The sequence below is a fragment of the Lagenorhynchus albirostris genome, chromosome 10 (assembly GCF_949774975.1).
Source record: "Lagenorhynchus albirostris chromosome 10, mLagAlb1.1, whole genome shotgun sequence".
NCBI lineage: Eukaryota > Metazoa > Chordata > Mammalia > Artiodactyla > Delphinidae > Lagenorhynchus > Lagenorhynchus albirostris.
In genome coordinates this window covers 8,971,813-10,082,524 of record NC_083104.1, presented here as the reverse complement: position 1 = coordinate 10,082,524, position 1,110,712 = coordinate 8,971,813, and the positions used below count along the sequence as shown (strand labels likewise).

The following is a 1,110,712-nucleotide window of genomic DNA, read 5'->3' as shown; positions in this document are numbered from 1 at the left end:
TGTATGATTTTTGTGTTATTTCCTACTTTGTATCATGGACAAGAGCTTTTTATAAGAAGTGTACATCCTCTCCCATTCCTGCCCAAAATGTTCCTTAGCAAATGTTTATGGACAATTTAATATAAATAGATTTATATCATTGGAGAACATTACATTGCTTTTAATAAGCTAACATGTTCTGCAGGTGTTGGAGAGAGGACATGATATTTTCTAGAAGCTATTTGACCAAGGCAGTGTTGATTTTCAAAATCTCTTAACATCTTACATTAAAATAAGTTATTTCAAAGTAGTTTGGGAAGTGCTGAGGTGAATGAAGAAAGAAGGAAGGAGGGAAGGGAAAGGGAGAGAAGGAAGGCGGGGAAGAGAGAAAAAGGAGAGAAGAGAAGGGGAGCGGAGGGGAGAGGAGAGGAGAGGGAAAGAGAGAGAGGGAAAGAGAAAATATGTATTTGTTTGTCCCCCAAGCAGTGAAATGATCAGAATCAAATGGAACGCTATAACAGTAATTGTTGAGGCATAAATACATAAATAGTTACCATCCGGAATAGGAAACAATGAAAAGATAGAGAACAGGACATTTGATCCAGAAGACCTGATGGAGACAGGTGCTTAAGTGGCCCTCACATTAACTGTGTTCAGCAAATCGAATGAAATGCAGTACTGAGAGCTGGATTTGGAAACCAGCTTGAAGTCAGGGAAAGTTACTCATCACAGCTATAATATTACTTTTTCTGTGTCTCATGTGCACATTCAGCCAAGCTGCTTTTTCTGGTCATATTCTGAAGTTTTGTGGGGTTTTTCCCTCAAACTTGAGTCAGAGAAATCTGGAGTTGGAGTAAGAGGAACACTCCCACTCTGCTGAATGGTTCTCCAACTTGAGTACATGTTGAAATCACCTGGGGATCATTAAACAGCACTGAAAGCAGTTTTTCTGTCCTGAACAGTCAGAGATTCTAATTTACTAATTGTGGTGCAGACTGGGCCTCAGGAGTTTTATATAACCCCAAGTGATTCTGTGGGACAGCAACCTAGTTAATGCATAACCTAGAATGCTTAAGAATTAAAAAGCTAAAAGAAAAGACTCTCTCTCTCTCTCTCTCTCTCTCTCTCTCTCTCTCTCTCTCTCTCTCTCTCTCTCTCTCTCTCTCTCTCTCCCCCTCCTCCTCCCCCCCTCCCTCTCCATCCCTCCCTCCCTCCGTCCCTCCCTGTCTCCTTCTTTGAAAGGCATGTTAATAAGCTATGGGGACAACACTGACAAGGTAGATTGGAGTAACTCCAATCTAGTAGCGGTAATGAAAACAATATAATAATGGCTAACATTTACTAGATCCCTACTCCTTTCCAATTTTGTAAATGTGCTTTACTGCCAATAATCCATTTAAGTCCTTTGACAACTCTGAGGCAGGTGTAAAACTGCTCAGCATGGGATCCATTGCTTGAACAGAGAGATTAACTTGGCTAGGGCACTCAGTAAGAAGCACACCAGTCTTCTAGATTCTAAATGCAAAAACACTGAAACTAAGACCTTGGATACAACAGAACCTGACCTTGACAGAAAAAGTCTAGGGGTTCTTAGTTTTGGATGCACACTGATGAGCTTAAAACACACACACACACGTTATTTTTTTAGGTTTGCGAAAATATTCTGTATGATATTTTAGTGGTGGATACTTGACACTATGCATTTGTCAAAACCCACATAAGTTTACAGCTCAAACAGTGAAATTTAATGTATACAAACTTAAAAAATCAATGAAATCAGAGTCTCTTAAGATGGAATGCAGACTGTAAACAAAGAATCTAATTGTATTACGAATGTATAACAACACTGAAGGAGGTGGAGGAAAAAGGTGCCGCGCTAGTAACTTTGGATTTGAACAGAGATTAAAGGCAATGGGAACTTGACATAAGCAGTGCACTCCAGTAGGTAAAGTTATTTTCTACAGAGGCACAGGTTAACAGTTCCGAAAGCACTATCCATGTATACTGGAAGTGAACAATTAAGTAAGTAGATGGTGAATGGTTGCAGCCAAGTTTCTTACTGCTGGTGGGGGAGGGAGGCTTGTATAATAGTTAAGGAAGAGGAGAGAAGGCTAGAATGATCCATGGAGTAATAAATTAGAGTTGGAGACATCAGTATGATCAATGTGATGATGTGATGTCTCATCACATTTAGTTCAGTATAGATACGTGGATATTTATGGGTTGGTAATACACACGTTTATTTTCTAGCTCTGTCCTCTGAGAGGACCTAGAAGCAACAGCGTCTTGGAAGCCACGGGCACACCAAGTTCTGGATGTTGGTTTCTAATACCATTCCCCAGTAAAAGGAAACAGGGCTTCTTGGAGAAATGGTTGATTCTAAGGCTTGGACAGGGAATATGCAAGATAAGCCTGGAACTCAAAAAGACAAAATGATAGGGTATGTACAGGGGACACAGGGGCAAATAAAAGAGCTCTCAGTAGCCAATCTTGTCATAATTTGAGCAGCAAAATAAGTAACACAGTACTGGAGTATAACCCAAAGTATAAAGTAAATATCCACGAGTCCATACTAACAGGAATAAATAATTGAATACATAAATAAATATATGGGAAAGAATAGGCAAATCTCCTGTGTAGAGTAAGTGTCAATAATTGATGAAGCTATTCCTCCCTCAAGGCGGTAGAACATAACTCCCTTTCACATAAGCGTGGGCTGCACATAGCGTCTTCTTTCCAAGTAGTGTGGTACCAACGGACAAAGGAATTGTAACTTTACAGTGGAGAAACCTGATAAACCTCAGTCGAATGACTACGATAAATATCAGCATCAGGGACGTGTCATGGCATGTCCTCGTGATGTGGTGTGATGAGAAAGGCACTTTACCTCTGTGCTCTTCCTCCCCAAAGTCCATAACCTCCATTCAAACATGGAAAAAAAATCAGACAAATCTGAATTGAGGGACATTCTCCAAAATACCTGACCAGTACTCTTCAAAACTGTCAAAGTCATCACTAAAAAGGAGAGTGTGAGAATCTGTCACAACCAAGAGGAGCCTAAGGAGACAAGATGACTAAATGTAGTGTGGTGTCCTGGATGGGATCCTGGACCAGAAAAAGGACATTAGGTAAAAACTAAGAAAATCTAAATCAGGCATGGCATATATCATTTTTATATACTAATTGTAACAAATGTATCATATTACTAATAGGTGATAATGGGGAAAATTGGGTGTATACTAACAGGAATAAATAATTGAATACATAAATAAATATATGGGAAAGAATATATGGGTGTATGGAGAGTCTCAAAATTATCTTTAAAACCTTTTGTAAATGTGCAACTATTCTCAAGTTAAAAGTTATGTAAAAAACAACAAAGTAAAATACCTCTATCTTAGGACACCTCTAGGGACTCAGATTTAATTTGTCTGGGGTGGAGCTTGAGCACAAGTATGTTTTAAAAGAGCCTCACATGGGCTTCCCTGGTGGCGCTGTGGTTGAGAGTCCGCCTGCTGATGCAGGGGACATGGGTTCGTGCCCCGGTCTGGGAAGATCCCATATGCCGCGGAGCGGCTGGGCCCATGAGCCATGGCCGCTGAGCCTGTGCATCCGGAGCCTGTGCTCCACAACGGGAGAGGCCACAGCAGTGAGAGACCCGCGTACAGAAAAAAAAAAAAAAAGAGCCTCACATGATTCTAAGGAGTCTTAGATGAGGATTAAAGTCCATTGAATTAGTCCCATGGCACAACTTTTCCTTTCCAACATGTGCTAAAATTTGCCTTTTCAGTCCAGAGTTCTGAAATCTTCCCTAAAGGTTCTTCCCACAAGCGATCCAAGTGTATTCCAAGTTTTTGAGATCCAAGGTTTTTTGAGTCCTAGTTTCTGAGAATCTAAGCCTGAGTTCTTTGAGAAAACTCAGATAATGTTTCTAAATTTAGTAGTATGTTCCGATGTCAATTAACAAAAGAAAAGTCATCCGTTCTCTTAAAAAAAGACAAATATTATTAATTGAGATTGTAGTCTAGAAGGATAATTCAATCCCAGAATTATGGTGCCTCAAAAGTGGCAGTTGAAATGACTGCTGTTTTAGTATCCAAATTGCATGTGGCAAACTTTGTTTTTGCTTTGCACAAGTTTGGTTTTGAAATCAGAGCAGATCAATATAACAGAAGTTAAAAGTACAGAATCATAAACTTTTGAGATTATTCAGTCTTGTGATTTTCCTCTGTGCCACATATTTCTTGGGAGGCTTCCTTGGTGTTTAGGTGGCATGAGTTCCATAACTCCACTTTGCTTCAGAGTCATCCCTGTGTAACCAATTGTTTCTTTCCTGATGTTTCCACATAGTACTCCTTAAAAAACCCCAAAAAACAACCAAACAAAACATGCAAACAGACAAAAACAAAAAAACACACGAACAAACTTCTGGTGCTGCTAAGAAAAAAAAATTTAAGCCACCAAACTAGTCCAGTTCCCCCAATTTGCAGATGAGGTATTTGAGGCCCAAAAAGGTCAAGGGCACACACTTGATTCTGATGCCCGGTTCCATCTAGAGTATGCGTGTAATGATGTTTAACCTTGATCTCAACATGAGTGTCAGATGGCAGCGAATCCAGACTTTGTAAGAATTTGTCTTTTTGATAACCAGATGAGCTAGATGCGCTCAGTTTGAGCTCAAAAATGTTCAGTTGCTTACACTAAATTCTGTTATTTATGTCCATCTCTCTTCCTTCTCAGGTATCAGATCATGTAAGTTTACATTCCTTTTCAGGGCAGGTTCTATTATGTTTCTTGGGCTGTGGATACCCGTTTCAATTAGATGTTGGAGACAATTGAAATCAGACGCACCTGTGTGTGTGGCGCCTGTGTCCGACCACGCTGATTCCACCAGTAAAACATGGCCTAAAGTCTTCCAAGCAGTGCCTACGAATTAGTAAGGCGTGCTGAGCTAAGGTTATGTTCTTATCTATAAAGTCAAGTTTGGGTTTTTTTGTTTCTGGTTTTGGTTCATTTGTTTGTTTGTTTGTTTTTTAACCACCAGTCTTCTAAAGATACTCAGACCAGATGTAAGGCAATTGGTTGCAAAGTTGTCAGAATATATCGCAGAAAACTCTGGGCAAATGGCACCTTAGAAATACTACCTATTCAACACAGTGAAGTTTGAAGCTAATCAACTCCAATGATACAATTCACCTCCTTACCTTCAATAGTCCCTTTGGTTTAACTTTTAACAAACATAGCAATGCCAAAGAACTTTGGCCTGTCTGGTGGGTACACTTCAAAAAGCTTTAATACTTGAGACACTTTCAACTGTGCAAGCACAGCCAACCATGCTTTTATTTTTACCAGTTTCTGAATATGGCTGAGGAGGGAAAATGCCACTGTATTTCCTTTAAAAGTTATAATAAGAGAACTAGCAGATAGGACATGGCCCTGAGGTGACTTAACTATAACTCTTTTAAAAGTTCTCAAGACTAAATTACCCTTAGTCTTTGACTCAGCATTTTACAAGCTAATACCAGAACATCTACTTAGACTTTATTAAAAACCCTTGAGAGAACTGTAATCGTGTTTCTGGAAATTTTTTAAAGAATTTAAAATGTCTGGAAAGAAAAATACTGGGTACTGTTAAGTACATTTTGTTTAACTTCTCATTTAATTTAATTCAACATGAGTTGAGTTTTAACTTAGAAGTAAAAATTAGTGAGCAAGTGGAGAGAAACAGCACTGCTTCACTGATTAGAGTAAGTGTACCCATATGTATGGGTTTTCTAGCTAACTGAACCTTATGCCCTTACACATTACTTTTTTTTTAATCCAAATAATTTTGTAAAGACATCTGCATACTTTCTTGCAGAGAAGATATTAATCACAATCATACCATTAATATGTTGAGGGCAGGCTCTCAGGTCGGAATGTCTAGATTCATATTCTAGCTCTGTATCTTGCTAACCCTGAGACCTTGGGCATATTATTTACCCACTCTGAGCCTAACAGTCCTCTTATATAAAGTGGAAATAATTATAATACATATCACACAGATTTGTTGTGAGGACTAGAATAAAATAATCCATTCAGATCACTCTGTGCCTAGTTTATAGTATAAAAGTATACAGAATAAAAGAAACATGAGAAACATATAGTAACTGCAAAACATGTATTGCAGTTGCTATTTTTTTTTTAAAATGTTGAGCCGCCTTTTAATTTATTTTTATTTTTGACTGTGTTGGGTCTTCGTTTTTGTGCGAGGGCTTTCTCTAGTTGTGGCAAGTGGGGGCCACTCTTCATCGCGGTGCACGGGCCTCTCACTGTTGCGGCCTCTCTTGCTGCGGAGCACAGGCTCCAGACGCGCAGGCTCAGTAGTTGTGGCTCTTGGGCCTAGTTGCTCCGCAGCATGTGGGATCCTCCCAGACCAGGGCTCGAACCCGTGTCCCCTGCATTAGCAGGCAGACTCTCAACCACTGCGCCACCAGGGAAGCCCACAGTTGCTATTTTTATGGTGATGATTTAATGCACAGCCCATTCTATCTTGACCTGTCTGTCAAACTGTCAGCTATCGCTTTTCTTGCATTTTTCACCATTCTTCCCACCTCACATCCTTTCCCCAAATCCTTCTATTCTTTGCTCCTAATCTGCCATGGGTGGCACAACCGGATAAGAAGGTTTACTGAGCATAATAAGCTACTGAGGAGTCAGTAGACTCTGAGAGAATTTGGCTTTAACATAGGAGTTCAGAGCAAGGCTTTTGGCTCTCAGTCAATTTTTATTTCAGTGTTTGGGAATTTGGTGCATGGAAATTGCTGGAAATCTGATTTGTTGTTAAATGTGCTTAAACTACATAAACTGCTTAATTCTGCATACTTTCTCATTACACATAGCCTACACATTTAATTTTAGCAATATAAAACCGAGCTCCTCACTTTCTTTAAATATATGTTAGTTGCAGTTTTAAGACAACTGTCTTATATAGAATGAATATTTTTAGATTTGGGGGTAATATTGCAAATAAAATTTATTTTTCATATGAAATTAGTGTTCCAACAACTTTTAAAATGATTTGATAAAAGAAAGGAAAGGCTTCTCATTCATTTCACTATTCTAACATATGGATTATTTCTAGTTTCGTACATTCTCTTCTAGTTCTTATGCATAAACACACAGTCTTAAGTCATTTTGACAAAAGTTAATAAATTTATAAAAGCTAGGAATATCATGCTTTTCTTACTGTGTCTGAAAAGCTTTAACCTGAACATTATAGTTCTGAAAATAAATTTTTCTCAATCATGTACTCAATACTTAGCCAACAAAAAAAATCAAGATATTCCCTTTCCAGTGGATGTGTTACTCAGTTTCAGAAAACAGAGCAAGGAAGGTGTATATTAATTTACAGATGATGGTGAGAAATTCTTCAAATGAAAGCATATTCAGAACCTTTTCCCCTCCAACCATTCTCTCTGCTTATGCATATTTTAATCACATACTGACACCAGTTATTCCATAGAAGACCAGAAAGCCATTTTTTGAAGGTTATCAGCATCACACAGTGTTTTAATCAAACAGTGAAATAAATTAAGATTCTGGAAAGTGATTATAGTCATTTAGTACACATACACAAATGGATTGGACCACTAGAAATTTAAATTGTGCTAAGAATTTTTTTTTTAATGTCATTGAATTCTTCCATGGCCTGCTGAAAACTTTTATTTTTTTCCCCAAGAGTCATAGTTTATTGTCACTGAGTTGGGAATGGGTTCGGCTTGAGTGATTTTGTTCATTAACATTCTTTCTGAAATAACGGATGTTCTAGACAGGAAAAAATCCTGAGCTAGAAATTCTCGTGTATATACACAATGGAAAGAGAACGGGGCATGCTGCTGTCATACTGGTACATGTGTATGTTTGTAAGAATAGGCGATGGAGGAAGTCTTATTTCTCTTGAAATCTTGGGGCTTTCTTAAATAATTTTTATTATTAAATGAAAAACAAATAAAATAATTTGTATGAAAAACTATGAATGGTTTAGAAAAGCTGTTAACCAAAAGTTGCATCATATTATAATCAATGGTGTTTAAAATAAATGAATAAGCTCTAAACATTTTTAGACATCATATCTTTATTTGGAATCTCATTTGTTCTTGATTTAAATATATTTTTGCCTTTAATAGTCGGTATTTAGGTGGCTAATACGCATCATCAGCATGATCTGTAATTCCACAACTTAACCAGTGTCCCTACTGTTAGTGTTCAAGAGTTAAGGGCAGGCAAAGTGTTGGCCCTGACTCTTAGTGACCGTGCAGTGTTTGAGACTGCGCAGTGCTTGTGTCTCTGCTAGGGGGTCTACGAAGCATGTGTTTCCTCTGGCCTCTCCTCCCGGTTTCTGTCTTCCCCATTTTACCACTTGACCTCTTTCTGACTCTAGCCTAGCTACATCATCTTGACTATCTTGATCCTGACTGGGTCTTCATTTAGTAGTTTCGCTTTTCTGTTTTTGACCCTGAATTGTTACCAAGTCACCCAGTCATCACTGTCCAAAAAGAAACACTGCAGCTCCTCCCTTTAGCAAATTCCCTCTTTAAATTGTTGGCCATATATCTATTTTCTTCTTTGGATAATAAACAACATAAAATCCACTTGCATCCCTGAAGCTTACATCAATGATTCTCTAGTCCAGCTGAAAACCACTCCCTGGTTCACCGTGATAAAACCATTATGCAGGCATATTTCAGGTCAGAAGTTTCTGATAAAGTGAGCGCATGATGAAAACATAATTAGACCTGAATTGTTTAGACTCCTGAGCTGTCCGTAAATATAAAGTAGCTGCTTTTCACAGCTCCCAGTCCTCTACCTTTCCATATTGGAATTGACAGCTGCTATACAATTTAAAAATGAAATATCCAGTTTTTGATAACAGCTATTGTTTGGGGCTTTGACCAGAGAAAGACTCCATTAAGCATCGTCGTTGGCTTGGCACGTACAAAGGCTAATTTAATTCTTTCTTCCAGGTCACTCTACATCATGTCATCTCAGTCTTGACTTGGGGGTTTCTAAAGGAATCCAACTACAAGGTTCTTTCCCCCCTCACATTTTATTGTAGAAATAGTGGTTGGCAGGAGTGACGTCAGCATACCTATCATGATTTCTTTCCATCTCGGGGACTTAATAGTGCAGATTCTACTGGAATTCACTCTGTCATCACTCTTGGTTGCTTTTATCTTCCACTTAACTCCTCTGCCTTCCACTTCCCTGCATTCTTCATGTCAGTGCCATTTTACAATTATTTACTGTGCCAGTGGTTTTGCTAGTGCCAGAATAGAGGCTCATCCATGTTAAAAAGGGCAATACAAGACATGACTGAAACCGAGAAAATAACTGACACTACTGTGTTAGAGAACATCACTGAACCTAGTTCTTAGAGACCAGGTAGGTATGTGGAGCACATTTAGAGGAGAATGCAGCAATGGGAAATAATCAGGTGAAAAGCTGACATCAGAAAGTTCCTGGCATAAGTGGTAAGAAGCAAACTATGGAGACTGGGTTTGGAGGTTAGACTTTTGTATTTAGATTGAGCCATGACAACTTTGCAGGAGAGCTAGTCGCTCAGAACATAGTGTCAAGATAGGACTTTAGGCATGAAATAAAGTGAGAAAAATTGCCATTTAGGAGATTGAGTATAAAAATGGCCACAGCTGTTTCTGCTTCCCTCTATCTATGCTGTCTGCATTGTGAATCTTCATTTCTCCCATCAAGGAATCCATTTCCCAATCTCTTACACCTGGGCTGGCTTTGTGGCTTAAGACCTGCTTTGGCCAATAGAATATGGCTGAAGTGGCAGTGGGCCTGTTCTAAGCCAGAGTATCAGAAGCCCTTGCCTTCTTCCTCTTGCTCTCTTGGATCCCTGCAAGCTGCCAGGTGAACAAGTCCAGTGCAGCTTGCTGGAGGGTGAGAGACCACGTGGAGAAAGGGAAGCTTTGCCTGCTGAAACTGTCCTGGACCAGGCAGGCCTCAGGCCTCAGCTGACCTGTAAGCAATCTCGTACGCATCAGTAAATCCAACCAAGACTAGAAGAACCACCTGTTCCTAAGTGCCAACTTACAGAGTCATACGCTTAATTCTTTTTTTTTTATACATTTATTTTATTTATTTTTACTTTTGGCTGTGTTGGGTCTTCGTTGCTGCGTGCGGGCTTTCTCTAGTTACGGCGAGCTGGGGCTGCTCTTCCTTGCCGTGCATGGGCTCCTCACTGCAGTGGCTTCTCTTGTTGCAGAGCATGGGCTCTAGGCACGTGAGCTTCAATAGATGTGGCACACAGGCTCAGTAGTTGTGGCGCACGGGCATAGTTGCTCCACGGCATGTGGGATCTTTCCAGACCAGGGCTCAAACCCCTGTCCGCTGCATTGGCAGGCAGATTCTTAACCACTGCGCCACCAGGGAAGCCCCATACGCTTAATTCTTAATCATACGCTTAATGGTGCTTTTTCATATGTTAAATAAATGGCCATATGTTAAATAAATGGCCACTAAATCACTAAATATGAAGATGGTTTATTATGCATAAATTCTCTTTAATGAAAAAGTGTTTGTATTCCATATTAGAAGGCAAGATCCATTCAACATCATTGTAAGACCATATTAATATTGAACATCCAAGATATTAATTCAGTATTTTTTTCCCAGAGTATGGAACTTGTTCTGGATTTAGAATGGGCTTAAGAGCCACAGCTCTAGGCTCTAGACTGTGGGCGAAATTATAGAGATTGTTGCTGGAAGAAGTATTTTGAAAAACAAGTCAACTAAACTGTCTTCATTCATTACACAAATGTATTAAAAGGGAAGCTGGCCCAAAAGAAGTTAAATGGTAGAAATTTTTCCTTTAATATTTTAAATGCTAGTTAAGGATTTTGCTAATCAAAAGTGTATAAAACAAATGATAGTATTGGCAAGGTTGTGGAGAAACTGGAATGCTTGTACACTGTTCTTGGGAATGTAAAATGGTGCAGCCACTATGGAAAAGAATATGGTGATTCCTCAAAGAATTAAACATAGAATTACCGTATGATTAGGTAATCACACTTCTGGTTATAGATCCAAAAGAACTGATATCAGTATCTTAAAGTGATATTGGCATTCCCATGTTTGTTGTAGCATTATTCACAATAGTCAAGATATATAAATAACTTACATTGTTCATTGATAGATGAACAGATAAAGAAAATTAGATATATGCATGCAGCGGAATATTATTCAGCCTTAAAAAAAGTAAATTCTACTGTACGCAACAACATGGATGAACTAGGAGGACATTATGCTAAGTACAATAAGCCAGTCACAGAAGGAAAAATAGAGCATGATTCCACTTACATTAGGTATCTAAAATAGGCAAGTTCAAAGAAACAGCGTGGATTGGTGGTTATCAGGGGCTGGGGAGAGAGAGATATGGGGAGTTGCTGTGCAGAGGATGTATGTTTTCAGTTATGCGAAATGAATTCTAGAGACCTCCTGTAGCACATTATGCCTGTAGTGAACACTACTTGTGCACTTAAAAAACTGTCAAGAGGGTAGATTGCATGTTAAGTGTTCTTATCACAGTAAAAAACAATTGCAAAAGGAGATCAATATGAACTAATATGATTTTTCAGTTGTTTTTTTCCACATAAACAGATATATGAGATTTAATGGTTGCGACTACTTTGTCATTAACTTTCAGAAGAGAAGAGAATCATAGAGATTGTGTACTACAGTTCTGACATTTTGTAATTGTTAAAAAGGGTCCTGATTAGATCCTGTAAATAGTAAATGGAAGAACTTACTGTAGCATTCATTCATTTCTCCTCATCTGGTGCTTTGCCTATATAATCTAATGAGTTCTTTCACAAGTTAAATTAGTAAAGAATATTTATCTCCAGGCCAAAGTAAAAACAGATGTAAGTTTAATTTTGCAAAAATTGTTTACCTTGAAAGTTCTTCCCATTCTTCCTCAGGCACTGTTATAATTGCTATTCCGATGGCATATTCCATTGCTAAGACATTTTTCCCCTAAAATATTTTTAAGAGCCTCAGGATCTACTGCCTACTAATTGGTAAGAGAGCTATAACTTAGATTATTCTTGGAAAGAAAGAACTAGGTAGAAATGTCATCACAATTTGTATTTTCAACCTAAAGCAGAGAAGGCTGATAGAGTAATTTAATAATGTTCCTCCAGATCATGAAGAGTTTATACAGTAGCATTGGTGACCAAATTTTGTCCATTTTTTTCGTGTGTGTACATGAGCACAAAGAGTGTAAGAAAAGAAGTCTGAGCTTTAGTGCTTTCTGGTAACTTGTAAGTCAGTTAAGTGTGGCATGAAGACATACCCATTAAAAAAAGTATGCTACTGTCTTAATCCAGGCTTCTGTAACAAAAATACCATAGACTGGGTGACTTAAACCAGAAACATTTATTTCTCACTGTTCTGTAGTCTTGGATGTCCAAGCTCAAAGTGTCAGCAGCTCCGGCGTCTAGTGAAGGCCTATTTCCTGGGTTGCAGATGGCGGTCTTCTCCTCGTATCCTCAATAGTATAGAGCAGAGAGAGGAAGCAAGCTCTCAGATCTCTCCTTTTTAGTCTAAATATATTAACCCAGTAGGAGGGTCATAGCTCCAAAGATAACTGGCATAGAGACTAGCCATACCATCTCCCACAGTAGACCATGATACTTATATGAAACAGAGAATCCCTTTATTTCTAAAGGGCCCCTGATGGAATTCCCTTAAATCTGGAAAAACTCTCATTTTTGTTAGCCTAGGAAAGCGGGGATCTCATTTTAGACTTTCTAGATATTTCATTGGCACTTCCATATGTTTCACTGACCCATCAGTTCCTTTTTCTTTAACTCTAGTTTTGCTTTAAACTCTAGCATTGCTTGTAGTACAAAGGAGGCACTCACAGACTGTTGCAAGAGTGAATAAACGAGTGGACTCTGTTGGCGATGCTTTCCTAAGAGCAGCTGTGAGTAGTAGCAGTGGGTCGATATAAGCTTCTCGAGGCAGGCATGCTGTTTGTTACTACTTCTGCATTTTCCTGGGCACTCAGCTCATTGCTGCATAGATAGTAGGAGCTTATCTGATTCTTGTCGAACAGAATAGGTTCAGTGCCCATGGGATGTTAAAATGGAAGGAAAATAAAATTCTGACCTTTTCCTTATTGAGCTTTAAGAATAATATTATACACAGGAGTGCCGTTATATATTTATCTGAGTAAATTCCTATTATGGTAAGCACTGAAGAAAGTATCTGGTATATCATGGATATTTATCTCCTTACCGTCTTTGTCTTAACTCTGTGAAGCTCTGTGCATTAATTCATAAACCTGCGGAAACAACTTACTGAAAAAATGCAATTTTTGTTGTGGAAAAGCCCATGAAGCCCAGCATTTTTTGATTGCTGGCTCTCCTTGAACAGCCTCTTTACTCTGTGCTCTGCACTTGCTGCCCTCTCTAGACTCATGATTCAGATGTTCTAGGTGATTTATGGTTGCTAATGACTCTGTTTCTGAGACTGTGCAGGGGCAGCTGAGCCATCTTGTCACATTATGTCTTAATATTATGTCCCTCAAACCATGGGCCTCAGCCCACAAGTAGCAACTCCAGATTAGCTTCACAATGCACTTGGCGTTTACTATTCATTCTTGACCCCAGAAGAGCAGTCAAAGAATGTGAACAGGGCCTTCCCTGAGAGTGCTGTGTGGCTACTGCAGTGATGTGTAATTGTCACAACTTCCTGCTTTGTGTCAGACTTTTTGGAGGTGACATTATGAGTGTTATCTCATAGTGGTGGGCAGTGTAGTGTCAGGGTTAAAAATGGTAGCTGAAGAGTTAGACTGTCCCTAAAACTTGACTCCACAATGACCATGAGCCAGTTGTTCAAACTCTCAGTTTATTCAACTCTACGGTGGTACCCATAATAGATCATTATTATAATAATAATTGTTGTAAAGACTAAATGAAGTGTTTGATGTCTATTAAGCACTCAATACGTGTCAGCGAGTCTTATTTTTATAATCTAATCTCCAGTTAAAATTAATATCGCTTTAAAGTCAGAGAGGCCTAGGTTGGAATCCTGTTGGTACTTTTGAACTTTATGATCGTTTTTACACTGATTGCAGAGGCAAACGTGAGCACAGGTTGGTTTGTATAATGTTATCAACTGAATTAGAGATGCACATATTGCATGGTATCATCAGGGTGGCTATTTCAGCCAGGCCACCAGATGTCCGAGCAGCGGGTTTTACATCCAGCAGCCATTCAGGTTGATCACTGTCCCTGTCATACTGATTGTGTTGCAGTTTAATATCACACCATGACCTTAGTATCAAAGTAATTTTTGTTGTTGTTGTTATATAAAACAGAGACATTCAAGAAATTTCAAAGGAGGAAAAATAATTATTGTGAGGGTACCCATAGATGGGAAGCTTCAGAAACTGGCAAATCTATGAACTGGCTATTCTCTTCCTTTTTTTCTCGGAACACACATGGGTCCTTTCTGTGTTGTTTCTCTGTTTTCTTGACATACTACCTACGTATCATGGCTTCCTCAGAGTTTTTCTTTTTTCTTTTGCAGGGGTATTTTCTGTTTTCTCCTCTTCCTTTATGCCTTTCTCATACTATTCATTGTTCCCATTTCTTCGTGTTCTTAGTTCAAATTCCTGAGGGGGTAATCAGGTCACCTACCTCATGCCTTTTGGATGCCAGCTGCTCTGTAGGCAGCTCATCTTTGTTGACTGCTCACCTGAGCTCTGTAGCTGAGGCCAGGGAGCAGGCTGCATCGCAAGGTACACAGCGTGGCTCCAAAATGTGAGGGGGATGGGCAGAGCAGTTTCCCGGCAAATCTGCGTGGCTGCAGCGCGCACGGTGAGATCTGTGCGCGGTCATAGCACCATGGATGCCCTGACTTCTGTTCATTTGGCGTTTCAGTAGTTTATTTATTGCAGCAGTTCTGTTGAAGAGAATGATTGCTGATTCTTGTTGAAGCTTGGATATTAGAACCGAGAAGATAAATTGAATCAGGTACTGAGTAAATGGTCCAGTCAGAGGAAACATCTAAAGAGAATTTCAGGCACTTCCTTTAAAACAGTGGTATATTTAACTAAAGCAAACATTGGTCTAAAAATGGGCCTTTTAAGTCACAAAAGTATAGTGTCAGTATTGCTCATGATACAGTAAACAAAACAAAATAGAATGAACACATAAAGAGATATTAGGATATGTCATTAGATAACAGGGGTTTTTTTTTTTTTTGGTTTTTTTGTTTGTTTGTTTGTTTTTTGCGGTACGCGGGCCCCTCACTGCTGTGGCCTCTCCCATTGCGGAGCACAGGCTCCGGACGCGCAGGCTCAGCGGCCATGGCTCACGGGCCCAGCCGCTCCGCGGCATGTGGGATCTTCCCAGACCCGGGCACGATCCCGTGTCCCCTGCATCGGCAGGCGGACTCTCAACCACTGTGCCACCAGGGAAGCCCGATAACACAGTTTTGACCTGCACATAGATATTTCCTGATTATTAAGGAACATTTTCAACTGTCCAGAATGATTTAGCTGCTGTTTTGTAGCATGTCTGGAAGATGATTTTTTTTTAACCATGGGAAAGAAATGCTGCTACAGTCATATGCTAAAACACCCTGCAATCATCAGTAGTTTGAAGTACTCAATAATGAATGCTTATAAAGGAAATATTGTTTAAACCATGGAAGAGTGAGAATCAGTTATTCTATTCCTGTGTTGCTCCTTGGGCAAGACATACTAATTTGTTAACAAATTTACCTCTTTATCTTTTTTAGCTTTAAATAAAATTTAGTCACCAAAGTGGATGTTTGGGGATCATCAGAATATTAAATTTCCCTGCTTGACTTCCCAAAATTCAGCAAGGCACCAAGACAGCCCAATGTTGTTAAGTAAATAGAGGAATAAATAGCTCCATGTTTTTCAAATCTGTGAAGTTAGCAACATGTAGGTTTGTTGCATGTTTAAAAACTACAGCTTAAGCCTCATGCCCGTGACACAGACGGAAGAAAACAACAGGCTCTGTTCACTGTGTCCAGTTGTATAGGTCTTGGCCATCACTGGTTCTGTTGTGATTTTTTTTCCCTTTTTGAATTTAATTTTCAGTCATTCTAAGCACAGTACTTTGTAACATCAGTATTTAGCATGAGCTTCCTTAACATCAAGGACTGACTTGAGTTGTGTCAGACTCAAGAGACAGCCTTGAAAGCCAGCACACTGAGTAGAACCATTTATCCATTTAGATCACAGCTGATTATAACACCAACAGCTGTTTAGCAGTTTTCCTGCTCCACACACTGATCTACAAAAATAGGGGTGTTCTTACACATATTAATTTTGAGAAAAATTAAAAACAAAGCAACTTCAAACTAATCTTGTATTTATGTCCTAAAAACAAAGTTTTTTGTACTTATTTTATCATAAAACTTGTCTTATTTAATATAAACGTGGCATTTTGTCTGTTTTGTTTGACATTTTGCCAATGTTATTTTATTTGTTACCTAAACAAAACATATAAATTATTTTTGGTCTTTATACATCTGCTGGTCAAAATATGACATGTTTAAGTGCTTTCAAATGTTTTATGTAAAGAAAAAACCTGGCCTGTGCCATGAGGATCACGTGAGATCACTGTATGGTAATATTGCCAGGGAGTAACGTGGGTAGGGTTTCACGAACTTAGCAGAGCCTGAAAGCGCGAAACACAACCAAGAAGCTTTTCTCAGACATGATGTGTTTGAGGTTTGAAATAGAGTGAAGACTCATGAATGGGGAAGAAGTGAGGATTATAAGTGTGCAAAAAATTTAGCATCATTTGCTGATGTTTGGATAGTATGACCAAAGGACATATAAAGATTGCAGATATCTCCAAGATTCCAGGTTAGGGGAATCTCAAGCAATACCCATTAAGCATTTAGCCCTAAACATGTGATGTGATGTGCTGCCTCTGTGTGTGTGTGTGTGTGTGTGTGTGTGTGTGTGTGTGTGAGAGAGAGAGAGAGAGAGAGAGAGAGAGAGAGAGAGAGAGGACATGAGAAATGAAAAATATCACCATAAATAAACTCTTAGTTCTGTCTTATTTAGCCTCTGGTGCTTGGGGATCAAAGGAGAAGGTTGTGACTTGAGTTTGACTTTGAAGTCAATGGGATGAATATAGTTTGGCAAGTGCTCCATAAAGTGACCCCCAATGAATGAAGGTGACCTCCTCTTGTGTGATCTTTTCCCTTGAGTGTGGACACAACCTGTGGCTTACTTCCTTCTAACCCATCGAATATAGGAAAAGCAATAGGCTGTCTTTCCATCATATATACATATATATGTGTATGTCATATATGTATAATATATGACATATACATATATGCCACATATCTCTGGTTCTATGGTTATATATATGTATATTATACACACACACACAGTTTTGAGCAGAGCAGACCAGAGTGAGATATGAGATTGTAGGATGAGTGCCGTGTCTTGCTGGCTCTGAAGAATTGAGCTGCCATGTTGAGAGAGGACCTGTAAGGGGGCCACATGGCAGGGGACTGTGAGTGGCCTCTAGGAGCTGAGAGCAGCATGCAGGCAATAGACAGCAAGAAAACAGAGACCTCAGTGCCACTGTTGGCTGGAGCTGAATTCTGCCAACAAACACGTGAACTTGGAAAAGGAGCCTGGGCGCCAGAGAGGGGTGCAGCCCAGCTGGGACCTTGATTGTAGTGTTGCGCGATCCTGAGCAGAGGATTCAGCTAAACCTTGCCTAGACCTCTGACCCGTGGAAACTGTGAAATAATAGATGTGTGTTGCTTTAAGCCACTACATTTGTGAAAATTTGTTAGGTAGCAATAGAAAACTAATATAGGTGGATAGGAAAAATAGATGAATATATTTTAGATATATAAAGCAACCTGCACTAAGGTACAGAGGTCAAAATAAGGTTGACATATTCTCCTTCTACTCATATATCAAACATGTATTTCCTGAATGCCTACTGTGTGCTAGTGCCCTACCAGGAAACCAGTAAGGGGAACTGAAGTTAAGAGAACTTAAGAGACTTGCCCAAGGCTCCAAAGGAGAAATGTGTAAGAATACCAGGATTCTGTGGGGAAAGAGAAGCCATGTTTATGTGACACCACAACTAATTCATAGGGGCTTTGAGTCCTTAATCTCCATCTCTGGGTATATCTTGTTTTGTGTTGTTTCCTTTGCCTTACAGCTTAAATTTTGTGTAAGATCAACGTGAAAGGACTCAATTTCCCTAGTGTCCAGGGATGCAGTAGAATAAGTAAAGAATAAATAACTGGGATTATCTCTGTGAAATATTCAGAGTTTTCTAAAACAAAAGTATACTCTTTCTCTGCTAAGTTTCCCAGAGTGTAGAAAAGAATGCTGAAATTGGGGGAAAAAAAGAAAAAAGAAATAGATCCTGAAGAAAAGTAGAAACGGGAGCTGAATTGCTGTTTTGATCTTAGAACTGGAAGGTCTAGGTCCATAAAATATTAAGAACTTTAAACTTTGGTCTGACTAAATTGGAGTTGTTAAATTGGAATTCTTAGAAACCTGTCTGAACTAGAATTACTGCTTCTGCAGCTTTGTTCAATTGAAATTTCTGATTTTTTTTCCCCTAAGCGTGAGAACAGGAAAAGACCTTTGTTCAGCTCAATAGTTTGAATGAATCAGTATTTGTAAATAAAATAAAATCCCTTTTGGAATGAGTACTATGGGCACTCTGTCCAGATCTCCTTGGATCCCTATTCCTCTTTGGCTGCATTCCTCTCCTGACTTGGGTTTGCTTTGCTTGTAGGTTGTACCTGCACTTCTCTTAGGACGGCTGCCCTCAGGCGCCTGAAATGCCTTTACCCACATGCTACAGAGTTCCTGGGAGCTAACTTCCCACCTTTCCAGCCCTTTCTCCAGCAGTGCCCCTTAGTGTCTGAATAACTAAAAGCCCAAGCACTTTGCCTGGAGTTGGATAACTGAGTTTAATTTATGTTCCTGCGACCACTGCAAGAATAGACATGGGAGCGAGACATCACCTAAAATTCCATCCTTCCCTCTCTTTCCTGCTCTGCTTGCCTTCTACAGTCCCTTACTAATCTCCCTTGAGAGCACTTCTCTAATAAATAAATAAACGTTCACCCAAATCAAATCCCAATCTCAGAGTCTGCTTCTAGGGAACCCAACCTAAGACAGGTATCTTCTTTTCTGCTTGCTGAAACATAATCTTGGTTATCAATTCAGAATTGCCAAAGTAATAGGTAAAAAGAGAGATATTTAAAAATAGGTAGATGACTTTTAATAAATTTTAATAATTTTTTTAAATTGTAATAAATCTATTTTGGATATTAAAATAGTCACAATAATAGTTGAGTTACAAATAAAATGAAGTAAATTAAATATTTCACTTTAGCTGCTATTCATATCTTGACAAATTTTTCCCCATTTCCACCTCCAACTGAGAATAAATCTTTGAGTGTGTTTACTAATTTTTCTTACATTAAATTTTGATTCTAATCAACATACAGAATTATACCCTGCTTTGTTATACAAAGATGGTTTAGTTATCTAATATATTTTAAAATAAATAGCAACCCCTTTCATGTTTTAAATTTCAAAAAGAAAAAAAATGAAATGAAGGGAGGAAGGAAGGAAGGAAGAAAAAAGAAAGATGAAAGAAAACAATGAAAGGAAAGAAGTCAGGATTAAACGGAAATGTCTCCTTTCTATTTTTACTTCCCTGTTAAAAGCTTGGTGAAGATTATTCCAAATTTTACGTCCATATACAACACACACACATATGTGTGTGTATATAGGTATGTGTATATAATGGGTTTTTGTATCCTCACTTTTTATGAAACTTGTTTATACCACATATACAATTCTACAACTTGCTTCCTTTGATACAGGAACATGTTACTGAACTCTGTCAACATTTGAGGATGGAGATCTACCTCAGTTTTTGTCAATAATAGGTGAAAGCTATTTTTCCTATTAAACAGTCCTTCACTTCTTGTCCTTGTGCATCTCTATACGCATATGTAGGAATGTTTTGTCCAGATGATAAAAAGCTGATAATGTACTTGCTTATTAGTAAGAAATATTTAAATGAGTATGTAATCCAGTGCATTTAGAAAAAATTGGCATCTCTTGCATGCAGAGCCCTAGTTTCTCACAAATACCTCCCTCACTAAAATCCCTGCTTCTTTCTCAAAATACTGTCTTGGTGTAAGTGGATGGGGGAAACTTATGTATCAACAATTAAGATGTTGATTGTTATCAGCAAATTGCCTGCAACAGGTTGCACTAGTATATATTCCAGCTAATAATTTCTATCACTGAGTACATCAGTTTTTAATATTTGTAAACAATTTGCCAATCTGTATTTTATTTTAAAGTCGTTTATGGTGTTATTTGCCATATAGTGTTTTTTTTTACTTTAAAATTCTAGTTTTTAATTAAACGTTAATATTATTTAATTTTATTTATCACTTCTGGTTTTTGTTTCATTCTTGAATAAGTACACTTTCTTCATTCAAATTTTATATATATATTTTTTTTTTCTTCTAGCATTTTATGTTTTATTTTCTACTTTCTTATCCTGAATTTCATTTGTAATGTATGCGTGTGGGGAAGGGGGATGCAAGGTAGGCATCTAACGTTTTTTCCACACCAAATGGTAACCTGTTGTAGATATTCATTCTACTGAATAGGTCCATCCTCTGCCTTTTGATTTTGAATTATATATTTTCTACTCAAGTATATATATGTCTGTGGAAAATTGTATATATAATTGTAGTAATATGTATACATATATATGTGTGTATGTATATGTATGTGTATATATGTGTATGTGTATATATACACATATATATATATATAGACATGTATATACATGTGTCTATATGTCTATATTCATTCCAGGGTCCTGCTCTGGTTCCCTGATGATGCATTCCCACTTCGGTGCTATACTGATGTAATTGCCTCAGCTTCCTGATGTGCTTCCATACGTAGTAAGGCAAGATCTCCGCCATTATGCTGCCATTTCAAGATTATTATAACCTCAAACCTTTACCTTTCCTTCCTGCTTCTCTTGCCTTATGAAGTCCCAGACCTCTTGGCAAAATCCACATGTTTTCTATCTTTATAATCTGATTCTAAAATCAAAACTTATTTGGAGTTGTTTTATAAACTCTAGGAGATGTGAAAATGTAAACTGTGCACACCTTTAGGTAGTAGCATTTCTCATATAATTCTTACTCAACTTAGGTATAGGAAGGAAAACTGAAACGTTCCTATATTGTCTGTAACTATTTGTATTTGCCTCCTACAACTCAATCTTCAGATTATTAAGAAAAATATATCCAATATGTAATCTAAGACGTTTTCAAATTGCTTAGAGTATTTGAATATAATTCCCTACTCTCCCTCAAAGACCACTGTACCCGAAACATCCCTGATTCTTTCTTAAAGATGGTGTTTGGGTACGAGGGGAAGGCGTGCTTCTGCTTCCTCTTGCCATTCTTCCCTTACTCTGGCCTGCAGAGCAGTGCCCCTTGTCTTCGTGGAGCTGTCAGCCCTACTGGCATTCAGGGCTGTAGTCAGCATCTTTTCTCTGGGTGCAGAAAGGGCCATGTGATGCTTTCTGGCTACCTCAGCATCACTTGAGCTCTTGCTGGTGCTGTCCACCCTCTGATTGTCTGACTTTGAATCCCATTTAGCCTGTAACTCTAGGAGCAGGGCCCCTGAGATGCTCTCCTTTGTCCAGTGTCCCAGCCAAATGTTCAACTGCTTTGGCTGTGCGTTCTCCACAGTAGACCCAAGGGCAGGGAACCCAGGAAACTAACCGTCTGCAGCCCTCAGCTTTCACATGCCCGATTTCCACGTGGATGTGGGAGCAGCCTATTATTCCTCCCAATTTAATAAGTAGGTAAAGGCAAGAATCCCTGGCCTCCATGGTTTCCTGAACTACGGAATGCACTTCCCCAGCTGGGACATCCACAGCATCTGTTCCCTTCACGCCTTCCTCTCCCCTGACCTCTCCATTGCACTACCTAAGTGGGCAGCAAAAATTGTTTTCCTCTTACTTACTTTTCGTCTTCTTGACTCCAACTGACTTTAATGGGGGACAGAAATACGTCTTTGCACATTATTCATATCGTATTTCATGTAATGGCATCCTCCAGAAAAAAGCATTGAATGATATGAGGATGGTCCCTCTTGGAATTGTAAAACTTGGAGGCTTCGATCTCTACACAATGGGGGATTCTTGCAATGAGTCCAACTAGGTCAGTCACAGGAAGTGACTGAAAAAGAAGAAAGTAATTTAGCAAATCTTTTATGAGGACAATAGCCTGGTTTTCAAGGCCATTGTCCTACTGAATTGTGAAGGTCAGAGTATCTCCTTTTGGCATTTCTTCTATAGTAAATTCTATCAGGCAGACAAATACCTTGAAAAAACTGGAAATAAGGTGAAAGCCAGGTGCTATAAAAAGTGAAGGGGGCTTCCCTGGTGGCGCAGTGGTTGAGAGTCTGCCTGCCGATGCAGGGGACACGGGTTCGTTCCCTGGTCCGGGAGGATCCCGCATACCGCGGAGCGGCTGGGCCCATGAGCCATGGCCGCTAAGTCTGCGCGTCCGGAACCTGTTCTCCACAACAGAAGAGGTCACAGCAGTGAGAGGCCCGCGTACTGCAAAAAAAAAAAAAAGTGTAGGAAAAATTAAACAATTTTTAAACATCACTCTCATTATTCATATAGAACATGTAAGATGCATTATTAGCATGAGAAGGAGAACACTGATCTCAAAGTCATTGTCATCCAGAGCCTCAGGTTTTGTTTATAGAAGAGGGTATAATATTACCTCTTCGTTGGATTTCAAAAGGAGCCTGAAAAGCAACATTTAAAAGCCTGTACCATTAGTCATATCTCTAGCCATCTCCTTCTCCCTTTTGTATTTCATCTCAGAGACTGATTTTAACCACACACTAGAGGCAGGAACAGTTCAATTAAGATCAATTCATATTTCTGCAGCCACTAGAAGTTAAAGAGTGACAGGAAAAAAAGAAATGAACAGGTTTTGAAAATGACCCAGTAACGGATATTGTGCTTGCAACATTCCATGTTTTCACTTAGTTAACATTCTTAAGACTCATCTCCATTTGACAGATGAGGAAACTGAGGTTCACAGGAGTCTGGGAATGGTTTCAGCTTATGAGGGACCAAGCAGCAAAGATAGAGTTGAATTCCAGCCATGACAAGCTTTGAGGCTATTCCTCTTTCCAAGTGACTTTGTACTACAAAGAGAATGTGTTTCAAAAATTTTTTTTAATGTACCTTCTTGCTCGTTAAAGAATAATGTAAGTGAGAGGTATGTGTGGGATGAATGTCATGCTGCTCTGTGGTTCAGTGTCAGTAGGTTTTTGGCAATCCCAGTTCCTGCAGGTTTTGCCATAATAATTTCACGGTTAGGTATTAAGAGTAAGTCAGCAAATCAGACTGTGTTTTACAAGAATAAATATCTGTGGTTCTCTTAATTGTGGTTTACAGCTACCAGACACCATATTTTCTCATCTCCTTCCCTTCACATATACACAATACCAGTGTCTAAATTGCATGGTGAGCATGTTCACACTTTGTTTTTTATTTAACCTTGGCTTAGATCTTAGTTATTTCCAGGGAAAAAGTGACACACATTTTAGGAATACCTAGGTAGATTTAGGAATGATGTATTGCTCATTCAACCTCATTTAATATTTAGCTTTACTTGTGATTTAATTCCCCTGTCACTTCCAGACACTTTGGGTGACTCGGACCATGCAATTTGTGCGTTCATTTCACATTTTATATTGATCCTTCTGACATTATGTATCATGCTTCATGTTTTTATTTTATCTTATCAGACCTGATCTTATCATAGAATGTTTCATTTTCTCTTATAACTAAGATTTACTGTACCCAAGGGTTCTCAAATTTTAGAGGCTATTTCATTTTAATTTTGTGTCATTTTTTGAAATGAGCTCCATAATATATATGTAGCTTTGACTTGCTTCAAATTGAAGTTTATCATTAATTTCCTTTTGAAAGTGGGCCCAGCTTAACTGACACCGGGTAAACGGTTACTTGAACAATGAATTGCAATCTCTTATTTACGTCCTAAAAGCAAGGGCTTTTTTGTAAAAAAGGAAAAAAAAATAATTGCAGACACAAAAGGAAACAATGTTTTTATGTTAGCTGTGTCATGTTCCTTAAATGCAATAAAGATTCCATTTTTATTTGAATTAATTCCTAGCAGGGTTTTTTTTTTCGTAGGACAAGCGTCCTCATTCACCTCTGAACTCTTTGGAGACAGAGCATGGCTTTTCCAAAGTTTAGGAGCTGCTGAAATGAGACTATTTATAATTTTAATAGATATATTTGTAGCTCTATTTTTAAGGCCCTTGTGGAAATAATTTCCAATGAAGACACTGCTTTTTAGCTAGCATGTGAAGCCATAAGAGTCACCTGCTTTAAAACAATGGCAGAATTTAAAAATAGGTACATTAGGAGGTGAAATAGTCATGTTTACAAAAAACTTTTTCTCCTATGACTTCAGAATTCCATTTCTAGGAATTTAAAACCTAAAGGAATAATCAGAGACACTTAACGAAGTATTAAGAAGTTCCTTGTGGTCTTTTTATAGTACCAAAAACATGGGAAACAGTCAAAATATCCAATAACAGAAAACTGATAAGATACGGATTTTCCATAATCGCCACAGTCCTTAAAAATTAACGATGAGTTTGATGATAAGAAATTATGTGGGGAAAGGTGTACAAAGTCAGGTTAAAAAATACAACCTAAAACAACAAGTAAAATATGAAAAATAAAACTGTCTACAGTTATGATGCCAATTTAACAAACACATTATCTTTATACAGAGAAAAAAAGAGATAAAAAGTCATCCCAAAATGAAATGATAGTAGTGATGTGAAAGGTTGGTGGATTTAGGGGTGAATTTTACTTACTGCTTATAAAATTTGGGAAGAAAGAATTTCTAATTATTTTTAAAATAAGAACTATACTAGGCACTTTCCAAAAATCGAGTGACTCTTTTCTCCAGAATAGGCTTAATTCCTGGTTTAAAAAAAAACTCAAGAGAACAAAAGGCTAGGAAGACAGCAGAGGGTCCGTGTATTATGCCTTTGTTCTTTAAAAATAATATTTCTTTTACTCTCCTGTGGAACTCCCACCACACACATTCTATCAGATCTGAATCTCTCTTTCACTAAGGATAATCATGTTGTACCCAGTGGTTATTTGTGTAAAAGAGGGGAGGAACTTGGGACTTTTAAACAAACATTCTGTTTTTTAAACAAACATTCATTAGTTCAATTAAGGCAGCTCCAACAGACAGATCCTTCTCTGTACCTTAGCAGCATTAATTAAACAGTGAAGTGTCATTGTTTGTGATCCCAGAGTTCTCACAGAAACCTTGAAAGGATCATTCATAATTGCATGTGTTGCTTAAAGTGAAATTTAAGTATTTAAGGAAAGTGTGCACAACTCTTGTTGCAGTTTCCCTGAAAAATTTTGTAAGTTGTATGCTGTCAATATCATTTTTCAGATCCAGTCTTTTGACTCTTCTGGAAATCCCCAGTCTCTCCCACTCCCCACCCTGGGAGTCACTGTCCTTCATCAGCAAGCTTGCCTGTGTGGTCCCCCACATTCACCCCACCTGGACCCTGCTTTCTCCTAGGTCTCTGCCTCCTCTGTAGACCTCTGCAGAGGTGGCTGTTTTTCCTCCCTCATCTTTCAATGCACAGGATCTACAAGTGAGATGGAGATCCTGCTTGCTTTTCATTGCAGCTAGACTGTGTTTCCTTTCCCTCTTAGAACTCCAACTCCTCTTTGCTTCTTTTTCTTTCTTTCTTTCTTTTTTTTTTTTTTTTCTTGGTTAAGGGAATGTAATCTGTTAATAGCACCTTCTGCATCTCCACAGCATTTCAGAGACGGCTTCAGCAGTTGGTCCTCATGTTTTTCTTCCCTCCTTTTCCGGTATAGATTTCCTGGCCCATCAGAGTAAGCGTGTTTGGCATACACCTGCTGTCCCCTTGTACCTCTCTTTCTCTAGTGTGTTCTCCTAGCAAGACCCCAACTCTCCTTATGTCTAAATTTCTACTTATTTCATGTCTACATCTGATCAGTGAACATGGCTGAACAACTTGACTGACTGATGCCATTTAAATTTCTAACCATGGATCTTAACTGGGTCCTTATCACATTTTTCTGATGAATAACTGCTCTTTGAGAGGGTACATTTAAATCTTTTCTCTCCTCCTTTTGTGACTCACTTTGATAGAGGAATAGTCATTTTATCCCGTCTTCTCTGTCACTTCCTCCACTTCTCCCTCACCACCCACCCCTTTACCAAATCTGCCCATGCACCTGATGCCCTTTCTGTTAAGTAAAGCCAGTATTAATATATTGATTCTGTTTCATTGTGCTTATTCAAGGAATGCTGTGGCCTCTCATTCTTGACTCCATTTTTTACTCCTATTAACATTAAAAACATAAACTAGCTCTCCTATTTAAAAGTAAATCCCATCCTAGGGCCCACAGTCTCTTTCCACTACTCTCCCATTTCCCTGTTTTGCTTTATGATAAAAATCCTTGAAAATGTCTCTACTCACCCCTTCTTTTTTTCTCAGTCCTTTCCATGCAAGTTTTGGCCTTCCCCGGTCTACTGGAACCACTTATGACAAGGCTAACAAATGAGTTTTTTTTTAAAGAGACTAGAAAAATGTGTGACATGGAAACTTAGGTTTTTTAGAAGGAAGTCTTCCAGAGTTCTCCTGGAGCAATTCTTTCCTTTTTCCCATTATTGGGAAGACAGAGTCAAGCAGTTATAAAGTTAATATTCTACTTCATCTATTAAAGGCAAACAAAATGTGTGTAGCTGGTGGTCATTCATTTTGCACTTTGAATTTGGTGATAACAGTCCAGAGAGGACAATAGTGTACACTATAAAAATTACTAGAATTTAAACTTTTCTATCACATTGACTTGTAGGCAGGAATTTCTGTTTCAATTGTATTAGTAATGTATGAAATTTATTTCCTTATTGTTTGAATTGTGCAAATTTTAATTTTAGTGATATTCTATTTTGAAGTTATGTATTGCCAAATAAGAGGTTTTATTTTAATTTTATCCGGATTATGGGGTTATGTAATTGATCAGGAAATGATTAGCATATGCAGTCTTTAGATTTACTATTATATTTTTTAGTTTTTAAAATGTTTCTCTGTATAACCTGAATATAATGTCAATATTTTGATGAGTATTAGTATATAGTTTACTACTTAAGTTGTTTTGGCTTGGGCTTTTTTTTTTTTTTTTTTTTTTTTACACCCAGACTCAGTGCACCAACTAGATTTGGAGAGCTTGACTATTTTAGCTGGGTGATGTGGTCCAGTATAGTCATCATCCAAACTTTAATAGAGCATCCAAACTGCTCTATTTTTAAAAGGCTTTGGGAAATAGCGGTTCTGAAGCAATGCGTGTGCTTCACGCGTGTGCGTGTATGTGTGTGTATTTGTATCAATAACTTATTTCCCTATTGATTTGACGTTTTGTTCTTTATCTTTTGTACTGATGGTTGTCCAGCAATTTGTAATCTTAGTTTGAAGATTGCTCCATTTGTGAAAGTATAACAGACATAAATAAGATTATTTAAAATATCAAAGGCTATGACAGTTCAGTGACAACTTTATATCATCATTCATAGTTTCTTTTTATTCTTTAATTGTTTAATTTTTAATGTAAACCATCTGTGATTGCCAGTTTAAGTTCTGACAAAAAAATCTGGGTGTAGAACTCATTTAATTGTGTTGCAGTTTAAGTGTGTGTGGATATTATTGGTAACTCGTGCATGATTTACGTTTAATAGTACTTTCTACTTTTGTGTATTATCATAGGAAGTTTTTTACAAATTTGACTAATTTCAGTTGATTGTAATTGTTATTTACTTTTTTTATTGCTAATATTTGGAGAATGAAAGCCTTTTTGAAGTTGATTCCTTCCTTTGTTTATTTAGCCACTATTTCCATATATATTTTAAGTCACTTTTGTTTAATGACCATAACTTGTACGAGGTCCTTCTTGAATTTTTCTAAATCCTCCAGATTTCTCAGAGTCCTCATTTTTTTCTATACTTGTTATTACTATACAGATTGTGATCTCTGTATTATATATGTGCATTATATCGTTTCCTATAAGCACTGGGGGTTGAGGAAAATAACATAGAGACCTCTAACAACTTTATGACAAAAGAAAAATTATATTTTTATTGTTTGTATTTCACAGCCTGAGGACCTGTTGATAGCTTTAATTTATCTGAACTTTACCAGGCCTTTTATCTTTTTTATCTCTTTCCGATCAGATTCTCTCTTTTTTCTGTTAGGTATAATCCACTTGTGTATATTATACATTGTCACATATATCACAGGAAGTCATACTGTTACATAATACATCCTGTTAAATAAGTAATGCAATGTTACTTATAATTTTAGAAACAATAATTTTCTACAACATAATTGAATTTTACTTATGCCAGATGTAATGTCACTAATGAATAATCAGTAAATCGTAACATTTTAGAGTTCAGGAAAAAAATTATGTAGGTAAAAATTCACAAGTAGAATACACATGGGAATTATCTAATAACTAAACTACATAGTCCTTTAAACATTTTGATTGCATAATGACTGGGTATTCTTTTTTAGAGTTTATATATACCCAGATGATGTACATTAAGGCAGCGGTCCCCAGCCTTTTTGGCACCAAGGACCGGTTTCGGTTTCGTGGAAGACAATTTTTCCATGGACCGGGGGGTGGGGGTGGGGGGATGGTTCTGGTGGTAATGGTAATGTGAGCGATGGTCCAGGCGGTACGCGAGTGATGGGGAGCGGCAGGTGAAGCTTCACTCCTTTGCCCGCTGCTCACTTCCTGCTGTGCAGCCCGGTTCCTAACAGCCCACGGACTGGTACCAGTCTGCGGTCCAGGAGTTGTGGACCCCTGCTTTAAGGTATTAAAAGAAAATAGTGAAAAATGGCAGGGGTATGGTAAAAACAGTGCCTGCAAACAGTGCTTGTCACAGTGTAAACAGGTAAAATATTTTTCCTAAACAATTAAGAGATATATCAAATCCTTAAAATTTGTTAACTCTTTGGTTTAGCTATTTTACTTCTGTCAAATACATATATTTTCATTTTATTTACATGTGGAAAAGGTTAAGCTGTGAATTGTCCTCAAGTTTTGTGGTTATGCAGTATTGCAGTTATAGAATATTATCCCCTGGCCTCAAGAGTAAGTGCGGGTCCAGGTTGTATGAATCATAAAACTTTACCTTTGCTGGCTATGCCAGTTGATCCATGGGATGGGCACACCACACAAGACAAAGACCAAAAAGGTTTTTTATACTGGAATAAGCGTGAGAAATCTACTTCTGCTCCATGCAGTGCATTCTTAAGATAGGAGCCTATGATTCTTGCCACATGGAAATCATGAGAAAAGGCAGCCTGAGGGCCTGAGAAAATCCAAAAGACAGCAGGAAGCAGTGATAAAGGAGGCCAGTCAGGAGAGGGGAGACGGTGTGGCAGAGAGAAAACAAGTCAGACAGGAAGGCCTGCTGGTGTTTTGTCTCTGAATCCAATTTCACTCTGTCCTTTCCACAGTGTAATAAATTAACTGGTAAATCCTCATTTTTGTGAGAGCCAGTATAAGTTGAATTTGTGTTTTCTGACCACTAGAGTATCCTGACTGGTGCAAGCTTTAGAAGGACCTGTATGATAAATTAAAACTGCTTATCATAGAACAGTAAATATTAAAATCATAGCATCTCATATGGAGCATTGTTGTAGATGGCCTAAAAGAGACAACAACCAAAAGATTATACTTGTATGTAAAAAAAAGGAAACACATCAAAATGTGAAAAAATAGCTATCTTTGGTTGGTGAGATTAAAGAGAATTCATTTTTTGAAATTTTTCTGTGTTTTTAATATATATATATTTTAATATCTTTATTGGAGTATAATTGCTTTACAGTGGTGTGTTAGTTTCTGCTTTATAACAAAGTGAATCAGTTATACATATATCCCCATATCTCCTCCCTCTTGTGTCTCTCTCCCACCCTCCCTGTCCCACCCCTCTAGGTGGTCACAAAGCACTGAGCTGATCTCCCTGTGCTATGAAGTTGCTTCCCACTAGCTATCTGTTTTACATTTGGTACTGTATATATGCCCATGCCACTCTCTCATTTCATCCCAGCTTACCCTTCCCCCTCCCCATGTCCTCATGTCCATTCTCAACATCTGCATCTTTATTCCTGTCCTGCCCCTGGTTAATCAGAACCATTATTTGTTTTAAATTCCATATATATGTGTTAGCATACGGTATTTGTTTTTCTATTTCTGACTTACTTCACTCTGTATGACAGACTCTAGGTCCATCCACCTCACTTCAAATAACTCAATTTCATTTCTTTTTATGGCTGAGTAGTATTCCATTGTATATATGTGCCACATCTTCTTTCTCTATTCATCTGTTGATCGACACTTAGGTTTGCTTGCATGTCCTACCTATTGTAAATCATGCTGCAGTGAACATTGTGGTACCTGACTCTTTCTGAATTGTGGTTTTCTCCAGGTATATGCTCAGTAGTGGGATTGCTGGGTTGTATGGGAGTTCTATTTTTAGTTTTTTAAGGAACCTCCATACTGTTCTCCATAGTGGCCGTATCAATTTACATTCCCACCAACAGTGCAAGAGGGTTCCCTTTTCTCCATACCCTCTCCAGCATTTATTGTTTGTAGAGTTTTTGATGATGGCCTTCTGAACGGTAAAAGGTGATATCTCATTGTAGTTTTCATTTACATTTCTCTAATGATTAGTGATGTTGAGCATCCTTTCATGGGTTTGTTGTCAATCTGTATATCTTCTTTGGAGAAATGTGTGTTTAGGTCTTCTGCCCATTTTTGGATTGGGTTGTTTGTTTTTTTGATATTGAGCTGCATGAGCTGCTTGTAAATTTTGGAGATTAACCCTTTGTCAGTTGCTTCATTTGCAAATATTTTCTCCCATTCTGAGGGTTGTCTTTTCGTCTTGTTTATGATTTCCTTTGCTGTGCAAAAGCTTGTAAGTTTCAGTAGGTCCCATTTGTTTATTTTTATTTCCATTTCTCTAGGAGGTGGGTCAAAAAGGACCTTGCTGTAATTTATGTAATAGAGTATTCTCCCTGTGTTTTCCTCTCAGAGTTTTATAGTGTCTGCTCTTACATTTAGGTGTTTAATCCATTTTGAGTTTATTTTTGTGTATGGTATTAGGGAGTGTTCTAATTTCATTCTTTTACATGTAGCTGTCCAATTTTCCCAGCGCCACTTATTGAAGAGGCTGTCTTTTCTCCATTGTATATTCTTGCCTTATTTATGAAACATAAGGTGACCATATGTGTGTGGGTTTCTCTCTGGGCTTTCTATCCTGTTCCATTGATCTATATTTCTGTATTTTGTGAAAGTACCATACTGTCTTGATTACTGTAGCTTTGTACTATAGTCTGAAGTCAGGGAACCTGATTCCTCCACCTTGCTTTTCTTTCTCAAGATTGCCTTGGGGCTTCCCTGGTGGCTCAGTGGTTAAGAGTATGCCTGCCGATGCAGGGGACACAGGTTCGTGCCCCAGTCTGGAAAGATCCCACATGCCGCGGAGCAGCTAGGCCGGTGAGCCATGGCTGCAGAGCCTGCGTGTCCGGAGCCTGTGCTCTGCAACCAGAGAGGCCACAACAGTGAGAGGCCCGCGTACCGCAAAAAAAAAAAAAAAAAAAAAAAAAAAAAGAAGATTGCTCTGGCTATTCAGGGTCTTTCGAGTTTCCATACAAATTGTGGAATTTTTTATGCTACTTCTGTGAAAAATGCCATTGCTACTTTAATAGGGATTGCATTGAATCTGTAGATTGCTTTTGGTAGTACAGTCATTTTCACAATGTTGATTCTTCCAATCCAAGAACATGGCATATCTCTCCGTGTGTTTGTATCATCTTTAATTGCTTTTATCAGTGTCTTATAGTTTTCTGCATACAGGTCTTTTGTCTCCTTAGGTAGGTTTATTCCTAGGTATTTTACACTTTTTGTTGCAGTGGTAAATGGAAGTGTTTCCTTAATTTCTCTTTCAGATTTTTCATCATTAGTGTATAGAAATGCAACAGATTTCTGTGCATTAATTTTGTATCCTGCTACTTTACCAAATTCATTGATTAACTCTAGTAGTTTTCTGGTAGCATCTTTAGGATTCTCTATATATCGTATCATGTCATCTGCAGACAGTGATAGCTTTACTTCTTTTTTCCAATTTGGATTCCTTTTATTTCTTTTTCTTCTCTGATTGCTTGACTAAAACTTCCAAAATTATGTTGAATAATAGTGGTGAGAGTGGGCAACCTTGTCTTGTTCGTGATCTTAGTGAAAATGGTTTCAGTTTTTCACCACTGAGAACAATGTTGGCTGTGGCTTTGTCATATATGGCCTTTATTATGTTGAGATAAGTTCCCTGTATGCCTAATGTCTGGAGCGTTTTTATCATAAATCGGTGTTGAATTTTGTCAGAAGCTTTTTCTGCATCTATTGAGATGATCATATGGTTTTCTCCTTCAGTTTGTTTATATGGTGTATCACAATGATTGATTTACATATACTGAAGGATCCTTGCATTCCTGGGATAAACCCCACTTGATCATGGTGTAGGATCCTTTTAATGTGCTGTTGGATTCTGTTTGCTAGTATTTTGTTGAGGATTTTTGCATCTATGTTCATCAGTGACATTGGCCTGTAGTCTTCTTTCTTTGTGACATCTTTGTCTGGTTTTGGTATCAGGGTGATGGTGGCCTTGTAGAATGAGATTGGGACTGTTCTTCCCTCTGCTATATTTTGGAAGAGTTTGAGAAGGATAGGTGTTTGCTCTTCTCTAAATGTTTGATAGTATTCACCTTTGAAACCATCTCGTCCTGGACTTTTGTTTGTTGGAAGATTTTTAATCACAGTCTCAATTTCAGTGCTTGTGATTGGTCTGTTTATATTTTCTATTTCTTCCTGGTTCAGTCTCAGAAGGTTGTGCTTTTCTAAGAATTTGTGTGTTTCTTCCAGGTTGTCCATTTTATTGGCATATAGTTCCTTGTAGTAATCTCTCACGATTCTTTGTATTTCTGCAGTGTCAGTTGTTACTTCTCCTTTTCCATTTCTAATTCTGTTTATTTGAGTCTTCTCCCTTTTTTTCTTGATGAGTCTGGCTAATGGTTTATCAATTTTGTTTATCTTCTCAAAGAACCAACTTTTAGTTTTATTGATTATTGCTCTCATTTCCTTCATTTCTTTTTCATTTATTTCTGATCTGATCTTTATGATTTCTTTCCTTCTGCTAACTTTGGGTTTTTTTTTTTCTTTCTTGATTGCTTTAGGTATAAGGTGAGGTTGTTTATTTGAGATGTTTCTTGTTTCTTGAGGTAGGATTGTATTGCTATAAACTTCCCTCTTAGAACTGCTTTTGCTGCATCCCATAGGTTTTGGGTCATTGTGTTTTCGTTGTCATTTGTTTCTAGGTATTTTTTGATTTCCTCTTTGATTTCTTCAGTGATCTCTTGGTTATTTAGTAGTGTATTGTTTAGCTTCCATGTGTTTTGTATTTTTTACTTTTTTTTTCCCCTGTAATTGATATTTAGCCTTATAGTGTTGTGGTCAGAAAAGATACTTGATATGATTTCAGTTTTCTTAAATTTACCAAGGGTTGATTTGTGACCCAAGATATAATCTATCCTGGAGAATATTCCATGAGCACTTGAGAAGAAAGTGTATTCTGTTGTTTTTGGATGGAATGTCCTATAAATATCAATTAAGTCCATCTTGTTTAACGTATCATTTAAAGCTTGTGGTTCCTTATTTATTTTCATTTTGGATGATCTGTCCATTGGTGAAAGTGGGGTGTTAAAGTCCCCTACTATGATTGTGTTACTGTTGATTTCCCCTTTTATGGCTGTCAGCATTTGCCTTATGTATTGAGGTGCTCCTACGTTGGATACATAAATATTTACAATTGTTCTATCTTCTTCTGGGATTCATCCCTTGATCATTATGTAGTGTCCTTCTTTGTCTCTTGTAATAATCTTTATTTTAAAGTCTATTTTGTCTGATATGAGAATTGCTACTCCAGCTTTCTTTTGATTTTCATTTGCATGGGATATCTTTTTCCATCCCCTCACTTTCAGTCTGTATGTGTCCCTAGGTCGGAAGTGAGTCTCTTGTAGACAGCATATATATGGATCTGGTTTTTGTATCCATTCAGCCAGTCTGTGTCTTTTGGTTGGAGCACATAATCCATTTACACTTAAGGTAATTATCAATATGTATGTTCCTATTCCCATTTTCTTAATTGTTTTGGGTTTGTTATTGTAGGTCTCTTCCTTCTCTTGTGTTTCTTGCCTAGAGAAGTTCCTTTAGCACTTGTAAAGCTGGTTTGGTGGTGCTGAACGCTCTCAGCTTTTGCTTGTCTGTAAAGGTTTTAATTTCTCCATCAAATCTGAATGAGATCCTTGCTGGGTAGAGTAATCTTGGTTGTAGGTTTTTCTCCTTCATCACTTTAAATATGTCCTGCCACTTCCTTCTGGCTTGCAGAGTTTCTGCTGAATGATCAGCTGTTAACCTTATGGGAATTCCCTTGTGTGTTATTTGTTGTTTTCCCCTTGCTGCTTTTAATATGTTTTCTGTGTATTTAATTTTTGACAGTTTGATTAATATGTGTCTTGGCGTGTTTCTCCTTCGATTTATCCTGTATGGGACTCGCTGTGCTTCCTGGACTTGACTATTTCCTTTCCCATATTAGGGAAGTTTTCCAGTATAATCTCTTCAAATATTTTCTCAGTCCCTTTCCTTTTCTCTTCTTCTTCTGGGACCCCTATAATTTGAATGTTGGTGAGTTTAATGTTGTCCCAGAGGTCTCTGAGACTGTCCTCAGTTCTTTTCATTCTGTTTTCTTTATTCTTCTCTGCAGTGGTAATTTCCACTATTTTATCTTCCAAGTCACTAATCCATTCTTCTGCCTGTTATTCTGCTACTGATCCCTTCTAGAGTATTTTTAATGTCATTTTTTTGTGTTGTTCATTGTTGTTTCTTTCATCTTTAGTTCTTCTAGGTCCTTGTTAAATGTTTCTTGCATTTTGTCTATTCTATTTCCAAGATTTTCGGTCATCTTTACTATCATTATTCTGAATTCTTTTTCAGGTAGACTGCCTATTTCCTCTTCATTTGTTAGGTCTGGTGGGTTTTTACCTTGCTCCATCATCTGCTGTGTGTTTCTCAGTCTTTTTATTTTGCTTAACTTACTGTGTTTGGGGTCTCCTTTTCACAGGCTGCAGGTTCGTAGTTCCCGTTGTTTTTGGTGTCTGCCCCCAGTGGCTAAGGTTGGCTCAGTGGGTTGTGTAGGCTTTCTGGTGGTGGAGACTAGTGCCTGTTTTCTGGTGGATGAGGCTGGATCTCGTCTTTCCGGTGGGCAGGACCATGTTCGGTGCTGTGTTTTGGGGTGTCTGTGACCTTATTATGATTGTAGTCAGTCTCTCTACTAATGCGTGGCGTTGTGTTCCTGTCTTGCTAGTTGTTTGGCACCGGGTGTCCTGCACTGTAGCTTGCTGGTCGTTGAGTGGAGCTGGGTCTTGGCGTTGAGATGGAGATCTCTGAGAGTGCTTTCGCCATTTGATATTACTTGGAGCAGGGAGGTCTCTGGACGACCAATGTCCTGAACTCGGCTCTTCCACCTCTGAGGCATGGGTCTGACACCCGGCTGGAGCACCAAGACCATGTGAGCCACACAGCTCAGAAGAAAAGCGAGAGAGAAAGAGAGAAAGAAAGAAAGAGAGAGAGAGAGAGAGAGAGAGAGAGGGAGGGAGGGAGGGAGGAAGAAAAAATAGAATAAAGTTATTAAAATAAAAATTAAAAAAATATTAAAAATAAGAGATTCACAAGTAATAAAAAATAGAAGGAAAAAAAAGGAAGAAAGAAAGAAGAGAGCAACCAAACCAAAAAACAAACCCACCAGTGATAACAAGTCCTAAAAACTGTGCTAAAAGAAAGAAAAAAAAAAGGACAGAACCCTAGGACAAATGGTAAAAGCAAAGCTATACAGACAAAATCACACAAAGAAGCATACACATACACACTCACAAAGAGAGAAAAAGGAGAAAAAAATATATATGTTTGCTCCCAAAGTACATGGCCTCAATTTTGGGATGATTCGTTGTCTATTCAGGTATTACACAGATGCAGGGTACGTCAAGTTGATTGTGGAGATTTAATCCGCTGCTCCTGAGGCTGCTGGGAGAGATTTCCCTTCTCTTCTTTGTTTGCACAGCTCCTGGGGTTTAGTTTTGGGTTTGGACCCGCCTCTGCGTGTAGGTCGCTGGAGGGCGTCTGTTCTTCGCTCAGACAGGACGGGGTTAAAGGAGCAGCTGATTTGGGGGCTCTGACTCACTCAGGCTGGGGGAGAGAGGGGTACGGATGCAGGGTGAGCCTGCGGCGGCAGAGGCCAGCGTAACATTGCAACAGGCTGAGGGGTGCCATGCGTTTTCCCGGGGAAGTTTTCCCTGGGTCACGGGACCCTGGCAGTGGCGGGCTGCACAGGCCCCCGGGAGGGGAGGTGTGGAGAGTGACCTGTGCTCGCACACAGGCTCCTTGGTGGCTGCTGCAGCAGCCTTAGCCTCTCGTGCCCGTCTCTTGTGTCTGCTCTGATACCCGCGGCTCGTGCCCATCTCTGGAGCTTATTTAGGCGGTGCTCTGAATCCCCTCTCCTCGCACACCCTGAAACAATGATCTCTTGCCTCTTCGGCAGCTCCAGACTTGTTCCCGGACTCCGTCCCGGCCAGCTGTGGCGCACTAGCCCCCTTCAGGCTGTGTTCATGCAGCCAACTCCAGTCCTCTCCCTGGGATCTGACCTCCAAAGCCCGAGCCTCAGCTCCCAGTCCCCACCCGCCCCGGCGGGTGAGCAGACAAGCCTCTCAGGCTGGTGAGTGCTGGTCTGCACCCATCCTCTGTGCGGGAATCTCTCTACTTTGCCCTCTACACCCCTGTTGCTGTGCTCTCTTCCGTGGCTCTGATGCTTCCCACCTGCCCCCAACTCCCACCCGCAGTCTCTGCCCGCGAAGGGGCTTCCTAGTGTGTGGAAACCTTTCCTCCTTCACAGCTCCCTCCCACTGGCGCAGGTCCCGTCCCTATTCTTTTGTCTCTGTTTTTTCTTTTGCCGTACCCAGGTATGTGGGGAGTTTCTTGCCTTTGGGGAGGTCTGAGGTCTTCTGCCAGCGTTCAGTAGGTGTTGTGAGGAGTTGTTCCACGTGTAGGTGTATTTCTGATGTATTTGTGGGGAGGAAGGTGAGCCCTACGTCGTACTCTTCCACCATCTTGAAGTAAAAGGGACTTGTTTTATATTTTGAAGAAAATCTTTTACTTGAAAAATAAACTTAGTAGAAACAATACAAAACTTTAATTACAATTTTTATTTTACTGAAGAGATTTTCTAAAGTAGTGGTTTTGAAACTTGGCACAGAACAGAGTGTGGAGGGTACAGATTCCTGGGCTTCATCCCAGCCTACTGTGTCAGAAATCCTGGAAATGGGCCCAGGTTTTCACATTTCTTCCAAGTGTCCAGAATGAGACCCTCTGGAACTAGAACAGAGGTGGTACAATGTAACAGCTGAGAGAGTTGGGTTGGGTATTTGACAGACCTGGATTTGAATTCCAGTTCTGCCATGAGTTAACTGTAACTGTACAGCTTCGAAGAACTTTCTCTAAAATGAGGCTAATTGCTTCAATTGTGAGGGTGGATGAAACAGTGCTTCTGTGGCATGTAGTACCACACTTAGGCACAGTGTAAGCACTCAAGCATAATATTAATTAAAAACAAAAATAAAAAAATAAACGAAAAGTGCTAAAATAAAAATCTAATAAATTTCATACCAGTTACTATTAGCCTTGTATGATGGTAATGAAAATCAATAGAAAAAAGATTTAAATTATCCCAGGTCAATTTATATACAGTTTTCAGATTCTCATTGCTGAAGGGAGAAAAATTCTCCATCATCTTCTACTCTCTGGGGCATACTTTCAAATGACATCATTTTCTATCAGAAATCACTCTCCCCCCTTTTTTTGCTTTAATTAAAAGGGATTGAATTTCAAGAGTCACCACTGCTATACTGCTCTCAAAAACAAAAACAAACAAACAAAAATCACCTTATATTCTTTGAAGGGAGGAAAAGGAAGGGGAGATTAGAAAGAGTAAATATCTAAGGACATTTACCCTCATTTCAGGTGCTTAGGTCAGGCTTGACCCCTGTGAGAGTCCAGGTAGTGCAGGGAAGTACAAGAAAATTTCTAGAGGTAGCCAGGGGGTGCAACAAGCTGAATTCCAGCCAGCCTTTTAACTGGCAGGAAAAAAAAAAAAAAAGTAAGAGGCAAAGCCTTGTAAAATCATCATAGGGGAATCTAAATTGAGTTTTTGTATCCTGGAGCTTTTAAAGATGACAAATCAATAAAGTGCATATTATCTGGTATTAACAATCTAGAAGATACATATTGTAACTATTTAAAAACAGGATGATTGAATATTTCTTCTTTTTCTAAAAGCATTATTTATTTTGTACTCACTTTCTATTTTATAACTCTTTCCTCAGGAAGAAATAACATAATTTTCAAAATTACTTGAAGTTTATTTTTAAACAGAGAAATGAGTTGTGTTATACTTCTGGCTGTTTTAAGGATGAATTATGGTTGGCAGTTGAGTGAGGGATATTAATTTGGAGGCCATTAGGGTATTTTGGGTAGAGTCATCTTGGTATGGGTGTGTTTGTGAATTTTTCTTTACTGTAATGATATTTTATTTAAGTCAAGTCATATATATGGAGGATGGAGGTTGTCATGTATTTAAAGTATTTGTTATTTATGTTAGTCATTCTTAGTTCATGAGGGCAGGGAAATGGGTAAGGCGTATTTGGTTGTTTTTTGTTTTTCCTACTGCTCCGCTACCAGAGGTTAAAGCAGTGCCTGGCTTCGAGTAGGCTCTCAATAAATGTGTTGAACATTGGACACAGGACATCAATAAGATAATGTATACAGTGGCATACTTTTTCTATGTGAAAAAACTCAGAAATGGAAAGAGACTGAAACACAAAGTAGCAGATACCTGAACATCTCAAATCACAAAATACCCTAAATGATTAGGAAGGAGTGCCATGGGAAGAAAGGATCTGATTGGGGGCGGGGGAGGGGGAGTGGGTGGTGGGAGGGCACTAAAGGGAAGCACTGTTGCAGCAGAATGCAGCAGAAGCTCCCATATCCAGTGTATACCAAGGGGCCAAAATAGCAATATTTTGTAACAAAAGATCAAGATGCACAGTTTACAAAGCTTCCTGATTTGTAAACTTGATAGCACAGAACTGCAGGGATTGGAGGGTAGGGGGAGTTGAATCAGGTAACACATGTCATTTTTGCTGGGAGTCTTCTGTAAGGTAAGGTCTAGAAGAAAGATAGCGGGGAGTAAAGGCTAAGCTACCCCCCCCCCGTCTCTGTCTCTCTGTCTTTCTCTCTCGCTCTGGCACTCTCTCTCTTTCTCTCTCTTGTCATAATAATCTCCACTCTGAACCTGAGCCGTTGCAGCTCTGGCCTCTCTCTATTATAAAGTCCTGAAAATAGTCCTGGCCTAGGAAGGACTTACCTAATTCAAAGTGAACAATATTACAAAAGAACCAACATGTCTATATAAAGATATGTTGGTTGGGGAGGAGGCGTGGGGAATGGAGCCTGAAAAGCAAAAGGCAGACAGAGAACACCCATCAGAAAAATGCTGTAATGGGGAGGGTGAGTACTGTGACTAAATATATTGCTATGGATTCGAATATAGGGATACCAGTTTTATTGCACTTTGCAGATATTGCATTTTTTACAAATTGAAGTTTTGTGGCAACCCTGCATCGAACAAGTCTATTGTTGCCATTTTTTTCCGATAGCATTTGCTTACTTTGTGTTTCTGTGAACATTTTGGTAATTCTTACAATATTTCAGACTTTTTCATTATTATATTTGTTATGGTGATCTGTGATCAGTGACCTTTGATGTGTTACTGTTGCTTTGGGGCACCACAAACCCACCTGTGTAAGAAGGCAAACTTAATCAATTAATGTTTTGTGTGTTCTGACTGACCGGCCATTCTCCATCTCTCTCCCTTTCCTCAGGCCTCTCTATTCCCTCAGACACAACTATATTGAAATTAGAGCAGTTAATAACCCTACAGTAGCCTCTGAGGGTTCAAGTGAAGACTGATATGCCTGTCACCTTAAATCAAAAGCTAGAAATGGTTAGCCTTAGGGAGGAAAGCATGTTGAAAGCTGAGATAGGTCAAAAGCTAGACATATTGTGCCAAACGGTGAAGTGTGAATGCAAAGGAAAAGTTCTTGAAGGAAATTACAAGTGCTACTCCAGTGACACAAAAGATAAGACAGTGACACAGCCTTATTGCTGATTTGTAGAAAGTTTTAGTGGTCTGGATAGGAGATCAAACCAGCCACAACATTCCCTTAAGCTAAAGTCTAATCCAGAGAAAGACCCTAACTCCCTTTAATTCCATGAAGGTTGAGAGAGGTGAGGAATCTGCAGAAGAAAAATTTGAAGTTCTCTGAGGTTGGTTCATGAGGTTGAAGGAAAGAAAACCGTCTCCATGACTTCAGAGTACAAGGTGAAACAGCACATGCTGGTACAGAAGCTGTAGCAAGTTATCCAGAAGATCTGGCTAAGATAATTAATTAAGATGTCTTCACTAAACAACAGCTTTTCAATGAAGACAAAACAGCCTCATCTTGGAAGAAGATGCCTTCTAGGGCTTTCACAGTTGGAGAGGAGAAGTCAGTGCTTGGCTTCAAAGCTTCAAAGCATTGGCTGATTCTCTTGTTAGGGGCCAATGCAGCTGCTGACTTTAAGTTGAAGTCAGTTCTCATTTACCATTTTGAAAGTCCTAGGACCCTTAAGAATTATGCTAAATCAGCTCTGCCTGTGCTCTATAAATGGAACAACAAAGCATAGATGACAGGACATCTGTTGACAACAGATTTTACTGAATATTTTAAGCCCAGTGTTGTGACCTACTGCTCAGAAAGAAGGATTCCTTTCGGAATATTGCTGCTTATTAACAATGCACCTGGCCACCCTAGAGCTCTGATGGAGATGTACAACAAGATTCACGTTGTTTTCATTCCTCCTAAGGCGATGTCTATTCTGTAGCCTGTGGATCAAGGAGTAATTTTGACCTTCAAGACTTATTATTTAAGAAATACTTTTTATAAGGCTCTAACTGCCGTAGATAGTGATTCCTCTGATGAATATGGACAAAGTCAATTGAAAACTTCCTGGAAAGGATTCACCATTCTAGATGCTATGAAGAGTATTTGTGATTCATGGGAAGAGGTCAGAATGTCAGCGAAGGAGTTGATTCGAACCCATGGATGACTTTGAAGGGTTCAAGACTTCAGTGGAGGAAGAAACTACAGATGTGGTGGAAATAGCAAGAGAACTATAATTAGAGGTGGAAGCTGCAGATGTGGCTGAATTGCTGCAATCTCATGAGAAGTTGCTTCTTATGAATGAGCAAAGAAAGTGGTGTTTTGAGATGGAATCTACTCCTAGTGAAGATGCTGTGAAGACTGTTGAAATGACAATAAAGGATTTAGAATATTACATCGACTTAGTGATAAAGCAATGACAGGGTTCAAAAGGATTGAGTCCAGTTTTGAAAGAAGTCCTACTGTGGGTAAAATGCTATCAAATAGCACTGCATGCTACAGAGAGATCATTCGTGAAAGGAAGTGGTCATTGATGTGGCATACTTAATCGTTGTCTTATTTTAAGACATTGCCACGGCCACCCCAGGCTTCAGCATCCATCACCCTGATCAGTCAGCAGCCATCCACATGGAGACAAGACTCTCCACCAGCAAAAAATGACAACTTGCTGGAGGCTCAGAGGATGGTTCGCAATAAAGTGTTTTTTAATTAAGGTACATACATTGTTTTTTTAGACATAATACTGTTGCACACTTAATAGATTACAGTGTAATGTAAGCATAACATTTATATGCACTGGAGAACCAAAAACATTTGTGTGGCTAGGTTTATTGAGATATTTGCTTTATTGCTTTGGTCTAGAACTGAACCTGTGATATCTCCAAAGTGTGAAAACCCTTTAAAAATTTTGATACAGGGATATTATTTCAGGTAAGAAATTATAATCACGTTCCAACAGAAACAGATGATAACCGAGTTGGCAGAGCTTAGGAAGGAACACAACCAAGCCAACAAAAAGCCTCAGGGACAGCTTAAAACACAGTGAAGATTATGGAAGCCGAAACAGTGAACACACAGACTGGAAACTGATAATATATTAAATAGGGTTATAGGAAAAAAGGATAGATACTGAAAACAAAGCAGTGCCAATATATCAATACGTTTCGTATCCTTGAATTAAAAAACCCTCCTACTAAGGTTGGAACTGAAAACATCTTCTAGGGTATCATTCAAGAATCCATTTTTGAAACAAAAGAAGAATTGAAACCATATTATGCCTCAACAAAAATCAGTAAGGTATAGTTAAAACTGAAACACAACCTAGTAAAGTTATGAATTTTAAAGATAAGAATATAATTCTTTGGGCATTCCAGCAAAAAGGTCATTAAAGGTTATTAAACCATAGTTTTCCCTAGTGTCTACAAAATAGAAGATTAAACATAAATTATGTTGTAGGTATAAAATAAAACACTAATATGTCCCAAAACAGGATAGAAAGTTTCCAAAGCATAGTAAGCTACCCAACCCACACACAATGAAGCAAAGAATTGTACAGAACTTAGAAAAAATAAAGCAATAAAAGAGGAAATATAACATGTGTTGCTGGAATGAATATAAATCCTATATTTTGAATATAAATGGCATACACTTACTGAAAGAAAAGAGTCTCTGTTACAAAGCAAAAACCAAAGTAGTGCTGTATATATGTAATAAATCTAAATCAGAAAGATTAAAAGTAAAAGGATTGTAACACCATACTGAGCTTACACATATGAAAGATAAGGTTTGTGCTCTTAATATAGGCAAAGATAAATCAGGGCAAAACGCATTGATTGTGATAGAGAAGGTGTTGTGAGTTGAATTGTGCCCAGATACATTCACGTCCTAAACCTCTCCGTGTGAATGTGTGACCTTATTTGGAAATAGGGTCTTGCAGATGTAATCAAATTAAGATGAGGTCGTACTGGATTAGGGTGGGCTCTGATGCAGTCATTGGTGTTCTTCTATAAGAGATTCTTGGACAAAGACACACATGGAGGGAGATGGATGTGTGAAGATGGAGGAAGAAATTGATGTTATACCACCACAAGCCAAGCAACACCAGAGATTGCTGGCACGTGCCAGAAGTTAGGAAGAAGCAGGGAAGGATCCTCCCCTAGAGTCTTCAGAGAGAACATGGCCGTGTGGACACCTTAATTTTGGACTTCTTGCCTCCCATACTGAAAGACAGTAAATTAATTTTGTTCTAAATGACCGAGTTTACGATACTTCGTTGCAGCAGCCCTAAGAAGCTAATAATACACAAGGGAAACAAAATTTCAGTTAATGTAGTTCATAAAAAATACAGTAAACAATGAAAAACTAGACAAAACACTTTGGTTATAGGAGGGAGTAATTTATCTATCTCAGGCCATGAAAGATCAAGTGTACAAAAGGTAAGTGACTAAATGGCAAATTGGTGAAGTCGATATAATTTAAATGTAACAGCATCTAGACCCTGTGCCAATTAAATATTTATCAAAAGAAGAAATTCTAAATATAGACCTATTATAGACAACCATGTCTAACCCCAATGCAGTTAAACTAGAAATGAAGATCAAAATTCGAAGTAATGGCTGAGCACCTGGAAAAATAAATGAGAGAGCAAGAGGGAGAGAAAAAATAGGTAGCATAGGTAGATGGGTATTGATAGATGGAGAGAGAGAGATCAGGAGGGCATGTTTCTTAATTTAGATCAGCAAAGAAATCAAAATTAAAAAGTCAGGATAGGGCTTCCCTGGTGGCGCAGTGGTTGAGAGTCCACCTGCCAATGCAAGGGACACGGGTTCGTGCCCCAGTCTGGGAGGATCCCACGTGCCGCGGAGCGGCCGGGCCTGTGAGCCATGGCCGCTGAGCCTGCGCGTCCGGAGCCTGTGCTCCACAACGGGAGAGGCCACAACAGTGCGAGGCCTGCGTACCGCCAAAAAAAAAAGTCAGGATATATAAAAAATAATGACAAAGAAAACACTGTATAAGGGAATGTGTGAGACACAACTGAAAGACTGATCAGAAAAAATATATGTAACCTCAAATGTTTATACTGTAAACAGGTGGAATGAAAGTCAATGCTTTGGACACTTAAATCAAAAAATAGAAAATTAATATATGCATATGCAAGTATGTATTCCCCCAACGCCTATATTTGGCCTAATGGAAAAATATTATAACTCTCCACTGAAGCTAGGAAGAAGACAAGAATGTCCTCTGTCAAAAATATAAATGTGGCATTAAAAATTGGGAAGAACCAGATAATGTTATCATTATTTGCAAAAGATCTGACATAATGGAACGATGCAAGAAAATCAGCTGGGACTCAGAATGATGCCTGGGAGCAAAATTAATATACAAAAATCAATAGCCTTGTTATATGTAAACAACTGTATTTTAAAATGGCAGAAAATACTTAATTTATAATAGAATTTTTTTCTAAACTACAGTTATTAAATCAGTTTCCTGCAGACTTACCTATTTATATTTGAAACAGAACTTTTGAATTTGCCCATTTACATAGGTCAGCTAATAAATCCTCCAAATATTTAATTTGTACACCAGATATATCTAACCCAGAGGCTCCTGTCTATCTTGATTTAATTTGTTACTGTATTTCTTTATTTTAGAATAGCCTCACTATTTACTGCAAAGACTGTAGTTTTCATTAAAATCCCATCATGGACCTTGTTATTCCCTCAGTAGATATTTGCTTAAGCTCTGGATGTATGCAATACGGGGCATATTTGTATAGAAAATAGTGGAAGAGAGAACTACATGTAAATGTCATGTCCTGAAGTGCCTTATAATCCTCTGATATTTTTCTGTAATGTAAAATATTTATTTACATTTATGTTCAACTTAACATTTATTGAGGGACAGACATTGGGATATAAAAATAAATCAGCCATGGTCAGTGATAATCTCAAAGGGTAAAGAGACACATGAATGATTAATGATAATACAATGTGGCAAATGAATTTATAGAAAGACTTAACATGAGCAAAGAGGAAGAACATACACTCCCATCTGGAGAATAGAAAAGGGGGAACCTTGCTGGAGATGGTGACTGGGTCTGAAGAGCTGGATTGGACTTAACTAGGGTAAAGACAGAATATTGCAGAGTGGTGGAGTGCTAGTATTGAAACCCAGAATTTAAAACTTGCTAGCTGCATGACCACAGGCAAGTTACTTAACCTCGGTGTCTAAAATAGTGATTTTTTTTTTCCAGTTTGGACAGACTTCTTTTTTTTATTTTTAATTTTTACTGGAGTATACTTGCTTTACAATATTGTGTTCATTTCTACTGTACAGCAAAGTGAATCAGCTATACGTATACAATAAATATGTGATTTTAATGGTGTGTTTAAAATAGTTCATGCCTGTCAGTGTTGATTATTAATGAAATGTTCAGAACAGTACCTGGAGTGTAGTAAGTGCAGTATCGATATAAACTATTCTTATTTTTATTACTAATTGGGGTCGAAGGGGAGGGAAAGAGCCTCACAGACAAGGGAGTAATATGAACAAGGACACAGAGGGAGGAAAACCAGCCCTGTTGCAGGATAAAGTTCAAGGGAGGAATGGCAAGAGATGATGCTGGAGAGGTAGGCAGGGACCAGTTCACCGTGGTCTTGAATGTCATCTTTAGGCAGCTGGAAATCATGCTGATGTGGAGGTCCTCTCAGCAGGAGAATAACACAGTCAGACTTGGCATTCAGAGCTATCACTGTGGGAGTTTGTAGTGGCTAAAACTGGAGTGAAGTAGTTTAGGCAAGAAATGATGAAGGTCTGACCAAAGGAATGATACTAGAAAATAGAGAGGATACAAGAAATGGAAGACATATTTAATGGGTAATATTATCAAGTCTCAGCAGATAGCTTATTATTTTCTATTGTGGAGAGATGGGGGAAGCATGGGCCCCATGGATTTCAGCCTGAGAGGAGGTTTTTATGGTTATCAGCAGCAGACAACATCTGTGGTCAGGGAAGATGAGGATGAGGGAGAAGACCTAAATGGCATTATTCACAATCTCCTTCCTCATTTTTTTGGAATGCAGAACCTTTCTTTAAACAGCTAAGCCTTTGAACTTGCTAAAATGTCAGCTCAGTTGAGCGTTACGTAGAATAAGAAAGTATAAGAGTCTCCCCTGACAAATTATGCCTTCTCTCTGTCGATGTAAATGCTCCCTTAAATAACCCTTAAATTTCTCCTCTATTTCTGAGGAACTGGTTGGGAGCTGAAGCAGGCTATAATAATTTAATCTCTACATAAATTCATAAAATGGAAGTGACAGGACAAAGTTATACCCTCCTGTGTTCTGAATGTTCACATCTCATTTCTGGATAGCATTGAATCTTGATCCTTTAAAATAACATCACATTCTTAAAAATTTGGTAATTTTCATCTTATTTGATTTGATGTGGCATTCTGAAGAAATTCAGGACGTTTTCCATCTCTGCTTTTACTCATTTGAATTCTATATAGATGCTTTCAGGGTCTTAGTTGCTGAATCTGCATTGTTGAGATGAAATCACAAGCCTTTTGATTTAATGTAAGAGCTTCATTATTCTCAGCTGTGTCATTTGGTGCCTGTATATCTGCTGCCTGAAAATGCCATCAGGATTCATCAAAATAAAACTCTCTTAAAATTTACTTTCTTTCAAAAACAATAGGAAAAGTAGCTGGAAGGGTACAAAGAAGTCTAAAGAGGATGCACAATGTAAGTGGGGAAACTGAACAAGAATAAAATATGTACATATTTTTTGTCTCCAAACTTTCTCTCGTGCAGACATTTTGAAAATTTCTGATAAATTCAGAGAACAAAGCCCCATTTCCTTTCCATAGAAGAAGAGTTCAGATTAAAGACATTAGCGTAGTTTTTCCTTTTAGTTTGTGTTTATGCTGTATTCACAAAGTTAAAATAGATGCTTATTCCTACAACATTTTTATCTTTATTTGTTATGTACTATTTACAGATAGATCAAATTTAATATAACAGAGAAAGTAGACCAAGCGTCATATACAACTGTACCTGAGAAATCAGGCCGTGAAATAGAAGGAGGTTACCTAAGACTTATATTTTCCAAAATGGCATACATACCGTTGGTGATAGAGTAACAGGATTGGGGGTATGATACTAGAATGGAATTAAATTACATGGAAACATATAATAAGGAAAATGTTCCTGTTTCAGTTTTCTTTCGGCGCTTCTGATTACTTCAAGGCCCTGGTGTGTTGAAGCTGCCTTGTAGACATCACAAAAGCTGATTGCTTGCATCTCCTGCCATTTATGTTCAGTAATGTCCGTCACCTTGGGAACTTGAAATTGGCTATGGTAGGAGTATTTACACCACAGAAATCATAAAATGCTACAGTGGCCACCCTCCTCTCTCAGGCAGTTGCTTAACATCGACCAGCAGGTCGCTGGTGAAAGGGGATGGAGGGCGAACCTCTCTTTAATGACCAGGGCCTGAGCCTTCTGTGGGCAGGTAGACTCCGAACACCATTTTCCTTTCATTGCCTTTAGTTTTAGAATTGTCTTTTATTTATGCCAGGTGATACAGGTTTTCCTTTATGGAAATCAAGTGGATGAAAATATGAAGTGTTTTTCTTTAAATATATCAATATTTAAGTCAATTCAATAAGGAATGAGCCTGGTTTAAAAAAGAATTGGTAATAAAGATGATATGTAAATAGACCAAAATTGGGAAAGTCTTACTGGTCAGTCAGAATTTGCGAGTACCCTGCCCTGTACAGTTTCCCAGTATTTGTCACTGTATAGTCAACAGTGTTCTCAGCCACAGTTTTACCCTGTTAAACTTGCCTGAAGGAGTGAGGCCAGCATATCAAAGAAATGTGTTTGTTTACCGTCTCTCTGTATCTTTCCTCTACGCGCCCCCCCCCCCCCCCCGCCCCGTGTAAGTTTCTGTGACACCTGAAGGGGGTTTTCTCTTTTGCCAAGACTGCCCTCCCTTGAGTGGTTCTGTCTCAGTGTTTGCAGGGGTCCTGTGGTTGCCTACCTTAAACGTATAGCTCCTTTCCTCCTGGCTCCCCTCGTTATACCCTGGGCATCTTCCCAGGGCTGCTTTTGTGAGGGCTGGAGTAGGATTGCTGGCTGGGGAACCGAGCCTCATAAGAAACTTTGTAACTTCAGAGGCTTTGCTTGTGATTTTCTCTATTTGTTTGTGTGAAAAGGCAAGCAGATAGCATGCAGGTTGGAGACTAGACTCTGGCAAATATATTATCACTGTAATATTTACCTTGATCATCTCCTTTTGACCGTTTTATTGATATCTAAGATATATAAACAGGACCAACTCCTTCCCATAACTCAAACCAACAGCTGATTGATATTGCACCCTGTAGGCTTCTACTGACGTGGGTATCAGTAGACTGAAAAAAAATGTGCTATTTAAACCCTTTTCTGACTGTCATTCTCTTCAAAGACAGTATTTTGGGGAAGATATAAAGGTGAAAATGTAAGAGGATGTGGAAAATAGTTTTAAAATGTGTCGGTGTTCAATATTTAGAAGTCAGGAATTAGTTCTCTCTCCCTTCCAAAGACTTCTTTCCTTTGGTCTTCAGTCTCGTAAATAAGCCCAGAATGAAGACAAAATAATTTTAGAAGAGTTGAAATATAGGATAAGATTAAACCATTGTTCCTATAGCTGCCTCTTTCCCAAGCTCAGTTTTCACTCCCTTGGGACAACTTTTCTGACCAGCCTAACATTTTCAGGCAGCTTAGATGACCATTCCCTGGGCTCCCATAGCATTTTATGTCTAAAGCTGATGTATTGCATTGAATTAGACTATAAATGTTTTGAGTATGCCGCAATATCCACTACAGCTCCTGATACAAGGTGAAGCTCAGGTACTGTTGGTAAAAGGACTTTGTATAAACAATTTTCCCCAATGTAAGACACCTGCTATCTTTTTCATAGAGAAAGTGATGTCTACTTTCCAGCTTGATTGCCCAACATCCATTCTTTAATTAAATGATGTAAATGATATAATTTTAAGCCGCCTATGATCCACAAAGTGTGGGGATCACACTTTGAGAATTACTGTCAATCCCTGCTCAGCACCTCTGCCTCAGCTTTTTCTGGTTAGATGCATGTTAGGCGAGACCATACTGTCTTCCTTGTTTCCCCCACCCCCAGATCTGTGCCCTGCACATGGTAAGCCTTCATGGAGTTGAACAAATAAATCGAAGGATCTGCAAATGCTTTGCAAAAGTTAAGAGGATTAAAGTGTCATTTGTAAAGTAGTGGCATATAAAAGATTTTGGGGTCAGGTGAAGACAGTTCTGTTTCCAGAAGTGTTTTGACAAGAGCACTAAATGAAATGCCTCCAGTGAATTTGAATTCATTGTGAGTCAGACAAAGGGTTGCTGTAAATTATTCTGTTGTCATGGAATATCAAGGAAGTTGATGGATAAAGGGACATACTAATGAGACTCTAAGTGACAATATGAAATGAAATCAATGGTCTCTAAGAGACTTCTTCTGAACGACCTTGGGAAAGCATCTGTTCTCATCATTGCCAATTACCAGGATTACTAAGCTTTGTAGGAGGTGCATTAACTCAAAAGGATCTTGTTCTTCTGGACCGTATCTTCCCAGATAGTGGGAAGAAAAGTGGTGAGAGATCATTTTGGGAGTGTAAAAAGTGAGAAGAGTTATTATTCATGATAGGTTTTACTGCTATGCCCTCTATAGCCACATTTATGTTTTCTTTCTTTTTTTTTTTTTTTTTTTTTGTGGTACGCAGACTTCTCACTACTGTGGCCTCTCCCATTGCAGAGCACAGGCTCCGGACGCGCAGGCTCGGCGGTCATGGCTCACGGGCCTAGCCGCTCCGCGGCATGTGGGATCCTCCCAACCGGGGCACAAACCCGTGTCCCCTGCATCGACAGGCGGACTCTCAACCACTGTGCTACCAGGGAAGCCCAACACATTTATGTTTTCTAAGCACCTTCATACCTAATAATTTTTGCAATCCCCATATAACCCCTGCAAGGTAAGAAAGAGTATGATTTTTAGGTGAAAAAGAGAACCTGAGATGTGGACTCTTTAACTAAGGGTAAAAGTAAACTTTTAAATGAAGCACAGCTATTTACAAATAGGGGTAAGGTGACAAAATAAATATCTTGATTCGTAAAAAGGGGTGCTTCTAGAAAGACCACACCATGAACATTGATTGCTTCTTCATTTTTCAATTAAATCATTGCTTCCTTCTTTCCTTTCCTCAGGAATGCCCCTCTTTAAAGCCTGGAATCCTCTTGCCTACCTTCTGTAAGACTGCTATAAGTCTATAAGACTTTACTATTCAGCTCTTTGCTCAAATGTCATCTCTTCCAAGAAGCCGTTTCAGAGTACTCTCTTTTAAGTCACACCCAACCCTCTCAGATATATCACCCTGTATATTTCATTTATAGAGATAATCACAATTTGATATTGGCTTGTGAGTTTTTTTCTATATTTATTGTTGGTCTTCTTTGACTGGAATATAAACTCCTCAAGGGTAGAGACATCCTTTGGCTTATCCTGACAGTGTCTTAGCACAATGCTTAAACATAACAGGCACTTACTGCATGTTTGTTAACTGAATGGATTCATTCTCCTTTAACTGAGTTTCTGCCATGGGCCAGGCACCAATAATATTAAACGCAGTTGTTGCCTCAAGGAAACTAATCCTTGATGCCTTGAGATCATCTTACAAGCGGGGCCAGTTTCTATTTTCCCGTGCTACACATGAGTCTTTTATTGGCCCTGGGTTAATAATCTTGCAGCAGCTAAGAGATGCCGATGGCCAATAAGATCAGTTAATTTAATAAGAAACGGTAGAACATAATGATTAAGAAAGTGGACAGTGGAGCCAGATTGCCTTGTTCATTTTTTGGTTCTGCTGTTTGCTGCCTTTATGGCTTTGAGCAAGTTACTTAACTTCTCTAAGCCTCAGCTTCCTTATCTGAGATGGGGATAATAATATCTATTTTTGTTCTAAGGACTTAGTAAATTAATATGTGTAAAGTGCTTAAAATAGTGTCTCATGTATACTCGGTACGGTATAGTGTAAGTAATAATTATTGTATATAGCCACAAGTGAGAGTTCCACACAAAATCAGATTCCGTATAACTCATGTTACTGAAATTCAGGGGATAATCCAAAAAAGCGGTCATTGCCATTGAGAAATATAAGGGATGCATGGTGAGAATGTCTTACATGTATGAATGCTAAGCTAGTATATTTTGCCTTTACTTTACCGTCAAACTCATTTGGATTGTACATGGAGGAGACATTTCAATTTCAAAGTAGCCAGAATGAACTTAGGGAAATGCATAGCTTTTATAAGACGTCATGTAATAAAGCATACCGCCACCTTTGATAAGTGTGTACTGAAGAGTTTGATGTATGGTTCCGCACATGGTACGCGTGCCTTCATTTAAAGGGACTCAGAATGTTTCTGCACAACTCCAACAGCCAAGGGAGGAATAAATAAAGAGAAGCAGCCGCATCTGAAATGGGGGTTATGGGTATATAAGTATTGCCTTACCAGCAGTAGCTTTTGGCTCAAAGGATTACACTACAATCACTCAGAATCACAACTGAACAGAGATGAAATCTAGTTTAAAACTCAATATCTGGGGCTTTCCTGGTGGTGCAGTGGTTGAGAGTCCGCCTGCTGGTGCAGGGGACATGGGTTCGTGCCCCGGTCCGGGAAGATCCCACATGCCGCGGAGTGTCTGGGCCTGTGAGCCATGGCCGCTGAGCCTGCGTGTCCGGAGCCTGTGCTTCACAACGGGAGAGGCCACAACAGTGAGAGGCCCGCGTACCGCAAAAAAAACAAAACAAAACAAAAAACTCAACATCTGAGCAGAAAGTAATTGAAATTTTTAAAAAAATGCACAGCAAGAAGATTGGTCAGTATAAACCCTAATAACCCCGTACAAGCAAGAAGTGTTTCCATTTGAACAACCCCATTTAAAAAAATAGTGAAAATCTTTTTATATTACTTTATTTTGTTGGTGCATCACTTCTGTCTTGTGAAAATGTTTGACATATCTAACTAGAGTTAAGGATACTAAAAAAGATGATAATAGCAATAATAATTTAGGTTATACAATGCAATAACATGGCATTTGAAATGTGTATCTTCACGTTAACCAGAAAACAAGTTTTCTAACCTTAATTTTGCACATAAAGTATCTGTATTTGGTTAAATTTTCCTCAAAACCCTTTCCAGATTGTTAAAGAAGTCATCATGCTCTAACTTGAGCTGTTTAATCTTGTTTATTTTCTCTTTATATAGCAGCCACTAGCTGTTCTCGCTTTCTCATTTCCAGACCTTTCACAATTATTGCCGAAAAGCATACCAATTTGATTGTTCTGTTGTAACTTTGCTACTTCTCTTATTTTACTGCTCGATCTCATTTCTACTCATGTGGAATTCAGACTGTTAACTCTGCATCTTTTAGGTGGTCTGTTCACCTACAGGTGACATTTTCCTCTCAGCTTCACCTAGGCTTTGCCATTCAGCCACGCAGGCCCCCAGGTGCCGTCTGCTCTTGCTCACTAACAACCCCGTACTTGTCAGTCTACACTGATTTACTCTCAAAGTATCCTAATTAATGGCTCTTTTATATTTCCTTGTTTTATTTTTCAAGGCAAAATCTCAGATTCTAAGTTCTTGGCATGTAAAAATATCAAAGACCTAGTATTAACTAAAAAGAAAGTCCGTAAAGTGTTAAGGCATTATGGAGAGCATTATCCCATTCTCATTCAAATAAAAATGATATAATTTGTGCATAGAAAAATACAAAAGGACTAGATCAACCAATTCACTGATTATATCTTTGGATGGGATTTTAGGGCATGTTTAATTCTTCTATATTTTTATACATTTTCTTTGTCAGTATGTACTAGTTTTATTACCAGAAGAAAACAATAAAGACTTGTTTCTCTATTGACAAAAAAAGAAATATATTTTACTGAAAGAAAGAAAATAACTGTGAGGCATATTCTGTGAGCTTAATGTTGATAAACATTTAGTACGAATTATGTACAAGACAGAAGAGTTAACAGAATAGAGAGAAATGGAAGATGGGACTCAAACCCTGAAGGTGCTTGGCATTAACCTAGACAATGCAGTAAATTGTTAAAAAGTCATAAAACCCTAGTTATTTGTTTATTCAAAAAATATTGGAGCACTTTCTAGTCAGTGCCGGGAACTCTTCTTGGCATGGAGATGTCCTCTGAACTGTCACATCCTTGTATTTTTGCAGCTAAAATTCTAGTGGAGGAGGCAGAGTACCAACAAATGAACATACTACCTGGCAATAATAAGTGTTATGAAGAAATACAATGCAGAGTAAGAGAGGAGAAGGTGATAGGACAGTGACATTTTGGCTAGCACCTTAAGGAGAGGCTTCTCTTTTAGAAGAGACACAATGTGAGGTGGCTCTATCAGAGAAGAGCAGAGGAAGGCACTGGAGCAAAGGCCCTGAGGCAGAACATGTGAGCAGCATTGAGGAACCCCAAAGACCCAGTGTACCTGCTGGATGAAAATCAGGAGGCGGTGCAAGGGGGGATGAAATCAGACAGACGGAGTGAGGGGGGCAGACAGACCTACAGAGCCCTGCAGGCCAAGGCAGGGATTTCATAGTTCATAACAGTGGTTACAGGGAGCTATGGAAAAGCTGAGGGAAACAGGGTGAAATAATTTTATTTATGTTGTGAAGGAATCGTCCGGCTCTTCCCTGGAGAATCGTGTTGGAGGTCGAGGAGGAAGGTAGATGACCTGTTTGTTGAGAGATGACGGTTTAGGCCAGTGGTTGGCAAATGATGACCCACAACCAAATCTAGCCCACTGACTTCTTCTTGTTTAGTCTGAGAGCTAAAAATGATTTTCACATTTTTAAATGGTTACATTTTAAATGGTTATATAGGTAGCTACATAGTTTCTTTGATTTTGCCTGTTGACCTGCAAAATTGAACATATTTATTACTATCTAGCCCTTTAAGAAAAAGTTTGCCAGCTTCTGGCTTAGGCAACAATATCAGGCCTTAGACCCAAGCAGTTTAGTTATTTATTATTTCTCCATGCAAATTTTCACTCTGCAAAGGAGAGAGAGAGAAATGATGATTGGCAGGTGGAATGAGGGGCCGAACCTGGAGAACAGAGAAGCAGTTGGATTTAGGCTCCATTTTAAAGGCCAAGCGACAAGATTCACTTATGAATAGGGTGTGACCTGTGAGAGGAGCCAAAGATGAGACTGTGAGTTAAGCTTTGGCTTGAGCAACTGGCTGGATGATGGGGCCCATTTCTGAACTGGTAATGAGTGGGAAGGAAGTGTTTGGGCCAGGGTGGGGGAACTGGGAGTGTGCTGTTTTGGATATGTTAATTTTGGGATTCTTACTAGATGTCCTTATAGAGATGTTTAATGAATGCCAAGAAGGTGATTCAAGCAATACGTGCTATGGAATTTCAGAAGAGGGCTGGGACATTGGGGCTGCCGCATAGTGTCGTTGGCAGATGAGTAGGACTAGTAATTGTAATGAAAATAGTAATAATAATTTAAAAAATAATAATAAGGGCTTAATCTAGCTAAAAATTGTGTAAAGTACATGGCATCCATGAGCATGCACCTGGCAGACCTCCAGTTACAAGGAGCATAACTTACCAAGGACCCCAGCTCCTGAGCTTTTATATCCATTGTAGTGGTCGCACCGACTACTACAATGGGTGACTCTCAGTGAAGGACTGAGCATGGCAGGGATTCGAAGGCAGGCAGAACTCCTGTAAGGGCTGAGTATGGCTCCAGGAAACCCCCTATGTCTTGCTGAGACTTCTTAGAGTATATGGCAGTTAAGGGCATTTCCACCGAGCCATGCTTCCAGAGTCAGACTTGCATGATGGTCCAGGGACTCCACTTTCCCAGGTCCTGGCCCTTTATCTCTCACACAGGCATTTCCCCCAATTCAGTCCTTGCAAGTTCAATCCCATCTGATTTCCACTTCAGATACCCAAACTAAACTCAGTAGCTAACACATATTGTCTGTTTAAATCCTGTTAAAGACCATCCAAACAAGTCTCTAAAATAGGTTCTTCATTATTCTCATATTAGAGACCAGGAAAATAAGGACTGATGAGGTGAAATGATTTTTATAGGTTTCAGCCTTAATTTTCACAAGTTATTATTGAATGTCCGCTGTTGTCAAAAACAGAGGGTAGAACTGACTTTCTAACTCTAAAGCATATGGTTAACCAGTATGTTACTGTAGTAGTTCTCAGCTAGGGGCATTTTTCCCATGGGATATTTAACACTATCTGGAGACATTGCTGATTGTCACAAGGAGGTGGGGATATTTGGGGTAGAGGCCAAGGATACTGCTAACCATCCTACAAAGCACAAGATAGCCCATCAACAAAGAATTATAGAGCATCAAATAGCAATAGTATAGAGGTTGAGAAATCCTGCATGACACCAGTAGAATCTTACAGAGATAGCAAAGGATGCAGATCCCCAAGGTTTATGTGAGTAATAGGAGAAGCAGGACAGCGTGGGAAGAAAAGTAAAAATAAATACATAAATGCATACGTATAAATAAATTCACTCTCAGTTTCTACATAAGGAAGAAGTAGCAAAAATAATTAACTGTAATGAATTAAATCTTAAATGTCTAATGTGTTGCAAAATCTCACATTCTGAATAGCCAAGCAGAATAGGAGACAGAAAAAATAATTGGCTTGCATTCATTTTAAAACCAGCAAATACCATTTGAACATTGCCTGGAAAAACAAATTCAGTTTATATGTGTATTTGCATGCTTAATTATGTGCCAGACATTTATGCTAATCATTTTACAAGATATATACTAATATTGACCTCACTTTAAAGATGAGAAAACTGAGACTTTGTTGCAAAAAGTAGTTGAACTAGCATGGAACCTAAAGTCTGAACCTGGAGCCTTGTGCTCTAAAACTTTATTCTAGAATGGCTGTGAGAGGTGGAAATAAGTGACTTGGTTATTAAGAACATTTTTCAAATGCTAAGACAGTTGATGTTAATAATTCACAGTTGTTTAACACAATTGTTTAACGTATCCAAAGCAACTGTCCATTGCTCCGATTTCTCTTTATGCCACCATTTTCCTCCACTTTATTGTGCACAGTTCTAGGTAGCTCTTGTACTTGAACGCAGGGTTTTATTAAAAACAAACAAGGAAACAGAAAGGTAGCAAGAAACAAACAACCCCAGCAGTTTTCTTTATTTCGGCATGCATATGTGTTGTGTTGTATATATTACATATGAATAATTACATACTTTGTAGAAGTATGCACGTTATTGATTGAATTCATGCTTAAGATTTTCATGAAGCCATCATTTTCCACAGGAAATAGTTTCCTTAGAGGGTTCTAAAACTCCCTCTAGAACAATAAACAATAGCTTTATAATTTCTTGTTAGGCCATTTATATAGTGTTTCCACTGTAGAGGGAACTTAATAGTCATCAATAGAGATATTTGCCAGGACTTTCCTAGAGAACTCAGGAGCCATTTGATAAAAATCAATATGAAGCAGTGAAGGAAATATTTTGGTAATCTCTTTCTGGGTGCATTTTCCCCCCATTACATTGCTGCTTTATTCTCTTGCATAGGTTTTATTGGATGTCATACAATTAAATCCCCATGCACAGTTCTTGGAAAATTTTACACTGTTTAGGCCCATGCAATTTAGACAAATAATATGTTTTCAGACTACATTTTTTATTATGCAGAAGAAAGGGAAAGAAATGAAGACTAGCAAGTTAGTTACAGAAAGGGCACAAAGTACAAAGTGTTCTCAAGGAAGTTCTACTATAGAGTATTTATTTATTTACTTATAAATAGACTGGACTAATAATGATAAAACACATCACAGTGGCTAAAAATTATTGTGCATTTTCTATAGTAAGCATTTCATGTTCGCTCTTACTGAGCCCTCACAACACACGTGCTAAGAAGTTGGTTCTAAATTCTCCATTTTACAGATGAGAAAAAGAGGTACTAGGCTAAGTAACTTGTTCAGCTAGTAAGTGGCAGAGCTAGATTACAAACTGGGGTGATCTGACTACACACGGGAATATCTTGACCAAAAGAACTGAAAAGGAGTTTGTCCTTTGTCTACTACATCTTGTATTGAGCCTCATGCAGTGACCGCCAGTTAATAAATAACTGGGCAGAATGGCACACACCACATTAACTACTTGGAGTTAAGAAATCAGTTAAGGATTCAGTATACTGGGCTCTAGCCCACAGGATTAGAACTTTTGGAGGATAATTAAGTCTACCTCTTTGGGCTTAAGGAACTTCAGTTGTAAAACTGAATGGACTACATTCAGTATGTAATCTCTGTTGTCCTTCCAGACAGCCCAAAAATACTCTAAAGGAAATGTCGTAGGGTTCAATCATTCCTCATGCCTCTTTTAGGTGCATTCAGAATGTGTAGAACTAGAGACATTCTTTAAAACTAAAGTGTGAAATATGAAGTCTGAAGAGCTGCTCTCATAGATGGGTGTTCTCCCATGCCGTCTGTTTAGAAGCACAGGAGTAAAATTAGATATCTGCTCTGTGTGGATCTCACGTAGTTGACCTGATACCGAAAGGATAAATTAAATATGAGTTATTAGGGGCAAGACCGAAAAATAATTTATCCTAGTATAAAATATTTCTGCTTCTCCGTGATGATGTGTGCAAGGAGATCAGTGTCCCAGAACATGAATGAGGATGGCTACAGAAAGGTCATTTATTAAGTGAGAGAATCTTCCATGTGCTACACACCTCGATCTGTCTCATGGTGGAGCCACACTTTTATAAATTGAACCGTGCAAATTTAAAATAGTGAGCCGCTTCAGAATATCAAAATAGCCTTACTTTATGTATAACATTTGAACAAGGAAAATTCCCCCAAATGAAAAATAGAATCTTTTCATTCAAAAACTGGTGATTGAACTCCACTGGGAACTGGCTGTACCCTCCAGATGGTGGAGCTAGTTTAGCTAGTAAAAAGAAATACCCATCTCTGCCTCACAATTAGCCTTAGTTTATTTGACATCATCTGAACCCCCATTCCTCTCTCTTAAGGTGAGTCTTGTATCTCATTCAATCATGACATGAGCCCCTGACTCTATGTCTAGGCATCTCTTATAAATATAACGTGTTAATATTTCCATCTAACAGTTAAGGTACTAGTGTCCATCTGTAAAAGAAAATGTATTGAATCATGTAGGTGAGTATGAAGTTTATGCATGTAGAATTTAAATCTGACACGTGACACAGCCCAAAGTGACTGCTTGCGTTTTCTTTTGAGGTTTGTACAAGACCTTGCTTAAACTTGCAAGTGATTATCTTAAAAGCTGAAATCTTACACATGAAAATGGAGCTACAGTGTGAATTAGTTTTTAGGCATAATGGTGAATAAGCATGTTCAAAATTACATAAAATTGTTTAGTGAAAAAGGAATCCTGTAGCAGAATTATTATACAGTTTAATCTATCAGAAACTACTCTTTGAAGGATGTGCAGTTATCAAAGTATACATGCTTCTATAAGAGGTATGTTGGTCTTTAAATGTAGCTAATTACAAAGAAAGTAGAGATTTAGCTTGCTATTTTTTCCATCTTCAATATTATCGACATCAAAAAAATCATTCAGAATGCTCATAAAAATTGCTTTCCATGGTTTTTATGACTAACAACTGTTTCTCAGCAATTGGATTAATTCTCATTTTCTGAAACATGTGCCAGAACTCTGAGACGAAAGGAAAAGCATTCTTATTATGTGCCCTTCTTGGGAGAGCAGTAGAGGCAAGGCCTAAGTCCAAAATTATTCATTTCTGCTTCCATTCTTTCTTGAAACCTTTTCTATGGCTGTGATGTACAAGAAATAGCTGGAGAATTTTTATATCCACCCCTGCAAGTAACATGAATCATCTGTTCCCTTTTTTTTAATATAAATATGAAAGAGAGAAACTGTCCATGATGATTTGTGGAGAGTAGGTGTGTGTGAGATCTGCTATTTCCATGGTTAGTTCAGAAGTTGGTGTCACGATTGCTTCCTACACAACAATATGGGAAACCACTTAGCAGCAGGAATCCCAGTTGGCAGAATTGCCAGTTGTACCTGCTAAATAGACAGTTATTTGGGGGAGAAATCCTCAGGACACCTTAGAGAAATCAGGCAGTGTTTTATTTAGAAATTAGAGGCTCCTCTGAAGAGGGATTATGTATATAGGAAGTACACTGGAGCACAACAGTGAGTGATGACGATGATGATGATTACATTCTTATAGCTATGTGCAGGTCTTTCAACAGACAAAAAACAGTTTTTCAGAAAGCAAGAGTTTTGTTGAACAGGAGTGAACCTCAAAATTAAGTGTATATATATATATATATATATATATATATATATATATATATATATATAAAACATTTCAGAAGTTGTCTGGAGAAAATTTGGGGTAGGAAATGATGACTGGAAGGTAGATTGGAAAATGATGTTCTGGGATTCTAAGGGAATCCAAGATGACCATGAGCATTGCTTTCCTAGGAGGTCATTTTACCAGCAAGGCATGGAGACTGCAATACCAGCCTGTGATGGCTGGTAAAGTGTAGACTGAACTATGGTGTTAGTGTGACAGCAGCAAGGGCACTGGTTTGAACAACTCCAGGGCTACACACTTCCATTCATGTATTCCATGAAGTACCATGGAATAAAATATTCTAGAAAGAAACAGTTTGGAAAGACCATTTTAAGCTAGCCTTCATAAAATCAGAGTCCTGGTCTACAAGGTGTGCACTGAGATCAGTATCGCTTGGTCCTTGCTCTTGTAACACTTCTGTGGAGTTGTCCTTTCCCCCTTTTTCTACTATGTTATGACATCAGAATGGATCTTCTAAGGTGCCACGCTCCCCTCTCCCTGTAGAAACTGATTGTCTCTTTTGAGAAAGTTGTCAGGTTTTCTGATCCACCCAGTAACAATAAATTATCAGTAAATTCAGCTTTAAGGCAGGTGTTTCAGTGCTGCTCGCTGGTTCCCTTGCAGGCCTTTCCTGGAACTGAGCATGGCCTGAATTGGGGAGCTACTCATCGTCCAAAAATAATGGTTTTCAAACTTTGTCCTGACTGAACAATCCTTCGTTCAAAGAAGTACTTGCAAAGATGCCTAGTAAATAAAGAAGAAGAGGTGCTGTTGCTGAGTTTGGAGCCTTGTCTGCTCATTGTCTCCAGCCACCCGTTGCCTTCTCTTGTCCACAGTAGCCACTGAGGGAACTCCATCGACCGTCTTGGGCTCTGGCATATCCAGTGTTAGAAACACTGCTTACACAAAGATCTGTTTCATCGTCTTTAAGTCAGTTTCTGGAGGTCTGTTATGATATTTGAAATTGTTCCCTTTCCCACTCTAAAAAATCTCTGATTCTAACTCATTATCTAAAAGTAGCACTGCAGTATTGACCTGAGCCTGTAGAACTGTATTATTCAAGAGTCTTTTGGTTGCAAGTGGCAGAAAACTCAACTCAATCTGACCTAAAGGGATTCTTTTGGCTGACATAGTTGAAAAACTTAGGGGTAGCGCTGGGTTCAAGCACAGCTGGCCTCCACAAGTCTTTTTCTTTCTCTCCTCTTTTTCTTTTTCTTTCTCTTTTCCTATCATTCATAGCGCTCTGCCCATATTGGCTTTATTTGTGGGCAGGCCCTTCTTCATGTGGCAGCTCCCAAGTAGTCTTTAATGTGCTTTTTCCAATAATTGTAACAAATTTTAGAATTGTGACTCATTAGACCAGTTGCTTTTTTTAGTTAATAGACTTTATTTTTGAGCAGTTTTAGGTTTACAGATCAGTTGAAAATACAGAGTTCTCATATATTCTTTTTCCCTACACAGTTTTTCATATTAACATTTTGTGTTAATATGTACATTTATTACAGTTGATCATGTATTGATATATTATTATTAACTACAGTCCACAGTTTACATAAGGGTCCACTCTTTGTGTTGTACAGTTTTATGGATTATGACAAATGCACAGTGTCATGTATTCGCCATTACAGTATCGTGAGCAATAGTTTCACTGCCGTAGAAGTTCTCCCTGTTCCAACTACTCATTCTTCCCTCCCTTCTGCCGAACCTCTGGCAACCAGTGATAGCTTTGCTTTTTACAGAATGTCATGTAATTGGAATTGAAAAGTATTTAGTCTTTTCAGACTGATTTCTTTCATTTAGCAATATGTTTTTAAGTTTCTTCCATGTCTTTTTGTCCATTTATTTTTATTGCTAAATAATATTCCATTATATGGAAATAGCACAATTTGTTTATCCATTCACCTTTTGAAGGACATCGTGAATGCTTCCAAGTTTTGGCAGTTTTCAGTAAGGTTATCATAAATATCTGTGTGAGATTCTTTCAAGTCGAATGGATAAATACTAAGGAGCATACATTTTGGATGGTATTATAAGACAATGGCTAACTTTGTACGGAGCTGCTAGACTGCCTTTGGGGTGGCTATATCACTTTCTATTCCTACTAGCAATGAATGAGAGTTCCTGTTTTCCATGTCCTGGTCAGTAGTTGTTGTTTCAGTGTTTGAGATTTTAGCTATTGTAAAAAATGTGTAGGGGCTTCCCTGGTGGTGCAGTGGTTGGGAGTCCGCCTGCCGATGCAGGGGACGTGGGTTCGTGCCCCGGTCCAGGAGGATCCCGCGTGCTGCGGAGTGGCTGGGCCCGTGAGCCATGGCCACTGGGCCTGCGCGTCCGGAGCGTGTGCTCCGCAACGGGAGAGGCCACAGCAGTGAGAGGCCCGCGTACCACAAAAAAAAAAAAAAAAAAAGTGTAGGGGTGTCCTGTTGTTTTAATTTGCAATGTCCTAATGAGATTGGACTAGTTTTAATTGGTGTGCAGCCTTGAACCAGTCTCTGTAGTCAAAGGGATGGAATATGTTGATTAGTCAGGTCTTTGTCTCAGGCCTACTCACTCAAGCAGAGACCACAGGATATGCAGTGATTTGCAGTTACCAAATTCACAAAAGAGAAATGATTTGCAGTTATCAAAAAAGAAAATAGGTGCCACACTGGTAAATACATCATATAGCCTCCATCAGTCAATCAGTGAACTGTCCTGACAAAAATATAATGGTAGTAGAAGAAATATTCATATTTCGGTAATTCTCAGATGAAAAACTCATGGTGTATTTCAAAGGTCAAGGAAAGAGGAAAGTACATGGATATGTAATTGATTTTGGTTTACTGTTCTTGTATCCTGAGATAAACAAAATGTGATAGATCCATACAATGGAATATTATTCAGCCATAAGAAAGAGTGAAGTATTACTTATTCATACTATAACATGGATGACCTTGAAATTGTTATGCTATGTGATAGAAGGCAAACACAAAAAAACACCTACTGTATGATGCCATCTATATGAAATGTCCAGACTAGGCAAATTCACAGAAACAAAAAGTATCTTAAGGGCTGCAGGCGGCTGGGGAGAGGGGAGAAAAGGAGTGACTGCTAATAGATACATGGTTTCTTTTTGACATCATGAAAACCTCAGGGAATTAGACAGTTGTGATGTTTCTACAACTTTGTGAACATACTATAAATCATTAAATTGTATATTTAAAAGGGTAAATTTTATGGCATGTGAATTCTATCTTAAAAATAATTGAAAGCAAAAAAAAAGGAAGGAGGAAAGAGGTGGTGTGCATATGGAGTGGAGGTTGGGATAAGTGGCAATGGGAGTATTGGGAGTGTTGGACTCAATTTCTTCAATTTATTTTCAGTATTTATTTTCAGTATTAATTATTTGCTGTGCATATTGATTCATGAGTATTTATAGCTCCTTTCTGTGTGAAACTATCACATAGTGGAGACGAAATAATCCACTAGAGGTCTTTTATGATTTAAATTAAGCTATTATTCAATGTAATTACTAGTCTGAATGTTTTAAAGTTTCTCTAAATAAGAACTATGGAGGCTGTTTACAAGATGGTTCATTGCACGATTATGCATAATCAGCAATGACTGTGAGTTAATGATCACAGTGTGTGTTTTAGTTGAGAACATAATTTTGTCAATGAATATACAATGCTTATTAATTCAAAGAGTTTTTTATATATGTTGGTTCAATAAGTGTTCTTTGAAACTAATATATCGGCCAAGTAATAGGTTGCCAGTCTAAATTGATGAGGTTGAATCTTGCAGTAAGAAGGAGTGAGCATGGTTTAAATGTACATAAATATTGGCACAAGTTAGTGATATGAGTCTGAGAGAAAATAAGGGAGGTAGTAAACATTTCATGGTTTTATTGTGATAGCTGTCCAATGATCGATTTATCTGGGGATTGATCATTAGCCAAAATGTAAGCCATATGGCAACTGACATTTACAAATGTGCTTTCATCAGTCAGTTTTATTCACTGAGGACAACAATTTAAAGATTCAACATTCTAATAGTTTTTAATGCAATGTTCTGAAGACTTCATTCAGTAATAGATATATTGGTGGCAAGAAGAATCTTTGCAGTATCGTGGAAGAATAGTGTTAGAAAAGAATTTGAGTTGATGATAGACCGCATTTATTCCATTCAAGGATCTGTGTTTATTTCAGCCAAAGTTCTGAAAGCATCTGCAGTTGGTTATTTCTGAAATGCACTGGAAAAAAATAAGAATACATTTACATAGAGGACATAGATTTTCACATACTATGTGAAAAACTAGATTCAACCTATGTCAAATAGCCAAGAAATGAAAAATTTGCTAAAGAGAGAAAATCTTATATATTTATGTAAATTTCATCATTCCACTAAATCCTGGCACAGTAGCTATAGGCTTAATCAGCCCGCCTTTGTATTTAAAAGGAGACAAGCTATTTTTGCTGCTATAACAGTAGAAATAAGACAAAGGACCGTATTTCCTGCCTCTGAATTAGAGAACTTATTCTGAGTTCATTCATTCATTCAAGTGATTTAAGATATAATTTAACTATGATTTAAGATATCATTTAATTCTCAACTTCTGATAATGTTAGGACTTTATCATACATTTCATTTTATCTTGTTATCATAACTGTTGCTGTTGTCATTGTCATCATCAACATTTTATTTCCATAGCATTTTATAATAGTCTAGTGGCACACAACCCAATATAAACAAATCAAACGTGATGCCATATTTTTGTCAAAAATTGTCGTTGGCTCTGAATCTACTAGAAGAGAGATAAAAAGGAGAATCTAGATTGAAATGAATGGATTTAAAGATGGAATCCATCACATATGTATAACTACCAGAATAGTTAATTTGTGTCACTATGTTTTACCATAGTTAGAACATTAGATTGAGGGTAGGAAAGTGTAGCTTGTTCGTTAAGTGATTTTCCAAAAACCACTTAATCATTCTGAGTCTTTATTTTCTCAGCTGCAAAATTGAGAGAACAGAGTGGAACTTGAAGTCAACATGAATACTTAGCTTATGTAGCTGCTGTCTTTCCAACCATAATGGAATTGTCACAGTGGAATGTCACTTCACTTCTGCTGACATCTCTATCACTATTTCAGTTTCTGAAAGAGATGCCAACACTCTACCCAGCTCTTTCAACTCCACTCTGAGTTATTTAGCAACCTGGTTTTTCATTCTCTGTCCAGAACAAGATCATAATTTCTTTTGGGGTGCTTTATTTTAGAAGATTCCGGCTGTGGAAAAGGACAAACAAATATAAAAAGACAAAGCAGATATCATGGGAATATTTTTTAGAAGGCGTCCAATCATAAATGTTTCTAAAAAAGCGTGCTTTTAAAACTTGCTGCTCGTATTTGCCCAGATTCTTTTATTCAGTTTGGTCCAGAAAGGAGGGTGGTTGTTATTTTAAGAGCAAATATAGGACTCAATATTTCATTTATTCAGAAGGGGGCACACTTGTGCTTTTAATAGCAGATGTATTCAGATTTGCTAGTATATGAAATTTACACAGAAACTTTTAGGGAATGATAGAACCATTCCTCATTATCAGAGTTTCTTAAGCTATGTATGTATATACACCACTTTAATATTTCTTAAATATGGAGAATAACAGAATTCAATATGCAGGTTTCTTCTGAGGAAAGGGCTTCTTCATTTTAAGTCCAGAGTCTTATTAAGTTGAAAACTTTGTATTTTGGTCTGATAATTATTCAACACAATTAGCTTTGCTGTTCATAAAGAGTTTTATAATCATGGAAATAACATTCCTTTGACAACCTGTCATAAATTTTAGTTTAGGCTCTGAAGGTGGGAACCTTATATATAGCCTTACGAATGTTTTCCTCACTGGTCGTCATTAAAATAATGGCGTCATTAAAAAATGTCATCTTCTGTATACAAATATGACAGAGACCCACGTGGAGGAAGAAGAGTTATGCAATGAGTTATCTTTCAACCAGTGGGTTTAACTGTCCGAAGCCATAATTATCTTTTTCAGGAAAGCAGGGTGAACCTTAGCGTGGTATTTGCCCAAGGTTAGGAGTTTGGTCTGAAGCTTCTGAAAATCATGTCTAGCACCCACAACTTTGGCCTCAGTGTTGTTCTACCAAATTTAAGTATTTGATCCAGAATGATAAAATCTAGAACCGTGTGGAAAAACTAATTGTACAGTAAATTCTTATTGAATGAATAAATAAATGAAAGGTTGAAAGTATAAATTAGTGAATGATACATTGGATGGATGAGCAGATGGATAGATAGATGGGTAGGAGGACATACAGATGGCCAACAGGCACATGAAAAGATGCTCCACATCACTAATCATTAGAGAAATTCAAGTCAAAACTACAATGAGGTATCACCTCACACAGGTCGGAATGGCCATCATCAAAAAGTCTACAAATAATAAATGCTGGAGAGGGTGTGGAGAAAAGGTGACACTTATACACTGTTGGTGGGAATATAAATTGGTGCAGCCACTATGGAAAACAGTATGGAGGTTCCTTAAAAATCTAAAAATAGAGTTGCCATATGATACAGCAATCCCACTCCTGGGCATATACCCAGAAAAGATGAAAACTCTAATTCAAAAAGATACATGCACCTCAGTGTTCGTAGCAGCACTCTTTACAATAGCTAAGACGTGGAAACAACCTAAGTGTCCATCAACAGCTGAATGGATAAAGAAGATGTGGTATGTATATACAATGGAATATTATTCAGCCGTTTAAAAAAGAATGAAATATTGCCATTTGCAACAACATGGGTGGACATAGAGATTATTGTAGTAAGTTAAGTAAGTCAGATAGAGAAAGATAAATATTATATGATATCACTTATATGTGGAATCTAAAAATTAATGCAAATTAACTTATTTATAGCACATAAGCAGACTCACAGACACAGAAAACAAACTTTTGGTTACCAAAGGGGGAAGGTGGGGATAAATTTTGAGTATGGGATTAACAGATACATACCACTACATATAAAATAGACAAACAACAAGATTTACTGTATAGGACAGGGAATGATATTCAATGTCTTGTAATAACCTATAATGGAAAAGAATCTGAAAACTAACATATATATAATCATTTTACTGTACACCTGAAATTGACATAATATTGTTAATCAACTACAGTTCAATTTAAAAAAAAGAGGATGCCTGAGATTGGTGGGTAATACATATCTCTAGTCACCAGTTATGTCATTATCTACTTGCATGTTGCAAAGTAAGTCACTCTTGGCTTCCGAATTTCAGCTTCTTCATGTAGTGTAAAGAGGTACGACTACCTACATTCTAAGCTCTCTTTCAATCCTAAGGTGACAAGATTCCACAAACATACGTATACGAGGCACTTTCTGATATGTTTTCTTTTCTCCATCCTCCACAGCCAGTCCATCAGCCATTTATTATTTGCATATTGGATCTGAATACTTCCCTCCATGGCAGCCATCCCAGTCTGTACCACCATAGTTTTCACCTGAACTCCAGCAGTTTACGTAAGTGGTTTCTCTGCATTGTTACATTTGCCCCCAGGGCATCCATCTTGACATACATAGCCCACAAAGTGACATGTCTTAGAAAACAGCTTAGATCATGTTACTCCTATGTTTGAATCCTTTCAATTAATGATCATAACAGTCTGAATAAAATCTGAATTTTAACCTGGTTCATAAGGTCCTATGTGAACTGGCTCCTATCTAACTTCCTCTTCGCATGTCATTGTCTTCATCGTTTATAGTAGATCTTTCTGATCACTGGACATAGCAAACTAACTCCCACCTTAGGGTTCTGTAGTCGATCGTTTTACAGGTCACCTTTCTTAGAACTGCACATATCTCTGACCTCTAATCCTTCAGGATAGAGAACAAATGTTGCCTAAGAAAGGCTTTCCCGATCATTCTAGTGTAGTACCTCCAAGGCACCCCCATGCATTTGTATCCCATTACCCTGCTTTATTATCTTCATGGTGCTATGTCCCTCTCTAAATCATCTAGTTTATTATTTGGTTTCCTACTTTATAGTCTTTCTCCACGCTCGTATGTAAGCTTGCTAAGGACAGGGGTGTGTTCTAACTTGTTCATTACTGCATCCTTATTGTGTAGATACAGTGGTAAACACACAGTAGGTGCTCAGGAAATATTTGTTGCATGTTAACAAGTAATCTTCCCTCCAGCCTTAAATGAGAGTTTTTGACTGGTGCAGTGATTCATATTCACCTTTGCGGATTTGTATAATACCATTATGAAATGTTGCTGGGTGTGTTATCTGCCTCATAGGGAGATAAGGATGTTATAAGGATTAAATGAGATAATGTATATGAAAGTTACTTTGTTAGAGAAAAAAAAAATCTTATAATAGTATTTATGATCACTCTCCTGATTTCACAGATGAGCAGATGAGAAACCTGGAGCCCCAGTGGGTACATAATCACCCAAGGGCACAGATATGAGCTCTTATATCTTCTGCCAACCATCACAAAGATGCTTTTACATATTTTTTCCCCTTTATGCTGAATGTCCCTCACTGAAAGTTCATAAGGATGACAAAGATGTTTCTGAAAATTAGAAAGGGAGGAATAAAGCCACTTTTTGTTGAGAAAGGGCGTGCAGATCAGTAAAAACAGCCACAGGGAATATAGGAATGAAAAATTCAGGGTAGAATTTGGCCTACTGGCCCAGATGGTAAGGGAATAAACTAGTTGCGATGTTTAATGTCAAGCTATAGAAAAGTTAATAGGTTTGTGAACAAGTGTTCCAAACTCTCAGCTCAGGGTATGATTTCCCAATTCAAGAAACTTTTCTACCCTGAGGGTAACAATTTTTACTCAGCTTTTGTGCAAAGAAACTGCCACTATTTCATATTTTCTTTTCTTTTTCTGTTTCCTTAATAAAAGTATTCAGTATTACTTGGTGGAGTTCTGCCCTACTGTTTGATATCATGACACTTTCTTCCAGGCAGTGCGGTGTCCTGTCATTGGGAGCCATTGGTGCTAACCAGAATGGTGTACAGTACCAGGGAGTATGCTAGTATATTGAGTTATATCTCATATTCTTATGTAATTCACAAACCAGCTCTTTAAAAGAACTGAGTTTCGGACCTGTGTGATGTCATTTGTGGTACACTTAAGCCACACTTTATTTTTAATTTGATATATGCTCATTAAAAAAACATTATCTTACTTGCTTTAGGGTCACACAACTAGTAAGTGAAGGAACTAGTCTTCCAAACTCCATTATTTGCATTTTTAAAAATTGTTCAGCATTTATATGAAGGCAAAAATTAACCTTCCAGCTCTGTTATCAATTTCTGTATCCCAGTGGATATACCAATGTCCTCTGAAGTTGCGTAGCTCTGATTTGTCATGAGGTGGCAATGTAACAACACCTTGAATTGGATCTATGATGAATTCCCCCACCTTGGTCAATTTCTGCGGGAGCTGTCCAGAGCTGAGTGTGCTATGGAATGGCCACTGAGTGAGGAGGCATGAGGACAGACTTCTAGGGCTTGAATATTTCATTTTGTGCATATCCAGTCTTAGCTTCTAGCTGAAGAATCCTAATGTGGAACCCTAGGAGAATTTGCTTTCTGGATTTCAAATACAAAAGTTCAAAGAGGTCAGGTTCTATTTAAAAAGCCCACATGCAAAAGTTAGTGAAGTACCTTGAAATTGCCAGTGAAGAGGTCATCCTGAAATCTACGGAGTAAAAATAATGAGTTTTAGAGGAGGAAAATATGTTTTCAAATAAGGGAATGTATATTATAGCTTTTTAAATTCCATTCATTCAGAGAAAGTGAATAAACAGGGATAAAAGACCTTGAGCAAGACTCTTTTTCATGTCTATTTAAATAAGAACTTGATTCAATTTGTGGTACTATTAAATAGGAATACAATATTAAATAGCTTAAAATTTATAGTGGTATTTCTTACATCCAAATATGTGAAAAGAATTTTATATAATTTATTATGGCTTATACTGAGGTGGCTCTGAAATTATTAATTGTGAACACTGTCTAATACTTTTCCCTAAAATATTAATAAATGTATACTTATATATTCTTAAAAATTCAAATATTATATTAAAATAATGTTCATATTACCATTTAAAGATCTAGAATGTAATTTCCCAGCCTTGATTTTAATTCGATTATATGAAAGCTGAAAATATAAGATTATAACACTTTTTTTTAGATTGTGGTTATTTTTTAAAAAGTCATTCACCTGTTGAATCATTCCGTAGATATATAGTGGCACATTCCAAGTTGTGGTCACGTGGTTCCAGCCTCCATTAGACTTATAGTCTAGTGCAGGAAAGGTTAAGTAAACTGAAGCTTAAAATGCACGATAATAAGTGCTGTGATGGGGTTGGTACAGCGTATTATAATCACACACTGCAGGATCCTCTTATTTGAATTTGGTGGGGGGGCTGGTCAGAGAGAGTTCCCAGGGAAAGTGATATGGAAGGTGATACCTGAAGTATTAGTAGAATTCAGCCAAGCAAAGAGATGGAGAAGAATCTTTCAGTCACAGTGAGCATAATACGTGAAAGTATGGAGACAAAAGAGGATGTGGTGTTCTTCGAAGAAGAGAAATTAAATTTGACTAAAAGTTAGAATTCTTAAAAGATAAAACAGGGACTGGGGACAATAAATAAGACTGAGGCGGTAAGCTGTGGTTGTACCATGGAAGCATGACCATCCTTCTAAGAGCATTGGGATTCTGTAGTAAGGTTTTAAATAAGGAAGCTGCGTGGTCAGGTTCACATTTTAGAAAAGTCATTTCACTGTGAAGAAAAGATCACAGTTAGGTGAGAGCCGAAGTCTAGAGGCTGAGGGACTCTTTTGGAATCTGCTATAGTGATTCCAGATGATACATGATGCTGGCCTCAACTAGAATAGCACTAAGTGTTGATGGAGAGAAGTAGCTGGAATCATCAGTTTTTTAAAAGATTAAATTGAGAGAGCCTCACAGCTGTTTGGAAGTAGAGGAGGGTGAGGATATGAGGTCAGAGAAGCTAATTAGATTTCTGGAATCTGCAGCAGTGGTGGCTGGTTCCACTTCCAAAGATAGAAAACACAGAAGTTTGCAAGTGAAGGTAGTGAGATCATTTGGGCGCATAGAAAGTTTTATGTTTCTGTAGGACTCTAAATGAAATGGCTAGCAGAAATTTGGGCCTGTGGATTTTGAAGCTCAGTAATGAGATGTGACCTAGAGGTATAAAGTTTAGAACTTTTGTCAGGTAGATGGTAATTGAGCATTTGGGAATGGATGATATTACCCAAGGAAGATGTTGAAGAGATTCTCAAACTTTGGGGTCAGATGAATTACCCAGGAGGTGTGATAAAATTCAGAATCCTGGGTACCAACTCCAGAGTCTTACTGAGTAGGTATAGGATGTAGCTCACAAATCTACATGCTTGACAAATAGAGTCCCTTACCATGATTTTGACGCAGATGATCCTCTGACCCCACTGTCAAGGAAGAGGAAAAGTGGATCTTGCATAGGAGCCTAAGTAGTATCAGCACATAAAAGATGGACAGAGGAGGAGGAACCCAGAAAGAAGGCTGGTGAAGAAGTAACCATAGGTGTGGAAGGAAAATTAAAAGTATAAAATATCACTAATTACATGGAAAGAGAATCAGTATAAGAGAAGGAATCATCGACAGGGTCAGAAGTGTTGAGACAGGAAGTAAAGATGAAGGCTGGAATACACCTACTACATGTAACAAAAAGGAGGTCATAACAAAGTTGGCAAGAATAGTTTCAGTAGAATAATGTGGGCTGAAGCCAGATTGCAGTGGGTTGAGGGTTGAATATCATATGAGCATGAAGAGACATGAAGCAGAGACAAAATCTTTTAAAAGAAGTTAGAAGGGATGGAGGTTGCTACAGCAGGATATGGGTAGGGGTGAATGTTTTAGGAAGGAAACAGCGTGAGTCAAAGTCTTACCTCACCCTTGGCCTGCTCTTATCTCTAATTTTTTTGGAGCTTCTCATCTTACCAACTTATGAATGGATGTATTATACAATTCAGCAATAAAAAGAATGGGTTGTGTGTTAAGTTTATGTTGAAATTTCTAAGAAACTACCAAATACTTTTCCAAAGAGCTGTTCTGTTTTACATTTGGATATTGGGGAGCAAATTAAGATGCTGCTTTGTGTTTTGTGCATTATGGTTATGCCAAAAAATGCTGAAATATGCCTGAATATTAGCCTGACCCCTAGTGGTGGTCCACATCCATGGGGCTAAACGTGGAACTGAGTTTTTTCTACCCTTTCCATCACATGAGCTGCCACTCCACTCCATCCTTTCTTGCAAACACATAACAGTAGAGAGATGGTGTAAATATGCCCAAACAAATTTAGATGGTGTACTGTGGGGTCCAGTGGGGCAGAAGGATGGAAGTCCTTACATCCTGCTACCTGCTTGAGATCAATATCTGCTATCATAGCTTAAGCATCACCACCATCCGGGGGACTTTGAGAACAATATTGAACTTCATTTAAGCTCAATTTCCTCATATTTACAACGAGGATTATAGTAATACCTACCTTAGAGTGATGTTAGGATGATTAAATGAGATTGTGTATGTAAAGCGCCTAACACAGTTCAACCCAGAGTTGACATTCACGAAAGAGCAGGTGTTCATGTTTCATAACGATAAAAACAATCAATAATGTAGTCAAATACTACAATGAAATTTTATTCATGATATTTTTTTTCTGGTTCTCATTTGCTTGCATTCCACGTTAATGTTCTCTATTTCAATTGGAACCTCTTTAAATTTAGGACTAGGTTTTATTTGATAAGGATAAAAGCCACAACCATACCAACAATAACATCCTCTATTATTTTAGAGTAACTATATATCAAGACATTGCTAAAATATTTCTTATGTAAAATTTAATGCTGAAACAGTTTTATGAGGTAGGCAAAGATCTCAGATGGTCTATGTTAAAGATTTTCATCTGTATCTTTTTCACCCAGACCCCACATCTTGACTCCTTGATGTGCTGGCCCTGCCAGTGGCAATGATAATATCCGTTACAGCTGGTTGATACAAGAAATACAAAGATTATGTACAAAGTATTGATATTGATACTGATATTGATAAAGCTAGCTTTCTTCTCTTTGAGCTTTGCCGTTCTAGAGAGCTAGCTGTCACCGAGAAAAAAAGCCACCTCTTATTTAACGCTTGAGAAAGAAAAACAGAAACAAAAACAGAAACAAAAACAGAAACAAAAACAGAAACAGAAACAAAAACAGAATGAACAAAAATCCATTTGCTTCCAGCCCAAATCCAGCCCAGCGATACTAGGGCTGACTGTTGTTATTTTTAATTATTATGTTTCCAGGTATTTTTCCCCTGCACTCAACCGACTGATTAATAACCACATAATTTCTCTTTAACAATGACTTCTTCAGCTTATGTCAGAACAAATAATGAACATCCAGAACTATAAAGGACAAACCAGAACATTAATCCTTATGTCCCTTATTCATTGGCCAACAAACTTACTAGGCCTCTTACTGAACTGATTTGAGCCCCTATGCAACTTTCAATAACCTTAGGCACAGTGGTCCCTTTATGAGCAGGCACTGTGATCACTGGCTTCTGCCATAAAGCAAAAGCATCTGTAGGCCGCTTTCTATCACCTGGGGCACCAATCCCTCTTATCCCTATGCTAGTAATTATTGAAACTATTAGCTTATTTATCCAACCAATAGCCCTAGCCCTATGACTAACAGACAGTATCACAGCCGGTCACCTGTTAATTCACCTAATCAGAGGAGCATCCCTTTCCCTATTAAGCATGAATCCTCCCACAGCCCTTATTCTATTTATTAGTCTTGTTCTTCTCACTTTTCTCGAATATGCAGTAGCCCTTATTCAAGCTTACGTGCTCATCCTGTGAGCCTCTACCTACACAATGACACGTAATGACTCACCAAACCCATGCGTATCATATAGTAAATCCTCGTCCCTGACCTCTTACAGGAGCCCTCTTAGCCCTTCTCTTAACATCCCATCTAGTCATATGATTCCATTTTAACTCAACTTTTTTATTATCCTTGGGCTGATTAACTAGTATGTTAACAATATGTCAGTGATGATGAGACATCACCAGGGAAAGCACTTTTCAAGGCCATCACACACCAGTTTCATTCAAAAAGGATGTTGATATGGCATAATTCTGTTTATTATTTCAGAGGTTCTCTTTTTTACAGGCTTCTTCTGAGGTTTTCATCACTCAAGTCTTGCCCTTACACTTGAACTAGGTGGTTGCTAACCACCAACAGGCATTCACCCCCTAAATCCATTAGAAGTACCACTTTTCAACACCTGTCTTACTGGCCTCTGGAGTACCTATTACCTAAGCTCACAACAGCTTGATAGAAGGAAACTGTAAGCATATTCCTCAAGCTCTTTTTATTACAATCTCCCTAGTTTACTTTACACTACTGCAAGCCTCAGAATATTATGAAACAGCTTTTACAATCTCAGATGGAGTACACAGGTCAACAGTCTTCATAACCAAAGGTTTCCATGGCCTACACGTGATCATTGGCTCTACTTTTCCTCATTGTCTGCTGCCTGTGCCAACTACAGTTTCAACTCATTTCAGATTTGAAGCCACTGCCTGATACACTTTGTAGACATAGTATGGCTGTTTCTATACATCCCCATTTATTGATGAGGGTCTATTCTGTTTTTTCTTTTATTGGGGTACAGTTGTTTTACAATGTTGTGTTAGTTTCTACTGTACAGTGAAATGGAGTTGAGGGTGTGTTCTTTTCGTATCAATTAGTACAGTTGTCTTCCAGTCAATTAGTTTGGGTACAATCTGAAAAGAATAATAAACCTTATAGCATTAACCACAAACATAGTACTAGCTTCACTACTTGTACTTAGCGAATTCTGACTTCCCCTACTAAAGACAGATACAGAAGAATCAAGTCCTTACAAATGCGGATTTGACCCCATAGGATTTTCCGTAAAGATTTTCCTGGTAGCCGTTACACTTCTCCCCTTGATCTAGAGAAATTGCCCCCCTTCTGCCCCTGCCCTGAGCAGTCCAAACTAGCAACCTAAAAAAATACTCATCATAGCACTAATCCTGATCTCACTACTAGCAATAAGTATACCCTGTGAGTGAACTCAAAAGTGATCAGAATGACACAAATATGATAATTAGTTTAAATGAAAACAAATGATTTTGTCTCGTTAAACTATGATTAAATTCATAATTACCGAGTATCTTTTGTCTACATAAATATTATTCCAGCATTCACAGTTTCCCTTATAGGGCTATTAATATATCGATTTCACTTAATATCTCCTCTACTATGTCAAGAAGAAATAATATTATCATTATTCATTATAGCAACCCTAATAATTCTAAATGTCCATTTCACTCTAGCTAGCATAATACTCATCATCTAACTACTATTCACAGCCTGAAAAGCTGCACTAGGTTATCCCTGCTAGGAATATTATCAAACACCTATGGCATTGATTGCATACAAAATACAAACCTTCTCCAGTGTTAAAAATTACTGTTCTAACTATTATATTCATGCCACTAACATGTTTATCAAAAAGCAATATAATTTGAATTCGCACCACAACCTACAGCATACTAATTAGTTTTGTTAGTCTTTGCCTTTCTAACAACAGCCTTAACTTTAATCTTCTCTGACCCTCTGTCAGCACCTTCACCAACTCGAACTACATGACTCTTACCACTAACACTCAGAGCTAGGCAATTCCAGCTACCTAAAGAATCACTGGCTTGGGAAAAAAGCAAACAAACTGTCTATTACTATATTAATCATACTACATATATTCTTAATCTTAACATTCAAGGCGACGGAACTGATTCCATTCTACATCTTATTTGAAGCAACACTAGTCCCAACATTAGTTATTATAACTTGATGAGGAAACCAAACAGAACGGCTTAATGCAGGACTCTACTTTTTTATTTTACTCACTAGTGGCATCCCTTCCACTTCTAGTTGCACTAATATCTATCCAAAATACTACAGGCTCACTAAACTTTTTAACAATGCAGTACTGAGCCCAAACAATATCTAACTCTTGATCCCATATTTTCACATGATTAGTGTGTAAAATGGCTTTTATAGTAAAAATACCCCTTTATGGATTACACCTATGATGTCAAAAATGCACGTAGAAGCCCTTATCGCCTGATCTATGATTCTTGCAGCCCTACTACGCAAACTTGGTGGCTACGAATCACAATAATCCTGAAACCCATAGCAAAGTATATAAGGTACCCATTCCTTATATTGTCCTTCTAAGGAGTAATTATAATTATAATCTGCTTGCACCAGACAGACTTAAAATAGCTCATCACATGCTCCTTCGTTAAGCACGTGTCACTTGTCATAGTAGCTCTTCTTACCCAAACACCTTCAAGTTCTATAGGAACTACGGCCCTAATAATCACCCACAGCCTCACATCATCTATATTATTTTGCCTGGCAAATTCAAATTATCAGCGTATTCATAGCTGAAACATAATTTTAGTCCATGGTCTACAAACATTTCTTCCACTAATGGCAACATGATGACTACTAGTAAATCTTACAGACCTAGCCCTGCCCCCAACAATCAACCAACTTAATCAGAGAACTATTTGTAGTAATATCATCTTTCTTCTAGTCCAATATCACCATTATCCTCATAGGGGCTAAGACAGTCATTACTGCCCTATACACTCTCTCTGTATTAATTATAACACAACGAGGTAAATATATGTATCATATCAACAATGTCAAACCACCATTTACATGAGAAAACACCCTCATAACTCTTGACCTATTACCCCTTCTGCTCCTATAACTCAACCCAAAATTATTTTGGGACCTAGTTACTGAAATAGAGTTTAACAAAAACGTTAGGCTGTGAAGTAAAAGAAGCTTAAATCTCCTTTTTACTGAAAAGCTTAGCCTTTTCTCGGGTGAGCCTCCTCACTCTGGAAAGCTAGCTCTTACCCAAAGCCAGCTACCGCTTATTTACCCCTGAGAAACAAAAACAGAATGAGAGAAAATCTGTTTGCCTCTTTCATTTCCGCAAAGATAATAGGGCGCCTGTTGTTTATTTTATTTTTTTTAATTAATTAATTTAGTTATTTATCTTTGGCTGTGTTGGGTCTGCGTTGCTGCACGCAGGCTTTCTCTAGTTGTGGCAAGCCGGGGTTACTCTTTGTTGCGGTGCGTGGGTTTCTCATTGCGGTGGCTTCTCTTGTTGTGGAGCACGGGCTTCAGGCTTGTGGGCTTCACTAGTTGTGGCTCGCGGGCTCTAGAGCGCAGGCTCAGTAGTTGTGGCACACGGGCTTAGTTGCTCTGCAGCATGTGGGATCTTCCCAGACCAGGGCTCGAACCCCTGTCCCCTGCATTGGCAGGCGGATTCTTAACCACTGCACCACCAGGGAGGTCTTGTTGTTGTTGTTTTAATTAATCTGTTTCTGAGCATTTTATTCACATCCAACCAACTCAGCAACCTCCTCAATGAGGAGAAATGCGGGCATCTGTGACCTCCTCAGACTCAGTATCTCACGAGCGTCTGTTACTCTGGAGAAGAGAAGACACAACACCAGGAATGGCCAGTACCTGATGATTATTCCAATCAGCCATTTGGCAATTTAAGATAGTTGCATTCTTTTTCCCACCCCACCCTAAGTACATTTATTTCCTTTTTTTTTCACTGTAATAGCTGAGTTTCACCCTGAAATAGTCAAAGGATTCTATTCACATTTTGTCCTTGTAGATTAATGATAGTGTTAAGACACACAGTTCCTTCATGGAAAATAAGAAAGCGTCTTCTTGGCCACATGTGATTAGCACCATCCAGACTTCTGCCTCACATGCCTGGTGAGGCGTGCATTCTCTTCAGTATCCAGTTGTTTTTCAAGAGAGATGTGTAAATTAAAGTAGTGACAATGATGTTAACATATGTGTTAGGCAACAAAAGAGATGGCGCTGATGCAGATGGTGTTACAAGTTTTATTTTCAACTTGGGTCTGCATTTGGAAAATATTTCTACTATTTCCTTCAGTGTCATCAATTTTAATGGCTTCTATTCCATCTAATTTTTAAGCTGTAAATATATTCTAGTATTTGAAAAGGAAATCAAAACGATCCTTTGTAACAGAGGCTGAACCTAGTTTGTTTTCTCAGCAAAATTAGTCTTCAGTTTATATGTATCTAAATGCTGGACTATGAGTTCCCAAATCCATCATTTATCCTAGAATTCTTCAGTTAATAAAAACCAATGTGAGAATAAATTTGTCTCATATGATTATTAAAAAACCTCTGAGCAAGCATTTAAATATTAGGAGATTTCATATAAAAATCTTCGTTTGGGCTTCTCTGACAAATCAATGGTTTCGAAATGCTTTCAGAGACCTGAGTAGGACCCTGGACAAGTAATACACACTAACACTCTCCTATCAGCCTGAGAGCCCCTGGACACTTTTGACTTTTGCTTAATATCAGTGGATATTTAGTCTACTGAAATATTTTAATCCATCTTTCCCTGTAGAAAGTTGAACCTAAATTTAAAGGGGCTTTTCTAATGCAGTTCAAGCCAACAGGTATAATTCATTTTAAAGGTAATTTTAGGACTAGCTTAAAAGTGTCTAGGCAAACATTTATTTAATTTCCTATGTTTCTGTAGAAATGATAATACCTAACAAATATTACTTACTCTTTGTCACATGCTGTGGTTTACATATCTCATATTTTAATTCTTACAACAAGCCTTAAGGTAGGTGCTAAATGCTATTATTAGTTTAACAAGGACAACCTGAACCTTCAAGAGGTATGTACGTTGCCCAAGGTCTCAAAGCTTGCAAGGGGTTGAGCTGGGAAAATCTTTTCTCTAAAATTCATGTTCTTAACCACTCACTGTCGTACTCTGACATATATATTCTAAACTATTTTTAAATGTATCTTTAAAAATAATTTAAATATGGATACTTTAAAACAAATATATAAATAGGGATATTTATATAAAGAAACATTTATCCTCGTTCTGAATTAAAGGCTCCAGATACTCTCTGCTCCCTATGCCCCCTTTTAGGTCACAAAGGGACCTTTATGAATTGTCCACCAAAGGGGTCAGGGTTTGAATTCTCCCTTAGTCTTTTCCTTTTTTCCCTGTTGTAAATGAATTATGTATATGCCCTGAAGTAATTAGCAAAGACGCTGTTGTTCAGGTGAATTTTAAACTAATTAATCTGACCTAATTCCTGTCAAGAATAATTAGGAGAAAATATGTCCTCCCTGAGCTGCTCTTTCAAGCTAAGATGCTAAAGCACGATGTCTCCTGTGTGTGCACTGCATGTGCACTGCGTGGGCACTGTGCTAAAAGTGAGAGGGCTATTTACTTAATGGTTTTAGAGGAAATGCTAAAATGATACCTCTTCAATTGCCACCTGGGCATCAGCTCTTCAGTTTCTATATCTGAATAAAAGCAAGAAGCTGAACTAACGACAGGGATTCTGACATGAGTGATATCAGTGACTCCTTAAGATATTGCGATTTGCAATTAAAACTTAAAAACTAGTCCCTCCTCTTCCAAAAGGCTTTTGAATGAAGTCGCCTGCCCCATTTCACAGCCTGTTAATTTTCTTAACATAAAAGCTATTCAACTGCCCCATCCCCTACCTGTCCTTTTTTAAATGTTTAGCGTCCTTAGTAATCTAATTAACTGGTGACATTTCTCATGTAATAACCAAGTCCTAAGCAGTATGTTTCGAGAAAGATATTTTAGGAAAAGTCAATAAGCAAGCTTTACCCACAGATGCAGTTTTTCAAGAAGGGGAGATAACCTCTGGTTGCAATGACGGCAGGTTTGAATATGATGACGTTTGCTGTCCATGATTGCCTGGAGCCCTAACCACTGCTCTGTCATTGTATAGCAACCTCTCTGCACGCCCTCTAACCTTGCCTTCTAATATATTAAGGGGCTTGTGGAAGAGGAGACCACTGGAGAACTTATATCTCACATCGCCACACAGTTCAGAGTTAATAATTTCCTTATTAAACCTATGAACCCTTCATGTTTTGTAGTCCTGCCTGTCCAACCCCCTTCTAAGTTAGTTTCTAGGCAACCAATAAACATTGAATTACATTAAGCTCCTTATTTCAAGGCTGCAGTTCAGGATTTTGCTGCATATTTGTTGGCTCATTTATGGAGACTGCAGCATAATATTCATTAATTCTGTTTAATCTTCAGTACTTCAGTGATTTGATTCTCAACCACATTACCTATACCAGTTTGTCCATGTTTAAACCACCCCAGTGCTGTGATGCTGTTCTATATGTTGATTACCCCAAGGTTCTGTGAGCTCTAGTCTGGAATCACAGAGGCAGATTATCCACCATTTCCAGTTCTTGGTGATCATTCAGCACTTGAAGGTAACCTATTAGAAAATTAAAAATTTCAGCTTCTGTCTTGAATGGCCAACATATCTATAGCAGACTTTTAATAAGAAAGAACGTGCAGTTTAGGAATAGTCTGAAAAGGTAATAAGCATTTGCAAAAAGAAGGACGTTGTTTGCTTTGACAAATTAAGGTTTTGATGTGAAAGAGAGGTTCTTGGAAATATCCCTTTATTGATATGAATCAAGGAACTGAGGTTTTAATTTCAAATTTACCCAGCACTATGTGAGAACGAATATTAATCTTCCAGCAGAACTGTTCTGTTTTGAATGTTGAATGTTTTGGGACATTCTCTAAAACACTCTTGCAAGTACTCTCTCTCTTTCTCTTTGTCAAGAGAGACAAAGTGAGTGTGTATGTGTGTGTGTGTACATCTGTGTCTTCACAACCAAACAAAAACATAAATTAAATGTTTGTTTACTCTCTAGTTTCATAACGTAAAGTAATCACTGATATTGGTCACACTGAAGGGGGCTTGGAAAGGAGAGAAGTGAAATCCTTTCAAATGCCAATTCAACCTTTCCTTCACCTGCTTTCTGGTGGGGAAGGGTGTATAAGGCTGGGTGAAAAAAGTCAATTGAATAGTTTTTGCAGGCTCAACCAAACTGTAATAGTTAATAATAGTTTTACTGGCAGGGTCTGGAACGGGGGTGCTCCTGTGTGTCGCTGCTGATGGAGGCTCTGCCAGGCTGTCTCACTGTGCCCCATCACTAGTGACACAGGAGCACCACTGTTCCAGACCCTGCCAGTAAAGCTACTATCCATCACTGAGAATTTGCGTGCATCTCTTCTAACAGCTAGTATTACTTTTCACTTCTAAAAGTACCGTGAGCCCTATGATAGGATAACTTCAATCAGTAGAACCACGAACACTCTTCACTGCCCGCCCCGCTGTGTGCCACATAGTACTGCAGATTCCAAGGATTCTACAGTCATTAAAACAAGAATGGGCCCTACCTCCATTCAGATGTTAAAGTAGCAGGGAAAACAGACATAAACTATTGTAGTGAGTCTATTAGTTATGCACATGTAAAGAAAGGCAAAATAGAAATTCAATGGCTATGGAACACATAGTAAGATCTAAACTACTCTAGCAATGATGAATATATTTTTTTTATTTATTAATGCTTATTTCCAAATGTTAGTTTGTACAAACATAAATCTGGATTTCATGTTACACTGAGGGAACTGTGTACAGAGGAGGCTAGTAGACTCAGTAGGTTAAACTGTTTCTTTTATATACATATATATATATTTATATATATGTATATATATTTATGTATGTATGTATGGCTGCGTTGGGTCTTCCTTGCTATGCGCAGGCTTTCTCTAGTTACAGCGAGCGGGGGCTGCTCTTCGTTGTGGTGTGTGTGCTTCTCATTGCGGTGGCTTCTCTTGTTGCGCAGCACGGGCTCTAGGTGCACGGGCTTCAGCAGTTGTGGCTCGCGGGCTCTAGGGCGCAGGCTCGGTAGTTGTGGTGCATGCGCTTAGTTGCTCCGCGGCATGTGGGATCTTCCTGGACCAGGGATGGAACCCATGTCCCCTGCATTAGCAGGCGGATTCTTAACCGCTGTGCCACCAGGGAAGTCCCTAAACTGTTTCTTAAAATAGGTGTTTTATTTTTTTTCCTTTGAGCTATCAGGGTACTTAGAAAACATTTCACCTAATGCTTCTCCAGGTAAGGAGAAATGTCTTATCCAAACTAATAATACCATCTTTTTTAATGAATGGAATATTTAGTGTATGTTAGGAACTATGTTATTCTCTACTTTTAACCAATTTTTATTGTGAAATTTAGTATCCTTAAGGATGAGTCTATAATAAAAGATATGTAGGTCACTGATTTATCAAAAAAAAAAAAGAAAAAAGACACATGTAATGCCACTCAGGTCAAAAAATGGATAATTGCTTGCTTCCCAGATTTGCTGAGCAGCCCAGCCCACTTCTGACTCCATTCCTTCCCCCCTCCCTACTGCCCTTCTTCTGAGGGTCATGATTATTATTTAGCTTTTCTTTATAGTTTTACCACATTCACATGCATGCAAAAATGATGTTTTTAGGGCTTCCCTGGTGGCGCAGTGGTTGGGGGTCTGTCTGCCGTTGAGGGGGGGGGATCCCACATGCCGCAGAGCAGCTGGGCCCGTGAGCCATGGCCGCTGAGCCTGCGCGTCCAGAGCCTGTGCTCCACAACGGGAGAGGCCACAGCAGTGAGAGGCCCGTGTACCGCAAAAAAAAAAAAAAAAAAAAAAAAAAAAAATGATGTTTTTAAATGTACTTTTAACTTCAGATAAACTGAATTGTAGTAGTGTATATGCCTTTATGTGTGTCTTCTTTCACACAACTCAATATTTGTGATAGTAATTCATGTTCTTTTTTGTAGCATTACCTTGGTCATTTTCATTCTATTGTATGAATGTATCACAATTTATTCTACTGTAAGTATTCTAAAATTAATCCATTTTAGAATAAATGGCGTTTGTTCGTCTGACGGATATGAATAGCATAACTCTAAATAGTCTTGTGCTTGTTTCTTGGAACACATGTGCATATATTTCTATCTCCTAATTCTCAAAATTTGGTGCTATGCTATATCCCACACTCATGTTTCTGTAGAATTCAAAGATATTCTTATGAAAGAAAGTTGGAAAGGAAGACAGGCTGCGGTAACATAATAGAACCAGATGTACTGAATTGGTTGCCTGATTGCAGTCTCACAGATTTTTGGTTCAGTATCTAATGGGTTAGGCTGAGTTCCTTCACGTGTCATTGAAACAAATGAAGAGAAGAAGTAAGTGATCAGTGTCCTCTTTATCGTTACTAATTCTTTGTTTAACCCTTGGTAACATGGGTGAGATGCGATGCCTTCCTGCTCCTACGCTTGGTTCAACCATTGTTATTGCATTATTTCTGTTCTTTTGTCTAGCTAAGTTGTTCCCATCACAGAATATGCTGTTCCCTTTGCCTGAAATATGTTCTTTTTGTAAAACTTTGGTCGCATGGCTAGCTCCTTTTGTTATTGAGGTAAAGCTGACATATAATGTTAGTTGCAAGTGTATGACCTAATAGTTCAGTATTTGTATATACCGCTAAGTGATCACCACAATAAGTCTAGTTACCCTCTGTCACCTTACACAGTTACAAACAATTTTTTTTTTCTTGTGATAAGAACTTCTAAGATTTACTATCTTAGCTTCTTTCAAATATGGAACTCCTCCCTTCCTTCTCAGGATCATTTCATCTGAACTCGGAAATCTTCTTTGATAGTCCCACTGCCCCCGTCACTCTCTATTACATTTACCCCTTATAATTGCTGTTAGATAACTCATCTCTTCAATGGTTATCTTGTTTATAGTTTATTCTTTTTTTCTGGTCCCTCCTTTCCCTGCCTTCCAGAAATATAAGCACCAGGAATCTCATTTCTTTTGTAGAACAAGTTAGCTACAGTATGTGGAACAACACCAGTTCATAATAGGTGCTCAATAAATGTCTAATGAATAAATGGAAGAAAGGAAGGTAGAGGTTTGGAAGGAGGCCAAGCAGTAAAGAGACTATTTGCATGTTTCAAAAATGCTATAATTCTTCATGACAGGTGTAAAAGAGGAGATTTGTGGATTCAGATCTTATAAGGAGACTAAGCAATCAAAGATACCAAACCATTGAAGGTTAGAAGGAAGCAGGGAGCTCAGCGTTTCCACACAGTGAGGCAGACTGAAAGCAATAAGGGAAACCAAAAGCCCAGGACGGTGTGTGACTGTCATTCCAATGTTCTGTATATCTCTTTGCCAAGCTATACATACATGAATTCCTAACAGTCTGACTAATGTTCATCTCAAAGAAAGAATCTGAGTCAAAGTGACCTCAGGGTTACTAGCCATGGAAACAGAGGAGGGAGAGTGTGGTCATTAGATGCTGTTGTCAAAGAACAAAGGAGGGACAAAAAATAGAAGTCTGGTGCTCTCCCACATTGATTTGGAGGAAATTGGCTGACATACAATGTGAGCAAGGCAATTGGGTAACCCTGGGAGAATGAGTCGTCTTGGCAGGCTCTGCAAAAGTGCTTGCTTGTGTCAATCATCACTGTAATGACAGATACCAAGCGTCAATATTTACAAGGGTCCACTAGGATGAGTAGTAAGATGAGGCTAGGAGTGGTCCCCAGGAAATCACAGAGCCGTGAGGCTCATAGAAGAGATATAAATTCCAGGAGTTGACCAAACTGTTAGCTATAAAGTAAATGTATATTAACACATGAAGAAAAGAGAGCCAAGTACTACTGTAGGCAGGTCCAATAGGAATGTAATATAATACTTGTGGTTACAGACAGGGAAAATGTTTAAATGTCTGTAGTGTCAGACTGCCATATATTAACTCTTTAGTTAAACACGGTTTCTACCCATTTAGGCTATTTTCCTTCCGTGCCAAAGATGGCAACTTTCATTTTACCATGTTAGTGAGTAAGGGAAATGACTCATTTTACAGACAACTTGGCAAGACTATAAGTAAGAAAAGGAGGGCATGAACTGTGTCCTGTAGGTAACAAAATGTTTTTCTAAAGTCATTGCTGGGGAACTAGTAAAACATTACAACCCAGGAAGTCCAGGTAAATTATATGAGAGAGTAGTCAGTAGATGTCACAGGGGAAAAATACAAGCATTTCCGAGAGGAAAAATAAAAGGCTTTGATGTGATATCTCTGACACCTAAGTGGAGCAGAGAATCTGAGGCAGAGATCCATGCCTCTCATTTGTGAGAGCTCGAATAGGGAGGGTTGTGCTGAGTAATTTTGCTTGGCAATGAACTTAATACCTCCCTCCTCTTCCCCCAATTAAAAAAAAAAAAAAAAGCAAAATTAAACTAGGTAACAGAGCTAGATCATCACCCTCCTAAAGCCGACTCAGCATTCCACAGCATTTATTTATCAAAATCCAAGAACTAGGCTATAAAATGTGGAGTTCATTTTGCCACCTTGCATAAGGAGCTTCAGCTTCTCATTTCTCTTACCTTGTGATGAGGAGGCCTTGAATGGGTCGTTCCTGAGGACCAAAGAGACCCAAAGAGTGATAATGGCATCCCAACCTTGACCTCTGTCTCCCCTAAGAACTGCCAAGCCCTGTGGGCCTTGAGGATTTTTCTGTTTCTCCCCCAGTCTCTAGGAACAAAGGTGTGATTGACTCTTTCAACTGAGTGACTCTAAAGGATCTGTAGAGAATGAACTCTTTCATTAAAGTAGCACAGGAAATCCCAATGCTAAGAGGAGAAGCCAGTCTCAGTACAACCCTATGAAACATATTATTTTCTAGTCTAGGGGTAAGGCAATGAAAATTCTCAGTTCCTGCCTCACTTAAAGGTAGTACAGGTCAGGACTTCCCTGGTGGTGCAATGGTTAAGAATCCGCCTACCCATGCAGGGGACATGGATTCGATCCCTGGTCCGGGAAGATGCCACATGCCACGGAGCAACTAAGCCCGTGCACCACAACTACTGAGCCTGTGCTCTAGAGCCCGTGGGCCACAACTACTGAGCCCACGTGCCACAACTGCTGAAGCCCACATACCTAGAGCCCATGCTCCTCAACAAGAGAAGCCACTGCAATCAGCAGCCCGTGCACTGCAAGGCAGAGTAGCTCCCACTCGCCCCAACTAGGGAAAGCCCGCCCGCAGCAACGAAGACCCAACGCAGCCAAAAATAAATAAATAAAATAAATTTCAAAAAATGTTAAGGGTGAAGCGTTTTTTTTTTTTTTTTTTTTTTAAAAAGGTAGTACAGGTCAGAGAATAATTGAATTTCAGAGCTGAAACGGATATTTCTGACTACCTACTGTAATCACCTCACCTTCCTGTTAAGGATATTACCAGGAAGGAGAAGTGACTTACACAGTTCATCCCATCATGCGCTTATGTAATGTCTCTTTACATAACACCAAACATACTTGTACCAGGCACTTCATTATTGGTTATACAGATAAAATGTGACTAAGACTTGATTCTTGCCCTCAGGAACTTGCTATCAATTGGGCAGTTAAGATGAGTAAACTGAGAAAGGCATTGCCATAGTACAAAAGAGGACAGTGTACACAGTGGTTAAGAGTACAGGCTGTGGGTTGAAGCTATCTGAGTTCAAACACAATACCACTGCTCACACGTTGGGTGGCCTTGGGCAACTGAGTTCACTTTACTATGCTTCAGTTTCCTTTTCCATGAAATGTTGATAACATTAGCATTTATCTTATAGGGTTACTTGATGATTAAGTGAGAAAATATATACTCAATGCTTAGTAAAATATTTAGTAGTAGTAATCAATCAATAAATGTATTATTATCAGTAGTAGGTATAATAGAGTAGTAACATCATCATTATTATTAGATTCCAGGTGTGGTAGTTAAAAAGAAAGCTTCCCAGCAGTGGGATTAATAGTCCATGATTATACTAAGATTTAGGAAGAGTGTTCTGGCAAAAGGGGTTAAACTGTTTTCTGGTTTCCTGGACTTTGACTTTCTGGAGCTTTCTGAATGCCAAGGTTTTGGCTAGAGCTGTAACTGAATTGCACACATAACTCTCATGCTCGTGATGATCCTGGGTTTATATGCCATGTGTTCCGGTAAATGGCAGTGAAGTTTATGAGGAAGAAACAGCTCTTTCTCTTTCATACAAAGGTGCAGTTTCAGTTGGAAGTGTGGCTTCCTAGGGTGTTTGTTCTTACCCCACTCACCCAAACACAGTGAACTATATGACAACAGGGTGTATATCACAGTATGTCATAGAGATGTAAGTTGGTAACATTTTATATCTTCCACTGTAGGCTGTAAGTATTCTGAGGTCTGGGATGTAGCAGTTATCTATTGCTGAGTAACAAACCACTCCAAAACTTAGTGACTGTTTTAGTGACTGAAACAACAGTAGTTATGGAATTTGCATTTCGGGCAGGGCTCTGTGGGGATGACTTGTTCTGCTCCATGCTTGACTTGAGGCTGAGATCCACTTTCTAGATGGCTCACTCATGTGGCTGGCAAGGTGGTGGTGGCTTTTGGTGGTGAACTCAACCAAAACTGGAGTACTCATTTCTTGCTGGCTGCTTATTTGGTTTTCCTTACAGCATGGCTACCGCCTCAGAGCAGTCAGACTACTTACATAGTAACTTACTGCCACTTGTGTGTGTCACAGAAGTACCAGGCAGAGACTGTGTGGCTTTGTAAATCTAGCTTCAGGAGTCAAATAACGTTACTTCTGCCATAGTTGCAAGTGCATCCACATTCAGGGGGAAAGAACATAGACCCTCATCCCTCTGTGGTGGAAATGTCAAAGTTACATGATGAGAGGGCCATGTGGGTATGACTCTGTTGAGAAACACAATCTGCCAAAAATGCCACTTCCGTTTTGCCCACCAGAGTGTCCAGACCAGTGGTGACACAACACGGGTACTTAATAAATATAGCTCTGAATGAATTATAGCACTGAATACATTGAGTGAATGAAAATAAATGAATAAATTAGTGTTGTTACCCCAGTTTCTGACCCTTTCTGAGTGACACGGATATTAGTATCAAACTTGGCTCCTGGCTTGAAATTTTGCTCTTCAATCTGGACACTTACTTTTGTATGTCTATAGTTGATGTTGGAGTCTTAAACTCCTTTGGGGAATAAGGAAACGATTACAAAGACAGAGCGGTAGTGCCTTTGAAGAAAAGTAATTTGAATAAATGAGGTAGAATTTGGTTGTAAAGATTTATCAAGTCGTCAAAGAGAGGAAAATAGTTCTGAAGGAGGAAAATAATTGATGCTGAGCCAGCGTGGTTGCGATGAAGGAAACAATATGATGACAAGAGATCGGGCAGCTTCTAGGGGAACAGCAGCCAAAAGAATCATCAGCAAAACTCTGTTTAATTAATGAACGGCAGCAGAAGAGGGTGTTCTAAACAGATTAGAGATAGCACTTGAGGCTGTGCCTCCTGGGAAATATTGGATGATTGAAGTACTTCTGTGTGTGATGTGATTAAAATAATCAACTAGAATGTTGAACATTGAATCATGAATTTAAAAGATTTTGTCTGCCTGTGTAAAGCAAACATAAGACAGTCATTTTTGATTAATCTTGGGGAATAGGGAAGACCACCAATATAATGGTTGTTTCCAGAAGTCATAGTGGAAATGTCTTATTCTTTGTCCATAGCAACCTGACATATTATTGTCCATCAAGATTTTAACTCTGTGCCCTTATTATAAAATATATTTGGAGCTGACAGTTGCAACTTGAACTGTGTAACTTAGGATAAAAGGTACAGATTGTAAATTTCTCCTCTGTATCATCCATGATTATTTTTATTTTTAATGGAAACGAAAGAGTGTGTAATCTTGTTAGTAAGTGCAACTCCTCAAACTTCAAAACAGAAAAAAAAATAGAATTTTGTTGATTATGTCACTCTTGATCATTTTGCCATTGTCAAGTGTTTCTTGGATTCTTCCAGAATGTTGACATTTACCCAACTTTGATTGAAGTTAAGGGAAAATTGTATTCCCTTTTTATTTCCTTTTTATCATCCTTTTCTAAAATTTTGTTATAGGAAAAGAGACACACAGGGATTTAGCTATCAGGCTTCTGAGTGTTATGAATTAACAAGAGAGCAGTATTATTCCCATATCTCTGATTCCTACTGTCGTGGTGGGAATGACCAATAATTACGTTTTTTTTTTCTTATTTCACTGTACTACAATAAATGCATGTTGCGGCTGAATGGGTTTGACAGAAAACATACTTTAAGTATGTGACTACATTTACAGTTATTTACATATTAATGGTATAGGATTTGGACATCATAATGTCATCACTGGCTTTAAAAAATACTTAGAATATTCTTTTAATTAAGTTTAGATTTGCTATGAGAGTTTTAAAATATAATTTGTGCCGAATTCTAAAGCTGAGTAGTCAAAGACATTATTTAAAAGTTCTCATAAACTTTAAATTATGCTTGAGTTGATGTTTCTTGCTAAGCAGAACATTAATTTGGTTTTGCTGTATATAAATATATCAAAATTAAAAAGTAAATATTTTCATCGGCTCTTTAGACACTCGGATTAAGGTATCTGAAGCAGGCTGGTCAGGAACCTTTGACCTAGTAGTGGAGTTTACAGATATGGCAAACCCCTAAGGCAGATTAAAAACATTGCATACAAAGACACAAGCTATGTCTTCAAAACACACCAAACGTCACTGCATAGTTTGTTAAGGTGATCATATAAGAGGGAGAAAAAATTCAGGTGGGGCTTTGGCTACACAGTGAGACACTGCCGCCCCAAGCTACAGTACTTCCACTTCTTTGTTCTCACTAGCTCCTCACTTCCCACCAGCACCTTTCAGTAGAGTCCTAATCGCCACTTATAATTAGATTTTTATTTGTGCCTTAACATGCTTAACGTCTGCCTCCCTCAGACAGGGGATACCCTTGATGGAAAGACTATGGGTAATTTGTGTTTCCCTCTGAATCCCTGGTACTTAGTATAGGACATCACATATAGTAGGCACTTCAGTTAATTTTTATTAAACGTTAAAAGATGCCATTTTGGGAAAGAGATTTCTCATTTAACCTTAATCAGAGCAGCATCAGGATTGGTCCCAGGCATAGATTTTAGAGCCTCAGTTTACATTCAGATATATGTGAAATCACCAGCACTGCCTTCTCTCAGGCAACAGTCTCACATGCGTTTAATTCAGGATCTGTTTTCTTTTTTTTTTTTTTAACATCTTTATTGGAGCATAATTGCACAATGGTGTGTTAGTTTCCGCTTTACAACAAAATGAATCAGTTATATATATACATATGTTCCCATATCTCTTCCCTCTTGCATCTCCTTCCCTCCCACCCTCCCTATCCCACCCCTCCAGCCGGTCACAAAGCACCGAGCTGATCTCCCTGTGCTATGCGGCTGCTTCCCACTAGCTATCTACCTTACGTTTGGTAGTGTATATATGTCCATGCCTCTCTCTCGCTTTGTCACAGCTTACCCTTCCCCCTCCCCGTTTCCTCAAGTCCATTCTCTAGTAGGTCTGTGTCTTTATTCCTGTCTTACCCCTAGGTTCTTCATGACATGTTTTTTTCTTAAATTCCAGATATATGTGTTAGCATACAGTATTTGTCTCTCTCTTTCTGACTTACTTGACTCTGTATAACAGACTCTAGGTCTATCCACCTCATTACAAATAGCTCAATTTCATTTCTTTTTATGGCTGAGTAATATTCCATAGTATATATGTGCCACATCTTCTTTATCCATTCATCCGATGATGAACACTTAGGTTGTTTCCATCTGTGGGCTATTGTAAATAGAGCTGCAATGAACATTGTGGTACATGGCTCTTTTTGAATTATGGTTTTCTCAGGATATATGCCCAGTAGTGGGATTGCTGGGTCATATGGTAGTTCTATTTGTAGTTTTTTAAGAAACCTCCATACTGTTCTCCACAGTGGCTGTCTCAGTTTACATTCCCACCAATGGTACAAGAGGATTCCCTCTTCTCCACACCCTCTCCAGCATTTATTGTTTGTAGATTTTGTGATGATGGCCATTCTGACCAGTGTGAGGTGATACCTCATTGTAGTTTTGATTTGCATTTCTCTAATGATTAGTGATGTTGAGCATTCTTTCATGTGTTTGTTGGCAGTCTGTATATCTTCTTTGGAGAAATGTCTGTTTAGGTCTTCTGGCCATTTTTGGATTGGGTTGTTTGTTTTTTTGTTATTGAGCTGCATGAGCTGCTTATAAATTTTGGAGATTAATTCTTTGTCAGTTGCTTCATTTGCAAATGTTTTCTCCCATTCTGAGGGTTGTCTTTTCGTCTTGTTTATGGTTTCCTTTGCTGTGCAAAAGCTTTGAAGTTTCATTAAGTCCCATTTGTTTATTTTTGTTTTTATTTCCATTTCTCTAGGAGGTGGGTCAAAAAGGATCTTGCTGTTATTTATGTCATAGAGTGTCCTGCCTATGTTTTCCTCTAAGAGTTTGATAGTTTCTGGCCTTACATTTAGGTCTTTAATCCATTTTGAGCTTATTTTTGTGTATGGTGTTAGGAAGTGATCTAATTTCATACTTTTACATGTACCTGTCCAGTTTTCCCAGCACCATTTATTGAAGAGGCTGTCCTTTCTCCACTGTACATTCCTGCCTCCTTTATCAAAGATAAGGTGACCATATGTGCATGGGTTTATCTCTGGGCTTTCTATCCTGTTCCATTGATCTATCTTTCTGTTTTTGTGGCAGTACCATACTGTCTTGATTACTGTAGCTTTGTAGTATAGTCTGAAGTCAGGGAGCCTGATTCCTCCAGCTCCGTTTTTCATTCTCAAGATTGCTTTGGCTATTCGGGGTCTTTTGTGTTTCCTTTCCATCTTATTTTTACATATGCCGTAGAGCTGTTACTCCTCTAGGTATCTTAAGGTGACTAGCGTGCTGTAAAGTCCTTGATAGAGTCTTGAGGCATCTGGTGGAAAGATATGACTAAAATCTTGCAAAAAAATAAATAAAATCTAGCAAACCACCTCATCTTTCAGTTAGTGGAATATCCCTCCAGGGTAAAGAGTAAACATTGGCTGGACCAGGTTGTCAGTCAAAAAAGAAGGAAAATGGCTTTTTCTGTCCACTTCATTTTTCTCTTTTTAGAGACTTTTGACTACAGTGGGTTTCTTTCTAATCCCTCTGTGCATGCCCTACAGCATCTGGTCTTGCAGTTTGTCCATTAAAGGCCTTCAGCAGTATTTGTGGACTTGGACTCAGTCCCTCTGTGTAGTCATTTGGTGGCAGGGCATGGTAGAGGTGGACAAAACAAGGAGAAATGGAGTTAGAACTTTGTGCTCTCCAACCTTGAGGATTTAGTGCTGACAGTAGCACTTTTGAGCTATGTAATCTTGGTCAAGTTGCTTGAACTCTCAAAGTCTTAGTTTCTTCATTTATAAAATAAGATTGCTGTGTTTGTTAAAATGATATAATCTTTGCAGAGCTCTTGGAAGAATGCCAGCACAGTGTATGAGGATATATGCATACCCTCCCACAGATAATAAATGGATATTTATTAGCAAATGCAAAATAAAATTTAACCCTTCTAAACAATCCCCTAAGCCTTCACAAACTTCAAAAACCAAAATAGTTATAGTATATTAACCCCCCATGGACTTTAGCATAAAAAGGTAAAAGATCAGATCTGGTTTGAACCAAGTCACAGAGCGTTTACCAATGACATCAAAAGAAGGATCCAAATCAGAAACCTTTGTTTCCTAAGATGTGGTATTACCCTGAACAGATTATGGAAAGACACTAGCATATTTACACCTCTCAGGAGTTTTTTAAAGGGTGCTTTAAAAGTGTCTTTTTCACAACATCTGTAACAGGAGAGAAGGTGAAACTCTCACAAGCTTAACAGGAGAAATAGATCAGAAACTTTTTTTTTTCTAAATAAAGATCTTATTTTCATGGTGCCTGGTCTCTCTGACCTAAATTGCAGTAATTCAGTGTGTGTGAAATTACCTTTTCTAGGACAGGAAGATCACAGCAAAAAAAGAGGAAAAAAATGGCAAGGGGAAAAGAATATACAATACAGACAAGAGTTTAGCTTGCCTGACAAAGACCCTGGGACTAATAAGAAACTAGTTATAACAAAGACAACTCAGAAAGGTAACTACTAATATGAAGGACTAGCAATTATCTTCACTGGGCAGCCATGTTCAGGGGGGTCAGGAGGTCTTTTAAGAACTAAAATAAAACAGTATTGAGCCCAAAGAATGGCATCTAATTGAGTTCTCTATTTCTGGGGCTTATTTTATTTTATTAAACTTTTTATCACTTTCAAGTTCATGGTGATGGCATAACAGATTTATTTCTGTAATTAAATTGATTATTATTTACCAGCAGAAGTAAAGCTGGCATAAAAGGACACACAGTCAGTAACATAGTTCAGAGTTTATGAATTATTACTTAGGACTGATGAATGGGATCATTATTTCTTTCCGTACAGGTTAGCGCATTGCGTCTCAGGTCTGAAGGCTGGAAGCAAATCAGAAAAGGCTAGTTACTAGCAATTTGTGACCATCCATGGTTTTTTTTTGCTCCTCCTCCTGGGCTTCAAAATAAGTCATAAAAATATCACAAACTAAAATCTTCTCTTTGTGCTGTGGTCAGCACTTGAACATTGTGAGTTACAGTCATAATATTATCACTGGCAGGTGTTATATTGTGGGTTGGATTTTGTTAACCAGGATTTGATGTGTGACAGCCTCCAGCTTGGTATTGGAGTTCCACATGTTAGGGGTGGGTGATATATGAACAGACAGGTTCTGAATGACTCAGCCTGATACAGGCTTGGCATTTTCACATGGCTGAAGAAACTTCTGGAAGATAATGACTTGATAACTCTAACACTCAAGGACCTTGGGATTATGACATCTAGAAGGATCTCTAATTGGGCTGAAAAGTATTATGAAGAGGTAATATAGTCTTCATGGCAGGAAAAAGGAATCAAAACAGGAATGCTAGGTCCAGCATCTACAATTAATCTCTGCTGAGTTTTTACAATCCATGTTACATCCTTTGAGTAAGTATGTTTAAGTGATACTGCTCACAAAATTTACCCAAATCAACCAAATTTAGTATAAGAGTGAAGGATAAAAGAACATTCAGTTTGAAAATCTTAATAAGCCCCTAGCAAACTGTGTATAGAATAAGATCAAATATCTCTCTCCCTTTTTGGTAACAGCCATAAATTGGTGAGAGTAAACATTTTGAGCTTTATATAGGAAGAAGAATGAAGACAAGAACAGACCTATTGGCAATGCAGTCATTTAGCTAATACAGTCCCCATATCAGTTAGGATGGGTACAGTTACGTTGTGTTAACAAAATTCCTCAAAGCTCAGTGGCTCAGAACAACAAAGATCTTACTTGGGCCATAATCCATCTTGGGTCGTCAGGGGTCTCTGCTTCTCATTGTCTTCACTCAGGGATACAGGTTGGTGAACCCTCCACTACTTGGAATATTGTTTATCACCTTATCAGGTGCAAGAAAAAATAATGAATTGTGTGCCAACTCATAAAGGTTCCTGCTCACATAATATAGGCCTAAGCAAGTCACCTGCAGGCCCAACTTCAAATGCATATTTTTTAAGTAAAATATAATCGGCTTATAATATTATTTGAATTTCAGGTGTACAATATAGTGATTTGATATTTTTATAGACTACACACTATACAAAGTTATTATAAAATACTGACTATATTCCTTGTGCGCTACATTATATCCATGAGACTTATTTATTTTATAACTGCTAGTTTGTATCTCTTAATCCCCTTCATGTCTTTTGCCCCTGCCTACCCCTCTCCCCTGTGGTAACCAATATTTCCCTGTAATTATCTGTATTTCTGTTTCTGTTCTGTTGTATTCATTCAGTTGTTGGAATGGATGCATATATGTTTATATATACATATACATATACATATATATATATATATAATGGAATATTACTCAGCCATAAAAAAGAATTAGGTCTTGCCATTTTTGACAATATGGATGGACCTGGGTTGTTATGTATCTGGCACATAGAAGGCATAAGAGAAATATTTGTCAGTTTTTCATTTGTTTGTTTTTTACATGTCCATCTACCCTGGTATCTAGTGAGTTTAAGAGGTGAGAGAGTTCTGTTCTGTTTGTGTTGTATTGGTACTAAGCAATATGCCTCAGCAGTAGCATGCAGATAAATTTTTTTTTTTTGTGGTATGCAGGCCTCTCACTGTTGTGGCCTCTCCCGCTGCGGAGCACAGGCTCCGGACGCGCAGGCTCAGTGGCCATGGCTCACGGGCCCAGGTGCTCCGCGGCATGTGGGATCCTCCCAGACCAGGGCACGAACCCGTGTCCCCTGCATTGGCAGGTGGACTCTCAACCACTGCACCACCAGGGAAGCCCCGCAGATAAATATTTGATGAATGAGTAAATGAAAGGAATAGTAGGTTTTCACTAACTTGAGCTAATTATGAAGAATACAGGGCAAATCTGAATAACTGAAAAGGTTGAACTGAAATATGTTTTTCAAATAAATCATTTTATTTAAGTTTGCATAAATGTAACAAAGCTAACACTATCACCCAAAAGATATTCTTTCTCGAAATGTATACTTTACATGTAGAAATTTGCCTGTCCATTTGTGAAATGGAGTGAAGCTCTCAGAGATTATCCAATAAATCTGCTATTAAAAACTTATCCTTATCTTGGATCTTAAATAACTGTCATCCATCCTATTTTAGACGTTTTTGTAAATTTATTTATTTATTTGTTTATTTTTGGCTGTGTTGGGTCTTCTTTGCTGTGCATGGGCTTTCTCTAGTTGTGGCGAGCGAGGGCTACTCTTTGTTGCGGTGCGTGGGCTTCTCATTGTGGTGGCTTATCTTGTTGCAGAGCACAGGCTTTAGGTGCGTGGGCTTCAGTAGTTGTGGCACGTGGGCTCAGCAGTTGTGGCTTACAGGCTCTAGATCGCAGTCTCAGTAGTTGTGGCGCATGGGCTTAGCTGCTCCGCAGCATGTGGGATCTTCCCGAGTTAGGGCTCGAACCCGTACCCCCTGCATTGGCAGGTGGACTCCCAACCACTGCACCACCAGGGAAGTCCCTAGATGTTTTTAAACAGTTCAGAATGCTTAACCACATTGACCATCAGCTAGCAACTATACAGGTGGACTTGATTTGAATTTATTGTAGTTATCATATTTACATTTTGTCTTTAAGCTGCTGATTCACACATGCTTAAATGTAGTACTCTTAAATATTTATTACAATTCTCTTTTCAGTATACATTATTTTCAAAGTGTGTAAACTACTCATCCCTTCTTCAGCAAAACATTCAGATTCCAAGTCAAATAGTTATAATATTTTGTTGAGACATGCACAAAAACTTAAAATATAAGTGCAAATCTCAAAGCAAACACTCCCTTCAGATGATTCTCTTCCACCTCCACCTCATTTTATTTAAAGTTTCTTTGACATTCAGCAGATTTTAGGTGAAAACTCTGATTGTAGTATCTGACCAGCCTGGACCCTGTAGGGATGCATTGGTTTAGTATTATGGCGTGCTGAGATTTGTGTGTGTGGAATGGGAGAGGTGGGTGTGGGGAGGGAGGTTAATTTAGTACTTTTTATTTCCCTGTTGAAGAGCATTAAAAATCAAAAAAGCTGATATAAAAGGCATGTGAACTTGGTTTCTGTGGGATTGCCTGAAGCAAATAGCGCTGTTAGAATCCATAACCAGAATGTGACAACCTTTGCTCTCACCACCTTCGGAGAAGCAAACCTCAGCATTTTGACATATCTTAGGAACACCCAACTCTACATTATATTAAAGAGGAATTGATATTTTTACTGACTATCTCATGAAGACCCATGAAAGACAATCTATATCAGACACCATATGGCTAGACTTTATGAAGTTACCCAGATTTTCTTCCAGTTTCCTTTCTCTGTTTACCTCACGTCTACACAAAGAGTCCTTTTCTTTTTCCTTTCTCTGCAGCCTTTGCAGTCAGTGTAACTGGTTGCAGTTTTCTTTACCCTCCCATCTCTCTCCTCCCCAACATACACACCTAAATTAACATATTCACTCATTTACTCAACTATTATTTATTGAGTGACTACAAGTGCCAGACAGTTTCCGCAAGATGAACTATGTATTTAACAATGACTCTCAAATTCATGGTTTGTTTGACTAAAAAGCATTCATGTCATTCTCAGTAAATATTTACTGAGTGGTGGTCACAGAGCATTACCAGAGGTCATTCTCAGTAAATATTTACTGAGTGCTGGTCACAGAGCATTACTGGAGGAGGAAGAAATATTTATGATGCTAAGAAAAGGCAGCTTTCTTGGAGCTATGCAACTGATAGAAGGAAGTTTAGCATTATAAAAATAAAACCCAAATGGCCACTTTCGGCATTGGATACTTGTTTCTGGTCTGAGAGTAAAATTATACAGATTCAAGGTGTCAAAGGTAGATGAACTAAAGCCTAAGACTAAATAGGAATAATAGGAGGTCAGGGTTGGAATGGACCTAGAAGTTATAATGTCTCAAGACTTATTACATGTTTGAGAGACCTAAAAGGCACACAGAGAGAGGACAATATTCCAAGTCTTCATAAGTCTTTCCAGGTTTGGGACATGCAATCATGGCTTCTTTTTGATTATTTCAAAATCTGTTAACAATTTTTTCAATCACCTTTCCAAGGTTGAGCCCAAATATCAATTTTCCTTTTTCAGTAGAGCCTTCCCTAATCTTTCCCATCTCTCACAAAGCATTTTGAATGCGATGGTACTTTAATTATTATATTTATTATGCATTTGTTAGCTGAAAACAAAAATTCATGGTCCTGTTTGGCTTCATTCTTTAAGCTTCCAAATTTTGAACACTTTATGTACTAAGTATTGAGGCATTGTAATTTTATCCTTATACCTATCTTTGATGTATGCATTTACACCCCCATTTTACAGATGGAAACTGAGTTTCAGAGAGATCTAGTAACCTGAACAAGACCACAGAGCAAGGAGAGGTGTCACTTCTCAAACCTAAGTTCTTCAAATGGCAAAATTTGTTTGCTTTGTCATAATCTATACATATTTAACCAGTAACTGGGAAATGACTGGACATTGATATTTTATACATATGTATGCATATACATATATACACAGGAATAAGCACACACACATATAGTTATTGTATATAATTGACTTTTAATACTTAAATATAGGAGAGTTTATTAATGTAAACATCTAGCATTAATTTGTTTCATCTTTGCACATACTCTTCATTTCAAACAGGATATATGGTGCATCTTATCATTCTTTTTAGACGTTCAATATCTATACATTCTCCCTAGACTTAGGGATACCACCTACCTTATGAGGCAGAGCCTGCCCTTCACTATTGCAGCTAAAATATCCAAACGCTAGCTTTCCCAACTTACTTTTCAGCCAGGGGGAGGGAAGCCTGACTTTAGATATCATTCCTGGCCTGGATTGCCAACATCCTAGAAGTCCTGGAAGACACCTAACAGCCTCTTGATAAATCATGCTCCACTTATTTAACCAGAAAAGGTTTCTGTGGCATGGGCTTCAGAATCCTGGGTATATGGGATAGTGGAAAGGGCTTAAATTTGATGGCAGAAAGTCACTTTGCTTTGCTGAATCTCAGTTTTTTAAATTATGAAAATTGGGATAATAATAATTATCTCACATATTAAGAGCGAGAATGAAGTGGTGTGATAATCATCAGGTTGGAAGTGCTATATCTGGTAGGAGAAATAGAGCTGCATACAGTCCCTACAACCTAAGAACTTCTTGAAAAAATCAAAAGAGTCATACAAATTTTCAGAGAAAATAAAAAGTAAACCAACTTTATTTCATAAGCAGTGGATTCCAAATCTCTTCCGTTCTGATAAAAATCTGCTTCTGGGAAAAGGTCTACCTTGGAACATTATCTTCTACCTCCAATGTAATTTTCTCTACTCCTAAAAGGTAATTTCTTAGTCAATGGAATCCTAGGGTAGAAATCACCATTAGGAAACACTTGCTCAATTTTGGTCAGCTGGGGCCTGAGCTCTGACACCTGTTTTAGGGACGGGAGAAGCAACAAGATGGCAGGCTTGGATTTCCCCTCACAAACTCCTGTGAATCCAGAAAAGGGAGTTTAAACACAGCAAAGTGAGTTACAGGAAGAGCCCTTAAAGGATGCCTAGCCACTTTCCGGGCTTTGACAGTGTCAATAGGGAGTTGAAGGGAAGGAAGACCCAAACCGATGGGGCTGCTGGGGGATGAACACCTCTGTGGCCGAGCTTAGCGCGTGCTGCCCTGGGTTCTCCTGGCACCAAACTCCCCTCTTTCCCACTTTGATCCCCCCACGCCTTGCATGCCAGAGCCTGCAGAGTCCTTGGGAAGTTCTTGAGAGTCATCTCCAGAGCCACTGAGACAGGGCACCCCACTGAGGACAGAGCAAAACGACGACGTTCTACAAGCCAGGAAGAGAGATCAACAGGAACAGAATCAGCTGACTCCTGGATCTTGGACTTCCAGCCTTCAGAACTCTGTGTGGCTGACAGGGTCTTGGTGCTCCGGCCGGGTATCAGGCCTGAACCTCTGAGGTGGGAGAGCTGAGTTCAGGATATTGGTCCACCAGAGACCTCCCGGCCCCTCATAATATAAATTGGCCAGAGCTCTCCCAGAGAGCTGAGGTCTCCATCACAATGCTAAGACCCAGCTCCACTCAATGACCAGCAAGCTCCAGTGCTGGACACCCCCTGACAAACAACTAGCAAGACAGGAACACAACCCCACCCATTAGCAGAGAGGCTGCCTAAAATCATAATAAGGTCACAGACACCCCAAAACACACCACAGGATGCGGTCCTGCCCACCAGTAAGACATCCACCGGAATACAGGCACCAGTCCCATCCACCAGGAAGCCTACACAACCCACTGAACCTACCTTAGCCACTGGGGGCAGACACCAAAAACAACGGGAACTACAAACCTGCAGTCTGTGAAAAGGAGACCCCAGACACAGTAAGTTAAGCAAAATGAGAAGACAGAGAAATACACAGCAGATGAAGAAACAAGGTAAAAACCCACCAGACCAAACAAATGAAGAGGAAATATGCAGTCCACCTGAAAAAGAATTCAGAGTAATGATAGTAAAGATGAGCCAAAAGCTTGGAAATAGAATGGAGAAAATACAATAAACGTTTAACAAGGACCTAGAAGAACTAAAGAGCAAACAAACAATGATGAAGAACACAATAAATGAAATTAAAAATTCTCTGGAAGGAATCAATAGCAGAATAACTGAGGCAGAAGAACAGATAAGTGACCTGGAAGATAAAGTAGTGGAAATAACTACTGCAGAACAGAATAAAGAAAAAAGAATGAAAAGAATTGAGCGCAGTCTCAGAGACCTCTGGGACAACATTAAACACACCAACAGTAGAGTTATAGTGGTCCCAAAAGAAGAACAGAAAAAGAAAGGGAAAATATTTGAAGAAATTATACTGGAAAACTTCCCTAACATGGGAAAGGAAATAGTCAGTCAAGTCCAGGAAGCACAGAGAGTCCCATACAGGATAATTCCAAGGAGAAACACGCCAAGACATGTATTAATCAAACTATCAAAAATTGAATACAAAGAAAAAATAATAAAAGCAGCAAGGGTAAGCAACAAATAACATACAAGGGAATCCCCATAAGGTTAGCAGCTGATCTTTCAGCAGCAACTCTGTAATCCAGAAGGGAGTGGCAGGACATATTTAAAGTGATGAAAGGGAAAAACATATAACCGAGATTACTCTACCCAGCAAGGATCTCAGCGGAGAAATTAAAACCTTTACGGACAAGCAAAAGGTAAGAGAATTCAGCACCACCAAACCAGCTTTACAACAAATGCTAAGGGAACTTCTCTAGGCAGGGAGCACAAGAGAAGGAAAACACCTACAATAACAAACCCCAAACAATTAAGAAAGTGGTAATATACATATTGATAATTACCTTAAATGTAAATGCATTAAATGCTCCCACCAAAAGACATAGACTGGCTGAATGGATACAAAAACAAGACCCATATGTATGCTGTCTACAAGAAACCCACTTCAGACCTAGGGACACTTACAGACTGAAAGTGAGGGGACGGAAACAGATCTTCCATGCAAGTGGAAATCAAAAGAAAGCTGGAGTAGTAACTCTCATATCAGACAAAATAGACTTTAAAATAAAGACTATTACAAGAGACAAAGAAGGACACTACGTAATGATCAAGGGATCAATCCAAGAAGAAGATATAACAATTGTAAATATTTATGCACCCACCCAACCTAGGAGCACCTCAGTACATAAGGCAAATGCTAACAGCCATAAAACAGGATATCGACAGTAGCACCCTGCTTTCACCAATGAACAGATCATCCAAAATAAAAATAAATAAGGAAACACAAAGCTATAAATGACACATTAGGCAAGATGGACTTAATTGATATTTATAGGACATTCCATCCAAAAACAACAAAAGACACATTCCTCTCAAGTGGTCATGGAACATTCTCCAGGATAGATCATACCTTGGGTCACAGATCAAGCCTTGATAAATTAAAAAAAACTGAACTCGTATCAAGTATCTTTTCTGACCACAACACTATAAGGTTAGATATCAATTACAGGGAAAGAAACTGTAAAAAATAAAAACACATGGAGGCTAAACAATACACTGCTAAATAACCATGAGATCACTGAAGAAATCAAAGAGGAAATCAAAAAATACCTGGAAACAAATGAGAATGAAAACATGATGACCCAAAACCTATGAGATGCAGCAAAAGCAGTTCTAAGAGGGACGTTTATAGCAATACAATCCTATCTCAAGAAACAAGAAACATCTCAAATAAACAATCTAATCTTACACCTAAAGCAATTAGAGAGAGAAGAACAACAACAAAAATAAAATTAGCAGATGGAAAGAAATCATAAAGATCAGATCAGAAATAAATGAAAAATAAATGAAAGAAACGAGAGCAAAGATCAATAAAACTAAAAGCTGTTCTTTGAGAAGATAAACAAAATTGATAAACCATTAGCCAGACTCATCAAAAAAAAAAAGGGAGAAGACTCAAATCAATAGAATTAGAAATGAAGAAGAAGTAACAACTGACACTGCAGAAACACAAAGGATCATGAGAGATTACTACAAGCAACTAAATGTCAATAAAATGGGCAACCTGGAAGAAATGGACAAATTCGTAGAAAAGCACAACCTTCTGAGACTGAACCTGGAAGAAATAGACAATGTAAACAGTCAAATCCCAAGCATTGAAATTGAAACTGTGATTAAAAATCTTCCAGCAAACAAAGGGCCAGGACCAGATGTCTTCACAGGCGAATTCTATCAAACATTTAGAGAAGAGCTAACACCTATCTTTCTCAAACTCTTCCAAAATGTAGCAGAGGGAGGAACACTCCCAAACTCGTTCTATGAGGCCACCATTACCCTGATACCAAAACCAGACAAAGATGTCACAAAGAAAGAAAACTACAGGCCAATATCACTGATGAACATAGATGCAAAAATCTTCAACAAAATACTAGCACACAGAATCCAACAGCATAGGAAAAGGATCCTACACCATGATCAAGTGGGGTTTATCCCAGGAATGCAAGGATTCTTCAATATATGCAAATCAATCAATGTGATAAACCATATTAACAAACTGAAGGAGAAAAACCGTATGATCATCTCAATAGATGCAGAAAAAGCTTTCAACAAAATTCAACAACCATTTATGATAAAAAAAAAAAAAACCTCCAGAAAGTAGGCATAGAGGGAAGTTCACCTCAACATAATAAAGGCCATATATGACAAACCCACAGCCAACACCGTTCTCAATGGTGAAAAACTGAAACCATTTCCACTAAGATCAGGAACAAGGCAAGGTTGCCCACTCTCACCACTCTTACTCAAAATAGTTTTGGAAGTTTTAGCCACAGCAATCAGAGAAGAAAAGGAAATAAAAGGAATCCAAATCAGAAAAGAAGTAAAACTATCACTGTTTGCGGATGGCATGATACTATACATTGAAATCCTAAAGAAGCTACCAGATAACTACTACAGCTGTTGAACAAATTTGGTAAAGTAGCAGGATACAAAATGAATGCACAGAAGTCTCTTGCATTCCTATACACTAATGATGAAAAACCTGAAACACAAATTAAGGAAACACTCCCATTTACCATTGGAACAAAAAGAATAAAATACCTAGGGATAAACCTACCTAAGGAGACAAAAGACCTGTATGCAGAAAATTATAAGACGCTGATGAAAGTAATTAAAGATGATACAAAGAGATGGAGAGATATACCATCTTCTTGGATTGAAAGAATCAACATTTTGAAAATGACTATACTACCCAAAGCAATCTACAGATTCAATACAATCCCTATCAAAGTACCAATGGCATTTTTCAGAGAACTAGAACAAAAAATTTCACAATTTGTATGGAAACACAAAAGACCCCAAATAGCCAAATAAATGTTGAGAAACAAAAACAGAGCTGGAGGAATCAGGTTCCCTGACTTCAGACTATACTACAAAGCTACAGTAATCAAGACAGTATAGTACTGGCACAAAAACAGAAATATACATCAATGGAACAGGATAGAAAGTCCAGAGATAAACCCACACACATATGGTCACCTTATCTTTGATAAAGGAGGTGAGAATATACAATGGAGAAAGGACAGCCTCTTCAATAAGTGCTGCCTGGAAAACGGGACAGCTACATGTAAAAGAAAGAAATTAGAACACTCCCTAACACCATACACAAAAATAAACTCAAAATGGATTAGAGACCTAAATGTAAGGCCATATAGTATAAAACTCTTAGAGGAAAACATAGGCAGAATACTCTGTGACATAAATCACAGCAAGATCCTTTTTGACCCTTCTCCTCGAGCAAGGGAAATAGAAATAGACAAATGGGGGCTTCCCTGGTGGCGCAGTGGTTGAGAGTCCGCCTGCCGATGCAGGGGACATGGGTTCGTGCCCCGGTCTGGGAGGATCCCACGTGCCGTAGAGTGGCTGGGCCCGTGAGCCATGGTCGCTGGGCCTGCGCGTCCGGAGCGTGTGCTCCACAGCGGGAGAGGCCACAACAGTGAGAGCCCCGTGTACCGCAAAATAAATAAATAAATAGACAAATGGGACCTAATGAAACTTACAAGCTTTTGCACAGCAAAGGAAACCATAAACAAGATGAAAAGGCAACCCGCAGAATGGAAGAAAGTATTTGCAAATGAAGCAACTGCCAAAGCATTAATCTCCAAAATATACAAGCAGCTCATGCAGCTTAATATCAAAAAAACAAAGAACCCAATCCAAAAATGGGCAGAAGACATAAATAGACATTTCTCCAAAGAAGATATACAGATTGACAAATCCATGAAAGGATGCTCAACATCACTAATCATTAGAGAAATGTAAATGAAAACTACAATGAGGTATCATCTCATACCAGTCAGAATGGCCATCATCAAAATATCTACAAACAAGAAATGCTGGAGAGGGTGTGGAGAAAAGGGAACCCTCTTGCACTGTTGGTGGGAATGTAAATTGATATGGCCACTATGGAGAACAGTATGGAGGTTCTTTAAAAAACTAAAAATAGAACTACCATACGACCCAGCAATCCCACTACTGGGCATATACCTGGAGAAAACCACAATTCAAAGAGTCATGTACCACAATGTTCACTGCAACACGATTTACAATAGGTAGGACATGCAAGCAAACCTAAGTGTCGATCAACAGATGAATGGAGAAAGAAGATGTGGCACATATATACAATGGAATATTACTCAGCCATAAGAGAAAAACCGAAATTGAGTTATTTGAAGTGAGGTGGATGGACCTAGAGTCTGACAGAGTGAAGTTAGTCAGAAAGAGAATAACAAATACCATATGTGAACATATATATATGGAATCTAAAAACAATAATGGTTCTGATTAACCTAGGGGCAGGACAGGAGTAAAGACACAGATGTAGAGAATGGGCTTGAGGACATGGGGAAGGGGAAGCTGGGATGAAGTGAGAGAGTGGCATGGACATATATACAGTACCAAATGTAACATAGCGAGTGGGAAGCAGCCTCATAGCACGGGGAGATCAGCTCAGTGTTTAGTGATCTCCTAGAAAGGTGGGATAGGGAGATTGGGAGGGAGACGCAAGAGCGAGAGGATATGAGGATATATATATACATATAGCTGATTCACTTTGTGATGCAACAGAAACTAACACACCATTGTAAAGCAATTATACTCCAATAAAGATTAAAAAAAAAAAAAAAAACACTTGCTGAACATGAGCTCTGTTACCAGAAATTTTGTATATGTTATTTCAACCAGTACCCAAATCTGGTAGAAATGTGCTTACAACCTCCATGTATGAGACTCAAAGAAATAAAAGTGTCTTGCTGAAGTATGGAAATCTGGCAAACAAGGGTGTCAAAGCCATAGCATTGATTTCAAGTCCAGAGAACTTTCTGTATTTTGTTACAGTAATGAAATTGGTGTTTTTCTCCCACCTCTTTCCCCTGTGTAATAGTTTAAGATTTCAGCCATGTCGAATTTCTAAGTTAAAAATAAGAAATGGTGTTGTTTCCCTCATTCTTGAAATACAGTGCACCTCTATCAGTTGTTGTTGTTGTTGTTGTTGTTGCTATTTAGTAGTGCAGTGAACTCACTATAAGCCAAGAGGCAAAGGGTAGGCCCTGTTCATTTCAATTTAAAGTGAACCTTAAGTGGAAATATTTCTGATTTGTGGAGTTTTCCTCTTTTACTATAACTTCTTGCATTTTACTGACAGTTTATTAGGTCCATAGAAACACTCTTTTACTCCTAACAGCTAAGCAGTTTGGCTTAAATCTAAGCTCCTCCAGTATCAAGCTGTGTAAGCCTAGGCAAGTCATTTAAACTTTCTGTGCATTGGTGTCCTCATCTGTAAAATGAGGATAATTTTAGCCCAGACCTTAGAAGGCTGTTTAAGAATTAAATACTGCAGACATTTATATATAGTACAAAATATTTATAAAGCACATAATGCTTAGATCATGTTAACTTGTATTCTAAAAAGAAGGCATACCTGCTTTCAACAAATATATTTAATATGACTCTATTATAAATGTATTATATATTTATAAATATGCACATATATTACATATAAATGAAGTATATTTATAAATAAATATATTAACATGTTTATAATATATAAAATATTTTATAATAGATATATATTTACTGTACTTATTATATATATACTTTACAATAAGTAAGATATATATAAAAGTAAGATATAGATACTGATATACAGATATTGATGTCTTACAAGAGGAAAATCCTCTGTGGAGTAAACTGTATAGGGCACCCATGGCAACTTTCTAGGGTCCACGACAAATTTGCTTCTCTGCTTCATAAACTATAAACTGTGACTTTGGTGGCAGGGCCATTTGTCTCAGCGTGCAGTCTGTAGTCCATCACCATCAGAAACAGTTGAATCTTGTTAAATAAGCAGATTCCTAGGCCCCAAGCAAAACTATCAAATTGGAATCCCTGGGGATAAGGCTTGGCAAGTTGTATTTTTCATCAGAACCCAGTGATTGTTATACACACTTAAGTTTGAAACCTGCAGATGTTTTCCTTGTTCCTGCTCTGCCAGTTGCCTTGAGCAAGTCATATAACCTTTCTGTGCTCTGTTATTTGATGAAAACAAAACAAAACAAACCAAAACCTTTGTTCTTGGAGATGGGGAGATCCACAATCTAAATGTGAATCTTCCAATTTCTCATGTGCCTTTGAGAACAGCATACAAAGTTAGCCTTGTTTTTATCTGTACAAGGTGGAAATATTAACGCCTGTTCAACTTAGCGCGTGGATGTTATGAAGATAAAATTAGATTATGGAAGTGAGGAAAATTTGCAAATCTAAGGGTTACAAAGATGAGAGCATTTCTCTTCTCTGTAAAATAGAAGAGAAAAATTTCACAGGTGTGTTAAGAAGGCAAATAAGATTATTTAGAAAATGCTTTGAATTTGTTTTCACGTTAGGTGTTTCTAAAATGAGAATATGACTTAGATGAATTACTTATAATCCTTTTAAGTTGTATTGTTTTACATTTGACAATAGCAATAATTTATCATGTGGTTCAGAATTCTCAAATGAAAAACATTATAAATATCGTTATGTTTCCCTTATAATTATATCCATAATTTCTAAATGCATAATAGTAAAAATCAATGGTGTTTTTTGGTATAATTGCCTGTTAATAGCACTGCAGTTTTTATGCAGACTGAAATCAAGGACAACCTAAAATGTTATTGTAATTAATAATAGCTTGTGCTGATTAAATGATAAATCTTATTTGCACATTTTTCCACCCCCTTCCTGCCTGAGGTTGGCACAGGGCTGGAGGATAGTGGGTTCATTTGTCAGCACAAGATCCAATGCAGCAACTAATTCTAATGTTTTCTAGAACTAAGAAGGACTCCTTGTTCTATTGTGCTAGTGATTAAAGCAGATTAGGTCAATATTCTAAGTCTCTTGTTTATACCAGGAATTTGACTCTTGATTCACAAAAGTCTTTTCTCTGAAAGTTACTGTTTGCACAATGGAATCAAAAAAGTACTAGGAAGCTCAAAAATAGCAGTTGATGTCCTACCTACCTTGATATTATCAGCTGAGTCTCTAATTCCATATATTTTGCTGATGCAAATGTTGAAGGATCCGAAGGCAACAAGACAATTCAGGGTAGAAATCTCAGGACACTCTCAAAATTCATCTGAGATCACGACTGCGGCTGGGAACTAAAGGGCTTTAGGACCTTGAAAGTTAATAGCACCACACTTGCCACTGATTTCATGCTCAAAAAAAACCAATTGTTTTTCTTATCCTGAATTCCGTTTACCCTCCCCCCCACCCTATTCCTTCTTTTTTTTTTCTATTTCCTTTTTACATTTTACTTCATCTTTTCCATTCTCTGTGGTTTCCTCATTAGAAGACAAATTCTTAAATGCATTCTCAATACAAGCTTGTATTCCCTTGGCTGGAAAGATATGATGACTTTAATTCACTATAAGGTGTAAATGGCTGCTAGCAAATCATTTTCAGAGGGAAGGATTTTCAGGGTATTTAACAGGAGATGGGGCGTTACAACCTGATTAGAAAGAAACACAGAATCTTCTAGGCATCTTCTTGCAAGAAGAAAAAAAAATTTTTTTCACATCTTTATTGGAGTATAACTGTTCTACATTGATGTGTTAGCTTCTACTGTATAACAAAGGGAATCAGCTATACATATACATATATCCCCATATCTCCTCCCTCTTGCATCTCCCTCCCACCCTCCCTATCCCACCCCTCTAGGTGGACACAAAGCATCGAGCTGATCTCCCTGTGCTCTGTGGCTGCTTCCTACTAGCTATGTGTTTTACATTTGGTAGTGTATATATGTCCATGCCACTCTCTCACTTTGTCCCAGCTTACCCTTCCCCCTTCCTATGTCGTCAAGTCCATTCTCTATGTCTGTGTCTTTATTCCTGTCCTGCCCCTAGGTTCTTCAGAACAATTTTTTGGTTTTGTTTTTAGATTCCATATATATGTGTTAGCGTACACTATTTGTTTTTCTCTTTCTGACTTCACTCTGTATGACAGTCTCTAGGTCCATCCACCTCGCTACAAATAACTCAATTTTGTTTCTTTTTATGGCTGACTAATATTCCATTGTATATATGTGCCACATCTTATTTATCCATTCTTCTGTCAATGGACATTTAGGTTGCTTGCATGTCCTGGCTGTTGTAAATAGAGCTGCAATGAACATTGTGGTACATGACTCTTTTTGAATTATGGTTTTTCTCAGGGTATATGCCCAGTAGTGGGATTGCTGGGTCGTATGGTAGTTCTATTTTTAGTTTTTTAAGGAACCTCCATACTGTTCTCCATAGTGGCTGTATCAATTTACATTCCCATCAACAGTGCAAGAGGGTTCCCTTTCTCCACACCCTCTCCAGGATTTCTTGTTTGTAGATATTTTGATGATGGCCATTCTGACCGGTGTGAGGTGATACCTCATTGTAGTTTTGATTTGCGTTTCTCTAATGATTAGTGATGTTGAGCATCCTTTCATGTGTATGTTGGCAATCTGTATATCTTCTTTGGAGAAATGACTATTTATGTCTTCTGCCCATTTTTGGATTGGGTTGTTTGTTTTATTGATATTGAGCTGCATGAGCTGCTTGTATATTTTGGGGATTAATCCTTTGTCAGTTGCTTCATTTGCAAATGTTTTCTCCCATTCTGAGGGTTGTCTTTTTGTCTTGTTTATGGTTTCCTTTGCTGTGCAAAAGCTTTGAAGTTTCATTAGGTCCCATTTGGTTGTTTTTATTTCCAGTTCTCTAGGAGGTGGGTCAAAAAGGATCTTGCTGTGATTTATGTCATGGAGTGTTCTGCCTATGTTTTCCTCTAAGAGTTTTATAGCGTCTGGTCTTACATTTAGGTCTTTAATCCATTTTGAGTTTATTTTTGTGTATGGTGTTAAGGAGTGCTCTAATTTCATTCTTTTACATGTAGCTGTTCAGTTTTCCCAGCGCCACTTATTGAAGAGGCTGTCTTTTCTCCATTGTATATTCTCACCTCCTTTATCAAAGATAAGGTGACCATATGTGGGTGGGTTTATCTCTGGGCTTTCTGTCCTGTTCCATTGATCTATATTCCTGTTTTTGTGCCAGTACCATACTGCCTTGATTACTGTAGCTTTGTAGTATAGTCTGAAGGAAAATATTTTTGATGTTTTTCTATTAGTGATTATGAGCCCTCTTAACTCAAATACAGTTGAATTTATACTTTTTGATCGAAATTGTCATTACTTTTGGATCACCCCAGGTAGAAGTTCCAATGATATTGTCCAAGTTAATTTGTCTTATAGAAAATTTAGGATGGCTGCCCATTTCTGGTGTAGTGAATTTTCCAGTTCCTAACAGAATATCACCCACAGAGACTTGGCTGCTCCTTTCAACAAATGAAAGGGAACACACTAATTTCTTAGCTCATCCCAGGATACATGACAGCACCATGAATCAAAGATCAGAGTTTTGCTTGATTCAGCCACCAAATGCCACTTTCTTCTCAGTGTCATATAGCCATGACACTTGGATCTCTGCTCATCCTGACTCTAGCCAAGAGATAATTGCTTAGACTCAAGCCTAGGCATGCAGTACACATTGGCTTCCTGTTGGGAACCACACTCAGAGAGAGAGAGAGAGAGAGAGAGAGAGAGAGTGAGAGAGAGAGTGTCAACCTTTGGTTCTTACGTAGCTTTTTCAAAGAATTCTTGACATCGATGATTCCTCCTTGCAATTTTTAGAATACTAAGACTATATAACAGTTTATTAGGAGCCTCTTTAGCGACACCTAAAGACTGTGGGAAAGATGAAAAGAATGCACACAAAGGACAGGCGGACTTGCTGGGGCTCAGCGTGCTGCTGTCTGCTCTGTTTGTATGTCATTTACTGCTGCTGGCAATTTTAAGAATATATTCTTCATTGCATATCTGAAATGAAATATGTTTGTCTCAACTTACCCTAATTCAGGCTTTGAAAAAGTTTATCTTACTTTGGAAAAATAGTTTAAGCAAAGCACTTGAGGGAAAACGGGTTAGAGAAAATGTCTCCAAAAACTCAGTGTCTTCATTAGTAGAAGTTACAGCTACCCCACTCATCTTTTAGATACTGAAATCTGACCTAACAAAATGAAAAATAAATAATCTAATTAAATATCAGGGAACTCCAGTGGTTATTAAGTATAAATACAATTAATGAATACAAAAGGACTTTCATAGTACATTATATTTTAAAATTATTTATAATAGTAATAAAATAAAGATAATAAAAACCTTGGAACCTTTATTAATTGTAAGAGTTTATAGTGCTTGCAGTTACTGTGTTTTGTTTTGTTTTATTTTCCTCAGAAAACAGGTTGAAACCTCAGAAAACAGGTTTCCTCAGAAAACAGATTGAAACAACCTGAAACCTCTAATTTATTTTATGAACTTCCAAATTTTGCAAAAGAGTCTAGGAACTCATCATGATTTGCCCCCTTCCAGAAATTCGTGTATTCCTCAGAAATGAATTCTACTTAAAACTTTCTGATTAATTCAATCATTTCTGAGTGTTCTGGGAAATAATTTATTTAATAATCTCTGCTTTGGAAAAGATATTTGGAAAAATTAAAAAAGAAAGAATCATTAATAGAGTATGAAATAGGTTTGTTAGTTGACCCCAAGGAAGGTGGGGGATTAGACTGTGGACTCAGAGTTTATAAGAGAAGAGAAAGAAATATGGAAGCAGTCGTTATAAGTACAGGAGGAGATCACATCTGTTAGAACTCATGGCCTGTGGCTATTCTGGACCACAGTTAGGAGAATGGTAAAGTAGATCTAGGTGGTAGACCAGGCGTATGACCCAAAGTAAATCCGTTGAACTGTGTGTGCCTAGATGCTTGAGCCTCAAAACATTCTTGTTCCTATTGGGAAAAAAAAACAATATTATTTTCTGAAACCACACACACGCACACTCTACAGTGCTCGTACACTGGGCATCTTTGCATTATTAGGAATTGATGGTAGGAAGAGCATCAAAGCTCGACAGAGTGGAGAAGTGTTTGTGAGAAGTGTTTGTGATAGAAAGGATTTTAGTACTTTAGAAGGCAAGCATGATCACAGAATTCTTAAATCATGGCAAAGAACTCATTTCTTTTTGCCCTGTCAGACATTTGATATTTCAAAAATGAACAGCTCTTACATTTTTGCAGTTACAGCAAGGCCTTCTCATGACTGCCATGTCCTGGCTGCTGACCTTTGCTCCAACGTCATCTGGTGTCACTTTCCACCTTGCTCATCTCACTGCAGCTACTCTGTTCTTATTTTAGTTCTGTGCTCCGATCTCTTTTCCAACACCTAGCCTCACACTTTCCCCCAGAGGGAGAATCTTTCTCTTTCTTTCTTTCCCTTTCTTTCCTTCCTTTCCTTTCTTTAACCTGCATGCCTTCCTATCAGCCTTTCTGTCTTCCTTTCTCTTTTTTCTTTATTCTATCTCTCAGCTCCTTTTGTAATTAGTCCCTTCTCATGTTTCTGTCCTGCCTGACATGTTTCTTACTTGGAGATACTTTTCCTGTGCACCTCATCTAAGATGGGTTCCCCCATCTTACCCTCAGCTGTTAACTGCCTCAATATCCCATTTTCACTTAAGAAGTATTAAAATAAGAATTTTTTATTCTGTACTTCTTTGATATTGATATTTACATCTATCAGAATAATTTAACTCTGGGACATGAATTCTTATGACTGTCTGAAAACATTCTGAGGGTGTATACTAAAGAGTTCCTATTTTTAAAAACTGTTCATGAATCATTTTAATAAGTAAAATGAAGACAAGAACTACACATTTTCATTCATTCCAATTTCCATAGAATCAGTCGAACAAATGTTTTTTTCTCTGCAGAGAGATCAAGATGGTTTTCCTCCCAGATACTTTAATTTTCTATTCTTAGATTTGTATGTATATATCTTTGAGTGAATATGTGTGTGTGTGTGTGTGTATATATATATATATACACACACACATATTTGCTCCCACTCAAATGTGGAAAGAATAAAATATGATGCTTTATTCCTCCATAAGTGTACTTCAGAAAAACTTAAACTTCCTAAGGGAATGTAATTCATTATGAGGTGAATACTCAGTGAAGTCATAGTTCACACTTACTATCAAGGTTATTCATCCCATCTCAAAGGGTGTTCCATCGTTTCCTTCCCAATGTAGGCCCCCTCTAGGTGCACAGGGATACCTATCTGTGCCCACAGATTTGACAAAGGGGCCTATGGTCTGCATGTTCTTCTCTTCCTGACTTACAATAAATTCTAGATTACCCATAAGTGATCTTAACTAGACTCTGAGTCATGGTTTCACATCTTGCTCTACCTGCAGCTGAAGTAGCTTAAAGCTGGTGTAACTCCTGGTGTTTTCAGAGTACAGTGGTTCCCTTTCTGCAGTAACTTGGCTCCATCTTGATTTTCTTTGCTTCAGATGCTCCGAGTCTCAGAAATGCCTGCTTTCCAGGTCCTGGCGTAGACTATTCATGTCAAGGCATCCATCCCATGGCTACCTATTCCCTCACCATGGTGGTTTCAGCCTCCCAGCAAGTTTAGCTCTCAATTCTCAGCAATTCCACTGGGGGTGTACCGGGACTTCTAGATCCCTCTCCAATCCTGTGCAGACCTGACAGTATCTCATGTCTACTCTCTTCTTAAACATATCAAGCCACTCTTTCCTTAGCTATAAACAACAGCTAGCAAATCCTTTTCAGAGGGAAGAACTTTCAGGGTATTTAGCAAGTGAAGAGGCATCACCATGCAATTTAAAAAGCAGACCTTCAAAGCAAAATAATTTTCTAGGTACCTCTCTTGCAAGAAGAGGTTTTTTTTAAAAGCTATATATAAATGACTGTGAGACCACTAACTAAAATACACACCTAATTAATATATTTTTTTAATCCAACACTGCCTTCTACCTTGTTAGGTACAAGATCCCTTGGAGTTTTGAGATTCTGATATTGTTGTTGACATAGGGTATTAGATAAGTTTTTTCTAATAGGAAAAAAAATAAGTCAGCATTGAGACTTGAAGCTGAATAGTGACTGTGTTATTCTGTGCTGAACTTGCTCTATTTTTACCTGAGGTAACAAACTTCATGGCCAAGCCTTCATGGTAGAATGGGCACAAAGAAAGAAATTGGCTTACCTGTAAGAAGAGGTACTAGGAAAGTGTTTTAAATTTTGACATCTGGTATCATATATTATGTTTACTTTGGACAGAATAGTCTTTTATTCACTATGACTGGCCTCACTGGTCAATTAATGACAGAAATAATTTAAAGAGGGGAGTCATTTAAAAATGTTTGATATAGATGTACTGTTTTAACTGTCATTCACTTTATAATAATTTGAAGCAGGGCTACATTTACTGTTATTTGGTTTTTGTTTTATTTTGTTTCTTAACATGAGTTTACTTATGTTGTATAAACTGTATTTATAATGCATTGTCTTTTATTTCCATGTTGTTTGTCTTTTTTAAGTGAAATGAGAACATAAATGTATTTGTAAAATGATCCAAGACTATAATCCTCATAGATTTTATATTCCTCTGCCTAACTTTTTAAATTTATGTTTTTCTATACATAATTCAAGACTTTGTTTGTAACCTGCTTAAGTATTTTGAAACCATTAAACACAGACTTCAAAAGAACTGCTCTTTCCATGCTCATATTCCATTAGGTTATATAAATAACAAAGAAGTAATAAAAAGGACACCTGGGGGAAAAAAATTGAGAAAAAGCACAAATTATTCTTGATAAACATGCAGCTTATCTGGTGGTGGCAGAAATGGGAGAGTATTAGACCATAATTTAGTATCCTGGTGCCGTCCTTGGTTGATGAACGTAAGTTTTAAATCTTGCAAAGAAAATTGGGATTCTTAGTTAACCCAATAGGTGAGTTAAACTGAGACCAGTTAAAAGGGCTTCTCCCGTGTTTACACACATTTTATAATCATATCAATCATGCATGTATTTTGTATTTCTTTCCTTGTGTCTTTCAGGCTGGCTGAATTCAATAGCCTTCTGGAGCCCCTTCTCCTGGACACCTACTCAACTATGTGTTGGGAAGACCAAGGTGAATAAGGACTGGACTGTAAATGCAGTGAGGGTCTAAAAGGGAGATAACAAACACTCATCCATGTTTTATGTAGTAAATCCCACCAAGCACAAAAGCTAAAAGTACATCATTTCACGTATTAAAAATAGGCCCCTATGTCATTTATTCTTATGCCAGTTTTTCTTCAGTATTTTATGTAAAATTTTACTTGATAATTTAGATCGAGTTTTAAAGATGTAAAAATATCTGGATAAAAACATGTGCCCTTATCACTAATTGTCAGTCTACATCAGCTACTATTTATTTTAAAGTACTTCATTCCAGTATGAGGAGGGTTACATTTAAATATTTCTCAGTCTCCTGAGATTTCTGATTCATATATGTAGCTCTGAAATACTGTGAGCAGGGTGCCATTCAATGCTTTTATGGATTTTTTTTTTTTTTTGCTCGTGAACTGCTGTGTGCCAGATGCCCCATTCATAACATCTCTTAACTCTGATAATGAGTAGATGTCATTATTTTGCCTTCCAGCACTTCTGATCAATATCAGGCTAATATTATTTTCTCTCTGATTTTCCTTTATATTTTCGAAATTTATAGCAAACACAAAATGAAGTAATTATTTAATGTTTAACACAGTTTTTTTTAAAGACTGCCTTCTAAGTCCTTGCAACTAGGATCGACTTTATTACAAGTTTAAAAAATTATGAAAATATTTTAGCATAAATATTTATTTAGTGGTACCCTTAACAATGATTTATAAGTTTTTTAGGCCACTTTTCACACTCATTTTAGATTCAATTAAGATTTGGTGGAATATTTTTTTAACTCATATATAAGAAAATATAAGACTTAAAAAGGAAATGTAAGTTACATTCTTTAGAGTTATCTTTCTGTTTATACCTAGTATTTCTTAGTTGTCTTAATAAAATTGTGAGCCCAGTGCCTGACACATATTTGGCACTCAGAAAAGTGTATTAAATGAATGCATTCAAACTGAAATAACGTAACTGCTTAGTTAAGGCTTCTCTTGTTTTAGGTGTTTTTTTACAAGATTTTTTTCATCTTAAAAGAGATAATAGAGACTTTAGAAACTGAAAGGTAATGTTAATAGGAATCATAGCAATTATCTCGTCTATCTTCTCCAATTTTCAAATGGAGCTGACAGACAAAGAAATTAAGTGATTTAACCAATGGCAAGTTAAATAGACTTCAAACTTTCAGATGTATTATTAAATCATGTAGTTAATTTGGTTCAGAGTTTTGATCTAACCAACATGTATCAAGTATGTGTAATGATGAAGGCACTCTAATGAGCGCTGAGCTTAAAAAAAAAAAAAAAAAAAGAAACACGAAATTCCTACCCAAAGTTTGTAAACTACAGACTATGGGAACCACTGAAATTTGATTCCTAGGCTCAGGACTGGAGTCTGGGCGGGAGATACTGATTTGAGAGTCGTTAGTATACACTTATAATTGAACACATGCAGTGAATGAGATCACACAAGAAGAGGAAATAAAACAAAAGAAATAGTAGAACTAACAGTGGATTCCTGGTGAAGATGTATTTATAAGATGATACAAAGAGAATCAAGGGGGAAAAGAGACCTATAAAAGGAGTGAGAATCAGATGATATAAATGGTTCCTTGAAAATCAAGGGACAAAGAGAACCAGGTAGTAAATGATGGGAGGTTTCTTGTACCTTGCAGAAAACTCAATTATGATGAAGACTTAAAAGACACTATTAAAATCAGACATTCAGCATCACTGGGGATTCTTGCAAAAGTGCTTTGCTACAAAGGGAGTAACATATAAGCCAGAATGAAGATTGCAAATTCTTGGAAAGAAGGAAAGAGGAGGAAAGAAATAATACAAATAAAAGACCAGCATTTTCCAGACTGAGTTCTGCTATCTTCACAGGTTTTAGTAGCTATTACTTGAAAAATATAAAGGAGAGCATTGGGGTAGAGTTCACTTGTGAGATATCTTGAGGAAACAATTTAAAAAGTTAATTTTGCTGCAGGACTTCAGAAAATTTATTTGGCAAATTTTATTTGGCAAATATCCCAAAGAGGGTATATTTGGTCATCTATTTTCTTAAAAAAAAAAAAAAGAACACTTTTTGGGATTACTATTCTGTATTAGTCACTTGGGAAATTTTGCTTTGGAATAAAAAGAAAAAGCCAAGATATTTAACACTAATAGAAAAAGAAAGAAGGGAAAGAAACAACAGGAATTAAAAAAAATTCTCCAGCTTTATTAATATATAATTGACATATAACATTGTGTAAGTTTAAGGTATACAATATGTTGATATGATACATTTATATATTGCAAAATGATCACTACCGTAGTGCTAGCTGACACCTCCATCGTGTCACATAACTACCATTTCTTTTTTGTGGTGAGAATATTTAAGGTCTACTCTTAGCAACTTTCAAGTATATTAAACAGTTTTATTAGCTAAAATCACCGTAAAGTAATTAGACCCAGAGAACTTATTCATCTTAAAACTGGAAGTTTGTACTCTTTGGCTGACATCTCCTGATTACCCCCAACCCCCTGCCTCTAGTAACCACCATTCTAGTCTCTGTTTCTATGAATTTGACTTCTTAAAAATTCCACATATAAGTGATATCCTACAGTATTTGTCTTTCTCCAACTTACTTCAGTTAGCATAATGCCCTCAAAGTCCACCCATGTGATAGGTTGAAAGAAACCTTGTTTGTGTTGAGGTGTGAATCCCTTCTACTCCAGGATAAGTTTGATTAGATTTGAAAGCCCAAATATCGGAACTTCAACATGTTTAAAGGTTCAGTGCAAATAAAGACCTTCTGAAGTCAAGTGTACACTCAAATAGTGACAGAGCCATGCAATGGAATTTCTATTCGTTTATGTTTTCTTCACAAAGACATCCAGGAAAGATGCATCAAAGGGAAAACCTAGCAGAAAATCTTAAACCAAAATAATTGGTGAGGCTGATTAAGAGAGGAGAAGGCATGAAGCAAAGAAACTTAGTAAGTACTTTTTTCCAGCTTTATTTAGATATAAATGATATATAACATTGGGTAAATTTAAGGTGTACAACATGTTGATTTGATACACATATATATTGCAAAGTAATTACTACCATAACATTAGCTAATACCTGAATCATGTAGCATAATTTCCATTTATTTTTTGTGGTAAGAATATTTAAGATATACTCTCTTAGCAACTTTCATGTATACAATACAGTATTATTAACGTAAATTACTCTACTGTACATTAGATTCCCCAGAACTTATTTATCTTATAACTAGAAGTTTATAACCTTTGACCAACATATCACTTCTCTGCCACCTCCCAGCTCCTGGTAACCACCCTTTTTTTCTCTGTTTCTACAAGTTTTATGAATTTTGGGTTTTGTTTGTTTGGTTTTTTTAGATTCCATATGTAAATGAGATCATACAATATTTGTCTTTCAGTGTCAGTCTTATTTCATTTAGCCTAGTGCCCTCAAGTTCTATCCATGTTGTGACAAATGTCAAGATGTCTTTCTTTCTCATGGCTGAATGATATGTACATATGTATATACACCCCCCCACCTCATCTTTATTCATTCATCTGCTGAGGAACACTTAGGTTGTTTCCATATCTTGGTTATTGTGAATAATGCTGCAATGAACATGAGAGTGCAGATATCTCTCCCAAGATCCTGTTCTCATTTCCTTTGTGTATATACCCAGAAATGGGATTGCTGGATCATGTAGTAGTTTTATTTTTAATGTTTTGAGGAACCCTCTTAGTTTTCCATAGTGGCTGCACCAAGTTACATTCTCACCAATGGTGCAGGAGAGTTCCTTTACTCTACATCCTTGCCAACACTTGTTGTTTCTCGTCTTTCTGATAATAGTCATTTTGACAGGTATGAGATGGTATCTCATTGTGGTTTTGCATTTTTCCGGTGATTAGTGATGTTGAGGACTTTTTCATGTAGTTGTTTGACTGTCTTCTTTGAAAAAAATAAAGAAGATTAAAATCATATCAAAAGCCTTTTTGCACCACAGTTGCATAAAACTAAAAGTTCCTAGTTTCCTAGTTTCTCCTAGTTTACCAGGAGAAAACTGAAAAATTAACCAATATGTGGAGATTAAACAGCATGCTACTGAACAGCCAGTGGGTCAAGGAAGAAATCAAAAGAGAAATCAAAACCACTTCTTGAGACAAATAAAAATGAAAGTACAATATACCAAAACTTATGGAATGCATCTAAAGCAGTTCTAAGAGGGAAGTTTTTAGTGATAAGTACCTACATGAAGAAAAAAGAAAGATCTCAAATAAACAACCTAATTTTACAACTCAAAGAACTAGAAAAAGAAGAACAAACTATGACCAAAGTTAGTGGGAGGAAACAAATAAAGATCAGAGCAGAAATGAATGAATAAGAGACTAAAAAGAAAATAGAAAAGATCCCTGAAACTTGAGTGTTTTTGAAAAGATAAACAAAACACACAGACCTTTAGCTAGACTTATCAAGAAAATAAAAGAGGATTCAAATAAATAAAATTATAAATGAAAGACGGTACATTACACCTAGATACCACACAAATGGAAAGGAATATGAGAAACTACTATGAACAATTGTACACCAACAAATGGACAAACTAGAAGAGATGAACACATTCTTAGTAAGTACTTCTACTGGTCTTACATTCCTGCTCATTTTCTGGCATTCCAAAATCTTATTTGAAATTTTGAGCATAAACATTCTTAGAAGAATCCACTGGTTAACAAAGAAAATTTTGTTTCATACTTAAAATTTTCTTTTCAATTCATAACTGGTTTTCTGTATGTGAGACATATTGTTTTCTTATATCAAGTGAATGCTGTCGGGAGTGATCTTCCATCACTTGTTCCTGTTTCTGGAACGTGGCTTGCTCTGTGGCTTGGCATTTTGGAGCTGTCCCTTTTAGACAAGTCTTGAATAAACCATCTTCTCACATAATTTGGCAGAAGCAAAATGGCATCCTCATGTAAAATGTCACCTGCTCTAGATTGGCATTATTCTTATAAGTATTCGAATAATTCTCTAAGATTCCTCTCTGTTTACCTCAGAAATATTACTCCCTGATGGTTTCTAAGAGGATAGATTTGGTTATTTTATTAGGTCAAACTTTAATCCTTGATAGAGAGCAAAATATTTTAAAAACGGAGCCTAGGACAGATAAGGTTTGATTTAGTAATTAAACATTAGAGCTGGAAAGGAAAGTAGAGTTCATTGAATTCAGTGATTAGTGAGATGACTCTAGAAAAATTTCTGTTTCAGTACCATTGTGGAGAAAGAAGGTAAGCTAAATTAGGGTTTTTGATTCCTTGGTTTTCTCCCCTCATAGCATTTCTTTGGGTTTCTTTTTACATTGTGTTCTTCTTTAGTAGATTAACATTTTATTTTAAAACAATAATTTAAGTATTTCATATTGAAAAGTTGGAAAATTAGTTTTTAAGGGATTAAATGATTTTCCCAAGTCATAACTCTACTAAAAGATATAATGGGAACTAGGACCATGGTTTCTTGTGTTTTAGTGCTTTTTGATTTTTATTTCACGTTTTTGTTCTATTAAAGATCTAAGAACCCAATTGGAATTCCATAATAGGACATGATGGCTTTAAAAAAAAAAGAAGTAATGAAAGAAAAGAGTTATAAAGAGAATTAAAATCATCAATAATTATTCTTGCCTACTGCATTTTTCCTTCAAATAATTATTTCTTTACCTGTTTATATTCTTCATACTGTATGTGATAAAGAATTTAAATAATAAAATAAAAATTTCCCCCAAATGTATTCATCTCGATCAGGGTTTCTCAACCTCAGCACTAAAATTTTGGAGTGACACATTTTTTTGTTGTTTGCTGTCCTATGCATTGTATAATGTTTAGCAGCATCCTTGGCCTCAACCCACCAGATACATGGAGACATGACAGTCTTTTACTCAGTCATGATAATCAGAAATGTCTCAGAGAATGCCAAATATCCACCAGAGACAACACTACCCCTGGTTGAGAACGATTGATCTAAATAATGTACAGTCTAGATCCAAACTGAGACACCAAACTGAAGATAATCTTACCATATGTTAGCTATTGTGAGTAGACATTTGTTCCAAGATTTTAAGCAGTCCGTTGTGATATTTTAGAAATTCTAAGGAAAACAGTCGTGGCTGTAAGAAGTGAGGCAGGTGTGGGAGTCAAGCCTTAATGCAAGCAGATGAAGTGGGCTGCATGAGCGTTGACTATGTGCTTGGTCGATGTGGAGAGTCCACAAAAATATTTAATATTCTAATTTAATTGAACTCAGTTCTTGTTAACTTTTTGTATTATGTGACCCTACATGTAATAGGCAAAAAGAGTTAAATATTTGTCTTTGATGGCTGGACAAGGCAGTCAGACTCTAGAGTAGAGTATGGTGATGGTGATAGGGATTTTAAGCTTGCCATTTTGATGTCCAGATGTGTCTTGGAATGGAAGATGGAAAAAGTCATGAAGAAAGGGCTATCTTGAGGACTAGCTTTCCCTAGTTACAATAAAAGGGAATTATTTTTTGGTTTTTTTACTTTGTATTTAGTGGACAGCTATTAATCCCAGTGTGGAATTGTTCCTCTGTCACCCACATAGTTTTCTTGAGTCTTTCAGCCACAGTGTCTGATCACTTCCTGGTGTAAAGCATGACTCAGCTTTGCCCAACTAGATTACTTTCATGCTAGTTTCTGTACTTGTTCTGTGGTCATTGGCATAGAGATATCTATTACTTTAGCATTTTGACCTGTAATGATTTTATAAAGTAGCTGGGACAGTGATTATCTTGCCTGTCAATGCAAAGAGCCTAGCCACAACAGGAGATAACTAAGCCACCAAGCAAAAAGATACAAAGGCAAACAGACCCTGAACGATGAAGCGCCTCAAGACTTCTTTAATCACCTGGATCCAGCCGTATCTGAAGCTCAGGTTGCCCCTTGGACATCCAGCTACATGAGTCAACAAAGTAACCTTTTTGTTTTGCTTCATCTAGTTTGTGTTAGGTTTCCATCACTTACAATTGAAAGAGGTCTGCTGAGCATGGAGAATATTCCCATTGAGCAAATGTGAGCAAGGAATTGCAAATGCATAGAAATAAAATGACAGCTATACAGATGAAAGACTAACACGAAACAACAAGAAAAGCCCCTTGAACTTTAATGCAGGAATAATGAACAAATAAAGAGTATGTGTGAGCTATCTCACAAAAACCTGTTCTTCAAGGAGAAGCAAGGCATCAGAGAAAAATGACCTCATAACAGATTGAAATAGAGACGATAATGGAGGAGGAAAATATCCAGAATCAAACCAGAGACCGTGTCCTTCTATTCACATACTGTTTGCAAATTCTAATGATGGAGGACCAGTAATTGAGCTCACCTGTGTAAGAACTGTATAATTCATTTATTCAGCCAACATTTACAAATTATCAACCAAGAGGGAAGGATTCCAAGTTGTTAAACACCGAGTCTCTGAACTTCAGTCTTTATCCAAGATGTAAGTCTAGGGAGGGGAAAAAAAATTCAAGAAACCATGAATAGTATAAAAGCTATTGTAGGCGAGTGCAGAGTGAGACAGACAATTCACACTATTACTTATGGCTTCTTCGACTGTAAGTGACAGAAAAAGGAATTCAAACTAGCTTAAGTAGGAAAAAAAATTTGCATGAGGATGCATTCAGGTTTGAACTCCTGAGTCCATGCACAGCTGGACTCAGGAGTTCAAACCATGGCACCTGAACTCTATCTCCTTCTCTACCTCTTAATTTTGTTTGCTTCTGAGTTGTCTTTCCACATTGTTGCAAAGAAGACCATTAGCAGATCTGGGTTAATGTCATTAGAGGTCATGACTCCAAAGGTAAAGTTACCTCTTTTCCTCACATGACATTTATTGACTCTGCTTTAGTCTTAGGCCCATTTCTGGAGCAATCTCTGTATCTAAGAGGATGTGCCTTAGCCTTGTCCATGTACCACTTCTGCAGCTGGGTGCTGGGACCATGATACTGACAGACCCACCAAGATAAGGTGAAGTGAGAGTTACTGAAAGGAAAAGAAGCTATGTAGTCAGTATCATTTATGATGATGATGGTTATGATGATAACCATCATCATCATTATTGTAGACGACATTCAGTCTCCTAACACATCCTGGGTGGGACCTAGAAGTTGTCACATCTGAGCTAACTATTAAAGAGTAAGTATTTGTATGACTACTGTTGGTTAGGATGAAAAACAAGAGGATGCATTAGTGTAGAGGATTCAGTGTAATTATGCAGGCATGCTTCAGCAAAATTCACTAATGTCCAAATATACGCAAATTGTCATCTACCATTTATTGAGTACTGATTATGTGCCAGGCATTTGCTAAGTAAGCTCTTTAATTTGATCATCTCATTTAATTCTCCCAAATTTTACAAGGTAAATATTACTCTCTTTCTCAAATTGCAAATAATGCTCAGCGAGGTGAAATAATTTACTTAATTAGCAAGTGGTAGAGTTTGGATTGAAACACAGGACGTGTGAAACAAGAGCTTGGATATTTAATACGACTTTGTACTTAGGGGGACCATACATCTCAGTTTATGCCTCTTGTCCTGATACAATTATTAATTGCATCCCCTTCTACTTCAAAACATGTTCAGATTTTGACAAATTATATGATAACATGAACACTGCCTCCTTCATGGATATGTTTGAGCTCCCACGTATTTTATATACTTGTCTCTCATTCAGAATGGTTTTAATAATCTTTTATTTTAGGAGAAGAGCTTCATATTTACAAAGAAGGTGCAAAGATAGTACAGAGAGTTCTGATATCCCCACACCCACTTTCCCTTATTATTAGCACCTTATATTAATTTGTCACAATTAATGACAATATTGATACATTATTATTAACTAAAGTTCATACTTTATTCATATTTCCTTAGTTTTCAGTTAGTGTATTTTTTCTGTTACAGGATCCCATCCAGGATATCACATTATGTTTAGTCATCATGTCTCCTTAGGTTCCTCTTAACTGTGACAGTTTCTCAGGCTTTCCTTGTTTTTGATGACATTGACCCTTTTGAGAAGTACTGGCCAGATGTTTTGTAGAATGTCTCTCAACTGGGATTTCTCTGATATTTTCCTCACAATTATAATGGGGTTATGGGTTTGGGGGAGGAGATCACAGAGGTAAAGTGCCAATTTTATCACATAACATCAAGGGTATATACTATCAATGTGGCTTATCATTGTTGATATTAACCTTGATCACCTGGCTGAGGTAGTGTTTGACATGTTTCTCCATTGTAAAGTTACTCTTGTAAAATGGTTGTTAACCTTTTCAAGTTATGTTTATATGGAGAACATGCACACATCTTAAGTGTGTGAATCCATGACTTTTGACAGATATATTTACCCATGTAACCACTATCCCTATCAAGATGTAGAACATTTCTGTCAGCCCTCTAAAGTTGTTTTAACTTGTCTTAATTTAATCTTTTGATTTCATAGAGTCCCTAAAGAATCCTTTCAGTTATGATTGAGTCAGAAGTGCCCCAACTCTTAGCAGACATACAATTTTGAGCTGCTCTCGAAATAAATAACCAGGTTCTTAACTATGTTTGACTCTATCAGGTTACCTTTTATAGACTGGCCATCTCTCCATATATCTTTCCTGACTGGAATAACTATGTAATGCAGACTTACCATCCCATGGACTTGAAACCTTTTCCTATAGGTAAGAACACCAGGATGAACAAGCCTCAGAAAGGAAGACTTAACGAAAAATCACAAGGAACCAATCTTTATAACTGCTAAAGTGTGACAGGATGTGAAGAAGGCTGACATGACTGTGACAAATCTGGCTTAGAGAAGACTATTGTGGATAATATCATGGGATACCACTGCATTTTATATTCAGAGATTTCTAAGAGTGGACCCGAAGTAGGAGCAAGACAGGTATGGTCTTAACATCCTAAGTAAGATATTATCAGTATTTGAAAGAGATTTCTAAAGCACTTTTATCAATTCCTTTTTTAAAGTATTAGTTATAATATTAATCACTGTTGGAATTATAGGGAAATAATGTTTTACAAGAAGCAACATAAATATAAGTGTAAAAGTTCATGAGGCGGCATCATGCAAGTTATTTTATCAAAACTTATATAAAAATCATGGCATATAATTAGAGCTGAAAGAAATGTTAAATCTCAGAGAGCCACAAAAAAAAAAACCTCTTTAGTTTATAGATAATAAAAATGGATGAGTTGAATAATTTGCCCAGATAATGGGATCTTAACCTTATATATAAACTTTATTGTGGTATAGTTTACATAAACAAAAGTATACGCATATTAAATATATGATTGATGAGTTTATAAAATATAAACTAAGCATAAAACTTTATATACTAAAAACCACCACAAATTAGATATATAACATTTTTGTCACCCTGGAAAGGTACCTTATACCCGTTTACTCAATCTGTCCCCTATTCTCAGACCCAGGCTGATCTGCTCTCACTACATATTAACTTTGACTTTTCTAGAATTTCATATAAAAGATGTCATATTGCATACACTGTCTTTCTTCTTTTACTTCCTGTAACATTTTTGAGATATATCTGTTTAGTGTATATTAGTTGTTCCCTTTTATAGCTGAGTAGTATTCCATTGTATGGATATACCACATGTATTTATCCTTTTGATGGGCATTTAGGTTGTTTCCATTTTATAGTTATTTTGAATAACACCACTATAAACATTTATACAGAAATACCTGTGGACATATACTGTTATTTCCTTGGGTAGAAGTGGAAATGTTGGGTTGAATGGTAAGTGTATGTTTACCTTTATGAGAGACTGAGAAAGACTTTTCTAAAGTGGTTGCACCATTTTGCATTCTGACTAGCAGTGTATAAAAGTACTAGTTCTGCTGTATCCTTTCTAACACTCACAATGGTCAGTCTTTCATTTTAACCTTTGTAATAGGTAATGGGATCTCATTTTGGTTTTAATTTGCTTATCCCTGAAAACTAATGGTGCTGAACATCTTTTCATGTGCCTACTGCCTTTTGTGTACCTTTTTCAGTGAACATATACTTTTTCTGTATGTGTGTGTAATATATAATCTTCCTTATGTACAAGTTCTTTGTAAAATACATGTTTTGTGAAATTTTCACCATTTCTGCTTCCTTCTCCCCTATTTTCTGAACGAGTCTGTGTAAGATTGACATTTTCCCTTAAATTGTTGATCACATTCACCAAGGAAAGCCATCTGGACTTTTCTTTGTGGGAAGGATTTTTATAGTTACTTTGTTTATCTTATTCAAACAGCTTTGTTGAGATGAATTTTACTTATAAAATCCACTAATTTCAAGGACACAATTTAGTCATTTTTAGTAACTACCAAATTATACAACCATCAACATAAATCAGTTTTAGAATATCTTTATTACCCTAATAAGATCTCTCATGCCCATTTCCAGTTTATCCCCATTCCCACCACCAGCCCCAGGCATGGGAAGGTTTTTCACTGTAAAGGAAATTTAACAATCATAAAGCTTTTAGATTTTTTTCTTTCTTTTTGAGTCAATTTTGGTAAGTTGTGCCTTTCAATGAATTTGTCCATTTCACTTAGTTATCAATTTTTTGATATAAAAATTTTCATGACATTTCCTTATTTTCCTTTCCATGAGTCTAGGGTCTAGAGTGATGCTTTTTCTTTTTATATTGGTCATTTCTCTCTTCTTTCTTTTTTTCTTAATCAGTCCAGCTTAGACATTTTCAGTTTTACTGGTCTTTACAAGGAACAGCTTTTGGTATTATTGGGTTTTATCTCTTTTTGCTCTTTTCTATTTTATTGATTTATACTTTTTATTCTTTCTTTTTACTTTGAGTTTAATTTATTTTACTTTTTTAGTTTCGAATGCAAAGTTTAGATGATTTAATTAAATGTATATTTTCTTTTCTACTATATGGCTTTAAGCTATAAATCTCTCCCTAAGAACTGCTTCAGATAGAGTCAACAGATTTTGACAGGCTGTTATTGTTATCAGTCATTAAAAGTATATTCTAATTTATCTGGATTTTTTTTTTTTTTTTTTTTTTTTTGCGGTACGCTGGCCTTTCACTGTTGTGGCCTCTCGTGTTGCGGAGCACAGGCTCCGGACGCGCAGGCTCAGGGGCCATGGCTCATGGGTCTAGCCGCTCCGCGGCATGTGGGATCTTCCCGGACTGGGGCATGAACCCGTGTCCCCTGCGTTGGCAGGCGGACTCTCAACCACCGCGCCACCAGGGAAGCCCCTATCTGGATTTTTCTTTAAATTGTGAGTTAAGTGTGTTTAAATATCAAATATTCGGGGATTTTCTAGATATTTTGTTATTGATTATCAAGTTAATACCATTGTTATCAGAATGAGTTCAATAATTTTAAGTGTATGAAACTTGTTTATGGAACAATATATGGTCTGTCTTGAACAATGTTCAAGTTTGTCTTTCTTCTGCAGTGTGCAACTGCTGTTACACAGATGCAGTGAATTTCAAACAATGTATTTTTCAGCCCTACACATTCCATTTATTTTTGTATTTTTCACTTCTCTCCTCATTGGGTTCATGTTTCCCTCAAATTCTTGAACATATTTACACTAGCTGTTTATATTTATTTCTTATTGCTGTGACACAACTACCACACATTTAGTGACTTAAAACAATACTCATTTATCTCACAGATCTTTAGGTACTCAAGTATGGGTGGCTTGGCTGGGATCTCTCCTGAGGCTTTTCTTACAGCACTGAAGTCAGAGTGTCAGCCAGGCTGAGCTGTTATCTGGAAGCTCTGGGAAAAATCCGTGTCCAAGGTTATTTACCTTGTCAGTAGAATTCAGTTACTTACAACTGTAGGGACGACGTCCTTGTCTTCTCTTGCCGTTATCCAGGGGCCAGACAGCTGCTAGGGCCGCTCTCAGACCCTTCCAGATGGCTCCTTCCCTCTCAGCAATAGAGAACCTCCTTCATGTTGAATCCTTCTCACACTTAGGATCTCTCTGACTTACTCTTTTGTGACCAGCCAAAGAAAAGTCTTATTTTAAGGACTTACATGATTAGGTTAGGCTCACCTGGAGAATCTCTCTCAAAGCCAACCGATTAATAACCTCAATTACACCTGCAAAATCCCATTCACTATATAATTATGGGGGCTATTTTAGAATTCTGTCACACTGTTTTTTTTGTATTTGTGCTGATTCTAAAATCTGTCATTTCTAGATCTGTTTTTATTGACTAGTTTTTCCTCCTGCCTTTTCACATGCCTTATAATTTTTATTGGATTCTGTACAGTGTAAAAATAATGTGGTTGTGTCTTCATTTCACTGTCTTCCTTTAAAAAGCGTTGAATCTTGTTTTAGCAGATGTTAGGTTACTTGCAGGGCAGCTAGATCCTTTCCAGGTTGGTTTTTAAGACTTTTTCCAGTGGGTATTTAGCCCTGCTATTAAAGTGTAACCTTTCTGGGTCTCTACTAATTTGTCGGAGTCTTCAGAAAGATTTCTCCCCTCCAGAGGGTTAGCACTTCAGTGTCTCCCAGTGCTGTGTGAGCTCTGTTACAGTTCCCTGATAGTTGTTATTTTCCTAGGGTCCCATATCCTCATCCTGTGTTTTCCCAGTTCAGTGTTGAGCCAAAATTCGAGGGACTACCATACATATTTCTAGCCCTCTTTCTCTGTGTGCCTCCTGTCTATCTTGTACTCTTGCCTGCAAGTTGCAGCTTCCGGAGTCTCTCTGAACTCTGATCTCTGTTTTCTCAAATTAGCCCATTGACCATGCTCAGCTTGGGTCTGAAAAGTGGCACCAGGCAGGAACATTCATAGGGCTTGCTTTATTTGTTCCCCCTCCTTTGGGGAACACAGTCCTGAGCTCCTAGCTGCCCAGAGTCTTAAAAGGGTTGTTTAAGTTATTCTAACTTTCTAATGATTAGCTTTGAGAGGAAAATTCTGAGGCCAATTACTCCATCATGGCTAGAAGCAGGAGTCCTCAACTGAGATTGATTGACTGAATGAATGTCTACAAGAGCTTACCTGCTACCTTCTCCCCACAGAAATGAGACTTGATCCCACTTCTGATTTTATTTTAATGGGGTGGAGGGTTGAGGAACTGAAGAATCAAAATCATTATAGGATAGGGACTTCCCTGGTGGCGCAGTGGTTAAGAATCCGCCTGCCAATGCAGGGGACATGGGTTTGATCCCTGGTCCAGGAAGATCCCACATGCCCTGGAGCAACTAAGCCCGTGCACCACAACTACTGAGCCTGCGCTCTAGAGCCTGCGAGCCACAACTACTGAAGCCTGCACGCATAGAGCCTGTGCTCCACAACAAAAGAAGCCACCGCAGTGAGAAGCCAGCACACTGCAATGGAGAGTAGCCCCTGCTTGCCGTAACTAGAGAAAGCCTGCACACAGCAATGAAGACCCAACACAGTCAAAAATAAATAAAATAAAAAATAATTTTTAAAATGCTGTGAATTCACAACACAATGATAAAAAAGTTTTTTAATCATTGTAAGATAAGTAACTTGCATGGGGAAGATACTAGTATCAACTTATGTTAAATAATTTCAAAGCAGATATGATCATGAGAAATGGGCCCACATCACAAAGAATCAAGATATGCAAAGAATATGAGTAATTACCCTAAGGAATATTGTTTGAATATTAAATGAGATGTGAATATTAAAAAATGATAGATGGTCTAAAATTCCATTTAATTCGATTAGTGGAATTAAGCATGGTAGATGGTCTTGTAAGACATACTAATACATTCCCCAGAGAGAACTTTCCAATAATTTAAACATTTTATGTTCAGTGGTTCACTGGACATACCCAGAACGTGATTCATCCAAGAGGAATAGTTCTGGAAACACTGCTGATAGGGATTAGTGTCTAATACATAGACAGACAACAGAGTACAATAGTTAAAAGTGTTGCTGAGCTTAGACATGGGTATGAGCTCTGTTTCTGCACCCAAGAGCTAGGTGGCAGAGGGGTTGAAACACAGACTTTGAAGATAGAGTTCCTCACTTCAAATTGAGCTCTGTGCTTCCTAGCTTTATGTCCTTGGCAAGTCTCTTAAAAACACTGTACCTCAATTTCTTCATCTGAAAAATAGGGGTGATGAATAATAATACCTGCCTTTTATGTGTTGGGGATGAGATAAATCCTTAGTTTATTATGAGGATTAAATAAATCAACATGTATAAATCATTCAAGCAGTACCTGGGGCATAGTAAGTTCCAGATAAGTGTTAGCTATTATAATAATTTCTTGTCTAAAATTAGGTTAATAATAAAAATAGTAACTCTTTTATAGGTTTCACACAGATTGACTCACTGCATGTAAACTGCCCATGCTAGTGCCTAATAGACAGTAGATGTTCAGTGAAACAGAATAAACCTCACATCATGGTTGATTCAAGAAATCTGTGAGGTTCAGTGAGCAGGTTCAAATGCATCCATGGCCCGTAAGTAAGCAGGGTGTTATTCTTCTAAAAGATAAAGGAAACTCTACTAGTTTAGATTTACTACTAGGTTTAGATAGGTGAACTATCACACCCTATACGTCTGACACACACATACAAAAACCTATACTACATGACCATATGATTTTTAGCATTCAGGTTGTTAATGTGGTTTATCTCATTGATTGATTTACTGTTACTGAACCATCCTTGCATCCCTAGGATAAATCCCACTTGATTATGGTGTATGATGCTTTTAATGTATTGTTGAATTCGATTTGCTAATAATTTGTTGAGGAATTTTGCATCTATGTGCATTGGTGATACTGGCCTGTAATTTTCTTTTTTTTGTGGTGTCTTTGACTGGTTTTAGTACCAGGGTGATGCTGGCCTCATAGAATGAGTTCAGAGTGTTTCTCCTTCTGTAATTTTTTGGAATAGTTTGAGAAGGGTAGGTGTTAACTCTTCTCTAAATGTTTGATAGGATTCACCTGGGAAACTGTCTGGTCCTGGACTTTTATTTGTTGGGAGTGTTTTATTACTTATTCAATTTCATTACTGATGATTGGTCTGTTCATATTTTCTAGTCCTGATTCAGTCTTAAGAGATTGTAACATTTCTAGAAATTTGTCCATGTCTTCTATCTAGGGTGTCCAGTTTATTGGTGTTTAATTGTTTGTAGTAATGTCTTATGATTCTTTGTATTTCTGTGGTGTTGGTTGTAACTTCTCATCTTTCATTTCTTATTTATTTGGGTCCTCTCTCTTTTTTTTTCTTGATGATTCTGGCTAAAGGTTTATCAATTTTATCTTTTCAAAGAACCAGTTCTTAATTTTATTTATCCTTTCTAAATTTTTTTTAGTCTTTATTTCATTTATTTCTGCTCTGGTCTTATTTCTTTCCTTCTACTAACTTTGGACTTTGTTCTTTTCCTGGTTCCTTTATTTGTAAGGTTTGGTTGTTCATTTGAGATTTTTCTTGTTTCCTGAGGTAGATTTGTATTGCTGTAAACTTCTCTCTTTTTATTGCTTTTGTTGAATCCTGTAGACTTCAGATCATTGTTTTCCTGTTTTCATCTTATCATGAGATAAACATAAATTGTGATTTTAAGACAATTTAAAAATTCACAGTTATACTCCAGCCTTCTTAAGTTTTAATCTTACTTCCCACTCAACTGGTCATTTGCAGTCACTGTCATTTGGAGCTTTATATCATATGCTCAAGGTCTGGATTCATGTTAAGAGGTGACTCTAAGACTACTACCACACTCCATGTCATAGAGTTTTAAACTTTCTATAGTTCATTCTCACAGGAATCTAAGAATCAGGAGGTATTTTTAAAAAATTATCTGCTTATCTTTAAGCAATGACAATCTAAATTAGTATCCTCAGTTTTGAGAGACTCAACTGAAATGAATCACTAACTTAAGCAAGGGATGGAATATATTGGGGGACCAAGTGGAATGTTCCAAGGCAAATACAGCTTCAGCCATTGCCAGATCCAGCGTCTCAGATGACTCATCAGGGCTCTCCTTTTCTCTCTGTATATTTGATCTGCTTCTCTACGTGTGTTGATTTTATTCTCAGTTGCGGTTTATCCATGTGATGGAAAAGACAGCTACTGGAAGCCCCCATTTCTGTCTTCCTAGATAAGAGGTCAAGAGGAATAGATCTGCCTTATGCAAGTGTCAGTACATAACATCTGAGGTCCTTTACCTATCCTTGAACCCTTCAGCCTCAGCAGGGGGAAAGGAGGGCTCAGTTTTGCCAACACTAGATGTGTGTCCACACCTGAGTTTGGATAGGTGAGGCATTAAGGTTAACAGCTCCATCTCAACTCTTACAGACTGAGAGGGGTTGTTTCCCAGAGGAATAGCTAGCCCATGATGTTACCAAAGGAACATCAGGAACATTCCCGCCCCTACCAACTTAGGGAATGTACAAAATCAGAGCTCCTTAAAAAGATGGAAGTAGGAAATAGATGGAGTAACTGACACAAGATATCTACTATAAGTAAATATGACAGGAAAGTACAACAGATGAGATAGAATTTTTTTCTCTTCCTCTCTTTCTCTCTCTTTCTCTCTCTCTCTCTCTCTCTCCCTCTCTCCCTCTCCCCCCACCCCCCGCCAAGAAAAAAGTGACCTTGACCCAGTAATGCAATACAAATGTAAAATTGTGTTAAAAAAAAAAAAAAGCAGCAGCTGGGCTTCCCTGGTGGCGCAGTGGTTGAGAGTCCGCCTGCTGATACATGGAACCCGATGCACGGGTTCGTGCCCTGGTCTGGGAAGATCCCACATGCCGCGGAGCGGCTGGGCCCGTGAGCCATGGCCACTGAGCCTGCGCGTCCGGAGCCTGTGCTCTGCAACGGGAGAGGCCACAACAGTAAGAGGCCCGCGTACCGCCAAAAAAAAAAAAAAAAAAAAGCTATGAAAACAAAACCTATGGATGGAGACCTACATGAAAGATGGAAGAGTATAATAATGGCCAGAGTACATTACTGTGGCAGAAGCAGCAGCCCTTAAGGAGGACAACTTTATAAATTACAAATTGGATTTGAATATTCAGGGAATTGAAAGTGGAGACATTATTTTCTGCAGAAGATGATGGACAGGGGAGAACAAAGAAAATAAAACTGAGATTGTTAACAAAATACAATGCTAAGCATATAAGTTAGGACTGAGTCCTTAACTTTCATTTTTATTAATGACTGGGTGAGTACAGATTACTGACTACACAGAACCAAGCCTGGGAACACATTTTATATTTATGATCTTTGTGCCTAAAACTAGATTCTCCTGCAATTTAATATGACACTAGGACAATGACTGGCCAAGTTTTAGATTAATCACTCTTACACAAAGATTTTTCATTCATATAATCTCAAACAAATACTGTGTCACCTATTAAGTTCCAGATCCTATGCCCTCTGGCTGAAGATACAAATATCTTGCAAGCCCAGCGCCACTTTCCTCTTTCTCTGGTAACAAATCACACTTTCTGTTATGACAATGGCCCCAGTTTCAGCCCAGGAATAAACACTTGACTCAGGAAGAGCCAGTTAAAGCCCTCCTTTACAGTTGATCGAGAGCTTTAAGGTTAGAGTGTTTCAATCTTATGCAATTTTTGTAAAACAAAATTATTTCAAAATCTAATTCTTTAAGTTCTAGAAACTGCATTCTGTGACTAAGAGGACAGTTTATTTGCTGTCGTTTCTGCTCTGCCCACTTTATGCTTCTGTCACTGTGAGATAAAGGCAGTGGGGAATGGCAAACCAGTTCTGATTCATTCAACACATGAGTGCTTCTTAGGTACAAAACACCATTCTGAACATTGTCCGGGATAAAAAGATAAATAATACCTAGCCCCTTACCCTCAAGGATCTTCCAGCTTAGCAAGGGAAATAAAACATGCACACAGATGACTGCAACAAAAAGAAGATAATGATTGCTGCCAGATGTTTGGGGAGAATGAGCAGAGCGAAGAGAGAACACAGAATAAGGCAACATTCAACAGTCAGCCAAGAACTATTTGTTGAGCAATTGCAAGCTGTGACCTGGAAATGGAAGAGGAGAACATAGATCTTCACATGGGCAGGTGAAAAATCAAGTGTTATTACTTGTAACACAGCTCTTCAAATATATTTTTTGGCACCAAGTGCCTAATAAATAGCCTTAAATTAAAAACTAAGTAAGGATACAGTCTCTATCAAATATAGCCTGAGGTACTGATGCCTAAATACTAGGATCACAGTATTTGTGTCCCCAAGGATGCCTTTCTATTGCTTTGCTTCTTTCCCCCTTTCCAAATTAGCTAATGCTGCCTTAACAGGATATCTATTTCGCTTGTTCCAGCCTTTTTGATCCAGTGTATTGAATAGCAGAACAGGTGAGTTACAAGAGGGTATTTTGACTTCAAGCAACAGAAATAAAATACTATATAATTGAAAAAAAAAAAAGAGGCAATCTTTCAGGCACATGTGGATCCAGGAGTTCACATGTTCTAACCAGGCCCCTCTCTCTCTTCCCCACCCCTTCTTCTCTCTGCCTTTTCTCCTCTCTGGTAGTTCTCATTATGGGATCCAAATATTTCCCTGTTCATGTGGGAGCTTCTGGCACAGCTGCAGGCTTATACCCTCGCAGCTCCAGGGCTGGCTGGAAGGGGCGGGCGCACCACAGCATCAGGTTGCACAAGGTGTGCACTTATATAGCAGGGCATCACATCTATGAGTGATGGATGATCACATTGTATACAGGGGTAGCTTCGCATAGCTTTTACATCACTCTTCTTGAAGGTGGCAGTAAAATGGTATGTTTTTACAAAATCAAATAGTGTAACGTTGTCCAAAAGATGTACATAAAGCATTTAGAGGAAGGAGGCTCCTTTTTCTTTTAACTCCGGCACGGATTGTCTATTGGACAGTGGTAACCCTATGTCATCAACCTCGTTACTCCAGCAGAAGTCCAGGGATTAGCCCTGCATAACTCTTGTTAGCCTCTATTCCCTTCCTTGAACACTGTAGCCAGAAGGTTATTTTCCTCCTCAAACCTTAAGTATTGAAACCTGGAGGAGGGACATGTCTGAAAAGAAAATGATGGACTGGACTCCCCCTAGAAGGACGATAAATGGGTGGTCAACAAGAAAAAAATCCTCTGTACCAGGAAATGTTTGAAGTGTTGTTTGGGTATCAAAAAACGGGTGCCCTACACATAAAGCAACAAAGGATATTGGTCTAAAAAGAACACCATGGCCAAAGGTGCATGGCCTATTTCAACAGAGGATTTGAAAGTTAAAAGTTAACCTGTAAAACATTCAATTCAATTTCATCATTTTACAGATGGGCAAAGTAAAACTCAGGCACAGGAACAGAAGTGCCAAGGTCAGACAGGTGGTTGGTGGAAGAGACAACCAACTTCCCAACTTCTGACTTTTTAGGGGTGTGTGTGTGTGTGTGTTGTTTTGTTTATGTGCAAGGACATTTTTCTTTAGTACACTAACATTACAACAGGAAGTATAGTCTTGTTTTGGTTTTCTCTGCGCCCTCAATTCTGTATAAGACAGTTTCGCTGCACTCCAACAGAAAGGCTCAGCAAGAGTAGAGACCTCCATAAGCAGTACACGTGGGCACCAAGGGCAGATACATTGCCCTTCCTTGTGTAGGAACTAGGGCCACTTGTTGCTTTACTGGGCCAAGTTTGGGCTGGACCTGCAGGAGGGGACACCTTTGAAAAACAGCTTCCTAACTGCACTACAACCTGCTCTGGCATCCTGATTCCACTCCCCAAACCCCCAAATCTTCAGCCAGGAAAAAAAAAAAAAAAAAAAGAATGGACCACTGGATCACTGGATCGATGGGGAGATTTCTGTCTGCTCCTCCTACTGTCACCTCTTTCTTGCTATTTCCTGCCCGAGGAAACCTGACATCAGCCCAAAAGCATCTCTGGAAATGGGTAGGAGGGAGCCTGTCAGCGCCAGAGAAGAAAGTGCGCTCTGCAGAGTTCTCAGTTGTTCCATCTCTTGCGATGAAAGGAAGAAGAGGAACGAATCCACCACAGATTTACTGGAGACCAGGGTTACTTCATCCGGCTCCGGCCACAGTAACCCCTGAAGACCAAAGATGCATTTCCATTCCCAGCAGTTCTTGTTGGCGTCGTTCCCTACAGGCTAGCCCAGTGCCTGGCCCCGAGAAGTCTCTGCCTAAAGGTTCTGGAGGTCATCAATCAGCCTCCTGTGTGTTTTTCTTAGGAAAAACTGGCACAGACGAATTCGCAGTACAGACTGGGGGCTCCCTACTACCCTTCACGCTTGGCGGCATCACCTTCCACGACCTCGCATTCTCCGGGCGCTGACAGCCCCGGCTCCGGACCTCAGGGTTGGAAGCAGTCAGCCCCAGCTAGAACCGCCCTGTCCGGGGCTGATGCCACCCTGTGCCTAGAATCTGCATGTGGGTGCAGGCGGGCGAGCGAGCGGCTTCTACAGTGAGACCGAAGCAGGAGCTCAGCCTTCGCCTGCGACCTGCAATCCCCAGATTCCCTGGGGACCTCGAAACTCCCAATCGGAGGCACTCCCCCCCCCACACAGCCGCCCACCCATTCCCCCCGCCTTACCTCAGCACGCAGCCCCTCCCTGCGTGATGATGCAAAACCGTGGGGAGGGCGGGCGCTGGGAAGGGTGGGGAGAGCCTGAGAGCGAGCGAGGGTGGGAGGGAGTGGGCGGAGGTGGAGAGGGAGCCGAACGCGCATTTAAAGCGATAGCCATCCGCGCTCTCTCCCCAGTGCTGGGCTGTTGGAGAGCTCGAGCTGCAAGCCACCGAGCGCGAGCTCGAGCGCGGCGCGCCGGCCAGGGAACCCGAGAGCGCACGGCGCCCCAAGCTGGCAGGCGCCGCGGGACCCCCAACCCTCGCCGGCTGCCCTTCCCCGGGCGCCCCCACCCTCCTCGCCCGCAGGAGACCCTGGGCTTCCCCGGAGGAGCTCACCCCAAGGGGCCAGGACTCCGGCGAGCCCGCCACCGTCCCCTCCAGTGCCGCCGCCACCACCGCAGCCGCGGGAGCAGCATGGTCCAGCTAGGGAAGCTGCTCCGCGCCCTGACTTTGATGAAGTTCCCCTGCTGCGTGCTGGAGGTGCTCCTGTGCGCGCTGGCGGCGGCGGCGCGCGGCCAGGAGATGTACGCCCCGCACTCCATTCGGATCGAGGGGGACGTCACCCTCGGGGGGCTGTTCCCGGTGCACGCGAAGGGTCCCAGCGGAGTGCCCTGCGGCGACATCAAGAGGGAGAACGGGATCCACAGACTGGAAGCGATGCTCTACGCCCTGGACCAGATCAACAGCGATCCCAACCTGCTGCCCAACGTGACGCTGGGAGCGCGGATCCTGGACACTTGTTCCAGGGACACTTATGCGCTCGAACAGTCGCTCACTTTCGTCCAGGCGCTCATCCAGAAGGACACCTCCGAAGTGCGCTGCACCAACGGCGAGCCTCCGGTTTTCGTCAAGCCCGAGAAAGTAGTTGGAGTGATTGGGGCTTCGGGGAGTTCGGTCTCCATCATGGTAGCCAACATCCTGAGGCTTTTCCAGGTAGGGGGGCGCTCCCTCCGGGGCAGAGCGCGCCGTAGCTCCCCGCGCTCTTTATCCTGAAGGCTGGCTTGGACTCCAGGGGTGCGGGGTCTGGTCAGCCTTCGCTCATTTCCACCCTGGAGATGCTGCCGAATCCCTCCCACCTCACCCGAGGAGGTACTTGCCCTGCTTGATTCATTTCCCTTCCATCTCTTCCCTGTCCGCGCTCCACTCCATCCGGCTTGACATTCTGGATTTATGGCCCCATTAACAAGAAACAGTCTCCGAAAAACAAGGCGATGATTTAAATGGGTTTGCATTAGAGTGAAATATGGTTCCAAAACAGGCTTGTAAAAGTGCCGGGCTCCTGTGAGAGCCAGTTAGGCGCAAGGAATATGAAAGATGAGAAGACGCCTAGAAACTAGGCATTTCTCAACTCCCCAGCTTCCCTGCCCCAAGCCGCCCGACAAGCTGCAGCTCCCTTGGAAAATTTCGAGAAGAGCTTAGGGAGGCAGTTCTTAAACCGAAGGCTAGGTCTTCACCTACATTTGGACGTGAATTGCCCATTTCGCTCGGGTTGGATTTCGCGACCTGTAACCTGTCTCTGCGAGGGCATGGGGCGGAAGGCGTGGGGACTGTCCTCAAGCGGGGAGAAGCCACCCGCAGACGTGCCCCCAGGTGATTTGCTCTGGGCAGTTGTTTGCACCGTCTAAACTGCCTTTGCGATCCGGCCACTGGCAGGAGCCGGGCGATCAGCTTTCTGCTCCTGCCAGCTCAGAGCCCGGAGGTGAGCTCATGCTAACTGCGAAACACAGTCGCTTTCTCTGCACCCACCCTGTGCCCATTCTTTCCCACGACCTCCCTAACGCAGCCCCCAACCCCAGTCCTGGGTTTTGAGGACGATTCTCAGAGCCAGACAAGAAGGCGCCTGGAGGGAGGCAGTAGGGTGCGCTGAGCAAGGCCGGGCGGTCCTCCAGCTCCGGGTGCAGGCGGGCGACGGCGGAAGATGCGAGGACGGTGGATCGGGCCAGCTGAGCGGTGGGCGGTGCTGCAGTGCTCTCTCACCGCCTGCTCCCGCAGCCTCGGCCCCACGGCTCCTGTGCCGCCCTGGGTATAGATGGATGGCTTCTGGATGAAGAAATTGAGTTTCAGGGTCTGCGTGACTATGGGTTCTCTTGTTTCTCTGTCTTTCTTCCTGTGTGTCTCTCTCCTTGTGTCTCTTTCTCCCTGCTGTTTTTTTTTTTTCTCTCTCTCTGTTTTTATGTTCTCCCTTTCAATTTCTGCCTCTTTTCCTTCTCTACCCCTATCTCCAAGTTTTTTGTTCATCTCTATCTTGAAGTGATCCTTTCCTAATGCCCAGCTCTCTCCCTGCCTGGTAGGACCCAAGCTCAGTTAGTCCCTTCTCCAGATGTTCTGGCTGACCCTTATGCTCCCCGTGGCTAAAAAGTTGGCTCCCTCTCAAGTGCCTTTCCTGAAGCACGTTGGGTTTCTGGAGGGGACTCCTTGTGATTCAAGCTGTCACTACATCAGCACCCAGGGGTATGAAGCTTGTGCTTGTGCCAGAAGGAGGGGTGCCTGTCTAAGGCTGCAGCCTGGTATGGCCCCTCTGAGCCTCTGAGCATCCCTAGCACCTCTTGAGTATGCCACCATGGAGATCTCTAGATGTTTGCAAGGCCAAAAGTGCCTCTGGGCAGCCTTCGCTTTGAGGTAATGCTTTCAGGAAGAGCCTGGGTTGTTGTAAGCAAAACCCAGAAGCACTTCCTTTACCTCTGAGCTTAAACTAGAGAACCTGAGGAGGCAGCGCTGCAGGGAGGATGAGGCCAGAGGTCACCTGAGAACCACAGGGGCACCTCACAGTATTTTTACTGGAGCTCTGGGGGTTGAAGGCACATTTGCTGTTTGACATTTTAAAAATTATTTTGGTGCCTTCACTTGGAGCTTGGGCAGTACTGCAGATGGGCCTGCCTGTCGAAAAAAGAGTAAAATCTTAAAGTCAAGAGAGAGCTTGCAGACTAGGCTGAAGGATTGTGTTTGCTGAAAAAGATTCCAGGGGGAGCTGATTCCTTCTCTGGTGTGTGGATCTGAGGCACTTGCAAGAAAAGAAAACGCTTGCCTTATGCTTAGTTCCCCCGTTCCCTGGGCTGGGAAGGAAAGGAACTGAATGCCAGCATTAGCAGTGTGGGTTGGGACCAAAACCATTCAGAGAAAACACTGTCATTTTCCTCTAATTTGCAAATTGCAGCTATTCATGTTGGATTGAACAGCTGAGGGAAAAGAGCCCCCAGTTTTCACCTGCATTTATTGAGAAGAGGCTGGTAGTAGGAGGGATGCACCAACTTGTAGCTTGTGCTGCAAGCTGGATATAAGCTTGGTGTGAGCATCCTGGTTAACCACTGCCCATGTTCAAATATACAGAGATAGATTCCAACAATCTCTTCCAGTAGCCTTATTTTTGCGTGTGATCTTAGAAGATCCTGGCATGTAAGTCCAGTCCCCAGTTTCCCAGCCTCTGTAAACCTGCAAAATGAATAGAGAGAATAGTGGAACACAGACCCATTGTTCAAAGGCACAGTCACTTTAGGGAAAGAGGAAAAGAACGGGTAGGTGAATCTTCTCTGGGATTGCAGGGTTCAGCTCAATGAAGACTGTCCTGTATAAAAGAAACTCCTCTAAATGGTTGAATTCTTAGCTCTCCAGAGATATGAGTTTTCTTTTCCCCAGTCCCTGTGGGGTGCTGTGGGGAATGTGCCAAACCTATCATTTGAGATAAAAATTTATGGTGAGGTAAGCTTCTAGGCTGGGGGAAGGAAGACTTAGTGACTGAAATGGGGGATGCTAAGCACTGGGGGGCAGGAAGGAACAAGGAGATAGTAATGGATGTAACAAACGCTGCAGCTGCCAGCAAAGCCTGGATTGAAGTTCCTTCCTGAAAATGAGGACCCGGGCAAGAATGACCACTCAGATGTAAACAGTGTCTCTGACTGGGAATTCTCATCTGCCTGCCGGTGGGCCAGAGCTGAGCAAGTCCTTTCTCTCCTCTGTATGCACACTGAATTGGTTAGTAAGTGACATGTCAGAGGACAGGAATCATATTCAGTGGATCTTTCAAATCCAGGAGTTTGAGGCTAATGAAATTAGTGTGTGGCCAGGGCTCTGCCAACTAGAACTAAGTCACTGCAGCCACCCTGCAATGCATTTTCAGCCTGAAGGGAGCATCAGGGAGGAATTTCGGGAGATTTGTTTCTGAGCCTGTACAAAATAATACTCTCCTAATGCTAAGAAAGATTAAATGTAAATTAATATTGACTACGAGTAACATATTTAAAAAATAATCGCAGAGTGGGGGATGGCTTAAAGTGGAGAGATTATATAATATGGTGTCCAAAGAATAAATCTCCTCTGACCACTGTTTCATGGGCTATAAGTAAGGTATATTACAATGGAAAGTAATGGGAACGTTTTTATTCAAGGCTTCTCTGCTATTGACTTGAGAGCAAACACTCTGAGAGTATAAATTACTCTTGCTATGTGCTGACTCTGAATGAACAATATTTCATGTGCAGTGACATGGTCTAAGCTATAGACTTGGAATTGAATGGCATCTGTTTCAATTGTTTTGTTCTCTCAAGAGCAACTAGATAGAAAAAAGTGGTCAATTTGACCCTTGTGGGAGCGTGTTGCAAATCTAAACCTGTGTCCCTCATACCATAAATGAAATACATTTGTAAATTTGTAAGTGTTTTCCTTCTGTTCATTGATGCTTGAGTATAATCTCAAACTTTGGGAGCAACACTTTATACATAAGTACTTGGTTTTCTTCCTTTCTTCTTTCTCTTTCTTCTCTCTCTCTCTCTCTCTCTCTCTCTCTCTCTCTCTCTCTCTCTCTCTCCATCTTATGTAACTGGATAAAACTGGGCACCTAGGATGATGTGGTGTTACTATAGTGGGATTTCTTTTAAAAAAAAACAACTCTAACTTACCCTTTTAAAAATTTCATAAATACAGGTGTCAGTGCCATTTGGAATAGTATCTATAACAATTTCTGTCTCCACATTTACTGTGTTTCTGCAAATTTACCTAACAGATGGTGAGTGGGCAATTTTTAAAGGGGCATTTTTTAAAAGAGTGGAGAGGGAAGGAATAGAGACAGACACATACTATATTTGAAGTTACCTCCACGTGTATTTTTTGTATGTATACCCATACAATTAAGAAGTCTTTGGATGTTTTCTCTTCAAGAATAATTCAGATAATGGATTACTTGAATTTCATAAACATTTAGGGTTTAACAAATTTGTTACATATAGACGTTGTATCATGGATTTAAAAGACCATAGCCAATTACACAAAGTATAGTCTAGTCTCAGTCCTGCCATTAATTAGCTATGTTACCTTAAGTCATTTAATTTTTCTAGGCCTCATTTTTCTCATGTGATGTTTTTTCTTTGAAAAAGTATAGTTTCTAGAAGTCTCTAATCTCTGTGTCATAGTTCAGCTTGGAGAAAACCTGTTCTTATCCAAACTCCATGACATTGTATTTCCAGCTCCAACTTTGGACTTTGAGTGAGTTGGGGGCAACTTTTAAGGATATTTTCACACAGCTTTTTTCGTTAATATCAGTCTAGCTGACTTCTCATACTCAGACTTTCTCCCATATTCTTTTACCAGTGTGTTCCTTAGTCATATATATAAAGACTGTTGTGGGAAAAATGACCTCCTGGGTCAGCTTACTGCATGGTCATCGACACAGGGCAGGGAGTAAGATTCTGTGGATTTTACAGAAGCAGATACAGGTTTCATTGTCCATGTCCTCTCCCCTTTCATCTTACAAAAACAGCAGGCTTTTCTTGGAGAACTGCCAGATAAGGCCACCCTGCCTCCTCACGGGCCCCGAGGATGAGTCGCCCAGGGACTGAACTCCAGTAAAGCAGGTGATTGGCTCATGGGTAGGCATCTGACCTTGGCTAAGTCTATCAGACTCCTCCCCAGGACTTTTCTCTCAGAGAAAAATGGAAGAATTGTCTTTTCTCTCTGGAATTTCTAAGCTGGGGAGATGTGACTCTGGGACTCCCAGTGACCATGCAGCACAAGAAGAGACTTTCTGTAAAATAAAGTCTTGCAGAGGTAAGCAGGGCTGAGCGATGGAGAGAGAGCTGGAACCCTGCTGATACTCTGGAACTTCCAGATCCAACTGTATCTGAATATGGCTGCATCCCTGAATTTCTAGTACTTGTTTGTTGAGGTTGTTGTTGTTGTTTGGTTTTTGTTTTTAAATTTCCTTTGACTATTTTGAATTTGTTTTCAGCCATGTGCATTTGAAAGCATCATAGGTAAAAGAGCTAATTTCCTACATTAATGTCAGGTTTGCTGACTGGCATTCCTTAAGAGAAAAATCATATCCGCTACTTTCTTTAAATAAAATCCTTCTAGCTCAGGTCTGAGATATTCAAAACTTTGCCTCCTACCCCCCTCTCTCCAACATTTACTATATCACCTTGAAGCATTTGTGACCACATCTTTCCCATCTAGACGCAGTTGAGAGAGAGAGCGAAGACTTCTGATATAAACTGCAACCTATACGCCTCCTACCTGGAAGCTGTAGAACATACTTGATTCTTGTCATTAAAGCAAATCTTTTGTTGTTGTCTCCAGGGCACAGAAGCGTTTTCATGGCATAATGGAGTACAAAGTACATTAAGCCTAACTCTACTTCTCACCCTCTTTTACTTTAAATAGGCAGAAAAGAACAATCTCAAACACGTTTTCCCAACAAATAAAATACATATACGATTATGTTTAGAAAACGTTTATGCAACATATAGTTAGACTGATTAATTAATGGACCTTTCGCCAATTGGCACAGTAAATATATATGTTCAATGTGCTTAATTAAAAAGAAGACAATAACATTTTTACAGGTTAATTATCTGAGAAGAGTATTGTGCCAACACACTTGATACTACAGTATTTCATGTTTGACAAGTAATCTTCTTTCGATTATATTTACTGCTAAATGTTTCTTGGATCAAGCTATTAAATTATAAGGTCAAAAGTAAAATGATGTGAAATTACAATGATAAAGGGACACATATCCCACTTTATGAGAATAGAAGTTCTAATTTCTTTTCAGTACTACTAGTAGTGACCACAGTACTAATTTGAGCCCTTACTATGAGCCACTGTGCTCATATACATTTAGTTCTTACAGTAGTTCTGCAAAGGGCATATAATAATCCACACTGTAAAGCTGAAGAAAGTGCTTCTCATAGCTGAAAGTCACATAGCTGGTGAGTGGCAAAGTCTAGATTCAAACTTAGAGTCGTCTGACAATGCCCAGGTTGTTGACCACTATGTACACTGCTCAATTGTTGCACCAATAAAGAAGTGCTTGAAATAATTATAGATTTGCCTACCCTGAAACTGCAGTGATTTAAAGACATCAAAGTTGCCAGTTGCTTAACCACATCTACTTACAGTAAGAAATTACATTTTATTTCACTTCTAAAAAGATTAATTCTGCAGGCCCATAGAAACTTGAGCACACAAATCCTACCTCCAAATGAAAGATGCTTGTTTTCCATTATTCAACAGATGGCCCTGTACAGGGGCAATAAATATATAGTAGAATTTTCATTCAAGTAAATGAGGAGAGAGGTTTCTTCTTGTTCTGATTCAGTGCCCATCATTATGGATTATGATGGCTCTTCCCAAACTTTACTTCATTCACTCCACTCTTTCTACAAAACTCCAATGATGGAATCCATCATTCAGATATATGTGCAAAGCGAAAGGACTGGATTAATACAGTTGCTGAAAGTCAAGTTGATAGAGCACAGGAAATACGTCCTAATAAATGCAACATTAATGCTTGTGTGGGCCTTGGAGTGAGGGGTAGAAGAATTTTCAGTTTAATGGAATATTTTGCCTCTTGCTATGAAAGTGTGGCTTAATAGTCTTGTAATTGGTCATTTACAGAATCCTCCATCTCTGGGTTTCATGCTTTCTTTACTCTGCAGCTGTTGATACCTTCTCTTGTTCTGGATGGAAGATAGCAACGAAGCCACTTCAAAGGGCTCAGCCTGCCTTTTTGTGTTATTGTTTAGATGAAGATATTTCCATTTATTAAAGCACACTATTTAAACATTTTTATCATGTTTCAAACTTGACTGTGTTCTGAAGGTATGAGCACAGGCAGACATAATGGGGGATGTTTTCCAGGAGAAAACATACTCTTATCAAAGGAATTATCAGAATTTTCATGTAGGGATTAAGAATCAAATTCTGGAGTTAGACCTGAATTTAAATTCATACTCACAACTTATTACCAGTCTCATCTTGATCAAACGGTTACCACACTTCTCATCAATTTCCTTATCTTTGAAAGCAGAGTAAGAGAAGTATGCCTGGTGGAGTTACACATAAAGCTCAACTGATAGAATATTCATAAGGATTTTGCACAAAATATACATGGAAATATTTTAGCACCGAGTTTAGCATGCGATTCGTCTTCAATACATTTAAGAGCTATTATTTTATTATTATTATGCTATCATTAAATATCACTATTACTTAAATGTCATTATTGCTAAAATTGCTGTAAAATTACCGCAATAACCCATGATGAATTCCCCTCTTCTGTTTCCTTTGTTTAAATGGAAAATATATATATAAATCTAGACAGAGAACACTTTAGTGATACTATTCAGTGGAGTGAGAATTTCCATGGCACTGATTAAAACAAATCCTGAATTGCATGGACTTAAGATAGCAGAGAGGGGCTTCCCTGGTGGCGCAGTGGTTGAGAGTCCGCCTGCCGATGCAGGGGACGCGGGTTCGTGCCCTGGTCCGGGAAGATCCCACATGCCGCGGAGCGGCTGGGCCCGCTGAGCCTGTGCGTCCGGAGCCTGTGCTCCGCAACGGGAGAGGCCGCAACAGTGAGAGGCCCGCGCACCGCACAACGGGAGAGGCCGCAACAGTGAGAGGCCCGCGCACCGCAAAAAAAAAAAAAAAAAAAAAAAAAAAGCAGAGAGGCTAAGAAATTTGAAGTTAGACATCCCCAAGTGTGAATTCTACTGTGACCCTCTTCTAGCTCTAGAACCTTGAGGAAGTTACTTAAACTTTCTGAGCTTTACTACTAGTTTCCTCATCTGTATCTTTTTCAGGACTATTTATCAAGCATCTTCCTGTTCTCTATGCTTGGACGTATCAATGAATAAATTAGACAAGAGCCTTTGCTTGCGTGCTCCTTCTTACATGTTCTCTCCCTCCTTACACTCTCGTGTGGAAACAGATGTTATAAATAAATTCTATGCTTTGTCACAAGTTGATGGGCGCTACGGGATAAGGAAAAGGATGTGAAGCTCACTGAAGAGGCTTGGGTTGGGAGTGCTGGAGGAGTGTACAGGTAGGTTCTGATTTTAAATAGGGTAGTCAGGGTGGATTTTATAAGTTGACATTTGAGCAAAGACTTGAAGTGAGGGAATTGTCAGAACGTATGAGGGGGAGACCACTCCCTGGGAGCAAGAATAACCAGTCCCAAAACTCTAATGCAGAAATATGCCGGGCAGCTTGGAGGAATATCAAGGAGGCCACCCTGGCTGACTTAGTCAGTGGGGAGGAAGAGACAGCAGGAGGGCTGGAGGTCGGATATGTGATGGGATGGATTGGGTAAGTCCTGGGAGGCCATCACATGCATTGTGTCTTTTACTCTAAATGTAGGCAGCCAAGGGCAGGATTTTAGCCGAGGTGTGGCATGAACTGTCTCTTGTTTGAAAAGCATAACTCTATCTGTGGTCTTGAGGATGTGGGGAGAGAGTGGAGTCAGGGAGAATCTCGGGAGGTGACTACAGGATCCTCGAAGTCTATGTTGGTGGCCTGCACCAGGCTGCTAGCGGCTGGTAGTTCTCAGAAGTGGCACATTGGGAAGGTTGTGACAGCATTTCGTGGTAGATTGAATGCAAGAATGGAAAGGAAGAGGGGGTCAAGTGTGGATTCGAGATTTAGGGCCTGGGGAACTGGAAAGGTGTGGTTACTGTCACCTAAGATGGAAAAAGTTTGGGGTACAGCATGTTCGGGGGATTAAAGACCAGTTTTGGAGGTATAAGATTTGAGATGTTTTCTTGACGTCCAAGTAGAGATGCTGAGTACACAGTTGGATACACAAGTCTGCAGTTCTGAAGAAAGGTCTAAACTAGAGATACATTTTCATAAAATAGAGATATTAAGAATAATTACATGGAAGCGCTATTTTAAAGATAAAATGAAGTAATGCAATTAGCACTCTGTCTTCTCAAAACATTTAATAATTATTAGCTAAAATAATTACCTGAAATGAAAAAATACCTATAGTTTGTTTTGTTGTTTGCAGTAAAAATGAATAAAATGTCACAATTATTTTAATAGTATTTGTGACACAGTAGTTTTAGTTAAGACACCATGACTACAAACATTTACAATAAACCTTTCAGTCTCCTATTTTTCACTCTGATAGGGTACTTGGAACCTTATTTTGTAAGGTTTAAGTTAGTTGTCATAGGGTACCTCTTTAATTAGAAGTAATTCTGAACTGCCTAGTTCCATGCAGTTTTATATACATATATGTATAATTATTTTATGATTTATCAAACTCAGTTAAAAATTTGCATCACTGATGTACATTAGAATTTAAGCATTTACCCAGGTATTCAAGGAAAAAAATGTACTTGTAATTTCCATAGGGGTACTTACTTTCACATCTTCCCTTCACTTTGCAATTGAAAAACATGGCAGGGGAAATATTATCTAACTGGTCTTTGAGTTCCCCTTAGCTATCTGCAAGTCCTTAAACAGCCTTTGTGGCTTAACCAAAATTCTCTTCCATCTTCATTCCGCTAACAGACATTGGTCTAAGCATGTACTTATACTAAAAAATGCATGACCACGTTGTCTCTACACATCTATAATTTTATGTTAACACTATCATTATGTAAGCTATACTTTAATTGTAATTATAACAGATTTTATGTCAACACACATCCATTTCTAGTGTTCATCTGGTGTTCAAGGGGAGAGCAGCATGTAGTAAATTTTATCAAAATATAACATCTGAAGAATAGAACAGAGGGTAATTGTGTAATTCTGTATTCACTCTAATTAAGTTCAGTGGAGTTGGCATAATAGAATTAAGATGAAAAAAAAAAGACATCGAGGTACCATGGCTCCCTCTCCTAACACACCCTTTTCGTATCCGAGAGCAGAGACTCAGCACCTTTCTGTACAGAAATGGAGACAGGAAGAGGCCAGAGGATGAATGACAGGCACGAATGAGGTGGAACTTTGAAGAGCAACATGGAAATGAAATACTGCTTTTGTATTTGGTAGGTGGGGAAAATGTACCAGCATGTATGCCTACTGGGACCACGTTTCCCAGAACAGTTAAGCCCAGTGTCAACTATGCTGTCCCACCTTCCTCATAAGTAGGAACATACTGTTACTTGAATCTTTGCTTCCTGTTTCTTGATACCTGGTTGAGAAGATTATCACAGGAAGTGCATCTTGTTAGCAAATACACCGTTTTGAAATGATTGAAACTCACTGAAGAGTGGCAACTCCAAGCTTGCTCTCTCTTGATCTTGGACTATTCAAGTCTGGAGTGCAGGAGTGGGTTATGGGGAAAGACCACTGGAATTCTTACGTCTTCAGCATAATGGTTATAGCATAATTGTTAGGAGTGTAGGTTCTGGTTCAAATCTCTGCTTTCCACTTGCTAACCATATGAGCTTGGGCAATTTACCTGATTACCTGCACCTCAATACTCCTGCCTATAAAATGATATTAATAATATTTCATCCTAATAGACTTGTTTTCAATGTTAAAATGAAGTCACTTACACCAAGCACTTAATACAATGCCTAGAGCATAGTAAAGTCTATTATTATTACTATTACTACTACTACTACTATTATTATTATTACTGTCACGATGCCAGGTGCTATTTTTCCTATGCCTTATTCCACTATCTTCTGCCCTGTCCCCCAATTTCTGTCTTGTTTCTGTACAAGGGTAGGATTGTCACAGAGCATTTTCTTTCCCTAGTGTCTGACTCTTAGTCATCAAGGTGACTGGTCCACGACCCGGCATTCATTGCCGCTCGTTGAAGCAACCCGTTCTGAGAAGGGGAGTTGGATATTGATGCCAAATTCGGTCAAGGAGAGAGAATTTTCTCTCTTCTGCACTCAGGGAGCTAAGTGAAATATTCAGGCCTCAGAAGGAGAATCAGGCAAAGGGCAACATGCTTAATTTCATACCTTAGTGATTAAGAACAAGTCAGACAGGCTGGATTTGAACTCATTTCCGTCATGTACTGACAACAGGATCTTAGGTGCTTTTGTAACCCCTCTGAGGCTCAGTCAACATCTGAAAGAGACGAGTAACATTATCAGGACCTAGCGTATAGCCTCGCTGTAATAAGTGAGTAAATCCTTTTAAAGCGTTCAGCACGTTGTTTGGCATATAAACACTTAATAAAATTTAGCTTCTTTGACTACTACCACTGCTAATATTATTAAGTAGCTGTGCAAATCCGAGGCCCATTTTTTTCTTAGATTGCACATAATCGTTTGGACAACCAGCTCACATTGATCAACCGTTGCTTATATATAAACCCCCATGAACCCAAAGGTGCTTTAACTCTCTCCCAGTCAGAGCCTGTTCTGGGGGCAGAAGCAACACCCGGACTACCTCCGTCATCTTTGCCTTTATTGTCACTACACTCGCCTGCCGTACTGAGCACTTTCTGTGTGCCAGGCACCAAATTAAGCCCTGCGTATGCACTGTATCATGTAGTTCTCACACTCAGGTGGGAGACATTATCATCATCCCCAATTTTCAGATAAAGACGCTGAGGTGTTGGAAAGGTAAGAAACTTGACCCACAGCAAGAAACGTAAGAAACTTGACCCACAGCAAGAGATGGAGCCGGAGTATTCAAACCCTTCTCTCTGACCTCAAGAACCCTTAAATATTAGCATACTACTACATCCTGGTAAGAAAATCTGCTTCCAGCCACTCTGGTGAGAGTAGAAATGATTCTCAATCCCCACATTCCTCTATTGCCCATGCCACCCTAGCCTCAGGACTAGGGGGGAAAGGAAGTGATCTCTTCAAAGAGCAGCCAAAGGGAACCTACTCCCTTCTGCCTTTTCGTAATCAACTAACCAATCTTTTATTTCCTTCTTAAGAATCCCCACATGTTCCTTTTGGTACTTAGCTTGGCCTTTTAGAATTCTGACATTCTGTACATGACTCATCCACTGTATTTCATGTTAATTTACTGAGGTCAAGTATAGGGTCTTACTCCTCCTGAAGTCCAGTTATCCCCTGTCGCATCTAACTCTGTGCTTTTCTTCTTGTAGGACATCTGCAGATATTTATTTGAATTTTGTTGAATTGTTCTCATCAATAGTACATTAAAAGTTATACAGAAAGTGCTTTCTTATAAGGAAAACCATCTAGATAGATTTCTAGCTGTTTACTTTTCATAGCACTATTATAGAGATTATAGATCTCCAGGTAATATTTTTTAGATTGAGTTCTTCATATCATCTTATTTTTACATATAATGATAAATCTGAATTTTCTCTATCAAACCTCCGAGACTTCACTGGCTTGTAACTTAGCTTGTTGCTTATGTGTTGTTGCCTTTTCCATTTACAATGATATTCGATCCTCGTAAGGATGGGGCTGGGTGGGAAGGTACATCTTAGGGCCATAAATTGGTTTTGTAGAGAACTAACATAAAGATCTAAAGTCTCATCATATTTCTTCAGAACTCATAAATCATTTTATTATAATTCCATTCATTCAAGGAGTATAAAACCATTTTCAAATTGTTATTCCTAATTTGTTCATCTTCTCTTCCTTAGTCTTAGTGAGAAGAGAGCAGGCTGAATGGAAGAAAGTCATTATGACCACTGGGGCCACTAGGGTAGGCATCAGTCCCAGAGTTTTGTTTTCATCTCTCTGCTATTAATATTGGCTAATGTCTCGAGTGCTTACTTGGTGCAAATTACTTAGCTGACCATGACAAATGGATTGTGTCATTTCATCCCCTGATAGTCATACAATTAATGTATGTGTTATTATGATATCCCATAATGCATACATGGACAGAGCCTCAGAAGTAGTTATTTGCTCACTAAAATATGGTAGATGTGGAATTTGGACTCAGGTCTGATAGACTCCTAAATCACTCCTAGTGATTTTTACCACTAAATTAAAGTTGTATACCTCTGGAGAGTAGACAGTTTCTAAAATTTCCTCAGCTCTAACGTTTTATAATTAAATTTTTGTCTGATTGCAAGCTTAACAGTTAAGATGGGTAGGAAGGAATGCCACCCTGTTGAATGGAATTTCCCTGAAATAAGCCTGTTTTATGACACCAGTTCACTCATTCATTCACTCAGCATGTATTGAATGTTTGCTCTGTGCAAAGGCATTTTAGGCATCACAGTGGAGTGAGCGCCCCTTCCATAGACTCCCCTGCAGCAGTCAGAGAAGTCTTGGACTGGTTTGCCTGTTATGGAATGGGGCTTGGTGATAGAAGCCTGGTTTGTCCTCCACTGATAAAACTAAGACATACTCATATGAGTTTATAGGCATCTTGAAGCCGTGGGATAGTAACACACATGAATCTTACCATTTTTGCCTGGGATTAATGATATAAAGGCTTTGGATTTGGGTATGGAAAATGGGTGCAATTATGGGTGTGTTGGTTCTACATATATATGGACATCACGTGTCATCAGCCTGCAGCTACCTGCCATTCCTCACTACTCCTTCTTTTCACCAACCAAACAAGTACCTTCTTATCTCTCCTGTGGATAAGCTCTTGACAGTGGCACTAGGGCCTCCCTCAATAAGTACATCATTGGCTAAACCAGTGGTTTCTCAGATATGCTCATTGAACAACCCTTAAGGTGGATTGACATTCCACTGCCTAGAGTAGAATATGGTGTTCTTTAGAAATCGTGGGGGAAAAAATAGGCCACCAGATGTACTTTCTTTAATTTAAATTGTATATATATATATATATATATATATATATATATATATATATATATATGAACAATTGTTATATATGTGTATGTATACTTGTTCATATATATGAATGATTTAAAATTGAAGATATGTATATATACACACACACATATATATATGTATATTTAAATTTTGGCTTCTGTTAGCAAGTAGTAAATTAAATTATTAGCAGATCCATACTGCAGGGAAATAACCAATCAGATTTCATTCAATAGCTTGCTTTTTTGTAGATTTATGGTTGTGATTTTATATCTGCAGATATGTTTGCTGAAGAAAATATTTCTACCACTTTACACAAAATTAAATTCATTTAATACCAATGCGGCATGTCTCAAATGTCTTAATACAGTTTTAAACTTCAATAGTATCAGAAGTGTGAAATTAAAAACATACCCCAAAATCATTTGAAGATATAATTACTTTCATTTCCCTTATATTTTTGAGACTTTTGAAAAATAAGTATTTAGTTGTACTTATCTGTTTCTGTCTCTCTAAGGATAGCAAACACTGAAACAATTTTTTTTTAAAAGTCAATATTAAAAATATATTGTCCAAGATGATCAAAACTAAGGAAGTGGCAAAGAAATTCAAAAATTTAAACTTTCAAAGGGTGCTTTTTTTTGTGAGTGTGGAGTAGTTGTTCTTCTGAAGGAATTAATCTTTTTTAAAATTTAATTAACTTATTTTTTATTGAAGTATACTTGGTTTACAGCATTGTGTTAATTACTGCTGTACAGCAAAGTGACTCTGTTATACATATGTATATACATTCTTTTTCACATTCTTTTCCATTATGGTTTATCATGGGATATTGAATATAGTTCCCTGTGCTATATAGTAGGACCTTGTTGTTTAGCCAATCTATATATACCAGTTTGCATCTGCTAATCCCATACTCGCAGTTCATCCCTCTCCCACCTGCTTCCCCCTTGGCAGCCACCAGTGTATTCTCTATGTCTCTGATTCTGTTTCTTTTTCATAGATAGGTTCATTTGTGTCATATTTTAGATTCCACATATAAGTGGTATCATGGTATTTGTCTTTCTCTTTCTGACTTACTTTGCTTAGTATGATAATCTCTAGTTGCATCCATGTTGCTGCTGCAAACGGCATTATTTCATTCTTTTTTTTATGGCTGAGTAGTATTTCATTGTATATATGTACCACATCGTCTTTATCCATTCATCTGTTGATGGACATTTAGGTTGTTTCCATGTCTTGGCTATTGTGAATATTGCTGCTGTGAGTATCAGGGTGAATGTGTCTTTTTGAATTATAGTTTTGTCTGGATATATGCCCAAGAGTGGGATTGCTGGATCATATGGTAGGTCTATCTTTAGTTTTCTGAGGAACCTCCATACTGTTTTCCACAGTGGCTGCACCAACTTACGTTCCCACCAACAGTGTTGTAGGAGGGTTCCCTTTTCTCCACACCCTCTCCAGCATATGTTATTTGTAGACTTTTTAATAGTGGCCATTCTGACTGGTGTGAGGTGGTACCTCATGGTAGTTTTGATTTGCATTTCTTTAATAATTGGCAGTGTTGAGCATCTTTTCATGTGCCTATTGGCCATCTGTATTTCTTCTTTGGAGAAATGTCTCTTTAAGTCTTCTGCCCATTTTTTTGATTGGGTTGTTTGCTTTTATTGTCATCAAGTTGTATGAGCTGCTTGTATAGTTTGGAAATTAAGCCCTTGCTGGTTGCATCATTTGCAAATATTTTCTCCCATTCTGTAGGTTGTCTTTTCATTTTGTTTATGGTTTCCTTTGCTGTGCAAAAGCTTGTAAGTTTGATTCGGTCCCCTTTGTTTATTTTCATTTTTATTTCTATTGTCTTGAGAGACTGACCTAAGAAAACATTGGTATGATTTATGTCAGAGAATATTTTGCCTATGTTCTCTTCTAGAAGTTTTATGGTGTCATGTCTTATGTTTAAGTCTTTAAGACATTTTGTGTTTATTTTCGTGTATGGTGAAAGGATGTGTTCTAACTTCACTGGTTTATATAAGGCTGTCCAACTTTACCAACACCACTTGCAGAAGAGACTGTCTTTTTCCCATTATATATTCTTGCCTCCTTTGTCAAAGATTAATTGTCAAAGATTAACTGAGGTGTGTGGATTTATTTCTGGGCTCTGTATTCTGTTCCATTGATCCATATGTCTGTTTTTGTGCCAATACCACGCTGTTTTTATTACTGTGACTTTGGAGTACTGTCTGAGTCTGGGGTGGCTATGCCTCCAACGTTGTTCTTTTTCTTCAGGATTGCTTTGGCAATTCTGGGTCTTTTATGGTTCCGTATGAATTTTAGGATTATTTGTTCTAATTGCGTGAAAAATGTCATGGGTAATTTGATAGGGATCACATGAAATCTGTAGATTGCTTTGGGTAGTATGAGCATTTTAACAATATTAATTCCTCCAACCCAAGAACATGAGATGTCTTTCCATTTCTTTGAATCATCTTCACTTTCCTTTATTAATGCTTTGCAGTTCTCAGCATATAAGTGTTTGCCTTCTTGGTGAGGTTTATTCCCAAGTATTTTATTTTTGGGGTTGTGATTTTAAAAGGCATTGTTTTTTTACGTTCCCTTTCTGATATTTCATTGTTGGTATAAAGAAATGCAACCAATTTCTGTATGTTAATCTTGTATTCTGCTACCTTGCTGAATTCATTTATCAGTTGTAGTGGTTTTCATGTAGAGTCTTTAGGGTTTTCTATATATAGTATCATACAATCTGCATCTAATGACAATTTTACCTCTTCCTGAAGGAATTAATCTTGAAGTTCTACTAAGACTTTTGGGATACCTGTTTTAATGAGCCACTACTTCCTGCCTGAGATTGCACTATGCAGTAGAGATTCTAGAATTAGCATAATAAAACTAATAATGCAAACAACAACAACAAATCTTCACAAACCTTCCTTGCAAGGAAGTAAAGTCCACTGGAAAAACAGACAAGTGAAACACACATTCAAAATGGCAGTGATTCTCAAACATTTATGTGCTGAAAAATCATGACAAGCGTGATAACCAGGGCAATTACTAGACCCCTTCTCCAGCTGATCAGGTGTTAAGGTCCTGTAACTCTCTTTTTGGTGAATGCCTCCAGGAGAGTCTGAGCCAGATGTTCTCAGTTGTCGTCGACCTTTAGTGTGCATCAGATTTGCCTGAGAATATTGTTAAAACACAGATTGCTGGGCTCCAGTGCCAGAGTTCTAAGCAGTTCCCAGGTGTGGCTGATATTGCTGGCCCAGGGACCACATTTTGAGAACCACCTTTCAAAACTCTGCAGTATGCGGTTGTGTGTGTTGTGAATGAGACGGGTCCAGAGAACCAAAGGAGGGCAAAGGGACTCTGCCCTAAATTAGCCAAAGGTAACAATAGCAGCTAGAATTGATTGACCCAAGAAAAAAATTTAAGAACTTTACCTGCATTTGCTCATTTAATCCTTTCAGTAAGGTACATAGGTGCTGCTTAGTGTTCCTGTTTTACAGGGGTGTCCAGAGAAGGTAACTACTTTGCCCAAGTCCTAAACTGGTAAGTAACAGATTAAGAATTCAAGTCTAGGAAGTCTGATTCCAGAGCCCACACCTCTACCCTTTCTGCACATAGAGAGGAGTAAAGGGTTGTCAGTGAAGCCTTCCTGGGGGCCCTGGCCTCTGAGTGTAAATAGAAGGATGAGTGGACATAAAGATCATTATTTGTGTGTGGTGGGAGTAGGGGAGGAAGTATCAGGGCTTCCAGAAGAACCCGCCCTCCCCATACATCTGCTATAAGCAAGTCTGATGATCAGGAGTCCGGAACACGAGTATGACTATGGGATACTGAGAAGGGTTCTAGAACCCTGAGGTTAGAGTTCTGGATCAGTTAGTAGGTAACAGAAAGTGAATGAGTGATTTACCTTACTTTGCACGGGTAGCAGGAAGTTTGGAGATAGTCCCTCTAGCGTTAGTCCAGCTGCTGAAGGGCATCACCAGGGGACTGGGTTGCTTCGCTCTTCCAGCTTCCACATCTCTAGCACGTCCACATAGCTTCAAAGTGACCCCAGAATCTCCAACAGTGTTCCAACAATTGGGCAGGAAGAAAGAAAAGGAAAAAAAAGAAATTAAGAAAAAAAAGGCAGTGTCTAACTCAGAGAGCAAATTTTTTTACCACAGATGGTCAGCAGACTTGCACTTAGATCTCATCAGCTCGGATTTTAAACTGGCCACCTTAGCCTTAAGGATAATGGGGTCTCCTAAACCAGGACTCTGATAGCAAGGAATAAGGAGAGAGTGGTACTGATTAGCAGTGCCTGCTGTCCCAAACAAATATTATCCCCAGACTATTTTTTTTATCCTATATTTTACTTTAAAGAATGGAGGGGAAACATTTTGTATCTGTAAATAGCCTTTTAGAAAGGGTAAAATTATATAATTATACAACACCCTAGAGGGCTCCTTTCATCTAAAATCTCTTTAAAACCTGTTCAAGGTTAAGGACATTTTTATCTTAATTTAGTAACTTGCAGTCGATTATCTTGGAATGACATCCTCTCTCTGCAGATGGTCTGTCAGGCTTTAGAAAATTCTAGAAGTGGACAGAGAAGTGTTATGGTGCATGCATTTGCAATATGCACGTCTTTGAAATGAAATCCATTTAGGGACCAAAAGGCATTTCATGTCTTTGCTATACATTTTCACATATTTGCCTTTCCAGAATTCCTTTGAGCAAATCTGTTAGATGTAACCCATCCGTTTCTCCCATCTGAATTCTTTATTACTAAACATTCTTCAGTATGCTCTCACTCCCCTCTGTCAAAGGCGTTTCTCTGGGTCCTCACCCTTCTCATCTCATATGTGAATGCGTATCTTAAACTGAAGCAACAGTCTGCTATGACTTCTCCATAACTTGAAGAACCCGTCTTTGTGGAAAAAAAAGTAGACTTACTAACTTAAAAGGTAAAATGCGCACAATGTTTCTGAGAATTAAAAACTAAGATAAAAACATAAGCAATGGAAAAAGCTTACAGTGGATCCTTTTCGAATACTTTATTTTACAGAGAAGGCAACTGAAGTTTAAAGAAAAAATGCATTAGTTAAACACTAAATAAACCTTAAACCTCAGTGGAGCAACACATGGACAGTTCATTTCTCACTCACTCAGGAGTGCAGTATGGACTTTGGTGGTCTGAGGGTCAGTTTTCTGCTCAGTTATTCAGGGACCCACCACCTTCATCAAGTGGCTCTACATTTTTCCTGAAAAGGAAAGGAGAGAGGAAGCTGCAAGCTACAATTATCAACTCGTTATCCTTCAGACATAAACTCTTCAGGTCACCTCTGGTCGCATTCTTTGGGATAGAACCATACCCAGATGCAAGCGGAGATGGAGAATGTTGTTCCTATCTTGGTCCTAGTGATGCCTCTACAGGCTGGAGGAGCTAATTAAAGTGTAGTCAACAGCTCTTGTTTCTGCCACAATGAGCGATTACCCTAAGACTGTGGATTAATTATGTGTGTGTGTCATATATACATATAATACACACAAATGTATATATGTGTGTGTATATATACATTTTTTAGCATGAGTTGACACATGGGGCTTCTGCCTTATCAAAAGAGTACAAGCTGCCTCTCGTTGCTCTTTCCTAATTGAAGTTGACTGCTACTATCTATTCCCTTCATTTTGCTACCTCCCCCCCCCCGCCTTTCAATATTATATGAAAATTCTGAAAGAAATAATTTCAAAGTTTCCAGTGCTTTTAAAGGTAATAGAATACTCAGACCTTAACAATTTTCCTGTGTGAAACTTTTGCCAGACTAAAATAGTTAACTTATGAAAAGTAAATTTAGATTGATACAAAAGAGAAAATAAGCTGATTTTTTTTTTTTTTTTTACACAAATACCCTGAGCCAGGGTGGACAATAAATGGAAAACTGGAGGAATTTAGATCCTTTTGTTGTAAATTTAAATTTTTTTTTTTTGCGGTACACGGGCCTCTCACCGCCATGGCCTCTCCCGCTGCGGAGCACAGGCTCCGGATGCGCAGGCCCAGCGGCCATGGCCCACGGGCCCAGACACTCCGCGGCATGTGGGATCTCCCCGGACCGGGGCACGAACCCATGTCCCCTGCATCGGCAGGCGGACTCTCAACCACTGAGCCACCAGGGAAGCCCCAATTTAAATATTTTTAATTGTAAAAATAATACAGACTCATTGCAGAAACTCCAAAATTGAAAGGATTTAAAGAAAAAAGGAAAAATAACTCAAAATCCCATTTCTGATAAATCATCTCTGTAACATTTTTGAGGGTATCTTTTGAAACTTTTTTGTGACAGGGTGCATATAAATACAATGCAAGTATAAAATACCTTTAATTATTATATCAAACTACAAAACAGTTCTATAACATTTTCATTTAGTAATATAAGCATGATTACCTATCACCTAATAAAAATCTGCAGCATCATTTCTAATGGTTGAACAGCATTCTATTATTTATTTAACCAGTCCCTACTGTTCAACATTTAGATTATTCCTGTTTTGCTTTGCTAAACAATGAGACAAGCATCCTTGTTCATATGTCTTTGAGCATTTGTTTATTTCCTTAGAATGGACTTCTAGAACTTGAATGGCTGGTTGTCAGTTCTGGTACATACTGACATATTGTCTTCCAGAAAGGTTACCCTGCTTTTTATTTCTACCAACAAGTTAACATGCAGTGTGGTTTCTCACACACACTCATCAGTACCAGTGTTATCAATATCAATACCACTATTATCAAGTTTTTTAAAACTTTGTCATTCTAGTCAGTAAAATATGACACCTGAATTATTTTATTTGTATTTCTTTGATTAATAATAGCAAGGTTGAACATATCTTTATTGGCTGTTAATAGTTTTTAGTTTGTGACTTTATGACATCCATTTTTCATCAATTTATAACAACCTTTTATATATCAATGTGTTTATTTTGTTGTTTGTTATAAATGCAATTTTCTTCTCTTCATTTATTAATTTTTATTTTGTGTGTGTTGAACTTCTTTAATATTGTCATCTATTCAAAAACCCTTTAATGAACACAACAAATATGGAAAATCAGTCATTCTCCTGCATTTTGTAATCAATTTATTTCCTTTTGGGCAGTATGGAAATGTAAATCCTTATTTCATCTTATGGTTGGAAAGAATCTATTCCTTCAGAAAGGGATTATAGTCTCCATGATGCAGTAATGGGAGATTTTATACGGTAGGCGGGGTCTATGGAAGAAAAGACCCTAAATCACACTCCATTGGTGGTTGCCTTATTTATAAAAATGGCATTTGAGGTTGTGTGACTGCCATCAGGTAAGCAAAATTAATTTTTAGCATGAAATACTACTATCAGCAAGAACAGCCTAGGATAGGCTAGCAGTAAGAAGTGAGGGGTTATGGGATTGGGGCATAGCCTCTGTTTCCTCCAAAACAGCTGGAAATTTAAACTCTGGGGCTCCTTCTTGATCCAATCAGCCCAGCTAGTATGTGTTGCCAGGTAGGGTGAATAGATTCAGAAGTCCAAGAGCTCATCCTTGGTCCCCTCTGGAAATGAGCAGAGAATACTGTGTCAAGCAGAGGTGATCAGTCCATGGTCTGGAGACTTGGATCTCCCCGCATAGTCCTTAAAGTCAGGGTGAGACAAAATGCCAATACAAATCATATTGATGACAGTATCAGTGAGGTGACATTGAGTCTTTTGACCCAACGTGTGTCTGCAGTGTGCCATCCATTAGTAAATGGGCAAAGCCATTTGACAGATCTATCTGATACAATGAATGAATCTGACACTCATAGTTTGAAAAACTGAAACTGTATCCATTTGTCAAGAACAGTGGCTACTTGTTCTGCTTTATTCCCCCTGGTAGAACTAGATAACATTGCAGGCAGTAAGACGTTACGGCATTTCACCCTGGAGTAGCCCCAAAACTGAAGAAGCTGTCTTATCAGTAGTTAGCTCCTTGTCACCAAGAATATTAAAGTAGATTTGTATGATTAGCAAATTAAAGAGACTATAGTGCCTACCACTACTGTATTCAGTAAGCCACCCAAGTTATTCTAAAGAAATCCTAATAATACATTAGGACCGTTTTGAATATTTTTATTTGATTAGCCATAATCTTCTAGTTATAACATCCATCACCATTTTGACCACTGAAACTTGGCCTTCTTTTCTTACAGCCTAGCCCTGTGGTCTTGGGCTAATCACTAACCTGCTTAGATACAATTTTCTTCTCTGTGAAATAGAAACAATATTATATGCTTTGAAGGACTGCAGGAAGATGAGCTGTAATGTTTATCAAGTGCCTAGTAAGTAGCCTGGCCCATAATAAATACTTGGCTAATTGTAGATGTTAGTTTCATTTTTAGTTTTATTTCCAAACATTGCTCTTTACTTTTGGAACTGTAAAATTTGTTTCGAGAGTGGAGGACTTGTTGTTTGGATTCCTCCAACACTCTCTGTATATTCTGTACTTCTATCCCTACATCATCTATATTAATGAAATAAATGATCTTTGGTCTGGTGATTCCAAGGTGACGAGGAGCTAAGTGGAGGTTCAGTATACACCTGGAAGTATGGATTTTCATGCCCAGTGCAAATGTGGGAAAGGCATTATTCCCGCATTATAAAGGGTGTAAAAACCTCCAACTTGAGGAGACTCTGGGTTGAGAGATGAGAGATTTACAGGTACTGTGTTTATCCTACGGGGTACCACAGGGGCTTTTGTGTTCTGTAGCAAGAATTTGCACCTTATACCCTTGTAGTTAGAAGTAAAGCATACCACATAACTAATATCTAGTAAGCATTAGAGTTAGAATAAATACCATTTATTTAACGTTTCCTTTGTGTTAAGCATTTTACAGTTACAACATATGGATGGATACTGTATTGTAATGGTTAAGAGTGTAGTTTTTTGAGCTAGATAATCCTGGATTGGAATCTCATCTTTATTACCTCTTTTTTTTTCTGTTTTATTGGTATAATTGACAAAATTGTATTTATCTTGTCTGACTTATTTCATTAACATAATGCACTCCTGTTTCATCTATACTGTCACAAATGAAAGGATCTCCTTCATTTTTTTAAGGCTGAATAATATTCCATTACGTCTTAAATGAGTGACTTTTGGTACATTGTTTACACTTTCTAAGCCTTAGGGTTTCTTATCTTCTGTAAAAATATATATATATATATATATATACTAACAGGTTATTTTCTGATATGTGGAATGTTTGTTGAATCAACAAATAATTAGTTGAGATCATAAATGACACTTAGCACTGTATTAACATTTATTAATACTCTCCCTGTTAATTTCTACAATAAATTGTATAATAAGTAACAATAATAATAGTACTACTAGTAGTTTTAGAAAATGCATAGGATGTGCCAGGCATCATATACTGTACTACCCTCCTTCATGTGTACCACAAGATACATGTGGACATCATCTTCCACGTTGTTTCCTTTAGAGAAAATTGAAGCTCAGCAAGATTGAGTAGCTTGCTCCAGATGTGACCTCAGGTCTGAATCACTCCACATATAGGTTCTTAATTACTCCATGTCTTTAATTCCACATCTGCATTTGTTTGTTGTTGTTGTTTTTAACTTTCCAAGCATCTGATCTGAAATTCCTTTCTCTTTGGGGAATTTTCCATTTTGTGGGTCTTGGTGAGAAACAGAGCCTTCCTCTCATTATACAAGCTGAACATGTCAGATACACTGTTTACTCACATGCTCAGTCTCCCTTACAGATGGAAACAGTCCAGCGACCTCGGGTTGACCAACTGCACCCCTCTCTTGGATTTTTTTTTTTTTTTTTTTTTTTTTTTTTTTTTGCGGTACGCGGGCCTCTCACTGTTGTGGCCTCTCCCGTTGCTGAGCACAGACTCTGGACGTGGCACAGGCTCAGCGGCCATGGCTCACGGGCCCAGCCACTCCGCGGCATGCGGGATCTTCCCGGACTGGGGCATGAACCCGTGTCCCCTGCATCGGCAGGCGGACTCTCAACCACTGCGCCACCAGGGAAGCCCCCCTCTCTTGGATTTTGAATTACAAATAAATGATGTAAAGAAGCAAGGCCAGCAGTCCTGGGTCAACCTCCTGTTTCCTATTCCTGCTTGGTAGCAAGGCCAGGTAGGACTTATAACATCACTTTGGCCTGATCCTATAATTGCAATAGCATAGCCTTGGCTTCCGGTTGTTTAGTCTGCTTCTAGTTACTGAGACCTAACCATAAACTTCCAAAAGTTTCCTTTTCTGCTCAAATTAGCCATATCTGGTTCCTGATGATTACAAATAAGACCTTTCCTGATATACAATGGTGACCTACTTATCCAGGCAGATGTAACATTGTCCTGGCAGGGACAGAGGGCAGGCAAGTTCCTTGAACAGCTGAACAAGAAGAAAAAGACCTAAGAAGGAAGAATTGAAGCCAGTTCTGCTTGTGTTATAATTCTACCCGCAGCTGCCTCTGTTTCACAGACCACATGCTAAGGACCATTCCCTTCCCCTGTAACAGACAAGCAAAGTAGACCCAGGCCTTCCAACCCAGAGACCAGCTGAGCTGTACCGTGGACAATCTAGGATGTGAAAGACTTCACTCAAGGTCTTTGTCAATTGACACATTGTTCCTCTCTTTGGGAAGTAGCTTCTTTGTGTGACAAGAATATGCTAAACCAACACTTAAGTGGACAGAGGTGAAAGATGCCAAAATTAGCTACAGAAAAAAAGGTGTAAAGACTTGTATTTTCTGTTATTTGAAGGTGTTAAGACCCCACATAGAATATGAGTCCTTTAAAGGAAAGTTGTGAATGGCCCAGGGAACGTTGAATTTCCATGTGGCAATATGTTCTTGATCGGTCATGATGATGATGATGATGATGGTAGCATCAGTAGCATTTATCAGTCTTTCCTGGGTGAGAGGCACTTTATCCTAATGACCTTTTATCCCCATGACGACCCTGTGAAGTAGGAAATACTGTTTCAGCATCTTCAGGGCTTTTTTTTTTTTTTTTTTTTAAATCAGGAATTTACCCTAGATTGCAGTTGGGTGGTAGAACGACCAGAACTGGACACTAGCCTTTCCTGAATTCCCAGAGTGTGATCTTAGCAGTTGTATTGCCTGATGCAGAGCCATGTAAATGTTGCCAAAGCAATGAAACGTGTACCTATTTCTAACAGATTCTAACTCAGAAGCTCTGGGGTTAAGTGCAGAGCAGTTGAGTGTGATTGTCTTTACAGACAGTAGATAAGAGAAGTTGTTTAAAAGTATATTTGCATATTGCACTACACTGTCATATCTGTGACTGGTTAGCTATTGAGTAACTAACACAAATCCCAATCCCATCTCTAATCTCATTCATCTCTTGTATGATATTTGACCTAATTGAGGCAGTTTTTTTTTGTTCTTTCCCACAAACACACATCGAACATCCAAAACATGCTTACCATTTGTGAGCATATTCTCTTAGTTATTTAGTAGTTGAGTAAGAGTGAGAGGGAAGGACTTCCTTAGTGGCGCAGTGGTTGGGAGTCTGCCTGCCGATGCAGCGGACACGGGTTCATGTCCTGGTCAGGGAGGATCCTACATGCCGCGGAGCGGCTGGGTCCATGAGCCATGGCCGCTGAGCCTGCGCGTCCGGAGCCTGTGCTCCGCGACGGGAGAGGCTGTGGCGGTGAGAGGCCTGCGTACCGCAAAAAAAGAAAAAAAAAAAAAAGAGTGAGAGAGAAAAAGACACATGAATATGAAATACGGTCATCATTTTTTTTAGTATCCTTTATGTTGTTAATCCCTCTTAGCATTTACTGCCATTCACTCATTTGTATTATTTGGGGTATAGCAGTTTATTCACACAGCATTTTTACATATGGCTTATCATTTGTATTCTATTTTAATAACACTAATAATTATAGACTATTGACAAACTCATCAGACCCTACATATTCATTTCAAAATCATGAAAATAAGGTGGAAAATGAGGTGTAAAGTGGAAAATCTATGTGTATGTTTTCATTGGTGGAATGAGGAGCTACCTGAATATCACTCCTTTAGCTTTTCCTTCAAATGGTGCACTTTTTCCTCCATGCATAGGAGTCACTTCCATTAGGTAAACAGTAGTCTTGAGGGCAAACCTCAGAAGTAGAAACAGGAGAACTTTTCAGTTATGGTAAAATCAAACATATTTTTCTTCAGTAGTGAAAAAAAAATTCTTCATGAGAAGTTCAACCACCGTGAGTTCCATGGTGAAAAACTTTCCACTTATAGATGCAACTTCCCCCAGAATTCTGAGAAATGTCGGTAGTAGAGAGGGGTGTTGCATACACCTGTTTCATTTCCCTCTGACTTTTCCTTCTTCTTTCTCTATTGACATTAAAATCTATAGTGAAAGCACATAGTAAGCAGTCTAGGACAATTGATATGACATTTGATCTAAATCTCCAAAGTCTATTTTAGATGCGGATGCTATGAGAGTCACAGGAGGGGAAAAAATCTAGAATTATTCTTATGTGATCAAATGTACCAAAATAACAAAAGCAAATCTTATTTCTAGCTAATAAAATAGCATTCCTTATATGATGTCATATTATGGCAGAAAAGAAATATATGCGGCTATTTTCTTCTACATAAAAACTGCTAAGGAGTGGGGACCAATGAACTAAATCAATTGTTTTGGGTTCAAGTTGTAGTTTTTAGTAGCCATCCTTCTTAGCAAGTTTTCAGAAGCAAATGTAGTTCGTTTACTATCACCACTAAATGTGCAATTGTGTAGATTTGTGAAAAAAAGTATTATCAAATATATATACTTTAAAATGATTTGTGTAAATTTATCTATTCATATTATTATTCTCCCTAAGTAAATCAAAATATACTATATACTATGTTTTCCTTCTATAGCGTAAAAGGGGAATGTATGTTGAAACTTATTCAAATATTTATTAGGTGTCTACTAAGTGCCAGGCACTCTACTAGGCAGTAGAGATGTTGTATTAGAGGTGGAAAATGTCCTTGACCTCCAGAACTGATACTCTTGTAAGAGAGATACTGGGTCAAACTAAGTCAACAGTTTCTTTGCTGCAGAGCTTTTTACGAGCCTTGTGAATTATGAGTCTCTAATAAGGAGATGTAGTGGACAACAGATCCCACATTTATTTGAAATCTTTTCCTTCATGGACTGTCTCATAGGATTTATGATCCACTGAACACACCTTGAGAGACACTAGTATTCTGCAGTGGTTAGTTAATTGTTTTCTATTAAGCAACTATATACTGAATCCATGATATTATTCTGGATGTTTTGGAGGATACAATGATGTACACGGCCACTGTGATGATAAGGGGGTCCAGTTTAGTTAAGAAGAGAAACCACAGGAGTTATAACTTAATGTAACAAAGAAATACACACACATATACATATATTTATATGTAAATTACTGTTTATATAGTATACAATGTCTTCTGAAGAAGATAGAGTTGTTTGTAACTTGGGATCTCACAGGAGGTTTCACAGAGAAGGCAGACCCTGAGCTGGGCAGAATTTCAGTAAGTTAATTTGGTTCTGACCGTACGATAAAATCAGGTATCTGCACTGGTCAATCTGACCTTGATGGAACAGCATTCCATTTGCAGGGAACAGTGTGATCAAACATGCAGTGGTGGAGATTGCCAGCTTGTAATATTCCAGTACCTGGAAAGTGTTGGAACATCTGCTTTCTCCACGGTCTAGAAAAGTGAATCTCGAGTGAAATGCACGTATAATGGAGGCCAGTGCTCTTTGCTTTGTACACTGCTTTGATTCTACAACATGCAACAATGTAGTGATCTGTTTCAGATTGTCATTATTCGAGACGGTTCTTAGTAACAGGAGTGGAAAAGGAAGACCTCTCTTCCTGTGTTTCTGCCCTATGCTCTTAAGCCAGAAAAGGTACCAACATCACTGACCTGACCTTGTCTCAGGTTATCTATCAGGATCTACTAGAATCATTCTAGTGAAAGGTAACTAGACGTCCAAAGGACTTAAAAGATACACTATAACTTTTGTATGCTTTATATACCTGGTGAAACAAAACTGTCACCTGAGTGGTCCCCTTCCCTAGAAATACCAGTATGTTTTTCCAGTGCATGGCAGAACTTTGCAGGTAGAACTGGGATAAAGGTGAAGAACAGTCTTAAAATTCTAGTCCTTGAACAGCACCTAACACACAACAGGTTTTCAATAATCTTAGCAACAATATTCACAAATAATGACCATCAGCATAACTGCTCTTTTGTGCCAAAATACATTACCATATTACTTTTTTTCCTTCAGCTTTACAACTTGGGTTCTATTATTGTTTCCATTTTATAGATTAGGAAAGTGAGGCTCAGAGATGCTAAGTCACTTGGGCAAGGTCACAGAGCTTGTAGGAGATAAACCTGCACCCTTAGTGTTGGATCCTACAAACCAGACCATAATTTAAGGCCTTCAAAATATACCTCAGAACATTTGAGTAAATTAATGAATAAATCCTCCTAGTCAGACTGACCAGATCATTATATTAGGTTCAGCTATAAGTGGAGGAAAGTCATAATCATAGTTGGACAGTTAATACAGTAATTTACTTGCTTTGAATTTTCTAAATGATATTTAGCTGGTAGTTTCATGATGATAACCATCGAATAAAAACAGGCATATTTTGGTGTTTGGAATAAGATCTCATATTGAGTAAAATACATATTTATTCCTAGACCTATATGATGTGAGTAACAGATGACATTGAGATGCCATCTAGAAGTACTCCTGTGCAGTTCATCATGTCAACCCAGCTAATAATTTTAGAATGTTCAGAGTGAATAATATATGCAGCCATAAAGCATATTTCTAATCAATGCAAATAATATTTTTCCTATGCTAAACCCAGAGTTAAGTTATAACACGCATCATAAGATTAATGGGCCATTTTTTCTTCATCACTTTGCTAAATTACTTAGCCTGGAAACCATTCAGAAGGTTGAGAATTGGAGCTGAGCAGTAGTAGTGAGACTGTGCCTCTGATGATGAAAGTATTTCCACCCCGACCCCTACCGCTCCCTTCTTGGGAAAGAAGGCAACATTTCTCCTAGAAAAAGTCACAGGTTTATAAGCTGGCTTGTATAATACGTTTGGAGGAATATTGTGTCTTTTAAGCAGAGCCTATCTCGGCACATAAAATAATTTTTACCTACCATTTAATGAAATTAACCCTCGCTTTGAGGCTAGGTCTTTTGCCATTTGACTCCTGGATCACGTCTATGGATATATTTTTTTCTTGAGACGAAGTGTGAACCCAATATAGTATCCATCATTCAGTCTATCTAGCTGATGTACATCATCTGAAGCACAAGCTCCCTGAGGCCAGGCACTTTATCTGCTCTATCAGTGTAGCCCTGATGCCTAGTGTCTAGCTTTTGGAGATTCTTAATAAACGTTTGTACTGAATAAGGTATGTATATGGTCAACAAAAGTTGGCTTCCCATTTTACAGTCAAGAGTATCGTACTCATGGTCTGTGAACACTGGATAGCAGAATCTTACTATGTTATTTTTCTGTTCCCTTTGCAAGTTTCCTGAAAGGGCATTCTTGTCCTTAGAATGTCCATCTCCTCCCATCTTCCTGGAGAATAACTCTTCTTTCTTAAATACTTAGCCCCATTATTGACTCTTTAAGATTGAATGTATTACCTCCTTACAAACAGGAAAATGCAGTGCTTTTCTTTTTTTTTTTTTTCGACAATTTATCACCAGAAAATTATTCTAACACCTGAAATTCTGGACCTAAAATGCCTGGACTAGTGGTTCTCAAAGTCTGGTACCCAGACCAGCACATCAGCTGCACGTAGGAATTTTTAGAAGTGAAAGTCTTGGGCCCTGCTCCAGACCTACAGACTCGGACACTCTGGGGGTGGGGCCCACTACCTGTTTCAGCAAGCTCTCTTGGTGATGCTGATGCATACTCAAGTTGGAGACCCACTGCTTAGACCTAGAACTTAAGGTTTAGGCTTTGGACAGATCTGAGTCCTAAACACTACTGAGACACTGGAGTGACCATGAGCAAGTTACTTCTGGGAACCTTTTAGCATCTGTGTGCCTTGCTTAGCTAATAGTGATTTTAATTAATTAGAATAATGCACACGGTGTACTCAAGAGAGTAACCAAAACATACTTTATGTTCCATAAATTCTAGCTGTTTACCATTATCATCAATCAGAGCTTACTGACACATCCTGAAGACATTCTTCTAATAAGTGTAATAACGTGGTTTGTAAAATTAACAGCTTAGAAGAGCATATTACAAAGTTCATCAGACAGGGTCTCAGCAGGAAATCAGGGGTACATCAATAAGGATAAATTGAGCCCAATGTAGAGAATCAAGAGATAGTGTAGTGCCCTGGGTTCAGTAAAAGTGTGGCTACTTTATAGGAGATGAAAGAGAAAGGAAGCCTTGCTGGAGAGAGAGTCCTCCCCAAAGATGCTGTGACGCCCCACAGAGAAGCACTATACGTTAGTTGGGGGGTGCAGCCAACTCCCAACAAGTTGGTAAGAATTAATAGCCTAACTTCACTCCCCTCCTTCATTCCCTACAATCTTCTATTGGTTCTCTTCATTGGTGAGCCACACGGAAGCCAGAGCAAGGACACTTACTAAGATAGGCCATGCAAGCCATCCATGTAGAGTTGGGTGGAGAAAGGATGTGGAAGGGCAAATAGGACATATTTCCCGCAGGTGGTGAGCGAGCTGTAAAATCACTCGCCCTTCTAACATCATTGCCGTTGCAGGAGCACGGAGGAGCAAGTGGTTAGTTCTGACTTGGCAGATCCAGGAGACTGCAGGACAGAACTGGTATATGAGCTGGGCTTTAAAGGTAGATTTGAATTTTAATGGAGAATATGGAGTAAGAATTGGTGAAGAACCAAGGGAAAGGGAGATTCGTTGCAAATGGAGAAAAGAAAAGTGGCATAAAGACAAGAAAAGTCAAGACTTATGGAAGAGATAGCAAAAACTCTGCGTGTGACTGGAGCAGAGAACGGGATAGCAAAAACTCTGCGTGTGACTGGAGCAGAGTAGACGAAGGCTGGAAGTTAAGATGAAGTCATCCTTGAATAACATTAAAGTTTCCTCCTTTAACCTCAATTTCCACCTTCTGCTCCCTTCATTAACATTGGAAAATTAAAAGTGAATTTGACTGGGCTGGTGACAATGGCAGTATGAAGCAAAGAGAGGAGAATAAGAGTAAAAAATTTAGTAGTACCTTGGTGAAGCTGGGTAAATGATGGGTGGTGGTGTCACGTCAAAGCATGGGCAAGTGATTGTGACAAATATAGGCTTATTTCTTGACTATATGACTTCAGTTAAGGTACTTAAGCCCTCTAGGCTGCAGTCTCCCAACCTGTAAAATGGGGATAAAACCTCGCTTCCTCCAAGGTTTCTGTGAGGATCTAATGAGCAATGGAAGTAGGAGTTGAGTCCAGTAATCAGTTTTTAATACATATAAAGTAATGTGAGGATAAGGGTAAGAATACTTGGTATCATTTATTGAATGCTTATTATGTGTCCAATATTGTGCTAGTCCATTTACATATCTTTTCTCACTTAGCTTTCTTTTCTCTTATCTGCCTTTCTATAGGCAAGAGATAACTGATGGCTCAGTTATGAGGAAACGCAGTTGTGAGGAAAATGTCAGAGGGAAAATGTGCCAGAAAGTTAATTCCTAATGGACCTGTCAGCCTTAAACAGAGCACGTCTGTGCTAAACTGTGTAAAGTATCTGTGCTAAAACTGCTCAATTGGACAAGTTTTGATAAAGTATTAATGAATAGGCATAAACAGCTTGGAGATTTTTGGAGGGTATGTGGTAATATTAGTATTGGTGTGATGACTTTTGAAAGTTCTGTGGCATATAGAAGTCAAAAAGAAGACCCGGAAAGGGGGAAAACTCTCTCTGAAAGTTATTGGGGAAGTCTGGCTAGTAAGACTCCAAAAGGGAGAATCAGTAAGAGGCCAGGTTATTCATAGGCCTTCTAAGAATGTGTCCATGAGAAATATTTACAATGATTGGATGCCGGAATAAAGGAGAACACTGGCTCCATAAATGGTAACTTATTTTATACAAACAGGCTAATGATAAAAATAATGAAAATCTGATGGATTTTTGAGAGATTTATTGGCCAAACTGAGACAAAAGTGCATAACAGCTAGATGCTCATAGTTTTAATCAGTTCACTTTGGAGTCAAGCAAAGATAGCACCTGAAATGGTAAGGGACGTTTATGCAAGGTCACAAAGATTTTTGGTGGTGCATTTGGGATATAAACCCATTTCCATAAGAATTCTTTCAGAAGTCAAATGTTTGCTTGTCAAAAATAGCATGAACTTACTTCCAGGAAAAGTTCCTAAGAAAAAATAATTTGAGTAATGAAGCACACTGATGTAACGGTTAATTTAAGAACCCAGAAATAGAGGTAAAGAGTAAAGCAATTATGGGTTAAGGGTCTGCATAAATTCCCCTGGAAGGGGGATATGGTCAGAGATGGCAATTTGAAAACAGTGAGTCACCAAAAGTAAAAGTTTAAATTACAAGCTGTTCTGGGGGTCTTCAAGAGAGATTTTATAGATTGAACAACAACAGCAGCAAGGATAAGGTATAATGCTGTCATGTAGACTGCAGCCTGAAAAGAAAGCATTGCAGAAAAGCCACATCATCCTGAATTTATATTTCCGTGCATTTGAACAGATTGGAGAGCAGTAAAGTTGTTTTAAGAGCGAGTGATTTAAGTCAGCCAGCTTGTGAATAATACGAGATATTTTTGCATTTACATTAACTTATGTCCATAAATAACGAACTTTAACAGTGAACAAAATCCATAATCCTGATAATGCTAAGAAAACTGGAAAGATACCTTTACCTTGAAAAGACAGGATAAAGAAGACAGCATAGAAATTTAGGGAGACTGCAGTTTTGGAAAAATTATATTAACATTTATTTGCTGCTGCAGCTTTGAAACGTGATGATTTAAAGAAAGAAGTAGACTGTTGATTTCTAAAAGGTAATGTGTTGGCTGAAAGAGACAAGAATCTTGTTGAGACCTAAAGTGTCCTTTTAAGGATATATTTCAATGTCATTTCAAAAAATAAACACATTTCCCATAACAAAACAGTGAGGTTAATGGAGTAATGCAGGTGAAAGCTTTTTGGCCCGAAGGAGTTTTATCGTTGAACACACCATGACCCGGGCCTGTGAGCGCCAGCACAGTGGCTGTTTTTACAAGATCGGGTACAATATGCACAGTAGTTCTGGCCTTAGCGCTAGGCAAGGATCATTCTTTTTGTATCTTCCTGATTGCTTCCTCTACAGAAATGGGATAATCCCTCCGCTTCTAAACTGGAAAGTAGTTTCTTCCCTCAATAAAACTAGTTTCTTCTCCAGGTTGAGCTTTTCCAACTCTTAGAGGTCTAAAATGAATGATATGAAACATACTATGTTTGCATCTATTTTTATTTAAGAGTTATCTAAGGAGATTTATCTAATTAAATAGGAATTTCCTAACAGATGCCAAAATAAACAATCAAAAAGTTTTCTTTAGAGATCATATATATTATATAACAAGATCCACCTAAGAGTTAAAATATAAGTAGGTATACAATTTAACTATTTGAAGATAATTTTTCTTCTTACCACTGAAGCAATAAGCAGGTAGTAGTACAATTTGGGGAAAACAATATTTCTGGCTTTTGTTTGTTTTATTTTAATTTGTGATATTCATGAGATCTTTCGTGAAGCCTCTGGGTATATAGTAAAATTAATGGGTTTTTAACTTTGTATTGACTCGTATTTTTGTAGGTTTTAAATTTTTCTTCTGGCTTTAATCTATACTATCTCCTTTTACTTTTTCATTTAGAAATAATGTATTTTTCTCAGGATTGCAATCTCAGTGCAGTCCTCTACTTTTCTACTTGTTGGACGTTCTCTTAGACGTCTACATTTTTGTCTAGTTAGTACATTTCTAGTTTTTTATACAATTGATAAGAACTCTTTAATCTTATCAATTCTTTATATTTTCTCTTTGGAGACAAGATTTATAGGGATTTCCTTGGGCTTAAACTAGAAAGAAAAACGAATTTGCATATGAAATGTTGAAGGCTTTGTTACAAAGTGGGTTAACATTATATGTATTTTTAAAATAAACTATGTACTTCAACCAGAGCACCTAACTGTTAACCTCCAGATTAATATGTATCATAAAATATGTGCATGCTTCCAACACATGGCATTGCCTCCTATTACTGCATGTCCAGGAGAAATTGTTTTGTCTTGTAGCAAAAGGCATTAGCTCTTTGCACATTTTTTTTTTCTTTTTTTAAGGACAGCTATCCAAAAATCAAGTTGAACCCTTGTATATGAGGACAGAAAAGGACAATTTTTAGACAGGTCTAATATCCAGTTGTACCTTTCAGTCACTTAGAGAGAAGGCTTAGACCCCTGAAGCCCAAAGTCACAGGTTTTTTAGGATTATGGTGGTATATACCTCCAGTTTATAGGGAAAAAATGCGTTGTAGAAAATCCAAGTTAAATTAGGACTAAAATCCAAGTTAAATCTAGAACTAAAGTTTTACTGCTCCCAATGCTTGTAAACTGTAGGTTACTGCTCTGTTGTCCATTTCATCAGTTGCAAAATATTCAAGTTAGTCTTTCAGTGCTAACAAGAACATAAAAATGCATTATGTCTAAAAGCAGAACATGATTGCCAAGCCAGATCTGCGCATTACCTGAGAGTTTGGGGCGCCACCCAAGCGGCATCTACTTGTTTGCTACTGACCTTCAGTTAGACTTGCTTAAGAATTGTTACAATGTAATAACATACACCGTTATGTACTCTTGAGTTTATTGAAAACACACGCAAATGTAGACACACATATACACAAGCACACCAGCACGCACCTACTCTAGAGCCTAGAATTTTAAGAGTCAGAACTTTTTATTTGCTTCGGGATTAAGATGGACCCTGTATTTCCTCAGCATGCTAATTAGAAACTCTATAAACAATTCAAAACCAGCTTCTTAAAATTCTGTTTTTAAAAAATTGATGTTAAATATTATCCCCAGAGAGTTCTACTCTGACTTTCCAAATTGTTTTTTTCTCCTTTCATGGGATAAACAGGGTTTCTTTTTGTTTGTTTTTTTATCTCTCATTATAAAAAATTCTATCTTAAAAGCTGATTTATTATTTCTTCCTTAGCAAGGATGACTTGGGAACAAAGTTGATATTTCATCAGTCTTGTTTTTATTTAAGTTGAAAGGTTATATATTTCTGCTATCTACTGCAATAATGCTAAATACTTTTATAGTGCTTGTAAATCTTATGACATTATTTTTTTAGTTTGTATTTAAGGCATTTACTCAAAAGGGACCCTATGCCTCAGTTCATGTTACTCTATCATCAGTGTGTATGGTCACTCTATTTTCTAATACTTTGAGGTTGGTTTTGGCCCTGATGTTCCTCTGCCAGATTTATTTCCTTTATTTTCCCCTATATAGCACCATTTGGGCCATTTAATATGTAATTTCCCAACTCACCTTTCATAGTTATTTTAAACATATGTATATATTTGGAATACTAAGTTGTTTTGTATTTTCTAATTTTTGCAAAAGTAGTATTGACTAAAAATCACATCCTATTCTTTTATTTTGTCTACACAAAATTATTGTTTTAAAATTTGTCTGTGTTGCTCCATAGAAATTATTGCTTCTGGCCACTGTCTAATATTCCACCATATGTTAATACCATGTTTTGCTTATCCATTACCCTGGTGATACGTACTTAGGCTATTTTCAACACTTTATGTCCACCATAAAGCATTAATACACTCTTTCGTAGAAGTCATATATATGCCTTATTTCACAGATTCCTCCCCAGAATAGCTGTACCATTTTCCCCTCACCAGCAATACTTGGAATTTCTCTCTTGCCATATCCTTTGTCACATGCTGTTAATCTGCATTTTTAAAAATTAATTAATTTATTTATTTTTGGCTGCATTGGGTCTTCATTGCTACACGCAGGCTCTCTCTAGTTGCAGCGAGTGGGAGCTACTCTGCGTTGCGGTGCGCAGGCTTCTCATTGCAGTGGCTTCTCTTGTTGCGGAGCACAGGCTCTAGGCGCGCGGGCTCAGTAGTTGTGGCTGCCAGACTCTAGAGCGCAGGCTCAGTAGTTGTGGTGCGCAGGCGTAGTTGCTCCACAGCATAATTTGCATTTTAACTTCTGGAAATTTGGCATGTGTGGATTCATATGAAGTAAGGTGTTTTAATTCTGCATTGCTCTGATTCTAGAAAAGTTAGGTCTTCATATACTTTCTTGCTATTCACGTTTTCCATTCTATGAATTGCCTATTCATGACCTTCGCTCAGTTTTCTATTGAGTATTCTGTGCCTTTAGAGATGTAGAAGCTTTTGTATTCAGATGTTGAGTCCTTTATTGGGTTTTAGCTAATGTATATGTCTTCTACCCATCAACTGTTTTTCAGTCTGACTTTGGTATCCTTTATTGTACATAAAATTCTAATTTTTTATTAAAGTATAATTGATTTACAATATTATGTTAATTTCAGGTGTACAACATAGTGATTCAATATTTTTATAGATTATGCTCCATTGAAAGTTATTATAAAATATTGGCTATATTCCCCATGCCCTACAATATATCCTTGTATCTCATTTATTTTATACATAGTTGTCTGCACTTCCTAATTCCCAGTCTGTATCTTGCCCCTCTCGCTTCCCTCTCCCCACTGGTAACCACTAGATTGTTTTCTATATCTGTGAATCTATTTCTGTTTTGTTGTATTCATTCATTTGTCTTATTTTTTAGATTCTACTTATAAGTGATATCATTACAGTATTTGTTTTTGTCTGACTTATTTCACTAAGCATAATACCCTCCAGGTCCATGTATGTTGCTGCAAATGGCACAATTTAATCATTTTTTATGGCTGAGCAGTGTTCCATTGTGTACATATGGTACGTATTCTTTGTTCATTCATCTGGTGATGGACACTTAGGTTGCTTCCATATCTTGGCTATAGTAAACAACGCTGTTATAAACACTGGATGTGGGTGCATGCATCTTTTCAAATCGGTGTTTTTGTTTTCTTCAGATATATACCCAGGAGTGGAATTACTGGATTATATGTTTGTTCTGTTTTGTTTTTGTTTTTATTAACATCTTTATTGGAGTATAATTGCTTTACAATGGTGTGTTAGTTTCTGCTTTATAACAAAGTGAGTCAGCTATACATATACATATGTCCCCATATCTTCTTCCTCTTATGTCTCCCTCCCACCCTCCCTATCCCATCCCTCTAGTGGCTACATCAGTTAACATTCCCACCAACAGTGTACCAGGGTTCCCTTTTCTCCACATTCTCGCCAAGGCTTGTTATTTTTGTTCTTTTTTATGATAGCCATTCTGATCTGTGTGAGGTGATCTCTCATTGTGGTTTTGATTTGCATTTCCCCGATGGCTAGTGATGTTGAGCATCTTTTCATGTGCCTGTTGGCCTGTATGTTTTCTTTTGAAAAATGTCTGTTCAGCTCTTCTGCCCATTTTTTTATTAATAAATTTATAATTTTAATATAGTTAAATTCATCACTTTTGCTTCATACAATGTATGCTTCTTTTTTTTCAAAGATCTAGTTCATCTCTTACCCTGAAATCACAAATATATTACCTTGCAATTTCTTTTATTCTCTCTAGATTTTATTTTTCACATTTAGATATTAAAACTATTGTATTTTAGTTTTGTACATTAGGTGGAATTATATAACATAATGGTTAATAGAATGATTTCTGTGGGGTTTAAGTTCCAGCACCACCATGTACTTCTTAGGCTAGTCATTTTATCTCTCATACCTCAGTTTTTCCACCTGTAAAATGAGGATAATAGTTTATGCCTTGTGGATTTTTTGGTGAAGATTAGGTGAGCTATATAGGACTGGGTACAACGTAAGTGATATCACTAGGTTAAGATCCAGTCTCATATCTCTTTTTAAAATGAGACTGTTTCCCCAAAAGCTGTAATTCACCTGCCTCCATTGGACTATGATTCCATCTCTTTCATGTGCCAACTTCCTATCTGTATGTAGCTCTATTTCTAGGCCACCTGTTTGATTTGTTTTCTTGTTTGCCGTTTCTTCCAAGGGCATCACACAGTTCTTATCTATCATGACTTCCCAATATATCTTAATGTATAGGGCACATTCTCCATTTTGAGCTTATTTTTCAAAACTACCTTAGCTGTATGGAGAACTTTATTCTTCCAGATACATTTTATTTTATTTTATTTTAATTTTTTTATAGGAGATAGAGCAGTCTGCTCTATTTTTTTTCTTTTACTTTTTTGCCTGCATTGGGTCTTTATTGCTGCATGTGAGCTTTGTCTGTTTGCAGCGAGGGGTGGGGCAGGAGGCTACTCTTTGTTGTGGTGCACAGGTTTCTCATTGCAGTGGCTTCCCTGGTTGCGGAGCACAGGCTCCAGGCTCGTGGGCTTCAGTAGTTGTGGCTCATGGGCTCTAGAGTGCAGGCTCAGTTGTTGTGGTGCACCAGCTTAGTTGCTCCGTGGCATGTGGGATCTTCCCAGACCAGAGATTGAACCCGTGTCCCCTCCATTGGCAGGTGAATGCTCAGCCACTGCGCCACCAGGGAAGTCCCCCAGATACATTTTAGAATTACTTTTTTATGCTGTCACTCAAAAAAAAAAAAAAAAAAGAGCTTGGCCTTTTATTACAGTTGCATTTAATTTTATAGATTAATATAAGGACATTTATATTATTATAGTAAGTCATCTCATCCATACCTGTGATATATATCTCTTTTACTCATGTGTCCTCTAATAAAGTTTTCATTATGAAGATTTTCTGCATAATTTATTAGGTGAAACCCCATACTCTCTATAGGTTTTGTTACTATGGTAAATTCATCTTGTATTGTATCTAGATATTGATGCTATGGAGGAACACAATTGATTTTGGTGTATTAATTTTTTTCCAGCCCCTATGTTGAGCTCTTTTCTTAGATTTAATAGCTTATTGATTTTCCTGTGTTTCCAATGAAATACATAATCAAAACAATCTATAAATATGACATTTTTATCTATATTCTTCTAAACCTTCTCTCTCTTTCTATTTCTCTCAATACACAGCTCCAAAAAGGTCAGTTCCAATAGACCAGTAATGTTAGAAATCTTTATCTCAATTCTCTTCTTAAAGGAAATGCTAATTTTTTTAAAAAAATTAGTAGTATAATAATTTTTGTTAGTGTATACATGTGCCATGTATTTTTGGTATATAGCCTTTTATCAAGGAAAGATAGTTATTATTTGGATCTAGTGTTATAAAATTTACCCTACCCAATAGATTTTGAACCTCATGGGATGCTTTTTATCTCCTCTATCTAAAAATATGATGATATGATTTTCTCCTTTTATTTAACTAATACAATGAATCACATGAATTGATTGATACTGAACCAACCTTGCATTCTCAAGGATAAACCCACTTGACCAAATCGTATTACAGTATAGATTAGCTTTTACTGTATTACAAACCACCTCAAAACTTAGTGGCTTAGGGAGATCAGCTCGGTGCTTTGTGACCACCTAGAGGGGTGGGTGGGATAGGGAGGGTGGAAGGGAGGGAGACACAAGAGGGAAGAGATATGGGAACATACGTATATGTATAACTGATTCACTTTGTTATACAGCAGAAACTAACACACCATTGTAAAGCAATTAGACTCCAATAAAGATGTAAAAAAAAAAAAACCTTAGTGGCTTAAAATAGCAATTACTTGGCAATTTGGGACTGGATTCATCTGGGTAGTGTTTTACTTTTGGTTTTATCTGGGCTCCTTCATGCAGTTTTAGTCAACTGATGGATCAGCTGAGTGAGAGCTGGTCTGAGACAGCCTCACTCACAGGTTTGGTGGTTGGCATGGACAGTGGGAGCACCTGGTCCACTTGTCTTCAGAACCTAGTGGGCTAGTCCTCGGCAACTGAGCCATCAAGCTCTTTTGCTATTATCTCATCATGTGGGTTGAGCATGCCAAAGCCCAGTCCTGCTGAAGTGGTGACTCAGGAATGAGGGTGTAGAAGGGGATTGTACCATAATTTTTGAAACATCCTATCACAGTGTTTTTAATATACCTTAAAACTCTGTGTAATAATATTGTATTTAGGTTTTTGACTTATATTTTTAATAAGGAAAATTAGATTGTAATTTTTTTTATATTGCCCCTGTTTGGTATAATATTCTTCTTCCACCTCTAGCCCCATTATTCTAGCTTGGGGTACTTAAAATGTATTGAAGGGGATAGAAATGAGTATTGCATCTTAAATAACATAGTCTTGGACAAGTGGTTCCCACTTATCACTGAGGTTGTTCAAAAGGCTGTGCTCTCACAGTGGACTATTGAACCCTTATGCACACCAAGCATTGCATCTCACTTATACTTTACTAGCATTCTTGTTCTGGTTCCTTGATTTTAATTTAAAAAGTAATAAGTACTTGAAAAAATACAAAGTAAGAAGCAAAAACCCTCCATCACCCTAGTCTCTTTCCCTCACAGGCAAAACAACTATAAAGTTAAGATGTCAATTTAAAAATATTTACAAGATGAAAATGATTCTTAAAAGTCCTTGGGGGTATTTAATCATTGAAGGGTATGCTGAAGAAGGTAAGTAACAGTTTGACCTCCAATCCAGAGGCTATTGGCAAGAAGTGTAAACAGTGCTCTAACAACATGGCCTAAAAGAACTATAGAACTAAAGAAAAAGCTAGGATTAGGATTATTGGGCCCGAATTCACATTGTTCCTAATGAAGAACCTGAAAATCATGAAATACTGACTGATGTCTATTCTAAGTCATTCCAGAATGCTATTTTCTATGTCGAATAATGGAGTTTGAGAGAGAAATAAGAAGGAATAAAGTCCAATTTGGTTTTAAAGAATCATGGAGAAATGAAGATTATTTCTTTCATAATTTCCCTATAGATAGAGCTCTTCTATGACTGACTGTTTCATTAAAGTAGGGAAATACAGGATGTAATCCAGAAAATCATATCAGTTTACTTCAAGTCAGTCCTCTTCTGGGCAAACACATCTTTAACTTCATTTGTATTATATAGTATTTTAAATTATGAATTGTTTTGTCTTCTCAAGTCAGTTTCTTTTAGCCACGTGGATTTGTTCTCTATTTATTCCTTCCCTCTCTTCCTTCTTCTCTCCTGTACTCCCTTTCTTATTAGTGAATTGGAAAGACAATTTCCTTATATATGCTAAACTATGCAATAGCAAAACCCCAAAATATAACTAACATTTTATGAAGAAGACAATAATGAAAAAAAATTATAGTGGAAAAATCTTAGGAAACTGGAAGGAATTTGGGGGTCTTTCTGTCTCAAAGCAGATTTGGAATGTGAATTTCAGGTTCTCTTTTTTAATGCAGGGTTGCTAGTTGAGGCTTTATTTTGTTTCCAGAAAAACAATCAGCTTACATATTTTTTTAACAAGGTTTTCTTCACCTTTGGAAATTAGTAATGATTAAAAAGAATATTATATACTTAAGTGATGTCTAATTTTTTTCCTCATGAGTTCACCATACTTCAGGTTATAGCCCTGATCTGTTTAATCCTCCAACAATCCTGAGAGGGAGCAAAGGGGCAGATGTTCTTTCCTCATTTCACAGATGAGAAAACTGAGGTTCAAAGATTCAAACTGAGGTTAAGTGCTTCTGCCAAGGTCATTCTCTGAGGTGAAGCCGGAGCCAGGAATAGCACCTCATCCTCTTGTTTTCTCTCATGTGATTCTCCATCCGCTGACCCACTCTGACTATAAAAACGCACTGTACCAGGCCTCACACAGTCCCTGAAACGTCCTTTTAGTAGGACACTATGGTAGTGACAAGATTGAACAGATATAAAGAATGCCGTAAAAAAGGACCTGTCTTTTTTGTTGACTCCATCCCATATAATTCCACAGCCACACTGCATGAGAAACATGAGACATCCATTAAGATCATGTTCCCATTAGTTCCCAAAATCTAGCTAGAACTAGATTTTGCAGAAATTGAAGACACATCTTGTGGCCTGACTGCTGAAAATGAGTGTCTCAGGAGTCAGGGAGGCATTGCTGCTCAACGAAGTCAACAATGCCCTTTGCTAATTGTTTCTCCTCCATTTCTGAGGGAATTTAAATTCATGATCGGCACCATATATTATACTTCAATACTATTCATCATCCATCTTGTACGTATTTGCAGGAAAGAATGTTGCCCAAGTCATTATATCCCGCCATGATTCACAGTCGTATGACCTTAGGTGGCAGCTCAGCAGGAGCTTACCGGTGCCTTAAATCATCCCTGTTGTGGACATACAAGAGCATGACCTCTGACTTCCCAAGCTGTCTCTTCATGAAATGAAAATGGAACTGAGAGTTTAGGGGAAGGTTTTGAAAGTGTCTGGCTCTTGTAGTCATCTAATGAGGTCCTCATTTCTAGCTGCTAAGCATGCCCTTTAATTGGTGGTCACTCGAAAATCAATGATAATATAACTGTCCAACTCTTTGGAGCTATTTTTCTCTCTGCTTTCTATCCTGCAAGTGCACGATAAAAGAAACCACCCATTCAGCCATTATCTTGTGTCACTTACTATTCAGAGATCAGTCTTCCTTTATGTGCTCCTTCAGGAAAGACCTGGGTTGTATTTTTCACTTGCCTTTCAGGCAGAGAGTAGAGTCCTTGGCACAGATTAAGTCCTCAAAAATGTTAGATGGGTGGGCAGTGGATTGCAGCACACGAGCAACTACAGTAACATTGTGATTTTTTACTGTACATGACAAGGAAATGACCTCAGTTGGGGAAATAAATGCCTAGCACATATGCCACCACTTTCCCCTTCCATCTTCATTACAGTCCTTACTAATCTATTATGACATTTTTTCCCATTGGGTCTCGACGTGACCTCAGGGTCCTTGTAGAATATAAACAGTCCTGTGTAATGTAAACCTTGTATAATGTAAACAATGCTTTACTGTTTGATTTGAGTTGGGACACGAGAAGAATCCTATTTTCCGTCCATAACGTAGACATTGGGAATAATAGCTAATGCTCATGTAAGCATATAGATTCATAGGATAGAAAAAATAATTTTTAAGAAATGACCTAGTATAGACTCAGGGGGAAAGTATATGTTAACTTGATTATAGAAATTTGGTTCAGCCTCTCAGCTTCAACCTTCAAAAATCATGTCACTTTTAATTTTAAACCAACATATGAATCCAAGGTATAGCAAAATAAACCATAAACCTTGCAGAACAGGGCCCTTCTAGATACGATCTCGTTAGGACCTGATCCTCCATGATTGTATCTACACAGAGGGGTAATGCCAGGTCCCCTACTGGGAAGTTGAATTGGAGGAAGAGATAGACATAGAGGTACTATGGATAATTCTAGACTGACATGGTCATCATGTAGTCCTATGAAAAATAATTTCTGATGAGTATAGAGTAAATCAGCAATGAGAAATGGAGAGGATTGGAATTAAGTAGACTCGTCACTAGTCCATGGTTATTACCAGTGTACCAGTTTAGCAATGAATTACTCAAGGTAATTGATGCTAGGTAGTCTAACAAACACTCCTGAAAGCCAAGTGTCTTAACTTAATAAATGTTTATTTCTCTTGTCAGAGACCAGTGTGAATTAGGTGGTTCATTCTTAGCAGATTGCTTTCAAGTAGTGAATCAGGAACCCATGCCCCCTCCACCTTGAGGTGTTGTCTTAAATGCATGACTACCTAAACCACAGCAGAAGGGAGCATGGGCAGTCATGCATAATATCTCCTGGCCAGGCCTGAAAGTGGTAGACCCATACCCTTTCAACAAGAATGCAAAAACTTGACCTCTGCCTGGCTCCAAGGGAGGTTAGAAAAGGTCATTGTTCTGTGTGTCCAGGAAGAGGAGAATGAAATGCATCTCACTGTCTCATCCATAGCTGAAGGCAGGTAATCTGTGACAGAGAACAATGTTTGCAGGTGGTGATACATGAAGATTGAGGAAGATTGATTTCTCAATCATTGAGGAGTACTGTTCCATCTGACTGAGTTCTGAATGGTAATAAAGTCATCCACTGAAAACTTACCAATCTAGTATGTGTGCAAGATATTATGAATTATAGTCTTACCGTTAATTTAGCAGACCCACAAATATTTACATCTACCAAGCACTGTGCCGGCAACTGCAGCTTACCAGCACTTCTTTCCTGGGCCCTGGATAATTTCCAGTAGTTGGTATCAGGATCTGAGCTATCCACTTGATGTGGACACTAGTCCCCTTGTAGCCCTTTCACAGGAGACTTTAATCATTCGTGGCCAAAAACAAAGGAAATGGGCAAGAGTTACTGCTCTGCTTATCAGAAAGTGTCTCCTAAAGTCTTGTCTCCTAAATCATTTTTCTGGCCCCTTTATAGTAATTCTTTCTTTCTTCACATTTCTTGGCCTACTGAACACTATAATCAAATCCTCCCTCAATTTTCTTTTTTCTGAAGTATATAAAACTACATTTTCTTCAGGCTTTTTTTTAAAAAAATGATAATTATCTTGTTTGTTTGTATTTGGAAAATCTAATGAGATCACATATTTAAAAATCACATACTATCAAAAGATAAATAATAGTAGTAATTCCTTCTGGAATTTTTTTCCCCCTCATCCAACCAATGTTAGGTCCCTTACCCCCTTTCTTAGCAACTTTTATTAATTTCTTATGTGTCTATCAGAAGTTTTTTGTGGACATAGGCAAAGGTACATGTGTATGTTTCAGAGGTTACTGTTGTCATGAATTCACAGAAGCCGGAGCCTGGAAAGCATTAAGTGGTCCTGAGCACCCCATTTCCAATGAGAGAGCGTAGCAGTGCTCAAACGGCTGGTGTCCTATAATTCAGCTCACTTCTGGCACTATCTACCTGTAGATAGCATCAGCTCTCACATGTTGAGGGCTCAGTCCAGCAGGAATGCACACACACACTTCAGGTGCCAGTCACCAAGTACATGTTGTCACCTGTGCTTCTGACCCTTGTACCACCGATCAGAGGTTCCAACGACCCCCTTATTAGCTTTAATTAATTTGCTCAAGTGACTCATAGAACTCACAGAAATATTCTATTAACTAGATTAACCGGTGTATTATAAAATGATAAAACTCAGCAACAGCCAGATAGAAAACATGTATAGGACGAGGTATGGGGAGAAAGCATGGAGCCCACTCTCCCCAAATCTCCATGTGCTCACCAACTGGGAAGCTCCCTGAACCCTGTCCTTGGGGGTTTATGGAGGCTTCAGTACACAGGCGTGACTGAATAACTCATTGGCCATGGGCGATTGAGCTCAATCTTGAGTGGCTCTTCCCTGCCCTGAGGTCAAGGGGGTGGGGCTGAAAGTTCCAACCTCTAATCACAAGGTTGGCTCCACAGGCTCCCATCCTTAGGTGCTTTCCAAAGATCACCTTGTTAACATAACAGAAGACACCATTATCATCTCATCACTTAGGAAATCCCAAGGGTTTTAGAAACTCTGTGGCAGAAACTGGGACAGAGACCAAAAATATAATTCTTATTACTCCTAAATCACAGTTATCTAGGTAAATGTTTGTATCACCCCAAACAGGCAGTAGTCACCAGGGAAAATAAGTTAATTGCCAGTCTTTTCTATTAATTTTTAAAAATCAGATTTAAGAAGAGAATTTTTTTAATGGCCAGTGAAAATGTCTCTTACTTTAGCTCTTGCCTTTTTCTACTTATTATTTATTTTTTCAATTTTTAGTTTAGTTTTGAAAAGTGTCTTTAAGTTATTTTAAGGTTAGAACCGAACCTTCCAGGGTTAAAAAGATACTGCGTCTCTTGAAAGAGATTATTTTAGACTTAGTGAAATGGATTTGATGCTAGAGAACATGTGACATCATACATTTGACCTTTTTGAAATGATTTACATTATATCAGCTACATTTTAAGTCCAGCAGCTATAACCAAAAAAAAAGAAAAAAAAACCTACTAATTAAGGCAACTTTGCAGATTGATGGTATTAGATTATCAATTAAGATTTCAGTTTTAAACCAGATTTTTCCTCTAAATAGTGATCCAAAGACCACTAGTTTTACGGTCAGTCTAATTAGTCAGACAGACTTCTGATTGTTTAGTGCCTTCACTTGAAGTTTGTTAAATATTTTGAATAGCACTTATGCTCCCATGGGACATTAGTGACTGTGAAGTCAACAGAAAAGAAAAAAAAAGTAAGAAAAAGGATTTTGTTGTAAAATAAACTTGAGAAATCCTGGGTTCAGTAAATTTAAACATGTTTCTTGACTGGAGGACTTTTGAGATGTGGAATGAGCTATAATGTGCTCTGTGAATATCACTGTTAAGTAGAGTTTGGTCTGAAGTGTTTTTAAACTTTATTTGGCTCTACAACCTTTTGTCAGTGGAACATTTTAAAGGACTCTGTTTCTAGCAACTTTGGAAAATGCTGTTCTGGTCTCAGTTAAGCCCTTGAAATCTTAGTATTTGGAAGGAGATCCACACACAAGCTCATCCAATTTCTGGTACAGAAATCTACCATGTATCCATGCTATAGGCTCACTCAGCTGTGGATGAGTGTTTTGATAACAAAATGCTCACTACCCATAAATCAGCTGATTCTATAGTCGGAATGCTGGTCTGTTAGGAGGTTTTAACTTTTTAAGTGCCTTTTACTATTAGAAAATTTTAAGTTTTAAAATTTTGTCTCTTGGACCTAGATCTGATCTCTGGATTAAGATAAGTCCTACTCAAGTAAAAGAATCCTTATTTTTCAAGAATGATTTGTACATAAAAAAAAAAAAATCCATATACTTAAAATCATCTGTAAATAGTGACTGAAGAGTAATTGAAAATACATTTGAAAATAATTTTCATTTGAAATTTATGTCAAAATATGTTATTATATATACGAATCCAGTATATTTTCTCTTATAGCCAGTAAAATTTAGGTTAAATTTTAATTAAGCACAAGTGCTACAATTAAAAAAAAGAATTACATTTTGTTTTGAGTGATTATTTCAGCAAAACTGGTTTATGGGACAGTAAATTGTCCTTCACTGCATGTTCAATGTTAGCAGCTCAAACAGACAGGCTAATTCTGGTAAAAATTCAAGAGTTTTCCAAGGCCTTCTCTTAATTATTTGATACTCAATTGTTTATCTTTTACTTCTATTGTATCTCTTTTTTAAATCGTTAACTACACATCCTCATTTATCAATGGCTTTGTATGTGTAACCCAGCAGATCTCTGGTATTATTTACAATGGCTTCATGATATTATATCTTTAAAATTCAGAATTTCACTTTAAAGTTGATTTGAATTTTATTTCTATTATACGATATTATGTTTATGTTATGAATCCATCAGTGAGTAATTTGCTGAAACAGGATGAGCAGTTTGCTGACTTAGAAGGGCTGGAATCTATAGACACCTTAAAATTAGGATGTAGATAACGAATAGTTGGATGACAAGAAACCCTGTTATATGAAAACAGGAATAATGAGTGTTCCAGATCTTATCTTTTCTGTTCTTACTTTTCTCCAAAGATTAGTTCTAGAGTCCTTAATTCTCCATTCAGTATTAAATGATTGACTATTTGCAGCCTTCCCACCATTCTACCCACTTCTACATCTGAGTTTGGTAAACCTTTTGGTTTCATCCTTTCTTTGTGAAGTAGTGTTCCTAGTCAAGCCAGAAGGCTGTTCCATTGAAGGTTTAGCATTTTAGTGATTTTAGTAGTAAGGGTAAGGATAAGTGGTCTTCAGCCAGTCACAGTCTTCCACCCAACCTTTCTTCATATGAATTTCCTGCCGTAGAAAAATTAGACAACCAGGCTGAATGATTGAGTCCCTGACTATGACTAGCAATGAACTACTCAGCCCTGGCTTCCTGGGCATGCCATCCTTCAAAAACAGCCTGCCAGATGGAATCTCAATCCCCTAGCTTGGCATTCAATATACTCATACTCTAATCCACCAAAATCCACTTGCAGTAATTCTCTCCACTTCTTTCATACAGCAAATATCCATTCACCCAACTGCATTCACTTATCTGGAGTACAAGTTCTTTTCCTTATATTCCAATATATCCCTATTTCATCTGCCTAGGAAGTCTTTCAAATTCTTCACAATCGTAAATCCTACATGGTCTTTACTTTCCTACCTTTACAACTTGACCTTAAGAAAATTTTTGCTTTCCAACATCTATAAGTCAATCAATCAATAAACCATTAATAAGTTCATAGGCTGCTTCAATACAGTACTCCTCAATACAAATATAGTGGTCAATCCTTAATAATAACAGCTTATATTTGATCACATAGAAATGTATTTTAACTCACATATTTGTTATCTAAAATGATAGTATAGCACTCTTCATTTTGTTGGTTATTTTCACATGTTTTAATGTCAGTATCACCTCTTTGAAGACTTAAAGTATATGATGTCCATTTTTTCAGTATTTTAGTACCCTGCCCTGTTTTACACTTAGTGGGTGTTCAATAAATGACTTCGACACTTCACAGAATGGAGAAAATTTTCCCTAATCCTACCTAATCCTACAAGCGTTGACCCTATCTGACTTTGCACATCACTTGTTAATGGCAGCTGGGTAGTTGTGTTTGATAGAAATTCAAGAAAAAAATTTCTACATGTTTCAAGACCAAAGCCACAGTCATATGAGGACCTTAGTCAGCATCATGAATATATTCTTAAACATATACAATGGAGAATTACACTGTTATGATTTTGTGATGAATCACATGTAAAACAGTCATTCACATTTTATTTTATTTATTTATTATTATTTTTAAATATCTTTATTGGAGTATAATTGCTTTACAATGGTGTGTTAGTTTCTGCTTTATAACAAAGTGAATCAGCTATACATATACATATATCCCCATATCTCCTCCCTCTTGCATCTCCCTCCCACCCTCCCTATCCCACCCCTCTAGGTGGTCACAAAGCACTGAGCTGATCTCCCTGAGCTATGTGGCTGCTTCCCACCAGCTGTCTATTTTACATTTGGTAGTGTATATATGTCCATGCCACTCTCTCTTTGTCCCAGCTTACCCTTCTCCCTCTGCGTGTCCTCAAGTCCATTCTCTATGTCTGCGTATTTATTCCTGTCCTGCCCATAGGCTCTTCAGAACCATTTTTTCTTTCTTTCATTTTTTTTTTTTTTTTTAGATTCCATATATCTGTGTTAGCATATGGGATTTGTTTTTCTCTTTCTGACTTACTTCACTTTGTATGACAGACTCTAGGTCCATCCACCTCACTATGAATAACTCAATTTCGTTTCTCTTTACAGCTGAGTAATATTCCATTGTATATATATGCCACATCTTCATTATCCATTCATCTGTCACTGGACACTTAGGATGCTTCCATGTCCTGGCTATTGTAAACAGAGCTTCAAAGAACATTGTGGTACATGTCTCTTTTTGAATGATGATTTTCTCAGGGTATATGCCCAGCAGTGGGATTGCTGAGTCGTATGGTAGTTCCATTTTTAGTTTTTTAAGGACCCTAAATACTGTTCTCCATAGTGACTGTATCAATTGACATTCCCACCAACAGTACAAGAGTGTTCCCTTTTCTCCACACCGTCTCCAGCATTTATTGTTTGTAGATTTTTTTGATGATGGCCATTCTGACCGGTGTGAGGTGATACCTCATTGCAGTTTTGATTTGCATTTCTCTAATGATTAGTGATGTTGAGCATCCTTTCATGGGTTTGTTGTCAATCTGTATATTTTCTTTGGAGAAATGTCTATTAAGGGCTTCTGCCCATTTTGGGATTGGGTTGTTTGTTTTTTTGATATTGAGCTGCATGAGCTGCTTGTATATTTTGAGATTAATCCTTTGTCAGTTTCTTCATTTGCAAATATTTTCTCCCATTCTAAGGGTTGTCTTTTGCTCTTGTTTATGGTTTCCTTTGCTGTGCAAAGGCTTTTAGGTTTCATTAGGTCCCATTTGTTTATTTTTGTTTTTATTTCCATTTCTCTAGGAGGTGGGTCAAAAAGGATCTTGCTGTGATGTATGTCATAGAGTGTCCTGCCTATGTTTTCCTCTAAGAGTTTTATAGCGTCTGGTCTTACATTTAGGTCTTTAATCCATTTTGAGTTTATTTTTGTGTATGGTGTTAGGGAGTGTTCTAATTTCATTCTTTTAAATGTAGCTGTCCAGTTTTCCCAGCACTGTTATTGAAGAGGCTGTCTTTTCTCCATTGTATATTCTTGCCTCCTTTATGAAAAATAAGGTGACCATATGTGTGTGGGTTTCTCTCTGGGCTTTCTATCCTGTTCCATTGATGTATATTTCTGTTTTTGTGCCAGTACCATACTGTCTTGGTTAGTGTACCTTTGTAATATAGTCTGAGGCCTGGGAGCATAATTCCTCTAGCTCTGATTTTCTTTCTCAAGATTGCTTTGACTATTCAGGGTCTTTTGTGTTTCCATACAAATTGTGAAATTTTTTGTTCTAATTCTGTGAAAAATGCTGTTGGTAGTTGGATAGGTATTGCATTGAATCTGTAGATTGCTGTGGGTAGTATTGTCGTTTTCACAATGTTGATTCTTCCAATCCAAGAACATGGTATATATCTCCATCTGTTTGTATCATGTTTCATTTCTTTCATCAGTGTCTTACAGTTTTCTGCATACAGGTCTTTTGTCTCTTTAGGTAGGTTTATTCCTAGGTATTTTATTCATTTTGTTGCAGTGGTAAATGGAAGTGTTTCCTTAATTTTTCATTATTAGTGTATAGGAATGCAAGAGATTTCTGTTCATTTATTTTGTATCCTGCTATATAACCAAATTCATTGATTAGCTCTAGTAGTGTTCTGGTAGCATCTTTAGGATTTTCTATGTATAGTATCATGTCATCTGCTAACAGTGACAGCTTTACTTCTTTTCCAATTTGGATTCTTTTATTTCTTTTTCTTCTCTGATTTCTGTGGCTACAACTTCCAAAACTATGTTGAATAATAGTGGTGAGAGTGAACAACCTTGTCTTATTCTTCATCTTAGAGGAAATGGTTTCAGATTTTCACCACTGAAAACGGTGTTGGCTGTGGGCTTGTTATATATGGCCTTTATTATGTTGAGGCAAGTTCCCTCTATGCCTACTTTCTGGAGGGTTTTTATCATAAATGGGTGTTGAATTTTGTGGAAAGCTTTTCCTGCATCTATTGAGATGATCATATGGTTTTTCTCCTTCTATTTGTTAATATGGTTTATCACATTGATTGATTTGCAGATATTGAAGAACGCTTTCATTCCTGGGATAAACCCCACTTGATCATGGTGTATGATCCTTTTAATGTGCTGTTGGATTCTGTTTGCTAGTATTTTGTGGAGGATTTTTGCATCTATGTTCATCAGTGATATTGGCCTGTAGTTTTCTTTCTTTGTGACATCTTTGTCTGGTTTTGGTATCAGGGTGATGGTGGCCTCGTAGAATGAGATTGGGAATGTTTCTCCCTCTGCTATATTTTGGAAGAGTTTGAGAAGGATAGGTGTTAGCTCTTCTCTAAATGTTTGATAGAACTCGCCTGTGAAACCATCTGGTCCTGGGCTTTTGTTTGTTGGAAGATTTTTAATCACGTCTCTATTTCAGTGCTTCTGATTGGTGACTTTATATTTTCTATTTCTTCCTGGTTCAGTCTCAGAAGGTTGTGCATTTCTAAGAATTTCTCTGTTTCTTCCAGGTTGTCCATTTTATTGGCATAGAGTTGCTTGTAGTGATCTCTCATGATCCATTGTATTTCTGCAGTGTCTGTCGTTACTTCTCCTTTTTCATTTCTAATTCTATTGATTTGAGTCTTCTTCCTTTTTTTCTTGATGAGTCTGGCTAATGGTTTATCAATTTTGTTTATCTTCTCAAAGAACCAGCTTTTAGTTTTATTGATTTTTGCTCTTGTTTCCTTCATTTGTTTTTCATTTATTTCTGATTTGATTTTTATGATTTCTTTCCTTCTGCTAACTTTGGGGTTTTTTTGTTCTTCTTTCTCTAATTGCTTGAGGTGCAAGGTTAGGTTGTTTATTTGAGATGTTTCCTGTTTCTTAAGGTAGGATTGTATTGCTATAAACTTCCCTCTTAGAACTGCTTTTGTAGCATCCCGTAGGTTTTGCGTCATCGTGTTTTCATTGTCATTCGTTTCTAGGTATTTTTTGATTTTCTCTTTGATTTCTTCAGTGATCTCTTGGTTTTTTAGTAACATATTGTTTAGCCTCCATGTTTTTGTATTTTTTACAGTTTTTTTCCTCTAATTGATATCTAGTCTTGTAGCATTATGGTCAGAATAGATACTTGATACGATTTTAATGTTCTTACATTTACCAAGGCTTGACTTGTGACAAGTCAATGTATGATCTATCCTGGAGAATGTTCCATGAGGACTTGAGAAGAAAGTATATTCTATTCTTTATGGATGGAATGTTCTATAAATATCAATTAAGTCCATCTTGTTTAATGTGTCATTTAAAGCTTGTGTTTCCTTATTTATTTTCATTTTGGATAATCTGTCCTTTGGTGAAAGTGGGGTGTTAAAGTCCCCTACTATGATTGTGTTACTGTTGATTTCCCCTTCTATGGCTGTTAGCATTTGCCTTATGTATTGAGGTGCTCCTATTTTAGGTGCATAAATATTTACAATTGTTATATCGTCTTCTTGGATTGATCCCTTGATCATTATGTAGTGTCCTTTTTTGTCTCTTGTAATAGTCTTTATTTTAAAGTCTATTTTGTCTGATATGAGAATTGCTATTCCAGCTTTCTTTTGATATCCATTTGCATGGAATATCTTTTTCCATCCCCTCACTTTCAGTCTGTATGTGTCCCTAGTATGTGTCTGAAGTGGTTCCTTTGTAGACAGCATATATAGGGGTCTTGTTTTTGTATCCATTCAGCCAGTGTATGTCCTTTGGTTGGAGCATTTAATTCATTTACATTTAAGGTAGCTATTGATATGTATGTTCCTATTACCATTTTCTTAATAGTTTTGGGTTTGTTATTGGAGGTTTTTTCCTTCTCTTGTATTTCCTATCTAGAGAATTTCCTTTAGCATTTGTAGTAAAGCTGGTTTTGTGGTGCTGAATTCTCTTAGCTTTGGCTTGTCTGTAAAGGTTTTAATTTCTCCGTCCAATCTGAATGAGATCCTTGCTGGGTAGAATTATCTTGGTTGTAGGTTTTTCCCTTTCATCACTTTAAATATGTCTTGCCACTCCCTTCTGGCTTGCAGAGTTTCTGCTGAAAGGTCAGTTGTTAACCTTATGGGGATTCCCTTGTATGTTATTTGTTGTTTTCCCTTGCTGCTTTTAATATTTTTTCTTTGTATTTAATTTTTATAGTTTGATTAATATGTGTCTTGGCATGTTTCTCCTTGGATATTTCCTGTACGGCACTGTCTGTGCTTCCTGGACTTGATTGCCTACTTCCTTTCCCATATAAGGGAAGTTTACAACTGTATTCTCCTCAAATATTTTCTCAGTCCCTTTTTTTTTCTCTTCTTCTTCTGCGACCCCTATAATTCGAATGTTGGTGTGTTTAATGTTGTCCCAGAGATCTCTGAGACTGTACTCAATTCTTTTTATTCTTTTTTCTTTATTCTGCTCTGCAGTAGTTATTTCTGCTATTTTGTCTTCCAGGTCACTTTTCTGTTCTTCTGCCTCAGTTATTTTGCTATTTATTCCTTCTAGAGAATTTTTAATTTCATTTATTGTGTTCTTCATCATTGTTTGTTTGCTCTTTAGTTCTTCTAGGTCCTTGTTAAACGTTTATTGTATTTTCTCCATTCTATTTCCAAGCTTTTGGCTCATGTTTACTATGATTACTCTGAGTTCTTTTTCAGGTGGACTGCCTATTTCCTCTTCATTTGTTTCGTCTGGTGGGATTTTTCCTTGTTCCTTCATCTGCTGTGTATTTCTCTGTATTCTCATTTTGCTTAACTTACTGTGTTTGGGGTCTCCTTTGCAGGCTGCAGGTTTGTAGTTCCTGCTGTTTTTGGTGTCTGCCCCCAATGGCTAAGGTAGGTTCAGTGGGTTGTGTAGGCTTCCTCGTGGATGGGAGTGGTGCCTGTGTTCTGGTGGATGAGGCTGCATTTTGTCTTTCTGGTGGGCAGGACCACATCCTGTGGTGTGTTTTGGGGTGTCTGTGACCTTATGATTTTAGGCAGCCTGTGTGCTAATGGGTGGGGTTATGTTCCTCTCTTGCTAGTTGTTTGGCATAGGGTTTACAGCACTGGAGCTTGCTGGTCTTTGAGTGGAGCTGGGTCTTAGCGTTTAGATGGAGATCTCTGGGAGAGCTTTCGCCTTTTGATATTACGTGGTGCCGGGGTGTCTCTCGTGGACCAATGTCCTGAACTTGGCTCTCCTGCCTCAGAGGCACAGGCCTGACACCCTTCAGGGCACCAAGACCCTGTCAGCCACACGGCTGAGAACAAAAGGGAGAAAAAAAGAAAGAAAGAAAGTAAAAAATAAAAGTTATTAAAATAAAAAATAAAATATTAAAAATTTAAAAAATATTAAAAAGTAATTTAAAAAAGGAAAGAAGAGAGCAACCAAACCAAAAAAGAAATCCACCAATGATAACAAGCACTATAAAGTATACTAAAAAGCAAAAAAACAAAAGCAATACAGACAGAACCATAGGACAAATGGTAGAAACAAAGCTATACAGACAAAATCACAGAAAGTCCACTGCCTCAATTTTGGAATGATTCATTGTCTATTCAGGTATTCCTCTGCTGGGATAGATTTCCCTTTTTCTTCTTTGTTCGCACAGCTCCTGGGGCTCAGCTTTGGATTTGGCCCCGCCTCTGCGTGTAGGTCACCTGAGGGCGTCTTTTCTTCACCCAGACAGTACAGGGTTAGAGGAGCAGCTGCTTCGGGGGCTCTGGCTCACTCAGGCCGGGGGGAGGGTGGGGTACGGAGTGCAGGGCGAGCCTCCCGCAGCAGAGGCCAGCGTGACGTTGCACCAGCCTGAGGCGCGCTGTGCGTTCTCCCACGGAAGTTGTCCCTGGAATTCGGGACCCTGGCAATGGCGGGTTGCAAAGGCTCCTGGGAGGGGAAGTGTGGACAGTGGCTTGTGCTTTCACACAGGACTCTTGGTGGCTGCAGCAGCAGCCTTAGCATCTTATGCCCGTCTCTGGGGTCCGCGCTGATAGCCGCGGCTCGCGCCTGTCTCTGGAGCTCGTTTCGGCAGTGCTTTATTAATCCCCTCTCCTTGCACACCCCGAAACAGTGGTGTCTTGCCTCTTAGGCAGATCCAGACATTTTCCTGGACTCCCTCCCAGCTAGCTGTGGCACACTAGCCCCCTTCAGGCTGTGTTCACTCAGCCAACCCCAGTCCTCTCCCTGGGAGCTCACCTCTGAAGCCCGAGCCTCAGCTCCCAGCCCCCAGCCCCCAGCCCCCAGCCCCCACCTGCCCTGGCAGGTGAGCAGAGAAGCCTCTGAGGCTGGTGAGTGCTGGTCGGCACCGATCTGTACGGGATGCTCTCTGCTTTGCCCTTCGCACCCCTGTTGCTGTGCTCTCCTCCGTGTCTCCAAAGCTTCCCCCCCTCCCCCACTGCTCCCTGTCTCTACCAGTGAAGGGGCTTCATAGTGTGTGGAAACTTTTCCTCCTTCACAGCTCCCTCCCAGAGGTGCAGGTCCCGTCCCTATTGTTTTGTCTGTGTTTTTTCTTTTCTCTTTTGCCCTACCCAAGTACGTGGAGAGTTTCTTGCCTTTTGGGAAGTCTGAGGTCTTCTGCCAGCGTTCAGTAGGTGTTCTGTAGTTGTTCCGCATGTAGATGTATTTCTGATGTATTTGTGGGGAGGAAGGTGATCTCCACGTCTTACTCCTCTGCCATCTTGAAGGTTCATTCATATTTTAAATACTCTTCAGAGCACAACTTTTTAACTTTTATTTCTCTAAACATAATTATTTAATAATTAAGAGGTGTCAAAATATTACAGTTGGTTTTTCTTGTCATTCTGTTTGTTTGTTTGATCCCATATGGAATCTTGGATATTTTGGGGCAACTTATATTCTGTAGCAGTATACAGTATATATGCACAATGTTTTAAAAATCTGATGTATAAATATTGAGTTTTACTGTCACCTAGATGGCAGATATGCAAAAAATAAATTTTTTAAAATATTTCTAATGTCCTGGTTTTAAAGTAGGGAGCACTTTCTCAATGTTCATCTCTTCACATAGTCATAAAATTTCCTACTTTAACAAAAGTCACTTGGTTCTCTGCACGCCAATGAACTTGAATGTTAAATTTACAAGTTCATGCTAATGTGTTCTCTGCTAAATTTGGGAAATTTTCTTTCTGTGTATCCATTGATATTTCACTATTTATCATGGTGGTGTAAATGCTTGGGTTAGCTTGACCTAAAGGCATCCAAATTCATGGAAATGAATGTGGAAATGGGACGATATAATTAAATATCACAATTAATGGGCTTGATGCTCCTATTTCATTCTTCACACAAATGTATTAAAAGTAGATTTTTTTTTTATTAGGTAAGACTTGGTTCTATATATAGTTCAGCCAGAAGTAAAATTATTCCTAAATCAGCCTGTCTCTCAACCTAATGCATCAGCTTCAGCCTGTACACATAATGACAGTCAGACCTTGATTGGCTTTTTTCTCTTCCAACTGGCGGTGTAGACAGCAAACGGGAACCCTGTCTGACAAGAGTTTGTGTATAGACCCAGAGAAAAATTTTAACATGGCACTGTTGTTTATGTTATGATTAACCAAATTTATTGATCCAGTCATTTATTTATGTGTTCTTACAAAGTCCTGTATTCATCCATCCAGCACATTTCCTGAATACTTACCATGCACCAAATACTGAAACTACAGTAATAAGCAAAACAGACATAGCTCATATAGTCCCGGATTTCATAATTTGGAAAGCACAGCTGGACTAGAGTTACCCTTAGGAAAAATACGTTCAAATATAATTAATCACACAAATATGTGAAATGAATAATAAACATATGATGCTGTAAAAGCAACAAGACCCAGTATTTTCAAGAGGTCAAAGAAAGGCTTTTTTGTGTCAGTGCCATTTGAACTGAGATGGGAAGGACGCATTAACTAAACAATGGTGGTGATGGGGAAAGTAATCACTAGCTATCTGACCTCAGATAGGTTACTTAACCAGTTTATGCATCAGTTTTCTCATCTATCAAATGACAAGGTTAAAAGTACCTACTTTATAGGGTCTGATGAGGATTTGGTAAGAGTTTAGGACTATGTTCACTACATGGGCTCTATGTAAATATCACATATTGTTGTTACATGGCATTTTTACCCATAGTTTGCTAAGTTAGAAACATACTGAAGAAAATAAAAATAATTAAATAATACTGAATGTTGATTTCAGATTTATTCAAAGTAAGATGCAAGTGATAAATAAAACTTTCCATACAAAAAATCACAGTTCAGGTAGGGAGACAACATGGAAAATGTTGAAAGCGATGAAAATGATGATGTGAACTGCTTAAAATATGTGCATTATGAAATGACACCTAGGAAAACTGGAAATCAATGAAGTTGTGTTAATTGCTATTTTTTTTGGAAAGGGAAAATGGATGCTTGCAATAAACTTAAATGAAAGATTTTTAAAAATGGTGCCCTGGGAACAGAGAGGCACAAAAGCATGCTCATAATTTTGTGGCTTGGGCTGAAGCATTTCTCAAATGTCCTTGAAAGTTTCCAAAGACAGTCTTTCCTCAGGAAAGTATTTCTCCTGTGAGTAAATAATGTTCTTGCCTAGAAATGAAATGCAGTAATATATTACCTTGCAAGTGAACTGTTAGCAAGACTGGCAGCAGAAGTTCAGAAACAAATGTCGCATTGCAATCTAGAGTTTGAGGCTCTGTATCTGAACTTCCATAACTTCTAAAGGGATGCCCTTTGTATTAAATCACAATAGTCCAGAGAAGAATTTTGACTTCTCTTTACTTAACTATTAGAAGGATTTATTTGGAATTATTATTGTGTCATCCATGTCAACCATGTTCTATGGTTGAGTTGCACAACTGATAAGCTAAGGTTTCTTTTCACCATAAAAAGGCTCCTTTTAAGGAGTCCTATAATAATGACATTTAAAATACTTGCTTGCTTTTGCAGAAAGCTTCATGCTTTCCAAAGTGCTTTATAAATGCATTTCTATGAGGTGGAACATGTCCTGTCAACAGTATTTTACCGAAAAGAAAATGGAGGCTGTAAAGAAAAGCTGCTTGGTCAAGGTCATGCAGTGCGTTAGGCGAGTTTTCATCACAGGAGTACTCACAGTTGAGCAGGGAATCCAGCAGGGAAAGCTTAAGGCTTTAGTCTATCTTTACACAAGTATTTTTGCATAAATGAAAATTTTACCCAAAATGAAGTGCATTAGGTACCTAGTACTGCCTTCTTGTTCCTTAGAGTCTAGTGAGGGATATAGACTGAGCATATTCTATCCCAATGAAGATAACTTAGATTATTCTGAGGATGATCACTTGGGCTTCAGAATCTGAATTCCAGCTTGACCCCTTACATGAAGGAAGTTACTTAATCTTTCAGAGCCTGTTTCTCCATCCCTTAAATGGCAATTTGAATGCTCTCTTATATGTTTATTAACTCATTCACTTAACAAAGCACCTGCTAGATCTCAAGTACTCTGCTAAGAATGGTGAAGCTTTTCTAGGAAGCCAGAAGGCATCCTCCAGTGGATAGCGGAGGTCAAGAGAGGTTAGAGTTAACACTTGAATTTGACAGTGGGAGAAGATGAAAGTTCACACGGCAAGGAAAAGAGAAAAAGACTATTATACAGGTTAAAGAGCTAGACCTGGAGATATTTGGAGTGACAAAATTTCTGAATTTTGATGTACCATACTTCCTGCCTCAGTTTCCACATCTTGGAAATGGGAATAATGATTAAACATGTTTCACAGTATTCATTTGGTAGAGATTAAATGAGGATTAAATAAGCATGGAAAGTGGCATAGGACAAATTTGATAAATTATTATGTATGAAAGTGTGTATAAATAAAATCAATTGCCATGACCCCTCTTCGTACCGAGTGATCACAGCACGCTTTAATTTTCTAGCTGAGTCTGGATATGGATTCGTAACTTTATTCAAACAGTGTATCAGGCACCACTTAACCTTTGGATTGGCTGGAAATTTTTGCTCCTCTGCTCTACTACAATTTAATTTTAATTTTGGTTTTTAAGGTACATGGGTATAAATAAGAAGAGTGTTAAAGAAATGTATTTCAGATTTTAAATTCAAAAATGTAGAAAAACTTGCTTTTACTATTTTTCATTTTACCTTTGGGTGCACTGACCAGCTACTTTTTCTTCTGCACCCAGGCAAAAGGGATTCTGAAGAAAACACTTTAAAATTTTGATTTCATATATAAGATAGCGGGAGCCTCTGCCTGCTTGATTTAGATGTGTGCTCTCCTTCGGCTTCATGTGGGAGGGGGCATACGAATAAAGGAAATTTTTATATGATTTCAAGTTATTTAATTCCTGATATTATATTTAGCCATGATAGAGTGTTATGATTTGCCTACAACATCCATCCTTCCTTTTCTTGTACCTTACCTTGTTCAGAGAGGACTTGTGCCTGTTCTGCTTTGAATTTCTCAACCAGTTCAGCTGCTAAAATCACAGGTGAAGCTTAGTTTCTGCTGATTTAATCCACCCAATCGAGATAGAGTTTCTCATTTTATTCAGCAAATATTTACTATGTCTTAAAAAAAGATTTTAAAAAAATGCATGGTCTTATTTGCTGATGCTGCTGGGAATTAATTAATTAATTAAGTTTTAGGTTCACAGTAAAATTGAGCACAAGGTACAGAGATTTCCCACACATTCCTCTGGTGGGAATGTAATAAATTGGTACAGCCACTGTGGAAAACAGTATGGAGGTTCCTCAAAAGCTAAAAATAGAATTACCATATGATCCAGCAATCCCACTCCTGGGCATATATCCAGACAAAACTATAATTCAAAAAGATACATGCACCCCAATGTTCGTAGCATCATAGAGGCGTTATTTACGATTGCCAAGACGTGGAAACAACCTGAGTGTCCATCAACAGATCAATGGATAAAGAAGATTTTATATATATATATAATATATATATATAATTTAAATATATATATATTTACATACATATATGTATATAAATACTACTCAGCCATAAAAAAGAATGAAATTAATTTTGCCATTTGCAGCAACATGGATGGACTTGGAGGGCATTATTCTAAGAGAAATAAGTCAGACAGAGAAAGATAAATACTGTATGATATCACTTATATGTGGAATCTAAGAAATAAGACAAACTAGTGAATATAACATAAAAGAAGCAGACTCACAGATATAGAGAACAAACTAGTAATTGCCAGTGGGGGAGGGGGAAAAGGCAATTTGAGAGTTGGAATTGGGGAGTGGGAAGTACAAACTATTGGGTGTAAAGTAGGCTCCAGGATGTATTATACAACAGGGGGAATATAGCCAATATTTTGTAATAAATGGAAAGTAGTCTTTAAAATTGTATAAAAATATTTTCTTTTTTAAGAAAGATACTTCTTAGCTGATAGAAGCTTTAGAAGTCTACAGAGGCAGATAATTTTAAAATTGCAGCATATAACTTCTGGAGCCTGGCTGACATTCTCACAGGAAGCCGCATGAAAATTACTTTCAAAGGCATTCATCACCTTAGCTTAAAGGAGTCTGTTCCTTCAGTGTGTATTAGTCCATGGTGCATGCTTACTTTGACTTATCTGTGAGGTTCACTTCTCGCCCCCAGGAACAAAGCCTGCAGAGGGGCAACGTGTTTGGCTTGGGAGCCTGCCCAATATGAAAAGTTTGCAGGCAAAATCAGAAAGAACAGCTGCAGGAGGAGAGATGAGGGTTGCTGACAGCTAATGATTCAGAAAGCAATTTGCATGAGAGCCTTCTGCTTAACAGGAGGCAGCATGTGCTGGGCAATGGTTTACCATCCACTGCCAAGCTGGTTTCTACACCCTGAGTCCTCGTTCCATCAAAACACGTGTTCTGAGGGAACGCCCAGCCACCAGCTTCCACTTACCTGAGTTAGCATGACCTGCCATCTAGAATTTCAGAGAGCTTTTCATTTATTAACTCACATGAATCTACTTTATCCTGAGGCTCTGGATACTAGTCCCATGCAAACTGATTTAATAACAAACGTTTGAGTGCAAATCCAAGGTCATCTAGATCATATTCTTTGACGGCTTATTGCATATGAGGCACTGCACTGTGCACTTTTTATACCATTATCGGACTTCATAACAGACCTCTGAAGTGGGTGGTTAAGTTTCCTGCCAAGGGCTCCATACACAAGAAACAATAATCAGAAAAGACCAAAGTATTATTTATTACTAGTGAGCTAGCCGCTATTACTTCATTTTGGAATTCTAATTGAGGCTTTCCTTCTCTCTTTCTCTTGCCCCCAAATCACAGATGACTAGGTCATGGGACAAGCTTAAGCTAACATGCCTTATTCTGTGAATCATAAGCTGAGCTACTGGGACAGAACCATGTGACACATTTGTCACTTTCAAATGTACTAATTCTACCCATTGCTCCATAGATGTTCTGGTTACTGACCAATAACATTAACAATTCCTCTTCCAAGAATAGGATGGAGGGGAAAGGCACTGGATATCCTATGCCTCCCAAACATGTGAAGGCCAAAGCATGGTGGGAGGAGAAGCATATCTCTTTGTAATATGTTTTATTCCCTGTTTTATAGATGTGCATATGGAAGATTAGAAAGGCTGAGTAACTTGTTCATGTCATGTAGCCCATGCTTTTAACTTTTTTATTATACCACTTATCCTTCTCACCTATCAATTTGCCCTTTATACTGATGTCCTGAGAAACAGACCACTGTATGGTATAGAAATGAACAACCATAAATAAGCTGGAAATGCATTTCTATTTACATTAACTAAGATAGTCACTTGTTTAAGTGAGGTCCTCCACCTTTTTAGGGACCTGAGTAAACTAACGATGTGCTTCCATTGATTAAACAAGAATTCTCCAGTATTCCATAGAAGAATCATACATTTCTTTAAGCCCTATGTATGCTTCTAGGGTCTAGATTCTAAATCAAGTAGGTTTCTGTTTTCCATTTTAAAAAAATGAACACAGGATTTCACTTGTAAATTTATTAACTTTTTTTTTTTCTGTCTAGCAACAAGCAGTGACTATTGTTGGGTTGGTGGACATAGTAGAGATGGCCATTCAGAAAATCACAAATTTTAGGAACTCTAGCATTGATGTAGCTCAGAACTGTAAGAAGAGACCAGAGGAAGATCAACATGCTTTAAAGTATATTACAAATCAATGTTGAAATAGAGCTTAACATATAATTCATCTGGAAAGAAGCTCAGAACATGATTGCCAGTTATTTAATATTCTGGTCAAAGACAATGGAAGCACTATTAAAGTATGGCATTTTGACTGCCATTGGAAAGGTCAGGTTTCAAACAGCAGTGCACTAGTTGTGCTCAAAATGACTAAAGAATGATGAATAATTAAGTGAAGAGGGAATGGGAGACCTGCATTTTAACCTTGTTTTGGCCACTGATGGGAATCATGTGGACTTTAAGCCCATCACACAATCATTTACCACGTTGGTTTTCTCACCTGTAAAATGAGGGAGCGACTATAGTTCTTTAATAATCCTTGATGATCTTTAGCTCTATGATTCTAGAAGCATCTTGATTTAATACAGTTTGAGGATTTATGTCTAAACTCTAGCAAGCAGAAAAATGTTATTTTATTTCTAAAATGGCCTTGACATTGCATTAACAGAGCAAATGAAATCTTTTGAGGATTGTTCAAAGAATCACAAACTTAAAATTCATCTCCATTGTTGGTTTTTATTGTCTGTTTAACTTTTACTAGATCTATAATGGTTTTATTTATTTTCCTTTGCACCTGGACTGGCAGCCTGTGTGGTTGGAGAAACACATCACCACTTATTTTAGATACTTTGTTATCAGAGCCAACTCTGTAATCTTTGCTCTGCCTGTGAATTATTTATTTAATTTGATGTGTTTTTTCCTGGATTCATAGAATTTCCTTTTGTCATGATGCTTCTTTCCATTTATGGGACTGTAAATACAGCTGACTAAACCTCTCTAGTGGCCGAATACATATCAGGTCTTTTGTGTGAAGGATGCTAGCTAATCTTCCCGTTCATAGGCTGACTACATTTTCATTCATTTGCTTTTTTTCTACTCACCCCTGACAGCAGTATCTGTGGAATAAATAAAATAATGATACCTGCTACTTATTTAAATTGGATCAGAAAACTTGACCTTTTCCTAATTTTTTACATTTGCTAGCTTTGTGGCAACATGCACCCCTATTTTTCTCTGAATCTTAGTTCACCCTCTACATGGGAATAATTATGCCTACCATACAACGTGGTGATCATAAAAGAAATTCTACCATCTGCTACCATATTGGGGAAAAATATTTGGATTGACTTTGACCAGACTTGGAGGCACATGTTTGCAGTGGCCTGTTTGAAAATACTGACTACATGGGGTACAGTGGGATACTCTGAAGGCACCTTACAGAGGTAGATAATATCTCTCCCAGGGCATCAACGCTAAAAGTGAGAAGCATTTTGATTTCTCATCAAGAAAGAAATGTTCTATGATGTTAATGGTTCTTAACTTTTGGTGATTCATTGAAATCTCCTGGGGAGCTTTTGATAATCTTAAAGCCCAGCCTGTAATTTATACCAATTAAATATGAATTTCTGGGGGTTGGACTGAGGCATTGGTATATTTTAAGGTTTGCAGAAGTAATGGATAATTTTAAGTGTCAACTCAACTATATCCTGAGATACACAGATATTTTGCTAAACATTATTTCTGGGTAAGTCTGTGAGGGTGTTCCCAGATGAGATTAGCATTTGAATTGGTACATGGAGTAAAGCAGATTTCCCTCCCTAGTGTAGGTGGGCCTTATCCAATCTCTTGAGGGCCCCAAAAGAATAAAAAGTCAGAGGAAAGGAGAATTTGTTCTCTCTGCCTGAGTGTTTGATCTGATCCCCTGCCCTCTGACTGTGACTTACGTCAGTTCTGAAAACTACACCCCTGGATTTCCTAGTTTCCAGCTTATATTTAATATACAATATATTTAATATTTAATATATGTTTAATATCAATTACATATGTTAAAGCAATTACATAGATTACATTATATTTATTATATATCTCCTATTGGTTCTGTTTCTCTGGAGTACCCTGACTAATATGGTGCTTCCAATACACTGTAAATATTGAGAACTACTATACATGTTAAAATACTATGGCTAAGGTATTACAAAAGTGGATGCTCTGACAGTGTAGTTCTGCTTCTTAAATGGGCAACTCAGTGAGGATAAGTAGCAATGTAAATTATTTTTTTTCATTTTAAATGGTGGCCAGTCATATATATATAAACACTTTGGGAGGCTGTAAGACACTAATTAAAAGAACTTATAGGATATAAGCACTAAAACCACATCAACTTGCCACTCAGTAGAAGGAATTCTAGGCCCAAGATATAGAAACCTCCATACCTGAATCATTGGAAAAGGTGTAGAAAAGACTCTAAAACGATTGAAATTTTCAGAGAACCCTTGTGACCCTTTTGGAGGTCATGATATCAGGACTCACTGTCCCCTGAGTCTTGTTTTATAATACAGAGAGGGACCCACAGTTACATAGTAAATTGACACCTGAGACTTGTTTTATTTTCAGCTAGAAGTGGAAAGGAGAAATATCTTTCACTGAAGCAGAGAGTAGAGATATAAGTGGGGAAGACAAGGTAAAGAAAGAGAAAAGAAAAATAATCCATTTAGAGAAGACTTGCTCTTGGGGCAAGCCCTGGACATATAGTCATCTATATTTCCTATTTCAGGACACATTGCATGCTTTACTGTAAGTAAGCATTTAATGATTTGTCTTCCACATACTTTGTTTCATTAAAGGGATTCACTTCTGCTGGCGTTTTGTTTCATGGGATCCGAGGCCCTTAGCATAGTCCCTTAGTAAAGTATTTGTGGAATGAATCAGTCAATATGTCCTCAAACTCAGTACCCTTCTCAAATCAGTTACCTGCTTTATACCATAACTGAGATTATATTATCATAGTGTTAGGACTCAAAGGGAAATATGATCTCGATTTTAGAAGTTGACGTCATCTGTTTTATCACCTCATCCAATGTAAGAATTCATGCTATAAAAGTACTGGTAATCTGGCCTCTGTTTGAGCACTCCTCGTATCTTGAATGCTCTACTTGGTGAGTTAAGTCATCCAGCATATGAACAGCTATAATTTCTACAAAGTACTTCCTTATAGTTGCCTTCCTGAAGCATGTCACCCATTGGTCTTAGCTTGAGCTGATGGAACTACAGAGAAAAATATTTGAGTTTCAAATACCCTTGTTTGCACTTCACATCTTTGTAGTCCATTATCACACAACTGAAGTCTACTTTTCTTCAGGAAAACATCTAATGTTTTTTCCTAAAAATCCTGTGAAAGTATGTCTAGGCCCTTCCCCATCTTGTTTATTGATGTTTGTACTTGCTTTTGTTTTCTAAAATACTCCCAAAAAGGCAATGCTCAGAACTGGATCTAGTGCTTCTGACATGGTCCTTCTGAGACAGAATGAGACAACATATGCAAAAAAGGAAATCTATATTTCTATTAAGTATAACTGTATAATTCTTATATCATAAAATCTGCATGTGTTTGTTTCAAAAATAAAAATACAGAATAGTATAAATATACAATATTTTATATAGTAGAATACAGATATAGAGTAGTATGGAAAAAAAAACCTGAAGTCATTCAAAATAACCCACTACCCAAAAAAAAGTACTTTCAGATCCATTCATCTCTGCTTTTTATCTCCCTATATTGTGTGTATGTTCATTTGTGTGAACATCACACAACATACTAACATATACACATAGTTTAACCTAAATAAAAACATAATGTTTTAAACCCCTGTTTTAAAATTTAATGTAAGCATTGGACATTATTACATAGTTATAAATTTAATTCTGCATCAAAGTTTGCAAACTCTTGGCTGACTAGTTAAATTCAGCCCATAGACTTTTTTTTTTTTTTTTTGCCCATAGACATTTTATTCCCCACCCCCGAGTCCCACCCCCGGGCCTGCACAACATCTGAAAAGCCTGGGCATGTTGCAGCTTCTCCTGAAAAGTGGACAGTCTGGTGATACTTGGTGTGCAGCCTTACCTGGATGTGGGGGAAGTTGAAGCGCAGGTACATCTGATGCCCTGGGAGGTGTTCTCCAACGAGAGCTTCATCGTCAGCGATTCCTGTTTGATGCAAACAGCCTGCAGGAACAGCCCCTCCCGGGTGAATTTGTGTTCCCGGAACATGATCATTTTAATAGCTGTAGCTCTAGACAGTGGCTGTAGCACCATTCATTTCATAAATCCCCTTTCAGTAGACCTTAATGTTGGTTCCATGTTTCTCCTATTATAAATAGTGTTGCAGCAAATATCTTTTTCACCCAGTTGCTTGATAGTCTTATGATGAGCTCCCAGACTAGATGTGGAATTGTGTGGCCAAAGTAGACTTCGAGGTCTCAGAACTTGTTTTAGTCTTTTAAACATCATGAGAACCACAAAAACAGCCTTTACTTTTCACTTGCACTCTGTTAAGCAAACACGTGACCACTCTATATGTAAAAACAATTTTAAAAAATAGAGTTGTTCAAAAATACATAGTAATTAATATTTTATGGTAGAAAAATTATAAAATACAGAAAAATGTAAAGGAAAAATATAAATACACTTGCAGAACTTTGAGATAAATATTATCTTTTCCATTTTTGCATTTTCCCACTTATATGTACATATATACTTATATAAACATATTTACATATATTTTATACATACATTATTTAATAAGGCTAAGATATACTGTTTATATAATTTTTATTTCTAGTACCTTTTCACCTAATGTTATCATGACAATTTCCCACATGATATAATATTCCTCCTTTAGAAAATTTAAAAATTATTTAATATTTCAACATATGATATCACTTATTTAAACAATGCCCTATTGTTGGAAACAAATTATTTCCAAGTTTTTCTTTTTTACAAATAGTATTCCAATTAATGCCATGGTACCTAGATTTCTGTGAAATCCTTAGAATAAATTTCTACACATGTACGCACTTGGTCAAATATCCAACTCGTACAGACAATTTTTAAAAAAATCTATATTCAGACCTTTACATTCACAACTATATTAAGTATATTGATTTCATTTGTTTTGCTCTTTTGTTTTCACCCTGTTGATAGATAGGTAGGCAGATAGAGAGAGAGATAGGTATTTATTTTAATTTAATACGTCTCTCATTGATCTTGTTGCCTCATGTCTCTGCCTCTTCTAAATATTTTTGCACAGTTTTGGCGTTAACTGGGTGTTTTGGCAAAAAGTCAGTTCAGTGTTCCTCAGATAGTTGTTCAATACTGCCCGCCTCTTCAGGTGCTGAAAAAGTAAATTCTAATGATTTGTTAACACTTGTTAATATAGATAAGATTAAGGCCCCAATTTTCTTATGAAAGCACTTGGGGCTGGTTTCGCAGAAATATAACATTATATGCAGTCAAGTTGCACTGATATTCCATATAAGGAAACAAAATCTGTGAAAGGATTTAAATATGAAAATAATTATGTAAGGCTTCCCTGGTGGCGCTAGTGGTTGAGAGTCTGCCTGCCGATGCAGGGGACGCGGGTTCGTGCCCCGGTCCGGGAAGATCCCACATGCCGCGGAGCGGCTGGGCCCGTGAGCCATGGCCACTGAGCCTGCGCGTCTGGAGCCTGTGCCCCGCAACGGGAGAGGCCACAACAGTGAGAGGCCCGCGTACCGCAAAAAAAAAAAAAAAAAAAAAATGTAAATGATAAATATTATTTATTATTAAGTATAATTAGTAGTTGTCAAGCAGATCCTTTTCTGCCAAAGAGCCACAAATCTTTCAAAATGAATGCTTGCAATTAATAATATTTAGACAGGGGAAAAATGAGTTTTTCTCAACTTTTCCATCATAGCCTAGTTACTGCCAGGCAAACAACGTGATAGAATCAATGGAAGCTTAAACAGGTGCTAATCTCCTCTTGCTCTCCAATTTATCACTAAATGGCTTTTCTGTGGATTGCAATCATTGAAAGGTTGTAATTGTAGCCTTCTGCTATATTTACCAATAGAAAATTTATTTTTACATGGAGCGTGCTGTTCTAATAAGTAGTGGGTTTTTCACAAACTTGTTTATCATTCACAATGATTAGGTTCCCCCTTATTTGAACTGGTGCATAAAATGCCACTTATGGTTTTTTTAAATTTTTTAATTTAATTTTATTTATTATTTTATACAGCAGGTTCTCATTAGTTATCCATTTTATACATAGTAGTGTATATACGTCAATCCCAATCTCCCAATTCATCCCACCACCACCCTCCCCTCGCCACTTTCCCCCCTTGGTGTCCATACATTTGTTCTCTACATCTGTGTTCTCTACATCATGTATTTAAATGAGTTTTTCTCTCTGCCTTTCCTGTTAGTGTAACCGGAAGTGGGGTCTAGCTGCTCGCCGCTCAAAAGCAAGTAAAGAGACAAGGTTGGTGGAAAGGAAAGTTTACTTTGTTTTGGGTGCCGGCGACCAGGGGGTGTGGGAGGGAGGACGCCTGTCAGAAGGCCAACTCCCCGCACCCACCCAATCAGGGGGCAAGAGCTTTTATAGACGGAGGGAGGGGGGCTACATGCAGAAACAACACAGTCTGCTCTGACCGTCATCTTGAAATTGGTCATCGGTGGTCTGACCAGTGTCATCTTGATTGTTTTAAGTACAGTTAGTCTTCAGTTCCAGGGTCGGTTCGTTCTCATTTCTTTGAGGCCAGTTCTCAGAATTGTGAATTGTGGCAGCTTATGTCATGCCTACAGTCTGGTCATCATGTACTTAACTTCTTCACCTAGTGGGGTTTCACACAGCTCCCAGGATATGGCTCAGAATATTATCTATAGCCATTGAGGAGGAACTAAAGGTCCTTAACTTTGCTTACTGATAAATTATTATTGTTTTGTCCTGTTTGACTGCTTTTATTTTTTGCTTCTGCATTTTCTCACTTCTCTGATTAAACTTAATTTTTGGCTAAAGATTTTTCACAGACAAAAAGTAGGCAGGGGACATGGTTAGGGGAAAGGATCATAGGGTCCTGCTCTGTCTCATTAGGAGTCTCATTTAGGTGCATAGTTAATGTCTGCATCGCTTGGCCTCTGCTAGAAAAGGAGTGAGGTGCACAGGACACCCACGGCCTGCTCAGAAAGCCTACAAACATTGGAAAGGGATGGCGGTATCTGCCACACTGTCAACCTGTTCTACTCGGTGTGCTACTGCTGTTATAGCACATGCTGAGCTGTCAATAAAAATCAGTCAAAGCATTCTGTGTGGCGTAGGGAGGTGTGGGAAAAGGGGTCATTCCAGTTGCATAAAGATGATGCATCTGGTCGGCGAGAGGGCCCATATTCATGTTTAATCACGTACGGAGCCTCTGTCCTCCTTCCTGGTCCCCGTTACTCATCTGTTCAGGTCTCCCTGCCTCCCTGACTGCCTCCCCCATCTTCCCAGCTGCTCATCTCTGTACTTGATTCAGAGTATCTATGAGAGTCGGCCCTGAGCTGCAGGGCCTGATCTGTGCAAAAATGGTTTGGTCTGTCGTGAGCGGCGCAAAACAAAACAAAAATCAGGAAACGAGTGAAAGCATCTGTGAGCTAAAGTGAAATAATTATACCTCGGTACCCTGTCTATAAAGATATGTAGCAGACTTCCTGCCATATTATCACCCAGTAAGTGTACTTTTTTTTTTCCTTTTAGGGAAGAGAGAATGCCTTTATGTCAATCTATTCATGCTTAAGACTCACAGTGCCTATTGTCTATAACTGTGAGATACAACTCAGGAAGGATATAGATGGAGTATTTGGCTTCAATAAAGTGGGTGGAGCAGGAAATGGGCCCTACACCTGGCCCTATTTACAATGAGTGACTTGTTAAAATGAGCATCTGTACCAGGAACAATTAATCAGCATATGTAGCCATAAGGAAGGTGGAAAGTGCTGATCACATACATTGCTCAGGTGCTGTCAGAGAGATTCCGGGGCTGATGGAGGCTGTACAAGCCCTAGCATCAGACGGGAACAACTCTCTCCCCCACAAGCTAGCCTGCTTTCCCCCTTCCTAAAGGCAGGTCCTTACAAATGTGGTGTCTGGGGTGGTCCTCTAATTTTCCCTAATCTGTGTGTGGCTGTGGAATGAGATAGAGCTAACGTGCAAACAAAGGGTAGTGAAAATGACATGAGCTCTGGAGTGAGACAGAACTGCATCCAAATCCCATCCCTATCACTGATTTAGTTACGTAAATTGAACAAGTTCCTTAAATTCTCTGAACTGCAGTTGCCTTGTCTGTGAGGTAGAAATCAGGTCAGTCTTTACTGGGTTAGTGTATGCATTATAAATAATATATATAAAAGGCCTAGCACGGCCCTGACATAAAACAGATGCTCAAAGTGGTAACTATTACTATAACTCAGGAAGACTACTCTGCCCAATGTAGGCAGTTCTAAAGTGAAACAATATATAATAAAACCTTATTCAGAAGAACTTATAAGTAGGCAGTGGATTGGGTAGCTATATCCTATGGCTAGGTCTCAGTGCATCAATTCATATCCAAGGAGATTCTCAACATGTAGTAGATGCAACGTATTTCCAATTAATATCATCATAAGAACTAAACCTTTGTATTTCTTTGGTTTCTAAGAAATTTTCAACCTTAATAATACGTTAGAGTACTTCTGGGTTTAGCTCGTACTAAATTATAAATGCTGTCATTTTATATCTAAGATGCATGGTTCACTCAGTGCAGGTGGGGGAAAACTGAATGTTTTAGGCTGGCTAACTCTGGCTTGCTGAAGTTCTGGTACACGGACTAAGTGGTGAAGTCAGTAAAGCTGATGAGGTTTCATTTCTAAATGTACTAGGACTAGGTCAAGATGCTAGTTTCCAACTGCATATATCCTTTCTGATGACGATCTTTTTTTTTTTTTTTTTTGCTTCAGTGTAAAGATATTGTTTTCTCTGTATTTTTGAGAAAATATTAGCTTGGCTGTCCCAAGCTAACATATGACGTTATGTTAGCTAAAAACTATGACGTTATGAAAGAGTGACTTCAGTGACTCAGTGCTTCCCACTTGGTAATTTCTCTCACCCTCAGGAGTAGCCTCAAATGCTAGCTCCCATCAATTACTGGATGCCCCATATTTTCCCAGCATCATTATAATCACTCCTATCATTCAGCACCTGTAATGAGCCAGGCTGCTTATCCATTTACAACCTTCACTGCTTTATATATATTAGCTCAGTTTGCTACCTCTTGTCCCCCTCAAGCCAATATCAAATTGTTTATTAATTAGGTAAAAATGGTATTAACCACTTACATCAGGAAGGGCAAAAGGGTATCATCTTGAGTGCCCATTTTGAATGAGTGGTAATGGTTGGCAGAAGCACTGAATTAAGAAAAAAATTTAAGCTCTGTCCAGCCTTGGGGGGAAGAATGCCGTGATTGATTAGCAATGTCTGCCTTGGTTAAAAGAAAAAAGAATAGAAATAGGTTGAGTGACTTGCAGGACGGAAAGGATGGGGATTCTTGGGCTCAATTTCCTTGCTGTTTATAAGCTTCTTAGAGGCACAGGTAATGTTTCAACTTTCCATCATGTTGCCACAGCGTTCATTTCCAAATCATTTATTTCTTCACTCCTCCATTTATTCCTGCTGAGTTCTCCTGGACTCAGAAACTTCACACACTCTATTCCCTTATGTTGAGCCTCACATACTTCCAAGTGGCTTCCAAGTGGCCTCCAAGGGTGACCTTGTCCCGTTTATCCCGAGAAACTCCCCCAGGTTAATATGTGTCGCAACATCTTTCTCTTTTATGCTATAGAACTTGTATGAATTTGTAATTATTGGTTAGAATGTTTTCTTGTTAATTTACTGTTTCCCTCACTGAACTCTAAATTCCATGAGCCCAAGAACCGCATCTCTCTTTTTGACAAGCCACCTTATTTATACCCAGCACACACATCTGGGAAAGAGTAGACATTTAATAAATATTTATTGAAACAGCAAATCCACTAAACTTTGGAGATTCAAACTTAATAACACATGGATCCTGGCTTCACAGAACTCATATTGTGGCAGAAAGTTGATTAAGTAAATGATTATGATGCAATGTGATAAAAGAAACATAGATGTAAGGAAATATCACTGCCTGCCTGGATCAGGGGACAGGTGTTGGGGAAGCATTCTAAAAGTGATGTCAAGATTGAAGAGTAAGAAGTAAAAATGGACTTTTAAGAAAAATCAAGTGCTGCAACTTGTGCTATTTGAATTTGATATGTTCCACCATTAAAGTTTTTTTTTTTAAATCAAGCAGGGTATATTAACATGCATCTGTAGTACTGCCGTAAAAGCATTTTAAAAGAAATATGGATGTCTTACCTACAGAGGCACACAATTAGGCTTTTCCCTCAAGGTATTCTTAGTGTTAACCCTTTATATTGCTTTTTACTTGATGTACCCACTAATTGTTCTGATCCGGTGGCCTTGATGAAATTTTTGATCATTTGCAAAAGTGTCCGTGGGGATTATGTGAGCACGAGTCTTTCAGAATTTTAAGTAGAAAATGGCTCAAGCATCTCCTACAGTTAGGGTACATGTGGTTACAGTAGAATAATTTAGAGAGGTGAAATTGGGTTTGTCTCTTTAGGTTTAAATATATGACTTGGGGATAATAAAGGAAAATCATCACTAGCCCAACAAGAGATATTTAAAATAAAAGATGGTTTTAGGTACACCACTAACTTTCTTACAGCGTCAATGATAAATTGTTAGGTATTATATTGATGGTAGCAGGCGGTAACATGTCCCTTTGCAGTTGAAGCTTTTTTTAAAGCTTATTTTTATTTTTAACATCGTTATTGGAATATAATTGCTTTACAATGGTGTGTTAGTTTCTGCTTTATAACAAAGTGAATCAGCTATACACATACATATATCCCCAAATCTCCTCCCTCTTGTGTCTCCCTCCCACCCCTCTAGGTGGTCACAAAGTACCGAGCTGATCTCCCTGTGCTGTGCGGCTGCTTCCCACTAGCTATCTATTTTACATTTGGTAGTGTATATATGTCCATGCCACTCTCTCACTACGTCCCAGCTTACCCTTCCCCCTCCACGTGTCCTCAAATCCATTCTCTATGTCTGTCCTACCCCTAGGTTCTTCAGAGCCTTTTTTTTTTTTTTTTAGATTCCATATATATGCGTTAGCATACAGTATTTCTTTTTCTCTTTCTGACTTACTTAACTCTGTATGACAGACTCTAGGTCCGTCCACCTCACTGCAAATAACACAATTTCATTTCTTTTTATGGCTGAATAATATTCCATTGCATATATGTGCCACATCTTTATCCATTCATCTGTCGATGGACACTTAGGTTGCTAGTTGAAGCTTTTTTTTACAAATAAGCTGGAGGGTTTTTTTTTTGGCTTGATTATATATTTATTCTATTATAAGGCAGAGAGGAAGAAAGGGAGGGACAGACTAAGAAAGTATGGAGCATTTCCTTAAATCACATTTAAAATAAGGTAGAGCGTAGTAAAAGACAAGAAGGTAGACTGAAAGGCAACAGTAAATTTTTTTTAAAAAAACTTTTATAATTATATTACAGCACTTGACAGAGCTGTAGTGCTTTGTGTAGGCCTTTAAAACTTCCCCCAAGGTGTTCATTCACCTTGATTCAGTCATGTGCACAGAAGAAGTTCCTTGTTGGGTTGGTAAAGCAGAATCATATCCAGGCTCTAGCTAGATCCAAACACTATTGCAGTTCTGTACAAACCCGTGTGGTATGTACAGATAGAAACAATAGTATGTAAACCTGTTCACCTTTGGTACATTGATCATTTCCTAAACTTATTTCACCTGTACCCACCACCCCTCCACACACACACACACACACACACACACACACACACACACACACACACACACACACCACTAATACCCCTGTAAGATATATTAAATGTGTTGATCTGGATAACTAGAATTTGATGGACATAATTCCTCCAGCAAGAGGGAGTTTTAGGTAGAATGGAAGAGAAACTCATGGAAACGCTTGAATGGTCCTTTCCTTGATTCCACAACATGAGTAAGACAGATCGAGTCCCTTTAATATGCAGCATCCATATTGCATTTGTTCTTACATTTTATGCTGTAATTAAATACAGAGTAAAAGTTATTGAGTGAATATTAAGTTTATTGGGTAGCTGAGTTGATAATTGTATTTTATTTTTGTGTATTGGAAATCTATTTACATTTATATTGTAGGAATATGGCAATGCTCCAAGAAAGATGAGAAATTCACTGATAATTTCCCACCCAAAGAGAGCCATTGTTAACCTTTTAATATTATATACTCTTTGTGTCAGTTTGTTTTTTTGTCAAAAATGGCATTTTATTGCTTGAATTTGCATTTCACTGATTATGTGATAAAAACTCCTTTTTAGGGCTTTCCTGGTGGCGCAGTGATTGAGAGTCCGCCTGCCGATGCAGGGCACATGGGTTCGTGCCCCGGTCTGGGAGGATCCCACATGCCGTGGTGCGGCTGGGCCCGTGAGCCATGGCCGCTGAGCCTGCGCGTCCAGAGCCTGTGCTCCGCAACGGGAGAGGCCACAACAGTGAGAGGCCACCGTACAGCAAAAAAAAACAAAACTTCTTTTTAATTTAATTTTTCTTGAGGTGACATTGGTTACCACCTCTCAGCTCGAAATTCACTCTTTTGTTACTTGCTCTGTGAAAAGTGCTGTGGGTCCTTTAAATAGTTTTTTCCTGGCCAGCTCGTGTGATGTTAGGCTTTCCTAATTGATGGCACCTGAGGAAGGTGTGGCTTCGTGATGCCCCGGTGCTTGCTGGGAAGGCTCTTGGTGGCGTCTTCAGCACCCACTCACTCCTGCAGCTCCGAGGGCGTCCTCAGCCCTGCTGCCGGGGCTCACAACTTCTCCGGTAGTCGGCTTCACCAGTGCGCAGAGAGAGCAGTGGACGACAGCTACCGTCAGCTTCTTCTATCAAGCAGTTTTGGAGTAGCGCCTCAGGTGAGAAATCTCCCCGTGTATAGTTTTACTGGAACCCTAGAAAGTGGATTTCCAGTAACTTACAGAGGGCATATTTCCAGAAAGTTCCAGCATGAGACACCACAGCAACTTCTTTACTATCCAGTGAGCCACAGTCATGCTCTTTTCAACCGGGTCTGGATCTCAGTCCTGTGGGCAGGGAGGAGGAGGTCTTTTCAGCTGGAGGGTTAGCGGCTCTCCTTATTTCAGCTAACTGTGTGTTTTGGCGTTCTCTTTACTTGTCGCTGGCCATTCCTTCCTTACTCTAATCCTCTTTCATAATTAATAGTTTTTTCATTACACTTTCCATGCTCAAATTACTGTTTGTTTTTCTTCTGGTTGGACCCAGAATAATAACTAAATAATCTAATATTAGTGTGTTATTGTTTTATTTTAAAACCCGTTTTTCACATTTTTTTGTTTCTACATCATTATTTTAATGGTTTCATAGTAGTCCATGTAGTAGTAAATACTTCATGCCTATTATTATACAGTTTATAATATATAAGTTTTCATTTTCACAATTGTAGACAATGCTTTAGTGAACATCTTGGTACACATCCTTTGCTCCTATCCATAATGGTTTTAATTAATTCTCAGTCATTTGGACATTTTAGTCAGAGGTAAATGATGAACACACCACGTAAAGTGCTTTGTATATTTCCAGGGGAATACTGAACATATTATTTACTGCCATAGCAAAACATCAGAAAAAAGTGAGGGAATCATGATTTTTATTGTCTTCTGCCAAACTCTCATAGCAAGAATCTGAAAAATCTCTGGTGAAACACAACTGAAACTAGATTTGAGATTGAGCCATTAAATCCCAGTTATCACCAATCACTTCTGGCTGCTTCTGATTAAACACTTTCTTTGTGTTTACGATTGGGGAATCCACCTCATGAAAAGAATGGCAAATGGGAAAGAAGTAAATGATTCAGGATAGTTTGGTCGTTCCTGGGAGAGAGTGCTTTGACAAAGCAAACGGTTTACCTGAATGTCTTAAGCAAACTGAGCTTGGCTGATTTCCTGTGCTTACAGAAAAGAACCGCTGTAGCTTCAGCTGGAAACCCTAAGCCACTGATTCAGTGGTTGTTTTTTTGACGTGCCTGTGTCACAGGTATAAACAATCTGCGATGTTGAGCTAAACATACCTAAACTGCTGAGGATCTTTCACATTCATTTAAACCAACAGGGAATGATCCTGACTGGCAACAATAGAAGATTCTCTCCCAGCAGGAAGTGCATGGGGGCATCCCTTCTACATCAGATATGCTTCAGGGACTGCTTCTGCAAGCGGTCGTCTTAATTGAATGTTTGTTTCTGAATGTTTGCTGCTCACAGATGGTTCTAACCAATACTGTTGAGCCTTTTGGTGGTTTCTAAAAGAGGCTATGTTAATCTCAGAACAAGGAGATACAACATATATGACGTGTAATCACACTATAATGATGAAAATAGACACATGCCATCGTTGTTGTCATGGGCATTATCAACAACACAACAGAATCACTGTAACTTATTGGGCACCTGTTATGTAGACAACATGTCTCTTGTCCATGGATTAGTGTAGTTAATCCTCACAAAGCTCTTAAGAAGTAAGTACCAATAATATCCCCATTTTACAGATGAAGACACTGAGGAAGAGAAAAGTTAAGAATTTGCCTATGATCAGTTATCCATCTGTTCAGCCAGTGCACAAATTACACTGCCCAACTCCAAGATCAGGTGAGTACAATGGCCTGAGCACCATGCTTTACTGCTTCCCACATATTTAGGAGCTAAAAGAAATCAAGTAGTGGACCTTAAAGAAAATCTTCCTCTACCTTCGTTCAACTCTTTTTGCTTTCATTTTGGTGGAGTCTGTGAGAGACTTAATGTATCATGTAGAATTATCAAGTTACATGACTGCATTTTTCCCCTTAATTGACCATTTTGAACTGAATTGCTTGGATTTATCAGATTTTTTGTAATGCAGTGTGGTCTACAATAGCTATTACCAGCCTCTTTCCCACCATCACTACACCTGACAAATAAAATTCACACATACGACATTCTATCATGTGCTTATCCAGAATTAATGCACAAAGCTGCATAAGTAAAAATCTGTGGTTTATGCACAGTTTCTTCCAGGCCAGCTGCTGTGTCTCCCAGTCACCCTAGGGTCTGCAGTTAAGGACCTGCAAGTCTAGAGAAACTGAGAGAGAGGTGTTGGCTTGGCCAATAGATCTTGAGCCCTATAAAATGCAAGGAGCTGGATCACCGTGGTGGACTTGTCGGGGATTTAAAAATAATAAGACAGCCTAGGAGACAGGCTTTGACACCACTGACAAAAAAACACTTCAATTACCAGGCAGTGAGAAAAGGAGGGACGTAGGTAGAGGAACATGTCAGCAAGGTGTGCTGCGTGTGGCCCATCTTCAAGTCTCGGTTGAATTCTACTTTTGAAATGTGGGCCACTTGTGGGAAATTCTGTACCATGAGGGTTTTGCTTAATGTTTAAAAAGTCTTACAAAAAGATGAATAGGAGACATAGCAGGTACCAAATCAGAAAGTTGTGTCTTGTAAACAGGGGGAGGTCAATCCAACCTCAAATCCCCAAATATATCAATATCCCATAATAGAGAAGCACTATCAGGGAACTTTCTAAAATCTAAAATCAGGATAATTCAGCGTTTAAAATCCCTACTTTGTTTGAATTTATAACTAGTATAAATACTTCTAAGATGATATACATTTAAATTTTTTCTGCAGCAAGTTAGGATCACAAATTCACATGCTGCTCAAAAGAACACTCAGAAATATTTAATGAAAACCTTCATTCTAGTGATGAGGAAACTCTAGCTCAAATAAGAAGGGACTTGATCCATACTCAAGCAAAAAATTCTGTAAAAGAGCTGTAATCAGAAGTATCCAGTTGTCCTACCTCCTAATTTTGTGATCCATCTGCTTCACCATCAGTCAAAATATCTGATTCTTCGAATAAAGAACTTTGGCTTGGCTTTAGAGAGTAAGATTAAAAAAAAAGAAAAAACCAAACACTTAGGCAAAGGAACAAACAGCCAAAATGAAGTAAATCTGGGATTTTTTTTAAACCAGCGTTGTCTGCATTGTTATTTTGGGCTCAGAGCGATAGCTTGATGCCAAATTTAAATGGAAAGCATTATCTACTCCATATTTATAAATCTTTAGATTCTGCATGTGTCATGAAAAATGTAAGTAAATTTTATAGTAGTAAGGTGTGTGGGATTAATTTGTATTCTATGTTGAAAAGCTCCACGGTAGGCAATTAATTCATGAAACACCAGCGATTGTTGCCTTAAGGGCTACATTGCTAGATAAAATTACAGACCTCACATCTTATTACACTGGTATCTATTTTTTGTGTGGTCTAGGGAATATATCATCTTAAATTGAATATTTACCTAATCAATAGGCTAAGGGTATCTTCTGGGTTCTGCCCCCTTTGACTCTAGAACACATTGTCTAGTTGTGAATATTAATATGCTGCTTATATAGTTAGGTACTACTGCTTACTGTTTTCACTTCATGGCACACTTATTAAATGATGCTTGTATGCTATACTAGAATAAACTAGAGGGGATCTAAATGGAGCTTGGTAAAAATTGTATAGCCTTTCTATTGAACAATGATAAAGTAAAACAACTGATATAAATAAAAGTTTAAAATAACAAGCCATAATAAAGTATAAAGTATTGGGAAAGATATCAAATACTTAATTTACATAATTTTCAAGTAATGCTTTTCAGGATTTTTAATGAGACTTGTAGTTGCTTCCACAAACATAAGTGTTTTTTGGTTTGTTTGTTTGTTTGTTTTGTTTACCAGATTTTTCTCTTGAAGTTGTGACTGTAATTCTAATCAGTGTTTTAATAACATCTATTTTTGATCATCACATTAGAGAAGAAAATTTTAATCATTTTTACAATCATTCAAAAATTTTCAAGCCAGTGTTTTTAAAAGAATCTAGTTTCTTCTCTCTCTGCCACACAACAACTCATTGCAGTGTCATCTGATGATGTGTATGAGACTGATTTCGTTCCAAGTTGGTGGTTGCGTTTATAAGGTATGTCCCAATAATGATGGTAGAAGGCACAGGCTGTGGTAGAGCCTCCACATCGACTAGGCGGTCATATCATCTTTACATGAAGACAGAGATGGGCGGGTAACCACCTAAACCCACGCTGACAAGGTCTCCTGGGACTCCCGCCCCTGACCTGCTGTATCTTTGCTCTGGATCATTAGTTCTTGTAGCAGTCCTAGCAATCTCTTGTTCACCATGAGCATTGGCATACTCGCCGCTGGCTGTTGCACAAGTTGATGCCCGCTGGTTGAATGGCGAGAGAACTTTGATGGACCCGTGGGTGTGGCGTTTCTCACTGTGTCTGCCATCCGAGACCACTTTTGACCTTTTGTCTGACTGTCTCTCTTGGGTAACCTTCCTGGGAGACCCTAGAGAGGCTATTTGTGGCTGAATGTGAATAGTTGCAGGGTTCTGGGTAACCCAGGCTGTACTAGGCAGCCCCAAGGGTTGAGGGGATCATTATCTCATGTCCCACTTACAAACATTAGATTCAGAACTGTATACCTAAGCAGACTGCTTGGTACCCTCTGATTCAGGTATGTGACTTAAAACAGCTTTGAAAGTAATATAAAAAATGGCAAACTTCTCTCTTTTACCCTTTCTTTACCTAGACTAAAACTGCAGCCTCACAGGAGCTGAGAACATATTTATTCTTTATCTTTTACTTAAGACACTCAGCAGGAAGGTAACACACTTTGAATGAAAAAGGACAATTCAAGTTAGGTTGGTGCTTTGCCTAAGCCAGAAAGGTTTAGGGAGGAAATTGAGGATGAAGAACAAAAGAGACAAGCTTTTTTCTTTTCTTTTTTTAAACCTCTGATGGTTTGACTTAATTCTGTTATTTGAATGATTTTGAATTGATTTGGACACACCCACATTTAAATATAAGTTCAAAAATGCATTCTGAAGTCAAATGGAAAGTAATTTGTGTGGTCTTGTTATGAAAATAATCGTTTTATTCTCTGTATACTCCAGTCTCTCCACTCATTTATTCATACTTGTATTCATCTATTTACACATCATTCATATATTCACAAAATATTTGTTACTGTGGGTACTATACCTGGTGTTGATCTAGGTGCTGAGCTGGAAAGGTGAAAAAGTCATTATCATTACCTTGGAGGGTCTCCCAGTCTTGAGGGGAGTCATAGAGGTTAACACATAATTATTGTACAGTTGGACAAGCATCATTATAGTCTTATGAACAGAATATCAGGAGAAAAATATTTTATTTAGTCTTACTATGTATTTGAGTATTCACCTGCCCAAGATGGAAATCTATCTAATAGAGTTTGTGCTTTTAAGGACATAATCCAACATGATATTTTTTATTTGCTGAGATCTTTTCTCCATGAGGTGAATTAGGAACCCAGGCTTCTTCTATGTCCTGACTCTATTTCCTAGGGCCTCAAAGCCTTTGGAATGTAGTTGGAAGACAGAGGAGAAAAGGGTGTAGAGGCTCTGCTCTTAATCCCTCCATCCCAGAAGTGACATTCATTACCTTTGCTCACATTCCATTGACAGGGTATACATGCAGGAGGTGCTGGGTCCTGCAGCCCTGGCAAGTTAACATCTAGCAATAGTTTTACACAGAGGAAGGCTAGTGAGCTGTTTGCTGAATTGCTCACATTCTCTGGACAAAAGTAAGGAAGTCTGTGGCTGTTCATCCCCTTCTCAAATATATGCTTCATTTCTTTCCATCCCTCTAACTCTAATCATGGGCAGCAATATTTCTTCAATATTTTATCCACTCACACTGTCCAGGGAGGTTTCTTCGGCACAAGCAGCAAGGCACACTGGGATTATTTTTATAGCACATTTCCCACAGTCGTATCAGATAAAATGCATTACATCTCACCGGGTGACTGCTGAATAATCTCACAACTGTGGCTTCCATGTGAAAGGCAGAGATGATTAGCTCCCAAGGTGTTTGTGGGCCAGGATTGCTCTGCTTCCCTTAACTAGGTAGGTTAGTACCTGTTCGAGTTCTTTGAGCTTTGTATACTGTTCCGTTGATTCACAGGAAGAAGTCATAGGCTTAATAGTCTGGTTGTGAGGATTAACTGAGATCTTTTATATAAAGTGCGAAGCATGGCTTCAGGCACATATAGAAAGCAACCCATAATTGAGGCTCTTGTCATTGCTAATTAAGGACAGGATATTAAGCGAAAGTGGAAGTGTCCTTTTTGTGGAGGAGGATGATATACTGAAACATTTAAACGTATTATTTCCTGACTCTAATTTCTAATGAGATTTCAGTGTGTGCTTGCTGTCTGATTCCCCAAGAGAATGGATTTTCTCCCTCACTTTATCACATAGATATTGCCTGAATAAGGTCCTAATACCTGTAACTGAATTCACTTTTAGGATTGCACTATCCTTTAAGAGGCAGCAAAATATATTAATAAAGAGTGTTAGTTCTAAACTCAGATTTCAAGTTCTAGCTGGGTTACTTATCAGCTGTGTGACCTTGATCAACCTGTTTCTGAATCTGTGAATGTTAGCCAGTGATACTCCTTTCTAGGGACATTATGCTGGGAATGAGATGATTTATATAAAACACTTAGCAGAGAAGATGGCATAGAGCAAGTACCTAATACATGTTACTTTAATCATGATGATTACACAGGATATTGGGTTTGGGGTCAGATGACCTGAGTTTATATCTGTGTTCTGTTGTTTTTAATCTTACTGAACCTCGGTCTCCTCATCCATAAAATGGAGCTAATAATATTCTCTTCACACAGTTGTTATGGTGATTTTAACGTATGTGGAAGTTCATAGAATCTTGCCTAGAACCTGTAAAATATTAAATACGTGTTAAAATTATTTTCTTTTATTTGCGGTATCTGTGGCCCTAGGCAAGTTGATCTTCCTCTCATATTGGTTATGCCTCCTACTTGGCCTGTTATAGTTAACATCGAAAAAAAAAAATCAGGGCTTCCCTGGTGGCGCAGTGGTTGACAGTCTGCCTGCTGATGCAGGGGACACGGGTTCGTGCCCTGGTCCGGGAAGATCCCACATGCCGTGGAGCGGCTGGGCCTGTGAGCCATGGCCGCTGAGCATGCGCGTCCGGAGCCTGTGCTCCGCAACGGGAGAGGCCACGACAGTGAGAGGCCCGCATACCGCAAAAAAAACCCCAAAATAACCAGAAAACAAACCCTCAAGCAACTCTAAAAATAGTACTGTATGTAACATTATTATTTAAGAATAGGATGGCGTTCTGTTCCTGAAGGATTTGGCCATTGGAATTGTGGAGGAAGACCATCTTGGAATTTGAGTGGTGACATTTCTTAAATGCATGGTATAGCATGGGTTGCTTTCATCACACAGTAGGGAAATACTAATATCTATAATTTTATAATCCCTAACCCAGATTAACTTTAAAGCCATTAGTAAAGACAAATTCCATTTTGATATTTAGTACCCTGCTAGAGTATCTCTCACTACAGAAGTTTAAAATAAGCATAAAAATAAATCCAGAAACAGATAAAACTAGCCTGTGCTGTGGAGCACCATATTCCCAGGCAGTCCAATCTGAGGTCCAGAGTCAAAAAGGATTTTAATCTATGAACTATGTGTACAATGGGTGTTGATGGGAGACAATGAGAAATTGACGGCTTTTTACCCTCCCTCTGTCCTAGGTGGTTTCTATTTCAGGTTTGATCATTACACCATTATAGAGAAGCCCTGCTATGCTAATATTTTTCTTAGACTTTGAACAAACTCAGACACCATAAGATTTTTTTTTTTGACAAGGAGGGAAACCTGAGAGCTTTCTGTGGTATCCCTCTTGTAGTCCTCCTGTTCTCCTGTGTGGATGCCCTTCTCTATCTTATATCACTTCCCCAATTCAAGACTCCTTCAAGAGTAGCCTCAAAGCCCATCTCTTCTTTGCAAAGTTACTTGTTCCATATTGCTTACGTAGATCTCTCTTCTTCCAACCCCCTTGAAACCCTGTTCTTATCTTTCAGTTGAGTGTTGAATCACAGAATTTCTATCATATTATGTAAATATTATTTAAGTAGCGCAGGGAGAGGCTAATCCTTGAAATCAGGAAATAATTATATCTTAAATTATAATTTACAGCTCCGTGGCAGTGAACACAGTGGCTAAATAAATGAAAATTTAATTAAAATGGTATGCAATGAGGGCCTTATAAAAATGCCGTTAAGAATAACATCGTTTGCATAAAACTGAATATCTAAAAACAGCTAGATAACTATTTAACTTTCCATTTGTATGTATAGATAAAGCACAAGGGTTTGCCCATTAGGATTTTATTTTCCATGGTAGGTCATTTCAGATGCTTTAAGTGACCCTACAGGCATCTTTTTAAGATTACCTTTGGACCCTGGTTTTTCATCTTGGGACTGCCGCCATGTACAATCCTAAAATGTTCCATAAAGGCTCAATCTTGCTTTTATTTCATGAGCCGTTTCCATTTAGTTAAAATTAAACTCTCAGCTACAGGAATATCTCCCAGGACTCAAAGCTTTCCCTTCTCAATTAAAGCGTCTAACCTGCTAGCTTCCTGAGGGCAGTGAGCTCAGGGTGAAGCTGAATGACAGTGAAACCCCAAAGTGACGTGACATCGCTTCATTCCAGAATGGGTGTTCCCTGACGGCTGCATCTAACATATGCACAAAATCTCCCTCTCGATTTGCACTTCCAACACCATTCCTAAAATGTAAGCATTGTTCTTTGGTGTCTCATAGGTAGCATAAATTAAATGAGATAATTTTTATATTGTGTTCCACCTCCATGTAGATTTTTCTTTACTGGTTTCTACATGTGTCTCAAGTTAAAGCATTGTTTGCTAAATATCTCACTCCCTCTCCTGTTTACCCTCCTGTCCCTCACTTGCATACCGGAGCACAGTAAGCAGACACCTTTCCTAGTATCCACCATTGATCCATCCCCTATTGCCCTGTCCTCGTAGGACCTGATTTGATAGGAAAAGGTGTTCATTCTCAGATATTTACCAGCATGAGTGAGACTACCAACGCTTCATCCTTTCATTCACTGTGTTAGGTTTGTAAGAGACAGTTAATCTCTTTTGGCGCCCAGCTGGAAATCCACAGGGAGAGAAGGAGCAAACAGGTATGCTGCTAATTATCAAACAGGTTGTTATGATGGGACATAGAACAGGGAATGAGAGCTCACCTGGTTGGAAGCAGGTGATCAGGGGGTTGACTTTTTAATAACTTTATTGAGGTACAATTTACACACAATACATTGTTCATATTTAAAGTATACTATGAGTTTTAATATATGCGTAGACCCACAAACCCATCATCCCAATCAAAATACCAAATATGTTATAATTCCCAGTGTTTTCTTGTGCAGCTTTGCAATTCTTTCTTCTCTCTATGCTTTACTCACTATATATTAGTTTACATTTTCTAGAATTTTATAAAAATGGCATCATGCTTTTTTTTTCTTGGTCTGGGTTATTTTACTCAGCATAATGATTTTGAGATTCATTCATGTCGTTGAGCATATCAATAGCTTACTCCATTTATTCACTTACTTATTTATGGCTGAATAGTGTTCCACTACAAGAATATACCACAGTTTAACTTTGCACTCCCTGATGGGCATTTGTATTGTTTCCAGTCTTGTCTTTTATGACTAAATCTGTTAGGAATATTTGTCTACAAGTCTTTGTGTGGGTGATATACTTTCATTTCCTCTTGGTAAAAATTTAGAAGTGGCCTTGCTGGGACATACTATCAGGACTTTTGACTGATGGGACAGAATAAGAGGTTGGAATACACACAGTAATGAATCTTTGAAGGAGGAGAGTTGGGGCACCTTTTGGTCCCTTCCCAGGGGATAAGTATATACTTCAAAGTTACCTCAAATTTGCCAAGTTTTGAGTCTCAGTTCTCAACCTTCTTTTTCAAGTGTGGTCCCTTGTCAGTATTCCTTTGTTCAGTAAATTGTACCACCATCTGTGAAGTTGGGCAACACAGAAAGTCAGCCTTGACACCTACCACTCTTTCACTCCCTTTATTCTATTGGTCTTCGAGTCCTACCGTTTTTCCCTCGTGAAAATCCCTACCATTTGTACTGCCCACACTCTAGTGTGGGTCACTGCAGTCTCCCCCCCGGACCACTGGGCAGCATGCTCACCGTCCCCCATCCCTTGACTTGTACTCTCAATCCATTATCTGTGGTTATCATAAAATGACCTTTGAAACATGATATACTCACCTTAAGCCTGAGTATATCACTTCACAGATTAAACCTTTAAACAGCCCTTCATAATCCTTGGAAAAAAGCCCAAAATCTTTACCATGGTTTACACAGTCTGCATATCCGTGTCCCTGCTTAATGTACGTACTCAGCGTTACAACTCAGTATTATCCTCCGGTTCCATTTTATGTTTCGCCCACAGTGAGCTTTATTCAGGTCATCAACTTTTCCAAGTTCTTTATTACCTCTGGACCTTTACACTCCCAATGTCCCTGCCTTTCTCTTCATTTATTTGTCTCTTACTTAACCAAGTTAAATATCATTTCCCCTAGAAAACTCAGGTCTAGGTAAAATAACTTAAGCCTGATCCTCCACACCAATCTTAAGATATTACAATGGCGAATATTCTGGTCAGCCTCCCTAATTAAAAGTAGGGCCTAACTCATCACTTTTGCATTCCTAATACCTAGTACAGCAGCACATCCTGAACATATTAAGTGCTCTAATGCATTTGATCATGAAATAAAAGGCTATGACAGTGATCTAGACTTTATATAACAGATGCCTGACAAATATTTGAAAAATTGAGATGAATTAAATTCAAGAAATGTTTCTCAATAACCAACGTGGATGTCACCAATTTCATACACTAATATCCATGACTTTGCTTATGACGGAGTCCCTCTGGCTCTCCTTCAAAATTAATTTTATACTTAGTCTACACAGTCCTAGTAGATTCAGGTATCAAGTTTGTTATACCAGAATATATTAGAAACAGAAAATCCAGTGGTTGAAGAGAAAAATTAATGCAGTTGTGTATAGGCACACACAGTGCAGCAGAGAGTGAAGATACTGAAAAACACGGAACTGTAATTCAAAACCGCAGTAGTCTAGGGTCATTTTGTCGAGGGTCATATGATCTGATGCCATCATTGATTGCAGCGGAGGCAGATTTTGATGTTACTAATTAAGGTGCTGATCTCATGAGGCTACTGATAATCATAGGTACCCTTGATTGTGTTCTGTGTGACAGAAATGGAGCTAAGCTCTCTTTGCATTATCTCATTAAATTCTCATAATGACCCTATAAAATTGGTATTGATTTTATAGAAGAGAAAAGGAAAGTTGAGAGAAGTTAAATATCTTGGTCTTGGCTACCTAGCTTTCAGATATGACTCTAGCCTGCTTAGTCTAAGTAGTCAAGAAAGGATTAAATTATGTTCTTTTACCGTATTTAAAGAAACAACAAATTGTAAAAGAAGTTCATTGAAAACAGATTTTTTTCTTTAAATTTTGGATTCTCCAGGGGGATGTTTGAGTTATCTAAAATAATAAAGTAGGAACATTTATTTCCCAATCATGCCAAATAAATGAAGTTTTCCTGTAAATGCTTTCCCCTGCTTACATTACACTTCATGATTATCTGTAAAATTACGAAAGACTCTAGCAAACAGTGCTTCCTGAAAAGTGGCAATAGCATGATGCTAATACTAGACAATGTATTACCCTATACGGGCTCATTAAGGGGCCTGGTTTTCATCTTTAATTGCAAAGAACATATATCCCTGAAATGAGTTTGCAGTCATTTTAATAAGAAGTACCAGAAGTGTGAATAGAATCTATCACCAGATCCACTTAGAACCCATTTATCTTTATGACTATATGTGTTATGGATCATCAGCCCATGATCATACAGACCCCCATCAACACTCATCTTCCTTATGGCAAGTGTAAAATGCAGTGTCTCTACTGGGAGATTAATTTTTTTCCCACACTTCTGAGTGATAGACTCCTATGTTCCTAAACATATTTTACCTCAACTAATTAATTCCAGCGCTGCATTAGGTAAACCTCTACTCCCCAGCTCTGTCTTTTAAGGAATGTTCACCACCAGGCAATGACTCAAGGATAGCCCACCCCCAACCAATTCCTCCTCTCTCCCCAACTTCTTCACATTGTCTGATTCCCGACTTCCACTCTTTTTGATATATTTTACTCTCTTGGATTTAATAGATCGCCACCTCCCCCAAATTCTGTTGTCCAAGTCAATATAGACTTCCCCTTCCCTAGCCAGGACCCCACCTCCATTTAGCATTTTGAAAGCCCACCAGTATGGTGTATAACCAGTACTCCCCACCAGTGCAGTCAGCATGTCTCCATATCTGTTTTCACCACTTACCTTCCCCCAGAAGACCAGCAGGATTAATCTCATCATGCTTTTATTCCCATTTTACTCTGTAACTACCAAAAGTCCAAGCATTCAAGATATGTAAATACTAATTTTTATCCCCATAACCTCTTACATCTCTTTATCTGATCTAATCTCCCGTCTCTTTCCAATCCCTCACTCCCCAAATAGTTTCTGTGTATCCTTTAGAATATATAGTCTGTCATTACCAAAATTCCCAATCTTCAGTATTTTCCTTTAATGTTTCCTTTATCATCTGGCTTGAGTAAAAAACTGACTTCCGGGCTTCCCTGGTGGCGCAGTGGTTGACAGTCCGCCTGCCGATGCAGGGGACACGGGTTCGTGCCCCGGTCTGGGAGGATCCCACATGCCGCGGAGCGGCTGGGCCCGTGAGCCATGGCCACTGAGCCTGCGCGTCCGGAGCCTGTGCTCCACAACGGGAGAGGCCACAACAGTGAGAGGCCCGCGTACCGTGAAAAAAAAAAAAAAAAAACTGACTTCCCCTGATGACACAGCTTTCCTTACTGTCTCCTCAGAGAAGGACAGCTCTCTATTGTAGAGCTTAGAGACTAGATTGTCATTCTCTTTCCCCCCCAGTGCTGCTTCTAAGACATTTCTCCTAATTAAAAAAACAAAAAACAAAACAACAACAAAAAACCAAAGCCTCAGCTTGTATGAAGTATGTGCCAACAAACTGTACTATCCTGGCTGTCGTAATCATCTATTAAATCTCATTCATTTCTCCTCATTTCCTGAATGTTTTTGCTTGCAGCTTCCTATTTTTCTGTCACTATTCTTGTCATTATTTTTGGAGATTTGAAAAGTCCCATAGCTCATCTGCCCAGATCCCATTCTCTCAGTTCCTTGGCCTCTGAACATTTGGTGATCTTCTCTTCCACCAGACTTGAGCCACTCATTGTTTTGGATGTACCTGTCATCATGGATAGGAGGACCATTTCTCAAATCTCAGTTGCTAGCATCCCATGTTCTCACAGCTCCCTCCTGTCTTTCCATATCACACAAATAACCCTAATAACCCCATTCATATTAATTCCTCCTTCCCCAGCGTAATTGCTACATCTCCCCTCATATTCACTCTCTTGCGCATACCTTTAACTCCTTTGCCCCTTTTCCATCTATTCCACCTACATGACAACGCCATTCCAACTCTCCACCTGTTAACCCCCTGAACCTAAACAGTAGAATATGGCTTGAGAAAAACGCACAGGTATTCGGACTGGTTTCACACTAGTGTGTCAGTGGACCTCCCCACTGACTGGAAATGTTACCTCTTACCCTCCATCAATCACACCTTGTCTTCTCTACTTACATGTCCGTCCCATCCAGCCCATGCATCCTTCTTCTTCTTCCTCCCCTTCTTCCTCCTCCAAAACGTGAGAAACATGAATATATTAAAACATCCTTCAATAGTCTATGAAGACAAAACTCTTAATGACTAGTAATGATGACATATACTTATTCTCATCCAGTTGACCCATTTAATGCAAGTGCAAAGAGTTTTAACCTGAAGAAGTTCCAGTAGTACAAGTAATTTGACTAGGTCCACACAACTGGTGGTGCCACGACCGGAATTCAAACCCAGAACTGCCTGGAATTTTGCCCTTAACAACTGTTCCATCATGCAGCATGAATTACCTTCCCAAAGCAGTGAAGGAGGTAGTTTCAGGTTTCACTAAGAAAACTAACAACCTGATAGGAGAATAAAGGGGAGAGGATTTCTTCTTTAAAAAAAAAAGAAAGAAAGAAAACCGAATACAGTAATCTTTTTCTTTTTCTTTTTTTTTTTTTTTTGCGATATGCGGGCCTCTCACTGTTGTGGCCTCTCCCGTTGCGGAGCACAGGCTCCGGACGCGCAGGCTCAGCGGCCATGGCTCACGGGCCCAGCCGCTCCGCGGCACGTGGGATCTTCCCGGACCGGGGCAGGAACCCGTGTCCCCTGCATCGGCAGGCAGACTCTCAACCACCGCGCCACCAGGGAAGCCCCAGGCTAGAGTTTTAATGTCACTTCAGCTGAACCTCATTTAATTTTCTCCCGCTTTGTTGAGATATAATTGACATGTTAGAATTGTTATATTTAAGTTGTACAACGTAGTGTTTTGATGTACAGATAATTGTGAAATGATCACTAAAATCAAGCTAATTAATGTATCTATTACTTCACATGGTTACCCTTTTATTTTTCTTTTAATGAAGAAAATACTTAAGATCTACTCTCAGCAGATTTCAAGTATACAATACATTATATTAGCTATAGTCACCATGCAGTATATTATGTCTGCATAACTTATTCATCTTATAACTAGAAGTTTGTGCCCTTTGACCAACGTGTCCCCATTTCCCCCATTTCCCTCAGCCCTTGGTGATTATCATTCTGTTCTCTGTTTTTATGAGTTTGACTATTTTAAATTCCAAATATAAATGAGATCATGCAGTATTGGTCTTTCTGTGCCTGGCTTATTTCACGTAGCATGATGCCTTCCAGGTTCATCCATGTTGTTGCAAATGGCAGGGTTTCCTTCATTTTTGAGGCTGAATAATATCCCATTATGTGTATATATAGCACATTTTTTCAACCTCATTTAATTTATCTTAAAAATGGCGATGATAAAGCCTGCCATACCTCCTTTGTAAGGTTTCTGTAAAGATCTTCTCAGTTAATATACATAAAAGACATTAATCTGGTTCCTAATTTTACTTTTTCTAATTTAGAACCTTTCCTGTGAGAATTGTGAAGCAAGGAAAGTTTATTGTTCATTTTTTGTTTAGCCTCTTTTTCAAGACCCACATGAAAACACATGATGTTGACATATTTTCTTTAAATCAGCATCACCCCCAGTGAATGTAAACTTCATCCCTCCTCTCTCCTGCAGAATTATTTTCAATCTCCCTTTACCCTTGGCCTCATAAATACCCTAATTCAATTATGAACTAACTCTTACCTAGGTGGCGTTGAGTGAAGTGAGCTGATAAATTAATTCACATTGAATGTCATTGGATAACTACCAAAATGATCCCTCAAGAGATATATATCCATAAACATTTCTTTTTGTTTAAAGGGAGTAGTATGATAAATATTATGCAATCTAAATGTCAATTGCATTTCTAATTGTTGCTTAATATTCCATTTATGGAATTAATAGCATTTTATAAAACTTAGTCCAAGAAAGGGGAACATTTCTAATTGTTGCATAGTATCCCATTGTATGAAGTTAATTCCATTTTATAAAACCCAAGAATCCAAAAAGGGAAATTGGTTAACTGAATTCCTGTAATGGAATACCATTCAGTCATTAGAAATCATGATGTACATCTACATTGACTTGGAAAGATTTTGTGAGTGTTAATTTCATAAAAATATTATGAAATTTTTTCTATAATATGATCTTTGTGTTGTCTATGTACTTGTGTTTGTCTAAAAAATATGCATTTACATATAATTATTATTTACAGTGATCAAATTATTTTTAATATTTTTCTTTAGACTTTCAGATATTTCATGTAATAGTCAATTAAAGTCATAATATTAAAATTAAGTTAAATGCCATGTATTATTAGAAAGGGATGCTTTGCTAATGTGGGGAGGGACTTTGTACATGTTGACGTGAGGGCAAAGGAAATATTTGGAGGGAGAGATGTTACCTATTTTAACATGTCCCAATGATTTATTTATTCATTCAGCTGATGTTTATTGAGCATCTACTATATGCTAGGAACTGGGGAGATGAATGAGTAAACAGACTCTGTTTCTACTTTTGTGCACTTCATTGTTTAATGAAGGAGACCAGTATAAATCAAATTACTATACACATGTACAAGCACAAACAGTAAGAGCTATAAAGGAAATGTAAGTGAGCTTCTATTTCTAGCTCTGAAACATAAGGGTGGAATGTGTGTGTTTAAAGAAGGCTTCATTGGGCTTCCCTGGTGGTGCAGTGGATAAGAATCTGCCTGCCAATGCAGGGGACGCAGGTTCGATTCCTGGTCGGGGAATATCTCACATGTCACGGAACAACTAAGCCCGTGCGCCACAGCTACTGACCCTGCGCTCTATAGCCTGCGAGCCACAACTACTGAGCCTGCGTTCCACAACTACTGAAGCCCGCTTACCTAGAGCCTGTGCTCCGCAACAAGAGAAGCCACTGCAATGCGAAGCCTGTGCACCGCAACAAAGAGTAGCCCCCGCTCACCGCAACTAGAGAGAGCCCGCATGCAGCAATGAAGACCCAATATAGCCAAAAATAAATAAATGAAATAAAAATAAATGAATAAAGAAGGCTTCATTGACAAAGTAGAATTTTGGCTGAAATCAGAGGGATACAGGTAGGTGTCGCCTGGTGGAGAGAGAGCTGAAGAAAGGTCCCGGCAGTGGGAACCACATGTCTAAGACCCCAGGTGGGAGGGCGCGTGCCGCTTGCCACTTGAGAGGAGCTGATTGAAAGCTAGTGTGACTGAAGCACGGAGAGGACAGTAGGAAGCTACTTGAGCACAATTCTGGTTCTCTTTGACCTGATGACTTTGGTTTATAGACAGCACCTTCTCGCTTTTTGTTTTATCCGCAGCACCTTTCACTTCCACCTCCGGTCTGTACCTGACAGCTCAAGTAGGCACTAGAAGAAGATCCATTTTAAACTTAAAATCTTAGGCTGCCCTTCATCCTCCTCAAGCCAGTTTCTGCCTGTGATCAACCACTTTTTGGTGCTTTCTGGAGAGAATAAGTGAGCACTGTTCTGCTTGCATCAGTGGAAGGGTCTGCTGATAACAGACAGGCTGGGGAGGGAAGCTGAGCAACTTTTTAGCATTTCCACTAACAGGTCACACTCGAGTTGATAAACACTCTCCACACTGAAAAGAAAGACTCTTTTAATGATCTGTGTCAACAAACCCTATCATTTGCACCAAGGCGATCTGAAAGATTTTCGAACCTGGGAGGAGAATTATTTTGAAGGAATTTCTTAGAGGGAATACTGATATCATTGGTGGTTGTATTAAGTGCCCTTTAGGTTTTCCCCCAGCCCAGGTGCTTGTGATGGTGATAAGAATTTACTGTGATTCCACCAGTAATAGCCAGATTCAGGGAATTGTTTGTGCTTCTAGAATTTATGTATTTCCATGGCATCATTAAATCTCCTTCTGTTTCAGACCACATAATTAGAGTAGGCAGAGGTGAAAGAGTTGTGACAATATAATCCTCCTTCATAACTGGCTGTTCTCTTTTGCAGATCAAAATAGATTAACCTTAAATAGGAGAAGATGTAAAGATGCAAGCTTGGACTAGTAACACAGAGATCTTCTAAGCTGGGGAATTTTCTGGGGGCCCTAGCTATAAATGGAAGATGCTGTATTTTTGCAGTTTGCATTTCTTGCAATGAATACGTATTCTAAGAGGGCAGAGCCAGATTTTACCAACTGGTGAACTTTCCAAAGATTGCTCATTAGATTAGATTCAGTCAAGAGTTTGTACACCTGAAACTAATACAATATTGTAAATCAACCATGCTTGAATTTAAAAACTAGTTAAAAATGGGTTTGTACAACCATTTCCCTATCTTTCCATCCTCACTCTGCAAAGACACCTTTTAAAAATTGAAACCTTTTTAAACTTCAATATATGTGATAAATCCGTGCATCTGTTAGAAAGTTCCAAACTTTGTCAAAGAGAAAGGTGACATTTTTAAAAGTCTGATATGGAAACAGTGGCATTAGCTGATCAGTGAAAGTAGTTTCTGTAATGGCTAATAAAATATACGGAGCCCAGATGTTGTAGCCACAGCAAGAGTTTTAGCGTGACGATCTGGGTGTCAGTGTTGGCTTTGCTGTTTATAACTTAGGTGATCCTTGGCAGTGAAGCTTAACCTCTTCCAACTTCAGGTGTCTCACTCATAAGGAGGAATGATAATAAGAGCTTGCAAAATTATAATGATACTTAGAGTTAACTAATATCAGGTAAGTGAGTGCATTGTAGCACAGTGACTGGGGGATTTTACTGGCTTTCAACCAGTGCTAGTAGTCTCCATAGGCCTTGTTCATATGCTAAACCTTAATAAGCTCTCCTTGATTTCCTGTAATTAGATGACTCTAGCGTTAGGTACATATGTCTTCTCACTTTTTTACAGAAATTGAAATGAATTTATATAACTATACATTATAAATTGTCATTTTTTGGGTCTTCCTGAAGGAGGGATACTGTTTTGGGGGGCGGGGTTGGTATTTTAGTGACGTAATCAGTTAGAATGGACACTGTTTGATACTGATGTAGAACAAATATGAAAGAAAAACTCCTGTGTCCTATGTGGAATGTGTGATGTCAGCGCAGTATCTCGATGGCCGGTGTGGGGTCCAGGGAGACATACAGTGGTTCTCCATCCTGGCTGTGCCTCAGGATCCCCTGTCAGTGTGACACCCCAGGTGCTTGAGTCAGTGTCTGAACAGGGAAGGGGGAGGGTAAGAAGATCTGAGCATCAGTATTTGTTAAGAAACAAGCAACCTCATGTCAGTCAAGTTGATAATTTGATAGCTATTTGAGTTGGGGCCATGTTTTTGTCCTCTCTGAGACTTCGTTTCCTGGGGCTACCATAACAAAGCCCTGCAAACTGTGTAGATTAGAATAATAGAAATGTATTGTCTCATGTTCTGGAGGCCAGAAATCTAAAATCAAGGTGCTGGCAGGCAGGGCCGTACTCCCTCTGAAGGGTCCAGAGAAGGGTTTGTTTCATGCTACTCTCCCAGCTTCTGGTAGCCTTAGGTATTCCTTGGCTTTCAGATGGCCATCATCTTCTCCCTGTGTCTCTTCAGTCATCTTCCTTCTGTACATATCTGTCTCTGTGTCCAAATTTCCTCATTTTGTAAGGATACCAGTCATAGTGGATGAGGACCCACCCTAATGACCTCTTTTCATCTTATTTCCTTTTTAAAGACCCTATTTCCAAATTTAGTCACTTTCTGAGGTATTGGGGGTTAGGACTTATCATTTTGGTGAGGACACAACTCAACCCGTAACACTTAGTGTATGTATTTGGAACATGCAGATAATAACCATACCTCTCTCACCATCTTGTTAACAGAATGAAATGGGATCATTAGAATGCTTGCCACAATGTCTAGCTAAAAATAAGCAATTCTAATATTAGCTACATTGTCAGGATCATTTATTGTGATATTTTGTTCCCATTATTATTTACTTTGTCCTCTTCTCTGTTTAAAGAAATAGCCAAGACTTTTGGGTTTCTTTGGATCAATGGAGGTTTTTATTGCAGGGACAGGTAGAGGCTGACTGAAAAGTTTTTCTCCCGTCTTTTGAGTCATCGTGAAAAGTGTCCCAGAGCAGGAAGCCTAATCCTGCTGCACGTGCTACACATTCACCAGGAAATGATTGCTGTTAGATGAGAGATGGGCCCAGGCTGTCAATTTTCTTTTTTCTTAAAATAAATTTATTTATTTATTTATTATTTTTGGCTGCATTGGGTCTTTGTTGCTGCGAACAGGCTTTCTCTAGTTGCGGCGAGCAGAGGCTACGCTTCGTTGCGGTGCATGGGCTTCTCATTGTGGTGGCTTCTTGTTGCAAAGCACGGGATCTGGGCGCACGGGCTTCAGTAGTTGTGGCACATGGGCTCAGTAGTTGTGGCTTGTGGGCTCTAGAGTGCAGGCTCAGTAGTTGTGGTGCATGGGCTTAGTTGCTCCACAGCGTGTGGAATCTTCCCAGACCAGGGCTCGAACCCGTGCCCCCTGCATTGGCAGGTGGATTCTTAACCACTGCACCACCAGTGAAGCCGATCACTTTTCTTGAGTACACCAAAAAATCCAATTTGTATGTGAAAGCTACCAAAAATTAAATATTGGCAACTACTTCCATCTCTACTCAACTCCATTGTCAATGATGTCATGTTGGTAGCCTGAAATTGACCGTGGTGGGAGTACTTACACCACTGAAATCGGCAAACACTAAAGACCAGATTTTTTTTTGGTTTTGGTTTCTGGTGACCCTATAATTAAAAGTTGAAAGCATATCCCTTTTGTTGTGTTTGTTCTTTTTTTTTTTTTAATTTCTGAAACTTACAGTTTTTTTGTTTTTTTTGTTTTTCTTTTTTTGCGGTACGCGGGCCTCTCACTGTTGTGGCCTCTCCCATTGCGGAGCACAGGCTCCGGACGCGCAGGCTCAGCGGCCATGGCTCACGGGCCTAGCCGCTCCGCGGCATGTGGGATCCTCCCGGACCGGGGCACGAGCCCGTGTCCCCTGCATCGGCAGGCGGACTCTCAACCACTGCACCACCAGGGAAGCCCGAAGGACAGTTTTTATTGCATTTCTTTAGTGTAAAAACAATAGCAAGTAATGTTTATTGAACATTGTACCAAGCTTTTTACTGTGCATTATCTCATTTAATCCTCACACAACCTAACAAGTAGGTATTATTGTCTCTGTTTTATAGTTGAGGTATCTGAATATATCTGTCATTATTTCCAGTTAAATTTGTAAAACAGAGATTTTTAGTATCAACATAAACTTCCTGAGAGATATGTGGGTTGTGTTAAGTGGTATTTTCTCACCTCATGGATGTCAGAACATGCAGTACCATTCCCTTTTGAAGTGTGTTTGGCATCCCAGGGCAGGAAGGCACTCAGTTATTAAAATACTCCTGTGACTTTTCTCTGAATTAGATTTTTAATGTGCCGCCTCTTCCTCAAACTTCTGCAGTCCTGGAGTTTTTCACAGTGAGAGAGTTCTGATTTTCCTTGTCCCCCAGTCTCTGAAAGAAGGCAGAAGATGAAGGTGAAGAAGAAAAAACAATGTCCTTCTTGCAGAGTGGGCCAGAAATGTATGGTAAGCGTATCTGATGAGGTCCCTCACCTGCACATCCAGTGCCATCCCTAGGGTGCCAAGGGTCTCATCTGTTGGTGTGTGCTGGTTTGGAGGTGGATGCTGAGATGAAGACAGTGCAGAAGGTCTGTTACAGAGGAACCTGTGAGAGTAACAGAGAGGAGGCAGACGTGGGCATGCGGAGCCACTAGACTGCGGCTTAGAGCTGAGAAAGTCTGTGTCAGGCCCGTGAGCAGCCCTGGAGCAAAGGCAGTTGTTTAGAAGCATCTTATGTCCAGCAGAAATGGCTGGGTCCTTGTACCACCCCCTTGTGCAGTCATTGGTGCCCAAAATAGCTTGAACCCAGCTCAGAAGCTGAGGGGGATCCTAATGAAGCCAACAGCAAGGCTTTTAGCAAATCATACTCCTTGCAGTTGGACAGCAAGTCACTTCCTGAGGGGGGATCTCAGTAGCAAGTCTCGGTGTCTGCACCAGGTCAGTATATTTATGGAGCATTTCAGGGGGAGCTGGAACTGGAAGTAGAGCCAGAGGATGATTTTGCCAGTTTTTGGTTTCTGCCGGTTTCCCTGGCAGTTGGAGCCTTACTTTCCTCCTCTGTAAAACGGAACATAACGTACATCAACCATAAAAAGCGGTGGCAAGACGAAAATGAGGTTATGCAGATGCTATTGTGGTATCTACAAATGCTTTGCGTTTTTACCGCGGTGGTTGTATTACTTTTATTATTATTTTTTCAAATAGCACTCGTTCAAAAAATGAATAACTCTTAATTGTGCACCTACTGTGCACTGTGCTCCTTTTTAGCACTGAGCTTATAGAAGTGAAACAATCAGGCAAAATCCCTGCTCACAAAGAGCTTGCATGCCAGTGGGGAAAAATAGACAATAAAAAAGAATACACACGGGCTTCCCTGGTGGCGCAGTGGTTGCAAGTCTGCCTGCCGATGCAGGGGACACGGGTTCGTGCCCCCGTCCGGGAAGATCCCACATGCCGCGGAGCGGCTGGGCCCGTGAGCCATGGCGGCTGAGCCTGCGCGTCCGGAGCCTGTGCTCCGCAACGGGAGAGGCCACAGCAGTGAGAGAGGCCCGCGTACCGCAAAAAAAATAAAATAAAATAAAATAATACACACAAAATATATCAGGTGGCGATAAGTGCTTAAAAGCAAATAAATTCAAGATACAGGAGGACGAATGAGGCTTTCGTATTACATATGGTGATCGAGACAGATTTCAGTGATCTGATGATATTTGAGCCAGATAGGAAGAAAGTGAAAGTGAGTCCTCAGACTGTTTGGGAAAGGAACTGCTAGGCAGAGAGAATAGCAGGTGCAAGGGCCCTGAGGTGGGAATGTCCCTAGAATGTTCTAGGAATTACAAGGCATCAGATGTGGTTGAAGTGAGTGAGCAAAGGAAGTGTAAAAGGAGGTGAAGTCAAAGAGGTAAATCCTATGGAGACTTAGCAGCCATTCTAAAGGCTGGTGTTGATTGACGAGAGGGGAAGCTGTTGTAGGAATTTGATCAGAGTTGGGCATGAGCCAATAGGCTGATGTGTTTACAGCAAGACTATATGAGGGGGATTGCAGGGAGAGCAGTTACGTGACTCCTACAGTAAGATGTTAGATGATAGTCAACTCAGACCAATGCGCACTTTAACTTTGAAGTGAAGTGGTTGGATTCTTGACATGTGTTTAATATAAAGTCAACAGAGTTTACTGATGGAGAGGTTGTAAACCATGAATGTAGAAGAGGAGCAAGAGTGACTCTATAAAGTTTTAACCGTGAACAACAAGCAAGACAGCTATTTGCAAAGGTAGGAAAACGATATGACTTGCATGTTTGCAGGGTGGGTGGTGGAATTGAAGTTAGCATCTGCAGAAAGATCAGGAGCTCAGTGTGGTAAAAAATTTCAGATGTTTTATTTTCTAGTCATGCTACTGGAGATGTTGAATAGGCAATTGAGTGAAAGCATTCTGGGGATTAAAAATGAGGATATCAGTTTGGCAGCTGCCAGCCTAAAGATGGCATTTGATGCCTGGTGAATGCAGTTGTTGAGATTATCAAGAGATGAGTGCGGGTTGAAGATAGAAGACGTCTGAGCACTGAGCCCTGGACACCACCTTTCACAGTCTGGTCTGTTGGATGAGGGGGAACCAGTGAAGGATACTGAAAAGCATCTTCTATGAAATAGGAAGAAAACAAAGAGAAAGCGGTGTCTTGGAAACAAAGTAAAAGAGTTATTTCAAGGATGAGAAAGTGATCAACTATGTTAAGAGCTGTAGCCCCATCAAGTAAGTGGGAGAGGGGTGTCAGATGTATCACAGTGAAGTATTTTGTGACCATGACAGCTTTTTGGAGGAGTGGAAGATAGGAGTGGAAACCTGATTGAACTGCACTTTTTTAGAAAAGAAGAGGCGATAAACTGGGAATTGCATAGAGAAGTTATTCAAGGAGTTTTGCTGGAAAGGGGAGGGGATGATGTCATGGCAGAAGGAGAGGTGGGATAGATTGTGCTTTGGGGACACGTTGGGAAATACTAGAGTGCGTTTGTATATTGATGTGTTTGATCCAGGAGAGGCAGATAATCAGGATGCAGGAGAAAATGGAGACAGCTTTAGTAGAGGAATTTTGAACAAGCAAGGGGGACAGGATATAACGCACAAAGAGGGGTTGGCATTGGGGCAGAGACAGTACATCTGCTGAAACACATAGTTTAAGGGTATAAATGCATGTAGGTGAGTAGCTGCAATGGGGTAATACATGGAGAATCTCTTGATTTCTTCTGTTTCTCAGTAAAAAATTGTGAGCAGAAAATGAGGCAGTAGAAAATGTACTTGTGGTTTGAGAAGAAAAGAGAAATGGTCAAAGTCAGGTCTACCAGAAGATCTCAAATCTTGCTGTGAAAGATCTCAAGGAAACACCTCCGACTGTAGTTCGTTTTTGAAAGAGAAGTCTAGTAAGAGATTTTCAAGAACACTGTTGTGAATTTCAACTTGATTCTCGCATTTTCTAGCTGTGTAAGATTTGGAAAATCACTTCACCTCTTTAGGCCTCCATTTCCTTGTCGGTTATGTCTAGGAATTAGACAAAATCAGGGCTTTCACATTTCTTTGACCACAGCTCTCCATAAGACATTTTGTATCATGACCCACTAAAGACACATGCTGATGTACACATACATGTACTTGCAAAGCCAAAGTTTAAAAAGCAGTGTTTATCCTTCCTATAAAGGATGTTCTCTCATATTTTCTCTTCTACATTAATATATTTGTTTTAAAGTAGCTTAGTTTAGTTTTTGGATTACTTGTTTTTAAGGCTGGATAATCTGGCTATAAAATAGGGTTCACAATCCACTAATGAGCCATGATCCACAGTTTTGTTTTGTTTATTTTTGGCTGTGTCGGGTCTTCCTTGCTGTGTGCAGGCTTATTGTCATGGCTTCTCTTGTTGAGGAGCACGGGCTCTAGGTGCGTGGGCTTCAGTAGTTGTGGCGTATGGGCTCAGTAGTTGTGGCACACAGGCTTAGTTGCTCCGTGGCATGTGGGATCTTCCTGGGTCAGGGCTTGAACCCGTGTCCCCTGCATTGACAGGTGGATTCTTAACCACTGCGCCACCAGGGAAGCTCATGATCTACAGTTTTAAAAGACATTCCCTTATGTGTGTCCCCATCTCTAATTATGAGTTTTTATGAACTTTTAGATCACGAGGGATAAAGTGATCTTGACCACAGCAAGCATATTAAGCATGTGGTTCTGTGAGAGATTACGTATCCCACTTTATAAAGACACAGGAATGAGACATAATTACTAAATCTGGTTGAAACAGTCTCAGATCTCAACAAGACTTCTTTTGTTTACCATCCAGCTTCTAGGATTTCAGAATTAATGCTCTGTAGGGCCACATGTTTAAATGAAGTATATTTTGCTATCCTCAACTTCAAACGTGTCATTTATTTGTTTGTTTGAGTTCTAATGAACAAGAAACTTTGGGAAGGAAAAGCAAATAAAATTCTTACCTGAGTAATCAGATCATAGTACTAATGGTTAATTCAATTATACTTAATACTATTGGAGGTTACAAACCCTTAGAGAAGATGATGAAACCTATCTTCTTTCCAGAGAAACACACATACATAAAATGTTGTATACAGTCTCAGGGGAAAGGTAGTATTTATTTTTTGAAGCTCATCACAAATCAGTTTTCTGAGTTCAGGTTAGGACCTCATGGTTAAATAATCTTTATGATCCTTTCTGGTTGTGTTCTCCTAACTTAAGACAAATGTCACTCGTGTAAAGAGAGCATTTCTCCTTATGTAAGGACTACTATTGTTTAACTATAAGGATATTAAGTGATATACATCTCACATGTGTATGTGACTAAATGCTTTAAATACCGTGTGGTAAGCAAGCACTCATCCCAGTATAGGTGTAATGGCGTGTTCAGTATTCTCTTAGCCACTTGTTCACAAATTCCTATTAGAGAGACAGGTTAGGAAAACTTACTCACTAGGTTCTGAGTGAGTTTCCCTACTGGAAAAACAAAAAAGAAGTTGCTTATTACCCCAGAAAAGAAACGAGAGAACGTGTAGAGAAAAAATTTGAAGCTGGAGAGGTAGAAAAAGGCTATAGATCGGAGGAGATGACCCCTCTTCATGACACATCCAATGTAAGCCGGTGAAATTATTGAAGTTACAAAACGCTATCTTAGGAAGGGATTTTTCCTTGATGCAAAGTCGTGAATGAGCTAAACTTTATCTTTATCTTGCCTTGTGGCAGAACTAAGTTAGAGGGACAGATACAGAGGTGAAAACAGGAGTCTTGGCAAGAATTTGTGGAGGTCATGGAATGGAATTCAGCTAAAGTTTCACCAAAACTCTGACGGATGTTAGGACCCAACTGACTTCTGGATTCCATGTTTTTGATATTTAAATTATAAATGTGTGATTCATTTATACTTCAGATGTGTTCTTTTAAGGGAAAATATTTTGGCCTTAAGACTCTAATGTAGTTATATGCACAGTCTAAATTTAGGCATATTATGTAATTCACCACAATTTTGGGGCTTTTTTTTTGCTGTGGGTGTTTTTCTCCAGCACCTTCTCTGTTGAAGGTGAACAAGGGCCTTAGAAGAAGACAATGGAATCTCCCCATCCCTGCCCAAAATTATGTAAATGAGGCTCCAGAAGTCCTTGGTTCTTTTTATAAATAATTGTCTATTTCTGGAGGCTGGTGTTGGTCCATCTCGGGTGTAAAAATTGCACTGCAGGGTAATTACTCAGTGCACTATCATTCTCCTTAACGGAGGGAAGTCGTCTCCCTCACACGATTCTCTGGTCACTTGATCACCCTCAAATTGATAGCTTCTGATTCTGGATTTTCTAACCCGCAGGAGAGGACTGTGTGTTTTATATTGAAATTATACTTTGATCTGTCAGGATACATGGTACAAGGAAGTCAGTGGGGAGAAAAAAGAACGTAGCATGTAAAAACCAATTATAAGACATAATTTTGTCTATAATTTCACTTTTTTTTCTTTCACCACTACAAAGGAAATCTATTCATTTATTTTTTAAGCAGCTTTATTGAAGTACAATTGGCATACAGTAAACTACACAGATTTAAACGGAAAGTGTTGATAATGTTGACATACATATACACCTGTAAAAACATCATAACAACCAAGATAATGAACATATCTATCACCTATTCCCCCAATTTCCTCATGCTCCTTTATAATACCACCTTCTGCCCCTTTCTCCTCCCATCCCAGGAAACCATTGATCTCCCTTCTGCCATTTCACATTAGTTTGCAATTCCTAGAAATTTATATGAATGAAGCATACGGCACACACCCCTTTTTTCTGGCTCCTTTTACTCAAAAAAATTAAAAGTCTTTGTGTGGATGTGTGTTTTCTTTCAGTTAAATACACACCTAGGAATGAATGAATAGGTCATATGGTAGATCTATGCCTAACTTTCTAAGAAACTGACAAACTGGGTTCCAAAGTGGTTGTACCATCTTGCCAAGACTTGGTATGGTCATAGTTTTCTTATAATTTTACCTTTTAAATTATGGTACCGTGTAACTGACTTTGGTGTATAGTTCTCTGAATTTAACACATGTATATATCCATGGAAACAGCACCACAGTCAGGATACAAAACAGCTACATTACCCTCCAGAAAAACCCTCCCTCATGCCATCCCTTTATAGTCAGATTCTTCTCCAACTGCTCACCTCGAGCAACCACTTATCTGCATCACTATAAAAAATTTTGTCCTTTTGAGAATGTCATATCAGTGGAAGCATACAGTATGAAACTGGCATTTTCCACTCAGCATAGTGCCTTTGAGATTAATCCAAGTTGTTGTGTGCATTTCTAGCTTACTCTTTTGTTGCTGAGTAGTATTCCATTTAAGGATATACCACAGTTTGTTTATTCCTTCACCCGTAAAGAGCATTTGGGTTGTTTCCAGTTTGGGGATAGTGCACATAAAGCTATTAGGAACATTCATATACAGAATTTTGTATCAATATACTTTTTCATTTTCCTAGAGTAAATACTCAGAAATGGAATTGTTTACTTTGCCGTTTGAAAAAAATTGGTGGGCAGAGTTATTCTTTAATGATTTCTAGTTATCGAATCCTCTCTACTTTTCCTTTAGAAATTCTTCTTTTGTTGATTCTTTGCACTCAATATGCAAAAATGAATTGCAAAGGCAATAGGCTAGAAAATGTAGGCACAAACTCAAACCACTAAAAAGTGACACATATCTCTGACTATCCAAGAATATTGGGGAAGAAAACTTGCCAAGTTAATTAATAAAAATGGAAAAATGATAAACTGTGAATAGTTCATTTTCAGTATAATACTTTCAGAAAAATTAGATCTGGCATTTCCATGCTGGGGGTAGAGCAGGAACTGACATAAACCCACTGAGGAAAACGTCTAGGGTTTCTGTGGTTAGGAATCTTTATGGATTGTGTAGAAAGAAGCGTTTACTCTGCTTAATGGTTTCAGAACGTTGATTGGTCAAGAGTAATAAAGGGACACATCAATGACCCTGTGTGAATTAGGTGTTTACTGAGGGCCTCATTGTTCAGCGTAATTCTCGTACATAAAATGAGCTCAAGGTTTATTCCAAAAAACAAAGTTTCATGTTTTGACAGAGCGTTACAAACCGGTAAATTATTGTGGAATAATTCTCTTTTCTGGTTTGACATTGAAAAATGCAGTTCATTTACTAGTTAAGCATCGTGGAAGAAACCATTTTTACAGAATTCTTGTTTGTAGACTTAAATGAGTTAAACTTTTTCTACAATTCTACTCTCAAATGATTTTTTTTTTTAGTTTCCAGTTTTCTGAGTGCCAAAAAATGATAGATTTCACTAAAAAGACTATCTCATTTAATCTATAAAACTACCAAAATAATCCTTGCATGGTTTGTTTTCTTCTCTTATCGTAACAAGGAGTTTCTACCAAGCATAGGACAGTGACAGGTGGACACTTCCATGGAATAACCTAAGGACAAATCAAAGCTCACCTGCTCAGAAATATTTCTCTTGTTTCTCTGCCACATTTGGTATTGGAGGAGTTTTAGACAGTCTTTAAGACATTATCTCTAGTTCTGCTAAAATAGACATCAGTGCATTAGCACCTTGTCTTGGGGACAGTACAGCCTTCTGATTAAGAAGGTGAATTATAAATCCAGGAGCTCAATGAATGTAACTATATTATCATTATTATTATTAATTCCATCAGTTAGACCCGTGTCATGACAAAAAGCAGAGTGCACAAGAGTTGGGGAGAAGGAATAGTATTTCATCAGTGCAGTTAAAGTCTCTTTCATTAATAATCCTCCTGTCTCGTATATATCTTAACTCTTTTAAAAGCCGATGTGTTACAATGACAGTCCTTATTAAGGAGTAGAGAAACTTCATTCCATCAGCATTTACTGAATTCTTCAGTAACCTATTTTCATTAATGATTAATTGCCAGGTATTCTATAGTAATCATAGCAGAAGTTGCCATATCTATGCTGCAGAAATTAACTTTTTTCTTCATGAATCTCCTTTCATTCCCCCACATCCATCCCACACCCACTGTGAACACGTCTACATCCATTTTTTGGTGATACAAATGTTCTTCTGGATAAGGCAGTCACCCTGAATGTTTTTTTTTAGCCATTATGGAGGGAAATTGTCAAAGAACCCTTGTGGTACACTGTCACATCCTGATGATGGTTATGAGGTCAGAGTTTGGCAGAAAATAAAGTGCAAGAAAAGTAAGGTCACAGACTGTTGAGAAGTTGTTTCTGGAGTAGAATTAAACCTTTTCCCATTGGGACCTAGAAAGTAGGCTGCTGACTTCATGTATTGTATCATGATGCATCTGCTTGTGCCAAACAGTCTGTGTGTCTGTTTAGAGAAGAAAAGCAGCCCATTTCAGTTCCTCACCTTTTTCTTCAGCTTCAGACAGATCACAGAGGCCGAGACCACAGCTGGAGCCAAGGCTCACAACTCCCTGTGTTTCCATCATTCATCACATTTTCAGCATATGTTTCCAGACCACTTCACAAGCGTCATGTTGTTTAATCCCTACAATGCGTTTGTAGGTAAGCCCTATGGGTCCTGTCTTATAGATGGAGAAACTGAGGGGTTACATGACTTGACCTGTGTCACATGGCTCCCAGAAGGTAGACTGTGGATGTGGATCCCTACTTGCCCACTGAGGTTCATTTCTCTTTCCACTATTGCACAGCTGTTGGTGCTGAAGTGCAAAGAAAGGGATGCAGGTACTGGCAGAAGCACTTCTGTCTGTGTGCAGCAAGGGCATGTGTCAACTCTGGGAATGGGCTTGACTCCAAAGGGGTAAATTATAAAGATATATATATGGTACCTTAATATTTTTCTAAAATAATGTGTGAGAAGACCCTCCCCAGAGATGTTATCAAGACTCAAATTCATCTAGTTAAGGGCTTGCAAGACTCCAGTAATTCCACCATAAGCAATAATTTCATTCCCGAAACTGACTCCTTGTTTTCGTAGCTCTTTATGGTCATCCTCTTGAGGTTCATACCTGGCCTCTGCCTCACACCTGACTAGTTATTTCATGGTCATGGAATTAACCATGATGATTTTCTAAACTCTCTGTTTCTTCTCCTCTGAGCCGTCTGTCTGGAATAGCCTCTTGCCGTTTTTTACATGACCAGTGTCTGCTTGTTCATTAGAATGCCATTTTTCCAGGAAACCTGCCCTGGCTTCACCTGTGTGTGAGGGTAAGGGATCCTCTTTCACGTTTCATGGCCATTCTTTTCATATTTCCATCTTAGCACTCATCAGCCCACTGTCATTCACTTTTTTTTTTCTCTCTCATGAGTGAGTGACTGAGCTTCTGGACTAGAAGTATTATGCTTTTCATCTCCATACCTTCAATTCTTAGCATAGTTCCTGTTACTTAGTAAGCACTTAATAAATGCTAAGTGAATTAATAAATGACTAAATGATGTCTTTTTCCAAAATTTGATCCTGGCCTGTTACTCAGTTAATTCTTCACATACTAAGATATAATTTTGTGTCCTACCCTTCTTTCTTAAACCTGTTTTTTCTCGTTTGTTTTCCCTCTGTCCCTTCCTTCCCTTTCCATTCCATTCCCTTTTCTTTTACCTCCCTCGCTATTTGCCTTTCCCCCTCCTCCCTTCTAGCCTTCCTTCCTGCCTTACGGATAAGTGCCTTCTGAGCGCTCATTATGTGGTAGGAAAAGATATGAGTTCCACGTGAAAAATGAAGATGATTTCCCTGCATTTAGAGCACTAACATTCTAGTGGTAGTGGAGACTGACAACAAACAAATAGTAAAAAGAAAATAGTTTTAGAGCTTGTCATTGCTACAAAGAAATTCCAATTTGATAAACTTATGAAAAGTAGCTGACACTACATTAAACAAGGTGGCAGGGAAGACTTCTCTAAGAACGAGCCAATTGAGCTGAAACTTGAGTGAGCTTCAGGTGTTCAAGGAGCAGAGAGGAGAGGAGTGGAAGTACATCGAGGTAAAGTTTGAGAGCTAGTCCAGGCTAGATCTTGCTAGTTAGTTGTAACCACTATTTCCTAAGTTCAATGGGAGGCCGGTAGAGAGATGTTGACGGGGAAGTGGCATGATTAGATTACCATACTTAAAATATGACATTGGCTGCTATATGAAAAGTGGAGTATTAGGGCCCAATACAGGAAGATTTCTGGAAGCAGAGAGACTGGAAGATGGCTATGGACATGGTGCAGGGAAGACCTGACAGTTGTCTGGGCCAGGTTGGTGATGATGACGGTGGAGATCATCTCCTTGATACTGTTGCTCCCTTTCAGAAGAACAATGTATCCTTAAAGGCCCATAGACTTAGAGTCCTTCCCTGCATGAATTGGCCCTGAGAATAAGTCTGGCACTTAGGGGAACTGCAGTATTTCCAACTTTCATAGGTCAACATGGACCATTCTTTTAGGAATTAACAGCTGGACCTATGGGGTGGCCATCAGGAGTTCCAGCAGGCACCAGATGGACCCAGTGTTCTCCAAGAATTCTGTTCAATCACTGAGGGTATTATCTTTCTTAAAGCACTATGTTTATTTTCCTACAGACTGAGTCTCCTAATGACAGGTCTTAATATTATCCTTGTAATTATTATTACTTTTTTTTTAGTTTTTAAAACCTCTTTATTAAGGTATGATTGAAATAGAAAAATCTGTGTATTTTTTTTTTTACATCTTTATTGGAGTATAATTGCTTTACAATGGTGTGTTAGTTTCTGCTTTATAACAAAGTGAATCAGTTATACATATACATATGTTCCCATATCTCTTCCCTCTTGCATCTCCCTCCGTCCCACCCTCCCTATCCCACCCCTCCAGGTGGTCAGAAAGCACTGAGCTGCTCTCCCTGTGCTATGCGGCTGCTTCCCACTAGCTATCTACCATACGTTTGGTAGTGTATATATGTTTACGCCTCTCTCTCGCTTTGTCACAGCTTACCCTTCCCCCTCCCCATATCCTCAAGTCCATTCTCTAGTACGTCTGTGTCTTTATTCCTGTCTTACCCCTAGGTTTTTCATGACATTTTTTTTCTTAAATTCCGTATATATGTGTTACCATACGGTATTTGTCTTTCTCCTTCTGACTTACTTCACTCTGTATGACAGACTCTAGGTCCATCCACCTCACTTCAAATAAATCAATTTCGTTTCTTTTTATGGCTGAGTAAATTCCATTGTATATATGTGCCACATCTTCTTTATGCATTCATCCAGTGATGGACACTTAGGTTGCTTCCATGTCCTGGCTATTGTAAATAGAGCTGCAGTGAACATTGTGGTACATGACTCTTCTTGAATTATGGTTTTCTCAGGGTATATGCCCAGTAGTGGGATTGCTGGGTCATATGGTAGTTCTATTTTTAGTTTTTTAAGGAACCTACATACTGTTCTCCATAGTGGCTGTACCAATTCACATTCCCACCAGAGTGCAAGAGTGTTCCCTTTTCTCCACACCCTCTCCAGCATTTTTTCTTTGTAGATATTTTGATGATGGCCATTATGACTGGCGTGAGATGATATCTCATTGTAGTTTTGATTTGCATTTCTCTAATGATTAATGATGTTGAGCATTCTTTCATGTGTTTGTTGGCAATCTGTATATCTTCTTTGGAGAAATGTCTATTTAGGTCTTCTGCCCATTTTTGGATTGGGGTTGTTTGTATTTTTGTTATTGAGCTGCATGAGCTGCTTGTAAATTTTGGAGGTTAATGTTTTGTCAGTTGCTTCATTTGCAAATATTTTCTCCCATTCTGAGGGTTGTCTTTTGGTCTTGTTTATGGTTTCCTTTGCTGTGCAAAAGCTTTGAAGTTTCATTAGGTCCCATTTGTTTATTTTTGTTTTAATTTCCGTTTCTCTAGGAGGTGGGTCAAAAAGGATCTTGTGATTTATGTCATAGCATGTTCTGCCTATGTTTTCCTCTAAGAGTTTGATAGTTTCTGGCCTTACATTTAGGTCTAATCCATTTTGAGCTTATTTTTGTGTATGGTGTTAGGAAGTGATCTAATCTCATACTTTTACATGTAGCTGTCCAGTTTTCCCAGCACCACTTATTGAAGAGGCTGTCCTTTCTCCACTGTACATTACTCCCTCCTTTATCAACAGTAAGGTGACCATAAGTGCGTGGGTTTATCTCTGGGCTTTGTATCATGTTCTGTTGATCTATCTTTCTGTTTTTGTGCCAGTATCATACTGTCTTGATTACTGTAGCTTTATAGTATAGTCTGAAGTCAGGGAGCCTGATTCCTCCAGCTCTGTTTCTCGTTCTCAAGATTGCTTTGGCTCTTTGGGGTCTTTTGTGTTTCCATACAAATTGTGAAATTTTTTATTCTAGTTCTGTGAAAAATGTCAGTGGTAGTTTGATAGGGATTGCATTGAATCTGTAGATTGCTTTGGATATTAGAGTCATTTTCACAATATTGATTCTTCCAATCCAAGAACATGGTATATCTCTCCATCTATTTTTATCATCTTTAATTTCTTTCATCAGTGTCTTATAATTTTCTGCATACAGGTCTTTTGTCTCCTTAGGTAGGTTTATTCCTAGATATTGTATTGTTTGTTGCAATGGTATATGGGAGTGTTTTCTTAATTTCACTTTCAGATTTTTCATCATTAGTGTATAGGAATGCCAGAGATTTCTGTGTGTTAATTTTGTATCCTGCTACTTTACCAAATTAATTGATTAGCTCTAGTAGTTTTCTGGTAGCATCTTTAGGATTCTCTATGTATAGTATCATGTCATCTGCAAACAGTGACACCTTTACTTCTTCTTTTCTGATTTGGATTCCTTTTATTTCCTTTTCTTCTCTGATTGCTGTGGCTAAAACTTCCAAAACTATGTTGACTAAGAGTGTTGAGAGTGGGGAACCTTGCCTTGTTCCTGATCTTAGTGGAAATGGTTTCAGTTTTTCACCATTGAGGACAATGTTGGCTGTGGGTTTGTCATATATGGCCTTTATTATGTTGAGGAAAGTTCCCTCTATGCCTACTTTCTGCAGGGTTTTTATCATAAATGGGTGTTGAATTTTGTTGAAAGCTTTCTCTGCATCTATTGAGATAATCATATGGTTTTCTCCTTCAGTTTGTTAATATGGTGTATCACGTTGATTGATTTGCGTATATTGAAGAATCCTTGCATTCCTGGAATAAACCCCACTTGATCATGGTGTATGATCCTTTTAATGTGCTGTTGGATTTGTTTGCTAGTATTTTATTGAGAATTTTTGCATCTATGTTCATCAGTGATATTGGCCTGTAGTTTTCATTCTTTCTGACATCCTTGTCTGATTTTGGTATCAGGGTGATGGTGACCTCATAGAATGAGTTTGGGAGTGTTCCTCCCTCTGCTATATTTTGGAAGAATTTGAGCAGGATAGGTGATAGCTCTTCTCAAAATGTTTGATAGAATTCGCCTGTGATGCCATCTGGTCCTGGGCTTTTGTTTGTTGGAAGATTTTTAATCGCACTTTCAATTTCAGTGCTTGTGATTCGTCTGTTCATATTTTCTATTTCTTCCTGATTCAGTCTTGGCAGGTTGTGCATTTCTAAGAATTTGTCCATTTCTTCCAGGTTGTCCATTTTATTGGCATAGAGTTGCTTGTAGTAATCGCTCATGATCCTTTGTTTTTCTCTGGTGTCAGTTGTTACTTCTCCTTTTTCATTTCTAATTCTATTGATTTGAGTCTTCTCCCTTTTTTTCTTGATGAGTCTGGCTAATGGTTTATCTATTTTCTTTATCTTCTCAAAGAACAGCTTTTAGTTTTATTGATCTTTGCTATCGTTTCATTCATTTCTTTTTCATTTATTTCTGATCTGATCTTTATGATTTCTTTCCTCTGCTAACTTTGGGGGTTTTTTTGTTCTTCTTTTCTCTAATTGCTTTAGGTGCAAGGTTAGGTTGTTTATTCGAGATGTTTCCTGTTTCTTAAGGTAGGATTGTATTGCTATAAAATTCCCTCTTAGAACTGCTTTTGCTGCATCCCATAGGTTTTGGGTTGTCGTGTCTCCATTGTCATTTGTTTCTAGATATTTTTTGATATTGTCTTTGATTTCTTCAGTGATCACTTCGTTATTAAGTAGTGTATTGTTTAGCCTCCATGTGTTTGTATTTTTTACAGATTTTTTCCTGTAATTGATATCTAGTCTCATACTGTTGTGGTTGGAAAAGATACTTGATACAATTTCAGTTTTCTTAAATTTACCAGGGCTTGATTTGTGACCCATGATATGATCTATCCTGGACAATGTTCCATGAGCACTTGAGAAAAATGTGTATTCTGTTGTTTTTGGATGGAATGTCCTATAAATATCAATTAAGCCCATCTTGTTTAATGTATCATTTAAAGCTCGTGTTTCCTTATTTATTTTCATTTTGGATGATCTGTCCATTGGTGAAAGTGGGGTGTTAAAGTCCCCTTCTATGAATGTGTTACTGTCGATTTCCACTTTTATGGCTGTTAATATTTGCCTTATGTATTGAGTTGCTCCTATGTTGGGTACATAAATATTTACAATTGTTATATCTTCTTCTTGGATCGATCCCTTGATCATTATGTAGTGTCCTTCTTTGTCTTTTCTAATAGTCTTTATTTTTTAAGTCTATTTTGTCTGATATGAGAATTGCTACTCCAGCTTTCTTCTCATTTCCATTTGCATGGAATATCTTTTTCCATCCCTTCACTTTAAGTTTGTATGTGTACCTAGGTCTGAAGTGGGTCTCTTGTAGACAGCATATATATGGGTCTGGGTTTTGTATCCATTCAGCTAGTCTGTGTCTTTTGGTGGGAGCATTTAATCCATTTACATTTAAAGTAATTATCGATATGTATGTTCCTATTCCCATTTACTTAATCGTTTTGGGTTCGTTATTGTAGGTCTCTTCCTTCTCTTGTGTTTCTTGCCTAGAGAAGTTCCTTTAGCATTTGTTGTAAAGCTGGTTTGGTGGTGCTGAACTCTCTCAACTTCTGCTTGTCTGTAAAGGTTTTAATTTCTCCATCAAATCTGAATGAGATCCTTGCTGGGTAGAGTAATCTTGGTTGTAGGTTTTTCTCCTTCATCACTTTAAATATGTCCTGCCACTCCCTTCTGGCTTGCAGAGTTTCTGCTGAAAGATCAGCTGTTAACCTTACGGGGATTCCCTTGTGTGTTATTTGTTGTTTTCCCCTTGCTGCTTTTAATATGTTTTCTTTGTATTTAATTTTTGACAGTTTGATTAATATGGGTCTTCGTGTGTTTCTCCTTGGATTTGTCCTGTATGGGACTCGCTGTGCTTCCTGGACTTGATTAACTATTTCCTTTCCCATATTAGGGAAGTTTTCCAGTATAATCTCTTCAGATATTTTCTCAGTCCATTTCTTTTTCCCTTCTTCTTCTGGGACCCCTATAATTTGAATGTTGGTGCGTTTAATGTTGTCCCACATGTCTCTGACACTGTCCTCAGTTCTTTTCATTCTTTTTTCTTTATTCTGCTCTGCAGTAGGAATTTCCACTATTTTATCTTCCAGGTCACTAATCCGTTCTTCTGCCTCAGTTATTCTGCTATTGATCCCTTCTAGAGTTTTTTTTAATTTCATTTATTGTGTTGTTCATAGTTGCTTGTTTCATCTTTACTTCTCCTAGGTCCTTGTTAAATGTTTCTTGCATTTTCTGTATTCTATTTCCAAGATTGTGGATCATCTTTACTATCATTATTCTGAATTCTTTTTCAGGTAGACTGCCTATTTCCTCTTCATTTGTTAGGTCTGGTGTGTTTTTACCTTGCTCCTTCATCTGCTGTGTGTTTTTCTGACTCCTCAGTTTGCTTATCTTACTGTGTTTTGGGTCTCCTTTTTGCAGGCTGCAGGTTCGTAGTTCCCATTGTTTTTGATGTCTGTCTCCAGTGGCTAAAGTTTGTTCAGTGGGTTGTGTAGGCTTCCTGGTGGAGGGGACTAGTGCCTGTGTTCTGGTGGATGAGGCTGGATCTTGTCTTTCTAGTGAGCAGGTCCACGTCTGGTGGTGTGTTTTGGGGTGTCTGTGGCCTTACTATGATTTTATGCAGCCTTTCTGCTAATGGGTGGGGTTGTGTTCCTGTCTTGCTAGTTGTTTGGCAGGCATAGGGTGTCCAGCACTGTGGCTTGCTGGTCGTTGAGTGAAGCTGGGTGCTGGTGTTGAGATGCAGGCCTCTGGGAGATTTTTGCCGTTTGATATTACGTGGAGCTGGGAGGTCTCTTGTGGACCAGTGTCCTGTAGTTGGCTCTCCCACCTCAGAGGCACAGCACTGACTCCTGGCTGCAGTACCAAAGAGCCTTTTATCCACACGGATCAGATCACAAAAAGAGGAAAAGAGGAAAAAATAATAAATCTTGCTCTCAAAGTCCACCTCCTCAATTTGGGATGACTCGTTGTCTATTCATGTATTCCACAGATGCAGGGTACATCAAGTTGACTGTAGAGCTTTAATCTGCTGCTCGTGAGGCTGCTGGGAGAGATTTCCCTTTCTCTTCTTTGTTCGCCCAGCTCTCGGGCGCTCCGCTTTGGATTTGGCCCCGCCTCTGCGTGTAGATTGCTGGAGGGCATCTTTTCTTTGCTCAGACAGGACGGGGTTAAAGTAGCCACTGATTCGGGGGCTCTGGCTCACTCAGGCCGGGGGGAGGGAGGGGTACGGAGTGCAGGGCGAGCGTGCGGTAGCAGAGGCCGGCGTGACGTTGCACCAGCCTGAGGCGCGCCGTGCATTCTCCGGGGGAAGTTGTCCCTGAATCCCGGTACCCTGGCAGTGGTGGGCTGCACAGGCTCCCCAGAAGAGGGGTGTGGATAGTGACCTGTGCTCGCACACAGGCTTCTTGGTGGCGGCAGCAGCAGCCTTAGCATCTCATGCCTGTGTCTGGGGTCCGCACTTTTAGCCGCTTCTCGTTCCCGTCTCTGGAGCTCCTTTAAGCAGCGCTCTTAATCCCCTCTCCTCACGCACCAGGAAACAAAGAGGGAAGAAAAAGTTTCTTGCCTCTTCGGCAGGTCCAGCCTTTTCCCCGACTCCCTCCTGGGTAGCTGTGGTGCACTAACCCCTTCAGGCTGTGTTCACCCCGCCAACCCGAGTCCTCTCCCGGAGCGCTCGAGCCTCAGCTCCCAGCCCTGCCCACCCCAGCGGGGGAGCAGACAAGCCTCTTGGGCTGGTGAGTGCTGGTTGGCACCGATCCTCTGTGCGGGAATCTCTCCGCTTTGCCCTCTGCACCCCTGTTGCTGTGCTCTCCTCCGTGTCTCCGAAGTTTCCCCCCTCTGCCCCCCACAGTCTCCGCCCGCGAAGGGGCTTCCTAGTGTGTGGAAACCTTTCCTCCTTCACAGCTCCCTCCCACTGGTGCAGGTCCCGTCCCTATTATTTTGTCTCTGTTTATTCTTTTTTCTTTTGCCCTACCCAGGTACATGGGGAGTTTCTTGCCTTTTGGGGGGTCTGAGGTCTTCTGCCAGCATTCAGTAGGTGTTCTGTAGGAGTTGTTCCACGTGTAGATGTATTTCTGGTGTATCTGTGGAGAGGAAGGTGATCTCCACGTCTTACTCTTCCGCCATCTTCACCCTCTCTGTCTGTTATCCTTGTAATTATTAACTCTAAAAACTTAAAGAATCAGCACTTTTCAGCTCTAGCTCAGGTATACAGTGTAAAATATACCTACTGTATTTTCTCTTTTTTTTCATACTACAACTTTATAATGTTTTATATCATTTTTCCCATTTCCCTTAACCGTGCCAGAGACTGACGTCTTAAAATTTTCATTTGCACATCTTCCAAACGGCACATTCTCCTACTGTGCCAAATTTTCCTTTTGGACTCTAAGTTCAAATTAGTTACATTTTATGTCTTTTTAATTGCAAATTATCGTGGAATTTGGCAATGTCTTCACCCCACACACACCAAAGGTAGGATTGTTGTTAGGCCATGTAAATAAATGTTCCTAAGGCAGTGTTTCCCAAAAACTCAAGTTGATCCTTGAGATATTAATAGATGTTATTGCCAAATAAAGCTCCTGGTTTCCTGTCATTTAAAGAAAAAATATTTTATATCGTAGTATATTTTACAATGTTTTGTTAGTTTCAGTTGCACAGCAAAATGATCCAGTTATACATACACATATATCTATTCTTTCTCTGATTGTTTTCGCATATAGCTTATTTCAGAATATTAGAGTTCCCTGTACTATACAGTAGGCCCTTATGGATTATCCATTTTATATATAGTAGTGTGTATATGTTAATCCCAACCTCCTAATTTATCCCTCCTACCCACTTTTCTCTTTTGATAACCGTCGCCAATTATTAGAGAAATGCAAGTCAAAACCACAATGAGGTATCGCCTCACATCGGTCAAAATGGCCATCACCAAAAAAATCTACAAACAATAAATGTTAAAGAGGGTGTGGAGAAAAGGGAGCCTTCCTGCACTGTTGGTGGGAATGGAAATTGGAGCAGCCACTATGGAGAACAGTATGGAGATTCGTTTAAAAAGTAAAAATAGAGCTACCATATGCTCCAGCAATCCCAGTCCTGGGCGTATATCTGGAGAATTCTTATCATTTCTTTAATGGTAGTTTAACCAAAATCCACTTTCTTTAGGAAGGGGTTTCTTAAATCCTTCAGAATGCAGACATACTCTGAAGCTCTCTTAAGTGGGCGTGGGCTGGGGTAGAATGTACCACATTTCTCAAAGTAAATTCACAAGATAACCCTTTTTTTTTGTTTGTTTTTTGTGGTACGCGGGCCTCTCACTGTTGTGGCCTCTCCCGTTGCGGAGCACAGACTCTGGACACGCAGGCTTAGCAGCCATGGCTCATGGGCCCAGCCACTCCGTGGCATGTGGGATCTTCCTGGGCTGGGGCACAAACCCGTGTCCCCTGCATCAGCAGGCAGACTCTCAACCACTGCGCCACCAGGGAAGTGCAAAGATAACCCTTTTACACAAAGCTTTTAGAAGTAAAAGTCAGTGGAATACACATTTGGAAATATAATCTGAAGGTGTTTATTTGTTCCAGAAGCAGTTTGGAAGCTTATTCTTTGGTCCAGAAGAAATAATATACTTTTATCATTTCATGCACTTTATATACTTTACCTCATCTGCTCATGCTTTTAACAGTACTTAGATCAACATAGAATAGTAAGTCCACAACATATGGAATTTTTAAAAGGCTACTGTACTCGCAGAGAAAACTCAGAGCCATTAGCGTGAGGTGAATTGCCTGTGGTGACATAGCTAGTTAGGGGAAGGACCCAGTATTTTATTCCTTATTCTGTAGTTTTAACTGCTGTGTGCTGGCTACGATAAATGAGTGTAAAACCTATGCTTATCTCAGACTTCCTTCCTCCTGTCAGCACCTCTCTTCCTTTTTCCAAATTCTTACTGTGGATCATACCACTGTTAACAATCATGATGACAAATATATAAGATATCTAAAACGGTTGTAAGGGGAATTGACCAAACCTAAGAAACTAGGAGTGAATGTGGATAAGGAAAAGTTCCATACTTTGTGTTCGAAGAGTCGGTAGCTCATATGACTTGAGGAGTGTCATTGGTTAGAAGGACGCCACGGTCTTAATTGATCATTCACTCAGTATGAATCATCAGTGTAACAGAGCTGCGAGAAGAGCTAATGTTATCTTGGAATTCATGACCAGAAATATAGTTTCCAGAATAAAAGAGGAAGACTCATAAGTGCTAATGAGTCTTATCCTGGAACACTGACGAAACATTCAGAAATGTGAATAGCAGTTGCTTCCATTTATCTTCAGAGATTCTCATGCCTAAGTTGCTCTTTTTCTGTGACGTCCAAGAGCACACGGTGCCAGCTGACTCTCCGTTTCCTCTCTGATTACCTATATTCCTTCGTTCCTAAAAGGCTGTATCTAACAGAACCGTTAATCGTTTATGCTAGCAGGGGGCATCCCTTGGACTTCTTGGTAGCTAGATACAGGCAGCCCTTCCCAACTTCCTCTTTTTTTATTTGCGGTACGCGGGCCTCTCACTGTCGCGGCCTCTCCCGCTGCGGAGCACAGGCTCCGGACGCGCAGGCTCAGCGGCCATGGCTCACGGGCCCAGCCGCTCCGCGGCATGTGGGATCTTCCCAGACCGGGGCACGAACCCGTGTCCCCTGCATAAGCAGGCGGACTCCCAACCACTGCGTCACCAGGGAAGCTCCCAACTTCCTCTTTTATTTTGAATTCCTTGAAAACTGAAGGCAGGTGGTGGGATTCTGGATTTGATGGTTATTTTGCCAAAATCTCTGAACAATGCTGGTTCTCTAGCCATATGTTTTAGTCCATTGCTTTCTTGATATTTAAAAGTTTCATGAGAAGAAAATTAAAAAAGCAAGTGAGCAAAGAAATCTAATGGCACGATTTCATGGACTCTTTCAGGGGGGTCCAAAAATGGGAATCATTTTATTTTTTAAGGTTTATTAATTCTGGAATGGGAGATTGTAATTAAGAATTACCTAGAATAAAGAAGACACTTTTTTTTGCTCATTTTTCTCCCAAATAGCAGGCATCCAAGACATTTAAAAGTTACTACTATTATCCCTATTTTAAAGTTACTAGTGTGGAACATAGACATATTAATAAATATTTTGTTTCCTTAATTTTTTCATTTAAGGGGAAACTGAAAGAGGGTTCAGAGGGGCGGAAACAGGAAAGTGGAAAGGAGGTACTGTCGCCTAAACAAAGGCAGAAGTGGAAAGACAGAAGTAGTGGGAGATTAGGGGCGTAGCTACAAATTGAGATGCATGATAGTTTTGAAAATGAGCATTTGTTAAAAAAAAATTGGTCTTAATCTTCCTTCCCTGCCTCGTCCATTATGCTGTGTGTTCTTTTAAATAATTTACTGCTATTCATTAAACTCAATTAAACAAGTATTTATTGAGTCTCCATACATGCCAGATTATTTGGAGTCTGCAAAGATAAGTATTTAACCTGAAACCACCTACAGTCAAGTGGTAGAGATGCTTCACATATACAAATAAGTGAAATGCAACGCAGAACTGGCCAGACGTCACCAAAGCAGGAAGAAATTGCCTTTGGGGGCTCATAAGTGGGTTATGTCGGTGCTTCATATCAGTAAGGCTGCCAACAGGGAACAGAATCCAATTCAGATAATTCAAAAAACTTTAATGAAGGAACTATTTTTAGAGGTCTGGATAGGTTCAACGGAACTAACAAGGGATGTCGAAGGTGCAGAAGTAGCAATCACAGGAAGCTATCAGCCCTAAAGGGGCCAGGAGAGGAAACAGTTTTCTGAAGCCAGGTAAGGGGTGGAGGCGTGGAGGAGACCTCCTCCACAGGAGCTGGAGTCATCAGGAAAAGCAGCCACCACCAGAGAACATGGCCTCAAACAAGGAGAGAGTCAGGAAGAAATACCTCCAGCTCTCTTTCTTCCCAGAGAGTTGCTGCTCCACCCCATTGGCCAAAGGCAACTCACGCTCAGCCGATGTGGGAGGCTGGGTAATGAGGTCAGCGTCCTGGAACACAGATCAGAACAGGGGAAGACAGAAGAGAGATCTAAGGATGAGGAAGCAGACAGAGAGCCTTGGTGGGGTATCAAAAAGGAGCAGGTCACATAAGGATACAAGCCTTGGAGCTTAATGACATGGTTAATATCAGGAGAGGGCATTCCCAGGGGTGTGAACAGATTGAGAAGAGGCAAGGAAGTATAAAATCAGAGACATTAATAAAGATTGGCCACTTTATGGCTAATACGGGTCCTAAAATACATGGCATGTGTCAGGTCAGTGGTCTTGAAAGGAGATGGAGGGAAGCCTTAGATGCCTAGCTGGATGGTTTGTACTGTGGCTGGTAGTCAGATGCTTTTGACTTAAGAAGAATAGCATGTTGGAACAAGTAATCTAGTGTCACAAAGGACAGCTTGGTGGTGTAGACAACGTATGTGGAGAAACCCGCCAGGAGCATATTGTAGTGTTCAATGTTAGCAATTATGTTGGTCTGAAAAAGATGTTGGCAGTGGGGACAAAACAGGAAATTATGGTTCTTGAGCTGACAGGGTTTAGTGATGGATTAGATAGAGAAGGAGATGTAGGAATAAAGGCTTTGAAGCTGGTGATCTGTGTTATACCCTGACACAAGGAAGAAAGTCAGCAAGCAGGAAGATTGAGGGAGGAAGCAATGAATTCATTTCCTGTTACTTGTTGTGAGGTGATAATTTGGAAATGGGTTGAGGCTTGAAGTTGTAGATTTGGGAGTCAGTTGCATAGCAATGGTAGCTGCTGAAGAATGACTAGATAGTCAAGAATAGAAAATAACATTATTAGTGGAAATTTGGTGAGTGACATCTTAGTAAATGTGATCCTGTAAAGAGATTTTAATACGATATGTGGAAAGAATTATTTTGAAGTAGAAGAAGAAAGGGGGAAAATATTGGGCCATTGGAGTCCATGAAAAGAGGCATTTTCAAGGTAAAATATTTCTGAGTAATATTTTATTTTCTCTGACTGGGAAAAGACTGTTGGACTGGGTAGTTAAGTAAATTACTCTTCCAGAGACCTTGATGGTCAAGGAGCAGCATGAACGGAGACCAAATGCAGGGATGTGATAGGGGAGGAATGTGATTTTGTTTTTCTGGTAAAGGAGACATGAGCATGTTCACAGGGATAGGGGAAGCAATTTTCTTTTCTTTTCTTTTTTTTTTTGTGATACGTGGGCCTCTCACTGTTGTGGCCTCTCCTGTTGCAGAGCACAGGCTCCGGACGCTCAGGCTCAGCGGCCATGGCTCACGGGCCCAGCCGCTCCGCGGCATGTGGGATCTTCCCGGACCGGGGCACGAACCCATGTCCCCTGCATCGGCAGGCGGGCTCTCAACCACTTCGCCACCAGGGAAGCCCAAGCAATTTTCTTATTCTCATGTTTTCTACCTGCTTCTGTGTAAATGGAACAGTGTTTGTCATCCTAAATAAAATTTGTTAACGATATACTAAGAGTCCAAAGGATGGAGACACTACTTCCTTAAATTGACCCAATGAGTAATTAAATTGCCATAATAGCCCAGTACTTGAAATAAAAAGCTAAAGTTCTTTTTTTTTTCTGTTGAAAATCGTAAAGGAAACTTTTTAAAGGACACCAGTAGAACATTTATCCTGGACATATAATTTTTTTCTTTAAAACATCACAGTTTTTTTTAAAGACAACTTCTTAGTATGATTTTTATTTTTGTGGACCGTGGCCAGTGATAGTAACATAAAATATCTTTTTAAATATCATAGCCCCTGATACATATGGTAGTTGTTTAAAAAATACCTTATCGTATTTTTCTGAGGTCTTTTATAGTGAAATTATGTGTCTGGATGGCTGAGTTTTGTATTTATTTGTTTAGAAGGAGATTTTCTTTAAGGATGTACGGTTACTATTTCTGGTTCTCCCCACCCAGAGCACTCAGGTTATAGTTCCCACCATCTTGACCTCAGTCAGTGTAACATAACTTGCTTTGTCTAATGAAAAGTAAGTAAAAGAGATGCATTTAAGACTTGGTGTACACTTTCCCATGCTCTTTTCCCCTTTGGTTAATCCGTGTTGGCATCTTAAAAGGATAGAGATTCTCTCATCCTGGAATCCTCATGGAGCATAGTTTCTGTCAGTCAGCAGTCTATGTTCCTCATGAAACATTGTGATAAAAAAAACAAAAAAACAAAAACTTTGTTTCTGTGAGCAGAGGTCACCAAACTTTCCCTGAAGAAGACAGGATAGTAAATAGTTTTGACTTTGTGGGTCATACAGCCTCTGCCACAACTATGCAACTCTGCCATTGTAGTACAAAAGCAGTCATGGGCAATAAGAAAAAAAAATGAGCATGGCTCTGTTTCAATAAAACTTTATCAAAGCAGGCAGCAGCCAGATCCAGCCTGCAGGCCATATTTTAATAATACGTACTTTAAACCATGAGTTATTGATTTTGTTATAGCAGCATGACCTAGTCTATACTGTCTGATACATACCAGAGGAATGTTGAGGTCTGAAGAGATACAGTGGCAATTTGTGTTTCTCTGTTAGAATATTTGTTAAAAAGGGATCACGTGAAATTGATTTGGGTTCAGATCTTTACTTAATCTGACTGAGTCATATCAGGAATCAAAGAAATAGGGAAATAAAAATTGCATAGAAGAGTTATTTTTTAAAAAAAAGGTGCAAACATTTAGAAATTTTCATCAAAATAAAACACATAAAAGAGTACACCCAAAGAAAGTCACTGTGAGAGGCTACAGTGAAGGCCAGAGAATAGCACCTAGGGAACATATTATGTCTAACCAAGGGTCCACGGGGAGAGATTTCCTCACTTCTTCCATATCATTTAAACCCTAATACAAATGAAATTTGAGTTCAAATGATAATTTTTCAGGTCTAGAAAGAACCAAAAATAGGCTTCTGGGACACTAGTAACTTTCTACTTCTTAAGTTCACTGCCAGTCGTATAGTTGTGCTCTCTTTGTAAAAATGCGTCTAGCTGCATATTTGCAACATATGTCCTTTTCTGCACATATGTTATACTTAAATAAAAATATTTTAAATGAATTATTTAATGAACTAAAGTGAGGGAAATCATTTCTGAAATATTACATAATAAATGTACAGTCTGGTTTTAAGAGTGATTTATAAAGCATGACTGTTATGTCAGTAAACTTCAGCTTTCTATAAACCAGTCAGTGGCTCTCTGGGCAATGTTACATTTGTGAATTGGCTCCTGAACTCCCTTATTTTCTAAAAAAGTGCTTCTCTTGGTCAACCTCACAACTATTGGATATCTCTTTGGTGAGAAAAATGCACCAAATTTTCTTCTTCCATTAATAGTGAGAGTCATCTCAGTCCAATTTGTTACATTCCTCACATTTTCTGTCACAAAGGCAAAGGGTCTCTTCCTTCCCTTCAGGCTTTATGTCTTACCTCCTGTCTCTCATTTACGTGGCTGATTTCCTGCTTCAGAAGTCTGAGTCAAGGATTCCTTATGGGAGCTGAGAGGTTCTTATTCACCACAATCAAAATCGGTGGCAAACAGACCCAGGGAAGAGGTGCACACAGAGGCAGGTTGGAAGGAAAATTGTCCACTTGATTCCCTGGCCTATAAATAGTCTAAAGCCACATGAAATGGCTTCAGAATAAAGAAATATACATATACCTTCAACAGAGTAACAAGTTGTGATTAAAAGACAAAAGCAGATATGTCAGTAATTTTAGAATCCTGTTTTTAATTATCTTTTCTCACTGTAAGAGTAAAAATTTTAATATGCACATAGTTAATTCATTATTCCATAGCTGTTTTATTCTCTGTCTCTTTTTCATTTAACCTAGTTTTATTAGCCATATTGGACAATTAATATTTTCTTGGTCTGGTGCCATGAATGAGGTTGCTTTTCTACAGGGATAATTTATTTTATCTCCTTTTAATAGAAACTTTGGCTTAATATTTTAGTAGCTTAAGTGAATATGATTATGTTTTTTTGAAAATAGGATGTATTAATTTCATTTTCAAATTAAACTTCAGAACATAATATGCACTTTGAATAATAAACTGCATTAATTTCATTATGCACTATATGAGCATAGTAGAGTGGCTTACATAATACTTTTGAAGATCTCTCTTACGTTAAAGTTTTTCATAATAATTTTTCATCAGCATGAATATATCTACAAAAAATAATGATATGGGGTTTGACATTTTACAAAGCACATTTCAAAGTTCCTAAGTATAATAGGAAAAGGATGGGCTAGAAGTAGAATTCATAAGAACTCCATTTGATTTCCATCTGTACCACTAGTTTGCGCTGTGGTTTGGAGCAACTTAGTTTCTCTGAACCTCAGTTTCCTTATACATATAACAAATACAAATTCCTACCTCACATAGTATTGTCTGAAATAAATGGAATAGTTTGTTCTTGCATTCAGTACATGGTCCTGTCTCTTGTCCTTCAAAGATATTATCTCCTTTAAGTTGCACAATAGTCCTATTGGAAGATGATTATTGCAGTCAGCTGCTTTAATGAACAGTCCTCAAATCTTGCTGGCTTACAACCACAAGTGTATTCTAAATAGGCCAGCAGCTATAGACTGACATATTTCCACATCTCTCTTTTTTTGGGACTCAGGCTTACGTAGTGGCCACTATTTGGCATGGCAGTTTTCATGGAGTGGGAAAAGCAGGGGACAAAGCCAGACTTTTGCTTGAACATGGTCTGTGACACCTCTGCTCACGTTTCATTGGCCAGAGCAGGTCACATGATGGAGTCTAACAGGCAGGGATGTGTACACTGACTACGGGGGTCCTTCAAGGCATATGTCAATGGGGAAGAAAAAGAGAACCAACAATGGGGAATAATGTAATATTCCCCATTATATTACCAGTTATGCAATGCTCAGTGCAGTAATGGCCTTTTCAGAAAGTTCTAATCAAGTGATGGTGGTAACGGATACCCTAGCCTTCAACATAACTCAAAATTAAGTTAAAAAATATAATAATACACATAAAAAACTATTGGAGATTTTGTAGTCACGCAGATCTTTATAAAAACTGTGTGTGTGTACCTGTGAATATGGTGTAGTTTGAGGGAGGGACATACATGTTAATTTTATCTATGTGTAATTTATAGATAAGCTAGTTAATCATGAATTTTTTTGTAGATCTTTTAAGACCAAATGAAAAAAACATATCTATTTGTAAACCAGCAAATAGGCTCTTCCCATATATGAAGAACAGCTTGTTTCAGAGTTTAAAATATAATAAGACTAACTTTTAAATTGAACTGAAAAAAGTATAAGTTGCAGATAAATTGAGTACTAGAATGGTATCACTTTTTAGACCTGAATTAAGGGCTTTAAAATTAACTTATTTTTGAACAAGTTGTGCTCAATGTAAGTTTCGTTTATTAATTTGTCTTTGGACCAGCTCTTTGAATGAAAAACATAATTATTTTAAAACTTTAGTTTTCACATTTATAGCCCTGCCTCAAACTTTTCTCTGCAATAAACATGAATTGCACCCCACTTGCGGGTAAAAGTCCCATCGGCATGTGGACTCACATTGCGCGGACTCGTACTGCAGTGTGTATTGAGTCCTCCAAACCAATAACTTATCTGAGATATTTAATTCATTTTAATCTTATATGTTTTTGATTAATGTTGGAAATAATCTTAAGTTATAGCCTCAATGTTCCTTTTTAATTAATGGGAAACATTCCAGACAATTTGAGAGACTCCCTTACATACCTATTGTTTTAGTTTAAAAAAAAATCAGAAGTATGAAAAGACAAATAATTTGACTGGACCATTGAATCATTAAGAATTCTGAAGAAAGGCTAATACCTTGTGGATTAGAAGCACAGGCCCTGAATCTGACATACCTGCCTCGTTTCTCATCTCACTCCACAACTTTCCAGGTTCGTGTTTGGGAAAGTTTGCATAGTCTTTGTTAGACTCAGTTTTGCCATCTGAAAAATAGAATAATGATAGGTTTGCTCTGATAATTAAATTAGAGCTAATGTGCCTAGTAGATAACGTTAATCATTAAATCATAGCTTTTATGTTATCCACCATTTAACAGATTGTATGATGTTCAAACATAAAGAATCACTAATATACACATGTAAGATGCTTAAATGTATTTCAAATACATAAATGAAAGGCTATTATTGAATACCTACTTTATCCCGAGCACTCTAGCCACTTGGAGGTGTAGAGATGTGGGAAAAAAAGAAAAGAATGGTCCCTAGCCTAATGGTAGGGGCAGTAAGAGTTACAGTGTTCTGCATAGACAGACATTTCTTTGCACTACAGTGCTGTACAGTGATCTAACAGTTTTGGGTGGTCCTCAGAGAATCATACTATATAAAATCTGAGATACTGTTGGTAAACTAATATGAATTTTTCTCACTCTAAGACTGATATGTAGAAATGAGTCACTGAGCTAGTGATTGAGTCTAGGTCTCTGTTAAGCAGGTGCTTCATGTTTGTTTTATTTTGCAATTTTAGTTAAGTACTGGATGATTGCTATTGTAGCAGTAATTAATGTAATGTAGTACTGCAGTAATGATGTAATACAGTGCTATATGTATCTATTCCTGTGTAACAATCTACCCCTTAAAAGTAGCAGCTAAAAGCAACAATAAACATGTATTATTATTATTATTTCATATAGTTTCTGTGAGTCAGGAATAATTAGAGCTGTTTAACTGACTCAGGGTCCCTTATGAGGTTTTAGTCAAGATGTCAGCTCGTGCTGAAGGCCTGGCAGGAATTGGAAGATTCACTTATTAGACGGTACATTCACACGCCTGGCAAGTTAGCAGAGAAGTAGGAGAGAAGCTTCAATTCCTTGCTAGCTGCACCACTCCAGAGGGAAACTTGAGCATCTTAACATCATGGTAGCCAGATTCCCCCAGTATAAGTGATCCCAAAGGGCTCAAGGCAGAAGCCATATAGAGTTTTATGATCCAGCCTTAGAAGTCCACTTCATCATGTATGCAGTACCCCATGCTTATACACGCAGCTATAGGCAATGAAGGAGGTGACAAAATGGGAGAATAAGTGAATGAGTAATAGGACATGAGGCTAATTGGGGGCCATCTTAGAGACTGTCTACAATAGTAAAAAATGACAATAAGAATTACATGTTTGCAGTGTACTAAGATTAACTGGAAGGGTTTGAAACAAGTGAGGTGTGGTGAAAATACTCATTTTTTTATATTATATAACTTTGGGTAGAATTATAGAAGTAATAGGACAGATGTGCAATACTGAAAGGGTAAAAATTTTAAATAAAATCTGTTTAACTTATTAGTAATGAAAAACTTGAACTTTCCTTTGAAGACAAAGCTATTTTTAAGAACTAGATTAATACTTGAAATGGTTACATGAAATTTCTGATCAAGACATTTTTATGATGATCTCTTCATATTCTTGATAAGCATCTTTAACAAGAAATTTCATTCACACAAGTAGATAAGAAAATAATTAAATTCATTTTAGACCCATTTAAAAATTATACCAAATTAGGTTTAAAGATGGTAACAGCTCTTTCTTTTCAGTCTATTGTGATAATGTGAATGGATTTAAAATCCAGTCATATTTTTTCCATGTCAAGTGTTTCAAAATAATGAGGAAGCTCTAATTTACAAACTGCACTGTGTTGTTGGATTAGGAACTTAATGAGTTTGGATGCCCATATTTAAAAAAAAAAAACCCTCTAAAAAACACATCAGACAATGGACAGACAAATCAGTATACAAGAGGACTTAGATTTCAGGCAGCTGCCAGGAGTTGTGAATACCAGAGACGCCTGCTTGCCATCCCCAGGCACAGTCTCCTCTACAGATTGCACTTCGGCTGCATGCTAGACTCTAGGAGCATCATGATCGTATACCTTGTACACACCAGGAGCCCCACATTCTGCAGCCAGCAGGCTGTTGACCTTGATGTCCAGGTGGCAGTTCACGTCCTTTGCCAAGTCTCCACGTCATGGTAGAACAGCAAATGCTAGATGTGGGTTTTCATTTTCACTGCCAGGAAGGGCCATGGGCTTTACAGTTTTCCTCAGTAGTTTCTCTCAGGGCTAGCGTCTTTGTAAGCCTAAAGACTCTCCTCATAGGTAGAGGTGAGTATCCCAGGAGATCTAGCCAAGTAGGCATTGGTTGACTCCACTTCCACCCAAGTAAAGGAAATCCACATCCTTGGACAGAGTCACTTATGGCACTCATGTAACATGTTAAGAGTCTGATAAATAAATTTTATCTTATAATCCAATTCTGACATCTTTAAAGTTCTGAAAGCATCTCAAACCTTTCAGTAATACTTACTGCATTTTATGAATGAACTTATATTCATTAGTAATATATGCTAATTTGGATATTCGAAGATATATTACATGTGCTTCTTGAAAATATTTTATGCTGTGGTTTTCTAACTTGGCTGATCATGAACCCATCTGGAAAGGTTTGTTTGTATGATTTTTAAAAAATGATGAGGAGGCATTGTTAGTTATGACTCTTGCACTAGCGAGTATCCAAAATTCAATTTAAATGTAAAAATCCAGGATTATTTCAGTTGTAGGAAAATCCAGAAGCACCAAAAATGACATTAGAGTGTTTGCTGGCACCCTGCTGGCTCCGCGCACAGGCAGCAGCAGCAGGCTTACTTCTCACGTTCACACTCTGCTTAGCATAAAGAGGGTGTCTGTTTCCTAACAGCTCCAGCGAGGAGCTCAGTACTCAGTCTCATTTTCTTACTGCTCAGCCAGGCAGTGTGGTCTGTGGAGAGGAAGGCTCTGACTGGCCAGAACTCTGCCGTGTGCCCACTCGTGTAATGAAGAGTAGAGAGTCAATTCCATGCAAACCACACCACTGAGATCCAGGAGAGGCAGGCAGGATTCCTCAAAGGAAAAATGAAATGCTATAATCAGGAGAAATAGATACGTGGGGACCCTCCTACTCTCCCCTGCCCTGCAAATCTGTTATATGCACAAATCTGAATTTCAGAGGAGTAGGGCTTGGTTCTTTATTTTGAAAGAGTTCCCCAGGAATTTAGAAGCCACTGGTCTACTGTATGTTGTAGCCTTTATAATTTCTAGATAGCTAGAGTAACAGGCAGAAAACTAATTGGATCATTAATTCTTACTGAAGCTGAGTATATACCCTGAGCTTCAAAGTAACACCAATTAGATCACCAGAAAGTGTTTAAAGAGCACATCTCTATTTGGTACGAACCATAGTCTAAGAAACTGTCACTCAGCATAAATGTCCATTGGATAAATTCCTGTTAATATCATTTCTTGATGAGTTGATGTGCATCCTTGCTCCAGATTGAAGAGATTGCTCATCCAGTTGTCTTTGCATTTTTACTCTGGGTGCAAGGAAGGTCAAAGGAGAAGTTATTGTTTTGCCATAGTAATAGTCTTTGTGGCTGTTATATCCTTTCTACCCTTCTTCATAACTTTGTTATTCAGTGTTTCATATAACAATAATAACAGAAGACACACTAAATCATATTCAGAGGACAAATTTGCAAATCCTTATTAAATTAATTTTCATAACTAGAAAAATAATTTATAAAAATGTAACATTACATATACCCATCTATATGTATTTTTTTTTACACCTGAAAAGGCAAAAGGGACATTGATTTTCGTTCACTGACTTGAAGTATTTCTAATTAATTAAGGTAAACAAGCTTTTGTTTAGCATCTACTGTGTGTTAGGATCTGAAGAAAATATAAGGATAAAAAAGAGGTGACTCAAAAGATTTGACAAATATTACTGATCATTAAAACCTATGTAAATAACTTCAAACAATGCAGAATATCTCAGGGCATATAAGAGGGTCTGTTTATTAAGAATAACAAATCTTGACAGACAACTTGACAGAACTAATGTGACTATTATCTCTGGATAGGTTGAATATACTGCACAGAAGTATTTCATCTTGGGTCTCCAGCTCAGATGGTTTAGTGACAGTGTGGCCAGTGATGAGAGGGCTCCTAACCGGGGCAGGTGGCCTTCCCTGGACTCTTGGCTCTACCATTTAACAGCTGCTGTGTGTCCCTCATCAAGGTTCTTTGGCCCTTTGAGCTTCTGTTTCCCATCAATCAAATGGAAACGATGTCTGCACCTACCCTGTAGCGTGGTTACAAAGATTAAATGGCACAGTGTATATAAAACAGCAGAAGCCTTAATAGAAATATTAGTTATTGCTATTATTGGCTTTAGAGATCTACCCTGTAATTTTAACTTTTCTGTAGAAGATATTATATACCCCAAATAGAGATAATATCTGTTATCTTACTAACTCACAGAGACTCAAGTAAGTATGTTAGCAAATCTCTCTCAATATTTGGTAGCATTCAAGGTCCCTAAGCACTGTCTCACATTCTCTTTACTTAACCAATTCCCAGTCACTGCACCTGTGCCTCAAAGTAGCCTCATGGCCTAAAATAAAAAAGTTCGGAATTACCAACTCCTGTCTGAGTTTGCTCTGCCCTGAAAAATTTGGCATATATTTTCCTCTTACTAGAAATTTTGATATTGTTTATGAAAAGGTTTTAAATTAGCTGATGCCCTACAAAAAGTTCAAGCTCATCCGTAGATTGTTCCTTTCTCGAGACAGAAAACACTAAGTGAGTTACATACAGTAGTTGGCAGTGGCTTCAAATTAAATCCAAACTGACACCACACATAGTTTGACGGGTTTCAGAATTGGGAAGGAGACCATTTACTCATTAACTGACTGTTCACACTGAGGACATTTGGTCTCTGGCCCGACTGTCCCTTCAGAACTAGGAATACAAGAAATGTTCAAAACGTTCCCTCTCTTCCTGTCCTGCTTTCAAATTAAGGTAAATTACCATCTTTTTGAAGCCAAAAGTCCACCATATAATGAGGAACTGAAAGATGACACAACCTTGCCACATGTTGTAGCTAGATGGAGCAGTGCTGGTGTGGATGATGTCTGTTAATTACAATGAGAATGCAAATGAAAAAATAAGTAAACTCTTCTTTATCCATTCACCTCTTGATGGACATTTAGGTTGCTTCCATGTCTTGCTTATTATAAATAGTCCTGCTGTGAACACAGAGGTGCATGTATCTTTTTGAATTATAGTTTTTTCTGGATATATGCCCAGGAGAGGGATTGTGGGGTCACATGGTAGGTCTATTTTTAGTTTTCTGAGGAACCTCCGTACTGTTCTCCACAGTGGCTGCACCGACTTACATTCCCACCAAGAGTGTTGTAGGAGGGTTCTCTTTTCTCCACATCCTCTCCAGCATATGTTATTTGTAGACTTTTAATGATGGCCGTTCTGACCGGTGTGAGGTGGTACCTCATTGTAGTTTTGATCTGCATTTCTTTGATAATTAGTGATGTTCAGCATCTTTTCATGTGCCTACTGGCCATCTTTATGTCTTCTTTGGAGAAATGTCAATTAAGGTCTTCTGCCCATTTTTCATTGGGTTGTTTGTTTTTTTGTTGTTGAGTTGTATGAGCTGTTTGTATATTTTGGAGATTTAAGTCCTTGTCGATCGCATCATTTGCAAATTTATTCTCCCATTCTGTAGGGTGTCTTTTCGATTTGTTTTTGGTTTCCTTTGCTGTGCAAAATCTTATAAGTTTGATTAGGTCCCATAGTGGTATACTACTCAGCCATAAATAAGAATGAAATAATGCCATTTGCAGCAACATGGTTGCAACTAGAGATTATCATACTAAGTGAAGTAAGTCAGAAAGAGAAAGACAAATACCATGTGATATCACTTACATGTGGAATCTAAAATATGGCACAAATGACCCTATGTACAAAACAGATACAGACTCGCAGACATAGAGATTAGACTTGTGGTTGCCAAGGGGGAGGTGGGAAGGGGAGGGATGGGCTGGGAGTTTGGGGGTTGGTAGATGCAAACTATTACATTTAGAATGGATAAACAACAAGGTCCTACTGTACAGCACAGGGAACTATACCCAACCTCCTAAGATAAACCATAATGGAAGAGAGTATAAGAAAGAATGTCTATACGTGTATAACTGACTCACTTTGCTGCACAGCAGAGACGGGCACCACATTGTAAATCAACTATACTTCAATAAAAAAATAGAAAAAAAAATAAGTAAACTCATCTATAGGTATCCTTTGGCCTCTTTATTTGAGTCACTTACAATGGATGGATTCTCTTCTTATGACAAGGTATCTCTAATCCAGAAGTAGTCATAGAGCAAATTGGCTTTGAAGCATCTACAAAATATCCTGGTGCCTCAGTGGAAGCTGGTATTTGTAATTCTCTGTTGTCTCTGTCAAGAATGGGCTAGTTAGATTATTGTATTCAAGCTCATCCTTTGTGTAGGGCCTGGTCTTTAAGAAAATCACTTTGCATTCAAAGCAAACACTGATGGGGACTGGATGACAACTCACATCATTATGGGAGACCTTTAGACACTTATTATACTGATTTGCCAAATGTGTTTACATTTAATTAAGAGAACTCTCCTCAACCAGGAGAAAGCTGCTGAATGAGAAACTCAATTATTTGGAAATCTGCATCCCCTCCAACAGGCAAACAAAAGGAAACAAAACTAAAATACCATCATGTTAAAGGAAAATGATTTGCAAGGGGAGAAAAAAACTACTGGATGATGATTTTGTGTTTCCCTCAAATACAAGTTTATACAGGGAGAAAAGGGGAGAAAAAAACTACTGGATGATGATTTTGTGTTTCCCTCAAATACAAGTTTATACAGGGAGAAAAGGGGAGAAAAAAACTACTGGATGATGATTTTGTGTTTCCCTCAAATACAAGTTTATACCTACAATTTAAAATGAAGGACTGAGTTGTTTTTACCTCATCTTAGGGCTACAAGTGGACTTCAAAGCTTGGGTAGGCTTACCCTCTGATCTCTTCTGTGGTCTTCTGTGGTTCTCCCTCCCTCCCTCCCTCCCTCCCTCCCTCCCTCCCTCCCTCCCTCCCTCCCTCCCTCTCTCTCCCCCCACCATGACCTTAAAACCAATGAATAAGATTCAAATTCTGTCTATGCTGCATAATAATAGCACCCATTTAAATAAAACATCTCACTTCTCTCTAACTCAGGTTTTCTTATCTGAAAAATGCAGGTGATAATAATGACTGTCAGAAAATTTTTGTGAGAATTGGATTAAATAATGGATCCGAAAGGACCTTCTTCAAAATTGTGAGTCTTTATTATTAGGATCTAATGATTTCTTTAAAGAACTAATTTCAGTATTCATGAATTCTTGCTGTCATGAAGGCCTTTGTTTATTCCAAGGCAAGTAGTTTCCACTTTATTCATTTAAGCTAGATCCCACCTTTCTGTCCCCAGAAATGAAACAGCTCCTTATCCTTTCCTTGGTTTTATTAATGTTTATCATGTCAAAGTGATAATAACATCTGTATCACCCTGTCTTCACCATATCCATAACATGTATTGAGTATTTACTGTGTTAAGCATTAAACTACATAATGTAATTAAACCTCCAACAACTGTGACTCAGTGACTAGGCTTGAAACAACTTTCGAAATGAGGAAATTGGGGTTGGTAGAGAACTTGTCCAGGGTCATAGAGCTGATAGGTGGCAGAGCCGGGTTCATACCAGTTCTGTTTGCCTGATCCTGTGCTTACTGCCCACTTTCAATTTTTGGAAATGATGGGCATCTTTTTGACGCTGCCTGTGGGGTAGCCATAAGAGGAAGGGTTCTTACACAAGCGTCCGGGGATCTCTAGGAGATTCCTCAGATGTGCTTTGGGAGTTTGAGAAATCTCTGGAATCGGATGCAATTGTTTGGGTAGTTGAGCAGCTTACAGATTCTCAGACTTGACTCCAAAATACTAGGACCCAGGAAGATACTTTAAATTACCTCTAGTTGCTTGGATCTTTATCAAAGGAAACCCTTTCTCTAATCCCAGCATTTAAAACAATGGGCTTGGGGCTTTCCTGGTGGTGCAGTGGTTGAGAGTCCGCCTGCTGATGCAGGGGACGCGGGTTCGTGCCCCAGCCCGGGAAGGTCCTACATTCCGCAGAGCGGCTGGGCCCGTGAGCCATGGCCTCTGAGCCTGCGCGTCCGGAGCCTGTGCTCCGCAGCGGGAGAGGCCACAGCAGTGAGAGGCCCGCGTACCGCAAAAAAACAAACAAACAAACAAAGAAAACAATGGGTTTTCCAGCTATACCTGCAAACCCACATCTGTAGCAGGAGATGGGAAGTCTTGTGGGGAGGGACAGCATCCCTCTTTCAAGTCTCAGTCCCCTTTGCAGGGAATTTACTGGGCAAAATTACGGATATTTGAGACCATAGTCCTGCCAGGAAATGCAAAAAACAAAATAATTCCCTGTGACATTGCACAGTCAGGAAAACTATTGCAGAAGCAGAGTCAGTGGGCGAAGGGTCTTCCAGATCCCTTGAATCATATAGTTGATACCTAGTTTAAGAAAAATGGTGCGTTAGATAGAGGCCAAGACTATCAGAATGCTTAGAATGTCAAGTCAGAATTCTTAGGTTGCATCCTGTTTCTTCCTGGTTAACTCTACGTTTTATGAAGGCTTTTAACATCCCAAAACCTTGGTTCTCTTACCTGACAAAAATGTTGGGGAAGAGGGGTTAATAACAATTAATTTATAAAATTGTTACGTGAATTAAATGAGATGATTCATACAAATGGCTAGAATGGTACCTGGCATATGTGTTAATGTTGTTGTTATTACTGTTGTTAATAATAATAAATAATAGTGTGGACATAATTGAAACCCCGTATACATAAAAGAACTATCCACAAATACAAGAAAGTAAACTTTATTACAGTTAATTGGTAAACCTCAACTCTGATGTTCTTAGTGCCAAGTTTTCTCTTTAAAAGCATTTATAACTGGTTTCACTAAATACCTTAATTTTTAAATGACCTTTTTTTTTTTTTTTTTTTTTTTTGCGGTACGCGGGCCTCTCACTGTTGTGGCCTCTCCCGTTGCGGAGCACAGGCTCCGGATGCACAGGCTCAGCGGCCATGGCTCACGGGCCCAGCCGCTCTGCGGCACGTGGGACCTTCCCAGACCGGGGCACAAACCGGTGTCCCCTGCATCGGCAGGCGGACTCTCAACCACTGCGCCACCAGGGAATCCCCAAATGACCTTTTTATATGGTGGTATATGACCACCATGAGATGCTTTTTTGGGGTCACTTTTAGTCTTTGCAATGCATTTTTTCCCCAGTTTAATGTAGAGAGCAGAGACAGGACAATTATTTCCTGTTTTTCACTTACTCAATGACAGTGGTTTTAGCAGAGAAAAATCTGTTTTATCTAAAGTGGCATCCATTTAATAACATCAAAGACTTATTCCTATAATTGACTAACAATTGAAAGCAAAGCTAGAAACAGAAAAAGGCAGAGATACCTCTACTGAGAGCCCTGTGTATGATAATGGGAATCTCTTTTCTTCAGTCCTGAAGGATTAAAAAGAGATTTTAAAATATTAAGTGAATCTGTAATAGAAACAGTGGGAAAGGTATCATTTTATATTTGAGCGCCTACAAAAGCCTTAGGAAATAGCAGATCAGCCATTTGGGTGTCTGGGGGTTCATTTTTATTCTGTCCTTTGTCTTGCCAATGAAGGTTCCTAGAAGAGAGCTTTCCTCTAAAATAAAGCTTTTGAATTAACCTCAGAAAGAGGTTAAACTGTTGAAATCAGATTAACCCTGCCTCTGAGTTCTGTGTCTGGGGCTGCATTTTCTTTTCCTGACACTAGAGTACCAAACCACAGCTGGTTTCCAAGGTGCTGCTACAGAAATGTCTAGTTTTCCTAGAGATCAAATGCATTGTGTGCACAGGAGCATAACGTACATGAGTGAAGCTGGTCCAGCAAATGCATAGGAAGCAGTGAGGGTCACAGTCATCTTCAGACAGCCTGGAATATCCGAAGAAGAGGTCTCAGTTCTCAGCTCCAGTTCCTTGTCCGATGCTTGGACATTTTAAGAGACTCTGAAAGCCTGGAGTTTTACCTGAAATCTCCCAATTAAAACAAAACAAAACAAGACTCTTCATTATTATTCCAAACACATATAAAAACAGAAAACAGTATTTAATGAAACTCCGCTTACTCATCACTGAGCTTCCTAATTTATCAACCCATGGTCTTTCTTGTCCTTCTCGTTCATTCTACCTTGTTTTTTTTTTTAATTTTTAACGTTTTATTATTTACTGGAAAGGTATATATTTTCAGTAGCACCCAAACATATAAATAAATAAATTTTTATTAGTCTTCATGTAACAGAAGTAAGACATTATAAAGACTCTGTAACACTAATGAGAATTATAGTGCCACAGTATTCCATATATAGCTGATAAGTGTTGGACTACATCTAAGAAGATTGGATCAAAAAAGTCTGTAGCACACCGTGGTCATAGGCCAGTTTCACCTATGATGAAATCATAGAACATTCAACACATGACAGCATTTTAGCAGAGAAGAATAGAAATTAGTTTTTCAAGTAGAAAAGGCACTTTTATCATGCTTGATAGTGTAATTTTGTGGAATTTTTCTATATAAAGTCTCTCAAAATGATTTTCAGACAAAAACAGTGTTTCTGATTTTAACTTGAAAAATGTCTGCATCTACAAACAAAGCATTTTTGGACTGTTCTCTTTTCTACACTCGCTCTCTTCACAAGAGTTTATCATGAGGCTTCAAAGAACATCTGAAGCTTGCGACTCCTGAACCTTGTCTGCAGTCTAGACTTTTTCCATAAACTTCGGAGCATAAATCTAATTCTATATTTCACACTTCCATTTGGTTACCCAACAAGCAACTCAAGCTTAAAATGTTGAATTTGCTCTATCCAGAGCCTTTCTCATCTCAGTTATTGCCAACATCTTCCTTTCGATTGCCCAAGTCAAAAATATTGGAAACATCCTTGACATTTATCTTTCTTTTAGACTGTTTGATCCATCAGGAAATCCTACTGCTTCTACAATTTGCCACCATCTCCACTGCTCTGTCACCCTCATCCAAACTGTCATCTATAGACTCTACTATTATATGCCTGCTTCTACTCTTGTCCCCTGTAGATTATTTTCTTTTAATATGCCTATATCTCCTTCCCATTGCATCTCCCCCCCACCCTCCCTATCCCACCCCTCTAGGTGGTCACAAAGCACCGAGTTGGCCTCCCTGTGCTATGCGGCTGCTTCCCACTAGCCATCTATTTTACATTTGGTAGTGTATATATGTCCATGCCACTCTCTCACTTCGTCCCAGCTTACCCTTCCCCCTCCCCGTGTCCTCAAGTCCATTCTCTACGTGTGGGTCTTTATTCCTCTCCTACCTCTAGGTTCTTCAGAACCATTTTTTTTTAATAAAGCAAAGTCCAGATATCATATTACTTCACCTCTAATAACTTCAGTAGATGTCTCTAAATGTCAGGGACTTTTAAAAAACTTAATCAAAACATCATAATCCCTAAACATCATCAAATATATACTCAGTGTGCAAGTTTCCCTAATGGTTTCATAATTTTCGTTAATGTTTTAAATACATATTTCTTTTCCTTTTAAGAGTTTGTTTTGACTGAGAGCTAAATAAAAGCAATACATTGTAATTGATTGCTATATATTATAAGTTAAAACAATTTTTAAATCTATCAATATACCCTCCCTCTTCTTATTTATTTTTCCTATAATTAATTTGTGGAAGAAACTGCATTATTTTTCCTGTGTATTTTTCCTGAATTTGGATTTTTCTCCTTGTGATGTTCGTTCCTCTCTGGGACTAAGTATATTGATAATTAGATATAAAAATTTAATCAAATTTTGTCTTTATAAAATAATATATGTACAGCCATAGAGATTTTGTATATTTCCATTTGCAGGCATGTGAGGTCTGAATTTTTTAGAGGTCTGAATATTTTAGTAGTTACATCTCTTGATAATCATTGCCTAAGTATTAGTTTACAAGAGGATTATAACAAACAAACAAAAGCCCTGGGCTTCACCAGCTTCTGACTCTGCTCTAGGCTTCCTTGCTTGTCTTGAACCTGGGAAGAGAGTTGGTTCAGTGTGATTAAAAACAATGAAATTAGCATATCTTTAAAACAATATTAGCTAAGATTTTACTTGTATTCACTATATTCTACCTCAAGTGGTTTATCAGATATTTATCGAATAGTAATCTCTTTCCTTGCCTTGACTGTAAGCTCTGTAAGGAGAGGGTCTATCTTGCATTCAACTATTACATGCCCAGCATGTAGGAGCAACACCTGAAATGCAGGTTCTCAATAAATGTTTGATGAGTAGATGGATGGATGTGAGAAAGAATGAGTGATTCAATGAGTGAATGGATTAATACATGCTATTCCAGGTCCTATGCTTTCAGTCTATTAGAGAACACAGCTGAGTAAATAATGTATCAGTTATCTCTTGCTGCTCAACAAGTTAACACAAATACTTAGCAGCTTAAAACAACAAAAAATAGTATCTCATAGTTTCTGTGGGTAAAGAATTCAGGAAATTTAACTGGGTGGTTCTGGCTTTGGCTCTCTCGGGAGGGGCCAGTTAAGATGTCTGCTGGGGCTGTCATCATCTAAAGGCTTGACTGGGGCTGGAGGAGACACTTGCAAGGTGGCTCTCTCCTTGTTCAGCACCAGGGCAGGGAGCTCTGTGCGCGGAGCTCTCTGAACACCCATACGGCTGGGCCCCGCTTTTTCCTCTTGAGGCCCAGAACTTTCCAGTGCTCCCAGGAGGCATCAGAAAAAGACACCCTAAGCTTAACTGGCCTGACACCCTTCTCCAGGGAAGACCTGTGAACCTGAGCTAAAGGGCAGGTGTACACTTGTTCACTGTATAAGCAAGAGTAGAAGAATGTGTGTAGTATAGTGGAACCTTGTACGGGAGAAATAATAGCTTTGAGACAAAATCTGTGGCTGTTGGCAGAAGACCTCACTTCCCTGCCAGCTGTGGTGAGAAGTCCTCAGTTCCTCTCCATACAGCTGCTTGAGAATCCTTCCACCATGGCGGCTGGCTTCTCCCCAAGGGAGTGATCTGACAGGGGGCAAGATGGCAGCCACAGTGCCTTTTACGACTTCGTCTCAGCAGTCACGCACTGTGCCTCCTGCCTTAATCTGTTCATTAGGAGTGAGTCATGGTTCTAGCCTGCACACAGTGATTAGGCTACACCTTTTGAAGAAAGTGTCAAAAGATTTGGGGGCATATTTTAAACCACAAAAAGTAAACGTAATAATCACCATAAAGTACAACAACTGCTATAGTACAGAGACGTCCAGAGAAGTGAATAGAATACCACTGAAGAGGAGTGAGCAGTGAATTTAGGATTTTGAAATCTGGGTTGAAACCCAGGCTAGCTCATTACAAGCTAAATATGTGACCTTAGGCAAATTATTTTCCTTCTTTGGGTCACAATTTTGATAGCTGAAAAAGTACAGAATTGAACTTGACTATAATAGTAATAATAATAAAACAAAGTGACCTTTACTGGGTATATACTATAGCACCAGCACTCTAAAGGCAAAATGTGAAGTACCTTTTAATCCTCTCGATAGCTACTGCTGTTTTGTTTTCAAGGGGAGGAAATAAAACACGGGGAGGGCTTCCCTGGTGGCGCAGTGGTTGAGAGTCCGCCTGCCGATGCAGGGCACACGGGTTCGTGCTCCGGTCCGGGAAGATCCCACATGCCGCGGAGCGGCTGGGCCCGTGAGCCATGGCCGCTGAGCCTGCGTGTCCGGAGCCTGTTCTCCGCAATGGGAGAGGCCACAACAGTGAGAGGCTCCTGTACTTCCAAAAAAAAAAAAAAAAATCATGGGGAGATTGAGTGACTGGTCCAGGGTACCTATTGGTGGAGAGATACAAGTATGCAAAATACAGGGATGCCAAAAGGAAGCCCCCATGAGGTTTGCACCAGGATGAAATGGGATTAGCTTTGTAATTCTTACAATCTTCTTCACAGAAGAATGCATGTCTCTTGTGACTGCAAACTCTGGCAATTTCGACTCCAATTTATACCTTCGGTTTTAAACCTTGCTCCTCAATTTGTTGTTTGTGGCCCAGTAGCATCAGCATCACCTGGGAGCTTGTTGGAAAAGCAGAATCTTGGGCCACATTTTGGATCTACTAAATCAGAATCTACATTTTAACAAAAGCCCCAAATTGTTCGTATGCACAGAAGTGGTCTTCAGTGAGGTCCCCTTATCAGAATATTTGAAAAAGATGTTCACATGGTCGAATTTGCAACCAGAATTGAGGACCATTGACCTAGAGAATGACTGTGAGTGATGATTTGTCTTTGTTCTTCCTGACTGCTGGGTTTATGCTAGTTGAATGGGCATAAATGGAGATAAGAGATGATTGTGTAACTTTTCATTTTATCTGTTTTCTTAGTACATTTACTGGTTGGATCCTTTGGTTCCAAGCACCCTAATAATTACCTTTGAGTTAAATAAAGGGAGAGGCAATTTTCTGGAAGGCTGTAGGATACTCCACAAAGTTGACGACAGTGCTAACCAACGTAAATGACAGCCACAGGGCTTCCCTGGTCGCGCAGTGGTTGAGAGTCCGCCTGCTGATGCAGGGGACACGGCTTCGTGCCCCGATCTGGGAAGATCCCACATGCCGCGGAGCGGCTGGGCCCGTGAGCCATGGCCACTGGGCCTGCGCGTCCAGAGCCTGTGCTCCGCGGCGGGAAAGGCCACAGCAGCGAGAGGCCCGCATACCGCAAAAAAATAAAAAATAAGAGCCACATCATCTAATTTTAAATTTCTCGTAGCCATGTTTTAAAAAAAGTAAAAACAACCAGGTAAGACTTTAATTTTAATAGTGTACTTTATTTAACTGATGAAATAATAATTTAAAAACCCCTCTTTTTCCATTTTCTCCTCTATTCTCAATACTTCTGATAGCAGTTGTGTGTGGCTTTTCCCCGCATCAAGCAATTCTGCAATCTGTTTAACTACCTGGAGTTAGCACAGACTCCACAGGTTAAGGGCTCAGTCCCACAAGACTGGTCCCCACCTATCCACTGAATTGCCAGTCACAAGTTCAGGTTGTCACTTGTGCTTCTGATGACAGGCTATAGATCAGAGGTTCCCAAACCCTCTGCTCAGGTTCAGTAATTTGCTAGAATGGCTCGCAGAACTCATGGAAAGTGTTTACTTAACAGATTATCAGTTTATTATAAAATCATAAAACCCAGGAACAGCCAGATGGAAGAGGTGCGAAGGACAAGGTATTGGGGGAGGGGCGTGGCCTTCCATCTTCCCACCTGATGCATCACCCTCCCAGCACCCCTGTGTGCTCAGCAACCCAGAAGCTCTCAACCCTGTACTACTAGCCTTCCGTGGAGGCTTCATTACATAGGCATGATTGATTAAATCTTTTGCCATTGGTAATGGAACTCAATGTCTAGCCCCTCTCCCCTTTCAGAGGGTGTGTTGGGGGCCAGGGAAGTTGAAATTTCCAACCCTCTAGTTACCTGGTTGGTTCCCCTGATAACCAGCCCCCCTAGGAGACTGTCCTGGGTCACCTCATTAACGTAAACTCCAGATATGGTTGAAAGGGGTTTGTTATGAATGACAAAAGTCACACTTTTTACCTTTATCACTCTTAGCACTTAGGAAATTCCGAGGGTTTTGAGAGCTCTGTGACAGGCATGAGGATGAAGACCCAAATATACATTTCCTACTGTACATCACACTGTCACAATTGAATATATTCCACATATTCTTTCAATATGTACTCAATATAATAAGTTCTTAGTAAGGCATTTCCATCCTTTTTTATACCAAAGTCTTTGAAATCAGGTATATATTTTATTTACAGCTCAAGTAAATCTGGACTAGATGTATTTCAGGCCGGTTTAGTTGGGAAATGATTCCAGAGAGTTGGAGTGCAGGAAAGGGTCAAGTTACAGAGAAAGGGGCAAAGATACATTACCAACTTGACAACCCCTACAGGTTGTCTGTGTTTGACCCCATGGGACCTTCTGAGGAGTCTTGTTAACTATGTCTGAGAATGATATACCTTGGGATGAAAGGAGAAAAGTTTTACCCATCCCCCTCGGGACGAGCATGACCCCACAGCAATAGCTGTCCTGCACTCCTGGGTTGCCTGTGTGTATGGGCCAAGGATGTTCCGCTGGGGTCCCTTGCTGGAGCCTTTGGGCTTGCAGCACACGCCCAGGGCAGGAAATGTGCAGGAGCGTGGTGCCAGAACAAGGCGAGGTGCTGTCAGGGTGCACGGGACAGAAGCTAATCAGAGCCAGGAGGACACAGGTGTTGCAGCTGTTGGAGCTGGGGTGCGACTGAGAGGCTGTGAGTGGGACAAGAGATGTCCCATATACTAGACAGTGCCAATTTCCTGGCAAGTTACTAGGTAAAATAAACTTTATGACCTTAAAGTAGTCACAGTGTGTTGTATGACTTGTACCACTTTTAATGTATTGTATTACAGTGTGTTATGATAGCTCCAAGAGCAAGCTATAGCATACAGTCCTGAAAATGTGTATTCACCCAAGGAACACTTTTGGCGAGGTGTATCTTATAAGACTAGTGTATCACATACCACATTTCACTAAGAGATGCTGTACATCTTTGCTACTCAAACAGTGTGTTCCACGGAGCCAGCAGCATCCACACGCATTTGTATACATTGCCTAAATGCTACTGGGAACCTAGAAGGGACATAGAGAATTCATCACCCTGAGGGTCACACCTGGGAGCTTTTCAGAATGCAGAATCCTATGTTCACCTCAGACTCAGTCAGAATCTGCCTTTTAACAAGATCCCCAGTAATTAAGTGCACACTAAAGCTTCCAAAGCACTGTACTGCAGCATGATTTGCTCAATTAAATTTTAAGATGTTCTCGTAATCATTATTTCACTGTAGAAAGTATGTATATTTCTAAAAAATAAATCATAACCTGGATGTTCAGTCAGATGCACCATAGGAAACCCCACTGTTTAATGTTTCTCAAATTATTTATCAGACATTGGACTTGCATGTTCAAATGCAGATTCCTGCCTCACACCTTATACCTATGAAATCATAATTTCTGATGGAGACTGAATTTTAAACAAGCTACCTACACAGTTAGTACATCCATTAAAGTTTGAGAACCACAATTAAAGGGGTGCAATTTTGAAATCTGTTGCCTAAAGCCCCCCTTTTTAGGCTATATACGACATTATAAATAACATCCTGATGATCTTGTATGTAAATATGGAATTTGAGCTTATTCATGCCTTTTTATGCATTTGTTTATCTAATCTTTTCTGAGTGTCTGCTACATGCAAGATTCTGCTTAGATGCTGGGAAATTCATGATAAAATAAGATAGTATCTCTTGTCTAAAAATGCTCAGTCTGGTTGAAAGAGCATAGATTATCATTCAGCCTGATGATGGCCAAGTTATATAACGTAAAACAGTTTCTGAGCATCAGGAAGAGGACGTCCCCAGCTCTGACTGTGGATGGAGCCTTTTAGGGAGGAAGGAGACCGGATTTCTTTCTAAAATGATACATGTGCAGTGGTTAGATCAGATCACCTTAAAAGACTCTGCCAGATTCTGTCTTTCCTAGACACAATTTTTTATTGATTCACTGGTCACAGGAATATAAATGTGATAATAATGACCAAATCATTATTTTCAAGCTATTAAACATATGCATTTTCTCTCTTTTCCCAAACAACTGTATGGTCCTTAAGGTGATGGATTCTCTATTTCCCTTGTACATTCCCAGTGACGTTTAGGCAAAGTATACGATGCACACATTGTCCAACTAACTCAAGGATATCTTCCCATAATATGCTGTAAAGCAATTTCGTCTTAATGGACAAGAAGCCATTGATTTGACCTGATTCCTTTTTTCTTTCTGGGTTGAGGATAGGAAACCTATCCCTATCCCTATCCCTAACCCTAACCCTAACCATAGCCTGTTCATAATTATCCACTTAGTATTACATCATAAAGAACCTTAAGTGAATGAAGTTTAAGTTGTACTAGACTTTGAGTGATAGTGCCCTCATTACCTAGAAAAGGTCACTTATGTGGAAATGGCCAGAGGATTGGAAGCTGAACATCCAGAAACACTGTGGGGCATTATTCTCGAGTCTCAGTTCTGCACAGGTATCTGGGGAGGGAGAACGTTTCTGATGAGCGAATCAAAGAGATGAACCCTATCTAGGGAAACTTGGCTTAAAAGCTTTTAAGACAAAGTATGGTTCAAGTTCTTCAGTTTTCTTATCTTTCTGCTCGTTAACAATAATTTGTGGAATGTCTACAATTCACCATATATTGCTTCTGTAGTACTTAGCACTGCTGAAAACCTGGTGTTGCCTAACACAAAACCTCAGCTTTGCCTAACACATTACAACACTAAGGGCCTTTCACACAGAAATACACTTCACATAATGCTAACTATGTAGTTAACCGCATGTAATCCTATTTGAAGGACAGCTATGAAAAAGACATACGAAAACTATGGACGGTATGGTGATGTCATTGACCACTGTCCCAGCTCAAAAAGTTCAGGTTCTGCAGCAGCCAGGACTGACTTCTTCAACAGATATAATAAGTGCTGTGCCCAGAGTCCACATATGTCTAGGAGCCCAAGAAAATATTTTAATTTCTTTTAAAATTGGAAGGAAAAAAACTAAACTTTTAGGTTAAAGAAAATGTTTGAATATATGATCTTAATACATTAATCTTCATACCAGTGCAGCTGTAAAATATAAGTTTTATCTTATTTTATTTTATTTTTTTATGTAGGAAGAGACCCATGCAGGCAGAAGTACCTTGACCCCATGAAGGTCATCATGCAACCATAGCAGCAAAAACAGGGGGCTTCCCCATCCCTACCCGACTAGGTGTCTAGGGGTCGCTTCTTTTCTTGACTTAACAGGCCTCCTTCTGAAGGATTGTGTGATAGTTTCCTAGGGCTGCTATAAAAAGTACCACAAACTGGGTGGCTCAAAACAACAGAAAGTTGTTCTTTCACATTTCTGGAGGCTAGAAGTCCAAAATCCAGGTGTTGGCAGAGTTGGGTCCTTCTGAGGGAGACTCCATTCCATGCCTGTCTTCCAGCTTCTGGTGACGATGGTAAACCTTGATTTCTTTGGTTTGCAGCTGCATCACTTCATTCTTTGTCATCACATGGTATTCTCCCTGTATGGTTCCATCCACATTTCCCTCTTTAAAGACTAGTTATGTTGGATTAAGACACACCCTAATGACCTCATCTTAACTCCATTACATCTGCAAAGATCTGTTTCCAAATACATTCCCACTCATAGCTACTGGGGGTTAGAACTTCAACGTATCTTTTTGGGGGACAGGATTCAACCCGCAGCAGACTGTTTACATGAGATAATCGGAAGGGCACCAAACAGAATGGATGGTACCCTCCTGAGGGCAGAGAGGTGAGATGCTGATAAAAGTCATCATAGGAGGTGTTGGTGACAGAGGCCCAACCTCTTTTCTCCCATCAGCTCTGTGATCTTCTAGTAATCAGACCACAAACCAGACCTTTATCCCAGGGCAGCAGGTCCACGCCTTGCTGGACAATCTGTTCAAATAGTTTAGATAATGTCTCTCCCCTAGTCTCTTTTTAGTTCTGAGGAAATCTTACCACCTCCTCTTCTTTCTTTCAGGGGTGATCTCTCTTCACATCCTCCTTCTGTCTTATTTACCAAGAGACCTATTTGACAAAGTCTGAAACTTTAGTCATGAAAAAACTAGTTTCCTCTTATCTAGGTCAGAGAAGGCTGAATGTTTAAACCTTCTCCAGGAGAGAGGGGTAATATAAATCTTCTTGCTATGTGGGAAAGGAAAAGAAACTAACCCAAACCCACCAAACCAAATGGAATCACTCTGGTTCCAAAGTGAAGCAGACTAATCACGGTACCCTGACATTGGCATTATGTCACAGAGGAGAGAAAGTTCCTTTTTCCTGAGAAGGAAGATGGTGAACATAGAAGGCCTCGCAGAGGAGATGGTGAGAAATCGAGGGTCGCTGGGAACAGAGAGAGAACTTTTGGGACAAGTAGGTGGGGAGAGGTTTCCAGGCAGAGCCCGCAGCATGTATAGAGACCCCAGTGTGACAACAGATGACAAGTACACAAAGTTACAGTCCAGAGCATGAGGAGAGGCAGAGCGAGAGCTGAGCCAGGAAGGGGCTATTTGTTAGACGTCATTTTACCGTGACTCTATATGGCGGGGGGAGGTTATTGGATATTTCTCCTTCGAACCACCTCTGCTCCAGGAATCTCACCACATAAAAGTGATACTGTAATGCACAGGCTCATGGGTAGTTGGCCATGGCTGCTATAAGTAATAACCGTGAACTTACAGGCTTACAGCCACATAAACGCATTATCTTATCGTCTGGACACCAGAGGTTGAAATGAATCCCTTTGGATTAAATCAAGGTATTGGCAGGGCTGTGTTTCTTTCACGAGGTTCTAGGGAAGAATCTGTTTCTTACCTTTTCCAGCTTCTGGAGGCTATACCCCTGTTCCTTGGCTCGTGGCCCCCTTCCATCTTCAAAGCCAGGAATGGCTGGGCCAGTCTTTCTTACAGTGTGTCGCTTGGACCCTCTCTTCGGCCTCCCTGTTCCACATGTGGGGCCCTTGTGAATATATTGGACCCGCCAGGATCATCCAGGATAATCTCCCCCCTTCAAGGTCAGCTGATTGGAATTCTTGATTTCATGTACAATCTTAATCCCCCCCTTTCCCTGTAATAGATATATCCTTGGGTTCCAGGGATCAGAGGGGTATATTCTGCTCACCACAAAGTTCCCTGTTTACACAAAGCTGGGGACAAATCTTTAGAAGTGTCTTAAAATATGACATTACAACTTCCCCAGATCTTCTCTCAATCGCCTCTTTAAAGGCTGGGATGTCAACTCCCTGAGTCATGCTTTTGTGCACGTATGTTTTAAGAATAGAATTACTAGGGACTTCCCTGGTGGCGCAGTGGTTGAGGGTCCGCCTGCCGGTGCAGGAGACACGGGTTCATGCCCCGGTCCGGGAAGATCCCACATGCTGCGGAGCAGCTGGGCCCGTGAGCCATGGCCGCTGAGCCTGCGCGTCCGGAGCCTGTGTTCTGCAACGGGAGAGGCCACATCAGTGAGAAGTAAAAAAAAAAGAATAGAATTACTACTACACCCCTCTGCCCTCTTTCGCTCTTTTGTGTCTTCCCTGGTTTTTCTGTTTCTGGCCTTCCTACACGTGTGTTTGCTGTGCCTACATCTTATTCTAACATCAGTCTCCTGTGCTCTCTAGGTAGAGGGGATTAGCAAGTGACCATGACTGAGAGAATGGCATTTGCAGCATCTTCATTTAAAAGGCAAATCCTACTCTGCATGGGGATCTACCATTCAGTTACAAGTAGTAGGAGTCTCCAGTACCAGAATTAATGCACTGATGTATTTAAACCCCTTATGTCTCATGACACTTAGCTTGCAAAGTCTTATATGACTAAGAAGCTGCAGCTAGGTGATACTACCTGTGACTCTTTATCATCCACTTACTCGCTGACAATGACTAAACTGCATTTCCTCTGGGCTGATTACCTACTTTATACTCTAATCAAAAGGGGGTGGAGGCAGAGGGACGGGATTATGGCAGCATCACATCCGTCATATCAGAGGGCATGATGGACCTCGCATAACCCGGTGATTTGGGGAACATGACTCATGCAGCCTTGCTGTCTAAGGCAAGCTGGGTTGCACTCTAGGCAGCAGCCGAGGTTCTTACCTATCAGGACCACCTCCAAGTTGCCAGGCACCTTGTGGCCAGTAAGATCAGGAGTGATGACTCGGTACTTGACAGATCAACTCTGTTTAGGAGAAATAACCATACCATGGATAACTTTAGTCTTCTCATTCGAAGGAGGATGGCTGAATCCTGAATAAAATGCCTCTTTGAGGTCCCCATCATTCACTCCTGCTTATAAATGCTACAGGACAAAAGGATTCATTCATGGCATTGAAGATTCAAGGTCTTTTTTTTCTAACCCTGGGAGTTGGCTCTGTTCTTGCAAAAGGGATTAAATATGCCTTTAATAATAGAGTTTGGAATATTTATCACCATGGCACTGCCTAAAAGTGAAACATCCTCCTGGCACTTAGAACAGGGGAGAGAAAAATGCTCATTTATGAATATGCATGCTCAGAAGTTATGCCCATGTAAGAATAATCATTGATGATAGCAATTAGAATTTTCTCCGATAAGTTCTCTCTTGCCCTTCATTCAGCTGATTTAATGCAACAGTTACTAAGAGAACGTGATTGTTGAGTCACTACTCCCTGACTGTATCTCACCAGAAAATATAGGATCGGATTATAGCACTTCTGTGTTGAACGCCAAAGCGTGTTCAACGCCCAAACTCACGGATTTGACCGCAATCTACCTTTCCAGCTGGCTTTCCTTCTGCTCCATTACCAGACTCCTGGTTCTGGCCAGTTGCCTCATCTACCCCCAACACCTCTTGGGTTTTCAGAACTCATTGGTTTGCCTCTTACCATGGCTTCTCTCTAAAATGCCTTCCCCATTATGTTTTGCCGCTTCAGAACACATAGCCTTCAAGGGTCAGCACAAATTCCACCTCTCCCACGAAGCCATTCCTTACCCGCATCATCTATCTCATGATGAGCTTTTAATCGGCACAGTTCACAGCACAGAATTCAGCCTCTCTTATCCCAAATACCTACATCCAGCCTTTAAACTCTTCTGTACTATTAGTTGTTACCAAGCACCGCAAACTGTTGGTCCACAGCATTGGTCTCTCCCAGTGACGCTTTGAGGCATTCCATACAGTAGTTCAGAATTAGAATATCTTAAAAATCTGGGCATCTGGACCCTTGAAGCATTGCAACAGCTGGCAACATTGGGTCTATATTTAAAGTGGCAACAGTTAATCAGAACAGAGTGGCAACCATCCTCCGTAACTAGGAATGCATTATTCAGTTTGCTAAAGATCACACACCATTCCCTTTTGGCTTTATGTAGCCAGCTTCACTCATTTATGTTCTTGCATTGTTATCTCTCCCAGCACTCTGCAATAACACAAACTGGCCTTTACCTTTCTTTTTGTTTTTCTTTTATTTATTACTCTGCTTCCGTAGTATTTGCTCTCCACATAGAAGCTGGAATCATCGTTTAAGAAGGGTGGGGAGAGACAAAGTACATAAGAGGTTGTCATCGCTCTGTTGGTTAAGCTCTCCCCAACCCCAGTGATTTTCTATTGAATTGAGAGAAATTGCATATTCCTGTGACAGCCCCCCTCACTGGAGACCCCTACTCCCAGTTACTCATTATGCTTCAATGATATTGTCTTTCTTTCTCTTCCTTGAACATGCCAAACTGTTCCCTCCTTACATATTTTCTTTTCTTCCAAATCATTTTTTTTTCAGTTTTACTGAGATATAATTGACATACAGCACTGTGTAAGTTTAAGGTGTAGAGCAGAATGACTTGACTTATATATATTGCAAAAATGATCACCACAAGAAATTTAGCTAACATCTATCATCTTGTACAGATACACACAAAAATATTTTTTTCCTTGTGAGAAAAAATTTTAGGATTTACTCTTTCAGCAGCTTTCATCTATACAGTAGAACAGTGTTAAGTATAGTTATCATGTTGTCCATTACATCCCCGGTACTTATTTATCTCGTACCTTTTGCCCACCTTCATCTAATTCTTCCACCCATCCCCCCACACACCCCACCTTTGCTTTCTACTCTGGTATCCACAAATCTGATATGTTTTTCAATGAATTGTTTATTTTTAGTTCGCACATATAAGTGATATAATATTTGTCTTTCTCTGACTTATTTCACTTAGCGTAACGCCCTCAAGGTACATCCATGTTGTCACAAACGGGACTGAATTGTATTCTGGTGTGTGTGTGTGTGTGTGTGTGTGTGTACACACACTCATCTTGTTTCCATGTCTTGGCAATTGTAAAAAAACTGCAGTGAATATGGGCGTGCATATATCTTTTCCAATTAGTGTTTTCAATTTTCTTCGGATAAATACCCAAAAGTAGAATTGCTGGATCACAAGGTAGTTCTATTTTTTTTTCCACATCTTTACTGGACTATAAATGCTTTACAGTGTTCTGTTAGTTTCTGCTGTACAACAAAGTGAATCAGGTATATGTATACATATGTCCCCATATCTCCTCCCTCTTGAGCCTCCCTCCCACCCTCCCTATCCCATCCCTCTAAGTCGTCACAAAGCACCAACCTGATCTCCCTGTGCTATGCAACAGCTTCCCACTAGCCGTCCATGTTACATTTAGTAGTGTATATACGTCAGTGCTACTCTCTCACTTCATCCCAGCCAGCTTTCCCTTCCCCACCGTGCTCTCAAGTCCGTTCTCTATGTCTGCATCTTTATTCCTGCCGTGCCACTAGGTTCATCAGTGCCGCTTTTTAAAATTCCATATATATGCATTAGCGTATAGTATTTGTTTTCTCTTTCTGACTTACTTCACTCTGTAGGACAGATTCTTGGTCCATTCACCTCACTACAAATAACTCAATTTCATTCCTTTTGACTGAGTAATATTTCATTGTATATATGTGCCACATCTTCTTTATGCATTCATCTGTCGATGGACACTTAGGTTGCTTCCATGTCCTGGCTATTGTAAATAGTGCTGCAATGAACATTATAGTACATGTATCTTTTTGAACTATCATTTTCTCAGGGTATATGCCCAGTAGTGAAATTGCTGGGTCATATGGTAGTTCGATTTTTAGTTTTTTAAGGAACCTCCATACTGTTCTCCATAGTGGCTGTATCAATTTACATTCCCTCCAGCACTGCAGGAGGGTTCCCTTTTCTCCACACCCTCTCCAGCATTTCTTGTTTGTAGATTTTTTGATGATGGCCATTCTGACCAGTGTGAGGTGATATCTCATTGTGGTTTTGATTTGCATTTCTCTAATGATTAGTGATGTGGAGCATCTTTTCATGCATTTGTTGGCTATCTGTATGTCTTCTTTGTAGAAATGTCTATTTAGGTCTTCCGCCCATTTTTGGATTCAGTTGTTTGTTTTTGTGATATTGAGCTGCATGAGCTGCTTGTATATTTCGGCGATTAATCCGTTGTCAGTTGGGTCATTTACAAATATTTTCTCCCATTCTGAGGGTTGTCTTTTGGTCTTGTTTATGGTTTCCTTTGCTGTGCAAAAGCTTTGAAGTTTCATTAGGTCCCATTTGTTTATTTTTGTTTCTATTTCCATGTCACTAGGAGGTGGGTCAAAAAGGATCTTGCAGTGATTTATGTCATGGAGTGTACTGCCTATGTTTTCCTCTAAGAGTTTGATAGTTTCTGGCCTTACATTTAGGTCTTTAATCCAGTTTCAGTTTATTTTTGTGCATGGTATTAGAGTGTGTTCTAATTTCATTCTTTCACATGTGACTGTCCAGTTTTCCCAGCACCACTTACTGAAGAAACTGTCTTTTCTCCATTGTATATTCTTGCCTCCTTTATCAAAGATAAGGTGACCATATGTGCATGGGTTTATCTCTGGGCTTTCTATCCTGTTCCATTGACCTATATTTCTGTTTTTGTGCCAGTACCATACTGTCTTGATTACTGCAACTTTGTAGTATAGTCTGATCAGAGAGCCTGATACCTCCAGCTCCTTTTTTCTTTCTCAAGATTGCTTTGGCTAGTCGGGTTCCTTTGTGCTTCCATACAAGTTGTAAAATTTCTTTTTCTAGTTCTGTGAAAAATGCCATTGGTAATTTGATAGGGATTGCATTGAACCTGTAGATTGCTTTAAGTAATATAGTCATTTTCACAATATTGATTCTTCCAATCCTTCCAATCCAGGATTGCCTTGAACCTGTAGATTGCTTTAGGTAATATAGTCATTTCCACAATATTGATTCTTCCAATCCAGGAGCATGGTATATCTCTCCATCTGTTTATGTCATCTTTGATTTCTTTCATCAGTGTTTTATAGTTTTCCGAGTACAGGTTTTTTGCCTCCTTAGGTAGGTTTATTCCTAGGTATTTTATTCTTTATGTTGTGATGGTAAATGGGATTCTTTCCTTAATTTCTCTTTGATCTTTTGTTGTTAGTGTGTAGGCATGCAAGATATTTCTATGCATTAATTTTGTATCCTGCAACCTTACCAAATTCATTAAATAATTCTAGTAGCTTTCTGGTGGCATCTTTAGGATTTTCTATGTATAATATGCCATTGACAAACAGTGACAGTTTTACTTCTTCTTTTCTAATTTGTATTCTTTTATTTATTTTTCTTCTCTGATTGCTATGGCTAGGACTTCCAAAACTGTGTTGAATAATAGTGGTGAGAGTGGACATCCTCGTTTTGTTCCTGATCTTAGAGGAAGTGCTTTCAGTTTTTCACCATTGAGAATGATGTTAGCTGTGGGTTTGTCACATATGGCCTTTATTATGTTGAGGTAGGTTTCCTCTATGCCCACTTTCTAGAGAGTTTTTATCATAAATGGGTGTTGAATTTTGTCAAAAGCTTTTTCTGCATCTATTGAGATGATCATATGGTTTTTCTTCTTCAATTTGTTAATATGGTGTATCACGTGGATTGATTTGCATATACTGAAGAATCCTTGCATCCCTGGGATAAATCCCACTTGATCATGGTGTATGATCCTTTTAATGTGTTGTTGGATTCCATCTGCTATTATTTGTTTCCTAGTTGAGGATTTTTGCATCTATATTCATCAGAGATATTGGTCTGTAATTTTCTTTCTTTGTGATATTTTCTTCTGGTTTTGGTATCAGTGTGATGGTGGCCTCATAGAATGAGTTTGGGAGTGTTCCTCCCTCTGCTGTATTTTGGAAGAGTTTGGGAAGGATATGTGTTAGCTCTTCTCTAAATGTTTGTTAGAATTCGCCTGTGAAGCTATCTGGTCCTGGACTTTCGTTTGCTGGAAGATTTTTTAATCACAGTTTCAATTTCATTACTTGTGATTGGTCTGTTTATATTTTCTAATTCTTCCTGGTGCAATCTTGGAAGGTTGTACTATTCCAAGAATTTGTCCATTTCTTCCAGGTTGTCCATTTTATTGGCATATAGTTGCTTGTAGTAGTCTATTATGATCTTTTGTATTTCTGCAATGTTAGTTGTCATCTCTCCTTTTTCATTTCTAATTTTATTGATTTGAGCCCTCTCCCTTTTTATCTTGATGAGTCTGGCTATAGGTTTGTCAATTTTGTTTATCTTCTCAAAGAACCAGCTTTTAGTTTTATTGATCTTTGCTGTTGTTTTCTTTGTTTATTTCATTTATTTCTGCTCTGAACTTTATGATTTCTTTCCTTCTGCTAATTTGGGTTTTGTTTGTTCTCCTTTCTCTAGTTCCTTTAGGTGTAAGGTTAGATTGTTTGAGATTTTTCTTGTTTCTTGAGGTAGGCCTGTATAGCTCTAAACTTCCCTCTTAGAACTGCTTTTGCTGTGTCCCATAGGTTTTGGATCATCGTGTTTTCCTTGTCATTTGTTTCTAGGTATTTTTTGATTTCCTCTTTTGTTTCTTCAGTGATCTCTTGGTTATTTAGCAGTGCACTGTTTAGCCTCCATGCATTTGTGTTTTTTACTGTTTTTTTCCTGTAATTGATTTCCAGTCTCACAGTGTTGTGGTCAGAAAAGATGCTTGATATGATTTCAATTTTCTTAAATTTTCCGGGGTTTGATTTGTGACCCAAAATGTGATCTATTTTGGAGAATGTTCTGTGTGCACTTGAGAAGAAAGTGTATTCTTCTGCTTTCAGGTGGAATGTCCTAAAAATAGCAGTTAAGTCTGCCTGGTCTATTGTGTCATTTAAAAGCTTGTGTTTTCCTTATTTATTTTCTGTCTGGATGATCTGTCTATTGGTGTGAGTGGGGTGTTAAAGTCCCCCACTATTACTGTGTTACTGTCAATTTCTCCTTTTATGCCTGTTAGCATTTGCCTTAGGTATTGAGATGCTTCTATGTTGGGTACATAAATATTTATAATTGTTATATTTTCTTCTTGCATTGATCCCTTGATCATTATGTAGTATCCTTCCTTATCTCCTGTAACAGTATTTTAAAGTCTATTTTATCTGGTATGAGTATTGCTACTCCAGCTTTCTTGTGATTTCCATTTGCATGGAATATCTTTTTCCATCCCCTCACTTTCAGTCTGTATGTAGGTCTGTATGTAGTCCCTAGGTCTGAAGTGGGTTTCTTGTAGAAAGCATATATAAGGGTCTTGTTTTTGTATCCACTCAACCAGTCTGTGTCTTTTGGTTTGAGCATTTAATCCATTTACATTCAAGGTGATTATTGATATGTATGTTCCTATTACCATTTTCTTAATTGATTTGGGTTTGTTTTTGTGGGTCTTTTTCTTCTCTTGTGTTTCCTGCTTAGAGAAGTTCCTTTAGCATTTGTTGTAAAGCTGGTTTGGTGGTGCTGAATTCTTATAGCTTTTGCTTGTATGTAAAGCTTTTGATTTCTCCATCAAATCTGAATGAGATCCTTGCTGTGTAGAGTAATCTTGTTGTAGATTTTTCCTTTATATCACTTTAAATATGTCCTGCCACTCCCTTCTTACTTGCAGAGTTTCTCCTGAAAGATCAGCTGTTAACCTTATGGGGATTCCCTTCTGTGTTATTTGTTGCTTTTCCCTTGCTGCTTTTAATAGTTTTTCTTTGTATTTAATTTTTGGTAGTTTCATTAATATGTGTCTCGGCGTGTTTCTTTTTGGTTTATCATGTAATGAGGCTCTCTGCACTTCCTGGTCTTGACTATTTCCTTTCCCATGTTAGGGAAGTTTTTGACTATAATCTCTTCAAATATTTTCTCAGATGCTTTCTTTTTCTTTTTCTCCCCTATAATTTGAATGTTTGTGCATTTAAAGTTGTCCCATTAGTCTGTGAGACTGTCCTCAATTCTTTTCATTCTTTTTTCTTTATTCTGCTCCCTGACAGTTATTTCCGCCATTTTATCTTCTAGTTCACTTATCCATTTTTCTGCCTCAGTTATTCTGCTCTTGATTCTTTTCTAGAGTATTTTTAATTTCAGTTATTGTGTTGTTCATTACTGTATGCCTGCCCTTTAGGTCTTCTAGATCCTTGTTAAATGTTTCTTCTATTTTCTCCATTCTGTTTCTGAGATTTTGGATCATCTTTACTATCATTAATATGAATTCTTTTTCAGGTATGTTGCCTATTTCATCTTCATTAATTTTGTCTTGCAGGTTTTTACCTTGCTCCTTTGTCTGTAACATATTTTTTTGTCATTTCATGTTTTGTTTTTTATTTTGATGGGTGGGGCTGTATTCCTGTCTTACTTGTTGTTTGGCCTGAGGTGTCCCACACTGGAATTTGCAGGCAGTTGGATAGAGCCACGTCTTGGTGCTGAGATAAGGACCTTCCAATTAATATTCCCTGGGTTCTGAGGTTCTCTGTTAGTGCAATGGTTTGGACTTTTGTAGCTCCCACCACAGAAGCTCGAGCCCGATCTTCAGCCTGGGAACCAAGATCCTGCAAGCCATGTGGCACAGCAATAAAAAAAAAAAGAAAAAAGAAAAAAAGCAGTACAATAACAAAGAATAAAAAACAAAATAACATTAGATAAAAAATATTAGGAAAAATAAAAATATAATAGAAACAACTGCAACAAGGTAAAATAAAACCACAGAATAAAGAAAAAAATGGGGGGGTGGGGTGGGGAACAAGCCAAAAGGAGAGAACAATAACAAAGTATAAAGAGTAAACTAAAATCAGAAAAATGGAAGATTTATTAGAAAAAATAAAAATATAAATCAACAACAGTGAATCAAAAAGGTAAAACAGAACCCCAATTTAAAAGAGGAAAAAAGAAAAGGAAAAAAAAAAGCCTTGGCCATGGGGGTGGATTTTGGCTGGGGGTGGAACTTAAGCAGGGGCGGGGTTTAGGGCGGGATGGGACCTAGGCAGGTGGTGGGGTGACGTTCAAGCTTGGGGCGGGCCTCTGCTTAGGACCTGTGCAGAAGGGGAGAGGCAGCATGTCCAAATGAGGGCCTCGAGTGTGGAGTTTGGGAGTTTGGAGGTAGGGCCATGGGTGAGGGTGTGTGGGTGGTGTTTAGGCCCTGGGTGGTTGGATGGGGTCTTAGAGGGGGTCTCCGAGTGTAGAGGTGGGGCCCTGGGTGGGGGTGTAGGGGTGGGGCTTGGGCTCCGCCCGGGAGGAGGGAGGCTCCCAGGGCAGATGATCAGGCCTGGGAGCCCAACAGGCTCCCTGGTGCCTAAGTGGGCAGGGAAAGCGCTGGCCGTGTTCCCTTCCTTTCCTGCATACCCCTGCTCCCTCCTCCCCCATCTCCCCCAAGGTGGGTCCCTCTGGGTGTAGGAACTCCTCCCTTCCCCCAGCCACCTCTCAGGGGTGCAGGTCCCATAGGTCTAGCCTTTACTTTTGCTCCCCCTTCCCTCCCTCCCACTCCCTCAGGACGCTTGCAGCTAGAGTGGGCCTCTGTGGGCAGAGCAGGCCTGGGATCTCAGCAGGTTCCTGGGGCCCAAGTGGGCAGGGGAAAACTGGATCTCTGTTGATCTTTTGCCCTCCCAGGGGTCCCCCAATTTCCCCCTTCAGGTGTGGGAGCCCTTCCTCTCACCCAGCCGCCCCTCAGGGGTGCCAGTCCAGTCCCGCCTCCACCTCTCCTACCCCCTCACTCGCCCCCACACCCCACGTCCTACCCAATCTCTGGCGGTTCCTCCTGTCCCCATAGGTATCTGTGGTCCCCCACCGGTGCCTCGTAGGTGCCCTAGTTGTGCAGAGATGCAAATTCCGCATCCTCCTAGTCTGCCATCTTGACTCCAACCCCAAGGTCGTTCTATTTTTAATTTTTTTAGGAACCTCCATACTGCTTTGCATAGTGGTTGCACCAGTTTACATTCCCACCAACAGTGCTCAGGGGTTTCCTTTTCTCCACAACATCACCAACACTTGTTATCTCTTATCTTTTTAATGATACCCAGTCTAACAGGTATTGAGGTAATACTTCATTTTGGTTTTCATTTGCCTTTCCCTAATGATTAGTGATTTGAGGCTTTTCTTCCAAATATCTGGTTGGCTGGTTCCTTCTCATCATTTAGGTCTTAGGACTTATTTGGCTACCCCACATAAAGTCACTCTTGTTCCTCCCAAATCATATTTGCCTGATGATCCTATCTTATTTTCTTCTACTGCTTATCTGACATGATCCTATTTAAGTATTTCCTATTTCCTTCCATTACCATGTAAGCTCCTAGAGGGCAGAGATCCTGTCTTTTTCATTTTGGTTCTCCAAGTGCCTAGCACAGATCAGAGCAAACCTGGGTGGACAGCAATGAAAAAGCCAGCTTACTAAGTCTTTCTGTCTGCCTTACTTCTAGCTTATGATGTTGTATAATAACTATTTCTGCTTTTTCTGAGCAATGGGTTTATAAGCCTCTTGTAAGTGGACACCTGTCTTTGCTGATATTTTTGAAAATACTAAAAGTAAGAAGTAGTTAGCTCTTCTATACATGTGTAGTGTATATTTGACAATATGTTTATAGATTGATTCAAGAGTGGATTATAAAAGACCAGGATAGGGAAATATATTAATTAGTTTCAAAACTTTCAGATAATAACAACCTTGGCTTAAAAATAGTAAATTTGGACTTCCACTTCTGGCCAAGATGGAGTAACAGGTACCAGATTTAGGCTCTTATCTGAAACAACTGTTATGAAAAAGAAAATATATAAAATAATGCTTTTGGGGCTTCCCTGGTGGCACAGTGGTTGAGAGTCCGCCTGCCGATGCAGGGGACACGGGTTCATGCCCCGGTCCAGGAAGATCCCACATGCTGCAGAGCGGCTGGGCCCGTGAGCCATGGCCACTGAGCCTGCGCCTCCGGAGCCTGTGCTCCGCAACGGGAGAGGCCCACGTACCACAAAAAATAAATAAATAAATAATAATAATAATCATAACGCTTTTTTAAGACACTGAAAATCAGGCAACTAAGAACAGACCTTCCTGAGGGATGGGAAACAAACAAGGTGTGATCCCTGTGGTCGTGTCAGCTAACTGCACAAATAAATGCATAAAAAGATGCTCGGCACGGTTAGTCATTAGGGAAATGCAAATTAAAACCAGCATGAATTACTGCTACACACCTATGAGAATCTTTAAAATGAAAAAGACGGACCACATCAAGTGTTTGCAGTAACACAGAGGAACAGGAACTGCTAGATGAGATATATAATAACTGGGCAGTTTCTTAAAAAGGCATTCAAAATAAATTGAAGTTCTTGCACACTGCTTGTGGGAATATAAAATGGTGCAGCATCTGTGGAAAACAATATGGCAGTTCCTCAAAAAAATTGAACAAAAAATTGAACAACCCTATGATCTATAAATTCCACTTCTGCAATTGAAGGCTGGGACTCAAACAGATGTTTTATACCAACACTGTTAGTACTGTTCACAAAAGCCAATGATGGAAACAACGAAAATATCTATTGAAGTATGAATAGGTAAATAAAATGTGGTGTATGAAATCCTTACTCCTGCTACAACATGAATGAACCTTGAAGCATTAGGTTAAGTGAAATAAGCCAGACATAAAATAACCAATATTGCATGATTCCAGTTATATGAGGTACCGAGAAATTTACAGGGAAAGTAGGATGGTGATTGCCATGGGTGGGGGGGAGGGGAGAATGGGGAGCCATTTTTAATGGGTACAGAGTTTTGGTTTGAAAAGTTAAAAAAGTTCTGGAGATAGATGGTCGTGATGGTTGCACAACAAAGTGAACGTCCTTAATGCCACTGAACTGTACACTTAAAATAATTAAAATGGTACATTTTATGTTACATATATTTTATTGCAGTAAAAAATTAGGCATTCACAATATGACCCAGCCATTCCACTCCTAGGTTTATACACAAGAGAAAAGAAAGCATACATCTCTACAAAGACTAGTACATAAATGTTCATAGAAGTTTTATTTCTAATAGCCAAATACTGGGGACAATCCAAATATACATCAATAGGTAAATGGATAAAATAATTGTGATATCTACACAGCAAAATAATGCCCAGCAATTAAAAATGAATGAACTCTCAAGCAGGCACCAACACTGATGAATATTAAAATAATTATGTTCAGTGAGAGAAGTGAAGAATACAGTCTGTGATGTCATTTATATAAAGTAGAAAATGCAGTTGAACCTCTAGTGACAGAAGGCAGATCAGTGATGGCCTGTGGCTTTGTGAGTGGTGGAGGGGGGGGCCAGGGAGTGGTAGCAAAACAGGCTGGGGTGGAGAGGTTCCAGAGAGCCAGGAGGAAACTTGTAGAGGTGATGGATATTGTCCTTTTGTATCTGCCTTATTTCACTCAACATAATGCTTCAAAGTTCGTCCACGCTGTAGCGAGTGTAAGAATTTCATACACCTCATCACATTTATCTACTCACGCATCATAGGACATTTGGGCTGTTTCCACTTCAGGCTATTGTGAATAGCACTCATTGTGAAGGTTCATTATCTTGATCATGGTGATTTTATAATAGTCATATACTATGTCATATATTATCAAATTGAACACTTTAAATATGTGTTGTATTTCTATTATACCTAATAAAGGGTGTTAAAAATAGTAAGTCTGACATAATAGTCATCCTGTTGGATACATCTGTTGGATATTTCGGAAGGGTGGCCTTCTGATCCACAAGCCATGGTTATCTGTGAAGGGCACAGCCAAGACCTGGCTCATAGTCACAGTAATTTGATCAAACCGATCCTGGAAATCACTGACTTTAAGGGATGGAATGTATTCGGTATCCATGCATCTCAATGAAAATTAATGATAGTGATTTGGAATTTAATGAATTCCTTGCAGTCTTTCTGAGATTTAATAGAAAATGATATAGTATAATTTGAAATCAATTTGAATTATCCAAATTAATAATTAATATGCCTGTCATAAAATTGTCTAGCATCTATTACTTAGAAGTAAATGATTTAGAATGAGGTTTACCAAGTACTCTAGCTCTCTTGAAGTGTAATATTAAAGCATCTTCCTCTTGGCTATCTTTGGACAATTCTTGAACAGAAGAAATAGACTCTATGTTTTATAAACTTATTGAAAAAAATATACTTGTAGCAAGAGATATCTTATTTTGTATGACACTTATATAAGGCATATTCATGAACACTATCGCATTATTCCTTAGGTAGGAAATAATGAAATAAATACCACTCTTCTCATTTCACAGTCATAAAAATTTTAATATCTGCCAATCAAACTCAGGACAAAAATGCAGTTGGTTCATCCCACGCCTGTCTCCTCCTTGTTTTTACTGTGCTGTGCTTGCTTGCTTTCGCTTCCTTCAAAACACTAAGTTCCTTTCCTCACCTAAGACTCCTAGAAAGCTCTCCGCTTTGCTTAACTTGCACGTTACTTTCACGTCCTCAAAGTGACCTTCCTTGAATTCCATTGGAATCTGGACCCTCTTTAGAATGTTACTGCAGACACTTTTCCTTTATAGTCCTTGGTGTTGCTAATATCATGTGTTAATTATGTGTTGATACGTTAATACCAGCGTATAAATATACAACTTTATTTGTTTAATTTCTGTCTCCCCGGTAAGCCATATGTTCTGTTTCCATTGTTTTCACTAATTTATCCCTAGCGTCTAGTGCAAGGCCTAGCACAAATCTGCATCGAGGTAATATATATGGTAAACATGAATCAGTCAAACAGAGACGTAGAGAAATTAGTGACTTGGCCAAGGAGACTCAGCTGAGCATACTAACACAATCTTGTGACCTGTGCCCTCTCTGTTAACCCACCTACACTCTAACATTCATCAGGGGTCGAGGGAAATGGTACTCAATGCTTCTCTAAGAAGAGATGCAGATGAATATTGCATTTCAAGTGTCTGATCTCCTAAAATATGTAAAAGGCATTTCACACAGATGTCAGCCACTGTGGGGGTCAGTTTGGGAAGCCAGCTTGTGGAACAGCATGCTCTTATACTTCGACGATTTTGCTGTCTAAAACGCACTCCCTCTGAGGGAGAGGAATGTAGAATCCATACTTCATCCCCAAACACATGACTGATTACGTAGCTGTGGACAGATGTGGCTTTCAGCCTAAACTATGCTTATATGCCCTGGAGTTTATCCTGTGAGTTATTCGGTTAGATATGAGGAGCCCAAGTAAGCAATTCTATATTTCATGTCAACTTCGTTAGACTGTGTGAGGATTACAGGAGATAATATGCACAAAGCACTTAAGAGAGTAAAGCCTAGTAAGTAGTCAATAAATATTAATTATTATTATTATTACTCTTGCTCAGGAGAAAGTCAACCAGAAATGTACTTGGAGACAGACCCTCTCTCCTCCACAGCCAGCGTGTTTTGGGTCAAATTTCCTAGAGTGTTTTTTAAAGCAGGAGCAGACAGATGTGTGGGGTTTCAAATTGTTTGCTCTGAGACACTGTGGTATGCGTTGTGAGTAGGAAGTGACTGGTAAACCTATCGACACAATGATAATACAAAGATAATAAAAAGCTCCTCTCAGATCGTGGATTATGAGGGGTTGGAGGGAAACTCTTTGGGAATCGTCTAGTTCTAGTCCATTTTCTCATTTTGCAAATGAGGAAATTAGAAGCCAGGAAGTAACATGTTTCAAATTTTAAAAAAGTGAGTCAAAGGCAATACTGGGATTAGAATTTAGACTCTGTTTTCTCACTGCAGGGGTCTTTCCAATGCCCTTTAATGTATCCACTTACACAGCAGATTACTTTTCAAGGGGTGACATAGCAAATTACCACAAACTGGGTGGAAGTTTATCCTGTCACAGTTTCAGAGCCTAGAAGCCTGAAACCAAGGTGTCAGCAGGGCTGGCTCCTTCTGGAGTGCGCTGGGGAGGGTCTGTCCCAGGCCTCTCTCCTAGCTTCTGGCGGTTGCTGACGGTCCTTGGCATCCTTGCTTGTTAACACGTCCCTCTAGTCTCTGCCTCTGTCTCCGCGTGGGCTTCTCCTCTCTATGCGTCTGTGTCCGTGGGACTCTCCTCTTATAGGGACACCAGTCATTGGATTTAGGGCCCACTCTTATCCAGGAAAACCTCATTGTAACTAATTTTATCTGCAAAGACCCTAACTCCAAATAAGATCACATTCTGAAGTTTCAGAAATGAAACTTGGATATGAATTTGGGGATATACTCTTCAACTCACAAAAAAACAGAAACTTAGCATGAACTGTGAAAGAAAATGAGTTTAAAATCAAGTTTTCACTGTTTTGTACTGTTACTTAGGGATAAACATCAAAAGCAACACCGTTTATGAAAACACCTTGAACATATAACCGTAAAACTATAGTTCCTCTCATGCTAAACACATATATTCCCAGGCGTATTCTTGAAATGTGCTTTGTTCACAGCCCCGCCGTATATAAAATGTTCTGTGAAAGGCGTCTCCCCTTAAGGCTGCAGGTGGCCTATCTTCAGTCACCCTTATCTTTTTCTGCTTCCTCAAGCCTCTTGATTTACTTTTTCTGTGACTAAGAAACAATAAGCAAAAATTTGCTGAGGATGTCCCAGGTTTAGATTGATAGTCTTGCATCCTTGGGAGACGTCCATCACAGGCAATCTGGGAGAGTTGGCCACCCTAGCAGGGGCTCTTGAGGGAAAGTGACTCCAGGGGGTTAAAGTGATGAAGAGTTGGAAGCCAGTTGCCAATTTATTATATTTCTCTAAGTGCATTCTTCAGGGAATTGCCTTAGTTTATAGGTACAATAGAACAATGATCAAAATATTCAAATATGGTTACTGGCTACAGTGCCCAGACACTATTTATAAGGCATGTTTGACTCTTTCCTTTAACAGTCATCTTCAGTCTGATTATACACACCTGTTCCCCCTAAGCTGAAGAGCCCTACAACAAGATACAGGAACCTGCCCAGGGCAGGCAAAGGGAAAGGTGTTCCTCTAGGTGAGATTTTACCATGTTCCTTGATCTCATTCCATCATTGCTCATTTGTTCCTAAATTGGACTCATTACCCAAATCACTTGGGGAACATCTTGGGGAAAAAAAAGAATTTTTGACCCCATCTCCAGAAGTTTAATAAGTCTTTGGTGGGGATTAGAGATCTGTGTGTGTCAGAAGCTACCTCAGGTGCTTGTGATAATCAAGGAAGTTTGAGAAAAACAAAGCACTGAAATATTTGGCCTACACGTGAATTGTCCAAAAAGAGCCAACCCCAAAGCATTGACTGGACAAATGACTCTCACAAATAGAGGCATCTGGACTTGATTTTAGCTACTCTAGACTAAAGCATAAAAATAGTAATAAAACTTGAGTATTATGACTTCCTTCCAGACTTGAGTAGCCATGTAATTTGAGGAGCAAAAAGCCATTGCAAGTGATACTCTCTTCTCAGATTTGGCAGTTTTAAACGCAGGAACCAGGCACATATGTCTGTGGTGAAGGGCAATAAGAAGTCCAATGATCTGTGTACAGTAACCAGGACCCAGTGCAAATATAGTGTGACTGGCCAAGTCCATTTCAGCTGGACAGTTGACATCTGTGTTGATTCCCTCCCCTCCCCTAGCTCAAGAGGGAAGGGCTTGTGATGATGGCTGGGGGACAGTGTAGCAGTATGGAGGGAGACCTCTCAGATGTTCAGAAAGGATAAGACATCCAGAGAAAGGAGAAGGAGCCAGAGGATGCAGGTCTGGGTGAGTTAGGATTGTACAGAGAACATGGCTTCCTGGAGGGCTGATGTTGGCTTGTTTTGTGGGGAGGCCCCTGGGCATGCAGTTGGAAGAGCAGGTGGAGGGGGTGATTCTTAGCACTGGCCACCTGTCTGGGACTGAGCAGCTGCACTCTCTCGCGGACTGTGGGTTTACCCTGTGGCAGAAGGGGTAGGGTTACTTGTCAATAAAAGATTCCTCTTTGACATCAGAGATGCACAGTTCCTGAAACGCCAGAGCTCTGGACCACTGAAATAGCTACAGAAAAAAAGGGAAGCAGAAGCATCTAGTTAGGGTTTCTTGCTACTCAGTTAGGGAAGAGGACATTTCAGGTACTCTATCCAGTGACTTAGAATCGCACTGGAATGAAATGTCACCTTAAGAGGAGGGCAAGCATGAAAGGCAGTGAGGAAAATAAAGAATAGAAAATGCTGCTTCAAGGCTTGTTCAGAGAGTTGCATAAGGAAAGTGCTGTCTGCAGGAAACAGCCCCAATGACATATTTCCTTTTAGACATAATTTAAAAGGAGGTATCATGTCTTAACAATGATCTGCCTTCCCACGAGCCTATAGACATGTGAAAGCGAGGAAATGTCGAGGGTGGAGGGACTTTCAGAGACCATTCCCAGAACCACCTTCTCAAGTACCTTGTCTTGAAATATTCATGAGTTCTTTAACACATACGTGGCTTAAGCTTGCATGGGTCTTTTCCGATTGCTAGCGTTTCATTGAGCATATGCTATGTGCTGGGCTCTGTTGCTAAATGACTCTGTGGGAGTGGAAAAATAATTTTCCCTCTAACCTTCTGAGTTCTTAACTGAGATCTCTGTAATAAAAGATCAACAAGAATAAAATGCAAATATTTGTTAACGTGTACTTGATGTATACGTGGGAGATACCTAGGAAAAGTGACTAACTCTCAAAGACATGGCTTTAGAATTCAGGATTAAATATCTTCTTAATAGGAAAAAGGGAGGTGGAGATTGTAGGCCTCTTAGGGAAGAGTAAACAGTTTTTAGGAAAGAGGAATGGACCTTTAGAAGAAGAGGTGGGAAATTTGATAGTCCGTCTGGGTATGGGGTCCACTTCTAGTCTCTTCTGGGATAAGAGAGGGGATTTGTGGCAATCCAGTTCCTTGTGGAGGATTTATCTTTAGGTAGATAAGAGGAGTTCAGAGAAATCCTTTCCCTGAATTTGCTGTTTTCCAAGCACCTACAGCTCAAAATAATCAATATACCAAAGTGGCATATTTTAGGGGGGTATGTCCTCGATTCCTACAATCCCGTATTGGTGTGGCATGTTCTGCTCCCTTTAACTTGCATCGAGTTGTTTATTCTTGACAACAAATGATAGTGTTTTTATTACTCCCATTTTACAGATGAGAACACTAAGAGTGACAAAGATGAATTAACTTGTCTGAGGTCAGGGAGCCAGAGAAGGACATAAATCTAGGTTGACCAAACTCCAAACCAATTGTTGTACAGCCCATATATAGAGGTTATTGTATTATGGTTTGTGGATTGTATAATAAATATCCCTGAAAAGGGGAGATAAAGAACAGGCTAATAACTGAGTTGTAGCCATTGGTTTAGAGTAGAATTGAGAAGAAAAGGAAAGAGTAAGGACATTAAAGCATAAGGACATTCAAATGTAATTTCTTTGGCTAACTTTATTTATAGAAGTGAATTTACTTGCGTTGTGGGGTGAGAATGTGCCTCATATTGCTTGACCACTGTCTGAATGAAAATTTTGAAAATGGGAAGAGCTCCGGAGGTCATACTCTTCAGCACTGCCTCCAGATAACCATGCTTGGAGATGCTTATGTAATCTCTAACTTGTATATCTAATTCATTAAAAATATCCTCTGGGAAAGGGGGGCGGCAAAGTAGAATCCAGTTAGAGTTCAGTGAAGAGTTAATTGAATTGTAAAGCAGACATTTTATTTGGATGACTTTTTTGTTAAAATCTTATATGCTTTTATTTTACTGAATGACTGCAAAGGTTCCCATTTAATACAGAAATGACATCAAACTTCATTTTCTTTGTTATTGTCCATAATTTTGCAGTTTAAATCACTGCTTTTCTAAAGACTTAGAAACATCTTTATTGCTTTTTTTTTTTTTTTTAAAGCAGAGTGAATAGCAGTTACAAACTCAGTCACAAATTTTGCATAAGATTCAGACAAATCTTGAACTGCCCTGTGTTTCAAATCCCTCCACCTACAATGCTCTGGCCAAAAAGTTTCCAGAAGTATGTGAAATGAAGGGGGCGTGACCGAATGAGTGATCCATGTATGAGTGGTGTATCTTGAGTGTCAAGTTTCTCCATCTGTGAAATAGACTAACCACTAAGCCCCCTGAATTCCCTGAAATAGAGATGGCACAGAGCATGGGTAATCAGTAGACGGATGGCTTAAGGTGTTGGAATGTTTATTAATAGTTCTAATGATGCTTCAAATACCTAGGAATACCTTAGGCCTTGGGTGAATACCTAGAAATATTTAAATATCTGTATGAGTTTTTTCCAAACCAGATGAAAAAGCATCAATATTTTACATGGAGTTTACTAGCTCACTCAACTGATGGGCTGCAGGTGGGCTTTACGTGACCTCTGTCAAGAACAGAGTTATGCTTCTCAGGTTGGAAGACGCATACTCTATACATGACTATGTTATGAGGAATCAGGATACCAGACTGCGTGGGTTTGGGAACCTGGCTTTGTCACTTACTAGCAGTGACTCTTTGGTTAAATTACTTAACCTGCTCCCGTCTCAGTCTCCTTGTCTTGAAAACAAGAATAATGAAACTACACCCTGGTCTTGTTTTACATAAGTTCATGCCTGTGAAGTGTTCAGAATAGTGCCTGGCACACAGGAAGTGCTAGATCAGAATGAGCTCTTACTTTTCTCACCCTAATTGGAACTCGGGTGCCTTCCTACAGAGAGAGAAAATATTTTTCCACACCTTTTGAAGAACTGAGAAGAACTTTAAGAATACTGTGTCTGATTGAACAAAGGAACCAGAAAGCATGCAGTGTATTTGCTATTGTACTAAATGCCTATAGGAACAGGAAGAATTTATTTGGTACAAATATTTTAATTTCCTCAAGAAATAGAACCTGTTACTGTAGCGGCAGCCATGCATCTGACTACAGTGAGTTCATAAAATAAAAGAGAGAGTAGTCATAGATGCCACAAAGCGGAAATCATATTCTAAGCAGATTTCCAAGTCTCTAGTTATTAAATAATAAACTGAGACCTCATAAACATGGAAATATTTTCTACATGTTAAGTACTCAAGCTCTGTTATACTAATTTCACTAAAGTCTAATTGTTTTTCACATTAAAGAGATAGTCACTTTTTTTTCAGTCTGCTACTCTCTTCTGCTGATGAAATATGAGAAATAGTATAATTTCAGTCGGTGAGAAAAGTCTTTCAAACTAAGAAAAGTTTTCTCCTCACATCTGGAACCCTGTATGTTGACTAAAGATGAGTTGATGCCCTGCAACTTTTTTTGTAGCTCCATCCTCGGCTAGGGGCCAGGCTGTCTGATGCCAAGTACGCCTATGTAAACTTAAACACTGTTGCATACTATTTAGAAAAGATTTGCTCAACCAACTTCTACTCTGTAGCCAGCCAAGAAGGGAGCCTCCAAGGTATTCATTGGCACACAGCCTTACAGATCAGTCCTAAGAATGTGGATCCTCCCTCTACCCTCAACCTTACTATACTGCCAACTCTTGACCGATTTGCCCAGTTCTCCTTTCCCTTTCTTTTTCCCTGAGCTCAAAAAGATTTTATCAACAGATGAGAGAAAGCAAAAGCAAAGCTCATTGACTAGAAGCTACCCAAGAAAATCCTTAGCTTTGAGGGTCAGAGCTCATGGATAGGAAGGGAAGAGCTTCGTACAGTGAGGAGCTGGGAAACAACTCACCTGGTTATGAACCCTAGGCTCTCCTTCCCCAAAGGCTACATAGCTAGTATCTACATGATTAACTGCTGTTCATGCTGATGAGCTGGCTAACGTTTATTTATGCCTACAGCCTGACATGCAATGATGAATTTGTTAAAAGCATTCTTCTCTCATCAGTAAAAAAAAAAGACATTGATAACAGTTATTATTTTTATTTTACTGATGAAGAAGCTGTGGCTTACCAGTACTTGCTCAAGGAGGTTGGATGCAGATCACAAGGTGATTAATAAATACCCACACCCTGTTTTATTTTATACCAACACCCATGTTCTCAAGTGTTATGCCAGCGGTTCTCAAAGTAGCGTCCCCAGAAGGCAGCAACAGCATCGCCAGGGAATCAGAAATGCAAATTCCCAGGCTTCATCCCCGACCTACTAAATTAGAAACTCTGGAGGTGAATGCCCAGACATCTGTGGCTCAACAAGCTCTCCAGATGATTCTGGTGCATGCTAAAGTTTTAGGGCCACTGCTTTATGCTCCACTGCCTCATGTTAAAAAACAAACAAAAAACAACTCTTGGCTCAAGTATCAGAAGATGACAGCTGAGCTTGCTGGGTTTCTTATAATCTTATGATTATGGAATTTGCCCGGTTCCTTTGAAGAAAGAACAAGTTGTTAAGAAAGACTTGAGGTAAACCCAAGACTTCCAAATTTCCCGAATTCCTTTCACACAGTGGTGTGATACTTATGATCCTAACCATAAAGGAAGGCAAATGACATGGAGAAAATTGACTTAGTCTTAAATGAGAAAGTATTTTTTATGTTTTGTGACAGTTATTATATGGATCAAGAAATTCCATTTATGTCTTTATTTCTCTAATGAAGTGCACTGAAGTAAAAAGTAACCTTCATTACCCTGAGCATTTGTGACAACTTATTTCCTTTCAAGGGATTAGAGCAGTACATATGCTAATAAATCTATAGTGGCATCGTTTTACTTGCAAAGATGACAGTATAGCAAATTCATGTTACATGTATAATATTGGATGTACTGTGATAGGAGAAAGCAAAAAACACGTAACTTCCACCTAGGAAGTGTCAATCAATACAAAGTTGACGTTTAGTTCAGGAGAAATGTCGTTCTTACGTTATTCTGGCACAGTAACTAGGGAAAAACCCAAACAAAACTCTGAGAACTCCTAGAGAAACTATAGTCAGTTCCCCGACTATGGATTTGACCTGTTGTAGCTAATCTGTCTTTTGTAGTTAAGTGGCTCTTGTGAATATGAAGACTGGTATCTCCTGTATCATTCAATGTCTTGGAATGTTTATGAGTAGGGAAACATATCCATTTTCCCTTGTCCTATCCGCGGCATTTTAAAAATGATCGTGTTGGCGAGTTCAGGAATGCCAGTCTTATTTGTTATTGTTTCCCCGTACCAGGCACACAGTGATACCTTAATAAATATCTGTTGGGTAGACGGATGCTGCTGCCTCCATTAGTGAAGTTGTTCCCTAACCTGTTAGCCTTGTATTGTTTTCACTAGGCCAGTATATCCTTTCCATGGCCACCTTCCAATATTGAGAGTTTATAAAACATATTTTCTTGAAGTTTAAGTTTAGTGAATCGTCTCATTTTAGCATTGCAGGGAAGCTCAGAAGTGTTGTATTTCCAGCCTCTCTACGACATGACTGAATACCGGTGACTTTTTCAACACCTCTAACAAAACCCTCACTGTTCCATCGTGGGGTGTGTTTTCATGATTCTGCCTTCTTTCTGCCACCCTAAAATCTTAACCTTGTTGCCTGGTTCTGTTGTCTAGGGTACCGTGTATGACTCTGGTCCCTTGCTCCTTCACGGATTGTTCTGAGACTAGCAGCGCTGTTTGCACCAGGCACATGTTAGAGATGCAGAGTCTCAGGTACATTCCAAACCATTGACTCAGAAGTGTCATTTTTAAAAATCTTCAAATTCACGAATATTCTTTTCAGAGATCTCTAATCTACTTTTAGTTCTATCCAGTGTATTTTTCACCTTGGACGTTGTAGTTTTCATTTTCAGAAGTACTATTTTCATCATTTTTCTCCAGTCTTCCATGTCTCCACTTAGCATGCACATGCTTTCCTCTAGCTTCTTGAGCATATGGAATGCAGTTATAGTGATTGTTTTAATGACCTTGTTGGTTAATTCTATCATTTGTATCATTCCTGGGTTGATTTCAATTGATTGGTTTTCTTCCTCTCTATAGGTCAGATTTTCCTTCTTTCTGTATGCTTGATAATTTTTGTCCCACTTGTTTATTTTTGATTTTCTTTCCTTTGCTTTTGGAATCATTGCCGAGTCCAATGTCAAGGACCATACCCCGTATATTTTCTTCCGGGAGTTTTATGGTTTCAGGTCTTATGTTCAAGTCTTTAATTCATTTTCAGTTGATTTTTGTATATGGTATAAAGCAGTGGTCTAGTTTCATTCTTTTGCATAAGACTGTCCAGTTTTCCCACCACTATTTACTGAAGAGGCTATCCTCTCCCCATTGTATAATCTTGGCTCCTTGGTTGTAAGTTAATTGACCATATATGTGTGGGTTTATTTCCAGGCTTTCTATTCTCTTTCATTGATCTCTGTGTCTGTGTTAATGCCAATATCTTGCTGTTTTGATTACTATAGCTTTGTAACATAGTTTGAAATCAGGGAGTGTGATGCCTCCAGCTTTGTTCTTCTTTTTCAAGATTGCTTTGGCAATTCGTGATCTTTTGTGGTTCTGAACAAATGTTAGGATTTTTTGGGTCTATTTCTGTGAAAAAAATGTCATTAAAATTATTTATAGGGATTGCCTTGAATCTGTGGATTGCTTTTGGTAGTATGGACCTTTTAATAATATTAATTCTTCCAATCTATGAGCACAGCATATCTTTCCATTTATTTGTATCTTCAATTTCTTTCATCAATGTCTTGTAGTTTTCACTGTACAGGTCTTTCACCTCCTTAGTTAAATTTATTCCTAGATATTTTATTCTTTTCATGCAGTTGTAAATGAGAGTGTTTCCTTAATTTCTCTTTTTGCTAGTTCATTATTAGTGTATAGAAATGCAACTGATTTTTGTATATTGATTTTATATTCTGCAATTTTACTGAATTTGTTTATTAGTTCTATAAGGTTTTTGGTGAAGACAGCTTATTTCAGTGCCTTTTATTTCTTTGTCTTTTCTAACTGCTCTAGCTAGGACTTACAGTACTATGTTGAATAAAATGGAACAGTGGGCATCCTTGTCTTGTTTCTGATCTTAGAGGAAAGCTTTCAGTTTTCACCATTGAGTGTGATGTTAGTTGTGGGCTTGTTATAAATGGTGTTTTCCTGGTAACTTTTGATTGGCTATCAAAAATTGTGAATTGATCTTGTTGAGTTCTGGATCTTTTTTATATTTTTATAAATATTATTGAACTTTGTTCTAGGATGTACTTAAGCTACCTGGAGCCAGTTTGATCCTTTTTCATCTTTCTCTTAAGCTTTGATAGGTGGAACCAGATCACTGTTAAGTAAAGAGATTATTTTTCTCCACTGATGAGAAAAACATTCTTCTCAGTATTCTATCCAATGCTCATGAGTTGTGAGGTTTTCCATTTTGGCTAGCAGAGAATTTAATTCCTGAAGTTACACTGACTGAGAATAAGCAATTTCAATTATAAGTTCTCAAAAAGCCCCAGAATGAACTTCATCTGGTAAAGATCACCTATGCTTATAAAGATTTCTTTCCATCTCTTCACTGAACTTGCATTGATATTTATTTTATAAAGCCCAATTTGCAGGTCATTTATTATTCTTATTATGTCTTTACAAACTTTTGAGGTGAAATAAGTTGAAGCATTTAATTCCCATTTTGTTGATACTTATTGTTGCATCAGTAGCTCAATAGCCTATTTTTCTTTGCTTTTTAGCTTTCAGTATGGAAGCTCAATTCCATACAAATAGACAAAGCTTTGTAAGAGCTATTCTCAAGTGCACTTGGGACCACTAGTGCCATGTGCTAATGCAGTGTGCTTTTGACGGGTAACCTGTCCTTGTTCATTACTGGGAAATGTCATAAGGTTGAATTTCCTAAGTTTGATGTTATGGCTGTTAACATCAGCTGTAATAAATTGCACAAAATCTCCATGATGTAACATCAAAGCATATAAATTCTAATCAGATGTTTGACAGAAGCCTTCAATGTGAAGTGCTTTCCATCTTGTGATACTGGCATCTTACAGAACCTCTTCCTGAATCTTCTGCATTTGCCTGGGCAACAAGGAAAGAGAGAATGCAAGAAGCCTCAAATTTCAAGGGTCCATCTTACATGGAAGAGAGCCTGGGCTCCTTTCTTTGAGACCACGAGGAGGAAAGAGGAATCAATGAGCGTCTAGCCAGATTCAACCACAGAAGAGAAGGCTTTTTAGATTGCTCTTCCTGTTTGGCACACCTTTAAGAGCTTCTAACATGTTTATTTTTTTGGTTATACTTGCATGTCTCCATCTTTTGTTTATCTCTCCCCTCCTTCCGTGCACTGCACAGCAAAAGTCAGCATTACTCTGATGTAGGTGGGCACTGATATAATGGACTTTTTCCTCATTTGCCTGTAGGTGGACCTTCCCAGTTTGGTGGCTGGACAAAGCCTTATGTTACCCTCTCACTCAGATTTGTCTGACTCATGAGCCTGTTGTATGTTTCTCAAGAAAAAGAAGGTCCTAAAAACTCAAAGAAACTAACCCAGGTGTTGGATGAGTAATCCTCTCAAATAGCTGGGTAGACTCCCTCTTTCTCCTTTTCCTTTCTACTGCCCCTCAGGAGGGACAGTGTTACAGGAGACCTTGCTCTCGAGGTGCCCATTAGGATCTGAAGGTGTTGCTAGTTGCACTGTTTGTAGACTTTCCTAAACTGGACCTTAAGGTGACTTTGAAGGTCATGAGTGTGGGCAGTTAGCAGAGAGTTTGGGGAGCTGAAGCTTGACTCATTACAAATAATTTATATGTCACAGTGTTTATTGCTTCTGTCCAAATATCAACATTTCTTCAACATGAGAAACCACACAAAGTTGTTAGCACTCTGCTTGCAGTCGGGGGTTGATATGGTGGGAAGATGGACCCTTTTTTTCAGATTTTGCCTTTGCTTACTGTCGTTTTCTGAATCTAGCAGCAGCCAGATTTGTTGCACATTCTGGTTTGCAGTTTTGTCATTTCCGGTATATTTTATACCAGGCACTCCCCTTGAAGAGGCATATACAGGTTATACGGGTAACTAGCTGTCCTCTCTGAAAGGTTTATTCTGAGAGGTAAAGTCAAGTAAGCGAGTGAGCCTAGTCGCAGATTATTGAAGAAAGAATGCGTTCAGAGGCAAAACCTTATCTGGTTGGTAAAACTTTAGTTTCTGGAAAGGATAATCTGAGATGGAAGCCTTTGGATCCATCATTGCCAGAAAGTATTGCATTTTTGTTACGAACTATTTTCTAATGAATTCTGGGGAGTAAATCTGTAAGAGCAGCGATGTGGCTTTTGTAAAGAAAGAGAAAGGCAGAGCAGTATGTAAATAAAGAATGAGTGAGAGATAAGGAAGTGAAGTCTGAAAAGAGGAATAGAAATATTGATTAAATATGTCTGAGCCATTTGGGTTGGTCTAGGGATAGAATTGAGGTTTCTTATCTGCAAATCCATCATTGTAGTTGTATGGTATACACCGGAGGCTGGAAAAATCCAGTCTATGGGTCATATCTGGCCCACCACCTGTTTTTGTAAATGAAGTTTTATGGAAAACAACTCACTAATGTATTTTCAATGGCTGCTTTTGCTCTACAATGGTAGAATTGAGCAGTTGTGACACAGAGACTCTACGGCCTAAAAAGCTGAAAATATTTACTATCTGGCCTTTTACAGGAAAAGTTTGTCAACACTTGTAATACACAGTAAACATGTAAGTACTAGAGAATTGTTGTTACCCAAATCCAATGTGAATGGTCAGAGCTACCTTGTGACTGGGAAATAATATGTCTGAATTTAAAAGTGAGCTTGGCATTTTGTTGGAGTCAGCCAGTCCAACCCCCATCTCTCCTGCCAGTGGAAAACCAAGAGCAAGAAAGGTGAGGTGACTTGCTCAAGGTGACAGTAAGTAAGTGACAAAGTCAGAATAATCCTCCAGGCCTGTACATTTTCAGCCAGAACTTCTTCCGGAGGTTGATGATGAAGGTTTACATGATGAATGAATAAGTGGTCCCTTATATTTAGGTAAACCCCTCCCTGATTAGGGAGCTGTTGTATAATGGAATGCTGTGTTCTACATTCTACCCAAAGACTGTTTTATCCTTAGTAATAATAGAAGGACCTCACTGTAATGTAGACTCCTTGTTTAAAGAAGATTCTGGAAGGGACTTCTGGGTCAGCATTGTCATAAAGCTTGGGTGATCTTTCAAAGAGTATTTGTATGGATTACAAGGATGATTTTGCCCTTAAAAATCTGTTTATCTTTATTTTGAAAATTTCTGGGAGACTTCAAGTTCCCAATTCTACCAATGTAATTCAGACCCTTGCTGCTTAATTATATTTCTTTTCAGCTGTACTTTCTTGATGCTCGGTATTGGCAATGTGAAGATTTTGATGTTAAATAACTTCCTCTGACATGAACATAATTAATGAAATGGAATGCAGCTGAATGTGTGCATCAAGTTCTTGGAATATTAAAGTCCTCCACAAAGTTTGATTTCCTATATTTTTAATTATCTCCGACTTACATTGTCAAGCATAAGAGATAAGCAAAGTAACAGATAAGAGATAAGCAAAGTAACAGATAGCATTCCAAATTTGCTCGCTCCTGAGCCAAGCATAACTGAGTCACTGTCTTTTTATATGTCAAAGCCCATAACTCAGAGTTGGGTTAGCATCTGACATGGGAGAGTTGAATAGCTTTTTCATCCTTGTTTGTTGTGATATTGTGTATACTGAGACATACACAAAATCAATACTTTGTCATTAAAATCAGTGTCTGAAGTGTTCACATTAAATAATAGTTAATTGAAATTTATGCTAAATTGATGCTTGTGTTCTTGTTTTGCTGGCCAAAGTAGGTGCAGGTTATCAGTTCAAAGGAAAAAGGAAAGCCGCAGCAGCAGCATTGGGGTGTATGAACTTAATTACAATTAAATAAGGTTTATAGCTTTAGAAAGACAAGCTTTATTTCGCCTCTACAATTTCTTTCCCTTAAGGATTCTTTTCCTCAGTTAGATGAAGGAAAGTATGCTTCTGGAACTTAAGTGAATCATCATAGTGTGATTACTCAGGGATTAAATACATATTAAAATCCTGAAATGAAATAACTCCTTCATCCATGTCCATGTGTTCTTCCCATACTTGGTCATTAAACAAGTATTGATTGAGAGCTCACTCTGTTCCCAGCCTCTATTAGGCACTTGAAATAAATGGGGACCCCAACCAGACACTACTGTTTTCACACAGCATGTAACACATACAGTGAGGGAGGCAGCTATTAATAAAATCACCCCACAAGAATAAACATAGAATTATGTCCTGAGAAACATGTAGAGGAAACATTATGCAAAGGAAACCTGGCCGGCTAGGTGTTCGGGGCCCCTTCCTGTCTATTGAGCTGAAAGCTAACTGATAAGTAAGGAGTTTATTAAGGGAGATCGGGGGCCTGGGTGAGCACGTGCCCCATGCAAAGTAAGCTGCCTGTACAGAGGTTCTGTCATGGAGGAGGTGGGGCCGTGACTTGTTCAAAAACTGCACACCAACCTAGTTCAGTGTGAGAGACCATGGACACGGAAAGTAGAGATCCCACCCTACTGCAGTGTTTTGTCTTTATCCAGGGTCACAGCCATTGGGGGGTTTCAACAGAGAAGTCACTTGCCTCTGTTTGATAGTTGTAAATTCCACTCCTGCTGCTAGCGTGGTACTGAATTAGCACAGGGGTGAGATTGGAAGGCTACGGGCTATGGGGAGGTCTCTGCTGAGTGATGTGTGCCATGGGATGTCTCTTCATACACCACTCTTTCAAGACTATGGAACTTTCTGTGGACCTCACCCATGTGGCCTTTTGTGAAACAGAAGACTCTTCTGCTAATGAAGAAAGAAGAAAACTGACATGGACGTCTGCTCTCAACCAGAAGCCTACATGCATCAAACTGTTCAATGCCAACTTCACTAATATAAGGGAATCCTGTTCCACTTATGAAGAAATCAAGGTTTATAAATCTTGAGTGACTCACAACTGCTTAGGTTAGGAATGAAATTTAAATCCATGATAGTTTCATCTCTAAACCCGGGGTTTATCCAATATAATCACCTCAGATATCTCCCTTAATGTACATATTTTAATAGGGATCAATGACCAAGTAGATTGTTTAAGAGAATCTAATAAAGTTGTAGAAAATAAATCCACATGTCTTTTTCAGAGGTACAGCTAATAACCTCAGGGGCAAATTAAATCATAACCTAAAAAATGCAGGGGTGGGAATCCACAAACATTCTTTCTAATTTACTCTCCCGTAATTTGTACAGAAATGTTTTTGTATTGAATATTGCTTATGTAATGGCATCTGCCGGAATTTGAAGCACCCAGCCTGTCTTGTGTTACAGTAGGATTCAACTTACGAATGTTTACTCTTTACTCCACAGTGTTTGATTCTTCACCAACTAGATGCCAGTTGAAAGAAACTTTCAGTTGTTTTGAAATCAGAATTCTATTTGTTTTATATTTGGTTAAATATGTCCACATGTGAAAGCTCCCCAGGAAAGTGTGAGAAGTATTAAAACTTAATTTTTCCCCATTTTTACAATGTCCTATATATGTAGAAAATGCGTACCTTTACACATACATACATGTACATATATTTCCTTAGTTTTGCATGGCAAATTTAAGGTAAAAATCTGACAGATGTTTGCAAGTGAGGAAACATGGGGCTTACAATACAAGATGTACAGAATCAAAGGCTTCATCTTGGGCAGGAAAGTTCCTTATCAAAGATCCTTTAAACTTTACAAAAATACTTAGACTTTTTCTCATTTGATGTTCACCCCAACCCTGTGAGATTAATTAGTTCATTGAACATAACGGTTGGCCTGAACTTCAGGGTGGTTCACGTCCAGTGAGTGGAAGAACATAAATTCCTGCCCAGCTGAACATGGTAGTAAAGTTCCCAACAAATTGTAAGGGAAGATAATTGTGAAGCTGAATCCAAGACGGCAATACACGAGAACCTTCACTTCTGTCTTTCAGGCCCTCAGGTAGCGCATATCCAGATGTAAAAATCTGGAAGTTCAGAAGAGAGTCTAGCTGTGGATCATATAATCAGTTGAGTCTTGGATGAGTTTTTCCTTTTAACTGAAACCACTCCTGAAGAAAATTTTTTGAAAAAGTGGGTCCACGGAAAATTCCACAGTTAGGAAAGTGTGACGTGTGAAGAGACATCCCATTGCACACATCACTCAGCACAGACCTTCCCATTTCAGCCAGAACAATATTTCTAGAAGCATTCAGAATAGATAATGAAAATAGGAAGAGTTGCTGACCTGTCACATCAGCCTATAATCTCAACATCAATGGGCAACTTTATTTAATAGTTTGGAAACTAAATAAATCTAATCTAATTAACTTGCTCAGCTAAAAATGATATTTGAGTTAATTTTTAATTCCTTATGCCAGAAGCCAAGATGTTGGTCCCCACCCCCTTCATAGAAGCAGAGTCCTAACCTAATAAATTAATAAATCATTATTAGGGAATCACATTAGGGAAAAGTGATCTCATTGCTTTAGAAATTTTCTTCTTATACTTTGCTTCAGGGGTCTAATTTTGGAGCTTCCCAATTATGAAGAAGTAACAGAATATTTAGACCCCCCAAAAAATTTTTTTGAACGAATGATTGTTGCAATTGATTGTTTGCCTTGGAGTTTGCTTGCCTTGATTTTTTTTTAAATCTTTATTGGAGTATAGTTACTTCACAAAACTGTGTTATTTACTGTTGCATAGCAAAGCAAATCAGCCATATGCATACACATGTCCCCACATCCCCTCCCTCTTGAGCCTCCCTCCCACCCTCCCTATCCCACCCCTCTAGGTCATCGCAAAGCGCCAAGCTGATCTCCCTGTGCTATGCGGCTGCTTCCCACCAGCCAACTATTTTACATTCGGTAGTGTATATGTGTCGATGCTACTCTGACATCGCCCCAGCTTCGCCCTCCCACCCCATGTGATCAAGTCCATTCTCTATGTCTACCTCTTTATTCCTGCCCTGCAACTAGGTTCTTCGGTACCATTTTTTGTTTTTTTAGATTCCATATATATATGCGTTAGCATACGGTATTTGTTTTTCTCTTTCTGACTTACTTCACTCTGTATGACAGACTCTACGTCCATCCACTTCACTACAAATAACTCAATTTTGTTTGTTTTTATGGCTGTATTCCGTTGTATATATGTGCCACATCTTCTTTATCCATTCATCTGTCGATGGACATTTTGGTTGCTTCCATGTCCTCGCTATTGTAAATAGTGCTGTAGTGAACATTGTGGTGCATGTCTCTTTTTGAATTATGGTTTTCTCAGGGTATACGCCCAGTAGTGGGATTGCTGGGTCATATGGTAGTTCTGTTTTTAGTTTTTTAAGGAACCTCCATACTGTTTTCCATAGTGGTTGTATCAATTTACATTTCTACCAACAGTGTAGGAGGGTTCCTTTTTCACCACACCGTTTCCAGCATTTATTGTTTCTAGCTTCTTTGATAATGGCCATTCTGACCAGCGTGAAGTGATACCTCATTGTGGTTTTGATTTGCATTTCTCTAATAATTAGTGATGTTGAGCATCTTTACAAGTGCCTCTTGGCCATCTGTATGTCTTCCTTGGTGAAATGCCTATTTAGGTCTTCTGCCCAGTTTTAACTGGATTTTTTTTTTTTTTTTTTTTGATATTGAGCTCCATGAGCTGTTTGCATATCTTGGAGATTAATCCTTTGTTGTTTCATTTGCAAATATTTTCTCCCATTTTGAGGGTTGTCTTTTTGTCTTGTTTATGGTTTGCTTTGCTGTTCAAAAACCGTTACGTTTAATTAAGTCCCATTTGTTTAGTTTTGTTTTTATTTCTGTTACTCTAGGAGGTGGGTCAAAAAAGATTTTGCTGTGGTTTATGTCAAAGAGTGTTTTTCCTAGGTTTTCCTCTAAGAGTTTTATAGTGTCTGGTCTTACATTTAAGTCTTTAATCCATTGGGAGTTTATTTTTGTGTATGGTGTTAGGGAGTGTTCTAATTTCATTCTTTTACATGTAGCTGTCCAGTTTTCCCAGAGCCACTTATTGAAGAGGCTGTCTTTTCTCCATTGTATGTTCTTGCCTCCTTTGCATAAATTAGGTGCTCATATGTGTGTGAGTTTATCTCTGGGCATTCTATCCTGTACCATTGATCTATATTTCTGATTTTGTGCCAATACCATACTGTCTTGATTACTGTAGCTTTGTGGTATAGTTTGAAGTAATGGAACCTGATTCCTCCAAATCCATTTGTCTTTCTCAAGATTGCTTTGGCTATTTGGGGTCTTTTGTGTTTCCATATGAATCGTAAGATTTTTTGTTCTAATTCTGTGAAGAATGCCATTGGTAGTTTGATAAAGATTGAATAGAATCTATAGATTGCTTTGGGTAGTATAATCATTTTCACAATATTGATTCTTCCAATCCAAGAACATAGTATATTTCTTCAACTGTTTATGTCACATTTGATTTCTTTCATCAGTATTTTATAGTTTTCTGAGTACAAGTCTTTCACCTCCTTAGGTAGGTTTATTCCTAGGTATTTTATTTTTTCTGCTGCAGTGGTAAATGGGAGTGTTTCCTTAATTTCTCTTTCAGATTTTTCATCATTAGTGTAGAGGGATGCAAGAGATTTCTGTGCATTAATTTTGTATCCTGCAACTTTACCAAATTCATTGATTAGCTCTAGTAGTTTTCTGGTGGCACCTTTAGGATTCTCTATGTATAGTATCATGTCATCTGCAAACAGTGACAGTTTTACTTCTTCTTTTCCAATTTGTATTCCTTTTATCTCTTTTTCTTCTCTGGTTGCTGTGGGTAGGACTTCAAAACTATGTTGAATAATAGTGGTGAGAGTGGACATCCTTGTCTTGTTCCTGATCTTAGAGGAAATGCTTTCAGTTTTTCACCATTGAGAATGATGTTTGCTGTGGGTTTGTCGTATATGGCCTTTATTATGTTGATGTAGGTTCCCTCTATGCCCACTTTCTGGAGAGTTTTTATAATAAATGGGTGTTGAATTTTGTCAAAAGCTTTTTCTGCATCTATTGGGATGATCCTATGGTTTTTCTTCTTCAATTTGTTCATATGGTGTATCACATGGATTGATTTGCATATACTGAAGAATCCTTGCATCCCTGGGATAAATCCCACTTGATCATGGTGTATGGTCCTTTTAATGTGTTGTTGGATTCTGTTTGCTAGTATTTTGTTGAGGATTTTTGCATCTATATTCATCAGTGTTATTGGTCTGTAATTTTCTTTTGTTGTAGTGTCTTTGTCTGGTGTTGGTATCAGGGTGATGGTGGCCTTGTAGAATGAGTTTGGGAGTGTTCCTTCCTCTGCAATTTTTGGTAGAGTTTGAGAAGGATGAGTGTTAGCTCTTCTCTAAATGTTTGATAGAATTCATCTATGAAGCCATCTGGTCCTGGACTTTCGTTTGTTGGAAGATTTTTAATCACAGTTTCAATTTCATTACTTGTGATTGGTCTGTTCATATTTTCTATTTCTTCCTGGTTCAGTCTTGGAAGGTTATACCTGTCTCAGAATTTGTTCATTTCTTCCAGGTTGTCCATTTTATTGGCATAGAGTTGCTTGTAGTTGTCTCTTAGGATGCTTTGTATTTCTGTGGTGTCTCTTGTAACTTCCCCTTTTTCATTTCTAATTTTATTGATTTGAGTCCTCTCCCTCTTTTGCTTGATGAGTCTGGCTAACGGTTCATCAATTTTGTTTATCTTCTCAAAGAACCAGCTTTTAGTTTTATTTATTTATTTATTTTTGCGGTACGCGGGCCTCTCACTGTTGTGGCCTCTCCCGTTGCGGAGCAACAGACTCCGGACACGCAGGCTCAGCGGCCATGGCTCACGGGTGCAGCCGCTCCGCAGCATGTGGGATCCTCCCAGGCCGGGGCACGAACCCGCGTCCCCTGCATTGGCAGGCGGACCCCCAACCACTGCGCCACGAGAGAAGTCCCAGCTTTTAGTTTTATTGATCTTTGCTATTGTTTTCTTTGTTTCTGTGTCATTTATTTCTGCTCTGACTTTATGATTTCTTTCCTTCTGCTAATTTGGGTTTGCTTGTTCTTCTTTCTCTGGTTCCTTTGCATGTAAGGTTGGATTGTTTATTTGAGATTTTTCTTATTTTTTGAGGTAGGCTTGTATAGCTTTAAACTTCCTGTTTAGAACTGCTTTTGCTGCATCCCATAGGTTTTGGATTTTCGTGTTTTCATTATTGTGTGTCTGTAGGTATTTTTTGATTTCCTCTTTGATTTCTTCAGTGATCTCTTGATTATTTAGTAACGTATTGTTTAGCCTCCATGTGTTTGTGTTTTCTACAGTTTTTTCCCTGTAATTGATTTCTAGTCTCATAGCGTTGTGGTCAGAAAAGATGCTTGATATGATTTCAATTATCTTCAATTTACTGAGGCTTCATTTGTGACCCAAGATGTGATCTATCCTGGAGAATATTCCGTGTGCACTTGAGAAGCAAGTGTAATCCATTGTTTTTGGATGGAATGTTCTATAAATATCAATTAAATCTGTCTGGACTGCTGTGTCATTTAAAGCTCGTGTTTCCTTATTAATTATCTGTTTGGATGATCTGTCCATTGGTGTAAGTGAGGTGTTAAAGTCCCCCACTATTATTGTGTTACTGTTGATTTCCTCTTTCATAGCTGTTACCAGTTGCCTTATGTATTGAGGTGCTCCTATGTTGGGTGCCTATATATTTATAATTGTTATATCTTCTTTTTGGATTGATCCCTTGATCATTGTGTAGTGTCCTTCCTTGTCTCTTATGACATTCTTTATTTTAAATTCTGTTTTCTCTGATATAAGGATTGCTACTTCAGCTTTCTTTTGGTTTCCATTTGCATGGAATATCTTTTACCATCCCCTACCTTTCTGTCTGTATGTGTCCCTAGATCTCAAGTGGGTCTCTTGTAGACAGCATATGTATGGGTCTTGTTTTTGTATCCATTCAGCAAGCCTGTGTCTTTTCGTTGGAGCATTTAATCCATTCACGTTTAAGGTAATTATCTGTATGTATGTTCCTATTGCCGTTTTCTTAATTGTTTTGGGTTTGTTTTGGTAGGTCCTTTTCTTCTCTTGTGTTTCCCACTTAGAGAAGTTCCTTTAGCATTTGTTGTAGAGCTGGTTTGGTGGTGCTGAATTCGCTTACCTTTTGCTTGTCTGTAAAGCTTTTGATTTCTCCATCAAATCTGAATGAAATTCTTGCTGGGTAGAGTAATCTTGGTTGTAGGTTCTTCCCTTTCATCACTTTAAGTATATCATGCCACTCCCTTCTGGCTTACAGAGTTTTTGCTGAGAAATCAGCTGTTAACCTATGGGAGTTCCCTTGTATGTCATTTGTCGTTTTTCCCTTGCTGCTTTCAATAATTTTTCTTTGTCTTTAATTTTTGCCAATTTGATTACTATGTGCCTCGGTGTTTTTCTCCTGGGATTAGCCTGTATGGGACTCTCTGCACTTCCTGGACTTGTGTGGCTATTCCCTTTCCCATGTTAGGGAAGTTTTTGACTGTAATCTCTTCAAATATTTTCTTGTGTCCTTTCTCTCTCTGTTCTCCTTCTGGGACCCCTGTAATGCGAATGTTATTGTGTTTAATGTCCCAGTGGTCTCTTAGGCTGTCGTCATTTCTTTTCATTCTTTTTTCTTTATTGTGTTCCACAGCAGTGAATTCCACCATTCTGTCTTCCAAGTCACTTACCCGTTCTTCTGCCTCAGATATTCTTCTATTGATTCCTTCTAGTGTATTTTTCATTTCCATTATTGTGTTGTTCATCTCTGTTTGTTCTTTAATTCTTCTAGATCTTTGTTAAACATTTCTTGCATGTTCTCAATCTTTGCCTCCATTCTTTTTCCGAGGTCCTGGATCATCTTCACTATCATTATTCTGAATTATTTTTTCTGGAAGTTTGTCTATCTCCACTTCATTTAGTTTTTTTTCTGGGGTTTTATCTTGTTCCTTCATCTGGTACATAGCCCACTGCCTTTTCATCTTGTTTATCTTACTGTGAATGTGGTTTTTGTTTCATAGGCTGAAGGATTGTAGTTCTTCTTGCTTCTGCTGTCTGCCCTCTGGTGGATGAGGCTGTCTAAGAGGCTTGTGCATGTTTCCTGATGGGAGTGACTGGTCCCGCTTAGAGAAGTTTCTTTAGCCTTTGTTGTAAAGCTGGTTTGGTGGTGCTGAATTCTTATAGCTGTTGTTTGTCTGTACAGCTTTTGACTTCTCCATCGAATCTGAATGAGATCCTTGCTGGGTAGAGTAATCTTGGTTGTAGGTTTTTCTCTTTCATTACTTTAAGTATATCCTGCCCCTCCTTTCTGGCCTGCAGAGTTTCCACTGAAAATCAGCTGATAACCTTAAGGGGATTCCTTTGTTATTTTCTGTTTTTCCCATGCTGCTTTTAATATTTTTTCTTTGAATTTAATTTTTGTTAGTTTAATTAATATGTGGCTTGGTCTTTTTTCCTAGGGTTTATCCCATATGGGACTGTCTGTGCTTCCTGGACTTGGGTGACTATTTCCTTTCCCTTGTTAGTGAAGTTTTCCACTATAATCTCTTCAAGTATTTTCTCCGACCCTTTCTTTTCCTCTTCTTCTTTTCCTCACCTATAATTCGAATATTGGTGCGTTTAGTGTTGTCCCAGGGGTGTCTGAGATTGTCCTTGATTCTTTTCATTCTTTTTTCTTTATTCTGCTACTCAGCAGTTATTTCTACCATTTTATCTTCCAGCTCACTTATTCTTTCTTCTGCCTCAGTTATTCTGTTATTGATTCCTTCTAGTGTATTTTTCATTTCAGTTTTTATGTTGTTCATCTCTGTTTCTTTGTTCTTTAGTTCTTCTAGATCTTTGTTAAACATTTCTTGTATTTTCTCAATTCATGCTTCCATCCTATTGCTGAGATTCTGGATCATCTTTAATATCGTTACTCTGAATTCTTTTTCAGGTAGGTTGCCTGTTTCCTCTTCACTTATTTGGTCTTGCAGGTTTTTACGTTGCTCCTACATCTGTGACATTTTTTGGATGTCTCCTTTTTTTTTTTTTTTCTTCAATGAGTGGTATTGTGTTCCTGTTTTACTGGTTGTTTGGCCCAAGGTTTCCAACACTGGAGTTTGTAGGCTGTTGGTTAGAGCTAGGTCTTGGTGCTGAGATGAGGAACTCTGTGAGACCTCACTGCAATGAATATTCCCTGGGTTCTGAGTTTCTCTGTTAGTCCAGTGGTTCAGACTCGGCGCTCCCACCGAGGAGTTTTTGCCCGACCCCAGGCTCACAAATCAAGATCCCACAAGCCATGTGGGGTGGCAAAAAAAAAAAAAAAAAAAACAAAGTAAAAAATAAAATTAAACTAGGAACCTAACAGATATGTTAGAAACAATGTAAAAATAAAAATATAGATGAATCAGCAACTGGAAGGTGCATCAGTACCACAGTAGTAAAAAAAGAGGAGGAGGGAAAAGAAAAAAAAATGGGGTCAGGGTGGGGAAAGGCCTTGGCTGTGGAGAGCAGGGCCTAAGCCAGGGTGAGGTTTGGGAGGTGGGCGGGGCCAATGCTCAGGACCCAAGGTGCTGGAAATGGCCCTGGGGGCTGTGGGAGGTGGGGCTTAAGCTCAAGGAACAGAAGCGTTCCAGGCATGACCCCCATCCCTGGTCTCAGAGCGCAAGGGACCTCACCTGGAAACCAGCAGGCTTCCTGGGCTTGAGTGGGTGGGGCAAACGCCCCCTCTCCTGCTCCTCCTGCAGGGCTGCCCCCCACCACCATCCCCCGCCTGCCTCTCCTCATGTCCTTGGCCTCCCTCCTATGCCCTCAAGGACCTACGTGGCCTGGAGGGGGCTTTGGAGGGTGGAGGATCGGCCTGGGAGCTCAGCAGGCTCCCCGGGCCCCAGTAGGCTGGGCAGTCGCCCTCTACTCCTCTCCTGCTCCTCCTGGAGGTCTCCTCCTGCCTTCCTCCCCTGATCTCCCTGGCCTCAAGGACTCCAATCTCGTCTGGCCTCCACTTCTCCACCCCCCTCGGTCCCCCTGCATCCTACCAGTTCACTCTGGGGTTCCTCCCATCTCCTTGGGGGTCAGGGTCCCCAACCAGCGGCTGGTAGGCACCCTAGTTGTTGGGAGACACTAACTCCGCATCTTCCCACACTGCCATGTTGAATCCTCCCCCTGCCTTGATTTTTTTTTTTTTACATCTTTATTGGAGTATAATTGCTTAACAATGGTGTGTTAGTTTCTGCTTTATAACAAAGTGACAGTTATAGATATACATATGTTCCCATATCTCTTCCCTCTTGCGTCTTGCTCCCTCCCACCCTCCCTATCCCACGCCTCCAGGCGGTCACAAAGCACCGAGCTGTTCTCCCTGTGCTATGTGGCTGCTTCCCACTAGCTATCTACCTTACGTTTGGTAGTGTATATATGTCCATGCCTCTCTCTCGCTTTGTCACAGCTTATCCTTCCCCCTCCCCATATCCATTCTCTAGTAGGTCTGTGTCTTTATTCCTGTCTTACCCCTAGGTTCTTCATGAAATTTTTTTTCTTAAATTCCATATATATGTATTAGCATACGGTATTTGTCTTTCTCTTTCTGACTTACTTCACTCTGTATGACAGACTCTGTGTCTCTCCAACTCATTACAAATAGTTCAATTTCGTTTCTTTTTATGGCTGAGTAATATTCCATTGTACATATGTGCCACATCTTCTTTATCCATTCATCCGATGATGAACACTTAGGTTGTTTCCATCTCCAGGCTATTGTAAATAGAGCTGCAATGAACATTTTGGTACATGACTCTTTTTGAATTATGGTTTTCTCAGGGTATATGCCCAGTAGTGGGATTGCTGGGTCACATGGTAATTCTATTTTTAGTTTTTTAAGGAACCTCCATACTGTTCTCCACAGTGGTTGTATCAATTTACATTCCCACCAACAGTGCAAGAGGGTTCCCTTTTCTCTACACCCCCTCCAGCATTTATTGTTTCTAGATTTTTTGATGATGGCCATTCTGACTGGTGTGAGATGATATCTCATTGTAGTTTTGATTTGCATTTCTCTAATGATTAGGGATGTTCAGCATTCTTTCATGTGTTTGTTGGCAGTCTGTATATCTTCTTTGGAGAAATGTCTGTTTAGGTCTTCTGCCCATTTTTGGATTGGGTTGTTTGTTTTTTTGTTATTGAGCTGCATGAACTGCTTATAAATTTTGGAGATTAATCCTTTGTCAGTTGCTTCATTTGCAAATATTTTCTCCCATTCTGAGGGTTGTCTTTTGGTCTTCTTTATGGTTTCCTTTGCTGTGCAAAAGCTTTGAAGTTTCATTAGGTCCCATTTATTTATTTTTGTTTTTATTTCCATTTCCCTAGGAGGTGGGTCAAAAAGGATATTGCTGTGATTTATGTCATCGAGTGTTCTGCCTATGTTTTGCTCTAAGAGTTTGATGGTTTCTGGCCTTACATTTAGGTCTTTAATCCATTTTGAGCTTATTTTTGTGTATGGTGTTAGGGAGTGATCTAATCTCATACTTTTACATGTACCTGTCCAGTTTTCCCAGCACCACTTATTGAAGACGCTGTCCTTTCTCCACTGTAGATTCTTCCCTCCTTTATCAAACATAAGGTGACCATATGTGCGTGGGTTTATCTCTGGGCTTTCTATTCTGTTCCATTGATCTATCTTTCTGTTTTTGTGCCAGTACCATACTGTCTTGATTACTGTAGCTTTGTAGTATAGTCTGAAGTCAGGGAGCCTGATTCCTCTAGCTCGGTTTTTCGTTCTCAAGATTGCTTTGGCTATTCGGGGCCTTTTGTGTTTCCATACAAATAGTGAAATTTTTCGTTCTAGTTCTGTAAAAAATGCCAGTAGTAGTTTGATAGGGATTGTATTGAACCTCTATATTGCTTTGGGTCGTAGAGTCATTTTCACAATGTTGATTCTTCCAATTCAAGAACATGGTATATCTCTCCATCTATTTGTATCATCTTTAATTTCTTTCATCAGTGTCTTATAATTTTCTGCATACAGGTCTTTTGTCTCCTTAGGTAGGTTTATTCCTAGATATTGTATTCTTTTTGTTGCAGTGGTAAATGGGAGTGTTTTCTTGATTTCACTTTCAGGTTTTTCATCATTAGTGTATAGGAATGCCAGAGATTTCTGTGCATTAATTTTGTATCCTGCTACTTTACCAAATTCATTGATTAGCTCTGGTAGTTTTCTGGTAGCATCTTTAGGATTCTCTATCTGCAAACAGTGACAGCTTTACTTCTTCTTTTCCAATTTGGATTCCTTTCTTTCCTTTTCTTCTCTGATTGCTGTGGCTAAAAATTCCAAAACTGTGTTGAATAAGAGTCGTGAGAGTGGGCAAGTTTGTCTTGTTCCTGATCTTAGTGGAAATCAGTTTTTCACCATTGAGGACGATGTTGGCTGTGGGTTTGTCATATATGGCCTTTATTATGTTCAGGAAAGTTCCCTCTATGCCTACTTTCTGCGGGGTTTTTACCATAAATGGGTATGGAATTTTGTCAGAAGCTTTCTCTGCATCTATTGAGATGATTATATGGTTTTTCTCCTTCAGTTTGTTAATATGGTGTATCATGTTGATTGATTTGCGTATATTGAAGAATCCTTGCATTCCTGGAATAAACCCCACTTGGTCATGATGTATGATCCGTTTAGTGTGCTGTTGGATTCTGTTTACTAGTATTTTGTGGAGGATTTCTGCATCTATGTTCATCAGTGATATTGGCCTGTAGTTTTCTTTCTTTGTGACATCCTTGTATGGTTTTGGTATCAGGGTGATTGTGGCCTCGTAGAATGAGTTTGGGAGTGTTCCTCCGTCTGCTGTATACTGGAAGAGTTTGAGAAGGTAGGTATTAGCTCTTCTCTAAATGTTTGATAGAATTTGCCTGTGAAGCCACCTGGTCCTGGGCTTTTGTTTGTTGGAAGATTTTTAATCGCACTTTCAATTTCAGTGCTTGTGATTGGTCTGTTCATATTTTCTAGTTCTTCCTGATTCAGTCTTGGCAGGTTGTACATTTGTAAGAGTTTGACCATTTCTTCTAGGTTGTCCATTTTATTGGCATAGAGTTGCTTGTAGTAATCTCTCATGATCTTTTGTATTTCTGCAGTGTCAGTTGTTACTTCTCCTTTCTAATTCTATTGATTTGAGTCTTCTCCCTTTTTTCTTGATGAGTCTGGCTAATGGTTTATCAATTTGTTTATCTTTTCAAAGAACCAGCTTTTAGTATTATTGATCTTTGCTATCGTTTCCTTCATTTCTTACCTGATTTTTATGACTTCTTTCCTTCTGCTAACTTTGGGGTTTTTTTGTTCTTCTTTCTATAAGTGCTTTAGGTGCAAGGTTCAGTTGTTTATTCGAGATGTTTCCTTTTTCTTAAGGTAGGATTGTATTGCTATAAACTTCTCTCTTAGAACTGCTTTTGCTGCATCCCATACATTTTGGGTCGTCGTGTCTCCATTGTCATTTGTTTCTAGGTATTTTTTGATTTCCTCTTTGATTTCTTCAGTGATCGCTTCGTTATTAAGTAGTGTATTGTTTAGCCTCCATGTGTTTGTAGTTTGTACAGATTTTTTCCTGTAATTGATATCTAGTCTCATAGCGTTGTGGTTGGAAAAGATACTTGATACAATTTCGATTTTCTTAAATTTACCAAGGCTTGATTTGTGACCCAAGATATGATCTATCCTGGAGAATGTTCCATGAGCACTTGAGAAGAATGTGTATTCTGTTGATTTTGGATGTGATGTCCTATAAATATCAATTAAGTCCATCTTGTTTAATGTATCATTTAAAGCTTGTGTTTCCTTATTTATTTTCATTTTGGATGATCTGTGCATTGGTGAAAGTGGGGTGTTAAAGTCCCCTACTATGAATGTGTTACTGTTGATTTCCCCTTTTATGGCCGTTAGTATTTGCCTTATGTATTAAGGTGCTCCTATGTTGGGTGCATAAATATTTACAATTGTTATATCTTCTTCTTGGATCGATCCCTTGATCATTATGTAGTGTCCTTCTTTGTCTCTTGTAATAGTCTTTATTTTAAAGTCTATTTTGTCTGATATGAGAATTGCTACTCCAGCTTTCTTTTGGTTTCCATTTGCATGAAATATCTTTTTTCATCCCCTTACTTTGAGTCTGTTTGTGTCTCTAGGTCTGAAGTGGGTCTCTTGTAGACAGCAAATATATGGGTCTTGTTTTTGTATCCATTCAGCCAATCTGTGTCTTTTGGTCGGAGCATTTAGTCCATTTACATGTAAGGTAATTATTGATATGTATGTTCCTATTCCCATTATCTTAATTGTTTTGGGTTTGTTATTGTAGGTCTCTTCCTTCTCTTGTGTTTCTTGCCTAGAGAAGTTCCTTTAGCACTTGTTGTAAAGCTGGTTTGGTGGTGCTGAACTCTCTCAGGTTTTGCTTGTCTGTAAAGGTTTTAATTTCTCCATCAAATCTGAATGAGATCCTTGCTGGGTAGAGTAATCTTGGTTGTAGGTTTTTCTCCTTCATCACTTCAAATATGTCCTGCCAGTCTCTTCTGGCTTGCAGAGTTTCTGCTGAGAGATCAGCTGTTAACCTTATGGGGATTCCCTTGTGTGTTATTTGTTGTTTTCCCCTTGCTGCTTTTAATATGTTTTCTTTGTATTTAATTTTTTACAGTTTGATTAATATGTGTCTTGGCATGTTTCTCCTTGGATTTATCCTGTATGGGACTCGCTGTGCTTCCTGGACTTGATTAACTATTTCCTTTCCCATATTAGGGAAGTTTTCCAGTATAATCTCTTCAAATATTTTCTCAGTCCCTTTCCTTTTCTCTTCTTCTTCTGGGACCCCTATAATTTGAATGTTGGTGAATTTAATGTTGTCCCAGAGGTCTCTGAGACTGTCCTCAGTTCTTTTCATTCTGTTTTCTTTATTCTTCTCTGCAGTAGTAATTTCCACTATTTTATCTTCCAAGTCACTAATCCAAGTAACTAAGCCTGTTATTCTGCTATTGATCCCTTCTAGAGTATTTTTAATGTCATTTTTTGTGTTGTTCATTGTTGTTTTTTTCATCTTTAGTTCTTCTAGGTCCTTGTTAAATGTTTCTTGTATTTTGTCTATTCTATTTCCAAGATTTTGGATCATCTTTGCTATTGTTATTCTGAATTCTTTGTCAGGTAGACTGCCTATTTCCTCTTCATTTGTTAGGTCTGGTGGGTTTTTATCTTGCTCCTTCATCTGCTGTGTTTATCTGTCTTCTCATTTTGCTTATCTTACTGTGTTTGGGGTCTCCTTTTTGCAGGCTGCAGGTTCATAGTTCCCGTTGTTTTTGGTGTCTGTCCCCAGTGGCTAAGGTTGGTTCAGTGGGTTGTGTAGGCTTCCTGGTGGAGGGGACTAGTGCCTGTGTTCTGGTGGATGAGGCTCGATCTTGTCTTTCTGGTGGGCAGGTCCACGTCTGGTGGTGTGTTTTGGGGTGTGTGTGGACTTATTATGATTTTAAGCAGCCTTTGTGCTAATGGGTGGGGTTGTGTTCATGTCTTGCTGGTTGTTTGTCATAGGATGTCCAGCACTGTAGCTTGCTGGTCGTTGAGTGAAGCTGGGTGCTGTTGTTGAGATGGAGCTCTGTGGGAGATGTTCGCCGTTTGATATTTTGTGGACCTGGGAGGTCTCTTGTAACCAGTGTCCTGATGTTGGCTCTCCCACCTCAGAGGCACAGCACTGACTCCTGGTTGCAGCACTAAGAGCCTTTCATCCACACGGCTCAGAATAAAAGGGAGATAAAGTAGAAAGAAAGAATTAGTAGAAGTAGAAAGAAAGAAAGAAAGAAAGAAAGAAAGAAAGGGAAAGAAAGGAGGGAGGGAGGACGGAAGGAAGGAAGGAGGGAAGGGAAAAAAAAGAAAGAAGATAAAGTGAAATAAAATAAAGTAAGATAAAATATAATAAAGTTATTAAAATAAAAAAATAATTTTTAAGAGAAAGAAAAAATATTTAAAAATAGAAAAAAAACGGATGGATAGGACAAATGGTGGAAGCAAAGCTATACAGACAAAATCTCACACAGAAGCCTACACATACACACTCACAAACAGAGGAAAAGGGGAAAAAATCATAAATCTTGCTCTCAAAGCCCAGCTCCTCAATTTGGGATGATTCGTTGTCTAAAGCAGGGAAAGAGGGAAAGAAAGAAAGAAAGAAAAAAGGTAAAATAAAATAAAGTTATTAAAATAAACAAAAATTATTAAGAAAAAAATTTAAAAAAACAAACTAAAAACGGATGGATAGAACCCTAGGACAAATGGTGGAAGCAAAGTTATACAGATAAAAGCTCACACAGAAGCATATACATACACACTCACAAAAAGAGGAAATGGGGAAAAAATAATAGATCTTCCTCTGAGTCCACTTCCTTAATTTGGGATGATTTGTTGTCTATTCATGTATTCCACAGATGCAGGGTACATCAAGTTGATTGTGGAGCTTTAATCCACTGCTTCTGAGGCTGCTGGGGGAGATTTCCCTTTCTCTTCTTTGTTCTCACAGCTCCCAGGGGCTCAGCTTTGGATTTGGCCCCGCCTCTGCGTGTAGCTCGCTGGAGGGCGTCTGTTCTTCGCTCAGACAGGACGGGGTTAAAGGAGCCGCTGATTCGGGGGCTCTGGCTCACTCAGGCTGGGGGGAGGGAGGGGCACGTAGTGCGGGGCGGGCCTGCGGCGGCAGAGGCCAGCGTGACATTGCACCAGCCTCAGGCTCCCGTGCTTTCTCCCGGGGAAGTTGTCCCTGGATCCCAGGACCCTGGCAGTGGCGGGCTGCACAGGCTCCCCGGAAGCGGGGTGTGGATAGTGACCTGTGCTCACACACAGGCTTCTTGGTGGTGGCAGTAGCAGCCTTAGCGTCCCATGCCCGTTTCTGGGGTCTGAGCTTTTAGCCACGGCTCGCGCCCGTCTCTGGAGCTCCTTTAAGCAGCGCTCTTAATCACCTCTCCTCGCGCACCAGGAAACAAAGAGGGAAGAAAAAGTCTCTTGCCTCTTCGGCAGGTCCAAACCTTTCTCTGGACTCCCTCCCGGCTAGCTGCGGGGCACCAACCCCCTGCAGGCTGTGCTCACGCCGCCAACCCCAGTCCTCTCCCTGCGCTCTGACCGAAGCCCAAGCCTCAGCTCCCAGCCCCACCCGTCGCGGCGGGTGAGCAGACAAGCCTCTCGGCCTGGTGAGTGCTGGTCGGCACCAATCCTCTGTGCGGGAATTTCTCCCATTTTCCCTCCGCACCCCTGTTGCTGTGCTGTCCTCCGCAGCTCGGAAGCTTTCCCCCTCCGCCACCCGCAGTCCCCGCCCGCGAAGGAGCTTCCTAGTGTGTGGAAACCTTTCCTCCTTCACAGCTCCCTCCCACTGGTGCAGGTCCCGTCCCTATCCTTTTGTCTCTGTTTATTCTTTGTTCTTTTGCCCTACCCAGGTACGTGGGTGGTTTCTTGCCTTTTGGGAGGTCTGAGGTCTTCTGCCAGCGTTCAGTAGATGTTCTGTAGGAGTTGTTCCACGTGTAGATGTATTTATGGTGTGTCTGTGGGGAGGAAGGTGATCTCCGCGTCTTACTCCTCCGCCGTCTTCCCCAGCCTTGTCACCCCTGCCTTGATTTTTAATTTGGCATCTTCATTACCTGAGGTACTGTGGTGGTCAAAACTATTTATCCATCCTGCTCAGTTCTCTGCTTAACAAGAGTACAAAAAAAAAAAATGTTTCATATAATAGTTTACTTATTGGACTCTTTGAGGATTGTCCAAATCTAAGTATTTAAGATTAGCTTTCAGACATCGATTTTTTTCTTCTATTTTCATTAGTTTAATTGAAGTATAATTTACATACAAAAGTCACCAACTTTATTGTATAATTCTGTAAGATTTGAAAATCCAAATCCCTATCACAATCAAAATATAGAACTTTTCCATCATCCTCTAAATTTCTTTGTTGTCCTCCTCTGAATTCAATTCCCTCCCCCACCAACAGACCCTAGTGACCACTGGTCTGCTTTCTCTTGTTGCAGTGTTGCCTTCTCCATAAATGAAATCAAACAGCGTGTAATCTTTTTTTGTCTGGCTTCTTTCATTCAGTTTAATACTTTCAATATCCATCTAAGTTATTGCAAGTATTAGAAGGTGGTTTCTTTGTACTGCTAAGTAGTATCGCATTGTTTAGATACATCATAGTTTGTGGTTTATGTATTCACTACTTGCTGGGCGTTTGGGTTCTTCCCAGTTGGATATTAGGAATAAAGCTATTATAAAGGCTTTTGAACAAATCTTGAAGTGGACATATGTCTTAATATCTCTTGGGTAAATACCTAGTCATGTATTGCTGGGTTTTATGTTAAGTGCATGTGTACATTTACAAGAAACTGCTAATCTGTTTTCCAAAGTGGCTATGTCATTTTGCATTCCAACTAGCAGCATATGAGTAACAGTTTCTCTGTATCCTCAATGATACTTGCTTTTTCTTTTTTTGATTTTCGTCATTCTAGTTGGTGTGTAGTGGTATTTCGTTGTAGTTTTAATTTGCATCTTTTTAAGGCTTAATTGTGTTAAGAATCTTTTCATATTCTTATTTGCCATTCATATATCTTTCTGCTCTCTTCACAGTTTTACCTTTTTCAGAATGGCATGCAGTTGGAATTAACCATTTCAGATTGGCTTCTATCACTTAGTAATATGCATTTAAGCTTCCTCCATATTTGTCATGGCCTTTAGTTCATTTCTTTTTAGCGTCAAATATTCTGTTGTCTAGATGTACCACAATTTATTTATCTATTTACCTACTAAAGGGCATATTGGTTGCTTCTAAGTTTTAGCAGTTATGAGTAATGCTGCTAGAAACATTCTCGTGCAGGTTTTTGTGTGGACACACACATTCAGCTTCTTTGGGTAAATACCAAGGAGTGCAGTTACTGGATCATATAGTGAAAGTATGTTTAGTTTTGTAAGAAACCACCAAACTGCCTTCCAAAGTGTGCGTACCATTTTGCATTCCCACTGGCAATGAGTGAGAGGTCCTGCAGTTGATCCAAATACTCCCAGCATTTGGTGCTCTCAGTGTTCCAGATTTTCGTCACACACTAGTAAGTATGCAGTGATATCTCAGTGTTGTTTTAATTTGCATTTCCCTGATGACATATGATATGGAGCATCTTTTCATATGCTTAATTGCCATCTATGAATCTTCTTTGGTGGGGTGTCTGGTAAGGTCTTTGGCCCATTTTTTAATCAGTTTTTTTTTTTTAATTTCAACTTTTTTTGGGTATAATTGGCAAATAAAAGTATAAGATATTTAAAGTGTACTTCATAGCAATTTAATATATACATGTAGTAAAAGAATTCTCCCATCAAGTTAATCAACACATTCATCATCTCTCATATTTATGTTTTGTTTGGTTTTCGTGAGAACATATTAGTATACTCTCTTAGCAAATTTCAGTTACAAAGTAAAGTGTTATTAACTATTGTCACCATGTTTATGTAAGATCCTCAGAACTTACTCATCTTATAGATGAAAGTTTGTTTCCTTTTACCAACTTCTACCTATTTCCCCCATCCCCAGCTGCTAGTAACCATCTTTCTACTTTCTGTTTCAATGAGTTACCCTTTTATTTTTTAGATTCCATATATAAGGGATACTATGAATGATACCACTCAGTATTTGTCTTTCTCTGTCTAGCTTATTTCACTTAGCCTGAGGCCCTAATGGTCTTTCTGTGTTGTACTAAATGGCAAGATTTTCTTCTTTCTCATTGCTGTAAAATATATATCTTACATATTCTTTATCCATTCATTTATTGATGGACAGAAGATTGTTTCCATATCTTGACTACTGTGAATAATGCTGTAATGAACATAGGAGTGCAGATCTCTTCAATATCCTGTTGTCATTTCCGTTGGAGGTACTACTCAGAAGTGGGATTGCTGGGTCATATGGTAGTTCTAAGTATTTTTAATTTTTTGAGGAACTTTCATAATGTTTTCCCTGGTGGCCACATCAATTTACATTCCCACCAAAAGTTCACAAGGGTTCCCTTTTCTCTATATCCTCAGTAACACTTGTCTTATTGAAGATAGCCATTCTAACAGTTGTGAGGTGACACCTCATTGTGGTTTTGATTTGCATTTCTCTTATGAATAATGATATTGAGCACCTTTTCATATACCTGTTGGCCATTTGGGTGTCATCTTTGGAAAAACATTGATTCTGCTCATTTTTTAATTTGGAATTTGTTTTTACTATTGAGCTGTATGAGTTCTTTATATATTTGGGATATTAACTCCTTATTAGATACAGATGGTTCCCTACTTATGATGGTTCACCTTATGACACTTTGACTTATGATGGTAAGAAAGCAATACGCATTGAGTAGAAACCATACTTTTTGAATTTTTGTCTTTTCCTGTCCAGTGATATGCAATGTGATACTCTTTTGTGATGCTGGGAAGCAGAAGCAAGCTTCAGGTCCCAGTCAGCCACACGAGCACCAGGGTAAACAACTGACACAATTACAACCATTCTGTATGCTTTTCACTTTTAGCACAGTGTTCAGTAAATTACATGAGATATCCAACTCTGTATTGTGTCATAATCTTTGTATTAGATAATATTGCCCACCTGTAGACTAATGTAAGTGTTCTGAGGACGTTTAAGGTAGGTGAGGCTAAGCTAAAATGTTTGGTAGGTTAGATGTATCAAGTGTATTTTTGACTTAGGCTATTTTCAACTTATTATGGGTTTATTGGGATATACCCCATTGTAAGACAAGGAAAATTTGTATATGATTTTTCGAGATTGTCTCCCATTGCATAGGTTGCCTTTGCATTTTGTTGATCGTTTGCTTTGCTGTGCAGAAGCTTTTTAATTTGATGTAGTCCCCACTTGTTGACTTTTTTGTTTCCTTTGTTGCCTTTCTTTTGGAGTCAGCTCTAAAATATCAGTGCTAAGACCTATGTCAACTTATTGCCTATGTTTTCATCTAGGAGTTTTGTGGTTATAGGTCTTACATGCATGTCTTTAATCCATTTTGAGTTGATTTTTGTATATGTTGTAACAATAGGGGTCCAGTTTCTTTTTTTTTTCAATGTGGCTGTCCAGTTTTCCCAGTACCGTTTATTGAAGAGATTATACTTCTCCCATGGCATAATTAACCATATATGTATGGGATTATTTCTGGGCTCTCCATTCTGTTGCATTGGTCAGTATGTCTGTTTTTATGCCAATATCATACTATTTTGATTACTCTAGCCTTGTAATAGAGTTTGAAATCAGGAAAGTTGATGCCTCCAGCTTTGTCCTTCTGTCTCAAGGTTGCTTTGGCTATTTGGAGTCTTTTGTGGTTCATGTAAATTTTAGGATAGTTTCTTTCATTCCTGTGAAAAATGTCATTGGAATTTTGATAGATATTGCATTGAATCTATAGATTTCTTTGTATACTGTGGAAATATTTAACAATATTAATTCTTCCAGTCCATGTGCATGGAACATCTTTCCATTTATTTGTGTCTTCTTCAGTTTCATCATCATTTTGTAGTTTTCAGTGTACAAATCTTTCATCTCCATGGTTAAATTTATTTGTAGGTATTTTATTCCCTTTGATTCAATTGTAAATAAGATTTTTCTTAATTTCTCTTTTTGATAGTTTATTATTAGTGTATAGACACACAACTGATTTTTGTGTATTAATTTTGTATTCTGCAAACGTACTGAATTTGAGCTTTACTTTTTTTTTAAGTTTTAAAATTGCGATTGCTGCTGGACATTGCATAGTTTACTTTGTTTGTTGCCAGATTTGTTGTATTCTTTTAATTAGTGTAGGATTTTGTTCTGGTGCACAGCTACTTGAAAGCCATTTGCTATTTTTGAAGTTTGCTTCATACACCATACATGGGTATGTATATATGGGTTGGTCAAAAATTCCTTCAGGAAAACCCCAAACGAATTTTTTGGCCAACCCAATATATGGTGTATGAATACTTATGTATTATATGCATACGTATATATACTCATAAAAATATTTATTTTCACATCTATTCATATGAATTATCAATATATATTCCAGTTTTCCTGTTGCTTAAGGTGAGCATATAAAGTATAAATCTGGTCTCTCTTATCCCATCATTACCCCAAAGTAAAATTCAGTTATTGGTTTGATATCAATCACTCTTTATGCCTTTCCCATTTTTGTTCATTTGTTTCTTGCTTGGACCAAATACAAATCTTCTATAGTATTTGAATGATGTTTTAATTCATTCTCTAATATTATAGATATGATACCAAATAATACATTGGATTTTCTTTTTCCCTCCCTCCCTCCCTTCCAACTTAGAGTTGTTGCTTGTCATTAGCTATTTTTCAAAACCATTTTTTAAAATAGTTTCTTTTCTTTTCTTTTTTTCTTTTTCTTTTTTTTTTTTTGGCTGTGTGAGTTTTAGTTGCAGCATGTGGGATCTTCGTTGAGGCATGTGGGATCTTTTCACTGCGGCACACGGGCTCTTTATTGTGGTACACAGGCTTCTCTCTAGTTGTGGCATGCACGTTTTCTCTCTCTGGTTGTGGCACACAGGTTCCAGGGCTTGTGGGCTGTGTAGTTGTGGCACATGGGTTCCAGAGCGCATGGGCTCTGTAGTTTGTGGCCTGGAGGCTCTGTAGCTGAGGCATCCGGGCTTAGTTGCCTTGTAGCATGTGGGATCCTAGTTCCCTGACCAGGGATTGAGCCCACGTCCCCCGCATTGCAAGACGGATTCTTTACCACTGGACCACCAGGGAAGTCCCTCATAACCATTTTTACTGCCAGTAATTACTCTGAGGTTGCCAAACAAGCTGGTTGCATCCTTATTTAAATCAGTTATTTTATAGGTTGAAGACCATTTTGTTGAATTTGTACTTAATGATTGTCACTTTTACACATTAAAATCAAGAACTTAAATACGTATATTCTGCATTTACACACACTTGTGGCTCTCTCATTGTTGATCAGGAGAATCATTAGTCTTTGTTAAATAAGTTCCCACTGCCACTCATCTTGGAATAAATATGTCCAGTTGTTCAAGTGAGAAGCAACTCAGTACTAGATCAGCTCTTGAAGCAACTCTGGAAGATGACTGCTTATTTCTCTGGGATCTGTTTCCCACCCCAGCTCAGTCATTATGGGGTCTGCAAAGAAAACTTTCTGCGTGCCATGTTACCTATATTTATTAGATATGCCATCCAGACATTTTTAAAATCTTGAATCTCTTTTCAAATAGTGGGATAACAGACAGAAATCTTAATTATTTTCTTTTAAAATTAGTATAATATTTTGTTATGTCATTACCTTGAATTTGAACTGTTAAATTATATTAATATTATAATTTAGTGCTTGCTTTTACTGTAGACCTCATAGATGTCCTTATTAGATATAAGATTTTGAAAATGTCATTTTCTTTACCTTATCTGATTTAATTTTCTAAATCATCCTACACTACAATTAAATATACCAATTTGGACTTTGGAAGTCTGTATAAATGTGTGAATTAATGAAAATCTTAGAAATTCGTTTCATTTCAAAACCATCTGGTATGAAAAGTTAGACTGACAAAGTAAGTGTTGTCTCTGATAGATCCCTAAGAAACTTGTTTGAATTAGAGTGGAATTATTTTCAATTAACATATGGGTTGTGTTTATGCAAATAAAGGTTTCTCAAGGGCTTAAGGGAATGTTTGAGAAGTTGTTTTAATTACAACAGTTGTATTACCTCTGAAATCTGTTTACCCCTGTATTTATACATATCTTTTGTTTTATAGATGATCCTTCGTTTCAAGTAACCTATTCAAAGTTAGTATAGTACAAAAGTAATGCAGTGGTTATCTCTAGGTGGCAGAAACATGGGTGATTTAAATTTCTTCTTTAGATATTATTTTACTATTTTTTGATACATTGAATCACCTTTTCCCTAAATAATTAATTCTCATTAACATTGCAGGTAAAAAGGCCCAAGAGCTTTCTCTCTAACAAATCAAGCATTTTCTTGTTCATGATTGAATTGTGGCAAGTCATTACATTTCACACTATTTCTAGAGAATAGTGCTATTTCTAGAGAATATATGACCTACAGTATGTCTGCTTTAAAATACTGGGATGTCGGAGTAAGATGAACTGATCGCTAAATTTTTTCCCCAATTTGAATTTTCCAGCTGGAGAAATTGAGGCTCAACACGATTTTAGGATGTGCAGTGTAATTCGTAATTCAGTGCATCACTGTATAACGACAGACCACATCCTGATTATTAGGATGACCTCCATCTCCACTGTACTCTATCCTCTACTGATTAATTTCTTTTTAGCCAATTGATCTGCTCAGGTAAATGAATGATAAATAGTAAGGCCATGGATTCATCAAATATCTGGATAGGATATGTTTTGTATAATATGTGACCTTCAGTTTCTAGACCTTCCATTAATATTTGGTTAGTTCCTCTTCTGTGACCTAATTAAATTTTCTGGGCACATGGTGATAGTCTCATTTGAAGTAGAACCAGTCACTCGGACCTTAACTTCTATGAGTATAACCACATCAAGCATTCTATATTTTGTAAATTCAGATCCCCTTTTATTGAAATCCAGATGCTGAGCGTTTTGGCCTTTGTGAGATGATTGATCATATCCAGTGCTCTTTCTTTAGGCTACCTGTAGTTCTAGGTAACTAGCTCTAAAAACATCTATAAACTAACTCTAGAAAGTGTCAACTAAATAATTTGTTATTTATAGATTTATGTTCTATGCATTTTACATTTAGAAGTGGTCAACAGAAGCATTATATTAAAGCTTTTTCTTCCATGTGAATTGGTTGATTTAGGATCTTACAATGATTAATATTAAATGTTAGGTTTGGAAAGGCTTGGCTCTCTTTGGTTCCACTGAGTTTTTGTTTTGTTTTGTTCTCCGTCATGTCTTTATGATTCTAGGTGCTTATGACCCTGCAGTTTTGATTGTTGGCAACGTTGTCGTTTATTTGGTTTGAGTACATTTACTGGTATTTCATTATTATACATTTTAAGTAGGACAAAGTGAATCCAAACAGGACTGAGAGACTGAGGTTAATTTTTGAATGTTCCAAAGCAAAATATTTCATATTGATGAAATGGGTCTAAAGAGTGACTATAGACTCTTTCTGTACAATCTGTCCTTCTTCTTCATTCCCAACTACTGTTGAATTCACAGATTACTGTAACTGGAAAACTCTTTACAAATTTTTTCACCATGAGATAAGAAAAGACATCTCCAACGATTAAGAGGTTTGTCTATGTGAGCTCTGTTGATCATGACTAGTGTTAAATATTCCCCAGAAGATTGCTAGAGTTCTCAAAATGTAACCTAAATCTTGCTAAAATAGTTTTCTTTTCTTAGAAGTGGACAGAGTGTACATATGCTTGGAAAAATCCAGCCTCAGATCTTTCCCTTTATCCCACAATTATTTGAGGGGAAGAAGGAGAACTCTAAGAAGGTGGAACAAAGTTTCTTAGGAGGTCCCTTCCACTTGGACTTTATTTCTGTCCTTTTATTGCCTTTAAATAATTGGCAAGGCCATTGGGTTCAAAACTACAAGTGTTTTCTTTTAGAGTGTTTAGCTGATCTAACTGTGGGAGGAGACCAGGGTACCAAGATTCCAGTTCCCTTGCTGTGGTGTAGTATAAAACCATTGGGAATGGCTGTCCAGATGGTACTAACTTCACAGCTCCTGCCACTGTCACCATCTCAGTCCCACCTTGCATTTGGGTGGGACTGTATGACTAGTTTTTGTCTCCTGAGTAAGAGTGGAAGGATATAGTGTTGTAGGGACAAGATGGCAGGACACAGATGTGCCTTTTCTACCTTGCCTTTCTTTCTTTGTTGACTGAGTACAGAGGAATCTGTGGTTGTAGGAGTCACCAGTCGCACAGTAGAAGCGATCACTTTGGGGAAGAGAGCCACCCATGAATCAGGAACATCCTTAATGAACTGTTACAAGAATGATAAACAAACCTTTGTTATGTTAAGTCCCTCCAGTTGAGGTGTATATTCGATACAGGCACTGACATTACAGTGACTCAAATGCCTTTTCGGATTAATCATGTCAAATAAAAATAATATGCTTATTTCTTTCCTGCCTAGATATATTTCCCTGTGTCTGTAAGTGAAGAAATAGCCTTATTTCTATTGTGAAAAGTAGGAAAGAAAAAAAATCTTTTTGGGAAAGATAAAGGCAATGTCTTTGAAGCATATGTTTGTAACACATATCATTGTTTATCTCTCAAGCAATTTTCCCATCTCATATGAGATGTATCATCCCCTTTCACAGTGCCTACTGTCATACTGGGTGACTGATTTATAGAACACATTGCCGTCAAATCCATAAGCCTTCTCCCAAGCTATTTCTGTGAATGTAATATAATGCCCTTTAAGCTTTATTTGGAATTCACTGTCATGTTAATACAGCCATTTTGTGATGTGTTTTCATAAAAATATTAAGATTTATATCAGGGCAAACTCCTGAAAAATCACATTCTTCATATTAGGATTTGGGGTATGTAAGATAAATCTCATAAGGCTGTGTGTGAAAATTCAACATGACATGGACACATTCCTTTTATATTGGTTGAATTGTTCTTTGGTACTTATAGAGTGAATGTTGGCTATAAAACATGGTAATAATAGTATTCCTAACAGTAACAATAATAATAGGCAGCATTATTAGAGCTTTAGCTATGTGTCAGATACTGTTCAAAGTTTATAACATATAACTAACTCATTTACTTTTCGTAGAAAATGTCACTACCGTTACCCTCATTTACAGATGAATAAAGGAGAGGCGGAGACTTAAAGTAACTTGTGTAAGTCTCTGCAGATAGCAAGCTGATGTTCAAACTTGGAGCTGGTCATTGTTAGTCACCACACTACACTTCCTCCCAAGTAAGACCTTGGAATTATGACAGGAAATAATACAAGTTTTATGTCTCAATCTTCCGTGATGGGAACAACTGGGACTGCACATAAATTAGACACCTCAGCAAAGAAAATGATAAAACATAGATTTAATGAGAAGGAGTGACATTTGATCCGAACGTTGTATGGCATAAACACGATTTGACAGGGAAAGAAATGAACAGGAACTATTATACGGGGTGCTTTGCATGTACAAGTCTCATTTACTGTCCCCCAAAAAACCCAGCAAAATTGTTTCTACCATTGAGTTTTGAAGCAAGGCAGCTGAAGCTGGAGGAAGTTAAGTAAATGTCTTTCAAACTAAGAGTAAATGTAAGAGCTGGGATTTGAACTCCCTTTTAAAACACAAAGTAGCAAATTTCCCCCATTGTTACCTATATAGTATGTTAAAAGGATCTTCCAGGAAGGAGAATGGTACTGGAACTCTTGCAGAAATTAACATGGTAAGAATCAAGCAGCTTAGAAGGATCTTAGAAGATGAGGGAGAAAAAGCGTGGGAGTCAGGAGATGGGCAGCTAGTGGGCAGGAGAAAGCATTATATTGAGTATATATTGAACATATGTGTACGTCATTGAACATACATAATGTGTATATATATGTTCAATGGACATGAAGAAGATACTGTATCATTTTAGAGAGAGAGTAGGGCTTCAGAGTTTCATTCTAAGAAGAGAGAATCAACATAAATTAAGGAATACAGTACGTACTATACTTACAACATTACACTGTTTTAGAATAAGTGCAAAGAAATATAAGATGTGTAGTGTGATTCACTACCTTTAATTGTGCAAATCAATCCAGAGCGTGTGCCGTTTTGAAGAAATGTGACCCAGATAATGGGTCAGCCCAAGGCATAATTTGAGAATGATAATAAGCAATAGAAGATTCCAAGTACAAAGTTGACTTTTAGCATATTTGTCTAATCCTGTCTTCCCACATCTAAATTCAATGAAATTATTAATCTATATAAGAACAGACAACATCTATCAATATTAGATGGTTATCATTAACAAACTTAAAAATTTAGGTAATGGCTGTCAAGCCTAGTGCATAAGAGATAGAATTTTACAAAATATTTATTTTATCTGTGCCTCTTCATAAGGGAATAGCTCTATAAGAGGAATAGCTTATGCTTGGAACTCTCCCTTGAAAAACTGTCCTAAGACTGTAAGTGAAATAGTAATGATTGTCTGAGGGACCATCCAATTTCTGCTGGTGTCCTGGGGAGCCATGATAAACACCAGAAAGCCAGACTGAGAAAAGAGCACTTTGAAGCATTTGCTTCCTGCCTCCCCTTCACAAGTAGCACAAACAAAATTTAACTCATCAGCCTGCCTTTTCGTTCTACGCACATCTAGTGTTCCTTATCTTACACACACTCCCTGATGTATGTGTATGGACTTGTGGCCCAGCCCTCTCCTGCCCAGACCAGTTGGTCTGGAGAGTAACAGATCACTAACCCGAGGACAGTTAAGATCTGATTAAGTAAGGCTTGGTATACAGGGCTCACTGAATCGCAGATCATCTTCATGTTTTAGATCCATTCATAGCCATTCATTTTCCTTCCGTCAAGAATTTGAACTCAGAGAATGCTGTTTTGTGTTGGTAAACGTTGGGTTGGTGGCCATTGTCAGGGAGGAAAAATCTTTCCTTCTACCATTCTAGGTTCTTTAGCTGGTCTAATAATCAAATTAACATGACAGATTAACAGGAGAAAAACAAATGTAATTATGCATGTGCGGGGACCTCATAAGAATACGAAACCCACAGGCAGTCAGACAATTGCAGTTTATATGCCATCCTGAGCTAAGGAGAAGTGAGTAAGGGTTCTGGGACTTCAAAGGAAAGGAAGACAATTGACAGGGAGATGGGAAAAGCAAATGTTTGGTAAACAGAGGTTGCCATGCCGTGCAGTGACAGTGGGGTAGAGAGGGGACCTCAAACAAGCAGATCTTGCCAAGTTCCCCTTAGTCTACCAGACCTAGCTCACATTTTCTCCTGTTTTTAAAAATTGAAATATTGTTGATTTACAATGTTGTGTTAGTTTCAGGTGTACAGCAAAGTCATTCATATATATATATGTATATTGTATATATATATATATATATAACAGCAAAGTCATTCATATATATATGTATATTGTGTATATATATATAACAGCAAAGTCATTCATATATATATGTATATTGTGTATATATATATATATGTACATTGTGTATATATATATATAACAGCAAAGTCATTCATATATATATGTATATTGTGTATATATATATATATATAAAACAGCAAAGTCATTCATATATATATGTATATGGTGTATATATATATGTATATTGTGTATATATATATATATATATAACATATGTATATGCTTTTTTAGATTCTTTTCCATTATGGGTTGTTACATATATTGAGTATAGTTCCCTGTGCTATAGAGTGGGTTCTTATTGTTTATCTATTTTCTATATACAGTAGTGTGTATATTTTAATCCCAAACTTCTAATTAATCCCTACCCCCTTTCCCCTTTGGTAACCCTAAGTTTGTCTTCTATGTCTGTGAGACTACTTCCGTTTGGTAAATATGTTCATTTGTATCATTTTTTTTATATTCCATATATAAGTGATAAGATATTTGTCTTTCTCTGTCTGACTTCTCTTAGTATGGTCATCCCAGGTCCATCTATGTTGCTGTAAATGGTGTTATTTCATTCTTTTGAATGGCTGAGTAAAATTCCATTGTATATATGTGCCACATCTTCTTTATCCATTCGTCTGTCGATGGACACTTAGGTTGCTTCCATGTCTTGGCTAGTGTAAACAGTGCTGCTGTGGACATTGAGAGGCACGTATCTTTTCGAATTAGAGTTTACTCCAGATATATGCCCGCAGTTACCTCTGATTATAGTTCCCTTCCTGGAACATGCCCTTTATCTAAACTCCTTTTGGCAGTTAAGGGGAAGGTAAAAAGAAAATCTTCTTAGTCTTCTGTTTCTTAAAAATAATCAGCCTAATATAATTCTCCTGCCAAAGAAACACATTTTGGGGTGGCAAAATTCTGTTCCCCTACACCATCCATGTTAGACCATAATCCTGATGGGTAAGCAGGGAAAGGTAGTGGTTGGAGAAAGGATGGGTTGAACATGCAGAAACAGCAGGAGAAACAAACAAAACAAAACACTAGCTGCGCCTCAGATGCAAGATTCCTCAGTTCCTGACATATCCTGATTTCTTTGCGCAAAGTTCAGTCTCTGTAAATTTAGTAAGACTCTATGTACCTTAAAATAATTCCTTGTTATGTGAAATAATTTGGATAGGTTTATGATCCTTTCGACCAAAAATGTCTTGGTTAAAACACATCAACTGAGGAAAAGAAACCCACTGGCATGTAGCTGAAACTCCCTTCTGGGAAAGACCCCAGACTGTTCCTTATGCACTTAAGTGCTGGATTACTTGCAGATTAACACAAAAACTTTTTAAAGTTACCTTTTTGTTCTCCATCTGAGTTTGCAGTTTTTGAATGAGAACCTAATGAAGTCCAATAGAAGCTGCGCGTATTAGTTAAGGCACCATAAGCTTCTGTAACAGATGAACCTGGAAGTCTGTGTGATTTAAAGCAATGAGAATTGGTTTCTAACTCATGTAGAATAAAAAGTGGTAGGTACATATGTTCAGAACCTCTGACCCACCCAGTCATTCAGGGGTCTAAGCTGACAGAGGGTCTGCCATCTTTAACGTACGAATACTCTGATTATCAGAATACTCTGATTATCAGCAGGCAGGAAAGACAGAAGGGGAAACGAGAAGTGCGGACCAGGAAGAGGCACCCATGGTTCAAGTCTGGAGAGATAATACATTATTTATGTGCAAAGTCCACTGGCCAGAATTTGCTCATAAGGTCATACCTGATTGCATATAAGCCTGGGGACCATAATCTAGCTGTGTGCCTAGAAAGAAAGGAAACATGTTTGCTGAACTACCAGCCAGTCTGTGCCAGGATATCTCAACTTGTAGTATTTACCTCAGTTAAGCTTAACTATAATACTGATTACATAAATATATTATGAATATATTATCTTTCACTTAAAATAAAGGAGCAGTTTAACCCACACCCCAGCCTATTTAGAACAACTGCCACCCTGTGATGTGGTTATTATAAGAAATAGGAGAACACTTCAGATGTCTTTTAATTTATGGTGCATAAAGATATTGCATCTGTGATGCTGAAACAAGTCTTTTATGACAAATCATCTGAGACTGGGAGATTGCATGGAAATGAAAAACAAATTCAGGTGTGTTTTTTAAAATACTTAGAGGTAATTACTGATAAAATAAATGCAAAGTATACATCTTTCTGAATCACTGGTGGAACAACTGAGCAAAAGAAAAAAATGATAGCTGTGTAGACCTACAGTCTATTCTGGTACAACACATGCTTCTGTGATGTGAATTAACCCATATGTTACTTATAAATAGGACAAGGATGTCAGCATAATATGGAAGTCACCTTGATTTATACACTTTTTTTCCCCAGTCCATTAAGGATTTTTGCCATCCAGTAACAGTAGTTAAACAGAAAGTACACGAGCACAGCTGGTTACAGTAAACTGTGGAGCAGCGTTCTACTGTCTTGGATACGCATGCACTTCATGGCCTTCTCCAAGGACCAGTTTTTATCATATACTCTATCTTGATAGTGTTTTGTGCAGCATTGCTTACCTTGGCTTATTTATATTGAAAGTGTAGTGTGTCTTTTTGAAAATGAGATAGTATTTTTATGAGGATTATTTTTGCTGGTGAGTGAGACACAGTTGTAATTGTACAGGTTTTGAAGGCTTTGCTGTCAAACCTCCTTTTCTCATAAACCATATAATTATTATTGATGTTGCAGAGCATGAAGGTTCTCAGCAGTGCATACATTCCATTACATTCTTTTCAGTTGCCAGTGTCAAAAACCCAATCGAAAACTACCTCAAAGAAAATGGAAATGTGTGAAATCATGTAACTGACATGCTCAGGGGTTTTGCTGACTTCAGGTGCACTTATAGCCATGCCTAAAAATACAGTTTTTAGGTATTCATCACTTTTTCTGCATCTCTTAGCTGGAGTTCTCTCAGTGGATTTCAGTTTGAATGCAGGCTTTCTCTATAAGGTAGATGAAGTGGGCATTTTCAGACTAAGGCTCATTTTCATAGTGTCATGATATATATACATATGATATATGTAGATATATGATGTATCATATGACATATATCTAGAATATATATTCCAGATATATATATATATACACACACACTTTGCAGGAAAGAAATGGTATAGTCAAAGTGATGATTAAAGAGACTTAAATGAGGAAGCTATTTGCAAGTTTCAGGCAGGTTAAGAGACGGCTACTAGGGATGGTGGGGCACTCTGTGGTGGTGTGGAGGAGAACGCTTGCAGGCCTGGTCTGAAGGAATAAATGGTAGGGTGGGTTACCAGAACCATCCAGCACTGCAGTTACAAGAGAGGGCTACCAAACTGTAGCTGTGGCCTTCAGTAGAAAAACACAGCCACTGCCAACCTGCAGCCCAGGGGGAGAGGACTGGGGAAATAGACATTCCAGCCACTTTCTTCATTCCCTCTAATCTTCAAGGGCCTCCCATGATCCCAACCCAACTGCATGTAAGAAAATCCAGTTGGTGCAGGCCGTAGAGGTCAGCTTCCAAAGGTATAGAGCAAGATGGGAATTAAGTATTGAATGGGAAATGAGACTGTCTAATGTGCCGAAAGTAGACACTGCAGTAAAAAGGTAGTTTTTCTTCCAGTGGGTATATGTGATTTTTAGGGAAACTTTTCATTGGCGTACGTGGACCACACATCCACACATGGTGGCGAGGGAAATTTGGTGTTCCTGGTTGCATACCTCTGTGAGTGGGTGTCTAGATAGAGTGATTAACACACTGGCCAAAAGCTCATTTACGGGGGAAGAGTTTTCAAATAAAACACGTTTATGGATCCAAGAAGCTGACAAAGTAGGAGAGCAACATGGTAGACCCTGATCTGGTTTTGAGACACAAATTTTCCGCTACAGTGACAGCCCAGTACATTCCAAGTACTTTGCACTCATACCAATCAAATGATTCACTTTTCCACAGAGCAGGAGGAGAAGTGAATACTGAGGGTGAGTGGTGTAGATTAAACCACAGGATTTTCTTTTGGGAAGATGAGCTAAGTCTCCTTTGGGGAAATGTATGGAAGATGGAGGAAGAGTATACTTGCTCACGTCTCAAAAAAATATTTATATCTTCAGAGTCTAACCCAACATTGGAAAAGAATAGCTGGTCAATAAATGTTTTACAAAATGGTTAACTTTCAGAGTAACAGTTTCCAAACTGTATTATGTTTATAATTCCCCAGGTAGATGAGGAAGAATAACCTGCTTTAGACTCTGTAGAATCTAAATCCACCCCAGATGCTTAACACTCTCTCCTTATGGAATAAAGATTTGTATAAATTCCAAATGAGTACCAAAAAAAATCGAACTAATTTGCGATTAATATATGTTAATTTAATAGTTAATGCTACAGAAAAATACGGTGGTGTATAAATACTATTCCAATGGAAGTACATAAATTGTTTTTCAAGTAAGATCTGTTCCTTTGGTTTGATGGAAATAGTCAGACACATAACAAAAAATTAAAAAAAAAAAACCAACAGAAACTGTGGGAATGTAATGGACATCAAACTGATTTTTCTCCCTTTTCTTCCTCTTTTCCCACAGTAATTTGTACCTTGAGAGAGCTTCTGAATGACTTAGTACAGACAGTTGCTCATAATTCCTTTTTAGTGTTGTGAGAATGCAAGTTTAAATGATTGAGAGGGGGAAGAACTGAGAAATACACACATTGCTAATGAAAATTTTGCACGTCAAATAGAAGACTATTGATTTAAATATATATATATATATTTTTTTCTTTTTTCTAGGAGTCCTAGTGTGACACTGGGCTTGTGAATTGTCAGCTGGTTTAACATCACTAAAATGACTTTTTCTTTAATTTGCCTTTTAAAATTATTGTCCAAGACTTATTTCAAGAGTGTGGAGGGCTTTCCATTTTAGATCCCCTGGTGAGACAGAGTGTTCATTCTCCACAAAAGAAGATAGTCACAGTGTGTTCATTTAAAAAATTCAGCTTCACATTCTGCAGTGACGAAACAGTCAGTGGGTCCCATTTGAGTAAAGGTTAGCAGGGGATGGTGGATTTTTTTTTTTCTTCTGTTTGCTTCTTACCTAGACCCATTTATCTATGCCTGGGTATTTGTTTTGAAGATGCTTTCCAGTTTGGAGTCGAGTATTTCAGTCTTAGGGGAAAAAAGCCAGAAAAGAGTTGATGGGAATCAAATAGGTGGCATTTCTTTGTCACTGTTAAAGTAACTTTTAACACCTCTCAACGGAACATCTAGGACTTGAGAGACCCAACAAGTTTCATCTGGATAAACTTCCTGCTTCTGTCGTTCTTATTAAGGAGGAAAAATACTCTAACCATTCCAGAGGTGAGGGAACACTTTCCTCTGCTTTCTAAGCATGGTTAGGTTTCTTGGTGTTTTCTCCTCAAGTGCTGCGATGGTTTCATGACTCACTGCCTTTGCATTAGAGTGAGCTATGTCTGAGAAATAGATGAAAAACTCTTGTTCCCCCACAGAGGCTAGAAAGATGTGTCACAAAAGGAACCATAAAACAAGAAAGAATCTTGTAGTAAAACCAGGTCCTTTGCATTAAGTATGTACAATTTTTATTGATGCGGAGTCACGCCAAATTTACTGTTTTGACAATGATTGTATTTTTGGTATCAGTCAGTGACTAAAGAAACTGCCTCTGCAGTTAGCTGATGTAGGAAGTTAGTGTTGAATTCCTCTGGGAATGAATTCCATTTGGTCATGTTAAACCTGCAGAAGCATTACTACTGATTTATAATAATACTTAATATTTACTCAGTATCTCTTAATCTCAGAGAACCAGCAAAAGTACTTGAGTAAAATGTTAAATTCAGTCCCACTGTTACCATGACAACTGCAAGGAAATGAAGAAGTCTGTCTTCCCCTTTCATGGATAAATTCACATTATAGCTTAGGATTTGCCGCTGGTAGTGCTGGATCACTCTAGGTGACAGTAAGATGCTCACTTTCTATCTGGGTGAGATTTCTGTTTGGAAATAACCAGCAGTATCTCTTGTATGTGGCTCTGGTGTATAATCCCTTCCCCTCCTGCTTTGTTAGTGATCCTAAACTCTCACAGTGGAGCCAGAAAAAGCATCTGTCATAGAGGGGGTTCTATAAGCCCTTGAACCCTTAAATATTTTTGGTAAGTTATTGTCTGTGTGTTCATTTATCTGCTGGATTATGTCACATCTAAAGGTCTCACCTCAAGTTACTAAAGGTGAAAAATGTCCCCTAACACTGTGTGTCTAGAAACTGTGAGAGAGAATGATAGTCTTAGAATTTCAAAATGTGTCTTTTTGTTTGAGGGTCTGCCGGTTTCTTGAATCCTATCACCCTGGCTAAAGTCTGACTAAATTTAGATTATGATACTGAACTCACCTCCTCAATGTGAGGGCTTTCCTACCGGTTTTGCAGGGGACCTGTAAGAAGGATTTAAGTGTTCATAAGGGGAGATTGATGGCTCCTCTATTAAGTAAACTTTAGGGTAGCTAATGAGATGTATTTTTACCTGATAGCAAGGACTACAAAAAATTATTTTATCTTATATGTTTCTTGGTTCCATGTAACAAATAGTTAAGAATCACTATTTTACTTTTAAGGACAAATAATACAAAATGCATGACTGATGTGGTAAGGATCCTTTTAGCTCGATATGGTGATACAATAGTTAAATGGATCTGAGATATGAAGAAAACACACTGAATACATTGCCTGTTGTATCTCAAAATGTGGCTTCTTTGTGCTACACCTGTTGCCTTGTCAAAATGGGTGCTGATTAGCTAATGGCAATACAGTTTGAAAATAATGGGTCATGTACTCCATTAAATCCTTGGAGCTGGAAGGTATACATGAGAAGTGTTTGATTAAGCCCCTTGATTCAAGGCGGCGCTAGACCTTCGTATTACAGAGAAGTAGGCCATCTTTTTTATTTGAATGACAGAAGTATTGTGATCTTCCTCTAATAGTTGATTGGCAGGCCAAACTTCAAGAAATCTTTGATTCCCAAATGACTATGGGATAGGCTAAGGGTTCATTATAGAAAAAGAAACAAGGTCATGTTCATCTAATGCAAAGACACTTGTTCATGAGTTCTGTCAAACTTATATGTTAGTCCCTTGTAGACACTTTATGCTAAGATTTCCAGGTTTGACTGGTTATTGGGACTTTACTTCTATAAGTATTCATTGAGCTCTGACAAGGTTTAGGATAGATTAGGTACACCTGATTAAGATGAAGAAGGCACAGTCATGGTTTCTTGCCCTCATCTGTAAAGAACGGGAGAAATAGAGAATGTGTCCGGCCTTAGACAAGAGCTGTGTAGGGGCCCTGAGGGAGGTGAGACGGAAATGTCATTGAGATTAAACATTCCATAAATTGTTCTCTTATTGTTGGATTTTTTTCTAAATCACAAAGATAAAATAAGAATACAAAATTGTGGGGATTTAAAGAGAAAGATCCCTTGATAGTGTTGACAGGTGAAACAGCACTGAAAGGCAATACATATGACAAGAGGAGAAGGATGAGGATAACTTGTTATAATTATCATTAGGAGTAACAATAAACACATTCTGAGTGTTTCCAATGTACTAAACTGTATTCTAAGCATATTACATGCATTGAATCATTTGGTCTTCGAAATAACGCTATGGAGTTTGTTCTATCGTTATCCCAGTTTTGTAGCCAAAAGGAAATGAGGCTTAGAATTCGAAGCACTTGCCTCGGCTTGCGCTAGTGGTAAGTGGTAGAGCTTGCATTCAGATCCAGTAAATCCTATAAACATCAGCATGGGGTTAAAATAATTTTGCTTGAATCACAGGGCGCAGAGAGGCAAGCAGTAGGAGCTAAGAGTGGAAACATTCTTTGCTGCGGTGTATGAAACACTGCTCTCAAGTCTGTGTGAGGCGGGGAGCGCTACTCAAAGTGTGGTCTGTGCACTTCTGCCAGCTGTGTTTGTTACTGTTATGTGGCAGTATAAGTATGAAATTTCAGAATCAGCATTTCTGGACCTGAAGATTATTGTACTAAGTGAAGTGAGTCAGAGAAAGAAAAATAGTATATCATATCACTTATGTGTGGAATCTAAAAAATAGTACATATGAACTTAATTACAAAACAGAAACACTGACAGACATAGAAAACAACTTACAGTTATCAAAGGAGAAGGGGGAGAGGGGTGGGATAAATTAGGAATACTGCATTAACAGATACACACTATTATACATAAAACAGATAAACAACAAAGATTTACTGTGTAGCACAGGGAACTGTATTCAATATCTTGTAAAACTTATAATGGAGTAGAATAAAAAAAGAATATAAATACATACATAGGTATAACCAAATCACTTTAATGTACACCTGAAACACAATATAGTAAATCAACTTCAATTAAAAAAAAAAGACTTCAAAACTGTCCTGACAATTTGACAGTAACTTTGTCTGTTGAATATAATAATACTAAAAAATCCAAATTTTATTTTATACATTTTTCATTTCATATTTCTAGGACTTTATTTTTAGTGTGTTCTACAAGTAATGATCAATAACATTTTGGAAAAATTAAAACAAAAAAAACTGATGATTTATGGTGTATCATTTGAGTACCACCAATGGAAAGACCATCCTGGTTTCAGTTAATTTCTATTATTCTTTCAATGCATTTAACATCTACCTAGAAAGATTGTTACCGAATTTAAAAGCAGGAGCATATTAGCTAGCTTCTAACACTGTTTTGCAAGTGGTCAGTTTTTAATCAAAGCTCGCTAAAGATGCTATACCATAAGAATGAAAACCAGGAATTGCTTATCAGCATTTTCATTGCCCCTCACTCCAGTGAGCCTCGTGGTCTGAGGAAGAGAACTGAAGCAGAAACTTCTCTTCTGGCAGAGCCTCCTTCAGCCAGTCTGTTTTTGTAATTTGATCCCAGGGGAAAGAGGCAAATGGGATGAAAGGGGTTCCTGTCAGGGATTCATGCAAAAAGAATTGGCACAGAATTTGGAGTCTGGACGGGACTCAGATCCATCTTCTGCTGTAGTTTCCAGTGAAAATTGATGCCTTAGAATGAGGACTGGGGCGCTCAGAGCGACAGCTGTCCTAGGGAAGGTCCTGGTGCCCAGTGCTCAGAATGTCCCAACCCAAAGCGGTCAGGGGAGGATTTTGAGCAGTAAGGAGGCAGCCTTAGCTGCTGCTGTCAGGGATTTCAACCTCATGTGCTGTTTTGCCAGGATCATCTTTGAGGTCTTTCTTCCCTTTGACTTCTGTACCTTATCTACCCTCCTTCAAGTCCACATGCATGGTGTCCTCTTTATCTCTTTTCCCGCTACGAAACTTCCTTCTTCGAAGGCCTGAATTGCCACATACCTTTCACAGAATATTCTAGAGAGAGTCTTTCATTGAATATTCTGGTCCCATTGCCAACCTGTTTCAGCAGTTCTCTGTGCCACATGCCTGGAAGATAGAATTTTCCCTTCCGTGCTTCAAAATAACTTATTTTCTGGCTATCTCCCTCCATTCCAGATTCTAAAACCTTAATGAAAGTAATCACATCTAGGATTTTAAAGTAAAAAGAAAAACTTTACTAAATGAATGAGTACTTTGTAAAAATTTACTGTGTACCTGATATATACAGGGCCCTCTGCTGGGCAGGGCGAGAGTGTAAATTTGGGTCAGTTACTCATTCAGGGTTTATTGAGAAGGTCGCTGTAATACACATTAGGGAGAATCCTAAAGCATATACGAATATAAATATTTAAATAGAATAAGACAAAATAAATTCAAGTAGAAGGTCCATTGTTTTCTTTTTGTACCACAGTGGGCTCTCTGGAACATTGCTTGGGCAAGTGTACCCCACTGTAAAGACCACTGTTCCGGGTGTGATCATACAGGTATTAGATAAATATAGCAAGAAGTAGAAAATTATGTATCATAAGAGTTGCAGATAAAATGATATGAAGTGGTGGATGGGAGCTAGTTTTTCAAGCTGAATGGCTCGTAACCATTTGTTTCAAAACACTATGTATCCAGCTCTGAGAATTTAGGAAATTAAAAATTAATGTGACAGAGGGCAACGATTAAGAGCAGGAGTCGGAAAACTTTTTCGAAAAAGGGTCTGATAGTAAATATTTTAGGTTTTGCAGACCACGTTGTCTTGGTCACGGCCAACTCAACTGCGCCATCTGTAGCGTCAACAAACACTGCCACAGGTAACACGTCAACAGTGGGGCCTGGCTGTGCTCCAGTCCTGCCTGTGGGCTGCGGCGGGCTGAACCCTGCTGAAGAGTGCAGGCTTTGGAATGATGCTGGGTGATGAACTCCAGAATCTATGCCAGGTGTGTGGAAACGCGCCAGTTCTATAAAGGCTGCGAGCCTTGGTTTAGTGTCTCTGAGATTCCGGTAGGTGTCACCTAGGAACTAGTTAGAAATGCAGAATCTCAAGCCTTGTCCATGGTCTGGAGTTAAAGAATCTGCATTTGAACAAGCACATGCTAGTTGGAAACACTGGGGTAGATAATGGTGGTGGTGAGAGGATCTACTAACTAGGACTGTCTAGTTGTGGTTAACTGAGATGATCTCTTAAAGGACTTCCCATAAGGCTCGGGCTGAAATAATCACTCCCTTGATGTTTGCTCACAGTGACCGTGTTAGGATTTCTCAGAGAACTTAAGAGTCTAGTGGGATTTAGGAAGGTATTATATGCAGTTGCCCTTGAACGATGGGGAGGATTTAGGCCTGGAGCGACAGGGATTACAGTCTACTAGGGTCACTGCAGGGTGTTTAACCAGTAACATACCTGTGCTTTCAATAATGAGTTAGTGGTTTCTGTGAATGGGAAAATCTAGGCTCACCACCTGTTGGCATTTTTTTAGTCCTCTTGGAATCCTGAGATTTTGTTGTTGTTGCTTGCCTGTGGTAGAGTTGATAGATGACATGGAGGACGATCTCAAAAAATGTGTGTTTCTTCTTATAGCTAGAAAGTCTGATGCCAGAGTTTACTTAACAAATGGCATTTATGTGGGACAAAGAGTTGTGGATTTCCTTAACACAGCCGCCCTAATTCTTTCTACTCATTGCAGCCAAGCCTCTATAAAGAACTGCTCGGCGACATCCCTGTGCCGTCTCTTTCTCATGTGTTTTCTGGTGTTTATAGTGTGTCTCTGTCTTCCCCTCCCACTCACTCCATTAACTTCTCCATACTGCTCTTTTATCCATAAAACTCCATCCAAAATGTGGTCACCGACCACTTTGGTGTTTTCAAGGTCAAAGCCGAATCGTATTAAGTCACTCAGTATTTTTGACACTGTTAAATATTTTTCACCTCACGAAACACTTTTCCTGTGGACTTTGTAATACCAGAGTTTCCCTTTGTCACACTTGGTCCTCTGTCTCCTCACTGTGTGCATTTTGCTTTGGAAATATCATTCGTAGCCGTGAAGTTACTGACTAACGTATGACAAGTCCAACATGGAGATGGGCAGTTGTGTTTTCACTCTGACTTCACACTGATAGACCATCCTACTTAACTGGCGTCTCTTCTTAGCTGTTTCATAGGCAACTGAACTGTAACAAGTCCAGTCTACACTCCGGAATATGGTGTAATCATCTTTGTTATATACTGTACTCTCCTAGGACTGTAATATTCCATTAGCTTCATCTCATCTTGTAATTAGACATTAAAATATATGGTGGTTATATCGTCTTTCCCCTCTACCAGACTAAAAATGGAAACAACTCTTTCTTCTCTTCCTCCCCGCTCTTTTCCTCCTCTTCTCCTTCTCTCCCTTCTCCTTCTTTCTTCTTTTTATTACTGTCCTTAAGTGCCCTATACCTAGATAAATATTGACATATTGACACTCAGAATATTTACCAAATGAATTAATCTAGTTCAATGAAAAAAGCATAATCTAAGCTGCAGAGGCACAAAGACTTGACTCCGAATCCTAGGCCCCAACTCATACTTGTGTTATTTAAGGTAATTATGTATCTTCTCTGAGTCCTCCTCTTGTCCTCTTAGTACTGTTTATAAAAACAGCTACAGTACACAGTGCTTGTAAGGATATAAATGATGCCATAAAGTAAGTGTCCATCATGGTGCCTGATACAAAGCACAGTAAATAATCTTATGTTAATTCATCTCTCCTTTTCTAGGCCTATACCCATTTATTTTTTTTACAGATTGATCCCATAATGTGTGTAAGAAGATACTCTTCCAGATGCTGAGAATACAGCGGTAAACAGAATGGCCCGTATCTTTACTCTTGTGATTACTTGTATTTTCATAGGGGGAGACAGATGCAAAATAATGAAATACATTTACTAAATTTTAAATACATTCTCTGGGCGTGCTAAGAGGGAATAGGAAAACCGTTCTGGTAGGGTGCCATTTGAACATTCTCAGCGAGAGTATCCTGCCAAAATGTGGAGGGTGAGTATTGCAGGCACAGCTGCCAGCAAACTGAGCAGCATTGAGATGGGAACGTGTTTGGATGTTCCTGGAGCATCTTCCAGTACAGCTGGAGAGGATTCAGTGTTTGAGAGGTAGGCAGGCACCCCGGTGCTATATAATGATCTGTAATCTAGGTCATTATAGAGACTCTAGATTTCTCTCTGACTGAGATACGAGTCATGGGTGGATTTTAAGAAGAAGAGTCACATAATTTGACTTAGATTTAAAGCAGATCATCTGGGATACTTTCTTGAGGGAAAACCTGCCAGAACGAGGGCTGCAAAGGGAAACCAGAGATGTGTCTATGAAATAGACTAGGCAAGATGTAATGGGAATTTAGTCTAAGACAGTCTTTCTCAAGGGTGTTTTCTGGAGCAGCATCAACATCACCTGGGTCCCACTTTCTGAATTTTAGAGACTCTAGAGGTTGGTGGGACCCAGGAGTCTGTGTTGTAAGAAGCCTTCCAGGAAAAACTCGTGCTCAGCCACAATGGAGAACCATTGCTGTTGGGCACTAATACCTTTAAAATTGTAGAAGAAAAAAAAAAAAAGCGGTCAGATTCCTGATATATGTTGAAGGTAAAGCTAATTGGATGGACAGACGATTTAATGTAAAGTGTATGTGAGAAAAGGATCATCCTGTGGTTTCTGAACTAAGAAACTGGTGGGATGCAGTCAGCACAGGCTGAGGGAAGACCCTGGGAGGAACGTTTGGAACGAGCATCACTTTAGTTCTGGCTGTGTTCATTTCAGTGTGTCTGTTAGGCATTCAAGTAGGCTTGTTGAGTAGGAAGTTGGGTATTCAAGTCTGGAGTTCTGTTTCTCTTAATAAATCTGTTTAAGTTGTTATGTGGAGACCGATATATTGCTATTCTGGAATTTTTTAATTCAAGAAGTGAAACTAGAAGAGGACCTGCAGAGATGAAAGAACTATCTAGGGCAGCATTTTTAAAATGAGCTCAGAAAGGAAAGTGAATTCTTAAATTTCTCCCAAGAAGAATTCCTTCAACTTGTCATGTGCTGTGGATCACCTAATAGAATCCTTTAAATGACTAAGCATGTTTTAATGAGCCCAGAAATGAAAATCATTCCATTACTACTTTGAAAGGCAAAGGTGTCATCAACATTTCATATCCTCGGGTAGTACTCTGTATCTGATCGAATAGCTTGCTGAGGGGCTGGGTTGCTTTAGAAATCCATAGTGTGGCATCTTTATGTAGTTACTACCAAGGATATTAATAGTCTGTGAAATCTGTTTCATATCAGGCCTGTTCAGAATCTGCTAGGCCTAATTTGCACCAATCAATTTAATTTTGAACAGCCCAGACTCAAAGTTATATTCGATACTGATATATAATTTCTTCTTTTACAAAATTCACATACCCAAATTATGTCTCATGTTATCCAAATTTCCCCTTTGTTTACAATGCAATAGATTTTCTTGATGTTGAAGGAATTGAATGTTTTTATTTTTTAACTAACCATATGCATGAATTTATAATGGAATAATTAGTTTTATTTATCCCTCTTACAGAATTAAGAATCTAAAGTAATGGCAGTAATCTACCTATTTGTAAACAACTGTAGTTGCATAGCTCTGTCCTGAATTATGGTTCTGATATATTTTGATGCTCCAGAGTTTCCGAAGTGGCAAACTTAGAAGAAAGTGTTGGAAACCAGAATAAACTTTAGAGCTAACTATTCTAGGTGTCTTGAAAATGGAACAAAGATTAACTTCAACTAGGTTTTTAAAAAAAAATTTTTAATTGAAGTATAGTTAATTTACAATGTTGTCTTAGTTTCAAGTGTACAGCAAAGTGATTCAATTACACACACACACACACACACACACACACACACACACATATTCTTTTTCAGATTCTTTCCCATTATAGGTTATTACAAGATATTGAGTATAGTTCCTTGTGCTATACAATAGGTCCTGTCATTTATCAACTAGCTTTTTTGCTGAGTCCCTAAGTAGGAGTTGAGTGGTTGGCATACTGGGTGGTAACTATTAAGTTAAAAATCCTTGAGGAGGCTTCATCTGTTCTTTAAGCCTCTTTCTGAGGAGCTGTGTCGCTGGCCACAATATCTACCTTCTTCTCTAGATGTGGAAACGACCCAGTCTTGAAACATGGATCTTGTTCAGTTGTGTAAAGTCATTAAAGGCTCTTCAAACCCAATAGAAATGTCAGCGTACTTTAAAGATGCAAATGCATGAATCAGATATAAAACAGTGTGTGGTGTGCATAATTAAGAAGGTAAAGTATGTGATAAAAATTGTCATGGCAGACTTTGAGCTGTAATGACTTGGCGCTGAGTTGCTAAGGATAAAGTTCCTTCCTGAGTCAAAAGTTTGCTGAAATTGATTATTTGATGAAAGATCCATTAATCTGTATGTGTCTAATAATTGCTAGCTGTGTGTGCTTGTGGGCGTTCATAGTTTCCAGTTACCCTCATGGGCTCTGCAGCTGCATTTCTCTGTGCCCTGTAACTTTTCCATTCACATCTGGCTTAGCTCAGAGCTACTTCACCTTGACATTAGCTACTTGGACATGCAGCTGCCATTCTGGTTCATGCATTGCAAAGACTCTCTCTTCATGATGCTGGTCTGGCTTTGTTAGATGACTCTGTCCTGTCATTCAGTGTGTGGTGAGACTCAGAAGTGATGTTTGTGAAAATGCTTTAACTGATGGGTGTGTTTTGCACACACCTCCCATGGTCTCCTCTCTGGACATGCAAAGGTTCAGTTTCAAGTTTAGTTGGAAAAATGAACAAGGGCTCTAGCAGGGGTGTTTTATTTTTGAAGTGAGATGACAAGATGCTCACCTCTGCTGTTTGCACTGGAAAGTGTCTAGTGCAGATAAGGGGCTGTGGACATTTTCTACTGTTTTATAAATATCATAATGCCAATATGTCAGATGAGGTTTTAAAATAATAATAATATTTCTAATAATAAGCCCTGAAACAAAGAGGGTGATATCTTATATTAGACTCCTTACAAACTCTCCCATAATGTAAGGCTCCCTCTTGATTTATTTATTTAGAAGAATAACACACTGTTTAGAGAGCACAAAGTAGCCTGAAATTACCCAAATCAATCCTCATTTTGGATACTTACGCAGGTTATGTAACAAGAACAAAGAAAAGTTAGAAAGAAAATTAAGATAGATTTGATATATATGTATGACAATATTACCTCACAATTATAGGTATTTGGTGTCATTATAAACATATCTTCAAATTCACTTTACAAAGTAGTAAATAGTTATCTTGTAGCAATAATTATTATACACTCATGGGCTGGTTACAAAAAAATGATGTATTCTATTATTATAGAATTCCATGTTTTACCTTGGGGTAAAATTTTCAGGAATGGTATTATGCTCAAATTGAATAAAAATCGTATCAACAACACGAAAGAAAGATAATTTACTTCAGGAAAATGTATTACAGCACACACTGTAGTAGAAACAAAAAGGATAATGTTGAAGGCACAAGTAAATACTTAAAATAAAATAAAATTGTTTCATGAATCTTCAGGGAAGTAATAAACATATAAATGTATTTATAGACATAATAAAATTATATATAATATATCTATATATTTAAAAAGTACAACCGTAGCTAAATAAATATAAATAGGAATCTATCATATGTATATGTCTAGCATAGATATATATACATATCATGTGCACGTGTGCCTATTATATACAGTTGAGGCGGCTAAATACATTTTGTTTTATTTTATTAAATCTGAGATCATAGCAAAAAGAGAAGATCTGTTTAACATTTGAGTGATTTCTCTACTGGGGCAGATGGTGTTTCGTTATTGCTCTCCACATTTTATCTCCGATTATGTGTAGTTTTCATGGTTATGTTCCTTTTTAAAAAACAAATGTCCCTTGGGAGGACAAACATAGAATCAGTTATCTTTAAAAGCATTGTGTTTTCTTTCTAACATTCACTTGAACAGTGAATATGCCAGTTTTTCCTGGGCAAAGTAGTAAGAGGATATGTGATATTGTTGGAGAAACATATGAAATTGGAACTGAGTTTTAGCTTCACCACTGTGGAGTGTGGGTCTATTGCTGTTAAAGTCCTTCTTCAAATGTAGTGAAAAGCTCAGCTCTAATTACATCAGTTATTGGAAAAATCCAGATAGATTATAGAATCTTAGCAATGTAAGACACCCTACCAGACGATCTAGGCCTATCTTCTCCAAATACCTTCTTCTGTATTCCTGGTGTATAGTTTGTAAGACTTCTCCCTTACTGTTTGTAGTGATGGGGAAATCTGCCTCATAAGCGTCCTATTTATTAGACAGATTTTTATATTGAACCAGTGCATCCTTTTTAACTTTAACTGACTGGTCCCAGTTATGCTCACTGGAACCACACTGAATCTATAGAATAGATGTCTTGCATTTTGCGGTTGCTTGGGTTTTGAATTTATCTAGTATGACTATCCAAAGTGGTGCTTTTTCAGGATAAATAAATATCCATGTGACAATGTGTGTGTGTATGTGTGTATAAATCTATATGTGTGTGTAAATGTATACCTTAAAATTTAAAAAGCCTTTAGGAACACAAGCTCATGTTCTTCTTAAACACAGGTCAGTCAAGCTAGATTGGATTTGAGCATTCGAGACTTTTAAAGTAGAGGAATACGTGAGAACATTGGGTTTTTAGAAGGTAAAAGCGAGAGATATATAAAGGAAAAAGTATTTCCAAAGAAATATTTCCTCTCCTTGGTGATAGTTGCCTGAATACCCTGTTGACTTTCGTGCAGATCACTGTTGATTGGAAGGGCTGGGTGGAAGTAACTGGATTGGAAGTAACTGGATGTTACTCTCCTACTCAGCACTATGTTCATTTCTCAAAATAAGAAGCTACCAGGGAACCTAGCCACTTAGAACAGAAAGGTGCAAAGGGCCTAGCAGTTGTCAGTGAACTGAAGGGAATAAGGGGTTGGCCTCATTTTTATCCTTTCTTGTTAGGCTTGTGTAAGAAAAAGACAAAAGAATAGGAAGAGGGTATCCAGGCTCAAGAACTCAGGACAGAACTTTACTTCACAGGGAGGCTGCCCTCTGGCTGCCGGCTATGGTCAAATGAAGGAGCCCAGGCTCCTATTTCTGCAACCAATTACAGTTTCAGTTGGCGTAGCTGCTATCCTGGGTCTTTCTTCTGAAAATAAGTAAGGACATGAAACAGGCACATTTCCTGGATGAGGCGATGAGTGATAAATAAAGGAAGACATTACAAAAGGCCAGAATGAAAGTAATAGAATAAAGCGGAAAACTCTGACTTGTAAGTTTAAGGGCCACTTAAAAACTCACCCCCAAATATCTGATAGATAGGTATGCGTTTTCTTCTTGTGCCTAAGAGAGCTATTTAATGATTAAGAGATTTCGTTTTTCAAGAGAGTTTTTCTCAGTCTTCTAGATGAAATAACCTTCTTGGGAGGTTAAACTTCGTGGAACGTATCCCTTCTCTCCTCCAAGTAAACAGTTCTCTTAATTTCATTGAGTTTTTGGATGCAACTGATGGTTCTATCTGATGTGGGCCAAGCTCTCTGCTAAGCGATTGCCTATCTTCTACTTTGGATTAGACTCAGTTTTTTCACCCTGACTAAAAGATTATTTATAGCCATCATGACCTTTTTCCAATTGATAGTTAGGACAAAGACAAGCTTGTTTACAGCTGAGAGAAGAAAACTTTCAGGATCTAGGGACCTGAGCAGGACAACTGAGGGGAAAGAAAAACGGTGATTTTTCAATATTTTTAGTCCTGATAAGGTGACCCAAAGCACCTAAATTTTAAATACTATTATTATAAGTCAATACTCTGTTCTAACGCCCTGAGTACAGAGATGAAAGGGATTAAGTGAGTGAATGAATGATCTCAGAGCTGAAAGCTCCCCAGAGAAGATGTGTCACAGAGGTAGTACAAGGACTCTATAGCGTTAGGGTTTCCAACGTTAATTTCATTATCTGTAACAGAGAAATGATACTTGCCTACCTGTTCCAAAGGTTGTGGGAATTAAAGTACTACATCAATATTAAATGACTTAGTTCATATCGACATAAAAGCACTAAACTATTTGGCCACGTTGGCTAACCCTTATCAGAGGTACAGCATGGTGTCCTGGGCGCAACAGTTGAATAAGCCTTGCGTTTTGTAGTCAGGCAGACCTGGGTTCTCTACTGCTTAATAACTATGTGTCCCTGAGCAAAGTATTTAGCATTTTTGAGCCTCACTTTTCATTATCTGTTAAAATAATGATGACAACCCCTAGGTAATGGTCATACTGAGAAGATTAACGTGGAGTAACTAGCAGTAAACCTGTAGGTGGTCCAAAGTTAACCATTATTTCCATTATTCAGTCCATTTGCTAAGCGTTCAGCACCCTTTCCCCACTCCTGGGACTTAAGCCTGAGCTTCTGTACAGAGGGACCTCATGATGGAAGAAAAAGTCAGCCTGTCCTTCCTTCATGGTTGCCAAAATCTGGGAAGTGTACGGAACTGATTGCCAGGAAGGACATTGCCTGAAATATATCTTGAAGGAGAAGCTAAGCGAGTCTTCAGAAAGTCTTTCAGTAGGAATCTAAAATGGATTACGAAGTCAAGAATTAGAGACTTTACATGGAATCAAAAAATGGCAGAAACGGTACATTGTAAATGGTGTTTACCTAGAATAAGTGGGGTTTTGTGTTTTGTTTAATGGCTGCAGTTGTGCCAACGTTGATGAGGAGCAACAGTCGTTGAAGTCCGCGGCCTCGGAAGAGTCATGGTTACAGCGTCCACATCTAAATTCAGAACATGGGCCGTTGAGAGAATCCCTTTATTCATTCTTTCCATCTCTAAAAGTCACCCAAGCCATGCTGGATCCCACAGTTTTACTGACTTCTCATCTCATAGGAGCACCAGTGGTGCCAGTAGGAATGCCCAAGGTGGGTCCTGTGATTCTCTCCCCCATCCCCCCATCCTTTAATCGAAAGATTGGAGAACTGGAAACTACTTCTTAGAGCCACAAGTAGAGCATGGAACAGGGATTTTTAAAAGAACTTAGTTAAGACTTTTCTAAACACTCAACTCATTATTTGGTGAAAATAACATCCTGAGAAGATGCATTTGTGTGCACATTCTGCTGAGCTCTTAAAAGCAAGAACTTACACGGTGGCCAGTTTATTATTGCTCTCACTCAGAAGGAAAAGGCCAGCTTTCCCCAACCAAAAGGAAATGTCAGTTACAGAAATTGTGTATGAACTTTTCATTACTTTTGGTATAACCTCTCAGTGTTCTAGTGGTTTTGGTAAAATGTATATCTTTTGGGAAATTCCAATTTCATTTGCTAGAGTTATTTCAAAGTATTCACCTAATGCCTCACAGAATTCAGTAGTGCCAGGGATAGCATAAAATCTATAGAAGAGAAAATAGGATAAAGAAGTATTATAAAGAAAACATCAAGTCATAAAATCAATGAGAAAGGTATGATATTATGTAATTTTCTTGAATCAGCTGTGAGTTCCACATAATAGAGTGTTTTGTGTATCCATTTCTTTTGAAGGCTGTTTGTGTTGCTTTCACAGTTCTCCAAACATATTCATTCTCATTGAATAGTATTCATTCAACTAACGCCGACTCTGAGCTGTGAGAAAACCAGAAGGATTGTATATATTGTTTCTGTTGTTGAAGCAGAGTCTGGGGGGAATTTATAGCCAGGAAAATTATCATTGAAGGCAGTCAGTGACTGAGCACCAAGGTAGCTGATGTAAGCACTGAATGACCTAGACATTCAGGACTGAGGTGACGCTATGAATTGACTTTTAAGTTTTGTTTGAGAATTTGAGAAACTACATCTTTGAAGACCTTGTGTTTGAATTGTCCAAGAAAGGGGAAGATAGAAAAAATAAAGCTAGAAAATAACTGCATTTCAGGGGGTGCTGAGAGAGAGGCCTGACTAGAGCAGTGATGGAAGACAAAGCCAAATGCTTACATTAGTATTGCATTTAAAAGAAATGAACTCTAAGGAGTATCGAAGTTTGCTTTTGTTAACGGATAGGCGTGTGATGAGTGGAATTTGTGTATGGTAATGTTGCCATGAGGATTTTGGTTGTTTCTGTGTGTGTGTGTGAGCAATGGTGCAGCCACTAAGGAAGATGGTCCGAAGGATGGTCCTGGGGAGAGCTCAGTGGATGTGGAGAGCTGTTAGGAGGCTATATGAGTGTAATCTTGGCTTAAGTGAAGTGGCGTTGGGAATGGGACAGGGGGGCAGATGTAGGAAACTAGAAAGAGTTTCCAGAACATGGTATTCGTTCAAAATGCAAGACTTCTCCCAACTGTGATGCTGCTTGAGGTCTCCACCCCCTGAAGACTGGAGACTTTGACCAACTGACACTCAGTTCTGATAACTGGTTAATTCATTGATATTGTATAGTTATTCTTATCATGTCAATAGGGAATTAAACATTTTTCCTAATATTGATTTATTTTATTTTAAAAATTAAAAAAATATTTGTTGAAATATAGTTGATTTACAATATGTTAGTTTCAGGTGTACAGCAAAGTGATTCACTTATACATACGCATGTGTCTGTGTGTGCATATATATATATTATTTTTTTACATTCTCTTCCATTATAGGTTATTAGTATGACCATGAGAATTGATAGTATTGCAGGCCAAAGAGAAAATATTGGATTTTATTAGCCCATAGGCAGAGAACTCTTCTGCCATCCCTAAGGAACTCAGACTGGCAACTAGCGATAGTTAATACAGTAAAAAACAAAGAGAAGAAATTCTAAGATTAAGAAAGTGATCCCCTATCATGTAGTAGCTGCTAACTCAAGGTTAGCAGTGAGCCTCTGAAGTGCTTAGGAAAATGACTTAGGTTCTTAAAAAAAATCCTAAACCATTATGGGATAGTAGAGCTTTTTCAAACAACTTAAGAAAATAACATGGCCGTTAAGAATCATATTAGAATAATGAAGACACATTGAGATGAACATTAAAATTTGACTCCAAATGATTAACATCCTAAATGTACCTGTAATTATTTGTCCCAAGATACTGACGTTGTATGTTTCCTATTCTGAAACATCCTGTGGAATTTGCATTGTGTACCAATTAATTGCTATAAATTCTTCAACTCTGCAGAGAGGTAAAGGAATCTGACAGTTTCATAAGTATCAAAAGGATCTATCCATGGGTCCAGCAGTGACCTGCCAAAAGGTACCTGTGATGGAGTAGCCAATGAATTTGTTAAACGCTGATAACTAAAGGCACCTTTTGGAACTTAAACATCCTCTCGGTCCCTGTAGCGACATAAAAAGGTACCACAGTAGGTAGCACAAGACATTATTTCTGCTATTTGATAGATGCTGTTTATTATTTTCATCAAACACAACACATAAAGTACATTATAAATGGCTGCAAAGCCCATTATGAAGTGCCTCGTGGTGCGCTGCTGCTAGAATGTTTTGAAACATTCCCTTTGCTACAGTCATCAAGAAATGACATTTTTGGCAGCATCTGGTCCCTTTTGGGTTGCGTGCCCATCTAGAGCCCCATTATCTCATTAAATCATTTATGTGCAGGAGGAGAGATGCAGTAGCGAGTAGCAGAATCTCACAATTTGTTTTTGATATGTTCTGCCTTTTCGACAAACACATTTGGAGTAAAACCTATATAAATAACTTAATTAAAGTCCGGCCTTTAATGTCAAGAGTGAGTGTTTTTGACAGTGTGGTACAGGCTGAGTTTAACCACTCAGAATAATTTTAGAAGGTCTGAATGACCCAGTAGCTACTTATGATACTTTGTACTCAGTGTGAGGTTTTTGCCTTAGCGCAATGCAGGAAAGGTCCTTCCTGACGGATATTGCAATGATCAACCCCTGAGGAGTCTCATGGTGTCGCTTTGCTACTTGGAACTTCAGTTTTCTCATTTGTAAAATGGAACAATGTATTGAATAAACTTTCTTTTAAGCCATAGAGTAAAGGAATAGATAAGACAATGACGGAGCAGATCAGTATCTAGTTACAAGTGCCTGAATCAAATGTTTTCCATGGCTAATTAGCCACCTTGAGGACAGAATGCTTAATAGATGTAGTTTCTTAGTTGATCTTAAATTAGACACATTTGTTGTTCCATTCATAGTACTAAGAGCAGAGGTTTTAGTTACAACTTTGGGGTTCAATCTGGGATCCATGACTTCCTAGTTGTGTGTTTTTGGACAATTGACAATCATTTTGTACTTTTGTTTGTTTTTCTCTAAAATGGTTTATTGGAAGCGTCCAATAAGATAATCTATGCTAAATGGTTGAATTTTGACTGACACTCAGTGAGCATTCAAACATTAGGTCGTATTCCTTATTATTTGTATTGATGTTTTCAGCTGTGATTCTCTTCTTTGAAGGGGGGCATCCATTGCCTTCATGAATCACTTGGGATCCTGAAGTAGCTTTCAGGGCTCTGATAATTACTATGTCCAAGTCTGAAGATTAGGTTAATGTTTGTGAGAAAGGTGGCAGTCATGTTTATAGCAGCCCTGCTGGAACATTTGGGGCTAAGCAGAAAGGTAGGCCCTCTAGTACTTTCTCCCAATGTTAAGCTTAAAGAAATTACTGAATTTTTAAACTCTGATTTAGGAGGCAAACATAAAACGTTGCCATTTACTCTCTTTCACTTGAAAACTTGAGGAGATTAGAATATTTTTAATTTTCCAGTGAGGCAACTAAGGCCCAGTTTGGTTAATTGACTTTCCAAAGTCATATAGGCAGACAAAAATAGAGAAGTTAAATACTACTGAGTTGATGGCATGGGTGTGTGTATGTGTGTATATGTGTGTGTGTGTGTGTGTGTGTGTGTGTGTGTGTATGTGTGTATGCGTGTATTGGGAGATAAGAGGGAATTCTTATACTCTTTGATCAAGTAGTTGTTTTGCTTTTTAAAATTTAGGATATTGCAACCAGGTAGAGTTTTATGCTAAGCTTCAGGGAACTGCTATTGAGCACCTACTGTGAACCAGGGATTCTTATAGATGTTGTTGCCTGTGTCATCCCATTTAAAGTAATGTGGTTAGAAACTAACAACCAGAGAAGAAACTATTAGCCCAAGTGCAGGAGTTTAAAAAAAGTATTTATATATATTTTTTTCTTGCTCTATACTAATTAGACAGTTTATCTTGATATTGAATTCTTTAATCATTATCTTTCCTTCACTTATTCATTCAACAACTGCTTAGTAAATGTTTACTGGGCACTATTCTAGATGCTAGAGATACAGCAGGAGATAGTATAAATACTAAGTCCATTGCCCTCAAAGCGCTTTTATTCCGGGGGAATAGACAGCCAGAAAACAGATAGATAACTAATTTAATGTCAGATAGTGGAGATGGCTCTGTAGACAAGTGAAGCAGGCTAAGAAAAGCACAATTCCTTAAAACAAAGAACAAGTGTGGCAGATTATCTTATTCAGTTCTCTACATCCAGCCGACATAATTGACCATACAAATTACTTTATGCATACCAGGGTTAGGCCAGATTATGACATAATACCATTTCATGTAGGAAATGGCTTTTGTCTTAAGACGGTTGACCCAGAATGAGGAAAGACATAGGAAATCTCCTAGACCATTTTTCTTAGTTTACAGATAGAAAACTAAGAATTAAGTTGACCAAGACCAAAGAGATAGGTAATGGCAGAACTGGGCTTGAAATATGTTGCCTGTCTCCCAGATATAATACTCTTTTCCTTGTACCAGATGGAGTCCCATCTGGGCTATACTTTTGCCTAAACTTAATTATCACATGGAAAAACTTTAAATAGCTTTTGCAGGCAGTGTAATTAAAACTTTAGGCTATAGAGCTTATATTTTGGCTCTGCTACTTCTTAGCTATATAAATTGGGGCAAAATAATTAAACTTGCTGAGGCTCTATTTCATAATTTGCAAAATGGGAATAATAAAATTTATTAGAAACACTATACCTTTTGGAAATTAAATGAGTTCATACATGTAAGTCATTTTGCGTGTAGTCTAATACAGAATAAATGTTAAAAATACTAGATCATGGTACTTCCCTGGTGATGCGGTAGTTAAGAATCCACCTGCCAATGCAGCGGACGCGGGTTCAAGCCCTGGTCCGGGAAGATCCCACATGCCCCGGAGCAACTAAGCCTGTGCACCACAACTACCGAGCCTGCGTTCTAGAGCCTGTGAGCCACAACTACTGAGCCCATGTGCCACAACTACTGAGGCTGTGTGCCACAACTACTGAAGCTCGCATGCCTAGAGCCCGTGCTCCGCAACAAGAGAAGCCATTGCAATGAGAAGCCCGTGCACCGCAACTAGAGAAAGCCTGCAAGCAGCAACGAAGACCCAACACAGCCAAAACATACATATATATATATATATATATATTAGATCTTTATTTAATCAAGGATACCCTAATTAATGAATACATTGCTGTGTTTAACACAGAAGGGACATTTATTAATGTTCAGTGAATAAGATAGAAAAGTAGTACTTCAATGGGAACCAAATCCTTTTTTTTTTTTAATCTGGAACGTCTGGCACATCCCTGTTGCTTTAGTTACCTGTCCGTCCCCTGTAATATGCTCTTGGGTTGCCCTGGTAGAATCTCTGGGTCTCTAGTGTTGATTTATGGTAATGCGCTACCTAGTAAACGGAAGGAAGAGACTTGCTGAAAGGAAAAGGATTCACCTTCAGCATACTTCAAGAAATTAATTAATTGTCCCTAAACCTCTCAAAAGAAAGTAAATAACTTTAATTATCTGACAGATGGAGAAATAGAAACAATGAATCCCCGGATTCTACTCTTTCGCTTGGATTACTAAGTGGTTTGACTTCATCTATAAACTCATTAATTTGAGACTTCCCTCTTTCTATTTCAAAGCGTTCCTCAGTGAGGAATTTATCACCAAACCGATGCCCTTTCTTCAAGAAATGATCAAGTTTAATGTCTATCATTTTGCTTTTTCTCCCCTTGCTTTGACTCTTTCTTTTGTACAATAAAAACTTATTCACACTGAGTGCACACATTCTGGGGAGCCTGGGACTTTGGGAGATGCAACACAACATTCTTTTCCACTGATTGCTTAAATAATAAGCCATTGCTTTCTATTTTATCTGGGATAAGTACTTTTCATATTTCATATAGAATATATTCTATATTATCTTCATGAAATACAAAGATGAGATAAAAATAGAAAATGTCATAATGAATATGGTCAGCATTTTGGTTTCAGAGGAAATTCTTTCTTGTGTGTCTAGTTAGCCATATTTCTTTTTGGCTGCTGGTTCAGTTTCTTTACCAACTTCTCTTTTGATCCTCTAAGATATTCATTTTCTCAAGGAAAAGTAGCAGACTTATTAAAAACCAATAATACCAGTAAAAAAAAAGAGTCTTACCTAAAAAAGAATAAATAGTGTATAATTCCTTTTTATATCAAGTTCTAAAATAGGTAAAACTAAAGTATGGTGGAAAAAAATCAGAATAATAATTGCTTCTGGAGCTTTGGGGACAGGATTATAATATTAGTGTGATTATAATGCTGTGTATATCTCTTGGATCACACAGGTGAATACAAAACTCAAACGTTGCTCGAGATTTGTGCTTTAGAGTGTATATGAATCTTACATACATTTTTAAAAATATTGAACACTTGTTACTTATGTGCATTTTGAAATATTTAGAGGTAAGTGTACTGATGTTTACAAGTTACTCTGAAATACTTGAAAAATAACTTAGATTGATGGATGAATAAAGGGATAAGCTTGTGATAAGCAATATAATAAAATGCCAATAGTAGAAACTCATAACAGATATATGGGTGTTCGCTGTAAAAAAAAAAAAAACTTAAACTTTGATATACGTTTAAAAATGTCCATGAAAAAAACATTGAAAGTGTGTGGGACAAAGGTGGAGAATTGGGGACTTTCAAGGGGTTGGTTTTCTAGAGAACTTTGGATTCAGAAGCTATCAATTCCAACTGTTAATTGAACTTTAAAAACTGCTTTATTAAATGAGGATTTGTAATTTTTGCGTTTTGTCAAATAAACACTGATTTATGTTTAGGGAATTCTAAACCACATGAGTCTTGCTGGAAGGCAAAGTCTGACTTCCACCAAAGAAGCCAGAAGTGCTTCCCTTGCATTTTGGTTGAAGACCTTTGCAATTTGTCGACCTGAGTTCAGGCTCAGCCCATGAGGCTCATTTAATCCTAGGCTTTGAATTGCAAGCTCATGAGTCAAAACCACAGTGCTGAACTCATCTTTAGCAGTACCAACCAATTTCCGAGGACAGGTGTGGTTATAGTGACAGGTGTTTGTGTCCTATGCTGGTGGTGATTCTAGCAAAAGGTGTTATTTCCTTATGATATTGATTTATCCCTATTTTGACAAGGTTCTGACCAATTTTTAAACCTGCTTTCTGGCTTTTCTGCCATTCCTATAAAAACTACATAATCAATATCCTCTACCCTTTGAGAATATGTGTGTGTGGGTGTGTGTGTGTGTGTGTGTGTGTGTGTGTGTGTGTGTGACTATTCTATGTATGTATATGTATGGGTGTATGTGTGTGTATACATGCAGTTGCATATATATATATATATATATATACACACACACGTAGAGGATTGTGAGTTCTTGTGTGTGTATTGTGTGTTTATATGTACACATACACATATATGCTTTGTATCCATTTCTTGAAACCAAGACCCTTGAAGATAATATATTAACTTCATAGTTCTGTGTATCAGTTATTTTTATGGATATATTTCAAGTATCTTCTATATAAACTTCTTTTATCATGCCTACAAAAATATCACAGGCTCCTCTATCCTAAAGCTACCTCAATCCAGCTGGCTTCTTAAGGTTCTATTCTATACCAACCCCACTGGCCAACATCAGCTAGAGGTACAGCAATCCAGTTCTGATGCTAACCAGCGGAAATGAGCACAGACCTCATAGGTTAAGGACTCAGTGTTCCACAGGCTGCTCTTCCTTGAGATGCCAGCAGCAGGTGGAGGGTCTCCAGGACACCCACACTTCTGAGAAACTGGCAATAAATAAAATAAATGCCACAACCCCATCAGGTTCAATTTGCTAGGATGACTCAGAACTCAAGACAGAGCTATACTCAATGATTACAGTTTTATTATAAAGGATACACATACGGTGAGGGCTGGAAGGGAGCACAGAGCTTCCATGCTCTCTTCCTCTGGCATCAGGGTGCATCACCCTCCACGCACATCAGTGTGTTCACCAATCAGGAAGCTCCACTGAGCCTTGATGTTCAGAGATTTTACTGGAGTTTCTTTGCACAGGTGTAACTGAATAAATTATTGGCCACAGGATTAAACTAATCTCCAGCCCCTGTCTCCTTCCCAGGAGGTTGGGATGGTGCAAAGTTCCAATGTTTTTCTCATACTGTTGATCTTTCCGCTGATGAACGTCCATTCTGAAACTGCCTAGGGGCCTTGCACTAGTCATTCATTAGCATAACAAATGTGCTTTTATCATCCAGGAAATGCTAAGGGTTTTTAAAGCTTTTGCTTGGAGCCAGGGGCAAAGACCAGATACATTATTTATTATACTGCAGATACGTGTAATCAAAATTGTTGTATATTTGGGAAATGAAGGCAACAACAAGTCAATATTTAGAGTTGTGGAGCATCTTTCTGTTACCTTTCCTTCCATCTGAATTGTAACTGATGAATCATAAACACAAAAGGCTTGAATGTGGAACAAATGAGAATACAATATGCATGTGGGCCCTAATGGAGTGTTACCACAACTTCGCTCTTATAGTGAAGCCACCATGCTTGCAGGACAAAGCCAACTTGATCACTTACCCAGTAACAGATAAGGGAGAATGGTAGACAGACCTAACCCAGACGTTGGGAACCCTGTCCCCCTCACCATTTAGACTGATGATCAAAGTGAGCCTTGCACCTACACATTGTCATGTCTGAGGGGATGTGAGACAGCCCGAAGGTGGCTACTGCTGTGTCCCCAGTGAAGTGGCAGTCCACCCTGGCGAAACAAATGAACCTTTGGAGGCTGGTCTCGTCTTCCAGTCAGATGAACTGCTCTGACAACATTGGCCCGAAAGGAGTGTTTTATGGAAAACTATGAACAGTCCCTAAAACATTCCTTCTTCCTAGAGTGTGGTGTCTCAGTGTCCTTCACTCGGTGAAATCTTGAGGACAGCATTGAACCCATCCACTAACAAAGTGTCAATAGAGTGGTATGAAATATGAAAGAATTAGGGTACCTGGCATAAAGAATCTCCTGTTCACTTTACTAAATATTATGAATAAATAGAATACTTTACACTGCGTCCTTTCCTTCATCAGTGCTTGCCAGTTTGGTCTGCACACTCTTTACACTACTTAGAACTTCTGAGAGGTCACCAGAACTTCTCCATTAGCAAATCCCGTGGCCTGGTCTACATGTAAAACTCCTTGACTCCTCTACCTCATTTAACATTTGTAATCACCCCTTTCTTCTTAGAACTTTCTTCTCTTTTAATCATTACCCAGCATTCTTTGAATTTGCCATATGTATGGCTTGTAGAAGTCCATAGGAAACCACGGAATCTCTTTGAGGAGATGGGTAACTGATGAAAGCCCAATGTATTGTGTATTCTCAGTTATTATACCCTGATGACAAACATTAAAATGGCAAAGGGACAAAAGCAAAATGAAGCCTGAAGTGTATGGATTTTGTGTTTTCAAAGCAGCTGTTAATTTCCAGAATTGAAACTGATTATTCAGAATCATTTTTAACTTCTTTACAGAGTTCCCTTATTTCCCTAGTAATAGCTGTTTCTGTCTTCTAGTGATTCAACTTTGTGTGTCATGAATGTTGAAATGATATGTCAGGAAATGTAATCCACAGCACTTTGATTGACTGGATGAATTCCAAATCTAGTAGATAGTTATTTGTCGAGTCCTTCTCACGTTAAAATAATAAGAGTAAAATCTAAATCTAGACTAGGATGGATTAGACTACCTTGAACATCTAATTTACTGTTTCATATCACATAAAATAATTCCACGGATAAACTAGTGTTTTCTAGGTTCACTTCTGACCTATTAAACCAATGATGACGTCTTTAAGAAATGTCCACCAGGGGCTTCCCTGGTGGCGCAGTGGTTGGGAGTCTGCCTGCCGATGCAGGGGACGCGGGCTTGTGCCCTGGTCCGGGAGGATCCCGCGTGCTGCGGAGCGGCTGGGCCCATGAGCCATGGCCGCTGGGCCTGCGCGTCCGGAGCCTGTGTTCCGCGGCGGGAGGGGCCGCGGCGGTGGGAGGCCCGCGTACCACACACAAAAAAAAATGTCCACCAATCCTAAAATTTAGAATCACATATGATATTTTTTTGTCATTTGTGAGTTAATTTTATATATTACATGCCCCACGTATTTAGTTGGTTCACTAAACAGCAGGGAAGACATTAGCTCAAGAAGAACTTCAAGGTGAAATTATGTTCTTCATTTTCAGTTTTACTCTTCAGTGAGACTACAGTTATAGCTCTGGCGGAGAAAGATATTAAGAAATATTCTTAGGTGCCATTAAAAAAACAAATGAACAAACATCTAAGATGGGTAACAACGTTGTTTGTACTGAAAGAAGGTGTTGCCATCTGTTTGAGCTCCTTAGGGTGATGGGCTATACATATGATGCATATTCCATTTAAGGAAGAGATAAGACTTGACACACATACGTGTTAGATGAACAGTGCTTTATTTCGCCCTTCGAGAAATCATGGGCCTTTCTTTATTCCAGCACTTATTAAAAAGTTTTAGCATTATCTTTTTAATTATCCTTAACTGTTATTAGACTATGAGTTTGGTAAGGCCGGGAACTGTATCTTGTTTGTGCTTGAACTTGTTTCAGACTTAATGTTCTTTTATAATAATAGTTTAATAACTGTTATGATTGAATGAATGACTACATATTCAAGGGATGAAGAAAGACATTGAGCCCAGAAAAGGTCACAAGTTTAATTACAAAAGGAAAAAAAAATTCTTTATTTTCTCCATAGAAAGTCATAGGCACTGACTCAGATTTTCGGTGTAGATATAAAAGTGCAATAGGAGAATGGAACAGAGTTAAAGAACCTAACTTTTTATAATATGCTGACTTCATGAACTTTTCTATTTTTGTGTACTTTTCATTTCTTCTAGATGACTGTTGAAATATCAGCTTTAGAAAATAACTTGGTGTTTCATGGACTGCATCCTTGGTAATATGGGAATGTCCCTCTGGAACTGAAGTTCAGGCATTTCCTGCAACTTTGTTAAATGATACCCCTGCAGTTTTAAAGAACTTGACACAGCTTCCCAAGGGATCACTTCTTTTTTTTTTTTTCCCCTACAGAAACAAAATTGTACAAAGGGAAGATGTTGCTATTACAAAAACAAAAATAGGAAATATTTTCATAAGCCCAAAATACTAACCTAAATCATAGTCTAAAATCCCCAGCTCAGTTTAGTGTTAACAAGTGCAGTGTGCAATAGTGAAAAAAAGCATGAGAGTTGAATTTAGATGAGTTTTAAAATTTCAGTTTTATCATTATTTGGAAATGAGATTTTTCTCATTGAAGAAAAATATACATACAGTAAAATTCTCAGATGTTAAGAGTACGAGTTTTGATAAATGTCTATTCCCACATAAACATTTCTTTTACCAAGATAGGGAACCACTTCTATCAAGATTTAGAAAATCTCCATCAACACAAAAAGCTTCCTTGTGTCTTCTGACCAATCCTTACGCCAAAGGCAAATCATATTTTGATTTTTATTACAATAGATTTGTTTTGCCTGTTCTTGAAATTTAGATAAAGGTAATAATATACTATGCACTTGTTTTGCGTCAGGCTTACTTTGCTTAGTATAGGTTTTTGAGATTCATCTGTATTGTTGTGTGCCTTGGTAGTCTGTTCCTTTCTATTGCTGAGTTGTATTCCATCTTACAGATAGACCACAATTTGTTTACTCATTCTCCAGTTGATGGACATTTATGTTGTTGCCAGTTTTGAGTTACTGTGATAAAAGCCATTATGAATGTCCTTGTACAAGTCTTTTTGTGGACAGTATTTTCATTCTTCTGGGTACATAATTCGGAGTGGAATTACTAGGCTATAGGGTAGCATTATGTTTAACGTTATCTTGAAAAAAAAAAAATCCTCCCAAACTTTCATCCAAAGTAATTGTACCATTTTTTATTCCAACAAATAGAGTTCCAATTGTTCCATAGCTACTTCAACTTTTGATGTTGCCAGTCTTTTAAATTTTAGCCTTTCTGATTGATATATATTTGTATCTTATTTTGTTTTTAATTTGTATTCCTCTGTTGGAAGACTTGTCAGATATGAAGATAGCCTATGAGCTTTCTTGTGCTTACTATTTGCATGATTTATCTTTTTCCATTTCTTACTGCCATATATTTAAAGTGCAGGTCTTATAGACATTATATGATTGTAACTGTATTTTGTACTCCATTCAGTTGAATGGTAAGTACAGTTACATGTAATATAATCATTGATATGGTTGAATCGACTATTTTCATAGTATATTGATTCTATCTTTTTTTAATTCCACTTTCCTCCTTTCACACCTTCTCTTGGGTTAATTAAATATTTATTGGATTGTTTTCATGGCTTTTGGCTATAAAGTTTTGTGTGTTTTTTAGTGATATTTTTATGAGTAGCAGTCTGCATCCTTAATTTATCAGTCCATTTAGAGATAGTATTGTATAAATTCACATTAAAAGCTGAGAATTGCAAAATTTTACATTCATTTAACTTGCCCCACTCCTTGGTGAAATTTCCACAAACTATTTCACATCTACATATATTGTATATCCCATACCACAATGTTAAAATTTTTACATTAGACATTTAGTTATCTTTTGCAGCAACTAAATAAAAATAGTCTTTCTTTACTCACGTATTTACCATTTCTGTTTCTGTTCATTCCTCATTGTGTTCAGCCTGAAGAAACTTGCATTTCTTGTATGCGGTTCTGCTGCCAACCATCTTAGCTTTTGTTTGCCTGATAATGCTTTATTTTGGTTGTTGTTACTGTTGTTTGTGTTTGTTTTGCCTTCATATGGATGTGTTTTTTTTTCCTGAATGTGGGATTTTAGTTAAAAGTTCATTTTTTTCAGCACCTTAACAATGTTGTTTATTGTTCTCTGGCTACCATTGTCTGAAGGGAAGTCAATGTTTCTTCACAACTCACTGTTCATTTCTATATAATGTGCTATTTTTCTCTGGCTGTTTTTGAGATTTTCTTTTTCTTTTTGGTTTGTAGCATTTTGAATATGATGTACCTAGGTGTGATTTCCTTTTTATTCATCATGCTTGGAGTTTGTTGAACTTCCTGGATCTGTAGGTTAAGGTGTCTTCCTTAACTATTTGGGAAATAGTTGGCTAGTATTTCTTTAAATATGTTTTCTATGCCATTCTCTCGCTCCTTTCTTCCTGAGACTGCAATTACGCATATGTCTGATGATTTTATTTTTTTCCCATGGGTCACTAAGGCTTTCCTCTTTTGTTTTTTCAGTCTTTTGGTCTTTTCTTTCTTCACATTAGATTAAGTCTGTTTATTGGTCTTCCAGTTCAATGACCCTTTCCTTAGCTGTGTTCTGTTTAAGCCAGTCCAATAAATTTTTATTTCACATACTGTGATTTTTTTTCATTCTAGAATTTCTATGTGGTTATTTCCTCTGCCAAGATTCCTCATTTGACCATGTTTCCTTTTAAATTTTAAATAGATTTATAATAGCTCCTCTAAATACTTTCCTTGCTAATTCCAACAACTAGGTAATTTGGGGGCCTGTTTCTACTGATTTTTTTTCTCTTGACTGTAGATCATATTTTTATATTTATTTGGATTTCTGATTAAAAAATTATACTGGAAATTTAAAAAAATATGTATGTTGTATGGACTCTGGATTTTATCATTCTTCTTTTAAGAATATTGGCTTTTGTTCTAGTATGCTGTTACCAGTCCTGGACAATTCACTTGGACTTACGGAGGTATTGTTTCACTTATTGTTTCGGTTTTGTCTTTTGGTCTGAGAGCGAGCCCCTAGCCCTTGTCCCTAAGGTGTGATTCTGAAGTGTTTAGCAGTCCTCTTGTATTTATTAGGGTTCAAACTCTCAATTCTGTCTCTCCTATAGAGGGCAGAAGGGGAAATCGTGGCTCAGCTTTTTCAGACTCTCAGCTATTGCTTTCTGCTGGGATTTTTTGAAGTTTAGTCCACGCAAATTTAGCTCAGGGGTCAGCAAGGATTTGAGCTTGCCAAAATAAGATTGTTGTGGCCGATGTTTTCAATACACCTGGACATTGTACCTTTCTGGCCTGTCACTATAGATATTTGGGTTCCAACATTGGGTTCTGTTTGTCTAACTTCTTATCTTTTCTTAAATTCACTTCCATAATCTGGTTTCTTTCTCCTTTTCCTTATGTTATAAAGCTATGCAGACTGGGGGGCTTTTTCAACTGGAATGCATACCCTCCTTTCCAGGAATCTTTCTTCCTCCTCATTTTCCAGGCATTCTGGCAATTTTGACTTCCATTTTCTGACACCTCTAGATGTTCCTCTGTATAATCTGGGCAGTGTCCCCAGGTGATAAACCATATGGACAGATGGCCTCAACCAGGGTAGTTCTTTTCTTCCAGAAATTCTCCTGTTTCTATCTGGTGTTAGTCACTCTCTAGTATAGTCAAATCGTTTTTCCTTGATATTTTGACCACATGCGGTAATTGTTACCTGTGGAGACTTTCGTGCAACACAAGTGAGTAGTCTTGCACTTCTGAAATAATATTTTTGAAAGTGAATATCTTTAAGCCTCAGCTTTGTTATCTGACAAATCCTTAACAACTGTCAAGGATTAAATTGTATAAATCTGTTGCAATTAATGTTGTTATGCAATTCGTTCCTGAAACTCTAACCTAGAGACTGAACTTGTCAATGTGCAGTATCTCCGTAGTGAATCACACTCTAATTTCAGTTTTTTGAGATCTCCTAGGGCTTTTTCTCTTCAGGTCTTTGCCATTATCATGGATGCTTCAGACATTTTATGCATATTCCTTTTAATGAAGGAAATGGATTCTTGGACTTACAGTTGCAACTGAACCAGCCTTATGAGGGTACTTATAACTTAGTCCTTCTAGAGATTGGTTGCTAACTAATTACTAACATGTGCCATGCAGTTAGCCTGTTAGCTCATTTATTTATTTTCTTAGCATTCTTTAAGTGCTCTTGTGGGGAGAATGGATAAACTCAGCACAGCCCTCCTATAGTTGATGCCTGCCAACTCAAGCTTCATTCAGCTTTGCATGTTAGCAAGTAAAATAATTCCATGTTCACTTATTTTTTTTTTTAAAGTAAATCACACTTTTTTGAGAATGCAAAGATCTTTAGGCAGGGAAAAAAAGATAGTAATAAATCAAAGTGAGTTCAAAAACAACTTAAGGAAATTTAAGAAGAAAAAAACAGAGAGGCAAAGGTCTAAACAGAGGCAAGCTCATGGTTGCCCTTAAGCATTCAGTGGCCTGGAGCCTATCCCTCTGGAGTCCATGATGAGTGGTCCTAGAACAGTGCATTCCTATAGGGCACAGGGGTAAAGCAGGTCACATTTTCTCTCAGTATCCAGCTTTCTATTCCATGCCTCCCCAATCAAATATGTTTTAAATTCAATTGCTTATCTTTTTTATACCATGTTTGTGTGCTGCTCATTAGCCTTGGATCTTTTTTGTTTTTCCTTTTCTTCATTTCTGAGACATGAATCTCATTATAATAACTACTTGAAATCTGGAGCCCATCAAATTAAAATTGTTCTAGTGTTTTCAATATACCCACTCAATGCACCGGTATGATTTGTTGCTACAGGTGTTTTGAATTCCAACATTAGGTTCTTGTCTAGCTTCATAAATTCTCCAATAGGTATACCCTGGATTAAATTGTATCTCTAGAATTCGTATGTTGAGGTCCTAATCCCCAGTGTGTTGGTATTTGGAGATGCGGCCTTTGGGAGGTAATTAGGTTTAGATGAGGTCAAGAGGGTGGGGACTTTATAGTGAGATAAATGCCCTTATATGAAGAGACAGCAGAGAGCTTGCTCTTTCTCTCTCTGCAATGTGAGGGTACAGTGAGATGGTGTCTGTCCACAAGGTAGGAAGAGAGCTCTCATCAGAACTTGAACATACTGGCACCCTGATCTCAGACTTCCAGCCTCCACAACTGGGAGGAAATAGATTTCTTTTGTTTTAGCCACCCAGTGCATGGTATTTTGTTATGACAGTTGGAGCTGAATAATACACGCCACTTCCATAATCTGTTTGGTTTTCAATTTTTTTTTCTGTTTCTAAAATGTTACTCTGTGAATCATGTTCCATTGACTACCACTGCAAAGACAACTATCAGATTTTGGTGACTTCACATCACAAAGCTATCCAATTTGTTTCTTGCCCATCCAATGAATATAAGTTGGATTGAAAGGCTTCCAGAAGGGAAGAGTAAAGTAAGACTATTTTACCATCCTTTGAATTTTAAGAAGGATAGTTGCCAATTACTAGGAATTGGTGGTCTTTCTGATGATTGATTATGCCAAAAGTACCTCCTAGACAATGTGTAAGACAAAAAACAGGAGACATACATATTTACAGACATGCAGCAGGCAGTATGTCTGCAGAACCTACTCCCTCAGTTATGGTATTGCCTCCGCTAACACTTTATTGCATCTAGCTGCTTGTTATTAGCTAAATTACTTGTACCTTGTTTTTATACCAAATAATAATAATTGCTAACATTTTTTCTAAGCATTTTTAAATGTTTTGCATCATGCATATCTGGCATTCAGCAAGCACCCATATTATTAGCTGCTACCAACATCAACATGCTCATTAGTTTTCAAGCCCTGTGAAAACTATTAATTTAATTAATCTTATGAGGTAGAAACTGTGGTTTTCCCTATTTAACAGATAGAGCATCTTAGGCTCACAAAGTGACACAAATTTTGCAACATTAAATACTTAAAATTTGGCATATTTAAGATTCAAAGCCATGTCTGTCTGGTCCAAAGTCCAGAACTTTAATGAATATAATATAGGATGTTGGGTCCAAGACGGCAGCATAGGAAGACCCTGAACTTACCTCCTCCCACAGACACACCAAATATACTGCTACATATGAAGTAATTCCTGCTGAAATAGAACTGAAGGCTGGCTGAATAGCTTCCTCCACAAGAGATAATAAAGGACCCACAGTGATGGGAATGTTAAAATGATGTAGCCAGTATGGAAAATTGTATGGTTCCTCAAAACGTTAAAGATACAGGGCTTCCCTGGTGGCGCAGTGGTTAAGAATCCGCCTGCCAATGTAGGGGACACAGGTTCGAGCCCTGGTCTGGGAAGATCCCACATGGCATGCAGCAGCTAAGCCTGTGTGCCACAACTACAGAGCCTGCGCTCTAGAGCCCGTGAGCCACAACTACTGAGCCCGCACGCCACAGCTACTGAAGCCCGCGTGCCTAGAGCCTGTGCTACACAACAAGAGAAGCCTAGAGCCTGTGCTACACAACAAGAGAAGCCACCACAATGAGAAATCCCTCTCTCGCATTTTACAGCACAACTGGTGGCAAAATGACCCAAGTGTTATTATGGCAAGTTTCCCAAGTCCCTCCTGTAGAAGTTATTTTTAGAAATGTTGGATCATTCTCTGTGGTTTTGGGTGGTTTTTCCAGCCTAGTTCAATTGACTAAATTGACTAGACATCTACAGTGTTAGGGATTAACAAGCTCTCTCTTAAGTCTTCTAGAGATTTACATTGTGGAAACTATTCCCTTTCTTACTTATTTAAAAAATTTTTTTGAGATCTTGGAAATGTTGATAAATGTAATTCATTGATTTTGTCCGCTACCACATCTACTGCACTTTCTTTTCGTTGGTTTGCTTTAAATTCCCTCAAGTATTTTGTGAGATAAGTGGAATTATAAATTTAGGGCAAAAATTTATAATGGAGTGGGGGGAATAAACTTAAATGATTTTCTGTATATCGTATTTGAGATTCTTAAATAGAGAATTTTGATTACTATTAAATATGCACAATAATATGTCAAAAACCACTATTAATATTGGAATAACTTGAATTTGATTTCCATTGTCCCCCACTTGGAATTTATAGTGGTATTTAGTGGTATTTTCTCCCATAATTCAAATTACATAGTGCAATTCTGTCTGGAAAATTATTAACTTCTCAAAAACCTTGTTTGGAAAATGTATGTAAGCTTTATGTTGCCCATTCAACTCATTCCTACTTCACTCAGTTCATTTGCTTTTTTCATTCATTCACTCAACTAATATTCACCAAGTGACATGCTTTTAAACTAAAAATGGTAAGTTAAATCTAAAATAGAAGGATTATGTATTTTCTGCAAAATTTAAATTTCTGAGACAAATAAGAGAAATTGGAGAAGGTTGGTAACATCTTGAATATTAGTAATGAAGATATTTTTCTTCTTTTTGTTCTTTATTGAAGCCGTTCACATTCCTTACTGACCCTACTTGTGGTCCATTTCTTTTTTCATCAAATGCCTGAATTTTCAAACTTCTTGGACATTTCTGTTAGGCAGCTATCAAAAAACAAAATCCAAATGTGCGCGATAATTTTCAGGAAAACAAAGCTCCAAATGAATGGGATGCCTGTGCATTTCCAAGAATGCCCAGTAATCAACAAACGAATAATGGCAACAGCTGAGTTAGAACAAACAAGGGATGATCCAGCTGAAGCAAAGGCTACAATTGGATTAATTTGGCACTAGGTCCATTTTAGTTCTGGCATTTGGACCCCGTTTGATTTCTGCTAGTGACCTAGTTCCACCTGCATTTGTCACTGCTGCTTTTAGACACTTTTTAGACACTTCTACACTTAGACACTTGACAAACTATTTGTGGAATGAAATTGGAATGGTGATCTGGACTAAAGCAAACATATTGTTTTCTGTTTACGCCTTTACTGAATGGCTGCCAGGAAATAGATTGTGTATAACTGACAGGTGAGCAAGTCCATACCAGCACTGTCTGCCTGAGATAATACTCAGCAAATGTCTAGAGGAAATCACTCTGTTCCCTGAACAAATGATTGAATATTTAGTGCAAAGTCTGGTGGTTTGCTAGGGATGTAATGGGGACCAAAACAAACCACCCTTAAGGCCCCGGGCTAGGAAGGAGTTACCTTTTTAAACTGATATAAGACCCATGGGTCTGTGACATACAGAGTGAAGGACATGATAGCCTGACTTAGTGCTGACGAGACAAGACTCAGATCATGTCGGATTTATTTTCATTCATTTAACAAAATATTACTGAGTGCCCATTCGATTCGAGATGTGTTCTCCTAGGCATTGCGCAAATGGTAGAGAGCTAAACAGACATGCCTTGTTCCTATTCACTCCTGGAGGATACAGTCTAGTTCTCTTAGCAGTTAGATGCATGTCTGGTGCCTAGCGGGAGCTTAATAGATGTGTGCTGAGTGAATATTCATGTAATAGATTTTATAGTAAGGTCTACACCAGTTCTCCCAAGTGGTTCTGTCCCACAAGTGTATTATGTGGATGAATGCTCTTTAAGGAGGAGCTTCCCAAGGATAACAGACATGTCAATTACCATGTCAAAGTACATGTCAATGTACTTTTTCATGAGTGGTATAACAAAGATGTATACTAGACAAGACATATGCCACAGCAGAGTTCAACCCTGGAATAACATCCTGTGAAATAGAACTGATCACCCATAAATAGTATGTAACAGGTGCTGGGCTCAAAGTTCCAGTAGAGCCAGTAGCTTTGAGGTTTTATGTTTTAGAAAGAGATATCAATAAAATTGTTGTCGGTAAAGTTTAGTTCAGAATGCACTTAGTTGCAAATAGGCTGGCAAGATGTTCTCAAGAAGTTAACAGTTTTTGGAGAGTTTCAGAGAAGAAAGGGTGGTCATCTTTACCATGCTATGTAAAGGGAAGGCAAGATGGAAACTAAAGAGATGAAAACTAGGTTTTAGATTAAAATAGGCACACTACTATATATAAAATAGGTAACCAATAAAGACCTACTGTATAGCACAGGAAAGTATACTCAATATTTTGTAATAACCTATAATGGAAGATAATGTAAAAAAAATGAATATATATATGTATAACTGAACCACTTTGCTGTATACTTGAAACTAACACAACATTGTAAATCAACTCTATTTCAATAAAAATTTTAAAAATAGGTTTGGCAAGTTAGGAGTTACTTGGCATATTTCTATGCTAGTGTAAGTGGCAGGAGATTGCCAGAGACTCAGTTTCAAATAACGGAATAAAAGATGAAGGCAGGACAGGTTTTTGAGTATTATAGGATGCTTGACACTGAAAGCAAGGTGGGCAGAGATAACAACGATTTGTGTACGGGTAGAAAAGAGGTACATTTGAACCTTTTGGGGACAGTTATTTTCCACTTGTTATTAACTGTTCCAAGCAGTAGGGTTGTTTGCTCGGGCAGTGCCATTTTTAGTGGAAATGATATTTGTACAATGATTGGAGCTGGTTTAACTTTATAAGTAAGTGCTGCTTGATATAGCGTTCAGCGAACCATCCAGTCTTCTACAGTCTATATCTCAGAGTAAAAATGGACTGTCAGCAACCATGTAGGGGAGCCGTGTTAGGCTCTCTCTGGCTGCAAAACAGGAGTGATGTGGTCAGGTGACCTTAAGTGATGGGGGTTATGAAGGAGTCTGGGAACAGGTACGGCCAGGCTCTGTGGGAAACTGGAACATTGCTGATTTGTTATAGATTGTAGACCTGCTTCTCTGTCTCTGAGGAACCAGTGATCTTGTCTTCCATTTAGAAGCAGGTGTTGCTTCTACTGTAACTTTCCTGCACCTCAGACTCAGCCATTCTTCTTTTCTGATTTTTTTATGTTTCTTTCTTGTCCCCTTGAGATCTCTGTGTCTCCATTATTGTACTGTCTTTTCTCTGTCTCATGTTCATGGTAACAGCAGAGGAAAGATTGGTGCAGTTGGCCCCCATCCGTTACAGACTCTCCCCATTGGATTTCTAAAGCCCAGTAGATCGAGGCCACTGGGCTCCCACAGCTACTGTGGGCAAGAAAGTCGTTTCCTGGTCCAATCCATTATAGCCAAAATAATAGAATCACATGCCACACAAAACAAACCACGTCTGTGGAAGGATTATACCAAGTTGTTTGTCCTCAGAAGGAGGTTGCAGTCATGTTAGGTACTTGGTTTCAAAGTAGAGAAATCTCCCCAACTTTGTACACTGTGATATGATTCAACGCACATAGTAGCAGAATTCAGAAGCAGATTTGTCTCAGAGGTAGAATGCAATTGGCAGTTTCATAAAGTATTTTTTCCCCAAGAGTAATATTAAGGTTTATTTTTGTTTAATTTTAGAAAATTATCTCAGGGACTGATAAATGAGGAAGGTCCAAGTAGACAGACCCCCAGGTATACATCTATGGCCATGCCCTGAGGACAAGACGGGCTGATATAGAATAGGGAGGAAGCTGCATGCTTATCCCTTTTCCTCAATGAGTTCAAGGAAGTGGGTGCTTTGATCAGCAAGAAAAGCTATGAGGAGAGATAAATACTAAAAAAATCAGAAGCCAAAGATTATTCTGTTTTAACTTTGTACAATTTATGTTGTTGTTATAATGTTGCTGTAAGGCTGTTGATTTGACCAAATTCTGTGCCATGTCTGATGAAGCTTTGCCCCCCGCCACTGTACCAAACTACAGTCCACAACAAGAATTTAAAGTCAATCTCACACGTTTTTATGTTTAGCTATTTTCTTAGCTATATTTTGCCGAGATGTGGTTATCTACAGGAAAAAGAATCACTGCCCTGAATGTACTGTTCAGGAATAGACAAGCAGTGGCCCATATGTTGATGCTGTTAGGGCATTCTCTACCATTCTCCTCTGCTGTTTCAGTTCAGCAACTAGGAGGTTGGATTCTTTTTCATCTCATCTGCTATATTCAGTTTCATGTGCTAAAAATAAAGGCTTGCTATACAAATGAATCAATTCACTTGCCAATAAAAGGAAACTTCCATCTGTATAGTTCTTCGATCTTTTGGGAAATGGATGCAGGTAATAACCAATTTAGAGAAAGGCAACACCATTTCAAGCAATTATGACAATTTCCCCATCCTACCCACTGGTGTGAGGAGTGTCTCCATGATTCCATTATAAACACAATCTTCTCATGTAGAATGGATTTTTCTTTTTTCATGTTTTTATCTCCCACTTTTAAATTAAATCTGTTTAGCTTCCCTTAGATTAGGTGAACAAAAATCACAGCCAAACTGTTTATCTACAAATGCGTTTCACTGCTACTCTGACTATAAATAGCAGTATTTAAAAAAAAAAAAAAAAAAAGTTCTGTGGGACATGAGGCTTTTCCACCCTGGAGACTAAATCTCATTATTTATTGTAAAACATTGAAGCTATAAAACTTCAATCCATTGACTATGGAAAATCATTTAGTGGCCAAGTAATTTAGCACACTACCTAAATTTCCAAGAGGTTTTGATTACGGAGAAAAATTTTTTTTTTTTTTTTTTTTTTTTGTGGTACGCGGGCCTCTCGCTGTTATGGCCTCTCCCGTTGCGGAGCACAGGCTCCGGACATGCAGGCCCAGCGGCCATGGCTCACGGGCCCAGCCGCTCTGCGGCATGTGAGATCTTCCCGGACCGGGGCACGAACCTGTATCCCCTGCATCGGCAGGCGGACTCTCAACCACTGCGCCACCAGGGAAGCCCTGATTACAGAGAAAAATTTTAAAGACTTCAATGCAAGATGTTCAACCAATTCATATTATATGAGTGTTGATTATGTAGGATTCCTTGTAGGAAACTCTAATGTAAAATATAATACCGATTTGTAGAAATGAATAAGAAACAGGCCAAAAATCTCATAAACACATAGAGTGAGCTAATTATATTAGCTTTCTTAGCCTCAGGTTAATTATGGCGATTAAATTCTTGCTAGAGTCACCCTCGCATTTCAGTGAGTCTTTTGGTGTTCATTTCAGTTCATAAAACATTAACAGATCACCTACTAAGGGCCAGATGCTAGGTTGAGAGTCAGAATGAGCAAGATGTATAGAAGTATTTGTTGACTCTTCTGTAGGGGAGAAGGAAGTGTAAATAAGCAACAACAAGGAATGACAAGATCTATAGGAGAAGTGTACACACACTCTGAAAGTCAACACAGGTGAGGAACATTCAACACAGCATGGGTGGAGGGAGTCCTGGACAGATTCTTGCAGAAGATGATGTCTGAGATACAAGTTGAAATATAAGCAGTGAGCTTGGAGAAGAAGGGATGGGGCTGGGGATGGGGAGAGAAGTTGGGGTGGGGAAAAGAATCCTATTTCAAGTCAATGCAGCAGCTTGAGCAGAGCCAGAGGATAGAGAAATGGCTTGGTGCAGGGGGCTTTACATCTATTCGAGATTACCATGCAAGGCAGGGTGTGACGTGGAGATAGTTGCAGTGGTTGACCATGGCCTCATAAAGGTTCTTGTATCTCCTGCTCAGTGCTGAGCCTGCACCATGGATGGGTCTCCAAAGGAGAGTTTGAAGCACAGAAGACACATGGCCTGACATGCATTTGAATTGATTCCTTCATGATACATGGTGACAAAATGGCTTGAAAGTAGACAAGACTAGAGGCCAGAGTTGCTTTAAAGCTTATTATATTATAGAGGTCCAGGCAGGAAGCTATTAGGGCCTGGTACTAGGGATAAGCATCAAGGGACCAAGTCAAGATGCATTTATGAAGTAAAATCAGGGAGACTTGGTAATTGATTCAAGGCAGGGAGGAGAGAGAGAGAATGGAAGGAAATATCAGGAACCCATTTCTAACATGAGTGGCTAAGACATGGCCCTGCCCCTAACGGACAGATTTGGCGGAGCAAGAGCTTCAGTTTGAAGAATCACTATAGTTGTAACTAGATCTATTGTTATTGCGTAGTAAAACAAGATTCAACTTGTAGTATATATTCGACTTATATTCGATTATTGCTGTATATTTTCCTCTATATTTTTCTTCAGAATATTTCGAGGCGTTTTTAATTTTTGTTTTATTTTTAACTTCTAATTATACTATGTATGCAGAAAAGTGTGTATATCATAGCTACATAGTGGTTTTCACTATGTGAAAAACTCACTGAGCTGTAAAATTAAGACTGGTACACAGCTCAATTTTTTTTTCCCAAAGTGAGCTCACCTATGTAAACAGCACCATGGATCAAGAAGCACAGTAAATTATCAGCCCTCCAGAAAGCCCCATTTCAGGGCTTTTTAAAGTTAAGCCTGAGATTGACTTTCCATAAAAAAGTGTATTTCTCAATTTGCCCAGTAGTTTTGGCAAGGGACAAACATTGATGAAGTTGAAATTTAAGTTGGCAGGAGGGCAAAAGACAGGAGGTTTATTGAAGTTGTTAATAGTGTTTGGGGCAAAGAGCAGATCTCAGAGAAAGCAAGCATTATGCAGTCCGTTCACAAATAGATAATAGAAGGGATCTGGTCATTTTTATGGAAGGGGATGTGCTCGCCTTAATAGTTTGGCAATTGAGATTTCATGTTTTATCATTTTTAAAATGCATTTTTGACTTTTTTAAAATCTCTGACATTGACATGTGTCATACTATCGCTGCTAAATTACAGCCACCATTAGCCTGGTAGGTGGCAGCACTCTCTCAGTTGCCTGACTTCGTGTGCTCACACCCAGCCTGAGCTCTGGCTGTCATCAGCTCAGTTGAGTTATGTGCATGGCTGGTGCTACGTATGTTGGTGCCACATGCTAAGCAGTGCCACCAAAGGCCAGAGAAATGGTTCCATTTCTCAAGTAGAAGAGAGAAATGTCAAAGTCACCAGTGACTGGTGTGACCGCATCAGCAGGACTGCTGGTAACACATCAGACAGTAGGAATGCAACTTCCTACAGATGTTGAACAGAAGCCTCCTCATTTCCAGTGGCATCTGAGTCACTAGAGAAAGGGACAGAACTGAGTTTGGTCAGGAAAGAGAGTGCTAGCATTAACACTTAAAAAATGAGCTGAGGTGAAAATTCTGTAGCATGTAATACAGCACAGACATTGATGTTTCCCAGGGGAAAAGTGATAGAGAAGAGTTGGATCTTGAATGTGATGGAGTTGTTTTTTTATTATTATTAATTTTTATTGGAGTATAGTTGACTTAAAATATTGTGTTAGTTTCCACACACAGCAAAGTGAATCAGTTATACATATATATTTATATATCCACTCCTTTTAAAATTCTTTTCCCCATATAGATTATTACAGGTTAGTGAGTAGAGTTCCCTGTGCTATACAGTAGGTTCTTATTAGTTATCTATTTTATATATGGTAGTGTGTGTAAGTCAATCCCAGTCTCCCAATTTATCCCTCCCCTCCCTTTTCCCTCTTGGTAACCATAAGTTTTCTACATCTGTGGCTCTATTTCTGTTTTGTAAATAACTTCATTTCTACCATTTTTTTAGATTCCACATATAAGTGATATCATTTTATATTTGTCTTTCTCTGACTTATTTCACTAAGTATGACAATCTCTAGGTCCCTCCACGTCACTGCAAATCACATTATTTCATTCTTTTCTGTGGCTGAGTAATATTCCATTGTACACATATACCACATCTTCTTTATCCATTCAGAAATATCTTAACCACTTCATTTTTTTACATTCTAGAGCGTGCGTTAAAAAATTGTGATTGAAATGTATTTCAGTAAATGTGAAAAGTCTTTATATAAATGCAAAATAATTCTAAGTGATAAGAACAAGTGACATAACCTATTTGTAGCATTTTATATTGTTGTTGTTCTTAGTGGTATTTTAAAAAAGCAATGGTGCATCTTACACTGGATGGTGTTAGATGTGAGAGTTACAGTATCTCTCCCACCCCCAATTCATAAGCCATCACTAGGATCCTGTGACAGCTCTTAATAGTCTGTTGGCCCATGATGATGACTAAAGGGAAAATAGCAGTTGAGAACTTAATATTCATCTGGTATCCGGATAAGTGGTTTATACATATTATTTTTAATGCTAACATCTCTATAAAATATCTTATTTATCCTCCTTTTATGGATTAAGTACCTTCCCAAAGATGTGCTACATCTTCAGAGTTGGATTTCCAACCCACATCTGTCTTATTCCAAATGCCTTGAATTTAGGAACTACGCACGTTGTCTGTTAGGCAAGTAGAGCACCAGACTCTTTTCTCATCAGCTGTGTCATAGCAAATATAAGAGTCCAACTTACTGGAAGTAAAACTTCAAATTTTGGAAAAACATTCGGAAGGTCAAAGACTTTTTTTTATAGCGCTTGGGTTACTTAAGTTCAGATGCGAACACTAGCACATAACTGCTAGAAGTGGAAATCGCTGTCTGGCTGTTAAACTTTAATAGTTCAGTGAGCAACAGGGTCATCACACAAATGCAGCCCATTCTGAAGATGTCCAGTTCCTTCACATACCTCACTTCAAAGGCTTTTTTGTTGATAACAAGAATAACAACAAAAACAATAATGAAAAGTCCGTATACTACTAAAACCTGTTCTCCAGTATGTGGCCAGAGTTCTTAAGCTCTGGTTTATACATTCTCATTTGATGGCCCCCTGATAGACTCAGGAACTTTGTTCTAAAATCCAGAAGAGTAAAGTTTTTATATAAATAAAATTGACTAATTTATTTTGTATAAATTAATTCATACAATAAAATAAGATGTGCACACCTAGAAAATGCAGTCTCCTTCTGCAAAAGAAAAGAAGGATTTCTCCCCTTTCCTCTAATAAGGCCACAAATAGGATCAGTCAAGCTAATCAATCTGTTTTGGTATAAACAAAAAGGGCCAATTGGTAACCACCCCTGCCAGACTCACCTGGTTCTGTTGGAATCACCCCAGAACTTGTGTTCTTGGCAGGTCTAAACTCTGCACTTTGGGTAAGCTCTGAGTGTATCACTAATTACATAGTTAGTTGTGAGTGAAACACTGAGGGTTTGCGGAAAAAGTCAGGATCAGGGTTGGACCAAGTTTCATCAGTTTCTAATGACTATCTCAGGGTGACCTACTCATTGCTGATCTCAGGTCTGGTTGGATAGCATCACCGCCCCCGTCTTGTGTTTGGCCCTCTCCTGATGGTGGCATGCTGTTTCCCCTTGCCTGTCTGTAATTGGCTGTTCATGAGAAGGAGGATGGATGAGGTGCTGAAAGCCACCACTTGATGGGCACTGACTGTGTGCCAGGTGCTGAGAGAAGGAGCTTAGCATGAGTCGTCTTTATTACTCTGTTATTTACTCTTACCTCTCCAGTGCACAGTTGTGATGCTAAGTCACAGAGCGTCTGTGCCATTGATCGAAAGTCACACAGCTAGGACGTGGCCCAGAGGTGACTTGAACCTAACTCTTTCACATGAGAAAGCATGTGATCTTAATCACCGTGTTGGATTTTAGGAATCATGGACTTGAGGATAGGACCGTCTTGGTTCACCATCTGCTTCAGCTTCCTGCTCTGCATCCTTGTGCAAATCGCTTAACTTTTCTGTCCTGTGGTTTCCGTATCTGTAAAACTAGCATTAACAGACTTGCTGAAGTTTTGTAAGGAATGTTCAAGACATTGTGTGCCAAGTAGCTGAGCCAGTGCCTGAAGTATTCTCGTTGCTCAGTGAATGTCAGCCTCTGTCTCAAGTCCCATTTCTACCGTGTGGTTACAAGCAGAAACCTACCATCTTCAGATTTTAGACATTTTTCCCCCTCATGCCAACAGTGAGTTTATAGACGGTCACTAAAGAATATTTCTAAGAGCCCTTTTCTCATGTTATGGTCTATAAAAGGTGAGTGGACGATAAACTCATGTCTGTTTTCTGTTCTGACGGAAGGGCTGATCTGTTACAAGTGTTGGTCTTTCCTAGAGACTGTGATGGGAAGTTGCTCAGGACAGGTCGATGTAATAGTGTCATTCAGATCATCTAGTTAAATGATGCCTGCTCTGACTACTCAAGAGAGAGCCCAGAACAGAATACAATGCATCTGCCCCATTCCAGAAACTTTCCTGATTATTCTGAACAAATGGAAAGGTTGGTAAGAGAAAACTTGAATCAGTAATATGTATTGCCAGGATGGAAGTGAATCTTTCAACCTCCTAGAAACATCTAACGCTTGTAAATTAATAACCTGATGTGACTTCATTTGAGCACAAAACAAGGACCAGGAAATTATGTTGTTTATACATTGTCTTTTAAGTGTCTGATCACGGCCACTGAATACTTAGATTCTTCCAAAGGAGTATTATGCAAGCCTCCGGGCAAGCAAACTGCAAACTTGAGAAGTAACGATTTAAAGATCTTAAAATTTGTGAGTATTGTTCTCCTAGACTTTTTATCAGCATGTTCCACGGGTGCATGCTTCTCGTGTTTGATGGGGATACGCAAAGACAGTACCAACAGGGTGCGGTAATGGTAGCAAAAATAATTCCTCCCATTTAGAATGAGTAGCTGTTCTTTGGTGACCACCACCACAATTGTCTGATTGGTCACTTTACGCTAGGGGCTGCCAGTTTTACTGTAAACTGAAAATCCTGAATCACAGCGATAACTGAGGTTCAACTAGCATTGATCCAAGGCTTTGCTATTTGTTAGGCACCATTAGACACGTGACTTATATTTGCTTCCTTGAATGTATACAACCTGTCCTCATGGCGTTTATGCAGATGAGGATGCTGGGGCACAGCTGATAAGTGGAAAACCACAGATTTGCATCCAGTGATCTGACTCTGGAACTTACTCCCCCACTGTCTCTTCCTGTCTGTGTCTATCTAGACCCTTATTTTAAGAGTGAACTGCCACTGTATTTGTAAATAAGTGATATGATTACTTTGCCCTTACAAGAAGGCAGTAGCTTCTGGATCAAATAGAAAAGCAATGACTTGGAATGGTCCCAAGAAAAAATGATTCTATACACTAGTTATTGTGCTCTACGGATTTTGGTCATCGGGAGGAAAATCTAAACCTCCCTTTTTCAGATGATTCTCTATTTTATTTCTTCTTTTTAAATAATGACAAGGCTTACTTTGCTGTAAAACAATTTCATCAACACAGCCCAATACTCATACTTTGCGTACCTTTTGGAAAAGAAATTGGGAAATAAATGGGTTCCTCGTAAGTATTCAAAATTTCAGTGGCTTGTGATTGTGGAGACGGATAATTTGCCCTACGCAGCAGTATTTGACCACTTAATATATAAGTTTAGGGCTTGAACCCAAGTGAGAGAATAAAGCTGTGGCTCTAGCAATTTGAGATTTTGCATGTAAAGGTGGAACTGTAAGAAGGAATTAGGACTAGGTGGGCTAGCAGCAAAGATGACCCCACACATGCCAGGCCACCTGATCACTTCTAGGGATGCAGAGAGAAATCAGTCTCTGTCTTGAAGGAGCTTGCAGTCCAGTTGAGGTGCAGGAACACCACCAGCCTTGCAAGGAAAAGAATCACAGTGTTCGTTATGGTGCTGTATTGAGGTTTTCCCCTGGGATCTCCACCATCACATGATTCAGGGTGGAAGGAACAAGTCCCAATCAAAATGCCTGATCTTTTCCTTTTCTCTTTCTAACAGTAACTGCAAAGAGGAAATAAGAGTGCAGTCCCTTATTAGAAACTGTGTATGTGCGTGTGTGACGAGTCATATCATTCTGGCACCCCAGTGCTATATATGCTCTTGCCTAACATCTTCCCACATTTTCTTTAAAATTCTCTAGGATCGTTTTTCCATATAATACATTCACATTTTTAGGGATGGAAACATCTCATCTTCGGTTTTCTTGGGTTTTTTTTAGATTTATTCCAAGTAGAGCAAAATCAAGTCAGTACCCTTAGAAGATGACTTCCGCTCACAGTTCACCGTGATGGGAGGTCTCATTTACCCAGCGCATTTCCTCCCATTGTAAAAGGTGTTTACATGACACTTGTTTTCTTTTGATTTAATACTTTTTTTCCTTGTGAGATTTCTAGAGAGGACCATCTTTCATTAATGTACCAAATGATGACTTTTTTTTCACAATCTTGCAAATAAATCCCAGGAGACTGAGAGATAACATAAACAAGCACAGATGTCTCTGATAATATTTAAGAACACTGAAGACCTTTGAGATTTTTGGCTCAGGTGAAAAATCAGAACAAAGGGGTAAGTGACCAAACTGAAAAAGCTGGAAAAAGCCAATATACGCCGTGACTGAAATATTCATGTACCAGAAAGCCTATTGTGAGAAAAAAAAAAACGCTCTGGGTCAAGTGTGGAGAAAGTGAGATTTTTCTATAGGTGACTGGAGTTCTGTGTATCTAAGCCCTCAAGCTCCCAAATCCATACTTGAACGGTAGGTAGTTGTCAAATTTCACCTTAGCATACCTAACATAAAAAGCTGGGAAGATTTTTTGATATTCATGCTCCATCATGATTCGTCAGTGTTAACTTTAGTGTTTCCTAGAGGATTACACAGCGTAGTGCTCTTGCTATAGAAGTGACTAGTAGCCTGAGGTACTAAATATTTTCTATCAGACAGTTATAGCTTTGTGGGAACATGATAAGATCTGTCCAACAATTAACTCCACGAGCAAATTTTACAAGATAATACCTGGATTCTACTGCATGTATTTAATGTATTGTCAGTATTAAAAATATACGTATATATGTATGTATATATACATGTATATATGTACATATATTTACAATACTTATAATACATATATGTGTTCCCATATATATATATATATATATATATATGTTTCACGTGAAATATGCAAAACATTTTCAACCACATGTGTGGATCAAAGGCTTTTGTCTATTTCTAAAACCAATCAAAACCTCAAATCTATAAACTTCTTGGATCAGAATTATTTATTTGATCAATAACCTTAAAACTCTCACAGTATTCTACATGCCTGGAACCGGTTGTATACTTAGACCTCAATAAGGTTACCTTTATAACTTTCTAGAAAAATAGTGTTTCTTTGTTAGGACAGTTGGAATGATAAAACTCAAGCAGCAGAGAATCTTAAACTGTCACAAAGCTTCGTCACAGTTTATTTGCCCTTCATTGTGCCCCCATTAACATCCCACACTTAATGGATCTCAACACTTGTCATGCTCCATTATTGTGACTTTTTTTTCCTTCTCTCTCCAAATCCACACTTTAAGCTCATTAGCCATTACATGCTCCAAGCCCTAGCAGGGTTCCTGACACACACAGAGCTCAATAAATATTTACTGAGTTGAACTGTAGGTGAAAGAGTATGATCATAAGGTCCTTCCGCTACTGCCAGTGACTTTCTTTTGGACTTGGCCTAGGAACTCAAGGTACCTTATGACAGATTTCATTAAAAGGAAGTGACTAAATGACCATGAGCTCCAGCTACACATATAGAAAGCTGGACTGTTTGACTTTTGCTGTAGTTTTAGATTTCTTGTGTGGTTTTTGTCATCCATTCATCCATCCTAAAGAATGATGTTTACATTACTTTGCCTGTCACAAAGATTTGTTGATGAGTGTGTGAATACCTTCTTAAAGTCTTTATGATGCACCCTTTCTTAAATCCGTGCCCCATTCTGGTGTATTTAAGTATCAGCTTAGTTCAGGCTGCTGTAAGAGAATACTAGGTGACTTAAAAAAACCCAAAATTTATTTCTCACAGTTTTGGAGGCTAAGTTCAGGATCGAGGTGCTGGCAGATTTGGTGTGTGGCCGGGGCTTGCTCCCTAGTTCATAGATGGCCATCTTCTCACTGTGTCACCACATGGTGGATGGGACAAGGGACCTTTCTGGGTCTCTTTCTTAAAGGCACTAATCCCATTCATGAGGGCTCTGCTTTCATGACCTAATTACTCTCAAAGGCCCAGACTCCTCAAACCATTACTTTGGGGGTTAGGATTTCAGCATATGGGGGGAGGGGGATAAAAACATTCCGTCTGTTGAAAATATTCAGATATGGATTCACTTTCTCAGATATCCTTACAACAAAGGCTCCGATATGATCCACTCTGCCTCCTACTTCTGATTCTTTTCAATCTCCCACTCAATCCCAGTGAAAGGATAACCCATCCTCATAGAGCAACTGAATATACATTGGACATCTATGGATATAAGGGCTCCGGAGCTACTATAGTGTAAAGATCAGTGAGGGAGAAGAGGTGGAATTTACGGATAATGCTGAAAACGATACCAATACGTGGTGGCCAAACCCAAGCTTGCTGAGAGGTATATCATGAGTAGCTGTGGGTATACCTGGTTGGGAAGGTGAGGTGTAGCAGCCCATCTGCAGATGTCTTGGCAGGCATTTCTGCAGTACAATCTTATATTTACTACATTTTGCCCAAAATATGAAGTTCTTTATCCTGACTAAAGAAGTAATAAGCCATAAAGAACAAAATGCATACATTGTACAGACTAAGAAATTATTTAAAATGTGCTGAATACTATATATACTAAATTTGTAAGTTGTCAAAACACATAGTTGAAAAATGAAACCCGGGCTTCCCTGGTGGCGCAGTGGTTGAGAGTCCACCTGCCGACGCGGGGGACACGGGTTCGTGCCCTGGTCCGGGAAGATCCCACATGCCGCGGAGCAGCTGGGCCCGTGGGCCATGGCCACTGAGCCTGCGCGTCCGGAGCCTGTGCTCCGCAACAGGAGAGGCCACAACAGTGAGAGGCCCGCGTACCGAAAAATAATGAAACCCTTACTCTGAAAGACAAAATGACTGTTAAGACACATATTGAGAATTAATCAAATTACCGTTACCTGTGGTTTAATATGATTAGCTCTTCAAACTGTATAAAATAATTTGGTAAAACTACATATTTCACCAAGATGGCTTTTGCAGAAAAGGGTGGTAAAATGCTTTGAAAACTGTGACTGACTTACCTGTACAGTAATCATCTAAGTTTTATTCTACTTTGAAAATAGTTGTGAGCAAAAGATATTTCAGTGCTAACATTTTCTATTACTGAAGATGGTAAAAGAACATTTTTCTGCATCTAGCACATGTTATTTAGCAAACAGCTGTCAGGGTAGATACCTGCCATTAGATACAAATTACTTTTCAAAAATAATAGTTAGCTTCTATCCATCTATCCAAGTCTAAGGTAAATCAAAGAGTGAAAGCAACTAATAAGCTCTTAGCAAGGACTTTATCATGGGGAGGGGCATCTGTTTAACCTTGAATATCAGCAGTAGGAATAACTCGCTAGCTATAAAAAAGCATCTCTGGGAATTTTTGAAAGGGTTCCATTTTCCCTATGAGAAACATGGAAATTATGCACCCTTGCTCAAAGTGAAATTGGTAAATTGGAATCACTACAATCAGAAACATCTCTTCTTTGGTTTTCTTGGTTGTTTTTTTTTTTCACATCTTTATTGCAGTATAAATGCTTTACAATGGTGTGTTAGTTTCTGCTGTACAACAAAGTGAATCAGCCATATGTATACATATATCTCCATATTCCCTCCCTCTTGAGCCTCCCTCCCACCCTCCCTATCCCACCCTTCTAGATGGTCACAAAACACCGAGCTGATCTCCCTGTGCTATGCGGCTGCTTCCCACTAGCTATCTGTTTTACATTTGGTAGTGTATATACATCAATGCTGGTCTCTCACTTCCTCCCAGCTTCCCCTTCCCCCTGTGCCCTCAAGTCCGTTCTCTACGTCTGCGTCTTTATTCCTGCCCTGCCACTAGGATCATCAGTACCACTTGAATATGTCAGTGGTGAATGCACAATTCACACAGATGATTTGCCCATCGTGTGTTCTTTTCATCTCTTTCTTCCTCCTTCTCTATTCAAATTCACTTTTATTTATCATCACAGGAATGTTTGCCAAGAATTTTTAAACACATTCTTCTGTTCTTCCTTTTCCTTACTTAGATGAGGATGACCAGTGACTTAGGGAAGTTGGCGTATTTAAACAGTGGCAATCAGTCACCATGCCCGAATGTCCCTTACGTGCTCTTCTTAAGGAAGTGGGATGCCTCATTGTTCTGGAGTATACTACCCTGAGGATTGTCTTTCTGACTCCCTCACTGCTCAGTCTAGTGGAGGCCTCTCAGTAATTTGGTCATCATCCTCGGAGACGATTGCTTCCTGGAGCTGCCCTTGTCTTTAAAAGAACAATATCAATGCCTTTGCCTCACCGATAAAATCTTTCTCAGCCACTTAGGTCTTGTCTGCTGGGCCTTTGATCTAGTCGTCAACTCCTGTAGATCAGTTCGCAGTCCTGCCTCACTGCCCGTGAGTTTGGGGGTCTCCATTTCACTGAGTTCTATTTTCTGTACATTCCGTGTCCTTGCAAAATGGATCGTGTCCTGGACCTGATCCTGTCCCCTCATGTCCTGTCCTTGTCTTGGCCTATTGCCTGTTCTAATCTACCAATTTTGCATCTATTTCTCCCCTTTCTCATCACCGCTGATCTGCTGCTGCTTATCCTGTAGTGTAATACATAATCAGCTGGGATGGAGCTGTCATGGATACGGTTGTTTTTATGGTGTTGTAAGGGTATAGTTGAAGTAAAAGGTATTATTAAATCAGAAGTTATAACTCTGACCCGTAAGAGGACACCTTGATTTTGACAACATCATGATTGAAGAAGCACCCCCATTTCAGGAGAGTTACAAGCGAAGTATAGAAAGCTTAGATCTGAAGTATTGTGGTAATGCGGGACCTTTTACTTTTAAAAGGAGAGCTATAGATAATCCAGAAATATGGAAAAATCAAGACTTGGGAGGGGAGACAAGATTTGGAACCTGGCTAGCCAAGAATAATTTTGATTAAATTATCTACTAATTGATAATATGTTCATTAATTTTTCAGGATGGATAGAAGCAAAATTTAGCTTGTTTTCAACTTTTTGGATTATGCCAACTATACTTTTCTTTAATAACAGGGTGGCGGTTCAGACATTTGTTCACAAACTGATTTCTATCCGGGGCTGTTTCTCCTCAAAAGGAACTTTTGTGACGAGAAAGAAAATGGATCCAAGAAAGAGAATATTTAAGATAATAATGAAACATACCTATGATATAGTCCCACAGACTAATCTAGCGTTGCTTTATGTATCTGAGACATACTATGCTAGGCTAAAATTAATATTCTTTTTTACTTATAATACTTCCTTTCTTTCTGGCCCCATCCCAATCCTTGCATACATGCTTCACTCTCCAGGCTTTTCACAGAGCATACATGGAGCAAAGATTGCCCATGGTGGGCAAAAATAATTTGAGATTAAAAAAAAAATCTATTTGGCTAACAGATTTTTAAAGCTTGTATCCAAATGGCTAAAGATACGAAGGTTATAACGTCTCCTTAATCCATTCTGAGCTGAAATCTCATACTGAGGCTGGGCTGTATAGACATTGCCACCGCAAGCTACACGTCTGTTTATTTTCTGCCTTTTGAACACTGGCTCTCATTTATCTCTGAATGCCCTGTTGGGCTACGTTCAGCACGCTAACGTGACAGCTTTGAGTTAGGCTTTTAAGGGGCACTTTGTGAAGTGGCTTTCGCATCACTTCGTACCATATTAGAGACGGGTTGGCAGTGAAAATATTTACAGTGAGGGAGTTCTCTCTTTGTTCACATTTTCTGTTTTTCGTAGTTGCTGTCGTCTCTGTGACTGCTTCCTTCTCAGGGCAGTGAAACAGCTAATGACAGCATGCCCTCTGTATCTATTTTGAGGGTGAGAGAGGTTTGCCTTGCTTTTGTGGATGGAAATGGGGTTTATCCATGACACTTGACAACTGAATTGTCACCTTCCCCTCAGATGGTTTCCTAATTATAATTTGTTCTGTGCAGGGTCAGGAAACAGAAGAATAGAAAAACAGAATCACTTTGCTGCAAAGCAAATAGGATCAGGACAGCCTGGGAGCCAAGGAAAGTCAGACTGGAAATAGCTCCAAGGTGCTGGCTGGCTGGGAAGATGTGCTATTTGGGAAGGTTACTCAGGTGGTTCAAATTGAGTCTAACCTTAAGTGAACTTGACTAATGATGGGCTCAGTGGTTTCTATCTCAAAATAGGCTGGCCCTCAGGTACCTTGTTAAGATTTGAAATTACCATTTTGAAAGTACCATCTATTATTGTAACTGAGCACTCAAACTCCCATTTTTAAGTAGTCAGTGGAGGTCACATTTGCAACACTCAGAGAGCATTGAATTGAAAATTTCCCTGGATGTTTTAATTGCCTTGCTGTAGACAGCATAGGTTATTTTAAATGGCTGTGAGAAACCACTAGTCACATGTGAAGCATGATGGTTTATTGACTTTGAAGGAGGCATCGTTTGGTAGTTGAAAGAATGATCAGGCTTGCAAATGCCTGAGCATCTTGTTTGCCAGTATTTTGTTTCATATATAACCTTTCACTGTTTCCAGGACTATGTGAGGTTTGGAGGGGAACTGAATTAATTACTGTTTACATCATGGGGCACTTGAAAGGCTCCTTAATCCACCAAGTGTTAAACAACCCAAGATAAAAGTTACTGACTTCTTAAGAAACTGTTTGGGTTACTCCCCTCCTTCTCTGTCTCTTTTTCTCCCACTTCCAATTCTCTTTTTCTCAGTGTTTGTTTCTTTATCCATTGTTAAGCTCTTCATTTTCCACTTTCTCTCTCTCTTCCTTCTCAGACTTCCTTCCATTGTTTTTCTCATAGCCAGAGAACTTGTAGTTTGTTTAAAAAAAATGCTTTTGGACACCTTGTCTCTGAGATATTGGGAGCAAGATGCACAAAGCCCTCTTTTAACAGGTCGAGTAAACCTCAGTTGTCTAAACCTTCTGCTTCAGAGGAGCTATGCAAAGGTAGGCAGTGGTCAGAAGCTGCAAACTCCTCCAAATTGGCATGATGCTTACCTTAAAAGAGTTCATCACTTCACTAAAAAGTGATACCCCTTATTTTCCAACAGTCTGAAGGAGATATTTGGAGAGATACTCTTCTTTTTGTATTTTGAGACAGCAGCCATCTTTACTATATTTTTTACAATGTCACAGCTCTCTCTCCCCTGATGAGAGATCACATCTCTTTGCGTCCCTAACATCTTCCACAGGATGGCTCCAGTGAAGTGTTCAGTGAACAGAACTGATCAGAGAGAGGATCAAACCCGTCACTGTGGCTAGATTCACCATCACTACAAGGAAAATGGATTAGAGCATCCAAATCTAACAACAATGCTGTATCATCTCATACAAATTAGAGTTAATGATTCAGCATTCATAATGTCACCAATAACTGTTAAATTCAAGGTGGTTACCTCCTACTTCATTATTAGCATTCTTTTTTTAAAAAATTTTATTTTATGTTGGAGTATGTTGATTTATTTTATATTGGAGTGTGTTGTGTTAGTTTCAGATATATACCAAGGTGATTGTTATACATATATCCGTTCTTTCTCAGATTCTTTTCCCATGTAGGTTATTACAGAATATTGAGTAGCGTTTCCTGTGCTATACAGTAGGTCCTTGTTGATTATCTGTTTTATATAGAGTAGTGTGTATATGTTAATCCAAAACTCCTAGTTTACCTCCCCACCTTCTGCTTTTGGTAACCATAAGTTTGTTTTCTATATCTGTGAGTGTGCTTCTGTTTTGTAAATAAGTTCATTTGTATCATTTTTTTTTGATTCCACGTATAAGTGATATCATGATATTTGTCTTGGTCTGACTTACTTCACTTAGTCCATCCATGTTACTGCAAATGGCATTATTTCATTCTTTTCTATGGCTGAGTAATATTCCATTGTATATATATATACCACCTCTTCTTTATCCATTCATCTGTTGTTGGACATTTAGGTTGCTTCCATGTCTTGGCTATTGTAAACAGTGCTGCAGTGAACATTGGGGTGCATGTATATTTTTGAATTATGGTTTTCTCCAGATATATCCCCAGGAGTGGGATTGCTGGATCATATGGTAGCTCTATTTTTAGTTTTTTAAGGAACCTCCATTCTGTTCTCTATAGTGGCTGTACCAATTTACATTCCCACCCACAGTGCAAGAGGGTTCCCTTTTCTCCACACCCTCTCTGGCATTTATTGTTTGTAGACTTTTTGATGACAGCCATCGTTACCAGTGTGAGGTTATACCTCACTGCAGTTTTGATTTGCATTTCTCTACTACTTAGCAGTACTGAGCATCTTTTCATGTGCTTTTTGGCCATCTGTATGTCTTCTTTGGAGAAATGTCTATTTAGATATTCTGCCCATCTTTTGATTAGGTTGTTTGTTTTTTTGATATTGATATTTGATATTGATATTGCATGAGCTGCTTGTATATTTTGGAGATTAATCCCTGGTCGTTCTCATTATTTGTAAGTATTGTCGCATTCTGTGGGTGGTCTTTATATTTTGTTTATGGCTTCCTTCCACTATTAGTATTCTCTAGAAAAGCTTTTACTTAAAATATTCCTTAGAGTGTAAGGAGGTTTTTAGGTTTATTTTCTTATACTAACTAGGAAGACATATCCTTTAAGTTATATATATGTAGCATTTGTCATTAATGATACACATAGTAAATAATAGTAAACGATATGAAAAGGTACAGTATAAAATAATAATAATAAAATAGTAAATAGTAAGGTAGTAAATATTATACCATACACACAAACATACACACACACACATAGGATATGTACAAATATTTTATTTCAAAACCTAAGAGAAACTAGCTTGGAATTTTCTCACATTTGTTTTACTTCCAATATTGTTTGTCAAACCACGATGGCCAGTTTTCAAATTTGGAAAGTTTTACGTGAATTCTATGTCAGAAGCAGAGATGTCAATGTTCCTTAATATGATTATTGATTTTACTGTGGCAATAGATTAAGATCAGAATGAAGAGTGAATTCTTTTGTCTGAGGTATAATAGAGGCAGCCTGGATAAATAGGATTCTTTTAAGTAGAAAGCACACACAATATAATGTTAGAGAGAGAAAGGTGAAAGGTGGCTACAGGAAGACTAGAAAAAGTTCAAAATTAATGTACAGGGTCCTTTGCTTAACAAATCTGGCAGATATAAAAGAAAGAGACAAATATTTGAATATTTGTCAATATTCAGAAACAGAAAAAATTCTCTACCTGCCATCATACTTCTTCAGCTTTCAAAACATTACTTAGTTATTGATCTGCTTGAGACCATTTAAGAGTTGTGACTTTGTAAAGAGTATATCCATTCCCTGTAAGAAATAAAATGTGTCTTCATACCTTTGCTCGACACTGTAGCAGGGAAATTATCTTTTGTTTCTATTTTATTTTCTATGCATGAATATAAACATGACTTAAGTCTGACTGCTGGAAACCAGGCACCAACACCCACAGCTCATCGCTGCAGGATGCATGGGCTGATCATGATGATAAACAAATCTAATGGATCCTTCATTTGGGATGATAGCGCTAGGTGTTTTCTTGGCATTAGTAGTGACAAAATTCTTAATTGCTCAAAGTGGAGAAGGTTAAGGGAGCTATCTTTCCAATCCATGGAGGAATATTATGGCTGAAAACAACAAGGAACTTGACTAAATTATCGCAAAGTTGTCTGTAAGTTGAAGTTGGGAGAACAATTAAAAGAAAAAATATATATATATATAAAATTAATCTTGTCCATATTAAACCATTTTTTAAAAAGAGTCTTGGGTGGCAGAAGGCTGAACACTTCTAGCGAACTTTCATGGATGTTCATAGCGGAAGAATTATAGAGGTCATGCCATTAGAAGCACACCAATTTAGTGCCTGGAATGTTTTCACAGAAATAGGAGTACAGTGCAGGGGTTGTTTATAAGCTAATCCTAATGGAAGTGTACTTCCAACGTTATCATCTGTACTCAACTGTGGTGGATATGCTATTAGGGAATTATTGAATATTGATGGTTTTCTTTGCCTTGTAAACAGTTGGCTTAAATTGTCACCTGTATCTACTTCTCAGGTCCCTGGCCTACAGACACACGTGGCCAACTCTCATCCATCCTTCAAGGTTGTGGCAGGCGACGGCCACTCTCTCTCTATTCCTTCTATTTCCTTAGTGATAAAACTCAGTTTTTTGGGGTGACAGTGTACACAACTAAAAGACTACATTTTTCAAAAGTATTTTCTGGCAATGAGGTTTACCATGAGACTATTTTGGGCAATGGTATATAGATGGCAGTGTTGTATGCAACGCTGGGAAGATGCCGTAGAAGGACTTCACCCAGTTGGAAACGGTGCCCCTTTGTCTTCTTCCGTATCTCCCATCTTGCTGTCTGGAGTGAGTCCATGATCGCTGGAACTTTGGCAGTACCCAGGACCCTATGTGACATTGAGGATGGAATTGACTTGACAGAGTGGTGTAGCAGAGAAATACAAAGAGTGTGGGTCCCTGGTAATCATGGGACTGCCATGCCAGCTCTGGACAGTTTACCTATCAACTTATGTGAGAGGGAAATAAACTTACTTTTGAGCAACTGTTATTTTGACTTTTCTATTTTTGCAACCAAATCATTTCTGAATCCTTACTGATTAAAAATCGAAATGTCTTACTAATTCTTAAATCTAATACAGAGACGGACTAAAAATTTAGAACAATATAGATTTTTGGAAACATCACTGTAGGACTTAGTCAAAACATGGTGATTTTAGTCCTTTCCCAGTGACTCTATGGCAATGAGAGTTTTGGGTAAATTACTTTCCCTCTCTGAGTGTTATTCCCTTCTCTAAAAGTAGAGATCTGAATCCTTTAGCACTCACATCGTGTCCTGGAGCATTTGAGAAACATTGTCCTTGCAACCTGGCTTCTAAAGGAAAGATCAGTAAGAGGACAAACTGCCCAAGTCCAGCCAAGACCTGCCTCTAATGGGAATCCATGCATCCTGGAGGGGATTAGCAGTTCCATCTCAACTGGTTTCCAGAAGCAACTGTGTTAACAGTTAACAGTACTAGTAGTACATCATTCATGACATTCTCTCTCCTCCTCAGTCTCCACAGGAAGCAGTCAACCTAAAATGTAGTTACAGGTAAAAAATATGCAATCATGGTCATTAGAAGACGATATGGTAGCAGGTGATGTGATAGCAGAAGTTGTAGTATACAAGGAAGGAATCTTAAAAATGGTCAATTCTAAAACAATCAGTATTTCCAACCATACGCAGTGAAGAGAACCTACCAGGCTACTGCAATCTGAAAAATACCTTGAAATTTTTACAGGAGGTATTTTCTCACACACATACTTAACCAAGAAACAGTCTCCTGATTTCAGGTCCTAAAAGCTGCAGCTAAAACAGAGATGGGTAAAATAATTTTATTTCTAGAGGAAGGTGTTTGGGCCAATGAATGACAGGACTGCAGAAACCAGTACCAGCCCCACTGGCATGCTGCTTGCAGTTCTGTTTACTGTAAATTCAAATATTTCACAACAATTATATCAAGGCCTCTTAATCCTCTGTGAACTTCACCAGTATTTTGGACCTCTGGCTAAGACTTAACCCTCCCAAAGCTTTAGTAGTTGTTTTTCCTTTTCACTTCTTCTATGTCCATCCAGGAACTAGGAAGATGGACTGAGAGGAAATAGACAAAGGCTCAGCTTTGCTTCTTCCACTATTGCCTGTGATCTGCAGACAGAGGAGAGTCTTATTAACAAAGTCGGCAGATTCCTTATCACCCCTGACAGCAGGGAATAGCCTGCCTCATGTACCAGGTGAAACTATGTAAACCTTTTGTCCCAGAGACCTTGTTGAAGAATCAATGACATTTTCCCTAATTGCCTCCTTGTTGAGTGATGGTAGTATTTGAGTGAAGGAGCCTCTTAATTATTACGCTGGAGGTATTTGGGACTTAGTAACTCCTGGGGTTTCTGTTTAACTATTCTTCCAAGAGTGCCATCACTGACATAGAAAGATGTTGTATAGTTTATTAGTCTGTAAGAATAAGGATTGTAATAAGAGAAGAAACAAGATCAATTTAAATAAGCATTAATTTTATTTCATCACCTTGTTTTATTCTTTGCTATAAATTCAGTGGAATTATGGATCCTACCCTCAAGCCATACAAGTTTCTCTACTTTCTTCAAAAGAACCCCACTTCTTCATTACTCTCTACATTTGTCTTTACCACCGTCCTTCCCAGCGTAGGCTTCCCTTTGCCTCTTTGCTGGGGAAATCTTCCTCCTATCCTCCAGTTATCTTGCACACCTCTTGGTTGTGTCTTCTCCAAAATTCCAGTTTCTCATAGTTGTTCTCACCTTAATGACCCTTCAGTATTTGATTTAGACCAGTTCCATCCACTAAGGTGGTTTCTGGGGAACTAGACTAATCTAATGATTCTGTGGAAGAAAAGGATGGTGGACCACATGTAAATGCCACATATTATGTTCCCCCCTATGGTGAGTAACAATGCATGAATGCACTCAGGGAGTTCCTTATGCATTCTTTAAATACTTCTTGCATGCTTACGAGCATGCCAAACTCAAGTTCATTTAAATTGGTGACTCCGTAGTTGCCACGAGACATTTATTTGTCGACCAGATAATCATTCACTTATCTGTCTTCTGCCCTGCTAAGAGAACCCAGGTTTTCTTTTTTTCCTGGCAACAAGAAATCCATCATCAGAAGTTAAATCATAAGTCAATCACGGCAATCACTGTTTAGAGTATGGATGATAAGATGACATAATTTCAGCCAATGAGATATGAGGAAAAGATGGTGAGGAGGGGGACATTTCAGAGCAAGATCTCCTTGATCAAAAATCAAATAGATAAAAGAGAAAGCCTTTGTCTACCAGCGCTCTCCCTTCCTTCTCCTAATGATACCAGGTGAAGTGTGATGCCTGGAGCACCAGGAACCACCTTATGCATCTGAGACAAAGGTTAAGAGAACTTCAGTGAAAAAATCCAGTCCCTTGGCATGGTGGAGTCACTGTACCAATCTGAAAACCAGCTACAATCCAGATTTATTTTGTGATTGTATTATCTAAGTCACTATTAACTGAGTAATAGAACTCACTGTAAGGTTACTTGTAGCCCAAAGTATCCTCACTTGTGATTTTCAAATACCAGTGCCACTCCAGCATTATGTACATGATGTGATCCAGTAAGATACATAAAAGAAAGGAGAGACATAGTTTCTTTCCTCAAGGAGTCTGGTAGCATACAAAACTGGTAATAATAAAACTGGGATGAAAGCTAAGTAACAAACGGCAAAGAGTGTTGAGGACCAAGAGAGGACTCTTTGCTTAGCTACAGAGAATCACGGGAAATTCCCCAAAGCAGTTTGCATGTGTTAAACCTGCATCTTGAAGAAGTATTAGGGTTTAAATAAGTAAAGATAGGAAGCAGGTATTTCAGGCCTGTCCACAGCCCATACATAAATAAGGCCACGGAGAACTAAATACATTCATTGTGTAAAATTGTCTGATAAATTTATCTGGTCTGATGAATTTGATTATAGATATACTTTGGAATAACTTTGCTGTTTTGTGTGTGTGTGTATGTCTGTGCTTTACCACATTTTGGAGGCTTTAAAATGCAAGTTTACTCTTAACTCAGAATTTACCTTCTACCTTATCTATGGTACCACCGTCAGTCCTTCTTTTATTTAGCTGTTTTGTTTCCTTTGTGATCTGTATCTCTCTGTATATGTGAATATGTATACATATATATATATTTACACATATATGTGTGTGTACGTATATAGTTACGTATTAGGTTGTCAGATCTCTAAAACTGGTTTACCTTATTAATTATTATATCTATAGTTCCTAAATTTTACAGATTTAAAAAAAAAACCTGGTCATATGCCATTGGTGTAGTAATGTGTTATCTGAATTAAATAATAGGGAATTATTTACTGTGCAGAACTCTAATGAATCATCTTTTTGTATGAACATATAGTCACTGAATGCTTGTTTACTTGGAATATAAGCCATACAAAAGCTAAAATAAACAGCCTAGTTTTCTTCCTTTTCATAAGGGAAAAAAATAAATAAGAAATTTTTGTCAAGTAAGCCTCTTTCAGGGAATCAAAGGATCAGCACAGACTTAACTTCACCTCTGGAACATCTGCATCTGTAGTCTTACACAATGAGAATGAATGTTCCTGCAGCTCTGCCAGGCCCTGACAGGGGCTTCTGAATCATTGAGTGAAGATTGCATCTTGTTCGGTAGCATTTCCAAGTGCATTTTATTATGCTCGTGCTTTTTCACGACTGGGATTCACACAGAGTCTAGCACATAGTTTGCTACAGTGTTCAATTAACTCTAACACTCCATGTTCAACCATCCTTAATAATCGAGATTTTGGGGACTATAATGTACTTATAAAGGTGGCAGTGGTTCTCAGAGAGAAAATAAGTTTGAATTTGATTTCATTCTCTCCTGAAACAGACTTCCTTCACTTTAAGAATCTCCTGGCTGTGTCCCTGTAAAGGACTGAGCCTTTTGTCAGCCTTGTCATTGTGCTCTCTACTAAGAGACCGGACGACTAAAGGTGGCTGGGAAGCATGCTGAGCTTTGATAATTGGGACGATTGGCAGGTAGAAATGAAAATAGGTAAGGTAGAGACAGGCCACAAGACATTAAAAAGATCTCCTTTTATTTTCATTTTGTGACCATGTTGTTATGAGTGTGGTTGTCCTTTTACCCTGACGGACCTCATGCCCAGTGGTTCTCAACCACGGCAATTTTGAACAGCCTCCCCGCTCCCAACCCACCACTCGCACGTACACCTCACGCACACACACCACACACACACCTCGCACACACACACACCACACACACACACCACTCACACACCCCACACACCACACACATACCACACTGCACACACACACCCCGCACACCACACACCACACACACACCACACTGCACACACACCACACTGCACACACACCACAGACACTACACACACAGGGATATTTTGCATTGTCTGCAGTCATTTGTGACGATGACAACTGCAGGGTATACTACTGGCATCTAGTGACAGAGGTCAGGGATGCTTCTAAACATTCTACACTTCCCACTGTACAAAGAATTATCTGACCCCAGATGTCAGTAGTACTAAGGTCAAGAGATGCTACTCTACAGAGATTTGACATTTGTACTGCTAGCAAAACACCTTAAAGGTCACCCTTGAGTGTTTGAAAGACCAAACCTCTTGGTGTGAGAATCTGGCCCTCAGAGCCTGAAAGAGAACTACGATCATTTCTAATATACTGAGAAATGTTAAAACACTTACTTTGGTTACTTTTTGTTTCTTAATATATAGTTTATAGGGATATTGGACAGAGATAATTCAGAGACATGTAAGATGAGGAAGGACCCTGATAGGTCATAAAAATCATTTCTGCTCTTCTGTCTGTTTGCCTGGTAAAGTGTACACTGGTGATTTCTGTGGTACCATATTGGGAGGGAAATTTCCCTTTGTCCGTTGTCTTTTTATGCTATGGAGATATGGGTAGAGGTATTTCTCCAACCTACAGAAGGCCACAGAAAGCCTGTTTACGTACTACACACGCATGCAACCTTTCTCACACTTGTAACCAAGATGCCTATCTCAGCAAATAACACTGAAGAGCCCTGTATGTGACTATGGTGCATACAGTTTTCATTTTGTAAATATTGCATGTTTCTCTGTGGTATAGCTTGGGCTCATATGAGTCGCCTCATTTTATGGCTAGAGAAATAATCCTGGAGAGTGTGTCCCAATAGATGGGCGCTACATGTGTTGCTGTTTCGGCGGCTATAAACCACCCAAAAGTTATAGCTTTCTCCTGATCTTCCATGTTTCATAGGAAATAGGGAGAGACAAGTTTTATCTCCAGCGCTGTTTCTAACATTTGCCAAGTGTGAGATGTGAAGGATACTATGTTTTCCTCCCTACCCCCGGTAAAATCATCATCTTCATCGTCATCCTCATCAGTAACCACAGCCTTATATTATTTCCTCTCAGGCATTTCAGTAAGAAGATTGTTTCTTTTTTTTTTTTTTTTTTTTTTTGCGGTACGCGGGCCTCTCACCGTTGTGGCCTCTCCCGTTGCGGAGCACAGGCTCCGGATGCGCAGGCTCAGCGGCCATGGCTCACGGGCCCAGCCGCTCCGCGGCATGTGGGATCCTCCCAGATCGGGGCACGAACCCGTGTCCCCTGCATCGGCAGGCGGACTCTCAACCACTGCGCCACCAGGGAAGCCCAAGATTGTTTCTTTTGTCTATAAATTCTGACCTTGCCTTGATACTGCATCTCACTTGTTCACCTTGGTCTCGGTCAGGTCATGTGATTTCCCTTGAGTCAGCCATGTAGCTTAAAGGAACGCTGTGTTCTGATAGGCTCGTTTGTGTCACACACAGCATCTGGATCCTGCAGTACCACCATCTCCACATAAACTACAGGAACAGAGTGATGTGGAAGGCAAAACCATCAGTATTCATGGCAATAATCTCTGTATCAACTATAGGGTGCTGCAAAGTCTCATGAGATTATATATGTAAAGTATTTCACCTCCAAAAGCCTGGTATATAGAGAGATTTAATAAAGCAATAATAATAAAAATAATAGATAACATTCTTTAAAATATGTATTAGACAAATTTGACTTGCAATCCACACATAAAATTACTTGGTTCTAAGAAAATGGTTACTACCACTTACAGAATGTTGATGTATTTGTGTCATACAATCAAAGAAATGAAAGGCAGAGGAAAAAGTTGCAATACTTGATGATGACCTTTGTTGTGAGGAATTTAAGGTTGAGTGAAATTCCAGACTTTAAACAAATTCAAAATTATCAGTCATTCCTCAGTACTTTGAAGTAAATACTATCAAAAATCAGAACTGACGCCCAGCCGTCCTAATACCAGCAGAGATGTTATCTAGAGAAGAGATACATGTAAATCATGGAGAGTGGTGCTTCAGAGAACGAGCCTGAATGCAATATTTGACCATTTTTCCTTTTGGGGGGAGTCCATATCAATAGAGCTTAATAAGAGCTACGAGTGAAATTCCTGCTGACTGTGAACTTAATAATGCCCCACTGGGAGTTCGTTAATACCTCAACAGGTACACTGAAGCATTATCTTAATTGCTCATGATACTTCCAAAAATTGCCTTTTACAAGTTTCGTGGAAACTCCCCTCTGGAGCAAGTGTTAGTACATTTTGGATTGCCTTTCTTGGCTGTGCAAATTCCCCAGGAACCTGGTGGGGCCATAAACCTCATTTACCTTTCCAAAGGTAAGAAGTTCCCAGCTGACTGACTTTGTTATAGCCGCTGCCCTTATAATATAAAGAAGAAGAAGCAGCTCAAAACGCATGAAACAAATTTCAGATCTTTCGTTTGTTTCTACATACATGAAATGGTTCTACTTTTTAAAATAAATGTTTAGTATTTATTTTTCATGGCAAGTTCATGTTGGAATAGGAGCAACAGTTTGGATTCTTAAAATATTTACATTATTGTGATCTAGTCCACATCTGGATTTGGATCTTCAGTTATTTTGACAGATGTTGACACTAAGATGATGCCTAAAGGAGTGTTTCCAAGCCTGTGGGATCCCATTGCCTTTAGAGTGATTATGGGATAAAACTAAATTTAGAAGCGTTCTATCCTGTCAACACTTGGAAAGTAAAAGCGCTTCACACCAAGTCTGTCTCGCAGAGTCAGAGTGAACTCTGGGCACTGTGGTGTCTGGTGCACGGAGTTGTCAGGTCTCAGGCATAGAGGGAAAAAAACCAGAGCAAACAATCCCCTAAGTGACTCCCTAGGTCCCTTTACCTTTGAACCCCGATCCATTGTCAGCTTGTTCTACCTGCCAGTGATGAAGAAGGAAATCCCAGGGGAAAATGTGCCAGGGAAAAGAGAGAGTGACAAAAGTGTTTGCTGCTGTGAGTTCAGCTGCCCCTCAGAGCCCCTCCCAGGGCGGGGATGACTCCCAAGTGCTGTGGGTCCCTCTGGCCACACCAACGCTGTGCAGGAGGGATTCTGTTTCCTTCAGATTACGTCATTCATTACTTCACCGGCTTACCCTTTTATTCAACAAGTAACGATAAGGTTCGTATTCTGTACCCAGTGCCGTGCTGTCCAGTCGTGACAAAATGATGAACAAGGTCAGTACTCTCCAGGAAAGGTGCGAACAATAAACAGATAAACAGATCATTGTATAATGAGAGTTGTGACACTTCTTACCAAAGACTAACTAGTGCTCCAGAAAAACTCATCAGTTGACCACTGCTTTCTAGGGCAAACGTGGGAGAGATTAGGAGGGAGCCTTGAGCACCTCCTAGTGAGTGGTGTGTGCCACTAATTTGGGTCATTCTTTCAGTCCACCTTAAGAATTCAGTCACCACAGTCGCTTGTATTGGTGAGGTACACATCTTGATGACTTGAGAGTTTTTACAGTGTGTAGAAGATGGAAGTTACTTAAATGTCCATTGTGATTTTCTTGAAAGTAGTTTTCCCCTAGCCTGTTTCTCTTCAATTTACAGAAATTCTTAAATATGCATAAATATTTTAAAAGTCCAATTAGAGTGAATTGGGTCTTCCTTTTCCTATTTTAAGGATAATGTATGGATTGGGAAAATGTTACATCTGATGACTTGAAGAATGATGGTTTTATTGCTTTTACTGTTTGCTTTACAGTGCTTAAAAGGTGTCAGGAAAGTTGACTTCTACATAAATTTTACTTTATCTGTTTATTTTTTAACATCTTTATTGGAGTATAATTGCTTTACAATGGTGTGTTAGTTTCTGCTTTATAACAAAGTGAATCAGTTATACATATACATATGCTCCCAAATCTCTTCCCTCTTGTGTCTCCCTCCCTCCCACCCTCCCTATCCCACCCCTCTAGGTGGTCACAAAGCATGGAGCTGATCTCCCTGTGCTATGCGGCTGCTTCCCACTAGCTGTCTGTTTTACGTTTGGTAGTGTATATATGTCCATGCCACTCTCTCGCTTTGTCACAGCTTACCCTTCCCCCTCCCCATATCCTCAAGTCCATTCTCTAGTAGGTCTGCATCTTTATTCCTGACTTGCCCCTAGGTTCTTCATGACCTTTTTTTCCCCTTAGATTCCATATATATGTGTTAGCATATGGTATTTGTTTTTCTCCTTCTGACTTACTTCACTCTGTAAGACAGACTCTAGGTCCATCCACCTCACTACAAATAACTCAATTTCGTTTCTTTTTATGGCTGAGTAATATTCCATTGTATATATGTGCCACATCTTCTTTATCCATTCATCTGTCGATGGACACTTAGGTTGCTTCCATGTCCTGGCTGCTGTAAATAGAGCTGCAATGAACATTGTGGTACCTGACTCTTTGAATTATGGTATTCTTAGGGTATACGCCCAGTAGTGGGATTGCTGGGTCGTATTGTAGTTCTATTTTTAGTTTTTTAAGGACGCTCCATCCTGTTCTCCATAGTGGCTATATCAATTTACATTCCCACCAACAGTGCAAGAGGGTTCCCTTTTCTCCACACCCTCTCCAGCATTTATTGTTTGTAGATATTTTGATGATGGCCATTTTGACTGGTGTGAGATGATATCTCATTGTAGTTTTGATTTGCATTTCTCTAGTGATTAGTGATGTTGAGCATTCTTTCATGTGTTTGTTGCCAATCTGTATATCTTCTTTGGAGAAATGTCTATTTAGGTCTTCTGCCCATTTTTGGATTGGGTTGTTTGTTTTTTTGATATTGAGCTGCATGAGCTGCTTATAAATTTTGGAGATTACTCCTCTGTCAGTTGCTTCATTTGCAAATATTTTCTGCCATTCTAAGGGTTGTCTTTTGGTGTTGTTTATGGTTTCCTTTGCTGTGCAAAAGCTTTTAAGTTTCATTAGGTCCCATTTGTTTATTTTTGTTTTTATTTCCATTTCTCTAGGAGGTGGGTCAAAAAGGATCTTGCTGTGATTTATGTCATTGAGTGTTCTGCCTATGTTTTCCTCTAAGAGTTTGATAGTGTCTGGCTTTATATTTAGGTCTTTAATCCATTTTGAGTTTATTTTTGTGTATAGTGTTAGGGAGTATTCTAATTTCATTCTTTTACACGTATCTGTCCAGTTTTCCCAGCACCACTTATTGAAGAGGCTGTCTTTTCTCCACTGTATATTCTTGCCTCCTTTATCAAAGATAAGGTGACCATATGTGTGTGGGTTTATCTCTGGGCTTTCTATCCTGTTCCATTGATTTATATTTCTCTTTTTGTGCCAGTACCATACTGTCTTGATTACCGTAGCTTTGTAGTATAGTCTGAAGTCAGGGGCCTTATTCCTCCAGCTCCGTTTTTCTTTCTCAAGATTGCTTTGGCTATTCGGGATATTTTGCATTTCCATACAAATTGTGAAATTTTTCTAGTTCTGTGAAAAATGCCTACATAAATTTTAAATGATAATTTAAAGGTGTGAGATGTTTTTAACCCTATTTGGTGCTCAACATTAGCAAAACCATTTTTGTGTGTTAGGCAAATTTTTTATAAAGAGTAAAGAACAACAAAATACAATGAGATGAAAATTAAGTCCTACAATAAAGATGAAACTTTTTTGGTTTTTAAATTGGGGAAAGGAAGGCTCAAAGGGAGATGGGATATTTATTTTCATGTTGCAGAAGTGTGATTATACTAAATTGTCTTCATCAAAAGATCAGTTCTACACTTCTGAAGGAGACTGGCAAGAGGGTAGAGATTCAATAGCAGAAAAAGAAAGTATAGCTGTGATATCAAGGGGAGTGTGTCAGTTAATCACTAAAGACGACTTATAATAATTTGGTCAGTTTCAGGTACCATTTATAATACATACTTTCAAATAATTACCCTGTAGACTTAAGCATTAGTTTGAAAACAAGTAACTAAATATACAGGATAATAGTTGATAAGTAACAGAGCATATTTCATAGGTTACATACATTCTTGGCTGTTCTTCATCTCCTATTGCTGGGCAGAATTTCCTTATATAGCCGTATTTTTATCTCAGAAATGAAATCCATTTGGTTGTTCGTTTCTTATTCTAGCATCATTATATGCATAATGTACAAATAATTACCCCTGAATATAGGATGTGTGTGTGATCCTAAAGGGACACATGAGTCTTAAGCTGGTAGGTGTTTGTTATTTATAATGGAAGGGATAAACCACTGATAGCAATCATTTCAATGGGTAGTGAGGAAATAAATCTGCTTCACCAGGATCTTCATTACTAAAATTTGGGGCACAGTTTAGGAAATGCATTTGCACTGGAGGCATTTCACAGTCGTGATGTTTTACCACAGCCACATAAATGCTAATTTAAGTAGAGGGCTGGATGTATCTTCATTAGCACTTGTTCAAAGGTAGAAAGGGATTTTGGCAGGGAAGGCATCTGTGCAACAGCACAAAGATTTTGCATTTCCACAAGTTGAAATTGATGGAAATGTACTGCCATGCTTGGCTTCTTCCTTTTTTATTTCTTGTAAGAAAAGGTATTTCTCTCCCTCCCTCCGTCCCTCCCTCCTCCTTCCCTTTAATTTTCCTCCAAAGCCTTTATTCAGTTGATATTTTTCACCTAAAATTTATAACCCTTGAACTATAAATGAAACATAGGAAACTCAATCTTTTCACACATTTGTATAAATTTTAATAAGACATTTATATAAAATGTTTTAACGACAGTCTAAGGATGACCTGTAAAATTGCTTTCAGTGGCTCTGTAGTCAGTACTGTGGACAGAACTTGGCCTAGACTACAGTAATCTAGTACCCTTCGTTATTTTATGCTTATTGTTCAAATTTTTAGCAACAATTCAGCAAAATATCATAGTTAAGAGTTTAGAAGTTTGCATTAGGCTGTGTCAGGTTTGAGTATTGCTCTGTCTTACAACTTTGTGACCTAAGGCAAGGTCATAGTCTACTTTCAAGTCTCAATTTCTTCTTTTGTAAAATGACTTAATAATAGTATAGTATAGTAAAGTATAGTGAAGACTTTTTACTGTTGGTTAGATAAGGTAATGCATATAAAACTTTTAGTGATAATGATAACCAACAAAGAACTACTATATAGCACAGGGAAATATACTCAATATTTTGTAATAATCTATAAGGGAAATGAATCTGAAAAATTTCATATATATATATAACTGAATCACTGTGCTGAACACCTGAAACTAAGACGATATTGTAAATCAACTATACTTAAATAAAAATAAATAAATACAATTTAAAACATTAAAAATAAACCCCAAACTTTTAGAATATTCTTGCCACATGGTAAAGAGTTAAATAAATAGTACATATTATTTCTAAAGCAATAATGATAGGAATATGTAAACATTTTCTTAGGACAGTGAGGGAAATGTTTTTGCTAATGTGTCACAGAGAACTTGGGAAGTCAAATGTGGAGAATGCATAAACTTAGTAAGAAAACACACACTTTTCTCTCTTCTGATTGTCGTTACCCCATGTATTAAGTACCCACACTGTCCCAGGCATCATGCTAAGCAATGCACATTTGTTATTCCTGCCCTTCAAAACAATCTTATACTAATTAATAATGTAACCAACTCAGTGAGGTGAAATATTCACCAGAGTAAACTCTAGTGAACAGAAACATGAGGCTTCGATTCCGGATCTTCTCAATACCAAATCCCATTTTATTTCTACTGCACTTCAGTACCCCTGTAATTGAGGAGTTACTCAGGTGCGGACCGTCAGGAGACTTGGAGCCTTTCTCAGGGTGGCTTTGGATTTCGAGTCAGGAACGGAGAGCCTGCCCCTGGTGGTCATAGAGCAGAACTGCATCAGGGATGGGCTGAGTGGAAAATGGTGGGTCATCTACCGTCAGGGCAAGACTTGACTGTAATGTTCACATAGAAAGGCTGGTGGAGAAATGAGCTTTACAGAGGTGGTAACCAGCTTTAAACAATGTCAAATGGGTAAACTTGAGGCAAACTGCCCTAAAAAGAGAAAAGTAGGTTAATATTGAGTAGAATTATCAGGGCTCAAAGAATTAACTTGAGTGTAGCTTTGACATCTTTGGGGCAAAGAGTTGCACTGTTGGGCTTTGTCTGAGCAAAGATCAAAACTGGCTTTTAGATACATGAGACATCTTTACGCTAAAACAAGGGTAAGTCCTGGGAGAGTTTACAACCAGAATTTTGTAGGAGTCGATCATTCTTACAGGTAGATAAATCATACCTATCATAGTCTTCTGCATGCTAGTGTTAAGAGAAACAACTGGGGAGCATTCTTTGTAAAAGTAACTAGCTTAGAAATCCTGACGTTAGACCCTATGCCATGCTTCTCATCTATAGCTGCTTCAGGTCTTCTCCTAGAGTATTTGGGATCCTGGGTAAATATTTTCTTTTCAAGGTTTCTTTCTAAATGCGTACTTTTCTTTAACTAAAATCAGCATGTCAGGACTACTCAGGTAGTGTAATCTGAAATGATCCTGAGAATAAATACTGTGCCCGTCAAGAGGAATAATCTGCTCATTAAATTGTCCTCTTGGAACCAGGGTCCTGCTCTAGGATGATTCGTATAGGCACAAGTTCTAGAACTCCTTGACACATCTGGTTAATCCCACGTGCAGTAGAGGGTCAGAGAATTCTCTAAAGGCAAAAAAATGGGCATCAGAGGTCCACGTGGCTCCACTCAATCAGGACTGTCAGCTCTCTCTCAGCATCCAAATGAAACTTAAAAATTTTTGAGAAAGGCCCTCCAGAGTGCCAGAAGAGCTGAAATGATGGTGTTGGGGCAGGGAACCCCTTACCTGGGTCTAAGGGTATTAGTGAGCTATCAGTACTTCATAATGTTCTTGTGAAGAATAAATTAAATAATGCACGCAGCTTACTTAGATATTTCCTCATAGGTGATCAGCACTCAATCGATGTTAGGTGACTAATGACGTCTACCAGTTCTCATGAGATGTGTCAACTGAACCAGTCTCTATACACACTCTAGTTAGGCTGTTGTGTCTTTTGTTTCTATTAATGTATAAGAAGTAAAGCATGATTCACAATGTTAGACAGAATGGTTAAAATTATTTTTCCTCCCAACCATCATGCTCTGTGTAATTGCCATTCCATTCCCATTCCTTTCTCCAAGAGAAGAATAAAAGGCCAAAGCATAAAAGTAGATGCTTCTTGTGCTGTTAAGAGGTGGTTGGTTGCATTTAGGTGGTCTACACTTCCATGCTATGTGTGGCAAAACACGCTTCCCCTTTGGAGCTCAAGCCCTGTATTTTAAGTAAATTGTCATAAGTATACATGAATCTCTCACATCCTGATGGTGTGCCCTCATGTGGTGATTTCTTATCTTTTCAGATCCCCCAGATTAGTTATGCATCAACGGCACCCGAGTTAAGTGATGACCGTCGCTATGACTTCTTCTCTCGTGTGGTCCCGCCCGATTCCTTCCAAGCCCAGGCCATGGTAGACATCGTAAAGGCTCTGGGTTGGAATTATGTGTCTACTCTCGCATCGGAAGGAAGTTATGGAGAGAAAGGTGTGGAATCCTTCACGCAGATTTCCAAAGAGGCAGGTAGGAAGAGATTGCAATGATCAAGATGACCCTCTTTGAATGTCTGTGGCTTGTAGAGCTCTTTCAGTCTTTATTAAACAAACACTATTGGTAATCGCCCTATCCCTACGCTCGAGTTCCCCCTTGCCTGTGAAGTGAATTTGCAAAGTCTTCATTTAAAATGCTTTGTTGTTTTGGAAGAGAATATTTTCAAAACTATGAAACTGAAATCCCTTTAAGTATTAGTGGAAGAAATGGAGAGAAAAAAATAGGTACTAAAATTGATATCTGACTCTGTGTAATAGATAATAGTGTGGATTGCAGGCTGTATATGGAAACATGAACAAGTGTAGCTAAATGTGCCTCTTCATGTGTCATTTCTCTCTGCCAGTCTCCAAAATGGAGACAATTGTTTAAATTATGAGAACCCAACCACAGGGACACTTTGCTTTGAAGGGGAATGACACTGAGGGCTCTGAGTGACTTGGCCAAAACAAAATTAAGTAAATTATCCAGGCAGTAGAATGTACTTAGACAAATAGTCTTTGAAACTTTAGATTCTTTTGAGAAAGACAGTTCTATTAGGTAGCATTTGGAGAAGATTCTTTTATGTATGTTTAATAAGCTCAAAATGGAGGTAATGGGTTCGAATGTTTGGCCAGCTGGCTTCCATCGGGCAGATTTTGAAAAAACGAGACAAAAATCTTCAAACTTAGGAATAATGACAATAAATACACAGGCTTCCCAATATGGAAATATTGGATCTAGTAAGCATATATATGTATATTTTTAAATGCATGCTTGGATATTCCTAAAAAGCTCTTAGGCTAAAGTCCGGTCCTCAGTTTTGATGGTAAGAATATTATCCAACTTGTCATTGCCCAGAATAGTTAACTAACCATAAAGGAAACAAACAAGCAAGGCAATAGAAACAGAGGTTCTTTTCACGAGGAAAGATGTCGTAAATCCTGAAGACATGGCGTTGAGTATTTTGCTTTCAGACTACAGACGTCCTCAGGCATGTAATGCTCCCGCATATAGATGGTGTGTCTTTACATGGCTACTGAAATAAGGAAACCCCGACTTGTTTATGAACCTTGTGCTTTTAACTCAGCACCTTATCATGATCTCTAATTTGAAGATTTCATTGGAGGGCTGGGTCAGTCTTGTACTCTTCCTTCTGGCTGAAATACTGTCACTGTTAACACCTTTGACTGCCGAGCTCCTGGTCATTTACAGGGCTTATCCTAAATGCCATTTCTAGGTTCAAGCAAACATGCACACAAAACTTCCTGGATTCTGTCTGCTTGGTCTTGTGTTTCTAGTGGCTCCTCCCACAATAGTCATCACACATTAGCATAATTTGCTGCTGCTGTTGATTTCTGTCTTGTCCCGTAGACTCTAAGAGAGGTGGTGTCGTCTGAGTCACTACTGTAGTTCCAGCTGCTTTGTTTCTAAGGGACGCGTTTCTGGCATAATTCAGCGAAAAACTTTCTGATTAGGGAAGAAATCTTAACTCTGGCCTTGTGTTTTGCGTACTGTGATTTTTAAGACTCATTAACAACTGAATTCATGAATCTTTAAAGAAAAGTCTAACCACTTTTGATAGCTATGTGTTTCTTTCTTTTTTTCTTTGACTCCTGCTTTGACCAAAATAATGTGAGAGGCCCGCTTAAAGACGTATCTAAAATATGGGCATAATAGCCAATAGGTAAGACAAGATGAAGAGAAAATATGGGCAAAATAGTAAGATAAAGCTCAGAAATAAAGTTCAGATACCTTCTTGTTCTACATAATTGCTGCAAGTGGATCTCAAATTTAATACTGCACGTTGTACTGGACAAAGCAAAGGACACTACCCATTTTGTTACAAAATGTACAGTGTTCAGAAGGTCAGAATCATGTTGATTGTTCAATAAGGACAGGATCAAGACAAATGTTGGCCTTTATAAAAGACTACTCTATAGACAGGTCAGTGGTGAGTTTCGTGAAGTTGTTTATTCCTGGTGTCACTTAGTGAAAACTTAAGATATGAGTCTGCTGTATGACTCTTCAAAAAGGAAAAGTTTGGGTAATGTGGTCTGAGCTCCCCAGCTCATAATTTTAGCTAATCATATCAATTTATTGAAATGACCCAACTCAAAAATAAAATTGTATTATTGTCCGCCATTTTGGATGAAATCCTTCAATCTGAAAGCGTTTGAATTTGGGGATGAATATAACTAAACAGCCAGCTGCTGAAATGCCAGAAAACATTGCGGGTTCAGGTAATGTCTTGCAGTCGGTTCTTCTTCACCTCAAGTATCATGATAGCTGACGTGTATTTATATTAAATTTCTTTGGCACCGTAGCATATGTGCAGTTAATTTAAGTGAATTCACTTGTGTGCTTAACAAACACCCCTGCATTCAACTCCCTACCCATCCCTTCAAAAAAGAGGAAATAAAGAGGAGGGAGAATTATAATTGAAATAGAGTATGGTAAGTTTACTCACTCAGTGTGTGTATTACTTCAAAAAAAACCTGAAATGGGAAACATGATTCCGTCATTCCTTCAGTGGGTGTCACTTCTATGGGCCTCTCATATTGTGAGCATCTTGCTAACCCAAAGGTGATTCCAGTGTATAGAGATACATATTCGTGTTCCACGATCTCTAAGAAGAATCCAACTACTTCCTCTGATTTTCAGTCAAAGCAACAGCAATATATTCTAATTCAGAATACAAAGAAAAAGGATTTTTAAAATTTGCCCTTTTGGAATTTCGGGAAAGTATGCATACTTAGGGAATTTTCAATGTTTACTTTTTTCCTTTGCCTGCTGCTTCTAGAACCTTACCCTCAAGAAAGATACAAGCCAAGGTGTATCTGTGGGAGAGGCAGTGTGGCATATACATAAGCAAGCACTGAGGTATCAGAAAGACCTGGATTTGAATAATGGGCTCCATTGCTTTTGTGCTGTACAACTTTTGACACATGATTGAACTTTCCAAGTTCTCAGATTCCTAATATAGAGAATGAGATTAATGATGATCAGGTTGGTAAAAGAAATAAGATCATGTATGGGGAACACAATACCCAGTGACACCTAATTCTTAGTGTTCCTCACTAGTTTCCTATAAATCAGTAGCATTTTTGCTTGAGTTTCAAAAGTTTGAAAATAACTAGTGATAGATAACATTTGCCTTTAGTTATAACTCAAAGGTTATTTATATATATATATATAATTATATATATATAAATATACATATATATATATAAAATTATATAGAATAGCTGAGTTGCTATTCTTTTTCTTAATTTGAATGATATTTATTTATCTATTTTTGGGTTTTTTTGTTTTGGGGATGTATGTTTATTCCTTTTTACATTTAATTTAATTTTTTATGCAGCAGGTTCTTATTATCTATTTTATACATATTAGTGTATATATTATCAATCCCAATCTCCCAATTCATCCCACCACCCCCCCCACCCCTGCTTTCCCCCCTTCGTGTCCATATGTTCTCTACATCTGTGTCTCTATTTCTGCCTTGCAAACTGGTTTATCTGTACCATTTTTCTAGATTCCACATATACGCGTTAATATACGATATCTGTTTTTCTCTTTCTGACTTACTTCACTCTGTAGGACAGTCTCTAGGTCCATCCACATCCCTACAAATGACCCGATTTTGCTCCTTTTTATGGCTGAGTAATATTCCATTGTATATATGTACCACATCTTTATCCATTCGTCTGTTGATGGGCATTTAGGTTGCTTCCATGACCTGGCTATTGTAAATAGTGTTGAAATGAACATTGGGGTGCACGTGTCTTTTTGAGTTATGGTTGCTCTTCTTACTAATATGCTTCCATCATATAAGAAGCATAACAAGAAAAGGAAGTGAGCTATTCAAGTTGTCCTATGTATGTGGTGTGTGTGTGTGAGGGTGGGGGGAGAGCATGAGCATAAGCTCGATGTTGTTTCTTTGTTCTGCTGGAAGGTTCCAAGGAGTTACTTCCATTCTTTCTAAACAGTTTGATTTTGAAGATTGTGGTTCTTCTTCTTTATAAATGTCTGTAAGAGTTTCACTCTGTGAAAATGCTTTAGTTCCAAAGTTTAGACCTAAGTCCTGAACCAAAGGCTGCTTGTAAAACTGGAGCCCCTCAAAGATCTCCACCACGCATAGAACATGGGGTGCACGCTCCTTTGTCAGACTCTGATAGAACAAATCAAGACAAGGATGTCAGAAAAAGAAGCCATCCTTCAGCAGGGGGCCATCTAAATTGTCTGGGACATGAAGGCCTACATACAGTTCCTCTAAGCTGTCAGAAAACCTCAATAATTTTCGTCTCATGTATAGTCATGAGATATTTAAATATGCATGGCTGCTGCTCCTTGTTGAACTTTCAGAAAGGACTGTAACATGATTTTCTCAGATGATGAGATATTTGTAGAACAGTTATATTTGCATAAATCGCCCTGGATATTTGAATGGAGGCACAGGCAGTATCGACAAAAGCAATTTATTGATTAGTATCACAGACAATGAGAGACGATTCACTCCCAATGTGCTTTAAAATTCATGTCAACATAATAAACTAAACAGCGTAACTTAGACATAAAGACTCCTTTTTCTAAGTAAGGGGCAAAGGAAACGCTTATGATATCATAAGTCACTAATATAGTCCAGATCATTTGAACTAAATTTGAGTCAAGGTTTACAAGAGTAAGGACATCACATACAACTCTTCTAGTCTGCCAGACAATTTTCAGGAGAATCCCATGACCACTGCTTCACAATATGACAAAAATAGTCATGATTTGTTACTGCCATGGTGTTGTGAGACATATCAACTGTTCAAAACCAGAAAAAACGTTTGAGCTATCTTTTGGTATTTCATGCCGATCACTTAATACAGTTATTTCAGTTAGTCTCATCATTAGTCAGGTAAACTCTAGAACTTCTTTTTATTTAATATTTTATCTTGACCTAGAATATTCTTACCTAGCATAACTAGGTGAAGATTTGACTATTAGTAACTATTGTTCAGTCCTCCGTTTTTCCTAGACCTTAGGAACTAGTTGGATTTGTTCATTACAGGATTCTGTTCTGATTAGAGGATTCTTTGCTCCTCCTTGCTTCACAGATGCAGTGCTCTCTTTCGTTGGGTTGTTGTCAGCCTTCCGCACCTGACTGTAACCTCTGTGAGGTCAAAGACTTTGCCTTGGGACCCTATCACCTAGCCTAACTTTTGGCCTTTACAAGGCATTCAGCAAATATTTGTTAAAGGAAAGAGAAAAGGAAGGAACAGTTGTATTTTTCCCTTTGCCTTTTAGGGAGAAAAAGGCATGTAGAGGGAGGACGTATGATACATAATTTTGAGGATATATAATTCTGTGACTTATGGGTCACAAAAATTGTATCCTAGATCTGTTTGCTCTGGTATGTCACAGTTACCCCTGCCCTAAATCTGCTTTATTCTTCCCTGTTACTGTCCCCACACAAAATTTACAGCGGTGTGATGCAACAAGGCTATAATTCCCAATACCCCCATCTATGTATCTATGTTAGATCTGAGGATTTTCCAGTTTGTTTGTTTTTTTTTTTTTTGCCTTTGTCTATATCATGGTGAATATAGAAAATTCTGAGACCTTTTAATGTCTGGTTGGAGTGTTTCCTTAATGAACTATTCAGCGGTCCCAGCTTAAATACAGGTGTTGAATAAGGACTTAATTTCAAAATACAAAATCACAAGCATTCTCATAGTATCATCTATTTTCAGTTGTGCTTAAAACGAAACTGTAAGTTCCTCAAGAAGAAGCTTTGTTATTTTATTTTAATTTCTGGACCCTCAGTGGTTAGCACCACGTTTTAGATTTTAACCCGTACTGGATCTTTTAGCACATCTTGAGAATGTCCCCTCATCCCCATTATCTGTGCAGTTACTTTAGTTCTGGGCTCCACTTTATTCACCGTGATTCACAGCTACAGTTACTCATGCCTCCAGATTAGCTCCTCCAATATAGCATCCATTTTACTAAAATGATCAACTTACTAAAATACAAATACAGCCATTCTTTTGTCTGTTCCTGGCTTCCCTTACCCCAGAGGATTGAGTAAAACGTGTGTAGCATGGACTATAGGTCCTTTTTGACCTGGTGTCTGATTTAATCACCCATCTCACGCCACACTAGGCCTGCCATCTTTAATTCCCACCTCAAGTCCCCATACACACACTCCTTGCCCCACCACAGTCACACTTCCGTGGGTTTCAGGATATTCTGTGCCTTTGCTAACGCTTGGCTTTCTGTGTGGATTACCAGCTAACTACAGTCTATTTCTCCAAAACATAACTCCTTGGGAGTAAAAGGTTAGCCCTGCCTTAGTCTTCCTTCATGGTCCTGTTTTGGATCACAGTGTGTACATTCGTCTTTTTAAATAGCACAGCACCTTATGACCAATCGATCAAGTCTTGATGAGAGAATGAGGCTGCATATCATGCCTAAGAGGCCAGATACTCATGTCCCCAGCGTCCTTCAAAGCTAGGGCACAGCCATGTCACCCAGTCTCGGCTAATCAGACACACTCAGACATACCCACCACAGATGGATCAAGACCTAGGGACACAAAGAAGCAGGGGCAATGGAAAACCCATCTTGTTGACAGCAGCAGCAGTAACATCCATGCTCCAGGGGTAGATGTGTTCTCTAGCATGAAATGGCAGCAGTAGTATAATCTCCAGCTTCCCATTTCCAAGAGCAGCAGCAGCAGTGCCCCAGCTAACCTGGTTCTGTGGTACTGTTTTAGCTTTGGTTCTGACAGCCCAGTCATCCTTTGTTTCAATTCATTTTGTAACTTTGGTTCCCTGGTCTCCCCGGTGATTCTGCAGATTATGCAAAATAATTTAAATAAATGTTTTTCTACTTAATCTAGAGAGATTTTACTTCAGACGTTTGGCTTTTACCTTCATTAATGTAATTGAAGAGTGTTGCTTCTATGAGTTCCATAACACCTTGTGCGTAACTGTCACGGAATTTGTTGCATGTTATTGTGATCATTGTAATCTGTCTCATCGTCTCCCATGTGAATGTGAGCTTATTTTTATTTTCTTCTTCCTTTTTAATTGAGGTGTAATTGACATACAGCACTGTGTAAGTTTTAGGTGTACAGCATGAAGATTTGACTTACAAGCATCATGAAATGATTATCACAGTCAGTTTAGTGACCATCCATCATCTCACATAGATACAGAATTAAAGAAAAAGAAAAAAAATTGTTGTGATGAAAACGCTTAGGATCTGCTCTCTTATCAACTCTCATATACAACATACAGCAGTTATGTATTTTATCACTGAAAGTTTGTACCTTTTGTCTGCCTTCATTCAGTTCTCCCTCCCTCCACCCCTTGCCTCTGGTAACCACAAGTTTGACCTGTTTTTCTATGAGTTCGTTTGTTTTTGAAGTAGACTTGACCTACAACACTATGTCAGTTCCTGTCACACAATGTAGTGATTCAGTATATCTATACATTTCAAAATGTTCACCATGATAAGTCTAGTTACATAGAGTATGTCACCATACAACAATATTACACAGTTATTGACTATATTCCCCACACTGTACATTTCATATCCATGACTCATTTATTTTAGAATGTAAGTTTATTGAGGGCAGGAATTATGTTGTATTTGACTTTCTAAACTCGAGGATAATGTCCAACAAAGACTAGGCTCAATAAATGCACACTGAATTTAAAAATACTCTACTAGTAACATAAGAGGTGATGACTCCAAGTTTGTAGTAGGTACAGTAAAACTGTTGGAAGATTTCCCAATTTTGGTTTTCTAGTTATCATTAATTGGCTATAATAAACTGACATTATAGAAGAAAAATAGGAAAAGAAATTTGGTGATATGCCTACACTCATACATTGAATATCTTAGTACTTTCTTTGGGTAAGATACTCTTCCAGGATAAAAATAAGTAATAATTATAGTAGTAACAACCAAAAGACAAAAAAAAAGATCTGCTTTCTAAGACTAGAAATACGTAAGTAGAGCAGTGAACACGGCCTTATTGGGGCATGCTGCAAAGGAGAACTCTGGAAGAAGGTAGATGCTTAGCTAAGCGGCAAAGGTAAGTAGAAGTTAGCAGACACGGCTGCCCTAAATAGGGTGGTGAATGACATTTTAGGAAAAGAGTCATGTTAAAAACGCCAAATAAAGTTGTTTAATGGTATTTAACTTTTTAAATGGTATAAGAGAAATAGCATCACTTTGAAAAAATTTTGACTGAAATTACTAGATGGAAAGTGCTCTTCGACCCAACATAAGAAGTATTGCAGAATCTGCTTTGGCTTTTGGGCTGAGAACTTGTGGTTCTGGCCCTAACTTACAGTAGCTGACTGGGAGCTAGCATCCTGCTGCTGTGGTTTGCAAAGTCATCATGTATTTATTGAGAAAAATAGTCTCCCTTGATTTAGAGAATCCCCAGATGCATGTCACCCTGATGGCAAAGATGGGCTTCCTCTAGGCAGTAGAACGTCATTGTTGAAGTGGGACTAACATGGATGATAAATGAGTGTTTTTGCTGCATGGAGGCATAGACAGTGAAAAAGCGTATCTTAGCAGCTCCTCCTCATCTCTTCCACTTACCTTCACTGCACCCGAGCAATGTGGAGGCATGCGAAAAGATCTGAAGATAAAATGAACCCCTCCTTTATTCATTGACTTGGGTCTGGTTACCATATGTTGCATGTGCTAAGGAGGAAAAGGACTTGGAATTCTGGCATTGAAGTTAAAGGTTTAGTGAAAAGGAACATAGGTCATCTTTTAAGATTGGAGTAGAGGCTCAGATACAGAAAATTCTTTTGAACAATAGAATTTCTTGGTCAGTTGAGTAGAGGGGAAGAGAATCATTGTTCTGGGGTAGCTTACTGCAGAAAGTAACCATGCTTTTGTAATAGTTATCATTATACCACTAAACTTTACAGGCCAGAAAGTTTGATTTATTCTCCCTGTTTAATTGACACTGCATTTAGCCTTCAAGTCAACCTTTCTTTTCCCAGGGTTTACAAAAATGTTCATTGGGAAAGACTCCCGGTTTTGAATCTCATAGGTTTTGATAAATGTCAGCAAAAGAGGTAAAGTATTGGAAGAGTATTAGTTAGCTTATAGAACAGGAGGGAACTATATAAAGCCTAAGTTTAAGTGCTTATGGGGCCTACCTATGTTTTGCTTGTGGGAAAGTAGGACACCTTGATTTTGAGTCCCGCTAAGCCTGTGCACAGTGAGGAAGAGTTATTTCCCAATGTCATTTCAGTGATCTAACTAAAAGGTGGGGTGGTCACCGTCTAAAAAGATGCTGCCTTTTGGGTTGCCTTTGCCAGAGTGTTCCACTCCACTGGAACAGGCAAGTATAGGCACCCACAGAGAAGAATGCAGTGCTCATCAGAACAGAGGCAAGGAGGTAGGCCCTGGAATTAGTCAAATGGATAGGTCTGAAAAATAGAAGGACACTCCAGTCCAAGAAACATTAAATTAATACAAGTTTCCTTGGAAAGTATCTATTTACTGGAGCTCAACTCTTTCCTAAATTATTTTGTATTTTGAACAACTCCACAGCCTGTAAATGTAGCCCTTTTGAGACCTGCACAGAGGGATCTGTTTACCTTTTATTTGGCAAATGGATCCCTGCTGTTAAATCTTTCAAGAGATTATAGGAAATTCTACAAAGCCCCACATCAATTGCATTAGCGCTCCCCAGGCAAACTGAAGGACAGCTAGATGATCAAGATCTCTGGCAGTAATAGTAGCCGTCCTAAAGAAGTACTGCATTAACTGACTGAAATGCTGTGACCTTGTGTAGCTCCAAATTTGCCTTTTCCCAGTTCTTCACATTTCTTGTTACTCTTTTGGCTGGATGTCATAAATAGCAAGCACTTAAAACATATTGCTAGTAATTATTAGATGGCATTATTCCATTGCATTAATATTTTAGAGGTGGTATTATTTATCAAGCAAGCTCCTTTTTAGGTAGATATGACTGGGATGTCCTCACACTCTACAAGCCATAGTAGTAGGATGCCCCTTTGAGAAACTAGCATATAGGTTACAATGTAGGCTTTTACATACAAGGGGAAACATTAAAAGTGAAGTCATCACAATAATGATGAAGGTCTCAAGAGAAAAATTCAAGGTCTATATTTAGAAGAGCTTAAAAATAAATGATGCCTATTGAAAATGTCGACCTATAAAAAAGGTTAATTTCCCTAAGGTATTAGTGATCCTTTGGATTTAAACTTGAAAGTTTGAAAAATCAACATCACAAGGGCATACCCAGCATATTTTTTAGGAAAGAAGATAAATTCCCTTGGGAAAGATGAAATTGTCAGAATTAAAACTACAGAAAGTTTGATGTATGGTGACTAATTATATAGAAATATGTTGTTTTCAATGTCTTAATCCTAGAGGCCACAGAAATTATAGCTTCTTTTGGTCAAAATTTTTTAGCAGAAATGTAGTTATTCCTTCACTCCATATAAGGATCATGAGGGTTATTTTCTAAAAAGCTGATATACAGTGATGCACTTAGTACAAATTCTACTCTACACACTTTTGATTAACTAATGTAAATTGTGTTGTCAGTGTGTTCTTGTGGGTGCTTTGTTCAGCAGTTACCAGCGAGTAATTAAGATAGGAAGTAGAAATTAGTGTGGCATACGATAGACTCACAGAGCGCATCCTGCTTTAGGCTTTGTGTAAGGCCAACTGGCCCGAGGCAGGGGAACGCAATCAGACGTACAGGTTGAAACTGACCTGGAGACTTTCCGGACCACCCAGTTCCAGAAACTGACCTGGGGACTTTCTACCCGGCCCAGCCTTCCCGCCTTTCGAGGGGCGGGACTAACGGTCCCCCACGATACCCGAAAAGACCACCAAGTAAGGAATACCCTGTGCCCTCCCAGATTCACCACACCCCTTTCCCTTCTTCCCTTATAAATTCTGCCCAAACCCTCGCCCGCGCACGACTTCTCTGGCCCTTTTCTCTCGGACCAGTGAACCTCGCCCGGGGGAGCGTTCCCAAATAAAGCTTGTTTAAGCTCTCCTCCGTTTCTTGGTGCCGTTCCTTACAGTTTGCATCATTTATCTATTGGGATCCCAGTATATTTTTCCCCGGCTTTCTGGAAATATAATTGGCATATAACATTATTGAAGTTTAAGGTGTACAACGTGATGATTTGATACATTTATATGTATTTCAAAACGATTACCATGGTAGGGTTAGTCAGAGCCTGTCACCTCACACAATTACCATTTATTTTTTGTGGTGAAGACACCATCTTACTGTCTCAGCAACTTTCAAGTATCTAATACAGTATTGTCAGCTGTAGTCATCTTGCTGTACCTTAGATTCCCCAAACTTTCTTATATTATAACTGAAAGTTTGCACCATTTGACTGCCATGCCCTAATTACTTCCTCCCTAGCCCCTGGAAACTCCATTCTACTCTCTGTTCCTTTGAGTTCAGCTTTGGAAGCTTCCACATATAAGTGATATCATATAGTAATTGTCTTTCTCTGACTTATTTCACTTAGCATAATGCCTCCAAGTTCCATCCATGTTGTTGCAAATGGCAGGATTTCCTTCTTTCTCATGATGGAGTAGTAGCCCATTGTGTGTATGTGTGTATATACCGCATTTTCTTTATTCATCCATCCCTATATGGACATTTAGGTTTTTTCTTTATGTTAGCTCTTGTGAATAATGCTGCAGTAAACATGGGAGTGCAGATATCTCTTGGAGATCCTGATTTTATTTCCTTTGAATATATATCCAGAAATGTAATTGCTGGATCATATGGTAGTTCTATTTTTAATTTCTTGGGGAACATTCATACTGTTTCCCACAGTGGCTCTACCAGTTATATTCCCATCAACAGTGCATGGGGGTTCCTTTTTTACCACATCCCTGCCAACATTTGTTATCTCTTGTCTTTTTTTTTTTTTTTTTTGCGGTACGCGGGCCTCTCACTGTTATGGCCTCTCCCGTTGCAGAGCACAGGCTCCGGACGCGCAGGCTCAGTGGCCATGGCTTACGGGCCCAGCCGCTCCGTGCCATGTGGGGTCTTCCCTGACCGGGGCACGAACCCGTGTCCCCTGCATCGGCAGGCGGACTCTCAACCACTATGCCACCAGGGAAGCCCATCTCTTGTCTTTTTGATGATAGCCATTCTAAAAGATGTGCAGTGGTATCTCATCATGGTTTTAATTTGCATTTCCCTGATGATTAGTGATGTTGAGCATCGTTTCATGTACCTGTTGGCCATTTGTATATCTTCTTTGGAAAAATGACCATTCAGCTCCTCTACCCATATTTTATTTTTTTAATTTTTTTATTTTTTACAGTACGCAGGCTTCTCACTGCTGTGGTATCTCCCGTTGTGGAGCACAGGCTCCAGACGCGCAGGCTCAGCGGCCATGGCTCACGGGCCCAGCCGCTCCGCGGGATGTCGGATCCTCCCAGACCGGGGCACGAACCCGCGTCCCCTGCATCAGCAGGCGGACTCTCAACCACTGCACCAGCAGGGAAGCCCTCCTCTACCCATATTTTAATCAGACTGTTTTTTTTTCCCCTTGGTCTGTATTTTTGCTATTGAGTTATATGAGTTTCACGTATATTTTAGATATTAACCCTGATCAGATATATGATTTCAAAATACTGTCTCCCATTCTGTAGATTGCCATTTCATTTTGTTGATTATTTCTTTTGCTGTGCAGAAACTTTTTAGTTTGATATAATTAACTTATTTATTTTGGCTTTTGTTGCTTGTGCTTTTTGATGTCATACCCAAAAAATTGTTCTCAAAGACCAATATCGAGGACCATTTTCCCTGTTTTCTTCTGGGAATTTTACAGTTTCAAGTCTTCTGTTTAATCTGCTCAAGTTCAATTTTGTGAGTGGCGTAAGACAAAGTCCATTTCATTTTTCTGCATTGATTATCCAATTTCCCAATACCATTTGTTGAAGAAATTATCCTTTCCCCATTAAGTATTCTTGGCTTTCTTGTCAAATACTATTGACCATATAGGCAAGGGTTTATTTCTGGGCTCTCGATTCTCTTCTTTTGGTCTATGTGTCTGTTTTTATGCCAGTACCATACAGTTTTGGTTACTATAGCTTTGTAATACAGCTTGATACCTGAAATATCATGACTCCAGCTTTGTTATTCTTTCTCAGGATTGCTTACGCTATTAGGGGTCTTTGTAGCTCCATACAAATTTTAGAATTTTTCTCATTTCTGTGAAAATTGCCACAGAATTGTGATAGGGATTGTATTGAATGTCTGTCTAGGGTTTGGGTAGTATGGACATTTTAACAATATTAATTATTCTGAGTCATTAACATGAGCTGTGTTTCCATTTATTCATGTCTTCATTAATTTCTTTCAAAGTCTCAGTTTTCAGCGTACAGAACTTTCATCTCTGATTAAATTTATTCCTAAGTATTTTATTGTTTTTGATACTATTGTGAATGGGATTGCTTTCCTTATTTGTTTTTCAGATGTTCTGTTGTTTATGTACAGAAATACAACTGATTTCTGTAGGTTGATTTCGTATCCTGCAAATTACAGGATTGGTTTTTTAGTTCTATCAGTTTTTTTGTGGGGTATTTAGGATTTTCCATATATAAAATTATGGCATCTGTAAACAAAGACAGTTGTACTTCTTCTGTTTCAATTTGGATGCCTTTGTTTCTTTTTCTTCCTTGATTGCTCTAGTTAGAATTTCCAGTAATTTAAGAGTAACATACTAAATAGGAGTGGTGAGAGTAGGCACATTTGTCTCATTCCTGATCTTAGAGGAAAAGCTTTCCGTCTTTCACTGTTGAGTACGATGTTAGCTGTGGGCTGATGATACATGGCCATTATTTGGTTGAGGCATATTCCTTCTATACCCAATTTGTTTTTTGTTTTTTTTATCATGAAAGAACCCAGTATTTTTTCAGATGCTTTTTTTTTTTTGTATCTGTTGAGGTGATCATATGATTTTTATCTTTCATTCTAGTGATGTAGTGCATCACATTTATTAATTAGTGCATGTTGAACCATTTTGCTATCCCAGGGAAAAATCCTACCTGGTGTATATTCCTTTTAATGTGCTGTTGAATTCAGCTTGTCAGTACAGTTTACTTTTGAACAATGTGAGGTTTAGAGGTGTCAGGGTTTAGAGGTGTCTACTCTCTAAAAAAGTAAAATAAAAAGTAAATTCCCCAGAGGTCTAGTGGTTGAGACTGTGCACTTTCACTGCCAAGGATATGGGTTCAGTCCCTGCTTGAGGAACTAAGATCCTGCAAGGTGTGTGGCATGGCCAAATTAAATAAATAAATAACTTTTAAAATAATAAAAAATAAAATAGAGGTGTCTACTCTCCACACAATCGAAAATCCACATAAAACTTTACAGCTGGTCCTCCCTGTATGCGGTTCCTGAACTGCACATTCAACCAACCACAGGTCATGTGTTACTATAGTATGTGTTTGGGGAAAAAAAAAACATCTGTAAGTGGACCCACACAGTTCAAGCTCATGTTGTTCCAGGGGCAACTGTATTTTGTTGAGAATTTTTCATTCTATAGCCATCAGGGTTATTGGCCTCTGGTTTTCTTTTCTTGTAATATCCTTATTTTGCTTTGGTATCAGAGTAATGCTGGCCTCATGAAATGAGTTTGGGAGTGTTCCCTCCTCTTCAGTTTTAAAGGAATTTGACAGGAATTGGTATTAATTCTTCATTAAAGCTTTCGTAGAATTCACCAAGGAAACCATCTGATCCTGACTTCTTTTGGTTGGGTGATTTTTGATCACTGGCAATCTCCTTACTTGTTATAGTATGTTCAGATTTTCTATTTCTTCATGATGCAGTCTCGGTGGGTTTTATGTTTCTAGAAATTTATCCATTTCTTCTAGATTATCCAATTTCATGGTGAATTTTTATTCGTAATAGTCTCTAATGATCTTTATTACTTCTGTGTTACCAGTTTTAATGTCTTTTCTTTCACATCTGATTTTATTTATTTGATTCTTCTCTCTTTTTTCCTTAGTTTTCTGGCTAAAGGTTTGTCAGTTTTGTTTATCTTTTTTAAAAAATACCATTTAGTTTTAGTTTTTTATTTTTTTTTTTTTGCGGTATGTGGGCCTCTCACTGTTGTGGTCTCTCCCATTTGCGGAGCACAGGCTCCGGACGCGCAGGCTCAGCGGCCACGGCTCACGGGCCCAGCCACTCCGTGGCATGCGGGATCTTCCCAGACCGGGGCACGAACCCGTGTCCCCTGCATCAGCAGGCGGACTCTCAACTACTGCGCCACCAGGGAAGCCCACAATTTAGTTTTGTCAATCTTTCTGTTGTTTTTCTGGTCTCTAGATCATTATTTCTGCACTAATCTTTGTTATTTACTTTCCTCTTCTAACTTGGGGCTTAGTTTGTTCTTTTTCTAGTTCTTTGAGGTGTAAAGATATGTTGTTTATTTGAGGTCTTTCTTTTTATATAAATGTAAACATTTATTGCTATAAAATTCCCACTGAGGGGGCTTCCCTGGTGGCGCAGTGGTTGAGAGTCCGCCTGCCGATGCAGGGGGCACGGGTTCGTGCCCCGGTCCGGGAGGATCCTGCATGCCGCGGAGCGGCTGGGCCCGTGAGCCGTGGCCGCTGGGCCTGCGCGTCCGGAGCCTGTGATCCGCAGTGGGAGAAGCCACAGCAGTGAGAGGACTGTGTACCGCAGGAAAAAAAAAAAAATCCCACTGAGAACTTCTTGTGCTGCATTCCAAACAGTTTGGTATGCATGTTTTTTTTAAAATTTCCCTTTGATTTCTTCTTTGACCCATTTGTTGTTCAGGAGTGTGTTGTTTAATCTCCACATACTGTGAAATATCCAGTTTTCTTCCTGTTATTGATTTCTAATTTCAGACCACTGTGATTGAAAAAGATACTAAAAGGTACTTGGTATGATTTCAGTCTTCTTCAATTTGCTAAGGCTTGTTTTGTGACCTATCATATGATCTGTCCTGGAGAATGGTCAGTGTACTCTGGAGAAAACTGTGTGTTCTGTTACTATTGAGAAGAATGTTCTGTATATGTCTGTTAGGGCCATTTGGTCTAAAGTATGGTTCAAGTTTAACATTTCCTTATTTATTTTCTGTCTGGATGATCTATCCATTATTGAAAGTGGGGTATTGAAGTCTCCTGCTATTATTGTATTATTTATTTCTTCCTTCAGATCTGTTAGTATTTGCTCAACATATTTAGGTGCTCTGATGTTGAATCCATATATATTTATTATTGATATATCTTCTTGATGAATTGAATTGACCTATTTATCAGTATCTATGGCCTTTTTTGTCTCTTGTATAGTTGTTGTTGTTGTTATTAATGCAGGCTTAATTCCCGTGGATAGAAGTGGAAAGGCTGCTACTGGTAAATATTACTCATCAGAATTTAGGGACTCAGTGTCCTCAGCCCTATCAATTTCTTACCAAATGTCTGTATTCCAACTTCCAGGATTCTATTCCTTCCAAATAAATGCCCTTGTTTTAACCGTAAATAGCCTTTGAAGCATGGTGTTATAGTTTTTGGCTTAAAGTCGGTCATGTCTGATATAACACACCTCTGTTCTCTTTTGATTTCCACTTGCATGGAATATTTTTTTTTCAGCCCTTCCTTTTGACCCTATGTGTGTTCTTAAAACTGACGTGAGTCATGTATAGTTGAGTCTTGTTTTTTTAATCTATCCAGTGACTCTATGCCTTTTGATTAGATGATTTCATCTATTCACATTAATACTAATTATTGATAGGTAAGGACTACTAATGTCATTTTATTAATTGTTTTCTGAGTGGTTTGTAGTTCTCTCATTCCTTTCTCCCTCTCCTTCCGTCTTCCTTTGTGATTTTGGTGATTTTCCATAGTACGTGTTGATTCCTTTATCTTTTGTTTATCTACTATAGGTTTTGCTTTTGTGGCTATCATGAGGTTTACATAAAACATCTTATAAATATAATAATCTTTTTAGGCTGGTAACAACACAACTTTAATTGCATACAAAACTCTACCTTTTTACTCCCCCACCCTTTTATATTTTTGATATCACAGTTTACCTATTTTTATATCATGTATTTATTAACCTACTATTGTAGCTATAGGTATTAAATACTTTTTAATTTTAACCTTTATACTAAAGTTAAGTGTTTAAAACACCACCACATTACAGTATTAAGTATTCTGAACTTGACTCCATACTTGAATTTGATTACATACTTACCTTTACTAGTATGTTATATATTTTTATACATTTTCATGTTACTAATTAGCTTCCTTTCATTTTAGGTTGAAGAACTCCTTTCAGCATTTCTTGTAAGGCAGGTCTAATGGTTATGTACTCCCTTAGATTTTGTTTATCTAGGAAAGTCTTTATCTCTTCCTTATTTCTGAAGGACAGTTTTGCTGGGTAGAATGTTTTTAGTTCTCATTTTTTTTCTCTCACCACTTTAAATCGATCCTTCCAATCTCTCCTGCCCTTTACGATTTCTGCTGAAAAATACAGTGATAATCGTATGGGGGTTTTCTTGTAAGTTACAAGCTTTTTTCTCTTGCTGTCTTTAAGATTCTTTCTTTGATTTGATTTTTGACAGTTTTATCATAAAGTGTCTTGGAGAAGATCTCTTTGAGTTGAATCATTTGGCAACCTATAAGCTTCATGAACTTGGATATCCAAATCACTTCCCAGATTTGGGAAGTTGTCAGTCATTATTTTTGAAAAAAACTTTGTACCCTTTTCTCCATCTTTTATCCTTCTGACACTCCAATAATTCACATATTGCTTCTTTTGGTGGTATCTGGTAGGTCACATATCCTTTCCTCTTTCTTATTTTTGTTGTTGTTGTTCTCCTCTAACTGGGTAACTTAACAGTTTCTGTCTTCTAATCTATAGATCCTTGTTTCTGCTTGATTCATTCTGCTGTTGATGTTCTCTATTGCATTTTAAAATTCCATTCATTATATTCTTTAGCTTTAGCATTTATTTGGTTCTTTCTTAAGATTTCTCTTTGCTAAACTTCTTGTTTTGTTTCTGTGTTGTCTTTTCTGACTTCATCAAATTGTCTGTTTTCTTGTACCTCACTGATCTTCCTCGAAAGAGCTATTGTGAATTCTTTATTGGATGAATTATAGATCTCTATGACTGGGATTGGCTATTGGAAGATTATTGTGATCCTTTGGTAGTGTCATCTTTCCTTTATTTTTTATGTTTCTTGAAGTCTTACAGTGTTGTATTTGCATTTGATGTTGCAGTCACCTCCTCTGGCCATTACTAACTGACTTCGGGAGAGAAGTAACTTCCATCAGCCATGATAGGAAGTCTGAGACTTTCTTGGTCCTTCTGTGGATATCCCTGCTCCATGCTTCTTGCTCCCTCTTGTGGCAGAATTCTTAAGCTTATATGTCTTTTCTAGTCCTTCAACACACCAAGCTGGGTGCTGGCAGACTCCCTTTTGCTTTCCCAAGGGTGGAGCTAAAGCTCAAGTTTGTGGTCTCTCCCTGGTCCACAGATTTTTATTGGCTTTGTACACACAAGTTCACTAGATGTCTGCCAAAGCTCATGCTTGCCATCATCAGGGGCACAAATAGACAGCCAGTCACAGTTTGGGGTGTGAGGGTGAGGTACGTGTAGTGCAGGGGGGCCTCTATGCACCTCACCCCAACCACTGTGGGCAAGTTGTCCCCAGTGGTTCATGGGTGGACTTGTTGATGGTGTCTGTGATGCACTTAATAGGATCTGCATCCCTTTAATGCCTTCTGAGAGTCCCATCGGCCTCTTTCCCAGTGTGTTTTTATCCCTCCAGCCATGCAGGTCCATACTCAGGATGGGGTGAGGTAGAACTGGGCCTCTTTGGCAGTGTCCCACACAGTGAGCTGGGTGCTCACTCCCATGCTCTCCTCCCCGCCCTGGGAGAGATCATCGGCCGAGAAGGTTTCTTCTGGCACTGAGTTGTGAGTCCATGAAGGAGAGGTGACGTGAGTAAAGTTAAACTGTTTCTCCTACCTTGTCCAATGCATCCAAACATATTTTGTCACTCAGCTGGTGTGCTGGAACTTCTCCACTGGAAATCTGACCTTCCACAAGGGCTCACTTGTCTGTAGGGGCTTCTGTAAGACAGTGTTCTCCAGGGGCTCATGGGCCATGGCCAAGGAGAGCTGCATTCAGTTCATGGGCCACTGCAGGGTCCATGTCCGAGGTCTGTATCCTTACTACCTGATGCATGGGTGGGTGAGACTCTTCCTGGGTCCTTTGGTGTATTGTACTGTATCCCACAGACAAAGGCACTTTTGTCTATGGATGGATGACACATTGTTGTTATTGAGGGAGGGATATGACGAGGGACGTCTTATTCAGCCACGTTGCTGACATCACGCCTCCTACTATATTTTGAAGGAATTGAATATGAGTTATACTTGGGCATACTAAATCTAAATTGAAAGAAAAAGATAGAACAAGCATATTTTGTAATGAAAATATATATGTTAACTCAAGTGATTGTCTTTTTGAAGACTTGTACTGGATCAACTTCCACGTATTTCCTAGTTGTTCTGTATGTTTTGCTAAATCTGTATAGAACACTCAACCAAATTGTAATTCTCTATCCCAAACACTTTTAAATTTCTAAAAAAAATCTCTTACTGAAGAGACAAACAGAAAAGTAGACAGAAGATGCTGGTTGGAGGCTAAGCGTGAGTGATGAAAATTACTGGAGTAGAGTCAAGATCACGAGATGCTGAAAATGAGGGGGAGGCCATGGGGCAGAGAATAATCAGGTGATGATTATTCTCTGCCCCAAGTAAAGGGGTTTATAACCAGGGAGGTGATGGTCCCTGGTTATAAACCCCTTTACTTCTAATGTTTTCTTTGAATCACAGTATTTTCCAGGGTACTCCCTTAATGTTACTGAACAAAGTAAAGTTTCAGTTTCCCTATACAGTGTGAACTAAGGTTTAACTGTAGCTTATTTTCTCTGCACGAATTTGCTCAGCCTTAGATTACTGCATTCATGTTAGGGTAATGGTTTTTGGTGGCAACCTGGATTGACAGCATAAGACTCTTCTTTTGAGCTGTCTGATTCCCAATTTGACTGGTTTTTGTCTGATAAGTATTGCTACCTGGCTTGTGTCCACTCCTTTTAAAGGTGAACTCATCCTCTGTGCACATTTATTATGTGAAAATATAAAACCTTGTTTACATTTCAGTGTGTACAAAAAAACAACTTTGCCTTGAAGTCAGCCTTCTAAGTATAAAATGCATGAATTAGTTCACAGTGAAATACTGAGTATTGTACATTTTTATATCATGACCTTGTATTATGCTCCAGAGGGACAGAGCTGGTGCCATGAGTCATAACAGAATTTCTGGTTATTTTGGAAGTTGTTTTTAATCATTGTGGTTTTGTTGTTGCTGTTTTTATTTGTTTACTCTTTATTAAGTATTTAAATAATTTGGTCAAAAATGTTTGAGAATTACCAAAAAAGAAAAAAAAAATGAGTGTAAGCAACATAAACCAACAGTAGATGCAAAAGAAAAAATAAATGGGTTTATTTGGAAGGTTATGAGGCAACTCAAGGAATCAGAGGAAGGAACAAAGAGCTAAGCTTGGAACAGACAGGAGAACAGTCTAATAGGCCAGGAAGCAGGAGATGAAGATGTATCTCTTCAGGTCACCACCAACAGGGTGAATTAGCTCCAGCACCATTTAGGCTTGCAGTTCTGTGCTCCAAACTCAGATTCCAATGAGAAAGCAAACCAGTGCTCTAAGACAAACATCAGATCTTAATATCCAAACAGTGACAAGCAGGAGTGACCGGTGCTCATTACACATGTGCACTACCATATATGATATGGTAGATTTTCTTCTCTCTCCCTGTAATGCCTTATCAAGCACACCGGAAAATGTTCTAGTTGAAGCAATTGTCTTAAATTTCTGCAATAAAAGTGTTTTCCTTTTCCATTAAACAGATCCTCAAGAGAAATCATTAACTACTTAAATATTTGTAGATGATTCCCCAAACCACTGGCTTGCTAAAAAGATAGGGAATGCAATTTCCCAAGCTTTACATCTGTAACAGGATTCATTAAGAGCCAGATTCCAATCATCAGGTGATTCAGTTAGCTCTACCTTACCCCATGACTTAAGGTATAAGAAATGCAGGTAGGGGGGAATTTATCACCACTACTGGCAAATACCACAATATCTGAGCCCTCATTCTAACGGTAAGGGTCAAGAGGAGCATTTTTACACGATAAGAATGGCTTTTGCTCATTTGTGCTGAGCAGCTTGGAAAAAGAAATGCTATTTCATGTTTTTACAATCCCAGAATTTCTCCAAAGCAAACTTTGTGGCTGCGGGATTTTGATAATGGGAATAAATAAACTTCCTTTGAAATGAAGAAGTGCCAGTAGACAGGGCTTGTTGCTGAATTCTCCCCTGCAGGGGCGTGAGTTTAATAAGGTGGCTGAACATTCTGTGTTGAAGCCCAGAAGAAAGGAGACTTGTTGAGAAAGGAAATGACAGGGACCCATTGCATGCTGGGATAGGGATGAGAAACTTCTGGTTGTGTTTGCCATGGACCGTAATAAAACACTTTCCCAAAACTGTGGGAGACAATTACAGACAGAAAAGTTTCTAGTAAAACTAGCTTTATAGAGCTACCATTAATTGTTCAGTTGAGAAAATGCTGTGTAAAAGAGGAGTATCTGTGAGACTGCTTCTTTTTTGTTATATTCACTAGTTGGTTGTATTTTTGGATTCCACGTATAATGATATAATACAGTATTTTCCTTTCTCTGACTTGTTTCACTTAGCATAATGCCTGTTTTTTGATTGAGTTGTTTGGGTTTTTTTTGATGGTGAGTTGTATGAGCTGTTTGTTTCAGCTTGGGTTGGTTGGCTCAGTTATTCTGTTGTTGTTTTTTATGTTTCACATACAAATAAAACCGTACAGTATTTACAAAAATACACATATCGACTTTTCCAAGATCTAAGTAAGCATATATAGAACTGAAATGCAAATACTTAGGTGTGGGTTATTATTCTGTTATGGAACAAAGTTCAATGAGTAGGGTAACACAGAGAAAGAAGATTGAAGACCCTTTATTCTGTTTTAAATTTATTTTCCCTTCTCGCAACTTCTTTTGGCCACTGGCTTAGTTTTCTTTGTCCTTTATTTTCCTTGGACAAGCCCGTCCCCAAATACCAAACATTCCATCCCTCTAGGCTTTGACTCAGCTAGTTTCCTCTGCCTGGAACATCCCCTCCCAAGCCCAGCTGCCTGGCAAACCCATCCCTCAGTAAAGGTTCTCTGTTATGTTCATTTCTGCTCATCTCCACTCCTGTGTGTTGTTCCTGAGACTTATAAATATATCTGTGGCAGTACTTGTTTCATGTTGTCACTGTTAGAACATGCAAGATTATGAACTCCTCAAGGGAAGCTACAGATATTAAAAATGGTAGGGGAGAAATGAAAATTCTTGGGCGTTTCCAGTCCACATGCTAAGGAGAGCTTGTAACACAGTCCCATGGAAATAGTAAATGCTAAATAAACACTTGTTTATGTAGTAAAATTGTGGCATCTAAAATCCATAAATCTACTTGCCCTTTTCATTCAAAGCTTTCTGTAAATCTCACGTCTCCAGAGAGCCTTTCATCTCACCCAGTGTAGCACTAGGGGGACAAATGCCATGGCGATCTGCTGGGGACACATGTCTTTCCTCAGTTCTTAAGGTCGGTTCAGCTGAGAGTTTGTGATGGATCAGAAAACTTACACAGTGTTAACACTAGGTTTAAGATTGTAAAATTAGTGATTTTTCTTTTATCAGTGCTATTGAGTTTGTTTAAAGCAAGGCCTAATTAGTTTTCTTAAATGGAAGTTTAAACTAATTCTGCCCATAGATTAAAGGATTTGCTTAGTGCATTCGATACATGAAGTAGATTTTCATAGATTTTTATGTTTGTCACAGAAAGATTAAGATGAAAATAGAGGCACAATTGATATGTTTGGAATAAGACAAAGCCACATTGGTTCTATTGAGTTGGGAGATCAAAAATGAGTGTTTTCTCTAAATTAAGAAGAACAATTTTACCATGAGAAACCATAAACCACCGAGTTTCAAGTGAAATCTCTTTCTGATAGGGCAGAACTATTACCTGGTTTAAGATCAACTTGCTTTAGCTTTTGCAGCCTTCAAGTTCTTAGTAGAGTCATCAGAGAAGGGAACAAGTGTAATACTAACTTCTCTTTTATTATTTTCCTTCAAAGAGAAGGGGCTTAGTCTGGGAGAAAAATCACGCTTTATTCAAGTTCTTTGGAGGAACACAGAGACTGCTACAAAGAGGTGGGAAAATATTCAATGCCTGGTATTCATTCTTCCCTCCTTTCCTCTCTTTCTTTCTTTTTTGCGTTTTTCATTGTGTTCCCAAACAACCATAGAACACCCGCACATTCCTGTTTCATAATGGTTAAGAGTGTGATTAAAAGTCAGATGTACCTAGGTTGTAAATCTAGCTTTGCCTGTTAGAGAAATGTGTGAGTCACTTATCTTCATAAAGATTCCATTTCCTTATTTAAAAAACAGAAATAATACTAGTTCCTTCCTTCAAAGGCTTTCATGGAAAGTAAAAGAGATAATCCAGTGCATAAAATTGCTTACCATGGTACCCATCATAGAATAAATACTCTATGAACATTAGCTGCTATAATGATAATCCTAACCAGAAATAGAATAATGATAATTCTTATAATACTTCTATTTTTCATATATTCCACAAATATTTATTGAGTGTCTACTGATTGTCAAGCATGATTCTGGATGTCAGGAGTGAGAAAGAGAGATCTAGTCCTTTCCTGTACATTCTAGAGAGATGAGCAGAAAGTAAACATATAATCATGTTGTGTGGGGGATAGGTCAGTTAAAAAGGCAGAGTTCATTCATTTTTTTCCCTCATGCATCTTTATTTTAATGAACTACTAACTGAAATTTGGGATTTCATTTGATTATAAACGTGGACCACTAACTGTAGTAGTAGGAGCAGTTCTTGTGACTTTGTAATATTCACAGATCTATTCATAACACAGTACAGCTGTTGCAAATACTGCAGAATATGATCACTACTTGGAAATTATTATACAACAATGAATTTTGTAAAGTCTTTTCACTTTTGAAGCTTACATTATAATGGGGGACACAGATGGCTTGAAAAAGGGAGAATGGGGTGAGATGGTGACAAATGCTTAATTCAAAGGACAGCCAGTAGCACTTGTTAATTACTTGGCCATGGGGTTTGAATGACATTAAGTATGAATCAGAGGTGTTTGTTGTGTGCAACTAATTGGATGGTGGTGACTTTTTACTGAAGTTTGAGGAGCAGGTGTGGGGAGGCGAGTGAAAATTAGAGCCCTATTTTGTTCTTGTAAAATTTCAAATGCCTACAGTATATCCAAGTGGGAAAACTGAGTGGGCCTTTTGATGTACAAATCTAGAACTAAGAGGAAGGGTTCACGATGGAGATCTCATTTTGAGAATTCTTGAGCGTATAAATGGTATTTAATACCATGAGTTGGGATGTAATCACTTAAGCAGAGAAGTTGCTGGAGGACTGAGTCAACAGAATAGTTACAAGACTAGAATTTGGATGGATCCAGCAAGATGAACTCTGAAGTGCCTGGAGAGATAGAAAGAAAACCAGCAAGTATGGCGCCCCAGAGACCAACTTAAATGAGTGTTTCCAATAAGCAGGGATGAGGAACTGAAAATCAAGTAAGATGAGACCTGAGAATTGATGATTGGATTCATCAACAGGGAGGTCATTGGTGGCTTTGAAAAAAACATAACCTGTTGGAAGGTGAAGATAAAGCCTGAATAGAATAAGTTCAGTAAAGAATGAGAGGAGATAAATTAGACAAACTGAGGAGAACACTTAAATACAGGAGTATCATATAATAGAATTGAGAGAAATAGCTGTCAGAGTTGTAAGGGCTCTAAGAAGGCATTTTTGGAGTGCTTTTTACATTCACTTCCCATTCTATGACTCCCATGTTTCTTCTTCCCATTCTTCTAATTCCTCCCACTCCGGTCATCCCTTTTCTTCCTTTTTTTCCCTCATCTTCTCCATCTTCCAAACATCTGCTACCCTGAACTGTACTGGGCTGAGGATACAAATATGAAACCACCAGGTCTGTCTCTCAAAGAGCTCGTTGCCTAGGTCCAGTCCATGTGAATGGTATCACGAGGTATACCAGTCTAAGGCAGGCTCACAGGGGTAGCTAGGCAAGCTCGCCAAAAGTTGCATCCTGACTGTTTGTCTCCATTACTGTTGAAGAATGCTTGCTTCCTTCACTACTCACTGGAAATTTAAAAGAGTCTTACTCAGAGAGCGTAACCGCTAAGTCTCTCTTTCTCTTGAAGAAAACAAGTACAGAACTCAAAGTAGAACTTTCCATCCTATGTTTCGTGAGTGTCTGCTCTCTGCTCATCACTGTTAGAGTTTCTGAGTTTTCAGTGGCAAATAGCCGTGGTCCTCATGGAGTTTCTACTAGCAGGTGAAAACAGCAGTGAGCAGGTAAGGAGGTTAAGGGGAGGGAGGGATGGGGGGTGTGCTGGGTGTTATTTTACATAGAATGGTTGGGAACAGGTAGATAAATGAAGTGAGGAACTGAGCCATTTTCAAATTGGGGAGAAATTCTTCTAGGCAGAAGGGACAGCAGTGTTTAAAGAGCTTGAGGTAGGAATGTCTTACTACCTTCAAAGAAAGAATCTCATTGTGTGCAATGATTTAGTTGAGATCATGCCTCTGCCATTCTTTAAAAAGTTCATTTGATCCTTTTATGTGATGTTTATGGAATCTCTGAAACAAAAGGCTAACTCCTGAGGTAGTAACCTCCCTTGCAGTGCACAAGTCCTCTTGACAGCTTCCCTGTTGGATGGACTTCCTTACAGCCCCTATGGTAAGCAGTCAACTGGCCACCTCTGAGATCATCCCACTCCATTGCTTATCAGAAAATAAAATATAAAACATAGACTCAAAATTAGTCTCATTATACCTTTGGGCACTTGTGGAGGTGAAGCGACCAAGGATGGTGAGACTTTTTCTCAAAGCTGCCTTTCTACAGTGAGTTATCACCCATGCCGCAAGCCGTCTGTGTCACGTGACATCCCTAAATCTGTGTCCAGCATCACCATTAACAGAGTCACATTTTCACCTCTTTCTTTCAAGTCCCATTAGTTGCTAGACCATATTCTCTTCCATTGATGTTGCAATAGGAGTCAGAATTCTTTGGCTGCAAGCAACAGAACCAAACTATCACTACTTTAACTATAAAGAAATGTATTGGGATTAACAAAAGTGAAGTAGTTGATGAGAATCTGAAAGTTTTAGTAAGAGTCACCCACTTCTTACTGGCCCTGCCATTGTAATGAATAAGTTCAAACGCGTCTTCAGTCCTCGTAACACTTGACTCCAAGGCAATTCCAGAAAAGAAGGATCCACTTGGGCCAACTGGGTCCCTTGCCCATGACCAGGTGATAGCAGTGTAATATGAGAACAAGCTGAAAACATGAAAGAAATGCAAAGACAGAAAAAGTAGTCTGTAGGAGTCATATTGTTCCCATAGTGGGAAGATACACATCTGTATTTATTGCTCTGCTAACACTGTACCTTTTCCCGTAGACATATCAGGATGCCACTAGAGATAAATGAATGAATGAATCCAGGAAGCAAACATAACTGATGTCCATTTTAGATTTTCATTAGCCCTCACGTGAGATACTGAGGTAGCATTTCCTAGAATGTTTCCTTACTTCCCACCTTCCTCACCAACCCCGACTGTGCTGTCTGATGAACCACCCCCTGGCACATCCCAGCAACTGCATTTCTTGCTTAAATGCCTTCATTGATTCCAGAGTCAAGTATACTATACAAAGCAGTTATAAGCTAGATTTGCTCATGGAAGGCCAATCACTGGCTTGCTGGTAGTACCATGTATGATATGGTAAAAAAAAAAAAATTAGAAAAAAATTAAACTGTCAAAGTAATTTGAATCAAATGTTTTATTTTCTCTGGTCCACTCAGTTTATCACTGGAGTATATACATATATTTTAAAGTGTTAGACCATGCTTGGGTTACATTTTTGATTCAAGTTTCATATTAGTTTGAACAGTAATGGACTTGAGATACACCAGAGAAGAAGAAAATCTTCCACTAATATAAAGTAATATTGAAGTTGCAGTATTTAATGTATAATTTCAATATATTATACTTATTAAGTTTAATATCTATACAAGTTATCACAACACAGGGACTTAGGTACCTAGGATCATGACATTAAGGAAAAAGTATTGGCTACCAGAAGTCTCTTTAGGAAATGTTAGTTAAAAACATTTACTTAAAAACACATATTGGGCTTCCCTGGTGGCTCAGTGGTTGAGAGTCCGCCTGCCGATGCAGGGGACACGGGTTCGTGCCCCGGTCCGGGAAGATCCCACATGCCACGGAGTGGCTGGGCCCGTGAGCCATGGCCCCTGAGCCTGCGCGTCCGGAGCCTGTGCTCTGCAACGGGAGAGGCCACAACCGTGAGAGGCCCGCGTACCGCCAAAAAAACAAAAAAAAAAAAAAACACATATTAATGATAAACTCCTTTGAAGCTCTTATGCTTAAAATTTCAGTTGAGCCATCTGGCTTTCCAAATGTACATTCTAATACCAGCATTTGTATTATCTATTTGGCATTGCCAATTAATTTTTCATTCTCAGTGAATTTTTCTCAGTAATTGCAAATTCAGTTTTGCTTTTAAAGTAGTTTTAAATTATCAAGTATTTGAAGATACATTCTTACTTTAATGTCAAAGAAAAACTTGACTTTTGTCAATATGAATGTTACATTTTCTTTATCTGACTATTATTTATGTTATCTGGAAAGCTCATTGATTTGGCTAAAGGTTATCATCACCCATTTTAGAGATGGAGAAACTGGGGCAGAGAGATCTTGTATAACTTTATCCTTAGCAGTCTCTCCACACTGAGGGCAAAGTACTGGAGCTGGTATTTAAATTATGAATTTTTTTCCTTTAAGAAAAGGAGCTATTAATTAAGAAAAATGAATAAATAAAAAATAAAGCATAGGGAATTCCCTGGCCATGCAGTGGTTAGGGCTCTGCACTCTCACTGCTGAGGGCCCGGGTTCAATCCCTGATCAGGGAACTAAGATCCTGCAAACTGCGCGGCATGGCCAAAAAAAAAATAAAAATAAAGTGTAAAAAAAAGAAAAGGAGCCATCCCTGTTGTTTAAATAGGGAAACATTTTCCTTGAATTTCTGATAGTGGCATAGGTGTATTCTTTTCCCTGTTCTTACGCCTTTATCATTGTAATATTTTTCAGGACCAAGGAATTAGGTATACAATTTAGCCAGTAGCCTAAGCAAGCATTTTGAATAATGGCCATGGATATATTTCAGTGTTGGAATTTCCCCCTACATCAACTGATGAATGAGTAATCCAGTAGTTAACAGGAGATGTTTTCTCTGGGATGACAAATGGGTGTGAACCCTCCCATGCCCTTCCCCAGCCACTGCCTTCACCCAAATTAGGAGATTCTTTTAGTGTCATGTAGACTGAGTTTTATTCCAGGGCAGACTGAAGTGACAGTAGCAGACCTGGGACGCTAGCCCAGAAATGTGGCCTCAGCCTGCCCTTCTAACCGCTAGAGCATGGACACCGAATCCGTGCATTTTCTAAGCCAATTCCAGGGCAGCTGCTTGTTAACGAACAGATGTCAATTGATGACACTGACATCCATCAGAGAAAATGATTCTGCTTGAATTAGTCCCTGGGCAGTGCAGAAGTCACCACTGTAAGCACTGGCCCAGGATTCCTGCTTACTGCTTTATTAATAATAAATGCCCTTGTTGCCTTGGCATTTATCTGATGAGGAAGTGAATAAAATTTGACTCTGTGTTTAAATGAAATGTCTTGTAAATCGTGGCAACCTTTGCATTTACTCTATTTCATTTATTACAAAATAAGATAAGCTTTGCCCAGCTGAATGGGATGGAAGCCCGTTACACCTCCAACAAAGTGATAAATGATAGAACAGTTTTTTAATAACGCAGACAACACGGCTCTTTGTATTTTAATATTCACTATTCTATTGTTAATGGAATCTTAAGAAAGTGATTTTGTTTCCAATCAATCAAATATTTCCTCGTCACCACTCTAAGCAAAAATACTTATATTATATTATATATGTTATATGTTATAGCTATATATGTTATATGTTATAGCTTCTCCTTTTTATTATTATTATTGCCCAAGTAAGAAACACTATCCCTAATAAGTGTAATTTGCATTAACCACACAGTAAGCGTTCAGTTTTGAAACCTGTTAGTTTCTTATGCCACCACTGAGATACCGTCTCTAATCAGTAAACTGTGATGATAGCTTTCTTTTCCTAGCCCTGTTTAGATTGAAGATCTATGTAGTTTTTCATACATCTCTGCCTGTGCCTTTGCAGAGTGCTGTTTCGTGCTTAGTTAAGAGTCCTTTGGTTGCAAATAACACAGATTGATTCTTACTAGCTTAAGGGAAGTGCTGAATTTATTGAAAGAATACCTGGCTATGTCACAGCTATCAAGGCAGACGAGAATAAGCAGTCCCTGAAAAGATGAGATCAAAACACATCAGAACCTTTAGCAGTAGGTGCTCATGAATATTCTTTCTAGAATCTTGTCCTATCAGCCACAATGAATCTGAGTCTGTCAAAGTCAAGAAAAAAATCCAAATTCCTCAGAGAATCTGGCCCAATTAAAATCTGATACTCAGTGCAATCTGATATTGCATTGAGAAGTGCTGTTATGGAGTAACTACCTCGGGGTAATGGCCAACCTCTCCATGGTGAGGTTTGATCTTGTTTTGATTTTTAGCATATGGTGGACCAATGTCTAATTTAGTTACTTCTACATTACCCATATAAAATACAGAGAGAAAAGAATGACAACAGAAAAGAAAAAGTATTTGCATTCTTTATGTGCATGGATACTCACACGCACCTTTTGTTTGTTTGTTCTTTTGGTCTAGATGTATATAGGTATTCAGACGCTTTATCAACTGCTTGTAAAGCCATTTCTTGTATTCAGGACTTCCGCCCGCTGCCCCATCCCTGCCAAGACCTATTTGGCTTTCCCTTTGATTTCTTTCCCTTCTATTTCTTTGCCTAGAGCTTAACCTAATCAGAGCTTCCCTTCTGTAGAGTCTTGTCTGTATAGGGGTGGGATTATTTCCTGGAAGGCTTTCTCTCTGGGAGTGGAAGTACACCACCACCACAGGTTTTCCCCAGGGTTCTGTCCTAAACCACAGGCCATCCATTTTGCAGAAGTACCCTTTTGTCCCTTTGTTAATAAATGTTCCTCATTCCAGTCAACACCATGATGCCAACTCTTTGCCCACCTAATACCTTAGTGTTAAGAAGAGCTTAGGTAGCCAGTTGGCACTCCCAGCTTCTACTAGGTGGTCCCGTCCTGGGATTGCTTGGTGGAAACAGTATTCACTTAAATTGAGTTCTTAAACTTCCAGACCAACCAAATTAAAAAAAAAAAAAAGAACAGAAAATTGGGTGTGGGATAGTGTGAAGCTCTGTGAAATAATATCCTTGAGTGAGATGTAAAGAGTAATGTTATCCGAGCTTTGAAAAGTGAATCAGGCAGTAGCAGATGGCAATGAAAGTAAGCCGAATCTCAGGTAAAACTATACATTAGTTTTATTTTATATAACATATTTGATTCATGTACTATTGTTATGTGTGTACTGTTCTAAGGAAAAGGGTATATTGTCACTCATCCCCTTATGACACAGACATGGTAGACAGGATTCCTGGAAGAAGAGAGATGTTTCTTTGCCAGTCATTCAACAATTGGGCCAGTTGAATCTAAACACTGATGATATAAGTATAAATAAGACAGTGATTTCCCCCAAGAAGCTCAGAGTCTGATAGCAAGGAAGACATTTTTAACACCTGAAAAAGTATTAAAAGTGGTGGTATATAGGACAATGATTTTGAACCTTTAGTTTGTATCAGAATCACCTAAAGAAATTTTTAAAACAAATATTTCAGGGCCTTATCCCTAAAGTTCCTGGTTCAGTAGGTTTGGGATAGAGCCTGAGAATTTATATTTTTAACTCCTTCCCAGGTGTTCCTGGTCTGAGGACCAAGCTCTGAGAACCAGTGACATAGGAACCTGTGTAGGCATGATGGAGGTCTGCCCTCTCTATCCTGAGGGTGACTAGGGAAGCAAAACCTTTGTTAGTGTTCTTAGTTATAAAAAGCAGATTTGGGCTATTTTAAGTAGAACGAACATTAAATGGACATTGGTTGGTTCATGGGGAATCACCTTGGAGGCGAATTTTCTAGGAATAATGGACCAAAGCACACCCTACAAGTGGTCTGATGACTAACTGGCCAGTGAGACCTGAGCAAAGGTTCTGGCTACAGTGGAGCTGACAGGAGCATCACTTTGCCGCAGCTGTGATTTTGCCAACATGGAGACCACTTCTTAAAACTACTAGCATCCCTGAGTGCCAGATACTCTTCTCCACTCTTGGATTCAGGGTGGAGGCTACTTCCTCACCTTGCTTAATTTTGAAACAGACTGTCAACAGAGTTGAAGCCAGTCGGTGGATCCTTGCGACAGACTTAGACATTAGATGTGAAGGAAGCTGGGGAAGTGACGCTAACCAGCCTTGACCGACCTTCACACGTAGCAAGATTATTCAAAAGGAGCTGAGGTGACATAACAGATGTCTACTACAGGGGCGTTTTATGGGTATTTGGCTTCTTCTACTCAGGGGAAAAGATTAAGGGTGGTCCGTTTCATAGACTAAGAGAAGATGTAAGAAGAAGATTGAGCTACAAAGAGAACCCTTAATGAGACCTACACGGCCCTTTATGATCTGGCTGCAACATCCATTTCTAGCCTCACCTTGCCTTTCATTTTCTCCTGGTCCTTAAACTCCATACATGCCGGCTGTCCTTCAGAGCCTCATGTGTGCTGAAACGTGTTTTGTGTAATGCCGTTCCCCGTGCCTGGAGCATTTGTCCTGTGTTTTCGGCGGGTTAATGATCAGCTCTCGGCTCACTCGTCACCTATCTTTGGGGGCTTCCATGACCTCCATTATGCCATAACACGGTACCACAGAGTGGGAGGCTTGAACAACAGAAATGCATTGTCTCACTTGTTCTGGAGGCTGGAAGTCCAAAATCAAGGTGTTGGCAGGGTTGATTCCTTCTAAGCGTTGTGAGGGAAGGGTCTGTTCCAGGCCTCTCTTTTTGGCTCAGAGATGGTTGTTTTCTTCCTGCATCTCTCCACATGGTCTCTCCTCTATGTGTGTGTGTGTGTGTCTCTGTCCCAGTTTCTCTTTTTCATAAGGACACCAGTCATATTGCATTAGGGCTCACAATAATGACCTCATTTTAACTTTATTACCTCTATAAAGATCCTACCTCCAAATAAGGTCACATGCTGGGGGATTGTGGGTTAGGAATCCAACAGATTTTTACCTACAGGACACTGTTCAACCCTTAACAATACGTGTCATAGCACCATGGAGTTCTAGTTTTAGAATATATTACGCTTACAATATTGTTGTTATTTATACGGTGATGTGATTGTCTATCCCCCCACTGGATCATACCCCCTAAGGAGGTGCCAGTTGGTATGTGTTAAATAAACAAAAGGGAAGAGACCTGCATACTTGGCTCCGTTGTTTGGCCCTTGGCACATGGTCCACAAGATACAAGGGCATGACTTGTTAAGAACCCTGATTTAGGAAACGGGAACACCACCTCCTCGCTAAACACCAGCACCAAATAAATGCCAGTGCATCACGTGTCGCCGGGTGAGGGACATGGGCAGTCAGGGAAGCTTCACAGTTTAAAGCATTCTCTCTACAGCTTCCCCTAGGAAGACAGCGCATCAGCAGTGAAGTGAAAACAGCGTGCAGTGTTCCCCATCCACTTACTCCCTGGCTGCAGAAGTGTGTTTAGAATATATTCTCGCTAGAAATAATGTGTCTTTCAGCACTTATGTGGGAAAAGGACTTCCATGCTGATATTTGAAATTGTCAGTGTGTTCCATTTCCACATACATCCTTTTAGCACAAAATTTTCAAAATGATACAGTGTCAGTAAGACATGAGCTGTTAAACACCCAAAGGATTTGCTAAAGGAATATATGGGATGCCCTCTGGCTTTTGAAATGGTAAACCTCCGCTTTTTTTTTAGAGTAACAAAATTGAGAGCTAAATCTGGGAAGGGAGATTAGCCAAGTGATGTGGTAGACGCTTAAAATTCTTAAACGAAATAGCTGGATTCATAATCCTCTGTCATTTAAACATTACCTGTAGTCCTTCTAGAGGTAAAGAAATTAACTTGGTGATTTTCCAGTCGTATTTCTATGACACTGTGGCTTTAACTCAGGGAACAGCAATTTCAGTAATCTTTGCTTATTTTACAGAGCTGAGTCAGTCTGTTACTTCTTGATAGAAGCTTTCAAAGCAACACACATCTTTTGCAGCTCACAATCCACAGAACATCCACGTTAGTCGTCACCTAGTCCTCTATCACACATTATATAGTATAATGTTGCATATTGCCGCAAAACGGCATCACTGGGCATTGTGTCAATGGCTGTAAACTTAATGTCTGATGTCATATTTTTGGAAAGAACAAGTTCTGGATATTTGGTCGCATGATAATAAGCATTTCGAGTTCTGTGGGAAAACACATACTTCCTTTGAAGAATTAAACCCAGTGGTACCATTAGACTAAATTTTAGAAAAATGATGTATATAATAAGCTGTAGATTTTTAATATACCTGTATTGATTCTCTATTAGATACAGATACTATTTCTATGCCAGTCCCACCCTTAAGAAAATAAGCATTTTACCAGGGAACGATAAATATATATACACCTATGCTTTCATAGGAAAAATAATAAATACACACATATATACACAAACACACACGTATACATATATATGTACATATATATGATATATATCTATCCTGGAACAGTCTTGAAAGGTAGATACTATTAATTTCCCTATCTTCCAGAGGAAGCTACCGAGGTATCGAAACTTGTCCAAGATCGCAGAGCTAGGAAGGGACAGAGACAATATTTAAACAATGGCTGTTGGTTTGGCTTCTTAGCTCCTGTCTTAATCTCTATGCCTCCCCAAAGTGTTACTAAGTCCCTCATGAATATAACTAGCTGCATTCAAATTAACCATCAAGTTATCTTGCCCTTATTACTTACGGTCTTCTTAGATTCAACCACTTCTCTCCATTTCACCTGCCACTACCCTGGTCCAGATCAATGCACTGTCTCACATTACTTAGATCATTACAGTGGACCCCAGCAAAAGCTTACCAGCTGCTTTCTCCACCTCCTCTCTTGCTCTAATCCACCCTCCATCTGGCGCCCGTAACAATCTTACACAATGCGTTGCGTGCATCATTCTTTCCTAAACCTGTCCAGTGGTTTCCCAGTTCTCATTGGATGAAGACCAAAATCCTCACATGTACAAGGCTCTAAGCGATCTGGCTCCCGCCTGGCTCAGCACGGTGTCTTGTGTTCCTCTCTGTGTTGCTTATTTGTGTCTTAGTCCTACTGGCCTCTTCCTTTGCTCAAATGTACCACGATGCTCTAGACTTGGAGATTAAACAAATCTTCCTCCCTCTGCCTAGATTTCTCTCCCCAGCTCCCCCGGAATCATCCACCATGCATTTACCAAGTAAATTCCACCCATGCTTCACAGCTTGGCTCATACTCCACGACCCCATGGAAGTCTGAGTTCTTCCTCCAGAATGAGACAGGAGTCTCAGTTCCTCCAAAATGTAAATTCATGAGTAGGATTTGTTTTCTCTTTTCTTTCCTGCTGCCACCATTGTGTGTAGTATAAAATTCCTCCTGGATGAGTTGTTGGATTTCTGTGGAATGACCAGATAAAGAAACCTTTCTATCGAGGCAGGTAGAAAGCAGCTTTGAGAAGGTAGCATTTAACCTCCACTTCAGAGGGTGACTAGGATCTAAATAAGGCTAAGTGTGGGAATGGGGGAGAAATCTTTCCAGGAAGCAGAAATCACTTGAAAATCTTAGTGATGAAAAAACACAGTGTTAAAATAAAAACAAACAACAAAAAAACCCCACAGTGTTTAGAGGTGGTGAATGGCACAGGTTTATTTGAATGTGGATGAGAAATGGCAAGCATCAGATGATTCTGAAAAGTTAGCTCAGGTCAAATCGGAGAGGTGAGTCATATATTTATTCTATAAATAACGAGAAACCAGTAAAAATATTAAGGATGTGACTGAGAACACAGTGATTTAGGGAGAACTGTTTGCCAGGGATGTACTTAAATTTTAATGTTTTATAACCAGACAGGTTAGCTTTCGCTCCCAGCGGTTATCTTTAGTTGCTCTTTGACCTTGGAAGTTATACTGAAGCCCCGTATTAGTTAGGGCATTGATGTTTATATCAAACAAATACTGAAGTTTCAGTGTACAATCAAAGTACAGTACAAGTTTATTTCTAGCTGTTGTCCAATATGGGAGCCCTTAGTTACTAGTCCTTAGTCTTTATTCCTTGAATCTGTGGTTGTGCAATCCCCCTGAATCCTCAGAGATTGCTGTGTTCAGCTGGAAAATAGGGAATGAGGTAGGGGAGAAGGTCTATTTGCTTCTTAAAAGTTCCATCCTCACCTTCAGTGGGTGAAAACTAGTCATGTGGTCATGCCTGGATGCACAGGATGCTGGGAAATAGAATTGTAGGCAGGGTAGCTTCCATCTGGACAATTTTACACTGTGGAAAGTGGAGTCTGAAATTTTGGTAGGCAATCAGCAAGTATTGTTACATACTCTAAGCCACAACTTCTTTTTCAGTAAAATGAGGATGGTAATAATATCTAACATACAGGTTTGTAAAGAGAAATAATGATATAGTATGTGGAATGTCCCGGCATAGTGTCAAGAATTTAAGTGACCCACTCCTTTGATTGAGGAGAGATATCAGGGACTAAATTCCACCGAGGACATTGGAAAGGAAAGGCATGAGGAGAAACCAAGAAAAGTGTGTGTTAAACTTGGTTCTAAATTGATGTTTTCAGTTTTGCTTCTGGAACATGTATTTAAACTCTTGAGAACTTGAATGAAAATGATAACTTTCCCATATTCAGCTAGGGACAGCTTTGCAATGCAGCCAGCAGCTGCTCCCAACAGTCCTATTCTATGCAGATATCATAGCCCTACATCGATCAAGTTAGCACAGTATTCAAAGATTGCCATGATTCTATAATCTTTAGCAATTTTGAGTTATTTATTTTTTAAGATTGGCTGACACTGTTGTAGTGTCTCAATGAAACAGACATTATTGGACTTTGCTTGTAGTGTGGAAGAGATTATTACATCACTTCTTAATTTAGTGCTTAAGGCAGTATACAGAAAAAATATGTAAACAATTTGATAATGGATAACAACATGAATTAACTTGTTTATTGATACATTTTATCAATAAACATCATCGAAAGTAAAACAAAATGGCCAGAGGAGTCAACACAAAATCATTAAAAGTAGAAGTGATATCTTCATTGTTGGCTAATCTTTGTCTGTCTCTTCATCTATCTATCTATCTATCTATCTATCTATCTATCTATCATCTATTCATCTACCTAATCTACCTAATCTATCATTTATCCATTCATATGCATACATTTGAAAGAAATTATACTTGCATTATTAGTTATAACCTTTTCTATGTGATTTCTGATTTTGACTTGGGCTTGATTAAGATGATACCCTGTGACATGGAAAACTTAACAAGAAATGGATTTGCATTTGTAGATTAGGTAAAAAAAAATCAAAGAAATCCACAAAATGTGACACTCGTGTTATGATTTTGCAAGCTCATCCTTTCATCTTTATCTTTCAGAGAAGAAAACTAATGCAACTGACCTGCTATTAATAAATTTACCTTCAAAACTAAGTAAATGCTCTTCTATTAAAGTTATTAAATATTAAGTAATTTTAACGACTCCTAGAAAAGTAAGTTAAATAGTTAAAAATGACCTTCCTAACTACTTAAACTGGAAACCTTGCAGTTGTTTTTCCACTTAGTTCTCTTTCTTGTTTCTTTGAGCTATTTTATTGGCTAAAACTTTGGGTTACTTATATCTTGGTCACACCCCATCCTTCTGTCTTCACACTCTCTATGGTTATTCATGTCCTTACCTCAACTGTTATAATAGCCAATTCACCCAACCAGTCCTCCATTTTACACTTGTGACTTAATGGATCATCTTTATTCATTCCACTCAAAGTTCTATGCCTCCCTTTTGCCTAAAGAAGCACAGAAGCTAACCTTGTGATCAATCTTTGTTTATTCTTGTCCCTAACTTCTTTTTTTTTTGTCCCTAACTTCTTAAGTAGTGCCATTCAATGAAATCAAAGTTCAAGTGAGAGTGAGCTTGTCATTTTTCTCCATACAGACCCCAAATTTTCTGAAGCCTTCTCTTTGCTTATTCTGTTTTCATCCTCCTTAACTTCTAATCTACATGTCAGGATTCAACCAATTCTTCAAGTACTGAGGAGTCAGTATTGGAAAAAAGAGTATGGGGGATTCCCTGGTGGCATAGTGGTTGAGAGTCTGCCTGCCAATGCAGAGGACACAGGTTCAAGCCCTGGTCTGGGAAGATCCCACATGTCGCGGAGCAACTGGGCCCGTGAGCCACAACTACTGAGCCTGTGCGTCTGGAGCCTGTGCTCCGCAACAAGAGAGGCCACGATAGTGCACCGCGATGAAGAGTGGCCCCCGCTTGCCGCAACTAGAGAAAGCCCTCGCACAGAAACGAAGATCCAACACAGCCAAAAATAAATTAATTAATTAAAAAATACACGAGTCCATGTATTTAAAAAAAAAAAGAGTATGGATTCTTAAGCTAGATTTCCAGATTTCTGACCTCAATGTTGCTTTGTTGTTGTTGTTTTAATGAGACCATTGAGCTTGTTAAACTTTTGGAGGCTTGGCTTTGTTATTATTAAAATAGGCCCCCAAATGCATGTCCTTTAGGGTGCTTGGAAGTTGAAATATCAAGGTGCAAGTAATATCTGTTCTCTCTGAGCAGCCAGGGAATTTTTTCTGTTGTTCTAAAATGACAGGTACCTTTTCTGTTTATCTTAGGTACTGGTCTTATTTCTACTGCCTGAATATGAGCTGTTTGAAAATGTAGTCATTCTGTTTGTCATCTTGGTATTTATTTTGTCCCCACATTTACAATGACAGGAAGACCAGTGTCTCACTCCTCTGGATAACCAGTTATATCATGTGATTATTAATTAAAATAAACAGAAGGAAAGGGAAGGGAAGGAAGAAAGGGAGATAATATTGTTTTTGTTTTACATCTCAAGAATGTGGACATATAATGTGTTTTTAATACTACTACTTACTAAACCACTTGTCTTAATGTATGCTCTAAGAGTCAAAAGTAACACTTTCTTATCATTACCTATAATTCATTATTACTTAAGTTTCCAAGTTTGATTAAATCCTATCACAAATGCAAATACTTTTAAAATAGAATTTTCCATTCCAATAGTAATGTCCTTTGCCTCTCAGAAATAATTCCTTTTACATCTTGTTCAAAATATACAGCCTTGTGTTAAATGTTAGTTTGCTTTTTTGCTTAATTTCTTTCTTGCTTTTGCTCAGGTTTGCTGATTAGTTGCCTTCCTTATTAACAGATGTCTCTTTAATGAATTTAACATTTTGGTTAAGCGTATCTTTCAGCTAATGTGAAAGCAGGGTTTCTTAGAGAATAATTTCTCTGTGTTTTATTGAAGCCAAAGTCATATCGTGGCATCAGAAAGTCTAGACAGAGTGTCTAAGAACATTTGCCAGTTAATTGAAATTACCCTAAAGGCAACACCTCTGATGTATTGGGCAAAGGCCAAGATAAAAATTGATTTAGAAACCTTCTTTTTAGTCTTTACCAATGCCTCATTCCCGCCATTCTCTTCCTGACATTATACATCATTTGTTTTACATTGTATTATAAGACTTTTTCCTTCTTTTCTGCGCTTTGAATTTTAAATGGCCCGGTGATCCAACTCTTCTCTTAAATACATCACATTCATGTGGATCACTGTCTCCACGTTAGCTGTGTAATGACAATATCTCAGTTTTTAGCCCATGGGAAGGAAAGGGAAGTAAAGGGCAGGGAAGAAGGAAGGGAGGGAGGAAGGAAGGGAGGGAGGGAGGAAGGAAGAATAAATCAGCTCTGATTCCTCTCTTCTAAGCCTTTTGGTTTCTACAGGCAGATAAGCTGAGTATAATGGTTAGGTCAAGAATCAGCCCATAAGGCAGGAATTGCATATTGTCAAAATTATCCCTGAGACTCCCGTACAAAAGGACAAAAGTTGCAGATGGACCCATCTTTCGGTTGGTCTAAGAGAGTTTTTTTTTTTTTTTTTTTTTTCCTTAACATTGAAACAGATACCTATTTCTCCAATGGAACACCAAATAAATGTTTTGGGTTTGTTTTAAAGATGGTATCTAAAAAATACAGTATCTTGAAAAGAAAAACAGAGCTGGAGGAATCAGGCCCCCTGACTTCAGACTATACTACAAAGCTACAGTAATCAAGGCAGTATGGTACTGGCACAAAAACAGAAAGATAGATCAATGGAACAGGATAGAAAGCCCAGAGATAAACCCATGCACATATGGACACCTTATCTTTGCTAAAGGAGGCAAGAATATATAGTGGAGAAAGGACAGCCTCTTCAATAAGTGGTGCTGGGAAAACTGGACAGCTGCATGTAAAAGAATGAAATTAGAACACTCCCTAACACCATACACAAAAATAAACTCAAAATGGATTAAGGAACTAAATGTAAGGCCAGATACTATCAAACTCTTAGAGGAAAACATAGGCAGAACACTCGATGACATAAATCACAGCAAGATCCTTTTTGACCCACCTCCTAGAGAAATGGAAATAAAAACAAAAATAAACAAATGGGACCTAATGAAACTTAAAAGCTTTTGCACAGCCAAGGAAACCATAAAGAAAATGAAAAGAGAACCCTCAGACTAGGAGAAAATATTTGCAAATGAAGCAACTGACAAAGGATTAATCTCCAAAATTTACAAGCAGCTCAATATCAAAAAGACAAACAACCCAATCCAAAAATGGACAGAAGACCTAAATAGACATTTCTCCAAAGAAGATATACAGATTGCCAACAAACACATGAAAGGATGCTCAACATCACTAATCATTAGAGAAATGCAAATCAAAACTACAATGAGATATCATCTCACATCATTCAGAATGGCCATCATCAAAAAATCTACAAACAATAAATGCTGGAGAGGGTGTGGAGAAAAGGGAACCCTCTTGCACTGTTGGTGCGAATGTAAATTGATACAGCCACTATGGAGAACAGGATGGAGGTTCCTTAAAAAACTAAAAATAGAACTACCACATGACCCAGCAGTCCCACTACTGGGCATATACCCTGAGAAAACCATAATTTAAAGAGTCATGTACCAAAATGTTCATTGCAGCTCTATTTACAATAGCCAGGACATGGAAGCAAGCTAAGTGTCCGTCGACAGATGAATGGGTAAAGACGATGTGGCACATATATACAATGGAATATTACTCAGCCCTAAAAAGAAACAAAATTGAGTTATTTGTAGTGAGGTGGATGGACCTAGAGTCTGTCATACGGAGTGAAGTCAGTCAGAAAGAGAAAAACAAATACCGTATGCTAAGACATATATATGGAATGTAAAAAAAAAAAAAGGCATGAAGAACCTAGGGGCAAGATGGGAATAAAGACACAGACCTAGTAGAGAATGGACTTGAGGATATGGGAAAGGGGAAGGGTAAGCTGTGACAAAGTGAGAGAGTGGCATGGACGTATATACACTACGAAATGTAAAATAGATAGCTAGTGGGAAGCAGCCGCATAGCACAGGGAGATCAGCTCGGTGCTTTGTGACCACCTAGAGAGGTGGGATAGAGACGGTGGGAGAGAGACGCAAGAGGGAGGAGATATGGGGATACATGTATATGTATAACTGTTTCACTTTGTTATAAAGCAGAAACTAACACACCACTGTAAAGCAATTATACTCCAATAAAGATGTTAAAAAAAATAAAAAATACAGTATCTTGATACTCTAGGATCTAACTTAGGACAGCTCTCTATGGTATCTGAAGTGTATGGAGGTAATGGCAGATTCATTGCTCCCTCACCCCCAACCCCATGGATGCTCACAGGAAATATTCACCATAGGGCATAAGCAAGTGGAAGCATCTGCCATATTTCATTTTCCTCCCTCCTAATCATTTTTGTTTGTTTGAACGAACACGCCTTTAAGTTATACGAGCAACTCTACTGTATCTCAAAAGTAAAGACTAGATCCAGGTTTTCCATGTGGACAGTCAGAGCTTGCTTACATATTGGTTTTCTCCAATATTGCCTCTCTTAGATTACAGAAATTAACCACTGGTTTGCTTTTCTACTCTATATTTAAAATTCTAAATAGTACCTTGGGTTAAAGAAATCTCACGTCCCTCAAAATAGGTGGTTGATATTATCTACTTACTTGTTAAACTGAAGTGACTGGTTTGAACTTAACAAGAGTTGGTTGAACTGTTCTTCCCTGTAGACACCATGTAACTTGCTTTCTCTTTGTCTCTGCTTGGTGACTTGGGGGTTGTAATATATCTAGTGTTGAATAAGAAATATAAGGCTCATCTTAAACTTCATACATGCTCTGTCATATGGCTCTGTCATATTTAAGGGAGAACAGGTCTAACTAGGGATTCACTTCACTTCATGCAGACATAACCAAGTCATAGTGGAAAAAACAATTTTACATCTGCTTTTTTTTTTTTTTTTAACTTTACACAAAGAAACGAAAGCTTCAGTAATCTTCCATACCTTATTCACTACTCAGAGACTCACTGCACATTAGCATAGTAAGCGGCTCTAGGAAGTCCTGAGTAGAAACCCTTTAAGTTGGTTAACAAGGCAATTTCCAAACTTAATTGACTTTGGAATTCCTTCCCTCCTGTGTGTTATTTTTCTAACCTCCTATAAATTGACAGCTTCTGACACTCACAGAGTACAGTTTAAGAAATGATGGTCTAGGAACAATGAAAAAAATAATCAATGTGTTAAATTTTTATTGTGGTAAAAAAATGCATAAAATAAAGTGTACCCTATTAAACATTTCTAAGTGTACCGTCAGTATTGTTAAGTATATTTACATTGTTGCAAACAATCTCCAGAAACTTTTTCATCTTGCAAAATTGAAACTGTGCCCATTAAGCAACAACTCCCCTTTTTCCCCTTCCTCATTCCACTGGCAGCCACCATTCTTTGTGTTTCTGTGAACTTGACTGCTCTAGGTATCTCATGGAAGTAGAATAATACAGTATTTGTTGTTTTGTGACTGATTTATTTCACTTCGATGAAACTTATGTTCTTGAGGTTCATCCCTGTTGTAGTGTGTGTCAGAATTTCCATCTTTTTAAGGCTGAATAATATTCCATTGTATGGATAGACCATACATGATAATTCTATTTTTAATTTTTTGAGGAACTATGAGACTGTTGTCTCTAGTGGCTTTACCATTTTATATTCCCACTAACAGTGCACAAGAGCTCTAATTTCTCTACATCCTCTCCACCACACTTTGTTGTGTTTGTTGTTGGCTTTTATTGTACTTCTCCTAATGGATGCAAGGGGATATCTTACTTTGGTCTTGAGTTGTATTTCCCTGATGATTAGTGATGTTGAACATCTCTTCATGTGCTTCTTGTCCATTTGTATATCATCTTTGGAGAAATGTCTCTTCAAGTCCTTTGCCACTAAAAAAAGTAGGGTTATATCGTTGTTGTGAATTGTAGGAGTTCTTTATGTATTTTATTGATAGATACTAATCCCTTAGCAGACGTGATTTGCAAATATTTTCTCTCATTCTGAAGATTGCTTTTACCCTCTGTTGACTGTGCTCTCTTAGGCACAAGAGTTTTAAATTTTGGTATAGCCTAATTTGTCTACTTTTACTTTTGCTGCCTGTGTTTTGATATCATATCTAGGAAATCTTTACCAAACCCACTGTCATGAAGCTTTCCCCTTGGTTTTCTTATAAGAGTTTTATAGTTTGGTTCTTATGTTTAGGTCTTTGTTACATTTTGAGATAATTTCATATATAATTAAAGATCCAACTTCATTCTTTTGCATGTGGCTATCCAGTTTTCCCAGCACCACTTTTTTAGAGATCATAAGTTTTAAAACAAATGATCACAAAAGTTAGTTTGCAACACTTGCTCGTAGTAAACCAGACTGGACTATGGTGACTGCTACTTTCCTTTTAACATGTTTACAAATCATCTTATTTTTAATTTATACGAGAATCTTGGTCAGGATTGCCATTGAATGGCTTCTGTGTCACTGTGTGCAAAGAAAATGGTGGAATCAATGTGCATTGCATTCTTACTATATGCAGGAGGCTTACACTTCTTATACCTTGTACTTCTCATTAGAGGCTAGTGCATCCCAAACAACATTCTGTGGACCTGCACTAAACAGGCTACATAACTACTGACTAGGGTGGCATTCAGGGTGATATATATATATTTAATGTTGCCCAGCAATTGAAATGCAGTTCAGACCCATGACACAGTCACCTCTGGCAGATGTAATTCACTCACATCACAGCTTCTAATGTGAAGAGCTTGCCTTCAAATCCAGAGCCCAAAATTCTGACCCCAAAGTTCATATTCTTTTTTCTAATAGACCTCAAGTCAAGCCAGGGATTTAAAGATGCTTCTTTTTAACCAGGAAGCACTTTAGCAGATAGTTGACAAACTTACATCTTCCATTACCTTTAAGTCTGTTTTCTGTGTCAGTCATAGAGTTAAGAAGTATCCTGTCTGACTAGGAGTCTGCATCTAACACCTTTTTGCTCTTATTTTATTGAACTTTTCTTTCCTATTTGCTACCCTTGAATTTTTAAATTTTAAGCCAGTCCATTTTATCCTTAACGCATCCACTACTTAAGATCCATTCCTAACAAGTCATTTTGTTTTTAACTGAGCAAAACATCCCATGACCATTTTCTTTAAATGAATCGCATTCCGCAGAGCCGTGTTGATTGCTGAAATGGTTTCCCCTCTGCTCCAGTCTTAGTTCCTACTTATCTATGTTTTGAGCATGGATATTCAATCATAGAAGATATTGAATATGGTTTCAAATTTCGTTCCAATATTCCATTATAAATTACCATAGAGCTCTTACACTAGTGCCCTTCTCTTCTTGCCATACCTGGTGGCCTCCAAAATGATTGAACATCCTACATTCCTGTATTTATCATGCTGTATTCCCCCCACACTTTTCCTTTGAATTGAGAGACACTTCAGTTAGATTTGTCTCTCTTTAGTGTAGATCCATTTTCCCAGCCTTTAAATGCTTTCTTCCACTGAGAGCCCATTGTTTTGGAGCCTTAGCCAAGGTTTAGAAATCCAGATTCCATTTTTTCACCCTAACTACCTGGACAGTTGTTAATTTCCTCTCTTCTCATGTGTCTTAAAAAGTGCTGAAAGTAACAACAAAAAAAAACTTTATATATTTTTTTTTTTTGTTGTTGTTGTTTTGTTTTGTTTTGTTTTGTTTTTGCGGTACGCGGGCCTCTCACTGCTGTGGCCTCTCCCGTTGCAGAGCACAGCCTCCGGACGCGCAGGCCCAGCGGCCATGGCTCACAGGCCCAGCCGCTCCGCGGCATGTGGGATCCTCCCAGACCGGGGCACGAACCCGTGTCCCCTGCATTGGCAGGCGGACTCTCAACCACTGCGCCACCAGGGAAGCCCAAAACTTTATATTTTATAACTTGTGCTTTGACATTTCTTATAGAGAAAATGTCTTTTGGCCCTGCTTTTAAAATAATATTAAATTACACAAAACTTAAGAAAAGCTCTAGGAAGTTAGTCTAATGGACACATGTGTATATAAATCCTAACTAGATTTATATACACATATAATGTGATATAATATCAGTCTGTTGTTTTCTTCTCTAAGTTCATGGCTAAAGAATGGCAGAGGCCCAAAGTGGTACAGTCTCGTTCTGCTTATGACTGTTCTCAACTTTTACATCTTTTTCCCACTTACCCCATTGTCCTCGTTTTCACATACCTTCAACATTCAAGTTAAGAGAATTATGTAGGTAATAAAAAAGCTTCTCTCAGAATGTACTGATAATGCAAAAAAAAAAAAAGCCCTATTTAAATAAAAGAACACTTAAATATCTTTTAAACTTTAGATAGCCTGAAGCTTTGTACCCTTTAATGTGCCATTATCCAAGCATTGTATAAAACTGACTTCCCTGTAATTAGCTATTTTGTTGTAGTTTGCAGATTTTCCTCCCTTCGGTATCTTTTCTGATACCTTTTAGACATTATTGCTTCAATAAAAATCTTTTGGACAGGATTGCGTCTGTTTTAGTGTGTTTTATTTTTTTATTTATTTTTTACCTTTGGTTCCCCAATAATAAAGATCTCAGGAAAAAAAAAAGGATAAAGTTACAGCGCAATAAATCTAGCAGTTTGTGTTCTGCTTTTAGCTCTTGTTAAATATCAAGTTCAGAAAGGGTACCAACTCCTTCCAAGTGACTTTGTATGTTTTATTTCATCCCCCAATTCCTCAAGTAGGAAAGGTTCAATTAATTGTAAGAAGCATTTTTTTTCTGAAGAAGAAACATTCCGTAATCTCACCAATGGTAAGAAGCCATGTTCAAGGTAAAAGTATTCTCCCTGAAGTCAGTGACATTCTTTCATTGATAGTATCTTCCATTGCTGAAGTCCACAGGGAAATAGGTTATTTTATGCAATCGTATATGATTTTATGTAGCAGGTTTTTTTGTGATTCTGCTCTGTGCTAGGTATTAGGTATGGGGTAGAGGGAGATATGTTAAAAATATAAAAAGACAGTGGTTTTGAACTCTTAGCAGTTTTCAAGGGGAGTATAACGCAACCCATCACATCACATCACATCACATCATAGTGAGGATAGCCGAATAGCATAGTGGGGGTGACTCTCAAACAGGCTTGGTGTCAAAATGAATTATAAACCTTTAAAGTATACATTCTTAGAGGAAGGAAGGGATGGCTAGGTGGAATACAGAGGATTTTTAGGACAGTGAACATATTTCATATGATGCTGTAATGGTATATATCTCGTGATACATTTGTCCAAACCCATAGAATATACAACACCAAGAGTGAACCCTAATGTAAACTATAGACTTCAGATGATTATGACATGTCAATGTAAATTCATCAGTTATAACAAATGTATGCCTCTGGAGGGGGATGTTGATAAGGGAGGGGGTTATGCATGAGTGAGCGGTAGGTATATATGGTAAATATCTGTATCTTACCATCAACTTTGCTGGGAGCCTAAAACTGCTCTAAAAATTAACGTCTTAATAATAATAATAGTAGTAGTAGTAAAAAATAGATGAATAAAAATGATAGGTTTAGCTCAAAAGGGAAAGTGATACGAATCATCTGAGTCTTTATAAATTCTAGTCAGTCAAATAAAGCTATTAACTAAAAAAAAATAAAATAAAAAATATAAATAAAGCTATTAAGGTGTTTCAGTAACTCTCTGTGTAGATAGGTAGGTAGATCTGTATACATATTCTTGCCTTATTCCAAGAGATTCTGGTTCTGCAGTTCTCAGTTGTGTCTGAGCATCCATAGTTTTGAAAGTTCCACATGTAAATCCAGTGAGCTTTCAAGGATAAGCGTCAATGTCATGGTCTTTGATGTGAAAGATTCCAGATCAGTGAAAAGCCCATAACTAAGTCCTGTCTGTTGTACTTCCTAGCTGTGTACAAGGGAGAAAAACACTTCATGCCTTTAACATCTGGAGCCTTATATTTTAATGAGAATTGGGAAAGTGGTGATGCATAGAAAGGTTTTGTCATGAGGCTGGCACTAAGTAAGTGCTTACTAAATGCTAATTTCTATTTGTACCATTGTTTTCATTGTGGTTGCTCTTGGTGCCATTAACCAAGAAGACGTGAGTACATACACACACACACACACACACAGTGTGATAAAAACTCAAAGAAACAAAACAATTCAGGGTGGGGAAATTAAGAAAATCTTTAGAGAAGAAGAGAAATTTAAGTTGGAACTTAAGATACTGCATTAAGAGTTGAACTTATAGAAAAGGAATAGTTTGAAGACAAAGAATGGATAGTTCTGAATGCCATGTTTAGAAGCGTGACCCTGATGGAAGATGCCACTTAAAGAAAGTAACATCTGGGCTTCCCTGGTGGCACAGTGGTTGAGAGTCCACCTGCCGATGCAGGGGACACGGGTTTGTGCCCCGGTCCGGGAAGATCCCACATGCCGCAGAGCGGCTGGGCCCATGAGCCATGGCCGCTGAGCCTGCGCGTCCGGAGCCTGTGCTCCGCAACGGGAGAGGCCACGGCAGTGAGAGGCCCGCGTACTGCCAAAAAAAAAAAAAAAAAGTAACATCTGTCAACAGATGAGTGGATAAAGAAGATGTGGTGTATATATTCAATGGAATATTATTCAGCCATGAGAAAGAAGTAAATCTTGCCATTTGTGACAACATGGATGGAGCTTGAGGACGTTATGCTAGGTGAGATAGATAAGACAGAGAAAGAGAAAAACCCCATGCTATAACGTTTATCTGGAATATAAAAAAGCCAAACTTGTAAAAACAGAGAGTTGAATGGTGGTTACCGAGGACTGGAAGATAGGAAAGTAAGAGAATGTTGTTTAAGGGTATAAACTTTCAACTAGTATTTAGTAAATAAGTATTAGAGAGCTAATGTACAGTACAGTGAATAGAGACAACAATATTGTAATCATCAAACTCTCTAGGAGATAGATCTTAATTATTCCAGCACAAAAAAGAAATGAGAATTATGTGACATGATAGAGGGGGTAACTATCTCTACAATAGCAATCATATCACAATATATAAGTGCATCACATCAACATGTTCTATACCTTAAAGTCACACAGTGTTAGATATTAAATATATCAGTAAAAATTAACTTTACAAACGTGCAAAAGAAAACTAATAAGCATATATGGCAAAAACTGTGACATCAAATTTGTGTTTTGGGATGATTAATCTTATGACAGTGGGGAGAGAAAATGGGGGCAAGAAAGAGAAAGGATGAAATAAATAAATAGAATGAGAGAGACTAGAGACAGAGCCACTGTATTGGAGACATAATGTACTCTGTAGCACACTTTTATAGTAGAAAGTGCAGCTTTATATGGAAAATAATCTATTCCCTTTTTTGAAAAAGTAAAAAACTTGTGAATATCTCCATTTATCCTGTCCTAAAGAATTGTCCTCCTATTGTGATCTCTGTCTTTTCATAGAGCTCCTTGTATTAGCTGTATTAATTGGTTTTATGTATCACTTTCCAAAATAGAAGTAGTTTTGTTTTTCTTAATAAAAACAATATATTACAATCATAAAATATATACATATATATGTATATTTATGACAGAAATATATGTATATATACTTTTATAGTTATATTTTAACAGAAAACTCTACACGTAATAATGTAAAATGCGTTAATTATTCTGCTGTTCAGTGATAAATAACGTTAACATCGTGGAATATAGCTGCATTCCGATATAATTCTTCTCTCTTCTCTGTCTTCCTATGTTCATCTTTTCCTCTATTGTGCATATTGCTTGCTTTTTTCCACTCCATGCATCATAGTATCTTTCCATATAAATAAGTTAAAACTACATTATCATTTTTGGTGACTGTATGGTACTTCATCTCATGAACGCTAATATATTCAAGCAATCTACTCTTGATGAATATTTATGTGTTCAAATATATTTGTTTTTACAAACCATGTTGTGATATATACCCATTACATTTTATTCATTTGCCAGTCCTCTTCTGCCTTGATATCTCTTGTTGATCCATTTTTATTTCACTTTGCGTTTCTAGTTATTGATGTTCTATGCTCACCCAGTTGTCAATAACAGTAGTAATACACAGAACAATATTTATACTGAGCATTTAGTGTGTATCAGTAACTACACTGAGTGTTTTTACGCATTCTATATCTTTTAATTAAGATATTTTTAGAGCAGTTTTAGTTTCACAGCAGAACAGAAGGGAAGGCACAGAGATTTTCTATAAGCCCCCTACCCCACATATGCACAGCCTCCCCTCTTATCAACGTCCCCCGCCAGAGTGGTACCTTTGTTATAATTGTTGAGCTTACATTGACACAGGATGATCATCCAAAGTTCACTCCTGGTGTCACACATTCTATGGGTTTGGACAAATTTATAACAACACGTAGCCATCATTATGGTATCATATGGAGTGTTTTCACTGCCCTAAAAATCCTCTGTGCTCTGCAGTTTCATCTCTCCTCCCAGCCCAGCCTCAACCCCAGTTTCACCACTGATCTTTTTACTGTCTCCATAGTTTTATTTTTTCCAGCATGTCATATAGTTGGAAACAGTTTATGTAGCCTTTTCACATTGGCTTCTTTCGGTTAGTAATACGCACGTGCATTTCCTCCCCGTGTCTTCATGGCTTGATAACTCATTGTCTGGATGTGCTGCAGTTTGTCCATTCACCTACTGAAGGGCATCTTGGTTGCTTCCAAGTTTTGGCCAATTATGAATAAAGCTGCTATAAATATTTTGTGTGCAGGATTTTGTGGGGACATAAGTTTTCAACGCCTTCAGGTAAATACCAAGGAATGTAACTGCTGAATCATACTTTAAGAATTTTTTTTTTAAGTTTTATAAGAAATCACCAAACTGTCTTCCAAAGTGGCTGTACCATTTTGTATCCCCACCAGCAATAAATGAGAGTTCCTATTACTCTTCATCCTCACCAGCATTTGGTGTTGTCAGTGTTTTGGATTTTGACCATTCTAATTAGATGTATAGTGGTATCTCATCATTGTTTTAATTTGCGTTTCCCTGATGACATATGGCATGGAGCATAGTTTTGTATGTTTATTTGCCACCTGTTTATAATCTTTGGTGAGAAGTCTGTTAGGATCTTTGGACCATTTTTCATCAGATTTTTTTCTCATTGCTGAGTTTTAAGAGTTCTTTGTATATTTTGGATAATAATCCTTTTTTAGATGTGTCTTTTGCAAATATTTCCTCCCTGTCTGCGGCTCTCTTATTATTCTCTTAAAAAGATTACTTAATTTCATATTTTTATGAATTAAGTGGCACTACCAGTATCTTACAGATAAGGAAACAGAGGCTTGGAAAATTGGAAAAGACTCTCCCAAGTTGACATATTCAGTAAATGCTGAAGCAAAGATTTGAACCCTGGTCTCTGTGAACGCAGGCGCCATGGCCTTAATTAGTAGAGCATATTAAAATGAGGGTGAAGAAAGTAGCTTCTAGTTTTATCCTGTGATCCTCACCTCTTCCAAAATAGACCTCATCACTTTCACAGGGAGTTTGGAAGGGTTAGTTCTATGGCACAGTGCCACTGCACACAGGGAGTTGAGAAATGATTTTTTTTGGCCTTCGTTGTATTATTTATTATTATGTCCAGAAGTTTGTCTGATCCTGCTTGCTAAGTAAAAACCTCAGAGAAGAACTGAAGACAACTTATGCCGCACAGAAAAAAATCATTTTGGCCAGGTTTCCTGAATGTTCAGATAGATCCTACTATGTAATGCTAGTTGGGCATTTTAATTAGATTTCTATGGCTGTTTTGCTGCTACCCAGTGAGAGTGAGCTCCTTAAAAAGCAGTGCTGTTTCATATGAGATGCGATCCAGGCATCCTAGTACTATTCCATCCCTGAGGTAGTTCTCAGGTGTGGCCCCCAGAGCATCTACATCACGGGGACACTACATGTTCTGAGAGACATGTAAACTCTTGGGTTTCACATCTCACCAACAAGCTCAGGAACTCCGGGAGTGGTGCTCAGCGATCAGTTTTACCAAAGTCTCTAGGACATTTGGATACATGCCGACACACGAGATCTAATTCATTATGATTGGCGTCGCTAACTGGGAGCACCTGCCCTTCAAAGTTTCCAAACTGTACCAGCACTTAGGTTTCTGGGGCCAGAGGCAAATACCTGACCAAGAGGTTGAGCAAATTGTGTTTCTGAGGACAGTGTTGGCCTGCCCTTTCTCACTCTTCTTCACTTGGAAGTAATGTCTAACCAAAACTATGAGTCAAGGTCTTGCATTTTCCTAGCAAAATCATGCCATGGGCGTGGCTGGCTCCTGGAGCAGAGATGTGTAGTCCATCATTGGGAGACAAAATCTGTTTTCCAGTCATTCTGGGACTCTTTAGCGACTCTTTAAACAGCAGCCGCTCCGCTCCTGTCAGAAGCCTTCCTATATCTGTGGACATTCAGTGTAATGCAGAAGCAGCGTAATCGACTACGTAATCACCCGTATTTCAAATTTTGTTTTTGTCTTTTTGCTCTAACCCCCTATCAACTTACATCAACAAAAAAGTCAAATGCTTGGAACATGTGCATCGGGGTTTTTTTGCTTCTTTTTTCTTAAGAAATTCAAGTACAGATATGTACTTCAAAATTATGCTGTCTTCTAGAGTTGATTTTTTAAAAATTATTATATATGAACACTTTATTTGTCCTTGTATGAGAATCCAGGCAATAAATTTTGTTTAAAGGTTACTGCCAGGAAGAAGTTTCTACTGATTACCGTGGTGTCAATCCTAATTGTTCATTCAACACATTTTAATTGGATTTATTAAAATCAGTAAGTTCAGCACAAAGTTATTTTTTTAACATCTTTATTACAGTGGTGTGTTAGTTTCTGCTGTATAACAAAGTGAATCAGTTATACATATACATACGTTCCCATATCTCTTCCCTCTTGCGTCTCCCTCCCTCCCACCCTCCCTGTCCCACCCCTCCAGGCGGTCACAAAGCACGGAGCTGATCTCCCTGTGCTAGTGCATAGTTATTTTTAAAGAATAAACATCTCACCAGGTAATTCAACTTTGGTGGTTAACTGATCTTTCTTTTATTAGACAGTATTATCTATCTCTTTCTCTCTATTGTGTATTTTTGTGCTGGTTATTGTGTAGCTCAGAGACATATTGAATATACCATTGTAATAATGATCTTTAGCTCATCTCTCTGGGATAATCACAGTTTCCTTTGGACTATATTACATTTCCATTTTTATTTTGATGATCCTGATGTTAATTAGTCTTCTGTTGTTAGTAATTTCAAACTTTTCCTAGAACTAGTATAATTAAAATGTTGTATTTTCTTCCAGTACACCTAAGTGTGTAAGACAGCCCTCATATGAAGTATGCCACAATAAGCCATTGATTTGGTCTGAATTTTTGGATCTCCATCAATTGAATGTTCCTCATTCCCTTAGCAGGATGGGAGAACACACACACACACACACACACACACACCCATCTTCTCCTTTTCTCTAGCTAGCAACACGATGTGCCTTTGAAATAAAATGTGGCAGGAGAGAAGCTATTCCTTATGTGCTTCCCATGCTGCTCTCTCATTCCCGTTGGCATCACTTACAACCTTGTATTGTCATCGCCTACTGGTCTTCCTAGTCCTCCGTACATTTGTCAAGGGCAAGGGCTGTGACGTATGCATTGTTGTAGTCTCAGTGCCTAGCACAGTAACTAGTACAGAGTTGATTCCCAAGAATATAATGAAGTGCCGCATAGTGCGATACAGGATTCCTCCTTCAGAAACTCAGAAGAAAGACAAAAGTAGAAGGATCAGAGTTTCCTGGTGAAGGTTTGTAGAGACAGCAAAACGTGCAGTGGGCATAGGTTGAACAGATCTTGTACTTGGCACTGAAGTTGGGCAGAAGCTTAGAGACGTGCTGTCCGGGGGAGGTCTAGGCACGGGACGAGAGACGCGTGTGGAGTGGGGAATGAGGGGATGGACGTGTTTTGACGGGTAACTGGAATTAAGATGGGAGGTCAGCATTACCAGCCTGAGCAAGGGCCAAACATCCAGGCGAACACTTTACAGCTGATAAACAGGAAGTGTAGGTCCAAAGAGCTTCGCAAGTGGGTATGTGATATAATATAATTTGTAATTAAAATTTTAGGCTGATAGGATATTGTAAGTCAGAGTTGGCAAACTATGGTCTGCAGGCCAAATCCAGCCCTCAGCCTGTTTTTGTAGGGCTCTCAAGTGAAGATTTTTTTTTTTTTTTTACATCTTTAAAGGGTAATTAAAAAATAAAGTAGGATATGAAACTGAACTATTGTGGCCCTCAAAGCCTAAAATATTCATTGCCTGGGCAGGAAAGCGTTTCCTGGTTTCTTCAGGTGAAAGAGGTAGGGAGTAATGAGTAAAGACACAGGATTTGTGTAAGGATAGGAAAGACAGTGATGATAAGTGGATTTCTCCATCTGAGCAGCTGAACTGAGCAGTTTCTCTCTCACTCATGTTTTTTTGTTGGTGGGCAGCTTCCTCCCCTGTGGTGATTTTGGGACTCAGCCTCCTTTCTTCCTGTGGCCCTGACATTCTGTAGGATCTCATCATGATTGTATCCAAATGGTGAAAAGAGAAGTAGAGTGACTGACATGCCTGCTTATTTAAAAACCTTGAAGTGGCCCATATCCCTTTCATTTACTTTTCATTTACAACAGCCAGATTTGTGGCCTCATCTAGAAATAAAAGCCTTTGGAATTTTTATTTCTTAGCTGAGTCGTACCTTCCTGACCATAGATCTGTGCCTGGTATGATCACTAGCTCTGCGCTCCCCCTTTCTGTCAGGGTGGGAGGTGGTGGGAGCAGTTAACTCAGCTGGGAGGTGATTGTTTCCCATAACAGTGAAACCAGATCCACATAGTGATACACAGATCATATATATACACACACACATGCATTTATATATGTAATTATACGTGTGTATGCCTTATGTATACACACACGTACACATATATATAGACGAGGAGGCAATGAGTCACTGGGGGGTTTGAGAATAAAAGCCTGGATCTCTCCTACTTTCTACTTTCCCCTTTCTGTATTTCTCTCATTTCTCCTGCAACTTCTGACTCTCCTACATTCCAGTTATGATATTGAGCAATGTGTTATCTTTTGTCATGTACTTTCCCCCCCTCGTTTATCAAATGAGGATTTATCCGGTTCTTGGCTTTGTTTTGAGGGTTACTGCTGTGAAGTTTTTAGATCATTGCCTGGCACATAGTAAATGCTCAAGAAAAGCTGTCTGCCACTGCTGTTGCTACCATTATTTGTGTTGCGATTGCCTTAAAATATTCTAAGAAATGTTTACGGGGCTTAGCAGCAGCTGACTATGGATGAATGGAAGAGAGACACGGAGCACAATGACCTCAATCTTTTGTCTTATATGATGGGATAAATGGCAGGGAAGATGGGAAGAGCTGGTATTCAGGGTAAATTTAAAATATGTATCCATCAGCCAGGCAAAAACAGTAATAAAAATAATTTGTGAGCCTATATGCTTCTCAGGGACTCAGGAATTTAATGGTCATGAATCAAACATAAAGCGTCGGAAATGTCACATTGCAGAATAAGGAATAAATAGTGATTGCTCCAGCACTGTATCAGAATGATTAAATATTGCCTCTTTTGCTGAGTGTCTCGCACTGTGTATTTTATACACATACACACGTATGTTCCACAATGATTTTCATGGTGAGCGAGTTGTTTTTTTCTGAGAGGTTGTTGAGCATTGATAGAGCCCTCATGTCTGTATCAGTCCTGTCTCGTGTCCTAAACCAGGAGCCGTGGTCATGATTGTGATTACACTCTAGTCCAGTAATCAGTCTATTAATGTTTGCAAGTATCCTCTGTCTGTGCTTCCTTAATGGTCTTGTCCAGTGTGCATGGTTTTAGAAGCAGGATGCTCAGGGGAAAGCAGGTGTTTGGCATTCGCTTCAAATAAGCCAGGTTATTTCTTGACCAGCTTAAGTCTTTCCAATTGTAATTCTCCACATGCAGTGTGTCTTCTGGTAACATTCCCAAACGGATGTTTTCTTAGCGAAAATAAAGACTCAGAAGCAGATTTCAAAACAGATGCATGCTGCTTTTAGACACACGGGTTCCTGGGCCTATTTTTAAAGCCAAGGGAAATTCTAAACCCTCTTGTTTGCTCCAGTGTGGGAGCGAGATCTGACAGCCCTGGTTCCTTCCCTCTTACTTCTAAACAAATTTGCTTCATTCTGTTAAGTTGTTTATGGAGAGCGCTACTCACACTAACACGCTGGTTTGCTTTTGCCACTTCTTCAGATTTCTGGGGTGGGGCAAGGCTCTAGGGTTCATCATTTTGCAAGCTTCTTACTGGTTTGTGGCTGCCTGTCCTGCAAGAAGTTTACTGATGGGTTTTTTCCCCCTTGGGATCCCCCATGTAGAGTACAAAGGGAGAGTCGAATCCTTAATTCACACATGCCATTGAGCTAAGCGTGCTCTTAGACCTGGAGAAGGACAGGTGCAGCCCCCGGCTCACCCAGGCGTGACGTAAGGCAGACGCGCGGCAGAAGGTGTGCCAGTGTATGGGAAATCTGTTTCCCATCATCCCCAAACATGACCTCACGACGTCAAAAATTATCTAAATGCGTCTGATCTCATTTCCACAGTATTGACAGCTAACAACTTGCATTATTACCTTCTCACCTCTTCTGCAATAGTTATGCCCCCGAGCCTCTAAGGTATATATTTATATTATATATAATCTTTCTTCACCAAGCATTCATTGACTGAATATTACATGATAATCTTTTGATATAGCAGTGAACAAAATTATCTCTATAAGGTTTAAATTTTTTTTTTTACTTGATTTAGATTGGTTATTGCTTTACAGCCTACATGGTTCTATAATATTAGCTATGACCATGAGAAGAGAAGGTGGTCCTTCCATACGGACCTTGAAGTTGAATATGTTGATATTCAGCCCACAGGTCATCACTTCCATCTTGAGCCCATGCCCCTTAACCCTTCCTTCACCCCTTTGTAATAAAGGTGTGTATGCCCAATTCTTCCACTTTGTGTTGAAGGGCATTCTGCATCTTATTCAACTTTGTGACAAGTCTTCTGTTCCTAGATGGTTAAAACTTCATTTTGTATACAACAACTACTCAATAATTGTTTGCTAATGAATTCAGAAATCATCTTTGCAGAAATGTCACTCCTGGATATCTATGCTAAAGGAATGAAGGCTCATGTTTATGCAAAAATCTTCACACGTGTTCAGTGCAGTGTTTTTCATAGTCATAAAAACTGGTAATAACCGAAATGTCCATCAATTGGTAAATAAACAAACAAACTGTGGTATACCTATATATTGGAATACTAGTCAGCCATACAAAGGGAAAATATTAATAAAAGCAACAACTTGGCTGAATCTCAAAGGCATTATGCTGAGTGAAACAAGTTAGTCTCAGAAGGTTATATACTGTATGATTCATTTATATGACATTTTAAAAAGGACAAGACAGTAGAGATGGAAGACAGGTGGTTTGTTGCCAGAGGTTAGTGATTAGGGGAGAATTTGACTGTAAAGCAAAGGTAAGCTTTTTTCGGCGGGAGTGGGGGGATGGGGGTTGGTAGAACTATTCTCATTGTGGTGGTGATTATACAAATTTACACATGGGCTCCAGTTCATATGGTGGAACATCCCTACATGCCAATTTTACTATGTATTGATTTAAAAACAAAAGAACTACCTGTTGTGAACTCATACGGCACTAATACTCCTTACCAGGCTCCATCACATCTAAACTATAGGCCTTCAACTTGACTGATTGTCAGAAATATCCGGGCCTCTCATTAACAGGACAGACCCCAGAACTCTGCTGAGGATGTTGACTCAACAGAGCTGGCTGAAGGGCCAGAAACAAGAGCCTGGTGACTCTTGGGACTGAGAAAGTTTGAGAAACTGCTCTAGGTCCGTGTTCCGAACTTTACTGAGAAGACCTAGTAAGGTCCGGAGTGGGGTCCACAAATTGGCATTATTAGCAAGGACTCCAGGAGAATCCATTTCAAGGGGTCCATGGACACACCTTGACAAATGCGTACTCTGATTCAGTGCTGTCAAGTAAATGTCAAACTCAGCTGCGTCTTTTGTGCCCACTCAATAATTCTCAGTGTCCTTGTTTAGCCCTGTCTCTCATTCTCCAGGATAGCTATCTCATACCTGCCCCACCCCCTCTCCTAAGTCATTACTTAAACCGTGCCTTTGCCACTTAGAAGAACAGCATTTTTAGATGAGCTCACCTTCACCTTCCTATTCTTACACTTTAAAAACATGGAATTGCATCTAATTTCATCCTCTGTTTCCAGTGCCCAAGGAAGAGGTGTGTCTCATCTTCAAAGCTTCCATATCTCTGTCTCTATGCTCCTGATCTGAGTGCCTCTTGACCCTCTGCTTTCTCTCTCTTGCATTTCCAATTTCTCCCCCTATACTGGCAGTGACTGTGCTCGGGTCACCTCCATCTTATACTATCCACTATCCTTTGACTTGAAATATCCCTTTATTGCTCACCCTTTCTGTTTTTCTTCACAGCCAGACTCTTCAAGTAGATCATCTCTGATTACAGTTTCTCTTCAGTGCCTGCCCTTCACTTTTCAACCCATAGTAATCAAGCTTTTATCTCCAGCCTTGTGCTGAGATGTCACAAGGTAAAACCTTCCTCCTGAGCACCTAATCCTCTGGACCAATCCAGTCTTCTTCATCTGACCGCGTCTTGCCGAGCCTTCTGTTCCTATTAAAAAGGAATATCTTTTCTGTTCTCTTCCTAATTTTTGGTCCATTTATTCTTCCCTAGCTCATAATTCTTTATGCTTCAGTGTCCGCATTATTCAGGGGTCTGTCCTGGGCCCTCCTTTTCTTACTGAATTGTTTCTTCTCTGGGAAATTTCTTCCATGCCCATGACCTCAGTCACCACCTATAGGCTCATGATTCCTATAACTATACTTCTGGTTAAGATCATAGGCCTGGAATGAATAGGTGCTCAGTAAGTGTTTGTTTAGAGGATAAATGGGTGGGTGACTGCCTGGATGGATGGCTAATGGCATGAATATCTGTGAACTAGAGAAACACCACAGAAAAAGGAAATAGGTTACTGATATGTGATTGTGTGAGTTTGCTTATAGGTAGAGGCAGACTTTAAGTTGCTTATTTGCTTTATTAATTCTTTTTTCTACACTTGGGAATAATCAGAACATTGAATTATGCTTAGCTTGGGAGTTCCATGATGGAACATGAAACCTTCTTGGCCATAGGACCACTTTGGGAAGGTCAAGAATTCAGTGGACCTCTCATTCGTTCTGTTTCTTCCAAGGACCTGATTGCTATTGTGCAAATTAAACAAACAAAAAATGACAACAACAACAACAATAAAAACAAAGCTATGAATTAATGGGACTAACAAATGGTAATATAAGGGTACCACATCTTTGAAGCATCCATGATGGCTAAGATACTTTGTGACGTACCCATTCATATCCATTCTCTGTATCTCTCTTTCTGTGTGTCATCCCCTCCCTTCTCTCTCGTATGCCCTCTCTCTTGCTCTCAAACTCTTTTTCTTGCTCTCTCTTTCTCTCTCATTCACTCACATATACTTAAGGACACATGTTGCGGTAATTTACTAAGTTAAGAAGCGATCTTTTTAGAAGGCCCTAAAATATAAGCTATAACAAAAGTGTGGGAATTTTGACACATAAATACATATACAACCAGAGACCAGAATTCTGAAAATTAGAAGAAACTTCATAGAACCAGGGATTAGTGAGCTGACAACCATGAATGTGAATTCAGCCTCAGGACTTTGGGCGGCTCGTGGATATCTTGACTACTTCAGGTTCAAAAAGTACAGTCCACTGGCTCCAAGAAGCACGGAGCATAGTGCCTAACATATAATAGACACTCAAAAAAGTCAGTTCTCTCCCCCTCTTTTCCTTTTCAAAAAGAGACGTTCTCTCTGCTGTAGACATCTTCTAGTAAGTCAAATATTCCATCTCTGTTAACTAATAGAAAAAATTCTGTATATTATATATATTGATATTTTCTGTTCATTTAAGTCACTTTTCCTTTTCCAGTTTGCAGTTTCCGGTTTACTCACCTGTACCATCACCAAACTTTTCCAGAGCCTGTGCATAGAATCACTCCTTGAATTTTGCTGATTCAAGACAAGCTCTCTGTTCTCTCTTAGTCTCTATTTCCCGCTCATTAGAATGGGGGGAGGGGGTGCCACCCGGTAGGAATTGTGTGAGAACTAAACTGGGTGAAGCATATTAGTGAGCTTACCACAGTTTGGGGCTTAGAGGGAGCATTCTAAAAATGGTACATTATGTTATTGTTGTTGTTTTAGATGTCTGTTTCTACTTATAAGTCATTTAAGGTCTGGAGTGTTTTCAGTCCTTGGACCCTCTATATTAGTCACGTCTCAGAGCGAACATCAGTCCTAAGGGGGCTCTTTTCTGATTATCCCATCTAATGTGGAACCCCAGTACCCTCCTCTCACAGCACCCAATGTAGAATGAACGTGAGAATCACAGACTCTGGAGTCAGAAGGCAAATCCTGGCTCTACGTAGTTTCAGGCAGATGACTTAACCTCCTAATGACTTAGTGCCCTTATCTGTTAAACAGAGGTAATAATAATACCTGTTTCATAGGGTTGTGATGAGGGTAAAATGAGTTCATATTGAGCCAAATGCTTCTTAGTACAGTTCCTTGCCCAAAATGTACGTTAAGTGTTTGTTCTGTTCATAATCATAGTCACAGCACGTATTGCTTTCTGAAATTACCTTGCTCAGTTATCATTTGATAGTCTATTTCGCCTCTCCATAATAAAAGAGGAACCAATGAAAGAGGGAGAGATTCATGTTTCATCTTTCCTTGTTCACTGCTCTATCCCCAGAGTCTTGCACGAACCTTGGCATCCATCATGTCTTTGTGAAATGAATGAATGAGTAGTGTATGTAATCCGTCATTCAGTCCCTAATACCTGGCCTAGCGCATTATGAAGAGTAGGTTATCAGACTACATTGATGGTGATAACATTCAAATACTGTCTATGATTTTTTTTTTTTAAAAAGTCACGCAGGCGGCATTATGTAGTGAGAACATTGAGAGCCATAGTTGCTCTCTGAATTGTGTGAATTCCTCAAGAAGAATTCTACCTCCCTCCATGCGCTAGTGAGGCAGGGAGGCTGCCTCCTCTGTCTCACTTGATTTAGTTTGGTGGCTTCCCTTGGATGGGAGCCATGAAAATACATGACAAGAAAACCCCCCACCATGCACTCCAATTCAAAGGAAGTTCTTTACAGATTTATTTCTCACAGGAAAAGGAATTGTTGTTTGTCTTAACTTGAAGACCTGCGCTGAGTTTTCCTTGTTGTTCAACTCTACTCTGTGTGCAAGTTCTGGAGAAAAAAGAAACTTGGGGTTTGCAAACTATGCAGTTGGTATGCTGTGGGCCGTGGAGTTAAATTGGCTTCAAAGCAGTTTTATTTTAGTGATTTATCCAGTAAAATCTTTAAAGCAGGGAGCTGCAAAAACTTTGAGATTGGACTTTATTAAATAATATGGGTGTGTGTGTAAAGCTATAAAGGGCATAGCAGAGAATATTAAAGAGATAAAGGGGCTTTGGGGAGGCTATGAATCTGGTAGTCCATTCTAGAAATCTGTACTAAGCTATTAGGATAAAAAAGTGTGCGAACTAAATATGTGACGGTCTCTATTTGCTAACAGCATTTGTCTGCAATGGCTCCCAATTCTAAGCTTGTCAAGTCTTATTTGTATTAGTCAGAGTTCTCTAGAGAAACAGAACCAGGAGGATGTGTGTATGTAAATAAAAGTCTGGCAAGTCCGAGATCTGAAGGGAAGTCAGCAGACTGGAGACCTAGGGAAGGGCCAACATTGCAGTTCAATTCCTGAGAAATGCACATTTATTCTCCCTGCTCCAGAGCCTACGTACGTGCTCTTCCCTTTGCCTGGAACACTCTTCCTCCTGCTCATGGCCTGGAAAACCCCTCCCTATTCTTCATTCTCAGTGCAAATGGCATTTCTTTAGTGGCGATGTTCTTGACCTCTGATTTCCTTATTAACAGCTTCACTTCAAGCGTCTTATTTTTTCTTATTATACTTATCACAATTATATAGTTTGGCATATTTATAATTACAGACCTTTTCATATACGCTTTTCCAGCAGATGTAGGTATTTCTTGAACTAAACGGGGTCTTAGAGCTTGACTAGGTCCTTGCTTAAAAATGCATATTCTTCACCACCATATCGCATGTGAGTCAGTAGGTTAAAAAGTAGAACTAGAGGATTTTGCTTGGTGGAAGCTGCCCAAGTGACTGATGTTTCTAGTTAATATACCAGCATCTGGGAATTATGTTATTAGAGCAAACTTACACCTAAGTCAGGACTCCACCTCCCCTCTGGTGATGAGAGCTCATGGTCAGCTGATGTTTATGCCGCACTGGCACCCACAGGTGAGACACAGTTCCAGGCCAGATGGAGACACAGGTAACATTGTCTCAAATAATTAAAAACATCTCTCATCTCCACTATTCCTTCATGTTCAAAATAAAAATTTACAATTCTCTCAATAACAATCACTCCTTTCTGGACACTTAGGCTTCTCTGATGCCTTCAGTTCTTCAATATATGGAACTTCCAAAGCTGTGATTATTAGACTCAAGCAATACTCTTTTTCTTGACATATTCCTAATACAGAAAGATGAGTAATTCTTCAAGATAATATAGTCCCATTCACACAGACCTCTGTTGAGTATTTTTTCTTAACGTCTCCTTTACTTGTTCCTAATCAGTTTGTGTTTTTGAAATCTCAGTCAAGTTTTATATTTTCAGAATTCCTGCTTATAATTGAGGTACTACTCAAGAGAAAATACTTTATACCTCAAGGTTTCTCCCAGTTTAGCCAGAAACAACTTCAGCTTTCTTGTTCTATGCGTTCTCTATTGACCAGAGGGCAGAGTGTGTAGTCACTGCAGTGTTTAAAAACTCACAATTGAAAGCCCAGCCAACTCAAATAAGCAAGACAAAGCAAAACAAAACAAAATAAACAATAAAAAACAGGACCTTGGAAGGAAGTCCATTTCTCCATTCTAAGACCCAGGAGGGCTGAATGAAAATATGGTGGAAGTTGCAGATTAAGGGAAGCCCAGTTGAGTATTCTGGTTGAGTAACATAAGATTTAAAAAAAAGAGATTTTTATGAGATTGTGGAGGCTAGGCATGGATATTATTTTGGAAATAGTGGAGAACCATGAGCTGATGATGAGTTTTCATCAGAGGTGTTGTAGAATCAGCTTTTAAAGACTGTTAACATAGCTGAGAAATAAAAGATAAAAGGAAGAAGAGAGATGAAGGGCAGGTACACCACAGCAGCACGGATGAATCTTCCAGACAAGGTGTTGAGCAAAAGAATCCAAACACAAAGGGATAATGGTCTATGGTTCCATTCATATGAAATTGAAAAGTAGAAGAAAACTAATTTATGTTGATTGAATTTGGTGGTTACTTTTGGAGGGAGGTAATGACTGGAAGGCTGCTGGGGGTACTGATAACCTTCTGTATCTTGATCCAGGATGTAAAATTCATCTAGCTCTACAATTTAGTTATGTATACTTTACAGCATGCGTGTCATAACTCAAAAAGTTTACTTGCCGAAAGAGGGATGAGGTTAGAATGGAAGCAGGGAAGTTGGAAAGCCAGAAAAAAATTCTTTCAACAGTGCATTTTCCAGAAAAAAAATAAGTCTAATGAGATCTATAAATAGGGTATAACCATTCCTGTTATTAAAGTGGACTTGATATCTGCAAGATTCGCTGTGGATGGCTTCTGTCAGTGCCTCCCACACTGTAATTGCATAAGGTCTATGAGCCTCCCCGTGAATCTGCACTTGTGGCTTGCTTGCATCCATGCACTGTGGAGGAAATGACACTATGACAAGTCCATGCCTAGCCATCATGAGGACTGGAACCTTCTACTCTCTTGGGGGATCGGTCCACGGTGCTGTAAAGCAGCTTGACTTGCATGGGCAAATGCTGAGACATCACACGGACAGAGAGAGCTCCGAGAGACCAGATGTGTGAGTGAGGTACTCATGCATCTTCCAGTTCGGCTGTTAACGGAAGGCAACTGAGCGAGTGTCAGGGGCCGATGCCACATGGAGCAGAAGAACCACTCAGCCAACCCTCTCCTGAATTCTTGACCCAGAAAAAAACCAAACGGCTGTTCGTTTACGTTCCTGAGCTTTAGAGTAGAGTATTACACAGTAATAGGTAAATGAAACTGTTGTCTTCTAAGAATGGTGACCCTCAATGGAGGATGGGGAATTTTGTCCTCAAGGGGACACTTTCAGTGTCTGGAGTTGTTTTTGATTGTCATGACTGGAGAGGCTGCCTAGTGTGGGCAGACAAGGAACATCTCTAAACCTCCTACACAGCCCAGAATAGCCCCACAACAAAGCATTATGTGACCCAAAATGGTTCTAGTGCCAATGTTGAGAAATCCTTATATAGAGCAATGATTCATCATTTAGGTGGTACCCAGGAATTTTTCTCTGAAGCTACATTTTCTAAACATTCCTGATACCATTCATTATCAGGGATTAATGTTATATATAATGTAAAATCTTAAAATCATCCCAGACCTTCGGAACCAGAATCTCCAGGGAAGGGGCTTGGGAAGTTACTTTTTTTTTTTTTTTTTTTTTTACTTTAATAGAAGTTTGAAAAACACTGCCTTAGCCCAGTGTTTCTCAAATTTCAACTGTGTGTAGAAATAATCTGGGCATCTTGTTAAATTGTAGAATCTGATTTCCTTGGGCTAGGATGAAGCCCAAATTTCTGATGTCTAACAAGCTCCTGGGTGATGTCCAGGCATTGTTCCTTAGACCACACTTTGCATAACAAGACTCTAGAGCAGTAGTTCTCAAACTTTAGACTGTCTCAAACTTTAGAATCACCTGGAAGGCAGGGAGTGCTTGGTTCACCCCTAGAGTTTGTGCAGGTTTGGGATGGGGCCCAAGAATTCGTACTTCCCATAAGTTCCTAGGTGATGCTAACACTACTAGTCCGGGAATCAAACTTTGAGAACCAGTGCCCTAGATTATTATTCTGCACATCTAAATGTGTGTAAAAATTTACCACAAATAACTAGAAAAATTGAAGTTTCTCAGGCCTTTCCCCATGTCCCACTATATTTCTTCCTTCCGAAATTTGCATTTTAATAAATTGCATCACCTGGGGTGATTCTAATATTTGTACTATAGGACCATACTTTCGGGAAGTGTTAGAATATCTAGAGTTTGAGGGAGGGGCATGGGTAATTTGGAAAAACACATGTAATTTTTATAATTGGTTTAATTTGAATCTAATTCTCATCTTGAATTTATTTGGAAATATCAGATAATACTAAAACAGTAGAGGAGATTTTTATGCTTATCAAAGGGGGCCACGGCTTATCTTCTAGAACCAGAAGTACTGTTGTAGAAAAGGTGTTTCCTTCCTGGGTCTGTCACTCGGTTCTTTGGGACTCCATGCCCTTAAATTCTCTGTAGCAGCTCCAAGTTGGATGTTGCTGCCAGTTTAGAGACAAGACATTAATAGTCATGAGTACAGTTAAACTTGCTTGAATTTTTGCTAGGAAGGCATTATGTAAATACCTTGCCAATGCTATCTAACATGATACACTAGATAATCCCTTCATATGCAGTTATTATCCCCAGTGCATAGATGGGAACATGAAAGCATATGAAGTTTAAGATACTTGCCTAGGATTATATAGCTAGTTAATATCAAAGTCAGAGTTTTCACCTTGTCCGATGGATAACTGATAGGCTGGTAGATGGATAAGAGGTAAGATACAGGCATCTGTATTTAAATATGATTCTTTTAAATGGAATGATCTCTCTAATAAGTAAAGGAAATATGTATTACTTTGACAGGATGTGGCAATCACTGAAGTTTGTATTATTTTCTACTATTAATTACATTACCAATTTTTTTCTTTTTTTTTAACCCTTCCTGAGACTTTATATATTCTTCTTACCTTTCTATTACAGACAATAATAAGTTTTATTGGCCAATACTGGGTTACTTGCCAATTATTTAACCAATCCCTTTAGCCGAGAAAATTTCGTGAAGTCAACTGGTGTAGCCCTGGGTTCCTAAGTCCATTGCTGGCAAAGGGGAAAGGATGGTCTTAGCCTCATCAGGTCTGAAGATCAGCTTTCCCTGAAGCACACAGACTACCTCATAAGGAAGGATGGACACATACATGGAAACATGGAGAAATGGGTACTGGGCAGAAATAATCAGTAATGAGACTGGAAGAAGGACTTGACCGAGTGTTAGAAGGGTTCTTGACTGGACCGTATGTCAAGAACTGATTTCTCCATTGCTGGACAGTCCCTTGCTTTTAATAGAAATGGAAAACTACTGTACCCAGTGCTGCATTAATTGTAGAGCAATGTTTTCTTTCGCCATTTGGAAATGAATTCATTAATAATTACTCATTAAAAATAGCTTTCTAAGAGGGAAAAGACATGAAATTTATGTTCTGGGTCAATATGTTGGGGATTTCTGAGCTGTGTTTCATTTGTGAGTAACTAATTCAGTGAAAACTAAAAAGGTTGGCTCTTGATAAGTAAATAATAATCAGCTTGCTTTCTGGGTGATTTATTTAAGTGTTATCTTTAAAAACAAGTACAGGAAGAGGAGAGTAGTGTGGAAGGGTGATGAAATATGTTCTCTATATTCAGATTGAATCGCGAGAATATGAAGACTAGGGTTTTAGCCTCCCAACAACATCAGTTTTTCTTTTGTGGTTGTTGTTGTTTTTTCACTGGGTAAGGTAGCTGTTTCCACACATCATGTTTTATCTTTCTAAGTTAATATCAGTGCTCATATGAAGTGGGTGAATTGGTTGTGGTTTTCAGAAACATGTTAAAAATAATAGTAGTAATCATTTCAAAGGGACTGACGATGTGGGACTCTTGGGTGGTGGATGGTACATTCAATTTAGTGTCATCACTTTCCTGTGCATTTTATAACTTTGAATTAATAATTTGGGAAAGATCTCTAGATAGGACCATAAAATTGTTCACTTCAACTCCATAGCTAGGTCAGTCAAATAAAATACACTCCTGGTGGCATCAGGGAACGGAGAGTCTGTCTTGAAGGGCTCTCCCTAGCTCAGGGGCACGTAATTCATCAAGTACCAGACACAAAGTAGGATTTTTAAGCTGTGTTATTTTTATTCAGTACTTTTATACCATGTTTCTTTGTGTTAAATTGCTTTCCAATGTCAAGACTCATTGACTTCAATATTCTCTGAGTTGGTAAATCTTTATTTGAGGATGAATTCAGTAGTTGAAAATACAACAAAGCCGTTCAGGGTAGTGTGTGGTTAATTATGCGAGTATGGTGAGCCATTGAGGGGAGGCAGGGAAAGCAAAACCAAGATAAGAGCTCGGAGTAATGATCATACTTTTCATGGAGGACTAGTACACTGGCCATGAAGATGATTTTTAAAAAGGAAAATAAAATGGTAATCTGATGTTTTTCACCATATTGAAAAAAAAACTCATTTGAAGGGCCTATATTTTATATTTATTTTAACACCCTAGTGAAAATAGAAATGACTAGAATTGCGCTATGTGTCTTTAAATCGTTCTTAAATTTCCCCCAGTTGCCTCAGTGTATCAGATATGATTGTCTTTGCTCATGGTCTTGAATCAGTACCCTAGTTCTAAGGCAAATATACACTGAAATCTCATAGAGAAGAGGCTGTGACATAGTGCTCAGTGGTGTGACATGGTGAGTGGGGCTGGGAGTGCACTTCTGTGTTTCTTAGTCTTTTTGCTTCATTTTTCTCTTTCTCTTTTTCACTGCCTCCTTGTGGCCACTCTGCTCATTAGATCTCTCTTTAGAAGACGGATAGGGAAATCAGAAGGTAAGGAAACTTAAATCTGCTAATCTGGCAACTTGTTAGCAGCTCCTATAAAATGTTCAGTGGGAAAGATGCTATCATTATTGGCTAAAAGGAAGCTTAGGGATGATCTATGGAATTTATTTATCTGTTACTAATTCATTAATAATTGCTCATTAAATTAAGCCAACCAATTTATTGCACAACAAAATTACAACATCTGTGCTTTTTTCTCTGCCCATGGTTAAAAACTTTTGCTGCAAAAGAAATCAAGTATTATATATTTAATAAACCGCACATTTCCTAAAGCAGGATGCATGACCTGGCAAAGCCAACCTCCTTTATTCCCCAGGATGTATAACAAGTGCTAACAATGGCGACACTGAATCATCTTGGACCAGGAAAAAATAACCCTGTTGATTCTGAGGTGAAAGACAGGAGAGTCTATCTATACATTAGCTAAACCTTTGCAAGAAATGAAATGGGAGAGATAGCACCTGAGAAAACTTGGAAGTGTTGGTAGCTTTCAGGGTAGCTTGCAATAGTGTGACTGTAATTGGTTTCAAGAACAAGGTGATGTAAAGGAAATTTGAAGCCATTTCAGCCTTCTTTTATCATTTGCTATGCTCTAATGGATGCGTGCTTCCAAACAGCTGGCTCCGTAATAGAATCAGCGCCCCCAGGTGCTGTGGAAAGCGAAAGTGCAGCAAGTGCCAGAGCAGGTTTTTGGCTGAAAATCTGGACAAGATACTTACGTAAAATGAAGTAGGAATTTTGGCTAGAGATCATTTCCGTATGGACCATTTGCAAGGAGAGAAGGTGACGACGATGAAGAAAGAGAGCATGAAAAGTTAAATGTAACCTGAAAGAGAAATCAAAGAAAGCAGAAGAGAACAAATCATTGCCTAGGGAGCGTGCAAAGGTTGAAGGAGTGCACTTATCATTGCACAGATGAGTTGCTGTGACCCCCCACTTTCTAACAGCTGTCTTCATCAGAGGCGTGGAACAGTCGTTCTCAACCTTGACTGAATTTCGGAATTTCCTGGGGAGTTTGATAATGTACTGATGCCTGAGTCCCACTCCTAGAGAGCCTGAGTTCATCAGTCCAGGGCAGGACTTGTGCATCCTGAGTCTTTAAAGTGGCCCAGGTGGTTCTAATACATAGACAAGCTTGCCAACTATTGGTCTGGAATATGAAGGTTTCATTTCTTACCACACGCTCCTTCCCATCTGCAGGCTCCCTTTTTATGTCCTGTCCCTTATCCCCTCTACACACATCGTCTCAGCCACACCGGGGACCCCAGTAAACTGATAAAATATTCTAACACCCAAGCTCGACAAGCAAATTCTTTATAATAGCATCTCCATAAATCGAGGCTGCTACATCAAGTTGAGGCTTCTGTCTCCTTGGCTTCAGCTTTGAACACTAAATGTGTAGGATGTTAAACCCTGTAATAAAGCAGTAGAATTATAGTGGATATTTAACATTTTTAAGACACTTGTAGCATAAATTTCAGAATATGTTGCTCTCTTTCCAGATCATTTTGGCTCTGCTATATCTGTTCAAAAACATGATGAAAATGGCACATTTTAATCTTGCAGATGCCTCTGCAATTATAACCATGAAAATGGGATTTACTTACTCAAAGCTGTTTCCTTCTTGAAGAGGTACCTGAAGCACAAAGGGGAAATGTTATTCGAAGGGTCATTTAGATATACTGGGCCGTCTGTATTTAGAACAGCTGCCTTAAGGTCAAGTGCGGCGAGATACATTGAGAAAACACTTAGAAAATGGCGTTAGTACGTTGACAACAGGATATTTAACCACAATTACTCCTCCGAATTAGAAAGGATTAATACCCTTCCAATTTTGTCTCTCTCCACATATTCAATTGTTCATTTATTCATTCACTTACTCCTTTAGTTACTCATTTTTTTCTTTCAAATGGCAGTAATACTAGAACAGAGCAAAATAGACATGTCCCTGGCCTTCCCTGAGCTTAATGTCTCTCTTAGTGGTGACCGTGATGAGGTGACACAAAGACATGAAATCAGGGCAGTGGACTGGAGACCCGGACAGTCTAGAGCTACAGTCCTCAGGTTGGCGCCGCTGGCTTGTACTTGCTAGTGTGTGACCTTGGGAAAGTTACTGAGCTTCTCTCTGGTTCAGTTTTCTCATCTGTGAGCTACAGATGTATTTCTCAAATCTACATTAGCACCTTCTGTGGGTTGGGCATGGTGCCAGGTGGTGGAGCTACAGAAGGGCACAAGGCAGTAGGGAGCCTTGCCCACAGGGCACCTTTTTTATGCAACACTCACTGTAATAAATACTACCTGTCATTGTTTTATCATCACAGGACTATACTGGGTTCTGTGGGGGACTCAGGACATCATGGATGGTTACTGTTACATCCTATTACAGTCCTGTTAGACAAGCTATTTTCTTTGATTTTGCTTAACCAAGTTGTGCCCTCACTCCACACTGCTCTGCAGTGTGTCTTTTCTAGCAGCACTCAGGCATAGGGCTGTAAGAGCCAAGAGCATAACCTTGGGTAGAGTTTTTCCAGGAGGATGCGATAGACAAGAAATCAAGTGATTCGAGGGTTCAACAAGATCATGGTTGAATGTACCTTCTACAACTTGAGGTATCTTGTCCATACTACTTACTGCTGTATTCCCAGGGATGAGTAATGCTGGCAAACGCTAGGAAGTCAAGAATTTAGTTGAATGAATAAATGAATAATAATGAATAATATTATTATTATATAATAATGAATAATAATGAATAATGAATAATAATGAATAATGAATAAATGAATCAAATGAAGGATCCAAGCTAAAGGGCGAGCTAAAGGGACAAAAATGAAGGATCTAAGTTGGATAGATAAAGGGACAGGACATGAGAGAAGGGGACCCACAGAGTGAGAGAAAATAGAGGTTAAACCTCCAAAATCAACGTACTCTGAGTGCAGGAGTGCAAGAGCTGGAGTCAAAGGAGGTCGTTGCCAGAGGGCCAGGCATTTTATTTAAAGCTTTAAAAAAGGGCACAATTCAGATTCAGAAAGTGTCAAGAGGTGAGTAGGGACTGCACCATGGCCTGTATAGCTAATGTGGAATGTACAGGAAAAATCACCCGGAACTAACGAGCTGCCTCTTGACTAGGTAGTTTGAAGGTAGATGGAAGTCATCCAGGGGTGAGGGTTTAAGACTGAAGAGGCAGAGTATGAACCACTTGCCACGTGTTCAGTGAACATCGAGCTGGCAAGGAGATTAGCGAAGAGCCATAATACGGGGCAGGAGATGAGGTGGGTGAGGTAGAGGCGGGCATAACTGCTCGGCATGGGTCTCAAAGGCTAATTTTTATTTTTGTTTTTTACACGAGGACAGAGGAGCAGTAGTTTGAACTTGGCAGGAGGGATGTGTAGCTCGCCTTTAAGGACCAAGGGACGAGAGGAGAGAAGTGAAAAGACCCAGAGGGTACAACTTTTAAGCAGGATGGGCTCACAGCAAGTACTCACTCACGGCTACCTTTGCGCAGAGGATCCTTTAGTCACAGTAACGAAGTGCTTCCTTTCAGGCGACTTAAGAGCCCCGTCTTCATCAGCTGTTCACAGCCCCGTCACATCCAACACCCCTTTGCATTCAACTATTGCCACATTCTTCGAGATCATTGGAGATGGCTTGGGTGCTGAGTCAAGGAATCCGAGCTGAGGAACTTCACACAGAGCTTTGGCTGCACAGAGCTGGCGAAAGTATTATCAGCTCAAACAAACGGAGGATTTTACTCCATTCTCATCTCTTAGCTGCAGTGGCTTCACAGCCATTAGTAATGTACCCAAAGAAGCACTCCCACCACTGTCTTGTAAACCTTAGTGTGCCATTCAGCATACAAATGAGGCTCGGGGTATCTTCGAAGGATTTGCTATCCTGAATGCAGAGACTTAATTTTATATATATATACACACTACATATATATATGTATATATATACATATATATGTGTATATATACATATATATATATGTATGTGTATATATATATATATATTTTTTTTTTTCTTCTTCTTTAACTGGTAAGCTCTAGGGAGTGCAGGGATGTGGAAGCATAGGACCAGGTGTTACGGAACGAATGTGTTTTTAAGAATCAAGAAGAGAAATGCTGAAAGCACCCCAGATGGGATTTTAAGGGAAGTTTCCCTCTAATTTAAGACCTTACTCTCCAAAAATAAAGGAAGCATTCGATATATGTGGTATAAAAAGAAGTATCTGAATATCTCAGCATCAGAGTGAAACCTGAGGACCCTATTCACCATGAAAGCCTTCTGTGACCTCTCTGCCCTCTGCTCACACATTCCAGATGTGTCATGTGACAAGACACAATGATACTGCAATACGGCCAGTTATGCACATGTTGTGTGCTGTTGTTTTTGAGGAATTATAGTGTCCCATCCTGTTTTGTGCCTTATTAAGATTAATGTTATCTTTGGTGGAAGCCTGGTGTGATGAATAATTGAATAAATAGTAAATAAAATAGAGGCTACACAATATTAAAAATGGAAACCACTCTAGTATTAAATGGAGAAGTTTCTACCCCTGGTGGTGCTGAATCATGGAAAGAAGTGTTATTCACTAGTTTATTCCCACGTGGAAAGGCAGTTCCACAAGTAAGCCACCAAGTGTTTATTATTGTGTTTGTTACTGAGGTGTTCAGGCTCTTATACTGTGTGATATTTAGCATGAATAAGAAAAATGGTAGACTTCTTCACATTTGATGAAAGCACCTCACCTTTGATTAAAATATATGTATGATTTGACCAAGTTTTCTAAAAGGCAAATGCACAAATGTGAATTCTGCATAAATTCAGTTGTAGTTTTGCAAACTGTGACACCTATCCAGAACTCCTGGGGTGCTTGTTATATTTGCAGAAGCTCCTACTGGACTTTCAAATCAGAGTCTTTACAGGAAAGGTCCAGTACCTCTGGAATTCTGAGGCAGGTTGGAGGAGAAACAGACCCTGAGAGAACCTGGAGTTGGTGACGGTCATTTTGGGCTTCTAAGTAGGAGTTCTGGAGCCTTTAACCAATAACTGGTGAAGCCTGGCTGCAGTTCTTACCAGGTAGAGTAAGGTAAGTCCATCACCTGTGAGTGTCAGAGATAGGATCTATTTTGAAGACTGAAGTTTATATAAATCTATAAAAAGGACCAATAAATTCCCAGTATTCCAAATTAGCCTTCTGAACTTCTAAAAAGGAAAAAAAGAAAAAAGGCACCCAGGAGAAAAGTCTTCCTTCTGCATATCAACTAGGAATAGCTGTAAAAATAAGGATGAACAGAAACTCATTTTGCATTTCAGGCTTCCCACTGGATTTAATAGCACACATGATTAATGAGGAATGTAAAGGAGCCAGCTCTTTTTCCCGACCCTTCTCCTGCCTTTGACATCACTAACCATGGCTGCTTTCCTTAAAACTCTCCCACTCTTGACTTCTCTGACTAAGTGTTCTTCAGGCCCCCTGGCTCTCTGACCATTTTTTGGCTGGCTTCTTTTGGTGGGCTAGCACGTCTTCTTTCCCAATGAACAGATGTCATTCCCTCAGCATCGACTATTTTTTTTTTAATACGATCAACTGTTACAGGCATGTAACAGCATGTCCCCTTCTAAACTACCTCCCCAGTCTTGACTTCTCCAAGTCTCAAGATTCTATAGATTCCCAGTCGAAGAATCATGTTTGTATATCAAACGATGCAATTAATCCACCCCTTCTAAATGAAGCATAGTTTTCCAAACTCCTCTTTAGCTTCTGCCATTCTCCTGGATCTTCTTTTTGGTTTATTTTGTTTTTCTTTTTTTACACTAAGATTTAGATCCTTTCCAACTTTTTCATTTCCACCAAATGGTAAGAAAACCAAAATATCTACTTGGTTTCCCTGATTCTTCTCTCCTTTTCTTCTTCTTCTTCCTCCTCCTCCTCCCCATTTCCCCTCCCTCCCTTCCTCCCCCCTCCCCCTTCTCCTCTTCCTCCATTTTCTCCTTCTCCTTCTCTCTTCTGTCTTCCCTCTTTCACTTTCTCTCTTTCTCCATTCATCCACTCAGTACAAATGCATCCGTCTATCCACGTATACAATAAATATTTAAGTTACATCTATGTGGGAGGAGTTGTGTAACTTCCAGAGATACAATGAAAAAAGAGAGGGAAAGAGTCTAGCCTGTATGGAACTTTAAAGATTTAGTTAAGGGACTCCCCTGGTGGTGCAATGATTAAGAATTCGCCTGCCAGTGCAGGAGACATGGGGTTCAATCCCTGGTCCAGGAAGATCCCACATACCATGGAGCAACTAAGCCCGTGCGCCACAACTACTGAGCCCGTGCGCCACAACTACTGAGCCCGCATGCCTGGAGCCTGTGCTCTACAACAAGAGAAGCCACCGCAATGAGAAGCCCATGCACCGCAACCAAGAGTAGCCCCCACTCGCCACAACTATAGAAAGCCCGTGTGCAGCAATGAAGACCCAACACAGCCAAAAAAAAAATAAAAAGATTTAGTGAAATAATCACTCAAATATATAATTGCAAACTTTGATGAACACTGAGAAAAGAATGTCCAGAGTACTATGGAGTCCTTAACTGGACAACCTGATCTCCTGAGAGTGAAGGAAGGGATGGGGATGAAGGAGAATATTTCTGAGAAAGATACTTTCCAGCTGAAAGACAAGGAGAACTGACCTGGCTAAAGCTGAGTGGGAACAAATAAAGAACATTCTGAAGTTTTATTTATGTTTTTATTCATCCATTGCTTTCTTTATCAGCTAGTAACCACTTATTTGAATGAATAGTTTGGTGCTGTACTAATGCCAGTAGATTCAGTGTAAGCAATACCTTCAACAGTTCAACAAGTATTTACTATATATCCATTATGAGCCAGACACTGACAAGATACTGCAGGTTGAGTTTCCATTCCTCAAGCACACATGTACCCCTGCAAAGACACACACCTTTTCTCTGATGAAGATCTTACAAAGTCTTTATTGTATATCCAATCCACACTTTCTAAAAGAGCTGTTGTGGGTTATCCCAATCAGACCATATTTGGTTACTCAAATCCCAATTTTGGGGGTTAAATGAATCATTTTAGGAGCCTTCATGACACAGTCTTTGTGTTTTGGTACATACTTGTCTCTCAGTATACTTCCTTGGCCCGGAAACTCTGCCCTCCAGGAGGTAATGTAGATGAGAAGAAAGAGAACAAGGTATGGAGACAGATTCAACTTAAATCCTAGCTCAAGCAGTAACTGGTCATGGACCCTTGTGCCAGTGACTTAACGTCTCTGACTCCATTCTTATCATCTCCAAAAATGGAGACGATAACAAGCTTGCCAAGTTATTGTTCATGTTTAAGTAGGACTAAGTACACACATGGCACACGTCCAGTGAATGGTGGTTGAGAGGTGAGGAGGCTGTTAGCAGTATTATAACAGCAACAACCATTGTTGCATTACAAAACTTGGTTCCAAACGTTTAGCTATTTGGAGGCCTTTTAGGATTTTCAGAATCGTGATTCTGTTCCATTTTTACATGTTTACTTCCTCATGCTTTCACTGAGCTCCAAGTGAGATACTTACTAGCCAATTCTGTCAGTCCTTGCTCAAGGCAAGGAAGACTCCTTTATCAGCTCAACAAGTCAGAAATAAAATTCTTAGAGGATTGTCTTCTAGAAGATAAAGAAGGTATTTTTGTGTCATCTTGATATGAAAATTGGATTTGAACAGTATTAGCCAAATACTCCCCTACAAAATTTTTAATAATCATCATTTCTCTCTTTCAAAAATCTATGGACTTTGCCACTTATTTATCTCATAATAACATTATTGAATGGTGATATCAAACAACTGTAGGGGTAGGAAGGCCCTTGGACATCACCCACTTCAAGCTTTTAACGTTACAGATAGAATAAAATTGAAGCCCAGGGATGTGAAGTGACTAATCATAGCTGTGCAAAAACCAAATACGCCTTAATATAAAATTGGGTTGTCTGGGATATAGGTTATGGAACAAAGATGTGTGTGCAGGAGGTTTATTGGGAAGAACTCTTGGGAACACCTGTGAGGAAGTGGAGGGACCAGGTGGGCAGAGGAAGAGGTTGAACATCCATGCAGTCTCAACAAAGGGCTCAAATTATCCCATAGTGAACTCTGGGCTAGGATGGCCCTTCAAAGTTGTCATGCCTTGAGGTACATGGACAAGTCACTAGACACGGTCCGCCTCTGGGGAGGGGGCATGACCTTGGACAAGGGCAATTCTAGGAGTGCCGTCAGCTGCCAACACTCCTGGCAGTTGGAGGAATGAGGGCCTTGGTCCTGAAGGGGGTCTAGGAGGCTCACTACAGCATTCATCACATAGGACACGGATAATTTCATCATTTGATCTCCCAGTAAAGAGGGGCAAAGAGCCTTATAACTGATTCCTTAGTGTCTCATTACCAAGTAGTATCTCAGTTCTTTTCTTTGAAACAAAAAGTGCTATTTGAAGAAGATACGTTTGCCTAAAAACCTCATTCAGTGATAGTTTGGGATGTTCATAGAGGTCATATAAGCTGATCAGCAAAAGAGGAGGAAAAGAAACTTAGTGATGGTTCTCAGGGATAGGAGGCCACAGTTAAAAGAATTAGATACTGTTTAAACTACATTTTTGAAGGTCACCTACGAGGCAGTAAAATGACTGTAGAGCTCACAAATATGCAAATATACAAGAAAGTGAGAAAAGCTTATCATATCTAGGAACAGCCTGATAATTGGATAAAAATTATCATTTCTCAAATTCTTAATTCCACAAATATTTATTGAGCCCCTGTGTGTTCCTGTTGATATTCTAGGTCCCAAGATTCAGCAGCAAACAAAATAAAGTCAAAGCCCTGCCTTTAGGACCTCAGTTCTTACAGGTCATTCTATTGTGTTTTCTCCTGTCTTTCCCTCTATGTTTCGAATTTCTAGAGGATGGAGCTGTGTTCCATTTTTTTTCCATAACTTTAGTACCTGACTTCGTGCCTGGTGTATAAATATTTGTTGAATGAAATAAGCCGCAAACTCTTCTACACATGTAGACAAGTACTTGAACTTCAAACTTCATACCTCTAAATATTTAATTGCCCAACAAACTTTTCATCTCCAGCCAGGTTTCAGAGATCGCATATATCATCCTGTAGGTGCACTAGAAGGAAAGGAAATGCTGCCAGGTTTGAAAAATACATACAGAAGAAAAGAGTATGATTTGCTAGTCACTGAAAAAAATAATCCTGACTTTGATTGCTTTTTTTTGGTTATCATTTTCTTGGCGTAGTTATTCAGACACCTACAGAATTTTCCTGAGAAGGTTTCAGTGTTTATAAATTGAATTCTTTATACACCCCAGGATTTGTCTGACATTAGTGTTCAGAAAGACCTAGAAGCCTCCTTTGCGAATCATATGCCCCCATTGGAACCTCTTTCAAAGTGAGACAACATATTTGCTGTTTCATGAAATTATATTTTTTGTACTTTAAAAGTGACCTCCACAAAAAAAAAAAAAAGACAAATGATTTAATCATGTGATAACATACTTAGTCTCATATAAGCATCCCTTGGAGAGTTGATAAAATACGTATTTCCCTAAGATTTATCCCCTGAAGTTCTGATTTTAAAAATCTGGGGCAAAAGCTTGTACCCTAACACTGCTGAGCATTCAAAATTGTTTTACTATGTCGGAAAGAACGGAGATTTTAAAGTCAAAAGTGAAGTCTGTGTCCTGGTTCTGATGCTTACTTCCTGAGTGTCCGCAAGCCCCAGCCAGGAGCTCATCTATGTCTCTGTTTCCTCCACGTGTTTGAAGTGATATTAACATTAAATGTCTTTTCTACCCTCAGAAGGTTGTTGGCATATATTTTAAAAGTAAGAGTGCATAAGAGTGTCTTACAAACCTTAAAAAGTACACGCATGTCCTTGTGAATGAAATGTTGAAGAACTAGACATCATGCTTCTCTCTAACTCATTACCCTCAACACAGCCTTTGCAAAATGAGACAAAGTTCACCTTTCCCACCGAGTCAATGCCTGGTATTGCCTGGGAGACTCTCATTGTGTCTTTTTGGAAAACCCACCTGGAAAAGATATTCCACCTCAGAGGACAGGAATGAGAACTGTCAAATAGTCATGATTTTAAAAGACAAGTTAGTCCTATCTCTATGTAAAGGTTTTAAAAATTCTGATCTCTTTAGAGTAACAAAGTGAATGTTTTCCCTCAGCTCTGAATCTTCTTTTATTTCCAAAAGGTTTTAGAAAGGCCTTGGAAACTTACCGCTTTCTGATAATCCATTCACTTTGTAGAAACATAACTTATTTTACAGGTGGTCTAATGCCAATACTTTTGTCACTTAGAAGCTGGGGAAAGCAAAATGTGTGAATTTTCCATGTCTTTTCATTATTTTCATATGTTAGCATAATTCTGTAAATAACGAGAGTACCCTAAGTTAATTGATAGAAAGCAAATGTATATATATGTATGTGAGTGTGCATGTGTGTGTCTGTGATAGACTTTGAGTGCAGAATTTTAAAAATAGTATTTAATTTTCCCTTCCCCAAAATAATAAAAGTACACACCACAACTGAAGACAGAATATTTTAAAGCTGTCTTTGCCAACACTGTGAACAAATGAGATTATCTCAATTCTGTATAGTACATAGAACTTGAGATTGCTTTAAAGTCTCATTCAGAATTGAAAAATAACACATCTTTTGTGGCCACATTCTTTTATATGCAGGCTACTAATACCACTGCCCTTACTCTCCCTAAAAATACCCAAAATAAAATGTTCTCTATTCTCGCAGAAATCTGGTAACATGTTTCTGCTACTCAAGTTGAAAGTCTGCATCTGAGAAATGTTGAGGAGTGTGTGTGTGTGTGTGTGTGTGTGTGTGTGTGTGTGTGTTTGTACTCTGTGCTGGTGTTCGTTCATTAGAAACACAAGTGACCCAACCGACAGCTTTATAGATGGTGTTGGATATGCCAATATTAACTTCTGCTACATCACTAAATTTTAGGGTATTTGTGTCACGCCAGGGATCCTTCTTCGATATGTGATTCAGGCATCCCTGTAACCACCTAAATGGAATGATTTCTAGTAACTTATGTGATCACATCATTTACTTTTTTGCATCCTGAGGAAATGGTTTCCTTTCTTTAGGCAAGCTGGTATACCTCTAAGGTCATTTGTCTGCTTAACTGTTGTTGAAATTGCAAAGAAAGGGAAAAATAAGCAAAAAGACAAAATGCCTTTCTCAACAGAAGGGAGCTCATTTGAAGGAGAAATGAAGGATTATGATGTCCAGATTGAGAAAGGAAGTGAAGAGGTTCTACAGAACTTCAGTGAGACTGCTGATGGGATTCTGGCGAATTATGGTTTGGTCCCGTGGAGGATTGACCTAAGTGTGGGCTGACTGACCTATTCCCACTCAGCTGGCAGAGTATGGGGTTCTGATTGTTTCCCTGTGGCTTCCTGGCTGTCCTCTTCAGCCTTGTTACCTGCAGTTGATTTTTCCATTCGGGTCCAGGTTCTTACTACAGACTTTTTAAATGGAAATGATTATCCAAACCTAAAATTTGAAGAAAAAATTACAAATCAGCCAGGCTGTTATACTTTTTATTTCATTTAAAAGAATTACAATAAAATTACATTACAATAAAAATACAGAAAACTGTGAGAAAAACAATTGCCCATAGTCCTTTGTTCATGTCTTATTGAGGCTTTTCTTCTCTATACACACGTATATGCTGATTGCAAAAGTAATATGTGCACATTATGAAATTTTAAAAATTTCTATAGGAAAGTACAAGGTAAAAATATAACAGAAAATTATATTTAATGTTTAAAATAACATAAAATTCCTAAGTTAGAGATAACAGTTGTTCACATATACATATATATGTACACATGTATAATACACAGTCTCTTTTAAAAATAAACCCTACATTTTGTAATTTTGTGATTTTCTTTTATCACTTACAATACTCCACCAATATCCTTATTATCCAAGATTCGGATTTCTTTTAAAATTGTGATTTTAGTACACTACAGTATTATACCTGTTATACGGCTTTATCAAACTATATTTAGCCAAACCCTGTTGCTGAACTCAAGGTTATATCTTATTATGAACATGTGGTGACTAGGATGTGACTGATTTTGTAGCAATCAATCTGATAGCTAAGCTTTCAAAAATCCCAGATTATTGCCTTCACATAAATTCCTAGAAATCCAATCATTGATTAAAAAGCATGTATGTGTTTAAATATTTGATATATTTTATTTGATGTAAATTTTCACATTCCTACAGAAATCTCTTACTGACTTACAGTCTAAACAGCACGGGTAACACCAGTTGACTGAGTGTTCTCGATATTTTTCAGCATTGAAAATGTCCTAGCTAACACAAGAAATTGCCTCAATTAACATTATTTACATTTCTACTGAAATTAAAAACATTTCTTATGTTATTTTTTTCACATCTTGACTTTATCACAGTGCTAAATTGAACGTATTTTTGCATATGCCTTTTGGTACATGTATGAATTGGTCTATATAATTGAAATTGTTGGTTGTGTATTTATATTTAAAATACATTGTTTTCACCACTGGAATAGGATGTTATGGTAAATTATATGGTAATTCATTACAGTTGGAGGCATCAGTATGAATTCATGTTTAGTTTATTATAGCCACGGATGGTTACATATAGAAATATTTATAGATATTTTTATACACGTGGATTAGTGTACACACATATTTTCTTGCTCTGTTAGTGTCAGCTGAGAGGACCTAGAAGCAGTTACACCTCAGTAGCATCAACACACCTGGCATCCACATCTTGGTTTCCATACCATTCTCGAATAAACAGAGCCAGGAGTCCTTGAGGAAATGACTGATTTTATGATTGGGGCAGAAAATATACAAAATAAGTGTGGAATATTTTATAGTCCCAGAAAGTTAAAAAGTGCTCAAAAATAAAGGCCACAATGGTGGGAGTATGTAAATGAGATACAGGAAACAATGAAAAGAGTTCTCAGTGGCCAAAGCTATAAACATCTCAGCAACAAAATGAATAAAGTAGTATCAAATTATAACCTAAAGTATAGAATAAGTATCCATGAGTCCATACTGATGTAAATAAGTGACTAAATAAATAAATGGAAGTGAATAGAAAAATCTCCCATGCTGAAGAATTCCAAATGCAATAATTTCTGTAACTACTTCAACTTTAAAGAATTAGAGCATCACTTTCCATTCCCTAAGTATAGACGGTGCTAAGTGACTTTCTTTTATTTATTTATAATAACATCTTTATTGGAGTATCATTGCTTTACAATAGTGTGTTAGTTTCTGCTGTATAACAAAGTGAATCAGCTATACATATACATATATCCCCATATTTCCTCCCTCTTGCATCTCCCTCCCACCCTCCCTATCCCACCCCTCTAGGTGGTCAAAAAGCACTGAGCTGATCTCCCTGTGCTATGAGGCTGCTGCCCACTAGCTAGCTATTTTACATTTGGTAGTGTATATATGTCCATGTCACTCTCTCACTTCGTCCCAGCTTACCTTTCCCACTCCCCGTATCCTCAAGTCCGTTCTCTACGTCTGCGTCTTTATTCCGATCCTGCCGCTAGGTTCTTCAAAAGCATTTTTTTTTTTAGATTCCATATATATGTGTTAGCATATGGTGTCTGTTTTTCTCCTTCTGACTTACTTCACTCTGTAAGACAGACTCTAGGTCCATCCACCTCACTACAAATAACTCAATTTCGTTTCCTTTTATGACTGAGTAATATTCCATTGTATATATGTGCCACATCTTCTTTATCCATTCATCTGTCGATGGACACTTAGGTTGCTTCCATGTCCTGGCAATTGTAAATAGTGCTGCAGTGAACACTGTGGTACATGCCTCTTTTTGAATTATGGTTTTCTCAGGGTATATGCCCAGTAGTGGGGTTGCTGGGTCATATGGTAGTTCCATTTTAGTTTTTTAAGGAACCTCCATACTGTTCTCCATAGTGGCTGTATCAACATACACTTCCATCAACAGTGCAAGAGGGTTCCCTTTTCTCCACAACCTCTCCAGCATTTGTGGTTTGTAGATTTCTTGATGATGGCCATTCTGAATGATGTGAGATAACACCTCATTGAAGTTTTGATGTGTATTTCTCTAATAATTAGTGATGTTGAGCATCCTTTCATGTGTTTGTTGGTAATCTGTATATCTTCTTTGGAGAAATGTTTATTTAGGTCTTCTGCCCAATTTTGGATGGGGTTGTTTGTTTTTTTGATATTGAGCTGCTTGTAAAATTTGGAGATTAATCCTTTGTCACTTGCTGTGTTTGCAGATATTTTCTCCCATTCTGAGGGTTCTCTTTTCATCTTGTTTATGGCTTCCTTGGCTGTGCAAAAGCTTTTAAGTTTCTTTAGGTCCCATTTGTTTATTTTTGTTTTTATTTCCATTTCTCTGGGAGGTGGGTCAAAAGGGATCTTGCTGTGATTTATTTCATAGAGTATTCTGCCTATGTTTTCCTCTAAGAGTTTTATAGTTTCTGGTCTTACATTTAGGTTTTAATCCATTTTGAGTTTATTTTTGTGTATGGTGTTAGGGAGTGTTCTAATTTCATTCTTTTATATGTAGCTGTCCAGTTTTCCCAGCACCACTTATTGAACAGGTGGTCTTTTCTCTCTTGTATATTCTTGCCTCCTTTATCAAAAATAAGCTGACCATATGTTCATGGGTTTATCTTTGGCATTTCTATCCTGTTCCATTGATCTATGTTTCTGTTTTTGTGCCAGTACCGTACTGTCTTGATTACAGTAACTTTGTAGTATAGTCTGAAGTCCAGGAGCCTGATTCCTCCAGCTCCATTTTTCTTTCTCAAGATTGCTTTGGCTATTCGGGGTCTTTCGTGTTTCCATACAAATTGTGAAATTTTTGTTCTAGTTCTGTAAAAAATGCCAGTGGCAGTTTGATAGGGATTGTATTGAATCTGTAGATTGCTTTGGGTGGTATAGTCATCTTCACAATGTTGATTCTTCCAATCCAAGAACACGATATATCTCTCCATCTCTTGGTATCATCTTTAACTTCTTTCAACAGTGTCTTATAGTTTTCTGCATATAGGTCTTTTGTCTCCTTAGGTAGGTTTTTTCTTAGGTATTTTATTCTTTTTGTTGCAGTGGTAAATGGGAGTGTTTCCTCAATTTCTCTTTCAGATTTTTCACCATTAGTGTATGGGAATGCAAGAGATTTCTGTGCATTTATTTTGTATCCTGCTGCTTTACCAAATTCATTGATTAGCTCTAGTAGTTTTCTGGTAGCATCTTTAGGATTATCTATGTACAGTATCATGTCAACTGCAAACAGTGACAGGTTTACTTCATCTTTTCTGATTTGGATTACTTTTATTTCTATTTCTTCTTTGATTGCTATGGTAGGAACTCCAAAACTATGTTGAATAATAGTGGTGAGGGTGGACAGCCTTGTCTTGTTCCTGATCTTAGTGGAAACGATTTCAGTTTTTCAGCAGTGAGAATGATGTTGGCTGTGGGTTTGTCATATATGGCCTTTATTATGTTGAGGTTAAGTTCCCTCTATGCCTACTTTCTGGAGGGTTTTTATCATAAATGGGTGTTGAATTTTGTCAAAAGGTTTTTCTGTATCTACTGAGATGATCATATGGCTCTTCTCCTTCAGTTTGTTAATATGGTGTATCACATTGATAGATTTGCGTATATTGAAGAATCCTTGCATTCCTGGGATAAACCCCACTTGATCATGGTGTATGATCCTTTTAATGTGCTGTTGGATTCTGTTTGCTAGTATTTTGTTGAGGATTTTTGCATCTATGTTCATCAGTGATATCGGCCTGTAGTTTTCTTTTTTTTGTGACCACTTTGTTTTGGTATCAGGGTGATGGTGGCCTTATAGAATGAGTTTGGGAGTGTTCCCCCCTCTGCTATATTTTGGAAATGTTTGAGAAGGATAGGTGTTAGCTCTTCTCTAAATGTTTGATAGAATTCACCTGTGATGCCATCTGGTCCTGGGCTTTTGTTTGTTGGAAGACTTTTAATCACAGTTTCAATTTCAGTGCTTGTGATTGGTGTGTTTATATTTTCTGTTCCTTCCTGGTTCAGCCTCAGAAGGTTGTGCTTTCTAAGAATTTGTCCATTTCTTCCAGGTTTTCCATTTTATTGGCATATAGTTGCTTATAGTAATCTCTAATGATCCTTTGTATTTCTGCAGTGTCAATTGTTACTTCTCCTTTTTCATTTCTATTGATTTGAGTTTTCTCCCTTTTTCTCTTGATGAGTCTGGCTAATGGTTAATCAGTTTTGTTTATCTTCTCAAAGAACCAACTTTTAGTTTTATTGATCTTTGCTATTGTTTCCTTTATTTCTTTTTCATTGATTTCTGATCTTATCTTTATGATTTCTTTCCTTATCCTAAACTTGGGGTTTTTTTGTTCTTCTTTCCCTGTTTTCTTTAAGTGTAAGGTTAGGGTGTTTGAGATGTTTCTTGTTTCTTGAGGTAGGATTGTCTTGCTATAAACTTCCCTCTTAGAACTGCTTTTGCTACATCCCATAGGTTTTGGGTTGTCGTGTTTTCATTGTCATTTGTTTCTAGGTATTTTGTGATTTCCTCTCTGATTTCGTCAGTGATCTCTTGGTTATTTAGTTGGGTATTGTTTAGCCTCCATGTGTTTGTATTTTTTACATAATTTTTCCAGTAATTGATATCTAGTCTCATAGCGGTGTGGTCGGAAAAGCTACTTGATACGATTTCAGTTTTCTTAAGTTTACCAAGACTTGATTTGTGACCCAAGATATGATCTATCCTGAAGAATGTTCCATGAGCACTTAAGAAGAAAGTGTATTCTGTTGTTTTTGAATGTAATGTCCTGTGAATATCAATAAAGTCTATCTTGTTTAATGTATCATTTAAAGCTAGTGTTTCCTTATTTATTTTCATTTTGGATGATCTGTCCATTGGTGAAAGTGGGGTGTTAAAATCCCCTGCTACTATTGTGTTACTGTTGATTTCCCCTCTTATGGCTGGTTGTTAGCATTTGCCTTATGTATTGAGGTGCTCCTGTTTTGGGTGCATAAAATTTACAATTGTTATATCTTCTTCTTTGATTGATCCCTGATCATTATGTAGTGTCCTTCTTTTTGTCTTGTAATAGTCTTTATTTTAAAGTCTATTTTGTCTATTATGAATATTGCTGCTCAAGCTTTGTTTTGATTTCCATTTGCATGGAATATCTTTTTCCATCCCCTTACTTTCAGTCGGTATGTGTCCCTAGGTCTGAAGTGGGTCTCTTGTAGACAGCATATATATGGTCTTGTTTTTGTATCCATTCAGCCAGTCTGTGTCTTTTGGTTGCAGCATTTAATCCATTTACATTTAAGGTAATTATCAATATTTATGTTCCTATTACCATTTTCTTAATTGTTTCAAGTTTGTTATTGTAGGTCTTTTCCTTCTCTTGTGTTTCCTGCCTAGAGAGTTCCTTTAGCATTTGTTGTAAAGCTGGTTTGGTGGTGCTGAGTTCTCTTAGCTTTTGCTTGTCTGTAAAGGTTTTAATTTCTCCACTGAATCTGAATGAAATCCTTACTGGGTTTGAGTTATCTTGGTTGTAGGTTTTTCCTTTTCATCACTTTAAATATGTCCTGCCACTCCCTTCTGGCTTGCAGAGTTTCTGCTGAAAGATCAGCTGTTAACCTTATGGGGATTCCCTTGTATGTTATTTGCTGCTTTTCCCTTGCTGCTTTTAATAGTTTTTCTTTGTATTTAATTTTTGATAGTTTGATTAATATGTGTCTTGGTGTGTTTCTCCTTGGATTTATCCTTTCGGGGACTCTGCATGTCCTGGACTGGTTTGACTATTTCCTTTCCCATATTAGGGAAGTTTTCAAGTATAATATCTTCAAATACATTCTCAGTCCCTTTCTTTTTCTCTTCTTCTTCTGGGACCCCTATAATTCAAATGTTGGTGCATTTAATGTTGTCCCAGAGGTCTCTGAGACTGTCCTCAATTCTTTTCTTTCTTTATTCTGCTCTGTGGTACTTATTTCCACTATTTTATCTTCCAGGTCACTTATCCGTTCTTCTGCCTCAGTTATTCTGCTATTGATCCCTTCTAGAGAGTTTTTAATTTCATCTACTGTGTTGTTCATCATTGTTTGTTTGCTCCTTAGTTCATCTAAATCCTTGTTAAATGTTTCTTGTATTTTCTCCACTGTATTTCCAAGATTCTGGATCATCTTTACTATCATTACTCTGAATTCTTTTTCAGGTAGACTGCCTATTTCCTCTTCATTTGTTTGGTCTGGTGGGTTTTACCTTGCTCATTCATCTGCTGTGTGTTTCTATGCCTTCTCATTTTGCTTAACTTACTGTGTTTGGGGTCTTCTTTTTGCAGGCTGCAGGTTTGTAGTTCCCGTTGTGTCTGCCCCCAGTGGGTGAGGTTGTGTCATTGGGTTGTGTAGCCTCCTGGTGGAGGGGACTGGGCCTATGTTCTGGTGGATGAGCCTGGGTTTTGTCTTTCTGGTTGTCAGAGCCATGTCCAGTGGTATGTTTTTGGGTGCCGGTGACTTTATTATGCTCTTAGGCAGCCTCTCTGCTAATGGGTGGGGCTGTGTTCCTGTCTTGCTAGTTGTTTGACATAGCATGTACAGCACTGTAGCTTGCTGGTCGTTGAGTGGAGCTGGGTCTTAGCGTTGAGATGGCGATCTCTGGGAGAGCTTTCACTGTTTGATATTACATGGAGCTGGGAGGTCTCTGGTGGACCAGTGTCCTGTACTTGCCTCTCCTACCTCAGAGGCACAGGCCTGACACCTGGCTGAGCACCAAGACCCTGTCAGCCACGTGGCTCAGAAGAAAAGGGAGAGAAAAAGAAAAAAAGAAAGAAGGACTGAAGGAAGGAAGGAAAGGAGGATAGAAGGAAATAAGGGAAGAAGGAAAGAAGAAATAAGATAAAGTTGTTAAAGTAAAATAAATACTAAAAATTAAAAAGTAATAAAAAAGGAAAGAAAGAAGAGAGCAACCAAACCAAAAAACAAATCCACCAATGATAACAAGAGCTAAAAACTATACTAAAAAAATGGAGATAAAAAATAAAAAAATAGACAGATGGAACCCTAGGACAAACGGTAAAAGCAGAGCTTTGTGACTTTCTTTTAAAAAGCACAGTATGGAAAGGGGAAAAAAAAGAGGAACTTTATAGTGGAGAAACATGACCAAGTATTTCAGTCAAGTGATTGAGATGAAAAGCAGTAGTAAGTTGTGTTGATGATATATTCCCTTGATATGGTATCATGAGAATGGCACTTTTCCTATACAATCTTCCTTCCAAAAATGCATACCCAGACTGATCATGAGAAAAACAACAGACAAATCCCAATTGAGGGACAGTCTACAAAACACTTGACCAGTATTCTTCAACATTGCCGAAATCATCAAAAGCCAGGAAAGTTTAAGAAAATGCTATAACCAAGAGGAGCCTAAGGAGGCCTGATGACTAATTAAAATTGGTACCTGGATACATCTGGAACAGAAAAAGGACTTTAGGCAAAAAAAAAGGAAATCTTTGTAATGTATGGACTTTAGTTAATAATAATGCATCAATACTGGTTGGTTGATTGTGATAAATGTACCGTACTAATGTAAGATATTAATAACAGGGGAAAACAGGTGTGAGGTCTCGGCAAACGTTTTCACAATTTTCCTGTAAGTCAAAAAACTGCTCTAAAATAAAGTTTCTTTAAAAAAAAGAACAAGAGACACATTGCCCAGTTACCCTCCATTGAGTTTATATGCATCTTAACTCCCAGCAGCAATATAAGAGATGTTTCCTTTGCAAAATATTTATCAGACATTCTGCATTTTGCTACTCTGATAGGGCAAAGATAGAACCTCTCTGTCTTTTAATCTTTATTTTTCTTCTAATGAGTAGAGTATCTGTTCAGATGTTTAAAAAATATTTGTCTGTTTTTCTGTCAGTGCTCAATCCATTTCCTTTGCTTATTTTTCTGTTGGGTTCTTTTTCTTTGATTTGTAGGAACTGTGCATCAACTAGATTTCCACTGTGTCTTTTGATTTTATTGTTTCTTGAGATGTGGAAATATTTACCCTTTATTTAGTTGGCCTGGCCAATCTCTTCTTACATGGATTCTGTATTTTATATCATAAGGGCTTCTCACTCTGTGGTTACTTAAACAACCTTCCACATTTTCATGTAATATTTTTATACTTTCTTTGCACTTATTTTCACATATTGTCTCTAATAATATAATTATAAATTTTAGTTCTTTCTAATTTTTTTGTTTACATGTTTCCTTCCTTCCATTCTCCTTTATCTATGTTGCTATCTAATTTGAGTTTTCTCTTTTCTCATTTCTCTTGAATGATTTGGAGGAAACATACCCTATTTTTAAATTTCTTAATAATTATCTTTCAGTTAAAAAATATTTCTTCAAGTTATATTTATGAATCATCACCAACAACATGAAGATATGTCTGAATACCTCCTTTGACAGGTGTGGTAGGCAGAATTTCAAGCTGTCCTCCTACCCCCCAGGATTCCTGTCCCCTGATTGTTCAATCAAACAATAATCGAGGTAGTGCTGTGAAGAGATTTTGCAGATGTCATGAGATCATATTAAGATAGGGAGATAGTCTAAGGTTATAGAAAGGTCCCATGTAATCACATGAGCCCTTAAATGTGCCCTAGAAGTGGAAGAGGAAGGCAGAAGAGTTAGAGAGAGGTGTTTGGAAGAAGAAGAGGAGAGATGGGGCAGAAGGGAAGATCAGAGAGATCTGAAGGATGAGAAGGACTCAACCCACCAAAACAGTCCTTGAAGATGGAGAAAGGGTCCATGAGCTAAGAAATGTGGACAGCTCCAGAAGCTGAGACTGACCCCCAGCCGACACCAGCAAGAAAAGAGAACCTCGGTCCTACAGCCACTGAAAACTGAATTCTGCCAACAGCCTTAAAGAGCTTGAAGCAGATTCATCCCCAGAGCCTCCCGAAAGGAATGCCAACCCTGCTGACACCTTGGTTTCAGCCTTGTGAGACTCAAACCAGAGAAACTAGCCGAGCCCATCAGCCTCCTGACCTACAGATTTGTGAGATAATAAAGAGGTATTGTTTTACAACACTAAATTTGTGATGGTTTGTTGTGACAGTGATAGAAAACGAATACAGCAGGCAATGAAATTAGCTCAATCTCAGTCTCCTTTTACACACCATTCCATCCTAGATTTGTTGGTGTGATCTTGTTATTTGCCTTACACTTCACAAGTGTTAATTAGAATTCATTTTATTTTAAAATTATTTCTGGGTTCATTGCCAGTCTTTCAGTAATTTTATCCAGTTTTCTTAGCAATGAATATGTACGAATATTTATCTCTTGCCATCAACATAAATGACAGCATATCTAGACAGTGAATTTTGAAGTCAGACAATTTCTTTCTCATAGTTTTATTCACATTATTAAACTAATGTTGGAGAGGAAACAACATATTTTTCCCTTCTGCCTATGCTATTTTTCTAGTTAGATATTTGTTCTTGAAATTTATATGTTGACTGTATTGCACATGTGACTTTTTGCTATTAATATTCAAATTAATTGGTATTAATTTGCATCTGTACTCAGAAAATTTTTGGATATTACACATTAAGCATTATGTGACTTTCTTTTATTCTAGTCTTTGAGGATTGCTAATCATCTCAATTTTTGTTTTGTTCTGATATTCATACTATAATTTCATAACTGTTATTTTATGGATCCTTGTCTTTTTTCCTACTGAGAACTGGAAGAATTCTTAAGCTTCCATCTCCACTACCATATTGTTTATTTTCTTCACTGCTTCTGGGGCTACTTTTAGTTCTGCAAGGTGTCAGCAGATTTTGTCTCCTGGTTCATCTCTCATTTCATGTTCCATCTTATATCTAATTTTATTGCAATCACAAGGTATATTCTCTGTAATATTCTTTTTCCCCCTAAAGAATTGTTTTTTTCAAAAATAAACTGTGCTTCTCCCTCTTGAGTTATATATAGTCATCCTTTTTTACAGAAACTTTTCATGGTTTGGATATTTTTGGTTTATTCTCCTTTACATGGGGAAGTCTATTCTGGTCTGATCTTCTCTACAAACATGGCAAGAAAAGTCCCTTTGCCCATATCATTGCCCACAAGGATACTCTTGAAATTTTCTTGTTGAACCTTAATATGAAGAGCCTGGTGATAGAAACACGTATGGCCAATGTCGGGATTTTCCAGCTGGAAGACTGTTAGGAGGAAGCTGCGGCTGCAGGTGGCTGTGCAAAGGAATTTGATCTCTTCATGGTTTTCTCTTTATGTTGGTAAAGCTGCTCTGTTATCTAATTTTTATAGATTTTTTTCACCTGGTCTTCATTTATTTTATAGTATATGGCTATTCATGATCTCTTTCCTGCTGCTTTTATTTTTGGCTCAGGGATTATTTACTGGCTTTCTCTTTGATGTCTTTCCTGCCTTGGATCATCCTAGAGCAACTACATTCAAAAGCTGTTGTTCGAGAATAGGAAATAGTTACAAGGTAGTGGTCCTTGTAGATTGCATGGCTAATCCTGTTGTCCAGTGTTTTTGTTTTTGTTTTCCTATTTAAGAAGTATAAGAGAAGGAGAGAGCATACTGGAGGGTGTTCACTAAGCAAATTATATTTCTTTAAATTAGTTCTCCAAACCACTGATCCTAGAAAAATATCTCAAAGTTTGGGGATACATTTTCAGTACCAACAATTATGAGGAACTTTTTCTCTCTGTAAATTTCCTTAATCATGTTTATAAACTTTTGACAGTATGGTATTTGATGCAGCGCGTGTAGCATGGGGGTAAGGGGAGAGTCATAGAGGCGGTTGGGTGCATATACCTAAGTCACCACTTATTCCCAAATATCAAACATTTTATACATCCCATATTCAGTCATTTTGCTCTTTTTTTTTTTTTTTTAATTTTTATTTTGTGGTATGCGGGCCTCTCACCGTTGCTGAGCACAGGCTCCGGACACGCAGGCCCAACGGCCGTGGCCCACAGGCCCAGCCGCTCCGCGGCATGTGGGATCCTCCTGGACCGGGGCACAAACCCGTGTCCCCTGCATCGGCAGGCGGACTCTCAACCACTGCGCCACCAGGGAAGCCCCCATTTTGCTCATTCTTATGTGCCCTCCTGTTGTGCTTTGTATATTACAAATTGTGTATTAAATTTACATGTTTTCTTTAGTTTTGATAATAATTTTATAGCTATTTAATATAATATTCAGATAGTTTGTGCACCATAATATATATATACTACTTCCTTGCTGAGTCACATTGTGGTTTACTCTTTTTGCTTTCATAGAAAATACCAGAATTAATATTTTCATTTTAATGTTACTTTTGGCTTTTTTTATTCACATATATTTTAAGAAACAGTCAGAATAATGTATCATAGGTACTTTTACTATCAAATTTTTCATTCAAACTTTTTAAATTGCTTTTCTAAATATTTATACTAGTTTACAACATTTTGAGCAATATGTAACTACAGTTTCTAGTCAAACTTAGCAATTTCTTTTGTATGTTAAATGAATCAATTAACTAGAAATGGACATGTCCAAATTGCCAAGGTGATTACGTTCTTAGAATATTATGAGCTTGCTTATAGATTAAACATATGTAGAATGGTCTTAAAAAATTAATATGGATATTTATCTCATTTATATGATAGCGATGTCCCATAAACTATTTTAGGGGAGGTTCTGAATTTTTGAAACTCAAACAGTAGTTTACAAATGTTACCTGGAAAATCAGCTTCATATGATAATCCACCTGTAATAATTATTTACGTGGGTCTCTGTGAGAATAACAAAACCAGTGGTGAGCAGTTTAGGGAGTTTATATCACCCTAAGATCTTCATGGCCTTTTTTTGAAATAAAGAGTGTCAGTACCTTCTATTGGTAAGGTAGTATTCTCAATTATGGCTTCAAAAAAAATAACATCCACTTAGTTAAATATTTGCTGTGTACTTATGTCAGGTTCTAAGACTCATCCAACATATAAAAGAACACAAATTTCAGAACAGAATGTATATTAGTTTTCTGTTTTTTGTGTCACAAATTACCATAGATTTAGAAACATCCATTTATTATCTCACAGACACTACAAGTTACAAATCAGGGCAAAGTTACGTGTCCGCATTCATGGTGTCAGCACAGGCTGGAGTCTCATCTGAGGCTTGACTGGGGAAGGATCCACTTCCAAGCTCATTAAAGTTGATAGCAGAATTCATTTCCTTGTTGCTTTGTGACTGAGTGCCCTGGCTTTTCACTGGCTGTCAGCTAGAGGCCACCATAGGCCCTAGAGGCCTCCCACAGTTCCCTACCATGTTGACCTCTCCCTGGTTATTGCTTCTTCAAGGCCAGCTGAAAAGTCTCTCTTATTCCAGTTCACTAAGATGGAGTCTTATAAAATATAATCATGGAGTGATATCCCCTTAACTATGCCCTGTTCTATTGATTCAAAGGATCTGCCTGCCCTAAGGGGAGGGGGTTATACAAGACTTCAGATCATCAGGTCACCTTAGGGTGTATCCAAAACAGAAGGTAATTCAGAAAAGTTGGAATTTTCTCTTTGAAATTATATAAAACAAGAGCTTCCTGCCCTGTTCTTCATTATGTTCAACTCATTCCCTCATTTATCTACTTTGTTTTTGTGAAAGTCCTCATGCTGTGATACACTCTGTAGTCTGTACTTGGGGAATTTGCATGATAATAAAACTCCATTTTAAGGGTTTTTATTATTTCATCACAAACATTTGTTTCATGATCAAACCATACAAAGCCTAAGAGTGGCATTGCTCTAATTTGTTTCCATAAATAAATTTCACCTGTCGTGAAGGATCTTCAAAGGGCACTCTCAAGGGCATTCTCGTTTAACTAAGACTTGCTGGAAGTTAAGGAATTATCTAGCAATGATTAGAAGAAAATAGATTCCAACTGTAGTATTTGGTTGTAATTTTTATTTAAATTATTTTAATATTAATTAAGATGTCTCTTGCAATATTCAGCCTGTTTAACTGTAGCAGTCTTATTTAGTCATATATTAATCATTTTCTATACTAGATACAATAATTTCTTTTTGGATTACTTTTTACCATTTGTAATTTTACCACTTACACTAATCCATGGGAAATCACAAGAATTCGGTTCACATTGAACAAATGTTCATAATTCAGGCATTTGGAAGTAAAGGGCAATCATTTATTCTGGAATAATTGGGCAACTCTGTACAACACGGTTGTTAGAGTTCTAGCAGATAATGGACTAGCTGTTGCCTCTGCAGTGCCTACCCTACAGTGTTTTACATCATTTTTTTTTTCATTTATTCACTGTGTTGTCCCAGAGAAAGTAGAGTCATTGAGTTCACAGAGACCTAGGATTTTGTCTGATGCCCACCTCTTTCAGTACAACTTTGAAAAAAATACTGTTCTCTCCTTTGAAATTCTCATCCACATAAAGGGAATAATAGTACTACCTTCCTCGTGTGGATATTACTACTCTTAAAATGAAATGGCAAAATAAAATGCTTACCACTGCAAAAACACAAAGTAAGAACTCAACAAATGGGAGCTATTTTTTAAGTTACAGTTATTCCTGAAAGGTATAAGAGGGCAGCCTCACTGCCATGCATTGGTTAGCGTCAGAACCAAATTGTGAGAGAAATTTTCACTCCTGTCATACCGGGTAAGACTCTCTTGGTTGTAAGCGACAGAAATACAACTCATAAAATACAACTCATAAAACAGGCAATATAATTTCTCAAATAATATGAAAATCCAAGGTGATTCCTTGCTTTAGGGATCATTGGAATAATACGAAAATCCAAGGTGATTCCTTGCTTTAGGGATCATTGGAATAATACGAAAATCCAAGGTGATTCCTTGCTTTAGGGATCATTGGACCCCTGGGCTCAAACACTTTGTCAGAATTAGATCTCTTCCTTTGTCTTGTTCAGTGTGTACTTCACAATGAATAATCTTCACTCAGTCACTCCTTTTACAGAGTGGCCAGAAAGGTATTCCTTCCTAATTTGTTGCTTAAAAAAATGCCTGTGTTTAGCTCTGATGTTACAAATTTATGTCATGTTCCCATCACTGAGCTTGTAACCGTGATGTGGGGAGTTTAGTGTTAGGAATGTGTCACCCCAGGTCTTGTTGGTGAGGCCAATCCAGACTGAAACACATGAACCAAGAATAGGTGAGGAGAAGTGCTGATAACCTAAGCGGGGGAAGGGTCAGTGCTGGATGTTATATCAATAAATAACAGAGTAGATATTCAGTACAGCTATATTTAAGGTAAATGCCCAGGTATGTATAAGTTATAGTTTTTTTGGCAGTAAGAAATAGATATTGATTCTAGTTAACACTAACAAAAAACAAATTTACTAGTAGGGAAACAGGATTTAGGAATTTCAGGACACAACGTCTTCAGGGATCCAGTCTTGAGCCCTTGTTTAAGGAACCATTGAGAATTTCCTCCAAATCTTGCACTGTTTGGGCAAGGGTGAATGGTTCACCTAGGTTGGGTCATGTTTCCATCCTTTGCACAGGAGCGGAGGGCATTGTGAGGCCACCACGTACAGCAGTCCTGCTAAGAATGTGTCCAGTGGGAGAGGGGGGGTTTTCCAAATCAAAATCTAAGGGGCTGTTCCCAGAAGAAGTGGAAATGGACATTTCATGGGCAAGAATAACAGAGGACTCCATAGCCATGTTCTCCGTTCTCATGAGTCCCTTCCACAAGTGGCTCAAGGAGTTTAGAATCAAGTGTTCTGGGTTTTGACCATGGCTCTGCTACCAAGTATGTGATATTACTTAATATTTCCGTATCTTGGCTTTCTCAGTGTGGATAATATTGACATCTATGATTTTGGTATCTAGAATGGGAAAGGATAATAGGTTTGATAACGACCAGATGAAGATGTGGTCGACCCCCTATTGATTGAGACGGGGTATTAATAGTTTCCTTTAAAAATTTGACAAATGTTGACATAGTAGTGAATGTGTATTTTTACCCAAAAGGAAAGAAAGTCAGGATCTTCTTTTAAGCCTTCATAGCATCTTTCAGTGGAAAGATTCATGGGATGAGAGTAAGTAGATTGAGTACTTTCCCTCATTTCCATTGTGATCAACTACATGACTCCTTAGAAGAGGTCCCTTAATCTTCCTGGCCTCAATTATTAATCTGAGGGATGGTGTAGGGGAATGCATTGTCTTGTGTTTACCTTCCAGTGTTAAAATTAGTGACAATAAAACAAAAGAGAGAGACAAATAGTCACTCTATAGAAATATTTTTACCATAGGTAACTTTTTGAGCATTTCCTATCTAAGATGCATTGATTTACACATGTACATGTATTAATTCATTTAATCTTCACAATGACCCTATGAGGTAGACTCATTATTATTTCCTTGTTATAGCTGAGGAAATGAGACACAGAGAATTAAGGAACTTGTCCAGCTTCGTACACGCAGAAGTGACAGAGCTAGGGTTCAAACCCAAGCTCTCTATAAGTATTCTGTAAACTGTCGCTCATCTACATATAAAGGTATTGGTCATTTGTCCACTATCCTGGCTAGTATACTCAATGGGATTTTAAAAAATGTTGAGGTGGTTTGAATATAGTTTTTTTAAAAAATTGAAGAATGGGTGGATTTTAATGGGAAAAACTCTCTGGAGAAGAAAAACAGCAGTGGGAGAAAGAGAGAAAACAAATGAGTTTCTTCCCTTCCCCCACTAGGCTTACCCTAGACACATTTTTTTTTTTTCTGGTTGACAGTTGTTTAATGCTTCCTTATGTTTGTAGACTTTGTAGATCAGCAGTTTCCCATCTTCCACTTGAACCCTTATGTAGGAAAGAAATTACCTACTCAAATAGATTAAATTAATAGTGACCTCAATATAGGTTCACACATTTCAGAATAGAAACAAACACAATGTTATACCCAACACTTGGAAGGAATTAAAAAGTAATATAAAAAAGGCACCACGGAGATGCTTGTCGTTTCAAAGTAATATGTATCTTAAGAGTAGGCAAGATCATGTAATGCTGGGTTTTCACATCCCCTATCAAGGGTCACCAGGTTGCTCTTTTGTAGAAGTTACTAGAATCATTGTCATCTGATTACATATGTGCTGCTCCTTAGTGTTCAACTCAGAGCAAAGGTTCATTTTTCACTAGGAAGCGTTTGGTGTAACTTTGATTCTTCTCCTGTAAACATCCAAGATTCCTCTGAAGTCAATGAGAGCAGTGTAGAAGGTAAGGAGAAACTCGGCCACAGATGAGAAGTTGGATATGGGCCAGTGGCTTGAAGGAGCTTTCAAAGAGATTTTGTTTGCGTAAGAGCATTTTTTTCTGAACAGCATTTGTGAATAGACAACAGTCTGAAAAAGCTTAAAGTATAATGTGTTAGGAAATTTTGGCAGACAGCATTAGGCATGGCTCAGGGAGAAAATAATGGAGTGGAGCAGGGTTCTGCCTGTGGGAGCATTTCTGGGAAGCCGCTATTGCTTAAGACCCTTTCCGTGCATGTAAGAATCTTGTGGTGGGCAGATGGTGACACAGGTCATTACCATCTCAACCGGACAGCAAGAAACAGCATTTACACCCACCCATCCACTCCCTCATTCCCAGTAGCGTTGAAAAGCTGCCCAGCCAATAGGGTTAAACCTGGAGCTATTACAAATTGTGTGTGTTTTATGGGGAGGGAAGTGAGAAGACAGCTAGAGGAAAAGAGGAGGTTCTGGGTAGTAATACTGCAGGAAAAAACATCTAGATATCCCTCCTCCTTTGGAAAGTTCTAGGATTGAGACTTGGGCACCGGATTAAACATTGGGCAGGTGGGTTAGTGATTCTTGGATTTGAGTCAGTTTCCTTGTTGTATACATACTTCATCCAAAGAACACGTGCCCTGCCAAGATTATTCCAATAAACTCAACACCCAGTCGAAAGGTGTCTGATAACACAGTATCAGCGCTTAAATGTTTCTTTAGAATTTCATCAAATTGGCCATATGAGCATATGAACAGATGGCATTCTAAAATATTTTCATCTGAAGTCATTTTTTTTTTAATTGGGAGTATATATTTTTTTCCTTCTGGAACACTTTCTATATTGGCCAAGTTCCAAGGCGAACCAGTGAAAACATCTTTGCTGGGATGTTCCTGGGCAGTGACGCGACAGATCTGTAGAGGCAAATCACCATAACAACAACTACGACAACAATCATCATAACGGGTGGCATTTATTGAACACTTACTACGTGGGAGGCACTGACCTGAGGACTTTCCATGCACTGATTTATTTAATCCTACAAGGTCTCTGTGAGATAGATATCATCTGTTTACAGATGGGAAAACTAAGGCATTTAGTATTTGAGGAACTGCCCAAGTTTCCCCAGTTAGGAAGAGGCAGATTTGGATTTACCCAAGCAGCCCAGTCCTAAATCTGCCCCCTTAATACTGCCCCCTAGTGGGGCAGTGCCTCAGTTCACCATTTATCAGGTCCCAGTTTATACCGGGCACTGTACTAGGTGCCCATGATACAGAGCAATCCCAAGCCCGTGTGAGCCACTGGGTGAGAGAGATGTGAACGAAGAACTATAACGCCGCACTGAGCAGAAATGTATCAAGGATAATCAAGTTGGACAGAGAAATAAGTGATTGAGGAAGCAGGAAATGAAAGACTCAATGCATGTGGTAACATTTGAGATGCCTTTTTTGATTTTTTTTTTTTTTTTTTTTTTTTTTTTTGCGGTACGCGGGCCTCTCACTGCCGTGGCCTCTCCCGTTGCGGAGCACAGGCTCCGGACGCGCAGGCTCAGCGGCCATGGCTCACGGGCCCAGCCGCTCCACAGCATGTGGGATCTTCCCAGACAGGGGCACGAACCCGTGTCCCCTGCATCGGCAGGCGGACTCCCAACCACTGCGCCACCAGGGAAGCCCTGAGATGCCTTTTGACACACAAGTCAGAGTTTCAAGAAATGATGTTACAGAGGGGAGAAGTAGCACATGTGCACAGTACAGAGACATGAAAAAGCTCTCTCCTGTATATGGGAAGAGTCTCTTCCAACATTTTTTTCTCACTCAGATCTTGTAAAAAAGTCAAATTCTCAGTATTGGCTCTGGATTGAATCAAAATATACATTAATTTTTCATAAAACGTAGGGCACCTTTTCAAAGTCAGACTGAGCTTTTGTTTCTGAGTTTATTAATGCTTTTTGTAAATTTGAAGAGTTCTTTAAGACAAGTTGTAGGTCCGCAGCAAAATCGAGAAGATATGTTTTCCCATCTACCCCCTGCCACCATTCATGTGTAGCCTCCCCAATTATCAACATCCTCCACCAGAGTGGTACGTTTGTTGCAACTAATGAACCTACCGTGACATGTTATAACCACCCAAAGTCCGTAGTTTGCATAACGATTCACTCTAATATTGTACAATCTATGAGTTCAGACAAATGTATACTGACGTATATTCATCATTACAGACTGAACTTTTTATCATAGGAGTTGGGGCAGAGGTATGACAAAAAGTAGGAAGATAGAATGTGAGCATTTATCTTCCCTAACACCCACTATAGACTTCTTCTGAACCAGACCAGGTGAGAACAATCTAGATGGAAGTGGGAGAAAATGGACTAAAGTATCAGAGGATAGGAGGAGAAGTGTAAAAGGGAAAGAGGTTTCTCAGAGTCAGTTTGTTTGGCAGGGATGTAAGTCAGTCAACATCCCTTTGAATGCCTTGTAATTCCTGAGAGATGGATGTGGGGCTCTTTTACAGTACGTGATGAAAACCTAATATTTGGGGGCATTTACCATGTGCCAAGCACTGTGTTGAGTGTTTTGTAAGTTATAATTCAGTCTATCCACTCCACTACATGATTGCAGTAGCTACTTTTATTAGCAACATTTTGCAGATGAAGGTTATATAACTACTAAGAAGCAGAATTACGATTCTAACTCAGGGCCTGATGGACTCAATTCTGGTTGCTTAGGATGAACTTTCAGGCCTTTCGACTTAGCCCTATCAGGATCTCTTTTAGGTGACCCCTTTCTGCGAATCTTCAGATGACAGTGAAATCTGGATACTTACGGATACTTACGAGTACCCTAATGGGATTGCTCAGTAAATTAAGAGCCTGTCTGAATACAGATTCTTTCTTATTTGCACAGCTATAGTGAGAGTAATGTTAAAATAATTGTGTTAAATAAATTTAAAGCTGTTACCAAGTTTGTGTTCAGACCTTTTTTTTTTTTTCCTTCAGAATCCGATAATATGTTCTTGAAATAGAGACTAGAATATATATGTCCTAGTTTAGAATTCTGGAAAACTTTGTAATTGAAGTTAGAGAATTACCTTTTGAATAGAGAAAGCCCAATTTATTTAATCTGCGTATTGCAGCTTTTTAAGATAAGATTTGTCAGAAGGCTAAAAAGTCTTCTTGACCACTGGCAAGTTCTTCTAAATGGGCACTTTGATTAATTATGATCCTTCCACTGATTAAACATCAGTGACTAATCTTCTAATATAGGGGGAAGGAACCACTGCTGTAATTTCTGGAAAATGTGTGGTTAAGGATTCATAGAAGAATATAAAGTTATGATTATGATATCAGACCGTACCAGCTATTGTAAGTGATGTTTCTTAAAGTCTTCCACCTTATTCTGTGCAGGGAGAATAAAAATCTGTAACAGGAACTTTGAAAGACTCTGTGTTCTTTTGGTAATTGTACCAGCTACAAGCAATAGAGCAGTGCACACTTATTGAGTATCCACTACATGGAAGACATTGTCCTGGAGGAAAGACAAGGCTCAAGTGACTAGAACTGCTCTATTTCATTTTCACAAAGATCATGACTTTTCAGCAAGTCAGAACCTTCCTTTTACAAAATGACTGCAGACTGCAGTGAGTAAACCCAGAGACTGGGTTTCCATGGAGCCTCTAGGCTGGAGGGAGGCCATCGAATCCACCCCCTCCCCAGCTGTTATTTAATACCTTCTAATCGTCCACATTCCTTTTGAGAGGCTACCTCGTCTTTTCTTGAATACTTCCCACAATGAGCAATTTATCATATCCTAAAGCAGCTCATGGCATTTTTAAGGACTTTGGAGCATGTTAGGTTTTCTCCCTGCAATTTCTACCCATGGGTCCTACTTTTAGTTACCCCATACTTTAATGTCTGCCACACAATTTTCAATGTTTAAAGTACAAAACTTTATAATAGCCAAAGGAAAGGAATCCCGAAGCAAATAGCAATGGGGTTTAGGAAAATGACATTTTGTGTCATGTTTAGGCAGAAATAATGCTCCAATAAAGTTCTGAAAAATAAGATAACTTTGAGAAATGAAAACCAAATTTGACCTCTTGACTTGCATTCTGAGATTCATTAGAAAAAGTATACCTGCTTCTTTAGTAATAATAATTACCTTCAATCAACTATACTCCAATATAAAATAAAAATTAAAAAAAAATTACCTTCAACTGGGGAAAGGAGTGTAGTGATTAAAGTCAATTCCAGCTGCATGGTTTGGGTCCCCGTCTCTACCACGTACCAGCAGCCCCCCTCCTGGGGAGCTAGTTACCTCTCTGGGCCTAGTTTCCTAACCAGTAACAAGAGTACCCATATCATAGAATGCTTGTATGGTTGTGATAATGTTCATAAAGTACTTAGCATTGAGCCTAGTTCATAAGAACACACTCCATAAAATCTCTGTTCAACAAATGTCCATTAATGACACATGTATCAAGTATCTAAGGGTGATTCTTTACATGACATGGTGTGATAACCTTTCTCTGGGGAAGAAAAAGTTCTATTCTCCACATATTTTTTTCTGGCAACACCAAAAGATAATCATTTTTCTACATTTTGAGGAAATGTTCATTAGTTTACAAAACACGATTTGGTTGCAAAATAATTACTGAGGGACCATTTGTTAACATGGTTTGTCAAGATAAGGAAGAGATTTGTGACATCTTTCCAGCGTATACTCTCCATTAGAGATGATGTCTTGCTTTACTCCTTGATATTCCTGGAAGGAGCCAGATCAAAGATTCTTTCATTAAACTCATTAAAGTTTTTTTTTTTTTCTTTGACCCATCTTAGGACTGGCCTCTGCAGTACGACATTCATCTTTCTTTTTATTGGCCTGCAATGAGACTGAACTCTTCATAATATTTATTTATGTCCCCCCAACCCTGCTCTAGATCTATGTTGATACCTAATTAGTATCGAAGCACCTCCCTTATTAGAGTAGAGTTTCTAGTCTTGAAGTTAGAAAGGCAGGTTTTAAAGCTTTTCACCTTAAACCTATGTTACCTTGCTCGTTACTACTAATCAACCTGACAGTAAACAGCAGGAGTGGCCAGTGATTTCCTTCCTTTCTAGTTAGATGTGGATGTCCTGGCTATTTGTATATAGTGCTTCATGCACGGTGCCTCTGCAGTTTTCTGCTCCTGTAAATAGCATTTTTCAGCTCTTAATATATAAGCCAAGTCACTCATTGTATTTGGTACAGCATTCTCTGTGCATGGGCGGGTACAGAGTCTTTTGCTTCTTAAGCTTCTCTGAAGAGATGTTTATCCTGCTAACTTGGCCACCACGTATACAGATCAGCACTGACTAGCACTCCTGGGCTGCCCATGATGCTCAGATATTGACCGGGCTTTGTCTCCAGTCCTCAAGGACTGTGATGCAGGGTTCTACCCAGAGCCACAGACATTTGACCTCAGCCACCAAGCAGATCCTTCACAGCCAGTGGCAGCACATTCCTCATCTTGCTTCTCTATTTAAAGTGTCACAGGAAAGATGCAAATGCATTCAACTCACAACGGAAACATAGCCTATTTTTGAACTGCCTACATGGATAATATTCATAATTTCTCAACTAGATGAGAAGAATATAACATGCATATAATTTGTTCCTCACCCTGAATTAAGTATGTGTGGAGCCCAGAATTTCTTTGAAAGAAAAAACACAACCTATTTAGAAAATGTTTGATTGAATTACATTGCATAAATTAGATCGGTATAGCAAAGGTACCAAGATTTACTTACTGAGTGCCTAAGGATGTGTCAAACAATGCTCTAGACCTTTGAAATACTTTGTCTCATTTCATCTTTACCGCAAATGCGGATGAATATTACTGTTTCTCCTTTTTCAAAAGAAGGGGCTGTGCTAGATCGATTGTAGTCTTAGTTTTTCACGCCTTCCTATGTCCATGCTCCAGGCAATGTGACTTGATAGCACCTCTTACCAAGAGAGAGAATTTTTCCCACTGCTTGAATATGGGCTGCCCTGATGACTTGCTTTGACCATTAGCATATGTTGGAAATAGACAATATGCTAGTTTCCAATCTAGCTATCAAGAGGCCTTGCCTTCTTTTGCTTTCCATCTTGGAACTCTGCCCAGATGCCCTACCAACGAGCTTCAGTTGGCCTTGTAGATGATAAGAGATCCAGGGCTCAGTTACTATACTTGCCACAGCCAAGAGCCAGCTGACCACCAGACAGATGAGTGACACTTTTCCTACAACATTGAGCCCCAGCCTCTGACCCAGCTGACTGCAGACCCACAATCCAGCCCTGAAAGGTCGGCCATGCCTGACCCAGATCGGCAAAAGCACTCCCAGATTCCTGAGCAACAATACATGCATACTGTTTCAAACCACTGTGCTTTGGGGCGGTTTGTTACACAGCAACAGCTATCTGATACAGGGAGCTCTCTGCCTCTTATTTGTTCTTCCTTCTTTAGTGACCCAGGGCACTGATGCTGTTAATTTAAAAAAGGAAGAAATTAAGTGCTTCTTCATGTACAAGCCTGTGAGGACCAAAGTTAACTCATTTGGTCCTCAGTGAATTTCAGAGGATAGTATCTTATCTCCATTCACAGATGAGGAAACTGGAGCTCAGAGGAGCCTCCTTGTCCCAGTCACAAGGTCATTAAGTGGCAGCACCACAATTTGAGCAGAAGCCTGAAGCCCCTGTCCTTTCCCTTTTGACATTTCTCTTGTGCCCCATCCCTTTCTGATGTTGATGCTTAGCAGTTGTCTTAAGAAACCCTCAACTTTGGGCTTCCCTGGTAACACAGTGGTTGAGAGTCCGCCTGCCAATGCAGGGGACACGGGCTCGTGCCCTGGTCCGGGAAGATCCCACATGCCACAGAGCGGCTGGGCCCATGAGCCATGGCCGCTGAGCCTGTGCGTCCAGAGCCTGTGCTCCTCAACGGGAGAGGCTACAATAGTGAGAGGCCCGTGTACCGCAAAACAAAAAAACCTTCAACTTTAAGCAGTCCTTTCTGGGAATCCTACAGAATGTCTGGTAGATAATTACTCTTTTTTCTATCCTTTGCATTTTGACGCTACTCCAGGTGGTAGGAAAAAAACCATTAAACCCCATTTCTTCCCTTCAAAATCCAACCCCACAGCATTAAGGGATATATTGCACACACCATAGGATTGGATCAAGACGATGTCAATCACAGTGCTCTTCACATGGTGTGGAAAGTTGCTTCTTCTTGATGCCATAGTTTGCTCCTTGGTAGAATATGAGAATCCTACCTTATAGAGTGATTGTGAGTATGAAATGAATTACTTTCATCAGGCATGTAGCACAGTATCCAGAATATAATAGGCTCTGAATAAAAGAAGTTTTCTCCTCTCACTCTTCCTTCTCCTTCCTGTCCAAATTCAAGCCAAACAGTGATCTGAACAGGAGTCTCTGTGGGCAGACTTTATCTCAAAGGACCACACAGCTTCTGTAACAACGATTGCTGTCTGTTGTTGTAATGCAGACATAGCCATGGTCTGTATCTGAATGAATGGATATGGCTGTTCCAATAAAACTTTATTTACAAAATCAGGCAAATTGTCTGTGGGCCGTAGTTTGCCGAACCCCTGATCTGGAGTCTGTTACTGACTTTCTTGTGTCGGTTCTGCCTTTATTTTGGCTTCTTGCTGCTTTGGCTGGATTTCCAGATTTTGTGGAGTTCAACTGAGGCTGAACCTTCCTGAGACTTCACCTTCTGTTTCTACTTGGGGAGACCCCCTTCCTAGCACTTTCAGTTTCTACAGACATCCTCCTAATACAGACATCCTCCTAAATGTCCATAACTCATCACCACCATCTCTTAAGAACATAATTTCAGGCCCTGGGCACTGTGATTAGAGGGGAACATTTTGATCTGGAACATTTTCCTGAAGACTCTGAAAAGATACTGTTCATTTAACAGGTTTTCTGAAAGCCCAGGTTGGAGAGCGAGAAACACAGGAGCTAAGGCTTTATGCTACTTCTTTCAGCATCAGGATTTTCTCTCAAGGCTTTAATTTACAAGTTAGTTCTGCACTTCTGAAATCAGAGCATCACACACTGTACCAAGTAGCCTGGCTGTAACTTTTGACACATTTTCAATTACTTTCGGCTGCAAGCAATCCCCCAGATTTTAACAAGTGTACTGAGTAAAGACACTCTATCACTTTATCAATTAATTCTCCTTCTTCTACTAGAGAAAATGCCCAGTAAGAGCAGACATCTACTCTTCTCAGTGGATTTCCATCAAACATCCATGAGTTAGGAATGGCAGCAGTCTTTTAGCATGTGTGTTTTTTGGTTGTTTTTTTGTGGGTTGGTTTTTCATTCTGGTTCGACAGTCTCTTAGAGACAGCAGAGGCAGATCTAGGTGGTACGGAACCCAAACTTATTTGTGGCGGTGGGCAGTCTCCTAAAATAAATATCCATACTGATAGCGTTATTGATATCGGTATAAAATTAAGTAGAAGACCTTGCAAGGAGCTGTGTTAGTGAGAGGCCCTGAACTGAAGCTTCATTAACTTTGCAGTGCATCGTAATCTTCTAGGATTATATTAGAAATCTATGGATATAGGGCAGAGGTCACAGCCTGTAATGCTTTTATGGACCGAGCAAGTAATATAAGGAAGTGAAGTGAGCTAAGTGCATGCACATTCATGGGGTGATTAGTGGGACACTGACACCCTGGAGAGGACAAACCTTTTCTAAAAAAGGAAGCTGCTATTGTGGCCATGCAGCTGGTTGTGGCCATTGTAGGCTCCCTACTGCCACATCCTGGAATTTTTTTAAAGCATCTAGACATATGGTAGTTTTTAAATCTTAAAGCTCCCAATTTTAAGAGGCACCAGATAAATATATCTGTTGGGAGTAATTTTAGCCCACTGACTTATAGGCTGTGACCTCAAAAATAGATTTGATATTTGTAAGAAGACATTTAAGTAGTTTGACATGTGAATGAGGGAATTCCATATGATAATTAATAATTATATGTAACTACTAATATATGGTTAAATGTTGGTGTATACTGAAGATCTAGCTTGTAAGAAGGACGATGTATCTCACTCAGCCCTCAAACCTGAAATATGCATTGGCAACCTAGGTCTCCCACTTCTAACACTGATACAGGATGTTCAAAAAATAAAAATAAAAAATCTGGTTGATTTTTTTCCCCTGCTTTTCAGGAAAATTTCAGTCTCACCTCAGACTGCTTATTCCTTCACTCATTCTCTCTCAAATGGTTCTTAGCACAGTGCCTGGCACATAAGTAGTCAGTAGATGGTTGTTGGATTAATTAAAATGTAATTCAGCCAAAGTCTGCTTTAATGTTGACCTTCCTTAATCTCAAATTTGAAAAGGCCTTAATCAATGAACAACATAGCACATGACTTCATTTGACCAGAAAGGTTTGATTTTGATTTCTGTGTGCAATGTGAATAAGGTATCTATATGGATTACAAATACATGAATAATAATAATAGTAGTACTAGCAGTCAATAATAATTACAATTATGATTATAATAATTGTTAATGCTTATATATGTGCCATGCCCTGTTCTGAATAATTTACACATATCAATTCATTTGATACTCATAATTGACATTATTGGTTATCTATAGAGGGCGTTGCTTTTTAAAGTTTAAATTAGGGATTTTTAAAAAATGTGAAACTCCTGAATAAGACCATCCCATAAACCTGAGATCAAGCAAGAAAAGGAAAACTTAAAGGCAAGACTATTTACTTTTGTGTTAAATATACTCAACCAAGATACATTGTTTACGTACTATGAGCTAGAGGCTGGGCTAAATACAGACTACACCCTTGGGTAAGCTGGTGAGTGAAGACATGAACGGATGAGGAGTTGAGCCTGAATTTCTAAAGCCATTCCAGCCTTCTATCAGCATGAAAAATGGGGAACGTAGGAAGCTGGCAGCACTTCAGATTTGCCAACTGAGTAAGTCACGTGGTTCCTCTCACCAGCTTCCCAGGGCACCTCTCCAGATCTCTATTTATGCACAGATGTGCGTGCTGCGTGTGAGAACATTTCAGAGATCTGCCAGCTTTTGAGGGTCCCAGCTCTGTCATCATGCCTTGGGAGTAAGTTTCCCAGCAGTGCTGGCATATAGCGACAATCATTACACCTGTTTTTTTTCCTGTATTCCTTGCTGAAATCCTCGGTTTTTAACCTATGGAACTTTTTTATAGCTTCAGTGAAATGGGATGGAAACAACGTCTTTATCTCTGAGAAAGTGGACAGGCAGAGGTACCACCAACTGAGCTGTTAACTCATAACCGCTTTTTGTGCTCGATCTTTATATCTGATTCCCTGCTGGATGTATCTTAGCATCAGAAGAAGATTAAACAAAGATGTTAACTTAAATAATGGTTCTCTGACTGGCTAGAGCTAAATGGTCCAGAGAAATAGGGCATGCTGTTTCTTTCCCAAGGAACCCCAAGGGTTCACAATATGGGATCTCTTACGGGGTGTGCACCACAAATTAGGCAACCATGGTGGAGGGTAGTATGACCAAAGAACTTATTTGATTCATGAGAAAATGATCAGATTTAGCATGGTCTTTCTCATCTTTAAAATGGCAGAGTTGGACTAGAGGACGGATTGAGATCTCCTGCAACATTAATACAGCGCGTCTTTCTTTATGATATCTGACAGATATCTGACAGATATTTGAATGTGGATTCAAACTGTGCCTTGCGTTATGCAATAGACTATTTGAATGCTGTTGCCTTGATTTTTTGGTTTTTTGGGGGGGACTTCAGACAATTGTTTTGCACATGTGAACGCAATTATTAAAAATTGGTGGGTATTAGTCAAGTGATGGAAACTTTACTGTTCATCGGCCTTTAGACTCAATATCTTATTTTGGCAAGTTTGGAGTTCGGGATGTAGGATTTTCTTAAAACTGGGCACTGCTACAAACCATTTAGGTTTCAGATGAAGGGCACTGATCCATTTTATTGAATAGGATTATTTTTCTGCAGACTCATTTCTAGCGCCCCTATGTGTTCCAGGGTTATGTGTGAAGTGTCTTTCCATTTGTTAATTATGCCCTTCCATTTGTTTCTTTCAGTGTTGACATAACCCATTTCTCCTCATGGTTATACAGTATGGTTTTGGACTTTGCTATTGGAATTTTGCTGACAAAATTGACAGTGTGGAGTCATAAATTGGCATAGGTTAAAAATCCATTAAAGATATCTTGCTCATTTTTCAAATTATAAAAATGAAGTTAGACATACGAAATGGTTTGCTTAAGGCAATGCTTTCCAAACGTTTTCATAGCAGTGCACAGATGGAAGATAATGATATGCATATGACAAAGTTGGGTAACCTTTTGAGGCTATTAGTGGCTAAAGCTGACCAGCCCGGGGCCTGCAGTGACTCTAGGCCATTTCCGGCCTTCCTGAAGGCTGAAAGATTAAGATCTAAGCATAGTTTTTACTCATTTATGACACATTTCATAATACATCATTTGCAAACCTCTGGCCTAAATTCAGCTGATAACAGAGCTACCAGTAGCCTAGTCTCGATTGGCTTAAGGTAAAATGGTATTTATTGCCTCATGCAATATAGGTAAAGTTGAGGCTCGCTGTTGTGTATCCAACTTCCCCTGGAACATCTTCAATCCTTAGCTCAAATTGGCTCCAGGAAGTTGATAATCTCATGATGGCAGCAAAGTGGTTTCAGCAGCTCCAGACTTTTCAGACTCCTGGGTTAAACTTCTCCAAGGATAAGAAACTCCTTCCCAGGATTCCTATAGAAAATCATATGACGTCTCATTGGTTCTGAATGGAATAGGAACCCAGCCCTAAACCAATCAATGTGCTCAGGAGAGTGTAAGTCACTCATTGCCTTTTGAGGCAGCGTAAGCCTGAATCAAATGGGAAAGAGACAACTCCCTGTGAACTTAAAAAAAAAAGCACAACAGGAGAGTTGTGAGTTGTTTTATTTGGAGCAAAATGAGGACTATAGCCTGGGAGACAGCATTTCAGATAGCTCTGAGAAACTCCTTTGAAGAGGTGGGGGGGAAGTCAAAATATATGTGATTTTGGTAAAGGGGGAGTACATGCAATGAAGCACATATTTTTTGGCAGAAGGTCTCATGAGGGTTATTGTTAGTCACGAGGAGCAGACGTCACCATGAAGGAATTTAGTGCTTTTTTAGATACGAGGAGATGCAAGAATTGGGCTCATAAAATCAGCTCCTGAAAATATCTAACTATCTGAAGAACTGTTCTGCCAGTTTTTCTCAGAGCACGGAGTGCCTTATTGCTGATCGCCACCCTGAGTTCCTTTCAGGAGATGCTGAAGGTCAGCGGCTGCAGCGGCACCTGATTTAATCCTTGTAGAGGTAGATGACAAGTACCAATTTGTAGTTGACACCCCTAAAGTAAAACTACAATTACCAAAAGAAGGAGAATGGAGGGATGGGAAAAATCATAGATACTCTCTGTATTCTACAATCTAGGTTTTCTGACATCTATATAACTTAGATGTTTTATTATATTATATTCAGGAGAGATACAGGAACACTTAAAAATGACTAAATGGAAACCTAGAACTGAAAAATGCAATATTTAAAGTCACAGATTTATTAGATGGGATTAGCAGCATGTTGGACTTAACAGATCCTTTGATCAATGAGCTTAAGGAAAGACAAATAGGAATCAACTAACTGAAGCCCAGATGATTAAAGAAGCTGAGCAAAACCTTAAAAAGCTGTGAAATAATATCGAGGTGCATAATATATGTCTATTTAGATTCCAAAATGGGAAGAGAGATGAAAAGAGGCTGAACATATATTAGAATAAATAATGACAAAAAAGGTTTTAAAATGAGGAACACAGTACCTTCCAAATCAAAGAATCTTACTAGCCCTCAAGCAGGGTAAGAAAAAGAAAATCATATCTAAGCATATCATGGTCACATTGCTGAAAACCAAAGGAAATGAGACATTGAAAGTAGGCAGAGAGAAGAGAGACATGAGACAAACAAAAAGAGGAAGACATGATCAGTGATGCCTGACCTCTTGTGAGAAACAATAAAATGTCCTTAAAATGCTGAATTGGAAAAGAAGAAAAGAAAAAAAAGTAAGAAAACCCACAAATCTTGAATTCTAGATCCAGAAGAAATATCTGTGATGGTGCATTTTATTGTCGACTTGACTGGGCTAAGAGATGCTCAGAAAGCTAATAAAATGTGATTTCTGGGTGTGACTGTGAAGGTGTTTCTGGAAAATATTAGCTTTAGAATCCTGAGCACTGTGGATGGGCATTATGCAGTTACTTGAGGACCCAAATAGAACAGAAAGGTGGGGGAAGGGGGACTGTGCTCTCTTCTTGTTCTGAGATATCCGTCTCCTGCCCTCAAACACTGGTGCTTCTGCTTCTGAGGCCTTCGAACCTGAACCAGGACTTGAACTATTGGCCTCTCTGGGTTCTCAAGTCTTTGGACTTGAGCTGGGCTTCCCTGGTTCTCAGGCCTACAGGTTTGGACTGGAATTCTACCACCAGCTTTTCTGGGCCTCCAGTTCACAGATGGCAGATCATGGGATTGCTCAGCTTCCATAAATGCTTGAGCCAATCCCTCATAATAAATCTCCTATGTACACATATCTTATTGTTCTGTTTCTCTGGAGAACCCTGACTAGTACAGTATACTTCAAAAATGATCATGGAAATTGGGAGAATTAATCTCAACAAACTTGCACTAAAGCAAATGACAAAGCGAATTTTATAAGCATAAGGAGAATAATACCTAATAGAAATTTTGATCTTTGGAAAGGAGTGAAGAACACTAGACAAGTAAATGTATATAAAAATCACTATTTTTTTCTATTCTTAAATTCTTTAAATTACAATTAACTATTCCAAGCAAAAATAATAGCAATTACTTGGGGTCTTATGATATATGAGGAAATACAAATTACAGCGGTAGTAAATGAAATTGTTCCCTTGTAAGTTTCTTATATTGTCAGTGCCTTTTTTTTTGAAATAACATCAAAATAACAAACTACTTAGTAATAAATTTTAAAAATATATATGTGACTTTTACCCTGAAGATTTCAAGATATAGCTGAAAGAAATGAAAGAGGCTATAAATGACTGGAGAAATTTAACTTGCTCATAGTTAGAATGATTTAATATTACTAATTCGTCTTTGGGTGCATTTTTAACAAAATCCTTTCTCCTTCTATGTTAAAACCTGCATTTGTTCCCAAGGCAATGCCTGCACCTGTTCATGTACAATGAAAGTTTATTAGAAATCAAAAATTATGAGGCTTCTACAAAGCTTCCTAGCTCTGCTCCCTTGGAAATGTGAAAAAGGTGAAACATCAGCAGTATGATAATTGTAACCCCAAGCAATAGGCTTATTGCCTCTGCCTGGGACGTATTATAAATTACTGGTGGAAAGCTTTAACTTTGGGCTTCGCTTAGTGAGGTGACATATCTCTTGATATGCCCTGGAAACTATGTCTCTGAAGTTATTACAAGAGCCTTTGGCTCCTGTGTGCTTAAGGCTTCTAAGGAAGGTGAACTTCGCATCCACAATTGGGGTTGTGTCTCCATTCACCTCAGCCGTCATCACTTAGTAGATCAAAGACAGTCATTCCTGGATGGCTATTTAGGTAGATATAAGTTCTACTTTAAGCAGAAGACCATACCCTGCTGACACGTTCTTGCCTGATCTAAATCCTTTTGTACAAACTGGTACCAGGTGTGGCTGATTTGGACCTTGTGAGTCTAAATGAGACACGAATGAGACATGAAGCAGCTTCCCTAGTACACCACTATGTCCGTTCTCCAATCCATCTATAGATGAAGTGCAATCCCAGTTGAATTCCCAAGACTTTCTTGTGCAGAGATCGTAAAACTGATTCTAAAATTTGTTTGAAAATGCAAATGACCTAGAACAGGCAGTAGCCAAAACAGTCTTAATACAGGAAAATATTCTTAGAAGATTTACAATCTCAGATTTCAAGACCTATTATAAAGCTACAGGAGTCGAGAGACTATCACCTTGGCATATGTTTAGAAGAAGAGATCAATGAAATAGAATAAGGAGTCCAGAAACTGCCATGACCCACACATGTCAACTGATTTTCTACAGAGGCCCCAAGATAATTCAGTAGGGTTAGGAAAGTCCTTTCAACCCACATCTCTTAAACAACTGTATATCTATATTTAAAAATATATATAAACATAAATATTAAACAGAATCAAAACTGTAAAATTTAAAACTATTAAGCTCTTACAAAAAAAGGAAAAAAAAGCCCCACATAATAGTTTACATGCATGACCTTAGGGTAAGGAAAGGTTTCTTAGGCTGTAAAAAAAAAAAAAACTAATTATAAAAGAAAAAGAACCGATAAATTTGACTTAGTTAAAACTAAAACTTCTGATCGTCAGAATGGCAAGCCACAAATTAGGAGGAAACATTGTATATAAATAGCTCGTGTATATTGTGTTTTTATAAAGAAAGAATCCCTACAAATCAGATAAAAACACATAATCCAGGGGGGGACCTTCAAGATGGCAGAGGAGTAAGATGTGGACATCACCTTCCTCCCCACAAATACATCAGAAATGCATCTACATGTGGAACAACTCCTATAGAACACCTACGGAACGCTGGCAGAACACCTCAGACTTCCCAAAAGGCAAGAAAATCCCCATGTACCTGGATGGGGCAAAAGAAAAAAACAGAGACAAAAGAATAGGGATGGGACCTGCACCTCTGGGAGGGCGCTGTGAAGGAGGAAAAGTTTCCACATGCTAGGAAGCCCCTGGTGGAGATGGGGGGTGGGCAGGGGGGAAGCTTCAGAGGAGAGCGCAGCAACAGGGATGCAGAGGGAAAAGTGGAGAGATTCCCATACAGAGGATAGGTGCTGACCAGCATTCACCAGCCCGAGAGGCTTGTCTGCTCACCCGCCATGGCAGGGGGGGGCTGGGAGCTGAGACTCAGGCCTCGAAGGTCAGATCCCAGGGAGAGGACTGGGGTTGGCTGCGTGAACACAGCCTGAAGGGGGTTAGTGCGCCACAGCTGGCCGGCAGGGAGTCAGGGAAAAAGTCTGGAGCTGCCAAAGAGGCAAGAGGCCGTTGTTTCAGGGTGCATGAGGAGAGAGGATTCCTTCCCTGTCTGCCCAGAGAAGGCAGAGCGCCACCTAAATGAGCTCCAGAGACGGGTGGAAGCTGCAGCCATCATCTTGGACCCCAGAGACGGGCATGAGACGCTAGTGCTGCCGCCGCTGCCACTGAGAAGCCTGTGCAGCACAGCTCACTCTCCACACACCCCCAGGAGCCTGTGCAGCCCGCCACTGCCAGGGTCCTGGGATCCAGGGACAACTTCCCCGGGAGAACACAGTGCTCCTCAGGCTCATGCAACGTCACAGTGGCCCCTGCTACCAAAGGCTCACTCCACATTCCAGTTATGACTACTGTACCCCTCCCTCTCCCCGGCCTGAGTGAGCAAGAGCCACCTAATCAACCACTGCTTTAACCCCCTCCTGTCTGGGCAGCGAACAGATGCCTGAGGGCGACCTGCACACAGAGGTGGGGACAAAACCAAAGCTGAACCCCAGGAGCTATGAACAAACAAGAGAAGGGGAAATTTCTCTGCAGCCTCAGGAGCAGCAGATTAAATCCCCAGTCAGCTTGCTGTAGCCTGCCTCTGTGCAATACCTGAGTAGACAACGAATCATCCCAAAATGGAGGTGGTGGACTTTGGGAGCAACTACAGACTTGGGGTTTGCTGTCTGCGACTGATTTGTTTCTGATTTCTATGTTTATCTTACTTTAGTTTTTAGCGCTTCTTATTACTGGTGGATTTGTTTATTAGTTTGGTTGCTCTCTTCTTCTTTTTTATTATTATTTTTAAATTATTTATTTAGTTATTATTATTTTAATTTTTTTTAAATTTTTTTTCTCCCTTTTCTTCTGAGCCATGTATCTGACAGGGTCTTGGCACTCCAGCCTGGTGTCAGGCCTGAGCCTCTGAGGTGGGAGAACCGAGTTCTGGACATTGGACCACCAGAGACCTCCCGGCCCCACATAATAAAAATTGGCGAGAGCTCCCCCAGAGACCTCTGTCTCAATGCTAAGACCCAGCTCCACCCAATGGCCAGCAAACTCCAGAGCTGGGCACCCCATGCCAAACAACTACCAACACAGGAACACCACACCACCCATTAGCAGAGACACTGCCAAAAATCATACTAAGTTCACAGACACCCCAACACACACCACCGGACTGCAGCCCTGCCCACCAGAAAGACGAGATCCAGCCCCACCCACCAGAACACAGGAACCAGTCCCCTCCACCAGGAAGCCTACACAAGCCACTGAACCAACTTCACCCACTGCGATCAGACACCAAAAACAACGGGAACTATGAACCTGCAGCCTGCGAAAAGGAGACCCCGAACACAGTAAATTAAACAAAATGAGGAGACGGGAATATGCAGCAGATGAAGGAGCAAGGTAGAAACCCACCAGACCAAACAAATGAAGAGGAAATAGTCTACCTGAAAAAGAATTCAGGCAAATGATAGTAAAGATGATCCAAAATCTTGGAAATAGAATGGAGAAATTACAAGAAATGTTTAATAAGGACCTAGAAAAACTAAAGAGCAAACAAACAATGATGAACAGTACAATAAATGAACTTAAAAATTCTCTAGAAGGAATCAATAGCAGAATAACTGAAGCAGAGGAATGGATAAGTGACCTGGAAGATAAAATAGTGGAAATAACTGCTGCAGAGCAGAATAAAGAAAAGAATGAAAAGAATTGAGGACAGTCTCAGAGACCTCTGGGACAACATTAAAAGCACAACATTTGAATTATAGAGGTCCCAGAAGAAGAAGAGAAAAAGAAAGGGTGTGAGAAAATATTTGAAGAGATTATAGTTGAAAACTTCCCTAACATGGGAAAGGAAATATTCAGTCAAGTCCAGGAAGCGCAGAGAGTACCATACATGAAAAATCCAAGGAGAAACATGCCAAGACATATATTAATCAAACTATCAAAAATTAAATACAGGGCTTCCCTGGTTGCGCAGTGGTTGAGAGTCCACCTGCTGATGCAGGGGACATGGGTTCGTGCCCCGGTCCAGGAAGATCCCACATGCCCCGTAGTGGAGACATGGCCGCTGAGCCTGCACATCCTGAGCCTGTGCTCTGCAACAGGAGAGGCCACAACCATGAGAGACCTGCATACCGCAAAAAAAAAAAAAAAAAATTAAATACAAAGAAAAACTATTAAAAGCAGCAAGGGAAAACCAACAAATAACATACAAGGGAATCCCCATAAGGTTAACAGCTGATCTATCAGCAGAAACTCCACAAGCAAGAAGGGAGTGGCAGGATATATTCAAAGTGATGAAAGGGAAAACCCTAAAACCAAAATTACTCAACCCAGCAAGAATCTCATTCAGATTCGACGGAGAAATTAAAACCTTTACAGACAAGCAAAAGCTAAGAGAATTCAGCACCACCAAAACAGCTTTACAACAAATGCTAAAGGAATTTCTCCAGACAGGAAACACAAGAGAAGCAAAAGAGCTACTAAAACAAACCCAAAACAGTTAATAAAATGGTAATAGGAACATATATATTAATATTACCTTAAATGTAAATGGATTAAATGCTCCAACCAAAAGACATAGACTGGCTGAATGGATGCAAAAACAAGACCCATATATATGCTGTCTACAAGAGACCCACTACAGACCTAGGGACACATACAGACTGAAAGTGAAGGGATAGAAAAAGATATTCCATGCAAATGGAAATCAAAAGAAAGCTGGAGTAGCAATTCTCATGTCAGAAAGAATAGACTTTAAGGTAAAGACTATGACAAGGGAAAAAGACTGATACCACACAATGATCAAGGGATCAATCCAAGAAGATAAAACAATTGTAAATATTTATGCACCCAACATAGGAGCACCGCAATACATAAGGCAAATGCTAACAGCCATAAAAGGGGAAATCGACAGTAACACAAACATAGTAGGGGACTTTAACACACAACTTTCACCAACGGACAGATCATCCAAACTGAAAATAAATAAGGAAACACAAGCTTTAAATGACACATTAAACAAGATGGACTTTATTGATATTTATAGGACTTTCCATCGAAAAACAACAGAATATGCTTTCTTCTCAACTGCTCATGGAACATTCTGCAGGATAGATCATATCTTGGGTCACAAATCAAACCTTGGTAAATGTAAGAAAATTGAAATCGTATCAAGTATCTTTTCCAACCACAACACTATGAGACTAAATATCAATTGCAGGAAAAAAAAACTGTAAAAAACACAAACACATGGAGGCTAAACAATACACTACTAAATAACTAAGAGATTACTGAAGAAATAAAAGAGGAAATCAAAAAATACCTGGAAACAAATGACAATGAAAACACAACGACCCAAAACTTATGGGATGCAACAAAAGCAGTTCTAAGGGGGAAGTTTATAGCAATACAGTCCTTCCTCAGGGAACAAGAAAAATCTCAAATGAACAACCTAACCTTACAGCTAAAGGAACTAGAGAAAGAGGAACAAAAAACCCCCCAAAGTTAGCAGAAGAAAAAAAATCATAAAGATCAGATCAGAAATAAATGAAAAAAAAAATGAAGGGAACCATAGCAAAAATTAATAAAACTAAAAGCTGGTTGTTGGAGAAGATAAACAAAACTGATAAACCATTAGCCAGACTCATCAGGAAAAAAAGGGAGAAGACTCAAACAGAATTAGAAATGAAAAAGGAGAAGTAACAACTGACACTGCAGAAATAAAAGGATCACAAGAGATTACTACAAGCAACTCTATGCCAATAAAATGGAAAACCTGGAAGAAATGGACAAATTCTTAGAAAAGCACAACCTTCCGAGACTGAACCAGGAAGAAATAGAAGATGTAAACAGAGCAATCACAAGCACTGAAATTGAAACTGTGATTAAAAACCTTCCAACAAACAAAAGCCCAGGACCAGATGGCTTCACAAGTGAATTCTATCCAACATTTAGAGAAGAGCTAACACCTATCCTTCTCAAATGCTTCCAAAATACAGCAGAGGGAGGAACACTCCCAACCTCATTCTACAAGGCCACCATCACCCTGATACCAAAACCAGACAAAGATACGACAACAAAAGAAAATTACAGACCAATATCACTGATGAACATAGATGCAAAAATCCTCAACAAAATACTAGCCAACAGAATCCAGTAGCACATTAAAAGGATCCTACACCATGATCAAGTGGGATTTATCCCAGGAATGGAAGGATTCTTCAATATATGGAAGTCAATCGATGTGATACATCATATTAACAAATTTAAGGAGAAAAACCATATGATCATCTCAATAGATGCAGAGAAAACATTCCACAAAATTCAACACCCATTTATGATAAAAACTCTCCAGAAAGTAGGTATAGAGGGAACCTACCTCAACATAATAAAAGCCATATATGACAAACCCACAGCCAACATCGTTCTCACTGCTGAAAAGCTGAAACCATTTCCACTAAGATATGGAACAAGACAAGGTTGCCCACTCTCACCACTATTATTCGACATAGTTTTGGAAGTTTTAGCCACAGCAATCAGAGAAGAAAAAGAAAAGGAATCCAAATCAGAAAAGAAGAAGTAAAGGTGTCACTGTTTGCAGATGACATGATACTATACATAGAGAATCCTAAAGATGCTACCAGAAAACTATTAGAGCTAATCAATGAATTTGGTAAAGTAGCAGGATACAAAATTAATGCACAGAAATCTCTTGCATTCCTGTACACTATTGATGAAAAATCTGAAACAGAAATTAAGAAAACACTCCCATTTACCACTGCAAACAAAAGAATAAAATACCTAGGAATAAAGCTACCTAAGGAAACAAAAGACTTGTATGCAGAAAACTATAAGACACTGATGAAAGAAATTAAAGATGATACAAACAGATGAAGAGATATACCATGTTCTTGGATTGGAAGAATCAACATTGTGAAAATGACTCTACTACCCAAAGCAATCTACAGATTCAATGCAATCCCTATCAAACTACCACTGGCATTTTTCACAGAAGTAGGACAAAAAATTTCACAATTTGTATGGAAACTCAAAAGACCCTGAATAGCCAAAGCAATCTTGAGAAAGAAAAACGGAGCTGGAGGAATCAGGCTCCCTGACTTCAGACTATACTACAAAGCTACAGTAATCAAGACAGTATGGTACTGGCACAACAACAGAAGTATAGATCAATGGAACAGGATAGAAAGCCCAGAGATAAACCCATGAACATATGGTCAGCCTATCTTTGACAAAGGAGGCAAGAATATACAATGGAGAAAAGACAGCCTCTTCAATAAGTGGTGCTGGGAAAACTGGACAGCTACACGTAAAAGAATGAAATTAGAACACTCCCTAACACCATACACAAAAATAAACTCAAAATGGATTAAAGACCTAAATGTAAGGCCAGACACTATAAAACCCTTAGAGGAAAACATAAGCAGAATAGTCTATGCAATAAATCACAGCAAGATCCCTTTTGACCCACCTCCTAGAGAAATGGATGTAAAAACAAAATAAACAAGTGGGACCTAATGAAACTTAAAAGCTTTCACACAGCAAAGGAAACCGTAAACAAGATGAAAAGACAACCCTTAGAATGGGAGAAAATATTTGCAAATGAATCAGTGGACCAAGGATTAATCTCCAAAATATATAAACATGAATCTTAATCTTATATGAATCTTAAATCTTAGAACATCTTAAAATGTTATACATTGTATAACATGGAAATTATTCCTCAATTGAAAGTTTTTTTGAGATGAAATTAACTAGTAGGCTTAATTTTATCCAACATAATAAGAGAGTTTTGAGTTGCGGCTCCATATTAAATGATTTTAGTTTCAATTATGTTACCTTTAATTGGGTCCCTTTGATCAGTGATACCTACTATCTGTGCTTCAGATATGCCATCTATAAATCACCTTTATAAGAGACTTAGGGCGTAGGATGTCATCAGTACAGGTAGTTTTGCTCTTATTGCTTTTATCACCTTTATTATCGTACATAAGTGGAGATCAGAAGGAGAACACAATAGTTTATTAAACACTATGTTTATTAAAAATCCAGGAGACAAATATGTAGATAGTGATAGAAATAGACATGGATATAGACATTCATAGCAATGTGAAGTCTGTGTGTTTACTCTGGAATTCGCATCTGGCCTTCTAGAAGTCTGTGACGCGACTTCACAGAATTATATGTTAAGTGTATATGTATATTGGTATGAACATTTTGGGGGATAGAGCTTCCATAGCTTTCTTGAGATTCTCAAAGAGGTTTTGTGACCTCCGCTAAAAGATGAATTACATGTACTCATGGAATTACCTGTCATGATGTTCTTTTATTCCAAGCAGTTATCCAGCTTTTGACAGTAAAGGCAGAAGGACTCTAGAGAATAAAAGTTAGCGTGCCATCTGTCGATCTCCTCGCATTTATTTCTTGGGCTTTGTTTAGCTTTTACAGTTGCCTGCCATTTCTTGGAGTGAAGGTAAATGAGCAGGGAGATTGGAAGGTATCTCAGTATTATTGTGGACAGAATAATCCTATGTGTTATATAAGCCACATACCTAGGAGACAATTAGGAAATGTGGGTAAGGAGCATTATTGAATGCTTATCTTCAAAACCATAGTGTTGTGTGACTTTAAAACTTAAATGTGGTTTAATAACATGGAAACTGACTCTGATAAGGGAAATGAAGTTAGACTTAGAGGTAAAAAAGAGCATGACTGAACAAATCACTTCTTAATCACCAAAATGAAAAGTATTGGCATAGACAAGTCACCACGTTAGAAAGTTATTGCTTCCTGAATTCCGCATGTGAAAAATCTGTGGAAATACACAAGGATTGATACTTCTGTATTTGTTATAAATACAGCTGTACGTGAGAGAGACCAAAAATAACAAAATAAGCACAAGAGAGAGGTATATCTTTGTCTCACAAAGGTCTGAGCAGCTCTGTCTACGGGTCATCAGGGGCCCAAACTAATTCTGTCTTGTCTACCATGCCAAGGACATTGCCCTCACCAGCAAGAATCAAGATGGCACGCCACATATCTGCATTCCCACCAGGAAGGAGGAAATGAGAAGGAAAAAGAAACAACTTTTTCCTTTAATGACATGGCCGGACGTTGTAGGCATCCTCATGCTCATATATCTTGGGCAAAAGTTAGTCACATTATTCTTTTTGGCCAAGTGCTTAGCTGAGTATTCTACAGAAAAAAGGAGAGTAGCTATTGATAGAAGAATACATTTGAAACTAGATATCCCTTAAGAATTAGAGCTACAAAGAAAAAAAGAACAACTCAGAAGATTCATTTTCCTTTATGCAATTTCTTTCAAAGGATTATATCATTCCTTGTAATTGGTAATGACGACCGTTGGGAGCCAGAGGGTATAATTTTACTTTTCTATGTTGGCAGGAAGCACTTAGAAGTGGTTAAAAGAATGAACGTATTTTCTAACATTATTTAACTGTAGAAATAATTTGTGTTAATAAGTAAGCATTTACATAAACACTAAACATCTGTTATTCAGGAAAAATAAAAATAATTGGCAGACTGGAAAAGATTAAAACCCTTGCATGGTAGGCACTTGGGAAGTTGAGTAAAGTCTAGTTCGTTTAGGAATGTATCAGATAATGCACTTGACTGCTCGTGAGAGAGTCCAATTAGGGAAGCTTAAGAAGAAGAAGGACGGAGAGAAGATCAATGTGGCTAGATTGGAAGGAAGTCCAGACTAAAATGTGCGAGATCATTATGGTGGAGAGGTTGACTCGGGGTGGATGGTAAAGTGCCTTCTGAAGTTTGGTAGGGAGTTTAGATATTATTCTGTAGGCAACTGGCAGACATAGGCAAATGTTATGTATTAGGTCTTCACTAATGATATACTGAGAGGGAGTCAGGCGGAGTTGATAGAGTTCAACAAGGGGCTATTAAAAATGTGAATAACCAGGGAGAATTTTAATGTTTCCAAAGAAAGAAAAAAGGAGCGTGTTTCATTTACTGAGAAAAGTATACTTGGCTAGGAGTCGAGATAATAGTTATTCTCTCAAATGCCTGACCTTAAATCATTTCTTTTTTTTTTTAGGGTTTCAGTGTCACTGTGAGGGTATTGTTATATTTTTCACAGAGGCAGCATGGCAATATCATGAAAATAGGCATAAAATACATGAAAGAATAATAAATGCCATTCAGATCCTGTATACTTGAATCATTTGAATCAGTCCTTAGATATAACCATAAGAGAGCAAATAGATGATTAAAGTAGTATTAGGTTATTATGGTCCTTGTATTTTAATTGTGATACTTGTTGTGAGACAGGGAACCATGTAGACCACTACTCAGTTCAGATGGCGGCAGTACAAAAATATTCAGAGGACATTGGCCACCATTCGGGTTCAGTTCCAAGATATTCAGTCTTTTCCGTGAACTCAATTTGTGTGTCCAGTCCTGTAATGGATCCTGCAAGTGGAGTGACTCCCTCAAAATATCCCCTGGCAACTAGGATTTAAGGCCTTTAAATCCCTTGTATGCATTAAAAGTCATACAAATAACTTGCCTTCGAGAGCAAATTATCAAAGAGATTTACTACTCTTCCATTTCTATTGCTAGAAGTTACAGGCCCAAAATGGATGAATAAATTCCCTTAGCCAGAGGACAAAGGCTTTTTTTTTTTTTTTCCCCTCAATTACCAGAAGTAAATATTAAAACTGAAGGTGGGGACACAGGGAATCGACTCCTTGCATTCACCCTCCAAAATAAAAATCAGTGGAAGATATCTGACCTGCATTCAGATTAAATTACAACTTGTTCTTCAGTTGCTTTTGATAGTGAAAGAGGGAAGAGAAGACGCCCAGGTAGGAAATCAGGCAGAGAAAACAGAATTTGTTATAGAAAGGAAAGTGCATTAACTCTAAGCTCCCTGGTGTTAAAAGCTAGTCTGGGCTGGTTCTGAGGTTGGCCGTAGAAATGACTGCCTTGGAGAGAGCAAGTTGTATTTCCCTTCTCACCTGTTTCCCCCATTGCCCTGGTGTCCTTTTAGATGCAGAGCTCGACACCTTCTCATTAGGCCTTCCCAAAGAGAACGGTGTGCCCTCGGCTGAGAAATGTTGATTTCTCCACTGATGCTCTAAAGTAAAAGTTCTCACTCTTTTCTGGAGATCACAGTCCTTTGAGAATCTGATGGATGTTACAAAGCAAAGCTCGTAAAATGTTTGACTAGAGGATGAGGTTAGATGTTGTTTGACCTGCCCAGGGTATTTAAGTGAAATTGAATTCTTTGTCAACACTGAAAACTTGGGAGATTTCCTGCAGATAGCTAGATTTTTGGCTTTCCAAGAATAGTCCTGGACGTGCCAGCAACTGGCTAGAAAGCCGAGTGGTTCATGGTCCGTTAGACCATCATTCCTCAGTATACATCTGTACATTCATCCGTGCATTCTTCAGCGTAGATGTTGCCCATCACTCTATTTTAAAATATCAACTGTACTCATTTCCATTAATACCTTTTTGACTTAAGCAGGCCTAGTTAGATGTTGTAGTTTATAATCTCTTTCTTTTAGTTCCATCCACAGGAAATGATGATGATGATGATGAAACTTAAGTAGTATTCATCATTTTCCAAATGTTGTTGTAAGCATTTTAAGCATTTCAGTTCACTTAATCCTCACGGCATCTCTAAGAGTAGATTCTATTTCAAATCCTACTTTGCAGCTGAGGAAACTGAGGCACACAGAGTTAAGTAACTTGCCCAAGGTCACAGTGCTAACAAATGGTACAGTCAGGATTTAGACTCCAGAGGTGGGGCTTTGAACTACCCTCTTAATGTTACCCCCCATTTCAGACTAGGTTGATGAGATCCCCACCCTTTGAGGGACCCCTGAAGAATCTCTTGGGCACTGGAAAGGCCTCTCAGAAAATGCTTTAGAAATGCTCACTTCAAGTACCTCATGAAACAGACAATTATGGAAACTGAAAATTGAGTTGTTTCATTATCCTATTGTAAGATAATTGATTAAATCAGAACATGAAAACTAAATTGTTCAGCATTTATGTAAGCTAACAAATGACGGCTACCTAAGTATTGATTAAGAAAGGACGATGATCAGTGAATTAATGTTTCCAAGGGTAAGGCGCACAGCTTTGCATATTGTGAACTCTCATGGTACGTGCTCCATGTGGGTGGCCACCCAGCCTTCTCCCCCATCCCAGGAGCTTGCCCAGGACCACAAGTGCAGAAGGATGATTCTCATTTTGAAGATGCAGAATCTGAGCCTGAATTCATCCTCCCTCATGGATCAAGGTTACCGTGCTAGGCTCTCGTGGGCACAGTTGTTTCACAGCAGATGTCAGCAAGGCTATATAAGGAGCAGGGCCATCTTCATCCCACACCACAGTGGTTGGTGTAAGGCTCTGCTGTTGCCATCTAGAAACTACTAATACTTTTTTTTTTAACAAAGGGCCCCCATTTTCATTTTGCAGTGGGCTCCACAAATTATGTAGGCAGATCTGCTCAAGAGGCAGCAGGTCTTGGGGTATCGCTTCCCAAGGGCAGGGAGCTTTATCCGTCTGTTTACTGAACCCCCAGAGCACCCAGAACTGTACCCCACACACTGTAAGCACCCAGTAAACATTTCTTAAAGAACGTTAAGAGTACAAGCTCTGGCTCAGCACTTTTTCTTTGAAAGGCAAGATAGTAAATATTTTTGGCCTTGCCAGCAATATGATCTGTGTTGCAGTTATTCAACTCTGCCGTTGCAGCTCAAAAGCAGCCATGACAGTAGAGGAAGGGGTGAGCTCAGCTGTGTCCCAGTGGAACTGTATCTACAAAGGTAGGTCGTGGGCTGGATTTGTTTAACAGGCTATAGTTGGCTGAGCCCTGCTCTAGAATCAGACTGTTCAGATTCAAACTCTTAACAGTGCCACTTATTCTGTGAGTTTGGGCTAGTTACTTAACGTCTCTGAGCTTTAGTTTTTGGTAAAACTGGGATAACAGGAGCGCTTTCCTCATGGGGTGGTTGTGAGGATTAAATTAGATAATGTATAAAAGGCACCTAGCTCAGCTTAGCACATGGTGACTGGGAGATGCTGTAGCAGTTACTTCTCTAATCATTGCTGTTAACGGGTTGACTTTCCAAGCTCTGAGCGTTCTGCAGCTGATAAACAGATAAGAGACGATATCTTCAAATCCTTTTCTGGATCAGTCTTGAGGGAAGAACAAATATTCTGTTAAATATCCCAAGAAAACAACCTTTCTCCACCTTCGTCTACAAATTCTTCATGGTAAGGAAGTGATGATTTTGGTCTTCATAGGGGATCCCTATTCACTGCAACTAGTCAGTGAAGAGGCACAACACCCCCATTTATTCTCCGCAGGAGACCTACTGTCCTTGAACCTCAATTTCTCATCAGTAAAATGAAGGGGCTGCACTAGAAAAATGCCCAAGGCCCTTTTAAACGGGAGAGGTCCCATAGTGTAGACCGCTCAGACTCTGGAGCGACATTTGCTTTTAAATCCTGCCTCTACTAGTGTTCAGCCTGTGATGTTCAGTCAACTCTCAGAGGGGCCACCGCCTTGCCAGCTCCTGGAGCAAACAGTCTAGCCCACGTCCTTTCTGGTTGTCAGATTCTTCATGCATAAAATAAGGAATCAACACATTGCCTTGACTCTTCAAGCATGATTTTGAATTAAAGCTGATGTTTAGAAAAGGGTGCTCAGAAATACCCCCATTTCAATTTTATGCTTTGGCAACACGGTTTATTTGCTTCAGCGTTTTCAGAGAAGAACAAAACCCAAAATGGTCTAACGATGATTATTATACTCATTCAAGGCGTTTAAACCATGTACCTTTTTCATATAAAAGGTGGTGGAGAGAAGTTGGTTGGGTGAAACTTCTAGCAGTAATGGCTTGCTTTCTCCTTTGAAGACAGTGTTGATGAGAGCTATGTAATTTTTCTTATAATTAAAGCAGGTTCTACCTAGATACCACAAAGCCCACCAACCAGCTATGAAATGTCATCCCCAGCTGGATCACTGCAAACTCCCCCGCCGGGGTTGCTGTGTTTCCATCCTTGTTCCTCTATAGTCTGTTTCTCCACAGAGCTGCATAGGTCACCTTATAAATCTAACTGTGCCACTCCCCTGGGTATATTGCGCCCTTAGCACTTAGATGAAATGCACATCTCTCACCAGGTCACAGGGCTGATACGGATGTTCCTGCATGACCCCCTCTGCCCCTCATTCTGTATACTGGCCTTTTCCCTATTCCTCCAGAGTGTACTATGCTTATCTGCTTCCAGAACCCCCACCTGGCTGGTTCCTCTGTCCAGGACAGCACTACCCCAGAGCTTTGCATGCCTTCTTGTCTCCTTGTTATCCTTCAGGGATCAACTCAAACATCAGGACACACTTATTACTCTAGGAAATTCTGCTTTATTCGTTAATTTATGGGTTCATCTGTTAGACGGAAAGCACTATGGAAAAGGGACTGTCTTATTCAGTGTAGTCCCTAGAACACTGCCTGATGCATGGGAGACGTTCGATAAATACACATTTATTGAGTGGATAAATGAATGAATGAATAAGAATGATTTCGGACTGTCGTTTGTTTAAAGGAACACATTTAAGCAAGCGAAAAAGCTTACTTGCTCACCATTTTATCACTTCAGTATCAGAGAAAATGCAGGATGGTAACTGGAGTGCCTCTGTGGTTTTCCGTAGTTATTCTCTGGTAAGAAGCTTTGGGAGTTTTTAGAGTGAGGTGACCCATTTGATGTAGTATGATGGTTATTTTGTCTGTGAGACTGTAGACTGTAGATTTCCAATACACACACACACACACACATACACACACACACAATAAGGGACATCAAGTCCCTAAAGAAAGGGGCCCAGGAACCATTTGCTGAATACCTACTATGTCATGTCCTAAGGAATATTCTAGGCTCTGGAAGTGCAAAACTGAATAAGCATGACACTTATCCTTGAAGAATTTATCATCTAGTAGAGTATAGAGCTAGTTCAATAAATGAGCAGCACTTTGATAAAGTTTCTGCTGGAGACTTTTAAAACTTACTAAGAGGATCTAAGATAGAGTGATTATGTTTCTCAGGGTATTTGAGAATCCCATGTCTAGGTAACTAGACCTCAAAAGCAGAATGTGCCAAACAGAAAAGAAGAGGATGCCATTTCTCACAGAGGATCTGCCTAAGCAAAGGCTTGGAAGAGTCGAAGTGGGTTGTACGTGGAATTCTTTGCCCCATTTCCCATGTCTTACTTAAAGGTTCTGGCTACTGAGTAATGCAAGTTACCCTTTATTACTTATCAGACTCACTCTTTTTTGGAAATCCTAAATGAGGGAGGCCTTTGAGGTCGGGGCAGATTGGGTGAGGGACCTATAAGGTTTTCTATGAAGGGCCTCTCTGCTATCAAGTGCGTTTTTAGGAGGCCATGTCCATTTTGTTACATTGTTGTCTGCACATTGCTTATTATCTCCCAGTCCCACCCATAAAGGCATTTTGTGAGGATATCTTGATCATGCAAGATCAAGAGTCTTTTTGGTAAAGAGTAACCTAGTCTTGTAAGTAGCAGAGCGAATCTCTCTGAAAAGCCATTGAAATCTGCTTATCTCCATGGCAACAAACTTCGTCGTACCAGGAAGCTCAGTAGCTCACGTGGATGCTGGTATCTAGAGAGGAAAGTTATTTGGCTCTAATTAAGCTTCCACTCCTTCCTCTTTCTCCCACAAGAGTATCATAAGAATTTATCCATGAGCACAGACGTAGGAAACAAACTTACGGTTACCAAAGGGGAAAGGGGGGGAGGGATAAATTAGGAGCTTGGTATTAAAATAAACACACTACGCTACTAAAATAAATAAACAACGAGGACCTACTGTATAGCACAGGGAACTATATTCAATATCTTGTAATAACCTATAATTGAAAAGAATCTGAAAGGAATGTATATACGTATATATATAACTGAATCACTTTGCTGTACACCTGAAACTAAACGAACACAGCATTGTAAACTAACACAACGTTGTATAATTCAGTTAAAAGAAGAATTGAGCTATGAGTGTAGTTAGCTCACATCTATTATGTGAGGTTATATATTCATATGCAACTGAGCCTAGATAGAAACCTAGCAGTAGGAAACAAATTCTTATCACTGTCGTAATTAACTAAAGTAATCAATACTTTTGCAAAACCATTCCGATTAGTATACATTGGATTTCACATGTCCACCTGTAGCCTCTTGCATAATGCCCACCGCAGTCTTGTGAACTTTTAAGTTTCGTTCATTGACCCTTGTAAGGGATTCCCTTACTGAATGCTTAATGGCTGTAAAAGTTTCCTTTTCGCCTTCCTTTTGTAAGTCAGTGACTTGCCATAGGAAATTATAGGTATTATTACCCAGTTAACTTCTTGCTCTTTCACATTTTTGAGTTTCCAGTGATAGAGCCATCTACGTGTTGGACGTGTGCAAAGCATTTTGTTTCATCCTTAGGCTCCAGCCCTAAAAGTGAGGTAGTACGTTTTGGCATCATATATTTTTTCAGTTGACACTACTCAGGCCCAGAAAATAAAATAGTTTACAAATCACATCCAGTGAGTGACATGGTGGCCTGATTCCAAAGTCCATTATCTAACCACTTTATTTATTTATTTGTTTGTTTAATCATTATTAAGCTATTATATAACATAGTGTTTCCTTGCCGGCTTCCTTCTCTAGGTTTAAACCTTTTTCTCTCTTTTCACTGTCCTATTTCTTAGCTAGCTCCCTTCTCACTTCATTGGTATATATCCTGTCTTCTAGGGTCATTGGAGGATGGACAGAAACATGCTTAAACCTAGAGCGCAGGGGACCAAGGAATGGTGATCAGGTTGGGAAAGTAGGCTTTATGCCAAAATTCAAAAACGCGGAGGCCTAGGATCTGAGTAGGTAATACAACCAAAGGGCAGACAGGGTACGAAAGCAGTGGGGAGTAGCATGAACAAGGGCAACTCTAGGGTGCACATCCTTGTTCGAAACGAAGCTACTATTCAGCCGTGGACAAAGGGACCCACTGTGGCTAAATTGTCTGATTCTCCAAGGAGAGCTATAAATCCCGATTTTTCCAAGAACATTCCAATTTTTGAAGTGGTGGCCACTCATGTGAATCCATTAAGACAAAGTATAAACAAAAGATTCCTGCAGGCTGAGTTGGGACTGTGGGCTGCCAGTTAGCCCCTTGTATACTGTAAGACTAGGGATGTTTGCCATCATTCCTCGTATCCTCCTCTATTATTTCAAGGAAATCTGTGCTGTAAACTCTGAGTGCATTGTTGCCATTCTAAGAGCTTATGAAGCGTCAGAAGGAAAGGAAGATGACAAAAGGGTAGTTGAGCAGTGGGGAGGGTCCAGTCGTGCACACAGATGCTGAAGGAGCAGGAAAGGATATGTAAATGTGGCAATCCAAGGTGAATACTGAAAACCCCAAGCGTTTTGTAAAAGTACTTTGCAAGACTCATTTAAGGTATATGTGAAAATTAATGAGCGTACCCTACAGCACGTTCCAAATGAAAGGCGTTGGCATTGGGCTATTGCTAGGTTGGAGCCAGATGGAACAGTCAAAGCTGACAGTGTAAATGATCTGTCTGTGGTCACAGCCTTTCATCCACTCATTTGGAATCTCTTTTCTCCCTCTTTCCTGCTAGAGCATTTGGCTAGCAAGCCAAGGCTGCCTAATTGGAATTCCAAAGTCCATGTTGGCTGCTCAATACATTCTGCACTTTTTAAAGAATATTGCTTCATTTGTAAAACTGAGGTCTTGGAAACGCTCAAGCCACGTGGTAGAGCCCGGTGCTTCACAGGGTGGTTATAAGCAAAGTGGGACTCGTAGAGCAACGTTGTGGAGGTACTCGATAGCACTGATTCTTCGCTGTTTTTCATGGGAAAGTTTCTGGTCAGCGATTTTGATTTCCAACAGTCACAGAATGTTAGCCCCACACAGGCCCCTTGAGATACTCTGCTGTGTTCATCTCATTTTGCGGATGAAGAGCTGAGACTCAGGGATAAACTGAGTCTCCCTGAGAAAAGTCTGCATCTTGTTCTCTGCATCCCTAAGGCATCCCTAAGCAGTCAAGTGTCTGCTTTGGTTATGGATACAATAAGCATTGGAGTCTCAGAGACTAAAATCCAGACTCTGCCAGTTACTACCTCGGTGACTTGTTGGAGTTGAGTGCACTGTTCTATAAACTGAGGATTACTGTGATGACTAAGTGTGTGAACAAATGAAAAGCACTTAACAGCAAGTGTGTCAAACATATTAAGGTCACTCTTTTGGGCTCAGTTCCCTCACCTGTCAAGTGAAGGTAGCCCAAAGGAGTGAATATTCAAGGCAGCTTGCATTAAACCTGCCACTGAGTGGAGACTCAATCAGTGTTCACTTGATGATTAGTTAGGGGTTAATAATTTTCTTTACTTTTATTGGGTCTGTATGTATTTTTCCCAATGGGGATATGCATTTAGTGGCTGGTAGAGAGGCAGTTGTTCAAATTTAACTGCCCAGTCACTGGTACGGTTTTTAGCAGGCGCGTTTTCCTTTTCTAGGTGCGTGGGCGACTGGGTATTTGTGAATTCTTTCCCAAGGACTCGGGCCACATTCAAATATATCCTATACTAGAAAGGGTATCAGAAATAATACAGCCCAGCTGCCTCTTTACTAGGGTCTACCACTCTATTTCTGGGCATGTTTTGAATGGAAACCATTTTAGTCCAGACTTTTGATGTGACTTGAGGTTAAATTAAGGGCAGAAGTTTGAAGGAAGTATCTATTTGTGTAATTTACTTATTTAAACAACAGGTGTAATGTTTATGATGCATCAGGCTCTGTTTGGAAGAGCACTGTAGATCATAACTCATAATAATCCTATTAGATGGATATTATTTTTTTATTTGCATTTTATCCAGCAGCAGCAGTAGCAAAGAAATGACGAGTAACTTTGTTTCTTTGTCCCGCAGAAAAGCCATTCCATGGCCTTCAGAGAGGGCTGTAGGTGAGGTCATGAGTCCCACCTAAAGGGATTTGTTCCAAAAGAAAAGGGACAATGCTTAACTTAAAGTGATGCCAGAAGAATGCAAAGAAACATGGTGGAGAGAGAGAACATTTCAAACCCAGCTTAGCGCTGTGCCAATTGCTATCCGGATGTGGGGTGGGGGTGGGCGGAGATTGTCCTGTCCTTCCCTGTCTTTGAGAGCTGCACTTTTCTCTCAATCTGCCTCAGTACAAAACAGGCCAGGCTGCCTCTCTTGCTCCCTTTCTAAGCTGCCTGAACGCTCTTCTTTTTCATTTTCCAAAGATGGCCCTGCTGAGAGGTGCGAGTCTTCTGATGGCATTAGCTCCTTAATCCTCCTAAATGCTCTGGGAGGCCAGGTGGCGTTGCGGGGAAGGGTATCCGGCCATCGATGTTGCCTTGGGACCCCTGAGCTAGACAGTGGTCAGTGCTGGGTGTGGGGCAGTGTCTCCATCCTGACTCCAGGGTCGCTGTGAGATCCAGTAAGCCCTCGAGCACCTCTGTCTCCATAACAATGAAGTTGAAAAAGGGTTGAGAGAGAGAGGGAGAGAGAGCGCGCGAGAGAGCGCGCGCGCGCGCACGCGCGAGCAGCTCTGATACACCTCACCATGATGAACTAACCAAAGGAAGGTATGGTAAGTATAATAATATACTAGAAGAAAAAAAAAATACCAGTCTGTTGTTCAAGGGGAAAAAAAATCCAAAATACAAGTTAAAGCCAGTGCTATTAAAACTCAGTTTTTCTGGCTACAAATTGAAGGATTCAGTACAGCAGAGTGTTACTTTTCAAAAGAAAGCATTTAGTTTGAACACACTATGCTTGACAGTCACCTAAATTGCTGCATGAAATTACAAGAACTGGTCTTGAAAAATAAAACCACGTCATGGAAGTTTCTCAGTGGAGATAGAGGCTGCTGGAAATTGCTTTCTGCCAGGCAGGACAAGTAAGATCAGAAAGGATTGTTTGCGTGTGACCAGAGTTGTACCCAGAAATTACATGTAACAAAGAAATCTCTGTGAATTAGCAATGCTTGAACATTGTTATTACTTACCTTTGAAAACCTTATGTAGGGAACACAGTGCGCCTACTTACCTATTTTTTTACCAAACAAAATGACTTCTGTTTCGTTTTATTTTTTCAATACAGCAAAAAACATGCAGCTCAGGATTTTTGGCGTAAACTCAATGAAACCCAGAAAGATATATTTATTTTATGACAGTCTAAACAGAAACTGTGCACTGTATCCCATTTCAAGTTGCTGAATGTACTTGAACCTACAATCATAAAGTCACATGCACTTTTTAAACTTGAATAATTCATTTTTTTCCAACAGAGGTACCTAACCAACTATTCTAAAAATAAGTTTTATTCTATATTTAAATGTAACTTGAACTTGTTTTATATCCACTGAACTGACCCTTGGACTTTGGGATTGCAGGAGGCCCCTTTAGTGTTTAAACAGGGCCCTTCTTTGATTTTGTAATAGCAACTGGTAGTTTTCCATACAGAGGGGAGGTATCTGTTGAAATTGGATATCGTTCTCTTGTGCTTTTTTCTGTTTCAGGGAAACTCATAACTCTTAGTGCATTTGGAATTTGTTGTTAATTGTGATTTTTCCTTTTTTTTTTTTGAGTCAAAAAAAGATGGAAATTGCTTCTTTGTGGAAAATTGAAATGCATTGATGTATACTGATTACAGGAACTTAAAAGGTCCATGTTGATGGTGTCATATATTTTGGCAACTATCGATTAGGCCTACCTCACTATCTTTGGTTGGCAAGGAGAAAGGAAAACTGAAGTTTTTTTGTTTGTTTTTCTTTCTCTATTAGCAAAACAATTCAAGAAGATTATTCTGTCTCCCATAATGAAATCGAGCTGTCACTCCAAGACCTTAAAATGTTAAAATGTTGTGGAATGGGTTAATGAGAAAATTGTATGAATTGGTATTCTGATGAGATGTCTAGGGACTGGGGTTAGAACCGTATTGTTGTGAGAGCTTAGTTTGCAGACCCAGCGAAAGAAGGGAATAGATACCCGCCCAGCTGGTTATAAACACCCCTTGAGGTTTTTCATTAGCCCCCATAGAGAGACCCCCCCCTCACACCTCCATGTTTCTCATATGTCTTCCACACTAATTTAGAGTCAAGGTTGTGTTAAAATATAATCTTTCAATAATGGTAAATGACTCTCATACAGATATAAAATGAACCAATTAAAATTTTTATTTAGCTAGTTATTAATGGAGGACCCTGGGTGATGTTATAACCAGTTCAGAGGAGAATCCAAAGAACAGACACATTTATAGATCAGGAATACTGAAGCATACTTGCACATGGATGCAAAATTGGACTGGGGGGAGGGGTAGTCAATGGAACCTCCACCAGGCAGACTGTATTTGCATGTCTTTGAACACGACTTATTTCCTACGATTCTGAGTTGTGACCTATCTCAAAGGCAATAAAAAGACAGAACCCCCATAAAATCAGAAGCAGATAGCCTAGAAGGAAAGGTGTTCACTAAACAAGGCATAATCTTCCGTGGAAGCACATGGTTTCTACTACTGTTGTATAGTGGGACCCACAATTCATTCTGCTCACAAAGGCACACCTAAAATTTAACAGAAAATCTTTCCCAGTGTGAAAAGAAGGGACTTGTACAAAAAAGTCAGAATGGACGCTCCCATACTCTTTCTTGCTTTAAGCTTCATCAAAGATATTCTACCAGAAGCATAACTTTGCTGACTCTTATTTTTCAAACTGAACGGTGCTCAGTCAACCTTTGCTGCTCATTAGAATCATCTGAGGAGCTTTGGAAAAACTCTGATGCCCGGACTCGGCCCCAGAGATCCATTTTAATTGTTCTGCGTTCACCCACTACATCTGTTTAAAGGTCCTGAGGTAATTCTAATATGTGGCCACGCTGAGAATTACTGCACTAAAGAGTTGGGGGTGACTTCTCAACCGTTTCTCCTGTGATCATTTAGCCAAGCCGGCAAAACCAGAGGCCTTTGGGGGCCAGGCTGATGATGTAAATGCAAGAAGATCTTGCTTCTCCTACTCATTCAAATTAAAGTTGATTTTTCTGTTGCCTAAGGAAGATATGAGCAAATTCAGTCTGTGGGCTGCTGTTTTGTGACCCAAGTCCTCTTGCTGTGTCTTTAACTGGGAACATCTTCTCGCCTCTTTCATTTTAACCCTCCCTCCCCATTCCCCCAATCTTTTGCATATTAACTCCTACCCTTCCTTTAGATTAATATGTCTCAAACTTCAATGTGCATCAGAATCACCTGGAGGGCTTTTAATGTGCCTGCCACTGGGTCCCACCCCAAGATTTTCAGATTCAGTAGATGTGGGATAAAGCCAGAAGATTTGCATTAGTGCCAAGTTTCCATGTGATGCTGATGTTGCTTATCTGGGACCATACTCTGAGAACCACTGCTTTAAATCTTAGCTTGTTGTCATTTCTTCTGTGCTGAATTGATAACTGAATTAGCTCTCCACTGGAGTCTAGCTAGACTGCACCTCACTGTGGACAGAGATGGTCTTTTAGGCACCATAGTATCTTTAACACTTGTATTGAATCATGGACAAAAAGGTATTGAATGGTGGATAAACATGAATGCTTAAGAAGCATTCATCTTAAGACATAAATTTTTCTCAGCACTTCCTCATTTTCTTTGAGTTACTTTTTCTCAATTCTTAATGTATTACGTTGCTTCCTATTCATCCAGGGATTTACTCTGTGACACCTCTGCTTGGCTTAAGAATGGTTGCCTCGGGGCTTCCCTGGTGGCGCAGTGGTTGAGAGTCCACCTGCTGATGCAGGGGACGCGGGTTCAAGCCCCATTCTGGGAGGATCCCACATGCCGCGGAGCGGCTGGGCCCGTGAGCCATGGCCGCTGAGCCTGCGCGTCCGGAGCCTGTGCTCCGCAACGGGAGAGGCCACAACAGTGAGAGGCCCGAGTACCGGAAAAAAAAAAAAAAAAAAAAAAAAGAATTGTTGCCTCTCCAAGTTGCATGTTCTTTATCCTCAAAATATTGCAGCTTCAGCATCACCTGGAGTTTATTAGAACTGCAGACTCTCAGGCCTCACCCTGGACTCACTGAATCAGAATCACACAATGTCAAGGTCCCTAGCTGAGGAGTACAGAGGACCGTACGTCGAAGTTCAAAAAACACTCCTCTCTTATCAGCCTAAACGCATCCTCAGTCTATCTTATATTAGTATTTAAAAAAAGCCACTTGAGCTGGAAGCTTTCTGTTTTCTCAGGGCTGTCTCAGCTGAGTGCCTATCGAATCTTATCACATTTGTGTTGTGCTCTTAGCAGCTGATAACTGCTTTCTGTACCCTTCCAGGGAGATCAGTGTTTCTGTTTTAACAGGGTATTTCCCAGCCCCATCTAAAAGTCTTAAGGAAACAGAACTCTTAAATATTGTGACAGGTTCATGGAGAAGAAAGACATACCAGGGAACTTTAACTCATACACATGTGTTATTGAAGAAAGTCATTTCTGAGTGGTTAGGACACAATCACTTATTCTTACACCTCAGCTTCCTCTTATTTCTCCATTGTCATCTTTTTGGTCCTTCCTCCCCATCTCTTTCCTTATTCCCCTCCATGACCTCTTCCTCTCTTCCTCTCCTATTCTTAGACATTTGTACATTATTTTATAATGTAAAGCAACTCATCTGGAGCCTCGACTTCCATATGATATAGGCCGGAGAACACACACGCTCAATTTCCACATGAGTAACTGAGGCTGGGATGATGCAGCCTTCTGATGCCCAACCTGGTGATGAAGAGTTTGACCTAACCTTCCTAAGAGCTGTCACTGAGAATGTATCCTTAAGACATAGGACCGCATAGGAGGGCATGTTTTAGGCGATTGCAGAAGATGACACACCACCACACTGCATTTAAAATTTCTCATTTTAACCACTACCTCTTCAATGAAATATATGTATAACAGTGCCTGTCCCTTTATTGTAAACACATTGCCTCAGTTTAAGAGAAAACGAACAACCTCTAAATTTTAGTATCTCCCTTCCAAAACTGTGAATTCATCCCCAACCCAGTTAATTGCAAAAGTCTGATTTGTTTAATTTCTCTCTTGATTCCCTGCCAAGATACACAGTAGCTGCTAAAACAGTGTCCTGTGTCAGGCTCCCCTAGATGGGAGCCTCTTTACACACTGGACTTAATCTTTAATGTACTTCCGGTTCGTGATCTGGTCTAGGACTTAGTGCGTGCTCCGTAACTATCTTAGATGAAAATTGCTGCAGGATCAATGGCTAAGATAGAGGACTAGAATATACTCTTAGAATTCTAATTGCCAGGTTCTTTGTGGGTTATATTTCAGACTAGCTCAAACCAAAAGTGAGGCCACGTGATCACTTACTCATCTTTTTGACCCAATGAAATACAGCCCTAGCCCTTGGGACTTGTAACACCTAAGTATTTTTGACTTTTGATGTTTTTTTCTTGTTGTGCAAGTGAGAACCACATACATGGTATAAAGTGTAGAAAAGTACTTTATTGGTACAGTAATATAACGTATTAGTTATTGTTGTTATCATTATGCTCAAGGACAGTTGGTTTATTGCGAAAGTACAACGCCTTCCCAGATTACAGTTAGGTTTTGTTATAAGGGTTGTTTGTTTTAAACTTGAACCAATGAAAAACAGTATTATAATTGGTAGTTAGTTAAGTCAAAGAAAGGATGCTTAATCTACCACATGACCAAACTCTCATTGCTTGGACTTGAATGAAAAAAAATATATAGATATAGATATGATAATGTTTAATTTAGGCACCCCAGAGCCCGGTCGATTTGACACATAAAAGGAACCATTACAACCCTAGAGTCCAGTTTTAACCTCATATTTTCTCCCTCATAAAGACTTTGGCCCACCACACTAATCTGGATAAGTGATTTCTAGAATGTTAGATTTCATGGACTAGATGCTTTTCTAAGAAAACAAAAATGTGTGAGCTAGAAGGAGATTTCCAGTGCTTTATTTTGCCAGGTAAGACCATTTAAAACACAATCTATTTCTATCTACTATCCACATTATTTTGTAAAAGATGTCTCTTACTGGCCACATTTGATCAAGATGGACATTCTGAACCAATCAGTAGTGGCCTGGGGTAGATGTTCATATGGTATGAATCTAGCTGTCTGGATCATCATCTGTTCATTAAGAAGAAATGGTTGTTCCTATACATTTTGAGTATTTTCATTGCATTGTCTACGTCCATATAGTTTTCTTTTAATAAGGCATGTTAAAAAGGAGTAGGGTGAGAGAGAATAAGATGAAGAGAAAAGAAAATGGATGGAAAAGTACTGGCATGTTTTACATTTTTCATAGTTACTAGCTTAAAAAGATGGTTGTGATACCTATTTGTTATATTTGAATCTATTTTTTCCTCAGGCTACTATAGGACTAAGTAATAATTGATGAGTTTTCAATATATTAAGAATTGTAAGTCATATATTGCTGTGAGGATAAATACTTTTTGCTTTGCTATCTTGTCTTTTGAATATTTGCCTTTCAGTTGTTATTGAATAACATTTTGATTATTAAATTAAGTTTGCAGTAGCATTTATATATTATGGGGAGTTTGATTTACTCAGCATAAATATTCTTAGCAGTGATAAGATGCATAAAAGCTATATTTAAGATCCACTCAAAATGATAAGGTCGTGTTTAATAGAAGATGCCTTAAAGCAATTTCTGAAAAATAACCTTAATTAAGCATTAGTATTAGGCTGTTGGTTTGATTTTGTTTTTGACTTTAATTTTATCATGGTTAAACTAAATATAAGATAAAACTTAAAACTTGATAAAGCCCAAACTCTACAATTTGTCTTTTTTAAGCAAATCAGTGTTCAGGTAAATGAAAACATATATTTAATTATTAACTGAATAGTATTTTATATTTAAAAAAGTGAGTGATGTCCTTGTTTTAATTCACCTTCTTAAGCTTCTTAAAAGACCATCTTATTTCCTTTTTTCTAGTCTTCTTTCTAACTTACTGATTATTTAATGTATAGACTTTTTGATTCATTTATTATTGATCTGACAAACATATATTGAGCACCTATTTACATAGGTATTTACTTGGGGTTAAGGACATAATGACGAGTAAGTTGTGATTCCTGTTATCAGGTAGTCACTATGCAGGTGGTAAGACAAGTGTATGAGCAAGTTCAGAAGGTATGGCAAGAGCTATGATAAAGTTTGAATCAGCAAGAGCATTGGGAGAAAATGTGTGAGATATAATTGGAATAAAGGGAATCCTCGGGTCTTTGCTGAATGGGCTGGATATAAACTGAGGCATTTCAAAGCAAATAAATATCAAATACAATTATCATTTAGCTTTTTGGGAGGCCTAAGTTTAGAAATATCAATATTATTGAAACTACATTGCTTTGATCTCAGGGGAAAACAATGTCAGGTCCAGTATAGATGATTTCTGTAGTTTCTTTTCACCCCTGAGAATTTATGATTCTAATATACACTTTGGTGTGAATATTAACTATTGTATGATAATGCTTTAGTCTTTGAACACATATAAAAACAACATATTACTGATTTACTCACAACTGAGTTTATGTAAGGGTTGTGTTGAGGTTCATTAAATATTGGAATGTTTTGTCAAGTAAAGGTATAACTCGTATTATCTGAAAGCCTTAAGCCCTAAAAAAACCCCTCAGTTTATTCTAAATAATCAAGGCGTGGGCCTAACCTGGATCAATTTCAGTGTGATCAGAATAGGTACATTTCAGCATGACCCACATCTCCTCTTACTATAACCATGATCCCAACTGGAAGAAGTCTGGATAAAGATATCTGTTACAAAGGGTGCTCCTCCTTTGCCCCTCTGCACAACTGATTGCATGAGGTGTGGACATTTGACCAAATCATATGTTGCAGTACTGAGAGGAAAAGCCAGTTAGCCTTGGTGTTGGCTCTAAGAGTTGGCATCACAGCCTCCTCTAGTTGAGTGCAAGCTAAAGTTATGAGGGAGCAGAAACCATGAGGAAGCAGAGGAAGTTCTCTGTGGAGACTGGAGTATAAAGATGAAAGGAGGTTGGAAGGTAAGACATCAAGCAGCCATAGGGTGTGCCCTAAAGAGCAGGTGAGGAGTAGGTACCCTTGACCTTCATGCCTTTTCAGCTGCGCTCCTGTAAGACCCTGCTGAACACTGTTTCCACGGTGTGACTGCTTCTCCAGGGCTCCTTACCTTCTGATGTGTATGTCTGTGGCCATGTACGTAAGAGAGAAAGAAAGCTTGAGTTGGTCTATATTCGTTGAAACCAAAGAACTGATAGTCTGAAAAGCCTGTTGAGTTGTGGTTATGGTTTTTCCTGCTGGGAACCAGTTTTACCAAACACATGGTCATATCTGGACTGTTTCTCCTGGTGCTGAAAACCGTGGCCCGTGTCCTTCTCTGGAAAACTTCACTGTTGGCTCAGTGTCCGAAAGGGGAGCTGGTGACCACAAGGGAATCTCACCAGCCTGAGTTTCTTCCAATGCCTGGATGGTCCCATCAGAAATGGGTGTGTTTGCTCTATTAAAATAAAAGCTAAATTATTGTTTCTTTGGAAAGCCCAAAATATTTAGCATTTTATATCCTCATTAGTCATAAAAACGTTTACCCCTCTTTTATTCTTATGGGGGAAGTTGAATCTATCTACGCTAACAGTAACTCAGTAAAAGGTAGCATGTTGAGTCAGTGCATCCAGACCAGTTGCATAGTCCTTGGTCTCTGAAGGCAGAATGCTGCATTTAAATACGACTTCTTGTCATACTTCATGTGTGACATTTGGCATATCATGCTCCCTGGGTATCAGTTTCATCATTCGGTCAGTGCAATTTTGTCTCTTTTTTTTCTGGAATTGTGACAGCAGTTATGTTGTATAATTGTTAAATGAGTGAGCTCTGGAACCAGTATCCTAGCTTCAAATCCTGGCTCCTCTCTTGGTTAGCTGTGTGATCGTAGGTGACATATGTGATGTATGTGGTGACTTTGTGTTTCAGCTTGTGCATCTGCAAAATTGAAGTAACAACGATACCTATTTATAGGCTGTCATGAGAGGTAAATATGTTAAAACATGTAAAGCACTGATACAAAGCCTCGTAGTGCCTGGCACGTAGCAAGAGCTCAGAAAAGTGTTTACAGTAAGTGTTTATTATCATAGAGTGCTTTGTAAATTCTACGGCACTGTACACACATGGTGATGTTGAAACAAAGGTTTCTTGAGGCACGGAATGATGTATTTTGAGTTAATCTTCAAAGCACCTACAATTGACGGCTTGCTAATGGTTGAGTCCGTAATTTCTCTCTCCTTATATAAAGACCAATTACGTAGAAATGGTCCAGAAATGAGCTCTCCTATGGGACTAAGCAGTTTTATGAAAAAGCTTTTATCACCATTGCCAGACTTGCAGGTAAGGAGAATGCATTCGTTTCTAGGGATTTTAACTTGGCACCTTTCATGGACGCTAAATTTACTCTGAAAAGAAAAAAGAAGAAAAAAAGCATCTGTTCTTCTTGTGCTGGCAGAGGTAGCAGAGAATGGTTCTCTTTGGCATCCTCTAATTTACTTAAGCTCTTTTTCTTCCCCCAGGCAGGTAAGTGGTGAGATAATTGACGAGGCTTTCTGGTTCCATGCACTTGGGTGTTTCTAAAGCAAGGGTGAAACATGGAAATAAAATTTGTTTTAAAGTATAGTTTTTAAAAGAGAATAAGGCAGAACCTTCCAGAGTCTTTTTTTTAGTTATTGTCTTATTCTATGTAAATCTAATTCTTTTTACAGTGCTAAACAGATATTTTATATGACTTCATGGTCAAATAGAGAATATCTTATAAGACCTCCTTTTGTGTGTCATACCTCTTCTGTCTTATTAGTGAGGCAGATAGCTTCTCAGTTGTTAGGAATAGGAGACCTCAATCAGTTGTAACGTTTCTCCTCTATCCCCTTTATGCAGAAATTTTTCTGTGTCATAAAAACTGGTGGATGGAGCAGTACTTACAAATACGTTTCCATGATCATTTATCTGCAGACTTCATGGGATTCCTTTTACCAGAGTTTTCCTAAGAAGGCTGGAGCTGTTTTCTGTTTGTTTTGTTTTGTTGTTCTTTTGGTATTCTTTAAACTTTGCTCCTCTAAATGTGAACATCGACCAGCAGCATCGACGCCAGCATCACCTGGGAGGTTTCCAGAAATGCAACACTTTAGGCTCCACCCCAGACCTACTGAATCAGCGCCTATATTTTCAAAACATATCCACACAATTCTTGTGCACATTAACATTTTAGAAACACGACGTTGAAACGTCAGAATTCCATTTTCCACAAGCTTTCAGGATGTGTCTCTTCAAGCCAGGATGATGGACTAGATCAGTATTTCCAAAATGAAATTTGAGAGTAGGTGTTGCAAGGAAAATGGTGTATTCGCTTTCTGTTTACTGCTATAAAAAAATTACCATAAAAGTTGTGGCTTAAACCAATACAAAACAAGATAGATGATCTTACAGTACTAGAGGTCCAAGACCAAAAGGGGTCTCAGGTGCCTAAAACCAAGGTGTCTGCAAGGCTGCATTCCTTCTGGAGATTGGGATGAAGGAGAACTTGATTTCCTTGCAATTTCCAGATCCTGGAGGCTGACCCCATTCCTTGGCTTACGGCCACCTTCCATCTTCACAGCCAGTAGTGTAGCATCTTCGAATCTCTCCCTAACTCTTCTACTTCCCTCTTTCACTTACAACGACCCAGTGATCACTATGGGCCCACTAGATAATCCAGGAGCATCTCCCCACCTCAAAGTCAGTTGTCTAACTATCTTAATTCCATCTACACCCTTACATTTTCCTTGCCGTGTGATGTAACATAATCAACATTTCTGGGATATAAGGATTGGGCATCTTTGGGGTGTCATTATGCTGCCTACATAAATAGGATCTGTGAACTAGTAAATCTGGGCAACATTGATTAAACATAACTACGAAGGTATCTTTTATGCAGGACTTCTAAGAAGCTTTATTGTATTAAAATCACATCATGAAACATCAGGAGTGAGATATACTGTGCAAGAGTCCCCAAATATATTTAGCCAAATGCTCTTTTATTCACATCTACAGGAGTGGGGCTTCATTTGGGAAATGTGGACCAGAGGAATTTCCCTCCTTCCTTTCCGTCCTATCCAAGGATTAACCAGCACACAATGGAGCCCTGGGCTTGGCGATTTAGGACTGTTTTCGTCACCGGACCTAATCTCAAATTCTTTAATTGTAGGCAGGTTACTTTACTTTTCTGTTTCAATTTTGGTTGGTTTATTGGGAAACCTATATTCACATCTTGAACCTACCACTTACTCTTTATATGGCCTTGACTTTCATCTCTCTAATTCCAAGTTCTGAGTTGTGGGAAATGTCAAGAACGTGAGTCCTAGGGTCAGACAGCCTGGGTTAGATGCTAATGCTGTCACCCTACGACCTAGAAAAAAAGATCTTTTTCTTTAACCTCTCTGTGCTTCAGTTTTCACATCTGTTAAATGAAGGCAAGAGTGGTCTCAACCTCATAAAAATGTGAATTTAAATTAGGTAGTGCACATGAAATGTGAAATACAAAGCTTAGCACACACTGAGTTCTCAATACAAGTTTGGATGAGGATTTTACTTTTCAGTTACTGTTATTAATAGAAAATAAACACAAACACCAAATTCATATGCAAACAAGTAAATAGTCTAAGAAGAATGAGCCCCATGCTTCATGGGGCGATCTTGACTTAATGCATATGAAAGAGTACTTTTGACTCTCAAAAACCAGAAATAATTCAAAGTGAAGACTTAACTGTTACATGCAAACCAACCAGTGAGAAGAGTTTGGAAAGGCATTTGGCTGGATGAGTTGAGTTTAAAGGTTTTGGGGCATTATTTGAAAGAAATGCTTTTATCAGGAGTGTCATTTCAGGGCTTCCCTGGTGGCGCAGTGGTTAAGAATCTGCCTGCCAGTGCAGGGGACACGGGTTCGAGCCCTGGTCCGGGGAAGATCCCACATGCTGCGGAGCAACTAAGCCCGTGTGCCACAACTACTGAGCCTGCGCTCTAGAGCCCATGAGCCACAGCTACTGAGTCCACGTGCCACAACTACTGAAGCCCACATGCCTAGAGCCCGTGCTCCGCAACAAGAGAAGCCACTGAACTGAGAAACCCACGCACCGCAATGAAGAGTAGCCCCCACTCGCCACAACTAGAGAAAGCCCGCGTGCGGCGACAAGGACCCAACACAGCCAAAAATAAATAATAAAATAAATTTTAAAAAATCATTTCAGATGAATATCAACACACATGTAGCCTATTGGAGCCAAAATCACTGAAAGATTCTTCAAACTTCTACCCATGGATTTTTACTGGCAGTTAAAAACTTCACAAAGAAGAATTATTGACAACATAAAACACTTCAGCAGTTTTGTTTTTTTTAAAGAAATAACATGGAGTTCCTGACCTGATATTTTATTTTAAAATTCTAATAAAACCAATTTTATATGAAAGCTGATTCCAGCAACGTATTCATCAAACCAATTCAGAAGAGTAGATCTTGTAATTAAAAGTGCTCTCTATACCTTTGTAAAATGACAGTTCAAATATAACTGGAACTACAGTGTCAGTATCTTTCTGAGGAAGGAAAGCATAATAGAGAATCTTAATTTGTCTCTATAGCATCCTAATAACTCATTAAGTTGTGATAGAAAAATGAGCTTTGAAGGAAATTGAGAGAAACACACTAATTTCCCTAGGTTTAATTAGCTAAGTAGAAATCCCAATACTCATAAGCATAGATATACATAGTCACAAAATACTGATTACCAAAGTCCCAGAGTAGTTGGCTTCAAGAGTGAGGAGTGTGTGTGTGGTGTTCATGTGTGATGTGTGCCTGTATAGATGTGTGGGGTGTGTTTGTGATGTCTGTGCATGTCTGTGTGTGATGTGTGTGTTGTGTGTGGTGCACGTGTGTGATATGTGTATGTGGCGTGTATATGTGTGTGTGTGTGTACACGTGTGCTTTCTCTTCGATCTGCACACTAGTGCAGAGGACCAATGCTAACAGTCAAACTGGACAGATATGTTTTAAAATATCAGTGCTGTATTACATAATTATAATAATAGGAGGGGCTCCGTCATCTGCTTTGAATAGGGAGATGCAGTTTGCGAAAGTTTTGACCAGGTGTATTTACAGGTTGTGACACCTTCTGCCTCTTTATTGCAATCTGTATTTAATCAAGTCTCAATAGAGCACTGCCTAGGGAACCTAGGGCTGGCTTTTCATGTCCAAGCTCAGGTTTACTCCACCTGAGGCTTTGGGGCATGACTGGTGTGAGGCGGTACCTTGTATTTTGATTTGCGTTTCTCTTGTAATTAGCGCTGTTGAGCATCTTTTCGTGTGCCTGTACACCTACTTTTGAAATCAGACTTAATTTACCTCCTGGCTAGTCTTGGGAAAATCACCTTCTCACCTTTTCTTCCATTTAAGAAACAAAACTATTGTTTACCTTTGGTGCACTTAGCCTGTTTGACACTCAAAGTAAATCATTTTTTAACAACTCTTTCCTCTACATGACAAAAAAATTTTCAATAATCATGAAATGAAATGAATAATAAGAGTAATAATGGAAGAAATTCTAGCAGTAAAAATCTTACTTTATTGCATTTCATATGTCTGCATGCTTATAATAAAATAAATAAATATACAAATAAAAATTACAGTATAGAATAGAAAAACAGTAAGAGATGATACATTTTAAATACATTATCTTTTTTAAAAAAAAAAGGGAAAATACTGTACCTCCATATTGTTTGGCCCGTTGTAGTAACAAATAGCATCCCGGTTTCTGTCTGGAAGCTTTAACTTCTGCGAATTTGTCAACTATTTTTGTAAAAACTGATCTTTGCATACGCGTGTTCAGTAGACACCTTAGCCAGATTTGTTCATCTATATTTGTTCAAAGTTGATCAAAGAACACTTTTTATTAATTTTATTTCAAAAAGTTTTTTTCCCACAAGAAGCAATAGATATACAAATAGTAAAACTCTTAAAGATAACCATAAAATTCAAAATTCATGAAATTCCCATTTCATCAGAAATTCCCGAAATTGCCAGAGCACTGGTATCTTCGTTTCTTTGAGATTAGTTTTTCCAATGTCTCCACATTTGGAGATATTTCCTTAAAATACCTTTGTGAAAAATTAATCGTAAACATCTATCATATTTTGTAAGACCGTCTGAATTTTCTGTTTCTGTAAAATTACGTAAAATGGTGGCCGATACCAGTTATTGACATTAATCCATTGCTTTAGAACAGTTAACAGAACGGAAGTATGCATTGCAGTGTTTCTTCGTCTTTACAATCACTGTGATGTGATTGATAATTGCAAATGTACTGTTTAAGAATATGCGATATTAGAGGAGTTGGAGGCAAGAGCTCTGCCTGCTGTGAGCTTGGATTATCCCTAACTGTAATGAACTTACTCTTGAAATGAATATATGTTAAGTGAATCTGTGTATATCAGGAGCCAGCTGCGTAATTTGGGATTCTCTGAGTTCTGTTACAAGTAGAATACAATGTTTGTTAAAGAATAAGTGATAAAAATGGTGCTCATTTGGAGCTTATGTATATATTATCAAAACAATAGTCACTGCAACTGTTTAGAACTTAGACCAGGGGTCAGTAAACTTTGATTTATGGGTTACATTTTTTCAGCTGCCTATTGTTATAAATAATTTTTTAAATGACCATTTTTTACACATCTTCTAAGGAAGTTGGCTGCTGTCAGGCTGCAACAGAGTTGAGTAGCTGCCACAGAGATCACGTGACCTACAAAGTCTGAAATATTTACTCTCTGGCCCTTTACAGATCCTGACTCCCATCAACTAAAATTTTTTGGAGTGGAGCGTTTTTTCCTGCCGTCGTTTAGAATGACGAGCCTATGGTTGTAATAAAAAGCAGAAAACCTGTAATTTCTTTTTAAAATTCCCTGCAGATGGCGCATCTTTCGTTGCCTGATCATGTGCACCACCCCATTGCGTATGCCTCTGATTCAACCTGTAGTGTTTTTGTGTTATTTTATTGAATGAAGGTCATCCATGAGCACCTTCATTCAGTTGGGTCTAGTGCATAGTAAACCTCCCATGCTTCTTAGTGTGCTTTCCCTTCCAAAAGCACACAACCATAAATCATACGGGGAGACAGTCCACAAACATACAGGTAGTACACTCTAGGTAAAATGTTGTAAGGGGCAGTGAGCATATACTTTACAACATCCAGGTAAATCCCTATGTCCCAGAGGACCAGGCAGAACTGAGTGTATATTCTACGACTGCCGAAATTTTAGACGCCTCTAACTTCCACATAGTCCACTGCTTTTTAAAATTTCGGTGTGATGTCAGCCTCCCCCCACCTTTTTTTTTTTCCTGCGGTACGCGGGCCTCTCACTGTTGCGGCCTCTCCCGTTGCGGAGCACAGGCTCCGGACGCGCAGGCTCAGCGGCCATGGCTCACGGGCCCAGCCGCTCCGCGGCACGTGGGATCTTGCCAGACCGGGGCACGAACGCACGTCCCCTGCATCAACAGGCGGACTCTCAACCACTGCGCCACCAGGGAAGCCCCAACCTCCCCCTTTTTAATTTTTATTTTATATTGGACTATAGTTGATTTACAGTGCTGTGTTAGTTTCAGGTATACAGCAAGGTGATTCAGTTATACATATACGTATATCCTTTTTCAAATTCTTTTCCCATTTAGGTTATTACAGAATATTGAGCAGAGTTCCATGTGGTATACAGTGGGTCATTGTTGGTTATATGTTTTAAACATAGTATTGTGCATATGTCAATTCCAACCCCTTTTGATAAGACAGCTCACACTTTGGTCTGAGAGGAATACAGGATTCTTGATTTTTTTTTTTTTAATGCCTTGTCACCTTCTATTTACCATCTTTCCTTATGGAATTTTCTTCTTCCCATTTATCTTAGAGTTATTCCTGAAGCCCATCAGTGATTTCAGTGTGTATACAGCATTTGGAGCTTAAGTCTGTGCAATGTCATTAGCAGGTAACGTGGGTTGAATTCACGCCATATAGGAATATGTGGCTTTGGCCAAAAAGTTCGTTCGGGGTTTCTATGACATGGTACGGACAACCCAATCGAATTTTTTGGCCAACCCAGTAGAAACTCTCTTTAGATGTGGATGATGGTGTGCATTCATTTGATTCTTTAATTCACAACACTGTCAAAAGGTAGCAATCCAGATCTGATCCTAGTCTCTAATTAAGGTATTTGAATGACACAAACCGTGTACCTTCCGCTCTAGGGAGGGAAATTTTCCAGAGCTAGCTTAATGCTCGGAGCTCACATCATCACAAAGGTGGTTGCTTGGTTCAACCTAAATTAAAACCCATATTCATTTTTACAAGATTACGTGCATTTTCTTAATATTTTGCGTTAAACGTTTAACATCTGGTTGATTAGACTTATCTTGTATAATCACATTTCAAGATGTAATTTGGCATTGTCGGGACAATCGTTAAACTTGAGGCTTGTGTGATTGCTGCCTATTATACTCTGGGTAGAAAAATTCATTATCTTCCCTTGTGGGTGTTGCTGGGACGCTAACCTGCACCTCTGTTTACCAGAAGCAATCCAATTGCAGGCTCAGTTGCTTCGAAAGCATGGGTTTTATTTTTATGCAACATCGACTTCTCATTAATTTTTATTTCATTTATTCAGTTTCAGTAACCCTTTGCATATGCAATGACAGGTGACTATGATGCCCTATCCTCTCTTATTCTTTTTTTTTCCCTTTTGTTAACCAAAACATAAAGCATTCAAACCTGCCCATGGTTTATTTAATCATTCATGTCTCTGTCTAGGATTTGAGGATATCTGCATTCATGTCTCTTCCTTTCTTCTCGCTTATATTGAGGTCATTAAAGGTGTGATTTTATTTATTCCTTTTTTTATATAAATTTATGTATTTATTTCTGGCTGCGTTGGGTCTTCGTTGCTGCGCGCGGGCTTTCTCTAGTTGCGGCGAGCGGGGGCTACTCTTCGTTGCGCTGCACAGGCTTCTCATTGAGGTGGTTTCTCTTTGTTGCGGAGCACGGGCTCTAGGCATGCAGGCTTCAGTAGTTGTGGCACGCGGGCTTCAGTATTTGTGGCACGTGGGCTTAGTAGTTGTGGCACGCGGGCTCAGTACTTGTGGCTTGTGGGCTCTAGAGTGCAGGCTCAGTAGTTGTAGTGCACAGGCTTAGTTACTCCGTGGCATGTGGGATCCTCCCGGAACAGGGCTCAAACCCGTGTCCCCTGTATTGGCAGGCAGATTCCTAACCACTGCACCACCAGGGAAGTCCTGTTCCTCTTTTGAATATACTCTGGGTTTAAGGATGCAAAATCTTTCATTTCTATTATCAAATCACAATAAAAATGAATAGGTCACAAACGGCACGTATATTTGCAAATACACTGAAGAAAAAATGTCATCCTGGTTTAATACGAACAGCCTCTTCTTAGAACAGGACTTCAGCTTTATCTGGTGCAGCTTTGAGTAAAACTTGGGAGATGGTTGAAGGATCTGTTTCCCGATTCCTGGATAGAAGGCTTGCACCCCATCTAAACCAGCGGGGTTGATAATATGGAAGGAGGTGAATGAGATTATTTCAGAACAGTCTTGTCAATAAGCCCACATCTCATTTGCAAATGATACACTGACGTGTCTGGAGCGATTTACAGCAGTAAATTCTTCGAAGTCTTAAGTGACCTAAGAATTCAGGAAGTATTGATTTCCCAAACTCGCTGGCCTGGCGTGTGGCTTGAGTTCTTGTGGGAATGCTCTAAAGGAAACAGAAGAAGTGTGAGCGAGATTTCTCCAAGGGCAGACCAGTAAAGTGGAACATGGAGGAATCCACTTAACATGTCTTATTCTGTCCAAGACCCTTGGAAAACTCAATGAACTCTTCACTCCTTTACTGTTAACCGTTCAGTCATCTCCTGGGACGTGGGAAGCATTTATACAAAGCCACCCGATTTAGTCACATAGATGAAGACCGTGTTGTGATCCAGCATCTTGCTTTATCTCTTGTGCTTAAAGAAGTGTTATATGTTAATCCCCATAAAATAGATAACCAACAAGGACCTACTGTATAGCACAGGGAACTATACTCAATATTTTGTAATAACCTATAAGGGAGAATAATCGGAATCCCTTCGCCATACAATTGAAATTAACACAACATTGTAAATCAATTATACTTCAATCAAAACAAGAGAAGTGTCATGTGACGTAAAGCCTTAAACACTACACTCTTCAGTGAGGGAGGGGAAGAAATCCCTCTGAGCGTGTGAAAAATGGTGACGGTGAGATATTTCTAAAGCCATTAAATGCAGAATTCATTTGTTTCCACTTCTTTGATTTGAGACATACACGCTGATAAATAGCAAGGTTCCTTTAGCAATGATAAATGCTCACATTCTTTAAAAATGGCTTTTATTGATATGTGTACTCTTTCAAGTCTCAAGAGAACAGTATTTTGCTGCAGTACTGATCTATCTTAGCAGAGACACTAAGGGGAGGTGGGGAACGAGCTGCAGAAAAAGATGCTGAAAATAGCATCAGAGGTCACAGTTTCAATGACAGCAGGTCATATGAGAGAAGTCTGATTTTGATATCCAGTATTGTAAACCGTTATTCAAATTGATAGTGTTAATCGTATGAAAGGGATGCTTTCTTTATATTTTTTATAAAGTTGAATTCTATGTGTTTAAACATTCCATCAACCGTGCTGAATGAGCCTGAGATCTGAGTACAATTATCCCTTTTTCATTGACAGGATGAAGACTCAATTATTTTTATCCTCTAAGGATATACAAAGAGAGAGATGTTTGTTTTTTGAAGGGGTTGAGTTCAAAATCTCTGGCACTGATTCATTAAATGAAAAGATACTATTATAAAAGAGTTAACAAAAATGTTCACTGTTTAGAAAAGTTTGATGGCCTAGAGGTCATAGGAGTTTTAAGCATTCCATTTATGCTGGTTTATTGATTCATTGAGAGAAACGTGATGGAGGAAAGAGTAAGGCTGGGATGTGGGGGGAACCTCATCAGAATCCTCAGAGCTGATGAGGAAACAGCTCTGGACTGAGGGTCAGTTGTTTTCAATTTGTGTCCTGGCATGTGTTGGTGTTGGACAAATCAATTTAACTTCCAAGCTTCTGTCCTCTCATCTATAAAATGAATGAGTACCTCACCTTTCCCCACCTCCTTTAGTACTTGGTGGTGTTCAAATAGGGTTGCCAAAGGAGAAGGGGGAGGAATAAATTAGGAATTTAGGATTAACATAAACACACTACTATATATAAAATAGGTACCCAACAAGTACCTACTGTATAGCACAGGGAACTATACTCAATATTTTGTAATAACCTATAAGGGAAAATAAGCTGAAAAAGAATATATATATATATATATATATATATATGTCACTTTGCTGTACACTTGAAACTTAACCCAATATTGTAAATCAACTATACTTCAATAAAAAAAAAGAATGGAGGAATTAAAAAGTCTTTGGAACCAATAAAGGGAGTCCTTATGGGGGAAAGGTATTACTTTAGTGAAACCAATGAGGAATGGCATAAATCACTTATTAATTTATTCAGGAAAACTAGTAGTGTGGAGATTATTTTTTAAATTAGTATAGTACTGCAAGAAATGCATACACAGATTACTAGGGAATTCACAAAGGTAAGAGCATATCTTTAGAACCACTGCCTTAGAAATGTAATGAAATATTAAAATGGTTCCTCCCTCTACATATATATATATACACACACATATATATGTATATATATTTTTATATATGCCTGCCCTAAACTCCCACTGAAGTTGAATTCTCTGGATGGAGTCCCACACAGACATGCTATCCAAGTATCCCCTAATTTTCAAGAATGTAAAAATGAGTGGTGATATGTACATGTATAACTGATTATAGCAGAAACTAGCACCACATTGTAAGTCAACTATACTCCAAAAAAATTTTTTTAAAAAAGATCACACACAAAAAATCTAAAAAAATAAAATGAATCCTAAAATCAGCTTGCTCCATTTCACCCCCACACAGCCAAGTGGGAACTTGACTAAATGCAAACAGTGGTTTGGCAAAAGCGGTCATGTTTGCGATTCCTGAGTTGGCCTCCTTTTCACTGTCCGGGGATGCACAGTGGTCCATCCTGACAGAGTCGCCGCTTGGAGACACAGTTGCTTCTGACGGCTGAGGCTGCTCAAGCCACAGGGAAAACCAGTGACTGTAAAACGTCAGGCAATTTCTCAGTTCTTGTTCAGGGAGAGGAACAGCTCGCCTTCCAAAGGCTTCTTGAATCAGGGCATATTCTTGATTAACCCGCTCGTGACCTGCCAAGTCACCAGCTGCTGAGAATAACTTGGTGTTTCGCGCTGGGATTTTGGTTGCAGGCAAAACTCGAAGCATCTTCAGAGGCCATCACAGTTTTGAAAGAGAATCAAGAGGAAATGCTGTCTTATTAGTGTGTATCCCCTTGAGAGTGAATAGGCTGGTTTTCTTTTATGTTCATTTCTTTATCCCTAGCAACTAAAAGAATGCTTGAGACATGCCAGATGCTAAGTGAATTTTCTGTTTAATGAATGAATGCATGAATGCGTGGATGTAAAATGGCAAAGAGGGTAACTCAGGGTGTAACATCACCAGCTGAGAGAGGATGAAATCAGAAATTTAAGAAGAAAAAACGTGTTAATTTCAGAGCCTCGGCTCTGATGCTGAGTTGGCCATCACCTTCCCTTTCCAGACCATTGTCAGTATCTTTAAAATCAGAGGGTGGGACTAAGTGTGCTTTTATTTCTTAGGTTCTCAGATCAAGCCAGCTAGAATACGCATGGCTCTGTTCAAGATTGCTTTAAATCTCAATGTCTCCCAAAGTAAGATGCAAATTCTTCTCAGGCACAGTGATGCCCCTGAAATTGCTGAACATATTTAAGTGAGATGTGAAGTCTAACATTTCTTGGCTGAAAGATATGATGGATTAACCTTTCAGTAACCTGTCCAGACAGCACATGAGTTCTACTCTTAGTGAGAGACATAGTGCCTCCTGGCAGGGACAGAGGAGAACGTTTTTCACCCAAGCATGTAGTTTCTTACGGTTTTTGTCTCATAAAGTCTCGTGCAACGCAGCCCCAGCCCCATTGGTCTAACCGCTGCTTTTTAGTACACGTTGCTATAGGCAGGCTCATCTCTGCAAGCTCCCCTAAATGCTCTTTCCAGTCTGGCTCCTGAGCATTTCCTTTGAGAGTTCATCTGCCCTTGCTTCCGGCCTCCCTGCTTTCTATCCTCTTCCCTCTCAATCTGGAAAGGAATATGCGTATGTGAAAGATTATGCAGCCAGTTAGGGACTAAGAAAAATCAAAAACCCTGAGCCTGTAATTCTCAGGCTTCCAACAAATGTGCCTCAATGACCAACGTCTTTGCCCACCTCTCCTCTGACCCTGCGTACCTTTTCCCACGTCCACGTGGCTACTTACTCTCTTCCACTTTGTCTCCCTCTCCCGCCGCAGCCGTCTTGCCCACAGATACCTGCAGGTGCCAATCGGTTGCTTTTTCCCAGCATCTCCCAACACTGCAGTTGTGATCCCTGGCCTTTTTCTGCATTGTACATTTCTTCGAAAGTTTACACTGTCAGGAATTTTCTCTCCCTTTTATAATGGGCTGGAAATTCTTTAAAGGCAAGGATAAGTTAGGATTGTGTTCAATTGCAAATAACAGAAAACTGAATGCTAGTAGTCAAATAAAAGCATGGTTTGTTTTCTCACATATCAGGAAGTTCAGAGGTAAGTGGCTGCTGGCAATATTGCTTCTGCTTAACGATGCATAACGTCAGGGCCTCTAGTTCTTTCTTTCTGGTTTCCTATTTTCAGAGTGTTTTTCTTCATCATTTTCCTTGTGGCTGGATGGCGTCAAGAGGACAGTAAGAGCTCTAGACATAACATCTAAAGGCTGGAGCAAGAGGGATGCCAGCCTCTTTCTTTCCCTCTCTCCTTTCCAGAACGAGCAAGTTTTTCCAGAACTGTCTCCAGCAACCCCTACCGGTTTCATGGATATCATGGTCATTTCTACCTTAAAAAGAGGCTGGGAGATTCGGGAGTAGAACTGCCCCCTTGATCTGTGATAGGCTGTTGCTTGGGACCAGACATCTCTCCACCCTGAGCAAAACCAGGAATCTGTTAGCCAAGAAGGAAGGGAGGGCTGGGCGATCGTATCCGTAACGACTTTTCCAGTTTGACTTCTGTCTTCCCTCCATTAAGTATCCTTCCACTGACCCCCTACACAGATGTGAAACATCCCATCTGAGACTAAACTTCTTCCCTCACGCTTTTGGTGATTCCTCTAACAAGATGTGTTATGTACGTCTTTATCTACTTCTGTGACATCTGTCATCCTCTCCCTGTAATTTGTGAGCTATATTTTGAAAGACAAAAATCCTTCTACTCCGCTGTCATTAAATTTGTGATTTGGGGTGAGTTACTTCGGAGTGCCTCTGTTTCCACCTGTCCAAGTGGGAATGTTAGCAAAGCTGCCTCATGGGGTTATATAACTAATGAATATGACATAAAGCATTTAGGATGGAATCTGACACGTACACAGAACTTAGTGAGTGTCGGTCTTTCTCCTGTGATTAATATCATCACTATCAAACCCTCCAGACCTCAGTTGCCCCGTCTGTAATGGAGAATGGAACACAGTCATTTCTAAGACTCTTTATACTGCCCTCATATATTCCTTCAGAAAAAAAAAAAAATTCCTAGAGAGCCTTTCACATAGTAGAGTCTCAATAAATATTTGCTAACGTGAATTGGCATATCTAAATCATAGACCAGATCATCAGAGAGAGTGTATCATGCATAAGCTCTGACAGAACTGAGCTGCAAACTTTAAATGCTTTCTTATTGCTTCTGCTTATTAGATGGAAAAGAATCCATAATCATTTGGGAGAGAAAAGTATTTTTAATGGAAACACTCTGTGGCCTGATTCCTGAAGTTTCTCTTGCCGTTATAGATTGCTCGCTACCACAGACAGACAGAAAACTGACCAGTTTTCAGCTCCAAATTGAAAAGCAGATTGATTTCTGACATGCTGAAATTCTTTCCATCACCTCAGTGGCTTGTATGTCCTCAGGCTGCTGACAGTGGGCCTTTTCAGTCAAAGCTGACGTGTTATGAACGGAGTTGTCCTGTGACATGCGTCCATTTGCAACACGTATGATGATACCGTCCAATTTTTCCTCCGTGTTTGTGCCCCATAGAAATGCAAGGCCTCGTCGTCAGTTGCGATGCCAGCTGCCGCTGCCGAATTCCAATTAGTCTTCACACACAAAAGAAATGCACCTCAAAAGTTAGGTTCTTAAGCTCGTGGTGTTGAACCAATATTTTCTCAAATGTGGGTCGCTCAGGTGCTGAGGTGACTAAATAACATCAGATATGTAACAGTGTGCGAGCTGAATCCACTCTGAAGGACTAAGCTAGAACACGAACCATAGAAAGTTTGCATTCAATAGGGCAGTGGCTTGAGATGAAAAAATTGGTTACACGTTAGAAGAGCTGAGTGTAGTGTGCTGAGTTATCACCATGATTGAGAAATAAGCTAACTGACATCTGAACACCAGGTGTGTGTGTGCAGGTGTGTGGACCACTTCATTCCTTGCTGGCAGACACACAAGACCTGGATTATTGTCTCACAATGGCCCATTTCTGGCATGACATGCTTGGTCTGAATTGAATGCCTGGTCAAAGTCATCTGTGTGCAATATACGTACACTTATCTACCTGCCACATTCTCCTTTGGGTCTGAGGCAAATGAAATGACTGTCTTTCCAGCAGGTACCTCTCAGCCTTCCAGGAGGAAAAGATCAAAACAGCATGTTTCTCTCTCATCCTTCGTTTTTCAGTCTTCTTTCCTTTTTACATTTTAGCTTTATGAACGTGACCGTCCTCGTTACCCTGTTGACAGCTAGTTTCTTTCTTCCGTTGAGTTGTTCGATTTTGCTCACCTGCGGGCAGTTCTGAGACGTGGTGAGCATCTCGATTCTGCAGTCACAAAACTCCACACATCGGTTCCCCCAGCGCACGCTGGCTGAGCCCGAAACCCGCAAGTGTGGGCCGCCCCTCCAGTAATTGTGTCGCCAAATGGAGTTCGCTCTCATTTGCTTAACCACTCAGTTGTAATTGAATCCTGATGAGAAGCTGGGTTTCCATCCAGAATTATTCCCCTTCTCCTGCCGAGAAGGTGGTAAAGTGGCCATTTCTTCCCCACAGCAGCCCTAGAACAGTTTACAGATGGTTTTATCCCTTTATCCTCCCTGATGTTTTCCAGCCTTGGAGCGATTATGGCCTTGAGACTGTAGGCGCCATTCCCAAGGGATATTTCTCCTGTTGCTCTCTCTCTGCATCGCTGGAAACCTTATAACAAAGCATAATGATGCATCCCTTCCTTCTTTCTCCCTATCTCACCATCCTAAGAGTGCCCTAAAAATGTTTGGCTAGAATATCCATGCCTAAGTTATACTTTTACCTAAATTGGCTACAACCAATTTGGAGATACCCAAGTGAATATTTCTCGAAATCTGATCTCCTGGCCACCTGCAGCAGTATCACCTAGAGCAGTGCTCTCAAAAGATGGTCCCCTGACCTACATCAGCATCACCTGGAAATTTGTTAGAAATGCAGATTCCTAGGCCTCACCCAAACCTACTGAATGAGAAATTCTGGAGGGGCGGACCAGAAATACGTGTTTTGAAACAACTCCTCCAGGTGAATGAATGCATGAGAACCACTGAGTTAAAGCTCTTGTTAAAAGTTCAAATTCCTGGGCCTGCTCCACTACTTACTAAATAAGAATTCGTTACAGATAAGACCCAGAAAGGTAGGTAGGTATAGGTAGATTAGATAGACAGGTAGATGTGTGTGTGTGTGTGTGTGTGTGTGTGTGTATTTAAATTTTATCTTGAAATAATTTTAGATTACAGAAGAGTTACAAAGATAGAATTCCTATATACCCATCTTCGATTTTCCCCAAATGTTAATACTTTAAATAACTAGTGTGCATTTATCAAAATTGAGAAATTAACAATGTAAAAATACTCTTAACTACAGACTTTATTCACATTTCACCAGTTTTTACATGAATGTCTTTTTGCTGTCCAAGGATCCAATCCAGTTTTCAGTTTCTCAGTCTTTTATTTCATGATCTTGACAATTTTGAAAAGTACAAGTCAGGTATTTTGTAGAATGTCCCTTAATTGGAATTTTTTTCTGACATTTTCTCATGAGCAGATGAAGATTAAGGTTATGGGTTTGGGGCAGAGTAAAATACAAATGGGGGTCACCCTTATCATCACATCATATCAGGGGGCCCATTAAATCAACGTGACTTAGCACTAGTGATGTTAACTTAGTGGTACAGTTAGAGTCTGCTGAGTTTATCCACTGTTCAGTTATTCTTTTTCCTTTTCCATATTCTTAAGCTAGGCACTAAGTCCAGACAACGCTTAAGGGCAAAACAATTAATCTCTACCTCTCCAAAGGAAGAATATCAAAGAAGTTGTAGGCATATGTTTAAACCACCAGAATAATTAGTAAATATTTGGGGTGAGATTCTTTTAAGTCATATAAATGTTCAGTGTCTCTTATAATTTCCCACATGAATTTTAGCATTCCTCAGTGGGCCTTGCCTGCAGCAGTTTTTCCTCTAATGTTCTAATGGTAATATTCCATGTCACTCATTCCTTCAAAATTTATTAGTTGGGATTGTTCTGTGAGTAGGATTCATTCCATCTTTCCTATTTGTTGATTATTTTGGTCACTTATTTGTTAATAGTATGGATTCCTGAGTATGTATTGTGTGTATTCTTGGATAGTCATTCAGTACCATCATTATTTATTTTGTTGCTAATATTATTCTAGCTTTGTTCGTTGCGAGCTCTTTTAGGTTGGCTCCTACGTCCTTCTGACATCCCCCCTTCCATTTTTTTTTTCTTTTGTGGACTTCTTGCTTCCTGACATGACAGGTTGATCCAGACTTGTCTTGCATGTGCTTTGCCCCAACTTCAGAATCACCCATTTCTCCAAAGAGACCTGGTTCTTTTTGTTGAAAGATGGTATTTCAAAACCAGTCTGGTCACTAGATGTTGCATTGGAGTGTCACTACTTCTAGACTCTCTCAGTGGATAGTGGTAGGGTACCTATGTATGTATGTATGCTAGCCCACACATGCATGTACGTATGTGTAAGATAACCCACGCATGCAAGTGTCTCACTCTAAGCCGTGAGTTTACGCTATGTCTGACTCCGCCTCACGCCGCTTGTTCCATTCTAGCCACATTCTCTTGTTTGCGTTTAAATTCTTTACCTAACTCTGAGAAACCTGGTTCCCATTACATACAATTTCTTCCTTGTTTTGTTTGACTCCAGTATGGGTAGCAGTTCCAGCATTGCTAACTTGTATCCCTGTGGAAAATTTACAAATGAGAGTACCATTTTATGTGCTGTTCTTCTTGTCTTTATCCTTAGAGTTTCCAGTCATACACTATTTTTAAAAGTTACTTAGGACAGCTCCTTTCCTATTCATCCCCTTCAGTGAAATTCTCTGATACATTTATGATGCAGTTCATTTGTCACAGTCTGCATTCCATTTTAGGATCCCCTAACTTCTTGGTTGATTTTGCATACAGTAGAGTCCAGTTGTTGTGACGTGTTGTTCTTAGGGTTTGGGCAAGTGCCTGGAGTCATGTTTCTACATCACAGTACCATACAGAACGTTTCCGCTGCCCCCAAGTGCCCTTGTGCAGTCCCTTTGTAGTCAACCCCTCCTCTCTCTCCTATAACCACTGGCATCCACTGATCTATTTTCCACCCCTATGGTTTTGCTTTTTCCTAGAATGTCATATGAATGAATTATATAATATGTAGTATTTTTGGTTTAACTTTTTCACTTAGCAAAATGCATTTAAGATTCATTCACATTCTTCCAAGAATCAATAGTTCCCTTTTGTTGCTGAGTAGTATCCTATTGCCTGGGTAGACCATGGTTAGTTTATCCATTCACCTGTTGACACATGTCTTAGTTGTTTCCAGTTTTAGTGTTTATGAATGAAGTTTCTATAAACATTTACGAGCACACTTGTGTGAACATAACTTTTCAATTCACTTGGATAAACAGCTAGGATTGGAACTACTGCTTGATACGTTAACTCTATATTTAACATTTTGGAAATGCCAAACTATTTTCCAAACTGGTTGTACCATTGTGCATTTCCACCAACAATGAATGAGATCCTATTGCTCTGCACCTTCTCTAGTATTTGATATTGTTAGTATTTTTTAAAAGCTATTTTAATAGGTATTTAGTTTTTATTTATTTATCATTGTGGCTTTTTCTGCTTTTTGGGGGGAGGAGTTGTTTAGCTCTTCTTTCTTTTTTTTTTTTTTTTTTGTGGTACCCGGGCCTCTCACTGTTGTGGCCTCTCCCGTTGCGGAGCACAGGCTCCAGACGCGCAGACTCAGCGGCCGTGGCTCACGGGCCCAGCCGCTCCGCGGCATGTGGGATCTTCCCGGGCCGGGGCACGAACCCGCGTCCCCTGCATCGGCAGGCAGACTCTCAACTACTGTGCCACCAGGGAAGCCCCTCTCTTATTTCTTAAAGTAGTTTAGGTTGCTGATTTTGGATGTTTCTTCTTTCCGAACATAAGCATTTAATGATATCTATTTCTGTATAAACATCAGTTTAGCTGTAATCTATATATTTTGAGATGTTGCCGTTTCATTTTCATTTAGTTAGAAATACTTTTAAATTTCCCTTGACATCTCCTCTTTAACACGTGGGTAGATGTGTGTTGTTTAATTTCCAAGTTAATTTAGATGTATGTTGTTTAATTTCCAAGTGTTCGGAGATTTTCCTCTTTTCTTTCTGTTATTGATTTTCAGTTTGATTCTGTTATTGTCTGAGAGCATAATGTTCTTTTGAATTTAAGGGTTTTTTTCTCTTTTATGACCCAGAAGATGGTCTAGCTTAATGAATGTTCCATTTCCCACTTGAAAAGAATGTCTACTCTTCTGTTGTCCTGGGAATCGCTCTGTAAATGTCAGTTAGGTCAAGTTGGTTGATAGTGTCGCTGGACTTCTATACTTTATAGAAGGACTACCGGTGATTTCAAGCACATTGAAGGTTGAGAGCCACTTAGAGAGAGCTGACACTGATTGGGATTCAGATGTAATGGAGGGGGCTTCCCTGGTGGCGCAGTGGTTGAGAGTCCGCCTGCCGATGCAGGGGACACGGGTTAGTGCCCCGGTCCGGGAAGATCCCACATGCCGTGGAGTGGCTGGGCCCGTGAGCCATGGCCGCTGAGCCTGCGCGTCTGGAGCCTGTGCTCCGCAGCGGGAGAGGCCACAACAGTGAGAGGCCCGCGTACCACAAAAACTAACCAAACAAACAGACAAACAATAAAAGATGTAATGGAGGTTCACTTTTGGATTAGAGTTTATACTTTCCTATGCTTATGGAAGCCTAGTAGCTTCCACCCAGTTGTCGATGCTCTGGGTATAAGCTTGTTAATTATGGGTATCTCCACATTACAAAAAGAACAAGGTTTTCTTCTTGTCTCTGCCCCTAGGTCTTCTGCCCATTGGATGACCTTTGGGGCCTTTCCTACAAATAATCCTCTCTACCTCTTTTGTCTATGCAAGCCTTTCTTAAGTTGTGTTTCATAAAACAAACAAACAAACAAAACCCACTAGATCCAGGAGCTGCTACTAAGCAGGTGTTGAGTAGTGGAGAGGGTATCAGTTGCTTGCTAAACTGCTGCATGTTCCCCTGTCTTGATATTCATAAGCCAGTTAATACCATAATGGTCCTGAGAAGTCTGGAGTAAACACATTGATTTTTCTGTTTAATCCCCTTTTCTATTAACATGAAATGGAAAATGCTAACTACCTTATAAGGATTTTTAAGATCAGATAACATACATAGAACACACATTTGTAGGTTGGGCACATAGTATGTGGTCAATAAAAATTTATTCCTCTGATTTATAATAGTTGATCTTGTTCTTGTTGTTTTATTTTTAGATTTACTCCATTGGCTGTGAGCTTGAAAAGTTGAAACGGGTATAAAGGGGAAAAAATTATGAGAATGCAAACACCAGAAAAGCAATAGAAGTTGACATGAGTTTTACCTGTTCAAGTACTTTTATACTGTAGTTGACTGTGGTTTTCTTGTAGTGTCTTACATTCATTTTAAAGCCCTCCCATCCAGTTTGTCTACCTAAACCTACCTCTCCGGAATGAGTATCACTGGTACTCCTGTGCATACAAGTGCATTACTAAGAAGAGGAGGCTGTGCCTTACCATGGAAGGTACACCAAGTATGAACTCAGCATAATATCCTCAGCCTTCCTCATTCAGCAAATCACCAAGGACGTGCTATGCACTCAGAATTTGCAAGTTCCGCCTCCCCGTCTACTTTCCCTGGTTTGTTTGGTATCTCTGCGAGAACTTTATTGATACTCTGCTTTCTTTTCTTACACAGGTGGGCTCTGCATTGCCCAGTCCGTGAGAATCCCCCAAGAACGCAAAGACAGGACCATTGACTTCGATAAAATTATCAAACAGCTCCTGGACACACCTAACTCCAGGGCTGTCGTGATTTTTGCCAACGATGAGGATATCAAGTAAGGCTGACTGGAGAAATTCGTTAATATGCATGTTGCAATTTAGGAGACAGAAAGATCAGGATCCTGGCAGACAAAGGGGAAAAGATAGCACAGAATCAAATCGATAATTACATGGTGGCAAAGTCTGTTCGCGCTTTCTACCCCACAGAAGTAATTAGAGCGAACCGTGGAAGCAGCGGCATGTTTCTGTCATATATTTCCCCCCATTAGCTAAAAAATTGTATTCAATTACTTGTAAAAAGAGAAAACCCCTGGACTTTCTGAAGGTTCTTTTATTAAATAATATATCCACGTGTAACAGACTTTTATCTAGAGTGGTTCTTCTCAATGTAAAAGTGCCTTATATTTCTGGCCGTATTACTCCTGCTTTGGACTTCATGTGTTCAAAACCAAGCTTGTCATATCTCTACATTCTCCAATCCACTTGTTGTCTTTTTCTTTACCTTGATCCTCCTTGGTGTCAACAATCTGATTGTTAATTTTGACTTTCCTTTTTAGCTCATTCCTTGGCCAAGCCATGGAGGGCTAACCTTTGAAATGTTTCTAGAACACAAATAGGCCCTGTTTCCATTTCTGACCACTGCCACCTCGGTTGGTCCACAATCCTTATCATTTTTAGAACAAACAGTAATTACACCTGATTTAAAATATCAAAAAATGTTAAAAAATCTAGATTAAAAAAAAAAAGATGCATTCATCCTGTCCCGTAGCTAACAACTTCTCCTTTCCAGACGCTATAGCCAATAACCAGTGTCTTGTATATTTTTCTAGGGACAGTGTGTATATTTTTACACAAATGGTAGAACACTATTGATCTCCCCCCTGCTCGCCTTCACTCACTCTTTCTTCGTGGAAATCTCTGGATGTCAGTACCTATAGATCTATTCAGTCTTTTCAATAGCCATGCAGAATTGCATTTTATATATTTCCTGTCATTTATCTAACTGCTCCCTTCCTGATTGACATTTAAGTTTGATTACAGACTTTTGCAATTACAAATTGTGTTGCGATAAACTTTCTCTTCCACAAATCTGTGTGTGCAAATATGAAATGTTAATATACACATACTTTACAATGTGTGATATATAATATTAACATACTGCAAATATATAATAATTACAAGTGTATTACTTTATATATTTGTAAGTATTTAAAACAGAAATTCCTGGAAAATAAGTTTCCAGGACAAAGATGCGTTCCTTCTTAAATGTGAATGTTGTTTTCCAAAGAGATGTTGCCAGTTTACACCTCTGCCGATGGGAAAGCTGTGTGGATTTTTTTAATCTTAGTTTGTCTCACAGTTCAAAATAATATGTCACTTAATTTGAAGGTGAATATATTTTATTAAGGGTAAAGTTGAAGGTTCCAGGCCATTGTTACCCCCACGTGGAGTATTGCACCTCCATCACTGCCAGCCTGCCGGTCCTGTGTGTCCCCCTCCATGTGTATCCTCCATCTGCTTCTGAATCCACCCATCACTTAATTGGAGTCTGTATTCTCCACTAGTTTGTACACATCATTAAAATGGAGGTGATGCCCCTTTTGACTTCCTTTCATAACCTTAACCCCATCACTGTTTTGAGCTCTGACATGGGTGGCAGGACGAGTAAATGAGAAGAGTATTAAACCTCAAGTCAGGATACCCGAGGATGGATTTTTTTTTTTTTTTTTTTGCTACTTAAATACCACTGTCTCACCTTGGGCAAGCCTCGCCCCACACCCTACTTCCCTAACTCTTTGAGGCCTCAGTCTTCCCATCAGTAAAAGGAAAATCCTTTTGAGCTCTTTCTATGTTGATCTGGACTTGTGCTTTTCTAGCTTTATTTCGTCCCATGCTCCCTCGTGCTTTGTGTACTGCAGGCAAGGGGCCATTTGTGTTTCCTCCTCCCTGGGTCTTTGTACATTCTCTTCCAGCTGCCTGGAGTGCTTTGCTTCCCCACTTCATCATTTTAGTGCCGTCGATAGTGTTGCTTTTGAGGGAAGATTTCTCTGAACAATGTAGCTTTGATAAGTTTCTCATAACAACTCAGTTTCATAGTTTATGTCACTGATGTAATTTTACATCCTTTGATCATTTAAATAGTGTCTGTATTCTCCACTAGTCTGTAGCCATCATTAAGACAGAGATGATGCCCCTTTTGAGTCCCTTTCATATCCTTAGCCCTTATCACAGTGTTCAGTACATGGCAGATCCTCAGTGAATGTCATCAAATGAGAATGAATCAAATGCCTAGTCTGTTTAATAATTTAAGTAAAGGCCTCTCTCTCTGAACTTCACGATGGTTTAAAATGTGGTCCTATTTTTGCATGTAGACCCTGCCTTCACTCACTCAGTTCTCCACCTACAAGGCATGACTGGTCCTCCAGTGTGTCCTAATCACTCCTCCATCAGGGCTTTGACTCATGGTGTTTCTCCTCTCCCTCGCTACCTGTTGAGATTGTGTCTGTTCTTCGAGGTTTACTTGCAACATGCCCTTCTCCATGAAACTGTTTCTGATCACCCCTTAGACGTATCATTTCTCTCCTTACAAAATGCTGATTCTCTCGCTCTTAGGGCATTTTCTTCAACACTTTGTGATTTAGTTATTTAAGGCACTTTGTTGTTATAATATTACTCTTTCTTTTTTTTTTTGCTCCAGATCTTGTCAACTCATACTTTTCTTAATCATCTCATAAATTTTTTTCATACATATTTTGCACATTCTAAAATATGTAATACATTGATAAGGTGTGGCCCCCTGTTTATACTTATGTACATGACACATAAAAGATTTATTTACTAATAGCTCTGGTGATTAATTTGTTGTAATATCCTTGACTTGCAGGTAGCGTGAGGTTTTAGTTTACGATGTAAAAAGGTATAAAATCTGCTCAACAGCTATGCTCATTATTGTTTGCATGGGAGTTTATGGTTGAACACCATTGTGTAGTGTGACTCATAGAAGTGACAGCAGTAATAGTTTTTGAGCACAGTAATAAAAGTCAAGTGCATATATAAGTTTCTTCCAAAACATGAACGTAAGCCCACTGTTAACCCACAATGTTATGTTATTTCTTTTTTGAGAAGATCTGCACTGTAGATGGGGAATTTTGAGATTTCTTAGAACATTAATTTCAAATACTTTGTCAGAGAATAGCAGTGAGAAGACCTTAATATCTAGATTTTGAAGCTAAGTGCTTAATCAGTCATGGGTACTGATAATTTGAATGTTAGACAAGAGTGTATTGTTTTCCTGAAACGCTTTTTTTTTCTGATTATAAAAGTAATACAGGGCTATTGTAACCCACTGGAAAATAATGGAAACATTTTTGCCGTTGCATTTTAGTTAAAGGAATCCTTACGTTTACTCTGCCCCCTGCTTATCTAGAAGAATTAAAGGTTAGAATAATCACAAATCAGGATCGCAAGTAATCCCCTATAAAACTTGCTATCCCAACACTCAGAGATAACCACTAATAATATTCTGGTTTAACATTTGCAATTATTTTATTCTAAATGTAAGTCAGTTTTCCCCAACAGAATCAGGATCGCATAGAATTTGATATTCTACTTTTTGCAGTTCACATCTCATACCATAATATGTTTAAATGGTTCAATCTTATTTCTCTTAATAAATTAACCCACACTTTTATGGAAACATATTAAAGTGAATATTTACTTTTTGTATTTATATCAGTTTTGTCTTTCTTACCTTGTTATAGTTGGCTTCTCCCCATCCTTTCCATGCTCTTCAAACCTCATCAGCACTTTCTCAATGAACTGTTATTAGCAACAAATTGTATATTATCCTTATTTTTCTGTGCTGTCATACAACTCTATACTTTTAAGTACGCATATATTCATATATGTGGGGCCAGCCTTCATTATGTAAGAACTGAATAATCTTTTTCAGTTTTTTTAATTTGACTTTTTTTTTCTTAACAATACCGTGCAGAAATCAAACTATGTATAATTTTAATTGGTCTCTAATCCATCCTTTGGATGCACTATCATTTCTTTAACCAGTCCCTCATTGCTCTGCATTTAGGTTACCTCCAGTAATGAACATACGATTTTCACAGCATCAGTAATCATATCCTTTGGATAGATTAGTATCAATAGAAATGGTATCTCTATGGATAAAGTATAAACGATTGTGTTTTATTTTTGTGAAAATAATAAAGGCACATAATTTTTTAAAAAAACAAAATATGACTAAAACATTTTTGATGCAAAACATTGGTCTCCTGTCCCATCCCACCATACTCTCTGGTTTTGTTCTCCTTGAGCAATTATTATATTTCTTTAAGCGAATTCTACTGCTTTTACCTGCCTAATGTGCTTATACTGCAATTTTGGAACTATTACTTTAAAATATTATCTATCAATTCCTCTTATGTGAGGTAGAATTTGGCTCATTTTACACCTCCTTTATCTTCCCAACATTGTTCTATCAGATTTTCATTTAGTAAAAATCAGAGTTGACATTGTTATGATTGTATAACTATTATATACTACAGCATCAAGTATTTTTTCTGTGATATGATTTTGGGGGAAAAACTTTTTGTTTTTCCTGGAGTTAATATGACAGTTTTTTTACTTGCATAGTTATCTTTAATATTTTATTATTAATGTCCTAGGCCTATCACTTTTCCCATATGTTCATATATATAAAATAATCTGCGAGTTCCATTACTTTTTCGGACACTTCCCTCCTGAAAGCTTTATCTTTCTGTTTTAAACTAGACTGGTCTCTATTATTTTAAGATTTTCTTTTTCTTTCTCTCTCTCTTTCTTTCATTTTTATTCATCATTTATTTTCTTTTTTTGCTGAAGTGTACCCTCCAATGATTTTCTAGTAAAGGAAAAATTAAAGAAAAACTTTTCTGTGTGTTTCATGCCTAAAAATATTCTCATCCTGCCTCCACACTTAATTACTAGTTGGAAATGTAAGGTGTGGTCTCATATTTATTTTTAAACACATCATACCTGGCACGTAAATGATTTATAGCAAGTATCTATGGTGACTAATGAATTACAAAACTTGAAACTTGCAAGGCATTTGAGATTCTAAGTTTGCATAGGAAAATCTTTAAGATCCCTTGGATATCTGTCTATCTATCTGTCTTTCCGTCTATCTGTCTGTCTTTCTACCTTTATAGATGCCAGTTCTATTTGTATAGAGATTCTGTGTGTGTTAAATATTAGAATTCTAGATTATGAATGTTTTTTTCTCAAAATTTGGAAGGCATTACTTCATCATCTGTCATCCTTTTTTTTTTTTTCTCCCCTTCTCTTGAGAGATTGGTAATATTCTGCTTCTTATTACTCTCCAGAGGTCCCGATTTTCTCTTGAAAGCTTTATTCTCACTTTTTCCAGAATTCTTAATTCTGTGACATGCTTTATTTCCCCCCATTAAATTGCTGGATGAGTCTCTTTTAATTTGGAAATTCATACTTTCAATTCCTTGCAGGTTTTTTTTCATTAAAAAGATATTTAAAACTTTAATTTCTCTTTACATTTGTTCTGGAAATGCTATTAGTTGGATGTAAGTCTTCCTGGGTTTATTCTTTAAGACACTTATCTTTTCTTGTGTATGTTATACCTTTTTGTTGTCGTTTTGCTTTCTGAAAATGTTTCTTCACTTTCTTCTTTATCTCTTCTAACTTAATTTTAGTTTCATATTTTTAATAACTAAGGGTTATTTCTTATTGTTGTTTCTATCTCATTCTTGGTAATAGAGATGATAATTCTCATTTAACTGCACTTGCTTCTTTTTGTTTCTTTTTTGTTTGTTTTTTTTGGTATATTTTCTCTGCCTCACTCCACACCAATTTCCTTTCCCTTGTTAATTTATTTGGTTTCTATTTTACCTTGGGAATTTTCCACAATGATGCGTCATTTCCGGCAGTTTCCATTTCAGTAAGACACAGAGAGTTCTATGTACATGGGCAGAATTTGTCAACTGACAGGGCTCTGGGTGGACTGGTCAGGCATCCCAGTGGCCATTCCATGAGAGAATAACTGTGTCAGTATCTAGAATCTTTTTCCTGGGGTGGTTCAGATTTTTCCAGAGAAGCTGTTTTCTGCCTGGGAAAACACACCTTTGGTTTCTAGAATTCTGTAAGCCAGGTGAAGATTTCCTAGAGGGTCTTACCATTTCATTTCTTAATGGTAATTTAACTTTTTCCCTCACTCCGACCACCGTCATGTTTAACTCACCACCTCACATCTACCGCCTTCTACTGTTTGGGTGTTCACAGGATCAGAACCCATTCCTTAGGATTTTATTGTAAAATTACCATTCCATATGCTGCCCAGATGAAAGAGAAGGAGACCTTTGGTTTTTGCAATTTCATATACAGTTTTTCAACCAGTCATATTGTATTGAACCATGTACATCTGTGGTACCTGGTATCTGCAAGTCCTGAGAGGCAAACCAACCACCACTGCTGTTATTACCCACCAAAGTAGTTTCTGTTGCACAAATATAGTTACCTCTTATCCATCCCCTGTTCTTCCAAAAATATTATTGTATTAATTTCATGAAGAATGAGTTTCCCTTTTTTTATTTGCCCTTATTGCCCTTGTTATTTGTATACTATTTTCATTTATAAACATGAGCTGTACATGTTTCAAGCTTAATGTGAATTTCTGTTCATTTTTATAAATAATTCAAGATGCTTCATTTAGACTGATACATGGCTTTCCAGAAACGATATGTACTACGAGCAGCAAATGGGAGTGCTCACGTCTCCAGCCTCATGCCAAAACTCACAACACAGAATAAAACCAAACGAACGTTTCGGCCAAAGTTAAATATTGTGTTCTAATCCACATTTTCTGCCTTTTTAATGTATGTGAATAACCAGCTTACTGGTTATTTATATTACTCCTTTTATCTTTTGATTTTTAATACTCTGCCTATTTACCTAAAGCTACTTTGATTATTTGTCTTACTGGTTTACAAAAACTCTTTATATATTAAGGAGGTAAATCCTTTTTCTTACTATTGATCACTTCCTTTTTGAGAAATATTAACTTGCTTTTCTTCTGCTTGATTCCTAATATGTATGTGTTCAATAGCTGCTCTTTATCATTAAGATATATTTTTAATGTTCCTCTCCACAGGCAGATCCTTGCAGCAGCCAAAAGAGCTGACCAAGTAGGCCATTTCCTTTGGGTGGGATCAGACAGCTGGGGATCCAAAATAAACCCACTGCACCAGCATGAAGATATTGCAGAAGGAGCCATCACCATTCAGCCCAAGCGAGCAACTGTGGAAGGTATGAGTTTTCTCAGTAGCATGATACTATAAGAGAATGGTTGGTGCTGTGTAGGGTGGCTAAACATGTGTCTCTTTGTGGGTTGGGTTTTTTACATAATTTATGCAGGATAGTTTCAAACTTGCAGCCATGAAATACAAATGAGGCCCTATATCTGGTCTATTCTTTTAGTTGATAGTCTTCTTTTGAAAAGATCATGTTATTTTCATAATAATATCCCAATTAGCATATATCCTTTGTTTTATTATGCTGCAAGAGCTTTCTGAGAGATCATTACCCTTAATAAGAAGTGAAATAATAACACAATGAAAGTGTATATAAGCGAGCTGCATTTTCTAAGAGTATTTTCCCTTTGTAATTTCTCCATTATTTCCGTAGCAGGATAACTATAGGGATTCTTTTTTTTTACATCTTTATTGGAGTATAATTGCTTTACAATGGTGTGTTAGTTTTTGCTTTATAACAAAGTGAATCAGTTATACATATACATATGTCCCCATATCTCTTCCCTCTTGCGTCTCCCTCGCTCCTACCCTCCCTATCCCACCCCTCCAGGTGGTCACAAAGCACCAAGCTGATCTCCCTGTGCTATGCGGCTACTTCCCACTAGCTATCTGTTTTACATTCGGTAGTGTATATATGTCCATGCCACTCTCTCACTTTGTCACAGCTTACCCTTCCCCCTCCCCATATCCTCAAGTCCATTCTCTAGTAGGTCTGCGTCTTTATTCCTGCCTTACCCCTAGGTTCTTCATGACATTTTTTTTCTTAAATTCCATATATATGTGTTAGCATATGGTATTTGTTTTTCTCTTTCTGACTTACTTCACTGTGTGACAGACTCTAGGTCTATCCACCTCACTACAAATAACTCAATTTCGTTTCTTTTTATGGCTGAGTAATATTCCATTGTATATATGTGCCACATCTTCTTTATCCATTCATCCGATGATGGACACTTAGGTTGTTTCCATCTCCTGGCTATTGTAAATAGAGCTGCAATGAACATTTTGGTACATGACTCTTTTTGAATTATGGTTTTCTCAGGATATATGCCCAGTAGTGGGATTGCTGGGTCATACGGTAGTTCTATTTGTAGTTTTTTAAGGAACCTCCATACTGTTCTCCATAGTGACTGTACCAATTCACATTCCAACCAGCAGTGCATGAGTGTTCCCTTTTCTCCACACCCTCTCCAGCAACTATAGGGATTCTTTTCCCCCATTACCTCTTGAGGTCTCTTCTGACCCCCAAGATCATACACTGTATGGTCCAGCTCAGGCACCAACATCACCTTGCCTTCCTGGGGCTCTTTTGCTCTCGCTTTCTTTTTCTCTTTCTCTTACCTTCTGAAATTGCTGTCCCTTTTCTTTTCCTTTGCCTTCCTTGCTGCTGCAAAGATTCTTCGAGAGGTAGAAGGAGGAGAGGGCGTTTATTGGCATCTTTCTGATCTAACAAAAGTTGCTGATTACAATTTATGTTCTCCTCTAATTTGAATAGTTATTGCTAAAAGAAGACGCTGTAAAGAAAAACAACTCCTCTGCTGGTATCCTGCTTTGTCTTCCTTTTTGGATGGGCAAGGTCTCCAAAGATTCCATAAAACAAGCTTTGCACGTTAAAAAGAACCCCATCCTCTCACTCACAAAGAATCAAATATTTGCCTTTCTTTCTATTCTGTCTCTACTCCAATCTAAGTAATTATTCTCCCCAGAATGCTGCATGTTCTCTGTGGGCCTTTTTAAACAAGCCAGGTTGTGGTTCTGTCACTGTTTCCTTGCTATGTTATCTCAGGGAGATAAAGATCCCATGAGTCACCCATGTGTTCATTGAGAGGCTTTGAATTAATTTCATTCCCAAATATATGTCCGGAGAAGATTGCCTATCTTCCTACCCAACCCAATACATCTGCAGATGAGCTACAAGAATAAAATCTATTTTAACTCTTTCCACTCCTTTTCACTAAAAACTTAACTATCTACTGTGTGCTTTGCTCTGTGCTCAGTTGGAAAAATAAGAAGAGGACAAAAATCGCATCCTCAAAGCATACGGAGCTCAGTAAATGTATCAGAAAATAGTTGATGACTATGTAACATGAGAAACACTGCAGGCACAGTGCGGAATACATGGATAGATGGTGTGGGGTAAGATAAACTGCAAGCTTGTCTAAGGTGGTGATGCTGTGGTTGTGGAAAGATGCCTGAGAGGAGGTAAAACGGGAAGTGATGCACTAAAGCTCATCACATAATGCGAAGAAACTCCTCTACTCCAAACCCAGGAGGTGGGAGCAGAGGAGTGAAGGAGCAGGGCATATTGGGGTAACTTTAAATAATTCATTCTGCAGCCCAGTCCTTCATTGTAGCCATCCTTAAATCCTTCCAGTTCTTTTTTTCTTTACATTTTGTTTTTAATATCTTTATTGGAGTATAATTGATTTGCAATGGTGTGTTAGTTTCTGCTTTATAACAAAGTGAATCACCTATACATATACATATATCCCCATATCCCCTCCGTGTTACGTCTCCCTCCCACCCTCCCTATCCCACCCCTCTATGTAGTCACAAAGTACCGAGCTGATCTCCCTGTGCGTTGCAGCTGCTTCCCACTAGCTATCTGTTTTACATTTGGTAGTGTATATATGTCCATGCCACTCTCTCACTTCGTCCCAGCTTACCCTTCCCCCTCTCTGTGTCCTCAAGTCCATTCTCTCTGTCTGCATCTTTATTCCTGTCCTGCCCCCATATTCTTCAGAACCTTTTTTTTTTTTTACATTCCATATATATGTGTTAGCATATGGTATTTCTTTTACTCTTTGTGACTTACTTCACTCTGTATGACAGAGTCCATCCACCTCACTACAAATAACTCAATTTTGTTTCTTTTACGGCTGAGTAATATTCCATTGTATATAAGTGCCACATCTTTTTCATCCATTCATCTGTCGATGGACACTTAGGTTGCTTCCGTGTCCTGGCTATTGTAAATAGAGCTGCAATGAACATTGTGGTACATGTCTCTTTTTGAATTATGGTATTCTTAGGGTATACGCCTAGTAGTGGGATTGCTAGGTCGTATGGTAGTTCTATTTTTAGCTTTTTAAGGAAGCTCCATACTGTTCTCCATAGTGGCTGTATCAATTTACATTCCCACCAACAGTGCAAGAGGGTTCCCTTTTCTCCACACCCTCTCCAGTATTCATTGTTTGTAGGTTTTTTGATGATGGCCATTCGGACTGGAGTGAGGTGATACCTCACGGTAGTTTTGATTTGCACTTCTCTAATGATTAGTGATGTTGAGCATCCTTTCATGTGTTTCTTGGCAATCTGGATATCTCCTTTGGAGAAATGTCTGTTTAGGTCTTCTGCCCATTTTTGGATTGGGTTGTTTGTTTTTTTGATATTGAGCTGCACGAGCTGCTTATAAATTTTGGAGATTAATCCTTTGTCAGTTGCTTCATTTGCAAATACTTTCTCCCATACTGAGGGTTCTTTTAATCTTGTTTCTGTTTTCCGCTGCTGTGCAAAAGCTTTTAAGTTACATTAGGTCCCATTTGTTTATTTTGTTTTTATTTCCATTTCTCTAGGAGGTGGGTCAAAAAGGACCTTGCTGTGATTTATTTCATAGACGGTTCTGCCTATGTTTTCCTCTAAGAGTTTTATAGTGTCTGGGCTTATATTTAGGTCTTTAATCCATTTTGTGTTTATTTTTGTGTATGGTGTTAGGGAGTGTTCTAATTTCACTCTTTTAAATGCAACTGTCCAGTTTTCCCAACACCACACCAAGGCTGTCTTTTCTCCATTGTATATTCTTGCCTCTTTTATCAAAGATTAGTTGACCATAGGTGCGTGGGTTTCTCTCTGGGCTTTCTATCCTGTTCCATTGATCTGTAGTTCTGTTTTTGTGCCAGTACCATACTGTCTTGATTACTATAGCTTTGTAGTATAGTCTGAAGTCTGGGAGCCTGTTTCCCCCAGCTCCATTTTTCTTTGTCAAGATTGCTTTGACTATTCGGGGTCTTTTGTGTTTCCATATATATATTGTGAAATTTTTTGTTCTAGTTCTGTGAAAAATGCCAGTGGTCGTTTGATATGGATTGCATGGAATCTGTAGATTGCTTTGGGTCGTGTAGTCATTTTCACACTCTTGACTCTTCCATTTCATGAACATGCTATATCTCTCCATCTGTTTGTATCATCTTTAGTTTCTTTCATCAGTGTCTTGTAGTTTTCTGCATACAGGTCTTTTGTCTATATAGGTAGGTTTATTCTTAGGTATTTTATTCTTTTTGTTATAATGGTAAATGGAAGTGTTTTCTTAATTTCTGTTTCAGGCTTTTCATTATTAGTGTATAGGAATGCAAGAGATTTCTGTGCATTCATTTTGTATCCTGCTACTTTACCAAATTCATTGATTAGATCTAGTAGTTTTCCGGTAGCATCTTTAGGGTTCTCTATGTATAGTATCATGTCATCTGCAAACAGTGACAGCTTTACTTCTTCTTTTCCTATTTGGATTCCTTTTATTTCTCTTTCTTCTCTGATTGCTGTGGCTAAGACTTCCAAGCTATGTTGAATAGTAGTGGTGAGAGTGGACAACCTTGTCATGTTCCTGATCTTAGAGGAAATGTTTTCAGTTGTTCACCGTTGAGAACGATGTTGGCTGTGGTTTGTCCTATGTGGCCTTTATTATGTTGAGGTAAGTTCCCTCTATGCTTACTTTCTAGAAGGTTTTTATCATAAATGCGTGTTGAATGTTGTCAGAAAATTTTTCTGCATCTATTGAGATGATCATATGGTTTTTCTCCTTCATTTTGTTAATATGGTGTATATCATTGATTGATTTGCGTATATTGAAGTATCCTTGCATTCCTGGGATAAACTCCAGTTCATCATGGTGTATGATCCTTTTAATGTGCTACTGGATTCTGTTGGCTAGTATTTTGTTGAGGATTTTTGCATCTATGTTCATCAGTGATATTGCCCTGTAGTTTTCTATTTCTGTGACATCTTTGTCTGGTTTTGGTGTCAGGGTGATTGTGGCCTCGTAGAATGAGTTTGGGAGTGTTCTTCCCTCTGCTATATACTGGAAGAGTTTGAGAAGTATAGGTGTTAGCTCTTCCCTAAATGTTTGATAGAATTCACTTGTGAAGCCATCTGGTCCTGGGCTTTGGTTTGTTGGAAGATTTTTAATCACAGTTTTAATTTCAGTGCTTGTGATTGGTCTGTTTATATCTTCTATTTCTTCCTGGTTCATTTTCAGAAGGTTGTGCTTTTGCAAGAATTTGTCCGTTTCTTCCAGGTTGTCCATTTTATTGGCATATAGTTGCTTGTAGTAATCTCTCATGATCCTTTGTATTTCTGCAGTGTCAGTTGTTACTTCTCCTTTTTCATTTCTAATTCTATTGATTTGAGTCTTTTTCCTTTTTTTCTTGATGAGCCTTGCTAATGCTTTATCAACTTTGTTTATCTTCTCCAAGAACCAGCTTTTAGTTTTACTGATCTTTGCTGTTGTTTCCTTCATTTCTTTTTCATTTATTTCTGATCTGATGTTTATGATTTCTTCTGCTAACTTTGCAGTTTTTTGTTCTTCTTTTTCTAATTGCATTAGGTGTAAGGTTAGGTTGTTTATTTGAGATGTTTCTTGTTTCTTGAGGTAGGATTGTATTGATAGAAACTTCCCTCTTAGAACTGCTTTTGCTGCATCCCATAGGTTTTGGGTCATCCTGATTTCATTGTCATTTGTTTCTAGGTATTTTTTTATTTCCTCTTTGATTTCTTCAGTGTTCTCCTGGTTATTTAGTAGTGTATTATTTAGCATGCATGTGTTTGTATTTTTTTGCACATTTTTTCCTGCAATTGATATCTAGTCTCATAGCGTTGTGCGTGGAAAACATACTTGATATGATTTCAATTTTCTTAAATTTACCAAAGCTTGATTTGTTACCCAAGATATGATCTATCATGCAGAATATTCAATGAGCACTTGAGAAGAAAGCGTATTCTGTTGTTTTTGGATGGAAAGTCCTATAAATATCAATAAGGTCCATCTTGTTTAATGTGTCATTTAAAACTTGTGTTTCCTCATTTATTTTCATTTGGTTGATCCGTCCATTGGTGAAAATGGGGTGTTATAGTCCCCTACTATGATTGTGTTACTGTCAATTTCCCCTTTTATTTGCCTTATGTATGGAAGTGCTCCTATTTTGGGTGCATAAATATTTACAATTGTATCTTCTTCTTGGATTGATCCCTTGATCATTGTATAGTGTCCTTCTTTGTCTCTTGTAATAGTCTTTATTTTAACGTCTATTTTGTCTGATATGAGAATTGCTACTCCAGCTTTCTTTTGGTTTCCATTTGCATGGAATATCTTTTTCCATCCCCTCACCTTCAGTCTGTATGTGTCCCTAGGTCTGAATTGGGTCTCTTGTAGACAGCATATATATGGGTCTTGGTTTTGTATCCATTCAGCCAGTCTGTGTCTTTTGGTTGGAGCATTTAATCCATTTACATTTAAGGTAGTTATCGATAGGTATGTTCCTGTTACCATTTTCTTAATTGTTTGGGTTTGTTATTGTAGGTCTTTTCCTTCTCTTGTGTTTCTTGCCTAGAAAAGTTCCGTTAGCATTTGTTGTAGAGCTGGTTTGGTGGTGCTGAATTCTCATAGCTTCTGCTTGTCTGTAAAGGTTATAATTTCTCCATTGAATCTACATGAGATTCTTGCTGGGTTGAGTAATTTTGGTTTTAGGGTTTTCCCTTTCATCACTTTAAATATGTCCTGCCACTCCCTTCTGGCTTGCAGAGTTTCTGCTGAAAGATCAGCTGTTAACCTTATGGGGATTCCTTTGTATGTTATTTGTTGTTTTTCCCTTGCTGCTTTTAATATTTTTTTCTTTGTATTTAGTTTTTTTGTGTGTGTGTGGTACATGGGCCTCTCACTGTTGTGGCCTCTCCCATTGCAGAGCACAGGCTCTGGATGCGCAGGCTCAGCGGCCATGGCTCACGGGCCCAGCCGCTCCACAGCATGTGGGATCATCCTGGACCAGGGCATGAACCCGCGTCCCCTGCATCGGCAGGCAGACTCTCAACCACCTCGCCACCAGGGAAGCCCTGTATTTAATTTTTGATAGTTTGACTAGTATGTGTGTTGGCATGTTTCTCCTTGGATTTATCCTGTATGGGACTCTCTGCTCTTCGTGGACTTGATTGAGTATTTCCTTTCCCATATTAGGGAAGTTTTCAACTATAATCTCTTCAAATACTTTCTCAGTCGCTTTTTTTTCTCTTCTTCTTCTCAGACCCCTATAATTCAAATGTTGGTGTGTTTAATGTTGTCCCAGAGGTCTCTGAGACTGTCCTCAATTCTTTTCATTCTTTTCTTTATTCTGCTCTGCTTTAGTTATTTCTACTATGTTATCTTCGAGGTCACTTATCCGTTCTTCTGCCTCAGGTAATCTGCTATTGCCTCCTTCTAGAGAATGTTTAATTTCATTTATTGTGTTATTCATCATTGTTTGTTTGCTGTTTAGTTCTTCTAGGTCCTTGTTAAACGTTTTTTGTATTTTTGCCATTCTATTTCCAAGATTTTGGATCATATTTACTATCATTACTCTGAATTCTTTTTCAGGTAGACTGCCTATTTCCTCTTCATTTGTTTGGTCTGGTGGGTTTTTACTTTGCTCCTTCATCTCCTGTGTGTTTTTCTGTCTTCTCATTTTCCTTAACTTAGGGTGTTAAGGGGTCTCCGTTTTACAGGCTGCAGGTTCGTAGTTCCTGTTGTTTTTGATGTCTGCCAAAAGGTTGGTTCAGTGGGTTGTGTAGGCTTCCTGGTGGAGGGGAGTGGTGCCTGTGTTCTGGTGGATGAGGCTGGATCTTGTTTTCTGGTGGGCAGGACCACGTCCATTGGTGTGTTTTGGGGTGTCTGCTACCTTATTATGATTTTAGGCAGCCTCTTTGCAAATGGGTGGGTTTGTGTTCCTGTTTTGAGAGTTGTTTGGCATAGGGTGTCCAGCACTGTAGCTTGCTTGTCGTTGAGTGGAGCTGGGTCTTAGCGTTGAGATAGAGATCTCTGGGAGATCTTTTGCTGTTTGTTATTATGTGGAGCTGGGAGGTCTCTCGTGGACCAATGTCCTGAACTCAGGTCTCCCACCTCAGAGGCACAGGCCTGACACCCCGCCTGAGCACCAGGACCCTTTTAGCCACACGGCCAGGTGCATGGGGAGTTTCTCACCTTTTGGAAAGCCTGAGGTCTTCTGACAGCATTCAGTAGGTGTTCTGTAGGAGTTGTTTCACATGTAGATGTATTTCTGATGTATTTGTGGGGAGGAAGGTGATCTCCACATGTTACTCCTCTGCCATCTTGAAGGTCTCTCTAAATGTTGTTTTTGCAAATGCTCCTGACAGAAGACAGAGATGCAACCAGAGGTGTTGCGTGTGGTGCCAACTCTCTGGTTCCATGGTTTCCCCCTTCCTGTTCTTTAAAAAGTTTCCCATTCATTGGGAAAACTCTTCCCTCTCCTAGAGTAGTGGTCACTGCGCTATTTGCCTGATTAACTCCTTTCTATTCTTTGGGTCTCTGCTTAGATATTAATTTTCCTTGGAAGCCATCTGCAACCATTGCACCCCATCCACGTCTGGTTAGGGGCTCCTTCTGTTGCTTCTATTGCACCCTACGTACTCCATACCATTATGATATCTCTTTACTTGTCTCTATGTGGAAACCTATCCGTTATGCGTCATCGTACCACCAGCACCTTGAACTTGGCCTGGATATGGCAGGTGATCAAACATGTTTTTAAGTGGTTGGGTGCCTAGATGGATGGAGGAATTACAGGAAACATAAAGGTACGGCAAAAAATATGGATGATAAGTGGACCAGAGTTGGATCATGAAGGGTCTTAGAAACTACACTTAGAAATTTGTATTTCAGACAGCATCTGAGTATGAAAATGGGATGTGAAAAGAGGGATTTAGAAAGCTCACTCAGATGACTCTGTGGAGGGGTGAAGTGTAAGATTTGGGTGGGTGTCGAAGCAAAGCAACAGATTACAGGGTCTCTTCTGAGGTCCTCTCTTCCTAAGTGGTAGGTACATAATAGGCATGTTAGTAACTCCATGGTTTCTACCTCCAGCTTCAAGATATTTTAGGAAATTACTAAGTACTTCAAAAATTTTATAAATTCTTGAAACAAAATACTTCTTCATGTATATATAGGGATACACAAAGTTATTAAATTAGACACAAAACAGCATCCTGAACCTGCCAAGAAAAAAGTGGTCTCAAAAATGAAATGGAGGAGAAATCATATTATCAATGAAAGTACTATTGAAATGTGACAGAACAGCAACTCTTCATGCCAAGCTCTCCATTCCTCCCCAGATAGAACATGAGGCTTTTCATGTGACTGTTTAGAAATGGTGTGGCTTCTATCTAGCCATATTGTCTTCTGCATTGATAAAAAGAGCAGCCAAGATTAGTTCACTGATGTTTAGGATGAGACCACAGGATTGTGGCTGTGCATTTATAGTGCCACACTCCTAAGGAAGTGAAAAAGGAAATGCATTCCATCGCACCAAGTTTTCTGAACAAAGCTATGAAATATCTCAAATGAAACTACAGAATGTATTCTGTATGAGCAATTAAGTTTTCCTCTCCTGTGTTTTTTTCCTTTTCTTTTCCTTTTTGGTGGTTGTTCCATACTGGATGCTACTGGGGTGGACATCATCCAAATAGTCATAATACTGCTACATCCCTCTGTCTTTGCCTGGGTTGTGCAATGCTGTACCTTGTAATGTAAATAAGAAAAACCCAATCAATAATCAACATGTCTTTTTTTCCTTTCGATCGTATTTTGAACACATTTAGCAAACACATACATTTTTGGCTTCTCTTCTGTGTATCTGCATGAACAATTAACGACAAATTGCCTTAGGCCAAAGGGCTAGCAAGTGCATTGCCCCTGTGAAAGTCATGTTCATCTTCTTTTAGCTTCTATCTGTATTTATTTTCCATTTGTAGAAAACAAGTCCTCAGTGTTTGCTAGCGCAGGGGGTCATTTTCCCCCACTTTCAATTAGATGATGATAGGAACCGTGCCCGGGAAAGGTCACCCCTGGCCCTGTTGTCTGCCCAGCATTCACGGGAGATCTCAGAGTGTTTCCAGACTTGGCAGCACTTCTCCAGCTCCTGAGCCAAAACTCTTCTATCATTTTTAGTTTTTCTGTATTGTCTGATGAGTCAAGGGACCCCTGGCATTTCCCTCTCTTCTGTTGCCCCATTAACAGGGATTCCCCAGTCATTGTCTCCAGCCCTGAACAAGTCCTCCAAACAAAATGCCCCAATCGCCTCCCACTCTTTGCCCTCCAAAATGCTCTACTTCTCTGAGGGTAGGCTGTCCTGGGCATCCTCTACTTATAGCCAGCAAGGATCATGGGCCAGGTTCTTTTCATCTCTGACATAATCATTAACATTAGGGAGCGAGCATAATGAAGGGTGGATTTTCAAAGCCGACTCCAATGGTTCTGACTATTGGTGATGATTTTCAAATGGGTGTATAGCACAGCTTGGTTCCTGAATTAAATCTGTGATACGTGTAAGAAAAGACAAAAAGCGCTCTGGACCTGGCATGAAAAAATTGGTTATTTCATGCATTTTCTAACTCAAGATAGAAACAGTTTCTTTATTTTTTCTTAAAACCAGAGATCAAAGCTTTGAAGAACTGAACTAAAATGTTTTTGGCTCCAATTTAGATATACCCTACTTTAGTCTTCCTTGATTACCTGGAATGTTCCACACACCTCATAAAGTTTTATTAGGGGAATGAGAGAAAATGCCAAGAAATGAAATATTGCCTTAAACCACAATATTATTTCTAAGCAATGCTATAATTAATAAAAGACCTATAACCTCCTCAGAAAGCAGAAAGTACAGCAGAGGCTGCCTCTATTTGTGTTAAACATTTTATTGGGAACTTCCTTTCCAAACTGTACTGCTTGTTTCTTTTATAGATGGTATATTTGGTGTTGTATCTAAAAGGTGTCACCATACCCAAGGTCATCTAGATTTTCTCTTACGTTATCTTCTAGGAGTTTTATAGTTTATAGTTTTGTGTTTTAGATTTAGCTCTAGGATCCATTTTCAGTTAATTTTTGTGTAGCGTGTAAGGTGTGAGTCTAAACTGAATTTTTCTCATGTGGATGTCTAGTTGTTAAAGCACCATTTGTTGAGGAGACTATCTTTGCTCCATTGTATTGCCTTTGCTCTTTTGTCAAAGATCAGCTGACTATATTTATGGGGGCCTATTTCTGGATGCTCTCTTCTGTTCCATTGACCTATTTGTCTGTTATTTCTCAGATCCCACATTGTCTTGATTACTATCACTTTATAGTAAGTCTTGAAGTTGGGTAGCATCAGTCCTCCACCTTCATTCTTCTCCTTCCATATTGTGTTAGCTATTGTGAGTCTTTTGCCTCTTCATGTAAACTTTAGAATCAGTTTGTTGGTATCCATAAAATAATTTCCTGAGATTTTTATTGGGATTGCATTGAATCTATAGATCAGTTTGGGTAGAACTGACATCTTGATAATATTAAGTTTCCCTCTCCATGAACATGGAGTATTTCTACATTTATTTAGTTCTTCTTTGATTTCATTCATCAGTGTTTCGTAGTTTTTCTCATATAGATCTTGTACATATTTTATTAGATTTATACCTAAGGATATAATAAGGATAGTTTTATGTCTTCTTCCCAATCTGTATAACTTATATTTCCTTTTTCTTGCCTTAGTGCATTAGCAAAGACTTCCTTTATGAAAGTGAAAAGGCATAGTGGGAGGGGACATCCTTGCTTTGTAGTTTATCTTAGTAAGGGAAAGCTTTGAGTTTCTCACCATTAAGTATGATGTTAGCTGTAGATTTTTTGTAGATATATATTTTTTTTTAACAAACTTAGACTATAAAGTAAAATAAAATAAAAATTCAGATAGTTTCAAGAACGATTGTTGCCTTCACTATACATGCCTACAGTTAGAACCAGGTAATAACATAGGTAATGTTATTTTGTTAAATTTTATCATGAAATGAAGCCATTTTATATACATAGGAATTCTATGTAGGAATAGGAATTAGGAATTCTATGAAAATATTTATGCAAGGATTGTCTTTGAAGAAAAATGTAAGCTAGGGAATGCTTTTATAATTGTGAAATCAGCACAGCTATGGTTCATTGACTGGCAAAAACATTATTTTAAAAAAGAGAGAGAGATGTAATATTTCAAACAGATACCCTACTGTGTTGAAATTAGAAATGTATAAATATTGATAACCTAATTTTAATTTTGATTTGAAAAGCAGAATGTGAAAATGTCTTAATAAAACATTTTTTAGGCCGAGGAATATGACACTGATAATATTATTTTGGGATTCCATTCACTTAGCACATTCCACACTGCATTGATTCCTTGCTTAAAATAAATCATGACTTTTATGTGCTCTTTGCCCAACTGAGAACTGATTGTGTGTGTAATGTGTGCTCAAGGTTACATACTGTTCCTCTAACTGTAGCTCCAGCAACTTTCCTCCCTGAGTCATCACATTCTGGAATTTTTGCTTTATAAATATACCTCCCCCTTTCTTTTACCCACTCCAAAATTGTATTCACTGTCATCACATCATCATTAATGTTTATTTTATTTTTTTATTTTTTTTTTTTTGCGGTACGCGGGCCTCTCACTGTTGTGGCCTCTCCCGTTGCGGAGCACAGGCTCCGGACGCACAGGCTCAGTGGCCATGGCCCACAGGCTTAGCCGTTCAACGGCATGTGGGATCTTCCCGGACCAGGGCATAAACCCGTGTCCCCTGCATCGGCAGGCGGACTCTCAACCACTGTGCCACCAGGAAAGCCCTAATGTTTCTTTATATCACAGAATTATAGGTAATGAGCTGTTAGATGTGGAAGAGATCATTTATTGTCAATCAGTTAACAAATGTTGGCTGTCTACTGTCTGGCACTGACCAGGTACTGGTAACCAGAAAACAAAAATTCTTTCCCTCGTGGAGATTAAGGTATAGCAGAGGGAGAGAGATAATTATTAGTAGGCTTAATAAATAAGTAAATAATAGACAGTGTTAGCTGTTGGTAAATTGTATAAATTTTATCTCTTTATGGATATTCTCATTTTGTTTATTCATCATTTCCTAGTTTTCTTTCTTTATTCATGATTTCCTTTAAATATTTGAGCATATTTAAGACAATTGACTCAAAATCTTTTTCTAGTAAGTCCAATGTCTGGTCATACTAATGGATGGTTTATGTCATTTTCCCCCTTTGAATGTACTATACCTACCTATTTCTTTGTATGCTTTGTGATTCTTTTGTTGAAAACTGGGCATTTGAATATTATAATGTGGTACCTCTGAAACTCATATTCTCCATCTCTCCCAGGGTTTGATGTTCTTGCTTGTCAAAGGCAGAATTTGTTGGTTTGTTTAGTGACTTCTCCAAACTTAAAGACAGTATTCCTTATCATGTGTGGTCACTGAACTGCCTGCTCTGTTAGCTTGTATTCAGCTAGCATTTTGACAGAGATTTCCTTGAATGCCAGGAGCTAAAACAAAAAGAATACTTTTCACAGCTGATTAATTTATTAGCTCTGCCATGACAAAGTCCTATAGACTGGCTGGCTTAAACAACAGAAATTTATTGTTTCACAGTTCTGAAGACTAGAAGTCCAAGTTCAAGGTGTTGGCAGGGTTATTCCTTGTTAGGGTTATGAAAGAAAATCTGTTCCATGCCTCTTGCCTACCTTCTGATGATTTGCTGGCAATTTTGGTATTTCTTGGGTCCCTTTCACCTTCACATGATGATCTCCCTATGTGTGTATGTGTCTCTGTTCTGATTTTCCCTTTTATGAGGATGCCTTTCATATTGGAAAGGGTCCACGCTAAAGACTTCATCTTAACTTTACTAATTACATTTGTAATGACCTATTTCGAATAAGGTCACATTTGAGATGCTGGGGTTTTGGGTTTCAACATGTGAATTTTGAGGGAGACTTAATTTAACATGTAGCACTCAGTCTTTGTGGATTGGCTCTGTTCTGGGGCCTTCCTTCCACACATAACCAGGCTGTTTGTAATTCTGCCTTAGCCTTTACTTCCTGCTTGTGCTGAACCTAGAGATTAGTCAAAGATGAAAGTTTAAGGTCACGTCTTCTCATGATTTTTCTGAGCATCCGTCCTGCCCTGGATATATGTGTGACTTTCTAAATTCCCCAGTATACACAGGCATTTCTGAATGTCCTAATTTCCCAAAGAAACTCTTTTCAGATTTTCCTCCAAGGCTTTCTGCTGTCTTTTGTTTGTTTCCACCATAATATTTTGTTCTAGATGACAATTGGTTTTCCATTCACCTTATAATGTTTATGAACAATGCCTATGTTCTTGCCTCCCTCAATGAGTTCCACATTAGGTAAAACAGAGATAAGTATGTTGTGTCAATCCTTCAAGTAGTCCCCATAAAGGTTGGAATAGAGAAACACAGTACTTTGCTAATAAAGTCTACTCTGCTTTGTCCTGAGAACCAAGTACTAGGGTCTCCCCCTATGAATGCAGGCTGTGGTCTTCAGGTCTTCAAGACTGCCATTGAGGTAGGGTGGGGTGGGAAAAAGAAAATAAAAATGCCACAAAGCTTTTCTACTGTTTTCAAGTTGGCCTTTTTCTTGATTCAGCATTCACTTAATTACTGTAAATCTTTGACCATTGTCCGGAGTTCTGGCAAAGTTGGTTTTGACAATTTCTGCTTATTTTCAATATTTCTGTTGAGAGACAGGAGTTTGGAGATGCCTGTTCTGTTGTTTTGTTGGCATCACACCTGACAAGTGCTATAAAGAAAGAAAAAGTAGGGCAGGGTAAGGGACATCATCAGCAGTGGTGGTGGATGTTGCAGTTTTAAATAGAGTGGTCAAGGTAGGCTTCATTGACAAGACGACGTTTGATAAATGATTCAAGGAAGTGAAGGGACAAAGTATATAGCTGGGGGAAGATTATACTCAGCATAGAAAGCAGTATAAGTGTCTTAGGGCAGGAAGATCCCTGGTGTATGTGGGAAAGAAGGAAGCTGATGAGGCTCTAACAGAGTGAGCAAGAAGGAGCTAAAGTCAAAAGATAATGGGAGGAATGGGAGGGTGGGATCACACAGGACCTTGAAGGCCGTTATAAAGATTTTACCATTTATTTATTATGAGTAAAGTAGAAGATCTTTGCAGCATTTGAACACAAGAATAACTTGATCTATCCAACATGTTAAAAAGGATAATACTAGCTCTTCGGTTGAATATAGGGGAACAAGAATGGAGTCTGGGAGAGTGGTTCTGATGCTGTTACAGTACACCACGGAAGAGATGATAGTAGAATGAAACTGGGAGGAAGCAATGAAGGTAATGAGAAGTGTATGGATTTAAAATCTAATTTGAAAGTAAAGCCAATAGGATTTTGGACATAAGAAAGATAAGTCAAGAATGATTGCAAAGTTCTTTGCTTCAGCAACTAGAGAGATGGAATTGTCATTAGCTGATGGGGAAAACAGTAATTAGAGCAGTTTTTGTGTGAACAGACAACAATGTCAAATTTGGATGTGTCGAGCTGGAAATATTTATTAGACATCCAAGTGGAGATGTGAAGTAGACAATTGGGAATGTGAGCCTGGTACTTTTAAGAGGCTTTTGGAAAGAGAATTATTTTCCTGGAATCATTGAAATAGAGATGACATTTAAAGAAGTAATATAGAAAATAATAGGGAACCAAAGAGTGATTGCTCTAACATTCTGATATTAAGAGGCTGGGAAGAGGAGAAGGTAGATTGGCCAGTGAGATCACATACAAACAACATGAGCCTGGTTTCTTGGAACCAGGTTAAGAAAATATTTCAGAGTATAAGTATTTTATTAGCATCATCAAAATGTTACTGCTTAGTCAGGTAGAGGTAATGGAGAATTGACCATTTAACTTGGCAGTGTGGAGTTCATTGGTGATTTTTTGACCAGTTGTTACATTGGAGCGGTGTTGGAAAAAGGCTGGTTGAAGTACGTTTAAGAGAGAAATGGAAGAGTGAGTCTATAGTTCAATATCATCCCTTAGAACTACTCCTACCCTCTCCCAGTTTTCATACCACAGACCTCGAGGAAGGAGGACATGGTCACCCAGATCTTTTGAGTATATTCAAAGGATATTCCACTGTAAATGGCAAAAGAGGGGCAATATATAGGACAAATAATAATTCCGTCCTCCAGAATATCAAGCCAATTTTGCATATGAGGTCATGTCATGACGCATAGAGTAAAAGCCTTAGAGGAAGGCGAGTATTTACTATCGTTGCAACATGATGCAGTCTACTTCTAGGCATTTGTTTTCATACATTTGTACTTGTTTATATTTTGGCTTATAGAAAATATGTGGGGTGTGTGTGTGCATATGTGTGTGTGTGTGTTATATAATCACCACCAACTGTATTGCTAGATACAGAGAGAGTGAATTTAGGTATGAATATAACTGAGCTCACTTCTTATGTTGCACCACCATTGAGCTACAGTGCTAAGTAGGCATGGGAAAATATTTCCACTCCAGTTTTCTCATGTAGAAAATGAATGGAAAGGATTAAATGATGAGTGAGAAATTTTGTAGCCCTCACGTTCTCTGATTATCTATTGCAAAAAAAAAAAAAAAATGTGTGTGCGTGTGTGCAAAGTAGGCAAAAAGAACTAACAAGGCTGTTGCCAAGAGGAATAGGTGAAAGAAGAAAAGGGAAGAAATCACAAGTATAGCAAAGTTCCGAGGACAGGATTAAAATAGATGGAAAAAAACCTGAAAATACCCATTTGGGTTTTATTCATGTATAGTACAGTTAGAAAACAATGAAATTAATAGAGGAGAAGTTGAAGAAGAAGAAAAACAGGAAAGGGAACCAGGGAGAGGTGAAGTGTAAAATCGGAAGCTGAGAGAAAGGAAGAAATATACAAATAGAGAGTAGAGGGCAAGAAAATCACAAATACCTTAACCCTTTGAAAAGCCCTATCCTTGAAACTGATGAGTCCAAACATACTGTTCTTCTGTTTTCAGAGCTATTTTTTAAATTTTTATCACAAGAAAAAGGAAAGAATTTTTTATCTGTTTTCACCATTTAGAAGAGCCCTGACTTGGTCCGTCACCTGGAAGAAGGCAGTTAGGTAAAGACTGAGAATAAGGCCTCTTTCTTTGTCAGCAGTGGGTCATCCCAAGAGCCCACAAACTCACCTGTGGGCTGTGAAGAACTGTACCTACAGTAGTTAAAAAATGTCATTAGTTTAGACTGAGTGTGAATAATAAGAGAGAGGCCCTTGAAACGATTAAATGCAGAGCTGACTATGAAAGCAAAGCTGGAGTGAGAATTTAAAGGGCCATTAACTTAGCCAAAAGGATGGCTGAAAGAAAAATCATTTATAAAAAGTGGCAGGTTGAAGGGGCTTCTTTAATGTTCTTTAACAAAAATTAGATGTTTGATAATCTCTTCTTTCTTCGATAAGCAGGGGAAAAACCCCTCTCAAAATTAGAAATTTTTTTTTTCAGGTTCAGTATGTTCTAGATGTTAGGTGTGTGCTATTAGGTTAATTAGAATTTTAAAGTTAAAATGACCTTCTTCCAACTTTAAGTAGAAACTCTTTTCTTCTCTTAGTCAATTGTGAAAGAGGATGTCTTTCACAGTATTTGTCACTTGACTTAGAAAGTTGCTTCCCTAACCTCTTAATGCTCCATCCTCTTTAATTTTGCTAAAACTATTTTTTCTTAAAATTCACATTTTAGACAAAAATAACAGTCTGTCTTTTGGATTCGAGGAGGTTTTGGCACAAGACAACATGTTTGAGTTTTCGAAGCCCCTTACTTAACATAAATTCAACACACTTTATTTGAGTACAGCCCAGAAATCCTAATAAGTTCTAGAGATAAGGGATAGGATACCACCCCCATATTAAAGGTACTCTTGGTGTATTTGGGGAGTCAGATAAAAAAAATCAGACCATCATAATGATCTCAGAGAGACACAGTGAGCGGTCTTGAAGAGAAATCTTAGTTCCCTGCCCAGGAATTGAACCTGGGTAGCCTGGATGAAAACCAGGAATCCTAGCTGCTAGCTCACCAGGGGCTGGAGGCTAGAGGCACAGTGGCCCTGGCTCATGCCCCGGTTTGAAAGCAAGAATGTTTCAAGGAGGCAAAACTGTAAAAACAGGTGCAAAGTTTATTATTAGAGATGCAGCGCACGTAGGAGAGCACACAGAGAAGTAGTTTGTTTATCTACGACTGAAGCAAGGCAGAAATACACACCCAGGGAGAAAGGGTATGGGTGTCCTCTCTAATGACGGGGAGCCCAGTAAGGAGGCGGTTACATCATTTATATAGGACAGTTCTGCCGGGTCTTTGTTTACCTGTGGCCGATTATCTCATTTCTTTTCCCACATCTGACCGGCCCTAGGGTCTGCCCCCATCTGTCTGCGCGTCTTTTCGCCAAGATGGATTCCAGCGCAGAGGCCTGTGGGAGGCCTGACATCACCTGTTATGGGATAGCACCCCTCCTTTTTGACCCCCAAGGAGCCTTCCTGTGCATGTACAGTCAGGGACATTTTCCTTGACCTCAGGAGTGCTCATCTTACCTCTTCAGCAGAGCTCAGCTCTTGCCACTAACTTTGTCCTTGGAGTGTCTGGGGAAACACAGCCTCAGTTTTACTCCGCTTGACGGACACACACCAGCTGTCCAGCCCAGGGGCCCATCTACCTCCTACCTCATTAATGTCAGAGGGGGAACTGTGAGAATAGGGGTTTGCATGAACACTAATAGAGTGCATCAGCTGACAAAAGTGGGTGACACAAGAGTTAATCCTCAAAGAACTAATAGTAGGTGACCTAGTTAAGAAGGGGTTGAGGTGTTCCCTTTAGCGAGAACAGAATTCGCAAAGAGCCGAACGCAGCAAACAGCATGTTGACATATTAGAACGAGGTGGAGGTTGTGAAGAAGTTTGGTTGAGTGGTGGAGAGATTGGCAGGAACCAAATCGTAAACAACCCTGAACATGCTTTCCTGATGGCATGTGGACCAATCGGAGCCTTTGGACACCAGCATTTATCCTAAGAGAACCAGAATGCCTATGGGGGAGCAAAAGACTCCAGAAGAGTGACTTGCTACTTGGAAGAATCTAGGTGCAGCCTTCCTGAAGCTACTAGTAAATGGTACACAAAAGCCAGTCAGCTCCCTTAACTTACCACAGCTCAAGATAAGTTAAACTCACCTATAATACAACCTTCTTGTGTTCTCACTGTTCTTTAGTTGCATTTCCTGACTTAAAAACTAATTTATTTTTGTATCCTGTTGGCTTCTTTTTTAAACCTTTTGAACATTTTTATTGGAGGGTAATGTACATAGATGAGAATATGTAGATCTTAAATGCACCACTGAATGACTTTATGCACACACACACACACACACACACACACACATACACACACACACATACACACACACACAGGAAGGTAACCACCACAAAAATCAAAACAAAAATCATTTCTATCACGCCAGATAAATCCTCTTGGTTCCATTTCCTATCACTAATTAAGGGATTAATTTTGTCTTCTCTTTCATTTAATATAAATAGAATTATTCATCTGACAGTAGATCAATGTTGCCTATTTCTGAACTTCGTAGAATCACACATGTACATATGGAATCAGACTCTGCGTGTGTGTTTGCATACTTGTGTGTCTGAATTCTTTCCCGTCACTATAATGTTTTAGAAATGGGTCTTTACTGTTGCATATAATGGCGGTTGCTTGTTTTTATTGCTGAGTAATAGTCCAGTGTACTCATACACCACAAAGTGTTTATGCATTGATACATCATAAATGTTTGTTTTATGGTACTCTGACAGTGTAATTCCTGATATTTCCTACTTCAAGCCGAGAGACTGTATTAAGAAACAAATATCCCTGTTTTATTAATTTTGAAGAATATGTCTTACTGGGTCAATCCATATTCTTGCTCATTTTTCAGCTAATGTACCATGTTAGCAAAGTATCCTACTACTCTTTTCTTCATCTTATGTCTCACTGTCGTTGAGCCCCCTTGATGAGCTTTTGATGCAGTCATAAAGAAGAGCCACAAAGAAAAGCAATACACATGGATGGAAAAACATGGGAAAGTCAGAGAATACAGAGAGATATGGTAATATAATGCACGTTGTACTGGAAAAGATTATTTATGATCTAAGCCTGAGTTGTCTCACAAGTATTATAGACTTCGTGAGGTCCTGAGATTAATGATGAAACTAACAGGTTTTAAACTTAGATGAAATTTCTATTTCATCTAGTTCTATTTCATGGTAGTTCTACCTATAAACTCGATTGCCTCATGATCTGTGTGTTTACATAGCAATATATGTTAAGTAGAGAGTTCAATTATTTGGTGAATTTAATGAGTATAGAAACTATCCTCTGACAAGTCCTTAAGGTAGAGTAATTAATCACATAATTTCCTTCTTAGGAAACAGGTTGTTTTTTGATATTTATGATCTCTGTTATATATATATATTTTTTTTTCTGTGTTTACACAACAAATCGTAGAAGAAATTTCTCTTTTCCTGTTTCAGTGCCTAGTTGAACACTCTCCAGTTTAAATCAAATACCAGTTTGGTAAAAGTCAATTACTCTGACACTGACCTTTGGAGCTCTAATTTATTCTAACCTCAGGGAATTTTCTTTTTAGGGATAAATTGAGCATTAGAATTTTGTCTGATGTTTTTAAAAAGGTTTTATGGAATTTCTTATATATATACCAACTGAAACACAGCATGTTGGCCCTTTTCCAATACTTTCGGGTAACATGGGTTTTCAAAAAACGTCTTGAATTCATTGTTTTAATTATCAGTATCATTCATGAAGATGCTGGTGACTTACGCTATGTTTAGGTTATATGTGACCTCCTTATGTCACTGTCAATGTGAATGGCCTCTAGCAAATTAATGCTTGATTCCAAGAAAAACTCAAGAATATTCAGATCATAGTCAATAGTGAAACAAAAACAGGATTCCCTTGAAATTAGCTGTGTAAATAATAATAATAAGGTATATAAGGAGGCTTTGTTTCATTTTCCCTCCATGGATAGGGTTTTAAAATAATTATATGGAAATATTTTTCATAACAGTGATGATGATGATGATAACAGGAGTGACATTACTAGTGCACCTGTTAAACCCTTGTAATGTGCCAGGTTAAGAAATACAGTCTTGAAAGTAAGAACTGCTTTTATCCGTATCTTATAGACGAAAAAAATGGATGTGTGGATAACTTGCCCAAAGCTAAACAAATAATGTCTGCATTTCTATAAGAATCTCCACATATTGAGTCATTTAAATATTTGTAGCATAAAAATATAATATGGATACATTTATCCTTTCAAATGATGTAGCAATGAAAACTTGGGGATTTCTGGGCTTTCTCCCTACTTCATTAGTTTATATATATGTTTTTCTCTCTTGGTCATGAAGAGATGTTTGCCTAAATAAGTTCACGTGTAAGAAACAACACAGAAACCAGGCTGGAGCATGCGTTCAATCCTCATGCATCACTGCTTAAGGGAGTACAGTCGACCATCCACATCCAACGTCTGACTGAATCTGTAGATGCAGAACCTATGGATACGGAGGCCCCACTGTATCTATAGTAAAATGAAGTCCAGATTGTCTGAGGAAAATAAAGAACCCCTTATATCCTCCCAAAAGCGTGAGTGCGCTCGATTCTTAACAAAGTGAAAAGAGCTTTGAAATTAGATTTCAGTGACAACTGCAGCCATTAAGGGTGCTAGCAACTGTTGAACGACAGTCAGCCCAAAATTTTTTTTTTCACTTGTTTTGAAGGGAAAACAACACCTTAATCATGCAGTTTCGTACGAGGAGGTCTACTTAAAAGTTCAAATGATCATTATTGGATAAGAGTTTTCTTTCTTTTAATGTTGGGCTAATTTCGTCTTGAATACTTATTCAGTGTAACTGCAGGTGTATTACTATTATATTCTTTTTACCTGCAAATGGTGATGTATCATAGTGACTCTAGCCTTTCTTCTGTTAAAGGACTCAACATTAAAGGTGTTTCCAGGAGATGTCTTTGTTAGTTATTGGCCGTATCATTAGATAATGAGGTTTAACTAAGGGCTCTGTGTATCAAGGGAGAAAGGAAGAGACATTGAAGAGAAGTAAAGGACATTTAGAAGGAGGGATTGGGACTGAGGTCTGGGAGACAGGGTGACTGAGAGGGGCTGAGAGAACAAGAGGAGGGGTGGGGGACTCGGAGGATGGCTACTGAGGGGGAGATGGAGAGAGGGAGGGAGGGGGAGAGGGAGAGGGAGAGGGAGAGGGGGAAAGAGGGAGGAGGAGAGAGAGAGAGAGAGAGAGATGGAGAGAGAGAGAGGGAGAGGGAGAGAGGGAGAGAGAGAGAGATGGAGAGAGAGAGAAAGGGAGAGGGAGAGAGAGAGAGAGATGGAGATGGAGAGGGAGAGGGGGAGAGAGAGAGAGAGATGGAGAGAGAGGAGAGAGAGGGAGAGAGAGAGGGAGGGAGAGAGGGAGAGATATGCCTGGAGAAAGAAACAGGCAGACAGACAGATGGAAAAGAAAGAGACGCAGGGACAGAAAGAGCAAAGACAAGCTCCAGATTCACGAGCTTGTGCTCAAGATCACGTGGGGTGGGGAATGCGGACACAGGGAAGGGGGGAGTGTATGTGTAAGTCTGCTTTGAAAGAAGGAGATTTCTAGGTGAATATACATTATACACCCAGTCACAGAGCAACATCCTCAAGAAAGGCGAACCCCTGGAGTGGAGAGAGAGTGTTTATTTTATCGTTACACGTTGAATCCAGTCCTTCCTGGTTAATGTGAAATTTGCTTGGGTGGATGGGGGGCTGAGATCACGTGACTCTCCCTTCTCATATCCTTGCCTTATTGTAAGAGACCCTCATTTAACTGGGTCCTGCTGCTTTGTGATGGTCTTCAGAGAGAGCAGTACTGTTGTGCTCTAGCCAGGAGGGGGCTCAGTCCCTAATTATGCAGAGAGATGGGCTCCTCCACGCAGCTTTGCGGAAACAATACTGCAGTCAAGTCTACCTGGGGGACAGAGGGGACTTGGGAAATAGGTGAGTGGTTTCCCTTACCTGCCTATAGTAACAACCTGTTTGTTGTAGCTTTTTAATTTAAAATGCTTATAGTTCATACATGTAAACTGCTTGGGAAAGTGCCTAGCACACAGTAAATACAAATGTCATTTTTGTTGTAATCACCACCACTATCCTGGTTGTTACTCCACCCTTCATCTCTGCAACCTCTGACCTACACACAGTGCACCCACCCATCCATCCAGAGAGAGGAGCCTTCCTCTCTCTGCATGTTTGTGTGTCTCTCTGAATAGGCTTTGTCTCTCTCTCTCCTCTGTCTCTCTGGCTGGCCTTCTAGCATATATCCTTCTATGCACACATAACAAATAGTATTTGAAATGCACTTCACACATTCATTATTGTGAAACCCTTGCCATTTCTTTTGCTTTCTGCAAAGGCGAACTATTTTTTCTTCATTTATGTAATTTGTATGACATTTGATTGGGGACGTGATAAGTCACTGATAAGAGAGGTGTCCGATTTTGGCTTCTTCTCACCTAAGGGCAAAAGATTCCTGCACTATTTGACCTGCCTCCTTGCTGGCCCAAATCCAGCCCCTCCCTCTGGATTACTGAGCTCCAAATGCACTGACCTTCCGTGGAGGTTACCCCCGCTTTTCTATCGCAGTCCAGCATTACCTACTAAAATTCAATCTAAACCACAGTCATTGAATTAAACTCTAGGGTTAACAAAAATTTGTGTATGAAATGACTTATATTATACGTGGTTGACTTATCGAGGATGACAGTTTAAGAAAAATTTACTGATTCCATGTCATGATTTTGTGTCCTATAATATTTGATAAAAATACTGTTGACACTGTTCGTACCCTGATCACGTGGCCTAGTTGAGAAGTCTCTGAAGAAAGATGTGCCGTGACAGAAACTATTGATTTGTGTGCCGCAAAGCATTTGCAATCCCTCACTGCTAGGCCGCCTCTTACTTAATGTTTGAGCTTCCCTGATGCGTAGAGGCGCCAGGTGACTGGGTTTTGGTCCAGGAGATGTAAGCACCACAGTCCTTTGTACCTTAAGCCACCTCCATGCCTTACAGGAGGACATGATACCTGGAGCTGCCGTCTCTCCCCTGTGAGTCATTAAGCCAACACGGTAAAGACAGCAGAGTAGAAATTTAAATAAACATGTGTCTCTGATGACATCATTGAGCCTTAACACTGGCCCAAGAGACTTCAGCCTTCAGAATACTGGTTAGGAAAGAAAAATGCACCCTATCTATTTATGGTCCTCTTAGCCATTAATTCTGTGTCTTTTAGCTAAATGCATTCCTTTCTGATGTGAATTTTACTAGATATAGAAAGCCACATGGCAAACCCCTCACAGGTCAGGTTTATGATTTATTCCTTTGATGCCTAGAATTGAAGTTTTTCACATGGTAGAAACACTGGGAAGTTTTTGTGGGGACGGGTATGTGTCACGTCTGTCTGATGTTTCGGTATGTCTACCTTGTATTGCACTGGGCCAGCTAGTCTCTTTGTAGATTCTCTTCCTTCTGAACATAAATTAAAGTTCACTGGGAGTTAGCTTTGATAAAGAACCTAAACTAAAACCAGATCCCAGGCCCCCTTATATTTATAACCTGGCCTGTGTTAAGGACGCTAGTTCCGTGACATCAGTATTAATCATATCCTGCCTTCTGCCGCCAAAGATCATCAAAGTATCTGAACCAAGGCCACGAGTCACTAGAGGAACAATCTGATGACAGATTCTCCCCTAGACTTGGTTACTTTGATGCCACTTCTGCTAGGAGAGGAACAGCTTCCCCAGATGCTCACTGTAAGTGGGACAGCTGGATGGAAGACTCCTCCCTCCATAATTCAGCGAGTGGGTCCCTTCAACTGTGCTTCCCCGTAAGTTGCTTTACCCTGCCACCCACTCACGTTGGACCTTGCAGAAGCTACTTGACCCAGGATGCACAGAACAGTATCACCAGTAATTGAGAAGTTGCATCCTGATTTATTCTTCCTGACTGGGTGTGTGCAGCCCCTACCAGATGGCTACTCTTCTCCTTGTCCTGCTTTGAGGAATCAAGAGAGGGCTTTAAGAATAAAGACAAGTGGATCAGTTAGACCATGGTTTCTGAAAGGGTGATGTGTGTATCATCAATAAAATGATTTTAGGTGTTCATAAATGAACGTTAAAAATTTTAAACAGCATGTATTTTATGTAGTTTAAAAATATATCTAGCGTTTCACATTCCTGATTTCATAGATATTCAGTACTGTAGTGTGTGCATCTATTTGTGTGTTTATGTTTCCCTTTAACACACGTTTATATGTGTGTGTGTATGCATGCATGTATACACACACGTACATGTATGTATGCATTTCCCTTTCAAATATGCTTATTTGAATAAAAGGTGTTTTGTTTTACAGAAATATATTAATCAATGGTACAGATGATTCATAGGTTTAGCAAAAATTGTGAAGTTGGTGCATGAATGATACTGTTTGGGAAATACAGGATAGAACCAATATTAACCCTAAGAATACCACTGGGAAGAAGACATGTAATTACGCGACATAGAAGATAACGTTAATGTCAGAGACTGAGACGTGAGTTATCTACTTCACATAGATGGAATCCTCCCTAAATGAACCCAAAAGGTCTCATACATTTCACATTACAGTCAGTTTGTCAAATATATATTAAATTTCTACTATTTTGAAGCCTTGTCTTATTCCTGTTAGAGGCACAAAAAGGTCTAAAATGTTTTCAATGATTCTGCAATAATATAAGGAAGAGCTGGCATGAAACCCTCCAATGACTTCTGTTTCACTTGAAAGAAAACCCAAGTTTCTGTATTGGTTTATGAGGATTATAAACTGACCTCCATCCTCATCTCCTAGTCTTCTGCAGTCTGCCCCTTTGTAGCAGTCATAGTGGCTTCCTTTCCTTTCCTCCAGTGTTCCATGTTTGTTCCCCCTTTAGGACCTGAGACAAGATGGTCCTTCTACCTGGATTCTTCTTTCCCTTATTTCTATAGGGCTGATTTCTCCCAGTCATTTAGCTCTTAGCTAAGTTGTCACCTCTTCAGAGAGGGTCCTCCTGAAATCCTGTCTGAAGAGTCTCTTTCTACCCTGAGCCCCTGTAAAAGCTTATTTTCTATCTTATTTACTGTGTTGATTTTCTTCACATTTCTTAGTGCTATCAGAACATTACCTTATCTATTCACTTGCTTATTACTTGCCTCCCCCAGCAGAACAAAAATGGGAGAAGATAAGGGACCACGTCTCTCTTAGTTAACACTGTCTTCCCGCTGGACTAAAATTTTAAAAATAAGGTCTCGTACACATTAGATACTCAATACATAATTTTAAATGAATGCATACATAGCAGGCGTGATGTTTCATGGCCAAACTACAAAAACATTCTGTAGTGGAGTGAGTATGTCTGATGAGGCAATCGGGAAGAATTTCATGATGAAGCAGGAACTCAGCAGAATTTTGACAGGCAGAGTTGGAAGAATGGGAAATTTTCTCGAAGAGGAGAGTTATGTGCTCAAAAGCCTAGGTGAAAGGATGAGACAAATTGGGGGAGATTCTGAAAATGCAGCAGAAGCAGGGACTCCAGGTGGACACACTACCAGTTACATGTTAAGAGACAAAATATCACACTCTGAAAGCATGATGCACTTTTCCTCCTCTAGACATCTAACCAATCTCTATGAGCAGCATGGATTTTACAGCCAGAAGTCCCAGAAGCCCTGCAGCTTGAATTGTAGATGTATTGGTCTCGTTTTTGCACGTTCTCCCAGGAAATTTTGCTGTGTGACATAACAAGGTGCCCATGTTGTGGTCCTGTCTTCTGCCTCATAATTGTTGTATGGCATAAGAGGGGTCTCCTGTCTCACTGAGCCTCAGTTTCCCCATGTGTAAAAGTACAGAGGTAGCTCTCAAAGGGCTCTAGCAGTTCTGGCATTCGAGAATTAGGGAAGAACCAAGGAATTAAACCTCATGAATATTTTGTGAAGGTTCCCACGCAGTACAACACTGACAAGTGGACCAACCCAAAGCAGTCCCATTGCGTATGTCTGGAAAAGGATGTTAAAACTTAAAGGAAGTAAGAGGTAATGGTGACTCTGACTGGAGTGGTATTAGAGGTACTGGTGGACAGTGGTCAGATTGTAGATGTATTTTGAAGGTATATCCAATAGAAATTTTCCTTTCGCCTAGAGTAGGCTGCAAATCTTGTGACACTGAGTAAAATGCAACTGCACCATGTTACAATGAAAGTGAAGGTCAACTCAGTGTTTCATGAGTTACTGCTGCTCTGAGTTTGTACAGATACTTGGAGCTTACATAGCTCCTTCCCACTCACTATATAATGTGGTTCTTCCAACAACTTTGAGTGGGGAGAGGAGATGGAATGGGGAGGATATACAGTTCATCTAATTTACAGGGAAAGAAATAGAACCAAGATCACACATGGTTAATAGTGACGGTCAGACTTGAATTGCTGCCTCCTGCTTCCATTGAGTCTCTTGGAACAGAAGGAACTATGCTATAGTCAAAGATAATCTATCTTGAGACAAGCAATAATCTGTCTTCACTATATCAAATAGTCTTTCTAAGTAGCATACAAAAGCTTTGAAATCGTAGGTTTATGCCTGTCTATTCCCCTCTGGGTCATCTGTGAATCTACAACATAGTCAATAACAACAAAGTTTTGAAAGATCTTTTCCTTCAAATAAGAACACATTCCTCTCACATGAATCCTTAAATGTGGTAAGCAGCTATGGTTGGTACTTAGGAAATCTGAGCAGCATCTTACGACTACCTGAAGGACATTGGCCTTTTGTATTTCACTATCATGGATGCTTTATGAAAGCATCTGTATTGCTTGCAATCACTGTCCCATGGGTATTAAAACTAGCAAACTCTCTTCGTTCGAGAACATAACTGTGGAAATAATGATTGGTCATTGTCTCCCGAACAACCCTATAAAATTGAGTACTGAAAGCAGCAAATTGTTTCTGTTTAACTTCACGATTGCAGACATAAAATTGGGCCTAGAAGCCTGGCCTTCCGCCAGCTGAACACTGAACTTGCAATAATTTCATAGACACTCCCCTCCAGGCCAGAAAAGCTCACCATAACCAACACCCCCATAATATTATCTTTTCACATCTCTGTCTTTCAGAAAAACATCAGAATTTACAAAATAACATTTTAGAGATCAAAAAATCCTCAAGCCACAGAAAATTGTATTTAGCAATCATTTGAAAATACACACTGGATCATAAAAGCCATATCTCAAACATGTGCCAGGTAGAAGTATAGTTAAATATTTGGAATCTCTCTGAGAAAAAGCAAGGGGGGAAATCCATTTCATCTTGGAGTAACAGTGACTGTTCACAGGTCACTTGGGTAGCATCTAGACCTCTAACAGACTGGAAAACGATCAAAAGGACAAAGATAAAGAAAGTTAGAAGGTGCCAACTTATGCTCCGTTTCTAGTTTGCCACCCTTTCCCTTTATCAAGCAGGCTCAAGTCCTACGGGGAATGGATCTTTTCAGTAATTGCAGTAATTGGCCACAAGGTATAAGCTTTCAGGGGAAATCGGCATTTCATGTAAATAGGGTGTCTTAGGTTTACTAGCCTCTGATAGGATCTATAACACCTGCTGTTGAATTAGGAAAATGTTGATTTCCATAGTGCGCTGTCAGAATTTTAAGATGGCCCCCTGGAGTCTCTGAGTTGCATCCTCTTAGGCTTTTAGAATCAGCTGCAAGAGTAGTTCAGCAGAGGGCACCTAGAAGATTAGCATACCGGCTGGGCAGGTTCCATGTTTCAAAGGAATTGACGTAAAGGAGAAGTGAGCTAGCTCATGGAAAGGAGCAAGGCCAGTCATGTCTCAGTATGGATGGGAGAGGGGAATCGATGAGCTTTTCTGAGAACTTCCAAGGTGTTTGGACAAATGAGCTGTGGGACTCTTTTCCCTAAATACCTGGTCAAGTTGGCACAAATACCTCAAAGAACACATTCTATCAAGTATGTGATGCCTCCAGTAACCGCTCACTGTGTATGTCCAACTGGACAGCACAAGAGGAAACATACTAGCCAGAAAACAATCTGTTTTTGGCTCTGCAGATTATTATTCGAAAGTCTAGATCCCTGTGAAGTTGAGAAATAACTTTCCTAAAGATAATTTTAAATATGCAGGACAAAGGTAATATGATTATATTTCTTCTAACGTTCAAACATTCAAGACACATTCCTTTATATGTTGAATAAGTGGTCTCACATTACAGTAACTAGGATAGTTTTTGATCTTCCGTGCATAAAACGATAAGCTCCTTCCGAGAACGAATGGCATCCCACTCATCTTTCTTGAATGCCTCACGGTACTCAGGGTCAGCGCCTCCATGAATATTCTCCGTTTTCCATAAATATCTGTTATTGCGAGTCCATATTTCCTCCTGGTTAGAAGGAGGACATCCTCAGAAGTGAGAGTCCTTGCCTTCAACCATGATATTATGCCAGTTTTAGGTCAACCACTTGCGCTGTTTTATTCTGGAGAGGGGAAACGTAAGCATCCATGATGACCAACAGAATCAATAACGGCCAATCTCTGACCAAGACCTTTAAGTAAAATCAAAGTTCTGTCCTAAAAGCCAATCTGAATTGTCTCTGAAATGAGCTGGAACAGCTCAGGGATGGGAGTTGTGTGCTTGCATCAAGCCTCACACAGTTCTGAGCACCCGTATGTGCTGCTTCCCCTCTGTGTACCTGGCAGCAGCAAGGGCAGCCTGAAGCTGCCGCAGCTTTGTGCAGCAAAGAACAAGCGTAACCAAAACCAGCTGAAGGCTGGGAATGAAGAAAGATCACGCAGACAGATGATTCCCTTTGTTCTTAAGTGTTGTTAATTGTGGAACAACTTCTGGCTCGGGAAAGAGAGCTTTAGAGAAGACTCACTGAAGTGATATACAGTATCTCTGAACAAAAGACAAAGGCCACAGGCAACTGATGGTATGGAAAAGAACATTTCCTCAGATTTGAGAATACATTGGGGGTAAAAATGCAATAGATCTAATGTCAAGCAATGATAGAATATCGCTGAAAGATTGTGTGTGCAAGGGTTGTAGAAATAACATTACAAATAATGGTAAAAGGTCATGTTTTTCTTGCTCACTTAGCAAATGTTTATTCAACACTACTATGCGTTAGGCGATTGCAAAAGCTCATAACATACTGGGATTGCAAAGGCTCATAAAGCAGTGTCTTGGGGCTTTCCCGGTGGCGCAGTGGTTAAGAATCCACCTGCCATTGCAGGGAACACGGGTTCGCGCCCTGGTCTGGGAAGATCCCGCATGCTGCGGAGCAACTAAGCCCGTGCGCCACAACTACTGAGCCTGCGCTCTAGAGCCCAGGAGCCGCAACTACTGAAGCTCACACGCCTAGAGCCCATGCTCCGCAACAAGAGAAGCCACTGCAATGAGAAGCCCGCGTACCGCAACGAAGAGTAGCCCCCGCTCGCCGCAACTAGAGAAAGCCTGTGTGCAGCAACAAAGACCCAACGCAGCCCCAAAATTAATTAATTAATTAATTTACAAAAAAGAAACAGTGTCTCTCTCTTATAAGAGCATAAAGTCTAGTAAATAGAAGTAAACTTTTGTAAGCAGTATACTCTGCATATTGATTAGATCAGCAAAACTGCCTTAGCCAGAAGTTTTTGTCTTTTTGAATCAATTCCATTCAAAGAGCACTTGGCAGGGCGCAAAAGATTCATCTGCCCCAACAATGAACTCGTCTGATTTAGAAGGCAAATATTTATTGACTGTTTACTATGTCGTTTTTATGTTTTCGCTTCTTGCCGAAACCTTTTGGATAGGACCCCATATTGAAGGAGCTAAAACTTGGAAGTTGAATAACTTGCTCTAGTTTTCATTTCAAGTTACAAGAAGAGCTGGGATTTGAGCTGTCTGAGTTGAGAACCCATGCTGTGAACTATTAATCTTTTGCCTCTGTCATTGAGGAGACAAGACTATAGGGACAGAATGTAAGTTTAAAATTACAGATCACGCGTTCAGGAAAGGTAGGTGATACAAAGCACCAAGGTTTCCTAAATAATAAACATGTGTGAGGATAGGGTGTAAGAGAAACAGCAATTCCTTTATTTCAGCCCATTGTCTTCCATTTGGAGCTCCCCCAATTCAGTTCGATTCCCTGCGAGGTCTGTGTCCTAGCACCATGAGGGGCACTGGATTCAATTGTTTGCTTTAAGTGACAATGCAATGACTCAGGGACCCGGAGATCATATTTTCCCTGACTCCCTTGAGTGATGATTTTCAAAACAAACTGTAAGTTTTGTCCCTCCTGGCTTCAGTTGCTTTTCTTACGTGAGCCCCCAGTCTCCACCTCTAAACTTGCCAACAAACACCAAAAGTGTCTAGATCCCAGGTTCCTCCGTGTCTCTATAGGGTGTAAAGGAGGTAGTCTGTGCCCTGCTCATCCATTCTTCCAAGTCCGTGGTAGACATCATCACTATGTTTACAATTAGCGTGAGGAGATATAATTTTATTTTCTGCCTCAAGAGTTTATTGAGGGAAGAACCTATTCTGCTCAAGTCTTGTCTACCCTCTACTAGTGATTTTCAGCTGTGAGCCTGCCTCAAAATTACCTGCAGAATATTGAGTTCAAGCAGATTCCTGGGCTCTAGCCCAGAGTACCTGACTCTGTATGTCTGGGCTGGGGCCAAAGAATTTCTGATTCTAAACAAGTTCATATTCGCAAGATTAACAAGGTTTCGCTAATGCTTCTGGGCCCGGCATCACACTTTGAGGACCATTGCTGGTTAGTTAACATTATCAGTGTTGAGATCATGGGCTCCAGAGTCAGTCCGCCTGCCCAAGTGCTAGCCCCACCCCTTATGAGGCCTGTGGCTTTGGATGAGTCATTAGACTTCTGGGGTACCTGAAATCCCTCATATGTAAGATATAATAATAATGTCCCCCATAGGGTTATTGTAAGACTTCAGTGAGCTCAAATATACTAAGTGCTTTAAAGAGGACTGGGACTTAACAGGGTCATTACAATATGTTGACTAGTATTATTTATTCATGGTGGTTAGTGCACATGGCATTTACTCACATGCTCAGTGTATGGGAATTAGCATCCCTACCTAGGATAATGCGTCTAACACGTGGCTTCTTTCAGCCACAGGAGGCACTAAGATATAAAAGGTTACAGTAGTTAACAGCTATCTATTTTAGGAGGCTATTTTTACTTGAAATGTTTATTCGCAGACTGTGTCATCCATTGTTTGAGTTTTTCGATTATGAAATTGATTCACAAACAGAAGAAGGCTGTTGTACGGTTATTGGTGCTCAGAAAAAAGGCTAACACTTGTCATAAGAACGACTCAACTGCTGAAACTTCTTCAGCATCGTCTCTTGTTAAAGGTAGAGCAGGATGCTTCTTTCCAGAAACACTGGGAGAGCTTGGAAATAATTGTGTTGTCACCAAAAAAAAGAAAAACCATTGTGTTTTATGAGTGGCGTTTCTCATGATGATGATTGAAATCTGTCATCTGAAATACTTTGCTCTTTTCATCATTCCTTCATGTGTCCACAGTGATGCAGTTGCCATGATATTCCTTCTAAGCCGCTCAGCTACAAATGGCAAAGAGCAGGTGGGGAATAAGAGAATTGGAAGTTTGGTGCCCTGATGCAGAGGCTACAGCTGAAAGGGTGACTTGGTCTGAACCTAAAATGAGAACATGCCAATCAGCAAAGGCTTCTTTCTCTGACTCGTGAGGTTTTTTATGTATATATATAACTTGAGTTTTATATTTACCAAATCATGTTTATTAAAAATAAGAAAATGCCTAACATGGGAAGTGATGAAGAATCCAGAATGTGTGATTAGAGAGAGAAATTGATCTGCTATATAGGTAGTGTTTGAATTTTGCGTTATGAATATCCAAATGTGAATTTGATCGGAGCTCATGTTACATGGAGTTGCCCATAAAATAATGATGATGATTTCCACTTGTGACTGTTGGAATATATCTCAGGGCTTCCAGATTATTCTGGCTTTCTGATGACCAGAAGAATTTGTTTGCAGCCTGTTTTAGGCACAGTGTCTAACACATAATAGGTATTTGAATAAATGTCAGCTATTCGATTATTGCATATGGCTAGCCACTCTGCTGGGTGAAGATCAACCCCGCTTTTAGATAATACTCATTTTTCATTCTTGTGAAGCTGAGACTGCAGGAGTCTGAGTTAAGATGTGCTTATGCCCAGAGAGTCTCAAAAAATAAATCAAGTTGAACTTGGAAGAAGATTTTTGTTTTAATTTTTTTATTTTTCAAATTTTAAAAAATTTTATACAACTTTTCATGGTAACTTTCTATTTATAGTTATTCCAAAGTATTGGCTGTAGTCCCCATGTTGTACAATACATTTTTGAGCCGTTCTTATACCCAGTCATTTGTACCTCCCACTCTCCCACTCCTATATTGCCCCTCCCTGGTGGTCACTATTGTTTGTTCTCTATATCTGTGAGTCTGCTTCTTTTTTGTTATATTCACTAGTTTGTTGTATTTTTTAGATTCCACATATAAGTGAAATCATACAGTATTTGCCTTTCTGTGTCTGACTTACTTCACTTACTATGATAATCTCTAGTCCATCCATGTTGCTACAAATGACAAAATTCTGTTCTTTTTTATGGCTGAGTAGTCCATTGTGTGTGTGTGTGTGTATACACACACAATATCTTCTTTATCCATTTATCTGTTGATGACACTTAGGCTGCTTCCATATCTTGGCAATCATAAATAATGTTGGTATGAACATTGGGGTGCATGTATCTTTTCGAATTAGTGTTTTTGGTTTTTAGTTTGGATATATACCGAGGAGTTTAATACTGGGTTGTATGGTAGCTCTATTTTTAAAGACATCTCCATAGTGTTTTCCACACTGGCTGCACCAATTTACATTCCCATCAACAGTGCACTAGGGTTCTCTTTTCTCCACATCCTCGCCAACATTTGTTATTCGTGTTCTTTTCTGATGATGGCCGTTCTGCTAGGTATGAGGTGATACCTCATTGTGGTTTTGATTTGCATTTTCCTGATGATTAGCAATGTTGAGCTTCTCTTCATGTACCTGTTGGCCATCTGCATTTCCTCTTTGGAAAAAATGTCTATTCAGTTCTTCTGCCCATTTCTTTAATCGGATGGTTTGTTTTATTGATGCTGAGTTGTATGAGCTATTCATATATGTTGGATAGTAATCCGTTATCAGTCATATCACTTGCAGATATTTTCTCCCATTCAGTAGGTTGTCTTTTCATTTCATCAGTGGTTTCCCTGGCTGCGCAAAAGCTTTTAAGTTTAATTAGGTCTCATGTGTTTATTTTTGCTGTTATTTCCTTTACTTTAGGAGACAGAACCAAAAATATATTGCTGCAATTTATGTCAAACAGTGTTGGAAGATGTTTTAAACCTTAAAAATAGTGATGTATTAATGTAAGGTACAGTTGCAGCTTTTAAATGGAATATAAAGACATTATAATTAGCAATATCAATAGAGAAGTAATTAAAAAGTATAAATCAAACCATACTCCTCTCCCACAAGCAGATTTGACTACATATCGGAAAAGCTACTAATTAATAGTTAGCCACTAATCTAGCCATTTATGCATCTAGCAGACATGCGGCAAAGACCATCATTGTGTTTTATTTGAATTAAATGATGGTGACCATAGTTGAGGGAGAATGTTCTTATAATATGGTTTTTTATCACCGCTGGTTTCTATGCCTAGATGATTTCAATACTGTGGAAGCACTGATTTCAGATTTTAACAGTTTATTTGTCTGCAGTTAGTCTTTGCAACACCAGCTGTCACGTGTTCCAGCAGGACCTGTAGCAGTTCTAAGAACCCACCTCAGTTTTCTCAGTGTGGGATTTTGTGAATTTCAAGAGTGATCAGAAGGTCTTTGTGTTTCAATCTGTGTAGAAAGTAGATGACGTGATTCTCTTCTTTTGAACTGAGCCACGAATTGAAATACTAGCAAAAGTCCCACGAATTTCACTGCGACAGCTTGTTTAATTTCTGCAGTGAATCATTTTCTTGTGAGAAAAATCATATTCTGTGGGGATGCAAAGAGAACAATGATTCCCAGAAATGTCTAGATATAGCTGCAATGGTGTGGGAGAAAAAGATAGAACCGTGTTTTCATTTATTTCTCCTCTGGAAATGGGTAATTATAAGATGCATGTTTTTCTTCATCTCCCTATTGCTGTTCCATTATTAAGTGAGCAATAAAGGCACCCAGTGGTAAATGCATTGCCAGTGAGCTCAGGACACAGCCGGTATTTCCTCTTTAAAAGTATCTCTCCCAGTTTTTGTGATTTTATCATTGACACCGCATCCTTTATATGTAATCTGATGCTTTCTAGTAAGATGGGAATTCGAGATATGCTCTGGCATCAGGAGAGACTGTCGGTCTAAAACATGAAATCTTAAACCCGTATCACAGCCCCTAACACCCACCTTGGGACTTCTGACTTCAGTTCAGATCTAGTGAGATTGCTTGCTATGCTTAGGCTCTCTAAAAGAAACCAGGTAGATAAAATGGTCAGGCAGTTAGGTTATGGAGGAAGAACGCTGTATTGGAAACAGACAGGACATCCACCAGGGAAAAACGCCCTTGAGGAACTTTTAGCATTTTAAGCTTCTCCAAGTTTTCAATCAATCCAGGTCACTTAGTGAAATCGATAAAATGTCATGACAGTTCCAAAGAAGCCTTCAACTATATTTAGAGAGAAGGATGGCTCTGAAATTTAAATGGAATGTCGTTGCCACAGTGTGATCACCCCATGTTTAGGAATATTTCAAGGCTACTCCTGACAGCGTCTTTGAGTTGATGACAACATGCCTAGACTTTTGTTACAACTTCCAATTTCCTGTGTAAGTGGGTATTTGGAGCTTACTGTACAGCCATAGATTAACCCCAAAGTGGATCCTTCCACTTTCTGAACCCTTCTTGGGTCACCTGAGACATCTGCCGACATGCCAACAAAATGTGCTTGGAAATGGGTCGTTTTAACTTGCAAGATATTCTCTCCAGTGCCACGAATGAAATTTGGAGTACATCTTTTATCATAGGTGGGCCTGTGATTATCTGATTACCATGCAGTGAGTTCTTTCAAGTAAGTATGGCCTGTTTTTGCCATAGTTGTTTGTGGATCTGTAATATACAGACATCCCAACAGCCCATTTTGTTCAAGGGCATCCATCAGTCTGCCTTTGACCAGTGTGAACCAGAGATAAAGGAATAGAAACAGAAACAAAATATATATATATATATATATATATATATATATATAGCAATTCATTGCCTTGCATCTTCCTATCTTTGTATCTTCAGCTTTTCTGTCCCTTATCCCACTCTTTGTAGGCATCCTAGCTTAGACATCTTCATCTGAGTCCTCGTCAACCCTTCTCCAGCAAATGTGATTCGTTACCAAGTCCTCAAAATGCTTGTTTGATGTCGTCCCTTGGATTTATTCTTTCCTTTCCATTTCTTCCATCTGAATTCTGATCTTTTAGCTCATAACTATTGTGGGTTTACAGCGAAGCATGGTGCCGAATGCTTTTCATGCACACTTGCATTTAATCCCTGTAATAACCCTGGAAGGCCATTTTCTTACTTTACAGAAGAGGAAACTGAGGATGATTGATCAAGTGACCTTGTCACAAAGTCACCCTGCTAGTAAATCTGAATGATTCTGTGTCATGGTAATGGACTTCTGCATGGCCTCCTGAGTTCCACATCCTCAGCCCTTTCATCTAAACTTCAGGATATCATTCTTTTAAGCAGTAACTTTTTTATTTTGACGTATATCTGTATTTTATTAGTAATATTGTTCCATTTTTTTGAACACCTTTATTGGAGTATAATTGCTTTACAATGGTGTGTTAGTTTCTGTTTTATAACGAAGTGAATCAGTTATACATATACATATGTTCCCATATCTCTACAGCCTTGTTAAACGATTTGCGTAGGAACTTCCTTTCATTCCTTCTTTTGAGTTGAATTTTCTTTTTTTTTTAAAGCGAGTATGTATTTGTACAGTTCTTCTTTTTAAATCCATTAATTAATTTATTTTTGGCTGCGTTGGGTCTTTGTTGCTGCGTGCGGGCTTTCTCTAGTTGCGGCGAGCAGGGGCTATTCTTCACAGCGGTGCGTGGGCTTCTCATTGCAGTGGCTTATCTGTTGTTTTGGAGCGTGGGTTCTAGGCTCACGGGCTTCAGTAGTTGCAGCACAAGGGCTTCAGTAGTTGTGGCACGCGGGCTCAGCGGTTGTGGCTCATGGGCTCTAGAGCGCAGGCTCGGTAGTTGTGGCGCACGGGCTTAGTTGCTCTGAGGCATGTGGGATCTTCCCGGACCAGGGATCGAACCTGTGTCCCCTGCATTGGCAGGCAGATTCTTAACCAGTTGCGCCACTAGGGAAGTCCGAGTTAAATTTTCTAGGCCACATTCCCAAGGAATCCATTTTATATCTTGAGACTTAGATTCCCCTTCTTTGTTAATGTTGTGTTCTCCAACAAAATCACTCTCTTTGTTGACACGTTCCAACCATACTAGGACATCCATTTCCATTCTCACCTGTAAGTCACTCCCTTTTTTATTCCCTATCACTGGTCTCTTGTTTATATTTGTTCCTCCACATCACCAGAAATATCTTCTCTTCTGTATTTTCCTCACGTCCTGGTTAAATATGAATACCATGCTCGAAAATTCCTTATTCATTTACTCTATTATTTAGGATGGTGATAACTGCTTTATCAATGTATAAAGTTACAAATATAATAGAAGCTTATGTCCAAGATCAGCAGGTGGTTTTGTTCATGCAGTTATTCAAGGACCCAGACTCCTCTCATCATCACATGGCTCCTCCAGCCCTCAGAAAGTGGTCCTCATACCAGCAACATCCACACCACCTGGAAACTTATTAGAGATGCAGATTACAGCACTGCATCCTAGATATGCTGCATCAGAAGCTATGGAGAACGGGCCCAGAAATTTGTGTTTGCCCAACCCTCCAGGTGATTGTGATGCACTCTCAAGTCTGAGAATCACTGCTCTCCAGCCTTATAGATACCTATATCCAGCCTGTGGAAATTCAGAGAATAGGGGCAAGATACACAAGCTTCTCAAAAGTGTTGCCCCAGAAGAGAGGCATATCACTCCCATTCATGTCTTATTGGTGAGTACTAATTAAGTGGCCCTTCATGATGCAAGGGAGATGGGAGATGCAGTCCCTGTGGTCCTCATCTTAGTCATTGACAGGTGGACAAAAGTGAATGTGGTCCTTTAAAACACAAAACTGTCTTCCATCCCCTGATTTTCATAAAGCACCCTTTAGAATGCAGTCTGGCAGGTTCTTAAAGTCTGTTTCAGAGCTTCTGTCAGCTTAGTTCCTCACATTGAACATTTTTATTTCTTCTTCCTCTTCGCTGTACTTTGATTTTCTTCATCGTTTTCCTTGGTTACAGCTTGACATAAATTTCTTTGTCTATTCGTTAACAGACTGGCCATTGCAAACGCTCCGTTGCAGGTTGTAGGAACATGTCAGCTTATTTTCTCTTAGCATAAAGTGGTCCAGCTGATGAGCTTGGCATGCAGAACTCGGAACAAAATGGCGGCTGTTCCTCAAACACAGTAGGAACAGGTCTGATTTTGAATTTGTCTTCTCCATACCTATTCTGCACTGATACTCATTGTCACTCAAGTCCTGAAGGTATTCGTGGACAGGAGGGGTTATTTTTTAACTCATGGTATCAAAGTAGATGAAGCACAATGTTTCTGTATGCCCTGGCTCTGTGTAACTTAACAAGTCAAGTTCATTACCATGACTAGGCATGGCCTACAGGGAGCATTTGATAGTTTAGGGAATGACCCAATCGTTATGAAACCAGATATATTATTTATCCCCCAACAAGAAGTAACCTTCCATTTTCCCTATAACAAAATTCAAAAGAGGTTTTTTTTTTGCTTTTTGTATATGTATATGTTCAAAATATAGATGAAATAATCGAATATCTATTTATACATTTTAATCTAGTAACTTTGTTCTATATATTTGTGTAATCTATATATAATATGGTGTATTAGACTTACTCTTTTTTTCTTTTCATAAGATAATTATGTTCAAATGTTTCCTAAGCATATTTAAGTCCAGTTTCTTTGTCATCTCTAGAGCTACTTTATGAAACATCTTATAGTTTTCCAAAGCATATTATCTTGACTTCCACCTATATTGCTGGAAATACTATCCTAATTCAATCTGTGTATGAGTCTATTGCTGGATCGTTGATCCTAGTACAAGTACTCAATCATAAAACGTAAGGACCTTGTCATTTTGTGTTGTTCAGACTTTACTGCAAGTGTTCATGGTGTTCCTTTACAATATAACTATGCACTGTATTGCTTTCTGAAATGACTTGGAAGAGATTCTTTTTAAGGTGCTAATACGTATCACTTTTAGTTCATAACACCAAGAGTAATCCATAATTGTGTACTACATTTCTTTCTCTCTTTCTTCTTTGTTTTAAATGTAACTTGACACTACCCTAAACTAGCATTGATTAATGTTCTTACAGGTTAGAATCTTCCCCAATGGTGTTCTGATATTCCAGAGTAAACTAGAGGATGCCCAGGGATATGAATGATTTTATATGGATTCAATTATAAGCAAATTCCCTCTGGTTTAAAGCATAAAAGTAAAAAACACTATATGATCAAATGATTAAGTTTAAGGGATAATCTCTAGAATTTCTGTATAATACATAACATCATAAGACTCTCGTATCATTTAAGTCTTTCTCCTAAAAGTAATATTAGCAAAAGCCATAGGAAATTAAAATTTCTATTTAATCAAAATAAATTTAATAGGAACTGGTCAGGTAAATTATAATGCTTGGTTATATTATACTTATAATGAGTTATTTTAATTGATTTCAAAATTATCTTGGAAGTACACTTTCTTACTCTTACTGTGATCTCCCTAGGGATTCCTGTCGGAGTCTAATAAAATTATGTTCAGAGTGGCTTGCAGGTCATCTCTACAGTTGTGCTACTTAAGGTTTCCTAGGTTTGGTCTGTCCATTTTTACATGAGTGTACCTTGCTCCAAGAGTGCTGACATTTTTCTTCCGTATGCTTTCTAGAGAAGAATCATAAGATTTTGTTGAAAAGGGGTCAGGATTATAATGTATTGCTCTTTTACCCCTTCACGGCCCTCTGTTTTTTGAACTGTTTTTTTCAGAATGTACGTCATTGCTGTATAGCCAAAGATATTGTCGTCCATAGGTTATCTTGAAAATGGATTTTGATATGACTGGGCTCTTTTGGGGGGATATTTTTATTTGTAAGAGCAGTATTGGTCTAAAACCTGAATGTAGCACAAATGAAGTTATTTTATATTCCAACTCCATTACTAAAATATATTGGGAATTCCTGACAAAATACTAGAACGATGTTTTTCGGTTTTTAGTAGAATATGACTATTATTTATCTTGACTCTAACTTTCCTGCCTGTGTTTTCTTTAGACCAAGCTGAACTCCTACAGGAGAATAGGGGTGGGATTGGGAGATGGCCCTGAATAAAAATTATACCTGAATCAAGAAAAAAAAAAACCTTCCAGTGTCTTCTCACAAAACTCAAGTGTATTTTAACAATGTAGTATAGAATGATTGCTCTAAAAGAGAGGAAGAACAAACCAAAAAAGTAGTACTCACAGTTGAAAAAATTCTGAAGAGTGTCTGGATAGTAAAATCCCCTTATGGTCTTTGTGTCAGCCATGTAGATGGGGTCCTGTGGGTAGCTGATGCAAACATTCCTTCAAAACTTCACACTCTACATTCTTCCCTTTGCCATAATTATTCCTTAAATCTGACTCTTAGTGGAAAAACAACATCAATTCTCAAAACACAGAGAGAAACAATAAGTAGAGTAAGAATCTTAAAAAGGCTTAAGAGAGTACAAGAAATAATGTCTATTTGGAGAAAATAGAACAAGTACAAGAGACACACATCAAGTGTAAGACCATCACACTTTAAGAAAACATTTTACCTGAGTGAGCTTCTCATCTTTCTGGAGATGGGCTTACAAAGACTAAGAAGGCATTGATGGGAGTTCTGCTCCCTGGAATATAACAGTGAGTTTGTCAAGCTACAACTTATAATGATGCCACTAATTAAAAAATGGAAGTGATTGGCAAAGCTGGAGTGATACATAATTATATTTCCTTACCACATCACAAAATGAATTCTTTTTCTTCACATAGGGTTTATTTTTTTTTAATTTCATTAGTTAAGTTCTTAGAGCTGTGTGTTGGCAACAGGTAAAATGGGACTCATTTAATAGTTTTTTGTTGGTGGTGATGAATCATTTACATAATTTGTTTCCATTCATGTAACGCATGCCTTTGGATCGCCTCAGCATTTACTGTTTGAAAATAGTAATTACTTTTTTTTACTGCATTGCTTCATGGTATTCCACAGGGAGTTACATGATGTAGATGTAAAAGCCTGGGCTTTAGCAGCAAACAAGCCAGATTTGGATCAAGGTATTTAAAAATCCTCTGAGACTTGTCCTCCTAATGTGTAAATGTGTGATGATAGTAAGCACCGCAGTCCAGTGCCAGCAAGGATCAGATGGGTCCTGTATGGGACCAAACTGCTCTTGTAGCAAAACACGTCTGGGACTATAGCTATTCTTGATTCCAGCTGAACTTCTAACATCAAACACAGAGCCTAGCATAGAAGATTAGTCTGGTAAAAACGTATTGGGTAAAGAAAAATGAATGATAGTAGTTGATGTTTTCCATGCTCACCCTGAATCCACCATTGTTTTTCCATTTTCAAAGATTCTCCTAAGTACCGAGCATCTTTAGTTCTCACTTATTTTGACTTATCCATCTTAGTGTCCCCCCTCTATATTATACAACGCAACTGGAGAGTTCTTTCTAAAGGGCGTACCTAATCATGATACACACTGATCGTAAGATAAAGTCCAAATGCTTTACAGAGCGTCAGGATCCATTATGGCCCAGCTCCTGTCTCCTCTTCCACCATAAGTTTTTGCATGCTCTGTTATCCATTACACTAAATGTACCCAGAACCTGGGAAACTGCCCCAAGCTTTATTATATTAGTTAAGGTATATGCTAAGCTGCTGTAACAAAGAGACCCCGGAATGAGGTAGCTTAAACAAGATAAGCTTTCTTTGCTTTATGTAGCTGGATAGAGGTGAGTGAGTCGGGTCTGGTGACGTGACTCAGGTGTAGTCAACATGTGTGTTCTTGTGTTGGCCGTTCGTGTGCTTAGTCAAGCAGTCTTCACTTCTCTTCACATCCCCTTAGACGTAACTTTTTCATATGGCCACGATCAATTACAGCGGAAGTTGGAAAACGTAATGTTTAGCCGGATAGCCATGTCTGTAGCTACAACGTGGGAATTCTATTATTAAAAAAGGGGAGAGGATGTTGGAGTACAATTAGCAGTCATTGCCAGATGAGTTTTTATAATTCCCTCTTACATCACTTTTTTTTCGAAATGGTAGTTGTCAATTCATTTTGTTATGTTTATTCCACTACAGTCTAGAGATTTCGAGGACAGGAAATATGCTTCCTTCATGTGTCATATCACTAATGCTGATTATAGTCCCAGAAACACAGTAGGTGCTCAACCCCAGGATCAAGGCAGATCTCGCAGAGATCTGTGGAAAAGAGCTTTTATTTTTGAAAGACACAACTATGCTCTGGTTTACAATTTCTTTTCTCCCATTTTTCTTATCTTTATTCTGAACTAATCAAGGATCCCGTAGATAAAGGAAATAGCTGAAAAAATATGAGCATCTCTCATAGGAAATTTCTCTGGGAAAAACAACAGCAAGGCAAACTTTGATTATAGCCACTCTGCCTAGCATAGTCTGTGGGGTGACTGCATAATATATGAAATGAATTCTGTTGAAGACATCTACTTTCCTGGGTTTAAAACAAATGAAATTTCTGATTAGCTCTTTCAGAGAACTAAAAGGTATTTTGATATCTGAAACCAAGGCTTAAATAGCTGATACTGAGGGGGATTTTTTTTCCCTCCAAATTAGTCAATTAGAAGTTCTTCAATAAGTTTAATCAGTTTCCCAGTGTCCATTCGTGTCATATGTTGATGTAACATCTCCCTAAGACCCATTCTTCATATCCACATATGCCTCAGGCTTGGATGATTTGGGTCTAAGTTGGAGGAAGGGAAAGAGTTAAAGATGTCTCCAGAAAACTTCAACTGAAGGACGAACAGCAGAAGGGCTGCACATAAGGGCAGAAATAATCCCTTTTCTTCCTCCGTGACTTCATAGCGCACCTTCCCTCACGGAAGGAATGGCGCCTGTCAATATTAGGGTTCGCACTTCAGTGAATATGTCTGGTGTTACAAAAATCAAAATCAGGCCTCGCAGTTCCTCTTCCATACTTCAGGCAGTGGTGTGGTAGCGTGTCTTAAACGTGGTAGGAGATGTTTTAAAATTAATTTTTAAAAAGAGTTTCTGAAATTCAGGACCCAATAAATTAATCTACACTTAAACCTCCTCAAGCCTTGAATTTGCTTTCAGAAGCTTGACTCATTGGTTATCTGTATATGCTGCTAACTTGACCAACAGCAGGGATTCTAAGTGAAACACTATTTCAAATAATTTTTCTTCTTCTCTCAGAACCTATTGAGTATTCAGTGACCGCCTACTGTAGGTCCGTTTGTGGGACTTACATAGTCTAGGACAGTGCAACTCACAATCTGTAGTAAAGCTCTCTTAAAAAATAATTTAGGGGCTTCCCTGGTGGCGCAGTGGTTGAGAGTCCGCCTGACGATGCAGGGGACATGGGTTCATGCCCCGGTCCGGGAAGATCCCACATGCCGCGGAGCGGCTGGGCCCATGAGCCATGGCCGCTGAGCCTGCGCGTCCGGAGCCTGTGCTCCGCAGCAGGAGAGGCCACAACAGTGAGAGGCTCGCGTACCGCAAAAAAAAAAAATAAAAATAATAATAATAATAATTTAATCCATTGCAGACTAATGTTTCTGTAAAATAGAATTAAAAAGTTTTAGCTTCTAAAAGCCGACTCAAGTTTTGAAGCCACCTCACTGTGGACCTCAACAGCAAGCAGTTCACAGACCATGCTTTGACAGCACTGATCTAGGAGACGTAAAAAGCAATTGTAATTCTCCTCTGCAGTCGCAGACAACTTGGTGAGACACAGGCATAATTAATCCATAACTAAAAGAAACAGTAATTGCAGTAAGTGGCTTATAACCCTTGAGAAAGAAAGAGGGTATCAGACTAGAGGCTGGTTAAGCTAGATGTGATTAGTAGTAATAGCTAATAATTCTTGACTGCTATGTTGTGCTAGGGACTAAACTAAGCTCTTTTTACGTGTATCGGGTCATTTAATTCTTAGCAGTGCACCAGGAGGTAGCTGCTACCGGTAACCCAATATCGTAGGGGAGAGAGAGACATTTCTCTGCCTCTGTCACTTGATGTCCCTCTCTGTTTCTGTCTGTGTCTCTCTCTCCCCTGTCCCACCCCCAGTGCGTGTGCACGCACACACACACACACACACACACACACACACACACACACACACACATACACACACGTAGATAGTAGACCTGGGATTTGCACTCAGGTCAGTCTGTGTGACTCAAACAAACAACCGCCCATGGGCTTAACCTATTTGCTATAATGCTTTGAAGGAAGAATTGGATTTTGAAAAGGGAAGATGTTGCCAACAGACATAGCACACAGAATGAGCCGAGGTATAGATCTGTGAGTTAGTGGGCTTGGTGTATGTAGACCAGTGTTCTAGAACGCAAGACCCTGAAGATACAGTTGGAGATAATCCTAAAGAAATAAGAGGTGCTCAGGAAGGAGAGAGAAGCCATCGGATCTGCTGGAGGATGGGTAGGGGAAATGTCCTAGTCTGAAGGAAGAGATATCCAGTCAGATACTCTGTCTCTGTAGGTGAAGGTCTCACCTAATGCCATAGAAGCTTTGGACGCTGATGAGTATGATGGGCAGAAGCACGGGCACTGTAGCAGGAAGCTGCTGCTGAGGAGGGCGAGGGATAACTACGTAAAGAAGACTATTTGGGGGCAGAAGATAGTGTCCACATTAGGATTTGTTGGGTTTTAAATATTAGCAAGGCAGTCATGTAAAGATGTTTACGCGGATTTGCTCCAGCCCATAAAACACTTCAGACACCCCTGGCGTTGGAAATGTTTGCCTTGTGTCCTTAGGTTGTACACAAGCTGTTGATGTTCAACATATGTTGGGAAATCCAGGTATGGAGTCAGGAGTGAAGTCTTACCTTTAAGGCTAACTAGTCTTTAGAACCAGAATTGTATTATAGAAAGCAGTCTGCATGCCTCAAACAGGCTCCCAATTAGCTTTGGGGCTGTAACTGTTCAGAACACTTTGGAGCCCTTCATTGTATGCCATTCACTTTGGTCACAGTTTAGAGGCTGTAATATTTGCACAACTACTCATCCTTGTAACATGTAGCAGAACGATTCAGAATAAGAGCTCCCAAGGAGTAGCAGTTATTTTCAAATTGAGCACTTTGGTACAAATCAGGTAAGTGTTGATACTCGGATCTTCGTCAAGGTCAATGAAGACTCCATCATGGTATTGCAGGCTATGCTCTATCTTCCCACAGCAATTTTGACCTGCATCAACTTTTATTGTACGTGTGAGAGGAGTGTGTTGAGGGAGAGGGGATAGGAGAGAAAAGAAAAACAGTAGAAAGCCTTTTTTTTGTGTGAATTTTCAAGGAAACGTGTCCTTGGCAGTAGAGAAAAGTTATATTTTCTCCTTTTATTCAATGTATTTTTCTTGAAAAAAGAAAAGCCTTATATAATGTATCACTAAGCCAGCATAATTCAAACTGCCATGTGGAAAGCACAGTTAGAGCAGCATGGTTGAAATCTTTCTGGAATTTGGAATTATGATCCAGCCGTTTAAGAAATCTGAAGGTACTCAAACTGTTTTATTCTCTTGCAAGGACACTGAATAAAGTCTCACAGTTCAAAGAAGAGCTGCCACTCCCTGCTTAATACCTTAATTATTTGTGGTACCTTATCTTGGTCACCACTGATACGCTGCTTTCTGAATCCTGTTTGCCAAGTTTTCCTTTCAAAATCATAAGTAGCTTTTATTCTTGGGTCATTGCTTTTTCAAGACTGCCTAATTTGCTTAGCCCGAATTGATTTGTGATGTAATCCCCAATGATGTTAGCTTGGCCAATTTCATTTTATTTTATTTATTCCCATGGGCATATTTTAAAAAATCAGATTCTTTGAATGCTTAAACTAAGCTTTAATCCCCCATATAGTGTCTGTTAGGTAGACTTCCTTTATCCATCTTCTTTAGTTAATCTCCCATTTCCCTTAAACTGCATTAATAAACATAGCACTGAGAAGCCAGTCCTTTACAAGAAAAGCCCAGAGCATCTTTGCCTAAACTCCTCTTTATTATTCACAGTCTGCTTTCCCTTGTTTTAAGGTAGAACTCATATCCACAAATGGGTCTCTGCTACGGAGGGATGGAGAGAAAGAAAATAAAATGGCCGCCGATCCCCCTTGACTCTGGGTTTGTGACGTCAAAAGTCTGCTTTGAGTTTTCTACTTTCACAGTTTGGAATGAGGCACACGTCTTTGGGATTTCATATTCCACAGCAACCCCCTACTTACTAGAGCTTTCTGCAAGGATGAAATGGTTTCTCTGCTGTGCGATATGGTAGCCACTAGCCATGTGCGGCTATAGAATGCCTGAAATGCTGCTCATGTGACTGAGGAGCTGCATTTTTCAACTTTATTTATTTTAGGCAACTTAAATTGAAATAGCCACATGTGACTAATGGCTGTCATGCCAGGGAAGTGCGGTTCTGAAGAGCAGTCGTCTCAGTGGCATGCTTTTCGGCAGAGGCAGTGTGGCACAGCGGAATCCAGCCTTTTTTGTTATTACCTCTGGATCCTTAGGCATGTTACATGTTACATATGTCTCTGAACCTCAGTTTCCTTGTAAGAAAGAGTCCAAGTAAAAACACTTCTTCGCATGAGGCATAAGTAATTTAAAACATGGTTACAACAGGCTTTCCTGAGATCCAGCACATGTGGACACTCTGGAAACATTAGTTTAAAAATATAGAAAGGGGCTTCCCTGGTGGCGCAGTGGTTGAGAGTCCGCCTGCCGATGCAGGGGACACGGGTCCGTGCCCCGGCCCGGGAGGATCCCGCATACCGCGGAGCAGCTGCTCCCATGGGCCATGGCCGCTGAGCCTGCGCGTCCGGAGCCTGTGCTCCGCAACGGGAGAGGCCACAGCAGTGAGAGGCCCGCGTACCGCCAAAAAAATAAATAAATAAAAATAAAAATATAGAAAGAAGAGCATGAGATAGAGGACTTGCATTCACCCTCAACATCTATATTTGAGATAGTGAATTAATGACTGAAGATTTCGGACTTGGTTATCTCTTATTTATTAAATGAGTTGATAATTCCTGCCCTGACTATTTGAGAGGATTTCTAAGTTCTGAAACGTTTACCTCCTAAGTGTTTCTTGAATCTGTTCCCTTTCTTCCTTTTGTCTTCTACTGCCCCCTCTCCCATGTAGATGACACAGCAGCCTCCTACCAGGCCTCTTCGCCTCTGCTCTCAAATTCGGACTTTGTGTTGTGACTTGAGCTTTGAGATTTGACCTCCGAATACTCCATAATCTAAAGGTTCGAGTCCGTACCCTTCTGAATGGCAACTAAGGACAAACCATGAACTGGCTTTCATTAAACATCCATGCTTTATTTCTGTTTTCTTCCCCGCATGTAATCTTGGGCTTCCCCTGACTTCTTGCCATCCCCCTGTCACACACCACACGTCCTGCTGTCTTTCACCTCCATGGCTTTGCCTTCCCTGTGTCTGCAATGTCCTCTTCCTCTCCGCCACCATGCCACCCCATAGTTTGATTGACTAACTCTTCATGTGCTCCTCCTTTTCTCACCACCCACCCCTCTTTTTTATTGATTTATGTATTTTAGCACCCAACTCAAGCAAAACAACCTACAAAAACCCCTGTGACCCCATCTTCCCTTAGCCTCATCCCAAAACCAGGCTGTGTCACCGTCCTCCTCCAGATGAAGAGCTCTTTCAATGAACACACACCATTGTTGTCTCTTTCTTCCCCACTAGACCATACTCTTCTTGAAAGAAAAGTTCAAGTATCACTTGCCTTTGTAACCCAAGTACCTGTTACTGACCAGATGAGACTCTCCCAGGGATGCCATGAAATAATGTAGGGAAGGCATTTTCAAAATGGCAGAGTGTTCCAAAGATATAAGGTGGTACTGTTTTAATTAAACGTTCCTGCTGACCTGGTGTCTGTATCCTGCTGACCAGCATTATGACAGGCTCACACCCCAGCTGGTTCCAGCTGTCTGAACGTTTCTCACCAGGGGGGCAGACCACTCCATTTGAAACAGGATGTTGCCTCTGCCCTCTGATTCTCACTTGATAGTTCATGGCCCATTGCTGCAAGTACTCTGCTGACTGTCACTCATAAACGCTGGAATCCTCAAACCAGGTTGTCTTCCTAATAAATGCCATGTACATATTTCCCCCCTCCTATGCAACGTGGCCTTGAGTTTCTTAAGGAGAATACAATGGAGTATTTACGAAAAGCTGGGATTCCCTGATACCGTGCGTTGGGACTGAAAGTAGTCTTCCTGATGTGTAACAGCTTCAGGGACACTCTTGACCAGGGACTGGTAATATATGGCTCTCAGGACAAATCTGACCCATTTCCTTGTACACCTGTGTATGTGATAAAGTTTTATTGGAACATAGCCATGTCCATTTGCTGATGGATTGCCTGTGGTTGCTTTTACGCTACAGTGATTGCGTTAACTACTTGAGCCACAGACTCTATGACCTGCAAGGCCTGAAATGTTTGCTATGAGGCTCTACACAGAAAAGATGTTCTGACCTCTGTCCTAAAGCAGTGGGTTTTTGGTTTTTTTTCTTAGCTTATGTTTTTCCCCAGTTTTATTATTGAGACATAATTGACAAACAGATTTGTGTAAGTTTAAGGTATGCAGCATAATGATTTGACTTACATATATTGTGAAATAATTACCACAATAAGATTAGTTAACATCCATCATCTCATACAGATACAAAAAAAAAAAGAAAAATATTTCCTTGTAATGAGAACTTTTAGGATTTACTATCTTAACAACTTCTGTGTTAACTATAGTCATCATGTGCATTACATCCCTAACACTTATTTATCTTACAGCTGGAGGTTTGTAACTTTTGACCACTTTCACCCAGTTGCCCCTCCCCTCACTCCCATTCACTACCACACCCCCACCCAGGAACCACAAATCTGATCTCTTTTTCTTTGAGTTTGTTTGTTTGTTTCTATATTCCACATATAAATGAGATCATACAGTATTTGCCTTTCTCTCTCTTACTTATATCACTTTACATTGTCACAAAGAGCAGGATTTCCTTTTTTTATGGCTGAACAGTAGTCATATATATATGTATGTATCACAAATTTTTATCCATTTATCTTCATTGTTTCCATGGCTTGGCTATTGTAAATAATGATGCTATGAATATGGAGGGTGCAGATTTCTTCAACTTAGTGTATTTATTTCCTTTGGATATATTCCCAGAAGTGGAATTGCTGGATCATATGGTAGTTTTATTTTTAATGTTTTGAGGTAACTCCATACTGGTTTCCTAGTGGCTGTATCACCTCACATACCCACCAACAGTGCACAAGAATTCCCTTTTCTCTACATCCTCTCCAGCATCTCTTACTCTTGTCTTTTTGATGATAGCCATTCTAATAAGAATAGCATTTTCCTTATGATTAGTGATGTTGAGCATCTTTTCATATACCTGTTGGGCATTCATATATCTTCTTCCATGGGAAAACGTCTATGTAGTTTCTTTGCTCATTTTTTAATTGTTTTTTTTGTTTGTTTGTTTTGCTGTACGCGGGCCTCTCACTGTTGTGGCCTCTCCCGTTGCGGAGCATAGGCTCCAGACGCGCAGGCTCAGCGGCCATGGCTCACGGGCCTAGCTGCTCCACGGCATGTGGGATCTTCCCAGACCGGGGCATGAACCCGTGTCCCCTGCATCGGCAGGCAGACTCTTCTCAACCACCGCATCACCAGGGAAGCCCGGTTTATTTGTTTTTTATGATTGAGTTGCATGAGTTCTTTATATATTTTAGATACTAACCCCTTATTGGATATATTATTTGCAAATATTTTTTCCTATTTCATAGGTTGTCTTTTTCATTTTGTCGATCATTTCTTTTGCCGTGTAGAAGCTTTTAGTTTGATGCAGTCCCTCTTAAGTATTTTTCATTTTGTTTGCTTATGCTTTAGGTATCATATCCAGAAAATAATTTCCAAGGTCCATGTCAAAGAGATTTTTTTCTGTGTTTTCTTTCAGAAATGTTATGGTATCTGGTCTCACATTTAAGTCTTTAATCTATTTCAAGTTAATTTTTATAAGTGGAGTAAGATGGGGGTCTAGTTTCATTCTCTTAGTTATAGCTCACATACTTGTGAGTATCCAATTTTCCCGGCACCATTTGTTAAAGAGGCAGTCTTTTCTCCACTAAGTATTCTTGGCTCCCATGTCATGTATTAATATACATGGGCTTATTTTAAGGCTCTCAATAATGTTTCACTGGTCTATGTGTCTGTTTTTATGCAAGTACCATACTGTTTTGATTAGTATAACTTTATAATATAGCTTGAAATCAGGATGTGTGATGCTTTTCACTTTATTCATCTTTTTCAAGATTGTTTTTGCTGTTTGGGGTCTTTTGTGTTTCCATATAAATTTTAGGATATTTTTTCTACTTCTGTAAAAACTGCCTGGAACATTGATAGGAATTGTGTTGAATCTATAGATGGCTTTGGGTACTCTGGACAATTTAACAATGTTAATCTTCCTAATCCATGAACACGGGATACGTTTCAATTTCTCTGTGTCTTCTTCAATCTGTTTTGCCAATGTCTTTCAGTTTTCAGTGTACAGATCTTCCTCAACTTACTATGGAGTTAGGTCCCATAAACCCATCATAGGTTGAAAATATTGTAAGCCAAAGTGCATTTATTACGTCTAACCTACTGAACATCATAGCTCAGCCTAGCCTGCTTTAAAAAGGCTGACAACACTTACATTAGCCAACAGTTGGGCAAAATCACAAAGCCTATTTTATAATAAAGTGTTGACTATCTTATGTAATTTATTGAATACTGTACTGAAAGTGAAAAACAGAATGGTTGTATGGGTACAGAATCGATGTAAGTGTATCAGCTGTCATGATCCCATGACTAGGAGCTGTGGCTCTCTCACGCTGCCCAGCATCAGGAGAGGATATCATACCAAATATCTCTAGTCCAGGAAAAGATCAAAATTCAAAACTCAAGGTATGGTTTCTACTGGATGCATATCCCTTCTGCACCATCAGCAAGTCAAAAAATCGTAAGTGGAACCATCAATAGACAGGGACCATCCGTAGAGGTTTTTTACCTCCTTGGTTAAATTTATTCCTATATTTTATTGTTTTTGATGCCACTGTAAATGGAATCATTTTCTTTATTTCCATTTCGGAAAATTCATCGTTAGTGTATAAGCACTAAAGCAGGGTTTCTTAATCTCAGAACTATTGCCATTTGAGGCAAGATAATTGTTTGATGTGGAGGTGGTCTTGTGCAACGTGGCATATTTAGCAGCGTCCATGGCCTCTGCTCACTAGATGGGCAACCCCTCCGCACATGTGACAACTAAAAACGTCTCTAGTCATTGCCAGTGTCCCCTGGGGGGACAAAATCACTCCCGGTTGAGAAACACTGCTCTAGACAGAGTAGATCCAGATACATATTAGGAGAAAGGAAGAACAAATCAACCATTTAAAAATATAAAACTATCAGATTGTATCATGTACTTTCTTTCCTTTGGCAAACTCATTACACAGATTCCACTGACCTAGGATAAGACCTTTCTATCCGCCTGGTCGGGAGGGGAAAAATATTGAGATTTTTTGAATCGAGTTCCTATTACCATCCTTCAACCAAAAGTTCAGGTTAAGTAGTGTATGTGCACTGGCAGCCTGACCATAGGGTGTGAAGCGCAGACTGCGACACCTGGAAAAAGTGAGTTTAAACCCGAGGCTTTTCAACACACTAGCTCTCTAAATTTGGGCAGTTTACTTTGTTTCTCTGCACCTGACTTTCCTCATTTGTAAAATGTTACTAGGATTAAATGAGATCATGTTTTTATAAAGCACTTAGAACAGTGCCTGGCGCGCATGGGGTAGTAGCGATAAGAAAGGTGGGGGTGGGGAAGAAGAAGCAGGAAGAGGAGGCGGGAAGGAGGAGGGCGAGGGGAAGAGGAGAAGGAAGAAACTGGTACTTGCAAGCACCACCTGGAGCGGCAGAAAGAAATATTAAAACCAAAATGTGTTAGGGTTGAAAAACACTAAAGGGACCTCAGATGTTTGAATCCCTGCCATGCTTGTGTGTTTGTATCCCCTGCAATTTGTGAACTAGGTCTTTTGATGAAAGGCATGGTCCAATTAGTCCAGCAGCTACTCTAAAAAACCAAATAGAAAGACTTACATAACAAGAAATTATATAAGAAGAGTTAAAAATACTGAATACTAGTTGTGTTCATAGAATACAAAACTCTTGGATTTAGAGTCTCAAAGACATCAGAAGTTGCCACTTAGTTAACTAAATACTACTAACGTTTATTTGCAAAAAATCTCTGATCTTTCTGTATATCTGTGGAGGATAAAATGGTGGTTCTCAGTTATAGGGAACAATTTGCTTTCATTTCCCAGAATCTAGTCATATACTTTTGTCTCCTCTGGGAAGCCCCCCATCTCCATCCCAAGCCATGTAGTTTTAGTGGAGCTGACTGTAAGCTGAATGCTAGGCAAATCACATGATGTCAAGACTAGGCATTCCACACAGCCTCCTGACTAGGTGAGAAATGACTGCACAACCCAAGTAGAGCCGATAGGCTCTCGGATTTCTAGAGAAAGACATTTTCCCTTATATTGTCTGTTCCTGAAACTTGAGAGGTTGTAGAAGGTGGAGTTGTCACCACCATCTTGCTGCCATGTGAAGTCTGAATCTGAGACTCCAGACTAAAAGGCAGAAATGGAAAACAGAGAGTAATTGATCCTTTATGGTATCTTGTGCCTTGCAGCCCCCAAGCCTGGAAGTAACTGAACACCCGGACATCTAAATTTACGTGAAGTTAAAATTTTCTGATTGCTAAAGTCAGACAGAGGTGGATTCTCTACCTCTCGAAAGAAAGAAGAGCTAAGTATGATATCAGTCAGTGGAGCTAAGGGGTCCTCTTGCCATCCAAATATATGTACCACTAAGAAGAGTGTCTCACTTCCTGTACTTCTCTTTATAGATGACGTCATGTTAGAATCCATTCTATTTGAGAACCCTCTTTATGACAAGGAGAGTTAGCATTTTAGAGGCATTTAAAAGCTGATTGTATCAAATAATATTACATTAGCTAATGTTAACTAAATATGAATATGATAAAATATAATATATTGTAACAATTCTGAGCGCACATTCCACTGTGTGGGTTCCCCCTAACACCAGCAAGCAGTTCTCAAACGTCAGCAGGGTGTCCTATAATTCCACTCAATTATGATACTATATACGAGGAGATAGCATCAGATCCCACAGGTTAAGAAGTCAGTCCCACAAGGCTCCCCCCAGCCCAACTGCAGATGCCAAGTGCAAGTCCAGGCTGTCACCTGAGCTTCTCTGACTGATTGGAGGCTCTAGCTACTACCCACCCCCCCCACCACTTAGGTTTGATTAATTTGCTAGAGCAGCTCACAGAAGTCAGAGAAAGATTTTACTTGTTAGATTACTAGTTTATTGTAAAAGAATATAACTCAGGAACAACCAGATGGAAGAGATGTATAGGGCAAGGTATGGGGGAAGGGCACAGAGCTTCTTTGCTCCCAGGGCGTCACTCTGCCGCTCTCCCCAGATCTACGTGTGTTTGCCAACGCAGGACTCCAGACCCCATCCTTTTGGGGTTTTATGGAGGTTTCATTAGTTAGGCATGATTGATTAAATCACTCGCCATTGGCAATCAATTCAATGTCCAGCCTCTCCACGCTCCCAGGAGGTCACGGGGGTGGGACTGAAAATTCCAAGCTTCTAATCACAGAGTTGGTTCCCTTGGCAACCAGCCCACCTCTTCAGGTGCTTTCCAGAAATCACCTCATTAACGTAACAAGACAACTGTACTGCTATCCTCACTTAGGAAATTCTAAGAGTTTTCCCAGCTCTGCGGCAGAACAGGGACTAAGACCAAATGTTTATTTCTTATTATAAATCATAATAGCACATCTTGCAATATAACACAGTGTAATATATTAAATAATATAAACTAAACTTGTATTATTCTGGATTTTTTTTAGGTATTTTTACTTCTCTTTTTCATGTGAAATTGACCAAATGTTTTATAAATCTGTAAAAAAATAAAAATATGTTAATTTTCAGGAGGAAATATATACCTTTGGTGGCGATTTAAAATTTAAAGCAGGGCTTCCCTGGTGGCGCAGTGGTTGAGAGTCCGGTTGCCGATGCAGGGGACACGGGTTCGTGCCCCGGTCCGGGAGGATCCCACGTGCCGCGGAGCGGCTGGGCCCGTGAGCCGTGGCCGCTGAGCCTGCGCGTCAGGAGCCTGTGCTCCGCAACGGGAGAGGCCACAACAGTGAGAGGCCCGCGTACCGCAAAAAAAAAAAAAAAAAAAAAAAAAATTTAAAGCAAATCTTTTGGGGGAACATATTTTACACATGTTCCTTCTAAACCTAGGAATATGAGGTAGACCTACAGTCAGCCTAGTTCGGCATCTCTTGTTTGGCCCCTTCTTGCTCTCTGCATCCTTAGCTGTGCTGGGTGCCGTGTTTCCAAAGAGGCTGAAGCAGATTTTTCCCCATCCACTTCCTCGGTGCAACTTCACACACTGCTGCCTTCCCCGCTGTCATCTCCCTGGGTCTCCAACTCTCCAGAACTTCTCGCCCTATTTCTTTCCCACTGACAGAAAGCAGTGCAAAGTTAGCATGTACCAAACTTTTGTTCCACTCTAGATCTAAATGAGATTTCAAAACTAATGAAAGAAACTTGAGCAGTAAGCAAGGAAGGCTGGCATGGCTTGAAATGTGAGAGTTCATATTTACTTGTAAAAAATGAATGTGGGTCGCCCTTTAAGTATGGTATTGTTCAGAGGCCTCTTAGATGTGTCCCCCGTGAATGCAGGCAGTGGTTTGAATGACCTACTTTGGACACAAACAACCTTAAGAAGTCTTTACATTCTGCTGTGGAAAATCTGTGCTCTTGAGTCTAGGAGGTCAGTTTGAAACAAGAGGTAAAGAGAAAAATTGTACCATGCACATTATATTCTGTTCAGAACATGTTATATTCTATTCAGAAGATATTTTATATCACGTGGGCGTCAACTAGAGTTGAAATATTGATGGATGAATGCCCTGATGTAGAATGAATTCATGCGCCATCAGGTGGAATCTGTGCACATTTGTTCTGTCTCGACGTCTGTATTCCTTTTTCTCTGGCTTAGGATCCATCACACATTGATAGTATAAACACCTGCTTGGTAAATCCATGAATTATTAACTGTCTGGGTCTGAGATGTTACACCAAGATGAACACAAAGAAGGTGGCAAGGACCGCTGGCCCCTTCTAGCCTACCCAGATGGTGACATTCAGTTTTCCAAGTCTGCTCAATCTTGGCCATGCTAACTTACTTGGAGATAGCAAAGATGAATATGACTAGTGAAGTGTGTCCTCTGCCCTCTTCTAGCTCATGAAGATTCAGTCCTGGGGGCCAGAATTTTACTGCATCCCATTGGAGCTGCTCAGCCAGATCCACTTCTGCTCCTTCTGTTTTGTTCTTCTTTCCAGTGTATAACCCTGGGGAAACTGGTATTTTTCCACGGTAGCGTTGAAAATTTCTGTGAAAAAAAATGTGTTAAGGTGAAGAATTCGAAAGGAAGGCCGTGTGTTCTGAGGTCATAAGATAAAGTGTTCAAAAATGGCAGATTATGAGAGAGATGGTATAAGGTGATGGAAAAACTCAAATTTGGAAGCAGAATTCATTTTTCTCTCTTAGCTCTGGCCAGTGGAGAGCCCAAAGCCAATTTTACTTTCCTCACATACGTTTTTGTGTTCCATCTGTCTACTTCCCTGGTTTCATTCTATTCTTTAGTATATTTCTTTTCGATGCTCAACTTTATTACTCTTAAAGTGTTATATATTTTTAATTTTATATTAATTATTATTTTAATTTTATCACTTCATTTGCAGTATTTGGGGCTCCGATCGATTAGATCTGGGTAGGAATCCAGGCTTTCCTACTCAAAAGCTATGCAGATTTGGACAGATTCACTCCTAATTCATTCATTCTTTCACCTATTCATTAATTTATTCTGCCAAAATTTATTGAGTGATAACTAAGTCCTACATAGTGTGCAAACAATGATGTTTCATTGGTGAACAAAACTAGCTAGGGTCTCTATTCTTGTAGACTGTGGTCCATTGGGGAGGCAAGCATTAATTGATGAAACAAAGGGGCATAAATATAAACTGAGGTAAGTTCTCTAGATAAGAGAAAAACAAATTATAAATCAGTTGGTTCTATGAGAAGATATTTCCAAAGAGCCTGACCACATTGAATTACTTGGATTACTTGATCTCATTGGGCCTCAGTTTCTCATCCATAAATGGAAATAGTAATAGTGACTACAATATATGTTTGTTGTGAGGATTCATGTGATATTGTAGAGAAAGTGCTTAGCACAGTGCCTAGAAGAACAGGATCTCATTAATCTAAATATCAACTACTACTGTGATTTTTATTATATTCTATTCATATTGTCTTAAAACAATAATAATGAAATAACAGAATCGTTTTAGAGTTGGAGGAACATTTGATATCATCCAACTAAGAATAAGTGGACCTCGGAATTCAGACAAACAGTCAAACACCATAGTGTTTTGTGTATGTGCATTTATGTCTAGGATAATGAGCCATAGGTTATATCAAACATTTTTTAATCTGCAACTCAAACTAAGAATCACCATCAAACCATCTCTAGACAGTTAAGAAAAATAAGAGCTATTATTCAATAGTGTTTTCTGAAATTCTCCAAAATTATCCTTCATCTCTCTCTCTCTTTTTAAAGTTTTTTTGTTTTTTTTTTTTTTCCTGGTTACTTAGGGCTTCTTTTGTTGTTGAGAGTTGGATCTTTATTGAGATTTCTACATTGTTCTTACTGTTATGACACGTGTTAATTTCAATGTGTTGCTATTCACCAAGCACTCTTGTGAACTTTCATTACTTCTAGACTGCCATGGATTTCTATGTATGCAGGTCTATTGGATGCAAAGTATGATGAGTTTGTATCTTCCTTTCTAATCTGTACGACTCTTGTTTCATTTTCTTCTTTTGTTGTGTTAGAGAAGCTCTTGATTGTGATGCAGAGGAGAGCAGTGACGGTGTGTATGTTTGCCTTATTCCTGAACTTTCCTTATCCCTCCTCCAACCTTCAGAATTTTTTACAAGCGACAAAACCCATTTCTGGCTTCTTAAGAAGAATGTAAACTCCGAGGGGCAAAGGTTTTCATGTGTCTTGTTCCCTAATGTTTGAGTTCACTGCAAACAATAACTGGTACATAGAAGACACTCAGTGAAAGTTTCTTGACTAAAAAGGGGAAGCAAAAAGCAAGAGTAGAAGTCAATACCAAAAAATGTTAGTCTGAGAGTGGGCATTTGTCTATAGTTCTTTAGTTTAGAAGTGGGCAACTTAAAATGACATTAGATGAAGCCTGGGAAGACTGCCCTCTCAATTATATTAAGGAATCAGACCTTGAAGATGGTAGGATTTCCTAAGTCTAAGTAACCAAAGTACAATGCACAATCTCAGTTCACCGTAGGACTCTGGAGAGTTCATTTACTACTCATTTCACACACTGGATGCCCTGCCTTTGCTACCCACAGACCATGTCTCAAGGAAAGGGACTCGACTGGGATTTTAACCATGCCGGTCAGTGATGTGTTTGCACTGATTTTTCTTGTGCTACTCGTGAGTGGTCTTGAATATTGGAACCATCCGGATGCACCGTCAAGGACACCCACGCCCCAAATTTCAGGGTGAAACTGTTGGTAATCAAAGCACTGATACTAAAGGAAGTATCATATCCTCTTTTTCTTCATGACTTTCCATGTTAAATGGTTTCAGATGTTTCACTTAGATATATTAAAAAGACGGATGCTTAAAACTAGTGGCATAACTCCTGACATCTAAGAAGTGCTCAAACTGATGAATAGGTGGCTATGTTTCTTCCATCTGGCTCTTTGGTTGGTTTGCAGAACTGTGATAGCTGAGGGGACACAGTGAAAATAGGAATGGGTAGGGTGATGGTTTGTGGAGGAGTGGAAACTATAAACTTTGTGATCCAAACAGATAAAAAAGAAAATGAGGTTTTAGGTCATTTCCATGCTACTAAGAAGCAATATTTTGTGTACATAACTATACAAAAAAATGGCACAAATTCAGTTACTGCTTATACACACACTTCCCTATTGAATTATTGCATAGTAATATTTACCTGTCAAATAAGATGCTCTGAAGACCAACAAACTTTGGTCTTTAGTAGCTAGTTTTGAGATACACCATCAAGAAGCAGTTCAATGTGAAATGTCGTAGATTCCCCCAGAGACTACTTAAACTAATCTTTTGGCTTTCTCCTCTACATTGGAAGGCAAAGATATTCAAATAGAAACACATCTGTATTTAAGTCATCCAAATATTAACCCAATGAAATATACATCAGTATACCTATACCACAGTGGGGATAGATGAAGTCTACCTCAAGATTTATTTTAAATAAACTAAATGTTTACCTTTTTAAGTGGAACTATAATTTCCCTAGCCTCTCTTTAGCTTTGTGAAGTTTATTTTTTATATCTAGATATATTAATAATTCTCCCTAGGAATAAACTAACCACCTAGACTTTACTGTAGGTATAAAAATGAACTTTTTATGACATTATAGGCCAAAAAATAATAATACATTTATATCCATTTGAGGACTATCATAAAATAAATATGTGAATCTGAAAAAAACGTGAGCTCTTAGAATATTTTATTTGTCTATACCAGTGCTGTCCAATAGAAATGTAATACAAACATATATGTAAGTTTGTATTTTATAGCATTAAGAAAGTAAAAAAGAAATAGGTGATATAACTTTAATATATTTTGTATATTTAACCCATATATATCAAAATAGGATCATCTCAACATCTAATCAGTATAAAATTATGAATGAGATATTTTACATTCTTTTTTCTTATACTAAGTTTTCAAAAGCTTGGATGTATTTTTCCATTTAGAGCACACCTAAGCTGCTCTAGCTACGTTTTTATGCTCAATAGCCACAGTTGTTAGGTGGCTACCAAGTTGGACAGTGTGGGTATCTGCATAGTAATGGAACAGCTAAACTCTAAGTGCCCTTTGGAGTATCAGGGAGCATTTAGGAGGGTTTCACCTTTGCCTGATCAAAACTTTTGACTGCCCTTCCCTTCTCTCTTTTTTCCAGTAAGTTTCAGAAACTTAAGGAATTTACTACAGAATTCAAATATCTTACAAATATATTTTAACAATACATGTGACTAATAATTACTTTAAAAGACAACATTTAACCTTCCTTTGTAAATTTCCTTTAAATGGAAAATGTTTCATCTGTAAAACCTCCAAATAACATTCAGTGCTCATATTTCCCTTCAGAGGTAAAGAAAGAAATAAAAGCCTCCCTTTAAAAACTGCAAATAATACCTTAAAAATCCTTTCTTATCAAAGTAAGGAAAAATGCATTTCCAGGAAGTTAAATTATGTTCCATTTGACCATATAGAATGTGACTTTAATTTATTTTAATATAATTTATGGGTTTTTTTTAAAGGAATGTATTAGACATATTGATTAAAAGAGCACTTATTTATGGTCAAGGTACATTGCTGAACCTAAATTCATATGTAATAATGTTCAGCTATTACCATTAAAGTCTTCTGAGTCTTATTTCTACGTATCTTTTTATATACAGAAGTGTCAAAAGAACAGATTTAACTTGCATGAATTAAGTTGTATGTACTTGGCAATGGAAAATAGAAAAATAACTTAAATAGTAAGTTTAATATATTTTTATGAATATTCTTCCATATGCACACAAATGTACTGCAAGACCCGAACAAAAGGGACTTCCCTGGTGGTGCAGTGGTTAAGAATCCTCCTGCTAATGCAGGGGACACAGGTTCGATCCCTGGTCCGGGAAGATCCCACGTGCCGCGGAGCAACGAAGCCCGTGCGCCACAACTACTGAGCCTGTGCTCTAGAGCCCGCATGCCACAACTACTGAGCCCACGTGCCACAACTACTGAAGCCCACGTGCCTAGAGCCTATGCTCCGCAACAAGAGAAGCCACCGCAGTGAGAAGCCTGCGCATCGCAACGAAGAGTGGCCCCTGCTCGCCGCAACTAGAGAAAGCCCATGCGGAGCAAAGAAGACCCAACACAGCCAAAAAATTTAAATTAATTAATTAATTAATTAATTTTTAAAAAGATGCTGCAGATGCCCTGATGTAGCCTCCATATGCCTAAAAGAAAAAAAAAAAAAAGAAAAAGACCTGAACAAAAATATTCGTAGCATTCTTGTTGCCAAAAGCCACACATTGGAAGCAACTTAATTATCTATCAATGACAAAAAGGATAAAGAAACTGTGATATATGCATATCCTGGAAACTATACAACAATGAAAATAAATGAGCCATAATGGAATACATCTGTAGGAATAACTTCAGATTGTAACAAAATGTTGACCAAAAGATGCAAAGTACAAAGTGCATGCAATATAATTTCATTTATATTAAGTTTGAAATATACTTATTTCTACCTTGTACATGGTGTGTACTATATGCCAAAGCTATAAAAGAAAACGTGGAACATGATGGTAAAGGGTCAGCTCCTGGGGGCTAGCAGTGTTCTCTTCCTTCACCTGGTTGTTGGTTACATGGGTGCTTGCTTTATAAGTATTCATTCTACCACACAACTAGGATTTATGCAGTTTTCTTCATGCGTATTATACAATTAAAATGGCTTTTTGTGTATGCATATTTCACCTCATTCATTTCAGACTGCTGTGTGTCTCCCATCACACGGTTAGATTTCTACATTTCAAGCTGCATAAGAATTTGGTAAACGTATCAACTAAGTCTTCATTCAATAAGCTGTTGATTAGAACCGCGAAAAGATCGGGACCAGGGAGAGGTACTTGTAGCACACCATTTAGTACCTCTCATCAGATGTAGAAGTACTGGTCACACTCATATCAGTAATGACAGTTATAACAATAATCAGATGGTAAGTTTTTCTCAGCTTAGACACTGCATGTATTTTACACATATCATTTTATACAATGTTACAAAGCGTTATGGTTTTAAATCCTTTCTAAGTCATTATTGCTATCCTCACCTTAGAGATGAACCCAGGCTTAGAAAATTTAAATAACATTCCGAAGGTCACACCTGGCTACAAGGGAATAGGAGCTGAATGTGAACCCAGATGTGCCTGATTCCCAAAACTGTGTCCTTTCTCTCTGCTGCCTTGCCTTCTTGCTGTTTTGAAGCATTCTTCAACAACGATCTTTAGTTCAGTCAGGTATAAATCCACCTACTCACATCTCTCCACATGGTAGATTTGCATGGCTTTTCTTTTTTTCTTAATTTATTTTATTGAAGTATGGTTGAATTACAGTGTTGTGTTAGCAGAGTGAATCAGTTATACATATATATACATTCTTTTTCATATTCTTTTCCATGGTGCTCTGTCACAGGATATTGAATATAGTTCCCTGTGCTATACAGTAGGACCTTGTTTTTTATCCATCCTATATGTAATAGTTTGCATCTACACAGCATTTCTTTTGTCTGTTCACAGGATCTGTAAAAGATGGTCATGAAATGAACACGCCCAATGAGAACACGAAGGTGTTCTACATGTTTTGTCTGCATATCTAGCCTGGTCACTGAAAGACTAACTCTATGTCACCTTGTTTTTGTCAAGACACATTAAATCCTTTTATTGTGTTCACCTACCATTTGTTATATAAGTGGAGAAATTTTCCGGAGAATGGCATCAAAGTTTTCTACAATTCATTTTCCTTTATCATCACCTTCTTAAAACAGGGAAAATATTTTTTTTCCGTCTGAGGTCTTACGGCGCCACTCGAATTCTTACAGTTGTCATCAGTTTCTGGGACTCTTCCCTTCAGTCCTACCAGCACGCTCATAGTATAATTGGTCTGGACTTAAATTTGAACTCATGAAAAATGACAGGATGCCCTTAGTCTCTCCTCAGCTGGTTGGAGACTTAGTTCCCATTGTATATATTTTTTTTTCTTTTTCCACTTTAAGTATAATTTTCTTTGAATGAAAATATAGAGTCAAAATAGACCTTGATTAGCCTCATTGACTTTTCTGTCATCCATTTGACTTACATCATATTCACCAAATAGGGTCCACGTTTGATCTCAAAATAAATTTAAAATAACTTTTCTTGCTTGTCTTTTTTCTCTCCCAAGTCAAGTATAGAGTTTAACACCAGATAGCATCTCTTCTTCTCATTTTTCCACCAGTGAAAAAAATTAACCCCAAAACATCATGGTTCCTTTTTATCTATGATCCTCATCTCTGACAGGGCTCATCTTGGTCAAAATTATAAAAGTCATCAGTGAGACCCAAATAAACCTGGGGGGAATTTTTGGATAAAGTGAACAATTTCCCAGTAAAAACTTTTTAAAAATCCTAATACTCACATACTGGATTTAATATAACCTATAATTGCTAGCTGTAGTGGAATGAACATGCAAAACCACATAAACTAAAAGCATGAATTTGAGGAAAAGTGTCTGAGGTAATGAGAAAACCTGTCCTTTTAACTTTCTTGCTATCTTGGTTTTACTTTCTTTAAAAAAAAAAAAATTTACAAACTGAGAAAGATAGGTGTTAAATTCTCACTAGTTCATCTACCCTAAAATTCAACACGTTCTCGGCTTCCACATTTTAACTAATGTATTGGAGACATTCTGATTTATCTTTATTTATTTATTTATTATGTATTATTAGTTATTATATGATTATTGTAGTATGAATGTTTATATGAAGCTTTGGGAAATGTATGGATAGTGTCTTTTTCTTTTGAACAAAGATTAGTAGTTAAGAAGTTAAGATTAGTAGCTTAAGAAACATGTTTTCGTGGTTGTCTAAAAGGAATTCCATTTAGTGGCCTGTTTCATGAGAAAGGCCCAAGTCCCCTTTGTGTGTGTCATCTGATGCCAATGGCACCATTGTTCCTTTTCTATGGGAGCAGCTGTGCGTTGGATTGGCTGTTTCTTTGTTCTAAAGCATTCTGGCTTATTGTATCAACTTATTTTTCCTGTGTATACATAAAAAAGTTTTGGGTTATAAAGTAGAACTTCACGGGCTCTAATATTATTCCCTTTTCCTGTAAACAGTAAGATATAGGTTCTCAGTGAACAAAGGGGGAAACACAGAGTCCCCAGGAGTGTGTCCTGTGAATCTCCCTTGAACGTATGTATCTAAACCCACAGGCTCTACTTCCTTACCATCCATGTTCGTTATTTGATTTCAAAATTTAAACACCACTTTTCTCTGATTATAAAACTTTTTTTCTTATTGTTAACAATTTAAAGAGCATGGAAAATGTGAAGAAAAAATTAACCCCCCTCCCCAAAAATGAAGCATAACGAGGAAACCAAAGCTCACCCCCCGCAGAGGTTTACCATATTGAAATTTTGGTTACTGTCCTTCCAGGCATCGTAAAATTCATGCATAACGTGAGAAACATTGTGCCATACACTACACACTATTTTTTACATCCATGATTAAAAGAAAACCCTATCTTCCTAGGACTGGCTATATGTTTGCATGGGGCCCAGTGAACAGTAAAACTGTGAAGACCCTTGTTCAAAAATTATTAAGAATTTCAAGATGGTAACATGAGAGCATTAAACTGAAGCACAGGGCCCTTCTAAACTTGAAGTCCTGTGTCACACGCTCATGAGGCTGACCCTGGGTCTTGTGGAGCTGTGGGCTTCTACAAGTATTGTATGGCCTCTCCCTGTTTCTCTGACCATTCCCTTCTATCTCTGTTTCTCTTTGACATTCTTAGATGTAGGCATGTCTCATGGCTCCTTTCTTCACATGCCATTCTCCTCTGTGTATACATTTTTTTTTCCTTTTTTTAAAAAAGCCTTAAATGTATTCTTTCAGTTCCAAGCATCATGTGCATTTGTTTGACTTTTGAATCTATAGCTTTATACTTCAGAGCATTTTCCTTCATGGTGCAACCATCACCTAAAGCACAGAGATTTGGAAATGACACCATCTTTCTAAATAATCCTCAATCAGCCAATCAATAAACCAATCCATTATTCTCTCAAGCCACTCTTGAATCGGACCTCAACTTCAACCGTTTTTCCCAAACCCTAGATCCAATCACCATTGGTCTTTTTCTTCTCCCTGCAGGTTCTTGTTTCCCATCTGTACTCATCAAACTTTCTGCTCTAGCTTTCATGCTCATTTCTTGGTCAGCTGCTGCTGTAATTGAAAGGCTCATAGCAGAACAATGAGCACAGGCTCTAGAGCCAGAGAATCTAGTTGAAATCTCATCTCCTCCAGAAATGATAGAATGCTTTGCCCATCTCCATGGGCAAATGAAGCAAGCTATCTCTGCTTCCCTTTTCTCATCTGAAAAGTGTGGGTAAAGTAGGTCCTATGCCAGGGCTTTGGGAAGATTTAAATAGGCCATTTCATGTAAATCACATAGAACCTAGAAACAGTAAATGCTCATCAATGTTAATTGTTATTATTTTTATTCCAGGTCTCCAGTATCTCTTTATTTAGTGTTTTTCACATTGAATAGTTAAGAGTATGGGTTTTCAAGTAAACAGACTAGGGCTAAAATATTTTGTCTACCTTTACCATTTGGTGACCTTGAAAGAGGCGTCTTCCCTGACATCCAAGTACGGACATGGACATGGTAGTTACTATATTCCAGGGTATATTAAGAACTATAGTAGACCGCGTACATGAAGGCTTCTACCACACTGTCATTCAACGAATGTGAACTCTCCTCCCAGTACTGCTAGTGTAGTCCTCCTCAAGTCCTTCTCTTGTCAAGGTATCCACTCTTAAGAACCAACCCTCAATGACTTCACAATGCCTGTGATATAATATCCAACTTCTATGGCCTTAAGACCCTCCCACATCTGATTCCATAGTATCTTTACAGAAGGTTCTCCTCTGAGAAAGCATCCATTGTGGTCAAATCGGTCTATTCATCATCCAGAAATACATACAATAAAACCGCCTCACCCCTTTATTATTGCTATTATCCTCTGCTCTCTTCAGTCCTTCCCGTGTATATGAACTCTGCATCTTCAAGGCTGAGCTTAGATCACAGTTCTGCCATGGTATGAATGCACGTAACTCCAGCCTGGCATTCCCCTTCCTTCCCTGAATTCCTGTAACATTAGTAGAGTACCTTCCAAATTTTTATACGGCTTTCTTCTCTCGTTTCTTCTTGCATTGTCGTTAGGAGTTCACCCTTTGGAATGAGGCAGGTTGTGTTTAGCTTCAGCTCATTAGCTGTGAACTTTTGGGCAAATTATTTACACTATAGAAGTTTCAGTTTACTCATTCACAAAATGGGATAATAATGATGTCTAACTCATAGGATGTTTGTGAGAACTGAAATAACACATTTAACACTCTAAGCCCAGGATCATGATTTATATTTTTTTCAATAAATATTACTCAGTATTATTGTTATTGTTGTTTGTATTTTCTTATCTACCTTCAAAGACTGAAAGTGAGTTGAGGGGTGAAGACTGTGTTTTCATAATCTCTCTGCTATGGGGCCTCTTGCTTTCATTAATTTCTGCTGTGCTTAATTGCTCTATTATGCCATTTTCTGATTTCATCCAAGACACATTTGAAGTTTAGATGACCAAAAAAGCAACCCCTGGTGATGAAAATGGGGATGTATTCCTTTTGATAATGCTACTGACCTTGGTGCTTGGTAGCAAGCACAGGCTCTGCCTGTAATGGTCACACAGCTCTCCCAGGGCACTCAGCGTGCGGCCTGCTCCTCAGAGGAGGGGAAATCTATCAGTAAGGCTCTGGTGCAAACAGTGCTGACCATATTTAGTTGTTGGAAACATCACGTTCAAGGTGAGACCATATTTATTAGATTGCCATATGGTTTGAATACCAAGCAGTCTGGGTTGAGACTGAAATTTCATTACTTCCAATTTGGGGTTCCCAAGAAAGGGAAGTTGATTGACCCAGATTGAGTTAAGACACTCACCCCTAACTCAGCCAGCCAGCACCTCATGAAACTATATGAATGTGTAAGCAGATTCCTAGAAAATAGGATATAGTAATCCCAAAGCAGAAGAGAGTAGAGTTCAGAACAAATAACCTTTCCTATTGTAGCACCTCATGCACTGTCTCCACCTCAGAAATAGCTTGGTAACTTGCGTGGTGAAAGAATGGAATGACCTGTATTTGCTTCCTGGACTTGATCTCTACATGAAGACATTTATTCACATACAGTATCTATTCTCAGGTTATTTTTACATTTCTGAAAGTATGACGTCTTCATTAATCTGGTAAATAACACAGAGAAAAATGTACATCAAAATAGCAGGCATTAGGAGTTGCTACAATAGGAATCAAAAAGTAAAGATGTTAGACAGTTTTACTAAAACCTGAAAATACCCCAAAATAAAAGTCACCTTTGTCATGAATTATTAGATAATATTTTAAGTATTAAGCTTTTCTTGGTCTACATATTTTTTTTCTTCTTTTGATTTATATTTCCAGGAATTCGAGTAGTAAATGGTCACATATTTAGGACACTAGTATGGTGGTTTTACCAGGTTTCCTTTTCCTTTTTTGCTAGTCTTTTTTTTTCCCCTCTCAGATCAGCATAACTAAAGTCCTTCCTTCAAAATGTTAATTTTTTTTCACTCAATCTTTTAAGCAGTGGCTAAATCTGTGACTAGGAAGAAAATGAAATATCATTTTAATAAAATTCTTCCAGGATTGTTATAGATGTTTGATTATATAAGTTTAGGTGTGGAGCTCACTGAAAACTTCTGGCTGCTGAGACATTTTTAGATCAGAGTACAAAATGAAGACGGTAACCAGGCAACGTGGTTTTTGTACGGTTATTAAAAATAAAATGTGAAGCGTCCACGATGCAGAATCACTCTCTGACAAGTTTGTCTGGCTTTTGCTCTGTTTTTCGCTGGAAAAATGGGTCGGTTCCATTTGTCGAACTATTCAGTGTTTTCTCTGGGTTAAATTCATTATTATGTAAGATTATGATTGTTGGAAAATCATATCTATACATGAATATAAGCATAATTTATTATGACTCAAAAAATTCTTAAACATTTCTGCATAAAATATGTATACATTATATGTATATAACATGTTCACAAAATTTACTGTGGAAACAAATGTGATCCTACATTCATTAGGATGTTATCAAGCTTGAACAAACATATGTATACTGTAATACGTAGCAAGGTATTGCTTTGGAAACCTTTCATATAATGAGTAACAATTTTCAAAGATTGGCACTGAGATGTAATCAATTATGGCAACATACTTCAATACTTATTTGATGTTTCTGAAGACATTTGAGCATGTAATCCTGATACATATAGCAAGAATAGATACACTCAAGGGACCTCATCTTCTGTTTCTGGTATCCCTTGGATAGCTCTTCTGGGGCTGTGTGTAAAATGGACAGGAGTGATCAAATCGCCTAATATTCTAGAGCAGGTGTTGTTAACCCAGACTGCACATAAGAATCACCTGGGAAGTTAGAAAGCCGATGTCTAGGCCCACCAGCAGATACTCTGATTTCTTGGTCTGGCTTGGAGTCCAGGCATAGTTGCATACATAATTCCAATGGATAGGCAGGGATATGAACTCTGTTCTAGACATAAACACTCTGCAAATAGTCGTTTAGAACAGAGGCTAGTTCCTGAAAAGAGGAGCTCTACACACGTGAAGACTTGTGGGTCGTTAACAGTCCAAGGGAGATGCATCTGTAGCCTCAGCTCGTGGCAAGCCGTTGCCCTTCTTACCTAAAGGCTGTCTTTTATGAAAGGCAAATCTAATTTGGGAAATTTCCTAACACATCCTCGGTGATTTTCTTTGATTTCGTACGACCTTCTCCAGCTAGGTAATAGGGCCAACCACCTATCTGAACTTAACTTTCCAGTCTCTTCCTGGATATTAAGAAAGTGTAGAAACTAAGATGGGGTCTTAGAGTTAAGCAAACAGAAGAGGAACTCCAGTAGATGACTGATTCTTGAAGGTTTGCTTTTTTTTTTTTTTTTTTTAAATAAAAGGGGCTTCCCTGGTGGCGCAGTGGTTGGGAGTCTGCCTGCCGATGCAGGGGACACGGGTTCGTGCCCCGGTCTGGGAAGATCCCACATGCCGCGGAGTGGCTGGGCCCGTGAGCCATGGCCGCTGAGCCTGCGGAGAGGCCACGGCAGTGAGGGGCCCGAGTACCGCAAAAAAAAAAAAAAAAGGTAAAGAAGGAACTGCCCTGAGGTCTGCTAATCATAGGGCAGGACTTCAACCGTGATGGCAGCAGAGGTAGCATACCAGGTTGTGTGTTCTTTGAAATTTAGAAACTTTCAACCCAGTCCTTGTCTCCTACCAGGAAGTCTCTTGGGGACTAGTAGAAAATCATAGAAAATCTAAAGTCTTTTGAAAACTACAGAAATAACAAACAAAAAAAAAAACTTTATAATGTAAACAATAAGATTAAGTCAAAAACACTGACCAATCAATAAACAATGTTTGCAACACACCCTACTATTTTTGATTTTCCATAAAGACAATCCCTACCGTCTACCACATTTATTTCATGAAAATATTAAACAGATGATATTTAGCAAAAGCACCATATGGTTTTCCTTAGTATTTTCTAAGATACGTTATTGGGCTGAGAGTTCTTTGAGAGCAAAGAATGGTGTTTTTATGTCCAATATGTGAAATCCATGAAAAGCATTTAGGCCAAATCTACGAGCAGAGTAGTCAACCATTAAGTATGAGATTGTGTTATCATCAATTTATTTAAATGTTCATATCCAAGAATACTATTTTATATATAGTAAATTCCCAGGAATAATTTCTTAAAAATATACAGTCATATCAAGGATGACACATATATTTATCTTACAAAAAGCCAGATCACCATTAGCTTTCTAAAGCACTGACTGTAAAGGAGTTGCAGCCCAGCCTCCTTAGGGCTGATCGTCATGACTGATGGTTGCTGTCTGCTATGGTTGCAGATGCAGGAAGTGGTGACGTGAGTATATTTACTATGTCTGTTTTACGTAAAGTCACAAATAATAGATTCATAGATGACATCTGTGAAAATCTGATATGTATGGAAGCAGGAATTAACTTACCTTGGAAGATAACTGCTCTTCTACAAAGTTTTACTACTTGCAAGAGACTGAATATTATATGGAATGGGCATATATTTTGGTGATATACGTTTATAAAATATATGTATACACATATATATGTTTTTATGTATGTATGTGGTTTTATTTATATATATGTTATATATATATATATAAAAATAGAAAAAATGGTTGAGCTGAAGTAAAATAAACATTCATCCTCCAGTAATAACCAGCTATTGATATTTGATGAGTATTAAATATAAAAACTAGCCATACTGTCAAAGTAGTCTTCGCATGTTTTACTATAATGCACTGACTTGAATTCCTGGTTCCTAGGTATTCTCTTAAAACTATACTTTCCTGTCTGTCAAATTCTAATGACTGCATACTCGCAGCATATAGATATTATTTAATCATGTGTTTGGGGCATTTATGATGGTTCTAAGTTTTCATTATTATAAACAGTGCTCAAATCCTCATCTTCCTAACTGCTTTATACATAGTCTATTATAGAATTTATCAAACATACATAAAAGTAGAGAGAATCGTATCATAAACTTCCAAGAGCTGATAACCCAGGTTCAGGTTCAAACGCCGTCGATACCCTGCAAATCATGTTTAACTGTCCCCTCTGAACTTTTATTGTGAAGGGACATTTCAGATTGAATTTCAGACGTTATGGCTTCTTACCTGAAGTATTTCAGAATGCATTTCTAATTGATAAGAACACCATAATCACCGTGCTATATAGCACATCTGATAAAATTAATAATTCCTTAATATCACCTTGCCCTTGACACATCTTCTCTAAAAAAAGTACATATACTTCTTCCATAGGATAAATATCTTGAAGTAAAATTGCTAGAGCAGAGTTTGCACCATTTTTATGACTTGATATGTAGTACCAGTATCTGTCATGGTCAAGATTGCACAAATGTAGCCTCACAGTTCTGATATTCATTGGTACTAAGGAGGAAAGAAAGATATGGATATTTGGGATATCTTGAAAATAACGTAGTATGGTTGTAGGAAGGGGAAGATGAGGAAGACAGGTGGGGAGGGAGGCAAGAAATTACAGCAATGACAATAAAAACCCGAACCCAAGAGTAATGCTGTAACCTTAGTGACTGGTGCTTCTGAGTCAAGCTCTTTACCAAGGTTCTGTACAGAATATTGAAATAGTGAAGGCAGAGTTTCTATTTGAGCTTCATAATGAGGGTGGGGTAGCGGGGAGCAGAGCAGGAACCTTCCACCACACCCTGACTCACCACCCATTTCACACTCTGCAGGAGCAGCCTGTGACCTCCAGGAGATGGCCTCTTCAAGTCTTACTTCCTAAAGCCCCTACTAGAGGGATGGCCTTTTACCCTTCATCTCTGCTACCTGTGCATCCTGAGCCACCCTAAAGCAACAGATGTTCAGGTTATTAAGTTGACATGGCTGCACATGGCATAGGAGAACGATGAGGGGCTTTCAAGCATGGAAGGCAGTTACTTTCTAGTGTCTAGAACTGATATTAAAACTGCAGACCTAGAAAACAAACTTATGGTTACCAAAGAGAAAAGGGAGAAAGGAGGGATGGATTAGGCGTATGAGATGAACAGAAACACACTACTATACATAAAATAGATAAACAACAAGGACCTACTGTATAGCAAAGGGAACCATATTCAGTAACTTGTAATAACCTCCAATGGAAAAGAATCTGAAAAACTACATATATAATTGAATCACTTTGCTGTACATCCAAAACTAACACAACATTGTAAATCAAGTATACTTCAATTTTTTTTTAAATCTACATACATTCACAAGAGGAAAGGAACCTACATTTACTCAGCAACTTTAAGTTGTTGGTTTAACCTCAATATTTTTCAACCTTTACATCCATCTCTAAGGAAGGTACTACCATCCTTATTTTATAAATGAGAAAGTGGAGGTGCTACTTTAAGTCTTTTCTGGAATAAGTGAGTGAGTGAATGAATGAATGAAAGGAAAAACTACTAAGTGAAGAAATATACAGTTGAACAACAAAACACAAACAGTAGAAACCTGAGAGATCAGCTTAGCATAAGTTAAAGAAAATAGCTAGTCGGAGGCAGAGCAAGGATTCAAACTTAGGTCTATGTGATTTCCAAACCAGGATGTTGATAACTGAGTATGTCATGCATAGTCCCTAGTGTTAAAGTTCAAATCATCCTAATTTTCCTCTTCTTGTTCTCTCTTTCTCACCTTGTGTGTGTGTCTGTGTTAATTTTCTATTAACTTAGTTAATATTTATACTCTTGCTCTGTGCCATGCATTGTTGTAAACACTGCATTACATCCCCACATGGAAGCCTGGCATCGGTCCTGTGGCACAGATGTTATCATCATCCCCATTTTAAAGATGGAGAAACTTAGACTGGTTAGGTTATTTGCTCAGGGTCATCTAGCTAGCAAGTAACAAAGTCAGGAATTGAACCCTAGAATTCTAGTTCCAGAGTATGCTTTTAATCTTTTTAACTATTAAACTATCAATTTAATATGTGCTTTTTATACCCATATTCGTTCCCATGTAAGTATATTCAGATTATATAAAGTGCCCTTCTGTTTCCCAGGCAATTTAAAGGAATGAAAGATGGCAGCCCTTCTTGTGTTATATAACATGCAACAGCTCTTTGGAGGCCTTTTGTGGAATAATATTGCAAACATTATTCCCTCCACCTCATCCATAAACACTCCCCATGGGAGTTGTGTTCTTTGTGGGATAATTTCCATTGCAATAATTCTTATTTGTTTTCTCAAAAATAATGGCTGGTTTCCACCACTCTCATCGGTAGATACAGCCAGCAAATTCTGTGGGTGCTTCTGAGAGCCTAAATTTGTCCCAACAGATCAGTAATGATCTTCTTGCCAAACTGATTTACATGTCTCCAACTTCAATTGACTTCAATAAATGTTTACAGAAACTTGAATTGGGAAGGTGGAGATGAGCAGGGCAGAGTCTTTTTCTGCCAGGAACTTAAAGTTTCTGGAGAGAAGCAGACAAAGAACTGACTGTCCACAGCACTGCCTGAGTGCAGGCAGGGCAAAAGCAGAGGACATCTGGGAACACGCCACGTGTATGGGAACCCACTGCAGATATCCTGCAGCAGGAGGCCTCAAAACAAGGGTGAAGGACCCCTAGTTTATACAGCTGTGCAAAAGTCACCCTCTTGTGGAGACCAGACACCCCAAGTTCGCTTACTCTGGTTAAATCCATGCAATTCTTTCCATGTTTCTTGTGGACTAATGCAGTGTTAAATTTATAATTGGGATCCAATTTGACCATTATGCATTTATGTTGGAGGAGGTCCTTCAGAGGATTTGACCTTTGGTTGACCCTCAAGCCGACCCACCATTCTCACAGTGAAAGCCGTTTTCCAGGAAGTGGCCTTTAGAAGGGAAGGTGGTATTGAGACTGTCCGGATGGTATAAAGGCCTCTGTCTCAATTTTTAAGATTCTGGTAGGCAGTTACCCAAGACTAGCCTCATCTGTGAGTTCCCTTGCTTGTTAAACCTGCCGCCTACCAACCTGAAGAGCTCTCTCTCTTTCTTTGGTCTCTCCTTGCCTTCCGTGTATGGGGGCCAGTTTCACATTTCACCCAGGGAACTCCCAAGTTTGTAAACCAACAAATTATCCAACAGGTTGGTGTTTATTCGATTTTTACTGAAAGGGCAGCGTGTCCCTGGTGATCTGAATTGCTAGCTTTATTCACGATTCTATGAAATTCTCATGTGCAGTTGGGTCTATTTGTGGACTTTCTGTTTTATTCCAATGGTCTATTGATCTCCTTGGTCTTCTGCCAAATTGATTCTTTTTATTCCTAGAGATTTATAATCTATCGTCACAATATCATACCTGGTAGGATTTGTATTCCTCTTCTTCACCTCCCTTCATCAACATCCCCAAACACTCACATGCAGTTGCTCTTCTTTTTCAGAGTTCTCTTGGTTTTTATATTTTCTCCATATGAATGGTAAAAGCAGCTTGTCTAACTCTAGAAAAAGAAAATATTAATATTTTCTATTAAGATCACAGAAAACTTACAAATTAGCTTCAAGGGAATGGACAAAAGGGGAATTTTAAAATTCTAATGAAGGACAAAAGTCAACCTAATTAAATGGAAAGATACACTTGTCCTTGGATAGGTATTTTTTTGTAGCTATTTTAGTGGTGATAGTCTCTTGTACACATCTTAGAAGTGATTTTGTTTGTGTATACCAAAATAGATGATTTCTCTCAATTTTATATGCTGCCACTTTTCCAACTTTCCTTCCTTTATAATAGCTTTTTCAAAGATATATTCTTAGTGGCCTGAGATAGTATCTCTTATTTCAGGGGAGTTTGCATATCACTGGAGTTGCAGCCAAGGTGTGTTAAAGAGAGGTGCATTTCTTGGTGGTGGAAAGCTTGGTGTCTGCCAGGACAACCACACACATCTTACCAACAAGAAAAGAGGTTCAGGTGGGAACTGTCAGAGGTGGTAGCAGTGGGGGAAGGGTGCCGCGAGAGGAAGAGCTCAGGCCGCTGGAAGGAACACATGTTCTCCAGCACCTGCTGACAGGTGGCACGTGGGGATGGGGTCTGTGTTTCCAGACCGTCTATCGTTACAAGCGAAGCCAGAAATCTGGACTTACAAAATAAATCTCCTGGGCTTCCCTGGTGGCGCAGCGGTTGAGAGTCCGCCTGCCGATGCAGGGGACACGGCTTCGTGCCCCGGTCCGGGAGGATCCCACATGCCGCGGAGCGGCTGGGCCCGTGAGCCATGGACGCTGAGCCTGCGCGTCTGGAGCCTGTGCTCCGCAACGGGAGAGGCCACAACAGTGGGAGGCCCGCACACCGTAAAAAAAAAATAATAAATAAATAAATAAATAAATCTCCTGATTCTCTAATTAGCTTTTAAAATACTCTGGGGCGAAATAGAGAGGACAAGTCTGTAGGTTAAATATATTCCATAAGCCATCAGTGTGTCACATCTGGGAATCAAATGACGTCATTCGGATGGGAGAAAAGCTAGGAGAAAGGATCTGACATGGGATTTTTGACTTGTCATGGTTGTATTTGTTTCCTGGGGCTGCCATAACAAGTGACCACAAACTTAGTGGCTTAGAACAACAGAACTCTATTCTCTTACAGTTCTGGAGGCTAGATGTCTGAAATGCAGGTGTGGCCAGGACCGTGATTCCTCTGAAGGCTCTGGGAGAGGCTCCTTCCTTGCCTGTTCCAGCTTCAGGTGGCTCCAGGGTTCCCTTGGCTTGTGGCTGCATCACTTCAGTCTCTGCTTCCATCTCTACACGGCCTTCTCCACAGCCCCCTCTCCCTGTGGGTCCCTCCCTCTGTGTGTCTTTTTTAAGTATCCTTGTCATTGGATTTAGGGCCAACACAGATACTCCAGGATGACCTCATCTTGAGAGCCTTAACTACATTTGCAATATAATTTCTTCTTAGACAGTATCCAAATATTTTCCCAGTGAGGTCACATTCACAAGTTCAGGAGGTTAGGAAATGGACATATCTTCTGGGGGCCACAATTTAACCCACTACCTTGAGTTCTAAAAATAGAAAAGGGAATAAAACAAATGCTTATTTTCAAAATGTATTGTTCTGATTGACCCTCTCAGCAGGAGGGAACGTGAGTTCCTGGCTGCTTTTCCTCATCAATGTCTCCATCTTCCCTCCCCACCCCTCCATCCTCTTGTCTCTTCTCCTCTCTTCTACTTCCTTCCTTCTCTTTCCCCCCTCCTTTTCCCCCTCCCCCCTTCTCACTCTTTCCCTCTCTCTCTGTCTCTGTCTGTGTTTTTGCCTCTTCTTTTTATTCATCGATTCATTCATCTATTCTATCAGTATCGCTTCCCTATGATGTGCCAGGAGCTGTGTTTCTGAATCATGAGCACATCTTTCCAGAGGCAGAGGCAGAGCGGGAAGAGCTGAGAGCCTCCCCTTTACAGGCGAGCGCATAGGAAGCCTTGGGTCCTCCCTGCCGTGTAGGCTGACAGGGATACTCTAGCCTGCAGTGCATGACTTGTGTGGATAAGGCAGCAGTCAGGGCCACTGGTCACTTTCTCATGCCTCGTGAAGCTCCATTAGTATGTCAGTCTCCGTTCACCGTAGCCGAGCAGGGCTCTTGACACTGATAGTTTTCCTTTCATACTACGCACCTGGGAGAGCTTTCTTCCTTCTCAGTTGGAAAGGTCACCTCCCAAACATACCGCTCGGGATGAATTACGTGTCTATTGATTTGCACACTCTTGTCTTGACCACAGATTTCAGGAGGAGTTTAAAGGCAACATCCCAGTTAAAAGAACAAAGAACCATATAAATGTCATTTTATAATACTAGCTAAAACCCTGCTCATCATTTCTATGCTGATCTCAGTTTACTTCCAAGAATATAGGAATATTGTTCAACATGGGCTATTTGCTTTAGAATCCCCTGTAGATTAATTTCTAAAATGAAAATCATCTGTCCATCAAAAGGCACAATTTAATACTAAGAATTTCATCAGCTCCACATAAAAGAATGATTTTCTCCCTTAAGGTAATTCTTATTCTGTTTTCTATGAACTGAAACCCTAGTCTTTTAAAACTCAGGTAATTTAACTAATAATAAAGGGACGTGTGTCCAGATCACTTTTCTTCAGAGCTCTCACGGAAATGAGAAGGAAGTATTAATTCACTGTGAAACATGCAGACACACACCCATACATGCATATATTATTAGAGTTATTCAAAATTCTGCTTCAATCCCTAACTCTCTGTTGCACCTTGGTGACTGTACAGCTGGTATTAAATAGCCTCGTCCTTAAAAAAAAAAAAGGGTAAAATTGTGAGGCTATAGAAACTGTAATGAACTTGGGAAAAAACAAAAAGACCCAGATCTGACCTTCAGTGGCCCTGACCTCTGTGTTATCAGCTCTCCAGATGATTTCGATACCCACCCAACTGTGTGAATCACTGCTCTACATGGGAGCAAACACCAGGGTCTGGAATTAGCCAGACTTGAGCCCAGAATCCTCTCTGAGCCTTAGTTTCTACCTCTAAAGTGTGAATAACTTCAGTACCTACTTCCTAGGGTTTATGTGACACCTAATGAAAAAAATATATATAATGCTTGTTATTTTTCTAATTATAACTATTGGTACAACTTTTTATGTAACCAAATGTAAATCTGTCTGACATCAGGATTTTTAACTACTTGGGAGACTAACTTAGTGATATATTTATTCATCCATTGGATAAACGTTTATGCCATTAGTCTATTAGTAGCGATCCTAGATAACATATACACAGAAGATGGTCCATGTATATGTGTTGATTTTGAGGCCAGTTGTCCTGGGATACTTTGAAATGTGAGAATGACTTAAGTATTCCTAAGGCATGGCTATTCCATCTGAACAAATGTCCAATCTCTGCTCATCCCCACTCCCTATGTTTCCCTTTCTTCATCTGTGTATCTTCTCTCTCCAGGAAGCCCTCTCTGACTCCCTAACACGGTTCTATCCCTGTACCCTTCCTTCATGGAAGCTATCACAGGTGTAATTTTATATTTATTTAAATGATACTTTTTCAAGTCTATCTTCCCCACCAGGCTGGCCGTAAATCCCATAAGGGACAGGTAGGTTTTAATCCCAAGGTTTGTGAGTGCAGAGAATAGTGCCTGTCACAGGGTGGGTGCTCAGTAAATGTTTACTGGATGAGTATGTTTATTGAAGAACCAACAGTTTATATTTTACTATATCAGGCAGAATGCTGAGTGCTTTACAAATAAGAGTTTGTTTAATCCTTGTAACAAACCTATGAGGTAGGTATTACTATTAACCCCATTCTACAGATGAGGAACCTTGAACTGAATAATGTGCTCAAGTTCATACAGTTCAAACCCACCATTGTGACATCAATGTGTAGTTCACCACTACGCTATATGGTTTTTCTACTGACAGAAAAAGTGCAGGCCTCCTATGGGTTGGCAGTTCACATCTCTAGGAAACCACCCAAAAGCCAATGTATGCTATGTTGGTACCTGGCTAAGGGCTCTGAGTTACCCCTCAAGGCCATGGGCCTTCAGAAGAGGTAGTGAAGATGTTACCAAAAGTGGGGTCTGTCTACTCTCTGCTCAAAAGCCAATAAAGAGGCAAGGTTGGTGAACAGGAAAGTTGGCTTTACTCCGGAGGCCAGCAACCAGGGAGAGAGGGCGGACTCGTATCCACAGGCCGATGCCCAGACTGACAGTCAGTGGGCAAGAGCTTTTAACGTGGAGTTTCAGGGGTCACGGCTGGAGGGAGGGGGCTACATGCAGAAACAGCACAATCAGCTCTGACAGTCGTCTTGAACTTGGTCATGCCATGGTCTGATCCGTGTCATCCTGATTGTTTTGAGTACAGTTAATCTTTAGTTCCAGGGTCACTTTGTTCCCACTTCTTTGAGGCCAGTTCTCAGAATGGTGGCAGCTTATGGCATGGCTACAGTCTGGTCATCATGTAGTTAACTTCTTCCACATGGTGGTGGTTTCAGCATCTACAAGACAGCTCACAGGATATGGCTCAGCATATTATCTATAGCCCTTGAGGAGGAACTAGAGGTCCTTGACTTTGCTTAATGGCTAAACTATTATTGTTTGTCCTGTTTGACTGCTTTCCTTTGCTTCTGCATTTTCTCACTTCTCTGATTAAACTTACACTTTGGCGAAAGTTTTTGTACAGACCAAAGGCAGGCAGAGGACATGAAGGGAGAAAGACCACAGTGTCCTGCTCCATTTCAAAGACACAGGCTATTTAAGGTTACCTTCTTAGAAGCGCTAAAACGTTGCACCAGGATGGAAATTCCTGGGCTGGGGAGCCCAGAGTGATAACAGGAGACAAAGTTGAGGCACACAGCCTTTGAGGCTGCAAAGGAGCCTTGAGAAGCAATGGAGCGAACACACCAGGAAAACTCACCCGCAGGTCACGCGGTGCCCTCCGTCTCCCCCTAGCCATCTGCAGGCCACAGGATGCAAGGGAGGGCTCCTGCCATACTGAACACAGTACTAAGCAAAAGTCTCAACTGCAGAAGCAAAGCGAAGACCCTGTCATCTGAACCAGGGCAAAGATTCGAGGCTGAGAAGGTGACAAGGCTGACATTTAACAAATTGGGCTGGAACGGCTTAAATCCCAGCTTCAGAAGCTCAGGATTTGCTTCTCACAATCTGGGCAACAGGAGAATCACCTGGATCTTGTTAAAAACCCAAGATTGGAGAAGTCCAGCTTCTCAAAGCGGGAGCTACATGCACAGCACCTGGGGCTTGTTAAAAAGGGAGCCTCTCTGGTCCCACCCCAAACCTCCACCCCTTCCGACATGCCCGGGGAAGCTGGTCGCTCGTTCCGTGGGAGAGTGAAAGCTGAATTCAGCCTGCAAGTGAGTCCCTGCTGTGAGCTGGAGAAGGAGGCTGGGAGTGAACTGGATGGGTGAGTAAAAGGATGGAGTTCAGACTAGGAAAGCCTGTTGCTCATCCACGTCCTGTTATAGCGCAGGCTTTCCAGAAATCTGTTGGTTCTCTCTTAGAACAGAGGGAGACGCCTGCTGCCTTCTCTTGCCTACCACCGTGTTAGCTAGCTGCACCCTAGTCCTTCCTTCACTACCACTTTTTTGCATTTCTAGCAGACACAGGCTGAAGAGAGAGGTGTTTTGAAGTGATGGACTTTTTCAGTGATGAGGTTTCCTCTAAAGATGTCTTCTTCTGAGCTGGGGGATGTATGTATCGGTGGTACAATTTGAGCCATTTTAGTAGTTCCTATTCTGAGTCTGGTTTGAGCTTCAGGCCTGTGGCATGTGGCCAAAGAGTTTATCTCCATTTGTGTTCTCTGGAGGCTGCTTCTTCCTTAAGAGTGTGTTGTTCGGGTGTCTCACAAAGAGGGGCTTAGGGTGCCGTGCTAATGCAGCAGTGTTTCAGTTGTGTGTGGCTGTGGGAAAAACCACCTCAAGTGTTAGTGGTTTAAAAGATGAATCGCCGCAGTTCTGCGATCGTGGCTGGTCTCAGCTGAGTGGTTCTACTGCCGTCAGCTGGACGGCTGCAAAGTCCACAAAGGCTCTACTGAGAGGGCTGGGGTCTGGCTGGGCTCTTCTCTTTCCACATGATGTCACGTACCCCAGCCACTCGTGTTAGAGCATGGTAGCTGGATTCCAAGGGGAGTCTCTCAAGGACAAGGTACAGTGAGTAAAGGGTTTTCCAGCCTCCGCCTGCATCGCACCTGCCAGTGTCTCATGAACAAAGAGGCAGGCTGCGTAAGAGGGGACCACGCAAGGGCGTGAAGCCCAGGAAGCATGGTCCATCAGGGGCCATCAGTGTCACAGTCTACCACTGTTGCCTTTTTTTTCCCCCTTTGCGGGGGTTTGGCAGGGGGATAGATGGAGAGAAAAGTGAAAGTTAACTAGTTACCATTGTGAGTGTATGTATGTATGTACATGACAAGCGCATACATGTAGTGTTCCTGGAAACTCTGGGGGACTCTGTCTTTCCCCCAAAGATTTCCCCTTATTGAGGGATTGTTCTTTTACTGATCAGTCATCTGGAGACTGGGTTATGGGAGAACAGTGAGGTGGGCTGGGACTTCCAGCCAGACAGGTGGATCGATCAGTGTTGATATCAGAGTGAGTCAGATGCTGCAGCTCGATTACTCTCAAGTCAGCGAAGGCAGCGCGTATGAAAGGACAGTTTCCTGGATACCGGGTCAAGAATCATGTTCTCACAACACCCTAGAAAATAACTAAAAGATGTATAGACTATTCTTTTTATTTTCTCTAAAGTATAATCTCCTGTATAGGTTTCTTTTTTCTTTTTTTTTCTTTGTCTCATTTACTTATTTCAAGTTTTCCACTTACAGTAGGGCTACTGTATGTTGGGCCATGAATGTAGTAGTGAATAAAATTAAACTGATGTGCTCCACTTGTGAAGTTTAGAGTTGAGAGCTGTTTTTCTCTTGTGGCCTTAAATAAGAGTAACTGAATAATTTACATAATGTGAACGTAAGTCCATCTTCTCCTATGGTTCTTGACCTTAAACTCCATGAGTTTCCAAAGTCTTCCCACTGCCACAAACAAGATGCCATAAGGAAAACAGGTGGTATCATCTTACAGGTAAACGGAAGGAAGATAAGAAAGTTCCAGCGTGTACTTGCTCGTGTTTCCCCGACTTAGTGAGATTAGTGGAGCTGGGATTCAAGGCCAGCCCTTGTGATACTGAATCCAATCTGATTCTCACAGGACCACTGGCCCATTTAAAGCTGCACTATCCTAAAGAGGTAGCTAGAGATTTCCTGGGCACTTGTTCTCTCGAGTCTGCTCATCTAACACTCTTTAGAAAAAGCATTACACTTACGTTGGGGTCAGTTTACCTATGGCCTCTTCAAAAACTTCCATTTTGACTAGAAAGTCAGTTCCATAATGGGTCCTTACTAAATGCAAGAGGGTTCTTAGAATGATAATCACAGGTCAGTAACTCACATGCGTAGGGATGCAGAATACGGCATAGTGGTTGACCTTGGGCACTTTATTATGTCTTCTAAGACTCTCTTTTTTCATTGGCAAAATGGAAATGATAGCAACTACCACATAGGCTGTTGAGATGAATGAAAGGATCTACGTAAAGCAGAGAGTCTGGTCCACAGTAAGCACTGAAATGATCACTTATTATCTTGGTGATGATAAAGACCTAGTCTACTCCCTAGAGATACAAGGGATGTTGTGATCACTGTGTCACTGCTAAGGTCTCTAATGCAGATTTCATTGTGAAAGTTCATTTGTAGGCCACACATCTGCCTGACAGATTGAACTAGGGATTTAGCCATAGGAGTTAGCATTAGTATTTTTTTCACTTTTTTTTTTTTTTGATTGACACAAAAGAGCAAGCGTCCAGTCCACTAAAATGAAGAAAAACCATCATTGGTATTTTTATTTCCAAATGTCCCGGCCGTGCCCCGCAAGCAGTAACCTTTCCGTTTAACTCTGTTTAGGGTTTGATGCCTACTTTACATCCCGCACGCTTGAAAACAACAGAAGAAACGTATGGTTTGCCGAATACTGGGAGGAAAACTTCAACTGCAAGTTGACAATTAGTGGGTCAAAGAAAGAAGACACAGATCGCAAGTGCACAGGTAATTTCATTCTCACTGTCCTTCTCCTGTTACTCTGCGTGGCCAGCATTGTGATGTCTGCAGAGCTGACAAAAGGAAGCTTGGCTGCAGACGAATTGAAAAAGTAAATTGAATTTTACTAGATTGCTCAGAAAGTGGAACAGGAACGTAAGACTTGAGCGGCAAGAGCAGTACAGACAAGAGTGGATTCTTTTCTGCCTGTCCGTCTAGCAGTAATTGACATTTTCTTTGATGCTTTGAGTTCAGAAGAGGTCATGTTGCCTTGAATGCTGTCGCTGGTAAATATTAGTTCATGTTGTAGCCAGGAGTGTAAAGTCATTTTCACATAGACCAAAGTCTCTCACAAATTCCATACCAGCATCAGATTTAACTATCAGCAGAGAAATGACCAAAAATGTGAAAACAATATATTTGATTAAGGAAAGAAAGTACTTGGGGTTAGAGTAATGAGAATTCCAATGTTCTGTAACATCTTGTGGGAAAACCCGAACGAACTTTTTGGCTAACCCTGTGTGGGTGTAGGTGTTTGTGTGTGTATACACACATATATATATGCAGTAATCAGAAGGTGACATCACATGTTTATTCATTGATTGGTTCACAAATATATATTGAGCGACTCCTTTCTGCTAAGCACTGTGCTAGGTACCGCTGATCTGGTGGTGAGCAAACCAGGTAATGCCACTGCTTTCACGCTGCTTAGAGTGTAGTGAGAAAAAATCAACCTTATTCCAGCGACCTTGCTATGAATACATAATTATAAATTGCAGTAAATGTTCTGAGTGAGGCAACGGCGTATAATCAAGGAATTTTACTCATGTTAAAGGCGGAAGCTCTCTCAAAAGGTGAGTAGACGTTGGCTGGTTGGGGAAGGGGAAGACCAGATTGGAGAATTTCTGGTGCAGGAAGAGCACGGCACAGGGCTCGAAGCAGGAAAACGATGGTGCCTCTTAGGATGTGAAAAGCAGAAAAACATGCAGTACAGTGAATAGGATAAATGTGTGAGCCGAGGCTGCAGGTGTAGAGATACAAGGAATAAGCTATGCTGGGATGTATGTGGATTTTGGTCTTTATCCTGTGGATACTGGAAGTTGTGGGAGGTCTTACACAAGGGTGTGATGTGTTCTACCATCACCTAGCCCTCTATTAATTAGCATTCCCCAATTTTATGCTTCAGTAGCCTTCAACATTTGTAATGATGCCCTTGAGGTACGACAAACCCTAAAATGTCTTTAGTGTGATCAAGAAAGAGACGTTCGTATTGTATACACTCATGTGTAGTTTTTCTTTTCAATGTGGGCCTTCGAATATTGGCCATTCAGATACTGTAGATTCCCCCATTCAGTAAACATCTGTTAATGAAGAATAATGCATGTAGAACGTGGTACTAAAACAGCACGAATGGTGCAAGGATGCTGAAGTTTAGGCCTTTTCCTCAAGGAGTTTTCTTTTTGTGAAAAAGGAGAGGTAAGATATCAACAGAGACATGAGTAACAATAATGGTACAAAATCAATATGATGCACGGTTGGATGCCTAACTCAGTTAACTAGAGTATCAGATTAGCCACATTCTCTAGCCCGTAGTGTATAGCAACAGTGTTTTCAGTAATAGGATCCTTACAGTGTTGGGGGAAAATTAAGTCAATGTTGACTAGACCTATAGGTGACACCAAGCTTTCAAGTAGAAGTTGAAAAATTAGCTTGACATCTGGGTAATTTGTCTATATGACGGGGACATGCAAACGTACTACAAGTACCTCAGTGATTGGTGACAGTTTTTTGGCTCTTTCTGACATTTGATGTTTTGTAGAGTCTGAAAGGTGGAATGAATTGTCTGACGGCAGTTAGGATCGTTCTGTCTAAGGCTCATCTCCAGTCTTCGTATATACTCTAACGAGGCTGTTTTACCTGTAGTCACATTTTAGTGCTGATTATCAAGAATGTGGGTTTATAAAAACGTATAAGCTCATTATCCAAGCCACTACCTTCAAAAAATGGAAACAGAAGTGTTGATGTTTTCATATCATGCTTCCTCCATGTGAGAGACCTATGATCCCACCTGGTAAATTAGCTGAGGCCCCTCTCCCTTTCCTTACTTACCACTTCCCTTGTGGTAAGAGGTGCCGTACTGAGTGGACGTCGATATTACTACTATCATTGTGTCTTTTGTTCTTCCTGTTAATGGATATAAGAACGTGGATGGTCTGTGTTTGTTATTCTTCCTCGTACTTTCTCTTTTCCAAATTCAACTAAACTTGTACTTGCTTTGGAAGTATTCCCAGAGTACTATTTTTAAAATCTTGACGTTTAGGTATACCTCAACTTGGAAGTGGAAAAGTGGGAGAAAAGACATAGTAAGATTTGCTAGACCACAGGGAAAGAAAAAACGGAGAGAAATGACATATTAAACTGTATTAATGAGAAACTTGCAGTGAGAAGTTGTTTTAATGAAAGAGAAGAATGGATGAGAGAAGAAAGCCATTGATAGGTTTAAGGGTGTGGGTGATGTAAGGGAAAGCTTGGTACCCAGATTTTGAAACACTAAAAGAACGGGCACATTGGAAAGAAGCAACCAGATGAGGAGGTAGGCTAAGTAGTCTGGCATTGCCGATCGTGGAGCCTGGCATCGCAGAGTGCAGTTAGTAGATGTTTTGATCTCAGGGCTGCAGAAAACAGCCCGCTCCACAGACCTCTCTCTGTGACTGGTCTCTGCTAAAGAACAAGAAAGTCTTAAAATATTCATTCCTAGGATTTGGACACACACTAAAATGCAGGCATTTTTTTTCTGGGATATATAGCCTCTTCAGCCATCATGAGCTACTTACTATATATTAGCTCCAAGTAGTCTTGGATCATTCAAGATTCAAGGTCAAGATCATTGAATCAATCATCTGGTCAGACAAGTTTTGAACATGAGTCGTGGGACCCATAACTATTTGGAGAGAGCACATTCCTGGCGTCAGGGGAAAACAGTGAGTTCTAAAAACCCAAGATGGTAAAAAAAAAAAAAGTCATGAAAGGAAGAATAATTGTCGAACAAAAATTATTATTAAACATGAAATAAACTGCATATGCTTTATAATTTAACATTGGGCTACATGTGCATGGATTCTTACCTGAACAACCATGGAATCCTTATTCCTATGAATTATCCATATGCATTTAAAATCTCCTTCAAACAAGGAAAGCTACCACATACTTCAGTGTTTTAAGAACATCCCAACTTTCCTTGATACCCAATTCCAAGGTCTCTCAACCTTGAGAGCTAGACATTCTTCATCCTACTTTCCCTGGTGGTTTATCTCAGTTGTCATTGATATAAATTAAGACTCACCAGGGACCCATCCTGCTCATGGGTTATCTTGGCTGCCAGCCTCCAAGGAGTCACATAGTCCAGCCAGTTTATTGGTGGTGTAAGTTTTCACAGAAAACACAAACTCTATCTGAAAGGTACTAATGCCATTCATGCTACTTCATGGTAGAGCTATATTTTCTAATGGAGATAGTGGTAACTACACACACATTAAAGTAAGCATTTTTAGATAGCTCACCATAGATTATTTGTTGCTCATGGGAAGAAAAATCAGACGTGATTTTTCTTTCAGGTTGAATTTATGCTCCCCTACCCTCCCCACCCCACTGGGTAAGTGTGTTCACCCTTAACACTTGCCAGTAGATTGCTGACACAGAGACCAGTTTAGCATATGATCTCTTTGGGAAAAATATGTTTTTGTGGAGTTACCAAGGTCAAGAGAAGAAGGAAAATAAATAGGTGAAGTTATGTCTCTGCAAAAGAGATCGAGGCCATCTTGGTGTCAGGAAAATACTCTGCCAAAGTGTGTGTGAAACCAGAGGTTTTGGCATGAAAGAGGACTAGCATTGTGTTCCAGGGCTATCTCTGAATACCCCTGTGAGAGACAGTATTTAATCTCTCAAAGCCTTTCCTCATCTTTGAAATGGGAATAATAATTAATAATTAAGTGCATCCAAAGTTGTTGTGGGAATTAAATGAGAGCACTGAAGAAGTGGATCTAGAAGCTCTTTGGTGGGGGGCTAAGGGCGGACTCTGGGAGGGCTCATGGCCAGGAGTACTTCCCAGAACTTCTGCTGCCAGTGTCCTTGTCCCCACCATAAGCCACAGCCGCCACCCCTACTCTCTCTGCAGGAGACTAGCAGCTGTGTGGCTGACAGGGTATTGTTGCTCCAGCCAGGTGTCAGGCCTGAGCCTCTGAGGTGGGAAAGCCGAGTTCAGGACATTGGTCCACTGGACACCTCTCAGCTCCAAGTAATAGCAAATGGCAAAAGCTCTCCCAGAGATCTCTTTCTCAACGCTAAGACCCAGTTCCACTCAGCAAATAGCAAGCTACAGTACTGGACACCCCATGCCAAACAACTAGCAAGACAGGAACACAACCCCACCCACTAGCAGAGAGGCTGCCTAAAAACATAATAAGGTCACAGATGCCCCAAAACACACCACCAGACACGGTCCTGCCCACCAGAAATACAAGATCCAGACTCATCCACCAGAAAACAGGCACCAGTCTCCTCAACCAAGAAGCCTACACAGCCCACTGAACCAACCTCAGCTGCTGTGGTCAGACAGCAAAAACAACGGGAACTACGAACATGCAGCCTGCGAAAAGGAGACCCCAAGCACAGTAAGTTAAGCAAAATAAGAAGACAGAGAAATACTCAGCAGATGAAGGAGCAAGGTAAAAACCCACCAGACCAAGCAAATGAAGAGGAAATAGGCAGTCTACCTGAAAAAGAATTCAGAGTAATGATAGTAAAGATGATCCAAAATCTTGGAAATCGAGTGGAGAAAATACAAGAAACGTTTAACAAGGACTTAGACGAACTAGGGAGCAAACAAACAATGATGAACAGCACAATAAATGAAATTTAAAATTCTCTAGAAGGAATCAATAGCAGAATAACTGAGGCAGAAAAACGGATAGGTGACCTGGAAGATAAAATAGTGGAAATAACTACCACAGAGCAGAATAAAGAAAAAAGAATGAAAAGAATTGAGGACGGTCTCAGAGACCTCTGGGCCAACATTAAACGCACCAACCTTCGAATTATAGGGGTCCCAGAAGAAGAAGAGAAAAAGAAAGGGTCTAAGAAAATATTGGAAGAGATTATAGTTGAAAACTTCCCTAATATGGGAAAGGAAATAGTTAATCAATTCCAGGAAGCACTGAGAGTCCCATACAGGATAAATCCAAGGAGAAACACAGCAAGAAACGTATTAATCAAACTGTCAGAAATTAAATACAAAGAAAAAATACTGAAAGCAGCAAGGGAAAACCAACAAATAACATACAAGGGAATCCCCATAAGGTTAACAGCTGATCTTTTAGCAGAAACTCTGTAAGCCAAAAGGGAGTGGCAGGACATATTTAAAGTGATGAAAGGGAAAAACCTACAACCAAGATTACTCTACCCAGCAAGGATCTCATTCAGATTCGACAGAGAAATTAAAACCTCTACAGACAATCAAAAGCTAAGAGAATTTAGCACCACCAAACCAAATTTTCAAAAAATACTAAAAGAACTTCTCTAGGCAGGAAACAGAAGCGAAGGAAAAGACGTACAATAACAAACCCAAAACTATTAAGAAAATGGTAATAGGAACATACATATTGATAATTACCTAAAATGTAAATGGATTAAATTCAGCCAGACAGACTGGCTGAATGGATACCAAAACAAGCCCTGTATATATGCTGTCTACAAGAGACCCACTTCAGACCTAGGGACACATACAGACTGAAAGTGAGGGGATGGAAAAAGATATTCCATGCAAATGGAAATCAAAAGGAAGCTGGAGTAGCAATTCTCTGTCAGACAAAATAGACTTTAAAATAAAGACTATTACAAGAGACAAAAAAGGACCCTACATTAAGATCAAGGGATCAATCCAAGAAGAAATTACAATTGTAAATATTTATGCACCCAACATAGGAGCACCTCAATACATAAGGCAAATGTTAACAGCCATAAAAGGGGAAATTGACAGTAACACAATCATAGTAGGGGACTTTAACACCCCATTTTCGCCAATGGACATATCAACAAAATGAAAATAAGCAAGGAAACACAAGCTTTAAATGACACATTAAGTAGCATGGGCTTAATTGATATTTAATGGACATTCCATCGAAAAACAACAGAATACACTTTCCTCTCAAATGCTCATGGAACATTCTCCAAGATAGATCATATCTTGGGTCACAAATCAAGCCTTGGTAAATGTAAGAAAATTAAAATTGTATCAAGTATCTTTTCCGACCACAACACTATGAGAATAGATATCAATTACAGGAAAAAAATCTGTAAAAAATAAAAACACATGGAGGCTAAACAGTATGATACTAAATAGCCAAGAGATCACTGAAGAAATCAAAGAGGAAATCACAAAATACCTAGAAACAAATGACAATGAAATCATGATGACCCACAACCTATGGGATGCAGCAAAAGCAGTTCTAAGAGGGAAGTTTATAGCAATGCAATACTACCTCAAGAAACAAGAAACATCTCAAATAAACAACGTAAACTTACACCTAAAGCAATTAGAAAAAGAAGAACAAAAAATCCGCAAAGTTGGCAGAAGGAAAGAAATCATAAAGATCAGATCAGAAATAAATGAAAAAGAAATGAAGGAAACAATAGCCAAGATCAATAAAACTAAAAGCTGGTTCTTTCAGAAGATAAACAAAGCTGATAAACCATTAGCCAGACTCATCAAGAAAAAAGATGGAGAAGACTCAACTCAATAGAATTAGAAATGAAAGAGAAGTAACAACTGACACTGCAGAAATACAAAGGATCATGAGAGATTACTATAAGCAGCTATATGCCAATAAAATGGGCAACCTGGCAGAAATGGGCAATTCTTAGAAAAGCACAACCTTGCGAGACTGAACCAGGAAGAAATAGAAAATATAAACAGACCAATCACAAGCACTGAGATTGAAACTGTGATTAAAAATCTTCCAACAAACAAAAGCCCAGGACCAGATGGCTTCACAGGCGAATTCTATCAAACATTTAGAGAAGAGCTAACACCTATCCTTCTCAAACTCTTCCAAAATATAACAGAGGGAGGAACACTCCCAAACTCATTCTGTGAGCCCACCATCACCCTGATATCAAAACCAGGCAAAGATGTCACAGAAAAAGAAAACTACAGGCCAGTATCACCGATGAACACAGATGTAAAAATCCTCAACAAACTACTAGCCAACAGGTTCCAGTAGCACATTAAAAGGGTCATACACCATGATCAAGTGGGTTTTACCCCAGGAATGCAAGAATTCAATATATGCAAATCAATCAATATGATACACCATATTAACAAATTGAAGGAGAAAAACTATATGATCATCTCAATAGATGCACAAAAAGCTTTTGACAAAATTCAACACCCATTTATGATAAAAACCCTCCAGAAAGTAGGCCTAGAGGGAACTTACTACAACATAGTAAAGGCCATATATGACAAAGCCACAGACAACATTGTTCTCAATGGTGAAAAACTGAAACTATTTCCACTAAGATCAGGAAGAAGACAAGGTTGCCCACTCTCACCACTATTATTCAACATAATCCTGGAAGTTTTAGCCCCAGCAATCTGAGACGAAAAAGAAATAAAAGGAATCCAAATCGGAAAAGAAGAAGTAAAACTGTCACTGTTTGCAGATGACATGATACTATACATAGAAAATCTTAAAGATGCTACCAGAAAACTACTAGAGCTAAACAATGAATTTGGTAAAGTAGCAGGATACAAAACTAATGCACAGAAATCTCTTGCTTTCATATACACTAATGGTGAAAAATCTGAAAGAGAAATTAAGGAAACACTCCCATTTACCATTGCAGCAAAAATAATAAAATACCTAGGAATAAACCTACCTAAGGAGAGAAAAGACCTGTATGCAGAAAACTGTAAGACACTGATGAAAGAAATTAAAGATGATACAAACAGATGGAGAGATATACCATGTTCTTGGAATGGAAGAATCAACATTGTGAAAATGACTATACTACCCAAAGCAATCTACAGATCCAGTGCAATCCCTATCAAACTACCAAAGCCATTTTTCACAGAACTAGAACAAAAAATTCCACAATTTGTATGGAAATACAAAAGACCTCGACTAGCCAAAGCAATCTTGAGAAAGAAAAATGGAGCTGGCGGAATCAGGCTCCCTGACTTCAGACTATACTACAAAGCTACAGTAATCAAGACAGTATGGTACTGGCACAAAAACAGAAAGATAGATCAATGGAACAGGATAGAAAGCCCAGAGAGAAACCCACACACATATGGTCACCTTATCTTTGATAAAGGAGGCAAGAACATACAATGGAGAAAAGATAACCTCTTCAATAAGTGGTGCTGGGAAAACTGGACAGCTGCATTTAAAAGAATGAAATTAGAACACTCCCTAACACCATACACAAAAATAAGCTCAAAATGGATTAAAGACCTAAATGTAAGGCCAGACACTATCAAATTCTTAGAGGAAAACATAGGCAGAACACTCTGTGACATAAATCACAGCAAGATCCTTTTTGACCCACCTCCTAGAGAAATGGAAATAAAAAGAAAAATAAACAAATGGGACCTAATGAAACTTCAAAGCTTTTACACAGCAAAGGAAACCATAAACAAGACCAAAAGGCAACCCTAAGAATGGGAGAAAATATTTGCAAACGAAGCAACTGACAAAGGATTAATCTCCAAAATTTATAAGCAGCTCATGCAGCTCAATATCAAAAAAACAAACCCAATCCAAAAATGACTAGAAGACCTAAATAGACATTTCTCCAAAGAAGATATACAGATTGCCAACAAACACATGAAAGGATGCTCAACATCACTAATCATTAGAGAAATGCAAATCAAAACCACAATGAGATATCACCTCACTCTGGTCAGAATGGCCATCATCAAAACATCTACAAGAAATAAATGCTGGAGCGGGTGTGCAGAAAGGGAACCCTCTTGCACTGTTGGTGGGAATGTAAATTGATACAGCCACTATGGAGAACAGTATGGAGGTTCCTTAAAAAATGAAAGAAAGAACTACTATAGGACCCAGCAATCCCACTACTGGGCATATACCCTGAGAAAACCATAATTCAAAAAGAGTCGTGTACCACAATGTTCATTGCCACTCTATTTACAATAGCCAGGACATGGAAGCAACCTAAGTGTCCATCAACAGCTGAATGGGTAGAGAAGATGTGGCACATATATACAATGGAATATTACTCAGCCGTAAAAGGAAACGAAATTGAGTTATTTGTAGTGAGGTGGATGGACCTAGAGTCTGTCATACAGAGTGAAGTAAGTCAGAAAGAGAAAAACAAATACAGTATGCTAACAAATATATATGGAATCTAAAAAAAAAAAAAAAAATTGGTTCTGAAGAACCTGGGGGCAGGACAGGAATAAAGACGCATATGTAGAGAATGCACTTGAGGACACGGGGAGGGGGAAGGGTAAGCTGGGACGAAGTGAGAGAGTGGCATGGACATATATACACTACCAAATGTAAAACAGATAGCTAGTGGGAAGCAGCCACACAGCACAGGGAGGTCAGCTCAGTGCTTTGTGACCACCTAGAGGGGTGGGATAGGGAGGGTGGGAAGGAGACGCAAGAGGGAGGGGATATGGGGATATATGTATATGTATAGCTGATTCACATTTTTATACAGCAGAAACTAACACATCATTGTAAAGCAATTATACTACAATAAAGATGTTAAAAAAAAAAAAGGATCTAAAATGATACTAGGACACAGTAATAGCTCAGTAATGGCAATTATCTGCTCTTCCGGGCTGAAAGCAGTTACAGGGTGGTGTTTCATGAAGATCCTATTGCCTTATGTCAGTCCTATGGAAAATCAGGATGTACACCAAATTCTAGGAGGCAAATAAAGCCAGGGATTTGAATCAGCACGTAAATACATACCAGAGATTTTCACTGGGGCGCACATTGCATAGCAATATACTAAGGTATCAGAAAGTTTGTAGGCAAGCGTTATTCACCTTTATGCTCTGAATGGAATGAGGCCCCAAGCTTATGGAATTTCAGCACCATAATGTAGAGTGTGGCCAAGCATTATAGGAGCTTGGACTTGCTGAGTACCTCATGTCCCAACTTTTGTACAGTTTTATCCCTGATGTGCTGTATCCCTATGTGGTTAGTAGCATCCCCAAGGTCTTTGCTCCCAGACCCATTCTTTGAACTCAGAAGGTTTTGAGAATCTGAATGTGCTTGCCGAATCTGTATGTGTTTGCCTATGGCAGTCCGTAAAAATTATCACTCTGTCGCATCTTACGGCTTATACAGACATTTGTCTAACTAACATTACGGTCCTGTCAAATGCCACTCTGAATACTGATTCTGCGGAATTATCTCTTTGCTGAAAACAAGTAACTCAGCATTTAGAAATCCATTATTCCATGAAGGGACAACTTGACTTTCAGAGATTTGTTTTCCTTTTGAGATGACAGAGGAAGAATAACTTGGTGACATATTTCTTGTTTTGTGGGTTTTTTTTTTTTGTAAAAAGACGTATTCCATTGCTAGTGCTTTCAACTCACACAGTAAACAAATATGATTTTGTTTTGAGTCCCTAATCAACAAATATTTACTGTGGAAAGATAGCAAGGGCCAAAGAGTATAGTCTGGTAAATGTCCACGTTCTGGGAGGTCAGTATCCTTAAGCTGTGTTTTTCTTTTCACCTCACTTGTCAAAGCTAATAGTTTAAGTAAAGGTCACTCTCTTGGGGGTGGCAAAATCCTTAATAAACGCTGTTAGTGAATAAAGCGTGTATTTCTAAAGTCTTTTATCCTCACCTGGGACCCAGGCCCAGTTGAGCCTATATAATTTTTAAACTATCAGGAGAAAGGAATTAGACTTAAGTGAGTCAAGTTCTCTGAGAATATATGTGTGGAAAAATTTGCGTCTACTAATTAGTTCTCCCTGTCATTTTATTATTCTATTCTGAATTGACCTTTAATTGTTAAATAGATGTTGTCTTGTGAGACCTAATTTATTCAGCACAATTAAGGAATCCACAACAAAATGTTATAGACAAATAATGTCTCGCCCTCTGTTGCTCTAAGACTTTTTGAAGCCATTTTGATGAGAAGCAAAGTAAGATGCATTTTTACACCTCAGCGTTTTGTTAAACCGAGGTTCAACGAAGATTAATTATGATTTAATCTGCCTGGAGCATCCATTATGGACTGTGCGTTAATATGGTTCTTTGTTAAGTGTTTGATTCTCGGCCTTATCTCTGGACATCAGCATCTTGCTTGGTGTTTCTCTTCCTACCATCATCCTTAAGTCTTCCACTACCTGCCTCTGCAATGACTGGCTTCTGTCTGGGTGGGAACTGGAAATATAAGCCAAATTATTAGATTTTTTTATGTTAAATCATTCATTTATTTTTAAAATGAACATTAAATAAGTATTAAATGTCTCGGAATCATCTCAGAAAGGCTTTGGGGATGTAGTACAGCATTTTATAGCAGCTGTTTGGGTGAATTTACTAATAGAATTTAGCTAGGTAAATGCTAATTAATATAGTATTCCCCAAATTAGAATCATCTGAATTCACATCTGAAGTCTTCTTTGTTCTTGGAAAACTTCTTTTAAATACTTTTCAGAATAAAAGTATTGAATAAAAGTCCCGTGTCCATGAAAGATGATTATGGGTATGACTTTGGATTCCTATACGTAATAGACGAAAAAAGGCTTTAGTGGAACATTAAATCATATTAAATGCTATGTTATTTCTCTGGCTTTACTTTTAATTCACTTAGATATGAAATTTTATCTTCTTTGATTATTTTAAAACCAGTAGAGTTATCTTTCTAAAGGAATTGAAGAACAAAAAGGTAGCCTGTTTTCAGTGGGCAGCATAGCATCAAATATGTCAAGTATAACACTTGATAAATTTGAGAGAAGATAAGCAAGATGTGACCAGCCTCGCTTCTGAGAGCGCTGACACTGCAGCCTCTCCTATGGTTACGTTATAGTAAGTACAGCTCTCGGGCCACCAAACCAGTAGTGCAAAAAATATGACTTGTGATTGTTTCCTATAACTCTGTTTTGCCCCTCCATTTCAGTGATTTTAGAAGTTTAAGCAGTCTTTGTAGAGTTGTCCGTTCCACCCAGTCAATGTGGTGGAACCTCATTTACAGAGGACTTTGTCAAGGCCAGGGACCTGGAGTTGTGTGTGAGGTCCCTTTGCTCTGGGCCTTTGGCCTCTATCCATGCCTTCTTCCTGTCTGGGAATCCTTCTCCAGGAATGTGATACCGTCCCTCAGGAGTGGAGATGTGGAGGTGAGCACAGCATGGACTTTTGATCCTGGCCTCAGGGCTCCTCCAGGCTCAGCTCTGATTGTGATGGTTTCTACAGCCCTCCTGAGACTGTGCTGGGGGAGGTGTTGGAGCCCAGGACCCTTTCCAGGGGCACACACCCGCATGCAACTTACAGGCTTCCCCTGTAAGTCTCTTTCTTCTCATCTTTCATTCTTAACTGTCTTTATTACAGGTTGAGGGAGGAGACCAACTTAGATCTAACCATATCCTTCTAATTCTTTTGCGTATGGCGTGCACTGTATGTCTTGAATCCTCCAGGACTCCAACTTCTGAAGCTCAGAGCCTCATATTGACCACGTGATACTGGACTTAAAACTCAAGTCAATCTTTTTATTTTATTTTACTTTTTTAGTGTTCTCTTACAAACTTCTTAAAAGCAAAGAATAAGAGCTTTGTAGCTTCCAATAATATATGAATATATAAGAATATTGCCCTACACCACTGTGTCCGTACAACCAAAGCATAAGAGTCATGGATGACAGCACAGGTTTATGAAATACTGCAAGCGTAGCAGTAAATTCATAAAGCTCGTTTTCTCAAATCTTGACCAGACATGTAAGGTAGAGGCTGGCTATCGTCAGCCTTCTCAAATAGATATTTATCGGTGGACCCTGCAGGAAACGCATTTTTCTTTCTGCCACCAACCCTGCAGAGCATAAAGGGGGGTCTTCAGCAGCGCCCCATTTTAGCTCAGGCCATGTTTCCTCAGGTTCCTCTTGCCGTCCAGCCGCCACGGCATGGACAGGAGCTGGCTTGGATTCTACGCAGAATCAGGCCCGATTGTGGAACACCAAGTTGAAAGCCCAGGGATATCCAGGCAAAAAGCATTTCCATAAGCGTTAGAAGGCATAATTATCTGAGCTGTGTGTCATTTCTTCCTCATTAGCTCCAGGAGGCAGTGGCTTTAAAGATTGGAGCTATGGCCTTGCCGTATTTCGTAAAGTCTGTCAGGCTACGCACTTGATGGGAAGGAATTCCCGAGTGAGGGGAATTCAGCCTCTTCTCAGCAACAGTCCTTGTGAGCAAAGTGCCTCTTCTAAGCAATGTACATATTATAAATTGGCTGCTTACGGGCTTTTCAGTAGGTATAAGAAGGGGCTGTGGCATGACTTAATCAAGTATCCTCAAGCGAGTTAGATTGGAATATAGCTTTCCTTAGGAAACATTTCTAGTAATACAGATGTTTCTTTCTCCCCCCCTTTTACTTCTTCCAAAGAGAACTATGGCTACCAAAACCACTTTAGGCTTTTACAGTGTATACAGCATCATATTCATCTTTCTAGAGAATAAAAATATGCTCACAAGATAAATATCTACCAGATACATAAACCCAGATAAAACTTTCGAGAGAGACTTCTCACTTTGTCTTAGTTTTTCCAGTCACACTAGATCAGGTATGTGGTGACCACATGGGAAGACTTCCCATTTCCTCATCGTCTAATAGTACGTGTTTGCCTTCCTGGGTGCTCATAGCTCTATTATGGAGAAGCACGTGTTCAAGCTGCCTGATGAAGCCACGCTAATTAGCTCTTGAAAAATGGTTAAGACTCGAAGAGGCCAATTGCCCAGGTGTGAATCCCAGCTCTTTCCCTTACTCTGTCACCATGGGCAAGTCACTGAAACATTCTCAGCCCCTTATTTGCTCATCTGTAAAATGGGGATAACAATAGTCCCTACTACATGGGATGGCTCGCAAGGATTCAATAGAACGGTGCCCAGTGGTAATAGTTTGCGTGCAGTGGGTTTACATGCCGTCGTTGCAATGGATGTTTGTGGTGACTGAAGTTACCTTTGGCTTTGTTTAAAAAAAGCATCTCCCCCATGACTCAAATTGCCTATCCTTTTTTATTGTCATACTCAGCTGTGTTCTTCCTTTGCCTTAAACATCCTTGGCCTTATAAAGTGCTGTACACAGATCAGTATCCTTTTATGTGTTTATATCATCCAGTGTGATGCCCCTATCAGCCTGGTGAGTAAACATGACACGTATCCTCCTCCTTTTACAGATTAAAACAAAACCAAACTTTGGAGCAATTCCGTGACGTATTTGAGAGCGTATTTGCTAACGAGAAAAATAATCCCAATAACTAATGGCACGCAATTGTTTTCTCATGCATTCTCTCCCTCCTCATTTGTTCATTTCACAAATGTGTGTCGAGCACCTGCACGGGGCTAGCAACTGAGCTGGGAGGAAGATACGGGCTCTGCTTTCAGGGAGCTTCTATTCCAGCCCAGGAGGAAGGCGGAAAACCAAAAGTAGATGAATAAAATAATTGCAAGTTATGATTAGTGCTGTGGAGAAAGCAAATAGGAGGCTAAAGTAGAAAACAACAGTCAAAAATTGTTCCAGGAAAAGATAGAAATCATCACCACAGCTCTGACTGTCTGCAAGGGATTATTATACCCATTATACAGATGAGGAAGATGTGGCTCAGAGGGGTCAACCACGTGATAAATGCGGATGATTTCTCCCTGTGCTCTTTCTCCTCTGATGCCTAGTTCCCTTCCTAGACTCTTGGAACATGAGTAGGCACATTCTCATTTGGGGGTCACTTTATGTTTTTGTTCATACAGCAGTTTCCTTACTTGCTGACACCCAGCCCCATAAGGGCTCTTTTGTAGAACATCTTTGATTATGATCCTGGATTGATCCCTCAGGTCCTCACTTAGGAACAGCTGCAGTGGAGAAGTGAGTTGACCTTGTTTCTTCTCTCCTCTCCTGAGCTCAAAATAGGGCAGTATTTTTCAAACTTTGTTATATTGATGAAAAGTTAGTAGCTTGTACCAAGAAAAAAGACACAAAATCACATTCCCTGTCTCATAGGCAGCATAATTTTACAACAGGGAATTGCAGCCAGGACTATAAAATTCTCTGGGAATGTATCTCCTTCCCATGGGACTTCCTGCCCTTTTAGGGTGGGGCAAACAGTCCTGCAGCCTTATCGAAACGGATGGTGGAGATTGAAACCGGATGAAGTGCAGAATAATACTTTTAAGGGAGAGCACACCAATATGAGAGTAGCAGTTATGAACTGAGCTACCAAAGTGGCCTGCGGCTCTGGCGCAAGTGGGCAATTTACCACGGACGGGAGATGTTGAACGACAAGGTGCTATTGCTTTTTTCATTTGAGAAAAATGCAACTGTCGCAAGCAAGTTTCCGGCAAGTTTGTAACAAATGGCTACATTTTAGAATTACATTTTGAAGAAACCATGGACAACTCAAAAGAAAACTATGCCAAGAGCTAATCCAAAGCAATTCTTCTGTGGATACAAGTGTACAAAAATCATTAGGACAAATAGTTATTGGACTTCAAGTATCTGTCAGCCTGGCTGTTAACATGCCTACATAAATCATGCCTCCGGCGTGGACTGTACGTCAACAGATTTTCTCTTTCCTTGAACAAGTTTTGAGATTGCAGAAGTGCTATTGAATTTGAAGAACGGCTCAAAACCTAAATTGGTGCTATTTTTAGCAATTTTTGCAAGACTAATCCTGCTATCCCTAATATTTAAGGCATCTCAGTGTCCATACATTGTTCATAAGAAGAAGGCAAGCTCTCAGCACGGTCTCTAGGGCCCCCTGTGGCAGGGCCCCGTCTCGTTCTGCTGCAGCTCTGACTTGCCTTTAGTTTTGTAAAGACACCTGGATTCTTGCTATCACAGGGCCTTTGTACATGATGTTCCATCTGTACTCAGCTGCAAGCTCAGTGAAACCAGGCGTTCACTTTTTTGTTTATGCCTTTTTTTGTATCCCCAGTCCCAGCTGGGGTCAGGCATAGAGTAGAAGTTTCAGAAGTAGTTGTTGAGGAATTAATTTTACTTGCCACGCATAAAACAAAAATCTGCACAAAATATATCAATGCGGTTGATCAAGTTGGGAGAGGAGGGGCAGGTCGTACGTGCCTATGTTTTCCTGGGGAGCCCAGCTGGCTGCCCTTCACAAGCACCGAAGCAGAATCTCTCATTTGGACAATCAGCCTGGGCAAACGGATTGAATCAGGGGTTTTGTAGGATTTATTGCAATGCACGTGTTAAATGTTTCATAAGTCCATTATGTTGACATCTATAAGACCCTGAAAGAAAATAGCAAGATCTGCATTTATTTGAGTTGACAAGTTCTCCATTTTAAGTAAAAATGTGAAACCCCGCAAATCCAATAAACTGTAATATATAAGCCCTTCCTGCCTTTTAAAAGTATCACAGGAACAGAGGACTAAGGAATGCATCAGCCTCCCAACTTTGACCATATCCTTCCCTCTGTTGATTATTGTTATTCTCATAACTGAAGAATTGCTGCATTTTGCATGCTATGAGGAAGAAATTAGATCCAAGGCCAAAACCTTAGTAATAAAAATTATAAAATAGTCAGTGCTTATTAGGTACTTACTTAAATGACTGTCTCTCATCCTGCAAAAAAGTCGACAAATACACATCTAAACGAACAAAAACTTTAGCTTTTTGCAAGTTTTACACTTAAGGTTTTCATTCTGAGAGTCTTTTGAAAAGTAATTATAATAATTAATATTTACTGAATGCTTGCCATGTGCTAGCTACCAGATTAAGCACTTGACGTAAATGATAATGACCCTCAATACCTATATTCTTTTCCCTTGTAGGTTATTACAAAATATTGAGTACAGTTCCTTGTGCTCTACAGTAGGTCCTTGTTGGTTATCGATTTTATGTTATTTGTTAAAATTTTATTGAAGTATAGTTGCTTTTACAGCATTGTGTTCCTTTCTGCTGTACAGCAAATATATGTACACATACACACACACCACATCTTCTTTATCCATTCATCTGTCGATGAACATTTAGGTTGTTTGCATGTCTTGGCTATTGTAAATAGTGTTGCTATGAACATAAAGGTGCTTGTATCTTTTCGAATGGAGTTTTGTCTGGGTATAGGCCCAGGAGTGGGATGGCTGGCTCGTAGGGCAACTCTATTTTTAGTTTTTTGAGGAACCTCCATACTCTTCTCCATAGTGGCTGTATCAATTTACATTCCCACCAGCAGTGCAAGAGGGTTGCCTTTTCTCCACACCCTCTCCAGCATTTGTTGTTTGTAGACTTTTTTAATGGCCATTCTGACTGGTGTGAGGTGATACCTCATTGTAGTTGTGATTTGTATTTCTCTAATGATTAGCGAGGATGAGCATCTTTTCATGTGCCTGTTGGCCATCTGTATGTCTTCGTTGAGAAAATGTCTATTTAGGTCTTCTGCCCATTTTACGATTGGGTTGTTTTTTTGTTATTGAGTTGTATGAGCTGTTCGTATACTTTGGAAATTAAGCCCTTGTCGGTTGCATCATTTGCAAATATTTTCTCCCAGTATGCAGGTTGTCTTTTCATTTTGTTGATGGTTTCCTTTGCTGTACAGAAGCTTGTAAGTTTGATTAGGTCCCATTTGTTTATTTGTGCCTTTATTTCTATTGCTTTGGGAGACTGACCTAAGAAAACAGTGGTACGATTTCTGTCAGAGACAGAAATTTTGTTTTGCCTATGTTCTCTTCTAGGAGTTTTATGGTGCCGTGTCTATATTTAAGTCCTTAAGCTATTTTGAGTTTATTTTTGTGTATGGTGAGGATATGTTCTAACTTCATTGATTTACGTGTGGCTGTCCAGCTTTTCCAACACCGCTTGCTGAAGAGACTGTCTTTTCCTTATTCTCAGTTTTTAGTTGAGGAAAATGAAACAAATCTTAATTCTTTTAATCCTTACCACACCCTCTGAAATAGCTGTTTTTTTTTTTTTTCACTGTTTTATAAATGAGAAAATGGAAGCAGGGGAAGGTACACGTTGCCCAAGCAGGAAGTGGCAGCCAAGGCTTAGGGAGCCCAATTCCACCTCGTGCTCATGGTCGCTCAGTCAGAAAGAATCCATACCCAGATCTGGCCACCTCAAAAACCTTTTGTCACTATTTGTTTCTTCCATTCTAAGCTGCCCTCCTGGGTAGACACCCCATAGCAAATTTGGTGTAATACCACAACATTCAGGATACAGCACCAACCACCGCTGTGGCACCTAAGAAAAGAAAAGTGACACGTGTGACCACAGGCTTCTGTTGTTGTTGTTGTTGTTTGGATGTCTGCTCTAAGCTTGGGTGTCTGGAAGGAGCTCTGGGCTCTAGGTTTGTCTTCTATTGATTTGGCCAATGGAGGGAGTGTATATCTGTCTACCTTTAAATCATTGAGTTGCTTTCCTACCCACAAGTAGGGGAAGGACATGGCCAAAGGAAAAGCCATTGTCCTTGAAAGGGGTTTCAGTCCTCTGATGGAGAAAGTTTGCAATGTAATAAACTCCGAGCATGTGCTCCTCTAAAACCTTACTTCCCTTCTCTGGGGACAGCGTATCTGATTGTTCACCTGTGTCTAACTTTCTTCTGATTTTGACACCAGAGTGTGTAAACTTCTATTAAAATAGTGAATTCTATGTCATTGGCTCTGTCCTATTCATTAGCACTCATGGAAAGAAAGAATTTGGGATGATGTCACTGGGATTCCTGACCCTGGTCTTGCCATTCATAAGAAAGAGACCTCTGCATACCACTTTTATAGTTCTCGAGGACCCTTAGAATGCTACCATGGGCAGAACCAAAAATTCTGTCAATCTTATAACCCTAACATGGTGATAATAAGAAATTGAGATATATTTTAATTTTTTTTTAATTTTGTGGATCATAAGTACTGTACTTGTTAGTTTTCTTGGTTATTTTAAGTAGTATGTAATAGTCAAAAGATTTTATTTGCTATCACTTGCTGAATCTTTACTTACATCACTTCCAAAATTGGCAAGTATATACAAAACACATGCAGAAATATCTTAAGACCTCCTGCTCTTTCCTTATTTTGGGTTACTTTCTGAGGATGAACTTCCAGAAGTTATTAAATGGAGGAGTAAAGAGTGAGGACTTTGAAACCAAATCACCTTAAATTTAATTGGGCTTCCTGCCCCATACTAGCTGTGAAGCCTAGCACAAATGACCTTGCAGCTCTGTGCCCTCTTTCCTAATTTGTAAAACGTAGATGCTAATAATAACCAAAGACAGTTTTGTGTTTTGAGGAGAAGCACTAAGTAAGCTTGTACAGTTGACCCTCGCACAACATGTGTTTGAACTACGTGGATCCACTTATACGGAGATTTTTTTCAGTAGTAAACACTAGGGAACTATATGATGCGTAGCTGGTTGAATCCAGGATGACAAGGAACCACAGAGGCAGAGGGCCGACTATAAATTACACGCGGATTTTCAACTGTGTGAAGGGTTGGCATCCCTAGTCCCCTCATTGCTCAAGGCCACCTGTCCAAGTATAGCGCTTAGTACAATGCCTGACATACAGGGAGCGTTAGAGAAGCAATAGTAAAATACACATTACCTATTTTTATCATTACAGATTCAGAGTAGAAATTTTTTTCCGGAGAATTGAAATGTGTTGTCAAACTGTTTTCTGAAAGGACTGCACTAATTTATTCAGCCACTGGCAAAACTACTAAAATGTTACCTCTCTTTTGATTTGCACTTCTCAGAAAACTTGCAAGGTGAAATATTTTTTTCCGTGTGTTTGGTTACTGATTTATCTTTTTTATGAGATGCACTTTAGAGTCTTTCAATTGTTTTAATGTCCCCTGTGTCATTTGATCATCCCTACAACTCAGCAGAGTTGGCAGAGCTGATAATATTTATAGTCGCCCGAATGGAAAGATAAAAGCAAAGTTCATAGCGGTCTGATGAGTGGCTTTCCCACAGTCACTTGGCTAGTGTCTAGCAGCGTTGGGATTCGAACCAGAGCATTTTGCTTTACTGTTGAAAGCAGTGACTCATGGAAGTGGCCCTTCCTGGCATGAAAGGATTAACATCACACTGAAAACAAAAACAAAAACAAGAACAAAAAAACTACGCATAACTTTTTCCTATAAAAAGTTTATGACCTTAGGAGAATACGATTTAAACAACTTATAAACTGCTTCCTTGAGCTCATTTAGAAACCACCAAAGAGACCTTATGTTCTAAGTGACTCCTTACAAGATGTATGAAGTGGCAAAGGGTCAACTACATTTAGAACTTGGGTTGCTGTGGTCTTGCAAAGTATCATTTAATGGCTGCAGTTTATATGATAATTCAAAAATGAATCCTATACATATATGTAGAAATTGAATTATAGCTGGCCTACAGCACTACGTTAGTTCCAGGTGCATAATGAGTTGATATTTGTGTACGTTGCAAAATGATCACCCTGAGAAGTCTAGTTACTATCTGTCACCATATAAAGTTACCACAGTGTTCTTGACTATATTCCTCAGGTTGTAGATGTCACCCCAATGCCCATTTATTTTGTAATTGGAAGTTTGTACCTCTTAACCTCCCTCACCTATTTCAGCCGTCCCCCCACCCCTCTCACCTCTGGCAACCACGCGTTTGGGATCTGTATCTGAGTCTGTTTCTGTTTAGTTGTTTGTTCAGTTGTTGTTTAGATTCCACATATAAGTGACATCATATGGTCTTCATCTTGCTCTATCTGATTTACTTCACTTAGTATAATACCTTGTAGGTCCATCTACAAGATTTCACTCATGTTTATGGCTAAGTAATATTCCATTGGGTGTGTTGTCTTTGTCTGTGTGTGTATGTATCACATCTTCTTTATTCGTTTATCTGTTGATGGACACTTAGGTTGCTTCCATATCTTGGCTATTGTTAAAAAAAAAAAAAAAAAAGACTACAGTGTAGCTGTGCCAATTTACATTCCCACCCAACAGTATACTAGGATTCCCTTTTCTGTACATCCTTGTCAATACTTATCATTTGTTGTCTTTTGATAACCATTCTGATAGGTGTAAGGTGATACCTCATTGTGCTTGTGATTTGCATTTCTTATATGATTAGTGAGGTTGAGCATCTTTTCATGAGTCTGTTGGGCATCTGCATCTCCTCTTTGGAAAAATGTCTATTCAGGTCCTCTGCCCATTTTTTAATCAGGTTGTTTTTGATGTTGAGTTGTATGAGTTCTTTATTTTGAATATTAACCCCTTATCAGACATATTATTTGCAAATATCTTCTTCCATTCAGTAGACGGCCCTTTTTTAAAATAGCTTCCTTCACTGTGCAAAACAGGTTTAGAGTTTGATGTAGCCTCATTTCTTTATTTTTGTTTTTGTTTCATGTGCCTGAAGAGGTATATCCAAAAAATGTTGCTAAAACCAATGTGGAAGAGTTAGCATATTGCCAATGTTTTATTCTACGAGTTTTCTGGTTTCAGATCTTACATTCAAGAGTTTAACCTATTTTGAGTTTAGTTTTGTATATGGTGTAAGAGAGTAGTCCAGTTTGATTCTTTTGCGTGTAGCTGTCCAGTTTTCCCAACATCATTTATAGAGAAGTTTATTTTTCTTGCATTGTATATTCTTGCCTTTTTTGTTGTAGATTAATTGCCTATATAAGCATGGGTTTATTTGTGGGCTCTCTCTTTTGTTCCACTGATCTATGTGTATGTTTTTGTGCCAGTACCCTACTGTTTTAATTACTGTAGCTTTGCAGTATAGTTTGAAACCAGAGTGTGTGATACCTCCAGCTGTGTTTTTCTTTTTCAAGATAGCTTTGGCTATTTGGGTCTTTTGTGTTTTGATACAAATTTTAGAATTATTTCTTCTAGTTGTGTGAAAAATGCTATTGCCATTTTGATGGAAATTGCACTGATTATGTAGATTGCCTTGGATAGTATGATCACTTTCACAATATTAATTTTTCCATTCCATTAGCATGGTATATCTTTCCATTTGTTTATGTCATCTTCAGTTTCTTTCATCAGTGTCATAGATATCCTAGTATAGGTCATTTGCCTCCCTGGTTAGATTTATTCCTAGGTGTTTTATTCAATTTGATGCAATTGTAAATGGATTGTTTTCTTAATTTTTCTTTGTCATAGCTCATTGTTAGTGTATAGAAGCATAACACACTTCTTTATACTAATTTTGTATCCTGCAGTTTTACTGAATGTATTAATTAATTCTAATAGCTTTTGGTGGCATCTTTAGGATTTTCTATGTATCATGTCATCTGCAAAGTGTGACAGTTTTACTTATTCCCTTCCACTTTGAATTCCTTTTACTTCTTTCTATTATTATTACCATTATTATTTTTAATCTGATTGCTGTGGTTAGGATTTCTAATTCTGTGTTAACAAAAGAGGTGAGAGTAAGCATCCTTGTCTTTTTGCTGATCTTATAGGAAATGCTTTCAGCTTTTCACCATTGAGCATGATGTTAGCTGTGGGTTTATCATAAACGGCCTTTATTATGTTGAGGTATGTTCCCTCTATACCCACTTTGTTGAAAAAATTTTTATCACAAATAGATGATGAATTTTGTCAAAAGCTCTTTCCGCATCTATTGAGATGATCGGATGATTTTTATTCTTCAGTTTCTTAATGTGGTGTATGACATTGATTGACCTGTGGAGATTGAACCATCTGTGCATCACTGGGATAAATCCCACTTGCACATGGTTTATGATCCTTGTAATGCACCGTTGAATTTGGTTTGCTAAGATTTTGTTAAGGAGCTTTGCATCTCTGTTCATCAGTGATATTGGTCTGTAAATTTCTTTTTTCTGTGTGATGTCTTTGTCTGGTTTTGGTATCTGGGTGATACTTGCCTCATAGAATGAGTTCAGAAGCATTTCTTCTTCTTTAATGTTTTGGAAAAGTTTGAGAAGATTAGGTGTTAAAGCTTCTTTAAATGTTTGGTAGAACTCAACTGTGAAGTCCACTCCTGGACATTTGTTTTTGGGGAGGTTTTTTTTAAAATTATTGATTCATTTTCATTGCTGGTAATTGGTCTCTTCATATTTTCTATTTCTTCCGGATTCAGCCATGGGAGATTGTATATTTCTAGGAATTTATCCATTTCTTCTAGGTTGTTGCTTTTATTGGCATATAATTGTTCTTAGCAATTGCTTATGATCTTTGTATTTCTGTGGTGTCAGTTTTAACTTCTCTTTCGTTTCTAATTTTATTTATTTGGGCCCTGCCTCTCTTTTTCCTAATGAGTATGGTCAAAGGTTTATCAATTTGACCTTTTAAAAAATCCAGCTCTTAGTCTCATTGGTTTTTTAAATATGTATTTCCTTTCTTTCTGCTCTAACCTTTATTATTTCTTTCCTTCTACTAACTTTAGGTTTTGTTTGTTGTTTTTCCTAGATCCTTTAGGTGTAAGGCTAGGTTGCCTCGTGTAGGAGATGTTCTGTGGGACCCAGTAGCACATTCCCCTATAGTCACCAGAGCTCTAAGGGTGCCCCCCTGTGTAGGCTGGGTGGGCCCTTCTGTTGTGTCAGGGCTGACTACCATTGGTATGCTGGTAGGCAGGGCTGGCCCTGACCTGGTTGGCTGCCAGGAACTGCTTCGTGTGGAGGCTGCTGACCTGCCAGTGGATGAGACTGGGTCCCAGTGCAAATGACTGTGTGGCCTGGGGAGTCCCAGGGCTGGTTCAGGCCATTGGTGGCCTGTGTCCCAGGGTGGCTAGCAGTGAGGTCCGGGCTCCTAGGACTGCTATTGGCCCACTGGTTGGTGGGGCCAAGTCCCCACACTGCTGGCTGCTTGGCCTGGTGAATCCTGGGACTGGTACCTACCAGCTGGTGGGCAAGTAAGCCTCCAGCATGAATAGCCTAGATGGTAGGATTCCAAAATGGCAATTGCAGCATCAGTGCCCTCATGGGAGAAGGATCTCCCCAGAATGGCTCCTGGTAGCATCTGTTTCCCTGTGGGAGTCCAATTTACCTCCTGCCTCTCCAGGTGGCTCTCCAGAATTAGTAAGTGGTTCTGACCCAGGCTTCCTTCAGATTACTGCCTCTGTGCCAAGTCCTGGAGTGTGTGAGATTTTGTGCATCCCCCTTAAGAGCAGAGTCTCTTGTTTCCTGTAGTCCTCTGGCTCTCCCATACGCAAGCCCCATTGACCTTCAAAGCCATGTGTTCCGGGGGCTTGTCCTCCTGGTACAGGACCCCGGGCTGGGGAGCTCAATGTGGGTTTCAGACCCATTACTTCTTGTGGAAAATTTCTGCAATTATGAGTATCCTCCCATTCGTTGGCCTCCTACAGATGGGTGTGGGTCTTGACTATACCATGTCTCCACCCCTACTACCTGTCTCATTGTGATTCCTTCTTTTTTTTTAAATTTAATTAATTAATATATGTTTTTGTCTGTGTTGGGTCTTCATTGCTGCACGCAGACTTTCTCTAGCTGCAGCGAGCAGGGGCTACTCTTTGTTGCGGTGTGCGAGCTTCTCATTGCGGTGGCTTCTCTTGTTGTGGAGCACGGGCTCTAGGTACGCGGGCTTCAGTAGCTGTGGTGCACGGGCTCAGTAGTTGTGGCTCATGGGCTCTAGAGTACAGGCTCAGTAGTTGTGGCAAATGGGATTAGTTGCTCCGCGGCATGTGGGATCTTCCCCGGACCAGGGCTCGAACCCGTGTCCCCTGCATTGGCAGGTGGATTCTTAACTACTGCGCCATCAGGGAAGTCCCTTGATTCCTTCTTTATATCTTTAGTTGTGGAAAATCTTTTCTTCTAGCCCTCAGATTGTTCTTATTGATAGTTGCTCTGTAAATAGTTATAATTTTAATGTGCTAATGGGAGGAAGTGAGCTCAGGGTCTTCCTACTTCACCATCTTGGCTACACCCCCTTCTTAAAATAAATAATATAATTTGACCATCATTCAGGCATTAACCCTGTGGCCTCATGGACTTTTGTACTACTCTGGTAGAGAATTTGCATAGCCTGGCATGCTGAACTTCTAAGATGCTTGCAAAGGGAAACTACTGGGTCTAATACAAATGGTCAATAGGCACATGAAAAAAATGAAAATCATCATTATTCATCAGAGAAATGCGAATTAAACCACAGTGAGGTTCTAATACACATGGATAAAATGGAAAAGATCGATAACATCAAATATTGGAGAGGATATGGAGAAACCTGCATTTTTATACATTTTTGATATTAGAATAAAATGGTGCAGCTGCTTTGGAACATGGCAACTTCTTTAAAAGTCAAACATGCATGAGCCTATGATATAGCAACTCTTATTCCTAAGTATTTACTCAGGAGAAGTAAAAACACATATCCATAAAAGCCTTGTGAAGAAATGTTCACAGCGGCTTTATTCATAATTGCCCTATTGGGGGACAATCCTCTATTGGTGTCCTTTGCTATATTGAGAGCAGGTGCACTGATTAGCTTTTCAAGGTATTATTATATAGTCATTGGCCTTGGAAGATACAGATAGCGTATCGTCAAGAAATATAGGGATGGTTTGTTTACTAGCCAGTGTAATAAAGGTAATATCTCCCTCTGGAACCAAGGTCAGGTGGCTTCGCTTGAAATCCTTTATACAAGATTCAGTCTCCCTGAGCTCAGAGTTTGAAAGTTCTAATGTAAACCCATTGCGTGTGCACCATCTACCTGGACTGCTCTCTTTCACCACCTTGGACTTGAGCAAGGGGGGTGGTCAGGAGGGGGCTCTGAGCAAACATTATGTTTGTGCTGCCTGCTGTACCTGGCTCTGAACCAGGGGTCTCACATCTTCAGCCAGTGTCCACAGAACCATGACAGGCTAAACTCTTACACATCGGGTGAAATCACAGACCCTCCATAGGTGTTGAGACAGAGCCCGGATGCCCATCAAAAGGAAAATGGGTAATTAACCTCTAATCTATCCATTCAGTGGAATGATACTTAGCAATAAAAAAGAATGAGATTTTGATACATGCCACAAACTGAATAAATCTCAAAAATATTTTTCTGAGTGAGAGAAAGCAGACAGAGAAAAGTACATATTGTATGGTCCTATTTATATGAATTTCTAGAATAGGCAAAAGTAACTTACGTTAGATGACAGATCAATGGTTGCTTGATAGTGGAGGGAGAAGGGTTAATTGTGAAGGGGCACAAGATAACTTTCCAGAGTGATAAAAACGTTCTGTGTATTGCTTTGTGTTTGTCAATACTGATTGAGCAGTTCATTTATGACGTAGCATTTTACTAAATGCAGAATATATCACCATAAAAAGATATTCACACTTTGAATTGAGAGTCAGACAACTGGATTCAACTCTTGACTAGCCACTTGCTGTCTGTGTAACTTTGGGGGTAAGTTATTTAAATAAACTTTCAGTTTCCTTACCGGTAAATGGCAATAATAATAACCGTATGTTCATCCTAGGGTGATTATGAGAAATAGATGATGTATGTAGAGTGCTTAGAATCGTTTTTGGAGAATAGAAACTACTGAATTTAGCTATTGTTGCTGTTGTTCATCACAGCCCTCTCTGAATACCAGGCAACTTGAACGTGTTCGAGTGGTTTGGTAAAGGGTTGTATAGCTCCCATTTAGTCACAGGTACGATGAATGCAGAGGCAAAATTTCAACCCAGGTTTGTGTGATATGAGTCTGCATGCTCGTAGCTCTTGAAATGGTTGCCCTGATTATAGGAGAGACGGAGGTACCATCACACTGGTTTCAAAATACAGAGATTTTGAAGGGCTTTTTCCCATTAAATCATACTGGCTTACGTGTGTTTTAAACTAAGTCTGGATTTCTAGACTTTGTATCAAGAACCTCCTCTTTACCAGTCTACAAAAGGGTTTCATCCAATACTACTTCATTAATTTCCTTCCAGGGGTAGCATGGATGTGGCTAGTAGCTCCTTAGCCAAATCATCCAGTGTGTTCTGACTGTTGAAATGTCAGTTTTAGGTTTCTGGTTAGCGCCTGGTTAAGGGTTTTTCCTTGTCGGGTTAGCTGTTCTACTCTTTTTTAAATACAGATGGAATGTGACATTCCTAAGAGGCTCAGAGCCTTCAGGACCTCTGAGTCGAGAATTGTATCGACTTTATTTCTGTTATGAATATTGTTAGGGTTCAGTAGGAAGAAAACTATTTCACTTCTGATGATCATGACTCAATGGTCAAAAGTATATGTTGTAAGGTATGTGTACATAGGTATAAAATTGAGTGTAGAATTAATCTTGCCTTGAAAAAAGAGCTAACAGAATGCTTTTATCATTGGCACTTGCATAACTTAACTGAAAACGGTGATAAGTAGAGTCTTTAGGCACCTAAGAACCCTGCTTAAGAAAAAGGATCCCGAATGTCGGCGTTCGGGGTGCTACTGTTTCCTCTCCACGTTTGTCTGGGGTCATTTGGCCACCTGAATTAAATGCTCCGTGTCAGCCCTCAGCTCTCCCGGCTGAAGGATTATAATCTTTCTTTTCTACCTTTTTACAAAAGCTACTTGCTCATTATTTCCCTTTTCTTTCCAGGATATTCACTCATCCGTGGGTTCTGGGTATATAGCAATGTTTAGGACCCAGTCTTGCCTCTAGGGAGCTCAACATACATATATGTGTATTTTTCCTTTTTATTTATAGTCACCATTCCTGGATACAGAACCCAGATGGAGTTAAACCGTGGCTTTTTCTTTTTATTTATACTGTCATTGGGCTGATGATTCTGCTAAGTCCTTTCAAACCCTGTAGTGGGATCAACTCCCTTACGCCTTTTCTCTGCATCTCACAAGGCAAAGGGGCATCATGGCAGTGAGATGAAATCATTCCATCCCCACAACATGCTTACTTTGCTTCCAGGAAGTGACTTGGGACCCCGGGAGTCCGATGACCCCGCCCATATGCCGTAGCATCTGTCCTACGTGTGCCCTTTCCTAAATACCTGCGGAGCAGAGTCATACTCTCAGCCCTGAGATGAGAGGTGGAAACTGCGTTTAAGCAGAAGCATCCGAGTGGAGCTGTGAACAGTGAGAACATGCATGAGAGCGTTTTGTGTTCATATCTGTGTCCCTTGGTTCTAGTTGGGTGTCTGGCACGTACTGTGTCCCTTACAGGCAGCTGAGTTCAACTCCTCTGTTTCCTCCCTGCCTATTTCCCCTATTCTTCAACCCAATACTCTTCTTTTTGTTCTTTTTCCCCCTCCCTCTCCTCTTCCCATCTCCTTATCCATCCCCTTCTTATTTCTCCTCCTTCTCTCCTTTTTATTTTTACAGACATCATGTGATCTTTCAAACAAACACAAAGCAGAGAGAAGAGTGGAATAAGTCGCCATGTATCCATCACACAACCTCAACAATAGTCAATATATAGCCAATTTATGTTCACATGTACCCCGAATGTTTCTCCCTCACCTCTGGCCGTTTCAAAGTAAACCCAGACATTTGATTTTTTTAATACTTCAGTATGTTCTCTAAGAAATAAATACTCTTAAAAATATATAAGAAGCACACACACACACACACACACAAACCAACAAAGCAGTAGTTCCCCATCGTCATCCCACAGTCTCTCCCTTCTGTCATAAATGTCTTTATATCATTGATTTGTTTACAGGTGGATCTAAACCAAGTCCATATGCCACATCTGTTTGATATATCTCTTAAGTCTTTTTAAAAATTTTTAAATGTTTCTCTCCACTTTTTTTAACTTTTGCTACTTATGTGTTGAAGAAAATAGTTTATTACTATTTCTGTAGAATTTTTTACATTTGGACTTTGTTTTCTGCATCTCTGCAATGTTGATTTACATGTTTCTTTATTTTCTCTACTTCCTATAAATTAGGTTTTCTAATTAATTTTTATTGTAGTTGCTTTACAATGTTGTGTTTCTGTTGTACAGCACAATGAATCAGCTGTATGTAAATTAGTTAATATATCCAAAAGCTTCGTCAGGTTCAGGTTGATCTTTCTTACTCTTTTCTCCTTTCTTTCTGTTCTTTTCTCCTTCCTCCCTCCCTCCCTTCCTTCTTTTGTTTCTTCCCCTCCCTCTCTCCCCCTCCCTCTCTCCCCCTCCCTCTCTCCACCGCCCTATCCTGAAAGTTCAACCTAAATACAATCCCTGGAATGCCATAAACAGAATTTCAGAGGGGCAGAACCTCATTAATGGAGGGGCTCCTGCTGAGGGATGGGTTACGAGACCAGGCATCTATCGCAGTATCTTTTTTCTTAATCTTGAAGTCATGTCCAGAGAGATTGGTTCACTAGTGATTTTACCGTTTGCATTGAAGAAGCAACCAACACTATATAAACAGAAATTTAGCTTAAGAAATCAGAAGAGAAGAAATCTAGGTGAGAAATGGAAACTGTATCCATGCACTTGTTTAAGAAACCCCGTCTTGTTCTGGTTTGGTACAGCAAGGTTTCTTGTGTGAGTTTCAGAAGCCCTGTTCTCACCTTTGCTCAACGGGCTGGCGTTATCTACAACAGACTGCTCTTGGAAATAAAGCCCTTAGCTCAGTCTCTCAGAACACCTTCCACACGTTGGGGGAGGTGTGAAACTTGGGGCTAAAACATTCCTTGCTTCCAATCTGGTGCCCTGTGTGCACTGTGCAAAGCCTACTCCTGTCCCACACACCTCGACTCACACCTATCTGGAAATCGAAAATGGAAGAGTAGAAGAAAACTCAGCTGTGATGATTAAATAGTCTTCTGGGAAGCATCCTGCATGGAAAAAGGTTAGAAATGAGGGTTTGTGGCTAGACACTCTTTAATACCTTTGCTAGATTTGTTTCTGAGTCTGTAACATAGGACTCGCTGTGTTCACTGCAGAACGTGAGGATGTTAATGGTTCAATTACAGTCACATTTTTGACATCGAAGGTGGAGGATCAGTTGTTTTGCTGCTGTTGTTGTTGTTCCTCTGCCAGCGCTTTGGCAGGTTCTCTGGGCATTAACTTTTCCACCCAAGGAGAGGTCAGGGAAGGCTATGATGGTGGTTGTCAAAACCATCCATTTCCTCCTTGCTGGAAACGCAAGGGAAACCTTCAGGTGGGGGTAAGAGGATGTAAAAATCATGGCTAGCATGAACTTTGAGATTATTTGTGGCTCTAAACTAAAGTTGAAAATGGAAAGAAACAAAGGGGAACACTCCAGGTTCATCGCTTTTCTGTGTGCAGATGTGGACGGAACAATTTAGCAGATGGTCTATAAGGTATAGTGAAGTAACAGAGGGATGGGGAATGGTACCCAAGAAAGCGTTGTGAGGGTTTAACATGAAACCATGAAAAGTGCTCAGCGCAGAGCCTGGTGCCCAGGAAGAACACAGTAAGCGCAGGCTGCCTGTCGTACTGTGACAGGGACGCCCATCGTTCTCTTCACGATTGCTAGGTTCATTCAGCCTCATCTCCAAATAGAGGCACAGCAGCAGTGAAGGCTTTTTGTCTCAATGCAGAACTTCTGACTTTCCTTCAATTGGTATTTCTTGCTATGGGTTGTTACCCCAAGATTCTATGAATGTGTTCACTGTTAAAAAAAAAAAAAAAGTAAATTTGCATAAAACAGAATCTTATTTTACCATTGACATTCATCTTAAAAGAAAAAGGTACACCCATGAGGGGAAAAAAAGTTATCCAGTAAACCAAGTTATTTGTTTATTTATTATTATTTTTTAAATAAAGTATGGGAGGGACTGCGGTAGCATTTTGATAAGGCTTGCCTGGTAACTGTAGCGTTTTTAGAACCCTGCAACACTTTCTAGTGTTCCAGGATATCCACCCTGCTTTCCTTGCATCCTTTTTACCCAGAATCTAGCAGTTCTGTCAGCACCTATATATGCCCTGACTCTATTTTCAGAGCTCCTGTGACATATTCTCTTCCTGTTTTTATGAGTGTGTTTATCATTTGCAGTATAACCAAGCATTAGTATTTTAGTTAATTATATACAGTACTACCCAGGACTTTAGCCTCAAGAAATTTTTAAGTTTGTGGCTTTACATTCAATAAAATATATTTGTGTAATGCAGCATTTAAAGCACAGTCAGCACGAGCATATATAACTTCCAAGAGGTCTTCCCGATGCAAATAACTGCAATTAATATGTGAAATCAAAACACCAATTATAATTTATCACTCCCATAGAAACATATGGTAAACACTGGGCCAGTTGTTCAAATCTACAGGACCGTTTGGGTAGGTTTTTCAGGTCGCACTAGCAAATATCTTTGGTTTTTTTCCTGCCTATGCCCAACCTCCTCTTCCTTTTGGTTTTCGTACTGCAGTGGGATTGTTTATATTAATAATTTCAGATCCGTAATTTCTTACGTTTTCTGTGCCTTTTTTTTCTCCCTGATAGTTTGCTCATGCATATTAACTAAGGTGTATATTCTGAGAAAGCAGTATGTTAAAATGAGCAAAACAAGCAGATGTTTCAAAGAAAGAAGACTTCACCAGCAGAACGAACACTAGAAACTCTGGTTGTGAGGGGGCTTGTAGATTATTCTTGCGTAGTGCAGCTGAAAATTTATTCAACGTAAGCTTAAAGGAGTGTGCGTTTTGAAGATAAATACTGAACTATTTGGGTAAAAATAACATTACATCAGAAAATTGGGAGACTTTAAAAGGAAAACTTCTTTGCATGCTGGAGAAAAGAAAAATAATTAATGCTTCAGAGTTCTCCTTATTTTATCTAAACCTCAAACCCTTTCCTGGGAAATGTGATGAAAAGGATGAACTTCATTCAAGAAAAGAATATAACAACATCTCAGTTCATCAGAAAGCCTGAAAGAAGGAGCTGTTAACCGAGAATTGATTGAAAATGCTTTCTTTTTTTCTATTTCAATCTACATTGTTAAAAATATTGCTTAAAACTACGCTTTTTTCCCCTTACTTTTGGGGGGAAGAAGGTGTACTTACGCTAGTCCCTTGAGATGTTATAAAATGGTACATGAATAAGAAGTGTATGGAAAACATTGAGTATCAAGCTGTAGTTAAATGGATAAGCCATTGAGTATGTCACTTGGGGAAAAAAAAAAGTAGGGTAATTCTAGTCTTGGCTAACCCACAGCTCGATTGTATTTTCACATCCTTGCCACGTTTTTATTCTGCTCTTATTCGTACGCTGGGTAATTGCCTCAGGACTGCAAAATGACTAGAGTAAATGCAGTGTGTCTGTGTGTGTGTGTGTGTGTGTGTTGGGGGTGTGTGATTGTTTTGATGCAGTTGAGTTCATCTCTCTTTAAGAGCAAATAAACTTTCTCAGGAGTTCCCCAATAAACTTTCTGAAAATTTTTATTGAAATATAGTTGATTTGCAATGTTATGTTAGTTTCAGGTATACAGCAAAGTGACTCAGTTACACACACACACACACACGCGCGTATTCTTTTTTAGTTTTTTTTCCATTATAGGTTATTACAAGATACTGAGAGTAGTTCCCTGTGCTATACAGTAGGTCCTTGTTTATCTGTTTTATATACAGTAGTGTGTATTTGTTAATCCCAAACTCCTAACTTATCCCTCCCCCACCTTTCCCCTTTGGAAACCATAGGTTTGTTATCTATGTCTGCGGATCTATTTCTGTTTTGTAAATAAGTTCATTTGTATCATTTTGTATGTGGAACCCAATAAACTCTATTCTTTCATCTCATTACCTAGAACTGTAACCCATGCCTGTTTCTAAATCAGTCCTTGCCAAGGAGGAAACTGGATTGGCTGAGACAAATGAGGAGAGACTCAGTGAGGCTCAGGAGAGGTCCTGACCCCCTCACTCCTTTGGTGGCTGCAGATACCTGAAGAGAAGCAGATTTCAGTTAGGGGAGGAGGTGGGGGTGCTAGATGAGTAACCAGAGACTCTGACCTTGGCACGCAGTTGCATCTGCAACAGTAGGGGAAATAAAGTTAGCCATTTTTGTTGTTGTTAACTTGCCAGTTCTGATTTTCTTGATGTAAGGCTACATTTTTCAAGTCCTGGTAACCCCAAAGAGAAATGTACCTGTGTTTCTCAGAGCCCTTAATAAGCTAACATACCTGATGACTCTTCAGGAGAGGGGTAAAACCTATAATGTTTCAAACATAATGAAATATTTTATTATTTAAAATACTGCACTTGTTTTTCAAGGCATTCTTTCTGAGATGAATGTCTTTATGAATGCAGGCTAGAAACTGCTCTCCTGAATTACTAGTCTGAACACGTTTCATAGTATATATTTTAGAATGGTCATAATGCCATCAAGATTGCCTTTTTAAGTACTCTAAAAAATAAGAGAAATTTGTAAAGTAGCAGGTTATAAAATTATTAGAAAATGAATTGCCTTATTATGTAAGTGTAGTAAAATGTTAATGTAAGAATCTAGTTGGTGAGGTCACTGTAAAACTCTTTCAACCTTCCTCTGTATTTAAAATTTTTTGTGATAGAAAGTTGAAAAATAATAAAACAACCACAACAAAACAAAGAATAACTTTTATGTATGCAACCAAAAACCAGAGGAAATACTTAGCAAAGAAAACCATATTTATAATAGCAAAACTAAGTGAAATACCAAGGCTCACTTTCCACGAAACACTCAAAACCTATGTGAGAAAAAATTTTAAAACACTACTGAAGGAAGTAACAGTAGCCTTGAACAAATGAAAAGACACACGTGGGAATTCTCACCTTTGTAAAAATTTCCGTTCTGGCTAAGTTGATTAATAAATACAGCATAAACTCAACATCAAGTATTTTTTTTCTTTTCTCAAGATAGATTAGTAGTTAATAAAGCTCATTTGAGTAAATAAACAAAAGTCAACATAAAATTTGAAAAAGAAGGAACAATTATGGTGAGAGAGGGGCTAACTCTACCAGTTATTTAAATATGTTATAAAGAGTTTATAATTGAAGCTGTACTGTTGGCCCACGAATAGACAAACCAAACAGTGAAACAAATTTTAAAAATCCAGAAATACATCTAATTATGCATGGAAAACTTAATATATAATAAAGGAAGCACTTCAAATCAGTGAGAAAAGATGAACTGGCATATAACTAGGAAGCTATATGGAGAAAGCGAAAATTTTGATTCTTCATACTGCATACCAGAATGTATTCCAAGTGGATGAAATATCTAAGTTTAAAAAATAAAATTATACAAGAAGAAAACACAGATGGAATATTCTGTAGCCTGGGGTGGGAGCATTTTTTCAAACCATGACTGAAAATCCAGAGCAATAAGAAGAAAATAAATTGATAATTTTTTGTAGGAAAACATCTTTTAATCTAATATAATTTTATTTGGAAAATACCTAAAGTGAGTAAAAGAAAAATAACAAACTAGGAAAAATATTTGCAACTTAATCTCAAAGACTTATTATGCTTAATTAATAAAAAGCTTTTAGAAGTAGAGAAGAAAATGACCAAATTTTTATAAAAGCAGTTTGCAGGAAAGAAATACAGTAGCTTTCAACTATATGCAAAGATGTTCAACCTCCCCTATAGTAAGAAAAATGCAAATAAAAATAGACCGTGGTAGCATTTCTCACCTAGCTGACTGACGGAAATCCAAGTTTGAGGACATACTTGGTTGTCAGAGTTGTTGGGAAATGAACACTCTCTCTCTTTGCTGGTGGGAGAACAAAATGGTACAAACCCATTAGAGGGGAATTGGCCAATATTTAGCAAAAACACATACAGATTGACTCTTGAACAAAGCAATCCCGTTTCTCAGAATAAATCACCAAAATATTCCGGTAAGAATTGAAAAAGACATATATGCCAAGGCTGCTCGTTCCACTACATTTTTAGACTGTTGGTTAGACATTTATTCTAAGAATGTTATTTGTGTATTATGGAATCAAGCAAATAAATAGTTAGAATGGTGTCATTAAGAACCAGGATTTTCCTCTTGAAAAAAAAAATGAGGTAGAGGAGTAGGAGTGTCGAGTTAAGTACAAGTCCTGTAGTCCAGAATTTGAATTCAGAGTAGCAGTATGGATTCATGATGGATTTTATCTTTTTCAAAAAAGATTCCTACTCCAGACACGCTGAAAAGGCCTAGACCCAATGAAGAGCGGTGAGCACCAGGTTGATTGGTACTCGAATGAGATACATACAAAACAAAGAACTGTCTGCCGTTTGAGATATTAATGTGTGCTCTGAAAAGGAAAAAATATGAATTCACGTAATTTGGGGAAATTCTGAACTTCCTTCTTGGAAATCATACTTTATGTTATATTAAATACTCTGAAACAGTCTCTCAGTAAAGAAACCTAATAACGTTTAATACGGTGGCTGTCGGGAACACTTCGTTTTGCAGGAGAAGAGACAGGGGTTGTAGGATCCCTACTGTTTCTTTCCTACACAAATGTGTCATAGAAAACAATCTGGGAAATATTGCTGCGAAAGTGAAATTCAATCCGTGGTTAATTATTTGTCATAGAGGGACAAGAGGTCTAAAGAGAGTTCCTGGTATTACCATGTACTTAACGGATGCCTAATTTAATACAAGTATTGTTCAGAATCTACCAGATATTAAATGCTGTGTTCAGTGCTGGGGATATAAGGAAAAAAAAAAAAAAAGAAAGAAAAGGGAAGTCTAGTAGATCATTAAAATATAGTGATAATTTTATAATAAAGATTTGAAATGTTTTTTGAAAATCTTTAATTCTGATCAAGAAGCTAAGTGTAAGCAAACACTGGATTGTGCCACGGGGACAGAATTAAGTTATGATGGGCAAAAGCAAGGAGGGATATTTCTGGCAAAACAAGGGGAATGACCGAAGATAATTAACGTTAGAGCTGATGATGTTTACGGGAAAAATAGCCATACTTGTCTGGAGCAAAAAATATATATGTTTTAAATTCTAGGAAAAGGGTGAGGTAGGGCCCATGAAGTGAGAGAAATGTTGGTTTGGGGTTCTGATAAACCTGGGCTGTCATCTGCTCTTCCTGTACATGACCTTCGGAAGGTGATTTAATTTCTGTAAGGCTCGGCTTTCCCATATGTATAATGAGGACTAATAATATTTAACTGACAAAGTGAGGATGAAATAAAAATCCTGTATATAAGGCTTCCAAGACAGTGGAGGACACTTCATCGCTGCCGGTTCTCACTGTTGTTAGACAGATAGGAACAAAATGATGAACACCCTCTGTTGTCAGGGGAAAGGCTTTGGATTTCATTCTGCAGGCAGTGGAGAACCACTGAAGAATTCTGAGCACGGGGGTGAAGTGATTAGCTCTGTGGTTTGGAAAAATGAACGTGGAGGAATCACTAGATGAAGAGAGACACCTAGCGTTGTGTCCTGATGGGAGATGAGAAAAGCGTAAATAGGGCATTGGTAGTGTGGCCAAAACTGTTCACTGTTTCAGGTGAGGTTTTGGCTCTTCATTAGATATATGTATGTGGGAGGGTGGAGTAAGAGACAGGAAAGGATGAAAAAATGACATCAGGGTTTCCAGCCTGAGCATCAGAGTTGCCAGTAATATGGACAATTGAGACAGGCAACCCAGGAAGTAGAGCAGGTGTATAGAAGAAGGTAATGAGTTCAGGGGTGGTATTTCATTAGTTTTGTCTCATTTTCTTTCGGCGTGTCACCTTTCTAGCCTAAGTGAGCTTTGAAGATTTGCACGTGGCAGCCCAGCTTCTAATCACAGCAATCCCTTGGTTCTATGGGGCCACTATGTTTTGAATAGTGTGTTGGCTTATTACAAGGGCTTTTATTGTGATCCTTTGAAGTGCTGCTTCTGAAATGTATCTAATGCATCAGAAAGGTTAGTGTAATGTGCTCCAAAGTCAAATTCCAAAAACTATCAAAGCAACCGAACATGGTAGCCAAACATGGATACGTGGCCTGCGTGACTGTACTCAAAGCATTGTTTTCTTTAAGCATATTTGAAAGTAAATGCAAATTGAGGCATTCTACTCAACACCAATGTTTGTGTGTGTTTCTTGTTTTAATGTGCAGGACAGGAGAGAATTGGAAAAGATTCCACCTATGAGCAGGAGGGTAAAGTTCAGTTCGTGATTGACGCGGTGTACGCAATGGCTCATGCCCTTCATCACATGAACAAGGATCTCTGTGCTGACTACCGGGGTGTTTGTCCAGAGATGGAGCAAGCTGGGGGCAAGAAGTTGTTGAAGTATATCCGCAATGTGAATTTCAATGGTGAGTCTCCATGTTTTCATTTTTCAGGCTGACACGGGGCCTTTATATTGTAGAAAAGAACATCTAGGGCTTCCCTGGTGGTGCAGTGGTTGAGAGTCCGCCTGCCGATGCAGGGGACACGGGTTCGTGCCCCAGTCCAGGAAGATCCCACATGCCGCGGAGCGACTGGGCCCGTGAGCCATGGCCGCTGAGCCTGCGCGTCCAGAGCCTGTGCTCCGCAACGGGAGAGGCCACAGCAGTGAGGGGCCTGCATCCCGGAAAAAAAAAAAAAAGAAAGAAAAGAACATCTAGAGGATGCCACACAACCCTAGTATGTCTAAAATACTATATATAAAAATGACAAGTGCTCATAACGACATTGAAGCACTGAAAGATAACAAGTTACAATACTTTCTGAATCCAAGAAGTCAAATTATGCCCAGTATGCTGTTAACGTCCTTGTATACATCAAAATTCTAATATTCTGACATATGGTAAACGAGATAACCAGAATATCCAATGATGTAACTTTGGGTGATACAGAACTTGGTGATACCCAAGTCTTTTGGCAATACAGCAACCTATTCATACTCATCCAGTATATGTCCACACAGATATTTCAAAATTCCAGTTTCTTGGTCAAGTGATTTGTTTTGCTTGAGTTCATTAAAAATATTTAGATGTCTCAATTCCAGTCTCTTTTGGAATCCTAAGTGTTGACATTATGTGTTTCATAAGTTAAGTTGTCAGATTGCAATTTACTCTTGAGTATGTGAATTATAGCATTTCAAATGATTGAATCAATTATATGAATGAGTAGTGAGTGAGCAAATGAATAAATAAATTTGGGGGGGGTTATGGTTTGCCCTCTTTTTCTTAAAATAGAAGGACTTTTTCCAAGTTTTTTCTTGGTGCATGTAAGCAGGAATGGGAGGGGTTAAGAGGAAAAGGAAGGGACAGTTGCTCTAGGTACTCAAGTTAATGCAAGTAATGGTTGTAATTTTCCACACCAACCACATGTCACATTACACATTTATTTCTCAAAGCATAAAACTTGGGCAGAAAGTAATTGGTTACCTAAAATAAATGGGTAGAGATGAGTGGGAAATACAACCGGAGATTTATTTTAGGAATTGGCTGACAGTGTTATAGAGACTGACATGCCCCATGATCTGCTATCTATAAGCTGGAGAATCATAGAAGCAGCGGTGTAATTCAGTCCACGTGTACAGGCCTTGGGATCAGAGGGTTGGTGGTGTAAGTCTTGATCTGTTTCTGAAAGCCAGGAGAAAATGGGTGTCTCTACTCAAGCAGAGAGAGTGAATTTGCCCTTCTTCTGCCTTTGGTTCTGTTCAGGCTTTCTAGGGCTTGGGTGATGCCTGCCCACATTGGGGAAGGTCACCTGCTTTATTCAGTTCAACGATTCAACAATTCTTTATTCAGTTCAACAGTTCTCTCAGGAACATACTCATACACACAGAAATAAAGTTTTGCCAGCTATCAGGGCATCCCTGGTCAAGCTGACACACAAAATTAACCATCCTGAATGTCAATTATTTCTCAATTAAAAAATAACCATTGCACGGGGTAATACAAAATTTAATACAGTAATAAACCTAACTAAATTACATATGAATAACATAACCACACTGAAGGGAGTGAGGAAGAAAGATAAAGAGTGCAAATAATTTTGGAAGACAGTATTTGACTATATACTATAAGACTGAAGACATGAATAGCTGTACAGAGATATTTCACAATCCCTAGGAAGTTAGTACCTTTTTTTCCCCACAATTCTGAAGATTATTTATGTCCATAAGAGGACTGAGATTTAATAAAAGATATTGTGGATAACGAGAGTCAAAGAAAGAAATTACTAATAAGGATGGGAGAAAGGTAAAATAAGACTTGTTCTGTTGGATTAGAACAGAAGATACAAGCATGGGCTCATGGCTTTTAATACACATGCAGATGGGGAGGTAGGGAGATGCATATGGGTATGTTTGTGTGTGTACAAACCTCTGCTGTTTAGTTCTGTCCACTGAGAGGGCCTAGGAGCCATGACAGCCTGGTAGAAATGACTGCACTTGCGCCCGCATGTTATTTATAAATTCCGTTCTCCAGTGAAAAGAACTAGGGCTCCCTAGTGAAACTCTCAATTCGGGCCAGAGCAGGGCAGGTAGAAGATGAATTTGAAACAATGTTGTGCCGCAAAGCAAGAAAGTGCTCAAAAACTGATGGGACCATGTGGAAGGGGCAAAGGAACCAACTTGAAGAAGATCCCACTGGCTAATTCTAGGCCAACAGTGGGTTAAGCTCATAGAATATAATAAATATCAATGAGTCCATTCTAATAAATAAATAATTGACTTGGATACGTAAACGCAAGAGAAGGGACAGCACGATGGAATGGGGCAAAGATGGAAATACAAAACTCACCATTTTGCAAAGACCTCAGTAATAACTGTTTCAGGCAAGAATCATCAATGGATGCTAAACTTATTGGGCTTAAAAGCAGGATGAGAAATAAGATACTTGCATAGCCTCAAAGTGTCCTTCATCGTGGAACACATTAATTATAAAGGGGAAAAGAGCAGCTTTGAAGTGGAGAAACCTGGAAGACAGCACTTAACCAAGTTGTCAAGGTTAGTGTCACCAGCAATGAGACTTAACAACATCACATGCTACTAATTATTAGAGAAATGCAAATCAAAACTACAGTGAGGTACCACTTCACGCCAGTCAGAATGGCTGTTATCAAAAAGTCTACAAATAATAAACACTGGAGAGGGTGTGGAGGAAAGGGAACCCTCCTACACTGTTGTTAGGAATGCAAATTAGTGCAGCCACTATGGAGAACAGTATGGAGGTTCCTTAAAAAACTAAAAATAGAGCCACCATATCCCACTCCTGGGTGTATATCTGGAGAAAACCATAATTCAAAAAGATACATGCACCTCTATGTTCATAGCAGCACTATTTACAATAGCCAAGACATGGAAGTAACCTAAATGTCCATCGACAGATGAATGAATAAAGAAGATGTAGTTGGGAATTCCCTGGCAGTCCAGTGGTGAGGACTCCATGCTTCCACTTCACAGGGCATGGGTTCGATCCCTGGTCCGGGAACTAATATCCCACATGCCACGCAGTGCAGCCAAAAGAAAAAAAAGAAGAAGACGATGATGATGTGGTATATGTATGTATACAATGGAATACATAAAAAATAATGAAATAATGCCATTTGCAGCAACATGGATGGATCTAGAGATTATCACAGTAAGTGAAGTGAGCCAGACACAGACAAATATCATATGATATCACTTATACGTGGAATCTTAAAAAATGATACGTATGAACTTACTTCCAAAACAGAACTTACAGACTTCAAAAACAGACTTACGGTTATCAAAAGGGAAAGGTGGTGGGGAGGGATAAATTAGGAATTTGGGAGAAACATATACGCACTACTATATATAAAATAGATAAACAACAAGGACGTACTGTAGAGCACAGGGAATTTTACTCAATATTTTGTAATAACCTACATGGGAAAGGAATCTGAAAAGTATCGCGCGCGTGTGTGTGTGTGTGTGTGTGTGTGTGTGTGTATGTATGTGTGTGTATATATATATATATATATATATATATACACTGAAAAGTGAGTCACTGAATCACTTTGCTGTATGCCTGAAACTAACAAATAGTAAATCAACTCTACTTCAATAAAACATTAATTAATTTAAAAAAAAGATAACCCTGGGAAGGTTACAACATCACTTCTGAGGTCTTATTGCCAAAAATACATGACCTCCATCTAATGTTAACAAACACCGGACATCCAAACTGAAGGTCATTTTACAAAATAACTGGCTAGTACTCTTCAAAAGTGTTGAGGTCATGAGAACGTCCGATGGAGGAATTGTTCCAGACTAGAAGAAACTAAGGAGACATTACTATTAAATGCAATGTGGGAACATTGACTGATCTTAAACCATAAAAAGGATATGAATGGGACAGTGGAGGAATTTTAATAACATTTGCGGATTAGTTTTAAATGGTATTACATCAATGTTAATTTCCTGGTTTAGATAATTATGTTATGGTTTAAAAAATCTTGCTTCTCTGCTTGTAAGTAATAATCCACTTAAACCCACAATATTGTATCAATCATTCAGGAGTTACCTAGTATCTGGGTGAAGAAGAACCATATCTGATTTTGGAACCAACAGTTTCCGAGTTAAGATGGAGACAAAAATGACTATAAATACAACCACAAACACGGTTCGCCTACAAATTATCTTTTTTCGTAGTTTCTTCCTTATCTTACAGAATCTCCTAAAATATATAACAAATTTTCCCAGAGAAAGCACACATAAATTTCATTACATATCCTGGGGTCAGTTTCTGGGCTTTGTATGCTGGTCCATAGATAAGCATCACACTTCTTTGGCCAGTAACAAAGAAGAGTCATTTTGAGAATATTTTTGGTGATTCTCATCTGATTCTTCTTCTATTTAACGCTTGCAGACTTTAGTTAAGACGGGCTTACCACTGATGAGCCAGAGATGCTGAGCTTCTGATTGGACACAGGCCCTGCGTTTACCAAATGATTACTGTGTGCTAGAAACTGTCCTAAGTACTTCTTGTGTATTGGCTTCTTTAATATTCATAATACTAAATGGCTTAGATCCTGTTATTTTCCTTTTTTTTTTTTTAGCAGATAAACTGATTCACAGAGAACGTAAGAATCATGATGTCTAAAGCCACACAGTTATGTATTGATGATGCTGTAACTGGTACCTAGGGTACCCAACCCCGTGGCCTGCTCTCTTGACTTTCATTAAGTGTCTGAGAGAAAGGGCTTATTACAACATTCCTGCTCTTCCATCTTGGAACACAGGCTCTGTGGGAGCTCACAGGCAGGGCCAATCCGTTCCCTTTCTTTGTCATCATGGTAGTCATTCTTTGTTGTCAACATAATCTCCTTTTCTCTAAGGGTATTCTTTCTGCCATATGGACAGGCAGGCAGAAGACTCCCAGGGCCGTGTGACATTCATTAATGGTGGGACTCAACAGTTTTGTAAAGCAGAAAAAAAAAAAAAAAAACTGTGTTAGATTTAGTTAAGTGGCTTTCATGTTGCTTTAAGTGAGCAACAATTAGGGTGAAAAGAAGCTTGACATTTTTTTACTAATTCAATTTCCTGACTTTTAGATAACGAAATCACATTTTAGAGAGGAGAAAATATTTGTCCAACCACAGCTAGCAAATGACAGAGACAGACCTAGAACTCAAGTTTCTTTCTAGTCCATTGTGAAAACTGTAGCCTCTCTCTTCTGCATGTTTTAGAAAAATCTTGATGTTTCTTGGTCTCAGTAAGCTTAATTGTGCTCTTCTGTTACTTCAGTACAGAGTTTTCCATACCCCTGCGAGTTCTGTTCCAGACCAGTAGAGTACAGTTTAATAACTCCGACCTTCACATTTATGAAAGCGTCAATTTAGGAAGTGATAATAGAATGCTCTAAAAGGATTGCTACATCTTCAGCAATCACTTAACCTCCCCTTGTGTACCAACAGAAAAGATGGCTAATTATGTCATCCCAAATGAATGCAATGTCCTGAGCCTAGATTTGAGTTATCTTGATGTTGGCCCATCCAACCAGATGTCAATATTTGTCAATTTAACAAATTTGTTGTCTTGGATACACAACCTTAGAGAATTGTTATATCGTGAAGTCTTTCATGTGAAGCCTGTCTGTACCTAGATTTACTCCTTTCCAGAAAACAAATTGGGTTGGGGTATATTTTATAAAGATGGCATATCTCATGTGGTCTTCTTGAAACATGAAGTTAGCTTTTCTTCAGCGAGGATGAGATCTGTATTCCCTCCCCTTGAGTCTGAGTGAACCTATGGCTAATACAGAAGTGGCACTATGTGACTTCTATGGTACAAAATGCCGTAGGGCTTCTGCGTGGTTCTCTTGTGACTTCTGTATTACGAACACAGCTGCCATGTTAGGAGGAAGCCAAGGGTCAGGCTGCATGTGGGTTCTCCAGCCATAGCCCCAGCTGATGTGAGTGGACCAGAGAGGCACTGTTTCTGCCAAGCCCTGCCCAAATTACAAAATACAGATTGTCATTTTTTTTTTGAGTGCCACGTTTTAGGATAGTTGGTTGAGCAGCAAAAGGTAACTGGAACACGAATCAAGGTAGCCTTTCTGGAATCTGTGTATGGGGTGGTAAGAAGAGAAGAGAAAACCTGTCAGGTCAGTACTTGGATGCTGAGACTGTTTTGTCATTGGAGCATCGTATATCTCCAATCCTTCTTGATCCAGGAAAGAAAAAAAGGAATTTCCCTGAGATGCTCTCATCTGGGAAGGAGATTTCCTACTTGAGTGCATTCTCTCAACCGTTCTCTCCTCTGAGTAGCCCATCTGGTCAAGTGGCCCTGTTTCCTTTACTTCAGGACACTTGTGTTCTGGCCCTGATACATTGTGGAGGTTCCTGCAGAGGCTCGCTTCTCCTTTGATCACTTATTTATTTTCTCTGGATTTGTTTGGTCCTTATTATTATCATTATTTTTTTTTGATATAGAGTTCATTGAACACAATCCCTCTTTTTCTCTTTCAAGAAGTTCAGGGGTGGGGCTTCCCTGGTGGCGCAGTGGTTGAGAGTCCGCCTGCCGATGCAGGGGACGCGGGTTCGTGCCCCGGTCCGGGAGGATCCCGCATGCCGCGGAGCGGCTGGGCCCGTGAGCCATGGCCGCTGAGCCTGCGCGTCCAGAGCCTGTGCTCTGCAGCGGGAGAGGCCACAACAGTGAGAGGCCCGCATACCACAAAAAAAAAAAAAAAGAAGTTCAGGGGTGATGTTGAAAAGGAGTTGTGTGGGGAAAAAACAAAACTGCCTGAAAAATGCCAGTTGCATTGTAGAATCCATCAAAAAGGTCAGAGCCACACCATACACTGTTACACATCACTTAGGTAATGTATTCAGCTCTTCTGCCTTATTTTTTCTAAGCATGAACTTTAATGAGAATGGAAAGGGCAACACAAGAATCATCTCTCCTCACAAGGATTGTAAGGAGAGAGGGAGAGAGAGAGATGAGGCAGTGTGTACCTTTCTGATGAATATTTACCTGGTGGGCTGAGGTCCTCTGGAGCCCCAGGCCTCTGATATTCTTCATCCTCTCAAAGACTCTGAAAAGCTCACGTCCTATTACTTAATGACTAGAAGCTATAGAATTATAGCAAAGCACAACATGAATCCTAGTATCCAATGTGAAAGAGAGGTGAGTATCTGAATATTAATGTCTTCCTGAAAAATAATAAGAAACATTTCTGTTGATTCCTCTACAGAGAGGGCTTCAAGGGGTGTCTTTGTGGACCGTGGGGTTAGTGCCTAGGAGAAACAGAGAAGAAACAAATTGAAATGGTGACCTTGGCCACAGACAGATTCAGCCACAAATTCAAGTTCATAGGATGAAATCAGCGTTGCTCATGGATGAATGCCCATTCCCAGAGTGGATTCTAGCCTGCTGTTTGGAAAATTTTTAAAATGTTTACACCAAGGGAGAAATTTAAATACCAGTTAGGAGAGACTCCTTTGATGCATTGGAAAACATTATTGGTCTGGGAGTCTGACGGCATGCGTCAGGGTCTGGTCCTGAGATATTAGCAAAGAAAACAATAATAAAAGTGAAAACTATATTAAAAAAAAAACATGGCCATCCATTGAGCATTTATTATGTAAAAGGCATGGGACTAAGCACCTTGTGTACATTGTTACATTTAATTCTTACCCTATGACAATGGTATTAGTGACACTCAGAAGTAGAGGGAGACTGAATAATTTGATACAGGTCACACATATAGGAAGTGGTAGACATGGAATTTAAACCCTTTCTAGAGGATTCCAGAACCAGTTATTGTGCACTATTCACATTTAATGAGCGGAGTGGGCCTGAGGCAAATGATTGCCCTCTCTGAACCTAAGTATACTTCCTCACCTGTGAAATTAGGAAGCTCATTGCTCTGTGTCCTCCAGGTTTGCATTAGTTTCCTATTGCTGCCATTAAAAGGTTACCATATATTTGCTAGCTTAAACAACACACATTTATTATCTTCTAGCTCTGTAGTTTGGAAGTCTGATACAGGTCTCTCTGAGCTTTAGTTAAGGTGAAGGCAGGGCTGGTTCCTTTTAGAGGCTCTGGGGGAGTATCTGCTCCCTTGCTTTTTCTAGCTTCTAAAGGCCACCTGCACTTCCGGGGCTCAGGACCCCTTCCTTGCATCACCCTAGCCTCTTGTTTTCAGCCTCACATCTTCTCCTTCCTCCTTTGACTCCTGCTGCCTCTTGTAAGGACCATTGTGATTATACTGGGCCCACCTACATTATCCAGGATAATCTCTCCCATCTCATGACCCTTCGTTTAATCGTACCTGCAAAATCTCTTTGCCAAGTGTGATGACATTCATAGGTTCTGGGGGTTAGGACTTAGACCTACCTGGGGAACCATTTTGCAACCTACCACAAGCTCTGATTTTTTTTTTTTTTTAAATAGGCAGAAGTGTCATAAAAGTCTGTGCCTGACACTTGTAAGATAGTGTGGAGTTTTTTTTACCTGCCCCTGTATCCTGCCTACATGCTGGACCCTCTCTTCCAGCAGGGGTAACTTTCAGCCCAGGATTGCAACTTCATATGCCTCTTGTCACCCAATATATTGTCCCTCTTTCGGGCCCCCTTTTTTTTTTAACTTCATTCTTGTGCTGAGTGATCGTTTGTGTGGGATCACTCTCAGTGTCATGCCTACTTCCTTAGTGTAGACACCCTTTTCTACTGTTGCAAGCGTTCTCTCTCCTGTCCAGTTAACGCGCCTTAGTTCTTCTTTCATCCATATCATCAATGCAAATACTACATTGGCCCAAATTCTGCAGAAGCTAATGACTGCTAGCCAGATGTAGAGTTCTGCCACCATCAGAAGCTGACATTTTTAATAAGAATTATCAAAAGTGCTTCATGCTCATTACCTAAGACTTACCCCAACCCTCCCCTAAAAATAGCAAAATGGTCTTCTCTTCTCATGATTCTGTTTCAGCCTGTAACTGATCTGTAAACTTCCTTGTAAATGACAAGAAATACACTGTTTTCTGCTGGGAATATTGATCTAGTATTAACTTATAGGAAGAGCAGACAGTAGTCACATATGCTGAAGCCAGTGGTATTTTTCCTGTTTCTTAAAGATCAACAGAGAAATACCACTCAGTGAAAAACTTTTGGTGGTTCTTTTGTAACTGCTGTATTGCTGAAAGTAAACAAAACTCACATCTGCCATTCTTTGTATATGGTTTGCCACTTGTTCCACACGATTAAGATTAAGAGACTTTTCACTCATATCCAACTTTGAATTATATATTTTTTTCAAAACATGCATTCATCTTTTTAAATTGACTTCAGTGTCTAATTGTGCCAAAACGTTGGTTTTATCTTAAGATAGACATTTTAAATAAGACCCAAATAGAAAATTGAGCAAGAATCCATTGTTTATGAAGCATTCACCAGGCAAACTGCTAAGCATTTAAGACTGGTTATCGTTTAAAGCAAATTAGAAATAATCCACCAGAAATATTTTTTAAATGCAATGAGTATTCAACTATGTATGTAAGTGAACTTTTGAGCTTGTTTTTTGATTCTCTTGTAGTTCATCTTTTAAATGTATTTATTATTTCTTGAAATGATTCTTTATTGACCACAATTTAGTGTTTGATGGACACTAAAATAATAATAACAACAACAAAGCTTAATATTTTCTCTTGAAAATAGCGCATTTGATTGTTATTCCTTAAAAGAGAGGACAAAGTAGAATAAAATATTTTAAGATATTAAAAAATTGAGCTGTTCAAAGGGGGAAACAGGTTGTCTTCCCACCTTCCATAATTAGCATTCGCAGACCATCGTGAATGGTGGGGGCATCTTGGTGGAACCTATTAAACAGCAAGGCTACCTCCTAGCTACCTTGCTCATCACCAGGTCTCCAGACCATTACCCGGGAAGGAAGAGATAGAAGGAAACTCGTTTAACTCTAAAATCTGTCTTTGTCTTGTCTTCACCAGGCAGCGCAGGCACCCCAGTCATGTTTAACAAGAATGGGGACGCCCCTGGGCGTTACGACATCTTCCAGTACCAGACCACAAACACCAGCAACCCTGGTTACCGCCTGATCGGACAGTGGACAGATGAACTGCAGCTCAATGTGAGTTTTGCTTGTTCCTCTTCCTTTGCTTTTGTGATGAATGAACAGGCTTGTAATATGCTCCCTGAGGCAGACGTTTCTCGTCTGTATGTTTGTGAGCATCCGCAAGTGAACATTCAACTTGTTACAGGCATCAGCAGGGACTGATGACCAATAATAATACAGCAGTGGTAGCAGTGATGATGGCGCGGATAGGAAATGTGTGTGGAATCCATGCCTGACGTTATACTCGGCAACTGTGTGAATCGTCTCGTGTAATCTGAGTCTCTGATTGCTTTACAGACAAGTTACCAGCTCATACCTTAATACTTTGAGGAGATCTTAATCTTGGTCAAATTATTTTTCCCTTCTCTCCTTCCTTCCTTCCTTATTTGCTGGTGTTTTTTGTTTTTTGGGTTTTTTTTTGTTTTTTTTACTGAGTCACTTTGGCTTATACTGAGAATCTCTGGGTAACATCAGTGTTAATTTCCATAACCACTCCTTCTTTCTGTAAAGCATGACCTTGAGTGAGCAAGCACTTCCTTGTGCAAGGTTATATCAAAGTTCAGTAGTCAGAGCCCATTAGGAAGTCATCTGTAGTCAAACACAGTTAGGTTTCTTTAACTCGTTGCATGAAAAACAAGCGCCTGCTACCAAAGCTTCTTCAGGATGTAGGAGTTCAGATGGGATTCACTGTAGAGTTTGGGCTGAGTTGGGTGTTTCTAAGAAGGTTTCAGGAAGCAGGGATCAGTTTGGGGTTAGGTCATCTTAGGCAGTAGAGACAATTTGATAACTCAGTGTCTTGGTGATTTTGATCTAGGAGGTGGGACGACAAGAGCTGGGCAAGAATTGTCACTAACAAAAAAACAGTAGACACTTATGTGAACTGGAAAAGGGAGATGTTGAGTTATTTTTGTGGTTGCAGAGCATCCTTGTTTCTGTCTAATTTCACACATGATGGCAGAGAGACCTTGTTGCACCATCATAATGGAGTGGCCTTGTGTGATTAGCATTTACATCCCCCTGAAGTGGTTCTGTTGGGAATATGCCTGCCTAGGTGTTAGCTGACAGCTTTCCAACCCCCTTTTTTTTTTCCCACTTTTTTAATATTTTGGGTTCAACATTCAATAATATGCTTCTAATAATACTTACAATGCCCTATTTGAAATTAATGGTTAGTTTAAATGAATATACCCAGTCTTCCCAGGGAATAAAGAACACACGGGCTAGGGTACCTCCACCCTGGCTGGGCCCAGCACAGCTGGAGCTCAGCACACCGTGCATCCCCTGCTTGTCTTCCCCTCCTGGGAGGGAACTTAAATAGGCCAGGCCTGAGCCTGGTGGCTGAGGTCCTGGAGCCTGGGGGTGATGGCAGAAGTCAGAGCAGCAGGGGTGCTGCAGGGCCTCTTCTGCTGAGATGTGCTGGACCATTTACACTTCAAGAAGTTCTACAGCAGGTCCTTTGATGTGGCGTCAAGCTTGAGTATGACATTCACCGGGGATATTGTGGACAGGTATATTGGGTAAGGCTTATAAATCAGGTCGGGCTTGCCAAGGTCCACAGATCTACTTTGAAATAGTAATATATACAAACACCATTTTCTTGTGTCCGCCAGGGCCCTGCATTATTATGTGTTCTCCAGAGAAATAGAACCAATAAGATAGATAGATAGATAGATAGATTGATTGATTATAAGAAATTGGCTCACAATTCTTATGAAGGCTGAGAAGTTCCAAGATCTGCATTTGGCAAGCTGGAGACCCAGGAGAGTTAATGGCTCCAGTCTGAGTGTGAAGGCAGCAGAAGACCGATGTCCCAGGTCAAAGATAGGCAGAGAGAAAGAGGATTCTCTCATATTCAGACTTTAATTCTGCTCAGCCCCTCAGATTATCTGAGGCACACATACACTGGTGAGCAACTGCTTTACTCGGTCACCAAGTCAAATGTGTATCTCATCCAGAAACTCCCTCACAGACAGACCCTGTATAACATATAACCAAATACTGGGGCACCCCCGTGGCCTCATCAGGTTGACACATACAAAGAACCATCACAGGCCCTATCCCAGAAAAGTCCTTCTAATGTCTCTTCCAAACCTGGAAATTATGCCATTAGCCTTTATTGGTGTACACCTTAGGAGGCACTTTGGAAATGATTGAGATCAGGGCTTTTTGAGAGTAGAATGCAAAATTGATGTCTTGGGGGCAGTAGAGCTTGGGTCATGATTTTTAGAAGGAAGGATTGTGCATAAAGGGGGGGTTGATGAAGCCATGACAGGATGTTTACCTCCTTTGTACATTGTCCTGCGTGGCTCTGCTTGTATCTGTATCACCATCCCAGTGAGCTGACAGGAAGATTATTCTGTTTGGTTTGTATTTTAAGCTTTATACGAATTGTATCTTATTAGCCATTCAACAAGCAGGGTTTTTTGTTTGTTTGAAAGCACCTGTCATGTGATAAGCACTGTGGGAGGCAGTATGTACACAGTGGAAATCGAAATAAACATGGTCCCTGTTTGCATGTAATTGAACATCTAGGGCAGAGTTACATGGTAAACAAGAGATATTTGTGTGAAAATTCCCAAGTGTGGTAAGAGGCAGGGTGGGAGAAGGAATAATGGAGGTGGAGAGGGGCCTATTGGATGAAGAGCAGATGATGGGGGAAGAAAGAGTGATCCACGGAGCAGGTCAGCAGGCGGAGACTCTATGGTATAGCTAAGGGAGGGGATGGGGAGGAGAAGTTAGGGCAGTAGGTAAGAGCCAGAGCAGGCAGTCCTTGTAGGCAATGGTAAATATTTCTAAAATTTTATTCTGAGTGCGCTTCAAAGCCATAGAGAAGTATTAAGCAAGGGAGTGACTGGATCAGAATTAGGAATAAAAATTATTTTGTCTACTGAGAAGGTAATATAGCAAAGGGCAAGCATGGGAGTGGAAAGACCAATTAAGAGTGCACTGCAGTTGTCGAGCTGAAATAGAATGGCTTAGAGAAGGGGTTCTCAAACTTCAGTGTGCAACATAACCATCTGGAAGGCTTGTAAAAACACATATTGCTGGGCCCACCCCCAGAGTTTCTGATTCAGAACATCTGGGAGTGGAAGGAGGCCCAAATATTTGCCTTTCAAAGGAGTCCCTGTGTTATGCTGATGGTATTTACTTTGAGAACCACTAGCTTAGAGAGTGTGGTAATAGTGGAGATGTAATGAAATGAGTGGAAACACACACACACACACACACACACACACACACACACACATATATATGTATATGTACATCTGTAATTACATATATATCTTATAGGAAGAATAACATAATTTAGTGATGGGTTCAGTACTGGGATTAAAGGGAAAATAATACTGGGTTTGAAGGAAAAATAAGAATCCCACGTGTATAGCTTGAGGCCGTTTGGAGGCTATAAGAAGAGATTAGGGAGACTCCTGGGAATGGGAGGAGAAAAATTGAGAATCCCAGTTGAGTCTTCCCAAATATATGAAAGCCTAAATGAAACAGATATAAATCTGAAACTCAGAAAAGAGTTTCGGGTCATAGTTATAAAAAAAAAAAGTAAGTTGTTAATCTATAACGGGCCTTGAAATGCATTAGAGAAAGAGAGAGAGAGAAACTGTAATAGCAGAGAACCCAAGGCCTTGAAAAACCTCATAGAAAATGACACAGTGCCGGTCTAACTACTCTAAATAGCACCGAATTTAAAAGATCCTGTTTCATTTGCCTGGCAAGTTGGGCCGACCACAAATACTTGGGACTTTTGTTTTTGTTTACGGAAGCTAGACCAGAGATGAAAGCTTGACTTCGCACTAAACAGGAACATTTCTGATTCTACTTTGTCATGCTGAGAGTGGTACGGCAGGAAGAGCAGACAGGACCACGAATCCTCAGCTGAACCCAGTAATTGATGCTCAGGATAGCATGCACCTTAAAGGTACAAATGGCTGAGCCAGGAACAGGGACAGTTTTAGACCCGTGAAGGGCTGGGTTAATTCAGAGGGTGACCACTGTGGTAAGTGGCCTTGGGAATAGGTTACCATGTTAATGCCTTTCATGGTCTCCTTAAGATACTGTAAAGTCCAATTTGAATCAGTAAGAGAAGACTAAAATGGAGGTGAATGCAGTGCTCAGAGGGCACTCCACCCTTCTCACTGAAGACCCGGGCCATAGCCCGTAGCCTGTCCAGTGGTTGGTATCCTGTCCCTCCAGCATCACCGTGCTCAAGATATTACTTTTGCTCTAATAATTCTGATTCACTTAAAAGTTCTGTGAGAGTGAATTTGGGGCAAACTTAGTTTTGTAGGTTTGCTTTCTCCTAGTCAATGAAATAAAACAAAGTATGTCAAGTGACAAGTGTACTTCTCATTTACAGACTTGGGGGTACTCTTTCTATCCCCAGTTAGATCATCTCTAGCAAATGGAATTTCCTGGAGAGCTTTCTCTGTGGTCAGTAATTGCAAGTGAGTTTCTTAGCTAAGAAGTCAAGGTTTTAGAGTCTTATAATCCCAGGGCTATAGACCAGACTGCTTGCCATTCTGTACCCAATCCTCTGGAATTTAGATGCCTAGGAGTGCACTGTCTGTTACAGAATGCACCCTGAGCCCTCACTGGCGGAGTAATAGCTGTAGGCCCTGTCTCCTCTCAGGCTAACACGTGACCACATGGTTTGCTACTACAATATTTCTGCACCAACAAGAATTCATCAGAAGGAAATCCTTAAGAGCAAAGCCATTCACTCTCCCACTTAACCACCCCTACAGAAAGAACCCTGATTTTATTCTCTCAGGTTTGTACAGTATGATGCAGAGATTCCAGAAAACATTTTTCCCGGCAGGGAAGCAGGCAAAGGGATAATGCAACCCTATCTATTGCTCGTCTGCAGGGTGTCAGAAAGGATGGAGCTCCTGGAGATGCTGGGAGAAACGAGGGGCACGTCCCTGCCCTTGGAGTTCCCAGAATAGGATCAGGGCTCTGTAATTGATAAATTGCATTTACAGCATTTAGATAGGTTCTGATTTAAGGCACTGACTTACATTTGAACTGGAATTTGAAGGATAAGTAATAGTTCCCAAGATGGAGAAGAGGAAAAAAAATATTTTAAAATGAATAATGCAGTCCTGTTTAAAAATTGGGATGGGGAATATTTTGGGAAAAACAAGAAATGAAACATAGATAGTTTAAAAAATTATAAATTTATAATGTGAATAAACATATACATTTGCATATTAGAAACAAAGGTGACTTCTGTCATCTTTCAGTTATTTGCAATTAGTAGGAAATTTAGATACACTTAAAATGTTCCTTTTTCAAATAACTGACGTTCTTTAAAATCCCACATTGTTGATTAAAGTTAAAAAAAAAAAAGCTACTCTTAATGGGCAGCTTCCTACAGTGAACTGCACACTGTCTTAAGTGGAAGTTTGAATAAATATCACTTACCCTTTATTGGCACCTCTGTCACCTGCCCGTATGTAGGCTAGTCCAACTTTGTGATCTTCTGAGGTGTGGGGGGCTTTATAAGTGATTTGTTCCCTGTTGAACTGACTTTCTACCTAGGGACTGAAAACTCCTAAAAGAATCTATGTTTTAATTATTGTTTCATGTACCTACTAGAACTAATATCTGGAACACAGCAGCCATTTGGGCTTGTTGTTGTTGTTAATATATAAAGACATGTAAAATTAGCATGAACTCTTTTTAATGGTAGACATTTTCTACAGAAAGCAGCCACAGCACACTTCTTCCCTCTGGGAAGAGCGCCCAAGCTTCTTTTAGCCATGCGGTCTGCCGGGCGTAGTTCCCAAGTCCAGGGCCCACACCTGATTTAGCCTAAGCCAATCACCGTAGCCATAGTGATGATGGGCAGTAAACTGTCCAATCAGGATGAACCACTGGAAATCTGCCAGCCAATCCAACACCTCCTATTGGAGGTGGGTGTGGCCCTCAGGAGCCCCAGGGAGCCATTTGGAGGCCACAGAGCCAGGAGCTCCAGGGAAAATGAGGCAAAGCTTAGGGAAACTAGGTGGAGGTGACATCCTTTGAGCTAGGAAACCTTTACTGGAAGCCATTTATAGCCCCTCTGGATTGTTCCCTTATCAATGAATGAAGGCGACTTTTAAGTGTGGTAACTTTGCTATCTACTATCTCATTCACTACAGCAATCCAAAATGAAAAAAAAATTGTTTTAATGTGCGCAAATTGGGGGAAATAAAATGTCAGCCTACCCTCAATAAGCAGAATTTTCTCAGATTTCATTAAACTGAGGTGATAAAAAGTTAATTTTAAGAGTTGTGATTTTGTTAAATATTGAATCTTTCACCCCGGTTAGAATTTAGGCTTTCACGGGCGTTTAAAGACATAAAAAGTACGGTTGATTGCAGCAATTACTGTTTAATCCAATTATCTCTCCCCAAATCAAGATTTATTTTCCATGCCCATAAAACTACTAATCACTCTATTGTTTCAAAATTGCAACAGTAAAAATGTTTTAGAAGTCTAATCACACTCCTAATTTTCAATGCACTGCGTGAGATATGGGGTAATGGATAGACATAATCAATGTTGACAAAGAGAAAAATACGTAAGTTGTCAAAATCTAGTGCTTCTTTCAGTGTGAAGGCTTCTTTTACGGAATCACCTTATTGTTCATCATAATGAATGGCTCATATCTTATAATTTATAGTTTTGTTATCAGTGATTAGGGCTACAGGTTTGCAGCTGATGTGATTAAATGGATCTGAGTCTCAGCTCTGCCACTTACTAGCTGTAAAGCAGGATTACAATAGTACCAATTTCATAAGGTTATTGTTAGAATTAAATGTAGTACTGGATGTAGCATACTTAAAACAGTGCCTGGCACATAGTAAATATTCAACAAATGTTAGCTACAACAGCAACTATAATAATAATTTAATATCCTTAGTTTATCGCCTCATCCATAACTGTTGAAAATGTCAGTTTCTAGCACTCAGCTGTACTTTTTTCTTCTTTATACCGCAGCACCTAGCGTAATACTTAGCATGTAGAAATGGCTTGTTTTATATTAAATAGATGAGTAGATAAGCAGACAACAGTTCAATTATGTTATAAATTACTTAGGGCTGGGCTTGTCAGTTTTGACTTGTCAGAATTCCCAGTGCTTGTTGCATGAATGGATGAGAAGATGTATCCAGAATTCTACTGCAGTCAGCAATTCCATGTGATTCAGGGATCCATTCAAGACCTTGGTTTACCAGACAAGTTTCTTACGAATTTTACAAGTGGTCTGAAAGCTGGCTCACACTGCAAGGTAGACTCTTTTGGTCTCTGAATGATAAAGCCAGTCAGGAAAAAAGGAGGAAAAGGGATAAAAGAATTGGTTTTAATTTTGTTCCAGTCGATCTTTAGGTTTAGAAACCTATCTGTGGCTATTGGAGAACGCGGAGTGGGATTATTATTCTTGAGGGATCAAGCGGCGGAGTCAGTGGTTACTTTTGTGTTGGTGAAAGTGAATTGATTCATAATCACACCATTAACACTGGTCGCATCCGCTGCCTGCCTCTCTAGGTTTTAATGCTGCGTTAGAGAAAGAGTCAAAACAACAAAGGATTTAGGATCGTGGGGCTCTGGTTTATAACCATGGTCCTGCCCAGTTCCTAGGTCTGTGAACCAGGACAAGGACAGCCCCTCGGACAAGATGGCATTTAACCTGAGACCAGAGTGCCAAACGTTATTTCTGTTTGTCAGCATCTCTAAATCTGTGATATTTTACACAGGACGTGTACCAATCCGGTAGAGTATGTACTGCTTTCCAGTTGTCAGCCAACTTGACACTAGAGATCTCAAACAGAACACAAACAGCAGGTGTGTTTAAAAACTGAATTCCTTGCTAATATTTTAAGAATCAAGAAATTTCATAAGAATAACTATATTTCTGGCTTTTCTTTTGAAAAATCAGAAGATCAGACAATAATATGCCTTTGTCCCATGCAGTTACAGCTAACTGGATCTAAGTAGAGGCTTCCCACTTCAGACGCGGTGTGTGTTCTCCATGTCACCACAGACCCCACTATCCCTTACTGCCTGACAACCCGCTAAGTCCACCCCCTCTCCTCATTCCTTACGCCCACAGGCATCTCACTTCATGCACCTCATCTAGACTTCGAGTAGTTTCTGACTTATCTCCACTAGTTTGGTTTCCACGTATGCTTGACTTTTTATAAATGGTCTCTGGGAATTGTTTTCTAACAATCAACAATAATATACTAATAGTGTTAGTGAACCAAAACAGCCGTAAGTATGTAAGCATGTTTTTTTACAAGGGTCAAGACATACAGCCTGCAAAAGAGAACTGCTTTAGTGAAGTCAACAATGCTTTTGTGTGGAGGCGTGTATTTGTACATATTCTGAAACAAACTGAAAATGAAAGAAACCAAGATCACCCTTGTGTTGTCAGCATTCCTTCCAGTAACCAGTGATGTATAACTGTGTTCTGTCTATGAACGTCTGGAAGATGAATAATATTTATAATTATCAATATGGTTTCATAAACATGTGCATTACAGAAGCCTGAACCCCCATTATTTCTCGTTTGCAGTGTAGGCGTTCCAGCAAATCACTTCTTGTTTATTAATATACGCCTGTGTTCTGTGGGGAAATTGTTGCATTTCATTACTCACTGTGTTTTGGGCTCAGGCAAAATACATTTGAAGGAAGAAATAATAAGAAGGATGAGTTTAGAGAGCTCAAGTGTTATAACAGGGATTCTCACCTGTTGTTGCCACTCCAAAATTAGAAAAGGAAAGAGATGAGTTTATGTAGCCTCTGCCTGTTTGCCCTGGGAAGCCAAAAATCTGAGGATGACCTGATGGTGTTAAAATGGAAATGCAGGAATCAGATTTGAAGTGTTTTCAACCCACCGTGAGATAGTCTTATAAGGTAGGACAGCATCGAAAGCACAAGTTTTGAGTCCTATCTCCTCAGATAAAGCAAATCATTTACTATCTTTGAACCTCAGTCCCCTTGTGTATTTAAAATCAAGTCAAGTCAAGCAAAACAGCTACTTCACCAGGACCCTTTGAGAATGAATTGCTGTACTCTCCCCGATATAACTAAGCATATGAGATTCATGGTTATACTTCTTGTCATATTTCTTGCTGCCGTAAATAATTACCAGAGGTACTTCCCTGGCAGTCCAGTGGTTAAGATTTTGCCTTCCAATTCCGGGGTTGCAGGTTTTTGGTTGGTTGTTTGTTTGTTTTTTGCAGTACGCGGGCCTCTCCCTGTTGTGGCCTCTCCCGTTGCAGAGCACAGGCCCCGGACACGCAGGCTCAGCGGCCATGGCTCACGGGCCTAGCTGCTCCGCGGCATGTGGGATCTTCCCGGACCGGGGCACGAACCCGCGTCCCCTGCATCGGCAGGCGGACTCTCAACCACTGCGCCACCAGGGAAGCCCCGGGGGTGCAGGTTTAATCCCTGGTTGGGGAGCTAAGATCCCCCGTGCCTCACGGACAAAAGACCAAAACCATAAAACAGAAGCAGTATTGTAACAAATTCAATAAAGACTTGAAAAATGGTCCACATCAAAAAAAAAATCTTAAAAAAAAAAAATAATTACCAGAAACGTGGTTGCATAAAACACCACAAATTTCTTATCTTGTGGTTCTGTGGGTCATAGGTCCAATAGGGATCCCACTGGGCTAAAATCAAGGTACCAACAGGGTTGTTTCTTTCTGGAGCCTCTAGGGGAGAATGTGTTTCCTGCCAGGTCCTTGGCAGTATTTAGTTCCTTGTGGTTGTGGGACTGAAGTCTCTGTTTCTCTGCTGCCAGCTTCTCCAGGCCGCTTTGATGCATTGGCTGCCGTTCATTCCTCGAGTCCCTCTCATGCTTCCAAGGCTTCCTGTCTCCTCTATTGCAGTTGCATCTCTCACTGACTCTTCTGCCTTCCTCCTGCACTCTGAAGGGCCAGTGGGATTACATGGGGCTCACCCAGCTAATCCGGGATAATCTCCTTATTTTAAGGTCTGTAACCTTATTCCATCTGCAAAGTCTCTTTCACCATGTAATGTAACATATTGACAGGTCAAGAAATTAAGATGTGGAAATCTTTGTTGGGGGGAGGGGTTAGAGGGGGGCAGATTATTTTGTCTAACCACAGTTCTGTACTACATAACTTTGCTTTTCAACGAAGCCTATAAAATCCATATTACATTCTCAACATTCTTTTTAAAATTTTTTCTTTTTAATTTTTAAAAATTTTAATACCCCTCTGTCAGTGTCATATTTTAGTTAAATATTTTTGTACAGTTTTAGAGGTCACTTTCCGTTTACAGTTATTGCAAAATATTGCCCATATTCCCCATGTTGTAAAATACATCCTTGAGTCTCATCCTTGAGAGTTAACGTTATTTGTGTAAACAGATAAGAATTGTATGCAGTTTTCTTAAGCATCTTTAGTATCTAATTGAGGTAATCTGTTTGATAAATGTTCTAATCACATACCTGGAAAAGTCTGGGGAAGAACCCTGAATTAAGAACTCTAAATTCATGATAAGTAGACAGAATCCTTCTCAAGTGAGGGGTTGGGATTGAAGATTAACAGAAGAGGAAGTGATGCCAATACCACAGGAGGCTTAGCTAAGCTACAAGGGTGAGTTCTGTTGACCTCCAACGTTTTCCTCTTTTAGCCTCCACAGTCCTGAGCATTTTGCTCTCATTGCATTATTTCTCTTTAAATGACAATGCAGAAATGCAGAGAAAGAATAGATTGGCAGTTTCTGAAACAGTTAAACATACAGTTGCCACATGAACTAGAAATTCCACTCTTAGGTGTATACCCAGTTCTGACGTTCTCTGGTCTATATCGAAGGTCATAGAGCAGTAGAACATTGTAGCAAATAGCTTGGAATTTGCAAGTTGTTGACTGTCAGCGCCCTGACATGGCTACCAAAATTGCCTGTTGATATTGCAAAGTGACGTTTGTAGTTCACTGCAGTAAGGGGGCTACCATCTTGAAAGTCTTGGTAGAGTCTCAGGAGAGGGAGGGCAAGGGCCAATATTTTTACAGTTTGGCTGTCTGGAGTAAGGGACTTTTTTTAATGGGGGAGATTTGATCAGAATTGGGCAAAGTCTGTTATAGTACAGTTTAGAATCGGTGGATCCGGCAAGGAGGGTTTTGAAGCAAGTCTTTTTGCGAAACTCTTGTTTGATGAGGGGATTTAACCCAGTTGAGCGATTATTGGTCCTGAAAATGAGCTATTTACCCTGATGGAAATGTTTTCTTTTCTTTTCTTTTCTTTTCTTTTTTTTTTTGAGAATGGGGTGATACATTGTTCAAATGGATGGATTTTCAGGAAGTTCCTAAAACAAACCTTGAAAAATATTTGTAACTTTTATCTTCCTGGGTAAGAATTTCTTTGGATTGTAGAAGCACATTAGTACAGACAGTTCTACTTTCCTTGATCCTATTAAGCTGGGTGGTTGCAGGCAAGCTGTTGTGAGCAGGTAGTCAGAGTTAGAAATCTTTGGTCTCTGATAAACCGGCTGTGTGCAGAGCCATCCTCAGTGGAGTTCTGGGACACAAAGTGACAGGCTACTTGGTGGCATCACTTTTACCCACATTCAGGGTTCATTCTTGGTCACATGTCATAGGCCAAGGTGAAAAGTCAAACTTATCTCCCTTTTCTACTATCCTCCAACCTTTAGAACCAAAAGAGCACAACCACCGAGCATATGTCATCCTAAACTACTCCAATTACTTAAGCAGGTCAGCCCTATAATTGACGCTATCACACTGTTTAAATTACAGGGTCTGTCCTAAGTAGGGGGCTTCGTCTGAAAAAGTTCATTTTTCTGGTTACTGAACCTGGAAGACCCTACACCCAGTTTTCTCAGGTGAGCACTGCCATTCCTAGGGATGTTTTGCTCATGCCATCTTTCACTTTCCAGTATTTGATATAGCATGCTGTTTACAGATAGCTTCTCCAAAAAACCTGCAGTTGAGAGTAGTAAACTCCCCTCCAAAGTAAATCTGAATGAGCAATGTCCCCATCCCGCCCTCAGTAGGACATATTCATGAATGTGTTTCCCATGCCTGGGAACACGTTCTGGCTGGTCTTTACACAGCTGCACAGCTGATTTCCCATTGTTAAGAATAAAAGTGGCTTCAATGAGTTTCTGACCCCAACAGTTACCGTCTCTCATTTGATTGATTATGGAGCCCAACGAGAAATCTCTGTCCTTCTCGGAAAATGGAGTGAGGGGAGCCTAGGAGGAGTGGTCTTCCAGCTACACTCTTTGTCTCAGGTCTTGGAATTGTCTCGCCCGCCATTCAGACAAGCTCTCTGGCCAACAGGTGTTCATTCCTTACAACCTCCTGAACAAACACTCATCGATTCAGGTGTAGGGGGCGTTTTCAATTGCCTACTAACAGTCCTCCCAGCTATGACAGTGAGGAAGAAGTAACAAGCAGAGAACAAGGAAGACAGAAAAGATGCGGTGGGAAAACATCAAGAAGGCGAAACTTTTCATAAATAACAAAGGCGTTCTTGATTTATCGTGCAGCCATATTGCAACAGAGCCTTCACAATGGCTGAATAGGACCCGAGGGTCTTTATCTTAGCAGGGAACATGATGCCTGCCGTTTGAAATCACACTCTGGAAGCCAGCTTTAACACATTGATGGATATGCATTGGAAAGGTAAGTGGCTGTTTGAAATTGCCCTGAAATCATTTATGCTTCAATAAGAAGCTCCCATCGAAGTTGGTAAATAGTCAGTTACATGATTTGTGCGTTTATTTCCTGATAGTTATTTTTTTTTCCATTAAAAGTATAGATCACGGGCTTCCCTGGTGGTGCAGTGGTTAAGAATCTGCCTACCAATGCAGGAGACATGGGTTCAAGCCCTGGGCCGGGAAGATCCCACATGCCGTGGAGCAGCTAAGCCCACGCTCCACAACTACTGAGCCCGCGTGCGCAGAGCCCGTGCTCTGCAACGAGAAGCCACCGCAATGAGAAGCCCACGCACCGCAACCAAGGGTAGCCCCCGCTCGCCGCAACTAGAGAAAGCCCGTGCGCAACAACGAAGATCCAACGCAGCCAAAAATAAATTAATTTTTAAAAATAGTATAGATCACCTTGGCTGTAAAGGCCAGTTTACAGGATTCAATCAAGAGTGCCGGATTAGAATGTCAGGAGTCTGGCAAGGAGCGGTGGGACCAATAGCTCTTCTCTCATCACTGTTATTGTCACGCAAATGAGTACCATCCCGCTTCAGGGGACTGTCTGCAGAAGACTAACTGATCTGTTTTGTAGTCCTTAGCTGGCAAGATTGTAGCAAAACTATTGAAGATTTCCTGGATGCCTTGCAAATTTCACTGCCAAGCGTCTTATTAGGAACAACCAGTTGTGAGCACTGTGATAATAGAGTATTCAAGATTTAGGGAGTGCCTTCTTTTATGGGCCCCAGCTCTATATTTAACTTTGTTTTTACAGACAAGTGAAGCTAAAATGGCTGAGAGGATTATTTGTAAACACAAATTACCAGTGATTCTTCTGTGTGACCTTTCCAGAGTCACATCTGCTTTCTCCGCCTTAATTTTCCTTTCTAAAAAGTGGAGAGGAAGTAGTAGGTCAATATTAACAGGTATCTGCTGACATCGGTCATCGACGAAGAGGTACTGTGACACAGTGTTAAAAAGCATGGGCTATGGAGGCAGGCTGCCTCCTTTTACATCCCAAGCTCCACCACTTTCTAGCGCTACCACTAAACTTGCTACACCTCACTTATTTTGCCTCACTTGCTTTATCTGTAAAATGGGACCCATAGGGGTACCTCTCCCATAGGACTGTTGTGAGAATTAAGTACATGAAAAAGTGCTTAGGATGATGGTGGTACAAAAATGTTTGCCAGTACTGCTCTTATTTTTGTTAGTGCTTTTCTTAACACCTGAAATGACCTGTTATTTGTTGGTGCCAAACATCTCCACCCCTCTCCCCTTCCTCCAGATCAGGGTGGGCCTTCTTCCCCCATTCTGCCTTCTCCCCCGGGGGCCTTTGTCTCACCCCTCACCCTGTGCTCCTGTCACATGCTTCCTGACCTTTCTGTATCTGGTCACATCTGTACCCTGGACTGAACACGGGCCCCGGCTTGTTCATTCCAGCTTCCTTGGGAAGGCATCATTTTCTTTTCCTTTTCCTCTCGAGTGGGACCGCCCCTCTCCTATGGCAGCTGTGTTTCTTTAACCACCTCCATGAAGTTCTCAGAGGCACTGGACCCTCCAGGGCCCAGCAAGTGTTAGGCCCCAAACTGATGCTTACGAATGAAATTGCACAGTAGTAAAATATTCCAACCTTGGATGTCTTCTCTGGAACCTGTAAGGAACGGCACCAAGAAACAGAGGAGAACTTAAACAAGCTTTATTTGGGAACGCTCCCGGGCGAGGTTCACTGGTCCGAGAGAAAGGGGCCAGAGAAGTCGCGCCCGGGTGAAGGTCTGGGCAGAATTTATAGGGGAAGAAGGGAAAGGGGTGTGGTGAATCCGGGAGGGCGCAAGGTATTCCTTATTTGGTGGTCTTTTCGGGTATCGTTGGCAGTCTTGGGACCATTAGTCCCGCCCCTCGAAAGGCGGGAAGCTGGGCCAGGTGGAAGGTCCCCAGGTCAGTTTCTGGAACTGGGTGGTCCGGAAAGTTTTGGTCTGATGCAACCTGTGAGCCTGATTGCATTCCCCTGCCTCGGGCCAGTTGGCCTTACATCCCGACATCTTTGGTGTAATGGGGCGGCGTTCTGATCTCTGGCTACTTCATGCTGAATGGGGGCGCCGAAAGGGGAGTCGGGCGACCAGAGGTCGGAGGCTTAGGGGAGACCAGTGGGGGGTTCTGTAGGAAGCAAGGTGTAAGGGCCGAGGAGCATTTGGTTTGTGGCCACCCGAGAGACTTCCTCCATGCGCCTGCGAAGGAACCTAAGAAAACAGGGAGCAAGCATGAACAAGATACAGATGAGAATTAAGGGGCCTAAGGTTGGTGTTAGCCAGGTATAGAGGGTGGACCGCCACCAGTCGGGAATTGGGGAGGTGGATTGTCGTTGCCTGCGTTGGAGTTCTTCTTTTAAGCATCGGAGAGAATCCACGTATTGGAGGACTATACTGGGGGTGAGAGGGCAGGAAGCGAGGTCCTGCGCCGGAGCCTGGCCAAAGAGGTGGGGGCTGTCGCGGAAGCCCTGGGGAAGAACCATCCAGGTGAGCTGGCGGGAAGCCTGGGTATCTGGATCTGTCCAGGTGAAAGCAAAAAGGAAGTAGGAATCAGGGTGTAGGGGGATAGAAAAGAAGGCATCTTTGAGATCAAGGACCGTAAAATGGGTGGTGGACGGGGGAATATGGGAGAGCAAAGTGTATGGGTTTGGTACTACTGGGTGGAGGAGAATTATCGCCTCATTGATTAGTCGGAGGTCCTGGACCAGGCAATCCCCAGAGGCCTTGCGAACAGGCAGGATGGGGATGTTGCAGGGAGAGTCCGTGGGGATGAGGAGTCCCTGGTTTAGAAGTCTGGTGATAATAGGTTGTAGGCCCCTAAGGTGAGTCTCAGAGATGGGAAATTGGGGCCTTCATGGAAATTTGGAGGGGTCCTTTAGGCGGATGAGGACGGGGGAATGATGTGTTGCTATTATGGGCTTAGAAGTATCCCAGTCTTGGGGATTGATTGGGTTTGGTGTGATTGGAAGAGGGGAATAGGAGGGGGGAGGGTTCTAGAGACAGGTGGAGAAGAGAAAGCAGGAGTTGGGAGGAGGGGATCTTAGGGTCAAGTCTAACCAGCTGGAGGGAGGCCCCTAAGTGGGAAAAGGACATCTTGGCCTAGCAAAGGAACTGGGCAGGATGGTATGACTAAGAAGGAAGGAGTAAAAGGGAGTCCTTCGTTATGACATGGAAGTGGACCGGTCTGGAGTGGGAAGGATGGTTTGCCATCAATACCCATGACCGAGATCTGGGAAGGAGAAACTGGCCCGGAATAGGTAGGCAGGACCGAACAGGTAGCCCCCGTGTCCACCAGAAATGAGATGGACTTACCCGCTACCTGTAGCATTACCCTGGGCTCGGTGAGGGTGATGGGGGTCTTCGAGTCCGGGCGCCGTCAGTCGTCAGCCAATCCCAGCACTTCGAGTGGTAATGCCGTTGGGTCGGCCTGCCCCCCGCGTGGAGACGCTGAGGGAGGGCCAGTCGTAGGGCAGTCACTCTTCCAGTGGCCCATTAGCCCGCAGCTGGGACAGGGCTTAGAAGGAGGTCGGGGATTGGGACATTGGCGAGCCCAGGGGCCTTCTTTTCCGCATTTGAAGCAGGCCCCCGGCGGGGTTGCCCTTTGCGGACCCCGTGGATGCTGTGATCCATGGGAGATGGCCGGCCTTAGGGCGGCTACAAGAGCTTGGGTTTGGAGGGCCACCTTCCGGTGCATCCGAGCCTGTCGGCTGGATTCTGCCAAATCCTCACGGCCATTGTAGACTTTAAAGGCCATCTTTACCAGATCTCGAATAGGGGTTTGAGGGCCGTCTACTGCCCCTTTTAATTTCCTTCGGATGTCCGGGGCTGATTGGGTAATAAAATGGGTGGCTAGGACCGTTGCCCCTGCCGGGGTGTCAGGATCCAGCCGGGTGTAGAGAGTCAAGGCCTCTGTAAGGCGACTGAGAAAGATAGCTGGATTTTCGTTAGGTTCTTGGGTTATCTCTTTTAGTTTTTCAAAATTGACTACCTTATGAGCGGCAGCCTGCATGCCAGCCAGGAGGCATTGGACCATGAAGTCGCGTTTACGGCGGCCATCTTGGCCATCCTGATAAGTCCAGCCTGGATCGGTGCCAGGTACGGCTGTCGCTCCGACAGGCATGGAGTTGTCGGTAAGGTGAACCTGATCTGCATGGTTTCGGGCAGCAGTTTGAATTCTTCCCCCCTCGTCAGGGGTCAGAGTAGAAGATAGGATCACAAAGATATCGTGCCAGGTTAGATCGTAAGGTTGAGAGAGGTAGCGAAATTCTTTGATGTAACGGGAAGGGTCGGCAGAAAAGGAGCCTAATCGCTTTTCTATTTGAACATGAACTCTAACTAATCCTTCCGCTCCTGCTACCTCCCTCAGAGGGCAGAGGAGATTTGTATCTTGGGAGTCCTGAGAGCGTGTTTGTGCACTAATTGGCAAAGCAAGGGGCGTGGGAGGAGAAACCGTTGAGGGAGGCGGGGGAGCGGTTGGAGGGGCCGGAGCGGGTTCGGGAGGAGGAGTGACCGCTTCAGTGTAGGGTGGAGGTTGGAGAGGAGCTCTGGAGTGGGGAGAGGCGAGAGATTCGGGTGGGTCGGCTAGTGGAGAGGGGTCATCGTCAAAGGAAATTAGGGGCTTGGATGCAGGCGATGTCTGTTTGGCAAGAAGGATCTGGGAAGTGGAACAGTCGACGCAGAGGGAAGGGCAGGAGCGTAAATACCAGAAGGCCTGGACCTCGGACCATTTGCCCGTCCTGTGGCAGTAATTATCTAGATCACGGAGGATGTTAAAATCGAAAGTCCCTTCAGGAGGCCATTTGGATTGATTGTCTAGAAGATACTGGGGCCAGGCCACAGTGGAATAGAAAATAAGCCATCGGGGACGGAGATCTTGGGAGAAACCGAGGGCTGTAAAATTGGCTAGGAGGCACCCCAGGGGCGTCTTAGAATCTGGTTTCGATTGTGAGGTTGCCATGACCCCCAGTCTGTCCCTGAGTGCAGTGGAGAGGGAGAGAGGCGTCCCTGGTCTCCGTCTCCAATTCACGGCAGGTCGGAGAGCGGTCAGGAGATTGGGACGTCTCCACAGTTGCCCGAGGCCCGGAGAGAGGACGGAGGAGTCCCTGACGCGGCCGGCCGCGATTAAGGACAGGGAGTCCGATGGGCAGGGACTCTGAGGGTCGGAGGGAACAAGGGAGGGGGACTTACCCCGTTTTCTGCCGGATCGGGTGGATGAGTAGAGGTCCCCTGGTTGTCTCCTGGGGGAGGGGAGGAGCGGCCCGCGCGGTAACCCGCGGGGCTTGGTACCCCTCCCGGGTTTCGGCACCAAATGTAAGGAAGGGCACTGAGAAACGGAGGAGAGTTTAAACAAGCTTTATTTGGGAACGCTCCCGGGCGAGGTTCACTGGTCCGAGAGAAAGGGGCCAGAGAAGTCGCGCCCGGGCGACGGTTTGGGCAGAATTTATAGCGGAAGAAGGGAAAGGGGTGTGGCGAATCCGGGAGGGCGCAGGGTTTTCCTTATTTGGTGGTCTTTTCGGGTATCCTGGGGGACCGTTAGTCCCGCCCCTCTAAAGGCGGGAAGGCTGGGCCGGGTGGAAAGTCTCCAGGTCAGTTTCTGGAACTGGGTGGTCCGGAAAGTTTCGGTCTGATGCAACCTGTGAGTCTGATTGCGTTCCCCTGCCTCGGGCCAGTTGGCCTTACAGAACCAACTTTAGTTGAGAGAGCTGTGTAGCTGCAGTTTAGAAAGGTTATTATTGGAATGGGCAGAAGCACCTTGGTAAAGTTCGTTTATAAAATGCATTTAACCTAGTAAGATGCCCAACTTCCCAAAACAGTGCATCCCCCAGAGACTCAGATCCTAACCTCACCCAGAGAGAGGGCTAAGAGGGGACAGGAAGTCTTCTGCAGACAGAGACTAAGGAAGCGTTAACCACCCTTCTTAACTCTGGTGTGTACTTCAGACATCTTACCTTTTTTTTTTTTTTTTTTTTTGCGGTACGCGGGCCTCTCACTGTTGTGGCCTCTCCCGTTGCGGAGCACAGGCTCTGGACGCGCAGGCTCAGCGGCCATGGCTGACAGGCCCAGCCACTCCGCGGCATGTGGGATCTTCCTGGACCGGGGCACGAACCCGTGTCCCCTGCATCGGCAGGCGGACTCTCAACCACTGCGCCACCAGGGAAGCCCCATCTTACCTTTTTAACTCGCAGATGCCAGCTGGCTTTCAGAATGAATCAGTGAAGACCGATTACTATCCAAGATGATTATTTTCAGAAGGCACCCCATGTATGTGGCCAGAGGTAACAGATTTAGCTGTGTTAGGTAACTTGTTTAAGAAGGAACCCTCCACAGAGGCCAAAGCTTTGGGGCTGCTGTTAGCCTGCCTCTGTTTTTGAATGTTTGTTTCTGAGTTGTGTGTCTTTATTATTTCTGTTTTCTTCCTCTTCACTGTGATCACCACTAAGAAAAATCGTCCTAGGTTCCTTTCTAAAAGATGCCTTTTGAAATGTAATTTGACAGTTTTGGGATCCCCTTCTTGCAGCCATTTCTCATGGGATTGCTAACTTCCCTTCCTCCCTGTAAAGCCCGTATCTTCCAATTAAAAAGTGAAATGACATACAAATATATTCAGGAGACTTTCGTACATATCAATTTCTAAGCTAGAGCATGGTATAAAAGGGGCTCTGATGTCCAGTTGTTACCTTCCGAAGGAAGTGTTAGTCTTTAATCAGGAGTCTTTGTTCTTTTCCCCCCCGGAAGAGCAAGCAAGTTCGAAGTGTCAGAAAAGGTGACTTCCTTAATGTGAAAAATACAGCTGTCCAACTTTAAACATGAACTTGGCCGTCTTTGTTAATCTGTTGTGCTGGTACTTCCCTTGCAGTCATTTTCCTTTGCTCAGGTCACCGAACCTCACACTGAGAGCGCTTTTCAGTAACCGTGAATTTGCAGGCTTTGTGTTTTTCAGGCCAACTGGTGGGAAATCTGGGGAGTTGCTGACCTGTTGAAACACCATATGTTTCTGCCATCTTAGGTGGAAGTCTTCACAGCTAAGTGCTGGGCTCTGTTTCATCAGCTGTCATGCTATGGGGAAGGTTCTGACTGGGTAATTGCTCATGGCATTAAACATTTATCTTGGAAAAGAAAAAAAATTTATCTTGGCCAGCGTATCACATAGACATTTATTTTTTAGCTGTGTGATGAATGGGACCTTGAAAAGCAAGGGGAGAGGAAGAACCATGGGATTTAATCTGTAAATAACTTTGCTCGTGCCCCTCCTTTTGCCAAGAATATTTATTGCAAATATTTAGTAACAAGTAAAGTCTGGGGACGAACCAGTCAGAGTCACCAGCCATTGTTGGACCAGAGTCCTGGCAGCATTCTGCTGTGTTACCCCATAAGTTGTTGTATCATGGACAGACCCAGGGTGTCCCGGGGGACGGGTGGGGTTGCAGAGCAGTGGGGAGTCCTGGAGGGAGGGGGCAGTCCTATTCACCAACTCGCGTGAGGGGATTTTAGTAAATATTTTAACAGTTCACAAGGTCATTCCTGTGTATATGACTGCTTTTCAGTCCTGTCTCCGCCCGCCTCCCCCAGGCGTGCAGTTGCCTATATGTCTTTGCAGGAGCAGATCCAATGTCACTCTCTCTGCACAATCTTCCCTAATTCCCAACTGATTCTACTTAATGTCCCCAGAGCACTGTAACCCTGACTTTATGATATTAAAGTCATATGCTAAGGACCAGAGGACAATTACGTCTTGGAGGAGAAGAGAGTATGGCCTCTGGCATGCAGTTAACCTCTCTGGGCCTCAGTGGCCCTCCTGTAAAGTGGGGACAGCAGTACTGTCCTAGTCTCCATTTCCCCAAAGGCAGATAGTGGGACAAGGGTTTGGATGCAAGCACTGGGGAGACGATCAAAGCAAACACGTAAGAGGGTAGGTGAGGAAGGCAATGAAAGGGAAGGGGGGGCAGGACAGAGTGTGTTTACAGACAGGTTATCGCTGTGGGTGCCTGGAGACTCCGAGAGGGTGTCTAGGACATCCTTAGAATCGTGGCAAGGAAGCTGGGGGACTTACCTATAGCACCCGCGACTCACAGGTTGAGGGATGCTCCATGGACACTGTCTCCCCAGCATTCCCACCTACCAGTGGCCAGAAAACACCATCAGGCAGGATGACAAAGAATGTCATGTTCAGCTTGTTGGAGGAGTAATTGACGTGTACTGGGGCTCTCCACAAGGGGACCACTGAAGTGGGCCAAGGAGGTATGAGTGCATAACGGACTACACCTCTATAATTACCTCCTTCACAGAGTTTCTGTGATAATCCCTGCAAAGGAGCTGCCTCCGTGTCTACCACATAGGGCCTTCGCAACAGATCTTTGATCAACAATAACTAGTCATCGGTGACATTCTCATGACCTGCTGTATGCCCGTCACTATGCTATGTGCTAACTTGTTTAACTGTCACAGATAACTTATTAGATGGGTACTACTGTTATTCCCATTTTACAGATGAGGAACCCAAGGTCTCCAACAACACTGTTGGTCAAGGTTATGCAGGTAATTAGTGGAGGTAGTAAATACACCCAGGAATTCTGGTTTCATAGTCTGCCCTCATAACCACTGTTGCATACTGCCTGTCTGTGAGTAAAAAGGAAAACAAAAATTGGCTGAAAAGATCTTTAGATTCGCCTAAATGTTACCTAACTCTATCCCTTATCCTTATTTTGCTGCTCGGGAAATGTATATGACCCCAGGAGCAGACCTCTGGGATAAAGGACTGGGCGCTTTTCTTAGTTTGGACCCAGCCCGTTCATTTGCAGTACACAATGGCTACTGGGCTTGTCAGACACAGATGCCATCATTAGTCAAGAACGTTTACTGAAGGTCTCCCGTGTGCAGAGCTTCGTTGTCAGAGCTGTTGGGAATCACAGAGGAAGTGGGGGAGACAGTGTCATCCATCACAGAGGTTAACTGGGTAGCACAGATGCCCGGAATTACCTACCTAAGTGGCAGAAATGAAAACCAAGTATGCAAAACTCAGCCAGACCCCTCAAGGTAGCAGAATTGGGTTGTTCTCCTGCCCCTGCAATGTGTTTCCCAGGTTCCAGCTGGTGAAAATGCACATTTCGAGCAACATAACAGAAGTCACAAGGAGTGGTGTATGGAAAACGGAAGGACCAACCTCCCCGCTAATAGCAGAGAAAGTGAGTTATATATAAGCAAACCTCAAAGCAGTTGGAATTAAATTGGCCTTTGGGTTTAGAGCTGTGTTAATAATGACTTCACAGCTCTGAACTTCGAAGTATGAAATTGGCCCCGTAATAGTCAACTCACCAGTGGGTTGCAAGGTTAACTAAAGAGCTACCTAGCAAAATGATGGTCACTAAAGGTTATTTTTCTTCCCTTGCTTGCGCTCCGGGATTAGGGATTCATTGTGAGTATTACAGACTTAACTGTTAGTCGGGGATAGGAGATGTTAAATGTAGAGCTTAGAAATCCAATCTTTGCCCGACGTTCACATCACCCCGAATGCTGCTGGGGCTGAATGAATGGGATGAGAGTTGAGATGGAGATTACAGAAGGCCGCCCCCCACCTCCGAAATTCTGATTCACTGGGAACAGCATTATTCTGTGCTAGAGGTAACTCTGAGGTAGATGAGCTGCGGACCACACTTTGAGAAACGATGGCTCATAACCCTTATTTATCAAAGGGCTCTAAGACTGAGCTGCATATAATTAATACAACAGTCAAGTAAGTGCTTACCTATGGAAATTTAAAAACACATTGTTAAAAGGCGACACATTTTAAAACGGAAGTGTTTATATTCGAGTCCAGAATGGTTACGGAAATGGGAGGTGTGCAAGCGCGTGTGAGTGAGGGCATCGGGCTGCATGCTGGGACGCATCCATGTTTACACCTGTCAAAGCAAGTTCAAAGTCATCCTTTGATTTGATGCACATGGTAGGCAGCTAGTAAGATGGACTCAGATTTGAATCCTCGATTTGTCAAATAATGGCTACAAGGCCTTGAGCAACTTCTATGGCCTCTCTGGACCTCGGATTCCTCGGTTGAGAAAGGGAGAATAATAACCAGCTAGCAGGGTTGTTTGAAGGATTCAGAATAATTGTTATCACTGTGACTGAGCCCTCAATATGATTTGGTATCAGGAAGCTGTGTCAGGGAGAGAAAAGGAGTCATATCTGTTAACGGGGCTATTGACCCCACAAGCTGCCTACGCAAGGCTCTTAGAGAATTTGGAGGCAAGATTCTCAGTGTAACTGGGCCCAGCGTCTGCTGCAGCTGTGCAGACCGCCCTGCTGTGAGCTGCAGAAAGCACTGAGGGTGTGGATGCACATCAGAGGTCAAAGCATTTTGCTAATTAGAAATTAGTATTTCACACCATGGCGGTCCTGTGAACCCGGTGAGTTTGATTAAGTGTGTCTCAGAGGCATAGACGCTGCTTTTGACAAAGAATCTGTCACCTGATTGCTTCCAAGGAAAGGTATTTGCCACCTTGTTTAACTGCAAGTGGGAGGAGAAATTGATATGCAGGTGACCAATTCCCATGATGGGTGGTACCAGCAATCTGACTCGACCTGGGGGAACTGGGAAAGGTCATTGACTGTCTATATGTGAGTTCAGTCTTGAAGGAAGACAGTACCAGCAGGGACCAGCATGTTCTTAGTCAGACCGTCGTGAAGCGGCCCCTGATTTGGGAGAAAGCCAGTGATCAGAGAGGCTGGGGGCTTTCAAGGAGACTATGCCATGTACGGGCCAACAATACAGTCCAATGTAAAGACCCTCTAGACTAAATTAGGGTGACTGGATTATTTTCTGGTAGGAAGTTCATGTAGGGTTAGAGGTTTTTGTAGATGTTTAAGTGGGAAAAGAGGCAGGATGAGCAGCCTTTACTAGTGAGAGGTTAACCAACAAGCTGTCAGAAATGCTCTGGGAAAAGGTCAAGGTTGTGGTTCCTCTGATTCTGAGGATTCGTGTGCTCTGTTGTGTCTTAGGATGATTTTTCAAATATGCGTCTTTAAGCAAATTACGCATCCCTTGGGGAGAAAAGGGGAAGAACCAACATCTATTGTATACATAGCGTGTGTCAGCCTTCCCATGGAAAATTTACTTAAATCAGCTCATTCCGTGTTCCCAACAAAGTTAAAGGTGTGTGTTTCTTGAATTCCCATTTCTTTCTTTTTTTTTTTTTAAATGTTGGGGGTAGGAGTTTATTAATTAATTAATTTATTTATGCTGTGTTGGGTCTTCGTTTCTGTGCGAGGGCTTTCTCCAGTTGTGGCAAGCGGGGGCCACTCTTCATCGCGGTGCGCGGGCCTCTCACTATCGCGGCCTCTCTTGTTGCGGAACAAAGGCTCCAGATGCGCAGGCTCAGTAGTTGTGGCTCACGGGCCTAGTTGCTCCGCGGCATGTGGGATCCTCCCAGACCAGGACTCGAACCCGTGTCCCCTGCATAGGCAGGCAGATTCTCAGCCACTGCACCACCAGGGGAGCCCCTCCCATTTCTTAAATAAGGAAATGAGCAATAAGAAAATTAATGATATGACTTATGATTCATTCATGACAATGAATCAATATTCATTGATTCATCCATTCACCCAATATATACATGCATTGAATGTCTACTGTGTTTCAAGCAGGATTCTAAATACTGAGGGTTCAACCTTGAACAGGAGGGAGTAGATTTCTGCTCGTTGGGAACACAGCATTCAAGTGCAGGAGACAGCAGTAAAGCAGCAGATAAATAAAGAGCTACCGTAGGTGCTGTATGGAAGGTAAAATAGGGTGATCTGATACCGAGGGATATTTTGGATTGGAAGGCAAATCTCTCTGAGGAGGTGACAGTTGACTTGGCACAGGGGTGAAAAGGAGCCAGGCATACTAATCTGGGGACAGAACGGACTTGATAGAAGGAACGGAAAGCAACAGAGAGCACTCTTAAGGAGAGGGGACCCTGCTGTGTCCTGAGAGCTGAAAGGAGCCACTGGGATAGTGGAAGGTGAACAGGAGACAGAAGGACAGGTGACAAGGTCAGTGGTCTGCCAGTGAATCTTGGGCCCTGGGAGGAAGAGTTTGTACTTCCTTCAAAGTACAGTGGGAAGTCATGTAAGGTTTTTAAGTAGGGAAGTGATATGATCTGGTTTCTCTCGGTGGTTTGGAGACTGAGGCTGAGTTATAGGTGACAAGAGCAGCAGGAAAGCCAGTTAGGCCATTTGGTTTTTATTATTCCAGGTAAGAGGATGGTTTATAAAGACTTTATACTAGAAATCCCAAAGAGTAGAAGTATGTTTTAGCATTCTCAATTTCTCCTCTCTCTTTCTCTTTCTCTTTCTCTATATATGTAGGTAGATAAAGATATATCAGTATATGCTTGTGGCTATACATATATATATATTTGTATATGTGTATATATATAATATATAAATTACATATGGACTACCATACTGTTATTTAGGAATATTATAAAGCACACAAAATAGATGTTAAGAATCTGCTAAAGAGGAAAGAAACATTTTAAATAATTTATTGTGTTAAAAGTAGAAAATTGCTCTTACTAAAATCTTACTATTAAAAGCACTATTAATATTTTAGCAAGAGTAGTAAAATTGAAATGCTTCATTCTTTTTTTTTTTTAAAAAATTTGGTTTAACACCTTCTGATATAAAGGTTCAAAGATCTGGCTCTAGAATCAGTTTATTTCCAGAATTGTTTTCGAATAGTGAATAGTTTCCTTATTAGAGAGCACTTCATAAAGAAACAATATGTAAATGTAAAATAAAGACTTATGCTGAGGTGTGTTATTAACAGCAGTGGAATAAACCTTCATTGTCTTCCTGATACGTTTATTTGTTTCTGGTGGGCTTTGTCAAATCTAATTGGATCAGAATATTTTATGCACTTAAATGGAACTGCAGAAGGAATAAAAAAGTGACAGTTCTGTCATTTTCTTAATATTCACTTGTGCCGGTGGGTAATATTATTTTTTCCAACCCAAGGCTCCATTTAAGTCTATTTGTCCATACTGTGAGGTTTGCTTTACATTGGATAATATCAGTATACTAAGTAGAAGATGTGGCAGTCCCCGTAATATGTGAAACTTCGTCTCCTCCAGTGCCCAGAGCTGGAGGAATCATAGAATAGGAATTACGTACTCCAAGCCCCTGAAGATGGGGCTGAAGATGAATTCTGACGATGAATAAAGGGAGGCCCAGACAGGGGCCTTGGCTTGGTATGTCCTCCACACATTACTTCATTTAGTTATGTGCCAGGCACTTTCCTTAGAACTGGGATGCAATAGGAACAAAACAGAAAAGAAATAGTCCCACTTTTAGTATGCTTGTACAGTTTCCTTATAACTTGACTTCACTGATTTCTAATGTTGAGAAATTTAGGATTGGATTAGATGCTGCCTTCTAATCTCTTGTGGCAGAGCCTCTAACATGACTGAGTGGTCCTCACCTCCTGGATTCACGCTCTCGAGCACTCCCTTCCCTGTGCGTTTCAGCCAAACCTACTGACTCATTTCTAACAGATAAAATAGACAAAGGCGCTGATGTTCATTTCTGAGATGAGGTTACGTAACAACGCTGGCATCTGCCTTGGGGGTTCTGTCTCACTGTCTCTCCCTTGCTTGCTCTGAGGGAAGTTAGCTCCTAGGTTGTGAGTTATGCTGTGAAGAGGCACATGGGGCAAAGGATCTGAGGCCTCCCGCTGACAGCCAGGAAAGAACTGAGGCCCTCATTTCAACAGCCATGGAAGTTGTGCCTTGCCAACAACCATATAATGAGCTTGGAAGACCATCCCCCATTTGAGACGTAAGGCGAGACTTTCCCAGTTGCCATCCTGGCTGTAGCAGTTGATGTAAGAGACCCTGAGCCCGAGGACCCAGTTATGCTGTGTCCAGATTTCTAACCCACAGAATATGTGACAAAATAAATGTTTGTTGCCTTAAGTCAGTAAGTATTGGGGTGATTGGTTACACAGCAGCAGGTATAATTAATACCCCTCCTTTTCCTTAGGTTCAATATTTTTTTTAATGCACACACTCTCAGGAGAATTAGAACTTATCATTGAAATGTTCCTTAATGAGTTTCTCAGCTCACCTACCGAGAATGCCCTGGGAACACCGATTAGATTCATCTAGCTGGGGAAGTATGCAGTATAGCAGGTTGAGGGAGCTGAGCTGTAACATCACCAGTGCTCAGGTTTCTGGGAGATCTGTTCAGAATGTATAGGTCATTTCATATCACTTGTCTCTTGCTACACCACCAAGAGAACTTTTGGTGCCACTGTTCATAGGAAGTTAATGGCACAGATTATTAACCCATATTCACAGACTGTCCACATGCAAAAGTGAAGCTGAAAATTGGAAGTACTTAAATATTTGTTTTTCTCCAGCAACTCACAAGTAGCTGATGGTATATAGAAGCTCTGACTTGAGGCGCCTTTAACATATCGACATAAGTAAATGTATAAGTAAGTGCATATATATAAGCAGATATGGTATATGTGATCAAATCCTCCAGAAATAGGCTCAGAATCTCATAGAAGTTGAGCATATGCTTTGAAGTTTTAGAAAGAGTCCAGGGACTAGGCAAGGATGTGGATCTGAACTGTTGCTTCTTGAACTGACTCTGATCTAAGAATATGTTTCACTCTGCTCTAAGGAAATACAAGTAAAATACAAGATTTTCATAAATTTTAATGTATCTGGTTAACTTTATTTGGCGATTTTTTTCCTATTTTATTTGTATTTAAGTTTTCTTGTTTCTTAAGGGATTATGATGGTGGTGGCAGTGATGGTGATAAAACATAGATTATTTTGTTTTTATGTTCCTGGAAAAATTAAAAGTTAGTTGTCTTATTTCAGACTCCTCTCCCCACTGTTTATTGTTCCATATTCTGAAAACCACTGATCTAGAAAGGCCTTTATTTTTTATTGTAGAAGAAGGCACTAATAGTGGACAAATGGAGCTAGAGTCTGTACCAAAGAACACTACTCACGTATACGGAAACAGAGGGGCACTGTCACCAGGACCTACAATAGCTAACAACTAGTAATAGTTGTCAACCTATAACAGTTGCTCACTTTGTACAGGTGTTGGTTCAAGTGCTTTAGCTGTTTAACATTTAATGACATTTAGCAACAACCCTATGAAGTAGGTACTAATACCATCCTCACAGTAATAAAGTGTCTCCACATCTGTGGAGACACATATTTTTGGACACTTATTTGACTGTGGTACATAGTAAGAAATATATTTCACATCACAGCTCAGACACATACACACACTCATACTACCACACAAACACACCCAAAGAAGATTATTTTCTAATTCAAAAAGATACAGGTGCCCCAGTGTTCGTAGCAGCACAATTTACAGTAGCCAGGATATGGAAGCAACCTAAATGTCCATCTACAGATGAATGGATAAAGAAGATGTGGTATATATATACAATGGAATATTACTCAACCTTAAAAAAGAATGAAACAATACCATTTGCAGCAACATGGATGGACCTGAAGATTATCATATTCAGTGAAGACTGCAACAAAATATGCAAACAAGGACCTTGGTAATCTGGAAGAAAACAAAAAGTTAGAAGAAAACAATCACGAGAAGCCTAAGAGAGAAACTGTTCCATTTGCTGTCCAGAGGAAAAAAAACCCGAAAGACTATATAGACCAACTAAAGCATGAATGTGGATTATATTTAAGACGTATACAAAGACAGTGACGGCAATTCATGGTTCAAATATTAAACAGTTTGTTCTATCAAGCTGTCACAGGATTCTAGAGAATTATCTCAAGTAAAACAATGAAATGAAATTATAACTAATAACAAGTTTTGGCAATCATGATAATAGATCAAAATGTTTTTTCTATTTTGTTTCTTTTTTCGAAAGATATTGGATGTGAACTAATAAATGTTACTCCTTCCTTGTTTTCCTTTACCCCTCCTCTCCCACTACCACCATCTGTTGAACATCTTTATATAAGGTAATTTACCTTACGTTACATAATGTAATTTAATATCTACAACAGCCTTTTATGCACACTGTGTTATTTATATTTTACAAATGTAGCTTAAGGCGTTACTTTAAGTCTTACATAGTACTTAGCAGATAAAAGAAGGCAGAGTCAGGATTCGAACCCAGATATGTCAGTTTCAAAACACTAGCTCTCTATTCTGCATTATATAGCTGTGGCAAACATAACATCTGTCTATAAGTTTGATTCTTTGGGTCATTGTGGAGACTGCTGTGCATAGTTCCTGTGATTTAGCCAGATTCTTTAGATAGAATACACAGTAGCACCAGAAGAGTCTGATTATGTGTATAATTATTATTATTAATATGATATATAATTCCCTATGATATAATATAAATTAATTATGTGCATATATATATATACACATATACAAACACACATAATAGTAATGGGGGAAGAAGATATCAATTGAGCAATAAAGCAAGTTTATATAAATAAACAGCCATCGAAATTCAATATATGGAGTTTATACATGAAATATAATGAAAATTTGTTGTATTTTTTTTTCTTATTCCTGAGCCATTTTCTTTCCCACTGTTTTTACTTGGGGGTCACATAGGTGTCTTGCACTTAAACATCACTTAAAACTAAAGTTATAGCAGAGAAAATACATGTTTTAGGGCAAAATACAGGCTTACACACAAGAGCACTCTGAAACATATGAAAGTAAAGCAAATGCTAGGTGAACTGAAGAATTCAAAGATATCTCCTCTTTAAGCCTCCTCCTTGGCATACAGAAGCATAGCTACATTTTGGGCTCATCCAAACATGGCAGCAATTCAGATTTTCTCCATGTGACATGCTCTAAATAGAAACTGACTTGTTGAGGAAATAGTTGGATTCATCTTATCCTGAAACTACGATATTGAAATATCACTTGTAGCACATTGATTTAAAACTATGATATTGAAATATCACTTGTAGCACATTGATTTAAAACTACGATATTGAAATATCACTTGTAGCACATTGATTTAGTGGATTTGGGGTGAAACAGATGAATAATCCTCTCCCAGTGCCACTCCAATAAAAGAAATAGTTCAAAAGGTGGCATTAATAACAGTTGAAAGTGAATGTTTTACATATGAGGGTCCATTAGGCTATCTCTCTACTTGGTTTGAAAAGCCTCATTAAAAATGTTTTTAAAAATGACAATACTCGGGCTTCCCTGGTGGCGCAGTGGTTGAGAGTCCGCCTGCCGATGTAGGGGACATGGGTTCGTGCCCCGGTCCGGGAAGATCCCACATGCCGCGGAGCGGCTGGGCTCGTGAGCCATGGCCGCTGAGCCTGCGCATCCGGAGCCTGTGCTCCACAACGGGAGAGGCCACAACAGTGAGAGGCCAGCGTACCGCAAGGAAGAAAAAAAATCACAATACTCTGTGTTACTACACATGTGGTAAGACTCGGTATCTCTTCCTGGTAGCTGTGGAAAGTATAGTCAGCTATTTCAGAGATAAATTCAGCAATATGTTTAAGCACCATGACAAGGAACATACTCTTGTAACCCCAAAGCCCTACTCCTTGGAGTGAAAGGTAAAGAAATCATCTAAAACAAAAGAAAAACAAACAAAAAACTTCATTATCATCTAAAATAGTAAAAATCTGGGAACAAAACATTCTACAGTAAAAGGAAGTAGGTGAATTATGTTTTACCCGAATGGAATGTTTTGACGGCTCAAAATAGAATGATGTGGACGTGTAAGATTACTATGAAAAAATAATAAAAATGGAGTCATGATTATCTAAGCTTCATGAGAATAGAGACAGTCTATTTTTGCTTTTTATCGTATCCCCAAAGTCCAGCAAATTTCTTACCCTATATCGGGTGCCCAGTTAAAATGTATCAAATGACTCTGTAAATAATTTTGTAAAAATAACATGTGCAGGTAAACAAGGACTGGAGAGAAACTTGCAAACATGAGAAGAGATGATTTGTTAGAGTTTCGGAACTCCGAATAGGTAAATTATTTTACAGGTTTTGATTTCTTTTTATAGTTGTGTTTACATAACAAAATATTAAAGACAACGACTGACTTAGAGAGGATACACAATCGATAGCAAGATTAATAGGCCTTTGGCCTTTAAAAGTTAGAGTTTCTCTGGCTTGTAATTTGCGTAAAAGATTTGTTATGTTTTGTATAGGGCATTGCCCTGGGCTCCCAGGGAGGAACCTGTGGGGCTGTCCCTCCACTTCTCATTAATATGGTAAGAAGGTGGTAATATGTATATGGTAATATTAATATGGTAAGAATGAAACCCTACATTTCATTCCAGTTTTTAAACTGACGGGATACTGTGATAGCCTACTTCCAATCACCCGTGGAAGGAATAATAATGAACCTGGGTGTTGGAGCTGGACACCAGCTCCTCTGCATAATAGCTGTATGACCTTGGGCAAGTCATTTTCTTTGAATCTGTTTACTTATTTGAAAAATAAAGGCAATAATAAGGATTAAATAAGATAAAGCTTAGAAACACTACATACAGAGCTTAGCACTTGAGAGTTATTTAGTAAATGCCTGAATGACAAGTAGCGTTTCATAAAGTGTAGGATTTAAAGGAATATACCCCTTTTCCAGAAAACCTCTTGAGTTCCCTGGTCTACCTGGCCAGGACCCTGGCACTGAGGCAGTGACAGTGGGGAACATCTCTTTTCTTTAGTTTGTTGATATGGTAGACTGCATCAATTCATTTTCTAATGTTGAGCCATTCTTGCATATCTGGAATAAATTCCACTTACTTATGCTGTATAATTATTTTTATGCCTTGTCAGATTTTATTTACTGATGTTTTATTGAAGTTTTGCAACTAAATTAATGAGAGGGAATTCCCTGGTCTAGTAGTTAGGATTCGGCCCTTTCACTGCCATGGCCCCAGGTTCAATCCCTGGTTGGGGAACTAAGATCCCACAAGCCACGAGACCAAATAATAATAATAATAATAATTAATTAATTAATTAATGAGAGATAGTGGTGTGTGGTTTCTGTTTTATGTATCGCCTTTGCCACATTTTGTTATCAGAGTAATACTGACTATAAAATGAGCTGGGAAGTGTTTTCTTCTGTTTTCTAGAAGAGATTAGATGAAATTGGTGTTAATTCTTCTTTATGTGTTTGATAGAGTTGTTCAGTGAAGCCTGGAGATTACTTTTTTCAGGAGATTTTTAAATTTACAGATTCAATTCAGTTGATGGTTATAGCACTATTCAGATTGTCTGTTTCATCTTAATTGAGTTTAGGTAGTTTATAGTTTTCAAAGAATTGGTCTATTTCTCTTAAGCAGCTGAATTTAGGAATATAAAGATGTTGGTTACCCTCACTTATTGTTTTAATGACTGTAAGATCTGTTGTTTTATATCTTATTTAACTTCTGATGTTCGTAACTTGCATTTTCCCTTTATTTTCATCAGTTTTGCTAAAAGTTGATCTATTTTATTGATTTTTTGAAGAATCAGGTTTCTGTTTCATGGATTTGTTTCTATAGATTCCCTGTTTTCAGTTTCAATGATTTCTGCTCTTATTACTTCCTTCTTTCCGCTTGCTTTGTGTTTATTTTGCTCTTTTTTTTCCAGCTTCTTGCAGTTAGAACTTTTCTCATTTCTAAAGTAAGCGTTTAGTGTTACAGATTTCCCTCTTGGCAGTGTTTTAGCTGTGTCCCACACATTTTGGTGTGTCAGACTTATGTCCATTCACTTCTATGATATTTTAAATTTTTCTTTGAGATTTGCCCTTTAACCCATGAATTCTTTAGAAGTGTGTTGTTTAATTTTTTACATATTTGGAGATTTTCCTCTTGTCTTTCTCTTACTGATTTCTTATCTGATTCCATTGCTGTTCTACAACACTCTGTGTGATTTTAATTCTTTTCAATTGTTGAAGTGTTTTATGGCCCAGGATACGGTCTATCTTGGGGAATATTCAGGGAGCACTTAAGAAAATGTATATTTTTCTCTTGTTGAGTGGACTATTTATGTCAATTAGATCCTTCTGGTTGACTGTGTTGTTCTTATCTTCAATATCCTTGCTGCTCTTTAGTCTAGTTATTTAACCAGTTGCTGAGAAGGCAGTTTTGAAACCCCAGGTATAATTGTGGATTTATCTGTAACCATTTTCAGCCTTATCAATTTTTTTCCATGTATTTTGAGACTCTGTTCTTGGTGATTGTACATTTCAGATCATTGTGTTTTCCTGGTGGACTGATCCTTTTAATATTATTATAACATTCTCCTTTGCAGTAACTGTCTTTGCTCTGAAGTCTACTTTATCAGATATTAATATAACCATTCCTTCTTTTTAAAAACAAAAAAGATAATTATTGCTTGGTATATTTTCCCCACCCTTTTATTTTCAACCTGCCTGTGTAGTGGAATTTGAAGTGAATTTCTTTTAAGCAGCATATATTTTGGTCATAGTTTTATCCATTCTTCCAATCTCTGTCTTTTGATTGGCATATTTAGACCATTTACATCTAGGGTAATTATTGATATATCAGTGCTTCATTCTGCATTTTATTGTTTTCTATTTGCTTTCTCCAGTTTTGTTCTTCTGTTTTTCTTTTCTTGTCTTCCTTTGGGTTACTTCAACATTTTTGAGGATTCCAACTAGTTTCAGTTATAGTGATTTTTAGTGTACCTCTTTGTATATTTTTCATAGTGGTTAGGGTATTACAATATACATACATGACTTATTATAGTTTACTAGAATCAACAGTTTACCCCTTGTTCAGCAAGTTATTTATTCTAATGCTCTTTAGCCTTACTCTCTTTCTCCCCTCCTTCTTGGACTCTGAAAATAGAAATATTGCATATTTTGTTATTATTCCACAGGTGACTGAGGCTCTCTTCATTGTTTTTCAGTCTATTGTCTATCTGTTGTTCAAACTGGGTAAATTGTATTGATGTGTCCTCAAGCTTACTGATTCTATCCTCTGTCATCTCCATTCTTCTCCTGAGCTTACCCTGTGAGTATGTTTTTATTGCCATAATTTCAAGTTCTGTCATTTACATTTGGGGATACACACACACACATACACACGTATATATGTGTGTGTGTGTGTCTGTGTGAGTATATATATGCACACACAGACACACACACTATTTTTGATGAGTTTTTTTATTTTCTCATTGGTTTCAAGAGATTTTACAACTGACTGTTGAATCATTTTTATGATGGCAGCTTTAGAATTATCTTCATCAGATAATTCCAGCATCTAATTGACTCAGTGATGGTGTCATGTGGTTGTCTCTTCCCATTTGAGCTGTGATTTTCTTCGTTCTTGGCGTGGTGGGTGGTTTTCACTGGTATCCTGGGCATTTTGTTTATTGTATTAGGAGATGCTGGGACCTGCCTGAATCTTTTATTCTGGCAGGCAGTTACTGCATTAAGGTTTAACAGGTGGTTCTTGGCCTCCTTCTATGAACTGTGATTCCAGTGACAGTTTAAGTTTTGCTGTCTTGGCAGTGTTATTTTGGTCTGCTTGGTGTGTCAGGTGCTGCTTGTGCTTCCATTGGTCCCCTGCTGTGGCTGCCTGAAGGAGAAGAAGAGGTTTCCTCAGGCCAGGCTGCCAGGTGTCTTTTTGGAGGAGAGCCGTGGTGCGACCCTCCTACTGCTCACCCCTTCTCCTGGTCTCTCTGGGTTAGGGAGGAAGGAGAAGAGTCTTGGGTCTGCAGGGAAAGACCCTCCGACCAGGCTGCTTGCTTAGACAGGTCCCTCCCTCACCCACCCATCACCGCCGGATGGGGGAAAATAGTCTCAAGGCCCACGGGGACAGAGAGCCTCCCTAGACCAAACCCTTGTAATAGCTGGGTCCCACTTGCTGGTTTGGCCTGTCCTGCCCACCTCAGTATCTCTCCAGGGAAAAGGGGAATCTCAGACCCACTGAGGAAAGAGAGTGTTTCCCCCGGCTGCTTATATCTGGTGGGACTCCCAAATGACCTCACTTCTCAGTGGTGTCAGACTCCCCTGATGTTGTAAGAGGCACTCCCGTTTTCTCTGGCAGAGGAGGAAGCCTGCTTGGACTGTCTTCTATTACACGGTCATGAACAGGGAAACACTGGGCCTGCATCACCTTCTATTGGATAGGGGGATGCAAGATGCTCTGCCACTATGCCCTTCTGCCATCCTGGGTTTCCAAACCAGATTATCTTCTTCTTTCTACCTTTGATTGTCTCTTGTGCTATTTCCAGAGTTCACAGTTTTGCTTAATGGGAAAGAGCAAGGAAAAGTGGATCTATCTCAGCTTGTCTGAAGAGGAAGTATGAAATACATGTTTTATTGCCACCCTTTCTTGTAACAGGCAATGCCCAGATGTTCATTATGAAGCTCACCTTGCATCCTTCATATCAGTAGGGAATGTGGAAGCTGAGACCCATAGGCAGATGGGGGTCTGACCCTTAATCATGGACTCAAAGGTTAGTACTGCTAAAGTGTCTCCCCATGGATTACTTACCAATTGCAAGTATGTCTGTCCGGTAGAGAAGCCCAACAGCATCTTGACTGAGTGATCATCAGCAAATGCGGTGGATACCATGAGCCTCTGGATATGATAGTACATTGAGAAGGGACATATCATTAGCCTTGTAGTATTCCGGTCAGGAACGCTTAAACAGAATCCTCTCATGGGGAAACATTAGAAACACTCAAAGTGAGTGACATCTATTAAACATAAAAAAGAAAGAAAGCAAGAAAAGAAAAGAAAACTGGCCCATCTTCTTCAAAAATAGCAAGACATTGGTTGAATTTCCTGATTTGATAACTTTACTGTGGTTGTGTAAGAGGATGACCCCATGCTTAGGAAATAAACATGGAAGTGTAAAGGGATACACACCCATACACCCCCCCATCCCCCCACCCCCCCCACACACATTGAGAGAGAGAGGATATGATAAAGAATTGGGCAAAATATTAAAAGTTGGCGAAAGAGTATCTGAAGTTTTCTGTATTGTTCTTGCAAATTTTATGTAAGTTTAACAGTGTGGTGTGAATTATTGTCAGTCATGTGTGAAATTTATGTCACTTCAGTAGATAAACCCTGAGGTGCTTCAAAGCAGACACAGCAAATTACAGCCAAGCCATGACATGTGTCCATAAGTAAAAAATGTGGCAGGGGTTTCTCACAGTGTATCAGAAACCACATACCAGTCTCTCATGGAGCCTAAAGCCACCTGTTAAGATCTTTTATGCCTCATGAATCCCTCCTTCCTCCCACACGGTTTTGATCTTAGATTTCTCTCCATGCAGCCCCTGTCAGTACAGCATTGTAGATTTCAGTACTTGGCTAGTTTTATCTTTTTGTCTCGAGTCACGTTTTCTTGCAGATTACATGGTAGCATTTTCAGTGTACAGGGACTATCCTTCTTATGTAATTTTCTCTTGTGTTCTTTAAAAAAAAAAAAAGATGGAAGACTCAGGTGTTTGATAAATACAGATATGAGCCTTATGTGTATAATTAAAGGGAGATAATCTCACCCAAGAATGTCTCTTATGTCTCTCAGAGAAAAGCATAGATTTGAAATCCGTCATTGAATCCTGGATTTAAATTCTGTCTCTTCCATTTATGAGTTCTGTGGGCTGGGCTGGTGTTGAACCTGCCTGAGCCTCAGTTTCCTCATGTGCGCAATGCAAACAATAACGCCCACATCATAGGACGCTTATATGAACTAAACATAATTGTATGTGTTGGAGGCTCAAGAAATAGTCTTAATAATAAATTAGTATTATTGATTATTCTCTCAGTCAGGCTGATCCTTTGGAACGATTCAAAAAGGAAATATAGCTCATTGTTTGCAGACCTCTTCTAATTCTGTTAGTCTCAAATTTCCTCATCTCTTCTTCAACTGGATTCTTCTACCGTTTGTCTTCTCTCCTGTACGTAGCCCTTTTGGGTTCTATACCTTGCTTGAAAAAAACTATTTCTGTGGCATTTCCTACCAATAAATTTTGTCTCTCTTCCTCTATTATCTGGGTCCCCTTGGTAATTGCTTACCCACTAGAGAAATTAATGTGTGTAAATTGCTTGATGAATCACTTCTCCACCCTAAAGAAAGTGGAGCTGGGGTCAGAGATTTGGGTTGGGCAGTATTTTTTTAAATTGAAGTATAGTTGATTTACAATGTTGTGTTAGTGTCTGCTGTAAAGCAAAGTGATTCAGTTATACATACATATACATATATATGTATTATTTTGCATATTCTTTTCCATTATGGTTTATTACAGCATTTTGGATATAGTTCCCTGTGCTGTACAGTAGGACCTTGTTTTTTACGTGGCACCTGGCAGCTCCCGGAGAGAGTGCCCCGTCAGAAACCAGCAGAAGCTGCAGGCTGTATCTCACCTTGCCTTAGGAGTCACCTGGAGCTTCCAGAATGTTCTCTTCTTCTAAATCATAGACATGCCAGTTTCAAAGGAAGGTGGCACGGATACTGCCTCTTAGTGTTCCATGAATTTGCAGACCTGTTATCAACCACCACGCCCTGTAATCTAGAGATCCTGTTTCGAGGATCCCTGATAGAGTAAATCCTTTTACACTCTCGTTATGGTTGTAATTATGGTTATGCTGCTGACATCCCTAAAGGCTAATACAGCATGAGAGATTACTCTCTAGCAGGCATTACTTTAAACACACAGACATACAAATGATCATAACAGATTACTGTGAACAATTCTGTGCCAATCAAATGGACAACCTAGAAGAAATGAATACATTCCTAGAAGCATACCAATCTCCCATTACTGAATCAGGAAGAAATAGAAAATATGAACAGACTGAATACCAGCAATGAAAGTGCATCAGTAATTTTAAAAAACCTCCCAACAAACAAAAGTCCGGGACCAGACTTCACAGGTGACTTCAAGCAAACATTTAAAGAGGAGTTAACACCTAACCTTCTCAAACTTTTCCAAAACGTTGAAGAGGAAGGAATGCTTCTGAACTCATTCTATGAGGCCAACATCACCCTGATACCAAAGCCAGACAAAGACACCACAAAAAAAAAGAGATTTATAGGTCAATAGCGCTGATGAACAGAGATACAAAAATCCTCAACAAAATGTTAGCAAACCAGATTCAACAGTACGTTAAAAGGATCATATATCATGATCACAGTTAGGAATTAAAGCTCAACTCTTAACCACTCCCAAGGTAAAACTGCTGAGTCTGAGAAAGTAGCCACTCAGCCCGAGTCAGACAGTTTAATCACAGAGTAGGTCCTAGACATCGTGCTTTCTCACTTCCCTGTACCTTCCCCCCCTGCGCTCTCACTCTCACGTTATCCCTTGTGCGCTATTTTTGCAAATCTATTTTGACAGACTAGGGTAAGGTGCCCACTTAACCTGAAGCCCATATGAGTTCTTATCTCCCTGGTTTAGTCCTGCTTTTGGTCCACTGTATATTAAGTAGTCTATCGAATCAAATGCACAGTATTCCTATATCACCTGTCATCTGATCTGGAAGGAAACGGTTTTTCTGTTGAGATATATTGAAGGTGTCATCCCCTTCGATGGTAATCAGAGTTCGGAGTTGGCATTTGCTTCTCTGAGCAGTGCCCTAAGCGCTGGCTTTCCTTATTTGGAATTTCAAATGCAGCCTCGCTGCCAGAAGGCCAGTTTTCTTCAACTTAGTCTGCAGGAACTGCTCTTGAGGGGAATTGAACTTGCCCTTTTCCAATCATCCACATCCTGAGGGTTTGGCTGGCTGGAGGCCTGGAGGGAAGTTCATCTGTTACTGGATGATTTTGATTACATGGGTCTAACCAGGTCATGAATACTTGGAATCCAACTGTCATGGATTTGATGAGTATTTACCAAACCTTCGTTTCCATCCCTCACCCCTTTTGGCAGACGTACGTCCCTTCTCCACCTCCTTGGGTTGTGCCACGTGACTTGCTTTGGTCCCTGGCCTGAGGCATGATTTGCCTTACGCCTTTACTCCTGAAATTCACAGTAAGAAAAGCATGCCCTGTGGGTCCAGTGGAATAGGAGGCTGAGAAAAACATAGATCAGTCTCAAATCAGCCTGCAGCCTCCATCCACGTCGCGCCATCCCATCTCATGAAATGGAGCCGGCCAGCAGAGCTCAAGCGACCCCAGCCAAATCGGTCAACCTGAGTACCTGTGAGAGTGAGAAATATTTGTCACCGTAGAGCACTGAGGAATCTAGCTTTTAGCTTTTGTTTCACAGAATTAATGAAGCAAAAGATACCTGATGCACCCGCTAGCGCTTTAGGGGCGGCATAGCTGTGATACTGTGATTGAAAACAACTATGTATTTGGTTTTCCTCCCTTTTCTGGCGCACACAGAGAATCTAAAGCACTAGGAGTTTCCTAAGTGAGGAGACCGATAAAGGCGTCTTTGGTTAGCTTAAGGAGGTGACTTTTGGAAAGCACCTAAGGTTGGGGGCTGGTTGCCAGCAGAGTCAAGCAAGATTAGAGCTTCTGAACTCTCAGCCCCACCGCCCAGTCTCTGGGGGGAGCTGGAGGTGGAATTCAGTCACCAGTGGCCAATGATTTAATCAATCAAGTCTCCACAAAAACCCACAAAGACAGGGTTCAGAGAGCTTCCAGGTGAGGGACCACATGGATGTGCTGGAGACGGGTACCCTGGAGAGCATGGAAGCTCCACCCCCTTTGCCTGTACCTTGCTCTAGGCATCCCTTCCATCTGGCTGTTCTTGAGTTACAACCTTTTATAATGAACAGGTAACATGAGTAAGTAAAATGTTTCTCTGAGTTCTGTTAGCCACTCGAGCAAATTAATCGAACCTGAACAGCACAGAAGGTCATGGGAACGTGAGATCTAGAACCGTGTAGTCAGAAGTACAGGGGATAACCTCAACTTACAATTGGCATCTGCAGTTGGGGTCGGGGGGCAATTTTGCAGGACTGAGCCCTTAACCTGTAGGATCTGATGGTATCTCCAGGTAATGAGGGTCAAAAGTGAGTTGTAGGATGCCCAGCTAGTATAAGAACATTGCCTGGGGTGTGAAGAAAACCCCCCACACACTGGACTTGGTGAGTCAGGGTCTTCATAGTGTTGGCTGTTTTTAAATTAGTCTAGTTCAATATGTAAGATGTGGTGTCAGGCACCTCCCAGTGTGTCATTCATTAACTCAAGTCTCAAACAAGTCTATAAAGCAGATAATACCCTTATCTCTGTTTTAGAGTCTTACAGAGGACTTTGCGTTTGATAAAAATCATTAGAATAATTCATCAGAGCTTACGCTTTTGAACAAGGAACCGAAGTAGATTTTGGAAATCCATATTAAGATCAGAAAAGCAGATGCTTCTGAAATTCTTAGGGAACACTGACAGCTTCTGATTTGTAAGAAGAGATCTTGGCATATTCATGCTGGAAACCACTCTCATAGGCATAGCTGGTAAGAGCAGTGATCAAGGCTGCCATTTATTGATTGCTTGTGTCAGACTCTATGCTTTGATCATATCCGTGAAGCCACTATAGCCAACTGCTATTGTTGCTACCCTTTATCCTCTGTGTTACAGCTGGACAGCTGAAGTTCAGAGAGGTTAAGTAATGTACTTAATGTCACACAGCTTGTACATGACTAAACTGGAACTCAAATACAGCCCTACCTTCTTATCTAACAATACACTATGCTACCTTTTATAGTACCTATTTCTTTGCCGCATCGTTTACAACCTGGTTCACAACGATTTTTTCTGTATGAATGTTATAATTCGTATTTGAATGATGTTAACACTTTTTGCAATTTTTCCGTGAACAGATAGTTATTGAGAATATACTATGTATTCACCAGGTGCTGTGCAATGCAATGGAAGTGAACAATTGGAAAGAGCTTGGGACTGGATATCAGAAAACCTAGATAGTGTTGCTCTATGATCATAGAGCAGAAAAGGGTAGAATGGGTTTCATATGCAACTTCCACTAAGGTTTCTGTCCAGTGGAACTTGTTGCCTCATTTTATGGACGATGCCGCATGGCATCGTGGTGAAGGGCACTTGTTTTCAGAGTCAATGAAAATTGGACATAAATTCTGGCGTTATCAAATCAGCTCCCACTGCTCGCCGTTTACAAAATCAATACTCACAAATGTTGGCAGAAAGGAAAAGTGCTTTTAATTAGAATGCTGGCAGTCTGGGGAGGTGGTGGACTCACTGTCCCCCAGAAGCCACCTCGGAAGATTCTGCTCAACCATGAAAGCTTTTCAAAGGAAACAAGAAAGTAATCTCAGTTGATCACTGAGATAGGGGGTCAGAGTTGTCTCCATCCCCCATTGTGTGCAGGCATGTGTGCAGGCATGTGTACAGGCATGTGTGCAGGTGTGTGTGCAGGCTTGTCGACTCATCGTGATCTTTGTTGAGATGTTATATTGTTCACACAGTTTGTTCGTGGCGAGATTACTGAAGGAGAAGCTAGGGGAAGAGATCTGGTCATCTGTTAATTACTTATCCTTCGTTTCTAATTCTTTGATCTATGCAGAGAACCAACAAGTTAGGCATGGTATTATGTGATCAAAAGATTTAAAAGGTGTGCTGGGGCCAGAGATGACTACAGCATGGGGGTGCCTGGTTTAAGTTTGCTGACAAGACAAAGGGGTACCTCCTGCAGAGACCTCTTTCCTGCAAAAAGCTTTTTCCTGCCAAAAGCTTACACTGGCTCTGCTACTACCTAAGAACTTGGACAAGTTACTTTACCGCACTAAGCCTCACTACCTTTTATCTCTGCAATCTTAAGTGTAGAGCTGCTCTCATATTGGCAGTAGAGAGTCAAGAGCGAAAATGTACTAAAGCTGTTAGCTCAATGACTGCCCTCAGTAAACAATCAATATATCATATATTAATGATCCCTATTTTCTTCTAAGGAATTTTGTCCAGGCCACTCACCATCTGGATCATTCTCATTGGAATATACTCTCATTTGAAGACATTACTCTTAAAAACATCACAGTATTGAACACCTTTTTCTAGTTGATGTTCGGCGCTACGTGGGTGGACAACAGACAGGAATCAAGTCTATTCCTCTCCCTGGGAGTCAGTTCTTTGACATTAAAATGAGACGTTGGAATTAGATCAAGTTTGAGTTCCTTCTAGCTATAAAACCAAAGCAAACCAACTAACAAACCAAAATGCATGATTCAAAGAGGAAATCGGGGTGAATATTAATTCTCGTGTTTTTGTGTATATGTGTGCGTGGCTGAATGCTTCTAATTGACCCTTTTTAATAGGTTCACTGTTATCTCTGTCTCGTGAAATGTTCTGTGTCCTGAGAGGCTCAGAGGAGATGTATGGTATGTTGGTAGTTATCCAGAAAAATGCTTCTCTCCTGCTCACTAAATAGCTGCTGCTACCCAAGTGGGTGAGAATCTCGGTTGTAAGAAATCTAAAGCAAAACGCAAGATTTTTTTGTTTGTTGTGGCGGTGGTTGTTTGAATATTCATCACCATACATTTGAATTCTAAGGCAACACTTGAAGTGTGATAAATCCCGTTTTACAGATGAGGAAACTCTGAGAGTCCACGTAACTAGATGGTTTCCATTCAGTGTTGTAAATTATGACTTGTGTTCCTCAGTTTAAATTCCCGACTGCTTCTTTGCCCATATATAGACTTAGTAATAACTGATAGATGTGATTTGTTCTATAGCATATTACTTTTCCTGTCCCACAGGGAGTGTGTAGAAAGCAGGCAAGGTGAAAACCATGCCGGATGGCACAAGTGCTCTCCTAAGGTCAAGTCATTCCCTCCACATAAATATTTTTGACAAAAGCGAACAGCCGAAAGAATTCTTAAAATTCAATAACAAATGAAGAATTCCCAAGAAAAGACAGAGGCCAGATAATGTTCATCTCCCTTATTTTCTTCTACAGTGGCCTCTCCACCAGGAAGGAAAAAAATATATTTTCCAGGCTTTGCTTGAGACATCTTTGCATATTACATCATATACAATCTATTGGAGTTCTTTTAATTTCCAGGAGCTCTCCAGGCAAATCACTTACCCACCCTTTGGCGTATCTCTGGTGGTTATTCCGTTTTTTGTAATCAGTTGTGCTGGAAACATTATCTTTTAATCATCTAATACAGAGGGACCCTCCACTTCGTAGTACGTGGTGTACACTCTCTCTGTCTGGTGCTAATGCAGTGTATATATTTTTTTTAATCTTTATTGGAGTATAATTCCTGTACAATGATGTGTTAGTTTCTGCTGTATAACAAAGTGAACCAGCTATGGGTATACATACATCCCCATATATCCTCCCTCTTGCATCTCCCTCCCACCCTCCCTATCCCACCCCTCTAGGTGGTCACAAAGCACCGAGCTGATCTCCATGTGCTCTGCGGCTGCTTCCCACTAGCTATCTATTTTACATTTGGTAGTGTATATATGTCCATGCCACTCTCTCACTTCGTCCCAGCTTACCCTTCCCCCTCCCCGTGTCCTCAAGTCCATTCTCTACATCTGCGTCTTTATTCCTGTCCTGCCTCTAGATTCATCAGAACCTTTTTTTTTCTTTAGATTCCATACATATGTGTTAGCATACGGTATTTGTTTTTCTCTTTCTGACTTACTTCACTCTGTATGACAGTCTCTAGGTCCATCCACCTCACTACAAATAACTGAATCTCATTTCTTTTTATGGCTGAGTAATATTCCATTGTATATATGTGTCACATCTTCTTTACCCATTCAGCTGTCGATGGACACTTAGGTTGCTTCCATGTCCTCGCTGTTGTAAATAGTGCTGCAGTGAACACTGTGGTACATGTCTCTTTTTGAATTATGGTTTTCTCAGGGTATATGCCCAGTAGTGGGATTGCTGGTCATATGGTAGTTCTATTTTTAGCTTTTTAAGGAACCTCCATACTGTTCTCCATAGTGGCTGTATCAATCTACATTCCCACCAACAGTGTAAGAGGGTTCCCTTTTCTCCAGACCCTCTCCAGCATTTATTGTTTGTAGACTTTTTGGCCATTCTGACCAGTGTGAAGTGATATCTCATTGTAGTTTTTATGTGCATTTCTCTAATGATTAGTGATGTTGAGCTTGCTTTCATGTATTTATTGACATCCTGTATGTCTTCTTTGGAGAAATGTCTGTTTAGATCTTCTGCGCATTTTTGGATTGGGTTGTTTTTTTTTTCTTGATACTGGGCTGCATGAGCTGCTTATATATTTTGGAGATTAATCCTTTGTCAGTTGCTTCACTTGCAATTATTTTCTCCCATTCTGAGGGTTGTCTTTTGGTCTTGTTTATGGTTTCCTTTGCTGTGCAAAACCTTTAAGTTTCAATAGGTCCCGTTTGTTTATTTTTCTTTTTATTTCCATTTCTCTAGGAGGTGGGTCGAAAAGGATCTTGCTGTGATTTATGTCATGGAGTGTTCTACCTATGTTTCCCTCTAAGAGTTTTATAGTGTCTGGTCTTACATTCAGGTCTTTAATCCATTTTGAGTTTATTTTTGTGTATGGTGTTATTAAGTGTTCTAATTTCATTCTTTTACATGTAGCTGTCCAGTTTTGCCAGCACCACTTACTGAAGAGGCTGTCTTTTCTCCATTGTATATTCTTGCCTCCTTTATCAAAGATAAGGTGACCATATGTGCGTGCGTTTATCTCTGGGCTTTCTGTCCTGTTCCATTGATCTGTATTTCTGTTTTTGTGCCACTACCGTACTGTCTTAATTAGTATACTTTGTATACTGTCCTTGATTACTGTATAGTCTGAAGTCAGGGAGCCTGATTTCTCCAGCTCCATTTTTCTTTCTCAAGATTGCTTTGGCTATTCGGGGTCTTTTGTGTTTCCATACAAATTGTGAATTTTTTTTGTTCTAATGCTGTGAAAATTGCCAGTGGTAGTTTGGTAGGGATTGCATTGAACCTGTAGATTTCTTTGGGTAGTACAGTCATTTTCACAATGTTGATTCTTTCAATCCAGGAACATGGTATAGCTCTCTGTCTGTTTGTATCATCTTTGATTCCTTTCATCAGTGTCTTATAGTTTTCTGCATACAGGTCTTTTGTCTCCTTAGGTAGGTTTATTCCTAGGTATTTTATTCTTTTTGTTGCAGTGGTAAATGGGAGTATTTCCTTAATTTCTCTTTCAGATTTTTCATCATTAGTGTATAGGAATGCCAGAGATTTCTGTGCATTAAATTTGTATCCTGCTACTTTACCAGATTCATTGATTAGCTCAGGTAGTTTTCTGGTAGCATCTTTAGGAGTCTCTATGTATAGCATCATGTCATCTGCAAACAGTGACACCTTTACTTCTTCTTTTCTGATTTGGATTCTTCCTATTTATTTTTAGTATCTGATTGATGTGACTAAAACTTCCAAAACTGTGTTGAATACTAGTGGTGAGGGTGGGCAACCTTGTCTTCTTCCTGATCTTAGAGGAAATGCTTTCAGTTTTTCACCACTGAGAATGATGTTAGCTGTGGGTTTGTCATATATGGCCTTTATTATGTTGAGTTAGTTTCCCTCTCTGCCTACTTTGTGGAGAGTTTTATCATAAATGGGTGTTGAATTTTGTCGAAAGCTCTTTCTGCATATTTTGAGATTATCATATGGTTTTTATCCTTCAGTTTGTTAATATGGTGTATCACATTGATTGATTTGCATATATCGAAGAATTCTTGCATTCCTTGGATAAACCCCACTTGATCATGCTGTATGATCCTTTTAATGTGCTACTGGATTCTGTTTGCTAGTATTTTGTTGAGGATTTTTGCATCTATGTTCATCAGTGCTATTGGCTTGTATTTTTCTTTTTTTGTGACATCTCTGTCTGGTTTTGGTATCAGGGTGATGATGGCCTCATAGAATGAGTTTGGGAGTGTTCCTCCCTCTGCTATATTTTGGAAGAGTTTGAGAAGGATAGGTGTTAGCTCTTCTCTAAATGTTTGATAGAATTCGCCTGTGAAGCCATCTGGTCCTGGGCTTTTGTTGGAAGATTTTTAATCACAGTCTCAATTTCAGTGCTTGTGATTGGTCTGTTTATATTTTCTGTTTCTTCCTGGTTCAGTCTCACAAGGTTGTGCTTTTCTAAGAATTTGTCCATTTCTTCCAGGTTGTCCATTTTATTGGCATAGAGTTGCTTGTAGTAATCTCTCATGATCCTTTGTATTTGTGCAGTGTCAGTTGTTACTTCTCCTTTTTCTTTTCTAATTCTATTGATTTGAGTCTTCTCCCTTTTTTTCTTGATGAGTCTGGCTACTGGTTTATCAATTTTGTTTATCTTCTCAAAAACACAGCTCTTAGTTTTATTGATTTTTGCTATTGTTTCCTTCATTTCTTTTTCATTTATTTCTGATCTGATCTTTATTATTTCTTTCCTTCTAACTTTGGGGGTTTTTTGTTCTTCTTTCTCTAATTGCTTTAAGTGTAGGTTAGGTTGTTTATTTGAGATTTTTCTTGTTTCTTGAGGTAAGATTGTATTGCTATAAACTTCCCTCTTAGAACTGCTTTTGCTGCATCCCATAGGTCTTGGATCATCATGTTTTCATTGTCATTTGTTTCTAGGTATTTTTTGGTTTCCTCTTTGATTTCTTCAGTGATCTCCTGGTTATTTAGTAGTGTATTGTTTAGCCTCTATGTGTTTGTATTTATTACAGTTTTTTTCCTGTAATTGATATCTAGTCTCATAGTGTTGTGGTCAGAAAAGATACTTGATACAATTTCAGTTTTCTTAAATTTGCCAAGGATTGATTTGTAATGCAGGATATGATCTATCCTGCAGAATGTTCCATGTGCACTTGAAAAGAAAGTATATTCTATTGTTTTTGGGTGGAATGTCCTATAAATATCAATTAATTCCATCTTGTCTAATGTGTCATTTAAAGCTTTGTGTTTCCTTATTTATTTTCATTTTGGATGATCTGTCCATTGGGGAAAGTGGGGTGTTAAAGTCCCCTACTATGATTGTGTTAACTGTTGATTTCCCCTTTTATGGCTGTTAGCATTTGCCTTATGTATTGAGTTGCTCCTATGTTGGGTGCAGAAATATTTACAATTGTTATGTCTTCTTCTTGGATTGATCCCTTAATCATTAGGTGGTGTCCTTCTTTGTCTCTCATAATAGTCTTTGTTTTAAAGTTTATTTTGTCTGTTATGAGTATTGCTACTCCAGCTTTTTTGATTTCCATTTGCGTGGAATATCTTTTTCCATCCCCTCACTTTCAGTCTGTAGGTCTGAAGTGGGTCTCTTGTAGACAGCATATATACGGGTCTCGTTTTTGTATCCATTCAGCCAGTCTGTGTCTTTTGGTTGGAGCATTTAATCCATTTACATTTAAGGTAATTATTGATATGTATGTTCCTATTACCATTTTCTTAATTGTTTCGGGTTTGTTTTCATAGGTCTTTTCCTTCTCCTGTGTTTCCTGCCTAGAGAATATCCTTTAGCATTTGTTGTAAAGCTCATTTGGTGGTGCTGAATTCTCTCAACTTTTGCTTGTCTGTACATGTTTTAATTTCTCCGTCAAATCTGAATAACATTCTTGCTGGGTAGAGTAATCTTGGTTGTAGGTTTTTCTCCTTCATCACTTTAAATATATCCTGCCACTCCCTTCTGGCTTGCAGAGTTTCTGCTGAAGGATCAGCTCTTAACCTTATGGGGATTCCCTTGTATGTTATTTGTTTTTCACGTGCTGCTTTTAATATTTCGTCCTTAATATTTTTGGCAGTTTGCTTAATATATGTCTTGGCGTGTTTCTCCTTGGATTTATCCTGTATGGGACTCTCTGTGTTTCCTGGACTTGATTGACTATTTCTTTTCCCATATTAGGGAAGTTTTCAACTGTAATCTCTTCAGATATTTTCTCAGTCCCTGTCTTTTTCTCTTCTTCTTTTGGGACCCCTATAATTCAAATGTTGGTGCATTTAATGTTGTCCCAGAGGTCTCTGAGACTGTCCTCATTTCTTTTCATTTTTTTCTTTATTCTGCTCTGCTTTAGTTATTTCCACTATTTTGTCTTCCAGGTCACTTTTCCGTTCCTCTGCTTCAGTTATTCTGCTATTGATTCCTTCTAGAGAATTTTTAAGTTCATTTATTGTGTTGTTCATCACTGTTGGTTTGCTCTTTAGTTCTTCTTGGTCCTCGTTAAACATTTCTTGTATTTTCTCCGTTGTATTTCCAAGATGTTGGACCATCTTTACCATCATTACTCTGAATTATTTTTCAGATAGATTGCCTATTTCCTCTGTTTGTTTGGTGGGAAACAAACAAACACTGGTGGGTTTTTACCTTGCTCCTTCATCTGTTGCATATTTCTCTGTCTTCTCATTTTGTTTAACTTACTGTGTTTGGGGTCTCCTTTTTGCAGGCTGCAGGTTCATAGTTCCCGTTGTTTTTGATGTCTGTCCCCAGTGGATGAGGTTGGTTCAGTGGCTTGTATAGGCTTCCTGGTGGAGGGGACTGGTGACTGTGTTCTGGTGGGTGGGGCTGGATCTTGTCTTTCTGGTGGTCAGGGCTGCATCTGGTGGTGTGTTTTGGTGTGTCTGTGAAGTTAGTATGATTTTCAGCAGCCTCTCTGCTAATGGGTGGGGTTGTATTCCTGTCTTGCTGGTTGTTTGCTATGGGGCGTCAGCACTGGAGCTTGCTGACTGTTGTGTGGAGCTGGGTCTTAGCATTGAGATGGGGATCTCTGGGAGAGCCCTCACCGTTTGCTATTAACTGGAGCCGGGAGGCCTCTGGTCATCCAGTGTCCTGAACTCGGTGCTCCCACCTCAGAGGCTCAGGCCTGACACCTGGCTGGAGCACCAAGACCCTGTCAGCCACACGGCTCAGAAGAAAAGGGAGAAAAAAAAGAAAGAAAAAAAAATTTTTTAAGTTATTAAAATAAAAAAATAATTTAAAAAGACAGCAACCAAACCAATAAACAAATCTACCAATGATACCAAGTGCTAAAAACTAAAGTGAGTTAAACAGAAAATTCAGAAACAAATGAGTCACAGACAGAAAACCCCTAGTCTGCAGTTGCTCCCAAAGTCCACCGCCTCAATTTGGGGACACTTCATTGTCCATTCAGGTATTCCACAGATGCAGAGTTCATCAAGTTGATTGTGGGGATTTAATCCGCTGCTCCTGAGGCTGCAGGGAGACAAATTTCCCTTTCTCTTCTTTGTTCTCACAGTTCCTGGGGTTCAGCTTTGGTTTTATCTCCACCTCTGTGTGTAGGTCGCCCTCAGGCATCTGTTCCCTGCCCAGACAGGAGGGGGTTAAAGCAGCAGCTGATTGGGGGACTCCTACTCACTCAGGCCCGGGGGAAGGAGGGGTACGGTAGTCAAATTGGAATGTGGGGCGAGCCTGCGGCAGAAGAGGCTGGCATGACCTTGCAACAGCCTGAGGCGTGCCGTGTGTTCTCCCGGGGAGGTTGTCCCTGGATCCTGGGACCCTGGCAGTGGCGGGCTGCACAGGCTCCCGGGAGGGGGGTGTGGATAGTGACCTGTGCTCGCACACAGGCTCCTTGGTGGCGGCAGCAGCAGTATAATGCTTCATGCCCGTCTCGGGGGTCAGCTGACAGCCACGGCTTGCGCCCATCTCTGGAGCTCGCTTAGGCGGTACTGTGCCTTCTCTGGGCACACGGGGAAGGAATCCCCTCTCCTCACGCACCCCAAAACAATGGTCTCTTGCCTCTTCGGCAGGTCCAGACTTTTTCCTGGACTCCCTCCAGCTAACTTTGGTGCACTAGCCCCCCTCAGGCTGTCTTCATGCAGCCAACCCCAGTCCTCTCCCTGAGGTCTGACCTCCAAAGCCCAAGCCTCAGCTCCCAACCCCACGCACCCCAGCAGGTGAGCAGACAAGCCTCTCAGGCTGGTGAGTGCTGGTTGGCACCAATCCTCTGGGCGGGAATCTCCCGCTTTGCCCTCCACACCCCTGCAGCTGTGCTCTCCTTCGTGGCTCTGAAGCTTCCCCCTGCCCACTCCCATTTCCACCAGTGAAGGGGCTTTCTTGTGTGGAAACTTTTCCTCCTTCACAGCTCCCTCCCAGTGGTGCAGGTCCTGTCCCTATTCTTTTGTCTCTGTTTTTTCTTTTTTTCTTTTACCCTACCCAGGTATGTGGGGATTTTCTTGCCTTTTGGGAAATCTGAGGTCTTCTGCCAGCATTCAGTAGATGTTCTGTAGAAATTGTTCCACATGTAGATGTATTTTTGATGCATTTGTGGGGAGGAAGGTGATCTCCATGTCTTACTCCTCTGCCATCTTGAAGGTCCCCCCTAATGCAGTGTATTAAAGATGATTATTTCTGTGTGTTAGCTGGGATTGGAAGTGTCTGTGTGTTTGTCATTGTTTGCTAAATCCTTTGAAGTCAATTGCCAATTCTAGGATCTTGTAACTTTAGGGACCTAGCGGATGAATCCAGTTGAACTGTCAGCTTTTCCGGGCTAGACTGGATATATAAAGAATCTCCATCCTAATTGCTTTAATTAATGAATGCAGAGATAAGACAACCCTCGGAGAGAAACACTGCAACATCTTTACAGCATCATTGCCACACATGGTGACAGACTAACAATAATCTGGTCTTGTTGGGCACTTGGCATCTCAGTTGCTGCACTCTTATGGGACACCTCCCATGACCATAATGTGTGGGGATATAAACAGAGTGTCTGACATCTCTCCTGCTGTGAAAGGGCTTATAATTTTATTGAGAAACAAGCCTCAAATGTATCAAACAAGTTGAGAATAAACAAAAATTTTGTGTTAAAATAATTTTAGAGAAAGGAGGTAACATTTTGGGGAGTGGGTTTGGCCCGCAGGGATTTTATAGCCCCACGTGATTGGAAGGGCAGATAAGGAGAGACCAGAGATTGCCAAGTTCTGTCCTCCTGTCCTTCTGTCCTCCTGTCTTTGTAATTGTTCTTCCCTCTGTATGGATTCTTCTTGCCCCAGCTCTTCAAATGGCTCCCTCCTTTTCTGTAGTTGGATCTGAGCTCTGTAATTACCCCCAGAGGGTCACGTCTCCATCACTGTATCCAAAGGGACACAGCACCCTTCCCATGCCCCCTGTCTTTTATCAGACAGACCTCATTGCCATTTTTATAATCACCTCTTCTAGGCTGTGAGCTCCTATGAGCAGAGACCTGACATTTGCCCATCATTGAGTCACAAGTGCCACACAGATTGCGGGCATTTAAAAAATATTAGTTGAATAAATGGTTTGCAGCTGGGAACATTGTATCATAAGCAGCAGAAATGGACTCTGGTTAGTTGAAGCAAAAGGGAATTAAATGGCATTTTCTCTTCTGAAGTTGGAGAACCAGGCTTGGAAACAGGCAGGAAACAGTCCAGTCTAGAGGACTTGGAAGCAGGAACCACAGTAGAAGGCTCAGCAGGGAACATCTGTTGGGGCACAGCTGCTGGGGTCAGTAAACACCAAACACATCTTTTGACTTTGGACACATACAGAATTTGTATTACCACATTGAGATGTATGAGCAGATGTATTGTAGGGAAAGCTGCTTCTGGGACAGCTGTGGCTCTATTCCAAAGATTTGTCAGAGTAAAGGGACAACCATGGCTCTGATAAGGTGTGCAAGCTAATGGAAGCCAATTAACCTATCAGTAGATAAAAGCTGAGGCCACGTCCTCTCTTAATACATAGTCCAGTTGGAGAACTGATTCCGCTAACTTTACCTACTCAGGACAGATGGAATAAACCTGAATTGACTATTGCTCGATAGATAATTACAACTGAGAAAACACTAGATTATTCTGGTTTGTTCTGATGCTTGAAAATATTGCTTATCTTCAGACTTTTGAGTATTTTATTTCTTTTTTATAAAAGAATTCATAGTGTATAATGTAGGGTTCAGTTTTTAAAGAAGATAGAGATTCTAACATATTTCTGTCTCTGGTTGAAAAAAAAGATATAATTCCTCGTTAGCATTACTCAACACCTATTTGCCTTCTTCTGATAATAGCACTTTGATTTTTAATTTGAGAAATCACTCCTCTTGCCATATCCTCATTCCAAGAGTAGATCTGTAGTATCTGAGAGCAGAAAAAGACCATATGTATTATATCCTTACCTAGAGTATTAAAAACCAAAGTGGTATTTTGAATGTCTAGGTGCTCAAAGCACTGGTCTGCAGTGTTTCCTTTTCAGATACTTAAGTAATTCCTTACTAATTTCTTATACTTAATTCAGTCAATAGTCAAGTAATTAATCCTAGTTAATCCAGTGAATGGAGGTGGTGAGGGATATAGCTGTAGTGAGACTGTCAAAACCAGAATATGTTGGCTAGCCTTTGAGTGATAAAGTAGAAGTAGAAATCAAATTTATAATATGCCCTGTGGGAAATACAGAAAGAAAGTGAGGATTAAACTAAGGAGTGATAAATAACAGTTGAGATACTGGGGAGAAAACACAGATCTGTTCCACAAAGTTGTATTTCTTTAAATGTTACCTCAAATGGTGTTTTATCCTTATATTTAAATATGAACACAAAAAATGTGTTTAACAAATATTTGTCCACTCAACAATATTAGTATATAATTTATATGCATGTATATATGTACACATATATACACACATGTATATATATGTAAAAGGGGGTCAATTTGTTTATGGTACACTAAATTCTCAGAAATGATTTTCTTAAAGCTGTTTACTTTTGTTAATGAGCAATACTGTGGTGAGGTGGGAATGTATTTCTAAGGGTATTCTTAGCCATCTATGTTTGGTCAGTTTTCATATTAGTAGATTGAAAAGTTGTTATGGAAAAAGTGGTTCATAGGGCATTTCCTCTGAGAAGAATAGAGAGGAAAATGAAACCAGAAGTTGAGAATTTACAAAATCCTTGGGAAAGTAGCAATAATGTCATATAAGAGTCAGCTCAGAATATTTTCACTTACTTGCCATGTATTATTGAGCTCTTGCCATGTGTTCAGCACCGTCTCCACTTGATGGTACATCTGCATTGGCGTGCCACGACTGAAAGAGGAAGTGCTTTGGACCTCTCAGTTCCATATTAGGGAGATCCAACCTGTGCTCTCATAAGCCACTATATAATGGACTTCGACTATAATCCATCTGGGAGCAAGTATATTCACCCAAGTTAATTAAGCCCAGAGAATGACGGTCTTAAGGTCAACCTAGCAGTAATCTTTCTTTAGTAGCACTTCAGAAAGGCTTGATAGAAAAGGCAAGCACAATTTATTTCCTCTGAGTACATGACAAGTGGGGCCGGGCTTATATTTTCAGCTGGAGAGATTGTCTTTAATATTAAGAAGACTCTCCCAAACCTAAATATCAGGGGATAAAAAAAGAACACAGAAGAGGAAGGATATGGAATCATCAATAAGGACTTGAAAAGCCAAAACCTTGGTTCTGCTTGTTTAATTACATATCTCGGCAGAAGAGAGTTAGATAAGATCCCTTTTATATATGTGATTCCGTCCACACCAGACAAGCTATGAAAGTAAGCCAGTGTCATCTCTAATATTTATTGTTTCTTTTTTTTTTTAGTTGTTTTTTTTTTTTTAGATGTTGCGGGTAGGAGTTTATTAATTAATTTATTTATTTTTGGCTGTGTTGGGTCTTCGTTTCTGTGCGAGGGCTTTCTCTGGTTGTGGCAAGCGGGGACCACTCTTCATTGCGGTGCGCAGGCCTCTCACTGTCGCGGCCTCTCTTGTTGCGGAGCACAGGCTCCAGACGCGCAGGCTCAGTAGTTGTGGCTCACGGGCCTAGTTGCTCCGCGGCATGTGGGATCCTCCCAGACCAGGACTCGAACCCGCGTCCCCTGCATTAGCAGGCAGACTCTCAACCACTGCGCCACCAGGGAAGCCCTGTTTATTTTTTTAATTAATAAAAATGTCCTATCAAATGCATCTTGTTTATGTTGATTTTTGAGATTTTGACTGTTTATTTCTCTTCCTTCTCACTAGAGTTTCAAATTGCCCTTTTGGTAGACCTTACCTTGTTTTTCTTTCTAGAAGGATCATTTAGGAGCTCAATCATCTGCGCCCTCTCTTACCATCTTGAACTTTGTAATTTCCCCCCCTCTGAACATGCCTTTTGAACATCCAGTCTCCCCAGAGAGTGTCCTGCGCAGCCACAGGCGATAATTTAAATCCCTGCCTTTGTTTCCCATCAGTTTCATCCATGCCTGTTGTGTAGAAAGCTCCCTTAGGAAGGCAGGATGGTGTTGGCCTGAATTATGGCGGTATTCTCAGTGCCTGCTACATATGGTCCCTGGAGCATAAAAGGTGCTCAACACAGATTGAATGCATGAATGAACAAATAAGGAACTGAATAAGTGTTCACTGGGGAGCCTTGTAGCCAATGTCCTTTAGATACAGATAAATCCAATGCACATTAGAGTCAGATTTCTTCTCTTTCAGGCAAGAGAAACTGACTGCATTTAGATTAGGCAGAATATAGGAAGTTACCAGAGAGAGATGCCTTAGCCCAGGGGGAGATAGGGGTCAGGTCAAGTCAGTCCTGCCGCCTGTTTTTGTATAGCCCACAAGCTAAGGATAGTTTTTACATTTGCAAATCATTGAAAAAAATCAAAACAAGAGCAATATTTCCTGACATGTGACAACTACATGCAATTCAAATTTGAGCGTCCCTAAATAAAGTCTTGTCGTGACACAGCCATGCCTTTTGTTTATGGGTTTTCTGGGGCTATATTTGCATTGTGATGGCAGAGCGGAGTAGTGGTGACTGAGACTGTCTGGCCAGCAAAGCTTAAAATGTTCATTACCTGGTCCTTTACAGAAGAAGTGTGCCGATTCCTAAGTTAGCTCATGGAATTCAAGCCAGGCAATCAGAACTTAGGGAATTCAGAAACCAGGATACCGTTAGGAATCTAGGTAGCGGAAAGGAGGAGGCTGGCACTTGTGGTACCGCCATCAGAGGAAATCTGTTCACCCCCGTCTCTATTCAGCTCAGATCTCAAATTCCACAAAAAGGGAGGCTGAATAGTGTGGCTTAGTGTACATGCCCACCCCATGACTATAGGGATGAGGGTGGAGGGAACCTTGACTAATATCCCCATCATATGGAAACTTAGCAAAAAGAGCAGACGTTCACGACTTGAACAGCGACGCCAAGATAAAATCATAGCTGAGCCTGTTGCCTTCTTCTTCCAAAGAGAAACAGAAGCTGTTTGCTACCTGGTCACATTCAGAGGCTGCTGAGCAGTCATGGGTGTACACACCTGACACAGTGACCTCTTGTCATTGAGTGGACTCCTCAATTTGGAGTGTGTTCCCATTCATCCCAAGTTTCAACTTCCGTTTCTTCAGCTGCGTTTTGTTCAAGCTGATCATACCCGGTGATGCACCATCTCGTGCCAAAGTAGCCCAGCACCAGGGGAGGCACTGACTTTATTTTTAAAGATTTCTTCTGATTTTCTCAACCAAGTTTCAGAACTGCTTTCCATCACCTTTGAATGGAGCTAAACTGAAGATGTCTAAATGAGACCACAGAGGCATCAGCGCTTGTCCCGAGAGGTGAAAGGAGGGGAGACTAGGAAGCATTGGACTTCTTGGCCTCCTATCTTCAGTGTGTGTCCAGCCTTTGCCCTTAGGAGGCATTGCCAGGAAATTAAAAAGCTTCAGTCAGTGACCATGGAAATGCTTAAGAGCAACAGGTCTCAGTGCAAAAAACGTTTCAGTTTTATCCTTTGTGAGAGGCTCGTGTTAAACAAGATAGGAGATGTAGGTCATTTCCAAGCCTGAAAAATGTGAAATTCACTTTTATTTAAAATGTTAAATGTGATAGAAAGAAAAGAAGTTGGTAATTACCTTCCAGTGTAAGGGTCAAAGCTTCTCTGAAAGAAATGCACGTTCTATAGAGACCATATGCAGTCGTTAGAGAAAATGACTCTGTGTGTGTGTGTGTGTGTGTGTGTGTGTGTGTGTGTTGTATGTAATGGTGTAAAATATTTGGCATTCTCCCATGGCCTTGACATGAGTGTGTTGTGACTCCACCTTTACTTTCCTTATTTCTGGGTTCCAGAGGAAGAGAGCTCTTTTTTTAAGAATCTTTTTTTGGGAGGAAGTAGGTATGGGGGGTGGTATTTATGTTTTTGTTTTGTGTTTGGAGATAAGCAGTCTTTCGGGAATATGAGGGATTGGTGTAGGAGTGTTGGTGGGCATTCTTCCTTCAAGTCAAGAGTGTGAAATGAAGTTCATTTCTCTCAAAAAGCCCTCCGTTGATGCCGTGGACAACATTTTTACCCAACCTGGAGCCCGCTTGGGAGAGGCCCTAGCAACTGCTGCTCTGAGGAAGAGAAGCTGAGATAGACGTTCTTGGGGAGGAAGGAGAAGAGGCAGGATGGGGAAGCATGGGACTGGCCAGTCTGGACTCCGACTCCGGGGCCATCCTTCCCCCTCCCAGACACTAGCTGTGGTCACCGTGTTAAAAAATTCATTAATGTGGCAGAGGCGAGAATACTAATTAAGTATTTTGAGCATAATAGAAAGTCAGTTTTAATTTTCCCAAATGGAACTATTGTTTACAGTTACAGATGGCTGCCAGGAAGTACCTGGAGAAAATAAATGAGTCCAGGGAGTAGGGAATTGCTTTCAATATCTATGCGTATTGCAGGGAAGCCATTCAAGAATTCAGCCTAAGAAGGTTGTTGCCCAGAAAACAGATTACCTGTAAAGTCTGCAAAATGGTGTTTCCATTAGGACCGTGCAGCCTGCGGTATCATGGATTCGCATGTTCTCACCTCCCTCCTGGTGTTTTACGTAAAAGGAATGAGCGCTCACAATAGTTATTACCACATGGATTAAAAACCACAGAAACAAGCACCACTCCCTCCCCCGATGGCCACCAAATTAAAATCGCTTGTTCAGTACCCAAAGCTTTCTTGCCTCTCATCCAGCTTCTTCCATCTCCTGGGCTGTGTCTTCCTTAAGAACAGTGAAATGGATGCCCACATACCCTGCACCCAGATTCACAAATTGTTTAACACTTCCTTACGGAGGGAGAAATTGCACTCCCTTCCATGACTGAGCAAGGAGAGACCAACTGGATCCTCGAGGCACACCTAAAGGCCACCTCTCACCCGATTCCTGCCCTGGGTGTTCTCTTCTGCTTCTCTGCACTGCCAGGGCAAAGCAGGTTTTTCCTTTACTGCACTTCATCCTTCCCATCTATGGTCATTTGCATATTTACAATTATCTTTCAACTAGCCCCCGCAATGCTTCATTTTACCACACTCAGCTCTTCACTACTAACCGTGCACCTTGAGGGACTGTCTTAATCCATTTAACCAGCTGTAAAATGGGGGTAGTGATAGTGCCTGGGGTGAGTCTTAATGAGTTATTGCAAATGAAGCTTCTAGAGAAAACCCCGGTGTGTAGTTTGAACTCAAAGATGGCAGCTACTAATGTTGTTTTTATTAAGATTATAAAATATTTATCTTATTGGAGTATAGTTGATTTACAATATTGTGTTAATTTCTGCTGTACAGCAAAGCAACTGAGTTATACACATATATACTTCTTTATATTCTTTTCCATTATGATTTATCCCAGGATATCGAATATATTCCCTGTGCTGTACAGTAGGACCTTGTTGTTTATCCATTCTGTATGTAATAGTTTGCATCTACCAACCCCAAACTCCCACTCCATCCCTCGTCCACCCCCCTCCCCCTTGGCAACCACAAGTCTGTTCTCTACATCTGTGAGTCTGTTTCTCTTTTGTAGATAAGTTCATTTGTGTCATATTTTAGACTCCCCATATAAGTGATATCATATGGTATTTGTCTTTCTCTTTCTGACTTACTTCACTTAATATGATAATCTCTAGTTGCAACCAACTATATTTTAATTATCTTCTTGTCCCTTTTCTTTGAAGAAATAATCGGAGTACACTACATACAAAAATAAATAATTGTCCTATTGAAAAATCCCAGGGAAGGACAAAAATAAGAAGTTGGAGACAGAGGCTCACTCTAGGAGACGCTCAGTATGGGCTGGCTTAAAGCAGTAATTATAAAGAATTCCTGCAGCAGAACTACCTGAAGTGCTTGTTAATACTGCAGATTCCTACTGAATCAGAATCCCTGCAGCTCTTGGGCACTGCACCCAGGACTCCCCTGTCAGAACTATCGGGCCGTCTCATTTGCAGAATGTAATAATTAACACACATCATGGTATGGTACAGTCCAAGTCCAGGGTGAGCCTGACTTTGCTCTAAGTGTGAACCATGATTGAAGGAGGCATCGTGACCCTTTTCCCACTGTATCCCAATGGAATACTTTCCGTAATACACGAGCACTTGATTTCATTCTCTAGAGTCCTTTTCAGTGAAATATTGTTCATATTTTAATACCTCTAAAACGTAATTGGTGTTTGGGAGTTAGCTGGATTTTTTTTTTCCTGATATCTAATTAGGCATCTCCATTCACAGAAGATATATAGCATATCAAACCAATCTGGGTTTGAATTTTGTTCTTGTGTGACAAGGCAAGTTCTTCAACCTTTCTGACCCTCACTCTCCCCACGTGTAAAATGGGAATACTGACAAATACCTCAAGGGGCCGTTGTGAAACTTAAGAATACACGTGAAAGCAGTTACTACCCTTGCAAATTGCCCCGGAGATGTTAGTTTCTGTTTTTCTGAAACACAAGAGCACTGGTAGGAAGAGAGGGGGAAAAAAAACACATTTTCTCTTAACTAATGGTTTATCAGTTTCAGGACTATGACATCCTGAGCAAAAGATAGTTGTTGATGTGTGTTTTGGGGAGGGGGAGGGGGTTGGGGAGGGGGGCTGTCCTGTGCATGGCAGGAGGTTTAGCAGCACCTGGCCTCTCCTCACTAGATGTCAGTGGTACCCCTTCCTCCATATTCCTGACAACAAATATGTCTCCAGACAGTGTCACATGTCCCCTGGGGGGTGAAAATCATCCCTTTGAGAACCAGTGTTCTAACTTTTTGCCTGTAATTTTAAGGCATTAAATGGTAAAATAAAACTACAACATTAAACTTGCCAGTATTTTAACAAGCTAGCATCAAAGGGGAAACTAGAGCATTACCTACCTGTGATAGATATCCTCCATGAAAATTCCCCAGCCTCATGAAGGAGAACTCTCCTGGTGCTATGAGGACGTAGCAACAAGTAATCAGTGGCTTAGCTACAACAAAGGGTTAGATTCTCAGCCTTGAAAGGCCATGACCTCAGGCTTTCTCACGTCCCAGATCTGCTGAACTAGGGCTGGATGTCTCTTGTTGCAAAAACTAGGGAGCAGTGACCCTTGCATGAGGCGGATGTACAAAGCAGATGCTTATTTCCTTCATTTGGAAAGAGAAATGAAATTGTCAGGAGTAGCTTCATTCAAGTTAGTGTGACCAGAGCAGTTGATTCCTAAAATAACTGCAGGGGAAACCAAATTACCCAAGTTACCGGAAGAAGCACTGGAGGCTGGGTAGGATCCAGGCACCGGCACCTGATGGATCTACGCCACGATGGGGATGTGTACTCGTGAGGCGCTTGCAAGTTCTTCGATGGGCGTTGCCGACATCTACCTCAGCAGTGTGACTGTTTCTCTGCTTCCATGGTCCTCCTTAGTGACACAGCATTTCAACATATTTTCACGCCGGTTTAATCTAATTCTGCTAGATTTTGCACCTTGTTATTTGCCTTGAGATGACCTTGTGAATCTCTGTGGGACTCAAACAGGTGTTTTTATAGGAGAACCTTAATTCCAGGTTCCTGGGAGGCACCTCTGTGTAGACCCCCTCCACCTCCCACCACCGAGCATACCAGTCTCTCTGCTGCCAGCTTCCCTGGGGTAGACTGATCCCGTCCACAATTCCTTTGACAAGCGGGGCCACGGCAGCTTTCTCTCTCTGACTCTCCTGGCATCACGGACAAAGGGTCTGACGAGAGGAGAGACAGTGGACTAGCCCGGCCTGTGTGAATCACGCTGAGACTCCAGCTGTGTTCTTCCCTTTCCTGTTGGCAGTATTTTGAGGTGGAAGTCCGGAGGTGTTTCGTTGTTCTTGTTTGTTTTGTTTTAATTGTACAGTAGTTGCTTTGTCCTCGCTTTACACATAGTTATGAAACATTAATGAATACTGATGAAATGAAGGATAAATGTTATTTGCCTAAATTAAGAAATGTTTGATAGGATTGTTATAACAGTAGTTATTACTTATTGAGACGAGGTGCTGGGTTTTTTTTTTTTTTTTTTGCGGTACGCGGGCCTCTCACTGCTGTGGCCTCTCCCGCTGCGGAGCACAGGCTCCGGACACGCAGGCTCAGCGGCCATGGCGCACGGGCCCAGCCACTCCGTGGCACGTGGGATCCTCCCGGGCCGGGGCACGAACCCGCGTCCCCTGCATCGGCAGGCGGACTCTCAACCCCTGCGCCACCAGGGAAGCCCCTGCTGGTTCTTTTTAGGGCTCACGTGCCCCAGTCATTCGCATTTTGCGCGGATTATCCTAATTCACCTACATAACGGTCGAATAATTCAGAACTTCTTTTACCCCAAAGTTGTAAGTGAAGTACCCATGTGGCAGAGGTGGGATCTGGACTGCTGCCCAAAGTGCAGATTTCAGGTGGCTGATGACCCTAGCAGCTAAGCCCCAGGAGAGGACGGCTGTGACGTGGTCCTCTCTCCACCAGGGCCTCAGTGTCTTCTACCACCAAGGCCATGGCAGCATTTCCAAGGGGCTAGGGAATGTGAACTATGCCAACGAAAGTTTTGCAAAAATCGAACCCAGGGTGGAGGTAGCTCCAAGTTCATGCCATTTGGTGGCTCCTATGGAAAGTGCATCAGAAAGCAGCATGGAAACAGGTTCCCGTTCTGCCTGGCATAGCTAGAGAGCTCCTCGTCGCCTTGTGTCATTCGGCTACGATCGGCTTCAAACGAGGGTATAGAAAGGTACCAGTGTTCTCCTCTCTTCCTAGGAAGAGTCCATATCGAAGACTGCCCCTACTGATTTCACCTGGCTTCTGTCACTAAGCTATTAACTCACTGACATTAAAATGCTACGAAGAACACCTCTGAACCAGCTGGATTTTTCAAACGTCAAAATTATAATACTGCAGCTGCCAGCCCTGGTTTACTATAGCTTATGTTTTGGTGAAAAGCCTAACATCAGGCCATCAAGCTCTGAGAAGCCAGGGGGAGTTAAAATAATAGCCTCTTAAATAGAAGTGAGTACGATGGTTATCGGTACGTGGAAAGTAAGTTTCATGTAATACCTCTGAACATAGGTTAATGAAATAAGTCCCTAATTTTCCTTAGTGAAAACCAGACCTCTGATTAATGTAAGATTTGGCTGACTATTTTTAACATTAGTCTTTTTCTTAAAGAATCTCTTGAAATAACTCTCATAACTCTCATTCAGGCAATAATTTTGAGCACTTTTCCCTCTATTGTCCCACTTAATTCAGTCTTCACAGGAGCTTTGCTAAGGAGACATTATTCTCAACCCAGTCTGCATCTGAGGAGACTGAGGTCCGGAGAAATTGACTTGATCAGCTAGAAAATGACACTGAGAATATTTCCACCCATTTTTTCTAACTGTAAGTGCACTACTCTTCATGAAACCAAGTTGCTTCTCAGTAATCTTGAGAGTGTTTACTTGCACTAGTAAAACTAATTTACTATAATTTAGCCATTATATTGCTTCTGAAAACTCAATATGTTTATAACATAGTCCAGGTCTAGAACCTTTGTTGTTTTATTGGGCTTCTGATGTGAAGAGTATTCATTTACTCCTGATTAATTGGGCCAGAAGGAACAGAGGTCAGAGGGGGCATAGATAACTCCACGTTACCAATGAAGCAAAACTAAGATCATTTCTGGATTATTCAGGGATCGATTTACCATTTTGTGCCTGAGTAGTATTAGGTGCATGCACTTGTTGGCTTGGACCGCCGTAACAGAATACCATAGAATCGGGTGGCTTAAACAAAAGAAATGTGTATCTTCCAGGGAAGTTCTAGGTCAAGGAGTTGGTCCATTCACTGCCTGGTGAGAGCTCTCTCCCTAGCTTGCAGATGGCCACCTTCATGCTGTGTCCTCACATGGCAAAGAGAGAGCTCTACTATTGCTCTCCTTATAAACGTACTAATTCCATTACGAGGGCTCCACCCTCATGATCTCATCGAACCCTAATTATCTCCCAAAGGCCGCATCTCCAAAGATCATCATGTTGGGGGTTGGAGCTTCAACGTATGAATTCTGGGGTGTTTGGGGGGGGCATACAATTCAGTCCATAGCAGCACCTGAGACCTATTCATCAGTAAGTTAACTGTAAGCAGTATTAAAAAATTACTCTGAAACTTAATGGCTCAAAACAAGATACATTTATTTTGCTCATGAATCTGTAATTTGTGGGGCTGGCTCATCACTGTTCCACTTTGCATCAGCTGGGGCAGCGCAAAGCCTGAGCACTGGAATCTTCTGAAGATTCATTCACTCACTTGGCTCTTGTTTGATACTGGCTCTTGTTTGATGCTGGCTGTTGGCTGGGGGCCTCAGTTCTACTCCACATGGGCCTACCCATATCATCTATCTGTAGGCTAGGTTGTGCTTCCTCACAGTATGGTTGCTGGTTGCTAAGGGCAAGCGTCCTAAGAGTGAGACTGAGAGAGACAGGTGGAAGCTATAGTCCAAGGACCCAGCCTTGGAAAAAACCATAGCGTCATTTCCACCATAGTCTGTTGGCTGGAGCAATCCCTTTCCCCTACCCACATCCAAGAAGAGGGGACAAAGATCTCTTGAGGGAGAAGATGTCAGTCATATTGTAAAAAGAGCATGTGAGATGGGCCATCTTTGGGAAACATCATCTTCCCGTAAGAGTTTGGTAATCTGATTATCCATGGTTGCTAGAACCCTGAAGGAAAGGCAAGATCACAAGGAGGCAGGCATGCTCCTGCTGAATTAGCAGGTTTAAGGAGCCACTTTTGTGGTCTGCCAGGGATGTGTCTGGTCTTACCTTTATTAATCCTCGTGACTTGTGGTCTTCCTTGCATCGCTTACTTCTCTTAAATTCTGTCTTCTTTATATCCCCAATTCAAATACTCTCTGGATGTGATAAAACACCACCCTAGGACTCCTAACATTTGTCCATTAAGATAAGACGCGTCTAAAGCTCAGAATCAACTGAGACTGACCCCAGTGCAAGTTTCCTTTCTCCGGATTCTTCCCCTTCTATTTCTCAGGGGAGATCAGGGTGTGGAAAGTATGTTTCCTGAGGCCCAATTCATACCTGGCCCTTGTCTGAGGCTTAGGACGCTGTTACATAGACACCTGAGCTGTAATTGTAGCATTCAGATTCCCATTTAAAATACGTTCCATTCCCTGGGGGAAATCATCCAAATGGCCTGCTTTCCTGAGGGACATACTCCTGTCAGCTCGTAGCGTCGCATGTAATTGTGAAGGTAACTCTACTTTTCACGTATTTGCTGCACACTCCTGCGATAAACATTGGGGGTTCCCCTTCCTCGTATATCCCAGGTTGTCACTATGCTCCTTTGACACCTCCACCCCTCCAAATTCTGAGCAGCTAATGGGTTGTGACCCAGGTTCTATTTTTCCTAATGAGTGGAGTAGGGGGTGGGAGGGTCACATTGATAATAGGATGATGGTCCAGCTGAAGTGCGTGGAAATATGAGGCCAGAAACTCAAATGTGCAAGGAATTATTTTTGGACTTATAAATTTAAATGTATGAATTTGACATTCCACTGGGGGATTGGAACCTGATGTCAAGCTGACCACGCTCACCCTCCTCCCACCTTTTCCTGGGTTCCCGCTGGCCATATGGCCAGTGCCCTCACTGCATCGTGGATGGCTGGTGTGGCCTCAGTTCTAGATCGGTGTCCCTCCACAGGGGATCCTCTTCCTGTCTCTGGGTTCACGTCTCACGCAGCTCACCATGGGATGTACTCCGGTCTGGCCTCTCTGAGACACTGCTCTGTCTCTTAAGAATAGAAAAAACCCTGAGTTGCCCCCGAGCCACTTTTTACACCTAGCGACTCAGTGGGTCTGAGTCTGCTCCCAGTTTTCTTCATGTGAAATCATCTAAGGCTCCCTGATAGGCCATTGGTCAGTGGAGCCGGTGAAGCCTCCGGAGCCCCAGATGCATCCACGTGCCACACAGACCGTTTGTTCTCTTCCTGATGCTGGCGCGTGAGCCCAGGATCTCACTCCCCCTTGGGCCAACTCAGGGGAGCAGCTCCCGTAAGGTTACACCAGCCCTTGTGCTTCAGCCCACTTTGGGGATCCACAGACCTCTTCAGGTTTGGCTTGGACCGTAGCTTCTGATCTTCATGTAGCTTGAAGAAAAGTGGGAGAGAGTAGGATGGACCTGGATCTTTCTTATCAAACCACAGTATTGTGACTGGATCTTATCCTTTGAAGCCCCAAATTTGACTCTTACATCATTCTGTAGCATATCTTCTATAAGTACAGATGCAATCAACTGGGAAAAAAAAGACTAGGGCTGGGAAACCTAGAAACAGGCCAAGAACAGCAGTTGCAGATCCCTGTGCTTCTTTCTCCACTTTGCCAATTCTTCCAGGATCCTGAAATGTCCCTGGCATTGTGTTCCCATGTGTACTATCTTACTGCTGCTCTGTCTCCATCTGGAGATCTATAGCTACTGTTCTTTTTTAGTGCTGAAAATCTGCCGTCCTCTTCACCTCCCAAGGGTCATTTTACTGCCTCTCCTATTGCCGCCCCCTGCCGTGTGTGTACGTGCACACAGATACGCACACACACACACTTGGAAGCCAGAAAATTCCTTTCCAAACATTCCTGCCTCGAGTTACATCTCTGGCGACTTTCCAAGGCTTCCAGAATGCTTTTACTTCTCAATTGCCTTTCTCTGGATTTGTAGAAGTCTCGCAGAGAGTTTAAGTAACTCATCAAGGTCACAAGGTGAAGATGGCAGAACAGCCTCTGAAGCCCACTGCTATGAACTGGATCACGTCTCCCCAAAATTCATAGGTTGAAGCCCTAACCCCCCAATGTGATGGTGTTTGGAGATGGGTCCTTGGGGAGGAAGTTAGATTTAGATGAGATCTGGAGGGTGGAGCCCTTGTGATAGGATTAGTGCCCTTATAAGAAGAGGAAGAGACACCAGAGCTCTCTCTCTGTCATGTGAGGACACAACATAAAGGCAGCCATCTGCAAGCCAGGAAGAGGGCTCTCACCAGGAAGCAAATGGGCCAGTACCATTTGCTCTTGGACCTCCCAGTCTCCATAACTGTGAGAAATAAATTTCTGCTGTCTATGCCTCACAGTCTTGAGTTGACTAATCCTCCCGTGTTTCTTGTGTTTTTTGTTTTTTTCCCTCATCACATTTTCTTCCCTTATTCCCCTATGACTCCACGATGAGGTGTTTGTCATCAATTGTTTCCTGCAGTGCCTTTGAACAAAAAGGTAGGTCAGAGAAGGGGAAGGAATAGTTGACATATGGAAGGAATTTTTTCCAGTGTGAAATTGTCCAGCTCTCTCCTGTTCTCTGTATCCTTAATGAAACCTTGGACCCTCAACTAAGCAAGTCTCCTAGTTGCCTGTAACAGACAGAACCTAAGAGACTGATGAAGTGTTCTGCTGGTCCTGTGCATTCCATTTGGCCAGAATGGGCTTTACAAGAGCAGAGTGGCAAGCAAAGCATCTCTGAGCTGGTAGCAGGGCGCACCCCTGCTGTATTCCATCCTGGGCATAAAAAACCAGCAACTAATAGCACTTACATAAATGTGCCATTGTACAGTGCACATCCTTGACACTTGAGGGAAATAAGCAAATCTGGGAAAACACAGGGGAGTGCTTTCCTGATACTGGTACCATCAGAAAAAGATGTTGGGAAGCAGAGGAATTTTTCAGGATCTCAAAGACAGACAGGATTAGATAAGCATATCATTTAATTCTGCCTTTGGGTCTGTCAGGGTCACTATCACATTAGGAGGTGGGTGGATCATACGGACGTTAGAGGATAAGGATTAGTCATGGAAATGCAGTGACGGAGAGAGGAAGGGTTCCAGGAAATATGTCCTGACTTGGAGAAAAATAAAGAGGTTAACTATGGGTGGTATGTCAGCTGAGGGTTCTGGGTCTCAGGGTTGATGCTTTTCCAAGGCAAATAGGTCCAGGTGGCTCTGGAAAAGCCCCTCTCCTCCCATCTCCCTCCAACAGAGGTCGCTGAGACCACCAGGGGATTGGATGGAGTTCAGCTTGGACCTTAAGTGAATTCAGATGATTCCCTGAATCGCTGTTCACTGTTGCTCAGAGGTAGTCCAGGAGCCATGTGTCAGAACCATCTGGTATTATTATTCGAAATGCAGTTGACTGATCCCAGGCAAAGTGAACTGACTCAGAAACTTTGGGGGAATGGAATCTGAAAAACTGAATTTTTAAGGAGAGTCTTAGAAAGTTCTTACGCACTAAAGTTCGAGAGTTTTTATCCTAGGTATTCCATTTTCTGGTACAGTGCCTAGCTCCAAGTGGTCACACGATACTTGTCGCAGTGAATAAATAGATCCCCAGTGTGTAGTGTAGTTCCTAAAAGAGAGTAGTATTAAGCTAATGTTTGTTGATTGAATGTTTACGATAGCTTCTGGTTCATAAGAGGCACTTCTGAATTAAGGAACCCATCTATCCAGTCAACTAGCTAGGCATCCATCCACACATTCGTCTAACTTTGGGGATTTGGCAAAGCACCAGAAGGGGAGTCAGTGACATGAATCAGAACTGGAGATTGAGAATATCAGGTGTAAGTACAGGGGCTTGAGACAGGGAGGGGGAAAAAGGAATGAGGAGGAAATCAGACCTTCACTAGGGCCCTGCGTGTCCATTGCATGAGTAAGCAGAGCGGTCCCTGAATCAGCAGAATGTTTGCTTATAAATTGACACAGGCATTGGGGCTGGGTGAGGGATGGTGGGGCTGGCCTAGAAGTGACGTCAAGGTAAGGAAATGGTTCAGATACGAAGGTCACACAGGATATTCATGGCAGGAGCAGACGAAGAGGAGGAATGAGCAGTGGGCGTCGTCCGATAATAGACCCTCTGTCTTCTGTCAAAGCTTATCTGACCACCCCCCTCCTCCAGCCCTCCAGGGTCTCTCCATAAACTTCAGGTAGTGTGCTCCAGCACAGATTCGAGTTGAGGGGATACAAAAAGGAGGTGCAAGACGGTGGCGGCAAAGAGAATAAAGAAAATATGCAATGCTCTAGGGCGCTACTTTAACTCGTGGTTCCCGTGCTGATCTGGAGGTGCAATAAAATCAATCCCACTTCTGACCGCAAGACTGGAACTGACAAAGGGGCTTTACCTTAGAGCTAAAAAGCAGGTTATTTCCCCAGTACGCTTCCCCGTGGTAATTGTAATCCATGTTTATCCTGGGAAACTGAAAAGACAAAGAAGGATGCTTTTAAAATAACTCGTGATTTCACCTCCATGTGCATCGTGGCATTTCCCCCCCAGTCTGCTCGTTATATATATATCCTGTATGATGATTTTTATTTTGTATGTGTCATCTTCTCTTCTGCCATTCTGTTTTATTTAACTTTATATAATAATCTGCTATTATGTGTTTTTGTTAAACCCTATAGCAAAGAGGTTTAGAGCCTGGTCTCTGGAAATCTGAAAAAACTCTAAGCACCACGTAGACTGTCACTAAGTGCCTTTATAACCTAGGTCTGTTTTCCGTCCTCTCTGGCCTCAGTTTCCTTTTCTGTAAAATACAGCAAAGCTGTCCCTACCTCTGGGTGGTTGTGAAGCTTAAATAAGCTCATGCTGATAGAGTGTGACACAGTGCCTGGCATATACATACTTACGTTTTTAATAAGAAAAACAAAGAATTTCAATGGTTGCATTATAGGTTATCTTAAGATATGCCAAAACCCCACCTCCAGTTAAGCATCTGCAGCAAAGTATATCTTTGTGCTTCAAACTTTTTATGCATTTACTGTGTTATTATGCCAGTAAGAGAATCTTAAATACCTTAAGCAAAAAGAGGGGATTTATTGCCTCCTGTAACGAACCTGCGGGACAGCTAGTGATGAGCTCCCTTGAGAATTACTGGAGTCTGGGACTCCATCATCCTGGGGCTATTTCTCTCCATTCCTACTCTCCTCTCTTCTCATTGGCTAGACCAGCTTCTTTGAGTCTGCAGACCTGATCGCTAGTAGCTACAGGCTGGCCTCTTTACAACCTCTTGACAAGGGAGGAAACAAGCCTCTCTCTGTGTAGCTCCAGGTTGTGGGGAGACTTACAGGGTATCTCTGTCCTGGTGAAAGTCACATGTCCATTCGCTATGGCCAGTTACCATGACTGGTTGGGTGTGTGTCATGATCGACCACCTCATGGGTAGAGAAAGGCTATGCTTGACAGCTCCCTCCAGGAACAAAATGGCACAAGCCAACCCAATAAACTCAAGGGTTCTTTCCTTAGAACAGAGTCACAAGAACAGACTCATGGGATCAGGGTCATTAACATTGTAGAAACTCTTACTGTATGTATGTGGCCCACTCTTCTTGCTCCATGACTTTTTGACAGACTTCCCTCAGGTTCCATATCTTGGTTCCTCACCCACCATCGATGTGGTGCCCTGGACCTCCAAAAACTTTGACCTGTCTGCTTAACACGTTGGTCGGACTCTCCACCTTCAGTGTCTGATCAAACTCTTGATCCTGGTACTTCTCCTCAGCCCTGTCATTAGCATATCAAATTCTAACATCACAAGAAAAATTATAGACATTCTCGAAGGCCTTAGCCTAGGGAATAGGCTGCTTTTTAAAATCAAGAGACCACAAGATTTCAGGTCCTTGAGGGCAACTGTGATGGCCGATTCATCTCTATGCCCCTAACGCAAAAGAGCAAGCCAGGCTCTCCAGCGGGCCACGTGGCTTCACCAAAGGGCTCTTCCAGTCTGGATGAAGCCCCAATCCTGATGGAAGAGCAAACTTTCCTGATATTTATTCGGTGTCTGTTTAGTGATTGCCATCTTCCACTCTGCCTGGTTGAAATCAGTAGGAGACTTAATGAAGTGAAAATGAAATCAATATTTAATTCCCGCAGGTAAAAGATACTTACATGGTCTACGCTCAGCTGCCGACTTCCCCCAGTTCCAAAGGGTAATAAGAGCTGGTCTATCTCAGCCTCACAGCCAAGACTTGCACCTGTAATTTCTCCTGTAGTGATGTATTACACTCCTACTACGTGTCACGCATTGTGAATACAACTTTACCGCATCCGCTCAGTAACCCCACAGGTGATTTATTAACTGAGCATTAAGTAGTGGCATATAAAGTACTAAGTACCTTAAATATACTATCTCATTTAAGCCTCACTACCACATTTGGAGATAAATGTTATTGTCTGAGTCTACAAATGAGGAAACTGAGGCATAGAGACGTAAGAAACTTGCCCTGTTGGAATATTGCAGAGCCAGGATTTGAACCTGAGCCTGGTTTATTCCACCTCTTGGGTGTTTAACACCATTCTTTACTGTCACCCATTTTACAGATGAGGAAAATGAGGCTCAGAAATGACATTGCAGGCCACACAGAGCTAGTAAATTGGTCTTGTGCTTCACTTCACTTTCAAAAGTTCCTTTGAAGTACAAGTAAACTATCAATTGTCCCATTTGCCCCATTTATTAAGGAGCTACAGTGAACAAGACCCTGCACTCAGTCCTGTGGGGACTATAAAGTTGAAGACACAGTCCTTGTCCTCACAGAATATATGGCGTACTTGGCATCATTATGACCAGTGGAAACAAAACACAGTGTGTGGGAATCCAGATATGGCTCAGGTGGGGAATTCATTAGCTACCTTTAGCCACAAGCAACAGAAATCCATGACTCAGATTGACTCAAACCATAGGAGCTGTGTTTCTTCATAGTGTAGTGTAAAGACCATAGGCAGGGTGGTTAGGGGGTGATTCATTCTTCATCTCAGTATTGTAAGGATCCAGATGCACGTTCCTCCCCTCTTCCTGCTTTTCCATCTTTGTTTGTCATTTGTCTTCCAATTGACCTTCTTCATTGTTTCAGGGTCATTGTGCGAGTATCAGGTGTTACATTGAGAAATGACATGTAACATGACATGTAACAGAAATGGCTCAAATGCCATCTCTTCCCATGTGTCTCTTTTCTGAGGGTGAAAAAAAAAACTTTCCTGGGTGTTTCCCTAAAACCCCAGGGTATCTTTGGCCAGAAGTATGTCATATCCGTCCTCCAAACTATTAGTGTCTCAAGAAATGGGACGACTATAACTGACTTAGAGGACCTGTGGACCAGGGCTGAGACAACTGGAGGAGGATGGATATTGGGAAGAAAATGAAGATTCCATTTGAAACGAAGTAGGGAAAAGTTTAAGAGCGCTGGGAAGGTGACAGAGAGTATTGCTTTAGTAATAAACCTGAGACAGTCACAGAGTAGTTGTAGGACCTTGCAGGATGACCGGTATCGGGTGTGGGAATGGCTTAGGAGTCATGAGAGGTCCGAGAGTAGCTCAGAGCCGTAGAGACAAGAAAGCACCTCTACCTTTTGGGGGACTTACCTGCACTCACCTGGACTTTCGGGACTTTGCCATTAGCTGCCTTTGTGACTTGGGCAAATCACTTAACCTCCATGTGATGTAATTTTCTTGCTTGCATAGTCAAATTCTCTGTCAGGCATTGAAGATGTGGACTCCCCACTCTCCATGTCGGTCTCCAGGGAGACCAACAGAAATATCCCTGTCGTCATCCAGTAGGGAAGGTGGTACACGCTGGGACAGCCAAGAGTGGTTTAAAACCAGCCCATATTTCACTCACCAAGCCATGCACCTAGCAGATGCTGTGTCAGCCGAGGAGGGTAACATCCCGCAAGGACATCATCCACTGGCCAAGTCACAAGTCTAGGGTCTGCTTCTGCACAGGGAGGGTGTAACTTTGAAAAACATGCATCAGGCACCATGCGGGTTAGCAGCAGCCCTGCTCCTTGCGATGCTCAAGGTGAGGAACTGGGGCTTCTCTGCTGGGGCTTCTTGGGGGACAGTGTACAGGAACAGTAAGCACGTGCTTCTAATCCTTTTTTGCAGCCCAGAACCAAAAGAGCATGGTGGCTAAGAGCATGGGCTGAGGAAGCAGAAGCCCTGGGCTTGTTTCCCCACCTCTGCTGCTTTCTTGCTGTCTTAGCTCGTGCTTCTGAGGTGAGGGCTTGAGAGCAGGTGGCGTTTGGGTAGATGATCCCAGGAAGCATGGTGATAAGTAGGGAACAGAGGGAAGCCGGTAATAGTTACTACTGTTGGCAACTGGGACTTCATTCCACCTGGCACTGTCTGAAGGACTCTGGAGGGCACCACTGAGAATTGTCTCCCCCAAGACCAAAAATGAAGTATTTAATCCTGTGACTCCTACTTCTCACAGATAAAGGTTGTTCCTGGGGACATGTGTTACCCAGCCAACAAGGTAACTCCAGTCACCCCTGGTATCTGTTCCCTTGTGTGGGCCTGTCCCACATGGATCAAGAGTGGTCTGTGTGGGGTTTCCCTGGTGGAGCAGTGGTTGAGAGTCCGCCTGCCGATGCAGGGGACACGGGTTCATGCCCCGGTCCGGGAGGATCCTACATGCCGCAGAGCGGCTGGGCCCGTGAGCCATGGCCGCTGAGCCTGCGCGTCCGGAGCCTGTGCTCCACAACGGGGAGGCCACAGCAGTGAGAGGCCCGCGTACCGCAAAAAAAAAAAAAAAAAAAAGACACGTCTGTGTGACCATTCACATATGGCGGAATGATGGGATATTGCTTCTGAGGCTACATTATTAAAGACATTCTGCCTTTTTTTTGTCTCTTGCATCACTCCCTTGGGGGAAGCCAGCTGCCACTTCCTGTGTAGAGGCTCACATGGCTCCTCTGGGCTTCCGGCCCACAGCCAGTTGAGTCGGTGATCTTGGAAGTGGATACTGTAGCCCCGGCCAGCACCTCACTTCAGTCTCATGAAAGAATCTGGGACCATCCAGCTAAACTTCTCCCCGATTCCTGCCTCTCAGAAACTGTGGGAGATAATAAATACTTGTTGTTTCAGATTGCTGAGTTTAGGGTAATTTGTTCTGCAACCATAGATAACTCATATGTGGTATTAACTTCCCAGTACTTTTGAGATAACACTTGCATGGGCCAGGCAAGCTCCCGTGGCCAGAAAAAGCCATCAGGAAGAGAAGCACAGGCGGCTGAGGAAGGAAGTATATAACATCCACTGCAACCGTTCGTCAGAGCTGCAGGTGACCTCCGGAGCAGGTGTAAGGGCAGGGCACAGCCAGGCCAGCCGTGCAAACTTGACCGTGACCATCACACCGCTGAGCTTCAGTTTTCTCTCCTCTTCCTGCCAACTCCTGTTCTGCACGTGCCTTTTTTTCTCTCCTCTTCTTATTTATTCCGTGATGGATTGATTTCCGAAAGTATCTACCTTTTTGACAAAAACTAGGGTCCTTGACTCTCAGCTCAGGCCTCCCCTGAAGAGCAACATACGCACACTGACAGTGGATCTTTGGCTCTAATGAAACGCTGTTTTAGGAACTGAGTGTATGATTCTGCGGCCTGAGGCAAGCAGTGGGGTTCACCAGGGCAGATGCAAGAGAACTTGGAAGGAAAAAGGGAGTAACTCTCCAAAAAATAAAATAAGTAAATAGCTGAAAAGACAAATGGGTTGCTTTAATTTTAACCCCGATCTCCATGCAGAAGTCCACAGGCCCTTGCTTTTCACGTGGTGTTTCCCAAAACAGTTGTCACATGGCTCAGACCTCAGGTCAGCCCCACAGAATGTTCTGAAGGCTTGATAGGTACAGGCATTGCATGGGGTGGGGGTGGGGGGTTACTCCCCAGAGATGGAATACATAAGCTTCCTTCCCTCTGGAATGCAGGCTGGTGGGGAAGGGGACCCAGGGGGTGATGATTTTTGTGTAACTGCTTCACCTAAAGGGTGCACATGTCCATATTTAAGAGAGAAAGTCTATTGCTTCTGACAGATTGTTAGGGCCCCCCCAAAGTGTAAGAACTGCTGGTCTAAGCCAGTATGTTCTGCAGTTTGGATCAACATGGCAGAAAAGAAAGCTTCAGTGGAGTTTTTTTTATTTTTATCTTTTTCCAGATTAGTCATGGCAAAATGAAAAGAGTATTTGGAAGGAATGTACCCAGTAGCAGCCTCTGAAGTTGAGCTGGGTTTAAGCTTATCATCTCCTTGTTTCTGCTGGTTCCATGACTGAAAAACAGGGGTTACTGCCTATGCTGGGAATGCATTTAGATATACGGGCTTTTTCTCTGGCCCACTTTGGCTATTACTGCCTCTGGGCTAGGAGCCGGCACGCCAGGCTGGAGGAACTGTATCAGCAAATGCTCTCTCTTTCTACAAGTCTGAAAAAATATAAAGGCTTAATTGAATCAGCTCTGTTGCTTGGTAAAAATGTATAAGCGTGTTGGCGGTTTTTGAAGTATTGGTAAAATCATATTCAAATCAGGACTTATTCAAATCAGGAATTATTACAGAGTGGCAGCTAGATGCAGGTTCAGCGCTCTATAGCAACCAGAAAGAAAAATAAAAAGAAAGAGACGTGACAAAAAGAACATGCAATTAAACACAGCTTAATAGGTTTTGAAGGATTCAGAAGGACTATTGGCTGTGTCAGGACCATTACTTATCATAGATCTTGTTTTTCCTTTTGTTTTTCTTCTTTTCCTCACAAACTCAAGTGAATAAATTCCGGATAAGCCTAAGTTAGTAAGCGCGTTATCAGAACAGGGACTTGGCAGGTAGGATGTGATTTTATGCTTGACTGCAGCTCACAGAAGAAAAACTCAATTTTCTTTTTTTTTGTGCTTTGCCTTTGTTTTTTGGCGAGGAACTCACAGCTGCCTCCACCCTCAAATTAACTGTCCCTTTGCCAAATAATGCAAAATGTGGTTCCTCTTCATGCACCTCTAAAATTAACTTTCAGTTGGTTGATTCTCATAGATGAGATCTGGGATTCTAAATACACAGAGGCCATGTAACATGTCCGTCGAGGTGACTCATTGTGCCCAGATCAGCAGAGAACTAAGGGGCACAGTAGCTGCGTAGACCACACCACTCTCCACCAAACCCTCATCTTGACATTTATTCCCTGGCCTCTTGCAGAGTTTGAGGCAAGTTTCTGAAACAAAAAAGTTCCTAGAACAGATAGAGTGTGTAATTCCGTGAAAAAGAAAATGCGCCTTTCACATTACAATCAGGAAGTTCTTCTAAATGTCTTGCTGAAGTTTTCCTAGCTTTTTATAAAAGCCAATCCCCCATCAGTGGCTGACAACCTGGTGAAGGCAGACCACTGAAATGCAGAAGAAGAGGTTAAATGCTTAAATTGCTAGGGTTCTTTCAGCCTTAAGAGTTCATTAGAATTGTAAATAGCATTGGCACCGAATTGAATTTCAAAGATGGCTTGTCTTACTTAGTTATTAAAATATCTTGTGTGTCTCTGTGGCACAGGCAAAAAACACTCTCTGTATGTTCTTTCCTTTCCTTGCTTTCATCAGTGTAATGAGGACAGCTAGCAATTTAGAAAGCATTTTCATATCTATTATCGTATTTGCTCCTCTTAATAACTTTGCAAAGTGGATTTTCTTATTATACCCCTATTTAAAAATTGTCTCTGTAATCAAAAGACAAGATGGTAGCAGCTGTTGGCGAGGATGTGGAAAAATTGGAAACCACATACATTGCTGGTGGGAATATAAACTGAAGCAACTGCCTTGAAAAACAGTCTGGTATTTTCTCCAAAGGTTAACAGCGGGTTTACCAGATGACCCAGCAACTCCACTCCTAGCTATGTATTCAAGGGAATTAAAAACGTATGTCGATACATAAACTTGTTCATGAATTTCAGAGTAGCATTGTTCATAACAGCCAGAAAGTGGAAACAACCCAATAGTCATCAACCGATGAGTGGACAAATGTGGTCTTTCCATTCAGTAGCATATTATTTGACAATAAAAAGGAATGAAATACTGATCCAAAAATGGTCAAGTATCAGCAATTTCATATTATTCAACTTTTTAAAATAAAAGTGAAGAGAATAGTAATTTGGACTCAAATTTTTGGCACTAAATTTAACTCTGTACACAATTTTGGGGGCCACATTTTGTACCAGGTTTTGTTAGGTTCTGATGTAGTAATAATAATAACATTACCAAGGGCAGCCTACTTTTATTAGATGTTTATCATGTGCCAGGCACTGTGTAAACCTTCATGGCAAGTCTATGATTGATACTTCACAGGGAAAAGTGTGGGTCAGTTTTAAGAACTTACCCAAAGTGACTTGAGGAATGCTAGTTCCTGTGTCTTTCCCACTGTCCTACATAGAATTACAGGCTCCAATTAAAAAAAAATATATATATATATCCTAGCTAGCCCTTTCTTTGCATCTTCATTGTGACAAATTAGTCCAAGCCACCGTCATGTATTCTCTCTGCTACAGCAAGTCCCAAGTGTTTCCAGCTGCCCCCCTTTGTCCTGCCTTTAATCACTTAGAGTGAAAGCTGAATTCCTGCCTGACATCTATAAGTTTGCATTCCTTTCCTAGGACTTCCATAACAAAGTACCACTGGGGGGCTTAATATAACAGAAATTTAATTTCGTACTGTTCCAGAGCCTAGAAGTCCTAAATCAAGGTGTCAGCAGAGCCATGCTCTGTATCTCTGGGTAGACTTCTTCGTTGCCTCTTTGTAGCTTCTGCTGGTAGCTGGAAATCCTCAGCATTATTTGGCTTGCCGCTACATCGTTCCAATCTCTGCCTCTGTCATTACATGGCATTCTTCCTGTGTGTCTGTGTCTCTTCTTAAAAGGACATTGATCGTATTCGAATAGGATTCACCCTAATCAAGTGTGACCTCATCCTAAGTTGATGATGCTCGCTAAGACCTTATTTCCACATCAGGTCACATTCTGAGGTCCTGGAGGTTAGGACTTCAACATATCGTTATGGAGGACACAATTCAACCCATATCACTGGTCTTGTCAGACCTCATGCTTGTCTCCCCACTATTCTACCGCACTGATCTTTCGGTTCCTGTAGTATCCAAGTCAGTTTCTACCACAGGATTTTTGCTCTCAGCTGGGAATACACTCCCTCAGCTTTCCTATGACTTGCTTCTCCTCCATCTTTAGGTCTTAGTTTTAAATAACACCTCCTCTAAGATGGGGTTCCTATCCTACCCTCGCTTAAGCAGACCCTTATCTCTCTTTATTCTCTGATAGTTTACTTCATAGAAATTTGTAGAAAGTCACAGTTAAGTTATAGATAAAAACAGTTGGTAAAGATTTAACTATTTACTACGTATTTTCTGTTCCTTCTCCCTCTGCCCCCAAATATAAACTCTGTGAAGAGCAGGAATCTTTACCCTTTGGTTCTGGATTGGTGCACAACGAGTGTTCTCAGTTTCTGTTTGAGTGAATAAATGAATGAATAAGTGAAAGAATAAACCGGAAGCAAGTGTGGTAGGTCTTCTCTGAAACACACGGCACTACTGGGAAGTCAGTTTTACATAGAGCGTTCAGAGAGGTTACAATGAGACAGACCTTTCATTTCTACCACGTACTATATGACCTCGACTTTTCTGTAAGTCTTGGTAATGTTGTCCGGAGAACAGGGTTGATCATAGTACCTATTCAACGCAATGAATGAGGGGGAGGCATAGCTGGGGCATAGGTGGCAGTGGAGGGGGTGGTAGGAGGGTGATTTGGGAATTTATCAGAAAGCAAAGATGTCAGTCGGGGCCAGCCCAGAAGTTCCCAAAGGACCAACCCTGTATCCCTCAGCTCCTGCACCTGCTCCCGAAGCCTGGAGGACAGCATTGTCCTGAGGCTGCTTTGTGTGTGTGTTTCACTCTCGCTGGTACATTTCAGCCAATTGGCTTGGCAGCAGGTCTGGGAGCCCGCCTGTTACATCCTTGAAGTAAGAAGACGGGGAGTCCAGGAATTGGGAAAGATCTACATACTTGTGATTTTATGAAGGAACATTGTAGCGAGAGGTCGTGAAGGGAGAATTGGCTAGCGTTGAATACAAGAAGAGGATTCTATGGATGTAACTTGAGGAAGCAATAAGACAACACCAAAGTCTGTAGCCACGTGAACACCGGCCCCAAGGGACAGGAGATAGAATGCATGTCTGGGGATGGTGCTGCACTTGAGTTACCTTTAAATGAAAGGCACAGATTCATTCCCAGGCTTATGGCTGACCCAGTAAGAGCTGAGTCTCTGTGCTTTCTTTGCCGAGGATCTTAGATTTTCCTTAAATCGGAGCTTTTCACTATTAAAAGTCAATCATATGAATTCTACAATTCCATCTAAAAGATACCTAGATATGAAGCTCTTAGTTGATTACAGCCAGGATGGAGGAAATTCAGTGTTTGGTGTTCAGAGAAGAAAGACTTGAGATAGGATTCCAGTTCTGTCCCTTGGAAGCCCAGAGAGCAAACACACACTGGGGCTTAAATCAGGTAGAAAGGGCACTGGGTTTGAAATCAGATCTGTCTCTCACTTACCAGATGGGTAAGTGGTCTTAGATGGTGATCAACCTACGTAAGCAGGTGTCTCATTTGTAAATCAAAGATTATAATTGCTCCAGGGATCCCTTTAGATGCCAACCTGAGATCAGTTCCAAATCCTCACTTATGAGGACTCCTAGTTTCCTGTTCTTGAAGGTCCCTGAATGTCTCCTGTTCTAATTTGCATGATTTACTATTACTGTTTTTTTCTCCCCTAGGCCGATGTGTGTCTCCTTGTTTTTCACGACTGTCCCTCATGGGGTATTTCTGACATTTCTTCCTACTTGTGCTCTCCCTTCCCCATGATATTTTCACGCCACGGATATTCTATATATCAGTTTGTGTACTGTGGTCCTTTGGAGGGCCGTGAAACATTGTAAGATTTAACAATTTTTTTGCCCCTTTAGAACCTATTCTTGTCCCCTTGGGGACAATATTGCCCCTTGTGGAGAATGTGTGCCCCAGATGTGAGTTAGAGGTTAGCAAGAAAGATGTGTCTTATTTATAAGTTTCCTCAGCACATGACACATGAGAAATGCACAGTGATGTTTATTGGATTGGGGGAAGCAATGAATCAATCAATGCGCAAGGGTCAACTGAGAACAGTGTAAAGCAAACGTTTAGTCTTATACCGGCTACATAGCAAGTAAGAAATACATATATTTGCTCCCACTGCTGAAATCCAGTCTGAACCTTCCAATAGCACGGATCAAAATCACATCAGGGGCTTCCCTGGTGGTGCAGTGGTTGAGAGTCCGCCTGCCAATGCAGGGGACACGGGATCGTGCCCCGGTCCGGGAAGATCCCACATGCCGCGGAGGGGCTGGGCCCGTGAGCCATGGCCGCTGAGCCTGTGCGTCCGGAGCCTGTGCTCCGCAACGGAGAGGCCGCAACAGTGAGAGGCCCACGTACCACAAAAAAAAAAAAAAAAATCACATCAGATCTTTATTTTTGTGTGTTGATCTCTAACTCTCCTGTTGACGCGTTGAGGGCCTCTGTTAATTGCCTACTGCTCTGTATTACTTACCACGTCTGTTCACTGTTTAATAAATGAATGCATGCAAGGAAGAATTCGAATGTAGAGCTCATCTCATTGTTGGGTGGGCCAATTCTAAGAGTCTGGTCATCTCTGCGCTCTCCAAGGAGTGGAGTATGATGCCTTTGCTCGCAGGCCCTGTTTCTGTCTTATCGCAGTGAGTGATTTCTGCTTCCTTGGTAGGCAGAGGAGAAAGCAAATGACCTTATTTAACTCCCTTTGGTACAGAGTAGCTGCTTATTTAACTCCCTTTTTACCAGCAAGTCTTTAAGAATGCTGTTACTTTGCAAAAAGAGAACTTTGCCCCAGAAGTTTGGACACAGCAAGAATGAGGACAAACAAGTTGAATCTCTGGTCTTAAAAGTCAGGAGAGAGGATAATTTGGGGCAGGAAGGTAATGACTGGAAGGAGAAGGAGGGAGCTTTGACGGTTCTGGGGGGTGTTCTGTTTCCTAATCTGCATGCAGATTACATGGGTGTGCTCACTTCGGGATAACTCACAGCTGTACGCTTATAATATGCGTATTTTACTGGATGTGTATGATAATTCAATTAAAAGAACAATGAAGGCAAGGAGTGAGGTCTGACCCTTCTGAGGGTCAATCGTTTAGGCAAGTGCCTTTTCTTCCCTGAGCTTCGGTTTCCTTCTTTGTAACACCGAAATAATGCCAGCACCTACGTCACGGGTTTGATGTGTGGTTCAAATGAAAACGATAATACAAATCGCTTAGCACAGTGTGTGGTGTCTGGTACGTTGTTTATTAGTATCAATTCGTTCTTATTCATTATCCTTATTCATTTAGCCCAGATTTATTGAGAACATACCAAAAGTGTCGATCACTGTTCATTCATGTGCAGTGAGGTTCTGAATACAGAAACAGGGTAAGATGAGGTTTTTCTTTCTCTCCAACATTTCATCACAGAAATTTTCAAGCACACAGAAAATTTGAAAGAATGGTGCAGTGAACTCTTACGAACTTTTCACACTCAGCATTTTAGTGGATTTGCTTTATCAGGTATCCATCTACCTACCCATCCCTCAGACCATAATTGGGCCTTTTGTTACAAAGAGCTGACCATGGCCCTGGGGTGGAAACCGCCAGGGAAATTTAGTAAGGAAAACAACAGCACTAGGATCAGGATATGTCCTGGATTAATTTACCCCAGTGGTGCCGTTGAATAATTCAGATCCCCCGATCCAAACCTCTAAGCAGACCGTAAACAAAAGAGCTTGCTTTGGGAAATGGAAGTAATATAGCTTCAACACTACTGTGTCCTCCTCAGAAACAGAGCCTTTGGTCAGGTGACCTTGGCTTGGTTAAAAGCGTACGCAGCGGAAGATGTAAATTCTTCTCAGGAGCTTCTGAATTCATGAATTAACACTGACTTTGAATGAGGCATATATTCCACTGAATGAATACTGAAGAACCTAGAGTTATTTTTCTCTTACAGGCATGCTGAGTTTCTATATTCTAATTTTTCTATAGCGACTTGGATCATTTGTACAATAAGAGCTTTTGTTTGGGTTCCTGCTCTAATAAATCTCGGTTCTGCTTTAATGAACAGAAAAACCAAACAATTTGTAATTGGTCCATTAATTATATGCATGTAAATGTCTCTGTTAGAATAACTTAATAAGCCATTGGAAAACATTCTCCTTTGCCAGCTGAGTTACACTCTATTTAGCAAGCAACTCTTTTTTTTGAGGGTGGGGGGGGGAAGTTGTTTAATTTTGTTTAAAAGCAAGGAGCCACTGGGAAACTGAATCAGATTGAATCTCACGCATCTGAATCCGCAGGAATCCCTGAGGCCTAAGGTAGTAAGGGAGGGCTCAATGAAAGTTTGATGAATTGAAGGGTTAAGTAATGAACCTGAATGAGGATGATGAGAAAGCCCCTGGGAGACTGGCCTTCCCAGCACAGCCGTCCACAGGCTGAAGTTTCAATAACTAGGACAGGGTTTGCCAAACTTCGCTGCACGGAAGAATCACCAAGGGAACTTCAAAACATCCCAGTGCCCAGGCCCCGTCCCCTCCCAATGAAACCAGAAATTCAAGGGCAGGATCCCCAAGCATTAGTATTTTTTTAATTGCAATGCAATTGACACATGACATTATATTATATTGCAAAATGATTATCACATAAATTTCGTTAATGTTCATCGCCACGCATAGTTACAAATTTTTTTTCTTGTGACAAGAAATTTTAAGATTTATTCTCTTGCAACTTTCAAATATGCAATACAGTATTGTTAACTATAGTCACCATGTTCTACATCGCGTCCGTGGGACTTCTTTATAACTGGGAGTTTGTATTTTTTGACCCTCTTCACCCATTTCACTCACCCCTCACCTCAGGCAACCGCCAGTCTGTTCTCTGTATCAGTAAGTCCATTCTTTTGTTTGTTTGTCTGTTTTAGATTCTACATGTGAGATCATATGTGTTTTGCCTTTCTCTGTCTGACCTGTTTTGCTTTGCATAATAATGCCCTTAAGGTCCCTCCTTGTCGTCAGGCATCAGTATTTGTTAGAGATCCCCAGATGGTTCCAGTGTATAGCAAACTTTGTCAAACTCCACCTAGGAGTTGATCTCTCCCCTCCATCTGTTCTCCATGTACCCAAAGGAAAAACAAAGTAACAAAAACAAATACAGGCATAAACCTCCCTCTAGGCATAGACATAACGTAAGAAGTGTCCTTCCATTGGATTTTGAAAATACTGTTGACTGGCGCTCAGGTTAGTCATTTGGATAACCAGTGACGCTTTCCCGAAGAGCTCGTTCGGAAAAAAGAAAGGCCAGACTGTGGATACCAAAAGGAGGCCCCAGGAAGGTGGAGTTGTAGACGTGGTTCTGGGTGGCAAGGACGAGGGAAAAAGCAAAGGTAAATGTGTATCAAGTTTGGATCCTAAATTTTTCCAGCCAGCATGACCAGCGCCCCAGAGCATGACTAAGAAAAGTGTCCCAAGATAAATCCAGACCATATTTAAATGGCAAACTTAAGGCAAAAAAAACCCGTCTTGCAAAGATAGGAAAAATGTGTTTTCTGGGGAGGGTGGGAAGCAGGGCTCTCTGTTGATCAATCTAAAGATTCGATTGTTTACCTTGACCACCTGGAATTTCCTCTCATTTGTACAACTCAATTGAAATCACATCTTGAGGATGTCTCAAGGAAGCAGAACATGAGAGTTATGAACAGGCGTGAGTCTGGCTTGGGCTGTGGTTCTAGGTGTGTCATTTCTAAGAACAACGAGCTTCAGTCTCCTCATTTTGTGATGGGAAGCAATAGTTGAACCTTTGTAAAGTTAATGTGAAGGTAACATGAAATCTGACTGAAAGCACTTCTCACGGTGTCTAGAACTCTGTAGGGCTCAGTACCTCGTGGTGATTGTTATTATCCAGTCAACCTGTGTGGGTGTCATAGTTTCTCCAGCTATGTGAGCAGAGTGTAGAAAGAGCGTGTGCCCTTGCGGAGAGCTCTGGGTGGTGGCATGGGGGATCCCACTTTTACCGTCTTGTACCAGCTCACGAGAGCTATCTATTACATTTCTAGGAAATTAGCAGTTAGTTTTTATATGTTCTTTTCCGTTATAGGTTATTTCAAGATATTGAGTATAGTTCCCTGTGCTATACAATAGGTCCTTGTCGGTTATCTATTTTACATATAGTAGTGTGTATATTTTAATCCCAGACTCCTAATTTATCCCTCTTCCCCCTTTCCCCTTTGGTAACCGTAAGTTTGTTTCCTATGTCTGTGGGCTTATTTCTGTTTTGTAAATAAGTTCATTTGCATCATTTTTTTAGATTCAACATACAAGCGATATCTTACAGTATTTGTCTGTCTCTGTCTGATTTCACTTAGTATGATAATGTCTAGGTCCATGCAGGTTGCTGCACATGGCATTATTTCATTCTTTTATTCATGATTTCATTCTTTTTTATGGCTGAGTAATACTCCATTGTATATATGTATCACATCTTCTTTATCCATTCCCCTGTCAATGGGCACTTAGGTTGCTTCCATGTCTTGGCTATTGTAAATAATGCTGCTGTGAACATTGGGGTGCATGTATCTCTTCGGATTATGGTTTTCTCTGGATATATGCCCAGGAGTGGGATTGCTGGGTCATATGGTAGCTCCATTTTTAGTTTTTTAAGGAACCTCCATACTGTTCTCCATAGTGGCTGTATCAATTTACATTCCCACCAACAGTGTAGGAGGGTTCCTTTTTTTCCACACCCTCTCCAGCATTTATTATTTGTAGGCCTTTTGGTGATGGCCATTCTGACTGGTGTGCCATGATACCTCATTCTAGTTTTGATTTGCGTTTCTCTAGTAATTAGTGAGTTAGTTTTTAAACAACGATTATTAAAATTAGATGATACAGGCTTATGATTAATCAATTAAAAAAAGAAAGAAATACTCAAAACATATTTTCTAATTATTTTACTACGTTTTACTGTTATCTCTGTGCTTGGGGTTATTTACATCAGTTGAATATGTATAGTGGAAACACTACATAAGTATATGCTATGCCACCTCATGCATGGCATTATATTGGCAAATTGAGATAGTCTGTGGTGAGTATTTATAGCAAAGAAATCATCAAATACTACAAATTGAGGTGTTTCCCTCAGAGGGTTGATTGGAAACATTTACAGCACACCTTTAGGATAGGACAAGTGTGTGGGGAGAGAAAGAAGGCTTAGGTGCAGTTGAAGCATCTTTGCTATTTTTAGGAAGAACAACCGTGAGTTAGAACTTGAAGGAAGATTTTCCCAAAAGTTGCCTAGAAAGCCAAGTAGGGAGAAAAAGATCTTCTCTCAGCATCTTACTTACAAAAGGCAAGACAAGAAAAGAAAGCCAGCAACTAGCTGTGGAATCCACATGCTACTTTCAAATGGCAAAATCAGTTCTGTTTTCACAAGTGACGGCGCCAGAGGATTTTGCAGTTGCCTAGTGAAATCCAAGAAGACCAACTTTCCCAACTCCTGAGACTTAATGTTGCAGAAGAGCTAATCCTTGATCATAATTTTTTAGTGTTTGCATTTTTAAATTTAACTCTTAAGGGAAATGTGCTCAAATGGTCCAAACAACTAGAAGGTATAGAAAATGATGAAGTGAACATATCTGCCATCTTTCTAAAACTCCCACCAGCAGTTCATTCCTGGTTCTTTTTATACATGCTTTCAAGGTTTTTTTCGCACGTCCAAGTAAATATAAACATGAATTTTGACTACCATCATCCCTTTCCTTATTACACAAAATGTCACACAATATACTTACTCTCCTATACCTTGCTCTTTTTCCGTTAATAATACATTTTAGTTACCTTCCCATACGATACGCGTACGGAGCTCCTTCGTTTTTTAAAATAACAGCTGGACAGTGTCCCATGATCTGAATGAGCTCTAATTTATTTACCCAGTTTCTTAGTTGTTGGCCCTGGGTGGTGTCCAGTCTTCTGCTATTGCATAATGCAGCGATCGGTAACTTTGTATAATGTGAACAGCCTAAGGGGTGCCTTCTTCCCCCCAGTCCAGCATGGTGAAGCAGTGGTCAAAGTTTGGGATTGTACCAGCCGGACAGCTGAACAGTGTTGTCTCCAGGGAGTTTTAATTCGAATTTCACTCGTTCTGAGTGACATGGGGCTCTCCTCATATGTTCACTAGCCATTCCCATTTCCTTTTGTCTGGCTTGCTTCATTTATTTATTTTGAATGAGCTGTCTCTTCATATCCTTTGCTTGTTTTCCTTTGTGGGAGTTTCTTAGTTCATTTTAAAGCCAGTAGACATCACCTCCCAAGTCTACTAGGACAAAGCCTGTATCCCGATGACTGGCGAGATCTATTTTTTGTTGCTCTCCCATCATGCTAAGCTTTCAGGTAGATGGTGGCCGATGAGAGCGTGGTGCGGTGCAAGCAGGTGAGCTAACGTGAAGAGGCAGGTCCATCCCCCAAATGTTTGTCCATCCGGAAACCTCCATTTGAATGAAGATGGCTGCTCAGAGGCTAAAGATGATGAAGGAGCTTAAAAACAACCCCCAAGTTCAGATCTAGCCACTCACTCCTGCTTTTGTTCCAGGCTGTTTTTTCAAGGATATTTATGTAGTGAACACTCTGAAGGGTAGCAATAAGCTTTTCCTTATGGAACAGAGGATGGATTTGTTTTCTGCCCCAGAAAATGAAAATAATGTCAGAGCTTGAACAGGTTTGCACGTCAGCCCTGTAAAACACTGGGGTTCCTAAACCTAGGGTTCTTCAGCCCGGAGCATGTGCAGTACCCATCTGGCCCTCTACACCTTGCCCTGTGGGAAGTGGGGCTTGGGAAACCAGCACAAATGATGTACCTCTGGATCTTGCTGTTACCGTGAAGAGAAAACTGTCCTGAGTCTCTGACCCAGGGGTGATGTGTCTTCTGCCAGCGTCCATGAGACGGTGGCAGGCTAACTTGGTAGCTATCAGGTAGGTTCAAATCCTAGAACCTTTATGGTTCTTGACCTTTAGTTCATAGATCTTTTGTAATAATTAAATGTAGTCATGTGTAAAGCACGTAGGACAGTGCCTATGCCTCGTTCATAATAGTTACACAGTAAGTGGGAGCCAGCGTTAGTATTTTTCTTGTTATTATTGTTATGATTATTACCTGCCTCAGAGGATTGATTGGGGATTAAGGTAAGAAATATTAGCATAGTGTCTGGCCCATGGTAGGCTTTCAGGCATGGGGTTCTTTCTTTCATTCATGCATTGTATCATTTCAGGGAGGCTATAAGAGCAAGAAGGGATCTCAGACCCACCATGAAGGTAGATTAAGTTCTTAATCTGCTTTCCTGAGCTCAGCTGAAGGAAGGTGGCCTCACAGGGTGGGCACGGGGACCTCAGGCCTCTGCACAGCTTCCTAGGACCCCACCCTCCATCCAGAGCCACAGTGAATCATGCCAGGCAGAGTTTGCCAGGTCTAGGGACAGCCCTTAGTGCTACATTCTAATTCCATACTAATTCCCCTCTTGGAGAAGAATATGTTTGAACATAAAGCTTTTATTTAAGCATAGGTTTATAGACACTGGGGAGGAAGCACTCTGTGACCCAGAGTCCCTGATCACTTGCGGTCACTCCCCAGCCTCCCAACCTTGATTTGACAAATCTGACCACGTGTTTGCTGGAGGTTGGGCTTTTCCTGTGCTCTGGCTACAGTGGTGGATGAAAGAGACTTGGTCCCTGCCCTCAGGGAGCTTGCAACTGAGCAAAGAAAGCACCCTTAAGTGAGTAACAGACAAATGAAGTAAAACTGTAACTGTGATGAGTGCTGTAGAGGAAACCAACAATGTTGAATTAACTAGGGTAAGTAAGGCATAGGGAATCTCAGCAGGGTAGCATCATAAAAGTTTATTTCTCAGTTACATCACCGTCCAGTGTGGCTAGACAGTGGGAACTGGGGTTGGTATGGGGATGAGAGGACCTCTTGGGCTTCTTCAGTCTTCCCAGGGTCTGGACTCTTTCTCTGAGTCAGTGCTGCCCTGTCTAGGGCCCCCTCCCTCCTCTGTGTCCAGCAGGCACACCAGCCTGCCATTGGCTCCCCCCACTTCACCTTATAGTGTAAATTCGAGGGAGCGCCGGAAACGTGGTCCACCCGGGCGCCTACAAGAATCTCTAGTTGTTTTGTGATACAGGAGACAGCAGAAGAGAACAGAGTTGATGGTGTCACCCAGGAAGTGACTTTGGTTAAGACCATAGGTTCCGGAGTCAGATTGCCTGAGTCCCTTCCTGGCTCTGCCACTTGCCAGCTGGGGACCTTGGGTTTAGTTGTGCATCGTCTCTATGCCTCAGCTGTGAAATGTGGGTGAAAATAATAGAGCGGTCTGAGAGAGCAGATGAAGTTAACCAGTGCACTCCAAAAATATTTAGCACAGGGTCAGATTGGTTTATTCTCAGTAAATCAGTGCAGTTAAATTATTATCATGGTTGTCATTAGTAATGACAAGGCAAGACCTGAAGGAGGTCTTGAATGTTAAAGGAGGTTTAGAATGTTAAACCGGTGTGGCAGAAAACACTATCGTCTAACTCTTTGTTACTATCCCCTCCATTCCCACCTCAGTGTGAAAGTTCACCTGGTCCTTTGCAAACCAGTACTGGAATAGCCTACACTCTCTTCTCTTCTGCTAATTTCCTTGGTTATATCAGGCTCCCCATGCCCACCTTCTAACTAAGATTCTGATGGGGTAGATGCATGGTTTTAATTTTAACTCAAATTTTGCAAATAGCTGTTTTTCTTTTCCCTCTTTGAAAACGATGTGTTCAATTAGCTTTTCTCCAAGGTTCCATCTTGTCCTAACAATCTGTATATTTTTCATGGAAAATCAAAACATGATGCTGACTGCCCGGATGCCGGGTCTTGCGTTTGGCAGCGGGAATCTTGAGTTGGCAAATAGTTTCACGTGCTGGCGCTTAGATTCAAGGCAGATACTGAGAGTTGAGGCGGAGAATCATTACTCATCACAGTGGAACCACTAGCAGCCCCTCAAGTCATTAGTCTGCTAAACGTTTCCCTTTTGTGCTCAGGAGATCCAACTCATACTGCTGTCACTTGTGTAGCTGCCCTACCCTGCAGTCAGAAGCCTGCCCTTTCTACCTACATAAAAGAAACACTCGGGGCTTCCCTGGTGGCGCAGTGGCTGAGAGTCTGCCTGCCGATGCAGGGGACACGGGTTCGTGCCCCGGTCCGGGAAGAGCCCACATGCCGTGGATGGCCGCTGAGCCTGAGCATCCGGAGCCTGTGCTCTGCAACGAGAGAGGCCACAACAGTGAGAGACCCACGTACCGCAAAACAAACAAACAAACAAACAAAAAGAAACACTCTTCATGAAGGGCCAAGGGCACTGTTTAACTTTATAAGACTAATTTCTAAGTGAAGTGTTTACAGGGGTGTCAGCATTTGAGACAATTGACGTAGACTAGGCTCTTTGTTGGAATTCTCTTCACCTCTGTGTTAGGGCTCAAGAGGCACGATACTTGACTCGTCGTTATGGGTTGTCTCTCTTGTGCCAGGCACTGTGCTGGCTCATGAGGACACAATGGTGACCCAGACACTGTCCCTGCCCTCAGTGAACCTGCCACTTGGTAGGGAGAACAGATGATAATCAAACACTCGCTCACATCTGATATCTAACGGCATCATGACAACAAATGATGCTCTGAGTGTCCATTACAAGGGGATTTCACTGAAATGGGTGACGAGGAATGGCTTCCTTGAGGAGGTGACCCGGGAGCTGAGGGTTGATGGATGGAGTAGCAGGTATCTGGGCCCAAGGGGAAGGAAAGCTGTTCTTCAGAGGGGGCAGATGTGCTCTAATGACTCAAACGTGGGTAAGCCTTTGAAGAAAGCTAAGGGGACTGTGGCATATGGCATGAGGCCAGAAGAGCGGGTGCTGAAGGCCGCCATGTGAATAATGGTCATTCACTTCAGAGCAATGAAAACCCGTGTAAGGGCTTTGAGCAGAGAAGAGTAGGCTGCTGACTAGGTCAGATTTGCCTCTGGAGAAGATCACTGTGTCTGGAGGGTGGAGTTGAGTGGATGCGTGTGGACCAGAGGGGAGCTTCCTCTAAGAGTCAAGGACTTCATGAGGAGCCAAGACAGCTCAGTGTCTGGGGGATGGAGGTGCACAGTGAGAAGTGCAGGCACTTAGGTGGCCAAACACATAGGGCTTAGCAATGGATCACATGTGGAAGATGAGAAGGAGGAAGTGTCCAAAGAGACCCTCCAGGGCTTCTGAGTTCCGAAATTGCGTGGAAAGTCGTGCCATCCATGGACATGGTGCCGAATCTGGGGAGAAAGACCATGAAGAAGTTGTTTTGAGGTTTCAAATCTTAATATCAATTTAAGATTACAATTAGAATGACATTATTTGTCACTTCACAAAACATATTGTGGAAGGAAGAAAAAGGAAATGAATTACCATGTCTTCATCGCCTCCCACGTTTTGGGTGCTTTTAATGTATCCTGGTTCATCTTTCTAGTAACCTTGTAAGGCAGACACCACCCTCATCTATCAGCTCAGAAAAAGGTTCTGAAACATCTCCTCAGTGGCCTAAAAACATACAATTAATGACAAGAAAAATATGTTTTTGGTCACAGGGTTATATGAAACCACAATCTCCTGCAAGTTTTTCCACCACAAGGTATTTCCTTTGTACCCACTTTATGTTGGTTTTCTGAGAGACAGTATGGGATTCTGGTCCTTAGGAATGTACAGTAATCTCGTAGGAAAATATTGGTTATAATCCCACAATGGAGGATGAAACAAGATGCTCTGGGTTTATAGAGGGGGAGGTTTGGGACTGCTTTGTGCCTTCTGGAGATGACAGAATCTGAGCTGTGTCTGAGGAAGACATTCACTGTGACCAGTGTCTAGGATGCGCAGAGGGGTAGATGTGGCCTGGCCGCTGCAGGCTGAAGAGATTCATAAACGGGAGACAAAGAGAAAGAAAAGAGGGAGAGGAGAGGGTGTGTAAACACATGTTAGAATGACTAGAACTCTTTGCTATCTTGAGAAACTTAATTTTGCCCATGAACGCAGCAACCGAAAGTCAAAATTAAACAGACTTTGTAACAATAAGAGTCCTGAGCTCATTAACAATCTTCAAATAATTTATAATTAGTAATATTAAAAAGAATTCTGAACAGGGGCATGAATATGCAAAGCTCCTCTGTGTTCCCTTAAGCCAGCCATTTCCAAATCGGGCAGCTTTTTGTACCTGCATATAACCTCAGAGTGCCACAGAGCTGGGCGAGGAAGAGAACGATGCTTAGAAACAAGCAGGATCAATATTTAATGCATGATTTTTTGAACCCCTTGGAGCTCGTCGTCTTTTTTTTTGTCTCTCGTCTCTCCTGGAAACACACACACGCGCGCGCGCGCGCGCGCAGCGCGCGGAAATTAACGTTAAGCAATGCAATTAGTGAAGATATTTTCACAAATCCACTAAAACGTGTACAAGAGACTGCTAATAGTGTTTACCTCCAGGAAGTTGTTGGCAAGAATGGAAAGGGGACCAACTTTTCATTGTATGTGATTATGCATCTCTTGAATTGTTAGAAGATGTGTATCTAAATACATTTTTTTTTAAAGTCCCTTATTTTTGTCGCCTGAAAGGCACCAAGTTGTAAACAGAAAGTTTATGGACTCAGACACTGAATACCTGAGGCTGGCACTTCCCCCGTGGCGCAGTGGTTAAGACTCCCACTGCAGGGGGCCCGGGTTCGATCGCTGGTCAGGGAACTAGATTCCACATGCATGCCGCAACTAAGAGTTCACATGCCACAGCTAAGGAGCCCACGTGCTGCAACTAAAGGAGCTGGCAAGCCGCAACTAAGGAGCCCTTGAGATGCCATTAAGGAGCCCATGTGCCACAACTAAGGAGACCGTGATCCGAGGAGCCCACCTGCCGCAGCTAAGACCTGGCACAACCAAATAAGTAGTAACAAAATAAATAAATGAATATGTAAAAAAAAGTACCTGAGCCAAAGTTTCCTTATTCACAGGGTACAGGGAATAATTCTTACCTTGCATGATTTTTAATGAGGCTTAGGGATAGAGTATATTCAATACCTGGCATAGAGTGAATGTTCAATAATAAAAATTGTACTGTTGACAAATGAAAGTCTTTTCTGATAGGTTGTAGCTAAATACAACTTTTTCTGGTGAAGTTTTAGGTCTCAAGAGGTTTTGGAAGTAAAAATACGGACCCGGTATTCAGAAATGAAAACAAAAGGGTCTCTGGTGAGACCCCCTCCTTCGTGGCTTGTGGACGCCAACTTCTTGCTGTGTCCTCACATGGCCCTTCTTCTTTGAACACATACTCCTGGTGACTCTTCACTTCTTATAAGGATGCTGGTCCTGTCAGATTTGGGCCCCACCCTTATGACCTCTTTTGACCTTAATAATCTCCTGTAAGTCTCTGTCTCCAAACAGTCACTCTGAGAGTGAGGGCCGGGTTAGAACTTCAACATATGAATTTGGGGAGGACACCGTTGAGTCCTTAACACCCAGTCACAGGTTTTACTCCTAATTTCAGAGTTACAAATAGCTGTGAGACACAGGCAAAGTCGGCAGAGGTCTGGAAGTACCAATATTATTCCTCAGGTCCTCTCTTGCCTAAGGTCACACTTTGGCCCAGAGTGATAAATTAAATCTTGAAGTAATGTATGTGTCTATGTACAAAAGTAAGAACTGTTTTGGCCCTGAAGCATCATTATTTTTAACTTAGGTACACAGCTTCATGATGTTCTTCTGGGAATCAACAGACTAGGTACATCCCACTAAAGCATTCCATAGATACCAAATCTCAAGCTAGGATACACCATTTGTTTGTCCACCAGGAGGTCTATTGTTAGCAAAAGGAAATTTGTGTTTTTCTGTATTTATTTTTAATATTTGTTTATTTATTTGGCTGCACCGGGTCTCAGTTGGCGCTCGGGATCTCTGCTGCTGCATGGGCGATCTTTAGTTGCCGCATAAGGGATCTAGTTCCCTGACCAGGGATGGAACCTGGGTCCCCTGCATTAGGAGCATGGAGTCTTAGCCACTGGACCACCAGGGAAGTCCCAGCAAAAGGAAATTTGACCAAGCAACCTTTCTTCTATATTTCTGGAAGGTCCTCCCTCATTCACCCTCCTCCCACCCCAAATAAAGTTGGAGGTGAATTGTAGGCCTGCTGCCAACCGTATCCTTCCCAATGGGATTTCTTCCTCTCCACCCTCACCACAAAGCTCTGGACAAACCCTCTGACATTTTGTTCCTCCAACACTTTCCCCTTAAAATGTGGTCCCCAGACCTGCATCATCACCTGGGAGCTTGTTAAAAATGCAGAATCTCAAGTCCACCCTCCCCCCCGAGGCTGACTAAATCAGAATCTGCATTTTAACAAGATGTCCAGGGGATTTGTTGGCACATTCAAGTTTGAGAAGCACTGTTCTAACACACCAGGTCTTCCCTGCCTCAGCGCCTTTGCACCTGCCCTGTTACTTCCCATGCATGTCTCCTCACCGTTCAGGTCACAGCTTAAAAGTCACCTTTTCTGCCTCTCTCATCTTCTTTTTAAAGTAGATGCCCTGGTGTTGCCCTTGCATTTGCATTCCTGCTCGACACATGTTACAATATATAGTTCATTAATTTGTTGTAATGTTGCTTCAGCTGTCCCAGTAATTCTGAGCTCCTTGAAGAAGTCTTACCCAACCCGTTTAACAGTTGTGTCCTAATGAATATCACTTGGTACATTGGGTGGCCGAGAAATGGTTGTTGAATGAAAAATGAGCAAACTGATATTCCATGAGTGGCACCTACCTGTATCTCTAACGTTATCTTCTTTATTCCTTCCTTGCACTCACCTTAAACTAGTTACAGCCCCTCATCCTCATTGCCATCCTTGAATCAAGTGCTTTCGTGCTTTCTTGGATTTCCTTAAGTTTCTCACTCTTCCTGAATGTTTTTTCCCCATCTACTCTCACTAAAGAACACTTAATCACCCTCAGAGACTCTGCTCCAATATTCTAGAAAAGACAGCTTAAGGACCATTTGGGCCACAGTTGTATTTTGAATTCTCTTGCATTTTACTGAGGTTACATGCATATTTCTACCATGACACCAGGGTCCTCTAGAGGGAAAGGAAATAATCGTTTATCTTATCTGTATAGCCATTGCTTAATGTAGTGCATGGAACACAGGAACTGCTCAGTAAATGGCCTTTGAATTATGAGACGGGAGAAATACAAGAGGATGTGAGAAGGTTGGTGTAACGAAAGCCAACCTACATCTACTTCAGAATCTTGGCATAAAAAGTCCCTCCTGACCAGCATAGTCCCTGTAGACTGTGTGCACTTTTCTTGATGAAAAAGCACTTTTCATCTCCCTTGTGTTCCAGCGGTCCTGGAAGTATAAGCTGAATGAAATAAACACTTAATTTGTCTCACCTTCCTAAGATAACCTAGCTTCTCAGTGTAAAAATAAACAAATAGGCTGCCTTAGACCATTCGGGCTGTTACTACCCAATGCGATAGGCTGTGTGGCTTATTACAACAGAAATTGATTTCTCACAGCTCTGGAACCTCAAAAGTCCAAAATCAAGACACCAGCAGATTCGGTGTCTGGTGAAGCCTGCCACCTGGTTCATAAGATGGCCATGTTTTCACTGTATCCTAATTGGTGAGGGAGTTCTCCGGAGTCCCTTTCTAAGGGCATTAATCCTGCTCATGAGGGCTCCACTCTTAAGACCTAATCACCTCCCACAGGCCCCTTCTCCCCACCATCACAATTGGGATTAGACTTCAGCATATGAATTTGGAGGGGGCGGGGAAACACAGGCATTCATTCCATAGCGTGTGCTGTTTGGAGAGGCCACTCCTCTCTTCGCTTTGTGCACTTCCAAATGCGTAAGGCAGTAGACTCCACTCCTTTTTTTTTTTTAACATCTTTATTGGGGTATAATTGCTTTATAATGGTGTGTTAGTTTCTGCTTTATAACAGAGTGAATCAGTTATACATATACATATTCCACTTCTTAAATAGCCTAATTTTGTTTGTATACCTGTGGATATAGATGTCAACACAAATGCATCTCAACAGCTTTCTGCAAAATTCCTTAGGGCATGGGACAGAATCCAGGGGCAGTAGGTGGCTACCTAATTAAATGTTGTTTGAAGGGTACCAAAGGACCACTTAACCAAATATATCACGTCCACCACATCTTCTGAGCTGCCAGCTAAACCAACCGTTTGAGTTATTTCCTTGGATTAACCTGGAGGTGTTTGTGAAAGAGATGATTGTCCAACTCATCACTGGACAGTATGTGCTCTGAAACGAGACTTACGGATTTACGCTCAGTCTGTAGAGAGCAGTAACCCATTTCTCTATAAACCAGAGGTTAGCTTTTTAGTTTGGCTCACCAGGTGTTCACAAGGAGGACATGTCTGGCTCAGTGTTGATAACCTGAGTAGGGGAGAGGGTGTGACAGTCAGAAGAGGCTGCATGAACAAAGGCGTGGAGGCAGTGGCCAAGAGAAACCTGAAAACCGCATGAAGTAAGAGCTGCTTCTTATAATGAAAGTTAGAAGGAAGAAATTAAAATACCTATTTTAATTGGATATCACTGTCTTTAACACACTCTCATATATGCAATCAGATTTGATTCTCCGACAACTCCATTTTACTGGCGAGAAAATTAAGCCGCACAGAAGCCCAAGACGATCCAGCTAGTGTTCTGAGAGTTGACAGCCGAACTAGTGTTCTCTGACTTTCCATGACCCCACAGGTTACACTAGTCCAAGAAGGGAAAAGATCTGAAAGGCAATGCTAGAATTCCAATCAAAATATTAGTTAACCAATGTCAGTGTTTTCTACAGTGTTACTGGAGGGATACAGATTCTGCAGTATGTTGAGATAATAAACGTTACAACAGGGGAAAGAATTATTTGTTCTGAACTCCAAAGAATTAGAAAGCACTGTCTTAAATCAAAGCATGATCTCTCCTTAATAGCATTACTTCTCAGGGTCTTTAATAAACTAATATGCCCTGTGGCTCCCCTGACATCGTGATACTGAACCGTGTGGTTTTCTGTGTTCAGAAGATTATGTTGCAGGGCTCGTATCCATCAGAATGAAATGGGGGATAATGATGCTAAATAATCTGTATGAAAACAATTTCTATCCTCTAGTTCAGCAAAGGGAAGCAAGAGATTCGGAGGCTGAGAATAGAAAAATAGAAAGGAGGGAAAAGAAAACAGAAAATGAGAAGCTCTTCTTGTCTCAGAGGGTAAACTAACTGATCAGCATTCTTCCCCATTTACCTGGCAGAGAGCATGACTCACCCCAGGTGAGTGGGTGAAAAGCAATTTGCAAGTTGTCTGGAGTGTGCAAACCTAAGATGAATGGCTGCACGGATTAAAAAAGAAGATTTAGTAGCAGAGATATGAGGACTTCTGTTGTTCTTGCTTGTATAGTTTGTCATATTTAAGCAAGTCAGAGTCGGGAGGCTCAAACAAAAAGGAAGAATAAGGAGCATTCACGGGCACTAAAAGAAGGCATTTTCTCCTAAGGGTGTATCCCCTTATGTCTTTTCTTGGAATAGAATTTGTCCAAGTTTCATTCCATCTTTTAGGCTCTGTTGGGCATTTAAACAAATACATAATAGCCCCAGTTTTCCCAGTGGAAGCAGAAGAGGCAGGAGACTAGCACAGATAGAATGCTGAGAGATGTCAACAGAGGGAGAGGGCATTTCCAGCCTGGAGGCTTCAGAGAAGATTTGGGTTATTTGAATGGTTGCAGAATTAGGGGAAAAGCATGACAGCTAAAAGGATGAGTATAAACTAAATAATGCAAATAGGGAACCATAGGGTATTGAAGGGAAGCGCAAGCAGTGCCCTTTGCTAGAAGGAAGATGGGTATGGGTGGGGCTGGAGGTTGATGAAGGTGCAGTAGAACCACATTCGCCTTCCAAGAAGCCACCCGGGCAACTTCATGACGAATAGCATCTGTGAGCCGCTCTTCCAGGCATAGGGTGGACATAAGGAAACAACGTAAATGTGATCTCTTCACATGGAGGGAGCCGAACACAGAAGTAACCACCCGGATGTTTAATTTCGGATAGTAACTTAACAATGTAGAGAAATAAAGCAGAGGAGAGGAATAAGAACCGACAGGGAAGACTGACAGCAAAGAGAGTAACTGAGAGGACAGGATAATGATAACTTTAATAGAGCAATGTTTGGGGACAAAGAGGAAAGAGGTTTATGGAGAAGATTGGAACAAACTTTGCTATTTTTTGAGGGGAGCAAGGTGGAGGAGGCGTCAAAGATGACAGTACAGTCACTAATAATAATTGCAGTAGATAAAACTCATTAAGCTTTTACTATGGGCCAGACTACACGCTTCACATACATTCATTTTCTCAGTAATTCTGAAGCCAAATCTGGCCTCTGTACCCCGACACCGAATTAATTCTTGGAGACAGAGTTTTGGGTGAAGTAGAAAAGAATAGCTTCATTGTTTTGCCAGGCAAAGGGGGCCACAGTGGGCTAATGCCCTCAGAACTGTGTGTCCTAACGGGGAGGTGGGTTTGTGAGGAGTATTATAGTCAAGGGGCGGGGTTGTTGATAAGGGCACCTGGCATCAGGTGATGATGGGGCCAACTGTGACCTTCTCTGATATGAAGAGTGCTTCATCAGGTAGTTAACACCTTCCATTTGGTGAGGATTTTAGTTCTGCAGAAGAGCTCAAAGATATTGTTATGTGTGTCCCTTGAAGGGGGACCAGGACCCCGCCCCAAGGCTGCACCATCGTTTCTTGGCCGTTCCTCCCTGGTCTCTGCATCCCCCCCTGCCCCCACCTTCCCTGATTAGCAACGGTTTGAATCTGCCCTTTGGAACTCAGGGAAGGGGACACAGAAAGGCTTTTGTGCCCAGAAGCCCCACAGGGTCCTGCTTGGTTTCAATTCTAGGAGGTAATCATTGCTATGTGCATTTCACAGTTGAAAAAAAAAAAATAATAAGGTTCAGAGAGCTTAAATGACTTGGCTACCATGTGACCCAGCAATCCCACTGCTGGCATATACCCAGAGAAAACCATAATTCAAGAAGACGCATGCACCCCAAAGTTCATTGCAGCCCTATTTACAATAGCCAGGACATGGAAACAACCTAAATGTCCATCAACAGAAGAATGGATAAAGAAGATGTGCTACATATATACAATGGAATATCACTCGTGCATAAAAAGGAACAAAATTGGGTCATTTGTAGAGATGTGGATGGACCTAGAGACTGTCCTACAGAGTGAAGTAAGTCAGAAAGAGAAAAACAAATATCATATATTAATGCATATATTGGAATCTGAAAAAATTGGTAGAGTCGATCTTATTTACAAAGCAGAAATAGAGACACAAACGTAGAGAACAAACGTCTGGATACCAAGGGGAAAAGGGGAGGATGGGATGAATCGGGAGATGGGGATTGACGTGTATACACTACTGATACTATGTACACAATAGATACGTAATGAGAATCTACTGTATAGCAGCAGGAACTCTACTCAGTGCTCTGTGGTGACCTAAATGGGAAGGAAATCCAAAAAAGAGGGGATATTGTATACGTATGGATGATTCACTTTGCTGTACAGTAGAAACTAACGCAAAATTGTAAAGCAACGCCAATAAGAATTTAAAAACAAAAAAAATGACTTGGCCAGTGTCACTCTGCTAGGATTTGAACCCATGTCTGTCTGAGTCCAAGGCTCGTGTTATTAACTCCTCTGGTATAGCAGGACAGGTTGGAGGGTGGGTGGAGAGATCTAGAAAACGGGAAGGAAGGCGGTACTTCTAGTTTTAGATATGTAGAGTCTGAAATGCCACTACAGCATTAGTTGCTGATAATATGTGGCTGGAAGAATCAGAGCTCAAGAGAGAGGGGAGGCCTGACAATAGCCATCTTTAAGTTTTTGCCTGGATTAATTAGACTTACGTTGATCACTGAAGGCATAAAATATTCCAGTAAAAATTAATAATTAGGCACTTACGATGTCTCAGACACACACCTTACACATGCTGTCTCCTTTGTCGCAATGCATGTCATTCATAACAAATAAGCTAGGGAAACACGCTTCACATGGTTGACTCGCCTTGGGTCATACTGTCTGGCGGTGACGAAGCCAGTCTTTGAACCCAGGAAAGGCTGACTTCCTAGCTCGTGTTCTTTCTATTTTGAGCTGTAGCTAAGTTTACCGGAGGAGAATGTTCAGAGGGCGGTCAGGGACCTATTGAAATCCACTTCTGTCCTTGGCTGCAGGCGGTTGTTCTGACTCCCCATGGTGTGTTAGCTATGTTCGTGTTTCCACTACCTAGCAACTTGGTGCTCCAGATTTAATTCCCTTTCTTCTCTCCAAATGCCAAGGACATTCCACATATAAACTTCCATTCTTCAGATGTGTATTAAATGACCAACAAATAGATGAGACTCACGTAAGTCCTTATGGATCCTTTGATCGACTCCACTTACAGTTAAACTCCAGTTTTGGCCGGGGGAAAATCGTTTCTACAGTAGTGGTCAGTCTTTTTTCTCACCTCTTTCACCTGCCAGTGTTCTTGATTCCCCTCTCAGATTCTGGGTTTCCAGCATTGAGTAAAGTGGATGGAAGCTCTGAAATCACTGGGTTTACAGAGGAATTGGGAGACAGATTTTCATGAGTCACATATCTGCATAATTACAAATGGTGTTAAATTCTTTGCGGAGGGATCCTTTAGAGGTTATAAAAGGAGGAACCAACCCAGTGAGGGTGGGGCATCCTGAGCAAGTGTCCGGTAAGCGGAAGAGGTATTGAACAGCTAGTTACAGCACAGAAGCCACCGTGGGGCAGGGTGCTTCCTGGGACTCATAGAGCCAGGAGAGAGAAGCCACCTGGTGTGTGTCCCTTTGAGACGATGCTCAGCTAGGAGGCTAAAGAGCAATAAGAAGCCACTGAAGAATTAAGCAAAAAAGGTGACGTGATCACATCTCCATGCTGAAGCATCCTCCTGGCTCTGGTGCAGAGGATGGGATTAGGGAAAGGCCAGCAGGAAAGAGAGGTGAAGAAACCTCATAGAAAGCTTTTGCAGAGGAGGTGTGATAACAGGTGAGAAAAGAGGATTCATTTCTCTAAGGCGTTCGTTTCTGTCTCTTTTGCTCCCGACAATTAAAACGGGATCCAGCACCCAGTAACCTTACTTAATATATAGTTTGCTGGATAAAATAATTCATGTAAGTGATTGCAAGAGGGAAACCCAACACAAGTTGTTGGTCACTTAGATATGGGGGGAAGGGGCGGGGACCAAAGGAAAGGAAGATGTCAGCGATGACACAGCTTCTGGTTTATGGATTGATAAAGCTGCCATGCGCTAGGGCTTTGTCCTTCTTTGTCATTGCCTGTGAGTCAGCCAGTGTTTTCTGTAAAGGGCCAGATAGTAAATAGGTTAGGTTTTGCGGGCCATGCATTCACAACTACTCAGTTCTACCAATGTAGCCTAAAATCGGCTAGAGGCAATATGTAAATGAACAGTGTGGTGATGTCCCAGGAAAACTTTATTTATGAAATCAGGTGGTGGGCAGGATTTGGCGCACTGGGGGCCATAGTTTGCCAATTCACGGTGAAGATCGTGAATTCAGTTTTGAACAAGTTTATTTGAGGTATTTTTGAGGCATCCATGTGAATACGTTTACATTGTAAATTATTCTTAAATCCGTGCTTTAAAAAACTACTTTCAAATGTTTTTAATAATTCAAGCAAGATTAAATACCTAATGTTTGATCGGTAAGCATCATTTAGGGAACTGTGTCCCCAGGCGGGGACTAGATAAGAGATGATTTGTAGTTAACGTGCACATGATAAGGAGATGGCTCTTCTGGCAGTTTTGTTTCTGAAAGAGTTAGCTAACTGGTGTCAGCAGATATGTATTGTTTGGCCAACTGAGTATATGGTAATTTTGAAAAAGCATCAACATTGTGAAAATTCGAAGGTTCCCCAGAAGGCTGTCCTGATCCTTCTGGAAAAAATAAAATTAAAAAAAAAATAAAAGGAAGATCTGAAGCCAAGTAAAGATAACCCTTTTTTAGTTAGAGGTATAGAAAAAGGTGTGATAAAGAAAGAAATGTAGAATTACTTTGGGGGCAAACTGTTCAATCGGTCTGGGAGCTTTTAATTATGCAAATTTAATAAATACCACCCGCCTTTCCCCTTGTACTTAAGGAAAACGCAAGCATTGAAATAGTAAATGCAGGGCTTCCCTGGTGGCGCAGTGGTTAAGAATCCGCCTGCCAATGCAGGGGACACGGGTTCAAGCCCTGGTCCAGGAAGATCCCACATGCCACGGAGCAACTAAGCCCGTGCGCCACAACTACTGAGCCTGTGCTCTAGAGCCCACAAGCCACAACTACTGAGCCCACGTGCCACAGCTACTGAAGCCTGTGCGCCTAGGGCCTGTGCTCCGCAACAAGAGAAGCCACCGCAATGAGAAGCCTGTGCACCTCAACAAAGAGTAGACCCCCCTCGCCGCAACTAGAGAAAGCCCGTGCACAGCAACGAAGACCCAACACAGCCAAAAATAAATAAATAAACAAAACAAAAAAAGAAAGAGTAAATGCAGATCATTTTGGCAGAACTACTAATGAAGTCTATTCTTGATGTATAATTCAATATGTATTTGCATGGACATGTAATTTATTTTGTGTTCCTTTAGACTTTGTTTTGAGGAGAAGCACTCTTTTACTCTCACATCAGTTGTTTGCTTTATGGGCTGAGCCTTTCTAGGCATTTTAAGTTGTTTAGCCAATGACATTATGAAATATAAGTCCGGAGACCTTCCTGAACTGTGAAAATTTATAATTCCACTACAGCGCCATACTTTCCCATTAAACCATAAGAGTATAACTGAGAATTTTAGGTGACCTTCTCGGACTTTTAATGATAGCTAGTGCATCCTAAGGTCAAGAATAGAAGCCTGCAGTCAATAGATTCTCTAAACAAAGCAAATATTTTCTCCTAAATTCCAGCCCTTCAGAGAGTTTAGTTCATTCTTTCTCATACTTGTCTACATATGACCAGAGGAGCTTTCAAACACCCTGCTGCCTATTTGGAATTTTTAGAAGATCCCCAAGCGATTGAAACGTGCAGTCAAGTTTGGGAGCCGCTGGCATAATTCAAAAACAGGTCTTAATTCAGAGCAGACGTACAGATGGCCAAGAGGCACATGAAAAGATGCTCAACATCGCTAATTATCAGTGAAATGCAAATCAGAGCTACAATGAGGTTCCACCTCACACCCGTCATATGGCCATCATTAAAAAGTATACAAATAACAAATGCTGGAGAGGGTGTGGAGAAAAGGGAGCCCTCCTACACTGTTGGTGGGAATGTAAATTGGTGCAGCCGCCATGGAAAACAGTATGGAGGGTTCCTCAAAAACCTAAAAATAGAGCTGCCTTATGATCCAGCAATCCCACTCCTGGGCATATATCCAGACAAAACTATAATTGGAAAAGATACATACACCCCTGTGTTCATAGCAGCACTATTCACAATAGCCAAGATATGGAAACAACCTAAATGTCCATGAACAAAGGAATGGCTAAAGAAGATGGTGTGTGTGTGTGTATTCAATACATACATATATATAAATATACATATATATATATATATCCAATGAAATATTACTCAGGCATTAAAAATAATGAAATAATACCATTTGCAGCAACATGGATAGACTTAGAGATTAGCATACTAAGCGAATTAAGTCAGAAAGAGAAAGACAAATGCCATATGAAATCACTTATGTGTGGAACCTAAGATATGACACAAATGAACATATCCATAAAACGGAAACCGAGTCACACGGAGAACGGACTTCTGATTGCCAAGGGGTGGGGGGAGGGGAGGGAAGGAATGGGAGTTTGGGGTTAGCAGAGGCAAACTCTTATATACAGAATGGATAAACAACAAGGTCCTACTGTACAGCACAGGGAAGTATATTCAATATCCTGTGACAAACCATAATGGAAAAGAATATGAAAAAGAATATATATATATATACACATATAGCTGAGTTGCTTTGCTGTGCAGAAGAAATTAACACAACGTTGTAACTATAGTTCAGTAAAAATTTTTTAAAGAAAAAGGTCTTAGTAGCAGTACAGAGCTGTCCACATCTTGGACCTCGAGGTGCTTTACAGTGAGATGAAGCTCTAAATCCCTCCATGGGTGCCCAGGGACTACCGTAGTTAAAAACTAGTCAATTATGTACTCTTTTATGTACAATCTTTTATATACAGCTTTAATGAAGAAAGTGTATGGTACTTTCTTCCTAGAGTATATTAAACACGATGAATTGTACAAATAATTCCAAATTTTGAATAAGTAGAATTTGAATTAAGTGCATTTATAGCAGTCCCGAAATTCTGTTTTATAGTCCAGTCCTGCTGCCTAAAATTAAACAATCGGGGCTGAGGCTTAAAAAAGAAAAAAGAAAAAAGACATTGAGATACTACAAAATTCCTTGTAAAGCCATTCTACCTTACCCACTCCCCACCGGAACCTAAACCTGGTTCTTTTCTAGTATTAGAAATTCAGCATCCTTGTGCATTTTTCCTGAAAAGATTTTTTTCATAAATTAGCCAGGACAAATATATTTTAATGAACAAATGGTGTTTAATAAGAAAGCTCTTGTTAAATTAGCTCATTCTGTTAAGGTTTTAGTAAGTTAAAATGATGCTGTTGCAAAGAATTATGCAACAAAAGCACCAGCCAGCTTGCTCTACAGAGTGTGCGCTGGAAAATGCAAATGAAACTTCACTGGGGAAAATATCCCTGCAGTGACACAGTTTTCCTTCAGAGAGAAGATGTCTTCTAGATAAAAATGGATGCACTGAACAGTGTTTATAAAAACCCTCTCTGTTTGATTCCTGCATTTGGCAGTAAGACAGCAACTCATTGGGTTTTATTTTAAAATTCCAGTGATTATAAGGTTTGCGCGTCCCCGGTGGAATAGCTTTCTCTGCTAGAGCCAGACCCCAGTTTTTCCTTGCCAAACACATGTGCTAAAGAACTTTAGCTGACAGGTCCTTTTTCATTCTGTCTGAGCCTGAAGCAGTGGAGTCACAGCTGATTTTTTTGAGTCCAGGTGTTTACCGCCCTCTTTTCGGAGTGCTTTCAGGAGACAAAGACAAGTGTATCCGATCACGTGTGATTCACAAGTTTCCTTTCCTCCTGGAACTCTCTACTACCCACGCAAGAACTTGAATTATTGCCGAACTGTCCAGTAGTCTCAGGCCTTCACGTACCAGCTGCAGAAACAAGAAAGAGTGTGTTAGAATGTTTGACTGCAAGTAGTGGGCTACCCATGAGGTATTGGTTAACCAAGGGAAGTTTATTGTTTCATGTTCGCAGGTCAGGGTAGGGTGGTACTGGTGTTGGTTCATTTGGTTGACAAAATGATGCCGCTGTTGGGGCTTCCCTGGTGGCGCAGTGGTTGAGAGTCCGCCTGCCGTTGCAGGGGACACGGGTTCGTGCTCCGGTCCGGGAAGATCCCACATGCCGCGGAGCGGCTGGGCCCGTGAGCCATGGCCACTGAGCCTGCGCGTCCGGAGCCTGTGCTCCGCAGCGGGAGAGGCCACAACAGTGAGAGGCCTGCGTACCGCAAAAAAAAAAAAAAAAAAAAAAAAAAATTGCCACTGTTAAAATAAATGATTAAAGAAGACAATTTAGGCAGTACAGACACACCTTATTTAACATTTTGTGGACAGTCTTCTTTCAGAGAACTGCAAAATGGGGTGGAAAGCTGAAAGCTCTCATAGGATAAAGAATAAGGAAAAGACATATAAAAATTATCTGATGGGCTGGGCCCACATAGTCAACCCTTTTTGGGGTGAGAAGCCCCTGAGTTGACTTAGCCTTTGGAGATTGGCTGTAGATGTAGATGTACTGCATTTCTGATCCAGTGAAGCTTGTTCACAGGAATGTGAAAGTTATCTTAGTTTTGGCTTACGGACGTGGCACCCCATACAGGAGTGGCTCCATGTTGAGCCTAGAAAGTTACTCTGAGAGCATCCAAGATACAAATTCTGTTTTTGTTTTACTATCCTCAGCATATCAGCTTTGTTCCTTCAGCTTGTCTCTTCGTGGTGGCAGAATGGCTGCTGCAGCTCCATCTATCACATTTGCAACACATCAAAGGCTGAAGACAGCATCTCTCTTCTTTGTGTCTCTACTTTAAAGAGTGGAGAACGCTTTCCTAGGACTCCACAAAAGGCTTATTTTTGCTTTCATTGGCCAGAATTCCCTATTTTTCTCTTTTTTAAACCATTGATTCACTTATCCATAAAATCTATGTGCCATGCATGGTGTTAATTGATGATACTAGCTTTACAGGTGTATTCTCTTGCCAAGGGCTGAGATCTCAACAGTCCTTTGCCATGAGCCAGGTACTGAGCTGATCCAGTATCCAATAACCATAAACTTGGGATGTCCAGGAAGAAAATGCATTCTTATCAGGGAATTTAGAACTGTGTCTTCTAAAGAAGACGATGGTAAACATCCTAGCCTTTTTCCTAATCTTTGTTGACCTGAAATAAATAGACTGACATATATTGCTCCAGCAAAGATGGGTTTACTTGAGATCAGCAAGAGAATTGCAGTTCGGGTCTGAAACCGTGGCAAGCCACATGCAAGACCCCTCACAGCAAGGAAAGGAGAACACTTTTGTAGAGGGGAAAAGGAAGTTGGAGGGCAATAGTAAAAGGTTCATGGCTTTTCATTGGTCGAGTCCTTCCAAGGAAGAGGAATCTTCTTCCTGTTGGGTTCAGCTGTGGGCACCGGGCGTGAGATGTCCCCCTTCTCCTGACACACTTTCACTGAGATTTCTATTGATTAATTTTTTACATCTTTCTGCAATTTAACTTTGGCTTTCCAGCTAACTAAATAAAACACAGTTTTGTTGCAGAGTTTAGAACAAACTTGAAATTTGCATTCCTTCTAGCCTTTTGACAAAGTCAATTGACATTACAGTTAATTTTTCAAAACCCTAAATTGTTACCCTCTTTAAAAAAAATAGGTGCCCGTGGTCATTTGCAGCTGTTTCTTCTTAGGAAACAAGGCACTAAATTTGTGTGGATAAGTAAAGATATACACAAATCATATGTGTCACTTTAACAAAATTCTCACTTACTGGAGCTCTTAAAGGTTAGTTGGTACCTTTATGGAACATAAATAATATTTTCAATAAATAATGATTTTTGTTGGCAAAGCAAGTAAATTAGACTTCTGTTCATTTGGAGCAAGAAGCAACTTTGTTGCTTTAATATATACAATTAAATTGAGTTGAGATCTACTTTAAATGAAAATTGAAAACAAATTAAGTAGTCAATGTAATGTTTGTGGTTATAGCTGTTGTATACATTTGGTTAAGTTGAGAAAAAAAGCTGTTCAGCATTGCTGACCATTTTATTTGTGGTGAGGGGGGATTGCAAGCTGGCAACATATGAAATTGGCTGTAAAATATTACATATAATGATAATTTGTTTTTATATTTGTATGAGCCCTACATCTATTCCATAGCTTAAGTTTAATCATATGGTATATTAGTTCCCACTCGTGTTGGAATCAGGCGATCTCAAGTTTAGCTAATGATATTTATTTGTAAGTTTTTTTTGTTAGTCTTTCTTCCTAACCATGTGTAGGGCCTTTTACTTTGATATTTTGAAACATTTGTGTTAATAATAGCAATGTTTTAGGTTCCAACTTCTTGAAATTGGACGTTTATAAAGTTAATGCATGTCTTTTTCTCCCTTATTACAAATTATTTCCTTAATTTTATGACTTTGGAATGGCTGACAATGACCTACTGGTGCAAAAATGATGATGTTGAGAAAGAAATGATTATGTTTTATATCTGGTTAGATTTATTAGTGCTGACTTGGGCTTTGTGCTCAGGCAGATGAGTTCATAGGAGTCATCCAAAGATACTTGGGTCTCTGATTAAAGTTTAAATTCAATCACTAGAAGGTTATAATATTTTATAAAGTTTAATCCTTGAGCCGTTCTTTTCCCCAGAGTTAACTACATTTGATTCAGATGTTGAATGTAGTTCTCATTCAAGTTTTGATGGAATCATCACACCTTGCTATACACTGCATCCTGTTTTAACAGAGCATTCAAATTCCACTGAGCAATAAATTAGTTCCCCCCCTTATGTCTTAAAAGTATGCATTTAAAAAAGGCTCAGGGACTTCCCTCGTGGTGCAGTGGTTAAGAATCCGCCTGCCAATTCAGGAGACACGGGTTCTGATCCATGGTCTGGGAAGATCCCACATGCCGCGGAGCATCTAAGCCTCTGAGCCACAACTACTGAGCCCGTGTGCCACAACTACCGAAGCCCGCATGCTGCAACTACTGAAGCCTGCGCATGTAGAGCCCGTGTTCTGCAACAAGAGAAGCCACCACAGTGAGAAGCCTCACACCACAACAGAGTAGCCCCCACTCCCCGAACATAGAGAAAGCCCGCACACAGCAACGAAGACCAAACACAGCCAAATCAATCAATCAATCAATCAATCAATAAAAATAGTTAAGACTTTCCAGTATCTTTCTAACCTATATTTTTGTTCACATATCTTAAAAATTTGATTAACTAGATATGGGGAGTATCAGCCAGATTTGTCCATTGGAATGTATTCGTGTATTTTTTAAGTACATCTTTTGCAACACGTAGATACTAAAATTATTCATTTAGTAGGTATATTTTTCAGGACCCTTGGTTACAAGTAAAAGAAGTGCAATTCAAAGTACTTCAGCATAGCAGTTTACTGAGTCACATAATGACACAATATAGGGAAAACCTGCTTCAGGCGGAGCCGTTACCAGGAGCTTAAACAGGCTTATCAGTAATCTTTCTCTTCAATTCTCTACTCTGCTTTCCTTGATATTGGCTTCTTCCTCTGAGAAATAACTTCCTCTTTATAGCCATGAGCACCAGCATCCTTACATCCTGGAACCTGCAAATCCAGCAGAAACAAAGATTTTTATCCTACGTAATCTCTGTAAAAGCCGTGAAGTTAAATGCTGTGCCGTTCTGTAATGACCCCATCCCTGACCCAGTCTCTGGGGCTAGGAGGTTGGAATGTATCAGTGGTTGACAAAGTGTGATGGCTAGAGAATCTCCAGCAACACCATCTGTGATTTTGTTAGAAATATATACTCTCGGGCCCCATCCTAGTCCCAGTGAATCAGAAAATCTGAGAGTGGGGTTCAGCACGCTGGGTTGTAAAAACCCCTCCAAGTGATTCTAATGTGGACTCAAGCTTGAGAACGACGCACTATCCTAATTGGCCCAGCCTGGGTCTTGCTTGCCACCCCTGGAGTTTCCGTGTAAATCCCATCTCACAGAAAGTACATAGGAAAAAAAGAAAAAGTGAGGAACTGATATCAGGAAAAAAAGAATAGATGCTGTGCTGGAAAAGATGAGATATCAGCCCCGTAATAAAGTTCTTCTTTGTTTCTGATGCCATTATTTCTCAGAAGACTGTTAATTATGAATTCCCTTCCAGAAAGCCAATATTCTAATTAAGAAAGCACACGTTCATCCTCCTCTAGGATATAGTGTTTTAGTTTAAATTTCATCTCCAAATAGGTACATGGCTCATCTTGAAAGGTTTCCAGACCATATTACTTTCTTATCAAATGCTTCGTTAACTACAATTAAAACTTTCAATAATGAACCTTATCACTCCTCTGTGATAAGTAGAATAGGTTCACTTGCTTCAAAATTTCTCAATGAAAATGGCAGTGATGCCTACAGAATTTTAGAAAAGGTGGTTAGCACTGCAATATCATCCAAAATAATTTAAAAACAATTAAAAAAAACAAAAGCATCTAATAAGGGAAATGAATACAGCTTTTCACGTTACTTAAGATTTTTAACTTAATTTGGGACATTTGCACTTATTACCCAGGAGGCGGCAGTAGAGAGCATGTCAGTAGTCTCTGACTTTATCTAATCCTAAGAATCCTCTGAGTACTTGTTGAAAATGAAGATCCAAAGGCTCCTTTTCAGGATATTCTTATTTGGGGGGTCTAGGGTGGGAACGGGGGGTCTAGGGTGGGAACAGGGAATCTGTATTTCCAATAGCTACCACAGGGAATTCTTACAATCCGGCATGTTTGGCACACTCTACAGTGGTGAAGACTGAGGATGCTACAGTGAAATGGTGTGGAGTTGAATCTTGGTTGTAGCTCCTACAGCTGGGGGTTACTTTACCTTGTCAAGTCTCACATGTTGTTATCATTACTGTTTGTTGTTATTGTTCTTTTCCTTTCCTCTTAACTAATCTGCCTGTTGCACCTTCTTATTTCTTGTTGCAGATAGAGGACATGCAGTGGGGTAAAGGACTCCGGGAGATCCCGCCGTCAGTGTGTACACTGCCATGCAAGCCTGGGCAAAGAAAGAAGACACAGAAGGGAACTCCTTGCTGCTGGACCTGTGAGCCTTGCGATGGCTACCAGTACCAGTTTGATGAGATGACATGCCAGCATTGCCCCTACGACCAGCGACCCAATGAAAACCGAACCGGCTGCCAGGATATCCCCATCATCAAACTGGAGTGGCACTCCCCCTGGGCCGTCATCCCTGTCTTCCTCGCCATGTTGGGGATCATCGCCACTATATTTGTCATGGCCACTTTCATCCGCTACAATGACACTCCCATCGTCCGGGCATCTGGGCGGGAACTGAGCTATGTCCTGTTGACGGGCATCTTTCTTTGCTACATCATCACTTTCCTGATGATAGCCAAACCTGACGTGGCAGTGTGTTCTTTCCGGAGAGTTTTCTTGGGCTTGGGTATGTGCATCAGTTATGCAGCCCTTTTGACAAAAACCAATCGGATTTATCGCATATTCGAACAGGGCAAGAAGTCAGTGACAGCTCCCAGACTCATAAGCCCAACATCACAGCTGGCGATCACTTCTAGTTTAATATCAGTTCAGCTTCTAGGTGTTTTCATTTGGTTTGGTGTTGACCCACCCAACATCATCGTAGACTATGATGAACATAAGACAATGAACCCTGAGCAGGCCCGGGGAGTTCTCAAATGTGACATTACGGATCTCCAGATTATCTGCTCCTTGGGATATAGCATTCTTCTCATGGTCACATGTACTGTGTATGCCATCAAGACTCGGGGTGTCCCAGAGAATTTTAATGAAGCCAAGCCCATTGGATTCACCATGTACACAACATGTATAGTCTGGCTTGCCTTCATTCCCATTTTTTTTGGCACCGCTCAGTCGGCGGAAAAGGTAAGTGAAAATGCACACCGCACACCATGCGTTTCAAAAATGTGTTCCTTTTTGAAAATATTGAAGCCAAATCGATTGTATAGAGCAAGAGGTTTTAAAAATGCAGAATGGTATTCCCAAGACTAGACAAATCCTGAGTTAATAGGCATCAGTGCTACAGAAGTCCAAAACCTGCCTTGGGCTGTGCTATTGGGTTGGCCAAAAAGTTCTTCCGGGTGTTTCTGTGACATCGTACCCAAAAGCCGAACGAACTTTTTGGCCAATCCAATACAGTCATTCCACTGGAAACCAACCAGAGGTATAGACTTTTCAAGTCAACTGATTAGAGAGTGATGCAATGTAGCAAGAGATTATACAGTATAACATAATCCAATCTGTCTAAATTAAACCTTCCTATTCATTCATTACCCACTCCCTCTTCTTTCATATGTATTTCCTTGGGATAAGAGAGGAGGGCCGCAGTCCGTTATTTCCCAGGAGAAGGATGGTCATCACCAGCTCTCTCTCTTCCTAGTGGCTGTGTAGGCGCTCACTGTGGATTGGATCATGTGTGTGAACTATACAACATATGTCTGTATGTACATGTATCTCTAAATGGGTGGATATAGGAGACCTTTGGTTGTCATTCCAGTCTATAGGCTTCCTACAGCTAGATGTACAGTAATTGCCTCAAGTGAGGCAGAGCGATATCAGAGAGTCAAGTCTCCAGCAGTGGAAGGGCCAGTACGTCACAGAGGAAGTGTCACCTGGCTGCAGAAGTTCAAAGTTTTCAAAATTGGTGGGCCCTAAAATGTTGATCCTAGATACGTTCGTTCAGTGTACATGACCTCCCCCATCCCATATATAGAGTTTTATGTTTTTTATGAGTCTGTAAGCGAGGCAGTCCTAATATGTTGAATCCTAACGCAACTAATACATGTGTAGCTGTAGGTCTGACATGTGCGCGAATCAGGCAATGATACCGTGTTGATTCTAAACGTGATTCACATACGTCTGTGCTCACCTGGATATTGTTTTGTATATATGCAAACTGGGCAATGCTAATAGGTTGATCTTAATAAGATGTGGTGACCTTTACTCAGTGAAGGTAGCTCTGGCCTGTCGGTACAGCTGAAGCCAGAACTGAGACTTAAGTCCTCACTGGCGCGCTCTATAGGGAGAGCACAGTTACAGCTTGATTAGAAGTCAGCACATCGGGCGTCTACCCTGGTACCACGTCACTTGGGAGAAGTCTCTTCAACATTCAAGGACTTAACGCCCTAAGTGGGGAGAACAAGGATTGAAGTAGAAATGTCTACACATTTACAAATCTCCGCTTCTGGGAATTAGTTGAATCCGGTTGTTTATAATCATAGAAAGGATGAATGGACTTTGACTGGTTTTCCAACTGAAAAGATGTCTTTTACCTAAACAGTTTGAATTAGCAGCTATAAGATTGGACTGTGTTTAAAATGAAAAAGGCAAATATCTTATGAAAGCACATAGAATTCTAAAACCAAGGACAGTGAATGGTTCCAGATTACGGTTTTAGTCATAAAAGGAAGTTCTTAGAGGAAGTTCTTCTTGAACATATGCTCAGTGAGCAAAGTGTGTGTCCGGAAGTATGTTGCAAATTCATAATGCATGTTTACTATCTGCGAAACCCACTCGAACTTCATTTCATTGCTTTATCCCTGGGCCAAGGGAATATTAAAATATGAGGTAGGGTAGTGAAATGCAGTGTATGGCAGTAAGTTGATAATCATGGACATTTTTGTGGGGTCTGATGTTCATCGTCAAAGCCTATCGAGATAAACATTATTCTGTTATTAAACACAATTTCCCATGCAACAGGATAAAAATATTAGAGCTTTTTCTTGTCAATTTTTGTGCTTGAGGAATATAAAAGGCAGGGAGCATGGCAGCTGTCCTATAGATGAGCCTTGCTGTAATGCAAATGTGGCATTATAGGTCTCTACCATTTCGTTTGTCCTTTCTAGCCATTTCTAGTCATGACTCTGAATCTTGTCAGTTAAGATCAGGGGTATAATTTACTCATTTAAAAACCTGAGAAGGATGCAAGTTTTCAGGAACTGGATTCACTGATTCTGGTTGTTCTAGAAAACATTGCATAGGTAGAACCGGACTACAGGCAAAACTAAGCTGTCTTCAAGCAGTGCGCGTTGTATACCAGAATTTAGAAGGCGCGTATTTCTCTTTGTATACTCTCAGGGGATTCTGATGTTTTGCATAGCTGTTTGACACAATTAAAGGTACCAAATCGCCAACTGGGAACAGTGAATTTGGAATTAAAATGCGCGTGCCTTCATGCCAGGCATATGGCTTAGAGTACATGAAACCATGGAATTTATTTTTTAAATTTTTTAAATTTTTTATTTTCCTTATCCTTTTTTTTTCTTATTAGTCATCAATTTTATACACATCAGTGTATACAGGTCAATCCCAATCGCCCAAGTCAGCACACCACCATCCCCAACCCACCGCAGCTTTCCCCCTTTGGTGTCCATATGTTTGTTCTCTACATTTGTGTCTCAACTTCTGCCCTGCAAACTGGTTCATCTGTACCATTTTTCTAGGTTCCACATATATGCGTTAATATATGATATTTGTTTTTCCTTCTGACTTACTTCACTCTGTATGACACTCTCTAGATCCATCCACGTCTCAACAAATGATCCGATTTCGTTCCTTTTTATGACTGAGGAATATTCCATTGTATATATGTACCACAATTTCTTTATCCATTTGTCTGTTGATGGGCATTTAGGTTGCTTCCATGACCTGGCTATTGTAAATAGTGCTGCAGTGAACATTGGGGTGCATGTGTCGTTTTGAATTATGGTTTTCTCTAGGTATATGCCCAGTAGTAGGATTGCTGGATATATGATAATTCTATTTTTAGTTTTTAAGGAACCTCCATACTCTTCTCCATAGTGGCTGTATCAATTTACATTCCTAACACTGCAAGAGGGTTCCCTTTTCTCCACACCCTCTCCAGCATTTGTTGTTTGTAGATTTTCTAATGATGCCCATTCTAACTGGTGTGAGGTGATACCTCATTGTAGTTTTGTGGGGGTTTTTGTGTGGTTTTTTTTTGCGGTACGCAGGCCTCTCACCGTTGTGGCCTCTCCCATTGCAGAGCACAGGCTCCGGATGCACAGGCTCAGCGGCCATGGCTCACGGGCCCAGCCTCTCCGCAGCATGTGGGATCTTCCCAGACCGGGGCACGAACCCGTGTCCCATGCATCGGCAGGCGGACGCTCAACCACTGCACCACCAGGGAAGCCCCATTGTAGTTTTGATTTACATTTCTCTAATAATTAGTGATGTTGAGGAGCTTTTCATGTGCTGCTTGGCCATCTGTATGTCTTCTTTGGAGAAATGTCTATTTAGGTCTCCTGCCCATTTTTAGATTGGGCTGTTTGTTTCTTTAATATTGAGCTGCATGAGCTGTTTATGTATTTTGGAGATTAAACCTTTGTCCATTGACTCGTTCGGAAATATTTTCTCCCATTCTGAGGGTTGTCTGTTCGTCTTGTTTATTTGCACAACTTCGCTGTGCAAAAGCTTTGAAGTTTCATTAGGTCCCATTTGTTTATTTTTGTTTTTATTTCCATTACTCTAGGAGCTGGATCAAAAAAGATCTTGCAGTGATTTATGTCAAAGAGTGTTCTTCCTATGTTTTCCTCTAAGAGTTTTATAGTGTCCGGTCTTACATTTAGGTCTTTAATCCATTTTGAGTTTATTTCTGTGTATGGTGTTAGGGAGTGTTCTAATTTCATTCTTTTACATGTAGCTGTCGAGTTTTCCCAGCACCACGTATTGAAGAGACTGTCTTTTCTCCATTGTATATCCTTCCGTCCTTTGTCATAGATTACTTGACCATAGGTGCGTGGGTTTATCTCAGGGCTTTCTATCTTGTTCCATTGATCTATGTGTTTGTTATTGTGCTAGTACCATATTGTCTTGATTGTAGTCTTGACTATAGCTTTGTAGTATAGTCTGAAGTCAGAGAGTCTGATTCCTCCAGCTCCGTTTTTTCCCCTCAAGACTGCTTTGGCTATTTGGGGTCTTTTGTGTCTCCATACAAATTTTAAGATTTTTTGTTCTAGTTCTGTAAAAAATGCCATTGGTAATTTGATAAGGATTGCCCTGAATCTGTAGATTGCTTTGGGTAGTATAGTCATTTTCACAATGTTGATTCTTCCAATCTCAGAACATGGTATATCTCTCCATCTGTTGGTATCACCTTTAATTTCTTTCATCAGTGTCTTATAGTTTTCTGCATTCAGGTCTTTTGTCTCCCTAGGTAGGTTTATTCCTAAGTATTTTATTCTTTTTGTTGCAATGGTAAATCGGAGTGTTTTCTTAATTTCTCTTTCAGATTTTTCATCATTAATATATAGGAATGCAAGAGATTTCTGTGCATTAATTTTGTATCCTGCAACTTTACCAAATTCATTGATTAGCTCTAGTAGTTTTCTGGTGGCTTCTTTAGGATTCTCTATGTATAGTATCATGTCATCTGCAAACAGTGACAGTTTTACTTCTTCTTTTCCAATTTGTATTCCTTTTATTTCTTTTTCTTCTCTGATTGCCATGACTTCCAAAACTATGTTGAATAATAGTGGTGAGAGTGGACACCCTTGTCTTGTTCCTGATCTTAGAGGAAATGCTTTCAGTTTTTCACCATTGAGAATGATGTTGGCTGTGGGTTTGTCGTATATGGCCTTTATTATGTTTAGGTAGATTCCCTCTATGCCCACTTTCTGGAGAGTTTTTATCATAAATGGGTGTTGAACTTTGTCAAAAGCTTTTTCTGCATCTATTGAGATGATTATATGGTTTTTCTTCTTCAATTTGTTAATATGGTGTATCACATGGATTGATTTGCGTATATTGAAGAATCCTTGCATCCCTGGGATAAATCCCACTTGATCATGGCGTATGATCCTTTTAATGTGTTGTTGGATTCTGTTGGCTTGTATTTTGTTGAGGATTTTTGCATCTATATTCATGAGTGATATTGATCTGTAATTTTCTTTTTTTGTAGTATCTTTGTCTGGTTTTGGTATCAGGGTGATGGTGGTCTCATAGAATGAGTTTGGGAGTGTTCCTTCCTCTGCAAATTTTTGGAAGAGTTTGAGAAGGATGGGTGTTAGCTCTTCTCTAAATGTTTGATAGAATTCACCTGTGAAGCCATCTAGTCCTGGACTTTTGTTTGTTGGAAGGTGTTTAATCACAGTTTCAATTTCATTACTTGTGATTGGGCTGTTCATATTTTCTCTTTCTTCTTGGTTCAGTCTTGGAATGTTATACCTTTCTATGAATTTGTCCATTTCTTCCAGGTTGTCCATTTTATTGGCATAGAGTTGCTTTTAGTAGTCTCTTAGGATGCTTTGTATTTCTGCAGTGTCTGTTGTTACTTCTCCTTTTTCTTTTCTAATTCTATTCGTTTGAGTCCCCTCCCTCTTTTTCTTGATGAGTTGGGCTAATGGTTTATCAATTTTGTTTATCTTCTCAAAGAACCAGCTTTTAGTTTTATTGATCTTTGCTATTGTTTTCTTTGTTTCTATTTCATTTATTTCTGCTCTGATCTTTATGATTTCTTTCCTTCTGCTAACTTTGGGTTTTGTCTGTTCTTCTTTCTCTAGTTCTTTAGGTATAACATTATATGGTTTATTTGAGATTTTTCTTCGTTATTGAGGTAGGCTTGTATAGCTATAAACTTCCCTCTTAGAACTGCTTTTGCTGCATCCCATAGGTTTTGGATTGTCGTGTTTTCACTGTCATTTGTTTCTAGGTATTTTTTGATTTCCTCTTTGATTTCTTCAGTGATCTCTTGGTTATTTAGTAACGTATTGTTTAGCCTCCATGTGTTTGTGTTTTTTACATTTTTTACGCTGTAATTCATTTCTAATCTCATAGCGTTGTGGTCAGAAAGATGCTTGCTATGATTTCAATTTTCTTCAATTTACTGAGGCTTGATTTGTGACCCAAGATGTGATCGATCCTGGAGAATGTTCCGTGTGCACTTGAGAAGAAAGTGTAATCTCCTGTTTTTGGATGGAGTGTCCTATAAATATCAATTAAATCTATCTGGTCTATTATGTCATTTAAATCTTCTGTTTCCTTATTTATTTTCATTTTGGATGATCTGTCCATTGCTGTAAGTGAGGTGTTAAAGTCCCCCACTATTATTGTGTTACTGTCGATTTCCTTTTTTGTAGCTGTTAGCAGTTGCCTTGTGTATTGAGGTGCTCCTCTGTTGGGTGCATATATGTTTATAATTGTTATATCTTCTTCTTGGATTGCTCCCTTGATCATTATGTAGTGTCCTTCCTTGTCTCTTGTAACATTCTTTATTTTAAAGTCTGTTTTATCTGATATGAGTATTGCTACTCCAGCTTTCTTTTGATTTCCATTTGCATGGAATATCTTTTACTGTCCCCTCACTTTCAGTCTGTATGTGTCCCTAGGTCTGAAGTGGGTCTCTTGTAGACAGCATATATATGGGTCTTGTTTTTGTATCCATTCTGCAAGCCTGTGTCTTTTGGTTGGAGCATTTAATCCATTCACGTTTAAGGTAATTATTGATATGTATGTTCCTATTACCATTTTCTTAATTGTTTTGGGTTTGTTTTTGTAGGTCCTTTTCTTGTGTTTCCCACTTAGAGAAGTTCCTTTAGCATTTGTTGTAGAGCTGATTTGGTGGTGCTGAATTCTCTAAGCTTTTGCTATCTGTAAAACTTTTGATTTCTCCATCGAATCTGAATGAGATCCTTGCTGGGTAGAGTAATCTTGGTTGTAGGTTCTTCCCTTTCATCACTTGAAGTATATCATGCCACTCCCTTCTGGCTTACAGAGTTTCTGCTGAGAAATCAGCTGTTAACCTTATGGGAGTTCCCTTGTATGTTATTTGTCGTTTTTCCCTTGCTGCTTTCAATAATTTTTCTTTGTCTTTAATTTTTGCCACTTTGATTACTCTCTGTCTCAGCGCATTTCCCCTTGGGTTTATCCTGTATGGGGCTCACTGCGCTTACTGGACTTGGGTGGCTATTTCCTTTCCCATGTTACGGAAGTTTTCGACTATAATCTCTTCAAATATTTTCTCTGGTCCTTTCTCTTTCTCTTCTCCTTCTGGGACCCCTATAATGCGAATGTTGTGGTGTTTAATGTTGTCCCAGAGGTCTCTTAGGCTGTCTTCATTTCTTTTCATTCTTTTTTCTTTATTCTGTTCTGCAGCAGTGAATTCCACCATTCTGTCTTCCAGGTCACTTATCCGTTCTTCTGCCTCAGTTATTCTGCTATTGATTATAGTTTTCATTTTAGTTATTGCATTGTTCATCTCTGTTTGTTCTTTAATTCTTCTAGATCTTTGTTAAACATTTCTTGCATCTTCTCGATCTTTGCCTCCATTCTTTTTCTGAGGTCCTGGATCATCTTCACTATCATTATTCTGAACTCTTTTTCTGAAAGGTTGCCTATCTCCACTTCATTTAGTTGTTTTTCTGGGGTTTTATCTTGTTTCTTCATCTGGTACATAGCCCTCTGCCTTTTCATCTTGTCTATCTTTCTGTTAATGTGGTTTTTGTTCCACAGGCTGCAGGATTATAGTTCTTCTTGCTTCTGCTGTCTGCCCTCTGGTGGATGAGGCCATCTGAGAGGCTTGTGTAAGTTTCCTGATGGGAGGGACTGGTGAAACCATGGAATTTAAATTGTGGAAGGCAGCAAATTGCAAAATGCAAAAAGATATCACAGCAAAAGGCATGCTGTGCCTTTTGCGTAGAAAATCATAGCCCTTCTGTTTTTGTTTAGATTTAAGAGTTGAAGTGTTTCAACTGGAAGAATTCCATTGTTACAAGACACACAAAAAAAGAAAAATTAAGCAGTGAGTTCAGTAATATCTATTTACTGTTTCAGGATATTGAATTTGTTTTGATTATATGAGTATTTCTTTGTGAAATTTCTCATCAGTTGAGTTCATTAACACAGCACAAGGTATGAGAAATGTTCCTTGTTGTCTTGCAAAACATCATCCCTCAAGAAGTTTATTTTTGCTTTTGTTATGGAGGATGCAAGAGGATATTACTGTTACCTTGTTTTATCATTGCTGACCCTGTGACTTCTGAAATGAGGGTCTTGGACGTGGCCAGGGATGGAAGAGGGAAACTCTAGGCAAAAAATAACGATTCCTTATCTTAGGAATTATATTTATGTGACTGAAATGATTCAAGGAGACGCTGCAAATGGTAGAATGACAGCACAGCAAGAGCTTGCGTGTGTGGTGAAGTGCTGTAATATGCTACTGCTATATACTGGCTCAATCTGTTGGAGGACTGGATTGTTTTCATGGAAAACAAAGGCTTGACTCGTGGGTGTATCTTCACAAAGAGCTTTTCATGAAGCCAGGTAGGGAGGACACAGGTTATGCTGCTCCAATCTGGGAATCCCTATAGATGCTGTATCTATTCAATTGTTTTGAGCCTATTGTTGTCTGGAGGACTTTCTGGGTAAGCCAATATATCATTTCTTACACAGGGACAGGGAGACAAGCTTTGTACCATTTCTACAAAAGCAAAGTAGACCTTTGTATAAAAGGGAAAGGATCAGAGGGTCTCAGAAGTCTTTCCCTCTGTGCACGTGTGTTTGCTTGGATGGGGCAGGGAATGGGTTGGTGAGAAGAGGAGAAAGAAAAGAATTGAGGCATTTTCTGGTCACAGAAAAATGCTGGGAAAAGAGTCTTGAAGGAAAAGAGTTATGTTTTCTGTAACGTGACCCACAAACCTCTCTTGTGCACGTATCAGAACAGAACCAGGGTGGATTTCAGTACTTAAATAACAGGATTCTTTGGTTTTCCCTGAAGCGTATTCCACTAAATGACAGAATTAGGGCCATTGTTGGCGATCTCTGCACCAGCTCAGCGTTTTTAACTCAATGGTTCAAAATTGTGTCTGTGGTAATCCCCGGAGAAATTTGTTTTAAAAAAATATCGCATGTCCACCCTCCCCAACTGGCTCAGTAAGGATAGGATGGGCATAAAACTAGATTTTTTAAATAAGCATGCTGGCAAAACACCAGTGGAAACCAAGGTTGCTTTTTAAAACTGCCTAAATATCTTCTTTCTAATCCACAAAAGACATTCGCTAAATATTTCCTGATTTCTAATTTAAAAGACTTTGGGGGTAAATTAATACTCACCCCAAACACCTGGAAGAGCCACAGGAAACCAAGAGGTCAGAAGGATACTATCCATGGTCGAAGACAAAGTCTAGAGTCAAAAGGTCTGAATAAAGTGTCAACTTCAAAGTTTGGACCAGAGACCTGAAAAGCCAGAACCAAGGCACCTGGCCCTGGAACCAGACATAGCAAGAGGGCAGGCGGGTAGGAGTGTCCCCCAGAGTATTTCTTGAAGGGCTGGGACTATCTGCCGAGATCTTTTGATCTTCCAGTTAGAGCAGTAGCTCCCCAGAATCCAAACACAAAGCAAAACAAGCCTAGGACTCATATTAAGGATCAGAAATGTTTGGTAGGGAGGGACACCTTCCCTAATCCATGCCTGAGGCAGACATCACTAATGACTAACGGCAAGCTTCCCCTGAACCCCGGTGTGGGCGCGAAATCATAGTCTTTCTTGGCAACCACTACCAATAAATCAGAACTGAAAGGAATGTGAAATCCACGTGCCATTTCTGAGGTAGTGTTGGGTTTCAATGAATGACCCTCGGTATCTCTCCCCATGCAGCTGTGTGTTGTCACCGTACTGAAGTCCTTGAACAGCTTCTGTTAAGATTAATCTGCTTAAAGGTAAAGAATAGTCAGAGAAATGGGGTGTGTTTGAATTAGGCTTTATTCTGTCTCTGATCACACATCTTTTTTTTTTTTTTTTTTTTTTTTAATGGCCCAAAGATGTACAGGAAGGAAAAGACCTAGTTCTCTTTGGAAGTAATATATTGGTTAATGCTTCTGCGCTATTTCATTTGATTAAAATTTTCTCCTGACCTTTTAGCAATTGAACTAACAATTGTGCAACACCTACTGTGCCCCTAGGGCTCTGGGAAGGGCTGTAATGTAGGTATAAAGAAGGCACCATCCTTGTCAGACAGGAGCTGAAAGCTAGTGGTCCACACAGGCCTTCAAAGAAATATCACCTGGTGTGAGATAAGCTGCACTCGTCACACAAAGAATGCAGTATGGACACACAGAGAAAGGGACCTCCACTTAAGCTTCATGGAAAATGCAACAAGGGGCCGGAAGTGAACAGGCAGAGGAAGTGCTAAGACAATCCATTAAGAAATTCTATCACATGTGAAAAAGTAGGGGGATGCTGTTTTCAACCTACAGTATGTGGACTGAGGAGACAACATTGTGCTTAGGTCATTTTGACTCTTGCAAACCTGAGAGGTTTTTAAGAAAACCTCATTGTATGGGCAAATTTTGAAACAACGTGAACCCCACATTTCATTCCCACATCAAACTTTTGGCAAGAATTGCCTCTTTCCTAAGGGGTGGGCCGAATTAATTTGAAATACTGGAGCGTGTAAGCCGAAACACCAGCTGTTCTTTCTTAGGATGAAACATCCCCTTATGCATATGTTGAATTATGCGTGGTCTTCCCTGTGGTGCAGTCCCGCCCCCTCTCTGGTTTTGGGGGTCTCGAGTCAGAGATAACAGAGATAACGATGCAGTGGAAGAGGAGCTGTGTTTGGACTTTCTCTTTGAAGCTATGGAGATCCAACAAAAGTTTCCAAGTGTGGGAGGAGTGTGAGCATAGGATATCTGGGAAAGTGAATCCCAGGGATAGCACTTGAGGATGGAGGATGAGCCCAAGGTGAAGCAACTAGAGAACTAGTTAAGTAGCTCTTGTCGTAGATGGATCAAAGGATGGCATTGCCTCAAAGAAAGCCTGAAGGACTAGAAAAGATAAAGCAGGTCTGAAAGCTGTTTTGAACATTAAAAGAATACGCGAACAGGCTATGTCTTATCTTCCTTTTTGTGTTACTTTGCTTTATTGCTGAAATCAGAGATACGGGGTTTTTTTTCTATTTTGTGGGTTTTGCAAGTAACGTTGCCCACTATTTAATCTTTTTTCAAACAGCAACTGAGGAAAGAAAGGACTCCTATTATCCCATCCTCTAGAGACAGTCATTGTCAACAGTCTGATGGCTCTACCTCTAGACGTATAAGTACACACACATACACAAACATTTTTTAAAATAAAAATTCTTCTTTTCCCTTCTGGAATGCTTACTAAGACCTTCACCTTGCATCTAAACACAGTGGAGAGAAACGTCCCAGGGCATAGGCGATGCTGAGGCCGTTTTTCTACCCGTGCATACTGGTGGTTGAGGCATTACTTCTGCTATTTAATTTTGTCTGTTCAAATTTTTATCAAAATTTTGTGAAATCATCTCTTTTCTGCTTCCTGCTGTGACCTTGGTGATAGCTGAGCTTCTCTCCAAACAGCCCTCTGAAGCCAGCTGTTTGAGCATCTGGTATTAGCCAATGGCTTGGAATAGTACAGTCCTCTTTGCTCCCTTCATGATGCATCAGCTAATTTCAAGTGCTGTCACCTAGGATAATTGCAGCCTTCACCATCTCAGTCCTTTCCTTTGACCAGAAAAGGTAGTTCAACAGGTAAAACCCAAGAGCCTGTGTAAAACTGAATTGAGCTAGAACTAATAAGGAAATAACTTACTACATTAAAACCATTCAAGGCCCCAACCATTCAAGGTCTGAACAGAGACGTACTCAAGAAAAATATTTCTGCTAAAAAGAAGACTTAACAAGAGTGTTGAATCTGCCCCCCATAGTGTGCTCCCTGGAGCCCAGTTTTCCCATTAGATGGCTTTCATTTTGAGACGTCAGCCACCAAAAGACCTAGTCACCAGGACCCAGACCTCACCTTTATAACTGGTATCAGGATAATGAGACAAATCTCTGTTCTCCGGCATTTCTAAGAGCATCAGAGACCACCCATCATTTTCACCAACAACTCTTCTCAAAGCGCAGGAAATCATAATGAAACATAGCTTACTGATGAGCAGTCAGAGGACTGCCAAATCCAGCCTTGGGGGCTGGAGATCCCTGTACTGTAGTTCATAATACGTCCTGGTCTCGCGAGCATTTCTTTCAGGTCCCAGTTGCCCTCTGGTCCTAGAAGACCGTTCCTCCCTACCCCCTCATCTTATGGTGCTCTGACTCTAATCACATTTTGGACTTTGCACATTTTGGGTGTGTCATGTAACCTTTTTGGTCCTAGGGTTTTTCATCTGCACAATGGGTATAAGTATTCCTTCTATGTTTGTTTAAGAACAAATGAGTTCTCTAAATTGTTTAGCACAGCATTTAAAAGACTGATGATACCAGGTGCTGGTGAGGATGTGGGACAATGGGTGCTCTCATACTCTGCTGGTGGAAATGTCAAAGATAGTATAGTCACTTTGAAAAATAGTTTGGCAGGTTCTTAAAATGAAAAGCGTGCACCTACCGTAAAACTCTAGCCATTCGTCCTCTATCTTTACCCGTGAGATATGAAAGAATATGTCCATACACAGACTTGCACGTCAATTTTTTTGTAGATTTATTATTTTTGTAAAAAGATTTATTATTTTTTAATTTATTTATTTTTATTTTTGGCTGTGTGCAGGCTCTCTCTAGTTGTGGCTACTCTTCATTGAGGTGTGTGGGCTTCTCATTGCAGTGGCTTCTCTTGCTGCGGAGCACAGCCTCTAGGTGCACAGGCTTCAGTAGTTGTGGCATGTGGGCTCAGTAGCTGTGGTGCACAGGCTTAGTTGCTCCACGGCATGTGGGATCTTCCCGGACCAGGGCTCGAACCCGTGTCCCCTGCATTGGCAGGCGGATTCTTAACCACTGTGCCACCAGGGAAGACCCGTAGATTTATTTTTAATAGTCCAAAACTGGAAACAATCCAAGCACCCATCAATAGGTGAATGGATATGCAAATTACAGTCTCTTCATAAAATGGAATACTACTGTACAGTAAAAAGCATCAGAGTATTGATACGTCCAACAGCATGGATAAATCCTAAGTAATTACTCTGATTGAAGGAATGCAGATCAAAAAAGAGTGTATAGGTATGATTCCATTTATATCAAATTCTTTTTTTTTTTTGCGGTACGCGGGCCTCTCACTGTTGTGACCTCTCCCGTTGCGGAGCACAGGCTCCAGACGCGCAGGCTCAGCGGCCATGGCTAATGGGACCAGCCGCTCCACGGCACGTGGGATCTTCCCGGACCGGGACACGAACCCGTGTCCCCTGCATCGGCAGGCGGACTCTCAACCACCGCGCCACCAGGGAAGCCCTCGAATCCTTTTTAATATCCAAATTAATCTATAGTAACAGAAAGCAGATCAGTTGTAGGCTGGGGGTGGTGCTGAAGAATGACAAAGGAGCACAAGGAAATTTGGAGGGTGATGTATGTGTTCACTTTCTTGATTACGGTGATGGTTTCAAGCATGTGTGTGTCTATATGTCAAAGCTCATCAAATTGCACACTTCAAATGTGTGCAGTTTCTTATGTATCAGTTATATATCAATAAAGCCTTTAAAAATTGCTTTGCACAGAAACCCTTCTCGTCTTCCTCCTTTTTCTTGAAACTTAATAATTAAGTGTTCTGGGACTTCCCTGGTGGCGCAGTGGTTAAGAATCCGCCTGCCGATGCAGGGGACACAAGTTTGAGCCCTGGTCCGGGAAGAGCCCACACACGGCAGAGCAACTAGGCCCGTGCGCCACAACTACTGAGCCTGTGCTCTAGAGCCCGCGAGCCATAACTACTGAAGCCCACGTGTCTAGAGCCCGTGCTCCGCAACAAGAGAAGCCACCGCAGTGAGAAGACGGCGCACCGCAACGAACAGTATCCCCTGCTCGCCGCAACTAGAGAAAGCCCGCGTGCAGCAAAAAAGACCCAATGCAGAAAAAAAAAAAAAAAAATTCAGTGTTCTTATACCTATTGGCCTATTTGCACAGTGCTGACACAAGAAATTGCATCGGAAATAAAACTAGAATTGTATAAATGAGAGTATAGAGAACACCTCACACATTCTCTGACAAATGGTAAATGCTCATGAAAGGAGAACTGTCACCTTCCACCCTAGGCTCCCCTTAGCAAAAATTTCTGTCTAAGTCAAGGCAGGAGGGTGAACAGAAGGTGAAATAGTCATGCATTTGGGGAAACTGTAAGTAGAGGCTGTAGTGTGGCTTAGAGGGAAAGCAAGAGCTAACTCTGGAGAGGTGGGTAGAGGTGAAATCTTAGAGCATCCTGTATGTTTGACCTTGTTTTTTAAGGAATTGGGGTGTGAGCTTCAGTGAGTTTTAGGGCAGGGGTGTGATGCTGCGGGATTTATGTTTTAGAAAGATTACTCATGGCCTATGAGTAATGGTTTGCATGATAGTTGTAACATTGTGATTTATAATAAGAAATATGTATCTGATCTTCATTCCATTTCTGGCATGGAGCTGCTAAAACCCTTGGAATTTCCTAAGCTAGGAGAGCCGTGAAGGTGTCTTTTGTTATGTTAATGAAGTACCTTTTGGGCCTCTGGGAGAGGTTGCCAGGAGCCAGGCTTGTGATTAGAGTTACAACTTCTATTTCCACCCCTGACCTCTGGGTCAGTCAGCATTGAGCAATGATTTATTCATTCGTGCCTACTTACTGCAGCCTCCGTAAAATCCCAAAAGGATGGGGTTTGGGGAACTTCTGGGTTGGTTAACACTTGGAGAATTGGGGAGAGCGGCGCGCTCCAAGAGCATTTCCCTTTCCCCATGCCTGTGATGTATACATATCTTCCCTCTGGCCATTCCTGAGTTATATTCTTTTATAAAAAGAAAAGAAAAGAAAACAACAGTCATCTAATTAGTCAATGTTCCTGAGTTCTGTGAGCCACTCCAGCAAAATAATCCAACCCAAGGAGGGGGTTGCTGGGACCTCCAGTCTGTAGCCAGTAGGTCAGAAGCACAGGTGACAACCTGGACAAGCAGTTGGCATCTGAAGTGCAGTCGGGGGTGCAGTCTCATGGGACTGAGTCCTTGACCTGGAATATGATGCTATCTTCCATAGTATCAGAACTGAGTTGATTTGTAGGATATCCTGCAGGTGTCAGAGTACTGGGGGAAAAGAAGTCCCATATGTTGGAATTGGGTGCAGAACATTTTACAGTTAATATGTGAAGTTCTGTCCTGGGCAGACAGACGGTGGTTACCAGTAAAGATTTAAATGGGTTTTTCCTATAACCAGACTTTTAGATCCATGATAGTATGCAACCTGTGGGGTGGGGAAGAGTGAAAACAGTCTGTTGGATGAAAAACTTGGATCAGAGCTGGTAGCCATGTACTTTCCTTCTCTTCCCTTTTGGTGAAGGGGCCAGCAAACCTCCAACACCAGAGGAAGTTAGATGGACTTGGGAATTGCAATTCTGCTCACTCCCCTGTCTCGTAGGATGGTTGGTGGGGTGGAGACTTTGAAACACTGCCTCCAGTCTACACTCTCCCTCCCCAGGTAAAGAGAGGGACCTGCAGGTGAAACTGCAGTCGATAGTATTCAGTAGTTGATATATATTATGGGTATTAGTAAGAGTTTGTTTTGAAGAGTATCTATATAGTAGAAATACCGTCTATACACATTTCCCCGTGCTTTGGGTATTCTCACTGTGTTGCCACCGTTCCCTCTTTTTCCAAAGGTGATGGGGGCTTTTGAACCGGAAGCAGTTCCTAATGAGTAAAGCTGTCCTCAGCTGATTGGCCCTTTGTCTTGAGAATCAGGGTGCATGTTGTCTGCTATGGAGTTCCCACCCTCTGAGAGCCCAGCTTGTTAGCCTGTGCCTTTGGTAGCCCTCTACCCCTGCCCAGCACTACAGTTGACTCTCCACGTCTGCCTGGGTTGGGACATAAAGCCATTGGGAAGTCAGTGCATCAGGAAGGGAATGGTCTCAAATAAATGATAATCCAATTACAGACTTGAAGGAGGGCTCATGTGGAATTTCTCAACTCTGATTGAATAGAAGTGACATTTTCCCATTCACATCTCAGGCACATAAGGGTATCTGAGAAGAGAGGGCAGCCACAGGTAGTCAACAGAGCAATTGTAGGGCCAGGCTGAGAGCACAGTGTGGCAAGGAATTTAAAGGACACGCCTGTGCCACTCAATTAGCGATTCCTTGAGGGTTCAAAAGTCTTTATAGGGGCTTCCCTGGTGGCGCAGTGGTTGAGAGTCCGCCTGCCGATGCAGGGGACACGGGTTCGTGCCCCGGTCCCGGAAGATCCCACGTGCCGCGGAGCGGCTGGGCCCGTGAGCCATGGCCGCTGAGCCTGCGCGTCCGGAGCCTGTGCTCCGCAACGGGAGCGGCCACAGCAGTGGAGGCCCGCGAACCGCAGAAAAAAAAAATAAAGTGTTTATATACGTGAAGGAGGAACTTCAGGCACACTGGGTCATCAGTAAAAATCCATTGGTAGACAATTAACTGCTGAAACAAAAAGTCCTATTTTCTTTCCTGTGTCACAGGCTCTCCAATCTTCACCTCTGAACTTCGAAGCAGTGATCTTTTCTGATTTCTCACTTCCAAGAAGCTAAAACTGTTGCCAAAGAGGCTTGATTTATATATGAGTCAGTTTTTCACACCTGGGAAATTCTGGCTAGCAGACCCAAAGCCCCGGGTTTTAGCATCCAAGACCGGATATGTACGCTGGCTAAATCTGTCTTTCAATTCAACCAGTTCCATCGTGTTTCTCCAGTAACCGTCCCAGGGCCCTGTCCAAGTGACTAGGTTCGGATGCCATGGCCAGATTACCCTGAAGATGTGGTGAGGGGCTGCTGCCTGGTGCTGGATCATGTGCCAGATGAATGAGGTGCTTCGTTTTAACCCAGTAATCGGATTATTATCTCCTTGTTTAATGTTCCAGATCTTGAGAGCTAGAAGTAGGTTATGCAACTGTATTTTAAGAAATTTAACTAGAGGCAAGGAACCACCCAAATGTTTTCATTTGTGTAGTGAAATTTAATTAAATTTTTAATCCCCTTTTCCCAGAAGCCTTGCTGGGTGGACAGGGGTAGAGATAAGTGTATAGGTCTTTGGCATTTTTGTAATAGTCTTGAAATCGGGACATTACCCAGTTATATCGTAGTGGGAAATGGGCTCACAATCTTCAGATTTCCCGCTGTTGAAAATATGGCACAAAAGCTTATACACAACAAACAGAGGCAAACTGCTGACACAGGAGTTGAACCGAACACTCTAGGAAGACCTACGTAAGAGAAGGAGACTTCACCATCTGATTCCGGGGTTAAGAGCTGTGCGGATGATTTGTAAGCAAGCTCGTTAAATTTTCAATCCCAATAACCAGCTCTGGGAAATGGAAGGGACTATCGTTTCATTTTGTCATAGAAATCCAGTTTCCCACTACAGCTGTTACAAAAAGAAAATGTAAGGAAATGATTTCTTAATGAGTGATGCTGGCAGTCGGTCTGCCTGATACAGAAGCATCAATGTCTGTAATGGGTCCTCAGGTACCTAAAATTGAAAATCGTCTCTCCAACGTGTCTGTGCATTCCATTCAGCTGTTACGTTCTAGTTGATTGCTTGGCTTATAACCAACAGTCAGTTTTTTGATCCAATGCCTCCCATTGCACAGTTCTGAAAAAACAGGTTAGTAGATGTACGGAAACAGCAAATATGAAAGGTTTTTTTCCCCATAATGACACCATCTTTTTTTGCCCTCCGGTGCCTACTACCTCTGAGCTAGACATTCTAGGAGGGAGGATTTTAAAATAGTTTCCTTTTCTTTTAGAATGGTCTCTGCTATTTAGCAATCCATTTTTAAGTGCCTGTAACATGCTAGGCCCAGAGACCCCACCAACAGGGGATCTTATCCCTCGTTTTTAAAAGAAAAGTTCTCCAGTGGCTTCCCATTGATAATCATAATTTATTATTTTTACCTCCCTGCCACGATCAAAATTAGAATAGTATTTAAGCACGTCCTTAGAGCCTGTAAGACTTAGATCAAGGTCATAGACTATGGCCTGTGAGCCAAATCCAACCAGCTGCTTGTTTTTTGTTTGTTTGTTTGTTTTTGCGGTACGCGGGCCTCTCACTGTTGTGGCCTCTGCCATTGCGGAGCACAGGCTCCGAACGCGCAGGCTCAGCGGCCCAGCCGCTCCACGGCACGTGGGATCTTCCCGGACCGGGCACGAACCCGTGTCCCCTGCATCGGCAGGCAGACTCTCAACCGCCGCGCCACCAGGGAAGCCCCAGCTGCTTGCTTTTATAAGTAAAGTCTGATTGGAACACAGCCATGTTTATTAATTTACATATTCCCTATGGCTGCTTTTATGCTACGAGGACAGACTTGAGTAGATGTGGCAGAGATAGTATGGCCTGCAAAGCCGAAAATACTTATCATCTGAATCTTGACCAAAGAAGTTTGATGTCCTTGACTCGGATGCTCTGGTGCTTTCCTATCTCTTGGATCCTTGTTTCATGTGCATCTCATGCTCAGTGATTTCCCTTTCGTCTTGCTGAAATTATTTCTTCGCTTAACATACTGAGACCATTTCCTTCCCAGGACCTCTGCACAGATGTGCCCTCTGTCAAGGATGCTGTCACCGAGAACTTCCCATGCTGCCTTTTTTCATCACTCAGCTCCCAGCTTACAGACTCATATCAGAGGGGTCTTTTAACTCTCCTCCATCCAAGCTCTCTCCATCCCTGTTACATTCTGTTCCGTCCTAGCATTCATCAGTACCTAATGTCAGCTATTGTTGTGTTATGTGTTTCTCACCCGTACACTTGGTTTGTCTGGTTCTTTTCTGGATCCCTAGGACCCCAAATGGTGACTGGCCCTAGTAAACACTCAATGAATCCCTGTGGGTTGAATTAATGAATGAATGAACGAATGAATGAATCTGTTTTGGAGTAAGATATAGCCCCTCCCCTAAATAAACAGTTTAGAAGTGGAGAGAGCCATGTAAACTAATATCTGCGAAAATCACTAAAATATAAAACCATAGGAAAGTAGGTTTATAGTGAGAGATGAGAGAGAGAATTTGCTGGAGGAATATATGCATGAAGACGACACAGACAAAGCAAATCTTCAAGGATGACTAGGCGTTGTTGGACAGAGAAGCGCTTTCTAAACTGAAGGAATTGATTGGGGAAGTGATTTATTGAAATTGATTACCATTGAATATATAAAAATGTCCCATCTCACAAACTATTTTCAGTCTCCAGAAGAGTAAAGCTGATGAAAAAATCCAAAAATTCACATGATGGTGAGGGCATGGAAAAATGGATATTCTTATGAACTACAAATGGATGTCTAAACTGATCAAATCATTTTTTTATTAGTCTGGATTATTTAAAAAATTTTCTTTAATTTTAATTTTTTTCCAGTTTTATTGAGATGGAATTGACGTATATCATTATATTAGTTTAAGGTGCAGAACGTGAATGATTTGACATATGTATATATTGCAGAATGATTACCACGATCAGTTTAGTTAATATCCATCGATTCAAATAGTTACAAGTTTTCTCTTTTCTTATGATAAGAACTTTAAAGATGTAGTTTCTTAGCAACTTTCAAATATACAGTACAGTATTGTTAACTATAGTCACCATGCTGTATATTACATACCAGAAATTATTTATGTTATAAATGGAAGTTTATAGCTTTTTTTTTTTTTTTTTTTTTGCGGTACGCGGGCCTCTCACTGTTGTGGCTTCTCCCGTTGTGGAGCACAGGCTCCGGACGCGCAGGCTCAGCGGCCGTGGCTCCGCGGCATGTGGGATCTTCCCGGACCGGGGCATGAACCCGTGTCCCCTAGCATGGGCAGGTGGACTCTCAACCACTGTGCCACCAGGGAAGCCCGTTTATAGCTTTTGATCATCTTCACTCAATTCACTCCCCACCACTTCTGGCAATCACCTGTTGTCTCTTTCAGTTCTTATTTTTTTTAGACTCCACATATAAGAGGGATCCTACAAGAGATTGTTTGGCTTTCTCTGACTGACTTATTTCACTTAGCATAATGCCCTCAAGGTCCATCCATGTTGTGAGCAATGGCAGGATTTCCTTCTTTTTAACGGCTATTTTGTTCACATATTTTTTTCTTTTTTTTCATATATACATACATATGTATGCTTATATAAATATATATATATATATATATATAATCTTCTTTATCCATTCGTCTACTGGTGGACACTTAGGTTGTTTCCATGACTTAGCTATAGTAAATAATGCTCTCGTGAACATGGGGTGCAGGTACCCGTTCAAAATATTGATTTTGTTTCCTTTAGATATATTCCCAGAAGTGGAATTGCTGGATTATATGGTAGTTCTATTTTTAATTTTTTGAGGACCCTCCATACTGTTTTCCATAGTGGGTGTACCAGTTAACATTCCCACCAACAGTGCACAAGTGTTCCCTTTTCCCTACGTTCTCACCAACACTTGTTATCTGTTGTCTTTTTGATACTAGGCATTCTCACAGATGCGAGGTGATATTCATTGTAGTTTTGATTTGCATTCCCCTGATGATTTGTAATGTCAAGCTCCTTTTCGTTAACCTGTCGGTCATTTGTATACCTTTGGCAAAATGTCTATTCAGTTCCTCTGCTCATTTTTTAATTAGATTATTTGGGTTTGTTTTGTTTGGGGATTTTTTTTTTGCTATTGAATTGTATGAGTTCTTTATATATTTTGGATTTTAACTTCTTATATATGATTTTCTCCCATTACAAAAGTTGTTTTTCATTTTGTTGATGGTTTCCTTTGCTGTGCAGAAGTTTTTTTAGCTTGATGTAGTCCCACTTGTTTATTTTTGCTTTTGTTGTCTTCGTAGTTGAAGTCAAATGCAAAATAATCACTGCCAGTACAGATGTCAAGGAGCTTACCTCCAGTTTTCTTCTGGAAGCTTTATGCTTTCAGGTCTTAAGCTCTAGTGTTTTCCCAGTTTGAGCTGATTTTTGTATCCCTAGGTATTTCTTTTTTTTTTTTGTTTCATGGTAGTATATAGAAATGCAACTGATTTTTGTATATTGATTTTGTATCCTGCAACTTTACTAAATTAGTTTATTTGTTCTAATAGTTTTTTGGTGGAGTCTTTTCTGTGATATAATGTCACCTGCATATAGAGATAGTTATTTCTTCCTTTCCAATTTGACTGCCTTTTATTTATTTATGTTGCCTAATTTCTTGGCCAGGGCTTCCTATGTTGTGTTGGATAAAAGTGGTGACAGTGGACATCGTTGTCTTGTTTCTGATACTAGAGGAAAAGCTTTTAGCTTTTTCCATATATTAGTTGTGGACTTGTCATTATGGCCTTTATGATGTTGAGATATGTTTTCTCTATACCTAGTTTGTTGAGACTTTTTATCATAAATGGATATTGAATTTTGTTGAATGCTTTCTCTATACTTATTGAGATAATAATGGGATATTTATTCTGCATTTTGTTAATGTGGTAGATCACATTGATTGATTTGTGTGTGTTGAACCCTGGAATAAATCCCAGTTAATCATGGTGTGTGATCCTTTTCATGTACTGTTGAATATTGGTTGCTAATATCTTGTTAAGGATTTTTGCATTTATGTTCATCAGGGATATTGATCTCTAATTTTCTTTCCTTGTAGTGTCCTTACCTGGTTTTTGCATCAGGGGAATGCTGGCCTTGTAAAATTAGTTTGGAAGTGTTCACTCCTTTTCAGTTTTTTGAGGAGTTTGAGAAGGATTTGTTATGTATTCTTCTTTAAATGTTTGGTAGAATTCATCAGTGAAGCCATATGGCACTGGAATTTTCTTTGTTGTGAGGTTTTTGATTATCGATTTGATCTCCTTACTAGTAATTTGTCATTTCAGATTTTGTATTTCTTCACGATTCATTGTTGCTGGGTTGTATGCTTCTCGGAATTTTCCATTTCTTCTAGGTTGTCCAATTTTTTGGTGTATACTTGTTCATAGTAGTCTCTTACGATCATTACCCTGGTTTAATTAGTTAACCTTTCTGTGTGTCGACTTCCTTATTTACAAAATGAGAATGTCAATAATATTTATCTTAAAAGGTTATCATAAGAATTGAATTAGTTAATTCATTTTATATATGTATGCATATATACATTCCATATATATGGACACACACACACACACACACACACACACACACACACACACACACACACACACACACACACACACACACACACACACACACACACACACACACACCCAGGCCTGGTTGTATATGCTGAGGAAATAGCAGGAAGCCAAAGAGATTAATATTTCAGTCTACATTCCAATGGAGGGAAGAAACATTTTAAATAAATATATGAAACCTATAGAGAATGTCAGACTATGACAAATAATATGGAAAAAAATTTAAAAAGTGCCAGGATGTGGGGGGCGGGAGGGCAGTATCTGCAATTTTGAATAGGTACTCAAAGAAGGCCTCACTGAGAAGATGAACTGTGAGCAAAGATGTCAAGAAGCAAGCTATGAGATCTAGGAGAAGAGCATTCCAGGTACAGGGAAGAACAGTGCAAAGGTCCTGAGGCAGAAGGATGTCAGGAATGTTTGAGAGAACAGGGAGAGCAGTATTTGTAAGGAGGTTCATAGTAGGAGGTGGGCATAGAAGGACAGGGCACACAGCATCGATTCATGTGAATCAGGTTGGATGAGATGGGAATCCTTTAGAGGGTTTTGTATGAAAGCAAAATCATTTGACTTAGATTTTTTTTTTTTTTTTTTTTTTTTTTGCGGTACGCGGGCCTCTCACTGTTGCGGCCTCTCCTGTTGCGGAGCACAGGCTCCGGACGCTCAGGCTCAGCGGCCATGGCTCACGGGCCCAGCCGCTCCGCGGCACGAACGCGTGTCCCCTGCATCGGCAGGCGGACTCTCAACCACTGCGCCACCAGGGAAGCCCTTGACTTAGATTTTTAAAGGATCAACTGACATCCATTTTATTTCATGTGAAATACTCAAAACAGTGCCTGTGCATATTAAAAGTATTAAATGCTCAATAAAGTTTAGATATTTTTATCTGTAGTATTAGCATCATCATTGTCTAGCTTGAATACATTTTCTAAAATTTCATAAGGGCTCATATATATATATATATACATATACATATACATATGTTTTAAAATAAGAAAACCTTCATCTTTCCTTACCCCTTTACACACCTATGCACATGCCACTTTCCTACTACTTGTGAGAAGCCAGTTTGTGATGGGAAACACAAGGAAACTGAATTCTTGCACCAACCCTGCCCTGGAACTCAGTCTAGAAACAGTTAAACCTGAGTAGACCTGAGACCAGGCACTAAGGCTCCCACCCATAACTATGCAGTAATTTAAATACAATATAACAGCATCTCTACAGCTTTGATTTGACAATAACAGTTTGGCATTTCAAATACTATTTTGAAGCACTCATTGCTTCTGGCAACTGCCCCACAGGATTTCTTCTTTGACCTTTCTTAAGTGCAGCTTAATCAAGTAGCAGATAGTGAGAGAATGGTTCCATATTCGTAGCCTTGTTTTCCTGTGATTTTCTGTTTAATCAGTTGGCTATTTTGGACAGTTTCCAATTTCAAGCATTCATTCTTCATTCGTCCCACAAATATTTTTCGAAAGCCTACCATGTGCCAGGTACTTTTCTAGGTTCGGGAGATAAAACAGAAAACAAGACAATTCTCTGGCCTCATGGAAATTACATTCTGTTAGAATAGTAAGACAGTCTACAAATAAACGGATGATAAGAAGAAATGGGGGAAATAAAGAAGGGTGTGGAATAGACTTTGTCAGGGACTGTTTTAGATAGTGGTGGTCAGGGAGGGCTTCCTGGAGGAGGTGCTCTTCAACCTGAAACCTGCCTGAAATGAAATGATAGAGGGAACAGCATGGGCAAAGTCCCTCAGTGGAGAGTGTGATTGGCTTGAGAAGCAGAAGCTGGAGTGTAGAAGATGGAGGTAGGAGATGGAGTCAGCGAGAGAGCCAGGGCTTTAGAATCCATTCTGAGCAAGATGGGTAGCAGTAGGAGGCTTCAGAGGATGTCATATGATGTATGTTTTAGAAAGACCGCTTTACTGCTTGTAAGGAGGAAACTGTAGAGGGGAAAACAGAGGGTCAAAGAGGCCAGATAGAGGTTTCATAATCACCTGCACATTTGCTAGAACTTTTGAAACTATACCCTTGATGCAATGCATGGGACGAGAAAAAAAAGTGAGTCAAAGTGATTTACTCACAATGTAAGCATCACGCATTCCTACCTTTGGGGAACCCATTTTAGCAGCTCAATTAGGTAGGCAAGGTTCTACAACTTCCCTGAAGTAGGAAATCCTGTGGGCAATGTCCCAGAGATCCTGACCCTAATTTTTCCTCCTCTCTCTGAAAAGCTGTGGCTATTTCAGGCCCTCCCACCTGCCTGGTGGCCACCTGAGATAGTTCCCAGAAAAACAAATGAGCCTCCCAGGTGTTCCTTCCCCCTAATCCATTCAGCACATCTTATAGAGCACCTTGATGTGCTGTCTGCCGTGCATCAGGACCACAACGTGGGGCCTTGCAGTTGTATCCTGCACAATGCCTGGGGCTGCCATTCACACAGCCTGTGATGAGAATTCCACTCCGTGGAGTTTTATGTGTAACCTGCACAATGGTACCCTGCGTCCTGCCACTGTGCTAGGCCCTGAGAATAGAGATGACCAAGACATCATCTTTTCAGTTCACAGAGAGCCTACGGTAGAGTGATTACCCTTGTCTTGGTTTTCTAATGAGTTCATTTATTTATCACCATCTTTTTTGTTTGTTTGTTTGTTTGTTTTTCTGCGGTACGTGGGCTTCTCACTGTTGTGGCCTCTCCCGCTGCGGAGCACAGGCTCCGGACGCGCAGGCTCAGCGGCCATGGCTCACGGGCCCAGCCGCTCTGCAGCATGTGGGACCTTCCCGGACCGGGGCACGAACCCGTGTCCCCTGCATCGGCAGGCGGACTCTCAACCACTGCGCCACCAGGGAAGCCCTATCACCATCTTTTATGTAAATATAGAAGTGGCTGGACTAACGTCGGGGTTCATTTCCAAAAAGGTGAAACTTCAGACCTGTCTCCTCGACTGGCCTTGGGCAGTATTCATCCTGAAAACGCATCACAAACATATCAGACCAAAGCAGGTTGCAGAGGTGAGCTGCAGCCAGGGCTGACTGGAGATTCCAGATACATCCCTGAGCACCATTGGGCCTCTGCTGCAGCGTTGCAGCCTCTCCTCGGTGCTCAGGGCTCTCACACCACAAGCAAGATGAAATATACGATCTGGGAAAACCAGCAGATGGTGAGTTGCCTCACCTCTCAAGGGGTTAAAAGTATCAATTTAACCTCACTGTGGAAGGAGGGGTAAAGTTGCCTTCTATTTCCTGACCTTCCTTTCTGTCTGTGTGTGTGTGTGTGTGTGTGTGTGTGTGTGTGTGTGTGTGTGTGTGTGTGTGTGTGTGTGTGTGTGTGTGTGTGTGTGTTTCTGATGTGGACCACACTTTCTCATCTTATATGGTCCATTGACTTTTACTGCAAAGAAATGATCTGTTTAGTCAGTTGTTGATTGATTGATTCATTCATTCTTTCAGTATGTATTTACGAATAGCACCTTTGGGCCTGACACTGTCTAGGCTGTGAGTACAGTGATCAAAATTGACAAGGCTTGTATTTTCATGAAACTTACATTCTAGTGAGGGAGAAAAATGAACATATAATTTTAGATAGTCACACGTGTTCTGAAGAAACTGGTGAATGGGAATAGAGGGTGGCTGGAGAGAGCAGTGCGACTTCAGATTTGGTCAGGCAAGGCCTCACCGAGGAGGTGATATTTAAGATGAATCAGTGATGAGAAGGGTTCAGAGGGTAAACATGATCTGTTCAACTCACACTGAGCTGCCAGATACTTCCCTTTACCCTTCCTCTCCCCTGTTGTGCTTTTGTTCCTTTTTTTTCCACCAAATACTGTAATGATTCTGTAAGAGGCCTGAGTGGTAGGTGGAGAATGGTATAGCCTTGAGGGAGGGTGTCTCTGAATGTTTGTATGGCGGAAACAGTGATTACGGCAGAGAGAGAAAACTTAAAACGACAGAAGAGTGAGCGCACCATTTTAAGAGTGACATGATTACTATTGTTTGCTTATTTGTTATTTACAACCTTTTAAAAATGTAAAAAACCCCACATTTTTAGCTTTGTGTGCAGGTCAGATTTGGCCCACAGGCTATAGTTTGCCGACCCCTGCAGTCCAGTGGGCTAGTAAGTTGCCTTCCTTGACTACAGTTGGCTGTACCGGTTATAGCACATTGCTCCTTAGGGCTGTTAGCATATGTGAAGGGTATGATGACTCCATCCATTAGATGGTATTCATAGGAAGGCTTCTAATTGCTTTGTTTCTTGGCGTGGCTCAATGTTTTTGTTCGTTTCCATGAGCATGAGATTTTAAAGTATGTTATTTGCTGGAGCCATGGCTGGCATTAGAAGTTAAAACTGCACCTTTCAACAGATAGATCCTATAATGCTGGCTGGTACCAGGGGTGGAGGAAAACTAGGACAGGCATCTCAACATGCTCTCCAGCTGACCAGGACAAATCACGGAGAAGGAAAAGGAGAAGTTCTGGGATGGACAACAGACCCCTTATTATGTGCAAGACAGCAAGTATCTCCCTTCTCTTTCTGCTTCCTACTCCCCTGAACAGATGGAGAGTGAGAGAGAGCTAGATTGTCAGGAAGACCAGAGGACGAATTCCCCTTGACCATCAATGCCAGGTGTTGAGCCTTGTTAAACAGTAAAATTTGCATGCAAATCAGTACCTTCTCTGGATCTCAAGATTCTGTTCTGCAGCCATCAATATCTAATGTAAAGATGGAAAGACTTGTATTAGCCAATCCAGGCTAGGGTATGAAGACAAATCCGCACATCCCAGTGGCTGCCGACCAAGTAGAGTCTGACGAGGGCTGGGTAGTGAATCTCTATCGTCTACTTACGCTATGTGGAACACGTGACTTCAGAGGTTGCAGTAGCAGGGGAGGGTGACAGAGTGTCTGGGAGATGCAAGGGATGTCGGGCAAGCACTGGTTCCGCCTCAGGATATGCTGTCACCACCCACCTGTCCTTTGATAACACACGTACACTTAGGTCATATTCCCCACCCATTTATCCAGCCTCCTCAGTAAAGACACAATGCCCCCAACCCTTCCAATAGAGGAAGGATACTTTCTTTAAAACATTTAATCAGTTACCACCAAAGGGGTCTCTTGCTCATGAGCTTTGTTTACAGGGTCTTGAAGTTGTCCTTCAGAAGGCATTAAACCAACTAGAACTTTTTAATCCTTGGAGCACCTGTAAAATTAATTTTAAAAGTTGCAACCTTTGCTCAAGTTTCTGAAAATCCTATGGACACTTCTGTAGTTAGTGAAGCACACTTCAGAGTGGGCTGGATAAACATACTTCTGCACAGGGCAGAGAGTTGCTCCCTGCTGCAAAAATAAGCGTTTTGTATCCATAGTGGAATAATCAATAATTGACTTTGGTGGATTAAAAATGGAGCAGTGATGACTGGAAACGCGAATTTGTCTTTCCAGAAGGACTACCAGTTTGGATTTTATGAAGATATCTAGAGTTAATGAAAGCAAAGGGCAAGAATGCAAGGACTGAAGTTTTTTTTTTCCCTTAAATCTTCATATAGGCCACTTGGAAGAGAATTTCCACTCACAAGACATTTGAACTGTGGGTGTAATCTAGCCCAGTTCTTCTATTCTACAGATCTGAGGTCAGAGACTCAGATTGGAAGTGACCTGCCTGGGTCCCATCATCACTGGCAGCCTTGATTTCATTTGACTGGGGCTCACGTAAATTATATTTCTCATAATGCGCTGATAGCACCTCAGTATCTTTGCTAATGGCTTTTTCATCGTTTTTAGAAGTCCTTCTTGAATTTTTTAAATTATAAAAGTAAGATTTGCCATATAAAATTAAACGCTGGGAATTTTACACAGTCTTTTGTTCTTTCTTTTTTTAAAACCCTGAAACCAAAAGACGTTAAGACGTTTGCTTCTTACTGGCTATGGTACATCCCCAGAGCTGTCCAGAGCATCACCTGATGATATGTTATGGACATATGTTTAAACTTTAGTTCCTATATCCTGGATGAGTGATGAGAAATCCTGGACCTGAAAACATTAGCATTCCGTTTTTGCACTAACACCGGCTGTGAGTTTTAGTAGTGGGAGCTTTCTCCGCTCCTCTACCCAGAGGTTGACACAGGGACAGCTGTGCTTGCTCAGTATCGAAAGAAAGATGCAGGCTCAGTGACTAGCAGAGCATCACATAGAGAAGCAGGCTTTACGTGACTGTGAAAGTGGAGGACAGATTGTCAGAAGGACAGTTGAGAGAGTAACTGACAAAGGATCTTGGTCTCTTGAAGTTCAGGCGGATAACTGGCAACTTGAACCCATGCAGCCCGAGGTGAGATTGTCACTTACCAACTGTTGTTTCAGGAGCACACAGCTGGTTGCTGGGTTTTTAGACCCTGACATAACATGGTTGGGGTATGTGTTTCTAGTGAGGAGATAAAGGTTGTCCAGGCCCTTTGCAAGTCACTCCCGTTTTTTGAATGACAGAGTGGTGTATTTCATCAGCTGTTTTATTACCTTAGCAAAAATTCAAACAAACAGGTCATTTAGCATCAGTCCTACAAAATATCTGGACAACTGAGGTTTTTACTGAAGCTGATGAACTGCCCAGAAATGCTGCCACCGTGGAGCTACAATGGCTGTCTCCAGGAAAGGAATCCATTTTCATAGTTAAATTGTTCAAAAGGCACACAACGGCACCATGATTTTTATGCTTCTTTTTTGTTCTTTTCTTCCAGTGGCTACTTAGAAATCAATTTATTTTTATTCTGGTGTGTACCAGGGGTATAGTTTTGGTTAGGATGAAAAAGCAATTTTAATTTAGTGGGAAATGGATTTTCTTTATCACAGAAAACAGTGTAGAATAGATGAGAGATGCACCAACTGCAATTCTCATTCTGCATCTCAGGGGTTGAGGTGGGAGATGGGGCCGAAAGGAGGACAAGTTGAGATTTTGATAATTGTTTGAATTTCTCCTTAGAGCTCTTAGTTGTCAATAAAAGCTCTCGGTTAGCAACACAAATGACCTAGTTATGCCTGTCCTCTTGAGCTGGGTGTTCTGAAGCAGTGGAGGACAGTGAATGAAAGGACCAGGGCTTGGATCCGGCTCTGCAGCTGTCTACCCGTGTGGCTTCCAGCAAGTGTGCTCTCTTCTCTGGACATCAGTTTCCCCGTCCATAAAATGGATCTTACCATCATCTTAAGTCTATGATTCTTAACTGAGAAAATGTCTTATAATTTGCCCATATCATCTCAATCAAGGTTTTTTTTTTTTTATTATAATTGACTAGGGATTATAGTGTCTCTGGGAAAATTGGTGTTTAACTGAATTGATGAATAGAACCATTCATTTCTAAAGCTGCATCTGCAATTTCCTTTCTATAGTTATTTCATTGCCATTTCATGTGCTATTTCAGCCAATTCGTGTGCTATTTCCTTATTATAGTTATTTTAGTGTGTGTGTGTGTATGTGTGTGAGAGAGAGAGAGACAGAGACAGAGACAGAGAGAAGCAACTCGTCTTCACCGATGTAACCTCATTCATACCCGTTTGCTGTTTCTCTGTGATCCGGCTACAGCGTCTTTAATCCCCAATACTTTCCATGTTTTGTGCTGCCACAGGGTCTTTGCACATGTTAAAAACTCACAGATGTCTTCAGACCACATTATACTTGTTACAGCTACCTCAGTATGTCACTGATGTTCATCATTACTTTGTAATTCTGCTGGCTATTAAACCCGCCGTCTTGATCTTATTATCTAAGGCATTAATAGAGAAGCAAATATATGATAATATCACAGTTTTAAAAGCACTTTCCTAACTGTATTTTAACATATCTTCTCCTTTTGTCATGCTGTGTATCTTATCCTATGCATCTGAAGACAATGTTCTGAGAAGGGGTCCACAGGTTTCCCTAGACTGCCGAAGAGGACTTTGGTGCCCAAAAGCTTAAGAACACCTACATGAAACCGCAAGTTAGGTAGAGTAGGGGCTGTATCTCGCTCTGTGTATCAAAGTACAGTATTTGGCAGACTACAGGTGCTAAACAATTGCATGCTGAGTGAAAAAAATGCAAAAATAGAAGTTTGGAGAAGAAAACCATTCAGAAATTTAGTTACTTGATGTAACCTGCTGAAGTTGAATTCTTGGAGAAAAGGAACATTAAATCTTTTATATAGTTAATATGTTTTGGGCCACAAAGAAATCTGACTCAAGATGGCTTCAGTACCAAAGAGATGTGTGTTCATGAAGTCCAGAGGTGGCCAGGCTTCGGGTACTGTGTGGTCAGTGTCTCCACAGGCCATCAGGATCTCAGCCTCTTTCCATGTTTGTGTTCTGCTGTCTGCATTCACGCTCACAAGATGCTGCCAGTAACAGCTTCTTTGTTGCTGTCCAGTCGGAAAGAGAGAGACCCTCATCCCCGTTCACGGGAAATAACTACTTCCCATCAGTCTTGTTAAGCTAATTTACAATTCATGCCATTCCCTGGACCAGTAGTAGCTGCCAGGGTCATGCCACATGTTGGTTGGGTAAGACTGGTCAGTAACCATCATGGTAGCTGGGGTGGGCAGATTAAAAAAATAATCAATCATGCTAGAAGGAGGAAAGGAAACATATTTGATGGGCAGCCAGCAGAGTCAAGCATCTCTTCAGGAGGTCTCATCAGAGGACACACATTAACAGACCAAGAAAACTGTCACTTTATGTGTGTTCAATACTTATCTTTGGAAAAAAAGATAAGGGGAGAGCCAGTCTGAAAAGTGATGGTGTGTATAAGCAGCCCTGCTTTTGATGCCTTTGCAGTGGAATTTCACACAAGAATACATGGGGGAAGTGGCAGCATCGCCCTCTTCTCAATCAGTGGCACATTTTGAATCAGGCTTTTCACAGTGCGAAAGAAAGGAAACAAAATGAACACCAAGGTTTAACGCAGCTCTTTTCTGTTTTGTCATATTTCATTCTTCACATTCATTCAGTACCCATCCCTCCAATTATCATCTCCAGAAGAGATGAAAAAGAAAGAAGTGAAAGTCAGCGTGCTCCCCCCTGTGACTCCTTACAGATCATATGCCTGCCTCCAGAAGGGGAGATGCTGTCTCACAGAGACAGCAATTCACGCATCTCCGGTCCCGCCCCCTGCGTCCCCGCATTCAGCATCAGGGAACTACTCATGCATAATTAGCCTTCCATTGACTTTCTGAAATTTCCACTCTTGGAATAGAAATCTTTATGGAGATGCAGTTGTAGTTAATTTGCCTGCTACTGTTTCATAATAAAGAAAGTTATTTCAGAAGAAATTACGTTTTTATAAGCTAGAATTCTCTAAGGTAGGCTGGTAGTCAACGTGAAAGTCTTTGAAGCTTCAAGTTTTGTGCTTTGACGTTTCTGGTAGAAAATCAGGTTCTTCTGCCATCGCTACCAACTATGAGTCGTTATTGTAGCCCCTATACTATTTCCAGAGGCTTGTTGGCAGGAGGGTATGAGTGAGTAAGTTAAACTTTTAGAAGTCTTAGGTTCTCTGATAAGCAAAGCATCTACTGTCCAAGGAGGGGATATCTTGTGAACTCTTTGTACGGGAAATGAGACATAAAATCGCAGACGTCCGACTTCCTTCAAAAATGTGATGTCAGCTGTACCTCAGAAAGAAATTCTGTCTAGTTACAACTACCCCTGAGTATGGCTCTAATGCCCAGATATGTGCCTTTTAATCAAACTTGACTATTTTGAGTTGATACAAAAGTGCTCAGATTTCTTTCCCAAAGACCCGGATACGTATCATACTCGTTCAAGTGCAAAACCTTTACTTATTTAATGGAAAAAAAAAATCTATCTGTCCAATCAGAACTAAAATCTGTTGGTCTGAGGCTGCCTTTTGTAATCTGGGGAAAGGCAGGTTATCACTTGTTAAAATGGTGTGTCACGTAGCGGAAGTTGTTGTTTTTGCTTATTTGCCCTCAGCCCCCAAATTTATATTACGTTATGATACACGTCACAGAGACCAAAACCCCTGATAGGCCAGAAATAGGACTAAAATCATCCTATTTGATGAAGGATGATTTGAAGAATCATCCTTCTAAGTTTTGTTACCTCCCAGAGAAAAAAACTGTGCGAGTGCATTCAATTTCCAGCATAGCAGTTCACAGAGATGGCATCTTTCATTTTCTTCGTGGCACTGTCACCTTCAGGTGCACTATATAATTTATACACTTATTTTATTCATCATTCCTCTCCCTCCTTTAGAGTATAAGCTCTAGAATGAAAGGATTTTGTCTGTTTTCCTTCTGAATATTGTAGTGTAGTGTCATGAGCTTCAATCAAGCAGGGAGGTGGGATGCAAGTTAATTTGATACTATTGAAAACAATGCAACTTTGCAAGTGATTTTAAACAAATGTTAATGGACACATTTCAGATTTTATTATATAACTCATCACGTTATTAACGTGGGCTCCACGCAGATAGTAAAACCACCTGAAAAGAGAAATCAAAGAGGCACAAATTTGTATGGAATAAGGAAAAGTTGAAATGAATGTACAAATAGTCACAAAATTGGCTTTTGCTGTGGGGGCCTGGGGAGTCAAATGTCAAGTGCACTCCTGGACATACTGCACGGAATTCATCTCTGTCTATAAACAAGAATTATTTTGCATTATAGTTAGTTAACTGTAAGTTACAGAGTGTAAAATAGCTCAAAGGCAGTGAAAGGCCAGATCAGGCAACCTAGAAGGGCTTGCTCTGAAAAATGCATAGCTTTCCATTTTCATCTTTTTGCATATTCTCAATTTTCTTATTCTTCTTGCCTTTGGACCAAAGTAATGTCAAAAAAAGATTATTATTTTTTAATTGAAGTAGAGTTGATTTTTAATGTATTAATTGGTGCTGTACAGCAAAGTGATACAGTTATACATATATATGTGTGTATGTGGTGTGTGTATACACACACACCACACACACACACACACATTCTTTTTTTTAATATTCTTTTCCACTATGGTTTCTCATAGGATATTGAATATAGTTCTCAGTGCTACACAGTAGGACCTTGCTGTTTATCCGATTATTCTTGATTATAAACAAGACTGGTCTCATGAGGTTTGGCCTGGTTGTTGACATAGGTGCAGCTAGTATCAATTTACTATCTGCAACAACTTAAGTTCGCTCTGCTAGAACTGTTCATAAGGAATGCCAGATTGGACCTTTAAAGGCTCTATCATTTGCCATTCTGAGGCTAGGAGGCCACTGCAATACTGAAGGGAAAGCCTGCCAGATTTCCCCTCCAGTATTTATAAATGTGGGTAAGTTTCTCTCTTGAGTTTCCTGAGTTATTTCAATATTCTTGGCCTGCCAGAAAGTGACATTCCTTAACACCTGTGTAATGCTGAGACCCCTAAAACCAGGTGCCAAACTCTTTTTCTTGTGAGGGCTCTATAAAAGTCAATCTTATTGCCTTCAACGTGGCTTGCCATACCTGATTAAGCAAATATCATCCTCAAATATAATATACCATGCGAGGCTTTGGGTGCATAACCAGTATTTCCTATTATATATTTGGGAAAAAAGGGGGACAGACTCTTACTATGCAGTAATGTTACAGTTATGTAAAGTAAGAAAATTCACTAAGAGTTTCTGAATTGGGGGTGGGAGAGTCAGTGACAAAGTGCAAATGAGATAGCATTTCAGATGTTTCATTTCAGTTTATGAAAGCAGAACCTACTAAATCTGTTCTGAGTTATTACAGATAGCTTAAGGAGGAAGAAAGAGTTGCCTTATCTATTCAAAAAACAGGACATTAGGCCACATCAACAAGATTGCAAACAAATAACAATACAGTTTCCCTCATTAGTCCATTCAGTCCTAGATAATTAATTCTTATTCCTTTTGGACTTTTGGGTAAGAGCCTCATGAAGCTGCCTTTTTTTTTTTTTTTTTTAATTAAAAAGGGTCTGGAAATCTTGGTATAAATGGAAAGTTGTGCTAATGATACTGTCCAAGTGTGATAGAGTTCTTCCCCTCGGGGCTCTGAGAAGGTCTGTAGCTGATTGCAAATCCTTCAGGGAAAAGTCAGAGGGAAATGAAGAGACTTACAGTGTCTGTGGTTAATTTATTACTAGACATTTCCAAATGTGGAAGGTCTGGTGAAAGTTCAAATCAAGAATAATGCAATTGACAAGGAAATTTGGTTGTTTCTGTCACATGCAAAGCAAGATGACAAAGCCACTCCTAAAAAAGTTTTAGACAGAATGTTTCCAAGAATCATGATTAGGATAGAGAATGGATACTACCTATCACTTATAAAAAATATATGAAAATAATTTTTACAGAGGAAAAAGTGTTGATACATAACATACAATAATCCTGAGAAATAATATACACAGGATACCAGTGACATAATAAGAATATGGCAAGAATGTCAACTAATGGGATTAAGTAAGTCTGAAGAAGGTCCTAGGTATCTGCATTTTTTATAAAACTCCTTAGGTAAGGATGATGTCTATTCCTAGTTGAAATCCATTGTTGTAGAAAATGCTAGATTTAAATAAAAGAGGCGAGCTTGTGGCCAAGTAAGTCTTTTGAATAATAACTGAAATTACAGATGATAACAGTATATGAGGTATTGGCAAGCTTTTTCTGTATAAGGTCAAGTAGTACATCTTTTATGCTGGTGGGGTATAAGATGTCTGTGGACTACTGGCTACTCACTTCTATTACAGTGCAAAAGCAACCATAGGCAGTATGTCAACAAGTGGGCTTGTCTATGTTCCAATAAAACTTTATTTAAAATCAGGCAGTGGGCCATTGTCGGCCAACACCTGCACTATGCTATTGCTGCCGGCTGTCATCAGAGAAAGCATAAGTCAGAGTCTGAGAAATAGAAACATATGCATGGTGAGGACACCAGTGAATCTCTAGGAACTGCCCATAAAGCATATAATTTCTGATTATTTATATTCATAACGTTTCCCTTATACAAATTTAATCTAGGGAAGGCTCACCAGCTCTTCTAAGTTGACTTTTACCCATGCAACGCACAAATAGTAACATAACAAATGAACCTAAATATTTCTAGTTCCTCTCTTTTCATGAGGTGAAAAAACAAATCTTCGTGATTCTAGATGTTCTTTATGAAATCTCAGAGATAAGTCTTAGATATAAAAGATAACCTGAGGGTTTTAATATTTTTCCTCCATTAAGAATCTCATTTGGGGAAAACTTTTTTTTTTTTTTTGGTCAGAGGTGGTTTGTACTCTTGAAGAAGATGTGACAATAAAAGACAAGACAAGCATACAAGCTAATACCACTGTAAAGAAATATAGCTTGTTTATAAGTGAGGAAGCTTTGTTTTCTTAATAATCAAGGGCATAATAAGGTCATCATGGGGACTTCCCTGGTGGCGCAGTGGTTAAGAATCCACCTGCCAGTTCAGGGGACACCAGGTCAAGCCCTGGTCTGGGAAGATCCCACATGCTGCGGAGCTACTAAGTCCGTGCGCCATAACAACTGAGCCTGCGCTCTACTGCCCGTGAGCCACAACTACTGAAGCCCATGTACCACAACTACTGAAGCCCATGTGCCTAGAGCCCGCGCTCCGCAACAAAGACCCCGCTTGCTGCAACTAGAGAAAGCCCGTGCTCAGCAACGAAGACCCAACACAGCCAAAAAATTAATAAATAAAATAAATTCATTTTTAAAAAAATCATCATAAAGCATAGAAAATCTGGTAAAATGAAATATTTGTTATCTAGACAGATTACACAGGAAAAAATAATTCTTCATATTGCCACCTAAGGCATTAATCAGTAAGTGAAAAAAAAAAAACTCCATCAAAGCTGAAAAAGCTTTATTAATTTTTTAACCCATTTTATAGCTTTTTAGATTCCGGTATTATAAACAAGGGCAAATACATTTTATCCTCTAAGTAGTGTCAGTCATGCTCTTTGATGTTCTGGAACAAACTGACACTTGATTTTAGGACAGACCTCAAGAGGTCCATGAGGTCAGAAGTAAGTTTATGCTGTTAGTGAGATGTTTTAATATACAATGTTTTCATCTTTGCATCGTCAGCTGAATCGTTACATGAGCCTTGTAAAAATGGTTCCTTTTAAATTTCCAATGTGGTAAGTATTGATAGTTACAACTACAAATAAAACCTCCTTTGAGTCCTCGATCAGTTTTAAGAATGTAAGAGTGTAAGGTATGCCAAGAGTGTAAAGTGTAGAGTCTAAAGGAGACAAAATCAACAACATAAAAGCCTGATTGTCCACTTTCCTTGAAAAACCACAGAAGCACACGCATAGTTTTATTTTCCTGAAACTCTTGGTCCTAAGTATAATCTCGAACACTTCTATCAATTATAAGTTTTAGCCAAAGTAAAGAGCCGCTCTTTCACCGAGAAAACTGGAGGGGTGGATACTTGAGGACAGCCTGTCATACACCAGCATTTCAACAGGCTCAGGAGCTCATCAGCACACTTACCTCCGTACCGCCCCATATCGCCCTCGTACAACTTGTCAAAGTGACAAACATGAATATGTTCATGTACACCGTGGACAGATACAACCTCTAAGTAGGAAGCAAACATACTTAATTCAGCAGTACAGTATTCTTTCTTAGAAATGATCTAGATATCCACAACTCCAGAGAAGCTGGGAAATGATATTTTAGCCAGTAAGGGAAGTAACCTATATGTATTGCATGGGGATGATTCAAGTGATGATGATGCAGGCTGGAGGGTGGAAATTGCCAGAAATATTTTCTTGAGTAGGGGAGAGTAGATGAGCCCTAGGGCGCCAGTGGAGCGATGAATTGAACTGAGGATGGATGGCCCATCCGCGTCACCAGGAGGGAAGCAGGGTACGTGGGCAGAGATGTAGGTCATTGAATAAATGTGGATTTGGAAGCTGGTGGAAATTTCTGTTTGGTGGCTTCTATCAATGAGTATGAAGACTGGGGTGGAGGCGTTGAGGTCTTAAGGAGAGGGGACAGTATATGAAACAGTCACGGAGAGAGTTGGCACGCATAGCGCTAGCAATACAATCTGATAGTTGGGTCACGTCTGGAACCCACCTGCAGTTTGGTGGTGGTAAATTTCAAGTCAAAACAGCCAACTTGGGGAACCCCCTTGGAGAACGACTCCCTTAAATCAGGAACACTAAGACAAGGGATGCCCAGTGGAATTATGTTCAGAATATAGCTGTCCCATTTATACCTACATATTCATGCTACATGGATTTCCAGCCCTTTAACGTTGGTTCTCGGCCAACTTGGTTTTACTCACATAAAACAGACTCAACTATTTCTGTTCTATGCCTGATGCTTCTGTTTTAACTTTTTGGAAAGAGGGGTGGTCACCCAGCAAGTACGAATGGGCATCTTTACTGAGTGTAAGACACTTGGATAAGTTCTTGGCTAAGTGCCCTGGGCTTGGATGTTAAGTCTAAAATAGTGTAGGATTTTAATGCCTCGTGATGGTAGTTACGTCTAGGAATCATTCTTTAAAAATGTGCAAAAGGTCACTCATGAATTGTCCACTGAATAAAGAATTAGCCATAATAGAGATGCTTTTCCGAGTAATTTGGAACTCTCGCCCCACACACACCAGTTGACATGGCAGTCCATTACCAGGAATTTCCAACAGACCTGCTGACATTGGTTTTAAATCTAGTCAAATGAAGCAATTACCGTGCAGATGAAATAACCCGACAGTATGTTTTTAATCTCTCCAGTGTCATAAGGCATTTTCGTTTATGTTCCCATTTCTATTAAAATACATGGCTATGGCCATGAAAGTTCTCCTGAGCAATAAGAGATCTGCTGTGTGTTCGGGGCGGGGGGATGTTTTAGTTTTCAGTGGGTAATTGACCTAACAAAAAAGAAGTATACCGGAAAAAACGCAAGCCAGCTATTGCCAAGGTGGCAAATGGATTAGGTATAAAATAGGTCCAAAAGAAGCATCTTGGGACAAAAGCATTTTGTTTCTTATTTTCATGATTCAGGTCATTACATCTGGCCTCTTCTGTTGTCCCTGTAGAAATCTAAATGTTAGTCTTCCACAGACTCCAGATAATCTCCAAGGCTGCACGTTCTTAGAGGTGAAAGATTTTTGCTTTTGTTTTTTGGTTTCTCCTGTTGTCATCACACTGTGCACTGCAGTGGAAGATTATAGCCAACAGGATAGAGTTAGCTGAAACAGTTATTGGACCATCCTGCTCTGAAAACTAAAAAAAAAAAAAACAAAAACCCAAATATCAATAAAAAGGTTTTTAGTATGCAATAAGAGCTTTCTGTTCCCTAGACATAGCTGAGCCAAAGGAGTACTGTCAACCCTCAAATATTAGATAGCTTTTGAATGCAAAGCAATCTTAGAGAATATGTAGAAAAGACTTGTACATTTCCTCATGGACCATATCCAGTTTAATTCTACAATGTGCATGTTAGTCAAGCTTGTTGAGCCTTATATTCCTCATCTACCAAGTAGAGATGCTAATAGTACTCATCTTGTAGTTGTTGTAGGGATTAAATGAATCAATCCACTCAAATTCCTTGGAACAGTGCCTCGCCAGTAGTGAGCGCTACTAAGAAACGGTTGCCCTTATGTATCGAGGGGCCTGTAATTTGGCAGAAAAGGATGAGTGTGAGAACAGTGAGCTGTGATATATAGATGAATGAGCTCTGTGTGGTGAGGAGGAAACAAGGAATTTGGGAGGGAAAATGGGGATGCAGAGAGTCCTTTGGGGACAGTGAAATAGCCTCTGATCAAGTCCTTTCTGGAATCTGTATCTGTAATCCCTCTGTGTTTCCTGTGTCCTCTGCTACCAGCTGAATCCAGACTGCCACCCTTCCCCATGCTGATGACACCCTCTGGACCGGGATCTCCATTTCCATCCCGACTCACACCTTCTCTTCTCCACAAAAGAGTGAGAGAAGGGATTATGTTTTTACCCAGTTATAATTTTCTAATGGCTTCCCATTGCACCCACTATTGTTCTTTGTAGAAAGTCTAGAATTCCAAAGACCAAAAGGACCCACATGGCATCATCTTTGCCTCCTTTCCAACCGAGCTCATCCAGTTGTTGTCACAGCCCTCACCCTCTTCCTCCCCAAGCCCTCTCTTTCCAGCCTTGGAACACATGATGCTCAATTCCCTATTATACTTTGACTACTTCTGTACCACCTCCTGATCAGTACAGATCCCGCTTTCTTCAGCATCTCTCACACCTCCGGGCTGAGCGCAAAGGAGAAGCCCTCCATGACTGCACTGTGGAGAGTGGCTCTCCTTCTCCCACGGTCAGTGCCTCCCAGGTCACTGTAGGTCACATTGTTCTGTGTAGTCATCTCCACAGGACTCCTCAGTGGACGTAATTGGGTTTGCTTCTATCTGTTTTGGGACCACCTGATTCAATGACCACCTCTATAATAAGTCCACTCCAGTCATCCCAGCTCAGGCGACTGAATTATCAAAACTGAACTGGCGGGTCATTCGTTCGCAACGTCAAACAGAACCGTCCCTGAAGGCAGCACATCCAGTTCGGCATGACGAGCACGTTCCTTTTCCTGTGGTCAGGCAAATAATGTGGGACCAGATGGCTGAATGGTTAAGGGCTTCGAGTTAGTTCACCTGGTAACTGTCTCCTTGGTCTGTGTGCTCTTGCCAAGAGAACCAGACATATCTATCAGTCCTGGGCTCTTAGACGGTGCCTTATCTAAGTTTACCTGGTCCACCAACGCCCTCTCTTCTCCCTCCGTTCTTCCTGTAGGTCTTCTGGCCTCGTGTCATCTTTGGCCTTAGACTTCTGGACTTGGGCCACTCTCTCTAAGGTGGCTTGGCATATACTGGCCCCCTCTTGTGGACTTAAAGATTAAAGAGAAGCATCTTATTTTTAAGGATAGTAGTGAGAGAGGACTCTACTTACTCCCAGTTGATAATAATGGGTACAATTTACTTAAAAAGAAAATACTAGTAAGCTCTAGACACCTTTTGGGAAGGCAGGTGATGTGGCTGACCCTGTAATTCATTTGGGAGTGGTGCTGGTGAGGGGGGATAGAAACTACTGTCTATTGATTTTTTACAGTGGGCCGAAGGATAAACACCGCCCTTGGGATCCTTTCAGCTACCTAGTGTAGTCGAGGGATTATGTGCATTTTATAGAAGAGGCATCCGTGCCTTAGGGAGGAGTTTGCTAAGTTGCAAAGCGGTGTGTGTGTGGGGGGGTCTGTTTGGAAAGCCTTTCTCAACGCTCACACACCTATTGAAGTCACTCCAAACATACTGAAGAGTCGGCCAAGAGAATAAAGAAGTTAGAGAGAGGCCAGAGAGAAACAAGTAAAGTGTCATAGACTTACGAGGGCTGGATGGGGTCTTTCTGATCCCTGAGGCCGAGCCTCCCAACGGCTGGAAATGGAAACTGGAGCCCAGACCACCAGACAGCTTTGTCGTTGCTCACGGAAGCTGACCCACGGACCGAAAGCCTTGGCATCATCTGAGAGCCCTGGTAGAAATGCAGAATCTCAGGCCTGACCCCAGACCTGCTGAATCAGAATCTGCATTGTTGTAATGAGATCCCCAGGTGATCTGCATATGCCCATTAAAGGTGGAAAAATGCACAGTCCTGTGCGGCCAGACTTGCCAGCAGAGGGCTAGAGGTTTCCAGCATGGAAGTTAATTTAGAGTGGGAGAGTACAAAATCATACATGATAACTTTTGAAAACTATGGATAATAGTTTTTGAGATAGTCACAGTTCTCATGCAGAATACTATAGGAAGAGCTTTGGACTGAAAGCTAATAGCCCAGAATTTTGATCCTAACTTTTGTTACCTTGAAATCCCTTGACCTCTGTTAGACTCACTCCTTTACCTGGGTTGCTTTGCTACATGCTTTCTTGTATCAAGACTTTGTTCTGAAAGTCTTGGAGTATAATTCTATATTCATGGTATTGACAGTACAGGATGACAGAATGGTTAGTAGCTTGGCAGTAGAAACCCTGGACTTCAGAGCCAGACCTCAAAGGCCCTGATACGAGCTCACCACTGTTGGGTTACATGCCCTTAGTCAGTTTTCTTAAACCTCTCTGTTTCTCAGTATTTTCATCTGTAAAATGGGCGTGTCAACAATAGTATCACTAGCTACTGCCATGAGTTTGTTTTCAGAATTAAATTGTGATCATGTGTACTAACCATTTAAAACCATTGGAAAATATGCATTCCATATGCCAGGCCCTGAGCTAAGGTGTGCGGAAGTCGAGACAAGGCCTTGCTTTTGAGGAGGGAGCTCTGAGATGAAATTCCTTGGAAAGGTTGGAATCAGGTTAGGTCTGGATTTAGAGTGAGTGGCCAAGTTCAAGAGGCTCCCTGAAAAACTCAGCTCTAATCTCACTTCTTCAGGGAGGAAGAAATAGGATATATTTAACTTGGAGAAGCTGAAGAGTCATAATAGCTTTCTTAAAATAGACAGCGGGCTGTCTTGGAGCAGAGGCTCAGATTGGTCCCTGTGGCATCCAAGGGCAGAATTAAGATGAAGGGTGGAGGGGATTCCGGATGGATGACTACAAAAGATCTGGGAAATAGTTGTTCAGATTCGTTAATATCTGGAAAGACTTAGAGGAGAGAATACCGTTTATTTGGGCAGCCGGGAAGAATTCTTAAAGACAACTTCAGTAAAACTGCATGAATTTGAATGAGTTTGTGGACATTAGATTCAGCAAAAGATCCACTGCTTATCTTCAAGGAAGCAGACTTTCATTTCCTTCAAATATGCACAGTAACTTGAACCACTTACTCTTTCAGAGTAAATTAATGAGCTGCTTTAATGAACAGATAATGTGAACATATAATTATCAGCAGTATGAATATATAATTACCTTTTCAAAGTCTTTTTTAACATACTTATGTGAAGGCCTTACAAACAACCTCCCAACATATTTACCCTTTCAGTTTGCCTCAGAAATGCATTTTATCGGCTGAGTTAAAATTCTGCCTGTTTGGCTCTATTTACAATAGCCCGGAGATAGAAACAACCTAAGTGTCCATCATCGGATGAATGGATAAAGAAGATGTGGCACATATATACAATGGAATATTACTCAGCCATAGAAAGAAACAAAATTGAGCTATTTGTAATGAGGTGGATAGACCTAGAGTCTGTCATACAGAGTGAAGTAAGTCAGAAAGAGAAAGACAAATACCATATGCTAACACATATATATGGAATTTAAAAAAAATGTCATGAAGAACCTAGGGGTAAGATAGGAATAAAGACACAGACCTACTGGAGAACGGACTTGAGGGTATGGGGAAGGGGAATGGTGAGCTGTGACAAAGCGAGAGAGAGGCATGGACATATATACACTAACAAACGTAAGGTAGATAGCTAGTGGGAAGCAGCCGCATAGCACAGGGAGATCAGCTCGGTGCTTTGTGACCGCCTGGAGGGGTGGGATAGGGAGGGTGGGAGGGAGGGAGACGCAAGAGGGAAGAGATACGGGAACATACGTATATGTATAACTGATTCACTTTGTTATAGAGCAGAAACTAACACACCATTGTAAAGCAACTATACCCCGATAAAGATGTTAAAAAAAAAAAATTCTGCCTGTTTGACTTAGTCAGAATGAATGTGGATTTGCAATCAGGGACTACTAGATGAGTGAGATTTTGCTTAGATAGTAAAGGTTTGGTTCATTTGACCAATAAGAGATTTGCCTCCATGGTTATTCCCCACCTGCTAGATAGCACTCAGCCTCTGCATTCAGTATCCCGACCAGAGCATAGGTATGTCAGGTGTATTTCAACAGGATTCAATTATGGCTGACAAAACGTTTGTAAAGGCAGCTAGATTTCAGCCCAGATGGTGACTGGGCATTTGATGAACCCTCCAAATATGCGGTATTATTCATCTCTGACACTCAGAAAATAAACATAAGGCCGTCATTTCTCCCAGGGCAGGGAAGCGGAGAAGAAAATGTCCTCCTCTGCTGAGTGTACGGAGTTGCTGCTTTTCTCTAGAAGTTGCTGAATGTTGGGTTTTTACTTTAACAAGGGAGAACATACTTCCCAAATATACATGACCCGTGACTGGGGAAGTAGATGATCCCAGCCTGGGTTTCCTCTCTAAGGCCTCTTCTAAACATCATGGCGTGAGAGCATCATTTAAACTGACTCAGAAGATGATGATGTTGTATCTCATCTTGTGACATCAAGACCTCCACATTTTGAGATTTTGATTAATCTACACACCCTACCTAAGTCTTGATACAAGGAAAGTCTGGAAAAACTTAGTTTTTATATTAGAAGTTCTGATAAGATCATTGTTTAACCTGTGGTAAACCTCAGTTTAAAAAAATCGAGTTGATAAATTTAAATAAAGTACCTGAACCATACAGGGACATCTCAAAGAATTTTCACGAAATGAACACATCCAGATAACCAGGCCCCAAATTGGTAATCAGAACATTACCAGCATCTGGAAATGCCCCTTGTGCCCCCTTCCTGTCACTCACTCCTTAGTAGGTGTGGAGTGATGGCAGAAACTGAAGAAGCCAGTTGAAGCTAAAACCCCCAGAATTCCCAATCTTGGCCCACTTCTCAGATGGTTTGCAGTAAACAGTCAAGTTCAAGAGGAATACCTCTTCTATCCTTCTGCTTTGGACTTTCTCTCCCCTTACATTTAAAGTATATAGCTGGGTTTTATTTTATAATCTAATCTGGCAAGATTAATCTTTGAGTTTGTCACTCTTGACTAATCCAAAAGAAAGAAAGAAAGGAACATAAAACAAATACAGAACGTTTTCATTTCCCTCTCCTGCTTTAACCTGTTGTTTTTAGTTACCCCCAACAGGCCATCTTGAATCAAAGTCTAATAGGAATGATTACTTTTACCATTTTTTTTTTCTGATACTGCTGATGTCTTGGAATAGTAATTTCATGAACTCCCTTCCTTATTTATATGTCACTGTTGTTATGCATTTTATACCAGAAAAGTCAGTACTATTGTATAATAGATTTAAGATTCATTTATACCTTCCTGCTTACATATTCTTTCTGACCCATCGTTTCTTCTTAAATCTCTGAACTGTGACCTGAACTCACTTTTCCTTCTGTCTGTGTCATACCTATTGGGCAGTTCAGTTTTTGTTTGGAAATTTAGTTCCACCTTACTTTTTAATTTTTTACTGAAATAGAGTTGAGTTGCAATGTTTCAGGTATACAGCAGAGTGATTCAGTTATACGCACATATATATCTATTCTTTTTCTTATTTTTTTCCCATATAGGTTATTACAGAGTACTGAGTAGAGTTCCCTGTGCTATATAGTAAGTCCTTGTTGGTTATCCACTCCAAACATAGTAGTGTGTATATGTAAATCCCAAACTCTTGATTTATCCTTCCCCCCTCCCCTTCGTCCTTTGGTAACCATAAGTTTCTGCTTTGTAAATAAGTTCATTTGTATCATTTTTTTAGATTCCACATATAAGCAGTATCGTATGCTATTTATCAGTTCCACTTTAAAGATAGCATTTTATGGTGTTTGACTTAGATTTTGTTGAGAAGTCAGTCATAGTTTTCTTCCTTTGAAAGCAATATGTATTTAATTTTTTTCTATCTGTTTTCAAGATATCCTCCTTGGTTTTCATCAATTGTATGTTGTGTGTGCATGGGTGTGTGTGTAGCCATCCTGCCATAGAGTTTTGCGGCATTTTTAAAAATCGGTGTATCACTGTCTCCATCATATTTTATCAGTTTTATTCATTCTCAGCCATTATCTAATTAAATATTATGTCTTCCCCATGCTCAATTTTAATTAATACTGAAATTCTAAGTTTAAGTAACTTAGAATGTCTTAATGTGTCCATTGTTTTTCATAAATTTCTCTTTTGGGTTTTTTGCTTCTGACAAATCTTGTAAATCCATTTTCTCTTGAGCTCTATTCTAATGCACTAAGTTATGAATTTGTTGCCATCCTTTTTCAATACTGTTACGTTGAATACCAATAATTAATGCCTGCTGACACCGTGTGAGGGAAGTCATACAGATAGTTTGAAGTAGTAGATACTAATATTTTATCCAGAGAAGACTGAGTTTTGCTTTTAAGCAAGGCTAAGCTGATTCCCTAGGTAGTCCCTATTTCTAGCTTATGGCCCTAAGAGGTCTCAAACTAAAGACTGGATATATAGGAGGTTTTTCCAGAATAAGCATGTGGTTCTTGAGGAAAAACAAAATAGAAGAGGATGGGGGAAAAGGCTGCCCGAAATGCCAGGATTGCTTCACTCCGATTTTTTTTTTTTCCCTTCTCACTTAGAATAATCCCCCTGGGATTCTTTTCTGTCTCGTTAGCTCTTCAGTGCTTGAAACTGACTAGATAAGCTATCTACACAGGTAGATAGGTAAAAATATATTCAAGTTTGTTCAGTTTTTCGTGTTGTCCTCAATGGAAGGGTTGGTCTGAAATAAGGTGTAAGCCATTAGCAGAAATGTCCCCAAATGCAATTTTTAATGATGCTGTAGTTAGATATTATTTTACTCAGAGGTCAAATAAAAATGTTTACTTTCTATGTAGAAAATGTAATGTCTTACGCTAACAGACTTTACCACGGGCAACAATTTGCACACATTTCTAAGCTTCTGAGATGAAAAGCATACAGCTCTTTCAACACTAAAGACCACCCCCATGCAAAAAAAAAAAAACGTTTTCTTCATGGCTTAGAATATTTTCAAGTTTATACATCCATGTATTGTGTGCTTGTTACACGTGATGCAGACGATCCTTCTTGAATCATTGAAGCCCAGGATGCTATCCCAGAATTCCTGCTGCAGGCAGGGAAGCCAGCGCTTTGCTGATGGCGTAGGCTGCTCCAAACTTTGAGTCGGTCTGTCAGGACCGAGATCATTCCCCCACCCCTGCAGCTTCCCATCAAGACTCCAGCCACACTGAACTCTCCGCACACCGCAATCTAGCGCTCATTAACTCCTGGATCATGCATTTTTCTGTATGTTTTTCTTCTCTCACAAAGTATGTATATATGGTGTCTCCTCTGTATGTGTAATAAACGTCTTAAAGAGGAGATAAGACATGTAGGAGAACCTCAACATTTTTTTGATCAGCACAATGGGAAGCCTGAAATTACTAATTAAAAGCACTGATTAGCTTAGAAACCCTGCCTTAGACCATAGTTTTATTGCCATAATGACTGACTTCAGAAAGGAAAACTTAAAAGATGCCTCATGAATTGAGAGTAAGGCTTCTGGCGGGAAAAAAGAATTGATCATTCAGTTCGAAATTCACCTATAGATGCAATGTAATTCTGATAAAAATTATAAAAATGGAATTAGGTAAACTGATTCTAAAGCTAATCTGGAAGAAACAAGAATAACGACAAGTTTGGAAAAGGAGTGTTAGTGATTTACCATATCACACGGCAGTATATACATCCAAGCCAATGTAATTAAAATGTTGTGGAATTGTTGTAAGGGTGATAAATTGCTCAACTGAACCTAATAGAGAGTACAGAAAGAGACTCATGTTTATGGGAAAATTTGGTTTATAATAAAAGTGTCATTGTAAATCATCAAGTTAGGATGTTCTGCTCAGTGCATAATGTGGGATGAGCTGGATTATCCATTATGGGAGGAAAAAATATTTCAACCCATACGTCATGTCTTATACAAAAAGGACACTGTAGATAAAAAAAAAAAACAGCTAAATTTAAAAAGCAAAATCTATAAATATAAATTTGAAAAATATTTGAAGAACTAAGAAAAACAATCCAGAAACCATTTATATATATATATGTGTGTGTGTGTGTGTGTGTATATATATATAAAGTATATATACATAAACCATATATTTATGTATATATGTCTGTATGTGTGTACATATATATTTATATAAAACTTGCAAGTGAGGAAACAAATAAATCAAGGAGAGGAAAAATCTGAAACAGAAAACAACTCTAAGACAGGGTGGACAGGCTTGATAGAGCCGTATGCACAAAATAACAGAGTGAATGCAGCAGGACACTTAAGATATTAACTTCCTGGAGAGAGAGAAGAGTTTGGAGAGATTTGAGGGGAGTTGTTTTTGGACAAACAATTACAAATATTCACCTTTATTAAAGAGCAAGGATTTTAAGAAGTAAACGAAAACCATTGCATTTCGGTAACAAATACCCCAGGACAGTGGGGCGTGGGGCTGGCGGGATGGGATGGGGTGGTGAGGGGGATCGAAGCGCGGCCCTTAAGAGCGCTGGGCCGGCACCACTGTCCCTGGGTGCAGCACTGACCCCTGGGCAGATCACTGAACCCCTTTTGTGCCGTAGTGTTCTTATATGCAAAGTGGTGGCGAGAGGGTAGGAACACCTTTATTTAGCACAGGACTGCTGAAGGGAAGACTGGATAACGCTTATCTCAGTGACCAGCACACAGTAGGTGCGTCGTAACTGTTGGCTGATATAGTTATTACTTTCATTTTTAAAATTTTTTATATAGAGCCAAGCCTCAAACCCCACCTCTGCATGAAAGAGGTGGGGATAATTTAGAGTGAATCATTCACCTTTCCGGCCTCAGTTTCTTCATTTGTAAAATGCGGAAATGGTGGTATCTCCATGGTAGGGTTGCGTGATCATTAAATAAGCTAATGCTTAGAAAGCACTCTTGCCTTTGGAACTTGCATAGCGTTCATTAAGTCCCACCTAAGTTTTTGTTCAAAGGAAAATGCCGGGTCTAGCTAGCCAATAGTAGCCGTAGCAGTCCAAGACTGTGTGCTTAAATGTCAAAAGGAACATTTAGGAAACGTGACCACTTTCCAAGTGGTCAGAGAAGAGGTGGGACAGGGGAGCAAGGTTTTTGTTTTTGATTTTATTATTGTTGGTTACTCTAGGTCCAAGTAGGTTATTTTTCTTTAATGTAATTTTTATTTAATATTGCAGTATAATCGATTTACAATATTACGTTAGTTTCAGGCGTACAGCAAAGTGATTCAGCTATACATGTACATATATCCATTCTTTCTTGGATTCTTTTCCCTTACAGGTTATTACAGAATATTGAGTAGAGTTCCCAGGGCTATACAGTAGGGCCTTGTTAATTATCGACTTTATATATAGTAGTGTGTATATGTTAATCCCAAACTCCTAATTTATCCCTATGCCCACCTTTCCCCTTTGGTAACCATAAGATTATTTTCTCTGTCTGTGAGTCTATTTCTGTTTTGTAAGCAAGTTTATTTGTATCATTTTTTAGATTCCACATATAGGTGATATTATATGATACTTGTCTCTCTCTGTCCGACCTACTTCACTTAGTATGATGATCTCTAGGTCCTTTTTCTATTGCCAACAGTGATTTTAAAGAACCCAATTAAATATTGCAAATAGAGTAAGAATAGACTATTGAATTGAGCCTGGATGAACATTAGTTTTCAAAGTCTATCTTGACTGTAACCTAGAATCCCCTGCATGACTCGCCAACACAAAGCCTCGTCTCTTTCCCAGGAGCTGTCAAGCAACTGCTCCATCCACTGGGTCTCTTAGGAGGACATACCTTGAAGGGTGTCACTTACGGCGGGCCAGGCACGTCCGCAGCCCCTTCCTGATCATGATGCAGAAAAGCCATTTGAAGGTCCAGTCCTCTGGTCCAGGAACACACCAGTCTGTGAACAGAAATTGCCCACTTTCGGTCCCTTCGGGGAATGCAAAGCTGTAGTGAATGTTGCTTTATAAAAGTTTTTATCACTGGCGGTCCAGAGGATACATTGTCAGAAATTGGTCCTATCTTAGACTGGAGAGTATGTAGGTGAATTTTCCTTGGACCGTAACGCTAGTGAGGAGAAGGCGATGGGGCGGAGGCACAAGAAAGCCCAGGATGTTGGGGAAATGAGATGCGCTAGGCTCATGTTAGTCTGCCCACGTTGCCAGTACATGTCACGGAACGCTGTCGCCCTTAATGAAGTTAATTAACTGTAACTTGAAGGCACTTTTCTCCTCTCTGGTGGTGTGACGCCACTCCAGCTAACAACTTAGGTTATCGACCTAATGTGAAGGCTGAAGTGGCCGTAACTGATGAAACTGAGGAATTGGGGTGTCACTCAAATGTCAGGTGTCAGTGAATCGGACTGTGCAACAGAATGGCTCTGAGTCCGCCCACGGGTACTTACAAGGAAGGGAGAAATGGATGGATTTCAGAAAATGTTGGCCTTTGCGTAGAAAGAGCTGCCTGGTTTCAGGAGTTTGAGTGAAGACCGAAAGCAAGATATCAAGGGCCGACGTACTAACCAGCGTGGCTTAGTGGAGTAAGGGAGCTCATTTTTGGAACAACGTGAAAGTTGGAGAGGTGACTTCAGAAGCCACTCCCAAGGGACCCATCTTGCAGGGATCACTGTCAACTGCCGTGTTGGCCATATGTCTTCTGAGCCAAAGCAGTGACACATGGAAGTTATCCAGCAATTTATGTTTAAGGCAACATGCTCTCAGTGGATCGTGGGCCTACTTATGGCAGGATTCAGTGTGTGGAGGGCTTACTCGCGGCAGATGGAAAGCAGGCAACTCTGTGTGAGAGAGCTCTCCCTTGGAAGAAACGGCCGGGACTCATAAACAGTCTCACATCTTATGTCTTAACATTCTAAGTTCACCTTCCCCAGAGTTCTTCGGATCTAGCCTCGGTTGTCCATGATGAGTGAGACAGGTGTTACCGAAACGTTCCGGCAGTCCAGTGCCATTTTCTTAAAATTCTGCCTTTGCCTTTCTTTTTTTAAAATTAAACAATTAATTAATTAATTTATTTTATTTTTGGCTGCACTGGGTCTTCGTTGCTGCATGCAGGCTTTAGTTGCAGCGAGCGAGGGGCTACTCTTTGTTGCGGTGCGCGAGCTTCTCATTGCAGTGGCTTCTCTTGTTGCGGAGCACAGGCTCTAGGCACACAGGCTTCAGTAGTTGTGGCACACGGGCTTCAGTAGTCGTGGCTCGCGGGCTCTAGAGCACAGGCTTAGTAGTTGTGGCGCACGGGCTTACTTGCTCCGTGTTGTGTGTGGGATCTTCCCGGACCAGGGCTTGAACCCATGTCCCCTGCATGGGCAGGCGGATTCTTAACCACTGCGCCCCCGGGGAAGCCCTGCCTTTCTTTTCGAAATGGCAGCCAACTGAATGCCGACCACAAAGATCCCACCACTCTTGCCACTTTTTTTCTCCCAAGTCTCATGGCCCCTCCCCTTACTGGTAGGGAGCTGAGTATGAAGACGTAGAAAAGGAGACCTGTAACAGCATTAATAGTGTTTCAAGACTGAAAAATAAATGATCTCTGCACAAATTTTGCTTCCAGAGTTGCCAGACGGAGCAAATAAAAATACAGTTTGCTCAATGAAATTTCAATCTTAAATAAACTATGAATCATTGTTAGTATAAACAGGCACTATCTGGGACATACTCCTACTAAAAATGCATCCCTTTTTTTTTTTATCCAGAATTTACATTTAACTAGGTACCGTCTGTTCTTTCTGCCAACTCTAGTTATTCCGCTGACCCCAACATCTTTTAGGGAAAGAGGGTCATGTTTCAGGATTTTCGATACAATATTAAGTGACTGTCTCCATGGACGGTTCTAACTTAAAACCACAGTTTACTTTCAGAAAGGGATCTTCAGGAAATGAGTAGCAGGTCAGTACTCTCGGTTTATGTTTATATCGTAGCAGGCAGTGTACCGGCACGTGGGCCCAGCACCGATATTATATACGAGGTACCCGTCCCTATACGTATGTGACTTTGTTCCTGAAATGGCTTTTATATGCTGGTCGAGGCATGTAGCCTGTTACTTTTCTCTTCATTTTGATATCCGGTTATACAGAACAGAAATTGCTTTAAAATGACCCAAATGGTAAAAGCTACCATTTAGCAATGCCTATTTGGGAGCAACAGATCCCATCTCCTTACCTGTTATGTTACAGCAGCCTTGTCCAGAATTTCGATAGTGTACCTTGCCAGTGGTGGAGCAGACCCTGGTGGCCAAATAATTGAAACGAATATTCCTGCCACAAGGGAGTAGGAAGAAAAACCCAACTTAGAGAAGCAGGTGAATAATTAATTTCCAGGTTGTCCCAGCATTAGCCCAAAACAGATTTTTATCTTTTCCTTGTTATACCATAGAAAAGGGATGCATTTCCCCACCCCCACAGGTGGGGGCTAGATCTGAAATCAGATCTATTTTTATGGACTTCAATACCTCTCTAAATGAACACAAATATGAGGGATCTGGAAATGAATGGAACTTAGCAACCTGAGTAAAATGACAGACTCCTTATAATGAGATTCGGTTGAAATGAGGAGCTTCACATTACATTCCAAAATGACCAAATCCCCATTCAGCAATAACTGTATGGTGTGCAGAGTCGTGTACTTGATGGGCTCCAAAATAAAGCCATCCTTGTTTGACGAATTATGACGGAGCCTGTGGTTTCCATGGCTACCATTTGCTCTAATTGTGATACATTAGTAGCAACAAGGATTGGATGGCTCAAGTCGTTTAGTTAATTAAACACAGAATGTGGACTCTGCCAGAAGAATTATAGATGAAATTAGCGTCCACTGGAATGCCGCCGTAAGACGTGTATTGCATTAGTCCCTTCAGCTGAGGGTGAGAGGCAGGGGAAGTGCCTGAATATTCGAAACGTGTCTTTCTTACCCATATGCTGTTACAGGACCCTTTTTAACGTTTTTTAAATGCGCTCTCAAAGGAAAGAAAACAGCCCTGATCAATGAAACGTGGTTTCTTGGGTGCTGTTCAGACCAGGGAAGTATGCGAAATGTCATTCACATGGAGGAAGGTGGTAGCTCACAGCAATTACGGAAAATGAGGAAACCACAGAGTCTCCACTAACACACGGAGCTCCTGAAAATAGGAGTTCCTAATGGAAGAAGCCGACACGGGCGTAACTGTGGCAACCTAGCTATGTGCTGACATCGTGGAAAGCCTGGAGGACTTTTCACCAAGAGAAGCAAGAACATGAAAGATGGGATCAAGATAAAGGGGAATGGGGTGTTAAAATACTGCTGATGAATCTGGGGGAGATGCTTGAACAGCACATCTCTCGCCTCATCAGACTGTAAGTTTATGCCTGGATCCATTATCTCGCTTAATAGTTGCAGTTCTGGAAAGAAGGTGTGGTCATCTCCATCTTTCAGACAAAAGCACTGAAGCTTGGAGAGGAGTTACCCCAAATCACAAGGCAGAGTCACTCTTGCCCTGAAAACTAAAGAGCAGAGTATTATAAATGGCTCAGGGATGGATTTAAGGTGTCAGTTTCTTCAGCCGTTCAATGATCATATTCAGGAAGCACCTACTCTGTGGTAGGCATGTGGGATCAAAAGATGAGCAAAATCCAGGCATGAAACTTCTCTGCCTGTATCATCCGACCTGTGCCATGTTGCCCTTTCTTTCAAAGTGCAGGAGAGCACCTTGGCTTTGAACACGTGGGCTCCACGCTCATACTTTTCACAAATACCTAGTTGAATGCATACCGTGAGTGAAGGGTCCACCCATGGGGGTAATGGACATGGCCCTTGTTATCAAGAATTGTGGTCAGGTAGGAGGAGCTGCCGTGCTTTACGTCATCCCACAAATACGTGGAAAACTGCAGTGACGCTAAGTGCTATGGAGAGGGAAGTGATGTTCTGGGGCATAGAACAGGGTGGAAGTGACCCACTTTCAAGCAGGGATCAAGGTGAAATCTGAAAGAAAACTTAGCCCAGGCTCAGTAAGAGAGGCAGAACCCCTACGGGCTTATGGGAGCTGGCGAAGCCGTGTCTGTAGGACTGTGCTCTTGGTATTTGATGCTGAAACGTGAAGCCCCCGGCACAGGCACAAACCCCTAAAGCCCTTTAAATTTCAGCCCTTTGTAAAGAGAGGTAACAATGTCCATCCAATGAGATTGTTTTGAGAATTAGATACAGCAATGCACCGAAGTCAATAGTCTCAGAGTGTACATTCAACAAAAATGTAGAAAGTGAGCTGACAGTGATTGCTGTGAAGAAAAATAAAGGAGAGTGAAGCAGGATGAGGGATCAGAGTGGCTTTGTTGCTGTTTCACGTGTGGGATGAGGACGGCCTCTGAGTGAGGCCATGTGAACACCAGGGATTAAGGATGTGAAGTAGGACCCCGCATAGGAAATCGTAATTGTACCTACATGCTCAGAAACTGCAGATCATTTTCATCTGGCTTTGGAATACCTATGCAGTTACACTTGGTTGTGTGTACTCTAGTATCTGATAATGTAAGAATGTCTAATAACACTAGCAAAACCTATACGTGGAGTTCAGTTTACATAATACTTTTAGCACATTACAAAATTTTACTGTATGAAAAGTGCTATAGCAGCTTGTAGGATCTACAGTTAAGCTCTTCACCAATTATCTGTACCGACTGTGATATAATCTACTGTCTCTGAATCGTCATAAAGATTTAATGAGATCGTGTATGGAAAAGGTTTAGGGCTTCCTCCGTGAACATTAATGTATCTTAAAAATCTTACTGCAGATAAGATTAGTTATAATCTTCTGGCCCTTCTACTTTGTCTTTTCAAAGTTTGAACTTCCCCTGGCTGGCAACCTTGGGAAGATTGGAGCAGGAAAGGAAAGCAAAGCTTTAGGAAGGTCTGTTTATACACATCAGTGTACAGTGGGCAGTGGGAGTGTTTCCAGGACAGGAGAACTCTTTCGAAGCCTCTAGTAGCTGTTATATTGTGATGAGGGTCAGCTGTGAGGTGGTGCCTTTGGAAGGCGGAGTCAAATGCATGCAAGGGACCTTTCAAAGAAATAACAAGATTTGTTGGAGAAAATAGGAATGAGAAGAAAAGAATCCCAAGTTCAAAGTCGGGAGAGTAATAAAAAAAAAAGATGAAATTCTTGCAAAAAGCAAGGCAGGGCTTCCCTGGTGGTGCAGTGGTTGAGAGTCCGCCTGCCGATGCTGGGGACACGGGTTCGTGCCCCGGTCCGGGAAGATCCCACATGGCGCGGAGCAGCTGGGCCCGTGAGCCATGGCCGCTGAGCCTGCGCGTCCGGAGCCTGTGCTCCGCAACGGGAGAGGCCACAACAGTGAGAGGCCCGCGTAACGCAAAAATAATAATAATAATAATAATTTGCTTGTTACAGATGGGAAACCTGAGGCTCCGAAGTGGTTTACTAATAAGGGCTGCACAACTCATGGGGTAAAGAAATAGGAAGATGCTGTCTGTCTGCTTTTGCTCTGTCTTTTGTACAGGCTGTGTTCATAGGTTCACATTGAACCGATGATTGGACATCCAAGTGGAAATGGGCCGTAGGCATTTGAAATGGTAGGACTTCCAAAGAGAGGCCCAGGCTGGAGGGGGTGCTGTTTGCCTCAGGCATTTCGCTGACAGTATCGGCAAAGGGAAGGAGGAGAGAAAAGGTGAGCGAAGAAGCGGGGTTAAAAGAGAACAAGAAGTCAGAAGGTGTGCAGGTTACATACAGCTTTGCCGTTAGAGCCAGAAGCAGGGCTGTTTCAAGAAGATGGGGATCGTGTTGTTGGTCATGGTAGAGCTGTTTTCTAGGGAGAAGGGGGTCTATTTTAGGACAGCAGGAGATCCAGAGGCCTTATCACACGAGGTGAAGGAGGCCCATTTCAGGGGCCGGTTTCTCTGGGCAGCTCTCCCTCCTCTGAGGCTCCTGCAGTGTCAGCCCTGGTCCCTTCCTCCCAGGCCTTACTTGGACAGGTAGCTCCCGAACTGGTATTGGATGGAGGCTTGGCATCCTGTTGGGTAGGAAATAGCAGTTCCATGAGGTAAGTGGATAGATGGGATCCTCCAGGATGAAATGTCCAGAAGGTAGATCCTCTGTCGGTTCTAAAACCATCACCTGAGCATCCTTGGTACCAGGACTGTATCAGTTTGCTAGGGCACTGAAACAGAGGAGCACAGACTAGGTGGCTTAAACCACAGAAATTTACTGACTCACAGGTCTGGAGGCTGGCAGTCCACGGTGTTGGCAGGGCTGGTTCCTTCTGAGGGCAGAGGTAGAGTCTGCTCTGTGCTTGTCTTCTGCTTCTGGTGGTTTGCTGACCAGCTCTGGCATTCTTTGTAGAAGCAGTATTCCAACCTCTGCCTCACCTTCACCTGGCATCCCCTCTGCATACCCGCCTGTGTCCAAATGTCCCCCTTTTATAAGGGCACTAGTCCTATTGAATTAGAGGCCCACCCTGCTCCAGTATGACCGCATCCTGCTAATTACATTTACAATGACCCTATTTCTTTTTTTTCCTGAATATCTTTTTTTTTAACATCTTTATTGGAGTATTAATTGCTTTACAATGGTGTGTTAGTTTCTGCTGTATAACAAAGTGAATCAGTTATACATATATATATATATATATCCCCATCTCCCCTCCCTCTTGCGTCTCCTTCCCACCCTCCCTATCCCACCCCTCTAGGTGGTCACAGAGCACGGAGCTGATCTCCCTGTGCTATGCGGCTGCTTCCCACTAGCTATCTATTTTACGTTTGGTAGTGTGTATATGTCCATGCCACTCTCTCACTTCATCCCAGCTTACCCTTCCCCCTCCCCGTAAATGCCCCTATTTCTAAATAAGATCACATTCTGAGGCACTGGAGGCTTTAGGACTTTAATGTATGAATTGGGAGGTATCGGGGGGAGCAATTCAACCCATAAGAAGAACCAAATGCTCTGTCGTGTCAGGATCTAACCTTATGATTGTCTTATAGTAGCCCAGTTCCAAGAGCCTAGGCAATCACTTCCTTTGATTTTTCACTTTCTAGAAACTCTGAAATAATACCTATGTTGCCTGGTTTAAAAGGGTCAGTGGTTGAGTGGGAGAGAAGCATCATGGGACGGCTGTCCCACCTCAACTGTTATCAGGCTGTTCAGTTTTGAGGAAGTCTTTTCTTTTTTGCTGTACGCGGGCCTCTCACTGTTGTGGCCTCTCCCGTTGCGGAGCACAGGCTCCGGACGCGCAGGCTCAGCGGCCATGGCTCACGGGCCCAGCCGCTCCGCGGCATGTGCGATCTTCCCGGACCGGGGCACGAACCCGTGTCCCCTGCATCGGCAGGCGGACTCTCAACCACTGCGCCACCAGGGAAGCCCTGAGGAAGTTTTTGAGCCTCAGCTTTCTTGTCTATAAATTGGAAATGCACCCAAGTTTAGTATTGTGGTTCAAATCAAACAAAATGCAAAATGAGACTGGAAAAGTGATAAAGCACAGTCCGTGTTATTTTTAGCACTTAGAGTTAACACGTACAAAACCAAGAAGAAAGCTGGTCGTGTTTTTTCTCATACTGATCAGAGTGTGTCTGAAATGAAGCGCACACACCTTAGGTGGCAAATCAGTCTCAAAAATGTTACCTGGAGTACAAATTCATGCTCTAGCTTTCAGTGGATATAGAACAGGGATCGTGTCCTCTGTTTCAGAGGGTCCTGTTAGCTTATTAAGATTAGATATCTTAGAAACTAATTACTCTCTATTGGAAGAGTCGCATCTCATATTCATCAAGACAGTAAGAAATTTTCCTTCGGAGGTACAGAAAGGTCAGCGTGACAGATCTTCACACGGTGTTAAAACCACAAGATCTCAACTAGACAGAGGTGAAAGCTCGCTGCTGTAGCTTGCTAGAAACACTTGTGTCTCAAGTTGTGCGTTCCCTATTGTGTTAGTTTGCTAGGCTGCCATAACAAAGTACCACAGACTGGGTGGCTTAAACAACAGAAATGTATTGTCTCCCAGATCTGGAGCTTAGAAATCTGAGAGATAGGCGTGGAGTTGGTTTCTTCTGATGTCTCTCTCCTTGGCTTGCAGAAGGCCGTCTTCTCCCTTTATCTTCACACGGTCTTCCCTCTGTTCATGTGTATGTCTATCCCCAGATTTCCTCTTCTTATAAGGATACCAGTCATATTGGATGCGGGCTCACCCTAATGACCTCATTTTAACTTAATTAGCTCTCTAATGACCTCTTCTCCAAATACAGTCACAGTTGGATATACTGTGGGCTGGGAGTTCAACATATTGGGTTGGCCAAAATGTTCGTTCGGGTTTTTCCATAGCTTACCGAAAACCCCAAACGAACTTTTTGGCCAACCCAATATAAATTGTGGGGGGACACAATTCAGACCCTAACACTCAGCCCTCTGACCCCTCCAGATTCATGTCCTCCTCACAGGCAGACTATATCTACCGTTTTCCTTTAGAACCCCAAAGCACAGCTCCCAGGATTTTTCTAAAAATGGAGGCAACTTTTCCTTGAAGAATCAAGATATACAGGGTCATGGTTCCTTCCTCTTAAAACAGGTCGTGTATACTTACATTGTAGTATAGATATTAGCTGATGTAACCAACACACTTTTCCTGAGGGCCTACTGTGTACCAGCCCAGGGACTGTGGCAGTAACTTCAGATCAAGTCCTTACTCTAAGCCACTGGTACATTTCACAACTTGCCCAGGCCATGACTTTACAAAGAACTGAACTATTTCTTCTTCATCTCCCTATCCTCAGTGATACTGAGGCACTTAGCACTCATTACCAACTGGGCCTCCTCCTTCTTTCAGTTACAGATTAAAATTGTTTTGGATGTAAATATTTTAATGTGTCTAGGTAAAGAAAGTGTTGGAAGCTAGGAGTCCTGGTCCTATGATGGCAACCTCACTCGCCTTAAATTTTTCCATTGTAAGATAATGTAATTTGGACCAGAAATCTCTAAGAGCACTTGTAATTCAGTCATTCTATGTTGAACTCAAGTTTGCAGAGTCAAAGAGGGCTTCTTGGAGGAGGAGACACTTGTACTCCATCACCACGTATTAACGAGCGTTGGTTGAGGAACGTTTTGGGCAGTGGAAGGATGGGAAGTGACAGTAGTCCTAGTCAGCTCCTAGCACTTGACCCAAGTCCTGGCCACCTCGTTGGTATTTGAGCCCAAGGATGCTCACCTCTAGAAAGATGCAGAGGCATCATTCAGACTACACAGTGGTTACTTAGCTGTGTATCACCATTGACCCATTAGATGACTGGTCTTTAAGCAGTGCTTGTTCTTGGTGTGTGTTCAGCCTCAACTGCTGTCCTGTTTTGAGTAGATGTGAGGATATATTTTCCACATCTCCAGCTACCCTATACCTAAAAATTGCAATAATCTAGAAAAGACAGTATGCTTCTATTAGGCTAATAGGTTATATTATTTATAAAGGCTCTGTGAAGGATGGAAGTGACTTAACTATCACAGCTTAAAATATGTGGGTTTTGGAACAGCTATTTTCATTGTTTAATGGTGGGTTCACCCAGGTAGCTGAAATTGCCCAAGAAATGATCTTGTGGGATTTTACTGTAATACACCGTACAGTACTTATATGACCAAAACAGAGAAGGAGGTGGAGTTGTGTATAATCTCAGGCCGTCGTGACAAAATACCAGAAGGGTGGCTTAAGCAACAGACATTTATTTTTTTCACAGTTCTGGAAGCTGGGATTCTGAGATCAAGACTCCAGCAGGGATAGCTTCTGGTGAGATCTCTTCTTGCTGTGTCTTCATGTGGCCTTTCCTCTCTCTATATATACATGGAGAGAGAGTCGTCTGGCATCTCTTCCTTGCCTTATAAGGGTGCCATTGCTATCTGATTAGGGCCCACCTTTACAGGCCCTACCTCCAAATCTACTCACAGTGGGGATTAGGGCTTCAACATATGAATATTGGGAGTACACAGTTCAGTCCACGACAAACTGATACAGAGCTTTAAGCATTTGTCTTGTGCTAAGTATCATATGGACCAGGTAACAGAGCTTGTCACTCAAACTCGAAAATAATATCTCGTAAGCCAGCACAATTCTGAAAAGATAACCAAGTTTCTTAATTCTGTCTCAAAGATGAGAAAATTATGCTACATTCCATTCCCCCCGCCACTGCCCTCTATCTCTCTCTTTCAGCCTAGTGCATTCTAAAATAGATTTGAAACCCAGGAAATTAGCACCTTTAATTTATTCCCAGACCAGAAAGCTAATAAGTAGGGAAAATTAAAATTTTTCAGCCAGCTCACTTTCGTGTTTTATAACACATATCATTTTGGCTTTGGAGTAGTTTAATTTGAATTAATCATTAGACTCTCTTCAGAGTTAGAAATGAAGTGGTATGGAAAGTAGGTTGTATTGTTAGTATAATCTGACACCTGAAATTTAGCCTGAGGCGCACGGTCATGCATAAGCCTGCTACCCTGCCTATTTTTCGCCCCCAGATTTCATATGACGAGGATGATTTCCAAGCTCAAGGTTAAATAATTTGAGGGTTGGGAGAGACTCATAAAGAAAGGCCCCTTAGCAACACAGATTTCAGGGGGGAGGAATTTCACCTGTTCTATCAAGCTAAGGAAACTTCCCTGAGATGTTTGATCAGACACATCAAAGAAGTGTGACTTCTTGTGTCACAAAGAAGTGTGACAACAGAATTGGCTGATCTGCCCCAGGATTTTCAGCAGCTGGCCAATGCTGTACCGGTTTACAAAAACAGGTGATTGTCCAATCACATTTCAGTGATGACCTGTATCTGTGTTGAACTTGCCCACCATGCTGACAGTATAGTCAGATGCACATCCCCCTGATCGGAGGGAAGAAAATGAGGGGACAGGGACTGCTACTATGAAAAAAAATATATTCTCTCTCATTTTGCTGAAGACTTTTAGAAATCACTTGAAACTGGGAAGGCAAATTCGGCTTGTCCCTTACAGTTTATTAGAAGGCGGCCTCATCCTACCTCTCCACTTTGGTAAGCTGAGCTCTGTTTCCTGTGAGGACTTTTGACATTATCATGAAAGGGAAGTAATCTCTTTATAGAAAACGAAAGGACAACACTTTATCAAGAACAGTTAAGCACATGTCACATTTCTGAATTTCACAGACTTGCAAGTTTGGGTGAAGCTTGTTGACCCTCAGGGAGCGGCTGCACATTCAGTATTACTCGGCATTCAGAGATCTGTGATGTATGTTACTTAGATTTTAGTTTCTGTCCCATCACCTATGTTGCCACCAAATGCACAGTCCAATAGGTAAAGGAGGAAATTTTTTTCTAATTTATTTTTTTATTTTATTTTTTTAATTTAATTTTTATTTTATATTGGAGTATAGTTGACTTACAATGTTGTGTTAGTTTCAAGTGTACAGCTAAGTGATTCTGTTATACATATATATGTATATACCCATTCTTCTTCAGAATTTTTAGATTCTTTTCCCATATAGGTTATTACAGAATATTGAGTAGAGTTCCCTGTGCTATACAGTAGGTCCTTGTTGATTATCTACTTTATCTGTATTAGTGTGTATATGTTAATCCCAAGCTCCTAATTTCTCCCTCTCTCCCACATTACCCCTTTGGTAGCCATAAGTTTTTTTTCTAAGCCTGTGTCTGTTTCTGTTTTCTAAATAAGTTTATTTGTATCATTGTTTTTTAGATTCCACATATAAGTGAAATCATGAGATATTTGTCTTTCTCTGACGTACTTCACTTAGTATGATCATCTCTAGGTCCATCCATGTTGCTGCCAATAGCATTATTTCATTCTTTTTTTAATGCCTGAGTAATATTGCAGTGTGTGTGTGTGTGTGTGTGTGTGTGTGTGTGTGTGTGTGTGTGTGTGTATCTACATACACCACTTCTTCTTTATCCATTCATCTATCAATGGGCATTTAGGTTGCTTCCATGTCTTGGCTATTGTAAACAGTGCTGCAGTGAACACTGGGGTGCATGTATCTTTTTGAATTACAGTTTTGTCCAGATACAGTAAGTTCCCTACATATGAGACTTCAAGTTGCGAACTTTCAAAGATGTGAACATGCGTTCGCACGTCCAATCACATAAGTCAGTTCAAAGGTCTGGCGTTATCTGTAAAAGTTGGGTACCTAGGCTAACTTTGTTGGATGTACGAACTCGCTCTCGGAACAGAACTTGCTCATATGTAAGGGATTTAGTGTTTATGCCCAGGAGTGGGATTGCTGGATCATATGGTAGTTCTATTTTTAGTTTTATAAGAAACCTCCGTACTGTTCTCCATGGTGGTTGTACCAATGTCCACTCCCACCAACAGTGTAGGAGGGTTCCCTTTTCTCCACACTCTCTCCAGCATTTATCGTTTGTAGACTTGATGATGGCCATTCTGACCCGTGTGAGGTGATATCTCATTGTAGTTTTGATTTGCATTTCTCTAATGGTTAGTGATGTTGAGCATGTTTTCATGTGCTTTTTGGCTAGCCTTGTGTCTTCTTTGGAGAAATGTCTATTTAGATCTTCTGCCCATTTTTGGATTGGGTTGTCTGCTTTTTTTGATATAGAGCTGCATGAGCTGTTCATATATGCTAGAGATTAATCTCTTGTCGGTAGGTTCATTTACACATATTTTCTCCCATTCTGTGGGCTGTCTTTTCGTCTTGTTTATGGTTTCCTTTGCTGTGCAAAAGCTTTTAAGTTTCATTAGGTCCCATTTGTTTGTTGTTGCTTTTATTTTCATTACTCTAGGAGGAGGATCCAAAGAGACATTGCTGCGATTTATGTCAGAGCGTTCTGCCTATGTTTTCGTCTAAGAGTTTTATAGTATCCAGCCTTAAATTTAGGCCTTTAATCCATTTTGAGTTTATTTTTATGTATGGTGTTACGGAGTGTTCAAATTTCATTCTTCTACATGTAGCTGTCCAGTTTTCCCAGCACCATTAATCGAAGAGGCTCTCTTTGCTCCATTGTATATTCTTGCCTCCTTTGTCGTAGATTAATTGCCCATACGTGCATGGATTTATTTCTGGGCTTTCTATCCTGTTCCATTGATACAGATTTCTGGTTTTGTGCCATTACCGTACCGTCTGGACGACTGTAGCTTTGTAGTATAGTCTGAAGTCAGGGAGCCTGATTATTCCAGCTCCGTTTTTCTTTCTCAAGACTGCTTTGGCTATTTGGGGTCATTTGTGTTTCGATACAAATTTTAAAACTTTTTGTTCTAGGAGGAATTTTTCTTTTAATGATGAGGTGACTTTCCCAGAAATGCCAAATATAATCATCACTGCAACCCTGAGATGTTATAAAAGGGGAAATGACTGTGAAGCTCTCATTTTGGTCCCCTCTGGATCCACGGTCTGTTTCATAGCTGACTGCTGGCCAACCAATCTGGCCACTGGGTCAGAGACCATTAGTCTTTTCAGCTGTGGAAACCAGACAGTGGGGCTACCGTTGGCCCCTCCAATGTCACAGTGCCACACAGAAGGTGGGTGCTGCACTGCTGCACCAGACCACTAGTGGGCAGTCAGCGGGCTGGTACCCACTGTGTTTTCTCTTTGTGCCCTGCAGTCCTTGCCTTTGGGTCAGTCTCTTTTGACTACACATCTCTAGCTTTGTACATGACAAGAATTCCAACAGAGGAGTACATGGTGCTTCAGGGAGAAGCAGCCTGCAAAGGGGAGAGCTGGAGAATCCCAGCCAAGAATGCTTATTTCCCTGGGACCATCCCAGCAGGAAGGGATTCCTAGCGGAATGGGAGGTCCCTGCATTTGGATAGTTTCGGCTGTCAGGGGCTTCACCTACTCTTTTCTCCTTTATTATTATTATTTATTATTCACTCATTCATCCGATAGGATAGCTGCTAGGTTCTGGGACCACAGACAAATAAGCTAGGGAAGGGACTACCTTCATGAAGCTTTCAGCACAGTGGTGGAGCTAGACCAAGGTTTCTCAGCTTTGGCACTATTGACATTTTATGCTGGATAATTCTTTGTCGGGTCGGGGAGGGGGAGAATTCTCCTGTGCATCATAGGCTATTTAGCAGCATCCCCCTTTACCTGGTTGTGACAACAAAAATGTTTCCAGACTTGGCCAAATACCACCTGCCTCGCACCCCTGCCCAGGTGGGGGTAGGGACGATCTCTTTAAGGAAGCTAACAGTGAATATAGGCGTGTTTCAGAAAAAGAGCAGTGGAGAGGTCCTGCAGAGGCCGGAGCTCATCCATTTATGGAACTAAAGCCAGGCCAGTGCGCGTGGAGGGGCTCCAGGGAACCACAGGTCACATCGTGGAGGGCCTGGGGATGGGAGTATGGGTTTTTATTGTAAGTGCAGTGGGAAGGCTTTGAAGAATTTCAAGCAAGGAAGGGATATGACTGGACTTATATTTTAAGAGTAACAAACAGTTTTCGCCTGCGGTGTCGAAAATACATTTGGCAGGGATGAAGTGCAGTGGTCTCATTCTACTGTGTGAAGCGTCTCTGCGTGTTTGACTTGTGCTTGTAGGAGGTACAAAGTAAAGGAACAGGGGACCAGGGACAATATGGAAGAACCTCATCAATAAAGGAAAATTAATAAACATATGGAAATGAAGATTGAGATAATTAGGTAAAGCTTTATTCCAATGACAGAAACAAATGCCTCAGATGGCAGTGGAGAACAATAATTAATTATGTCCTTAGGAAGAGCAACATTAATTTTGTTAACAAAACCCAAACTTCAACGAGGTAAATGAAAGATCTTATTGGTTTTATTCACTGATTTATGAATTGGGCAGCATCCAATCTAACAGATGGAAAGGAGCTCTGAGGAGCTGTACAAAATGCAAGACTTGTCATTTTCATTTTTTTTAAATTGAAGCATAGTTTATTGATTTATGATGCTGTGTTAATTTCTGCCGTAAAGGGACTCTTTTTTACAGTCTTTTCCATTATGGCTTATCCCAGGATATTGAATATAGTTCCCCATGCTATACACTAGGACCTTGTTGTTTATCCATTCTGTATGTAACAGGTTGCATCTGCTAATCCCAAACTCCCAGTCCATCCCCCCTTCTGCTTGGTAACCGCAAGTCTGTTCTCTGTGTCCGTGCGTCTGTTTCGTAGGTGATTTGTGCCGTACTTTAGAGTCCACGTGTATCTGAGATCATGTGGTATTTGTCTTTCTGACTTACTTCACTTCGTATGATCAGCTCTAGGTCCATCACGTTGCTGCGAGTGGCTTTATTTCATTCTATTTTATGGCTGAGTAGTATTCCGTTGTAGATATATGTACTATCTTCTTTATCCATCCCTCTGTGGATGAACAGTTAGGTTGTTTCCATGTCTTGGCTATTGTGAATAATGCTGCTATGAACATTGCAGTGCGTGTATCTTTTTGAATTACCGTTTTTGCAAATCAAAACTCCAAGGAGGTAGCACCTCACACCCGGTCAGAATGGCCAGCATCAAAATGTCTACAAACTATAAATGCTGGAGAGGGTGTGGAGAAAAGGGAGCCCTCCTACACTGTTGCTGGGAATGGAACGTGGTGCAGCCGCTATGGAGCACGGTACGGACGCTCCTCGGAAAACTAAAAAACTTTTATAGGCAGAAGGGAGTGGGGAAAAGACAGTTAACACTAGGCCAAAAAAGCAGGTTGGTTATTGTGAGGTTACTTTCCTTTAGGGGACGACAGGGGTCAATCAGCCGGATGACCTAACTAGTACTGATGCAGCAATTCCCAATGGCCTGGTTCAAGATTCATTTCTGGGAGAGTCAAAACCATAATTCAGTTAATTCTCGGTTTGCTGAAGTGGGGCTTAGCGTAAGGAACTCCACGGTGGGCCCGTTTTCTTGTTTTTAACAATTTCCCCCTTTTGAGATCAGACTCTGAGCCTTAGAGATGGGATAAAAATTTAAGGTATCAGCACTGCCGCCAGCTACGGCTCTGGAGTTCTCACAGTGTTTTGCTGAGTCTCTGTGGCATTCACAGGTCCCAAGGGCAGGTTCACATTCCTGAAGTTGGTCATTCTCTTCAATCCTTGTCTGAAGTTCTAGTCTTAAGGTGATCGTGCGGTGATCAGCTGTGAACATGCATTTAAAGCTTTTGAGAGACTATATCACACCAGAGAGACCTACTAGGATAATCAGAAACAGTACAATTCCCAATGTCTGGGCCTCACTTCAGACACAGGCTCCCTAAGACCCAAACCAATCAAAATAAGCCAAAGAAAGTCCCCACGCAAGGAGTCACTTTTTTAAGCCAACCGACTTTTATTCAGTCATCTTATTATGGAGCTGAGTCTCAACTTACCCCGAAGTGTCAAATTCGAGTATAGCAAGTGGTGTTGCCCATGGCGCAAACACCCTGGTTAGCTCACTAATCAAGGGCTCTCCTATTATCAAGAACAACTTTGGGCAGAGAATCTGGGAATTTCTGGTGGGGAGCTCTTGCTGTAGCAGCAGATTCTGTAATAGCTTCAAGAGCTAAGGAACTGTTCCTGGTCAGAGCCTCATTTGCACTTAGGGTAAGGGTACTTAGCCCGCCTAGCAGGAATCTGCTGAAGGAAGCGAAGTTTGAATCATGAATGTCTCCTGGTAATTCCCGTTTGAGTCCGTGCCTCAGGACTGGAAAGATGACAGCCATGGAGGCTGGTAAAATGTCAGGGGCTGTAGAACACACAGGTGGGCTTATCCTGCTTGCCTCCTAGCCCTTTCTTTGTACAAAGCCTGGATGCAAAGCCCCCAAGTTCGGGAGTCTGACACAAAAGAGAAGGGGCTGATTTTGTTTTCTGAGAAACCTGAGGCATTGGCAGAACTAGAGGATTACCAGAATCGTGGCAAATCCAGCAGTCATTTGATGCTTGGATTATTATCCCCCCCCACCCGCCACCGACTCCTTGCAAGGGGCGTTACCTTTCCAGGCCAGAGCAAGGCAAAAAGTGGACAAAAGTATCATGAGGACCTTCATGGCGTGAGCAGTAGGAAAAAAGATGATCAGAGAGGGAAGGAGAAATGGAGGGAAACATTCTTGATCTGAGGTCTTACCTCTAAATTCTATGTGATTTTGAGGTCTCCATGTTTTTGCACAGGACCAGGTGTCAGAGCCTTCTTTACCTGTGAAAATGCACCCAAGTTTCCACACAGCTCATAATGTGGCAGTGGTGTCAGTGATCAAGATAAAATGCAAATGGACTTACAAATGTCCGTGGTTAATTAAGATAATAAATAAATGGAAAAGGATATTATACCAGGACACATCAAATTTCTAGGATTTTATACAGTTTTAGAACATTAATATTACATTCGTAGCATGCATCCATCCATACAAATACAACCTAAGAAGGTTTAGCATCACTTCTTATTTGATAATGAAATGCCCAAGGTCGCGAGGCCCCTCCACAAGACCACCAGAGTCGAGAGTCAAAGCCAAACGGCAAGGGTCATTTATTGCAGGTTCGAACCTGGACCTCCGCGCACTCGTTGCCGGTGACGCTAAGAGGTCCTGGCGGAGTTTAGTACAGCTCTTTTATAGACAGGTACAAACAAGTTCGGGACGTTCTGCGGGGCTTTCCAGGGGTGGGGAGTACTGATTGGTTGATTTTTGAACAAAGACGCTAGTCGCCGTCTGATTGGTTGGACGGTTGCAGGTTGACTTTTGAACAAAGACGCTAGTCGCCGTCTGATTGGTTAGACGGTTGCCGGGGGGGGGGGTCAGCAAGCGTAATTACAGAAGCGAGAGGGGCTAGTTAAGTTTCGGTTTCCTGAGGTTTCGTTTCTCAATTGGAAATACTTAACAGGGGGCCCTGGTCACAAAAAGAAATAGTGCAAACAGGAAGACTGATGCAACCCTAGCAGTGCTGCGGCCTCCACCAGCCCAACGGCAGGGCGGCGGGAGGCTGTGCGCCCAACTTCAGGCGGCGCTCCCAAATGTGGCAAGCCCAGCGCCGCGCCCTGGAATGGCCCTTTTTCGGCCCTTCTCCTCCGGGAGGAACAGAAAAGAAACTCCAGGAAAGGCACAAATTGAATGCAGGGCGTCAACTCAGTCCTATTCCCACCAAAGTAGAACATAGCCCCCTCATCCCCCCCTTTCTCATGAACCAGAGGAGCCAATCTTGGGTCCTCAAGGCTCAATTTCTGAGGCCTCGCAGGGCTGATATTGTGTTCTTAATATCATTAGCTGGACTGTATTTATTCTTTCGCGAACAAAATCCATGACTTTACTGAGTATACAGGGGCCTATAGTGAGGAGGAGAAGGAGGCATAGTAGAGGGCCCAGGATGGGGAGGAGGAAGGGAAGCATTCCATGAAGTCCTGACCAAAGGGGATTATCCGCTAATTCCTGCCGCGGCGAGCTAGGTCTTCCTGGAGCTGGTGGATCTTGGTTCTTACAATGCCTGATTTATTTGCATAGAAACAACATTTTTCTTTTAGGGCGAGGCATATCGCACCCTGTTCAGCTGTCAGCAAGTCTAAGCCCCTCCTATTCTGTAGGACCACCTCGGCCAGCGAATCTAATTGGTCCTGTAAGTCCTGAATGGTCCCAGAGAGAGTTTCTACATCTTCTATTAATTGCCTAGACAGCTGACTATAGGAGTGAAGGGAGACCCCAAGGCCCGTACTCCCTGTGGCCACAGCTCCTGTAATTCCTAATCCTACCAGGAGGGGCAGGACTGTAATGGCTCGTTTGGTTCTCCCTGCCCAGAGGTCAAAGCTGGGAATGGGCAATGGGGTGTCTCCCGAGATCAGGTCTACATTGGGGAGGAGGGTGGCCAGGGTGCAGACCCCTGTCCAGTTCGGGGGTAAATAGGTGTATGCTAGGTTACTTCCACAGACAAAGACAGTGGTATTAGGGCTACAGAGGGAGGAGTTCACGGGGATATATTGACTACATCCAGTGGATGAAAGGATTCCCAAGTCAATACTGGCGTTAGAGAGGGAATCGTTCTTGACAAAGCATGAGGTATTAAAGGTGGTTGAAAATTTTGAAAATTGTATGGGGAACGGCTCGGGGAGTGAAGTAGGATTACATCGTTCGCTGATGTTTAAATTGGCGAAGGTGGGGATGGCTATAGGGCGGGGCGGTCCTTGAGGAAGGCAGAGCCAGCAATCCTGTGCTAAGTTGGGGTTGGTGGTATTCAAAAGCGCAAAAGTAGCTTCTAGTATGGACATGGTCTGGGGGTCCAGTTCAGAGGGATCGACCTTAGGGAGAATTAGGGGGTGGTAGCTGAGCTGTGGGTACAGATGCCGACAGGCCTGTCTTCGGGTTTCTATCTGGCGCACTGCGTCCTGGGGCCCCCCACCGTCTGACATATGTGTGGGGGCCCTGGTATTCCAGCATACCGGGGTCGCCAGTGCATCCAGCCTGAAGGTGTTTATTACCCTCACTAATGGTGGGGCTTTTATTATTCTGTAGTATGGCTGTGAAATAAGTCTTGTTATTGGCCCCTGTACATTGCTGGTAAGAGGAATAGCACATGCTAGGCATTGATTCCTGGAAGGTAGAACAGGGGCAAGTGGCTCGAGGGGGGAGTGGCTTAGGCTTATGGTAGCATTGCCAGCTTTGAGAGGCCCCGGTGCCCTACATGCCTGAACAAGGTATGCAGTTATGCCCCCGCAGTCCTGCATATGAGTATACCCTCGGGGAACAACAGGAGCCTCCATAGTACCTCCCCTGCACTCGCAGGGTGCACTGTATAGTTGTTGTATTAAAGTATTCTTATCGGGGGAAGGGCCGAGTCCTCCCCTCGTGGCCCGAGGGTTGAGGGTTAGGACTATCATTAGGGCTATCAGCAGTACCTTGGTCATCATGGGGGAGGGTACGGCGCAAGGTCAGTTTGAGGGGATTGTCCTTACTCCGGTCAACCGTCCAGGTGACGTCAGCTTTAGTGGACTTGATGAGGTCAGAAAATGGGTCCACCGGCTTGACGTGGGTGTAATGGATCCAGGCAGCTATGCTGTCCACCTTGATGGCCGTCGGCGTTGTCAGGATGATCTGGTAAGGTCCCTTCCACCTGGGTTCTAGGGTCTCTTGTCGATGGCGTTTGACAAGGACCCAGTCACCTGGCCGGAGCTGGTGTGGAGTAGGCGGGGGTCCTGTTGCATATAGCTCTTTCAGTTTGGGCCAGATTGTCTCGTGTGTCCGCTGTAAGGCTTGGAGGGAAGACAGGAGATTATTTTCCGGGTCCAATTGGATAAGGTTAGTCTTTAGGTTAGGGATGATAGGAGGAGGCCTACCATGCATTATTTCGTAGGGAGTAAATCCTAGCTTATAGGAGGAATTTCGCACCCTAAACAGAGCGTAGGGGAGTAGGACTACCCAGTTAGCGCCAGTCTCCATGGTCAATTTAGTCAAGGTCTCTTTTAGAGTTCTATTCATCCTTTCTACCTGTCCTGAACTCTGGGGGCAGTATGCACAATGTAATTTCCAATTAGCCCCAAGTATGGAAGCCAGATCCTGACTTAGCTTAGAAACGAAGGCTGGCCCGTTGTCAGACCCTATCATAACTGGAAAGCCATACCTGGGCAGGATCTCTTCTAGTAGCTTCTTAGCTACTATTTGTGCAGTCTCATTCTTGGTTGGGAATGCCTCAGTCCAACCTGAAAAGGTATCTATAAACACCAGTAAATATTTATACCCATATTTGCCAGGCTTTACCTCCGTGAAGTCCACTTCCCAGTAGGCTCCGGGCTGGTTTCCTCTCTCCCGGATGCCAGTGGTTGACGGGTGGGTGCTGGCATTATGGAGTTGGCAGACTGCACAGTCAGCAACCAGTCGTTCAGTCTTCTCGGAGACATTTTTAATTTTAAGTCCAGTCTGCCTGATGAGATCCTGTAGCCGTCGGGCGCCCAAGTGGGTGCTACGGTGGATCCGTTCAAGGACCAGGGTTCCTAGTTTCTCAGGAAGGAGGATATTGTTCTTAGCGTCCCGCCACCATCCGTCTCTAACCTGGGTTAGAGGGAGCTTGCTCATCCATCTGATGTCATCCTCCGAGTAGTCGGGTTGGGGCGGTAGTTCCCGGGGCCCTGGATCCGGCAGTTGCAGGGGAAGTAATGGTATTGGAGTGTGTGCCGCCTTTCGAGCCGTCTGGTCTGCCAAATTGTTGCCTCGGGCGACTGGATTCGTGGGTTTTTGATGCCCCGGGCAGTGTACAATGGCTAGCATTTTGGGTTCCCATATGGCCGCTAGCAAGGCCAGGATTTCCTCTTTGTTCTTGATGTCTTTGCCCTCTGCTGTGAGTAGTCCCCGCTCTCAGTATATTGCCCCATGTATATGTGCGGTAGCGAAAGCATACCGGCTGTCTGTGTATATGGTGGCTTTTTGGCCTTTGCTCATCTTGAGAGCTTGGGTCAAGGCAATTAATTCAGCTTTTTGGGCTAAGGTCCCTGGGGGGAGAGTCTCTGCCCATATCACTTCAGTTTCTGATGTTACCGCTGCCCCCGCATACCTCTGACCTTGCTGGACAAAGCTGCTGCCGTCAGTGAACCATGTGACTTGTGCATCCGGTAGGGGTTGGTCACGTAGGTCTTCCCGTACCCCATGGATCTGGGCCAGTACCTCTGCACAGTCATGGAGTGGGGAGTCCAAATCTGGGTCAGGTAATAGGGAGGCAGGGTTTAATGCCCGCGGCGGAGTGTAGCTGATTCTGAGGGGATTTAACAGTAGACCCTGGTAGTGGACCAGTCGAGCATTGCTCATCCATCGGTCGGGAGGCTGTTTGAGAACCCCGTCCATGGCGTGGGGGGTGGTGACATGTAACTCCTGCCCCATAGTTAGTCTGTCAGCATCCTTTACCATTAGGGCCGTGGCGGCGATCATCCGGAGGCCAGCCGGCAGCCACTGGGTCCAATTTTTTTGATAGGTAAGCAACAGGCCTGGGCCAAGGACCGAGGGGCTGGGTCAACACGGCCTTAGCTATGCCTTTGCTTTCATCCACAAAGAGGTGGAAGGGTTTGGAGACATCAGGGAGACCCAGGGCGGGTGCGGATAGCAAGGCAGTTTTGATCTGCTGAAATGATTGCTCAGCCTCCTCTGTCCATTTAAAGGGCGTCTGCTCTTTGCTGGCTAAGTATAGCGGTTTGGCCATTTCAGCAAATTTGGGTATCCATAAACGGCAGAACCCCGCTGACCCCAAAAATTCCCTCACCTGTCGAGGCGTGGTGGGTCTGGGGATGCGGAGGATGGTTTCCTTCCGTGCATCTGTGAGCCATCGTTGCCCCCCTTTCAATAGGTACCCCAGGTAAGTTACCTCAGGCCTGCAGATCTGTGCTTTCTTGGCAGAGGCCCGGTATCCCAGGGTGCCGAGAGTCCGTAGGAGGTTTCTGGTTCCCTGCAGGCAGGCTTCAGCGGTCTCAGCAGCTATTAAGAGATCATCAACATACTGCAGGAGGGTTACATCGGGGTTTTGTCTCCGGTACTCACTGAGATCCTCGTGTAGGGCCTCATCAAACAAGGTAGGCGAGTTTTCGAATCCTTGGGCAAGTCTGGTCCAGGTGAGTTGTCCGTTTATACCTCTCTCGGGATCTGACCATTCGAAGGCAAAGAGTTCTTGACTTTTGGGCGCCAAGGGTAAACTAAAAAAGGCATCTTTGAGGTCCAGCACAGTATACCATTGTTTTTCTGGACAAAGGGCGCTCAAAAGAGTATATGGATTGGGCACAGTAGGATGGATGTCTATGACCCGTCTGTTAACTTCCCTCAGGTCCTGCACTGGGCGGTAGTCTTTACTGTTAGGTTTGCGGACTGGCAGCAGGGGTGTATTCCAGGCCGACTGGCAGGGACGCAGTATCCCCAGGTCAAGAAGCTGGCGAATATGAGGAGTGATACCAGTCTTGGCCTCTATGGGCATGGGATACTGTCGGACACGTGCAGGATCTGCCCCTGGTTTGATCTCTATGAATAGGGCTGGGCGATGTTTGGCTAGTCCCATCCCCCCTGTTTCTGCCCATGCTTCGGGGAACTGCTGAAGCCATGACTCTATATCTTGATTTTGGGAAGGTGGTTCCTGGTGAAGTCGGTACTCATCCTCCAAGTTCAGGGTGAGCACAGATATGGGTTGGTCGTGAGGGTCTGTTACGATTGGCCCCTCTGGCCGAAAATGAATTTGTGCTCCCATTTTAGTGAGTCAGTCTCTCCCCAGTAAGGGGCAAGGGCTATCGGGAATGACCAGAAAGGAATGGGTTACTCTTCCCGTGCCCAAGTCCACAGTTCTCTGAGTGGTCCAGGGGTAATGTTTGACCCCCGTAAGCTCCCTGGACCCAGGAGGATTTGTTAGAAACTTTCCCGTGGGGCTTAACCAAGACCGAATGCTGTGCCCCCGTATCCACCAGGAATTGGACTGGTTTCCCCTCCACTTGTAGGGTTACCCTGGGTTCGGGGAGGGGGTCCGAACCCCGTCCCCCCTACTCTGCATCATGTGTAAATAGGACTGGGGTGGCCTTCGGTTGCCATTGCCTCTGGTTGGGGCGCGGCTGCCTTTTCTTGGGGCATTCCCGAGCCCAGTGGCCCTTTTCCTTGCAATAGGCACATTGATCTCTGTCCAGTGGTCGCCTGGGAGGTCGAGTGGCTGGGGGGCCCTCTGGCTGGGGGGCCCTCTTGATCTTTCTGAACAATGGCGGCCAGGACCTTAGTCATTTTCTCAGTGGCTTTAAGTTGTTTATCCTCTGGGGCGTCTCGGTTATTAAAGACGCGCTGGGCGATACGGAGTAGGTCCTGTATCTGTTTGCCCTCCAGATCTTCTAACTTCTGGAGTTTCTTTTTAATATCAGGGGCTGCCTGGTTAACGAAGGACATTACAACGGCAGCCTGATTTTCGGGGGCCTCTGGATCCATAGGGGTATACTGCCTAAAGGCTTCCATTAATCTTTCTAAGTAAGAGGAGGGGCTTTCTGTTTTACCTTGTATAATTGAATATACCTTGGCCAAATTAGTGGGCTTGCGCGCGGCAGCCCGGAGACCCGCCATTAGAGTCTGGCGATAAATGAGCAGTCGTCCCCTACCTTCTCCGGTGTTACAGTCCCATTCATCCTGCGGGGGGGCGAGTTAAGGGAAAGGCTGCATTGATGAGGTCAGGGTTAGCGGTGGGTTGACCATCATCTCCAGGAACCAGTTTTCTCGCCTCCAGCTGGATTCGCTCTCGTTCTTCGGTAGTGAATAGGATCCGGAGGAGCTGTTGGCAGTCATCCCAGGTGGGCTGATGAGTGAACATAACGCTATCTAGAAGAGCTATCAAGTCTTTAGGATTATCAGAAAAGCGGGCATTCTGGGTTTTCCAATTATATAAGTCACTGGTAGAGAATGGCCAATACTGGAGTCGGGGGTTCCCTGTCTCATCGGGAGGGCCTATTTCTCGCAGGGGTAGGGCTATGGTGGAATCAGGATGGCGGAGCCCTGGGTTGCACTGAGTGCGTCCACGAGTGCGCCCAGCCGGCCCATGGGAATTATTTTCATTGGGCAGGAGGACCGGTAGTGCCTCTGCCTCTCGGTCCTCCGGTTCTAGCCTGGGTGGCCCTTCGGGAGGGGCCGCAGGAGGTTCTACCAAGGGGAGAGGAGCAGGGCCAGGAGCAGGAAGGGGGACCGGTTGTGGGGCCAAAGGAGGAGGTTGATATGGGGGGGGGGGTCTAGGAGAAGGAGGTCTTGGCTATCAGAGAGTATGGGTGCAGTTGGGGTCTGAGGCTTGGGGGGTTTAGTTGGTCGGGCCGCAAGGATCTTACATGACCCTGATGACAAAAAGGGGGTCATCCAGGGAGGAGGGTTTTCTACCAGGTCCTGCCATACCAGGATGTAGGGGATCTGGTCCGGATGGCCTTCTTTTCCTGGCGAGAAAACTCTAGATTTAACTTTTAGGATTATAGGAAGACAAAAGGTACCCTCGGTGGGCCAGCCAACCCCGAAAGCTGGCCATTCAGAGTGGCAGAAGGTGATTAGTTTTCTTCTCCGGATGTCCAGACTGAGGTTGTGTCCTCGAGACTTTACATCCCCGAAATTAGCGAGAAGGAGGGAGAGGGGGGGTACTCTGTGCTTGGCCCATGTCTAGGTCCTGGAAGAGATTGGTTAGAAAAGGTTACTCTGAAACCAAAAGTGATTGATTAAGAGCAGTCCCAATAGCGGAGCCTGTAAAAGGAGGAAGGGGAGGTTATCGCGTGCGCGCTTCAGATGGGCTGTCAGCCCCAGATGGGTCGTGGTGGACGTCTCCAACCACACCCGACTAGGTGTCCTATAGCGCGTCCGCCAGGACCGTCCTAGTCCCCGAAACAGAAGGTACCCTGAGCCGGCTTACTTACCGATCGGTTGTCAGCGATGACCCGTTGACCTGATGTCTGGTGGGCTTGGGGGCATCCCGGACGAGCCCCCAAATGAAATGCCCAAGGTCGCGAGGCCCCTCCACAAGACCACCAGAGTCGAGAGTCAAAGCCAAACGGCAAGGGTCATTTATTGCAGGTTCGAACCTGGACCTCCGCACACTCGTTGCCGGTGACGCTAAGAGGTCCTGGCGGAGTTTAGTACAGCTCTTTTATAGACAGGTACAAACAAGTTCGGGACGTTCTGCGGGGCTTTCCAGGGGTGGGGAGTACTGATTGGTTGATTTTTGAACAAAGACACTAGTCGCCGTCTGATTGGTTAGACGGTTGCGGGGGGGGGGGGTCAGCAAGCGTAATTACAGAAGCGAGAGGGGCTAGTTAAGTTTCGGTTTCCTGAGGTTTCGTTTCTCAATTGGAAATACTTAACAGGGAGCCCTGGTCACAAAAAGAAACAGTGCAAACAGGAAGACTGATGCAACCCTAGCAGTGCTGCGGCCTCCACCAGCCCAACGGCAGGGCGGCGGGAGGCTGTGCGCCCAACTTCAGGCGGCGCTCCCAAATGTGGCAAGCCCAGCGCCGCGCCCTGGAATGGCCCTTTTTCGGCCCTTCTCCTCCGGGAGGAACAGAAAAGAAATTCCAGGAAAGGCACAAATTGAATGCAGGGCGTCAACTCAGTCCTATTCCCACCAAAGCAGAACACAGCCCCCTCAATAATGCTTCCTGCATAATTTAACAGATCCAATAAGCCTAATTACATCTTACCGTGTAAGCAGCAAACCCCTTGACATTTTCTGGGGACCCTCTGGGAAATATCCAAGTTCGTTTGAGGTCAGAAAGACCCCACTTAAAATCTGACTTCGGGAATACATCAAAGTTTGAACATTGGATTAAACGGGATCCCACATCGTTATAATACTTCATTATCTGTGTAGCCGAAGTGACAACAAAAGACGGTCAAGGGAAAACCAGGTATGTCGTTATAAGCAAAACTTTTACCTCTTGTAATGTTGAGAAGGCTGGGTTTTCTTAAGTAATCAAAGACCTGATAAAGACAACCGGAAGCACCGTCAATTATTTTGGTCAAACACAAAAATCTCTGCAGTCCAGGCAGACTACTTTAAAAGGTAAACAACTTTCACAGTCTCTTCGGAAAAGCAGACCAAAAGTACAATAACACTGTGTCATTTTAGTGGAGAGAAAACCAGTCTAATTAATTTTGCACCAGTCTAATTTTGCACCAGTGTACTTTTGGTATCAAATCTCATGTTTTTAAGCTTCACTAGATCCAGTCCAAACTAGCTTGACCACACATAAAATTCCTTTCCCGAGATGCCTTTTTAATATTTTTTCAAATTTTGTCCTATTTTATTTTCGGGCAGGAACAACCAAACAGTTGGTTCCTTTCATACTTACTATTTCCAAGTCACTATAATTCCATATGGTGATTAGAATTCTGAACCCTTAGAATCCTTAGTTCCTTGGTATAAACTAAGAAGTAAGCAATTGTGGACTGCCACACTAGCGTTCTGTGGAGTGGCAGAATGTTTTAGTGTCTTACCTTATTTGGAATTAATCTAGATATTCGATGAATATCCATTATTTAACTTATTGCAGTATAACTTCAGGGTTTCAAGTTACCAAAAACGATTTGGAAGCTTTTTTGGCATGCCATAAAGCACAGTTATTGTTGAAAAGTTTATTTAATTTACTTGTTCTTAACCATTACATTCAGATTACTCGTGAAAATTTCATGAGACATTAAACAGCTAACCGCCATCAGTACTGCTAGGAATACTTACCGTTTGTCCAAGCTTACGTTATCTTTCTTGCTAAAAAATTCTGTAACAGAGATGACGTGAGCTTATTGGACTTTTAGCAAGCCTAGGTAGAATAAAAATATTTAATACTGGTAACTCTAAAGCGTGCTTGTTTACTGAAGATTATCCTAGATCACATGATCTTGAAAAGCATTTGCATTAGTTTTTATATTTCTGAGAGTATATTTAATTAATAGAGTGTCTGTAAGGCAATTCGATAGAGCTCTCTACAAATTAAAGTTGGTACTCTCATCTGCATGTAGAAAAATACCTCATCTACGACAAACATACACAGACACACAGACAGAGATCCTAATAGACTTTTTTTTTTTTTTTTTACAATTTAAGCCGTGAAGCAGGTATGATAATGCAAAACTCACTAGTTTATAAAAGAACGGTTGGATACAAATTCTGGTTTCGGCCGATGGAATAAGTTAAGCTTACTGCTCAGATGGTTAAGGCTTACCACTAATCAAAGATTTTTTTAATAGGCCTAGTTTTCAAATAAATAGCCTTTCTTTTATTTTTTCTTTCTGTATCTTCTTTTCTTTCTGATAAGAATTACCTTGGTTCCTAGAGAAGACCAGGTAGGACATTTACATCTCAAAAGGCACAGAGATAGATAGAATGTAAATTCCAGCAAGAAGGATTTGTTTCCTAAGTCTAAATCTTTTACAATTATCTGCAAACCTTTGGCCATGAATAGGGGAGGTTTGGGGATTGGTAAGAAGGATAGGTGGCCTTTGAATTGCTTCTAGAGCTGCATTTCTGTTTTTGTAAAGACTCAATTTACAAGACAAGGACAGTTGTTTTTAATTCCTCATAGACTCAGGTTGCAACCTGAATGACCTCATCATAGGCTGACACACCCATCCAACTATCTCCACATTGCTTTGTATCAGGGAGAAGACCTACAACTACAATGGAAATCAAAAAAACCCTGTGCTCTAGACTTAGAGCTGCTCATTTTGGGAATGATTTTCTTTCCCTCTAGGTACATTGTGGCTTAGGGGAGAGGGCCTAAAAAGTGTCTTTATCTGCCTCTGATACCAGCTTCCAAGTTGGGCAACTTCTGACCAAAGACGCTACTTTTCAACAATCCTTTCAAATATGTTGTCAGTTTTCAGCTTGGACAAACGGTAAGTATTCCTAGCAGTACTGAAGAACCCCATGGAGGCAAGAGGTGTCCCCCAAAAGCGTGCAAAAGATACTACCCTCCCAGGATCCACAGCCACTCCCAAAGATAACCAAAGGAAAGACAGCCTCAGACACAGTTCCTCTGAGAGCTGGAAGCAGGGAGTAGCTTGCTGGCCACAAATGGAGCACAGCCCACATTTCTGTCAGGTCTTACCTTTGGGGCCTCCAACCTGACAGTTGCCCAGCCAAGTTCTCAGGACACAAAATGAGACAAGGGCAGTAGCTGTCCTTGGGAGACAAAGGACATAAACCAAGGCGTCTGGATTTCGAAAGAAAGGGACAGTGTAAAATGTTACCTTCCTCTCTCACCGGGCCGCTGCAGAGAGATTCGGGAGAGCTGACACTGGTAAGCATTCTCCCCTTTCGCAGGCTTCTGGCAGTTTTCCTAGGATCCCAGCCGCAGGCTCCGGCTGAGTGGGGTTTAGAGAGTGCAGCCCTAGTATCTACCAGAATTTTACAAGATTTCCCACTACTTTTAACTTTACTTTCCCTTCAGCTGTTTAAAGCTGTAGCTGGTAGCAGCTTACTCGAGAATCCCTGAGTCCCATCAACCCTGGAAGGCGCTGTCCTTCCACGGTAGATGTGAAGGCACCTCCAAGGCCCCGCACTCGGAGGACCTTGGTTTACAGCCTTGCAGGCTCTGCAGAGTGGAAAGGCTGTTCAGGCACAGGATCATAGACTGAGTTCTCAGGTAAAGGAGGCTAGAGGGCAGTAGGTACAGTCACATCAGTCTCACAGTTCTTTGTTTTATAGCTGCCTCTTGTACCTTTGCTTTCTCCTCAGCCTTTTGGAGGCCTGCGCGTGACACTTAAAATAGGTATCCCATGCTGTTTGATTTGGGAGCCCTTGCTTTCAAGGGCACTTCAATGAACGGTGTTGGGAACATTCCTCAAAGGGGCCATTGTAGTGTAAGATTTTGCCACTCTTGCAGATATTCACAGCTTCCAGGACCTCAGTTCTTAAAATTAGCATTTGTGCCCAAAGGTGGTGCACTCACTTTTTTGAAACTTGAGGATCCCAATTCTTTAGCTAAGTCTGGGGTCTGCTGGAGCCAAGTTAATACCTAAGAGGGCCGTGCTGCTGGTTTGGGGATTGTATGACGTTTTAAAGTGCACCTTGTAGCATGAACATTGTTCGAGGTTGGGGGTGAACTAACTAGTTTCACTCTAACGCATTCTGTGAACACCTTATCCTAGCATGGGAGTCAGAGTTGGGGGGCAAGCACTCTAATGGCTCTTATGTGCTCGACCCCACGCCCACTAGTTTTGCAGCCTTGCCTTCCCAGATTCCCCTTAGCAAGAGGACTATTTACTCCTTTACTTCGTGTGCACATTAACAGAAACCAACAGTAACCGAGGAAATGGAACGGTGGACGCCAGCAGTAACCAAAGAGATGGTACTGTGGATTGGCCAAGAGAAGGCCCTAACTGCACCAACAGCTATTCCCAAGCGTAACTGGGAACCAAACCAGCACTGGCTAGAACCTGTCACTCCAGACTGACCCGAGGGGAACTTAGCCACGGCCCTTGGAAATGGTGAAAGAGAAAGAGAACTCGAAGCGTTCACGGTTACCAGCATCTGTGTTTCCCACTGTCCTCGGAGCCATCAGAAGTCTCCTTCAGATGCGACCACTGCCATCAAGCTGTAAAGAAACAAAATTCAACTAAGGAAACTGTAAAGATCTTATTGGGTTTATTCAGTAATTCATGACTCAGGCAGCATCCAGTCTAGAAGCTAAAAGCATCTCCAAGGAGCCGCAGAAAACGGAAGGAAGACTTCTCAAGGCAGAAGGGAGCAGGAACAAGGAGGCTGCGCTAGGCAAAAAAGTAGGTTGGTTATTGCAAGGGGCTGGCAGGCAGATGACCTAACGAGTGGTCCGGTGATTCCTGATGGACTGGTATAAGATTCCACTTCTGGGAGAGCTAAAGCTGTAACGCGGTTAAGTCTCAGGTGTGGAGCTTAGCAATAAACAACTCAGTAATGGGCCTTTTTTTTTTTTTTTTTTTTTTTGCGGTACGCGGGCCTCTCACCGTTGTGGCCTCTCCCGTTGCGGAGCACAGGCTCCGGACGCGCAGGCTCAGCGGCCATGGCTCACGGGCCCAGCCTCTCCGCGGCATGTGGGATCTTCCGGGACCGGGGCACGAACCCGTGTCCCCCAGGCAGACTCTCAACCACTGCGCCACCAGGGAAGCTATGTTTTGTTTTTAACAACCTCTGACACGTAAATATCTTATTTCCTACATATTTCTCAAATTCATCTGCTCTAATTGACCACCATCTCTCTCTTCCCCAGCCTGGACTTAATCATGGAAGTTTGCATTTAGAGATTTTAGTAAGTCAAAAAAAAATTAATTATAGGGCAAGAAGACCCTGAGCGGAACAATTTTGCTTCCTAATATCATGTATAGCATTGCTTTCCAATCTTGAGTTTTACAGAATGAACCTAAGAATCATAAACAGAAAATGGGATTATACTTTGACAGAGGCAGAATCAAAATGGAACAGTGTCCTGATTGATCACCCGGACCAGGTGGAACCAAGCAGGCATCCATCCCCAAACCTGGCCTGACGCCTACTATGAGGAATACTAGATAATGGCGTAAGAAGGGCATCAACATCTAGAACGGTCCAGGACAATGCAAGAGTGGAGGAAACATGCATTTATAGAATGATCACAGGATTAAAATGTGAATGTAGCTACAGGGTGCTGCAAAGCTTTCCTGAAGACAGGACACGTTGCTGATGATGGCATATACTAACTAATACAGCACTTGCTGTGTGCCAGGGAATATCCACAAAATTACTGTCTTCTTCATTTAATACTCCTAACACCAACCTGATGAAGTAGGTAATCATCCTTCTTTTATAGAAGAGGAAACTCAGGACTTAGAAAGATTTAGTACCTTGTCCAAAGTTACACAGCTAACAAGCGATGGAGCCAGGATTGGAAATTAGGAACTTTTGTTTCAGAGTCAATATCTTAACCTTTAAAATTCAGTGCTGCAAAATAGGACAATACGAGAGAGAAGCACAAACTGGGCAAAAGACCAGTGAGGTGAGTGTGCAGAGCAGAGGGCACTGAACAAAACAGGAGTGGCTAGGGGGAGGGAGGAATAAAACCGGAACTGCTGCTGTCCGAAACACTGAAGCCCCTTCTGAGCCTCCACTGCTCAGAAAGCTTCTGAAAGCAAGACCAGACTAGTTCCATTTGGTCTGCTAAGCACAAGAGCCTATCAGAAAAGGCGAACAAAACATTTCCAAAATGATCATTGCTGTTCTTTCTTTCCCTGCAAGGCATTGCCATGACTTTCTTTCTTCCTATGTGCACCCCCATGATTTACCTTCAAGACTCTTCCAGGCTGACCTTGCTTCTTTTGTTACAGCTCGTTCTCATCAACTTCATTACATTCCAATAAATAGCGATGTCTTGCTCCTTGACTGCGGGGTGTGTGTATAACAGACGCTGACAGCAGCCTAAGAGAAAATTTCCCAACTTGTCTTCTATGTTATGCTCCCTTTTCGCGCACAAAGATGCTGCTATGAATTTAGCATTCAAAAAGCCTTGTAGACCTCATTTCATCTGGAGTACAATCAGATATTGAGAACGCCAACGTTGTGTTTAGCACAGGGTATCAGGTCCATTTCCTGTTCCCCTTCCCTCTAGGTGTAGGGTGACATTTGGAAGGCTTGGCCAATCATGTCACAGTAATCTACAAGAAACAGTAGGTTTCAGCTGAGAATTGTATAACTAATCTTATTCTATACCAGGCAGTGTATCAGAACTTCTCCTTCACCAGCAAACTGCTTATAATCTACTAAACTGTCACATGTCATCTTATTCTTTCCTAGCTCAACTGGGAACCTGTTTCCTCAACAACAGCCATGAAAACATCAACAATTCTTTTTCCCATTGCAAACTGAAAGAATATGCTATTAAAACGCATTGCCAAATTTTCACCAAGGGTGGGAATGGTTGGGATCCAATGTTGTACTTTGATGTTCAAAAATATCTGCAGATCTTTCAAGGCTACTGGTAAATGGTCCAGGTTTTGAATCTTCTATCCACAAAAAGCAATAGTTTATAGAAGATCTCTTGAAGAGCATAATACACTTGCAGTATGGGTAGGTGGGATGAATCACGGCTGTTCATTGATCACTGCCCAAAGGGATTTTCTGTGATGATGATGGAAAAAAAATTTTTTTACCTAACGTATTTATTTTTGGCCGCATTGGGTCTTCCTGGCTGCGCGCGGGCTTTCTCCAGTTGCGGTGAGTGGGGGCTACTCTCTGTTGCGGTGTGCGGGCTTCTTGTTGCAGTGGCTTCTCTTGTTGTGGAGCACGGGCTCTAGGCGTGTGGGTTTCAGTAGTTGTGGCACACAGGCTCAGGAGTTGCGGCTCGCGGGCTCTAGAGCGCAGGCTCAGTAGTCGTGGCGCACGGGCTTAGCTGCTCTGCAGCACGTGGGATCTTCCTGGACCAGGGCTCGAACCCGTGTCCCTTGCATTGGCAGGCGGATTCCTAACCACTGTGCCACCAGGGAAGTCCACATCAACTTTTTAAAAACTGTGCTTACTCACTTGCCCTGGCTTTTCTCTGACTTAGGACGTCCAACAGCCCCTCTCAGACCTCTGTTTCTCCCTGCATTTACTCATTTGTTGATGCCTCCTCCCAGCCAACCTTAACACCTTTGACCTCTCTGTGTCCGTTACCTCGCACATGGGCACAACTCAGAGACAGTCCCTATGCCACGCATATTAAATCTGTGCCTTCTCCCCATTCCTTTAGCTCCCATTAAATAGGTCCAGCACCAATCTTTGCTTGTTGAGAAACCCTAGCAGCCTCATCACTCATTTCTGTCATCCCCTCTCCCTCCTCCCAGCTGCGGGACACTGGGGCCTGACTCATCTTGCCCAAGCACAGATATAGTCACATCTCTCTGCTGCCCCAAGCATTTAATAAACCTGATGATTTAAATTGAACCCCCCATTCTGTCCTTTAATAAATTCGATTGCAAATATTACTTGCACAAACGGCCCGGGGAACACAAGACTCACGGAACTGCTGATCCTGCGGTGGACACTCCGTACGGCTGTTTTCTCCTTCCTTCCCAGGGAAGTGCTCTGATTAAATGCTCTTCCTCTTCAGGGCCCATCTCAATGTCACTGCCCTCTATGTCTTTGCAAGTTTACCACTGCTCCTGCCTTTAAACTGCTACAACACTATTTTTAAATTAATGATTATATATGTGTGTGTATATATATACACACACACACACAAAACAAAGTGACATATGTAAGTTTTAAGTGTATTGAGGGTGAATTCTGACACATGTGGACACTTGTATCGCCATCATCCACATCGAGATATAGATTTCCATAACCCAGAAAGCTCCCTTTGTCCCCTTCCAGGTAGTACCCATCTCTGAACAACTGTTATTCAGACTCATAGATTAGTTCTGGATACTTCTGAACATCATACAATGCACTTGTACCCTACATGCTCTCTGGTGTCTAGTCTCTTTTACCTCAAACATTTTTTTTTGAGATTCAGTCTTGTCATGGTTTATGTATATAGTTCTGAACTCCAAGGGCACCTTGTGGCCGCGTCCTCTAAGGAACCCTTGCCTGCCTTATCTTTTCTGTCCCACCACTAACAGACCACCTCTTAAAGGCAGAGTTTTCAACCAGTTTATCTTTTGTCTCCCACAGTACCCCACACGGGGTTCTGATGTGTATGGGATGTACAGTTCATATTTCTTGGATGAGATTGAGTGAATGAGCAATTCCTTTCTTGGGTCGCCAGATGACTTCAGTAGAAAAGATCACCTGTAAGCAGCATGGCATGCCCTAGGCCACTGGGACAGCTGTTTTATAGAGGTGACGGGTTTATTGGCATGATGTGAAGAGGGAGGCAGAGCAGTATCTGTCTGTGAGAACTGATAGCAAAGGCTCAATACCTTGGCCAACGAAACCCTGCATTTTGACACGACCATACGCCTGAGATAGGTCGCCATGCCCTGGCTTCTGTGGATTTATGACCACAAATTTCAAACTCAAATGTCAAAAATTCTACTTAGTCTCAAATAACAGAATGTGATGAAGCTGAAGAATTCAGAGCCTGAACACCCATCGAGGAAATATTTAGAAGGAAAATAATATATTCCCTTTGCCCTTTTTGTCTATGTAGACAGTGAATGGAAAGGGAAGCAGAGGTATCATTTATAGCAATAGCTAGTAGCTGGGACTTCAGGCTACTCAAGTCTTAGGACTGAGTGGCAATTTAATGGGGCACAGAAAATAAGAGAACTTTTGCAAAGGCTTAAAAGCTTTCTGCAGTGATGCCATCTGCTTTTACGGAGAAGGGGCATATTACTTTGTCTCCAAGCCGGAGTCAGGACTATATAATGCAATGTCGAGACCTCTGGCTCTCAACTAAAGCATGACAACGACTACTGTGAGAGGGATCTGCCTCTGACAACCGCTTTGTCCATTCACCAACCACCTTAGACTCAGGAGAGGAATAATTATAGAGCAACTGCTCAAGAGTAGAATTTTCGAGCCTCTGGAAAGAAGGAAGTTTCCACTGGGCCATCTGGGTGATTATTGTCAAGACTGTGGTTGAGTCTATCTAAACTGAATCATTTACTCAGTTAACTATTCACCAATTTAGTCGGTGAAAAGCTAGCTTTCCAATAGTGACTGTTTGCAAATGAAGCAGTAAACCCAATTCTTCCTGCTTCCTCCTAAAACTCTGAGACCAGAACTTATTACTTCTCTAGTGTTACTTTCTGACCCTTTATGACTGCAATAATAAGTCATCTCGAGTTTCATTATCTCCAGTTATCTGTTGGAACTAAAAGGGAAAGATACAAGAGGAATTATAGACAGAAAGGAGAGCTGAGAGCATTATTCAAAGAGTTCGAATATGTATGTCCTAGGTTGAGCCCAAAATTTTATCATAAACTGCAGAGAAAAACAGGTACAGAATAAAATTATGAAAAAAAAATCTTTAAAAATCATGAAAGAAATTTTAATTAGAATAAAATCTAATTAGAAGCACATATAGGTGAATATTATTTGATCTTGCTATAGGGAAGGACTTTCTAAGGCAATAATACTCAACTCTGATGACACAACAGAATCACCTGCAGAGCATTTGAAAACCTTGTGGCCTATGTAGGACACCAGACTGATTAAAGCAGGGTACCTGGTGGGGGGGAGGGACAAGGTGGGGAATCCAAACATCAGCAGTTTTCAAAGGTTTCCAGGTGATTCCAAAGTGTAACCAAAGTTGAGAATCACTGTTCACTATTCTCAACGTAATAAAAACAATAAAGAAGTAATAAAGCAAATAATGTCCAATGACCTGACTACATAGAAACATGAAGATTTTGAGAAACATTAAAAACAACAAAAACAGGCTAGATACAACACATTTAAAAGACAAGGTGTTAATGTCCTCACTGCATAAAGAATCTGCATAAGACAATATTTTCGGCATTTGTGGGGTTTTTTTTGTTCTTGTTTTTCATTTTATATGTGCCCACACTCTCTCACTTTCCCACCATCTCTATTTGAAATCGAGCTTGGAGAAATGTCATGAAAAAAATCAACATTTTCCAGACAGGCTGGCATGTAAATATCCCCAACACTTTCTATTTCTTACTGCCTAATTTGTTCGCATCTAAAGATCCTTATGCTATAAATCTACAAACCAAAAACAGTCACAGCTAGGGAACTCCTCCCCACCATGCTTTTATATGTAATTGACATACTATTTTGTAAATTTAAGTTGTACATGTGACAACTTGATTCAAGTATATATATGGGGAAATGATGACCACAGTAAGGTTAGTTGGAACTGTTAACAGGGAATCTAACTGAGGGCTCTTCAGACATTCAGGTGCATAGGAGTAACCTGGGGATCCTGCTGGGTGTAGACTTGAGCCTAAGAAACTACATCATGAGTAAACTCCTTGAAAGTACTCATACAGTTGGTCCTGGGACCGCAGTTTGAGTAGCAAGTACTTAGTTACCTTTGAAAATGTTGGCACTAGAGTTTACATATACCTTTTGTTTCCTTAAGGATTTCAAATAAATGGTTAGGGCAAATAAATGGTTAGGGGAGGTGTACAACCTAACTTAGGTACATGCATCTTTATACTCTCAGAGACTAAGGCAAGCATTACAGCTCTTGTGAATTTCATGCAAACAAGTTAAATATTTAGGGTTAAAATCCGATGCTTGAGTAGTTTCATAGTGCATTGTCTGGAAAATGAAATCCTCAAGTTACTTTTGGAGAAGAAGACCTTTAGTCAAGTGAATCTAAATATCTGATGGCCACCATGAAAGATATGGCATCATAGGACGGTATTAACCATGGGAGTTCCATGTGGGCTTTGAAAAAAGACTGTGCTTCCCAACAGTGAAGAGCTGAGAGAGATGTCCACTCTTGCCCACTTTTATTCAACATGGTTTTGTAAGTCCTAGCCACAGCAATGAGAGAAGAAAAAGAAAAAGAATCCAAACTGGAAAAGAAGTAGTAAAACTGTCACTGTTTGCAGATGACATGATACTATACATAGAAAATCCTGAAGATGCTACCAGAAAACTACTAGAGCTCATCAATGAATTTGGTAAAGCTGCGGGATACAAAATTAATACATGAAAATCTCTTGCATTCCAATACACTTAAAATGAAAGATCAGAAAGAGAAATTAAGGAAGCAATCCCACTTGCCACTGCCTCAAAAAGAATAAAATACCTAGGAACAAACCTACCTAAGGAGGCAAAAGACCTGTAGTATAAACACTCTAAGACACTGATGAGAGAAATCACAGATGACACAAACAGATGGAGAGGTATACCATGCTCCTGGATTGGAAGAATCAACATTGTGAAAATGACTATACCACCCAAAGCAATCTACAGGTTCAATGCAATCCCTGTGAAATTACCAATGGCATTTTTCACAGAACTAGAACAAAACATTTGTAAATTCGTATGGAAACACAAAAGACCCCAAATAGCCAAAGCAATACTGAGAAAGAAAAACAGAGCTGGAGGAATCAGGCTCCCTGACTCCAGACTATACCATAAAGCTACAGTCATCAAAACAGTATGGTACTGGCACAGAAACCAGAAATATAGATCAATGGAACAGGATAGAAAGCCCAGAAATAAACCCATGCACCTATAGTCAATTAAACTATGACAAAGGAGGCAAGAATATAGAATGCAGGAAAGACGTTCTCTTCAACTAATGCTGCTGGGAAAACTGGACAGCTACGTGTAAAAGAATGAAATTAGAACACTCCCTAACACCATACAGAAAAATAAACTCAAAATGGATTAAAGGCCTAAATTAAAGGCCAGATAGATACTATAAAACTCTTAGAGGAAGACATAGGCAGAACACTCTCTGACATAAATCGCAGCAAGATCTTCTATGATCCACCTCCTAGAGCAATGAAAATAAAAACAAAACCAAAAATAGACAAATGGGACCTGATTAAACCTAAAAGCTTTTACACAGCAAAGGAAACCATAAACAAAACGAGAAGACAACCCACAGAATGGGATGAAATATTTGCAAATGAAGTGACTGACAAGGGGTTAATCTCCAAAATATACAGACAGCACAGGCAGCTCAATATCAAAAAAACAAACAACCCAATCGAAAAGTGGGCAGAAGATCTAAATAGACATTCCTCCAAAGGAGACATACAGATGGCCAAAAAGCACATGAAAAGCTGCTCAACCTCACTAATTACTAGAGAAATGCAAATCAAAACTACAGTGAGGTATCATCTCATGCCAGTCAGAATGACCATCATCAAAAAGTCTACAAACAATAAATGCTGGAGAGGGTGTGGGGAAAAGGGAACCCTCTTGCACTGTTGGTGGGAATGTGAATTGATACAGCCACTACAGAGAACAGCATAGAGCTTCCTTAAAAAACTAAAAACAGAACTACCATACGACCCAGCAATCCCACTCCCGGGCATATATCCAGAGAAAAGCGTAATTTGAATAGATACATGCACCCCAATATTCACTGCAGCACTGTTTACAATAGCCAAGACATGGAAGCAACCTAGTGCCCATCAACAGAGGAATGGATAAAGAAGACGTGGCACATATATACAATGAAACAATGCCATTTGCAGCAACATGGATGGACCTAGAGATTATCACACTAAGAGACAGAGAGAGACAAATATCCTATGATATCACGTATATGTGGAATCTAAAAGAAAATGATAGAAATGAACTTATTTACAAAACAGAAACAGACTCACAAACTTAGAAAACAAATTTATGGTTCCCAAAGGGGAAACATGGTGGGAGGGGGAGGGATAAATTAGGAGTTTGGGATTAACATATACACACTACTCTATCTAAAATAGATAAGCAACAGGGACCTACTGTATAGCACAGGGAACTCTACTCAATATTCTACAATAACCTATATAGAAAAGGAATCTGAAAAACACTGGATATATGTATACGTATAATGGAATCACTTAGCTGTACAGCTGAAACTAACACAACATTGTAAATCAACTATGCTCCAATATAAAATAAAAATTAAATTTAAAACAAAGAAAGAGAAACCCTGTGCTTACCAACATAAGTAAATATTGAAGTACCTTTTGGGTAATTGAGGCTCACAGCTCAGTCTGTCTTGGGATTCAGTAGTTGCCCAGCTTAACTGAATAACCACTTCTTAACTGTCATATTGATTCCTCATAGCGAAGCATGGTGCATATTGCAAGGTAGGCATTCAATAAATATTCGATGAATACATAAACAGGGTATATCGCACAATACCCCAGTGGCATAGAAAAATGTGTCGATTATCAACCTGGGTTAGGGTCCCCAAAATGTTATATAATCCAGAGTCAGAGAACACGGCACTTTGTGTGTGCCCAAAGACGTGAGGGTTCAATGACAGACGGACTAGTTTAGTCGAAGGACCAAAGGGACCCTAGGTCGCCTAACTGCTTAGAGCACTGCTCCTCGCATTTTATCACAGTCTAGCATTTCGATCACATCACATCCTGGGTGACTGTTCAAAAGGCAGATTCTTGGACCCCGTACCTGGGATTCCAAGATCTGGATCAGGTCACTCTGTTTGAGAACTACTCCATAGAGACAGAAGCACAGACGGACTTGGTTCCAGAGCTCTGGTTTTAATTTTCGCTTCTACCATGAATTGGCCATTTGATCCTAAGCACATTTGTTATCCTTCTGGAGAACTGGTTGAAGACTCTAGTGTCCATAAGGACTGGGCAGGGAGCTTAATAAAGTAGGGCGGTAACGGGCGACAGGGTATCACAGTGGGACTGCGATAAGCTGAAGCATTCGTGTCCTGCTGATGGGAGGGCATCCCTGCCTAGCTCTAGAAAGGTGGTGGCCAGGCATTGAACTCTTTAAAGAGAAATTGGAAATGCAGGGTTTTACAGGAAAATGAGACTTTTAAATGTTTGTAATTCATTCATAACTTTTTAACACACCACATGCCACTTTCTAGGTCAGGATCTGTCCTCTGGCTACCAGGTTATGTACTCTCTCTTAAAGCCTTACTTGTTTTCTATCTTTGTTAACTGTCAAATGAGGCTAACAACACTTACCAGGAAGGGCTGTGTGGCAAGGATCAGAGATAATTTAAGTGAAAAGCACTTTATAAAGCATAAAAGAAGTCATTAATAACATGGTCCTCAGGGTCATCACAGCACCCCCGTGTCTAAGTGTTTGTTTTACATATTGAGGAGGAAAGAAAGGGCGATTTCTTTTTCAAGACCATTTACCCATCGACGACAGATGCCGTATGTCCCTTCCCCTTATCAGCTCCTTCCTTCCTGAGGAGTGACTGCATGGTCATCTAAGGGCCAGGGCCATTCCTTGGTTTTGTTTTTTCCTAAATCTGGCCTTGAAGAGAAATTTTTCATACACACACACACACACACACACATATATACGCATACACACAGACACACACACACATATATACAAGACCCTCTTCATGGCTATAAAGTACAGTTTAGCACGTGTCATGGCTGAGATATCAACAGAAGACCAGAAAGAGTGAAGATGAAGCTATAGATATGCGTGAACATGTTTCCATGACTACAGATCCTCCAATACTACAATTGGCAGAAATAGTTTTAATAGCACAGACCTAATCTCTCCCTTATCTCCTGGTCGCCATTTGATATATATTATGTCAAAGAGTAACATGATTTTTCTTGACTCTTTTTGTCAAGTTATCTAAACAATTCAGTTGCCTTCCAGACAAGTTTCCAGAATATCAAAAGACATGGAAAGTGAGGAACAATTCTTTATCCCTCTTTATTCCTCACCATGCTGAATATTCTAAAATGATACCTCACTTCACACTCTTTGAAAGGGTACTCCCTGGAATGCCAGCCTGGGACGATGAGAGTGTGAAGCATTTATCCTGATCATTTACCGCAGAAAGTTCCTTGGCTCAATTATCTGGATTTTTCCAGGTAGACTTTTAGTCCCATGTTACCTGGAAAATTGTCCCCAACACTTTGCCAATCTACAAATAGTCTATGTAGTTTTGTTGGTTTATAAGGAAAATTGTTTCCTTTTCCCAGAGGAAATGACATAGCTTCTACTCTCCCTTCTGGGTTGGGTCTAGAGGGGAGAAACCTCTGCTTGGTCTTTGCTGAGTTCCTTATGGATCAACCTCCTGCCTGGATTTCTCTCCAGACTCCAGGCTGCCCCCCTCCCCGCCAGCCTCATTCTCACTAGGGGCACCTTTCTGCAGAAGCCCCGTTCAGCTGGAACATGGATTCAGCCTGGAAATGGGGAACAAAAAGGAGGGAGGTTCCATCCCCCCTAGGGCTGAGTCCGCCCCCCAAGTCCAGCTCTCCCTCCCCCAGATGAACCTTGCGTCTCACTAGGCAGGCGGAGTAACTCAGACTTTGCCTCAAGAACCACTGGTTACTTCCCCGGGCCTCCTGAACCGAGGAAGATGGATCAAAGCTGACCCCAAAGAAACCGCATCTCCGGCCGCCACCGCAGAACAATGAAACACAATTCACAAGTCTGCACTCTCTAGCTTCTAGACCCTTGAAACCCAACGGACAAGCCGATCTCTACAAAGCACAGAGTTGTAAGACATGAAATCTCACCTGGGCCCTCGTAGTGCAACGTTGGAAGCAGCAGTGGTTCTGTGTGCTGCTGGGAGACAGAGCTGAACTTGCGCCCTTCTGCACCTGTTGACGACTGAGCTATGCCGGAGCATTTAGCCTCCGCAGGGGGTCATCTTCCCCACTTTGACCCCAATTTTCCTGTCAGTGTCCAAAGCCTCCTGCTATAGGAGGACCCTGAGACAGAATTCAACACACCCAGTTCCAAGGGTCTTTTTGCTAATCTCTCATAAACCTCGTTAAAGAGCTATCAGAATATTACATCTTTATTTTTCTTGCTTGGTTTTGGACTTAAATCTAATGAGCAGGTTCCCAATCTCATGACAAAAGAAAAGTCTTTGTGTCAATGCAGGGTCCCTGAGCCCCAGCTGCCACGCTGGTTGCTTTTTCCACCTTCAAGTGTGTTTGCTTGGGTGGGCCACGGTTCATTTTCACGCCATCACAGGGCAGTTAGTCCTGTCAGATCCGATATCCAGCTTCTTGACGGGCCTTCTTAGTGTCATGCAGTACACTTCGGGCCAAAGACATGCTTGTAATTTTCTGTCAACAGCTTTTGCCTTGTCCCCCAAGCCCAACAAAGCCAAATGCAGAGTTCTCTCTGCTTCATAATGATTTTTCTTTTTTTTGCTGGGGGAGAAGAGTTTGTGTATATGTGTGCATCTGTCAGGGGGAGGGTAGGCTCAGAATCTCTGACGACAGTAATGGTTCTAGATTACAAACCCCTTTCCGGTCAAAAAGGACACTTTCCTAGGCTAAAGCAGTGTAACTGCACAGCTGAACTGTTTTCATTAATCAGAGTGGCATTTCCTTGGGGAGTCACGGTAAGGCCATATTCTGGAATTCATTTTCAAGGGCTGAGGCAGGAAGAGGGCCCAAGTCCAGCACTGCATTACTAGCTTATGCTTTCGGAGGTGAGCTGGGTTGACAGCCCAAGGGCTATTCATCTGCCTCTTTCCTTTGGTCTCAATGTGTCCTTGGCATTTCATTCCATCCGCCCGTAGCTGGTGCTCCATGAAAGTCTGCCGCGTACATGGATGGATGCTTACGTAGATGGAAAGAAAGAGGAACCGAAATAGGTGTAATGAGGTGGGTGTGGACATGGGTCCATATACAAATCAGCCTAGAGAACCTCTTCTTTCTCCTCTTGCTTCTGGATCAAAGGGTACCTGCCTGACTATGGCCTCCTACTTGGCTGGCATGAGCCCCATCCTTGACCTTAGGAAGAATGAGTGCATACACTTCCCTTTTCTTCCTTCTTGCCCATTTCTCAGAAAGCAGTTTTCTTTTTCACTTTAGCTAACCTTGCCCATTGACACAACACATCCACCTGAGCCTCCTTGCCCATCTACCTCAAGCAGAAGAGAGAAGGATTAGTTGGAGATACTACAGGAGGTGGATTTGTTGAGACACAGCAGGCAAAGAGAAGAAAGGGGCCAGACTGCGGAGAAGCAGAGTAGACTCTGTTGAGGTCTCTGGAATGGAATACGATCACAAGAGAAAGCCAGTGAAGGGTTTTCAATGCAGGAGTTACATCATTTCATTTAAAGTCATAAAAAAAACAAAATCCCTCCATCTGCATTGTAGAGAGAGAGAGAGTGAACATGGAAAGCACTTAGGAGTCTTCTAGGTGAGAAAGGCTGGTGGCAGTAGAGATGGAATGAAGTAGGCAGATGTGGATTTGGGACCAGCAGACATGACAAGCTACAGGATGGGGGCTGGGGTGGGGAGGGAGAAGGGAAGATGGATAGACCATCACTGGCTTTAACACATGATGTGGCTATTGAAGGGAATGGGGTAGACCGAGGAAGACATGGGTTTGGGAGGTAGCAAGGAGGGGCGGACAAATCAAAAGTACCCGCCTAGTTTGGATTTTAATCCTTTCCATTATTCACCTTACAGGTATGGCTTATTATTTATTTAGCCCTACAAAGAGAGGATTTCAGCAAGAGGGGAGTTATTTGGCTTTCGAAGCTCACTAGGCCTGACCGCCATTTTCTTAATGGTTTATGAGGTTGCCAACTGAGAAAGAAAGTAGGACACGACTTCCTTGTATGGCAGAAAATCCAAAGCAGCGTGTCTTCTTTCTCTATCCTTTGAGCCTAAGTGTTTTTAGAGCTCCCAAAGGACGTTCTGAGAAAGAAAGATAAGAGAGAATCCTTTAACTTCTTTTTGGAGTGACTATGACTGTAAATTATTAACTACGTGTAGTTTTATTTCTGATGTCTGTACTAGAAAACCAAGAGTCGTCTTTTTGTGGGGGAGGGATAGGAAAAGGGGAAAAAACGTGATAAAGAAAGACTCCTCGATCTAGGACACAATAAGGATCAAGAAAGGGCTGACTTCCCTTAACAGCCGGGGCACAGAAGTTTCATCCTGTGAGATATCAAAAGCTCTTCAGAGTCAGCTCAGCTAAGCTGTATAGGAAGCATGGTTTCTTCCAAGCTGACAGGCTTAGAGACACTACGAACAAAAAAAAACGTCTCCTGGGAGGTGGCAAACGCCAGGGTGTGGTGTTCACAGACAGGTGGATTCCGGCGGGCTTCGCTCATTCTCATACCAGGGTCCTGACAAGTCAAGTCAGAGGGTCCTGGGTCTGTGGTTACATCTTTTCCCCCCAACCGCTTGGCCTCCTCGTGTCTGCCTGACAGCACCAAGCTCCCTCTGCAAAGAACGTAACCTCCTTGGAAGAAATTAAGATCCTCTTCGAGTTATTATGTATTTCAATTGACTGAGGTGGTAAGACAAACCTTTCTGGTAAAGTTTGCAAAAAAGACAAAACCTCTGCCTTCTTGTAGAGGGTGTTTGTTTTTGTTGAGTGGTTCGGAGTAGCAGAGAAATACGAACAAAGTGGGTATGTGGACACTGCAGTATTACCCGCCCCCAACACACATCCGCCCCCCTTGCTGACTTTCATGAAATGACTATTTTTACACCAGCACATTTTTAACAGAGTCAGTTTGTCCTTCTCTGGGGAAAGAAATAACATTCACATTTAGGTAAAAAATGATTGTTGTGATATATATATATATATATATATATATGAAACTAATCACTTTTCTTTACACGTGAAACTAACACAACTTCGTAAATCAACTATGCGTGAACGTGAAAGACTGTTGACATTCCTCCTTCCCCAAGTTATTCCTAATTATACAAGATGGTCTATGGAGTTTTCCACACAAATTTATTTCTACTACTGGTAAAAAAAAAAAACAAATGGGGACTGCGGGCAGGGGTGGGTCGCCACCTTAGCAAGGAGAGGTGCTCCAGGCCAATATGAATTCTGTAATAATTGTTAATTTCATAGTGGTGGTAATAGATTGTTGTTTTTGTAATAATTACAGCACATCATTATCTAGGCTTCAGATGGAAAGTATGAGGACTTAATTACAGGGTGACTTATTTGTTATGTTCTTGCCTCCATTATTTTGCTTTGAATGCTTACGTCTGCATATCCAGCTTATTCAGTGAGGGGAGGAAACCTTTTATCCTGCATAAGGAAAATATGGCCATTTGAGAAACGATTTCATGACATTTTGAAGCCAGTGACGCTAAGTAACTATTAGTGTTTCTCAAGACCTCGCTCGCTCTAAACATGTGGGCTCTGGAGCCAAGACAGCTACGGATCCTGGCTCTGCCTTTCCTCAGCTATATGACCTTAAATTAGGATATAACTTCTCTGAGCCTACCTTTCTTTTTTGTTGTTGTTAATTTTTTTAAAAATTTTCTGGCTGTTTTGGGTCTTCATTGCTGTGCGCGGGCTTTCTCTAGTTGTGGCGAGTGGGGGCTACTCTTTGTTGCGGTGCACGGGCTTCTCATTGCGGTGGCTTCTCTTGTAGCAGAGCACGGGCTCTAGGCACGTGGGCTTCAGCAGTTGTGGCGCACAGGCTTAGCTGCTCCGCGGCATGTGGGATCTTCCCAGATCTGGGCTCGAACCTGTGTGCCCTGCATTGGCAGGTGGATTCTTAACCACTGCGCCACCAGGGAAGTCCCGAGCTTACCTTTCTTATCTCACCTCTGGTGGCAATAATAGGACCCATCTGCCCATCTTCTAAGGTGTGCAGAGTTTAAGTGTGATGCTGTGTACAAAGCACTGAGCGAAGAGCCTACTGATGATTACACAAAATCGGTGACAGCTCTTCACATCAGTAAAGAACATATCTTTCACCTTGCAGAAGGCATTCTCCCTGTCACCTGTTGAGGCTCTGGACCTAACGTGGTTTCCGATGTGTAAAATTATTAATTACCGTAGCACTGTCTGTGATGTGTGGCATTCATTTCCATTTCACAGAGTCTAATAAGCAGAGGCCATTTTCTAAGAATAGACTGAGAAAACTCGAAGTCCATGTTAATACTTATTCTCACCGTGAAAATTCTCAAGTCAGAGGGTCCTTAAAATATTACAGCAAGGATGCAAATAAAAGTTGAAGATGAGGGTCTCCTGATCCCACCCCAACTCGAGCTGTGTAGTTCCTGTTTTTTGAAAGAAAACTGGGAAGGAAAGAAGGTAGCTTCTTTTGCATCCAACACGTGAAACTCAAATAGCACAGGGTGTTTCTACAGCTAAAGTCTACTCTGGATAAATGACAGGATCCCACAGCTGAGGTACCCAAAGAGTTTCTTTCTCCTCCCTAGAGTTTAGCTTCTGAAAAAGAGAAACCTAGCCATGGAGCTTGTGCTGGGCAAGGAATTACAGCCACGGCAAGAAGGAAGGTGGTGGGGAGGTTCTCTGTGTCCTGAAAGAAAGAAAGAAAGAAAGAAAGAAAGAAAGAAAGAAAGAAAGAAAAGATTGCTTTTACTTGCTAAGGCATCAGGCAAGCTACAGCCTTCAATATTCATTTGCATTATCTGTGAACTGCAAATTTAAGTGTTTGCAGCACCACCTTCTCTGCTATTACAGACACGTGGGAATCAGATGATTATTTATAGGCTTCTGAATGCCTGCTTTGCTGGGCCAGAGAAGTGAATTTCTAGAAGCTGGGAGAACTGACAAAGCTCCTGTTCTGTAACTGAGGAGGCCAGGGGTGGGGAGGGTGAGAAGCAGAGAATTATTTACATACATCCCTTCAGACCTCCTCAGGAAAGAATCCGCAGTACTGGCTCTGCCAATGTGTGAAGAATGGTTATTTGGTTCCGTGGAGGGAATTTCAACCAAGGACATTGGGTCCAAAGAGTTGCTCTCTCCCCGTGGCTGTAATTGTGAATGTGCAGGGGGACGAGAGAACAGAGTCTAAACCCTTCACTTTACAGAAGAAACAGCAACTCAGGGGAGGAGCTGGGTGTATGGCAAGTTCATCTCCAGCCAATACAAGTAGGACTGGAGGTCGGGGGAGGAATCCCTGCCTCTGACCTAGCACACCTGTCTGGCATATGCTTTTAACCTGTGAGCCGCAGCCCAGGTTGGTCAACATTCTGAATACCCTGTCTGCCTCCTCCTGCTTCCCTTTGAAATTGGACAAGATCTTAATAGGACATTTTGTCCAACATTTGGGGGGAAGAAAAGAATAAAATAGCCCGAAGGGCAGTGCATTTACTTGAGCCAGGGGAGGTCTAGGTCAGGGTACCAAGTCAGAGAATGGCAGTTGGCTTGTTCTGAATATATATAAATAGAAAAAGTGACGGGACAAATGACTCACCCGAAAGCGGGGGCCAGGGCTCTAAGACCAGCGATGCTTCCACATTCTGCTATAGCTCTGATGAGCTCCCCACCCCCCTCCTTAAGTCATCCTGATGCGCCATCCCTCCTGTCTTCCCTCATTCTATTCTCTGCCAGGAAAGTCAGCATCGCGCTCTAATTCTCATCGCTAGTAGCTGTCCTTACTTTGGCTCCTTTCCTTTCTTTTCTGTGAATAAAGAAGGGAAGGAAAGTGTGTGAGAGTGTTCAAGGATGAGGTACAAATGAAGGCACAAGGAAAGAAGATAAAGAAAAAACAGAGAAAAGCAAGGGGAAAGATGATGGTGAGATTAGTCTCGGTGTATCCAGTGATGGCATCCAATGACCCAGTGATGTATCCGTGCCAGCCTTGAAAATACGGACGTGTAACACTGTGTGCGGTTGACCTACACATACACAAATGAAGTCACTTCTGTAAAGTCACGGGTGAACCGTCATCATGTCTCACACTCCCAAAACAGTGAAACAAAGACAGCTGAGTGGAGAGAGTGATGAGTCCTCTGTGAAAATTCTGTCTTCACTACTTGACGTGCATCGTCTCCCCCATCCTATGGCCCCGGCGTCTGTACAGCACACACCCTCCCCTGGGCTCAACTCAAGGACTTGCGCCCGCTGATGAGAATCTTTAGATGGTTTTAGAATGACTTCTGAAATCTCCATGTTTTTAAAATAATGCAAATAGTAGCAAAATGTTACAAATAATATAGCAAAAATGTAGCTAAATAATAGGCACATTTTAAGCCACTACTGATCACGGCACTTTGGATAGGTGCTGTCAACACTGTCCCACAATTCACAGCAACCACTTGACCTCCGTTTGACTCGGGCTCCTTTTAACCATCCCCTCCCATCCTCTCTTTTGTTGTGTTCTGGTCTTTTTCTCTGAGCTCATATAGTTTTATGGTGAGCCGCTTAATAATATCTTTGAAAAAGACCTTTGTGGAAGTAGAGGGAACACAAAAATAAGTTGCAGGGTAATTAATACTGTGAGAATGCCACAGGATGCAGACTTGGGTTTGTCCTTTCAACAAACTGGCCTCCTCGACGTGAGAATGACAAAGGAAGGTGGACCTGGCTCCATCCATCACGCCCACAGCTGCTGCGTGACATCTCGGGTCCTTGTGCAATCTCTCTAATTAAAGCATCACCAACTCCAATCATTATTCTCCCTTACTCTGTCTTTAGCTTGTGAATGAATGGCCCCAGAAACTTTCACTGTTTCTTAAATGAATATGGTATCTAATGGAGGGAACCAGAAGCTCCCTTTCCTGGATGAGTTACTGGTACGGCGCTGTTTTTTAAAGAATATTTCATCACTTTGGCTTGTTTCCAGATAAAGAGGTTGAAACCTAGGCTTTGAAAATGGAGAGTTCGGTCCCACTTTCTGAGTCTGTAGGTCCATCTGAAGAACGGAAGTCCTCTGAGGCTGATTTGGTGGTGCTGATATGAGCTCATGTATAGATTACATTACACAGAGCACAGCCCTGGCTCATTCTAAGTGCTCTTAGAATGAGCACTGAATGAACATTGAATGAATTAGAATGAACACTGTAGCCGTGACTTATCTGTTGTTCCTATGAAAGGCCCTCTATCACTTTACTCCCATTTCAGTACTAGAAAATAATCCCAGCGGGCTGCCCACATTTATGTTCTCTTTGTGGTCATCTCTACTACTTGAGAAGGCTGGACGTGTACTTCCTTTCCCCACTTTTGTCTCTCTCCTTTCCTCTTACAGCATAGAAGGACGTCAGCGGACTTATACAGGGACACTCTTTTCCATTGCCTCGATTGTTCATAGTTCTATTTCTGTGAATTGACCCATTTAAACAAAATTAATTGGCTAAAGACAAACCCATCGTAGGTCTAGGTGGGACCCTCCAACCCCAAGAACATCCGGGGTAGGTTCTTCCCAAGTAATGTAGAAAAACCAGGATGGATGCTAAAATTTCACACAAAATACAGGAGGTTCACCTTGATTTGTTGTCAAAGACCTAAATGAGATATATAGTTAACTCTGATGCAGAAGAGCAGGAAACTTTCATCAAAATCCCCCAAACTGGGAAGACACAACTGTTCCTTCAGCTTCTCTAATGAATTGCCCCCATATTGGCTGAAAGTTTCTCTCCAAAACCTCCAAAGAGTAAATTTCACAGACCCAGAGCTGTAGCATTAACAGGTAAGCTGTTAGCTTCCTCCCCTCTGAACTCTCAAAGCTTTGGCCTTTTGCAGACCCCACTGGGTCATCTCTTTTGCCTGTGTGTAATCCTTGCAGGAGGACAGGAGGAAAAGTGGGGAAGCAAGGGTAGTAGCTAAGGGGAAAGAGAGATTGCCGTTCCCCCAGATAACACCACCAACAGCTATTATTTATGAGCCATTTTCTAAACGCCAACTGATGTATTCAGCCTATCATAGGTATCATTTCACTTACGTCACACACGACAACCCTAGCAGCGTTATCTTCACACCCACTTTATAGTGAAAACACTGAGGCTCAGAGAACTGAAGTCCTGTGGCCAAGGCCCAACAGCAAGAGAACGGTAGAACAGGGTGAAAGGTATCAGGCCATGCTTAGCGGACATTAGAGAGCTGACTGAAAAGAAATGGCAGCTTCTCACTTTTCTGGACACATGGGATGGTGTCTTGGGGATGGCTGCCCCAACTCAAGAGAAGGAATCAGTTAATTACTTACACTGATTTCTCATCAGCCTATATCTATTAAGCACCTACAATTTATTTACAAATTGAGGAAAGGGCTGAGTACCAGATCAAGATTATCTCATGTTCTTCGCAGAATATCAGAGTTAGAACTTTGAGAGCATCCAGGCAAGCTTCTTTCAAAATATAGCCAAAGGGCCACCATTCTAGAAATTATAGGGACTGTCAAATTCCAGACTCACTGAACTAAAGGGACAAATGAAAACATATGTCTACACGAAGTTATACATAATCACCCCAAAATTTAAATATCCCAAATGTTCACCAACTGATGAATGAAGAACCAAATGGTGGTACAGCCCTACAATGGAACACTCATCTGCAATAAAAGTAACTATTGATACATGCAAGCGAATGGATGAGTCTCGAAAGCATTATGCTGAATGAACGGAGCCAGACACCAAAAGCAACATGCCACGCGATCCCATTTACGGAAAATTACAGCACAGGCAAAACTGCAGTTAAAAAAGCAGACCGGCATTTGGCAGGGTGTAGACAGAACTGACTTCAAACACGCACGGAGGAATTCTGCAGGATGATGGAAATATTCATGGCTGTACTGATAGTACGTGACTGCACACGTTTACGAAAACTCATCCAATTATATGCACTTACAATCGGCGAATTTAATTATATGTAATTATATCTCAATGAAGTGGACCCAAAGGAGGAAAAGGAAGGACGCAGGGAAGAAAAACGAGTTATGGACTGAATACCTGTGCCCTCTCCCAAAATTCACGTGTTGTTTGAAGCCCTGACCCCCCGAGTGTGATGGTATTTGGAGATGGGGCCTTTAGGAGGTGATGAGGGCTAGATGAGTTCTCGAGGATGGGGCCATCAGGATGGGATTACATACGCGCCACCGGAGAGCCTCCTCTCTCTCCCTGCGTGCGCACAAAGAGGGCCTGTGAGTTCCCAGTGAGATGGCAACCACCTGCGAGCCAAGAGAAGAGGTTGGAGGCCGAAACCTACATGCCAGTGCCTTGATTTGGGTCTTCCCAGCCTCCAGAACTCTGAGGAATACATTTCTGTTGTTTAAGTCACCCAAGCTGTGGTATTTTGTTACGGCTTCTTGAGTGCACAAAGAAACAAAGACGGAGAGGGAAGAAGAAAGAATGGGAAAGGAATACAGAGCAGGGGAGGGACGAGAAATCAGTCCCAGGTTCGTGGTGTCCATAAAGACCCTCGTGGTTTGCATGAGCCCCGAGACTAGTTTCCTAGAGCTGCCAAATGCTCAGAAACTTGACGGCTTAAAAGAACAGGGATGTATCCTCCCACAGTTGGGAGGCCAGAAGTCCTAAGTCAAGGGGGTGGCAAGGACTGGTTCCTTCTAGGAGCTCTAGGGTGGCTCTGTTCCAGGCCTCTCCCCCAGCTTCTGCAGGCTGCCAGCCCTCTTTGACTCCCTTGGCTTGTAGGCACGTCATTCCCATCTCTGCTTTCACATTCACAGCACCCTCCCTGTGCTTTCTCTTCTAAGGACACTTGTCATTAGATCTGGCGTCCACCCTAACCTAAGATATTCTCATCTCGAGATCCCTGATGTTAACGTGGGCAAAGACCCTTTTACCAAATAAGGTCATGTCCACAGGTTTCAGATATATAATTATTTGGGGGTGGGACACAATTCAACCCACTGCACTGGCCAACTTCCGGATGGGGTTTTGGTTGGTTGAAAAAGGCACCTTTATGCCTTGCGGCCTCACTGAAAAAGGGCGGTGCTCACCGGGTGGGATTTAGGGGTAAGACTTCCCCCTCGTTATACCTCAGTTTAGGTTTGCCAAATGTCCTGGCTGTCAGACACTAAGGCCTTCACAACAGAAAGGATTCTAGGAAAGAACTTCTGCTTTCCCAAAGCGCCATATGGGTTCGAAGTGGAGTAACAACTTCTCACCCTGAATAGAAACAGGCTCATCCTTGCCCATCTCAGACATTTTGGACATGTGGGAAAGTCCAAAAATAAATGCGTCCGTTTGCACGGTTTCTTTATAAAGGAACCACGTGTAAGACAGATCTGGGTTCCACCACATACATACTATGTAACCATATATGTGTTACATCAAAAACGTCAACTTACAACCTGTAATATGAGGATAATACCATGTTTTAAGGCAAAGTAAAGTTTTTCATTGATGACCCATGCCAGAGTACATAATTTGAGAGTCAGAAGAATAAAATTAGTTTCTTTCCTATTCCATCCTGCTCATGCAACTAGTTCCCCTCTCCACAATCAGCCTTTTTTAAAAAAAATCCAGTTTCTCATCTGTCTTCCAGAGATTTCAGTGCATGTGATACATATAAAATTAAGTTATAATAACACCATTTTTTCAGATGATTAAAAGTGATAATAATGTAGCATGGGTATGTGTCTTTACCTTAGACTTTCTTTCGATCCTGTCCGTAAATTAAAATATGAGTGTGTGATTAAATGTGTGTTTCCTAGAAAATTCAAAATGACACGTACAATGTGTGTGCTGGCAGACGAAGAAAAAGTGCGTAGTGTTTTATGCACCCCCATGGCAGGCAGGTTCAACCCCAGCTCTCTGGATGTCAGCATTCATTTATGTCGGAGTCAAGCTTAATGCCTCCACTTAAAATTGTGTAAATTACTACCTTAGCTCAGGAATATCACTTGAAAAGTGAAGCATAAAAAATAATGGTCAAGAAGAGGTCCTAGAGACACAAACAAGATAACTGGGGGCTTTCAGACTGTCCCTTAAAATACCAGGATAGCAAGTGAAGTAACAGACCACCTAAAATGGGCATAATTCCATAGCAATTGAGCTGGTAAGTGAATTCACAATGACTAATGCCCCTTGAACACTTGTGCTACTGAAAACATAATAAGTATTTACTTTGGGTGAAGTACAAGGATATTTTGAAATCGACAGAGGAAAATCTACAGTGTTTTCATGTGAACTAATGCAGTTAACCAGGTAATTGACTGCCAAGTGAATGGCACGTGTGTGTTCAGGAAAGTAAAAACCCTGTTTTCCGTGCTTCCTGCTATGTCAACAGAAAGTGTTATTGTAGAAGCCACAATTCCCTTGCAGGGGTCGTGTTATGCTGGAGTTCCCCCATCCTGGTATCATCAGACTCCCACCAATGAGAAACATGTTACGAAAGTAGAAATGAAAGGGGTAGAATTGGGGAAAAAAATAAGGTATTCCCAAAATAGTGACTCTTTGGGTCATGCCTTTGCAGCACCAGAACACCCTGGGTAGAAACTAATGGAGATGCTAAATCTATCATCATATATAAACCCAGGCATAAATACCTGGGCAGGGTTCATTTGTGATGTCACGCGTTGCTGTTTGCCCAGTCGACAGAAGAAGAAAATTTTAAAGTAGCTAGAACATGCTTCTGGAAGAGGAAAAAAGGGTTTCACTCGATGTTAATTTCCACTGAGGAAGGGCAGAGTTGTGAAATATCAAGGCGAAGAAAACAAGTAAGAATTTCCTCCCTTTTTTTTCAAACGAATATTTAGCGCGTGTCCACTACTTTGCTAGTCGCTAATGCAAGGGGATGGCGTTTCGGAACGGATAACTTATGCTTCAGAAAGCCTCAAAGTCCATGGGGGTGATGGAGAGAGGAGGGGAAACAGACACAACAACTTAGTTCTAGTAACTCTAGGAGAGGTAACACCTTGCTCTGCTGGGAAAGTCAGGGAATCTTGACACTAGCTGGTCCTTGAGGGACACCCCTGACCACGGACAGGAGGAGAAGTGGTCTCAATACACAGGCCAGGCCGGCAGGTAAAATACACACTTGTTTTCCAGGCATCTCTCCAACTCAACAACTAAGGGGGGCTTGGGGGAAACCATTCTACTCCCAGCTATGTGTTTCCCCACCTGCTAGATCTCCAAGGACTTAAATCACAGAATGACGACTAAGCCAGAGTTGTTTGAGATGAATAGCATTTATATGTTTCTCTATCATTCCCAAGTTCATGCGTATCAAAAGTCATTCCTTATCACTGGATGAAGGAAGAATGGGCATGTGTGTACCCATCCATACAAAGCACCCTGACATTTAAAAATGACTCTCTGGGGTATTAAGTCTTGCTGCGTCTCATAGTGAATTTTATAAACCTAGTTCAATCCGTTCCTAATGAGTTTAGACAGTTTGGTATTAAGAGCCCCCAATCCATGCTCACTGTACATCTTCTGAATAGACAGTATTCTAAAGAGTAGGAGAGGGAAAACATTTGATTCTGAGGCACTAGAACTATTCAGTTTTAGGAAATGCAAGATGGGCTCATTGCCATTATTTGGTAGCCTTTTGCCTAGACAGAAGTTGGCAGTAATTTCGGCTTGCTACATCACATCTTGTCGACTTATTCAATCCGTGACATTCAGTAAGAGCCAGCCACAGCGAGAGTTCCCAGCAGCAGGAATGTATGAAATGTGGTGAAATTGACTCACAGTCGATTTTTGGAGGAAGAGCTGATGTAAAGAAAGTTAATGATGCCTTCCGTGATAAATGCTGCCTAGATAGTTGAAGAGGAATATTTTGGGGTGAAAAGGATTCTGTAAACAGCAGTAAGATATCTTAGGAAAATCCATATCCTTGTTTATCCTATAGTCCACAGAACTGCAAATAGCAAATAAAATGAAATCATCAAACACTTACTCTAAAATATGTGACCCAGATTCTGTTTGGGTCTTTCAATTCTTCCAGCACTACCCGTCCATTTTCTGTTTACATCCACTTCAGCTTTTTCCCCGTGCTGTGTTTTTAATATATGAAAAGATAATAAGGCATGCAAGCTTTTTAAAGGTTTAAACTCACGCTGTCTGTAATTGATGGCAAACATTTCTTTGCGTTTTTAGCAAAGATTTTTAAATTTCTGCAAACCGAAATTCTTAAATAATCAAAGTAATTCCTATTCTTCAATACCGAGGGATGAGTATAAAACTTCATGGTTGAACCTTAAAAAAAACAAACAAACGTGTCCCAGTGTATCACTCCTAGATTATTTTCCAATTACAAAGGTAAACTGTACCTTTATAATGGTGATATCAGGTGATCACCACCTGAAATATGTCATCAAACAGCATCACCAGTAGCAGGACAGCCTGACATTGTGGCCTCCTGACAGGGTGCTCGCACTTGCCTACAACGGTACCTTGAAGTATTCCTCACGGTTACCTGACCTGAATTTAATGGTACCAAAACAGACAAAGCAAAATGCGGGGCGTTTGATAAAATATTGGGGTGGGCCTGGTATCTTCCAGAAAGTCATTGTCTTGAAAAACAACAAAATATGACAGACCTGTATACTGAAAACTATAAAATATTGCTGAAAGGAAATTAAGGGAGACCTAAATAATTGGGAGATATACATTGTTGATGGGATGGAGGACTGAATATTGTTAAGATGTCAATTCTCCCTGAATTACTGTATAAATTCACTCCAATTCCAATCAAAATCTCAAAAGGCTTCTTATAAAAATTGACAGGCTGATTCTAAAATTCCCATGGAAACGCAAAGAACTTAGAACAGCTAAAACGACTCTGAAAAAGAACAAAGTTGGAGAGGTAGCTCCAACTGATTTTTTTTTTAACATCTTTACTGGAGTATAACTGCTTTATAGTGGTATGTTAGTGCTCCATCTGATGTTAAAAACCGTTATAAAACTATGGGCTTCCCTGGTGGCGCAGTGGTTAAGAATCCACCTGCCAATGCAGGGGACACGGGTTCGAGCCCTGGTCCGGGAAGATCCCACATGCCACAGAGCAACTAAGCCCGTGTGCCACAACTACTGAGCTCTAGAGCCCACGAGCCACAACTACTGAGCCCTCGTGCCACACCTACTGAAGCCCGCGCACCTACAGCCCGTGCTCCGCAACAAGAGAAGCCACCGCAATGAGAAACCCGCGCACCACAACAAAGAGTAGCCCCCGCTCGCCGCAACTAGACAAAGCCTGCGTGCAGCAACGAAGACCCAACGCAGCCAAAAATAAAATAAATAAATTTTAAAAAATTGTTATAAAACTAAAGGATGATATTGGTATAAAGGAAGACAAATAGATCAACGGAACTGAACAGAGAGTCCATAAATAAACGCACACATGTACGGGCAACTGATGTTACAAAGGTAATGCAGTGGAGAAAGGACAGCGTTTTTAACAAACTGTGCTAGAATGCTGGCCATATCCAAAAAAAAGAAAAGAGAATGCAAAGTACATTATAGATGCAAACATAAAATCGCAAACCATAAAACTTCTAAAATACATAGGAGAAAATCTCTGCGGCCTTAGGCTAGGCAGAGATTTCTTAAATATCACATGAAAGCACAATCTATAAAAGAATAAAGTAACAATTTGGACTTCACCAACATTAAAAACTTCTCTTCAAGAGACAGTATCGAGAATGAAAAGACAAGCCATAGAGTAGGAGAAAAACCTTTGCAAAGCATGTGTCTGATAAAGGTCTTAGATCTAGAATCCAAAACTTTCAAATATTAGCAATAGGAAAACAAGCCAATAAAAAAAATGGGTAAAAGGTATGGACAGATATGTCACCACGGAAGATATATAGATGGCAAACAACCCATGAAACCTGCTGAGTGTCACTCGTTATTAGGAAACTGCAAATTAAAACGACAGTGAGATTCTACCACACACCTACTAGAAAGGCTAAAATTTAAAAGGACTGACCATACCGAGCGTCAGAGAGGATTTAGAGGAAACCAAAGTCTCATACTCTGCTGATAAGAATCTAAAATAACACTGCCACTTTGGAATACACTTTGCCAGTTTCTTATAAAGTTCATCCAGTACCTACTATATGGTCCAGCCATTTCTCTCCTAGGCATTTACTCAAAATAAAATGAATGCATGTCCATACAAAGTCTTCGGTATGATGTTCACAACAGCCTTATTTGTCATAGCCCCAAACTGGAAACAACCCAAGTGTCCACTGACAGATGAATGGTTAAATCAATGTGATACTTCCATACAATGGATACTACTCAGGATTAAAAAGGAATAGACTATTGAGCATTCAACAACATGGCTGAATCTCAAAATAATGATGCTGAATTAATAAAGAAGCTCCACAGAAAAGGGTACATATTATGATCCTATTTCTTTAAGGCCCTAGAAAATACAAATTAATTCACAAGGGCTAAAAGCAGACCAGTGGTTGTTTGCAGATGGGATCGGGTGGGGTAGGGTTAAGGGAGCAGGTTACAAATGGGCACGAGGAAGCTCGTGGAGACGAGGTTGTGTTCACTGTCTTGATTGTAGTGATGATTTCACTGGTGTATATGGGTCGAAACATCAAATTTTACTCTTTAAATATATGCAGTTTATTATTTATATCAGTAAAGGTATTTAAAAACCAAAGGCATGGAGACCACTCTGTAAGAATCTAAAGAGAGATAACCAAATGCACTGCGTGAACCTCGGCTGAATTTTGAATTGGAGAAAAATCCTATGAGACGTTTTTGTAAAAATGGGGGAACCTGACTTCATATGTTAGATGGCATTGTGGAATCATGGTCAGATTTCTTAGGTGTGGTAACAGTATTGTGGTGATATAGTAGAAGGTCCATTTCTTTAGGTGACGCATATAGAAATAAAAAGGTGAAATATCATAAGGTACACGCCTTTACAATTGTGTAGCAAAAAGAGAGAGAGAAAGAAACAAAACAGCGTGGTGGGATCTCAGTGAAGACTGTTCAGATGTTCTTCATCCTGTGTCCAAGTTTCTGAACATGTGTAAGCTTTTAAAATCAAATTCTGGGGAAAATATATGTAGTGTATGTGCTTACACTGTATCAGGATGAGAGAGAGGGAAAAAGGTCAGTTAACAGGTAGTCAATAGAGAATCTGGAGAAATTCGCTCTGGGGAGAGAGCTAGGCTCTGTCTGCAATGTGCTGACTTACTTATTAGCACATGCTGGAAATGTTGTAGGGTCTTCAGTGGATCTTTGGGGTGTATGCTGCAAAAGGAGCTACAGAACGAGTTGTATTAAGGAAGTGCTTGATCGCGATTGAAACTGAGCTGGGCCTTAGAGTTCTAAGTGATATGCCGAGTCTCGGGTGGGCCTCCCTAGGGGCACAAGTACGTGTTTATTCGGGGGTAGCAACACCAACAGGTAGAAGGAAGGAAACAGGATTGGGCCAAGGAAGAGGTTGTGCCGTGATGCAGACCCAACAGGGTCTCGGCTGAAGCCACCCTCAAAGCTGCGCCCTCCCAGAAAAGGGGCTGAGCCTTCGCACCCCAGCACCTCCCAGCGCTTATCTGAAGGTTGCCCAGGAGGAGGGGGCAGAACCTTAGACAGTAGGAGTCTCTTCAGACAAGGCAGTTCCCAAAGAGGGCCGCCAGCTGAGAGCTGCATCGCCGGCCTCTGGGGGAATACATCCCTCAGAGCTGCGTGGGACCGCATGACATCCGTGACGCTCTCCTCCTCCTGGTATTTCACACGTGGTTGATACTTCTTGTACAAGTTGTGCATGCCTAATTGTTTACAGTGCTTATCCGATTACTGGCATATAATTATTCATCACTTTTATACGTTGTGAGTATCCCAATTATTTCAAAAATCAAATTTTATTCATATTGTGGCTTAACTTTCCTCAATTCATGGCATAAAATGGAAAATATAGGTCTTACTTTCTTTAACTGTTGTTAGTTTGAGAAGGTAGACACATGTTTCTGGGGTTCAAAGGTGAAGGTAGCAATACACGGTCACAAATGTCTTGACAAATGGCCTTGTCCAAAGCCCACAGCTATGCAGCAACAGAGCAGATGTTAGAATTCAGGTTTCCTGATACCTCAGTCCAGTGACCTCATCTCTACACCATTCATGTCTTGGTTAGTCCTAAGTTTTAACACAAAGAGCATCACTTTTCCGACCACAAGGGAAGCTTGTCCGGAAACATCACTAATGGGTGTTAGGTCCCTATGACTGCTTTTTAGTGGAAGGAACGGATGGGATAGTTCAACCTATAACGCCTTATATGCCAGCCAAGCCTCCCAGGGTCCAGAAATATGTATAAATGTCCAGTTCCTTACGGTTACAGCTACATTTCCCAGCCCGAGTAGAGTTTCCTCTCCCCTAGCCAACTGATCCCCCAACTCGTTGACAGGCAGAAGTCTTTGCATATGAGGCCACCCCCAAGGTTGTCTCTCTCTTACGGTCATTGGGGAACAAACCCCTTTGGTCCTCTTCCTGATGTCCCTGGCTCACTTTCCCCAGGGTGCCTGTGCTTGGTCTGTGTAGTCCACGACCTTTCCCACTAAAGGTCTGGATCTCCTTTCAGCCTATCTCTTTATGTATTATTATGCACAGAGTCTCTTCCTGGAGAGGAATTGCCAAGGGCCCTTACTTATCCCATCTTCTGCATAAGCTAAACAGCTAGAAAGTGGATAGAGGGAGATGGAGTCCTGTCCCACCACACAAAGAACAAGACACTGGGATACTCAGTGTTTACTTGCAAATCAAAGAATTTCAATTTACATTCCTGACGTGGCTTAATTCCCCCTCCTCCCCTACACCTACTTTCCTTGGTCTACCCTTGACCTTCTCCAGTCAGTCAGTCATCGTCTCATAAACACATGTGGACAGAACCATCAGACACTGCAGCCTGTTCATGCTTCAGACAATATCTACATTCCACTTGTGTATTGCTTATTTTTGACCTTTTTTCCTGCCTGCTCAAGCACACCTTTTATCAGCTGGGGCATCTGCCTGAGTGTAAGCGTGTGCACAATTGGGAAAAAGAGAGCAACGCTGAAGCCTTGCTGGATTTGGAAAGGAAACTGGACACAATTTCAATCGCACGCAGAGGACGATTTGCTCGTTATTCTTAGTAGGGAATATGGACTGAAATAGAAAACACACTTATACAAATATGTAATCTGTGGTCAAGAAGGGGACTTTCCTGTCAGTTCCCTTTAGAAATATTTAGAGCTGTTTGTTTTTCTAAGCATTGGCAATTAAAGCCTTGGAGAATGAAAAATTAAACACTTCTGTGGTTTACTCTTTTATTAAATAGGCTTTTTAGTTGATTGTGAAAATCAGTGTAGTAAAATGAGCTTTAAAGTCAAAAGACTTCAAGTTACATCTTAGCTTTGTTCCTGATTACCGTGACCCTGCACTAGTCATATGAGCTGTCGGGAAACTCAGGATTTTAACTTAACATTCTCTGAATGTGTTCACGCTAAGAACTAAGTTCTACTCAAAATGTATTTATTATAGCTCAGAGAGAAAGTTTTACTCATCGGCATGCTTATATCTGTACCTTACTTTAAAATTATTTTTGGACTGTTATGCTTATTTATTAATTAAAAAGATACTTTTTGAAGTCCTCATCGGTTATAGGTCTCTTCCTGCCATCACAGACCTTAAATTCTAGGAGGAGAGCAAGTGCTGAGATAAATGAATCCATGATCATGTCGATGATTACTGACTGTAGCATGCACTATGCATAAAAAACACAGAGGCTGCTACGTGAGAGCATCGTGGAAGGAGAAAATTCAAGTTGGTGGGGCAGCAGGCGGTCACAGAAAGACTGTGCAAGAAAATGCATGAAGGTGAACCTCAAAGATGAGTTAGGAGTTACCTGGGTGAAGAACTCAGGCAAAATAACATTGCGGGCAGAGAGAACGCTATGCACGGTGCGTGCTAAGTCCCTTTGCTGGAAATAAGCTTGGAGCACCCAAGAAGCCAGCATGGATAAATCATAGTCATGAGACTAGCTAAGAAGTTGGAAATGCAGCTCGGCTGGATACCGTAGGGCAACAGGAAACCTCTGAAAGATGTTTTAGAGGGGACCATGTGGTCTGATTTGCAGTTTTTATAGAGATCATTTTGTTTACTCTGGACAGTACTATTTAGAGGGAGGCAAAAGCGGATGCAGTAAAACCAGTTAGGATGCTACAGTAGCATCCTAGGAACAGTGTGAAAGTGCGTCATCATCTTCAACACCACCACCACCATCATCACAACTAAAACTTGAGACTTTACAAATGGTACCCACTGTTCTCTGTGCTTAAGTGTATTCACTGGTTAATCATATTTAAGATGAGGGCTGGGGCACTGGGAAGAGAACACATTCCAGAAGTATGTTACAGATAATACTAGCTAACTGAGTAACAGACTAGATACAAAGGGTAAAATGTGAGGGAAGAGCAGGTTTTAAAGAAAGACCCTTAAAAGTTCCAATTTGTGCACCCAAGTAGATGGAGGTAATAGTCCTGAGATAAAGAACATTAGTACAATATATACAATGGAATACTACTCAGACATTAAAAAGAATGAAATAATGACATCGGTAGTAACACGGATGAACCCAGAGATTATTTTACCGAGTAAAGTACGGCAGAAAGATACAGATACCATATGATATCACTTATATATGGAATCTAAAATATGACACAAATGAACTTATCTATGAAAAAGAAACAAACGCACAGACCTAGAGAACAGACTTGTGGTTGCCGAGGGGGAGGGGGATGGGGGAGGGAAGGATTGGGAGTTCGGGATTAACAGGTGCAAACTATTATATACAGAATGGATAAACAACAAGGTCCTACTATGTAGCACGGGGAACTATATTCAATATCCTGTTACCAACCATAACGGAAAGGAATATGACAAAGAATGTGTGCGTGTGTGTGTGTATATGTATGTATAACTGTTTTACTTTGCTGTACAGCAGACATTAACACAACATTGTAAATCAACTGTACTTCAATAAAATAATTTTTTTTAAAAAAGAGTATTAGCACAAAGCCAGATTTTCCAGGGACAGCTCTGTTTTCAACATGATTTGCGATGCCCGTTGGGTTGTTTCAGCAGCCCTGTGAAGCTGATGATCCCCATGTTAAAGATGATAAACATGTCGTTGCACATAAATGAGAATAACCTTTTCAGAAACTTCTTCTGCAGGGCACTGTGATGTGTGGGCCTGAGACCTCTGTAGACATCATTGAGTACACTACGAAGAAGACCTTTCACGCTTTGTCTTCCCCCCATAAATAATGTATGGTGATTCCATAAGCCAAGACTGAATAGAAAATTTGCCTTTAAAATTATTTTTTAGGACTCATTCATGCATTTTTCTTAGTTTCTATCAAAGGTTGACATGGTTTCATTTCAAGAGTCTGAAGAAACAACAGACCTCTGTCTAAGAATTTTTTTTCTTAAGTTATTTAAGGGCTCTATACATGAGCCTAGGTATTTTCTGTTGAGAGACAGTAATCTACTCGCATGCCCGTTATTTAACCATTTTGAGGATCTCTTCTGCACTTTCTAGAGAAGGTAGTTTTTCTTTTTTTTTTCTTAAGCGAGGGTTGAGAATTCCAAGTAGGAATAAATGCTGGGTAGAGGCTTGGGAAGAAAATCTTAACTGTACATGTAAATGCTGGTGAAGGACTAGCTCTGGGTGCCTGTGACTAGATTAGGATAAGAGCTCACTGCGGTTGAAGGAGATGAAGCTGGTATAGATTTCTGGAGCCTTACACTCCAGAAGAGGGCCTAGGATCCAAATGTGCTGGTATCGATTCAAATCCCTTGCAAATATTTTTCGCCAGTCCACCCTTGCCTGGGGAGGGGCAGACACGTTGTATTGCTTTTAGGGGAGCTCAAACCTACTCTGGGGTTTGTACAGTGTTGACGTGATTTACGATGCTGCTGTCCTAGGGTTTGCATAAAAGGAGGCAGAATGTTAAAAAGCGATCCCTTGGTTTCTCTCTTACTCTTACTTCTTCCCATCCAGTCCATCCACATGTCCTTTCACTTTTGTCCTCCCAGTACCTTTCTCATTTGTCCCCTTCAGCTCTCTTGACTGCTATTATCCTAGTCTGAGCCATCGCACTTTCTAAAGGTGGATTCTTTTAAGTGATATTAATTGATGATTCAGAAAAACTCCAGGAGGGATCAGAATTGAAAAAAACAAATGCATATACGTTACCAGTTAAGTCTGCGTCAGCAGCTTTTTGTCAAGAACAAACAAACAAACAAACAAACAAACTCAGTGCCTGAACTCTTCATCGAGTTGTCATGGCAACCATTTCATTTTCTCTAGTGAGGAGACACCCGGGTGCTAACCTGAGTGTTAGCCCAAGCTTTTTGAAAGAGAAGCTCCCATCCTTCCCAAAGGGGCAGGGTTGTTGATTTTCAATGTTGCTTCGGGCTCCAAAGGAGTCACTCTTGATAATTATGCTTTATTGTCTAGTGAACACACGATAGGGGGTTAAAGAGACGTAGGTGGCAGCTCCCAGGACAGCAGAGTCCATTCCCGACTTGGGCCAAGTGGGAAGTACCCCTTACAGGGAATCCATGGGAACATCACACTTTTTCTCCTTCCTGTCGGGTACCCTTCTGACTCTGTTCTCTGGGATAACCCAGAGACAAAGCCAGAGACCGCAAATGTCACCTCTTATCTTTGTGTCCCCAAAACTTCCTTCCTTAACAGTATCAATGAAGCTCCTTGATTTTGCCACCCACAGTGCTAGGCATTGAGGACACTACAGGGAGCTAAGCAGACGCTTCCTGGTGTGGGAGACAGATGCTAATCTCACACATACACGCAAATGTTTAAATGTGAATTATTAAGATCGCTTTGTGAGCTTATAACAGGGTGGGAAGACCTAGTCTTGGCTGAGGAAGTGATGCTTGAGTAGAGAGCTGAAGAATGAAAAGAATGAGGTAGATGGGGTGGGGAACATTCCAGGGAGAGGGGAAAGCATATGCAAAGGCCCTGTGGCAGAAGACAGTAGGGCATATTCGGGGAAATGAAAGAGGTCAGTGTGGCTGGGGGGACCTGATGAGCTGTGACATGGAGATTAGGCTTGGGTTCATCAAATGAGTGAAGACCATCTCGTTCATCAAATATACATTCAACGTGTTCCCTGTGCCAGGCACAAGGATGCCAAGATAAATTAAACATGGTCCCTGCCTAGATTTGCTCACTTCTGAGTGCTCTCTCCTTCCCTGACTTCCACAAAATATTCTGGTTCTGTTCCCATTACAGGGGATAATTTATCTCTGTGTTTTTCCTCCTCTGTCTGTTAGTTCTGAATGCTTTGACTGGGCCAGAGGAGTGCCCCAGTTAAAGGACCGGGGGAAAAAAGGAAGCCAATGAAATGGCTAGAGGAAAAATGGGAAGAAATGATGGTTCTTCAAAGCCCAAGAGCCTCTGGACATGGTTACATTATCCGATGCTACATACACATATATTGTGGCAGGGCTGCACTTTGACCACGGGTTCAGAGTTTAAGAAGTAGGACCACTGACAAGCCATCTCCTCTGCCACATCTCTGGGAGGTAGACGCCATTAGTCACCTCATGGTGTGTCAATATCCAGGCTTGGAAAGGCTAAGTGAGCTACTTAAGATCCCACAGTAGCTAGTAGGTGGCATATCCTACCTCCAGACCCAGAACTCTGGACTCCAATGCCAGTACATTTGTCGTATGTCGGAAGGCTCTTGGCTGCACAACATATATTTCCTAGATTGTACTCATTCATTTGTTCAACTGTTATGAACTGAATACTTTTATGTTCCAGGAGTTATGTACAGTAGGTCGAAATAGATGGTCTGTGCTCTCATGAGAATATTCTATTGAGGGGATAATTATTAAATAACCCTGCAAGTGAATAATCGCAACTTGTGATTGATGTAATGAAGGGAATAGTATGTTCTACGAGCAGACAAGAGAGGAAGGGCATAGTTTATACGTGAGGGTCAGAGAAGCCCTCCTCGAGGAAGTGAGACTGAGACCTGAAAGGCAGGTAGGAGGCAGCCAGGAAAAGATGAGTAGGAACAGCATCTAAGGCAGAGGGAACAGCACGTGCAGAAGTCTTGAGGCTGGACAGAGCACTGCATATTTGAAGGACTTAGAGAAGGTGAGGGAAGGCGGAAGGGGGACCCTGCAGAGTTCCTGAGGCCAGGTTAAGGATTTTGCTCTTCATTCAAAGTGTGATGGGGGTTGAGTTAAAGCATCAAGACAGCTGGAGCCCCCTACACTACTGTCCTCAGCACTGAGTTTTGTTTTGTTTTGTTTTGTTTTTTGCGGTACGCGGGCCTCTCGCTGCTGTGGCCTCTCCCGTGGCGGAGCACAGGCTCCGGACGCGCAGGCTCAGCGGCCATGGCTCACGGGCCCAGCCGCTCCGCGGCACGTGGGATCCTCCCGGACCGGGGCACGAACCCGCGTCCCCTGCATCGGCAGGCGGACTCTCAACCACTGCGCCACCAGGGAAGCCCAGCATTGAGTTTTAAAGTGGAATGCAACCTGGAAAAAAACCTCTCGGGTCTGAGAGGAAGTCTGGGAAGGTTTACAGGGCAGATACAGAGGAGGCAGGGATAGAGGCCAGACTGCGGGCCCTCGGGAGTAAGTGGGTAGGAAACAGTACTTTTGAGATCCATGATCCAGGACCTTGGAAACAAAAGGAAAGGAAAATTGATCTTGTGAAGGTAAGATCAAAACCGTGTAGCCACTCCTCCTCGGCCAGGCTCACTCCTCTTTTTCTGTTTCTCTTAGAAGGTGAGTGTTACTTCTCTGCCCCATCTCAGAGCCCTCACCGTTCCAATTAGGGGCATAGGCTGAGCACTGTTTATCTACAATTTTCTGATTGCAATTATTTTCTCCTTCTGGATTTAAACCATTACACAACTAAGATCGCTGCTGAGGAGTTCAGAGCACAAGTTACCTCTGGGTGGGCAATTCAGCTCCTGGGTCCCCGACGTTGGCTGCTGTGCCCATCGGCCAGGGACACCATTGGCTGAGTGGGTACCACAGCACACTACAGCGTCAGGCCAGCAGTTAGGGGGCCTGTCTCCATCCACACCTACAGTGCTGCACCGGTGGCAGTGGAAAAGCAGGGAAGCAAAGGCGACACATGTGAGCTAATGCAAGGGGAAAGGAAGAATTGAAGGGCAGGAAGGGAGCTACCATAGCTCAGAGCCAAGGTGGGAAAGATAGAGTCCAAAAGGAACAGAGGAAGACTCACAAAACTAACCGCCATGATCAAAACCTGTCAAAATTCATCAGGAAGTCATCGTCAATGGCTTTGAAAACTGAGATTAAGAACACACTGTCAGGGCTTCCCTGGTGGCGCAGTGGTTGGGAGTCCGCCTGCCGATGCAGGGGACACGGGTTCGTGTCCCGGTCCGGGAGGATCCCACATGCCGCGGAGAGGCTGGGCCCGTGAGCCATGGCCGCTGAGCCTGTGCATCTGGAGCCTGTGCTCTGCAACGGGAGAGGCCACAGCAGTGAGAGGTCTGCGTACCGCAAAAAAAAAAAAAAAAAAAAAAGAACACGCTGTCTTTTTATAAGAATCTGACATTGTCTTCGGGTCAGTGACACTCTTGGGTCCAGTTTCAATGAACACTTTACAAGCCCTACTTGAAACACATTGACTATTCCCAAGAAATGCCAAGACTGTCTCTTTTAGCCATTAATTTGACATCAGTATTTTCTTTTGATTTCTGTCTTTTTCTGTTCACAAGAACTATAAAGGTGACCTTAAATGTTGGCAAGATTAGACGGCTTTGCATTTCTATACGTGGAATATTTCAAATGACAACTTTAGAAATGGAATACGTCAAGTTCAGACTGTTCTTTTAATGCCCTGGTTTACTTGCAAAGTAATAGAGAACATCATCATTTATTACCTAATGTATTCCCCAGTGAGGTACAAGCCAGTATTTTCACATTATAAAACAGAATCTGACATTGCCTCCTGCAGAATGCTGTTAGGTTCAGTCTTGAAGAATACGGCCAAGGATTCCAGGGGATCCAATGGGATCTGGCGGAAGTGTGCCTCTCCAGGCTAACAGTGGGGAAGAGGCTTTGCCTTTGTATGCTAAATCACTGCAAGACAGAGACCTCACACTGGGGCTCTTGACGTGAAGAACCTTTCCGATAATACAAGAGAGCAAATAGTGCCAGCACTGGCTACATAAAAGAGTAAAACCCCTACCTTGTAGTTGGGGGAGGAAAAACTCTTAAACTCGAAACTGAGGGATCACAGGGCTAGTGTGTATCCAGAAAACTCAGAAGTGACCGCCTGGAAGAATGAGCTATTAGGATGGCACGCAGCTCGTTAGGATGCTGTCGGGAGCAAAACCCTGAACTTCCCAAGGACGTGGTCAGTTGGAGTCACAGCATCTCTCCGAGGATGCCATGTGGGAATAGACACAGCATCAGGTTTCTGGTCAGGAGAGCAAAGAACTGAGATGTAGGTGATGTCAAGCTTGACATAATCACTTATCTCACGCTCCAGAAACTGACTTGCATTCACCTGGAGTGCGTGTCTTATGTCCCTCCAAATACGTAATGCAATTGTGTGTAGACTTAACATCATGTCTGCCTGGAGATACTAAATGAGAAAAATGAAACACAGTCAAACTAGGTCTTGTCCAATAATTATCTAGTTGCCTTCATTATTTATAATTCCATGCCGGACGCCTGTCCACAGAGTTGTGTCCCATAATATCTGGTGTGTGTGTATTTCTTTATGTATACTGTCTATCATCTATCTGTATATTACCTATTCAAAGAAAATAGGTTTTAAATAGAATAGCATGAAAACTCTCTACAGAAATGGGGCCATCTACTCGAATAAAGACTCACATTTTCTGAGCCTGCCACCGGGCACTGTGCTATCTTTTAATTTTCAAAACGGTGAGGTCTCTGTGGTAGGGGTAGAATGAGAAGGGTTTTATATCAGACACTCTGGTAACAAATTCCTAGGGTTTGAATTTTGACTCTGTCGCGTGCCAGGAGTGAAGCAGCTCGCACAACGTTACCAACCAACGATCCAAGGCCAAGTCTGAAACCACTTCTAACAAGAAACACCTTGTTTTTCCAATACCATCCTTCTAGAAGATCCAAGTATCTCACCCTCCCAACAAAAAACAAGCAGTATTTTTCCTCATCATTACACCGAATCCTTTCACCATCATGCATCATTTCATAACTAAGCAAAAGCCTTCAGTATGTTGACCCTCTAGACGATCGAAGAAGTCCCACTGCAAACACCCTGCCTCATTTCCAGCCATGTATCGTTATTATTTCTCAAAAATATGGTGACTCTAATTAGGAAGCAAGGATTGAAAACACTGGTCTTACCTGCCAAGAGCTTCCATTTCAACTTAGACATATGAATGTTTCAAACATTTGTCAGATAATGATGTACCCTTCCTCTTTACTCTTGACTATATCAGACACATTTTTCTTTTTTATTGTACAGACTTTGGAATGTCATGAGAACTATGAAACTTCTCCCATCTTACCAAAAGCCTCCGCTAAAGCTTTCTTGTCCCACTTGTCAGTGGTCACTTGGGAATGCACATAATAGGTTACTTCTCATAAAACAGTCAATGACAGATAAAACAGGGGTTTGAGTATACTTTTAAACAAAACAGAAAGCAAGCTCAGCGAGATGGCTTTCCCTAAAGCAGGTCGTTATTTGGTGGATTCCATAAGAAAGATGATCATTTCAAAATGTATTAAAATTATAGGAAAAAGAACAGCAGAGTGAATAAGGCATTTTATGTTACAGCCAGTAGATCAATCAGTGATAATAACACCCTGGGTTGAGTGGTTTCTACATGCTGGGCACCCTCCTGTGTATTTTACTATGGTCCAATTTGATCCCAGCAACCTTACAAGATGTCTATTGTTATAATCTCCACTCTAGAAATGAGGAAACAGAGGCACACAAATAATAGCAAAATAATAATGATGATGATGGTAACTAACAGGCTACAGATACTAGCTTTTCTTAAAACAACTGTGAATGCCAAGGCTATTTCTCACACCTAATACGTGCTTCAAGGGTAGAACTTCTCGTGCAGGCAGAATTTAGTAAGTGCACACTTTGTGGCAGACGTCGGATCTATCATCCAGTCAGTTCTGCGATAATGTGACATGTATGTTCTTAAAACTCACCATGCTAAGCAAAATTGTGCAATAGAATGAACGAGACTTATGGGAGAAATCGGGTTAAGGATGTAACACGCAGAAACGTCATCAGTGACATTAGAAAAGAAAGGAATCTAATAAAAATGGTGGCATCGTTTCTACACCTGTTCAATGGCTAAGAAATGCGTAAATATTGTAATACGTATGTCACTCTACCTTTATAAAGAAAGGACGTAAAGTTTGCACCTGGAAGCGAGTGCCGGAAGTGTTGCTGCTTGTGAGCTATCATGAAACTGTGGAGGGGGACTTGGGCAGATGCTTGAGGGCGGGGCGTGTGTGTGTTTTGTGTAGCCCACAAGGCTGGGTTTGGCCGGGTGCAGTTTGCTGTGCTCACCTGGTGTTTCTTGCAGAAGAAATCACACATTTGTAAACTTCGTGAACTTCGTGTTATCCTCAAATCGTTCCCTAATATATCGATCTCATCAGGATGAATTTGCATTTTAAAGCACGCGTTACAGCACAACTGACTGTATTCTTCAGACCAGGTTAAGTGCTATTTGGAGCTGTACCTCATCAAAGGGGCCAACAGGGCGATCGTCCTGACTGGGGACGTGGGGATGCTTTATGTAGAAGGAATCTTTGGATTGAACATCAAATGCAAACAGGCTATCAGAGGCAGAACAGGTGAGCAGAGGACATGCCAAGGGGAGAAGAAAGCAGGGGCCAGTAGACACTGTGAGAAAAAGGATGCGATGTGCAGTTACTACATTACGCATTACTTGATTCTAGATTGTGTTCCTTCTGCCACTACAGTGTGGCCCCCTGATGGCAGGGAGAAGGCCCTATCGCCACCACAATGGTCTGTGAGGCCACGTGGTAGTACAGTGAGCCCTCTATACCCACGGGTTCCACAGCCATGGGTTCAACCAACTGAGGATGAAAAATGTTTGGAAGAAAATTGTTCCATAAAGTTCCAAAAAGGCAAACTTGAATTTTCAGCATGCTGCCAACTATTTACACAACATTTACATGGTATTTACAACTATTTACATAGAATTTACATAGCATTAGGTATCATAATTAATCTAGAGGTGATTTAAAGTATATGAAGATGTGCATAGGTTATATGCATATACTACATCATTTTATATAAGGGACCTGAGCATCCTTAGGTTTTGGTATCCTCAGGGGGTCCTGGAACCAATCCCTCGTGGATACTGATGGATGACTGTATCTCCCTGAAAATGGCAACCTGATAAGTGGACGAATGCACCGATAGTGGAAAAGTAAGGTCTCTCTCACATAGCCTATCTGGCAAATAGAGGTCACAGTGAATTTACAGCATGTGGTCACTAACAGCTTGCCCTGGAATCTATCAAAACAGTCTTCAGTTAAACTGATTCTGAAACTTACACAGAAGAGATGGCAAGTTTCAAAGTTCGCTCAAGAGCACTATAGAGTTTTCAACTTTCTCAGTATCTTAGCAATCAAGACTTACAGAAGAACTCAACTAACGCTAAATGCTATACCGATTTCTAAAGCAACAGCGGCATCTCATGATACGCACTCACATTTATCTGACAATGAACTTTGAGGCCAAGGTGAGAAAGTGCGCAGGGCAGATTCAGCTGGGCTTTGCCTGACGCTGCCATCAGCACAAAGCTGTGTCTTTAACAGTATACGTGCTGGTACCTGTCAATCAGACAAGACATGAATAGGCCTGGATTTTCAGAAACTACTTTCTAGTTAATAAATGAGACCTATATTAAAAGTTTAAAATATATGGCAGCAGTTACTAAGGAAGACTTACCTGGAGATCTATACCCCAGCCTCCTAATATAAATATTAGGCAGAATATAAATATAAATATTAGCAGCTCACATTTCATGGGTTTCACAGGCGTTATGCTAAGCACTTTTTTAAAAAAATAAATTCATTTATTTATTTTATTTAGTTATTTTTGGCTGCATTGGGTCTTCATTGCTGCACGCGGGTTGTCTCTAGTTGCGGTGAGCGGGGGCTACTCTTCACTGCGGTATGTGGGTTTCTCATTGCAGTGGCTTCTCTTGTTGCGGAGCACGGGCTCTAGGAGCCTGGGCTTCAGTAGTTGTGGCATGAGGGCTCAGTAGCTGTGGCTCGTGGGCTCTAGAGCACAGGCTCAGTAGCTGTGGCGCACGGGCTTAGTTGCTCTGCGGCATGTGGGATCTTCCCCGGACCAGAGCTCGAACCCGTGTCCCCTGCATTGGCAAGAGGATTCTTAACCACTGCGCCACCAGGGAAGTCTCAGCACTCTTCATATATTAATGAATTAGATCTTCAAAGCCACCATTTGAAAACTGAACTATTATTATCTTCCTTTTACAAGTAAGGAAACTGAGAGACAGAATGGTTACCGCCAAGGATTCCGTGCATCAGATTTTAAGAAAACTGCTGTTCTAGAGTATCGTGTAGAACACTTCGCCGGGGACTTCCCTGGTGGCACGGTGGTTAAGAATCTGCCTGTCAGTGAAGGGGACACGGGTTCGACCCCTGGTCCAGGAAGATCCCACGTGCCGCGGAGCAACTAAGCCTGTGCACCACAACTACTGAGTCTGAGCTCTAGAGCCCACGAGCCACAACTACTGAGCCCGTGTGCCACAACTACTGAAGCCCGCGCCTACAGCCCATGCTCAACAAGAGAAGCCACCACAGTGAGAAGCCTGCACACCACAACAGAGTAGCCCCCGCTCGCCGCAACCAGAGAAAAGCCCATGCGCAGCAACAAAGATCCAACACAGCCAAAAATTAAAAAAATAAATAATAATAATTTAAAAAATTTAAAAAACACTTTGCCGGCTTGACTCTGAATCCCTTGCCTAGATGTTCCTTGGTTATATATGCTGGATTACACATGGGGCTTGGTAGAAAAGCCACATTCAACCAAGGAATAGAAACTGGATTCTGGAAATTGATTTAACTTGATGATAAAATTAAGGCTTAAGTGTCCAAACACGTGGACATCGCAAGGCAGCCTAAGCCATCCCACAGCCTAAGCCATCCCACAGCCTAAGCCTTCCCACAGCCTAAGCCATCGAGGATTGACTGTGGTCGGGGAGACCTTTCTCCACTGGGGATGAGCCTCAGACAGCCAGACAGGATGAGGTCAGTCCCAGGGAGAGGCTTGATCCCAGCTAGGGGTGCCGGAACCCCTGTGCTCCGACAAGAGGGATCGGTAACGCCCACCAACACCGTCCCATCGCTGAAGAAATTATGAGGAGGAGCAAGTAACATGGTGTACAATACCCCACAGCAAACAGGGTAATCTGACAATACACAATGTTCATTTTACAATAAGCACTGGGTAAAACAGGGATAGCCTTCAGACTAAAAATAAGTATGTTGCAATTTGCTAAAAAAATTGTACTAAAGGGGCTGCTGGGATGAAAACTCAGAGTCAAAAGGTGAGCGTCCCACCAAAGGCCAAAAAAAAGAGTGACTTAGCTCCCTTCCTGGGGCTGAGTGGGGTTGTATCCCTGTGAACCAATACCTCTGTGTTCTCTGCAGACCGCAGCCTTCCTATCTACCCATGTAACTTATTTAAAAATACTTTCATAGTACTCACTACACACTAGGTCCTGTCCTAAGCACTTTACAAATAGTAACTCATTCAGTCACCAAGATAACATCATGAGGTAGGGACTAATGTTATCCCCATTTACAGATGTGGAAGTTAAGGCAGAGAGAGGTGAAGTAATTCGTCCAAGGTCACAAAACAAGTAAATGGGATTTGAAGTTAGACCAGCTTTAGATTCCTCATTCTTAACCACTCTGCAATGTATAGAGGGTTTGGGGGCATAGGAATTTGGTCAGTGACGTTCCTTTTGGTTTTCATAGATTTCGGAAGTGTCACCAGAAATGATAAAAATTTCAAAACAAGTATCAAAGTCTTGACGGACTCTAGCCTGAAAATAACGAAATGAAACCCTCCATAAAATAAACAGCATCGCTTTTGAAGTCTTAAATTGCTAAGTAGTCTTTGTTGAGGAAAAGCATGTATGTATACACATACAGGCACAAACATTTACACATGTACATAAGCATATGTAAGTTACAGTTATAGATAAATCATAAACTCAACACAAACAAGCTATGGATGATCTCTTCAACTGCAAAATTTGCTTTTGAGTGGAGAAAGAGAAACAAAGCTTAAGATCCCATGGGTTAGTTTATAGCCCTTTCTTTCTTGGACTGGCTAATTCATGGTTTGCAAAGCCCTCATTAGTAGGATGATGGCAATGACCATGAAGGAAGGAAGTGACATTGCCTAGGTTCATAACACTCTGTTCTATGGTAAGACTTCCTTGGATAGGGTAGGCAGCAGAGCAGAATGGAGCTGAAGGTCTAAAGGTACTCTCACAGGAAAAGATGAACTTTAAAACATGGTCTAGTTCACAACCAAAGCAGCCGCATAGCACAGGGAGATCAGCGCGGTGCTTTGTGACCACCTAGAGGGGTGGGATAGGGAGGGTGGGAGGGAGACGCAAGAGGGAGGGGATATGGGGATATACGTATATGTATAGCTGATTAACTTTGTTACAAAGCAGAAACTAACACACTATTGTAAAGCCATTATACTCCAATAAAGATGTTAAAAAAGGATCATTAATTCAATATTGTCTTGTCTTTATATTTTACATTTACTATGTATTATACAGTTAGCGGCTGGCAGCTCCCTTAAAGCGTTCAGAGACGTGCCCATTCAAATTAACGTTTGCTGGATAACAGTATTCCTTCCAGAAGAGATGGCAAAGTCTCTTTTAATTTCTTCTCCAGAGCCTCCGATTGAAGAAATAAGGTCAGAAATGGCCAGGCAGCTAATAGGTCTGATGCCAATTCTTGTATATTTAGAGAAAGGCTGTTTGACCACAGACTCATCAGTAGGAAGAACGTGCCCCTTATATAAACACATGAGCTCCTCCACTGCACGACCATTAAGCGCCTACTCTTTGCCAGCACTGCAGACACAGTGACACACTACACACACGAGATTCCTGCCTTTGTGGAACCTGTGGCTTAGCTGGGGAGTTGGGCAGTCAAACGATCAGGGTAGTGGGCAGATGATTACAAATGGAGAGCCATAATCAAAAAAAACCCCAAAAACCAAAAGAAAAAAAAAAACAAGTGTTTTGAGTGTCTGTAGGTAAAGAAGCTGGCCGAGACTTGAGGCTGTGGGGGTGGGGCAGACTGGGATGGATGTTCTAAGAAGCAGAGGAGGAACATTCCATACAGAAGGAGACAGGAATAAAGGAAAATCACAGGCACGCATGTAGAAAGGTCTGTGGTTGGATGAACCCAGCATCTTCAAGACCTGAAGGAGTGCCACATGGACGGTGTCCTAGGGAGAGAGGTGGGGGAGAGTGGTGGGCAATTAGTCTGAAAAATGAGGCAGGGGGAAGACCACGTGCGACCTTGCAGAATCTATTAAGGATGGGGATTTTATCCTCAGATACAAGGGAAGACATAGTTGTGGAAAACCATGATCAAATACATTGTAAAGAGGCTAGGTTTTCCACTGATGTAAAAGGCCATGGGAGCTAGTCACGTGGGCTTTCTTTTTTTTTTAATGTACTTGAAATTTATTTATTCATTCACCTATCTACCTGTTCGTTTATTCATTTACTTTCAGCTTTATTCAGGTATGATTGATGACTACAAATTGCATATATTTAGGTTATACAACATTATTTTCTAAGGTGTACAATGTAGACAACGTGTACAATTGTGAAATGATGACCCCACAATCAAGTTAATGAACACATCCATCACCTCACATTGAATCTAGGCTTTAGGAGTCATGCAAAACACAAACGTGTCTAAATGAATGACGGGCTAGGGATCATGACAGGGCACGTCATAAATGCAACTGGACCAAGGCAAGTTGTCTGTAGCTACTGATCTTACCATTCCCCACCCCCTTCAACCTTCATCTTTTCCAATTTAGGCAAGACAATGATTTAACGCACTGAACAGTAAGTGAATGGGTTGCTCTACTGATTTCTCAAGGAAGCGAAAGGACACAAGGACAGCTATGGGGGTACCGTCCGAACTACACGTAACGCATGTCAGAATGAGGCTTTGTAGCCTTTTAGCAACTGTCAATGTGTGGAGACCGGACAAGCCAACATCACTACATCTTGGCCCTCGCCATTGGTGTTTTGTAAATCATGAAGCGAGAAGGGCTTACTTTCCAGGGAAACTCAACTCACTACTATGTAGGTATGGTGAAGGTGAACCCTTTCTTAAAAACATGCAGAAAGATACAAATATTGACATAATGACTTTTCAAATAAGGTCCCAGAGTTATCTATGTAGCAAGAGATCATGTGATGTTAATTGTTCTGTGAATGTATGAGGGGTAAAGAAACAACTACCCCTTACTCAAGGTTGCAAAGGTGATCTTCATGGTTTCCTATCCAGCTGCCATTCTGAGTAAAGGGACTTCAAGTCTGATTCAAGGTTGACCCTGAACTTGAATGAAGGATACTTCTCCAGGACAGGCCTGCACATGGATTCCCCCAATGATTTTCAATCAATGGGGAAAAAAAAAAAAAAAATATATATATATATATATATATGTATGTATGTATGTATGTATAAACTCTCCAAGAAATGTGCAGAGCCATTCTGTCTCCCCGGGGATTGTTATGCTTTCTCTCCCAGACACAGCCATGCTCGACATCGTTGTTAAGTGCTTAGCCTCCCTCTGCGGTCATTTTATTTGTAATAGTGTCTTGTGTGTTGTGTCTCCTAGCTCTACATACAAACTACCACGCTTACCATCTCCATGAACCTAAGTGCATCAGTGGCGCTGGGGATGCTATACATGCCGAAAGTGTACATCATCATTTTCCACCCTGAACTCAATGTCCAGAAACGCAAGCGAAGCTTCAAGGCCGTAGTCACAGCAGCCACCATGTCATCGCGGCTGTCACACAAGCCCAGTGACAGACCCAACGGTGAGGCCAAGACAGAACTCTGTGAGAACGTAGACCCAAACAGTAAGTATCTCTCCTTTCCTTCCATCTCCCCAGCCTGCGTCAGGAAGCTCTGGCAAACGTGGCGTGTGCTTGCCTTTCTTTGGAGAAAGACTGTGACCGTTCTTGTCTTACGGGCTGGGTTGCCTTGGCAAATGCTCACGTCTGCTCTTAAGAGTGCGCTCATTCTTGCCACCATTTTCTTTTTGCTCCCTGTTGGAAAGCAGCTTTCAGAGGCTCTGCTTCAGAAGTGTGAAATCTCCCCCTTCCCTGGCTTCTTATCCTTTGGTCCCAAACCCGCCAACTGACATAAGCACAGCTGATGAGCCACCTTCCTCGTTCCCTCCTCTTAGGGGATCAGCTTCCTGCTAGGGAACCTTCGACATCCCATTGAGCTGCAGCAGTAGGAAAGAAATTGGAATATTTAAGAATTTTGGAAGCATAACTTCCTTGCACTGGAACGTGAATGTGGAGAAAGTTATGATTCTTTACTAACCAAGCCTTGTAGAAACAAAAAACACATCGCATATTGAATAAAGCCGGTAAACATTCACGCAAGTATACAGGCCCAGACGCTACCACGCTAATGGCATCCCCACGTGGGGAAAACACCTACCAGACAATTCCACAGGAGTTTCACCCCATGAAAGACAAATATTAGAGGTGGGATTAAGGATGAAATGCCAGATTTGATACCTACATGGCCTGTCTGCAATGCCTGGGTAGCCTTTATTCATCCCTGCAAATGACCACAAAGACGACGGACATACAGACACTAGTTTGTTAAAAAAGAAAAAAAGAAAAGGAAAGAAAGACCATTTAACCAGAGTTAAATTCTTAAAATCCCCACTTGCTAATTTTACTAATACTATGGTGGTAAGAGTGCATTTCAGATTAAACATATCACTCCTAGGATTTGTTTTCCAGGACATTTTGACTAGTTCCATATAGAATGAGGCAGTTTAGCGTGTTCATGATACTTCCTGTTTTAAACTAGAGGAGGTTTCAGGTTGGCCATTAAGTCATTCAAGACTTACTGTTCAGTTATGAGCTGATTTTGTTGTAGCCAAAGGTTTACTGCCAAGCAGAAAGTAGTTCTTATTCTAAATACTCTGACGTAATTCTTTATGCTCTACAACTGAGATCTTTAAAAACCAGGAGACAACTGAGTTTAACCCTGACAACTATTGTACAACGATCCATGATCTTGGCCCAATCCATTTCTAAATAGTTGGCTGAATGACTACGGTGAAAGCTGGAGAGTCTGTGGACAAGGAAACAAAGGCCCATTAACAACATCATGGGCTTCACGTTGACGTTTTAATAGGAGAGATCCTGGGACAGGTGAGAGGAGGGAGAAACAATGGATGGTCAGGCTCTGTTCTTGCGTCTTCAGAAAAAAATGGTCAATTCCAAGGAAAGGGAATAGATAGAGAATTGCTGTGTTATTCAATGTGGTGTAGGAAGAGGCTTCGGGTTGAGACAGACCTGGGTTCAAATCCAAGCCACTCCACTTACCAGCGGTGTGGCTTTGAGAATTACTGAGGTTTTCTGAAGTTCAGCATTCTCATGGATAAAATGGAGATGATAATATCTATGTCACAAGTGCGGCATCAAATCTCATACATCTAAAAAAACAGTATGTCAATTACATGTTAGTGTTCTTCCATTTCTGTAAAGGTGAAAAAGCCCACATTTCAGTGTGACTGGTTACACAGACGTGATGGTGACGTTAAAGGCATACCAAACACCACAAGGTAGATGGAACTGGCCAATAAAAATATTTCCATGAACATTTTTATGCATCTATTTATATGTATCCTGTATTGATAAATGTACCTGCACTGTTACACTTTTGTAGCATTTTATTCTAGGACCCCTTGCCAGATTTTTCATAAAACCCTCACCCTGAAGATGTTCCAACAGCAGTTTTACATTTATATCTGTATACACACACACACACACGTCCAAAATCAATAAGCAGAAAATATGGTCAAAAGTCTACATGTATTGAAAATTAATGACCAAATTAGGAGTTTTGAAGTTGGATAATTAATCTAACACTATGCTACTTAGAAATAACTAGCTTTTTAAACAACATTTTAACTGTTGTTAACAGTTCTGTCCTTGTGGAGGTTCTGTCCTTGTGGAGGCTATGTGGGGTATGATCGTGGCTGTTAAAATGCTAATACTAACACTGACACTAATAATAACAAAAACCCATCAGCTACCCTTTGAAATAGGCAGTAAACAGAATGCTTTGGGTGGAAGATCTCTTACTCCTCATGGTAACTCTGTAGACTGGTGATCATTATTCTCCTTTTACTGAAGAATCCTAGGCGTAGGGAGATCAAGGGATATTACCGAAGTCCCACACTAGTTAGCAGCAGAGCTTGGTCCGAAACCCAGGTCTGACTCCCAAACCCATGCTTGTTGCTCTTTGCTGCTCTGTTTCTCAGAACATCGGTGACATGTCGTAATTCTAATGCAGAAATTACTCTTTTGGCTTCTTCATTTGGTAATACAGCTTGCATATACAGAATCTAATGATGTGTGGCGGTGGACTCTTTGGTTAAATGTGCTGTGAAATGCATTCCTGCTTGCTGTGTTGTCTGCAAAGACAGGAGTAACCTGAGCTCAAAGAAGGCTGCCCAGGTAGAGGCCTCATCTTACTAACTCAAAAATCCAAGTATCTTATGACCTGTGTCAGTCACGACAATTATTCCATTTGGAATTCATTTGCTGCCTTTCTCTTGAAAAAGTTTTGTTGGGTTTTGTCACTGTTGATGTGTTGGTGTCTACACAGAACAAAGAATAAATAAATAGTTCAGGGGGAAAAAAATGAAACCAAAAAGAGCCTTTGTCTTATAGCCAATCCAAAAGATTCTTTGAAATTATTTTAGTTGTTTTGGTTTTGTGTAGACACTCCCTAAAACTAATCGTCAATAATTTGCCCAGATATTTGCTGAATTATAGGAGGAGATTCATGTACCTCCAAACATTGGGGTTTCTGATGACCCAGCTCCCAAAGGTCCCTGAGAGGAATCAAAAGACCTTCTCTGCACAAAATCTGTCCAGTAGAATTTTCTGCAATGAATGGAAATGTTCTCTGTTTGTGCTGTCCAGTATAGAAACCGCTAGTCACCTGTGGCAATTCAGAACTTGAACCATGGCTACTTAACTGATGAAATACACTTGAAACTTTTAGTTCATTTTAAATAAATATGAATAGCCATCCATGGCTGTGACTATTCCATTGGAGAGCACAGCCAGAGACCTTAAGGGCAAGGATTTCACTCTGGGACGCTCAGTCTCAGCCCATATTTGAAATACCTCCCAAGGTTTTAGCAATGATGCTGATCTGGGACAAAGTCAACTGAATGGAATGAAATTACTGAGGTGAGACAAAAATGCAAACCTATAGCTATTTTAAACGATCCCTAAGGAGCCACTAATATGGAAATAGTGATATCATAGATAGCAGTTATATCTGGAAAACCAGTCCTTGGTAATGCAAAAGTGAATGTATAAAAAGGACAGTAGTGAAAATTCAATTAATGAAAACAGACATGACTGTTTTGATGAGAGAGAACATTATTTTTCTATTCTATTTAATACCAAATATAGCTCAAAGTATGTCAAATTTCTGCACTTTGGTAACAGAGACAAATTATTGGCTGAAATTAAACTGTCTGGTTAAAAAGAAACAAATAAAAGCACAGACCACGTACTTAAGAAAGGAATATGTCTTTCCAAAGGGGAAATTCTGTCTACTATTCTCTGAGGGAGTGTACCTGGGAGAATGTTGAATTTATAGAATGACCTACGAAGTTAATCATGGAACAGAAATGTGCCTTATTGTTTCTCTACACGTTTAGTCTCAATGTATTTCAGTCTTCAGTGTTTTCATTTCTCACAGCTCTGCTCCATCACTGCAGTTTGCTATCTGGTGCATGCTCGCTTCTGCTCATCCAATGGCACACAGCAATTACATGTCCACGTAAAGACGAATTTGCTTGTTGGCTTAATATGGGCAGAAATTAAAACTGCCCCTGCACTGCTTGATTTTTCCCCAAGAAGTTCAGTGTTCCTCTTAGGTTGCCTCTTCACTTCAAATTCCATTGTCTGAAAGAAAAACTTCTTTCTGCGTGGATTCAACAAAAAAGTAAATCTGCTCAAAAATTTTAATGTATCTGTGAACTGCCACCATATTGGACAGTCAGAGTTGGGCCAATGCTTGTTGGTTTCTACACTCAGACTGAAAAACAGCAGGGGCCCTAAGCGTGCAGCTCAGCTACTTACTGTATTTTTATGTATAAAAACAACATTTCTGCTGCTAGAGGATCACAAGTGCCTGACCTAATGTGGATAGCTTTAGATCTGGCCACCATGATGCCTTCTCTAAGAAGAAAGGCACCTCGAGCTCTGGTTCTCGCAGCTGTGTCCTGAATGTGGCATGTTTCCCCCAACTTTCTATTGTTGACTTGGCAGATGTATGTTCGAGGCAAACTTGAAGATGCCAGATCAACAGGAGGACGTGGTTCTTGGCTTATCCGTGGCCACCGAGACCTTTTTCCCGTTGGATGAATAGTATTAACCGAGGCAGCACAGCTTTATTGGGATGGTGGGTAAGGACCGTTCCCTTCCTCACCTGGACTAGTCACAACCAGAAGATGCTCTGTGAACTATCCTCTGGTCAGATGCTTTCCTGACCTGTAAAGGATTGCAGTGCACGGAGGATGAGCAGCCCTAAGCTACCAGGTTCTAAACCACCATCCACTTTTGGAGCCAATGCCCCCAGGCAGTGCAGAGAAACTGCTCAAGTACCCTGACCGGTTACAGATAATTTACTCTGGAACTGCCTAGCAATTAGAGATGGCAGGCAGGTGGACAGCGTGGGATTCACCGCCTTTTTGGATATGGGGCCATATGACTGATAAACTGACCCTGAGAGAGAGGCTGGACACACACTGTGCAAAAGACTAGCTTAAGACAATGTGCATATTGCTATGAAGCACGTTTTAAAAGAATGACCATTTATACCTAAAATAATCAAAAATAAGATTTTTTAACTATATGTTTGTATTCTGGTGCTGTTTTTTAATTACCAGTTTGCATATATTGTAAAGAAAATATATAAATAAAAACTTGTGCTGTTCAATTAAACCCCCCAACTGCTAGAAAATGGACGAGGGCACCAAACCCTACACAAGTAACAATGCCTAGAAAATGCTGGAACACGCTCCTATGCTGTGTCACTTTGCTATGGTTTTTTGGTTTTCGTTTTGTTTTGTCTTGCTTCTTCATTTGTTTGGATCCCTGACATTCTCTACATTATTATGTTACTTGTTTCATCTTTCTGGACTCATCATGCAGGTCAGCATGAATGGACTAGGCTGAGAAAAAAATAGGATGGCAACAGGAAGAAAAAAATGCTCTGAGCAGATAGATACATTTTTTGGGGGCTGGTTCCCTCACCTGCTCCAGTTCAAACAAGTAAAACCCAACTGCCTTAAACCAAGAGGCACCCGTACTCCCATGTTCAGAGGTACCTGAATTGTGGTCAACTGGTCTTCCAAAGGCTACTGAACCCAGTGAAAGAGTGGGCATAATGTCTATGGTCTCTATCGCAGCCTCTTCTCCAAAAGGAAAGAAAAAAGAATAAAAAGGAATGTTGTGTGCACTTTTATTTTATACATACCTATATATTTACTTTTCCTGTAGACTGTATACCACCAGTAAGAAAGAGTGTACAAAAGTCTGTTACTTGGTACACTATCCCACCAACAGTATAGCTTTTGCCTGCTTTCCAAAAGGTAAGAAACAATCTACTTTTTATTTATTTGTGTGTTCTTGTCTCCACTGAGAATTAGAAATGTTTCCATGAAAACTGTGCATGATTACCTAGAAATCCATGTATATGAAGAAATGCGTTTTTGAAGATATTTGCTAAGCATAGCGTAAAGGGCTGTTGTGGGTCACGGGCCTGGTTTATTCTCTGGAGAACATGTGACTGGACTGGGCGCGTGCACATTTGTCTTTCCTGAACAAGTAGCCAATAATGGCAAAAGTGGTGCTGGTCAGCCTACTTTAAAGCTCTCAATGGTGAGATTATTTTTAAATGCATGTGTTCAGACTATGATTTGAGAAGGCAATGTGGAAAACTTGAAGGGAGAGAAGGAGGGTGTTTCATAAGCTTAGTAAATACGTTTGTTCTGGTTTATGTTTAAATTAAATACATCCCCAGAAATATATTCATTCAAAAAGCAATGAATGACCCTACCATCTTAAACCCAAAATGGTCATGGTGCCTTCTTTGTGGCAAAGAAATACTAAAGGTTTGCTGGCTGGGCTTGATATTGTGTTGAAGATGATTTGGGACTCATAATTCTGCCTTAGAGAAACAGTGGACCAACTTCACTGATTTGAGAAAGCGGGGAAAGGTTCAGTGAAAGACCTGAAGAGTCTAAAGATAAATTTCAACATTAGGCAAACCCAAGAATTACCAATAAATACCAAGGGTATTCAAACTAACACCTTAGAAGAAATGGTGACTCGTGTGACGTGTGAACGGGGGCATGGGAGTGGGCTGCCATAAGAGTTGTTACTGACTCACCATTGATGCTTATATATCACTTTGAGCTCTCAACTAAAGGATATATGCTATGAAATAATAATAGCAGCAGTAGTAGTAATAGCAGCACCTCCCTGTTTCAGCCTAAGTGATATGACAGGATAGTGAAAAATAACACTTGCTTTGGCAAACGTCCTTGTCCAGCTGGAGTCAGTGCATTTCAAACTGTGGGAAAACAAACAGTAGAAAACATGGAGTAGAGTTATCAAAATCATGGGGTGGCTTTGAAGAAAAGGCCCCCTTTTGTTTTCCTCTAAACCTCCTACTATACTTATAAAATCAATACGAGACTTCTCTCTAGAGAGATTCCATGAAAGATAGCAGAGAGGTCCTATCATGGGAGGGGAGAAATATCGCTTCATAATGTGGGCTAGTCTTCCTCTTTCCTAACATGGAACTTTTTACCAGATCATTTCTATGTTTCTTTCCATCTTTGTTTTTATAATGGTATTCTGAGTACAAATAATATCTCTTTTTTTTTCTTTTTAATCCATTTAAGAACTGTAAGACAGGACAGGAGTACTTCCAAAGAGTAATTACATTTCCCGTTGATTTTACATGGATGCCAGCAACTCAGTCTTCAATTTCAGATGTATTGTTCACATAGCTATTTCCTTTTTCCATATCAACGCGATCTGTCCTAGTTTTTAAATAGGGCATTCTTTTGTCCCAGTGAATATATAACTGTATGCCAGTGAGATTTCAAGTTTTTGCAGGACAAGTGCTTGTCAAAACACTGCAGCTCATCACTTTAATAGTCCTTTTACATGAAACTGCCTGAGAATAAATGAGAAGGAAGTTTCCCTGGGTAAAAATGATAGATTTAATCTCAATCCATTAAAAAATTCTCCCTAGCTCCATTCTCAGTTGGTGCCTTTTGGTTTAAAGAGTGCAAGATGAAAATGTTTTAAGTCAACCTTCCGGTTAAAAAGTACTTTTAGGATGTGCTGCTTAGAAATAAACTTTTTGCTAGGATTGTCTTGTTTCAAAGAGTTTGATTCGGTGCTCTCCTTTTCTGTCAATTTAAAAGTGGCTTCATAAATTAATGATAAACATCTTATATAGCTACTTAAAAATAACTGGGACCGGAAGTTTGTCGAAGTTACAGGTATTCAAAGAGGGGAGTGTATCACCACGTTCAGGTTACAGTGAGACTGGAAAGCTTGGGCGAACAGTGACAGAAGACATTTCATGTTGTTCATTCAAATCCACTTCTGTGTGGTTGTTTTCAGGGCCATGAAACAGTAAAGAAAAATCTATAAATTCCAGAGTGAATTTTTGTACTGCTGTGCTAGTAAAAAAAAAAGGCCACCATGCCCCAATAATGGCAGACAAGAGTGAGCAAATCAAGCATCTGATTTGGGGTGTTTAGAGGAAGCAGGTTCAAATTCAGACAGAACAGAATTTGACCTGGTTCGAAAACGCATTCCATATAATGCCCTCTCCTTTGACAGACACAGGACGTCAGACATTAACTGACTCAGCACTGCCTGCATCTTTTGTCTGAATAGTTCTAAATTTTGAAATCCTGCAGTGTTATCAATCTAATGATATTTATTTTAAATTGCAATTAAGCAAAAAACAAACGAACAAAAACTCACCACACACAGAAACCTCAACTAGTCTGGCATCATCACCAGATCAGGAAACAGGTTACGTTAGGAGGTAAATTTTCAGACCACAGGATGGTTTTTCAGACTGGAGAACTCTGAGTTGAATTCAGCCTTGCAAACATGGGCAGTCCGGAGTCTTATTTTGTCCACGTATATTGTTCTAAGCAAGTAGATTCGTTACGATATTATGGACATTTCACTAACATATTACATGCTGTTGTCAAAAAAAAAAAGAATAATCTCTTGTTTCTTATAATTTCTATAACAGGGTTATCGCACATGTTTAATCTTTTCGGAACTGTGCAATCTAAGTTTTGGTAATGTGTTGCGACTCCCCCTCTTCCTCGACGTTCAAGGCAATAACCCTGAGTTAACTGGAGACTCCCTCAGTTTAAATTCCATTTTAAAACACTCTGTAAGTACAGCTTAGCAAAGAATATATGTTCCCTGACCTTGACAGAGAATCACCTCAGAAATAAATGCAGCTATAAATCTTGCAGGCATATGTCTTTCTGCCTGAGAGCTCTGTGAAGCACCAACATGTCTCTCATCACGGTTGGACCTCAGCATCCTCAAAACCCAATTAATATTTGCCCTCTCTGTTCTGCAACTTTGGTTCGACTTAAAGAATGGGATGAAAGTTCACATGGCTGGGATGTCTACTGGTTCTTAGCATCAAAGGAACAAACACATCATTCTCCGGAGTCCTGAAAACTATGTCAGCTTTTACATTTAAGCCTGGCACTGCACCATCTGGCCAGGATCTATGAAACACAAGAGTATTTTAAGTGGGGTCCATCAAAGAAACGTTTGTCAAGCACCGCTCCCCTGGGTCAGCCCTGAACTGCCTAGGAGTAGGGGGACAGAAGTGGACAGTACCCTCAGGGGACCCCAGATCTAATTGAGGACTCACAGGTAAGCAATTTTAATTCAGAGGGACAGGGGCTCTTAGGAGAGGTAGTAGCAGTGAGTTCCATGTGGAGAGCGTCGCCCCGGGGGGTTTTGTTTGAGCTGCTCTGAAAAGATGAAGGACTCCAGGCAGTGGTAAAGAAAAGACCGGAGGCAGGAAACAAGTAAGCGCAAGGAAGCTTTTGTATTCAGACGAATGTGGTCTGTCCCGGGACTGGAAAGCAGTTCTGTGAGGCTGGAGAATTGTATTTGGAGGCAGATGGTTTCGGGGGATGACACGAGCCTGTGTACGGAGGGACCAAGTTGCCTTTATCTCTGTGCCGTGAGCGCAGGGCCTGCAAATGGGTCTCAGAAAATGTCCGTGGCATGAATGGCGTGTAATATACTTCACGTACCAGAGGCTCCTAGCCTCACCTAGGACGTCATAGGTAACAGTAAATATCTACTTATTTATTAATAATAAGAAGGTATCCAGTCTACAGCCTCAGCAAGCGGAAGTGCAGTCTTCCAGATAAAATCTCTAAAGTCACAAAAGAGGCAATGTTTGATCCTGATGTCACAGTTTTCTAAACCATCTTTTATGGATAACTCTTAAAACGGATGGTCAGCGCTACATCTGCACTTGCGTAAATAACATCTCTTTTGAGGAGCTAACCCCATGGATGAAACCAGCAAAGTTTTTTGCCTATTTATTTCCTTTCATGGACTGCAGAGACCAGTTTTCAGTTACCTTTGGAAATGAATGCTAAGCACTTCTAATTTGGTAAAAACAGAAACATAATAATCAGAAAAAACCATTACATTGATTAAGTGCGTTTTCTCAGACACTGGCATTAAGGACAGATGTTGTGTTTTAGGCCCCCAGTTTCATTTGCATTTGAAAAGAAAACAGCGTGTGTCCTAAACCAGGTCAGTTAATCTCTACAATCTCTCTTCCTCCCAACTACTGTGAATGAGCATCTTCTCAGGACTCAAGAGATGGTGACTCTGGTTTCTGCTACTAAAGACATGTCTCAGCTCCGCAGACTTTTCTTTTCTTTTCTTTTTGGCTGTACAGTGGAACTCGGCTGCATTTTAAATTAGCTTTCTCTAGGAATCAAAGGTAATCATTATTTCTCTTTATAATCCACATGAATATTCTCATTATTTTTTTCTTTTCAAGTTTAAGATTAGTTTTCAATTCCTCTTATATCTCTGCCCTCTTTCAGAGTAACCTCTGGAGACCCCAGCTTGCTCAAAGAGGATTGAGAAAATGACTCCATGCCTGTTCTTGCTGAGCTGACCCAAACACTCAGATGACATGGCAGCAGTCAGCCATCTCACATTCTGTAAGTTGTGGTCCAGGTATCGTTTCTGACCGTGTGCATGCTGTTTTTTCCCTCCGGCCAAGAATAAGAAAAACTGGACCAGGGTCCTAACCCTGGCTCTGATACCCTGGAGAGCATAAGCTTTATCACCTCATGGACTTCTGTGATCTTGAATAAGTCAGGTCCTATCTAACCTTCAGCTTCCTCTTGTGTAAAACAGGAGGAACCTTTCCTTGATGAGATACCGTGGACACTGCATGGCGTCATGTACGTGAAAGCCTTCTTTTATAAAGGGCTGTGCATAGATACGGTAGCACTGTTAGTCCCTGATCATCTCTGTGTTTTATCGTAATTGGCTTTCCTCTTTCCTCTTCTTTCATGGTTACTTTTTTTTTTTTTTACCTACTATGAACCATCAGAGTTGGAAGGAAGGACATCTAGTTTGCCTGTGAAGTCAGGAACCTCTTCTCTAAGTACAACAAGCTCTGTTTTTGAGATGGGTCACTGTGGTCTCTGATGCGTCACTAATAGTCTTGGGCTTGGTGAAATTGACAGAGAAGGCTATCATTCACTCTGCAAGGCTGCTCTAGGACAGCTGGGCTCATACCTCCTGATACATGAACCACTCCCTGTGATTAACTTTGACAGGTGTACTCCAGGCCGACTGGCAAGCTGAAGTGCATTTTAGGTACACATAATAATGCTGGGTGTGTCTTGAGCGACAGAATAACAGCTGATGGGAATAGAGTCCCTCAATCTTTGCTTGTGAAACACACTTGGTTTCCTTGCAAGGCTGGGATATCACAACAAAATCAACTAACAAGATCTCTCACATCTGAATTGATATTTTGAAGTTTGGTATTTCTCAAGCTTATATCAAACACAGCACTGACCCAAAGGGCCAAGCTCATTCATCTCACTCTTCAAAGGACCTAGCATGGTGCTTCACAGCAATTTAACATTAATAACAACAATAATATCAATTATGATGATGGTTATAATTGCACCATATTACGCCTATTGCTAAAGACTTACAAAGTGCTCAGCCACCCACTGAGACAGGTCTTACTGTCCCCACTTAACAGATAAGGAAACTGAGGCTCAGAACAGTGAAGCAACTTCCCAGTGACCCACACACCAATGGGTGGATGCCTGAACTTGGGTTTCCTGGCCAGAGTCCTTTCTAACACACTTTGCTAAAATTGCATGCAGTAGGACAAAATATTTCTGTCTACATAATCTATCTAATGAGCATTTACTGTTCTCATCAGTTGATTGCAGAGGTCTTCAACTTCCTGAAGATGAGAGAGGCCCTTCGGGGCAGATATCATAATCTGTTTTCAGGACTATTTTGGAATAAGATGTGCGCTCTCTCTCTCTCTTTTTTTTCCTTAATGGTACTGTGAATGGTAAGGCTACTTGATGTCATTTTACCTACTACTGGATTCTTTTGGTGGTCTGAAAAAATTAAAGACTATTGTTCCCACCTCAGAGAACATGGCTTTCTAGAGCTAGAAATGTTTAACTCTTGAGAATGCATTGAAATCCACTGAATAACATACTTGGGCAGAGTGCAGCCTGTTCAGAACGAAAAACCACAAGTCATCATATTTTGATGACTCTAAGCAGATTCTACCTCTGTATAAGGTGATCGAGTTTGGCATGGGAACCTAAGCAAAGGAAATTAAACTCTGAAAAGGATCTGCTAGCATGAAAAAAAATGCCACTTTCCTGGCACACAAAGGTGCAAAGCCAGTTCCCACCCCAGCTTTATCACCCGCTCCTTCTCTCTCGGCTTTTGCCACTGCAAAGCTCTACACAGAAGCTGGATGCCAGGGTCATTATCGTCTATGTTAGCTGAAAATCTGATTAAGCTGGCCTCCTGGGGTTAGCATGAAAAACGCTAGATTTTCATTCTAGGAACTTAATTCCTCTTTCCCTCGTTTTTTGTCATGTTTGCAAATTTCATTTGCATTTTAATTTCCCATGATTTGCCACCGTCCAGACTGAGACTTGAGCTGTTGTTTCCACTCAGGTGAAAAGTCCAACCACAGCTGAGCATCTGTACTGGCATACAGTCAGGCGACTGGCCAAAGGCAAGTATCTCCTGCATCCTTTTGAGCATCCCGAGGAAGCTCTGCTATCCCGCCCACCGATTAATTCAATGAACGGAAGAGACTTTGTCCAGTGTCTAGGATGATGTTAGCCCAGGTGGTCCTTATCACATACTAGTACAATGTCCTCTCAATATTCCAAAATAAGGAGAAAGGACAGTAAAGGAGGCTTGAGAGCTTGGCCTATTAGGACCTATCGAGGGGTTTTATTTGGGGAAACATCAATGCCATCAAGTGGGGGAGAGATCCCTACTGCGGAGTACCATGATCTATTACTGAGGAAGCCAGCTTCTCCCTCGGGGCTGGATTCTCAGCGTCTTTTGGATCAAGCAGCAGAGACAGCAGTATTAATGGGGCGCCTACCTAACTCCCGTATAAAGCAAAAGAAATGACAAGAGGGAAGCAGCATAGAGGGGGCTACTATTCATGCCAAGCAGGCAAAATACTGACTCTTTGGAAAAGATCATCTCTGTGCCTCAGTTTCCTCATCTGTAACATATAACTTCAAATGACAGTGATAAGGACTAAATAAAAGTAAAGCACCAGGAACAGAGTTGGCACAGTAGCTGTTCAAATGTAAGCCATTAGCGTTATTCTGCCGCCTAAAATTAACTGGATTTTTCTGTCTGTCTTTCCTCTAGGAAAGAACCTGGAGAATCCAATCTGATCTTCCATGTGATCTCTTGTATCCATTCTCTTTCTGTACCCCATGCAATAAAGTTCGAGAATGTCAAGTAATCCATGTGCCCCTGATTTTTGTCTGGAAAAACCTGCCGGATTTTCAGATTGAAATATCAATCCATCTCCTCTCTTGTCAAGCTATTTAGTATTGATCACTTTTGGAGAAAAGGTGCCTTAAAGCCAAAATTTCACTGCACTATCAGAGGAGCTACCTGGGAAATGACATTCAAATACACGTATAGCTTCATTTCATAGCACAGCACCTATTTCCTGACTTTGGGCATAAATAAACAACACAGTCGCCATTGTGGCGATGTTTACATTGTTATTACTACCGGTTAGTCCCAGATATTTAAGAAAATACCAAGGACCAATTTAAATAACCTAGTTATGGCAGAAAATTTGCCAATATGAAATCTGAAATGCATTTTAGTTTATACTTCTATCTAATTTAAATCTTTTCTTCCCTAACCTGGTGCTCATCGAAATGTCACCTGTATTTAAAACTCTTCCTCAGGGATTCTGATGCACATCCAGGTTTGGGAACTTTTCTTTTTTAATCCTTTCTGATAATCAACACATGCAGTATGGCGTTGGTGTAATGGTGATATGCGATGGTGATTACCTACACAGCAGAGGGTCTTCCAGAATATTAAAAAGACTCATTTAAAAAAAATTATTCAGGTTTATCAGACCAGCAGCATCTACCATGCACCCAGGAAGTCATCTCTGGCTGTCTGCTAGAACAGTAAGAAGCTATTTCAAGGTCATCTCTCAAGAGACTCTTCCAGGCTGGTACTGCGAACTAAATAAAGATGAAGCTAATTGACTGAAGCTCTGTTATTGGAGCGGAAAACACAGCACCATCTTCTGTTAAGGCTGAATCTCCATGACAACACCAGATAAGAAGCTGGGTTAATAGTTTTCTTTCCTGCACTTAGTGGGTCACAGGTCACAGCCTCTGTGGGCAAAGTGAGTTGATACATCCTTAGGCAATCATTTCAAGCTGCTCAGCAGGGCAACTCTGATTTTGTTTAGCCGGAAGTCCTCAGAGAGATTATTTTCAAACTTTTGTTGATGCTTCTCAAGCCTTCTTGCCCAATCAGGAAGGGAAAAGTGTCAGAATAACCATTGCTTCAGTTACCATTGCTGTTAAAAATTCACCGTGATCTTATGAAGAGTCAGCCTAAATGCTAACTCCTACTTTGCCTTGTTCTACGTTGTGATGTGAGCACACTGCTTACTCTCTGTGCATCAGTCTTCTCATCTTCAAAATGGGTATAATATCAGTAACTACCTCGTAGGGTTGTTATTAGGATTAAATTAGTCCATATGTTTAACACAATGCTTGGTTCATAATATAATGGTTGGTAATTAGCTGATATTCTTATTATGAGTATCACCAACTGATCAACAGCTGCTCAGTTCATACAGTAGCCAGTAGCCACATGTGGCTATTTACATTTAAATTAATTCGAATTAAAGAAAATTAAAATTTTGTTCTTCAGTTGCACTGGTCACATTCCAAATGCTCAGTGGGTGCACATAACCCAGTGCCTACCCTACTGGACAGCAAAGATACAGAACACGGAAATGATCACAGAAAGTTCTACTGGACAGCTGAGCCTAGGGAAAACAAAAAGGAGAGTAAGAACTTCCTTTAGAGGAGAGAGAGGTTTTGTTCTCAGCAATCTCCACTGATTGTGAAAACGGTCTCCAGGCTCTCTCTGGGAGCGGTGGGGTCCATTTCTTTGGTAGCATCTAGTCAAGAGTAGTTTACACTGTGGAGTGTGCAATCAATATTGTTAACAACAAACAAAAAAGGCTGTTTTCCAGAAATGGTCCTCTCTCAGTTGGGACGGTTCTCCATTCCTTTCATATACTATTTAGATTGTTCTGTATTGATTCTAAATCGCACAGTTGCACCCAATTCTTGAAAAGCACGCCCGGTGGCAACTTTGTAGTCATCACATGTCTACTGTGTAGCTAGTAGAGAGGATGATTTTCTTAATCGCCACCCAAGGGGAAGCGATGTGCATGTTTGCTTGTCATACCAATGTTGCTCAGCAACAGAAAAACCAAGTTAAATATTCGAAGATGTGAACGCGGGCCTTTGCTCCATCTCAAGGAGCATGTTTCTGGTACTTCTCATCTGTGAATGGTCAACTGCGGAATTCTAGCGTCGGCTGGAAAATTCAGTCCTTTTCCTTAGAGTTAAATTGACATATCTTATTTGTCCTATAGGCCTGGTTAGTCCCTGATATGACTGCCGGGCAGGTGCTTGGTGAATGTTTGAGAGTGAGGGAAAAATACAGGCTCAAAGCAAAAGGTGTCTATCACTTCCAGCAAGCAAAAGTTCTATCTGGATCACGAACAGTTAGTCATGTTATACAGCATCTAAAGGAGTCTCTGCTATCGATTTATATTTTGGGAGAACTTTTACTGTAAAACTAGCAGGGGAGGGGCTTCCCCAGTGGCGCAGCGGTTGGGAGTCCGCCTGCCGATGCAGGGGACACGGGTTCATGCCCCGGTCCGGGAGGATCCCACATGCCGCGGAGCGGCTGGGCCCGTGAGCCATGGCCGCTGAGCCTGCGCGTCCGGAGCCTGTGCTCTGCAACGGGAAAGGCCGCAGCAGTGAGAGGCCCGCATGCCGCAAAAAACAAACAAACAAAAAAAACAAAAAAAAACTAGTAGGTGAAGTTGGGAACGAGAACCAGTGTAATATACTTAACCCCAGACCAGCTCTATCAAACTGGTTGAACACATTATATCTCCAGAGAAACCTCCCCCAGCATCTCCAATTCTCATTCCAGAACTGAAACTGCAGAAGGGCTGCATAGGCAGAGGGAAAGTAAAAACTCTCTCTTCCTATTTTTGAATTTTCTAACTAAAACAAAAACACTGATCATATTGATTACTAGATATCGTCAACAGAGGAGTATCAATGAGTCTATGTTCCAGAAATGCAGAAGAAGATTTTTAAAAATCCACATGATTTTTAAAAATTACACCAACAACTAACAGTTACAAGCAGCTCGCCCTTATATAACATCTCAACATTTCGTAGTTTGGTTTTATCATGTGCTCACACATACAGCATCTCATTTCGTCTTCAGGGCATCACGATGAGGCAGGTAGCATCATCCTCATCTACGGATGTACAAACTACGGCTCAGGGGATGACGAAAATCGGCCAAGGTGTTAATGATGGAAATAGCTTTAGAAGTCATTCTGACCCCGTTATACCCCAGCACCCCTTCATTAAAGAGGTGCAATATCTTAGGACTGACAAGTTCATCTTTAAGCCAAGGACAGAGAGAGAGAGAGAGAGAGAGAGAGAGAGAGAGAGAGGGAAAAAAACTCCCTCATCATAGAAGATTCAGATTATAGTGCAATCTGGAAAAAAAATTTTTGTGTGTGTCCTGTAGATAATCACCATCACGGAGTAGCCACTGGGTCACCTTATCTACGGAAAGGTAAACAGCTCAGCCAGAATGGAGAATAAAGACGGATGGCTGCAGAAGAAGGAGTGAATTATTAACACCGGGTAACAACTTACGCTGTTTATCTCCCCAAGGCCAGGGGGCTGACGCCGGGAGGGGCGTGCACCGTGTGATGGGACAGGATTCTGCCTTACACGTTTTTAGCCCGCGCCTTCTGGCACGGTTACCGCATGGGTTGTAAAGACACTGCATTAGTCCAGTTAGTCCAGTTTAAAGCCAGGCATCTTATTTTTAATCAAACGACCTTGTGAAGCTGATTAAAGAGATTAAATCAAGTCTGAAAAGAAAGGGAGAAGTTTACTGTTTTTTCATCAACGAGTCTTGTTTCTAATGCAGCCTGACCAAAACCACCCCACGTGACTTATGGACTGCTTACTGCTGCCAGGGTCTGGGTGTATAAAGCTGAGATAGAGCAAGTTGCCGCTCCTCCAGGAGTTTATCGTCCACAGGACAAGGGAGAATAACTGACCTTACCAGACCTGATACACGGATGCACAATACGAGTATGTGAAGAGGGCTCAAAGTAGCCCTTTGCTCTCATTGAGTGACAAGTGGACATTCTCACTGTGGCTTAAAGAATGAGGCAACGTGGGAGAGGGGGCTGCAGACAAAGGGATGGGAAAGGAAAATGACGAAGTGCGTGAAATGGTGGCAACATTATGAGCGGCGCCGGGTAGCAGATCTTGAGTATTTTCCGTGCACCCACCACTATTCCAAATGCTTAACGTGTATTAGCTCATTTAACCGTATTAACCTCATCAGATATGCATCATTAGGTCCATTGTACAGATAAAGGAAGGCACAGAGATTTTAAGTAATTTCCCCAAAGTCACACAGCTAGTAAGTAGAGAACTTTGGATAGCAGCTCAGCCATCGGGGCCCGGAGGCCATGCTTCTGACCAATTCAGTGCTTTCCAGTGATAGGTACGTGGTGTGTTTAAGGAAGGTCCATTTTCCAGTTTAGCTAGACTACAGGGCTTCTCCGCCATGGCAACGGTAACATCTGGGAACTGGACAGTTCTCTGTGGCAGGGGGCTGTCCGGGGCATTGTAGGTAGAAGGTTTAGCAGCATCCCTGGCCTCTGCCCACTAGATGCCTGTGGCACCTCCATCCTGCAGATGTGGGATGATCAGAGCCATCTCTTCACATTGCCAGATGTTCTCTAGGGGCACAGCTGCCCCGGTTAAGAATCAGTGGACAAGCACATAACGTGTGAGGCTGGAGAGCGGCAGAAAAATATATTAGAACTCAAGTGTGAATATTCTCCCGTTCTATCCTGAAAGCTGTGACAACGCATCCTGTAGAAAGAAAGGGGCCAGCTGGTGTTTAATAACTGACGAGCAGCAGAAAAGATAACGTGCAGAAGCAGCAGGGCAGGAGGTCCTGGGAGAGACAACACAGACTTCTGTGTTCTCAGTTCTGGAACAGGATGTGTTCGCAGACTTTATAAAATATATGTTCAAAACTCCTGAAGCTAAAGATAGCAAAGGATAATCTACAAGAACAGAGGAAAAGTTCAGGAAGCCATTTCACCCACTGGTCCCTGGAATGCATCCAATCTCTGACCTGAAAGCTGAGAACTCAAAGTTTCATTTTAGGTAAGAGAGCTTCTGGATATGGGAAAACAACTAACTACCCAGTTTTCTTAAGAAGCTCCAATGTCAGATCCCATGTCACCGTGTAAGTGTGAACACAGTTATGGTTCTGTCAACTTCAGATGGGGCATTTCTGCAGAAATATTTACTGGACACTTGGCCACCATGGGAGAAAATGGAAATATTCTCTCCCCAGGTCTCTATATGGACACAATTTCAAGCCAAGGGGGTATGTGTTCAGAGCGGCAAAAAGACCTATGCACCTTCTAAATATTCTACAATAAACATATGAGTTTTGTAAAACAAAAGGTGGTTTTAAAATGATCTAATTCAGAACTCTGCCTCAGTGGTAAATAACCACCCACCTAATCATATAATTCCATCCATTCCTCAAGCACTTCTGTTACCTGTTCTGGCTTCTAGTGAGTTCTTTCCTTATGTCATTGGGAAGGATTAGAAAGGATTTTCTTAGCACTCTTTACAAGCTGCCGTGACCACTGGGAACCTAGTGCAGCTGCAAGCCTCCAACGAACTTCAGAGTTTCAAAGACGGAATTCTTTTGGGAAGAATAACTTGATTGAAGAAAAAGTATCTGATCTCAGAGAAAGCCAACAATGCATCTCTGACACAAAGCCAGCCTAGGGTCAGAGCCAAGGGCTTTGGAGTCAGCCAGGGCGTAACTTTGAGACAAACAGCTTCCCATCCCAGCTGCCTCATCTGACAGCACGGGGATCTGAATAACTTCAATAAACAGGTTCTTTCAAGACTGCGTGAGGTGGCCCAAGCTAAGGTCCCAGGATGTGGTGAGATGTATGGCTGACATCCAGTAAGGGGTATCCCTTCCAAGCCAGCATATCAGGGAAGCACTCAGGACTGTGAGAGATGAAACCAGCCTTGCAATCTCTTGGAGATGCTTCTTGTGTTCAGATAAGGAATCATCTGCGTTCTCTGAGAGCACATCCCGGTCACTTTGTGAACCTCTCACAACTCAAGGCAGAAACCTGCCCCCCACAACCCATCTCACTTTGGTCTCGACGACAGGCTGTAATTGTAGGAGCCAAGCCTCTCGATATCAGTTCTCCTGAAAATAACCTCAGACCCTCGGCTTGCACTGTACTGGGAAAAATATGTATTAGAGAACGCCGTCTCTTCAACAACTTTGTTTAAAAAAAGATTCTCAAACAGAATGGCGAAGTCTAGCTCAGGCACTGGACTAACGATTTGAAATTTTAAACAGGTGGAGCTTTTTCAAGCTTTCCAGTTTGTCTGTGATGAAGAATCCTAATTTTTTGATTCTTCATAAATAGTCAATAGATTTAGTCATAAATATCCTGTAATATGTGCTTTGTTCCTTTTATTCAGAGGCAAGTTGCAATTTCTGATTGAACGGTATAGATTATCACACAGCAGCCACTCGATGGGAAGAACAGTTACCAAGAACTTCAGTTCCTGTACTGATGAAAGGCACGTGAAGACATCGAGACCCAAACACCTGCCAAGCATTGTTGGGAAGACGGGACACTGAGCAATGTCTTGCGACATTTTAAGGGCAGCAAACAGCTGGCGTCCATGTACGTAGTTTTCAGACGTCAGGAAGAAATTCGGATCATAGGATTAGGGGATCAGTCCTCATCTCATAGCTGGCTTCTTCCTTCCCTTCAAAAGTGAGAACACTTTCTTCTTCTCCAGGACAGGTGTTAACAGAACAGAAATCAAGCAACCAGAAAGTGCAATTGATAAAATCCCAAGAGGGCAGTGAAAATGAAGCATCCCCTCCAACCCCCCGCCTTTCCTCCAGGGAACAGGAGTATGAAATTGTTTAGACCATCTGGGGACTTTGCTCTCAGGCGTGGACTGGGTACCAGCAGCAGCCCGAGATGCGCCTGGGACCGTGCAATTGTGCGGGGCTTGGGCAGAGCAACAGAGGGGACCTTTGCTGGCATGCTGCCCAGCCTCGCCCAGAAGATCCTTTTCCTTCTCAACGCCGTTGCTTCTCCTTGGCCATTGGAGGCCTCGGTCTAGGCGCTCATGCAGAAGACACACGTAGTTGTGTCTGTTTCGTGCCATCCCTTCTGGCCTCAATGAAAGTTGGAGGAGAAGTGTAATTGCACCAGTGGTAGGAGCCGCACTCAGAACATGCCCTCTTCGTCCAAAGAGTGGATGGTCAGTGAACAGGAATGCCTAACACAAGATGTTCCGCACTAGAATGATTTGGAAATCAAACCCTAAGTTGAACAGAACACAGTACTATTCATGTAAATCAGGTCTGCCCATTATCATCTCCAATTAGACAGCGTCAGAGGCTAAGCTTTATGGTGACGAGAGCTGTGTTTTTCCTCTTTGCCACTGTACCTTCACAACCTAACACATGGTAGTTGGACGATCCACTTTTAGATCTAATGTATGAAATACTACAGGAGTTGTGATGCACGTATTTTCAACTACCATTAATTCAACCGCCATGGATTCTATAGAAGAAAAGGGGGAGAGGAGAGGAAGACGAGAAGGAAGGAAGAATTGTTCTTGCTTTTGCTGTTCAGCCTATAGCCAGGCCTCCACTCCAGGGGGAAAGTGAAACCTCAGCAAAAATGCAAAGAGAATCCAAGTAAGTCACTCTGGACTCTCCTGCTTCTGCAGTCCCAGTTCTTAGAGGTTAATGAATAATTGAAGAGCTTCTAAATGTTAATGTCCATGCCATCACCCCAGGATCTTGTTAAGTGGCAGCTAGAGATGCTTCAACTCAGCATGTATCTAACAAGCTCCTGTGTCATGCCCATGGTGTTGGTCTTTGGACCTCATTTCAGATTACGTGGACTGAAGGTATCATGGAGGAAAATTCTGACCATGCCCAAATCTTCCCAGAACATGCTGACTGTAAAACCTAACTCCTATGAAAATTGTGAGCCCACTACACACCAGAATTTTACTCTAAGCTCACAGAATCATCCTATCATTAAATTAAATAGTGAATGTGAAACCTTGGTGTAATTCAACTACCTATTGTTATCTGAAGGTATTTCTGTCTCTCTCAGCAGAAAACATAAAAATAAGGCAAGTTGTAACTTCACTTACGAGGTGTTTTAGGTTATTCTTACAAGTACAATGGTTTAAAGCACCTAAAGTAATAAAAAGATAAATAATAACATATTCAAGACCCATGTGCACTGTCATATATACTGATCTTAATTACAGGCTGCAGACTTTCATCTAATTGCTAACGGTAAGTCAGCTCTTGAATAATCAGGAGGAAGACTTATCATCGTTGGAACAGAATACAAAAACACTCTTGTGTTTCAAATGTCACTATGACATTTCAAAAAAAAAAGAAAAAATTCAGAAGAGAACGATAGTAATAACAAAACGAATACAAGTATTAGTCCAATATTGAAGTCTAGGAAACGGGGCCCACATGATCACAGGCTGAAACACAGATGTTCTGACTCTTTGGTTCTCAGCACTGACTGCCCATCGGAAGCACCTGGAGACCTTTTCACCTACATCCATGCCGGGACCCCACCACCCCGGATTCTAGGTAGTTGCATTAGGATGGGGTGCAGGCAGCTATAGTTCAAATATCTCCCCAAGTGAACCTAATGCCAGCCAGGGCAGAGAACCCTTGCTCTGATGTAGAGCTGCTCTACTCTGGTCCCACGACCAGCAACATCAGCATCACCAGGGAACTTAGTAAAAGCAGAAATTCTTGGCCTTCACCTGCTAACCCAGAAATTCTGGGCTTGGGGACCATCCATCTGTCCTTTAGCAAGCCCTCAAGGGGAGTGTGATGCACGCTACTGGAAATGCTTCCCTGAGAAGTTTGAGGGTCCTTGTGCTTCTTACCCAGACATTCTTATGGGGGCCGCTGAAGGACCTCACACTGAGACTTTCCTGCTAGAGGGCCTACAACCTGGGCTCTGGTGTTAATTCCAGAGAGGGCTCTAGTACCTCCAGTCTGGGAGTCTCAGCAGTGGAAGGAAACTTAAGGTCACTGATTTAAAGGTCATTATGTTACCCCCCAAATACGATCATGTATAATATGCTTGAATACTTCTATGATAGGAAACTTACCACCATCCGGCCTAATCCTATCCATCTTCAGATGCTTACCAGGTACAGACGCTATGCTAAGTATTTACAAACACGACTCGTTTACGCTTGACCATGGCCCCCGAGATGGAGGTTGTAATGCACATTTGACCCCTGCGCAAAATAAGTCTGAGGGAGGTTTTGAGATTCGCGAAGGTCATGTGGTTTCTTACGAAACTTACACAAAGCTCCTTGTCTTGAGGATATACAGAAAATTCATTTGCAGCACCGGTAACTTGAAAGCTGTTGTTAAGAAAACCAAACTGATGCTTTATACATCCTCTTGTCGCCAAAATAAATATCCCTCGTTCCTCACAGCCAATATCTAAGCCCCATCATCCCTGCTGGGTCCAACTGATCAGCACAAAAAAATAGCAAGACTATTAATAGATTGTTCACGCATCCCACCTATGCATTAGAACAATGCTTTTCCATGTCTTGCCACATGTAAAAAACAGTAATATTGGTAAGGCATATTCAGTACACTGGAGAGGATTTGGGGGACTCTATGTAAAGCTTGCTGAAAAAAAAATTCATGTGATTTATATTACCAAATAATCAAAAGTTTTAAAGAAGAGATTAAATATTGAATTTGTATCAAACTTCAAAACCTAAAATTTCATTGTTTTAAATGAAAACTTGAGATTGCTTCCATGAAAAGAGAGTTCCTATCAACTGAAATGACTATGAACAATTTCCAGTCAAGACTTTTTGACGATGAGCTCTTCAAATTCTTTTTTTTTTTTTTTCTGGTACGCGGGCCTCTCACTGTTGTGGCCTCTCCCGTTGCGGAGCACAGGCTCCGGATGCGCAGGCTCACCGGCCATGGCTCACGGACCCAGCCGCTCCGCGGCACGTGGGATCCTCCCGGACCGGGGCACAAACCCGCGTCCCCTGCATCGGCAGGCGGACTCTCAACCACTGCGCCACCAGGGAAGCCCTCTTCAAATTCTTAATAGAGAACATAAGTGAAATCTTTGTATGAGTAGATGGTAAAAAGTTTAAAAGCATTTTTTTACAGCAATTCAGAGTTGTATGAGTCAAATTTATATTAAAAGAATCCAATAGCTTCTCCTTTATTTAAAAAAAGTAATATTAAAATGTCTTGTGATAACATGAACTGATCTCGAATTCAGTTCAAGCTTTTTTCCCTCTCAAGTGTTTTAAATGATGATGATGTTTTAATTTGTTGATGCACTCGTGCTTTGAGACCAGTTACCAGGCTAGGATGCCTCCAAAAGGGTGCGTCCGTCACAAATGGACAGAAGAAAGAATATATGTGCGGATGCAAATACGTGGGGTCACCAGCTGGATGTGGACCTGTGAGGAGGCCCACGCAGCCATCTTGTTCTGCCACCTGCAACTGCATGGCTCTCTGGACACGTCATCAGTGAACTCCTCTTGGAGCTCCATGGGTCTCTTATCCACCTTGGGCAGTGGCACCTGCTACAATAAGCCTCATACCCAGGTGGGAGAGCACCCATTGGCCAAGCCTTCTGGGAGAATGGGAGGAACTGGTTCTCATTCACTGTGCCCTTCACCTGTAGGAACCTGAGACAAGTCACCATTTCCTTCTCTGCTCAGGAAGACTTCAAGGGAACCCCATGCTTCCGGACAAGGTTCCTTGTCCTTGGCTTGATACGCTTTGCTGGTTATCCCAGGCCTCAACTAGCAGCAGCAAAAGGGATTATGATGTCACAACCTCTGCATTTCTAGAGCCCAAGATGGTAAAACCTTGGCCAGCTGTCCTACCCATGCCATCCTTAGAAATCAAGGGCATTTTTCTGAAAGGAGTGACTCAGGACAAAACCACTAGGGGAAAAACATCTGAAAGCACCTCCTAAGTGCAAACCATGATGTCGAAGGGCTATGCTTATTCTATCATCACTGTCTCCAGCTAATATTCAATCCCCAAAGGACAGCTGCAAGCATCCTGCCTCACGATCATTATCTGAATAAAGTTCAGTCTGAAGCCCACCTGCCCCAAAGTGACCTACAGCACTTGTTAAAAGTGCAGAACCATAAATACACCCAAATTCAAATAACCCAGTCTAGCTGGGGACACAGGTGATCAAATTATAGCTAATAAACATGAAGCTGCAACTGTGAGAACACTCTGTGAACAAGAAATATAGGGAACTAGGAATATCAAGTAGTACTAGCTACACAGATCAACAGTATCTTTTCTTAAGACTTGCTTGAGGGATGTGTAGCCATCAGTAACACAAAGTGGTGGGAAAGCCCCTAGGCAAAGAGAAGAACATGTGCAAAGGCCCTGCAGTAGAAGCAAGGCAAATACAAAAGACTGAACAAAGGTCAGTGTGACTAGAGGGAAGAGAGCAAGGGCAAGTGTACTTCCACATAAAGCCCAGGAAATAATTAAGTGTCAAGTCACACAGAAATGTATAGAACAAATTAGAAACCCTTATCTTTGTTCTAAAAGCAATGGGGAGTCATTGAAGAGTTTTAAGCAAACGAGGTGAGAATATAAAGAACAAATGATGCAATTTATATTTTTAAAATAAACCACTCCATCAGGTGTGTGGAGCAGTAGCTATATGTAAACATCTACAATTCAGTTTTGAGATATTCCACTGGTTGAGGAGATGATGTTAGCTTTGACTACAGAGGTGGTGATGAAGATGGAGAGAAGTAAAGGAGATAATATTTCAGAGATAAAAGCAACAAGATTTGATGATGAATTGGCCTTCAACTCTACTTCTCCACCCGAAAGACATCCCACTGACTTGGACTGCAGTGCTTACCTAAACACGCATTGCCTTCTTTGGCCCCGGTTATGGAAAAACAAAGTGGGTTGGTGACATATTTACAGAGCTATGGGACCCGAATTCAGTTGATTTCACTTGTGATCACTTATCTGTGCTCTGAAGTGGAGGGCAATTTCTCCAACAACAAGGCCAATTGTTCCGAGAGCTTTATGAAGATGTCTTTATGTCTCCCTCTATGTATTTTATGCGTGACTCTATGTAATACTTTATATGTGTGTGAAGAGTTTAGGTCAGCCACAATGTTTAGAGGGAGCAGTCCTCAAAACTGCCCCAGTTCTGGGCTTCCCTGGCGGCGCAGTGGTTGGGAGTCTGCCTGCCGGTGCAGGGGACGCGGGTTCGTGCCCCGGTCCAGGAAGATCCCACATGCCGCGGAGCTGCTGGGCCCGTGAGCCGTGGCCGCTGAGCCTGCGCGTCCGGAGCCTGTGCTCCGCAACGGGAGAGGCCACGGCAGTGAGAGGCCCGCGTACCGCAAAAAAAATAAAAACTGCCCCAGTTCTGACACCAAATGCAAAGCTTGGAGATTCCCCAAACCAGCCTCAGATTGATAATTTGCTAGAAAGACTTAGTGAAAGCTGTTATGCTCAAAGTTATGGTTTATTACGGGAAAAGGATACAGATTAAAATCAGGTAAGAGAAGAAGCACACAGGACAGAGTCCAGGAAAAGTGCCAAACATGGAGCTCTCACTGTTCTCTCCCTGATGGAGTCAAGGTGCATGGACGTACCACAATACACACAGAGTATTGCCAAGCAAGGAAGCTCACTCCAGCCTCACTATTAAGAGTTTTAATCAGCTCCATTTTATCTTCATCACTGATGACTGACTGGTTGCCCAGAGGGGTGAACTCAGTCTCCAGGTCAACTGATACCACATGACCCAAAGCCCCAACCCTAAATCACATCACATTGTTACTACCTGGCTCGCCTGAGGCATCCCGGCAAACAAAGATTACATCCCAGGAGCCAAGAACAAAAGGTCAGACCTCTTTTTTGGGAAAGGTTAAATTCTTTACTATATAATATGTCAGTAACATCAAAAACTGATGATTAACGCCACTAGCAGTAGAAATGGAGTTCAAGTTAATACTGCACTGAAATGGGAGGATAGGCTTGTAGAAATATGCTCTTTTTCTTATAAAAGTAGATTATATGAACCAAGGTTAGATCCTACCTCACCCAGAACTAGTTTTGATATCATTAAAGATAGAAAGCTTCTTCTAAGAATTTCTCTGTTTTCTCCTACTGGCCTCAAAATCCTGCTTCCTGTGGTCAACTAGGGAAAAGTACATCTTTTGAAATTGCCCCAAAGGGAAGTTAGTCTCCATTTCAGCATTTTCATCTTTCTGCAAATTCTGAGTTTCTTGGTTTAGTCATTTCTTACAGTTAATGGGCCAGATTCTAAGATCTTCCCTTCATATAGCTGATGAAAAAACACAAGGAAACAGAGAGACAGCATGGTTTCCTGTTTAGCACCATTACTGCAGACACTCTGCCGCTCAATAAAGTCTAGCAGTTTCCATGGAGACTGACATGGATGTGTCAGTGTAAATGATGGTGCAAAAATCACAAACACCATGGTAAGGTGGCATACTCACTGATACTCCACCTTTTTTTTTTTTTTAATTGAAGCCATCAGTTTTAAAGAAGGATGAAAATGTTACTTAAAAGATAGCAGCAGATGGTGGAACGATTATGGTCACCAGAAATTTCCCAAAATTTAGGCCAGATTCCTCCAAAGAATTCCCAGGAACTACTTTGACTCTTGCTATCTCTGCCTCAGAAATTCTGAGTTCCCTTTATCTTTTCCGTTCCTTATAGGCTCTCTAAGATAGAATCATTATAAGTGGGCTCTGACGGGGGGTTCCTGTGCTGTATGCATCTGGTTCGACCCTCTGGCCACTCAACTTTGTTCTTGGCAGGGTTCAGTCCTGGTTAGCACCACAATAGAACATATCACTGTAAAGGTTTCAATCTGCCTTATTTTCCATGCTCTGTAAAGCAAGCTTGTTCATGAATTCCCAATTCAGAAAAGGGAAGTTCGCGGTGTTTATAAAATTGGGAATCTCAGGGAGCATTTATCTTGGTTAACTACACAGAATTATAGGATTTTACAGTTTCTTCTGTCATTATACTTGCCTCACCAAATCTCTGATTGATAGATTAATGATTGATATTTTTTTTTAACCTTCAATCCCAACACATACCTAGTTCTGGTTCCAGAGCTTTTTGTTTGTTTGTTTTTTAATGTTAAGAACACGCTTTTATGTATATTGTTATCTAGGTTTTTTTTTTTAAAGTGAATTATTTAAACTTGATATGTGGAAAGCAGTGAACAAGTAATTGTACAGATAGTAAGCAAATATGGCTATAAATCAACAAGGCAGTAGAATGTCTGATTGTATGGAAAGCACAATGTGCTACAGGGGCAGAGCAGAGCAGAGACCTAACGTTGCCCAGGGAAACAAGAGAGGGTTTCCAGGAAGAGGTGTCACTGGATTTGAGTCTCAAAGACTGACCAGGAGTTGACAGGGTGGAAGCGTATGGTCTGTAGGGTAAGACAGAGGGAAAGGAAATAGCATGGTCCACTTATGTTGACAGATACAGGAATGGGAAGTTGACAGAGTATGGAGGGCTAGTCCAAAACTCTCATTCACAGGAGCAAAGGAATTTGCCTGGGAGAGGGACAGGCATAGTTGGGATGGAGAGTTTGAGCTCAGTAATGGAGGTTGGAAAACATTCATTTGCATGACACCTGATGTCCTAGGGTTGGACGACATCCCCCAGCTCACTGAGCAACCTGCGATGGACCCAAGAAGGTACCTGGGGCAAGGTGTGCCTTAGTAGAAGTGCATTAGGTTAAGCTTTCTTTCTCAGGAAAAAAAAATTACACATAATTTATATATCAATATAAAAATATAAATATTATGTATTATATAGTTATATATTTAATTATATTATAAATTATATTATATATAATATATAATTAAAAACTACATCTAATTTTAACACTGCAAAACATACTCTCAAAATGGCACAGAACCATCAGGAAGTAGCCCAGCGACTAAGGGGGTGGAGGCTGCTCTGTGGGCCCCTCCCCTCTGTATCAACCAGAGTAACTTCTCCATCCTCTGGTATATATCTTGGCTTCCCAAGTACGATTCATTCAAGTTGGGATCGAAACAAGTTTGAAAATTTCTGCTTTCAGTAAGCAGCTCAGTGTTTCTCAAACTCCCTGCATTGGTGTGGAAAAACTTAGTTTGTGGGGTTCTCCCTATGATTTCTGAACCCCTTTTCTTCACAACAGACAGCAGTAAATAGGTCAATGCAGATGGACCAGCAGACTATCCTGGGTCCGACTTTCACTCCCCGTATTCCAGCCTTTCGATGCACATTAGCTGCTCCCTTCTGCCTAACTCAAGCTCCCTTTTTCTCTGCAACCTGTGTGTGTTCTAAGAATCCAGACAGACCCTGGGAAGGGACCTCTGGATTCTAAATGCTGACCCACTGCGCTGTAGTATGAGAATCGCACTACTGCATTCATTCTAACCTGGGTGCACATTTTTAAAAGAGGTTCAGTGTATCTCCTTATAAAGTACATTTAAATAACCATAATCACCCTCATTATCTGAGCAAAAGAATGCAAGATGCTGAAGATCTGAAGCTATTTTCATTTAAAAAAAAAAAAAAAGACTCTCAAACTTGAAAACCTCCCGGGACCCATTTTGCTGCAGCAAAAGGTTTTGCACAAAGCGCAACCCTGTCACTCACAAACACAGTAATCGCTGGAGATTACCAGTCATTTTCATTACAGGTAATTTCAGGGTGCCTTGTTTTGCCTTGTCACTCATGTTCCTGGGTCCTTGCCAGACGGTGGCACAAGGAGTAATTCAGGATGCCAACCGGAGCCGCAGACCCAAGGGATAAACCTGGGCACAACTGAATATTCCAGACCAGACAGCATCTAAATGACAGGGTGGAGGGCAGCTGGGGTGTTGGTCCTGCTAGATAAGCAACACTTATCAGAAGATCCTGGGCTCCGTCCTTCCCTTGCCTCAGGCTTGTCCATTGTGTACGATGTGTTCGTTCAGCCTCATCCTCTTGGGGGGCAAAACCCTTACAAGATCTCACCCTCATCTCTCCCAGCTCCCAACATCATCATCCACCCCATTCATGCTGAACAATATTTAGTCCCTGAAATGTACTACTCTCTCTGCCAAGAATCCTCCTTTGCTTGTTTCAACCTGAGCCTTATCATGGCTTCAGTGCTCTCCTTATTGTCATGTTTTCCAAGCATTTATCTGATCTAAGACTGCAATGTCCTTCCTATTCATCCCCATTGCCCTGTACCTGTCTTTCTCACATTTTTTGTTCTTGTTATTGTTGTGGTTGCCCAATTTCATTCACTCACACGAGACGTCTTTGGTGAGCGTTTCCTAAGTTTCGGGCACAACGGCATCTATGAAAAATCCTTACCCATGCGGGGCTTCTGTTTTAGTGGAAATGAGAGGCAAATAAAGGATATGTTTGCAGAAAACCATTAGGGCGGCATATAGAGATAGTGTGGGTAGGGGTTGCTATTTTAGTTATAAATTTATTTATTTATATTTCTGTTGTTGGCTGCGTTGGGTCTTCGTTGCTGCACGCGGGCTTTCTCTAGTTGCGGCAAGCGGGACCTACTCTTCGTTGCGGTGTGCGGGCTTCTCATTGCTGTGGCTTCTCTTGTTGCAGAGCATGGGCTCCAGGCGCGTGGGCTTCAGTAGTTGTGGCTCACGGGCTCTAGAGCACAGGCTCAGTAGTTGTGGCGCACGGGCTTAGTTGCTCCACGGCATGTGGGATCTTCCCGGACCAGGGCTCAAACCCGTGTCCCCTGCATTGGCAGGTGGATTCTTAACCACCGTGCCACCGGGGAAGTCCTGCTATTTTAGTTAAGATGTCCCTGAGGAAGCGACACTGGAGATGAGGCTGAATGGTGAGAAGGTACCAGCCATGCAAAGATCTCTGGGGAGACATTCAAGGAAGCAAGTGTACAGTGAGCATATAGCAAGTGCAAAGGCCCTGGAGAAGGTACAAGCTTGGCAGGCCCCAGAATGGCAAGAAGGCTACTGTAAAGAGGGAGCGGGTGCGTGGAAGGGAATGACGGCAGACTTTTAGGTGGAAGCAGAACTTGTAACAGTCTATTCTAAGGGCGCCGTCAAGAGTGTGGTATGGGGACTTCCCTGGTGGTTCTGTGGTAAAGAATCCGCCTTCCAAGGCAAGGGACGCGGGTTCCATCCCTAGTCAGGGAACTAAGATCCCACATGCCGGGGAGTAACTAAGCCCGTGTGCCACACTAGAGAAGAGAAAAACCACGGGACACAGCTAGAGAGAAGCCCGTGCACCACAATGAAAGATCCCATGTGCCGCAACTAAGACCAAAGCATAAACTGGGAAGTCATTCTAAGATTTTTTAATATGTTGTTAAAACAGCAAGAACAGTCCATCTACTTCCTGCTCTTTCTGCAACTACATGAGTCACATGATAACTAACAGAACAGGTGCATGGGAAGGTTTCAAGCCTTTGGCAGTCAGTGACTTTCTTAAAATGAGCATTTCTGTCCTGCTGACATATGATCAAGTCCCAGGAGACCACACAGTATCCAGCGCTCCTGTCTCTGACTTAATGGGCTCTGCAGGAGAGCCTCAGTCTCCCGAAGTGGACAAGCCTTCCTGCCCAGTACGCAGGGACAGGAGACGGAAGCGTCAGACAGATGGGACTGCGGGCTCCATTTTCTACTACCTGGTGGCTTGGGGCAAGTTATCCTCTCTTGGCCTTGATTTTCACATTTATAAAATGAAAACAATGGAAGACATCTTTCTCACTGTGTGTGTGTGTGTGTGTGTGTGTGTGTGTGTGTGTGTATTATATGAAACAGTACTTATGGAATGTTTAGACTTGTTACCATTTATCAGATACATTGGGCTGAAGCCCCACATCGGTGACCCCCTGGGCTGAACTCAGCATAAGGGTCTATTGTTAGGACACCACCACCTCCTTGTCCCCCCATCTTTTTTCTACCTCTCCCTCCCTCTCTCACCCATTCTCTCTCTTCAATCCTCCCTCACAAAGACCCTATTTCCAGTGAGGTCAGTTCACAGGTACTGGGAGGTAGGACTTAATGTATCTTTTTGTGAGGATACAATTCAACCCATTAACATGTCCCCCCTGTGGAGGCCAAGTGGCCATGAAGTGTTTAGCAAGTACTCTGGAGCACTTACAAACGGGAATTCCATCTCCACTTCTCATTTCCTCTGGCCTCGAAAGAGTTACCTGATCTGAACTGCTGTTTTCTCCCATGTAAAAGCCATGGCTGGTGCAGAGAATAGAACAGTTTCAGGACTGGAGACAAATAAAGTTCCTAGAATAATGCATGACAAGGGCATCATGATTATTCAAACTGTTAAAGAAAGAAACCTATCAGAATGGGGTTTGTTCCTGGGCGGCGTGGGTAGCATGGGCCACGGACGCTGCTTCCTTGGTCGTGGTGTGGGTTTTCTTGAGCCGTCTCCCTCCATTGCCTAGGTCCTGGGAAGTGCACTTGGTCAAGAAGCTGATCTGGACACAAAGAAGGGCATTTCTGAAAACCATGCCCGATATTTCCTTTCTTTCCCCCTGGCACTAAGCAGAGGGAGCCTCTGTTGTCAGTCTTGTGATGCGGCGTTGGAAGGCAGGTGAAACCAGTCTCATCTAAGCACGCATTTCTGTGTTTCTGCGTCTCATTTTAATGAGCGTGTACTGCCAAGGTTATCTAGTGAATGAAGCCGGGATGCAAAACAAAACCCTCCACCAATCTGTGCCACCCAGAAAGCCTGGACTTATTCTGAATACTTTACGATACAAAGGAGACTTGGGGACAGGAGGCTTGCACAGATTCTCTTTAGACCTCTGTAGCAAAGAATAGAGAACTGCGGCAACCATTTGGGTGTCTCAAACAGAAGATCGAAATCCGACCTGGGTCCGTTTCTGTTCTACCAACTTTGATGATTCGCACAGTCACGTGTAAAGTGTCAGTTCTCCTTCTACTTGTGTGTACCGTCAAGGTCAGGTGTGATAAACAGAACTTGACAGGGATGTACATTTCCAGAAATGTCTCTGATGCTTTGCTAGAGTCAAGGTCTGGTCACTGGGTTGGCAACAGCAGCATCGCCTGGGGCTTGTTAGAAACGCCTGAGCTTAGGCTCCGTCCCAGAGTAACTGGGTCAGAATCTACAGTCTAACAAGATCTCCAGGTGATTCACAGGCACATCAGAGTTTGAAAAGGGCACTCTGACGCCAGTCTGCTCTCCCAATCTGCCTCATGCTGACTTGTGTATCTACTCTGCAGTCTGGTTGCACCAGCCAGGGGTCACCAACACATCATTCCCTCTGTGCAGAAACTCCTCTGCTGAAGAACTGGTTGGATCCTGAAAGGCTGTAACTAAGTCCATTTATTCCCAAGTCCAAAGAGACACATCAAAGCCACAGCTAACATCGTCCAGTGGGGGTGATGGTGTTGGCGCATGGCTTTGCTCCCACCAATGAAGACTTGCAGGTGGAAAAATGCTACATCGATCTTGGTTCCAAGCCAATAGCAGATGAACAGCCACCCAGCGGGCGGCTTCTATTCCCAGCCAAAGCAATGGCTGAACCCAAGCTTCTCCTTGCCAGAAACATGGGCGTTCAAGGCTCTCCCAGGACCACAAATATCCCTTTCCATTTCAGAGAGAAATGATCCCTTTCTCTCTCCTTCTGCTTCTGTGGGTTTTAAAGGGATTGTCACTGAATGGCCCAACAGGGAATTTTGCAACCCTCTCTACCAATATCTGAGCCAAGTTTGATCCGGATATTCAAGGGTCAAAGTGCTTCACATCCAATCTGTAGAGACTGGACACTGTTTCCATGGATTAAGCGGATACTGTCAATTGTACAAGTTTACACAAACGGCCCTAACAAACATAGATCACCTAAAAGTTAAAGACAGTATGATTTCCAATATGCTGGTTCCTTGTTCCACTTTATTGGGAACAGAACTTGTTTCCGCCAAAACTGGTTTACGGTTAAGTAAATGGATATCACGTACCAACCCCTCCCTCCCCGACTGGAGTATTCTGAATTTCCTAAGGACTGGAGCAGTAGAACATGTACGTTCAGTATTTAAACCCCAGTAGCTAGCGGATTGACCAGAACTTGACTGGAATTCATACTGTCCATCAATTACTGTGGCTTTAAGCGCTGATTCTGCTTCTTACTCATTTGTTTTGTGGTCAATCCTGCCGTTTCCTTTCTGTATTTTTCATACTAATTTATATAATCTTTTTGAGAAAAAATGTTTTCAAATTTAAAAGACGTTTACAAGAAGGCCGTTTCTTTAAAAAAAGTTTCTTGTAAGCTAAAAGCAACTGTGTTTAGGGGCAGCGGGGGGGAGGGGACAGGTAGACAAGGAATCTCTACCTAAAGGAATTAGAAAAATACCGCCTACCCTTCCTTTGAAATCTTTTGGGAAGTGTCTAAGCAATTCTGAATATATACATAAATTGCTTCAGCTCTAAGCGTTACTTGTGACCCAAGTGCTCTGTGTGGCGGTAAATACTTCCTTAGGTGGACGAGTCTTACGGAGAACCATTACGTAATTCACTAAAGTAGTGAAGTGGCTATATCCGCTGAGTGATTACAGCACATTAAACATGGTCAATACCCATTTGCAAGGAGGCACCTGAATGTTCTCAGAGCCTGATACACCACACATTCAGTGTCCGTATTACGGGTACTCAGGGATAGCACTGCATGCTAGTCAACTTAAGGGACTGTAACAAGAAAATACTATTTTCGCTGCAGGGATAATGACTTAGTTGACCATGAATAAATAAGAATGATTAAAGATTACAGACAGACAATAAAAATCCTTCAGAGCACGGAGAATATTTTCCTTATCTTTGAATGAAAAAGGGGTGATGGCTGGTGACAAAGATGGAGGCGACATGATCGTCAGCTGGATTCCCTGCAAGGTCCCTAAGGGCAATCTGTGTGTAGACCTTACCAGAACAGGAGGGCTACAGATTGCTTCCTCTTAGCTGGGTCTTTATCATCAACCCTTGTGTTCAAACTGAGGTCACAGCACATGGAAAATTCCTTTTGTCAAAGCTGGAGGTGGGGAGAGCACAAGACACCAAGGTGCTTCTTCGAAGAACTAGCTCCCCTGTTCACCCTCGGCAGCAGCCCCTGGTCTGGTTTCGCTGGGCCACGTGGAGGAAGAGTAAAGAGAAGCCACAGAGGAAGGAAGATGGCCTTGGGCTCCCACCTCTGGGCTTGTGGGAAGACAAAAATCAAAACTGCCACACTCTCAGAGCCTGATCTTTCTAATAACCTCTGGAAGCTCTACCCCTTGGGTTGTGGGTCTAGGCAAGGCCTAGAAATGGTACCAAAATTCCTTGGGAGGTTGGTGGCGTTGAGATGGAATGGAGAGGATCCTAGGGCTACTTACAGAGGCCAAACCCACCAGCTCGGGGCTCCGTAAACTGTTTCCTGTTAAGTCTCAATAAACGTTCAAGTTGCTCTAACAACACAGGACCCTCAGAGCTTCTGTGGGGAGGAAACTCCAGAGCCGCTGTTCCGCTGCCAAAGCCAGAAGAGCCAACACCACATTGTGGCTCAACCTGTGGCTCAAACACCACACATGCCGAAGCTTGGGAATACAAGCAAAGAGCAGTCCAGAACCAAGAGATACAGTCCCTTAGTAATAAGCAAACCCAAACGTTGGAACCCCTTATGCCTCCAAAATGAGTTTACAGAGGAATTCATCACACAATTCCTATTAAATGGGTAGCACTTCTCTTAAAATTGAAATAATTTATTTCCATACCTTGTCTCCAACTGTGTCTCTGACAAAGCAAAGCAACAGAGGAGACAGAAGGCCATGTGAATGTTTATCAGGGACTGACATAATAACAAGAGCAAATGCTTATTAAATGATTCCTAAGTGTCAGTGTTACTGAATCCTCAGAACCCCTCAATGAACAGTTTCTATTGGTATTCAGAGAACAGTTAAGTAAACTAAAGCACAGAGGGGTTAACCAGCCTACCCAAGGTCACACAGTAAGTGGCAGTGCAGGGATTCAGACTCCCAGTCAGCTTCCAGAGTCTCATTTATTACCATGTCCCTCAGAGACATGCTGCATACACGGAGAGAAAGAAGATATAACTCAAACATTACAAATTCAGCCCTCTTTTAATTTTTAAATCATTCGTTTCTCCATTTTTCTTCACCTCCCACTACATTTTATCTGCGTGTGTGTGCGCGCATGTGTGTCCTTTCCTCCTTTTGCTATTTCTACCTGCTCCTACAAAGAAACTGCAGGAACTCAGTGCCCTCCCCTAGGCCAGGTTCCCCTCTGCAGTATTATTCCTCTCCCCTGAATTCCTGACTAGTACCTTCCTTTGTACCACCAGACCCTCCCCTTCCAAGGAATCCATCCTGTGTGCTGCACGCCAGAGTATCGGAAAAAACCCAAAGTCTGGTTCCAAATTCTGGAACTTTGGCCAATAGAGAGATTTCCAACATGCTGTATGGGAATGGTTTCCTAATTGAGAGACACACAGGATGGACATACCCCCACCCATTCGCATCTCGCTAACGGCACACAAGCTGTCTCCTTTTTATGGTCCCTTCTAAAACACCTACTCCTTTGGCCAGCAATTCCCCACACTCTTTCCATAACTACCCAAGGTCTGGGCCACATTTATTGCCTTCATTTCCATTTCTTCTGCCCACAGAGAAAATAATACTTTTCAGAATATGAATGAGGGTCTGGAAATCGACCATTATCCAATACCATTTCCCACAAAAGTAATACCAATATTTAGTACTTTACATGTCAACATCTCAAAGCCTGGGGCATATATTAAGAAGTAGAAAGCATCTGTAGGGTTTTTTGTAAAAGGGAAATGGACAGAGCTGTCATTGCCTGAGTTTGCTCAAAGACTGCCACCGAGGACACCAAAATGGAATGAAATTAATAGCCCCAGTCCAAGTTGAATACATAATATAGTTCATTTGGACACCCTAATCCCGTGGGTTGAATGATTTTATTTTTATGGTAGGCTCTGTTACAGAAATTGATATTTGGGCTGTATTTACAGGACACCGAAACAGCCGGGTGAAGAGTGAGTGAGTGAGTTCAAACTGATTCAGTAACACTCTGATTAAGTAGTGAGCAAGGGGAATCGGGTGCTCAAGGCATATTGAATTTTCTGGTTGACTTGGGGTTACCTGATAAACTCTCTTTCTTTCATTCCTTACCGCTGAAATTCTTATTTTCAAAAATACATCACCTCACTCTGCTTATTTGGTGAAGCGTGCTGAGCATGAGTTAATCTTTTTTGCTCAGATGGGAGTTCTGAAATGGCCTTGGGTTCATTTGTCAGGCTGCTGGTGCTAACCACAGAAAGACTGCAAGTGTGGAAATTTAGAATATCGGATATCTTCCTGGAATTCTCTTAATTTCTTGAAAATGGATCGTTCTTTTTCTTCCCTCTTTTCAAAATGCTGATTGCTGACTCGTTTCTTCTTCCCCATCTAAAAATGGACGAACTATATAGGTGGGCCAATTTGAGTTTTCATTTTGAAATCATCAAAAAAATTGTATAGAAAATACTTCCAAAACTTTGATCTTAAAAAAATAAGTTGAAATCAGACTAATGTCTTTGCCAGTAGATAGCGGCAAAGCAGAACCCTCTTGCTGACCGCAGATTTGGAAAGGTAAAATCAGGTTGATTGGAGAATTCTACAGACAGTGATAGAAGGTCTGGAAACTGCTGGTGTATTTATTTCCCCTGAGACACTGAAAAGAGTCAGCCATTCGTCCAAAGGATTCTCCTATCACAGATGTTTCAATCCATCACCTACCTGAATTGGTCTTTAGAGAAGCAATGGATAGACTGTCCAAATGCACAAGTTATGGCAAGCTAAACGGAAACCTGGATTCAAATACAAGGGCCCAAGATATTGCAAATTCTTGTCCCATTGAGAACTGATACATACTCGTTTCTGGACATCTGTTGGCAACCTGTAGCTCGCCAGGTATAATGGCTCATCAGCAGCTGGAAGGGAGAGGCCTCAGTGCTGGACAGAAATGAGATTCTATTTCCAGGTGTGAGCTTTTGCAGAGGCAGGGAGAAAGGAGAAGGGTGTTCAGAAGAGCAAATTCTACCCACTATGAACAGAACTCTGCTCTCCACTTTTCAAAACCCACTACTACATCTTCTCAGTTCTCACTTACTGGGGCACCAGAGGGATGCTAGAGCAGGCCAGCAGGAAGGACCTTATAGGTCATTAAACCCTGCTCACTCATTTTCTCCCCTCTCTTGCTTTGTAGTACTTCCATTTTCTAGAAATCTCTAGAAGTAGATGAGCAAGCGCAAAGCCTATTAAAAGAAGGGGTTCACAGTGGTTCGGACGTGGACTCTGGAGCCAAATGGCCTGGCTCATCTCGCTCTGTGGTCTTGGGAGTCACACTTAACCTCTCTGTGCCTCTCTTTCCCCATCTGCAAAATGGGGAGAATGAAGGCATCTTCTCAGACCACTGATGAGATGCTCTGTCTATAATGCTTGGCTCCATGTCTGGGCACGGCAAGCACTCTACAAATATTAACCATTACCCTTATTAAGCAAGTTATCTTTAAGTAGCTATTTCAAATTATCCCCTTTCCGAGGTCTAACGGCTGGGCTTCATCCCATATTTGCCCCTTCCGTCCAGCTTCCTCACAATCGACAAAAGAACCTCAACAGCCAGCTGACTGATCATCATTAAGGGTGTGGGAGGTAACAGAGGAGGCGGCCTCCTTGGAACAAGGCAACACTGAAAAGAGTAGGAAAGAGTTGTCCTAAGCCTCTAAGAGACCTCAGACGTGACAACATGGCATTACTGGAAGGCAGCCAACAAAAGGAGAAAAGTGATTCACTTAGACACTGGGGAGCTGACAACGGAGACAGTACACCAACAGCATACCAAGAGTGGCGCTGCAAATGAAAACAGAAATGAAAAAAGCCAGGACTCACCCACACAAAAGACCTGGGGTGGCGACTTGAGCAAGGACCATGGACCAAGCCAAAAGTCTGGCCTTCCTGTCTGACAGGCTGGTGTCTACATCTGTTCCAGAAACGACATCATAAACAGAAAGTCATGGAGGACTGATTCATGGCAAGTGATTGCCTTTAGAGTGGTGGGGTCTTTGGTGACAATTTTGCTAAAGTTGGCAACCTTGGCATGTGCCTAAGTAGTTTAGGGTTTCTACCAGTGTAGAAGTTCTTCGAAGGCTAGGGTGATGCCTTATGTGTTTGTGCGCCCATCACAGCCCTAGAACCTGCAATGGAAGACGGCTCATGTTAGGGACTTGGTAAATATTTATTGACCAATTGCTGTTTTACTCCAATGAGACAGGTAGTCATGGTGGCGTGAATGGTGTGACTATTATGACAGTTTGAGGTGACATCTCCCAGGGAACAGTCACTATCTCAGAGAACAGTTAACTGTTTGGAAATACTTGTCAGAAAGAAAAAAGAGTTCTATTCTCCTTAGCAATGCAACAACCTAGATTTTAAGAATTTGCCGTGTTGCTGTCACCAAAAACAATGGAATTTCCCAGAAATTAAAATATTTCTTTAGCCAAACCCTATCATCTAGGGATGCACTGTTATCTTCTGAAGTGATGTAAAAATCTACCTTCTAACTGTGCTCCTGTGTTTTCTTTGTAAAAAATAGTCTCCTTACACACGTAGCATAGACTTGGAAGGCTCCTCCCCAAGAGCCTAAGGGTTTTCAATGGAGACTGTGTTCGGACCTTAAAACTCTCTAGTACCTAATAGCGAAACTGGCAATTCCAAGTGTCTCAGCGATTTCGTGTTTACGTGACATCCTCTGAAAGGAGTTGATCCTATGAGATGCGGGACACCAGCTGCGTTTAGATACGACCATTTTCCTGAACTCCCTTATCTTGTATAGACGACTAGCTTGCAATGGTGACAATTATGATGGTGGAACCGTGAAGGAGAGGGAGGTGCTGGGGGTGGTGAAAAGAGCATCTCCGTAAGCGTCCCGCACCATATGCTAATAAGCACATTACCTTTGATCCTCCCAACATCATGACTATCACCATCCTGATACTGTAAACGATTTAAAGGCACAAAATCTGAAGCGCAGAGACCTTTCACAAGGTCACAGTTTATAGAGCAAAATGGGGATTTCTATCCCGGAAGTCTGAGGACCTGAGAGTCATCTCGTGAACCCCAGCTTCACGTGACCTCCCACACCACTACGTGGCATCACCACTCAGGCAATGCCATCTTTTTCATCTCCGGGGGGTAGGCAAAGGCTGGGTCATCTTCAACTTTCTTCCTCAGCCCTGTGGCTGGGGATTCAAAGGGTGACCCGTGATCACAACACCTATTTCAAAACTTCCCTCTGAGCCTAAACGAACACCGCATTTCTTTTTCAAAATATCTGCCTGCACTGGCTCCCTTGGTGAGAAGGCAGGCGATGCTGAGCAATGGAACGTTCCGTGACAGGCTTTGCCGTCAGGGCCCGTCACTGCCGACAGGCGAACTCCGCAGGCTCCTGGAATCTAGGTATCCAGGCTCCCAGTTCAGTCACTGAGACCTCCTACAGGATTCACCGCCTCCTACAACAAGCTGAACATTCGTGGGGATTGGGGCCTGGAGTTTCAGGCAAGAAATCAAGGGGTGATGGGTGCTGAAGCTCGAGAAGCAGTGAGCCACAGACAGGCTTTCCTTGGAACTTACTGTCCAGCCCCGCCTGGTATAGAGCAGATACGCGGTAAGTCCTTGTTGAGTGAGAAGTATCTATGGCCCATGACGTCAGCCCACCTCTCCTAGCCCTCTCTCGCTCTATCAAAAACCAAAGTTCGAAAAAGGGGGGGAAAAAAAACCCACAAAAAGCAGTGGGGATATCTGATATGACAGTGGATGTGTTCCTTCGTCTCCCTAAGTCTCGATGTCTTTTAGTAAAGTTGGGATAATATTGGTACCTGCCTCGCAGGGCTGGCTGGAAGGATCAAAGGGTTTGTGAATATTAAGGGGTTAGGGGAGTGTCCAGCACATTCTAAGTGTTCAACAAACGCTACTACATTCAGAGCACAAGTATGGACTCACTGATGCCTCGTCCAGGAGACATATTTCTTAACATCTTGGAAAGAAAAACTCTCAAGAGAAAAAAATTTTAGCGTCCCATCCACTCAGCAATGTTGATTGTTTCCACAAGGATTCGCCCTACTCAGTTTTAAATCAAATTGTATAAGTTAGACCACCCTTTGAGATGTAACAGGTCATTTGGTGTGCTGTGTACATAAAAGCTTCCTGGAAAATGTGGAATTTTGAGTGATAACTGCTAAGTCTGTTAGATAACCAACCTGGGTCATATGGACCCAACGTTCATATACATTCAGGTGTCATAGACGCCCATGGATAGCGTCAGTCTTTGTCTTGTTGATAGAATCAGCTTGATTCTTGGGCCAGTCTTCACTTTGCTTTATCAATGCAGACACAGCTCAGTCCCTAACTGCAAAATTGAGCAGTGACTAGACAGAGGATGACCCGCTTCGGCTAATCCAACCGACAATCTTCAGGCACTCGTCGGCAGAGATCGAATTTATTAAATCAAAATGGATAAAAGCGATATATAAACAGATACCCATTTATAATCTCCAGCAATTCATTTTACAAATAACCTAACGGCGCTACAATAAGCGTCCCTAGAATCAACGGTTACCAGTCCCGATACTGCACGCAGATGACGTGGATCGTACGCAGGAGTGGCGGCAGCCACTGATTATGTACACAAGTCTGTCAGTACAGTAAGGAACTGCCATTTTTGCCATAATAGAAAACGCCAAGCTCCAGCTTCCCCCTTTGCCTCCAGCTGACCGATACAGCCTGTCAAAGTGCAAGATTTCAGTATCACGCTTCTTCTGCAGAGTTGAAATGCTAGCTAATGATGGCAGTGCAACCGGATGGAAGTGGAAACATGTTGACAACGACTTGACGGATTCCTTCTCCAGTGAACAGATGAAATGCGCTAGGTGCTCTGACAACTCCTTAAACCTCCTCAAGGATCGTTGCTGACACCCTAACAGCATCCAAAAATCAAACAACTAATTTAGTTTCTCTGTACAGGCAGCCTGACCTTCTGCTTTGGAAGGAACTCTTTCTTCCAAGGGAAAAGCATATACACACACAACGAGTCAGTGTTATGAGTGTGAGAGAGATTCTCTAAATGCATCCAGAGGGAAGACTAATCACAGCTACATATATTGAGTAAAATTATACCCAGCCCCATTCTAAGTGTCTTACATATATTAACTCATTTAATCTTCCTAAGGACCCTAGAGATTGATGCTATTATTATGTCCATTTTCTAGATGAGGAAACCGAGGCACAGAGAGATAAAGTATCTTGCCCAAGGCCATACAGCTGACTAGCAGTTATCCTTGTATCTCTTGTGTCCTTATATCTTCCCACTCCTCTGCCTTTTACTCTGGTGGGTATTTTGATGATCACTCTTGAATTCGGATCGTCAGAGTTCTACACCAGGCCACACAAAGTACTGCAATTCCTTTTTATCTCTTCTCTGAGATACATGACTGCCTGCAGAGTATTACTTCTTGGTGGCAGACATTATGAGATAAAGGTAGGGCGACTTCACAGCAAAGTTGTGAAGCATACATTTCACTTTGGACGTGAAACTTTTCAAACATTCAGAAAAGTAGAAAGAGTAGTGGTATAATCCACCAATGAGATACTCGCTGTTAATATTTTACTATATTGGATTCATATATATCCGTGTGTTTTTGACTTGAGCCATTTGAAAGTCAGTTACATCAGATACCATAAGACATCACTCCAAAATGTTTCAGTTCATCACAGAAGGCAAACATGCTCCAACTTTACCGTTATCTCATTATCACGTCTAAGCAAGTTCAATGTAATCCTCTAACAGCACTCAACACTCAGTCCCCAGTCTCCTAGCTTCAGTCTCTTTATCCCTCCCTATACATGGCAACTCTGAACTTCCCCATCAAATCTCTCCAGACCCAGTGCCTTGAATCCAGGTAAGTGCGCACTTCCACAAACCCCTGCTGAATTCCAGTAATGGGAATTCCAGTCTCCTGTTAGAATCCATCGAGTTATATCCCAAGTCAGCTGACCAAGAGTTCAAAGAGGAACAGGCACTGTGGACGGGTCCATTACACAGCCTCAGGGCAAACAGAACACATTGAAGGAAAGACTGTAAACCGTCAATTTAAAGTTAGGAATTTGATATCTGGAGCCTGTGCTCCGCAACAGGAGAGGCCACAGCAGTGAGAGGCCCGCGTAACGCAAAAAAAAAAAAAAAAAAAAAAAGGAATTTGATAGATCTCCCTAGGGATTGTTAAATAATCTTAAACACCTTGAACCTAATATTGAGACTGGCATCGAAGGGGTTAACCTTCAATGACAATCTCAATCCACCCTACACAAAATACAGTAACAGATTTGCCATGTGTATAAGAAAAGAGGAGGAGAGAAAGCACCGCTATAGAGAACAAGGAAGGTGGAAAATATGGAAGGAGTATAGTCAAGCACAGGTTGTGCGGTTGTGATCGGTAACGGGAGCCCAGAGTGAGCGACGCAGGCTTGCTAACATTAGACCCCAGCCACGAGCAGTTTCTGGGGCTCTCCTTCAGTTTCTTCAGTAGAAGCCCCTGTCTCTACTCAGGCATGGAGTGGCTAGGGGTCTGTTCCATCCATCTTTTATCTGAATACAAACTCTTTTCTCTTCCTTCAACTAATAGTTGTGATTACTCCTGACCGTTCTCTATGATAAACAACTCTCCCGCTGCCTTTGACTGGGTGACGAGAAGAACTGCCCTATAGTCGTGAAGATCAGAGGACTTTCACGCTCCAGGAAACAGATCGGGGCAGGAATACCAGGGTCCTCAACACCGCATTTATCTCAGAAGGAAGGAGAAAAACCCTGGCAGAAAGCATAAAGCCAAAGGGAGAAGCTTTAAGGACTGTCAGACAGACACATGAGTAGGCTCCCTGTCATTAGTTTCAACTAATTTCAAACCAAAGACTTAGCATCCCTCATTCATTTTGTTACATATGTATGTGTACGTACATAGTTTTGGGAATCTGGCCTATTAGACCGAGAGCTCCTTGAGGACAGGGGAATGTCTTATTCCCTCTGTATCCCCAGCAACTAGTGTTTAACACTTAGTCCACATCTGCTGTATATTTGTTGTGAAGTGAGGCTTCGCCTAATTTCTATTACCTGTTGTAGAATCTAATCCTTCCATCTTCCAAAGCCAGGATCCGCAAATATACAGTCCTTGCGATACTCCAGCCATCTTTATTTCGGGACAGAGCTTCAGTCCTCAAGCCCTGCCTTTTGCCCACAAAGTTAAACTCAGCTGGATTCCAAGAAAGGAAGGAACGTTAAGGTTTCCTTCATCTCTTTTCTCTGCCTAGGTCAGGAGTCTTCTCTGGTTTCCTCTCCTTTGAGCCCACTGGTCCTCTATGATCTGCGGCCACAAAACAAGAGTCAGTTGAACTGAACTCAACAGAACTTGACTGCCGTGTCACACACAGTCCCTCCCAAATTAAACACCAAACAAAAAAACAATATAGCTCAGGCCTCCAGGATGCTTCTCCATGACAACGGCCAAGGAGGCTCTTGTTCACGTTCTCATCCCCAAGACAGCATGGTGGTGGTGAGGGCAAACGTGGCCCCACGAGGTGCTTCCTCATCAAGAACCCCACTGTAGTACTGTCCTGGAATTCCACCTAACACAAACACAATCCTAATCACTCCATCACCTCCAAGCTGATCTCCCTTCCTGCACTTACCATCCTCTACCTCTACCCCATTTCCAATCCATCCTTCAGGCTACTGTTGGAACCCTCTCTCCTTCTTTCAAATATAGGCACTGAATTCTCACAGTTCATCCTAATATCCAGAACCTTACGTGCAGCATAAAATACCCTTGCCACCTCTTCCAGCATTCTTTCTTCTCTGCATGAGCCCTGTACAGGCCGAACTCTTCAAACTTTTTGCTATTCTCCCTAAACCCTCAGCTTCTTCACAGAAAAAGCTAACGTGGTACCCTCCAGGTGGAATGTTCAACACCTGTGCCCTGACCCCCATGTCCCCAGGCAGGGAAGTGTCTCCAATTCACTGCTCAAGCACGATTCCATATTCCCTCTACTTTGAAACCTCTCCCGAGGGCCTCAGGCACGATTTTCCACCCTTCCTCTGTGCGCGCGTTAGTGATACCACCTCCTGCCAGGGCTGTTATTATCCTCCACGCACCATTCTGCTCACTGTCTTTGTTCCAGCATCCGGGCCTTTCAGCTGCCAGCCTAGCCTCAGGGCTTTGCACCTGCCATCACTCTGTGATCCAAGTATCTGCACAGCTCCTCGCTCATCTCCTTCCAAACTCTGCTCCAATGACATCCCCCTTTGAACCTCAACTGCCACCTTTTTGAGGTCAGCGACCTTTGCCCGATTCCTCTCTATCCCCTTTGGCAGCCTTTCCCCAGGTGTCTGAGATCGTCTGACATCATCACTGTGTTGATCCTCATTGTTCAGGGGTTCCCAATTTGCGAACTCACCTACCCACTAAGCCTGATTTGTAGCACCAAAACCTACACTGTGGTGTTTTCTAGCAATTGTTTGTGGACATACGTAGAGCACATTTGTCACTGGACGTACATGTTCTAAGCTCAGGCTGACAAGGGTTTCAGCTCTCATGTGCAAAAAGAAGTGTGTTTCTGCAGTCTAGTTAATACCTGTATTTCACACTTTTGTACTTCTCTGGGTGATTGTACACCGGGCAGAGTGCTGCAGTGCTGTCTAGTGTTCCTTAAGTGCAGGGTGGGTGCGACGTGCCTTACAGAGAAAAGGACACATGTTAGGTAAGCTCTGTTCAGGCGTGGGGTGTAGCCCTACTGACCATGAGTTCAATAGTAATGAATCAACACGAGATGTTAAACAAAGTTTCTTTAAACAGAAACAAACATACACAAGGTTATGTATTGATTGGTTGACAAAAATGTTGTGACCTGAGGCTCACAGGAACCTGGCCCTATACCTCCCCTAGGAGCAATGGTTTAGTATTCACTAATTCAGTGTTTACAGCAACTTCATAGAATACAGCAACTGTGACTAATAAGAAGTGGCTCTATCTACTTTTTCTTTTTTTTTTTTTTTAACGATCTGCCTTCCTCTAGTAGAATATAAGCGCCATAATAGGAGGAACTGCACCGCAGTGTAACACAGCCATATCGCCCCGCCTATAACAGTGTCTGACACATAGTAGGTGCTCAATAAATATGGGTTGAATTGCACTGAACCGGGAAATGTTCCAGGATACAGACTATTTCTCCCTAGCTTTGTGCCTCCGATTTTTAGCCAAACTACTAGCACACTGTGAACTCTTGGTAACAGGTGATGAAATGAATGAAGGATGACGGACTGTGAATCTCCTGCCCCAAAAAGAGTGAGGCCGGGATTTCAGCTCCAGCTTTTCATCTGTGATCACTAAGTACCGTTCTGCTACTATTTTATCACTATCGCCTTATTTATAATGTTATCCTTAGAAGGGCTTTGATGCACAGCTTCAATATTGGATGCATCATCACGCTGCAGAATGCTGGGATCCATAATATACTGAAACCGCAAATACGCAAGAGTGTTTCGATGCCCAGGCAAAGGGCATAATGAGAAAAAGCGGAGATCTGTGATGCAGTAATCCAGTGCATCTTTATTTTCCAAGGCAAAACGTATACAGCCTCAATCAAATGACCCAGATATTAGCTTGGCTAAGCTGAAAGATGTTTCAAAACAGAGACTTTATATCTTTGCCTTAAATGCATATTTTAAGAACCGTGTAAACCTGTGCTTGACGTTCTACATCTTAAAGCACCAATTAGGTTTTTTAAAGAAACACAATTGTTCATTGACTCCTTTCATGGCAGAATTGAAAATTGATTTCTCAATTTTAGCTGGGCTATGGTGGCCCTCCTTGGATGCTAAAGTGGGAAAAAAGAGTGCTGTGGTTTAACTTACAAATGAAATCTGAGGAGCTATAACAATGGTTAGCTTTGTACAGAATAGCACCACAGGGACCCGAGGGAAAATAATGATGGCAAAGTGCATGATGTTCCCACGTATTTTCTGGTCTATTTCCCCCATAGGATCCGCGTAGAGCTGACAAGAACTTCAGAGAGCAGAGGCCCTTCTATGATAACACGTACTAAATAATACATATATTATTACATATAGTAATAAATACTGAGCAATGACTATATATTACACACTCCCTAGGCAGTTGGAAGAAAAGGTCCTGGGAGACCTAATGTTGTAAACATGAGAAAAAGTGATGCACCCTGGTTGTGTTAAGGACGACAAAGGAAAAACAGAAAGGCCACGAAAGAGGAGCAGGGACACCTGGCTTGAATTCAGGGGGTCAGGAAAGGCTCCCTGGAGAAAGTGACTTTGGGAAACTACAACCCAAGAAAAGAGCAGGAGGTAACCAGTTAAGGAAATTGCTGGGTCTGTGGTATGACTATCTTCACCTTTCTAGATATTTCCAGACAGGTCTCCCATGTGATCTTACTAATCTACATTTCCACCAGTGTGGCCTAAGAATTTCTACTTCTTCACACCCTCACCAGTTCATGGCATCAGCACACGTTTTTATTTTGTAAGGATATGGGCATGAAATACTATCTTCTTATGATTTTAATTTGTATTTTTCAAACTGATGAGGTTAAGCATTTTTCTTCTTCACTACAAATTACCTTTTTATACCTACCTTTTTTAATTAAGTTGTCTTTTATACATTTCAAAAATTTGGGGTACCAATCATTTGTCAGTTAAATATGTAGCAAATAGTTTCTCCTGGTCTATAGCTTTGTTACCTAACTCTGTAACTGATGCTGTTTTTCAGACACTAGCACTGTTTGTTACTGGAAACAGAAAGTAGAGTCCATCAGTAAGAAAAGAGTTAGAGAAACTTTTCCGTGTGGATAAAAGAAAACTCTACAGTAACTACGATGACCAAATCAACATAAATAAATCTTAAAACCACAAAGTTATATGAAAAACAGTTTGCGAATGACTATGGGCAGAATGATACCACTTTTGTCGATACTTAATAAAAAACACAAAGCAATGCCTATCTATAGTTTATGGGCAATAAGACAATAGCGGTATGAAACCACATTGGGAAGGACCCAGACCAATAGGAGAATGGTAGCCTTGGGGGGGGAGGAGCAGGAGAAGACTGGCAGTGGGGATGGGGAAGTCTGGGGGGTGCCCGGGTGGCTTCCACTCTGCTTTATTTCCCACGGGTGGATGGAGGGGCACGTGGAGCAAAGATGTCAATATGTTAACGTCTTATTTTGGAGGCTGTGATATATTATGTTCACCTTCTATAGCTGTTTGAATCACTTCGCACACACACACCTGATAAGTACATATCTACACACACGTATAAAATGTTTAAAATAGCTCAGGAAAACACATAGTCTTTGTTACTAAACTACAGAATTCCTTGTTATTTAAAAAATAAGAAATTAAATATGGGGTACAGAAAAGAGCCCTATTTAATTTTACTTATTCACTGTTTCCCATAATTCAGTGTTTCTTACAATATCCATTAGATTCAAGTTCTTCTCCATTTTTGTCTTTTATCCTTCACTTTCTATATAATCTGAGTGACAAGCACTTCACAGAACACACTTTGAGAAATTTTTGTGGGACAAAAAGGCTCAGAGAAAATTAAAGAGAAAACAACTAACTCACTGAAGTTAATTGAGCTTGATTTTGACAATATGCCAAGAATAAGTTGGAATGTCTGACCTTTCTTAACTAGCAAGGGTGTGTTAGTAATTCATTCCAGAAACCAGTGTCCACAGCACTGCCTCACTGTAAACATCAACTCTTCAAGATCCCTTGCTTTGAGAACTTCTGATAAAGATAATTTTTAAAATTCAATAGGGACCATGCCTTACATTCCTATTGTTCCTGGAAGCTTACAATTTTATAAGAGAAAAAAATTGTAGCTATTTAACAATAAAAAGCCTACTTCCTTAGAGAGTATTTCACTGCACGACTATTTAGAGCTAAGCAATTTTCTTTCCTAGGCCATAAACTACATTGCTATTCAAATAAATGGGAGTTATCAGACACCAGAGACACTTTTTTTATTTACTCATAAGGCTACAATGGTTTAAAAATAAACATTCCAATACGTTGGTCAGTGCTCTGAAAAGTCCAGAAATTGTCATTCTAGGAGTTTGGGATTTTTGAGCATGAGCCACCCGTTCTCCTTGCTTGGCCCTGCCGTAAACCTTTCTCTGCTCTTAAAAAAAAAAAAAAGGAAAAGAAAGAAATTGTCATTCTAGGATTTACACAACTCCATTATCATTTTGCTGCCATGTCTCTCAGCTGTTCTGCAAAGAAAGCATGCACTGGGGCTAATCATCTATACAGAACTTTGTAATTTAAAAATACATTTATGCATTATGTTATCAGATGAGAAACTAGGATATTTCATACATTTGTGCCATTAATGACCCACAGGGTGACAATTATTCTACTTATTTTACAAAGGCTCAGAGAAGTTCAGTGTCATGGGACCGGTCTAGATCATATCTCAAGTAAGCGCTAGAGCTGAATCAGACCCTGAGTCAGGTGAGTCCAAACGCAGCATCATCAGCCCTCATCTCAAGGTTACCAGAGAACACAAGAAGATAATTCATGCCAAGCAAAAGTGAATTCCCGTTATTATCATCACTTCTAGTTTTTTTTTTTAATATAACCTCATCTTGATTATAGTTTAATGCAAACAAATGCTCAGATTTGCAATTCATGGACAATATTTTCTAGGTTTCTTACTCTTTCGACAAAGATTCTTCCTGAGTAATTGGTGTTTTAAAGTAAACTGTTTGAGGAATTTCAAATACGTTTGGCTTTTTTCACTAGACCGTTATGGTTACATAGAAAATAATCTTAATTAACCATGCAATAGAGGTTGTCTTCGATATTTAGGTCAGTATAAGCTTCTGGGTTTTGTGTTTGTTTTTCTTCCCTTTGTCCTGAGGATAATTACTATGTTGGCATTTGACAAGGCATGCTGTGACTATTTCTTGCAACTGTCACGCTGGGGTTCTCTAGCTGCAACACTGTAAATAGACTTCAGGGTAAAAAAAAAAAAAAAAATCTTTAGAAAGTTTTCCTACACGTCCTCAAATCAAGCATATCATTGACAACAACGAAGGCTGTGATAACAATGAGAACCTTCTTAGAAGACGGAGGCATTGATGAAGCCATGCATTTATCAACTGAGGACGCACAGTGACCAGTCTCATGACGGATTTTCCAGGAGACCCTCAATTTCATATAATTATAACATATATAAGATATAATAATACAATAACATAATTTTGTCATTCTAATTTTAGTTAATAAATGCAACATGATTGACTAGAGAAATGAGCCTACGTCTTCAAACCAGAATTTGTCAGAAGGAGAGTCTCAATATTTAATCCAGAACCTAAGATCAGTCTTGTTGTATATAATTCTGTAACATACTGGCTGCATTTCTCAAAGTTCAGGTACAAACCCTCTCCTAGTATGTTACTGTGGCTTCTCCCTGCCTCTAAATTCACACAGAAATCCCTACTTAAGAGTTCTGGGGACTTCCCTGGTGGCACAATGGTTCAGACTCCGCGGTCCCAATGCAGGGGGCCCAGGTTCGATCCCTGGTCAGGGAACTAGATCCCACCCGCCTGCCGCAACTAAGACCCAGCACAACCAAATAAATAAATTAATTAATTAAAAAAAAAAGAGTTCTGGAAGAATTCTTGCAACTTGTTTGTGTTAAGTGAACAAAAGAATTTAGAACCTAAGAACAGTAAGTAAAGTCATCAATAAATGCTACACGATGGTTATCTTGTATCCAACAGAAGCTAATGCAAAACCACAAAGCATGTCTCATGACAGCAGGTATAGAGAACTAAAACATAAAGCAGGGACGTACCTTGGGATCTCGGTGTCTTTATTTCCAGCACAAGGACAGGAAACGGTCTGATTGACTCATCAGCTGCTCACCAGTGCCTCGCCTCTTGTCTGCCATATGGTAGGCAGCTGACAGATACCTGAATAAAATAAATGAATGAATGAGTGAGGGAGTGCATGAAGATGAGTCCTGAAATCGCTATATCAAATAGAAAAAGAAAGTAGTGTACATTTAAGAAAAACAAATGTAGCCTGTGCATGTTGAAATTCTGGGCAGATTTAAGTAAGCTTCAAACCTTGCTGGAAACAATTCTGCAAATTACCATTTACAACTTACTGATGAGAACACTATAAAAGTCAACCTATAGTAATTTGACTGTGTAAATGCGAACCAGAGAAGGCACTCTGGTTGGTCTAATCTGTAGCCAACCTCAATTAATCCCAGTGACCCAGGACAGACCTTTGCCAAGCAAAGGCCATTTATTATGAGAAGGTCTGGGAGAAGATCACAAAAGGAAATTTACTGCAACATGGGTGGGTCCTTTGAGCTAATTCGAAAGCATGACACGGACTGATCAATGTATTCACGGTACGGACCATAAAAAAGGAGGTTGGAGATATTGCAGAATAGAGAACCCAGATGGTTTGAGAATTGCTGGGCACAGCAGATTTTAGTGGACAAAATCCTACAAGCAGTCAAAGAAATCCAGCACGATTTGCATTGTCCCATCTTGCCCCGGCACCCAAGTCATCACAGATCTAATTCTGCTTCTACCTTTGCAGATAGAGTCATTGTCATGACTGACTCTTTCACATTTTTCTTTCAGGCCCTGCTGCAAAAAAGAAGTATGTCAGTTATAATAACCTGGTTATCTAACCTTTTCCATTCCATGGAACCCTGGAGGAGGAAGACCCTCAGTTACTTTGTCACCCAACCTGGCATAGGACTCTTCTGGTCCTGCCTGCTGCCCATCACCGGAGGAGCATCCCCGGCTGGGAGACCAATGATAGAGGATCCAAGTGTCCTACACAGCTGCTTTATGAAATATTCTTACTTTATCTTGGCTTAATAAGTCACTGGCAAGAGCACTGCCAACTCGGCTGCAATTCTGGACCTTCCCTACCAAAGGGAGCGTTGAGACTCAAGTCCCGCCTAGGCTCTTTAGGGTGAACCTCTGAGAGCCTTAGTGACTGTTTTGGGGCTGAACTGTCTTTCTATGTCTGTACTTCCAGGCTGCAAGGTTTTGAAATTTTCTGTACAGTTTGTGAGGACTTTTGCACTTTGCCATCCAATGTTGTACCTCAGTTCACTGTTTGTTTTCGAACGCCCTCTTTCCATAGAACCCTATCCTCTCAGATGGCGGGATATTTGGGAAAACCTTAAAACAATTAAAATTTTAAAAAGCTCTCAGCAGACTAAAATGAAAAATGTATGTACATGACTGTATAATTATGATGATAGTACCGCTGCAAATCACGTTATTTTTTTTTATGACAAAAAAGATATTTAAAGACCAAAAACTGTGCTGGGAAGGTACACCCCACCTATCTTTGGTATAAGATAGGGCACACGGAAGAAAGGTATTGGCCGAACGGAAGAGAGGTCTTGATCTTCGGAATGCATGCCAGTAATGTATTTTACAGTACGCGTTAATCACTTATGTTCAATATTTGTATTTGTGTTCTCTTTTGTTATTTTAGTTAGGATATGGGTGTTTTGCAATAATTTTAATAATGACTAAGCTATCTGAAGAAAAGAATACGGATTTTTCACGTCTTGAGGTTTGGTTCATGCCCCCCTATGACTGACCAGTGTGATAAGGACTTTAAAAACAAAAAGCATGTGTGTTTTCTACTGTTTGTAATAAGTACTTTCGTTAATTCTGCTGCTCATGTGCCAATTTAGTGGAAAAACACCCTCGCTGAACAATACCCCTTTCCATTTTCTTTCAATTCTGTGATATTGTCCAAGAATGTATCAATAAAATACTTTGGTTAACTTTTTTATTTCCCGCAATAAATATTTTTAGTTGTTTAATCCCTTTTTAGTGACAGTTGATTTCATACAGATTTTAAGTTAGGGAGGAATGCAGACAGCCAAATGTGTTAAAACAACAAGTTGTAGCCCACAGTGAAGCTGTAGCGGATATGCATGTATTCACCTAGAGGTGCTAAATCCTCTCACAGAAAAGCTGTCACTAAGCCCATACATTTTGTTTCTTTGTAACTGAAGTTGATACGTGACAACCTCAGACATTTTCTCTGAAAATTACCTAACCAAGATAGCGAAAGTGCTGGAGGGAAGAGAAAATAAAGAAGAAACACTGGCGTCAATAAAAAGCAGTCTGGGGCAATGTAGTGAAAAGATAAACATCTCCCCAAAACTTAACCAAAAGAGAAGTAGAGATAACTATCATACAGCATTTGCCTCTGTTTTCAAATAAACAGGTTGGTCACGCTGACAGTAAGATTAAGACCTGGGTTTACTAAAATTCAACAGTAGGAAAGGCCCTCACAGACCAACTCTAGTAACTTGGGTGTCAGGAACATACAATAATGTCTATTTGCAGAGGGTGGCATTGGTCCTTAGCACTCAGGCTTGGACCCCCAAATCCAAAATGGATTTCAAGGAACCACTGCGCATCTGTGACTCATTTTCTACTGTGAATAATAAAGCCCACACCTGATTTTACCTTTGGCATCTGCTGACCTCTTCCTGCCGCCCCTCAGCTCTCTTGGCCCAGGTAACGTTGTATGCAAAGAAGAGAAAACTCATTTCACTGTCGGACTGAGAAAAACGAATCTATCTCCCGGGTTTTCCAATCTCTGAAACACCCTTCAAAGGACAGACCATGGGGAGAAACGCAAATCACAGCAGAAATGAGTTGGGATTATCCACATTTTCAAGCTGTAGAGCCCAACGATGTACTATGAAACCCGGCTCCCCTTCCTGCTAGCTGCCCTGCAGGGAGTTACAGAATATTCTAGAAACATTCTGAAGCGTCCGTTTCCTCAACTGGAAAACAAGTTAATACTACTACCTATCTCCCGGGGCTGGGAGGATTAAGAAGACTCCATGGAAGGGCTTAGAACGGTGCTTGGCATTTGGTTAACTTACTATACACGTTAGCTATTATGACCAGCACTCCTACAAGGCATGTCAGCACCAACATGGTTTTTACATTTTGTCTTGAAAATAAAACTGTGTGTATTGCTTTCTCATTCCAGACGTGGAAATGGAATCTGTAAAATAACGCGTGGGCAAGCCAGGCCGCCTTCTGGCTACGTGGTAGAAATAATTTTCACAAAGAAGTTACGTAAGAGCCTTTCCTGATAATGCAGAACCCAGAGTGCACAGGAAATAACAAAAGCAACTCCACTTAGGACTGGAAAGAGCTACGGTCAAAGACCTTTGCTCTGCTCCTGGATTCTCGGGGCAGGATGGAGGTAACGGTGCTCAGGTGATGATAGGGAACGAACCTAAAGCTTCCGTAGCACTACGTACAAGGCGTTGTTCTTTTTATATATTACATACTTTACGTGCATTCTACGCTCCATCCCTATCGTATGCATTACAACGTATGCTTTATATACGTTAACTTATTTCATCCTCAAAATGCAGTTCCCAGCCATTGTCCACAATCCCCGTTCCTAACCCAGTAGTTGAGTTCAAGTGTGTCTGTCGCGCCGCAGGACAGTGTTATTAGAACTACTTCTAATACATGAGCATATATGAGGGTGCGTTGTCAAGAGCAGGCAGCTAAATGGACGTCCACTCGCCCCAAGCCACACATACCCCCTGGCTCTTCCTCAAATAAATCAAGAATATCCCACCTTGGGCTTCCCTGGTGGCACAGCGGTTGAGAGTCCGCCTGCCGATGCAGGGGACGCGGGTTCGTGCCCCGGTCCGGGAAGATCCCACATGCCGCGGAGCGGCTGGGCCCGTGAGCCATGGCCGCTGAGCCTGCGCGTCCGGAGCCTGTGCTCCACAACGGGAGAGGCCACAGCAGTGAGAGGCCCGCGTACCGCAAAAAAAAAAAAAAAAGAATATCCCACCACTATTCTCTTGCCTAACAACACTTCTCTCTCCCCAAGTATCTGCCTGCTTCACTTCCTCACTCCTTTCCAGTTTCTTCTTAAACATCGTCACGTCAGAGGTCTTTTCTGACCATATTGAACAGGGCAGTCCCCCGCATCGCAGTGAACCCATCAACCTGCTTTACTGTTGTTTTTTTTAACAACACCTCATTATCTGACTTCACAGATTTGCTTCTTTGTTTTTGTCACTCCCCTCTGCAGTAAGATCTAGGAGATAAGAGATACTCTCTGTTTTGCTTACTATAATATCCCAGTACTCAGAAGCGCTTGACAAGAAATAGGCACTCCATCAATATTTGTGAAGGAACCAGTCAAAGAAAGAATGAAAGGATGACGCTAAAGAACTGGAGAATACAGAAGGAGGGCTGGGGAGCCCAGGCAGGTGGGTGTAGAGGCTCTGTGTCCAGAGGGACTGAGGCTGGATCTGTAAGAACAGACAAAGCTCCAGTGACCAAGAGGGAGAGAAAGGAGACATGTGAAGACCTGACACTCAGCCTCAGCAGTAAAGGAGGAGCTACTACTATTAGGAGGGGTTTCTTTTCATCAGAAGATGAACCGGTCTTCCTAGGAAGTGACATGGGAAATTGTCCAGATAGTGGGATATTCTACAACAGAAACCCTTTCATCTGATGGAGGAAGGAAAATGACAGGGAGATGCTACAGCAGGAAGGCCCTGGATTCAGAATCAGAAAGCCTCGGTTAGAGCACTGAGCTCTACCACTTTCCAGCCTTGCAATCTGCAGAAATCCACACCCCTTCCCCTCTACAATGGGAGTAAGACATTCAAGTCTTTTCATGAATCAGGCCGCTCTCTGTGAACTTGCTCCACAATGTTAACTTCATTATCAAAATGTGTCAACCAAGCCTGAACACAATAATCTAAAAGTGTTGCAGGGTGTCCTGGGGGCCAGGAGGGGAAGAAGAATCGCTTTGTTGCGGTCAGTGATGAACGCAGCCTAAGGCATCCGGCAGAGCGTCCGGCCGCCACTTCACACACACGAAAGCAATTAGGCACCAATGGACTAACCCGCAAATCCTCCGACGCATTGCTGCTGCTGCTACATTATTTCTTATTTGACATTTCCCCCCTCTAAATTACCTTCGGGTGAAATTCTACTCACAGCTTCATTCGCTGAAGATCCTTTGGGATCTTGTAGCTTCACTGCAACTAAAATAATTTCATCTTTGCTTTAAGTGTATTCTGGGAATCTTAAAAGTATCACAAATTTAAGCAAATTCCAACTTTCAAGCCCCCTCGCTCTGTTGCTCTTACTTGAATAGAACATAAAATTAAAAATAAATATAAATGAATAAATAATCTTTAGGTAACTGACTGATCATGCCCTCTCTCGACTGTCTGTTTAGATCCTGATATTCATATCTATTCTCTATCCTGCCCACTGCCATGGGGGTGATGAGCCTGCTTTACCCATCCTCCGCCAAGGTGGTGATACCACTCCGGGCGATGAGAGCACCCAGAGTAGGGCCCTGGAGGCTTCCGCCAGAAACCCATGACTTGACACGTCAGTGCATTCATCAGCATTGCACAGACATAGCTGTGGTCGCTTCTCCAGTTAGAAACTAGAACCCCCCCCCCCAAAATGGCAGGAATAATCATCCTGTGGGAAGGGAGGAAGGGAGGGAGGAGAGAAAGAGAAGTGAACCGGAGCAAAATCCAGCCTGTGAAAATCAACAGCAGTTCTCTGACTCTCCATCACGAAGGAAAAGTCAGACCATCAGTGGTAGCGTTTCATAAATCTTAAGTGGCTTCCTGGGCTGGCTTTTTTCTCTCAATTGTTAAGAAGACATTGTGCTCATCGTCTTTACGGGAATCCTGCCAGGGAAGCCAATCAAGTCCACAAATGATTCCCAAGGTCTCCCCGCTTTGAAGTTCTGGCTGTGGCACCGCCTGCGGACTCTGAGCATGTCCCCATCCCTCGGGACTCCTTAAGGGGACGGGGGAGGGCAGGGCCTGTCTAGGAACCTACAGGACAGCCCTTGGACCTTCACACTCCCAAACTCATCCCCGAGGCCTGGGCTCACACACTGGCTGCTGACCCTGATTGTGACCCAGTGGATTTATTTTCTTTGGCCATTTTGCTTGGCCAACAGGTAATGCAATTAATGGCCAGAGAAGTGTGGGCAACTTAACCACCTGTCTTACAGAATATACATTTCTCTCATTCACATGGCCAGCCTGGCATCTGCCTTTCATTGATACCAAGTCTTCATCATGTTTCATGTCTCACATGCCCAGGTGTTTATCTTGCCTCTTCCTGTCCCATGCTTTTCCTCTTTAAAAGAAGTTAGTAAGAGCCATGAATAAAGAGAAAGTGGAGGCAAGGTGCAAATTCTGATTTCTTTCCTACAACTTTTATCTTATACAAATGCTTCTTAAATTTTCATGTGTCTAGGAGTCACCTGGGGAGCTTCTTAAAAACGCTGAGCAGGTAGGGCCCAGGGTCCTGTGGTTCTAATAAAATCCCCAGGGACGACTGTCCTGGTACTTGAACTGGAATTTGATTCTCAGCCCTGATGGTACATTAGATTCACCAAGGGGCTTATAAAACAGATCCATGACCAGACCCCACTCCAGAGAGTCTGTTTTAATCAGTCTGGGGTAGAGCTTGAACATTTTTTTTTCTCTATAAGCTTCCCAGATGACTTTCATGTGTAGGATGGAGGGTTAATGCTCTAATACAGTGCGTCTCAAGCCTTAGTGGGCATGAGAATTTCCTGCAGGGCTTATCAAAACACACAATACTGAGCTCTAGAGTTTGATTCAGCAGATCCAGGATGGGGACTGATAATGTGCATCTCAGACAAGTTCTCAGGTTACGCTGATACTCCTGGGTCCAGGCACAATACTTTGAGAACCGCTGGTCAATCCAAGCAACCAAACTACTCTTCCCACAGCCTGGCTTCGCACATGACAAAAGGTTTAAACAAACAAGTGGAAGACATTTTTACTGGCTCTCATACATTTTGCAGACCTGCCTTCGTTCTGGACTTACGATTAGGGTTAGAGTTGTAGGTTCCCATCATTGTTTCATGGACATCTGCATTTGCCCCCTAGAATTCTTTGAAATCTATTCAGTAGCTTCTGGGAAAGTTTGCTATGTACCCACCTGTGTCTCTTTAAATCATGTTTCTTTTCTTTCCTGGGGTCATGACCAGAGATGCAGAATTCTACTCTTAAGTGCCTCTCCCTGCTCTTGGGATTGTCATCTTTTTATTTCTGGTCTCGAATTCATTACCATATTTTGAGTTTTTGAAATCTGTTTTCTAAAGCCTCATCTGGCCACTGGGCTACGTGCAGGCTGCTGCCCCTGGCTCATTTCCCCCAAGCTTCCTCTTTACCAGGTCTTCCTTGCTGGTCCAAATTAGGTTCCGAGAAGCACTTCTTTTCTCTTCACCGCCCCTTGGGTGTTATGATAGGCAGTGGTAGAGCATTCAATCAACAAAGGACCTCAGCACCTACCACATACCAGGCACTGTCCTAAATTCTTGGGGAAACAGCACTTAGGTAAGAAGACAAACCCCTTGCCCTCAAGAAGCCTGAATTCTAGACGATGTGTCAAACATTTCTCAGATGCTGCTCTCTGATCCAGAGGTGACCTCTTCAGGATGGGCAAGCAGATTCACAGCGCAACACTCCAACCCAGAGCTGTCCTCTCCTCACTGAGCTTCTTCTCTTCCTCCATGGCTCCCTCACTTCCACTTAGAAAATCTGGCCACACCAACTCTTTATTCCGTTTGCTATTCCTTTATGTTTTGCTATCCTGTGGGCTCCAAGAGCACATGGATATCCAAGCAGGAACACCCCCCAGGCATGTGCACACCTGGTTCCATAGTTGAGAAGGTGCCTTTGCCTCTTAACTGCAGAGACCTTTTTAGGACAAGAAAAGGAAATCCTAGGGAACCATTACGCTAAATTTGAGCCAGCCAGCCAGCTGCATCCATTGTTAGAGCAACTGGCATATTTATTGTTACTGTTGCCTTCGAACAAACAGGGCTCTGCAAGCTCTGCATTGGCTACTGAGCAGGACAATGACAGAGTTCATCTTGGTGACTGTCACCCTCCCAGGGAACATTTACTACCAGAGAAATAGGTCAGGCAAACCACAGTGATCCTTGAGCCAAGGGGGGCAGGGCCGCCCTTGCTGCTGCCTGGACATTTTGCGCATGAATTCATCAGGTACTTGGTATATGCTCAGAATTGTTTTAAGCAATTCATATTCCCCCCGCTTAACCCCTATGTGGGAGGGACTAATATTATCCTCATTTTCAACAGTAATAATGAGAATAATTTCCCTCATGCCATGCAACTGATAAGTGGCAAAGCTGGGACTGGAAGCCAGATCTCACTGACTCTGGACCCAATACTATAAACCACGCAACTGTAATGCCCACAACGTGGTTTCTTGTTCACCCCAAAACGGCACTTATGATCACCACAAATAAAATAATAAATCCCTAACCACAACCAGATAAGATTTCACAGGGTAAGTATATGTATGAATAATATATTATAATAATTATTATAATAAGATAGACTCTTTAACAGTATTTAAAGTAATTAAGAATGTTATAGAAAAACGTCCATAGTTATTTTCGAGATGATTCTAACTACATAAATACATATACCAAGATAAATCTTGAACAAAATGTACAAATGAGCTACACAAATATGAATTATTTTATATTCAAAAATCGTTTCCTGTACTTTTGGTTTCCTTTGCAATGAACATGCGCTATATTTGCAATCAGCGGGAAAAGTTAATTTTAAAATCATCCTAAGATGGCAAGCGAGCACAGCGTGGTCCCGGCTCCCTACTCAAGTTCATCTCTGGATATAAACTCTACAGCAACTCTTCTGGACCTTGCATTTACAGGAGAATTTCCTGCGGGTGGGGGGCTTTGGAAAAATACTGACTCACAGGCTCCACGCTAATTCAAACAGAAATTTTGGAGGGACAACTAGACATCGATGTATTTTTTGTTTGTTTGTTTTGTTTTGTTTTGCGGTACGCGGGCCTCTCACTGTTGTGGCCTCTCCCATTGCGGAGCACAGGCTCCGGACGCGCAGGCTCAGCGGCCATGGCTCACGGGCCCAGCCGCTCCGTGGCACGTGGAATCCTCCCGGATCGGGGCACGAACCCGCGTCCCCTGCATCGGCAGGCGGACTCTCAACCACTGCGCCACCAGAGAAGCCCCACTGATGTATTTTTAAATCTCCCCACAGCACGGTTTTAAGAGAAACACGGATATGAGGGACGACGACTTGCACGGATGGATACCGGGAGCTCAGGGTGATGCGCCATCCCACGCACTGTAGCACTCACCTCCCACCTGCCCCCAGCACACACGACCCAGCAGAAGAGCCAACGCCCCAAGGGCCAGAGAGGGAGCCCACACATGGAGTTATGCATGTGCATCTTCATCACAGACACACTGTTTAAAAAGCTGTATACATGCGGAAAACACACTTAGAATACTTACTCGTATTATACACAATCAATTCCAGATAGATTAAGGATATAAATGTCAAAAAAAGGCCTAAAAAAAGAATATATAGAGGAGTATCTTTCTGTCCTTGTGTGTAGAAAACATATTCTTAAAGCAGATAGGACATTTCTCCAAAGAAGATATACAGACTGCCCACAAACACATGGAAGAATGCTCAACATCATTAATCATTAGAGAAATGCAAATCAAAACTACAATGAGATATCACCTCACACCAGTCAGAAAGGCCATCATCAAAAAATCTAGAAACAATAAATGCTGGAGAGGGTGTGGAGAAAAGGGAACCCTCTTGCACTGTTGGTGGGAATGTGAATTGGCACAGCCACTATGGAGAACAGTATGGAGGTTCCTTAAAAAACTACAAATAGAACTACCATATGACCCAGCAATCCCACTACTGGGCATATACCCTGAGAAAACCATAATTCAAAAAGAGTCATGTACCAAAATGTTCATTGCAGCTCTATTTACAATAGCCCTGAGACGGAAACAACCTAAGTGTCCATCATCAGATGAACGGATAAAGAAGATGTGGCACATATATACAAAGGAATATTACTCAGCCATAGAAAGAAACAAAATTGAGCTATTTGTAATGAGGTGGATGGACCTAGAGTCTGTCATACAGAGTGAAGTAAGTCAGAAAGAGAGAGACAAATACCGTATGCTAACACATATATATGGAATTTAAGAAAAAAAATGTCATGAAGAACCTAGGGGTAAGACGGGAATACAGACACAGACCTACTAGAGAATGGACTTGTGGATATGGGGAGGGGGAAGGGGTAAGCTGTGACAAAGCGAGAGAGTGGCGTGGACATATATACACTACCAAATGTAAAATAGATAGCTAGTGGGAAGCAGCCGCATAGCACAGGGAGATCAGCTCGGTGGTTTGTGACCACCTAGAGGTGTGGGATAGGGAGGGTGGGAGGGAGGGAGACGCAAGAGGGAAGAGATATGGGAACATATGTATATGTATAACTGATTCACTTTGTTATAAAGCAGAAACTAACACACCATTGTAGAGCAATTATACTCCAATAAAGATGTAAAAAAAAAAAAGATAGGAAGAAGGCTCACCATGAAAGGAACAATTAATTTTGATTATATTGCAATTGAGTAATGTTCATTAAAAGAAACTTTACAGCAAGTGCAAATAAACTACAATCTGTAAGAAGGTATTTGCAATACATACACCAACAAAGGCTTAATATGAGAAATATATATTACGAATAAATATACATATGCACATGGTGTGTGTGTATATATACATATTAGAAATATGTAATACATAATACAGTGCTTATATATGTATACACACACACACATATTCTGTACATATATAGCTTGAATCTAGACCTTTCAAACAAAAAGAAAGCTCTCTCTAAGGCATCCCAGAAACTGTGTAGGAGGGGCTAGATGGAGTCTGATTGTACTTATATATGAACTGGGTTTTTTTTTTTCTTTTTTCAGTTTAAATAAATTGAATTTTTGAAGAAGAAAATATACCATGGTCCCCAGTAGGACAAAATCAGAAACTAAATATTGTCAGTATCCTGAGGAAGTACACAGTTCACATTAAATAAGCTAAAGAAACTAATGTGTAAAACCAGAATACCAGTTTACTTTTCCACAAGAAACTAGTATCAAAGGGACTATATTAAGGCCATTTAACCATTGTTTTCTGACCTGGTCCATAGATCTTTATGGACACTCCATTAGAATATACCTAAAAACAAGTAATAGAAAAAAGCCAGCTCAAATTTGGTTGAATAATAAAGAGAATGTATTGACTCGTATAGTTCAAAGGTCTATGTTACAGAGTGCCCCAGGCAAGGCTTTATCAGGCAACTTAAGGCTATTACCAAGGACGAAACCTCTTTCCATATATTGGCTCTATTTTGATCCTATTGGCATCCTCCTAGGACTAATTCTTCCCTTCGCTGCAAAATGGTTGTCGGCACCAACAAGATGATATTCAGTTTTTATTCCAATTCAGTAGAAGAAGGATGGCTTCATTCTACCCAACTATCAAAGAAAGGTCCTAAACTTCACTTTGATTGGACTACATTAAATAAATACCTGTCCATGAACTAGTCACTGTAGCAAGAGAGCGGCGTTAGGCCTAGGTTCTAAGCATCCACTGATCAATTACCTTAACAAAGAGTATGGGTTTGAGTAGACCTCCTGGCTGCTGAGGGGAGAGGACGGGGGAAGGGGGAAACCTCATGTCCACAGCAAGAACCCATCATAGAGAAATACAAGATCTGGCAAACACCCATTTCTATGCAGAGCAAGCTTCTCAGTGGACAGTGACCGATCACCCCTAGGGCTTTTCTGGTTTTAGTGCTGCAAGTCCAACCTCCTGGGAAGCCCCCTAAACCCAGGGAAATTGAGATGGCTGATGCTAGTAACCCTGACTCCGTCATCTCATTCTGATATGACTGGCCCCCTTCTCCTCCCCCCTTTTTTTTTTTTTTTTTGCGGTACGCGGGCCTCTCACCGTTGTGGCCTCTCCCGTGGTGGAGCACAGGCTCCGGACGCGCAGGCTCAGCGGCCATGGCTCACGGGCCCAGCCGCTCCACGGCATGTGGGATCCTCCCGGACCAGGGCATGCACCCGTGTCCCCTGCATCGGCAGGCAGACTCTCAACCACTGCACCACCAGAGAAGTCCCTCCTCCCCTCTTGAATCGAAGAAATCTAGACTACATAAATAATATATGCCTGACACACATTTAAAAAATTTTTAAACACGGGGGTGGTAAGGGTTGGGGATTGATTTGTCGATGGGTCCATGTGCCCTTGTGTGTGTCTGTGTGCAGGTGGGATGTATGGGAGAAAATGCATGAGGAACTGTGTCACTGAGGGAGTATCCACATGAAAGAGGAAGAATACAGAAAAAAAAGTTTAAAATATTCAACTAACTGGATGAAAGAGGACTGCATTTGGCTGCAAGCAACAGAAAACTCAACACATATGTAACCTGCATCCTCACAGTCACAAAATAGCTGCTGCACCTCTGGACATCACACATACCCTCTAAGCAGTAAAAACAAAAAAAGCTGTAAGACCTCTTTTTGAGACTTTGCCGTTTATTCAGTAAGTGAAACTCTTCTTCAAGACTTCTTACAGTTTCTTGGCCAGAAACATATCACTTAGCCCCCTCTGAAATGTGGACTCTTCAACACACGAAGTAGAGAACAGGAGTACGTTACTGAGAATGCATCTTGGCTGAGAAAACAGTATGTCAAACTTTTGTCCAGGAGATGTTATAGAAACTCTTTCTACTTCTAGCAACTTCTTTGTAATTATAAAATGGTGATCTAGGAAATCTCCAAATAACACCAAATTCAGAAAAACCTACCCCAAACGTTGACACTGAGGGTAAAGGTTGACTCGTGTGCTGATTCAGGGGCGAATCTCCTCATTGAGAATTCTGCAGAGCAGAGGATGTGGGCAGGCTGCATTCCACAAAGCTGCCTTTGGAAGTTTTCTTAAATGTGTGTCATCCTGAGAGCTGCTTAACTAAAACTCACCACAGGAAATACCAGGGCTGGCAAGGACCACTCCGATCATTAGCCTGTTTCAGAGGCTTGTTTGCTCTCTGGGTAACAGCAACCATCCTCATATTCACTCCCATTCTGGGTTGTATTTTAAGGCAAATTATTCAGCCTCCTCTGCTAGTACATGGAGAATCACAATGAGATGCACCATACCAGGCTGCAATTTCTGTACCAAATTGCCTTGGAACAGAATTGAGCCCGGATCTAATTCTGCGCCCCCCCCCCCCATGCTTTATTCCATTCTCATCTGCTTTATACCAAAATTAAAATTAAGTGTATTTTTAACTTGTGGAGGTATGTTGTTTCCATCCAAAATTGAGGCAGAACTCATCAAAGACACAATAAAGAAAGTGTATGTTCAACCCCATCAAACCAGATGTGTACACCTTTTATCAGTCTTTGCCCATATCACCTACTGATTGAAAAGATGTTTCAATTTCTTTCTGACTTGTGTTCTCTATTCCCAGTCATTAAGTACTTTACTAGACATCCTGACAGCCCTTCAAAATCAGAACAGAAGCCAAGTAATCATTTCCTCAGTTCAGCCCACTCAGCAAACTACGGAAGGATTATAAATATATAAAGGTATCCTAATGTGATGTTTATTTATTGCTAAGTTCAATTCCCAGGCTTATATTCATCCACCCATCCCCTCCAAGCCACTTGTTCCCCTCTGGGAAGGCTCTGAACACAGAGTGAGTCTTGCTGTGTAATGATGACAGAGAAAGTAAAAAAAAGTGTCACAGCCCTGTCAACCCACTATGTGTGTTGAATGCTGTGCAATTCCTCTCTCAAATCCCTTCCAAACTTCTTCTAAATGCAGGGGTAGAAAAGCTGAATGATACATTTCCTAGAGGCCTTTGCAACTATGATTCTGGATGCAAATTAGTTTTCATTATCCAAAAGCACACACAGGGGATGTTGACAAGAAAACGCAGTGGAGAATAGAAAAATACTTTATTCATTCAGAAGAAGGCAAGAAAGGGGAGAAAAAAAATAAAATGATAGGTCAAATAGAAAACAATGAGTAAGATGGTTGGCTTAAACCTAAATAAATGGGCAATTCTGTTAAATATAAATGAGTTAAGTATGCCAATTAAAAGACAGAGACTGTTGAATTTTGTTTTTAAAGAAAAACTTTAAGGGCTTCCCTGGTGGCCCAGTGGTTGAGAGTCCACCTGCCGATGCAGGGGACACGGGTTCATGCCCCGGTCCAGGAAGATCCCACATACCGCGGAGCGGCTGGGCGTGTGAGCCATGGCCACTGAGCCTGCGCATCTGGAGCCTGTGCTCCGCAAAGGGAGAGGCCACAACAGTGAGAGGCCCGCGTACCACAAAAAAAAAAAAAAAAAAAGAAAAACTTTAAGTTGCTTACAAGAGACATTCCTTAAATACAAGTCACAGAAAGGCTGCAAATAAAAGACTAGTGGAGTAGGCTGAATGGTGGCCGCAAAGATATCAGGACCTAATCTCTGGAATCTGTAAACGTTACCTTATTTGGAAAAACAGTATTTGCAGATGTGAGTAAATTAAGAATTTTCGGATGTGGAGATTATCCTGGATCATCTTGGTGGCCCCTAAATGCCATCACATGTACCCTTATAAGAGAGACCCTGAGGAACATCTGATACACAGACTAGGAAGAAGCCCTGTGATCAAGGAAGCAGAGACTGGAGCGATGCAGCCACAAGCCAAGGATGCTGGCAGCCACCAGGAGCGAGAAGGGATTCTCCCCCTAAAGCCTCTGGAGGGAGTTCAGCCCTGCTGAAACCTTGATTTCAGCCAGGTGATTTCAGACTTCTGGGATCCAGAACAGTGAGACAATATATTTACTTATTTTAAGCCACCACATCTGTGGCAATTTGCTACAGACACTCTAGGAAACAAATACAGATGGAGACTGACACGCCTTATAAAAGCAACCAAAAGAAAGCTAGTGTAACCACACTAATATCTCTAGTATTGCTTCTTGCCATAGAGAGGGCATTTCACAGCAATAAAAGAAAAAGAAAATTGAGAGCAATCTTTCTGCTCTGCCTGCCTTTTCTCCTGGAAAGTAAGGTCTTGGAATCATCAAGTTTTCTTAATGATTTCCTGCAGGCTCCGTGAGCGTGAATGTTATTGATAAGTACACAGTGTGAAAGCATAATCAGCAAACAGCCACAGAGCAGAAACAAGCAGGACACCAACGCACTAGGATTCGTTAGCCACTGTGCTCTTAATCCCATGATCCCCCAGGGAAGAAGAGGAATCTAGACACACACATCTTTAAGGAAGGAAGTCGCAAATCACCTAAGTCTGGATCCTTCCATGGAGTGAGTCAAGGTACCTACTACGTTTCTTCCCCACTAAATATCCACCACAGGTCTTTCTCAGAGACACACACGAACACCTCCTTCGCCATATGGTACCGGAGTCTGTTCGCACCACACTAACAAGAATACTATTGACTGGGTGGCTTATCGACAACCGAAATTCCTCACAGTTCTGGAGGCTGGGAAGTCCAAGATCAAGATGCTGGCAGATTCAGTGTCTGGTGAGGACCATTTCCTGGTTCACGGATGGCTGTTCTTTTGCTGTGTCCTCAGATGGTACAAGGGACAAGGGAGATCTCCGGGGTCTCTTTTATAAGAGCATTAATCCCATTCATAAGGACTCTACCCTCATCACCTAATCACCTCCCAAAGGCCCCACCCTTAAACACCATCACATTGGGGGTTAAGATTTAACAGATGGATTTGGTGGGAGACCCACACATTCAGTCTATAGCAGTGACATTCTTATTTCCATAAGGAATGTGTCATCTTATTTTTCCCTATGTCACATTCCAACCGCCATAAAAGACACATGGGAAGGTTCAACACATACTTGTTAAGCAAATAATGCAAACCAGTGTAACAGTGGCCCCAGCCAAGTGGCTTTATGGTCCACACTGAGCTCTTATGAGACCATTCCCAATGTAGTGCTAAAGACAGAACAGTAGTCTGTCAGAAGGAAGGGTCATGTTGGAGACCGCCCAGGGAGTTAGGCCATGAGGGTGGACCCCTCAGGAATGAGATTAGAGTCCTTATAAAAGGGACCCCAAAGGGTTCCCTCACCTCTGCCACCCCGTGGGCATACAGACAAAATGGCTCTCTTTGAATCAGGAAGCTGGTCCTCCCCAGACACCACATCTGTCAGCGCCTTGATCTTGGACTTCCCAGGCTCCAGAACCATGAGAAATAAATGCCTGTTGTTTATAAGCCACTCAGTCTATAGTACTCTTGTTACAAAAGCCCAGAAGGACTAAGGCACCTGATAAGCCTGTTATGTGAGGAAGGAGAGACCCTACAGACAGGAAATGGTGGGACGCAAGATAAGACAAGACACTGCTAGATAGCTCTACAGGAAAAAGAGAGCGGAGAAAGGGGAGAAGAGGGAAGAAAAGAATACTGAGCAGCTGGGTGGGATACTGGGCTCTAAGTTGTGGAAGTGACTGAGGAATGGTTAAAAATAGTGATAGATAAAACAGAACTTGAAGTATTTTTTAAATGCTGTAGTGTAAATCTCTTCATCATTCCAAATCTTCAGCAAAGTCCTTTATGATCATAAAAGCCTTGTAAGTGTATTACCTGGAACCATGCAAGTAGGTGCATACAAACTCGGGAAGAACATCATGTTTCCACAGGTGGAGGAACGGGCTTCCAACCCCTGAAGTGGCGGGAAAATCTTAGTTGAGATACAGGTCACATTTAAAAGTGACCTTCTCAACTGAAATCTTATCACATCATCTACCCTTTGTCCTATTTCTTTCCTCTGGACCCACACCAAGCCAGACTATATTCTCTGACCTGTGGCCACCCAACAGATGGTCTTCTCTCTCCAGGCCAAGTGGGCCTTTCTCAGTAGAGACTCAGCTTTGTCTCTGCTACTCAGCTTCCTGTCCAGCAAACAAACTATCATTTTAAAATTTTTCTCTTAAAGCCCAAAGAGAACTGAACAAAACATTCAAGAAGTAGCTGGTCCATCCTGTGAACACCAAGGATGACTCAGATAATATTTACATTTGTACTGTCATCACACCAACGAATGACCATTCCTGATCTAACAGCAAATTGCAACCCCACACCGCAGTTCAGGGGGCTGCTTCTAAATGATGCTCCCCACGCCGTTTCATGGACTTGGCAGTCAGAGTGTTCTTTGGACCGATACTCATGAAATTACACTCATCCTTCTTAAATTTAATCTTCCTGGAACAGACCCATGACTCCAGGCAGTTGAAATTATTTTAGAATCTGATTCTTGTACCTTTTTAACAATTCTTTTAAAATTTATCCCAGTTTGTGATTCATGAGGTCTCTAACTTTACTCAAGAGCCTGTGACACACACCTTAAGAACATCTCTTCAAGTTGAACAATGAATCCTGGGTAGAACGATCCACCCGTCCTTAGTATTTGCCTCCTAGCTCCTGCTGCTCTGAGCTGACTCTGAGGGTTGGCACACCCAGGAGGCTCTGGAAACCCACTGTGTGGTCAAGCCTTGAACTTGAGGAGTAGCTCTGTCAGTGTATAAAGTAACTGAACTTCCCCAGTGATTAGCATAGTTCCTTGCGTGTCAACAATACGCTAACAGTGGCAGACTGATGCTCCACAGATGCCTCTATCTCGAGCCTCCTGGAAAATTAGCGGAACTGGTACACGAACCAAGGTTAACATTATCTCAACCCCAAGACAACTCACTGTCCTATGCGAGGAGACGAAATAAGCCTGATTATTGCCAACCTGTCCTTTCCTCTGCTTATTCAAAAAGCCTGTAAATTTTGCCCAGTTTGTTTCTTGCCATCCAGAACTTTTACTCAGACTGCTGGAAAGGCAGGGAGGAGGGGACAAGAGACATCAGGCCAGCCCTGTAGTGAAAGAGATGACGGAGTTGGGAGAGAAAGAAGCAGAGGGTCTTGGGGCGTGAGGGAAATGAATGGGAATTCTAAGAACTAGGGCAATGGACTCTTTCCCTCTTTCTTAGTAAGTAAGAAACTCAGATGCAATTTTTAAATCACCCTGTAATTGTCCTTTGGTCCTTGGACCACGCTTCCTTGACCAAGGCAGAACTCAAACAGGATCACACACGTCCCTAGCTTGTGTGTATTTCCCCCTTACAGAATGCCTGCATTTCAATTCATCATCTGGTAGAAGAAAAGTGTTCACATCTTTACTTTTCCTTATTATTTTTAAAAATTTTGCCAAAAAGACTGCTGAAGAGAACATGAGAAATGGGCTTGTGGTTCAACAGTTACAGTGTCTGAAATTAATGAAAGGAAAGAGAAGACCAATTAGGCTCTTGCCTTCCTGGTGTAACTGTATTTTAAAGTGATCCAAAATGTTCCACGCCCGCAAAACGTTTCCTCAACACCCCGTCACCTTGCCTGCAATTCCCACCTTTTGAATATATATTTTGGATTAAGGTATTATCTCCTAAAATAACCTTTTTGGGAACATTAGCATTTCCTGGAGTCTACTACACGCCACATACTTCAAGTGTGTTATGTCCCGTTTCTTCCTCATGACGAACCTGCAGGCATTTATTTCAATACTGTAATAACTGTTCTGGTTGAACTGTGTCCCCTAAAAAGGTGTGTTGAAGTCCTAAATCCAGCACCTCACAATGGGATCTTATTTGGAAACAGGGTTATTGCAGATGTAATTGGTTAAAACACGGTTGTACTGGAGTTAGAATGGAGAGTCCCTTGATTCAATAGGACCGGTGTTACGCTCCTAAGAAGACGGAAGGTAGACCCAGACACGGGAGGAGAAGACAGACACGTGATGAGGACATCAGAGACTGCAGCGATCTATCTGCAAGCCAAGGAACACCAAGGAATGCCAGCAAATACCGGAGGCTAGAAGAGGCAAGGAAGGTTTCTCCGTACAGGTTTCGGAAGAAGCGCGGTCCGGCTGACATCTTGATTTTGGACTCCTGGCCCCCAGAACAGAGGAAGGATACATTGCTGCTGCTGTAAGCCACCCATTTGTGGTTCTTTGTTACGGCAGCCGTAGGAAACTAGTACAGTAACCGAGAGTCATGTTCTAGACTCATGTTTCAATCCCAGCTTTGCCATTACTTCCATAAGTTACTTCCAGCTTAGTAAATCTCAAATTTCCTCATCTGTAAGATGCAGATAGTCGTATCTACTATTACATAGATTTTGCTCCCAAAACGAATTAAATGGAAATCTCTGTGTTCTCCTCACTCAATTATTGCATCAGGTAAACATTTAATCAACGGCCTCCTCTGCTAGGATCATCCTCCTGATCGGACCTTCTTCCTCCTCGTGAACGAAGAAACTAAAGAAGAGGTAAAAACCCCTGCCCAGTGGCAGAGCTGGAGTTCAAAAGGAGCTCTGCTTGCCTCCAAACAGCATGTCAGATTCCAACAGCCATCGGGAGAGAGATTACGTTTTCTCAAGAATCTGCCTGTGTTCTGAGGAGCTGGACGGTAAAAGCTGAAAGGTAAAATCTTGAATGTGAGGCAAGAGGAGAAATGAACTTTTAATTCAGTATATGGGGTGACGTCAGGGTGGGAACGTCTGAAAGGCAGTCAGAACCGCTAAGATCACAACTAGGACCTCCCAGCTCTGACCAGCGCTGATCGTTGTGCCGTCCCACCTCCACCCCCAAGTTCATGTCAACATTGCCATTTCTTTCAACAAACCATGTATCATCCTTCCAGCACACCTGAGCTCCTAGAAGCTATCCAACTCCACAAAAGGCTCCTGTTCCTTCGGAAATCCAACTGGCTGGCTTCCTTTCATCCAGGCATGCTTGGTCCCTGCCTACAGCAGTGCCCTAGGCAGTAGACAGAGAGGTGCTCGGGGCCAAGGAGAGTCTGCAAAGCCAGCCACCCTCCCCCAATCCGTGGGCATCTTCACTTCATGCACAGATGCAGTATTGGTCCCTGAGCCCGGAGCACCCAAAACACTGGGGCAATGATCAAAGTTGGATATAATCTAAACATATTTAAAAAGCTACATGACTGAGTTCTATGAATATCATCTCATATATTCTGGATGGGTTGTATTTATTTTAAAGCCAGAATGGATTAAAAGGAGAACAGACAAAAGCCAGGGAGATCAGTTTGCTACAATAAATATTCAAGATCAAGGGATGTGGTGTTTACCTGGGAGAAGGCCTTCCTCCTAAGAATACTGCGCCCCTTTAGTCGTACTGCTTGCAAAGCTATACACACAGGTATCTTGAAACACTGGACAATTTAATCTCTCCCTTTTATGCCATCAACACCATTGGATGCAATTTCCGAGGCAACATTTAAATGTTACATCCCATTTCCCTATGATATGGGAAGTGCCCATAGGCTGTGAGAGTGAGAGAGGGGAGCCAATATGGCATGAGCACGTCCCCAGATGGGGTGAAGGCAGGGTGCCCTCCAGAGCAGACAATTCCATCGACTTATAACAAGCTACACAGAGGATGACCCAGTGCGCCATAAGCTGAAGGGCAGCTGAACTAAATTAAAAGTAAAATAGCTTTAAAAACCTGACAACTTCTTACTGGTATAAAAATTAAAAAAAAAATTAAAAACCTCCTCAAAGTTGCCTATTATAGAGGAGGTTTAGAATTTAAATGTGAACAAATCTTTTATGACAAACCCATGGCACAGTTCTTTTTCTAGATGCCAACAGGAGCTTGCTGTCTTACATCTTAAGCCAAAATGTTCTCCCTCGTCTCCTTTTGTTCTTTTCCTTTCTTCCCTCTCCCTTGGACACTTCTTTTCTGTACTCAGAATGCTTCGGGTCATAGGCAGGGCTTCTCTGAGGAGACCTACCAGGCCTCTGCTCACGCTGGGTGTGCGCCTCTCTCTTCTGGCGGAGTCTCTCCTATTATTGGATTCTTCATGCATCTCACAGAGCTGGATCTGACACACTGAGGTGCAGAGCCCGCAAAAACCAGCTGTATCTGCAAGTCCCTGCTGGGATGGAGGTGGCTGAACCCAGGTCAAGGAATCCAGGAGTCACAAGGCACCGTGGGAGGAGGAACATGGAAGGTCATCTTTGAACTTCACGCTTGCCTGCGACAAAGATGTCAGGAGGCCCCTCGTGGGGCCTCTGTGCAGGCAGAGAGAATAATGTGAAAACCGTGTGAGCTGAGGCAAGAAGGAGGAGCCGTGGACCCAGAAACCCGGGGCCTAGACTCACAGCATCCGTTTCCCCACTGATGGGGCGTCTTGGGACCTCAGGCAAGCTTCTGACCTCTCCATAATTCGTTTTCCTCAGTGAAACAGGGGAAAGGTCATACCTATCACAAGAGGTCTTTGAAAGGATTAGTTAAAATAGCTCAAAGGAGAAGAGCCTGCCCAGCAAAGGTTTGCAGATCCCAGTTCTCTGCTGCTTGCATCACAGGGACTTGGGGATGGTGTAAAATATTGGACCGAATAAAATCTAACAAGGAAACTCAACACTCTGATTCACTTCTTCTGTGAGTGTAGACACACATTCCACACTCCAGGGAGATGTGGAGTAGTGGGAAGGAGCAGGAAGGAAGAGACAGGGAAGGGTGAAAAGAAGAAGAGGTTAACAGGTCACTGAAACGGGATGTTCTAGAATATGGGTGGCAACTCCACGTTCAGTCCAGTGAACTGAGCACTTGCTGCACGTGCCAGCCTTGAACTTAGCAGTGGGGACACGGGGATGAATAAATCATCACTTCTGTCCTCAAAATGTCTATATCCTTGTGGTAGAGGCAAATACACCAATAGGAATAAAATAATAGGATAAAACTAAAAGCATGGCCAGAGGCTTGAGGAGACACAGCAAGGGTGTAACTGATTCTTCCTGGATGTGGAACATCCCTTCAGTGTGCAGAGTGGAGGGGACATTTCAGCTGGAATTTGAAGGTGTAGGGGGAGCACACCAGGGGGCAGAGAGGAAGACAGGCATGCTGAGTAGGCAGAATAATGTTCCCTCCTCAGATGCCCATGTCCTCATCCTCAGAACCTGCAGGGAAAAGGGACTTGGCAAATTTAATTAAGGCTGCAGACTTTAAAGTAGAGAAATGATCCTAGATTACCAGGGTGGACCCAATCTCATCACAATAGCCCTTAAAAGCAGAGAATTTTTCTCTGGCTCAACTGTGAGAAACGGGAGAGAAGAGGAAGTTGGTTTGAAGCTTGAGGGGGACTCAAGCTGCCATTGCTGAAAGGGGGCCCGAGGCAAGTGTGAGAAGCAACGTGAGCAGACGCTAAGAGCAAAGACCCGTCCCCTGCTGACAAGTCAGGAAGGAGATAGAAACCTCAGTCCTACAACCACAAGGAACTGGTTCTGGCCAACAACTTGAATGAGTCTGAGGAAGTGATTAACTCCCAGTGTCTCCAGAAAGGAATGCATCCCTTCCAACACCTTGATTTCAGCCTGTGAGACCCTAAACCCAGTTGTGCCATGCTCTACCCAGGCTGCTGACCTACAGAACTGTGAGATAATGGATTTACGTCATTTTCAGACACTAAATTTATGGTAATTTGTTATAGCAGGAATGCAAAAATTAATCACATACATAGCAAAAGGCACAGAACAGCAGATACACAGGATTCCATTCACAGGAGCTATTTGGGGAACTACTGGGGATAAGACAAGAAACAGGAGGAGCAGCTTGGTGAACAATGCATAAGACAGAGCCATAGTGTAAGCAAAAGGGAGTCTTAGGAAACTTTTGAGCAGAGGAATATCAAGTATGATTTGGGAAGGGTGGGTAGAAATTCAATAAATTCCTAAATTCACCAGAACTCATAAATAACAAAGGTCCCCTTATCTTCGAGATTATCATCACAGTGGTTTGCATTTTGATTCAAATGAGGTTGCAATGGTGTGAATATCCAGGAAATGTCTCCTTGAGATGTGATTTACAGCCAGTTTTGGAACTGTGGTGGTTTACATACACAAATGTAAAAACTTGGGATTTTTCATTTACCTGCTAAAATGATTCCCTTCAGCTTATCAAAGGCATCTAGGTAAATGCAAAGGGTATTCTTTAAGGATCTAACTTGGCTTCTCAGCTACATTCACCAGTACTGACCATTCCCTTATTTTCAAAATACTCTTTTTCCTTTTTTTCTTAGTGTCTATCTATAGATTCATCTCCTGGACTTCTTCCTACTCTTCTTATTGGTCTGATTCTTTTTGTCTTTACATTCACTTTCCTCTACCCAGCCAATAAATATGAGATTTCATCTAAGCTTAATTTAAGGGCTTCTGCCCTCCTCATTCTTATATACTATGTCCCGAAATTATCCTATCTATTACCACCTATTTGCAGGTGATTTACAAATTTCTCTTTCTGATTGTAACTTCTCTAAGAATCAGAGCTGACAGATCCAGACACATATGTCGTATTTCTTCTTGGATCTCCCAAAGGCACCTCAAACTCAACATGGCCAAAACCAGACTCATCAATGTCATGCCTGACTTGGTCTTCCTTTCAATATTCTCTCTATCTGTGAATGGTTCCACCAACCACAGCTAGAATCCCAGCATCATTCTTGCTGTCTTCCTCTTCCTCATCCCCCACATCCAATTCCAGACTTACTCTTCTTCCTAAAGTCCCACCAAGGGCTAACTTCAAGACTTCCCTGCGTGCTAGCAAAAGAGCAAGCATCACATGGACTAGAGACCGATGAACAAATGAGAACTCATGAGTCATTCTGGAACTGCCATCTACTAGTACAGATACTAGAAAAACTGACCCAAGGAAACTGGGGAGGGGAGGGGAGGGGGCTATGGACATAAAATCCATTTGTCACCTCAGTCATTAACCCTCAAGTTTGCTTCCTCAGGTACAACTCAGACGCCAGACCTCAGAGGACTCTGGGGGGATGGCAAGAAATTTGGGGAGCTCAGTAAGAGTCATGAGGACCCCAAGCTTTGATCCCACATTCATTCATGCATATAATATCTTCTTAATTAAAAGTAGTAAAACTCTTAGTTAAGGGGCATGTGGTTGAGATTGCCATTTGTAGCCCCTAATCATCTCTGAGGAGCCAGGCAGAAGTTAAGACAAGCCCTGTATTTTTAAATAGACACCCCTTTGAGAACCACCAAATAAAAACCTACCAATTATTTGAGTAACGCCTCATCTTCACAGCAAAAATTAAATGGTACTATCCACTTTGCTCATTAGACTTAGCTCTGAACATCATCTGGTTGCTTCTAATAACTGAACCACCACCATAAGCCTCAAAATTGCCAACTGGTTCAACCTAATTAGAAGCCTGCTAGAAAAGGCGGGTGTATAATTGGGGCCCTGACAGCCAAGACAGGTACAGAACCATACAGACTTGAACAGACTTCCACACTTCAGTCTGATTTTACAGACCACTAGATCAGTTATTATACTCCAGTCACTGTTCGGAGTTACACTTTATGGGAAATTACACATGGAGAGGTCTGTTCAGACAGATACAATGAAAATGATTCATGAGCAGATAACCAAGCAGAATTCACGAGTGGATTACGTGAAAAACTAACTGAAAAACTAGTAGAGTATTTCTTGTAAAACACAAAGGAATGTAGCTGAAGGGTAAGTCAACTCTGAGTTTCTTTTTTAGGGCCTTAAGAAATAGTGCTAGGATGGATGGATTGAAACCACAGGAGAGCAGAAGGAAGGCTTGCTAATTGGGATAACTGAGGATGGAGAAGACTGCCCCGGAAGGGAGCCATCCTTCAATTAGTAGCTACATTCAAGCTTGTCAGGAGGACACTTGATTAATTCAAATAGACACTCAGAAAATAGTTACTGGTTGCCTACTATATAACAGCAAATCAGAGAGCCATGAAGATATGAGACGGGTCTCTCGGCTAGCAGATCCTCAAGGTTCCTCCTAAAACTGACTTGCTTTATTTCCCTATCTCTGTCATTAGGTTCAAATATCAAAATGCAAGTTAAAGTTCTTTAACTTTCTCCAATAGCAGGCATGCGGTCTCTTTAAAAGATGTTTCTTGTATCTACCCTCTACCACCGTATTTACCTTAGAAACAAAAAGAGATTAAGATGGACAGGAAAGGATGTACAAATTCCAGCTTAGCTCTAAACCTTCTTAGTGTTGGGAAGGTAGCACCTTGACTCCCAAATACAGGTTACAAGAAAGATCCAGGACGTTATACATCTGAGAGCCAGATCCCAGAATTAAACTGTCTGCAAAGCTACTCCACTGGGGTGATTCCACAAAGTGTCTAGCTTTACAATTGGTATATTTGGGGCATACTGGGACCACCGGGAAAAATTTCCTGGATTTCATCTCAAGGTTGTTATCCTAGTCATGCCATCTTTTCATGGGACCTCTTCACTCCATTTCTTTCAATTCTGGGATCTCTGCCAAGACATATGGACTCTTAAGATATAATTTTTCATTGACCATGTCTTGGTTTGGTTTATCTCAACAACAGAGAAAATACTAAGAAGACTAGCAGTTTATTTGCAAGGAAATCCAGCAGAAGATGGAGAAAAGAGACAGAGCACACAGACAACAGATGGCATGCCACTAAGAAAGATATCTCGGGGAGTAGCTAGAACAGTCTTCCCAGGAAACTCTGAGAACCAGTTTAGAATTGTGTCCCCAAAAATTACCCCAGCAGAGACAAAGGAGTCCCCATCATTCATTTGTTGGGAGCTGGTAACAGGAGACATTTATTTTCTAGTTCTGTCTGCCATGAACAGAAGCAGGGTGGGCTTGACCATTAGAAAAAATTCCTTACACAGAGAAGCAGAGGCTGGCAGCTGAAGTCAGTCAGAGTAGGTTACAACGGCAGAGCCGATATACAGAGCACCAATAAGCAGATAAGCACCGATAAGCAGAGCACCAATACGCCCTGCTATGGGGAGCTACATTTAGAGCTAACACTCCATCCTGCCATCACCTGAGCTGGTTTACAGAGGCGAGTATGTGCTACTGCTACGTATGTTCCACTCCCAGAAATAACTTCCTGCTTTATGACAGAGAGATTCAACAATCCATATTGACAAACGACGATGCCAGCATCGTAGAACTGGAAGGCAATACAATAGTGGTGAACGTGAAAAACAAAATAAAAAATGAAGAAAATGGAAGAGAGGGCTTCAAAGAGCGGGGTTTCTCCTCCAAATCCATCCCTATCACACCTACTCGTTCATGGTACCCTTTGTTACAGGATATTAAAATTCTTATTTTATTCATGTCTATAGCATGTGATACATGCTTAGAGCATCAAAGATACTTCACTGACGTCCTTGCTTTGGATTTATGGATACAAGTGATGGAGTGCAAAAACAGCAGCAAAAAATACATGTGGAGATAAGCAGGACTGTCCAGTGAATGAGCCCAGGTTCTTTCTCTGGGTTGCTCGGCAACAAGTTGGCTAGGATTTTCTCTCTGCCACCTCACCTGGAGGGGCCACAGCCAAACTCAACTTCCTCTAGGACTGCGGCCCCTCAAACAGCCATCTTGCTTTAATGGGCCTCCCTGCTACGGGATATTTTGGCCTTGTTTTCCAGGTACTGAGAACTCGTATCTTCTAGAACTTGCCTAAGTATCTGGCACCTAAGCCTCCACTGCCTGGAGTCGAAGCAATCTGGCTGCCTGTAGCCCCATGAAACCCCTCTCATTCTTAGTCCATTAAAGGGGAGGGCAACAGGGATCAGAATCGTTCTGCTTTTCCACAGCCGTATGATGCTCCCAGATACACTCCGGACCAAGCACATCCTTCTCTGAAGGATGATGAGGAACCAGAAGGTCCACGTAAACGACCAGCGTTCTGCCCACAAATCCAACTTGTATTAAGTGACTCTCACTGCTGTCCACACCAAGTCATTTCACATGACAATGAAAAACAATTTATTATAAATAAAACCTCAGCTGAATTCACAATAAATTTTGTTAAGAAAAAAAAAATAGGACTCCAAAATCAATCAGCAGGGAAGGTAAGAGCATCTAAATGAAGTTGCACACCTCATTGTGTTGTAACAGACACCTGGTAGGTGGAAGAGACACAGCAAGTAAGGATAAATCAAAATGAAGATTCTTAAATTTGACACCTGAAAGCAATGTGAGTTTGTTATGTCTTCACTGTTCCTTTCTTGCAAGGAAGGCACGGAGTCATGTGGGGGAACGACTGGGTCTGGGTCCAGATTTGTCCTTGGCTGTCCACCATGAAACCTGACTCGCAGCAGCCGTGGCCTTATGCACGGTCACCATCCACGGAGACGGACAAATGACCGCACCTAGCGTGATGACTTCTGCACATTATAATGTTCCAGACCTAAAGTAGGACTTTGGCAGCTGTGTTATCTTTCTATTTGAATGTTTTCCTTCAATGAGTGACTAGCTGTCCTAACCAAAAGCCAGCAACTAGTCAGGGTAAGTAAGAAGACTAGAAAAAACTGTGCATTCAACACTTACCTGCCAAGCACCGGGTCTCTGACAGGCACTGTGGATAGGAGAACAGAGGCACAGTACCTGCCTGAGAGCACCTCAGAGTGGGATGGGGGAGGTGGCAAAGGGGCAAACAGTCACGCATACATGGAACGTCAAGGCAGCCGAGCTTTACAGAAGACCCTTTCCTTGCACGTGCCAGGTGCCTGCACCGACTCCATCTTGTTTAGTCCTCACAACAAGCCTGCAGGTAGGCCACAGTATTCCCATTTCCCAGATTTTAAAAACGGGTTTAGAGGGACTTCCCGGTGGCGCAGTGGTTCAGAATCCACCTGCTAATGCAGGGGACTCGGGTTCGAGCCCTGTTCCGGGAAGATCTCACCTGCCGTGGAGCAAGTAGGCCCGTGTGCCACAACTACTGAGCCTGCGCTCTAGAGCCCGCGAGCCACAACTACTGAAGCCCGCGCGCCCAGAGCCCGTGCTCCGCGACGACAGAAGCCACCGCAATGAGAAGCCCGCGCACCGCAACAAAGGGTAGCCCCCGCTCGCCGCAACTAGAGAAAGCCCACGCGCAGCAACGAAGACCCAACGCAGCCAAAAATAAATTAATTAAAAAAAATGTTTTTAAATGTTAATAAAAAAATAAAAATTGGGGCTTTGAGAAGCGAAATAACCTCTAGAAGATACAGATTATCTCTAAGAACTGTAAGAGGGGTATATAGGTCGGGACAGACTTCCTCTGGGGGATTCTGAAAAACATACTAGAGGAAACGAATTAGGAGTTAGAAATGCCATAGCGAGAAGACATGAATTAGATGGAAAACCAGGGATGGGCATTTAGGAAAGCAGAAGTAACATGTGCAAAATCACGTGATGTGAGAGGACATGGCGTGTTCCACGCACAAGGAAAATTCAGTGATGTTCAATTCCAGGCAGCAGATGGGGAGATAAGCCAGAGCTAGACTGTGGAAGGGCATATGTGCACAGCTAAATAAATGAGATGTTCTGTAGATGGCGGGCATGTCGAAATCTTGTAATCAGGAGAGAGACAGGTTAAAGCAAGTCATCGGGGTGCCCTGTTGCTTATACAAGACTCATGCTGCAGAATCGTCAACAAGGAGAAAATATCAACCATCCAGGAGTGAAGGAATGATGCCCTCCTGCATTTAAAACGAACATCTGCAAGATACAATCACCGACCATCTGTTATGTGCTGGGCTTTAGTGCATATGTACAGATCTTTTTTTTTCTCGTGATGGGATCTTATAACTCCCTAAAGAGATTTTGCTACAACCAGATAGCAGAGGTTTAGCTTTTTGAAATCCTGACTCCTAGACAGTGTACAAGCAAGCAGCAAGATCTAGTTGGAGATATGAGATTAAGCAGCTCAGAGGTTTGGGCTGCTTTCTTGTCTTAAGCAGGTGTATCACACCTGACACAGTGCTCTGCATATGATGGTATTTGATAGAGTAATTACTAGGTTAAACCTCGTTCATTTACACCATTTGTGGAACAGTCTGTGTAAATTAATGAAAACACTCAATTGTGAAGACAGAATTACATTCTCAAAATGAGATTTTCTCAAAGTCAGTGTCAGGAGATGCCAGTCCTGGAGACCCTCTGCAAAGTAACAATGATGGCAGAGATGAGGGTGAGCATGAAGCTTGCTCCAGCCATCTACTGCTGTGTCACCAATTCTCCCCAAGTGGAGGAGTTTTAACCACTGTATCGTATCTCATGTGGGTCTGTTCAGACAGGGCTCCATTGGCCAATTACTCTGCTCCGTGTGGCACCAACTGGGGTCACTTGACATTCCATTGGCATCTGACTTCATCTGTAGGCTTTTGGCTGGTTGCACCAACATCTGGTAGCCTGATGGGAATGGGTGCAAGGCTGGGCTGGGCTAGGCCACTATCTCTCTTCAAATTGTCTCAGGGCCTATCTCCAGCAGGGTAGTTGATTGCTTTATAAATGGTGCCTCAGGATTACACGAGACTATGGTGGAAACCACACTTTCTTACTGGTTAGGTCCAAAACTGCCACCATGTCACTGGTGCCATGTATTATCGGTCAAGGAACTCCCAGGCCAGCCCAGACTCAAGGAACAGGAGGCCAGACATCACCTTTTGTTGGGAGGTTTGTCTGCAGGTTTAAGAGGGGAAGGAATGGTTAATGGCCATCTTGGAGACAAGCTGCCATGATGGTGGCAGTGATGATAATGATGCTGATGTTACTGGAAGGCAGCATTTGGTTTGATAAACTTTTGAAAAGAAAGGGCAGATAGTAAATATTTCAGGCTTTGTAAGCCATGTACAGTCTGTTGCATATTCTTGTTTTTAACAACTCTTTAAAAATATATATACATTAAAAAAAACATCATTAGCTCACAGGCTAAACAAAACAAAGCCGTAGGCTGGGTTTGGCCCCTGGGCTATAGTTTGCCAACCCCTGTCCTAGGGTGTTCTGTGGCCAAACAAACTTGTCAGGCCATGTGACGTGATATCTTCAGAGCTTCATAACACATATTAATACACTGAAGGCTCTGAGAAGTCTTAAATAAGTCTGCTTAATGCCACCATTTACAAGGTTATACTGATCGATACCTTTCCACCTAAAACCTGTTTTACGCAGCCTTCCAAAAAACGGCTCATATGAAATTAGACTGTGACCAAGAAATAGACATAGGACCTAAAGATTTTAATTAACAGATTTGAACAATTGATTTCTATACAAGGTTAGTTAACCGCAGGCAATGAGTTCTCCAAAGTATACGAAAATATTAGAAGAATGGCTGAAACTTCCTCTTTATAGTGATACTTTAAGCCCCCATGCATTTAAAGAATACCTGTTGTCATAAATTATCAAATTATATTTCAGCATAGCCCTAAAACCTCCCAGATTGAAAGTCAGAGATTTCAAATCAATAAGCCAATGCTAGTTCGTCAGTATAGCACCATCAAAAGAGTGGAGGACTTGAACTTGGGGCCTCTGGATTACGTCAAGGTGTTGTCACTTGCTGTGGACTAAAGTAAGTGACTGAGTTTCTCCAACCCCTGGTTCTCTGGACACTGGAAGAGAGGACGCCGTTTACCTCTCAAGACTGCTGGGAACTGCAGTGAACAATAGCATGCATGTGTAAATGTCGCACAAACTCTTGGGTCTTATGCGAAGGTAATTTCCCAGTGTTCTCCAGAAATGGCATCATCAGTAAGAGCAGTCTCTTGTTTTAGGTGACTTCCAACTTATTTTGTTTCTCTTCTGGGTAGTGAGAGGTAGAACTGAGTGCTGTATGGTTCAGCCTGCGTGGGTTTGAACCCTGGTTTACTCTCTGTGCAGCCCCGGGCAAGGTTCTTAACCTGTCTGAGCCTAGACTGTCTCATCTGCAAAAGTGCAACACACCGCTTGCTTCCTGGGGCCATGACAAGAATTCAGCAGGATGGAGTATGAAGAATCTAGTGCCCAGTCTGCTACAATGTTAAGTTGTCATCAAATTTAAGTACCGTAATTGTTAAAAGTAATTATTAGTGACCCTGCTACAGGAACGTGATAACTAACTAACTTTAGATTCTAATACTCATTTTCCTATTTTGTCCAAAAATACTTGATAAGGGATGCCAAGAGCAATAACAGTATCACCAGTTGATACATACAGAGCTTGTACTATATTCGTGGGCTCTGGTCCAGGAGATTTTCATGCATTAGGTGTTTATTCTTACATTAGCCCTGCTAGGCAGGTACTATCATTACTCCTCTGAAGCACAGGAATGCTACATGATTTGCCTGTGGTCACAAAAGTGGTTAAAAGTGGAGCTTGTGTGCCAACTCTGGAAATCCACTTTCAAAGTGAAGATTCTCAATGACTACACTATACTGCTTCTGGATGAAGACAAACTGGGAAGGAAAAATGAGAGTTAGGTACCCCAAAGAAGAGACACATTGTAAGGGACATTCAGCTGACAGCAAAGAGAAGAATCAGTCCAAAGCATTTAATGGTCTTGCTTAGACCAAGCCATCCCATGGGATTTCCTTCTCAATGCACAAGAAGCAAACATTACCTATGGACAGAGTGTCACAGACAATGGATTCCCTGGAAAATATAAAGGCCTGTCTAAAAGATGTCATATCTTTAAAATATCTCCCCAACCTCCCACGTATTAACAGTAGCCAATGCAGCAGAAGCAATGTGAGACTAAAACAAAATCTGACATGACCCACTTGGGGATACTAGGCATGCGGGCACACTGCACTTACCATGACAGGCTTTGTGCACCCAGGGCAGCTTATTTCCTCTCTCAAGTTGGCATTTTCCAGCAACCCATCATACACTAGATAAACCACATCCTACTAGTTCCCGTTATAAACTCCTTGAGAGTAAATTTTAACTCTCTCTAATGATAAGCCTTAGAAAAATAGTATTAGGAAGCTAAATCTGTAGGCGATGCCCCTATGAAGCATATTCATTGATTCAATATTTACTGAGTGTCTGCTACCAGCCAAGCATTGCTCTAAGCACTGGAGCCTCATCAGCAAACGTGTCAGAAAGAGACTCTGATTTAAATGCATTAACATTCTTATGGAAAAAGTCAGGCAAAAAACAAGTTAATTTCAGATGATGAAAAGGAAATAGAATATATACAAAATGGTGACAGAGAGAGGTGAGGCCTTTGGAAAAGATGGTTGTATCAGTTAGCTACTGCTGTATAACAAAGCACCCCAAAATATGCTGACTGAAAATAGCAAGTATTTCTTTTAGCATAGTGGCTTAAAATAGTAATTTTCATTTCACACGAATTGAGGGGTGAGCTAAGCAGTTCTGTTGATCTAGACCCAGTAGGACTAATCTTGGTTGGGCTCACTCGGGAATTTGCAGTCAGCTGAGTGATCAGCTTGTGGCTAGCTGGAATAGAATAGCTTCAACTCACATGTCTGACTGCCAGCTGGGATGATGCGATGACTGGGCCCTGTGGTTCTCATCATCCAGAAGGCTAACCTGGGCTTGTTTATATGGTGGGGAAAGGGTTCCAAGAGAATAAGAGAAACACGCAAGGTGTCTTGAGGCCTGTAAGTAACACTTTGGAACTCTGGTGGCGTATTACTGGTCCAAGTAAGTTTACATGGCCAGGCCAGATCCAAGGGGAAGGGAAATAGATTCCACTTGTTAATGCAGGAAGCTGCAAAACCTCATTGCAAAAGGCATCGATACAAAGAGGAGTCAGATTAGGGACACGGTTGCCATAAACCTACTAACAGTCAAGACAGGTCTTTCTGGAAGAGTGACACTGAAGCTGAAACTTGGATGACGGAAGAGTGAGGTGGACAAAGAGCTTGTGGTAGGCAGAGGGAGGGCAAGGGCGGATGTCGGAGTGCACTGGTGCCTGCCCACATGAAATGTATTCACATACATGCATGTGTGTGTAAATGTGTATGAGCACGTACGTGGCATATGACAAACATGCATGGAGCGTTCTGCCAGCTGAATACGGGCCCCTTTCCCCTACCTTCTGTCTTTCAACACTGGAACATGCAAACATCAATAGAACCATATGATTTGATATACTCCATTCTCATAACTTAGTGCACATAAAACCCATCTTCACGGCATTTAAAAATACAGATCCCCAGGCCTCCTACCTGAAACTTCTGATCCAGCAGAGCGTGGGTAGGACACAGAAATCTGCAACTTAGCAAGGGCAGCTACTAATTGTGAAGCAGCTGCTCTGTATCCAGTAAATTAAGAACGAATTTTTAACTTTTCTTGAGTTTGGATTATGCACCCTTTTCATCCACCCCAGACAACTGGTATGTGACTGTGAATAATATACTTTACTAACCTATACTATCTGGCCCTTCCTTTTTCCTAAAGACAATCAAGTGAACGTGGACCGGCTGATAAGGAAAAACAGAAATGGATGCACAGAGCGGGAAATAAGATCCTCAAGATAACACATCTAATTTCCTTGTTGTTCATTCAAGTAAGGTATTTTTTTTTTTTTTTTGTGGTACGCGGGCCCCTCACTGTTGTGGCCTCTCCCATGGCGGAGCACAGGCTCCGGACGCGCAGGCTCAACGGCCATGGCTCACGGGCCCAGCCGCTCCGCGGCATGTGGGATCCTCCCGGACCGGGGCACGAACCCGTGTCCCCTGCATCGGCAGGCGGACTCTCAACCACTGCGCCACCAGGGAAGCCCCAAGTAAGGTATTTTTAACTTTGCCTGCTGCAAGGGAGACTCTAACCCAGGGATGCCTGTCTTCAAATATCACGTCATTGATAAAAGTATTTTTTACAGATTTTCTCAACCTTGCCTACACGCCAGAATGATCTTTAAAAAAAAGTAAGTAAATGAGCAATTACTTAATCTGGGGGGGGATGGGACTTGGGCTTGGGTTTTTGATTTTGAAGCGTTCCCAGATGATTGTGATACGCTGTAAAAATTGAGATCCAGAGTTAAACGATCAAACTGGGACATTTTAAACCAACACAAAACACCTGCTTAACTGAAGCACTGGGTAATTAGCACCTCGTGCAAACACACAGGTACGCCTGAGGAAGAGTCGAGGCACTGGCCTCAAATTCCCACTGGGCAATCAATTCTTTCAGTGCCTACAAATCAAGTCTCAGGTGTCCTGCAAAAAGCCTGGGATAATAAAATCCACTTAGCTGGTAACATAATCATTTCATTAACTTAGAAATTGCCATAAGACATGATTTACTTTTAAAAGTAAACATGCCATTGTGCTGTGATTATCTGGTAGGGACCAGTTTCTCATTATTCGATTTTTAAATGTCACTTTATTTTGCTTAAAGGAGGGAAAAAAGTCACCATATGATAATCCACTCTACTACTTCAATAAGCTATGAGCCACACAGTTAACCAAGTTCATCAGAAATAATACAAAGTACAGGCAACATAAATTTTGGAGACTGATGGACCTCCAGCTGGAGCTCATCTCAATGACATGTATGATGTGGCGGCATGTTGCTCTGAGCCCCTCTTTCCTCATCAGTGAAATGGCACTGTAACGCTGACTCCACAGACTGACGCCAGGAATGGCTCAGAGAATAAGGCAGAATAGTTTTTCTGTAAAGGGTCAGACAGTAAGTAGTTTAGCCTTTGTGGGTCAAGGCGATTTCTGTCACGACTACTCATCTCTGCCACTGTAGCCCCCAAGCAGCCGCAGACAATACATGGAATGCACGTGGATGGCTGTGTCCTGAGTAAACTTTATCTACCAAGATGGGACACAGGTCATTGTTTGCTGACCCCTGATTTCGAAACTACAAGTTAAGCACTTAACGTAATTCTGGACAAGCTAGAAGCTCCATTAATGGTAACCAGCACTGTGGCCCACGAAGGTGCGAACAATGATAATGACTACAACAGCAGTATTGCTCCCACCATCACCGTCACAGCTGAGGCTCGAGAGACCTGGAATCCTGTTCTACTTCTGACACTGACTTTCTGTGAGTTTTGGTCAAGGTACGTCCCCTCTCTGGACATTATCTGCAAAGGATGGTGTCACCAGAGTACATCCAGCATTCCTTCCTGGGCTATGAACCTCTTCAATCGATCAGTCAGTTAGAAATTCACCAAAATCTGCCGCACTATCAACTCCATCTCTTTTTTCCCCTCTTTCTATGAAAAATAGCAAAGGATCTTGTTGTTAAGGGGCAACTTATCAGAGGAAAGACTGAACAACACCTTTTCTCCTTAGACAATAAAGCCCTGCCGTACCATTTGTACGAAAAAGGTGACTCCACTGTCACTTGGAATCTGAAGCCGTCAAAATGAATAGATTCTAACACACTGTAGGATTTGGTTTTCATCCTAAGTTTTCACACGTACACTGCAATTGGGTCAAGACACAGACACTCCCTCAAGACAACTAAGTAAGGTCTATTCAAAGACAATTTAAAAGAGGTCCTACGTTCTCACACACACTATCATTCCCAAGTTAATGGCAGAGTTAACACCTATTGAGTTATAGCTAGGAAGGTAACGAGTTCCATTTTTTTCAGTGCAGAAGTGTTGAGGCATTACCGCTGGGGAAACAAAAAGTGAAACAACCATCCACAAAAGGAACACCATTTATGTAAAACAGTGAGTCTCCAAGTCTGGGTGTCCCAGATCAGCAAAACCATAGGAATTTGCTAGAAATACGGAATCTCAGGTCCTCACCCAAGGGCTACTGCATTAGAAACAGGGTGAGGAACCAGCCATCTGTGTTCTAACAAGCCCTCCAGGTGATCTTAAGGCATCCTCAAGTTTAAGAACCACTAATTTAAGTGACAAAAGTATCACTGCCCATGGCCCCTATGCATCCGAGCAGAGCGCGATCACGGGTCCCTGTTGTTTTCCTGTGCGTTATCTGGTCTCCCTTTCTTGGGGAGTCATGCATGATTCTCCTGCGCATAACCACCCATTCCCCACTACATATGGTTCTGAAGAGCCTGTCCGTCAAGCCCCGCCCCCCCGCACCTATTCTCTTGCAGCCAAGGGGTGAACATGTAGCCCACTCTGGGTCAGTCTCTTGGGAACTTAGATTTTGAGTGACAGCGCAGGACACAAGACGGTTGGAGTGGCTTCACCTCAACAGCTGGACACCAAAGAGCACGTCCACCCATTCCTGCTTACTGGCCCCTGAAAGCTGCCAGGACCCTGTCCTTCCCATGTTCTGGTGACTCAGTTTTTCCCATCATATGATCTACGCTGTATCCTTCCATAATAATGTCTTTTTTTTTTTTTTGGCCAAAACCTTCCAGTGTTAGTGGTTGCTCCTTACAAACTACAGAAAAATTAACAAATATAATTTAATTGCATAAAAGGACCAAGTACCTGAACAGTGAAGGCTGTTGCTAAGCTGTTCAACAGGAAGAACATCCCAACACCGACCAGAACAGACCCCAGCAGCCGCCATGCAGGGGAACGGAGGAGGCAGCAGCACTCTCAGCAGTAGAGAGGGATGGAGGCCAAAGCAGACGGCAGGAGCTGAGCCGGAGAAGCACTGCGAGGGCGGCTCCAGGTGGAGCCGCCGCCACAGGCTCCCCTGCTGGCCTCTGGCTAGAGGGTGCGGCTCCCCCAGGCTCCCCAGCAGGGAAAATGACAAGGCGCTGTGTTAGCCTCCGTCATTTAAGACCCATTATGCTGCCTAGAGCTGAATTCCCAGTTCCAACCGACTTAAATGACAAAGGAAGTTATTTGTTCACATAACTATCAAGTCCTGAGGTCAGGCAGGGTTCAGGTCAATCACAGGTTTCTGAGCATTTCGCAATCATGACTCAACCTCCCTAAAATTTGTCCAATAATTCCCTGCACCTTTCTCTGCTGGGATGCTGTCAGCAGCTCCTTGGTTAAAAACTCTTCCACATGCACATACATTCCAGGCAAGAAAGAAGGTTCCTTACTTTCCTCAAACCTTGAGCTTCATGGGGAAAGAGCTGATCCTTTAATTACTAACAATGGCAAAGGACTGGGGTCAATCCCACTCAAATAAGGAAAAGATGGGCAAATTCTGGGGCGTAACTACTTTCTCCGTGCAGACCTGTCAGGTGATGTAACCTGCAGAACACTTTAAATGAACTTGGTTAGAACAAAGAACGTGTTGGTTGAGAATGAACAGATGGATGCTGGGGTGCTGGAGGTGCAGGTGGTCGGTGGGGTTGTTAAACAATCTCTGAGCCTCATAGTGGTGTAGACCCTGGTGAACTAGAGGACGGGTCAGCAAATGTTTTCTGCTAAGGGCCAGATAGTAAATCTTGTAGATTTGTGGCTCCTATGGTCTCTATTTCATCTAATCACTCAGAGCACAAAAGAAGCCACACATAATATGTGAATGGGGACTTCCCTGGCGGTCCGGTGGTTAAGACTTCGCCTTCCCATGCAGGGGGTGCACATTTGATCCCTGGTTGGTCCCAGAGCTACTAAGATCCCACATGCCTCGCGGCCAAACATAAAACAGAAGCAATACTGTAACAAATGCAATAAAGACTTAAATGGTCCTTATCCAAAACATCTTTAAAAAGAATACGTGAATGAACAAGTGGGCCTGTTTTGTGGTAACACTTGATTTACCAGCACAGAGGGTGGCTTGGATTTGGCCCGCTGGCTACAGTTTGCCAACCCCCGAACTAAAGAACCAAACCTTGTTGCTACAAGGTAACAGCAGGTGAGAAGAAGAACCATAAACTAGTCCTGGCGCCATCCCTCGTCGGCACCCAGAGTTCTCTGGCACTTAGCACTAAGTGCCTTAGCACTTCCTCACCGAAGCCACACATCACAAATGCCAGCTTCTGTTTTTGCCTGTTTGGAAGTCTGATACCAAGGGCGCATCCTTCTTTATCTCGGGGAGCCTGTCCTACTCTAGCTCACGGTGCACTAGACCGACGCCATATACAAAGAGCAAACACACGGAGTCTCACCTGAGTGTCCCCTGGCCGTGGTGGGTGCCGTGAGGACATCCTTTGGCCACCACTCCACGCCTCTCTCCCCAGCTGCCATCTGAACGGGCACTTCCTTTGCTCGCATCCACCACCACCTCCAAGTAAACATGACCCAAACCAAACTCTTCCTCTGTCTGCAAAAACCTACTCCTCATCTGATCATCCTCGTTTCAGCCCCATGCCTACTACTGTTGAATCAGCCAACTGGCCCTGTTGATTTTTCCCTTATAACTTGACTTGTAATGACCCCCTTCTTTACAGCCCCAGTGCTATCACGCTAGTTCTGGCCTATAATTACTCAACACCTTCTCTACTATAATTAGCCTCAGCACAGGGCTCTCTTCCCCCTCAGTTTTCTCTCTCCTAATTATCTTCTCTCCACTCCACCTGGCACCCTACCTCTTACGCCACCTAATAGCTTTCACCATGTCGCCTCCCCCTTCTTGTTGATTTAGAGAAAGCTACACGATCAAGTCGCCTAAAACACGTGTGTCGCCTCCTGGCTACAGGGTCTGAAGCCTCCGTGGTACCATCTTGGTCCCTTTGATCCAGTTCTGGACTTGACTGGACACGGGTGGGTCTTTCTCACTATTTTCCCCGTTGATGGGTCAAGCTGCACCGTCAACTTTAGAATCATTTTGACCACCACATTCCTCCACATTCCTCTGGTCCCTGGGTCTCAAAAACTCGTCTCCTGCAGTCTCACTCAAATCAGTTACAAGGTCTTGCCGGCGATAAAACTAAAATTTCACGTATCCATCCCAACCATCACTTCCCTTTGGTAAGACGCCACTAGGACCACTCACCTCGATGTCGGCAACAGCCTCCTGCTTCCTTCTGTTCTCAGTCCTCATCCAATCCATCTTCTCACTACAGCCAGAGTGGTTTCAAAACAAAAATCTGATCGAGTCATGTCCCTGGTTAAAATTTTTCAGTGCCCTTTTCGTTGCCCTTTTCATTTCAACTCTGGATCAATAGTAGAATGACCTGGGGTTTTAATAAAAATATGATGCCGGGGGGTAAGAAAACCCGAACTGTCATTGATGGGTTGCTGAGAGCTCAGTGTGGACAATTCCGAGAGCTAAAAAACCTAGCGGGGGCGGGAACCCATTCATAGGAGCCCAGCAATATTGTGATATTTACCTTAGGAGGCTGGAGTTAAGTATCAGATAAAAATCCCCTCAGGCTTCTGGCAAGGAGAGAGGAGAAGGAGCCATTTTGAAACACACTAGAGCATTCTGCGTTCTTACAAATGTCCAATCTCAGGGGAAACTAATTAACCAGAGGCAAACCTGCTGGGGTGTTAGCAGCAGTTAGGTATTACCCTAATTAACTGACCTAGGGGAGGGAAACACTCACCTCCAGCCCATTCTATCCATCCCGAACTACCTAAGGGGGAGAAAAAACAGATTCTTGTGCAGTTCACTGTCTAGAGGAATAAGCTCACTAAGACTGAGACCTGATCACGGGACTCTAGAAAGTGTCCCCTCCCCTCACACGTCACCACCACATGACTGAAGGCCTATTTACAGCAGCTTCTTTTACCTGGTACATCATGTCTGGCTATCAAAAAACATTACAAGGCGTACCAAAGGGCAAAAATCACAATCTGAAGAGACAGAGCAAGTATCAGAACCAAACGTGGCAGGTATGTTGGAATTATCAGACCAGGCCTATAAAAACAACTAGGATGAACACGTTTAGGTCTCTGATGGACAAAGTAGACAGCATATAAGAACAGATGGGGGATGGAAGTCCTTAGAAAGCCCAAAAGAAAGGCTAGAAATAAAATACACGGGAACAGAAATGAAGAATGCCTTTGATGGGTTCATTAGTAGACTGGACACAGCTGAAGAAAGAATCTCTGAGCTAGGGGATATATTGATAGAACAGCTTAAAACTAAAAAACTACAATGAGATATCAACTCATGCAGGTGAGAATGGCCATTATCAAAAAATCTAGAAACAATAAATGCTGGAATGGGTGTGGAGAAAAGGGAACCCTCCTGCACTGTTGGTGGGAATGTGAATTGATAAAGCCACTATGGAGAACAGTATGGAGGTTCCTTAGAAAACGAAAAACAGAACTACCATATGACCCAGCAATCCCACTACTAGGCATATACCCTGAGAAAACTGTAATTCAAAAAGAGACATGTACCACAGTGTTCACTGCAGCTCTATTTACAATAGCCGGGACATGGAACCAACCTAACTGGCCAACGACAGATGAATGGATAAAGAAGATGTGGCACATATATACAATGGAATATTACTCAGCCATAAAAAGAAACGAAATTTACTTGTAGTGAGGTGGATGGACCTAGAGTCTGTCATACAGAGTGAAGTAAGTCAGAAAAAGACAAACAAATACTGTATGCTAACACATATATATGGAATGTAAAAAAAAATGGTACCGATGAACCTAGTTGCAGGGCAGGAATAAAGAGGTAGACATAGAGAATGGACTTGAGGATATGGGGTGGGAGGGGGAAGCTGGGGTAAAGTGAGAGTAGCATCGACATATATATACTACCAAATGTAAAATAGTTGGCTGGTGGGAAGCAGCAGCATAGCACAGGGAGATTGGCTCAGTGCTTTGCGATGACCTAGAGGGGTGGGATAGGGAGGATGGGAGGGAGGCTCAAGAGGGAGGGGATAGGGGGACATGTGTATGCATACGGCTGATTCACTTCGTTGTGCAACTGAAACTAACACAGTATTGTGAAGCAATTATACTCCAATAAAGATCTATTTAAAAAAAAGCAAAGAAAACAAAGGGAAAAAGCAGGACAGTATATCCAAGGACTGTGGAACAATTACAAAATGGGGAACATGTGCATAGTGGGAATACCAGAAGAGGAAGGAAGAAAGAAAGGAACAGAAGAAGTATTTGAAGCAATAATAACTGAGAATTTCCCTAAATTAATGGCAGACACCAACCACAGAGCCAGGAAGCTCAGGGAACACTCAATAGAACAGATGCAAAACAAAACAGAACAAACAAACAAAGAAGTTCTACACCTAGACATATATAGTCTTCCAACTACAGAAAATCAAACATAAATTAAAAATTCTGAAAGAAGCCAAAGGAGAAAAAGAATACCTATAGAAGAACAAGATAAGAATTACACCCGACTTCTCCTCAGAAACCATGCAAGTTAGAAGACGTGCAAGTAAGTGGAGTGAAATATTTTCAAAGCTGAAAGAAAAACAAACAAAACCAACAACAACAAAAACAAAGAATTCTGCGCCCGTAACATTATCCTTTAACAGTGAAGGAGAAATACTTTCCCACACAAACAAAAATTAAGGAAATTTGTTGCCAGTAGACCTGTCTTACAAGAAATGTTAAGAAGGTCTTTACAGAGAAAGAAAATAATATATATCAGAAATTCAGCTCCACATAAAGAAAAACATCTAAGAAGGAATAAGTGAAGGTAAAATAAAAACTTATTTTTCTTAATTGAACTAATAGATAACAGTTTGTTCAAAATAATAATACCAACAATGTATTGGATCATGTATGCTTACATATATATCATATATATGAATCTATGTCCTTATGTACGTTTATATATAAGTGAAATGTACGACAGCAATGATGCAATGGATGGGAGGGAGGAATCAGTACCATTTGATTAGAAGGTACTCATTCTAGCTGTGAAGTGCTACAGTGTTATTTGAAAGTGAACTTGGATTAGCTGTAAATGTACACTGCAAACTGTAGGGATCCACTAAACAAAATAAAATGCCCCCCATCAGCTCAGCTTTCCGATTTGGACTCCAAACCCGTTTTAAAGGAAGGGTCCGTGCCTCGTGCAACTCCATGTACCTGCACACTCAGAGCTCAGGTGAATCTTGATGTTCTGACTACTGTTTTGTTTGATCTCTTCCATGGGTCCCCTCTGTTACTGCAGACTATCCACTGAATGAGAGAAAGCAGGAAATGATAAAAGAATCGAATCCAACAATTTCCAAACTTGAGTGTACCGCAGCATCGGCTGGAGGGCCGGCTGAAATGTACATACTGAGTCTCTGATTCAGTAAGTCTGGCCTGGTCCTGAGAATCTGCATTTCTAACACGTTCCCAGGTGCTGCTGGTCCATCTACCACACTTTGAAAACCCTCGGTCTAATCTCATCCCACTTCCAATCAGGCAACAATGATCTGTACGACTTGATTCCAGACACACTGGTTGCCAAGTACCAGACATTGAGCTCCCGCGACTCTATATACTGTTTACAAAGGTGTGAGACAACTTTGAATTAGGACGTGTCACACCGTAACTCAAACTCTCAAACTGTGAAAAATAATTTTGAAAATGAGAAAAAAGTAGATCTGGGTCCTTCCTCCCTCATGGCACTGATGGGCTGGAGCTGGTCCACCTTCCTTTGGATCTGTTGTTATCTTGGCTTCATATGGGAATGACCTGAGCAGCTTTAAGAGCCTGCAATGCCCAGGCTGCATCTCAGCCCAATTATGTCAAATGTCTGGGGTGGCACCTACATCTTCTGTAAAATGGCAGGTGGAGAAATCTCCTTCCTATAGCCACTGTAAGGAATAATGAACATTTAAAACTGTAACATAAGAAATCTTTCTAAAAATACAAGAAGATTTGAATCTATATTAAAGGAGCCTACAAGAAACCTATTAAACTTAACCAAGAATAATCAACTCCAAGATATGTCCTAGTCACAAACAGCCTGAGGGGATTTCAACTGTGATTGCACTGAATCTAGAGATGAATTTGAGAATTGCCGTGTGAACAATATTGAGAATTTCAATTCATGAGCATGTGTATGTATTTACATCTTTAATTACTTTCTGCAATGTTTTGTAGTTTTCAGTGGACGGTTCTTACACTTATTCTGTTAAACTTATTCCTGTATTTTTTGTTTCTTTTTATACTATTGTGAATTGAATTGCTACCTTCCTAAGCTTTCTTAGTAACTGTAGACATCTGGTAGATTCCTTAGGATTTTTTTACATACAAAATTATGTCATCTGAAAATAATGATAGTTTTATTTCTTTACAATCTGTATGGCTTTAATTTATTTTTCTCGCCTTTTTGCACTGATTAATCCTCCAGTACGTTGCTCAGTAGAAGTGGTGAGAGTGAATAGCCTTATTTCTGATCTTAAGGGAAATGATTTGGTTTTTCATCATTAAAAATCATGTTAGTTGTAACATGGATGGGCTTAGAGATTATCATACAAAATTAAGTCAGAAAGAGAAAGACAAACACATGACATCACTTATATGTGGAATCTAAAATACGATACAAATGAATTTATCTACGAAACAGAAACAGACTCACAGACATAGAGAACAGACTTGTGGTTGCCAAGGGGAGGGGAAGTGGGGGAGGGATGGATTGGGAGTTTGGGATTAGCAGATGCAAGGTAGTATATACAGAATGGATAAACAACAGGTCCTACTGTATAGCACAGGGTACTATATTCAATACCCTGTAATAAACCATAATAGAAAAGAATATGAAAAAGAATGTAAATATGTGTATAATTGAATCACTTTCTTGTGCAGCAGAAATTAACACAACATTGTAAATCAGCTATACTTCAATTTAAAAAAATCACCTTAGGTTTCATAGATACTCTTTGTCAGTTTGAAGAATTCCCTTCCTGAATTTGTTGAGAATTTTTTCTCTTATAATAAATGGGTGATGAATGTTTTCAAGTGCTTCTTCTGCATGTATTGAGATGATCATGTGTTTTTTGTCTTTTATTCTAGCAATATGGTATATTACATTAGGTGATTTTCAAATGTTAAAACAACCTTGAATTCCTGATATAAATTTGTTTACTCACGATGTATAGTCTTTTTTTTACTGATGGATTTTATCTGCTAATTTTGTTAAGACCTTTGTGTCTCTGTTCATGAGGGATACTGGTCTACAGTTTTCTTTTCTTCTAATTCTTTTGGTTTTAGTATCATAATGTTCGCATCATAAAATGATTTGAGAAGTGTTCCCTCCTCTTTTTTTCTGAAAAAGTCTATGCAGGATAAGGATTCTTCCTTAATAAAGGAAAAAAAAATGTTTGATAGAATTCAACAGGAAAGCCTAGACTTTGGGCCTAGACTTTTATTTGTGAAACGGTTTGTTTATTCGTCCGTTTCTTTAATTTCTAGTACAATGTCTTCATTTTATATGGGTCAATTCAGATTCCCTATTTTTTCTTGAGATCTGTTTGGTAATTCCTGTCTTTCTAGGAATTTGTTCATTTTGTCTAAACTGACTGATTTGCTAGCATCAAGTATTTCATAATATTTCCTTATCGTCCTATTAATTTCTGTAGGGTTGAGAGTAATGTCCTCACTTCATTCATGATTTTGGAGATTTCTATTTTTCTCCTTTTTCCTGGGAAGAGAAGGGATGGTCTAAAACTGTAATAACCCAGGTGAGAGAAGTGCTTCTGAAGTCAGCCAATGGAGGGGAAATGGCGACAGACATGTGGACATGAGAAAGATTTCAGGACAAGAAGAATCAGACCTCAGTGAGGGAAGGGTCAAGGGTGTTTCCCAAACTACTGGGTTGCCCCCCCAGGATAATGTTGATGCCGTTTTCACAAATCTTTGGACCCTAAGAGAGGAAGTCAATCTGACGGCACAGATCAGTTGGTTTTACACCTAAAATGCAAATGCCTTATCTGAGAGAGGCAACCAGTTTGCACAAAACTGCAGGTTAAACCACGAGCTTTCTTTCAGGGAGCAAGTGACGACGGCAACGTAACAGGTTAGTCTGGAGGACACCACGAACGGGAGCAGACCTGCAGGATACCTGTAGGAATCAGGATGTTTGTCTGCTCCCAGGAGCCTTTCCTCTCCTTCAGGGCTGACACTCCATTTGTGGCATTTTATATATTGCTCCCTTATCAGACAGTTCATTATAGTCTTCATAGAAGGGCACAAAATACAGTATGTGAGACCAAGTCACACCTAGAGAAAGAGCACCATGGAGGGTATCACTGTGTTCACCATGCTTTTAATTTTCTAAAATTCTGATGCTTTGATAGGTGGGACCTTGCTGATCCAGCAAGGGCTGCCATCACCCCCATCCTCCAACCCAGGGTGGTAGATTCCCAGAGAAAGCAAACAACTGGCCTTCAAGCTTGCACTGCCTGTGCCAACCAACCAATCCACAGCCCACACGCCCACCACTTTTTTTTTTTTTTTAATGAGGCTCTCACACTCCAGGCCACTATCTACCTGTCCTAATCATCCTAAGGGAGGAACCAGAAGACCAGGGACAGCTCCTGCACTCCAGAGCCCACTGAAATGCCTCAAACCAGCCAATCCTAACCCTGGTTACCCAGCCTCGCCCCTTCTTTCCCCCAAAACCACAATAAAGGCTCTTGCACACATTTCCCCCACTTCCCTCTGCCTCCTGACCTACTCCTCCCACACTTTCTTCTCTCTCTGTGGATCTCCACAGCATGGTACGCCCCCTCCTTTTGGCATCTGTGAGTAACCAATTATGTGTTCAATGGCCATCATCTGATCTGTTGGCCTTGTCATACCTAAATAAAAATAAAACCTATATTTTAAAGGAATCAATGAGTAATTTCTCCTGCACTGTGAGAATAAATTAGGTCTATAAGTGCCCGAGGCACTGAGGAATATGCCTGTACATATTCAGGGCAGTTTTTTTTTCGCCATTACTGACTCCCCATCATGGCTGCATCACAGAGCTTTTAAATAAAATGTTCTCCACAAAAGTAGAGTGAAAATGACCCTTAGAAAATGTTTGGGGCCTAATACTGGTAAATTTTACTTCTGGCGAATCCCAGAGGCTATTAGGAGATTGACTACAAAACAAAGCTACCCTATTGCCGTATTTACTGGATTCAGTCTCAGCCTTTTCTCTTGCTGGGGCAGAAAGCGTGGGCGGGGCAGGACCAAGAGTGCGGGAGCTGATGTGCCCCAGTCATGGTGTTGATCCCCTGCCGAATCCGGGTATTATGTAACATGTTCAGTGAGGTCACATCACACAGCACACCAGGTTACCGGTGTGTGTTTGAGGGCACGTGGCAGACGAAGGGGAGGGACTTCAAATGATGCAGGTGATCTTATCTGATCCAGTCAATGAACATGAATGTCCCAATAGGAGAATGAGATGGGAGTGTTTCTCTGCTATAGCCACCATCATTTATATTTCCTACATGCCTCTCACAATCCATGTCTCTCACATGCTAAGTGAAACGTACCTGAAAATGACAGTAGATGTTTATCACAACAGGGTGCATCTCATTTACCTGTCTGCTGATCAAGCAAAGGAGCACTGACTAGGTGTGATGCTGCCAGAAAAAACGAGCTACGAGTAACTTATTTTGAGGTAGCACATTATGAGCAATTGTTTTCAGAAGTCAAGGGTGATTTTGACTCTCCTGGATGTTCACCATTCAACGGACTTTAGAACCTAAACTTCACGCCAGGTCAGACTTTGCTGTATTTGGCACTCACGAGGGGCCAGCGAGGAGGCTCGGCCATACGGAACACAAAGGAGTGTGTGGGCCGTGTGCCCTCTAAGCTGACTGACTCACTCTGGCAAGGGCACGAACAGGTCCAACAAAAATGGTCCAAATCTAGAGTAAACGTCAAATGAGAGGAATACCCAATATATGTTATCTCAGTGGAATCCTGATAAACAGATTGAGTTTCCACAAGAGGAGAGGAGAATAAAGGGAACCCTGGGTTTGTGAAATTTAAGGGAAGAGAGAAAGAATATCTGAGAAATATATTTGTCTGTCCACTCTATGTGAGCATGTAAACTAGTAAAAGAATAGAGAAATTCAGCAGCTTCCATGATCACCGCAAGTGTGCAGATACAATGAGCCTGCAGTACCACTTCTGGGCACACTAGAGATACACTCCTACATATGCATGAAAGATCACATGCGTTTCCCCCGCAGCTTTGCAAAAATGAGAACACAGCCCAATTACCTACCGGCAGGTGAATGGAGAAACAGACATACAGTGGGGAGTAGTGTTTAAGGGCAATGAATTTGAACTCCTTGGAACAACTGGCTAGATCTCAATAAACATGGTTGAGGGAAAAAAGAAAATTATGGAATTATACACACTGTATGATGCTATTAATGTGAACTAAAATGAACCTAGAATAAGACCATGTATTATTAAATTAACAGTATGCAACAAAACCCAAACAGTGGTTACTTCTGGGGAAGGTAAGAGGAAATCAGGATTGGCAAGGATAATTTTTAAAACTTTAATTTTATCTGTAAACACCCCTTCTCTTTTGGAGTATTTCCTATATCACTTTTGTAATTTGCTACATCACTTTTACAATTTTAAAAATTATATAAACATAGTAATTACATACAGACATGTATTTTAAAAACCTGGAAGTAGTATGACAATGACCAACAAAGATTAACTCCAAATACAACTATGAATGCCATCTTGTGTCTTGTACTTTTCAGATTTCTTCTCCATCAATCTACCCTCCCCTAATCAAAAAAATATAATTAAAATTTGAAAGCATGAAGTAAAGCTGGAGGCCAGCAGAGAGGATGATTTGATGGGAACCCCATGGGGAGGAAACCAGAAGATGGGGGTCAAAAAGATAAATTGGTACTTGGTTCCCGAAGTCTTTAAATGTGAGGTTAAGAAGGTTACACTTCATCCTTTGCCCACTGGGAAGCATTACTCGCTTCTGAGCTGGAGAACGTCATGATCAAAAAATAAATCAATAACCGTTCTTCGCCCCTACCTCTCAAAGGGTATCTATTCAGCATCAACTCCGACTTGATAGAACTCCGAGGCGTTCAGATGCTGCGCAGGAGCTCTAAAGATACGTTCTCTTTTCTCCAAGGGGGTTACTGTTTAAGGAAGGATTTAGACTCTTAAGACTTTAAAAAACACTTTAAGAACTGCCCCTTCCGCTCCTGGCTCACCCTTATTCTGTAGCCTGAACGATCCTAAAAGACACTTGAAGATGATGTAGTTTTTTCAACTACAAGTAGTTGAAGGCATGTAGTGGGCATGTTCAGCCATCAGCAGGGAAAAACACCATCACTTTTCTTTTCTTTTCTTTCAGGTCCCCCAGGTCCTGCCTTTTAAAGCAGAAGTGAGCAGTAAACTCTGCCGTGAAAGTAACAAAACAATTACTAAGAGGATGATCAGAAAAAAAAAAAAAAATCAGCTAACCTCGTTCCTGAAAGCCCAGGATGTTGCTGCCAACTTAACTGACACTGAACAGTAGAAAACTGTTACACACAGACCCAGTTAGACTTCCAGGTTTCACCATGTGTCAAGTGCACAAGATTTAGCCCCAAAGTACACTACAGAAAGAAAGAAGCAAACAGTTCATAGGAAAGCATGAAACATGAAACATTATCAACCAGAAGGAAGGGTCTGCTAATGGTCTCCTTGTCTTTCAGACTTAAAATAGCTCCATCCTTAACTGTCTTCTCTATGCATCTTCCAAACTTTGCTCAAAATGGCCAAAGAGAGAATGGCAAGAAAACAGCCCGGAGAAATAAGACTAAGACAAAATTAAAAGGAAGTGATAAGAACCAGAGAATGAAGGACACCGTCACGCAGTCAAGCACCCGCTAGCTACCTGCCTGACCACGCACTAGGGCGCTTCATAACTGATGCTTTCAACCTGCACACCCGTTACTGTGCATCCCTTCTTCCATCTGCTGTAAGCCAGGCACTCTTCTGTGCTCTGGGCGTCAGTGGTGAAGCGAACAAAATCCCTGCCTTGGGCTTCCCTGCTGGCGCAGTGGCTGAGAGTCCGCCTGCCGATGCAGGGGACACGGGTTCGTGCCCCGGTCCGGGAAGATCCCACATGCCGCGGAGCGGCTGGGCCCGTGAGCCATGGCCGCTGAGCCTGTGCGTCCGGAGCCTGTGCTCCGCAACGGGAGAGGCCACAACAGTGAGAGGCCCGCGTACCGCAAAAAAAAAAAAAAAAAAAAAAAAAATCCCTGCCTTCATGGAGCTTACTTTCCAGTGGGGGGAAGAGCTCATGCAGAGGTGAGGAGACCACATCCTGAGTGTAAGTAACTTGCCTAAGGTCCTGGTCCTGGGCCATACTCCCTCTTTGAGATATTCTCCTATCGTCTTAAGGGACCACGATAAAGTCACTTCACAGAGGCCATTTTAGTAGACTTACACTCACGGTGGGCCTCCATCTTACAGAAAGGAAATTTGTTGGAAGAGCCAGCAGGCAACTTATTTTCTGAACCTGAGTGAAATACAAAATACTGTCACTAGAGGGCAAGTGGATATATGCTTTTTTAAAAAGGAAAAGACAACACTACATTCTTGTAAACAGAAGGCCCTTGAATGGGCCCATATTTACTACATGATTCTCATTTTCACTAAAATTATATGCAGAACTGTGACTGACAAGTGTTATCCTAACACATCTCTTACCAAGCATTAGACAAAGTTGAGATGTCAAATTACAATGTGAAGGGCTTCCTTGGTGGCGCAGTGGTTAAGAATCCACCTGCCAATGCAGGGGACACGGGTTCGAGTCCTGGTCTGGGAAGATCCCACATGCCACGAAGCAACTAAGTCCGTGAGCCACAACTACTGAGCCCACGTGCCACAACTACTGAGCCTGCGCGCCTAGAGCCCGTGCTCCGCAACAAGAGAAGTCACCGCAATGAGAAGCCCGTGCACCACAACAAAGAGCAGCCCCCGCTCACCGCAACCAGAGAAAGCCTGCGTGCAGCAACGAAGACCCAACGCAGCCAATCAATCAATCAATCAATTTATTTAAAAAAATTAGTGTGAAGCCTCTTTCCGTCAAAACCACAGGTGCACGGGCTCCTCACACTTGATTTTAATAATAAAGATGATAATGCATTACGCTTAAGGGAAACTGGATTTTTGCCGTCCTCCTCCCTGCCTGCCTGAGGAATGCCCACTTTGCTTTCCGGTTCAGCTCACCTCCCTTCCCAGCCTTCCCTGTCTCCCCTTTCCCGGGGGGTCTTGCTGTTTCTCGCAGGCTGTGTGTGTGCTATGGGCAGCTGTCACTCACAGCACACACACGGCTTGAATAATAACCTCTAGAGACTGAGCATCTACCTGGCCCAGGCACTTCTCACTGGTCACTCTGAATCTTCACCATCACCGTGAGGGGAGAAAGTTAGGCCTTCCCCACTTGATGCATGGAGTAAACTGAAGCCCAGAGTGGCGGGGCGGCTGCAGCCCTGTACCTGAACTGCTAGCACGGTCACCTGTTAGCGGATGTTTTTACGAGTGTACGCAACTCCAGGGCAGGGATCATCAACGCACCCTTAGGGGTGTAGTATTCTGTCCGCCATATGTCACATGCTCTATAAATATGAGTGAACAAGTGCTCTGAGAACTCTCACAATATCTCCTTTTCAGGGCTGTGGTCACTATAAAATGACATGTGAGAAACGCCTGGTTGCATGGCTGGCAGAGAATAGATGCTTAAAAAATTCTAATAACTATTATTAGCATGTCGTTGGTCTTATGATAGCATGTTGGTCAGCTGTTAGCCTAACTTCAAATTCAAATTCTTCTCTATGGGCCCGCAAGATCTGGTCTCTGCCTATATCTCCAAACCTGTCTTTATTCCAACTCCCAAGCCACACCAGTCACCTTTCTACTCCTCAAATATGCTGGCTGGTCCCTGCCTCAGAGTCTAATACTTGCTATGCCTTTGGTCTGGACCACTATTTTCTAGCTCGCCATGGCTACTACTTCTCATTATTTAAGTCTCATTTCAGCTGTAACCTCCTCAGAAAAACCTTCCCTGGTTACCCTGGAGTCTCAACCCCTTGCTTTCCTCCTAAGTCCAGTCTGAGATTCTTTCATCCATCTGTTGACTTGTTTTTCTTTCTCTCTTCTTCAACTAGAAGTTTTATAAGGGCTGGTTCCCTGCCTGCTTGTGTGCATCATTAATTCAGTGCAATGCTTTACACACAGTAGGCCATCACTAAATGTTTTTTGATTGGAAGGATGGATATATAGACACAAGAACAAATAATTACCGTATGTGCAAACTTGAAGCCTGGAAAACAAAAGGGAGCCTGAGAAAAGAATGGGCAGTGTTCCAGGTTAAATTGTGTTCCCCCAAATGGTATGTTGAAGTCCTAACGCTAGCACCTGTGAATGTGACCTTTGCAGGTGTAATCACGTTAACATGAGATCATTAGAATGGGCCCTAATCCAATATGACCGCTATCTTCATAGGGAGAAGAAAATCTGGACACACACACACACACACACACACACACACACACACACACACAGAGAGAGAGAGAGAGAGAGAGAGAGAGAGAGAAGAGAATGCCAGGTGAAGACACAGGCACAGAGGGGAGACAGATGTAAAAAAAGAAGCAGAGACTGGAGTGACGCTGCCACAAACCCAGGAGCTTCCCGAAGTCTAGTCCTTCCCTAGAGCCTTCACCCAGAGCATGACCCTGGCTAACATTGTGATTCTGGACCTGTAGTCTCCACTGCTGTGAGATAATGCATTTGTTTTTTGCTTTAAGACACCCTTTTTGTGGTACTTTGTTTCTGTAGCCCTAGGAAACTAACACAGGTGGCCAGAATGTTGTAAGGAGATACATACAAGTTTGGAATCAACCATAGGGCTTGGAGCCCCAGCTGTGATAATGCAAGATGCCTGTCTTCTGCCCTTGTCTATACAGGGTAACACTCCCTCTCAGAAAAAGAAACATTTGTTTCCCTGCTCCAAAAGTCCAACTAAACAAGCAACAGAGCTCTCAAAGTCAGGATAATACTGGCCTTTCCTTCCACTGCCATGCCAACCTCTGCTGACCTCCATCCTCGGGGCTGGGTGTGGTGGAGACTCAGGCTGACTCCCATCCCAGTCTGCAGCCCGGGGCTGGCTCTCCAGGCCTCCCAGTGCTCCAGCCAACATTGCCAAGGCTGTGCGTGATACCCCTAGTGCCACCTCAGGCCTTGGCAGGTCCTGGTCCAGGGAGAGCTAAGAGCTCCCGTTCAACACTTAAAATACTTAGCACCAAAGCCCACTCTTTCACCAAAGCTCAGGTCCCATCCCCAGAAGCTAAGCCTGCTACTCTACGAAGTAGATTCAGTCACTAGACCCTTAACTTACTCTTTAGTTCCTATTCGCCAAATTGTGAATTTATCTGGAATCCACTGTACCACATACCCCTCTGAGCGGAGCTGAGAGAGTCACGTGCTAAAGTCAGACCACCATTCAAACCCAAGCTCGGCCCAGTTAACTTCCTTGGGCCACACATGTTCTCATCTGTAAATGGACACAGAATGGCGATGAGAGAGCAAATAGCACTGACTCGTAACCAAGACCTGACATTGGTCTTGGCTGTACTCTTTCCCATCTTCCTAATGATGCTGAAATGTCAGCCTGCGAGCTCAGAAATATTTACTTTCAGGTTCCATTTAAGCAGACATCAAGGGCTAGGGCTGCGTATTAGCGTAGCTCAGCTTTGGATGAATACAGTACAAGTCATCCTCCGACATGGAGATGAAAAGAGGATCCCAAGGGACTTGCCACTCAAGAACTGCTCTCAACTTCCTCTCATTCAAATATGAAACTGTAATAGGGAGGAACAAAACTAACTCCATATTAGATATATTTCTTTCACTTTTGTGCTCTGTTGCCTGTGCTTAGTCGTGCTGGCTGGCTCTGACCCTTTTGGAAAAGAATGTTGCCCATAGACTGAAATATACAGGACAGCCCATTCTCAAGGCTCTGACCCTTATGAGTCCATTCAAATAAACAGTTGGCTGCAGAACAGAGAATAACATTTGTCTTGTTGGAAGTTTACAGGAACATCATGACCTGTGCGGATAACTGCAAGAACAAGGGATTCCGACACCAAGAAGTTCACAACTAACCATGCCCCGCCCTCACCTTGCCTTTAACCCTTTGAGGAATTCAGGGTTTGGGGGGCACGAGTCACCCATCTCCTGGCATGGCCCTGCAATAAACCTTTCTCTGCTCCAAACTCCAACATTTCAGTCTGTTTGGCCTTACTGTGTATCAGGCACATGAACTTGTGTTTGGTAACAAAATTTGCACTCCACACACCACCATGATCCTTGACATGGGAAAAAGAACAAAGCCGTCAAATCTGAAAGTTTGAAAATATATGTCAACCTTCCCAATGCAATGTACCGTCTTGGGAAGAGGATGCACGTGGGTTTTGGAGGCAGAAGATCCAGTGTTATTTTTGGACCAGGTCTGTAAGAGTGAACAGCAAGCAATGGTAACAAGAGCAGGCAGCATTCACTGGGCCAGTCCCTATACCCAGCACCTTCTACAGATTAGCTCTTTGACTCTTCATAAGAAGTCCATGAGATTGGTACTATTTTGTCCCCATTGTACAGATGAGGAAAGTGAGGTACACAGTACATGATTCCAGGGTCCTTGCTCTTCACCACCTCCAACACTGCTTCCCTAAGGACGACGACACGGTTTGGGGCACCCACCCCGTTCCATGCTAGGTGCTTTCCAAGCTTACCTGCCTGAGGCAAACTATGAGAAGATACCACCAACCTATCTGACAAGTGTGAGGTCATGCTCAAAAGTATACGTTTTAAAGCATTTTGCAAGCCATCAACTTTTTTTTAACAAACCATATACTATAATTAAACCATATAAAATAATTAAAAATATTAAAAAGAATTACTGGTGTCCCCAGCGGAAAACACTGCAATTTTTTTTTTTTTTTTTTTTGGCGGTACGCGGGCCTCTCACTGTTGTGGCCTCTCCCATTGCAGAGCACAGGCTCTGGATGCACAGGCTCAGCAGCCACGGCTCACGGGCCTAGCCGCCTGGCGGCATGTGGGATCTTCCCGGACCGGGGCACGAACCCATGTCCCCTGCATCGGCAGGCGGACTCTCAACCACTGCGCCACCAGGAAAGCCCAACACTGCAATATTTTGAGTGTATCTTTCAGTTATCTGCTTCTAGTATTCCACTGCCCTTGAGCTACATCACCACTCTAAGTTATGTACAACTGATACTACTGCTCAACAAATTGTATCCACAGACTTGCAAATACATTCTGTGGGAGAGGGCCAGTTGACCTCACCCCTTTTCCCATGGAAAACAAGAGTTTGGGGTCCATGTGCACACTCATTTCAACCTTCCTTTACTCCACATAAACTGTACTTCTGAAACTTCTCCTTTGAGCCTGTGATAACAACTGTCTGGCTCACTCATTAATAAGTTAGGTAAAATTTTTAACATGTGCTTATTTTATACCTGTAGGGGAGCCACGATTTTGCATTTTTAGATATGAAAATGATCCTTTAATACTGTTTTTTGTTCTTATGAAAGAATAAAGAATCTCATTTGTTTTGGCTTACTAATTCTGCATGTCCATGCGTCACCAATGGCTCATGAAGATACTCACTTCCCTTTGCACTCTGTTCAACTACCTTTATCTTCGCGGATGGTAACTGGTAGAATGCACACCTTGATTTACTTTCATACGCAGGTGACGTGCATTGTAAAGTATCACAGAGCTGTTGCATCCTGGGTTAAAGAAAAAAAGTAGGGTAATCTGCGGAGATTTGAAGATTTCTGTGAGAATGCAGAAACATATTAACTGTAAGCTGGCTTTGTCCTACAAATCGAAGCAAAAAGAAACTCAGTGTAACTGTCAGGACAGATGCCACAGAAGAGGATTCAGAGCTGGCATCTAAATGAATTGGTAGAGACTAGTGGGAGAAAACACCAAAATCTAAGAGAACAAAGACTCCACTTCCACATAGGATATGGTCAGATGAGATACTGAAAACAAATCCTCTAATACAACACAGCTTGAAATAGGAGAATGTGATAAGTGAAATGGATGACTCCATGCCATGAGCAGAGAGCTGATAAAACCCGGAGAGAGAAGGGCAACATTCTGAAGAGACACTCCACAAAAAATATCATCCTGGAAATGAAAAAAGGAATTGAAAGCGAGAGTAGTAATAATCTGGTGCAGCAAGACAGAACAAACAGGTGGCAGAGAGAAGATGCCCTTGGCTGAAAAAAAAATACAACCCAAGGAAATGGTTGTAGTATGATCCATTTCACTTGCAAGAAATATTCAAGCCCAAAGCTATTTTTGGAAGGCTTTGGAGAAGACATATGATTTATCTCTCTGAATTCTTTTTGCAATGGGAGGACTAAGAAAGGTGCGAAAAGTAGGCATGTTAGCAGGCGAACATATATTGTGGACCCTTCAACAAGATAATTAGCAAGATAAAAGTCAATGTCCAGAGAGATGTGAGAAGATGGCAGAAGACACGGAGATCACCTTCCTCCCCACAGATACACCAGAAATACATCTACATATGGAACAACTCCTACAGAACACCTACTGAACGCTGGCAGAAGACCTCAGACCTCCCAAAAGGCAAGAAACTCCCCACGTACCTGGGTAGGGCAAAAGAAAAAACAGAGACAAAAGGATAGGGATGGGACTTGCACCAGTGGGAGGGAGCCATGAAGGAGGAAAGGTTTCCACACACTAGAAGCCCCTTCGCCGGCGGCGACTGCGGGTGGTGGAGGGGGGAATCTTCGGAGCCGCGGAGGAGAGCGCAGCAACAGGGGTGCGGAGGGCAAAGCGGGGAGATTCCCACACAGAGGATTGGTGCCGACTGGCACTCACCAGCCCGAGAGGCTTGTCTGCTCACCCGCCGGGGCGGGCGGGGCCTGGGAGCTGAGGCTCGGGCTTCGGTCGGAGCGCAGGGAGAGGACTGGGGTTGAAAACAGCCTGCAGGGGGTTAGTGCGCCACGGCTGGCTGGGAGGGAGTCCGGGAAAAGTCTGGAGCTGCCGAAGAGGCAAGAGACTTCTTCTTCCCTCTTTGTTTCCTGGTGCGCGAGGAGAGGGGATTAAGAGCACTGCTTAAAGGAGCTCCAGAGACGGGCGCGAGCCACGGCTAAAAGCGCGGACCCAAGAGACGGGCATGAGACGCTAAGGCCGCTGCTGCCGCCACCAAGAAGCCTGTGTGCGAGCACAGGTCACTATCCACACACCCCTTCCGGGGAGCCTGTGCAGCCCGCCACTGCCAGGGTCCCGGGATCCAGGGACAACTTCCCTGGGAGAACGCACGGCGCACCTCAGGCTGGTGCAACGTCACATCAGTCTCTGCCGCCGCAGGCTCGCCCCGCATCCATGCCCCTCCCTGCCCGCCCCCGGCCTGAGTGACCCAGAGCCCCCGAATCAGCGGCTCCTTTAACCCCGTCCTGTCTGAGCGAAGAACAGACGCCCTCCAGTGACCTACACGCAGAGGCAGGTCCAAATCCAAAGCTGAACCCCGGGAGCTGGGCGAACAAAGAAGAGAAAGGGAAATCCCTCCCAGCAGCCTCAGGAGCAGCGGATTAAATCTCCACAATCAACTTGATGTACCTGCATCTGTGGAGTACATGAATAGACAACGAATCATCCCAAATTGAGGAGGTGGACTTCGGGAACAAGATATATTATTTTTTCCCTTTTCCTCTTTTTGTGAGCGTGTATGCTTCTGTGTGAGATTTTGTCTGTATAGCTTTGCTTTCACCATTTGTCCTACGGTTCTGTCTGTCCGTCTTTTTTTTTTTTTTTTTTTACTTAAAAAATTTTTTTTCTTAATAATTATTTTTTATTTTAATAACCTTATTTTATCTTACTTTATTTTATCCTCTTTCTTCCTCCCTCCCTTCCTTCCTTCCTTCCTTCCCTTCTTTTCTCCTTTTTATTCTGAGACGTGTGGATGAAAGGCTCCTGGTGCTCCAGCCAGGAGTCAGTGCTGTGACTCTGAGGTGGAAGAGCCAACTTCAGGACACTGGTCCACAAGAGACCTCCCAGCTCCATGTAATATCAAACGGCGAAAAACTCCCAGAGATCTCCATCTCAACACCAACACCCAGCTTCACTCAACGACCAGCAAGCTACAGTGCTGGACACCCTATGCCAAACAACTAGCAAGACAGGAACACAACCCCACCCATTAGCAGAGGGGCTGCCTAAAATCATAATAAGGCCACAGACACCCCAAAACACACCACCACACGTGGACCTGCCCACCAGAGAGACAAGATCCAGCCTCATCCACCAGAACATAGGCACTAGTCCCCTCCACCAGGAAGCCTACACAACCCACTGAACCAACCTTAGCCACTGGGAACACAAACCAAAAACAATGGGAACTATGAACGTGCAGCCTGTGAAAAGGAGACCCCAAACACAGGAAGATGAAGCAAAATGAAAAGAAAGAAACACACACAGCAGATAAAGGAGCAAGGTAAAAACCCACCAGACCTAACAAATGAAGAGGAAATAGGCAGACTACCTGAAAAAGAATACAGAATAATGATAGTAAAGATGATCCAAAATCTTGGAAATAGAATATAGAAAATGCAAGAAACATTTAACAAGGAGCTAGAAGAACTAAAGAGGAAACAAGCAATGATGAACAACAAAATAAATGAAATTAAAAATACTCTAGAAGGGATCAATAGCAGAATAACTGAGGCAGAAGAACGGATAAGTGACCTGGAAGACAAAATAGTGGAAATAACTACTGCAGAGCACAATAAAGAAAAAAGAATGAAAAGAACTGAGGACAGTCTCAGAGACCTCTGGGACAACATTAAACACACCAACATTCAAAATATAGGGGTCCCAGAAGAAGAAGAGAAAAAGAAAGGGACTGAGAAAATATGTGAAGAGATTATAGTTGAAAACTTCCCTAATATGGGAAAAGAAATAGTTAATCAGGTCCAGGAAGCACAGAGTGTCCCCTACAGGATAAATCGAAGGAGAAACACGCCAAGACACATATTAATCAAACTATAAAAATTAAATACAAAGAAAACATATTAAAAGCAGCAAGGGAAAAACAACAAATAACACACAAGGGAATCCCCATAGGTTAACAGCTGATCTTTCAGCAGAAACTCTGCAAGCCAGAAGGGACTGGCAGGACATATTTAAAGTGATGAAGGAGGAAAACCTACAACCAAGATAACCCAGCAAGGATCTCATTCACATTTGATGGAGAAATTAAAACCTTTACAGACAAGCAAAAGCTGAGAGAGTTCAGCACCACCAAAACAGCTTTACAACAAATGGTAAAGGAACTCATCTAGGCAAGAAACACAAGAGAAGGAAAAAACCTACAATAACAAACCGAAAACAATTAAGAAAATGGGAATAGGAACAAACATATCGATAATTACCTTAAATGTAAATGGACTAAACGCTCCCACCAAAAGACACAGACTGGCTGAATGGATACAAAAACAACACCCATATATATGCTGTCTACAAGAGACCCACTTCAGACCTAGGGACACATACAGACTGAAAGTGAGGGGATGGAAAAAGATATTCCATGCAAATGGAAATCAAAAGAAAGCTGGAGTAGCAATTCTCATATCAGACACAATAGACTTTAAAATAAAGACTATTACAGGAGACAAAGAAGGACACTCCATAATGATCAAGGGATCGATCCAAGAAGAAGATATAACAATTGTAAATATTTATGCACCCAACATAGGAGCAACTCAATACATAAGGCAAATACTAACAGCCATAAAAGGGGAAACTGACAGTAACACAATCATAGTAGGGGACTTTAACACCCCACTTTCACCAATGGACAGATCTTCCAAAATGAAAATAAATAAGGAAATACAAGCTTTAAATGATACATTAAACAAGATGGACTTAATTGACATTTATAGGACATTCCATCCAAAAACAACAGAATACACATTCTTCTCAAGTGCTCATGGAACATTCTCCAGGATAGATCATATCTTGGGTGACAAATCAAGCCTTGGTAAATTTAAGAAAATTGAAATCGTATCAAGTATCTTTTCCAACCACAACGCTATGAGACTAGATATCAATTACAGGAAAAGATCTGTAAAAATAAAAACACATGAGGGCTAAACAATACACTACTTAATAACCAAGTGATCACTGAAGAAATCAAAGAGGAAATCAAAAAATACCTAGAAACAAATGACAATGGAGACACGATGACCCAAAACCTATGGGATGCAGCAAAAGCAGTTCTAAGGGGGAAGTTTATAGCAATACAAGTCTACCTTATGAAACAGGAAAGATCTCGAATAAACAACCTAACCTTGCACCTAAAGCAATTAGAGAAAGAAGAACAAAAAAAACCCCAAAGTTAGCAGAAGGAAAGAAATCATAAAAATCAGATCAGAAATAAATGAAAAAGAAATAAAGGAAATGATAGCAAAGATCAATAAAACTAAAAGCTGGTTCTTTGAGAAGATAAACAAAATTGATAAACCATTAGCCAGACTCATCAAGAAAAAAAGGGAGAAGAGTCAAATTAATAGAATTAGAAGTGAAAAAGGAGAAGTAACAACTGATACTGCAGATACACAAAGATCATGAGAGATTACTACAAGCAACTCTATGCCGATAAAACGGACAACCTGGAAGAAATAGACAAATTCTTAGAAATGGACAACCTGCTGAGACTGAACCAGGAAGAAATAGAAAATATGAACAGACCAATGACAAGCACTAAAATTGAAACTGTGATTAAAAACCTTCCAACAAACGAAAGCCCAGGACCACATGGCTTCACAGGTGGATTCTATCAAACATATAGAGAAGAGCTAACACCTATCCTTCTCAAACTCTTCCAAAATATAGCAGAGGGAGGAACACTCCCAAACTCATTCTACGAGGCCACCATTACCCTGATACCAAAACCAGACAAACATGTCACAAAGAAAGAAAACTAGAGACCAATATCACTGATGAACATAGATGCAAAAATCCTCAACAAAATACTAGCAAACAGAATCCAACAGCACATTAAAAGGATCATACACCATGATCAAGTGGGGTTTATCCCAGGAACGCAGGGATGCTTCAATATATGCAAATCAATCAATGTGATACACCATATTAACAAACTGAAGGAGAAAAACCATATGGTCATCTCAATAGATGCAGAGAAACCTTTTGACAAAATTCAACACCGATTTATGATAAAAACCTTGCAGAAAGTAGGTATAGAGGGAACTTTCCTCAACATAATAAAGGCCATATATGACAAACCCACAGCCAACATCATCCTCAGTGGTGAAACACTGAAAGCATTTCCACTAAGATCAGGAACAAGACAAGGTTGCCCACTCTCACCACTCTTATTCAACATAATTTTGGAAGTTTTAGCCACAGCAATCAGAGAAGAAAAGGAAATAAAAGGAATCCAAATCGGAAAAGAAGAAGTAAAGCTGTCACTGTTTGCAGATGACATGATACTATACATAGAGAATCCTAAAGATGCTACCAGAAAACTGCTAGAGCTAATCAATGAATCTGGTAAAGTAGCAGGATACAAAATTAATGCACAGAAACCTCTGGCATTCCTATACACTAAGGATGAAAAATCTGAAAGTGAAATCAAGAAAACACTCCCATTTACCATTGCAACAAAAGGAATAAAATATCTAGGAATAAACCTACCTAAGGAGACAAAAGACCTGTATGCAGAAAATTATAAGACACTGATGAAAGAAATTAAAGATGAAACAAATAGATGGAGAGGTATACCATGTTCTTGGATTTGAAGAGTCAACATTGTGAAAATTACTCTACCACCCAAAGCAATCTACAGATTCAATGCAATCCCTATCAAACTACCACTGGCATTTTTCACAGAACTAGAACAAAAAATTTCACAATTTGTATGGAAACACAAAAGACCCCGAATAGCCAAAGCAATCTTGAGAACGAAAAACGGAGCTGGAGGAATCAGGCTCCCTGACTTCAGACTATACTACAAAGCTACAGTAATCAAGACAGTATGGTAGTGGCACAAAAACAGAAAGATCAATGGAACAGGATAGAAAGCCCAGAGATAAACCCACGCACATATGGTCACCTTATTTTTGATAAAGGAGGCAGGAATGTACAGTGGAGAAAGGACAGCCTCTTCAATAAGTGGTGCTGGGAAAACTGGACAGGTACATGTAAAAGTATGAAATTAGAACACTCCCTAACACCATACACAAAAATAAACTCAAAATGGATTAAAAATCTAAATGTAAGGCCACACACTAACAAACCCTTAGAGGAAAACATAGGCAGAACACTCTGTGACATAAATCACAGCAAGATCCTTTTTGACCCACCTCCTAGAGAAATGGAAAGAACAGCAAAAATAAACAAATGGGACCTAATGAAACTTAAAAGCTTTTGCACAGCAAAGGAAACCATAAACAAGACGAACAGACAACCCGCAGAATGGGAGAAAATATTTGCGAATTAAACAACTGACAAAGGATTAATCTCCAAAATTTACAAGCAGCTCATGCAGCTCAATAACAAAAAAACAAACAACCCAATCCAAAAATGGGCAGAAGACATAAATAGACATTTCTCCAAAGAAGATACACAGATTGCCAACAAACAGATGAAAGAATGCTCAACATCATTAATCATTAGAGAAATGCAAATCAAAACTACAATGAGATATCATCTCACAACAGTCAGAATGGCCATCATCAAAAAATCTAGAAACAAGAAATGCTGGAGAGGGTGTGGAGAAAAGGGAACACTCTTGCACTGTTGGTGGGAATGTAAATTGATACAGCCACTATGGAGAAGAGTCTGGAGGTTCCTTAAAAAACTATAAATAGAACTACCATATGAGCCAGCAATCCCACTATTGGGCATATACCCTGAGAAAACCATAATTCAAAAAGAGTCATGTACCAAAATGTTCATTTCAGCTCTATTTACAATAGCCTGGAGATGGAAACAACCTAAGTGTTCATCATCGGATGAATGGATAAAGAAGATGTGGCACATATATACAATGGAATATTACTCAGCCATAAAAAGAAATGAAACTCAGTTATTTGTAGTGAGGTGGATGGACCTAGAGTCTGTCATACAGAGTGAAGTAAGTCAGAAAGAGAAAAACAAATACTGTATGCTAACACATATATATGGAATCTAAGAGAAAAAAAAAGGTCATGAAGAACCTAGGGGTAAGACGGGAATAAAGACAGAGACCTACTAGAGAATGGACTTGAGGACACAGGGAGGGGGAAGGGTAAGCTGTGACAAAGTGAGAGAGTGGCATGGACATATATACACTACCAAACATAAAACAGATAGCTAGTGGGAAGCAGCCACATAGCAGTGGGAGATCAGCTCGGTGGTTTGTGACCACCTAGAGAGGTGGGATAGGTAGGGTGGGAGGGAGGGAGATGCAAGAGGGAAGAGATATGGGAACACTTGTATATGTATAACTGATTCACTTTGTTATAAAGCAGAAACTAACACACCATTGTAAAGCAATTATACTCCAATAAAGATATTTAAAAAAAAAGAAAATGAACTGCAAAAAAAAAAAAAATCAATGTCATTTAACAAAAGGGTAGGAGAACAGTTCAAGGTAAACAGACTCACGACTGCACTAAAGCAGCGGTGTTCAAGCTTTCACAAGCATCAGAATCCCTACCGCAGATGCTCGTTCACATCTCCATAGTTTCTGATTCAGGACACTAGAAGTGGGATGTGAGAGTCTGCATTTCTAACAAGTTCGCAGGTGATGCTGATGCTGATGGTCTCAGGACCTACACTTAGAGAACGCTGGACTAAAAGGAGTAACGCCCAAAAACAATGTGTGAAATTTGATCCGATGCTGATTCTAAAACAAACTCTCAAAGATTTTACACGGACTGTTGGGGAAAATTGAAGGTAGACTGGAAATTAAATATTGTTATGGGATTTTTCATTTTCATGGGTTTCATAACGGTGTTGGGCTCTGGATAAGTTGGCCCTTATTCTGCATACTGAAAGAGGTAATAAGTACTTCCTAAATTTTTATTGGCAGGACTCATTTTTAACTTTTCTCTAGGACTCAACTGATGCCACACTATATTGTGATATACTTTAGGCTTTCTGTTATTTAACTTAGAGATGTTTGCTTTATATTCCCTCCAAAGATACTCAGTTTTTCAAATTTGAGATATGGCTCTCAAGTTCACTTTTTAATCATAAATAACTAACAGAGACATAATACTTCCTGACTTGAATATACCTTATCACCTACCAGAGGCCCTTGAGAAGAGAAACTCAATTATTTAACAACTAGCAATTTAACAATTGTAAAGATACAATTCTTTAACTCTTAAAACTGCAATTAATGCAGAAAACAAATCTATTCATATTTCAGTAGAAAGGTTTAAATGACATGATTTTTTTTTTTCCTCTGAAACCTCACGATTTTATTTCCCAATATTGCATCATTAATGGGAGCATAATGCTGCCTGGGCTTCCATAAATCCTGAAAGACATCAGTAACAAAAGCTGTCATATCCTGGAAACAACACACCCAAAATGAATCCTCCCAAAATGTGCCCATGAAAAGTCATGCTTTATTTTATTACTTGAGGACCCGAAAACCCATCCGATATTGATGTCAGCTCTGCTATTTTGTGGATCCCTGTCAAGTCCTATCAATTCCACTTTCATTTTTGATTTCCTCTGTCCCAGTCTAAGCATTTATTAGCTTTCATCATATTTTCTTCCACTGAACTGGGCTACCTGTCTCCAATCCCCACCCGATCCTTCAAATCCATCTATATACTACTTACTGCCAGAATGATACTTCTAAACCAGGGACAGGCAAACTAAGGCCTGTAGGCTTAACCCAAACTTCTGTTTTTTTTTTTTTTTAATAAAGTTTTATTGGAACACAGATCATCCATTCATTTCCATATTTTCAATGGCTGGTTGCATGCTATAATGGCAGACTTGAGTAGCAACAGAGACCATATGACCTACGAGCTTGAAAATCATGACTATTTCGGCCTTTAAAGAAATATTTGCAGACTCCTGCTTTCAACTCTTCTTATACAAAGTACGCTCCAGGGACCAGCAGCTGATATCAGCATCTTCTGAGAATCTGTTAGAATTGCAGATCGTCAGCCCCACCCCAGGAGTGCTGAATCGGACGACGCATTTGTATAAAAATCTTCAGTAGATTCACACGGACCATAGTGTAGCACAAACAATGTCCTAAAGCAGACATGTGCTTATAGCACTCCTCTGTTCAAATTTCCTGCTGAAACTTCCCTTAACTGTTATCAGCAAGAAGTGTGATACGCATGTGTGTGCAAACTAGCTGTATTTTACACCCTACAGGCAGACCCCAACACGTGAAGAACCTCACCAGAAAGTCACACCCCAGGGGCTGCCATGAAAAGTGCTTCAAATATCTTTATGTAAACTGGCAAGAAAGGGTTTGCTAAGTAGCACGGGGCTGACAGTAAGGACTTTTCTTAGTGAAATGAGCAGTGCCTGAACACATGGGGGGCCAGAAAAATTGAACCAGGACTTCCGCCCTCAGTGAACAATATTTAAGGCCTTGGCAAACCCAGTAGCTTTACACTTGGGAGCAGTATCCTAGGTTAGGATGACCTCTTTGGTCCTTGTATGATCAGGCCACCCAAGATGGCTGCTCTCTTGCTCTCTGTACATCCCTGGACGAGTGCCTGCTTCACCTACACCCTACTCATATGACTGACCTTCCTACACACTTGCCCCTGCCCCAGAGAATGACTGTTCTAATCTTTAGACCAGAACATCTCCACCATGATAGTTTATCAAAAGGGTGGTGAGGGGCATGCCCTTCTGCTAGTTTCCCTGGTAACTGATGAGCCAACCTGACATCAATTCCCCCCATAACTGGTAACCTCCCCCCACCCCTGGGAGCAAAGACTGCTACCCTGTCCTGCCCACCATCTGCCGTACCTGGTGGGGTGTTGCCCCAGGACCTTGCTTCAGACATGTAAGATCCCCCATCCATTAGACCATGGACATCTCTGTTGCTGACTCTGGGCTCTTTCTTCAGCCTTGAAGCTGGGCAGGTATAGGGCTTATAGGCTTGCGGGGTGCACACCAACAGTCCTGCAACCGTCCTGTTTCACAGAGAACTCCTGTCACCTAATCCCAGCACAAGGCCAGCTGACCCAGCCATGAGAATATCAGTGCATCTGCTTCGGAGTGCTTGGCCTAGTGGGTACTTCACTGAGTCTTCAGGAACTGCCTATTCCTTCTTACGTCTCTTTGCTGACATGATGTAAGTGGCAGACTCTCTCTGGGACTCCCTGTTACTAAACCTTGCTCTCTTACAGCAAGACTGTAGGGGAGGAGACTAGCTACCCTGCACTTAATTATTGGGGGCAATTTGACATTTACCAAGAGAAAATGACAACCAAGTAGTCCAAGTGGCTTAGGTAAGCTTGCTACAGGTTCCCGTGGGCTACTGTCCAGATGCCATAGCTGTAGCATGTCCCCATCCTGTTGTTAGATGATAAATTTCATAAAAGGTAGAATCAGGACTCTACCTTTTAATCAGATATAAAATGAAGACTTGTTAAGGATTTTATTTAATCCATGATTAATGAGGGTATTGGTAAGATATTACCACCAGTTTGAAGGAGAAGTCGAAGGGGTATACATTTACATAGAGTATAGAAATATGGAAATGAATTTTCAAAGAGATGCAAGGGGTGGGAAAAGCAGTCAATTGATCTCCCAATGGACAGAATTTATTTGCATGTATATAGATAAGAATTATTTTGCATTACTATTAGTTACAACTGCATGACTTGCAAAATAGCTCAAAGGAAATAAGAGGTTAGAATCATTTAACCCAGAAAGTTATAGGCATAGTTTTCCATTGGAGCCACCTCGCACTCTCTTCTGCTTCTCCCACATTTCATGTCCTGTGACTTGTGCATCTCCCCAGAGCGACATCAGGACCAAGCCATGGGTCCCCACTGCCCACAGGCTCCGCAGACCCCTATTCTCTCTCTTCTCTGGGGGCGTCTCTCCTCTGACCTGGGCATCATCTCCCTCGGTCACGCATCATCTTTTTAAGAACTTGGCCTTAAGGGATGAAAAAAGGCCCAAAGGGAAAAAATTGGCAGGTAACCTATGCTGTTGTTTCAGTAACACAACTTCTCCTGCAGCGGAAAGAACTGAACAAAAGGTCTGCAAAGAATGGGGTCTGCAGGGAGAGAAAACACAAAATAGCACGCCCAATAAATGATGTGGCCACACTGTGAGATGTCTGTGGAAGAAAAGCAACTGGGAGCAGGTTCTTAATAGAGTCCACCTCACATCTTTACCCCTTGGTGCCCTTAGTCCCTATTAACCAATATGATCAGAAGCCAAGAGGGGGCTTCCCTGGTGGCGCAGTGGTTGAGAGTCCGCCTGCCAATGCAGGGGACACGGGTTCGTGCCCCGGTCCGGGAAGATCCCACATGCCGCGGAGCGGCTGGGCCTGTGAGCCATGGCCGCTGAGCCTGCGCGTCCGGAGCCTGCGCTCCACAACGGGAGAGGCCACAATGGTGAGAGGCGGCGTACCGCCAAAAAAAAAAAAAAAAAAAAAGCCAAGAGGGATTTTAAGGATACTTAGTTCAATGGCTCAACATAATATATTCACGCTGACCTGACAACCCAAGGATAACTGAGCTTCTGCCATTTTCATAAACGCAAGTCTCACCTTGACCCTTAGCTCTAGTAATGAGTCCCTGATTTTTGTTTCCTACATCATGCCCTACAAATTCCGTTAGTCATCAAATGTCATTACTGAGTAGGGATGCAAGGGTGCTTGCCTTACTCTTGCTAGGATTCCTCTCTAAATAAAGTGCATTCTCCTGATGGGGCTCTGCATCCTGTGGTAACCTTGTGCGATTCTACTCTCCCAGCGAAGCTGAACTATCCACCCCCACGTTGGTCTCCAAAGGTCCCTAACCTGCTCCCTTTTTGGCAGAACTCCACTCTATACACCAGGGGTCCCCAACCCCCAGGCCTCGGACTGTTATGGTCCTCGGCCTTTCAGGAAGTGGGCCGCACAGCAGGGGGTGAGGGGTGGTCCAGGGAGTGAAGCTTCATCTGCCGCTCACCATCGCTCCCATGTGCTCCCCTTACCGCCTGAACCATCCCCCCCGCCACCGTGTCCGTGGAAAAACTGTCTTCCACGAAACCAGTCCCTGATGCCAGAAAGGTTGGGGAGCACTGCTGTACCATGCTAGTCTTCCCTCAGCCAGCTCCACGGGGCACCTGCCGTCCAAGGCCAATCACGACGCGGTGTTCTCCATCGAGGCCTCTGTGGGACCACCTGCCATTCCCCCCCTCCTCCCGCTTCTACCTCTGTGACGGGGGCATAGCTCCTCAGGCCAGCTCCCTCTCAGTCAGCTCTTGCACTCTCTGCAGTGCTGCTGAGAACTGACATAACCCAGTGTGAACGTTGCTGATGCCACCAATGGGTGGTCTGAAGTAGGGGTTAGCTACCCACCTATAACCCCATTACTAGGTTGCAGCAAAAATGAGTCTTGGGCCACATTTTGTCATATCCACACATTTAAAACAAACATCTATTAGCAAATAGGCCAAACCAGTTTGTACAGCTGTTCTGTAAATCCCTACAGCCCTTGCTCACTGTCCTTGTAGAGGTTCTGACCACCAGATTTCCAGAAAGGTCTACTACAAACAGATACAACAATATCCCAGAGATATTATGAGTCAGCCTAAAGTCAGCGTCAGCACCCAGACATCACCTGAGACTGGACCCGGGACCATCTTCACACCTTCCCTAAGGATTCATCTTGGACGTCCCACTAGGTTACTTTTTTTTTTAATTTTTTTTTTTTGCGGTACGCGGGCCTCTCACTGTTTTGGCCTCTCCTGCTGTGGAGCACAGGCTCCGGACGCGCAGGCTCAGTGGCCATGGCCCACGGGGCCAGCCGCTCCGCGGCATGTGGGATCTTCCCGGACCGGGGCACGAACCCGTGTCCCCTGCATCGGCAGGCGGACTCTCAACCACTGCGCCACCAGGGAAGCTCACTAGGTTACTTTTAATAGGAATTTTAAAGAATATTTATTTATTATTTATTTTATTTATTTATCTTGGCTTCGCTGGGTCTTAGTTGTGGCACATGGGATCTTCATTGCAGCTTCTTAGTTGCGGCGTGCATGCAGGATCTAGTTCCCCAACCAGGGATCGAACCCAGGCCCCTTGCAACGGGAGTGTGGAGTCTTACCCACGGGACCACCAGGGAAGTCCCTTTAATGAGAATTTTAAACACATACAAATGAGGAGAGAAAAGTTGAATCACTCCTTATATGCCCGTTGCCAACAACTACTAGTATGTTGCCAATTTCATTTTATCTGTCCTCCCAGGTATTTTTTGTTTTGTTTTTGCTTTTTTATTTTGGTCATCAGTTTTTGTTTTAGGTAGAAGATGCGGCTAGAGTTTTTAAAAGCAAATCCTAGATATGAGATTTAATATTCTTTCATCTGTAGAATACTTAAATACATATCTCTAATAGATAAGGACTTAAAGCAAATCTAACCACAATACCATTACTATACCTAGCAATTAGTACTATTTCTTTAATATCATCTAATGCCCAGCTGAGATTTGGATTACCTCAAAGGCCTCAAAGATATATTTTCACAGTTGGTCTGTTTGAATGAGGATTCCAACCGATCTCACCCACATTCTTATGCCCTGCCTCTGCAAGGGTGGAACTATTTGATATGTATAACTGTGTGCATATTATACACACACACACATATAATACATAGATATATAATACACAGATTATATATATTTAATATATATCTATTAGATATATATAACTATATAAATACACACACATATACTTATTATGTGGCTTGGCTGAGATGTCATAATATGATATAGATCATATCCTACATTATAAATATTCTACATACCATATACTACATACATTATAAACATCCTACACATCATACTTTCACATGAGAGCTCATTTCTATCAAGCATTATGCTGGTTAGTAAGCAATGAGTTTCTCCAATCAACTCATTTATTAGGCTAGTGGGCAAAATGTTTTGGTTACTCAGGAATAAAGATAGTTGAAGGCCCTGCAGGAGGCACCTTCAGAGTAGAGCTTTTCTAATCAAGAGGCTAGCTGACCACTAGTGCAAATCCCTAATCAAAATCCTAGCTGCCCCTACTAACCTACACACAGCGCATATCAGGGCGTCTCTGAAGTATTTCAAGGGGAATCACAGACCCTGTAAGAAGCGCCATGGGAGACATGGCTTCTTTTGCCATCAATTCACCTGACTGTCTAGATATGAGTCAGGAGCCAACACATGGAAAGTCACCAGTGGCCAAGCCAGCACCAGCGTTCCTTCGATAGGAGAGCTGAGAAGGAAGAGGCGTTCTCCCAGCCAGCTGGACACTGAAGCGGTGTCTCGTGTCGATTTCCACACCAGGTAAGGCAAGAAGTCTCATCCCCATCGCAGGGACAGAGAAACTCTGACTCAGAGAGGTTAAGAAACGTGCCCAATATCTACAGCCACCAGTAAATCTACTGCTGCCTACTCCGAAGTCCTTGGACACCTGTGGTTCTGTATGGAAATCAGAAAGCAAGGAGGAAGGTTGTTTCTGAAAAAAAGAGGAGAACAAAGGCGACACTACTTCACAGCAAACAAGCCACAGGGGACCCCGGTTCCAGTGCCTGCTCTTCATCTCATCCTGAACTACTGGCCACATGAACGAAGAAAAATAACGAATCTCCCATATGAAAATAATGATAAGCAGAGTAAACATGTATGAGAAATACCGCAGCCACAGAGGCAAAGTGGGCTGTTTGGAATTGTCTGACCTAGCAAAAGACCACCTGAAAAAAACCAAAAAACAAAAAAGAGGTCCTTCCAAGAAAACTCTGAAACCATGAATTTTCTAAAACATCACTCACCCAATTATATCCCTCAAGTGCAAAGAACGTGACATGAGAGAACCTGCAGGTCCAAATAGAGGGAGCTGACGTTTACTGGGGTGCAGCTCAGCATCACACACATTATGGGTTTTACGTGCACAGCCCTGCTGAGCCCTCTCAACAACCTGCCAGGGAGACGCTATTTTCAAACAGGAATTATTCTCCCATTTTACAGATGAGGAAACTGATGTCGGGAGGGTAGGTAGCTCACCTGAAATCACTTAGCTAACAGGTTCTAGACAAGGCTGTAGATTTATGAACATGGAAGCACCAGCTCATTTCTGGGTCCTGAACTTCATAATAGGTTTGACCTAGACTCACAAGCAAAGGGAAGTTGTTGCCCAAACCACAAACCACAAACGCAGCCCACCCTGCACTTGATTCCAAATCCACTCTCCTTATCATCCACCGACGCCCTTCACTTTCACAGAAATCACTGACAGTCTGTAACTGACATTAGGCCACTGATTCAATATCATGCCTGGTTTAATCTTATTTAAACTGAAAACTCCTGTTTTTTTTTGTTTTCCCCTCACTGCTTCTGCTGACAGAGGCAGCATTTGAGCTATTCCAACCAATAATTTGGGAATCAAAAAATTCTGTAAAAACCATTTCACAACAAAGCAATGTTTTATTGAGGACACCAAAGTAATCATTAAAAAAAATTAATTTATGGGAGCTTGCTTGAAGTATTAGTAACTGGTGTTTTTCTCTCCTCCCCCAAAGTGTCATGAGCATCAAGTGTCAATAATTAATTACAAGAGAAAAAGCCTCATATACCATTTTGCAGTCATTTTATAGAGCTGATTTCCCTCCATTATCAGGGCACTGGCATTAGAAGTAGTAAAGATTTATGGACTTCACCTCCATTATGGTAATTAAGTGTGTTCAACAATGCTGCATCTCTGTGAGGCATTAGAAGGCCAGTTGCTAAGAAGGCCAAGTTCTGAGACAGCATGTCTACCTGAAGAGTTCAAAGCATGATCATTCTACCGCCAGATTTTTATTAAGCCCTCACTTAGTGCCAGGTTCTAGGCCAGACACTGGGAACTCATTTATCCCAATATTTAAACAGTGCTCACTATCTTCCAGGCACTGTGACAGGCATTAGGGACAGAGAGGTTCCTGTGTCATAAAGAACGTGACTAGCCTTTGTCCCCAGTTTCTAGGAGGGAGCCTCTAAACCCTTGGAATTTCTCAAGGATAGGAGTGTCTTTGTTATTCATGGGGGGCCTCTTAGACTACCGCTGACTTTAGGTTAACAAGGTGGCTTGAGGTGGGCCCCCGGATAGTGTAAGCTAACAAGGTGACTTGGCAATGGAGACCCTCTCAACCTCACCCTATGTCTCTTGGTGTAGCTCCTCCCAATTTTTCCCATTTTACTGTAATAAAACTGTAATAGGAAGTAGAGCACTTTCCTGAGTTCTGTGAACCATTCAGGGAGTTACCAAACCTGAGGATGTAGAGGGAGCTCCCAAATTTTGTAGCCGGCGGGTCAGAAGTGAGGGTGGGCTGGCAAGCCCCAAACTTGCAGCTGGACGCACCAAAGAAACTTGAAGTCACTACATTACAGATGAAACGAGGGTACTAACAACTCTCAAGGAGCCCTTTCCTCCTAATCAATCTACTCAAGCTCCTCCGAACTCTGACCCGACGATTCTCAAACTTCAGCGCGCAAATGAATTAACGGGGAATCTCGTCAATGAAGGCTCTGATTCTGTAGGTCTGGGACAAGACCTGAGATTCTGCATTTCTGATAAGCTCCCAGGGGATGGGATGCTGTTATCACTGCTCTGGGGATCTCATGTGAGTAGTGAAACTCTAGCCCAGCATTACCCAACAGAACGAAAATGGGAATCACAGACGCAAGTCAAATATGTAATTTTCTATTTTCTGGTAGCCACATTAAGGAAAACAACAACAAACAAAAAACTGAAAAGAACCTTTGGAACAATTTTATTTAACCTACTATATCCAAAGTGTTACCACTTTAAAATCAACATAAAAATCATACAGAGGCATTTTCAATCTTGTATTTGTACTAAGTCTACAAAATCAGGTGTGTCTTTTATACTTACTGTCGGTCTCAATTTGAAGCAACCATATTTCAAGCACTCAGTACCCGTAACGGGCAGCGATTATCACACTGGTCAGTGCAGCTGTATCAGAGTACAACTCTAGCTAGCGAGGAGTCTTAGAACTAAGACATTACAGGGGCTTCCCTGGTGGCACAGTGGTTGAGAGTCCGCCTGCCGATGCAGGGGACACGGGTTCGTGCCCCGGTCCGGGAAGATCCCACGTGCTGCGGAGCGGCTGGGCCTGTGAGCCATGGCCGCTGAGCCTGCGCGTCTGGAGCCTGTGCTCCGCAACGGGAGAGGCCACAACAGTGAGAGGCCCACGTACTGGAAAAAACCAAACCAAACCAAACCGAACCAAAACAAAACAAAAAGACATTACACTTATAAACTCCAAGCCTTTAGCTGCTGCTGTTGAAGCAATGAGATTTCAGTGTTTTACTTCCTATAAGCAACCCTTAGGACTAGGTCACAATTGTGCTGTTTTTCTAGTATCCTTTGTAAACTGATTTCTACCTTATTTATTCATACATATGATTATTATCCATATATAGCTATGAATTATATATGTAATATATACGAATATATATGACACATATATGACATATATAGAATATATATGTATATATATTATATATATATCAGATAGACAGTTATAGATACAGATGAAGGTGTACATGTAGATACAGATATATAGATACAGATATCTGAGAACAGCAGCTGTTATGCAAAGGATTGTTATGGTAGTTCCTTATCAGTACAGAGTAGGAATTTTCACAGGTGTTTCTTCTAAGCCCAGCAGCTGGACACAGGAAATGGATTTTTAAAAATCTAACTTAATTCTCCTGATCGCTAGCCTACATTAGCAAACGTCATCAGGGGATCACTCAAATCACCTAGCTTCCCAGGAGTGCTATTACAGCATCTTTCATCCAAGTCTCCCAGGCATATCAGGAGCACAGCTAAAGCTCTGAAATGCCCTGCAACTCAAAAAGCCCCAATTTACAAACAAACTGATAAGGCAGCCACTGGCTGAGTGATCTGCTTCTAATCTCAAGCTGCACTCCAGTGGACTGGGAATCAGAAGCCAGTGCTTTGGACACCATCTACCATTACTCTGACTTCCTATGGGCACTGCATTTTCTCCCTCAAATTGATTTTTTTTTTCTACGTTACCTAAAGCAATGGTCTGGTGAAGAATGATGTTGGCAGGAAAGAAGAAAATGAGCTGTTATGATCATGAAAATAATGATTTTTCAGATAAAGTCATAGTTGTAAGTAGATATCTTTGTACACTGGGAATTATCGATTACTCCAACAAAAGAAAACAAGGTTACAATCCAAGGTAATTAGGCCTGGACCAAAATAGTAATAATGTGTTTTATAGACAGAAAGTAAAGCAGGGTTTTTTTTTTACTGAATTGCTAGGGGCAATTATAACAGAGTGGGAGAAAATTTCCAATAGTATTATAGACAGGTGTCATTACCCAGGAAACTAGTATTCTTAACTGCCTGGTGTTTCACCGACCGTGCTGTTCAGAGAGGCCGTTAGTCAGTTTGGGGCCTAAAGATACGTTTATTATTAACTATGAATTATTTTGAGCTCTTACCCTGCCAGCCACTATAAGAAGAACTTCCATATATGTTACCATTGAATCCTCATAATAGTTATTAGTCCTATTTTAGAGATGAGGGAAGTTAACGAACTTGTCTAAGAACACAGATAGGAAGCATGACAAACAGAACTTGAACTCAGGCCAATCTGACTCCAGATTGGACCATGCTGTTACCCATTAGCTTATACTATCCTTTTTAGTTCTAAAAAGCCCTAATGGTTCAAAATACTTTTTCCACATAATAAAGCATAACCTTGACTCTTATAACTTCCACTTCTTGGTACTACTTCAGAATTTCAGGGCCAAATAAAAGCAATTTACTCCTTGCCTAATTTATGTCTGGGTACAATTGTGCTGTCTCTGAGACACTTCTTCCCTGAATTACAGATCCTAGTGCCCTTCCACTACCCTTCAAATCTTATGGGTCCCAATTCCTTTGCCATGTCAAGAACTCATCTTCTATAGAGTTCCCATTCCATCTGAATCAGTCCTTTTACAGAACCTGGTGGGTTGGAGGAAGAGGTTGAAATTACGGTTGGATTACTTGTAGATATCATGTAATCACAGACACCATTAAGTAGCAAGGCGTTATGGTTGCTCGTTTGGGAAACTGTAGCCTGTGGGTTCTTCAATCTCCTTCCCCACTCCCAAACAAAAATCAGACGGTATATGCTCTGGTGGAATAAACCCATGAATGGTAACAAGAAGGAAGAGGGGGAAAAGAAAAAAAAAAAGAATATCAACTCACAGGACAGCTGAAGAGCTAAGTGTGGTAGATTGCAAAAACGGTCATTGATCTACCTCCCTTCCGGTATCCTTATTCTTTGGAATGTGTATTTGCAGTTCTTCCAGTCAAGAGATGGAGTCTACTTACTTTCTCCTTGAATATGGGCTGATATTGTGATTGGCTTTAGCCCAAACAATGGGGCAGAAATGACACTGTGCCCATTCTGAGGTTGAGCCTAAGGAAGCTTGCAAGCTTTTACTCAGTCTCTTAGAAACCTGACCAGCTGCCATGTGAATACTGCCAGCTAAGCTGCTAGAACATGAGAGACTACACTGAACCGAGGTGAGCTGTCAGAGATTAGCTTATTTGAGATGAGCCATCCCCTAGGCAACCCAACAGATGACCAAACGCACATCAGTGAGAGCAACTAGACCAAAATAAGCACTCAGCTAAAGCGAGCCCATGGTACCAGTCTGCAGAGCCATGGACTAAACAAACAGCTGTTGTTTTAAAGCCATTAAGGTTTAGGGAGGCTTGTTTCACAATAAAAGCTAACTGACAACACCTTGTCTGCAGCTAAAGTATAATATCCTCAGGGAACTATATGCAGTATCTATCTATCTATCTATCTATCTACAGTAAAACACGAAGTAGCACAACTGAAAAAACAACATCACAAACTTTCTTTTTCTTTTCTTTCTTTCTTTTTTTTTTTTTAAACAATGTATGACTGGTATTGCTACTTTTGTTTGCAAATATCTAAGAAAATGGTTACCACAGGCTACACAGGTCACTGAGGGAGAATCTCTTTTTCCTTAAAGACCACACAAGTGGCCATGGACCAAAGCATTACCTCATCAATCATGCCAGTCAGTATACATTCTTATATTTAAGAAGGTTCATCCAAGCAATGACTTCCATAGTATTTATTGACACAAGGGCATCCAGTTCTGCCTTATTCTAACTCTGCCCTCCTGTCTTGGTCAGTTGTCTATAAAGTCAAGAAGTTCCTAACAAAAAAAGAAGCATCGGAGACATTACAATAAACGGTAACCTTTCCCTTTGTCCTCGTTAACAGAGGTTGTTTTGGCATTTATCACCCTGGGAAATTCTCTGGTGGGTCTTCAAGACTGGTGTTCCTACCCTTCTGAAGGCTATTCTGAATCTCTTCTGTATGTAATATTTGCTCCATTCGTTCCCAAACTGAAAAATCGAAACGAGGGAATGACAACAGACCCAGTTATTCTAAATTAAGCACTGGGGAAGACAGAACACATTCCATCACATTATAGATTCAGAGGCACTCAATTCCCAGCTGTATCTTCTGAGATTCAATGTGCTTCACGCACCTGTCAATCTTCTACAGTCTTGAGATGACACAGTGGCAGTGTCTGGTAAGAATGTTAAGGGGTATGAATCAGAAATCAAGGCAATTTCGTATGCAACTTGCTAAGCTGTGACGATTTGGTAATAACTGTTGGCAAATTTTAATTTGTACATTATTAACAGTATGTTTGTTTCAGGCACTGCAGTTACATCAGTTAGAGCAGGAACTCTCTAATTGGACTACTTGAGTGGGAATACTGACCTCCTCACTTATTAGCTGTTTGCCCTTGGACAAGTTCACTGGCACCTCTACTCCTGAGTTTACATACCTTAAAAGTGAGGATAATAATATGTCTCCAATGGTTAATGTGAGAATTAAATGAGTTACCAAATTTCTCTGAATTTAATATGCTCGAGGCACTGCTATTTTAATACCAGTAGGAAAAAAAACTGACAGTGAACTGCATACTAATTTTGGAGAGGTTAAATGTGGGGAAGGAAAGAACCCCTTAGAACTGAAAAGATTTAACAATACTCTGAAAGTACATAATAATAAGTGCTATATAAGTGTTAGCTAAAACAAACAAATACACGCAGTGTTTCCTAGTCTGATCAATGTTCATACCTTATTTAAAATGGAAAAAAAATTATGGAATTCCCCCAACCCTATGTTGGAAAATTATCTTCTATAAACCAGCATAAATATGAATAAAGAGAAGACTATGGAAAGTTCTTATGTTTCTAGAACTTATTCAACCCTGAAATCAAATTTATTCATAAAAATGGAATAAAACTATAAAACCACTGAAACAACATTATTCTCTTGTTTGGAAACATGAGCCCACAAAGTGAATGCGGTACTTACTGCTGAGATGCAGGCTCAAGAGAACGTAGCATCCTTTACAATAGGGTCTGCAGACAGTTTGGATTTGCCTACCACTTTTCTCTATTCAAACACTCCTGGGATATCACTTTTCATAACTTAATATGATATCATTTGTCCTTCACTGGGGACAAAGACACAATTTTCTGATTTTGGAAATCTCATCACAAAATTTTAAAATTTAACTTAGCATATCTTCTCACACATCATTTGAATACAACATATACACAGACTCTGATAAACCCTCAGAGTCCTCACGAAGGACGTGGTCATCCAGGTGACCTAGAATTTGCTCATTTTTTTAAACAGCGTGATAACAACTAAAACCAGAAACTGAAATCTCTCTCTCCTTCTCTCTCGTCTGTTAATCTACGTTTCTTCTAGACCTCAAGCACATTTCAGCAGAGGATAATTCAACACTGAATGAAAATCAATTTTAAAAACGTGATTACAGTAGGAAGAGAGCGGGCTTTAGTATCAAACCTTGGAAAGATCACTTTCTACCAGTGATGGGGAAAAACCATGTAACTGTCTCAGTTTTAGCTCTTCCTTTCTACAGTGTAAAGGTAACAAACATGAGTATTAGCAGCTCTTGGGTGTCAGTGTTCAACATCCCTCAAGAAGTTAGAAATAAAATAAGATTGGCCTATAAGCGTTAAACTGAAAAATGAATGCAAAGTGGGTGAAAGTAGGTAAATGAAAGGTGATATTATGTGCATATTTTATTAACTGGAAATCTTAGCTTCCAGGGAATAAAAGAGAAAAGGAGTAACTTCAGTAGTCGTTGTACAGTGATTCTCCATTCACCAGTTCACCAAACGAACACATGCCACTGAGGGAGAGTTAGGTGACAGAACCCGAGTTAGCCGATCCTATGGTTAATGTCAGTTCCTGCTTATCTTTCTTTTTTTTTTTTTTAACATCTTTATTGGGGTATAATTGCTTTACAATGGTGTGTTAGTTTCTGCTTTATAACAAAGTGAATCAGTTATACATATACATATGTTCCCATATCTCTTCCCTCTTGCGTCTCCCTCCCTCCCACCCTCCCTATCCCACCCCTCCAGGCTGTCACAAAGCACCAAGGCAATATCCCTGTGCCATGCGGCTGCTTCCAACTAGCTATCTACCTTACTACGTTTGTCTGCTTATCTTTCTATTACTTGGTCCCAAAAGTAAACTAATACTTGTATAGACAAACACAATCAGTTCCGATACATACTCCTGGGAAAACGAGCTGCTACAGCAACCTTTAACGGCGCATATAATTATGGGGTACTATATTTTACAATCAATTTAAGGGAAATCCAATACTATTGGGTAATAGTACTTCCTTTTGAACTTAAGAACCTATCCCTCGCTAAAGATGTGGTTCTGTTGTAGCTAGTGAAAAGAAATGCCCATTAGAAGGTGGTCAGCTTTGGAATGCATAGCAAGGATGGCTCACAGAGCCTGATACTGTCCCAGGGGCTAGACCTCAACCCAACCGCCTCCCTGAGAGTGGTCGAACTCTCTTAAGGAGAGCGCGCAGCAGGCTGTTTTAGCCCAGCGCCTTAGCCTCTGCAATGACACACTTCACTCCCCCTACTGGGTCTCAGTCTTCATTTTTGGTGAAGCAACTGTCCAAACACTTTGGTTTTGCAAGTGGGTGTCTACAGGGAAAGATACATGGTATCTTCTTGTGAGTTAATCTACGTATCATTCTTGTGATCCCGTTTAAATTGAGATCACACTTTGAGAGACGGGAGTCCTTCTAGGGGGAAATGAAATCCACTTTCCAAGTTTATAAGACTCACTGCTCAACGGAGGACGGTGAAACAAGCACCAGGACTCCGGATGCCGTCTTTAGGAGGCAGCTAGCTGTGGGCTGTAGTGTCAGAAGAAACTGGATTCAAACCCTGGCTTCAACATTCACCTGCAGTGTGACATTGGACAACTGAGTAACCTGTCTAGCCTTGGCTTCCTAATGTGTAAAAAAATGGGGAACAGTAAATACCCAGGTTGTAGGTGCTGATCACAGTATGTGTCACACAGCAAGCCCTCAATAAATATTAGGATGTGGTAGTGTTGGAATGACTAACCTCTCCATCCCACACTATCACCATGCCATGTTGTAAGAAGTTCTTTTCTTTCCTGTTGCAATTTCTGTAAAAACCACTGGGATCACTAATTGTAACCTGATAAAATTCTTATCACAGTGCCTGGCACATAGAGGCTGCTCAATAAATTGTAGCTCTCTTACAATGATAATACAGGGCTCTGAGGATTCATCTGAACATCTAAAGATGCATTTCTCCTCCTCCTATTCTCTCTGAGAAGGAAACTTATTGAGATGAGGATAAATTTTATAATTGCTATAACACACTTTTCACTTAAATGCAACCTCATCAGTTCTATCCAAGACACTTGCCAGACTTGTTCTTTCCATTAGCATTGTAGACACTGAACTTGAACTCACTAAGGATTTGAAAAAAAAAGTAGTACCTCAATAGACTTCTGGAGCAGAGGGAGGCAACTCCAAGGTAAGCAAGTCCATGGAGGAATGAATCCATGTTAAGCATTCCTCCCATGTCTGGGGGCTGTATTACATCATCCGTTCCTCCCACTACAAACTGAAGTAGACTAATATAATTTTAGTTACTGTACAGATAAGGAAATTGAGACTATGAGAGTTTAAGTAACCTGTTTAGGGTCATATGTAAAGGTTCAATGTATGAACCCAAAGCTGAAGACATAAGCTCCATGGGAGGTGGAAATGTTACGCCGCATTTTCCTTTCCTTGCTTGAATGTTCACATTTAACTTGTTCGACCTTCAGGTTCTTCTGTAACGTTCTGGGAGTGGAAACAATCAGGGCAGGAATCTGCCAGCCCAGTGGTTCTATGAGGCTCTGAGAAAATATGGTATGAATAACTATCAAATATTTCATGCATCCTTCATTGCTGTAGGTCAAACAACTTATAAGGAAGTGAAAGGAAAATTTCAGAAGCTAGATTGAAGTCAAGAAGTCTCTCCTGTTAGGACAGGCTGGAAACATTAAGGCTTTTATGACTGAGGTTTATATAATCATGAACCATTATGATTTTCTAAGTCCTGGCATACGTATAGCAGATGGCCTATACACGTATGACGGACGGGGTCGTTTTAGAGAATGAAACGAAGACTTTGCATTATGGAGAATCAAGTGCGTGGTATTCCCTCAAGCAGGTGGAAGCAAAGGGTTAACCCTGCATGTACTAAATACCTATCGTGTGCCAGCCCATGCCGGGTGCTCTGTGTAGAGCGTTTTATTACTTCTCATACCCCGTAAAGAAGACTTCATGTTAATTTTATGGATGAGAAAAGCAAGATTCATGAGTAGTCAACATTTTGCCTAAGATTACAGAACAAATCAATGGTAAAGTCTGGATCTGAGCCCAGGTTTTGAGTTGGTGCTAATATTGGCTTGAGGAGGGTTAGATTGGAATTCTCTACTGTGTTCCTAGTAGTAGGGGTTAGATTTTTTTTTAATATAAGTTGGGAAAAGCTGGGTTAAATAAAATTAGACAGGCTTTCTCATAGTGGAATTGATAAGAGCTTTGCTAAATTTCAGAAGAGGGATACAGCATGTATCATTTCCCAGATGGAATTTGTTTTTCAAGACACATTTCTTTGACTATTGTTCTATACTGCAACGTTAGGGTAGCACTGGCTAGATACATTCCCAGATGAGCTATTTATTACAGCTACATCGAGAAATTATATAATTTCAAGAGAAATGAAGGCCATCGCTGCCTAGCTTTGGTCCAACAACAAGACATATGTTACTGCTTTTCTAACCAGGGGGGTGTGCTTGGGAATAGAGCTGTCTTTTCTTATTACCTAACATTTAAACTGTAGGACTTTGTTTTTTCCGGACTTTGCTTTTTCCACTTCTTACATTTAAAAGTATCTTTCTGCTTGATGGTCATGATGTCGGGGAATCTGAAAGTTTTGTTTTGAAACGTCCTAGATAATGGCACATATTGACAAATGTGTAGGGAAATGAGAAATCATAGAGTGGTGTGCGTATAAATGTACACAACCAAAAAAAAAAAAATTTACACAACCACTTCCGAGAGCAAGCTGGCAATCTCTATACTTGAATTCCACTTCCAACCAAATGGCCTAGAGAAGCTGTTACAAACATGCACAAGGAGATGTGCAAGTATATTGACTACACAATGTTTGAAACAAACAAAAAAAATCGGAAAAATGTAATTTTTTGTAATCAGAGGAAAGCAAAAATTGAAGTTTATTCATAAATTTAATCTCATGTGGCAATAAATCATTGAGGTACATGCATCTACATTAACCTCAAAAATATAATACTAACAAAGAACGAGTTGCATATAGCGTCACCCCATTTATATAATGTTTAAATTATATAAATGCAAAATAACACCATATATTGTGTACATATACTTGCATGTAGTAAAAGTATAAAGACATACTCTACGTAATATGTAAAATTTATGTAATTCTATACATAACAGATAGTCACTAACCTTAAATGGTTTATACCTAGGGAAGAAGAAAGGAAGAATGGAAAGAAGAAACTTTCCACTGGGTAGGTGACACATGTCTCCGTTTATTTACTTTTATGTATCTTTTTTTTTTTTTTTTTTTTTTTTGCGGTACGCGGGCCTCTCACTGCTGTGGCCTCTCCCGTTGCGGAGCACAAGCTCCGGACGCACAGGCTCAGCGGCCATGGCTCACGGGCCCAGCCGCTGCGCGGCACGTGGGATCTTCCCGGGCCAGGGCATGAACCCGCGTCCACTGCATCGGCAGGCAGACTCTCAACCACTGCGCCACCAGGGAAGCCCTACTTTTATGTATCTTTGAGTTAATATATTTAATAATAAAACAAAGCTAAAATATTTCTTGTGCTTAAAAGTCCTACCAAGGTAGTCAACCTGGTTCACAAACAGAATGAAAATGATTGAACAAAAAAACAATTAAAACTTTCCCTTTTATTCTTATAAACTGGTTTATCCCTTGGGTGGGGCAGGATTTATTTAGCACCATTTATTTATGAAGAATTACAAAAGAGATATAACCTGAGTACTGATTTAAGAGATGACAAAATGAAAAAATATGCATCTTAGATAGAAGAAATACGGTAAATTTGACATTTTTAAGCATTTTAAATAGTTAAGTGTATGAAACTATTCAGAAATTGCCCTAATATTATTTTTTGATTGATGCAATATATGACTTCATAATATAACGGCATCATATATTAGCTGGTGTTTTTCTTTACGTCCCAAGATGCTGTAAAGTTTATTATAAATACCTAACATGACAAGATAACCTCAAGAATTCATTCGTTCTATCAGTGATGCACTTTTTTTTTTTTTTTTTTTTTTTTACAGTTTTACACACATTTTCTAACTTGTTGGCTCTGTGTCCTACTCTCACTTCGGCAATTTCATATTTATGTGGATTTAGACTGAAGTTATAGCATGAGATACCTCACTGCTAGCTTTAAAAACAAAAGATCGATAACAGCTCAGCTGTCAGCCCCATGGTTCAATCTGTCCCTTATCTATCAGACTGCAGTTTATAGAAGCAGACTATGTAATTACAATTCTTCATAGCTCTACAAACTTCCTCTGACATCCGCATGATTATTTCGTGGGAAGCTGTAACTTTAAGCAATTCTCTGAACTTCAAACTGCATGAATCAGCAACTTGGATTCAAGATGTGAAGTGTCAGCAAATCATCTTTTAAAAATGGATATTTCCTGGAACAGTTGGTTTAAAAAAAGAAAGTCATGTGGTTCTCCAAAATCTTCACAGGCCTATGTGGATTTTTCTTTAAACACCAAGCTCTCTATTTACTTGAAAAGACTTCTAAAATCTCAAATGATACCAAGAAAAATAGCCCGAGAAATAACAGGGGTTCTTCACTTAATGAAAATCTAAATTCTCAGGATTTGTGAAAACAAGATGGTTAATTACAAAGGGACACTTCACTAGATAAAGGGTTTTAATTACCTGCTTTAATGAAGAATATGTCTGATGAATTCAAATGTAATGCAACTTTCTGTGAAAGCTCTAGCTTATCTTGGGCTTCTCCTTTTACCCCAAATTAGTCAGCCTAATGAATGATCTTTTCTAAAATAAAAATTGGATAACATCATACAAATCAACACACTTAAAATCTTCTACAAGAATGTGGTATACAGTTTTTCCATCTTTAGCAGACCAGCTAAGAATAGAACAATTCTCCCAATGAAAACAATAGAAATTCTGGATAAAATACCTATGGTATCGAAGAGGAACCAAGGCAATGAGCACTGAGGTGTCAAGATCTTTAGAAAAGGGAAATATGGAAGTGATCCTGACACTGGGGACAGCTTTCATCCCTCATGGCATTTGCCAGTTCAACGTGGCAGCCTGCAAGCTGATTATGGCAGCAACAATTATCAATAGAGGCATAAAGATACCAGACACCAGATAAGCAGTAATGGGCATAAAGCAGTAGGTTGAGAGGCTAAAGTTGAAAATTATGTAATCTCAAAGGGCTCAGGAACAACAATCATAGCTTAAGGGCCACCAATAACAAGGGGCCAGGTGAAAATCTCAGGCTATCAGTTGAATGTCTGAAGGGGTACGCCAAAGAAGGGCCAAACAGAAATAGACTAACACTGACAAAGACTAGAATGCAGCTGAAATCAGCTCAACCCCAAGCTATATTAAGACGTATTTCCCTAACCGAGCTGACTGCTGGAAGCAAAATCAAACTTTATCTTACACAAGATAACAACACCAGACCACGGAATTCTCTCTGCAATTTTTTACACCCATATCTGACATCCAATGTTTAAAAATTATGTCATTCAACATACCAGGAGTCACAAGTACATGTCCAAAAAACAAGAAAAAAGCAAAGCAAATGGCTAAAAATTAAAAATAAAATAAAATGCTAACAAGAGATTCATATATTGGAGCTATCAGACAGGGATTTTAAAACAACTGTTAGCCCAAAACATTAGAAAATATGATAAAAAGAATTTCAGGAGGTAATTGGAATTTATTAAAAAGAATCAAATGAAAATCATGAAACTGAAAAATGCAATAAGTGGAGTTAGAAAAAATTAGTTAAGTTGAAGAGAGAATTTTTATTTATTTTTTTTGCTTTCTGTTTTTAATTGGAGTATAGTTGCTTTACAATATTATGTTAGTTTATACTGTACAGCAAAGTGAATCAGCTATATGTATACATATATCCCCTCATTTTGGGATTTCCTTCTTATTAAGGTCACCACAGAGCACTGAGTAGAGTTCCCTGGGCTACACAGCAGGTTCTCGTTAGTTATCTATTTTATACATAGTATCAGTAGTGTATATATGTCAATCCCAATCTCCCCATTCATCCCACCCTCCCCCCACCCCCAAAATTTGGTCAGTAGAAAACACTAAGACTAAAGCAGAGAGAAATTTTAAAAAGATGAAAAAATAATAAAAGGCACATGGGACTCAGGGAAAAGCTATAATATATGTTATTAGAATGACCAGAAATAGTAAAGAGAGAAAACGTTTTATAAGCAATATTTGAAGAGATATAGACAGAGAATTTTTTTTTAATAGCAGAAAGATATCAAGCCACAAATTCAAGAATTGCTACAATCACCAAGCCGGACAAAGATACAGAAAACTAAACCTTGAGTCCTCATAATAAATATTGAAAACAAAAGGAAAAGAGACAAATCTTAAGAACACCACTCCTGATACATTATCTTCAAAGGAACAGCAAAAAGAAAGCTGAATTTCCAACAGAAATAATGTAAGTCAGAGACAATGGAATATGTTCAAAGTGGTGAAAGAAAAGAACAAGCATTCATATCCCATAAAAACATCCTTCAAACATAGAGGGAATAAAGATATTTTCAAACAACTAAAAGGAGGGAATTAATCACCAGCAAACCCACACCAAGAGAAAAACCTAAAGAAGTTCTTCTAATAGGAAGGGAAGCAGAAACAAAACGATGTGGATGAATCTAAATAAAGACTGACTGTATAAAACCCCTATAGTACATGGAGTTTAATGTACATACAAAACTAAAACAAATAAAATAAAAATCAAGGTGGGTTAAGTGACTTTAAAGGATTATAAAGTCCTTGCATTTTCTAGGAAATGGTAAACATACCAATTTATATACTTTAATGAGACAGGTATACATATTATACTCTCTAGAATTACCATTAAAAAAAAACAAAAAATGTACAATATGATAGTGAGGGAAATAGGTAAAATAATATAAATGGACTTAAGTATACAAAAAAAGAAAAAAAAATACAGAATAGGTGGCCAACACTGAAAACAGTAACATTATTGGTTTACATTAAAGGTGTCAGTACTTAAACGCAAATAAATTAAATACTTCAGTTACAAGACAAATATTGCCAGACTGAATAATAATCATGATTTGAAAAATTAAACAGAACCATATGCCTTAAAAATGCACACACAAGGGCTTCCCTCGTGGCGCAGTGGTTGAGAGTCCGCCTGCCGATGCAGAGGACACAGGTTCGTGCCCCGGTCCGGGAAGATCCCACGTGCCGCGGAGCGGCTGGGCCCGTGAGCCATGGCCGCTGAGCCTGCGCGTCCGGAGCCTGTGCTCCGCAACGGGAGAGGCCACAGCAGTGAGAGGCCTGCGTACCGCCAAAAAAAAAAAAAAAAAAAATGCACACACAATAAACACAAGGATGTGGAAAGGTTGAAAATAAAAGTATGAAATGATACACTACACAAAACTAACTGATATGGAATGACTGTGTCCACAAAATTCATATATTAAATCCCCAACCCCTCATGTGACTATACCTGGAGATATGGCTTTCAGGTGGTAAGTAAGGTTAAATGAAGTCATAAGGGTAGGATACTAATCTGATAGTATGGGTGGCCTGTTAAGAAGAGTCATGTACTGAGGAAAGGCCTTGTGAGGACGCAGTGATAAGGCAGTGACCTACAAGAAAAGGAGAGCTCTCACCAAACACTGCCCTGCTGGTACCTTGATCTTGGACTTCCAGTCTTCAGGACTGTGAGAAAATACAGTTGTGTTGCTTCAGCCACCCAGTCAGTGTATTTTGTTATGGCACCCTGAGCAGACTAAGATACTACCAAAAATACGTTTGATGCGTTTACTCTACTATCAGACCAATTAGACTTTAAGGCAAGAAAAAATTATTAGAACAAATATGCGGTAGTGTATAATGATAAAAGATTCAATCACTAGGAAGATTAGTTTTTTTTGCAGTGATAACCTAACATCAAAATATGTACAACAAAAATTGAAAGAGAAATGGACAAATCTTTAATCATAGAGGAACTTTTTAATATACCTCTGAGAAACTGAGAGCATACAGAGAAAAAAATGTGAGGACACAGATCTGAGAAACACAATAAAGTTGACCTAGTTGACATAAAAATACGGCACAGAACAACTGCAGAACATAAATTGTTTTTCAAGAACACTGGAAACATTTACCAAAATCGATCATATATTTTGCCAAAAAGAAAGTCATAACACATTTTAAAGAACTGAAGTCATAAAGAAAGGTTTATTAGCCACCGGGAAACTGAACTAGAAAAGAATAGTAAAAAGATAACTAGAAAAAACCCAAACATGGAAACTAATCACTTCTAATATTATGGCTTATGTGAGAAATCAAATGGAAATTAGAAAATATTTTGAAGTGAATGACAAAAGTATGAGTTGTCAGAAGCTGCATGATTCAACTAAAGCCATGGTGTAAGGAAAACATTTACAACTGTGTATGCATATATTTAAAAAGAAGAGTGACTGAAGACTTGGGAGCTGAGCATTCATTTTAAGAAATAAGAAAGAAATAACAACTGAAACTCAAGACATTAGAATGGAGGCAGTACTAGATTTAAGAGGAAGAATTAATGAAATATAAAATAAAAGTACAATAGAGAACATCAACAAAGTCAAAACTTGGTATTTTGAAAGACATAAAATTGGTAACCATAACAAGACTGATAACGAAAAAAAGATAAAAGTACGAAGTACTGATATCATACATTAGAAGGGAGATATAACTACAGAACCTACAGGTATTACAAAGATAATTAGAAAGGATTTTGAATAACTATACGTTTAGGATAAATCTGCCCATTTGGATTAAAAAACAAAACCTTAGAAAAATTGTTTACTACCTTGACATAAGAAAAATAAACAATCTGAATAGAATTAAAACCTAGAAAAGTGATTAATTCAAAAAAATCTATTAAAAAATTGTCAGAAAGAATACTTCAGAGCTCAGAAAACGGCTTCACTGGAAATGATACTTCATTGACCTAATTATGGTTATCCACCAAAGCCTACAAAAAACTTTATGATTAATGAAGAAATAGTTATAGCTTCCTTTTTAAGACTGGAAATAAAATGGGAATATTTTATATTATCCATAGCTAAAATTATTTGAAATATAATAAATAAAATATATAAATGGGTTAAAATTGGAAAAGTAAAATTGACATTACTGGAAGTATTTTAAGTCTTGGACTTAAAAATAAGGAGTAAGATGGCAGGTACTTGATTAGGAAACACTCCACACACCCTATGAAAGGAGACCTTAAAATTAAGAAGGCCACCAACCACACATCAGCTTTGCCTTCAATTTTACTAGAAAAAATAGATCTTAATTGTTAGCGTAATTACCTGTAAGAGAGAAGAAAACAAATCCAACAGATTTCTGTAAGAGATGAGAAATTCCCTTCTTTCCTGCCACAGCAAGGTTATGGATGTTGAGAGCAATCGTTACAGGGCAGCAGGGAGCTTGGACACAATATAGGTTGAAGGTACACCTACTGACCAAATCTGGGATAATTTGAGCACCAAAATAATTAAATACACTAATAAGTTATAAACTGATGAAAGAATGGGAATCTTTAAGTCCATAACGATGGTACCCGGATAGATAAGTATTGGGGTGGCCAAAGAGTTCGCTCATTTTAAGTAAAAATAAAAGGCAGTTTTCATTTTCACCGAGAACTTTATTGAATGTATTCATTAACCGAATGAACTTTTTGGCCAATCCAACATATAAAGAAATGGAGGAGGAAGAGGGCTCTTGTCCACTAGAATGCTGAGCACCAACTGGTATATACAGAGAGAATGTTAGAACTGGAAAGTTAGGAAAAATAGAAACTGTCCAGTGGAGAAATTGGATTCCTTGACAAGGTGATCAAAATGAACATCACTGGGTTTCCCTGGTGGCGCAGTGGTTGAGAGTCCGCCTGCCGATGCAGGGGACACGGGCTCGTGCCGCGGTCAGGGAAGATCCCACATGCCGCAGAGTGGCTGGGCCCATGAGCCATGGCCGCTGAGCCTGCGCGTCCGGAGCCTGTGCTCCACAACGGGAGAGGCCACAGCAGTGAGAGGCCCGCATACCGCAAAAACAAAAAAAAAATTAACATCACCAGCTAGAGGCAGATGAACACCCCGTGCCTCCATATGGGATACTCTGAGAAGGACACAACTTCTCTTACGTAACCTGAATCTAATCATGAGAAAGCACAAACCAGAAAGGGAAACATCTATTACAAAAAAAAATAAGTCTATTCTTTAAAAATGTCAATTTCATAATGTCAATTTCATACAAGACATTCCTAATATTCCTATTAGGGGAGACTTGAGACATGAACAGAACATATATTCCTGATGTTCGAGTGGGTCTTGTGCTGGAGGAAAAAGAAAGTGCTATAATCTGATTGAGTCAATCCACAAAATCAGAAATATTTGGTAAATTAAAAGAATCAATGTTAAATTTTAAAGTTGATAATTTTATTGTGTTTATATAAGATAATAGTCCCTGTTCTTAGGAAATACACACTGGCGTATTTAGGGGTAAATGTCCATTATGTATGCAACTCATTCTCAATTTGACTAGAAAAAAGATGTTATACATATATACAGAGAGAGAGGGACAGAAGGAAACTAAAGCACAGGAAAACATGTTTGTAAGACATACAGTTGATGAAGAGTGTATATCTAGAATATGTACAAGATTTTCATGAGCAATAAGAAAAATATCAAATCAATCAATCAAATGGGCAGGAGACTCGAATAGATCCTTCATAAAAGTAGATATTCAAATGGCAAATAAATATGTGAAAAGTTTCTCAGCTTTACTCACTCCACATGATTAGGCTTACCTGTTGTTTACAAGACACATCCATGGTGGTCCATCCTTGTCCGTGGCACATGAATTTTTAAACAATTTAAATATTATGCATTGAATTAGTTCAACTAAGTCTTAAAGCACCCTGAGGAGATTTAGCCAGGTAAAAAAGTGAAGTAGTAGGGCATTCCAGGCCAGGGAGATGAGGTGAGGAAAGGCTTGAAGCTCAGAGATGGAATGAGTACAGAGAACCATAAACAATGCTTTGGCACTGTGCAGAAGATGAGGCTGTTAATGTAGTCAAGGCAAAATGATGGAGGTCCATATAACCCCAATACTACTGCCTATGATTTCTATTTTATTAATTTCTTACTTTCCTAAAGCACCATTTTTAAGGTCAAGCAATTTTCTGTAAGATTCTGGGTCTAGCAGGCATATCAATCAGTAGAACAACACAGAAGTCCCCTGTGCGTAAATCAACAGATTATACATATTCTTGGAACACAGAATGTAGTTGCTCAGCAAATGTGGTACCAAGATGCAGAAAGGTCTCATCTATTAGGACCCCTCTAGATAGCTGCTAAGAAAAATCACTCACGTGGGAATATTTACAACAGGTAACATAGTGAGTGTGGATATAAGAAGCCACTGAGTAGTAAATGAATGATAAATGACCAATATAAATATTTATCTCAGTTCTCCCCAGAGAGTTGGTGAATCATTTCTATTTTCCAATCCATCTTCCTAGTTCCGCCCCTTAACACAACAGAGAAATGATCTTTGGGAAAAATACCACTGCACACATCTTGATGAAGGCATTAAAAATTGTTTATCACAGCCACCTTAATTATGCAGTATGACTTTTGCAAGTATTTCTGATAAAAACTAACAGATGGCAAAATGTCCTAGGCCACCCGTGCTGACACTGCCCCTGGAAATGCCTGTGGTGTCTACTTCTGAGAAGTGGGGCCACCTCTCACCTTTCTGTCCCACCATGTCCAGAAATGACCATGACTTTCCTCACGTCAGCATTTCTGAGCATTTCCCTTTCTTCTGCATCTAATGCTTCATGTATGCACAGCTTCCGTTTGCTTATTCAGGTATATCTACAAATAAGCATGTTTACTGCATTAAGACTTTTGTCTTCCCTTCAATGTGGTTTTTCTCAACTAATTTCCTTCAGGTCTGCTGTCCTAGTCAAACGATCCATAACAGTGTCAAAAACAATAGTAGCTAGTACAGAGTGTTGTCTATGTATTGCATACTGTACTAAGTGCTTTAAACATATAGAGCCTCATTTAAAGCTCGCAGTCATCCTATAAGGTTAGGGCTCTTATAAACCCCATTAGCATAAAAGGAAACAGACTTGGAGTTCAAGGGCCTAAAGTCATCCAGCTTGCAAACGAAAGTTCAAGGATTAGATTTTGGGTTTTCAATCAAAGTTTGTGTTCTTACCCACAACAAAATAATGCCTTTGGATTCTTTGAAGAGAGTCCTTGAGTAAAAGTCTTTAGGGACTTGCTTAAATAAATCTGGAAGACAAACATCTAGCAGTGGTATATGACATCAATGTGCACAACAGAACAGTCTAGTAGCTGGGGATGGATTTGGCAATTACTGTGGGACGCTTTCCCCACCATTTATCTAAGTTCTTCATGAATGAGACCTTTTTTTTCAATCATTTTTGATTCTTAGAAATGTCCTAAATAATAAGGAGGATATTTGTAAATTAGAGAATTTTTTCTGTTAAGTACATATTTTCTGATCCCTTCCAACCCCTTCCAACCGAGCATCTTGCTCCTACATTTAGGACCTCCGCTGGTAAGCCCGGTTTTGCCTTTAGGTATTCTCTGAGCTTGGATCTTATCTCCAGTCATCCTTAAAGACTAAAGGAGGCTATGATTTCTACTCCTATCAAAACTACTCCATGTATTTGGTCTTTCCTGGCGGGCAAATAATTTTTCATATGCGGATAGTTCTGACAAATCCTAGGAAATGGTTCACTTGACAAGATCAACCATTCCCCCAGCAAACTTATTTCCACTATTAATTTACTTTGTAAAATATATTTTGAGAAGGAGCAAAAGATGCTAGAGCCCAGTGTTTGTAAATTAAAAAAATTAATATAAAGAGTGGGAACTAATAACAATCTTGTCTCCTTTACCCGCCAGGTACTTGCACGTATCACCCACTTAATCCTCACTACACCCCTTTTAACAGTAGGAGCTTTTAACATATATATTTATTCATTATGGATTTTATTTTCTAATTCAAGTCTTTGCACTTATTTCCTCTGAAATTTACCTTCTTGTATGTATCCCATTGTTCTAGCTATTTGAGAACATTTTAAATTCTAATATTTTTCGACTTTTGGGCCTGAGGTCAAAATTTGTGTCATTATTCTTTCTTGGGGGTGTGTGTGTGCATGTGCGTGTGCGCGCGTGTGTGTGTATGCGCGCGCACGCTCCCGCACAGGCGCACATATTTTTCCTTTGGCCTAAAAAAGCCCTATTTGTTTTTGAAACAAAGGTAAAGGGCAATGTGCTCTTATTATTGACATACTGCTCATATTATTGACTAAGTGTTTTCTTGCCTCTAAGTAGATTCTTATGCTTGCATACAGAGTCATCCTACAATACCTTGGAACACAAAGGAAACGGAAAGTAGGAGCCGAGTTTTGAAAGTTTTAAATGCATTCAAAGTAAGATTCACTGGAACTTCACAGGGGACGCATTCCTCAGAACATCTGACAGTTGAAAAATGTTTTCATATTCTGTTTCTAAACACATAAGCTGCTTCTGGTTTCCATTCAGAGTCATTATGACTGATACCAAAAGGAATAACTGTCAAAAAAATCTACCTGTGCATTTCAAACTCATATTCTAACTCAAGATTTGTTGGTCTGCATGGAATCGGAACATCAGTGCTGTCGAATATATGACCTGCAGCTAACCTTACAGAAAACTGTTTCTAACCAAGGCATTCTTACCCCTCAATTCATGGATAGCCTTTGAAGGATATATGAGCTCTGATTAAAAGAATGTGCAAATGTGCCTTTGGGGGGACCCAGTGTCCATGAATTTTACTTGATTCTCAAAGGGTCTATGATACAAAAGAGACTCTAAATCACTATTCTGTTTTCTTCCCAGCTTTACTGAGATACAATTGACATGTAACATTATATAAGTTTAAGTATAGATTTGATACACTTATATACTGCAAAATTATTACCACCATAGCATTAGCTAATGCCTCCATCATGTCCTACAGTTATCATTTCTAAGCTGTGATAAGAATGTTTAAGATCTATTCACCTAAGAACTTTCAAGTATATAATAGAGTATTATTAGCTACAATCATTATGCTGTTCATTAGATCCCCAGAACTTATTCATCTTATAACTGAAAGTTGGCATCCTTTATCCAACATCTTCCCATCTTCCCCACTCCCAGCCCCTGGAAATCAACACTCTCCTCTCTCTAAAGCACTAGCCTTAGAGGAAAAGAAAGATCAGGATTCTCACAATGCCACTGTCCATTAATTTGTCTTCCACTTTATACAATGTATATGCACAGGCAGAGAAATAACCTCTACCCACATATTCCTATAAAATGAGATGATGTACTAAGTTATTGGAAAATGCTAGATAACTGATACATGGTCATTTGTACAGTTTTTAAACAGAACAGTTAGTATGCTGTTATAACAGGATATTTATCACAGGGGTAGGAGAATAACATATCCTGAGCATCTATTCTATGAAGGGCCAGTCTTAGGCACACTAACAATTGTCCCCTAATTTAAGTCTTACAATGATCATGTGAGATTTGCTGTATTTTCATTTTACAAATAAGAAAACTGGGACTGCAGAGGTGAAATTCTTGATCTAAGTAACGGAGCTAGTGAGTTGCTGAAATGAGATTCAAATTACAGTCTGTTGCTGAATAAGTGGAAACTATGGCTGCATCTGAGTGGTATCTGGACCACTTTTAAAAGAGACGGGGGTAGAGGTAACACAGACCATCGTTCAAGACAACGCTTTAGGTTGATTAACAGGCCCACTAACCTATAAATAGTTACTTTAAGAACAAAGGAAGGGCCTTTATTTCAAATCACCTCTCTCAAAAGTAAAAATTTGAGAGAAATGAAAAGTAAAATATTTATATCATTTAAAAATATACGGGTAGCCATTAAAATACCTAAAAAGAATAATCATTTAAATAGATTTAACTACGAGATCAGAAAGAATGATAAAAGTGGAGATAGTACAAAATGAGCCAAAACCTCACTGAGTCAGTTAAGATATGAAGTAGTAGAAAAACCATAGTCAAACTGGCTAAAAGAATCAATAAATAAAAGAAAGATCTGTATTGGGAACCACCAAGGAAGTGTCATTAGAGACGCAGCAGGAGCTCTAAGGAACAGTTCTTACTCTATGCCAGCTAATTTGAAAACACAAAATGGACGTGTTTCTAGAAAAATCTAACTTAACAAATCTGAATCAGGAAGGAAAAGGCAACCTCACCATTTCCAAATCTGTCCCAGAAATTGAACAAATATTTAAACATTCTCACCAAAAGAAGAGAAGATAGGCCCAGATATATTCATAGGCAAGTTTTAATGAAAGTCTGGACTGATAATTCCAATGTATACAGATGCTTTTTCAGAGAATAAAAAGAGGGAAACCTATCAATTATTTTTGTTAGTATGATCTTATATTAAACCACTTTATTATGGACACGGAAAAAGCTATACATATTTAATGTATACAACTTGATGAGTTGTGAGATAAGCAGACACTGCTGAAACCAGCACCTACACCATAAACATATCCATCACCACCCAAGTTTCCTCCCACCCTCTTTATTATTATTATTATTATTTTGTGATTAGAACACTTAACATAAGGTCTACCCTTTAGCCAATTTTGAAGTATACAATACAGTCTTGTTAACTACAGGCTCTATGCTGTACAGTAGATGGTACAGTAAGTAAAGGAGGTCTCTGTGACTTATTCATCTTGTACAACTGAAACTCTGTAGCCTTTAACAAATACTTCCTCATTTTTCCATTCCCCCAGCCCCTGGCAACCACCATTCTATTATCTGTTTCTCTGGGTCTGACTATTTTAAACTCCTCATATAAGCGGGGTCATGGAGTATCTGTCCTTCTGTGCCTGGCTTATTCCACTTAGCATAATACCCTCCACGTTCATCCATGTTACCTCAAACGGCAGGATTTCCTTCTGTTTTAGGGTCAAATAATATGTATAGGGACTTCCTTGGTGGTTCAGTGGGTAAGACTCCATGCTCCCAATGCAGGGGGCCCGAGTTCAATGTCTGGTCAGGGAACTGGATCCCACATGCATGCCACAACTAGGAGTCTGCACACCGCAACTATGAAGTCTGTATACTGCAACTAAAAGATCCCACGTGCCACAACTAAGACCCGGCACAGCCTGCATGCATGCGTGCATAAATAAATAATAAAATAATATGTATATACAATGTTCTCTTTATCCATTCATCCAATGATGGACATTGAGGTTGTCTGCATGTTGCAATGAACATGAGAATACAGATATCTCTTCAAAATCTTGATTTAATTCCTTAATATATACATGCAGAAGTGGGATTGCTGGGTCATTTGGTAGTTCTATTTTTACTTTCTGAGGAAACTTCATGATGTTTTCCTAGTCCCTAGACTAATCTGCATCCCTACTAACAATGTTCAAAGGTTACTTTTTATTCCCCATATCCTCACCGATACTGACAACCTTTTTCTTTGCCTTTTTTTTTTTTTTTTAATAATAGCCATCCTAACAGGTATGAGATGATACCTCGTTGTTTTGATCTGCAATCAGTAATGAAAGAGGAGACATTATAACCAATGCCATGGAAATAGAATAGCTCACAAGCGACTATTTGAATTATTATACAAGAGTAAATTGGATAGCCTAGAAAAAAATGGATAAACTCCTAGAAACACACAACCTACCAAGACTGACTCAAGAAGAAGCAGAAAGCCTGAACAGACCAATAAGAAATAAGAAGATTGAATTGATAATTAAAAAAAAAAAAATCCCTCCCCAAAAAGAAAAGTCAGGGACCAGACGGCTTTACAGGTAAATTCTACCAAACATTTAAAGAAGAATTAATACCAATCCTTCTTAATGTTTTTCAAAAAAACAGAAGAGGGAACATTCTAAACGTAATTTATGAGTCCAGCACCACCTCATACCAAAGTCACACAAAAATATCACAAGAAAAGTACAGGCCTATATCCCTGATGAACATGAATATAAAAATTCTCAACAAAATATTATCAAACTACATTCAATAGTAGATTAAAAGAATGATGCATCATGACCAAGTATAATCTTGATTATAAAACCAGTCCTGAATAACAAGGTGAAGGACAATATTGCAGGCCAATCTCATTCACGTTGCAGAATTTTTTTTTTAATTGGCAGAAATGAAGCCAACAATGCCTATAAAATGTAATATAACATATCTAAGTGGAGCTTATCAAAGGAATGCAAAGCGAGTCTAAACTTAAAATATCTTTTAAGGAAATTTACCCTATTAACAAACTGAAGAAGAATAATCACATAAGTATCTCAGTAGAAGAAAAAAAGCATTTAGTGAAACAACTTCCACTCATGATAAAAAGGAAAAACAAAATGAAGAAGTTCTCATTACAGTAAAAATAGAAGAGAATTTCTTAATCTGATAGTTAACAACATCAAAAATAAACCTGTAACAAAACTTAAATTTATTTCACTCTATTAAACCTGAGGTACCATTTATTACAAGATGCACTACAAAGAAAAAAATGTTACCAATTAAACCATGGTAATCACCGATTGTTAGGCTTATGACACTGGAAAGTTACTGAACTGTGACAAATCATGTGCTTTAGAATTCACAAACTGTGGTAACTGTGAAATATTGAAAGCCCGCTCAAGAATTCGGACTATGATAAGCATGCCTACTACCATTTTTTCTATTCTCATCCCAGTAAAGGTCTTGGAAGTGGGCTGGATACTGTCTCCTCAAAACTCCTTTCCAGGGAATTTCCTGGTGGTTCAGTGGTTAGAACTTGGCCCTTTCACTGCTGAGGGTGTGGGTTCAATCCCTGGTCAGGGAACTAAGATCCTGCAAGCCACACAGTGCAGCCAAAAAGGAAAAAAAAAAAAAAGAAAAAGAAAAAAAGGATTCGTTTCCACCTGGGACCTCAGAGTATGACCTTATTTGAAAATAGCGTCTTTGTAGACAGAATTAGTTACAGATCCTGAGATCCTGGATTTAGAATGTCCCCTAAGTCCAAGGACTGGTGTGCTTATAAGAAGAGGACAGAACAAAGAGAGGAAAAGCCAAGTGAAGGCAGAGGCAAAGCCTGGAGTTATTCTGCCACCAAAGAGTGTTAGCGCCATCAGATGCTAGAAAACCAAGGAAGCATCCCTCCCTAGAGTTTTCAGAGTGATCAAAACCCTACTTATACTTAGGCACTTCTAGCCTCCAGACTGTGAGAAAATAAGTTTCTCTTGTTTTAAGCCACTCAGATTGTGCTATTTGTTTGCCCCTGTAGGAAACTAATACAATCCTTTAATACACTTGCAATAAGATAAGAAAATAAATAGTAAATAAAAAGACTGGAAAAAAACCAGATTGTTATTATTCATAAATCATGATTATATGGAAAACAGAAAAGTATGGGAAAATTATTTAAAGAATGAGTTTGGTAGGGTTGCTGGATATGAAATTAATATACCAAAATCAATTGTATATTTATAAAATAACTACAAAATATTGGAAAGTATATTTTCTAACATCTTTTTAAATACCATTTGTAATAGCAATAAATATATAAACCACCAAGGAATAAATATAAAATATATACAAGAATATATACAAGAAACATATACAAGAAAACATTTTGAGAAAATTATAAACCTTTATTCAAAATTTAAATAACTAGCAAAATAAATCATGCTCATAGATATTAGAAGATACATTACTGGAAAGATCAAAACTACTCCTAAACTGATAAGTGAATTAAATTAAATTGTAGTGAAAATTTTATCAGGGTTCTTTGTAAAACCTGACCTGCTGATTCTATAATTTACTTGGAAGAGCAAAGGCCAAGAATAGCCATGTAACTCCTGAAAAAGAAGGTTGGCTCAGACGATAAGGGGCTCATTTTAGCTCATATTAAGACTCATTATAAAACCATAGTAATTTAGACAGTGTAGAATCAGCACAGGGATAGACAAATAGACCAGCAGAACAGAATTAGAGAATCCAGAAATACATCCATGCATATAAACAAATAATGTGCAAAACTGAGTGCAAGCATTTAAAAAGATTTATAGCAATCTGTAACTGCCACAACATCCAAATTCGTGATTTCATAAGTATAGGTCTGTAATAGATTGGATATTAAAATAAAACAAACAAAACTGGTCCTTCACTATTTTCTCAAGTATTGGCTTAGAGAACAGAATTGGAATTTAAAAATATTCAGTAATCCTGAATTATCAAGTAAGATGATGTTTCCTAGACACTCTAAAATAGTCAGAATTTTGCAAATCAAAATGAGCGAAGCTGGAAGGTGACCAGACCAGTTTTGAATAACTGGGTCAGGGTGAAGAAAGATTCAGAGGTCAGAATGGACTGCAAGCAAACCCAAGCCCAGTGTTTACTGACCAGGCTTGGAACTGTGCCCTCACAATTTACCCATGCTGTGATACATGAGCGTGAGTGACGGATGCTCTGAGACCCCACTGTGGGGAAGTCAGTTACCATGGTCTAACAATCCCTTGGATACGCACCATCCGTTTGCACAGCTCCAGGGACATCGGTGCATATCTATAGATTCCTAGAGTGTTAAAGCTGGAAGAGATCCCACAAGCCAGAAAGCTTTACCTTTTTTTTTTTTTTTTTTTACAGCAGAGACACTAACACTGTGAGATTGAAGAACTAACCCCAAGATGACCAATGACCTGGGGAGACGAGGACATCAGTTTCCTGAGACATAGCAGGCTTCTGCTTGCAGCTTGAAGAAAGTATCCAAAGTAGGCAGCCCCATTTACCCCATAGGAAACAAAACTTCCAATTGCCATAAAGGACACAGAACCATACTCGGCAGGACCATCAAATCTTACGGGATTGTCCCACCAGTTTGCGGAAAATACCACCAACCCCAGTCCACACACAGACTTGCTATCTTTCAAGTTCAATGTAAATACCTGAGTCAAAGTGTATTTGAGTGATGAACAAGGATAGTAAGTCTACTTAGGTACATCCAACTAAATAATCTTGTCTTATAATATTTAACAAGATGAGGTGTAAAAGTCTATGCACTCGTGGACTCAGATCGTTCCTTTGATCAGTGATGGGTCCTTCCTTAACTCTTTCCAGTGCTGGCAGTCAGAAGACTGATCAAGGGAACCATGAAACCAAGCCCAGCAAAGCCACATTTCTGAGAGAAGGCATTCTCTAAAATGTAAACAACTAGTATTAATAGCAAATGTAAAGCACTTAACTGGTTGCGACATCTTTAAAATCTGTTTCACATATTTTTTAAACCCATTTGATCTTCACACATACAGTATGAAGGATTATCGTTTCTGTTTTACAGATGAGTAAACTGATGCTCATAGATAATAACTATTCAACTAAGATTTGAGCTTAGAAATCGTATCCTATATTGAGAGTACTTGCTGCCACGACAAATGCTCTCATATTAGAAGATCTCAGAACCAATTCATAAGAATAAAACCTGGAAACCACCATGTTTTAGTTATTGTGATGAAGGGACAGTAGTCAGAAAGACGAAAGCTTATACTGCAGAATATGCTTATAAGTAAGAGGATTTCTGGATGTTTGGGGTGTGCCTAGTCTTTTACATCTTTGGTTGGTTCAAAAATATTGTAAGAAAAAAGGAGCACAACTTCTTACTATAATTTACTACAGTCCTAGAAGACACAGCTAGTAGGCAAAAATCAAAAGGCAATGTTGATGTGGGCACTAGAATTTATGTGAGACCAAGAGAAATGCTTTGGTGTGAGTAGACAGTAGAAAAAGAAATTTGCTTTTTTTTTTTTGGTCCTTTTATCTGCACCAATTACTATGAGACTTGAGGTTCCTCCCACAAGAGAGGGAATGAATTCCCTTACCCCTTGACTTTGAACTTGGCTACATGACTGGCTTCAGCCAATGGGATGTTAGCAGGTGTGATTCAGGCAGAGGTTTGATATGAGCAGTGGGGCTACGTAATAGCAAAAGCACAAGAGGCCTTAAGATCTTTCAGGGCTTCCCTGGTGGCGCAGTGGTTGAGAGTCTGCCTTCCAATTCAGGGTACACGGGTTCGTGCCCTGGTCCGGGAAGATCCCACATGCCGCGGAGCGGCTGGGCCCGTGAGCCGTGGCCGCTGAGCCTGCCCGTCCGGAGCCTGTGCCCCGCAATGGGAGAGGCCACAACAGTGAGAGCCCCGCGTACCACAAAAAAAAAAAAAAAAATCTTTCAACAGGTAGCAAATGACACGCAGACTTATTCCCAAAAAAACCCCCAAAAACTCATTTGAAACAAACAAAAATAATAATTCCTGTATTTTAGAAATGTGTGACAGTTTGAACAAACACACGCATAAACTGTGTAGCCTAGAAATATTAAAAAGATTAAGAGAAAAGTATGTCATGAACGTGTAAACTATATGTAGATGCATAGAACAGACAAAATGTGTGTTGTTCGTTTGTTATTGGTAAGGCTTCTGGTCAACAGTAGACTATCAGTAGTTAAGCTTTTGGGGAGTCAAATGTTATACGTGGAGTTTTGACTGCGTCGAGTGTTGGTTCCTCTAAGCCCTGTGCTGTTCATGGGGTTAACTGTATACATCATCCTTGCCTGATTCTCCTGCTAGTGTATACTTTGGTTGTTCCCAAAGCACTGATGCTGTTTCAAGTTTCAACGAAATCTACTATTTTTCTGTCTAGTAATTCCTTCAACTCTGACAACAACACATTATCTGGCTGGACTTCCAAGAACAGTCCTGGCTACTGGCAGCATGGCATGGGCCATATTAATACCTATTTCCAAAGAAGTCCAGAAATGGGCTTGTGATCCAAAGAAGGCTGATCAGAACCGTTCACCAGGATTTGTTTTGGTTTGGAGCTGGGAAAGACCAAAGAATGCAAACTGGTGTTTGTCTGCAGCTCTCTTCCCCACTTAGCAGAAAACACCTCTCTGCAGGAGAAGAGAAAGAGAACCAACAAAGGCAAGCCAAGATGAGACAGAACTGGAAGAAGAGTGGCCTGAGCATCCAACTTCTGGATCCTGCAACTAAATATTTCCCGATTCTTCAGTTACACAAGGCAAAACATTCCCATTTGCTTAAATTAGTCTCAACTGGGTTCAGATAGCCCACAACAGAGAATCCTAATACAAAATTCACGCTGTTAAAGCTAAATCATTTTAACGTTGGCCATGTCTATGAGATAAAGAAGAACTGAGGAAAGAAAGGTTATCTGGACTTCTTTGGAGAAGCACAGTGATGTCATTCCCGGGAAGTTTCTCAGAATAGTTTACATATCATGTTTTACTAACCTGACTGTTTCAGGCATCTATCCCAGACTCTTAACCAGTCTATTCTAGTCCTGAAAACTGTGTTAAAAATGAGCTCCAGGCACTTATTTCAAGGAAAATAATAAAGTCATTTATAAATACCCAACTAAGAAAAAGCTAAAACAAAATTTTTCAAAGATCTCTTGCACTAGAACCACCTGCACATCTTGTTAAAATAATTCCATCTGGTGTCCATGCCAGGCCTCCTGAAATGGAATCTTTGGGTATGATCCTCGAGCATCTACACTTAAAAGTTACTCTCTAGTTTTTCTTATGTATCAAAAAGTTTGAGAGCCACTGAGCTAAAAGATTGTCCAACCTCCTCATTCAGTTCAAACACTTTTCTGAGCTCTAGGAGATAATTAAAAGAATCTTTCAAAATTTAAAGTAATACAGATTATCTAGAGATCTTGTTAAAATGAAGATGAGGATAGAAAAGGTCTGAGGTGGGGCCCAAGAGTCTTCATGTCTAACAAACACCCAGGTGACGCGGATTCTGCGGCTTCTAAAACCATACTTTGAGTAGCAGAGTGCTAGATGGCATGCTACAAGATCAAAGTAAATTGAATTTGAAATAAAGCATATGTTGAAATAGAAATGCATTACCATGTAACGAGTGGATCTGTGTAATGTGATACAACATAAGGGTGGTTAAAAAAAAATACACGTTGGGGATAGAGAATCCCCAGTTAAGTCCTGCCTGTACTACTGCTAACAACTACTAGTGGATCTTTGATGTATCATTTCACATTTCTGGGTCTTTGTTTCCCTTCCTTTCAATATGCAAGATGAACTGGATCATGATTTGGTATTTATCTAATTCTGATTCTGTGAGTCTAAGATTTTGGTTCATTATTTTGATACCTGATGTTGATTATTAAACTCACTCCAGAAAATACACACACACACACACACACACACACACACACACACACAAGATCCAAGAGATGCAATACTAATATACAGGTTGCTGTACATAAACTGACTAGTCACTTAGACCTTTGATGACAAGTATACAATTTCATGATCATGCCACCCCAGTACTACACAGCATCGTACTTTTTAAGCTAGTCTTTATGAGTATACTCTTAATTGTTATAAAAAACTATCATTCCCTGGTCTATTCTCACCAACCATCAATTCTGCCAGCATGGACTAAACTGGACCCGACTCTCTCTCACATAGCATTATGTATTCTTAGTGTTACCCTGGGTTTAGTAGACTTACACTCCAACCTGTATGGACTCAACACTCTGCATACTTTCAATGTCCTTCTCATCTAAGCTCAGGATGGCTCAAGGGCACGTCACTGAGGGGCGATGAGGCATGACTGGGGAGGAGGGGGCACACAGGACAGGGCTTAGTTCAGTGTATGTGGGCACATTGTGGCGACTGCTGGACCCGAGCATAAGAGGCAGTCAGGAGTCAGGGTAAGTAAAGACAATCCCTGTCATCAAGGAGCGCACACACATAGGCGCGCGCGCACACACACACACACACACACACACACACACGTATGTGGGTGTAATTAGTATACAACACAGTAAAATAAAGTCCCAGGGAACTTTATTTATGCCTATATGATATCTGATTTATGAGGTCCATGGAGGGCGACTTTTCAGGTATAGCATTTGAGAAATGAATCACTGAATGGCCCTTACATTTACTAGACCTGTTTGTCTCTCAAATTTTATTCATTTGTGAATCAATGCCTGATTTTTGCCACATCTATTAAGCAACTATATTACTGAATCAATAGTTTTCCTTAAATCACCTCACTAACTCCCAGAGATTTTTTCAAAAGAAAACTTTATAACCAGCATCAATGGCCACAAATACGTAACCATAAAAGCAAAACAAAATGAAAATACATCAATTTTACCAATTTCTAGTTAAATACTTTTGCCTACTGAAGAGTTGGAGCTTGAGGCATGTTCTTTTGACTAAAAAGGGAGATTCGGGCTTCCCTGGTGGCGTAGTGGTTGAGAGTCCGCCTGCCGATGCAGGGGACACGGGTTCGTGCCCCGGTCTGGGAAGATCCCACATGCCGCCGAGCGGCTGGGCCCATGAGCCATGGCCGCTGAGCCTGAGCGTCTGGAGCCTGTGCTCCACAACGGGAGAGGCCACAGCAGTGAGAGGCCCACGTACCGCAAAAAAAAAAAAAAAAAAAAAAAAAGGGAGATTCATCAGTGTCAGGGGTGTTAAAGACTTATGAGCATCGAACAGGGTTTTATTTCTTGAAGCAATTAGAAATAGTGAAGGAGAAATGAAAAAACAAGTATATTACAAAGAGATGTAGCATTATACACTTCCATTTCCATAAATATCTTTAGTAGTACATGTTCCACCCCATAGACACTTCTAATGAGAAGAATTAGGGCAATGCTGTTAAATTGTTTTCACCACATACATGGGTACAAATTATACTGTACATTTAAGACAATGCCCTATAAAAATAAAGGAAGAAGAAAAAACCCAGATCGATCTTCCAGAGAGATAAGACATTGATCCCTCCTCTCCAAGATAATTTCTGCAGAAGTAGAGGATTTTTTCCTTCATTTTCTGAGAATCTTTATTTTTCTTAGTTTTTTTTCTCAAACGTTTATCATTGTTAAGTCAAATATATATATATATATATATATATATATATATATATATAAAAAACCTCTCTCAAAAGGAGGTAATCAAATAACACTTAAAAGAAAACTTCACAGGGAAAGCTTCATGGGGGTAGGGGAGGGGAGTGTGCATGGGGACTGGTAATTGATCAGAACCTTGAAAGATAGTCACTACTTAGCCATGTGGACCTATCTGCAAAGGGCATGAACAAAGAGAGACTAAAGGGTACAAGGCATGAGCTGGGAGAAGTTAGCACTGAGGTGGGAAAAGGATTTGGGGCAGACTCCATGAATGCCATGCAAAGAAGCCTGAAGGTCACAGGACAGGCAGGTCATTGAAGAAAAGGCAGGCAAGGGTCACTTTCTGAGTACCTGTATGCTGGGGGCCTTCCAAAAGGCAACTGATAGCACACGCGCAAGACCATGAGGACACGAATTCCCCATCTCTGCATCAAGAGAGAGCTTGAGAGGTGCTTAACCAGCTGCCAATGGCAAGACTTACTCTCACTTAGAACCAGGAGCAAAAAAATAAAGTTCAATTTTCTTCTCTGCTTTCCACCTTTTTTACTGTCTGGTATATTTATGAAACATAATAAAATTAACAATAAAAATAATTTACAACCTGAAACAGAGGCATTCTTCTTTCCTCCAAGCTACAAACATTCCAGATGGCACATGTATCAAAGAAGTAAGACAGTTTCATGGATCACTCTCTGTCCTTCACCAGACTGACCCTAGAAGGATGAACACTGGTCTTGAGATAGGTCTATCCTCTGAGGGCCTGCCATGGCCACTTGTCATCGAGGAACGACACTTTTCCACCTTGAGACAGATAGCACAGGGGCCAGGCTGTAGACTCCGGAGTGAGAAAGACCTAGATTACAATCCTGGATTCACCACCTACCAGCTGGGTGATCTGGGGTGAATTGTTATATGTCTCTGTGCCTCACTTTCCTCTGCTGTAAAATGAGGATAGAAGTAGCACCAGACCCCCATGCTTTTATGGGAGATGGAGTAATAAGTAAATAATTCATACGAGGGAGAAAAAAAAACAAAACAGTGCCTGCACCCTAGGAAGCTCCTCCATGAAGTAACTTCATTAGTTAACCACTTTGAGATATCAAAAGAGAGAGAGAGGTTACAGCACACACTGACCTGCTAAGTGCTGGATTCCGTGCCCCTTTCTTGTGCATCCCTCCCACTCAGCAAATATCATATTTTAATATCATTTCTTCATGTTTGTTTCACTTCTCAAACCCACTGTGAGAAGCCACAAGAAAGGTCTTTATTCTCTGTAACCCAAATGCCAATCTATCATAGTAGACCAACAGAGAGGCTTAATGCGTGTTTGTTAAACACTCTTTTACAATGGCAGCAGCATCTCAACAATTCTTCTCTATGCTCTTCCAAACTAGGGATACTGTGAAATAAATTTTAGCGTCTCTCCTTTAAGGCCTGCTGGTCTTCTTCCTTAAAAACGTTTCATGAATTGGAAACAAAATCAAAAGTAAACAAATGGGACCACATCAAACTAAAAAACTTTTGCACAGTGAAGGTACCTGCCAACAAAGCGAAAAGGCAGCCTACTGAAAGGGAGAAGATATTTGCAAATGATATATCCAATAAGGGGTTAATATCCAAAATACACACAAAAAACTCATAACTCAACATCAAAAAAAAAAAAACCAAAAAACACAATCAAAAAATGGGCAGAGTACCTGAACAGACATTTTTCCAAAGGAGACATATGGATGCCCAAAAGGCACATGAAAAGATGCTCAACATCACTCATTGTCAAGGAAATGTAAATCAAAATCACAGTGAGATATCACCTCACATCTGTCAGAATGACTATCATCAAAAAGACCACAGATAACAAGTGCTGGCGAGGGTGTGGAGAAAAGGGAATACTTGTGCACTGTTGGTGCGAATGGAAATCGGTGCAGCCTCTATGGAAAACGTATGGAGATTCCTCTAGAAATTGAAAACAGAACTACCATACAATTCAGCAATTTCACCCCTGAGTATTTATCTGAAGAAAATGAAAACACTAGTCACAAGAGATATATGCACCCCAAAGTTCACTTCGGCATTATTTACAATTGTCACGATATGGAAGCAATCAAAGTGCTCATCAGTAGATGAATGGGTAAAGAAGATGTGCTATATATGCACAAGGGATTACCACTCATCCATAAAGAAGACAAAAATCTTGTTATTTGTGACAACATGGATGGACCTAGAGGGTATTATGGTAAGTGAAATAAATCAGACAAAGACAAATACTGTATGATTTCACTTAGATGTGGAATCTAAATAAAAACAAAACGAACAAACAAAACAGAGATAGCTATTGATGCAGAAAACAACAGGTGGTTACCAGAGAGGGGTGGGAGAGGAGAGAAATAGGAGAGGGAGATTAAGAGGTAGGAACTTCCAGTTGCAAAATGAGCCATGTGCATGAAAGGTACATTGTGGGGAACATAGTAACTATGAAATATTTTGTATGGTGACATATTGTACCTGGACTTATCGTTGGTGATCATTTTGAAATGTACAGAAATATCGAATCACTATGTTGGGTAACAGGAACTAACAACAACAAATAGAGTTTCATGATTTCTCTCAAAAAGGCAGTATGAATGTTAATAGATGTCCCTGATGGCATTTGAAAGCCTCCACAGTATTCCAAAAAAGAAAAAGGTATTTTCACTCCAAAATATCTCTTGACAGGTGACTTCCGTTACACAACCACGGCCATCCTTACTACACCTAGTTCCTGCTCAAAGAGCATTGCAGGGTCAAGACAGGGGTAACGCAGACGTCCAATTTGCCTGTGTCCTTTGTGGCTAGTTCACTGATACTGGGCAAGGATTACATACTCCAACTGTCTTATTACTGTCACATTTGAAAGTTATTTTATTTTATTTTTTTCCCGTACGCGGGCCTCTCACTGTTGTGGCCTCTCCCGTTGCGGAGCACAGGCTCCGGACGCGCAGGCTCAGCGGCCATGGCTCACGGGCCCAGCCGCTCCGCGACATGTGGGATCTTCCCGGACCGGGGCACGAACCCGTGTCCCCTGCATCGGCAGGCGGACTCTCAACCACTGCGCCACCAGGGAAGCCCGAAAGTTATTTTTTAAAACACATTCACACTTTGTGTAATTGTGCCCTTGCAGACCATCTGGAAAATAAGGGGAAAAAATTTCAGCTGTGTATAACCTCTGAACATAGGGGAAACCCTTGTTAACAGCTTGTTTTTTTCCCCTCTAGGTTTTTTGATATACATATGAAGGCAAAGTTGTCTGTTTGTTTTAACTTGGGCTTATTTTTAATTCTTTTTAAGACTTCATTTGCCTTATGTGTATTAGGTAAGGTTTTGTTTTTGCTTTTTTCTTTTTCATGTCTAGGAATAAGATGATGAGTTTCAGCCTCTGGGCTGGGAAGTCATGAAACCCACAGTCTCCCAAGGTTCCAATCCAGAGAACAGTCTTGGGGATTACAAGTCGAGGCAAACTCACTGCTCTTGGGGGAAGACCATTTCCCTGGATGGGTTTCGTTGCTATTGATGTCTCCAGTGGGGAGCAGGATAAATCAGATACACTCCCGATACACATTTACTTCTGTTAATGGTAAAGTCTACCGAGTCAAGATTCGGGACAAAGCTGGGGCTGTGAATTCTTTAAAATCAAGAGAGAGTGGGAGAGGGCAGACAGCAGAAGCAAGAACAACTACAATCCTGCAGCCTGTGGAACAAAAACCACATTCACAGAAAGATCGACAAAATGAAAAGGCAGAGGGCTATGTACCAGATGAAGGAACAAGATAAAACCCCAGAAAAACAACCAAATGAAGTGGAGATAGGCAACCTTCCAGAAAAAGAATTCAGAATAATGATAGTGAAGATGATCCAGGACCTCAGAAAAAGAATGGAGGCAAAGATGGAGAAGATGCAAGAAATGCTTAACAAAGACCAAGAAGAATTAAAGAACAAACACCTAGAAGAATTAAAGAACAAACAAACAAACAGATGAACAATACAATAACTGAAATGAGAAACACACTAGAAGGAATCAATAGCAGAATAACTGAGGCAGAAGAACGGATAAGTGACCTGGAAGACAGAATGGTGGAATTCACTGTCACAGAACAGAATAAAGAAAAAAGAATGAAAAGAAATGAAGACAGCCTAAGAGACCTCTGGGACAACATTAAACGCAACAACATTCACATTATAGGGATCCCAGAAGGAGAAGAGAGAGAGATAGGACCCGAGAAAATATTTGAAGAGATTATAGTCGAAAACTTCCCTAACAAGGGAACGAAAAAAGCCACCAAAATCCATGAAGAGCAGAGAGTCCCAGGCAGGATAAACCTAAGGAGAAACACACTGAGACACATAGTAATCAAACTGACAAAACATAAAGACAAAGAAAAATTACTGAAAGCAACAAGGGAAAAACAACAGATAACATACATGGGAACACCCATAAGGTTAACAGCTGATTTCTCAGCAGAAACTCTACAAGCCAGAAGGGAGAGGCACGATATATTTAAAGTGATGAAAGGGAAGACTCTGCAACCAAGATTACTCTACCCAGTGAGGATCTCATTCAGATTCGCTGGAGAAATCAAAAACTTTAAAGACAAGCAAAAGCAAAGTGAATTCAGCACCAGCAAACCAGCTCTACAACAAATGCTAAAGGAACTTCTCTAAGTGGGAAACACAAGAGAAGAAAAGGACCTACAAAAACAAACCCACAACAATTAAGAAACTGGTAATAGGAACATACATATTTATAATTACCTTAAACGAGAATGGATTAAATGCTCCAACCAAAAGACACAGACTGGCTGAATGGATACAAAAACAAGACCCATATATATGCTGTCTACAAGAGACTCACTTCAGACCTAGGAACACATACAGACTGAAAGTGAGGGGATGGAAAAAGATATTCCATGCAAATGGAAATCAAAAGAAAGCTGGAGTAGCAATTCTCATATCAGACAAAATAGACTTTAAAATAAAGAATGTTAAAACAGACAAAGAAAGACACTACATAATGATCAAGGGATCAATCCAAGAAGAAGATATAACAATTATAAATGTATATGCACCCAACATAGGAGCACCTCAAAACATAAGGCAACTGTTAACAGCTATAAAAGAGGAAATCGACAGTAACGCAATCATAGTAGGGGACTTGAACACCTCACTTACACCAATGGGCAGATCATCCAAACAGAAAATTAATAAGGAAACACAAGTTTTAAATGACACAATAGACCAGATAGACTTAGTTGATATTTATAGGACATTCGATCCAAAAACAGCAGATTACACTTTCTTCTCAAGTGCGCACAGAACATTCTCCAGGATAGATCACATCTTGGGTCACAAATCAAGCCTCAGTAAATTAAAAAAAACTGAAATCATATCAAGCATCTTTTCTGACCACAACGCTATGAGATTAGAAATCAATTACAGGGGGAGAAAACCATAAAAAACAAAAACACATGGAGGCTAAACAATATGTTATTAAATAACCAAGAGATCACTGAAGAAACCAAAAAATACCTAGAGACAAATTACAATGAAAACACGATGATCCAAAACCTATGCAGCAAAAGCAGTTCTAAGAGGCAAGTTTATAGCAATGTAAGCCTACCTCAAGAAACAAGAAAAATCTCAAATAAATAATCTAACCTTACACCTAAAGGAACTAGAGAAAGAAGAACAAACAAAACCCAAAGTTAGTAGAAAGAAAGAAAGCATAAAGATCAGAGCAGAAATAAATGAAATAGAAACAAAGAAAACAATAGCAAAGATCAGTAAAACTAAAAGCTGATTCTTTGAGAATAAAAACTAAATTGATAAACCTTTAGCCAGACTTATCAAGAAAAAGAGGGAGAGGACTCAATAAAATTAGAAATGAAAAAGAAGTTACAACAGATACCACAGAAATACAAAGCATCCTAAGAGACTACTACAAGCAACTCTATGCCAATAAAATGGACAACCTGGAAGAAATGGACAAAATCTTAGAAATGTATAGCCTTCCAAGACTGAATGAGGAAGAAATAGAAAATATGAACAGACCAATCACAAGTACGGAAATTAAAACTGTGATTAAAAATCTTCCAACAAACAAAAGTCCAGGACCAGATGGCTTCACAGGTGGATTCTATCAAACATTTAGAGAAGAGCTAACACCTATCCTTCTCAAACTCTTCCAAAAAATTGCAGAGGAAGGAACACTCCCAAACTCATTCTATGAGGCCACCATTACTCTGATACCAAAACCAGACAAAGATACTACAAAAAAAGAAAATTACAGACCAATATCAGTGATGAATATAGATACAAAAATGCTCAACAGAATACTAGCAAACAGAATCCAACAGCACATTAAAAGGATCATACACCATGATCAAGTGGGGTTTACTCCAGGAATGCAAGGATTCTTCAATATACGCAAATCAATCAATGTGATACACCATATTAACAAACTGAAGGAGAAAAACCATATGGTCAACTCAATAGATGCAGAGAAAACTTTCGACAAAATTCAACACCGATTTATGATAAAAACCCTCCAGAAAATAGGCATAGAGGGAACTTTCCTCAACATAATAAAGGCCATATATGACAAACCCACAGCCAACATCGTCCTCAATGGTGAAAAACTGAAAGCATTTCCACTAAGATCAGGAACAAGACAAGGTTGCCCACTCTCACCACTCTTATTCAACATAATTTTGGAAGTTTTAGCCACAGCAATCAGAGAAGAAAAGGAAATAAAAGGAATCCAAATCGGAAAAGAAGAAGTAAAGCTGTCACTGTTTGCAGATGACATGATACTATACATAGAGAATCCTAAAGATGCTACCAGAAAACTGCTAGAGCTAATCAATGAATCTGGTAAAGTAGCAGGATACAAAATTAATGCACAGAAACCTCTGGCATTCCTATACACTAAGGATGAAAAATGTGAAAGTGAAATCAAGAAAACACTCCCATTTACCATTGCAACAAAAGGAATAAAATATCTAGGAATAAACCTACCTAAGGAGACAAAAGACCTGTATGCAGAAAATTATAAGACACTGATGAAAGAAATTAAAGATGAAACAAATAGATGGAGAGGTATACCATGTTCTTGGATTTGAAGAGTCAACATTGTGAAAATGACTCTACCACCCAAAGCAATCTACAGATTCAATGCAATCCCTATCAAACTACCACTGGCATTTTTCACAGAACTAGAACAAAAAATTTCACAATTTGTATGGAAACACAAAAGACCCCGAATAGCCAAAGCAATCTTGAGAACGAAAAACGGAGCTGGAGGAATCAGGCTCCCTGACTTCAGACTATTTTACAAAGCTTCAGTAATCAAGACAGTATGGTACTGGCACAAAAACAGAAGTATAGATCAATGGAACAGGATAGAAAGCCCAGAGATAAACCCACGCACCTATGGTCAACTAATCTATGACAAAAGAGGCAGGGATATACAATGGAGAAAAGACAGTCTCTTCAGTAAGTGGTGCTTGGAAAACTGGACAGCTACATGCAAAAGAAAGAAATTAGAACACTCCCTAACACCATACACAAAAATAAACTCAAAATGGAGAACACTCTTTGACATAAATCACAGGAAGATCTTTTTTGATCCACCTCCTAGAGTAATGGAAATAAAAACAAAAATAAACAAATGGGACCTAATGAAACTTAAAAGCTTTTGCACAGCAAAGGAAACCCTGAACAAGATGAAAAGACAACCCTCAGAATGGGAGAAAATATTTGCAAATGAAGCAACTGACAAAGGATTAATCTCCAAAATTTACAAGCAGCTCAATATCAAAAAAACAAACAACCCAATCCAAACATGGGCAGAAGACCTAAATAGACATTTCTCCAAAGAAGATATACAGATTGACAACAAACACATGAAAGGATGCTCAACATCACTGATCATTAGAGAATGCAAATTAAAACTACAATGAGGTATCACCTCACACCGGTCAGAATGGCCATCATCAAAAAATCTACAAACAACAAATGCTGGAGAGGGTGTGGAGAAAAGGGAACCCTCTTGTACTGTTGGTGGGAATGTAAATTGATACAGCCACTATGGAGAACAGTATGGAGCGTCCTTAAAAAAGTAAAAATAGAATTACCATATGACACAGCAGTGCCACTACTGGGCATATACCCAGAGAAAACCATAAATCAAAAAGACACATGCACCCCAATGTTCATTGCAGCACTATTTACAATAGCCAGGTCATGGAAGCAACCTAAAGGCCCATCGACAGATGAATGGATAAAGAAGATGTGGTACGTATATACAGTGGAATATTACTCAGCCATAAAAAGGAACGAACTTGGGTCATTTGTAGAGACCTGGATGGATCTAGAGACTGTCATACAGAGTGAAGTAAGTCAGAAAGAGAAAAACAAATATCGTATATTAACATGTATATGTGGAACCTAGAAAAATGGTACAGATGAACTGATTTGCAGGGCAGAAATAGAGACATAGATGTAGAAAACAAACGTATGGACACCGAGGGGGAAAAGTGGCGGTGGGGGAGGTGGGTGATGAATTGGGAGATTGGGATTGACATGTATATACTGATGTGAATAAAATGGATGATTAATAAGAACCTGCTGTATAAAAAAATAAATAAAATTCTAAAATTCAAAAAAAAAAAGTGAGTGGAGCATGAGAATTTGTCCCCTTGGGAGTAAAAAACACCTGATAATCAAAATTTGGGCACCATACTCTGGACAAAACTAGCCTTGTCAGTTCTCTAATGTAAGCAGTGAGACGATTTCTTCAAAGGACAAATGACCCTCAGACGTAAGTGAGTCTCCTCTGCAAGGACATCAGTGCTCCCAATGGATCAACCTGGGTCTCTCCTATGTTATTAAAACATGAATTATTTTTTCTCAGGGTTGTTCACTTGGCTATGCGCAGAGAGGTTTTCACTTTCTCCAAGGAATGTTCTCACTGACACAAATTCAAGCCCTTCAAACATCTTCTTGTCAACTCCTGAGTACGGACATGGCTGAGGTGAGCATTGGTGCTGATGTCGAATAATTAGCTGGTTTCCAATAGGGCTGGGTGTGAACAGTTTATATTGCACTAGGAAGGAGAATTAAGCCAAGTAGAAAAAAATCATGAAAAGATGGTTCCCGTGTGTGAGAAAGGTCTTGAAGCCTCAGAACAACACTCAGAAGTACATGCTGGGTTGAAACTCAGCTATTATAGCAGAAGATGGAAAGACAGACAAATGAGCAAAATGGGAGGAAATTAGCATTGACTCTGCATCTGCAACCAAGGCACTGTGCTAGGGTTTGTATGGCCACAATTAGCCTTCTGCCCTTCTACATTATGGAGGGAAGAAATAGAAAATATCACTTTATAGCTTGAGATGTGAAGCCAGAAAGAGCTGGGTTTGACTCTACCTTTGGCTGCACGTGTGGCCTTGGGCAATGATCTGTACAATCTGTGTTTCTTTTATCTATAAAGCAGACATTCTATTAGTACTTAGTGCTCACAGAGCTCTTATGAAGATTACTGACATCTGCCAAGCAAAGCACTTAGTACAAGGATTAGGATTCATAGGCGATATGTGTAGATTGTAATCATTATGATTTGCCCCACTGTAGAGAAGAAGACTTCAGTCTCAGATTAACTGATTTTTTTTTCTTTTCCATTATGGTTTATTACAGGATACTGAATACAGTTCCCTGCGCTATACAGTAGGAGTTTGTTGTTTATCCATCCTATATACAATAGTTTGCATCTGCTAATCCCAAACTCCCAGTCCATCCCTCCACCAACCCCCTCTCCTACCTTGGCAACCACAAGTCTGTTCTCTATGTCTGTGAGTCTGTTTCTGTTTCACAGATAGGTTCATCTGTGTCATATCTTAGATTTCACGTATAAGTGATATCATATGGTATTTGCCTTTCTCTTTATGACTTACTTCACTTAGTATGGGAATCCCTAGGTTCACATATGTTGTTGCAAATGGCATTATTTCATTCATTTTCTATGTGTAATATTCTATTGTATATATATACCACCTCTTCTTTATCCATTCACCTGTCGATGGACATTTAGGTTGCTTCCACGTCTTGGCTATTGAAATTAGTGCTGCTATGAACACAGGGGTGCATGTATCTTCTCAAATTATAGTTTTATCCAGAGAGATTAACTGATTTGATCTGGACACACCTCATGTCCTTGATCTTATGTGCTCACAAAATTTAAGCTTCATTATTGAAGCCATATCACGCAGTAACTCTGCAGCCTATTTCTCCTAAGTCTTACTTACAGGTGCTGTTTTGAAGCAGTAGCCTTCCTGTCTTATTCTCACTGTTTTATACCATTAGAGAAGCTTTACATTCAGAGGAAGCATTTACCTATGGAAGGCAGTCCACTGTTCCAAGCTGCTGCAATCTTTCTGTTCTGCGTTAGTCATTCAGACATTCACTGTACCTTCCAGCTCCATATCTTCTGCAATGCTCATTACTATGCCTTCTGCAGCCTCATGGCTCATGGAAATGTTGGGCAGATGGAGCTCCATGGGGCATCCCTAGAGACCAACTTTCCTCTGGTGCAGCACCAAGTCTTACCACCTTATTTTACAAGTGAGTAAACAGGTCTAGAGACATTAGACGTCTATTTTGTGCCGCATGGCTAGTGAGTGGGTGAACCAGCACTTTCCTTTAGAAGGAAAAGAGAAAGAGATTTTATTTTTAATAAAGGAGTAAAAGCACCAAGTCAGCATTCCTTTCTTGGGAATAACATCTAATAGAAAAAAGCATCAAGTAGTCAGGGTGTGAGTAGGCACCATGCCAGGACAGACACAACGATGCACAGGTAATGAGCTCCTTGCCCTCAGAGAGGCTATCACACAGTCTGGGGAAAGGGTAACTGTTTGCTTTTGATGCTTCTTAACAAGCCAAGATTATTATCTTTAATAATTAAAGTGCAAAGAGTTGCAAGAGGGAGAGAATGTCCCTTCCAATGCCTGCTGTCTACTGGCCTCTTCCCAGAATGAAGCACTACTGGGTAAATGAGCAGTGGATTAATCAGCAGGGCTTGCAAATTGAGCGTGTGAAGCCCAGCCCTCCCCTGGCTCTTTACAGACAGGGCATGTCCGATGATCTTTGCAAGAAAGACGTTTCAGGTGAAGAATGAATGGGCACAGTCCATTGTAGACATGTGCATTTTATTTACTGGGGTTACAGAGCCACGTGTTCATGAGCTCTAATCCTAACCCTCAGCCTGCAGAAAGGCAATTTGGGGGCAAAAGTGCTAAAATCTCTACTGAGCGACGAAGCGGTGCCTTTTAGGAGGAGCTCTGTGACTCGATAATCAAACGTGTGTGGTGGGCACACATGGGAGGCACGCCATTCCCCAGGACCTCACAGGACCCACAGCTCTGCTAAGTCAAAAGTAACTTTTGTTATTAAATAATAACTTTATAATAATATTGATAATAATAATTAATCCATAGGAAAGGAATCTATCTATTTTTCCCAGAGCATAAATCTGCAACCATGACATCACTGTTTCTTTCCCTAATTCTGTTTCGTTTTGTTTTAAAATTATCTCTTATATTAGGCAATATGTTTGTACCTCTAGTAATACCATGGTACATCATTATTGGCTTATCAAATTCCAATTCCAAGCCAGGCTTACTAATTTTATGGAAGTATTTTCTAGTTCTAAAATAAATACTACTGCAGAAATGACACAGTTATTTCATATAATAAAGACCATTTTACTTTAACAGTCGCTGCTGTTATAACTTAAGTATCATATCACTTGCAGAATATTTGATGCACAGAAGCCAAAGGAGGATACACAGAATTCCAACAAAGGAGAATAAGTTCCTTCTATTTCAATGGCTCAAGGGGTGATCCATGGGATAAGAACATTTAACATGGTTTAAACTTTCTGTAGGTTGACAGCTTTGAAGTTTGGGGATTATGTTAAAAAAAATTAGGGATAGGGGCTTCCCTGTTGGCGCAGTGGTTGAGAGTCCGCCTGCCGATGCAGGGAACACGGGTTCGTGCCCCGGTCCCGGAAGATCCCACATGCCGTGGAGCGGCTGGGCCCGTGAGCCATGGCCGCTGAGCCTGCGTGTCCGGAGCCTGTACTCCGCAACGGGAGAGGCCACAACTGTGAGAAGCCCACATACCACAAAAACAAACAAACAAACAAAAATTGGGGATATATCTTATTTCAAATTTGGGGCATAGAGTTTTTATAAATAATTTGGGTTAAGCTCACTTTGAATATGTATTGGGTTGGCCCAAAAGTTCATTTGTGTTTTTCCATAGAATGTTGGGGGAAAACCCGAACAAACTTCTGGGCCAACCCAGTACCATTCAAATCTTCATTAACAGCAATCTCACTGTCATGAAAATTTCGGTTGAAAGCGATTTTACAAATCCAACCACCCAGAGTGATTTACAGAAAAACAGAAAAGCCAGTGCCCCCGGTTGCCACCTTGTGTGTGTGTGTCCTGGGGGGATGGGGGTAGTGGTCACTATGTCCTTCAAAGTCCACACCAGGGAGGCTGAAGATCTCGGCCACCCACTCATCTAAGCCCCTAAATGGCGTGCCCCTCTTTGTAGTGGGCTCCTTCTGGACTCTTCTTCCCAAGCTACTTTCTGCTGTGGGTGGGTCAGTCTGACCTCACTGCCCCCCAAACATGCCCTGTTTGCTTACGACTCTGTGCCTAGGGTGCCCTTTTGACCTCCCTAATGTCTCCCATTGTTTAAGACCCCAGGATTAAGCCCCACTTTTACTCTGAGACCTACTACCCCAGTTTACAAACAATAATATCCACTCCAACCTCTTGACACTGGAGGATATTCCCTCTCACCAGTATTCCAGCCTTCCTGGCATACTTAATAGATAAGCAAATTAATAAATTTCCCTAATACATCAAGGTACCTATATTTGGTTCTGGCAAAGCTGGCCAATACAGGATCCCAGAGCCCACTGTTAAATCTTCAAGTATACAGTGAGGCACTGATGTCACCTTCACAGCTTAAGATCAGTGAGGTTGGGAATATTTATACCACAGAAATCAGTAAGAGCTACAAATCATCCCACCCTCAAAAAAAAAAAAATAGTGCTGGTTGATAAATATATAGCAACATGCTATCATTTACAGATGACAAGAACTCTGCAGTCTGACTGCCCAAGTTTGAACCCTACTTGACCACTTACCAGCTAAGCGACTATACACAAGTTATTAAATATCTCTAAGTTCCAGTGTCTTTATTTATCAAATGGACATATCAAAAGAATCAGCATTGCAGTGTAGTAGTGAAACAAAAATCAAACATATATGCCATGTGGTTGACAGGGTGCCTAGTACAGTGTATCTCCTTCAATAAGTGTCAACTGTTATCACTGCTGTCATTATTATTATTTTCAGCATGTAGCAAGAGAGGAACAGACTTAAAATTAGAGTCAGCATTAATTAAATATATTTTAGTCAGTTTTGATTAATGTATATTTAAAAAGAAAATTCATGTAGCTGTCCAGTTTTCCCAGCACCACTTATGGAAGCGGCTCTCTTTGCACCACTGCATATTCTGGCCTCCTCTGTCATAGAGTAGGTGACCATAGGTGCATGGGTTTATCTCTGGGCTTTCTATCCTGTTCCATTGATCTATATTTCTGTTTTTGTGCCAATACAATACTGTCTTGATTACTGTAGCTTTGTAGTATAGTCTGAAGTCAAGGATCCTGATTCTTCCAGCTCTGTTTTTTTTCTTTTGTTTGTCTGTTTGTTTTCTCAAGATTGCTTGTGCTATTTGAGGTCTTTTGTGTTTCCATATAAATTGTAAGTTTTTTTTTTTAGTTCTGTGAAAAATGCCATTGGTAATTTGATAGGGATCATATTGGATCCGTGGATTATCCTGGGTAGTACAGTCATTTTCACAAGATTGATTCTTCCAATCCAAGAACATGGTGTATCTTTCCATCTGTGTCATCTTTGATTTCTTTCATCAGTATCTTACAGTTTCCTGCATACAGGTCTTTTGCCCTCTTTAGGTAGGTTTATTCCTAGGTATTTTATTCTTTTTGTTGCAATGGTAAGTGGGATTATTTCCTTAATTTCTCTTTCTGATCTATCGTTATTAGTGTATAGGAATGCAAGAGATTTCTGTGTATTAATTTTGTATCCTGCAACTTCACTAAATTCACTGACTAGCTCTAGTAGTTTTCTGGTGGCATCTTTAAGATTTTCTATGTGTAGTATCATGTCATCTACAGTGACAGTGACAGTATTACTTCTTTCCCAATTTGCAATGAAATTAGAACACTCCCTAACACCATACACAAAAATAAACTCAAAATGGATTAAAGACCTAAACGTAAGGCCAGACACTACAAGACTCTTAGAGGAAAACACAGGCAGAACACTCTTGGACATAAATTGCAGCAAGATCTTTTTTGACCCACTTCCTAGAATAATGAGAATAAAAACAAAAATAAACAAACAGGACCTAATTAAATTTAAAAGCTTTTGCACAGCAAAGGAAACCATAAACAAGACGAAAAGACAACCCTAAGAATGGGAGATATTTGCAAATGAACCAACTGATGAAGGATTAATCTGTGAAATATACAAACAGCTGATGCAACTCAATATCAAAAAAACAAACAACCCAGGACTTCCCTGGTGGTCCAGTGGTTAAGAATTCACCTTTCAATGCAGGGGACACGTTTTCCATCCTTGGCCGGGGAACTAAGATTCCACATGCCACGGGACAACTAAGCCCACACGCTGCAACTGCAGAGCCTGTGCACTCTAGAGCCTGTGTGCCCCAACTACAGAGCCCCTGCACTTCAACTACTGAGCCCATGTGCTCTGGAGCCTGCGTGCCACAACTAGAGGGCCCGTGCACTGCAACGAAGAACCTGCATGCTACAACAAAGACCTTGTGTGCCGCAATTAAGACCTGATGCAGGGGCTTCCCTGGTGGCACAGTGGTTGAGAATCTGCCTGCTAATGCAGGGGACAGGGGTTCGAGCCCTGGTCTGGGAAGATCCCACATGCCGTGGAGCAACTAGGCCTGTGAGCCACAACTACTGAGCCTGCGCGTCAGGAGCCTGTGCTCTGCAACAAGAGAGGCTGCGACAGTGAGCGGCCCGCGCACTGCAATGAAGAGTGGCCCCCGCTCGCCACAACTGGAGAAAGCCCTCACACAGAAACGAAGACCCAACACAGCCAAAAATAAATAAAAAAATAAATAAAAAGCCAAGCATTTGAAGCCCTTTAAAAAAAAAAGAGAAAAAAAAGACCTAATGCAGCCAAATAAATAAAAATAAATAAATATTTAACGAAAAACAATTAAAAAATGGGCGGAAGACCTAAATAGACACTTCTTCAACGAAGGCATACAGATGGCC

At 40.3% G+C, this 1,110,712-nt stretch overlaps 1 protein-coding gene, 1 long non-coding RNA gene and 1 pseudogene across 5 annotated transcripts; all 3 read left to right on the top strand.

The window, feature by feature from the left end:
- Positions 1 to 73,863: 73,863 nt before the first annotated feature.
- Positions 73,864 to 74,568, top strand: LOC132527684 (cytochrome c oxidase subunit 3-like; annotated as a pseudogene).
- A 62,219-nt stretch (positions 74,569 to 136,787) lies between these two features.
- Positions 136,788 to 954,608, top strand: GRM7 (glutamate metabotropic receptor 7). 4 transcript variants are annotated; one of them, XR_009543110.1, is made up of 14 exons: positions 136,788 to 137,306; positions 413,625 to 413,841; positions 572,219 to 572,360; positions 579,476 to 579,630; positions 661,598 to 661,738; positions 698,869 to 699,069; positions 709,156 to 709,295; positions 816,449 to 817,384; positions 941,822 to 942,068; positions 947,769 to 947,860; positions 950,560 to 950,706; positions 950,792 to 952,302; positions 952,409 to 952,528; positions 954,543 to 954,608. XR_009543110.1 is itself a non-coding variant. In XM_060163876.1 (10 exons), the coding sequence occupies exons 1-10, from the start codon at positions 136,788 to 136,790 to the stop codon at positions 947,707 to 947,709; spliced, it is 2,730 nt and encodes a 909-aa protein (XP_060019859.1). The 4 variants fall into 4 exon arrangements, 2 of the variants coding, with proteins under 2 accessions (XP_060019859.1, XP_060019858.1); XR_009543109.1 differs by having other exon boundaries at positions 950,560 to 952,302; XM_060163876.1 differs by lacking the exons at positions 947,769 to 947,860; positions 950,560 to 950,706; positions 950,792 to 952,302; positions 952,409 to 952,528; positions 954,543 to 954,608 and adding an exon at positions 947,678 to 947,709.
- Positions 149,677 to 154,887, top strand: LOC132527806 (uncharacterized). Its single transcript, XR_009543101.1, has 3 exons — positions 149,677 to 149,725; positions 150,187 to 150,248; positions 154,858 to 154,887. It is a non-coding gene; the product is annotated as an uncharacterized LOC132527806 (long non-coding RNA).
- Positions 954,609 to 1,110,712: the final 156,104 nt, after the last annotated feature.

What these genes read in the sequence shown, in the direction of transcription:
- GRM7 (XM_060163876.1), top strand. Translation starts at nt 136,788, where the DNA reads ATGGTCCAGCTAGGGAAGCTGCTCCGCGCCCTGACTTTGATGAAGTTC. An exon ending in GCCAACGATGAGGATATCAA is followed by an intron (nt 572,361 to 579,475) that starts GTAAGGCTGACT and finishes TCCTCTCCACAG; the next exon opens with GCAGATCCTTGCAGCAGCCA. An exon ending in CAAGCGAGCAACTGTGGAAG is followed by an intron (nt 579,631 to 661,597) that starts GTATGAGTTTTC and finishes AACTCTGTTTAG; the next exon opens with GGTTTGATGCCTACTTTACA.